General features: G+C 42.8%; 7 protein-coding genes, 2 non-coding genes and 1 pseudogene across 15 annotated transcripts; 2 read left to right on the top strand and 8 right to left on the bottom strand.

The window, feature by feature from the left end:
* Positions 1-71,393: 71,393 nt before the first annotated feature.
* Positions 71,394-71,951, bottom strand: LOC132567656 (small ribosomal subunit protein uS17-like; annotated as a pseudogene).
* Positions 71,952-85,644: 13,693 nt separating this feature from the next.
* MSH4 (mutS homolog 4) lies at positions 85,645-217,584 on the bottom strand. 2 transcript variants are annotated; one of them, XM_060233337.1, is made up of 20 exons: positions 217,302-217,584; positions 214,014-214,178; positions 188,067-188,230; positions 162,824-162,934; positions 150,382-150,497; positions 138,568-138,741; positions 124,137-124,309; positions 122,136-122,203; positions 120,827-120,901; positions 118,025-118,089; positions 116,516-116,685; positions 115,880-116,016; positions 106,516-106,619; positions 104,775-104,899; positions 100,857-101,057; positions 100,559-100,677; positions 95,019-95,147; positions 94,719-94,893; positions 90,477-90,565; positions 85,645-86,135 (listed from the first exon to the last, which is right to left on the bottom strand). In XM_060233337.1, exons 1-20 carry the CDS (start codon positions 217,552-217,554, stop codon positions 85,944-85,946), a joined length of 2,805 nt encoding a protein of 934 aa, XP_060089320.1. In that variant the 5' UTR covers positions 217,555-217,584; the 3' UTR covers positions 85,645-85,943. The 2 variants fall into 2 exon arrangements, with proteins under 2 accessions (XP_060089320.1, XP_060089321.1); XM_060233338.1 differs by having other exon boundaries at positions 85,645-86,132.
* Positions 217,585-222,837: 5,253 nt separating this feature from the next.
* Positions 222,838-238,363, bottom strand: RABGGTB (Rab geranylgeranyltransferase subunit beta). 2 transcript variants are annotated; one of them, XM_060232037.1, is made up of 9 exons: positions 238,244-238,361; positions 235,326-235,433; positions 231,234-231,431; positions 229,848-229,953; positions 228,829-228,881; positions 228,012-228,122; positions 226,644-226,769; positions 224,438-224,587; positions 222,838-223,872 (listed from the first exon to the last, which is right to left on the bottom strand). In XM_060232037.1, the coding sequence occupies exons 1-9, from the start codon at positions 238,244-238,246 to the stop codon at positions 223,732-223,734; spliced, it is 996 nt and encodes a 331-aa protein (XP_060088020.1). In that variant the 5' UTR covers positions 238,247-238,361; the 3' UTR covers positions 222,838-223,731. The 2 variants fall into 2 exon arrangements, with proteins under 2 accessions (XP_060088020.1, XP_060088021.1); XM_060232038.1 differs by lacking the exon at positions 228,012-228,122 and having other exon boundaries at positions 238,244-238,363.
* Positions 230,626-230,706, bottom strand: LOC132567881 (small nucleolar RNA SNORD45). The gene has a single exon (XR_009555146.1). It is a non-coding gene; the product is annotated as a small nucleolar RNA SNORD45 (small nucleolar RNA).
* Positions 235,154-235,235, bottom strand: LOC132567880 (small nucleolar RNA SNORD45). Its single transcript, XR_009555145.1, has one exon. It is a non-coding gene; the product is annotated as a small nucleolar RNA SNORD45 (small nucleolar RNA).
* Positions 238,364-240,360: 1,997 nt separating the features above from the next.
* ACADM (acyl-CoA dehydrogenase medium chain) lies at positions 240,361-262,511 on the bottom strand. Its single transcript, XM_060232036.1, has 12 exons — positions 262,338-262,511; positions 251,875-251,971; positions 250,154-250,251; positions 249,980-250,049; positions 249,226-249,326; positions 249,065-249,145; positions 246,960-247,090; positions 246,560-246,668; positions 245,926-246,066; positions 245,750-245,845; positions 242,533-242,781; positions 240,361-241,739 (listed from the first exon to the last, which is right to left on the bottom strand). The coding sequence occupies exons 1-12, from the start codon at positions 262,359-262,361 to the stop codon at positions 241,668-241,670; spliced, it is 1,269 nt and encodes a 422-aa protein (XP_060088019.1). The 5' UTR covers positions 262,362-262,511; the 3' UTR covers positions 240,361-241,667.
* A 23,379-nt stretch (positions 262,512-285,890) lies between these two features.
* On the top strand, positions 285,891-619,086 carry SLC44A5 (solute carrier family 44 member 5). Of its 3 annotated transcripts, none has more exons than XM_060232034.1 (22): positions 285,891-286,039; positions 444,577-444,625; positions 505,712-505,785; positions 541,630-541,714; positions 546,562-546,646; positions 550,347-550,475; positions 553,958-554,018; positions 557,140-557,263; positions 567,425-567,508; positions 568,311-568,423; positions 572,140-572,271; positions 574,968-575,067; positions 586,570-586,662; positions 587,205-587,292; positions 587,839-588,101; positions 589,854-589,948; positions 592,613-592,716; positions 595,539-595,612; positions 602,402-602,472; positions 608,709-608,797; positions 610,710-610,794; positions 614,942-615,058. In XM_060232034.1, the coding sequence occupies exons 1-22, from the start codon at positions 286,009-286,011 to the stop codon at positions 615,052-615,054; spliced, it is 2,142 nt and encodes a 713-aa protein (XP_060088017.1). In that variant the 5' UTR covers positions 285,891-286,008; the 3' UTR covers positions 615,055-615,058. The 3 variants fall into 3 exon arrangements, with proteins under 3 accessions (XP_060088017.1, XP_060088018.1, XP_060088016.1); XM_060232035.1 differs by lacking the exons at positions 285,891-286,039; positions 614,942-615,058 and adding exons at positions 408,197-408,245; positions 618,804-619,086; XM_060232033.1 differs by lacking the exon at positions 285,891-286,039 and adding an exon at positions 408,197-408,245.
* A 40,640-nt stretch (positions 619,087-659,726) lies between these two features.
* Positions 659,727-682,796, bottom strand: LHX8 (LIM homeobox 8). 3 transcript variants are annotated; one of them, XM_060232029.1, is made up of 9 exons: positions 682,612-682,796; positions 680,475-680,585; positions 679,972-680,136; positions 675,012-675,133; positions 670,082-670,302; positions 666,903-667,006; positions 663,693-663,788; positions 663,029-663,212; positions 659,727-660,186 (listed from the first exon to the last, which is right to left on the bottom strand). In XM_060232029.1, the coding sequence occupies exons 1-9, from the start codon at positions 682,690-682,692 to the stop codon at positions 660,110-660,112; spliced, it is 1,161 nt and encodes a 386-aa protein (XP_060088012.1). In that variant the 5' UTR covers positions 682,693-682,796; the 3' UTR covers positions 659,727-660,109. The 3 variants fall into 3 exon arrangements, with proteins under 3 accessions (XP_060088012.1, XP_060088013.1, XP_060088014.1); XM_060232030.1 differs by lacking the exon at positions 682,612-682,796 and adding an exon at positions 681,930-682,149; XM_060232031.1 differs by lacking the exon at positions 663,693-663,788.
* A 235,795-nt stretch (positions 682,797-918,591) lies between these two features.
* Positions 918,592-927,221, bottom strand: TYW3 (tRNA-yW synthesizing protein 3 homolog). The gene is made up of 6 exons (XM_060232028.1): positions 926,536-927,221; positions 925,538-925,618; positions 922,884-922,982; positions 921,739-921,810; positions 921,042-921,175; positions 918,592-920,044 (listed from the first exon to the last, which is right to left on the bottom strand). The coding sequence occupies exons 1-6, from the start codon at positions 926,722-926,724 to the stop codon at positions 919,816-919,818; spliced, it is 804 nt and encodes a 267-aa protein (XP_060088011.1). The 5' UTR covers positions 926,725-927,221; the 3' UTR covers positions 918,592-919,815.
* Positions 927,222-928,073: 852 nt separating this feature from the next.
* CRYZ (crystallin zeta) lies at positions 928,074-945,756 on the top strand. Its single transcript, XM_060232027.1, has 9 exons — positions 928,074-928,267; positions 933,158-933,439; positions 933,779-933,931; positions 937,741-937,904; positions 939,012-939,063; positions 939,442-939,591; positions 943,735-943,836; positions 943,929-944,024; positions 945,292-945,756. Exons 2-9 carry the CDS (start codon positions 933,329-933,331, stop codon positions 945,454-945,456), a joined length of 993 nt encoding a protein of 330 aa, XP_060088010.1. The 5' UTR covers positions 928,074-928,267; positions 933,158-933,328; the 3' UTR covers positions 945,457-945,756.
* Positions 945,757-954,457: the final 8,701 nt, after the last annotated feature.

Below are 954,457 nucleotides of genomic sequence, written 5' to 3'. Positions count from 1 at the left end.
GCAAACCATTCCTGCGTGGTTCACACCTGCAGGGAAATGGGATGGTAAAGACCAGAGGAGGCAAGAGTGGACTGGAATAGTAGAAAAGGCAGGTGAAAGATCCAATTTGGAATGCTCCCCTAAGTTAACAATTCCTTGAAAGAATAAACCACCAAAGCAAGCCAAGAGGGATTTTCTAGACCCAGCAAATTATTAATTTAGGGGAGTATTCTAAATGAGATCCTCCACCTGTCCTTTCAAGTGTCATGTCCATTCTTAGAATCATCACTCTCCCTGTTGTACCAGTTTTCTGTTTGTGTGGCATTTTGTAATGCAGGGAACATTCAAAGCTGCAGACTCAAATGGAAGCATACAGTCCATTCTACTGCCAGGCCGGTAGCTTCAAGGGGGCCTGCGGAGGCACAGCCCCCCCCCGACATCTAGAAGAGACCCCCTGACTCTGGGGCCCCAACCAGTCCCTGGGACCCCTGTCATGGCTCCAGGGCAGTGGAGAGGTCGCTTCTAGGGTGGGGAGCATAAGCAGTCCTAGCCTCCAGCCTGAGTTAAAGGGCCTGCCGATCAGCTGTTTCACAGACCCTTTAACTTCAGGGGGCTGGGGACCCCTTCTGCTGCCAGCCCCGCACACTGTTTTAGTGGCAAGGAAGGGAAAGCTGTGGCGAACTCACCACCACCCTCTCTTCCCCACCAATAAAATAACACACAGGCTGACAGCAGAAGCAGCCCTGAGCCCGAGTTAAGGGCCCGCGAAGCAGCTGATCTGTGGGCCCTTTAACTGGCATAGGGGCTGTTTCTGATGCCGGCCCGCACGTTATTTTACTGGTGGAGAAGAGAGGGTGGCAGTGAGCTCGCCACAGCCCTCCCTTCCCTGCCACTAAAACAGCACATGGGCCAACAGCAATTGCGGCGAGTAGGGGGGGAGGAATGGCAAGCGCAGGAGCGCCGCAGCGGCGGGCAAGTGAGGGGAGAGCAGGTGAGGCAAGCGGAGCATAGTAGCTGGGGGGGTGCCGGGGAGGTTGCCTGCCTAGAGCCCGTTCGCCCTAGAGCCGCTCCTGGCAGCAAGAAGCAGCCCCCAGCCCCCCGCTACTTAAAGGGACCGTGGATCAGCTGTTTTGCGGACCCTTAACTCACACGGGGGCCTGCTTCTGCTGCCAGCCCGCACATTATTTTACTGGTGGGGAACAGAGAGAGTGGTGGTGAGCTTGCTGCAGCCCTCCATTCCCTGCCACAAAAACTGCATGGACCGGCAGCAGTTGCAGTGAGTGGGGGGCAGAGGGGCGGTGAGCAGGGGAGTGATACAGTGGCAGCAGGCGAGCAGAGCATGGCTCCGGGGGTGGCAGTGGGGTTGGTGGCGAGGGGCGAATGAGCGGAAAGCTACAACAGCGGGTGGGGGTGAACGGAGCGTGGCGGCTGGGGAGCATGGGGGGGGTCACCTGCCTAGGGCATATTCACCCTAGAGCCGCTCCTGGCAGCAGAAGCAGCCCCCAGCCCCCCCCCGCTACTTAAAGGACCCATGGATCAGCTGTTTTGTGTGCCCTTAACTCTTGTGTGGGCCTGCTTCTGCTGCCAGCCCATGTGTTATTTTACTGGTGGGGAAGAGAGGGCAGTGGTGAGCTCGCCACAGACCTTTGTTCCTTGCCACTAAAACAGTGCATAGGCTGGCAGTAGTCATGGCAAGTGGGAGGAGGGGTGGTGAGCGGGGGAGCGCCACGGCGGTGGCAGGCGAGCAGAGCACGATGGCGGGGGTGGCGACAGAGGGCAAGCGAGCGAAGCGCCGTGGCCTCGACTAGGGGGAGGAGGGGCAGTGAACTGTTTAACGGGCCCTTAACTCATGTGGGGGTCTGCTTCTGCTGCCAGCCAGCGTGTTATTTTACTGGTGGGGAAGAGAGGACAGTGGTGAGCTCACCAAAGACCTCCATTCTCTGCCACTAAAACAGTACACAGGGCCGGCAGCAGTCATGGCATGCGGGGGGAGGAGGGGCGGTGAGCAGGGGAGTGCCACTACCGTGGCAGACGAGCAGAGCATAGAGGCGGGGGCTGGGGGCAAGCAGAGCACCATGGCAGCAGGTGGGGGTGAGTGGAGCGTGGCTGCTGGGGGATTCTATATGCCCTGGAGCTGCTCCTGGCAGCAGAAGCAACCCCTAGCTCCGCCCCCCGCTACTTAAAGGACCTGTGGATCAGCTGTTTCGCGGGCCATTAACTCGCGTGGGGGCCTGCTTCTGCTGCTGGCCCACACGTTATTTTACTGGTTATTTTACTGGTGGGGAAGAGAGGGCAGTGGTGAGCCCTCCATTCTCTGCCACTAAAACAGCGTGTGGGCTGGCAGCAGAAGCAGTCCCCAGCCCCCACACAAGATAAAGGCCCTTTAACTCGCCCGGGGGATGGGGACTGCTTCTGCCCCCAGTCCAGAAGCAAGTTGGTTGCGGGGAGAGGGGATGGCAGTGGCAAGAGAGAGAGGCAAGCAGGGAGGGAGCCACTAGAGGGAAGGTCGTTTGGGGCACTGGGTGGGGCATCAGTGCCCCCTTCTGAAAAATGTAAATCCCCCCCCCCCACCTTCCAAATTCTGGCTATGGCCCTGCTACTGCCTCTGGTCTCTGCCACCTCATTCTCTTCGATATGCAAAGCAGTATCCAGAGAGCTTGTTGCATGGCACAGGGAACTGCTAGTCTAAAAACACAAGGCAAAAAAACCCCCACTTCTGTGCACAGAACTGTTTGCATGGTTCTTTGGATTTCAGTTATTGTTGCTTTTCTTACTTATTGTCACATTTTACATATTATATATCACACATGTATTTGGAATTTGTCCTGTATGTTATTTTTCTCTTATATCTTTAAGAATGATGCAAGAGAATGGAGAGGAAAGGACTGAAAGCATAAGCCATTAGAATGCCAGAATGGTGTAGCCATATTCACCTCAATATGAAATCAAATGTTTTCTCAGTCTGTTGTTCATCTAGCACAGAAGCTCCCATTGTGCATTAAACATTTTAAGCAGCAACCCAAATTCTGCTGTTTTATTGTGGGACTTCTCTGTTGTGTACCTCCGGAGTCAGTTGCCCCCCTTTGCGTAATAAAGTTGAATTTTTCCCCTAACTTGTAAGAACCAATTTTCCCCAATCATAGCCTAAATTCAAACCAAATTTCCAAATAAAATAAAACTATAGGGGGGAAACAGTATTTTGTAGCTGCTTGTCCTATTGAAGTGATGTCCTATTGAATTAATAACACTGTGTGTATACACACATGCACATATACACAGACACTGACATGCACACACGCACACATGTGAGAAGCACAGAGAGATGTTAAATGATGTTTTGGATATCAGATGAAGCAGATAGCAAAGCCATCCCATATGCCCACAAGCCCATTGCTGAACCTTGAATAGGATATAAAAAGTTCTTTTCCAGGGCTAACAGAATTCATGGCAGGATACAGGACCAGATCTACATGTTTTTTGAGGGGGGCAGCAAAATTTAAAAATGACGCCCCCTTATGGGCCCATAGAATAGAATGTACTCCATACCCAATTTGGTCCCCCACTCTTGTAGTGCCCGGGGCAAGCACCCCCTCTGCCCCCTTCTAGATCTGACCCTGGCAGAGTATGAATTTTCATGAGTCACCACTCACTTATTCAGATACTAGCAGAATGTGAGTCCATCCATTTCCATATTGGAAAGTGGAGTGATCTCAGATGCTGTATGACACTAGCAGGAAAATGACAATAGCAGATGAATGACAATAGTAAGTGTGATTGGATTAGGTGTGATATGCAGAGATGTAGTAGACATGGAGAAATCAGCATTGGTAAGGAGATTTGAAACCTAGGTCTTGATTCAGTCCAGGAGGATGCATTGTCTTAAGCTACATTATCAGTTGCAATTCAGCAATCTCGCTTTCTAATCTCCTTTTGAAATTCCTTTGTAAGAGAACTACTAATCTTTGATAAGCAACTGAATGTCCTAGAAGAGTAAAATGTTCGCCTCTGGTTTACCCTGCTGTAAATTTTATTAGTCTTTAAGGTGTTTATGGGCTCTTGCTCTTTTCTACTGCTGCAGACAGACTAACATGGCCACCCATCTTGATCTTTCTCAGTCTCTTATGACTTTCACCATAGAGTAGACACCTAGGATAAATTGCTGCTGTTTATTTGCTTGTTTGTTTGTTTTTGTTAATTTGTATTCCACTCTTTCCCACAAGCGGGCTCAGGGCAGATAACAACAAAAGTTAAAACAACTAAAAACTACAAGCTAAAACCATAAAATACAATAAAACAAACAGCATATATGTCACAGGCAGTGGTTTCCATTGGGTGCATTCTATATATCTGTACAGCAGTAGGCCCAGAGATGGAATAATAGATTAAGATAAGATTAATATAAAATAGCATCATGACAGGGAGGCCAAGCAGATATAAAATAGCATCATGACAGGGAGGCCAAGCAGAGCAAATAAGGACATCCGCTGCCTCAACTGAAGGCCCGGTAGAATAGTTCTGTCTTGAAGGCCTTACAAAATGGCATTAAATTAGAAAGATGTGCTGTACACTCATGTGCAGTATCAGAACTTTCACCCTTTATCCAGGGTCACAGGAATAAAAAAGGATAAACAAACTCAGAAATACATTTGCCTTCTATTTGAACATTGTGTTGGATCAGAACAGCTGTCAACAGAGCTCTAGTAACTCTCCTGTCCCCTGTTTCTCATGGAGGGACCTACAGTAACAGCCTGAGGATAAAAGGGGGTTCTGCAGTGGAAGGGGTAATTGACAAAAATCACTCACCCTCCTTCCATTGATGGAAGCACCTTATGTCGATATTAAATGCCCTTTTTATTCATTTATACTCTGCCTTCCTCCCTAATTGGGACTCAAAGTGGCTTCTATTATATCCTCTCTTCTATTTTATCTTCACAACAATCCTGCAAGGTTGTTAGGCTGACTATGTAATAGCCCCAAGGTCACCCAGCAAGCTTCCATGACAGAAGAGGGATGTGAACCCTGATCTTCCAGATCCTAGTACAACACACTGCAACACACTGACTTTTTATGACAGAGTCCTTCAGCAATACCTGAGGGTTGCAGTTCTTGCTAATTCCTCGTCTTATAAGTTAAGTTGAATAAGTGGCAAGCAAACTAATGTATATCTTTCATGCAACTGCTACTGTGATATATATTCTGATATATATATATATCAAACGACTGCTTCTGTGTCTGCTCAAATAGCTGTTTTCATAATAAGGCTAAGTGAATGGTACAGTTAAATATTAGAACCTTAGTATTTCTATAGTTGAACATTCTGTTATTCCCATATTTTAGAAACCGTATGGCTTTATGTGAACAATATTAATGTTGTTCTTGTCACTGAAACGTTTATCTTTAAACTTACTTAAGTGTGTTGAATTTCCTTTGTTAATAAGAGGGAACCATGTCCAGGAGGGCAGGGTGTTCACATAGACAAATAGAATACCTGGCCTCTCTAAATCTATCTTGTTGATGTAAAGCTATGTAATCAATTGGTATCTCAGAACAAAATAACTCTTTCCATATAATTGACAACCTGTCATAACTTACGTATGCCAAATCACCCCTTTCAATATCAGATACCTTCAGTATCAGAAGCTAATACTAGGTAAGTGCACCTACAAGAGGAAGCAGGAGCAGATTATTCTGCCCTAGAATAAGTGCTCATTCCCCATCACCTTGACTCCTCAATAGGTTTGTGTGGAGCCTTCAGACTGTAGAGGTGAACTCTTCCTTTCATTTTGCAAATGGGCCAGAAACCTTTCCTTGCAAAGTGGACCAGACCACAGAAACCTTTCCTTGCAAAGTGGACCAGATACATCTCCAGGTGAAACTGCAAATCAACAATTATAAAAACATGTGATTTCATTGTACAACTTCATTATCCATTTGAAATATTTTTGTGTGCTTCAATGCCCATGAATTGTTAGTATCTGAAACATACATGGTCAGAATGTTTTTAAAGTCAGAAGCTTTTTCCTACTTAAATGTACATCTTCCTTAAATAAACAAACACTAGATGAAAAAGATAGATTTAAGGATGCAATTATGCAGGTGATTTTCAAGTCAAGTGTAAAAGAAATATAATGTATGTATACTTTAAACTAAAAGACTAGTATTTGTTCTTATCATACTCAATCACACCCAGTGAACACTGTTATTCTTACATGATTCTCCATGAAATACACTTTTGAGCCATTAGGAGTTTGGCAGCATGCCTAAAGGGGTTAAAAATGTAAAATGAAATGAGCATGGAAGAACAAATGGAAGGTTTTCAGGATGCATTCAGGTGCTGACCTAGTTTTCAGTGGTCTCCATCCCTTTTTACTTGAGCTGAGCACTGGCCTAGCCAGAGAAGAGTTTGAGAGAGATGCTGCCCTTTGTGTGGCCAACACTATACAACTATATGTGTAACTATATGTTATGTTGACCTGATACCACCACCATGACCCCAGACCTATAGATTTAATGTGCACAGAGAGTTCCATCCTAGGAATTTGAAGGCTCTACACAATTCTACAATGGATACTATTTGCCCCATTGTAGAAACTAACATCTAATCCATCTATACAGGTGAATTTTCCCAACAGGGCACATGGAACCTCCCCAAAGCTGTTACAGCATAGGAAAATGTTATGGGATGAAGGAAAGCATATCTTCTCCCCCATGCCAATTCAATTGAGGGGATTACAGTTTTAACAAAGAACTTCCAGGGCATATTTGGGTAAGAATATAGTTGTGCTCTTCAGGGTCCCCCCAATGTGATTTCCTACTGCAGCTGCTTCCTTTGGGTTTCACTGCCAAAACCTTCTCCCTGTAGGCAAGAGCAAAAAGGCACCAGCCGCTATTTTCTTAACCAAAACATTCTGAAAGCAATCATTTCACAAATGAAAAGGTATGATACCTGCCAATTCTAAATGGAGGGTCTCTCAATGCTATAGTCCCAATCCAGCTAAAGTCTCTAAAAAAGAGAGCTTGCCATGGCTGTCTGGTTTGGGCGTCATACATCATATATCATGGAGTTAACATCCAGGGATTAAATTAAAGGAAAATGTTCCTTTTGTAAAGTGTTCAAGGAGCTATTATCTACTTTGCATGAAAGGTGCTGAAGCAATCTACAGAATGAGTAGTACTGAAACTTTCATAAGTATTTAAATCACAGCACTCTTTCCAGAAGCACTGTTAACAGGTCTTGTTTAGTCAGTGTATCCAGAGCAGCACTAGTAAAGCAATGAATCCATTGTCCATCTTCCCTGATATTTTGTCATTAATTAAAAGGAGGCTATAAAGCTCTTTAGGGTACTGTAGATCCTAACAGTGTGGTTATTTATTTTTTTTGCTGTGCATGAACACTAATGGAAACTATTTGTAGCTTTATTAGTATCCGTTTCTTGAAATTTAATAAGATTCCTAAAGGCATTTGCAAGACACATTATTTGCCTAGAAACTCATTACCACTTTTTAAAATAAAAACAAATAAACATCTCCCAAATGCAACTGGGTTATAAAACCTGGGTAGTAAATTAGGTTTCCCTCATTTCCCTCACTTACAAAATATGCAGAGTCCACTTGGTTTTCAATTCCATGACTTCACTATTTTCATTAACTTTTCTGTTACTTTAAAAGATTAAAGTAAGTGGAACATGCTGGAGCTTTGCAGCATAGCTTCTTCTTGTTCGTGAACTGCTCCAGTAATGTCCAATGAACCCAAGCCATATGGGAAGAATCCATGAAATGGCTTCTTCCTCTGATAGCATTCTTCAGCTCTCTGAAGAAAAATGGTGTAAAGGAATCCTGTCACTGAAATGTTAAAAATAGACATTGTACTGCAGCTACTCCATGCTGCTAAGCAGCTCAAGAAAGACTTCTTTAATTCAAGCATGCAGTCAATGCTGTTTCATTCCACTATCTATCTATCTATTCAATAGGCTTTGTTCTTAACAGTACTGGGAAAAGGGATGGGAAAAGGGAATATTATTTCTATTTCGAAGTGTGAATTTGACTGTTAAGTGATATATAGTAAGAAAAGGAAGTTATATATATAGTATCATTTTCTTGTGAAGAATCAGTTTAATGATGTTTCTCTTTGTTGTCTAAGGACACCTACTGTACCATTTGTACAAGCAGGGCTTTTTTTCTGGAGGAACACAGCAGAACAGAGTTCCAGAACCTCTTAATGTAAACAAAATTCTCAAAAATTGTTTAAAAGTTCATGATGGGCACACACATGTGTGTTTGGTGTAGTTTGGTGTAATGGTTAAGTGTGCGGACTCTTATCTGGGAGAACCGGGTATGATTCCCCACTCCTCCACTTGCACCTGCTGGAATGGCCTTGGGTCAGCCATAGCTCTGGCAAAGGTTGTCCTTGGAAGGGCAGCTGCTGTGAGAGTCCTCTCAGCCCCACACACCTCACAGGGTGTTTGTTGTGTGGGAGGAAGATAGATTGTGAGCCGCTCTGAGACTCTGAGTGGAGGGCGGAATATAAATCCAGTGTCTTCTTCTTCCTTAATTTGCCTCTTGAGAGTACTGGCACCTCTTTTTCCAGAAAAAAAAGCCCTGTGCACAAATAAAATTCTGCCCTTGCTGTGTCCAAAGGCTGGTTTACATATTATATGCATATTGTTTTTTTGCAGCTGTTGAAGGCATTCCATAGTTTTCACACATGAGAACAATGTAAAGTGTGAATCACAGACTCTTGGAAAATGATTAGCTCAAAAACTAACACACGAGATAAAAATGAGATCACAAGGTTATTCTTGACACCCATTTACTTTTGTTATCTTTGTATGCATCTTTCCTCCAAAGTAACACCATCTTGCCAAGCAATTATTCATCCACGTATTAGCCATGGTCAGATCTGATCAGCTTTGGAGAAAGTACTATACTCTGTGTGTGTGTGTGTGTGTGTGTTTTTTTAAATCATTCTCTGTACCCATCATGTTATGTCATTCTTGAGTATGCAAATTGAGAATTGTTTTCTATATATACCTGCACCAATTCAGCATGTACAAAATAATGCTTAAAGTACTCTATTTGTAATGTTTATCAACCTTTTTTTTTCTTAAATCATATATTTCAAGTTGTTTTGAAAGCAGAGCAACCTCTACTAGTGACAACTTTAGCCTCACAAGAAAACATTGTTTTGAGGGAGCATTAATATGGAGAAGGAAGCAGACTTTTTGTTTGGATCTTGTGAAATGTTCACAGAAACCTCTTGGGGATATGGATCTTCTCCATGCTTCTCCTCTCTCAGTAACCCCTCTTGATCCACAAAATGCTGATGGTGGGAAACCTACAGGACAGAAAGCCATGCTGCATTGGAGTTAAGAGTGGGTGAAAGTACCCCTCTCTGACTCTTATCCAATGGAACCTCTTGCACTGGAGCCAGGAGGCGCCTTTTTTCCTGCTTCTCCTCCTCATTGCAGCCCTTCCCATCTCATGTGACTTTTTGTCCATGTGAGTTCCAGTTCCTCGCGGGTCAAAAATGGCCACTAATGGAGAAGTAATGTAAGTAAAAAGCTTAAGGCTATATCCAGCTACTCTATCGTCATCTATTTTTTAAAATCACTTTTAAATCATATTTATTGGCTTCTCACATTTAAGGAGCCCTGATATATAGCCCAGACTAGCCCAGTCTAGTCAGATCTCAGAAGCTAAGTACATCGTCCCTGGCTAGTTTTTGGATGAGAGACCACCAAGCAATACTAGGATCATGACATGGAGGCAGGAAATGGTAAACTACCTTTGAACATCTCTTGCCTTGACCTTACAGTTTCAGAAGGTAGCCATTTTTTAATTATTATTATTATTACTATAAATTGAGATGGGGTACATAAAAGAAAGGGAGGATTTTTATGTTATTTGTTCATCGTATGGACATATAGCAGGGTGGGGAACGTCAGGCCTGAGGGCCGTTTATGGCCCTCGAAATCACTTGGTCTAGCCCTCGGGGATTTCTGGGCCAAGCCAAGCCATGTGGTGGCCTCCCTGGGGCCCGGCTGGCTGGTGAGGATCATGCAGCCCAGCCACACAGTGCAGCAGCCTCCCCAGGGCCTGGCTGGCTGGCCAGGATCGCTGCAGGGCCTGGAAACTGTCATGGTTCAGGTAAGTTTTCCCCTAATTCCTTTATTTCCATTTCTTTCTATTTCTTCCCCCATTTCTTTATTTCCCTTTCTCTCCCTTTCTTCCCCCATTTCTTTATTTCCCTTTCTTTCTCTTCCCCCCATTATTTTCCTTTATTATTTTTTATTTTCTCCATTTCATTTTCCTTTCTTCCCATTTCTTTCTTTCTTTCTTTCTTTCTTTCTTTCTTTCTTTCTTTCTTTCTTTCTTTCTTTCTTTCTTTCTTTCTTTCTTTCTTTCTTTCTTTCTTTCCCTCCCTCCCTTCCTTCCTCCCTTCCCCCCTCTCTCTGTGGAGCCTGAGTGATGGACATTGTGAAGGACTGCTGCTGGGGTATGTGGGTGCCTTTAAAGGTTTGTTGGGAGCAGCTGCAGTTTCTGCATGAAGGGAGGGAGGGAGGGGTGGCAGGTGTGGAGGGATAGGAGCCAACTACCAGGAGTTCAATTTGCACATGATTATCCCAGATGGTGTGGTTTCAGATGCTAATGAGTGTGTGACCTAATGTGCTAATATTAGGGGATATGGTCTAATATGCCTGGACCTATGCATTTGCCTAGGGTGGCAGTGTAGGGTGTGTGTGTGTTTGTGTGTGTACTGAATTAGGCTCTCCCCATGTGACTTCAAATAGAAAAGCAATTATTTGCATTAATTTTGCCAGCCTGAATCATTCTCCCTCAGCGGAGCACTTTTGTATGGCCCACGAATGATGTTATAAATATCCAAATGGCCCTTGGCAGAAAAAAGGTTCCCAAACCCTGACATATAGCACCAGAGTAATTATAAATGCTCTTCAGGGTTTAATATTTTATTTTTAACTTTTTAAAAGAATACAGAATAAAGAAAAGGGATAGGAGGAAAAGAAAAAATAATAGAATTATAAGAATATCATACAGAGGGCAATTTTACAGAGGGTAGCCATGTTGGTCTGTGGTAGAACAGTTGAGACTCAAGTCCAGCAACACCTTAGCGACTGACAAGAATTTCAGAATATAAACTTTCAAGAGTCCAAGCTGCTCTCTCTGGCATCACACAATGTAAACAGAACCATGGAGGAGAGACTAAGTCACAACAAAAAGAAAAAACTCTCAGTGTAAAATGCAATTTTAACTTGTGAATAATAAGTATCAAAATACAAAATGAATATTATCAGTACATATCACCAATTTAAAACTTCATAAGTTACTCAATGCTCCTACTACCCTTATGTGGCTGAAAGCCACTAAATTACATTCAGTCCAATATTAAAAGCAGATGGTCCAACAGAGAATTGGTTCGCTTTGCAAGTCGTTTCAGATCTCAAATCCTTCTTCCAGGGACCGTTCTTATAAGTATTGTACAGTTTTCCAGGTCCAGTAGTGCCAAAAGAATTCCTAGCTTTCTCTAATTAGCGCGCATAATAGCGGGAACACCATAGTAAGTACTATCCTTATCAGCAATGCAGGCATCCAATTGCTTATAAGGATAGTACTTACTATGGCATTCCTGCTATTATGCATGCTAATTAGAGAAAGCTAGGAATTCTTTTGGCACTACTGGACCTGGAAAACTGTACAATACTTATAAGCATGGTCCCTGGAAGAAGAATTTGAGATCCGAAATAGCTTGCAAAGCGGACCGGTTCTCTGTTGGACTACCTTCTTTTAATACTGGACTGAATGTAATTTAGTGCACATAAGGGTAGTAGGAGCATTGAGTAACTTATGAGGTTTTAACTTGGTGATATGTACTGATAATATTCGTTTTGTATTTTGATACTTATTATTCACAAGAAGTTAAAATTGCTTTTACAGGGAGGGCTCTCTTCATTGCACAGCAACTGAAACTGGGATCTCTGAGTCCTTTTATCCTAGTCAGAAGATTGGGGTGGGAGTGTTGTAAAGAATGTTTGTAAAGGATGCAAAGGTACAATGCCTATTGTAATCAGCTTGATTAGAACACAGGAAAAATGCTTTGAGGCAGAAAATTAGCACCTGTAGTGAAATAAGAATCCTATGTCCTTATTCAGCCCTGGGGGGGTGGGGCTCCATTGTTCTGAACTTGTGCATTATGTCGACACTGGACATACAAGTCAGTCCCTACACCAAAAGGATTGGTATAATAGTAATATACTAGGTATAGTATCAATTATTTAGAGAATGAATTTGGAAAAATAATTTGAATTAGTTGGAAAAAAATTATTGTGGTATGAATTATTATCAATGATATCACTCTTTAAGACTCACATCTTATTTTTAAAAGTGGACGTCCAAGACTTTTTTAAACTCCAAAATATTTTATAGAGCTAGACATAACAGTCAACTATAACTGCAAAGATATTTTAATTATTTCCCAGTTGTTCTTCTCTCTTGACCTTAAACAGAAAAACTGGGAAAAGTATAATTCTAAAATGTATGCATATATGAGCTATGGCATTGAAAACTGTACAGGTGCTACTGTACCTTTTTTAAAAAAAGTGTTTATCTACAAATATCTCAATGCACAGCAGCCAAGAAGGTCAGAGCACCTGCTCCGGCGGCAACGCCACTGAGGATGTTCTCCGCAGCTGAGAACGAAATGTCTGGAAGGAAAACTTTCTCCAGTAGAACACGGCACTTGATCCCGAAAGATTCTACAAACCCTAATGATGTTACCAGCTGTGAAAACCTGAAATCTTTGATACAAATAGGTCCTCTAACAACATTGTGTGAATTTGACAACTATATTTGTACATGAGTTGTACATGAGTTTAGCATACAGAAATATCCTCATTTGAAATATCCTGTCTCTTGCAAAGCTAGGTTTGCTGTTGTACAATGTGTGAAATGCAAATTGACCTTACAACAACAATAGCTGAAGTTCCCATCCTAAACACTTTAATTATCATGTTCCATCAGAATCAGTTGGTTTGATTTACGAAGCACTAAAAAAAAGGTAAAGGTAGTCCCCTTTGCAAGCACCAGTCGTTTTCGACTCTGGGGTGACATTGTTTTTACAACGTTTCACGGTAGACTTTTTACAGGGTGGTTTGCCATTGCCTTCCCCAGTCATCTACACTTTCCCCCCAGCAAGCTGGGTACTCATTTTACTGACCTTGGAATGATGGAAGTCTGAGTCAACCTCAAGCTGGCTATCTGAACCCAGCTTCCGCCAGGATCTAACTCAGGTCATGAACAGAGCTTAGGACTGCAGCTTTACCACTCTGTGCCATGGAGTTCTAGCAGACCAGAAATGTCAGCATTTTTCTGTTTCTGCAATTAAACTGCATTGGGGCATGAACAAAGTTTGGGTCCAAGCAGAGTGAAACTCACAGAATATCGCTGCTGCTTACTAAGCCCCTCTTTTGCTTCTGAGGATCAGAGGAATATCACAAACAGTGTGGGCATAAAGTGATGGTCTGCAGCAGGAGAAAGGAATCAATAAAAAATGCCCGGCCCCACCAAAGAAGCAGGTGCCATTAGGCTGGCAGAATGGCACCCTTGGATCCATCCCACTGTTTTCATGTTTTTTCACCCCATCACTCTTTCTAAGGAGCTACCCATGTTATTTGATTTTTGTGTTCTGATGCCCCAATAAGCAGTCACATGCCAATGAAAAAGGATAATTTGTATCATCTATGGCAGTGTTAGGATCTCCAATTAATTCCACACTTCAACCTCAGCATTGTACAAATCTGCAAATCTGAATGTCCTTGGCCAATAAAAGACATACAGCTGAAGTCCAAGTGGAGGAGGAATGGAAAAAAAAGTTTATTGCAATGAACTAAGCAAAAGCTTGCAATACCAAGCTGCCCTACCTTCTTTCAAAATGCTCATAATCTTATATACCGTATTTTTCGGTCCATTGGACGCTCCGGACCATTAGACGCAGGTGCCTGGCTGCGAAGTGCTGGGTTTGCGGTGGGGGCAGAGGGAGCGATCTCACCGCTTGTCTCCCAGCCAGGCATGCAAGCGCGGTGTGCTTCCCCTGCGCCTGCATGCCTGGCTGGGAGACAAGCGGTGAGATCGCTCCCTGTGAAGTGCTGGGTTTGCGACGGGGGCGGAGGGAGTGATCTCGCACCTTGTCTCCCAGCCAGGCATGCAAGCGCGGTGTGCTTCCCCTGCGCCTGCATGCCTGGCTGGGAGACAAGTGGCGAGATCGCTCCCTCCGCCCCCATCGCAAACCCAGCACTTCGCAGGGAGCAATCTCGCTGCTTGTCTCCCAGCCAGGCACGCAAGCGCGGCGTGCTTCCCCCGCGCCTGTGTGCCTGGCTGGGAGACAAGCAGCAAGATCGCTCCCTGCAAAGTGCTGGGTTTGCGATGGGGGCGGAGGGAGCGATCTCGCTGCTTGTCTCCCAGCCAGGCACGCAGGCACGGAGAAAGCACGCCGCCCCCTCCACAGCCGGTGCTCTCGAAGCGCTGGGTTTGCGGAGAGGACGGGTGCTTTCCCCGTGCCTGTCTGCCTGGCTTCAGCTGCTGCTTACAGCAAGAGCCAGGATCGCTCCCTCCGCCCTCCGATCCCAGTGCTTGCTATAAGCAGCAGCTGAAGCCAGGCAGACAGGCACAGAGGAAGCACCCGCCCCCTCCGCAAACCCAGCGCTTCGTGAGCGCCGGCTATGGAGGGGGCGGCGTGCTTTCTCCCTGCCTGTTTGCATGGCTTCAGCGCTGATGCTTAAAGCAAGCGCTGGGATCGGAGGGTGGAGGGAGCGATCCTGGCGCTTGCTGTAAGCGTCAGAGCTGGAGCCAGGCTGGCAGGCGCGGGGAAGCGCCGGGACGGAGGCAGCGGATCGCCCCCCCCCCCCCGGAGGAAGGTACGTACGGTACCTTCACTCCATAAGACGCACACACTTTCCCCCCCACTTTTTTGGGGGGGGGGAGTGCGTCTTATGGTACGAAAAATACAGTACTAGATGACACACTGGCACATGTTAGCATATACTGGCTGCCACATTCAGCATAATTTTATCATGAGAGCCAGCTACACACTACTGATACATCTTTCCATGCTGGCAACAATTCATTTGACAGGATTTATGTCACAGAAATAGGGTTGCCAAGTCCAATTCAAGAAATATCTGGGGACTTTGGGGGAGGAGCCAGGAGACTTTGGGGGTGGGGCCAGGGACATTGGAGGTGCAGCCATAAGCAAAGTTGTGACAAGCACAACTGAACTTCAAAGGGAGTTCTGGCCATCACATTTAAAGGAACCGCACACCTTTTAAATGCCTTCCCTACATTAGAAATAATGAAGGATAGGGGCATCTTCTTTTGGGGCTCATAGAATTGGATTCCCTGGTCCAATCATTTTGAAACTTGGAGAGCATTTTGAGGAAAGTCATCAGATGCTATGCTGAAAATTTGGTGCTTCTACCTCAAAAAACAGCCCCCCCAGAGCCCCAGATACCCCCAGATCAATTCTCCATTATACCCTATAAGAATCGATCTCCATAGGGAATAATGAAGTGCCCAGCAGACATTTCCCTCCCCTCCCCCGTTTCTGATGACTCACGAGTTGCTGAACTTCCAACTTCTTCAAAGTAACACACAGCAACCAAAGGTTCAAGTTTACCTTTCCTATGCAAACGACCTCTGAAAAGATGGTGCAACCAAGGGAGGGTCTGGGCTGCTTTCACAGCCACTGGGAGCAGCCATGTTCTTCTGTCTACTCCCCCTGCTCCCATTCAGCCTTAAAGACACAGACAAACCATCCCAAGAGAAAGCCTTTCCAAGTGGAGTCTGAAGCCTCCAGAGGTGGAAAGGCACATGGTGGCTGTGGGCGCAGGGCTTCCCCCCACCGGCCAGCTGACTGGGAGCAGGAAGGAGTCTGGGAAAGCAGGAGAACCCCCGCTGGGATCTGAGGATTGGCAAGCCTACACAGAAAGGAATTCTACTTTGCATGCGCCTTGACTAGGGTTGCCAATCACCAGGTGGGGGCAGGGGATCCCCCAGTTTGGAAGCCTTCCCCCCACTTTAGGGTCATCAGAAAGCAGGGTTTGGGAGGGAAATATCTGCTAGGAACTCAGTTATTCCCTATGGAGACTTATTCCCATAGAAAATAATGGAGAATTGATCCGCAGGTAATTGGGGCTCTGGGTGGGCTGTTTTTTGAGGTAGAGGCACCAAATTTTCAGTGTAGCATCCAGTGTCTCTCCCCAAAATATCCACCCAAGTTTCAAAAAGATTGGACTAGAGGGTCCAATTCTATGAGCCCCAAAGAAAGGTGCCTCTATTTTTCATTATTTCCTATGGAAGGAAGGCATTTGAAAGATGTGTGGTTCCTTTAAAAGTGATGGCCAGAACTCCCTTTGGCATTCAATTATGCTTGTCACACCCTTGCTTCTGGCTCCACCCCAATGTCTCCTGGCCCCACACCCCCCCAAGTCTCCTGGCTCCACCCCCCCCCCCCCCAAGTCTCCTGGCTCCATCCCCAAAGTCCTCAGATATGTCTTAAATTGGACTTGGCAACCCTAGCCTTGACCAGATGAATTCAGTTTGGGCTCCAAGAACCCCCTGCTTCTATTGTTGCTTAGAAATACAGTAGAAATGCAGTAAGGTATGTTTCTGTTATACAAGAGCCCTGTGGCGCAGAGTGGAAAAGTTGCAGTACTGCAGTCGGAGCCCTCTGCTCACAACCTGAGTTTGATCTCAGCGGAAGCTGGTTCAGGTAGCCGGCACAGGTTGACTCAGCCTTCCATCCTTCCGAGGTCATTAAAATGAGTACCCAGCTTGCTGGGGGGAAGTGTAGATGACTGGGGAAGGCAATGGCAAACCACCCTGTAAAAAGTCTGCCATGAAAACATTGTGAAAGCAACGTCACCCCAGAGTCGAAAACAACTGGTGCTTGCACAGGGGACTACCCTTACCTTTATGTTTCCATTATAGATAAGACTGGAAGATGGTGCAAGGTATGTTTCTGTTGTAGATGAGACTGGAATATTTTGTCTTTTCTTCTTCTCAGTCAGGCCTAGCTGTGTGTTAACCCTTAGGGATGTTACTTAAACATGCTTGTGGCCTTCCCAATGAAGGCTATGTTGCACATCAGGATTTACTAGATGGCCCTGGAGGTACCTTCCGATTCTAAGATGGAGGTTCTGTGGCTGGGGTGGGGGGGGTGGGCAGAACTTCAGGACCAGGGCCCATTCTTGATGGGGCACCAGTGCCACCAGCACAGTTCATTAAAACTCCAGGAGTGATCTTGGATCCCTCCTTGAATATGAAGGCCCAACTCATACATATTGTCAGGTTGGCATTTTTTCATGTGAGAGAAGCCTGACAATTGCGTCCTTGCTTGTTGCACCCTGTCCTAGCCACAGTAATCCATGTAACTGTCACCTCCAGGCTAGATTACTATAACTCGCTCTACCCTGGCCTACTCTTGAGACTGAGCCAGAACTAGTCCAGAATGCAGTGGCCCAAGTCGTGACAAGAATGCCACAGACAGCACATATACAGCCTGTGCTGTGCCAGCTGCACTGGCTTCCAGTGGAGCACCGAGTCAAATTCAGAGTTTTGGTATTGACCTACAAGGCCTTGAGGGGTCAGGATCAAACACACCTACAGGACCTTCTCCTTTGTTACATCCCCAGGATAGCATTATGCCCCTTGGCAGGGGTCATTTAGTAGAAAATGAGATGCTGAAGCTCATTACCACAACTCATTTGCATATACCACACGCCCCTGACATCACTGGAAGGTGTACTAAATTATATCAGCTCAGCATCTACCTTAAAATGATTATTGAATTATAATTGTCATAATAAAATCTTACTCCCATCATACTTTTAAAATTACTTTCTCTTATGTGACCACAGTGGCATGATGATTTCCATCTGTCTGCTTTATATGGTTTGGTTATTTTTCCATTTTTTTGTGGGTTAAAATATTAGAAAGTTTGTCAAATCTCAGAGTTCAACAAAATTCTCACAGGGGGGTTGAACAATGGAGCCCAGAAGCAGATATTGGCGGGGAGGTAAGAAAGAGAACAATAAAATTTAGAGGTTCTGGAGCTCCACTCCTGTAAGCTTCTGCCCAAAATGAGGTCTGCTCCTTGGACAGCAATCTGCTGGTGGTCCTCAGTCCTAAAGACATCCATCTGTCCTTGACCAGGGCCAGAGCATTGACTACTCAGTTCTGGCCCCAATCTGGTAGAACTATCTCCTGAACTCCATTCCTGTGGGATGTTATGCAATTCCACAGGACCTGTAAGGCAAAGGTGTTCCACCAGGACAGAAATAGTCACCATATTAGCCAGCACCCTTCTGTTCTCTCTTTTTGCATTTTGCCTCTTCTCCCTGCCTGCAAAGTAGCTGGCAGTCTGAACTAGAATTAACTAATTATCTGATTTTTAAAATGTTTTAAAGTTACTGTTTTATTTCTGTATTTTTTGTGGAACCTGTACATCACCCAGAACCCTGAAGTAGCAGGGATCAGGCAATTCATAAATACTATTACAACTAATAATAATAATAATTTATTGTTAGAAGAATTAGGTACCCAAAGTTGCTTCATAAACTATCAAATGTAAGATTAAAAATAGCCTGCAATTTTTTGAAAGCACCAAAGCACGCCTTAAAAAGCTCTTATTATTTTGAAACTTCCTAGTGTTTCTCTTATCAAAATTTGACAACAGTGTGCTTAGCAATATTTTTATGCTTCTGTACAGCGTAAGAAATAACATATTTTATACTTTGAAATGTACTTAAAAATCATTACTTTTGAATAGCATTTGGGAAAGTATTACACCCATGGAATTTTAAGGCTTGCTAAGAATTAAAAGGCAAATATTTCCAGGAGGCAGGTATCCAGCTCAGCTTTTAATGCAAAGACCTTGTTTGTAATCTAAAATCTCTATGGTAAAGAAAGACTGTCCTTTTAACAGCCTATCTTCATTAATCCTGGCCTAGATATAAAATAACTCATGCAGTGTTCTGCATGCACTTTGGAGCTTTCAAGTTTTTCTTTCTAGTGGCAGTCCTCAGCATCAAAAGAAATGCCTTCAAAGATCAGAAGCCCATTGTAACAGCACCTAATCAGTTGTTGGCCACTGCCTATGCACATGTGTGGACTTGCCTGGATCTTGACCTTGCTATCCTGGACTGTGTTGGGGGAACAGCAAGAATTTTCTTGCCATCAAAATGCTTTCCAGTAGAGTTGATCATCGAGAGTGCTACTCCAGATTCCCTCAATATGGAAAGTTAGAAGGAGCAGATCCTTCTCTTTGATTGCCCCAAAATTGTGGAAAGATAGTAGTGACACTTCACTGTTGTGAGTATTTCATGGTGAAATGGATTTATGTTACTCCCTCTAGAGTTTCCAGTGTTTGTGTAAAGTCCGACATTTTCCACAGGCCTTAATTTCCTGCTCTTTGTGAAATGATGTACAGTTTATGGTTCTTCGGTTTGCGGCATGTGATAATTGTTTTAAAATCTATTGCATTTATCTTGTAATAATTGTTTTCACCTGTGTTGAAAGACAGCTGGGCCCACTGCAAAATGTATTAGAGACAGATTAAACAAATAAATGGGAGAAGGGGGGGTGAGTGAATGGGTAGGGTTGCCAACCTCCAGATGAGGCCTGGATTTCCAGGTGACAGGAATCAGTTCTTCTGAAGAAAAAGGTTGCTTTGTGGCATTATAACCAACTGAAGTCCCTCCATCCGCAACCCCCAGCCCTATGCGCCACCCCCAAATCTCCAGGAATTTTCCAACTTGTAGTTGGCAACCTTATAAATGGACCATTCATGCATCAAAGAATAGACACTGTTGATGCCTGATTTTTATCCTATTCTTCCTGTGATGAGCTCAGGTCTCTTTCCCCATTTTATCCTTATGATAATTCTGAGGATATCTTGAAAATAGTCCAAAGTCAACTGAATAGCTTCACGGAAGAACATGAATCTGAACCCTAGTCTAAGCTGTTGTGGCTCATACTGGCTAAATTCACTTTCATCATGGATAAAGCTTTTTAAAAATAATAAAAGTTGAATGACCAGAAACTGCACAAGGACAGAAAAGAATGCAGAAATGGATTTTCACATTACAAGACCTCTAAATACTGCCCTCAAATCTCAGAAAACTATAACTTGAGGAGGAGGGCTCTCTGCTTAATTTTTTAAAACATTTTTTTTACTTCATTTATTTTTTTATTTACTTATTTTCTCCTCCATGGGACCCAAACAGCTTTACATCATTCCCCTCTTTCCTCAAGTTTGTTCTCACAATAACCCTGTGAGGTAGGCTGAGGGTGTGTGACCAGCTCAAGATCTCACAGTGACCTTCCATGGCAGAGTTGGGACTGAAACTTGAGGTCTCCCAGATCCTAGTCCAGTACTCTATTACTTTACATTAACTCTCTTATTATATTGAACAGAAATTAAGAGGTCATGCTTCAGTTTTACTTCTGGCAATCAGTTCCAGAAATTTATAATCTTTTATTAAGGCAGTAATTTGTAGAAATGTTGTATGTTCAGTCTTTGTTATTTTACCTGAATTTAGAGATACTGCAATAGTGTTGATTTGATGGAGAACTGCAAGGTTTCAGAAAATTAGATCCAGACTAAGTTTTCTGTTAATGGAAGGCACTTATGTCAACAGAACACTTATGTCAACAGAACACAACAGAATTCCAACTAAGACGGAGGTCCTGTACCGGAACCGAGGGGTGGGTGGGTTTGTGCATCCAGCTCCCAGCCCTGGGCAGGGCCGCCTTGGTATCAGCCCAGCAGGTGAAGAGTCTGGGAGTGATTCTGGATGCCTCCCTCTCCATGGAGGTCCAGGTCATAACAGCTGCACAGTCTGCCTTCTTCCACCTACGGCAGATCAGGCAGCTAGCACCATACCTATACTCCCAAGATTTGGCTACAGTGATCCATGCAATGGTCACTTCCAGGCTGGATTACTGTAACTCGCTCTATGTTGGCTTGCCCCTGAAACTCATCCGGAAACTGCAGCGGGTGCAGAATGCGGCAGCTTGCCTGCTGACCGCATCACCTATACGGGTGAGCATACAGCCGGTGCTCCGCGACCTGCACTGGCTGCCTATAGAGTACCGGATCCGTTTCAAGGTGTTAGTTTTGACTTTTGAAGCCTTACGCGGCTTGGGACCAACATACCTACAGGACCGTTTCCTTCCATTTACGCCCCGGAGGTTGCTTCATTCGGCCTCCCAGGATCTTCTGACAGTCCCTGGCCCAAAGGATGCCTGTCTTGCCTCTACCAGGGCTAGGACTTTTTCGGTCCTGGCCCCAACCTGGTGGAATCAGCTCCCAATGGAGATCTGGGTCCTGCCTGGCTGCTAGCCAAATTGCCCTCAAAAGAGGTTGGGGAATTAATAGGTGGGTAACTATGGTATAAAAAGGGATCAATAATCTATGTATACAGGATCCCACTTGCAGAAACTCTTACTAAATTGGCTAAGGACACTCATTTAAGTAAAATATTATGCTTTTATTACAAAAAACTATAGAACACACATACAAGGTAATGGATACATACAACACACATACAGGCCTAAGAAAAACAGGATTGAAATGGACAGGGGTAAACACATGGCTTGACAGAGTGATAATTACCTATCGTAGTCTTCGAGGAAGGCTCAATAGCAATGAAAAGGGAATGGGGGAGATGGCCCTCAACTGATCAAGTATCGGGGGTGCATCTAAACAGCAGGGTAGGGGTACTGTCAGAGACACACATGTGAGGAGTTGGGTCAGAGGTTATAAGGACTACCTTGAACCCTTAGGGGGTAGGAGGTCCAGGGGATTATGACAGTAGGTCAGATGGGACATGATGCTGTACCACATGGTACATTACCTCAGAAAAGGGGAGGTTCCAGGGGCGATGGTTTGGGCAAGGGATGAGTGAGTCCTGAGTGGAGGGGATTACCATAATCAATTCATCTAAAAAGGAGCAATTGAGAGTCAAATTAAAACCTAAGGTGACACCGATTTATACAATAGATTTGGTCTTGAAATACAGCTTTTCTTCCTTTTCTTCCTCTACTGGCTGGCACCCTCCTTTGTCAAGAGTTCCGTTTGACAAAGACTTGGGCAATCTGATGGGATGCACGCCCAAGATAAGCTTAATTGCCTTATGCAGATGTTTGCAACAGCTGTGGTGTATGTGAGCTGCTCTCTTCTCAGTCATGGAGTCTGGCAGTGTGGGAAAATGGTTGCTGGTGATGTTAGCCTATTGACATGGCCCTTATGGATAAGGCTGGAAACTGCTTGTCTGGCCGGTTCCTGACATCATGACTTCTTCCACTGTAATGGCCGAGATTATTCCCGCATGGAGCAGCAGGGAGCTGGTCTTTACTCCTGGTTATCACTCCTCCCAAGATATAGAGTGCTGTGGGGAAGCTGAGGCTGTTAGTATTGGCATAAGTCTCTTAGAAAATGGTTGATGAACCCATGTTTCAGAGCAGATGTGTGTGAGTTGAGACTCCAGGTGTCCTGTCATCCAAACGGTTGGTTACGATGTCCGTATATAACTGAAATTAGGGGTCTCTTGCTCACATGGCCTACTGGCCTTTCATAGCGCCTGTAAAATTGAGCTGTTCCGCCAGGTCTTTGGGTGAGGCAGCAGGCATCCATCTATTAGATCGGTTGGCCTCTCCCTATGCCCTATGGCCCGCTGTATCACTGTATTGTGGAGCTATACCATATTGCTTCATATCACCTTGCTGAACTAATTTACTGCACTTAATGAATGTTGAACTTGGTTTTTTTGTTACAATTTTATTGTGATTTTAATCAAAATTGTTGTACTCCGCTCTGAGACCCCCAAAAGGGGGAAAGGATGGAATAGAAATATAACAATAATAATAACAACTTTCTTTCTCCCCTTCTACTGCTGACCACTGATTTCTCTGAAATGCTATTTGTGGGGGGTAGGGTGGAGAAACCCTCAGGAATAGCATTAGGCAGGAGGAGGAAGAAGAAGATGATGATATTGCAGGGGTGGCCAACAATAGCTCTCCAGATGTTTTTTGCCTACAACTCCCATCAGCCCCAGCCATTGGCCATGCTGGCTGGGGCTGATGGGAGTTGTAGGCAAAAAACATCTGGAGAGCTACCGTTGGCCACCCCTGTGATATTGGATTTATACCCCACCCTACACTCTGAATCTCAGAGTCTCAGAGCAGTTTACAATCTACTTTACCCCCCCCCCCCAACAGACACCCTGTGAGGTAGGTGGGGCTGAGAGAGCTCTCCCAGAAGCTGCCCTTTCAAGGACACTGCAATAACTATGGCTGACCAGCAGGTGCAAATGGAGGAGAAGGGCAATTGGCAGAACATACTTCTTCCCTTCGTTTATTGGAACATTTAGTCTGGATTCAACCCAGGCCTGTAGCTAGAATGTTTTTTACTTGTGAAGCAATTTTTTTTTCTTTTTGGGCAGCCATTAGGGAAGGGACAGTGGCTCAGTAGTAGAGCATCTGCTTGGTAAGCAGAAGGTCCCAGGTTCAATCCCTGGCATCTCCAAATAAAAAGGGACCAGGCAAATAAGCATGAAAAACCTCAGCTTGAGACCCTGGAGAGTTGCTGGCAGTCTGAGTAGACAATACTGACTTTGATGGAACAAGGGTCTGATTCAATATAAGGCAGCTTCATATGTTAAGTGTATCAAACATGAACAGTATTTTTAGAGCCACATTTTTGGCTCTTCATTCTCCCCAGGCAAGTTCGTGTCACCCACTGAATACTGTGGGCAGGGTGCCAAAGGTTAGCATGTTAATGCTGGAATGTAGACACCAGCAAAGGCTTTGTGGTTGAAGGTCACCTGCATATTTTCATTTCTTTTTGCTGTGCTTTATTTGAAGAATTCACTATATGAACTAGCAAAAAAGATTAATAGCCACCCAAAAGTTATAGCATGAAGAGAATCAGCTCTATAACTGAAGTCACACATGTATTGCAAGCACAGGAAGGTTGGAGTGTGATGGTTCCCATCAGCCATTTATGAATGGCCATCAATTAAGTCACACACCCAGGACAAGCACATTTAAAATGGCTTTTTTGATTTTCACATACGCACACCTACAAGGGAGGAAAGATTGAAAAGTGCATGAATTCAGTCTATTGATCTTTGCAGCAGCCTTTTTGCTATCTCAGAATGATCCCAGAAAATTAAGACAACAAGGGCACAAAGAAGCACCAGAAAACAGGGTGGCAATGCAAGAAAGTCTTTATTATGTCCCATCACTCTCTCACCATTTTAAGATCTCACAGAACAGATACATCAACAATTCTTCCAAGTCAAAACTGACTCCTAGTTGGAAAGCTAAACAGTGTGGATTGGCTGTCTGACATATAATATAAACAGAAAGAGAGGTTAAAATCCATGGATGAGCAACGGACATATTTCTGCTCAATCACATTTGCAAACAGAGATGGAAAGGGCAAACAAAATTAAAGGTAGAATGTTGCTTTAACACTGTCCCAGGAGAAAGGTGCCTGAAAAAGGTGGAAAAAGACTTGTGTATCTTCGGAGCTGACTTGCCAGCCTACTAGGAACTTCAATGACATTTACATTCCGTAATGTTCTTCCTTTATTTCTGTTTGCTTTTCAGAGCTAGGCTTTCATTTGCATTGCTTGGAGCATTTTATCTGTTCAGTATAAACACTATTACACACATACTGCTTTCAGTAGAAAGAAGGAAAGTTAATGTCAACCATTTCAGATTCTGAAGCTTTTTTTCTACAGCTGTACAAGCTTTTAAAAATCCAGCTGTGCAAGTAACCCAAAGGGAGCCATCACTGATTTTAGGGGTACCCAATGAAGGCATGTGTAGTCCAAAAGGTGTACCACAGTGGTGCTGTAAACGATAACAGGCTGTACCTTTCATACTGTGGTACAAGTGCATGTGACAACAAAATAAACACCACATTTACTACATCTTTACATCCTAGGAAAATTTACTTGCATTGCCACCATTTCTCAGACTTATGCAACATTGCCTCCATTTTCTCATATTACCCTGATTCCCTTAAATTGGGTTAATAGTTATTTGCTTTCTTTACAGAACACTTCTTCTGCGAGCAGGATGAGGAATTTCTAACAGAACCTATGTAGTATCTTTGTTCCACGTTATAATACCAGTCCACACAGCTCAGGGTTATCTACGCTGAGTTTCGGTGGCTCTCTGGGGTCTTAAGAGAAAGCCCTTTCCTCATTCTGCTAGTTAAATTGCCAGGGATTGAACCTGGGACCTTCTGTACCACTGAGGCTCAGTCTCCTCACTGAAGTGCAGTCCTCCTGGCTCTTAAGCAGAGATGGCATCAGTATAAGCTTGTCATTTAGATTGTCCCTTAAACTTCATGAGATTACAATATAGCAGAAATCCTTTCAATTAAGTATGTGCGCCAAACAGCACCTTCAGGAAATGTCCTCATCAAGCAAATTTCCCAAGTTTTCATTAACTCATTATAAAATACTTTGCATTCAGTTAAGGAGGCACCATTCAGGGTAAAAGTTTTACTTTGAAGTCTCTTCCAGTTTTCTTTTTTTCAGCCTTGGTTAACTGAGCAGAGCTTCACAGCGTGTCGCATCCTTCAATGAAAGCCCTAGAGACACTGCAGAGAAGCCTTATTTGCATGAACAAAAAAGAAGTCAGGGCAATGCTGAAATCCAGCAGCTAATCACTAATGCATTTGAAATCTGACTGCACATTCATTTGTAGCTTCTCAAACATCTAAGACTATTCAGTTGCTAAGACTAAGGTCTCATTGCAGATGCTGTTTGATGGTAAAGTCAGGCCTCCTTGGTAGTTTAAGCAACACCAGGTGGCATTTGGTCTGATTTCCATAATCAAGGTGGTGCATTGGGAACATGGCATGAGCATATCTGGGTAGTGTTATCAGGATCTAAGCAAACATGAAAGACTACAATGCCACTTTCAGGGCTATAATCCATTTTAAAAGTGAACATAGAACTTAAAAAGGACTGACTTGAATAACCATTCAAGAGTAATTGTGCAAAATGTGCCCCCTTACCTCTATGCACAGCATTCAGGCCTTTCAGTATATATGTATGTATGTATGTACATGTTGTCAAGTCACAATGTTCCCTCTAAGCTGCAGAGCCCTGTGGCAAAAATTCAGTTTTGTGAGCTACTGGCATTAAAGCTGTGAGCTACTGCATAAATTAGTGTGCTCTGGGGCCAATTTTCCTGAGCTAAGACAAAAATGTGTGAGCTGGAGGCTAAAAATCTGTGAGCTAGCTCACATTAACTCAGCTTAGAGGGAACACTGGTCACAATCAATTTATAGCGATCTCAGCAAGGGGTTTGCAAGGCAAGTGAGAAGCTGAGGTGGTTTGTCATTGCTTTCTGCTGCAGGGACTTCCTTACCAACCCTGCTTAGCTTCCAAGGTTTCATGACATACCACATCTCAGCCCTTACAGCTGTAATGCCCCCAAATGAAAACTTGCTGGTCTAAAATCTATTCCTTGAGAAGACCAGAAATTTCTGCCTTATCATTGTGTTTTATTATTCTGTGGGATTCAGTCAGCCTGGTGCTTCCAAGAACTGAGTGCAGTCTTTGCTTTTCACATTACTGTTTCAGAGCTGCCTCTGCTTAAGGTGAATTCCATTTGCTTCAGGTTTGGCTGCTGCCAGCAATATGAAGCTGGGAAAGTGGGAGAAGCAGGGCATAAGATAGGAAGATAGAGATGGCCGCAGGCCAAATTTATTTCCTGGAGAGTTTCACTGTTCTAGAAACGAATTTTTCTCTGCAATGATGAAACAGTGTTCTTTTGTTCCCTAGTGCTCTTCTGCTTTAAGCTGAACAAAAACAGCAACAGGGGACTAGAGAGCCCAGGTGCAAGTCATTGTGCTTTCTCAGAAGCCTCAGAAGCACTTGGCTGCTGGTCACAGTGAGGTTGGTCATGGCTGTTATGACTAAGCTGAGGCTGAAAACAAAATGGAGCTTTCCACCTGAGTATGTTGAAGGCAGTTTGAAGGTAGAATTGCTGTTCATGATGTGGACACTCATCCCACATGTTTGTGATAAATTGGAATTACAGTTTTATAATTATGTGATGCTTGACTGGAGGCAATGGGAAGAAGGCAATGGGGGGAAAAGGAGGGGAATATGTGTGCAGCACAAGAAGCAGTAATTATCCTACTTTTAACATTGTAAGATGATAATGTGCAAATTACCAAGATCTGTCTACTGCTGAATCAGATCAATTATGCATTTCACTCTGCTTGAAAATGACTCGTCTCAGCCCTGCTACCACATCTTCTTTTGGGGCTAAAGAACCTGAGGATTCTGCCGTGGAGCTATGGACTCTCTCCTGTTGTCTGTCTCCAAGTTATGGTCATTACATGGAGGCCTCTTTAAATAATCTCAAGGTGAACCATTCATGTTCCAGCTCTAGTGCACCACTTTGAAGGTTTTAGCCTTTTCAGAGTTGGGTGGAAAGGAAGGCATTTTGTAGTGTGAAGAAAAAAATGGACTGATTGAAATATGAAAACACTATCAACTGACTATATAGAAAAATGAGACACAGATTTGAAACCATGAATCTTGTTATTACTTCTACACATTTTTCTTTCCTACATCATCTGATTGTTGATATCCTTAAAATCAGTGTATGTTAATTATAATCAGTGGAAGAAGAAATAATGGGATAACTGCAGAATGGAAAAAAGAAGGCTGTGAGACAGAAAAGTATTAAGTGTCGGGAACAGTAACTTCATTCATATTAGGTCGTTAAAGTTTAAATTGTTGAATTTAAAACATTTTAAAACTCAATGCACAGCAGCCAAGAAGGTCAGAGCGCTTGCTCAGGCTACAACGCCACTGAGGATGTTCTCCGCAGCTGAGAACGAAACGTCTGGAAGGAAAACTTTCTCCAGTAGAACACGGCACTTGAGCCCGAAAGATTCTACAAACCCTAATGATGTTACCAGCCGTGAAAACCTGAAATCTTTGATATCATTTTAAAAGTGTTAGCAGGGGGTAACCATAAAGGCATTTCAACTCTTTCCTTTGAAATGTGCCCTTCTTTGCATCACTTTAAACACTTGTGCTATGCTTCTAATGCTTCACATTAAACAGCTTTGAAACACTTCATGTCTGTGCCCAGTAGCTGAATCCTTATTATAAACATTCCAGGGTGTCTGAACCCTGACTGAGGACACATGTTCACTAATATACATGTTTGGCTTTAAAGGGAGTTCTGGCGATCACATTTAAAGAGACTGTACTACTTTTAAATGCCTTCCCTCCACTTGGAAATAATGGATGATAGGGGCACCTTCTTAGGGGGCTCATAGAATTGGACCTCATGGTCCAATCTTTTTTAAACTTGAAGCGGTGTTTTTAGGACAGGCACCAGATGTAATGCTGAAATTTGGTGCCTCTACCTCAAAAAACATGGGAACCAGTCTCCATAGGAAATAATGGAGTGCCCAGCAGACATTCCCCCTCCTGTTTACTGATAACTCTGAAGCAGGGGGAGGGCCTACAAACTGGGGAATCCCCTGCCCCCAATTGGGGATTGGCAACCCTAGCCAACAACATAAGCAAGTTTGAAGTTCCATTTGTTGATTTAAAAAAATCCTTGGAATTCTCTGCATAGATTTCCACTTCTACCATTAGAGAACAGGAGTGTAACATTCCTGATCAACTTGACAGTTAGCTGTATGTATCTCAAGTGCCACCACACTCCATAGCTGCAATTCATTGCTTCTTCTCTTTCTGTTGTAGGCCCTTTCACAGTCTTCCTGTATTTTCCCCAGCCTCCTTTAACCGAGGGAAGCAGCTAGCTCTTCTTCCTCTGTACTGAAATCATTATATACTTAAATCCATAACATAGTTTGGTGTAGTGGTTAAGTGCACGGACTCTTATCTGGGAGAACCGGGTTTGATTCCCCACTCCTCCACTTGCACCTGCTGGAATGGCCTTGGGTCAGCCATAGCTTTCGTAGGAGTTGTCCTTGGAAGGACAGCTGCTGTAAGAGCTCTCTTAGCCCCACCCACCTCACAGGGTATCTGTTGTGGGGGAGGAGGTAAAGGAGATTGTGACCGCTCTGACTCTGAGATTCAGAGGGCAGAATATAAATCCAATATTTTCTCCTTCTCCTTATCTTCCTCCTCCTCCCTCAATAAAAACATTAAATTGTACTGTATACATGAGGTTTGCTGGCAGTGTTTGTTGCACTAAAACCTCTCCATTACAAAACTAACCAAGGCAGCCTCCTGGTTGTCAGTAATCATAAGTCTTCTTTCCCCAGACAGCCAAAAAGGAATAAAGAAAGTCCCTCGCCTTGGCCTTCACTGTTTAAGTCATTTTTCTTCATATACCTCACAGGTCTCACAGGTCTTTACAATGGAAATTCTAAATCATTGTTTGTTTTTTTCTTTTTTTTGGACATGTACTAGAATATAAACATTTGTACAAGAGAATCTAAACATTGTACATGACCAAATCATGGGGGATTAAGTAACTCAAATTACTGGATGCTTATTAATGTAAACAGAGATAGCTAAAACTCATGTTTAGAAATTTAGTGATATATCGGTTGTGAATTGGATGTCCCCCAGTGTGCTGCTGGGGAAATGGGTGCATGCAGGCTCTGCATTCTAATCAGGAAATGAGCAAGAAAGAATGACAACCAGGTCAGAATTTTCACTGTACAGACAGTGGGATAGCAGAATCCCTTGAGCAGACAAAACTAGGCTGCTTCTGTAAGTCAAACCATATGTGTCAATAAATACAATATTCCCTGCACAGTCAGAGTAAAATCAGCCAAGTAATTTTCTTTACAATCCTGAATGTTTGCTACACTAATCTGACATCTATACAATATGGATTACATAGATTATGACTGGGATTCCCATCCTGTATAACAGTTAAACATGAGTTGCAGGTTCTTCTCAATTACCATCCACATAGCAGATCAAGACCTTAATGCAAATGGAGAAGTGTCTTCAGCCTCCTCCCACCAGTGCAGTCATCAAACCCAAAGGTTGATCCTGCCAGACCCCTAACCTCCAAGAGGGGATGCTTTCTGGTCCTCCCCGAGCTGCACAGTACCATAAGCCCAGTAAAACCTGCCCACCACTAAGGCCAAGTCTCTACTGAGGCCTTAGCATCCACCAGAAGGCCCAAGGCCACCCACAGCCCTTGCCAAAGATCTCTCAAGAAAAGCATATTACCCTTATCAGAGAGATACACCCCATCCCCTCTGTAGAAGTCAGGAGATTTCAAAGAAATATCTGGGTGGAGTAAATACTGGCCCAACCCACCTTCTAAGGCTTTCCTAATTTTCTTGTTAGCCTTGTAACAGGCCCTCTCAATGCCTGCAGGGCCCCCAGCCCCACACCAAACAAGGTGAGGAATCATGGCTGACCAAATTATAATGGTCCCTGGTCATCTCTCTTTATTGGTCCTGAAATCATCCCTGGCCTACAAGACCAACGCCTTGCCTTTTACTAGCCTGAGATCATTCCCTCCCAGGTGAATAATTAAAGCCTGGGGAGGAGGGCCTGTATTCCCCTGGAATAACAATGGCAGCAGGCCAGGCCAATGAAGACACCGGCGCCCATGCCACTCAATAGTAACCCATTGGCTAAATCCCAGCTGAGAGCCAACCGAAGTTCTCCGAGCCTGATATGCAGCCCAAAACACATAACTGTGTCCACAGATGAGAGCTCCTCTGGCCAGGAACAACAGCATCTAAAAAGAAAGAACAGACAAACTAGAAATGATAACCATAACATTTATGTTACAAATCACACTAAGTTAGGGATTCAGCTTGGGGTGAACATAAGATTTATAAGCCGATGAGCACCAATGGCCCAGGCGCTGAATGGTGGATGAAGGATAACCCAGGGCAACAGCCGTAGAGGTCACCTCAATTCTAAAGTAGTGGGTACCAAACAACCCCCAGACAACACAAGCTTAATTAAAGCCCGGAAAGTCACAGCCCAAAACTGATGTTTTGTCAGCGGGCTGCCTTTAAGGTGACAAAACAAAAATCCATGGGACCAAGTACTGCCAAATAAGCAGCCAAAGCAGAAATAGGACACAACTCCTGCTCAGAGCATGTTCTGAGCTCCAAAATGGTTCCTTTGCAACACTGGTCTAACGTCTAGCATTGAACGGTGACGACCGCCTTATTCTCCACTAACCTCAGGTCCTGTAGCAACAAAGCACTACCTGAAACATCATTTCTGGAGCTTGCCACCAACTCACTAACTCTAAGGGCCTCAAAGAAGGCAATCAAGGAAGCGGCATGAAACAGTGTGGATTCAAAATAGGATGCACACACTGTGCCCCAAACCCCCTTCAAGCCCCTAAGAAATAGGCTTCCTAGCATCAGGATTAGGCCTGGATTCTCTAGCCCAGCCCTCAAGCAACTTCCGCAGATGAAAGTCTGCAGTTTCCTCCTTATACCCCAACGCCTTACTAGCAAAAGCCAGAGCAGACAGGCATCCCCTAATGGATCGCACAGTCAATCCTTTATCTTTTAAAGAAACACAATAATGGAGCAACTGCTCCACTGGGAGGGGCCAAACAATGCAATACCCTACCTCTGATCTAAAGTCCTCATACTGCCACACAGCACGTTCATAAGACTTCCTGGTGCTGGGTGCAATGGCTAAGCCTATCACTCTGCAGGCCTCGGCTCTCCAATCAGCCATAGCTTCTGGGGCATTTGCGCTGATTCTCGATCAGCTTCTGGGACCAGCTGATGAAAACTCTCCATCTGTTTATGAGAGAGAGCATCAGCCACCTCATTATTCACCCCAGGAACATGCTTGGCTAAAAACAGTATGTTAAGCCTCAGACAATGCAGAGTGAAGGCCCTCACCAATTTTATAACCCATTGAGATTTGGATGAAAGGGAATTAATGACGTACCACTGTCATGTTATCACACCAAAAATGAATTGTGCAATTGGTCATATAATTCTCCCACAGCCAAACTGCAACAAGCATGGGAAAGAAACGTAAGATCTTGGCTCACGTCCATCTGAACCCATGAGCTGGCAATCGTATCTCTAACTACATGCTCCATACCTTCAACAGAACTAAGGTTCCCAGCCCAAAATGCAACCCAGGGACCCGGAAATGGAATCCTAAAAACCAAACATAAAACCTTTTAACAGATAAGCCCTATCAACCCATTATGAATCTGGCAAGCCACTGTTCAAGAGGTCCCACCTTTATCAGACTGGGCTCCTTTTCCAGCTTGGGATGTACCTCCACCCCCGCCCTGTTTTTTTTGGCCCTTACATGGCCAGGCTCTGAGGCAGTTACTAAAGGAGTGAGAGCCACTACACCTGGGTCATTCATGCTTGTACTGGCAAACCTTCCTACTGCATACTCCTTGGGAGCCAAACTCCCAGAAAAGCATGCGGGGCTGAACCGCCCGCCCCACAGAATTGCAGGAACAGGATGAAGAAGTTGAAGAAGTCGCCGATGTTCTGGCAACCAAATGACTGCTCTCAGAGCTGTCATCCAAATTTGGTCGCACAGGGGACATGACCTGAAGCCACAGCTGCTTGTGGATGCAATCCCATTGAAAAGAAGGGTATAAAGCAGCCCGCATCCTGAATTCTTCGTCATACTGAATCCAAGCGGGCCCACTAAACATTGTGTACCCCTTATAAATAATATCCATATACTGGATAAGTGAAGCTGCCCTCCAAGGCTGGGCACATGAAATCACACCAGCATATATGAAAAACCCAGGCAGCCATGTTTGGCTGAAACAATATGAGAACTGGAAGTCCCTGACAAGTATAGTTTGTCTTGTTCTCAGGAAGGAAGACAAACATGGTGCACTTTCCACAGGTGTCTGGAAATGGTCCATGAGAGGGAGGCGGGGCGTCGCAAGGGTAATGGTGGACACCTAATTTCATGGCTCTGCCAACCCTCCCAGAAATCCCACAAATATCGGCTCCTCTCTGCAAAAAAATCTAAAAGACTCATGAAAAAAGCAGAAGGAATTCCCTCCCCACAAAAGCAACGAACCCAGCCCAGCACCAGATTGCGTTTGAGCGCAGAAGCCCACACAAGGGGGAAAAGAATGGTGGTGGATGTGGGGGATATGGTGAATGAAACAGTGAGGAAAAAAGATGCCCCAGATGAAGCGATTATGGCCTCTACCCTCCAAAACATGCTTTAAAAAGCCTTGCAAGACACAGAGAAAACTATTCTTGAGAAACTTGACTGTAAACTGAAAGAAATCATTCAGCCGCTCTCTGAGCAAATCATGGATCTATCTACAGCTTAAAAAAAAAACAGACCTCATAGCAGAGACTGCATTGAAAATGGGAACAACGCTGCAAGCTGATAATCTGAAGCTACAATCAGAAACCCAAACTTTAAAAGATAGAGTTCTACAGTTGAAAACCCAAATAAGACTTCAGAACCTCAAATTTAGAGGATTTGATGAAAACCCAAATGAAGCCTTAACACTCATTCAAGACATGAGCGTCTGGCTGGCTGAAATTCTTCAATTCAAGCAGGGTTTGTACCCAGTACTCTTAAAGGCACATTGAATTGTCAACCCAAACAAAGCCAACAGACGCCATCCCAGAGACATACTAGCCTCCTTCACTGACATAAGGCAAGCAAGAATGATTCTAACTAAAGCTAATGATCTGAGAATTCAAGTTTACCCAGACTTGCGCCCTGAGGCTCTAGCTACACACCAAAAACTTAAAGCAACTACATCCAAGAGGAAAAGATCCCTTATCGTTGGGTCATGTCTGGAAAAATCATGGTCAACAGGAATGGATCTAATTTATATGCAATGGATGAAGATACTGGAATAAAGCTGTTGAAGACTTTGGGATTGGATTTACCAATGGACACTAACAGAAAATCAGCAAAAAGAAAGTTGTCTCTGTTGGATACTCCGGACAGGTGACAAGAATAAAGACTTTTTTGGACTACAACTGGACTGAGGATCTTGAAGACTAAGAACGAAGAGCATATGGTAATAAGTAATGTGGAGATTAAAGAATATGTTATTGTGATAAAACGTGGGCAGGAAGGGGGAGCGGACCATTAAGAGGGTTTTGCTCCAGTTTTGATTGGTAAAAGCTATAGGCTAGCTGTTTTGGTCATAGGAAAGGCCAGTGATTGGGTTGATAGATTTTTCTTTTTTTAGTTAGTGTTGTAGGTTTCAGTTTGAATTTGAGTGTTATTTCAATTGCAGCTGTTGGGTAATTAGGCACATCTCTGGGTCACTGTCCTCATACGGAACACCCCTATAGAGGACAAGGTGATCATCCTTGGCGACTTCAATGCCAGAGTAGGTAAAGACTCGGAAGCCTGGAAAAGAGTACTTGGCAAACACGACATTGGCAACTGCAATGATAACGGGCGCCTCCTGCTAGAATTCTGCACGGAGCACCAGCTCACCATCACCAACACTATCTTTCAGCAGAAGAACAGCCTGAAGACAACCTGGATGCACCCACGGTCCAAGCACTGGCACCTTATCGACTACATTCTGGTGTGCCAGAGAGACCTTCAAGATGTCTTACACACCCGAGTAATGCCCAGTGCGGAATGTCATACGGATCATCGTCTTGTACACTGCAATCTCTGTCTTCACTTTAAACCCACACCCAGGAGAGGAGGTATCCCTCGGAGGAAGCTTCAGGTTGGCAGCCTTCAGTCAGCCGAAGTTAAAGCTGCCTTCCAGGCAAAACTCCAGTCAAGAATTGAAGACCCCAGTTGCCCCACAGACTCTTCTCCAGAAGCACTCTGGGAACACCTAAAAACTACCATCCTGTCGATCTCTGAAGAAGTCCTCGGGTTCTCCACAAGGAAGAACAAGGACTGGTTTGACGAGAACAATCAAGAGATCCAAGAATTACTAGTGAAAAAGAGATCTGCCTACCAAGCACATCTTGCTCAGCCCTCCTGTCCCGGGAAAAAAGCAATCTTTCGCGCTGCATGTAGCAACCTCCAGCGCAAGCTTCGAGACATTCAGAATGAGTGGTGGACCAAGCTTGCAGAGAGAACCCAGCTGTGTGCAGACACTGGTGATTTAAGAGGGTTCTACGAAGCCCTGAAGGCAGTATATGGCCCATCATATCAGGCTCAGAGTCCCTTGCGTAGTGCAGACGGCCAAGTGCTCCTCACAGACAAGGCATCCATACTGAACCGGTGGTCGGAGTATTTTCAGGTTCTCTTCAGCGCCAACCACGTAGTTCAAGATTCAGCAATCCACCTCACCCCACTTCAACCAGTGAAAACAGAGTTGGATGAGATCCCCACCCTAGAAGAGACTGTTAAAGCCATCAAGCAACTGAAAAGTGGCAAGGCAGCGGGAGTTGATGGAATCCCACTAGAGATCTGGAAGCATGGGGGCACAGTACTACATAGCACACTTCACAAAGTACTTGTCACCTGCTGGGAGCAAGGCAAACTACCACAGGACTTTCGCGATGCAATCATCATCACTCTACACAAGAACAAGGGGGAAAAGTCAGACTGCTCCAACTACCGGGGGATAACCCTGCTCTCCATCGCAGGCAAAATCCTTGCCAGAATACTCCTGAACAGACTGGTGCCCACCATTGCAGAAGAACTCCTCCCAGAGAGCCAGTGCGGCTTCAGAGCTAACAGGAGCACCACCGACATGGTATTTGTTCTCAGGCAGCTCCAAGAGAAATGCAGGGAACAGAACAAGGGCCTATATGTGACTTTTGTCGACCTTACCAAAGCTTTCAATACCGTTAGCAGGAAAGGCCTGTGGCAAATCTTGGAATGTTTAGGATGTCCCCCAAGGTTCCTCAGCATGATCATCCAGCTACATGAAGACCAGCGAGGCCAAGTCAGACACTGCAACGACCTCTCGGAGCCCTTCCCAATAGGCACAGGTGTAAAGCAAGGCTGTGTTCTCGCGCCAACTCTCTTTACGATCTTCTTTAGCATGATGCTTCAAAGAGCCGCAGTAGATTTAGATGATGACGATGGTGTCTACATCCGCTATCGCACCGATGGCAGCCTGTTCAACCTGAGGCGACTAAAGGCTCACTCCAAGACAATGGAAAAACTTATCCGAGAGCTACTGTTTGCTGATGATGCTGCACTTGTTTCCCACTCGGTATCAGCTCTGCAGCATATGACGTCCTGCTTTGCAGAGGCTGCCAAGCTATTCGGCCTAGAAGTTAGTCTGAAGAAGACAGAAGTTCTCCACCAGCCTGCACCCCAGGAAGATTATCACCCTCCCTGCATCACTGTGGGTGAATCAGTTCTGAAGACAGTCTAGCAGTTCAGCTACCTGGGGTGCATCATCTCCTCAGATGCCAAGAACGACAAGGAGATTGACAACAGGCTGGCAAAGGCAAACCGTGCATTTGGCTGACTGCACAAAAGCGTGTGGAGCAACAAGCATCTGAAAAAAAGGCACAAAGATCAATGTTTACAAAGCGGTTGTGATGACAACCCTCATCTACGGCTCCAAATCGTGGGTTTCATACTGTCATCACCTGCAACTCCTTGAGCGCTTTCATCAGCGCTGCCTTCGCACCATCCTCAACATCCACTGGAGTGACTTTGTGACCAACACTGAAGTCCTCAAGAGGGCGGAGGTTACAAGCATCGAGGCACTGCTGTTGAAGACGCAGCTGCGCTGGGCAGGGCATATTTCTAGGATGGAAAACCACCGCCTTCCCAAGATTGCTCTGTATGGCGAACTTTCCACCGGCCATCGAAATAGAAGGGCACCAAAGAAGAGGTACAAGGACTCCTTGAAGAAATCCGTTGGCACCTGTCACATCAACCATCACCAGTGGTCTGACCTAGCCTCAGATCGCAAAGCATGGAGGCACACCATCCACCAGGCTGTCTCTTCCTTTGAGAACGCACGCATAGCTAGTCTTGAGGACAAAAGGAGATTGAGGAAGAATCGCACTGCTACAGCACCAACCCCAAATCAGACTTTTCCTTGCAGCCACTGTGGCTGGATCTGCCTGTCCCGCATTGGTCTTGTCAGCCACCAGTGAGCCTGCAGCAGACGTGGACTACTGCACCCTTCTTAAATCTTCGTTTGCGAAGTCAAGCCGAGAGAGAGAAAGTCACTGTCACTTATAAAGCACTATTCTTAATATAACAAGTGTACGAACTTAAGAAGGCTTTAGTTAACAACTGGGAACTTGAGAGTTTATATAGGCCAATAGACTTGTGGATAAAGTAGAAAATATGCACCTTATTTGGTCGTGGAACTTGAGAGGGCTTAACAATCATATATAAAAAAGAGTAACTAGTCATATCTTAAAAGTCAAGCCCCAGATGTTGCTGCTTCAAGAGACACACCATAGAAATGAGACTATTCCACTGTTATCTACCACTTGGTACTCCAAACAATTCTCTTCTCCAGGATTATCCAAAGCGAGGGGTACAGCAATTTTACTAGCCAAACAGTATATTTTGAGTTAGATGTAGAATTGAAAGATAAGCAGGGAAGGTTCAGCTTTATAAAAGGAAAGCTAAATGGGAAAACAATGACAATTGGATTGTTATATGCACACAATAACGATCAACTGAGATTTCTCCAAGACCTGCTAGAACAACTCCAAACTTTCCAACAAGGAGAGTTACTGATCAGGGGAGACTTCAATTAATTGACAAATATAATATAATTGACAAATATTGGGACAACTCCAAATTTTAAAAGGCTGGGGATATGCACGATAGGAGAACAAATCTATATTACATAATTGAAAAATATGGCTTTCATGATATATGGAGGACACAACATAAGGGGGAAAGGGATTATACCTACTACTATCCCTGCCACAATTCCTTCACCCGCATTGCTTTTTTTTTTTTTTAACTTCATTGCACTTATTGGAAAAAATCAAGGCATCTGAGATGGAATGTAAAATATGGTCAGACCACTCCCCCATTTCTTGTAAACTGTTTAGAGGTGCATCAAGCAAACAAGTGGAGATTAAATACTGCACTTTTATTAAAACAAGAAATCAAGAAAGAAATTGCGAAGAACATAAAACTTTATTTTTAGGAAAATAAAATCCAAGACACCTCGGTATGCAATACTTGGTAATTTATGGTGGGCCTGTCCATGCATTAAGAATAATGGAAAATGATAGTAACAGAAATCAATATTATTCTAAATGTACACTTACCGCACAATCCTGAAGTGCTCCTCCTGGAGAACTGGATTCAATCGGTTGTACCTAATACCTAAAAGAAAATGGGAAATTACATCAATTTTAAAGTTTCAAAAAGTTTTATTAGTTTCAGAAAAAGATAGGGATGGGGAGTAGGGAGATAAAAAGCACAATGCATTTTGGTGTTATTTTGCATAAAAATACTTTCAAAAAATACAAGCTTAATTCTACAATATTTTCTTTACATAAATTGACCCCCTATTATTTTGTCTCAACTGTACATAATCCATTTTCAAATTTTATAGTATAAATCTTGTTAAAATTATCTAGTAATTTTGACAATTCCAGTAAAGGTAAATTTTATAATATAAAATACACGAAAAAAGAAGGAAAAAATGAGTTCACACCAAAGACTCTTAGTCTTGAATGTCTAACCAGGCATAAAATTTCATCCAATATTTTCTTGCTTTTCTTTAGATTTCCCAACCAACAGCAGGGATAAAAAGTCCAGCTCTGCTGTTTCCAGAACTTTTTCCCCCAAGTCCATTTTTGTGGGAATTTCCTGAGATTTCCATCTCTGCGCCAAAAGAATCCTAGCTGCTGTGTTAAAGTGTGCCAACAAATGTCTCATTTCTTTGGAATAGTCCTCAGGAAATATGTTCAATAAAAATAGTTCTGGTTTGAAATGGATCTGTGTCTTCATGATCTTCTGTAACATTTCATGCACCATTTTCCAATAGTCTTTCACCATCTCACATGTCCACCACATATGGTAAAAGGAACCAATCTGTTTAGTACATTTCCAACACTTACACAATTTCTGTGGGGTCAGGTACCATCTATAAAACATCTTATATAGATTTTCTTTAAAAGTTACTGACCTAGTTAATTTAACATTAAGCTTCCACAATCTTTCCCATCCTTCTAATGCAATATTGTAATCAAAATTTTTTGCCTATTGGACCATACAATCCTTTACAACTTCATTTTGTGTCTTCATTTGAAGTAAATATGCATATAATTTGGAAATTAACTTTTCTTGTGGGCCCAAAAAAATGTTGTCAAATAAATATTGTTCTGTATTAAAACCTGTCACCTTATCTTTGGCATATCTAGATTCAACTTGCATTCTCAACCACCAATTCATTTTGATATCCATATTTTCCAGTTCTTCTTTGGTTTTCAATTGATTATCTTTTCCCAACAAGTCCTCATACCTATAATTCTGATTTAATTTTAGGAGATTTGGATGGGTAAATGCTTCTACTGGAGAAACCCATCTTGGAATTTTTTGGTAAATTCTAGTCTTTAACCATGACCATGTATGATACAAGGATTTTCGAAACCAATGATTCTTAAAATAGGAGTGTCCCTCAAGTCTTTGATACCACAAATATATATGCCACCCCATAGTCAAATCATGTCCTTCTAGTCGCAATTGTCTCATCATTCAGAAGTATCCAGTCTCTTTCCCATAAAAGTGCAGATGCTTTATAGTATAATTGCCAGTCTGGAAGGCCCATGCCTGCTCTTAATTTAGAATCCTGCAATGTCTTTAGTTTAATTCTAGGTTTTTTGCCTTGCCAAACATATTTGGCAACCATCTTTTTCAGTTCTTGAAAAAATCCACTATTTAGAAATATTGGAATAGTTTGAAACAGGAATAGTAACCTTGGTAGAATATTTATCTTTATTAGGGCTATTCTTCCCATTAAAGATAAGTTCAAATCATGCCATTTGCAGAGTTTCATTTCTATATTTGAAAAAGAAGGAAGCCCCAGGCAAGGATCCCCCTCCCGGTGGTGTGCACATTGCTGCTGTGTGCCGCCTCTTTCACCTGCCCAGGTGCCACTCCACCACTCAATGGCTGCTTTTCTTTGCAAAGGAAGGCAGTCTCTGAACGGTGCTCACATCACCACTACCTCTTTTGCCTGTCTGGGACCCAGGCAGGCCTGGTGCTGTGGTCTCGAGTGCCCCAGGCCAGCACCTTCTATGTATGCCCCACCCACACCTGCCTCAATGCCACACCCCTGCCTGCGGGGAGAGCAGGCAAGGTGGCATGGAAGGAGGGCTGGGCAGGCTCTAACCAAGCCAGGCCTGTGCAGTGTGCTCTCAGAGGCACAGAGTACCTCCAAGAGTGCACTACAGAGGTGTTCTCCTCCAAGTCGCACTTGGAGAAGACGCCAATGCCCTTTTACCTTGAAGGCGAGAGCAGCTGGGTGGAGCATGATGTTCTCTGAGTTGGGCCTCCCTTGCAAGGGAAGCCCAGCTAGGAAAAGCTGCACTGATGCCCCACTCGAGCTACTTTCACCTTGAAGGCACAAGCAGCTAGACGGGGCACGCGCTCCTCCAAGCTGGGCTTTCCTTGCGAAGAGGAGAGCACACGCTGATGTGCCTCTGAGCAGCACACATAGCGACTTCCTGAATCAGTGCACTTACAAGTGAACAATGGATGGAGCTTTGGGAAGGAGTTTGAAAATGCAGAGGGAAAGTTCTACAATTACAACCTTAGATCTGGATGTTCAGGAAAACTCCTGTTCAAAAATACTCTTGAGAACTGCAAGGCAACTCCAGAGTGAAAGGATTTACTGCCAAGTGTAGAAACAGCTATTATCACTTCCCAAATGGATTCTTGCACCTAGAAATACCTTGGTGTGCTGATGTACCCTGAAACTTAGAGAACTGACGAAATGGCTACCTGAGCCAAAAGGGGTAAAGCACAACAATGTAACATTTTCTTAAGTATTTATGGGATCTCCAGGCCTGATATGGCTCATGCCAAAGGCTTGAGCCTTTGGCGAGGAGGAGCCTTACAATTCAAAGGCTCACAACCCCCACCTCTCAACAACCAGAGCAACAGCAGAGGGTGAGCAAGTAATCAACTTCAGAAAACAGGTCCTCCTCTCTCAGCAACAAACCAGACAAAAAACACACAGAAGCAATTAGAAACCCCTCTCCAGCAGTCTCCAAGCACTAAGTCCCCCTCACACACTGTCACACAGCAACCTTGGTTAATGCTCCCCAGCAGTTTAGGAAAAACAAAACTAACTCACTTCCCCAGCAGTTCTGTTCCAGCTGAGGCTGAGGAATGTCAACCAGCTCTTTCACCTTCTCTGCCCACTCATGGTGGCTGGGTCTGCTGCTGTAAACAATGGTCTACAGGGAGCCTGCTCTTTCCCTTCTCCCCTGAAACAAGGGGAGGGTTGGGGATGAAGATAACCCAGTCTTCTTCCTCCTTTCCTTGACACTTCACTGCTCTCTGGAAGGTAGGAGGAGTGGGCAAGAAGGTGGATGCTGTGGGCAAGAAACACAGGCGGCAGCTTTTTACTGCTTCTTCCCATGGGAGGAAAGGAGACTGATAGAGAAGAATGAGTGCAGCAGTGATCACTACCTTGAGTGCCCAAATTCTAGGGTGCCCAAATGTTTGTGCTGACTCTCCAGGTAACTTGCCCAATGTTGCTTACAAAATAAACCCACCTTCACCTTTTATGTGGCTTGATTTTGGTTACATCTCACATTTTACTCACAGCTGCAGCTATGGTCCATCCTCTCTCCTGTTTCTATTCCAAACAAGAATTTTATTTTACACTCAGTGCACTCATCTGGACATCGTATGATGGTCACTAAAATAGGACAGTCTCCCAGTAAGCAACTTCTGTTAGCACAAGCAGTTTTGAGTTTTCTGTTTATTTCAGCAATCCTAACACATGTTTACAGTCAATAGTTGGTTCATAAATGAACAAGCATAGTGGGTTGGAAGCAGGCATTGTAAGGTTTCATGATGGTTACTACCATTGTTTATTATATCTTTTTTTCATAATTCTCATAAACTCCCTTTCAGGGAATGGGGGGGGGGGGGCAGCCTTAAACCAAGTATGTATTTTTCATTCATTCTCTCTACAAAATGATCATCACGTTGTAAGGAAACGAGCTTCTTTTACAATCCTCTTATGACATTCCAGGCTCTGAATTTACTACAAAGATTTCTAAGTCAGCCTCAGAGCCATAAAACATAATTACAAGACACAACAAAACTTTTGTCCTGACAAAACTAATGAAGATTTCCTACAAAAATACATGTGGGCTAATATGCAATGTAATCCTAAACAGAGTTACCTTATTCTAAATAAACTGAAGTCAAAGAGCTTGGACCTTATTCTGGATTACACTATTAGTCCTAGGATGAACTTGATACAAGGGACTGTATGTACACTGTGGCAAAAATAGGGATATTTCTAAGACCAACAAGCATAGGAGCTGAGGCATATGTATAAGTAATAGCAGAATAAAATGGCACAACCTATTCCACCACGTCAGAATTCTATCATGCTGTGAGGGAAAGATACACATGATTCCTCTCTTCAAAATCACTTCCTATACATTCTCTCAAATAGTCCACTTTCAGAGTTCTATCACTCACTTTGTTCTTACTTTATGCCCGCTAAAGATAAAAATGGCAGTGAAAGTCAAGCTAATTAAAATCTTCAATCTAATCCATTAGAACCAGCAGGGGATAAGAACCTATTCAAGTAGGAGCTGAGCCTTAGAAGTGTACCTGTTTCAAGAGCTAACACCTGGCCTCTCATTGCAACAAGAAAAACAGGCAGAATTTAAAAAAGCAGTGCCTGCATCTAGAACAAAAAAACTATTTTGACTTGCTCCAGAGAACCCAAGTGCTAGTTGATCTCTGGATGTAAGATACTAACATCTGGGCTGTTATTCATGATGAGGCAAGATTTGCAGATAAAATATCTAATAATAAAGAAACCCAAAATATGTTGGGAGGAAAATGTAGCTCTCCTTGCATTTGTGATAGGACTGAAGTTGTGCACATTTTATGAAACAAAATGGAGACCACAAACTCCTCTCATTTCTCTTTGAGATTTGAGGCACAAGCTGCATTTTTTGTACTTTGAATCCTCAAATCACATTCTGTCAGCATGACTCCTGCAGTCATGAAGATTTGTCTGGTATAGAAGTTCATCCTTGGTTCACTGTGGTGACCTCAGGGAACATATTCAATATTTCATTGTTAGCTTCATTTTAGATTGGAAGCTAGGAAACTCAATATGACAGCAATGAGCTGAACCAGTTAAAAGCAGCAGTGTATAAGGTAGATCTCACAGGTAAAGAGCTCTCTTCTTGGGAAAATGGAGTATGACCTCTCCCCCCACCCACAATTAACCCTTCCTACAGATTAAGCTCACACCAAGAGAAAACAATTATCTACACAAATCTGTATCTGTCTGGAAATCAATTGCCATTCTGGGAGCTCTCTAGGCCCCACCTGACAAGGCAACCCTAAGGTGTTTTTACATTCAATTTAATCCAGAGTTCTAGAATCTTCAAATCGCCTGCAACCATTCCGCTTTAATTATTTTACTTTTACATTGGTGGATTTGCTGCACTCATTTTGCGTAGCCAAACTTCTATATTTCCTGCTGAAAGCATTTCAATTTGGGAGGGGGTGTCTGATCAGAGGGCAGACGGAATACCACTGCTTAGTTAAATGTATACGATTGCTTGGAAATAGTGTCAACACTGCAAAAACAATACAAATTTAAATTACAAGATGAGGCAAGCAATGATATGTAAAAATTTCAAGTACTGTCAGTTCTCATGCAAATTACTGCACCTTGTGGCTTTTGGAGGAGTCTTCTAAAACGCCTGAAAACTTTTACAATACAAGTTTGAAACACCTGTAGAGAAATGTCCGGAGCAAAACTAGTTTTGAGAAAAATGTTACAACAGCGGCTTTGGAACCCATCTCACCAAAACAAATGTAGATGCTTCAGGCAGCAACTATGCAAAACAGTTGTGTGAACGTTATGTAGTGTAAAAGGTGAGTTCCCAAAGCGGAGATAGTCCCAAACGGTCAGTGTAAAAACACCCCTAGACTGCTTAGCTATTTTAAAAGAAAATTACAGACATTGCACAGAAGCAGATATGTAGAACCTCTGGGTCAGAACAAAACTTCAGCTAGCTGGCCAGCACTGTTGTCTTCAACAGTGGCCACACTGATGGCTCTGGGAAGCAAGACATGCTATGTGCTGCAATTTATTCCTTGAATCTTGTAATCGGAGGTATGTTGCCTCAGAGCTTGAAGGTTCTTCCATTCTGGCTAATGCAATAGCCTAATACAATGTCTTCTGAGCAATAGTGAAATTAAAGCTTCTTTACCTTTATATAGTTATGGCTGTTTGTTGGGTAAATTTAGATTTTATTATATATTTTTGATCAATTGTTAGAAGCCACCTTAAGTTTTAAAAGTGAGGGGTAAAAAAAAGTGTTTTTATCAATTATTGAATGCAAGTGTGACAGAATGAATTGCCATCCAGAGTGAACTTCAGCATCAAGGATCACCCATTTACTCTCCAGCCCTATATATTTTCTACAGCAGTAAATTGTTCCCAGCTTCATTACAGTCAGTAAAGTGAAAACAGCTTATAGGGAAAACAACACTGGATTTAAAGAAAGTAACAGCACTTGAAGAAGAAGAAGAAGATATTGGATTTATATCCCGCCCTTCACTCCAAAGAGTCTCGGAGTGGCTCACAATCTCCTTTACCTTCCTCCCCCACAACAGACACCCTGTGAGGTGGGTGGGGCTAAGAGAGCTCTTACAGCAGCTGCCCTTTCAAGGACAGCCTCTGCCAGGGCTATGGCTGACCCAAGGCCATGCCAGCAGGTGCAAGTGGAGGAGTGGGGAATCTAACCCGGTTCTCCTAGATAAGAGTCTGCACACTTAACCACTACACCAAACTGGATCTCCTTGAATTTAGCTGTGTGTATAAGCTGCTTTCTCTTACAGCCTCAAGTATGTTGTGTGATGGCTTTTCTGCAAGTTTTTTTCCCCTATCACTTCCAGCCCCCATACTGCTTTGGTTTATCACTTGATATATTGATATACCACTGTAATGACAGGTCAAGCAAATACTCTGAATTCTCAAATTTCATTTTAAAAAGTAAACCTGTAGCCTGTTCTCTCACAGGGATATAACGAAAAGGGCATATCTCTGCAGGGAGAGAACCTAGATACTTGTTTTTTAAAAAGAAAGAAAGCTAGGAATTCAAAGAACCTGCTTGACCATCATAGCAATATATTGATATATCAATATTGTTGAGCTTTTTTGAAAAGAGGCTATGATATCCATGTATCAATATAACTGCACAAAAAAATAAAGAGGTGTATGCTACCTCCAATGATACCACTAACAATAGCACCTTCCCTTGAAAATCCTGATTATTGAACAGGAGTGGCCCTAGGGCATGTGGCACCCAAGGCAAGGCCGTGCCGTGGCACCCACTGCTTCCCCAACAACCTCCTCTGCAGGGCCCTCACTGCCCCGCCACCTGTGCCCTTCTGCCCACCCAAGTGTGCACATGGTGGAGGACGGCCCAACAAGCCTCTGAATGCCAGAGGCTGTGCGCCATCTGAGGGCTGTTACTCAGAACAACAGCAGCCAGATGGTACAGGGGCCTCTGGGGTGCTCAGAGGTTTGCCAGGCAGTCTTGTGGCCACCCTGGGGCCACAGATTCCTGAAAGATTAATTTCTTTTGCTTTATGAAGATGCATTATACTGAGCCACATTATTGATTCATCAATTTGCTGACATCTATTCTGAATGGCAGTTCTCTGGGGCCTCAGGCAGAGAAAGGTCTTTTCCAGTAAGTACTGCTATTTGAGACTTTTTATACTGGTGATTCCAGGGAATGAAATTGGGATCTTCTGCAAGCACAGCACATGCTCTACCACTCCAACACAGCCCTTTCCCATTACTCTGGTTGTTACATTCCACCACTACCCCCGTCCCCGTTGTTTTATGCTAGCAAGAATTTGGGATTGCAAGCTTTACAGAAAATCAGAGGTCATCCTGATTAGTAACTGAGGTTACGCTACAAACTAACAACCTTTGGTACAAATAATAAATGCTACTGCCTTCAGAAAAGCAGTCAGAGGTGGTGCCACATCCTAAGTTGAATCAGCATAGTTCTTTATCTGCTTCACTTCCATTAAGGGCTGTAACACACCTGATGAAATTATCTATGTGGAACTCACTCCTTGCAGCAAAAGGAACTCATGCACACTCATTACATCTGTTATACTAATTTATGTCATTTCCTACAAAGAATTTACTTCCATGCTGGAAATTCATCTTGTGTGAAGTGTACCTAAGCCAGAAGGCACACATGTCTCTTGTTTGAAGTAGTTCAACACAAAAGATGAGAGTAAATAAGGTTTTTATATTTTCTCTTGGCTTTGGCAGACGGTATGTTTCACAGATGTTCAGAGAGGACTCTAGTGCCCTCTTTCTGCTCCAGCTAAACTTGCAGTTGGATTAAACAGTGTATCATAAGGTCTGTAAACACAATGTGACATGTTTGCATGCCTTTGTTAAATACTCTTTGCTACAATGGCAGATCTATTGTTATGTCACCCAGCTTGCTCACATATTAAGGTTATCAGTCATTATTGTAAATATAACCCTGAGACAGCAGACACTAGGGGACAGGAGGGGATTTCAACCAGAAATGTGATCATGAAAAAGCTACAGAGAAACCAGACAGGGTTCATAAATCTGGGAAGAAGGTAAATGCTAGTAGGCAAATTTAACTGGGCTTGTTGTTGGGGTGGGAGGGGAAAGCCTGATGAGTTTTGTGGCTGGCAGTCAATTCAGTGAGTCCAAGAGCAGATAGGATACCCCATCTCTGTGAGGTTATAAAGTGCTGGTAATATGAGTAGAATTGAAACCCAGTTGCCTTTAAACTATATCACAGAAGTAGATACAGTAAAGTGGTTCTGGAGAGGAGAGGAGAAAGATGTGTACTGCTTTGGGTTCCTATCGAAGAGAAAGGCAGGGTTTAAATGAAGTAAGTAAATAAATAATATTACTTAATTTTGCTAGCTTAGAGATGTCTGGCTCCTGACATGCTGGTCATCATGCTGAGCCAGACTTGAGTGTTCCCCCAGGGTCCTCAAGCCTCCCTTCCCTACAGGCTCCGTCTCCAAAGTGCTGTTCTCTGCCAAAGCCAAGACTCTGGAGGTCAGGCCCAGCATAGTTGGGGTGCTGGCCAACAAGGTGGGACTTGGTTGGTGGGCAGCCAAGGCCCCAATCAGCTCAGCGGGCAGCACACCCAAGCCTCCCTGGGCCCAAGCATCCATGGTATCTACAGAGGAAGGTTCCTGGCCTGGCAGGATGGCAGGACCCCAAGGGAGAACACCCAATGCAGGCCAATACGCACCTGCTGTAGCACCCAGGCACCAGCTGAAGCTGAGGAGAATGATTAGCAGGGGTGGTGGGATTGGTTCAGTGGAAGGGACCAGAGGCAAGGGGGAATAAAAATGCAGCAGGAGAGAAGTCAAGGGGGAGATGCCTGGCTGAATGAAATTGAGGCAGACAGGCAGAGAGAAAGCCTGATCTTACCCAATCCAGTAAAAGCCACCCAAGGCCCAAGAAGAGGGTAACCATTGCCTACAACTGCCTCTCTTGGGCAGTCTAAGCCTCTGATTCCTCCTCTACCCTGCACGCCAGTTCTGCCGATACCCAAGTGCTAACTAGGGGAGAGTATAACAGAGGAATTTTGAAAATATAAGATCTCCAGGCTGTTTTACACTACTCTTGAATGGAAACAAGTCTGTGTCTTTCAGGCCAAGGAATGGTATACTGCTATGCAGTTGCAAGGAAATTAGCTGATATGTGTAGTTTATTTTATTGGATTCTGACTCTGCCTATATCTTGTCATAAACCTTAGGTTACTGTAATATTGTATTCCTAATCTTGCTGGCTGGAGTTATTTAGAACATTTATATTCCATTTCTCCACATATCTGGTGAAGGTAGCGTTGCCAATCCCCAGGTGGGATAATTAGGAAACTGGTGGTATGGAATTTGGTAAGACAGAAGAAACACCGTTTATCAAATGTTGCAATGCAAGTGCACATGCACTCTTTTACTCAAACACTTTAACAAAATAATTCTTAAAAGTCCTTTAAAGCAAAAGATCAGTCTAGTAGAAACTCAAATTTTAAAGACTGAAAGACACATGGACCCGACTGCTCCTCTTTGAAGAGTAATTCAACAGGTGTAGTGGCGGCGACTCCTAGGTTCAAATTTGTGTTTCTTTACACTTCCTCTGGCCACAGTTTTTAACTCTGGAACTTAACATGCAAAATATAAATCAAATAAACATACAAAATATATCCTTGCAAAATTAACATCCCTGCAAAATTAACATTACAAACAGTCAAACTCGTGCTTTAAGGCAACAGCTCACAGTTACATCTTACTAGTATACACAAACAGTTCTCAACATAGAGCAATCCAGACATGCATTATACAGGCTATGCCAACTGATGTCAATTACATTCAGATTCATATGGTACAACTTACAGTTGTTACACAAACACAGAAAGATCAAGTGAAGCATTCAAAGCCCATGGGGACATAGTCCGGAATTTGTGAATGAAAAAGGCTTCTTTTTGTAATAAAATTTTAGATATATTCTCAACATTGTATCGGTGGTCCTTAAAGGCATACACCACAGTACATTGTATCTCATCACAGGAGTGCTGGAAATCAATACAGTGCTGCACAGTCGGCGCATCTAAAATTGCCTGACGAATTCTAGATTTGTGCTCAAGAAAACATGCCCTAAGGCTACACCAACATAGAATCTTGGACATGGACACCTTAAAATATAAATTATTCTAGATGTACTGCAGGTTGAAAAATGTGTAAATTTCCAAGGAAAACCATTAATGGTAATTTCATTTAGTTCCAAAGCATTAGCACAGATTGAACAATTTTTACATTTGTAGTGACCTATGGGCATGTCCTGTGTATGAGAAGCCTCTTGTGTCATATCTGAACGTATTAACATATCCCTTAATGTTCTAGCCTATTATTGGAAACGAAGAGCATCCTGGTAGATCCTCTATCAGATGCCAGTGCTTTTTTAGTATCTTAATTATTTGTGTAGATTTCGTTGAATACTGAAAAGAATAGGCAAACCTCTGATCTAAATTCTGCTGTGACTCCTTTATATCTTGCAGCAATTCTTTCCTGTCTTTATATTGAGCCCTGATCATAGCATTTTGTAATACATCCTTAGGATAGCATTGTTGTTCTAACTGTTTACAAAGGTTACTGCTAGCCTCTACATAATCTGACTCTCTACTGCAATTACACTTAATTCTCATTAGTTGCCCATAAGGCAAATTAGTCCTGATATGAGGAGGATGAAAAGAGTCAAATTGAAGGAGGGAATTTCTATCCGTGGGTTTAGAATACAGCCTAATGTCCATTCTATCATTAGTATCTCTGAACACAACAGTGTATGGGAAATTGATCTCATTAGGGTTACAGTGAACTTCAAACTTAATAATTGGGTGAAGATCATTACACCAAGTTGTAAATGCGTCTATGGTACTTTGATCTCTGTACACAATAAATAAATCATCAATATATCAATAATATTGTACTATATTCTCATAAAATGGATTCAATTGATCATTCATAAAGAACTTAGTTTCAAAATACTCCATGAACAGATTTGCCACATCCGGTGCACAGGGAAAGCCCATGGCCACTCCTGAAGCTTTCAAATAAAAATCATCCAAAAATATGAAAAAAATTATGCTCAAAGACCAGGTCAAGTATATCTAACAAAAAATGTTTTTTGGGGGTGCATTTTGTCTGTTCTTTTATTCAAGCACTCTTCCACTGCTATTCTTGATTCTTCATGCGGTACATTAGTATACAGCACAGACACGTCCATAGTTACTAGGACTTCATCAGGGTGAATTACCATGCCTTCCACTTTCTGAATAAAATCCTTGGTATCTTTAATAAATGACTTAATGTAAGGCACAAATGGGTGCAGAAAAAAACTCAAATACTGTGCTAGTGGTTCTAAAATAGATCCTGGACCCAAAATAATAGGGTGACCCAGAGGTAGGCTGCCCTTTTTGTAGATTTTTGGGAGCGCCTAGATGACTGGGCATTGTGGAAACTCATTATACAATTTTTTTTCTGTCTGTTCACCTATATAACCCAGCATCATTGCTTCAGTCACCATTGTTTTAATTATATTCATCACTGACTTTGTTGGATCCCCTGCCAATTTTTTGTAATGTCCAGGAACCTCTAGCAATCTTTTTACCATCTTACAGTAGTCGGTTTTGTTCATTAAAACTACCCCACCGCCTTTATCAGCTGGTTTTATTATTAAGTCAGGATCAGTGGCTAGCCCTTTTATGCAGGAAAACTCCTCGCGAGTAAAATTATGTCTGTTCCTGCACAATATAGCTTCCTCCTTCTCTAAATCCTTAAGAACTATTTTTTCAAATGCTAAAAGGAGGGATTCGCTTACATTTGGTATAAATGATGATTTATGTTTAAATTCATCCTTACATAGATCTGTTTCATTTGTACCAAACATAATTTTCAATTTCAAAGTGCGTACGAACTTATAAAAATCAATCCTGGTCTGAAATGAGTTGTAAGTCTCAACTGGAGAGAAACCCAAGCCTAAATTTAAAACCTGGTGCTCCTTTCGTGTAAGCATTATGGAAGAAAGGTTAATAACTAAATTTGCTTTCCTGGTCTGTTCCTTGGTGTTTTTTTATTCCTCCATTTTTCTTTTGGAACTACAGTCCAAAATAGGTCTCCTAAATCTGTTGGACATGCCCTCATCACCTGAACTTACTGTAGTATCGTCACCCGTTTCATTCTCAGAATTAGAGGTCGTAAGATCTGCCCATGAAACTCTTTTCCTATTAAACTGATTTCCCATAGAATACCATCTGTAAACCTTAGAGTTGTCATAGTCCCTAGCATCTCATTTATATATATATTTTTTTATTTTAACCTCCTTAATTTTAGACTCAAACTCCTTTAACATGTTTTGAAGGTCTGCTATTTTCTGTTCAAATGCATCTTTGGCTAGCGTCCCCTCTATCTTTTTTTGCAAAGCCTCCAATTTTAACAATTTCTTCTTGAGACTTCTGAATAATCAGTAGCATGAGGTCAGTTAAACATTTGTTAACAATCGCTATCCATCGTTTTTTAAATTCATCAGAGTCTAAAAACATGGCAGGTGCCTTCTGGAATCTAAGACCCTGCGGAATTCTGGAAGCCCAACAGTAGTCAGTTAAAGACACTGCATGTAACTGCATGCGTATCTTTTTTTGGTTTAAAATTGTTACTTTATTCCATTCCTCATCTTGCGCATTCGGTTATGCTGTCCCACCCTTGCTCTTGGCTCCACCCCAACATCTCCTGGCTCCACCCCAAAGTCTCCTGGCTCCACCCCCAAAGTTTCCAGATATTTCTTGAATTGGATTTGGCAACCCTTGGTGAAGACAGCTAATAAGAAGAGGGGGGGGGGGGTTGAATAACCATTGCAAATTTAAAACAACACAAAATAGGCCTGGACTAATGAAAACTAAATGATGGAGTAAAATTTCAGTTAAATGACTGAGTGGAAATGTTTTCACTTAGCACCTAGATGTTTGCAATATACACTCTAGAAAGGTTTCAAGGGGGGGTTAGCGTGCCACAACCCAGTTGTCACCACTGACAAACCCCTGTCTCACTGCTTCAGCTCTGTGGAACAGGGCACCAAGAGCAGAGACTGGGATGAAGCTATCACCTGGGGCAGGTATGAGCTGAAGTTTAGGATCATCATAGTATGAATTCAGCAAGATGTGCTCATGCCTTTATCCATGGAAGGTAGATATTATTAGATTTGCAGAAATGCTCTCCATTTACCATCACCTTGAACTAGAAATGCTCATGCTTAAGACTTCCCAATCATGTTAAGCACGTTCCCAGCCAAAGTAAGCTTAGGAAAGTGGTAGAATCATGAGAAAGTTGCTGCGGTTGTTATTAAGGACATAGAGGAAAAAACACTGACACTCCCAAACACTGACGCTCAGCCCTTTATAAATGCTGATTCAGATAGACTCAATATACTCAGCTTTTTAATGTGATGGCAGAGAGATGTTTTTCACCAGTAAACCAATGACAGATGGGTAGGATCTATATTATTTTGGGGTGGGGTGGGTGGGGGGAAGAAGTCCAATCTAATATATATGTGTTTTTTTTCCCCTAAGGAACTAAGAAATATGATTAAATATAAACATTCTTGTAGCAGCCGTGATACTTAGCTATTTCCATACAGGCCTAAATGTCATAAAGGATTTTAAGAACATAAGAGAAGTCATGTTAGATAAGGCCAATGGCCCATCCAGTCCAACATTCTGTGTCACACAGCGGCCAAATATATATATATAAATATATATACACACACACACACACACACACACACATTGTGGCTAATAGCCACTGATGGACCTCTGCTCCATATTTTTATCTAACCCCCTCTTGAAGGTGGCTATGCTTGTGGCCGCCGCCACCTCCTGTGGCAGTGAATTCCACATGTTAATCACCCTTTGGGTGAAGAAGTACTTCCTTTTATCCGTTTTAACCTGTCTGCTCAGCAATTTCATCGAATGCCCACGAGTTCTTGTATTGTGAGAAAGGGAGAAAAGTACTTCTTTCTCTACTTTCTCCATCCCATGCATTATCTTGTAAACCTCTATCATGTCACCCCGCAGTCGACGTTTCTCCAAGCTAAAGAGCCCTAAGCGTTTCAACCTTTCTTCATAGGGAAAGTGTTCCAGCCCTTTAATCATTCTAGTTGCCCTTTTCTGGACTTTCTCCAATGCTATAATATCCTTTTTGAGGTGCGGCGACCAGAACTGCACACAGTACTCCAAATGAGACCGCACCATCGATTTATACAGGGGCATTATGATACTGGCTGATTTGTTTTCAATTCCCTTCCTAATAATTCCCAGCATGGTGTTGGCCTTTTTTATTGCAAACGCACACTGTCTTGACATTTTCAGTGAATTATCTACCACGACCCCAAGATCTCTCTCATGGTCAGTCTCTGCCAGTTCACACCCCATCAACTTGTATTTGTAGTTGGGATTCTTGGCCCTAATGTGCATTACTTTGCACTTGGACACATTGAACCGCATCTGCCACGTTGACGCCCACTCACCCAGCCTCAACAGATCCCTTTGGAGTTCCTCACAATCCTCTCTGGTTCTCACCACCCTGAACAATTTAGTGTCATCCGCAAATTTGGCCACTTCACTGCTCACTCTCAACTCTAAATCATTTATGAACAAGTTAAAGAGCATGGGACCCAGTACTGAGCCTTGCGGCACCTCACTGCTTACCGTCCTCCACTGCGAAGACTGCCCATTTATACTCACTCTCTGCTTCCTATTACTCAGCCAGTTTTTGATCCACAAGAGGACCTGTCCTTTTACTCCATGGTCGTTTTCGCACTCACCTTAATCAGCAGCGACGACCCTCTTCACCGCGCAGGATCTGCGCGGATGTCGCACTAATTGCCGCGGAGCACCCAGAAGAGCCGGAAAGTCCCGGCGCTTTTGCGGCGCAAACGGAAACTGGGTTTTGGCGGTTTCCGTTTGCGCCGCAAAAGCGCCGGGACTTTCCGGCTCTTCTGGGTGCTCCGCGGCAATTAGTGCGAAATCCGCGCAGATCCTGCGCAGTGAAGAGGGTCGGCGCTGCTGATTAAGGTGAGTGCGAAAACGACCCATGACTCTCAAGCTTTCTAAGGAGCCTTTGATGAGGAACTTTATCAAAAGCTTTCTGGAAGTCAAGGTAAAGAACATCTATCGGGTCTCCTTTGTCCACATGTTTGTTTACCCCCTCAAAGAAATGTAGCAGGTTAGTGAGGCAAGATCTTCCCCTACAGAACCCATGCTGAGTCTTCCTCAATAACCCGTGTTCATCAATGTGCCTACTCATTCTGTCCTTGATAATGGTTGCTACCAACTTTCCTGGTATTGAAGTCAGACTGACTGGCCTGTAATTTCCCGGATCTCCTCTGGAACCTTTTTTAAAGATGGGGGTGACATTTGCTACTTTCCAGTCCTCAGGAACGGAGGCAGATTTCAATGAAAGATTACAGATTTTTGTTAGAAGATCCACAAGTTCAACTTTGAGTTCTTTCAGAACTCTTGGATGTATGCTATCCTGACCCGGTGACTTATTAGTTTTTAATTCGTCTATTAGTTGTAGGACCTCCTCTTTTGTTACCTCAATCTGACTCAGGTCTTTCAACACCCCTTCCAAAATTAGTGGTTCTGGGGCGGGCAAACACTTCTCATCTTCCACGGTGAAGACAGAGGCAAAAAATGCATTCAGCTTCTCAGCCATTTCCCTATCCTCCTTCAGTAATCCTTTTACCCCATGGTCATCCAAGGACCCCACTGCTTCCCTGGCTGGTTTCCTACTTCTAATATATTTGAAGAAATTTTTATTGTTGGTCTTTATGTTTTTTACAATATGCTCCTCATAGTCCCTATTTGCCTGCCTGATCACAGTCTTGCATTTGATTTGCCACAGCCTGTGTTCTCTTTTATTAATCTCACTTGGACTGGTTTTCCATTGCTTAAAGGAGTCCTTCTTATCTTTTACAGCTTCCATTACTTTGTTTGTTAACCATGCTGGCCTCTTCTTATACCTGTTTGTGCCTTTCCTAACTTGTGGTATGTATTTTATCTGAGCTTCTAGGATTATAGTTTTAAATAGTGTCCAAGCTTCCCCAAGGGTTTTGACCGTATTTACCTTTCCTTTCAGTTTCCTCCTCACATGCCTCCTCATCTCAGAGAATTTACCCCTTTTAAAGTTAAATGTGGTTGTGGCGGTCTTTTTGGGCAACTCCCTATTTATACAAATGGTGAAATCAATAACATTATGGTCACTGCTCCCAAGCGGTGCAATCACTTTTACATCTCTCACCAAGTCTTGGGCATTACTTAGGACCAAATCCAGGATCGCCCCACCCCTGGTAGGTTCTGAAACCATCTGCTCCATAGCACAGTCATTGAGAGCATCAAGAAACTCAATCTCTTTCTCTCGACCAGAAAACATATTGACCCAATCAATCTGTGGGTAGTTAAAATCACCTATTATGACACAGTTTTTACATTTAGCCGCTATCTTTAATCCTTCCATCATATTATAATCGTCCTCTCTCTTTTGATTTGGTAGGCAATAACAAACTCCCATAGTTAAATTTCCTTTTGGGCCCTCTATTTCAACCCAAAGCATTTCTAAAAGTGAATCTAATTCTATGACCTCAGTCTTACTGGACCGTATATCCTACCCACCTGCAACCCTTCCCTCCCTATCCTTCCGATATAACTTATATCCAGGAATCACCGTGTCCCACTGATTCTCCTCATTCCACCAAGTTTCTGAAATTCCCACAATGTCTATGTTTTCTCCCAACACTAAACATTCCAATTCACCAATTTTACTTTGGATACTTCTAGCATTTGCATACAAACATCTATAATTTCCCAGGCAAGCTAGGCCTGCCACCTCCCTCCTGCCGCCTCGAGAATCTGGCAGATAGTCCATACTGTTTGTCACCATCACAGTGGACAACTCAGATCTGTTACCTGGTAGAAAAATAGCAGCCAACCCTTCATCTCTTTGAGACGAGTCCTCCCGAACCAGAGACATTTCATCTCCTGTCGGCTTTCCCCCAAGATTTAGTTTAAAAACTGCTCTGCCACCTTTTTGATTTTAAGCGCCAGCAGCCTGGTTCCATCCGGAGACAAGTGGAGACCGTCTCTTTTGTACAGCTCCCGCTTGTTCCAGAAAGCATCCCAGTGCCTAACAAACTTAAACCCTTCCTCCTTACACCATCGTCTCATCCACACATTGAGACTTCTAATTTGTGCCTGTCTCTCCTGCCCTGCATGTGGAACAGGTAGTACTTCTGAGAAGGCCACCTTGGAGGTCCTGGCCTTAAGTCTCCCATCCAGCAGCCTAAATTTTTCCTCCAGGACCTCGCAACTGCATTTCCCCACATGCACCACGACCACCGGCTCCTCCCCACCACTGTCTATCAGCCTATCTACTACACGCGTAATGTCCACTACCTTTGCACCAGGCAGGCAAGTCACCATACGGTCAGTACGCGGTTTTGCCACCCAGCTGTCTACTTGCCTAAGGATCGAATCACCAACTACCAAGACCCCCCCTCTTCCCCTGCCCAGGGATGCTTCCTGAGAGCCAGTTTGGTGTAATGGTTAAGTGTAATGGTTAAGTGTGCGGACTCTTATCTGGGAGAACCGGGTTTGATTCCCCACTCCTCCACTTGCACCTGCTAGCATGGCCTTGGGTCCGCCATAGCTCTGGCAGAGGTTGTCCTTGAAAGGGCAGCTGCTGTGAGAGCCCTCTCCAGCCCCACCCACCTCACAGGGTGTCTGTTGTGGGGGAGGAAGGTAAAGGAGATTGTGAGCCGCTCTGAGACTCTTCGGAGTGGAGGGCGGGATAGAAATCCAATATCTTCTTCTTCTTCTTCCTTGGCACGAAAGGATACCTGCTCACCAACCGAAGAAGTCTCTTCTGAGGGTGCATCCCCCTTGTCCTCAGCACAGTGCCCTCTTCCCTCTCGACCCTCACGCTCTCTGACAGCAATGGGGCTGCCACGTTCAGAGCAGGGCTCATCTAATACGCCCCCGAGAGTCTTCCCCAATTGCCTAACTGATCGTCTCTGCTTCTCCAGGGCAGTCACCTCGGCCTCAAGGGTACGAACTCATTCCCTGAGGACCAGGAGCTCCTTACATCGAGCACACACCCAAGACTTCTGTCCTGTGGGCAGATAGTCATACATGTGACACTCAGTGCAAAACACTGGAAAGCCCCCACCCCACTGCTGGCATTCTACCTTCTAAATATACAGTCCTCTTTAAATGCTGTTGTTTAAATGGCTCCCCTTCTGGAATGTCAACTTACCTTATTGGGAGAACAAGGAAATCAGGGATCTGGGTTCCTGGTCCTTAGGGAGCCCCCAGGCGAAGAGCCACAGGCCAAGAGCCCTTTAGCTCTCGCCCTTTGGCAAGGCGCAGCTTAAAATGCAAAGAGGGTGGAGCAGACCACTCATAAGCAATCATCAACAATCACTCTCAATCACTCTCACCTTTAGCCCACTCACCCAAACATACAGCAGTTCCCCAGCTATCACAACTCAGCCTTTTAAGCAGTCACACCAACCTCACAATGAAGTCTTTCAAAACTCAGAAATTCTCAGCAACTTCTCCAGCTGTCTCAGCTTATCAGAGCTGCTCTGCTCTGTTCTGCTCCTCTCAGGCCTCTCTGAGATTTTAGCATAAATGATTTTCTGTTTAGTGACTGTAAATATGACAATATATTGCAGAGTCTTGATTAGACAGGACTCGAAGTCCAGTGTGTGACATGAATTATTAACAATTTGGCAATTGGTGATTAAAGCTCTTTTAAAGGTCTAGTCAGCAGCAGCTTAAATTCATCAACATTTCCTGAATTCATTAATACAACAAAAAAGCCTGGTGTCTTCTACAAGGAAGAGAAGAAGAACCTCATAATGTATTTCTGTTTATTCACTGTAAAATCCTACAAATAACATGTAACTTTTAAAACTTTCCACCCATAATTCTTAAAATATATTTGTTGTCTAAAGTTTTTCCCCGAGGATTGTGATATCTCACTATGTTAAACCTCTAAGTGTCTTTTTTACCCAAGCCTCATACATTAAGTTTGTGGAAGAATGGTGAACTGAACACAAATGTTGGACATACAAGCCAATTCTCTGACTGCTTGACTACTGTTGTTAGGTTCTGCCAAAGAAGTACCCTGCTACTATGAACTGGAATTTTTGCCTAGAATAGGGTTGTTCATTAGACCTAATAACTCAGAAGAAGCTATTGAGGACAGCATAGTTCCATGAAATCTGACGCGCACAATTATTCACTGTCATCTCCAAAATGAGCTCTTATTTATATTTCTACTGGCTAAGAAAAATGACACCAGAAAGATCTTTAAAAATCAAATCCTGCTTGGGCTTTCTGACATTTTTGAACAAAAATAATAGCAGAATCTTCCAGATACAAAGTTGAGAGGTAAAGAGAAATTTGCCAAATGTCCCCAATCTGACTAGGAGCAATGATGCCACTAGTTGAGTGAAGAAGAACATCTGTCACTGCCAGCTACTTTTTGAGGGCTTCACACCTGAATAATTGGCATGTCTGCTTTCTATTCATTCCACATCCTGGCCTGTTTAATCCTCCACTTTCATGTCTTAAGTATATTGTAGAATTAAAATGGTAACTATGGTGATCTTTGTACAATAGGTTTTGAGGTTATTCAGTTAGACATGCTACTATTTCTCTTGTTTTTATGATGCTGTACTTCTTCCTCCAGCAGGCCATTATTATTATTAATATTAATTTGATTTGATTTATATTCCACCCTTCCCACATGCGGGCTCAGGGTGGATCACACAGTAGGTTCTAAAATACATCAAGTATAATAAATATACATAAAACACAAAAACAACACATTAAAACTATTTAGGTCATATTGGCCCAGGTCAGACGCACATAAACTGACGAGATGGGCATGGATGAAAGCCAGATGTATGTTGGATTTTATGTGGTTGTCCAAACATCAGCATCTGGCAATGGTCATTGGCTTGTTTGTGTCCCGAACTGCCATGACTGAGATGTGGACTTTTTTGATAGTACATTAAATCCAGACTAAGAATGCTTCCAACGACTCCCACGCATACTTTTTATGTTTGAACACTCCATTGTAGCCGACTCGTCGCAAGCGCACATTCGCTTCCCACTCCAAATGATATCATTGCACCAGCAATTGTTGACTCAGCCTTCCAACCTTCCGAGGTTGGTAAAATATGTACCCAGCTTGCTGGGGGGGAAAGTGTAATGACCGGGGAAGGCAATGGCAAATCACCACATAAAAGGTCTGCCGTGAAAATTTTGTGAAAGCAGCATCATCCCAGAGTCGAAAACAACTGGTGCTTGCACAGGGGACCTTTCCTAAATGGGGCGGGAGGCAGATCGCCAACCTTTGCTGTCTCCCTGCCAGAGGAGGAAGATGACCCACCTTTGCCGTCTCCCCGCCAGGCAGAGAGACAGCAAAGAGAGTTGCCGTGCTCCCCCCCATTTAAACACCATGGCGGGGGGTGTTTAAATGGGGGGGGGGGGAGGAAGATGACCCACCTTTGCCGTCTCCCCTCCAGGCGGAGAAACAGCAAAGAGAGTTGCCATGCTCCCCCCCCATTTAAACACCACGTTGAGGTGTTTAAATGGGAGGGGAGGAAGATCACCCACCTTTGCTGTCTCCCCGCCAGTTGGAGAGACAGCAAAGAGAGTTGCCGTGCTCGCCCCCATTTAAACACCACGGCGGGTGTTTAAATGGGGGGGAGGAAGATGACCCACCTTTGCTGTCTTCCTGCCAGGTGGAGAGACAGCAAAGAGAAGTCCTGGGCTTTCCCTTCCTTTCCGAGTGTTTAAATGGGGGGGGGGGGGGGTAGATCGCCCACCTTTTCTGGCACCTTAAAAAAAAAAAAGCCAAGCATGATATCTCACGGTACTGCGCTTGTGCGAGTGTGAAATGCCATCTCAAAAAATGAGGCCTGGTTGAGATCTCTGATCAACCAACGACGGGACCAACGCTGCTTAGAACTGAAGGATGGAGGGATGTCTGATCAGGAAATTTGTTGTAAACAAGCTGCAGGGTATAATAGCAACGGGTTAGGGATGGATTTAATGGTGAGTGTGACTGCGGCCATTATCTGTCTGTATGCATCATTTCAAAGCCAGTGGTGCTGGAGCTCAAGATCCTCTTACTCTGGGCTGAATAAGATAGTGAGCTTCAGAGGGGAGGCTGGACTATTATTGGATGTCCGCTGCCTCAGCCAAAGGCCTGATGGAACAGCTCCATTTTGCACACCCTGCAGAACAGTAGTAAGTCCTGCAGGGCTCTGATTTTAAGTTGGAGCATGTTCCTCCAGGCCAGGGCCAGGGTGGAAAAAGGGTATCTGTTCAGCCAGGGACAATCAGCAGATCTTGGTTGGCGGAGCACATATGGGGAAAGGCAGTCCCTAAGGTATGTTGGTCCCAGGCCACACAAGGCTTTAAAGGTTAATACCAGCAGCTTGAAATGGATCTGGCACTCAACAGGTAGCCAGTGCAATTGGCATATCATAATCATCATTCTTTCTCTCTCATGTACAGGGGGTTGGATCCTGTTCTGCTAACAGTGGGAATTTCCCTGCACAAGTGGCCAGAGGAAAGTGCCACCACTAATGGAACAGAGCTACAGGTCCAATGTGTTGTAGGATTTTGAGACTGGAGTGCACAGGGACCAACAAGGAACCAAAGCCCCAATGGGCAAAAGGAGAGAAACATGCTGTATCCAAAGTTTTTGGTTTATTATGCCCAAGTAAAAAGTAGACAAGGGTGGGGGGGGGGGAAGTGTACACTTTCAAAAATACAAAGTAAGAAACAAAGAGGCTTGGCTGTCATTTGAGGCTCACAAAAGGAGCAGTCAGCTGGTAGCCCCAATCTGTAAAGAACAACAGTATTTATATACTTTGAACCCAGTATATGCTAAATAGGTGCATGTCAAAAGGTATGTTCATTAACTAAACACAAAGCAAACCTCCCTCCCCTAAGGGCACCACTAGTCCCTAACTTATCTACCAGGTCAAGTCCCTCTGAAAACCCCAAGGCTGAACTTATTGCCTTACATAGGGGTTATCTCTTAAAGATGGTACTTGGTGCTTCCTGGAAAGTAAACTATTTGGTAGGACACAGGGCACTTGCTTGGAGCACCACATCCATGCTACAGAGGATGATGGGAGAGAACAAAAGATCTTCAATAATCATGTTCTCTAAGCAACTGTAATGGTCATATACATGAATTTCAGGTCTCTTTACTCAAATTCTGCCACACAACCCAATGTTAGATTTGCATGGTCTATCCTATCCTACTGTATCTTGTGTCCTTATTTGTAGTCTGGAATTTCCCATACCCATAGTTTGTCTGGCACTGTGCTAACCCCCCCCCCCCAAAAAAAGTATAAATATCTGGCAGCCCACATAACAACTTCCATTTGCTACTACAGTCTGGTCTGCATGGCTTGATGCAAACTTGCACAATTTGTGAGCCATTAAAACAGACTCTTCCCACCAGTTATTTAGTTAAATATCCTGGGTTTTGCTGCCTGTAAAAAACTACAAAAAGAAGAGATAGCATAGCAACATGCAGGCCACAATTTATGACTGATGGACTGAGTTTGACTTGGTATATAGTATATTGTGATGAGTAAAATAGTTCTGTACCATTATTCATTTAGAACATACATCCTGAGTCACTGTTCTGTAGCTAATCTAACATCATGTTTCCAGGAACAAAGAAGAGAGCAAGGAGAATATTGCCATTTTTCCGAAGCGTCATATGCATCTTTTGTGAGAGCAAGCCAGGTGCATTACCAGGGACTAACTCTTTCTGTTCTGAATAATCAAAGTCTTGCTAGTTAAAGCAAGTTATCAAACCCAATGATTTAATGCAGCATGGCAATTTTGGGGGCCTGGCTGTAATTGATGTTGAAAGGCCTTCAAAAAACACAGATAATTCCAAATTCCCTCAAATGCCTCTGTCAAAAAAATATGCATGGCATACCATGTTTATGCTGCACTTCCAGCATTTCCTTTTTACTTGTCTTACCCGTACATCTGTACAGCTCCAGGTGCATCTCACACTCTCTGAAAGGCCATGAAAGAGCCCAGTGACAGGCAGACAAGAAACGTTCTGCTGCAGAGGGTAGCTGTGGGCCTTATTAATGGAAAACATCTGGTGTTCAGGGATAGTAGGAGCAAGATAAATTTTATATACTAGCTTGGTGCAAATTGCCAGCTCAATGCAACAAATAGAGTCAATCAAATACACTGTCCCTAGGAATTTCTGATAGGTAATGGGTATTTAATGTTTAGTAGCAATAGAGCATGAATCTAAATATTATGACCCTATGGAGGCAGCAATTTATGTTTATGTGCATGCTGTCTCTCTTCCTCTTTCAAACACAGAGCAAACACATAGCATTAGATCTATGTGAGGTCACTCTGACAATGATTGGTCTTTTTGCTGCACTTTCAGTTAAGTAATATATTCTAATTTAAGTTAATAGATAATCATGTCCTCCACTTATAGTGTATACTTATATCCCACTCTACAGTTTACATGTCAGCTGAGCATAGTTGGGAGAAACCATTCTTTTTATTATCTATCACATAATCACTGAGAAATTACAACTCTCTTTGAAGAAAAACTCTTTACAGCCTCTTTGAAGGATATTTTAAAGACAGTCAAACTTACTTAGAAGAAGAGAGCGCTGGAGAAATGGAGTATCTTTGCATTCATTTATCTGAACATGTACAATCAAGTCAGGATTACAAGCCTGCTAAAGGATATAGTTGCACCTATAGCAGCACATCTTAAGGCATGCTTTCACATGTGCAAATTTATACTACTTGCCAGATCAGAAGCAGAAAATATATCTCAGTCATGCTGCTTGTCTTGGAGAGTGCATATTCAAGAAGCAAACAACATTTTCCAAAAGCAGTATATGACTATGTTCCTGTGTGAAATGAAAGATCACCTCCTCTGCTACAGATGTTCTGTCCCTCCAATCCATCAATACCCAGATCCAGTGAAGCATCCATAAAATTCCATCAGGAGGGTGGATCTCACAATTGTCCTACTACTCTACAGAGCAAAGTTTTGAAACCTTTCCTCAGAATGGAATCCCTAACAAAAGAGCATCTTAAACTAGAGAAAGATTGTCTTCTCCAACTCACATATTGTCAAGCCTAGAATAAGGAATGAGTCATTTTTCCATTTTGCATAAAAGGCAAAAAAGAACAGATGTAATGTTCTGTCTCAGTATTTAATTATTTACTTTAGAAAATATACCTTCTCTCCAGAGACCTGTTCAAGGCAGTTTACAGATAATAAAACATAAATATTACAACACAAGTATTTCAAAAAACAAAGTTATTAAATATTATCATTATAAACAGGCTAACATTTTCAAAGTACAAGCAATAAACAGTAGGCCAACACTATTCAAACCAGTCAGGGTGTAACAACAACATGAAATACACATGGAGCAGCTAGAATGGTGTAAATAAAATGTCAGAAGCAGACCATAAATTATTTAAAAGATAAAACTCTTTAGCTAAAAGCCTGGAGCCTAATAAATAGTAAGGCAGGCACCAGAGCACATTCTAAAGACAAGGTGCCACTACTGAAAAAGTTCCATCTCCGGTGCCCCCCCACCTCAGAAACTTCAGTTTATTGGCCTTCATCCATTCCATTACCTTAATCATGCGCCACCTGTTCATGAGTTCCAGCACTTCCAGAGTGCCAGACAATTCAGCTGATGAGGAATGGAACACAGCAGAAGACTCCAAATTCCTGGTCAATCTTTTCTGCATATGTCAGCATGGAAGACAAGACTTCATAGCATAACCATAACAGGACTGAGCAGCAGACACCCCAACACTGGATAGCCACCATCTACTCAAGCACCAAGAATGGAATATTGATCACTGAGCAGTAGCTAAGTTGGCAGGGTCTAGGGATGCTTTGTTCAGGAGGAGCTTCATGACCACCTCTTTCAAAGCAGTCAGAACTACACCCTCTTGCAGAGGCATTTGTTACCTTCTTCTCCTGCTTCACCAGCACAGCCTGGCTTGATACTAATAGGGACAAGGGTTGAGCCTAACTTAGATGTGGTGAGCTGCACATAGCTTGTCTGCTTTGTCAGACCTCACCACATCTGAAAGTCATCCATGCAACTAGAACCAGACTATATTATGATAACATTCTGAGATGCAATGGAACCAACAGTCTTGTGAAAAAAGTTCCACAAATTGTGCAAGCATAGGTTATAATTTTTGAATATGATGAACATGAAACCTAAAAATAGATTTTTCCTTCCAAATTATATACAAAGGTCACAGGCTGTTTACATTTAAGAGTAAAACTGCTATGAATTCCTGCACAATATTAACTCAAGCTATGAAAGGTGATACTAAAAGGTGATTGAAAACAATATAAATAGATCTCTTAAACTGGATTTTGATATTCTGAATGGCTTTGAACACATTTAAACCTTTTTGCACTTGAGTATCATATTAATATTTCATATTCTCAGGTGTTAATAAAAATAAAATATACAAGAAGGCACTTCTTTCTAAGCAATGTGTGGAATTTTTTTTATTAAATAATGAATTATCTTTGCTCTTAAGAGAAATTGTTTCCTTTCCATCAAGATAAATAAAAAGTCTATACTGTGGTACTGCAATATGTAACTGAGTTGGGTGAATCAGTTAAAACGGAGACAATTGTAGCAGAAAAATAACGAGGTCTGCACAATATTTCTGGTATGAAGTGAGGTTTTTACTCTGGTACCAAAGCAGACCTCAGTGTGGCATAATTGCCCCCCAAAACTGAACTGAACCATACAGCACACAGACAGTCTTCTTAACAGGCAAGCCAGCAAGCAGGCAGGCTCACAGGTTTATCTAATTTCAATTTCCCCGCCTTCTCGCAGCTCTCTAGTAAAATTTCATGACTTGTCCCCTTTACTTTATCTAATACAGCAAGACGCCTCTGAGGTCACTCTCTCTTATCTAATCCACAAACTTGAATACACACCCACTAGGGCAGTGTCTGGGCCCCAACGGAAAGTTACATCAGACACCCTAGTTTGAAAGGCAAAAGCATGCTTTCATTCATTATTATAGGGGTATAAATTAATTAGCCAGGGGTCCCTCTTTACAATCAAATCTTATTTGGTTGACAGCCTTAATTTATTATTTGGAATGTTGTTTAAAATCAATTGCGTGTATCCAAGAACCTGTTCCATGAGCAGAAGGCACATCTGCTTCCATGGGGGAAGATTTACAATCATCTGCAATGCCCATAACTATTTTCAAGCTGCCTGTCTATCAATCCCAGAAGAAAAGTTTCTGGCTTCATGTGTATGTTGATTTTTAAAATCTTCTGTATTATAAATGCATTTGTATACAGAATTTCTTAGCTTTATGGAAGTTCACCATAAATGAACAAATGTCCCTTCATGTTGCTCACATTTCCATCCTTGCGGGTCTTTAAGTGCCAGTGAAAAATGACTTTATTTCAGAGAGTGCAAATGAATTGAACTGGGTTTGTGGGGGTGATCTATTGGTGGTTGTTTTCTATTTATTATTTAATTTTTATTGAGTTCCTTGTGATATTGGTGTTTTCACTGCTGTTTTAAGTTGCTATGTGGATCTCCTGGTAATAAAGGTAACGATAGTCCCCTGTGCAAACACCAGTCATTTCCAATTCTGGGGTGACGTCGCATCACGACATTTTCACGGCAGACTTTTTTACGGGGTGGTTTGCCATTGCCTTCCCCAGTCATCTACACTCCCCCCCCAGCAAGCTGGGTACTCATTTTACCGACCTCGGAAGGATCAAAGGCTAAGTCAACCTTGAGCCGGCTACCTGAACCCAGCTTCCACCAGGATCAAACTCAGGTCGTGAGCAGAGCTTAGGACTGCAGTACTGCAGCCTTACCACTCTGTGCCACGGGAACTTACAGCTTAATGGGAACCAGAGATTCATACAAGATGCAACAGGTGTCCTCTTTCAGCAGTTCTTGTGTGTCAATGCACTGGGTGAGATTAGATAACTCCTGTTACTTTCAGAACACAGACACTACAGGACACCAGCCCTCAGAGGAGGCTGATTTGAATGAGGCATGGCTATAATCTTGCAGGAGCCTTAGTTTCTGTCTTTCTTGTTCATCAAGCCCACCTAGTGTGCCCTGACACACCTACAGTTTGGGAACGTAGTCATCATGCCTGCAGTCTACATATGCACTGTTTTTACAGGAAGCAAATTCCTTTCAGTTGATATCCAAAATTTTAAACATTTTTAATAGTTTACAAAATATTAAATTTTGGTTACATCTGTACATCCTTTTCTCTAAATGCTTTTGACTCTATTAAATCTCTTGACAGCTTAGAAAGATATTTGAAGGACAGAGACATAAAAATTTGATTATAATTTCTTCTGACAATACTCTTAACTTGAACATATAAAAAGACAACTGGGACAGTCAATTTTTCATTGTTTGGTGATCTTGCAGGGGGGGTTTATGACCCCATTGGACAAAAGGTATATTGAATAGATTCTCTGTCAGAAGTAATATATGCCTTTTGTAACAGGAGATGATATTGAAATAGTTTGTCCTTTGGATAATTGTATCCTTGTAATCAAGATTAGCATAGGTAGCATTTGTCAACACAATTTTCTTTTAAAGAGATAAGCACAATTATAAGAAGTAAGAATGCAAAGGTGGGAAAACTTCATATGCTTTGATTTGACAAATTGCTGGACTTCATAAAGCATTCAGTATACTTTATGGACTATACCTTGATATATGCATACATTTCCACCTATAGGTATTAAAAAGATCCACACTGCTGCATTTTCCTTTCTATATTTACACAGACTTGAAAAACAAGAAAAATAAACTGGTACCTTTCTTTGAACCAATTTATTCTTGAACTGTTGGAAGTCAATTTTTATGGTATGTAGAAATAGTTTTGGGAATGAAGTCCCCAAGTCAAATACCGATATTGTATTGAAAGTCTTGTTTGCTTTCTTTCAGAACAAAGTAGCAGAACATTATCTACCACAGACACATGCACTCATCAAGGATGGAATCTGCATATCTAGTACATGTGCATGGATCTCTGCTTCTGTGCACTTGGAGTAGTGTACAGAGTTCCAGTAGTTGTGCTGTGAATGGCTGCACAGCACAGAATGGGTGACACTGACAGTTCTGACACTGCTATTAAGTTCTTCGAACAAGGTAAAGATTAAGGATGAGCATGAACCAACGCATGAGCCAAAATTTGAGTCAATCAGAGCTCAGGAACTGATGTTTGGGGAATATGTGCTCCCTGAACATTTACCAAACTTTGGCCGGTTCTGTTCAGCTGTTGGGTCTCTCTCCACCAGCTCAGCTATCTCAGGCTCCACCACACAACTCCTTTAAACTGGCTGCACAAGGGAGCCTGAGACAGCTGGGCCAGCAGAAAGGAGGGCGTAAAATGTTCCCCAGGAGGCACTTCCACCTAAAATTGCCTTGACAAATGGCAGAAGAGGCTTAACATCTAACTGATGAGAGGGTGGGGCCAACTGCCAAATGTGTGTGTGTGTGAGAGAGAGAGAGAGAGAGCGGGAGACAGAGAGAGGAGTTCTCTCTCAATTCTTTATCTCCCAGATTGTCTTACATGTAGAGTTACAATATCAAACAAATTTTGCATTGGGTTGCACCAGATCCCACCTGGAGTCTGGCGGCACTTGCCTTGCCAGTTTGGGAATCTGAGGGATGGAGGTGGCCAGGAACTGGAGGCCATAATGGCACTTGCCTTGCTGGCTTGGGGATGGCTTGCTGACCAGCAAGATGCAAGAGAGGCAGGAAAGAGACAGCACAGCAGCAGTGTTAGATTGGAGGATGGCTCTGGATTGGAGGACAGGGTTTGGCTTCCAGAGAGAGAGCAGTGTTAGGATTGGAGGGTGGCAGGGCTGGTGCTTCAAAACACTGGCAAGAGTTGGATTGGAGTTGCATAGGAGAACAGAACTTGATTGGAGAATGGGGCTTGGCTTCCATCAGTCCAGATGCTGCTGGAGATCATCCATCAGGGCAACCAGTACTGTCTCCACCCCATGACCTGGGTGAAAACCGGACTGATGGAGGTCCAGGATGGAAGCATCCTCCAGAAAATTCTGTAACTGTAGCGCTACTGCCCTCTCAATAATTTTGCCCCAAAAGGGCAAATTCGAGATCGGCCAATAGTGTGCCAATTCGGCTGGATCTAGTGATGTTTTTTTCAAGAGAGGGCGGACCACTGCCTCTTTGAGGGGCCCTGGAAAGAGCCCCTCAGAGAGGGATCTATTTACAATATCCCGTATGGGGTATCGTAGCTCCAACCGGCAAGCTTTAATCAGTCAGGATGGGCAAGGGTCCAGGTCACATGTTGTTGGGCGCACAGTAGAGAAAATTCTGTTGACTTCCTCCAGGCTGAGTGTTGTAAAACGATCCACAGCTGGTCCAGAAAAGCAGTACGGAGCCTCAAGTTCTCTTACTGTTTCAACAGTGGCAGGGAGGTCGTTGCGCAGCGACGAGATCTTATCTGCAAAAAAGTCGCAAAAGTCTCACAGCCTATATCCAATTCCCTACATTTTTGTCTGCCTTGTGGCAGAGTTGTAAGATTCCAATTGATTCTAAATAATTGTGCCAGGCATGAATTTGCAGATGCAATCTTAGTCGCAAAGTAAGCTTTCTTCATGGCTTTGACTGCCATCTCATAGGACCTCATAAATTCTCTATAAGATGTTCTGGTCGCTTCGAGTATTCTACCACCGCCTTTCTAGCTGTCTGAGTCTTTGTTTCAACAGCTGCAGCTCTGGGTTATACCATGGGGCCAGCTTTGAACAAGGGCACAGAGGGCACTATGGAGCGATCTCATCAATGGCCATGGTGAGCTGGTCTTGCCAGGTCTCAACCAGGTCCTCTAGAGAATCGCCGCGGGCCCAGGGGTCCTGCAGGGCTATCTGGAACCATACTGGGTCCATCTGGGTCCGTGGGCAAGCTAAAATATGCTCACTGCCTAAACAGGTTTTGGGTGGCACTTCCATATGAGCCTTTAGGGCGTAGTGGTCCGACCATGGCACTGCTTCTGCAGTGATCCAGTACACTAAGACTCCGGTCGCAAAGATCAAATCCAGCATGTGTCTGGCCTGATTCATGGGTGTTGTAACAAATTGGGAGAGTCCTAGTGTCACCATGGATGACACCAGGTCTGCCGCCTGACTAGAGTTTGTATGATCAGCATGGACATTGAAATCACCCAGGACCAAAAGCCTTGGGTGTTCCAATACCCAGCCTGTTACAGCCTCCATCAGGGACGGTAAGGTGCTGGTCGGGGCATTAGGCAGTCGGTACACCAGTCAGACCACCAAACCCTCCCCAACATCCCATGCCAGACCAGCACATTCGATGCCATCAATCTTTGGAGACGGGAGGGCCCGGAAGGAGTAAGCCTCCCATATGAATAGGGCCACACCTCCCCCCCACTCGCTAGTCCGTGACTGGTAAAAGACTGAGTATCCCGAGGGAGCCACCTGGGAGAGAGCTACTGTCTCCCCATCTCTCACCCAGGTCTCAGTCACGCAAGCCAGGTCCATTTTTTGTTCACAAAGGAAGTCCCGAAGGATTTAGGTCTTATTATCAATGGACCTGGCATTACATAACACCAATGACAGAGGCGAGTAATTTGACCTGACCCCACAACCTGCTACCGTTGGAATGGGATACAGACTGGAAGGGGGTTGAGCTCTTTCACATCTCAGCCGCCTTCCCTTACATCTGTGTCTGCTCCCACTGTCATACCTTCCCCTCCCCAGGAGTACTGGGATCCCTAGGCTGGTCATCCCCTATTGGTTTCCGCGACAGGCTCAGACCAATATAAGGCTACACCGCTGTAACTGTGTGTTGTTCAATATACTTCCCACTCCGCCCTTTCCAACTAAAAGCCACCCTTCCTAATCCAAGTTGCTCTCCCACTGCCAACTAATATTCCCTAAATAATTAATTAATGCTAACCCCTAATTTCCTACCCAATTAATTAGCTAAAAAAACCATTCAATTTAACCAGTGGCCAGTTAATGCCCCTTTCTAAACCAGAAATGTCTATTAAGATGCTATTATAGGATATACTTCATGTGAACTGTATGAAGACAATTGATGATGCAGAAGTAAGTGCAGTTGGGGGAGCGTCTGCATCCATACCCTAATAGTTAGTCTTCACTGCAGTGGGTGCAATGCACAGCAGCCAAGAAGGTCAGAGCGCCTGCTCTGGCTGCAACGCTACTGAGGATGTTCTCCGCAGCTGAGAACGAAACGTCTGGAAGGAAAACTTTCTCCAGTAGAACACGGCACTTGATCCCGAAAGATTCTACAAACCCTAATGATGTTACCAGCCGTGAAAACCTGAAATCTTTGATACATTGAACATTCTTAAAATGTCACATAAATAGTTTGCAGTGGTGGTGATATCACTGTGGCATTGCATGCATAGTTTTAAAGTTCTGCTACAGTTTAGAAGACAATTGATGATGCAGAAGTAAGTGCAGTTGGGGGAGCGTCTGCATCCATACCCTAATAGTTAGTCTTCACTGCAGTGGGTGGCTGCATTGTTTGATGCACAGACTCAAGGCCCCCTGGGGGCTGCACATGTGGTAACAATTACAATGGGCATGATCAAATGAGCACATATGGCTCCTGTGTTCCACTCATCCTTACCTCATTATAAAATGACTCCTAGGTGGATTAAATAACCCGTGGCAAATTCCCACGGCATTCTCAGCAAAGCACTTCCATGGAGGGGTTCCAGGCATCTGATTGCCAGAGTGTGCCATGGAAATGCATGAGTTGACTGGTGTGAGTGTTCCACTCTGTTTCCAGCATGTCCTGAGAGCCAGTTTGGTGTAGTGATTAAGTATGTGCAGATTCTTATTTGGAAGAGCCAGGTTTGATTCCCCACTCCTCCGCTTGCAGCTGCTGGAATAGCCTTGGGTCAGCCATAGCTCTTGCAGAGTTGTCCTTGAAAGGGCAGCTTCTGGGAGACTCTCTCAGCACCACCCACCTCACAGGGTGTTTGTTGTGGGGGAAGAAGATAAAGGAGATTGTAAGCCTGAGACTCTGATTCAGAGAGAAGGGCGGGGTATAAATCTAAAGTCTTCTTCTCCCCCCCCCCCAACCCCATTCTGATGTGTGCTTCAGCACACCCATAGAACGCAGCCAGGAGCGTGTATGTGCTTGTCTGCTTACGCTCACACAGAGTGAGATTAAGAAACAACAATCCAACCATGAGTCCGTGGCTGCGTATTAGTGATATGAATGACCAACCACAGGCCTGCAGCGCTATAATGCCAGCCAGGGCTTTTTTTTTTTGTAGCAGAAACTCCTTTGCATATTAGGTCACACCCCATGATGCAGCCAATCCTCCAAAAGCCCTTAGTACATGGCCTGCTATAAACTCCAGGTGGATTGGTTACATCAGGGGGAAGTAGCCTAATATGCAAAGGAGTTCCTGCTACAAAAAAAGCCCTGGCTGGCATTATAGTGCTCTTTTAATGAAAACATTGGAAAGAGAATTTTTTTTTTTTGGTCTTTACAAAAAGTTTATTTGTACATCCCAACAAACGAAAATAGACTTCAGAACTTTTGGAACTGCTTCTTGGTACCAGCAGCCTTGGTCACCTTGAGGACATTGAAGCGGACTGTCTTACTGGGCGGATGGCACTCACCCACTGTCACAATGTCCCCGATCTGCACATCTCGGAAGCAGGGGGACAAGTCCACTGATATGTTCTTGTGGTGCTTCTCAAAGCGGTTGTGCTCGTGGATGTAAATGCAGGTAGTCCTGCCGGATGACGATAGTGTGCTGTGTCTTCATCTTGGTGACAACACCTGACAAAATGCAGCCCCAAATGGACACATTACCAGTAACGGGGCATTTCTTGTCAATGTAAGTAACCTCAATAGCCTCTTCGGGGATTTTGAAGCCCAAGCCAATGTTCTTATAGTAGCGGGGGAGCTTCTCTTTGCCGGTCTCTCCCAAAAGCACCCGCTTCTTGTTCTGGAAGATCATGGGCTGCTTCTGGTAAGCCCTCTTGGTCTGCGTGTCCGTCATCTTGAGCCTCCCGAGTTGGAAAGAGAAGAGAGACTCTTCATTCTGGCCGTCACTGCTCCCTTCATCCCTAACAGACCTTGTCTTTGCTGTGAGTCTCATTCCATTTGGATCTGAGCCACAGCAGGATGCTAAATATGACCCAAAGAGAGCTCTGCACTCCAAAAGTAAGTATTAAATATAAATCAGCCCCTGCCCTGTGAACGTGTTTTCCCTGAAGTATGAATGTGGTAGGGCCCCTGCAAAGAGACTTTGTGCTGAGGTATTGCATTGGCAGTGTCACAAGGAGAGACAGAAAACACTTCTTACTCATGAGAAGCAGGGTGTGGGAAGGGGATAAAAGTTCAGTGTTGCTGTGGTGATCGTTGCTTATAGAGAATGTATTTTAAAATGTTTCAACTGTAAGGATTTCGAGCACATTAGCCCTTTCCCTATGAAGCGGCACAGTTAAAATTCTGTCGCTTTTTTGCAGCTCTCAAAACAAGTACCCTCCTTTGTATAAAAGGAAGGGCTTAATGCCGTCCTTCATTAATGCTGACTGGGAAGGAAAGCCTGAACCTTCCCCCCCCCTTTTCTTTTTAAAGAGGATGTCGCATTAAGAGAGCATAAGAGAAGCCTTTTTGGATCAGGCCAACGGCCTATCCAGTCAAACACTCTTGTCACACAGTGGCCAAAAAACCCAAGTGCCTTTAGGAGGTCCATCAGTGGGGCCAGGATACTAGAAGCCCTCCCACTGTCCCCCCCCCCCCCACCAAGCACCAAGAACATCACTTGCCCCAGACAGAGAGTTCCAACAATATGCTGCGGCTAATAGCCACTGATGGACCTCTGCTTCATAGGTTTATCCAAACCCCTCTTGAAGCTGGCTATGCTTGTAGCCGCCACCATCTTCTGTGGCAGTGAATTCCACGTGCTATTCACCTTTTGGGTAAAGAAGTACTTTTTTTTTATCCATTCTAACCCGGCTGTTCAGCAAGTTCATGGAATACCCATGAGTTCTTGTTTTGTGAGAAAGGGAGAAAATGACTTCTTTCATTCCTACTTCTCTTGTTCCAGAGTTGGGGTTGCCTGATCTCCCCTGGCCACTAGTGGGGGACGGAGAGAGCAGAGTTGCCATATTTAGATTGGGGAAGCTCCTGGAGATTTGGAGATTGGGTTTTTGCAGGACAAGGACCTGTCGGGTATAGGGTTGCCAGCAGGCCTTGAATTCAGCAGGAGCTCAGAGGAGCGCAGCTCCTGAACCTTTCTGAGGGTTCCCGCTCTTCTTCTCTACCTACCTACCTTCTCCATTGAATAGTAGTTGCAGCTGTATAACAATCCCAGGGGTCTACAAAATGACCCCTGCTGTTATGGGATATGCTATATGTGAGCTGTATGTTATTATATAATTTACATATGCACAATAAATGTCAAGTAAATTCTCAGCACTGCTGTCTACGGTAAACAATTTAATAGCCAGTGTGATATCCCTGTTTAGCTTTAATTTTATCAACAGGAAAGTTCATTTATTTATATGTTATGTTAATAAACTTTGATGGGAGAAAAGATTGCCCATAACCTTGGTAATCTCTAATAGAAACAAGCATGAAATAATCAGGCAGATAATGAACAAATTGAAATTCTGGGTCTTTAAATATAATCCAAGGCAATTTACATTGTTTTGCATGCTAATAACAGTCACTTATTTTTAGTGGTACAAGAAAATTCATTGTCATGCAGCAAATGAATATCAAATGAGAACATACTAGCATCAGCTGAAAGGTTAGCATTATTATATTTCATTGCTTACAATGCTCCATCACAGTCACTGCTTAAGACAGAAATTTGCATTACGTATTTGATTCATGGACCCAACCCTATCAAAACGTAGAAACAACTGTGAACTTTTGCTGATTTCCTATAAACTGCAGAAGCACAGAATTTTCACAAAGGTTAATAATGTATTGCTTTAAAGTTGCTATAAAAGATCACCTTAAAATTTAAGGGGGTCAGATTTGCAGCACAAAAAAAATGTTAAGTGAGAAAGCTGTTGTAGCATTTCTAATTGTAATTACCTACTAATTATGTGCATGGTATATATGCACATACCACCCACAAATTATACACTATATTCTTTAAAACCATGCAATGTTTTAAAGCTATTTTTATTTTTAGGAATGACAGGACTGTTGAATTTTATGATGGCACAAATATCAAGAATGAATTGAAATATGTCGGCTTAATTACCATAATTTGTGGAGCTAACAATAATTACCACAATTAAATACTTTCCTCTCACGATTATAAGAACATAAGAGAAGCCATGTTGGATCAGGCCAATGGCCCATCCAGTCCAACACTCTGTGTCACACAGTGGCCAAAAAAAAAATTATACACACACACACATATATATACACACTGTGGCTAATAGCCACTGATGGACCTCTGCTCCATATTTTTATCTAACCCCCTCTTGAAGCTGTCTATGCTTGTAGTTGCCACCACCTCCTGTGGCAGTGAATTCCACATGTTAATCACCCTTTGGATGAAGAAGTACTTCCTTTTATCCGTTTTAACCTGACTGCTCAGCAATTTCATCGAATGCCCACAAGTTCTTGTATTGTGAGAAAGGGAGAAAAGTACTTCTTTCTCTACTTTCTCCATCCCATGCATTATCTTGTAAACCTCTATCATGTCACCCCGCAGTCGACGTTTCTCCAAGCTAAAGAGCCCCAAGCGTTTTAACCTTTCTTCATAGGGAAAGTGTTCCAACCCTTTAATCATTCTAGTTGCCCTTTTCTGCACTTTTTCCAATGCAATGTTTATGGAAATGACAAAATACTTGTCTCATATCTGTGAACAAAGTATTTGTAAAACATAATCTGTTAGTATTGCTCTGCCTTCATGACCAAAACCAAATTGCAGCTATAGTAACAAATTGCAATACTATTAGCTGGGCTGATATGTTACATATGCACAACAGATCTTGGTGTCCATAAAACAGCTTCTGGAATGTCTGTTCCAGAGTTTTTCAGAATTTACACCAATAATAAATTGATACGGAGAGAAAATAAAGAGTTTAGTTTAGAAATTTTATATTAATTTCCTGTCTTCTACTTTTTTCTTTTATCATAAAGACCATGTGTTTCTGGGTCCAAATTAACTCCTTGCTTGATCCATATACTTCCTTCATGTGATTGATCACGGATTACTCTTACCCCACTACATTCCTTACTCATACCTCCCACAATCCTTTCTTCTTACCTGTCTATGCAATTGAGTCAACAACAACCTTTATTGGCATGATAGCATAGATGTGCACAATCAGCAAGGGAGAAAACATAAATGCAATTGGGTCCATCTAGTGCATTGCTTCCAGGGGTGGAATTCTAGCAGGAGCTCCTTTGCATATTAGGCCACACCTCCCTGATGTAGCCAATCCTCCAAGAGCTTACAAAAAAGAGCCTTGCATGCTCTTGTAGGATTGGCTACATCAGGGGTGCATGGCCTAATATGCAAAGGAGCTCCTGCTAGAATTCCACCCAATTGTTTCTAAACCTTAGTGGCACTCCCTTTACATGCTTTATGTCTTGACTCTTTCCTGGTCCTCAGCCTCAGCTCTTCCTAGTACTTCTCCTAACTCCTCATGTTTGGCTGTAACATATAACCAGTCTCTTAATTTGTACACAATCATGAATCTATCCAGGGCTTTTTTGGCAGAAAAAGCCCAGCAGGAACTCATATGCATATTAGGCACACCATGATGTCACCAATGGTTCACATAGGGCTTTTCTATAGAAAAAGCTCAACAGGAATTCATTTGCATATTAGGCCACAAACCAGCCGGGACTGCGTTCCTGTGTGTTCCTGCTCAAAAAAGCCCTGAATCTATCTAACCTTTTGATAAGTTCTCATCTGGTATGTACTGCTGCCTTTCTCTAATGCCGGTCCCTTAAAAAAAGTCAGCACTGCAAAGTGCAAGTTTATGATCATATGAATTATAAGCACAACAGCTCCCATAGAAGCTTTTCTTTCCTATTTCCCTTCCCTCAAGCAGACCCTTTTGACACCCCCCCAGCTGATGTTGAGGGTCAGGGGAGCCTCATAAAATATATGACAGCACAGAGGGCAACACAAAGTTGGTTGAAATTGTTCTCATCTTCCACTTTCACCGGCAAAGGAAGCATGATGGAAGAAACTTTGTGTTCATGCAAGAGGAAGGAGTGATTTTTCCTTACCTCCTGTAGCACCCCCTTGCCTTGTTGCACAGCAGCTTGACAGCTTTTGAGGGGGGTGTCAGAGGGGATACTGCAGGAGAGGTGAGGCAGGAAAGATCCATGATTGTGAGTTTTATTGTGCTCACAGAAGTCCAAATATTGTTGAGAGGTATGAGACTGCGAGGGAATGCGGCTCTCAACCGGGGCCGTTTTGCCCCTTCGTAAGGAGGAGGAGTGGGCAGGGCATTATGGGAGGTGAGAGCAGAGCAGGCACGCATTAACAGCTGTCTCTGCTTCTGCCTCCCAGTCTTTGCCTCGTGTTCGGGGAGTGGAGAGCTTGGATGAGCTCCTCCTGTCCTGCCTGGCACGGGACCTTTTGGCACGTTGGTTTTTGTGCCGCAGCAAGCAGCGGCAGTGATCCCTTGGCTGAGCTTCAGAGGAAGGGGCTGTAGCTCAGTGGTGGCAGTTTCCTGGCGGCTGCAGCCGCTTTTGAATGTCAAGGGACGGCGATCACCCGGTTTTTGGCTGCATGGAGGTGGCGGTAGCGCTTTTTGGTGCAGCAGTTTGCTGCTGGCTGGGTTCTTTAGCTCAGCCAGCGTTTTTTTTCTTCCTTTTCCCAGGGGTTGTTCCCTCTCTGTAGCTGGGAATATCGGGTCTAGCTTTGGGGCCCTCTTCAGTCCCCCCGTCCTGATTGTTGGGGTGGTCTGCACTGTTGCTAGGTGGGCTGTCTAGGGGGTCTAGCTTTGGGGCCCTCTTCATTCTCCCCGTCCTATTGTTGGGGTGGTCTGCACTGTTGCTGGGCAGGGCAGTGGCCATTTTCCCTGCTTATTACTCCCCTGTTGCTGGGCGAGGCGGCGGCCATTTTCTCTGCTTATTACTTCCCTGTTGCTAGGCAGGGCGGCGGTCATTTTTTGTTAGTCTTTGCTTAGAGCCACCCCCCACCCCCCGTTTTTTGCAGGCTAGATATTGGGCTCGCTAGCCATGCCTAAGGGGCAAGGAAAATCAAAGGGCAAGAGCCCTGCACCAAAATCCCAGCCTCGCCGGCCAGTTTCTTATAAGCGCCCGGTGCCTCAGCCAATGTCATCTGAGGACAAGGATGACTCCTTTGAGCAGTCTGTATTAACTAAGTTGGCTTCTTTGGAGGGTTCTAGTGGCAAGCCCCATATCACAGAGGTTGGGGATACGAAGGGCGTTTCATCCAAAGCTATCAAGGCTGCTGATAGGAAACGGTTGCAAGATGAGATTCTTAACCGCTTGTCTTCTCTTGAGAGCAGGTCCGGCCCTGTTGAGACGGATGGAGCGTCACCTCTCCTGGTGGAAGTTCCTGATGTGGACGACCGGCAAAGTGTGAGGTTTGGTAGGGGCGAGTCTGTACAATGCACTAATGTAGCTTGGCCCTGGGAGCTGTGGGGGCAGTCAGATACATTTGGGCCTGTGGCCAATAGCTAGTCTGCAGTGTTTACTAATCCTCAGCCTTGGGTTTGGGGTTTTAATTCGGCTAACCCTCTAGCGTCTTGGGGTGGCATACCTGGCCAGTTTCCTGGACTATCCTCAGCCCCTTGTGGTGGCTGGGGTTCCCCTTATACCTGGGGCCCATCTTACTCTTCGGTGCCTGCTAAGGCCTTACCTTTTGGTGATCTGGCTCTTCCCTTAGGGGATTACTTTTTGCCAGCCACCAAGGATAAAATATTAAAGGGTGAATTTGTGGACCTTTTTTCTCTGCTCTACAGGGAGCTTGAGAAAAAGGATAAGGAGGACCTTGATGATAGGGAAAAGGAGAAAAATCAAACGGCGTAAAGTTGATAGGACCTGGGCAAATTGGGTGTCCAGTTTCATTATTTACGTCGGAATAATTTCCAGGTCTCATCCATGTAGGACCACTTCCCTTTTCCAGTATTTTGATATCATATACAAGAGCTACACCAGCTTTAGTGGCTCTGCCTGGCTTCAGTTCGATAAGGAATTCAGGATGAGGCCTGCCTTGAACCCATCGCTTCAATGGAATCAAATTCAGCCACAGTTGTGGCTGCAGGTTATGTCTCCAGCGAGACCTAATCTCAGAGATAGGTCAGACAATGGCCATGTTGTGCATCACACAGCTGCTGCTTCTGGTTCCCACGGTAATGCGGGGCAGGCGGTTCAACCCTGCTTGCTCTGATGGGAGTTTGGGTCACAGGGGGTTTGTGGAAGGACAAACTGCCCATTTAAGCACGAGTGCCCTCTATGCGGAGGGTCTCACTCCTTTACGAATTGTTCCTGGGGTAAACCCAGGAGGGGGCTGCACAAACAGGGCTCTGGTGGGACAAATAAGCCTTTTGGAAAAGGGCCCTAGCCCAATAAGGATGACAGTTCTTGAGGCCTGGCTCCATAATTATCCTAAGGTTGAGAAAAGAGTTTACTTGTTCAACCGTTTTAAGTTCTGTTTCAGAATTCCTTGTCAGGGACCCAGAAGGCCATTTATGGCCAATAACCTGAAGTCAGTTACAGGTATGGAGCATATAGTTCGACAAGAAATAGGGAAAGAATTGGCTGAGGGCAGGGTGATTGGTCCATTTCCTGCACCTCCTGTGAGTTCTCTGTGGGTCTCTCCTTTGGGCATTGGGCCTAAAAAGGCCCCAGGGGAGTTCAGATTGATCCACCATTTATCTTACCCTCATGGGGAGTCAGTGAACGATGCCATACCCGAGATATTGTGTACCGTGCGGTACACATCTTTTGATGTAGCGGTTCACAGGCGCTGTGGGGTGGGTGCTGAGTTGGTGAAATGCGATATAAAGTTTGCCTTTTGCCTTCTCCCTGTTCATCCTTTGGATTTTGAATTGCTGGGTTTCCAATTTGATGGGCAGTTTTACATGGATAGGGCCTTGCCCATGGGGTGCTCTGTTTCTTGTGCTGCTTTCGAGCGCTTTAGCTCTTTTTTAGAATGGGGTGTGTGCTGTAGGGCTGGTTTAAGCAATGTGGTGCATTACCTTGATGACATTTTCTTTGCTGGCCCCTTGGGCTCCGGCCAGTGTGCCCGCTTGCTGGCGGCCTTTACAGCGCAGTCAGAGGAGGTGGGCGTCCCCCTAGCTCATGAGAAGACAGAGCGCCCTACCCAGCAATTGACATTCTTAGGTGTTGAACTAGATTCCTTGCAGCAAGCTTCTCACATCCCAGGGGGAAAAATTTGAGGCTCCAGGGGCTGGTTGCCCAGTTTTTGTTGCGGCGGAAGGCAACCTTGAAGGAGTTGCAGCAGTTAGTGGGACACCTAAACGTTGCTTGTAAGGTGGCCGCTCCTGGTCATGCTTTCTTGAAAAGACTGTGTGATGCAATGGCTGGTCTACGCCAGCCGCATCACAGAATTAGGATTTCCAGATGCATATGGAAGGACCTCTTCTTGTGGCAGGAGTTTTTGACCTCATTTAATGGTGTCTCCTTTTAGAGGGAGGATTTGAGGATGGTAGCCGAGCTTCAAATTATATCCGATGCTGCAGGGTCCTTGGAATTTTGACGTCTATTTTTGCAAACACTGGGGTGCGGAGGACTGGCCTATGGGATGGGTAGATGCCGGGTGGATCAGGGACTTAATCTTCTTAGAGTTCTTCCCGATCTTGTTGGGCATTTGGTTGTGGGGAAATGAGTTGGCGGACCACACAGTCCACTTTTGGTGTGACAATTTAGCTGTGGTGCATGTCATCAATTCCCTCACTTCTAAATCACCCAGGGCTATGAGGTTAGTTTGGGCTTTCACACTGCAATGCCTGCAGTGGAATATTTTATTTTTTGCCAGGTATGTGCCTGGGGTGGATAATGGGGTGGCTGATGCTCTCTCTCGCAAACAGATGCAGAGGTTTCGTCAGCTCATCCCAGACGAATCACCCCCAACCCTGTCACCAGGTTGAGCCCTGCCGAGTTGCTAATGGGGAGGAAGCTGATCACCAGGCTAGACCAGTTGCATCCCGACCGAGCCACAGACCTCCGCAGTTCCCCTGAAACCAGGGAAGCCGTTAGGGGGTTCTTTCCAGGGGATCCGGTGTACGCTAAGAACTTCACAAGTGGCCCGGAGTGGTTAGCCACCCGGGTGCTGCGGGTGACCGGGTCCCACTCCTACGAGGTCTCGACAGAGGGTGGCCAGATTCTTAGGAGGCATATCGATCAGCTGTGCCACCGCACTTTGCCAGAGGAACCGACAGCGATTGGGGGTGGGGGGAGCGGGGGAGAACTGACAGCAACAGGCATACCATACAGGCGGAAGAGCACCACAGTGGTGGGAGCGACCCCCCCCCCAGAAAGGGGTCTCTGGAAGAGCAACAAGTGGCGGACAGTCCTCTTCCAGCATCACCCCAACCCGGGGAAACCGCCACCCCGCCAGCCATGGTGGCAGCTCCAACTCCACAAATAACCCCGAGGTCGACCAGGGAACACAGGGCACCAGCCTACTTGAAAGACTTTGTGTCACTCAGTACATTACACCAGGCTTGGTCTGGTGGGGGTTAAGTTTGGCACTCATTATTTCCACATAGGGGTGGCTTCTATGGTGGCAACCGTCCAGTCAGAAGCTTGGTAGGTGGCGTTCCTCGGCCTATAAAGGCTATGTCCGCCCTCTGGCGCTGCACTAACTGGTATCAGGTTATTGAGGGTGTGGTTATTCACTGTTTTCTTCTTTTCTCAGGTGCTGTTGTCCGTGGGGAGAGATGACACGTCATCATATGCGGGCACAGCTTTGTGTTCTGGGCTGCCCATAGGGCCAGGAGGACTTTGGCCGAGTCACAGCTGGGGCTCAGCAAGTGGGCTACCATAGAGTGGTGTGGACGGCGGGGTCTCCGTTGGTCGGGCCTGTTGCCCTTGCTTTTTCAAAATGTTCATGTTTTGCCACCACATGTTGTGGTGATACATTTGGGAGGAAATGATCTAGGCTTGCTCAAGGGTAAAGCCCTTGTGCTGCAGGTCAAGGATGACTTTCGAGTCATTAGGAGTCATTGGCCTCAGGTTTTGATTGTGTGGTCGGCCGTGATCCCGTGTCAGGTATGCCGTAGGGCATGGGTTCAAGGGCGATTGAGAGAGCTTGCCGCAAAGCCAATTAAGAAATTACAAAAGCCCTTGAGAGGGGGTTGGGCCACTTTCTCCCTCATCCTGGAATCTGTGCTGATTGCACAGATTTATACAGGATTGATGGCATCCATCTTTCTGATAAGGCATTTATCAGAAAGATAAATCTTTCTGATAAGGGAAACAACGCTTTTTTGGATGACTTAAAACTTGGGCTTCGGGAAGTGCTAGGCTGGCCGGGTACGAGCCATGCATTTTGGCTATACCTAGGGGCAGGGTGGCTCACCCTTCATGCGGCAGGGGAGGGGTATTTCATCCCCTGGCCCTGCCGTGCTGCCTGTTATGTTTATAGCCCTTGTTGTTAATTTAATAATAAAGAAAGTGGCCCTTAGTTACCCAAACCCTTGTGTCCGTCTCTTCCTTCCATCTGTGGGGGCAAACAGGAGCCTCCTCCTCCAGTCATGCCACCTGCCGTCAAAATCAGCTTCTGCAGCTTTTAAAGCAACATTCTCAGAGCTACTCTGATCAAAACAGTGAACTCAGAGGCAGTGTGGAGACAAAAAACATACCATGTAGTTTAGCCCTAAGACTGAAGAAGCCAAGCAGAGGCTGCTGTGGAAGTTTCTGGGAATGGGAAATGGAGGAGAGGTGGTTTTAGCACCTAATTTATTGTAGTTTTAAATTTTTATGTAACTGTTTTTAAATGTATTTATTAACTGTATAAATTGTTTTATACAAATCATGGCGTAGACCATGTCCTGTCAGCCGCCCTGAGCCTGCTTCGGCGGGGAGGGCGGGATACAAATAAAATTTATTATTATTATTATTAAGGAAAGGGTATTCTTTACACTGTATTAATAAAAATAACATTTAAAATGAAATTGATTTCTTCCAGTGTTTTGGTAGTTTGTTTATAAACCTAAAAAGATAAAAGGTAAAGGTAGTCCCCTGTGCAAGCACGAAGTTGTTACTGACCCATGGAGTGACATCACATCATGTTTTCTTGGTAGACTTTTTATAGGATGGTTTGCTATTGCCTTCTCCAGTCATCTACATTTTACCCCCAGCAAGCTGGGTACTCATTTTACCAACCTCGGAAGAATGGAAGGCTCCTATGTTTTTAAACATACTTATTGCTAAATGGGTGAATTAAACAAAAGAGAAAATAAAGAACATAAGTTCTTTTTCTGGAAGGTTGTTGGCTTAGTATTTGAAAATTCTGCCTAAGCCTATCAATGCTCCCTCTAAGTTGTGGTGTCTTGTGAGCAAAAATTCTACTTTGTGAGTGAATGGAATTAAAGTTGTGAGCTATTGCATAAATTAGTTTGCTATGGGGCTATTTTTCCTAAGCTAAGACAAAAATGTGTGAGCCAGAGGTTAAAAAATGTGAACTAGCTCACACTAACTCAGCTTAGAGGGAACACTGAAACCTATGTCCAGAGACAAGTGGAGAAGTGGAGAGGCAGGTGGGTGTTACGTCCATACTCAGATAACTTTTTCCAGGACTCAGCCCTGTAAAATTGATTTCAAGGTAATCACTAATCGTGAGCCTTTATCTCTTTTTTGTCCTAGCTTAATACAATTAGATTAGATCATTAGATACATTCTGATTCAGCAATTGCATATGGTATAGTAGGTGCTGCAAAACTTTTTTGGTCTATAAGAAAGGCGTAAAACCCACTAAAATGTATTTTGCCATAGAATAATATGCAATGTATTAACAAATGTATTTGTTTGCAATGTATTAACAAACATATTTAATGTTCACAAAGTTAAAAAGAAAAGAAAATTATATCCCAGATAACTAGGTTATTTACCAAGAACCTATGCCTAAATCAGACTTTTCCCTGCAGCCACTGTGGCCGGACCTGCCTGTCCCGCATTGGTCTTGTCAGCCACCAGCGAGCCTGCAGCAGACGTGGACTATTGAACCCTTCTTAAATCTTCGTTCGCGAAGCCAAGCCGAGATGCTGTAGTGTTCAAGAACTAGCACGAATGATGGCAAAACACAATGTATTCTAGTGTGACAAAATACTTTGAACCAGCCTTGGTGCCAGTAGGCTCTTGTGGATTTTTTCCTTGTGGGCTCTGACACTTACAGAAAACTAACCCCCAAACAGCTACATTCAATATATTGTTACCCTATATTTAATTATACCATCATAACTTCCAGATTCAATTTGCAACCTAAATTATGATTCTGAGATTTTACAGGTTATATTGTTGGAATTTACTAAACAGAAGTTATTATCGATGTGTCCCCAGAAAATCAACTGAATTAGTCTTTATGAGTAAAATGTTGCAAGCTGAACTCAGGATGACCAGGACAGTTTTCATGAGGAACAGCTGGAATAAAAGCTGCTTTGCTTAGCCGCAAAGAAATAGAGATGCTTCTATTAAAGATAACAGGGGCAACTACCATCTAGTTTGGGTCAAGTTATCTCTGTATATTGCTTGCTGATACCTGCAGTCAACACTAGATTATGATGTTGTGAAGTGTCACAGAACAAAGTCATCTGGAGAGCACCTATTTCCTGTATTGACAAAGCCAGAATGAGTGGAACTCAGATATATGTGGCAATTGTCCACCCCCATCCTTATTTGCTCACCTTCTTTTGCTCAGCTCTCTTAAGAAACCCTAGTTAATATAGAACAGGAAGCAAATGCTCAATCCTAGCAAACATCTGAAATTGCTCCATCCATATCTCTGGTGTTCATTTTATTCAAATACATGTAATCTTATGAAAAGCATTTGCCGTGAACTCAAATTTTGCTTGCAATTTGTAACTGACAAAACAATGGTTATACCTAATCTTGAAAGGAAAAACCTAGATGAACTTTTTGTTTTGCTTTGTGTAGTTTTTTTAAAATAATGAACAGAAAGTGATTCTGTTCATGCAGTTCAGCACAAAATATTAAACATAAACTAAAACATTTTCATGAATGAAAACTTTCTGGATGGATACAGATTTATAATAGTTTTAGAGATGCAAGGCTGCTCTGGTAGGCACTCTGATTGCATCCAAAGGCACCTTTCTTTTTCAGTGTCAATCTCTGAGAGAAAACAGTTCTGTACATTTTAAACAAAAGTTGGCTGTACACAGTACTGATTGACTCCTGCATTGAAAATCTGTTTCAATCCCTAGAGCAGTTTAAAATATAAAGAATGTCTCCCCCCCTTTATATAAATACCTAAAAATCTAAGCATGAATGAACAGATAAAGATGGCGTGTTAATAAGGTGGACACCCAAATCTTGGGCAGTGGAATAAAACTGATAACTGATTAAGTTCCCTGATGTGTATGTATGTCATTTCAGTTGCAAAATAAGGAAGAAGTCAAGCTCACTCTATGGCTCATAACACCCTAGATTTTTATTTAAAACATTTAATTCTTTTTAAGAACCAATTGCAGCCTCAAATATGTTAAGCATGAACAAGAAAATCAAAGATGAAGATGGCTGCAGAAAAAGCCATGGTGTTGTTGCAAATTATTCCTCTGGAAATTTGAGACTTAGGCATTTTTAATAGACATTCTGAAGGTATAGAAAGCAAGAAAATAAATAGAAAATGTCACTAAATTAATATGTTGTGGGAAGTGTATATTATATAGAGAAGGTGAATAAACAGATTGTGTAAATTCACACAGAAATTTGTACAAAAATGGACAGCATAAACAGAGAAATTTGCACATTGTTATGTGCATAATTTTCACTTACACTGGTTAGCAATATACGGAATCTTTCAAACGAACTAACATTCTTCAACAACATGTAAAGACTATGCATATTAACCAGTCAATGAAAAAAGAAATTGATCAATATCTGATATTTTTCGTGCCTTGCTGAGAATCTGCATTTAGTGCTGCTGTTTCAGTATTCCGTGCAGAATTGGAATCCCAATAAAGCTCTTAAAAATGGACAGTTTTTAAAACCAAGTTTCCAATACTACATAATGTACCTTATGCACAATGAAGAAAAAGGAAACAAAGGAGAATCTATTTGAATGTTCTAACAAGATGGAAATCTTCCTGTATAAAAGCTGTGATTTGCAGGGTGGTATGCTGTTGGTATACTTAAATTGTAATGGATTACATCTATGTGGTCAGTCAAGAAATGCATTATACAAACATTCAACTTAAAAAAAAATTAATAACATGATCTGCAATGTTAATTCAGCTGTAATATTACAAGAAGTATTAGAACAGTTAAATAAGACAAACAATACAAAGAAGTAGAGAGGAAAAGATATTATGTCATCTTATCAAAATATTTCTGTGACATTAAAAAAGCCCTAGATGTTTCAAGATGAAATGTACTGGATAGAGAAGTGCCTTCTACCCATGTTACCATTTTGCCTTTTAGTTGAGTTGGTTATGAACATTTTTATTTTCTGCACATTTATGCAAGCAATGCCCTTTTTGTTTTCTTGTTTTCTTTCAATTGCTTAAACTTGAACAATGACCAAACAAATATCAGTGGTAGGGTGTTTGTCAATAAAATCTTTGAAGAATGAGGAAAAACTAATCTTAAATTTAGTTTGGTGTAATATTCATGTTTCCTTAAAATGAAAAATAGTAGCTTCATAGTTCTAATAGCAGAATCCCCCCTTTAATACTTCTATTCAAATAAGACTGCATGTCCTGCAATACTGATAGAATATTAGTAAATGCAAAGAAAATAAAGAACATATAAATACGAAGTATTTTGAAGAGAATTTTTGTCATATGTATGAAAGGAAGCATATTTTCAGTCTTTAACAATATTAGTTAGACCTCAGACAGAGTTACAAATTACTGCTGACTTTCAGTAGCTACTTGTTCAGAAATAATGCAATCAGCCTCATACTTTTTCTTCAGACCTTTCAGGTATATTCGCAAGCTGCCTTGATCCAATTGGGAGTTGCGTGCAGTCTGTACCAATCTACTTCCTAAATGATATATAGCCCGCTCTTTTAATGTTTCTGGAGTACTTCTTTGTTGCTGCTGTGATAATGATATACATATATTACCATCTGAACTTTCTGTGACTTTCATTAGGCAAAATTACTCAATTATTCTCTCAATTGAATGAAGTATGGCTTCTGTAAAAACTAAGATAATATCAGAAATCATGAGTTCCAACACCAGTTTTACAGAAATGCAATACAGGAGTATATACTGGGGGTAATATCAGGGACTGTGAGAGCTGCTGAATTGTTCCTGCACCTCTGATTCTCCAGAAGGATGTACAGAGCTATGGCTCCTCTTTCCATTCTAGTCAAATTTGTTAATCAGAGTGACTGGTGCCATTTTCCATCCCAAATCTACCTTGATCCCTCCTGACTGGTATGGGCCAAGGAAATCCATTTCAAACAAGAATTTTTGGAGCTGCCTATTGCTGCTTCTTGATGAACTTTCTCAAAAACAGAAAGGTGGAATTAGGTTTGTAGTTATTAAGATCAAGTAAGATCTAAGGCTGAAAAAAATTAACGATCAATGACAAATCACAGCCTCATTTAACACATTAGAAAATACTCCCTCTATGATCTGTTCAATACTGTTGTCAAGAAAGTCAAAAAAGGCTAAAGTTTCACTGGTCACAATGGCTGAGATTCAAGGGAACAAATGGCAACTACAATACAAATCTCCAAGAATCTTATCCTCTTCCTTCAGCAACAGCAGTATAAAATTAATTTTATTTTAAATACATGGTTTATGGGGTAAATGCCATGTAATGCCAATTGTGACCTTGAGATATATCACTGTTGTTATTTTTGGAAGTTTGATGTCTGTATAAATACACATATTGTTTTTCCATGGTGGGGGATCATAGCCTTCTCTTTGGCAGCATCCATATGTAGAAGATCTTGCCAACAGAAATGTGCTTGGCTACATATTTCCTGGAGTTACAGCAGTCAACTTTTAGGAAAGCATTCTGTATTGCATGAATCTGAATATAGCCATTTAAAATTATTTACTGTTAATTCAGCGGTGGTCTGCCCTCTCCTGAAAAAATCGACACTAGATCCGGCCAAACTGGCACATTACCGGCCGGTCTTGAATTTACCCTTTCTGGGTAAAATTATTGAGAGGGCAGTGGCGTTGAAATTACAGAGCTTTCTGGAGGACGCTTCCGTTCTTGATCCCCATCAGTCCGGTTTTCGCCCAGGCCATGGGACAGAGACAGTGCTGGTTGCCCTGGTGGATGACCTCCAGCGGCACCTGGATCGAGGCGGTTCAGTGGTACTGATGCTGTTAGACCTATCGGCAGTGTTCGATACGGTCAACCATCGGTTGCTGATTTGCCGTCTCGCTGACGTGGGGATTCAGGGGTTGGCCCTACAATGGCTTTCCTCTTTCCTTAATGGTCGGAGACAAAGGGTGGCGATTGGGGGTGAACTGTCCTGGAGACACACGCTTGATTGCGGGGTGCCTTAGGGGTGGTGCTTTCCCCGATGTTATTCAACATCTACATGCGCCCCCTTGCCCAGATTGCCCGGAGGTATGGGTTGGGTTGTCACCAGTATGCTGATGACACCCAGCTCTATCTATTGATGGATGGAAGGCCTGACTGTGTCCCAGAAAATCTGGACCTGGCGCTGCAAGCCGTGGCTGGATGGCTCAGGCTGAGTAGATTGAAACTAAATCCAGCAAAGACAGAGGTCCTTTGCTTGGGTCGGCATGGTCCGAGAAGGGAAATTCCCCTACCGGCCTTTGACGGTGCACCACTGACAATGGTGCGCAGGGTCAGGAGCTTGGGGGTACTACTGGAGCCTGCCCTGACAATGGAGGCCCAGATAGCAGCCACTGCTAAGTCCGCATTTTTTCATCTTAGGTGGGCAAGGCAGTTGACCCTTTCCTGGAGCACGGCAACCTGGCAACAGTGATCCATGCAACGGTCACCTCGAGGTTGGAATACTGTAATGCCCTCTACATGGGGCTGCCCCTGTGCCGAACCTGGAAGTTGCAGCTAGTGCAGAATGCCGCTGCCCGGCTGTTATTAGGGCTCCCTAGGTGGGAGCACATTCAGCCAGGACTCTGGGGACTGCACTGGCTGCCAATAATATACCAGGTTCGTTACAAGGTGCTGGCTATTACCTTTAAAGCCCTATATGGCCTAGGATCTACCTACCTTAGGGACCGTCTCTCCCCACGTTCCCAAAATCTGCTAGTAATCTCCGGGCCGAAGGAGGCCCGTCTGAAGTCAACTAGGGATAGGGCCTTTTCAGTCACAGCCCCCTGCTGGTGGAACCAGCTACCGGAGGAGGTGAGGGCCTTGTGGAACCTTGGGCAGTTCCACAAGGCCTGTAAGATGGTCCTCTTCCGGTTGGCATATAACTGACTGGTATTTAAAAACTACGGAGGAAGGCTGTGAGAATAGCACCGAACTGTTAGACTGTTTCTTCTTGTTTTACTGTTTTATCTATTGTAAATTACTGAATATGTATTTTAATATTTATTAATCTTAATTGTTCTGGATTTATGTTGTAAGCCGCCCTGAGCCCGCCTTGGTGGGGAGGGCGGGATATAAATAGAATAAATAATAAATAAATATGTGCTACTTTTTTTTCTTTGCTGTCAAGTCACAGCTGACTTATGGTGACCCTGTAAGATTTTCAAGGCAAGAGACATTCAGGGGTGGTTTGCCTGCCTCTGCATGGCAATTCTGGTATTCCTGGGTAGTCTCCCATCCAAATATTAACTAGGGTCAACCCTGCTTAGCTTCCAAGACTGGTAGAGAATATGGTATATAAATTTCAAAATGAGTATATTTTTATAACATTAATTCTATGTAAAAGTATTTGGAATAAAGGTTTGAGACAAACACTGCAATCCTAAGGAGAATTAAAACCTTCTAAATCAGGGCTGTCAAATTCCTGGCCTGTGGGCCACACCCAGCCTGCTCAGTGCTTCAATCAGGCCCATGATAATTCTTCCCCCTCCTCCCCTTCCTGTCCTCATCTTTTGAAGCTCCAAGCTCCTTCTGCCTCCAAGTTCCCAGTTCCTTCTGCCTTGTCTTTGCCTGCTTCAGCTGGAAGCTCTTCTGGGCTTACAAAGCTGCAAAGAAAATGTGGAATGGATTTTCCATTAAGATCTCTGCATCCAGATAGACTGGTCTATCTGGGCCCAGAGACCTTAATGGAAAATCCAGATGTGTTTTCCTTGCAACTTTGTCTGTGCTGCAATGCATTTCAATGCAGTGGAGATCAAGCAGTTTCATGTTTGCAGCATTTATGGCCAGTTGAAGCTCCTTGTAATAAAGGGTTGATGCTTTGAGCCAGCTTGCCTCTGCTGAATGGACCTGAGAACTGGTGTCTAGTGAGTACTCTAACCTGGGAACCCGCAGCTAAAGAGGGATATTGCACTGGAGAGCCATTGCCAGTCTGAGTAGTCCCAGAGAGAGGGAGAAGCTTGCAAAGCCCAGTCAGTTCATGTTTTCCTAGACTCAGAACATTTTGTATTTTGTTTCTGCTGTGAGCCTTGTGCTTTTTCTTGATGTTTCACTTAAAAATTGCATTGCCAAACCCCACTATTCTCTCACCTTTCCATTTTAAATACCACAAGAATTTTAAGCATGTTTGAATTTAAAAAATAATATATTTAACTGTGTTTATTTGTGTCCTTTATGAAGTTTATATCTCCACTACCTGGCATTAGATTTTATCACACACATGGTTCATCCCCACAAAGCCCCATTTGTGTCAATCCAGCCCTCATAACAAGTGATTTTGACATCCTTGTTCTAAGTCAATTGAAATCAGTAGACTTTAACACTAAGTCCACTGATTTAAATTGATTTAGAAGGTTTTAACTCATGAAAAGGCAACTCATGCCCTTGGCAAAACACACTTGTACTCACACAGCCAGCAATGAAGGTCTGTTTGTAAGAATAATAGTATACTGGACAAAAATAACCCGATGGATGTAAACCTACTTCAATAAACTAAGTCTCCCCCCCATTATTTCTGCCTTCCATGTTTGCTGAATTCCCACTCATGCTTCACTATGGAAGCTAAGCAGGGTCAGCCATGGCTAGTAGTTGGAAGGGCGACCTCCATGGAATAGCAGACCAATGACACAGAGGCAGGCAATGGCAAAACCACCTCTGAAATGCTTGTTGCCTTAAAAACTCCAACAAGTCCAGATCGTCACCTAGTGGTGCATAATGCTAGAAAAGCTAGAACTTCTGGCTGCCAGACAATCTTAGGATCCACCCACAATGCCATATGATAATAATATTATTATATAAGATCATAAATTCGCCATACTTAGAAGTGTATAACTTTTTTTTAGGTTGTACTGCAAGAACTACAACATAAAATGCTTGAGTTGCATGCTACATACCAAAATTTGTCTAACAATAAGTGTTACAATCTCTCTTGCATCCAATATTATTGATGGAGGAAGAGAGGAGACCTCGGCAGCTTTTAACCCTAAATATTAAAAAAAGCAGTTATTTAAAGTCAAAGATAGGCAATGTTCATTCAAATCAAAATGTCTATCTGTCTCATGACTAACATAATAGTCTGATCTCAATGAGCTGAGGACTAATTTAGTCACCCTTTTACTTAAATAATGCTAAACATACAAGCCTGGGTGTCATGGCTAATATCAGATACAAATGATCATGTCACCCTCTTAGTGGCAAAATTCATAGGTGGAGTAATCAAATGTAAGAGAAATAATACTGAGTAAGGTCTTTAAAACAATTCTGCTTAAGGTGATAGCTGTATGAGCATAGATAGATAGATAGATAGATAGATAGATAGATAGATAGATAGATAGATAGATAGATAGATAGATTCTTTGATCTCCCCTATAATATATTTCTCCAGACAGACTGATAATGGGTTCATCTAATGTCCCACCGGCTGAGCTGCCTGTTGCTCAGTCACAATGGAGAGCAAGCCCCACCCTCCAGCCTCAGAACAGACAAGGATTGAGCCACTGTTTTGCAGAGGAGAGGAAGAAAGCCTTCCCTCAATTGGCTGAGGGGAGGAGGAGGAGGGAAAGAGCCAGAGAAAGCCTTCCCTTGATTGGCTGAGGGCTCCTCCCTCTCCTCCTCTTGTAGGGAAACAGCCAGATATGGGAGGGAAGTGGTGTCCTGTGGCAGCAGATCAGATCCAGAGAGAGAGGGAGGGATGGAGGGAGGGAAAGCAAGACACAGAGAAAGACTGAAGTCTTGTGCTTAAGACCAACAACGTTATCAGAGAGAGTGTTGGTCTGAAAGGTATCACTAAAGCCGCCCTGAGCCTGCTTCGGCGGGGAGGGCGGGATATAAATAAAATTTATTATTATTATTATTAAAGGCCTCTGAGGGAGAACTCATTCGGGCTAATCCTGAATAGGGCTGCCAGTTCCAGATTGATGGGAAATTCCTCGAGATTCTGTGGTGGAATTTGAGGAGGACATAGGAATTAGGACTTCAGAGCAAGGTCTGCCAGACCCAAGTTCTTGCTGTGGAAGCTGACTGGGTGATTTTTTTTTTGGTAAAACAATTTTTATTAGTAACATATGGTAATAAATCTATATCTATATCTTACATCTTTAAAAATTTCTCTTATCTACCCCATATATTACTTTCCACCCACCCCTCCCCCCGTTACTTGACCCCCGCCAGTGTTATTTACTTAAAAAAAACAAATATTAAAGGTACCCTTAACTATTAAAGCAAAAATTTATATTCTTCTTTTAAAAACTTAATTATTATCAAAAATTGTCCAATGTCCTTTTATTTTCCACTCTTTTTCTATATATCCTCTAAACTTTTTCTACTCCGTCTTAAAAACTTTTAAGTCATAGTCTCTTAATATTCTCGTTAATTTGTCCATTTCACTCCATGTCATAACTTTTATAATCCAATCCCATTTCTCTGGTATTTTTTCTTGCTTCCACAACTGCGCATACAATGTCCTAGCAGCTGAAAGCAAGTACCAGATTAAAGTTCTACCTTCTTTTGGAAATTTTTCCATTTGTAATCCCAATAAGAAAGTCTCTGCAACTTTCATTACTTCATATCCCAATATCCTAGAAATTTCTTGTTGAATCATTTGCCAATACTGTTTTGCTCTTTCACAAGTCCACCACATATGGTAGAAAGAACCTTCATACTTTTTATATTTCCAACATCTGTCTGGCATCTTGTTATTCATCTTTGCTAATTTTTTAGGAGTCATATACCATCTATACATCATTTTAAAACAGTTTTCTTTAATACTTTGATATGTTGAAAGTTTCATAGAGTTCTTCCACAAATATTCCCAAGTTTCCATCAGTATTTCTTTATTTACATTAATTGCCCATTTGATCTTTTGAGATTTCACTACTTCATCTTCTGTAGACCATTGTAGAAGTAATTTACATACTTTTGAAATTAATTTATCATTGTCTCCAAGCAGAACTTTTCCCATTTCTGTTTGCTCTTTCCTTATTCCTTCAGTTTTAATATCATTCTCCACCAAGCTCTTTATTTGTTGCATTTGAAACCAATCATATTTATGATTCAACTCTTCAGCAGTTTTCAGTTCTATTTTGCCACTTTGTATTTTTAATAATTGATTATATGACAACCACTTTTCTTCACCTATCTCAGCCGTTATTTTTATTACTTCAGCTGGCACTATCCATAATGGTCTTCTCTCATCTCCATATTTCTTGTATTTCATCCATGTATTTAGTAAATTACTTCTTATATAATGGTGAGAGAAAAGACCGTCCATCTTCTTTTTTCCATAATACAAATATGTGTGCCAGCCAAATTTATTTCCGTGACCTTCCAGTGCCCTGACTGGGTGATTTTGAACCAGTCACAGACTGTCAGCCTAACCTACCTCACAGGTTTGTTGTGTAGATCAAAGGGGGGGAAGGCTAGCTGCCTAACCATTTTTTAAAAAAATCAAATAAATGATTTTAACCCTGAAAGCCTGAAGCAGTCTGGCCTATTAGGATACATCTGCTCCTATATGAACCCCTAAGATCTTCACACAGGCACTATGTGTCTGTCTGCCATTGGAGACAAGGCAGGAGGGCTTTTCAGTTACAACACCTCTCTTGTAGAACTGTTGCCTCTAAACTCTTAGCCTAGCACCAGACTTTGTAACTTTCTGACACCATGTATTTTAGCTATGCTGTATGGTATTTTTATGGATTTTAGCTGATCCCTCACTAGCAGATGCTCTGCTCCTGGGCTTCTGCCTTCCCCAGCTCAAATGATCAAGTCCCCACAAGTTAGTGCACAGGTGCATTTTGATCCAGGGCTTTGCAGCTTCCGGATCTCAAAAAAACAAATCAGGAAGCCACAAGGAAAATTGGAGGGAGCTGTGGATCAAAATGTGCCCACGCAGCAACTGGTAGGGAATTGATTGCTTGAGCCGGGGAAACCAGAAGCCTGGGGGCGGTTCAACTGCTAATGAGGAATTGGTATTGATATTTATACTGTATTGCTAATGCTGGTGGATTTTAAACATCTGTGTTTTTTTTGAATTTTTTAAATGTTGGATTCTGTTACCTTTATTTGTTTTTAGTGATTTTCGCTAATTTTATTAATTGTTATTAATGCTTACTGCTGTTAGTTCCTACTGTTTTATTGCATTTGCATCTCTAGCGACTTGTTCAGGGTGTAGTATATAATTGTTCTTATAATTTAAACAAAAAAATAAAAGATCAGAAGTGGGCCAGGAGCTCATATGATTCCTTTCATTAGTATAAATTCTATGCTCCCGTCAACTTTAACCAAGGTTTAACAATTAATATTATGATGTGATATTTAATTTAGATAATTTAAGGAAGTTTATTTTTATCAATTGTTCTGATTGGTAGCTGCTGTTGATATTTTGTTATTCAGATAGATCAGCAGACACTGTAATTATCACCCCAAACTGATTTGGGAAAAGAATTGTTTAGTGGAAGACATAAGAAGGTGAACATTTGCATCTTCCTTCATACCAGTATTTCAAATATTTCTCAAAAAAGAAATTAAGAGAGACCAGACAGTAAAAAATGAAGTATCTCACAAACCAGAAAGCAGCTTCCAGTAATAACGTAGTTTCGGCTGAGCAAAGACCAACTCTGTGCACAGTCCCATCTGCTGGATAGCTCCTCTGCACACAGACCACTTATAGAATCATAGAGTTGGAAGGGACCTCCAGATTTATCTAGTCCAACCCTGCACAATGCACAATGCAGGAAACTCACAAATACCTCCCCCCACACCCACAGTGACGCTTGTTCCACACCCAGAAGATGGCAAAAATAAAAAATAAAAACCCCTTCCAGGATCCTGAGTCAAACTGGCCTGGAGAAAAATTGCTGCCTGACTTCAAAGCGGAGAACTGCATTTCCCTGGCCATGTAAGAAAAGGCCATGAGAACTAAGTACTGATGCAGCCGTTCCTGTCCTCCTTCTCATGATCTAAGTTCACAGAATCAGCATTGCTATCAGATTGCCATCTAACCTCTGTTTAAAATGTAATTTGTGAATGGAAGCCCATTTCCATATACAAATCATATATGTGTGGATTAGACTGCTATGTGCTCTTATAATATATGAAAATTTCAGTAAATCCTAACAATCAATATTTTATATTACCATAATTCTTTTCCTCTGTGTGTCCTTTAGAAAGAATATAAGTATAAGCAATTTTCTCCGTATCTCCAAAACTCCTTCTCACATGCTGCACTTCAAAGTAGTTGTTTTCCACATTAGGATACAAGATATCAATGTGGCACAATTCCAAGAAATGAGTAGCAAAGAGTGTAAATGCCTAAATCATGAAACAAAAAAATTACATCAACTAGAAATTATTGGAACAAATGGATAATAATCTTTTACAGCCAAGTCAGAAAGTAAAAATTTCAGGCATCTATTGATTAAAAACTTTAATAATACCTTTAATTTTAGAAGATATTCACAGACTGCGTAACATATGCCAATGCCTTCTTCAGTACTGGTACCTCTGCCAAGTTCATCAATTATGATAAGTGATCTGTCATTAGCATTTTGTATAATATATGATACCTAGAGAAAAGGACATCAGATTTCATCACTAGCATTAAATGTGAGGATAAAATCTGTTAAGAAGAGTTTTCATTTTTTGCCTGAAACTGAGTCTATAAATCTGTTTCAATAGCATTTAACTAGTTGCTATTTAAAAATAGAACATCTGTTAATGCAAGCAGCCCAGTCAAGGACAAGAACAGCAGATTCAGTGCACACAGAGTTCTTACATGCACCAGACCATCACTATTAAAAACTCAAAATGGCCACATATACACCAGAAATACCAGCTCACTTCCATGTCAGATGGACCAGAAGCCTGACAGCAGCTATACCCACTCCTGAAGCAATAATGTATCGGTATACAGCCATCATCAGCCCAATTCAAGTAATACAAGAAGCAATATGTTAAAATGTTAAGTTACCAGGCTCATGATTATTATGGTTTGTTCATTCTTTTATTGGCTATTTGTAGGTCCAAAGCAGTGGCAATATTCAGGCTCCTGGAAATTGTTATTCTGAATCAGCACATTTCAGATAAGACTTGAAGCACTGTTGACTAATAATAATGGTGCTTTTTGTTCCAGAGCTACAGATGGAGATACAGATCTCCCCTGTAGCACATAGCATCTTGGCCCACAATACTCCATTGCTCTGATCACATCCAGATTCATCTATTGGAATGCACTGTTAAATGGTGCTGCCTGTGAAGGCTATTCAGCTGCTTTAACTGTCCCAAAATAAAGCAGTTAGGCTGGAGCAGGTGTAAATCACAGCACCACATATTGCCAGCCTTTAAAGTTTTATGCCAACTTTCTGTTTGCTTTACTGGTGGTGTTAAACTATAGAGACCATATGTACCACATTAGACCCATGTCTCTATGTCCTCACCTTCTGAAGATGTGGGTATACATCAAAGGCTGGAGAATTTGCTTAACCTGGTGAATTCTAAAAAAGGTAAAGGTAGTCCCCTGTGCAAGCACCAGTCGTTTCCGACTCTGGGGTGACGTTGCTTTCACAACGTTTTCATGGCAGACTTTTTACGGGGTGATTTGCCATTGCCTTCCCCAGTCATCTATACTTTCCCCCCAGCAAGCTGGGTGCTCATTTTACTGACCACGGAAGGATTGAAGGCTGAGTCAACCTGAGCCAGCTACCTGAAACCAGCTTCTGCTGGGATCGAACTCAGGTTGTGAGCAGAGAGTTCAGACTGCAGTACTGCAACTTTACCACTCTGCGCCATGGGGCTCTATTGGTGAATTCTACTTGTTCACTAATTGTTGAGAGAATTGGTGTGCTTTCTTTTCTGACTGCTAGGAGATGAGTTCAGTTTACTGAAGAAAACTGCCCCAGACTGGATTAGGAGGCACCTTCTATTTTCTTTCTAGAGCCATCCAAGTAGACAGCCATGTTGGTCTAAAGCAGTAGAACAAAATAGGAGTCAATAGCCCTTTTAAGACCAACTTAGTTTTATTCAGAAAAAAAGCTTTCATGTGCTCTAAGCACACTTTATCAGACGAGGAATCTGGCACAGTGAGCAGAGCCATACATAGCTGGTAGGCAATGGCTTAGAATGTAAAATGGTACAGATTCAAGATCCAATTACATGCTACTCAGATCTAAGGTTTGCTCAATTTGTTAATTTTACTATTCTGGCATTGGATCTTATATTTGTACCATTTTACATTCTAAACCACTGCCTACCAGATAATTTTACTATTCTGTCATTGGATCTTAAAGGTGCTATTGACTCCTATTTTGTTTCTAGAGCCAGTTGTTATTACCCCATCTGTTTAGTTTGATCTAAAACTCTATTTGAAAGAACAGTAAAATTTGCCTATTGGGTGGGTCCTGGACTAGTCAGATGAACAGAGATTTTGCAGACAGACCAAACAGACAGAGACAACATTCTCCATACTCTCATCTTGTTGCACTTTACTTGTTTATCCATGGAATGTTACAGAACAGTGTCAGAAGCCTTGGGAGGATACAAGCAGGTGAAACTGAGAACTTCAGGAAGAAGGGCACACCTAAGAACCTTCTGCCTTGAGGCAGTCATCCCACAAACCCAATGAGCTAATGCACCTCTATGGGAGGATGACTTGCAGCTGCACAAAACTTAAACCATCTATCAGTAAATGCCTGAGGACTTTTCTGTCCATAGCTCTGATTCCATAGAATATGAACAAAATAAATGACTGCCTAAAGTAGTACATCCTACAGAGGTAGCTCTCCTGAGATGCTAAGGCTCTGTCCTGTCATCAAAAACAGAAGAGACGCTTGGATATATCCTATTTAACTGTCTCCTGAATTATGTCCACTTTATTTATTTTATTTTATTTATTACATTTGATTTATATCCCGCCCTCTCCGCAAGCGGACTCAGGGCGGCTCACAGTATCTACACAATTAAACCAGTACAATATATAAAACCATAATTTAACATTTTCAGTTTAAAAAACATATTACAATTAAAAATTATTAAAACCATTTTAAAGTGCTGAATCCCTACATTATAGCGGCATTAGAATTCCAAACAGTGATCACCGGCGTTCTGTGTGATGTCCGGTGGCAGCCATCTTCGTCAAGCATCGAAGGCCTGCTTGAACAACTCGGTCTTACAGGCCCTGCGGAACGCAGACAGATCCCGCAGGGCCCGTATGGCTTCTGGAAGAGCATTCCAGAGCTCTGGTGCTGCCACCGAAAAAGCCCTAGATCTTGTCACGTATAGCCTGGCTTCTTTTGGTCCGGGGACCGAGAGTAGGTTTTTTGCCCCTGAACGCAGTGCTCTCTGGGGGATATGTGGAGAAAGGCGGTCCCGTAGATATGCAGGTCCCTGACCATAAAGGGCTTTAAAGGTCAATACCAACACCTTGAAGCGAACTCAGAACACAACAGGTAGCCAGTGCAGCTCTTTCAGCACTGGCTGCACTGCACCAGAGCACTTTGGTTGCTCTGGATCTTAAAGAGGACTCTGTGCAGGATGGAGAAAAGGAAAAGGAGTATATAGAAAACATATAAATGCCGTGGGTTGGTCAGAGTATGGCACTCTTGAGCACCAGTCTCTGATTCTGGAGAAAAGATGCTTCATCTTGGTAATTACAAGACAGGTGAATATGACAGGGGCAGTGTTTCCAAATCAATCAACCACTACTTAGGACACCACTTTATGTAGATTCCACTCTCCAAGATCCAGAATCCTCCTGTTTAATGTAATATCTTTTAATACTGTCGACACCCCTCATGTCTAAGGCCTTAATGTAAGCTGTGACCTTTTCTGAGCATCCCCAAAAACTCATGATGGAGGCACAGGAGTGAACAGAATCAGCCACACAAAAGCCTCATATGAAGATACCTAGGCTCTACCTTCTTTCCTGCACAATGACTGCTTGGTATCACTTCGTCCCCCAAAGGCAGTAAAAGAAAGCTGTCCTAAACAGGGGAATGAAAGATAAAATGGAGGCAGTGAAGCCCAGGATTTGCTGCAAGGCAAAGCTGCATTATCAGAAGGATATACTTATCCTTGTAGAAACTGGAGATTGGTGAAATGCAACTGCAAGACTGGTTTGGTGTTCTTATGAACCAAGCCTGGCACTGATGAAGTGATCAGCTACTTTCCCACCCCCCTATTCTCTCTTTTTTCCTTGTTCTTTTTGAAAAGAAGCTCTCACGGAGGGAAGTCCTGCTAGCTAGCTATAGCAGAGGAGGGAACAGGAGGAATCTATACTGCTCACTTGAGAAGCAGACTGCCTCTAGAGAGAAAATGAGAGGTGTCACCTAGTCCAACCCTGGCTGGTTCTTTATTTGATAAAATGAAACTGCCTCCTAGTAGATGAAGAGACTAGCATCACCATGATCCATACTTCTGGAAGGCAAGAAGCCTATGCTCTGTAATTTCCTCCCCGAATTTTCTAGCACAAAATTTATAATCTTTCAGATGTCAAGCAAAGATATTTTTATTCTTTGTGGTCTTTTTACCCCCTTGGGATAATTATGATCTTATCCTTTAAATCAGAGATGTTTTGCTCGTTTTACCGTGTTGATTTAATGTTGTATGCTTATGTGAGGGGGGTGTGTGTGTATGAATATATGTGTGTGGTGCGTGTATGTTGGAAACTGTCTCAAATATTGCTAAGACTTGATTGTAACTTCAAGACAAGAATCAGCCTTAAATATAGTAATAATACAGTGTAATTGCAAAACAAAATTCTTTCAAACAATATTGACAGATTGTGTTGATTATTTTACATAGTTCAATAATGTCCTTGTAAATATGGTTAAGAAAGAAAAGGTTAAAAGGTAAAGGTAGTCCCCTGCACAAGCACCACGTCATTACCAACCATGGGATGAGGTCACATCATGATGTTTTCTTGGCAGACTTTTTACGGAATGGTTTGCCATTGCCTTCCACAGTCATCTACACTTTACCCCCAGCAAACTTGGTACTCATTTTACTGACCTCAAAAGGATGGAAGGCTGAATCAATCTTGAGCCTGCTACCTGAACCCAGCTTCCGCAAGGATCTAACTTAGGTCATGAGCAGAGCTTAGACTGCAGTACTGCAGCTTGCCACTCTGTGCCACAGGGCTCCTATGGTTAAGAATATAACTGTTTAATTTTGTACTCTGACAAACTGGCTATTGTGTTTCATAGGTGTAAAACTCAGGGAGTTGACATGGTGCTTGATGAAAACGAAGTGTAATTGCACATGCCCAGGTTCAGTGAACTCTAGCCAATTAGTCTAAGACTAATGAACTCTAGCCAATTAAGTTTAGAACTGAAAAAGCCCTGGCCCTAGTTGAGGCGAGGCGGGTGTCTCCTGGGCTGGGGACCGTCATTAAGTTCGGCCTTCCAACTTCTGTTGGCCACCCCCAGCCCAAGAGACACCTGCCTCGCCTCAACTAGGGCCAGGGCTTTTTCAATCCTGGCCCCACCCTGGTGGAATCAGCTCCCTATTGAGATCCGGGCCCTATCTGGCTTATTAGCCTTCAGTAGGGCCTGTAAAATGGAGCTGTTCTGCCAGGCTTTTAGCTGAGGCTGTGGGCATCTATTCTTGATCTGGTTGGCCTCCCTGGCCAGCACTGTCACCTGTACTAGGAATTGGAATAAAAACTGCCATCCCTATGAGATATCATGATGTGAGATGGCTAGGCTGGGCAATATGTGATGGTAATCTGAGTGCTGTTGAATTGTCTGTTTAAAAATGTTTTTATTGTATTTTATTGTTTTATTACATGTTGTACTCCACCCTGAGCCCTATGGGGAATGGGCAGAATAGAAATTTACTAAAATAAATAAATAAAATAAAATAAAATAATCTTAACTATGTATGGAGAAAAATGGAAGTTAAGCACCTTGAATATTTACATGCAAGAAAAATGTAGTTAATAATTCCAGAAACTGGCATACACTCACTAAACTCAGATGAGTACCTCTTTCATCTCCTTCATAAATGTTGATGAATTTGTTTCTATATCATCATCCATACCTATTCTAGTAAATATCTGTTCAGCAATTCTAAAGGAAGCATATTCTGCTGGGACAAAAGATCCTGAAAAGCAGAAATAAGGACAACTAAATGTGTGGAGATGCTAAAAACAATGTAGCCACAACCTTAGACTAGTCAAGTCTTAAAATAGTAAGATCACATCATATTATTACACCTACTGTTTCTCCCTTTAAATAATTATAGCTTAACTAGAAAAACAATACAAATGAGGTACTGCTTACCAATTTGTGCCATAATTTGAGAAAGGATTATCTGTTTTAGATAAGTTGACTTTCCACTCATATTTGGTCCTGTAATTATGATAAAATTACTTCCCTCTGTAATGTATGTATTGTTAGGTACAGGTTTCTCAAATGATATTTTTTCTAGAACAGGATGCCATCCTTGCTTTATTGCTAAGGTGTCTGTAAATTCTGGGCGCACTAAACAAAGAAATACAGTAGAGTATTTTATTACTTAGAAATTATTAACAAAGGTCGTTTTTGCACTCACCTCCAGCCGGCGCGACCCCCCTCTTCACTGCGCAGGATCTGCGCGGATTTCGCACTAAATGCCGCGGAGCAGCCTTTTGCGCCGGAAACTCCCGGCGCAAAAGCCGCTCAAACGTAAACCGCCAAAAAGCATCCTGCGCGGTGAAGAGGGGGTCGCGCCGGCTGGAGGTGAGTGCGAAAACGACCAAAGTCTTTTTCCGTTACAATATAAAGACACTCTGCATGAGGCTGCATTTAAAAACAATTTGGATTTCAGCTGGTACAGAATCTGGCAGCCAGAATGGTAATGCGGGCTCACGGCAGGGACCATGTCCCCAGTTCTACATCAAATTTACTGGATTCACATTTGTATCTGAGTTGAACATTAGGTGTTGCAATGGCGTAATTAGCCTTGTATCAAGATAGCTGGCCCCCTTCTCCCATATTTTATTTATTTATTTATTTACATTATTTATAGTCCACCTTTCTCACGGAAATCAAGGTGGATTACACAGAGTGAGTCATTACAATTATCAAGATAGGATAATCAATAAACAATGAAATAGGATTTGTGTTGTAGAACCAATCGGAAGTCTTTAAAAAATCCCAGAACTGAGGCAAAGCATATGTGTTAACATGGCACATTAAATGATGCAAAATTACATAATATGTTCCAACTTACAGCAAACTATACACAGTAGTATCAACAAGGGTCCCCAATAATTTCTTCAAGTAACTTTGTGACGCATTTTGTACAGTGCAACCATACTGCTTGCATAGAAAAGCTCTGTTGAATAATTCAACTTTGCTTAGTTTGAGGAATACCAGGAGAGTGGGAGCTTTCCTGACCTCCTCAGGCAGGTGATTCTACAAGGTAGGAGCCATAATGAAGAAGGCACATCTATGGGCAACTTCTGGTTTTGCTCATATGAACTTGTGTACAGTTTAACATCTACTGGTATTTCCCCTGCCTGAAATGAGACGAAGTTGGGGGGCATAAGGGACAGAGGTTTTCAACTGTGGCACCCAGACTCTGAAATATCCTGCCTAAAGAGGCCTGATTAGCTCACTCATTGTTAGTCTTTCTTAAGTTGTTGAAGACAGCTAGATGACCTTTGAAAGGAGCTGAACCAGTATGATGCATTTCTGGGCTCTGTTGTTTAGTTACATTTTTCTCTTTATTCCTGCTGCTTATTGGATGTCATTGTGTTTTTTAACAGGCCATTCATTTTTATCTGTTTTGTTTCTATTGTTGTTTTTATTAGTTTTATATGGGACATGACATTTTAAAGTTTTTTTAGGCTCACATTGATGATAGCAGTTTTCATTAGCTGGACTATAACAGCTTTTCTCTGCATGAAACGTGACGATCTAGCAACAGTGATCCATGCCACGGTCACCTCGAGGTTGGACTACTGCAATGCTCTCTACATGGGGCTGCCTTTGTGCCGAACCCAAAAGCTGCAGCTAGTGCAGAATGCCGCGGCCCGGCTGCTGTTAGGGCTCCCAAGAAGGGAGTACATCCGGCCGGGGCTCCGGGACCTGCACTGGCTGCCGATAGCTTACCGAGTCCGGTACAAAGTGCTGGTTATTACCTTTAAAGCCCTATATGGCCTAGGACCTGCCTACCTGAAGGACCGTCTCTCCCCGCATGTTCCCCAGAGAGTACTGAGATCAGGAACACAAAATCTCCTAGTTATCCCCGGGCCAAAGGAAGCCCGCTTAAAATCAACGAGGGACCGGGCGTTTTCTATTATGGCCCCCTCCTGGTGGAACCAGCTGCCGGAAGAGGTGAGGGCCCTGCGGGACTTAGCCCAGTTCCGCAGGGCCTGTAAGACAACCCTCTTCCAGCTGGCCTATGACTAGCTGGTACAAGAAACTGAGTGTAGCTATACTGGATGTCCGCTGCCCCGATGTTTTAAATGTTTTAAATGCCAAATGTTTTAAATGTTTTAATGTTTTCCACATTATCTCAATTCTTCTCCCACATGACTTTTGTCCACATGGGTACCTTGTATAGCCTTTTCAGGAGTCGAAAGGGGCACTTTCTTCCTCTTTTGCCAGTGGAAGAGCTTAATTTAAACTGACATAATGTTTCTATTGTACATTCTAATGTCTTGCATTTGTAAGCTGTCCCAAGTAGCTCATAGAAGGGTGGAGTATAAGCAAAATAAATATAATATGTTCATTTAAGAAAGCATCTTGTTAAACAGAGCTTCTGTCTGAAATGTTAAAGAATTATTATTAGACCTATACATGATCTCACTCCCTGATATTCTGTGGTTGGCTCTGTCTCTTGTGGCAACAAATCTGTGGTTGACTCTGCCACTGGCAGCCATTTTGCAGTTGAGCCTACCACACTGTGAGCAATTTCCCACTGACCTTATGTCACTCTTACGTTCCTCTTCTCAGTGGGTTTCTGTTTGCTGTGCGAAAACGCCGACGTTACTTGCAGCTCCAGGGCAGATATTTGTTTTATTCTATTTATTTTATTTAATCAGATTTATATCCCGCCCTCCCCAGCCGGCTCAGGGCAGCTAACAACAGTTAAAAAACCACATAGAATACTAAAAAACAATATACAATGAAATCAATTCTACACATTTTAACCATAGTGTGAAATCAGAAGGAAGCCCCGCTGAGAAGATGAACATGAGAGTGGTGTAAGGTGAGTAGGGGTCCCAACCCTCCCGCTCTAGCGGGGGACCCCAGGTTTCCGAGCCTCTTCCCCCGCTCCCCCAAAAAACGGAAGCGGGGGGAGAAGCGGCGTCCTCCTGCTGCTGCTGCTGCTGGCGGCGTCAGGGGCTGCCGGGGAGGATGCTGGGGGTGAACAGCATCACCAGCGGGGGTTGAGGGGGCCACCTGCGCTCACGCTCCATGTGCTCCTCATCAGCTGCTGTGCTGCTGGAGGCGGCTGACCACGCGGTCGGTGTAAAGGATGGGCTTGAGGGTGCGCGAGCGCTGCGGCCAGCCGTAGCAGAAGGTCTCCACGCCCCGCCCGTTGCGCCCGTAGCGCTTGCGCACCCTCAAGCCCGTCCTTTACACCGACCGCGTGGTCAGCTGCCTCTAGCAGCACAGCCGCCGCTGCCCCCCCAAGTCCCAGCAACCCCAGGTGAGTAAGCGCCCTGCCCTGCCGCGGCACGGAAGGGAGGCCGGGGGGGTGGAGCTGCCGAGGCCCGGTGGGTTGTCCTTGCCGCCCTCCCTTCTCTGCTGCCTTCGCGGCTTCCCCGAGATGGGGCAGGCGGCTTCTGCGGCCCCACATCCTCCTCGGAGGCCCAGTTGCCCAGCGGTGTTTCCTGCAGAAACTGCCGGAAGAGCAGGGCCGCCTCTTCTCGCCTTCATTTTAGCTGCTCCTCCGAGATGGGCTCAGCCTGAGCCCATCTCGGAGGAGCAGCTACGGTGAGCGGAGAACAGGCGGCGGCAGCTGTCGTCCCCCCCCCTAGCTCCACCCCAGTGTCTCCTGGCTCCACCCCCAAAGTCTCCTGGCTCCACCCCAAAGTCCCCAGATATTTCCTAAATTGGACTTGGCAACCCTAAAGGTGAGTGCAAAATCAGTCTCAGTCAGAAGAATTTCAAAGGTGCCTGCAGGCTCATAAAGGTTGGGAAACCCTGGCATAACCTGATGATAGGGGACATTGAGCTCACAAGTTATAATAGAACTTAACTTACCATAATCAGAGAGTGTGCAAGCATGGGCAAATGACTGCAACATATCAAGCATAGACACAGTGTCAGATAGTTTGTAGAGACAATGAATATGTTCATAAATTTCACTCAGTAGTTTACACACTATCCTGCAAACATATAGCAGCACAGTTTACTTTATACAGAATGTGATGCAACATAAATTAATAAAAATTAAAGAAAATACTGGTTTCTAAGACAGCTGTCTAAAATAACACCTGTATTCCAAATTACTTTTGTTAAATATATAAACATGGTCAAATAAAGTTTTAAAAGAAGACTGTCTCATACCTAGAAAAGGTTCTGAGTTAGATTCTAAACTGCTGGTAGACAGGGCCAGTGCTGGGGTTTTTGCCGCCCCAGGCAAGGCTCTGCCCCCCACCCTCCAGTGGGGGAGGGACCCTAGTGTTGGCCCTCTGCACAAATGCCCCTCCAACCCTCCCGCAGCACAGGAAGGACGAGTGGGGACAGATGGCCCTGTTTCTCCATGCAAATACACCCCCAGGACAGATCACTTGGCCTTTCCCTTCCCCAGCGTCCTCAGAGGACACCAGGGAAGGGAAATGCCACTCTTTCTTGGCTCTGAGGGATCGGGGGAACTCCTCTTATCCCTCAGAGCTGAGAAAAAATGAGCAGGAAGCATGAGCGGGGAGGGGGTACCCGCACTGTGCCCCTATCAGGAGTTGGCACCCTAGGCAATTGCCTAGTTTGCCAACTCCCACATGCCGGCCTTGTTGGTGGAGCTCCATTTGCAGAATGCATCTTTCTTTCTCTCCCTTCATCTTTTCTATCTCTCCCTGCGTTGAGTCTGAGAACAGATAGAAATATTTTAAATAACTGAGCATTAAAAAAAATTATATTACTATGTGTAATACATACTTCAACTTTTCAAACTATCTGATAAATCAATATACACTTCCCCAGTCCAGAAGCTCCTCATGCTATGTTTTGGATTAATATTTGTGCTTAAATATCAAGGACAGCTGTAACAGCTCTCAATGTGTATTGCCAGTACCATGCTTGCTTTGTATCAGATATGCATACAGATCAAAATGGCCACTGTATAACTAAACAAGTCAGCAGCTTTCTGGATTGGCAGTCCAGCAATTACAGCACGGGAGAACTGACGGGAAACTGCAGAGGCTCAAGGTGAGTCTACACAGCACCTTATCACAGCAGAAGAAGCTGCTGCCAAGAATAAAGCCAAGGTAGAGATATTTAGGAAGTGATTTAGAATCTTCAAGATACAATGGTATTTCTGGCTGGAGAGAGGCATGTGACTGAGATCCACAAAAGGTCTAAGGAGCCTCTTGGTTCCAATGTCCTGATCCTTTGGTAAGATCTTATTTTCTTGGCACAGATGGTGCTACAAAACTTTTCTGAGGACACCTCAGAAAACAAAAAGGCTGTACCAGTTAAGCCTGAACATCAGACACTGCAATATTTGTCTATGTGTGGCAGCCATTCTGTCTGCTTACTGGCAAGCTTATGAATTATATCTACATAAGGAGAAAGTTGGCAGCAGCAGGAAAGGCAATAGGAGATCCAAAAGTTATGAGCTTTTCTTAAGAAAAAGGTCAGAACCTTGGTTCCAAGAACCAGGTACTCAGCTCTAGTTTTAGCTGTCTCGATTAGCTATGGAAATAGATTTAAAAGCCTCATGACTAACTTTGCATTTAGTACAATAAATATAGTAATAATAACAAACTGTTTGAAGCATTCTCACAAGTAGGTCATGTGATAAATTTCTCTTAAGGACTCCTGGCATCTTTCATTCATTTTCATTAAATCCGGTGAAGTAAAGCTATACATGTTTTTCACTTTAGTAATCTGTAGGAAAATTTAAACCAAATGTTAAAATATGCTAGATAAGCATAAGTACTACCCCAAAAAACAAAATAAATTTCAGAGCACAGGACAAAATTGCTTTTGTTAGTTCTTTGTTTTCTAGCTAAATAAAACAGTAATAGAATGGGCATCTGATGAAAATACCCAGTGATACAATGATTAAATTGGATAAAACCAAAATACCTCATAGTTTAGTCTAACGGCGGTGCTACCTGCTTAACATTTATGCCCCAATAAAGAAGATAAAACTGGGGACCAAATGAGAAACCCACACACCCCTTCTTCATGACCCCAATATGCTCCAACTGAGGTATCAAAACATAAAATCATACTGTATAATTAATAAATGTTTACAATTTGTTTTGAAGTTGTATGATTCCTTGCCTCCACAATTATTTTGGAGAGACTATTCTAGAATATAACAACTTTCAAACTTCCTTCTGATTTCCAACACTAGGATATTCCACACAAGTTTTTTTCTTGGTTCTGGCCCCACACTCCTTCAGTTTATTCCGATTTCTGTATGCATTTTTGTATCTTTAGTTTTCACTTTTCTTTTTATTTCCCTTGCTTTTCTCCTGCTCTTTTGAGAGCACTTTTACCCTGATGTTTTTCTAGAAGCTGATTTTGAGTTGCCTTTTTTCTAGTGTGTAATGTTGCTATTGGTTTTCTTTGCCCACCCACCTCCAGCCCATTTTTCAATTACTGAATTGTCATCATCATTAAATAATTTCCCCACCATTCCCTCCCATCCAAACTTGAGAAGCAACAGATCATGATGATATTGGATTTATATCCTGCCCTATACCCTGAATCTCAGAGTGGCTCATAATCTCCTTTACCTCCCCCCCCCCCCAACAGACACTCTCTGAGGTAGGTGGGGCTGAGAGAGATCTTGCAGCAGCTGCCTTTTCAAGGACAACTCCTACAAGAACTATGGCTGACCCAAGCCCATTACAGCAGTTTCCAGTGGAGGAGTGGGGAATCAAACCTGGTTCTCCCAGATAAGAGTCCGTGCACTTAACCAAACTAAGTGATTCCAATGTCTTTTTAAAAAGGGCTCCAAAATATAATGCTCTAGTGTTGTAAGGATCATTTAAGCAGGTTCTTTGAAGACCAAGCTTTCATTTTTTAAAAAGTATTTGTCCCCTTCCTTGTGGAGATATAAGGGAAAAGGCATGTGCTGTAAGTGAGAGAAAGGACTAGAGACTTCGCCCTCTTTTTTTAAAAAAGTAAAGCTTGGAATTCAGAGAACCTGCTTAAACTGTTATTACAACACTACAGATATATATATCTATCTGTATATATCTATATCTATATCTATAAATCTGTATATATAGTGTGATCTGACCAGTGTTCCTTCCAAGCTGTGCATGTGAGCAGCTGCTCATTAACACAGAAAGTCACACTCAACAGTAATCTGAAGTTGCACAGGGTCTTGCATTGCCCATTGCCCATTTTAAGATTACAGCAGTTATATTTTGCTCAGGATGTGAATTGCTCTGCTTAATGTGTGTGTGTGTGTGTGGGGGAATTTGACGGAACATTGGCTCTGACAACAGCAATTAACAGGGTCGCACTTACCTGTAACTGATGTTCATCCAGTGTCTTTTGTGCAGGCACACAGAGAACAGCTATGGAGAATGTTCTAGCTAAGGGAAAGGGTGCTCACTCACCTCAGCATGTGCACCATTTCTCACCCAAATGTCATGTATTCTAAGGCAGTTGCCCCCAACCTTTTCGGCACCAGGGACCGATTTTGTGGAAGACAATTTTTCCACGGACCAGTGCTGGTAGGGATGGTGGGCGTTTTGCTGCCCCAGGCTGCCCCCATGCCCACAACCTGTGCCTGTTTCCCACATGGTGGTCTTTAAATAAGGAGTAGGTAAAGGTCTCTGCCTCACTCTGCGGCCCGGTTGCTAAAAGGCCACAGACCGGTACTGGTCCATGGCCCAGGGATTGGGGACCCCTGTTCGAAGGGAGAGCACCCCCCAATCTCTTAGTTTGTCCTGAGACACCACAAGCCCTGAAGTATAATACAAATAGAGAGCTCGCGGCAGGGCAGGGGGGAAGGAATGTCTGCCTGCATAGGAGACATTTGATGAACATCAGTTACAGGGAAGTGCAACCCTGTTTTCATCATCATGGCTTCTGTGCAGTCCCACATTGCAAGATTAACAAGCAACTCACCAGACAGTGGGTAAGGCTCTCAGTGAAAAAGTGAATGAAGTACTGTTCTCCAGACTGAAGATTCTTGTCTTGTACTTATGTCTACAGAACAAAGCCTGATGAAGATGTCTAAAGATCTTGTGGCGGCCCTGCAGATGTCATGCATGGGGGCTCTTAGAAGAAGAGCTGCCAAAGATGCTTGTAACATCATGGAATGAATTCAAACACGAAGATGAGATTTAACACCAGCCTTGTTGTAACAAAGTTTAATGGCTACTACAATCCATCTTGACAGTATTTGTGAAGAAGCTCCTAAGCCGTTTCTGGGATCAGAGTAACAAATAAATGTGTGGCTCTTTTTTAAACACTTGTGTTCTTTTTAAATAGAAAAGTGCTCTTTTAACATCCAAGGTGTATAAGGACCTTTTTGCATCAGAACTAGGTCAGGGAAAAAAATCCTCATATATGTTGTCTTGTGATAGATGAAAACTAGATACTACCTTAGATAAAAACCCCAAACTAGGGTGCAGAACACCTTTGTTCTCATGGGATGTCAAAAAAGACATAGCAGAATGCAATGCCGCTAATTCATTACCTCTCCTTGCGAAAAAGTGTCCAATTACACTTATATGAAAAATAGGTAGGTTTTCTAGCCTCCATCGGTACCCTTGTTACTTCAGTAGACTGACCTAGTTGAAGGCAGAGTCTTCCAAAGGTTACTACCTTTGGACATTGTGATGAAACAACCCATCTTTGGATAGCAGGTCAGGAACTCTGGAAAGCATATGGGGTTTTCTGTGCTAATTGCATCAATGTGGTGAACCAGAACTGATGGGACCAAAACATTGTGGATAATAGGGAAAGGTGGGAACACGTAAAATAGCATCCCCTAAAGAAAGGGAGTTGTTGCCTGCAACTGCAAAAACTGAACAAGATCCACATCCAATACTTCCCACTGTAGGATGATGGGCTGGATATAAATGTCTGTCAGTGACCATTCGTGTTGAGAAATACTGATTCTGTTTAGAGCATCTGCCCTTTATTGTTCGATTCTGCAATGTGGATAGCCTGCAGGATCATATGGTGTTGAGTAGCCTTGTCCCAGATAGCCATAGTTTCTCTACACAATTTCAGGGATCCAGTGCCACTCTGATCCAGTGCCACTTATTGATGAAATATATAAAGTAGTATTGTCTGTCTGGATTTGTATAATCTTGCCTGGTAAGAAACCTGAAGAGGAAATTAGTGCATACTGTATTGCACAAAACTTCAATATATTAATACGCAGTGTACACTCCTAACCCAGCCAGACATCATGGAGGGTCAGATTCAAACAACATGCAACCCAACCATCAAGAGAAGTATCAGTAGTAAAAGTGACTTCAGGTAACAAGGGACTGAACAGTACCCCTTCAAAAATATAATCCACCAACAAGAAGAAGAAGATATTGGATTTATATCCCGCCCTCCACTCCGAAGAGTCTCAGAGCGGCTCAACCACGATAGTGATTTAAAACTACTCAAGGATAATTTATGTCTTTTAGAACCACTGATTGGATTAAAGTAATGCAGAAACCACATCTATAAAGGTCTCATTTTTAGCCTAGCTAACTACAGCTATAATGGAAGCTATCAGGCCTAGTAGCTTCTGAATACAGATGCCCTCCTGGTAACTTTTAGAGGATAAATGATTTATTAGGGACTGAATTGCATGTCATCTGCCACAGGTGAAAAGGAACATGCTTGAGTAGCATCTAGAATAGCACTTTGTCTAGAAATTAGATGTTTAGTCAATTTCTTGTTCCTTAATGAAATATAGGATTAAACACAGGAAAGTCTTGTATTAAAGATCTAGACCTGAAACAAAAAGATCAAAGGGGAACATTGGAACCTTTGAATAACAATGACAAGTGATCACCTGGAAGGGTTGTGGTGCCAATGCACACCTCACTCTTTCTGTTGATGCTTGATTTACACTTCAGAGAGGAAACATTCTGTCATAAATTGTTTCTCTTCTGAGCCATTTGTTTTCACACTTCCATGTCAATTGTCTGAATTTTGGATTGGCTCAAGGGCCCCAGCCATTGCAAATCTTAGACTTTAAGAAGTTTAGCTTTCCTGTTGTTGGGTGGAGCAACCCAGCTTCATCTCTCCTGGAGGCAATGGGCTAACTCTGCCATGGGTTAGGCATGGGCCTAGCACACAAGGAGTTTTAGAAAGCTGCCTGACTTCACCCAAGTAGAGTAATCTATGGTAACTATAATTTAGGATATAATGTGTAGATAGAACTTATAAGAAGTTTTCTTGTTTTCCTGCTCATTACTCTTTTCTTTGAAATATTCCTACATCCTTTTATAAATAGATACTTTGATTATACCTGGTCATTCTCTATTTCAGATACTTCAATCTAATTCCAGTATCTAGACCTAAAGTATCCACCTACTGGTTAATTGTTAGTGGGAACTCATCCTGCAGGTTACCTACCTTTCAGGGTTGGCTTTCTTGATTCCCAGTAAAGTTAGAAGCTTGCTGCTTGGCTTCTGACTGTATGAGTAGTTCAAGGGACTAGTGGCAAACTACCATCCTTTTTAAAAAAAAGATTTTATTGATATAAAGATGAAATTACAGTTATTTTGTTTTTGGAAATACAAAGGTCGACTACCATCCTGGTGAATGTGTGGACTCACACCCCAGGGTTTTGTAATTTTTGTTCTGCCCACCCAAACAGGGATCTCCTGGACTGTGAATTCTTTTGACACACCTATAAACTGAACCTGTTGAACAGGTTCCAATATAGATTTAGACCACAAGGCCAAGATCTTTACAAAGCTGTAAAGAGGAATTAATGTATTGTAACAGCAGTTCCCTAGACTTGGCCGAGAAATCTAATCGAGAAAAGCTAGTTATCTAGGTAAGGAAATGCAACAACTTAAGGACCTAAGATTTGAAACTACCACTGCCATGCATTTTGTAAAGACTCAAGGGGCCACAGACAAACAAAAAGGTAAGACAGCATATTGGAAAACACCCTTAAATTTAAAGATATTTCCTGTGTTTCTTGTGTATCATAACATAGAAACAGGCATCTTGTAAGTCTAAAACAGCAAACCAGGAATTTATTTGTAACAACTGTCAAACATTGGAAACAGATAGAAATGAGAAATTCTTAAAAACTTATTCCAACAGCGCAGATCTAGTACAGGACATTTTTCTCCATCTGTTTTGTCTATGAGGAAAAATGGGGGGGGGGAGCCCCATTGGTCCTCTGTAGAGGAGACCTTCTGAATTGTGCCCTTCCATAAAAGCATTTGAACTTCTTAACTCAACTAAGGTAGGGAGTTACCAATAGCCTCGTCAAGTGAGATACGAGGGGGACAAGATAAGAACTCAAGTCTATATCCAAAGACTATAATGGCTAATACCCAAGTGTCATCTGTGATATCACACCATGGCAGAACAAACTGAGGTAGTTTATTAACAAATTTGAAGTGCTCACCATGCACAAGTCAGAAAGAAGTTGACAGCTGTCACTGATTATCCTTTGAAGCATGTGGCTGATTGCAGGCTTTTGGCCTAGACCAGGGGTGTCAAACATCAGTCCCATGGACCTAATCCAGTCCCCAGAGGGCTCCAATCAGGCCTGCCAGCAACTGGCCATCACCTGCGTCCTTCTCCCTCACCTGCCTCCTTCAGTCACCATTTTTTAATTCTCCACTTTGATGAGGCAGCCAAACAAAGCAGTCTTTTGTTCTTTCCCTCTTCCAAAAGGGAGGAGGAAGCAAAGGGGTCTCAGCCAATGGAGGAGCTTGGCTCTGTGCTCTGCTGTGAGATTGAGATAACCTGGGTTGCCAGGCTCTTTCAATCATGCTGCAGAGCTACTGAGCCAGGCCTCTCTTCCTTCTGTAGGCTGAGGCTCCCCCCCTCCTTGTACCCTGGGGAGGGAGGGAAAGAGGGAGAGTTTTGTTTGCCCAGCTCCCTCCACTGATTGCATGGGAGAGGTACAAAGAAAGCACTTTTAAGACCAATAACATTTTATTCAAGGTATGAGCTTTTTGCCTTGCTAGAGAGAGAGAAAAAGAGAGAGAGAGTTTTGTTGGCTCATGCCTTCATGATCCAAAAGAGGAATAACAACAAACAGGATTAGGCTAAAAGTGTGTCCAGACCAAGTTCACACAGCACATTTCCTTCTATTTTCTTTCACATTTCACATTTTCCTTTGATTTTCTTAGATTAGGGGTTTTGAACTTAGACTTCCCAGATAGTAGGCTGATACTGATCACTATACATGGCAGTCTCTCTATTCTTGCACTGCCACATAGAAGCTGTAGTTATTTTTCTGGGGAAGACTACAGTTTTGTAGACAAACACATAGCCCTCAGTCTGTGTCATGGTGCCTTCACATGTTCTTGGCCAGTACATGAAGCAACTTCTGTACAAAAGCTCACAATGCCCAGCCATTTCATGTTTTCCTCAAAGGCTCAAAGTATTGACCATGAGATTTCTGTAATGAATGACAGTAAATCAAAAACTTACAGATGCACACATGAACAACACCTGGACAGTAAACTCAAGACTGCTATAGCACAGATATTGTCTCCAGGTTTTGATGCAATAATTCCGAGCAAGAGGTGTCAGTTGTCAGAGACTGTTAAACAAAATATTGCAAGTGTGCAAATGTTTTAAGCATGTTTTATATTAAGTTTAAAAATATTTGTGTTTATCTGTGTCCTTTATAAAGTTTATATCTCTGCTACCTGTCATTATATTTTACGACACACATGGCACGCAAAATCTCATTTATGTCAAATTTGGCCCTCACAAAGGTACTCACAAAGAAAAAGTCCCAGAACCAACCTACAAAGCCTATAATGATGCATGGAACTGGCATCACCTCTCAGTCCCTGGCCAAAATAATCCTTCCACTCAGGGTTAAAAGTCAGAGCCAAAAGTATGGATAAGGTTACCATGGTATTACAGAGACAACTGAGGGAGTAGTCTCGGATCTGATGGGCAAGGTAGTTGAACTTCAGGCTCGGGAGGTTGTTCTAGGTCAATCTCAAACTCTGATATTGAAGGAACCAGTGATTGGGACTATATAAGCGGTGTATATGGCAACAGGACAATTTCTGGTTCTGTTGTCCGCTCTGGTTCTGGCCTTGGGGTTTTTTACTGGCTTGTTAAAGTTGGAGTCTTTTGTCTTTGCTTAGTCTTAGACGTCTATTTTTGGCTGGAGGCTTAGAAGTGCTTCTAGGGGCCCTCAATGGAGTTGGGAACTGAGATATTCTTTAGGTTGGATCTGACTGAGATGGTTCCAATCTCAAACCCAATGGAAAGGATATCATTGATGACAATCAGGTTGGGCGCTCAACCACAGTACGTGACTTTGCTGCTGGGAGTTCTAGTGCTCAGAAGGCCTTCTCCTACAAAGCCCTTTCCTTCTGAGCTTTTGGTTTGAATTGTTGACAATGTCTGCATGAAGAGGCACTGTAGTTTTTGCCTAACCATAAGAGACAAAGATCATGCTCATGTGTTTGTGTTGTCTAAGTTTCCACAGCAGGAACATTTCTTAAAGAGAGTCTTTTGTTCCATGACCTCCGGTGAGATATGTGGAGCTGAGACTGTTAACTCCCTGAGAAGAAGGGCACCCCAAATTTTAATCAGGTAAAAATCCTTGAAATAGTGTTTCAAAAGTATGATATCAATGTTAAGGCTCTGATCTTGCTTCTGCCATTATTCACTTCTCTCTTTTTTTTACTGAAATTAACACAATTACAAGAAGATGTCCTCCCCTTGTGGTGGTTAAGAAAAAACTGAGGGATGAGGGGACACTTTCCCTTGGAGCACATGATCTTTAAGCAGGAAAATAGTGCAAGAGTTCTGAGGTAAGTGCCCCTCCCTTTTGCTTAGCTAGAAAGTTGTCCTTTGCTGGCTGTGTGAATGGGTTGTCCCAATGTAGGACTGCACAGAAGCTATGACAATGAGCGACACCGATGATGACAGCACCCTCCATTGAAAATCCTCATTATTTAAGTCATATGCAGAAGAAAATAAACTAATTCCATAAGTATGAAAATCCACAGGGGAGATACATGTGAAAGAACCCTGTTCTAACTGATTCCAATTTTTGTGGATTGAGTCCCTATAATATAGTGGATTCAATGCAAGGAAGAGGTGAGGTTGTAGTGATCATAGCTCTTTATTGCAGTACAGCATAACATAGGGCTGCACTCTAAGACTGACTACCTGGGCCCACAAGGCCAACTATATACAACTCAGGGTTCCTGTGCAAGCACGTTATTGGATCATTCAAACCAGCAAGGGACCCGTGATTGGAGCAGGGCAGCAGGGATTTCGATCCTGCTTCCCATTGTTCCCGAGTCCCCAAGCTCAGTCCTTCTGGCTCCAATGAGCCCGGCCAGAACACCCATATCAGTCTTCACTTTGGTTCGCATACATAACACTCCCCAAAAAATCAGAAGTAATTTGAGCATGCAGAAAAGGTCCAAATTTTGTTAATGGCAAATTTGTCTTTCATGTACCAATAATATTATTTCTCCCTCTACAGAGTTATTTTCTCAGATATATGGCTTGTCCTTCAGTGCTCTTTTCTCCATGCTAAACAGAGCAACCTCTTTTAATCACTGCCAATAAATTCTCCATCCCTGTGTAAGTAATGCACATTTGTTCCTGTTTCAAACTTGAATGACTTAACAAAGACTTGGCTGCACTAAAACTTTTTGTAAGAGCATTAGTGCTCTCTCATCACTACTAGGAATGGGTTGGTTTTTTTTACTTTGTGAAACAGGGTGCTGGACTAGATGGACCACTGGTCTGATACAGCAATTATCTTTCTATGTTCTTATGATCCTCATATATATTAATATAACATTTTTATGTATATAAATGTGGTTTGACTTCTTTGTAGATTCATCCTCTTGATGTCTTCCCATCAAACTATATATACTAAGCATTACAATGAAATGGAAATAAAACATACTTTCTGCTTTCATCAAATTTCTATGCAAATTCATGAACTTTAGTAAATAAGGTTTAATTCATCTTAACTTATGTACCTTTGTAAATTCTGTAGGAAGCTGACCGTTGTGTACTCCTGGGCAGTCCACACTCATCTGAATAAAAAATCCTCGTGTTGAACTAAAACTTGTTTTCAAAGGAAGATTATATTTTTCTGAAAGTTGTGTTATCATTCCTTAATAGAAGATACAGAACAGAAATATATTCTAATCATAATACAAGACCAAATGGGCTATAGAAACAATAAAAATAATCACGAGTATAGCAAAAAAACCCTGCAAAACCTCACATACATGTTTGCTTTCCATACAACAGTTACATTGCATATGTTGCTGCCATGACATTCCATTCATTACAAACATATTTTCCACAGAACCCTTCTGTGTTTCAGATAAGATGAATCAGAAACTTCCTCTTTGCTGAGGAAGGCTCAACTCCTGCTTCTTTCTATTATTAATATTTACTGTTCTTTCATCTAGATAATAGAAAGCTGAGGAATATTATCAAAGCTGTTGCATGAATAAGGTTGTTGTATAATTTTCTTCCATTTCAAATAGGCATGTGAAAGAGAAGTTCCCAGACTGGATCAAATATAAATATTACAGGATCTTCTAAAATCTTTCTTGCTACTTGTGACCAATAAAAAGTTATATATTCTTAAAAGCTTGTAATACCTGCTATATCATCCACAATTTCAGTATATGTTCTTCGTGCTATATCAAGGAATTCATTGATATTAGGTTTCACTGCATAGCACTTCTGAGTTCTCATATTCAAGCATCCTTTTGTATATCTTGTATCATCATTAATGACAGTTTTAATCTTATCAAGAATGATTCCAAATCTATAAAATTATAGAAAATTTTGGGAATATCTACATAATATACATAATATTTTACAATTATTACAGTTGTCCACACATTAAGAAATCAGATTATCCGAGTCCCAAACCTTTACAGATTACATTCATCATATAATGAAAATCACAATACTGTGATGATGCTTAAAAGTAGTTATAGTACAAGCCATTTTATTGTTATTTTAAAGTACTTAGTTGCAAACAAACATTTGATCTGTCAGAATTAACAAAGGTCTAAACTTTCAAGAAAAATGAGCTTTTAATGAGAATTCTGTCTGCTTGTAATGGTTAGTTTTAGCATATCCCATTTGCCTAGAAATTAAAACACCATTTGCAATTAAAAATAAGATGCCTGCACTTAACAGACCAGGCAGCCAAGGCTTGTAGCCAAGGTTGGCACATGCTAACAAGCTGGTTTCTTTAATGTCATGCTTGGTCTTGATGAAACTGTTCTGATTGTTGAACCCAATCTAGGCTTTTTTGTAAACGGGAATTTAATTTATAGAATACAATATGGAAGTATCATTAATCAAATCACTGTGTCCACAAAATCTTCTACACCGAAGACAGAGGTTACAGTTGTATCCTTTAAAAAACAAATGCACAAAGAGGGTTACAGAACAGAAGCCTTCTAATCTGACAACGATCTGGAAAAAAATCAATTTTCTCCAAAACAATAAACCAAGCCATTTTTTTAAAAAAACTGTCCCAAACTGATCACTGCAACAACTAATCTTACAGAGGAACAAACCAAAATGTAAATTAAGTGTTCTACTAATTTAAAAAATCCTAACAGTACAGAAGCAATTAGGTGGTACAGCAAACACAGACCAAAGTAACACTCTTGATCAAAAGTGATTTTTGAGCATTTATAAATGCTGCTTATTTATGGAACCCCAATTACAATTCAAGCCACAGATGTTCTTAGAGCACCAGGCAAAATTTCTTATTTTATCAAAACTTGGCTGAAATCAATAAAACTTGCTTCATCATAATAGTGCTTAGGACCAGGGCGGTAATAGACTAGCATAAATTCATGTAAACAGATCACATTTACAGTTTTACTAACCTGTTGCTTTAAAAATACCATCAACTCTCACAAAGTTTTACTCTTTATTTCTAAATTATGCATTTACAGTTTTAGTATAAAATCCTTGCTTCACAAGTAGCTCTGTGGAATAAAGTGGAGCTTGCAAGAGAATAAGCACTCTGAGAATCAATTGTTCAATCAATGAAAAAACAAAATTAACCAATCTAAAACATTCAGAATGTCATAAACAGCAACTAAGTCTGAGGCAAAATATCTTTTATAAAATAATGGTACCTATTGTCTTCCAGAGAACTATAGTAAGCCTTTAATAATGGTGTCATGTAGCTCTTTAGAGCATCCTGTTAAAATTAACATGAAAAATAAATTAATGAAATAAAAGAAAAAGTAATATATTAATGGAAATATTAATGGATTGTATAACTTTTCATTCACCCAGGTATGATTGAAATGACAGCTAATATAATCTATCAATGTTTGATTATATGAACCAGAAACTTAATGAATGCTAAATCTGTTTTTTTTCTAAATGAATTCTGAAACTCGATTTCTAAATCAATACATTTTTACTAATCTGAAAATTAACACTTGTTTTAAACTTAAAATCATATGACTGGATCCCTGTATTCTACTAAGCTAACTATAGACCCTTGCCAGTCTGGCTTTTGCCCAGGCCATGGGACGGAGACAGTGCTGGTCACCTTGGCGGATGACCTCCAGCGGCATCTGGATCAGGGTGGTGTGGCGGTGCTGATGTTGTTAGACCTGTCGGCTGTGTTTGACACGGTCGACCATCGGCTACTGACCTGCCGCCTCGCCGATGTTGGGGTTAGGGGGTTGGCTTTACAATGGCTTTCCTCCTTCCTCGAGGATCGGGGACAAAGGGTTGCAATCGGGGGTGAGCTATCCCAGAGGCGCACACTATATTGTGGGGTGCCTCAGGGAGCAGTCCTTTCACCGATGCTTTTTAATATCTATATGCGCCCCCTTGCCCAGATTGCCCGGAAGTATGGGCTTGGGTGTCACCAGTATGCAGATGACACCCAGCTCTATCTGCTAATGGATGGCCGGCCTGGCTGCGTCCCAGAGAATTTGGACCTGGCACTGCAGGCCATGGCAACCTGGTTGAGGCTGAGTGGGCTGAAACTGAATCCAGCGAAGACAGAAGTCCTTTGTCTGGGTCGGGGCGCTCTGGGGAGGGAAATACCTCTCCTGGTCTTCGACGGGGCGCCGTTGAAAGCGGCGTGCCGGGTCAGGAGCCTGGGGGTTTTACTGGAGCCTTCATTATCAATGGAGGCCCAGATAACAGCCACTGCTAAGTCAGCCTTTTTCCATTTGAGGCGGGCAAAGCAGTTGGCCCCCTTCCTAGAGCGTCAGGACCTAGCAACAGTGATCCACGCAACGGTCACCTCAAGACTGGATTACTGTAATGCCCTCTACATGGGACTGCCTTTGTGCCGAACCCGGAAGCTGCAGCTGGTGCAGAACGCGGCTGCTAGACTGCTATTGGGGCTCCCAAAGTGGGAGCACATACAGCCGGGGCTGCGTGGACTGCACTGGCTGCCAGTTACATACCGGATTCGTTACAAAGTGCTGGTTATTACCTTTAAAGCCCTATATGGCCAAGGACCTGCCTACCTGAGGAACCGTCTTTCTCCATATGAACCCCAGAGAGCACTGAGGTCAGCAGGGAAGAACCTGCTGACTATCCCCGGGCCGAAAGAGGTAAAGCTACAGAGTACCCGCACTCGGGCTTTCTCTGTAGTGGCTCCACACCTATGGAACCAGCTCCCGGAAGAAACGTGGGCCCTGCGGGACTTTGAACAGTTCCTCAGGGCCTGCAAGACCATCCTTTTTAGGATGGCCTACACCGATTAAAGAGAGAGACTGCTAAGGAAATAAAACTTACCATCGGTTTAATAGCACCAGGATGTCAATTTTATTAATCTTACTAATTTTATTACTTTTAGAATTTTAATTAATTTGTTAAATTGGTTATTACTTCGAACATTATTGTACTCAATGTATTAATTTAATGTTGTTAGCCGCCCTGAGCCTGCTTCAGCGGGGAGGGCGGGATACAAATAAAAATGATGAACGAATAACGCCTTCTTCCCATACTAGAGGTTCCCTGCAGTGGAGGAAGGTTCCAAATTATACAGATTTGATTCTATAGACACACTATAAAGAAATGCCATGTGTAAACATGAGATTAACTGGTTTCAAATGTAGGTAATTGTAAGGACTGAGAATCTTGAAGTGAGAAAGAACTGAGCAATCAGGTAAGCAAGTACAACAGAATAGGCCTGAACCCTATTCATCCTAGATGAACAGCAATATCACCCTCTGGACATTTGTGATGGTGGCATTGCAATATAGCAGGTGATTAGATTTCCTTCTCCTGGAAAGGTCCCTCAGCAGCACGGACACACCAGGGTCCCTGATTTGAGAACAGTTTGTATAATGCAGATGTGGCATGAGCCAAGGCTCTGCAAGGTCTGAATGGTAGGCAAGGGCTTCTGGTAGCCTAACCGATATAGAATACAGGTGAGCCAGCAGTGACAACCTGAGAATAGAACAGCCAATATTGTAATATCCTGGCGCAGATCAGTGGTGAAGCCTCCTTTGGAGTATTGCTTGCAGTTCTGGTCACTAAAAAGGATACTGCAGAGCGGGAAAAAGTGCAGATGGGCAAAAAATTCAGAACAGACAGAAGGAAGTATTTCTTTACTCAAAGAACTATTAAAAATGTGAAAGACGCTGAATGTAATGATAGCTATGAGCATGGATAGTTTTTAAAAAAGGATAAGACAGATTCCAGCAGGACAAGTCTATCAATGGATACTAGCCATGGTGGATTAAGGGAATTTCCATATTCAGAGCCAACAAACCACTGAATATAAGTGCTAGAAGGCAGCATCAGGGAAGTCCTTTGGCCTCCATGCCCTGTTCACCAGCTTTCCAGACTAAAACAGGTTGCTGGACTAGATGGACCACTCGACTGATCTAAGGGGTTCTTTTTATGTTCATCATAATAATCATAATTATATATATTTACATAGTTGCAGAATTTGATACCTTAAGAGGGTCTACAAGTTCCAAGGTATGTTTCAGATAGATTAAATTTGTGATCTTTGATTCAGATGCATTAACCTGTTAGAAAACACAAGGTATAGAGTTAATTATTTAGTGACAGGTAGCCTATACAGTGTTCTGCCTGTTATCATTACCAGTGGCTCAACTGTCATTTATGTTTCTGCAGAATGCAGCATGAATAGAGAAGGTGTGTTAGGAATGTTAACTGACTCCTTTCCCTATTCGGTAATGACATGGCACCCTGACTTTCTCTAATTTGGTATTATTTCTAAAAAAAAGTTTGAAAATCATGGATACAGGAGTACTTTTAGTCCCATGAAAATGAAAAAGCAGCACCAGAAAGCATGGACCCCATTCAACATTGGACAGCAGAATAAGATAATGGCATACAGGCCTTATTTTTTATGTAGAGTAGATTCTCAGAGTACAATTTAACTGCAGGTTTCCCACTGTGAACAGCCTATGTTTTCAATTCACATTTTATTTTATTTTTTAAATTTGGATATAGAAGTGCTGAAGTATGACCTACAAAATCTATTACATTTTTATCCTACCCTTCATCTAATAAACTTATGGTGACATATGATTTTCCATTTTATCCTTATAACAGCTCTGTAAATTATATTAGGCTAAAACAGTGCAACTAGCCTAAGATTACTAGTGGGCTTCAATGTGGGTAGGAGATTTCAATCCAGGTCTCTCCAGACCTAGCTCAACACCCAGGGTCTTCAACCCAATGCCTTGATCAATATGGCGCCCAATAACACATTTCCTGGCTCCTGCCAAGTGATTTTAGAAAGTGGGTGGGGCCAGGTGGGGATCCTGCTCAGCAAAGCTTTTGGATGGTCACTGAAAATCTGATTGGTTATGTGAATTAAAGCAATGTTGTTTTGTTGGCAGTTACCACTACAGTGTTGTTTTTATTCTCTCTCACACTACTCTTTCCCTGTGTGTTTTTTACAATTCTTCTTGTCCCCTGCACTTTAGCTTGTTTTGTGTGTGGGTCCACCTCCCATGGCACCCATCTTATGGTTGTCTCCACCTCCCATGATAACTATTTTGTGGTTGTGCCCACCAATTTGTTTCAGAATTCCAAAATTACTCATGGGCTCAAAAAGATTAGGGAGCCCTACTCTAACCTTTATAGAACACTATCTCTCATAAATATACATTTAGTGTTGTCAGCTGCTCACTGGGTCTGCCTGCAATGAAAACAGGTTGAAATAGCAAAAAGAGGGAGATGACTGACAGCTATTCATTATTTATCAGGTAAAAAATATTTATAACATACCGTATCCTGTTTTGGAATTTGAACTAAAACTGAAAGTAGTTGTTCAGTGTCCAGGAATCTTGAAATAACTAAAAAAAAAAGAGGCAAGGAACTCATGCAGCTCAATCCACATTTCATTTAAAACATAGTATTGCAATTTGATCTAATGGATATTTGTTGTAGAAGAAATGCTCTAAATCTAAACTACAACATAACCAACAATGTCACCCCAAGCAGAGTTACACACTTCTAGTCCTATTGACTTCTATAGGACCAAATTGCAAAAAAAGTTATACATCAAAATTCTATTACAAAAATTTGATCACATAAATGAAATGTTCATATTATTGTGTCCAAATGAAATTAATAATATGTGTATGGACTTGAAAATCAGTAAACCAACATTAAAATGTTGACAGTGCTGTTTTCCAGATTGCCTTAATGTTCCATTTTCATTCCCCAATGTTACTGAGGGAGTTTTCTTATGTCTAGACAACTTCATTAAAATCCCTGTGTTGTTCCTAAACTAGTTTTTACCATACTTCCCCCTAGGGCTTTTTTTGAGTAGGAAAGCACAGGAATGCAGTTCCGACTGGCTTGGCACCAGGGGGTGTGGTCTAATATGCAAATGAGTTACTGCTGGGCTTTTACTACAAAATAGTTCTGCCCCCCCCATGTAGAATGAATTTGCAAAAGAGCCTCTTGCTCAGAATCTGAACATTCCCCCCACCCCACCCCCACTTCCTGGATTGCTGCACAGAGCCCTCCCAGAAAAAGTGGGTGTGGGCAGTGAATTTTTATATATTAGCATACCAGCACTGAAATGTTTCAATTCTGGAGGGCGCTCACACTGAAATAAACTGTTAATCCCATTGGGAAGCCAATACCAGCAGTCAGTCACTATCCATTTATTTTCTCTGCACTATCCATTTATTTTCTCTGCAGCCTCATCTCTCTTTTGCATGCAACTGTGACAGCGATTTTCAAGGTATTCAGTGGGACTATTCTGTGTCAAAAGTCTTGGGTCCTTATGAAAGCATGAAAAAATACTATTTAGCCAAAGAACCATCCATATGAGTGGGTGTTTGTGTGCATAAATGCTTCTTTTGGGAGATCAGCCATCGCTTGGAGTGAAGTTGATAGCTCAGCAGAACAAAGAGAGGATGGTGCTTTCATAGGGCCTCTCCCCCAGGGAAAGGCACAGATGCTGGAGGCTGGGGCAGGAGTGTAAGCCCCACTGAGTACATTGGGAATAAGCCCACTTGAGCCCTGACCTGATTTTGTTATATAGAGGTATGTGTTAAAAATGATGTGCTCTGGGTGTAAAATGGAGCTGTGTACCTGATGCAAGTAAGGAAAATCAACCCTCAATGTGAAAGTGAATAGACAGAACCATGACCCATGGGGGGAGGAATGAATAGAACATGCAATTGTGATCACACCAATAACATGCTCATCAGAACTGCCATGGCACCCATGAAAATCCAAAAGGCAGCTACAGTCTGGAAAACACCAAAATTCAGTAACTTTCCCCCTTCCTCTTTAGCACAGAAAAATTACACACATAAAAGGTAAAGGTAATCCCCTGTGCAAGCACCAGTCATTTCTAACTCTGGGGTGACATTGCTTTCATGTTTTCATGGTAGACTTTTTACGTTTTACCATTACCTTTCCCAGTCATTTATTCTTTACCCCCAGCAAGCTGGGTACTCATTTTACCGACCTCGGAAGGATGAAGGGCTAAATCAACCATGAGCTGGCTACCTGAACCCAGCTTTCGCCGGGATCAAACTCAGGTCATGAGCAGAACTTGGACTGCAGTACTGCAGCTTTACCACTCTGCGCCACGGGGCTCTTCAATCACACACATGCCTGCTTACAAATAGAAAGTTAACAGTATGATATTGTATTTTATTTGCTAACTCAGAAAATCACGCATTAATTCTCTTTTTAAAACTCTGAGGAATATGACTAATTTTTTATTACATATTTTAAATCTTTTGCAAAGGATAATTTGATTACCTGATTGAAGGCCAAAAAAGAGTTCCTCATCCTGAAGGAGCTCTTGGACAGAATCCAGTCTGGTGTTAATGGTATCAACATCAATAAGAGGCTCTAGAATATTAGACCTAAGTCTTCGGCTTCCGCCTGGTGTTTTAGTATAATTTAGAACGCCAAAAAGAGTGTGACCATTCCTTTGAAAACACATTTGGGGAAAAAACCCAAAACATCATAAAATGAAGTTGACAGATGTCAAATGAAATGTATACATTATTATTATTACAGCTGCTCAGAGATTCACATATGACAGCTGAAAGCTGCAGTCTCATTCCTTATGCCATTGAAAAATAGAGTGTGGAGCAGCTTCAGTACAACCTTCCCCTGTCAAGCTGAGAAGCATGCCAGTCTATTTCATTGCTGCTGTGTGGGGTTGTGTTGTAACTCTCCTGTACCACATCTGGAAACATACAGCAACTTGGTGCTTCCCAGGATCCTGGCATGCAGGTTCCTTTCAGCTAGAGCAAGATTGGCATTGCAAAAACCTACATAGCAAGTTTCCAGGTAAGTTACTGGAAAGGCTTGACCTTCAGTGTGTGGCCAGCTGCATCACAGAGCACCCAGCACAGCAGTAGCAAGTTGAGCATAGAAACCTATACTGTTTTTTATGAAAAGGAAACAGTATAGCAGAATAAAAAAGCAATAAGAAGTTAGCCAATAATTACTGTACAAGAAGTTAAAAGTTTCAGCATATAGACATACTTTTGTTAAAACTCCAAGCCATGTATTTTGCCTAGCATTGTGTGATATTAAATACATTAAATGATTACTTTGAATAAATTATTTCTTCTTTTTTTTGTGAGAAACAAAACTTATTTATTTGAAGTAAGAAAGTAAGCATATAATGGAAAAGAGGAAGTAATCTACTCAGATTGTGTCAGCATCAGTATTGTTGCAACAACAAATTAACAAATGAGACAAAATATTAAAATAATAATGTGCATGAAATTTAACTTTCCTTCCAACTCACTTGTCAGATTAAAATTATCTTCTGAAGATGCTTTTCTCTTGAGAGGTGAAAGATGGAGACACTGCATGTGTTCCATTACTACTCTAGGTATTCAGGAATTGATATAATGAATAATCTAAAACTAATGACACATACGCTTTCCAAAGTGAACAGAAGGAAAATGAAGGAGAGCCCATGAATAATTAATTAATGCACCCAATAATAATATTTGTCATATTGAGTAAAAATATGCTTTGTCTTCAAACAAAGGGGTCTGTTGTAAAACTGCTGTTAGAAACTGATTATACCTCCCAGTGGGTGTGAGCTCCAGCTTTAAGATTAGATAAGGGAACAGCCTCCTACAGGCGACTTGCTGTATATAGATAAGTAAGGAAACTTCATAATGGAAATTTTACCAGGAGTTCTGTGAAGGCGGGACCTTTGAAATCAGATAAGCCTATGTGCCTGCCTGCTTGTTTTCTGTGTCAATAAAACTGTCTGTATGTAGAATGATTGTAACTCAGTCATTTTGGGGGCCCATGCCCGACTGGGTTCTGCTTATGGTACCATAAAAGTTTCAAACCAGTTAGTCTGTGTGGACCTCGTTATTTCTCTGCTTCATTTTGGTGCGATCGGCCGAGAAATGAATGGGGTTAGGATATTTCCTTCCCCTTGGCTGGTTGTATAGCTGTCTGCCTTCCACCCTTGTGGCAGGAAGACGGTCACATTTTTGATCGAGTCTGGCTCTCTCCGCCCCGGTGGGAGAAAGTGTCCGGTTTGCCAACTAAGATCCCGCACCTGATTGAACCGATATGTCCAGGGAATCGGAAGATCTTCAGGATTGTGAGTATGAATTGTCTGGGAATTCTGATTACTTCTCCTTAGGAGAGAAGAAGGGTCTAATCACCCTTTAAGCTCTGTCTATTAGGCTCCGCTTTGGAGCTGAAGCACAGAAGCTAGGATCTGGAAGGATTTCTGTGGTGTGTGTGAATGAGAGGAGACAAAGCCTCTAAGCGAGAGGGATTTTCTCTTGTGCAGTTCCCAGTAGGGCGACCTCACTGGGTCATGAGAGAGAGGGAGTGAAAACCCCCAGGGCTCCCTGGCTGCCAGACCCCTTACCAGCAGCTCCTGTTTTCTGTTTTCCCTAGAAGTGTCTTGTCTAAGCTTCCAGTGCCATGGGGAACTTTAAAGCCAGAATTCTGGGGAATGTCAGAGAATGGTAGTTCCACATGGGCAGGAAAGGCTCCTTTATCCCTAAACCTCCTTTTCAAGAAACATCTTTTAGATTTGAATGTCTTTTAGAATAGAAAAACTTGGCTTTGTAAGGTAACAAGGACCTCTCTCCCCTTAATAAGATAAAGAAACAGAGCAATGATTTGGACTAAAATTTGATGAGGCCAGTTCTCAGGGGGAGGCCTGGAGATCTCCTGGAATCACAGCACGAAGTTCCAAGCTGCAGACTCAGTTTTCTCTGCAGGGTAACAGAAGTTTGGTGTGAGTGAGAGCTCAGAGCCAGGTACCCTTGGGATCTTATCTTTCTTTAGATTTCCATTCTAGATCTCTAGTAGTTTGTCCTTTCTGGATATAGGGAAGGAATGCTAATCCTCTTCTCCTTAATCTAAAATCTTTAACAGAACCAGAAAAGGGCAAAAGGAAAAACAGGTTGCTTACCTGTAACTGATGATCTTCGAGTGGTCATCTGTGCAGTCACACACATGGGTCTTGCCGCAGGCAATGAATCCATTCCTCGGAGTTCCAATAGCTCGCCTATAGCGCTTTTGGCGCGCTCCCCTCCCGCCCTGGGGAGCAGGCAGCGACAGCGCATGCCTGGAGCGGGGGGGGAGCGCCCATTCCACTCAGTTTCTTCCAGCCGCCGCTGACATAAACACAGTACAGAGTTAGATAACCATCACAGGAAGCCAGCAGCGGGAAAGGCTGGGTGGGCGTGTGTGACTGCACAGATGACCACTCGAAGATCATCAGTTACAGGTAAGCAACCTGTTTATCTTCTTCGTGGTCTCTGTGCAGTCCCACACATGGGTGACTAGCCAGCTGAGTAACCTGGAGGAGGGTGCTGGTAAAAGAAGATAGTTAGTCACATAAGAAAACAGATCATAGTTGAAGACCTAGAAGCAGAAGCCAAAAACACTCACCATACTTCAGTGGAAGATGGATCGGAGGACTGCTTGGCCGAAGGAGGCGTCTCGTCTCGCACGAACGTCCAAAGCATAATTGGAGACGAACGTGGAAGGAGAGGACCACGATGCAGCCGCACAGATGTCCTCTAGAGAGACGCCCTGTAGAAAGGCCGAAGACGTCGAGACCGCTCTAGTAGAGTGGGCCTTAAGGCCTTCGGGAGGAGGCTGTTTAGCCAGTTCGTAACACAACCTGATGGCACTAACTACCCATTTAGAAAGTCTCTGGGTAGAGATTTTGTGTCCTTTGCGTGGTTTGCCGTAGGCCACAAACAGGTTAGGGTCCTTACGGAAAGGTTGTGTGCGATCCAGATAGAAGGCTAACGCCCTTCTGACGTCCAGTGAATGCAGCGATCGCTGTCCCTGGTCGGATGGGTTGGGGAAAAACGTTGGTAGCGAAGTGGAAGTAGATAGATGAAACTTGGAGACAACTTTAGGGAGGAATGTAGGATCTGGTCGTAAGACAACCTTGTCCCTATGAAAGATGGTGTAGGGAGGGTCAAATCGGAAGGCACATAAGTCACTTGCCCGCTTACCAGAGGTAAGGGCTATTAGCAATGCTGTCTTCCAGGAAAGAAGATTGAGCTGTATTGTCGCCATGGGTTCAAAGGGTGCCTTCATGAGACAGGAAAGAACAAGGGATAAACTCCACGTTGGGACGAACGGTTTAACAGGTGGATGCAGGTGCAGCATTCCCTTAAGGAAGGATTTAGATAAGGGGTGAGAGAAGACCGTCCTGCCATCGATAGTGTCATGGAATGCCGAGATGGCGGAGAGGTGTACTTTAAGTGAAGAGTAGCAGAGGCCTGATTTCTGCAGGGATAAGAGATAATCTAGGATCAGGTTTAGAGGTGTTACTTCAGGTGTTAGGTGATAGGGTGCAACGAAGGAACAAAAGCGCTTCCATTTGCGTTGGTACGAAAGTCTGGTGGAAGGCTTCCTTGCGTTGAGAAGGATATTGGTCACTTCTGTGGAGAAGCAGGCGAGTGTATTCTCCAAGCAGTGAGGGCCAGAACCCGAGGGTTGTGATGAAGTACCTGGCCGTTCGCCTGCGATAGGAGGTCTCCCACGACCGGGAGGCGTCGGTAAGTGTGTTGTGACATTTGCAGCAGTCTGGTGAACCATGGTTGCCGTGGCCACCACGGTGCGATAAGGATGCAGTCCGTGCCATCCCGTGCGACCTTTGTCAAAACTCGTGTCAGTAGGGGGGTTGGCGGAAAAATGTAGTGGAGGGGACCCCTCCAGAGATGTAGGAAGGCATCGTTGCCCTTCCTGCAGTAGAAGCGACGACATTTGGCATTGTCCCTGGAGGCAAAGACGTCCACCTTGGGAGTACCGAAGCAGGTGAAGATCCGACGAAGGTATGTCAGATTGATGGACCATTCGTGGTCGTCTATGCGTAGCCTGCTTAGTGAGTCGGCCAGCACATTCTCCACACCTGGGAGGTGGATGGCGGTCATGTGGATGTTGTGTTTGATACACCATTCCCAGAGCAGTATGGCTATGCGGCACAGTCGAAGAGATCTGGTGCCTCCCTGCTTGTTCACATAGAAGACTGTTGCCATATTGTCTGTGGAGATCTGGATATGGCGACCCCCGATAAGAGGGAGGAAAGATTGGAGAGCTCTGTGTACCGCAATTAGTTCTAAGCAGTTTATGTGGAGGGTCCTCTCCTGAGGAGTCCAGAGACCTCTGACAGTCTTGCCTTCTAAGTGGGCTCCCCATCCCCACATGGAGGCGTCTGTTGTCACGGTAGCCGTTGGAGTAGTTGGTAGGAACGGCATGCCCTCGAGGAGGTTCTCGAGGATGGTCCACCAGGTGAGAGAAGGAAGGACTCTCTCGGGGACGGTGAGCAGGGTGCTCTGAGGTTGCACATGAGGACGGTAGGCACGTACGAACCAGAGCTGAAGTGGTCTCATTCGTAGTCTGGCGAAGAGGAGAACTGCTGTAGTAGCGGCCATCAGACCCAGAAGGCGTTGAATAGTTAGGGCCGATTGGATGGGATGTAGCTGGACCAGCCTGGCAAGGCTGATGATTGTCATAGCACGGTCTTCTGGGAGGAAGGCACGGTGTATAGAGGTGCGGAGATGGGCCCCTATGAAGTTGAGATGTTGAGTGGGGGTGAAGTGAGATTTGGTGACATTCACCCTCAGGCCTAGAGACGCCAGGAGGAGAAGGGCTGCGTGGAGATTGGCCTCGAGCTGATCTGGAGTTGGTGCAATGAGGAGCCAATCGTCTATGTAAGGGAAGACTGTGATGTTGCGGAGTCGAAGAGCAGCTGCCACCACCGCCATGCACTTTGTAAACACCCTGGGTGCTGTGGAAAGGCCGAATGGTAGGGAGACGTACTGAAAATGATGTTGGCCCATCGCAAACCGGAGATATCTGCGATGCTGAGGTCGGATAGTCACATGGAAGTAAGCGTCCTGAAGATCTAGGGAAGCCATCCAGGAATTCTTTGGAATGAGGGGCAAGATGGACTGCAGCGAGATCATTCTGAATTTCCTGTACTCGATGAATTTGTTCAGCTTCCGAAGATCTAGAATAGGACGCTTGCCTCCATCCCTCTTGGGGACCAGGAAGTATCTTGAGTAGAACCCCGTTCCCCGATGTTGGGGGGGAACAGGTTCTATGGCCTTTTTCTGGAGCAAGTCCAGAATCTCCTGATGGAGGTGATGGGATGGGGGGGTAGCGACAAAGTAGTGGTGGCGAGGTAGCGAAGCGAACTCTATTGCGTACCCCAGGCGTACGATGGTGAGTACCCAGGAGTCGGTTGTAATTGAACTCCAAGTCTTGTAGAAAGGGGAGAGACGTGTGTGGTAAGGTGACTGTATGGGGAAGTCAAAGAGACTGCTTGGTAGGGGGGGACAATTTTTTAGACTGCTGAGAGCGCTGCCTTTGCTGGAAAGAAGGCTTTTGTTGCGCAGGTCTTCTCTTCCAATATTCGGCCTGCTTAGGAGAACGCTGGCGTCTTTGGAAAGATGGTTTCCAAGGTTGTTTGCGAGTGAAGGGTTGCGTAGGTGGTTGAGATACTCCCAGGCGCTTGGCCCTTTTACGACCATCGTCAACGGAAGACAAGACCTCATCAGTGGAAGCATGAAAGAGGCCCAGGCCGTCGAAGGGAAGATCCTCTATCTTCTGCTTGATGTCGGGTTGAAGATTGGTGGATCTTAGCCAAGCATGACGACGCAAGGCAACTGAGGAAGCGAAGACGCGGGAGGAACAGGAGACCGCATGGCGAATTGAATTAATCTGTTGTTTGGAGACCCTGGAGAGCTCAGAAACCAGGGCTGATGCTGTTCTCTGAGAGGAATCAGGAAGCGAAGGTATCAGTGGTGTGAATTGGTTCGCCAGATTAAAAGTATAAGCGGCGAAATAAGCTAGATAATTGTTAAGCTTCGAGTTGGTGGAAGCAAGTGTGAAGATTTTCCGTGCCAAGGTGTCTAATTTCCTCCCTTCACGATCTGGAGGCGTGGGATGTCTGGAGGGTTTGGTCTTCATGGCAGAATGAACAATAATAGAGTTCGGAGCCGGATGTGAGGCGAGGAACTTAGCGTCGGGGGCATGGACTCGATAGAGGGAGTCCAGCCTCTTTGAAGTGGGGGGTACGGAGGCAGGTTTGTCCCAAGTCTCCTGAAGACCCTCCAAGTGCACCGGTAACATCGGAAGCAAGGACCCGGGCGGAAAGTCCGACTGCACCAAGTCATGTACCATGTCCGACACTTTGGGGGAGTCCGCCTGGAGAGGTATTTTCAGTGCCTCCGCCATCGAAGTAATTAGGTTGAGGTATGCCTTGGATGCATCCGACGGAGAGAGCCGGAGCTGTTGTGCGGGGTCGGAAGGGATAGATGGAGAGTGGTCTTCCGAATCCGAAGAGGCTGGGGACTCCCTACCCGAGGAAGATCCCGCCGTGGAGGGAGAGGGTGGATGAACGATCGGTTCCGAGATGGGAGCTGCAGGCTCCGAGGTCTTGGGAGGAGACCGAAGTCGAGAATCCGGGGCCACGGATACAGTGGCAGAAGCGGTGCGGGGTTTGGCCACGTCTCGGTACCGAGGGTGCTCCCGTTGTTGACGCGAGGAGCCAGCCTCTTGCTCAGATGATAGAAGGCGGTTAAGGAGTCTGGGTGAGTACTCGAAATGGCTTCGAGGGTCACGAAGTCGAGAAGGGCGGTCGAAGTGGAGTTGAGGTGAGTCCTCGCGTCGGGTTGGGCGTGCGTAACGAGGCCGAGGCGAACCGCCATAACGGATCCGTGGAGTAGCGGGATCACGATGGTAGTAAGAGCCTGAGTCCTGATATCTGTGATGGACGTCCCAATCGGAGTGCGAACCGGAATGGTGACGAGACCGACCCTGTCGAGGTGAGGGCGATCTGGAGAGGGGAGAGTATTCAAATCGCCGTCTGGAGTAGTAGTCTTGCTGTTCAAAGTAGACAGAGGAACCGGAGTCGTGGCGGCTGCGCGGAGAGCGTGATCGGATTCGAATCCGATGGGAGGAGACTTGAGTTGCCGATTCACGGTACAGCGGAGAGAGTGCAACGTCGTGGAAGGAGTCAGGACGCAAAGATGGGCGTAGATAGGTCTGTGTCGGGTCGGTGGTGCGGTCGGGTTCGAGGATCTCAGAAGGAACCACGCTATGAACTGAAGGTGATCGAGATCGAATCGGAATCACCTCCACGGCCGTGGAGGTGTGAGGTGTAAGCCGAGGCATGTCGGTGATGACGTCAACCGGGGTCGACAATTCGGACGGCAGAAGTGGTTGAGTCGAAGTCGATGGAGCAGTCGAGGCCATGGTGTTATGGGGCTTTATGGGCGCCGAGTCCGCCGATTCGGAATGGCGAGCCGATTCGGAATGGTGAGGTTTCTTCGGCGCCGAATCCGAGTGTCGAGGCTTCTTAGGCGCCGACTCCGATTCGGAATGACGCAGCTTTTTCGAAGATTTGTGGCCGGTTTCGGCGTGCTTCGAAGGTCGTTTCCCGGACTTGTGCGGCTTTTGAGACTGAGGCGTGGCCGGGGAAGCCGAATCTCCCGCTCGAGGTGGGGGAGGCGGCGAGTCGGAGGTGGGCATAGCCCGCAAGGAGCGTTCTAAGAGGAAAGCCTGTAGTCGTGCAGCGCGGTTTTTGCGTGCCTGCTTGCCGAAGTTCGCACAATGCGGGCAAGCGTCGACTCAATGGCCTTCCCCGAGGCAGAAAAGGCAGTGACTGTGGCCGTCTGTGGTGGGGATTTTAGCCCCACAGTGCCTACACTTTTTAAAGGTAACCTTCCCTTCCATACGCCCCGGACGGTGGGGGGGGAGGGAGGGAGGGAACGGTTGGAAAAGGAAAAGAAAAGCGCAGAAACGGTGTATATTTTTTTTGTTTGTTTGTTTTTTTCAGGACGAAAAAAGGGGAAAGAGAAACGATACCAGATAAAGCGGAGAGTGAAGTCCAAAAAGGAGATGAGCTGAGGAGAAGACGAGCTAAGGAAGAGCGCAGCGAGGAAGGTGTTGTCCGGGCGGCGGAAAGGAAGAAACTGAGTGGAATGGGCGCTCCCCCCCCGCTCCAGGCATGCGCTGTCGCTGCCTGCTCCCCAGGGCGGGAGGGGAGCGCGCCAAAAGCGCTATAGGCGAGCTATTGGAACTCCGAGGAATGGATTCATTGCCTGCGGCAAGACCCATGTGTGGGACTGCACAGAGACCACGAAGAAGATTAATAATTTTTTTTTAGAATGCAGTGCCCTGAGACATTAAGAAGGAAAGAAAATGTTCACCTCAAGTCTCTCCTCTTGAAGCACAAGCAACCAGGTGCCTTTAGAGAAAGAGACTTGTCTTCTTTTATAAATCAGACCCATAACTAAGCCAGGGAAGAGGAAATTTAGTCTTAATTGTAGAAATAAGAAGTGTAAAATCTGAACCCCCCACCAGACAGATATCTCATCACCTTACCCATCTTGTGTTTATATATATGCCCCATGGTATCTAAGGGGGGAGGCACAATTGAGATATTTTTCTGAATTCTCATCTTCTCCTGATTTTGGGTCTAAAGATACAAATTCAAACTTTTGAAATTCTGCAAGAATGTTTCCACAAACAAAATGAGTAGTTCAAGAAGACCACTTGCAGCCAGGAAGATATGCATATGTTGAAAGAAGCAAGCCAGTTTGAAAGCTCCTTGGCTTGCTCAAAACACTACTTTGTTTTGCAAGGGTGTCAGTCTCCAGGTGGAACCTGGAGATCACTCCCAAAAATATAATAATAATAATAAATTTATTCTTATATCCTGCCCTCCCCCGCCGAAGCGGGCTCAGGGTGGCTCACAGGACATGGAATATACCATGATTACAATAAAATACAATCATTACTATAAAAGACAATTAAAACATAGTTAAATTACATTCAAATTAAGTTAAATAAACAATTAAAATATTATAGGTTACAGATTAAAGTGCTACAGTTAGATATATGTATAGGATGGCTAGGTGTCATTACCTGGGCTCCATCTTAAACGCAAGTTGGCAGAGGATGGTTTTGCAAGCCCTGCGAAACTGATTTAGGTCTCTCAGGGCTCGCACCTCCTCTGGTAGTTGATTCCACCATTGGGGAGCCATTGTAGAAAAGGCCTGCTCCCTCGTTGTTTTCAGTCTGGCCTCCTTTGGTCCAGGGATTCGTAGAAGATTTTGGGAACTAGATCTCAGTGCTCTCTGGGGAACATATGGAGAGAGGCGGTCCCTAAGGTAGGCAGGTCCTCAGCCAAAATATAATGTAATGCCCAGAACATTAAGGCCAGTGCCTCTGGGAGAGAAAGTGTCCAAGAAAATGGACTGCATGCCTTGTAATCTTCAAATTTAATCCAAATATTCAGAAATCTCCAGCCTGGAGCTGGCATCCCAAAGTTCCACTTATAGCTAATCCTTCTCTGCTAGAGAAAAGGCCCTGCCTGTAAACTGCCCTGAGGCTAAAAGTTCTCCTAGATTAGAAGCTTTTCTTCTAATGATTTATTTTTTTTGCTTTACCTTTTGAGTCTGAAAATATTTTTCTAATGGCTGTTATCAGTTTCCCCTGTACTTAGATTTTGTAGCTTTAATTTTAAGGGGAACACTTTTAAGATATTCAGCTTGTGATCGCCTTTGTTTTAAAGAAATGGTGCACGTAATAGAAGATCTTTTGTTAAGTTTTTTTTTAATCTGAGATAATGGGTTAAAAGTTTATATTGCAATTCTGGGTTTACATGGAACATCTATTTTGCTGAAGGAATACAGTATCAAACCTTTTGGAAATTTTATTTCTCTTGTGATTTTTGTTAAGTACATCTCATTCCAGGAGCATGTGGTCTTCAAATGTTATATCTAACACAGTTTTCTATCTTACTTTGAACAGCTTCCTAATTTTTCATTCATTTAAATCTGAAAATTCCTTTTGTTGTTGGTACTGAATTTTTATTTTCTGAAAAGAACAGTGTTTTAAAATTCTACCTCACAAATTTTGGTTCCTAAGAGACCTCTTTTCATTTGAAGTTATAACGTGTTATAGAAGAACATCTGTACCCTTCCTTGGGTAAAACTATCCTCTCACTGTGTATCTTCTCTTTTAAGTCTTGAGAAACTAATACTTTGTTTTACCAGTGATCCAGTTATTCTCAGTGTCGTGTTTCCCATAGAAATACCTTTTCTAGATTTGTTGGTAATTCACTAGGCTGAATTCCTGAAAACTCTTGGTCTTAGAAATCAGGACTTGCATTCCTCAAATGTATATCTTCATTTGCTCTCTTAATGTCATTTACAGTTACGTTCCGTCTATGAACTGTGCATATCAATCTTCCTATTTAGCTATTTGGTGAACCTCTTACCTGTGGAAAGAGGCATCTACCTGCTTATCTATCTTATTTTATGCCTCCATCTATAGTATCTTGTTAGAGCTTGACCTTTTCTGAGTGTTTTGTTTACAAAATCCTTTCTATGTTTCACGTTCTTACCATGGTAGGACTCCAATTCTGTTTGACACAATTCTGTGTTTCAATCCAGTCTCCAGTCCTGGCCAGGCTTACTACTGAATAAAACATTTCAATTTGTTTATTACAAATAGATTTAAGAATTGTTGTGTGTGTTTGTCAAGGTGTATTAACCAGAATTTACTTCCCAGGATTGTTTTGTTATATATAGAGGAAACCCAGACCTGCAATTCAAGTTTAGTGCATGCTCATCATTATATAGTAGTTTTAAGAATTGCTGGTATGTCTGCTAAGAATTGTTTGTTTAAGGATTAACTATTATTTGCTTTTAGGATTTTGTTGTTAAAGTTTGTTGAAACCCACTCTCACACCTATGTGAGACCCACGGAACAAATTTTGGATGAGCTGGCACAGAGGAAAATGGGGTTCAGTGGGACTTGATCATCCCACTGATTTCCAATGGTTTAAATTCTCTGATCCAGTTCTCTAATCATTTTGGGTCTGATCCCTCGCATACATGTATGTTAAAGCTGGCATTGTTCTATTGAGGCCTGTTTTGTTTTGTTTGTTTGTTTTTGAAGTTTTTCTTATTTTTGACAATTTCATATATTCCAAAGCTATAGCAAAAGTTTTTCTTCCCTTTTTGTGACCATTTTCATAATCCAGGAGTAACCCCAACTCTGATAATCTCTTTTTGGAGCTCCAATCTTGTGCATAATTTCATGTTTTCTTTTTTTAAGATTCATATCTGTTGTAACAAAGTAAAAAGCCTCTCATGAACCTCTAGGTGCACGCTTTCTATATGGGTGTGCACTAGCCTGAATCATGAGAAGTGATGCATAGGTTTATAATTGTGGATTTGTGTTCTGCATAATGTATAGTGTATGAAATCTGCCCTTTAACATTGGAAGGGTAGAGACCTTGTCAAACTGAAACTCCACGTGAGGAGGAAGTCTCCAGTCCAAAGCAAGTGTGGTAATTTAGCTCATGTGTGCAACCCTATCTCAATAGGGTTGAACTCAAGTTATGGCAATCTATGGACAGCCAAGGAAAGCTTTAAAGGGGAAAAGCACCTACTATTGTTGTTTTGTTTGTTTGTTTCTCCAAGTATGTTTTCCAGGCTCTTCCATATCTACCCAGAGGTGCTGAAATTTGCCTGGCCATGCCTCATTGATGTTGGAAGGGTCCCCCAGAACTCCATCCAAACTGAGTTGTGAAGAAAACTCATTTCCAGGGAAATTCCTCTGCCTAGCAAAAGGCTAGTTGCCCCAGCTGATCACAACAGCAGCCCCACTGCCACTTCCAAGTTGTGTTTCCAGAAAAGGAATTCCTTTTGGCTGCAATAAAAACAGATTTCCCTGTGAAAAGATTGTCATGCATAGAGCACGCAAACCCTCCATGAACTCAAGAAAGAAGACCTTTTGTTAGACTAAGGGAGGAGGGGAACAAGGAATTAGTCAGGAAATGGTTTTTCTATTGTAAATAGAATGTGGACTGCCCGCAACTGGCAATGTTTCCAAGTAAGTCTGAATGTGTGTAAGATACCAGGCTACAACAAGATGTTTGCCATAAAGGCACATGAGTTGATCCAGTTTATAGCATGTCACTTGCATATGTCCCTTATTATTGCTTATGCATTTTAGAAATTGAGATGAGTTCTTGTATTCTTGCATCATAGCTAGTCATGTTTTATTGATAAAGAAATAAGTTCCCTAGGATCCTTCCAAGATTTATGTTCACAAATTTAGACTGGACATATGTAATTATTCAATGCATATACCATGAATGGATTTCCCTGTTCAAGTGATTGATTATCTCAAAAATGAAATGTATCTCTAACCTCCTCTTTCCTTTACCTCCTCCTCAAGATCGTCCCAAATTTCCGTGATAGTATTCAGTACCAAGACACACAGTTCCCTTTTTTCCAGATTGGATTTTTTTTTATTTTTAATGCATGTATAGCCTATTTTTGGGTAGTTGACTTTCCTCCCGTTTGTCCCAACTGTGTCTCAACCCTGGTTGTTTGAAGTCTGATCGGCAGTGTGTCATGAAATGTGGCACACACCCTCCAAGGATAGGGCGGTGCCAAAGGGGGGGGGGATTGATACCAGAGTGCTGCCGAATAAAGAGGGTAGCCTTAAAAGACATTGGGGGGGGGCTGTGTGCCCAGAAAGGCCCCATGATGGAGACCAGGAAAACTCCATATTGAAAGACTGGGCTGCATAGCCAAGGTATGCCTCTGAGTGGCCTCCCCCCGCTCACATCTTCTCTGGATGGAAAATACTGGAATGTGCCAGTGTGAATGGATAATCCCATCACTGTCTCTCCTCCTCCCATGACCCATCTTTACCCGATCTCAGTCAATATACTATTTTGTTACCCCATTGTAGCGTCATTTCAGTCTTTCCTGGGAATGTCGAAACCAAATTGTCACCTAGCTGAGTGGTCATACAAAATTAATTGATTTAATGATGATGATGGTCAGTCTCCTTCAGACTAAATAACTTTTCAGAAGACTGAAAGGGGGGAATGAAGGAGAGCACCTGAATAATTAATTAATACCACCGATAATAATATTTGTCACATTGAGTAAAAATATGCTTTGTCTTCAAACAAAGGGGTCTGTTGTAAAACTGAGGTTAGAAACTGACTATACCGCCCAGCTGGTGTGAGCTCCAGCTGTAAGATTAGATAAGGGAACAGTCTCCTACAGGCGACTTGCTGTATATAGATAAGTAAGGAAACTTCATCATAGAAATTTTACCAGGGGGAGTTGTTTGAAGGTGGGACCTTTGAAATCAGATAAGCCTATGTGCCTGCCTGCTTGTTTTCTGTGTGAATAAAACTGTCTGTATGTAGAATGATTGTAATTCAGTCATTCTGGGGGCCCATGCCCGACTGGGTTCTGCTTAAAAGTAAACCTCACTTCAAACCAGTAAGTCTGTGTGGACCTCGTTATTTCTCTGCTTCAAAAACAAAGCTGGGATAGAAACGTATTGCAAATATAGTTAGATACTAAATACTTTAGTAACCAGAAAAGAAGGGGCCCAAGAGCTGAGAGTGGAATGATGCAAGACAGAAGCAGGTACTGGTCACCACCAAAAAGGTTATGCTATGGGTCATTAGACCTTCATGTGGGATGGGAACTATACCAAGGAACAGAATTTAGATTGTTTGAAAAAGCTGGCTGAATCCAACCTATTTTGTACATGACTGTGTCAATTTAGTCTATGCATAGAATATACATATACACATTCATATCTAGCACTATATGTCAATATATTTTTTAAATTCTCTCTCTTTCTGTACAATTTGAACAAAATATCTTACCTAGGATCTCTGTTGTTAGTTATTAACTCAAGATTTAAGGCTGATGTTGAATCAATCATTGCTGTTTGCTCACTTCCATGAAAACGAATCTTAAGTGATTTAGGAGCATAAACTGAATTTTGAATAAACTCAACATACTTCAGCACAGCTGCAGCAGCAGCCAAGCAATAATACCTGTGAGATAAGACAAAATATGTTAAAATAAATCTATTGTATTGTAGCTTTGGAGTCCTTTGTCTCCATCCAGCTTTGTAGGTAGCAGCACTAAAAAGTTACTTGGCTGGGTTGGAATAGGCTTTTAAAAGATTGTCCAAAACTGGATATTGACATTGGAAGGTCAACACTTATGTCAAACTTAGAAAGGCAGCAAGTCCCACTTGTGTTGAGGAAACACTAGCTGGAAAAAATAACAGGCTCAATGTAAATACATTTTAAAATTAAAGACAGGCAAAGTTTGAGAACTGCTCCCTTGTGCATAAACTGGAATTTAAAAAGACATTAAATTCTGTCAGTTGTTCTATTTAACAATAAACAAGTCAAACAGAATATAATATAGAGCAAAGGCACTATCTAAAGAAATTCTTACTAAATCTTGCAAAACCTGTGTCTATATGGAAGTTTTCTACTGCCTTGCTTACAAGTTGGTTTCCAATACAATAGGTTGCTGATGCAGTGCTGTCACGGATTTTCATTAACAATATACAGAGTTTTAATGACAGAAATTCACAGAAATATATAATAACCTTGAAATCCAAAGTTGGTGGTGGCAGCTTCAACAGAAGCATTCATTCACATTTAAAGGTGCAGATACATTTACCAAAGCCCATGAAATCAGGTTCTTGAAAATTTCTAAAATAGTTCTGAAAGTCCAAGCCAACATTCCCACTGTAGCATTCAAACTGTAATAACCATGAGCTGCATCAGTCATGACATAGGAGCAATTTCCAGTAATTGGTGCATTTTGTAGACATTTTGTCAGTATCATTGGCCACTTCGTTTGGAACCCACGATCCTGTTTTTTTACATCTAAGGCACATTGCTCGATGTCTCTGTTGATGGACTATTATAGTTTGAATGCTAGAGTGGAATATCAGCTTGGACTTTTAGAACTATTGTAAGAATTTTCAAGAACCTAATTGCATGGATTTGGTAAATGTATCTGAACCTTTAAATGTAAATGAATGTTCCTGTGCATCTCCTGGGTGTTAAAGCTGCCACCGCCAGCATTGGGTTTCAGGGTTTTATCATTGTTTGCATATTTCTGTGAATTTCTGTCATTAAAACTCTGTATATTGTTAATGAAAATCTGTGATGGCACTGCATCAGAAAGTTATTGTTTTGAAAACTATTATACACTAAGAGTTCCTGTTTTGCTTACAAACTGGAGCATTTTCTTTGGAGCTTCCATGCCATTCCTACTATAATTGTCCTGTTTCCAGAATTTTGCCATCCTCAGTGTGCTCTTTCACAAGCTTATTTTACTCTGATCTTTTTGGAAATAATGTCCTATCATGCTGGCACACCATATGGAAGGAACAGCTTGCATTTTCTTATCTTGCAAAATTTCTGGCTTGTAGTGTCATTTTTCTACAGCAGCAATGGAATCTCCATACACTTTCCTCAGTCTGCCCCTTGTGGCCACCACTTTCCTTGCATTTTCCCCATGTTGTACCACTGGAGAACTTTTAAAAAAATTAGACTGCAGAAAATTCCATGTGAAAACTCCATTGCCAATGCACATGCCTCTGTATTCATGGCAGCAAAGAAAGCAACATGAAGAATCCTTGCTACACAGATGCAGTCAAAGGGGATTAAATTGTTTTTCGCTTAGAAAGAATTGAAGAGAGGCCATAATAGAAATGTTTAAAACCATGAATGCTGTAAAGCAAATGAAGACTTTTTTGTGTGTGTGTGTCCTTGATTTACATTACCATACATGGAGATGTTGGATACTTGGCCAATGATGGAATAATTTGAGAGAGACACTATCCTCTTTGTGGGTTGGCTCAGAATCATATACATGCTTCACTTTCACATGATGCCCACCCTCATATTAAAATACTACAACCCTTAAGTTTTTACAATTTATTTTAAGTGTGTGCTTCTTGGGTTTAGGCCACCAAAGAAAACTTTAATAGCCAAAACTTGTCTGCCCTAGTGAGATATTCTGTTATGTAATTCATTTTTAGTTGATGTACAATTTTTATTGGTTGGATTTTAGTATTTCTATGTTTTTGTCAATTGCTACTCTGTGTAATAAATACTTTATTTTTAAGTTTGTTATACCCAGCCTTCTGAGTATCCACACATTTTCTGTGGTTGGTTTTCTTCCTTCTTTATTTCTTCTTTCTGATTTTAACTATCCACACATTGTTTGGATCAATATGTGTTCAAGTCAGGAGAAAGAGATTGAGTTTCTAGATACTCTCAATTACTGTGCCATGGAGCAGATGGTAAAAGAACCTACCAGGGAAAGCAATTCTGGACTTGGTCCTAAGTAATGCCCAAGAACTGGTGAGAAATGTAAATATGATAACACCAGTTGGGAACAGTAACCATAATGTTATGTTTAATATTTATGTAAACAGGGAGTTGCCTCAAAACACCAACACAACCACTTGTAACTTTAGAAGGGGTCACTTCTCCCAAATGAGGGGACTTATGAAGTAGAAACTGGAAGGAAAAATAAGAAGGGACAAATCCCTTCAGAAATCTTGGACACTATTTAAAACTATAATCCTAAAAGCTCAAATCAAATATATACTGCAGCTTAGGAAAGTTACAAATAGGTATGAAAAAGGGTCTGCATGGTTAATGAACAAAGTAATGGAAAAGGTAAGAAGGATTCCTTTAAGAGGTGGAAGGCTAGACCAAGTGAGGTAAATAAAATGAAGCATTTGCAAATAAAATGCAAGCTGGTGATCAGACAGGCAAAAGGGGATATGAGGAACATATTGGAAAATACAAACAAACCATGAAGACCAACAATAAAAACTTCTTCAAATACATTAGAGATTTCAGGTTTTCACGGCTGGTAACATCATTAGGGTTTGTAGAATCTTTCGGGCTCAAGTGCTGTGTTCTACTGGAGAAAGTTTTCCTTCCAGACGTTTCGTTCTCAGCTGCGGAGAACATCCTCAGTGGTGTTGCAGCCGGAGCAGGCGCTCTGACCTTCTTGGCTGCTGTGTATTGAGTGGGGCCAGGGCTGCTGGAGAGCTGCTATTTCTAGGCTGGAGGGCGTGTGGTGAAAGGGCAATTGGTTTGTGGATGTGCCCATTGTTTGGTGGGGCTTCCTGGAAGGGTAGTGATAAGGAAACTGGCTGTTGAATGTGCCCATTGTTCTGTGTTAATTGCTGGGAGGGTTGGAAGGGGTGTGAAGATAAGGAAGATGGTTGTTGACTGTGCTGATTGTTCTGCGGAATGTACTGGTTGTTCTGTGACTTTCTGCAATTTACAGTCTGTAGGGTGTTTTGCATTAGAAGCAGAAAGCCAGACAGGGAGGTAATGGGGCTCTTGGATGATAAGGGATAAAAGGATTACTAAAGGATGACAAGGAAATGGCAGAGAAGCTGAATGCATTTTTTGCCTCTGTCTTCATAGAATCATAGAGTGGGAAGGTACTTCCAGGGTCATCTAGTCCAACCCCTGCATAATGTAGGAAGTTCACAAATACCCCCCACACACCCAGTGACACCTGCTCCATGCCCAGAAGATGGCAAAAAAAAAAAAATCCTCCAGGATCCCTGGCAAAACTGGCCTGGAGAAAAATTGATGCCTGACCCCAAAGTGGTAAGAAAGGGCCATAAAAACTAAGCACTGATTCAACCCATCCTGCCCTCCTTCTCGTGATCATTGTTGTCAGATGGCCATCTAGCCTCTGTTTAAAAACCTCTAAAGAAGGAGAGCACACCACTTCCCAAGGAAGCCTGTTCCACTGAGGAACTGTTCTGTCAGAAAGTTCTTCCTAACATTTAGCTGGAATGTTGGTTCTGGTCCAATCTTCTAGGACAACAGAAAACAACTCCACATCATCCTCTATATCAGAGGTCCCCAACCCCCAGGCCATGGACCAGTACCAGTCCGTGGCCTGTTAGCAACCAGGCCGTGAGCTGTATAATTATTTCATTACATATTACAATGCAGTAGTAGTAGTAGTAATAATAATAATATGACATTGGATTTATATCCTGCCCTCCACTCTGAATCTCAGAGCAGTTCACAATCTACTTTATCTTCTTCCCCCACAACAGACACCCTGTGAGGTAGGTGGGGCTGAAAGAGAAAATGATGAAAAACTCCCCGCGCTAGGTGGAGCACAATCGAAAACCAGTTTTGCCGAGGCCACCACGGCGTGATTAGTATGCACCTCCGTTCCTCCCTCTTTATCTTGTTGACTACTCTCGTCAGCAGCGGAAGAGGCAGGAACAGGTAAAGAAAGAGACCCTTCCACTGGAACATTAGACCGTCCCCCAAGGAAGCCGGATCCATCCATCCCCTTGTGCAAAACAAGGGACACTTCCGATTCAGGGCTGTGGCGAAGACATCGATCTGAGGATACCCCCAGAGCTGGAACACTAGTTGAAGGAAACGCCACTGTATCTTCCATTCATGCGGAGATGCGGTTCCTCTGCTCAAGGAATCTGCCTGGAGATTGAGTACCCCTGGAAGATGAGAGGCCTTCACATAGATGCCCTGATCCAAATATTCCAACCACAGCTCCATCGCTAGAGCACAGAGTTTTCGGGAGACTGTCCCACCCTGTCTGTTGACGTAACAAAGGGCTGTAATGTTGTCCGTCAGCACAGCCACAGTCTTTCCCGCTACTAAGGGATGGAAGGAGTGAAGGGAGAAATGAATTGCCAACAGTTCCAGATAGTTTATATGGCAAAGGGTCAGCTGTGGTGGCCATGGACCTCCCCCACAGAGTATCCATGTGAGTGCCCCATCCCCATAGGGACGCATCTGAGGTGATCGTAACCGTCGTTACAGGCAAATGGAAGGGAGCTCCTTGACAGATGTCTCTGAAGGTCCACCATTTAATGGACTGGAGGATTGAGGGTGGAATCCTGAACTTCTTTTGAGGTGAGTCCCTTAGGGAGTGAAATTTTCTGAGAAACCAAAGTTGAAACCCTCGCATGCGAAGCTTCGCAAACAACAACACACTTGTAGTCGCCGCCAACAGTCCCAGCAGCCGCTGCAACTGTTGTGCCGTGCCCCATTTCCTGACTTGAAAAAGGTGAATGAGGGTGATAATGTCCATTGCCCACTGTTGAGGCAGGAAAGCATGATGAAGGGCTGTATCCAAAAGAGCCCCGATTAATTGAACTTTCCTTGATGGAAGCAAATGAGACTTTTTCATGTTTACCTGCAGACCTAGGGTATGGAGAAGATGGAGAGTTGTCGCAATATGGCCGGACAGACGCTCTTTCGAGTCTGCCACAAGGAGCCAGTTATCTATATACGGGAAAACGACTATGCCTTGAAGCCGGAGGTGTGCTGCTACAACGCTCATCATCTTGATAAACACCCGCGGTGCAGTACACAGGCCAAATGGAAGGGCTTTGAACTGAAAATGATTGGAGCGTATCGTGAACCTGAGCAAGTGCCTGTAAGATGGATGGATGGTGACACGGAAGAAGGCATCCTTCAGGTCCAAAGTCTCCTTGGCTGATAAGGTGAAGGATTGTTTGTAGAGTGGACATCCGAAATTTCTGGTACATGATAAACTTGTTCAGATTTCGAAGGTCCATAATTGGTCTCAGTCCACCATCCCATTTGGGGACCAGAAAATAATGAGAATAGAACCCCCCCGTTCCTGGCCGCTGGAGGAACCGGTTCTATGGCTTGTTTCTGCAAGAGATTGTTCACTTCCTCTACCAGAGAGGGGGAAGGAGGTGTGATGACAAAAAACGACTGAGTTGGAATCTGAACAAAGTCTATCTTGTAACCCTATGTTATAATGGAGAGAACCCATTTGTCTGTGGAGATGGACTCCCATGCTGGTAGGTAGTGGTGGAGGCAGATGGGAGAAGAAGGGCTGGTGGCATGTACGGCAGAAAAGTCAAAGGCCCAGCTTCGGGGGGCGGGATCCCTTGGATTTATTGGCAGCCGTAGAAGCTGAAGCAAACTTGGACTTATCATTTCCCCAATAAGGGGATCTGCTCTCAGTCTGCGATGAGCGAGATCTCCAAGATCGGTCAGGGGAAAATTTCTGATAAGGCCTCTTGGGCCAGGGCTTATGCCACTGCTTACATTTTCCAGCCCAAAAAGAAGTAGGAATGCCAAGGTTCCGCGAGATCTTAATACTCTTGTCCATTTCCTGTAGAACACTATCAGTAGTTGAACTAAAAAGACCTTCATCTTCAAATGGAAGGTCTTCCACATAAAACCTGGTGTCAGGCTGAAGGGCTGTCGAGCGCAACCAGGAGTGCAGACGTAAGGAAATGGCAGATGTCTTAGCAGAGACGTCAAAGACCACTTATCTTCACTCATAGAGGACAGTAGAGGTGTGAGTTGTTCTCAAATCGAGTACTGGTAGCGTGCCATACAGGCAGCATAATTAGAAATTTTTACTTCCAAGGCTCCCGCCGAGTAAAAACGTCTACCAGCATTATCTATCTTTTTACCCTCTTTGTCAGGAGGGGAAGAGTGAGTCTTGCGAGCTTTTGAAGACGAAGAGACCACCACCGAATTGGGCTTGGGGTGATTGAAGAGAAACTCAGCACCAGCCTCTTGGACACGATACATGTGGTCTAGACGTCGCGAAGAGATCGGTGTGGATGCCGGCTTAGCCAATGGCTCCTTTACAGCTTGCAAAATGACTTTGGTCACTGGAAGAGCCACAGCTGTTGATGTGTCCCGCTGCATGATATCAAACACAGTATCATTGATGACCGGCTGCGGCTGGACCAATGACAGCAAAAGAGATTGAGCCATACGCCTCACCAGGTTTCCATACGACTTGAGATCCTCCGAGGGGGATATCAGGAGATCCTCCGTGATGTGAGAGTCCAGAGAAGGTTCAGTCTGCGCCTTGTCTGGATCATCAGTGCCGACCTCAGAATCTGACGTCGATGAATCCTCTCTCATCTCAGAGAGTTCTGATAGCAGTGGGGTCAAAGCGCGTTCGGGTAAGTGAATTGATGCCGACGGGTGGACCTGTGTGTCCCTAGACCTCTCCTTACACCTCTCAGGAGGAATCGCTGTCAATGCCGAGGGTGTGTGACGGATGGGAGAATGATGTGAGACCCTCGAGAAATGAGAAGCTTCGGAGCATTGATTCCATTCCAGCAGATCGCGAGGTGGGTACCACAGATATGGTGACGGGTATGAATAAGGTGCAAATGAGCAAGGCCACTGACGCTGGTCCCACACCGGTGGTGGCGGGAACCAGCGAAGCGAAGCACTCAACTCAGTCTCTCTACTCCGAAGATGCCCCGTGCTGGGACAAAGTGATGCTAGGGGTTCGATCAGCGCCGAAGCCTCAATCTCCGACACCGAACCGTTGTCACTCCGCCAACACGAACCCGACCGAGAAGAACGATTTTGCTGGGTCAAGTCGAACTCCTGCTCCGACCCTGAAAGGTGGGTCGGTTGTGACCCAGGCCTGCCCGACACCGATGGACTTCTCCGGCAGCTGGGGGATGCAAGGATTTTTCATGGTGGAGTGGTTTGTACCGATGCCGAATCTGTAGAAGCATCCTTAGAAGGGAAAGGAGTGCGGGAAAGTCTGTCCGGCTTCTTCCGCTTGTCCTTTGATTTATGCTTCTTTGGGAGGGACGACTGGCCCCCCAAGTCGTCCCGATGCTTCTTTGGCGAGGTAGACTCCACTAACTCTTCACAGGGTCGTTTCACAGGTTGATCTGGCTCAGTCGGCATAACCGTGACGCTTGAGACGACAAACCAATCGAGGCCGAGGCTGTGGATTGGGTTGCATCTCCCATCGATGTCGAAGGGCCTGATGCCATTTTAGGCGGTCGAAGAGCCGATTTGATTAAAGCCACCGACAGCCTAGCTGCTCAATTTTTCCTTGTTTGGAAAATTTCAAGCAATGTGAGCACGAGTCAACATGGTGTCCCTCACCCAAGCACAACAAGCAGAGGGAGTGACCGTCCAGGGGTGTGATCTTACTTCCAAACTTCAGGCAGCGCTTGAAGAACCCCCAACGTTTTTCCTTAGGCAGTGGGAACGCGACAAAGGAGGGGAGAAAATTCCCCCGAAGGGCAAAGTCCAACTAAAGTCTCTCTCTCTCTTTTTTTAAACAACAAGGTTGGAAAAAGGAAAAAATAGATGGGCAAGAAGTAGAAAAAACAATAAAAGTTGGTAAGTACTGACTGGAGTACTGAAGAACGATCCTTTCAATGCAGCGGTCAAGAAGGAACTGGCGGGATCCTCGCGCTGGCTCTGGTGAGCATGTATGCTGGGCTCCTGCGCATGCTCACTGGGTGCCGAGTGCGAAAAATCATGAGCTTTTTAGGTACCAATTTGGGGATCGGCGCAGGCACTCTATCCCATGTGTGCGCAGCACAGAGACCACGAAGAAGATCCACAAGTTCTTTTAGTGCCTTTAGAAACAGTTCATCTGGCCTTGAAGACTAAGTTTCATTTAAAGAAATTAGGTTTTTATGTACTACCCCTATGCTGATCTTCACTATGGAAGATAGGAAGTGTTATCCACTCCAGAACCAACAATTTCAGAAGGGGTGTTGAAAGACATGAGTTGGATTGAAGAGATTGGAGGGGAGGTCCTATGATCGATGGACAAATCAAAAACTTACAAACACCAGGCCCAGATGGCATACATCCAAGTGAACTTATAGGTCTGATAAAAATACACAATCTATAATTAAAATCTGCCTCCATCCCTGAGGACTGGAACATAGCTAATGCAACCCCTATCTTTTAAAAAGGTTCCAGAGGATATCCAGGAAATTACAGGCTGGTCAATAACATCAGTATCAGGTAAATTGGTGTAATCCATTATTAGAATTACTAGGCACATTGAAGGACAAAAGTTACTGAGGAAGAATCCGTATGGATTCTGTAAGGAAAGATCTTGTCTCATTAACCTGTAAGAGTTCTTTGAGGGGGTTGAACAAATATGTGGACAAGGATGACCAATAGATATTGTAAGCAGTAATTAACATGTAGAATTCATTGCCACAGGAAGTGGTGGCAGCTACAACCATAGACAGCTTCCAGACAGGATTAGATAAACATATGAAGCAGATGTCCATTAATAGCTCTTAGTGACAAGGTAAAGATGGAACACTATGTCTGGGGCAATGATGCTCTGAATTCTTGGTGTTTGGGGGGCAACAGTGGGAGGGCTTCTGAAGTTCTGGCAGCACCTGGGTTTGGGCCACTGTGTGACACAGAGAATTGGATTAGATGTGCCATTGGCCTTGATCCAACATAGCTTCTCTTATGTTCTAATGTTGGACATGATAACAAAATGTATCATTCATACTCAAAGTCTTCTGATTATTAAATGAGGGAGGGCCAGAAGAGATGTCTATTGCTATTATGCTCTGTTTGGAAGCTTTTCAGAGGCATATGGCTGGCTACTGTTGGAAACAGAATGCTGGCCTGTTTGGACCTTGGTCTGATGCAACAGAACAATTCTTATATTATTTATAGAGAAAGTGGAAAAAATTGCAAGTGGTACACCATCTGACATATTTTCCATTTTTGCAGATTAATTTGTGTTAGCTTGCCCAGTTTAGATAATGCCTCCAATCTCCCTGTGGATATATCTGAATATTCAGGCACCATCTGTCACCTATGAGGATGTAATAAAGGGAATTAATGGTGTTATGCTTATAGGTAAGATAGGTGGAAAATGCAACACTGTCAGTGTGCAAATAGATTTTAGTTACACAGAGATTTTTTTTAACATTTTGAAGTCTTCTAGAAATGTAGAAATGTAGTTTGTAGCTATACAGATCTGGATTGATGTGGAAACTCCAGTTCAAATACAAACCTAGCCACTCTCTATCATTCAGCCTTAATAACTTCATTAAACCACGAGACTAATATCACACTCAGAGTTTCCTGAAGAAGGGAAATGATTACCTGTAAGGGAAGTGCTGAAACTAAGTTCTGACAATGCCAAAGAATCTTGTCTGTAATGAGTAAAGCTTCCTAGTGCAGTGTAAAAACTTTCTAAATAGCAAAGATTTTGAAAACTGTATACCCATCTATGCATAAGCACTCTCATAAGAGACCCACAGAACTTTATCATTAAAGATTCAGTGTGGTGTAGTGGTTGAAGTGTCAGATTGGGAAAACCCATGTTTGAGACCGCCCCCCTCTGCCATGGAAGCTTGCTGAGAGCCCTTGGGCCAGCCACACTTTCTCAGCATAGCCTACCTCATAGGGTTGTCATAAAGATAAAGTGGAGGAGAGAATAATTTAAGCTGCTCTTGGTCCTCATTGGGAAGTAAAGTGGGATATAAATACAGCAATAAATAAAGAGAATTTAAAGCAAGTACTGTATAGTAGGGTTGAAAAGCAAAAAAGAGGACATATTCCCTGACTGATTACTTCAAACAAGTTATCACCATGACAAATCTAATTATAAATACCCCTACTATTTAAGCTATGAATTGCTACTAACCAGGAATATTCCTAACCTTCCAATCCCAAAAGGACATTTTCATCAGTTTTTGAAGAACTCAAAAGAGGACAGACACACACACAAAAACAGGACATGTCTTCAGAGGACATCAGGTAACCCTACTGTATAGTGTTTCAAAAAATTGAACGGATTGGTAACAAAACTATATAAAATGAAATGATGTAAGATAAGATTGCTGAAATGAACTGGAACTCTGACATTCCAACTGAATAGGTTTAGAATAACTGTAGCTGTTTCTACACTTGACAGAAGATCCTCTCAGTGCGCATTTAAAATGTTCATCTACATTGCATACTGCCATCACTTCTGTCTTGCTTTGCATTATCTTAAGTCATCTTCACACATTTTCTTGAATAGGCACCGAAAGCAGCTTCACCCCGGAGTTGTTCTTCACATTACAAGAATACTTTTGAACAGGAGTTTTCTGCAGGTGGATTCAATGCTCATAAAATCAGAATCAACCCTGGGTGTAGAAACAGCCTGTATCAAAGGGCAGGTGAAGAGCTTTGTCTTTTTTACTTTCAACAGATACAAGTTCTGCATGTACTCCCTCTGCTAGAAGAAAACACAAAACACACATATAACCCAACAGCATAATAAAGCAATCCTGAGTGTTTTTCCTCTGTTAGTCGTAAGCTACCTCAGTGGCCCTGATTATGGCAGAAAGGTGGGGTATAACTTTTTTAAAGTAAATAAATAAACAAATTGTAGTTACCTAAAAACTGAATACAAAGAACTACTCATAACTGAGCACCCACTTTTCAAGCTCTATGAAAACAAACTATATTGAAATGAATAGTTGTTTCAAAATTACCATAACTGAACAGCAGGCTAATATGATATAAATTCCTGGAAACATATTTGATGCCATGTAGCATTTAAAATCACAGCATATCTATAATTCCTACTAACAATTATTCAGAAGATTCTACTGATATAACCAGTCATATTTAATTGTGAATCTCTATGTTCAGCTAAATATGTCTTACATCTTGAATAAATCATTACATATTAATACAAAGAATCTTTGCATCAACACAATTTAAAGTACTTAGATCACTGATTTCAAAAAGGATGAAAAGCTTTTTAAGTAGATTGTCAAGCTACTGTATATGAAGCTACTAACAGTGTGGCAAAGGCCAATGGAAAACCTGTGGTTTCTATTACACACGCACTTAGACTGAATTTCCAAGAGGACAGTACTGAATTCAGGGGTACAGAGTTGTTCTATGTATTCCAAGCCTTTAGTTTCATTGAAGTATTTTCTTTGGACTGTAGTAAGAGTCACATTCTGGAAAACAAGGGCAGATATAAAAAACTTTTACAATGTGCAATATCTTTCCTTCCAATTTGCCTTAAACAGTTCAAGAAATTAACAATGCAAGAGCTTCCCATCCAACTGTTTAGTTGGTATTTCTTGTATTTCTCTAGGGCATGATTCAGAGGCATATATGTACGGGGAATAGGCCAAAGCTGTTTCAAGCATTTTCCTATCATTAACTTTTCAAAGCAGAAACATAAACTGCTGCTTAAGCTCTTCTGAATCAAAAAAGCAGTCTGAAGAACAGTTACAAGAGTTCCTATAGGGAAACTGTTGGGGACATGTAGTTTCACTGTTCAGAGTTTCCACATTAAATAATAATAATAACAATATAATAATAATAATAATAATAATAAAAAATTTTATTTATATCCCGCCCTCCCTGCCTAGGCGGCTCAGGGCGGCTAACAACAATTCTTACATTAACATAAATGGATAAAACTTTAAATTTAACAATTAAAAAATTAAACATATAAAAACCAGTTAGTTAAGTTAAAATACATAATTCAAATCACATTAAATGTGTCTGGCAGCAATAACTGTTCTGGCGCTGGTTCTGCCAGTTTAAATAGTTCCATGATCGTATTATAGATAGCGGTTCTTTGTTCTTAGCAACTCAGCAGTCGATATCACTATAGGCTTGCCTGAAAAGGGCGGTCTTGCAGGCCCTGCGGAACTGGTCAAGGTTCCGCAGGGCCCGCACTTCCACCGGAAGCTGGTTCCACAGTGCAGGAGCCGCGGCTGAAAAGGCCCGTGTTCTAGTGTTTTGGAGTTTGACCTCTCTCGGCCCAGGGATGGTCATTTTATTTTTACCCACTGACCTCAGTGCCCTCTGGGGCTCATATGGGGAGAGACGGTCCCTTAGGTAGGCTGGTCCTCGGCCATATAGGGCTTTAAAGGTAATAACCAACACTTTGTACTGGACTCGGTAGGTGACTGGCAGCCAGTGCAGTCCGCGCAGCCCCGGCCGTATGTGTTCCCATTTCGAGAGCCCCAATAGTAGCCTGGCCGACGCGTTCTGCACCAGCTGCAGCTTCCGGGTCCGGCACAGAGGTAGCCCCAAGTAGAGAGCATTACAGTAGTCCAATCTTGAGGTGACCGTTGCATGGATCACTGTTGCGAGGTCGCGATGCTCCAGGAAGGGGGCCAACTGCCTCGCCCGTTTCAGGTGGAAGAATGCTGACTTGGCAGTGGCTGCTATCTGGGCCTCCATTGATAATGAAGGCTCCAGTAAAACGCCCAAACTCTTAACCTGGCGCGCTGGTTTCAATGGTGCGCCGTCGAAGGTTGGGAGAGCTATTTCCCCTCCTAGAGTGCCGCGACCCACACAAAGGACCTCTGTCTTCGCTGGGTTCAACTTCAGCCCACTCAACCTGAGCCACGTCGCTACAGCCTGCAGAGCCCGATCTAGGTTCCCTGGGGCGGAGCCGGGCCGGCCGTCCATTAGCAGATAGAGCTGGGTGTCATCTGCATATTGATGGCACCCCAGCCCAAACCTCCGGACAATCTGGGCAAGGGGGCGCATATAAATGTTAAACAACATTGGGGAGAGAACTGCTCCCTGAGGCACCCCACAATCAAGTGTGTGCCTCTGGGATCGCTCACCCCCAATAGCCACCCTTTGTCCCCGACCAGAGAGGAAGGAGGAGAGCCATTGCAAGGCCAACCCCCCAACCCCTATGTCAGCTTTTTAAAGGAATGCCTTCATTAACTGTTTTTATTAAAATATTTTTCTGAACATATGGAAAACTAAAATTGCCATGTCCCTGCTTGCAATTGGTGGGGGGCAGTACCTTATTCAGTCAACTGTCTCCATCTACTCCCATGTTTCTTCACACAAAAGCTATTATTTTATTGAAACACCTTGCCCAAACAACAAATGCACCTAGTAGTCTAGCATGGTGAAGATTAAAAAGGCCTAAAAGTGTGTGTGTATGTGTGTACACACACACATATATGCAAACTCACACATACACACACTCTTAGGTCTATTTAATCATCACCCCTCATGCCAGACTAGTGAAGTGTGTTTACAACCTTAGGGGTTGCATTAAACTTATCAGCAGCTGTCAGGGAAAAAAACTCTTTATTAAGTAGTTCCCTTTGCCAGTAAAGAAATAGAACAGCAGTAAAGCCTGCAGGGAGAAAATATAAGAAAATACAATTTTGTCAATTTAATACTTCATATTTAATTTCAGTTTCCCATTCAATGCAATTGGAGGTTAAAAGTTTCCCAACATAATCACAGTATACCCTTCAAATTACACACACAAACATATGAGGATATAAAATACTACAGGGCAATAAACATAAAAACAGAACAAGAACCCTGCTAGATTAGACCAGGGGTCCATCCAGAATCCTGTTTCACACACAACCAATTGCCCTGGAGGATCAAGGTTAAGGTTGAAGAATATACCAAGCATCAGGGTGAAATAAATTAGCCAATATCATAATGCCTCTATATAAATCTATGGTGTGGCCTCATTTGGAATATTGTGTACAGTTCTGGTCACTACACTTAAAAAAATATTATAGCATTGGAAAAGGTGCAGGAAAAGGCAACCAAAATGATTAAGGGGGTAGAACACTTTTTCTATGAAGAAAGGTTAAAGATGTTAGCGTTCTTTAGCTTAGAAAAACAATGACTATTGGATGACATAATATAGGTTTACAAAATTATGCATGGGACAGAGAAGGTAGAGAAAGAAGTTCTTTTCTCCCTTTCGCACAATACAAGAACTTGTAGGCACTCAAAGAAATTAATGAACACAAGGTTTAGTACAGAAATAGGGAAGTACTTCCCCATCCAAAGAGTAATCAGCATGTGGAATTCACTGTCACAGGAAGTAGTAGCAGCTATAAGCATAGATAGCTTCAAATGGAGATTGGATAAACTTATAGAGCAGAGGTCCATCAATGGGTCTAAGCCACAAAGTATAGATGGAACACTATGTCTGGGGCAGTGATGCTTTGTATTCTTGGGAGGGCTTCTGGAGTTCTGGCCCTGCTGATGGACCGCTTGATGGCACCTGGTTTTTGGCCACTGTGTGACATAGAGTGTTGGATTGGATGGGCCATTGGCCTGATCCAGCAAAGCTTTTAAGAATTCTGTAGAAGTTTTCTGCTAAATGCAAGGGGGATGATTTTCACCAATTCCCCCTTCCCACTGTAAGCCCCTAACTCCCCCCATAAGCAGCATTTTCGGGATCAATTTGCATAGCATTCCATTACACTGATAGAAATACTTTTGCATAAGTGAAAATATACCATGGGATCCAAGCCACTGAGGCAAAGAAGATAGTTAACAAAGTTTTATTTCTTTCCCCCCAGTTCTCAGGGTCAGTTTAATTTCACATTTCAGACAAGAGTTTTAAAAGATTACTAATTTTATTGTCAGTATACAGAAAGGGTCTGTTTGGATTTTAATGTCTAGTAATTTGAGGCGCAGAGAGGTAAAGTGCCCCATGGTGCAGAGTAGTAAAGCTGCATTACTGCAGTCCGAGCTCTCTGCTCATGACCTGAGTTCAATGCTGGCAGAAGCTGGGTTCAGGTAGGTGGCTGAACATTGAGGTGCATCATAATAACCATTATCTTCACACTTCTTCTTGACTGTGCAGTTACTTTTCAATCCTTCAAAAGCTTCTGTGTGCCAATAGCATACTGCTATTTGCATAAACATGAAGTCCTTAAAAATTAGTTTACCTAATCAACAGTCACAATCCCTTGAGAAAAAAGTAGCTCATGGAAACAAGAAAATTGTAAATATTATTTGAGGATATACAAGGATAGTCTGAGAAAAAAAGATTAGTGCTCAGCATTTGTTTGTGTATATGGGTGGAAATGATTGAGAAAATTCCTGTCTCCTAACCCAATTTCCGTTTTGAGAGATATTGAAATCTTAGGGGTTTAAATACGTCAATTATTTCAACTCCCTCCATTTTCCCCCATTAACTGACTCAACTGCTCTCAACATTCTGAGATAAATGAGCATGTACAATACTCCCATCAGGCGGGGAGAGGGTGGGGGGGAGGGAAGAAGGCTACTTTTAAATTTACAAACAAATGTTTTCCATGAGAGTCCCCCAAGTGTGCAGAAACCCTAATCTTGCCTGTTTTACTTCCTTTCCATCACTTTAACTCTCACACTTGCTGTTATATGAATGATTTGTGGTGAAATTATGCTCTTGCTACTGGTGAAATGAATAACATGGGTGGATAAATGTTCTTATTTCTTGTGTTGATGCTCAAAGATTCCTCTATTTAGTACAAGGATATAAGACAGGTTTGATTCTAGCAGGCAAGTCAGCTGCAACTGAGATATAAAAAATCTAACAGGGTCTTCACAAGAGAATGCATAGTTTGACTTAAACGATGGAACTCAGAAGATTCTGCAACCATAAAATGCTAGACAGCTCAGGAGTAATGTTAGGGGTGTAAAAGAAAGGGAACTTTTTTTGTTTAGGTTCTTTTTTCTTTATTGACTGGAAGATAAGTAAGAGAAAGACCATGGGGGGCAGCTGGTGATTCATGGCTGCAGGCAACTTTCTGTCTCCTAGATATAAGGAAATAAAATGCTGTTAACTTTATTGACCTGTCTCTCATTTTCCAACATTAAGAATAACTTTTTAAATTTTAAGGAAACAAGAATGAGCTTATTCACTGTTTATTTCTCTTTACTCATAAGTTGTTAAATGGATATTTTCTTGCAAAAAAAATTCCTGGGATTTTTAAGTAGAAATAAATTTAATGTTTTTCATTTTGATGAAATTGGTGTCATAGTTGGGTCATTTTGTTCCCACATACAGGTGTTTCTACATGAACACAGGCTCGTGTAGTTTCTGCATAGCTGTCTTGAGTATTTGGACACTTAACCTATTTACTAGGTTGTAATCATGGCTAACTGTGGCAAGTCCTTAAAGAGAAGAGAGTACCAGACCACCTCACAAGTCTCCTGAGAAACCTGTATAAGGGTCAAGAAGCAACTGTCAGAACAGGATATAGAATCACTGATTGGTTTACAATAGGAAAAGTTTGACAAGGATGTATATTGTCAGCCTGCTTATTTAATTTATATGCAGAGTACATCATGCGGAATGCCAGGATGGATGAAGCACAAACCGGAATTAAGATTGCCAGGAAAAACATCACCAACCTCAGATATGCAGATGACACCACTCTAATGGCAGAAAGTGAAGAGGACCTAGAGAACTTCTTGTTGAGGGTGAAAGAGGAGATCACAAAAGTAGGCTTGAAACTCAACATCAAAAAAACTAAGATCATGGCATCCGGTCCGATCAGTCCCTGGCAAATAGAAGAGGAAGACATGGAAGTAGTGACAGACTTCACATTTCTGGGATCCAAGATCACTGCAGATGGTGACTGTAGCCATGAAATTAAAAGACGTTTGCTCCTTGGGAGGACAGCTATGGCAAACCTAGGCAGTATAATAAAAAGTAGACACATCACCCTGCCAACAAAAGTCTGTATAGTCAAAGCAATGGTATTCCCAATAGTAATGTATGGTTGTGAGAGTTGGGCTATAAGGAAGGCTGAGCGCAAAAGAATTTTGAGCTGTGGTGCTGGAGAAGAATCTTGAGTCCCTTGGACTGTAAGAAGATCAAATCAGTCAGTCCTAAGGGAAATAAACCCAGACTGTTCCCTGGAAGGTCAGATGCTGAAGCTGAAGCTCAAATACTTTGGACACCAAATGAGAAGGGAGCACTCACTGGAGAAGACCCTGATGCTGGAAAAGACAGAAGGCAAAAGAAGGGGATTGCAAAAGATTAGATGGCTGGACAGCGTTATTGATATAACCAACATGAATTTGAGCAGACTTTGGAAGGTGGTGAAGGACAGGAGGGCCTGGCGTAACTTGGTCCATGGGGTCACAAAAAGTTGGACTCGACTGTACAACTGAACAACAACAAAAATCATAGCCCAAGCCATGGTTTGTATATGTTAACATCCATTGTTACAGACATAACTTTAGCTTAGGAAAGAGGGAGAAACAGAGGGCGGAAGACTGTTTGAGAAGGGGGAGGGAAGGGAGCAAAAGCAGGGGGTTCTCACTTGTATATCCTGGTTAATCCTCACTTGCATATTCTAATTGTAAAGTTGGCCAGGTCTGAGGATATTTGAATCCAGTTAATGGAAAAGCGAATGGGGAAGACAGATCTTTCAAGAAACTTGAACAATGCCCCAGGTTTGCAGAAAAATCTGAAATCTAAAAAACCTTTAAAATGCAGGCTTGTCACTAAAAAATTATTTTTCATTTCCCTGACTTTCCCTGACCAACATTTGTCAATTTCCCTGACCACCATTCAAATATAACCACAAGTTAAAAAATGAATAGGTCATGTTGCATTAATGCAAGGTTTAATGAAATGTTTCACTCTACAACTGCACAAGTCTCAACTGCAAAAGTATTTGTCAAAGTAGAGATTTAATATCAGCTTCTTTCAACATAAACTGCAGCAACATCTGTTTTGCAATTGCAACAAAAATTACACCAAGATACAAGCTTCAATTCAAGTAAACTCTGAATGTTAACAACTAGGAACTTTCCAAAGCTGGGAAAGTTTCACTTTCACTTTCTGGTTACAAAAAGTCTAATGAGCAGATCAGCAGCAAGAAATGGAGTTTTTTTTTTAAATCTAGAGAAGCAGACAACCCTCATTTGCAATCTTTATGCATGGGAGAAGTCAGGAAAGAGGGTGAAAGAACTGCTATTCTGTAAACTCCAGCAGGAACAAACAATCACACTTGCAAAATTTACTTTGCATGGTGCAGAGTAGAAAGTGCTAATTGTCTGTGAAATCCAACAATGGCAAAACTCATTTGCAATTGCAACTTTGTGCTGGGCTTAGCAAGAGACAAAACGTCCATTCCATACACAAGCATGACCCCAAAACATGCTTATCTTTATATGTAAGTTAAATGCAGTACTAGCAGGTAGGGATGAAAACAGATGTTTAAAGTTTGTATACTGCTAAACTAGCCTTGCTTTGCAAATGCTATAGGCAGACCTTGGAAATCATGCAGGGACATAGCTCAACAAACACATTAGGCTGGTGTCTAGGGGTGGAGCTGAGAAAAAGGTGGAGCCGGGAATGGGCATCATTAAGTTTTATTTGCATTCTGCTACTTCTCCATTCCAGCTGACACAAGAACAGATCATGTTCTTGCAGCAGAATGGTCAAAAATCCGCTGCTTGAATATATTTTAATAACAGTTTCCCTGACTTTCCGTGATTTCAGACCAATTTCCCTGACCAATTTCCATTTCCCTGATTTTCCAGAAAGTGGCAACCCTGAAATGATAGAGGAACTAAATAAACAGATTCCCTCAGTAGCTGTTGCTAGGCAACCACAAGGCATCAGCCTTCCATTCTATCAGTAAAGGCAGATGGCAGGGCCTTTCCAGGGCTATTTTGACCTTTGAGAGAAGACTCTGGGACCAATCCTGGCAGCAACCACCAGGCAACTGTTTGACTTACCCAGGCCTCACTGTTTGCTACTATTTCACAGTCATTCCACAAAAGTCAGTGAGATGTAATGCTATGAGTTTTAGACTGGGATCCCAAATTCCCGTTCTGCTTTGGAAATTCACTGGGCAATCATGGGCCACTTCCACATTCTCAGACTAACCTATCTCACAGGGTTGGTGTGAAGGTAAAATGGAGGATAATCATGGAAGCAGTACTGGGTCTCCATTATGCAGAAAGGCAGAATATCAATGAAGTAATTAAATAAGATGATTGGCAGATAAAAGGTAGATTGGTGGGTAGGTATGAAGGAGAGAAGGAATTAGGGAAAGGTGAAGTTACCAGGATGGAATTAAGAGGAAATAGTGCGTGTAAAGAATGCAGGACAAAGTGCAGTCCCCCAAGTGCAAATGGGCCAAGTTCAATGCTCCCTTCTAAGTTGTGGAGTCTTATGAGCAAAAATTCTACTTTGTGAGCTACTGGCATTAAAGTTGTGAGTGATCTGGCTACTGCATAAATTAGTTTATTGTTTGTTTGTTTGTTTGTTTATTTATCAGATTTATATTCTGCCCTCCCCCGACAGGCTCAGGGCGGCTCTGCGGCCATCCTTCCTGAGCTAAGACAAAAATGTGAACCACAGGCTAAAAAACTGAACTAGCTCACACTAACTCAGCATAGAGAGAACACTCGCCCAGTTCTATAGTCTTCCAGAGGAAATAAATTAGGGGGTTAAAAATAACCAAAATGATAAACTGAGCGTCTGTAGCTTTAAGCAATGGATTCCTCAAGGGCCATTGCTAGGCAACCACAAATTCCAGGCTTGGTTCTGTCACTAAATGGCAGGGGGAGAGGCAAAACCCTTTCCGGCTCTATTTTAGCCTTTGAGGCATGACTCATTGCGGCCAGGCCTGACAAGGGTTGACAGCTCCAGGTTAGGAAATTCCTGGAGATCTTGTGGTAGAGTCTGATGAGGGCAGGGGTTTGAAGAGAGGAGAGGCCTCAGCTGAATATAAAGCCATTAAGTCCGCCCTCCAGAGCAGCCATTTTCTCCAGGGGAACAGACCTCTGTCATCTGAAACTCAGTTTTAGTTCTGGGGTATCTCTAGATTCTACATTTGGTTTGGCAAACCTAGGCCCGGCAGCACTGGGTTACTATCAAGTCACCTCTGGGTGACTTGATACCACCCAACTTGCATGACCCAACTAGGGTCTGGCTCCTTGCTACACTATGGAAACCAGTGTGTAGTGTGGGGAGGCAGATACAAGGAAAGTGAGCATACACACACACACCACAAGTCCTTGAGGATTCCCTACCATGCAAGTGGGCCTAGTTCAGGGCTGACACCACATAACTGGGCCACAGTTTTCCTTGGTAGAGAGCGGGGGGGGGAGCTTAAAACAGAAAAGAAGATAAGGGTAGGTTGACTGTTAGGTGGGAAGGAGATATAGTTGCCAATTCCAGGTTAGGAAATTCCTTGAGATTTGAGGGGTGGAGCTTGGTATAGTGGGGTTTGAGGAGGGGAAGGACCACAGAAGGGTATAATGCCGAAGATTCCACCCTCCAAAGCAGCTATTTCCTGCAGGGAAAATAGGGTTTTCCAACCTCTAAGTGGGGGCTGGAGATACCCAGAATTACAACTGCTCTCCAGATGATAAAGATCAATTGCCCTGGAAAAAATGACTGCTTTGGAGGAGACTCTATGGCATTATATCCTGTTGAGGTCACTTCCCTCCCCCAACCTCATCTCTCAAGACTCCACCTGTCATTAGGGTAACTGATTTCCATAGTTGGGAAATCCTCTGTGATTCCAAGAGATCTCCAGGCTGGCAACCGTATAGAGAGGGAAGCAGGAAAAGGGGAGAAGCTATGGGGCTTTCAGGAAAGGGTAAGAGGAAATAGTGGGTGGGGGAATGAGAGATGCCTCCTGCAAATCCTTGCAGGTTTCCACTTCTGTGTGCGTATGTGTATAGAACTTTGTTCATTCAGACAAAATTCTGTCTTATTCAGTGCTCTTCACAAAAATTCCAGCAAGCAGGCATTCAGAGGTCTCGCAAAAATGACCAGTAGGAGACCCTGATTTACCTTCTGTCCAACTGTATCAAAGAAAATAACAAAGCTGGCCTCTGTGGGTTTGCTTTAGGATTAAGTCCACAGTCCTTATGCAATTACTGGTCTGCTAAGACTACTAAGTCTGCTTCCCAATTTTAGCCATAATATAATTTAAGCATCATTTTTGTCTCAGTGGCATTTGTTCCAAATTTGGAGTCCAGTGGCACCTTTAAGACCAACAAAGTTTTATTTGAAGTGTGAGCTTTCATTTGCTAAGCCCAGTTCCTCAGACAGAATGAAACGGAAACAGAATCTTACATATCATACGTATAGAGGGTGGGCTGAAGCTCAAATACTTTGGCCACCAAGTGAGAAGGGAGCACTCACTGGAGAACATCCTGAAAGACAGAAGGCAAAAGAAGAAGGGGATGGCAAAAGATTAGATGGCTGGACAGCGTTACTGATGTAACTAACACGAATTTGAGCAGACTTCAGAGGGTGGTGGAGGACAGGAGGGCCTGGCATGACTTGGTCCATGGGACTGCAAAGAGTCAGACTCAACTGTGCGACTGAACAACAACAACAGTAAATTAGCATACAGAATAATGAAGATGTTTTTAACAGATTAAAAGAATAATAAGCTTAGTTATATGGCTATCACCTGTTAGGGTTCAACTGGGGTGGGGGACAATATCATAAGGAAATAAATATGTCAGAATTGAAGATTGATGTGTCCTTGAAGGTTTTGTAATTGTCAAGACTCAAGAATAATAAACTGAGAGTCTGTTGTCATGCTCCATGGTCTCCTCTCAAGCATGGGTTAAACTAAAAACATCTTTTTCTTAGAGTTGTTCTGTCAGAGAGATCTCTACTCTGATATATTGCATAGCATCACAGACATTATTCTGATACATTCTTTCAAATAAGAAATGCATTGGAATACAGTGGATGCATAGGTGTACTTGGTGAGAATAGGTTTAGCATATGTAATGAGATAAGAAACCAATACCCTTACTGAGTCCTGGGGAGGTGCTTGTTCTAAGTTTTGTAGTAACTTGAAATTCAGCAGTTTCCCTTTCCATTTTGTTCTTGAAGATTCTTCACAACAAAACAGCTACTCTGAGGTCACCCACTGAAAGTCCTGGAAGGTTAAAGTGTTCTCCTACAGGTTTCTCAGTTATGTAATTCCTGATGTCAGATTTGTGTCCATTTATGCTTTGGTGTAGGGTTTATATTGGTCATATGTAGAGAATTGAAGGGCATTGTTGCCATCTTCTAAAACTGTATATATCATTATATGCCATTATATCTCTGACTGAACAACTCTACGAAAAGGATGTTATTAGTCTAAACCATGCTTGAGAGGATACCAATAGAGCATGACAACAGACTCTCAATTTATTACTCTTTACAATTACAAACCTAATGACAGACTCACCATCAAGGACACATCAATCTCCAATTCTGACATATTTATATAAGAACAAAAGAGAAGCCATGTTGGATCAGGCCAATGGCCCATTCAGTCCAACACTCTGTGTCACACAGTGGCCAAAAAATGTATATATAACCCTCTTGAAGCTGGCTATGCTTGTAGCTGCTACCACCTCCTGTGGCAGTGAATTCCACATGTTAATCACCCTTTGGGTGAAGAAGTACCTCCTTTTATCTGTTCTAACCCGACTGCTCAGCAATTTCATCAAATGCCCACGAGTTCTTGTATTGTGAGAAAGGGATAAAAGTACTTCTTTCTCTACCTTTTCCATCCCATGCATAATCCTGTAAACCTCTATAATGTCACTCCGCAGTCGACGTTTCTCCAAGCTAAAGAGCCCCAAGCGTTTTAACCTTTCTTCATAGGGAAAGTGTTCAAAACCTTTCCCTATGAACCTTCCCCTATGATGTGCCCCCCCCCCACTGAATCCTAACAAGAAGAAGAAGAAGAAGATATTGGATTTATATCCCGCCCTCCACTCCGAAGAGTCTCAGAGCGGCTCACAATCTCCTTTACCTCCTCCCCCCACAACAGACACCCTGTGAGGTGGGTGGGGCTGGAGAGGGCTCTCACAGCAGCTGCCCTTTCAAGGACAACCTCTGCCAGAGCTATGGCTGACCCAAGGCCATGCTAGCAGGTGCAAGTGGAGGAGTGGGGAATCAAACCCGGTTCTCCCAGATAAGAGTCCACACACTTAACCATTACACCAAACTGGCTCTTTTGCATTATAACTAAGCTTATTAATCTTTTAATTACATTTTCATTGTTAAAAACATTTTCATTGTTTTGTATGCTAATTTACTACCTGCCCTCTATATGTAAAATATGTAAGATTCTGTTTTCCTTTCATTCTGTCTGAGGAGGTTTGCTTGTCACATGAAAGCTCACACTTTGAATAAAACTTTGTTGGTCTTTGTTCTATTGCTTCAGACCAACACAGCTGCCCACCTGGATCCATTTGTTCCAAATGTTGCTGACAACTTAGAAAAGTCATCATGCTGGCAAAGATCTGTGAGAGAAATACAGAAAAATATTTTGGTAGGCACCATGAGATAGGATAGATGCAAACATAATCTCTCTTCTAACAATGTACAAGTGACAATAGTATTAAAAAACCTAAGTCTTTTATTATATCATTCAAAAAAAATTGTTCACAAAGTGAATCTTCTTTAAGGAATCTGCATATGACTTCAAAACAAATGCTCGATCAATCGCATCAAATTATAGACATTAAAAATCAGTTAATACATGTTCCGTAAGTATACCTTGAAATTTTCAGTTATCAAGCTGAACAATTTTGTTGCATTTCCTGTATCATATGCAGTGTTTGACATTATTATCTCTAAGGGTGTTAAAATTCTCAGTTTTGTGATAACCTAGAAAACATGAAGAGAGATTCAATTAAAAATAAACATATCAACAGTTTTTAAAGAGCATCAAGTTTATTATTATTGTTTTTATATTGTATCATCAATGTACATGCTGCCTTCTAGAGGCTTCCTATCCCAACTATCTAAACATTAAAAATAAGGTAGTGAGGTTACAGAGGAACAGGAGGAAGACAGACACATGGAAGAAAATAGAATTTGTTCAGTTATACTTAGGTTTAGTTTCAGTAAGAGATTTAGTTTCAGGTAGGATTTGAAGGAAGACAAACAGTCAGCACCAAGAAGGTCAGTCAGGCAGTTCCAGGAAGCAAGGGCAGAGTCATTTGAGGAACCAGGACCTTCAGAAACCAGAGATTATGGGAAGATATGTAGCAGGAGAGAGAGAAATAGGATATGAGAGCAGAGAAATGAGAGCAATGCCATGAAGAATTCTGAAGGTTATACCAGACCTATGTTCAGATTTAAGGAAAAATCCACAGACTAAAATACAATAATTGAACAGAAAGAGTTCTAGGGATGTCATTGATGTAAGAAGAACAAGTCAGGTCTGAAGATCCCTGTTAGATACCAAAAATGTATTAGAATATTACAGACAAAAATTATTATTTTAAGTGATAGTCAGAGACTGGAAATGCATATTAACAGTGCCACCCCACTGGTGCAGGCACACCCTAGACTAGTAGCTGCTCAGGATGTCGACCTCGGGAACAATCAACAGATGGGCGGCCATGCAAAGATAGGTAAGCAGGGGCCTGATTTCCAAATCTGCTTCCCTCATTGCTCATGGCTGGGAGCTGCCCTGGCAACACTGCCTTCCACACCCAAGCCCAGTAGCACTGTGGTCAAATGTGGGTGGCAGAAGTCCTGGCCTCCTGGTACCATGGCCCTTCGCACACATGGATGACTAGTACAGGGAGAAAGTGTTGAGGAAGCTGCTGCAGGCGGGGGCCCAAGTTTTTGGTTCCACACTGGACTGCTGGCTCATTCCTTTGCTGAGCTTCCCCCTGACATGGTGCTGTGTTGGGGTGGTGGAGCCCCTCCATTTTAAGTGGAGTAGGTTGCCATACAACCCTTGAACTCATTATCTTGCAGAAACAGAGCCCTGTGCAGCAGCTGCTGTGGTAAATGGATCATTAATAGTCAGCACTTCAACGCAGGACAGGTGAGTGTGGTTTGGATGGCACCAGTCTGTGTCTGGTGGCAGGGGGGCTGTGGTGGAATTCTTCTCCATGAGCCATGGAGTGGAGTCTCTGGTGAGCTACGACAAACATGACTGCATCCAGCAAGGCACTTTTGGCCACTTGTTGCCGCTACACATGCCTGTTTTGCTTTTCCGTAGGTGAATATCTAACATGTCAAGATCTGGCCCAGGCCAATATTCCCTCCAGACACACTCTGCTCAGGCTCCTGCCCCAACCTTCTTTCTTAAATTGATTATTTTCAGCTTGCTGCGCCATCTGCAGTTTGCCCTACCGGGATGCTTGCTGCCCCAGGAGAAGAAAAGTCCATTTTCCAGTGGCTCGTTGGAGGTGGTCTAGAGCCCTCAGACACTTCACTCATTTCCTAATCAATAAAGTTTTGTTTTGTGCCAGAATTCTTCCTCTGTTAGTGTGAGGCATGTGTGTTTGGTTAGTTACATTCTAGAACTATTTGGGGGAAACACCTGGAAGTTATCCTCCACGTAACAGCTGCACACCTGAATATATCTTGCAGTTCTTTAGAGGTGCTAATGTAGTAATTTCAGGATTTATCCTAACACTTGGGAGCCAACATTTAAAGGCCTCCTTGAGAGGCTAGTCTCATTTTTCCTTCCCCTGCATTCCTACGTTTCCTGAGGCAGAGGCTCACACATGGTTCCACAATTGCTTGAGGCTGCTGGTCAGTTTTGAATTTGCCAGTTCCACCCACACACTTCCCTCAGTTTGGCACCTGTAGCCTGATGGAGTGATGATGAATGATTGAAGAAAGAGGAGTTCAAGAAGAAGCTCTCCTAGAGACTTCCAGTGGTAATGGTGTTCTGAACAGGCACTTCGTTATACAGCTCATGATCTTTATCTCCCTGGGGTGCTGAAGAAAGCATTTTGCTTTCAACACCGGAGAGAAAAGGGTGATAAATCTCTCTCACACCTCTCCAAAGGCGGCTCTGTGAAAGGTGGTATCTTGTAGTGCTTATCAGCCTCCAAATGGCTGGACTTCATTCAAGATGTCTGAGTTAAGACTGGCCAAGTGCCAAATAAGGACTGCCTGCCACTTTTTCTTTCCCCCCTTTAATATATCCCCTCCTTGCCTTTTTAAGTAATCATCAGCTTTATTTTTGTTTACTCATTTATTCATCTGTTTCCTGCTCATTATAAGGATGTTGCAATTCATATTAAATAACTGGAAGAGATAAGCTACACCCTTCTCCCCTCTTCTGGCTAGCTGGGAAGCTATCCTCAGAGTCAAAATCAATGCTGGAATGGACATTAATTAGAACTAATTTCCAAATCAGAGGGCGGAAAGTGGAGTGGAGAAGATCATAGAAGCTTGCAAACTTTTAAACCATAAACATTGAACTATAGAAGCTTCATCATGACATCGCCATTTTAAATTCTTAAGAGTTGAAATTAAGAACTGGGACTGGAATTAACATTAATAACCACTCAAACTGTTACACTGAGGTACTGTCTAAGTACTGAATTACTGGATGAGAAACTTCATTAAACTCACCCTTGAGAAAGATGTGATGCGATAACAGTTGCATTCAATGACACCTCTCACATTTGAGCTCTCTGATTATAACTACAGTCTATGGTTTGACTCCCTAGAATCATAGAGTTGGAAGGGACCTCGAGAGTCATCTAGTCCAACCCCTTGCACAAATGCAGGAAACTCAGAAATACCTCCCCCTAAATTCACAGGATCATCATTACTGTCAGATGGCCATCTAGCCTCTGTTTAAAAACCTCCAAGGAAGGCGAGCCCGCCACTTCCTGAGGAAGCCTGTTCCATAGAGGAACCGCTTTAATGATAAGGAAGTTCTTCCTAATGCTGAGCTGGAAACTCTTTGAGTTTCCTGTTGGTTCTGGTCCTACCTTCTGGGGTCACAGAAAACAATTCCACACCATCCTCTATATGACAGCTCTTCAAGTACTTGAAGATGGTGATCATAGCACTTCTCAGCTGCCTCCTCTCCAGGCTAAACATGCCCAGCTCCTTCAATCTTTCACCATCTTCTGGTGCCCTCTGGACCCGTTCCAGCTTGTCTGTATCCTTCTTAAATGTGGTGCCCAAAACTGAACACAATACTCTAGGTGAGGTCTTACCAGAGCAGAGTAAAGCGATACCATCACTTCACATGATCTGGACACTATACTTCTGTTGATACAGCCTAAAATTGCATTTGCCTTTTTAGTCACCACATCACACTGCTGACTCATGTTCAGCATATGGTCCACTAAGACCCCTAGATCCTTTTTGCACATATTACTGCTTAGACAAGTCTCCCACATCCTATAACCATGCATTAGATTTTTCCTACCTTAATGCAGAACTTCACATTTATCCCTGTTAAAATTCATTTTATTGGTTTTAGCCCAGTTTTCCAGGTTGTCAAGATCATCCTGGATCCTGTTTCTGTCTTCTACTGTATTTGCAACCCCTCCCAATTTATTATCAGGCCCGGCACGTGCGAGTCGGCCAAGTAGGCGGCCGCCTTGAGTGCCCCTTGGCCTAGGGGCACCATGAGATGCCCCCTCTCCCCGCACCTGCTGCCATCCACTCCCCATGGCTGCCTGCTGCCATTTGACTCCCAGCGCCCTCCCTGTGCTCACAGACATCCTCTCCCTGCTCTTGCCCCCTGCACCAGCTGTCCCATCCCCGCTGCCGTCCCCTCCCTGCGCCCGCCCCCAGACCTGCTACCTTTCGCCTCCCTGAACCTGCTACCTTTCACCTCCCTGCACTCACCCCACCAGCAGCTGTCCCCTCCCTGCTGCTATCCCCTCCCTGCACGCACCCCCCACACCTGCTACCTTTCACCTCCCTGGACCCGCCTCTGTGCCCGCTACCTTTTGCCTCCCTGGGCTTGCCCCCCATGCCAGCAGCCATTCCCTCCCCACTGCCGTCCCCTCCCTGTACCCGCCCCCCCATGCCTGCTACCTTTTGCCTCCTTGCGTCCACTGCCGTGCCGTCCCCTCCCCGTCCCCCTTGCACCCACTGCCAGCTCTGTGAGTCCGGGACAGGAGAGCCCTGATGACATCATTATGACATTATCGGGGTGCACACAAGCTTCGCACACACAAAAATAACACCAGAGGTGGGCTGATGAGAGGCCATCAGCCTAGAGGCGCAGACACCCCTAGCCTGATTATCATCTGCAAATTTAATAAGCTTTCCCGCTATTTCTTCATCCAAATCATTTAGAAAGATGTTGCTTCCAAAAGAAAGGAAGCTTTGCTTTCAGAAAATGATCCATTGTGGCAAGTTCAGACACAGACTGGAGCTCAGACAAAATACAGCATCTGGCAGTACAGAACAATGTCCTGGTGACTGGTAGACCTGTGTTGTTTTCAAGTCAGCATGCAACTGCTCAGGAGGGATGAGCTGTAGAAAAAGTCACAAAGGGGCAGCCAGACCGACAGGATGCCCCATTACCCAGACAGGATTCAGTTCAACTACTCTGTACTTTAACGACTCAAGTATTGGGGCAGAACGCCCAGCAAATGGCATTTTCGCAAAAATATTTGATTCAAGATCAAAGTGATAGGTGGGCCAAATTAAAATTCCCTGAATTTAAAGATGGAGAAGACATTAGGCCATATTTTCATCTTTTTGAATCAACTGCCCACGATTTTGGACTTCCAGACGATCAGTTCATGGGAGTGCTGCGGCGTTGTTTACATAGGGAAATGGCAGAAATGTTGGCCCAACTAACGCCAAAGAAAAACAAAGAAGGGAAAGAAACTTAACCCAAAAACTGGAGTAAGAAACCTAAAAGGTTAAATTAAAGGCCGAACATTAAAAACAAAGTGTAAAAAATCATAAATCAATATACATGTATTTATTGTAGAAAGCTAAAACCATTTAAGGGCCCATCATAAGCCTCTATCCTATGCAAAATCATAAAACCACAATGGGAACCCATTCAACTTGACCTGATGCATGCCAAGAGTTGGCACATAGGCTCTGACTTTACTTGATCAATTCTGGACCATGTGGAATACAACAAAACACTGAATGCTATAGATATGCCCTTGATTAAGACATAAGGCTATAGAACAAGAGGCCTCAAGAATATCTCTAAGCTTTTGTCACTTCACTAAATTTCCTTGTGGTCCAGCATTGTTCCATTGTTTTATTCTGTTCTGTATTATGAGCCAATATGTGTACTTACCTTTCTGACCTCTGAAGAAGACCAATCTAGGTCGAAACGCATCAGGTCAAGTTGAGTGGGTTCCCATTGTGGTTTTATGATTTTACTTAGGATAGAGGCTTATGATGAGCCCTTAAATGGTTTTAGCTTTTTACAATAAATACATGTATGTTGATTTATGATTTTTTTACACTTTGTTTTTAATGTTCGGCCCTTTAATTGCATATTAACCTTTTAGGTTTCCAACTAATGCCAAGGCAGGCTAGAGACTATTTTAAGTAATTGGCTTTGCAGCAGTTTGGGCTGTTTACTGAGCAACTTAGACAAAAATTTAGAGCAGCTAGACTGAAGCCAAAAGAAACGTTTGCCTCCTTTGCCAGATGATTGTACAGAATGAGCACTAAGTGGGTGAAATCAGCAAATGCCCACACTTTTTATTTATTGTTGAAAGAGCAGATATACGAAGCTGTGCCGAGTAAGCATGCAACTTTAGCAAGAGCACAAAGGCCAAGAACAGTGGTAGAGTTGGCACAAATATTAGACAAAATTGCTGCTGCAAGTCATCTCAGCCGATCATCATGGCCTGTAAGTCAACCATTGATGATAAAGCCATATCCTGGTCAAGGAAATATGAGGAAGAGGACGGCCAGAAATAAACCAATCCCCCTCCCAAGATGGCACTCTACATTGTTATCTGAAGTTGCAAGGAAGAAGCAGAAAAAAGGGCAGACCATGAGATATAATGAAATAACCTGATATTATTGCAAACATCCAGGACACAAGCAATCTCATTGTCCACAGCTGCAAGGAAGAACAGAAATAAAGAAGCCAAAAGTACAAGTGGTATCTGGCAGCCTCCAGAAATCTGCACCTCAACAAGAACATGCGTTTGGGATGAATATGGACTATGAAGAAGAAAGGGAAGGAATGTACACGCTAGATGCAATTAACTCCTCCGTGAGTCATTGCCACCCCTATTTGTGAGTAAATATGTTCCAGTGGAAAGGAAAGGATGTAATCAGGTCAATCACACCAAAGGTGAAAGGAGTGAGCCTGAGGCACCTGAGGGGGAAGAGAATGGAAGAGCCTACATGAGAAGAATCCAGCTTGCGAGCTTTCCAAAGTGGAGCATTTTCATTATATTTCCCCGGAAGCAGGCAGATTGGAGTGAAAAGGAAAGACTGGCATATGTTAGGTTGGAAGATCAGTTAGTAGTCCCTGCCCTGATTGACTTTGGGACTGACTTATCTTCTATTTCTGAGGACCTTTTTTATGCCTTGGGGTTGAAAGCACATTTATGTTTATAACAAACAGGCTCAAGAGCTGCCAGTGACCTTGGCTACTGTAGCAATTGATGAATGGAGTGAGAGAGTGCCACTGCTGGTACACCATGCTAGTGAGCCACAGTTTTGGGGGGGAATGGATATACAGTTTAGAATATCTAAAGAGAGGGAGAAAAAGGTGCAACTGCAGTCAGTCCTCACACGGAGTAAAACAAGGGCCCTTTTAGCCATTCCTAATGAGTCGACTGAAAACTTGTGTTTGCCCCAGGAGTCTCAGTTCATCAAGAACAGGAAAGAATTGAAGGTGGACATAATGAAGGCATAGCACCATATGGCTCATTGCCATCTTTGGTGGAACAACAAGAAGGGATTGCAAATGAAACATTTGATTTTTCATCCCAAGCCTTTAAAGACCAATTGCATAGTTGTGCTTCCTTACAAGAGTGCGTGAGAAAGCAAAGGAACTTAGCTTGTCTGTAAGTAACTCAGGAGGTAGTTGAATTTTCTGGGAAAATGGACTACTCTATAGAGAATTTTTGCCAAAGTCGGAAGGGGCAAATTTGGCAGTGGTGAAGCAATGAATTGTTCCTCGATTGTTTAGACAAGAAGTTTTACATATGGGTCATGATATTCCGCTTTCAGGACATCAAGGTTATCACAGAACTCTTGCTAGGGTCAATTCTACATTTTATTGGCCAGGAGTAGCAAAAATGGTGAAAGAGTATGTGACAACTTGCCCAGTTTGTCAACAAGTGGGCCACATCACAGATCCCCCTGCAAAGGATCCCAGTCTTGCCAGTGCCTTTTGCAGAGATCCAGATGGATGTGCAAGGGCTTCTTCCTACCTCTCGCTCTGCCAAGAAGTATGGTCTGGTGATTGTGGACCATTTTTCATGTTTTCCTGTAGTCATGGCATTACAATCAGTAACAGTATCTAGTGTAGCCAGAGCCCTGCTTGAATATTTTAGTAATTATGGAATGCCACAGGTTATAACCTCAAATAGGAAAACAGAATTTGTTAACAAATTAATGAAAAAGCTTTATGAGATTGCTGGCATAAACCAGAAATTGAGCACCCCTTATCATCCACAATCTCATGGACAGAGTGAGCACTGGAATGGAACTCTGGTAGGGATGATAAAAGCCTTTTGTCATGAAAACCAAGGGAATTGGGATCAAGCCCTTGGTATGTTAGCGTCTTTAGAGAAGCTCCTCACCCTCGCTCAGTGGGTTATCCCCCAATGAAGTAGCCTTTGGAAGAAAATTGCCAGGTGTATTAAGTTTGTTAAGGAAGAATTAGGAAGGGGTGAGTACACCAGAAGCCCCAATGTCGGTGACTCAGTTTTTCACCAACCTACAGGAAAATCTAAAGAGAGTGCATGAGATTGCTCAGAAAGCATTAAGTGAGGCTTGGGATAAACAGAAGGTGTATTTTGATAGAATAGTCAAACTCTGAACCTTGCAAAAAGGAGACTTGGCTTTGGTGTTAGATCCTGGGACTGTGGGGAAGTTAGACGTACACTGGCTGGGGCCTTATGAGGTACTAGAGTGTTGTGCAGAAAATAATCATAAGATCTATGACCCCGCTAGAGGTACCTTACTACTCCACATCAATCGCCTAAAAAAGTTTATACCCAGAGTGGTCAAACAGCTCTCTGTTGATATTTGGCCTAAACAAGATTTTGAGGGGCCCGATTTGTTAACTGATAGTCAATGGCCTGACTGCCTGGCCCAATTACCATTGGGGGAAAAGCTAACCGTCCAACAATGCACAGAACTTCTGGGCCTTATTAAGACCTATGAAAAAATATTTACCAACCAGCCAGGCTGAGCACATCTAATTACTCATAATTTAGACACTGGGAATCACCTTTCCAATTTGTGGGTCATTGTGCCAGATTGTCCAGGATGAAATCCAACAGATGCTGTGCATGGGCATTATTGAACCAACTTCCTCGCAATGGTCTAGTAATTTAGTTATTGTACCTAAAAGTCCAGAAAAGGGCAACTACAATGATTAAAGGGTTGGAACACTTTTCCTGTGAAGAAAGGTTAAAACACTTGGGGCTCTTTAGCTTGGAGAAACGTCGACTGTGGGGTGACATGATAGAGGTTTACAAGATAATGCATGGGATGGAGAAAGCAGAGAAAGAAGTACTTTTCTCCCTTTCTCACAATACAAGAACTCGTGGGAATTCGATGAAATTGCTGAGAAGTCAGGTTAAAACAGATAAAAGGAAGTACTTCTTCACCCAGAGGGTGATTAACATGTGGAATTCACTGCCACAGGAGGTGGTGACGGCTATAAGCATAGACAGCTCAGTTGAGAGTCTCTGGGTAAAAATAAAAGGAGGAAAAAATAACAGTGATATTATGACAGACCACCAAACCAGGCAGAGGACTTGGAAGAGATACTAGAGGCAGGCAGAGGACTTGGAAGAGTCCCCTAGATAGTAGTATGTATCTCAGCTTGAATTGAAAGATGAATGATCCTCTCAGGGGCTTGTTGGGGATCCTTAGCGGTGTCTACTGGAGATGACAGTGTAACAGGCGAGTGGCTTGTAACATCCGAAATATTCCTTCACAGGCAGGCTGCCATTGTTTCCAGTCTATCAACTACCACTGCCTTTTCAGATATTGATCAAAAGCTTCTTGATCCGAAGGATCGATGTCCATGAGTTGGGTCTCAGGAAACGATGGCAGCTTCTTATGAATGACATTGGGACTAGCTGGAATATTCCCAGTTGTGCCTGCAGGAATGAGTGGCACAATATTTGCATTGCGAAAGACCCATGTAGGAAAAATCCCTTTTGACTTTAGGTAAGCTTTTTCCTTGAAAATTAAATTAGGTAAGTTTGAACTGTTAAATGATAAAAGGACCCTTTGAGTTGGAAATAAGCTATGTAGCAGTTCTACGAACCTTAAGTCCACAATTCCAGTTTGGGAGCCAAATAAATTATGTAAGTGTCTTCTGACCAGGGTAGGGGTCTTCCATGACAGGAGCTCTGAATTTACAAACAGTCAAGCAAATTCAATAAGGTTGTCAAGTCAGCTGCCATGTGCTTTGGGTTGTTTGCTTCGGTTGTTGATAGTGAAAACTAGATGACCTCAAATCTGCAATAGCTTTCTAATCCACACATAATACTTCAGCACGTTACAGAACAAATAACAGAATTTGGCTCCTTCTCTGGAGTTAAAATAAACGGGGGGGGGGGGGGACCTCAAAATAGCCAAAATTTTAAAAAAGCAAGAAGAAGGAAATAATAAGAAAGTCACAGGATGAGATTTAAATCCAGTTAAATAACTAGGCATAAATATAACTGGGCAAAGTGAAACATTATTTTAAGATAATTATGATATGGTCTGGAAAAGAATACAAAAAGATATGGAGAGATGGTTGGGAAGAATTTCTGCAATTAAAATGAACGTACTACCAAAAATAAATGTCCTATTCCAGATGATACCTATCATTATACAAAAGAAAAATTTTAAAAGACTGGCAAAATCAAATACATTCATATGGAATAGTAAGAAGTCAAAAATCAGATTTAAAGTGTTGCAAGATGGGAAAAAAAGAGATGCTTAGTGGTACCCAGTGTCCAAACTATGCTACCAAACAGTGTGCTTAGTCTGGATTACAGACTGGATTAAAACCCCAAATGATAAATTAATGAAACTAGAAAATGCAGACCAGACAGAAAGACAGGTTGCTTACCTGTAACTGTAGATCTTCGAGTGGTCATCTGTGCATTCACACTCATGGAATACAGTGCCTGTGCCGATCCCCCAAATCGGTACCTAAAAAGCCCGGGATTTTTTCGCGCTCGGCACCAGTGAGCATGTGCAGGCGTCCCAGTACACATGTTCACCAGAGCCAGCGCGAGGATCCCACCAGTTCCTTCTTGACCGCTGGAAGCCCCTAACATAGGGGGGACCGTCAACAGTGGGGAAGGAGGGCGGGTAGTGTGAATGCACAGATGACCACTTGAAGATCTACAGTTACAGGTAAGCAACCTGTCTATCTTCTTCATGGTCTCTGTGCTTCACACTCATGGGAAATTAGCAAGCAAGACATACCTGGAGGTGGGAAGACGGTCAACCAGAAGAGACAGCTTGCAGCACTGCAGCTCCCAGACAAGTCCTCTGCTGAGCATGCACATCCAGAGCATAGTGCTTCATGAAAGCATGCGGAGAGGACCAGGTGGCAGCCTTGCACATGTCTGTCAGGGAAACGCCTTTCAGGAATGCCACCGACATCGCCATCGCTCTAGTAGAGTGTCCACCAATGGGCCCAGGCGACGGCTTCTTTGCCAGCAAGTAGCACAGTTTAATAGTCTCAGTAAGCCACTTGGAAAGCCGCTGAGATGAGATTCCCAACTTAGGAGCAGCATAAGAAACAACAAAAAAGCTGGTCCTGACGGAAACTCTTAGAACGACTTAAATAAAATAATGCATGCTTAACGTCCAAAGCGTGCCACCGGCATTCCTCATCCAAGGAAGGCGTGGGATAAAATGTGGGTAACGAAACATCCAACTTAAGGTGAAACTGGGAAACCACCTTGGGAAGAAAGGAAACATCAGGAGCCAATGACACTCCGGACTCCTGAAAAACTAGATATGGGTAGTCACAATGCAAAGCCATGAGTTCCCCTACACAACATGCCGATGTGATTGCTACCAAAAAAGCAGTCTTCCAGGACAGAAGCTGTACAGAACATGTAGCCATTGGCTCAAAGGGACGCAGCTGTGGGGGTGACCTTGATGGGGGATGCAATCTGAGCAGACCCTTTAGAAACCTCTTCGAATGAGGGTGTGCAAAAACTGAATGCCCCTAGACAGACTCATGGTACGCTGATATTGCTGATAAATAAACTTTAACAGAAGAAAAAGAAAGTCCAGCATCCACGAGAGATAACAGAAAATAAAAAATCACCGATAGTCCCACCCGTTGGGGTGAGACTGTAGGGTCAGCCAAAAACTGAAGAAACTTCACCCACTTCCGATCATAGGAAGCATGGGTGGACAACTTTCTGCTATTTAAAAAGAAATGTTGGACTCTGCTGGAGAACTCACAGGGTCGATGAACCACACCGTCAGCTCCAGGTGAGGCACGTTGTGATGGAACATGTGACCTTCCTGGGCCGACAGAAGGTCCAGTTCCGCCGGAAACTGATAGAACACCCCCCTCACTAGATGAAGCAAGATCGGGAACCAGTTCTGCCGAGGCCATCATGGTGTCACTAGGATGCAGTGTGGCCTTTCTCTTGCAAGTTTGTTGACAACTCTTGTCAGCAGCAGCAGAGGGGGAAACAGGTATAGGAACCAATCGTTCCACTGAAACGTCAGGCCGTCTCCCAGTGACTCTGGATCTGTCTCTCCCCACCCCCCCGGAGCAGAACAGAGGACACTTCTGATTCCTGGCTGTGACAAACACATCCACCTGAGGATACCCCCAGGGCTGAAACACAGGTTGCAGGAAGCACCACTGTATCTCCCACTCGTGCGGAGATGCTGCTCCTCTGCTCAATGAGCCTGCCTGCAGACTGAGCACCCTGGAAGGTGTGAAGCCTTCAGATAGATGTCGTGGTCCAGGTACTCCATCCACAGGTCTAGTGCTAGCGCACAGAGCTGTTCAGAAACTGTCCCGCCCTGCCTGTTGACATAACAGAGGGCTGTAGTATTGTCTGTCAACAGGGCCACCGCCTTACCCGCCACTCTGGGACGGAAAGAGCGAAGGGCAAAATGAATTGCCAACAGTTCCAGTCAGTTTATGTGGCAACGAGTCAATTGTGGAGGCCAAGGGCCCCCCACGCACAGAGAGTCCACGTGAGCACCCCAACCCCACAAAGACGCATCTGTGGTGATGGTCACTGTTGTTACAGGTAAGTGAAATGGAACTCCCTGACAAATGTTGGTTTTGGATTTCCACCATTTCAGGGTCCAGAGGATTGAGGGTGGAATGGTGAACCTCTTCCGAGGTGAGACCCATAAAGGCCAAAACTGTCTGAGAAACTACAGTTGGAGCTGTCTCATTCTCAATTTTGCAAACAGCAGCACGCTTGTAGTTGCTGCCATCAGCCCCAGCATCTGCTGCAGCTGTTGTGCTATGCCCCATTTCCGAATCTGGAAAAGACTGATAAGATTGATGATGTCCATCGCTCTCTGCTGAGGCAGAAAAGCGCAGTGAAGGCTTGTGTCCAGCAAAGCCCCTATAAACTGAACTGTCTGTGATGGTGTAAGATGAGACTTTGTCATGTTGACCTGCAGACCTAAGGTGTGATGAAGACGAAGAGTAGTAGCAATATGGCCAGACAGACTTTCTTCCGACTCTGCCACAAGGAGCCAGTCGTCAATGTATGGAAAGACGACTATACCTTGAAGCTGGAGATGTGCGGCCACAACACTCATCATCTTGGTGAACACCCGAGGTGCAGTGCACAGACCGAATAGAAGGGCTTTGTACTGGAAGTGGTCGGAACCTACTGCAAACTGAAGGAAATGCCTGTACGCAGGATGGATGCTGACGTGGAAGTAGGCATCCTTGAGATCTAACGTTGCCATCCAGTCCCCTTGGTTAATGAGGGGAAGGACTGTTTTCAGAGTGGACATTCTGAATTTCTGGTACACGATAAACTTGTTCAGATTCCGAAGGTCCATAATTGGTCTCAATCCTCCATCCCGTTTGGGTACCAGGAAATAACGAGAGTAGAACCCTCCCGTTTTGGCCTCTACTGGGACCGGTTCTATAGCTTGTTTCTGCAAGAGGTTGCTCACCTCCGCCAGCAGAGGTGGGGAAGGGGATGTGGTGACAATCACTGACTGAGTTGGAACCTGAACGAAGTCTATTGTGTACCCTTCTGCTATGATAGAAAGAGCCCACCTGTCTGTGGAGATGGACTCCCAAGCCGGGAGGTATTGATGAAGGCGAATGGGTGAAGAAGTAGGGGCGACAATGCGTGCTACCAAAAAGTCAAAGGCCCTGCTTTTGTGGGCGAGCACCCTTAGATTTGCCAGTAGTCTGAGATGCTGAAGCAAACCTGTTTCTATTGTTTCCTCTGAAGGGGGACCTGCTTTCTGGTTGAGAAGACCAAGGTCTCCACGGCTGGTCTCGGGAGAACTTTTGGTACGGCCTCTTGGGCCAAGATTTATGCCATTGCTTAGACTTGCCAGTCTTAGAGGAGGCCAGGACACCCAGGTTTCTAGAGATCTTTATACTCTTGTCCATCTCCTGGAGGACATTGTCGGTGGTTGAGCTGAAGAGACCTTCTCCTTCGAAGGGTAGGTCTTCTACGAAGGCCCTGGTGTCAGCCTGAAGAGCTGTCGATCTTAGCTAAGAAGGGAGATGGCAGAAGACAAAAGGGGTGTGAGCTGCTCCCAAATGGAGTATTGGTAGCGAGCCATGCATGCGGCATAATTGGAGACCTTAACTCCTAATGCTCCAGCCGAATAAAACTTCCTTCCTGCATTATCCAATTTCTTGCCCTCCTTGTCGGGTGGCGAAGAATGGGTCTTGAATGCTTTGGATGATAAAGAGACCACCACCGAGTTGGGCTTGGGGTGGGAGAAAAACAGGTTGCCTACCTGTAACTGATGATCTTCGAGTGGTCATCTGTGCAGTCACACTGATGGGACTAAGGCGCCTGCGCCGATCACGATCGGTAACTTCAAAAGCTGCGGATTTCCGCGCCCCAGGCCCGGTGCGCATGCGCACAGCCCCCACTGCGCATGCTCACCGAGCCCGGAGCGGACATCCCGCCAGTTCCTTCTGACCGCTGCATGATCCACTGATGCACCGGCAGCAGAGGGGAAGGAGGGCGGGTAGTGTGACTGCACAGATGACCACTCGAAGATCATCAGTTACAGGTAGGCAACCTGTTTATCTTCTTCGTGGTCTCTGTGCATCACACTGATGGGAGACTAGCAAGCCAATGTCCTACCTGGAGGAGGGTGCTCCGGTTCATCAGTAAGACAGCGACTGCAGTACCGCCTGGCCCACCGAAGTGCCCTGATGCCATCTCAGGTCCAACGCATAGTGTCTAACGAAGGTATGCGGCGAGGACCACGTGGCTGCTGCACAAATGTCACTCAGGGGCACTCCTTTCATGAAGGCTGCTGAAGTGGCCATCGCCCTCGTGGAGTGCGCTCTAATGGGGCCAGGCAAAGGCCTCTTATTTATCAAGTAACAGAGTTTTATGGTCTCTGAGATCCATTTTGAGATCCTCTGAGCTGAGACCTTGCTCCCTTGAGACGCTGGGGCGTAGGACAGAAAAAGTCTGGAGTCCCTACGGAAGGGCCCCGTTCTGTGTAGGTAAAAGGATAATGCCCTTTTGACATCTAGTGCATGGAGTTTGCGCTCCCCATCTGTCGTAGGGTTCGGGAAATACACCGGCAGGTATATTTCCTTATTTAAGTGGAAAGAGGATACCACCTTGGGGAGGAATCTGATATCTGGTCTTAACCAGACACCGTCTGCACTAAAGCGTAAGTATGGGTTGTCACATCGGAGAGCGGCCAGTTCCCCTACTCTCCTGGCCGACGTAATGGCTAAGAGGAAAGCCGTCTTCCACGTTAGCAAATGCAGAGGACATGTCGCCATGGGTTCAAATGGTTTCCCCGATAAGGCGTGTAGGACTCCGGGGAGGTCCCATGCGGGGGCTGGAACCCTTACTACAGGGTACAGTCTGGCAAGGCCACGAAGGAATTTCTTAGAGTCTGGGTGTGAGAACACCGAGTGGCCTTCAATGTTCACGTGATTAGCTGATATGGCAGCCAAGTACACTCTAGCTGATGATACTGCTAGTCCCTTGTCGATTAGGGTGAGGATGAAGTCCAACACCGTGGAAAGGCCCGCTGTGGCGGGGTCTGCTCCCTCTGATGAAGCAAACTCCACAAACTTAGACCACTTGTAGTCATAGGACTTCCGAGTGGATAGTTTTCTGCAGTTCAGAATAACTTCTTGTGCCCTGGCTGATAGTGGGGCAGTTATAGCCGCCACGCTGTCAATTTCAGGTGCGGTGCATCGTGATGAGTCACCCTTCCCTGATGCGATACTAGTAGGTCTGCGGCTGGTGGGAACTGATGGTAGACCCCTTCGGATATGCTTAGGATTGGGGCAAACCAATGTTGTCTCGGCCACCAAGGGGTGACTAGGATTCCCCGTGGCCTTTCGCTGTGAATCTTGTGGATCACCCTGGTTATGAGCGGGATGGGAGGGAACAGGTAAACGTGCTGTCCCTTCCATGGAAATATCAGGCCGTCTCCCAGCGATTTCGGGTCTGCTCCCCCCCTGCAGCAGAATTTCCTGCACTTTGAATTTCTGCGAGTCGCAAACACGTCTATTTCCGGTGTTCCCCACTTTTGAAAAACTGGTTGAAGGAATTGCCAGTTCATTTCCCATTCGTGGAGAATGGCACCTCCTCTGCTTAGAGAGTCCGCACAAGAGTTGAGAGTGCCCGGGAGATGTGCTGCAGTTAGGGTTGTCCGCGTTTCTCTGCATATCTCCCAAATGCGTAAAGCTAGCAGGCAAAGCTTCCGGGACACTGTGCCCCCTTGCCTGTTTATGTATGCTAGGGCTGTCGTATTGTCTGTAAGAATTGCCACCGATCTGTTGGTGAGTAGTTTCCGGAATGAGATGATGGCGTGATGGATTGCCAACAGCTCTAAAAAGTTTATGTGAAATTCTAGGTGGCATGGAGGCCACCTGTCCCCAACGCACATGCCGTTCAGATGTGCTCCCCAGCCCCATAGGGATGCATCTGTGGTTATCGTCAGGGAAGGGGCTCTCTTGTGAAATGGGGCACCCTCCGTTAGATGTTGTCTCTGGTGCCACCACGTTAGAGAGAAAAGGACTGGTTCTGGAATGCGCATCCTGCGTGACGGGGGGTCCCTCAGGCAGTTGAATGCATTGATGAACCATAATTGGAGCATCCGCATGTGGAACCTGGCAAACGTGATGACTGCTGTGGTTGCGGCCATTAGTCCTAGAAGGCGCTGTATCTGTCTCGCTTTCACCGTTGGGTTGTGGAAGAATTCTGACACAAGCGAGACGATGTCGTTTGCTCTGCTTGGTGGGAGAAACGCCTTGCATTTCCTTGTATCTAGGATTGCTCCTATGAATTGTGTCCTTTGGCATGGTTGGAGATGTGACTTTTTGTTGTTGACCTGTAACCCCAGTTCTTGTAGAAGGGTTAAGGTTATCTGGATGTGGTGTAGTAGACGGTCCTTGGAGTTTGCCACCAGGAGCCAATCGTCTATATAGGGAAATATCACTATCCCTTGCAGTCTCAGATGTGCTGCCACTACTGCCATGGTCTTCGTAAAGACCCTTGGGGCCGTTGAAAGTCCGAATGGCAACGCCCGGTATTGGAAATGGGATTTCCCGATGGTAAACCTGAGGAACTTCCGATGGTCTGGGTGGATACTTATATGGAAGTATGCGTCCTGCAGGTCTAACGTGGCCATCCAGTCTCCCTGGTTGAGCAGAGGTAGAATGTTTTGCAGTGAGGTCATCCTGAACCTGTGATGAGTGATGAAAATATTGAGAGCTCTCAGGTCCATGATAGGCCGGAGGCCACCATCCCGCTTGGGGATTATAAAATATCGGGAGTAGAATCCCTGTCTTTCCTGACACTGTGGGACTGCCTCTATTGCATTCTTGTGTAGAAGAGCTTGTACTTCTTCTTTTAGTATTGGAGAGTGCGTGGTGTAGACGACCGTAGGGACAGTGGGTTGTTGTTGAAACTCTATTTGGTAGCCGAGTAGAATAACAGATAGGACCCATTTGTCGGTAGTAATCTTGGTCCAAGCTGGGAAGAAAGGGTAGAGTCTTGTCTGGTTCCCAGGGGATGGGGATAGGGAAAAACACGGGGGGGGGGCGGTCAAAGGCTCTGTTTGGGCTGCCTATTTCCCTTTTGGCGAGGGGTCTGCGTAGAAGTTGGTGAGTATTTCGTCTTTGCACCATACTGAGGCTTGGAGAAAGAGCCCGAACTTTTTGGTCTCCACTGCTGGTCCCCTTGCTGCTTTGAGAACGGTTTCTTGTTCCAAGTCTTTGACCAAGGTCGTTTGGTCTGTGTTTTCGATGAGGTGGATACCCCTAGGTTTCTTGATGTTTTAATGCTTTTATCTAATTCTTGTAAAGCGGTGTCGGTGTTTGCACTGAACAGACCGCTACCATCGAATGGCAAATCCTCTATATATGATTGAGTATCCGGTTGGAGGGCCGTTGACCTTAGCCACGAATGCCTTCTGAGTGTCACGGCCGAGGAGATGGTCTTTGCCCCTATATCGCCGACGTGTTTTGCGGAACTGATTTGTTGTTTCGCCAGTAGAATTCCCTCTTTTTGCAGTTTCCTGACTGCTGTCTTTGCTTGTTCTGGGAGAGTAGGTAATATGGAGGAGAGTTGGTCCCATAACGCATATTGGTAGCGCCCCATGCATGCTGTGTAGTTCGCCATTTTCACGCCTAGTGAACCCGCTGTATAAAACCGCCTACCCAGGTTGTCCAGCTTCTTGCCCTCCCTGTCAGGGGGGGTCGAATGGGTCTTCCTAGCTTTGGAAGAGGAGGCGACCACCACCGAATTCGGCTTAGGGTGGTTAAATAGAAATTCAGCAGTCGATTCCTGAATTCTATACATGTGGTCAAGCCTGCGTGACGATATTGGTGTCGACGCAGGTTTGTCCCATGCGGATTTGGCCGTGTGCAGCATGACAGACGTTAGAGGGAGTGCCACTGCCGTGGAGGTGTCGAGTTGCACTACATCGAACACATTGTCAGTGACTACCGGTTGAGGCTGAACAGTAGTCAGGGCCAGTGTCTGGGCCATGCGTTTGATAAGATCCCCATAAGATTTAAGATCTTCAGATGGGGATATAGGTTGTTCTTCCCCGACCTTCTCCGGAGGTGATGGTTCCTCCGGGGAGGAAGGGGTGCCTTGTTCCTCTGAGGCAGACTCCTCCCCTGACTTCGAATCGTCTGGCGATTCTGAGTGCTCTGACCTAGGATGGGGTTCTGGGGTCTTATCCGGTTCTGGTGTCACCTTTTCCTGTCCTCGGGGTCGAGGAGAGCTTTGCTTTGGGGGCTTTTCGATGCTCGGGGGTTTTGCCAGTGACGCCGATGATGCATGCCTCGGTGTATGATAGGAGGTTCTGGATCTCACTGACGCCTCAGATTGCTGGTCCCAGTCTATTTGTCTGGGGGGCAACCAAGGAAAAACTGAAGGCATCTGGTAAGAGCCGTATAAGTATTGCCACTGTCTCTGGTCCCATGGTATCGGGGGTGGTGGCTTCCGGAGTGGTGAAAAGTCTCTGGGCTTCGATCTCGGTGAACGATCGACCGGCGATCTGGCCTTGGTCGACTCACGTGATCGGTGCCGACGTCTAGGGCTCCTGGAGCGGCTATGTGATCGGTCCCGACGTCTGCTTCGGGAGCGATGGCGGGGGGTGAGAGGTCTGCGTGGGCTTCGCGACCGACCCCTTGGGGGAGTAACACGGTCATCTCTCTTAGGTTGCGGGGATGGGGTTCGAGGGCGGTGTTCGTCCGTAGGACTCTGCTCCGTTCCCGAGCGTTGGGCGAGTTCGATGTCGGAGTCCGATGAAATCGCTATCTGCGTCGACATGGCTGAGAGTGTCGGTGGGCTGTGACGATGGCTAGGCGAGGCGAATAGCCTAAGCGGTGGAACCTTCCCGATCGCCTGTACTGATGGCGATGTCGGGGCAGAAGAAGCAGAATGCCCACTGGGTTTGGGTTTGTCTGCCTTCTTTTTCTTTGTTTCGGTGTGGACGACCTTCTCCTCTCTAGGCCGTTTTGCGGGCGTAGAGGAGTCCGACTTCGGTGCCGAGCCCGCTTTCTTGCTGGGGCGATCGGCGTCGGTAAGGGCCCTGTCGGTACCGACCGACTCGGATGTCGACGGTTTTGGAGCGGTCGACATCTTCTTCGGTGAAAGTGCCCTCTCCATTAATGCGGCGGCCAGCCGGGCTGCGCGATTTTTCCTGGTTTGCTTTGAAAATCTCGAGCAATGTATGCAAGAGTCAGGAATATGGGACTCCCCAAGGCAGAGTAGGCAGAGGGAGTGTCCGTCTGGAGGGGCTATCTTGCTGCCACACCTCGTGCACCTCCGGAAAAATCCCCAGCGCCTTTCCATACGTGGCGGGAAAGGATGAGGGGGGGGGAGGGCGAGGAAAAAAACGGGAACTGGAAAGGAGAAATCCAAATTTCGTTCCCTCCTCTTAAAACGAAAATAATAAACTAAAATAAGAAAGAAAATAAGAAAAAAACTCTGGAAATCCACAGTCTACGTATAGATATAGGAGAAAATACCGACCGTAGCGAAAAGATCGACTGATCCGAGCGGCGGTCAGAAGAGAACTGGCGGGATGTCCGCTCCGGGCTCGGTGAGCATGCGCAGTGGGGGCTGTGCGCATGCGCACCGGGCCTGAGGCGCGGAAATCCGCAGCTTTTGAAGTTACCGATCGTGATCGGCGCAGGCGCCTTAATCCCATCAGTGTGATGCACAGAGACCACGAAGAAGATCAGAAACTCAGCACCAGCCTCCTGGACCCGATACATGTGGTCCAGTCTTCGGGAAGAAATCGGTGTCGATGCCGGTTTTGCCTAAGGCTCCTTCACCACCTGCAGGATAACTTTTGTCATAGGCAGGACCACAGCCGTCGATGTGTCCCTCTGCATAATATCAAAGACCGTGTCATCGACGACTGGCTGAGGTTGCACTACCGTGAGGAAGAGGGAGTTTGCCATCTGCTTCGCAAGGTCCCCATAACACTTCAGATCTTTCGATGGTGATATGGGAAGGTCCTCAGTAATATGCGACTCTGGTGAAGGTTCAGCTGCTCTGTCAGGATCATTGGTACCAACCTTGGAATCCGATGACAATGTTCTTTTAAAGGTGTATATATAACTCTTAAAGATATTAAAAATATGAACAAAGACTTGCTGGAAGTGCAAAGAGGCAGATGACACTTTCTACCATATTTGGCGGACTTGCAAAAAGGCAAGAAAATTTTGGAAAGACATACATGCAGAGATTTAGAAAGTTTTAAAAATTAATTTTGAAATGAAACCAGATACTATGCTACTGGGAACCTTACCAGACAAAACTGAAAGAATATTTCATTAATTGTTTAAGTATATGTTGTCTGCAGCCAGAATAACAATGGCAACCAAAATGGAAAGCTGAAGAATGTCCAAACAACAAAAACTGGAAAGATAAAATGGCAGAATACACCATCTTGGCCAAACTAACTAATTATATAAATAGACTAGTCAAAGAATTTGAAAAAAAAAAGGAAAATTACCATGCTTATTATAAGTAAAAATGAGAAATGATTTATATTAGTTACTGTAATACTTTCTATTATTCCAGTTATTAGTATAAAACTAGCAAAGGCACTGTATGAATATAATTTAGGTTGTTACAGATAATATTATACTGGCATAAAATAGATATTATACTTTATGAAATAATGACACACAAGATTATAAAAGTTAACTTTGACGTACATATGAACTTACTTTACTGGAGGTTTGTTTTTAGAAATGATTTTCAAAATACTCTTGGATGTAAATTTCACTATGATAACCGTGTTAATACTAGGATGTATTAGAATATATAATGAAATTGTGATGTTGAAAATAGTAATTCTTGATAATAAATGTCAGGTCTTAGTAACAAGCATAGTATGTAGAAATTAGTGAATACCATGTATTTTAAATGCTTATGTTTTATACCTACTCTGATACTATTTGTCCTTATGATGAACAAATAATAGCTAAATATGATACTTATTACTCCCCCCCTTCTTTCTTTTTTCTGTACCCCTGTCTTAATTTATAATAATAAAAAAAAATTGGAGGGAAAAAAGGAGCCCTCCTAGCAGCCAGAGTCTCTGACCTGTTTCCATGCTTTCTGCAAGAGTTCAAAGGGAATGGAACAGTCAGTACAGCAGCCAAAGGAAGACACAAGTCACAAAAGTAAAAATAGTGCATAAATGGGTGCGTCTCGCAGCTCCCAGCTGTTTTTGGTGGAGCCACCGTGAGCATTCAGTTCACAAGTCTGGGTATGGTTCTGGATGCCTCAATATCAATGGAGACACAGACCACAAAATGTTGCCAAGATGATGTTTTTACAGTTCTGCCAAATGAGGCAACTGGCCCCCTTCCTGTCTTGCCCTGACCTAGCCACAGTAATCCATGCAATGGTTACCTCTATATTGGACTACTATAACTTGCTTTATGCTGGCCTACGCTTGAGACTGATCCAGAAACTTCAACTGGGACAGAATGCGGTAGCGCGGGTCCTGACTGGAACATCATGGACAGCATACATGCAACTTGTGCTGCCTCAACTGCACCAGCTTTTGGTGGAGTACCAAGTCAGGTTCAAAGTTTTGGTATTGACCTTCAAAGCCTTAAGCAGCCAGGGACACACATATCTTCAGATCATGTGCCCTGGTATGTTCCCTGAAGAGCGTTACACTCTGCAGAGACCAATCTAATGGTGATCCCCATTCCAAAAGAAGTCCAACTGTGTTCGACCAGAGCCAGAGCCTTTTCTGCCCTGGCTCCTATCTGATGGATCTCTTTGCCAAATAACATCCATGCCCTGTGGGACCTAATGCAATTCTGCAGAGCTTGCAAGGCAGAGATGTTCCACCAGACTTTTGGTTGAGGACAGCTGTCAGTAAAGGATTCATTGAAGTATCCAAAATGATCAGACTAGGCTTTGTTCAAAACTAAGTTTCACCGGGACCTAGCAACGGTGATCCATGCGACGGTCACCTCAAGATTGGACTACTGTAACGCCCTCTACATGGGGCTGCCTCTGTGCCGGACCCGGAGATTGCAGCTAGTGCAGAACGTGGCGGCCAGGCTGCTGCTTGGCCTCCCAAGATGGGAGCATATACGGCCGGGGCTATGCGAACTGCACTGGCTGCCGATTGTATACCGGGTCCAGTACAAAGTGCTGGTGATTACCTTTAAAGCCCTATATGGCCGAGGACCGACCTACCTGAGGGACCGTCTCTCCCCGTATGAGCCCCAGAGAGCACTGAGGTCAGTAGGTAAAAACAGATTGACCACCCCTGGGCCAAAAGAAGTTAAACTTCGGACTACCTATGCACGGGCCTTCTCTACCGCGGCCCCATGATTGTGGAATCAACTCCCAGAGGAGATGCGGGCCCTGCGGAACCCTGATCAGTTCCGCAGGGCCTGCAAGACCACCCTTTTCAAACAGGCATTCATGAACGGCTGACCAAGTCCACAAAGAAACATCAAAATGGTCCAATCTGGAGATCCGCCATCATTACATAAATTGACAGGCATAGCGTCGATCAATAACGGTACTGCCAGATTTAACTTAATGTTTTTAGACTTAGTAACTGTTTTAACTAATGTATTAATCGGTTTGGGGTTAATTTAATGTTTTGCTAAATGTATTGTTATTTTGCTGTTGTTAGCCGCCCTGAGCCTGCTTGGCGGGGGAGGGCGGGATATAAATAAAATTTTACTTACTTACTTACTTATTGATTACAACAATGTTGCTCTCTGCATAGATTCATTGAAACTGATAACGAGTAACTGGAATCATTGGTATTTATGAACATACATCAAAGACTAGGGCTTTAAACTGCTTCTCATAATAAATCTACATTCGTCCCTGCACTTGTTACTTTCACACGCCGGTTATCTTTTCCCCCAGGCATAGTTACATCCTCCCTCCTGTTGGTGTCCTTGCTCTTGCCCGGGAGGCGCCAGAGCGGTCAGCCTGGTATTTTACACTTCAAAGGCCAGGCTGCTCTTTGGAGTTTTGGCAACCTTCTTCCCACCCCTCCTTTCCGTGCAGGGCACAATTATTAGTGGCTAACATTCAATTAAGCATTAGGGTTAGTAAGCATGGATTAAACATTATTAATAAGCACAGTTGACTTCAATGAAGCATTGCCTGACAACAGCAATGGATACCATCCTACTGGCACTCCCTCCCCCCCACCTCTTTTTTTTTTCTTCCTGCTCCTTTCCACCTTCTTGTGGGGAAGTGATAAAATTGGAATCTCAGATTTTAACACCATCTGAGAATGTTTTTATTTATGTATTATTTAAATTGTTTTATTATTTATGAAGGTTTTTATCATTATGTTGTTTGTGCCCTGAGCCATGTGTAGGGCAGTCTATAAACTGAAGCTATAAATAAATACAAATAAGAAAGGCAGCTGTCCCCAACCAGACATATGGGAGTCAGGGCAACTCATGAGCCATGTGTCCCTGTAGTGCTTTTGAGGGTTTCCTTGGGGTCTTCATGGGAGGCAGATTGCTGGGGTCCTTGCCAACTCTGTCAACTGCCCAGTGACTGATGAAAAGGGCTCAGCCCCTTAAAGAGGGAGGGGGTGTGCCACGGATGAGGTGGAACCTTGATTCCTGGCTACACTCCACCCCTTGATTGTGATGCCGGCAGGGCTAGGCCACTGCCAGCCTCTGACTGGTTTTGCCTGCCCTGTCTGTAACAACCCAAACACTGCAAGAAAACATTTGGTTGGAACACTACAGCAAGGTTGATGGGGATAGGGACACAGTTGTGGCCTTAGAAATCTGACTACACACTCTTCTTCCTGCCACCGAGTCACTGATAAATCCCTTTAGGGAGCAAACAAGCAGTGACCACAAAGCGGCCACAAGAGTGGAGGCAGCTTTTAAGATTGTACTTGCCATAATCTATGTTGGTTAGAAAAGATATATAGGTAAACCACAAGCAAAGATATAGCTAGTTAACTGGCCGACTGGTGTCAGGTTATATCCATCACTTGTACCTGAATGGTTTTAATCTACGTATTATTTGGTACATTTATATGCTGCCTTTCCATTTTTAACGGATGCTCAAGATGGCTACCCTTTAAATTACAGAATCCGATTTTAAAAACCTATTTGTAAAAACTTCTTAAAACCAAAATGAAATTGGAGTCCAGGGACAGCTTTCAGACCAACAAAGTTTGATTCAAGGTTTTATCATTTTTTGTGCAAACATACTTCTTCAGATACAATGAAGCAGAATTTCAACCATTACATATACACAGGGGAGGGGGTTAGTTGCCAGGAGGGGCCAATTAGAGTCAAGACAGAGACAAACAAAACTGGAAATTACCAGTCCATACATATAGGTAGAGAGTGAGCACTAAATTATCATATAGCATAATAAAGATGTCTAACAGATTCAAGGATCAAACAGGAATAATATGCTTAGTTTATATGGTAACCACATAAACTGAAACCAAGTGACACTAAGACAGGAAGTTAAGTTTTAAAATGCCTTCAAATGACTTCCAAAATATAAAACTCTTCAACTGTATGTATTTTTCTTACTGTGAAGCCAACATGCACTGCTTAAAAAATAAAGGGTAAAATTGTGTGAAGAGAGTTCCTACTGACTTCAGTACAAGAGGACATAACATTTATATAATAAAAAGATACATTCAGATTTACCTTGGCATATGTTGTATTGTCTGCAAACTGAGACAGTACTACCTCAGGATTTTTTAAGTCAATACTTGCCATTCCCACTTCACCTCTGGCAAAACCTCTCCCTTCTATTACAGCTACAATAACAGATGCAGCATTATGAACTGATACTGACGATGAAGATGCAACTGTAAAACAGATACAAATAAGAATTATAATTCAATCCACAAGATTCCAACATGTAATGGTGCTGGCTTGCAAACAATATTTTTTGTCTGAGCTTGCTGTTTAAGGTATGGGATTTATCCCAGACACACCACAACTGTGAAATTTAGATATAATTTTTTTGAGGGGCGATTCATTGCTTGAATTCTTTATTATTATACAGATGAGTGCATGAATACATGAAGCCACCTCACACTGAGTCACTGAGTCAGATTATTGGTCCATCAAGGTCTGTATAACCTACTTTGACAGTGGCTCTCCAGAGTCTCTGGTAGATTTCTGTCTTTAACATCACTTAATCCTGTTAACAGGATATGAACCTGTGATCTTCTTCTGTATGCAAAGCACTATTACTAAACCAAGATCCATCTTCTATGCACACACACTCACACATACACAAATTGTGAGTTGAATGAAGAATTGCCAAACATTACTAGATAAGTTATTTATTGTTGTTCAGTTGCAAAGTGGAGTCTGACTCTTTGTGACCCCCACAGACCACATCATGCCAGGCTCTTCTATCTTCCTCCTAAATTCGCTCAAATTAATGTTCGTTGCATCCATAACACTGTCTAACCATCTCATCCTTTGCCATCCTCTTCTTTTTTTACCTTCAATTTTCCCAGCATCAGGGTCTTCTCCAATGAGTGCTCCCTTCTCATTTGGTGGCCAAAATATTTGAGCTTCAGTTTCAGTATCTTGTAAAGAGCCCCGTGGCGCAGAGTGTTAAAGCTGCAGTACTGCAGTCTTAAACTCTGCTCACGACCTGAGTTCAATCCCCAGCAGAAGCTGGGTTTCCAGGTAGCCGGCTCGAGGTTGACTCAGCCTTCCATCCTTCCAAGGTGGGTAAAACGAATACCCAGCTTGCTGGGGGGGAAGTGTAGATGACTGGGGAAGGCAATGGCAAACCATCCCGTAAAAAATCTGCCGTGAAAACGTTGTGAAAGCAACATCATCCCAGAGTAGGAAACAACTGGTGTTTGCTCAGGGGACCTTTCCTTCAGTATCTGACTGTTGTTTAAACTATTGTTTTCACATTTAATCATCCTGGGTGCATTCTAGCAAAAGTTAGGTAATTTCACGTCCCACTAGTACAGTACAATCAAATGGAGGGAAGGGAAATGTTCTGTCTTAATGTACTTACTTATAAATAACAAATAGCTTTTAGGATTGGAATATAAAACTAGTTAAATTGGTTTGCCCTAACGTAATGAAAGAAGAATGAAGTAGGTAGGAACACATGAAGTGAACTTCAGCTTATGAAAACCACAATAAATCAATTTTCAAGGAGCTGTAAGCAAATCGCATGCTTTAAGGAGCATATGAGAGGGGTTAGTTGAAGCTTTAGTTTGTATGTTTTAAACTGTAATTTAAGCCATGACGAGATATAAATATTTTAATTTAAAAATCCCAAAATAATAGAGAATAGTCCCTAGCCTCTTTGCTTAATATTTATTTATTTATTTTACAAAGTTCATACGCTGCCTTTCTAAGCCACCAAGGTGGTTTAACATATTGAAAACATAAATACTAAAGTCACATCATTAAAACCACAAAAACACATCATTAAAAAATTAAAATCGGTCCGGAACTAGTGGGGGCAGGTTTTGTTCAGCCATTCCCTGAATATCGTTCCAAGTGCAGACACACACACATACAAAATACAAAAATACCCCCACAATTAAAACCAGAGCTAAAATAAACATATTAAAACAACAATGAAAACATTGAGCAGGAAGGAGGGATCACTGAGAGAATACCAAATGAAAACAGAAGTCCTCGCCACTGGCAGAAGATGGCAAAAGAAGGGGACAGATAAATCTCTGCAAAGAGAGAGGTCCAAAGTTTTGGTGCTGTGACTGAGAATACTTTTGTTGCCACCTGCCTAACCTCAGGAGGAGGGGATCTATGAAACTGGACCTCAGAAATTGATCATGATGGTCAGGTTCATAAGGGAGTAGCTGGTCCCATACCTTTAAAGGTTAACACTAGAACCTTGAATTATGGCTGGAAACAGACTGGGAGCTGGTGTAGAAAATCCAAAGCCTATTATACATAGGTGTTTTGCCTCACTTACACTGTTCATGTCCATCAAGTTTTCTTTTTGGTTCTGTTTTTCCTCTCTTCAGTGCTGTTTGCTTCCTGTTCACTGTTTCCCCAAATTTTCTGAGAGTGCTTTTGTGAAGGTTTTTCCATTTCTTTGCTTCCAAGACAAAGGTCAGTCAAAAGCATCGAGATCCCCTTGGATCCCGCCGCTCACACAGGCCACTCTCCACCCACATTTTTTCAAGGCATGAATCCAGCAATATGAGACCATCACTAGTCTAATGCTGCTTGTAAAAAAATTGGCTCTCAGCTGGACTGCCCTCTCCTGTCACCTGGTTTCAATTGAGCAGCACAACAAGACAGTGCAGAGCTGAACCTGCAAGCCCAGCTGGGCTGCCCTCTCTTGCCACCCATTTTCAAATGGGCAGCAGGAGGAGGCAGTGCAGAGCTGCTCCTGTAGGCAGCTGCTTATCGGTTACAAATCCAAGCTGGGCTGCCCTCTCCTGCCACCCGGTTTAACCAGGCAGCAGAAAGAAGTGGTGCAGAACTCTTCCTATGAGGAGCTTGTTATCCTGAAATTATGTTGTGGGGAATTAATGGGTGGGCAATTCGGGTTTAGCAAGATCTTTGGAATCTGTGTATACAGAAGATTTCTCCTTGGAAGTCACCCAATAACAAGGAGGTGTTGTCTAATAATCAAGGGGGTTTTATTGTAAAAATGTAGGCACACATACAAGGGTATAAAATCATACAACAAACATACAGACCTAAGAAAATAGGGCTGAAATAGATAAGGGTAAACACAAGATGGACAAACGGTAATAATTACCTATCATAGTCGAGAAAGGCTCCAATGGCGACAAAAAGGGAGATTGGGAAGGACCCTCAACTGATCAGGTATCGGGGGCATATCTAAACAGCAGCGTAGGGGTACTGTCTGATGCACACACGTGGGGTGCTGAGTCAGAGGTTATAAGGTCTACCTTGAGCCCTTAGGGGGTAGGAGGTCCAGGAGATTATGACACGGGGTCAGATGGGACATGATGCTGTGTCACATGGTACATTATCTCAGAAAAGGGGAGGCTCCAAAATGACAGTGTGGGTGGGCATAGTCCAGCATGGGTCAGATCTGGGGTAAAGGGGATTAAAATAAGTATCTAAAATGACAATAGAGGGCCAAATTGCTATCTAAGGTGACACCCGGTTTACACAATAGCTCAAGCCGGTCTTCCTCTTTCTCCTCTGGCTGGCACCATTCTTTGTCTAGAGTTCTGTTTGACAAAAGCTTGGGCAATCCACCCAAGTTAAGCTTGATTGCCTTATGCAGATGTTGGAGCAGCTGTCGTTGGATACGTGAGCCTCTCATTTCTCTATCATGGCATCTGGCTGGGCAGGAAGATGGTCGTTTAGTGCTGTCAGCATTGAAATGTAGCCTTCATGAACGGGCTGGATATCGCTTGACTGGACAGCTCATGGCGGCACGACTTCTTCCACTGCAACAGCCGAGATTGTGCACACACAGAGTGGCTGGGAGCTTGTCGCTACTCCTGGTTAGCCCCCCTTAAGAAGCAGAGAATGCTGCTATACATACGAGGCCCCTAGTATCCACATAAGTCTCTTAGAAAATGGCAGATGAAACCCATGTCTAAGAGTAGATGTGTGTGAGCTGAACTCCAGGCACCCTGGCAACCAAACTAGTGATCACGATGTCCATATATTAGTGAAAATGGGGGGCTTTCACTCACAAGCTGCTTGTCAGTTTCAAATTCTGGTTGGACGTCAGATTGAAGTAGCCCATCCTGGCAATGATAGCAGGCAGAGGACAGCAACTGGGGGAGAGGCAAGTGCAGGGTTCACTCAGCGGCTTGGGCCAGTGACTGCTGCTGCTCCAATGGAAGCAGTGCTAAGGTTCTGGGAGAGCTGTGTGCCATCAACCTTCCCAGGGCGCTATGGCCCTGCATCACGTGTTCCATGGACCAACTGCTCTGTGATTTGGATGCTGTGTTTCGCTTCAAATACGGAGATATTTGTGAATATCCTGCATCGTGCAGGGGGTTGGGCTAGATGACCCTGGAGGTCTCTCCCAACTTCTGTGATAAGGTGCCAAGCATGGGGCCAGGCCAAGCCATATGTCACCCCCTCTTCATTCAGTTCCTCCCACCTGGCATGCCATGCAAAGCATAGCGGCTCCTCTCCACACTGCTGGGGTGGCAGAAAGGGAGCATCAAATGCTCCAATGCACTCGGGGATCCCAAGATGAGGTGATCCCCAAAGGCGAGATGCAACAGGAGCAGCCAGGAAGAGCTAGTTCAAGCCTCCACTCCACACTCTGTGGGTAAATCTCTGGCCAAGTGCTTTGCAGCATGCCTCATCAAGGGATTGCTTTTCTGTGCCCTCCCCCACATTGAGGATCCCTGCATAAAAGGCTCTGAAAAAATGGTGGGGATTGGTACAATTGGGAGGGGGGGCAGCCAAGGAGAACCAGCTGCATAGCTGCAGGGGGGTGCAGAGGAGGGCTGTCAGGGGACTGAGTCATCACTAGCTCTCTGATGGGTTGGAGCTACTTGAGGTTTCTCCCCACAGCTCTGACTCCCTGCCCCTCCATTGCAGCTGCAGAAAACAGCAGTGTGGGGAAATTGGTGGGCTGTTCTCCTTCCCCCTGTAATAGCATTTTGAGAAACAATTCATTCTAAAGGGAAAATATCAATGTGTCTGTTGTTTCTCTGGCCATTTCCTCTTCCAGATGTGCATAGATATGAGAGTCTCTCTCTGCAGACAGCTCAAGCAGGGTTTGCTGCTCATAAAGGACTCCTCCCACACCCACAGTTTTCATAGAGGCTGATAACACAGCAGAGAATTCCCTAATGCTCGGTAATATGGAAAATGGGGCTTCTCAGCTGCTTGTCAGTAGTTCTGAAAAAGCCTGGTCAGTTTCAACAGTGGATTTCCTCCCTTGCCTGCACTCCCTTCTGTTCATTCAACAAACTAATGCTAAAATGAATGCACAAAACCTGAACCACAAGGATTTAAATGGAAGGTGCTTGCTGGATGCTACTATGCAGCTGCGATACAGCAACTGCATAAATTAAAAAAAAAAAAAACTTTGGATGCCATCCCCACATCACAAGTGACATTCCAATCCAATTTATAAAAAGTATGCTTTTAAATTGTACCCACAGAATGAATACACCAGAAGAAAAACAAAGGTGTATAAGGTGGGAACAGAATCAGAAATCAAACGTAAAGGTTTATTGCTCAGAAAATCTGCAGTAAGCTGTGGGTGCATAATGGACCCAAGACTGCACTCATCATAGAGAGCACTCAATGTACCTGGAAGAATTAATGGAGATGTCATAAGGCCAAAAAATTTAAAACATACGGGAGAGGTCAGAAGAAATGAGAATTACAGTATATGTTGAGCACTGCACACAAACGTACTCATCCACTTGCATCTCAATCCTATTTAACATGAAAGAAAATTGTATACTACTGTCACTACATGTGATTAAGGAAGACGTGTATAAGACACAGAAGCGTGAATGTGGCCCGCTTTTCAAACTGAGCCTAAATCCATACTGAAATAGCCTGAACATAAGGAAGGAAACCCATCTACCATTTCCTTTTACTTTTAAATGAAAATAATTCTCTCTCTCGGCTTGGCTTCGCGAACGAAGATTTAAGAAGGGTGCAATAGTCCACGTCTGCTGCAGGCTCGCTGGTGGCTGACAAGACCAATGCGGGACAGGCAGGTCCGGCCACAGCGGCTGCAGGGAAAAGTCTGATTTAGGGTTGGTCCTGTAGCAGTGCGATTCTTCCTCAATCTCCTTTTGTCCTCAAGACCAGCTATGCGTGCGTTCTCAAAGGAGGAGACAGCCTGGTGGATGGTACGCCTCCATGCTTTGCGATCTGAGGCTAGGTCAGACCACTATTAGTTTCTAAAGAATTTAGGATGGACATCAGTCTTAAGGAGTACTGTCAGTCTGGGCAGTGGTCAACACGACAGCTTTAATGGATCTTTAACAATGTTGTGAGGCATCTCAGAGCTTGGAAGGAATAATGGAAACAGAAATAACGGGTTGCTTCAGAGATCCATCAGTAGAAAACACTGATGGATGGAGATCTTCCCCACTTTCCCATTCCCTCCTCCCCAGTCCTCTCCAACCAGGAGAAGCATAATAGCCATGAAAGTCCAGAAGCTGACATGGTGTGAAAGAACAGGATGAACAGTGCAATCTAAACAAAGTTACACCTTCTAAACAACAACTCTGCTTAGGCTTGTACTGAACTTGTGCATGCTGCTTCTGTAGAGCTCAGCAGAGAGAACTTGAAGGAATGTTTTTGCTCCATATGACAGCACTGTGAGCTGCCCACAGATGGATGAGCCATACTTACATCATTGTTGAACTGGGCTATTAAGAGTTCATTATAATATTAATCTGTATACATAACTGTTTTTACTGAATGTCAACATAAAAGCCATAAAACGTATATATATTTTCCAGGGAATATATTTGGGCATTAATTTTTTTTTAAAAAAATATATCCTGCATAATAAACATTTCATTAAGCAGTCTTTCTATAGCCTTTTCAAAAACTATGTATTCAAGAGAATGCTATGAATCTTTTATCAGGAAATTTTTATATACCCCCAATGACAAATATATTCAATATTGTCCCTACAGTTATTGTTTTTTATTACATTTAATTATTACCTTTCACTAAAACCTGACTGTTCTGTTTTTATATATAACAACAAAATAATCTTTTCTAGTTGTAAAAATTCCAAGAAATTCTAATATGGTTTGTTTTACACTGCCCTCTACCGTCCATTTCAGCAATTTTACCAAAGATAAAAGAAAAGAGCATTTTGTTGCATCTTAAAAACTAACAGATTTATTGCACCATAAGCTTCTGTAGACTGGAGCATATTTCATTTGATATATGAAAGTTCTTGGTTAGCAGATATATACAAAGATAAGATTTGTAAACAATGGAATTAAAAGGCAATGGAATGATGATATTGGATTTATATCCTGCCCTATACTCTGAATTTCAGAGCAGTCACAATCTCCTTTACCTTCGCGCCCCCCCCCCCCGACAACCTGTGAGCTGGCTGGGGCTGAGAGAGCTCTGACAGCAGCTGTCCTTGCAAGGACAACTCCTACGAAAGCTATGGCTGACCCAAGGCCATTCCAGCAGCTGCAAGTGGAGGAGCGGGGAATCAAACCCAGTTCTCCCAGATAAGAGTCTGTGTACTTAACCACTACACTAAGCTGGCTCTATTGACAGTAACCACTACATCAAACTGGCTCTATGACAGGCATATTGACAGCGACTACTATTCCCATCAGCAGAAATACATAATACAATCTTGCTAGACTTGCTAAATAATTTAATATGTGCTGCGTGAGAAAGACCAATAATTGCAGTGGAGCTTTAACTGGATAGCATCAAGCATGCTGATGAATCAGAATGAAACACTAACAAGCCATTTTAAGTAATTGTTAAAAATCAGGTGACGTATCAGATTTATTACTTTTCTGAGAAAAAGGACTTTCTAAATAAAAACCACAATAATTTTTTAGCTTGTTAAGGTAACCATCTCTTTATAAAATGTTCCTCATAAGAACATAAGAGAAGCCATGTTGGATCAGGCCAATGGCCCATTCAGTCCAACACTCTGTGTCACACAGTGGCCAAAAATTATATATATATGGCTAATAGCCACTGATGGACCTCTGCTCCATATTTTTATCTAACCCCCTCTTGAAGCTGTCTATGCTTGTAGCTGCCACCACCTCCTGTGGCAGTGAATTCCACATGTTAATCACCCTTTAGGTGAGGAAGTACTTCCTTTTATCCATTTTAACCCGACTGCTCAGCAATTTCATAGAATGCCCACGAGTTCTTGTATTGTGAGAAAGGGAGAAAAGTACTTCTTTCTCTACTTTCTCCATCCCATGCATTATCTTGTAAACCTCTATCATGTCACCCCACAGTCGACGTTTCTCCAGGCTAAAGAGCCCCAAGCGTTTTAACCTTTCTTCATGGGGAAAGTGTTCCAACCCTTTAATCATTCCAGTTGCCCTTTTCTGGACTTTTTCCAATGCTATAATATCCTTTTTGAGGTGCGGTGACCAGAATTGCACACAGTATTCCAAATGAGGCCGCACTATCGATTTATACAGGGGCATTATGATACTGGTTGATTTGTTTTCAGTTCCCTTCCTAATAATTCCCAGCATGGCGTTGGTCTTTTTTATTGCAATCGCATACTGTCTTGACATTTTCAGTGAGTTATCTACCACGACCCCAAGATCTCCCTCTTGGTCAGTCTCTGCCAGTTCACATCCCATCAACTTGTATTTGTAGCTGGGATTCTTGGCCCCAATGTGCATTACTTTGCACTTGGCCACACTGAACCTCATCTGCCACGCTGATGCCCACTCACCCAGCCTCAACAGATCCCTTTGGAGTGCCTCACAATCCTCTCTGTTTCTCACCACCCTGAACAATTTAGTGTCATCTGCAAACTTGGCCACTTCACTGCTCACTCCCAACTCCAAATCATTTATGAACAAGTTAAAGAGCATGGGACCCAGTACTGAGCCCTGCGGCACCCCGCTGCTTACCGTCCTCCACTGCGAAGGCTGCCCATTTATACTCACTCTCTGCTTCCTATTAATTAGCCAGTTTTTGATCCACAATTAGCCAGTCCTTTTACTCCATGACTCTCGAGCTTTCTAAGGAGCCTTTGATGAGGAACTTTATCAAAAGCTTTCTGGAAGTCAAGGTAAACAACATCTATTGGGTCTCCTTTGTCCACATGTTTGTTCATCCCCTCAAAGAAATGTAACAGGTTAGTTACATTTTTAAATACAGTTTGCTGTCTCTCTGTGGTTGTTTCATTCCTCCTGAATTGCTTTGGCAATACTGTTGGGATGCTGAGTAGAAGAATGCACTAGGCTCTGTATGGGGAATCTGTGACATTTTATCTCAGATTTTTATTAAATTAAAAATGTTAGCTAAATTCACTTTTCTGTAAGAAGGAACTTCAGATTGATTATTCTGAAACCAAAGTTGTGGTTTTCAGAAAAAGACTGAATAACTATAAATGGATGACAGAAGGTTGCCCCTTCAGAGATTTTATATATCTTGGAAATATTTACAAAAATTTCAGAAATACCCTGATTGGAGAATACACCTGGATGCAGTTTTACAAATCATCCAGCAGATATTCTGGTTTTATTCTAGAGGGAGTCAGTTAGTGGCCTTCTGCCCTTCAAATATACATGTGGAAAGCAGTAGCCCAAATTGTTAGCAGGAGTTGAGTATTCACAAGTAAAGAGGAAGATAGGTTAGAAAAAAAATTCAGATGTGGCTTGATCCTTAAGAAAAATAAATTGATATTTTCTTATTAAAGAAATCCATACTATGATAGGAAAAGAGCGAGAAGAATTGTAGCTATCTGTAGCTATGGAGATTCAGAGGGCACATACTGGTCCCTTGAAAGTAGGAGAGAGAACAAAGAGAAAGCAAGCCAAAAACAAGGATAAAGAGACAGCAGCAAAGTAGACAAGATAAAGGATACAGAGGGATCTGACCTGTCTACTAGTTCTATTAACACCCCCATCCTCTATGGGGCCAGTCTGTTCTCCACAAGCACAACTGATCCTGAGCTGGTTTCTCTTGAAGCCCAGTTTAAACTGTGTTGCAAGAGAAGCCAACAGCAAGCCAAGACAGAGGGGAGCTCTTATCTCCTGCTGCCCCAGTCGATCTTTGGCTGACTTCTCTTGCAACTGGGTTTAAACTGAGCTGGAGAAAGAGTCAACTGCAGCTAAGGCAGAGCAGAGCTCTCAGCCACTGCCACCCTGGCCAATCCTCAGCTCACTTTTCTTGAGGCTCAGCTTGGGACTGGCTGCATCTCCTGCAGGTCAGTTTAAAAAGAGGAGCCAGATACAGTTGAAGAAGTGGAGCTCTCAGCTCCCACTGCCCCAGCTGATCTTCTCTTGCAGCTTGGTTTAAACTCAGTTGCAAAAGAGGCCAATTCCAGTCAAGGCTGATCCTGGGTTGACTTCTCTTGCAGTTGGTTTAAACTGAGCTGCAGGAGAAGCCAGCCAGCTCCAAGCCGAGCAGGTAGGGCTTGCTTCTACAGCCTCTTGAAAGTGTAAATGGACTGCAGAAGCCCAACAAACAGCAGAGAGCAGGAGCAATCTGCTTCTTCCTCTTGCTGTTTTTGGATCTACCAGTAATTCCTGAATATATCTGGGATTTTCTTGGAATTTCCCCCATTTTCTTGAGAAAATCTGGATACATTTGGGATACCGAAATATACCCCAAAATTTTGGCAGTATATTTCCAGACCCCTAATATTCAGATCCCTAATATGCAGCTCCACCCATCTGAACAGAAGCCTTGACACCTTGTAGAAGGGCATAGCTCTTGTGCCTCCTTAATGGTTAATGTGTGCTTTGGCCATAATGTTGCCAGTCCTCTCTAACATACTCACATCTTGAAGGAGATCAAGGAATGCTCTCAGTGCTAGCCTGGTTGCCCATAGCTGCAACTAGTTTATGCTGTTTAATCTTTCTGTAAGGGTCCACTTGCCTTGTGTTACTTTCCCCAGGTTGTGTGCTCTCCATCCCCTTTTGCTGGCATCTATGGTCACTACCACATGAGAGGGCTGTAAAAAACTTACTCCATTGTTCAGGTTTGACTGCACTGTCCACTATTTTAAGGATTTCTTTAGAGCAAGATCTACCTCGATCATCTTGTTTTTTCTTGATGTGCCACTGATAGGGTAGAAGTGTCCATTGCAATGGCCTTGTATGAAAGCGGGCCCATGGAACCAAATATATAGTCAAAATCATGAATCCTAATATGATTCACAGTAGCATCAGATCCATTCATTTTTTCCTGTGAATCTTTCTTATTGCTTCTAACAATTTTTGTTTTTTCTCCACAGGGAGAAAGACCTTTGCCAATCTTGTGTTTATCCTGGCACCCAGGATTATGTCCCTTGCCAGAGCTATATGGCTCTTCTGTAGGTTTGCCTGGAAACCATGATTGTAGAACACCTGCATGATGACTGCGGTATCTCTGGATACTGATTCTGCATTCTTGCCTCTGATGAGGTTATTGTCCAAATAAGAGTAAATGTGTATTCCCTGTTGTCTCAGAAAAGCTACCAGAGCAACTAGTACTTTGGTGAACACTCTCAGTGAAGATGAGAGTCCAAATTGCAGTGCTTTGTACTGAAAATGCTGACGAAAGTAAAAAACAGGAACTGCTTGTAAAATGGGAGAACTGGAATGTGCAGATAAACTTCCCAGAGGTCCAGTGATGCTAGATAATCATTATTTGTAATACTGACCAAAGGGATTCCATTTGGAACTTGTGTTTTCTTACCCACGTGTTCAAATTTCTCAGACTGAGGATTGGTCTTCAATCCCTTGATCTTTTGGGAATTATTAACAGAACTGAGTAGACTCCCTGGAACCACTGGTTACACAGTCCCCATATGTAAAAGGTGTTGGGATTGCCTCTGACAGTAAAGTGATGTTTTTGCTCTGTCTTAGGAACTGGAGATTGAATGAAATAATGGGATGAAGTGGAAGAAAACTCTATCTGGTAACTGTGTTCTATGATTAAAAGCACCCACTGGTCAGTTGAGAGCTTTTCCAAATGTGGGTGAAGTTTTGGAGACAGCCCCCTATCACATAGTCTGTTGGTGGGTCTTTCGACTGGAGCACTTCTGTCTTATTTATTGGAGGGAAACTGTCTGTGCTGGAATCTTGGATGAAAATGTGGGCTTATGAAATCCTTGGTTTCTCAGCCTCTTGTATGAGTTCTGTAGTTGCAAATGGAATTAAAGTTTTTTTCCACAGTATCCTTTTCCTTGGAAGAAGGAGGCATCACTTTTTTCTTCTCTTTAGTTTCAACTAAGACTTTATCCAGTGCTTCCTCTCCGAAAGTAGTTTGCAGATAAACTGGATTTTGACAGGAGGTCCACTTTCCAGTGCTTTAGCCACTAGTTTCTTCTGACCACTATGTTAACTACCTGTGCTCTGGTGCAAAACTGCATGGTGTCCTGGGATGCATCTGCTGCAAATTCTGCAGCTCTTTTACATTTTAAAAGAGACCTCTTACATGTAAGTGGATCAATATCTGGATCCTGATGGAGACTGTCAGTCCAGTCCACAGTAGCTCTAATGAAGTTAGATAATACAGCAGAAGCTCTATTTGGAAGAGGCTTCATGTGATTTTTAAGGGTCATTTTGTTTTTTCTGGCTACTGAATTTTTCAAAGCATTATCACTGTCTTTTGAAAGCACTGCTCCTGAATAAAGAGCAACTAGTGGGGTGTCAACAAGTGGAACCTTAATATTTTTTGGCTGTACTAGTCAGTGATACACCCAGCCCTTAGGACCTCATGAAAAAAAATCTGGAAATGGGCAAACAGAAAGCCCTTTAGACGGTATCTTAAAAAGAAGAATTGCAGATTTATACCCCGCCCTTCTCTCTGAATCAGAGATTCAGAGCGGCTTACAATCTCCTTTAACTTCTCCCCTCACAACAGACACCCTGTGAGGTGGGTGAGGCTCAGAGGGCTCTCACAGCAGCTGTCCTTTCAAGGACAAGCTCTGTGATAGCTATAGCTAACCCAAGGCCATTCCAGCAGGTGCAAGTGGAGGAGTGGGGAATCAAACCCGGTTCTCTCAGATGAGTCCACACACTTAACCACTACACCAAACCGGCTTAGCAGAAGCAGATGATCTTGGTTTTTCTGGAGTATCTAGTTGGTAATTTTATATATCACCTTTTTTAGGAAACACTGGTAATGTTCAGGCCCAAAAAGCTTGGATGAGCTGTTCTGCGAATCAGACTTCTCGCCTGACCACTCTCTTCCTCTTTGTCACACCTAGCTGCTATGGTAAGGCGAGGACTCTGATCCGAAGGACAGCTCATCCAGGTTTTTTCAACCTGAACTTTACCAGCATTTATTTCTAAAAGGTGATATTGATCTTAAATTACCAACTCAGATCAGCTAAGCTAGATGGCAGGGTTTCTGTCAGAGCTGGTTGCCATGAGTACTTTAATGGAAGGGAGCTCCCCCACTTCTGACTCTGAACCTGAGGCAATTCTGTTCCTTGTCTTTGGATCAGATCTAATCACTTGACTCCTCAACCAGGCCATGAAAAAGGAGGATCTCTCCTCCTCCTCAAAGACAACTGTATGCTGGTTACTTTTGCATCTAAAACGTTCAGATAATTTTGCACATTTTGGTCCAATGGGGGCAAGGCCTGCCCTGAAGATTTAGTAGAAAGGAAGGGGCACCTTTGGTCTCCGCTGTTATTCTTGGCCAGAAGTCACTCCTTAACTGGCCTCAACCATATTTACTGTGGGGCCAATATTCTCTGGTAAATGGATCCATGTTCCAGAAACCTCTTTAAATTGTGTCAATTCCTTTTAATAATAAATCCAAGAATCTTCAACCATGATTGTATTGTTTTTACTGTTATCAATAACATGCAATTGCACTAGGTATGCAACAGATGGCAGGAAAAACAAAGTCCAATTCACATATTTTCCCCCATAGATTCAGTTTTCTTCCACCCTGTAGACGCCAAAAATTAAAGATCCAGCAGCTATGTTCTTTCATTAATTTAACTCATATAGCAGCAACAGGCAAAACCAGTTTAATGTCCTGTTTCACTAAATAGCTTTCCCCAGGCTTCTCATTTATCAAAACAATCTCTTTTTCACTTCCACCATTATCTCTCCAATCCTAATTAACAAGGATTAATTAGGATTGGAGAGGTAATACTTGGTGGAAGTGAAAGAGAATGTTTCAAAATCCTCTCCAGCGGAGGATTTTATTTCTCCAGAATTGTTTAAGCCTTTTCCTAATCAGTGGTCAGCAGTGCTTGCCAAAGTTTTTACCCAGATCAATGAAACTGGTATCTTTCCCTCTGGATTGAAACTGAGTATTGTCGTTCCAATTCACAAGATAGGTGATAAGGCAAACCCAAAAAATTGTCGCCCCATAAGCCTGTTCAATATAACTGCAAAAATTTATAGTAAATATCTTTTGCATAAATTGGAGGACAGGGAAATTTCTAATCATGTAATCCATCCTAACCAAGCTGATTTTAGAAAGGGACAAAGCACAGCTGAGCAATGTGAAAATCTTTACCATTTAGCCCTTCCAGGTATTAATGGCCCCACCAAAGCCCTTTTTGTACATGTGTAGATCTAGCCGCTGTATTCGATTCTGTAGATAGGAATCGTCTCTGGAAGAAGCTAGCCAGCACAAATATTGATAAACATTTACTGTTTCTTCTCCAGGAATTACATGCGGACATTTTTGCTAGGATTAGAGTGGGTATATCAGGCTCTCTAACAAATGAAATTCCAGTTCTCAGGGGGGTTAAGCAGGGCTGTGTTCTTACCCACCGTTCTTCAATTTGTACCTAAATGACATTGTGCACAGATTATCAGGGCCTGAGTTTGTCATTCCTTCATTTGGTCATCAGAAAATTTTATTTTGCGCTTCCGGTTTTGGCAACCTAAGGTAGTGAGCGATCTGGGAAGCCTCCCGAGAATCGCTCACTAATCAGGCAGCAGAGGGGCTCTTCAGTGTCGGAGGGCTCGATTCCTGGACCCAGGGAGGGTTCAGGAAGGCTGGCGGCTTGACGGCGCGGAGCGGGATTAACAGCGGCAGCTGTTTCCTGAGCCCGCTGTCACTGCAAGCCTCGCTGCCCCGATCGCCATTTTAATGGCATCGGGGTTGAACACCAGCTCTTTTTCTTTGATTGCAACTTTAAACTGCTGTTTGGTCTACTTCCTTCAGATAAGCGGATTGTAAGTGCCTTCTTATATCTTCCTTCACTTTTAAAGTCTGATAGCTGTGGTGACTGGATCTGGAGAGTGGGCAGCTCAAGTGGCAAAAAGACACAGGCAATTGTGAAGAAGAAGAGGGGCGGGGAATCCCCCAGCTCCCTCTTTCCTGCTTCTGAGGCCTCCAAAAGACTTGCCCTGAAGTTTGAGCTTATTATGATAACTTTGTGCCTTGAAGATTCTGCAGGTTATCAGTAACCCTAGCAGGAACATTATCTAACTGATCTATATATGATTTGATTGGATCTGCTTCTTCATATACTCTTTCATTTCTCTGTGCATGTGGAATTGTGGCAGACCCATAAGGAGTTTAAAAGACTGGCAACTGGGCTGAGAAGACTTGCTGTGTATAGCCTTGGATTTAAAACTGTGACTCCAGAGATGATTTCTAGAACCTTTTGGTAACGATTTGAGGATACAGATTTTGAACAAAACTTTGTTGGTCTTAAAGATACAAAGATTTTTATGGCTGTGCTGAAGGGAAGGCATTTATTGTGAACAAAACTTTGTTAGTCTTAACTATATATATATGGAGCTATCTGGTGTCTTCAGTGGGATAGCTACTTAGTTGATTTTAAGAAGATTAAGTATGAAGTTCCCAAGCCCTTAAGTGGATTACAAAAATATTGGATGGTCTATATGGTTTTCAGCATCTTTTTTATTTTTTTGTGTGTTTGTGTTTTGACTTTTAAATTTCCTTATGGATTATAAAAAGCTGGATGTTTGAAGGGGATCTTTGCATCACTCTCAATTTTTCTTTTGGGTTTTTTTTTCTTTCCATTTTGTGTTTAGGATACCTGGACTTTTTTCTTGTTTTTGCTTTTTTTTTAGTATTATTTTCAGCTGCTACATTTGGAGATTACCTAAATTGGGCACTCAGCCCTGGATTACAACTGTTAGAACTCCAATACCTTTTCTCTTTGGAATACCTGATTGGACTTTTGAAGGATTGTGAGCTAGACTGTGTGGTGTCTGAGACATGGGGAGGTTGGTTTGGCTAAAAAGGTTTTGTTTATTATATTGTCTAGCACTGTTTGGGGCTGGTTAAATTGTTGTTTTAAGCGAGAAGGTTCTGTTTCCAAACAAACTACTATTATTTCATAACATTGATATTTTCTGTTGAACTCTGAGTTTATTGATATAACTTTGAAATTGTTGATACAAATAGGAACATTGTGTTCCAAAACAAGTTAAGTTAAAACATCCGAAGTGGTTTAGGTCTGAGGACCAATTTACTAAAGGAGATGGACAATAAAGCATCCACTGGGTTTAAGGAGCCACAAAGGAAAAAAGACAATCGGGAGGGTAGACCCTTGAGCCCTTCGCCCAGCTTTTCATCTGGCCCTGGAAAATTCACACCTGCTGCTATGTAGGATGACATGAAGGAAATGCAAAATACCCTTTTAACTGCCATAGCAAAACTGACTGGTAAGGTAGATAATATAGGTGAACAGATGGCAGAGATTAAACAAGAACTTCAAGAGAATAGAAAGCAAACAGCAGAGACTAATAAAGCTTTGAAGATTTTAGATGCACAAGTGTCTGATAATACTCAAAAGGTGGAACATCTGGAAAAAGAGCAGAAAGTATATGATAGTAGATGTCTTCAAATTGAAATGAATAGAGCAGTTTATATGCTGCGCTTTCAAAATCTACCAGAAGAAAAATCTGAGGACTTATATAAAATACTAAGTGAAGCTCTTGCAGAAATCCTACAAGTGACACCTGACAAAATGGAAGAAGAGTTTGACTAGGTTAGGCGGGTACCATCAAGTTTCACAAGAAAAAATAAACTACCTAGCGAAATCCATTTGAAGCTGACAAAGAAGGTGACCATAGATAATATTCTGAAACAAACAAGACACAAATCAGTAACGATAGCAGGAAACATGGTGAAGATTTTAAGAGAGGTACCATGGCCAGTTAGACAAAAGAGGAGAGACTATCAAGACTTGACAAATTTTTTGAGGGGAAGAGAAATACCATATACATGGCTAATGCCAGAAGGCCTTCTTTTTACATGAAGAGAATAGGTACAGGATCAGCTCTACCTTTAAAGGTAAGAATTTCCTAGAGAAAGTTGAGAAGAAAGAAGGGAAGAAAAAGAAGAAAGAGGAAGAAGAGGAAATCTCAGATGAAGAGGATCCAAGTGGGGCAAGGAAATACCCAACAGGACTACAGACGAAAAAAGATAGTGATAAGAAAAATCCATAATGACTTCAATTGTTTCTATTAACGTAAATTGACTTAATTCTCCTATTAAAAGGAGGAATACTTTCAAACATTTGACAAAATTGGGGATGGATATAATTTGCTTACAAGAAACGCATACTTTGGCAAAAGATTAACATCTATTGAGAAATAAGAAACTTAGCAACCTATTTACAGCAACAGATTCAAATAAAAAAAAGAGGGGTTGGCAATTTATATGAAGGACAAATTTAATCCACAGTTGCAGTACGCTTCAGAGGACGGAAGAATTTTATTAGGAGAAACTGCTGTGGATAGCAAAAAAAAAAAATTACTGACAAATATTTATGCACCGAATGAACATCAGGAAAATTTTTTTAAAGATCTACACCTCAAGCTAGCAAACCTGGAATGTGCAGAATACTGTCTAGTAGGAGATTTTAATGCAGTCTGTGACAGACAATTGGACAAAAAACCACATAAACATACCAAAGCCAAAGGATTTCAATTACCATCAAATTTCTGGAAACTTGCAGATGAATTGGATCTAGTGGATGCATGGAGAACAAGGTACCCAAAATCCAGAGACTTTACATATTATTCTTCTAGCCATCAGTCATGGTCAAGAATGGACATGTGTTGGTTGTCTAAGGACTTGGTTAAAGATCTAGTGGAGAGTGAAATTTAACCAAGAGTTATATCAGGCCACAACCCTGTAATGATAAAACTTAAGGGATCTCAGTTGAAAAGATCTTGGAGGCTAAATACCTCAATTCTGAAAGATAAAGACTTTCTTCAAGAAACCAAGACAGAAATGGAATCCTTTTTCAAACAAAATATAACTCAAGATGTGAAGATGCAAGTGGTGTGGGACACAGCCAAAGCTTATTTTAGGGGGCTAGCAATCAGATTTAGTGCTAAGAAAAAGGAAATAACTTAAAACTTCCAAAAGCTAATGCTGCAGGCTGAGAAAGCTGAAAAAAACTTAAAAGCACAACCGACAAAACAGGAGTTCCAAATAAGATTTAAAAAGTACAGCACTAACTTAACCTACTTCTTGTAGAGGAAGTCGAGATAAATTTAAGATTTGCCAGGCAGAACTATTTTGAGCATGCTAACAAGTCGGGAAGATGGTTGGCTTACAGATTGAGAAAAGAGAATGCAAAAAGATTAATTCCGGTATTGAAAGATGAAAATAATAAACAGAAATTCCAAAGACGGGAGATATGCCAAATTGTGGAGCAATTCTATAAAAGATTATATGAAGCCAAACAAGTCCAAAAAGAAGACCTGGAAGAGTACATTAAACAGAACAATCTCAATAAATTTACAGAGGAGCAACGAAGAATATTAAATGAGCCAATAACAATAACGGAAATTGGAGACGCAATTGCATCCCAAAAAAAATGGTAAATCGTCAGGACCAGGATGGTTTACCTGCAGAGTTCTACAAAGATTGTTTTGTTGATACCATTTAAATTTTGAAGATTGCTGATACCATTTAAATCTCTTATTGGAAAGATTCAAATTGAAGCCCAAATTCCAGTCTTGTGGCAAGAAGCCACAATATCTTTAATTCCTAAAGAGGGTACAGACTTGACAGATAAAAAGAATTTCCAACCAATTTCTCTCTTAAATGTGGATTACAAAATTTTTGCCTCAATATTGGCACAACGTTTAAAGAAAGTATTAGTGAGCACGATTCATCAAGATCAAGCAGGATTTCTTCCCAGAAGATATTTGAAAGAACATGTCAGAACAATATGTAATATAATGGAATATTATGGGAATCACCCAGAGAAACAATTGGCATTAATTTGTTTGGATGCAGAGAAAGCCTTTGATAATGTTCGTTGGCAATTTATGCTACAACAACTGAAGGATATGGAGTGGTGAGAACTTTTTGAGATCGATACAATCAATATATTCCTCACAAAGGGCTAAGGTGATGGTGAATGGCAAATTAACAGAAGCAATTGCTATTCAAAAGTGTACAAGACAAGGTTGCCCACTATCACCACTTTTGTTTATTCTGTCTTTAGAGATACTGAACAACCAAATAAGAGAAGATTCAAGTATTAAAGGAGTGTTGATCAAGGGTGAACAATATAAACGGAGGGCCTTTGCGGATGACTTAGTGTTTATACTAGAGCAGCCAATGGACTCTATTGAGCATTTGCTGAACAAGATTAATCAATTTGGTTTCTGGGCAGGATTGAAGATAAATTATCACAAAACAAAATTCTTAACCAAAAATATGACGACAGAACAAATTCAATTCCTTCAACAAAAATCAGGATTTTCTCTTGAGAAAAGAGTTAAGTATCTGGGCATTTATATTACAAATAAGTGCAGTAATCTAAAGGTAAACAATTATGATAAACTGCTTAAAGAGATTAAAAAAGACCTTGGGAAGTGGCAAGATTTGACTATCTCTAATGGGAAGAATTGCTTCAGTAAAAATGAATATTTTACCAAGACTGTCATTCCTCTTTCAAACTATACCAGTGCTTTTAACTAATGTATTTTTTCAGGAATTGAACAAAATGGTTTCTGAATTCATCTGGCAAAAGAAAAAACCAAGAATTAAACCGAAGACATTACAGGACTCTAAAACAAGAGAGGGCTTGGGTCTACCTGACTGGCAATTGTATTACAGAGCTTCGGTGTTGACCTGGGTAAGAGACTGGGTCCTTTTGAATGATAGAAGATAGTTGACGTTAGAGGGCCATGATCTTACCTTGGGTTGGCATGCATACCTTTGGTACCAAAGACTAGAAGGACATTCGTATTTTAAAAATCATTGGTTTTGGAAATCTCTGTACCACACATGGACTTGGTTAAAGCCAAAAATGTATCAGAAAATTCCAAGACAGGTGTCTCCTGTGGAAGCATTTATACCTCCAAACCATATAAAACCAAAACCAGAGTTATAGATATGAAGAACTGTTGAAAAAAGATAACCAATTGAAAACCAAGGAAGAACTGGAAAACATGGATATTAAAATGAGTTGGTGGTAGAATCCAGGTATGCCAAAGATAAGACAATAGATTTTAATATGGACCAATACCCATTTGATAAAATTTTCTTGGGGCCCCAAGAAAAGTTAATTTCCAACTTATATTCATATTTACTACAGATGAAGTTGCAAGATGAGACTGTAAAAGAGGGCATGGTCCAATGGGCTAAGAATGTGGGTCATAATATTATACTAGAGGAATGGGAGAAGTTATGGAAACTTAATATCAAGTTAACTAAGTCAGTAGCTTTTAAAGAAAACTTGTATAAGATGTTTTACAGATCGTATGTAACCCCACAAAAACTTTCTAAAATGTACTCTAATATGTCAAATAAGTGTTGGGAATGTACTAAGCATGTTGGGTCTTTTTGCCGTATGTGGTGGACTTGTGAGGTGGTGAAAGGCTACTGGAAGATAGTCCATGAGTTATTACAGAAAATTCTGAAGACACAGATTCAATTTAAACCAGAACTATTTTTATTGAATATATATCCTAATGACTATACAAAAGAGATGAGACATTTATTTGTGCACGTTAAGACAGCAGCTAAAATTCTTTTGGCACAGAAATGGAAACTTCAAGAAATTCCCATGAGATTGGACTTGATGGAGAAAACACTGGAAACGGCTGAGATGGACTATCTATCCCAGTTGCTTGCTGGGAAATCTAAGGAAGAAGCAAGAAAACTTTGGGTGAAGCTTTGTGTGGTTAGATACCTAAGATTCTCTGGTGTTAACTTTTACCCCCTTCTCCTGTAATGAATATTATAATGTTATATATATTTGAAATGTAATGCTAACTAGATAATCTAGCCATTAGGCCTACAATCGTTAAAACATTTTATTAAGAATGTGCTCACATAGAGTAAAGTGATAATAATATTTGATAAGGTGTGACTTTAAGGAAGTATTTCCATACAGGCTAAACTATATTGATACTGATGCTTATATCAAATTCTTTATTTCCCTTTTTCCCTGTTCTCTTTATTTCTCTGAAAAATTAATAAAAAATATTGAACTGAAAATTTTATTTTGTCCTATGTATGCAGAAGTTAGAATTAAATTAGTTGAAAACCTGTTTTTCCCTCTGATCTCAGTAAGCTGGGTTTTTTACTATCTGATACCTACCCATTTGTTAATTATAGTGCGCCGCTTTTTGCCATGGCTGCAAAAAAAGTGAGGGCCAAGACTGCTGTCTCAGTGAATAAATCTTACGACTAACTGGTTTCATTTTAGGTGTTTACAACTTTATTGTATACCAATATTTGTAACTAATTAGGTCTTTTATGGTTGAGTCTGATGGTAATTGTATTTCTGTAACTTAATATTACTTGCTTCTGTATCTTATAATGGATTTGTTGATAATGTTTTCAGTTTTGTTTGACTTTTTATCATTATGCTCTTAATTTTCCAATGTGATGGCCTTTGGCTATATACAATAAATATTTCTGCTCTGCTCAGTAGTTAGCACCATTATTTGGATGATCTGCAGGCCTACATCCATTTGGGAGAAACTGGATTTTAACAGGTGGAAATATGGTGCGGATGCCATGTTTTAGTTCATTGAGCCCACAGGCATGCTTTATGGGAGGGGTTTTGTATAGTCTCCATGCTCCATGCTCTTCCCATCCTTGCCAATCAAATGGAGGAGGAACTCACCTCCAGACCCATCCCATTCACAGCATATTGTTGGAACTGTCTGGGGCAGTGATGCTCTGTATTCTTGGTGCCTGGGGGGGGGGGGGGGGCGGGGCAAAGTGGAAGGGCTTCTAGTCCCACTTGTGAACCTCCTGATGGCACTTGGGGGTTTTTTTTGGCCACTGTGTGACACAGAGTGTTGGACTGGATGGGCCACTGGCCTGATCCAACATGGCTTCTCTTATGTTATGTTCAGTGGGTGACATAAAAGATTCTCAAAGCCTGCTGCTGCTTGGATGAGGCTGTGGGAGGTTTCTGGCGTTGACAGCATTCAGGCAACAGAGTGTCTTCTTGCCTTTGTGGAAGAGGCAGCCACAATTTCTGGATTCCTCGGTTGCCAATCTGTAGTGCCTGAAGCTTTGGATGGGAAAACTCTAATTATTTCTTTTATTATCCCATATCTAACCTTTCTTAGGAGCTTTGTTATCCTCCATTGAAGAGTGTTCAAAAGGTAAGTTTTCCTTCTCAGAATATTTTTTTAAAAAGTTATTTTATTTTATCGAATCCAATACAATACAAGGGGAACACAGGGGACATAGGGAATATAGGAAAAACAAATAACAGAAATACAAATCCAACATACAAGAATCCAATTTAGATCACTGGATGCATATAACAAACAATTTACAAAAACAACACATACGGTAGTATGCTAGGTATTAAGAATTAAGAGAAAGCCTACAATTTATTCTATTAGGCAAAAAGGAAATATTCTCAAAGAATTCCAAAACCAAAGCACAAAGCAAATCATAAAGCTTTCCTTCTCAGAATAATGGAGCTAGACTCCTGTCCTGCCAGAGCTGCAGGACTATCAAAACTGGACAGTCAAGCCCATTGACCCACAGAGTCACAAAATTTTGCACAGCCCTATCTGGAGCAAGATAAGGTGTAACCAAACTAGCTTGGGTGACTTCCCCCACTAGAGAACCATAATCTTTGTTTTATCACAATTAACATTTAGTAGTACCACCACCACCCTCACCCAGTAGGAGCTGAACTGTCTCAACAGCCTTCTAAGACCAATTTGGGTATGGGAAATTAGCATGGAGTATGGGAAATGATAACGGAATTACCATGGAGTATGAGAAATTGAGTATGGGAAATTAGCAGTGTATCACCTGCATAGAACAAAACTGAAATGGTCTCTTCGCCTAATTTGACTGGAAGGAAATAAGGACCTGACAGGAACTCTGCCATATCATTTATGCATAGATTAAAAAGCAGTTGGGCAAAAATATAGCTTTGGCAATCCCCTTGTGTGGTTTTAACTGAGTTATGGACAAGGACACCTAGTATGATCTTTAAAGTGGTGTCTATATCTTTTATATGCTCTAGCAGCCTGTAATATTGCTTAATAACCTCCATAAATGGAATATGCCACATATAGTTGCCTAGATGGTCCATTTGAATATTGATTGTTAAGGTGTTGCAAGTGTTGTAGAAGGCAATGGTCCAGGGTGGAATGTCCCTGCCTAAATCCAATTTGCTCTGTTGCTAACAAATTATTTTCAGTTACCCATCTCTCCAGCTTCAATAGGAAATGTTTTGCATAAAGCTTTTCTATTACATCCAGCAGGCCAGGGTTGCCACTAAAATTTTATTTTTCATTTCCCTGACTTTCCCTGTCAATTTCCTTGACCACCATTCAAATATAATCACAAGTTAAAAAATGAACAGGTCGTGTTGCATTAATGCAAGGCTTAATTAAATGTTCCACTCTGCAACTACAAAAATATTTGTCGAAGAACGAGATTTAACATCAGCTTCTTTCAACATTAACTGCAGCAACATGTTTTGCAATTGCAACAAAAATTACACCAAGATACAAACTTCAAGTAAACTCTGAATGCTAACAACTAGGAACTTTCCAAAGTTTCACTTTCACTTTCTGGTTACAGAAAGTCTAATGAGCAGATCAGCAGCAAGAAAAGAGGTGGAGTTTCTGCAATCTAGAGAAGCAGACAACCCTCATTTACAATCTTTGTGCATGGAAGAAGTCAGGAAAGAGGGTGAGAAAGCTGGTACTCTGTAAACTCCAGCAGGATCAAGCAATCACATTTGCAAAATTTACTTTGCATGGTGCAGAGTAGAAAGCGCTAATTGTCTGTGAAATCCAACAGCAGCAAAACTCATTTGCAACTCTGTGCTGGGTTTAGCAAGAGACAAAACATCAATTTCATACACAAGCACGAGCCCCAAACATGCTTATCTTTATATGTAAGTTAAATGCAGTACTAGCAGGTAGGGGTGAAAACAGATGTTTAAAATTTGTATACTGCTAAAGGTTTAAACTAGCCTTGCTTTGCAAATGCTACAGTCAGACCTTGGAAATCATGCAGGGACAGAGCTCAAGGAACACATTAGGCGGGCTGCTGGAGGTGGAGCTGGGAAAGAACACCATTAAGTTTTGCTTGTATTCTGCTGCTTCTCTATTCCAGTTGCCACAAGAACAGATCATGTTCTTGCAGCAGCAGGTCAAAAATGCACTGCTTGAATATATTTTAATCACAATTTCCCTGACCAATTTCCATTTCCCTGACTTTTCCAAAACTGGAAACCCTGCAGGCTTATTTATTTTGAAGTAATTTTGTGAACAACTTTCCAAATTCAACATTATTATTCTAGAATAAAACAGCTAAACCAAACATTCTATGTAGCAGATATATATGATGCACCCCTTCCACTTCTCTCCATCAGAGGCTAGATGTTCTGTTTTTCTGTCATGCACTGACTGAGCAGCCCTAGTAATGTGTTTTCTTCTCCCTTGAAGAAAGTTTGGCTGTCCTATTCTGTCAGAAAGATATATTTTGACTATCTGCTTAGCCCAGGAACCTGAGGGATGGGATAGGATTGCATTTAACTTAAACCCTTGAAAATTTCACTTGAAACTTTTTAAAATTCAAACATAACAAAAGGGTTTATTAAACACTGAGGGGAAAGGTCAGGTGAAACTGGAGATTGAAATTACTGAAGTACAACCACAGATTTTTGTTCTTATATCCGACCAATGAGAAGTTCTTAAATTTTTCAGTGACTTAAATCTTTATATTGAGAGACTTTTGTTTCAGTGTTTTCCCAAACACTCTTGTAGACTTTGAGTAATCACTGATTCTTTTGGTGCCCAGAGGCTTAGACCACTCTTCCCTGTATCCAAACCCCTTCTCTTGGAACACCAGTACTCTTCTTGAGTTGTTCACTGGCTTTTAAGGTTTCCACAGGCAGTCTCTAATCACACCAGACCAGGTGTGTACTCTTCACAGATAACTCTTCCCTGTTTGAATGGGTAGGGGATCATCTTCTCTTTCTAGAAGAGCTATCCCCTTTCCTTTAGCCTGAACGGGAGTCCTCTCTACTACCCAAACTTCCTTGCCAAACTTTCCCTCTGTCTTTTCTGTCAGTGTTCAAACTGCTCTCAGCTAATGCTGAGTTCAGTCTGTGTTCAGTCAAGGCTGAAATCTGACTGTCAGCACTAAACCTTTTTTCTTTCAGGGCTATTCTCAGTGGTCTTGGTACATGTCTCTTTTCAGTTAATGTAAGTCTAACTAAATCTCTTTAGCATCCAGATCTAGGTCCTTTTTTTTCTCAGCTTATGCTGTGCTGAACTTATGCTAACCAACCAAGATTGCGAAGAGCAGCCTGTCACTGAAAGATCTCTGGCTCTATGAAGAATTAATTCGTCAAAGTCCCTTATTTATTGGTACAGCTCTTCTAAGCTTTTAAAAAGTGCAGTCCATCACAGTAGACAGGACAGACTTGAGATATGTTTTAATACTTTGCAAGAAAAGTGGAAAATTTGTGAAAGCTCTCCAAGAATTCTTTTGCACAACCATAATAACCAGTGAAAACATAGATAATTTATAATTTTCACATTAGTCACTACAGGTCAACTTTACCTGAATACCCTGTGAAAGGAGTCCAGTTTCTACACCCTGATCTATTAGAAGAGAGAGGTGTTTTTCCTCCCCGTATATTGCATAGACGTCTAGTTGAAGAAGGACTTGTCAAATTCACTGTGCTGATGTTTTCCGTATAAGAACTCTTATCTCCAAAGTATGAATCTGCAAAAAGAGAAATTGCTCTTAACCCATGTTTTATACTGTGTTTTCAATCTATGAGACTAAGTCCTATGATGAAAGGTTGAAGGAGCTTGGTATTTTTAGCCTGAAGAGATGACTGAGAGGTGATATGATAACCATCTTCAAGTACTTGAAGGACTGTCATATAGAAGGTCAGACCAGAACCAACAGGTTGAAATTAAATCAAAAGTGTTTTCAGCTAAATGTTAGGAAGAACTTCCTGACAGAGCAGTTCCTAAGTGCAACAGTCTTCCTCTGGAGGCGATGGGCTGTCTTTGGGGGTTTTTAAAGAGAGGCTAGATGGCTGACAGCAATGCTGATTCTGTGAACTTAGGCAGATCATGAGAAGGGCAGAGGAAGGTACTTGTGATTTTCTTCCATTGTTTAAGGGGTTGGACTATATGACCCTGGAGTTCCCTTCCAACTTTATGATTCTGTAATACTTTATATAAATAAAAATAATATTGTTATCATTTTAAGACATATACAACCCCAACCTTTTTGTTCAATGACATAAATTCAATATACTGAGATGAGATCACACTTTCAGTTCTAGAACCACTTTCCAGGTATATTTTTTAAAAACATATTTGAAAAAACATTTTGGCTGAAGTTTTAAAAACATTTTCCTTGGACTACTGAATAAAAAGGGTTTTCTTCTGAACAGGCTTACTTAGGATCTCTCCTTTTATATTATTTCAACTGCTAAAAATCTTGTGTCCTTTATTGCAGTCAGTAGGCGTCTCATTCTTCTGTCATTCCACAGAATGTATAAAACAGTAATTAATGTTCAAGAGGGCATTTTAAAACAGGGATTAGAACTGTAGTAGAACATAACAACTCCGAAGGGCACCTTTATAATGGAACAATTGCTTCAAGAATTATTTGCTTTTACTGCACTGTCATATACTATATAATCTACCTTCTATATTGTTTAGACCAGAGGTGTCGGACTCATTTGTTATGAGGGCTGGATCTGATATAAATGAGGCCTTGTTGAGCCAGGCCATGTCAGGTTGGACCATGTGTATACTTATATTTAAGATTATATAAACTTTATAAAGGACACAGAGAAACACAATTAATTTTTTTTTAATTTAAAACATGCTTAAAACATTAAAGCACTCTTTGGTCTTAAAGGTGCTTTCTTTATATCTCTCCCATGGGATCCAAGGAACTGAGCAAAGGAAGCTCTGGCTCTTTCATTCCTTCCCCAGTGGGCCGGGATGGGGAGGAGCCTCAGTCAATAGAAGGAAGAGAGATTTGGCCCAGGAGCTCTGCTATGTGATTGAGAGAGCATGGAAAAACAAGCTCTGCCTTCCCCCCTTCCTCCCCAAGGGAGGAGGCTTAGCCAATGGAGACACAGAGGTTTTGCTCTGTAGCTCCTGTAAGATTGAGCAAGCCTTGCAAAGCAAGCTGTTATGCAGAAGGAAGCAAGAGATAGGGAGAAGGAAACAGATGACAGCCAGTTGTTGGAGGGCCTGATAGGAGCCCTCTGGGGCCCTGATTCGGCCCCCAAGGCTGCATGTTTGACACCCCTGGTTTAGAGTTTGCCTTAAATCAGGGGTGGGGAACCTTTTTTCTGCCAAGGGCCATATGGATATTTGTAACATCATTTGCAGGCCATAAAAAATTATCAACTTAAAAAACTGCTCCGCTGAGGGAGAATGATTCAGGCCAGCAAAATTAATGCAAATAATTGTTTTTCTATTTGAAATCATGTGGGGAGAGCCTAATCTGGCACACACACACAAACACACCCGGCCCTTCACCCTAGGCAAATGCATAGAAAAAGCCCAGCAGGAACTCAGTAGCATAATAGACTACATCCCCTAATATTAGCATATTAGGCCACACACTCATTAGCACATTAGGCCACACCATCTGAAATAATCAAGTGCAAACTGAACTGTGACAGTAACTTTTCCAGGCCCTGCAGCAATTCTGGCTGGCCAGCCAGGCCTCAGGGAGGCTGCTGCACAGTACATCTGGGCCCTGTGATCCCTGCCTGGCCCTGGGGAGGCTGCTGCACAGCACAGCTGGGCACCATGATCCTCGTTGGCCAGCCAGGCCCCAGGGAGGCTGCCACATGGGTGGGTTCAGCCTAGTAATCCCTGAGGGCCACACCAAGTGACCTCGAGGGCCGTATACAGCCCTCGGGACAGAGGTTCCCCACCCCTGCCTTAAACAGTTTATTGTTTGTATTGTTCTATAATTCTGCACTCCTAGTTTTATTGCATTGTTCATGGAATGTTTTATGCTGTCATTGCACTGTTTTATATTCTGTAATCCACTTGAAATTTCAGTGAGAAAGGCAGACTATAAAGTAAATATCTTCAAAATTCACTGAATTCTTCAAAGGTTGTGCAAGTTTGCTCTCATCAATGCTGCCCCATATTTATAAAGTTAAAAATGTATTATACAAAAACACAAGGGTGTTGTTTGAGTGAGAAAAGATTATTTTTAGGAAAACAGTCATGCTGGGAAAAAGCACTGAAATGTAAGCATACTTAAAACATTAAGAAATATGTAAATGTATTCCTTTATAAAACAGTCAATAACTTTAACTTTTAAACGATTTTAAAAATGTAATGTGATTCAAAAATATTTTAAATACCATAAACATTACCTGCTAGAGTTTTTAAAAAATAAACACAACTATAATCCCCATACAATAAATTATAATTGCTTTCAGATCATACAGATTGAAACAGTAGAACTCCAGAAATTTTGGCCACCTTTTAAGAAGTTTTACGTATTCTTTGTGTACCTTCCAAGACAAGGGGGGGGGGGGGGCGAATTATTTTGAGCAATAAAAGCCAAATTCTGCACACTTTGGAGGAGCCAGAAGCCGCACAATGCCACTTCTTAACAGGCTAATTGGAAAGACTACATGCAAACGTCCTGAACAAAAATAAATATATAAAAGTACTGTGAAAGATACTCGATTGACTTGTATGAGTACCTGTCGCTATTAATACCTGCGAATACTATTTTATGAGGTATTAAGCCTTCAAAACGAGATCTGGTGTGTGCGGGCTACTTCACAGGGGGGGGGGGGGGACTGCTTTCTTCACTGAGGAAGGAGAGCCATGCAGCGCCCACCTGCGGTCTTCCTAGGGAGGAAGGCCGGGGTAAAGATGCTGCTGGTGTCCTGGCCTTTCTGAGGACGAACCCGCCATTCATCAGAAGAAGAACGCGGGATGTCGCTGCTCGGGGTCTGCTGTAACCCGAACTGATATCTGGGCCGGCGTTCAGCCCCAGACGAAGACGAACAATGGCCCGAATAGGAAGTGGAGGCTGCTGGAGCTTCCTCCATTAATCGACTTCCTCGAGTCCCCTTATTTGCATCAGCCATTCGGGTCCCATCAAAGTCGTCTCCCGGAATGTGAAAGACGTACAAAATGGCGCTGCGGAGAGTGACTCTCAGTTACGCATGCGCAAGAGCATCCCTCCAAGCACATCCCCATCCCACTTCACTTAAAGCGGGCGGGGTTCGGATTTAAAAACATGCTTCCCTCTGATGGTTTTTCTTGTGGTAGTGGTAACAGTTATTTGATTTACCCTACCTCGCACACAAGGAATTTTTAAATTATACAGACTTCTACCGGATCCCAATGAGAAGCCGACCATTATGCAGCTACTGTGTTGTTTTTAAAGGGGGGGGGGGGCACAACGCGATCACCAAGGGGTGCCTGCCGGTGATTGAGTTTATTCCTAGCCATCTTAAGCAGGCAACTCCTCTCTTGGATACCTATTGCTTTCCGTCTTTTTTTTCCACTGCGCGAACCCCCATCGTTCTCTGTGCTACAACCCAAATGCCATAGCCTCAGGATTTTACAGCATTTTTAAAATTTTCTCCTCCCAACTCCCCAGGGTGCACTGAGACCGCATCCGTAGTAGTTTCGCATTCGATCTATAAAGTAAAAATTAAACGGGCAGCTTGGGACACAAAAGAGCTGGAATTGTGGGAAACTACCTGTTGAACTTTTCATGTGGAGCCCAGATGTAAAGGAAGGCTACAGCTGTCTTCTGAAACGCCTCCCATACCAAATCTTTACCAACTATCACCTTCAGACCATGGGAGGTAAAAATAAGGTCAGCTTATATACAAAAACACCTAATCATGTTTATATTAGTACAGATGTTCATATCTGTTTAAAATTACCCTAGAATTCAACTTTTGACCTGTGGTTGCCTTAGCAGCATAAGTAGGAATTAGCAGCGTAAGTAGGAAACTGAACTAGAACTCCCTTATTTGAAATCCCCCATCTGTCATAATAATCATTTGCTTAGGCAAGTCTTGAAGCCTGTGTCACTACTGCAATACCAGGATATTATAACACACCTAATAAAGCTTGTAGTAACAAAACAATGTTGAATGCTTTACAAAGGTTAGATGCCTCTAAAATTCTAAATAGTTCATTCATTCAGTAGTATGAATGGAAGAGTATCAGTGATCACCATGTGTTACTATAGAAGCAACTTCCACGGTTACTGGCATGTAATGGCAGATCAATAAGCTGAACTAATTACACTTGAACACATTATTTTTATCCAGCCTCTCTCCCCAGTGGGTACCTAAAGTGGTTTGCATCATTCCCTCTCCTCCATTTTACCCTCAGACGTGTGAACTGGGTTAGGCTGTGTGTATGTGATTGGCTCACGATTATCCAGCAAATGTCCACAGCAAAGAGATTATTTGAACCTGGGTCTTCTAGGTTGTTGTCTGACACTAACTATGCTGGCTCTCAGCTATTCTTGACATTTACCACAAAAATGAAACAATGGCCCTAATTTGTATTCTTTGCTTATGATGGTGGACAAAGTACTACCAAGTCACAGCTGACTTATAGCGACCCCATGGGGTTTTCAAGGCAAGACACATTCAGAGGCAGTTTGCCATTGCCTGCCTCTGCGTCACAACTCTGGTATTCCTTGGAGGTCTCCCATCCAAATACTAGCTAAGGCCACCCCTATTTAGCTTCTGAGATCTGATGAGATCAGGCTTGCCTGGGCTATTCAGATGTTTATACTGAAAATTAATGTTTTTGCAAATGTAATTATTAAACAGGAAAAATACTAATAGAAATATTTAGTATGGTCTCTTCAGTTTTCAAAGACAACAGGAAGCCAAGGTAGCTTACATAATCTCCTCTCCATTTTATCCTCACAACAGCCCTGTGAGGTAGATTAGACTGAGGGTGTGTGACTGGCCCAAGGTCACCCAACAAGCTTCTATGGCAGAGTGCAGGTCTGAACCTGGTTCTCCCAGATGTTGGTCTGGCACTGTAATAACTATACTATGTTCTCTCAAGTAAATAATTCCTTGCTCCTTTCCAAATGAGAGTGTCTATTCCTTTTTTATATGTAGACAAGATTTTTAGCAGCCATGTACCTTATTTAATATATTTAAATATCCCACCTTATTTCCTTAGACTCAAGGCAGCTAACAGCACAAGAAGTTTCAAGGACACACCAATATAAAAGGCTATTGTGACAGAAACGGTAAAATCTTACTGTGGCAAGAACACCACCTAAAAGGTCTGGGATCAAAGCTGACTGTGATGAGCTCCAAGAGGACCTCCACAAAATGGGCAAGTGGGTGACAAGTGGCAAATTAATGTGATGCTGATAAGTGTGAGGTGATGCATATTGGGACAAAAAAAAATCCCATCTTCAAGTATAGGCTAATAGGGTCTGAACTGCTGAGACTGAGAGGAAAACACATTTCTGAGGCCATAGTGAGCAGTTCATTAAAAGTGTCAACCCACTGTGCTGTCGCAGTGAAAAAGGCAAACTTTATGTTAGGAATTACTGAGGGAAAGGATCAAGAATTAAACAGCCAATATTGAATTTGTAATGCCCCTTTAGAGATCTATGGTGCAGCCTCATGTTGAATACTGTGTACAGTTCTGGTCACCCTATCTCAAAAAGGACATTGCAGAGCTGGAAAAAGTACAGAGGAGGGCAACCAAGATGATTAGGGGGCTGCAGCACCTCCCTATGAGGAAAGGCTGAAGAGTCTGGGACTTTTCAGTTTAGAAAAGAAACAAGGGGAGCTATGACAGTTTATAAAATTATGTATAGGGTGGAGAGAGTTGACAAAGATAATTTTTTCTCTCTCCCAAAATACTAGAACTCAAAGGCATCCAATGAAACTGATGAGAAGTAGGTTCAGGCCAGTCAAAAGGAAATATTATTTTATACAGAAAGTGATTGAAATGTGGAATTTGCTGTCAAAGGATGTAGTGATGGGCCACAGGAATAAACAGCTTTAAAATGGAACTAGGTAGATTCATGGAGGATAAATCTAACAATGGCTACTAGCCATGGCAGCTGAGGGGATCCTCCACATTCAGAGGCACTAATCTTCTGAAACCCAGAGCCAGGAGACAATATCAGGGAAAGGCCTTGGCCTCTATGCCTGTTGTTGGCCACTGTGTGAGACATGATGCTGGACTAGATGGACTACTAGTCTGATCCAGCAGGGTTCTTATGTTCTTGGACCCCTGAGGCTTTACATTAGATTGGTCCCTTCACTTCCTTTCCACATTGAGCCATCCTGCCAGACTTCATCCCCTTTTGGACCAAGGACAAACTGGGATGGTCCGGACCACCTATTTGTTATGGAAGTTCAGAGCCATTATGTGATACTTGATGGAGGTGAAACTGTATTTTATACATCTCTTGATAACCATAGCCTCTCACAACAGATGGGGATTTCCATGGAATTGTAGAAATCAGCTCATCACTCTTAGGATGGCTTATGTCCAATTCCATTAATCATAATTATCTGGACATTTGAGATTTTCCCTTGTCTTCAGTTTTCAGCCCATAGGGGGTTGGGATAAGGGTTAATGACTTCAACTTCTTGTTACTGCACATGCTGAAGAACCTGCTACAGCCTAGGTAATGTGCATTTAGCTTTTAGTTGAACTGATTTTCATTTGACCATTTCTATGCTATTATTGTGTGGCTCCCCCATATTTTCCTCATTGCTTTTCCCACAACATTTTTTAATTCAACCACCCTTTCCCTTTTAAAATGAAGCTTTTTATAACCACATTTTTGGCCTCACTTGGTACTACTTACTTCTCTGGGATAACCTCTTCCTCATGTTTGACTGCACAGATGCTACATATTTGATAAGGTATTTTCTAGGGCTTCTACCCTGTCACTTCATTATTGCTCTGGTACTGCGGTGGAAGAGTATTTTCTGAGCAGGTCAGTCTAGATGTTCTCAGTAGGTACTGAGTGGCACCAGCTAGTTACTAGGGTGCTTGCTAGGAAACCTTAGTCTAAGGCTTCCCACCCCCCCTTCCTACCATAATAGCCATCAACAAAATAACATATAGATTAAAATCATGCCCAAATCTGCTTTAAGAACTTACCCCATATATGTCCTCTGAAACAGGACTGTCTTGCATACCTTCTTAATATAGCCAATCAAGGCACCCTCTAACACCTGCTCTGGTAAATTATTTCAGAGGACTAGACCTAACACAGAAAAGTCCATGATCTATCTATCTGTTGCCATAAGGACAGTCTAAGAAAAAGGTGCCATAAGGAGAAGGCTGACTGAAGAACGTAGTGTTTGGGAATATACAAAGAGATTGGGTAAGTATAAGGGCCCTAAATTGTGAAAGGAAGAGAAAAGTAGGAAAACATTGTTTTTGAGTTTCTGTCTTTAATCTGGACCTTCACATCCCTAGTTACAGTAGACTAATCTGAAGGTTCTAATAGTATGGATCTGTGCAGCTATCTGCAGGGTTTAAATAAGGGACAAGCTTGTGAGCAGTATGTAATTGAAAAAAGGCACCCCTAGTAACAGTGCCATCTGTTTATATCAACAAGGCTGAGTCCAAGAGCACCTCAGAGACCTTAACTTGATCTACCTAGAAAGGTTAAACTCATCTACATCTACTAGAACACCACCAGCCAAACACTATACCTTCCCAAGCAGCAGTACCTCTGCCTTGCCTGGATTAAGGTTCAATTTGTCTACCCTCATCACCTTGATTAGCCTCAAGCCACAGGTCCAGGACTTTCAGGGCTGTGTCAGGAAGCTTTGATAATGAGATGTGAAGTTGGGGTTTTGTATTTACATATTGATGACCTCAGCCAAAGGTTTAACAAAAGTTAAATAGCAGTGGGGATAAAATCAGTACCAGTATCTCTGATCTTTAATGCAATGAATTTTCAAATGTAGCTTTCATTTTATACAGGCTTGCCAATTAAGAAAACAAGCTTCTAACCCAATTGTTTTTATATAGTCAGAAAAGCTGTCTCTAAAACATGTAACCTGCGGGTTTAAAGACTCAATGTCTTACCCCTCTCCTCTGCAGCCAGAACTGGCAACTTGCTGCAAGGCAAATCCAGATGTTTAATGACACTGAACTGCATAAGGTGAAAATTAAGTATTTCTATAAGCAGTCCAAACACAATTAGAACATGACAGTGCACAATGTGCTTCATTAATCCTATCATAATTTCTCGGGTGAACTATTCAGAAGCAGTTTGATTAGAATTTTTTTTCTAATTCACAGAGGTTTGTAATTTCTCAAAAGATGAATGAGAAAAAATAGAACTGCAGATTTATATCAACCCCTAGTGGACCATAAATAATTTAAGTCTTAAATCACTTTACTCCATAATTAGCTTTATTTTTTCAAGCAGAATCCCATTTTATACAGAGGGTTTCAGCCAAATTAACAAATGCTCAACTGTGACAAATGTGAAATGGAGGCACTTCTAGAATTCCAGTGGAAATAGATATTTCACTTTACAGAAAACAGTATTCTTTTATAACTTTATTTTTGAACTATATATATGTATATATACACACACACAGCTGTTCTAGATACTACTGAAAGTGGGATTCTACAATTGCAATAAATATTTTAGAGCAAAGGAACAAATTCTAAAGGGCATCAATTTATATCAAGGTACATCATGACTGAATTATTAAACTTCATTAAAGGATGTCACTAGTAAAAAGCAATAATCTGAGTACCATAAAATGACGACTGTTATGTAGAACAAGACAAAGTGACTCAAATTGGATTTTTAAAAATATGGCAGATCCTAAACAGGAATTTAAGTGCATAAAGTGTCACTGGCATATGCAAGTAAATTTCTTTCTTAATGGAAACAGTATTTAGGACAATTCACTGTCCAATACATGCTATCATCAAGATGGGCAAACAACAAGATGGGTATACAATCATTTAATAAATATAAAGTCAAACAATTCAAGTATTCATCTACTGCGCCTAATACAGTATGTTATTTTGAAGTAAGAAGACCAGAACAGAGCCCTGAAGCAAACATTTTTAAAGACAATTTAAATGTTTATCTACATCTGCTACAGAAAACCTCAAGCACATGTGATATTCACTTTATTAACTTTGAATACAGTCCACATACAAAATGACAGCAAAATGGTAATCTGTCATGTAAACACATTTCAAAATGTCTTTTGATGGAAAAATTCAAAGCAGCTGAGTATGGCAACACTGTACAATGTAAAATACTAGCTCACAAGTTCTGGCTGTACATTTATTCTGTGAAGGACCTCATCAGGCATACAGAACACAGGATTCACTGGCTTAATCTGCTCTTCTCCCAGTAATGAGAGTCCAGCAATTCCAAACAAGGTGTGAAATGGATCCACCTATAATGTACCAAGGTGCATAATAAAACATCAGCAAAAAAGAAGCAATGGTAATCTGTTAAATAAGTCTCTAAATAGTCCAGGAATCAAAGAGGAGTGGCAGCCCTTCCAATCTCAAAGGAGGTTGTTCTGAAAGGTCCCCTGATTGTGTGTGTGTGTGTGGGGGGGTGCTTTTCAAGGCGCAGGACTATCTTAGAAATGCAAGCTAAAATACATGCAACTCTATACATGAACTGTTGGATCTCACACCATTAGAATTAACATCTCTAATGAATAGCTGTATTCTGCACTTTTTACTAGGAACATCTCAATTTCCCAAGCACTAATTGACATCTGACCCAGATCTGAGTAATGAGACAGAAATATATGAGAAACTTCTGCTTCAGGGGTTGACCTGAAGGAATATGACTCGGGGAAAAAGGCTATCATTTGTAGATGTAAGGATTTAAGACCTAAATAATTTTTCATAGAAAATGAATAGTTGACAAATCTTGGTTATTTGTTAAGAAATACCAAACACATATCGATCTCACTAAATAAAAACTATTGAAGGTAGAAAACTTGCCATATCTCCTGGCCTATCAGCAAATCCTCCAGTTTCCTCATCCTGGCAAGCCAAAATAAAGTTGCGTAATTTCTGTCTGTTAATCCAGTGCAGCCTGCCAATAATTTTCAGAGATGCTAACACCCACCAGGAATAGCATACATCTGGTAACTGTCAAATACAATGACAGACAATGTGAGAACAACTGTAATGAAATAATATCATTATTATTCTGTCTAAAAGGGAAGCAGACAGTTATACAAAGACTGAAGGGAAGCTATTAGTTACTACACACAGCACAATCATCGGATTCCGCAGGGCCCCTAACATCCTCAGAGAGCTGATTCCACCAGCATGGTGCTGCAACTGAGAAGGCCCTTGCTCAAGTTGCATCCAGCCCGACATCTCTAGGGCCAGGGGTCGATAGGTTTTGAAACTCTGACCATAGTACTTTTGGAGGAACATGTGGGAAAAGGCGGTCCCATAGGTAAGCAGGTCCCTGGCTATATGCGGCTTTAAAGGTAAGAACCAGCACCTTGAAACAAATCTGGTATGCAACAGGTAACCAGTGCAGTGCTTTCAGAGCAGGCTGAATGTGTTCCTACAAGGAAAGACCCAATAACAACCTGGCGGAACATTCCACACCAGTTGAAACTTCCACATTTGAGACAAGGGCAGCTCCATGTAGAGAGCATTGCAGTAGTCTAGTCTCAAGGTGACCATAGCAGGGATCACTGTCGCTAGGTCACTGCAGTTGAGGAAGGGAACCAACTGCCTAACTAGCCAGAGATGATAAAAGACCAATTTGGCAGTGGCTACTATCTGGGCTTCCACTGTTAAGGAGGAACCCAGGAGCACTCACAAACTCCTAACACTCCGTGCTGGCATCATTTGCACCCCGTCAAATGTTATGAGATTCCCCACCCCCGGACCTCCATGTCTCAAGTATATTCTGTCTTGGTTGGATTCAGTGGGTTCAGCCTGAGCCAACCCGCCACAGCTTGTAACGCCAGGCCCAGATTTTCCAGGTTATAGTCAGACTGGCCGCCCAACAACTAACAGAGCTGGGTGTTTCCCGCATATTGGTGACATCCCAGGCAATCTTGGCAAGGGAGTGCATATAGATGTTAAATAACATCAGGGAGAGAACTGCCCCTTGTGTCACTACACATAATAGCTGCTCCCCTGTCACCACGCTTTGGCCCTGATGGAGAAAAGAGGAGAGCCACTGTAAGGCAGACCCCTGAATTCCAGTGTTGATTAGGCGGTGAATCAGTAACTGATAGTCGACAGTGTCAAATGCCAGTGATAGGTCTAACAACAGCAGTGCTGCCAATCCATGCCAATCCAGATGCCTTTGGAGGTCATTCATGAGGACGACAAGTACCAACTTCGTCCTGTGAACCAGATGAAAGCCTGGCTGGTATGGATCTAATATGGAAGTGTACTCCAGAAAATTCTGCAACTGAATTGTCACCGGTCTCGCAATTATCTTGCAAAAAAAAAGGCAAGTTAGACATTGGTTGATAATCTGCCAATACAGCCACATCCGATGATGTTTTTTTTCAAGAGAGATGAATCAATGCCTCCTTAAGGGCTCCAGGGAAAGTCCCTTCATATAGGGACTTGTTGACAATTTCCTTTAGGGGTCCCATAGCTCCAGCCAGCTACCTTTAATTAGCCACGACGGGCATGGATCTAAACTGGAAGTGGTTGGGCAAACAATAGAGAGAATTCTGTCAACTTCCTCCAGACTGAGTTAATGTGCTTGAAACAGCTTCCTAAATATAATGTACACATGAACTGCTTCCAGCATATGTTTCACTGCGATAATATGATTGTAATGTTACTAAATTATGGAACCCAATTTCTTCTTTCAATTGCATATTTTAAGAAACCTGCAGAAGAGAAATTAACTACAAAAAATACTCTTTAGAATGCCAGCATGCTGCAAGGGTGAAAGACATAGGCTCAAATTCCATTCATCCAGGAAGATCACTGGGTTACCATAAGGTAGTCTCATTCTCAGACGAAACTACAGGGCTGCTGTAAGGATAAAACAGAGGAAGAAAGATGTACATACCATTGTTCTGAGCTCAATGGAGAAAGGACAAGATAAAAATACAACAGATGGATTGACAGAACATTTTCTTGTGGAAATACAAGTGTTCTTATCTTATTCCAGAAAAAAATTCTATTTTATAATATGTAAAATATGGTTTCATACCTTCTCTGGCCTTCCATTGAGGCCACCAGACGGCAACTGCCGTTCACAAAGCCACCATCCTAGCAAGTCAGCATTTATTTGGTGCAATTGGCCAGTTATTGCCAGAAATCCTGTGCAACAATAGATCTAAAATTACAGATATAAAGTTCATGTCTACTTAAAATACCGTTATTCAAGTAAAGCAAAGGAAGATAAATGTACAACCCCAACCACTTACAAGAGTACTTTATGTCAACAAAATATATCAAAATATTTTAACCAAACTCCCACATATATTCAGCAATAAGATTTTAAACCAAAACTGAATTTTTAAAAGCATGAAGTAAATTTAATCTATGGAAGTCCTGAGATGAGACAGTTTACAGAAATATAACATGCAAGATTATATTCTATTGGTTCTTTCCAAACTTCAAGCCTTCTGGCAAGCCAAACCTCCTTCAGCTACTGTGGTACAGTTTCATGCCTTTACCTGTAAAGTTAGACTGTCCTTTCTCCAATTAATCCTTTAATCTGTTTCTACATAGTAACCCTCACAAATTATACTTAATTATACTTATTAAGCAGACTTATTTTATATCCTGTTATGAGTTCATTAAGAACATAAGAACATAAAAGAAGCCATGTTAGATCAGGCCAATGGCCCATCCAGTCCAACACTCTGTGTCACACAGTGGCCAAAAAAAATTATTTTTATATATATATACCCACATATACACACTGTGGCTAATAGCCACTGATGGACCTCTACTCCATATTTTTATCTAACCCCCTCTTGAAGGTGGCTATGCTTGTGGCCGCCACCACCTCCTGTGGCAGTGAATTCTACATGTTAATCACCCTTTGGTTGAAGAAGTACTTCCTTTTATCCGTTTTAACCTGTCTGCTCAGCAATTTCATCGAATGCCCACGAGTTCTTGTATTGTGAGAAAGGGAGAAAAGTACTTCTTTCTCTACTTTCTCCATCCCATGCATTATCTTGTAAACCTCTATTATGTCACCCCACAGTCGACGTTTCTCCAAGCTAAAGAGCCCATTCTCCCATTTCAAATTCTAGTTCCTAGTTTCTTCAGTCCTTCATCCAAATTATTAAAGATATTTAGCAGTGCAGAAACTAAGACCAACATTGACAGAAACCTGATCTTTACTACCATTATTAAGCTCTCACTCTCCCCCCTTCCCAGATGCATTTAGAAAAAATAAAAAATGCTTATAATCACTTCACCTGGAGCCTAAGATAACGTAATTTATTTCTAGGTTAAATCTGACATTTGTGACATGACAGAAGTGGTTCAGGGGTTTAAATTATATTTTTAAACCCATGTAGGGCAGCATGCTTTCCTATATTTATATATAAACAGCATAGCTTACCTGTCCTGCATGAGATTCAGATCCTGGTCTACAACCAAATCCTCCATCAAAGTTCATGCAAGACAAAACAAACTCTACTGCTTTGTCCACATCAACTGAATCCAGTTTACCCTGAAAGGCAGAAATCCCTGTAATGAGTCTGTACTACTCTAATACCAAGAAGAGTCAAGATGACAAACTGTTGTCTAGAGGGGTGGGCCAGTTCTCCTGCACAAGGTAAGAGCAAGTTTTCCAACCATTCCTCCTTACCCAAGTGGAGATACCTCTATACACTGTGTAAGAAGAATACTTTTTCATAATACAAGGAAAGCAAACTTCAGTGCCTTAAATACTATACCATTAATTTCTACTGCTTAGCACTTTACAGTTTACCAAAATACTTTTCCCTGAAAAGCTGTTTCTTCCATGCCTCATAACTAAGACCACAGAAACCAGGAACTGAAACATAGTATTTCAGAAAGAACAAGTAGGTAGATGGTGACTGGAAGCATAATAATTAAGCAGAGGACTTGAATCTCTTGCATAATACTTGTTTGGGGTAAGGTGGATTTAGAATGTGATGCAGCCTCATTCACTTGTGTGTCTAGTATGAGGGAACAAATTTCAGGCTGTATAATTGGTAGAGCTGTCATGGCTTTGACACTGTGAGTTTTATTTACAGACTCCAAAAACGTTTGTAGCCAGTTGCTAGCTTGCTAGTAATACTCCAGAGAGTTGTTTTATTTCCAAGTATATAAAAACGTATCTAAAGCTACATCTAGAGCAATTTAATCCATGTGTTCTAAAAAATGAGATTTTTCCTGACATCATAACTTACCAGAAGGGCTAGTGTTGCTACTGCACAAAACGAAAATCTTGTATCTATTTCTCCTGCAAGAAGAAATGAAATTCTTGGTAGAAAGGTAGCATAAAATGTTCTAAATAAAAAATAAACTGTGTCCACCTTAATACCTAATCTGTTAAGGAAACACATGCAATAAGAAAAATGTGAATTTATAAAATTATAACCCTATTTCTATTTTCTTACACTTTCTACAAAATTACTTTCAACAAGTACTGTTCCACTACAGTTCATTCAAACATTGTGATAATGATACTACAGGAGTTTGTGACTTTCCACGGCACAATTAAATGTGTTTGCAGTTCAATGATTATTATAGATTCTAATAGCATTTACCTTCATAATTAGCAGCACTTTCATGTTTAAACAAAGTTCAAATTAGTCAGAATATCAATTAATCATCTTAGTAGTATACATATTTTCAAAGCAACACAAATAGAAAGCTGGTGACAAGGTTCTATGGCCTGAAACCTGTGGCTTTAGAAAATAAGTAGTAATGCTATACTATGTACGCTTCAACAAAAAAGCTATCTGTAATTCCAGTCAAAGCTTAATCTGCACCTATTCAGCATTAATCCCACTTCAAGATTATCTTCATATTTAATATCAATACAATCATCCTATATTTATTCTATATTTTATCATAAATGTTTTCTTGCTATAATGTATTACCAAATGTGTTGCCTTATTTAAGAAAGACCTTCTTTCATAGCGCACTGAACAGTAAAGTCAACTAATATCAGCTCTTTCAGTGTACTAAAACTACATTATTCTCAGGCTTCAGAGAAATTATCAAGCTAAGGGGGTGAGACATTAACAGTCAAAATACGTTTAAACTCATCACGTATCTCAGAACTATTCTGACAACTTTTTACTGGAATACTATAAAAATCCATTTTACACTTCAGCCTCACAATGGATAAAGCAATGAACAATGACTTCCCCCTAACTCTTAAAATAAAATGATCCAATAGTATCTGAAAAATAGACATTACCCCACTTGTCTCCAGAGAATGACCCATCTTCCTTTTGTAGACTTTTAACATAATCAACTATCTTATTTATATCCACAACATGTAGATTGTCGTACAGAGTTAGAATCTGCAATACAGAACCATTAACATTTCTACAAAAATTAATAGCATTTATAGAATGTGCTACAGCATTCAGAATAATTTAAGTGTTTTAACTGGTTCTCATATATATGGATTTTCTCAGTACTCCCACATATGAAATTTGTACAACTGTCTCAAGCAGTTCCTTATAGTATCTTGGAAGCATAGTAACAGAAGTCAAGGCAGCTCTGCAGGGAAAGCTGTTACACAGTAAATCAACCGGATAATCTAGATGGAAGTATCCTGAAAATCATAACAAGAAGTTCACAGTTTTACTTTCAGTTACGGAGATACCATAAACCACTGTTCCAGGTACCTTAAAAATGTTCATGTGTACAGAAACAAAAGCATGATGTTCTCAATTAAACCTGGCAATTACTTTAAAGCTCCACGACAAAAGTGCATGGATTCCTCCTAGTCTTTTGCGTCTGCTTTGGCAGAAGGGCTAACTGGTGGTGACTGTAGTCAACTTGCCTCACTCACTGCTGCTGTGCAAAGGTAAGAATCACTTGACCCAGGGCCACCCTAGTTGCAATAATAATCAATCCACCCATGAAACATTCCATTTGTGCCTACCCTGAGAAGGTATTTGGTACTAGGACTTTCTCTAGCAGGATACCAAAAACTCTAAAATGCAAGACATTCACAAAAGTGTTCTCAAGTCTCAGAGTAATTCTAGAGCTGTTAAGACCACATCAGCAGTAGATTCAGAAAAAAATTTCAAGCCTCATCATTGACTTGAGAAGCCCTGTATCACAGGTAGCAGTACTCTTCCTTTAACAGTACAAAAAGTACACAGACCTGCCCAGCACATGATTATACTCTACTTTCTTCTTTCAATGAAAGCAATTGAACCTAGTATTTTAAGATTCACAGGATTAGCCAAAGATATTTTTTTTTGTCTGACCAGGTAGTGCCTCTCTTTTTAAAAGGTATCTGAAAAAAATATAGGCCAATTTAAGAAGCTACATTTTTAACAGTATATATTGGAAGAATTCACCAATCCTGTACAAGAAGTCAACAGCAGCTCACCAATAAAATGATCAGACCAAATGTTTCTTCTGTTAATATTCTCCCCATCCCCTTCACTGAAAACCACCTGGTGAACATGGATTAGGCCAAGTAAGATAATAAGAGGCAGCAAAAAGTCAGAGTTTACTACTGCTGGAGTTACAAGATAGGATAATTAATATTATAATGTCAAGAAATCAGCTTGGTAAAGTTATAACAAATTAATTCACTAAAATGGTTTGCTCATAAGTTTACCTGGACAGCACTAAGTGTATACAGCAGGTGAGGATCATGGCCTATGCTGGCACTTATTCCACCACATTCATGTTGACATGATTTGATAAATGCCAGAATTTCTTCTTTGTTCATTCGATGCAGCTGTCCCATAAGATCCATCACTGTCAATCCCCAATAAACACCACTCATTCTTAAATATTCGGACATGCAGTATTCCTGTAAAAATACAGTATTTTAGCAACATGGGAAATAAAAGCATAAAACCTTCTCTCACAGGGAAAAGCAAGTCCTATGTAACATTTGAAGCTACTATCCTTTCCAAATTCTGGCATTTATCAAGTCTGTTCATGCAATATTATATAGTCAGGGAAAATACACTAAAATGCTAAAGAAAGTGATTCCACAAAAACAAAAAAGAGGGTTTTTAAAGAAAAACAGAACATTTAGAAAATTAGGTGAACCCTATTGTTGAATAAGGTATGTAACAGCAAAAACAATTTTATTTTCTTTGTGAATAAACAATTTTATTAGTAACATATGGTAGTAGAACTATAACTACAACTTATAAAAAGCTTAATATATATTAAGAAAAAGACCATCATTCTACCCCACATCTTACTTTCTCCCACCCCTCCCCCAACCCCCAATTACTTGACCCCCGCCAGTGTTATTTTCTTTAAAAAAACAGATATTAAAGGTACCCTTAACTATCAAGAAAAAAAACGAAACAAAAAAGAAACATAGGGAAACAATTTTATTTTCTTAAAAGGGTGGTGTGAATGTTCCAGTGCTGAACCACTAATAAAATAAGTTATAAGAGAGACTATTTCAACAAGGAAATTATTATTTCCTGATTCGCACCCCCCGCCCCCGGCTGCATGTTTGTCGCACCCCCCGCCCCCGGCTGCATGTTTGACACACCTGGTCTACACTGCAAAAGAAATCTCTCTCTCTCTTTCTCTCTCTCTCTCTCTATCTAATTTATATCCCGTCCTCTCCGCTGGAGGCAGGCTCAGGGCGGCTTACAGACTGGGGTTGAAAAATGACCAACAGGATAAAACATCAATAAAACATAAAACATAAAAACAATTTTAAAATATCAGTTATAGAACAACATAACAATAGGTGCTAATACAATGGTTCAAGAAGCAGTTAAATTCCGATGGTAGCAGTATAACTGGATGATCAGTATTAGATGTTCTAAAGGGACCCCAAATCGCCATAGTGTGGTAGGAAGTCCAGTGATGTTAAGTTTCTAGTTTATGGGCCTAGTTCGTTGCTGTAGAAGTGTCATTACGGAAAAGCAAGGTGGAAGAGTGTCGTTTTGCAGGCCCTGCGGAACTATAAGAGCTTACGCAGGGCCCTAACGTCCTCCGGCAATTCATTCCACCAGCTAGATGCAGCCGCGGAAAAGGCCCTGGCTCTAGTAGACTGAAGCCTGACTTCTCTGATGCTGGGGACTGTCGACAGGTTTTGAGACCCGGACCAAAGTGCTTGCTGGGGCATATACGAGGAAAGGCAGTCCCCTCAGGTATGCAGGACCCTGGCCATATAGGGCTTTGAAGGGTAAAACCAGCACCTTGAAGCAAATCCGGTACATTATTGGTAGCCAGTGCAGCACTTTCAGCACAGGCTGAATGTGTTCCCGTAAAGGAACTCCCATTAACAGCCTAGCGGCAGCATTCTGCACTAGCTAAAGTCGCCAGATTTGGGACAAGGGCAGCCCCATGTAGAGGGCATTACAGTAATCCAGCCTCGAGGTGACCATAGCATGGATCACAGTTGCCAAGTCGTTACATTCAAGAAAGGGAACCAACTGCCTCATCATCCGTAGATGGTAGAAAGCTGACTTGGCAGTGGCTGCTACTTAGGCCTCCATTGTTAAAGAGGAATCCAAGAGCATCCCTAGGCTTTTAACTTTGGGTGCCAGCAGGAGCTGCTCTCCATCAAGGGTCGGTAAACGGACCTCTGATCCTGTACTGCGACGGCTTAGATACAAGACCTCCATCTTCATTGGAATGAATTTCAGTCTACTCAGCTTGAGCCACCCCACCACTGCTTGTAGCGCCGTGGACAGAACATCTGGGGTGGAGTTAGATTGGCCGCTTATCAACAGATAGAGCTTGGTGTCATCTGCATACTGGTGACAGCCCAGCCCATGCCTCTGGGCACCCTGGGCGAGGGGGCGCATGTAGATGTTGAATAACATCGGGGAAAGAACCGCTCCCTGCGGCACACCACATGTAAGTGGGTATCATCGGGATAGTTCCTCCCCAACCGCCACCCTCTGTCCCCGATCCTGGAGAAAGGAGGAAAGCCACTTTAAGACCAACCCCTGAATCCCAGCATCTACCACAAATGAGTAACTGCCACACATTTATTGTGCACAAATACACATGACCATTGTTGGAATACACCAAATATCTCCTTCCACCCCAATTCAACCAATAAATTAAACTGTTCTTTATGGTTATATTTAATCATGAGCAGAATATTGATTCTTGGTCTACACTAACCAGTTAGCTTGTTTTTTAAATGCTTAAATAATTTCAACAGCTGCTTGAACACTCATTGATTATATAATAGCATAGTTTTAAGCAACAAGGTAATCCTGTTCATTACACTCACTTTGATTTGCAATACAGTATTTCTAGCTCTTATTTCTCTTGCCTCTACAGCTACCTCAACAAGAAAGCATTACCACATAAGGGAATGGAGCAATTCCTGCCCTTTAAATCAAGCAGGCTCTCACAATACTTAATATGACTGCAGTAATCCAAATCAGTACCAAAAATCTCACAAAAGTCCTAAGTCATTGAGGGTTGCTTTAATGAGCTAAACCACTATTTCTCAACCTTCAGGTCAGTTCCCCAAACTCTGAAGCAACGCCTCTGAAAGTGGGTAATGGACCTAACCCTCCCTAATAGCCACAATTGCTCTTTCCATTCTCTTTTGTATTCTGGAAACCAAGATCTGATCCTGGAAACAGTATCTTCCATGTGTGTGTGAGTGTGGATGTATGTTTGTATACACACACATGTTGATCAATTTGTCCTGTTACTAGAATGGGTTTGCTTAGAATCTTAGGAGCCATTAGAGGGAGTAATGGAGGAGAGGGTGGTCAAATGTTGGAATGTAACCTTCATATGCAAAGGCTGTGTGTGTCAGCACACCACTCACTTAGGATTTATAATGGGGCAACTGTGGCCTTTTTGTTTTTTTTGGTTTCTTAAAAATGTTAGCCATTGTAGAAAATGGAATGCTGAACTAGATGATGTCATAACTTTTCTAGGGCACCAAAAATCTTGGGCCAGTCCTGGATGAGTCACCATACCAAGTAATTTGGATGTGGGTCACCATACTGAAAAGGCTGGGAACTGCTGAGCTAAACTATAGGTAGCACAGGGGCATTTAGCTTTATGTAAACATTTATGAAAGGTACCTGGGAATATTAGCTTCTCATACAGTCAAGAATGCTGTTTTCTATATAATAATCCAGAGATTTGTTTTTTTAAAGGTCAATGAGCCTAGTCTTTTAAAAGATTCTTTTAAGCCATATGTCTTGTCTGTATAATTCAAAGGACTGAGCTGGTCAGCACATGCAAAAAGATATGTGCTTGGGAGATGAATCAAATTCCAAAGCCATGTACACATAACAATACCTTCATGCGGCTGAAGATGGGCTAAATTTTGCAACCCAGCTGTCCTATGATTTAACTTCTTCAAGAAACAAGGGGCTTTCCTGTTTGCTTTTTTAAAAAGTAGCACAATTCCAGGAGAATTGTAAGGCATGTTTTCACATATAGATTATCCCTTATATGGACCCTAACAGCCTTTAACTCACACGCACCACAGCATATGGTCCTACAATTCTGTTAAGGAGGATTTCAACATTCAACAAGCAGAACCTAATTTAAAGAAAATGCAAAAGTATTTCTCAGGTCTCAGTGTAATTCTAGAGCTAAAAGGAAGAGTCTTCAGCTTTAGAATCAGATAATACATGCCGTTACATCATTGACCTACAGAAACCATTTGCAGTTTTTGTAAAATGTATCTCTCTTCCTCAAAATTCATAAGCTTGTTGCCATTATAACAAAAAATGCTACTCACGTAATCATCTTTCTTTGTTCCATAAGCAGCTATGTAGTCCACATGCTTCTCTAACAGCAATGTACCTGGTGCATCATTTTTTATTGTGACATCTTTTTGTGGTGTTCCCTTAAGAAAACAATTAGTCAAAGCGATTTTCAATAGTTGTTCAAATCTCAAGGGTTTTAACAACATATAAAAATGTCTTTAACAGATGGAAGAAATATCAGTACACAAATACATGTGCACATTTCAAAGGTTTAAAGACACTCTTACATACACTTTGCTGGTTTATTTCTTAAATGTCACTCCCTCAATTTTACAAAGCAGTTTCAGCAAACATTATAGTCATTTCTAACCCCAAAAACTACAATGCTAAAAGTTTTCTATAATCTCTTAAATACTAAGTAACTACTAATTTATAGCTAGCATCTTATACAGTGAACAAAGAACATAGTTCTGAAATAGTGTTTCCTGTTCAACACTGTATAACTTGTATACGTAATCTGTTTAATATTTCTTCTGCACAAAATTCTAAAAGCCTTGCTACAGCAATTCACAGCACTGGCAATAAAATGACCTGAAGTATTTATTTCATGAGACAGAGAATAATTTATCAGAATAATTGCTTACCATACATTCAGTGTACATAAGAACAAAATGGTTTAGACATCCCTGTACCTACCATATTACCATATTTTCCCTATGGTTCCCTACAATGCCACAATGTTCCCTCCCTTGCAAAAGACATAGATACAGAAGGGAGATAATGAGCATCTGTATGGCTGGGCAGGTGCATTCATGGGGGGAGGGGAGGATAGGAGAAAGCTATTCAAGACACCATAGTAAGCACTCTGTCTCACTGATCTACCACAAGCCAGTTTCTCCTGAGGTAATATCAGTGCAGACAAAGCATGTTATTCTAAGCATAACACTTAGGTGTAAAACCAAAGGCTTCATCTGAAGCATGGCAGGGAAAATAAACAGACCACAATTTTAGGGTTAAAGTGCCTCTTGTGGAACTGGGTCAGGAGCTTATGGGGGTGTCATTATCCTTGACCCAAAATCCTCATGCCTACAGAGACATGGCATCCTCCTCATGAACAATCACTACATGTATGGTAAGGAGGAGACTAGGCAGCATGCAATTTGACTGCTTTAAGCTTGAAGCCAAGATGGGACTCAGGTAGAATACAGGGACAGAAGAGGCCTGGACCAATTTCGCATTAGACCTTTAATCCTGGTTTAACCCTGTCCCCAAGCTGACATTCTACACTAAAATCATAGAATTTGTTTCTCTGATTCTATGCCTCTAGTATGGAATGTCAGTTTGGGGACAGGGCTAAACCAGGATTAAAGGTCTAGTGCAAAATTGGTCCTGGACTTTTCTAAATCCTGTCAGTTGCCTACATTGTGATTAACTATGGGATCAGTTTTGCTTTTAGTTGCAGCAGCTGCATCTTGTTGATAAAATAAGGCTGGTCCCTAATTATTCCAACTAATATTAACAGCTCCTCTTATTTGTATTTCTCAGCAAAAAAACCAAACCCAAACCTGTAACAGAGTCAAAAGTGCATGTTGATTGGCAATAACTCCTGCCATTATCACTTTATTGGACTACTTGCCTCTCCAATTTGAACACTCATATAGGCTTTTATGTATTCTTTGTATGAATCAAATGGTTTTTTCCCCAGAACAGCTGAAAAGCACATACCATTCCACTCCTTCCTGAAGTACTTTACTTGGGCAAGAACAAAGGAGAACCACATGGTTCTTGGACTGCTGGGAAACAGCTACCAGTTTTGAGAAGAAATGCTTGAATTTTTCATGTGAATATGCTGAAGCACCAGAAAGAGAAGCTGTTAGGGTAGAGCTTTGTGATGCTGCAGATTAAATTATCTATGCATATGGGCTAGCAGAAAGTGCTGTGCCTTCCTGGACATTAGTTTAGCTCCACTCATTAAATGTTCATTTTTTGTCTTTAACTGAAATAGTGTAATTCACTGTACTGCACAAACTAGCTGGATGAACAACTAAAATGCCTTTAAGAAACAACTAAGAAGTTATACTGCACCTTCAAAATAAATCAAACCCCCTTTAATTACATAATAACAATTTAATAAAATTGCTAAACGTCTCGTTATAGTCCAATGATAACCTTGTGGGGGAGGCCATATCAAACACTATTTAATGAGCCATATACTGTTTACCACCTATGTCTGTAAGACTGTTTATTGTGCTGCTCCTGTTTTGTAATGTCTGTTTATGATATTTTAATTCTGTTGTTTTATTGCTGTAAATCACCCTTTTACAACAAGCCCGCTTGGGGGATAGGGCAAGATATAAATCTAAAAAATAAATTAAATTTCAGAAATGGAAATCTGAGATTACCCAATACATCCATAGAACAACCACCACTAGAAATTTTATTCACGGGTTCGAGCTTGTTCTTACTAGTTCTGAAATGAAAAAATAACATGGTGGGTACAGTTTAAATGAAATCGTTATGTGCCCATCGAAAATGGGGAAGGACCTCAGAAAGCAATGCAATGCGCTGCTCAAAAATGCAGGAAGCTCGCTACTCCAAAGAGCGAGACAAACCAACGGAATTAACCACGTGATTTGCTGTGCGAATGGAAGTTCAGGTCACACGGACAGAAGCGCTTCGAATACTTTCACTGCCCCTGAACTAGGAAGTTCACACGATCAATCATCCTAACCCTAATCTTCTCGTTAACTCGATCCCTTACTTTTTTGCTGCCCATGGCAGCCGATTCCTACTATCACACGGCTGATATCCCAAACACATTCACACGTAACGGGTTTAGAAAAGGCCCATTTCCTTACCACAGAAAACCAGAACGGGAAGGGGGGTGAATGCAGTACCACGGACGTGTGCACAAGAAACCCGAAAAGAGAGGAGGCTAACTACCACTCACCATGTTCACACACCGGCCGCGCCCAGCTCACTACTCACTGCGCATGCGCCTGGCACAGAGCGGAAGACAAACGAGGAACGTCCACCTCTTCCTTTTCCTGCATCCGAAGACCTTTGTACAGTTGTCTTTGGAAGTGCCTGCCCAGTTGTTCCTTGCTTGAATGGAAGCATTTGTGCGCATGCGTCCCCGGCGTCTGGTTTGGTAGAGGTATCGGATGTTCTACACTCCCCCGAAAGGCTGCTCTCAGCTCAGCTTCCGAGTAAACAAGCAGGCTGGGGTTTGGTGATGTGTTTCTACCATAACCCTTTTCTGCTTTACACCGTACGGATTCATGGGAAGTGCCGTGCAGGTCGGGCCAAAGGGCCATCTGTTCCAACAACCTGTGTCCCACACTGGCCAGGCAGATGCCTCCTGGGTTATTTTCACTGCACCAACTGGCATAGAGGTATACAGTATGCTACTTCTGGCCACGGAGGTTCCTTTAAGTTAACATAGCTATTAGCCATTAAAATGCCTGTCCTCCGTGGATTTGCCTCGTCCCTTGTTTAAAACCACCGATTCCGTGGTAATCGCTACAGTTTGTGGCCATGAATTCAACACGTTTTCTTATGTCCTAAATCTAGTCCATCAACTTTACTGGATGCCCACAAGTTCTACTTTTGGTGGAGAACAATAAAAATCTGTCCCCTTTCCCCCCACTCCGTATAATTTTATAAACCTTTATTGGGTTTCCTCACTTCCTCAACGAATCTGCAGTCTTAAGCTGAAAGCTGAGAGATAATTGAATTTACCTAATATACCCCCAAAAACTGAAGATAAATCTCACAACAGTCACTCTTTTTAAAAAAAAAGTGGGGAAAGGTAAATTCAGTCTGAGACATGCCATTTTTCTTGTGTCGATCATTAAAAAGCATTCTATTTCCAACACAAAAAAAACACCAAATTTGCAGTTGTATTGAGAAAGAAGCATCTTTAAAGTAATGAACTCTACATATGAGTAAACTTTGACAACTTGCAGTGTTGGCTGCATCCTGCCAAGAAATATACATATATAACAGGGGTGGCCAGTGGTAGCTCTCCAGATGTTTTTTGCCTACAACTCCCATCAGCTCCATCCAATGGCCATGCTGGCTGGAGATGATGGGAGTTGTAGGCAAAAAACATCTGAAGAGCTACCATTGGCCACCCCTGATATATAACAAAAGTAAGTTCAGCAGTGCCTCAGAAATAAAGCTACATTAATCAGTGTACTATTTATATTTTAACAGTGAAACAGAAACATTTGGATACTTCAGTCTGGAGCTATTAACAGGTAAGGATGATCTTTCTGTAAACCTGAAAATGGCCCCAAGTTTGCAGAAAAATGTGAAATCTAAACAAAGTACATTGGGGGCTTTAAAAATCCAAGAATGATAAAAGCTTTAAGCAAGGGCTGTTGCTACACAGAGTCCATCCTCCAAGACAGGCATTTTCTCTGGAGTTACAGATATGTTGTCTGAAGTTCAGTTGTAATTCTGGGAGATACCTAGATGGCAGAGATCAGTTGGAAAAAATGGCTGCTTTGGAGGGTAGAATATGGCATTATACCCTGCTAAGGTTGCTTCCCTCCCGAAACCTTGCCCTCCCAAGGCTCTTCCCTGGATCTCTAGGAATTTCCCAACATGGAGCTAGCAACCCCAAGGAGAACTGATGTCTGTAGTTGGGAGATCTGTTGTGATTCCACATCTCTAGGTCCCACCAGGAGGTTGGCAACTCTAGAAGGAGAGAAGGAAGTGGACAATGGGGAGAAGAAAGCGAAAGAGGAAAAAAATGCGAGGGATGAGATGCTTCCTGCAGGTCCTTGAGGGTTCCCACTTCTTACTGTGCAATTCCAGGCCTGGTTGCTGTTTGAATGCTCAGCAATTCAATTTTACACTGTACTTCCCAGAAACTACAAATTGTCTTCAGCCTTGTCCTTTAATGGCAGTAAAATATATCACAAGCAAAAGCTAAGCTATAGAAATTATTAGAAACTGGGATACTATTATACTAATCAGCAGTGTAGAACAGACTTAATATTTAATAAGCTTCCCCCACTGTAAAAAAAAATCATACTACATCATAAGCAAACCTGGAAATTAAATATTCTAGTTTCAAGTTTATTTTAATTTTGACTATAGCTAACCAAACTAGTTTCAGTATTCTTAACATTGGAAAAAATCTTGCATTGTATTGCAGTATGCATCAAATCTGAATGCAGTAAACCATCAATTTAATAAGATTACTAAAATAAAATGCAAAGGCACAGTAACATTTAACAGATATGCTCTTCTAATAAAAAACTTCCAAACTAGAGTCAGAGGTCTAATTCATAACATACAAAAGTTCTTTGCAAAACCACCAATAATCACAAGACTAGATTACATTGCATATATTAATGGGGTAATTAAATGAAGATCTTTGTTTCTGGAAAGTTGTAATTTCTTAATATAATCAAGCAAAAAGTTGGTTTATCATACAAACATGGATTCAGATGGTTAATGGTATCAAGTAGAAAGAGGTGGGGTTTATCAGAAAAGTAAATTTCACATTATCCTTTATATGCTGTAAAATCTTCCTGCAATTTTTAAAGAGCTGTAGGATGGAGAATTTATACATCAGAGTGGCAGTAAAGATGATCTGACTGTGTATAATCAGCATATATGATGCATAATACTGAGAATGCTAAAACTAGACATAATATTAGCATATATCTATACTGCCATACACTGAGAAGAATCAGTGACAGCCATATGATATAATGGTGCAAAATTCTCCTGTCGCACTGACCTTAATCGGCAGCGACGTCCCTCTTCACCGCGCAGGATCTGCGCGGATTTCGCACCAATTGCTGCGGAGCACCCAGAAGAGCCGCAAAGTCCCGCGGCTTTTGCGCCGCAAATGGAAACTGGTTTTTGGCGGTATTAGTAGAAATGTTCCAAATTATATGCTTTCCAGGAGGTGGAGCTGGGACCCTAAACTATTTACACTGACATCACTCTTAATCATATACATATGAATGTTCAGTTCTCAAAACCCAGGCAATTGTAAAATGTTTGCCAGTGAGAGGGGGGCGGACTTGGTGGACAGAATTAATCCTTAGGCAGAAATTAAGTCTTAGATTTTGATTCCATATTTCAGGATATTTTCAAGTACCGATTCCAAGAATTAAATTACCAGTTTTATTTCATACATTGAAGATATATATATAAACATGCAGCAAGAAAAAAATCCCTACTGCTTCTAAGGTCTTGCTGTCTTTTTTACAGCTTCTACATAACTTCCTCTTTCAATATCAAAAGTGGCATAGCTAAAAAGATACAATCATTCGTGGATTTGGCTTAATGCATGCTAGGAACTAAAACCCTTTGATGTTTTAATGATGCCGATATCATTCAATATTCTCTCATTCTTTAAACTTGCCAATATGTTCACGAGCTATAATCAGCCTTTGAATCTGAGCAGTTCCTTCATATATCTGGAAAAGAAGTATATGAAGGAAGAAGTATATGATTAATAAACAGTATACCTGAAATGCATTTTTGTGCAACTACATAAAATCTCAGTGAACCACTTGTGTGCTAGAGATGTATAATTGGGCTAAGTAGGTTTTTTTTCACTGAGACCAGAATTTCATTTGGCTATATTATTTTCTTTGAACAGCAGATTCAAATAGCATATCACAGTATTTTTAAAAATCCACTTCTAATTTGCAATGGGTTTGATATGTGGTTGCTACTGTTTATGAAATGCATATCCAACATTCTCTACTGGAACAAGAAGCACAATTCTTTGAACTTCAGCATTTTCATTGGGTTAGAAAAGAACATAGCATGAGCTGTAGGTAGACTCCACATAAAGTAGGTAGACTTCAGATAAGAAACTGGATTGGTATTGCTATCTGTTGTTATGACTTTAAAATATATATGATTTTAAAATATTTTAAATGTATGGAAGTTATTTGCACATTATATAAGAAATATTTTAAAATACTGCCTTATAGAACCAATGAACTTCTAGATGACTACCACAGCAGTCCGATGCACTTTTGCTTGGAAGTACATACCACTGCTGAACTCTCTGGGTTTGTCTTTTGAGTTAATACGCACCATGCTGCATGGCTGACATATTCAGCATGCTTACTGGGAGTAATTCCTATTAGACTCTCAAGTAAAGATGGTTAGGATCTATCCTTTCTTCATGTAAAACTTGCTATTTTGTTGTACTGGTCCAGGGTGACCTCTAAAGCAGTATTCACATGCACTACTTACCTGATATATTTTGGCATCTCTCATTAGCTTTTCTACTGGATATTCACTATTGAATCCATTTCCTCCAAAGATCTGGACAGCATCAGAAGCGACTTGATTTGCAATGTCTCCAGCATATCCCTTTGCTATAGATGCATAATAGGTATTTCTACGGCCAGCATCCACCTCCCATGCAGCCCTTTGGTAAGCCAGGCGAGCAAGCTCCACTTTCATTGCCATTTCAGCCAGCATGAAGGACACTACTTGGTGCTATGAATGTTGAACAAAGTTAAACTGACAAATTGACAAGTTAACTTTTGTATATGATACAGAATATGAAAGGCCAGTAAACATTATCATACATCAAGACATATAGTGACATCTTTTGTGTTTTGCAGAGCAAAAGAGCAAGGGATCGGGACAACAGCTAAAGCTCTAACACAAAGCCCAAGGTTTGGTCATCCATGGCATGCATTGCAAGACACATACATTACGCTAGCAGTTATTTTGGGGATTATTTTCATATTATAGCTTTCTATGTGATTGTTTCTAATGTTCTCAGTTATATTTGTTCTGAAGACTCACATTATACTTATCAAAGAGAAATGTAGGTTTAATCTAAATTGCTTGTTAACTTACTTTATGAGCTTGTGACAACCACCAATAACTTAAAATGGCATGTAATAATTTGAAAAGATATATGCCCTGGTAGATGACCTTCAACGGCATCTGGATCGGGGTGGCTCGGCAGTGCTGATGCTGTTGGACCTATCGGCGGCGTTCGATACGGTCGACCATCGGTTACTGACTTGCCGCCTTGCCGACGCGGGGATTCAGGGGTTGGCCTTACAGTGGCTTTCCTCTTTCCTTGAAGGTCGGGGACAAAGGGTCGCAATTGGGGGGGAGCTATCCCGGAGGCACACACTTAATTGTGGAGTGCCCCAGGGAGCGGTTCTCTCCCTGATGTTATTTAACATCTATATGCGACCTCTTGCCCAGATTGCCCGAAGGTATGGGCTGGGGTGTCACCAGTATGCGGATGACACCCAGCTCTATCTACTTATGGACGGCCGACCGGTCTGCGCCCCAGAAAACCTGGACCGGGCACTACAGGCCGTGGCTGAGTGGCTCAGACTGAGTGGACTAAGACTGAATCCTGCGAAGACAGAGGTCCTTTGTTTGGGCCGTCGTGGTCCAGGGGGGGAAATCCCCCTACCAACTTTTGACGGTGCGCCGCTGATGGCGGCGGACAGGGTCAAAAGCCTGGGGGTGCTACTGGAGCCGTCCCTAAAGATGGAGGCTCAGATAGCAACCACTGCCAAGTCCGCGTTTTTTCATCTTAGGCGGGCAAGGCAGTTGGCCCCCTTCCTGGACCGCGACGACCTAGCAACAGTGATCCATGCTACGGTCACCTCGAGGTTGGATTACTGCAATGCCCTCTACATGGGGCTGCCCCTGTGCCGGACCCGGAAATTGCAGCTGGTGCAGAATGCCGCGGCCCGGCTGTTATTGGGCCTCCCAAGGTGGGGGCACATTCGGCCGGGTCTTCGGGCTCTGCACTGGCTTCCAATAATATACCGGGTCCGGTACAAGGTGCTGGTCATTACCTTTAAAGCCCTATATGGCCTGGGACCTGCCTACCTGAAGGACCGTCTCTCCCCACACGTTCCCCAGAGAGTACTGAGGTCTGGGACGCAAAACCTTCTCACCATCCCCGGGCCCAAAGAAGTCCGTCTCAAGACAACCAGAGACAGGGCCTTTTCTACAATGGCCCCCACATGGTGGAACCAGCTGCCGGAAGAGGTGAGGGCCCTGCGGGATCTTACTCAGTTCCGCAGGGCCTGTAAGACAAGCCTCTTCCGGCTAGCCTACGCCTGACTAGATTAATGTAGCTTATCAGACTTTAGTGAAATATACGGTATAGTTTTAATGTTAAGATTTTAAGGTTTTTAAATGTTTTGACTTTTTAATTGTAACAATTTTGCACTTTGTTTATTGTTTTATCATTTGTTGTGAGCCGCCCTGAGCCATTTTATGGGAAGGGCGGGATATAAGTCATAGAATAAATAAATAAATAAATAAATACAAAGGGACTGTGAGTTAGAATTCAAAGGCGGTTTTGCAAAAGCAATTGTTTCTCATCCTTAGGAATGACTGGAGCATGTTGCTACACATGAATAGTTTTAACTCTCTGGTATGCTTTATTAAACTCCCCAATGCCAAAGAAGAACTTTTGACAAATGGAGTACCTCTAATTTAAGCTTTCTACCAGGGTTATCAAATGTCCATCCTCTGGGCCACAACCGGCCCACCCAGGGATTTAATCAGGCCCCTGAGGCTCTTTTCTCCCTTCTCCTGTCCTCACCATTTGAAGCTCTGAGTCTGGTGAAGTTCCCTGCTCTTTCATTTCCATGCGTTTTCTGCCTTGCCTTTGCAGGTTACAGCAGGAAGCAAAGCTGCAAGGAAAACATGAGATGGATTTTCCATTAAGGTCTCTGCCTGGATAGATAAAGCCCAGAGACTTAATGGAAAACCCACTTCATGTTTTCCTTACAACTCTGTGCTACAATGTGTTTCAATGGAGTGGAGATCAGTTTCACTTTCAGCATCCCTATATATACAGCTGAAGCTCATGTTTCCTAGAGTTGTGTCTTTGCAAATGACGGGTTGTTGCTTTGAGCCAGCTTGTCTCTGCTGAATGGACCTGACCTAGTGAATACCCTAACCTGGGAACCCACAGCCAAAGGGGGATATTACACTGGAGAGCCATTGCCAATTTGAGTAGACCGGGGAAGGGGGGGGAGAGGAGAGAAGCTCCCAATGTCATTTCATTGTTTTCCTAGGCTCAGAGCATTTTATATTTTTCATTTCTGCTGCGACCCTTGTGCTTTGTCTTGATGTTTTATTTTAAAAATTGCATTGCCAAATCCCACTATTCCCCTGCCTTTCCATTTTAAACAAATATTGCAAGAGTTTTAAGCATGTTTGTATTTTAAGTTAAAACATATCTTTGTGTATGTCTATGTCCTTTATAAAGTTTATATCTCTGCTACCTCACATTACATTTTATGACACACATGGCCCAATCCCCAAAGTCCCATTTGTGTCAGATCCAGCCCTCCTAACAAATGAGTTTGACACTCGCATTAAGTATACATTTCATTTTTCCATGCTTTTGAACTTCCAACCTGCCAAATCACAAGTCTAACATCTACAAACACTTTGGAGATTCACATACCTCTGCAATTAACTTTCCAAAGGTTTTTCGTTCCATAGCATATTTTGTAGCTTCATCTAAAGCTCTCTGTGCTAGTCCCACAGCACCAGCTGCTACCTATGGATTTAATTATAGGCATAATAAATAGAGAATTCAATAATTAAATCTTTACAAAATCACACATTTTAGATACTTACTGGAGGCCTGGTTTTATCAAATGCTCCCATGGCAATTTTGAAGCCAGCTCCTTCACCAATTAGTACATTCTCTTTAGGCACTCTCACATCCTCAAAAACAATCCCTCTTGTATCTGAGCACCGTTGACCCATATTAAGTTCCTGAAAAATGAAAGCTGTAGTTAGCTATTAAGACAATAACAGCTCAATTAACTGACAGTGTAAATCTAATAGGGCCAATTTACACTAATGTTGAAAAAAGCCAGTTGCACCAACAGAACACTAATGTGCATAGGACTATATACATAACTAAAAAACAAAAGATGGCCTTGAAGGTTTATGTATTTTCATAGCAATTCTAAAAAGTTATACCTTGTGACTGTAATTGTGAGGGAAATGAAATACATTTGCTAAGGACTGCACTCCAAAAGAAGCTAGAGTGTCAGGTAGAACTGTTCTGTAAGGGGGAAAGCAGAATCAGGCCTCAGTGCTTATTCTCAATATTATAACAGTTTAAGGCAGCTATTATGTCAAATTTTGAACCACAATATCTCAGTTTCACAAATGAAAAATGTACATGGTTTCCTTTATGACATATCATGCTAACTTCTGATACTGGAACTAACATTTAAATATGTATGTATATCATCTCCACCTTTCTTCCAATTTGAACTCCTGGGCTGTCTGCTTCCACAATAAATCCAGTAAAAGCCTTGCTTGTAGGAGCCTTAGGATCAGGACTGGTACGAGCTAATAAAAAGTACCTTAATACACACACAGAAACAAGAAGAAATTAAGTTTATTTTTTTCATGCAAACAAATGCTCACAATAAACTTTAACTGCTAATTTAACACTTAGTGAGCATTTTAAACAAAGGGCCCCAACTTTTTTTTCTTTTTTTTAGCAACACCCTAATCAGTGTGTTGAGAATTGGCTTTTACAAGTGTAGATCTATTTCAACATGCACATTGCCCAGAGCCTGGCCTAGGCCAGGACGGGGCGATTAAGCAAATCTAATAAATAATTAATACCAGATTAATTATAGATACTATACCAGTTAGCTTTGCCACCATTGGTGATCCACATTTTTTGACCATTAATTATATATTCATCTCCTTTTTTTTCAGCTTTTGTTTTCAAACCTGCTACATCAGAGCCTGCTCCAGGCTCAGTTACACAGTAGGCCTGGGAGGGGAAAAATATAATGAAGAATCAATATAAATGTAATACAAATTCAGAGGTTATTTTGCAGAAAAATGGGCGGTGGGGCTCATTAGCATAACTAATTAGCATATGTCGCTGCCCCCAGCCAAAAGCAACCTGATGCAAAAAAGGAGAGCCCTGGGTTGAGCGAGGCCTGCTTGGGGCTCTCCTGGGCTACCGTCCCCCAGTCAAAAGGCCAGCAAGCCACCTGCTGCCCAAAATCACGTAAGAAGTGGAGAAAGGGTGCCGTGGGCTACTTCAAGGGTTAATGAGGACTGCTGAGGGCATGGCAAAGTCCCTTGTGGCTGACTGGCTGCCCGCTCTCCTAATCCAGGGATTGTTATGCACCTGCACCTACTATTCAATGGACAAGGTAGGTGGGGAGGAAGTGGGGGAACCCTCAGAAACGTTCAGGAGCTGCACTCCTGTGAGCTCCTGCTGAATCTGAGACCTGCAAATAGTACTACAAACTAATGCACAGTTAATTTGGAAAATTGCCTCTGATGACTAAAAATATGGAGACGTGAGGATCCAGTATAGAAATCGTTCCTGGGCACAGTGGAAAAGATATGCTACTCATTTCAGTGAAGGGAGTTGTCATGATCAAGTGCAGCCTAGAGGGCAGGGAAACACCTGCCTAGGAGTTGCTAGAGGGCCTACATCTCCCAGGATCCTTTCTGTCCCTCTGGATGGGTGAAGAGGATTTGGAGGGAAAACTGGCCGAAGAGGGGTGGGACCTGAGAGGAAAGCATAAACAGTCCTGGCTGGAAAGGAGCTTTGTTCTCTTTCTGGAAAGGCTGCAGGGAGAAGGGAGAGAAGGCAGCTGGAGAGAGATCCCTCATTCAAGGAGGGTGAGTTCAGTACTAGAGGAAGGGTCCGTTTAGCAAGTTGCATTTGAGCTTTTCTTTACACCAACCTTTACTGTTTATGTATTTCACAGTTGCACTAAAAGTTTTGTTACCCACCTATTGTTTGAGCACTGTAAATAAACTGTTGTTTTAATTTAACTGCCTGGGTCCTCATGTCTCAGTTAAAAGGTTTTGCTAATAAGGAAGACAAGGGTTGGGTGAGTGCTCTGGGCCCACCCATACAGACCCTTACCAGAATGGTGACAGCCAGCAGAGGCCCTCCTTGGACCCCTGCTGTATGACAGAATCAGTATATGTGCCCATTCCTTTCAGTGTGCTGAGAGGTGTTGTACATTAAAGTAAACATCACTACAGGCTTTGTGATTATATATCGGGTGGCCAAACTTGTTTAATGTGACAGCCACAAGACATGAACGCCAGATGTTTGAGAGCTGAAAGACATGAACATCAGATGTGTGAGAGCCACAAGACCGGAAGGAAGGAAGGCAAACAGATGGGGAAAGATAGAAGTGGGGAGAAAGCAGCCTTAAATGCATTCTTCAAGCCACCATCTGGCTTGGAGAAGTGAATTAAAGAGAGAAATGCCTTGAAGCTGGCCGAAGGGCAGTGAAAGCTTTGAGAGCAACACAATATGTGCAAAAGAGCCACATGTGGCTTCCGAGCTGCAGTCTGGCCAACCCTATTATATATATTAGATGAGACAAAAGGGAATTAAATTAATACTATTTGGAGGGGCTCTTATAATGCCATATTTATAGCCTACTTTATAAATGTACTGGCCTGTAATATTTTAGTTCTTACTGTGTTAATAAAAAAAATCCCAACTTTCTAGATGTGCTAATGGGGTCTGAACTGTAAAAGACTGAGACTGAAAGAGATCTTGGGATTGTAGCAGACAGTGTGTGTGTGGGAGGGGGAGGGTGTAAAACTGGATAAAATGTAGATGGCAACCAAGATGGTTAAGGGGTTGGAACCACCATTCCTATGAGGAAAGGCTTATCATCTTGGGCTTTTCAGTTTTCAAAACAAACAAACAAACACTAAGGACCAAGGTTTTCTCCGAAGTCCATGTAGTGACAGCACTTACACACATCATGGGTTCCTCAGTCATTCTCCCCAGATATTTCTTCTGCTGTTGCTCATTTCCTGCAATGATGACTGGCATTTGCTACAAGAAATGGTTTATTCATTTAGTATATAGGAAGTCATTTTCTTAACTAAGCATTACTAAATAAAGAAAATACTTACACCCAAGGAATTTGCTTCAATAGCAGTTTGAACCCCTGTGCACCCATAAGCTAATTCTTCAGTAATAAGGCAAGCATCAAAGATGCCAAGGCCAAGGCCACCTATGACAAAGCATTAATAAAAAAAAGTTAAACCTACAGAAATTCATAGTAACAAATGCACTTTCAGTGTAATCCTAAACAGATTGGTTTCAGTGAGATTGGAGTATCTCTGCACAGGAGTTAACGTCTATATTGCATTTAAATGACTGAAATACACCCTAGTTGAGTTCAATTTATTCTGTATATTTCACTTATTCTGTGTAAATGAAACACACCTTGGTATTGGCATGTGCATACTCAGAATAACTCCAACGACTCAATTACACTGGTGTACATTCGCACTTGCATATTCATAACTGGATGGTTACTTCATAATAATTTGCTTGTGTGAATGGCCACAAACAGAACTTCATCATCATTCCACACAATCCTTTAAAAGTCTGCTTACACACTCATCTGCTAGTTTTCAAACATATAGCAGAGAAAATGAAATAACACAAGTATAAATGTGTAAACTAGCCCCAACTGTTTGACAGCACTGTTATTTCCATTAGGATGTCAATACATGAAACTTTATCTTATAAGTCGGCTATCTATTATTCCTGTCTTAAATTTTAGAAAACATTTTATTATAAAATCCACTGTGTCTTTGTCTCCTATAAAAACATTCTTCTATCTACTCTGTTTTATAGCTTAAAGAATAGTTCACTCACCACAGCTCTCTGGTATATGGGAATTTATTAAGCCAAGCTCCCATGCCCTTTTTATGAGGGGAACAGGATACTAGAAAGAGAAGAGAGAATATTTTATGTCTGGCTTCACTAAGTAAGCCTCAATAAAACACAGAACGTTAAACAAGATCTTTCCCCAATATACAGCAAGCCTACCTCTCCAGTTCTGTCATAATGAGCAGCAACAGGTATGATTTCCTCTCTAGCAAATTTACGAGCTGTAGTCTGAAATTCTTTCTGTTCTTCAGTCAGTTCTAGAAAACATGGCATTTAAATGGAAATCCTATAGCATAGCTGCCATCTGATTTTCAAAGAACACAGTCAGAATTTCTATTTTATCCTCAAGCAGAAACAAATTCCAAACATAAACAGTATGGTATTTCCACTGACCAGGATACAGAAAAGCAAGAAAGATTACAGCAAAATACAGAAATGATCAATGTAGTCTTCAAAGACATATAGGGCTATGAAACACCACCACTTGAAAAAACACCACAATTAAAGAAATTGAGGGGGGGGGGCAGAGAAAATACAGACCAAGGGAATGAGACATAGTGGCCTTTGTTTACTTGTAAAGGGGACTGTTCATTTCTCCCTGACAAAAGCAGATCTGTAAGTGGAGAAAACTACATATTGGGTGCTTTAAGTCAGGGGTCCCCAACCCCTAGGCCATGGACTGGTACTGGTCTGTGACCTGCTAGCAACTGGGCTGCAGAGAGGTAGAGGCCCCTGCACCACCCTTTTCACCTGCCCAGGACATGGGTGGATAAAAGAGGCAGCATGGTCTCGCTTCAAGGCCACCTTCCCTTGCCTCCCCTTGTAGGGGAGGCAGCTTCGGAATGAGGCAGAGCAGCCTTGCCACCCCTTTCACCCACCTGGGACCTAGGCGGATGGAAGAGGCAGCGCAGCCTCACTCCAAAGCACCACCTCTTACATCTGCCTGAGTCCCAGGTGGGCAGAAGGGGCAGCACAGCAGCAACCTTCGCCTACCCCTCATTTAAAACATCCCATGGAGGGGCAGGGATGGGCATGGGGGCAGCCTTGGTGGTGAAAACCCCAGCACCTCCCACCACCAGTCAGTGGAAAAATTGTCCTCCATGAAACCAGTTCCGGGTGCCAAAAATGTTGGCAGCCACTGCTTTAAGTTTTACGCCTTTGAAGAGGAGAATTAGATAAGTACGGCTTTAAAAAAGAATATATAAGTGAGATCTGGTCTTACCTCCCTCTATATATTTTATGCTGCCTTTTCCTAAAAGCAAATGTGTCTATAATAGTTTTAACTATTGTGGATGAAAGGAAGCCAGGGGTTATCCCAACCGCTTTACAATGCTGCATATGTTTAACAAACCCTTAATCTCATCTAACACAAAACAATTCCTTTGCCTGCATTAGTTTCAATAAGTTAAAAAAAAAATTCAAAGACAAACACAGAAATGCTGCTAATTTCCTAGGAAAAGTAGTATATGGCTTAGGAATGCTGAACCCTTTTCCTCCCCTGCCAGTGCTCCCCCCCACCACTAAATCCCACTCCCCTCCAACTTCCATTTACATCATAAGGAAAAGGCACTTTGTGTCATGCCTGGTATATTTTTTTCTCCCACAGAGCAAACATGAGCTTGTGGAAGGCAATTCAGATGGGACAAACCATGTGTAGGTATAGTACTCCCAGCTCATATGTCACATCAATCAATCAAATCAAAAGCATCCCTCCCACTCCCCACTTCAGCAGCATTTAGAAGGCAAATCCAGTCATGAATTTATCAATTTACTCACATAATTTGCTCAAGACAGTAATTCAGGGAACTTTCTTTAGATATATGGAGAAACTTCTTACATGACATAATATTAAACTATATGGAATATTTTCCAATACTTACCAAAGCTAAATCCAGCTGCAGATTTGCTTTTTGATGCTGCTGCAGTAGCTTGACTAGACTGTGCTCTCCAACCACTTGTAGCAGTGGTTCGTATCACCTGTAATTTTAATTTTTTTTAAAAAAAAAAATGGATGCACGTGGTTGAAGCCTGCAATACATTTCCCAAATTTTATTAGAAAGCACAACATACACATAGATATCAATATATGTGGCCTATAGAAAAGATTATTTCTCAACGAGTTCAATGTCTTTTGGATCAGAGATTACTGCTGTTTCTGTGGGGAGAACAACAGGTTTTCATTACTATTCTGTTACAATGTCATATTTTTCTAAATACAAAGAATGCCTCTGGTAAATAGCTATTCGTTGCCAAACACATTTCTTATTGATAAGTTTGTCCTTCCCTTTTACTGTACTAGAACTGTAAGCAAAGTCAAATTCCACCCCCCCTCCCCCGAAAAAAATTACATATTTTGTTGAGCATCTCTCTATACAGGAGACTATATTTGGGGGGCATTATTATTATTAGTAGTCTACCTTTCTCACTGGGACTCAAGGCTGATTACAAGCATGATAAAAACTTTTCGGTCAACCAGTAAGAGAATTACAAAATAAGATAATATCAGTCAATCAGTAAGAGAATTACAAGATGTGTTAACTTTTCCATCTAACAAGAGATTCCTAGTCCAACAAAATAATGCAGCTGGGCTGGAACTACAGAACAGGAAGAAAAAGAACAATGCAAGCAAATATATCTGCTTAAAGCAACAAGACTGGAGACATACATTCTTAGGATTTTAGGTTTGACAAAATTCCACATTTAGTTTTTAAAAATTTTCTCTCTCTGAGCAGGGGACAGGCAGGAAGGAGAAAGTCAGTTGCTTCCAAGTACTAAACATCAAACCTTTGAAATGCTAAAGGCCATCCTGGCCAGAGACAAAGAAATGGCAGGCTCCCTCCTTGGCTGGAATGTGACACTTAGAAGTTGCACACTGAGGATGCAAGTGGCTAGATTGTGATCTTCTCATTAGTTGCTCCACCCCTGGGCTTCTGCTTTCCATGGCTCAAGAGACTGATTCCCCACCAGTTGATAAGTGAGCGCATTTTGACCCACTGCTCCCACCGATTTCCCTCTAAAAAAACAAGATCACGAAGCTGTGGAGGAAACTGGAGGGAAATGTGGGTCAAAATGTGCCTGCACAGCAACTGGTGGGGAATCTATCGCTTCTGCTGGGGAAAGCAGAAACCCAGGGATGGAGCAACTGCTAGTGAGGAGTCAGTCTCTATCTTCTGGAAGACCTCAGGAGAGGATTCTTTGACCCATAGGGGGTAGGAAAACAGGAGAGATGAAACCATTTGGCATGAAGGGAAAGGGTTCCATTTTGTACATCTACTTTAGCTGATTCCATCTGGAGGAAGAAGCTCTTATATTTGAGCACCATCTCGATGGCTGCCATTGTCACTTGGAGCAGACAGTGGGCTGGCTGCCTACACAAAGACTTCAAGGTAATGAGAAGCTTTTACAAACCTGTAATTTCTCAGTTAAAGATCAGCTAGGGCATGTGCAGAGTGAGGGACAGAGGAATTGTGTGTTTTCACCTTACTTTTATATACCTTGCTCAATCCACTGCTCTGCAGAAAGTATGTGGTTGGACTTTTAATAACTACTTTACTATTTTAAATGCTGGTCGTTCTCCATACCACATAGAAGATGATGAAGAAGAAGATATTGGATTTATATCCCGCCCTCCACTCCGAAGAGTCTCAGAGTGGCTCACAATCTCCTTTACCTTCCTCCCCCACAACAAACACCCTGTGAGGTGGGTGGGGCTGAGAGGTCTCTCACAGCAGCTGCCCTTTCAAGGACAACCTCTGCCAGAGCTATGGCTGACCCAAGGCCATGCCAGCAGGTGCAAGTGGAGAAGTGGGGAATCAAACCTGGTTCTCCCAGATAAGAGTCTGGACACTTAACCACTACACCAAACTGGTTCTCCACTGTTAAAACACCACTGTTTTTAACTGGCTCTCTCTACTGTTAAATCTCCACTGTTAAAACACACTATTTAGAATAGGCACCAGAGAGGCAGTCGTGTGTTAAATTGCTATTTCCCCAGGAGAACGCAAGTGTGGTAAACTACTATCAGTCCTGAGCTGATCCACTGCACCACAGCTTTGTTTGTATATGAATGTAAGATGTAGTTATCACTGAAAGACTTTGTAGGTCTACAGACAAATAGGCTGTCAGGAGGTCTTTATGAAATTTTATTTATTTATGGGATTTATATCCTGCCCATCCCACCAACTCAATTCAAGAACAGGTTGGTAAATGGTTACTGTATTTACTCAAAAGGAAATCTAGGGATTTTCCAGATGTGGAATCAAGAAAAAGTAGAGGCTATCTGACATTCAGATAAAATTATGTACAGTAATGAAAACCTTCTGCATATACCATATTGGTGTATGTGTCTTACATTCAGGGTCATCTTCCTTTCTGGAAAATATAGTACCAAAATAAGTAAATATAACTAAGCCACAAACTAAGCATAAGAACAGTATTATAAAATGAGCCACTGGTTTCTAATTAATAGATTAGCCAACAGAGAAGAGCAAAGTCCATGAAGTAAAAAAAAGGAAAAAAAAAACCCTCCAGAAGTAGTTAAGTTTCTGAAGCAGATACAAGATAAAGCTTGACTGCAAACACAATCCTGGAACATACCACGTATAATATTAACTAAAAGATTGTGATGCTTTTGTTAACAACATGTACTATCAGCCTGAAAGCTACTTAAAGAGACTTTTATCTTGAAATGGTTAGCAAGTTGTGGTCACAATGGTAGGGCATGCAACAACCCAGTTTGGAGTTTCATCACTGGCACTAACTCCTGACATTTCACATGTTCATTCTTTGCATTCCTTCTTAGAAAAGCAAACTGATCAGTTACCTTTTGTGCCACACTGAACGAAAGTAAACTGATGGTTCCATTACTGTTATATTACGGGTTTTAGGGCTATGACTTTTCTGTTACAGCTTTCACTATACCCATTTCCCTTATGGTAAATCGAATTTTTTTAATTTAAATAGGATATTTAAATAAAATGCTTTTTGAGGAAAAAGCTATCTAAAGATAGTTTTCTATTTAAGATGCATTATAGTCCAAAGGTTATTCCTCATGAAATAAGAATTAGTTTTTAATTACGTACATGAGGCTGTATATTCATGAAATGTTTATATATTTTTTGGTAAATGAATTCCATTAATCCATTAACAATGTCATCCTCTTCCAGAGGTTTCTGTAATATTAATGGGCAGTTTTTCTATCTAGAAATTATTATCACAGATGCTTGGTTTTACAGTTTTCAAATTTGTGTCTGCAGAGATCATATGCCTCTTCTTCATAGCAAAAATGTTATAAAATATATAGAGAGAGAGTTGAGAAAAAGACCTTAATTTAATTCTATTGTTCCTTGGCAGACCTATGTACACAGAATCAACCTGCACAAGAAGCAAAGTGTGAGGAGGGACAGGCGAGCAGTAAAAATGAAAGTGAAACCTTTTGAACAAAATATTCCACAAGTCTTTGGATCTTTGTGTGAATAGCTTGAGATTTACCATATTATTCTCTCCCTGGAGGAGAAAACCTATAATGGCAGCAGGCCATAAGAGAGACCCAGATAGAGATAGATAAGTATGAAATTATTGTGCGGTGTGTTTCTAATGGTGTAACCAAATCAGTAAATTTTTGATATAACTGCAAAACTAATCTGAAAAGTTGTTATTCTAAAAATGAAACCTTCATCTGATTGTAAATATTAAGATAGTACCAGCAAGATTGAGTCTTTATGTGAAACCATGATTTAAATTTAGTCTTATTGACTAGGGATTTAAAACAATGTGATTTAAATCAAATTCACCCTGTTCCCCAGTTTCCCCTGATACTTACTAACAAAAACATTTGCTCACAGAACAGCAGTGTTCAAACTGCCACATAGGAAACGATGAGTCTCACAATTGATACATTTAAACATCAGTCTCCAATTTTGACATATTTATTAGCTTAGTTGTGTCTTCCCCAGGAATTGAATTCAAATACATGGTGACCATGTAGCCCAATGAATTGGGCCTGGAAACAAATGGGCAGTCAGTGCAGATCTTTCAGATACAGCCCCAGTATACCATCCCTGACTGTAGCCCTTCTGCTTTATTCTGACCAACTGAAGTTTCCGGGCCATTGTCAAAAGCAGCTGTAAAAAAAAAGCATTACAGTGATCTAACCTGAATGTAATTAGAACATTAAATCACTATGGCAAGATTGTGCTTTTTGATGTAAAGTGATAACTGGCATATCAAAAATCCATGCCTCCAACTGTAGGCCAGGATCCAGCAGTATCCCGGATCTATGAACCTGTTCCTTCAGGGGAATGACAGTCCTCTCAGTGCAGGTGGACTCCCCAATCCTTCACCAGCTTTGCCAGTGATCAACAGCAACACAGCCTTGCCTAGACTAAGCTTCAGTTTATTGGCCCTTATTCATCTTATTACTATCTCCCAACACTTATTGACTTCCACAGACCCACTTGACTCAGCTGTAAAGGAGAAACAGAGTTGGTTGTCATCTGTATATCGATGGCATCATACTCCAGATCCCCTGACATTCTCATAGCAGTTTCATCTTCATGTTAAACAGCACAAGGGACCAGATAAAATGTTGCAAGACTCCACAACGTAAACACTATGGACTGAACAGCAGTCACCCACCAACAGTTTCTGGAGGTTCTCATATCCTATGAGTGTATATAATGTTAATGTGAATTTGTTGTTTCTTTAGATTATATTAGTATCATGGATTTGGAAGATGCTGAAAGCTCCAATATACTTTCCAGGCTGTTCATTATGAGCACTTAAAACAGTTTCCATAGAAAGCAACACTTTAATTTTCATTTTTTTCTAGAACATCACAACCATTTGTTCTGTACAGTGTTCTCACTATGATTTATACTCATCACTTACAGAGTAGAATACTACAAAGCTCCCAGACTATGCATAAATCAACCAGTCTGAGAGTGATACACCTGCTCACCACCCTTCATAGATGGTTCCTAGTTGACAAGGTTCCATTTTGCTAACAGTATCCTAAAAAGACTTATAAAAGTAAATTCCTTTATTATCTGAGGCCATTTTGTTAGAAATCTGTTTACAGATATAAGGTATATAAACCTCTTGAAAGAAAGGAGTTGTAACATATTCTCTTGATATATATTCTGAATTGGTTGGTTTTCAGAGTGCTCTGTAAATGTGTTTTATGTGAAAAAGAATACATCATACTTGCTATGGGGGATATCAAAGTTTTCAGAAGCTTCATATTTACTAGAACAAAACATTTTCCATTTGCACAGGCTACTGAGACAAAACTAGAGACTGAAGAATTATTTCTTCAGAGGCTAGATAGCCATCTGTCAACAATGCTGATTCTGTAATCTTAGGCAGATCATAAAAGGAGGGTAGGAAGAGTTAAATCAGTGCTTAGTTCTCATGGCCCTTTCTGACACACCTAGGGAAATGCTGATCGCCACTTTGGGGTCAGGAAACAATTTTTCTCCAAGCCTGTTTGGCCAGGGATCCTGGAGGTTTTTTTGCTGCTTCTGGGCATGCAACAGTGGGTGTGGGAGAGAAGTACTTATGAGTTTCCTGCATTGTGCGGGGGGTTGGACTGGATTACCCTGAAGGTCTCTTCCAACTCTATGATTCTGCTATTTCATATAAGGTGTACAAATCATAACAACTGTTCTAAATGTTACATAATGCAAATACCATAAATTGGCTGTATTCAGAACAGAAAACAGCAATATTAGGATCCACCTGTGTTTTGGCTTAACTCTGTTGTCATAGAAGAATGTGTGATACTTTGATTAACACATGAAGCACTGGCCCGCAGACAGGTCACCCTCTTTCCTGGAAATGAAGCAATAACCTCTTCAGATTGATTGTTAGTCACCCTGAGTCCATTCATGGAGAGGGTGGGATATAAATCCAAAGTAAATAAAGATTTCAGACTGAGAGGAGATGGTTTCCCTTTATGGAGAAAAAATGGACAGGATGCATACGAACAGTTACCAACTTCCCAGGAAGAAGAAAAGATAGATTGTTGTTTTGAGTATCATTACTTAGGACCATACTTGAACTGATCAGCCCAGACTAGCCCAAACTCATCAGATCTCAGAAACGAAGCAGGTTTGGCCCTAGCTAGTATTTGGATGGGAGTCCTCCAAGGAATACCAGGATCATGATGCAGTGGCAGGCAATCGCAAACCACCTCTGAACTCTCTTGCCTTAAAAACTCTATGGGGCAGCCATAAGTCAGCTGTGACTTGATGGCACTTTCCACCATCACAGCTAAGGCCATAAAAGTTGACACTGTACAGCTTGCTATAATAGTGGAAAGGTGCATGGCAGCACACATGGGAATTCTAACCCAGTTCCTGGATAGGTCAAGGAAAAACCCTCCCAACTTGGAGAGAGAGTTAAAAAGTTTAGCATAAATCGTGAAAGGCACACAAGTCAAGGAAAGGGTAAAAAAGAATGAAGTCTATATCAACCAGCCTCTGTTTTTAAGCTCCAGTCTGGCATTTGTCCATTTGTTGAAAGGTCAAGGTGCATACAGTGAGCTGTACGACTCAGCCCTTGGTTTTGTTTCGTTTGTGCAGCATTTATCATTTAATTTTTGTAAGAAAAAATAAAATTTTCAAAAAATACATGTGGAAAAAAGATACAATTAAAACATTTGTCATCGAGCAAGCTGACACTCTGCCCAGTCCGCCACTGATGGTGGCAACCTACTGTGTACAGTAGGAGGGAAAGGGGCATGTCCTCTCTCACATACAGATCCCCCACCACCTCTCATGTACTTTCAGGACAGGAAAGGGTAGAATAGATTATCACAGACCCTACAAACAATCTTATATTTTCCAGGTGATGGTTTCTCATGATATGGCACTTTAACAACCTAATATAGATCACTACTATGGCAACAGGAAATTTTTCAGGTATATTCAAATGTTGATTATTTATTTAAAAAACATTTCTATGCTACTTTTCAACCCAAATAGAGTCCCCCAAGGTGACAAGCATTTCAATAGAAAAAACATTTCAATAGTAAAACATTTAAGACATTAAAACAGCACTTAAAATAGCACACACAACACAACCACAGAGGAGGGCCAATAGTGTGTAAAACAAAACAAAAAAGTCTTCACCCATTGGTGGAAGACAATAGAGAGAAACTGATCTCACTGTGAAGGGAGTTTAAAAGTTTCAGTTCCACAACCAAGAAGGCCCTTTATTGGGCTGCCACCCATGTAGCCTCAGTAGGCAGAGGCACCCAAAGCAAGGCCAACAAAGATGATCTAAGTGAATAGGTAGGGTCATGAGAAGCTGTTCCTTTAAGTAAGCATAAAAAGGTAAAGGTGCACATCCCTGTGCACACACCAGTCATTTTCGACTCTGGGGTGATGTTGCTTTCACAACGTTTTCACGGCAGACTTTTCACGGGGTGGTTTGCCATTGCCTTCCCCAGTCATCTACACTTCCCCCACAGCAAGCTGGGTACTCATTTTACTGACCTCGGAAGTATGGAAGGCTGAGTCAACCTGGAGCCGGCTACCTGAACTGGTTTCTGCTGGGATCGAACTCAAGTCATGAGCAGAGGGTTCCGACTGCAGTACTGCAGCTTTACCACTCTGCGCCACAGGGATGTTTAGGTAAGCATACAGGGCTTTAAAAATCAATATGAGCACCCTGAAATAAGCCTGGAAGAAAACTAGGAGCCTGTGTAGATAGTATTATTTTGTTGATGGATAGCTCTATGATATAATTAAGTATATGTGCTATATGTATTTAAGAGTTTCTGCTTTTTCAAACAACTAAAGGCTCCTAATTAAAATGGATTTCAGGTAATGGTCCCTGAGACTTTAGAACACTGGCCATTATGATATAGATGGAGTGAGTCAGTTGTTTCACATGCAAGACTATGTCTTGCCTTACTGAGGTCTGAAAACTTTATGCCACCCTTTGCCAGCCTAACCTATCTTTCAGAGTTGTTTTCACAATAAATGAGGTGTTAAATTTATAAAATAAAAGGTAATTATCAGTTCCTAGTACAATACTCATTATAGCAAGAATAGTGTGTTCCTATATAACCATCACTGACCCTCCTTTTAGTTTGTGTCCGTATGTTTTGCTGAATTGTTTGTAGTGTTTTATATATATGCATTTTTAAATTTGTTTTACTGTCTTAGAAGTTTACTGCATTGAGGACCCGAGTGGTAAAGTGGCATTAAAATTTTTAATTCATTAATTAAATAAATATGGCAAGGATCCTGTGTGAGAGTTGAGAGAGAAACAAGTGAACATATGAAGCTGCCTTATACTGAATCAGACCCTCAGTCCATCAAAGTCAGTATTGTCTACTTAGACTCGCAGCGGCTTTCCAGGATCTCAAGCTGAGGTTTTTCACATCTACTTGCCTGCACCCTTTTTAATTGGAGATGCTGGGGGATTGAACCTGGGACCTTCTGCTTACCAAGCAGATGCTCTACCACTGAGCCACCCTCCCTCCCTGTGAGTGGGTTGTTGATGCAATGCTGCCCAATGCTATTAATTTATTTCTTTAAAAAATGCAGGCTATGTGCATTTATTCAATAACAGCAGTGTGAACATCAATATTAATATTCTGGCAAACAGTAGTAGACAACATTCAGCCACATAGATTGCTAGCATTTACTTTTATTACCTAACTCACAATGCCAAAATTGTAAACCATCAAAATGGCACATATTTAAATCTCTTCTTTTGAAATTTGTGTATCCAGCCAGCTTTCCCACAGATTAAAAAAGAGAAAAGTGTATCCTCAGTGGTAGAGCATTTGCTTGCCATCCAGAAAGTCCCAGGTTCAATCCTTAGCACCTCCAGCTAAAAAGTAGTAGTAGGTGATGTGAATACTTCAGCCTGTGATTCTGAGGAGCCACAGTGCCAATCTGAGTGGTACAGGAAAGAGGGAGGGCTTAATTCTTCTGCCTCTTAACGGTTTTGCTGACCAACCCTGATTCCTCCAATCTGTTGTTATAAAGGCAGATTGATAGATTTTTGTGTTAATAACAATCGGTAGACTCAACTGGTAATCATATGAGGGAGAAGGGTTAAACACCTTCTTCACATCATAGCTGTGATCTGCCCCACACTTTAATTTACAATAAAGTAAAGATGTGTTTTTATCTACATTGTTAGAGGCGTACCTTGTTCTCACTTTCAACCTTTTCTCTGAAAGGGACTACATTTAGGATTTCACAACAGCACAACTGGTAAAGCAAGAATGGGACACACCCTAGGCATGTAGTGGTTAGAGTGTTGAACTAGGATATGAAATTCCTGCGCATGGGAGTAGGCAAGATAGGCAATCACATGGGATGCCCCCTTGCCTATGGGGCATCACTGGGCACCACTTCCCCCACCCCACCCCACTGCTCTTGGCTTCCCGAGTCGCCCTGGAAGCCAAGAGCGGTGCGTTGACATATACACCCCTCTTAGCCAGGCTTCCCTTGCAAGGGGAGCTGGGCTTGAAGGAGAACATGAAAACAGCCAGGAGGGGCGTTGATGCAGCTTCTCCAAGCCCAGCTTCCCTTATGCAACCCATCTTGCGAGGAAAGCCAGGCTTGGAGGAGAACTCTACGCAGTGCATTCTCAGAGGCACACTGCAAAGGCGAGGCTCGCCCAGAGCCTGCTCAGCCCTCCCCTGTCTCACCACCGTGCCTGCCCTCCCTGCGGGTGCGGGTATAGCAGTGGGGCAGGTGCCAGCCTTGGGTGTCCAGGGCCCTAGCACTGGGCCTGTTCCTGTACTTAATTCCACAGCTGTTATGAACAGTTGCCTTGGTCCAACTCATAGCTTCCCAGCCTGAGCTACCTCTCAGGGTTATTAAAAATGTGGAAGTAAAATCATAATCTTCTTGGGCAGAATAAATATATACTAGATATGGACAGCACATAACAGTTGTCTCTTCTAGGAACCCCAATCTCCTTGTATGACAAAAGCATCAACAACTTTGGGATTTAGCTTCTTGCATAATTTTGCCAAATGTACAAGTTTGTCTGTGGTCATATGACCCTCGTTCTTCATTGAGCTACTAAAGACACCGTCTCCACCCCAATAAAATCCACGTATACGCACAACACCCAAGGAATGATCTTATTACTCAGGAGCAGAACTGTCAGACGCCAGCCTCTCTGTTGGTCTCCTTTCAGTACATCAGCTCCACACACGCACACCACCGAAAGCCCCGAACCTCCAACTATCTAGCCCGCCCTTTCAGCCACTCTAGGCCGATCTAAAGCCTCCGTGCCGTTTTACATCCCTTTCCTAGCCCCGCTTCTTGAATTCGCAAACTATCTACCAAGCAAACTTCGCTCTCCTCACCCGAGCGACTCTCAACGCAGCCATGACTCGGCTTCCTTACTTCCCGCCCGAGGGGCGTTCACCAGAAGGTCAGGGTTTCTCCTCCCTCGCGTTTGACACGACCGCCTCCCACAAACGTCGATTGGGCCTTTAGGGCCCCGCTGATGGGACCTGGAAGGCGGGATAATTAAGTATGCCTTCAGATAAGGCTTCGCGCCGCATAGCGGCGCCAGGTAAACGAAACAAAATAAAAACTGGGCAAGAGTATATAGCGAGCTATATATCACTAAAATTGTTGGGGTGTGTGTGTGTCATATTTCTTAATATTCCACTATTTTTTTAAACAAGGAAAACCTTCCTTTTTAAAACAGGGAGAAGGGGGAACAAAATTGTTTTAAGTGTGCTAGATTATTTATTTGCAAGTATCTGTTTTTTTAACTTGGGAGAGTATTCAAGAAACACTCATATTTTGAATGGCTAAAAGAATCATTCCAATACTACTTTTCTAAGGTTCCCACTGCTTTGCTTTCCTGCTTATGAATTTGCACATCAGGTGTCGCATACCCTTTATGTTTGTGCAGCTGAACGTGATGGGGTTAGGATTCCCTTGGGGAAATAGAGTTGAGTGGATTGATTTAGGGCTAGGGTTATTGTTATAAGGCATTTTCTTATAGCCCAGTCCTCTTCAGTAATTGTATCTTCTGTGATAAATGGATGCTGTTCCAAAATAAGTTACACAGAATGGCTGCTGTAATTCTATTTTTTGTTATATTTTAAAGTGGCTGCCTCTTTCTACTCTACTAATAACCTTTATTATATGTTGCACACAAATAGAGCAAGAGAAGATATTCAGAGGATCAGATATACTTCTAGTATTCCTTTAAACATACTTAACCTCAGGGCTTTTTTTTTTTAGCAGGAATGCACAGCAATGCAGTTCTGGCTGGCTTGGCATCATGGGGTGTGGCCTAATATGCAAATGAGTCCCTACTGGGCTTCTACCCTGTTTCCCTGAAAATGACCTACCCAAAAAATAAGCCCTAGCAGGATTTCTATGCATTTGTTAAATATAAGCCCTACCCGATAATAAGACCTAGTGATGGGCGTGGCTATGCAGCGTATCTGCATAGCCACGCCATGCATTTCGGTGTGGAGTGGTAAGGAAGACTGAAATACCTGGAGAGTTATGACAATGTTCCAGAAGATGACTTAACTGTATTTGAATAAATGTAGATTGTTGTATCATACTTAATAAAAAATAAGACATCCCCTGAAAATAAGCCCTAGTGTGTCTTCTTGAGAAAAAACAAATATAAGACAGTGTCTTATTTTCGGGGAAACACGGTACTAAAAGCCTTGTGTGAAACAATGGTGAGATCAGGGGTGTGGCCTAATATGCAAATGAGTTATTGCTGGGCTTTTTCTACAAAAAAAGCCCTGCTTAAGCCTTTCCCACTGCTGAGGCAGCTATTTGCTGCAATGATGCTGAACTGAAGATACACTTGTCAGTGTGCAAATGTAGCCCACTTTCCAGTTGAAGCACAAATCCACACTACAAGAGCCAATGAATGCGTCTCTCTCTCCACACCAATCATAAGCAGTTGCTTTCTTAAGCTGAATACTGTTCAAAGGCATTCGCAGATCTATGAGGGAGCCTTGAAGGGAATCTGCAAATATGAAAGGAACACTGAGATCTGGCTAGTGTGACATCCAAAAATAAAACAAAGTTTGAGACTTGTGGCACCTTAAAGACCAACAAAGTTTAATTTGAGGTCCCAACTTTTGTGTGCATGTAGATGAAAACTTACACCCAGAATTAAACTTTGTTGCTCCAAAAGATGCCCCTGGATTCAAACTTTTATTGCTTCAGACCAACACAGCTATCCACCTGAATCTATCCAGAAGTAAGTGCATTAAATATCTGAGTGGGTTACGGTAACAAAGTTCAAGCAGTTAAAATGGCATCAAGTACTTGATGTCATTAAATATTACTAACTGCCCACTAAACAGATGGTCATTCCAGAAATACGAATTCAATGCAAGCTAGTTACTTCACTTGAGAGGGAAACTGAAAATACTATAGCTTCCACTTTTTGAAGGGGTAAATGGAGCTCTATGCCCCAAGAAGCAAGGCAGGGATCCAAACAGAAAGTAATCCAGAGAGTTAAAAACAAAAAACCCCCAAAAGTTAACATTTTACTGGAGAAAGAGTTTTAAAATCTGGATTCTAATCAGAATTTATTGGGATGCTTAAGAACCGCTTCCTCTCAGTTTTGAACTTAATGTTGGAAAGAACACAAAACATTTCTTAACGAGTAGTTTAGATAAATCAGGGGAGACATTTATTATTATTATTATTAGTTTGTTTCTATTACGCCCCTTCCCCCTTTTGGGGGGCTCAGAGCAGAGTACAACAATTTAAATTAAGAACACAAAATCATAATAAAATCAACTTCAGCAATCAGTAAAGTGCAATAGGTTCAGCATGATGATATAAGCAAGATAGTATAGCAGTGGGCCTTAAGGGCATAGGGGGAGGCCAACCGATCTAATAGGTGGATAGATGCCCGCTGCCACATCCAAAGACCTGGTGGAACAGTTCCGTTTTACAGGCCCTACGAAAGGCCAACAAGCCAAGTAGGGCCCGAATCTCCATAGGGAACTGATTCCATCAGGTCGGGGCCAGGTCCGAAAAAGCCCTGATCCTGGTTGAGGCAAGGCAGGCATCCCTTGGGCTGGGAACTATCAGAAGATATTGGGAGGCCAAACAAAGCGACCTCCCGGGCGTATATGGAAGGAGACGGTCCCGTAGGTATGGTGGTCATTCTCATAGGTAGGTACATTGACATTCTCAACACACTATCTAGATTTTCTGCTGCTTTCTTCCTGTTTTTTGACATTTATGTGAGGTTTGTGGCTTGACTCCCTTTCTGCCTCTTCTAGATCTGAAGTTTGTTTGATACAGAGACTACAGTCATTGTTGTTCTTGTTCAAAGTTATTTTTGTCCCCCAAATCAGCTTGCTCATAAATGATTTCACTGAGCAGTTATTTTCTTGCAAGTTGCTATTCCAAAAACATAATAAACACAAACCATTTCTTTACTAATTGACATGACCCACATGTTACAGATATTAATTAGTCTGTTAATTGTGTTTCAAATTTGTGCAGTCCTTAATTAGCTCTGATATATGTTAATCATACCCTATACATCAATCATTGAGCATTGATGCTCACCTACCCAAAATGGATTGATTTGTCTTTGACTGGTCATTATTTCAAACTGGGCTGTCTTTATAATTTCCCCACTCCCATTATTCTGTTGCCTAGTTCATACAAATTATTTCCAAGTTCTTATTACTGAAATACTAAAGTGCTATATAGAGCACTCCTAAGTATGTATACTCTAAAGTAAGCCCCGTGTCATTGAATTGAGCTTTCTCCCAGATAAGTATCCTTAGGTTTACAGAAATGTAAAGTATGTTTAAAGGAAAGTAAAATGGGGATATTTATGGAGGACAGGTCTATCAGTGGGTAGTAGCTGTGATGACTTAAGGGAACCTCCATATTTAGAAGCAGTAAACCTCTAAATCCCAGTGGCAGATGGGAACATCAGGGGAACGCCTTGGCCTCTGTTGCTGGCCCTCCAGAGGAACTGTTTGGCCATTGTGTGAGACAGGATGGTAAACTAGATGGATTACTGGTATGATCCTGCAGGACTCTTCTTATGTTCTTAAGACAGTATAGTACATTGAGGCAGCTCTGTAACAACGTAATTCTGTGTAAAGATACTTCCAGAAGCCAGCCATAGTTCACACATAGATCAAGAAGGGTAGCCATGTTAGTCTGTCTGTAGCAGCAGTGCTAGAAAAGAGCTAGAGTGTAGTAGCACCTTAAAGACTAAGACAAATTTATTGCAGGGTATGAGTTTCCATGAGTCACTGATCACTTCTTGTGAGTAAGCAGTGACTAACAGAAGCTCATACCCTGCCACAAATTTTGTTAGTCTTTTAAAGTACTACTGGACTCTTGTTCTTTTCTACTAGTTCACACAGGTATATATGTACAGGGGTGGATAGCTGAGCATGTGATCTGGCTATATGTAACTGTATTGCTTTTAAAGTGCTCTGAAAGTTCTGTCTTTCACACAATGAAGCAGCCACATGTCTTAAAGCCACAAAATCATTAACATGCATGAGTAAATCAGGTTTATGCTGTCATTTGGCATTCCAGGGTTAAAGGAACAACCATGCTGCCCAAGTATGAGTTGTGGTTTAGTTGTAAAATGTAGTGGTTCCAGGGTCTCCATAGATAATAGACAGTGAATGTGGAGGTTCAACAAACAGACAGATATAGTTTACTGTGAACCAGTAGTTTAAATACGTATAGACATTTGAGCATCACTGAACTATTCATCTAATAATAACTCGTTTTGCTTGATTAAAAGTTCACTTCAACTTGATGCACTTTTATATCTTTAAATCTCTGGTTAGATCAATAGAAGTAAGAGCTTACTGATTATATGGCTTAGGAACACTGAGCCAGTGAGACAAAGAAAATACCTTTTTGTGACTCAACTAGTCTTTAAAACGATAGAGACAAATTTAAGTCAAATGGAACTCTGTATAGACTGGCTATCCATTGGGAGATATTGGTCTTCTGCAAGGTTAGGGTGCTTAACTAGCTATGTTGAGACCATCTTTACTTAGTTGTGTCTACCAAGTTTTCATTACAATATGGAAAGCAAAAGGTTGGAACAGGTAATTTGGTAAGAAACAAGGTATGAATACCATGTTTAAATTTATACAAAGTCCCTCTCGTTACAAAGCTGTAACTTTGTATGACTGTTCCTTTCCAGCTTGCCTCATTTTCTCTGTTCTTGTGCAAATCAAGAACTAGGACTTTTAACCCATATAATGAGTATGGAACCATGCTGCTCTGGAGTGATTAATGTGTATTCTGCAGGAAACTGGGCAACTATGAAACAATTAAACTATGAAACAATCGTGACATCTGGGGGTGGGACCTAATATGCAAATGAGTTCCTGCTGGGCTTTTTCTACAACCCCCCCCCCTGGGAACACTCCTTGTGTTTGTAGTTTCAAGAGCTTTAAAGTGGAGTGAAGGTTGATGGTATAAACTTAATTGGATGACTTGATTTTATATATAACAGGTTTCAGGGAGTGGTGAAAAAGAAGCAAAAAATATGGCTTCACTCCCTTTGAAAATATAAAGTCCACCAGAACTAACTGGAATCAGCAGATCTCTTGTATAGTAGATTTATTATTTTGTATCGAGCATTTATTGGATGGTCTAGAAAGGGGACTGGTGGTCCAGCCTGGCCATGGCCTGCTTAAGACAAGGGTGAATCTGACACTTCTGATTTGAAGTGAAGTGAACTGTTTACAGTGGTCTGACCGTGGACACTTACAGATTCATCAGAATTCTAGGATATTCTTGGGATATTGGGATATGAAGCAACAACTTTGGTTGGGACCTGGAGTAAAAAGTTCCTGGAAACTATTTACAGGTTGGTCTCTTGCATTCTCTCCTGCCCTTCAGACAGAATCTGGCTCTGTGGTTTATTTGTGTTATGTATATACTTTGCCACTTTCCCCAATGAGGACCTACAGCAGGTAACATCATTATCCTTTCTTCCATTTTATCCTCTCAACAACCATGTAAGGTAGGTTAGACTGAGAGTCCAAAGTGACCCAGCAAGTTGCCATAACAGAGTGGGTCTCCCAGAACATGGGTCTCCCAGAACTTAGTCCAGTACTTTGACCACTACACCAACCTGACTATCCAGTTTATCTGGATCAGTGTGAACTGAAGAGGATTGGGAGACATCTAGAACATCATTGGCAGAGTCAAGTTTAACAGTGCAAACTCATTTGAAAACCCATGAGGCGGTGCTGACAGTGGCAAATAAATTATTTTTCTGCTACCATTGTGTCACTAGCATGTATCCAGCTCTGTTATTTAGGGTATTTTAGCATCTTTTGACTGAGTCATGGATTTGGCTGTTAGCTGTGACAATTCTGTTACATTTTTAGCTGATAAAATATCTCATATCTGCACTTGCCTGGACATCAAACTTGTGTGATAAGATGAGATAATGGAGGTAACTGGTGCAAGATTTGGTCCAGTTATAGATTATTTTGACTTGCTAGGCTTGATAAGTGTTGACAGGCTCCTGGCATTGTGAAAGGTACCACCTGTAGTCTCAGCTCTTTCAGACCAAAGTTATTTAAATCTCATGAAGAGAAAATTGATGAATCTTTGATGCATATTATTGACAATCCTTTTGGCTTAATTTTTTTTTTCTGTCATTACTTAAAGTGTGCCAATATGTGTCCATTGTTGAAAAAAATCATTGAGAGAGAACGAGGTAAATTATTGCTCAGTTTCAAGTTTGCCTTTTGGAGGTCGAGGTAATTGAGAGCATTATGGCAGAACAACTCCAGATTTTTCTGGATGACACTTTTGCCTTGGGTGATTTTATATTGCTTTAGGCAGGTTATGGAATAGAAATGGCATTAATTACTAGGGGTATGCATGCACAAAAACACATTGGTATTTTTCAGGTTTGGGTATACTGAACCTGGAAATATTGGTATTCTTGATATTCTTGAATTTATACTGATATTGGGATTCAGGAACATTCAGAACAGAAATTATTTATTTATTTTTTGGCACACAGACCTGACTGGGACTCTCCTGCCCAGCAGTTTAAACTGCTGGGCAGGAGAAGCTGGCTCTAGGATCTGCATGTAGTGGGAACTCTCGCCACCACACACAGATCTGGTTAGGAGCCTTCTCCTGCCTGAAAGTTTAAATCACTGGGCAGAAGAAGCTGGCCTCTGGATCTGTGTGTGGCAGGGAGGCCTCCTACCACCACATCCAGACCACCACCTGCCCAGAGATTTAAGCTGCTGGGCAGGAGAAGCTACCAGGTAGGAGATGCTGGCTCCAGGATCTGTGTGTGGCTGTGAGGCGTCTGGCTGGAAGCCTTCTCCTGTCTGGCAATTTAAATTGTGAGGCAGGAGAAGCTGGCTCCCAGATCTGTAAGAGGTGTGGAAGCGTCTTTGTTACCAGAAATGCTGGGCGTCTCCTCTTTTTACAGGGGGATTTAGCAGAGGCAGACCCAGGTAGAGCTCTTATGGAGAGGAATCTCCACAAAATGTATACCAGTAATCAGGGCTTTTTTTGTAGCAGGAACTCCTTTGCATATTAGGCTACACCCCACTGATGTAGCCAATCTTCCAAGACCTTACAGGGCTCTTATTACAAGGTCAGTTGTAAACTCTTGGAGGATTAGCTACATCAGGGGTGTGTGAACTAAAATGCAAAGGAGTTCCTGCAACAAAAAAGTCCTGCCAGTAATAACTCCAGAGAGAGATATTTTGAAATAACCAAACCAATTTAATAAAAAGAGTTTTTTTAATTGAGAGAGGAATAATAATATAATAAACATACAGAGAGAGAGAGAGAATTAAACTAACACACCCACAAGAACACTAGGAAGCAGAGATTAGCAGAGTGGATAAGGGATGAGGTTGGTGGGGGAAGATTTTAATAGCTACCTGTCCTGAGAGTTAAAGTCAATGGAGAAAGGCAAGATGACCAGCATCTTGGGTATGTGGTTGGATCCAGGAACACACAACACACTGAGCATGTCCAGAGTGCTTCCTTAAATAGGCAAAAACGTATCCTGGGGCATAGATGGTCAGGATGTTCGTTGGAATAATGTAAGATTGGATCATGAGGTTGTGATACAATGTATGCAAAGATGAGCAGATGAGTGTTGCCGAGACAGAAAAGGGTCTCAGGAAGCCAGGATGATGTGTTTTGGGTGTAACTTACTGTGGAACAAAACTTTATTGCTCTAGTAGGTGCTTTCTAACCAGGAAAGCAGATGGTATAGTATATAAGGGGTTCATACTGTTTTAGCCCCGCTTACCAAAGGCTAAAGGATGGTGCTGGCTGAACTTAAAAAAAACTATTCAAGGCTATCTTAACACAGGAACAGTTTATTTCTAAATACAACCTTATATAATATCAGCTAATACACTTAAAACAATTGCTTCACTTAATATTTATCTAAGTTCCCTAATAACACAGAAAAGAAACAGACCCTTAATAAGCAAAGACATGCAAATATAAGATCAAGAATTTCTTGAGGTGCCACAAGTTGCTGTCAGTGAGTAATGAACTCTCTGCTGGCTGCTCAGAGTGGGACCTCTAACAGAAATTTTGTATAGTTTTTATAGGCAAAGATCAAACAAGTCACACCATTTGATTATGACTTAATTACGTTTGGCACCTTTCATAATAAATTCTTTGCAAAGGAGATGTTCCCATCCTCAGATGTTTTGAGATGTCATTGTTGTACAAAATACAGCAGGGTACAGGATTGATTTATACTTCAGGAAAACACTTTGAAAGCCATTGCTCCATCCCATACAGATAACAGGATAACATCCACTTCAGGAAGGAACAGGAAGGCTATTCCATTTTATTGCAGGGGCTCTGAGCCGTAAAATATTATCTTTAGTGTCTGGGGTCTTGATTTCAAAGAGATATATCTGCATACACATCCCATTGATTGTTTTTGTGCTTACTCCCTGGAGGGAGGGAGGTTTCATAGCACCATATAAGTTGAATTTTTTATATCATAAAGATAATAAGAAAAAGAAAAAATCTGCAGTCAGGTGAGTATTATAAATATAAAACAGATGATAGATAGATAGATAGATAGATAGATAGATAGATAGATAGATAGATAGAAAATTATTTTTATAGAAAATTCAAACACCTTATTTTAGAACCACTGTTGGAACAGTGATTTTGTTATGACCAATAGAAAGATGTCATATTCCTAAAATTGGCAAAGACAAATTAAAACCAGAATCATACCAACCAGTTTTGATACTGAATAATGATTTAGATTTATTTTCTATAATTCTAGTGACAAGACTTAATAAAATTATAATGAAATACATCTATCAAGACCAATATGGCTTTATCCCTTGCAATCCAATTTCAGATAATATTCGAAAATGTTTGAACTTGATAAATTATTGTAAATTATATAAATTAATTTGGCAATGCTGGCCCTCGATGCTGAAAAAGCATTTGACAAAGTAGAACTTCCTTACCTGAAAAAAAGTTTTGAATGTTATGGCCTTTGATCACATTTTCTGGGATCAATAGAAACTAAATAGAAATGGTTCATAGCTTCTATTGATCCTAGATAGATAGATAGATAGATAGATAGATAGATAGATAGATAGATAGATAGATAGATAGATAGATAGAAATTCAATCTAGCTAGAAAATTCTCTCTCTCTCTCTCTCTCTCTCTCACCTGTCTGCCTATCTCTATCTGTTCTAAATAGAAGTGGCTCAGCTGCATTAGAGCAAGGTGCTTGGAGCTGGGACAGAACTGCTGGTAAGGTGAGTGTTGATTTGCTTTTCTAAAACTGCTGGGGTGCATTACCTAGGGTTGCTGTGGGAGGGAACTGTGTGAATGCTTGGTGCCTGCTGGAGAGGGGTTTGTGATTGCTTTTGTGTGTCTTTTGTGTAGCTGTTGCTGAGAGAGGAGAGCCTGTTTGCCTGGGAGTGGTTGCTGGACCCACTCTCTACTGTTGCTCTGGCTGTTGAGTCAGAGGTGGATGGGGACTTGAGCCTTTAAATTGCAAGGCTTCTCCTTGCCAGAGGTGCGAGCCTTTGGTGCGAGCCGAAGGGCTCTTGGCCTGTGGCTCTTAGCCTGGAGGTTCTGTAGGAAGGTGGGTTGTTCCTCATGAGTAATCTCAAGTGACAATTGGTAATGGAATTTACAGGAAAGTCAAGATAAAGATAATTTTGAAATGAGTTGCAGCAGCATGGCTGGTGAGGGAACTGAGGCAGTGACATGTAAAGACTGTGGGATGTTTGTATTTCTACCTGAAAGTAGCAGCAATTACACTTGCAGCAACTGTAAGTTAGTAGCCCTGCTGGAGGAGAAGATACGGGGACTGAAGGCACAATTGTCCACATTGCAGTGTATAAAGGAAGGTGAGGATTTTCTTGACAGAACCCATGAGGCACACTTGAGAGGACAAGAGCAGGAAGAGGACGTGGTACCTCAGCAATTGGAAGAGAACCCAACACAGGAGAAGGGTTCCTGGAAAAATGTAACCTGAAGGAGCAGGAAAATCAGGAGATATTCTGAGCCTCTGCTGCTCAGCAATAGGTTCCAAGATCTCCCCACAGTAACTGATCCTGAACCACTGGAACAAGGGCTACTTCTCCAGCCTCTGCAAAGCTTGAAGAAAGCTTCTCAGGATCCTGTGGATAAGAAGCCTGGAGCTTCCACTCCTCAATATAGGAAGAGGAGGGTGGTGGTAATTGGAGACTCCTTGCTCAGAGGGGTGGAGCCCAAAGTGTGCCAACCAGACTTGTCCTCCTGAGAGGTCTGCTGTCTGCCAGGTGCACATATCCAGGATGTGACAGAAAGGATTGGAAGACTTATCAAACCCATGGATTATTATCCTTTCTTGCTGATCCACGTGGGAATGAATGATAGTGCCCGTCACAGCCCTTAACATATTAGAAAAGACTATGTGGCTCTGGGTCAGAAGGCGAAGGAGCTGGGAGCACAGGTTGTGTTCTCGTTAGTTCTTCCACTTGAAGGCCATGGCTTAGGATGAGAAAGAAGAATACTTCAAATAAATGACTGGCTATGTTGGTGATGTCATCAGGAAAGATTTGGATTTCTGTACCATGGCTTACGCTTTTGAGATGGTGATCTTCTATCGGGAGATGGTTTGCATCTAACAAAGGTAGGGAAAAGGGTGTTTGGTAACAGCCTTGCTAACCTAATAAGGAGGGCTTTAAATTAAATTGTATGGGGGAGCGAGAAAAAAATTAAAAACCTCGTATGATGTCAGAAACTGGGGATAAGAACACTAAAACTTTGCAGAGAGTGCCACATACACTAGGTAATGTTAACTTGCAGGTATGTACAGAAACTAAACCTTCAGGATGCATAAAACATGGATTCCGATGTCTCTACGCTAATGCACAGAGAATGGGAAACAAACAGGAGGAACTGGAAGTCCTAATACAGGAAGGAGACTATGACATAATAGGCCTTACTGAAATTTGGTGGGATGACACAACTGGAATATTAGGATTCAGGAGTACGGCTTATTTAAAAGGGGCAGACAAATGAGAAAGGGCAGAGGCGGAGCAGTATATGTGAAGGAGGTATATACTTGTGAGGAAATATGTGAATCTGAGCATGGCAGCTCAGTTGAGAGTCTCTGGGTAAAAATAAAAGGAGTAAGAAATAACAGTTATATTATGGTGGGGTCCGCTATAGACCACCAAGCCAGGCAAAGGACTTGGATGAGATACTCCTGCAACAGATTGCAAAGTTCTCTAAGAGAAGGGACACAGTGATCATGAGAGATTTCAATTACCCAGACATCTGTTGGCAGTCCAACTCTGCTAAAAATGAAAGGTCAAATAGATTCCTGACTTGTCTTGCCGACAGCTTCCTTTTCCAGAAAGTGAAGAAGGAAACAAGGGGACCTGCTATCTTTATTCTTACCAACAAGGAAGAATTGATTGAAGAAGTGGAAATAGTGGGCACGCTGGGCAATAGTGGGCATGTGATTTTGGAATTTACAGTCTTAGGGAAGGGAAAAGCTATATGTAGCCAGACTTATAAGTTGGACTCAGAAAGGCAAATTTCAACAAAGTTAGAACTATGCTGGGTAAAATCCCATGGTCGGAAATACTTAGGAAGAAGGGGGTTCAAGAGGGTGGGAATTTCTTAAAAGCGAAATACTGAAAGCTGAATCACAGACAATTCCTATGAGAAGAAAAAATGGAAGAAGCCTAAAGAAGTCTAGGTGGCTCCGTAAACAGCTCTCTAATTACTTGAGAAATAAAAAAGACTCCTTTAGAAATTGGAAGGGAGGGCGTTATAACCAAGGATGAATATAAACAAATCACCAGTGCTTGTAGAGAAAAAGTTAGGAAAGCTAAAGCTCAGTTGATGTTGGGGTATCTGAATGTTGGGGTATCTGATTGAGAACCCTCACATTAATATATAGTTTGGTCCTTATTAAGCTAGGCTTCAGTGTGTTAATTTGTTGTGCTATTCTGTCCACCTGCAGCCTAGAAAATAAAATGATACATTTAATAAGGTTGCATAACATAGGAGTGGCCCCAGTGAAGATAATGGAGCATAAAAGAATATATGAACATAAGAGAAACCATGTTGGATCAGTCCAATGGCCCATCCAGTCCACACAGTAGCCAAAATCCAGATGTTGTCAGAAAGCCTAGTGGGAGCAGATTTTAAAGGGGACATGACAATCTGTGAGTATCTGATGGACAACTTGGTGATCTGGATTTGTCCTCAACAGATCCTGTCAGACCAACCTTGTTTTCTTCTTTGATCAAATTATGGGCTTACTTGATGGTGGGAACACTTTCAATGTTGTCTACATGGATTTCAGTAAACCTTTTGACAGGGTTCCCATTATGTTCTGGTGTGTAAACTAGAGGACCGCAGACTGGACTCTGGTATAGTTAGGTAGATAGGAAACTGGTTGGAGAACTGCACCCAAACAGTAGTTGTCAGTGGCATTTCATCTGATTGGAAGGAAGTGTTCAGTGGGGTGCCAGAGAGGTCAATTCTGGGCCTGGTACTTTTCAATATTTTTTAATGATCAGGATAAGAGGATGGAAGGACTACTAATTAAATTTACAGGTGACACTCAACTGGGATGTGTAGCGAACACCACATAAGATATAGAATTCAATGAGATCTGAACACACTGGAAAAGTAGGTAGATGTAAACAAGATGAAATTCAACAAGGACAAGTGTGGTATTATGCATCTGGATAACAAAAACAAGAAGCATGCTGTGACAGTAATGAACAGGTTAACAAGAAAACTAAGGACGCATAGAGCCTGCGTCAGATGACCTGAGGGTAGGGGCCAGAGTGCTCGGAACTCTCAGAGGTGATTGACAGCTAACGGCTGGGGGCAGTTAGTGTCAGATGGAGTCTGAGGGAGACTGCTGAAGAGAGCAGTTGGTCTGAGAAGAAGCTGAGACAGGAGCTGAGGAGAGTCTTCGAGAGAAGCAAAGCTCACTGTTCACTCTATTTAGACAGCCACAGGGCTGTGTGTGATTAGAGAAGAGTTACAGTAAAAGACCTGAGAGGTCACAGACACAGAGATACTTCTCTTAAGAGCTAAAGAGGTGGTTGAGGGAAAGATGTGGGTCTAGAAGTCTGAAGGGCTGGGAGAAGAGACACCAGTTGACTTAAGGGACTTGGCACATTATACCCAAGAGGCCAACCTAGAATAGTGTTGGAGAGTGAAATCTATATGATCTGTGAAACCTGAGAGACCTAAGTGAACTAGATATTATAAAGCATGAACTGCGAAGAAACTGTTAACTGCTTAAGATACAATATAGCCCATGTATATATTTCCCATTCCCCAGTTGAAGACGGTGTGTGTACGTTAATAAATTTCTGTGGTTTACTTTAAAGTTCTCTGGTGCCAGTATATTGGGAAAGCTATCAAAGCTGCTGTGGTCCCCTACAAACTGAGTTTATATCCATCTGAAAGCAAAACAAAACTCCTGAAGAGACTAGTATTGAGAAATCCATATTACACCCACCCCTTGAGTTTCATAGTCGTGAGGTAAAATTCAAAAGGAAGAACTGAGGCGAAAGCAGAGGGGCTGGGGTAGCCATAAGCCGCATATAAAAGTGATCCAGTGAGACCGCGAGGCGCGCTGTTATACATGCATATTGGATTGAGGATATATTTCTGTAGCAGTGTGCTTGAACAAGATTTTGGGGGTACAGGTGGGTCTGTAAGTTAAATAGGAGCAGTCAGTGTGATGCAGTGGCAAAAAAGGCTAATCAACAGGCCAGTCATACATTCAAATCACAAGACATCATAATCTCACTGTAGACCACTTTGGTCAGGCTGCATCTGGAGTACTGTGTTCAGTTCTGGAGGCTTCACTTCAAAGAGATTGGAGTGGGTGCAGAGGAGAGCAACAAGGAGGATCAGGTGCCTAGAGACCAAGCCCTGTGTGGACAGGCTGACAGACTTGGGAATGTTCTAGAGAAGAGGTTGAGGGGGAAATTATTGCTCTCTTTACAAAAAAGACTGTCACATAAAGGAGGGCAAGTATCTGTTACTGTTGGTAGCAAAGGACTTGCAATAATGGTTTTAAATCCAGGCAGAAATGTATCAGTTGGATTTTTATTTTTACAGAGTAATTCAGCAGTTGAATCACAGTGTAGGGAGGTGGTGTGAGCTCCCCTCATATGGCAGTCTTCAAGCAGCAGCTTTAGGCTGATCCTCTATCAAGTTGGGAGTTGTGTTAGATGGCCTGTATGGCCCCCTTCAACTCTTTGATTCTACATGGAAACAAAACTAATATTCCAAAACCTTGCTCTGGCTGACTTGGAGAGGGAATGTAGAGGCAGATGGAATAATGCAGAAGGCCAATGTTAAGGATCAACATTATTTTTTCTGTGCAGGTTTTTGCTTTTATTTTGTGTCCATAGAGAATAATAAGGGATTCGAACATACCTGATCTCAGGCTTTGCTGGAGATATCATAAGGCATTTCTCCTTCCATCAGCGTGAACATTGACTACTCCACTAGTAAGCCTGCAGTACATTTTGCTCATTATTCATCTTGTGACTCTTTTTTCTCTCTGTACTGTGGAATATATATTACTGAGGTAGTTTCATTAATACTGTAGAAACTCCTTTTCATTCTAATAAATGGTAGAAACTTGTTGGTTATTACTTTTTGTACAAATTAGCAAATACAAATTACAAAAATAAGGATAATACATTGCCAAAAAAACCAACCCAGTTTTTCATTTATTGAGACCCTTGCAGTACAATTTTCATTATTTATGTTAATATTTCATGTGAGTGTTAAATATTTATTATGCTTATTATCAGTGACCTATCCATGTTATATTTTTAAATTAATTACGTTTTTGTAATAGGAAAAGTTGTTTTATTGTGTATTACAAAATAATTCTTAATAGATTGAAATCTGTCAGGGTTCACATATTGAAACATTGCACACATATTCTAGAAATTACAACATAGTTTTCTAAATAAGATGCCTATTTAATTACAAAATAAAATTTTAATATAATTGCTTTCTGTAATAGAATATATGTTAATATAGTGCCATATTATAAAATGCCAGGACCCTATCTCAATGAGTTTGGTTGAGGAGAAGACAACAAAGGAAGTGAGAATAGGATGACAGACATGAAGTCAACAGAGAAGAATATGACAGACATGGAGATGTGTATTTAAGTTAGAAAGATGGGTTTTGAGGACAAGCTTTTGGGTAGGGTTCTTGGATCAGCAAGAAGAGCATCTGTTTTGCAGGCAGAAATTCTGACGTTCATAGATTGGGCCAGGGTGGCCTTCTCCGAGCTTTCCAACAGGGCAGTGGGGGCTTCAAGAGCCACACAATATGTGTGAAAGAGCCATATGTGGCTCCTGAGACACATTTTGGGCACCCCTGGACTGGGCTATATTGAGCTGTGAGGGAAGAGAGGGGAAAGGGTCAAGTCCAAAGAAGGCCTTCTTAAAGATAAGCAGCTTTTGCTAGATATTTATGTAGACTGAAAGCCAGATCTTATTGATGATCACGTGATCTTAAATAATGAGAATTGACAGCAGAGTTCTGAATAGCCTGCTGAGCTGTGGCAATACAAGACCAGAGAGAAGGTTGCAACAACTGAGGCAGGAGATGACCAGAACACGAAGCATAATTTCAACTAAAGAGACTGAGAGAAAGAGTCTACATTTCTGAATATTAAAAAGGACAAGTGCTGTAATTTGGTAATTAATAAAGCTGGAGTTCAGAAAATATTACTGATTAATGTGATGCTGTTTTTTATAATGGCTGCCATTCCAAACTTAAGACTAAACATTTTGTTGTAAAAACAAATCAGAAAATCTTGACCCTGATAGTAGACTCTGTGTGCTAGCTAGTCTAACACAGATCACAGACTCTGTAATGATGCTGCCTCCAGGCTGAAGAACAGCAGATATGGACTTGCCTCTTCCCTGAACAAATTGGTGTAGTGATAGTTTTGCCCCTTCTGCCTCACCAAGCAGAGGATTGTATCATACTGGGTGGGGAAAGTGGCACCTACACACAGTCTAGATTGGGGGTGTCAAACTCATTTGTTATGAGGGCCGAATCTGACATAAATGAGACCTTGTTGGGCTGGACTATGTTGGGTTGGACCGAGCCACGTCGAGCTGGGCCATGTGTGTACCTATTTAAGATTAGGTAGCAGAGATAATTTTTTTATAAAGAACACAAACACAAATATATATTTTTTAAAAAACTTAAAATATGCTTAAAACATTAGCACTCATTGGTCTTAAAGATACTTTCTTTGTATTTCTCCCATGGGATCCAGAGAACTTCGCAAAGGAAGCTCTGGCTCTTTCCTTCCTTCCCCAGGGGACTGGGGGGGGGAGAGCCTCAGCCAATGGAAGGAAGAGTGCCTTGGCTCAGTAGTTCTGCTGTGCAATTGAGAGAGCCTGGCAAAGCAAGCTATTTCTCCCCCTTCCTCCCCAAGGGAGGAGCCTCAGCCAATGGAGAAAATAGAGGTTTTGCTCTATAGCTCCTGTGCAATCAAGCAAGCCTTGCAAAGTAAGTTGTTCTGCAGAAGGAAGCAAGAGAGATGGAGAAGGAAGCAGATGACAGCCAGTTGCTCGGGGGCCCCCGAACTGCATGTTCGACACCCCTGGTCTAGATCCTCTACAATGTTGTCCACCCTAGGATGCAAGCAGCTTCTATATTGCCAGTTATGAACTGGATTAGCTGTTAATATGAGTTTGGGGTGGGGTGGGGGGAGTCAGATTGATCAAAACTAGCAAGGCTGCAGTCCTAACCAGATCCTTAAGAATGCTATCAGGTCAAGGCCAGGATTGTGTGGGAGGGAGAGTGCATGTATATGGACATGAGCAGTAGCATTTTTCAAAATGGGAATATGGCCATGTTCTGAGAGAACAAGTGTAGTGCAGTGCCATGAAACTCACATGCTGTCCTTGAGGCAGTCACACTCTTAGCCTAACCCACCTTGCAGGATTATTACGAGGACAAAATTAGGAATGGAAAAACATGTATGCTTTTTAAAGCTTTTTGGAGGAAGGGTGGGATTGCAGCAGTAATACTCAGTGGCTCAGGAACCACATGTTTATCATGCCACATGTGGCTCTTCTGATCACCATTCCCCAAAGTGGCACTAGCCTTATGTTCCAGAAAAGTGAGTGGTTAGCATGTGGTTTTCACCTTGAAACTGCTGCTACTGCAGGGATTGGAGGTTGGGTAAACGAAGACCCTCCCAAAGGTATGGATCCTCTGCCACTGATGGAAGTAAAGGGCCTATCCTCTTCAACTCTTCATCCTTTTCTGCAGCCTCTGCATTCCCACTACAGTATTCAGGTAGCTGCCAAAGGAAGGAAAAAATAGCTGTAGAGAAAAGAATAAATGCAAATATGATTAACCATGTGCACTAGCCTCCTAGAATCTTGGAGATTATGAGCTTCTGATAAAGGAGAGCTGAAAGGAACAGATGGCCAGATAGGTCAGAATGCCCCACCAGAGTTAGAAAGAAGCTATGTCCTTTGCATTATCTTTCTGTATGGGTTGATATCTTCATTCTCTCCTCCCTCTTCTATCTTAAAAAAGGTTTATAATGTGGTCATAGCACAGAATTAGTTAAGTAAAAAGATCTTTAAAATGCCTCACATACTTGTATTTGGTTAGAAGTTGAAAGCAATTCAGTGCATGGCTTAAACATCATTTCCATTTTTTTCATGCTTGAACAATTCAACACTTCTTTGTGTTTGTTCTCTGGTAGAATGATATTTGTATCGTGTTTGTTATTACAAAACAACATTTGTTCAAAGTTATTGGTATAGAAAAATAAATGATGCTGAGTGCTGAGCATGTTGATTTCATTATCTTAAGAAGACTGACAAACTTGTGTTCAAAGGTGAGACTTCAAGACATACTTTGAAGAACAGGAAAAAGAAGAAACAAAGCTGTTGTTGACTAGATGACATTTTAGTAACAATATAGTAATATCAGAAACCCCGCTTGTTAAGATGGAGTGGATGAATATAGAAACACAAGCAGATATCCATGTATAAATGTATAACAACTGGAATATAAAAGGTTCACTCAGCATATGGGAAATTCTGTTGTCTTCTGTTCTCATTTAGGATGGTGAAAAATGTACAGCAAAGGTACAAACACAACATATCAACAAACATAAAAATTACATTGAGAAATGATATAAATTGTTTAATAAATGTTTTATCATACACATTAGCTATGTTAATAAGTGATGTATTCTAAACTAAGCTTCCTTAGTAAAAATGTAATGGGAATCCTTACTTAGCTTCCTTTGTAAAAATGTAATGGGAATCCATATCCAACTGCTTTCATTTTCAGTTTGCTCTTCACCTGCCCACTTGCCTCCCAACATTTTTTTGTACTACTATACCAATGAGCTTCTTGAAGCTATACCAGCTTCACTTAGGGTTGCTTATATACAGGTGGGGTCTAGAGTTCTCCAGTAATTGCAATTGATCTCTAGAGATGCAATTCCTGGAGAACTCTAGACCCCACCTGGATATAGGTAACCCCAAGTGGAGCTAGTATAGCTTGAAAATTATCAGTTCCCATGGAGAAAATGGCAGCTTCTGAGGGTGGGCTCCATGGCATGCTGAGCACCCTCTCCAAATTCTGCCCCTAAATCTGCAGGAATTCTCCAACCAGGAATTGGCAAACCCTAACACCACTTTCTCAGAGATTTTTTTTTAGGTACCCTTTGGCTGCATTTACTGTACATTATATATTAGTGGCCGTAATTGTGTAAATTAGTTTGCTGATATGTGTAAAATTTCAGCCAGTGATTCTAAAACTAGACACTGTTGATTTCAGGTGGGTTATTCTTCAGTAAAGCACTTCAGGATAAACTCATGCATGTGTATGGGTTTCCTTAAAGATGCTAACCTCAAATTCTCATAAACATTTTTGAAATGCTACACTTCAAACTTATCTTTAAAAAAAAGAACTCCATGTAACTAAGGCATTTAGAACTTACTACAGCAAGGACAAAAAATACAATACAAGAAATTAGTTATTTTTGGCAGTTTAAAAACTGACAATTCAAGGGTTCACCAAATGCTCTCGCATCTTTTGTACACAATGAAACAAATGTATAGTTTCTTAACTATGTGTAGATGCTAAGTTGTAAGGCAACAGTAGAGGGTGCTGTGATAGGAGACTTGCCCTCAGGTTTTGTACGAAATGTTCAAACTAAAGTTGATGTACCATATTTAAACATGTATCAGAAGATATGTTCTTATTTAACAAGTGCAAAAGATTAGCTTAATACATGATTAAAGTATAATTTGAAAAAAAGTCCATGTTGTAGCATATGGAAACGAATGTCATGTAATATTTCTAACCTTATGTAAAGAGTTTTCTCATTTTGGAAGAAATTAATTTTGTTCTTTATACAATAATTTCTGAAGAACTAAGACTACAGCTATTCTTTATAAATAATATAAAATATTTTGGAAGAGCCCAAACCACAAAGCATTTTCTTCCACAAAGATGGTATTAAGGCTGCAATTCCATACTTACATGAAACTAAACTGGATTTGTTGCTAAGGAACATGTTTAGGGTTGTGTTGCATGAGTTGTATACAGCATTCAGTTCTCCTTTTGGTAAGTGATGCATTTTGATCTATTCAGCAGTTAATTACCACAGCTTCAAGTGGAGAATAGGTTGTGTGAAAAAGATATCACTGATCAAACATGAAGTATTGCAAGAAGACTGCATTGTTTTCTGTAACTGCCATAAGTTATGCCAGAATTCTATACAAACAAATGAAGATGAAATATTTTAGTTGCTACTTCCTATCTTTGCATTTTTGTCCACTTCACAACAGTGCACAGTATATTAGCAGCTATTTATTATTTGTTGAGCATTATCACATACAAAAGTCTGGAACATTCACATTAAGCAGACTTTAACTGGTTTAACTAGTATGTTACTCCATAAATCTTTAGTTGGTGATGCCAATTTAAGCAGCAATGGTGTGAGAGAGCCAGTGCAAACAATGGTTAGAGTATCAGTTCGTGATCCTGGAATTCCTGGTTGAATCCCCACTCTGCTATGGAAACTTGCCAGGTGACCTTGGCCCAGTCACACATTTTCAGTTTAATCTACAACACACCGTTGGTGGATAAAATGGAGGAGAGGAAACTAATATAAGCTGCTTTGGGTCCTCATTGGAGAGATGGGCAATGCATAAATAAATACATAATGGCACACTATAATTTTTCTCATGCTTTATTTGGGTTCTTGCATATTACACAGTACAATCCTATGTAGAGGTACTCCAGTCTAAACCCATTGTTTCCAATGTGCATAGTCTGTCATTGTCTTGGGGACTGCATAAACAATTGCATGGTACAATTATACAGGACAAAAAGAAATTAAAGATGGTCCTTCAAGAAAAAAATGCCTTTGGTTTACTATAAATGATTTCATTTTTTTCAGTACCGGGGTATGATGTCTGTATCAGGGGTTTGGTACTGTATATTTATTTACATTTAATAGCACCTAAATGACAGGTGATAACACAACTATAGTACCTTAATTGACTGACAGCCCTATTAATTACGTAACAAATGATTCACATGTATGTGTGGATCAGTTCTTAGAAAGGCAATCCCTTATGAAAGAGCACAGAAAATAGGAAGATTAGAAATTTTCAAAATTTTATTTTATTTATTTATTTTGTTCCACTTAATGAATCATGCCATCCCAGCCAATGCTGAGCTCTAGGCCATGTATGACCTACCATGAATGAAAAACAGAATGGTGTATACATGGCATACACAGTTCCTCCACCATCAGGAAGAGTATCTTTTACCTTGCTATTTGTTTGCCTACCATAATCCCATACATTCTCTTTCTGTAGCTCTCTATCATTCCTTTGTGTGATGGAACTACACTGATTTTAAAAATTATGTAGGAATTATGCTAGCAGACATTTCTGGGAGCCTGGGGAAATTGAGATTTATCTTCACTGACGTATAACAACTGGAATTAAACTTTACCTTGATTCAGAAACCACCAAATTTTATTGATCAGGGCGGGGGGGGGGAATCAACAAACATAGTATGTTTGCCTATATTGCTTTTAGCAAAACTAGTTCCTCCTTCCTTGCACATGTGTGATGGACAGCTCTTTAAACAGGCTTCAAAATGCTGCACTATCAGAGTACTGGAAAGTGGAGAATTAAATATCCTAAAACAATTGAGAGCTTTCAGTGACAGGCTACTTCAAGCACTCTGATTGGCCAGCTCCAACTAAGAGTAGAAATTTATATTAGCTTGTTGCTGAGGGTGAATGGACTTTCTGACAGGTTTCTGATTTGAGAGAAGGAAGATGATTCTGTACCTTAACTGTTGAAAATTTGCTTTGAGGAATAATTCAGCTGAAGAACTGAAAGAGTCTAAGTCTTAGCCTATGCTGAAAGTAGTTTCACACAGATGCAAGAACTGAGAATGAGATTTGGCAAGTAGTTGGGTAGTGAGATGAGACCTCAGGCCAAAGGAAAGGGGAAATATCTTCAAGGGAAATAAGAAGAATCCCTGCCCAGCTAAACAGGGAGAGTTATCCCTGAGAAGAGGAGATCCCTAGTCTGCTGTGAAAGAAAACTGCTTGAGACACCTCAAGAGCCAGATAGGGATTAAAAAGAAGGGAGTTAGGTACTGGAAAGAAGGTATCAGCCTAAAGGGAATAAAAGGAGAACTAGGAAACCCTATTAAGCACTGTAGTGTTTGGAAAGCACAGGAGGAAAGCTTTTCAATATTAAGATCTCAATAACTAAGAAATAATATTCAATAACTCTTATTTGCCTGTATAAAGATTACAATCTGTACAACCACTGATTTTTGCCTTGAAGTTAACAACTCCTGATTATACCTGACCTTTCCTTGTCTTTCAAATAAAATCTTTTGTTCTGTTTGACTTTTACAATGCCTCAAGTGCCTTTGAAGGGATTCAACCGAAGAGGGCTCCTAATTCTTCCCTCAGGTTCTAGAACTGGGCTAAAAGCCAGATTACATCTCTGTGACAGGGGGGTCAGACAGAGTTTTAAAGACAAAGGAAAAAATCTACTGTTACTTGGGGTGACTCAGTCACAGAAGGAAACAACATTTTGGAGAGAAATCTGCCTCAGAGGGAATAACATGGTTATTCATTGAATAGATTTGGAATTTCCCCCCAAAATTATATGTCTTTAAAGGACTATAGATGCACAGACAGTAATGCAAATAAAGTAATGCAAATAAAGTTCACCCTTTGAAAGTCTTTTGTCCTTTATAATAAACTAGAGTCTAATGGCATTTTAAAGACTCATCAGATTTTATTCCAGCATAAATTTTTAAAGGGACCATATGTCTACTGTGGAATTATGTATAATTGCCATAGCATTAAATTTCCTTATTACAAGTTACATACATAAATGCATTATTAGGTGCACACACAGGATTATGTGAATTGTTTGCCATGATACTTAGGAAAAATGCAGAAATAAATAAATCCTCTCAAATCTGGCAACCGATGGCTGATTCCTCTTGACAGTGTACAAGGATGCTGCAAGGCCCAGGTCTAAAAGCACGAGGGGCCTAGCTGGTCGATCCCCACATAAACCATTCATCAGCACGGGAGGAAAGGACAGCTCCAAGAAAGGCTCCGATATTGGAAGTAAACTTTCCAACGGCTGGGGCGACCTCAGCGCCTCGCCCTCTCTGCAAGGCAAGGTCCCTTGGCGATGGAGTCGGCACAATACTAACAGCCTCTTCCAAACGACAAAACCCTCCCATATGCCCAGGAGCCAGTTGCCTTTGCTGAGGAAAACAGCCCCCCCCCCCTTCTCACAGGCTTGGGAAGTCTAAACTCCCAAAGCCCCTCCCAGTTCCATACAACCCAAACAAATCCAGGGAGTGGAAGGAATGGGCCTTTCAGTCCCACACGCATACCAGCGACCCAAAGACAGCCGCGCCAATCTGCCTGACACCCCCCCGCCCCGCATGTCCCAAGTTTGGTGACTCGACTCCGCCTGCCTGAAGTTAGCGAGACTCTTCGGCCGCTGGGAGGGGTTTGTGGCGCCCTCGGGTGCTGGTTGGCGCGGCGCGGCCATACGGAGAGGAGGCGGGCTGAAGCTGGGGGGGCAGTCTCACGTGCCCCCTCCCTCCCCGCATGCATGGGAAGGCCAGGCAGGCTTTGAGCAACGCCAGCCGCCACCACAGCCCCTTCTAGTCGCCTGTGTGTTTACCTGCTGCAGCCCTTCTGCCTGAAACACCGCCTGCACAGCACAGAAGGGGCGAAAGGGAGTCTCTTTGGATCGCAGCAGCTGCTAGGGCAGAGAAGAAGAAATCCCCGCGCTTGGGGACGGCTGCTTCCTCACAGCCGCCCGCTCGCCTCACATGCCATCACAGCAACAAAGAGCACGCTGAGCTGCGGGCGGAGAGGCGCCCGGGCTGGAGGTTCTGCAAACCCGAAAGACGGCGGTGGGACCATGGCTAGGAAGGGTGATGCCTCCCCTTACGGTAAGCCTGGGATGAGGTATGGGGCTGGATGGCGGCAGAGGGAAAGCGGCGCGGGCTGCTGAGTGAGAGGGGCGAGCGCCGCGCTGCAGCCCAGTCCGGGCCGGCCAGCTGGCTGCCTCTTGATTTGGCCTGTTTTGGCGGGTGCATCCAGCTGGCGGAGTTTGTTGCTTTGGGAAAGGAAAGCCAAGCTAGGGCACCCCCACCCGTCGCCGCTTTCACAGACACTGAGCATGGCTCAGGCGTCTCTACTGAGCGCCTTCGCCACCCTCCCTGCTCCCTCCCTCCCTTTTCTCAGCCAAGCTTGTTGCTGCGTCCTTGACGAGGTCGGAAAGTTGGGGGCTGAGGCTCTGCGGAGGGAGAGAGGCGAGAACTCTTGGAAAGAGCCGCTTCTCCCCCTTCCGCCGGGTTGCTCTTGGAACGGGCTGGAATGAGCAGAGAAGGGTAGGAGCCTGTGTGAGGGTGCATCGTCGCCGCTTTGAAAGCCTCCCGGGGAAGCTGGAGCGGTCTCGGGATTATTGGAGAATTCGGGCCACGAGGTGGGGGCAGGCCGTGTCTTGGAAGGGGATTTGGGGAGGAGGGTTGGGTTGCGGTCTCATAATGAGAATGTGGAGTGCCTGTGCTGAAGGCAAGGTTTCTGCCACCTTTGGGGTGGTCAGAAGGGGCTTTAAGGAGAGGAGAGGGTTTGAATGAACACCAGGGCATCATCTTATCGAGGGCTGTGAGAAGGGGTTCTGGGAACAACTCTGCCCCTTGACTCTGAGAAGGTGTGAGTTTCTTCGGAATTGGGGGCTTTAGATGCATGGCCAGCGCATGGCAGTAGGCAAGGTAGGCAGCCACCTAGAGCACCATCTTGCCTACGGGGGGCTGCTGGACACTCCTTACCCCCACCATTCTGCTCTCAGCTTCCCTGTGTTGGCATGTGCTCTCCTCCGAGACCAGCTTCCCTTGCAAGGGAAGCTGGGCTTGGAGGAGAATGTGCCCTGCCCGGCTGCTCTCGCCTTGAAGGTGAGAGCAGTCAGTCAGGGCGTTGGCACAGCTTGCCCACAGCCCCTGCTCAGCCTTCTTGGCTGCCCGAGAAGGCTGAGTGGGGCTGCAGGCGAGCTGCATCTGTACAGTGTGCTCTCCGAGGCGCTCTGGAAGGGCAGTCTCAAAGTACCCCTGAGAGCGCACTGTGCAGATGCAGCTCACCTGGAGCCTGCCCAGCTCTTTCCTGCCACACTTGCCCTCCCCACGGGTGGGCAGACGGAGGCAAGGGGCAGGTGGCTGCCTGGGGCAATGAAGACCCTAGCGCAGGGCCTGTAAATAAAATAGATTTAGGGTACCTGGGTCTAACAGAAAGGTTTGGGCATAGATGTGGTTGAACATTGGGTTCCGGAGTGCTTAGTTGCTACCTATATTCTTTGGAGGTGGAATTGATGAACCTGTTGAGTGCACAAAGAAATTTGGAGTGCTGTCAATAGATAGGTGTGCAATTTGGTGCTGATCTTTGGGGTTGATGTGCACTAACTGGATAACATCAGTTGAAAATGTGCTGCAAGACAAAATTTGGGTAGTGATGGAATAGCATTTCATTGGAAGACAATCTGCTGATGCTTGGATGAGACCCAGTGAATCAGAAGGGTGTGGTTAGTGTCAGCATTTGAAGATCTAGAACAAGCTTGTCCAATCTGCGGCCCAAGGGCTGCATGTGGCCCAGGATGGCTTTGAATGCGGCCCCAACACAAACTCATAAACTTTCTTAAAACAGCCCCTGGAACTGTGTGCTGCAGCGGCAGCAGATCCTGAGACTGAGGCTACATCTGGTGCTTTTTCCTCCTGTTTGCTTTTCCATCTACCACCAGAGAGGGCGCCAGAGCTGATTCAGAGGGGGGGTGAGTGAGAGAGAGAGAGTGCTCTTTGCTCCTGAGTGCTCTTCAGCTCTTCTTTCTTCCTGCTGTGGCCCCTCTGGATCTCCCACCCAGGACAAAGAACCCTCAGCTGTGCTCTGGAGGTATCAGGGGTGACTGTGGGCCCCTCTCTGGGAAAGCTGGGGAGTAGCAGAGCCAGCCTCCCAAGCTCCTGGGTGGGCTTGTGGGGTGGGGTGGGAGTTTTCCCCATTGGGGGGCTGCTGGGCCCTCTTTGTAAAGGTTGGAGGTTCCTGCTTTAGCTCTGGGACATTTGCAGCAGGACTTGGAAGCAGAAAGGACATTAAGGCCCTGTGCTTCTGGGAGGGATGGAATGATTTTTTTTACTGATTCCCCCACCCCCTTCTGCTTATATATGGTGGCGGATATCATGAAAATTATGCATGGACCTTTTTAGCTCATGATCAGCTATCATTAGTGTTTGTGTATTTTATGTGTGGCCCAAGACAATTCTTCCAGTGTGGCGCAGGGAAGCCGAAAGGTTGGACACTCCTAATCTAGAATATGAGATAGATAGCCTTGTTTTGGTATGCAAATAACACTTCATGGCTACTGTTCTGTTCTGAGAGAGAGAATTTAGTGTATATTGTGGTCAAAAGGAAATTTTAAAAATTGTCATGAGCTGGAGTTGCATAATATACACCTGGAGCATTAGAGACTGTATGTGAATCCGTTACCACTTGGAGTGTAGCAGCAACATGCTGATACAAATGTCCTATAGTTTGAATGGCGCCTGATAGTCTGTCTCTTGAGCAGTAGATGAAAAATATATTTATAAAACGTCCAATAAAAGTCTGCAGTTAAATGTAAAACAAATGCTGTGTACTAAAATCCTTCCTCTCTCTTCTGCCCTCATTCTAAAATTTTTCCTTGATATCCATATTTGCCACTCCCCAGAGGTTTTAATTGCAGCACTTTTGAAAGATGCTTACACTTGGGCTTTTCTAATTTTATTTCTGCAAAACAATAAGTAAAAAAAGCCCTTGGTTTTCTGTAGTGGGAAATATATATGTATGCATTATATGAAACAATTAGGATATGCTAAGCAATTGCAGATATTCACTTTAATAGTAGAACTAAAAATGTTGTATGGCAACAAACATTTCTAGACATATAAATGAAATATAAAGTTCTAAGAATATAATGGTTATTATTCTCCTACTGAAAGGAAACTGGCATTACTTTTTGCCTTTCCTAGTCTTTTCTTGGCTTCTTTACTGGAGTAATTCAGCCTGTCTTTATGGTATTTGTAGGGTTAAGGCACAGGGTTGGGGCAGGAGGGAAGAGTTTCTCTAGCTAAATGGGTTGAAATGTCTAAGCCTGCCTTCTCTTGTACTCTTTCACCTGGCATCATTACAGCCCCCACCTAGTAAATGAGGGTGCTGTGTGGTTGCAATGGCACACTGGGGTGAGAGGGAGTAGAAGTACAATTAAATTTATTGAAATAAGTAGGAAACCCCTCCCCCCAAGATTCCCTTTCCACAAGCACTTTTCCAAACATCAAGATTTTTTATGTGAAAAGAGTCAAGGCAAAAAATATACATTAAATTCAAACTTCATTCGTGTGATATAAAGCAGTGTAGTTAAAATGCTGTACTAACTAGAATTGCACATATTTAAGTCCAGTGAACTCAGGAACTCAGCTTTGAGTGGCATCCTTAGTGGTCTTCTTGAGACTTGCCTTAACAACAACATGGACAACAGCAAGCCCCCTCAGTAAACCTGTGCTCTTTTTTCAGTATAAAATAGTATCATATGTTCATGTGACCCAAGAAAAATTATTTGCCCTTACAGCAGAGATTCACAAAACATACTGGCAGATTGAATAGAATTGTAACACCAAAAAAAATAGGTATTGCAATCCTGAGCATGTTTACTCAGAAGTACATCCCAGTTCAGTTTGTCCTATGCCCTTGCAAGTGTGGTTAAGACTGCAATGCTGTAGCATTCCAAATCTTCTTCTCTTTAGACCTTTATTGGCATTAATGTAAGCTGCTGTATCGCACAACTGCCCAAACCCTGCCTGTTCTGAATAATTGTGATGTGATATTTAAAGGTATTTAAATATATATTATGATTTTTACAAGACTATAATCACCAGTACCTGGGAGAATGTGATCAGGATTCATAATATTTAACATGGTGAGGAGACATTAATTATTATTTGAAAATGCAACTATTCTCTCACATAGCCCATATTTCCATTTGAGTCCATTTAAGAAACTCGAATGCATTATAATCCTATTGTGTATACTTAGAAGCTGATGTCATTGAGCTCAGTGGAGCTTACTTTCAAAAGCGTGTGATAGGATTGCAAATTGGTGATGCAATCCTAAACAGAGAGTCATTTTTCTGAGCCCACTGACTTCAATTGACTTTAGAAGACTATAACTTTTCTTAAGATACCCAGCTCCTTAAGATTCTAGCCAGCAGTTATTCAAGTCAAGTCAGCCTTTATTGGCATAAAACCTGCAGTTATTAAAGTGGGGGCATAGTTAAGGCTTACCAACCAAATTATGATAGCGTAACCCACATAAGGTAACAGCAACAGTGTCATGCAAAATTCCATTTTGTGTGTTTCTTCTTTCTTGCAAGTCTTTTTAAAATACATGCACTGCTACCTGCAATTTTGTAATATTTTAAATATAACAACATTTTAAAGTACACTGAGTTGTTGGAGGCTTTTAGCACAAGATTTTAACACAAGAGAGTTTCTGACCTCAAGATATATAGCTGATTCTTATTTATCTCTTTTTCACCATAAGCTTGTATCAAGAGGGGGACTATATGTACACTGTTGAATAGAGTGATAGTTTGTGAAAGCAGTCTATAACTACCACTGTAAAAGCAGTCAGAGAGTATTTGACATTTATGTTTGACTGTATAATAAATCTGAAACATTTTCATCTAATTGATCACAATTTAATTTAACAGGTTACTTTACAATAATTATTTAGAAATATGTAATATGTATGGATCTTATGCAATTCAGGGCCTGTAAGGCAGAGGTGTTCCACCAGGCTTTCGGTTGAGGGCAGCGATGGTTACCATCTTAGCTGACACCCTTCTCTGCTCTCTAGATGCATTTTGCCTTCTCTCCCTGCCTGCAGGATAGCAAGCAGTCTGAATTGGGATTGATTAATTATTGCCATCTGATTTTGAAATGTTTTAAAGTTACTGATTGGCCTATTTCGATGTTTTATGGACTTGTACGTTGCCCACAGCCCTGCGATGGTGGGGGTTGGGTGATTCATAAATATAATAATAATAGTAATAAAAGCATGGCAAGTTGCAGAATGCATCTATGTTTTATGGACTTGTACGTTGCCCAGAGCCCTGCGGTGGTGGGGGTTGGGTGATTCATAAATATAATAATAATAGTAATAGTAATAAAAGCATGGCAAGTTTGTGTTGACATGTAACTACACTGGACTCATGTCACCTTAACGAAAAATTATTATGTATGCTTAAGCGGGTTTTTTTGCAGGAGAAGTCATGGCTTCTGATGAATTACAGTACCTTGAATTTTTGTTCTTTTAGCAGTTTTCATATCCACCAGAATTTTTGCTTTTCTCTTATGCTTGTCAGTATTCTGAGCTTCTGTGAATGATATGTTGTATGACATGCTGTCTGAAAGTTTGTAATTCAACTTTTTTGCATAATAGGGCTCTTAATGTAATACTGAATGAAATGCAAATAAGAACAGTGCTTTCCCAATTCAAGCTATTCAGTACTGCGTGCCATTTGAATGGAATTATTATAGTTTGGCATTGAATTTGCACAGGTGAAATTTGTAACAATACATGTTGAATCACGTTACATTTTCTGCATATGGGATTACTCATTAGAAAGTCCAGGGTATGGATAATGAAATTATTGCTAAACCATACAGATAATTTCTTTCAGAGCATGTGAAGGTCAGAACTCTAGATTCTGAAGTGCACAGATTGGTCAGGAACCCCATATGAACCCCAGAGAGCACTGAGGTCAGCTGGAAAAAACTTGTTGACCACCCCCGGACCAAGAGAGGTAAAGCTGCAATGCACCCGCAATCGGGCCTTCTCCTCTGTAGCCCCGAACCTATGGAACCAACTTCCAGAGGAAATGCGGGCCCTGCGGGACCTTGATCAATTCCGCAGGGCCTGCAAAACTTTCCTCTTTCGACTGGCTTTCGCTGACGAAGAAAGTGGTTGCTAATGATTACCACCATCATAAAAAAGAACAAGCAGCATTAGCACTTTTATTATTAATTAATTAATTAATTAATTTTAAATTTATCAGAATTTTAATGTTAAATGTAACTTTGTTTTTTGTATAACTGAATGATGTTGTTAGCCGCCCTGAGCCTGTTCCGGCGGGGAGGGCGGGATATAAATAAAATTACCTACCTACCTACCTACCAGGAAACAAACTGTGCATGTGATTAGTTCATACATTACTCTTGCATGCATATATTGGCACAGTACTCTTTCATGAATATTCACCTATGGGAATCATTTCAAGGTATTATCCCTCATGAAAAATGTAGATTGTAAAGCAGCCCAAAGTATCTTTTGTAATTTCCCTGAAAGCTCTAGAGCACCAAAGCAGTTATAGTCTCTTAGATTTATAGATCTGGAAAGTGATCTGGTTCAGCAGTCCCTCACTAATGCATGATACAAATTATGATTGTGAAATAGTCATTGGTAGTAAACAATTGGTTATTTTGTATATTTTGCCCTAATAATTAAGTGACTCAAGCTAATCTAATCTTTAGATTTAGGTCCATATGTTTTTCTTTATGTAGGTCCATATGTTTTTCTTTATCCTGATTGTCTGTAAAATGTTATGCTTAGTCAGTAAAATAAATTGTATTTAGTATTTTTCCTACACTGAAAAAACTTGCACTGGTAAAAGGATAGGGATTTTGGCCAATACTTCTGCTTTCTGTTTTCTATATTGCTGCCTAGCATTGTAATGACTGTGTTGTTTCTCCCCCTTCCATTGGATTTATATCCCACCCTCCCTGCCGAAGCAGGCTCAGGGCGGCTTCCTTATATCTTCTTTATGTTTCTTCTTTATTTAATGTGTCATATGTAAACATTTATGCTCTTTGTTTCAGTTTTGTTTCCAATCTGGTTTAATTTCTGCTTGTTTACAGATTTCTGTAGTCCAAACCCCATTGCACTGTTCATTGGATGTCCCATCTTCTTGATTGTATTTGAGTTGTACAGTGTAATCCATCTTGAATCTCAGTGAGATAGACAGACTATAAATAAAATTTTTTGAACGCACAAATAGGTTTCATAGATTTTGGTCCATGGTATACTTTTGGATAATTCCAAAATTGGCAAAGAAAATAACGTAGAGAAATGCTGGCATAGTACTGTTTTTAAAGATTGAGATATGGAAAATTTTAATTTAAACTGGAGATAGTTGAGTAAAAGGTTTTAGGAAACATGTAATAATTTTATTTATTTTTCTGTATATTCTATTTCAGACCTTTTGCGTATCTATTAGTGCAAGAGGTGTGTAGGGAAGTACAAATTTGTATTTTCTATTGAAAGTAATAATTTTATGGACTTCATACTTCCCAGCAGAAGTGTTAATTAATCAATAGGAAAAAATGTTAAGAAGTTGACACATATCTCCCATTGATCAATTTCGTTCTTTCATTGGGAAGGACATCTATATTTGGCACTATTAAAGCTTTGTGAATTCCTGATAGTTAACCCAAGTATTCTGGATTGCTGGGTTTGCTTTTGCTATCTCACATATGGTTCAAACAAAAAATTTGAGGTAACATTGCCTCATCTCTCTTGCTTACGGGGCTGTGACTAATAAAGGGTGCCCTTTAATACACAACATAATGGATGTCCTTTATTTTCACATTTCAGAGCTCTGTACAATACGTAACAAGTAGTCTTTCTTTCATTTATGATGATTTGCAAGACAGTTTTGTTTCAAGTCTATTTATAGAATGTTGTTTTATTTTTTAATTATTTACTTAGTTTATACCCTGCCTGTCTCCCCATGCATTTTGTTTTGGTGGACACACTTGTTACAGCACTTTTTTGTAGCGTTTTTTATTGTTGTAAGAAATTGTTTTGTAGTGCAATACTAAGCAGAGTTCAGTTAGTCAACAGGCTCAGAAGGCTATGACTTTAGTTATGATTCTGCTGTTAGTGGACATATTTATTGTGTAGTTGGAAATCACCTTGAGCTCTAGAAAAGGTGTAATTTACATTTTTGAAATAAATGGAAGTACAACTCTTTGGTGCCTATTAAGTGCAGAAATTTGTGCCAGTAATTAAATGAAGATATGTTCAGTGAAAAAGAAATATGTCTAAGTGGAAATTATCTGGTTGGCACCTATTCATCAGGAAAAATCTATCAATTTGAATGCCTTTTAAAAACATAATTAAACACAGATGCTACTCATTCATTACTTATACTTTGCTCTCAGTACTAAGCCCTTATTCTTCCTTGAACACATACTTAATATGTATTTATAATTTTGAGATCAATTAAGTATTTATTTTATTTAAGACATTTTATGCCACCTTTACACCTGGTCAGGGTCCACAAGGTGGCAAACATGAAAACATTAAAAAATTCAACAATTAAAACACTGTTAAGATACAAAATTCAATTAAAAACACATGAACAAGGAGGGGCAAAAAACATTATTGGGGGAATGCCAGATGAAACAGAAAAGTCTTCACCTGCTGGTGAAAGACAATGAAAGAGGAGACAGATGCATCTCCCTAGGGAGGGAGTTCAAAAGTCTTCTCCATGACAGAGAAGGCCCTCTTTCAGGTTGCCATCTCTAGCCTCATATGGCAGGGGCAACCAAAGCAGGGCTTTCAAGCATGAGTGGGTAGGTCCTGTGGGAAAAAGTTCCTTAATGCATGTTGGTTCCCAGCCATGCAGGGCATTAAATTCAATACTAGCATCTTGAATTGATCCTTGGAGCAAACTGGAGTTGGTGCAGAGGAAACAAAAGTGGAGGGACATGTCCTTATGATGACACACTCCAGTCAAAACTCTGGCTGTACCAACTGTAGCTTCCAGATCTCTACTAGGCTCTGATCAGCAGATGTTTGTCGTTACAATTTATAAAGAAGCACATATTCCATTAGATTTGGGATATTTCCTTCCATATGCCTTAAAAATACGTTGGAAAGTCACAACAAAGAAGCACAAATATTTATATATTTTAACCTACAAATTACAGAAACTAGATAATTTCCACCTATGTAGTGATATTCAGATGGTTTAAACTGATGTACTCTCATGGCCTGATACACTCCAGTTGTGGGTTGGGCTAGACTGATTTTGTGCTTAGAATTTTACAATCAAACTTATATTTAATTTGTCAATGCAGAATTCTGCTTTAAATACCTGATTGCATTTAGGTTACTTTGATGTTTCATGTGAAGACTGTGTCTGTACTTTCTTAAACTGATCTAATTCTTAACACTAATATTAATCCCTTACAAAGTCATTGAAAACAGTGGGTTGAGAAGGATGTAACTCTGGACTACACTGGAAATTTAGTACTAACATCAAGATAATAAACAGACTATCCAGCTCTTTTTTATACACTTGGATACAGCAAAGAGCTGTACCATAGATGTTGGGTACAACTAACAGAAACAGTTGGTGCCATAGATACATGGTACAATACATGTAGTTATTAGTTAAAGTCCATTGTAAGACTGTTCATAATGGAACTGATTTGAAAAGGAAATAAATGTCAAAGATAGGAATTCATTCTTAAAACTCTCATGGAATAAAACATTTCTTAGGAATAATTTGTAAATCAATAAGTGGAATTTATTGTGGTGATCTGGGTACAAATTCCAGCTGAGAATAACTGAGCAATCCATTATCTTTTAACCCCAGTCTTCTATTATAAAACTGAAGCAGCCTATTTCAGTCAATTGTACAAGGAATAAATTTAGGAATGCAAAAGACTTGTAAAATGGAATGTGTACAAGCTATTATATTTTAAAACCATTTTCTTGACCAGTCTTATAAACCATTTTTAAAATTATTAATATTAGTTGTAGATATCTGTAGCAGACGTTGCCCACCAACCCCAGATTTTCTATCAACTTGGAATGCAGGAACCACTGGGATCTCTTAGTTAAAAATATTGTAACTGATGACTGTGTTAAATTCAGACATAAATTAGTTGTTACTTAGGCATTACTTTTGACATATTTTATTTGACATATTTTATTTTATTATATTTACTTTTGACATATTTTATTGGGAACATCACTAAAAGATGTTTAATGTTGAGAAATCCTAATTATGAGTCACATTCTGTAATTTCCTTATGTAGCTCCTAGATAATAGCATGTAATGTTTCTTAATTGTACATCTCTGAGAACCAAATAAATAAATGTGATAATTGGGAAATATATTACTTTCCCTTTATTTTTTGTGAGGTCCTTGAATTTATTCATGTCTGTACAGAATTATGCCTTTGACTTCAGCAATATTTGAATGAGTGATGATCCTAATTATCCTTATCGTTAAACTTAAAGTCTGTATTTAAAGGAACAGATAAATTTCTCCTAGAAGTATGATAGAGGAAGAGACGTTTTGGTGATATTGCAGAATACTGTAAATATGTATTTTTGGATTGTTTAAAATTTGGATTATGTAAATCTCTGTAAAGTCTTCTGCAGACAATAGTTACATTGAGAGATTCTCCTGTAAATATGAATTTAGCGAACCTTGAGGACATTAATTATTTTTAGGATTATAATATTTTGAATACTTTTTTAAAACTAATTACGGGATTGATTACACATCATAAACCTTGAATATGAATGGTTATGAAAATTATTTTTGAAATGTTCATTATTTTTTAGACTTTGGGGCAATAGAAAGATACACAGAATTTTAATAATGGCTTTAAAAATTTCTTTGAGTTTTGTAATACAAGTTATAATCATAACCTATACAATATCTGTTTTTATGGATAGTTGCACAGGTCTTTAAGAATGGCTTTGCTGCATAGATTTTTTTAAAAAAAGATGGAATTAAGAATTTAAAAATATTACTTTTTCTTTCTCTAATTACACAAGAGGTAATGTTGATTCTAAATCTTTTGTTCATTTGAAAAAAAGAACTCAGCAAAAATTGGTCAGGATACAAAATAACATGTATTTCATTCTGCATGAGTGTGCAAAGTGGAATTTAACTGCAATTGTAGAACTGAAATGTAGCTTATAAGTGTTGAACCACCACTGCTGTCCTATACAGATCTTCAGTCTCTCAGCTAGGGTTGCCAAGTCCAATTCAAGAAATATCTGGGGACTTTGGGGGTGGAGTCAGGAGATGTTGGGGGTGGAGCCAGGAGACATTAGGGGTGGAGCCAAGATCAAGGCTGTGACAAGCATAATTGAATTCCAAAGGGAGTTCTGGCCATCACATTTAAAGGGATGGCACACCTTTTCAAATCCTTCCTTCCATAGGAAATAATGAAGGATAGGGGCACCTTCTTTTGGGGCTCATAAAATTGGACCCCTTGGTCCAATCTTTTTGAAACTTGGGGGGTATTTTGGGAAGAGGCACTAGATGCGTTACTGAAAATTTGGTGCCTCTATCCCCAAAAACAGCCCCCCCCAGAGCCCCAGATAACCACGGACCAATTCTCCATGATTTTCTATGGGAATAAATCTCCATAGGGAATAATAAGAGTTCCCAGAAGACATTTCCTCCCCCTCCCCCTGCTTTCTGATGACCCTGAAGTGGGGGGAGGGTCTCCAAACCGGGGGATCCCCTGCCCCCACCTGGGGATTGGCAACCCTACTCTCAGCCAAAATTCAAGTAATATGATTTTATTTCTGATCCACTGGAACAAATATTTGTGCATTTTATCTTTCCTATTTCATGAAGAGTATGTTTGTTGTAATTATAGTAGTGTCACATACTCTGACTGCCCTTGTTCATCGGGAATAATGTGATTTTTTTGGGTAGGCGTTTGTGGTAAATGATTGCCTCTGTCATTATTAGGTTTGTTTATTTTAGGGTTGCCAAATCCAACCCCAGAAATATCTGGGGACTTTGGGGGTGGAGCCAGGAGACTTTGGGGGTGGAGCCAGGAGACACTGGGGTGGAGCTAGGGGGAGGGGGGAAACGGCGCCGGGGAGCGTGGCGAGCCGCCCCGCAGCTGCAGCCTCTGCTCCGCTCGCCGTGGCTGCTCCTCTGAGATGGGCTCAGCCTGAGCCCATCTTGGAGGAGCAGCCACGGCGAGCAGAGTAGAGGTGGCAGCGGCACGGTGGCCTCTTCTCCGCTCGCCGTGGCTGCTCCTCTGAGATGGGCTCAGCCTGAGCCCATCTTGGAGGAGCAGCCACGGTGAGCAGAGTAGAGGCGGCAGCGGCGGCCTCTTCTCCGCTCGCCGTGGCTGCTCTTCCGAGATGGGCTCAGGCTGAGCCCATCTCGGAGGAGCAGCCACGGCGAGCGGAGAAGAGGCCGCCGCAGCCGCCTCGCTCCACCTCTGGGACGGAAGCAGAGGGGGGGGGGGTGGAGGCGGGCCGGGAGCGTGGCGAGCCACAAGTCCGGGTCCTAGAAGGGCCCGGATTCGTGGCTCGCCATGCTCCTGGCCTGCCTCGCCCTCCCCTGCGCTGCCGCCTCTTGGCTGCTCCTCTGAGATGGGCTCAGCCTGGGCCCATCTCGGAGGAGAAACTGCGGTGGGCGGGGAGGGGGCGGCAGCGGCGCGGCGGCCTCGCTGGCTCCAGGATCCGGCGGCTCGGCGCCGTTTCCCCCCTCTCCCCCCGCTTCCATTTTTTGGGGGAGCGGGGGAAGAGGGTGGAAATCCTGGGGTCCCCCGCCAGGGCGGGAGGGTTGGGAAGCCTAGTTTATTTACTTACAAAATGTAGACATCTGCAAGAAGACAGATATCCTCTTTCTTTCCAATTTAAATTTTATTGAATTTTTTAAACTTAACTGACATAACACACAGAACCAACATTCAAACAAAGTTACAAAGGAAGTTAGGTAGATATCCTTTTTCTTGTGCACATTAAAGCTGCAATCCTATTCATACTTAATTTAAAAAAGAATTCTTATTAGACTAACTGGAAGTTACATTTCAGGGACTGTGCATAGAATTATACTGCATTTTAATATATAGTGTAAAGCCTGTCATTTATTACACTTTTGCTGCTAAAGTGTGGTTTGAACTGTTTATAATACTTTGAAAGAGCTCTCTTCACTTTTTTTAATGCTACACATGGGATAGCAAAATAAATTACTATAGCACAAAGGCAGTAGTCTTCAGCAATATGTAAGAGTGGGTAGGAACTCAAGTAGAAACCTCTGGTATAACAATTGGTATGTTACCTGCATATCCCTGTCTTTCTCTGTGAAAACCTTCCTCTGTCAGAGAAATTTTTGAAAAGTGTTCCAGAGGAGATCTGGGAAATTACAGGCCAGTCCGTCTGACTTCAATACTGGGAAAGTTGGTGGAAACCATTATTAAAGAGAGAATTATTAGGCACATTGATGAATAAATGTTATTGAGGAAGATTCAGCATGGGTTCTATCGGGGAAGATTTTGTCTCACTAACCTGTTATATTTATTTGAGGGGATGAACAAACATGTGGACAAAGGGGATCCAATAGATGTTGTTTATCTTGACTTTCAGAAAGTTTTTGATAAAGTTCCTCATCAAAGGCTCCTTAGTAAGCTCGAGTAATGGGGTAAACGGACGAGTCCTCTTGTGAATCAAAAACTCGCTAATTAATAGGAAACAGAGTGAGTATAAATGAGCAATTTTCGCAGTGGAGGGTGGTAAGCAATGGGAGTACCACAGGTCTCAGTGCTAGGTCCAATGCTTTTTAACTTGTTCATTAATGATTTGGAGTTGAGAGTAAGCACTGAAGTGGCTAAGTTTGCAGATTACACTACAGGGTGGTGAGAACCAGAGAGGATTGTGAGTCACTCCAAAGGGATCTGTCGAAGCTGGGTGAGTGGGAGTCAGTGTGGCTAGTGAGGTTCAATGTGGCCAAGTGCAAAGTAGTGTACATTGGGGCCAAAAATCCTAACTATAAATACAAGTTTTTGGGGTGTGAACTGGAGGAGACACTGACCAAGAGGGAGTTCTTGAGGTTGTGGTAGATACGGTAATTTGCTGAAAATGTCAAGACAGTGTGCAACTACACAAAAAACCCCGCCAATGCTATGCTGGGAATTTTTCACCTCTGCACTCTGCAACCCAGAATGCCCCCCAAAATTTTGGGTTGCAGCAAGAGTGGGGAGGCAGATAGAAATTGTTCCATTTATGGAAACACTGGTGGATTCAAGCTATTGATTTGATCTTGGATACAAAGTAAATTGACAAAAGCAGTGTATTCAGATATTGCTGTGTGTTTTTGATATTTTGTGTCTATCTGATTAAAGCAAAGACCTGTCTCTGCATGGAAAGCACATGCAGTTTCCTCATGTTCTTCTTCATTCCTGCAGCTCCTTCCGGCCCATAAAAAGTTCATTCTGGGTTCACAGGGTCCATATGAAGGGAAAGCTGTGTGGGTTGGTAGGCTGAAGCCAGGAGGGGAAGGGAGTGAGACTGACCTCTTTTCTCAGCAGAGCTGTGCTTAACAATGAGGGAGGAGGTGCAATTTCAGCCCCTTGTTCTTCCTTACACCAGCCCCTCAATTTGTGTAGCTGCTCCTCTGCATAGGTCCTGTGACCCTAAGTAGGCTCTAAGAGGCTTTGAGAGCAAAGAAGAATGAAGTAAAACTCCACAGAATGGTTGGATATAAGCTGTAATTTATTTTATATGACAGGGTTCCCTTTTTTATCGTTGACAATGCACCTTGGCAAGATAGTCTTAATGCTGTCTGAGCACTAGATTTATAGAGTAACTTATAATTTATAACTAGTGGAAACAGGTATATGGAAAGGCTAGAAATTGTTTTCCATACACATCCACCGAAGCAGGGCTGTGCAGTGCAGGTGTGTGGTGATATCTCCTTTCTAGTACAAGACAATCTTCCAGAAGGTCTGAATGAAGTCAATTAGATGTACACAGAAATATACAAACAGTTTCTGTTTCCTCCCTTAAAATAGGCAATTATGTAAAATTGTCAAGAAAGACATAACTGTAGAGGAATAGTAGTTAATAGTGTATTAATAAATCAGTGGATTAATGGCAGCTTTGTTGTTTTGTGAATTCTTCCATTTCATATAGGGTTGATTGTTTTTTCTGCACTGTTTTCTTAATCTCCAGCTAAGGTCTTCCATCATGAGTGTTAAAACATTTTTTTAAAAAAATTCTCAAGCAGCATTTTGTAGAAGTGCAATAACAATTACAACTTTTGCTACTCAAATAAGTACTTTTACTTAACTGAGTACAGAGACAAATGACTTCAAGCTCATGGCCTCAGACAGCTCACCCTTCTTTTAACCAGTCTGATGGTAAATTCTGGAGAATTTGAAAACTCCGCTCTGTTTTGTGTCATATTGAATGGCCTTAATGAAGAGTACAAAGAAACAGTTTTGTCAAAGGAGACTTGGATGTGAATGGCATATAGTTAGCATGGATTACACCCTGGGGGGCACCTGCAGCTGCATGCCATTTCTTTGTATTCCATCAGTGTCGCTCTACTGGGGTAGCTCTTATTTTCAGATCAAGTAAACAGTCCTCCAGTATCCTGTACATAAGCTCGTTGTTCTGTTCTTAAAAAATATGTGAGTGAGCTTCAGGTTTGAAAATAGTTTACTTAAACTATCTGTGTTGGGGGACTTGAAGCAGAAGATAGAAGTACCAGTTAGACCACTTTCTTACTGGTAGCTTCCAGTTGTCCTTTGTGTGCATCATTGTTCTGACCCTAGCTGCTCTGAATTGCAACTAAGCTTCTCTCAGTCCTGCACTATCCCAGTTGTTATGTTTATGAGACTCTCCCTCACCCAGTGCCTTATTTAATCCTAGAACTGTTCTGATTGTGGATCTGATAAGTGTGTGGATAAATTACCATTTAAAACTCAGTAGGGTATGAGTATTTTAATACAAGGAAAATATGATAGGTTGCACAGTAACAGGAATAAAATTGGTGGGTTTTTGGAAGTGTTGGTAAACTGTACTGGATTCTTGAGCAATTACAGATTGAAGATGACTGATACATGTGTGCAATGTCTCAGAAAATTTGAAGGGAAGCCACAACCTGTTGAAAGATGGTTTTGTGTATTGCTTTCTCATGTAAATGCAGACTTATTATATACTTATATTATACCAGTAATAAGGCCCATTGTGAAGAAAATACAATGGGCTCTGGGAAGAGGCTCTGGGTGAGTGACCCCCACCCTTGCTGTCTTCCACCCACCCAAGTGAAGGAATGCACTCCTCCCCACACACACACCTGAAGGGGAGCTGATGTCTGTCATCTGGAAAGCAATTGTAATTCTGAATGATCTCCAGCCCTCACCTGGAGATTGGCAACAATGGTCCCTCAAGATGAAATGGCATTGTATCTGTCTGAGGTCTCATCCCTTCTCAAACCCCATCCCTTAAATCTCCAGGAATTTCCTAACCTGGAGTTGTCAACTGTAGCTCCTTCTCTTTATCTGTTCCTCTTTCAGGTTTCCATTCCCTCCCTGCAGCTTCTACATAGGAAAAGGACTATCTTTCTTCACACTGGTGGTGGTGGGGAAGACCAAAGCAGCTTACATCATTCTCCTTTCCCCACTTTGATCTGCACAACCTTGTAAGTTAGGTTAGGGTGAAAGTCTGTGACTGGCCCAAAATTACCCAGTGGCCCAAATTTACCCACAGCAAAAACCTGAGTCTGGCAGACGTTTCTCTGAAGCCCCCTTCCCCAAGCTTGGCTTTCAGTCACATCCTCACCAATTTTCCCTCTAAGCTGCAGAGTCTTGTGAGCACAAATTCTACTTTGTGAGCTACTGGCATTAAAGTTGTGAGCTACTGCATAAATTATTGTGCTCTGGGGCCATTTTTCCTGAGCTGAGACAAAAAGGTGTTAGCTGGAGGTTAAAAATTTGTGAGCTAGCTCATGCTAACTCAGCTTAGAGGGAACACTGCTCCTCCTCCTTGCTGTCTTCTCACCCACCCTGCAGCTGAAACAGACACTGGCTTTCCATCCCGCCCCCACATATGTGTGTGTGTGTGTCCGTGTATGTGGTGGCTCAAAGCCCTGAAACAGGTCCAGAATGCCAAGTAGGAAGAATAACGGTGGGGAGGGGGGAGGTGTACAAGAGGAGCATGATGGCAGTCACACACAGATGCTGAAGCACATCATTCCTTTTGTTTGCAGTGCATTGTTCCCACCTTTTCCTGTCATTTCCAGTCTTGTGGTGTTTAGCATCACCATGAGCTTGTGGCATTTTTTTTTTACCTGGCCTGATTGTGTTATAGAGTATGCACCTCAAGGCAGGTATTTTCTGTAGGGGATTTTATCTGATTTCAGTTTTCCATCTTCTCCCCCCTCCCTACAATATCTACCTAGTAAAAGTACAGTCCTTCTCCGCAATGGGGACGAAAGCAGGAAGCAAGTGACCTCAGCAGGGTATAATGACACAGCCCTCAGTTGGAGATTGGCACAATCCTGGCAAAATGGCTGGATTCCAGGCAGAAATGGCTAATTTTGAGAGTGGATTCTATGCCCTGGTACCTGTCTGAGGTCCCATCCTTTCTCAAACTCACCCTCTCCAGGCCCCACCCGCCAAATCTCCAGGAATTTCCCAATCTGGAGTTGGCAACTGCTAATTCACATTGGTTGTCATAGAGGGACTGCTGCTGAACAGGAGCAAACAGTTGGGCTTAGTTAAGTCATGCCAGCCAGGTGGCATCAAGTCACCCAGAGGATGCTGCCAGGCCTAGGATAGCCAACCTCCAGGTGGAACCTGAAGATCTTCTGGAATCAGAACTGAATTTCAGACAATGGATTTCTCTCCCCATCCTGGAGAAAATAATTGTGGTCTGTATGCTATTCTATTTGCCCGAGGCCTCACCCTTTACTGAGAAAAGCAGCCTGGGCTGCCTAGCAACAGCCTCTGGCTAGCACTTCCCAGGGGAAAATAAGTGGGGCCTTGCCTCCCTGGCTATTTGTGTGGCCTTTGGAGGCTGCATTTGCTGGTAGGTCTTTTGTGAGGCTACAGTAGCTCTGCAGTGCTTTCTAATGCTGGTTAACAGAGAAGACACAAGGAAGAGTTGGCTGTCTCTGAGGCAAGACTGTTAACATTCCTGGAACTGAGTAGGTGGGTGCAGAAGAACATGTCTCTCACAGTTTACTGTTTGGTTTGCAGCAGTGTTGTTTGTGTGTGTGTGTGTGTGTTGGAGGGGATGAACTATTCCAGGCTTCTTAAAACAGGCCCTGAGGAGAGGCAGTAGTAATCAGTAAGGCTCCAGGAGAACCTCTTAGCAGAGAGCTGTCTTGCTCAAAGGTCAGTGGCCTTCTGATGGGATTCTGGCCTGACAGGGCCAGCAGTAGGCAGGTCACAGCGAGACTATCCAATGACAGGGGGGAGTGATGACAGACAGAGCGCAAGGCCACTCCTGTGGTAGCCACAACTTCCAATAAAAATTGAGGATCAAGCCAACATGTTCAGCTTTTATTGTATCTACAATAATTTTAAAAGTTTGTGAGTTTTTTAGAACTGATAGGCCACATATACTCTACGTATGGAATAAAATTGATAGGGTTTCTGATACTAAGGCACATTTAAAAGGTTTATTTGTAAAGCTAGTTTGGTGTAGTGGTTAAGTGTGCGGACTCTTATCTGGGATTTGATTCCCCACTCCTCCACTTGCACCTGCTAGCATGGCCTTTGGTCAGCTCTGGCAGAGGTTGTCCTTGAAAAGGCAGCTGCTGTGAGAGCCCTCTCCAGCCCCACCCACCTCACAGGGTGTCTGTTGTGGGGGAGGAAGGTAAAGGAGATTGTGAGCCGCTCTGAGACTTTTCGGAGTGGAAGGCGGGATATAAATCCAATATCTTCTTCTTCTTGAAATTAAGTAGTATTTATCTAATCATATATTATGAGATTATTATTATAGTTTACATCTAATGTATACCAGGAACAAGTGGTTTTCAGCCTAAGAATCTTACAGTGTAATCATCTCAACCTTAAAAAACCCTGACATTGCTCATCAAAGAAGCTGAATAGTTGGAAGGGAGGTTGCAATGTATAATTAACTCCTATATAATATTGCATGATTAACATTCTGACAGATCTGACAGGCACTAATGGAGGTGCCTTTTTTAAAAATAGGATTTGATAAATTCAGGACAGATAGAAAAGTAACCATGGTGGTATCTGCAAATCAATCCGCCGTGTTCAGAGACTGTAAACTCCTGATGATCAGATATGGTATATAAACAGTGAATGCTGATCACCACGTTGCCTGTCACTGTCAAAAATAGAACTCTTGACTCATTTTCATTTCTTATGACGCCAGTTTCTTATAACTCGTGGGCACTCAAAGAAATTGCTGAGCAGTTGGCTTAGGACAACCTCTGCCAGAGCTATGGCTGACCCAAGGCCATGCTAGCAGGTGCAAGTGGAGGAGTGGGAAATCAAACCTGGTTCTCCCAGATAAGAGTCTGCACACTTAACCACTACACCAAACTGGCTCTCCAGTAACGAAGCCGCACACATTACTGGTATGAAGTAAGGTTTTTTACTTCTGGTACCAAAAGCAGGGTCCAGTTGAGCAGCATAGCTCCAAAATACTGAACCTCCCCCCCAATCCTCAGACCGTCTTTTTAAGCACAAAGCAAGCTTAGCAGGCAGGCTCACAAGTTTATGATTCAATATTCCTCACCCCCTTGCAACCTTCTAGTATTTTTCCATTCCTCCTGTCTGCTTCCTTTATCAGCTCCAGCAAGAAGCTTCTCAATGAGGCCCCTTTGTCTTATCCTAATACACATCTGTGAACCCGCACCCACTGAAGGCTGTCTGTGCTTCTAACAAACACTGCATTAGACACCCTTGTTTTGAAGGCAGAAGCATGCTTTCATTTATTATTATAAGGTTATTCATTAATTATTCAGGGGTCCCCCTTCATTATCTTCCTTTATTGCTGTTCTGGTCTTTGACTGAAATATGGATTGATTGATTGACTGAAAACAGCCCATTTATTTGAAGATTGTTTCAGAGGGTAGCTGTATAGGTCGGCAGTAGAGGAGCCAGATATGAGTTCAGAAGCACATTATAGACCAGGTGTGGCCAAATGGTGGCTTGGGAGTCACATATGGCTCTTTCACACATATTTGCTGATAATAGACAGGCTTTTAAAGCTGCCGGGAGGTGGGTGGGAGGCAGGTGGACCAGAAAAGTTCACATGCGTGCATCTGCCTGCTGTCCCTGTCCTGCCCCTGATTCACCCCTGGTTTGTCGGGAACCAGCTCAAAAAGGCACCACTTTGAAAGTGGTGCCTTTTTGCTAGGGCACCTCCGAGGTGCCTCCCTGGCCGTCTGGAAGGCTGGGAAGCGCCCAGAGAGCTCTCAGGGAGCCACAGACGGGACGTGTGAGTGTTCCCGATGCTCCCCAGGCACCCACGGCTCGCCCTTTTTCTGAGCACCATATGGAAGCTCTAGGGCACTCTATTTCCAGCTGGCTTTCTTTGGGGTGGCTTAAAGCTGCCCTGAACTGGCCATCTGTTATCAGCCATTGTGTGGCTCTCAAACCCCCCACCATTCCATTGGCTGGTTTGGAGAAGGCTGTTGTCTCTTTGAATCACTTCTCCAAGCCAAGCCAGCTGGCAGCTGCTAAAGTTATAGCTGCTTTCTTTCCACCTCTCCCACCCTCCCCATCTATGCCTTCCTTCCTCCCTCCCTCCTTCCTTCCCTCTCTCTCTCCCTCCCTCCCTAAAACATCTAATTTTCACGTCTTGAGGTTCTCATACATGTTTATTCTATTTGGCTCTTATGTTAAGCAAGTTTGGCCACCTCTGTTATAGACCAACTAGATTTGGGGAGTATGAGCTTTTGAAAGTGAAGGGACCTTTGACTCTGGAAAGCTAATGTCTAGAAAATCTTGTTGGTTTCTAAGGTGTGACTGGAATTGAATCTCACCCATATCTTATACATGTAACATGAGTTTGAAATAGGGAAAATTGTAAATATAATTGACTGTAAACTTCTTCTATATAAACATCACTGAAGCAAATGTAAGCTGGCATCATATAAGCATGAATTTGACACTGCTAAGCACATTCTGTGAAAGAAATTAAAACATTCAGAAGTATGAGAAGAAAATATTTTTCCTTAACTCAACATAGGGAAATGCTAGCTTCCAGTTACTAAAGATTTATTTGAATATAATTCTCCAAACACAAGAGGCCATTGATTTCAGGTTGTAGTTTATCTGTAAAGTCATTGTTGAGCCCTTTATACAAGCATTAACATGTATAATCATTAATAAAACTGCTGTATAATGACCAGTCTTCCCTTTGAAATTGTAGGATTGAGCTACTTGTTCCCTGTGCTCTTGCAGAACTAGATATTTTTTTATTACTGGGACTACTTTATGATTATTTATATTTCTCCAACATATTTACTTGCCATGTTCACCATTTGGAGCTGATGTCTGCAGGACTGTTGATCTCGATTGTTAAAAATATCAGTTTGAAGAAAGTGTTTCCTGTAGCCTGTGGTGCACCTTTACAATAGGTCACAGCTAAAGACTGCTATGCAAAATGTGCTTACAGATGGAGTAATACATTTTAAATATAGAAGTTAGATGACAATAGTTTTTATCATAAAACATTTTGATTTGTTATATTCCAGTTTTCAGAATGGGTAGCCATATGAGTTTGTACCAATAAAACAATGATTTTCTTGTCACCTTAAAGAGTAACAGATATATTGTGGCATAAACTTTTGTAACTAGAGACCACTTCTGATGAGTGTTATTTCCAATATTATGTACCTAATGCTATTTTACATCATTTCAATGAATTAATTAGTTTTTATAACATCCCAGCCAAAACTGTTGTTTATCCCCTATTTTGCAAGTCTGACTTTTCTTTACAGTATTTTAATTCTATTATTTGTTTACTTCATTTATAACCCACCTTTCTCACTGAGACTCCAGGAGGATTACATAATAAAAAGCAATGTAATAAGAGCAGCATAACATAAAGATGGAGTATAAAATTACACAACAGTTCAAAAATAAATAGTATGAGACATAAAGCGAACAATGAAACAACAGCAAAATGAGAAACAGTGTAATGAAAACAATGTAACTCTGACTACATTTACTATAATCTAGGCCATTACAATTTATAAGTCCACTAAACCAAATGCAGTCTAATAGCCAATCGTGGTGTTGTACCAGAACCATAATCAATGTTCTGTTTTGTTCTTTTTTTCCAAAATGCCTTCCTAGGATTGGAAGAAAGTAAGAGACTTGTCCAGCATCTGTCAAACCATGATAGATGGCTAACAGCTGCATTTACAAGTTGGGTCACAAGCTGTACAGACTTGTGCTGGTATTAATAAAAGCTGTACAAGTAAAGTTATTATATAGTGGATGTTATTTGAAGCTTTAGAAGTTGTTTTCAAATTATGAACCACAATTTTAAAAATGAAAGAGATATTTGTCCTTATGATTGTCATGAAGGCAGGTCTGACAGCAGTGGGGGCAGCAATTTTGAAGGATTGCAAAGTGTAAAGCAGCAACTAAGCCTCACTTCAGGACACAGCAGAAATGTGAGCTAGAATTAGTAAGGGAACTGGAAGGGGGGAGCACTGTAGGGTGACAAGCGAGGCAACCCAATAATATAGTATACTCTACCCAGGTGCCCAGGAAAAAGTGTTCTGTCACTTTAATATAGGCTCAGTGTGCAGAAACAGGCAGTTGAAGCTTTTCGTAGCATGAGGCTATAATATAACCAAGATAGTAGCTTCAGATCAAACTGATATTAAAAGGACAGCTAGAGGGATTAATTGAAAACTCTATTTCACACCCATAGATCCAATCACTTTAAGGCCAGTAATGATCTGTGAATCAATATGTGAATAATCTATATACATGAAATGTAATTAAGGGAGGTCTGACTATTGGCTAGTGCAGATTTGGGCCTTCTTTCTAACCTACTTAAGTGAGTACTGAGCCAGTGCCCCCTCCTTCTGAGCTCAGGAGTGCATAAAGTTCTTTCTCTTTAACATTAATCAACTCTATTTCTTTATAATTAGCAATTTATATTTGTAGACTTTTAGAACCCCTCCACTAGTGGTTTTAACCTATCAGTGACAAATATGACTTGATTGGAATCACTTCCTAAAATATAGCAGTATGGAAGAAACTGGAAAGAAACTAGGAAGAAACTACAATATAACAGGAAACAGGCAAGGATAAAACTGACTTCCTGTTTCTATTCAGTTGGTCTGAATAGAGAGAGAAGTCACAGGCTGAGAGAGCTCTTTAAATAAGTTATTCAAATACAGTTGGAAGAGAAACATACTTTGAAACATAATCCACTGTTAAACACAATTGACTATGGAACCCTGATTAAAGACAGAATGTTCTAGCACATTTATAACCAAAATAATCGTAGAGATGTTCCTGGAAGTTTGAGGTTTCCTTTTGCTTTTCTACCATGGCTGTTTTTTCTAGGGAGAAGCTTACAATGTATACTGAGCAGGAAGCCCTTCCTTTATGTAATGAGCTACAACTATTCCTCTATCCAGTCAACCAATAGGACATTTAGGAAGCTGGGTCAGTAATGAATATTGCCTGTGGTGTTGGTCTCTGCTTACCAGTGGAGGGAGCTCTTTCAGCTTTTACAAGAGAATCTTTTGGGATGAATGCTGTTTAGTCCTTCCATTGGTCTGTGCCAAGAATACTGACAATCACCATAGCTTGTGGAAATACTGGACAGTTCTGCTTTTTCTGAAACACATGCTGCAATACAGATGATTGTAGCTGGTTTTGTAATATTCCATGGTTGCTGTTGCTCCTTCCGTAGTTATTGACTTACTTTGCTACAGAGTGAAGATATTAGTTTTATCTATCCCTTCTTCTACTCCTGCAGTGTTTTATTATTATGACTTTGTTCTTTGATTATGGAAGAAGATGATTCTTGATGGACTAAAAGCTAATTCAGACTAATAATGGTGCTGTTTGGATTGGTTTCCTTTATGTTGTATTTTAAGTAAGACATCTTTTTTTTTAGGAAAGTTGTTTTCTTTGAAAAATCTTTTACAAGCTTGGGAAGGGAGTGTGAAAGTAAAACCAATTCCCTGTGCAGTTCCTTATCACCCAGTACACACATGCTTGTATGTAATGTGAATCACTATGTTTTAAAAGATATAAAAATTAATATGTTCTAAAAATCCAAAATTTGAAATGGGATTTTTTTTTAAAAAACCCACACATACCTTAACTGTATATAATTAGCTCTTTATAGGAAGTTGGTGTTATTACTTTTAAAAACCATGGGGAAAGTGAGGGAAGAGAAGGCATTCCTTAAATGAGGACTCTAACCATAATATTTTGAAGCCTCAGGAAATACTTCACTCAACCTCAGCTCCTGTGGATAAAGTTGACCGTGTCTGCTTCCGCTGGGACAACTTGTTTCATTTGGCATATCCTCAGTAACTGTTATTGTTTTGTGTTGTTGTGTCTGTGTGTTTTTTTTAAGTTAACATCTTTATATCTATTTCTCAAGTGTGACCCCTGTGGACTGGGAGCACACCAATGTGAAATAGATTTTCGGGCAAACTTGGGGACCCCAGGTTTGCAGAAAAATCTGAATCTTTACATGTGTGGGGGGGTGTTTAAGTCCCTCCAAATCTCTCCAAACCTCCTTTGTCTCTTGTGGAAGCCTCAGCAGAGGCCAGGAGTTGATTGAAGCTCACCATTGTCATTGGGGGAACCCTTGATCAGCCTGGTGGTAGAGGGTGAGAGCAGTGCAAGGCTTACTGCCAGCATTAGTGTGTATGGGAAGCTTCTGGAGAGCTAGCTGGTGGCAACAGGGGGAAGAAGCCCCTGCCTCTGCTCCCTCACCAAGCTGACAAGGAAGGAATCAGGTGGATGGCCATGGAAGTCCCTGTTGCCCTCCTGCTGAGCCAGCAAGCCTGCCTCTCTGCCAGCCACACTAGCAAAAAAGAAATGGGGTGCATGGGAGTCCATGCTGACCCTCATCAAGCCTGAAAAGAGGGAGTTGGGTGAGGGGCATGGGAGTCCTTGCTGCCCCATGCAGAGCCAGCAAACTTGTGCATCTGCCTGCTGAAGTGGCAATGAAGGAATTGGCCAGAGAGGGGAGTCCTCAGCCCCCCCCCCCCCAGAGCTGGCAACCCAGGAGTCAGGTGGAAAAGCACAGCTTTTCAACCCCACTTGCCACACCTGCTGCCCAGCCCCCTTACTGTCATCTCAGCCAGGGGCAGGACTGCTGTGCTTTCCCACCTGACTCCTGGGTTGCCAGCTTGGGTGGGGTGGGGGGCTGAAATCTAAAACAACAACAACGAAACAACATTTGGAGTTTTTTTAAAAAAAAATCAAAATGATAAACGCAGTGCCTGTAGCTTTAAGGGACAAATTCCCTCAGTAGCTGTTGATAGCCAATCACAACATTCCAAGCTTGGCACTATCAGTAAAAGGCAAGGAAAGTGGGCAGAGCCCTTTCCAGGCCTATTTTGGCCTTTGGGGGAGGGCACATTGGGGTCAGGTCTGACTAGGGTTGACAGCTCCAGGTTGGGAAATTCTAGGAGATTTTGTGGTTAAGTCTGACGAGGGCAGGATTTGGCAAGGAAAGAGGTCTCTGCTAAATATAATGCCATGGAGTCCACCTCCCAAAGCAGCCATTTTCCCAGTGGGATAAATATCTGTCATCCAGAGTTCAGTTTTAATCCTGGCATATCACCAGGTCCCACTTGGAGTTTTGCAGCCCTAGACGTGGCAGCAGTCTCTGGGTGACTTTATACCACCTGACTTGCATGACTTAGCTAGACCTGACTGCTTGGTACTTTTCAACAGCAGCCGCACTATAAAAGCCAGTGTGGTCAAGCAGTTAAAGAGACCCATGTCTGAATCCTCATCTTGATGTGGAAGCTCATTGGGTAGTTTTGGATCAGTCATATACTTTCATACTAACCTACCTCCCAGTGTTGTTGTGAGGAGAAAAAAGGAGAAAAGGAGAATAATGTAAGCTGTTATAGGCCCCACTGTGGAGAAAGGTGTAGAATGGGTATAAAGGAAATAAATAAATAATAAATATAGCTGAAGATGGGAGGAAAAGAAAAAGTAAGTTGGCGGATGACTGAGAAGGAGAGAATGAGACAGGTAAAGGGAGAAGATATGGGGGCTGACAGGAGGACTAAGAGGAAATAGTGTGGGGAGGGGGATACAGGGGAAAGTATCCCATCCCTTCCCTGCCAGTCTGTTTAAATAAACCAAAACTTGTTTTAAATCGCTACCTGTGCCTACTATGACATTTTCTGAAAAGTGAATTTTGACACTGGAAACAATGACAGGGTGATCATTCCAGGGAAGTGCTTAGTAGAATGGACTCCCCTGTCACATGTGGCCTCCTTATTTTGCTATTCATTCTTTATATTTTGATGCCATTTGCTGATATGTTACATAAGAGTTCTTGAGTAAGCGGATGCACAAGGAAGTCATCTTCAGGTATGTGCAGCTAAAAAACCAGTATTTTTTAGATCTGGGTATCAGGGAACTGAAAAAATCAGTACTCTTGGTTTCCCAGATTCCAAATACCAGTTGAGTGATCTGATCTGGTTTTTTGTGGGGAGGGATTCTGATGTTTCCTATGGGGAAATTTTCAGGGTTTTTTTTTTTTGAGGGGCTCTTTTTACAGCTACTGGCACCAAAACTGCAGCAAGGCTGCTGGTGCCCTCCTTTAAGTAACTCCCACATTTCAAATGAATTAGACCAAGGGGTTAAATTTTATGGGACCCTAAACAAGATGCAGAGTGGTAAGCTGCAGTATTGCAGTCCAAGCTCTGTTCATAACCTGAGTTCGATCCCCACCGAAGCTGGGTTCAGGTAGCTGGCTCAAGGTTGACTCAGCTTTCCAGCCTTCTGAGGTCGGTAAAATGAGTATCCAGCTTGCTGGGGGTAAAGTGTAGATGAACATATGAAGCTGCCTTATACTGAATCAGACCCTTGGTCCATCAAAGTCAATATTGTCTACTCAGACTGGCAGCGGCTCTCCAGGGTCTCAAGCTGAGGTTTTTCATGCCTATTTGCCCGGATTCTTTTTAGTTGGAGATGCCAGGGATTGAACCTGGGACCTTCTGCTTACCAAGCAGATGCTCTACCACTGAGCCACCATCCCTCCCCTGGGGAGATGACTGGGGAAGACAATGGCAAACCACTCTTTAAAAAGTCTGCCATAAAATGTCATGATGCGACGTCACCCCAGAGTCGGAAACGACTGGTGCTTGCACAGGGGGCTAGCTTTATCTTTTTAAAACAAGGTGCACCAGCAATTCTCCATTGATTCTGAGAAGAAAAAATGTAAAACCCAAGAGTCCATGTCAATGTTCAACACAAGAATTTTCAGTAATGCCAAACCCAAGAATCTACTGCAAAAAAGCAAAGCAGACACAAAGCAAGGAATTCAACTTTACAATGTCAACAAAAACAATTTGAAGGAAATAATCTAAGACAAATCAACATGGATAACAAACCTGGGAAGACACAGACACTCTTTTTTTTTTGGGGGGGGGGGCGGAAAGAAAAAGTGAATCCTGAATATTTCTGGGATTTTTACTGATATTCCAGGAAATTCAGGATACCATCCAGGGACCCAAATATATTTGGTTTGGATATATCTGAATGCTCATCCTTAGTCATCACAAGGAGTTCTTGCAGTACGTTATCTTGACTGAGACTTGGCTCAGTAGCGCTGGTGTAGGATTGAGAGAGCCTGGCAAAGCAAGTTCTGCCTCCCCCCCCCCCCGCTTCCTCCTCAAGGGAGGAGCCTCAGTCAATGGAGAAAATACAGGTTTTGCTCTGAAACTCCTGTTCAATTGAGCAAGCCTTGTAAAGTAAACTGTTATGCAGAAGGAAGCAAGAGAGAGGGAGAAGGAAGCAGATGACAGCCAGTTGCTCAGGATAGGAGCCTCCTGGGGGTCTGATTTGGCCCTGGGCTGCATGCTTGACACCCCTGAGTAGAGTATATAAAACTTAATCACAGCATCTTTCACAAATGGAACTGTGTTCAGTAAAACTTCTGTTCCACTATTGCTTGTAAGATCTGACCCCCAATCTACAAACCATAACAATTTTATTGCTCTGTTTTGTTTTATTCCCTATGTTGTTTTTAAGTCAGGCCATGTAGTTATTTGAAGCTTTAATATTCATTCGAATATATTTTTAAAAACCTCTGGATACTGCTTGCTAAAATTAGTTTATGCAAAAAGCAGTTGAGAGTTAAATTTGTCTGATTTGCTTGTCCAATGCTTACTATTTTTGATGCTTGTTTTGTTTCACCTTATTGACCTGTGTGCTTTTTCTCTTATTGCTGAATGTGTAAATATAGTTCTGTGCCTTCTTGTTATAATAGAATATATGGTCCATAGCAGGAATAGGTCACTTTTAGCAGAACATTCATTATATTTCTTACTCTTATAATCACTTTGTGCTTGGTATTCAGTCTTCACTTGCATATGGAAGAGCTTCATTTGCTGTGTGCTCATTCTTGAAGTGCAAAGCTACATGAACACCTACATCTGTTAACATGAAGGCCTTCTCCTTCTTGTTTCTCTGCTGTCCACTCCACAGGTAGTAAGTCTTTTAAAACTAGTAAATATTCAGACTGTGTAAATTGAGGTCCCCCTCCCTTTTCATTTGTCTTCCTTCACTCTGAATCTCTGGCGTAGTGAGAGGATGGATTTGTTTGATGAAGGTTATTTAGCCAGTACAATAAATTCAGTTATATTGATTAGAACAATGTAAATAGCATTGTGTTTGAACTACTAAAACACTTAAACATTGAGGCTGACTGATTAGCTTGTCTGAGATATTATTGGTAAAATCTGATTTGTGATTGCCAACTCTCTTATTCTAGCCTGGCTCCTGCAGCATTACAAATGGTATAACAGACAGTTTTAAAAATACAGTTGTCTCTGTCAACCGCTTGGAGTTATAGGGACTGCTCTGTGTATGACTATACTGTATGTCTGTATGTCAGTTTTCAAAGGCATGGGATACTTGCTAGAATCAGAAGTGGCAGCCCCATTCAGCTGACTATCCTTCAGAACATTTCTGTTACTGTTCAGACCCACAAGCCATCAAAATCGCTGTACTATACGTATGCAGTTGGTCAAGAATATAATAACAATTTTAAAACTACCAAACATGTTTCAACTGAGTGCCTTCATCAGTGGTGTAATAAATATAAACAGCTTCTGATAATATAACAATAATCAGGTAATTGCCACATACAAGTGTGTCCAAATAATATATAAAACCACATACGAAAAAGAAAGGAAAATATTATAAAAATGTGTTACCATTCAGAATATAATAAAAATAGGCATATGAATAAATTTATATATCAGAAAGTATCCTTATATTTAGTACATAATTTGTACATATTGTAGACTTGTAATCACGTTGGAAGTGAGGAGAATTTTTCCAGTCTACATTCATAACAAGGCTTTATATATATATATAAAGATATAAGATATATAAGATGTAGGCACATAACCTAAAAGATAAAATTACAAACATTTTAAAAATCAATGAAATTAGGAACCATACAGTTCCTAATTTCCTAATACTAAGTTCCTAATACAGTTCCTAATACATAAATATTAGTTAATATAACTGTATTTCTACACCCCACACCCCATCCATCCAGGTCAGGGTCTTAGGAAAATGCATGCAACATTAACAGCCTTAAGGTATACTTAGGCAGCAGTTAGTGACAAAGATGGTGATCAGTGGGATGAGAACTAGGGGAAACTTCCACCATATGGCTAGCTTGTCTCTGGAAAGTCAGAATGGGCAATTTCTAATATCCCTTATAGCCCTAGAAATCAGTGATGTAAAAACACTGTGGAATTGTGCAGAAAACTCTGATTACCTTGAGTGGTGGGAGTCTGCAGGAAAAGGGACACCCAAATTCCTCAGAAAGAGGGTTTGGGGAGGAAGGTGTTTCCCAATATTGGGATTCCTCTCAAGCTTGCACCTTGGGTGACTGAGCATTATGGGCTGCTTGCTGCCTTGAAGCAGGCTCTGCCAAGTGACTTTTTGAAGTGTCTGGTTGATATGGATGGGCTGTCCTTGTTTCTCTTCCTGTGTGTTCACCTGTCAAAAGGAAATAGTATTAAATTCTCCAACTGTTGTTTTTTTAGGAAGATGATAGGTACTTTTGAACATGACACATTCCTCTATACCATAGAGAGTTATGCTGGCATTCCCATGGATTAGTTGGCTGCTTCTATGTATGGCAGACACAAAAGTGTCAGCAGCATGCTGCCATGTGATTGATGGGCATGGGTTATGTCACTGTGGACTCTAGTACAGTTTCTGTGTCCTCAGCTCCTTTGAGTTGGGTCTTTTTCCCAACATTTAATTTGTCTGCTAAGAGAAAATAGAATACTAACTAGCTACAACAATGCAGTGCTGGCCAGCAATATTCCAGGGTCTAAGGCTGAGGTTTCCATCATAGAGGATTGTTTTAAATGAATTAGGTTCTATCAAAGATTTCAGGTTTTCACGGCTGGTAACATCATTAGGGTTTGCAAAATCTTTCGGGCTCAAGTGCCGTGTTCTACTGGAGAAAGTTTTCCTTCCAGACGTTTCGTTCTCAGCTGCAGAGAACATCCTCAGTGGCATTGCAGCCGGAGCAGGCGCTCTGACCTTCTTGGCTGCTGTGCATTGAGCTGTCCTTGTTTCTCTCCCTGTGTGTTCACCTGTCAAAAGGAAATAGTATTAAATTATCCAACTGTTGTTCTTTTAGGAAGATGATAGGGTACTCAATGCACAGCAGCCCAGAAGGTCAGAGCGCCTGCTCCGGCTGCAATGCCACTGAGGATGTTCTCCGCAGCTGAGAATGAAACGTCTGGAAGGAAAACTTTCTCCAGTAGAACACGGCACTTGAGCCCGAAAGATTCTACAAACCCTAATTTAGGTTCTTCCTCCACACTCAGTGTGTTCGATAATAGGCAACTACCTTGATTAATATAACTGTGATTTCTTAGTAAGTGGTATTTTTGTACTGGATGGTACAATAAAACTAGTCACCCCCATTACTAATCATTTTTTCCTGAAAGAACTTTTTGTAAATGCACAGAACATTAAAAAGCTGCTGACTAACAAAGAATGTAACAATAGTATTGAATTTATTTTGAGGCCTTTCTTGCAGAATGACAAATAGACTCTGTGGCAATACTACAATATTTAATGATAATAATTATCAATAATACTGTATTTGAGGGCTCTTCCAGCTGAATGATAAATAGCCTTTATAAAGTCATAGGACTTTGCTGGTAACTGACAAAGGGCAATGAACTATATCTATGAATACCCTTTCTGTTGGTTTCAGTACAATGTGGTATCTGTGCTGGTATCTACACAGCATCTACAACAAGCAAGAAGATGTTATGTCTCTCTGGCTGGCATACTTGAATTCTTGTAATATAAGTAATTTGAAAGTATGAGATGAGATTTGTGAATGACCATAACTTCTCTATCAATGATGTTATTTTTTGCATACTTCCCTTTAATCCTGGCAGCTGGAAATTCTGTGCATGAAGTTGAAAAAGTGTTGGGATTGGCATATTCACCCAAGTATTTTTTGTTTATTTTTATTCAATTCATGTTCAAAAGATACTTAATTATTTGCAATCAGTGTAAGGGTATAGATGAGTAAACTAAACATAACCCATGGCAACATGTACTTAGTATTGTGCTTGTTATGATGTTCTGTAAATATTATTTAGTTTATTGTAATAATAATTGAATACTGTCCTTCTTTGTTTTCCTGACTTGGGTGGGGTAGCTGTGTCATTTGAAGTAAAATGGGAAGGTGAGCAATTTCTTCTCTTTTTTTGGTGCAGCCATTGTTCAACTTAAAGGTAAAGGTAGTAGTCCTCTGTGCAAGCACCAGTCGTTTCCGACTCTGGGGTGACGTTGCTTTTACAATGTTTTCATGGTAGACTTCTTACGGGGTGGTTTGCCATTGCCTTCCCCAGTCATCTACACTTTCCCCCCAGCAAGCTGGGTACTCATTTTACTGACCTCAAAAGAATGGAAGGCTGAGTCAACCTGGAGCTGGCTACCTGAACCAGCTTTCGCTGGGATCGAATTTAGGTCATGAGCAGAGTGCTTGCTTTTTCCTCTTGATGTGACCTCAGATTGGCTTGTTGTTCCAGTTTCTGAATCTAGCCAAATTACAATTTTTAATAAATCTTTTTCGTTGGCCAAATTCTAACCTGGCCTGGCACCCATACTCCTTGGTGTCATGTTATTGCAATCTCCAGAGGATTTGGAGTCATGTAGAGGTTTGCTATTTTATGTTTTGTTCTAGCTATGATTGTAAGCCACCTTGAATCATGAGGCAAGTTGGGATATAAGCATTTTAATAAAATAATGTTGTAACTGTTTACAAAACTACAGGATCTGTCACCATTTGGTGAAGTAGTTGCCTAAATCTGTAGTCATACATTTAACCCTGTGTTACTGTATTTCTATATTTCTAAACATCTGTGGAGAGGTGGAAATGCTAGACCTAACCATATGATTTGAAGATGTAGATAGTCATTACCACATGCAAAACTTGTATTGCGAAGGAAAACTTAAGTGTGCCACCTGACTATGTCCAGTGTACCCTGGGACTCACCCTTAGGCCCTGCACAGCTGCTGACTAACAAAACAGCTGCCTAATGATCTTGAAGCCTTCTTCCTTTTTTTAAAGCTACTAGTCCCTTAAATTCAGCAGCAGCAATCTGTTTGGCCACTAAGAGAAAAATTAGGGCAAGGGACAATGAAAGAACTTACCTAGAAGCCTTAGAAGCAGATAAATGTGGGGACTAGTATTTATCAACAGAAAGCACATTTAGAGATCAATCTTAAGCAAGTCTACTCAGAATCCTACTTCAAGTCTATTAAATAGATTTACTTCCAGGAAAATATTCTAAGGGTGGTTACTGTAATTTGCCTAGAACAGTATAAGAAGCAAGATTCCTGTCTTGATTCCTGTTTTTTCAGATGTACAGCAACAAGTATAATCCTTGAAGAATACTCACTAGAGTAATTATAATTATTATGTTGTTGTAATTCTTACCTATATACATGCGACTGTTTTATAGATGAGTTTTCATTAAGATACAGATAAGCATTCATCCCTTCATGGGTGTGACTTAGAGAACAGGCTAGTTATCACAGCTATTATGTAATCATCACCAATGTAATGTATCTGTTTAAATGGGTTCTGACTGACAAGTTTATGCTACAATAAATGTGTTAGTCTTTGAGGTGCCGTAGGACTTCTTGTTGTTTTTGGTAACCTGTGGAAATCCTGTACCAGTATTCATTTTCAGACTTTCATATGGTTGTGGCTAGCTGGATTGCAGCATATGTAATTTCTTTATAACAGAACAGAGATTTATTATTATTGTTGTTCTTGTTGTTTTACAGTGAAACATTCTCATCTGGGTAACAGGAATTCCAGCGAGCATTTTTCTGAAAGTAACTTGAGGTGTGGCATCTGTATCTTTGCATAACAGCTTGCCTATGAAAATATATGGATATGTACACGAGAGCTAGGTGAGGGAAACATTAAAACATATTGTGTTCACAGTGTGTGACCAGCTTCCAATAGTGCATAATTTGTGCTTTCATTTCAGAGTTAGTATCAGGCATGTGTGCTATAATGTTTCTGGAAATATACTAAGTTTGGTGGATTCTTAGTATACATGCATGTTCTGCAAACTCTTACTCATAGATTCATGTCTTTACACAAAAAAAAGCCTGCTCCATCAGTCCAAGGGAATATATATATCCCAGCATGCTTTTTCTAACAGCAGCCTCACAGTGCAGGCTGTAATGTTGATAGGTATATTCTTTTTAATTGTTTCTTTTCCTCCCTTTAAGCGATCGAAAAGTGTGATCACTCCCAGTCTTGCAGAAGCATATTTTCTTAGTTCATTATCCGTTATATCAAGTGATACTTGGCTAAGGAGCAACATGTGACTTTTTTAGCATGCCAAGTATAGCTCTTCTGAGCACCATTCTCTGATGTGGCATCCACCTTTGTTTCAGGAAAGTGAACATGGCCTTTATCTGGTGTGGCTTGTGGTTGGCAAGTGGTTTTTACCTTGAAACAGCTGCTGCTGAAGGTACAGATAAGCTGTGTGCTTCTCTGAGGTGTAGGCCTCATGACAGGGATGGAAATAAATATGACTGTTTTGGATTATGGCAATTGAGAATGTGACTCTTCACAATCTACAGAGTAACTACCACTGCTTTATATGAAAAGCTGCTTTCTTTTATTTGTCCTGAACCTACTGCCATCAATTTCACTGAGTGACTCTGTGTTTCATATTAGTTGAAAGTCCACATTCTCTGTACTATACATAATATTATAGTCTTTGTCATTTCCTGCTACATCATCTTTTTTCTAAGCTATAAATCTGCAGACTCTTCAGCTGTTTATCCTAGTAAAGGTGGTCCAACCTCTTAATCATTTTGTTTCTCCTTTTTTGTACTTTTTCTCAGCACTGTGTTATCTTTTTGAAAGGGGACTATCTGAACTGTATGCAGCATTTTAAATTTTACTGCAATACAGATTTGTTGCTATCCTGAACCCATTCCAATCCAGCTTTCACCCTGGCCATGGTATGGAGGTCATCAGAGATGACCTCTGGAGATATCTGGATCGAGGTGGGTCAGTGCTGCTATTGCTTCTTGATCAGCACTTGGTCAGTGCTGCTATTCTTCTTAATGGCAGCATTTGACATGGTCAATTATGATCTTTTGACCCACCGCCTTTCTGATGTTGGGATACAGGGGACTGCCTTGGAGTGGCTCTCTTCCTTCCTTCATGGTTGGGGGTAGAGGGTGGTGCTTGGAGAGGAGTTGTCCCAGTGGCATCCACTTTAATGTGGTGTAGCACAGGGGGCAATCCTCTTCCCAGTGTTTAACATCTGTATGCACTCCCTTGTCCAGTTGGTCCAGGGTTGTGCCCCCTTGTCCAGATGGTCCAGGATACACTGATGATACCCAGCTCTATCTGTTGATGGATGGTCAGCCAGCCTCTTCCCCAGAGGTGTTAGCCAGGGCACTACAGGCAGATTGGCTTACGCAGAGCCAACTGAAACTCTGTCCAACAAAGACAAAGGTAAAAGGACAAGTCCTCTTATGGATCAAAAACAGGCTAATTAATAGGAAACAGTACTGGGTCTAATGTTTTAAACTTGTTCATTAATGATTTGGGAGTAAGGGATCTGTTGAGGCTGGGTGAGTGTACGTCAACATGGCAAATGAAGTTCAATGTGGCCAAGTGCAAGGTAATGCACCTTGGGGCCAAAAATCCTAACTATAAATACAAGTTGATGGGATGTGAGCTGGTGGGAGACTGACCAAGAGAGAGATCTTGAGGTCGTGGTAGATAACTCACGGAAAATGTCAAGACAGTGTGTGACTGAAATAAAAAGGCCAATGCTATGCTGGGAATTATTAGAAAGGGTACTGAAAACAAATCAGCCAGTATCATAATGCCTCTGTATAAATTGATGGTGCGGCCTCATTTGGAGTACTGTATACAGTTTGGGTCCCTGCACTTCAAAAAAGATATAGCATTGGAAAAAGTGCAGAAAATGGCAACTAGAATGATTAAAGGGTTGGAACACTTTCCCTATGAAGAAAGGTTAAAATGCTTGGGGCTCTTTAGCTTGGAGAAATGTCGACAGGGGTGACATGATAGAAGTTTACAAGATTATGCATGGGATAGAGAAGGTTGAGAAAGAAGTACTTTTCTCCCTTTCTCATAATACAGGAACTTGTGAGAGGAACTCAATGAAATTGCTGAGCAGTCAAGTTAGAACAGATAAAAGGAAGTACCGTATTTTTCGGACCATAAGACGCACCCCCCCCAAAAAAAAGTGTGGGGAAAAGTGTGTGCGTCTTATGGAGCGAAGGTACGTAGCTTCCTGGGGGGGGCAATCCGCTGCCTCTGCCTCCGATCCGGTGCTTTCCCTGCGCCTCCCTGTCTGGCTCCATCTTCTTGCAGCAAGTGCTGGGATCACTCCACGTGGCCCCACCGCAAACCCAGCACTTCGCGAGCGCCGGCTGCGGAGGGGGCAGCGTGCTTCCTCCTTGCCTGTGTGCCTGGCTCCACCTCTGATGCTTAAAGCAAGCGCTGGGATCGCTCCCTCCGCCGTCCGATCCCAGCGCTTTCTTTAAGCATCAGAGGTGGAGCCAGGCAGGCAGACAGACAAGGAGGAAGCACACTGCCCTCTCCACAGCCGGCGCTCGCGAAGCGCTGGGTTTGCGGAGGGGGCGGGTGCTTCCTCCTTGCCTATGTGCCTGGCTTCATCTGTGATGCTTAAAGCAAGCGCTGGGATCGGAGGATGGAGGGAGCGATCCCAGCGCTTGCTTTAAGCATCAGAGGTGGTGCCAGGCACACAGGCAAGGAGGAAGCACGCTGCCCCCTCCGCAGCCGGCGCTCGCGAAGCGCTGGGTTTGCGCTGGGGCCACGTGGAGCGATCCCAGCGCTTGCTGCAAGAAGATGGAGTCAGGCAGGGAGGCGCGGGGGAAGCGCCGGATTGAAGGCAGAGGCAGCGGCTCGCCCCCCAGGAGGAAGGTGCGTCCTATCGTCCTGAGCGCCTTATGGTGCAAAAAATACGGTACTTCTTCACCCAGAAGGTGATTAACATGTGGAATTCACTGCCACAGGAGTGGTGGCTACAGGCATAGCCAGCTTCAAGAGGGGATTGGATAAACATCTGGAGCAGAGGTCCATCAGTGGCCATTAGCCACAGCTTATTGCTGGAACTTCCTGTCTGGGGCAAATGATGCTCTGTATTCTTGGTGCTTGGGAAGGGTAACAGTGTGAGGACTCCTAGTGTTCTGGCCCCACTGATGGACCTCCTGATGGCACCTGCCTAGGGCACCACCTGGCTACAGGGGTAGCGGGTGCTCTCCCCCTCCCAGTGCATCACCTTGGGTGCCTGCTGCTGCACTTCCTTCCCAAGCAGAATGACAGAGGCAGCTGAGCACCCAACGGGGCTTGTTGGCAGAGTGGTGGACAGACCTGGAGGGCACAGGGAGTCACGCGATTCTGGCATGAGCTTGAGCTTCCCACAGCCCCTGTGCTGTGCCGTTAGCCTGAACCCAGCCCTCCCTTGCTTGCCGCTTGCCTGCTTCTCCTCCTCCTTAGAAATGTGGCACACTAAGCACTAGTAGCATTTCAAAACAAGATTTGGTTTATTTGAAACAGATTGGCACGAAAGGGATGGGACTTGTGCAGAGGTTTCTGAGATTTAGAATCTGTGGCCAGATAGAACAAAAATGAATACAGAACTCCTTCACAGGCAACTTATTTCATAAGATACAGAGTTTTCCTCAGATGGCTCAATACTCCCTAAAGGTGACGTTGATGTTAAAAGATTTATATTTTTACAACTATTCTAGATCTCAGAGGAACTTTCCTTCTTTCTTGTCACACAAGCTTGAGGGTATCTGCCTCGATAGAAGACTCAGGCCTCTCACATATAGACCTTTTTTTCCTCTTGTAAACTAGCTATTCTTTTCTCAATAAGAGCAATAAATCTGGCCTTTGGCACCTTTGAGGGCCCTACTCTGCCAGACTACCAGTCTTTCCCTTGGGATACTAAGCTTAATACAGGAACCTTTGTCCCACTCAATATGTGTTTCTTTTTTGGTGCACAATCAGAGACTGCCCTTATTTTCTGGGATCAGTCTCCCACCAGAGTCTCCAGTATTCAGAGCTACACCACATTCACCCTGAAACTAACTGCTTCTGTGACACACTGGGTGTGTTCACACTAATTTAAATAATGTGTTTTGCAACTGGGTTTTTACTGTGTAAAAATAGCAAAAATCCAGCTGCAAAAATGCATTATTTAGTGTTGTGTGAATGCATCCACTGACATACACTCCAGAAACTCACAAGAGCCACCTCTCTCCTTCAGATCCTCTACAACTGAATCACTTTCTCCAACTGCCACAGTTTGACCATTAGAAGCAGTTGCCCAATCACAGTGAGCTTCATGACATTTCGCTCATTGAGAATTCCATCATATGCACTGCCTTTTACCCATGCATAGAGGTGGTGATTTACAAAGGACCATGTTACAAAAAGAGGCACGGTGGATACATCGTTTAAACACTATTGAACCTTCTGGCCTTAATCAATACAATGATTTTTCTTGTTATATATAATGTATTTTGTTTCTTGGGTATGTTGTTAGATTGTGGTGAGTCTCCTTTAAATGGTTGAGTAACAACAGCTGTGACCGTCCTTTTTAAAAACAGCCGTGGGCTCTGTTAGCCCAAGCTGCAAATTAAGATACCAAAATGGGCGTTTGAGAGAGAACTTGGCTGGAGGTTTCAGGTTGTTTTATCAACTGTTTCTGTATGTTTTTGTTAAGATTGCTTTGGTTTAGGGTGGTTTTTATCGGTCACCTTTGTTGTTTACAGTTGACTTACGAGGAAGCTGCAGGAGCAGTGGAATGCAATCAAAGCCGGGGTTTGCGTGAAGGCTAGAATTTTTCCTTCAGAAGTCAACAAGCAACGGAGGGACTCCTGTAAAACTTTATTATTCTTAGTACTCAGTTTGGAAAACTCAGAGACTGTGTGGGGTCTTCCTTGGAATATTGTTTTGAGACGTTTGTTTGTTGTCTATTTATAGTGTATGAATGCATGCCCACTGTTGTAGGCTGTTCATTTCATGACAATAGAATTTTGTATACACCAGTCAAGAGTGTTTGTTTTTGTACAATATTTTGTATTTTTGTACTTTACCCATGCATAGGCTTGCAGTTAATCATAGACTGATATTAACTGCAACATGTTATCTTCACTTGCACAGACAGCGTTCGTTTTCTTGGAGGAAATTTAACCCTCCTTTTAAAAACTTTTCAGAATTTTTTGCAAGCCTGGGTGTTCCCCAAGTTTGTTGAAGTATCATTTGCTTACTGATTACATTTTGCCCCAAATCCCTTGACAACCTCAGTTTAGTGTAGATGTTAAATAAGATGGAGGGGGGACAGAGTCTTAGAATACCCAATAACACAATTGCCAATGGGTACAGCTAAAGTCCTTCAACCCTATTTTCTGGAATCTACTTTTTATATAGGAGTAGGACTGCAGGACTACCAATGGTGCTTTGAACATCCAGTCTGCATACATTTTTGAAGGTATTGAAAGATCCAGGAGAATCAATCTGCTTCTCAGTAAAATCCTGGTAAAATACTCTTAAGGGCTTTTAGTGCCAAACCTAGGTCTACATTAGACTAAAATAGATCTAGGTAATATGCATTATCCAAAAGGGGCTCAGGGTGGTGTACAGCAGTAAAATATTACTGCTTCACGTATTAATTCACAGTTAAAACAGTAAAAACACAATAATTGGCCTAATTTGATGACACAAAAGCTTCCAGTTGCGCCACTGCCTCATATGGAATGTGGGGGAAGGCAATAAAATAGGCGTGCCAGACAGATGTAAACCATTGCTATCCTCAACCAAATGCCTAGAAGAATATCTCTGCCATACAGGCCCTGCAGAATTGCATTAAGTCTCGCAGGGCACAGATGTCATTTGGCAATGAGTTCCAGCAGGTTGGAGCCAGGGTGGAGAACGCCCTGGTTCTGATTGAGGATAGCTGGATATCCCTTGGACCAGAGCCCACAAGTAGGATCTTATCTTCTGAGTGCAATGTTCTTTGAGGGGTATACCAGGGCAGTGGTCCCAAAGATACATGGGTCCTAGATCATTAAGGGCCTTTAACAGCAGAACTTGATCTGGTACTCCACCTGGAGCCAGCACAGCTCATGCAGCACAGGTTGAATATGTGCCATTTGCAAGATTCCCATGAGGACCCATGCCGCTGTATTCTGTACCAGTTGGAGTTTCCAGGCCAATCTCAAGGGTATCCCTACATAGAGCAAGTTACAATATTCTAATCTGGAGGTGACCATTACGAGGGTTACTGTTGCTACGTCAGGGTAAGACAGGTAAGGAGCCAGTTGCCTGACCTGTTGTAGCTGGAAGAATGCAAGCCTGGCAACATTTGTGACCTGGGCCTCCATGGATAAGGAGGCATCCAGGAAAACACCCAGGCTCTTTCCAGCCATAGAGCCTCTATCGAAGCAGGATTCAGTCTCAACTGGCTCTGTTTCAGCCATCCAATCATGGCCTCCAGCCCCTCAGCCAAATTTGCTGCGGCAAGGTCTGGCTGCCATCCCGTCAACAGGTATAGTTGGGTATGACCTGACCTGGATAGCCCAAGAAAGCCCAATTTCATCAGATCTTGGAAGCTAAGCAGGGCCAGCCCTGGCAAATATTTAGAAAGGAGACCTCCTGAGAATACAAGGAGTTGGGAGGCAGGCTATCAAGCCTCTCCTCTGAATGTCCTCCATGCCCCAGTAGGAGTTGCTGGACATCGCTATGACTTCAGGCGTGATCACACATACACACACACACAAATGCAATCCCCCGCCCCAACCCCTCTAGGTATAGCTTGGTACCATCAGCGTAACTGTTTTATGAGGTGAACTATTGATTAGTCTTGAGGAGATGATTCTGCATGATACCTGCTGACCAGGCAAAAGATACATAGTTTGAAATATAAAGGTCATCTAAATCCAACCAGTAGTCTTGTTTCTCACTTTGCAATGCATAATAATCCTAATGCATTTTGGAGCGTAAGTTGAACAATTTAGTGTCATCTTGGCCACTTCACTGCTTACTCCCAACTCCAGATCATTAATGAAGATTTAGAGTTGGGAGTGAGCAGTGAAGTGGCTAAGTTTGCAGATGACACTAAATTGTTCAGGGTGGTGAGAACCAGAGAGGATTGTGAGGAACTCCAAAGGGATCTGTTGAGGCTGGGTGAGTGGGCGTCAACGTGGCAGATGTGGTTTAATGTGGCCAAGTGCAAAGTAATGCACATTGGGGCCAAGAATGCCAGCTACAAATACAAGTTGATGGGGTGTGAACTGGCAGAGACTGACCAAGAGAGAGATCTTGGGGTCATGGTAGATAACTCACTGAAAATGTCAAGACAGTGTGCGTTTGCAATAAAAAAGGCCAACACCATGCTGGGAATTATTAGGAAGGGAATTGAAAACAAATCAGCCAGTATCATAATGCCCCTGTATAAATCGATGATGCGGTCTCATTTGGAGTACTGTGTGCAGTTCTGGTCGCTGCACCTCAAAAAGGATATTATAGCATTGGAGAAATTCCAGAAAAGGGCAACTAGAATGATTAAAGGGCTGGAACACTTTCCCTATGAAGAAAGATTGAAACGCTTGGGGCTCTTTAGCTTGGAGTAACGTCGACTGCGGGGTGACATGATAGAGGTTTACAAGATAATGCATGGGATGGAGAAAGTAGAGAAAGAAGTACTTTTCTCCCTTTCTCACAATACAAGAACTCGTGGGCATTCGATGAAATTGCTGAGCAGACAGGTTAAAACGGATAAAAGGAAGTACTTCTTCACCCAAAGGGTGATTAACATGTGGAATTTACTGCCATAGGAGGTGGTGGCGCCCACAAGTATAGCCACCTTCAAGAGGGGTTTAGATAAAAATATGGAGCACAAGTCCATCAGTGGCTATTAACCACAGTGTGTGTGTATATATAAATTTTTTTGCCACTGTGTGACACAGAGTGTTGGACTGGATGGGCCATTGGCCTGATCTAACATGGCTTCTCTTATGTTCTTATGTTATGTTCTTATGACCTCTCTTGTCACTTCAATCTGACTCAGATTTTTCAGCACCCCTTCCAAAATAAGTGGTTCTGGAGCAGGCAAACACTTCTCGTCTTCCACAGTGAAGATGGAGGCAAAAAAACCATTCAGCTTCTCAGCCATTTCCCTATCCTTCCTCCGGTATTTGTTTCATTTAGTTGTGGTTGTTCCTAGCAAGCGTTCATGTGGAACTAGACCTCAGCACTGGACTTGACCATGAACTGGATCTTCTCAGTCAAAACACCTTTAAGAGATTGCTCTGAGAAGACATGACACACAAAGTATTACAGCCTTCCTGAAAATTACATAGCAAAATTTTACATACAATTTTACATACAATAATTCTTCTAAGGCACATACACATGTAAGCATACATCCTTTAAACAGCACTAAGCTACAATATCACACAGCTAAACATAGCTCTTACAGCATAGTAAAAGATACACAGAAAATTCTCCAAAATACAGACTTAAGAAATCATATAGCATTATTGAAACTAGACATTGCAGACAACCTCCATCCTTAAGATCATATCAGCTTTAAGATAAAGGAATTCTTAAATTAGAACAGAGGAATTCTTTCCTTCTTTGTTCTCAAGGGATGCAGAATTATCATCCAGGACCTTTCTCAGAGGAGGTAGCTGACTGGCTCATGACAGAGACTAAGTCCAATGTATGAGGAGTGGATGCAGGAGCTGAAACATGCTGCATGTCACGAATAGCTAGAGGAGAATGCTGTGGGGAGAGCACATGAGCTGGCAGTATGAGAAGCAGCTAGTGAAGCAGTTAAAGTTGAATTGGACCAGACCATGGGTTGCAAAAAGAAGAAGGGACCAACTCCAAGAGGAGTTCCCTAATAAGGACTCTGGATTCACCCACCTTGAGCCTTTTATGTGCAAAATCCACAAGAGGAAAAGACCAAGAGCTGGTGAAATATTTCCAGTGCCGAGGAGGTTTCCAGTAGCAAGGAGTGGGGCATTTGAGTTGGTTTCAAAAGCCAGTGAGCCACCACTTTCCCAAGTCCTAAGTGCCCTAAACTGCTGTGCTGGAATAGAGTCTGTTGGTGTGTGGGCAGTGTTCCATGGTCATCCCAAGAGCCCATCTGAGTGGGCAAAATGATGGAGAGAGATGAGACTGGAGAAATTTTCCCCATGAATCTTGTCCCCTTCATGATTTCAGTCAAGCGTTGAGTCAAAGTAGCAGGTGGAAGGGTTTGAGTTGGCTGAGTGCTGGGGAAAAGAGGGTGGTAGTGGTGAGGTCTGATTTCTCATTCAAGCAAATAAACTTGTATTATTTGAGCAGCACATTGTCCTACATTCATAACAGCCTATATGTTTGAAAGTCCAAGCTATGTTGGATTTTTACATGTAAATTAGAAACGTTTATATAGACACATAGGTTCTTGCAATGAAGTATTATAAAAAATAATATATTTTTGAGCAAATAATAATATAATATGTCAAAGCTGGTATCTCTAAATGTTTTGAACACACTGCATTTAAATTTATTTACACTGTCTTTTTCATACTGTGTTTGTATAAAATATAGCAGTTTTCTTTATACAGTGGAACGGGTTAATATCCAGAATGAGATCTTGCAGTATAAATAGTTCCTTTCTTTGTGTCTGCTAACAGAATGACAAAAATTTTGTTTTTACTAAAAACTGCCTACTACCTATTACATTTATGTCCTGGGCAGTTTTTTTTAAGCTGGACATATGGACACACTTGCTGTTGACTGCAAGGCAGCTCCTGGCAACCCTCTCCATTGTTGCTCTGAAAAACAACCCACTTTCTTTGCCACTCGCCCCAATTAGCTGGATCAAGTTGATTTTTCCTCAATATATTCTGGTTTCCCATAGCTGGCTGTGAAGATTTAATGGATAACATTCATTTCATAAATTAAAACTCAATATTTAAATCTTTTATTCAGATTTGAAGAAAGCTTCAGTGTTCCTCCTTAACCGAAGGAATACGATAGAAGCTTTCAGTGTGCAACACAAAACTAGCTCCTAATTAGATATTTTATAAATAAATAGATTGCTAATACTGTTAAAATTAATTGTGGATCAGTTTATCTTTTACCCTAAGGGTATTTACACTTTAACAAAAATGAACAATGATGTGCACATCTATGAGGCTTGTTCAGCTTGGTGCTAACAAATCTTCCCCTTGGAATTACCTTTGTCTGCTTATGAACAATAAATGAATAATTCTCAGCTAATTACATCAATTTAAATGATCATGTGACTAAGTCTTCCCCTAATCTAGCAATATAGGCAGATCTTTTTTCAAAAAAAAAATCCGATTATTTTTGTGAAGAATGTTATCTGAAATCAAGATTACAGAAAAATTTGAAGAGACTGTTTTTCTTCCTTCTGTTTTAAAGAAGAGAACATGGTAGGCTAAAGTGGTAATAGAAGAAATGGTAATAGAAGAATACTTGTTCTCAACAGAGCAAAAATGATGATGTTCTCAAGGCTATAGAGAAAGGACAGGAAGCTTCATGTATGGAGTCACTGTGTCAAAGAAATAGATTTCTGTTCACATCCATCTCATTCTGCTTGCTTCTTTATATGATTCATTGATTGTGAATATTGTTCTAATAGGGAGCAGTGTATTATATTTAATTAGACTCTTTTATTTAAATAATGAGCCATTCTTCCTGTATAAAATTTAAATGAGGGTTGCGAGTGAAGAGTCAGGAAAGGCCTACAATCTTATCTTGCTTTCTTTGTTATTTTGCATGTCATAGTGACTTTAAATAAGAACTCTCCTCAAGCACTGTAACCCTTTCAGTATGACATGCTCATCAGTAATAATTTTTAAATGAAATTTCTTATCTCATTTCTGAATAGGAGAATTGTGGGCCCCTAATTGAGTACCACTCATATTATGGCCGCCCACATTCATCTACACTGAGCCGCAGATTCTATGTCAGATTTCTGAAAAATTTGAATGTAACTTGAGGTCTGTTTTACATATATATTGCCAAAAGAGGATCACCTCCTGAAATCACTTCCTGAAATCACACCATGATTGTACAGCCATGCTGCATCACGTGTACATTTCAGATCACAAACACTTTGAGGCATCATGTGTGTGCTTATGAGATCTGAGTTCATTACTAGCAATCCCATTTAAGAAAGCAATCCTAAACAGGTCTTCTCAGAATTGTACTCTGATCTATTCAATAGCTCTTACTCCCAGGAAAGCATTCTTAGGATTGCCCTTTAAGTGTTGGTAAGCAGGCTGTCTAATGCATCTTAGTAGAATTCCACATGGGTTCTTTTTCTGAATGATAAAGGGTGCTATATAAAGTTATGTACAAGTGATTATTTATGTGGTGCAAGAGAAGCAACCTACCTCATTGCCAGTATCGATTGTTTTGTGTCCGCTGCATCATCAGGGCAGGTTGAAGCCAACACCCTCTTCAGAGTGCCTCTTGGAGGCCTCAGATTAATGAGAGAAAGAGGTTAATGGCACCCTAGATCTCCCTCCTTCCTCTGCCCTCCTCTGAAGCCAATTAGCTAGCAGAAGGCCAACCTGTCATCCCAGGCCTGAATCCCTGGCCCTTACAAGGGCAACTTCCTGAGGCATGTCCATTCCTTTACCTTCCTGCCTCCCTGAGGGTCGCTTCACCCTCCTGGGTTGATTGCCAGCAGCTACTGCCAAATAGGTGTGACTGGGTCTACCTCCAGCCTCCTCCCCACCTCCTTAGAATGGCTGCTTCCCCCCCTCCCCACCCGCCAGCTAGTGCTGTACATTAAGGTTTAGGGCTACCTCACATGACAACTGTTTCTCCTTTGCATGACCTACAGGGTCAGGCATGACACTTACCTCTTGGGAAGAACTGGTTTCACTGGGCCTACCAACTGGAAGCGTAGTCCCTGCTGTGTTGACTGACGGGGTGGGGCTGGATTCTGCTGTATACAGGCCATTTCCAGTCAGGCTATTCTAGATGACTCACTCATCTTTACCTCTGGTAAGTATGGAGGTGCTGAGGTTACCATAGGACAATTGTATTAGCTTTGACCTTGCTTAAGTAGCATAATCACTGTATAAATGTAAAAAGGGGGGCTAAAAGAGGCTCAGGCGAGGTCAACTTCCATTTATGACACAAGTTTATTACTTGTTTTTAGAACTTTGGCTTGATAATGGCTTTTCCTTCAATTACATGTTTTCCTTACTTTGTGTTTTTAAATAATTATGTAAATCTAAAGTATTTTAACATCTATTTTCAAATTGGTGATGTCAGTATGATTCCTTATAGACTGTATTTTATCCTATACATTATTATTAAGAACCAGCAAGTCAGGATTATCACACACAATATGAAAGAAGATACTTTTACTGAAATATCCAGTTGTTGATTTAAAAAAAAATGGAAAAGAAGAAAATATGAAGAAAAGTAAAGATGGAACATGATGGGGAAAATGCATGCAAGATTAAGATAAATGTCTTAATGTTACAAGTATATGAGCCATGAAAGGTCAGTGAATGGAAGAGGTCCTTTAATGGCTGACAATAGTAAGTTATTGATAGAATGGTTACTTGTAGATATTGTGGGGGAGGGGATTAAATGAACCATTTCTATTCATGAAAGCAGAAATGGAAGGGATTAAAAACTCATTTTCCAAATAAATGAAGCTCAAAGCAAATAAATATATGGAATAAAGAATTTAAAAATAAATATGTTTTCAGTTACTTCAGAATCCTCAACTCCATAAGAACTGTTTTAAAAACTATTTCAAATGCTTTGTGGAAGTAGATCATGGAAAGCATTGGCAGGAAAAACTGTTTATGGTTGCAATTCTGAGAATACTTTCCTGGAAGTTAGCTCCATTTTTTAAAAATGGGACTCTTTCCTAATTAGATCTGCTGATGGTTGCTCCCTAAATCTGTGGCAATTTCTATAGAACTGTTTGAAGTTCAGTTTTGATGAATTAGAAAGAGAGCCAGTTTGGTGGGGTGATTAAGTGTGTGGACTCTTATCTGGGAGAACCGGGTTTGTTTCCCCACTCCTCCACTTGCACCTGCTGGAATGGCCTTGGGTCAGCCATAGCTCTGGCAGAGGTTGTCCTTGAAAGGCCAGCTGCTGTGAGAGCCCTCTCCAGCCCCACCCACCTCACAGGGTGTCTGTTGTGGCATGCCGTCACCGAAGCAGCCTGTCACTAATAACACAGGTCGAGATGTAGGACAGAAACCCGGAAGTGACCGACAGGCTGCTTCAGCGTGCCGCTGCGCCGGCCCCCTGGGCCCCACAACGATGGGACCGATGCCACAGGGACGGGCTCGAAACACTCTATAACCCCTCAAAAGAACAGCAGTCTAGCTCGCTTCCCCCGAGCCCTGCCGCCATAAGCCTCAAGGGGGCTCATTTTGCAGCATCTCCCGGCGGGAGGGTGGCACCCGCACGGGACACATATCAAATGAAAGAGAGGGCACAGGGCTATCAGAAACAGCCGGCGGAGGGAGTCACGAGACCACCCCACTGGGGGATCCACACCCCGAAAGTGATGAAGGTGGCGCAGACAGAGCCAACAGAGCCAACAGGACAAAATAAATAGGCTGCATTATGCAGCACAGTTGAGAAAGTGCCTTATCCCATATACTGATGAAGTAAATACAGGATCTGAGAACAAAATTGCACCAGAAGACACAAACACAAAGCTCCCTTACACTGAATCAGTGCTTGGGTCCACCCAAGTCAGTATTATCTACTCCAGTCACAAACACAAAGCTCCCTTACACTGAATCAGTGCTTGGGTCCACCAAAGTCAGTATTGTCACATAAGAAGCCCTGTTGGATCAGGCCAGTGGCCCATCCAGTCCAACACTCTGCGTCACATAAGAACATAAGAGAAGCCCTGTTGCATCAGACCAATGGCCCATCCAGCCCACCACTCTTGTCACATAAGAACATAAGAGAAGCCCTGTTGCATCAGACCAATGGCTCATCCAGTCCACCACTCTGGTCACATAAGAACATAAGAGAAGCCCTGTTGCATCAGACCAATGGCTCATCCAGCCCACCACTCTGGTCACATAAGAACATAAGAGAAGCCCTGTTGCATCAGACCAATGGCTCATCCAGCCCACCACTCTGGTCACATAAGAACATAAGAGAAGCCCTGTTGCATCAGACCAATGGCTCATCCAGCCCACCACTCTGGTCACATAAGAACATAAGAGAAGCCCTGTTGCATCAGACCAATGGCTCATCCAGCCCACCACTCTGGTCACATAAGAACATAAGAGAAGCCCTGTTGCATCAGACCAATGGCTCATCCAGCCCACCACTCTGGTCACATAAGAACATAAGAGAAGCCCTGTTGCATCAGACCAATGGCTCATCCAGCCCACCACTCTGGTCACATAAGAACATAAGAGAAGCCCTGTTGCATCAGACCAATGGCTCATCCAGCCCACCACTCTGGTCACATAAGAACATAAGAGAAGCCCTGTTGCATCAGACCAATGGCTCATCCAGCCCACCACTCTGGTCACATAAGAACATAAGTGACGTCACTTCCTGTTTCCGGCGGTGCGCGCACTTCGCGCGCGCGCACCCCTCCCCCCCCCATGTGTCCCTGGCTGGCCTTCAGACATTATGGTCACCCTACCCATCAGTCCAATAAAACATATAAAACCATAATTTACATATCAACTATAGCGCTATTTCAGTCCAGTATAGGCGGTATTGACTTCTCGACTATGATCGCCAGCATTCTGTAGGATGTCCGGTGGCAGCCCTTTTTCAATTAGACCGCAAAAGCCTGTTTAAACAATTCGGTCTTACAGGCCCTTGCTTCCGACTTCCTGCACCACTGTCTGCCCTCTATGCCATGCCCCTCCTCCCCCTCCACCTTCAGGCAAAGCCAGACCGGGGCACCACTACCACTGCTCTCCTCCTGTGTGGCGGCTCCGGTCACCTCCTCCCCCAAATGCTGCTGCTGCCACAGCACCAGCAAGGGAGTCAAAAGCGGCTGGGTGGAAGGAGCAGCCTGCTGTGCACTCGGCACACTCCAGTGGGGCTGGGAGGGTGGTGCTGGGCTGGCCCCACACCCGTGAGTCACATGGGGGCATCCAATTTAGCATCCCCTGAGGGCTGCTGCCCTAAGTGACAGCCTAAGGTCACCTAGCAGGCGCGCTGGCCCGGCTCATATAAGTTAGAAAGGTTTTTCTGGTACTCAGAATGGATTTCTTGGTACATCATGGAGATTTTTGAATCAATGTTAGCTGTGATTTTTCATCAGCCTGATATGTTTAGAAGGTCATGTGAAATTTTAAGTACTGCTACTATATACATTCTGAGCTCAGCCTTTATGGGCTGTTTGCATCCAGTCCATCTACACATCTCTTAAATGTTAGTATGGTATTGTAAGCCAAAATGCCCTCAAAACGAGGTTGGGGAATTGTCAGGCGGGCACCTGGCTTAATCAGGATCTTTTACCTGTGTATATAGGATTCCACGTCCAGAAATTAATGCTTAAAAATATTAGGGACTCTAATTAAGTTAAACAATTAAAATTTATTCCAGAAAAATATAGGCTTCCATACAAGATAAAATACTCATAAAATCATACACACAGTCCTAAGAAAAATATAGTTTGTGCTTATCAAACGTGGCTGGGAGGTCGCGGCAGAGCAATGAGATTTTATTTGCAAAATGGTTTGCAAAAGCCTCACAGCCTATAGCCAATTCACTAACATTTGAGGTGCCTTGAGGCAAAGAAGTCAAAGACCGAATGAAGCAGGTAGTAGGCCTCAAACTTCAAGGATCTTGTCCACATCTTGAAACTGAATAAACTGAAAAGTGTCCCAAATAATTTGACATGTTGGCAGCCTGGCATCATCTTACTCTGTCACTGCTAATGTAGAGTTCAAGTTTGAATAAATGTGGGAGATTTTATCTGCAAAGTGGTCACAGCAGATTACCAAGCAGTCCATCTCCTTCTGCAGGCCAGATTACAGCAGGCCTCTGACCACTCAGAATATCTCCATTGGCCTACACTGTGTAGATACAATGGATGCTGCTGCTGATTATGATGATATTAGATTTATATCCCGCCCTCCACTCCAAATCTCAGAGCTGTTCACAATCTCCTTTATCTTCCTCCCCCACAACAAACACACTGTGAGGTAGGTGGGGTTGAGAGCACTCCCAGAAGCTGCCCTTTCAAGGACAACTCTGCTAGAGCTATGGCTAACCCAAGGCCATTCCAGCAGCTGCAAGTGGAGGAGTGAGGATTCAAACCCAGTTCTCCCAGATAAGAGTCTGCAGACTTAACCACTACATCAAACTGGTATATAGTTTTGTAACCAGCTTGTGCAGTTACTTAGATTTTGGATAATTTTATGAGCTGAGTCAAGGGACTTGAGCCTTGTAAATATGTTAAAATATGCTGTTCTCTCTCTGCTTTTTCAAGTTTTCCTGCCAACTGTATAAGCCTTGAGCTTCAAATAATTTCTGTGTTATATTTCTATCCAAATTGAACAGAGCTACTAATTAGTCAGTTGCTTGTATTGAGTTGGTATCTATCCTGGCAAGAGTAATCTGTAGATTTGGAGGGAGAGCTTTCAGTTTCATTTAATTCCAATTATACACTGTTTACTTTCTAGGAAGGGCAAGTTAGTTTCCTCCCAAGTCCTTGTGTTCATGGCTGCAGAAGATTTTATTCTTAGCAGGTAGTTTTGACTTTTTGTATCCAATGGCAGCTTCTTCTGTGATATAGGAAGTCTTTCACCTATGCAGTTGCAGTGAGTGATCTTTTAATTTATAAAGTTAATTCTTGGCTGAAGCTGAAGAGCTGGTGCATTAAGTGCAGCTCAAGAAAAAAGTATTAAAAATGACTTCCGTTAACCTTTGTGTGATTTTCTAAATCTGAGGAGGCTATGTGTCAGTTTATATGTATAGTCAAGAGCTTGATAGCGGTTCATAAACTATAGATTAGGGAAGAGCACAGTCCTTCCCCAGTTCAAATTCTGTTGTTGCATTTTACACCTGTAGTGGCAATAGAAGCAGTGCTCTCCTACTTCAAGAGTTTGGCCTTCAACCCACCCACCTGTTCCTTATCATATAGAGGTAGTGAAGAAGCAATCTGAGTAAGAGATTTGCTGTTTGTTTATTTATAAGTATGGAAGGTTTTAAGAACATAAGACAAGCCATATTGAATCAGGCCAATGGCCCATCTAGTCCAGCACTCTGTGTCACAAAGTGGCCAAAACTCAGATGCCATTAGGAGGTCCACCAGTGGGGTCAGAACTTCAGAAGCCCTTCTACTGTTGCCCCCCCCCACACACACCAACCACTAATAATAAAGAACATCACTGCCCCAGACATAGTATTCCATCTATACCTTTTGGTTAACTGGCACTGATGGAACTCTGCGCTATATGTTTATGCAGTTCTTTCTTGAAGCTTGTCTATGTTTGTAGCCACAACCACCTGTGGCAGTGAATTCCACGTTTGCTCTTTGAATGAGAAAGTACTTCCCTTTATCTGTTCTAAGCCTACTGCTCATTAATTTCATTGAGTGCTCACAAGTTCTTGTATTGTGAGAAAGGGATAAAAGTACTTCTTTTTCTACTTTCTCTATCCCAAGCATAATTTTATAACTCTCTATCATGTCATCCCTCAATTGTCATTTCTCCAAACTAAAAACCTTTCTTCATAGGGAAGGTGTTCCATATCCATAATCAGTTTAGTTGCCTTTTTCAGCACTTTCCCCAATGCTATAAGATCTTTTTTGTGAAATGGTAACCAGAACTGTACACATTATTCCAAATGAGGCTGCACCATTGATTTATACAGGAGCATTATGATACTTCTGATTTATTTTCCGTTCCTTTTCTAATAATCCCCAGCATTAATCCCCAACATAACATTTACCTTTTTTATTGGAGCCGTGCACTGAGTCAACATCTTTAGTGAGATCTCTCTCTCTCTCTCTCTCTCCTGGTCAGTTACCACCAGTTCTGATCCCATCAATGCATATTTATAGTTAGCTTTTTTTGCCCCAGTGTGCATTACTTTGCACTTGTCCAAGCTAACCTTCATTTGCCACATTGACACCTACTTGCCCAGCCTTGACAAATACCTCTGGAGCACCTCACAGCCATCTCCGGTTCTCACTGCCCTGAACAACTTAGTGTAATCCACAAATTTATGTACTCCCAACTCAAAATCATTAATGAACAAAGTAAAAAGCACTGGACTGAGTACGAAGCCGTACAGTACTCTACTGCTTACCACCTTTCACTGTGAAAATTGCCCATTTCTACACACTCTCTTTTTCCTGTTAATTAACTGGTTTTTAATCCAGAAGAGGACTTGTCCTCTTACCCCATGACTGCTGAGTTTACTTAGGAGCCTTTTGATGAGGATCCTTATAAGAAGCTTTCTGGAAGTCTAAAAGGAATTCTAAAAGGTTAGTGAGAAATGACCTTCCCTTACAGAATCCACGCTGATTCTTCCTCAATAGCTTTTGCTCATCAGTGTTTCTGCTAATTCTATCTTTGATCATGGATTCCACCAAGTTACTTGGTATCAATATTAGACTGACCAGCCTATCATTACCTGGATCTTCTCTGGTATTCGGTATGGGGGTTACACTAGCTACCTTCCAGTCCTTGGGAATGGAGGCATATTTTAGTGATAGACTGCATATTTTTGCAGGCGATCCACTAGTTCACATTTGAGTTCTTTTAGAACTCTTGGATGTAGAACATCTGGTCATGGTGATTTGTCAGTTTTTAATCTATATATCAGTCGTAGAACCTCTTCTCTCATTAGCTCAATCCAACTCAGGTCTTCTGATACTCCTCCTGAAATCAGCAGTTCCAGAGTAGGAAAACATGTCCCATCTTCCATAGTGAATTCGGAGAATGCATTCAGCTTCTCTTCCATTTCCCTATCATCCTTTAGTAATCCCTTTACCCCTTGGTCATCCAAGGGCCTCTCTGCCTCCCTGGCTGTTTTTCTTCTAATGAATTTGAAGAAATTTTTATTGTTGGTCTTCATGTTTTTTGCAATTTGTTTCTCATAGTCCCCTTTTTGCCGTCTGATCCCTGACTTGCATTTTATTTGCCAAAGCCTGTGACTTCCACCACTTAAAGGAATCCTTCTTACCTTTTACTATTTCAATTACTTTGTTCATTAATCTTGCAGGCTTCTAAAAAAATACCTATTTGTACCTTTCCTAATGTGTGGTATACATTGTATCTCATCTACAAGTATTGTAGTTTTAAATGGTCTCCACACTTCCCAAAGGGATTTGATTCTCCTTACCTTTGTTTTCAGTTTCATCTTCACAAGCCCCTTCACTGAGAGAACTTACCCCTTCTAAAATTAAATGTGGTTGTGTTGGTCATTTGGGGCTACTCCCTATTTACTTAAATGCTAAACTTAATACCATTACAGTCACTGTTCCCAACTAGTGCTACCATGTTTACATCTCTTGCCAGGTCTTGAGCATTAGTTAGGATGGAGGCCAGGTTCATCTTCCCCTGGTAGGTTCTGTGATCATGACTCCATGGCATAGTCACTGAGCATATCTAGAAACCCAATCTCTTTCTTCTGACCCAATCTATGTGTGGGTAGTTCAAGTCCCTATTATGACACAGTTATTTTGTCTAGCTGCTTTCCTTAATTCTTTTGCTATTTTTAAATAATCCTCTAACCTTTGATCTGATGGGCAATAACAAACTCCCAGAGTTAAGCTTCTTTTTGGGTACACTATTTCCAGCCATAACATTTCTATAAGTGAATCTAGTTAAAACATAAGGACATAAGAGAAGCCATGTTGGATCAGGGCAATGGCCCATCCACTCCAACACCCTATCACACAGTGACCAAAGAAGGCAGGTGCCATCAGGAGGTCCACTGGTGGGACCAGGACACTTGAAGCCCTCCCACTGTTGCCCCCTCAAGCACCAAGAATACAGAGCATCGCTGCCCCAGACAGAGGGTTCCATCTATACCCTGTGGCTAATAGCCAGTGATAGACCTCTGCTCCATATGTTCTCTTAGATTCTCGATTTTACTGATATATATACCCTCTCTGACATACATAGCCACTCCGCCTCCAACCCTTTCCTCATTATTGTTCTGATATAATTTATATCCAGGAATCATTGTATCCTACTGATCATCCTCATCCCACCAAGTTTCTGAAATGCCCACAGTGTCTATGTTTTCCTATAACACTAGGCATTCCACTTCCCCATTTTAACTCAGACACTTCTAGCATTTGCATATAAACATCTATAATTCCCCAGACACATTAAGCCTCCATACCATCCTTCTTTGAACTGTAGACCTTTTCAGGCAGTCAGTATTGTTTATTACTGTCTCAGTGGCCAATCCCAATCAATTTCTTTGTAGAACATAACAGCTACCTCTTCATCTCATAGAGATGAGCCATCCTGAACCAGAGACATTTCATCACCTGTTGGCCTTCCCCAAGATTTAGTTTAAGAACTAGCCTGCCACCTTTTTTATTTTAAGTGCAAAAGGTCTGGTTCCTTCCCAGGACAAGTGGAGCTTGTCTATTTTGTACATGTTCTGTTTGTTCCAAAGAATATCCAGTGTCTAACTAACTTAAATCCTCCATACACCATCATCTCAACCTCGCCTGTTTATTCTGTTGCTCCAGATACTTTGTCACTGGAGTTGGGACACTTCAGCACTGGAGAGCCAGTTTGGTGTAGTGGTTAAGTGTGCGGACTCTTATCTGGGAGAACCGGGTTTGATTCCCCACTCCTCCACTTGCACCTGCTAGCATGGCCTTGGGTCAGCCATAGCTCTGGCAGAGGTTGTCCTTGAAAGGGCAGCTGCTGTGAGAGCCCTCTTCAGCCCCACCCACCTCACAGGGTGTCTGTTGTGGGGGAGGAAGGTAAAGGAGATTGTGAGCTGCTCTGAGACCCTTCCGAGTGGAGGGCGGGATATAAATCCAATATCTTCTTTTTCTTCTTGGAGCAGGACATACCAAGCTGGGACTTGCTTGTAGGAGCCTTAAATAAATAGTTCATACCAAAGCTCCACAGCCCTCTGAAGCCATTCTTACTGATTGGGAGCTAACCAATAAGAAGTATTGCTGAAAGGGAGCTGCTCAGACAAGAGGTCCTTTCCTTCCCAGGCTGCTTTTTACTTCAAATTATAATTTAATTTCAAATGTTTATTTAGCCATTCTAGGCTTGGATTAAAGGGAGTTCTAGCTGAGTGGTCCATAAGACGCACCTGAACATAAGACGCACCTAGTTTTTAGAGACATTTGTGTGAATTTAGAGGCATTTGTGTGAATTTTTTGCAGTATTCGCTCCTTAAGACGCACACACTTTTCCCTCCACTTTTTTGGGGGGGAAAAGTGAGTCTTATGGTGCAAAAAATACTGTAACTTCTAAAGTAATCAGGTGTCACGAAATGCTCCATCCTATCTGTCTCCTGTTGTGACCATTCTACTTGGCTGCTATGTCAGAGGGAAAGGTGAACCAGTAAGGATCCCACTACGGTTTCAGCTGAAATGAGCTGTCATTTGACTTTTGCCATTCCAGAACACTCTTCTGGCTATTCTTCCCTATCATTATGTAAAATTTGATTGATTTCTTCTTCCCTTATGGTTTTTTAAAATTGTTATTTTGAATGGTAAATCACGCATATAGTGGCAGAAAAGTAACAAAGTAAAACAAATAAATATCTACTCCTACCAAACTTTCTTTTTCTTTCCCCCCTTTCTAGAAATGTTCATAGACATATGCATGTGGAGAGCTGGGAATGCATAGCTTTCTGAGAACTTAGTAAAACAGGAAAGGAAAGGTCCCCTGTGCAAGCACCAGTCGTTTCTGACTCTGGGATGACATTGCTTTCACAATGTTTTCACGGCAGACTTTTTACGGGGTGGTTTGCCATTGCCTTCCCCAGTCATCTACACTCCCCCCCCCCCCCCAGCAAGCTGGGTATGCATTTTACCAACCTCGGAAGGCTGGAAGGCTGAGTCAACCTGGAGCCAGCTACCTGAAAACCCAGCTTCCACCAGGGATCGAACTCAGATCATGAGCAGAGCTTAGGACTGCAGTACTGCTTTAACACTCTGCGCCATGGGACTCTCAATAGTAAAATAACAGATGTGGAAAATAAAAGCAAAATGTTTATTTAAGTAGAAAGGCATTACTGCAGAATTACCTTGCTGCTATTTACCAGTTTAAGTGGTTGGGGAGGTGTTAATGGAGTACTCCTGTGTCTTGGTAGGTTGTTATTATTGTCAAGTAGAGAAGACTTCAGTTCTAAAACATAATAATAGTAAACAAAAAAGATCATAGAATGGCAGGCATACTGTGAAGAGAGCTGTATCATCAATAACATCACAAGCGCTATCCAGTAGGTACCTGTGTCATCCATGCAGTCATATTTTATGTAACATTTCCATAACATTGGATATGTTGTCCAGGGGAAAGAATAATATTTCTTATGTAGAACACAGCGGGTGATCAGTACATGGAATATTCTTATAACAGAAAGACATTTGAACTGGCTGCAGTATAGTTAACAGGTATGCAGATAGGCAACATCCACACAAAGTTATGCACACAAGCCTTCAATTAGAGCTGTACTTATGTGCATATTTTCTGAGAAGCCTATTGAACCCAGTGGGAATTATTATTGCATGTCTGTGTTGTATTGTGGCCATTGTTCAGTCCAAGACAAGAGTACATGGTGAGCAAAATGTTGGACCATGCATTAAGATTTCAATATGTTAAGGTTGTTAAACACATGATTAACTTCAGGAATGTGCCTTGAGTGCTATTAATGTCTTTCTTTATGATGATGAGTACACATGCAAGTACTTTCTTAAATGTACTGAGTAAGACGTTGACAATGAACAAAGAGAGACATTAGTACATATATGTGGGCTGAAATATGAATGCATAATGTGTCCAGCTTCACGATGCTTGACCTTTGGGTTTCTTGTAGATTTATGCAAGCCATTGTTGATGATATCAAGGACCCGTTCTGTTTATTCTGCTAGTTGTTTGGTAGACACATCTGTCTCTGGTTTGTGTGTAGAGCCTACCAGCTTGCCTCATGGTTTCTGTGCACCCTTTCATACATTACTGCCCCATTTTATCAGTATGTCTTTGTTTTTGTTTGGAGAAGCACATGGTTGGTGAATATAAAACAAGCCCCTATTGTGCAAAATTTACATTACCATCAATATATTTCTGAAGTATGGATAGATATTAGGATATCTAAATCTGCAGACCAGGCCCACACTGAGAGAAAGTAATCCCCAGTTTGCAGAAAAATCACATTAAAAAAATACATTGGTGGGTTAAATCACCCCCCCCCCACACACACACACAAAACACATTCTCTGCACATGCCTAGAGCACTTACTAGAAGGGGGACCTGCTGCAGGTGTAGCGGCTTCTGAGGGTGCTGTGGTCGTGCAGTGACTCCTGATGCATCCATAGCAGGTCCTGACAAGTAGGCCACAGCAACTCCTGGGATGCCCTGCAGCAGCTGCTGCAGCTCCTAAGGTAGAGGAAAAGAAGGGGGGCGATTGTCTGAGGGAGGAGGGAGAAAAAGAAAAGAAGAGGGAGGAAACTGATGAAAAGTAGAGGGGAGGAAGAGAGAAAGAGGGGACAGATTGAGAAGTAGTGGAGAGGAAGAGAGGCAGGACATTGAGAAGTGTTGGGAGGAAGGGATAATTGATATACCAGGGGAGAGGGGAGAAAGAGGGTAAGAAAGGATTGCTAGAGAAGAGGTGAGAGAGAAAGAGAGGAGGAAGACTGACATAAAAAGGATGAGGGGAGAAGGGAGGCGAGAGACAATTTATAGAAGAGGGATGGGGCAGAACTGGGTTTGATTCCCCACTCCTTCACATGCACCTGCTGAGTGATCTTGGGACAGTCACAGTTCTTGAAAGAGCTGCTCTCTCAAGAGCAGGACGAAATAACTCTCTCAGCGCCACCTACCTCCACGGGGTGTCTGTTGTGGGGAGAGGAAGGGAAGGAGATTGCAAGCTGCTCTGAGACCCCCAGTAGAGGGCAGGGTAAAAATCCAATCTCTTCTTCTGTATTCAAGTGGATTTATTTATTTAATTTATCAATGGTGCTTCTGTTTTGTATATCTGGATATGTGCACTACAATCAGAAAACAACGACAAAAAGGAGTAAATATTCTCACAAAGCCTCACTTTTTACATTATAAGATGATGGCTTTACATGCAACTATTTCATAAAATATTGAAGACCATTAACTATCATAAAACTACACAGTGCTGGCTATCTCAGTTGTCATTGTGACATGATGATGCACTGTGGTTTTTTTATGTGCATTTGTTTAGTTTGTTGCAGCTTTGATACTTTTGTAAAGAGTTCAACGTTAGTTGAGCTTCTTGCGTATAGCTGTCAGTGCAGCTTGCAAAATTGTTTGGATTTTTGCTTGTTACAGTACTTCAGTGTGGCCCACACATATTATTTTGCCAGGATTTCTGATTATCACACATTCATTGACTCTCTTAACCCCTCATTTCTTATATAAAATAGAACATCTCAGTGACTGTTCTGTCACTTCTTGTTTCCATGGAGACTCTCTTTGAATGCAGTTATAATTAGCATGCAGCAGCCACAGTAGTTTGTCCTCTGAAAGAAATAAGAACATCCTGGAAAAGATGTGTTATGCTGTCAATTTCAGCACACTTAAATGGAAGCAATTTCTATGAACTATGAGGTCAAGCTAATAAAATGTGTTCTGAGGCATAGCAGGTATTAAATAAGTATGCTCAAAGGAAAAAGTATTAAACCAGTCAGCACAGAGGCTCTAGATGTTAGTTCCACTTGTAAATACAGACTCTGTAACTCCACATTGCATTCTTGTGGAGCTAGTTCTAGATCAAAGTTATGTGTAAGACCCTTCTACATAAATGTATATGCAGATGGTCAATGTTCCTTGTCTATTTATAAAATCTATATCTTGCCTTTCTGTCCAGTCAGAACCACTAAAGCTGCTAACAACATAATAAAATCAGTATCAGAACACCATCATTCACAAACCACATTATTGGAGAGATCCTTGGAATCAGTGTTCTGTTGATCAGAAGTTTACATGGGGCTCCAGGATTGGTATGTGTAGTATGAGTGAAGAAGAACCCAGACAAAGAGATAATAATGATGATGATGTGTTTTCAAGTTACAGGCTTTCAAGGCAAAAGGTGAGCAGAAGTGATTTGCCATTGTCTTCTTCTGTATAGCAACCATGATCTTACTTGGCAGATTCTCATCTAAGTATTAACCATGACTGACCTTGCTTAGCTTCCAAAGCTCTGACAAGCTTCGGCTAATTAAGCCTGTATATTTATTCAAATGATTAAAGACCAATTAAAATCCATATGGCGGGTGGATTGTCAGGAATCTTCCTTTCTGTCCAAGGGTTAGGTGCGTTGTCATCAGATCCTTTGCTAAAGAGTAGTCAAGATTTTTACTGAATTTACTGAAAGGGAACTGGGCTGCTGGTGATTAATATATATATATATATTAAAAGTGGCAGAACAGTTTTTTAACTAATCCCAGGAGGAATGATTAAGAGGAGCTGAGGATCCTTTGGTTCAGGACAAGTCATTCCAAAGGGATGATTGCATAAATACTGATAAAAGCATAATAGAATTTGGGAGTCATGGTAGGATGGCAAATGAGGACCATGTATGGCAGGGGTGTCAAAATCCATTTGCTAGGAGGCGCGGATCTGACATAAATTGGACTTTGTGGGGCCGAGCCATGCGTGTCCTAAAATATAATGCCAGATAGCAGAGATATAGACTTTATAGAGAACACAGGCCAACACAATTAAAAATATCATTTTATAACTTAAAATAAAAACATGCTTCAAACTCTTGCAATATTTTGTTTAAAACAGAAAGGTGGGGGAATAGTGGAATTCTGCAATGCAGTTTTAAAAATAAAACATCAAGAAAAAGCACAAGGATCACGGCAGAAACTGGAAAAAAAATGCTCCCCACCTGGGAAAATATGAAATGACAAGGCATTGTAGGCTTCTTCCCTCCTCCCTCCCTGCCCTGGGCCTTCTCAGATTAGCAATGGCTCTCCAGTGTAATATCCTCCTTTGGCTATGGGTTCCCAAGTTAAAGTACTCATTAGGCATTAGTTCTCACTCCATTAAGCAGAGACAAAGCTGGCTCAAAGCATCAATGCTTGATTTGCAAAGACACAACTCCAGGAAGCTTCAGCTGGCCATAGGAATCTTGGGAAGTTAAACGGAGTTCAAATTTTATTTATTTATTTATTTGATTTATACCCCGCCCTCCCTGCTGAAGCAGGCTCAGGGCGGCTTACAGCATAAAATCCCAGAAACAATAAAATTAATAAGTATTAAAAATACATATTCGGTAATGAATAACAATGATTAAAACAGTTAAAACAATTAAAACAGAAAAACAGACTATTAAATTGGTGCTATTCTGATGGCGACAGCCTTCTTCCACGGTTTTTAAATACTGGTGCCAGTCAATTGTATGGCAGCCAGAAGACGACAGTCTTGCAGGCCTTGTGGAACTGCAAACACTAATGATAGCTGATGAGGAGCTAAAAAAGGTCCATGCATAATTTTCGTGATAGCCACCACCACATATAAGCAGAAGGGGGTGGATATCAGTACAAAAAAATCATTCCATCCCTCCCAGAAAAACAGGGCCTTAACGTCCTTTCTGCTTCCAAGTCCTGCCGCAGATGGCCCAGAGCTGAAGCAGGAAGCATGCCACATAGACCCCACAAGGCCCAGAGCAGGCCACAGTGAAAAACAAGGCAGGAGGGGGGAATCAGTAAAAAAATCATCCCATCCCTCCCAAAAACATAGGGCCTTAATGTCCTTTCTGCTTCCAAGTCCTGCTGCAGATGGCAAAGAGCTGAAATAGGAACCAGGCCAGGTAATGCACTAAGCTAGAAATAGGGCTGGGAAAGGTCTAGCCTGGGGTAGGCAGCAGCCAGCAGCAGACCACCAGGCCACCTCAGTTACCCACCCCAACAATAATTTAAAAAAGCATAACATCAGAAAATGTGCCAATATGATGCCTGCCAGAAGCAAACAAGAACCAGGCCAGACTGCAGCAAGCTCCACCACAAGCCCAGACAACTATAGTGACCTCCACAACAACTTCCACAAGACCAACTCCCCCCCACACACACTCTCACTGTCTTACTTGGAGTCCAGAGAGGCCTACTGTAGGCTGCACACAGAAGAACAGGAACACACTGAAAATGTGGAACATACTCTGCTGGCTGGCGAATAACGGAGGTTCAACCAGGCTGCAATGCTCTCACTACTGCTAGTAGAATGTTTGTATCTGGCGGGCCTCTACGTCAGTGTTGTGTAGAGCCCGCCTACTCTTAAAACTGCCCAATTGAGAGCCTGATCCACTTTGACAGCACTTTACATCAACAAATGAGGATAGATCCAGGAGGAAAATGGGGGGTCACCCACCCTGCCTTCCTCATCATGAGTGGTTGTTTTAAGGGAGTTGTACCCTGAATCTTCCCCTCCCAGCCAGCATAGCTCGCCTACTGCTCAAACTCCCCCTGCACTGTTCTGAGGAAAATGCCTGGCTTTCTGATTCTTAAAAGGGAGGTTCAACCAGGCTGCAATGCTCTCACTACTGCTAGTAGAATGTTTGTATCTGGCGGGCCTCTACGTCAGTGTTGTGTAGTGCCCGCCTACTCTTAAAACTGCCCAATTGAGAGCCTGATCTACATTGACAGCACTTTACATCAACATATGGGGATAGATCCAGGAGGAAAATGGGGGGTCACCCACCCTGCCTTCCTCATCATGAGTGGTTGTTTTAAGGAAGTTGTACCCTGAATCTTCCCCTCCCAGCCAGCATAGCTCGCCTACTGCTCAAACTCCCCCTGCGCTGTTCTGAGGAAAATGCCTAGCTTTCTGATTCTTATTTCCTTTAAGAATGAGAATTGAGAAATGGAGAGCAGAGCTAGGAGGGAACTTAAATTTCAAGCACAACAAGCAAGTAAACTTTAAATGTCCTTTGCTTTCCAGAGAAAATAGGGTTTGTTTGGTTTCCTTTGCTTGATTCCAAATTCTGTGGCGGCATGCTTCTCTCTCCACTATCTTTGTTTCTTTCAGAGAGGTGAGTATGGGCTCCTTACACAAGTATCAGTAGGCACTTGGTTAGCAGGAAAAAAGGGAGGAGCAAACTGCTCATTTGAAGGTGTGAGGCAGTCTGTGAGGTACTCAGGCTCTGCTCCTCCTCCTTCCTGATTTGTCATCCTCCCTGCAGCCTGTCCCAGCCCAATTTAATCCAGCATTCAGTCAGTTTAGCACCAACAGGTGATACAAATTAGGGGTCCAGAGGGGGCTGAGGGAGGGAACTGAGGCTGCAGAGGGAGCCTATAAAAACTGCTAGGCAGGCAGGCAGGCAGCCCCTTGGTAGCTAGGGCGTTGGGCGGAAAAGACCTTTGTTTTGCTCTGTTCCCAAACCATGGCTCTAAATTTCCAACAGAGGGGGGAAAGGAAATCACTGCTGCCTCTCCATGGGAGGGAGTAGGAAGTTTTTTTTTTCTCTTTCACACCAGCCCCTGCTTCCCAGCTGAAGCTCACTTTTTCCTGACAGACACAGGCTTGCTTTTAAAGCCGTTGTGAGTGCAGAAGATTCACAGTCAGGAACAAAAAAAAGGGGAGGGGGTGGTCCTTGATTTGTTTTTAAAGCAGGAGGCCTGTTTTTTTCTGCATGCTTTAAAAAAACCTCTCTTTCCAGAGACTTCCCGGGGGGGGGGGGGGAAGGCGCCTATTTCTGTGTGTCTCTTTTCCAGTCCCAGCTACAGAGAAGGATAAGGAGATTCTGGAACTCCCACAGTGAAGAGACGGAGGGGAAATGCAACAGAATCCACCCTAGGCACTGAAGCATCTCCATTTTGTGGACAGCAAGCCCAGCTCCACCACACACATCCCATCTCCAACCATTACAAATAGGGACCAGCAGCCCCCTGACTGGGAAAATACCCAGGAGCTTGGAAGGCTGGCTCTGCTACTCCCCAACTTTCCCAGAGAGGGGCCCACAGCCACCCCTGATACCTCCAGAGCACAGCCGAGGGCTCTGTCCTGGGTGGGAGATCCAGAAAGGCCACAGCAGGAAGAAAGAAGAGCTGGAGAGCACCCAGGAGCAAAGGAAGAGCACTCAAACATGCTCTGATTCAGCTCTGGTGCACTCTCTGGTGGTGGTGGGAAAATCAAGCAGGAGGAAAAAGCAACCAGATGTAGCCTCAGTCCCGGGATCTGCTGCCACTGCAGCACACAGTTCCAGGTGCTGTTTTAAGAAAGTTTATGAGTTTGTGTTGGGGCCACATTCAAAGCCATGGTGGGCCACATGTGGCCCTTGGGCTGCAGGTTGGACAAGCTCGACATAGACAAATTTACAAGGAAAATATGGAGTGGATTTTACATTGACATCTGCTCTCTGCAGAAGCCTGAATGAAAATCCATTCTACATTTTCTTTGCAGCTTTGCTTTCTGCTTTAGTCCCTGCAAAGAGAAGGAAAAAGGAGATGGGAACTTGGCAACCTTGGAGCTTCAAAGGTTGAGGACGGTGGGTGGGGGGAGAGATGAGAGCCACAGGGGCCTGATTGAAACCCTGGGTGGGCCTGTTTGGCCTGCAGGCTGCACATTTGACAAAGAGACCAAGGGAGATGAGCGTTCCTGAAGACAGAAACACATTCTAGGTGACTTTTTGCCAATGCTAGAAGTCTCTGAGCGAAGATGGGGGAGATAGAGTGCGTGGTGTGCAATGAAAATTTAGGTATACTGCTACAAGAAGAATATACCTAAAATTTCATTGAGCACTAAGCAGTATTACAAAAAGATATAATAAAAAATTGTTTCCATGTTTGTAGTGTAGCCAAGCGATCCTACAGTTGTCTGGCTGCCAGAAATTCTAGTTCTTTGGCATTATCCAGGGTGAACCATTAGGACATGGCAATTGCTGTAAGACACAAATCAATTGAAAGGACTGAGAAAATCCTGAGTAGAGGCCTCAGAAATTTGAGTGACTACTTCTGTAAATGGTGGCTTATCCCATGTCCAGGAAAAACAGAATGCTCCTATTTCCATCTCAATAACAATCTTGCCAACTGTTAACTGAATGTCTACCTTAATGGCACCCGACTTACACACAACCATACTCCTAAGTACCTTGGCATATAAACACCATTTTAACAATGTAGCAGCAAAAATATGCACACAAAACAACATTCTCCAAAACAGGGCTTTTTTGTAGAAAAAGCCCAGCAGGAACTCATTTGCATATTAGGCCGCACCCACTGACAATCACCATTATTTCACACAGAGTGTCATGGGTGCTGGGGGCCCTGCAGAAGAAGCCGAGCCTGCAGAAGAAACTGTGCCCCTGCCACCTGCACCAGTGCCCCTGCCTCCTGCTGGAGAAGATCCAAGCCCCCTGCCTCGCCCTCTCGGGTGGCTCGTGTGCGTGACTGCCTTCGTCAGGACCTCAGGGATCGGAGGAGGGTGGCACGCTCACGAGCAAGACGCTCCCTGAGCCCTGAGTTTTGAAAGGATTCTGGCCCTTCTAGGAGTGAGGGTGCTTGAGTCTCAGCAGGATCCTGGCTGCCCTCTGAGTCAGCAATTAGCCCAAATGGGCAACAGACAGCAGAGGGCTATATAGCTGTGGGCTTTGAGAGAAGGCTTTGTGGAAGCAACTAGTCATTTACCTGACGTTCTAGCATCCACTTCGGCTTCTGGACCCCCTGACTCTGGCATTGACTTCTGGACCCCCTGACTTAGGCTTCTGAACCTCTGACCTATGATACCTGGACTGTGATTCGGTTTTGGCGCTTTGGACCCTCCTTGCTACCCAGCTACAGACCTTGGACTGCCCCTGGACTTCGCCTGGCCTGGCCCCAGCCCGTGACACAGAGCTTTTTTTTGCAGAGAAAGCTTAGCACAAAGTTCTTGGCATATTAGGCCGCATCCCTTGATGCCAAGCCAGCTGGGAGGGCATTCCTGCTCAAAAAAAGCCCTGCTCCAAAAATTATGTGGTGCAATGTGTCTGCTACAACATTTAGATGCTCAGCTTTGGGGTTGGTGTTTAGTACTGTGGAATATGGTGCTTCAGTGTGATTCAGCAGCCCCCATGTCCAAACTTGATATCTAACTAAACACAACGAGAACCATCAGAGGATGTATTAAACCTACTCCAACTTATTGACTATCCATGGTGCCACATCGCTCCCTTGTTTAATACATCCTTTTTCTATACATTTTGGCTAATTTATCTGAAGTTGTACAAGTTCTCTTTAAAGCAACAGATTTAGTCATTTTAACATTAACTTTCCATAATCTACTCAACTAATCCAAGTCAATATTATGACCCACATTTTGCATCCATCTAACCATACATTCTTTATTTCATCCTGCTTTTTAATAGTATTAATAATTTATACATTTTCTTTATAAGTTTCTCATTAGATGTATGTAACAGTCTTTCAAAGGCACGCTGTTCCAGGTAAAAATCACCTGAATGTTTATCTTAGCTATATTTAGATTCAACTTGTACCCTGCTCCACCAATCTAATTGAATGTCACATTTCTTTAACTCGTCTTGTGATTTTAAATTATTTTCATTATTAACAAATCTGCATATCTGATAATTGCTTTTTATTTAGCATTAAACTTGATATCTTAGCATATATCAACAGACAAATCTTTTCCCATTTTGTAAGTGAAGATCTTCTCATTGAATGGTTTTTAAAGTACTTATGTCCAAAAGTCGTTATGTCCATACCATAAAAAAACATGGCAGCTCAATTTTAAAACATGTCCTTCTAAGGCCAACAACCTTTGATTTTCAAGAAGTATCAATTACATAAGAACATAAGAGAAGCCATGTTGGATCAGGCCAATGGCCCATCCAGTCTACCACTCTGTTACACAGTGGCAGGGCATGCGTGGACGTTGGCGGCTGGCTTGTGTCGGTGCTCCAAGGCTTTCAACTTTTAAAAGGTTTTAATTAAGTTCCTTTGGCATAGAAACCTGTTTGTGTGCCTATGTTTTCATTAGGAGATATGTATATATATTTTCTTAATGAGGAATGGCCGAACAGCTGGGCAGTTTGCCATGTATCTGAGGTTTTGGAGGACTACTGATAACGCCAGTACTCAGAATTGATATTGAAATAGCAGCCATTGTTGTTTTATCCACTGCAGTTCTTATCTTTGGCCTCGACCCAGGGCAAGGCTTTGCGGCTGATTTACAGCAGGCTGTGGGAGGATAGTTACATTTTGGAACTTAAACACCAAATGGCGGCAAAGAGACCCAGAGACGCTGATGATTCTGGCGTTTCGCCAAAGTCCAAGCAGACGAAAATCAAGAACTTTTTTTCCTCACAGCCAAAGCAATCTGGGCATTCTGTGGAATATAGTATTAAGACATCGAACCGCTTTTCTACTTTTGCAGAGGATTTGGATTTCCCAGATGAGGGGGAGTGTGTTTCGCCTATTCGGCTGGATGGGAGGGCAATGGCTGTGGATGGTGCCGGGGTGTGGCAGCCGCCCAACCTGAAATCAGCAGAGAAGGCAAAGTCTGCTCTCACAAGCTGTAGCCTTCTTGATTTAATTGCAAGAACTGTTGACTGCATCTTTAAAGGTGTGGGAGAGATCACAACAAAACTCAAAGCTCTTACGGAAGCAATTGCTGGGCTCTCTCTCCCAGAGAATACTAGCCAACTCCGGGCTATCAAACCGGCATCCACTCATGGCTACAGCAACTCGCGGAGGTTTGGGCAGTCTAAGTTGCAGAGTGAGAAAGGGGAGAACCGCCAGCAACTGATTCTTCAATCATGTAAAATCTGTTTGATGATATGCAAATACAGAGGAGCATATCCAAGCTGGGGAAACAAGTATATGGCTAAGAGACGACTCAGTGAACTTTTGGGGATTAATCCAGATGTAATTGATCTTGCTGTGATAGAGCTGCTTAATCACCAGACCCAAACGCTGAAAGTCTTACTCTCCTTCTTTTCCTCCCTGCTTATCAGACAAAAAATGAACTTGAGTACAAGAGGAGTCTTCCCAGTGCGCGTATTCAAAGACATCATAGTGCGGGATCTATATTCCCGGAGACCCTGTGGTGGTTCCCACTTAAAAATTAGATCTGAGACTGGGAGCTTTGATAGCTCCTTAAATTTAGGTCAAAGGAACTTACCATCTGCTTGTGTTCCACTCACAGGCAAGCAAGCTGGGAATGAACATCTTGATATGAGAATGGAGACTGAGGGCCCTTTATTGGGTCAGTCTATGGAGGATTTTATTACTCCAGCTTGCCAGAGTGGCCTGGAAACTCGTTGCGAAGAAGAAGGAAATGGCTGGCTTGAGATTCCTTAGGAAAAAACACTGCTACAGGACTTTGCATATCTCCCAGAAAGGGATCAAACTGTCATACTCACTAGACTGGGGGGTGTATATAAAAGGTTGGAGGAAGTCCATCAAGCTCACCGAGGGAAAGAGGAGATGGATAGGCTTGAGTGCTTGAGGAATACACTAGTGGTCCTAGATGACCTCCCCCAGAAGCCAGTTCCTGCCCCCCCCCAATTGTTAAGCCAGTTGTTATGGAAGAAATGCACCAAATGCATCTAGAAGTAGGGCCTGGTAAACCATCGGACGTCCCACTGAGTAGTGATCTGTTAATTCTACATGCAGATTATACCCCACCCCAACACCAAATTAAATCTGACCTTGTAATTGGGGAACATTTTAACCGTTTTTTAGAGGAGCATGAGATTGGCACAACTGGCCCTCTCCCTGCTGGCTCTGTTGAGAGCCCCAATTTAGTTCCTGCTTATACATATAGGAATGGGTCAATATTAGTTGATTCAAAGGAATTGGATAAAATAGAGAGGTCAGATTGACAATATGCCAATCAGAGTGAGTATAATATTAAGTGTATTTCCTGGAACGTGTCAGGCTGGTTTAGCAAAATCTGTGACCCCATGTTTTTGCAATTTATAACTGTGTATGACATAATTTTTATTCAAGAGTCCTGGCTAACGTCAAAATTGATGTTAAATGGGTTTCTTATCTACTTGTTAAATGCCCTATCTCCCCCCGCCAAAGGGCGACCTAGTGGGGGTTTGGTTTGACTGGTTTCAACTGCTTTGATTTGTGAGGTGATATCTCTTCCTTTGCTGTCCCCCCTAGCTATGGCCTGCCTTTTGAAATTTAAGAAATGGACTGTTTTGGCAGTCAATGTTTATATTCCACCTTACTCGTCTCCCCATTATGATATGAATTGTTGGTAAGACCTGGAAGACTGTATATGCGATCTTGAAGCTATTTACCCTGATGCACAATTAATTTTGCTTGGTGATTTTAATGCTCGTATTGGCACTGGGCTTAATAGCGAATTTTACTATGGTAAGAGGCAGTCGAAAGACCTTGTTGTGAACAGACATGGTTGGTTTTTTAATCAATTGGTTGATAAGTTGGGTCTTTCGATAGTAAATGGTAACTCTGAAGGTAATAAATTTGGTGAATTTACTTACTTTAGTTGTATGGGGGCCAGTGTGATTGACTATTTATTAATTTCTCCATCTCTTTGGAGTAAGTTGGTTCATTTCGAAGTTGGATCACTCCCGGAGAGTGACCACCAACCTCTCCTGTTTTCCTTTTTGTCTCGAGACCCAATATGTCCCCCTAGGGTAGAGTCTCCTGAAATTGAGATTACGACCACTATACGCTTGAGATGGTTGGAGGTACTCCAAAACGAATTACAGCAAGTGCTTGATAGCGATCCACTTCTGGAAATCAAAAGGAAAATTTTGGCTGAAGAAGATGGGGAGGCTATCCTGTCACTTTATGAAGAATTAACTGAGTTTTTGAACCTTACCTGGTAAAGAAAGGCAAACCATTAATTGGAAGTCAACATATTAATAACAAATGGTTTGATAGAGAGTGTACTGATATGAAAAAACAGCTTAGGCGTGCCATCAGAACCTATAAACAAAAGGAGGTAATTTTTTTACCTAAATCTTTTTTCGACCTTCGTAGTAGTTATAAGTCTATAATTAGGAAGAGAAAAGCAAAGTCAATAAGAGAATCTTGGCAAGATCTTGCCCTGGCTCTGAACCAGAGAGATACGTCAAAGTTTTGGAGAATTCTAGCAGCCTTAGAAGGGAGGGCTCGGTGCGACTCAGATTCTTATATTTCCAAGCAACAATGGGAGCATTATTTTGTAAATCTGTTTAATGACTAGCTTGAGGATAACACAATAACAAATTGTGTATCCCCCTCCCTGACAACTGGTTTGCCTGAGTGGCCACCTGTAACTCTGTATGAAATTAGATCTCTTATTTCCTCTATGAGGAGTAATAAAGCCCCCGTGAAAATTTCATCCCGCCAAATATGTTTAAAGTTTTTCAATCTTGGTGGGCGCCCGTACTACCACTCTCTTTACTACTATTGATAAGACTGGAAGATTTCCTAGGAAATGGTCCTCCTGTATTGTGGTCCCAATCTATAAGAAGGATGACCGTTCCAACCCTGCAAATTATAAGCTTGTTAGATGTTGCTGGAAAATTGTATGCTAGACATCTTTTATCCAAATTGGAATAATGGGTCTTTGATAACGAATTGTTAGCACCATATCAAGCAGGATTTAGACAGGGTCATTCCACCCTGGACCATTGTATATTACTATAACACCTGGTTAATAAATACACAACTCGCCCCTTTAAAAAATTGTTTGTGGCATTTGTTGACCTTAAAGCGGCGTTTGATTCGATCTCGAGAACCTGCCTATGGGCAAAGCTAAGTAAACTGCGCATTGACCCAAGGCTTCTTGCACGGATAATAGGCCTGTGTTCCAATATAAGCCTGAGGATCTGATTTGGCCCGTATGGCCAATTGTCCAGCCCAGTTAAAACAACAAAAGGTGTTCGCCAAGGGTGTATTTTGGCTCCCCTTCTTTTTAATTTATATTTAAATGACATAGTAGATTTTCTGGCAGGTCCCCACTTTTTTCCAGTCAAAGTTGGTGAGAAATTCATTTCTACTCTGCTATATGCAGATGACACCCTCTTAATTTCTCATACCCAAATTGGTCTGAGAAGATTATTGGCTTGCTTTAGCCAGTACTGCAAGGATAACCCATTACACGTAAATTATGATAAAACCAAGATTATGGTCTTTCTCGAAGACTTAAATACTATAATTGGAAGATGGATGGGATACCACTTGAACAGGTTCCCTCTTTTAAATACCTAGGTGTCCTGTTCCACCACTCAGGCTCTTTGGCCCCTCATATTGATTCTGCTAACCATAATATTGAAAAGGTGATGATGGGGTTACTGAGATTTTATAGAAGAAGAGGTGGATGCCTGGTTCGCCCAGCTGCTGAGATATATCAAAGGAAATTATTACTGCAGCTGCTATATGGAGTGCCAGTGTGGGCCTCTGGTAATCTCCACCCTCTTGAAGTTTCCCAGAATAAATTTACGCGTAGGCTTCTTGCGGTTCCCCCTTCAACACCTTCGCCAATGACTAGACTAGAGCTATCTCTACCTCAGATAACTACTTTAGTTTATAAAATAACTATCAACTTTTGGTTGAAGATCATTTTTCATATGGCTCCGGAACTGTTAACCTTGGCATATGGGGAAATGAAGGATAGGTCTTGGCGCAGTTTTGTTCTGAATATAGTGGCCAAGCTTGGGTTTTCAGTTGATTTTTTGGGTTCTCTTGGGTTTGACACGGCTAAATTCTTGGTCAAGCAAAGATTGTTAGATCAATCTATTCAAGCTGACATGGGAACTATAGGTGAATTGAAAACAGCTGTGATTTATAATCACTTATCTTTATCGTATCCGATATTTTTTTCATATTTTGTTACTTTAGCGAATCCCAAGCTTTGGAAAGCATTTACGAAAGCTCGCTTTGATCTATTACCTTTATTGGCTAATGAAGGTCGCTTTAGGCAGATTTCTTATTGGAAAAGAGTTTGTATTTGTGACCAAACTTCTATTGAGGACCTTTCTCATGCCATGTTTTATTGCCCTGATTTTAACTCTGAACGGAATAGGTTTCTGGGTTTTATTCTGTTGTCTCTTCTTGGGAAGTTAAATCAGGGGAAACTAGTTTTTTTTACTTTGTGATAAATAAATATTAAATAAAATATGAAAAAAGATTTTTCAGATTAAATTACACAGATGATATTCCCATAGCAACAATATGGGAAGCCAGTAAAGCTTGTATGAGAGGAAATCTAATAGCTATAGTTTCAAAAAGAAAAAAGAAAAAAAGAAAAACAAAGAAAAATTAAAACAAATAAAGAAAATGGATAGAATTCAAATTCTGGAACAGCATAAAATAGTTAAATAAAGCAATATTAATTGAGATTAAGTAGTTAAGAAACCAATTAGACATGCTTGAAACTGAAAAAAATACAGAAAAAATTAAGCATTTTTTTTTAAAAAAAAGCATTTTGAACATATGAACAAACCTGGGACATACTTGGCACACTATTTAAGAAAATAAACCAAAACAGAATCCTAACAGGAGTGAAGAAAGAAGATGGAATTACTCATGTGGAAAAAGAGATACAGGAACAGTTTACTCTTTTCTTCTCAATATTGTACAAGAATTATTCAGTAGTAGAAAAAGGAATTGAGCAGTATGTAAAAGTACACATATTGAAAAATTTCCATCTGAACACAAGGATCTTCTAAGTCAAACTATTATGATCCAAGAAACTGGGAAAAAAAAGACTTGCAGCAATGTATTATAAATGCTTGGAAGAAAAGTTAATGATACTACTGCAGAAAGTTATGAATGAAATAAACAAAAGAGAAAGTGCTGCCTCCATTATAGCAAGAGGGTTGCATAACATTGATACTTAAAGAAAATAATGATCCAGCATGACCGCAGTCTTATAGACCTGTCTCTCTACTGAACATGGATTATAAACTTTTTAGTTCTATAATGTCAGAATGATTATGGAAACCTATAACAAAATTAATCCATACAGACCACACTGGTTTTGTACCAAAGAGATTTATGAAATGTACATTTTGTGACTAATGCAACAGTTTGCGGAAAAGAAAGTGGCATTTATATGTTTAGATGCTGAAAAAGCATTTGACATGGTCTTTTTTAAAAAAATTAAGAACACTACAGTATATGAATGATGTCTCAAGATTTATAAATTGGATACAAAGTATTTATATAAAGCAGCATGCAAAGGTTTTAATAAATGGAGCATTAACTGAAAGAACGCAACAAAAGGTGAGCAGAAGTGATTTGCCAGTAAGACTGCAGAACGTGTAATAACATCAAATCCAATTAAATATCTTGGAATAAATCTGACTGGACAAAATGATACAATATTCAAAGCCTACAGCTGTTAAACTAAGCCAATGCCTTGTAGCTCTAAAGCAGTAAACAAGTCTGCAGAAGCCACTCCCAGTCCACCTAGATCACCAATACCCTTGCAGCACCAACACTGTCAGACACACTTTGAGTTGCAGCAGAGAAGTGCTAGAATCATGGCCCATTGTCAGCTGAATATATGAATTAGTTGTTTCAGAATGACTGCCAAGGAGTCTAGCTCCTTAAGACTTGGCTATAAAGTCAGCTGGGAGAAGCAGCAGGTTGTGGATGCAACAAGCACATTTTGTTACTAAATTGCCAATCGTGCTGCTACTGGGCCTTTGCAGCCTTGAACTGTACCTGGCAACTGGCTTTTCTGGAAGCCCTGACTGGACTTGCTGCCTGTAACTCTTTGACCCTAGACTGGATTTGGTAAGCCTGCTCTTTGGAACCCCCTGCTTTTGGACTGGTCTTTGGTTATTCTCTGCAATCTTGCCTGTGACTTGCCCTGCTGAACCACAGGTCTTGCCTTATGGGGAAGCTGTACCAGTACAATCAGATTTAAAGTTCTTCAAGATGGAGGGGGGAAGAGGAGACCTAATATCAAATTATACTACCAAGTAGCCATCTTGGTTTGGATTGTGGATTGGATTAAAAACCCAGATGAAAGATTAATAGAATTGGAAACAGTGGACTTGTACATAGGAATGCATGGCTACCTGTGGACTTAAAAAACCAATCTGAAAAATATATATAATACAAAACTGGAGCCATGTAATAAGAGATGGTTTATTTAGAATTTGGAAAACTATATAAAGAAGGATTAGCCCTCTGATATTCCTTTTAATGTCACACTATAGATGCATATCATGCATTCCTATGGGGCCCTTGGATGACCATGGGGTAAAAGGATTACTGAAGGAGGATAGGGAAATGGCTGAGAAGCTGAATGAATTTTTTGCCTCCGTCTTCACTGTGGAAGATGAGAACTTTTTGCCCACCCCAGAACCACTAATTTTGGAAGGGGTGTTGAAAGACCTGAGTCAGATTGAGGTGACAAAAGAGGAGGTCCTACAACTGATAGACAAATTAAAAACTAATAAGTCACCGGGTCCGGATGGCATACATCCGAGAGTTCTGAAAGAACTCAAAGTTGAACTTGTGGATCTTCTAACAAAAATCTGTAATCTTTCATTGAAATCTGCCTCCGTTCCTGAGGACTGGAAGGTAGCAAATGTCACCCCCATCTTTAAAAAGGGTTCCAGAGGAGATCCGGGAAATTACAGGCCAGTCAGTCTGACTTCAATACCGGGAAAGTTGGTAGAAACCATTATCAAGGACAGAATGAGTAGGCACATTGATGAACACGGGTTATTGAGGAAGACTCAGCATGGGTTCTGCAAGGGAAGATCTTGCCTCACTAACCTGTTACATTTCTTTGAGGGGGTGAACAAACATGTGGACAAAGGAGACCCGATAGATGTTGTTTACCTTGACTTCCAGAAAGCTTTTGATAAAGTTCCTCATCAAAGGCTCCTTAGAAAGCTTGAGAGTCATGGAGTAAAAGGACAGGTCCTCTTGTGGATCAAAAACTGGCTGAGTAATAGGAAGCAGAGAGTGAGTATAAATGGGCAGTCTTCGCAGTGGAGGACGGTAAGCAGTGGGGTGCCGCAGGGCTCGGTACTGGGTCCCATGCTCTTTAACTTGTTCATAAATGATTTAGAGTTCGGAGTGAGCAGTGAAGTGGCCAAGTTTGTGGATGACACTAAATTGTTCAGGGTGGTGAGAACCAGAGAGGATTGTGAGGAACTCCAAAGGGAGTGAGTGGGGCTGGGTGAGTGGGCGTCAACGTGGCAGATGCAGTTCAATGTGGCCAAGTGCAAAGTAATGCACATTGGGGCCAAGAATCCCAGCTACAAATACAAGTTGATGGGGTGTGAACTGGCAGAGACTGACCAAGAGAGAGATCTTGGGGTCGTGGTAGATAACTCACTGAAATGTCAAGACAGTGCGCGTTTGCAATAAAAAAGGCCAACGCCATGCTGGGAATTATTAGGAAGGGAATTGAAAACAAATCAGCCAGTATCATAATGCCCCTGTATAAATCGATGATGCGGTCTCATTTGGAGTACTGTGTGCAATTCTGGTCGCCGCACCTCAAAAAGGATATTATAGCGTTGGAGAAAGTCCAGAAAAGGGCAACTGGAATGATTAAAGGGCTGGAGCACTTTCCCTATGAAGAAAGGTTGAAACGCTTAGGACTCTTTAGCTTGGAGAAACATCGACTGTGGGGTGACATGATAGAGGTTTACAAGATAATGCATGGGATGGAGAAAGTGGAGAAAGAAGTACTTTTCTCCCTTTCTCACAATACAAGAACTCATGGGCATTCGATGAAATTGCTGAGCAGACAGGTTAAAACGGATAAAAGGAAGTACTTCTTCACCCAAAGGGTGATTAACATGTGGAATTCACTGCCACAGGAGGTGGTGGCGGCCACAAGTATAGCCACCTTCAAGAGGGGTTTAGATAAAAATATGGAGCACAGGTCCATCAGTGGCTATTAGCCACAGTGTGTGTGTATATATAAATTTTTTTGCCACTGTGTGACACAGAGTGTTGGACTGGATGGGCCGTTGGCCTGATCCAACATGGCTTCTCTTATGTTCTTATGTTCTTAAACGTGTTTGAAAAAATAATGACTTTCTAACATATGAAGATACAATAAACCCACAAGGAGAAGTTAAGTCTTGGGAAAAGATAAAGAGTAAAAGTGTAATGACTATGATATTTTCAATTAATCTCAAGACTTTAAAAAATACATCTATACAGAAGGAGGTGCAATAAGGGAATTGACTGAATTTGAAAAGATCATTTATTAAGACAAATCTATAAACTATTACTTCAGTATTATACAGAGACAGAACAAGTAAAGATATGTATGATAAGATGAATGCAAAACCTTGAGGAAGAGATATCTTTCCAATACTGGGAAACTTTATGGACAAACGATTTGTTGGAAATGCAAACAGATTGCACTTTTTACCATAAGTGGTGGGCATGCAGTGAGACAAGAAATACATGCAGAAATCCAGAACATTCTAAAAGTCAGATTTACCATGAAAGCTTAGAATGTTATTGGGTATTTTACCTGATGGTATTGAATTTTTTTTAGAAGTATTATTTATATACATGATAACAACAGCCAAAATGGAAAGCAGAAGAGTGCCTAAACCAAGAGGATTGGAAAGACAAACTGAATATGCAGTAATGGCAAAACTGACGAGTTGTGTAAATAAAAGGCTGATCAGAGAATTTCAGGCTAAATGGAAAGCTTATTACTAATATTTTACTTAATAACTGCGGAAGAAAGATTGAAGAAATTTAAATGCCATATATGAATCATTATATTGAAATGTCTGGTGTAAAAGTGTGAAAGTGTGAAAAGAGGAGGGTTTATTTAATATTCACTATATATCAGTTACCTTAGTATATTATTGCATGTTGTATGACCTTGTTCTTAAAACCAGTATCAATGCGTCTATTGAGTATTAAATGGAGTAGTTTATTTCAGGTATAGGCTAATGGGGTTTGAACTTGCTGAGAATGAGAGGGATTATGTTATTAGGAAAGGGACTGAAAATAAAATGGTATATGCTTGCAAAAATCACAGGTAATCTCAAACACTTTGAAAACTCAAATGTTGATACCAACTTTATAAGTCTATCTTAGAATATTTAGTGGCTCTTCAAGAAATACCTAAACAAATTGATAATCTGTGCTTGTGGTAATGTGGTCAGTATATGGTCTAGATTTCAATGTGTATTTCAATTTAGTGTAGTAATTATGAGACATAGTATGTGTTCCCATATTGAGAATAATCATACATTCTGTTGCTGTATAGTGCTGTGCTATATGAGGCTGTTTTAAGTTGACTTTCTTTCTAACTGCTGCTGATTTGTTGTACCTTATCCGTTACTTAATTGTGTTTTTCTTTAATTAAAACAATAAATTATTTATTTATTTATTTATTTATTACTTTGCATTTATATCCCGCCCTCTCCGCAAGCGGACTCAGGGCGGCTGTTAATAAACTGTTAATAAACTGTTAATTTGTAAAATAAAATGGGCAATATTATAATAATGTCCCTATATAGATCTGTGGTGTGGCCTTATTTGGAATACTGTGTGTAGTTCTGGTCACTGTATCTCAAAGATATCATAGAGCTGGAAAAAATATAGAGGAGAGTGACCAAGATGATTCGGAGGTTGGAGCATTTTCCCTATAAGGAAAGGCAGAAGAGTCTGAGACTTTTCAGTTTCGAAGAGAGCTGACTAAAGGGGGGCATGATAGAGGCTTATGAAATTATTCACGGGGTGTAGAGAGTTGACAAAGTCAAATGTTTCTCCTTCTCCCCAAATACTAAAACTTGAGGGCATTCAGTGAAGCTGATAGGCAGTAGATCCATAATGGACAAAATGAAATACTTCTTTACACAAGGAGTGATTTAAATGTGGAAGATGCTGGAGAATGTAGTGATGCCCACAGGAATAAACAGTTTTAAAAGGGGATTAGATAGATTCACGAAGGATAGGTCTGTCAGTGGCCACTAGCCATGGGGACTGAGGGGACCTCTACATTAAGCGGCACTAATCCTCTGATTCCCAAAACCAGGAGGTAACATCAGGGGAAGGCTCTGCTTCAATGCCCTGTTGTTGGCCATCCAAATGAAATGGTTGGGCATCCTGTGAGACAGGATGCTGGAACAGATAAGTACAGGTAAAGTTTATTGTCTATGGCTAAGGGCCATTACAGTCTGAACACATAGATCAGGCCCTCTTGTGGATCAAAAACTGGCTGAATAATAGGAAGCAGAGAGTGAGTATAAATGGGCAGTCTTCGCAGTGGAGGACGGTAAGCAGTGGGGTGCCGCAGGGCTCGGTACTGGGTCCCATGCTCTTTAACTTGTTCATAAATGATTTAGAGTTCGGAGTGAGCAGTGAAGTGGCCAAGTTTGCGGATGACACTAAATTGTTCAGGGTGGTGAGAACCAGAGAGGATTGTGAGGAACTCCAAAGGGATCTGTTGAGGCTGGGTGAGTGGGCATCAACGTGGCAGATGAGGTTCAATGTGGCCAAGTGCAAAGTAATGCACATTGGGGCCAAGAATCCCAACTACAATTCCAAGATGATGGGGTGTGAACTGACAGAGACTGACCAAGAGAGAGATCTTGGGGTCGTGGTAGATAACTCACTGAAAATGTCAAGACAGTGTGTGTTTGCAATAAAAAAGGCCAACGCCATGCTGGGAATTATTAGGAAGGGAATTGAAAACAAATCAGCCAGTATCATAATGCCCCTGTATAAATCAATGATGCGGTCTCATTTGGAGTACTGTGCGCAGTTCTGGTCGCCTCACCTCAAAAAGGATATTATAGCATTGGAGAAAGTCCAGAAAAGGGCAACTAGAATGATTAAAGGGCTGGAACACTTTTCCTATGAAGAAAGGTTGAAACGCTTAGGACTCTTTAGCTTGGAGAAACATCGACTGTGGGGTGACATGATAGAGGTTTACAAGATAATGCATGGGATGGAGAAAGTCGAGTAAGAAGTACTTTTCTCCCTTTCTCACAATACAAGAACTCGTGGGCATTCGATGAAATTGCTGAGCAGACAGGTTAAAACGGATAAAAGGAAGTACTTCTTCACCCAAAGGGTGATTAACATGTGGAATTCACTGCTACAGGAGGTGGTGGCGGCCATAAGCATAGCCACCTTCAAGAGGGGGTTAGATAAAAATATGGAGCAGAGGTCCATCAGTGGCTATTAGCCACAGTGTGTGTGTTTGTGTGTATATATATTTGGCCGCTGTGTGACACAGAATGTTGGACTGGATGGGCCATTGGCCTGATCTAACATGGCTTCTCTTATGTTCTTAAGTTCTTATCAGTATGGCAGAGCCAATATTTTTGGGCTGCTAAAGCAAAAAGTGAAAATCTATAAGAAAGAAATGGTTCAGTCTGAAAGAAGAAAAAGCAGCTTCTCTGAACCTGAATAATTTATTTGATGTTCTGTAAGAAATTTGGTTCTAGGCTCTGCATAAAGAGGACAGGATACTATATAGTGTGATAGAACTTCTGGAACTCGAACTCCACAAATGCAATGGCAAAGAGCCTGTGGTTTTTCAGAGTAACAGCCAGCTAACAGAGCTGTTAGCATGGTTTGAAACTGGATTGAAGTAAACAGTATTCTGATGTTATGAGAAGGAATATTAACCAAGCAGGAGGCTGACATGGTCCCTTTTGAACAATTTGAATCATTGGGATAATTTGGAATGGGAGATTGACTGCCATATATTGCAGCATCGCAGTGAAAAACCTAGTCCCACATGTTGAAATCAGCTATGGGGACAGTCTGGATGTTATTAGATATGAAATAACAGTAGAGGATGTTATTATAACTGACTGGGCAGCATCATTTTGCAGCATTGTTTCCTAGCATCATTGCTTTGCTTCCTCCAAAATCTTATTAGGGCTACATGTACATGAGCTATAATTGAGTAGATGGACCATTGGTCTGGTCCAACTAGGGTCTTCTTGTGTTCTTAAGTTCTTAATAAGGTATTACCACCTCCCTGAAATATTCTTTCAGCAATATTCTTTAATCAATCACCCATCTCTTTATTTGGGCTTCTGCTTAGGATATTATTCTTTTTGTTTAGGGAATTTGTATTCTGCCTCACTAGAAATCAGGGCCTGCGCATGGGAGTCGGCGAACTAGGCGACAGCCTAGGACGCCGGCTCCCACAAAGGCACCTCCCTCCCTCTGGCAGGACCGACTGTGGCCCTTGGTCCCTCCCCTGCCGCCGCCCTTCTCCCTCCCTTCGCAGCGCAGGCTTCCAGCACTGCGCTCTGCTTTGCCCGGCCCTCCTCCCCTCCCCGCCACGAAGCCTAGGCTGGTCCTTACCAGCTTCAATGTGACTGCGTGTGGCTTCTAAGCCTTTGAAGGGCGCACGATAGGAGAGTAGTTTGCTCCCCCTCACTTCCGGTTCCAGGAAGGAGGGGGAGCGAACTCTCCTCCCGCGGGCCCTTCAAAAGCTTAGAAGCCTTGCTGGTGAACGGAAAGAAAAACTTCAGTCACAGTTGCAATTTAAAGTGTTTACTTGGAAAAATATATAAAATACAATCACACATTCAAACAAGGTAAATAATTCATACAACAATCACACAGTTCCTAAGAAAATTAGAGATGAAATTGATAGGGGTAACACAAGGGTACAACATGGACAGGGTGACACTTTACCATCTTGAAGACTTCCCAGTAGTGATAGATGAGAAGGGGAGGGGTAGCCAGTGATGACCAGTATCACTAGCCATAATGGGGCCCGATTGCATAATTGGGGATGTCTCAGACAGTGGGGTAGGGATGCTGAATGAGACACACTGAACTGACCATGGGCTGGACTTGATATAGCTGAATTGGTGCCCTCAGGTGATGAGGTCATGTGATGTGTGACAAGCCAGTCAGGTGACCTGTGACACTGCAGTGACACCAGTACATGTGTCTCCTTATGTCACCAAAAGGGGCAGACAGGGGGAGGCTCCTAGAGGCTTGATGGGATTAGTGGGACTTGATGGGTTTACGTATTGAACACTACCTTAAACAAAGAAAATTTAGAGCCACATTTTAATCTACTGTAAAACTATAGCCAACACAATGGGGTTGTCCTTCATGATGAGATTACACCCTGGCCAGTTATCTTCCTTTTAGGCTTCTTCTTTGTGTCCAGCGATCTCCTTAATGGCTGGCAGGAACTGGTTTTTGTGTGGCAGCAAGCTTTTTTGTTTACTATGGGCTACTGCATTTGCATCTGGCTTGGCACACTCAGCCTATGTGCTCACCCTGCTATGCCCTCATAGCTGCTGAATCCAGGGTCCCTTCCATCATGGCTTCTGCTGAAAACTTCTTAGAGGCTGTCTTCCTTGGACAGAAGTGCAGTTGTGTTGTGCATGGCTTTGGCAGCTTCTTGGGGAAGCCTGATCTAGAGTCCTTCTATGCAGTAAAGCTGAGAGCCCAATCTAGCTTGATGCATATACTTATTAGGAAACATGGTTCATAGTAACCGAGAGTCCAGGGAGTCTGGCACCAGGGCCAGAGTAAACATAGTCCATTAATTTTGAAAGTACCCTTATTTTCTGCATATTATATACAACTGATGTCTGACTTTGTTTGTTTGCAGTGTAGTTGCCCAGTTGCAACCTGGAAAATGTGTTTACTTTTAAGTGTACTGACCAAGTGCACAGAAGAAGCCCCTGTTGATCTTTCAGGTGGAGAAGGAAGCCAAACAAAGAACTAAAGAGGAACAGGCAGAAACGGTTGTAGCAGTTTCATTTGTCTTGGTCAGTGTGTTTCAAGGTAATCATTTTCTGAGTTGCAACAGAGAAACCTTGTTAGCAAAATATTTAAAAATGTCATGTTCCTTGTTTTTAGGAGCAGTGGGGAAGGAAATAGTTTCGTGTTTCGTGTGATTAGATACTGTGTTTGCATACTGTGCTACAGATAATTTTCCTATTAACAATATAAGCAAGAATTATTGGAGGAAGTGTTGAGATTTTTGACTTGCCAGATAATCTTTTATATTGCTTGGCAAACATTTTAAATTCTCTACCTTATTTTTGTTGTTTCCCCATCTAAAATATTGTCACATGTGATTAGAATCATGAGGAACTGTACACATAATTCCGCATACACTGCAATTTCAGAGGTGTGCAGTGAGGAATGTTCTTTCAAAATGTTACATGTGAAATGCATACAGATGGCCTTGCCAGGAAATTTGAACACAACTTTGACCGACTGTAGAATGAACAGGGGGAAATGTGTTCAGACGTAGCTTTTTGCCTCACCACTTGAAACTAGATTTACAGCACAAGCCTGTGTATGTCTTCTCAGAAGAAAATCCAGTTATGAGGCTTACTTACAGGCAAACAGCTTTTTTTGAGTAGGAACACAGTTCCGGCTGGCTTGGTGTCAGGGGCCTAATATGCAAATGAGTTCCTGCTGGACTTTTTCTACAAAAAAAAAGCCTTCCATAAATCTGTAGTGATCTGGTGGAAAGTAGGAATTAAGCCCTTGTTCCCAGTTGGTCTTGATAACGGGAGGTAGCAACCAAGCATCCTCAAGCCTTCCTGGTTTTCCAGGCCACTTACCAGAAGCTGCTGCTTCTGTATATCCCGAGGTCATTGGGAGAGAGAGGCGGTCTTTGCCTTTCCTGCCTGCTGATATCGGTAATGCGGAAGGGGAGCCAGTGGCATCCGTGTGTCAGATCAGGATTAGTGAAAAGCCAGGAATTTCAGAAGGTGAGTTGGACGTTAATGCCAAGAAAATCTGGAAGGACTCAGAGCGTGGGAGCTCCTTTTCAGCCTGTGGTCAGAAGGACCTGGGGTTTTGCATTGCATCTGAACCAAACTGCCACTCATCTCTAACGAACTACATCCAGGGCTTTTTTCGAGTAGGAACACACAGGAACGCAGTTCCAGCTGGTTTGGGGTCAGAGGCCTAATATGCAAATGAGCTCCTGCTGGGCTTTCCTACAAAAGCTCTGTGTGAAACAGGGTGTCATCAGGTGTGTGCCGTAATATGCAAATAGGTTCCTGCTGGGCTTTTTCTACAAAAGAAGCCCTGCTGGCAAGTTGCATAGGATTGCAGCTTTAGGTAGCCAGTAACCACACTGACTTTAGGCTAAAAGTTCCCAACAAAAATCTTACCTCCCTCCCTCCCTTGCTTCCTTCCTCTCCCCCCCCTCCAATTTTTGCATCTTGCCAGTTTAATAACTTGAGTCTGTGACTACCATATTGTCACCCCTTTGAATTTTGACTTGCCTGTGGGAGGCCCATGGAGTCTAGGTCCACTTGGGTGAATGCCGGACACACACTGTCATCCCCTGCCTGCCTGCAAAGCCACTTCCCTGCTTCCTATGAGTGAGTGAACAAGCAGCTGGGCATGCCTGGTCTGCTGACCCTCCCTACACAGAGCCCCAGTTCACTGGCGGCAGCTCACTACTCCAAGTCCTTAGAACTGATCACACCAAGTGTCTACCTGGAGTCTTGGCTGCATGCGTGTCAGCCGCTCAAGATACTTGCTGCAGCAGAAACCGCTTCTGGAAAATTTTCCCCGCTTTTTGGAACCCGCTTGCCAAACTCATGCCACCTGGCTTTTTTCCCTCTCCCGCAGAGAAATGCAGGAATGCCCCTACCAGCCCACAAAGAACAGTGGACTCTTTCCAGCTCACTGCTTGCAAAGCAGGGAGCGATGGGGAGTACATCCCATGGCCATTCCCAACTTCATCATTACTATCCAGACTCCCGCAAAGCCTCCTTTCCACATCACTCCTCCCCAGGGCTGGATCTAGGGGGAGCAGAGGGGGTGTTTTGCCCCCGGCACTGCTAGGGGGGGGCGCCAAATTCGGCGCCTCCCCCCAGGAAGGGGGGAAGAAAGATCGGCTTCCTTTGTACCGCCACTCAGCCGCTGGAATCCCTTCCCTTGCTTCACTTGCAGCGATGCAGGAATGCAATAATCGCTCCCTCTTGGCTGCTTTTCTTCTCTCCCCCCTCGCCACCCCAGCTCCTTCCCATTGGCGCCTGGTCGTACACACCTCCCCGACAACGTAACCAGTTGTGTGGGTTGGGGTGGGAGGGATGGAGGGAAAAATCTCGAGGGCTATCTCCCCCTCTTCAGAAGTGCTTTCATCTCCCCCCCCCAAAAAAAACAGCCTCTGTTCTGCACGAAAAAGCTCTATGCCATCAGTTTGACAATTGCACTTCATTCCTGCAGCTCATCAAAGTAAAGCAGGTAAGAAAAAAATCCAGGCTGAGCATTTACTGCTACCGAAACAGAGAATAAAAAGAAGAGTCGCTTTGTCTATTCCACCTCTGGGATTCTTCCATAAACAAGACCCACTCACTCTCTCCAAGACCCCCACCCCCTGTCCCTCCACCCTTTATAGACTTGGAGCCAACAAGCCCGAAGGAAAGATCATGGACACGCTGGTGGGAGAATCTCAAAGAAGTCAGTGATTGACTTGCATTGGAGTAAGTTTTTAGGGAAAAAGAAAAGTTGGATCTACACGGATTTTCATGAATTCATATGATTTTTACATTGAAATGAAATCAAACCACTATTATTCTGTAGATCCTGTCAGACTATAAGCAGGACCATAAAAATCATGCTTCCATGGATTTGTGGCGCCTCACCAGTGCAAAAACAGGGTTCCAAACCATGGATCCTCATGAATTCATGTGATTTTTATGGTGAAATGAAATCAAACAACCATCATGCTGTAAATCCTATCTTAGACTATAGGCAGTACCAGAAAAATCACGCCTCTATGAATCTGTGGTGCCACAACAGTGGAAAAACATGTTTCCAAACCACGGATCCTCATGGATCCTCATGATTTTTGCTTCAGATCCCCCCCCCCCCACAAGCTCACCATCAATTCTTATATCATGTCCATGGGCAGAGTTTGCACCCCAGAAATTGTAGATCCACGGCTTCGTCGCAACACCATGGACCAAAAACTTGGTTTTGAACCATGGATCCTCATGATTTTTGCTTTAGGCCACCCCAAGCTCACCATCCAATCACATATCATGTCCATGGGCAGAGTTTGCACCACAGAAATCATGGGTCCACGGCTTTGTGGCAGCAACATGGATCAAAAACTTGGTTTTGAACCATGGATCCTCATGAATTCTCATGATTTTTGCTTTGGGCTGCCCCAAGCTCACCATCCAATCATATGTCGTGTCCATGGGCAGAGTTTGCACCACAGAAATCTTGGATCCATGGCTTCGTGGCAGCACCATGGACCAAAAACTTGGTTTTGAACCACGAATCCTCATGGATCCTCATGATTTTTGCTTTGGATCCCCCCAAGCTCACTATCCAATCACATATCATCTCCATGGGCAGAGTTTGCACCCCAGAAACCATGGATCCACAATTTCTGTGGTGCAAACAATGCCCATGGACATTATATAAGAATTGATGGTGAGCTTTAGGGGATCTAAAGCAAAAATCATGGGGATCCATGAGGATCCGTGGTTCAAAACCAAGTTTTTGCTCTAGGGTGCTGCCAAGAAGCCGTGGATCCATGATTTCTGTGGTGCAAATTCTGCCCATGGACATGATATGTGACTGGATGGTGAGCTTGGGGGGAGGTATGGTTTTTGTGGTCCTGCCTATAGTCTAAGACAGAATCTACAGAATAATAGTGGTTTGATTTCATTTCAATGTAAAAATCATATGAATTCATGAAGACCTGTGTAGATCTGACTTTTACCCAGACCCAGTTTTTAGAGTATCCAGTTGCAAACATGTTATCTTTTTGCTCACTTGTCCCTTGCAATCCTTAGCTCTTCCCCCTTTCTCCCTCTTTGCCAAAATACAAACTGTAACCTCCTCAGTTGGGGCAGAGACTTGCCTTATGTTAGTGTGTACAGCACCCTATCAGGAACAAAACTATGAATATTATTACCAGTTTTCATTTTTCAAGGTGGGAAGCTCTCTAAATTTTATACTGGCTTGTAAGAAAGTCCCACTGAATTTAATGAGACTAGAGGAGAGGGGACCTAAAATTGCAGCTGAGAGTCCTGAACCTTTACTCAAAAGTAAGTTCTATATAGCTCACCATTTAGTATCAAGTATGTATGCTTGGGACTGTGGCCTTCTTTGCTACAGATCCCAAACAGTTTATGCCCTTAAAGAAATGCAAACAGCCATCAGATCCCTGGAAAGAAATGCATGCCATATTGAGAAGGGAAAACCAACCTGGGTTTTTCTCTTACTGTTCAGGTGAAGATCCTGTGAATTCAGGGGGAGATATTTGTGAGTTTCCTGCATTGTGCAGGAAGTTGGACTAGATGACCCTGGAGGTCCCTTCCAACGCTATGATTCTAGGTTCCTATCCTTTCACCACTGCTGCACAACTCTAGAGAAGGAAATTTAAGCTTTAAACCCCTTCTCTGGTGGCACTGCAGGAAGGCGTACAAAGTTAGTTTTGGCTAGGGCTCAAAACACTCTGGGCCAGCCCTGCTGAGGCTTCCCCTCCCCATACAAACACCCGATGGGGTGTTTAAATGGAGTGTGTGTGTCAGATTGCCCACGGTATCTTCATTTTTTGAGTGAGGGTGCCATTTTTTTGTCCCCCCCATCAAAAATATGTAGATTCAGTCCTGCTCCTCCCTACCCAACAAAATATTTTTATTCAATTGAAACAGTCAGAACCCACCTTTCCCAGGCTACAAGAACTGGTGGGGCGTGGAGGGCTTGTGTGCAGAGACTTCTGTCTCTCTAACAACCATCCCTGCAACCAGGAGCAAAGGAGACGTCCGGGCGGGCAACTGGACCTGCAGTGGGTTCCTAGGGAGCTTCCATAACCAGCTGGAGGGGTGGGGAGGGAGGGGAGGCAGGGCTGCATCCAGGTTTGGTGGGCTCCCATTGTGGACATGTGGGGATGGAACAACCGATCTGTTCAAGATCCTTCACCAAGGGTATCTTAATGGGGCAGTTGGGGTTCAGCTTGCAAGCCTCATTCTTTGACTTGGTGCTCTTGAGAACTGAAGGAAATAGAAGGACCTGCGGATGGCTTTTGAGGGTGTGGGAGGGCACAGAAAGCAGGGAAAGGGAATGAGCCAGGAACACAGCACTGGCGACTCTTGTTCAGTCGCTGATGTTGTTGGAGAAAAAGGTTGCCCTTGGCTAAAGCTCAGATGACATATATATAACTGTCTGCTGAACAGAATGGTAAAATTGACCTGCTTGGCTTCCTGGGCTTCTTTAGCCAGCTGTTATTGGTGACCAATTTCAGATCCTCTTGATGACATCTTTTGACATTGGATGAATCAGAACAAGTCAGTTTTTCTTGCTGTCTTTTGTTGTTGTTGTTCAGTTGCACAGTCGAGTCTGACTCTTTGCGACCCCAAGGACAAAGTCACTCCAGGCTTTCCTGTCTTCTACCATCCTCTGAAGTCTGCTCAAATTTGTGTTAGTAAAGCTGCTGCACAGTGTAAGGGAACCAACTTGGACTTTGCCACTGATCAGTATCTGATTTACGGTACAGACGTTACAACTATATTTTTACCTACCTACCTATTTAGGGGTACATCCCCTGCCATATTTCTATGCTACCTCTCCAGAGTCCTGCTCAAGGTGGCTTACAATGAAAATAATTATCCACATAAAAATAACTCATCTTAAATGGACATGAACTACATCAGTGGCACCTAATCTTTTTTGTCCTAGGGACTGGCCCCTGGGCTGGCTGGCCCACCGCGGCCTCAGAACTGGTGGCTGCCCCCCTGGTACCTCCTCCTCCCCATTTCCTCCTCCCTCCTCTGCCCCGCCCCCTTGCAGCCTTGCCACCCACCCCCGCACAGCCTCACCGCTTTCCTGTTTATACCACTTTAAGGCTGGGGAAGGTGCCATGAAGCGGGTGGCTGCGTGGCCCACTTGGAAACAGGCTACAGACCGGTACCGGTCCATGGCCCAGGTGCTGGGGATCCCTGAACTAAATGATAGATGAGAAGTGACTTATAAATAGTCATTTTGCATGAAGAGCGGAGGGGAATATCCAAAAATTATATTTACGCTTTTAGGTACTTTAGTTTGTAATTTTAGTAATTTGCAAGTTTTGCTTTGAAACCTCTAGTGAGTCAGTAAACAAATACGTGATTTTGGCCTAAATGACATAAAGCTAAGTATTTCTTCATAAGTTTATGCAGAAAAAATGAACAAGCCCCAGTTGTTACTTCCTTAGCAATAACCATTTGCAGTCTATGTATGCGATATTACACAAGCCTAATTAAACCTCTGGGACTTGCTGGGCAAAAATTAAGCAAACTAAAACTGGTTTCAGCTATGAAGTAAATAACTATAAATCCATAGCAAGCAAGAGGAACTATTTTTGTTATGTATATTAATCAGGAGCCCCAAAAATGCAGAACTAATTCTGTGTGCCCAAGGAGGGCTCTTGGGCTTCTACTGTATTGCTGAACACTTTAGAAATTGCGGAGAGTTTTTTGAAGGTTGTTTTTGATATCACATGGAGGTGTACACAGGTTAAAAAAAAACCTAGAAGCTTATGGGTACATGGAAGATCACAGGTTTGTCTAATGCATCATACTGGATTTTGTTTATCATCAGTGATACATGTATTCATGACTTTGTTAAATCCTTCACTGTGAGCATTAACCTATATGGCTGACTTCTCAACATCAGCTGTCATAAAAACATGTTTCAGGTAACATAAATGGCTTCAGATTTTAAAAGCCTGGAATTGGAACATTTTAAATGCATACCAGTTGTGGACAAGACCTCTTGTCCAGTTTGGTGAGCCAGTTTGTCCAGCTGGAGAGCCAGTTTGGTGTAGTGGTTAAGTGTGCGGACTCTTATCTGGGAGAACCGGGTTTGATTCCCCATTCCTCCACTTGCACCTGCTGAAATGGCCTTGGGTCAGCCATAGCTCTGGCAGAGGTTGTCCTTGAAAGGGCAGCTGCTGTAAGAGCCCTCTCCAGCCCCACCCACCTCACAGGGTGTCTGTTGTGGGGGAGGAAGGTAAAGGAGATTGTGAGCCGCTCTGAGACTCTTCGGAGTGGAGGGCGGGATATAAATCCAATATCTTCATCTTCTTCTTCTACCTCTGAGGGTTAAACAAAATGTTACACAAGAGAAATGGACAACAGTTTACTGTCACTTTATTAAGAAATTAAAAGCAATATGGAAGGGCTGGAAGAAAAAATGGGAGAAAAAACTGCTTAATGCACCCCTTCCCCATATGTGGGAGTGGAGGGTGGGGGGGGGGGGGAGAGGAAATCCTGCTAAGCTGTTTTCCCCAAAGGTAGAAAATTTACATGGATTTGTGTGTCTTCCTGTCTGTGGTAGAAAAGCAGTTGGGAATGCAATTTTTAGTAGTAAATGGCCAGAAGGGTTGCAGCCCTTCCTGGTAAGTGCCAGTTTGAGCGGATTAATCTCTTATAGCTGCTTCTCAATACCCTGCCCCCCCACCCTCCCAAAAAATCCTGTTGCCCTGGTTGATTTACAGCTGAGGTTTCTCTGGGAGTCCACATCAAAAAATTGGATTAGTTTTGAATACAGATTTAGGGAAGACATGCTTTTTATTATCCTGCATTTTCAGGGCTCTACTAATTATTTTGGATTTTTTTCCAGTTTTTTTGGGAGAGGCAGTCCTGAAAATTCAGGAACATATTATCAGTTGCTCCCATTCCTCTGTAATGGAATCTTTATTTCCTATGGACCATAAAGAAGCCAGGTCAACTGCCCATAGGAAATAATGGCCCCATTATTTCCTATGGCCAGATCTACATATAGGAAATAATGAGGTCTTTATTTCTAATAGGTAGATCTAATCTTTTTACTGCCCATAGAAAATAATAGGCCAATTATTTCCTGTGGGTGGTAGATCTGTCCTCCGAGGCCAGGTGTGATGTACTGTGCTTTTTAAGAGGCGTAAAAGTGTTGTGCATACAACTGTGAAGAGTTAATTCTTCACAGAGCCAAAGAGCCTTGAGTGACAGGCTGCTCTAGGCAATCCGACTGGTCTAAATCAGCTGAACAGAAAAAAGGTTTTGTGAGAGTGATATGCTGAGAAGAGTGATGCCAGATTCTTGCGTTAACTGAGAAGGGATGTGTACTGAGACCAGGGCTTTTTATGCAGTAAAAAGCCAAGCAGGAACTCATTTGCATATTAGGCCACATCCCCTGACATCACCATTGTTTGGCATAGGGCTTTTTAAAGAAAAGGCCCAGCAAGAGCTCAGGTGCATATTAGGCCACACCCCCTGGAATCAAGCCAGCTGGAACTGTGTTTCTGTGCATTCCTGCTCAAAAAAAGCCCTGACTGAGATTATCTGGAAACAGCTCTGACAGAAAAGGGTTTAGAGTTGAGATCCCTGATCTGGTATGATTAGAAACTGCCTTTAGAAACTTAAAATCCCGTCAACCAGAAGTGTACTCAGGGCTCGCTTCAGGGCATCTGGAACCCGAGGCGAGGCCCCACACTGCCTCCTGCACCCTTCCTCCCTCGCACTCAGTGAGGGTGAGCTCCAAAGTGGCAGCATGGCTCCTGCACCTCAGAGTGCCATTGCTCAGCCTGGCTGCTGTTGCTTCTGGAAGCGATGGCGGCTGGGTTGAGTGATGGTGGCTGAGTGGCACACATTCTGAGGTGCAGGTTCCACACTGCTGCATTTGCCCATTTCCCTCACCAAGAAGGTCAGGGGGAGGGCCCAACTTGGCACCCCCAGGGCTGTGCCCTAGACAGCTGCCTAAGGTTGTCTAATAGATGGGCTGGCTCTGAGTGTACTGGTTTCAGCCGTGACTAAATGCAGTCTGAATTCAGCATTAGCTGAGACCAATTTGAACACAGAGAACTGGGGGAAAGTTTGGAAAGGATGTTTGACAAGTAGAGAAGACTTCCATTCAGGTCAAAGGAAAGGGGATAGATCTTCTAGACAGCAAAGAAGTATCCTTCCTTACCCAGTCAAACAGGGAGAGTTATCTCTGAGGAGTACAGAGATCCTTGGTCTGGTGTGATTAGAAACTGCCTTTAGAAACCTAAAAGTGTACTGGTGTTCTAAGATAAGGGATTTGGGTACTGGGAAGAGGGTACCAGCCTTCTGGGCACCAAAGGTGTCAGCAATTACGCAAATAAAGTGCGTTGGAATGTTTGGGAAAACATTGGAATAAAAGACTCTCAATATGAACATCTAAATAACTGTGAATACTTTAAGAACCTCTCATTAGCCTGATCAATAAGAACAAAAGTCTGTGCTTGTTTTACATCAGTATTTTCAACCCCTGATTTCACCTGATTGTTCCTCTCAATGTTAAAACCTTTTGTTATGTTTGAAATTTAAAAGCATCTCAGGTGCCATTTTCAAGGATTTAAGTTTTAAGGGTGATCCTATTCCTTCTCTTGGGGTTCCTGTACTGAGCAAATATTCAAAATATATCTTACTGACAGGGTGGGACAGCCAAAGCTTCTTCAGGGGAAAAGAACACACTGTACCAGGGCTGCTCAGTAAGTGAAGGCACAGCAAAACAGAGGAAAAATCTAGCCTCTGAGGGGGAGGGAAGTGAGAGGGATCTGGCCTACCAGGGCTATCTGATCAGCAGTTAATTGGCATTTCCAGTTCCTTTAAATTTTACAGGGCTATCATTGCTAGAGACCAGGTCTTCCCATAGAAAAAAATGGCTATTTAAAAGGGAGGGAGACATAATCAAATAAGATTAGAAAATTCTGGTGATATCAACTTCACCTTTCTCCCTTTGCTTCTGGCCCCTAAAATCTGAAACACTCTTGAAATTCTGTAAAATTCTTTAATTTTCTAGAATTTTCTTTATTCCTGGAATTTGAGAATGTTTGAGATCATTTTGGAGAACACTGAGCTGACCCAGAACAACTAATTTTCATTTATTTTGAGTACACCCCCCTAGAAGTTTCTTTATAACTTCTTAAGAAAGCATCTCAAAGAAGCATGAGCACTTACCTAATTGGGGGGGGGGGGGGGACTTATTTGCTTTACAAGTGATACCTATGGATACAGTTTGATGCATATATATTCTTCTCCATAACTTTATTTCTCCACTGTGACATCTTCCATACTGTGTTGTGTTATACTTGTGATGATGAAGCCTCTGACATGGATTGATTGTAGATATTCCAAAAAAATTATGAAATGTATGGAGTTTGGCTGGAATTAAAACCTCACACAGGCTTGATGGATTGAAGTAGTTTAGTGAAGCAATCTGAAGATGGGGAGAGCATAATAGCTTTAAGGGATGTAGACAATTGGATGAGAAACCCAAGAGATGGATAAATAAAGGAGGTTTGGTCAAAAAAGGCAGATATGGTAGGAAACTAAGGCAATAAGGGACTCATGAAAGAGGGAGCTGGGCACTTTTACACATGCTAAATGTAGTTTCAATCCATTTCAGCAACTGTTTGCAAGTGGATTTTGTGATTTCACAGAGTAAAATCCAGTTGCAAAACTCATTGAAAGTGCATTATTCAGCATGTTTAGACAACCCAGCATGCTGGCTATGGTGAATCAAAATGCCGATCTCATCATACCCTCAGACTGCATGAAATGTACTCAAGTTAGTTGACCTGATAGTAACAAATGATGAATGTAGCTCATCAGTCATTCATTGTGATTTGCCAGATGCTTCATACACCTATGGTTTTTGCAGTTCCAGGTAGCAAAAGCAGATGTTCATTAAGCCTGAAGTGGGCCAGTATACAAGGTCATGTGGGTTGGCGACCTGTGCAAGCCTTGCTGGCAGTGATCAATGTGTTTTATCAGTCTGGGGCATTCTCCTAGAAATGTTTGCTAGTAAATGACTGACAACTGTTTAGCAGTAGAAAAGAGTAAGAGTCCAGTAGCACCTTACAAATATAGATATCTGAAAAAGTAAGCAGGGACTCATGAAAGCTCAAACCCTACCACAAATTTTGTTAGTCTTTAAGGTGCTATTGGACTCTTACTCTTTTCTGCTGCCACAAATAGACTAACACGGCTACCTATCTTGAAATGTTTAGCAGTATAGGTTTTTTAATCAAGTAAAAATTGGTTGAAATAGTCAGATTGTTGAGCAGTTTTCAATGGATAGAATAATAAGATTAGAAAATTAAAAAACTCAGTTCATTAAGCACCTCTGTCTAGTGGGTATTCTATAATCAAATGAAATAAATTAATGACATGACTAACACAACAATTGATTCTAACAACAGAATCAAACTCCAAGAACAAAAGAACTGACAAGGAAAAAGGAGCAATATCAGAAATGTCAAAGACGGGCATAGTTTAAACAGCCAGAACCATATTGTAGAACTGTTGGAAGAGTTTTCAAATTCCTTTTTGTAAGGGGATATTAATATCTGCATGTGTAAGTGGGCTTCTAAAATTAGCAAACATCCAGATCCTCTAAAAAACAGCTGTGTTCATCCTGCCTATCTACTGCATGAGTATCCCCTATAGGCTCCCCATTCTTCACGCAAGTTACAAAAGTGCCCATAGAGAGCTCCTGGGGCAATGAGCATTGTATATACTATTTTACATTAATGCCGGGGGTTAAGGGATTGAAATCAGAAAGACTACAGAATGGAAAACAAGCCCAAACCTATTGTTTTGAAAAACCTTTTGCACTGATTTTGGAACAAAAGACCTATCCCCTCAAGCAAGTATGAAAGTTCTCTAAACTTCTGCTCAATGTTTAATGATAACCTGGATTTCAATTGTTTAGCTTAGGTATTTTGACTAGCACCACAGTGTTGTTTTAAAATGATTTTAATATTGTTTAAGTTTAATTATTTTAGTATTGTAACTTTTGACTGATTGTTAGTGACTCTGAGTCCACTTGCGGAGAGGGTGCAATAGAAATTCTAAATAAATAAATAAATATTTGTTTTCTAGCTCTAAAAAGGCACCTTTTCTAAATACTTTGATCTCCAATGGCTGCGGTCACACTACAGGCTTGGCACAATCTGACTGGGCCGCTAATTACACAGTTTTATTTTGTAACAGAAAGTCTTCATCAAACATCCCACCATGAACTGGCTTCACTGCACACTCACCCATTGTCAGTTGTTCAGATTGTTGTGGCATCTTTTTTAAAATTTTCATTCATGTGCATAAGCGTGTATCTGAAGCTCCAACTCCTTTTGGGCAGATCTACAATCTCTCTCCCCCTCACAGCCTCCCTTGCATTGCCTCTCTTCTTTGGAATACAAGGGGGGGGGGGAGCGTAAGCACCATGCTGATTTACATGAGAGTAGCCCTGTTGATTTCTGTACATTTACTCTTGTGTCAATCAAGAGATTCTCTTCTAGAACTCTTTTTCTGTTAACACAGTTTGCATGGAGGAAAGTGGGAGGGGGAGTAGGGTTGCCAGCCTTCCTATGCCCATGCTGATATGGGAGCCTAAATAGGGACTATTTCCATGACTTTCTAACTCCAGGAAACAAGAGGTTTTTTGGGGGATGGGGATTGTAATTCAAAAACAACTCCCCTAGAGGCTCCTGATCCTGACAGTGTGTTGGGTGCAGGAACACACAAGCAGTGGCTCAAAACCCTGGAGTGAAGATCAGATTTGGTACACATCATTCCTGGATTTTTTTTAAAAGGTGGAAGGAAAGGTTCATACTTCCCAACTGTCTTGCATTTGCAGCAGGGGAGTTCAGACATTTGGGAATGCAGGGTGAAAATGCTGATTCTGTAAGGACTAGACTTTCTCTGATGCCTGATAACTCCACTTCAAAGGTGGATGAGAATGGGGTGCCAACAACTGGGGAGCAGGAGGCAGATGTTGCTGTCTGAACATGCATTTTAAGGAACAGCAACTACATCAGATCAAACTACTTGTCTGATCACAGACAATATCTTTCTTTTAACAATGGGCCTATTCTATTGGGTTCAAAACCTGTTTCCATTGGGAGCTCTAAGCAGTTTTTTTTTTTGCTAAAATGCTTACAGTTGATTTTCTTGTAGAATAAAGAGATGCCAAATGGTAGGCAAGATTCAATCAAGTGGCTCTGATGACATTCTAAAGTTGAAAGATACAGTTTGAATGGTTTATGAATAGCTGCACAACTGAGACATTAAATTACAGCCTGTATAACCACATGAGGACGATGAATACTGGATACATAAAACACTTTTATTGCCAGTTACCTTTAAGGTTGAACAGAATGAAAATCCATCATGTGGGAGCATTCCTGCAGCACATATTGCACAGGGGGATTACAGTAAGTGCAGGAGGAAGGAAAGAGGCTGAGTTTGAAATTCAGGAAAGAGGAGGATTTCAGGGCTTGTGACCCAGGGAAAATGAGGAGGATTACAGACTGCATGATACTGGAGGGAAAGGATTACAGTTCATGTGATGTTGGAGGACACAGATTACTGCAATACAAATCTGTAAATCCTCACACATTTTCTATTTATATTTTAGTTAGAGGAACCTAGCAAAGATCGGTTGTATCAAGGGACTGCTATCTTTACAGTACAGTTGTTTCACATATTTTCTTCCTAGTCTACTTCTTAGGTTATCATGCCTCAGCACATGGACATGTGGCACCCTGAGGCATTTATGTGAGCACTATCGAAATCCAGTTTGTTAAAGAAGGGGGGAGGAATGTACTGCAGAAACCAATTACTGAAGTGAAACATGATCACTGTAAAATTGCTAGTTAATAGCAATTTTCTTTAAATGTTTGCAGAGCTTAATGAGCACTTTGAAATATTTATTGCCAGCTCAGAATGAATTTTCAGTGTCATTCACACTCTTTAGATAACATTAGTGTTTACTTTTCCACTTCTTGAGAAATTTGGGTTAATTTAATGCTCATCAAGGAGAGCTAGTTTAAATAAGAAGCAATTGCTTGTTTTCCTGCTCTGCATTCCCAGTAGAGCCCAACAGTACTACTGGGATGCTACAGGCCATACAAGCATACTGATATGCGAGCTGGTTTGCAATGGTTTTAAAAATTATCTCTTGCTAACACCTTTATATTTCTTGGGCTCCATTATTTCACCTGATTGTGTCTTAATCCTACTGAGCTATTGCATTTGAACCAAAGCTGTTCAGACGTGGTACATTGCACTGAGAAGGTAGAGGTAATGATGTGTTGGTTTAAGGAATTGTTATAGCACATTTAGCGTGAGAACAGATGGGCGTTTAAAGCCGCCCGGGGGACGGGAGTCAGGCGGACCAAAAAACGTGTCCACACGCGCATATCCCCCTGCCGTCCCCGTCCCGTCCCAGGCTGGCTCTCAAAATGGTACCTTTGAAAGTGGTACCTTTTCACTGCAGCGCCTCTGAGGCACCTCCTGGCCATCTGGAAAGCCGGGAGGTGCCCAGAGAGTGCCCGGGGAGCTGCGAGCGGGATGTGGGAGCGTTCCAGATCCTCCCTGGCCGCCCAAGGCCCACCCTTTCCTGCAGTGCCATCGGAAGCTCCGGGGCGCTCTTCTTCAGGCCGGCTTTGTTGAGGGTGGCTGCAAGCTGCCCCAAACTGGCTGTCTGTTACCAGCCTTAATGTACCTCTGCTATGCATCCTTTTCTTCCCTATAAAGTGAACATTTCACAAAGTCTGCCCCTAAATCTTGGTATAGACTTCAGTGTTTGAACACAGCCTTCCATTCTTGGTGCCAAGAGCCAGTCCAGGATGACATTTTTATCTATTTTCCTGCAGCCTGTGGTGTCCCTTTCGAAAGATCATACTTTTGGGGAGGGCAAACTAAAAACTTCCCACCACACCAGGGCTGGCAAATCACCCCAAAGTTGAGTTTTAGAGTTCCATAATGGGATATTAAAATCTATCCATCTTGGCTCTTGAAGAGTGGCCAGAAGGTGAGATTTAAACCCAGTGTTTCATCCTGTATCCTAGCCCATATGTTACCTTAGAAACACCAGGGATAAAATGTTACTTCTTCCCTTGCTTCCCTGATATATGCTGAGGAGTCTCTGGGGTATATTCAGAAAGCTCAATAAAAACATGGTAGTAGGAAATTACTCCAAATAAAAGCAAAAATTAAAAAGGTAGAAAGGCTTGAAGGTAGAGTAAGTAGATCTAACTGAGGAGTCAAAAGGACAAAAACCACAAACATGAAAATGAAAGTGGAAACACCTCACTGCATAAAGTATCTAGCAATCTTAAACACTGGTATTCAGCCCCCTTTTTGTGCCTCCAACAATAATTAGTAACAGAACACAAATCAACGGTTTTAAATTTACTTTTGTAAATTATTAAAAAACTTATTCCCGGTTACTTAATTGTCTTAATTCCAGTGAGAAAGTGAAGGTCTCATACACTCTTACCTAGTCATGTAGGGACCAATCTAAAAGCATGGCAAAAATCATTCAAAGGTTATTCTGCTAGCTGGCCTCTCTGTTGACCTGTTAGACATTGTATTTATTTTACTGTATTTCTTGTTTGAAATACTAGATTAGAATAATTATTGTAATGTAATGCAATGAATAGTAAAATGTAATGTAATATGGAATGTATTTCTCTGGTTTATTGGCAGAAAGGACATAACACTGCACAATCAGTAATCCCACCTTAAAGAAAAAGGATGCTATTAGATACCTCCATGCTTGAGAGTAGACAGATGGAGTGCAACAACAGGGCCCCAGTTAATTACTCTCAGCATTCCACAAAGGTAGATTCACACATCAATTTTATTATATGGATTTGCTTCACTATATTTCCCCTCAGAATTAATCTTAAATGCTGAGGGTCTCCTCTTTGCCAGCTGCACTGGTTACTGAGGGTATCCTCTCTGCCAGCTGCACTGTTTACCAATTGAGTACTGGATCCGATTCAAGGTTTTGGTTCTGACCTTCAAAGCCCTGAATGGCCTGGGACCAGCATTACGCTCCATGGATCAACATCTGCTGGTAATCCCTTGCCCAAAAGAAGTCCACTTAGCGTCAACCTGGGCCAGGGCATTCTCTGTCCTGGCCCCTATTTGGTGGAACATGCCCCCATTGGAGATTAGGGCCCAGCAGGGACTGTTGCAGTTCCACAGGGCCTGTAAGACAGAGCTGTTCCACCAGGCATTCAACTGAGGTGGTGGACATTTTGTTATTCTGTGGCCTCCCTGCTGCAGGGACCCTGAAGATATAACTTGCTGACCCATTTATCGTACACCAGCTGGAGGATGTATGGAAGAAGTGGAGGCAATTGATATTACCAACTGCAGAATTGGAGTTTGTTTTTAGATGGTTATATTGCTTTTAGATTGTATATTGTTTTTATTATATGTATTTGATTTTAACCTTGTATTATTGACTGTTGTTACCCGCACAGAGCTCATTTGGGAATGGGCGGGCTATAAATTGAATAATGGTGATGATGGGGAAATTTGAAGAGGGAGACCTTTGTTGTTGTTCAGTCACACGGTCGAATCCAACTCTTTGCGACCCCATGGACAAAGTCACGCCAGGCACTCCTGTCTTCCACCATCCTCCGAAGTCTGCTCAAATTCGTGTTTGTTACATCAGTAACGCTGTCCAGCCATCTCATCTTTTGCTGTCCCTTCTTCTTTCGCCTTCTGTCTTTCCCAGCATCAGGATCTTCTCCAGTGAGTGCTCCCTTCTCATTTGGTGGCCAGAGTATTTGAGCTTCAGCTTCAGCATCTGACCTTCCAGTGAACAGTCTGGGTTTATTTCCCTTAGGACTGACTGATTTGATCTTCTTGCAGAACAAGGGACTCTCAAGAGTCTTCTCCAGCACCGCAGCTCAAACACATCTATTCTTCTGCGCTCAGCCTTCCTTATGGTCCAGCCATACATTACTACTGGGAATACCATCACTTTGACGATATGGACTTTTTTTTGTCAGGGTGATGTCTCTACTTTTTATTATACTGCCCAGGTTTGCCATAGCGGTCCTCTCAAGGAGCAAACGTCTTTTAATTTCATGGCTACAGTCACCATCTGCAGTGATCTTGGATCCCAGAAATGTGAAGTCTGTCACTACTTCCATGTCTTCCTCTTCTATTTGCCAAGGTGTGATGGGGCCGGATACCATGATCTTAGTTTTTTTGATGTTGAGGTTCAAGCCTGCTTTTGTGCTCTCCTCTTTCACCCTCAACAAGAGGTTCTTTAGGTCCTCCTCACTTTCTGCTATTAGAGTGGTGTCATCTGCATATCTGAGGTTGTTGATGTTTTTCCCGGCAATCTTAATTCCGGCTTGTGCTTCATCCAGGCCAGCAGTCTGCATGATGTACTCTGCATATAAATTAAATAAGCAGGGTGACAATATACATCCTTGTTGAAGTCCTTTTCCTATTCTAAACCAATCAGTTGTTCCATATCCCTTTCTGACAGTTGCTTCTTGACCCTTATACAGGTTTCTCGGGAGACATGTGAGGTGGTCTGGTACTCCCATCTCTTTAAGGACTTGGCACAGTTTGTTGTGATTCACACAATCAAAGGCATAGTCAATGAAGCAGAAATAGATGTTTTTCTGATACTCCCGTGCTTTCTCTATAATCCAGCAAATGTTGGCAATTTGATCTCTAGTTCCTCTACCTCTCCGAAACCCAGCTTGAACTTCTGGTAGTTCCCGATCTACATACTGCTGAAGCCTAGCTTGTAGGATCTTTAACATGACCTTGCTGGCATGTGAAATGAGTGCAATGGTGCGATAGTTTGAACATTCCTTGGCATTACCCTTCGTTGGGATTGGAATATAATCTGACCTTTTCCAATCCTGTGGCCATTGTTGCGTTTTCCAAATTTGTTGACATAATTTGTGCATCACTTTAACACCATCAACTTTTAGTACTTTGAATAGCTCAACTGGGAGATCTAGGTAGAGCCAATTAGAACAGGGATCTTTTCCACCAATAATATGAAGGTCCAGTTTCAGGAAGAAAAACTCCAAAGTAAATATATTTTAAATTTTTTTACTAGAAAAACATTTTAAAAGGTACAGTAACACACAAACAATAAACTACACACACTCATGGACTAGGTAAATTAGAGATGAGTGATACGGAATTTTAAGGGTTGTTGAAGAGGGTGATATTACCTGTCCTTGATGTGCTGACTTCCATTTAGCAATTAAATTTGGAGACATGCACTGCCATCATGCCATGTCTGAGGCCCATTACTCAGAGTAATGGGGAGAAAAACCTATGTTTCCAGATTGAACAAGCAGGTGTGTCTTGCTGTCCTGGTTTATAGGGTTTGGAAGGGAGGGGTTACTCCCAGAGCTAAATTGGTTCGTAATGGTTGCTGATGTGTCTTTCCTTTATACCTGAATGGGTTCCCAGCTCAAAACAATAGGTGAGAATGACTAGATGTCTGCCACGATGGGTACTGATGGGTTTAATGTTTGTAATCAATTTAGTCTGGATACTCTGAGGAGGAGTCAGTGTGGAAGAAAAAGGATGTCTGCAATATGGCAGATATTAGCATAAAAGTAAACAGAAGAAGCTGAGTTGGAGTAAGGAGCCAGGAAGATGGACCATTAATTAGTGGCTGAGGATTAAGACAGAAACAATACATTACCTGTGAACACTTAATGTTTCAACATTCTGTTGGGAGGGGGAGAGAGGTCAGACCAGGAGGATGCCTATAATGTAATCAGAACAAGCCCAAGCATATTCCTCTAATATTTTGCAGAGAGAGAGGTTTCAATGGGCTGTTTCTGACAAGCAGCATCCATTTTGTTTCCGTAGCTGGGAATCCCATTATTTCTGTGGGGTACACCCATAGAGACAGGCAGCGCCTCCTGGCCACATTAAATAAAAAAAAATAAACTAAGCTTGTTATTCCTGTTTAGTCCTTGTATCTGTTAAACATCCTCTTTATTTTGCATGCTAATTTGCTGCTTACTCTCTACCTAAATGTATGGACTGGTAACTTCCATTTCAGTGTACCTGAAGTGTGCATGCGTATGAAAGCCTGTACCTTAAATAAAATTGGTTAGTCTTAAAGGTGCCACTGAACTCAAATTTTGTTTTGTTGCTTCAAACCAACATGGCTACCCACCTAAAGCATTTTCATGTCAGTTATAAAGGAAAGGGGCTTTAAGAGAAAGTGACTATACTGTCACTACCCAATTCTACAGTTACATGCAAAAACAAAGGCTGGAATTCATAGGATGAAATAATATTCCTTCAAAACTGAAATATTTTGCTTCTTCCGGCTAACACTTACAGAGTCTTTTCTAAAGACTCCATTTAAAAATAGCTGGGCACAAATGTGAAAAACCACGCAGCTCATTTAACATTTCTTTCATGTGTGCTAGAAATATAATCATTCTGGAAAATTAAACATGACTGGCTTCCATTATTGAATAATAAGGTACAAATGATAATTATAATCATTCTACATCAGACATTCATATGTCATTTATTTCCCATCATTTTCAAAAGCTAATTTTGCACAGAAACTAGGCCATAGGATCTCAACAAAGCAAGATAAGGTGAAAAGAGAGCCTGTTTTGCCATTTAAAATGCCATTAGAATATTCAGGTAGAATATAGAAAGTACATTCAGTGATGAAAAACTAAGACAGTTGCTGTAATTAAATAACTCTTGGTCAGATTTTTAAAAGCAGTAAATATATATTATACAAGTGTCAGACAGAGAGAATGGACGTATGAATGCATATGTTGTTTTTCTTTGTTAGACTTGTGTACAAGAGGGCTTTTGTTTGTTTCATTTTCATTATTAATTTTCATAATTCTGTTTCATTATTTCTTATTGGTTTCAAGGGAAGATGCCTCTCCCCTTCCTCAGATTTGTAGTTTCATGGTTTTTTGTACAAAATAAGATAAAAATTGGGGGAAGGGTGGTATTCAGCACTCACATGGCCAAATTTGAGAGAGAGACCCCTTTTGGAAGCAATGTAAAGTACCTAGTGTTTTACATTAAAGTGTAGGAAAAACTCCCAATAGTGCAGATAGTACTAGAGATTCAGAAGAGCAGTGGCATGAGGATGAGACAGAGTGATAAGTCAAGGGCATCTGGTGGCATAAGCATCTAGGCAGGCAGAAAGCAGCAGGAAGACCTTGAGGTCCTTCAGGATTGGAATACCTCACATATATGCAATCCTAGTAGCTAGAGCTTGCAGACAATCAAGAAAGTGCAGAGCCTCCATCCTCCTAAGGAATACTGTGTTCTCTATCCCTTTTTAAAGGAAAATGTTGGCTTGCCTTGTAAAAGAAAACCAATAGAGGCAGAGATTGCAATAATGAAAGAAACCAGAAGAAAATGGAAGAAATCATGGGTTTTTTTGTTATAGGCTGTTTAAAGAACTTGATTCATTTTCATATTAGTTATAATGATTACAGAACACCCCATTTTGTAAGTATGAAAGAAATGCACAAGTTTGACATCAGATTACCTTCTGTTGTGTTAACCTTTGTATGTGCATCTAAAGATACATCCTTATTGTCAGTCTGATGCAAGTAGTTACATGTACAATGTGTGACTTTAACTGGATAGATGCCAGTTTACTGATCTTTAAAATCTACATTACATTAGTTAGCTGATGAAAACAATCAAATGGAATAAACAACAGAATTTTCTAGTCATCCTGTGATGAAAGCACACAGATGGGATTGTGCTGAGGACTATGACATCACATTTGGATGTTAAGCCTCTGTTCATACACTTAAAGATCATATTAGCTGTTTTTGTTGCTGCTTCACACTGGCTACTCATATTTAATTTGCGGTACACCCATACCCTAAGTTCTTGTTCATACACCCTGCTACTAGGCTTCCCAATCCCCAGGTCCCAGAAGGGGATCCCCCAGTTTTACAGGCTTCCCCCCTCCCCCAGCCAGCTGGCTGGCAGGGGAAGCCCCGCCCCCAGAGCCATCATGCACCTCCATGAACGATTCCCATAGGGAATGATGGGGAATTGAGCTGTGGGTATCAGGGGCTCTGGGGGGGGGCTGTTTTTTGAGATAGAGGCACCAAATTTTCAGTATAGCATCTAGTGCCTCTCCCCAAAATACCTCCCAAGTTTCAAAAAGTTTGGACCAGGGAGTCCAATTCTATGAGCCTCAAAAGAAGGTGCCCCTATCCTTCATTATTTCCTATGGAAGGAAGGCATTTAAAAGGTGTTCAGTCCCTTGAAACGTGATGGCCAGAACTCCCTTGGAGTTCAATTGTGCTTGTCACAACCTTGCTCCTGGCTCCACCCCCAATGTCTCCTGGCTCCACCCCCAAAGCCTCCTGGCTCCACCCCCAAACTCCCCAGATATTTTTTGAATTGGACTTGGCAACCCTACCTGCTACCCAGAAGTGTGTCTCCATGCAGTATACATGTTCCTCATTTTTGTTACTCAGACATAGAAATCCTTGTTAAATTGCATCTTGTTCACTTCTGTCCACTTTTCCAGTGTGATCAGATCTCATTGAATGCTGTCTCTATTTTCTGATTTGTCCACTACTCCTCCCAATTTGATGTCATCTGCAAATTTAATAATTAGCCCCTCCACACCCTCATCCAGATAACTGATAAAAATATTGAAAAGTACCAGACCCAGAACTGAGCCCTGGCACCTCACTGGACATCTCCCTCCATTCAGATGAAATGCCATTGACAACTACTCTTTTGAGTGCAGTTCTCCAGGACTTCTGGGCTCCATCATCTTGCCTTCAGAGGTGTCCGCAGATCGTCCTCCTGTGGTGCCTCTGATTCTGGCTGTTGGAGGGGTGTCACGGAAGTGATGCCCCCATAGAAAGGCCCTGGAGGGTTTTTTTCTTCGGCATGGGGGGCTAGGGGTTCAGTGGCGGCTGTCCCTGTGCCTCCTGCATGTCCCGAGGCTCCACTGCCATGAAAGCTGGCACACCAGCAGAAAAAACACCCGACTGCTTTCTTTCTTTCTTTCTTTCGCTTTTCTCAGTGTGCCTTTGATGTAGCATCTTTCTTTTTTTATAACTAATAATTTTTATTATTTTAAATAACTCAATACAGCTTAATCAAAATCTTTGATATACAAGTAAGCTGGGCATTATCATTTTACATCAAAATATAAATTAAATAGTATAAGTTATAAATAAAATGGATTCTTTACAATCACTCACACACCTAAAAGTCGATATATGAGTAGTTTACATAACAGATAAAGACTCAAAATAAATCACAAAAATAGACAATAAATAATGAAATCCAGATACTTTTTTGGAGTAGGTAGGCTTGATGAAGGTTTCTCATTAATATAAGAGAGAAAGAAAAACCACTTCTCAACAAAGTTATCAGCTGGCCTTGGATTTTCATATCTTAATATGCTTGTAGACAATTTATCTTGGATCATCAAATCCCATACTTGTACCATTGGCGAATAGTTGGGCATTTATCTGATTTCCAACATTGTGCTATATTGATTTTGGCTGCTAATAATAAAATTGAAAGAAGTTCCATTTTTGTTTTAGAGCATGCTTTGTTATCCCAAATATTTAGGAGGACAGACTCTGGCAAGAAAGGAATATCAAAATCTATTATTTCCCCTGCAATTTTAACCACTGATTTCCAAAAAGCCTGCACTTGCGGACACTCCCACCAGCAATGTTTCAACGTGCCTGTTCCCCCACACTTTTTCCAAACGTCTTTCTACTCCTAATGTGTCAATTCTACTTGACTAGTAAGTGATTTTTCAATAACGCTGGCTAATGGGTCGCTTTGCATAACAACTCATAATAGCTCAAAAGAAGAGAAATGAGGCCTCGAAAAGTCTACAAACAATCTTAAGTATCGTTAACTATTTAAATTGATTGAATACAAATACTAAAATCGACCCTGATTATTATTGGACATATGCAAAAGAGACTATCATTAGGCTGCAATATGATCTGAACATAAAGAAGATAATTTTAGAGAGATTTGTCTCTGTCTACAGGAGTTGAGTGCTAAAGAGATTCTGCCGATGTCTGTGGAAATGGAAAGGGAAAGTGTTACGCTCTGAAACCCACAAAAGAAAACCAAAATGGATCCCTATGTCACAGCAGTAAAACAAGACCGGAAATTAAGATTCAGTGAAGTCATGAGGAGAGGGAAAAATGGCATTGAATTCTTCCTCTCATTGCCGACGGGGCAGGCCACACTGAGAAGAGAAAGGGTACATCCCGACCAGCAAATTAAGATGTGGAAAGCTTTCAGGATGAAGGATTTTGAACTTTTCTCATTCTTGTGGATGGCTGGATATGGAACTCTCACTAAGAAGCGGCATGCGATTTTAAAAGGCAAAGTGTGATGTTTGGGTCGCATTGAAATCTAAAAGTGTTTAAATTTTGGGAAGATGGATTCCTGAACTAAGATTTTTCTTTCTTTTTTGTCGGTAAACAAATATGCAATTATTAATTATGAATAGTGATTTTAAAAACATGGGAGATCCTAAAAAAGGAAGGGAGTTGTTAAAACTTTAATTATATATATATAGTTTATTTGAATTAATGCTAAAGATATAGCAGATTTATTCATAATATGTTTAATTGGTGAAAATGCTCATATTGGTGTAAGAGTTGGATTAATTGCTGAAAAGGTAGATAGCACAATTGTTTTGTAATCTGGTAGATTGTTTCTAACATGCCTCTTTGAAGAAACTGTTCAGACTGAGAGACAAATTATTAAATTGTATTTTTTTTAATTTGTTAAAGATAAAGATATGATATCTGTGTTTATTTTAATAAGGATTTTGTTAAACCAACAATTTAATTTGTGCTTACAATAGGGTTAAGCTGAATCAGGCAAAATTGGTGCTGAGATGGTTTTGAATTTTTTTCCTTAACTTTATATACTTATTTGTGTTCAAGAAGAATTGTTTAGATTCATATTGCTAGTATTAGTTTATTAAAAATTTTCTGTAATGAAAGAAAGGATGGTAAAATATATGGAGATCTTTATACTTGCAGGTAGAATGATCTGGGTAGTCTATTTGGAGGTAGAATTATAATTGATATATTTGTGCTTTTTTCTGTTTCTGCTTTTCCCATTCTGTAAATGCCCCTTTCCCCCTTTTATGTATCTTTTGCACTGCTTTATCTTTTTGTAGTTAAAATCAATAAAAATTATAAAATCCTAGAGTGCAGTTCTCCAGTCAATTTCCTATCCACCTAACTATCATTGAGTCCAATCCACAGCCCTCTGGTTTACTCATCAGAACATCATGGGAAACACTGTCAAAAGCTTTAGTGAAATCCAGGTAAACAGCATCAACAGCATTCCCTCTATCCAGCAAGCTCATCCCTCAATCAAAGAAGGAAATGAGGTTGGTCTGGCAGAAACTGTTGGAGTCAAATCTTTGCTAACTTGGCCTGGATCACCAAGTTGTCCTTTAGATGCTCACAGATCTGCTTCAATATCTTCCCTGACTGGCCTGTTGTTTCCTGGGTTATCTGCCCTCATCCAGTCTTGTGGCATGCTTCCCATCCTACAAGAGGTCTGGAAGATGATGGGCAAAGGCTCTGCAAGCTCTCTAGAAAGTTCTTTGAGCTCTCTTTGGTGCATACCATCTGGCCTAGAAGATTTGTACTCATTCAATGCAGGCAGATGCTTCTCAACTACCTCTCTGTCGAGCAGCGTGGATGTCATGCCTTGCCTACTACCATCTCTAGTTGAACTTGTACTCTTCTTAAGGGAAAAATTGAGGCAAAATAGGCATTAAGCGTTTCTACTTTCTCTCTGTCCTCTGTCAGAGTTTCACGATTTTCACCCAACAGTGAGCTAAATGCCTCTTTTATCTTACATTTGCTCTTCCCATACCTGAAGATTTTCTTGTTGAAGCAAACCTTCTTGACCAGCTTTAGCTCATAAGCTTTGGCCTCTCTGATGGCTGACCTATAGTGCCTAGCAACCCACAGGTACTCTTCTTTAGATCTACCTGAACTGAAGATATACCGTCAAAACACCTTATTGGTATTTTTCTATATATTTCAACATCCCAAATGTATCTGGGATTTTTCAGGAGAAGCAGAAAAACAATCCCTGATATATTCAGGAATTACCTGCAAACTCAAACAGCAGCTGAGGGGCTGGGACTCCCACCACTCAGCTATTTTTGGACTTCCTTCTTCAGTCCTTTTAATCAGAGGGTATTTAAAGGGACTGCAGAAGACAGCTTGCAAAACAGCTGTGGGGGGATCCTTCCCCACCAGCTCAGCTGGGGCTCTTTTGGGCTATTCTACCAAACTGCTGAAGAGAGCTCCAGCAGAGCCTGTGAGGAGAGTTCTCCCTGCAGGATCAGCTGCTTTGTGGGCTTTGTCAGGCAATCTGGATTAAACCCAGCAGACATCATGCAGAGTCTGCAGGAAGAGTTCTCCCCACAGGATCAGCTCCTTGGCTGACTCTGTTGAGCAATTAAACTGAGCTGCCCAGCAGAGCCCCAGCTGAGCCTGCAGGGAGAGTTCTCCCCATAGGATTGTCTCCTTTGTGAGCTCTTTTGGGCAGTCCAGTTTAAAGGGACTTGCCACCCAAAAGCCCCAACTAAGCTGCCTCTCCACTTTTTTTTTTTAAGCTTTGCCACTTTCCCCCCTGTATTTTTTTTTGTTCAGGTGCATTGGACCTGAAAAAATTCAGGATTTCCCCAAAATCCCAGATCTAAACATTTTACCAGTATTGGGATCCAGTTTTTTTTTTTTCAGAAATCCCAAAAAAATTTTAGGTTCAAAAAATACAGGGGAAAAAATGCATACCTCTAGTGTTGGGTCTTTCACATAACAGCACAATGTGACTGGGTACTTCATATGTACTTCATATGCCATGTATGTTAGCATTAATTAACTAGACATAAACCACGTAATAATCAGAGAAAATTATACATGCCTTTATTGTGTCACCAGGCTCTAAAGATCTTTGTTAGGTGATCTTAAGTAGCCCAATAGGATTTTTAAAAATTATCTTTCTTTGAAGCCATAGTCTTTACACTTGGTATGGGGGACTGCTTTTTGAGAAACTCGAACCTCCAAACTGAGGTGAACCAACTGATTTTGATTTATTTTAGTCAAGTTTCTGCTTTCACAAATAGTGGCTGATTCCACCCTCCCCCCCCCCACACACACACTTCACTGAGATTGTGGTACATTGTTCATGTGCAGGTTATTCTAACTGATCACACGTTATACAATTGAAGGAGCAATTGGTGAATTATGAATGAATCCTTGGTTGAGAGGTACCAGTTGATAAAAGAGATTCTCGAAAGGGTTTATAGAATTAGCCCAGCATTGAAGTAAAAACATAAAACCGTTACAGTGCATTATGAAAATTGCTTGGTGCATAAAATTAGGATAAATGCTTGTTTTCATTTAGGTGGATTTAGCTTGACACTGAAGCATCTTTACTTTTCTCTGTGCCATACTATTACCGTATTTGTACAGAGATGAACAATATGTAATGCATTTTTAATAGCACAAAATATCTACAGTCAGATTTTAAGTTGAATGTTTAAATAATATTGAATAAGTCTGCTTTCATTTATAGATGTTTCATTATGAGAATAAGTATTTTTAGATCTGCTTGAAGCTGTACAATTCACAACATTCATTTTAGGAGCTGGGCACCCATGATGTTTTAAGAGGTTATAGCAGCCCTGTAGCTAAGAATATTTTTGTTGGTAGGTATTTGGAGTCTGTAGCTACAAACTACAGTAGCTACACTCACATGTAACTTCCACTTCATCCTCCATGGTCCGAAGTTCACTGCTTGGTTTGGGCTGTGAGGTTGCAGGAAATCAGGTGCATGCCAGGGTGTGTGTGTTCCTGGCAGCCACACAGTGAGACCTAGGAATGCTGCTTGCCTGGCTGACAGCTACATTTTGCAACTGGCAGGCAAACCTGCTTTAGCACTATAGGGAGAGCTAGTTTTTGTAGCTGCAACAGGCAACTCAGTGCTGAAAAGGAAGTTCCTATGCTGCAGCAGCAAAGGGGTTAAAGCAAACTTCCATAACATACTGGGCGAATTGCTGAGCCTGCCAGCCTTTCCAATGACAAAAGGTGCTGCAGCTCAGTGCCTGAAAGCAGGGGAGGAGCAAAAGCCAGATTGCCTCCCTCCCTGCAGGTATGGCCAGGTCTTCATCCCCCACTGCAATGGCTGTTTCAAGGCTTCCCTCTCATCAACACAGGCTCTCTCTCTCTCTGGCATGCACACAAACACATGGCCCAGGTGGTGCAGCAAAATTGATAGGGGGTGCTGCCTATGCTGTCCCCATGCTGGCTACAACAGCCATGGATTGTATTACCTTATGGAACTACTACTTTTCCTTAATTCCCCAGTCCCCTGTATCACTGCCTAGGCATTTAATAGTTCCAGAGCAACCAGCAGCTTTATTAGCTATATTTATTAGATTTTATCTGTTAAATTCAAAATTCTAATTATCATAGTCAACAGTGTATTAATAATTCCCTTGGCCCAGGACCCAAATTTCTGTTTTCCCCTCCAAGTTTTATTGCCAATAATACATTATTTGCCTAGTCTTCCTCTTACCTTAATCTTCTAGCCACCACTCCACATATGAGCCACCCTGGGTTCTGAGATGTGCTACACTATTTTACATCTATTATAGAACTCTAATCCTGTGATACATTCTATATGTTTTCCTTTTCGGATTTCAGCAGCTTGTCCGTTTCTTGCCGTTTTATTAATTTCAGGAGCCATGTTGTAACTGGATTAAAATGTGTGTCTGTGGCATTAATAATGTATTCCCAAATGACCAAAGATGGTAATTATTTTATATTAAATTTCTTATTTTGAAAATACCTGTTGAAGGATTTATAATGTAAACCAGCCACAAGGCATATGGGATTATAAAGTGAGTACTAAAGTACCTAATTAGGCATTGCAGTTCTGCAAATCCTACAGCTCTTTTTAATGAACTTTAAAAATAATAATCAAATATAATTGTCGGTACTATGGTGGTATTCACCCATGTATTGGGCATGATCCCTTTTTGTCTATTAAAGTAAAAAGGGTAGACAATGGGGGAGCCCACCAGTCTAAGTGATCTTTAAATAGTTCTGAGGGAAGTCCATCAGGACCTGGTGCTTTCCTGACTTTCAATTAAAGCCAGGGATTAATTAAAATTAATTAACTCTTCCAGCCCAGCTTCTGCCCTTCCTGTGGGATGTAGACAGTGCTGGTTGCCTTAGTGGATGACCTCTGGAGGCATCTGGATCGAGGCGGTTTGGTGCTGCTGATACTTTTGGATCTGTCAGCAGCATTTGATACAGTTGACCTTGATGTTTTGTCCCATTGCCTTGCCAATGCAGGGATTCGGGGATTAGCCTTGCAGTGGCTGACCTCCTTTCTCCAGGGTCGGGACAGAGGGTGGCTATCAGGGGAGAAGTGTACCAGTGGCACCCACTAGAATGTGGAGTGCCACAAGGGGTGATCCTTTTCCTGATGCTATTTTACATCTATATGCACCCCCTTGTCCAGATGATCTGGAGGTATGGGCTGGGATGTCACCAATATGCTGATGACACCCAGCTCTATCTGCATATGGATGGCCGCCCAGGCTCTGTCCCCAAAGAACTGGGTGAGGCATTGCAGGCAGTGACTGGTTGGCTGCGTCAGAGTTGGCTTGGGTTGTGGGGGAGCGGGTTCCCACCCTTTGACAGTACCGAATTGGTGCCATTGACTGTGGTGTGAAGAGTTTGGGGGGTACTCCTGGATGCCTCTCTATCTATGGAGGCCCAGGTTGCTGCCATTGCAGAGATCGCCTTTTTCCATCTGAGGCAGACTTGGCAGTTGGTCCCTTACTTGCCTCCCATGATCTAGCCGCAGTGATTCATGCAACGGTCACTTCCAGATTAGACTATTGTAACTCTATGTGAGGTACCCTTGGTCCTGCTGTGGAAACTCCAGTGGATGCAGAACACAGCAGCACGGTTGCTGACCTCGATGCCTGTGCAGGCACGGATCCACTCAGTACTGTGCGAGCTGCACTGGCACCCCTTGAGTACCAGATCTGTTTGAAGGTTCTCACCTTTAAGGCCCTATATGGCCAAGGGCCTGCTTATCTTTGGGACCACCACTCCCCATATGATCCACCCTGGGTTCTGAGATGTGCTGCGCAACATCTTCTTGTGGCCTCTGGTCCTAAGGATGCCTGGCTGGCTTCAACAAAGGCTAGGGCCTTCTCGGTCTGAGCCCCTACCTGGTGGAATGAGCTCCCACTGGAGATCCAGGCCCTGCGGGACTAATCAAAGTTTCGTAGGGCCTGTAAGACAGAGCTCTTCCACCAGGCTTTTAACTGATCTGGCAGGTGTCCTCTTGTTACCAGCTGCCTCCCCCCAAAATTTTTACCATTACTGTGATTGTGCTATGTTGCTAGACATTGACCTATACATTGTTGTGTAGATATACCTTCTTGCGCTTGTTGGTTGATATGCTGCACTGCCCTCAGATTTTTATGGTGTACGGTTTTATGTTTTTATATTTTAATTTGTAAGTATGTTAAACTTTGCTGTAAACCGCCCTGAGCCCACTTGTGAGAAAAGACGGGATATAAATCTAAAAATTAAATTAAATTAAATTAATTAGACATCTAATATCATTTGGCCTAACTGGGGACCATTCAGGCAAATCTGAAGATAGTTGCTCTTGTTGCTCAAATTACGTAATAGAAGCATAAAAAAAGATCCTATTCTGTATTCAATCCATTAGGTGTTAATGTGCTCAGTCAGAAGATTCATCTTTTCTGTTGCTGTAATTATTTTTTTTTCCACTTCCAGGGTATTATAAGTGTGAGTCACTGAATACAGAATAGAGTTTGTCTTGTTTGTATAACTTTGCAATATGTATGATGACTGACATTGGCTATAGGTTACTGTCTCTTTAATGGAAAATTGTAGTGTTTAATTACATGTACCAGAACTGTGTCCTTATACTTCTGCCCGTGGAGAAGTGATGTTATTAGAATTCTATGCATGATGTGGAAGGTTGCAGTACTGTGAGAGACTATTTGAGAGTGTTCTGTTTGCATCATAAGATATGTTTTTAGGATATGTTTATTTCAAATTTTGAAGTGTTGATTTCTGGCATTATTGATTTTAATATTTATAGCTTTGAAAAAGTCCACATATATTTCCTGAGTTGGACCTGGCAAGCCTACTCAAAGGTCAGAGTTATATCCCTAATATTCAACAGTTTTGGTGATGGGAAATCAGTGTGCTACCCTCAGTATTGCATGAGGTATTGTTATGTTTAGATGCAGGCCTTACAGGGACAGGCAACTAGGTGTCAGAAATATATACTTACACACATTTGTCTGATTTTTATGATGAATGTGCATTATGGTGTCAAATATTAACATATTTTTGGTGAAACAGAAGACATTTGGAAGTTTCAGTTAGCAGAAACTACATAAGCCATGGTACAACCAACATTCAGATAAGGTGGTATATAAAAAATAAAAATGCAATAAAATATCCCTTATTTTCAGTCCATTTTTATTGGCTGGCAACCAAAGGACTTCTTACACAAGCAGAAGGCACTTCAGGAATTCAAGAGGAAATCTCTGATTTTTACTGACCCCTCTTTCAATGCTAGCATCCTGCAGTACATCTCACATCTTTCCAGAAGGTTCCTGGATCCAGCTGGAATCAGGGCTGGTGCATCCCATTAGGCCAGATAGATGCTGAGGGTGCCACCTGGCCACAGGGGCAGCCAATGGACTCCCCCTTCCCTTGCCATCCTGCTGACCCTGGTCCCCCTTCCCTGCAGCTGCTGCACTTGTCTTTGCTGCCTGCATCTCTACCCTCTTCCACCTCATCACCTACCAGGAGTGCTGCATGCATGTGGCAGCAGTGGTGGGCAAGGAGCACCAGGGGCGGCGCAGCAGCGGGTGCTCTTGGAAGTGCTCAGAGCCTGCCTTCCCTTGCCACAGAAGGCTTCTGCAGCAAGGGAGGGCATGTTCCGAGTGCATGTGCTGCCCCACCAACCCCAGGAAGACTGATGGGGGGTGGCATGGTGGTGGATGCGCTCCAAGGTGCTGGGAGCCTGCCCTACCTTGCTGCACTGCCTTGCCTTCACCTCACTTGCCTTTGCAAATGCCAAGCCAGAGGGCAACTAGAGGCCATGGAAAGAAGGAACCAGGGTGAAGGAATCTCCCATCCCCATCACTGAGGCATCATTCGCAGGTGACAGGTACATTAGAAAAGGAGAAGCTGGAAGGCAAGACCCTCCTGGACAGAACGCCCCTGACAGAAACCCATGGTTTGTCAGCGCAGATTTAGAAGAAAAGAAGAGTTGGGTGCCAGTCATCACTCTGTTTTGTTCAAATCATTTTATTCACATTTAATAAATAAATGGAGAAACAAATTATTCTAGTTTATGTAATCTCAGGACTTTTTTTGAGCAGGAACGCCAAATAATACAGTTCTGGTTGGCTTGGCATCAGGAGGTGTGGCCTGATATGCAAATAAGTTCCTGCTGGGCTTTTTCTACCAAAAAAGAGCCCAGTATAAAGTTTCAATTTATAGTAAGACTACTTCCCATGCAATAGTTAAGGTTGTAATAGCTAATGATGACAATAGTGTTAAGAGATATGAATAGAACATTATTACTTTTAAAATAAATTGCATAATGATAACATTCATTAGGCACCTACACATAATAGAAAGTGAGAAAGAGAAGACTTGTTAAATTACTCAACATTTACAGTAAATATTGTAATAATGCATTGATTGTTTTCAACTTGCTAGGCAGGTAGCAGTCTTATATTAACAGTTCTCTTGTATATTGTACCATTCAGAGCTTGCTGCAACCAAAATTCCATTATTGACACCACAAGACTGCTGCAATGAGTAGTCTGAAATTCAAAATAACAGTTTATTACAATATATAGCACACAGAGAGCTTGCCAGATCTAACAAAGGACAAGTTATTATTACATGTAATGGATTTGAAAAGAAGATAATTTCATCCATGTACTCATTGAACTACAAGAAACCAGCATGGTTAGTGGTTCAATTAGGATTAGGATCTGGGAGACCCACTCTGTCATAGTTGCTTGGTGATCTTGGGGCAGGCACTCTTAACCTGCATCACAGGGTTCTTGTGAAGATAAAGGGTTGTTGTGAGGGCTGAACCTACTTCACAAGGTTGTTTGTGAGGACAAGGTAAGGGAGGGCAGAGTGGTGTTGTAAGCTGCTTTGGGTCTCCATTGGGGAGAAATGTAGGATATAAACAAATTACTGAAGGGTGTTTCTGACTTTCTGGATTGCCATTATGAAGCAGAGAGATGGTATGAGAGGGAAAGAACTGTTACTGCCCAGAGTTTGTAGTTCATTATTCAGTATGTTCTGTCCATTTTTTTATATTGTTGTTTGCTGTATTTTTGTGTTAGTATGATTTATGTTAAGGGGGAAAAGTAAATTTGTTAGATATGAAAATGTTGATTTAATCCTTATTGTGTTATGGATTTTCTTCAAGTTGTATTGTAATGTCTTACTAGTTGCAATATAATATAATAAAAACTGATAAAAATTAAAATTCTGCAAAAATTGAAAGAAGAAAAAAGAAATTATCTGTATACCCCAATTTAATATTTGTTAGTTTGTGTCTGCTGGCAGATCACAAAATATTAAGTTATACTCCCATGCAGCATTCCTGCAGTAGTAGTGTAAAATGTGGTGTTTTGACACTGTCAAGAGATTATAGGATCAAACTATTACTATGTTAACTTTTTTGTAAATAGAGATAAAAACAAACTTTTAACCAGCAAGACTTAATTTAAAGAAATTTGTCTTAAATCAGATGTAAGCACTTAGCATTCAAACAGTATCATGGGTAGATAGTCACAGTACAATAAGTCTCCCACAAATAGAGTCTTGGCTGGGATTTGTGAGTCTCAAATTCAAATCCTTCGGTCAGTTATTTTCTGCTATACTGTTTGCTGTACCTATATTATTGATACTGTCACTGTGGCCAAGCAGATCTGACTTGGACCCTGAGTCAGTAATATACCCACTTGAAGACCCTTAATAAATGGAACTTAGAACTAATTCAAAAACTGTTTATTAAGAACATAAGAGAAGCCATGTTAGATCAGGCCAATGGCCCATCCAGTCCAACATTCTGTGTCACACAGCGGCCAAATGTGTATATACACACACACACACACACACACTGTGGCTAATAGCCACTGATGGACCTCTGCTCCATATTTTTATCTAACCCCCTCTTAAAGGTGGCCATGCTTGTGGCCGCCACCACCTCCTGTGGCAGTGAATTCCACATGTTAATCACCCTTTGGGTGAAGAAGTACTTCCTTTTATCCGTTTTAATCTGTATGCTCAGCAATTTCATCGAATGCCCACGAGTTCTTGTATTATGAGAAAGGGAGAAAAGTACTTCATTCTCTACTTTCTCCATCCCATGCATTATCTTGTAAACCTCTATCATGTCACCCCTCAGTCAACGTTTCTCCAAGCTAAAGAGCCCTAAGCGTTTCAACCTTTCTTCATAGGGAAGGTGTTCCAGCCCTTTAATCATTCTAGTTGCCCTTTTCTGAACTTTCTCCAATGCTATAATATCCTTTTTGAGGTGCGGCGACCAGAACTGCACACAGTACTCCAAATGAGACCGCATCATCGATTTATACAGGGGCATTATGATACTGGCTGATTTGTTTTCAATTCCCTTCCTAATAATTCCTAGCATGGCGTTGGCCTTTTTTATTGCAAATGCACACTGTCTTGACATTTTCAGTGAATTATCTACCACGACCCCAAGATCTCTCTCATGGTCAGTCTCTGCCAGTTCACACCCCATCAACTTGTATTTGTAGCTGGGATTCTTGGCCCCAATGTGCATTACTTTGCACTTGGCCACATTGAACCGCATCTGCCACGTTGACGCCCACTCACCCAGCCTCAACAGATCCCTTTGGAGTTCCTCACAATCCTCTCCGGTTCTCACCACCTTGAACAATTTAGTGTCATCCGCAAACTTGGCCACTTCACTGCTCACTCCCAACTCTAAATCATTTATGAACAAGTTAAAGAGCATGGGACCCAGTACCGAGCCCTGCGGCACCCCACTGCTTACCGTCCTCCACTGCGAAGACTGCCCATTTATACTCACTCTCTGCTTCCTATTACTCAGCCAGTTTTTGATCCACAAGAGGACCTGTCCTTTTACTCCATGACTCTCGAGCTTTCTAAGGAGCCTTTGATGAGGAACTTTATCAAAAGCTTTCTGGAAGTCAAGGTAAACAACATCTATCGGGTCTCCTTTGTCCACATGTTTGTTCACCCCCTCAAAGAAATGTAACAGGTTAGTGAGGCAAGATCTTCCCCTACAGAACCCATGCTGAGTCTTCCTCAATAACCCGTGTTCATCAATGTGCCTACTCATTCTGTTCTTGATAATGGTTTCTACCAACTTTCCCGGTATTGAAGTCAGACTGACTGGCCTGTAATTTCCCGGATCTCCTCTGGAACCCTTTTTAAAGATGGGGATGACATTTGCTACCTTCCAGTCCTCAGGAACGGAGGCAGATTTCAATGAAAGATTACAGATTTTTGTTAGAAGATCCACAAGTTCAACTTTGAGTTCTTTCAGAACTCTCGGATGTATGCCATCCGGACCCAGTGACTTATTAGTTTTTAATTTGTCTATTAGTTGTAGGACCTCCTCTTTTGTCACCTCAATCTGACTCAGGTCTTTCAACACCCCTTCCAATATTAGTGGTTCTGGGGCGGGCAAACACTTCTCATCTTCCACGGTGAAGACAGAGGCAAAAAATGCATTTAGCTTCTCAGCCATTTCCCCATCCTCCTTCAGTAATCCTTTACCCCATGGTCATCCAAGGACCCCACTGCTTCCCTGGCTGGTTTCCTACTTCTAATATATTTGAAGAAATTTTTATTGTTGGTCTTTATGTTTTTTGCAATATGCTCCTCATAGTCCCTTTTTGCCTGCCTGATCACAGTCTTGCATTTGATTTGCCACTGCCTGTGTTCCCTTTTACTAATCTCACTTGGACTGGTTTTCCACCGCTTAAAGGAGTCCTTCTTACCTTTTACAGCTTCCATTACTTTGTCTGTTAACCATGCTGGCCTTTCGTTATACCTGTTTGTGCCTTTCCTAACTTGTGGTATGTATTTTATCTGAGCTTCTAGGATTATAGTTTTAAATAGTGTCCAAGCTTCCCCAAGGGTTTTGACCGTATTTACCTTTCCTTTCAGTTTCCTCCTCACATGCCTCCTCATCTCAGAGAATTTACCCCTTTTAAAGTTAAATGTGGTTGTGGCGGTCCTTTTGGGCAACTCCCTATTTATACAAACGGTGAAATCAATAACATTATGGTCACTGTTCCCAAGCGGCGCAATCACTTTTACATCTCTCACCAAGTCTTGGGCATTACTTAGGACCAGATCCAAGATCGCCCCACCCCTGGTAGGTTCTGAGACCATCTGCTCCATAGCACAGTCATTGAGAGCATCAAGAAACTCAATCTCTTTCTCTCAACCAGAACACATATTGACCCAATCAATCTGCGGGTAGTTAAAATCACCTATTACAACACAGTTTTTACATTTAGCCGCTATCTTTAATCCTTCCATCATATTATAATCGTCCTCTCTCTTTTGATTTGGTGGGCGATAACAAACTCCCATAGTTAAATTTCCTTTTGGGCCCTCTATTTCAACCCAAAGCATTTCTAAAAGGGAATCTAATTCTCTGACCTCAGTCTTACTGGACCGTATATCCTCTCTGACATACAGAGCTACCCCACCTCCAACCCTTCCCTCCCTATCCTTCCGATATAACTTATATCCAGGAATCACCGTGTCCCACTGATTCTCCTCATTCCACCAAGTTTCTGAAATTCCCACAATGTCTATGTTTTCTCCCAACACTAAACATTCCAATTCACCAATTTTACTTCGGACACTTCTAGCATTTGCATACAAACATTTATAATTTCCCAGACAAGCTAGGCCCGCCACCTCCCTCCTGCCGCCTCGAGATTCTGGCAGACAGTCCATACTGTTTGTCGCCATCACAGTGGACAACTCTGATCCGTTACCCGGTAGAAAAATAGAAGCCAACCCTTCATCTCTTTGAGATGAGTCCTCCCGAACCAGAGACATTCCATCTCCTGTCGGCTTTCCCCCAAGATTTAGTTTAAAAACTGCTCTGCCACCTTTTTGATTTTAAGCGCCAGCAGCCTGGTTCCATCCGGAGACAAGTGGAGACCGTCTCTTTTGTACAGCTCCCGCTTGTTCCAGAAAGCATCCCAGTGCCTAACAAACTTAAACCCTTCCTCCTTACACCATCGTCTCATCCACACATTGAGACTTCTAATTTGCTCCTCTCTCTCCTGCCCTGCACGTGGAACAGGTAGCACTTCCAAGAAGGCTACCTTGGAGGTCCTGGCCTTAAGTCTCCCACCTAGCAGCCTAAATTTCTCCTCCAGGACCTCACGACTGCATTTCCCCACATCGTTGGTGCCAACATGCACCACGACCACAGGCTCCTCCCCAGCACTGTCTATCAGCCTATCTACTACACGCGTAATGTCCGCTACCTTCGCACCAGGCAGGCAAGTCACCATACGGTCAGTACGCGGTTTTGCCACCCAGCTGTCTACTTGCCTAAGGATCGAATCACCAGCTACCAAGACCCCCCCTCTCCCCCTGCCCAGGGATGGTTCCTTGGCGTGAAAGGATACCCGCTCACCAACCGAAGAAGAGGTCCCTTCTGAGGGCGCATTCCCCTTATCCTCAGCAAGATGCCCTGTTCCCTCTCGACCCTCACGCTCTCTGGCAGCAACGGGGCTGCCACGTTCAGAGCGGGGCTCATCTAATACGCCCCCGAGAGTCTTCCCCAATTGCCTAACTGACCGTCTCTGCTTCTCCAGGGCAGTCACCTCGGCTTCAAGGGTACGAACTCGTTCCCTGAGGACCAGGAGCTCCTTACATCGAGCACACACCCAAGACTTCTGTCCTGTGGGCAGATAGTCATACATGTGACACTCAGTGCAAAACACTGGAAAGCCCCCATCCCCCTGCTGGCATTCTACCTTCATGATATATATATATACACAGTCCTCTTTAAATGCTGTTGTTTACGTGGCTCCCCTTCTGGAAGGTCAACTTACCTTATTGGGAGAACAAGGAAATCAGGGATCTGGGTTCCTCGTCCTTAGGAAGCCCCTAGGCAAAGAGCCACAGGCCAAGAGCCCTTTAGCTCTCGCCCTTTGGCAAGGCGCAGTTTAAAATGCAAAGAGGGTGGAGCAGACCACTCCTAAGCAATCATCAACAATCACTCTCAATCACTTTCACCTTTAGCCCACTCACCCAAACATACAGCAGTTCCCCAGCTATCACAACTCAGCCTTTTCAGCAGTCACACAAGCCTCAGAATGAAGTCTTTCAAAACTCAGAAATTCTCAGCAACTTCTCCAGCTGTCTCAGCTTATCAGAGCTGCTCTGCTGTGTTCTGCTCCTCTCAGGCCTCTCTGAGTAATCAGGGGAACCTGACAACTCGCAGAGTTGTTGTAAATATAGTATCTGTATGCCAATAAAGGTACTGAACTGAACTGATATGGGAATGGGACATCTGTGTATACTGCTGAAGAAATAGTGGAGTTAGTTTAAGAAATAGCGAAGGAGGTAGCACTGGTGAAATGAAATGCAAGTGAAATATCGCCTCTTCTATGGCCATGAGAGAAAGTCTTTGTGCAGTATACTCTGTCAGGACAAGTGCTACCATTCCGCTTTTTGCTTTTTAGGCAACCAGCAGATCATGTTCATGCTTGCCCATACATACAGTCTTATTAATGCCTAAATTGTATGTAGGCTACACATAGCTGCACCCCAGAAATATCTGTTAACACTCTCGTTTTGGAGCAAGATTTTGTGCAGTATGTGCAATGGTTTCAGCCCTCTTCTGATAGTTCAAGTTATTAGGCCATAATCTGTGTGGGTGTGTGCCTGTGTAAGCATAGGCGGGCTGATTCCAGTATTTGCTGCATTGCCTGTAGTAAGTTGCTGACAGCATGAATCTATTGTGCAGCCAATGTATTTTCTACCATCTATCTCCAGAGGTCTCAAGCTGTAGGTTCTACTAAGCACCTCAGCCTTATGAACTCCTCCACTCACTTGGATTCATGCATGATCCTTACTCTGCATAGAACAGCATCAAGTTATTAACTTTTTTTGCTGTAGACTTATTTTGTGTTTTGGGACAAGCCACCAATCTCCTTTCTTCCACTGTATAGAAGCAATTATAATGACCAGTCTCACAAGCTGTTAAGGCAACAAAATGAAGAAAATAAAATGCAGAAACTTTTGCAGTGATGAAGAAAGCTTGGAAAGGACAGTGAATGATATATTTCATTTCATTTCATTTCATTTCATTTCATTTATATCCCGCCCTACCCCACCGAAGTGGGCTCAGAGCGGCTTACAACACAGAGATTATAACAATAAAATTCAAATTTTAAATACAATAACAATTTATATAATTAAGAGATTAAAACAATAAAATACATTAAAAAATCAGTACATCAATCCAACACTACGCTATCTTCCTTCAGTATTTTGGTAGTTTAGGTGGTTTTGGTGCCAGTCAGTTATAGGCCAACTGGAAGAGGACTGTCTTACAGGCCCTGCGGAATTGTCCAATATCCCGCAGGGCCCTGACCTTCTCCGGTAACTGGTTCCACCAGCAAGGGGCTGTTATTGAGAAGGCCCTGTCCCTGGTTGACTTCAACCGGGCCTCCTTTGGCCCGGGGATTACGAGCAGATTTTGGGAGCCAGAACGCAGTACTCTCTGGGGAACATATGGGAAGAGATGGTCCCTAAGGTAGGCAGGTCCTAGACCATATAGGGCTTTAAAGGTAATAGCCAGCACCTTGTACCGGACTTGGTATATTATTGGCAGCCAGTGCAGTCCCCGAAGGCCTGGCTGAATGTGCTCCCGTCTAGGGAGCCCTAGTAGCAGCCGAGCGGCGGTGTTCTGCACTAGCTGCAACTTCCGGGTTCGACACTGGGGCAGCCCCATGTAGAGGGCATTACAGTAATCCAACCTTGAGGTGACTGTTGCATGGATCACTGTTGCTAGATCGTCCTGCTCCAGGAAGGGAGCCAACTGCCTCGCCCGCCTAAGATGAAAAAATGCGGACTTAGCATTGGCTGCTACCTGGGCCTCCATAGTTAAGGGAGGCTCAAGTAGTACCCCCAAGCTCCTGACCCTGTGCGCCATTGTCAGTGGCACACCGTCAAGGGCTGGAAGGGAAATTCCCCCCCCCCCGGACCGTGGCGACCCAAGCAAAGGAGCTCTGTCTTTGCTGGATTTAGTTTCAGCCTGCTCAGCCTGAGCCATCTAGCCACGGCTTGTAATGCCCAGTCCAGGTTTTCTGGGACACAGTCGGGCCAGCCGTCCATGAGTAGATAGAGCTGGGTATCATCAGCGTACTGGTGGCAACCCAGCCCATGCCTCCGGGCAATCTGGGCAAGGGGGCGCATGTAAATGTTAAATAACATTGGGGAAAGAACTGCCCCCTGAGGCACCCCACAATCCAGCTCGTGCCTCTGGGACAGCTCACCCCCAATCGCCACCCTTTGTCCCAGACCATCAAGGAACATGGAGAGCCACTGTAAGGCCAACCCCTGAATCCCCACGTTGGCGAGATGGCAAGTCAGCAGCCGGTGGTCGACCATATTGAATGCCGCCGATAGGTCCAACAACACCAGCACCGCCAAGCCGCCTCGATCCAGATGCCGCTGGAGGTCATCCATCAGAGCGACCAGCACCGTCTCCGTCCCATGACCCGGACGGAAACCGGACTGATGGGGGTCGAGAACGGAAGCATCCTCCAGAAAACTCTGCAACTGCAACGCCACTGCCCTCTCAATGAGTTTACCCAAAAAGGGTAAATTCGAAACCGGCCGATAGTGTGTCAATTCGGCCGGGTCTAAAGTTGGTTTGTTCAGTAGAGGGTGGACCACAGCCTCTTTCAGAGGTGCTGGAAAATGCCCTTCCATCAGGGATCTGTTTATGATATCCCATACAGGATATCTGAGCTTCCTCTGGCAAGCTTTAATAAGCCAGGAGGGGCAGGGGTCCAGATTACAAGTTGTAGGGCGAGCAGATGCGAGAATCCTGTCAACTTCCTCCAGACTGAAAGCGCTGAAACCATCCAGGACACCCTCTGACGAGTATATATATATATATTTCTCATGAGTCTGAATGGGGTAGTATCCGAATAACTGGACGGTAAGTATCCACAGTAAGTGTACAGTGGCTGAAGAGGAACAGAGAAGGGCTGCAAACTATATTAGGAGTACCATGATATAGGACATGTGTGGCTCAGACAGTGGCATTCCAGTTTTTGTCATCCCTTCTTTTATCATAGTGTTGGGCTTGCTATCTCCTGTGCTGTGCTGTTTTCTGCTAAAGTAGATTAGAGGCATAATATGATACAGAATTTAGAATGCACTTGAATGTCACTATTGTCTTGTAATATACTTGCTAAACAGATTGGCCACCAGTAATGTAAGGGAAAAAAGTGATGCAGCCCAGTATATGTCAAGCATTTTCAAACAATTTCATAAAGTTTAAAGACTCTACTGTTGGCTGTTCCTTCCCTCAAATGTAATAGTAGAAAAAATCCATCATAGTTATATCATTAAAAATCCTCTACACTTGCTATGCCATTGATGGAAACATTTTTCTTTTCTTTCTTCCTAGTGGGATTAATTAAAGTGAAAAAAACTGCTGCAAAGAACACTGCTTCTACACTTGTGTAAAATTGATGGAACCCTAACAAAAATATTCAGTCAGTAGATATTTCAATTCTGCACAGAAAAACTGGGAGCTGAATATAGTGTTTGAGCTTTGCTTACATTTGTAAGCCCCTTGGCAACTTTAAAAAGGGAAAAATTGGACTGCAGCTGCTACCACATTAAAATAATTGGAGAAGAACACTGAAAGCACTATGTATAGAATGTTGTGTGTGAGTGCAGTTCATGAATGTTATGCAAGTTATCATATCCAAAAAATATTCTCTTCATTGGGTAGGAAAGCACACACACACAACACAGGTATTGGGTGGACTGCAAGAGTATTTGCAACTGTTTAAATCTCATTGGGCATAATTTACTAGTCACGGTTGTTGTCAAACATACTGTCGTGTATGTGTGCCTACTTCTTTTTGAAAGAGGTGGTTTCTCCATGAGAGTGATTCATATTTCTGTGACATTTATAGCACCAGCTGTTTCAAGAGTATGCAGACACTGGGCAATATCATTTTTCTATTAGCGGAAAATCCTGCCTCCATGGCTAGTTTTGTTCTTACTGGATAAGCTTATGCAATTCATTCAGCTTTATTTCTAAACCTGTTTAAATAGTATTTTATAAGCATAAGCTCACTGTGGAAGACATTCTTCCCAAAAAGCTTCTTGTAGTAATAACTTGCTAGAGTTTGTCAGGAAGCAGGAATATGGCTGAGGAAGAACTTTGTTCTGCAAAAAAAGGTAGGGTTTTTCTTTGTTTGTTTTTTGCTGTTATAAATAAATGACTAGAGAAATGCCATGACTTCTCTGAAGGTCTCTGTTCAATATTAATGTATTTCTGGTCATGCTAAAAGTAATTGCAATAATTTACAAATCACTTTTGCTAGAAGAAACAGTGCTGCTGTTATAAACTTGAGGTCAGATTCATATAAATCAATTAGTATTTTAACAAACTGGACTCTAAAATATTTTTATTATTTAGCATTGGAACTGATATGTGAAGTTTTTAAAAGAGTTTTTGAAAAAAAATCACTTGAATCAGTATATTTTCGCTCCTTTCCCCCCATAGTTACGCAGGTAAGTCACATTGACTAACTGCAGGTATGCAGCTTTACAGCCTGAATGTAGCTATGTTTCCTCAGAGGTAAATCATATTAAGGGGAAAAAGTAAATTTGTTTAGGATTTGCTCTACAATGTTTAAGCAGAAATGGGACTTGTATTTGCAGTGCCTTCCTAATTAGAATTATACACTTCTGAGTCCATTGAAGTCAATGAGTTTTGTTGTTGTTCAGTCGCACAATCGAGTCCGGCTGTGTGCGACCCCATGGACAAAATCACGCCAGGCCCTCCTGTCTTCCACCATCCTCCGAAGTCTGCTCAAATTCGTGTTTGTTACATCAGTAACACTGTCCAGCCATCTCATCTTTTGCCGTCCCCTTCTTCTTTTGCCTTCTGTCTTTCCTAGCATCAGGATCTTCTCCAGTGAGTGCTCCCTTCTCATTTGGTGGCTCCCTTCTCATTTGGTGAGCTTCAGCTTTAGCATCTGACCTTCCAGGGAACAGTCTGGGTTGATTTCCCTTAGGACTGACTGATTTGATCTTCTTGCAGTACAAGGGACTCTCAAGAGTCTTCTCCAGCACCACAGCTCAAAAGCATCTATTCGGGGGGCGGAGCGTCGCTGATACATGGCGGACGCAACTTGAAGGAGCTCCTGAACAGCCCCTATTACGTCGTGTATATACTCTCACCAAACTCAGATTTTGGAAACTATTTCAATGGGACAACAAACAAAGAACAAAAGGAGGTCGATTTCAAAGGAAAAGAAATCGGTAGCTGAATTCTTCAAGGCGGACAAAACAGAAACGGTCAGTCGCCCCGCTACTCGCTCGGATCCAAATATGGCTGCTAGTAACTCTCCCCACCCCACCCCAGTGATAGAAGATGAGGAAGCTCCCTTATGCAAAAGGGATCTAGATGTCTTAAAAATGGATATCCACCGGTTCTTCACAGAATCGATAGAGAATTTCCTAAAGCCCATCCAGACCAAAATCCAGGAGCTCTCAGAGGAGCTGTCAGTAACCGCCAAATTGGCAGAGCAGTCAGCAGAGGCAGCGATGGGGCTTAAGGATGATGTAAAGTCTTTAAAAAAAAATGAAGCTTTACTTGAAAATAGAATTTGTATGCTAGAACATCGTTATAGAGCTTCAAATATTAAGTTTCGAGGACTGGAGGAGGGGGAGGAAGAAGATATGAATTTATCTTTATTTATGGAAAAGTGGTTGGTGAAAGCCCTCAAGATAGAGGAGAGGTCGATGGTTGCAGTAGCGAAGGCTCAAAGACTAGGTACGATGGTGTCGGCGAAGAGAGGGAGACCAAGGGATGTCTTGGTGAGCTTTGTCTTCCCTAAGATGAGAGATATGATTCTAAGAGAGGTGAGGCGAAATGGTGCACTATTATACAATGGTAAGAAAGTATTGGCTCTGCTAGATCTGCCCCCTGAAGCTCTAATGAAGCGTAGAAAGCTGAGGCTCTTCGTGTCAAAATTACACTCTGCCAACATACGCTTTCGTTGGAGCCCTGCATCGGACATTCTAGTCTTTAAAAATGGAGCCATGTACAAAGCATCTAACACTGAGACAGGGAAAGCATTGCTGAACTCGCTAGCTTTAACTCTGACAACTTTGGAGGAAGAGGAACTTTCCAAAGAAGACGCCGCCGGTGAAAATATGTCGGGCGGAGTTTGAACGGTCTGGCTGCAAGTTAAAGGGTTTTGCTTTTTTAGGAGCCATGAGCGTTTGTTTTTGAACTCCTATTGGTTTTATGGTGTCTTAGAGAATTTGCGCGGCTCTTCTTTAGAGCCGTTAAATTTTGAAGAGTTTTGCCTTTTTTTAGGCGCCTTAAACATTTGTATTGGAACCCCTGTTGGATCTATAGCGTCCCTGAAAATCTGCACGGTGCTTTTATAGGGCCAACAATGTTCGAGGTTGCAGAGAAGCATAGCCACAAGGTGTCGCTATAGCGGCTGTGACCGAAGTGGATGGTGTGTGTGTGACTTAGTGAAGGGGGGGTGTTTGTTCGGTGGGTGAGTGGTGAAGGTCTATGTTTGATTGGCGTCTGAAAGGGGTTAGAGTGGTGTGATGGGGTGAATGTTGGTTAGTAAATGTGAGTGGGTAAGTGCTAAAAGGGGAAAGGCTGTTGGTTAGCGCGAAACTTTTTAATGGATTTTTTTCAAGCTGCGAAAGACGACTTCACCAGAGGAAAGCTGTCGAGCGAAGATTACATAGATTGGCCTCAAGCTACAGAGTCATCCGATCCTCAGTCGCAAATAGGTCGTCATCCTGGGAGCATACGCGAATCTCGCTCTTCAAAGGTCCACTATATGCTATACGGAGGCTTCTGGGTTGCAGTCATGTCTATGTTGTGATCCTGGACGTGTGCGTGGTTTGCGATTTCTAAAAGGAGCCGCGGACAGTTCTAGCTATTTTGTTCAGTCATACTAGTAGCTGTTAGAAAGGATATTATGTGTTAATAAATGAATTGGTGGGGTTTGTATGAGTTGTTGGGTGTATGTTTGGGAGCAAACTGATTTATGGGTGACTGGGCACAGATATGGGATTGTTTTGAAACTGAGTGGACCATTAGTGTGTGTAATAGCAAGCGCGTGTGGATGAGAGTGTGTTATGTGGGTAATAATTGACTTTGATGACTGGCTTTGAGTGGTTATGAGTGGATGTTAAGATGTGATTGTTTTTTATTAATTCTGTTTAGTGATGGTAGTTCCTGAGCTGGACGCATGGAATAGAGTGGTGTAATTAGGTTGTCAGTGTGTGATTGTTAGATGATTGGTGCGATTGTTATATAAAATTTAAAAGTTACTCAATGGGGTACATATAGATAAAATGAACGAAGGATGGTATTATTGAGTTATAAAGGCTGTATATATTATATCTCAACTCTTGTTCTACTAAGTGCCTTACTAAATGCTTTGACCTATTTTTCCTATCTACCAATCCATTAGGAGTTATCCAGCAAAAGTTAAATGTTTATATTTGTACAGTTGATTTTCTTTTTTAACTCATATTTGATGTTCCTGTTCTGGTCCCACTGGAGCAAGAGTTTGGTTGAATCTTATATACTACAATCTTGGGGTGTGATGGAGTAGGTTTAATAAGTGTGTGTATCTGAAAATACAGCTACAATTGCTCTCCTTAACTAGCCAAGAGGTTTCACTTAAAGGGAGTACCTACAGTATTTCTCCCTTGTTCTCCTTAAGTTAGGGGGTTGGTGAAACTGATCCCCGAAGGAGGGGAAAGTGTTTGTTCTTGTTTTGTTTTTGTTTCTAGAGTTAGCATAACCTCACTACGTTTTCAAGCATCAGCACTAGTTATCGGTGCTGGTGTGGTCTTGGGGGCTGGGGTGCCTCTGTTAAAAATAGGGGTTTTTTTGTTTTTTTTTTCTAACTGGGTTTTATTTCCTGTTAGCCTCTTGGCACTTTTGATGTGTATATATATGTATATATATATATATGTGTGTACGTGTGTATGTGTGTATATATATATATATATATATATATAATTTAGCTGTTGGGTGGAGCCCTTTTCAATTGGTGCTCTACCTGGTGTTCCTAAGGGTTAATTGAAATATTATTTTTTATTTATTAATTGTTGTTTAATATTTGGGCAACTAGCCCCTGTTAACAGTAATATTGCTGCATGGCCGATCACATCAAAATAGCTACATGGAATTGTCGAGGGTTTCATAACCCTATAAAACGCAAACGTATAGCCAATTATTTGGAAAGGAAAAAACTTAATATTGTATGCTTGCAGGAAACCCACATCAAGGAAAAACACATCAACATTTTCAAATCACGGTGGTTTTCCCAGTCATTCCAGGCTCCTGGTACCTCCAAAGCAAGAGGGGTAGCTATTCTGATCTCTAAAAACACTCCCTTCGTCTGCTCTCAAACAAAACTTGACCCTATGGGCAGATTCATATTCATCAAAGGCACACTAGATGGGATAACAACTACAATGGCCTCAATCTATGCCCCTAATTCTGGCCAGACTGACTTTCTTAAAAATACGCTCATAGAGCTACAAGCATTTCAGGAAGGCAATGTGCTAGTTGGTGGAGACCTCAATTTGGTGTTAGACCCAATCTTGGACAAATCCAACCAACATAGAGCGGTAAGGAGCCAGACCTCTCCTTCTTCAAATCTGGGTATGATTCTCAATGAATTCCACCTAATAGACACGTGGCGTAATCTCCACCCTAAAACCAGAGATTATTCTTTTTTTTCTCCGGTGCATAACTCCTATTCAAGAATAGACTTCATACTTGTATCACAGTCTTTAATACATTGCATAGCAAATATCGAATATGATATTAGGAGTATCTCTGACCATTCATTGCTAGAATGTGAGCTGTCAGCCCAGGACTCTGATGGAAAGGGCCCTAATTGGTCTTTAAATAAGCTACTGCTATCCAGGGAAGAAATACGTCTGAAGATAGAACAACAAAATCAGACGTACTTTGAATTTAACACTAACTGTGGGGCCCCTCAAACGATTGTATGGGACGCTTTTAAAGCCGTCATGAGAGGGAATCTCATATCTATTGCATCTGCGTGTAATAAAGCTCGCAGGAAAACCATAACTGATTTGAATTCACGTATTGCAGAACTCCAAAATAGACATCAAAAGTTTGGGGGAAACAGAACTTTAAGAAAATTGGACCAAGCTAGAAAGCAACTAGAATTGCTGGAGTCTTCCTCCATACAGAAGTCATCTATATATCTTAAGCACAAGTATCTTACAAAAACCTCCAAATCAATTAGATATTTGAAATTTTGTATTGCCCAAAAAAGCCCCACAAACTCCATTCATGCGATAAGAGACTCTAAGGGAACCCTCCATACGTCTTCTAAAGAAATTTCAAAGACTTTCTTTGACTACCATAAGAAGCTTTATGAATCTGGAAAACCCACTTGTCAGAATATTGAAAACTATTTAAGATCAATTAATTTTAACTCAAGCCTCTCAATTGAACACGCAGACTTCTTAGAAAGGCCATTCAATTTAACTGAACCAACGGCGGCCCTTTCCAAAATCAAAAACAATAAAGCTACTGGTAGGGATGGGTTCCCTTCGGAATTTTATAAATTATTTAAATCTTTGTTATTAAACCCCCTCCTTGAGACCTGCAACAATGTCATGAAGGACGGTCAGTTGCCTCCTAGTTGGCTGGAGTCCAGAACTATTCTTATTCCCAAACAAGGTAAGGACAAGCTTAACTCTGCATCTTATCGTCCCATTTCTGTTTTAAATCATGATTTCAAAATTTTTTCTACTATGTTGGCGGAACGGTTAAAAAAAATCATCACATATTATATCCATCCTGATCAAGCAGGCTTTATGCCTGGCCGTTCCATCACAGATAACATCCGCAAATCTTTAAATCTGATCCACCTGGCAAAGTTGGCCCCTTCCCCCTCTTTGATTTTCTCGTTAGACGCCGAAAAGGCTTTTGACAAAGTGGAGGTTGACTACTTGAAGACTTTACTGCAATACATGAATTTTGGCCCAAACTTTTGTAAAACTATAGCTGCGATATACAGTGCCCCTTCGACCCAGATAATTACCAACTCATTTAGATCCGACGAACTTTACCTTCATAGAGGCACCAGACAAGGTTGCCCTCTATCCCCGTTATTGTTTGCTCTCTCCGTAGAGCCTCTTGCCCACGCTACTAGATCCTCATCTAAAATATCTGGCATCCGAGTGAATGAATATGAATATAAAATAAGCCTATTCGCAGATGACATGGTGTTTTATTTAACTGATCCTCTATCCTCATTGAATCATCTTAAAGCAAACTTGGAAGAATTCGGCAAACACTCAGGATTCACTATAAATCTAACTAAATCATAAATATACCCTATTAAGATTCCTGAAAGTCTCCAGTCACTTATAAAATCCTCCCTACCTTTTAAGTGGGTCTCCAAATCATGGAGACATCTAGGTATTCAAATTCCACTGAAACTGGAGGATCTATTCCAAGCCAACTATGGCCCCCTATCAAGATCTATGACCTCCTCTTTATCTGGCTGGTCTAAACTCAACTTTTCTTTACTAGAAAAAATTGACCTGCTCAAGTCCTTTTTGTTACCACGCTTTTTGTTTTTATTTCAAAACTTACCAATTTCTGTCCCCAAGAAGGAGCTTTCTCGATGGCAGTCACAGTGGTCATCCTTCCTGTGGAACTATCGCAAACCCAGAATTGCCCTGTCGTTATTAACCAAACCAGGTAATATGGGAGGTCTGGCAGCTCCACTACTGGACAAATATTTTGTGGCCGCACAACTGAGAGTCATCGTTCTGTATGCATCACTGCACTCCCACCCTACATGGATCCAAATTGAAAAGGCCAACTTGCCCAATTTACTTCTACACGAATTTATTTGGTCCCCGAGAGCAGATAGAAGGGAGTTTAATATCTCAAATCCATTTTTAAAATTTACCCTTCAACTTTGGGACCAATGGAGAAATACTATTGCACCGGCCTCTTCCCCAGTTATGGCCTTCCTTGGTCAATCCTGGTTTCCCCCAGGTAAAGACAGGTCCCAATTTAAAATCTGGAGGGAAAACAATATATTTAAATTAACTGACATTACAATAAATGGCAAATTGTGTTCCCACTCCCAATTGGAAAATAAATTCAAGATCACTATCCCGTGGTTCCAGTACTTACAAGTACATCATGCGCTACACCAGGTGATACCTATTGTAATGCATAATAGGCCATTGAACCCGGTTGAGAAATTAATCAACAAAGGTATCAGTTCTGTTAAAGGAGTTATTTCTATGATTTATATTCTTTTAAACCAAAAAGCTTGGAAATGCCCCTCTGTACATCAAAATAGCTGGCAAAAGGACTGTGCAATCTCAATTAACGAAGACCAATGGAATCGACTTTGGGCATCGTCTTTATTTAAGTCTAAATCATTATACTTTCGCCTACAGAACTATAAAGTGCTTGCAAGATGGTATACAACTCCCCTTAACCTTTTCAAGGCAAGGGTGAAGGCCGATCCTCGCTGTTGGAAGGGGTGTGGGCTTCAAGGTTCATTCTTCCACTGTTGGTGGGAGTGTCCCAAGGTAACTGATTTCTGGAAGTCTATTCTGGAAATAATAGCAAAAATAATAGGGATTAGTATCCCTTGTACCCCTGCAGTGGTACTGCTAAATCTATGGCCCGACCAGGTGCTCTCAACAACAAAACAGGAACTGGTTGCGTTACTTTTGCTTGCAGGTAAAATTACCTTGGCTTCATATTGGAAACAACCAGAAACGCCTCCACTCCAGAATTGGTGCTCAAAGGTGTGGGATGTCCTGATACAGGACAAACTAACTACTACTATTGCTATACTAGATGACACTAAAGCAGGAGATGGGTTCTTACAAAAGTGGTTCTCCTTCCTTAACTATGTGAATAGTGCAGATACTATATTTGGAAAACTGCCGGCAAAATATATGAATTTTATGATTTATTAACCTGGAATTAGATGTAATTCACTGGTTTACGAAATGTTACTTTTATGTACTCCTTGAGGATGTCTTTTTTGAAATAATATGCTGACAATATCAAATGGGATGGCACATGCAAAGCAATGTTATGGACCCCATGTTGGGGTGAGTTTTTGGTTATTGTTATGTTATTTAAAAAATGCTAATAAAAAATTTAAATTAAAAAAAAAAAAGCATCTATTCTTCTGCGCTTGGCCTTCCTTATGGTCCAACTCTCACAGCTATACATTACTATTGGGAATACCATTGCTTTGACTATACGGACTTTTGTTGGCAGGGTGATGTCTCTACTTTTTATTATACTGCCCAGGTTTGCCATAGCTGTCCTCCCAAGGAGCAAACGTCTTTTAATTTCATGGCTACAGTCACCATTGCAGTGATCTTGGATCCCAGAAATGGTGTAATTCTGCTTAGATTGGCATTGTGAATAGTTTGCATTAGTAGTACAATACCATACCTTCCAATCCCCCAGGATTTTGGATTTTCTTTTTAAAATGTTTTGCTTTCGTTTTTAAAGTAATATTACATCAATTATATTGCAGATTTCTGAACTAGAGTTTTTTCACAAAAAAGCATTAAATGTTTGTCAGGAGACAATTTAGGGCACAATTTAGTTAACATTTTGAAATAAAAAGGGACTTCAGAATTTGTGTGATATTCTTGTCTTTTTGTTGGAACATACTTCATGTCAAAATCTGAAAATTAAATATTGTGCCAAATAAAACAATGATATGAAAATCAATGTTTCATTATGTGCTTCAGGAAATTTCTAGTTGCATTGCAGTATTGTATTGTTAATCTTAACAAATTTGTTAATATATTTTTGCCTTTGAGAATGCAAATATCCCATATGGAAACCATCAAATGCTGACATAGATTGGTAGCTCTATCCTGTTTAAACAGAGAAGATGGAATATAGTGTGAGCAGTGCTAGAACTATCCTTTTTGCTATAGCAGTCAGAATCACTGACAGTTCACTGGCGTTTGTGTGATGCAGTGTTTTACCATCTAAAGAGAATATGGATTTTTCTAACTTGTCCAGTTTTTTGCTTGTTAAAGAAAAAAGTTTCCATTTTAATAAGAGACCAGTGTACGGAGCAGTTTATATATTACTAGGAATAATGCCCATTGTGAAGAAAATTACAGTGGGCTCTAGAAAGAGGCTCTGGGTGAGTGCCCCCCACCCTTGCTGTCTTTCCACCTACCCAAGTCAAGACATTCACTCCTCCACCCTTAGTATCTTCCCACCCCCAACTTCCCATCACCACTCCTCATCCGAATACCACCCACCCTCACCCACTTCTTCCTCTCAACTACCCCTGCACCCTTAGCATGCCACTACCCCCACCCGTTACTTTCATTGACCCCCCTTGCCGACTTCCCACCCACCTCACAGCTGAAACAGATGCTGGCTTCCCCACCCCACATATATGTGTGTGTCCCTGTGTCTGTGGTGACTCAAAGCCCTGAAAGAGGCCCAGAATGGGAGGCATGCTGGGGGCATGATGACAGTCACACAGACGCTGAAGCTCAGCATTCTTTTTGTTTGCAGTGAATTTTTGTGACCGTTTCCTGTTATATTCAGCCTTGTGTCGTTTAGCATCAGTGTGACCTTGTAGCATGTTCTGGGTTTTTTTTGTGTGGCTTGACTGTGTTATGGTATACCATAACATATGCACCACAAGGTGGCTGTTTTCTGTAGTGGAATTTATCTGACTTCAACTTTCCATCCCCTCCCCCCTCCCTGCATTCTCTAGGCAGGAAAAGGACAGTCTTTCTCCACAGTGGAGACCAAAGCGAGAGGGAAGCAGCCTCAGCAGGTTACAATGTCACAGAGTCCACCCTGAAAAGCAGCCATTTTCTCCAGCTCCAGGGGAGCTGATCTGTGCCATCTGGAGAGCAGTTGTAATTCTGAGTGATCTCCAGCCCTCAACTGAGATTGGCAACAGTGGTTTTGCATGAAATGACATTGTACCTGTACCCTCTTCGAACCCCACCCTCTCCAGGCTCCACCCTTAAATCTCCAGGAATTTCCTAACCTGGAGTTGTCAACCATATTTTCTTCCATTTATCTTCCCCTCTGACTTCAGCTGATCATTGCCTTCCCCTTCCCTGCAGCCTCTACGAAGGGAAAGAACAGTCTTTCTCCACAGTGGGAGGAGGAACAAAGCAGCTTACATCTTTCTTCTTTCACAACCCTGTGCAGTGGGTTAGGCTGAAAGACTATGACTGGTCTGAAATCACCCAGTCAGGTTCCACAGCAAGAACCTGTGTCTGACAGGCCCCTTTCTGAAGCCCTGACTTCTATGTTCTTCTCAAACTCCACCAATCTAAAACTGGCAGCTGTAGTCAGGACTAGCCTCAAGGAGTACTCTCTCAGAGGCTTGTAGTAATACCTTTCAGACCAAGACTCTCTTTCTGATAACATTTTTTCCCTTCCAGAGGAGGATAGGGAAATCAGCCAATTAGGAAAGTGTCTCTCTGGCTGTTTTCCTCCTCCTCCTCTCAGCCAATTTAGGTTAGGGTTTCTTTCTCTGCTCTGAATCAGTGTGACAGGTGTCTCAGCCAATGGGAGAGTAGAGATAACCAGTAATGCCGGAACTAAGGTTGGTTGTGTTTCACTGAGAGAATCAGTTTTGTTGGCTAGCAACAGCCACTCGGGCAGGAGAGAGGAGCAGACTGAATCACTGGCATGCAAGTGCTGTTTGATAGTTGGACAGGCCAATGCTTGTTGCCCTGCAGTCCCTCCCAGTCCCAACCAATGAGGGAGCTCAATTTTGCCACCATGGAAAGGCTTTTATTATATTAAAGAATTTCTATCCCATCTGATCTAAAAAAATGCATGGCTCTTCCATTTTATACACAATATGATAGTGATAGAGGTGTACTAAATTTGAAGGCAATTATGACAAAATCTGTATTGCTAATTGAACTGGAATCATTGCTTTTTGTATGCATATGTCTTGGCCCCACTGGTTACATTATCAGCCATTCTATTTTATGTAGGCATCCTGGGCATTTGGGAAATAGCTGCTATTAATGATACTGCAGCATTATGTAGGGCAATGTAGAAGAATATGCTTGAGGAAGATAATGGCTTTAATGTTGTGCATTTTTCAACCTTGGTTTAATATCATCCTTAAAAAAATGCAAAAAGCATATAACATATACCTGAAAAGACAGAACATGTGAATGGTTATATCTGGATGTACTGTTGCAAACCTACAAACATTTGTTCCTGTTGATTATGTTTTGAATCTCTGATGGGATAGTCATGAGTTTCTAGGGTTGGCTTGGGATAAAGTACAATGTGTCTTTAGGAATATTCATGCTGTGCACTTTTTCCCCAGGTTTGGAATACCGAAAATGTACTCATATACAGGAAAAGAGTCTAACAAAGGACTTCTGCTTAGTGCAAAACTGCAGAGTATATGACTTCATAGCATATTGAATCTTCTTTACATTTACCTTCTGAGTCTGCTGTTGGGTCTGAATGATCTGTGAGAGGGTAATTTGTGTTCTTCAGCAGCCAGCAGTTTTATCACATAGATCTGTTCTAAAGTTATTAGCTACTGAAGTTTTTACTTGGCAAAAATATGTTTTTGCTGGTTATTGGGCTGCTGCAGTAGATAGACAAGGGTTAACTTTCTGAACTTGCAGAACAAAGCTTGTGCGTATTATATAGAGATGTGAAGGCCTGGAAAAAAACTGGAACTGGGAAAAATTGGGGGGAAAACATTCCCCCCCCCCCGTTTTTTCCCTGAAGCCTTTTTTGTTTTTTTCCAAAAAAATTGAAGAAATTTTTTTTTATTATGAAACATTTTATTTTAAGTGTTAAAATATTTTCCAAATCATTTCTACAAAATATGTATAGTATCAGATTATTCTAATTGCTATGCACTGAGGATAAGCAAGTCCTAGGTCATGCCCATTCATTGAAACTTAGTCCTACACTCCCTTCTATACACTTCCCCCCTCTTCAGTTCTTTTTATGTGAATGAGTTTTTTATTTTTATTTAATACTGTGGAGAGAAAATATGAGTAATTGTTAGTTCTGAATTTTTAAAAATTGTTTTGTGGAGGTTTTTTGACTGATCCACATAAACCATTTGTTACAATTACAAATAAATATTTTTAAAAGTACATTCTGTTTGTAATAATTATTTGGATACACTATATTTTTAATATGCTAGTTGTGATCATTTCATACCAAGTAAAATTGTCCATAGTCCTATTTTATGTTCCTAAAGTAACAGAATGACTTTCATCTGAAAAGAAAAAAAAAAGTGCTAATGTAGCATTTTTTTTTCAATTTTTCTGAAAATTTCTGGGGTTTTTTCCGAGCTTCAGAATTTTCAGAAATTGTGCATCCCTAATTGTGCTCAAGCTCTAAGACTTCTTCATTGCACTATGTGGCCCTGAGGAAGAGACTCTTATATTTTAATATCATAGGACTCCAGGATAATATAAAACAAAATAAAATTTTATTTGTACAATAAGAATATTGGTTTCAAGATGTTTGTAGCTTAATTCTTCAATGAATAATAATTACTTCTGATTGAGGTGTCACTCTTTCACTTCACACACTCCTCACTCTCAAATCTTCCTTTTCTTCTTAACTCAACTTTCTGACAGCCTCTGTTTCTCACACACTTGTAATACTCTGACACTCTGGCAATATTAGGTTTTGGCTGTCTATCTAGTATGTCCTCTAAAGTATTCTACTTTCCTTGTCTAGAATCTAAATGCCTTTCACAGCACTAGTATGGGATTCTAAACAAAAGACTTCTTCTCAGACACTGTAGATTACTGACTGACCATGACTGATTATTAACTGCTGTCACTCTGCTTAGAGTTAGCTGCTGACTGACTTTATCTCTCTCCCCTCCACACATATTTCTTAGCTCTGCCCACACTCTCTCAGTAACCAACCAATCATCTTACTTATTCCCCCTCTTTCACCCTCCTTTCTCTACTGCAACTCACCCACAATTAAGGGACACACATATATAAATTCAAATCATTACAGTCCCTCTTTCAAGGGGAGTGTTCTTCACAACCAAAACAAACTTTAATTAGACCTTAAGAAACAAATTTTAGATAAGAGGCATGTGGGCAATTGTAAACGTATGTCCAATCTCTCCTTTTTGGTCAAGGTGCTTGAACAGGTTGTGGCAAAACAACTGGATGCATTTCTTGACCCATTTCAGTCTGACTGCAGACAGGCTTTTGAGACTGAAATGGCATTATTGGCTATAGTTGGATAAGGGTAATCAACCACTGCTGATATTTTTTGTTTTATTTTAATGTTTTATTATTGTATTGTTCATTTTAAATGTTGTAAGCCGCCCTGAGCCTGCTCTGGCGGGGGAGGGCGGGATATAAATAAAATTTTACATTACATTACATTACATATTTCTAGGCCTATCATCAGCATTTGATAGGACAACCATGATATTTTGGTAGAATGATTGCATGACATCTTTGTTTGGGATAAAAAGGACAGTCCTCTCTGTTGATTTCACTCATTTATGGCAGGAAACAAAGCATTTCTATAGGAAAGGGAGAATAAGCTAGTTGAGACCTGATGTCTGGGATGCCCATGTGCTTTTTAATATGTATGTAAGACCTTTGGCTGAGATCCTCAGTGGGCTGACACCAATGTGTGGATGACACTTAGCTTTGTATAATGCCATCTAAGCCTCCAAAAGCAGCTGTGAAGGTCTTGAGGCTGTGATCAAGTGGCCAAGGGTCAACAAACTGAAGGGCTGATGTATTAGGAGCTACTAGTACACTTTTTTTTTTTTTTTTGCTCTATATTGGCAGTTTGGGATTCAGTTCATCCCCTACTCCAGGATTTCAGCCTGTGGGCACTTTAGGGATTTTGTGAAATGGTTCCAAATACCTCCCCAAAAATCTGCCACTGGAGCCCTGAACACCAACCCTTCCTCTACTAGGGTTGCCAAGTCCAATTCAAGAAATATCTGGGGACTTTGGGGATGGAGCCAGGAGACTTTGAGGGTGGAGCCAGGAGCAAGGGTGTGGCAAGCACAATTGAACTCCAAGGGAGTTCTGGCCATCACATTTAAAAGAACAGCGCGCCTTTTTAAATGCCTTCCTCCCGTAAGAAATAATGAAGGATAGGGGCACCTTCTTTTGGGGCTCTTAGAATTGGACCCCCTGGTCCAATTGTTTTGAAACTTGGGGGGTATTTTGGGGAGAGGCACTAGATGCTATACTGAAAATGTAGTGCCTCTACCTCAAAACATAGGGAATCATTCTCCATAGGGAATTATTGCCCAGTAGACATTCCCCCCGCCACTTTCTGATGACTCTAAACCTGGGGATTGGCAACCCTCTCTCTCTCACACACACACTTACTGGGTCTGGTTCCTCCACAACAACATCTGAAAAGAACAGGGGCTATGCTGCTCTCTCTATCACACACACACACACACACACACACTCTTAGTTGCTCTGAAACGAAAGCAAAACAAACCGAGGGACTGTGTTGCTGACCCTTGCCATGAAGTACTTCCTGCTCAACTTTAAAGGCACACAGACACACACACACATATTTTGAAATGGACCTGTTTGCAGGTTTCTAAACCTGCCCAAGATCTAGAGCTGCATGGTAGCTGTGGGAGTGGGAATTCCCCCGCCGGCTAGCTGGCTGGGGGCAGGGGGAAGACTGTAAAACCGGGGGATCCCCACTGGGACCTGGGGATTGGGAAGCCTATCACCTACCTATTTTTAAACTGAATCAATTAAATAAAGTGTTCATAGGGAAAGAGAAGATTCTAGTTTTTGTAAAATTCAAAAATACTTGAAGGTAACACTGCTGGGTAATTGCTGAAGCTTACTAATATTTATCCAATATAAATAAATTCTGGTATGTGGCCATTATTATCTAAATATCTTTTTGCATGACAAACAACTCTTGAGAGGGGAATCCAGATGACTGGGTGGGCGGGCTGGGGGGATTCTGTAAACCTGTGTACAATTGATGTTATTTGAGATGTTTGAAGATATTATAGATTTGGGATGATGGACGATATTCTAGATATGGCAGGAAGTAGGTATCTTTGACTGAGACTTGGGAACATAAACTCTGTCCACCTCAAAACTAGCTGTAGAAGACATAGAATAGGGATTAAGGACAGAGAAATTTAAGAGAGAAAGAGGGGCAAAGAGAAGCATGTGAAAAGTGACATGAAGGGGGGGGGAGGAGAGTGTGTGAATGCGGTGAAAGAGGACAAACAGAAGGCAACTTGAAGAAAAAGTGGAAAAAGTGTGGAAGCGATCAGGAGGTGTGGCAACAAGCAGATTGCAGGAAACATAGTGCATGCTATCTAAGTTAAAATGTGATTTCTCTGGGACATAAACATACAGTTATAAGATAAGGTCATGGAACCTTATTTTCTATAGAATATTCCTCGAAAAGTTACATCAAAAGGCCTAGAATAGTTTTAGAAAGGCAAATTGAAGGTACACAATGGTTTAATAAGAACATTTTGAAGAGCCCTGCTGGATTAGATCAGTGGTACATCTAGTTTAGCATCCTATCTCATCCAGTGGCCAACCAGTCAATATTTAGGATGATACAATTCTGGACTCTGGCCAAAACCCCCTGATCACTTCCACACTTCTTCCATCTTCTTCTTCAAGTTGCCTTCTGTTTGCCCTCTTTCACCCCATTCACACACCCTCCCCCCCTTTCATGTCACTTTTCACATGCTTCTTTTTGCCCCTCTTTCTCTCTTAAATTTCTCTGTCCTTAATCCCTATTCTATGTCTTCTACAGCTAGTTTTGAGGTGGACAGAGTTTTTGTTTCCAAGTCTCAGCAAAAGAATCCTACTACCTGCCATATCTAGAATATCTTCCATCATCCCATTTTTTGAACCTGCTATGTACTAGCCTGCCTTTTGCCCCCCCAGTCGGAATGAAGAGACAGACACAAAGTGTTGGGTATAAAAACCGGGCTGCTTTATTAAATCATTAATCAACCTATAACTGGCAGGGATGGGACCTGAACGGGACAAGCCCTGGGGTCACCCCCGGACCCCGCCTTGTCCAAAGGGCGAGCCACCCTGCCCCCAGCACAAGCCCGCCGTATTCGGGTTGTAGCTGAGCGGCCAGGCCCCAGCCATTCTCCACCTGGGCTAGCATCAGTCCCCCATGGAAAGATCCGCCCAGGTGAGGCTTTCCGTGATCTGCATTCCCCGCACTGAGCCGTGTAGTCCATCTGCGGTTCATACAGACCACCCGCACCACTGGTGCTAGGCCATAGGTGCTCCCCTGAAAACACTGTGGCCAAAACATCCTCCAGCCTGCAACCGAAGTAAACTCCCACCGCTAACACCTAACGCTACAAGGCAGTACAAGGTAGGCGAAAAACAACTCCACTTGGGCCAATTATGTGAAGATGAAAACATTCCTACCTGGCCCCTAACAAGGCGACCAGTTGAAACCTGTACTGTCAAGGGAGGGTGGGCGGGCAGAGAGCCCAAAGGAACTGAGGACATCTGGGCGGGGCTGGGGCTTATATAGCCCTGACGCCATGCCCAGAAACAGACCCGGATGTACTGGTCGAAGCATTCCGTCGTTCCCTCCTTCCGAGGGGGCAAAGACGGCCCCCAGCCTGAACGCCGGCAATGCCGACTTGGCTGGGAAGGGCGGGCCTTGCCCCCCCAGTCGGAATGAAGAGACAGACACAAAGTGTTGGGTATAAAAAGCGGGCCGCTTTATTAAATCAGTAATCAACCTATAACTGGCAGGGATGGGACCTGAACGGGACAAGCCCTGGGGTCACCCCCGGACCCCGCCTTGTCCAAAGGGCGAGCCACCCTGCCCCCAGCACAAGCCCGCTGTATTTGGGTTGTAGCTGAGCGGCCAGGCCCCAGCCATTCTCCACCTAAGCTAGCATCAATCCCCCATGGAAAGATCCACCCAGGTGAGGCTTTCTGTGATCTGCATTCCCCGCACTGAGCCGTGTAGCCCATCTGCGATTCATACAGACCACCCGCACCACTGGTGCTAGGCCATAGGTGCTCCCCTGAAAACACTGTGGCCAAAACATCCTCCAGCCACCGCCAATGCCAAGCCTCTGCTTAGGCATTAGCGCCCCAACGGACGGCCCCGAGCCGACCGCAACCCTGCCACATCTCTTCTAAAAAGGCCCGGTTACCCAACTCTGAAAGATGAACCCCCTCCGGCCAATACAGGTTGGCATCTTCGACCCGTATGGCTGGATGAGGTAGAAAAATCCCCAAGCCATTCTCCATGGCTTTTTACAGGGCCCTATTGGCCTTGCGCATAGCCCGCTCCATCCCACCGGGTGAAAGGGGCACACCTCCAACTCCTGCGTGGCGATCTAGCTGACCATACCAGGACCAGCCAAGAAGGACAAGCCCTGGGGTCACATCTGGACCCCGCCTTGTCCTAGAGGGCGTGCAACCCTGCCCCCAGCACAAGCCCGCCAGATTCGGGTTGTTGCTGAGCGGCCAGGCCCCGAGCCATTCACCACCTGGGTTAGCGTCAATCCCCCATGGAAAGATACGCTCTGGTGAGGCTGTTCCATGATCTACAGTCCCCGCACTGAGCCGTGTAGCCCATCTGCGGTTCATACAGACCACCTGCACACTTGGTGCTAGGCCATAGGTGCTCCCCTGAAACCGCCCAAGTGAATGGCCCAGATGTGCGGAGGAGGCGCCCTCCTCTCTCCGCACTACAATGTCCTAATCTCCGGCCAACACCGGCCCCCGGCGACCCAGCCATTCCACAACTGCCCCATCGCTGAAGCCCAGCTGGGTGCCCGTTGGAAACCGCCTGGCTTAATGGGCCGCCTGGAACACCCTGCTGTGCCGCAGATGAGAACATGATGCCTCTCATTACGAGCCACAGCACCTGGAAAACAGAAAAGTTGTCAGAACAGGTAAAAACCAAGAGGCGATAAAACCATCGCCCTCCAAACATACCCCCTAGGTGACCAACGGGCGCACCTGGTTCACAAGGCTGTCACCCGCCACAGGCCAACCAATGTTGAGGACTTAGACTACACCACCAACTCGCTAACACATAGCGCCGAAAAAAGTCCATCAACGAGGCCACATGAAGCAGAGCGGCCCCGAAAGGGGAACTGCATAACCCGTGTCACGGAACCCGCCAACTAACATGCAGTCCCGTGGTGCTCCCAAATGCCCGGAATTGGGAAGCCACTCTGTCGTATGCCCTACTGTTAATAGGTTTTCTCAGCGAACTCATGGGCTTTACAACTAAAGGCCAACGCCGCCAGTTGGCCCCCAATAGACCACAACCCCAAACCTCTCTTTCTGTAACACACAGCATTGCATAATATGAGCCGTCGAAATTGGCCAGAAATCCTGCGGCGCAGCGGCCCTCCAAACTCCCAGAATAGGGAAGCCGCTCTACCCTAAGCCTCTCTGGTACTAGGTGCCAAAGCCAGCTGAATGTCCCTACCAGCCTCCGCTTCCCAAGGTACCAGAGGTCCAGGGGCCTTCGCGCTGGCCACGAGTCCACTTCCGGGGTGAGCTGCCGAAAGTGCTCCATCTATTGGCGAGATAGAGTGTCCGCCACCCCATTGCAGCCTCCAGGTACGTGCCCGGTCAGGAACCAAATATCCCACCGAAGGTAACGAAGTGTGAATAACCTAACCAGGTTACAACCAACACAACTTAGAGGTGAAGAAGATGGTAACATGTACTACTGCCATGTTATCGCCCCAGACAAGCACCAACTAGTTGGCGAGTTGCTCACCCCAAAGCCAAACGACCACTAGAATAGGGCAAAAATTCCAAAAATGTCAGGTCCCTACTGCACCCGCTGTCCAACGCAGGTGACCCATAGCGTCACAAAGACGCCTCAAAGAGGCCCTGCCAGGTGCCACCACTTGCATACGAAGATAAGGTGACCGACCACCCGCTGTAATTAGAGCAGCGACACCTTGCGTTGCCCCTGCAGGGCAGCCAACAGGCCCCTAAGGTCAGCAACCTTATTCTCCAGCAGCCGAAACGCCAGCTGGTGGGTATCGAGCTCAATGCCTAATTGTAAGCACCGTACTGGGCCCATCGATATTCTCATACGCCAAAGGTGCCCCTAACTTGATGGCCAACTCCTGAAAAGCATGTAAGAGCCGGGCGCCTCACCTTGCGCCCACTGGACCGGCAAATGGTAGTCGCCCCGGTAGTGCGCCATGTCATTAAGCCCGGGCCTATCCTATAACACCCACTCAACCAAGGAGCTAAAGCGCTCGAATGCCGCGCAGGAGACCGGGCACCCCATCGGAAGGGTGCGATCCATTTAAAGTTTGCTCTCAAAGCAAAAACCCAGGAGCTCAAAAACCTTGGAATGAACTGGCAAGAGGTGAAATGCCGACTTGATGTCGCATATTGCCCTCTCAGCCCCGACACCACAACCCCGCAGTACTTTGACTGACTGGTCAAAGAAAGTGTACCGTACCAAACATAATTCCATAATTTACCGACACCCCTCTGGGGTAGGACCGGTGAAGAATGAGGCGATATTCCCTTGGCGCCTCAATAGGCACCACCCCCAAGGGAGATACGCTCAATGTGGGTACAGGAGGCATATCAAAGGGTCCTAAGACCCTACCCCCCTGACCCTCTTTGGCGATCTTAGCCCTAACTACATACTCAAGACCCGCCACTGACCGAAAATTAGCAGCCGAAAAGGGGGGGGCTAGGCCCCTGATAAGGAATACGAAACTCCAAAGAAAACACCACTGACAAATACAGGCCATCTGCTTTACCTGGGCACTTACTCAATAAACAATTGAGCACCCTCAGTCGAAAGGGGCTGAGCCCATTTTCCAGGGGGCTGCTGACTGCCACCACCGCTACCACCGGGGCGCCTACCCCCGGGCCTCGGCTCCGACCTCCTACAGGCGGAGAAGGCGTGAGCCCCGCTGTAAAGTGGACACCTGTGCCTGAAACTGCAGGGCTTTCTGCCTCACCCACTAGGCACCGCCTAGAGCCACCGCCCTGCACACCAGGCCATGCCCCCTGCATATGTGCAAACAACTACCCCCCCAGGGCAAAATGCCAGGGGGAGCGGCACCGTGGCGACACCAGGTGCCACTGCCGGGGCAGCCTGTTGACCCACGGCCCGTAAGCCTAAACTACCCAAAGCGGATCCATAGGGGGCTGCCCCCTGCATGCCCCAAGCCTAAGGCGCCTGGAACCCCACTGCTCGGCGGGAGTTCCGGACCGCCCATAGCCCCAAGCCCCACCCCCCGCCGCCGGGGGGAGGGATGGCATTTGAATAGGATCCCAAGGCCACCCTTGTGTCTGCTGCAACCGGAGCTTACCACCAATACCCAAGGGCGTTCCAATTGAGGTTCGGGCCCCGTTGCGCCACCCTGTAAAACAGACAAGCGGGCCAGCACCTCCGTCTTAAAAGTTAGCCGTGCTGAGTGCCTAGAGGTGCGACAACGCCCCTCCCAAATGGGAGCACCCCTGGCAACTCTTTCCTGCTCGAGGGCCTCTAACTGGCCCATAATGGCCCTTTAGACCCGCTTCCTCTGCCCCGGCTCTTCATCAGGACCGGGCTGCAGGCCTGCCCCCCAGGCCAGGTGGGTGGGCTGTCTGCTCGTAGACCTGCCCTGCACTTTCATGGGTGCCATCAGGACACCTCTAAACCGCAGCCAGGCCCACAGCAGTAACTGTGCGACACCTTCCCAGCCGGTCGCAAGTTCCCCTGTCAAGCCTAATTGACACAATAAGTGGAAGGGTGCCCAGAAGGTCAATGCACCCATTAGCCACCCGACCCCACTAAGGGAAAGAAAGATCAAACAAGACCCCAAGCAGCACCAATATAGAAGGCTGAGTCAACCTCGAGCCGGCTACCTGAACACCCGGCTTCCGCCAGGGATCGAACTCAGATCATGAGCAGAGCCTGGGACTGCCGTACTGCAGCTGTAACACTCTGCGTAGAGGGGCTCTTCCAACTCTTCCAAGCCTTCCTCCCATATGGGATGTCCCTGCCATATGGGAGCCTCTGTGGCAACCATTTGTTGCTCAAAATGGCCAACCGGACCTCATGATGCTCAAGATGGTCAACCGGACCACTCCCCTTATCCTGGGTCCTCAGCAGGGCATGGCGGCTGCCTCCCGCCCACGGGACGAGCGGGCAGGCTGCTTGCCCTTGAATACTCCCTGATCCTTCTTAGGCACCATGATGTTGCCCTTAATCCCGGCTGCACCACAGAGACACTGCTATGCATTAATATGAGCCACACCACCCGTCAACCAGGAAGGATGGATGGGGGGGGGGGTGGATGAGGCAAGGCCGGGTCCTGATCAGGCACAATAAAATGAGGAGGGGGGAGACCTCCCCAGAGGGCTCGGGCTGAAAACAGAGCCAACTCCACTCTTCAACACCATAGCTGTGTGATAGATCTATAATGCCCAGCCGTCTGTAAGCCCCTTATATGCCTGCGATATTCTTCCCCTTTAAAATATTATTACTGTCCCCTTTGCCACTTCGGGACCGTTGGGATCCATGTAAGATGGCCGCCGCCTGCGCTGCAGGCCGAGCTCGACGGCCTACCACACGCGTCAGCCCTAGCACGCACATAATGGCCACCGCATGCACCACAGGCAAGCTCAACCGCCTGACCCGAGGGTCCTCTCTTACTTTGCACAATATTGCCACCGTGTGCGCTCGTCCAGCCTCACCGTCCACTTGAGTAATACCTTTTAAAAATGGCCGCTGAGCGCGCTGCGGGCGGTGCGCAGCGGCCGCCGCACACCTCCTGCCTTCCTTTGCCGCCTTAACAGGGGGGGGGGTGTTTCGCAACGCAAGAGGCGGCTGGAGAAAGCCCCAAAGACCTCCACACCGTACTCCACACTCCACACCCAGCTCGCTATGGGAAAGTAACCAGGGCAGTACTGGTCTGGTAGGGGGGGGGAGGGAGATGCCACCCACCCAGGTGACCACTCAAACCCCCACACAGGGACGGCTGCCATGTGCGCTTCCCGCTTACTTGCCGTCCAAAAGGACCAACCGCCCCCCAAATGGCCCCCACATGCAAAACCCCGCTTCCACACACTGTCACTATCACCCAGTCCCAAAGGGACGCAGAATTGCCGCTCCTTGCACGTGCTGCCACCGGCCGCTTGAGCCTCAGCCGCCGCCAGCGCCGCCAAGCCGCCGCACACTCTTCAAGCCCTTCAGACTGGCCCTAGCCCAACGTCGCAAGGCCTCGCCCGCCGAGCTCCACCACACGTGGCTCTCACTCAGAGAGCCCAAAGGAACTGAGGAGATCTGGGCGGGGCCGGGGCTTATATAGCCCTGACGCCACGCCCAGAAACAGACCCGGATGTACCGGGCGAAGCATTCCGTCGCTCTCTCCTTCCGAGGGGGCAAAGACGGCCCCCAGCCTGAACGCCGGCGATGCCGGCTTGGCTGGGAAGGGCCGGGCCTTATCTGTGATAAAGTTTGATTATTTTCAACACCCTGGTATGTGCTCTTCATAAAATTGTGTTAGCAATGAATCAGCTATAATAAAAAGGCTGATGTAATCATGATACCAGTGACTGCTACAAGATTGTAAAATCTCAGATGAAGCTAAGATGGCATTAAATTGTTTCAGGTTACATGTATATATTTATATTAATTTTTGACCTTATGTTTTGAGACATGCTGAATAATTTCTTTTCGCTTTCGGGGTTTTAAAATGAAAATATAGACTTTTTCCCTTTTTGCTGGCCAAACTTATAAAAATTCTTCTTTCACATATAGAAACAAATTGTGATATACCTATTATTAAGTAGTTGACAAAAGAAACCCAGAGTTGAACACAGACGGTTTTTAAAGACCACCACCAAAGTAAAAACCCCACATAAACTTAACTTTGCCAACCTAAGCCAAGTTACACTGTTCTAGATTCACTGGAGTCAGTTGTTTTGGGGCTAGGAATGATCATGTAAATATTTTGCTCTTGGAATGAGTTTTATATTATATAAAATGTCATAGCTATCTGGTATACAGAACCATTTAATATAAAGCATTACTATATTGGCCAGAGTCCAGAATTGTATCGTCCTAAATGTTTTGATTTGATGTAACTCAAACTTGTGATAATGCAAATACTGTGCACTATGTATAGAGAAATATTGAAAAACCTAAGCCTCTCATCAGCTAGATGCATATCATTTCTGTGCTTACATGCTATCAGTAGAAGGGGGTATGACTTTCAAATCTGGTTTTATTGCCTATTGCATTATCCCATTTTACTGCAGAATTTCTCTGGCAGGGCTGTTCTCAGTGATGTCGAAGTCAGCTGTCAAGGTGTATTTTCTAGCATGAACTAATGACATTGTAGGTAATATATTAAAATCTGGTAGACGTTTGTATACTTAGCATATTGGAAATGTGACCACCATACTTAGTTTTCCTTGAAAATTGTAGTAAAGCCTTTGGCATGTTCTGAGGTCTCTGTCTCAAATCTTTTTCAATGGTGGTGGAAAAGTGCACTGATAAGCAGATTTAATTCAGCTGTATCAACAACCTGTTGAAGACAGATGTTGGTGAGATGCTATCACTAGCTGCAGAAATGCCTGGTAAATTCCTGATAAATTGACTCACCCTAAATACTTTCCCTCTTTTATGCATAGGTGGAAGCTGAAGAAATTTTACTATTTGTAGCTTTTCAGAGTAATGAAGTAAACAGCCAGTTTTAACAAAGAATCTATTAATCTCCCTCACATTCCCCCACCCCAAAGGTTTCCTGTATTGCTGCCAACACAGTAAACATTGGATCACTGGTTTCTTGTGCTTTCTATGCCTGAAATACTTTGTTTATGTAATAATTTCCAACAGAAAAAGTTTTCTGGGTAATATGTTATTAGTTATAAAAATAACATTTATAATCTGGTTTGCAGCACAGAACATTATTTCTACATGTGAGGGGTTTTTAACTCTTCGTAGCTAGGCACTTGCTTAGCAATAGTCTTTTATGAACCTAATAGTTACAGATTCATTCCACTTAATGTGGCAGCTGGAAAAATGGTTGATAAAATTGCTACCAGCTAAAACCATTATGCCTGTTCATACAGTAACAGTGCCATAATAACATTTTCCTGAAAATAAGCCCCACTGACTAGACTGAATAGCCTTCCAAGTAACCTGCTTAGGATTGTGGCCTCAGTTTTTCAAGAATACAAATCTATAAGTGATGAAAATATAGGATTGCTCATATGTGCATAAAAGAGCTGCTGGGGAATAATGGGTTAGGATCTGAGCTGGAAAGTGTGTTCAGATCTCAGCTTGAAGTCATAAGAGAGCCCAGGCAATCCAGTTTTCCCTATTTCAGCCTCTTCTCTGCAACATGGGGATATTAAAACTATAAACAGTATGTTAGATCTAACAGTGAACTCCAGTTCTTTGAAAAATGTGTGACTTGAAGAGACTTAACTCATAAATTACATAGTTTCTATGTTTAAATTATTCAATCTGCAGAACTAGAGTACAGCGTATCATGATAAAAGTTTCTCCTTTTTCCATATGCAGAGAATTACATACCACTGTGATTCTCACACACTATGGAGGGAATAACAAACCCTAATAGTTTAATATCACTATTGGCCATATGCCACAGCTGAGAACTAGTGGTTCAACAAGACAGCTCAGTAACCCTTGGGACTTTTATACTGCATTTTATATGACATTGTTCATCCAAAAGGGTAGCAAAGTGCTAAGCAAGTGAATATATATTTATTGGCCTTGACAATAGCAAATGCTGTAGTTTTCGTTTCAGAGTTCCATTATAAACTTCTTTGTTCATTTGCTCATAACTTTATCCTTTGGGGTTAAACTGTTTTTGTTCTTGTTTTCTACTCAGAATGTACTGGACTTTTTATTTAATAAAAACATATACATTTATTCTAATGAAATTCTGACTTCAGAGTCATCAAATATTCTTTGGAGGAAAATAAATTGATACTTCAAGGAAACATGTCAACACTTGCTCTGCTATCTATATTTTCTTATACTGTAGTTGCTTTTGAAATGTTTCTATTCCTGCATATGATTATGAACATCCTTGGTGGTATCTAATGTTTTGAACTGATCAACATTTCCTGTTTTGTTTTACTTGATCAACATTTCCTGAAAGCACTTTTTGGCTTTATAAAATAGTGCTAGATGCTAGTAATGCTAAGAATCCAGTGTTCTAAAGACTTTAATTGTCAAAATAGAGCTAAGGAAGTTCTGTCAGTCTTGAGAAAGGAAGGTCATTTATTTATATAGCCCTTTTCTCTTCTGACTTCTGTACTTGTTCACTTTAATTCTTACATCTTTGAGATAGTCTGTACTAATCATACTTTCTGCTCAGAAATGGTCAACAAGCTAAGGCAAGAATCCCAAAGGGAAAACTGGCAGGGACTCTGCTCTGAGCCCCCAATGGGGGAATGGGCAGAATATAAATAAACATATAATAATAATAATAATAATAATAATAATAATAATAATAATAATAATAATAATAATAATAATAATAATAATAATAATAATAATAATAATAATAATAATAATAATAATATTGCTTCTCTGTAGTTTATCAGAGGAGCACATCTCTTCCTCATTCTCTGTTCAAGGCTAGCGTGAGTTTCTTTGGAGAATCTTCCCTAGCTTTTACCTCCTGTGTTATTGTCTGGTTCTTGCCACACAAATAATGATTTTTTTTTATTCTCCTGAGTCTTTCCGGATTATCAACATTTGCTTCGTGTTCCTTGATTTCCAGCCCAGATGCTCACTGTACAGTCTAATCCTATCTGCAGTTTCTTGTCTTCTCTTTTTGGATATTGACAAAAGAACTTTTTAATGGAAGTTTAAGATACAAAGTACTATTCATAATAGGGATTTCCAAAAGAGTGATTGACTGCTTCTCCTGTTTACTTGATTCTCAGCTGACATTTTTCTTTTACTGCCTTTAATCAAAGCAGAATAGTATAATGTATGAAAACAGCTGGATTTGGAAGAGAAATGAGTCTAACATTTGACACGCATATGGTCACTCAGCATAAATATTCTGTTAGTTCTACAATTAAAATGTGTGGCTGCATAAAGGGGAGAGATGTTTTGCATTGATTTTAAAGGAATCAAAGGAGAAGTCTTTTGGTTTAGTCTCTTCTAGTGAATAAGCGTGCAGTATAGGCTAGAAACCTGATTTTCTAGCTGTCATCATTGCACAGAAAAAAATGAATATTTTCAAATCTAAATTGTCCTGTGATTTAATCCCCTTTAAATAAATGGTGTTATACCAGGAATAAACTTGGCTTGTCATTCCTTTTTGGCAATTATAGTTTGGAATACAAATGAAGGTAATGGTTTCACAAGCACTTTGTATATATACTAGGAAGAAGGCCTGTTGTGAGGAGAAATACAATAGGCTCTAGAAAGAGGCTCTGGGCAAGTGCCCCCCCACCCTTGCTGTCTTCACACACACCCAAGGCAGCCATTTTCTGTATGGGAATTGATCAGCTTTCCATCTTCTTCCCCCTCCCTGCAGCCTCTACCTAGGAAAAATAAAGTCTATCTTCACAGTGTGGACTAAAGCAGCTTACATAATTCTCTCTCCCTTTTGATCTCACAACAACCCTGTGAGGTAAGTTAGGCTGAAAGTCTGTGACTGATCTGAAATCACAGTTTGAACCAAAGCAGGAGGGTATAATGACACAAAGTCCACCATGCAAAGCAGCCATTTTCTCCAGGGAAAGTAATCTCTGCCATCTGGAGAGCAGCTGTAATTCTGAGTGATCTCAAGCTCTCACCTGGAAATTGACAGCAATGGTTCTCCAGGAGTTAATGGCTGGATTGGAGGGTGGAGTGTATGGCATTGTACCTGTTGGAGCCATGGAGTACCACTACTTTAGAAGCATGTATTTGTTATCTATTTGTTTAAATGTTGTCATTTAAATAATGCTTTGAAAACTTATAAGCACAATTACAGCCATATCTTAATTTTTTTACAACATATGCTTTTGATTCCATTCTTAGGTATTGCTTTTTATGTGAGACATGGATAATTGGTAGTCAAATCAATATGATATCTGTGGATAAATATGGGCTCAGTCCCAGTGATTTTTGAGCTCAATATGATTTGTTCCTTTTTTAGTTTTTTAACTCTCCTTTTGTTGTCACTTATTGTTGGTATTTAGCCAAGACAGTAATGAACTTCATGCCGTTATTCTGTTCTAAGTATTGGTCCATAACAGTGCAATCCTGAGCAAAGTTCAGTGAACTTCGAAGGGTGTAACTCTGCTTAGGACTGCTTTATAATAAAATTGACAGTGATTAGTAAATGAACAAGGAAACTGACAGAACTGAAATATATGATCTCTTCCAAATTGTCCACAACATCTGACTTTGTATTATAAAAATATATTTCAGCAGTGTGAATCCTACCATTTTGTTCAACGCTAGTGTAATTCTCCAGTGCCAGGCATCTTCCATTGGTGTCTTGTATCATTGGAAGCTACCTTGCAGAAAACATAGAAGTCAATGAAGCAAAATAATAGTATTCAAAGCAAAAATTAAACCCACAATGAGTTTCTTTGAACTTTAGCAAAGTGTGTGTGGGTGTGAAGGTGATTCACTGATTGAATTCAGTATCATATGTTGAATACATTATTGTGGTATGATTATTTTCTCAATAATTTGTCATGTTGTAGCTAACCAGGAAGTAGTGGATCAAGATTTGGTCACACACTGAAGCATTTACTAAATAGGTTTCATATGTGCAGATTTATCTGAAAAGCAGATTCTTATTTATTTGTGCTCTTCAGAAATAAAGACTGTGTGAACCAAAAGCAAGAATTTTTGTCCTCAACTTTTTACACAATTATTGTTCTTAGAGCTCCTTTGAGTGTTAGTCTTATTAAAAATAACAGTTTTTGCAAAATAACTTTCCATTTTCCCTGACTTGTAGATGAATCTGCAAATTTTGTGGTGTAATGTGTTTTTTATAGGGAGTGGAAATGCAAGACTATGAATAGAGCATTTTAGTTCATTCTAACATTTGTAGTTTTCAGTAAGTACTTTGAAAGAATATTACAAATTCAAGGCAGGATTGCTTAATAACTTTTTATTTATCTTAAGAAATCACATTGAAGAAAGTAATAATTTAAAAATTGATGAAAGAAACATCTCATGGTGTCTCCAGGGTGGTGTGGTATTTAAGAGTGGCAGACTCTAATCTGGAGAACTGGGTTTGATTCCCCAGTATTCTACATAAAGCCTTGGGCCAGTCACAGTTCTCTCAGAACTCTCTCAGCCCCAGCTACCTCACGGTGTGTCTGTTGTAGGGAGAGAAACAGAATGTGATTGTAAACGGCTTTGAGACTCCTTAATGTAGAGAAAAGCAGGGTAAAAAATCCTGATGTTCTTCCAAAAAAAGTAACTCTCTTTTCTCTAGTTTCAGGCAGTTGTTTTTTGCTAGAATTTAAACCAATTTTAGCTGGATTGGCATAGCACTACTGTACACTTTGGAATGATGAAAAGAAAATGTAGGAGTCTCACACAATTCTCAAACTGGTTGTATATTTTATTCTCTGAAGGTGTGCTGGCCTTTGATGCATTTGCAAAATTTTGCAAAAAATCATTTAGTTACTCTTTCCAATGCAAGAAGTGAACAGTATAGTCCATATTGGCCTAGTCCAAGTGTATCAAATGTGCAGCCTTTGGGATGTATTTAGCCCCTAAAGGGTTGGTATCCAGTCCAGAGTGAATGACTATCTCCTGCATCCTTCTCCTGGCCACTACTGCTGCTATGTGGAAAAGCCTCTCTGAAAAATAGAGTGCATATCCGCGCAGCAGAGAAAAGCTTCCTGCCTCTCTTCTTGCTTCCTCCACTGAGGTTGCTCCTGCATTGCCAAAACTGTTGTTGTGTCTGGTGTTCGTCCCAAAAAGTACAGCACAGCACATCTGTGGGAGGTGCCTGGAAGGGACGAAAGCAGTCCACCTATGATGATCAGTGGTGGAAAGTTTAACTGGCCAAGATTGGACCTGACCAGGAAGAAGGTTGTTCCGGGAAATGTATATAATGGGACCCGGCCCCACCATGTTGTCTTTGTGATGTACTGGCTAATAAAGCATGTTTCCATCTGAACATCTCTGACTTCAGTACATTACACTGGTGACGAAGGTGGGATACCGATGAGCAGCGAGCAGCCTCTAGCTGCCCGCAAGCCCTGCGATCTGAGCTCTAGTGCTTCCATGGCCGAGATCTTGGCTACTGCTCCCGGACAAACCCTACCGGCATTTGACGTCACCCGGCCCAACTTATGGGAATCATGCGTGAACCAGATCTACTGCATAGAACTGCACAAAATGGAGGCAGAGAAGAAGCCGCTTCTCCTGAGTTTGTGCGGGGTGGAGACAATCCAGCTGATGAAGCGACTCATTGCGCTGACCACCCTTGCAAGGGTAACCCATTACCAGGAGTCATCGCTAGTCAAGGCGATGATGAACCACATGGCGCCACAGCCTTCCCATCTCATATGCAGGCACACATTCTACACGAGACAGCAGAGACAAGCTGAGTCCACCGCCAAGTATCTTGCAGAGCTCCATGGATTAGCCCTGAGATGCGATTTCATGGGGGACCTGGAAGAGATCCTGCTGGACCGTTTCCCGGTTGGCGCCCAGGAGGAGAAAATGCGCCAAAAGTTGCTAGCATACAAGGACAAAGACATTGATCTCGTGAAAGCACTCCGACAGGCAACCGCCTTCGAACAGACGCATGCCAGCCCTTCCGTGAACCAGGCCACTGCTGCCTTGATCTCGGATGGCTATGATGAGGAAGGGGCACATCAGTTTTGCCGCCAGCCATGCAGCGGGCTGAAAATACCAAACTGACCATGGGCAGCGGAGAAGCTGAGCACCAAGTGCACCAGCTGTGGGGACCCACACAAGTGCCAAGACTGCCCCTACCGTAACGCGGACTGCAGAAGCTGCGGAAAAGTGGACCACATCACCCGAGCTTGCAGGGCCAGACCCAACAGGAGGCCCCAATCTGCACACTACGACTCAACCGACAGACATGCGATGGCTGCAAACAGCATCCAGGTAATGAACGTGCCCCAGGACACGTCTGAAAAGGTCAAAGTGCAGGTCTTGATCAAGGGGAGTCCCTGCCTGATGGAATTGGACACGGGATCCTCCATCTCCATTATTTCGGAGGAGTCCCTCAGTAAACTCTGCCCCCACAACCGGCCAGCCCTGCGGCCCGCGGAGTTCATATTGCGGAACTTTCAAAAGAATCCAGTGCAGATGATGGGGTGGGCCAGAGTTCGGGTGGAGTTCAAAAATTTTAAAGGGGCCCTGGACATTCTTGTAGTGAAGCGCTGGCTCACCATGCTATTGGGATTGACTTGGTTTAAGTCCCTGGGCATCAAAATTGTAGGGGCGGACCACACACAGGCCCACAATTTTGACCAAGTGTGCCGGGAGTTCCCGGAAGTATTCGATGGGGCTCTGGGAACGTACAAGAGGCCATCTATCATGTTGCAGCTGGACCCCAGTTAGGCCCTTTAAGGCTGAAGACTCAGCACGTTCCGTTTGCACTTAAGCCAAAAATCAAAGCCAAACTGGACCGCCTCGTGGCCCATGGAGTGCTAGAGCCCGTCTCCCATGCCAGTTGGGAAACCCCAATAGTCACCCCAGTCAAGCCAAACGGGGATGTGCGCATCTGTGCAGACTACAAATACACAATTAATAAAGCACTACAGGACCACCCATACCTCGTCCTGGCTGATTCCAAGAAGTTGGGAAGTTGGATTTGGCCCAAGCATACCAACAACTTCCAGTGGATGAGCAAATGGCTGAGATTCAGACCATCGTTACGCACCAGGGGGCTTTCAAGGTGCGGAGGCTACAATTTGGGGTCAGTGTGGCTCCGGGAATTTTCCAAAGCTTAATGGACTCTCTCCTTAAAGGGATTCTCGAAGTACAACCCTTTTTCGATGACGTTTTGATAGTGGCACCAGACGCCGTCGAGTTCTGCCGCCGCCTTCGAGAGGTGCTCCGCTGCTTCCAGAATGTGGGTCTCAAGGTGAAATGGAAGAAGTGCTCGCTTGGGGTGCCAAGGGTAGAGTTTTTGGGGTTTGTGGTGGATGCCGTGGGAATTCATCCAATGGCCGACATGACCAGGGCGATAGTACAGGCTCCAGCCCCCACTTGCAGGGCAGAGCTATAAAGTTTTTGGGGGCTCCTGAACTTTTACCACACATTCTTGCTCCACAAAGCCCTGGCCAAACCCCTACACGGACTCCTAGATAAGGGCTCCCCATGGGTCTGGGGGGAAAAGCAGGCCGCGGCCTTCCAGGCGGTCAAGGGCATCTTGGTTTCAAATGAGGTACTCTACCATTTTCCCTGTGATTTTAGCATGCAATGCTTCCCCTTACGGAGTGGATGCCGTCCTGGGCCACCAACTCCTGGACAGGAGAGAGGTCCCTGTGGCCTATTACTCTCACACTTTGACCCAGGCTGAGCGCAACTACACCCAAATAGATGAGGCACTGGCAATCGTGGCGGGCGTATACAAATTCAACAACTACCTGTATGGTAGGTGCTTCACGATTGCCACAGACCATAAGCCATTGCTCGGCCTACTCGCCCCAGACCACCAGACACCGCAGATCCTGTCACAGTGGGTCCTGCGGTGGAATGAGTTCCTCAACTCATACACCTACAAGGGCAGAGACCGCATCCTTGCACGCATTTTGGACTGGGTGGGGAGGGGTTGGCCCACAGGCAAATTGGACGCTGCATTCAGACCATTTGTTTTCCACTGGGAAGAACTCTCCTTACACAAAGGGTGTATTCTTTGGGGCAGCAGAGTGGTGGTTCCTCCCCCACTCCGGAAGCAAGCGCTTGAAGCCTTGCACGAGTTGCACACGTGGATAGTGTGTATGAAAGCTCTGAAGCAGAGCTATGTATGGTGTCCGGGAATGGATGAAGAGATTGAGGGGTGGGTTAAGAGGTGCCTGCCCTGCCAAGAATCCTGGTGGAATCTGTCCAACACCCCTGTTCACTGCTGGGAATCCAATTGGTTGCCATGGTCCCGGCTACACTTATACTTTGTGGGGCTATACCAGGAGCAAATATTCTTTATTTTGGTGGATGCTTACATGAAGTGGCTGGAAGTAATCCCAATCGTTTCCACTTCCACTGTGGCCGCAGTCAGAGCCTTACGGAGGGTTTTTTGCACCCACGGAATCCCTGACACCGTAGTGATGGACAATGGCACCACGTTTACCTCCTGGGAGTTCCAGAAATTCCTGAATAGGTACCTCATCCATCATATACGGTCCGTTCTCTTTCACCTGGCCACTAACGGCCAAGCAGAGTGCAAGGTTTGCACAACCAAGGAGGCCCTGGGCCACATAGTCCAAGGGGATTGGGACCACTGACTGTCCGCCTTCCTGTTTGGGAACAGGATCAAGCCCAACCCGGCTATGGGCGTAAGATCTGCCGAGTTACTCATGGGCAGGCGGTTAATCACCCGGCTAGATAGGTTACACCTCGACCGGGCCCTGGACCTCTGCAGTTCCCCTGAGACCAGGGATGCCATGAGGGGGTTCTTTCCGGGAGATCTGGTCTATGCCAAGAACTTTGCGAGTGGGCCGGAGTGGATACCAGCTCGGGTGCTGCGGCTCACCAGGTCCCGCTCTTACGAGGTCTTGTTGGAAGGGAAGCAGCTCCTTCACAGATACATAGACCAACTCTGCCACCGCATCCTGCCGGTTTCTCCAGGGGGGTAGGGAATGAGGAGAGCACGGGGCTGCCGCAAGAAGCAACCCTGCCAAGCTCGTCGAGGTTGCTGGCGGAGGAGCCTTACAGGGCGGGGAGATACCTCCACAGGATCAAGACAACACTCTGCCAACCATGGCCCAAAGCAAGGAACCAGTGGTTACAGAACCCCAGGCAACAGCCCCAGCTCCCCAGATCGAACCTTGGTGGTCGCTCAGAGAGCAGCGGCCGCCCACTCATTTGAAAGACTATGTATCTTGAACTGGGAGGGGGAGGAGTGTTGTGTCTGGTGTTCGTCCTGGAAAGTACAGCACAGTGCACCTATGGGCGCTGCCTGGAAGGGACGAACGCAATCCGCCCATGACTATCAGTGGCGGGAGGTTTAACTGGCCAGGATTGGACCTGACCAGGAAGAAGGTTGTTCCGGGAAATGTATATAACTGGGGACCCGGCCGCACCATGTTGTCTTTGTGATGTACTGGCTAATAAAGCATGTTTATTATTATTATTTATGTTGCCATCTGAACGTCTTCAATTTCAGTATATTACACCTGTCTTCCCTCGTTTGGAGGGAGAGGGAGGAAAATGGAAGAAAAGACACAAGAATAGGCAGTCCCATGGCACCTTCAAGGCCACCAAAGTTTTATTCTAGGTATAAGCTTTCCTGTGTATACACATTTTGGGTGGGTGACAAACATTGCTCTGCTGTTTTCATTGAGTCCCATTCACACACATTAAAAAAGGAAGCAGGGCAGGAAAGAGGTTCATCTGGGATAAGGGGAATTAAAGGGAAATAATTTCGGCTTATTCTGTGAAAAGGTTTTTTTAAAAAAAAGATTAGCTGGGATTTTCTTTTCTTTCAAAAATACCATGTTTAGGAATTATAACACTTGGATTGGATTCCATGGGAAGTAGATGGCTAAGTATTTAAAATATTCCAGTTTAACATGTATTCTCCCCCTCTTCCCTTCCACCTCACTGGCTGCCTTTCTTCACATTACCCCCCACCCCCACTTTTCAAACTTTTAAAATTATCATCACTAACAAGTGAGTGGATTTTGTCCAGTCTGAAAGCAACACATTATTTCACTTGGAGAGATCCCTCTTTCCAGTTCTAACACATATAAACAATAATAATAAAAGAAACCTAGTGGCACAGTTTGCAATCTTTATTAGTGGAACGGAGCTAGAGTCCAGTAGCACCTTAATTACTAACAAAATTTGTGGCAGGGCATGAGCTTTCATGAGTCACTGCTCACTTCTTCAGGTACAGCTAAAATGTGAGCCCATCTGTCTGTATATCTTGGACACTGAAGTGATTTCTGATGCCAAATAATGACACCAGCCATTGGTAATGAGAGAAGAAACGTAGGCCTCAATTCAGCCCAAGAGGATGCATTAAGTTTCATGATCAGTTGCAGTTCAGCAGTCTCTCTTTCTAATCTCCCTCTGAAATTCCTTTGTATGAGAACTGCTACTCTTAGGTCAGCAGCTGAATGTCTTGGAAGGTAAAATGCTCCCCCCCCCCCGCCAGTTTTGAAAGTTGTGTTTTTTTATAGCTCAGGAGTGGCCTAACTGTGGCTTGGGAGCCAGATGTGTCTCTTTCACATATATTGTGTGGTTCTCAAAGCCCACACTGTCCCATTTGGAGAAAGCATTTGTCTCTTTAAATCACTTTGCCAAGCCAGCCGGCAGCTTGGAGAATGCATTTAAAGTTGATTTCTTTTCACCTCTCCCTCCTGATTCTCAAATATCTGACATTCATGTTTTTTAGCTCTCAAACATTCTATGTGGTTCTTATGTTAAGCAAGTTTAGCCACCCCTGTTATAACTGTAGAATGAGTAAGAGTCCAGTAGCACCTTGAAGGCTAATATGAAGGTTCAAGAGGAGACCATGCTCTATGCTATGTGCAGTTTATTCACCACGTGCTAAACCACAACCTAGCATAGTCCCAGACTTTGTTACAAAGAAGAGCTCTCTGTACTTAGCACTGCTGCTGGCTAGGTCCAATGCCCCCCAATTGGAAGGTTGGTGGGGGTTTGTTGGCAGTCAAGGTCCTGGTCCAAGGAACTGGGGTTATCTCTCTGCACTTTGAGGTCTTTAGGAGCTTCCTCTTCTGCTTCCAGCCTCAAACATCTGGCAGCCTCCTCCTTTGGCTTGCTTTCCTGCTTAAATCCCTCCTTTCCTCATCCGCTGCTTCCCAGCTTAGTTGCCTCTTCTTGTCTTTTAACTGCAGCTGATAAGCTGTTGACCCTGCAGCCTTGAGGGGCTTACTCTCCTGTAGGCCAACTGGCTCCTTACAACTAACAAATTTTATGACAGGATATGAGCTTTCTTGAGACTTTTTCAGATTTATGTCCACTTATACTTTGCATCCTCCTGGACCAAACTGAGACCTAGGTTTCCTGTCTCATTACCAATGCTGGTATCTCCATGCCTACTACCCCTCTGCATATCACACCTAATCCAATCAAGCCTATTGCCATTTGGCATCTGAAATCATCTTTATAAAGTTTATATCTCCAGTACCTTGTGTTATATTTTACGGCATGTATGATCTGGCCCAACAATGTGACATTTACGTCAGATACAGCCCTCATAACAAATGAGTTCGACACCCCTGATCTAATCAGTTATATTAGCTGTAGAGCAGTTGGCCATCACACAGAAATTTCCTTTTTGCCAGGATTGATTGATTTCCATGAATATACTGTTACCTTCTATTGAGTCATCTGTTGATCCATCTAGACCAATATTATCAAACTAAGAGACAGTAGCTCTCCCAGTCTTCAAGCACATCATTTCCAATATTTCTGTCTTACATGCTTGTAACATATGATGCTAGGGGTTGAACCTGGAATTTACCATATGCAGTGCTCACCACTAAACTGTAATCTCTTATAAACTTGTGCTTGTGTTGTGCTGCAGAAATTAAGGGGGGAAAGGTATATTGTTCTTTTAGTATTTTAAGGCTTGACTCAGAACCCTGGACAAAGAACAGAATGCCCACCTGGATGCAAAAAGCACGGAAGGATGTGTCAAATGAAAGCGACCTGTGATTTTGCAAAAGTATGAAGTGGTCAGGAAATTGCTTCCAGTGAGTCCTGTGTGTCACCTAGGCACTGTTGTTACCTGCAATAAGTAGTTTTCATTTCTTCTGTAGTGTGAATTTTTCCATTCTACTCTTTCACAAGACACAATGACTTAAAAAAGGTAGTCCTCTGTGGAAGCACCAGTCGTTTCTGCCTCTGGGGTGACGTCGCATCGCAACGTTTTTACAGCAGACTTTTTACAGGGTGGTTTGCCATTGCCTTCCCCAGTCACTTTTCCCCCAGCAAGTTGGGTACTTATTTTACCGACCTCGGAAGGATGGAAGACTGAGTCAACCTTGAGCTGGCTACCTGAACCTAGATGCTGCCAGGATCGAACTCAAGTCATGAGCAGAGAGTTTGGACTGCAGTACTGCAGCTTTACCACTCTGCGCCGTAGGGCTGTACAATGACTTAAAGTATATATAATTAAATCTATAATAGCTGGTAAATTAAGTTCAGAGTAGTCTACAGTTTACATTAAGCAACATATTAATGATAGTTCTCATAAGAATAATTGCCTATGTCTGTTTTTAATATAGAATACTATTTTGGATTTTTTACTGTGACATATTTTATAATATTTTATTTTAAATGCAGGTGAACCAAGGAAATTTGACCCAAAGTTCAGAGGACCTATTCACAACAGGTAAATATTTTTATTTAGTATGTTTAACAACAATATTTTTCTGCAAATGGAGGGAAAAGGATATACAAAATTGTATGAATTTTGATTTGCCTTCATGCTGTTTTTCTTGTGGTTAGAAGATGACAAAGTTTCTCTCTTGACTCATGAGAACAAAATATAAGGAGTACTGGGATCTAGGATGCATGCTTATGAGGAGTTACTGACAAAATAACGTATCCATGGATAGGTTTCTGTCTCCACATTTAGGAGTTCTTTGTGGAGTTTAGCCATTATGTAGTGAGGATAGGTAACAGAACATGGACCTATAATGAAAATACAGTTGCATGTAGGTGATTTGTCATTTCAAGTTCCAATGTCAAATAATAGCTATGCCATTCCACTGTCAGTGGAATCAGACTCCAGCAATCTAAATTAAATAGACCTTCTACTTAACGTTGAAGAACAAACAGTACAGCAACAATGCGGTCCTGAACAGCATACGCCCTTGAGCTCAATGGCATTACATGGCTATAAATTTGCATAGTATCACACTATATATTTTATTTTATAACATGGGACAAGTCATGGCGCACAGGAGAGAAATCTATATGTTAACATTTTCTGGAATTAATAATGGCCAATGTACATTCTACAGTCCTCATGCTAGCACGTCAAAAATGTTTTAACAAAATTGTGTTTTAAGAATTTAGTAATGTTTTTAGAATTTTGTAATACCTAGTATTGCTCCCTGGCCTCAGGAGTAAAGCCAGGTTAGGCTACCTCCTATCTGACATAAACCCTAAAATCACTGATCAAGTTGCCAGGTTTTGTGTATTGATTATAAGGCTACAGAAGATGTACATTAACCATGTTTAAATATTGGAATAATTGGTATATTTCATTTCTCTCCTCTCTGCTTGTATATATGAATGCATACTTTCCAACTTTTAATTTTTAACTGTTGTTTTGTATTTTTTTCTTCTGTAGATGGATGGTCTAATGACTGTAATAAATATGGCTGGCTGACTATCTAGTATTACTTGTAAATGCACCCTTTGTCTATTTCTGCACACATGCAAAATGCTGCATTGGCATTCTTAAATACCGTAATTGATGTTTGTAAAACTTTCTGCACAGATTTTGGCTGCTTTACTGACTTGATACCCCGCTTTGTTGGGATCCATTTTCCCCACAATTTTTTCCCCTTCAGGTATTAACTCACAGTTTTTACGTGTGGAATTCCCAAAACTGAATTTGTTTTCCACCACCCTTTTGTGACTTCAGCATCACATTTACACCTGTCCCCACCCCCCAAGTCCCTTGAACGACAGACTTTTCTTAAGTGTAGTTTTGATTGCATTACAACTCTGATTTTTAGAAAACCTTAATAATATAACTGTGTTATAACACATGAACAAAATTAGCAATGAGGTTAAATGTAGCTTTCTCCATGTAATTACCCATCCACAAAGTTCTTTTCTTTTTTTGTTGTTGGTAGGTTCTGTCACCATGCACTTGTATAGTTTCTTCATCGCGCCCCCCCCCCCCCCCTTAGCTCCTGGTGTGTTTTTGATGACAATTCAGTCATGTAAACGTCTGAAAATAATGGAATTATATAACTAATTTGATAATAATTGAAACTCAACCTGTGCAGTGTTTCCATTTAGTGTGTTTTATAATTATTGAATAACACTGTTATGAATTGGTGTATCCAGTTCAACAATCATGAATGGAATACTGTTTTAATTAGGATTTTGTGGGAATCTTTGCCAGCCATTTTCTTAGTTGGTGGCTGAGCAGTGGGACACCTTTGAAATGGCAGCAACCGTGCTGTTCCCCATGATATTCAGCCTTTTTTTTACAGTGTTATGATATTATAACATTAGTACACCTGCGAAAAAGGAGGTTCCATCATTGAGGAAGTACATGAACACATTTAGCATGCTTCATAATTATTGAATAACACTGTTAATGAAATGATTTATCCAGTTCGACAGTTGCCAGCCATGGCAGCAACCATCACATTCACCATTATACATTCAGCCCTTTTACAGTGTTATGTTCAGGGCTTTTTTTGAAGCAGGAACTCCTTTGCATATTAGGCCACACACCCCTGATGTAGACAGTCCTCCTGGAGCTTACAGTAGGCCCTCTACTAAGAGCCCTGTAAGCTCTTGGAGGATTGGCTACATCAGGGGTGTGTGGCCTCATATGCAAAGGAGTTCCTGCTACAAAAAAAGCCCTGGTTATGTTATAACGTTACTGCACATGCATGAAAAAGGAGGTTCCATTGCTGAGAAAGAACATGACACATTTAGCATGCTTCATAATTATTGAATAATGCTGTTATGAATTGGTGTATCCAGTTCCATGATCACCAGCCATGGCAGTAACTGCTGTTCCCCATGATACATTCAGCCTAGGGTTGCCAAGTCCAATTCAAGAAATATCTGGGGACATTGGGGGTGGAGCCAGGAGACTTTGGAGGTGGAGCCAGGAGACACTGGGGGCGGAGCCAGGAACAAGGGTGTGACAAGCATAATTGAACTCCAAGAGAGTTCTGGCCATCACATTTAAAGGGACAGCACACCTTTTTAAATGTCTTCCTTCCATAGGAAATAATGAAGGATAGGGGCACCTTCTTTTGGGGCTCATAGAATTGGACCCCCTGGTCCAATCGTTTTGAAACTTGGGGGGTACTTTGGGAAGAGGCACTAGATACTATATTGAAAATTTGGTGCCTCTATCTCAAAAAACAGCTCCCCCAGAGCCCCCAAAACCTCCAGAACAATTCCCCATTATACCCTATGAGAATCGATCACATAGGAAATAATGAAGACGTTTCCCTCTCTCCCCCCCACCCTCTTTCTGGCCAGTCTGAAGCAGCGGATCAGCCTCTCAACTCACCATTTGCTGCCAGCTTCTTCACAGAAACACACACAGACACACCATCCTAAATGGAAGCCTTTCAAGTCAAGCCTCTGGAGGTGCAAAGGCACATGGTCCTTTGCAGGCGGGGCTCCCTCTCTCCCCCCCTCCCCCGCCAGCCAGCTGATTGGGACCGGAAGCAGCCTGGGAAAACTGAAGAAAGGCTGCTGCGATCGGGGCTGGGTGGGAAGGGCAGGGCAAGGAAAAGTTGCTGAGATCGGGGCTGGGTGGGAAGGGCCGCCATTCCCCCCCGCTTTCCAGAGTTTTGGCTAGCGGGAGAAGAAGGCTTCAAATCGGGGGTCACCAGGCAAAGCGGGGGATTTGGGAAGCCTAATTCAGCCTTTTTACAGTGTTATAATGTTACTGCACACACACAATAGGAGGTTCCATTGCTGATCAAGTACATGACAACACATCTGCAGAATTCCTTTTCAGAGAAAGCGCAGAACGCATAGGGAGTATCAGATCCTAATTTAACGGGGGGGGGATCCCTGAAATGAATGCCCTTTTAAGGAAGGGATGCAGCAAAGTCAGATCATCAGCTGGAGATTCAACTTACCAAGAAACAATGGCAACACCGAGGTGTGGAAAACTTCTGTATCTAGTCAAAATGATTTCTTATACTGCTGGCAATGCAATCCTATGTGGAGTAACTCTAGTTCAAGCCTATTGACCACAGTGGGTTTAAACCTACACAAGAGTGCACTGTAAGAATAACAAAATTAGGTAATAGACAATCATACTGGACTCTCTCTTAACTATAATGTCATACAATGTACCTAAGCAGTTGTAAAGCTTTGAAATTGGAAAAGCCAGAGGGGTATTACAAGCTCTGCACTTTATCCTATAGCCATGTCTTGTGGTACTATTTCCACTACATTCAATGGAAATTGAGGGTTTTTTTTAATCTTTCAGAGCCTACATACTGTGTAGAGCTTTATTGGCAGCATAATGAAATAATCTTCTGATTTTAGCCTGCTGCTTTACACTGTGACACAGTAATTTAAATGTATAGTTGCAGTAACTTCAGATACTGCAGGTATTTGTATTGTGCTGCTGGTATGGCCACAGCAAATTTCTTAAAGTAGCTACTATACAACTACTATATCATCTAAGCTCGATGCATTTTATAATGCTCTGGGGAGGAATATGATATGAGAAGCTAGCATGTTTCCCTGAATTATTCCCCCTTTGCAGTAATCACATAATTCAGAGCTTCCTTTTCTCCCTTACTGCTCTTCTTTGTAAACCTGGAGCATTTGTCCTTGGTACATATTTCCTCGGTACATATAATGTATGACAGCAGCACCCTATGATAAATAACGTGTCCATTATTTCAGACATTGGCCAATATTTTTGCTCTCTAGTTTCCAAGAAAAGTGTGTTCACCATGGGCATTTATATTTTTAGTTACTAAGAGTGTTTCATATCTCAGACTTCTTGATGTGCACATACTGGTGAAACAAAAGTAAGAAAGGTTGTGCTTGTTTCCTTTTCATGGCCCTGAGTCTATCTTTGTAGATGATATTCTATGTATTTCTAAATGATACCACAGATGATATTCTGTATATTTCTAAACATGGAGGTGATGGGGAAAATGTTTGGTTAAAAAATTAAAATGATATATAGTAATCTGTTTTTGTATTTGAAGATATTTGTCCATTTGCTTATTCTAGGTGTAAATATACAAATACAAAGGTAGATCTCTGTATGATATTTTTAGTGGGTATGATATTTTAGTGGGTCTTACAGTTTGTAATGGGAAAGTGGGGTTGAGTCTGTCTGAAATGCCCAGCATAACAGCATGTCCTATATCTAGGCCTAGCACATATCTATGCATGAGCATCTTTTGTTTGCCCCACAAGGTCGGAATAAAGAGTCAGACACAATGCATTGGAATAAAATTGGGCCACTTTATTAACTAACAGCATAAACAGCAAGGGTACCCCACCAGCGGCCTGGTCAGGGCTAGGGGTCACCGCGACTGCTTCCCTGCCATTAACGGGCGAGAGACCCAGCCCCCCAGCCAGAGCTGAGCGACTCAGCTCCCTCCAGGCAGGCCCAGCGGGGAGACACGCACCAGAGGGCCCCAAACCCAGACGCACGTCTCGCCAGAAAGGCACCCTCTAGCCGAGCCTCCTGGACAGTCTGCAATCTCCAAACCCGGGTCTCCAAACCCCAGGTTGTTCATGCCAGACCCCAAATTCTTCAAAAGGGGGATGCTTCACAGTCCTTCCCTAGCTGCATAGTGTCCTAAACCCCAAAAACCTGCCAACTAAAGTGACCAACTATTTAAAGGCACCTTCCCTGAGCCAATTCCACAATCCGCTGCACTGCTATGCAGGGTGGTGAAAAACACACCCCAGCAACAGCCAATCAGCCGGGCGTAAAAAATTCCTACCCGGCTCCTCAAATGAGGCAACCAGCCAAGCCTACATAACAGACAGGGCGGGAGGGAGGGCCGATCAACGACGGAATAAACTGACGGGAATGTGGAGCTAGCCGTTAAAGTGGCTAGCCCCGCCCCTCACATTGCACGCCCAAACGGACGACTTCTGACTCCTCCCTCCCAGGGAGGCAAACAGTGCAGAAGCAGCCTGGCAGCTATGCTGCAGGCTGCAAGCTTCTGATTCACTTGCACATGTGCAAAAAATCCAGCATATTTAGACCTAAAATGTAGAGTCAGTTTTCAAATTTTATATGAGATATCAAATCAAACAGTTTGATTTTTCTTCCATATATACTATGCAAGTAATGTGTTGCTTATTGATGTCCAGTGGTGGCCTTGTGGTAGAATGGTGGTGGTAAGGGGACATGGAGTTACAATTGGTGGTACATCACTATCAGGGAAAACCCAGACATGATATCAGTCTGCTCTAGGAATCACTTGAAACCCTATGGTTTTACTAGGAAATAATATAATGTCATCAACCAACAGTGCGGCAATTTTTAAAAAACTGTTTCCCTGCACAGGAGCCGGGGCAGGGGATCCGTTGTCCCCAGCAGGAACCTGGCAGTCCTATTTAAAGTAGGTAGGGTAGGTGCACTCCCACTTTCCACCATACATACACCATACAAGCTTATGACAACCAGCTTAGATTGATCTTTTTAAAAAAAAAAACGCACAAAACGTCTTTTTCCTATGAGATTTACCATATCTCTTGTTTCAAGGATAGGTAACGCTATTAATTTGTTTTAAAAATAGACTCAGCAAGGAGAGAGGTTCCTGAATTTTTCATACACATCGTGTTTATAGGGAAAAAGTGATCCTGTCTGAAAGATAAACTTTTCAAAGCACAGGTCAGAGTAAATAAATTAAAAAGCAGTGAAATCTGAAATGGATAAAACACCATGAGTATTAGAGTACCATTTTCCTGAAAATTTTGATTGGTCCAGTGTCACCTCTGTTCTGTTTGCAGCCCAAGTTAAATTACTGCAATATGTTCTGTATGAGTTAGTTTTGAAGACTTTTTCAAAAATTCAGTTGGTTCAGAGGGAAGTTGTTACTAGGAACATACATATCACATTAGGGTCAGGAAGCAATTTTTCTCCAGGCCAGTTTGGCTAGGGATCCTGGAGGGTTTTTGCCATCTACTGGGCAGGGGTCATTGTGTGTGTGTGTGTGTGTGTGTGTGGTGGGAGGTATTGGTGAATTTCCTGCATTGTGCAGGGGGTTGGATTAGATGACTCTTGAAGTACCTTCCAAATCTATGTTTCTAAGTAATGAAAGAATTTCACTGACCATTAATAATCTTTAGGCACAATGTAAATTGCTAGTTTTTACTTGTAAACCTCTAAACAGGCCTGGGAACAGGCTATGCCTGCCACTCTCATATAAGCCTACCTGACTGTCAAAGACACTTATCTTTGTGCCCTCATCTTAAAATCTGAGTAATAGGCTTTTTCTTATGGAATACTGCTAGTGAATTTGCTTTCTTGCGTCAAAGAGCCACAGAAATGGAAGAAAGGCTCTGTAAGTTGGATAAAAGCTTCATGTTTTGCTGAACGATATGGTAGGAAAGAGACCACAAATTTTATGCAGCTTACTGTATTGTTACAAAAAGGTATGAGCCACCTTGAGAACTTCTTGTCTAAGGCAGGAATAAATGTGCTAAATAAATATTTGTGGGTTTAATTTCCAGTCATGTTGTTGATCTGCAATGTTGTTGGGTATTGGACATCATACAGGATTTGCATTTGCATATCACCTAGCCCGTTCCCTCACTCAGATGTAGGATTTTCCCACTGTTTTCCCTTCCTTTCTGACTGAGCAGCCCCTTTATCTATTATGTTCCACCCTGTTCCACCCTGCCACTTAATTGTATTTTGCTGCTAACTCAGTGCAGGAGCTTGAGGGGAAAGATAAGATCACCTCTTAAACTTTTGAAAATGGCACACAAGAATATTTAGAATGTTCAAACACAAACAAAATATTTTATTCAATGTAGAGGGGGGAAGGTCAGCTGAAATCAGGGGTAAAATTTCTGAGGTAAGTCAATAATGAACTCTGAGGTAACAGTAATTTCACATCCGTATGTTTCCAGCAATTGAAATTTAAAAGCTTTTCAAAAAGTCATAGAATCTTAGAAATGAGAGGCTTTAGTTTCATCATCCCTGGTTTCTAAAGCAGGATATCAATCTGGTATGAGGAATCCCATCCCCCCTGCAAACTTGGGTCCAGTATTTCTCTGAGCTTTATATGTCTACATACCCAACAATAGCCCCATCTCAAACTAGTATTCAAGATCTACCCTTATGGCCTGAAGTTACTACACAGGAAATAGAAAGCCTTATTAACAAAATGAAACTTGGAAAGGCTCCTGGTCCTGATTTTCTACCTTCAGATCTTATTTGTAGTAGGACCAATTGCTGGACCGTTATATTAGCAAAAGTTTTTACTAAGATAAATGAGTCTGGCAAAATTCTACCTAGCTGGAAGCAGGCATTTATAGTCCCAATCTAAAAAAAAGGAGACAGATCATATCCAGGGAATTATCACCGAATCAGTCTCCTCTCAGTGGTGGGTAAGCTGTATGCCTCCTATTTGTTAAATAGGTTGACTAATTGGATGTCAGAAAAGTAGGGTTGCCAAGTCCAATTCCAGAAATATATGGGGACTTTGGGGGTGGAGCCAGGAGACTTTGGGGGTGGAGCCAGGAAGCTTGGGACAAGCATAATTGAACTCCACAGGGAGTTCTGATCATCACATTTAAAGGGACCGTGCACCTTTTAAATGCCTTCCTTCCATAGGAAATAATGAAGGATAGGGGCACCTTCTTTTGGGGCTCATAGAATTGGACTCTGTAATCCAATATTTCTGAAACTTGGGGGGTATTTTGGGGAGAGGCATTGGATGGTATGCTGAAAATTTGGTGCCTCTACCTCAAAACACAACCCCCCCCCCCAGAGCTCCAGATACCCGCGGATCAATTCTCCATTATTTTCTATGGGAATAAGTCTCCATAAAGAATAATAGAGTTCCCATCAGGCATTTCCCTCCCCTCCCCCCGCTTTCCAATGACCCTGAAGCGGGGGGAGGGCCTCCAAACCGGGGGATCTCCTGCCTCCACCTGGGGATTGTACAACACAAAAAGAGAATCACGGTAAAAATAGAAAACCATGTACTGTTTACCCACCTGGGGATTGGCAACCCTACAGAAAAGCAAGCAGGCAAACATGGCTTCAGTGAGTGATGGAACAACCTCCTCTGTAGCACTTTACTTCAGTGTCAGCCTCCTTGGTAAGTAGGGGGTTGCTGCAACTACAATCATGCCAGCCTCTTCCCCCTCCCTTCCCACAGAACATGGTGAGGCAGCTCTTTTCTCTAACCAAGCTGGACAATGTCCAGCAAAAGTGGTGTACCAAGGAGGTGGGGTGGGGCTGGGGGGATTGGACCATCTTGGGTACATTCAGTGAGAGCTGCTCAGAAGCCCAGTAGAGAGGCTTTGCATTGGAGAGAGGAAAAATGAGCTGCAGAGAAGCTTGACCTGCCTTGCTTGGACTGTGATACTGAAAAGGGGGATCATTCCTCCTCTCCCCCTTATGCAAAGCCCATCCTTAAGTGAGTCTCAATTGATAAGAAGATGCAAAAAAAAAAAAGTATGACATTGCATGTCAAAAATGCAAAAACAAAAGTAGAAAACAATGCTTTAAGAGAAAGATTACATTTAAAAAACAGTGAAATAGACTACAACCCTCTTATCTTTATAAAACCACGTTCCTGAACCATTCCATTATACTACAGCCCTATTGCCTTTATAAAATGCCCTCCAGAACAACTGATTACATAGTGTGCAATATATTATGCATATTACAGCAATTTTGCAGTTCATTGGTTACCTCTGCCTGATTCCTGATATTAACCAAGATCTCCAAGGGTAGCAGTGGTCCTTGCAGGGAGAAATAATTTGTAAAGGATTCCTCCTACGGAATCCTTTGAAACCAGAGAGAATACACTCGCTCACAGATTCCCTATCAGTGAGTGAGTGAGTTACCAAGGTAAGACCTTATTTTACCCTAACCACAGTGGAACTCCCAACTTCTGCACTTTATTTTTCCCAGTAGGAATGAATGGCATTACTTCACTTATATAGAATAAAGGGATCTCTCATATCCATTTGAAGTGGTGACTGAGTCAGCCTTTTGTCCCAGTGATGCTGGTGACCAAAGATCTTGAGATTCAGGCCTTCTCTTTTCATATCCTGATATTTAGATCTTCCACTCTGTTTCTAGACCATGCTGGGTATGACCTTAGGAATATTAGGATGTTACTTAAGTTACAACAGATCTCAGCAGCTTCAAACTTTTACAATTGCATTTAGTTAAAAGGATAAAGAAAGGTAAGGTAAAGGTAGTCCCCTGTGCAAGCACCAGTCATTTCCAACTCTGAGGTGACATCACATAACAACATTTCCATGGCAGAATTTTTACAGGGTGATTTGCCATTGCCTTGCCCTGTCATCTACACTTTCCCCTCAGCAAGCTGGGTATTCATTTTACCGATCTCGGAAAAATGGGAGGCTGAGTCAACTTTGAGCCAGCTACCTGAACCCAGCTTCCGCCAGGATCAAACTCAGGTAATAAGCCGCTGGGACTGCAGTACTGCAGCTTACCACTGTACCATGGGCTCCTCTAAAGATAGGTAAGCAGTTACAAGCAAAGCAGGTGAAATGTGTGTCATTTAGCCAGGCGATATAGGTTTAAAGAGCATCTTTTGTACTTCATGAAGGAGCCATCATGAATACCAATGTGATTAAACAGAAATGGCTGAACTTTTGAGTCCTTGTCCTAAATGGGATTATCAAGACATTTAATTGTAATAATCAGTTGCTTGAATGATAGTAGGATCACTTATTCTTGAAATGTTGTGCTTGTGTTGTTTGTAGTAACACATAAAAAGGAATGGCCAAAGTGTCTAACTACATCCCAAACCATCTCTTATTGAGCCTGCCTTTGGCGGGGAGGGCGGGATACAAAAATAAATTTATTATTATTATTATTCACTGTTGGCCAGTTTATACATCACAGCTGCCTCATGAAGATTCCTTTGAATTCTTTCTGTGCTGTTGCTGCTGTATTGTAAGACAAATAACCCAGATTGAGCAGTTTTTCACTATACCACTGTAGGCATCCAAAAAACCAGTGTTACTTTTCTGTGGTGAAGACTGACCATTCTGTATGGCAAATAGCTGGATATGAACAGTTCACCATTTGGTCCCAAACTGAGTGATCAAAAGTAATTTCATTTCGTAACATGTAAATGATCCCAAAACTCCAAGCAGTGCCAAATCCAGGTTTTGTAGAGGTACCCTTTGTCTGGATTTCAATACCCACGAAGACAACCACAGAGAGCCCAGATCCTACCCTCAGCCCCATCACCTCTGGTGGGATGCCAAGATCATGCCAAAAGAGGAAGAGACACCCAAGGGGAGTCCTGGGTCCTGCCCAAGCTGGCATGGCAAGGAGGGAAAGCCAGAGGCTGCAGACTCCCATGGAGGGGAGTTCTCACCAACTGACAAACACCTGGGGCTTCCTCTAGTTGACCCAGGAGAGCTGGTCAGATCAACACCTGAGAGGGCTGGGGTGGAGGACCACCTGGCAGGAGCGGGGATCTGTTGAAATTTGGGAGAGAAACCAGAGCCGAGTTGCAGGACACATATTAAGAGGCTGCAGGATAAGAGGGGCATGAGATTTCTAAGAGAGAGAACCCAAAGGGGCCCCTGTGCAGAACAGTGCACATGTGCTGTGAGGTGGGAGATTACTGGCAAGTGGAAACCACCACCCCCCCTGCCGTGAGGCTCTGGAGACTCCCAGAAAAAAAGGGAACCAGACACCCTGGAGCCTGCACCTCCGCTGGGTGGCTTAGCACGACCCCTAGACCTGGATGCCCTTATAGTTGAATGCTACGCAGAGTTATTTCAGACCATTGATTTTACCTGAAATAACAATCATGCTTATAGGAGGGATCCAGTCTCAGTCAGGGAGCCTGTCTCAGTTCAGTTCCTGCCCATATTGATCAATGATCTACCACAACTCTCTTGGAGCAGAAGACCAAAGATACAAAGGAACTAACAAAGGCCTTGTAATACAGTGCTTTGTACTACTATGTGCCTGTAAAAGGTAAAGGTAGTCCCTTGTGCAAGCATCAGTCATTTCTGACTCTGGGGTGACATCACATCATGACATTGTCACGGCAGACTTTTTACAGGGTGGTTTGCCATTGCCTTCCCTAGTCATCTACACTACACTTTTCCCCTTACCAACCTCAGAAGGATGGAAGGCTGAGTCAACCTTGAGTCAGCTACCTGAACCCAGCTTCCACTGGGATCAAACTCAGGTCATGCGCAAAGCTTGAACTGCAGTACTGCAGCTTACCACTCTGTGCCACAGGGCTCCTCGTATCTGTACCAAATAACCTTTTCCTTCCTGGTGCTACCTGCTGATAAATTTTTCCTTTGTGACCCTCCTTACGTCAGGCTTCATAGTGATGCAAGTTGTTGGCTTTTCCTCCACTTTATGGTAGCACGAGGTGATTTTGATCTAAAAGAGAGGCTGAAGAAAAGTATTATCAAGCATTAGAATTAGTGTCTGCCCACCCTCTCTGGGTACAGTTTTTTCCTTGGCATTGGGGTAGGGAGCAGTACTTGCTGCTTCTTCACAGCAGTTTTCGAGAGAAAAGGCAGTGCATCTCGGGTTGGTGTATGAGCCCTGACAGATGTTCAGTCATGCTGACTCTGGGCCTGACTCAATGCATTTAATATTCAGTGTTCTGGAGAAGAACACATCTGTTTCCACATTCACTGAGGCTGGCAGGAAAACAAAACTGTACAAATGGAGAATTACAAATCCTTTTGAATACAAATGCATTATTGAGAATACGTTGTAAGTGTGCTCTTGTTTCCTGGGAAAGAGAGGGAATGTGACCACCATCAATTATTTAACAATTTGATTTTTCTCTCTGCAGAAAAATGAGAAAGATAAAAACTGTAGCACTGTGGTGATCAGAGCAGCATCTTAAATACACCATGGTCTTTGCTATCCACAAATGTACTTTGTTGCCTGTTAATATTCTGAAATAAATGGAAAAGTCTCAATGTACATTTATCATTAAGTTACGGTTTAAATGCACTGGGGAAGTACTGTTAATATTCATAAGTAAATTGTCAGCCCCACAGCAGTGCCAGTCCTACACCTCTCTCCAGGCCCACCTTCTCTGACATACTAAGTGGTCCTGGGGATCTGACTGGTGGCTGTGAGGCTTCTGTTCCTAGGCTGTAGGAAATGAGGGTGTGGCATGCTGACTTCAGCCTGAAACTCTTCCTCTGTATCTGACAAAGTCTCCCCCTTTCCCAGCAGATCTTCCTGCAGCACTGAGGGGTGCAACTGGCTCCCTCCATCTTCTCTGCATCCAAGGAGGCAGACCATCAGCATTCTTGTGCCATAGATATGGGATCCCCAGCATTGCTGAGCCTGAGGACAATTTTGAGTAATATTAGTGGGTACTATATACAATGTCTGCTATGAGGGTAAGGCCAGTCACAACACAAATACAGTAACAACAGATACAGAAGTAAGGTCTGCAAACCAGTTCAGAGTCAGAGATCAAAGGTCAAGTCCATGGGTCAGGGCAAGAAGGGTCAAGTGTTCAGGGGTCCAGTTCCAGGGCTTAGGAATGGGTACAGAGTCCCAAGCTGAAGGAGCAAGCACAGATTACCAGAGACAACATAAAAAGCAGCAAGTTAGGGTAGAGCTGTTTGCTAAGCAGATCAGCTCACAAAGGGGGACACAAGCGAAGTTGCATCCACACTGAGCCTTGCTCAACACGTTCCTTTTATCTGCTGCATTTTTCTGACTCGAGGCCTGGGTGTCACTCCTTACAGTTGCATTCATCTTCCTCCAGGTGCAAGTTTTTACTGTTTCCCTATCAGCCTGTCAATCCAGGTTCTGTAAAGACTCCACTCCCGTAATTAACACTGACCTCTGTTGAGCCATTAGGTGAGCACTTTGTTTTCTCTCTAGTTGTCAAAGCACTTTCTCTTTCTACACTCTGCTGGTTTGAGAGAAACTGGCAGCAATTGAGCCACTGGCCTCTGGGCATCTCTTTCTTCTCCTGTGAGAATAAGCAGCCTGGCCAATACTGGGAGGCGTTCTCACATCCCAGTGCTTTCCTGCTGGGTCTGCTTCTCAAGTGCTCAGATGGATATTCCACCGGTGTGGGGCCCAACTCTTCCAATTTCTCCTCCCCCGAGGAGGTGGCAGCTGGCTGGCCCATGACAACATGGTTAGTGGGAGATTCTGGAGGATGTTGGGAGGTTCCAAGCCAAATAAATAATCTTCAATGATAGAGTCCAAATATTTTTTTTCTCTATTCCATTCATGACATTTTGGATTATATCCCTGAGGCTCAAGAAGCAAGTGGATGCTAGAAAACATATTGTTGGGAGTGGCAACATTGGGAAACACATTCATAATACCAGGATCTAGACTATTAAAAAGAAAAATAAGTAACTGGCTGCATGTCTGACAATTTATAATTAATCTAATGGTCAGGTAGGACAGCTTTAACCTTTTATGCTATATTTCAGTTCTTTAGTATGCTACTTTGAGGGAGCATTCATGTGTTTCTTAATATGAGAGTGATATGAATATGCTTACTCATATTGGTACAAGTTTCTGTAAATATTTGATCTAGGTGCTTGCTAGCAGCTAGGGAGATATGGATAAAGGAATTTACTGGCATTTATTCAGATAGTGTAGCCCTGGCACTCCAGAAAATCAATTGTGTAATGCAGAAACATCCATGAGCTGTGCCAGCTCCCAAGCAGTGAACTCTTATTCTTCATAAATTCAAACAGATTGTTTTGTGTCTAGTATAGCAGAATTTTATGCTTCTTATATATTCATAAATAAATGTACATAAAGCTGCTTCACACATTTATCAGGCTTATAAGATCCCTCTGTATCAGGGGTGGCCAAACTTGCTTAACGTAAGAGCCACATAGAATAAACATCAGATGTCTGAGAGCTGCAAGACTTGAGTATCAGATGTTTGATATTCAGGTCTTGAAACAGGAAGGAAGGAAGGCAGGTAGGCAAATAGATGGGAAAGAAGGGAAGGAGAAGTGGAAAGAAAGCAACTTTAACTTTAAATGCATTCTCCAGCCGCCATCTGGCTTGGAGAACTGATTTAAAGAGACAAGTGTCTTCTGCAAGCTGGCTGTCAGGGCAGTGGGGGCTTTGAGAGCCACACAATATGTGTGAAAGAGCCACATGTGGCTCCTTAGTGGCAGTTTGGCCACCCCTGCTTTATATTGTTCATAAGCATTTGGTGTAGTGTTAATCTTACCTTATAAAGCTTAATATTTAGTTGACCTCTGATGAAGACAAAGGTGCCCTTTGACTGGAATTGGAGCATTTTGATATAATTTCTTTATATACATTATGGCATTCAGGGCTGCTTTTACTTTAGTATACACATTTATTTCTAAAGATTTTAATGGTTTTTTTTTTTTTGCCCTTAATACTTTGTGCATTAGGATTTTTAAAGATTTTTCCTCAGCCTCTTTGGTTGCTCTGTGTTTTATTCTGGCTGTAGTTTTTATTTCCCTCCCTTTTTCTGTGTTGTAACATAGATACATTTACACCATTGCACATGGAGGGTTTTTCTGGGCACTGACGATGTAGATGTATATATTGTTGGCCACACATGGCCACCATCTGCAGATACCATTTGGAGGCTAAAGAGATTTTTTCTGTACACTTGAGACAAGATAATACTCAAGACTAATTAACTAGTTACACTTAATAAGTAAAAATGTAATAAAATTAATAGTAAAATACATGGTTTCCTTCCAAACAGCAGTAGTGATCTAGATAGAGTTTGCAGGAACTTCGTATATATGTCTGCACTTTAAATGCTGATGACAGAGAATCCAAACTAGAGCTGTCAAGTAATTAAAAGCTGTGTGTTGATTAGCTCTCTTGCTTTTAATCAGTTAACTGGAAAAATTAATCACAAGTGGTACCATTTCATGAAAACAAGCCTTTTGATTGAATGCAATGGATAAATAACATGTGAAAAGATATCTTAAATGGATTTAGTCCAGGTCTCTGCGTCTCTAGAGACATAGACAGTCATTGTTCCTTTGTATTTGGTAATTTATTTAAATGTATGTAAATACAGGAAACATGTCACTTAGCCATTTTTGTGATTATTCTGCTTAAGAGAGATACTTCTGGCCAAACTATGTCAGGAACTGTGATGCGTTTGTGGTATATTTGCAAGTTGGTTGATATATGTGAACACCATTGGTTCCTCCATCAGATTTTTTTTTACCCTTAAATGTTTTAAAACACTGTGATCAACTTTTGCAGAATTGGCTTAAAAAGGCTTTAAGTCCAATTGATTTCAGATAATTAACTGTGCAATGTTATGTAGAGTTACTCCCATCTAAGACCATTGAAATCAAAGGATTTAGAAGGGTGTAACTGTTCAGAACTGGATAAGATATGATTGGATCACACCCTGTGTGGCGGAACCGGCCCGATTCTGCCTTCAGACCCGGTCCCGTCAACTCCCTATTGAGTCGCCAACTCCTGGGGGGAGCTATTTCTCCTCCTGCCACTTGGGCTCGCTGCCACCACCTGCTCAGTCTAGGGGTTCAGATTGAGAGGAACAGGACTCCCAATCCCCCTCTCCAGCTATGAGGCCAGGCCTCAAGGCCCTCTGCCACCCAGTACTTGGGTATCACAGAGACCACAGCACTTCTTCGGGGAACCCCTGGAGGATTGGCACCTTATCCAACTGCATGCCTTCCCCCTTCCCCGGGGCCCCCTTCTTAAAGCAGCATGGTCTAAGGCGGTTGGGGATCTATGTGGTACAGAGTTTGACTGCCAGCATTCAAAACAGTAAAAATATTTAATTAAAAGAGAAAAAGAAAAGAAAAGAAGAACAAAACAAAAACAGTTGCATGTAAAAGGTTAGCACAGCACAGCACCCGCACAGCAAACAGCATGACAAAGAAAAGGTGATTATAAACGCATCCTACTGTCCCTGGTCTAAACTTGCCCTGTCTTGTGGATAACTTACTTGCTCTGACTACCTGGGGGCCTTTTCCTCTTGAATAGGCCTCTTCCACAGGCAGGAGCCCCCACACTGGCAACCTCTTCCTTTGAGCACCAGTTGAGAACTGCCTCTCTTCCTGCCTAACTCACATACCAAGAACAAAAGAACTTCCTGCCGTTCTAGGAGGCTTTCCCCCTAGAGTTGTTGGTTTGGCTCTGGAAGGGAGGGGGGGAATGAAAGGAGGGCTAGGCCCCAAAGCCTGCTTAGCAGTTTCATGTTCCCTCCCAACTAAGATGGCGTTTCTCCACACCCTGTATGGCTCATTGAATGTGTGCATTAATGAAAATTTAGTAATAGGAATGGGTTTGTGGTTTCAAATCTGTTGATCCTTTGTTGTTGTTCAGTTGCACAGTCGAGTCCGACTCTTTGCGACCCCATGGACAAAGTCACGCCAGGTCCTCCTATCTTCCACCATCCTCCGAAGTCAGCTCAAATTCGTGAGCTTCAGCTTCAGCATCTGACCTTCCAGTGAACAGTCTGGGTTGATTTCCCTTAGGACTGATCTTCTTGCAGTCCAAGGGACTCTCAAGAGTCTTCTCCAGCACCACATCTCAGAAGTATCTATTCTTCTGCACTCGGCCTTCCTTATGGTCCAGCTCTCACAGCCATACATTACTACTGGGAATACTATCGCTTTTACTATACCGATTTTGTTGGCAGGGTGATGTCTCTACTTTTTATTATACTGAACAGATTTGCCATACCTGTTATCCCAAGGAGCAAACATCTTTTAATTTCATGGCTACAGTCACCATCTGCAGTGATCTTGGATCCCAGAAATGTGAAGTCTGTCACTACTTCCATGTCTTCCCCTTCTATTTGCCAAGGTGTGATGGGGCCAGATGCCATGATCTTAGTTTTTTTGATGTTGAGTTTCAAGCCTACTTTTGTGCTCTCCTCTTTCACCCTCAACAAGAGGTTCTTTAGGTCCTCCTCACTTTCTGCCATTAGAGTGGTGTCATCTGCATATCTGAGGTTGTTGATGCTTTTCCTAGCAATCTTAATTCCGGCTTGTGCTTCATCCAGGCCAGCATTCTGCATGATGTACTCTGCATATAAATTAAATAAGCAGGGTGACAATATACATCCTTCTTGAAGTCCATTTCCTATTCTAAACCAATCAGTTGTTCCATATCCCGTTCTAACCATTGCTTCTTGATCCTTATACAGGTTTCTCAGGAGACATGTGAGGTGGTCTGGTACTCCCATCTCTTTAAGGACTTGGCACAGTTTGTTGTGATCCACACAATAAAAGGCTTTAGCGTAGTCAAACAGAAATAGACGTTTTTCTGATACTCTTGTGCTTTCTCCATAATCCAGTGAATGTTGGCAATTTGATCTCTAGTTCCTCTACCTCTCCATGTGAAATGAGTGCAATGGTGCTATAGTTTGAACATTCCTTGGCATTACCCTTTTTGGGGATTGGAATATAAACTGATCTATTCCAATCCTGTGGCCACTGTTGTGTTTTCCAAATTTGTTGACATAATGTGTGCATCACTTTAACAGCATCATCTTTTAGGACTTTGAATAGCTCAACTGGGATACCATCATCTCCACTCAGTTTGTTGTTAGTAACGCTTTCTAAAGCCCATTTGATTTCACACTCCAGGATGTCTGGCTCAAGGTCATCAATTTCACTGTCATGGTTGTCCGGGACATTGAGATCCTTTTTGTATAATTCTTCTGTGTATTCTTGCCACCTCTTCCTGATCTCTTCTGCTTCTGTTAGGTCCCTACCATTTCTGTCCTTTGCACGAAACATTCCCTTGATTTCTCCAATTTTCTTGAAGAGATCTCTTGTCCTTCCCATTCTATTATTTTCCTCAGTTGCTTTGCATTGTTGATCCTTTACATTATTATTATTTAGTGTTACAGTCAGAGACCAATGTAGAATCTTTTACATTCAATAAGGCGTTTGATAAAGTTCCACATAATATACTTTTTGACAAGCTGGTAAAATGTGGTTTGGATTCTGTTACTGTTAGGTGGATCTGTGACAAATCACACCTCAAGAGTGCTTGCTATGATTCCTCATCCTCCCGTAGAGAAGTGACAAGTGGAGTGCCTCAGGAATCTGTCCTGGGACCTGTTTTGTTCTACATCTTTACAAGTTTTTGGATGAAGGAAAAGAGAGAATGCTTAAATTTGCAGATGATACTAAATTGAGAGGGGTAGCAAATACAGTAAAGACAGAGTCAGGATACAGGATGATCTCGACAGGCTGGAAAACTGGGCAATAAAATTAATTTTAACAGGGATAAATGTAAAGTTCTGCAATTAGGTAAGAAAAAATCCAATGCATAATTACAGGATTGGGAAGACTTGTCTTGGCAATAGTATGTGTGAATAGGATCTAGGGGTATTAGTGGACATTTACTGAGCGTGAGTCAGCAGTGTGATGTCGTAGCTAAAAAGGCAAATGTGATTTTAGGCTGTATAAACAGAAGTATAGTATCCAGATGACATGAAGTAATGGTATCACTTTCCTTTACTCTGGTTAGATCTCACCTAGAGTACTGTGTTCAGCTTTGGGCACTCCAATTTAAGAAGGATATAGACAAGCTAGAATGTGTCCAGAGGAGGACAAGGAGGATGGTGAGGGGTCTGGAGACCAAGTCCTACAAGGAAAGGTTGAAAAAGCTGGGTATGTTTAGCCTGGAGAGGAGAAGACTGTGAAGTGATATGATAGCTATCTTCATATTCTTGAAGGGCTGTCATATAAAGTATGGTGTGGAGCTCTTTGCTGTTGCCCCAGAAGGTTGAACCAGAACCAGCAGGTTGAAATAAAATGAAGAATTTTCGGCTAAACATTAGGAAGAATTTCCTGACAGCAGTTTTTCATTGGAAAAGGCTTCCTTGTGAGGTGGTGGGCTCTCCTTTTTTGAAGGTTTTAAACAGAGACTAGATGGCTATCTGACAGCGATGCTGATTCTATGAACTTAGGCAGATCAAGAGAAGGAGGGCAGGAAGAGTTGCATCAGTGGTTCATTCTCATGGCCCATTCTTACACATTCAGGGAAATGCTGTTTGCAATTTTTCTCCAGGCCAGTTTGGCTAGGGATCCTGGAGAGTTGTTTTTGTCATCTGGGTGTAGAGCAGATGTCACTGGGGAGGGGGGGGGGGAGGCATTTGTGAATTTCCTGCATTGTGCAGGGGGTGGACTAGATGACCCTGGTCCCTTTCAACTCTATGATTATGCAGTGTAACACACGCACAAAATCACTAACTGGTTCACAATTCCAGTTTGTTTTTATCACCATCATTACCACTTCTTCACACTTTTTCTTCTGCTGATTCTGATACCTTAACAGTATTGTAGGACTACTGCACTGTAAACTCTAGGAGTGCTTAGCTAGTATATTCCTCTAAAGAATGCTATTACTACAGTTTAACAAGCACTAACTGTTTACACATGTAGTCCAAAACAGATTTGTGAATCAGTGGGTTTAGAAGTGTGTAATTTTATTTTGGATTGGACTGTGGATCCATCATTTGGATTGGACTGTGGATCCATCATTCAAAATCTTTCCCAATTACACTACATTTAATCTTTAGCCATTTTCTTCCCAGACTTTCTTTTATTATTACAGTAATTAAATGTTTTTTAAAATATACAAACATTTGTGGTTGTCAGGTTAAATCTATTCAGGTGTCATCCTACTTCTGTCATAAGAACATAAGAGAAGCCATGTTGGATCAGGCCAATGGCTCATCCAGTCCAATACTCTGTGTCACACAGTGGCCAAAAAAACCAAGGGCCATCAGGAGGACCACCAGTTGAAGCCCTTCCACTGTGCCCCCCCCCCAAGCACAAGAATACAGAGCATCACTGCCTCAGACAGGCCACTGATGGACCTCTGCTCCATATGCTTATCCATTCCCCTCTTGAAGCTGTCTTCAAGATAATAGCCATGTAGTCTCTGTCTCTGTCATAATTCTTCTGTTAATAGATTTTTATTTGAGGGGTTTTTTTTTGAGGGATACAGAAGAAGGAAAAATGGAAAGGGGGAAGAAACTCACCTGGGTGGAGCATAGTGGGACCAGAGGCAGGAGAGTGCAGCCAGAGTGGCCTTGACAACAGGAGTACTGGCAGTCTGCCACAGGAAAGCTCAGAAGGTATGAAGGCAGAAAGAGTACCTTAACAAGGGACTGATGGTAGCCTGAGCCCAGGAGGATTAAGGCAGGGCATGGCTATGGAGAGCAAGAGCTGGCTAAGGAGGAGAAAACAGAGAAAATTGGAGCTTAGCACTAGAACCAGATGTAGGGCTGGGGAAGAGTATATAGAGAAGAAAATAGACTGGCTGGAGGGAGGAGGGCATAGAGTAGAGGCAGAAAGGGAAACCCAAGCCAGCCACTAGGAGAAGGCGGAAGAATAAGCAGTCAAAGAGAGAGGGAGGTTCTTAGGAAAGGACTCTGGTTACCAGGGATTTTTTCCCCCCTAGAAAAATTGGTGCTAGAACTCTAAAGAGGGAAATGGAGGAGACATACATGGATGCCCCTCTTTAACTTTTAAACATTTTTTTGAGAATTTTGTTCCCACAAAGAGGTTCCAGAATTCCATTCCACCACATTCCTCCAGGGAAAAAAGCCTCTTCTTCCTTGTAATACATTTTAGTCCAGAGGTGAGTGAAGCTTAGACTTTTCAGTTTCCAACAAAACAACCTGTGCAATAAAACAACCTGTGCAAGTAGTCAGTGACTGGAGCAGTGCTTTCAAGACCCAATGGACCCTAGGTATGATGTCCCCCTGCCCCCATGGGGTACCAAAAATTTTTGAATTGTAACTTCATCATGGCAGCTAACATTCAGTTCAAATACTAACAATATGAGAATACCACTGTAATTCTGTTTTATTTTGTTGTAATGAGCTAATATGGCTAAACATCTGAAATCACCGAAGGTAGCCTAGCCATAATTCTCATTTGACAGCAAGATAATCTATATCAGAAAAAGGCCTTCTTGAGAAAGATAGTTCATTTCTTCAGGGAATGTAATGGGTTTATGTTGCCTGCTGCTGATCTGCACAAGAGGCTCCCTCTGTGTCAATCATGCCAAGCTAATAGACATAGACTCTGGGCTGACTTCATGGTCAAGCCATGAGTTGAACAACTCTTATTAGAGACACTTTTGCCCCCCCATAGTTAAAATCCACAGTAATCTCTCACTTCATTCACACTGAGGTGATATGGGGGAAAATGTTGTGCAGTGTTGATGTTTACTAGATGTCACCCAAGATTTTCTCCAAAAAGGAGAGGCAGGAGGGCCTCCAGACTTCCTGATGGATGCCCCATTAAATGTTCAAAATAAAATATATGTAGCAATATCTCATTCAGACATCACACTCACACACACACATCTCCCTCCCACAAGAACAGAGGATAACTACTTCTCCCTCCTTCTACAAAAATAGTGGATAGTAAAAACAGGCTTCAAGAACCCCCATGACTTCTCTAGAGTGCCCAAGTGCAAGAGCACATAACAACATTGGCATCTGAGAACCTCCCACTAACGTGCAGTCCCTCAGGCATCTCTTAGAAAGATAGGAAAGGATAGAATGAACAAGAAACACTTATATGTACACTATGCTTCATTTTAGCTAACAAACATGCAACTAGAGATAAGTCAGAAAGAAAAAAGCAGAAAGTGCTTTTATTAAAGTCAACCCTACGCTGGTTTTCTCCCATTAGGAAACAGTTAACCACACTCTTATCCCCAGAGAAGGCAGTCTCAATAATACAATTCTAACAGAGACATCTAGCCAATCTTACAGCAAAGCAAAGCAATATTATTGTTAAGTAGCAGCAGAAAAAGAAAACATGTACAGCTTATCTTCCCAATTAGAGGAAGGCACTTTCACTTTCTACACAGAGAGCCCTAATTTAAACAGAAAAAAAAAATCTCTTTTTACCAATCCGAACTCCTTAAGAGCTGTGAGAGAAAACAAGCAAAAGACAACGCAAGCAACACACTCATGTATTCTGAATCATGTCTACGGGGGTCATCAAAATTTGTTGAGGGATTTATACTGTACCCCCAACAACATAAACCCAAAACTAAAACCTGCAGTTATCAGAAGGCTAATACATACTAATAAGTTTTAAGACCTCGTAGATAAACTTTACTAGACTCCAAAGGTTAGGAAAGCAAAACAGTTTATTAGACTCCAAGTTTCTCCTTTAAACAGAAGGTTTAAAATAGATAGAAAACAAAGCAGTTAGACAAATTTAGTACATTTCAGTTTCTCCTTTAGATAGAAGGCTTAAAATATATGGATGGAAAAGCAAAACAGAAAACAGTTACACAGTAAGAATTCAGTCAAGCATAAAGCATAACATATAATAAGCAAAGAGCATAATGAAAAATATGTCCCAACAGGGACTTCCCCTATTAGTTATATTTTCCCATTTAAAATCAAGTACCAAGTCTTAGTCTTAGACCACAGAGCCATGCTCTGTATTCTAAGTTTGAGCATGTTTGAGGCCCCAAACAGAAATTAACAAGGATTGTTAATTTCTTGGCTGTACTGACAAAGAGGTCTCTGCCTCTCATACAGTCAGCCCCTTCTGCTCAAAAGTGCAAGGCTTATAAAGGCTCACCATCTCTGTTTTATCAGATAGTATCAGATGTTTATGCGTTCCAAAAACTGCAGCTGTGATTTAATATAAACAATAATACTTGGCAAATAAACAATCAGAACCCAGATTGCCCTCACCCTTTCGCCTACTTTCTGGGTCTTATACATGGCTGCTTCCTCCATCTTGTTTCCTGCCATACCAAATAAGGAAATTCCTGTCCCCAGAAGACTCTCAACTTTACCCTAGTTTTTTTTTCCTATTCTGCTGCTCTGTTAGCAATGTGAATGCATGATAGGGCTGAATAATTTAGAACTCTGGTGGCCAAGTTCGTAACTGCAGCTCCAAGAAAATTATAGAGGCTTAAGATGTTTGCAGAGCTTAGTGCCCATTTCATAAGAGAGCCAATGCAAAATTCTGCAACACTAACCAGGTAAACTTCCTTGGGAAGGAATTTCTGAAAGACTGAAGCTACCACTGAGAAATTCTAATTCTGGTTGCCACAGTGTGAAAAGATAACAGTACCCCCTGGAAAAGCTCTGATCTCAAGCCCATGGAATAACATAAAGGAGAAATTGTTTATTCAGATATCTACATCATTGGGACTTTTCATTATGCCTGGAAGTTTGGAGTTAACCACTCCAGTTCCTTAAGGGCATCTGCAATGCAGTCTGGTCCTGATGGGGGGGAAAATGCCTGCTCATTATGGACCAGTTTAAATGTTGAAGCCACCCCACATAGAGTGCTTTGTACTAATCTAATGTAGAGGTTACCATGGAATGTAAGATGAAAGGCAGGTTTATCTTTCAGAAGAGGGCAGGGCAAACTGGGAAGCCAAAACAGCCCTGTATAAGACCTCCACCTCTGGCCCACCCTTAACACCATGCCCTGTCGAAGGGGAGAGGAGCAGGATTGCAGCAACCCTTGCCCTCTCATGCTGGTGACAGCTCGCAGCAGTGGTTCCTGCGTGCCTTACAGTGGCAGCTCCTGTCTATTGCGCACAATATGGGGATCACCATTTCATAGCAGAAGCAAGCAAGGCTGGGAGCTGTTAGCTTATGTTGGCAGTGGGTCCTGCCCACATTTCGTGAGATCAGAATTAGGGTGACCTGTTAGGGGAGCAGCCCCCAGTCCATCAGCAACCCCCATAACTTTTTCTTGTATTCTTAATGACCAACTCACTCTTGGATGAAGATGCTGCTGGAACACCACTAACAATCTGTGACCTCCTCCTTCTGGAAAAGTATGATTCTGTCCATGGCAGGTTATCTATCAGGTGAACAAACCTGTCAGCTGTGAAGCTCATTGGGTGAACTTGGGCCAGTCATTCTCTCTCTCAGCCCAGCCTACCACTCAAGGTTATTTTAAGAATGAAACTGAGGGGTGGAAATGTATGTGGCCATCAGTTCCTTGGAGGAAAGGTAAGATAAAAATGTGCTAAATAAATAGTAAATCATCAACATCTTTTTTTTCCCTTTGTGGATTGTGCTTCAGCTGGACCTTGTCCAACCCATTACTGACTCCTGACATCATTTGGGAATCTCATGAGGTCTGTGGGGAATATATATGTGCGGTGTCTCGCATGAGGGGTGGGGCTTAACTTGGCCACACCCACAAGGAGCTGCCTAGGCAGAGTTGATCCCAGCCATGCCTGTTTCCACCTTCAGTTCTGAATTGAAATCCTAGCCCATTCTTCTCCCCCGTCCCTTTCCCCCTCCTGCACCCCAGGGGTACGTGGCACAGTCCCTCCCTCCACTCCTTGTTTTGTTGCTATGAACCGTTCCACTTGGACTTCTTGGGCTCAACCACTCCAATCCCCATGTTGGGGGGGGGACTTTCCCATCAGGTTTTCAAGGCAAGAGACATTTAGAGGTGGTTTGCCATTGTATTCCTCTGTGCAGCACCCCTGGACTTCCTTGGTGGTCTCCTATTCAAAGAATCCTCCTTCTGAGATTTGATGAGATAGGGCTAGCCTGGGCTGTCCAGGACAGTGCATGTGTAAGCCCACGCCCCCTCCTCCATCTTTAATGGACTGTGCTCACTCTGGCCAAGAGCCAGAACTATAGGACTTTAGCCTTTGTGGGCTTATGTTATGGACTTATGACATCAAATAACACTAACACACTGCTTCTATGGACATTCAATGGCAAGAAGAAAGCAGTAGATATAATAATAGCCCAAATAAGGACCTTGCACTGGTGTGCACCCAGATGGCAAGCTTTCCAGCCAAACCATGCAAAACACCACTGCACTCCTGTCCACTGAAGACAGCCTCTAAGAGCAGCCTTCACCAGAAGCCATGATGCAAGAGATACTGTATCCATCTTGTTCCTGTTCAGCAGCCATGAGGGCAGAGCAAGAGCAGCACATACTCCAGGTGTGTCAAGTCAGATGCAAATGGAGTAGTTGAACAAAAGAACTTGCTACCACGCCTACACATAACAAAAAGACTGTCCTGCCAGCCGTTAAGGAGATCGCTGGACACAAAGAAGATCGCTGGACACAAAAGAAGAAGCCCAGGAGAAAGATCATTGGTCAAGACTTAATCCTGTCATGCAGATCATCCCCATTGTGTTTGCTCTGGTGTTGCAATGAGATAGCTATTTGACTCTAAATTCCCCACATAAGTTTCTTTGTTTAGGCTAGATAGTCCCATTATGTCCTATTAATCTGGTCAACCTCCTGAGAGCCTGATCCTTTTGGTGATGTCAGGGAGGAGTGTAAGAAGTGTCATACAGCATCAAAGGTCATCTGACCTACATGTCACAGACCACCTGACATCATCTCCTGAGGACGCAAATTTGGCTATATCAAGACCAGCACATGGCCATTCAGGTCTGTTTTGTCTTATCCTACCACAGACTTGCACCCCCAAATTCTGTTTTGGGCCCTTCCATGCTCACCCCTCCCCTTATTGTTTTCACTACTGGACCATTCCTTTTGCAGTCTTCAAGATAGGTAAAGTATAAGCCCTGTATGTCTTCTCTTATATGTTTCTCTTTGTAATTTTCATCTCTGTTTTTCTTAGGAACTGTGTGATTGATGAGTGATTTTATTTTCTTGTATGTTTGAGTAGTTTTCTTATAAACCAATTATAGTTTACCAAAATTCTCCTCATTATTTAAAGGGAAATTCTTGGGAGTCCACCTCCTGTATACACAGGTTAATGACCCCACTTAAGTTGGCCATCTTTACCCATCAGACTAATCCCCCAACCTCTTTTTGAGGGCAATTTGGCTAACATATGGAGAATATGGCATGGCCAAGATTTATTTATCTAGTACATTTTTGTATTGCCATTCCTCTAAGGACTTTTGACTTCTGGGTAGTATATATCAGTATATATCTGTCCTCTTAGACTGATAGAGAATTGATTGTCCCAAGATTACCCACAGAGCTTAATGGTACAGTGGGGATTGAACCTAGATCTCCCAGATCCTTGTTGAACACTTTAATCACTATACCAAGATGTTATTAATGAAGTCTACTACTGGGATATCAAAAGGGCCATTAATTCATTTAAGTAGTAGACTTTACATTTTTGTTGCTCCCTTATTGCAAATAGCATATACAAATGGCTATTCAGAACAAAGAAGGCGGAGGAAGAGGAGGAGGGCAGTGGCAGCAATGGCAAGGATTTTGATGTTATGTCTTGATCTGGATGAGGTCCAAGTACACTCCTCCCTTACTCATTCCCAGAAGAACATTGTTGTCAGGGCTTTTTTTGTAGAAAAGACAATCAGCTTGCATCTCCTAAGAATATATGAATACCAAGGAGGGGAAATGGATATGGTGCTGGAAAAAATACCATATTGTGTTGCTGGTTGTAATATATAGCTGTTAGTACAAATATTACTGTTTGTTAAAAATGTCCTTGCAATTGAGTATCTCAATTTCCACACCACCACCACCCCCCTTCAAAAGTTCAAACTCCTTAAATATAGAAAGCTGATTTTTGCCAGTGGTTATTACAGGGACTCAACCCTATTTAATTGGATCTCTTGGTCTGTTGGAAAGTGTTGAGAACTCTACTTAATTTCACAGGTTGAAAGACAATCAGCTTTCTCCCTGCTCTGATATTGAAGCTTTGGGCTGCTTTGTAAAATAAGCTCTGCTTTTTAAAAATAGTCTTTGTGTTTCCTGCAGATAACAGAAGTAGGAAAGGATAGTACAGAGAAGGCAAATAAAACTAGCTATTCCTAAAAACTTCAGATTGGTATGCTTATATAGGAATGAGCCATCTTTTAAAAAAAATTATTTCAGATGTTTTAATAGGGTTCTAAGAATAACATTTGAGAAAGGAAAGCTTCTATACTGTCAAGGTGAAAAAGCAGACCTCTCTCAGCATTCAGTTTTTCTTCCATGTCTGTATATATTGGGTTTACTGATTATACTACCGATGATATGATTATTGTAATCCCTGGATAAAGAATCTTTCTTATAGTTATCCTCCTGACACATAGAAGGTTTCAAAAGCCTAGTGACCAAATTATAAATGGTAACCATTCCTCCTTCTCTGCCATTGCCTTTCCAAGTCCAGTGCAGAAATCTGTCAAATTTTCAAGAAATTGAAGAGGGTTTAGAAGTAAGGAGAAGTTCCTCTTAGTTGGCCTTGGAGTTTGGAGACAATAACAAACAGCAAGAAGTACAATATAACTAAACTATCTCATGTTACTGACTGTATTGGTCATATCTGATCCTTTTAGACAAGAGTAACAGGGACCAATAATTAAGAGACTGGATTCTTGGAGTGGTTGTGGAATTGTATGAGAAATACCAGTCATGAGACTTCCGGTTTCGGTGACGCATGTTTAGAAGCGGCTCGGACCGGCGCGTCCAGAGCCTCTTCTAAATCGGACTGTTTGAGGGGTCACCCCCAAAGGACGACTCGACTCTGAGGCCCAGGAAGGGTCCCAGAAGGCAGGGTGCTTGAGCGGTAGAATGGGGGTGTTAGCGGAGGTGGCTGCCCCCCAATCCCGCTTGCTCCTAGCCTCATCGCTCCAATCACCATTTTTAAATGGCAAGAGGTTTGACCACTGGCTTCTCTTCTTCTTGCACTCTACAATCTGGACTTTAAAACTCTGAAATACCAAGACAAGCTGCATCGATCTTGCCATCACTGTAAGTGTTCCTTCTTCATATTATTGATATGAATGGCAGTATCTCTGACAAGCAGGGAAATGGAGAACCAGGACTGAAGCAGGCTTTAAGTGGAGGCAAAAGACTGAGAAGGGGGGGGGGACTCTCTCTCCTTCTTTTTCAAGGCTTGTAAAAGTTTCTGCCTATCCTGGTAACATTTACAACACCTGCATGATGAGAATCACACCAATCTTTAGTTATACAAGAGACTTGATGGCTGAATTTAAATGACTTGCTTTAAATCCCCTTTAGGGGAAAAAAAAGTTTTGGATTTTGAGAAAGTTGCTTGCTTGCAAGTTTATATGGATGTGAAGGACAGCTGGCTTAAAAGTATTTTGAAGCTTAAATTGAAGTGCTCTGAATGAATTTATAAGAGCCCCAACTGACTTTCAAATGCTGGTGGGTATCTTATACATAGCAGGATCTTTGGTTGGAAGAAGAACGTTTCTGCAACAAAGAGGATTTTCATTTATTCTTGTTGGATGTTATGGATATAACCCTTTAACCTTATTTTCATTTTTTCTTTTCCTTCCGTTTATCTGTGGCTGGAATATTTTTGACAAGGTTTAAACATTTTTGGCTCTGGATTCTTTTTTTTAATCCACCCTTCTTTTTTTTGCATTACCAAATATGGATACTTTTAATTTTTTTATTTTTTTCTTTTCTCTTTGGGAATGCCTGGTTTCCTTTTCTTTTTTTGGATTACTTGTTTAATTTTTAATTCTTTATTTCACTCTTGGATTACAAATAGGGCATCCAGCCCTAGATTACAAAAGTTGCTGAAATTTGAAGTTGTTGAAAGACATTCTAGTGACTTGGATTTTAACTAAATTATCATTGCTAGAGGACTTGTAATAGTGAATTGTTTTTGTTGCTGTGAACTGAATTGTTTTGCCTATTGACTATTAAGCGTGGTTGGCTAAAAAATTTAGTTTATTATATTTCTTATTATTGTTTTTTTGGTACCACAAATTGTTGATAGAAGCTAGAAGGCTGTTTTCTTTTTAAAACTATTTCATAATAAGGGCATTGCTTGGTGGAGATTAGCTTATCTTATAAACAGGAACATAGAGTTCCAAAACAAACTCTGAAGAGGCATTATTGGATTTGTGGCTGTGAGTGTGCTTATTCTAATAAGAATGGAAAATAAAGCTGGGGTTGGTTTCGAAGAAACAGTAAAAAAAAAAAAAAGAAAACCGAGAAGGAAAGCCACCAGTTTCTTCACCTAGCGCTCCACCTGGGCCAGAAAAATTTACAACCATTCAGGGTGATATGAAAGAAATGCAAAACACCTTAATGACTGCTATAACACAGCTGACTAGTGAAGTAGACAGTATTGGTGAACAGATGGCAGAGATTAAACAAGAGCTTTTGGAAAACAGCAGACAGACAGCTGAGACTAACAAAGCCTTAAAAGTATTAGATGGTCAGGTGACAGAGAACATCCAAAAGGTAGAACATCTGGAAAAAGAATGGAATATACATGATTCTAGACTTTTGCAGTTAGAAGTAGACAGAGCTGCCTATATGTTAGGTTTCAAAATATACCAGAAGAGAAAACTGAAGATTTACAGAAAATTTTAAGTGAAGCCTTGGCTGAAATTTTACAGGTGACTCTTCAGAGGATGGAAGAAGAGTTTGATCAAGTTAGATGGGTGCCATCAAGTTATACAAGATGAAATAAATTACCTAGTGAAGTTCATTTGAAGTTCACAAGAAAGAGGACTAGAGATGACATTTTGAAGCAAGTAAGAGACAGACCAATGATGATAGCTGAAAACATGTTGAAAATTCTAAGAGAGGTACCTTGGCCAGTGAGACAAAAGAGGAGAGAATACCAAGTGTTCAGACTTTTTGAGAGGAAGAGAAATACCCTATATGTGGTTAATGCCAGAAGGCCTTCTTTTTATTTACCAGAACAGATACAAGATAAATTCCATTTTCAAAGCTCAGAATTTTTTGGATAGAGTGAAGGAAAAAGAAGGCAAGGAAAAGAAGGATGATGAGGAGGAGGAAGAAAGTTCTGGTGAAGAGAATCCAAATGAACCATGGAGATACCACACAAGACAGCAAACCAAAAAAGATAAGAAAGATAATGATAAGCAAAACCCATAATGACCTCAATAGTTTCAATTAATGTGAATGGACTTAACTCTCCTGTCAAAAGGAGGAAAACTTTTAGATATGTGATAAAAATGGAAATGGACGTAATTTGTTTGCAAGAAACTCATATATTAACTAAAGACCAACATCTTTTGAAAAATAAAAAACTTGGTAATTTATTTACAGCAACAGACATGAATAAGAAGAAAAGGGGAGTGGCAATATATATAAAAGACAAATTTAACCCACAATTGCAGCATGCTTCTGAAGATGGAAGAATTCTATTAATGGAAATTACAGTGGATAATAAAAAAATTTTACTTGCAAATATCTATGACCCAAATGACCAACAAGAGAAATTCTTCCAAGACGTGTGTCTTAAATTATCAAATTTGGAATATGTAGAATATCGTCTAATAGGAGATTTCAATCCAGTCTCTGACAGACAACTGGATAAAAAAACGCACAAACAGACTAAAAGTAAAAGTCTTCAATTGCCAATAAGTTTTTGGAAATTGGCAGAAGAACTGGATTTGGTTGATGTATGGAGAACAAGATATCCAAACTCTAAAGATTTCACCTATTATTCTTCTAGCCATCAAACTTGGTCAAGAATTGATATGTGTTGGCTTTCTGCAAGCATGATCAAAGATCTAGTTGAGACAGAAATTCAAACAAGAGTTATTTCAGACCATAGTCCTGTAATAATAAAGCTCAAAGGTACACGAATGAGAAGATCATGGAGGCTAAATATCTCAATTTTGAAAGATAAAGACTTTCTTAAAGAGTCTAAAGTGGAAATGGAATCGAACACAACACAAGAAGTAAAGATGCAAGTAGTTTGGGACACTGCTAAAGCTTATTTCAGGGGCCTTGCAATTAGATACAGTATTAAGAAGAAAGAACTGAAAATTTTCAAAATCTAATGTCACAAGCTGGAGAAGCTGAAAAGAATCTTAAAAAACAACCGATGAAACATGATTTTCAAAAAAAGGTGAAAGAAGTGCGACACCAATTGAATTTGATACTTATGGGAGAGATGAAGATTAAATTGAGGTATACTAGACAAAAAAATTTTGAACATGCCAACAAGCCTGGAAGGTGGTTGGCTTATAGGATGAGAAAAGAAAAGGCCAAAAGAATAATTACGACCTTGAAAGATGAGAATAATAAAGAGAACTCAAAAGCAAGAGATATGTCAAATCATGGAACAGTTCTATAAAAAATTATATGAAGATAAGCAAGCTCATAAAATAGATTTAGAAGAATATAGCAACCAAAATAATCTCAATAAATTTACAGAAGAAGAACAATTTTTTTTTAATGAACCAATAACAATAAGGGAACTTGGAGACGCAATGGCATCTCAAAAGAATGGCAAAACCCCGGGTCCAGATGGATTGCCTGCAGAATTCTACAAAGCCTATGAGGAGTCTTTACTATTGCCATTTAAGTGCCTTATTGAAAAGATTAAAGAGGAACGCCAAATACCAGTTTCATGGCAAGAAGCTACAATATCTTTGATTCCAAAAGAAGATATTGATCTGAAAGATATTAAAAACTATCGTCCAATCTCCCTTTTAAATGTGGATTATAAAATTTTTGCCACAATATTGGCACAACATTTGAAGAAAGTTTTACAGTCTACAATACGTTATGACCAAGCAGGGTTCCTTCCTAGAAGATATTTGAAAGATAATGTCAGAACAGTTTATAAAATCTTGGAATATTATGAAATTCATCCAGAGAAACAATTGGCTCTAATTTGCTTGGATGCTGAGAAGGCCTTCGATAATGTTCGTTGGCAATTTTTGCTACAGCAACTGAAAAGTATGGAATGTGGTGAAAATTTTCTGAGAGCAGTAGAAGCAATATAGTCTTCTCAAAGTGCAAGGGTGACAGTGAACAGTGAATTAACAGATGTAATTCATATTCAAAAAGGTACAAGACAAGGCTGTCCATTGTCACCTTTACTTTTTATCTTATCTCCAGAGATACTGAATAACCAAACAAGTATTAAGGAAGTTGTGATAAAAGATGAACAATACAAATGCAGAGCCTTTGCAGATGACTTAGTCTTTATACTAGAACAACTAATAGACTCAATAGACTGTCTTATAAACAAGATTAAACAATTTGGCTATTGGCCAGGATTGAAGATCAATTACCACAAAACCAAATTTCTGACAAAGAATATGACGATGGAACAAATTCAATCTTTTCAGCAAAAATCAGGATTTTTGTATGAGAAAAGAATCAAATATCTAGGTGTCCTTATTTCAAATAAGTGTAGCAATTTAAAAACAGACAATTATGATAAACTACTTAAAGAAATTAAAAAAGACTTGGAAAAATGGCATGACTTGAATCTATCTTTAATGGGAAGAATAGGCTTAATAAAGATGAATATCCTTCTAAGGCTATTATTCTTGTTTCAAACTATTCCAGTATTTTTAAATAGTGGATTTTTTCGAGAACTGAACAATATGGTCTCTAAATATGTTTGGCAAGACAAAAAACCTAGAATCAAACTAAAGACATTGCAAGATTCTAAATTAAGAGCAGGTATGGGCCTTCCAGACTGGCAATTGTATTACAAAGCTTCTGTTCTTTTGTGGGTAAGAGACTGGATACTATTGAATGATAAGAGACAACTGTTGTTGGAGGGACATGATCTCACTATGGGGTGGCATGCATATCTATGGTATCAAAGACTTGAAGGCCATTCCTATTTTAAGAACCATTGGTTTTGAAAATCCTTGTACCACACGTGGTCATGGTTAAAAATCAGAATTTATCAAAAAATTCCAAGATGGGTCTCTCTAGTAGAAGCATTTACTCATCCAAATCTTCTAAAACCAAATCAGAATTATAGGTATGATGGTCTGTTGGGAAAAGATAATCAGTTGAAAACCAGAGAAGAGTTGGAAAATATGGACATTAAAATGAACTGGTGGTTGAGAATGCAAGTTGAATCTAGGTATGCCAAAGACAAGACGGCAGGTTTCAATACAGAACAATATTCATTTGATAAAATGTTGTTGAGTCCACAGGAAAAGTTAATCTCCAAATTATATGCATATTTACTTCAGATGAAGACACAAGATGAAGTTGTAAAAGACTGTATGGTTCAATGGGCGAAAAATTTTGTTCACAATATCACATTAGAAGAATGGGAGAGACTGTGGAAATTCAATGTTAAATTAACTAGGTCAGTAATTTTTAAAGAAAATTTGTATGTTTTATAGATGGCACTTGACTCCACAGAAATTGTGTAAGATTTATACTAATATGTCTAACAAATGTTGGAAATGCACTAAACAGGTTGGTTCTTTTTATCATATGTGGTGGACATGTGAGACAGTGAAGGGCTATTGGAAAATGATACATGAAATACTATAGAAGATTTTGAAGACACAGATTCAATTCAAACCAGAACTATTTTTATTGAATATATTTCCTGAGGACTATTCCATAGAAATGAGACACTTGTTTGCACATTTCAACACAGCAGCCAGGATTCTCTTGGCGCAGAGATGGAAATTTCAGGAAATTCCCACAAAAATGGACTTGGTGGGGAAAAGTCTGGAAACAGCAGAGCTGGACTTTCTATCCCAGCTGTTGGCTGGGAGATCTAAAGAAGAAGCAAGAAAATACTGGATGAAATTCTATGCCTGGTTACACTCAAGACTCTTAAGATTCTCTGGTGTTAACTTATTTCTCCCTTTTTTCCTGTATTTTATATTACAAAATTGCCTTTACTGGAATTGTCAAAACCAATAGATAACTTAATCAAAATATTTATAATATAAAATTTTAAAATGCTGATGACGTTTAGCTTAGAGATAATAATATGGGACAATTTATGTAAAGAAAGTATTGCAGATGTAGGCTTCTATTCTTTGAAAGTATCTTTATGCAGAATAAGGTTAAAATGTATTGTGCTCTCTATCCCCTCTATTCCCTACTCCTATTTTTTCTGAAACTAATAAAACTTTTTAAAACTAAAAAAGAGAGAAATACCAGTCATTGTTGCAAATATTTTAGAAGTATAGTTAGTTCACTGATACTCTTAAGCAATGCCTATGCAGAAAAGTAAAGTGTGGAAATGCTAGCAGATATCTGAGTGCTGCTTTCTTCTCTATACCTCTCCTAATAAACATGTTTCCATATCCTCTGTGCTCCTCTGTTGTGAAATTCAGTCACCTCATTAGAATCTTGATATGTTCAGTTTATGTACCCTTCCTCATCATTCTGTAACTGAACTTTAAAAATCAAAATGTTTGATTGCTTTGATTTTACTATTTCCCTAAGATTCCCATTTGTTCTTTCTATTATACTACTTTCAGTTCCTGTGAGGTTCTCTAGTTTCTGTCAAACATCTCCTGCTGGTCAGATGTTACTGAATGATTTTGTTCTTATCTCTTCAAGAATATGGTTCCTGTTTCAAGAGGTTTTTTTTTTTTTTGCTCTCACCTTCAAACCAGTATTCATACAAGGACCCTCAGCAGCAGCTAGCTGAAAATTGCACAGCCCAGTCATTCATTTGTCAGCACACAACTTGGTTAACAAGTTTGTAATTCAGGAAATAGTGTTTTCTCTATGTATAGAGTTAATGCCTCTTGTATTTTAACATCAAGAAAATTAAAAACAGCTGGCGTGACAGGGGTTTTCATTTCAGTCTACAATCTAAACTTCTTTGTGCCATCTTACATGTCCCCCGGTGTTCCTAACCCCGTTCTTTGCTTAGAAACAGGACAAATGAGAATTGATGTGAAAATCCTGTTGGCTTCTGCTTTTCAGTGCCTTAGGATACACAGAAATTCAAAAGGCCTTCTCTTAATAATGCAAGATTTCTAACAGCCAAGGTGGTTACACTTTGTTGAGGGTAGTCTAGAAAGAATGGGCCTTTTTCCTGGGGCTCTATAGTCACAGAACATTGATCGTGCAAAATCTATGGGTGGGATCAGAAGATCCAGTTGCCATAGCAGTCTCTCAGCTTTTAAAAAGCCAGTCCTGCTTGAAATGCATTGCGGCAATTAGATGGTGCCAGCAACATTGTCATGGTCCTGAGAGGCCAGGACAGGCCGCGCATGTGCTGATAGGAGTGATCATGCCACTCCTGCACTTCCATGGTGCACCTGGGTCGATCCCATGCTGAAAATATGCTGTGGAAGCACCACAATAACTTTGCCACCAGGAAGTTCCCATTAGCTGTTTAATCCATTCCTGGGCCATCCTGAGAAGCGGTAAGGATGAGTGGGCTGTGGGGGACAGATGTGTGCACTTGTTCATAAATGATTTGGAGTTGAGAGTAAGCAGTGAAATGGCCAAGTTTGCAGATGACACTAAATTGTTCAGGGTGGTGCGAACCAGAGAGGATTGTGAGTAACTCCAAAGGGATCTGTCGAGGCTGGGTGAGTGGGCGTCAATGTGACAGATGAGGTTCAGTGTGGCCAAGTGCAAAGTAATGCACATTGGGGCCAAAAATCCCAGATACAAATACAAGTTGATGGGGTGTGAACTGGCAAAGACTGACCAAGAGAGAGATCTTGGGGTCGAAGAGTATAACAAGCCACTGTTCTGCTGAAGTAGAATATATGACTGTAAAGATTAGACCCTTTTATTTGCCACGGGAATTTAGTGCGGTCATTATATTGGTTGTATATATTCCACCAGATGCAAAAGCTGATTTAGTTTTGAATCGTTTAGGCAATGAAGTTAGTGAATTGCAAACTAAGTATCCAGATGCTGTTTTTATTGTAGCAGGGGATTTTAATCATGTTGATTTGCGAGTTGTCCTTCCTAAATTTTATCAACAAGTGACATGTGCGACTAGGGGTCTGAATACTTTAGATAAAGTTTATATAAATATTGCACAGGGGTATAGAGTTTTGCAGTTACCTCAGTTAGGCATGTCGGATCATTTTTCCTTGGTTTTGGTTCCTGTGTATATTTCTAAGCGGAAGAGGGGGATGGTTGTAACTAGGACAGTGAGATGCTGGCTGTGGGGGCGACTATGCAGCTTCAAGACTGTTTTGAACGTACGAACTGGGACATTTTTGAACATCTAGACCTAGAGTGTTATACAGATACAGTTTTGGGGTATATGGCCCACTGTATTGATACTGTTACGACAAACAAGTGTATTCGTACCTATTCAAATCAAAAGCCATGGATGACTGGCACTGTTAGGTCCCTTTTGCATAGGAGATATAAGGCTTTTCAGTCTGGGGATGCCTCACTTTACAGCGTGGCTAAAGCAAATTTGAAGCGGGGTATTAAACAGGCCAAAGTTGCATATAAGGGCAGGATAGAAGAATGGCTTTCTCAGAATAACTTGAGACAAGCTTGGCAGGGGATTCAGCAGTTAACTAATTTCAAGGCGCTAAAGGCTAGTATGAATGGAAAGCAGGAGCTGGCAGAGGAGTTAAACACTTTCTATGCCCGGTTCGAAGTGGATCAAAAGGAAGCGGAATTACTAGTAACATCTCCGCTGGGGACCAAGCAAGGTGCTCCTTTCGTTGTGAGGGAGCACAATGTTAGATGTATAATGAAAGCAGTAAATTCTAGAAAGGCTGCAGGTCCCGATAATATCCCTGGTTGTGTAGTAAAGGAATGTGCAGGGCAGTTAGCTGGGGTGTGGACTGAGATTTTCAATCGTTCTTTGTCACAATCTATTGTTCCCACTTGTTTGAAGGCTTCTCTTATTGTCCCAATACCAAAGAGGACGCCAGCAAAAGTTTTAAATGACTATAGGCCAGTGACCTTGACTTCTGTGATAATGAAGTGTTTTGAGCAATTAGTTCGAAAATATATTATTTCCTGCCTTCCTGTTACTTTTGACAAACATCAGTTTGCTTACAGGAAAAATAGATCTACTGAGGATGCTGTTAATACTGTCCTTTATACTGCCTTATCACATTTGGATAAAAGGGGGATGTATGTTAGAATGTTGTTTGTGGATTTTAGCTCTGTTTTTAATACAATATCACTCCATGGATTGTTGTTTAAGCTTAAGGATTTGAAGCTGTCGGACTCTATATGTGAGTGGATTTTGAACTTTTTATCAGGCCATTCACAAAGGGTTAAAATGGATGGATATACTTCTTCCGTGAAGATCTTAAATACTGGCACTCCTCAGGGATGTGTCTTGAGTCCACTTCTTTTCACTATTTACACGTCTGATTGTGTTTCTAGTAGTCTGAGTAACAAAATCATTAAGTATGCAGATGATACAACGTTAGTGGGGCTCATCTCTGAGAATGATGAGTCTGTGTATAGGAGGGAAGTTCATCAGCTGTCCCTTTGGAGTAAAGAAAATAATCTTATTTTTAATGTAAATAAGACGAAGGAAATTATAGTGGATTATAGGAAGAGTAGTCTGGACATTCAGCCGTTGTTTATTGGTGGTGTTATGGTAGAACAGGTGACAGAATGGAAGTTTTTGGGAATTACTATGAAACAGGATCTAACATGGGGGGCAAATACTTTAGCTCTAGAGGAAAAAGACCCAGCAACGACTATACTATTTAAGACTCTTAAGATCACAACAACTGTCAGGGAGTCTGCTGGTTGCCTTTTATCGTAGTTCCATTGAGAGCATTTTATCTTATTGCCTCTGTGTGTGGTTTGGGAGCTGCACGGAAGCAGAGAGAAGGGTGCTCCAAAGAGTGATGGTAAGAGCACAGAAGATTTGTGGATGTTCTCTCCCCTCATTGGTGGATCTGTATAATATGGGATGTAAAAGGAAGATACAAATGATCTTAAGGGACCCTTCACATCCGGGCCACTTGCTATTTGAGATCTTACCGTCAGGTAGGCGATATAGAGTGTTGAAGGCTAAGACAAATAGATTCAAGGGCAGCTTCTACGCAAGTGCCATGGTTAGGCTAAATGCAGGGTTATGAATGGTTATTTGTTTTCAGATGCATTTAAATGGTCTATGTATATGTCCTTTTGGGGGGGGGGTGTTGATGTGTTTGTGGAAGAGCACCTCATTTCGTTGCTCTCATTTTCCTTTTTGAGAACAATGACAATAAATTTATCTATCTATCTATCTATCTATCTATCTATCTATCTATCTATCTATCTATCTATCTATCTATCTATCTATCTATCTATCTAGATAACTCACTGAAAATGTCAAGACAGTGTGCGATTGCAATAAAAAAGGCCAACGCCATGCTGGGAATTATTAGGAAGGGAATTGAAAACAAATCAGCTGGTATCATAATGCCCCTGTATAAATCGATGGAATTTGGAATACTGTGTGCAATTCTGGTCACCGCACCTCAAAAAGGATATTATAGCACTGGAAAAAGTGCAGAAAAGGACAACTAGAATGATTAAAGGGTTGGAACACTTTCCCTATGAAGAAAAGTTAAAACACTTGGGACTCTTTAGCCTGGAGAAACATCAACTGCGGGGTGATATGATAGAGGTTTACAAGATAATGCATGGGATGGAGAAAGTAGAGAAAGAAGCACTTTTCTCCCTTTCTCACAATACAAGAACTCATGGGCATTCGATGAAATTGCTGAGCAGACGGGTTAGAACGGATAAAAGAAAGTACTTCTTCACCCAAAGGGTGATTAACATGTGGAATTCACTGCCACAGGAGGTGGTAGCAGCTACAAGCATAGCCAGCTTCAAGAGGGGGTTAGATAAAAATATGGAGCAGAGTTCCATCAGTGGATATTAGCCACAATGTGTATATGTGTGTGTGTATATTTGGCCACTGTGTGACACAGAGTGTTGCACTGGATGGGCCATTGGCCTGATCCAATGTGGCTTCTCTTACGTTCTTATTAAATCCAAAGGTGGGGTGGCCTGTCCACAACCTATAATTAAACAAAGAGTTTGTAACACAGCAGCAAGACCTAATGAAAACTTCAAACTTTATGGTTCCTACAACATTTAGATACTCCACAATAATGACCCAGTATCTTAAAACTTTAGATTTTCCTTCCCGCAGGAGAGCTTTTTACCCTGGCTAGATGTGATGTTATCCCACCAATGATATTAGAAAACAGATACAAGATCTCATATCCTGAAAGGATCTGCCCCTGATCCCTCAGCAAGGGGGAAATGTCAGGACACATCTGTATCAGCTGTCCTTTTTATAAAGAAATTAGAGATAAGACAATCCTTCCTTTTTTCGATGGACTAGTAGTCCTGATGGATAGAGCATGCTTGGAGAAACTATTGATAAATGAAATTCCAGCTATCACTAAGGTAGCAGCTAAGTTTTGTGCCCAAGTGATAGAGTATGCAGCAAACAATAGGTCTGTTTATTAGGCCTTTTTCTCTCTTATTTAGATTCTGTGTTTTTATATTAATATATATTTTTAAATTCTTGAAATAATGACTGGTGTATTTTATTTGTGAAATATAATCCTTCATATTCTTAATAATGTCATACTTTTAGCTGGTATATTATTATGTTTTTATCCTGTTGTTTGTTTGACTATAATAAATAAACTACAACTAATGGGGACCAGGAATGTCAGTTGACCTGGCCTGGACCTGGAATAACAGCCGCCAGAGTAGAATAACGGACCCTGATGCTGGAAATCAGTGCTCTGGGGGCTGTCATTAGAGATCCATAGCAGTTTTTTTGGTCCCAGGGACTGTCATTCTACTCTGGGGGTTGTCCTTCCAGGCCCAGGGCAGATTTTAATGGAACCTGTCCACATTTTAATTGCAACTTTTATGTGCTGTAATTTATTCCAATGAAGCCCTTGCTCCCATTATTTCCAGAGGGACTTCAGGTGGCAGGCCTCTCCTATTGTTCCCAATAGGTATTCTTGTCTAGGTCTTTCACCAATCATGGACTAGCGGGCGGGGGGGAGGGGTGGCACTGTTCATACGGGAGGATTACTCCTTCCGGACGCTCCCGGCCCCAACGATCAATGGTATAGAATGTGCCAGTCTGGCGTGGGATGTGGGGGAGGGGTTGGTGATCTGGCTGGTGTACTGTCCGCCCAACGCACTGGCGAGCACCTTACCATCCCTGATGGAGGCCGTGGCAGGCTGGGCACTGGAATACCCAAGGCTTGTGATCCTGGGTGATTTCAATGTCCATGCTGATGATGCAGCCTCCAGTCAGGCGATGGGCCTAGTGTCTTCCATGGCGACCCTGGGACTCTCACAATTTGTTACAACTCCCACTCTCCAGGCGGGACGCATGTTAGATTTGGTCTTTGTGGCTGGGGTTTTGGTGGACAGTATTACCGCTGAGGCAGTGCCATGGTCGGACCATTTTGCCCTCAAGTCTCGTGTGAATGCGCCGTCCCAACCCTGTATGGGCGGAGAGCCTATTTTGGCTCGCCCGCAGAGTCTGATGGACCCTGAGTGGTTCCAAATGGCTTTGCGGGATCCCTGGCCTCCTGGTGATTCCCTTGATGACCTGGTCAAGGCTTGGCATGGCCAACTATCCAGGGCCATCAATGAAATCGTACCCCGACGTCCTCTGCACCCTCATGTTAAGCTGGCTCTATGGTATACACCAGAGCTATGACAGCTGAAGCAAGGGCTCAGACAGCTAGATAGGCAGTGGTGGCATACTCGTGATGAAGCGACAGGAACATCTTATAGAATGTTTATGAGGTCTTATGAGATGGCAGTCAATGCCACAAAGAAGGATTACTTTGCAGCTAAGATTGCGTCTGCAAATGCATGCCTGGCACAATTATTTAGGGTAATTGGGAATCTCACAATACTGCCTCAAGGCAGACCAAATGTTAGAGAATTAGAGACTGGCTGTGAGGCTTTTGCGAAATTTTTTGCAGATAAAATCATGTTGCTCCGCCATGACCTTCCTGCCACATTGGATACAGTGCAAGAACTCGAGGCTCTGTGCCTGTCTTCTGGTTCAGTTCTGGATCACTTTGACACACTTAGCCTGGGGGAAGTTGATGGAATCCTCTCTACTGAATGCTTAACAACTTGTGATCTGGACCCATGCCCCTCTTGACTAATTAAATCCTGCCGGAGGGAACTTAGATGTCCTATACGGGACATTGTAAATAGATCCCTCTCAGAGGGGCATTTTCCAACACCTCTTAAAGAGGCTATGGTCCATCCTCTCTTGAAAAAGATTACAGCAGATCCGGCCGAATTGGCAAACTATTGACTGGTCTCAAATTTACCATTTTTGGGTAAAATTATTCAGAGGGCAGTGGTGTTACAGTTGCAGGGTTTTCTGGATGATGCTTCCATCTTAGATCCTCACCAGTCCGGCTTCTGTCCGGGTCATGGGATAGAGACAGTGCTGGTCGCTTTGGTAGATGATCTCCAGTGGCATCTGGATCGAGGTGGCGTGGCGGTGCTGATGTTGTTAGATCTGTCGGCTGCATTTGACATGGTCAACCATCAGTTACTGACTCGCCGGCTCGCCGACGCAGGGATCAGGGGGTCGGCCTTACAGTGGCTTTCCTCCTTCCTTGATTGACGGGGACAAAAGGTGGCAATTGGGGGAGAACTGTCCCAGAGGCACTCACTAGACTGTGGGGTGCAGCAAGGGGCAGTCCTCTTTCCGATGTTATTTAACATCTACATGCGCCCCCTTGCCCAGATTGCCTGGAGGTATGGCTTGGGTGTCACCAATATGCAGATGACACCCAGCTCTATCTGCTAATGGACGGCCGGCCTGACTGCGTCCCAAAAATTCTGGACCTAGCATTGCAAGCCGTGGCAGGTTGGCTCAGGCTGAGTAGGTTGAAGCTGAATCCAATGAAGACAGAGGTCCTTTGCTTGGGGCGTGGCACTCTGGGAAGATAAATTCCCCTCCCAGTCTTTGACGGTGTGTCACTGCAAGTGGTGCACAGGGTCAAGAGCTTGGGGGTTCTACTGGAGCCTTCATTGTCAATGGAGGCCCAGATAGCAGCCACTGCCAAATCCGCGTTTTTCCATCTTAGACGGGCGAGGCAGCTGGCCCCCTTCCTAGAGCGTCATGACTTAGCAACAGTGATCCATGCAACGGTCACCTCAAGACTGGATTACTGTAATGCCCTCTACATGGGGATGCCTTTGTGCTGAACCCGGAAGCTGCAGCTGGTGCAGAATGCGGTGGCTAGGCTACTATTAGGGCTCCCCGAAGTGGGAGCACATACAGCCGGGGCTGCGCGAGCTGCACTGACTGCCAGTTGTATACTGGGTTCGTTACAAAGTGCCGGTCATCACCTTTAAAGCCCTATATGGTCGAGGGCCTGCCTACCTTAGGGACCATCTCTCCCCATATGAGCCCTAGAGAGTACTGAGGGGGAAGAACTGGCTGACAATCCCTGGGCCAAAGGAGGCCAAATTGAAGAGCACACGTGAACGGGCCTTTTCGATCATAGCTCCACACTGGTGGAATCAACTTCCAGATGAAGTGCGGGCCCTGCGGAGTCTCGATCAATTCCGTAGGGCCTGTAAGACTACTCTTTTTAAAATGGCCTTTGCCTAAATATAGACCTAAGACAGATCTGCTGTAGACATATCCAGCCACCAAACTTACTGAAGAAAACATCTGAGATGTAGCACCATAAATGTCAATTTTAATTTTATATGATGGTTTTAAATATGATGTTTTATTTAATGAATTTAATAAATTATCTATTTAATTGTACTGATGTTTTACTGTAAATTGAAATATATATGTTGTGAACCGCCCTGAGTGGTAAAGCTACAATACTGCAGTCCTAAACTATGCTCAGAACCTGAGTTCAGTCCCGGTGAAAGCTGGGTTCAGGTAGCCGGCTCAAGATTGACTCAGCCTTGCATCCTTCCGAGGTCGGTAAAATTAGTACCCAGCTTGCTGGGAGGAAAGTGTAGATAACTGGGTAAGGCAATGGCAAACCACCCCGTAAAAAGTCTGCCTTGAAAATGTTGTGATGAGACGTCACCCCAGAGTTGGAAACGACTGGTGCTTGCACAGGGGAGTACCTTTACCTTTTTTCCCCCCCTTCATCGAGATCCCCATCCCATCCCTTCCCATCAGTTTGCCGTTATTTGCCTGATGTTATTTAACATCTATATGCGTTCCTTGCCTAGATTGTCAGGAGGTATGAGCTGGGATGTCACCAATTGCAGACGACACCCAGCTCTATCTATTGGCCAGTCCAACTGTACCCCGGAAAATCTAGACCTGGCTCTTCAAGCCTTAGCACCTTGGCTTAGGCTGAGTTGGTTGAAACTGAATCCAACAAAGACGGAGGTTCTCTACCTGAGCCAGGGTGGTCCAAGGGGGGAGATCCCTCTGCCGGCTCTTGACAGGGTGTCACTAATACCGGCCCCTAAGGTCGAGCTTGGGTGTGCTCTTGGAGTCCTCTCTTACAATGGAAGCCCAGGTAGCAGCCACTACTAGATCCGCCTTTTTTCATCTTCGGCGGGTGTGGCAGTTGGCCCCTTTCCTGGAGCATGATGACTTAGCAATGGTGATCCATGCTACGGTCACCTCAAGAATACATCACTGTAATGCTCTCTACATGGGGCTACCCTTGACGCTGACTTGGAAACTACAGCTAGTGCAGAACGCTGCGGCATGGCTGTCAATGGGGCTCCCTTGATGGGAGCACAATTCGGCCAGTGATGAAAGAGCTGCACTGGCTACCTATTTTGTTCCGAGTCCGTTTCAAGGTGTTGGTATTGACCTTTAAAGCCCTCTATGGTCAGGGTCCTGTCTATCTGTGGGACCGCCTTTCTCCACATGTTCCCCAGAGAGCACTGTGTTCAGGGACAAAAAAATCTTCTATCCATCCCTGGACCAAAAGAGGCTAGGTTGCATTTGACACGAGCTAGGGCCTTCTCGGTGGCAGCACCAGAATTGTGGAATGCTCTCCTGAAGGGCATAAGGGCCCTGAGGGATCTTTCTACTTTCTGCAAGGCCTGTAAGACCAAACTGTTCCAACAGGCCTTTGATATCTAACCGGAAGAGAATTTGCACCCCATATCATTATAGAGTTACTATGTGATCAGCGGTTGTGATGACAACCCTCATCTACGGCTCCGAATCGTGGGTTTTATACCGTCATCACCTGCGACTCCTTGAGCGCTTTCATCAGCGCTGCCTTCGCACCATCCTCAACATCCACTGGAGTGACTTTGTGACCAACACTGAAGTCCTCAAGAGGGCGGAGGTTACCAGCATCGAGGCACTGCTGTTGAAGACGCAGCTGCGCTGGGCAGGGCATATTTCTAGGATGGAAAACCACCGCCTTCCCAAGATTGCCCTGTATGGCGAACTCTCCACCGGCCATCGAAATAGAGGGGCACCAAAGAAGAGGTACAAGGACTCCTTGAAGAAATCCCTTAGCACCTGTCACATCAACCATCACCAGTGGTCTGACCTAACCTCAGATCGCAAAGCATGGAGGCACACCATCCACCAGGCTGTCTCTTCCTTTGAGAACGCACGCATAGCTGGTCTTGAGGACAAAAGGAGATTGAGGAAGAATCGCACTGCTACAGGACCAACCCTAAATCAGACTTTTCCCTGCAGCCACTGTGGCCGGACCTGCCTGTCCCACATTGGTCTTGTCAGCCACCAGCGAGCCTGCAGCAAACGTGGACTATTGCACCCTTCTTAAATCTTCGTTCGCGAAGCCAAGCCGAGAGAGAGAGAGAGACCATCAGAAAAAAAGAACTCACTTGTATTGTAGTGGTACAGCACCACAAAATGGTTTTAAATTGTAATTATGTTTTATTAGTTTTAACTTGTAAATATGAATGTTGTTAGCCACCCTGAGTCTGCTTGCGGAGAGGGCGGGATAGAAATTTAAAGTAATAAATAATAATAAATAAATTATTTCTGAAGGGGGAGTTGGGGAGAGGCTTGAATGGCTTTTTTCAATCAAATGATACCAAAATCGCAGCAAAGTGGATGTTTTCCATGTTTCAAAGAAATTGGCCACCTGAACAAGCTGCCTCAAGTCATAGCATTTGCAAAGAACAAAAGGGCTCTGCCTCCCCACACACAAAGGAGTGAGTGAGGGAGAACAGCAGCTCTCTGCAGCTTGTCTCCAGAGTCTGGGAGAGCTCTGTCCTCCTCCCTGACAAGGACTTGATTTGAGGGAGAAATGCCATTGCTCAGAAAATCAATAGTATCAAGGAAAAAGAAGAGGCATGCATGCTGCTTTGCTGGTAAGCAGCAAACACAAAACAAACTATAGAGTGTTTCAGGCTGGAGAGTTTCTTTATACCAGGGGTAGCCAAACTGCAGCAATTCTTCCTTCCTTCCTTCCTTCCTTCCTTCCTTCCTTCCTTCCTTCCTTCCTTCCTTCCTTCCTTCCTTCCTTCCTTCCTTCCTTCCTTCCTTCCTTCCTTCCTTCCTTCCTTCCTTCCCTCCCTCAAACATTTGTTGTTTATTCTTTGTGGCTGTTATGTTAAGCAAGTCTGGCCACCCCTGCTTTATATCAATAGCCCTGGATTTGAAGTACTGTTCCAGGAAATCGTTGTTACTGATCCAAATCAGCTATTTCTGTGTATATTTTTGGCTAGGTGATTTCATTATATGCACCTTTACAGCCTTTACTACAGAGCATTGTTCTGGTAGAAGAAAACTCCAGCAACTTAACAGAAGGGAGTTGCTGGATACAAGCCATTATATCTCCAAGACTTTCCTGCCAGTTTCTGGCTTCACTCATCAATCATTCCATCATCATAGCACTCCTTCTGAAGAGTGTTTGAAGGCTACAGCTAGTGCAGAACACTGCAGCTAGACTGCTAATTGGGGCCGGCTATTGGGAGCATGTGACCCCAGTATTACAGCAGTTATACTGATTAGATGATGTGCTCCAAAACCCCATTCAAGATATTTAAGGCCCTACATGGCTTGGGACAGCAGTATCTGAAGGATTGTATTTTCCTATACGGAGAGGGCCTCCTGACTAGGGATGGACATGAACTAGTCCATGGACCTAATTTCCTCATGAACCTGGGGCTGGTTTATGGTCTATTTGTCCAGTCAGTGCATTTGCTGCTTTGACTCACCATCCATGGACTAATTTTTTTTTAGACAGTTGGTTTGGTCTGTTGGAATGAGCTCAGGAGACATTTAAATGCATCTTAACCTCACTGTTGTTGCACCCTGAGCCCATTTCTGTGTCCCGGGAAGGTCCATAGAAATTTGTTCACAGACCTCAGTTTCTACTTTCCGGGGTGGGTGGATGGGTGGTGTTCAATGGTTAGGTCATGCCTCTGCTTGCTGAGGTAGGGCTATGCACATTTTTATGGAGCTCCTATTGGAGAGACCTAGGCTGACCCTTCAGTTTTGATAGCCCTACTGCTCAAGTAGGAGGCTAGAGCCCTGCCCCAAGCAAAAAATCTATAGTAAACAAATGTAAAGTCAAAAGATGTTGGAAATTTCTCTAATTGATTCCTAGATTTCAAGAAGAAAACTGTAAGGAGTACAAAACAAAACAAAAAAAGGGAGAGAACTATGAAGCAAGGGAGAAACCTCCACCACTCAAGGCTCTGAGAGGTGTTGAGGCAGCTGAAAGAAACCAACAGATGGCAACAAAGTGGCTGCACAAGGAGAGCAACCCCCCATATCAGAAGCGGGGGGAATACCACTCAAGGAAACTTCAGTGAAAGAGGAGAGTGAATGGTCAGGGAGGAAATGGAAGTGCACATTAGTTCATCCAGGCCACTCCAGGCATTTGCAACACCTTCTGTGATGGACTGCACCTTTTGAGAGACTTGGAAGTGCTGGGCATACAACAAAAGCAATATGTGAAAGGGTCAATGCTTCACAAAAACACAGAGCCTTGAGTAACAGGCTGCTTCTAGTAATTCTCTAAAGGCAGTCCTGACTACACTAGCCCAGGGATCTCTGTGCACTTCGGATTTCCTTCACTTTTTAGAAGAATTTCCTTCACTTTCTAGAATAATTATTGCTATTCCTTGGCCTGGATAGAAGTCTCCTTTACTTCCCAAACTTTGTTCCCTCATAGTCATTTCCCCCCCATTTCCTGTCTGTGTGAGACGATTCTCAATTAAGACTGAAACTTTCAGAGACATTCTCAAGCAAAACCAAACCTCAAAGAAACCCCCCCCCCCACCTAACCAGTTAAGAGTTAACATTCAGTTAAAATTAAAATGTTTGATATTTTGTATTGTTTTTGAAACTCTTGATTAAAATTAAAATTAAAAACAAAACTAAACTAAGACTGAAACCACTGATTTCAGTCCGGGCAGAAATCAGAAAGTCTATCCAGGACAAGGAATAGCAATGATTCTTCTAGAAAGTGAAAGGAATTCTTCTAAAAAGTGAAGGATATCTGAAGGGTACAGAGATCCCTGGTCTGGTGTAGTCAGGACTGCCTTTAGAGAATTAAAGAGTCAGTTAAGAGCCCCATGGCGCAGAGTGTTAAAGCTTCAGTACTGCAGTCCTATGCTCTGCTCACGACCTGAGTTCAATCCTCGGCGGAAGCTGGGTTTTCAGGTAGCCAGCTCAAGGTTGACTCAGCCTTCCATACTTCCGAGGTCGGTAAAATGAGTACCCAGCTTGCTGGGGGGAAAGTGTAGATGACTGGGGAAGGCAATGGCAAACCACCCTGTAAAAAGTCTGCTGTGAAAACGTGAAAGCAACGTCGCCCCAGAGTCAGAAATGACTGGTGCTTGCACAGGTGACCTTTCCTTTCCTAAAATCTCTAGAAAAGAACTAGTGTTTCAAAAAAAGGCATTTGGACACTAGAAAGAGTGTACCAGCCTTCTGAAAACCAAAAGAGTTAATAATTACACTAAGAAAATTAACTGAGATGTTTTGGGGATAAAACACTGGAGGAAAAGCCCCTTAATATAAAGACCTAAGCAACTATGAATATACACTAAGGAACCTGAGATTTAAAATCAGTATTTGGTGCCTATGCAAGTTGTACTTCAGTAATTACAACCCATGATCTCTGTGCCGACAGAAATATTTATTATTGAATTTCAGAACATCTGGTCTGCCGTTTAAATAAACCAGGCCCCCGATTCTTCCATGGAGGGCAGTATTAAAACTAGAAGGCCCTAGGAATGGGAAAAGAGATGGAAGACCAGATGGAGTCGTCACAGCACATCCTACAAGTACTGGCCTTTCTAGATCTCAGGGTAGTTTAACATCTTATCCTTGCTCATAAGGATCCCAGAGAGTTCCTTTTCCAGTTTAGCATCAATGGCACTTTGTACAATATAGGACTCTGCTTTGCGGACCTTCCTTGGTCCCATGAGGTTGAACAAGGTCATGGTGGCCTTGGTGATGTGACTGACATATGAGGGGGTCCATGTGTACCCTGCTTTTGACAACATTCTTATAAGGGCACAGGAGGTGGCGATGGCCACAAATTCATAGAAAAGACTATGAATAGTAGACAAGTACACTGGCTCCTCAGGGATACTGTCGAGCATGCTATTTCTAAATGTTGGTTTTATTTGTACCTAGTAAACAGGCCAGATTTACAGCAGAGTATCACCTTTGTCTTTTCTCCTTTCTTCTTCTCCCCCCTTTTTCCTTTACCCCCCTTGGATGCATAATAAATTCATCTGGACCCAGGATGTTTAGTGTAACCTTGTATTAGCGGTGTAGAATGCCTCTACCCCAGATTCACACAGCCATGCCTTATCAGCTCGCAGAGAATGTGTGAGAAATGGAGATGTTGTCATTAGCTAACATTCCTTAGCCATAAAAGAGATACTAGAAAGTAGCCTTTGAACCCTCAACTCAATTTGCATCTTTATGTTATTCTTTTGAAGTTACCTGTAATCCTGCCTTTTGAAGTTTATTGCGAAATATCGATGCTTGACAGATACCCTGAAGTACCAGATAGAGCCCTCAGAGGACATCGTGCAGCTAGGGGCCAGAATATGCACACTATGCTCTGCAGTATGCACAAAATGAGCTGTGGTATGCTCCTAGCAGAAAAGCAACAAAATAAATTTTTAAAAATAGAAGAATAAATTCATGATTAAGACCAGAGGTTGAAAACTTCAGGAGCAACAGCCCCAGAAATGCAAGCACCTAGCAACCAATGTTTCCTCTAAGCTGCAGAGTCTTGTGAACAAAAATTCTACTTTGTGAGCTACTGGCATTAAAGTTGTGAGCTACTGCATAAATTAGTGTGTTCTGGGGTCATCCTTCCTGATCCAAGACAAAAATCTGTGAGCTGGAGGCTAAAAATCTGTGAGCTAGCTCACGCTAACTCAGCTTAGAGGGAACACTGCTAGCAACAGCACAAGGCTGCCTGATTTCAACCAAAGATCTGGTTCCATGGGTGCAGTTCCACCACACTGCTTAGCAGTGGAGTCCCCTCACCTTGCAAAGGGCATACCAAGGTACCAACCAGCTGGAGCCTTGAGCTTCAGTCTAATCTAGCCAGTTCAGTGTAGTGGAGAAGTGCAATGGACTCTAATTGGGAGAACCAGATTGATCCCCCACTCCTCCACATACAGTCAGCTGGGTCTCAGAGCTGTTCTCTCAAGAGCAGTTCTCTCAGAGCTCTCCCAGCCCCCACCCATCTCACGAGGGGTCTGTTATAAGGAGAGGGAGGAAAGGAAATTGTAAGCCACTGAGACTCAAAGTGAAGGGCAGGATATAAATCCAACTCTTAGCTTACAATGGCAGCTGCAGGACAAGCAGATGCCAGCCCACACCAACAACATGCCTACAATGTACCATGTACATTGTCCTACCACTGTTTCCAAGCAAACTACCCAAATAGGGAGGTTGCTACTGAGACACCACAGTCCCAAATTGGAGGGAGTAGATGCTTGGCTTCTACCATGGCCCATGGGCCTGACTTATTCCTTCCCCTCCATTCTCGTCATCAGCAGGATACTCAACAGGATCAGGAGGCGAAGAGTCAGAAATATTTGTAAACTCAGCCTGGCCAAATGGTATCACTTTGCTCTGGTTAGATGTCACCTTATTGTATTGTGTTCAGTTTTGGGTGCTCCAATTTAAGAAGGATATAGACAGGCTGGAACATATCCAAAGAAGGGCAACAAAGATGGCAAGGGGTCTGGAGACCCAAGTCCTACAAGGAAAGGCTGAAGGAGCTGGTATGTTTAGCCTGAAGAGATGACTGAGAGGTGATATGATAACCATCTTCAAGTACTTGAAGGGGTGTCATATAGATGATGGTGTTGAGTTGTTTTCTGTTGTCCCATATGGTCGGACCAGAACCAACAGGTTGAAATTAAATAAAAAGAGTTTCCAACTAAATATTAGGAAGAATTCCTGACAGAGCAGTCCCTCAGCAGTTCCTTGGGAGATGGTGGTCTCTCCTTCTTTGAACGTTTTTTAAACAGAGGCTAGATGGCTGTTTGACAGCAGTTCTAATTCTGTGAACTTAGGCAGATCATGAGAAGGAGGGCAGGAAGAGTTGTGCCAGTACTTAGTTCTCGTGGCCCTTTTTTACACACTCAGGGAATTGCTGTTCGCCACTTTGGGGTCAGGAAACAATTTTTCTCCAGGCCAGTTTGGCCAGGGATCCTGGAGAGTTGTTTTTGCCATCTCCTGGGTGTGGAGCAGAAGTCATTGGGGGTGTGTGGGGGGCATTTGTGAATTTCCTGCATTGTGCAGGGGGTGGACTAGATGTTCCTGGAGGTCCTTTCCAACTTTATAGTTATCAGAAAGGCCACCTTTCATGATAAGAACTTGAGTCTTGTTTACTTCAGAGGCTTGAATGCTCGTCACCTGAGATTATAGAACCTCTCTAGTATCATCTATCCAGTTTTTTTTAAAAAAGAGACGTAAAATTTCTGGAAATTTTGAAACCATGGGGGGAGGGGGAGCTTTTTTTTGCTTCTTAAAAATGCAAGAAAAATTTTTCCCGTCTTTTACTGATTTCAAATGCTACTGTATTATCAAATAAATGCCTAGGATATTGTCCAACCACTGTTGTGGTATCACAACAGTACAAATTGTATTACAACAATATATTGACATTGCAAGCAGCATGCACTTTTAGGGTCATAACATCAGAGTACTCTCTTTGTTCCTTTTTTTGTTCCGTTTCTTTGTTTCACTTCTTTTTCTTCTGTGATTTCTTCCATTTTTAATAGTAGAAGAGTATCTATTGCAGCAAAATGCCACAGATATTATCAGAATGCAAATTGTAATTACATTTGAAATCTGTTTAATATACTTCTGTACTGCTTTGATAAGAATCACAGTTTCTGTCTCCTGTATCCTTCTTGCCTCACTCTCGCAATAGAATACATTGTTCTGTTTATTTTTCTCTGCAGTGATCTAGAAAATAAGCATAAGATGTGTGTATAACCTACATAATAATTCAGTTTCCTGACAGGTTTGCTGATAGATTCCCCCCCCCCCCCTGTAAACCCAGGCAGAAAAATGTTTCTTTAAACTAGGAAAATGCACTTAACATATGCTATCTAGCCACAGTAACATAGTTATTAGAAATAAGCTTAACATTCATGCACCTTTCAGCTGAGCCAGAATGTAAAAGAATTATTTAACCATCAGAATATGAAATACGTAATTACCATCTGATAAGATCTAACATCTTGCTACTTTGTTAGAATTTATAACATCTCAGACCAATGTTGTGTGGGGAAATGAATCTTTGTTTGGTTCATGAGGTTTATGCAGTATTCAGGTTTCCTATGTTAATTTTACTGCATGTGTTTAATATTTAATACTAGTAGTAGATGAGAACGAAGTTTTGGAGCATAATCTATTTCAGACTGCTGATGAGTACTACATACAGAATAGTGGTTGCTAGGGGGTTGGGAAGAATTCATGTCATATTCTTAATATAACTGCATTATATAGAAAACAATCTCCAGTTTGACAAAGCTGTTCAGAAAGTATAAAAGAAAATGTTAGCAAAAAAAAAATTCTTTGTCTGTGAATGTGCTAGTCTCTCCCTTGAACATATTTGAAATCAGGTCATGAATTAAATGGATTCTGTGAAATCCTTTTGAACAACTTTTTACATCTTACAAAATACATGCATTTGGGCTCGTAAGCCCTGTAGGAAACCTCTGCTTTGCTAATCTGTAAGAGTAGACAGGTTAAAGCAGCCTCCAGCAGGAAGCACCTTGAAAGAACATATAAGGAAAATCACAAAATTAAAACAAAAACAACAAAAGGGGACTTGCTGCTAGTGTGGGATTTTTATAGATATTGATAGACCTGAAGAGTCCAGTTCTTCCTGTGGAGCAAACCTAGACAAAAATAGGGTCTTAGTGAATGAGTAGCACAAATTAAGCATCAGAATAAATAAAAATAAATCTGGATAATGAAGATGTTTGCTCAATTTGTTATTTTACTATTCTGTCATTGAATCTTACATTTGTACCATTTTGCATTCTAAACCACTTTCTACCAGATAATTTTACTATACTGTCATTGGATCTTAAATTTGTACCATTTTGCATTCTGAGCCACTGACTACCAGCTATGTGTGGCTTTGCTCACTGTGCCGGATTCCTCGTCTGATGAAGTGTGCTTAGAGAGCACATGAAAGCATATGTTCTGAATAAAACTAAGTTGGTCTTAAAGGTGCACTTGGCTCCTATTTTGCTCCATAACCAATCGTTTGATTAAAAGAGTGAGCAAAGTAAATAAAAACTGTAGGTTTTTTTTTAAATTACCACTTGATGCTTATCTAAATCCAAATATTAGCAGTTTTAATGATAGCTAATTTGTTTGGATTGGCAGCATTCATACACATGTTTTTGCAGAGCCTGGTAGGCCAGTTGTCACTATATGTCACTCTGTAGCCAATTGTTTAAAGACACAACAGTTAGCTACTGCAGCTAATGTGCAGCTGGAAACCACTCCAGCAGCTGCACAGAAGTCAAATGGTGGTAAGGCGAAGAGGTCTGAGGCTTGGTTCACATCTGATTGGAACTGTCAAAAGCAGTCACCCTCCAAGCATGTTCAGTGTGAAGTTCTCAGAAGCTCTAGGAAAAACTTCTTAGTGGTTGCAGCTGTGGAGTCCCCAGTGGCATGTGTATTTTGGCCCATAAATCTGACCACTTAAGTGCCACTTAAAGTGCTTCTCAACTTCTCTACTACTTGTTGGTGGCTTTTGTGAAAGACAGAAAGTTAGTTTCAAATGTGCATGTGCACGTGCACACATAGGAAACAGAAAGACAGCTTTTTAAACCTGCTTGTATCAGTTTTCTGAACTGATTAAATCATACAGAAAGGATGATTTGTAATCTGATTTCAATCCTCCTGTATTTATAATTCACGTGATGTCTGCAATTGTCTGTCAGAACAGGGAGACTAGAATCGTCTTCTGGAGCAAATCGATACAGCTGTGCTTGCTCTTATCACTATGTTATCACTTGAAAATCAGTGTAAAGTCAAATTAGAACATGAAGTGAGAATTGGAGTAAAAAGAGATATAGCATTTTGTTTAACAGTTGATGACTGAGGTTACAGGAATTTAGTGAGTTTGCTGCAACGAGGAGGAAAGTGTATATGGATGCATTACTATGAAAGGTGCAATAAGAGTTCAGTGTCAAGCAATTATACAGGGTTTCCAGCAGGAACAGCATGTTTTTGTTTAATCACCACCTATACCAAGTGTGTGCAGCTATTAACAGCCAATTGGAAATATAAGGACTAGCATTAAATGTATGAAATATTTTTGTTCTATAGTGGAGCAGTTACTGATGTGCATGGAATCACCTTCTTGTTCCTCTTGTATGTTTTATATAGGGATTTCTCATTATTTACCTGCTGTCATACTGCTGTTTGCGCAGAGCTGGATATTTTTGAAAAGATTTTTACAACCTTAGATTGTAATTTAAATGCAAAACCAATGAATCATAGAGTTGGAAGGCCATATAGGTTATCTAGTCCAACTCCCTGCTCAATGCAGGATCAGCCTAAAGCATCCCTGGAAATTGTTCATCCAGCTGCTGCTTGAACACTTCCAGTGAGGGGAAGATTACCACCTCCCTAGGCAGCCGCTTCCACTGCTGAACTACTCTTATTGTAAAAAAATCTGTCTTATCCAGTTGGTATCTTTCTGTCTGTAATTTAAATCCATTATTGTGAGTCCTATCCTCTGCTGCCAACAGGAGTAGCTCCCTGCCCTCCTATAACCGACAGCCTTTCAGTATAGTGATTTTATTACAGTTCGTAACCAGCACAAAACAGTCCATGTCAGGGACAAGGTAACAAAATACAACCATGAGACAGCCTTTCAAATATGTAGAGAGAAATCACTCCCCCCCCTCGACCTCTTCTCCAGAATGAACATTCCCAAGTCCCTCAGCTTTACCTGGTAGGGCTTGGTCTCCAGGACCCTGATCATCTTTGTTGCTGTCTTCTGCACCTGTTCCATTCTGTCCACATCCTTTTTGAAATGAGGCCTCCAGAACTGTACCCAGTATTCCAGGTGTGGCCTGACCAATGCAATTTACGGCAGGGCTATGGCATCTTGTGATTTGGATATTATGCTTCTGTTGATACATTCCAAGACTGCATTAGCCTTTTTTTGCCATTATATCACACTGACTGCTCATATTTGGCTTACAGTCCACCTGTACTCCAGGATGTTGTTCACACACACAGCTACCCAGAAGTGTGTCCCCCTTCCAATATGCATGCTTCTCATTTTTGTTATCCAGATGTAGAACTTTTCACTTACCCTTGTTGAATTGCATCTTGTTCAGATCCTCCACTTTCCCAGTATATCCAGATCTCATTGAATTCTGTATCTTCTGGTGCACTTGCTATTCCTCCCAATTGGATGTCATCTGCAAATTTAACGAGTAGTTCCTCCACCATATAAAAATATTGGAAAATACTGAGCCAGAACTGAGCCTTGTGGCACCCTGCTGGCCATTGCCTGCCAATCAGGCAAAATGCCACTGTCAACTACTCTTTGGGTGTGATTCTCAAACCAGTTTCCTATTAACCTAACTATCCTAAAGTCCAGTCCATAGTCTTTCAATTTATCCTTCAGAACATCATGGGGAACCCTGTCAAAAGTTTTACTGAAATCCAGGTAAATATTATTGATGATGTTCCCATGATCCAGTAAGCTTGTCCTTCAATCAAAAAAGAAGACAAGGTTGGTCTTGCAGGATATATTGGACACATAGCTGTTCTGACTCCCCTGGATCACCAAGTTGTCCTTCAGATACTCACAGATTGACTCCTTTAAAATCTGTTCCAGTAAATTAATGAAGCTTCATTATTATTAAATATTGATTAATGAGAACAGAATATTTGTATGCAAAATAGAATAATATTGTTCATTTATGGATCACATATATGATAAACTCATAGGGAATATACCTTGTTCATATAAACAATATTCGCCTAAGCTGTCAACTCAGTTTTCTAATCTTTCTAGAATTATACTATATGAATGCACAGCCACAGACTGCATATACTATAGTACAGAAAGGCAACCCAAAAGGACTTGCAGGGTGAGCCCTTTTTCTCCTGTAGTTCTTCCCTCTTTCCCTTCCCTACCAGACCCTGTAGCCTGTCTCCTTTTCCTTCTTCCTTCTCTTCTTCCCATCCAGCCAATCTACCTTTATCTGTTTTACATCTTCAACCTTCTGTCTCTCCCCCAGCAGCCTTCCTCTTAGGAAGATTATGGCCCAGCTGCATGGTAGTTGTCAGTGGCAGAGTGGGCCCAGTTGTATAATGGCTACCAGCATTTGGCTGAATGAGTCCCTGCTGGTCACTGCCATATCTATCTCCAGCAAGTCTCTTCTAAGGGACACCACAGTGGAAGGGGACAGGACCCTTTAAAGCACTGTTTTGATCAGGTCCACCCCTATGCTCCATGGCTTGGTTTGGAATGCTTAGCACTATTGTTGTAGCAACCTCCAAAACGGACACTGAGAGCCCAGTGGGCATTCTTTTATTAAAGCTACAGGATTTGTTTCTATTATTACTTAATAACACATTTGAGGCCCTTAATAAGAAGCTATGCTATTTTGCACAAGGGAGTGAAGCCTCAGAATTTTTCAAGCCATGTCTTCAGCCATTCCCTCTAACTTCAAAGCCAAAGAAATCACCAACCTTACGGGAAGGTGACATTTCAAAGGGAAAAAATGTTGGCTATATTCTTTGTTTCCAAACAAATCAGCTGGCATTGTCTATTGCCCCATACCATCTAAATCGTGGAACAAAGCATGAATAGAAGATAAGCTACTTTTCTTTTCTTTTTTTCTTGTTAATTTTTGTTTATATTCATAACAAAGGTTACATTACAAAGATGAAAAATACAAAATGATATCAAAGGAGGTAATACAAAATGTGTTAACTTGCAGCCTCCTAACCAATCTTACACAATACAAGGTTTAGTAGTGAACACAGGGGATGTACATTCAAGTAAAATATAAATAGCTTCGGTACTATGTCACATTGTAGAGCTGCCAAAAAATAGAAGCAGTCTGGTCCCACAGAGATTACTGGGGAGTCTCTCAAAGGTTATAAAGTCTATAAGATGAGTTTATGTTTGTCAAAGCCAACTCAGAGTGAAAGATGCCTCTTTTATTAGACCAGCGGCCACAATTTAGATGGATCCAGGTGGGTAGTTGTCTCAAGTCGTGTTGGTCTCAAGCAGCAGAACAAAGTTTGAGCCCAGTGGAACCTTTATGACCAACAAAATTTTATTCAAGGTGTGAGCTTGAATAAAACTTTGTTAGTCTTAAAAGTGCCAGTGGACTCAAAATCTATTCTAAATAAGAGTGATGGGAATAAGAATAGTAGCTTATCTTCTATTCATGCTACTTGTGATAAGTAATAAATATTCTAAGTAGGTATAATAAAATAAGAAAGGTAGCTTATCTTCTAATCATTTCATAGACATCAATATGTCACTAACAGCAGTTTCTTTACCATCCATTAAAGTTTAAAATTAAATCAAGGGGGAGAGGGAAGTGATGAGGGAAAAGGAAGGGGGAGAGAAAAAAAGGGTAAGGACAGAAAAGATAAAAATTTAAAAAGAGGTTTATATTAAATAATATTGGAAAAAAATGTACTGTAGAGGGCAGGAAATGGCAAACCACCTCTGAATGTCTCTTGCCTTGAAAACCCCACAGATTTGCTGTAAGTCAGCTGTGACTTGACAGTATTTTCCAGCACCACATACCACCCAGCATGGGTGTTTGTGTGACCAACTAAAGACCCGTAGGCAGACTCTGATTCACTAGATTTAGGAGAGCCAGTTTGGTGTAGTGGTTAAGTGTGCGGACTCTTATCTGGGAGAACCGGGTTTGATTCCCCACTCCTCCACTTGCACCTGCTGGAATGGCCTTGGGTCCGCCATAGCTCTGGCAGGGGTTGTCCTTGAAAGGGCAGCTGCTGTGAGAGCCCTCTCCAGCCCCACCCTCCTCACAGGGTGTCTGTTGTGGGGGAGGAAGGTAAAGGAGATTGTGAGCCGCTCTGAGACTCTTCGGAGTGGAGGGCGGGATATAAATCCAATATCTTCTTCTTCTTCTTCTAGATTTAGCCTGATGGGCAGGATAAAAGCCAACCAACAAGGTCAGAAGCACCATTTAGATAGCAATGTACACTCTGGAATATGTTCTCATTTCTTACAATTCACAATGTGACCTGATTCAGAGGTGGGTTGCCATTTAAAGAAAGTTGCCTTGAACCAGTGGCGTAGGGAGGGGGGGCGGGTCACCCCAGGTCTGGGGGGTCTGGGGGGCCCCCGGCGGGGGAGCTAGCAGGATCCATCAGGCACACCGTCTCCTGCGGCTAGCGGCAGAGAATGGGGAAGCTTTACCTGTTGCATGAGGGAGGAAAGGAAAACGGAAACCCTTTTTGGATGGTATAACTCCCCCCATCCCTGCTTTCCAGCAGACGCACAGGAAAGATTTCCGATCCATTTAGGCTGTGCGCACACACAGCAATGCTAGCGCGCGCGTTGCGCACTCGGCAGCCGTTGCCCTTCTCTGGCCTTCCTTCCACCCGGAAACGGCTCGAGCGTTCCCTGGGGTGCGTGGGACGGCGGCCGCAGCAGCCTCGCCCGGAGTTTGCGGGTTCTCCTTCCCTCTCCCCCCTCCCGTTTCCTCCCGGTGGATTAACTCTGTCCTCCCCGGGCTGTGGCGGCGGCGCGGGCATGGCGGACACGGCGCAGAATGGGCCCATGCAGGGAGGCGCCGGAGGAGGAGCCGTGGTGAGTGCGGGAAGGCGCTGCAGGGGCCAGTCGCCGCTCTGGGAGTGACTTTTGGCACCTTTTCTGGGCCTGTCTACACGGGGCGGCTTGAAACCGGTTTCAGACCACTTGCGGCTGAGGCCGTGGGAATGGGCGCCCTGCAGAAGGATGCCCGAGAGAGGTCCCCCCCCCCGGAAGCTGCCCCCACCTTCGGGTTCTTTCAGAGGGAGAGGCAGAGCAGGAGATCTGCCTCAAAAGAGATTTCAAGAGATCTTTTTTCCAACGAGTTTTGGGTAGGCGATACTGTTGCTCTCTCATTTTCAGTTCATGCTGACAACAGCCCTGTGACGTAGGTTAGGCAGCGAGTGCACAGCTGGCCTGAAAGTGCCTGGTGGGCTTATGTGGCAGAGGGGAGATTCGAACTTGGGTCTCTCAGATCTGACAGTCCTCACGCCAGTATGCTAGCAGCTTTCCCCAGGGAGCTCAGGGAGGAAGATGTCAGCCTCCCACTTTAAAAACAACCCTGCTGGAGTGGATCCTCAGCCCATCCAGTCCAGCATGCTGCTTCTTCCAGAGTCCAGCCATTTGCTCTAGAGCAGGGGTGCCCAAACTTGTTTAATATAAGAGCCTCATTGAATACATGTCAGATGTTTGAGAGCCGCAAGACATAAACATCACGTTTGAGAGCCACAAGAAGGAAGGAAGGCAAGAAGGCAAATGGGGGGGACTGATGAGAGGCGGAAAGAAAGCAACTTTAACTGTATTTTCCAAGCTGCTGGCTGGCTTGGTTTAAACACAAAATGCCTTTTCCAAGCCAGCTGACAGGGCAGCAGGGGGTTTGAGAGCCACACAATATGTGTGAACGAGCCACACGTGGCTCCCAAGCCACAGTTTGCCCACTCCTGCTCTAGAGGGTTGACAGAAAGGGCATAGAGGCATAGAGATGCTGCCTCCTAGCCATGGTATTCAGAGGTATACTCTCTGTGTATTTGGAGGCTGTCTTCAGACACCTTTCCTAGTAGCCACTGTGGTGGACTTCTCCTCTATCAGTCTGTCTGATCTACTTTTAAAGCATACTGTGTATGGTTGTGGCCATTGCTATGTTCTCTGCCAGTGACTTGTATAATGTTATTACTCATTGACTTTTGTCCTGAATCTACAGTCCATCAATTTCATTGGGTGCCCCTGAGTCCTAGTAATATGGGAGAAAGACTCTAAATTGGTTCTGTTGCTTCAGACCAACATGGCTACTCACCTGGATTTATATTTATGGGAGAAAGAGAAAAACTTTTCCCTGCCTGTCCCCCCCCCCATTCCCCTGCTTAACTGTATAAACCTCTATCATGCTGAAAAGGCTCAGACTCCTCATCCTTTTCTCATTAAAAAGGTGTTTTCCTCCTCAGTGTCCTCTCAGTGACCTTGTGTTACTGGACCAAGGTCACCCAGCAAGCTGGGGACCTCCTTATAGCTTTGCTTGTTGAAAACCACATCAGCATGCCTGTTTTTGTTTTCCTTGTTTTTCTTGTAAGCTTGCTTAATATAGAAGTCCCACAAGTTCAAGGCACAAGGAGAACAGCTGGTCCAGCAGGCTGCTTGTGGCATTTCTCCCTGTCACATGGTGTGGTGGGGTAATCAGGTTATCAATCACATGACCTAGATCGCACCGCAGTGCCATCTTGGGGGGGGGGTGCCGTCCCCAAAGTGACACCACTTCCTGTTTCCCCCCCCCTACAAGTGGTGGCCATTTTGGGGAAGTTACATCACTCCCTGTTTCCAGCAGGGCTCCCTCGCAAGTGGTGGCCATCCTGCGGAAGTGACATCACCGGAAGTGACATCATATCCTGTTTCTGGCGGCGTGCACACACATAGGGGGGCCCACATAAATCTTGGGCCCCAGGCCCCCAAAGCCCTAGCTACTCCCCTGCCTTGAACAATGGAAATAAAAGATATTATGTTCCCTCTGTTGTTAATAAACAATAATTCCTCCTGATAGCATGCCCACAGCATCTTTCCATTCATGACAAATGAGCACCACATGCATTCATTACAAACAGAAACTGCAGTCACATATGCTTTTCCACAAACTCTTTGTTTAGGTTGCACGTGTGTATAAAGTGCCTTCAAGTCACTGCTGACATGCAAAGGACTTTCAAGGCAAGTGAGAATTAGAGGTGGTTTGCCATTGCTTAGCTTCAAAGATCTGATGAGACTGGGCTGTACCATGCCATCTTCCCTCCTATTAGGTTGCATATAGAGGCATGCAAAATCTCAGTTTTTTTCTCGTGACTTGTGAGTCGGGCTGTCCCTTCACCTTGCTGAGAAAGTTTACACAGGCTGAGAAGGAAATTAGCCACCATGGGCAGTGTTGCGTTGCACATTAGCTTGGAGTAATGTCTACATTCTTCAATAGAACAAACCCTTTAATGCAAGCAACTCCTTCCTAAGAGCAAGCATATTAACAGTTTGAGTGTGCATGTGTTTGCTGGCATTTTAGATGTGTATTTCTTGTCATAAGGTTTTGGGAAAGGTGAATGGATTGGAAGCTAATGATGTTGTACTGGTGCAGTTTTCACCTCGAACCTTCAATAACTGATTTGTATTTCAGGACATGGTGGTATTGTTGAGCACATTTCTAATCACTTAATATGTTCTGTCTTTAGGCAATGTACAGATGTTCTCTGCTGTGCCATCTTTGTAGTGGTCATCCTGGGTTACATTGCTTTGGGAATTGTGGGTAAGTAAATATTGATATAGTTGAGTCTTAATTCATTGGTGTGTAATCATTTACTTGTTTAGTTAAATGGACTTCAATTAAGGATAATTACATTCATTAACATCTTTCTTTTGTGGGGAGGGTAGAGTTAAAATGATGTCTGTATTGATAAAAGAAAATCAAAGCTGAAACAATGCAGGCAGAATTGTCATGATTCAATAATTTTGTTCTCTGTAACTGAAATTATTCAAAGAGGTAATTGTAGTTGAAAAATGCGAGCAATTATTAAGTAAGAAAAAAGTTCTATCTTTCAAGAGACTTCACCATCTTTATAATGTTATCAGAAAGTCTGTGCAAGAACAACATAAATAACCCAAGAGATTATTTAACAGTGGGATGCAGAGCTGCTGGCTTTCAGCATAACACTTAGTAAGCATCTTAGCCTGAAATAACATTACTGAGAGAAAACTAAACATTATGACAGACTAATGGAAGTGCTCTTTTATAGTATGTCATTCTCTGTAGTGGGCAGTTCATTCCTAAGGGCCACCAGTGTAACTGTGGTGCCAATAGTCTGCTATCTGAACGGTTTAGTTAGTGCCATCTTTGTAGTGGCAGGAAACAGAGTTTCTATCTGGGTTTTTGAGGCTGCAATGAAATCAGCACTGCATAACAGTATCCCATCCAGGTGTTGTGTTGCAACAGCTGGGCCATGATGGAAATTGCAGGCAGAACCAAGAGATATGGGCAGGGATGCTGCTCTTTCACTAGAAGATCTATCCCCTTTCCTTGAGCTGACTGGGAATCTTCACCTTACTTGCCACTTTTCCTTGCCAACCTTCTCAGTAGGTTTTGTGTTAAACTGCTCTCAGTTAGAACTAAATTCAGACACGATCAGTACTGGACTCTGTTCAGCTATAGCTAAAATCAGACTGAATTTCTCCTCAGCATTCAGCTCTCAAGTTTTCTCTGCTCTGCTGATGCTAACCAATCAGATTATTTGGAGCAGCCTGTCACTTATGGGTCTCTGGTTCTGTGAAGAATTAATCTTTAGCAGTTTGTACATCATTATAAGTTTTTAAAAGTGCAATCCGTCACAGCATGGCGGTGTGTAGCGGCTAAGCTGGTCATGGCAGTCACAAGGCCTGCATTCACATGCTCTTACACCAACCTAAATAGATGTGTCTTCTCAGCCTCGATCCAGTTAGGCTGATGATGGCCATCATTGCTTCCAGATGTTGGCATGGTCATACCAGTCAGACACAGGGAGATTCAGAGGTGGGGTGAGGCACTGTGGGAAGCCACCTACATGTGGGCTCCTCCACAGAAATGACAGAGCTGACACCCATCCAGGCAGGGTTTACAACAGTTACAGGCTTCCCAAACAAAGTGGGTGCTGTGAACTGCACCCATATTGTCCTCATTGCACTCTGAGAGGAGCTGCAAGTGTACCACAACCACCATCATTTTTGCATCATGAACATCCAGGCAATGTGAAGTCATGAGGGCAGCATTAAGTCTCAACCACCTGCTGGCATTCTGGGCAGTGAGCAAAGGATGACTGATGGGTCAGTAGTCTGGATAGTGAGAGTGGGATCCCAGGCATGTGCCCACAGTTCTGATGGGTGACATTCTGTCCATGCTAGTGACTGCTGATATCCCCGCCTCCATTATTTGCTGACACTATATTTCAAAGACAAGCCTCCAGATTGTACAACCTACAACCAGGCCCACTACCAGACATGCATGGTCATTGAGCAAGCATTTGGCTATCTGAAGATATGGTTCTGTTGCCTTCACCATATGGGAGGATGGCAGGTCATGCAGCCCCTGGCAATTGCCAAACTCTTTGTCATCTATTCCATGCTTCACAACATTGCCATGTGCCAATGTTGCTGGCACCTCCATCAGAGGGTGTCAGAGAGTTGTTGGGGTGGAGGAGGGCAGATCAACAAACAGTTCCAGGAGGCAGTGGCAAGGCTGGAGCTCACAGGCCACATTGAACGTGAGTGGGTACATGAACACATATGACACAGGAACTGCCTTGCCACCCAGACTACTTTTTGGGGTGTTCACCACTTTGGGCCCTTGGAGAGGCATGATCGGTCAGCCACAGGATTAACAAAGACTGCATGTACTTACAGTCCTCCTGGGGGACCCTGTTCCCCTCTGGCCTCAACCAATCAAACTGCAGGCCAATCCATCAAGGAGAAGGAAACAGCTCCCTGCCACCTTTCTGCAACACATAGGGCGTTTTCGCACTTACCTTAAGCCGGAGCGACGTCCCTCTTCACCGCGCAGCGTCTGCACGGTTTTCGCACGAATTGCTGCGGAGCACCTGGAAGAGCCGCAAAGTCCCACAGCTTTTGCGGCGCAAATGTAAACCGGTTTTTGGTGGTTTACATTTGCGTCGCAAAAGCCGCGGGACTTTGCGGCTCTTCCAGGTGCTCCGCAGCAATTAGTGCGAAAACCGTGCAGATGCTGCGCGGTGAAGAGGGACGTCGCTCCGGCTTAAGGTAAGTGCGAAACGCCCATAGTGTATATATTCAAAGGCAAGATGGCTTGGTACTGTAGCAGAAATAATTCATTGACCATTTGGGTTCCAGTTGAAATAGCCTTACAACATTGCCACCAGAAGAAGATCGAGTTTGAAACATGAGAAAGTATTTTAGAATCATAGAATCCCACTGAAGGAATAAGGAAAGAGCAAACAGAAATGGAAAAAGTTCTGCTTGGAGATAATGATAACTTAATTTCAAAGGTATTTAAAATACTTCTACAATGGTCTACAGAAGATGAAGTAGTGAAATCTCAAATGATCAAATGGGCAATGTAAATAAAGAAATACAGATGGAAACTTGGGAATATTTGTGGAAGAACTCTATGAAACTTTCAACATGTCAAAGTATTAAAGAAAACTGTTTTAAGATTATGTATAGATGGTATATGACTCCTAAAAAATTAGCAAAGATGAATAACAAGATGCCAGACAGATGTTGAAAATGTAAAAAGCATGAAGGTTCTCTCTACCATATGTGGTGGACTTGTGAAAGAGCAAAACAGTATTGGCAAATGATTCAACAAGAAATTTCTAGGATATTGGGATATGAAGTAATGAAAGTTGCAGAGACTTTCTTATTGGGATTACAAATGGAAAAATTTCCAAAAGAAGATAGAACTTTAATCTGGTACTTGCTTTCAGCTGCTAGGATATTGTATGCGCAGTTGTGGAAGCAAGAAAAAATACCAGAAAAATGGGATTGGATTATAAAAGTTATGACATGGAGTGAAATGGACAAATTAACAAGAATATTAAGAGACTATGATTTAGAAGTTTTTAAGACGGAGTGGAAAAAGTTTAGAAGATATATAGAAAAAGAGTGGAAAATAAAAGGACAATGGACAATTTTTGATAATAATTAAGTTTTAAAAAGAAGAAGAATATAAATTCTTGTTTTAATAGTTAAGGGTACCTTTAATAATTTTTTTAAGTAAATAACACTGGCGGGGGTCAAGTAACGGGGGGAGGGGTGGGTGGAAAGTAATATATGGGGTAGATAAAAGAAATTTTTAAAGATGTAAGATTTAGATATAGATTTATTACCATATGTTACTAATAAAATTGTTTTACCAAAAAAAAAAAAAGAATCATAGAATCCTAGAGTTGGAAGGAACCTGCAGGGTCATCTAGTCCAACCCCCTGCACAATGCAGGAGACTCACAAATACCTCCCCCTAAATTCACCTTGGACACATGTAGTCACTTAAATTCCTCATCCAAGAAGCTTCAGCAACAACTTGTTGGGATAAAATGGTGGCTTGGATATTTAGTGGAACTAAAGTTCTGTTTGAACACATAAACTTTTAAATTGATATATGGACTTTGAAACAATTTATTATGGGTAATAATTGTAAAGAATACACAGTACAGATTAATCAACTTTTATTTTAATTAATTTACAAATTTCCCCAATACATTAATTGGAATTCAGTGCACAGTGATTTTGCTTTGTTTGGCTTTACTAAAAAAAAAAGCTGATCTGTTGGAGTTCCCTGCCACTCAGCTGTTTGGTTTAAATGGTTTGAAGCTATTCAAACCACTGCGTTCTGCTCCTTTGAAAAGCCACTGTTTGTCACCAGCAGAAATCTGGAAGTGAAATGCCTCTCAGCAATTTTACCCCTTGCTTTTTGCTTGCCACCAAAAGCTGTGGCATGGAGCCATTTAAACCCTGCTTTCTGCTTCCTGTCACTTTGCTCTGGAAGCAGAAATCAGGGGTTTAAATTTTAAATGGTTTGCAAATCTGTAGCTATGCAAACCTCCTAGTGAGTATGAGTGCATGGTTCAGCTACAAATCACAACCAAATGGCACAAATGTTATTTGTGCCCATCCATAAATAGGATCCAACCCACAGCAAACTATACACACTATATACTACAGTTCCCAATAATTTATCAAAGAAGTTTGTGAAGCCTTTTGTACAGCTGCTGTATTGCCTGTGTAAATAATCCCTCTTGAATAATTCAGCTTTGCAAAGTTTGTGGTAAACCAGGAGAGTGGGAGCCTTCCAGCCTTCTCAGACAGGCCATTCTACAATGTGAGGGCCACAGCAAAGAAAGCTTTACTGTATCATGTGTTGCTTGTCCCTTAGCGAAATAGAGACTAAAGTTACGAAGCCCAGTAGCAGCTCTGTTTTTCTTGTATGATTAATGCAGCTGTCATAATACAACTACTGGGTAATGACCTCAATGGCAAAACTCCCATTAACTTTAATGGAACTGGACTGGATTCCCTCTTTCTTTAAATAAGATGCTGCACTTTTCCAGTAAAAACCCATTCTGATTTGGCTTTGTTTCAATGAAACTTGCTATCTCATTCAGTTATTCTCTACAATAAATACTGAAGTGCTATAGACCAGATAAAATGGACAAATTCCCATTACCAACAGCATGTAAAGAATGTAGACTGAGCTGCAACAAAGTCAGCAGTGTCAGTGACTAAATTTTTATTTGTTAATTGTCAGTGTTCTATTCACAGCGGGGGTTGGGGGTAGGGAGATAGCAGCAGGGTGAAAGTACAATCCTTCTAGACAGTAAAATCTCTTTACTGTAGAAAACAAAATCACTATACAAACGAGACTTGAAATACTTGAAATAAATGTCTTGCTCATTGTCTCTTGGACTGGAGAAAGCTCAGCATTAGAAGTTTCAGAATTAATCCAAGGATACATCATTCCCTTGTGCTCCCTATATAAAAAGCACTGCCTGTCTTTGGCAGAGGATTCTTAGGAAGCTTAGTACTCTGTCATTGTGGCACATCTCATTCACCTCACTATCCTGTTTCATAAGATTTCCATTATTTGGCTCTGAATTTCTGACTAAAATTATTTGAACAGGTCTTGGGTTTGATAAATGTACAAACATAACATAACATAACATAACAATTTTATTTATATCCCGCCCTCCCCGCCGGAGCAGGCTCAGGGCGGCTCACAACAAAATTCCATACATTAGTTATACAAAATTTTTAAACAACTACATTAACAGTTTAATTAAAATTCTGATTAAAATCTAAAATTAATAAAACAGTATAATATGCTATGCTAGTGCTATTTTCCGATGGCAAGTCCTCTAGCAGCTTCCCTCTTAGTTAGTGAAGGCCAGTCGGAAGAGGATAGTCTTGCAGGCCCTGCAGAACTGTTCAAGGTCCTGCAGGGCCCGCGTTTCCTCTGGAAGTTGGTTCCATAGGCGTGGAGCCATAGTGGAGAAGGCCCAGTCGGGGGTGCTTTGCAGCTTCACCTCTTTCGGCCCGGGAATGGTCAACAGGTTTTTCCCAGCTGACCTCAGTGCTCTCTGGGGTTCATATGGGGAGAGATGGTCCCTAAGGTAGGCAGGTCCTTGGCCATATAGGGCTTTAAAGGTAATAACCAGCACTTTGTAATGAATCCGGTATACAACTGGCAGCCAGTGCAGTTTGCGCAGCCCAGGCTGTATGTGCTCCCACTTTGGGACCCCCAACAGCAATCTGGCCACCGTGTTCTGCACCAGCTGCAGCTTCCGGGTTTGGTACAAAGGCAGCCCCATGTAGAGGGCATTACAGTAGTCCAGTCTCGAGGTGACCGTTGCATGAATCACCGTTGCCAGATCTTGGTGCTCCAGGAAGGGAGCCAGCTGCCTTGCCCGCCTCAGATGGAAGAAGGCTGACTTGGCAGTGGCTGCAATCTGGGCCTCCATTGATAATGAAGGCTCCAGTAAAACTCCCAGGCTCCTGACCTGGCACGCCGCTTTCAGCAGCGCCCCGTCGAAGACCGGGAGAGGTATTTCCCTTCCCCGGGCGCCCCGACCTAGGCAAAGGACTTCTGTCTTCGCTGGATTCAGTTTCAGCCCACTCTGCTTTAACCAGGTTGCCATAGCCTGCAGAGCCCGGTCCAAGTTCTCTGGGACGCAGTCAGGCCAGCCGCCCATTAGTAGATAGAGCTGGGTGTCAACAAGAGTTGAATCAAGCCTGAAGTCATGGAAAAGTCTTGTCAAACCTATGGAAATATTTCATTAATGATCACAGAAAGTGGAATGAATGGAAATTTCATAAGCACATTAATACTGTTTTAGCATACATGGTAGCCAGCCTGAAGCAGAAAAGGTCTTGAAAAGTGGGGGGGGGGGTTTGTTCCCTCTTTTTTTTAAATATCCAATCTGATGAAGAATTCTGGAGAACTCAAAAGCTGGCATATTGTGTTGTGATATTTTAGTTGGCCTTAATAAAAGATATTATGTAGTTTTTATCTTTAAGAAACAGGTTGTTTAATATATGGACACTCTTGTAACTGATTCATAGTACCTTGATCTGGATAGTGGATTGGCCCAAATACTAGTGAATTGGAGACAGACAGGTGGAGGACAGGGAGATGTTGTGCAGCACTTCTGGGAACCTTCTTCTCTTTCCAGCTCTGTACAAATATTTCCAGATTATCTTGCTAGGTCTACAGCAGTCTTGTATGAGAAGTTTCTCAAAATCTTATACTTTATGAAATTATCACAAAATGATGGAGAAAATAGCCAAATGCTTAGCCAGCTCCCTTCTCTCCCTCAGGCATCAGTCACAGACAATAGAAACAGCTTTGCTTTTACTGGGAAGTCTATACAGAAACTTACATAGCATGTAGCTGAATGTATCTGTTAACAAACAGACACAAAACCAATTAAACCTTTGCATACTTTCAAATGCTCAAGACAGAACCTTTCAACCCTTAAATCTGGATCCAACTTTTATGCCTAGTGATCTTTTGTATATGGTAGAAATATTTTAATTTTTATTGCACTCTTTTTCAGTTATTGGCATATGTAAATGGAGAGAACCTCATATAGCATTCTCATGCTATTTAGTTTTTTTTAATTAGTAGTACTGTTCACCTCTCTTGGTTCACACTTTCCCCCTTGCTGTATTTCTAAATGAAAGATGAAATCAGTCTTGGACAGACTCCAGACTCTTGTCATGTTCGAAATGCATGGGAGTCAATAAAGGTCATATAAAAGGAAAGTAGAGTGTAAATCAATTTTGCAGTCATGAGTTGTGCCTAAAGTATCCCATGATGTAATACTATTTGCATATTTCTGTCCTTTGGCTTTTAGTTGAGGGAAATAATAGGAAGAAAAAGATTCCCCCTAGTCTTTGGATATCTATGAATGAGTTCTTCTTTTCACATGTTGTTTGTCGTCTCAGGTGTTCAGATTTCCTGGTTATTTGCACACACTGCCATACAGGGCTTTTTCGGTAGAAAAACCTAGCAGGAACTCATTTACATATTAGGCCACAAACCCCTGATGTCACCATTGTTCCATATAGGGCTTTTTTGTAGAAACGGCCCAACAGGAATTTATTTGCATATTAGGCCACACTCCTGACACCAAGCCAGCCGGAACTGCATTCCTGTGCATTCCTGCTCAAAAAAAAGCCCTGTTGCCATACAACAACAATGATTTTATTACCCCTTGGACAACGAACTTTCTAGTGATTGAAATAAGCATGGGTTAAAATACTACCTTTACATATCTGATTAGTTTAAGTAGCATTTCTGTATGCAATTCAGAAGAGAATTTGTTTCCCACTTTCCCCCAAAATCTTGAAGTGTTCTTTTTTGGGTAAAAAGATAACCCACATTGCCACCCTAAGCAGAATCACACCCTTTGTGTGATCCTAAGCAGTGCTATCCTAAGCAGAAGCCCATTGACTTATTTATTTATTTATTTATTTGTTTATTTATTTATTTATTTATTTATTTATTTTCATTTATATCCCGCCCTCTCCGCAAGCGGACTCAGGGAGGCTTACAACATTATAAAACAATTAATCCAATAAAAAATATAAAACCATAATTTACATCAACTTTAAAACCATTCTATAGCGCTATTTCAATCCAGTATAGGCGGTATTGACTTCTTAACTATGATCAGACCCACCGGTGTCCGGTGACAGCCCTTTTTCAGTTAGATCACAAAAGCCTGTTTAAACAGTTCGGTCTTACAGGCCCTGCGGAACGCAGATAAATCCCGCAGGGCCTTTATAGCTTCTGGGAGGGTGTTCCAAAGTTCTGGCGCTGCCACTGAAAAAGCCCTGGATCTTGTTACACATAGCCTGGCTTCTCTTGGGCCAGGGGCGGACAACAGATTTTTTGTCCCTGATTGCAGTGCTCTCTGGGAGATATATGGGGAAAGGCGGTCCCGTAGATAGGCAGGTCCCTGACCATAGAGGGCTTTAAAGGTTAATACCAACACCTTGAAGCGAACTCGGAATACAACAGGCAACCAGTGCAGCTCTCTCAGCATTGGCTGAATGTGCTCCCATTGCGGCAGCCCCATTAGCAGCCGTGCCACAGCGTTCTGCACTAGCTGTAGTCTCCGGGTTAGCGTCAAGGGTAGCCCCATGTAGAGAGCATTACAGTGATCTATTCTTGAGGTGACCGTAGCATGGATTACCGTCGCTAAGTCGTTGCGCTCCAGGTAAGGGGCCAGCTGCCTCACTTGCCGAAGATGAAAAAAGGCAGATCTAACAGTGGCTGCCACCTGAGCCTCCATTGTAAGGGAGAACTCAAGAAGCACGCCTAAGCTCTTGACCTTAGGGACTGGTATCAATGGTACCCCGTCAAGGGCCGGCAGCTGGATCTCTCTCCCCGGACCGCCCCAACCCAGGTAGAGAATCTCCGTCTTCATCGGATTCAATTTCAGCCGACTTAGTCTGAGCCAAGAGGCTACGGCTTGTAACGCCAGGTCTAGATTTTCCAGGGTACAGTCAGACTGGCACCCATCAATAGATAGAGCTGGGTGTCATCTGCATATTGATGGCAGCCCAGTCCGTACCTCCTGACAATCTGGGCAAGCAGGCGCATATAGATATTAAATAGCATCGAGGATAGGACCGCTCCCTGCGGCACCCCACAGCTAAGAGTGCCTCTGGGATGCTTCCTCCCCTATCACCACCCTTTGTCCCCGATCTTGGAGAAAAGAGGTCAGCCACTGTAAGGCCAATCCCTGAATCCCCACATTGGCAAGGCAGCTAGTCAGTAGCTGATGGTCAACCGTGTCAAAAGCGGCTGACAGATCTAATAACAGCACTGCGGAACCGCCATGGTCCAGATGTCGCATAAGGTCATCTATGAAGGCGACCAGAACTGTCTCCGTCCCGTGACCTGGCCGGAAGCTGGACTGGAATGGATCCAGTGCGGAAGTGTCCTCCAGGAATCCCTGCAGCTGAATCGCTACCGCCCGCTCTATGACCTTGCCCAGAAAGGGAAGGTTTGACACCGGCCGATAGTTCGCCAATATGGCCGGGTCTGCTGATGGTTTTTTAAAGAGGGGACGGACCACTGCCTCTTTAAAAGGTGTGGGGAAGATCCCTTCAGTCAGGGACCTGTTGATAATGTCCTGTAGTGGTTCACGCAGCCACGTTTGGGTAGCCTTTATAAGCCAAGATGGGCACGGGTCTAACCTACAGGTCGTAGGGCGCACAGCTGCAAGGATCCTGTCGACTTCCTCCAGACTGAGTGGACCGAAGGAGTCCAGAATTGAACCAGAAGACGTGCTCGGTGCCCCAAGTTCATCTACTGTATTAATTATAGTGGGTAGGTCGTGTCGGAGCAACGAGACCTTATCTGCGAAAAAGCTCACAAAAGCCTCACAGCCTATTTCCAATTCTCTATTATTTTGTTTGCCCTGCGGCAATTCTGTTAATGACCGAATTATACTGAACAATTGTGCTGGGCGCGAGGTCGCAGATGCGATTCTGGATGCAAAGTAATCCTTCTTTGCAATCCGAATAGCCATCAGCTGTGCTTAGGATAGAACTGGGAGTCTTCTTGCAAGATCAAAATTGATGATTTATAACAGTATTTATCCGTTCCTGCTTTAGTGATGGTTGGCTGTTGAATGATGATAAGTTACAGGAATATTTCGCTTGAGTTATTCTCTTTTGTCATTCGGCTGATGTCACCAGTGGAGCAATAGTTCTGATTTTCATTCAAATGTTTTAATAGAATTCAGCCTATAACATTTACTTACAAAGTCTCTTGCTTGTTTAGGAACATTTTTAAAAGAAAGAATTATATTATTATGAGAAACAAATCATAGTTTTACACAGCAACATATCTCTCTCTCGGCTTGGCTTCGCGAACGAAGATTTAAGAAGGGTGCAATAGTCCACGTCTGCTGCAGGCTCGCTGGTGGCTGACAAGACCAATGCAGGACAGGCAGGTCCGGCCACAGTGGCTGCAGGGAAAAGTCTGATTTAGGGTTGGTGCTGCCAACAGGTCACTCAGATCGCATCATGTCCATGCGCCTCCCACTTCAAAACAAGCAGCATGCAACACTCTTCAGTGTGTATGCCCCAACCCTTCAAGCAGATCCTGCAGAAAAGAACAAGTTCTATGCTGATCTACACAACAGCAACATATAACCAATAGGAAATCAACACATTTTTATAAAAAGAGATCAAGGAAGGAAATGAGGGAAGTATCCAGGGTTTCTACAAGCTGATCACAGGGACATTCTTGATATGGATATTTGTGTTCAGTCCAGCTCTAAAATTTAAAAAATCAAGAGTTTTTACTGACACAAGAAGCAATCTAAGTTGTGGTCTTATGCAAACCATTATCTAGGGGAAATACAGGAAACACTACAAAAGTCTTTGTTTATTTACAGAAAAGTCAAAGGTTCATGAAGTGGAGGGGGACCACAAAAGCCTCACACCTAGGGCAGTCTGTGATCATTGCATTGGGACCAAACTAGCCTTCCTTGGCTTTGTTGGTTCCAAGGGGCAGTGCCCCAAAGTACTTGCATGCTTTGGCCTGTGTGCAAGAGCTCATGCTACTGGGTGTCTTGCTGAAACTTGGCTGTTGGAGTCTCCTGTGCTTCTCTGCATTTGAAAGCATACTGTTGCCATGATCTAGCTCCCAGTGTGTTTTGACAGGGAGGCTCAAGGAGAGAGATCATACTCTAACGGATCGTATCAAGATAGCCATTCTTTTATTAATGAAAGTATTTTTTTTCCATTTTACTGACAAAGAACCTTCTGAGCACCTGTTTTAACTGAATTGTAGCAAATAACTAGCACAGCCACTTCATTGTTTTATATGGCAGTTTGGAGGCAGTGTTCATTCTTCAGTTCAGATTTTCTCCTCCATGTCTCTAGCTCTGTTTGTGAGGTGTTGCTACTGCCATAAATTCTAATCTGTGTTGAAAGACATGACTGGGGATTACCTACTGGGACGACAGGCCACCTGTGAAGGAGTATACAGAATTTTTCTTATGTAGCTAAGGAGAAACAGCTGAATGTTTATACAACTGCTACCGGGATGTATAAATTCAGGATCATGTGTACTATTATCTGCTTCATTGGCTTTGTAAATTGCTAGTGTTAAAAAGCCATAAGCACAATTTGGCAGACCTGTATTTCCACATATTAAAACACTTAAAATGTACCATTAAGGGTAAACAAAAAAGAACAGTAAAACATTCTACAAGTCCTTATACTCAGCTAGCTGCAACAGATTTGCAATTGATTCTTGAGTTTCTGTGGAAGTAGATTTTCTAATGGTGCATTTTCCTTGATGAGATCCTTCTGGTGGTTTTAGCCGCTGACTGAGTCCCACAGGAAGAAAAGAAAAGGAAGAGAAGATGTAGGACTAACATATTAATACAACAGATGTTTGCCATTCCTGATTTCTTTCTTGAGTGCTTGGTTCACACCAGTGAAATGACTGAAGCATGGTGTTGTGTTTTGCCATGAAAATACTGGTGGTGTGTTTTAGTTCTACATTTTAATGTGGAGTGTTTTTTTTTATGTGGAGTTTTAAATGTATGTTGCTATGATCTAAAACAGGGGGGTCAAACTCATTTGTTATGAGGGCCGGATCTGACACAAATGAGACCTTGTTTGGCCGGGCCTATTTAAAATTAGGTAGCAGAGATATAAACTTTGTAAAGGACACAGACAAATACCATTAAAGCTGTAGAGTGTGAGAGAAATCTGTGTTCTAGCCTAGGTGGCAAGTTGGGAAGTTAAGCTTTGTGGAAGTTACTGACCCAAGTGGCAAGTGTGAAAATAAGTTTGTGTGGCTTAGTCTGTTTAAGGAACCATTACACTATTGTACCTATCTGGAAGTACTATGCTTAGTAACCATACATAAACTATGATGATGTTCTATTTGTAAATAAACTATATTCATATTTAAGAAAGCAACCATTTCTTTTAAAAGATGCCCTTTTACCTCAGAGCCACCCCCACATGCTGACCATTCTGTCAGTCTACCATATACAACTTAGCCATCCTTTTCTTTGGGTTCAACTAAAAATTCTAAGGTGAGAGCCTTTGGTGGCAGTGAAAATAAGAACGCAAGAAGGCAGCATAAAACACATCACTGCAGAGAGAGGTGCCTTGAGAGAGGTTACATAGAGGTGCTTTGACAAACGTTACACATAAAGGGATCACTCAGAAAAGCAAAAATGTTACACAAGGGGTTTTCAAATGTACATCCCTGACAGGTTCTTGCACATATGTTATGTCTGAGTCATCTATCCCATTGTTACACTTAATGCTTCTCAATGACTGGTTGCTGTAAGTTTACAGTACGGGTTTGCCAAGTTATAAGATTTTGGCACCCAACTGACGTTATAAACCAAGTAGTTATGACATCTGAATGTAGATAGTTGGTTAGCCCCAAACCGAGCTAATGTGTTAACCACAGTTTGCACTAATTGTAGTTTGTTGTGATGCCTTAATTCACAAACCAGTAGCAATGCCCCATGTTGCCAGGGTCAGGATATGGGGAGGAAATCTACCTGCTGGAAGACATGAAAGAGGCAAGAAACAGACAACTCAGTCTTTGTTGCACAAACAATAGGTGACTCAAACCACAGTTTACCATAATGTCTGAATGCTGCTTCTGAATAACAGTGCTGGGACTGAATATGAAAAGGTGGGTTATAGATTTGTTAGCATCAGAGAAGCCACTGTTGAAATTCTAACACAGAGTGGGATCACACTGGGAATTTGGCATAGCAGAATCCCAGCTTTGAAAAAGCCAGCACTCTTTGATGTGTGCTGTAGCAATCACACAGCCCCTGTCCTGAAGAGCAGCATTCAGACTGCTGCTGTGTGTACTGGGTGCGTGCATCTTGCACCCCAGCCATTCAGACAACTGGGAAATGTGACCTGCATGCACTTTAGATATTTGCTCCTGAGAAGTTTCCAGTAGCTATTTAATCTGGTCCCAGCCCATCCTAAGACAAGATAAAGAGAGGCAGGACTTGGGGGCAGATGTGCATGTGGGATTGTGCACATTAAATCTGGAGAGGAGGCATGACTAAGTCAGACCAAATCTCTTGTGTGATCGCACCCACTGTCCTATTTCTTGAATGTATAGGTCTAATCCAGGATGGAAATTCAAAGGAGCTTTTCTTTTGCTTAAAGATATGGCTTTATAGTAAATGGTGATAATGAATATTGAAAAAAATTATAAGGGTAATCATCTTTAAAGACCAAGTGTTGAGTCTTTTGAACATGATTAATAATTATCCCTTTCATAAAGAATCCATCTTAATATATGAATGGCTGCAAAAATTACTTTAGCTTTGAAATGGAATTTTCCCCCCTTGCTTACCAAAGCTCAGTTTGATATCGGATGGGAAAATCTTGGAATTGTTTGATTCAGAGAAGGTGCATCATATCGTATTTAACACGGAGTGGGATCACTCTGGGAATGTGGCACAGCAGAATCTCAGGTTTGAAAAAGCCAGCACTCTTTGATGTGTGCTGTGGCAATCACACAGCCCTTGCCCTGCTGCCAGGAGAGGCAGCGGGGCTCAGTATGATATGGGAGGGGAAAATCTTGGAATTGTTTGCATCAGAGAAGATGCATCATATAGAAATATTCAGCAATAAATCTAGTGCTACAGTTTGTTTATTTTCCAGCATGGGCTCCAATTAAAAAGAATTCTTGAAGATATAACAATGTCTGACACATTGATATCAAATGCTAATACTTGAATCTTTATTTAGAGTGTCCAGCTTCCTTTTTTCTTGTATTATGTAACACACATGCTATCTTTAGTATATAAAATTTCAATTTCATCTTTTTGTTTTCTCCATAAAGAAACACTAAAATACTGTTTTAAAGTAATGATCAACTGATTGATATAGCTGTTTCCCTCTCTCTGCCTTTAAGGCAGCCCTTCTCTGTCATTGCTAGCAATCAGAAGCATTCAACCATGCACAATATTTTATGGGTGTAAAAGCTCTGTATGCTTGGGTTCCATTTCATTTATTACTTGATATTGGGTCAGCGGCAGTTCACAGCAACATACTGCAATGCACTGCTGTTTAAGGCTAATTATGACACTAACCTTTGCAGTCTAGTTTTTGAATATTGCTGAACTGTTTCTTGTATAGGAAAAAAAGGTAAAGGTAGTCCCCTGAGCAAGCACCAGTCATTTCCAACTCTGGGGTGATGTTGCATCACAACGTTTTCACAGCAGACTTTTTTACAGGGTGGTTTGCCATTGCCTTCCCTAGTCATCTACACTTTCCCCCAGCAAGCTGGGTACTCATTTTACCAACCTCGGAAGGATGGAAGGCTGAGTCAACCTTGAGCCAGCTATCTGAAACCAGCTTCTGCCGGGATCAAACTCAGGACGTGAGCAGAGCTCAGGAGTGTAGTACTGCAGCTTTACCACTCTGCGCCATAGGGCTGCTGTATAGGAAAGGGAATGGGAAATATTATGTTGGACATCTTCTTCATTTTCCCTCTGCTATAGAATACATTGTTAAATCAATATAATTGTTACATTGTTAAGTCAATATATTCCTCCTCTACCTTCTGCATCACTGGTAAGGGGTTGGATCCCGACTAAAATTTCTTTTGGCTATGATAGCTTCCACTCACGGAGTGTGATTTTCCTGCATCCCCCTTCCCATAGCAGCCCCAGATGCCTCCCCAAGTGCCATTCCAGGGGGCCAAAAGACCCCCAGAAACACAGAAGAGGGCATTTGGGGCTGATGTGAAAAGGGGGGAAACTATGCTCTGTGAGCAGATATTCTTGCACCTATTTAAACCTATGTAAACATCTGATCTGGGTGCAGGTCGTGATCTCCAACTGTAAGAAGCTGATTTCATAGTAACAAACCAAAATTAAATCAATGGGTGGGACCCCATTGGGAATTTGGCAGTATCCTGGCTTTGAAAAAGCTGGTGCTCTGATGCATGCCATGGCTATCATACAGCCCCCGCCCTGCTGCCAGTAAAGGCATGGGCTGCACATGCTAGAGGAGCATTCAGGCTGCTCATGCATGTGCAGGGCATGTTCATTGCATGCTCTGGCCATTCAGACAGCTGGGAAATGTGCCCTGCATTCACTTTCGAGATTTGCTACCAGAAAGTTCCCAGTAGCTATTTAACCCTGTCCCAGCCTAAGATGAGATAAGGCCAGGCAGGACTCGGGAGGAAGACGTGCTCATGTCATCGTGCACATTAAATCTGGAGGGGAGGCCTGGCTAGGTCAGGCCAAATCTCTCGTGTGATCACACCCAGTGTGTGTGCTTGTGAATTAGGAACAAAATAATTCAACAAAGAAAATTATATTCCTTAAAACTGGTCAACCTGTGTATTGCCTTAGCTCCAGCATCATACTCTTCTATTTAAAACTCCCTTCCTTCCTTGTTTTAACCCCATAATTGCTCTCTTAATCTCTGTTCCTGTGCGGGACCATTTTTGTGTTGTTTGTTCCTGGCAAAGAGTAGGCTCCCAATGGTTCAGCTCTTCCACTAGTGGAGTTGGGGTTGGGGAGACGCCCACCACTGACAGTGTGTTTGAATTAAATCAAAGAGTAGTTTAGGGAACAGTCATAAACATCTCTACTAGCAAGTAATTGCAATTTTGTTCATTTTGTACTCTTAGGAAAGGGTTGCTAGGACTGCAGCCTTAGACAAAGCGCTATTAGATAGATAAATGTAACAGATAACTATATTATTATAGGGAATGTAGAAACAGCTACTTTAATCATATGCATTGTAGTTGTCTGTATCTAATTTAAGATCAGGTGTTATGTTTATCCATACAAATATGCACCTGAGGATGGGAAATGTGTTGTATCAGTTAGCAGAAATCAGTTAGTTGTGGCTGAGAATGTACTTGAATAAGGATCTCTCTTAAGGTCCAAGTCTACCACTGTCCCCCAGGCACACTGTTTTTATGCAAGTGTAGCATGGTATATGTCTGAAATGAGATGTTGTATGCTGGGAGAAAGTCTGGCTTCTGTGTGCATAACATTGTGGGTTGGGTTGATGAAGGAGACTACACATTTTCCTCCATTTTGTATTATGTTCTTGAAATATAAAAAAACTAAGTGTAGATAAAAATTCCTGTCTTATTGACAGCAGCAGCTAATTCTAAATTATTGGAACAAGACTGATATTTAATTTTGATATTTATTGCTTTTTTGCAGCAGTAGATGGAGAAAAATGTTAAAATATAGAGAAAACATTCTTTGTCCTTGAGGACATCATTGTACACTGCAGAGAGAAAAGCATCATATTCTTGTTCTACAAGAATATGTTTTATTGTCTGATCACATATGCAAATCCATGAATTAGTACATGGAAAACACTGCAAATTCTTTCCAGAGGAAGTTGGTGTCTGTTCTTTTTGGCCGGGTTTCTGTATAAGAGCTTTGATTATCTAGGATACAATGTGAAAATGGCAGTGGTAGAAAGTGCTGTCAAGTCTCTAGCAGTTTATGGTGATCCTGTAGGTTTTTAAATGCAGGAGACATTCAGAGGTGGTTTGCCAGTGCCTACCTCTGTGTAGTAACCCTGGACTTGCTTATTGGTTTTCTATCTAAATAGCAACCAGGGCCAACCCTGCTTAGCTTCTGAGATCTGATGAGATTGGGATAGCCTGGGCCATTCAGATAAGGATACAATGTGAAAACAGACTTGCTGTATCCATCCAGATATTTTACTAAAAGAGATAAAGCATTGTTCTAGAGGCATCAGTGAACTAATACACTACTTTCTCAGAGGCAGTGAAACAGAGAAACATACTATGTCTGTTCCAAAGAAGCCTACTGATTAGGTATGTATACCCAGAGAATTTCCAGTCCACATCCCCAAAATACCTTATAAGGACTTTTATGGTATGTTCCAATCATCCAAAATGGTACCATATTTGGGATTCCAAAATACAAAATACTGATCTCCCCCCCCCCACCCCCAAATTGGGAGAAACAGACACAAGTGCTGGGTTAACTAATGGGCTACTTTATTTAACTGTTAACATTAATTAAATGGCAAGGGCCAACTTAACCTGTGGTATGACCAAGGCCAGGGGTATCCAAACCCCACCCTTGTTATATAATGGGCAAGTCTCCGTGCCCCAGGTGGGAGCCAAATGGTGCAGCTAACACCTGGCTGTCACAGGAATCATCTTGAAAAATCTGTCTGCAGAGCTCAAGGAGAGGATCTGCCCAAGATGTTCCCTAAAGGCAGTCTGCTTTCCCCATCCAGAGTCATGCAACCCAAGGGTTCTACTTACAGACTCTTGACTCCAAATGTGGGTTTTTTCAGCTGGAGCTTACTAAACCGCATTTCAAACCCACTAAACTTGGCCATTGTCAAGGCCAAGCCTCAGTTTAGACCCTTGCACCCACTAGGAGGCCCAAGACCTTCCATGGCCCCTGCAATAACTCATCCAGAAAAATGTCCACCCCCACTTCTGAAAGGCATATACCATGCCTCCTGTACAGATCATCACAGTCAGCCCATATACCAGGGCGTGGTAAAATACAACAAATACCCCTTTCAAGAGCCTTCTTCAGCTGCATGTTTGCTTTGTGATGCGTCTTATCTATACTTCTTGGGTCACTAACACCATGTCAAATGAAATGTGGCACTATAGTAGACCAAACAGAACTCAGGCCACCGATTCTTAATGACCTGAAAATCAGCCAGGGCCTGCAGGATCAAGGCTTTCCCTTTGATCAAGCCTAAATCATTGCCACCTAAGTAGGTAACTAAAATGTTGGATGTACGACCCTTCCCCCCTTCAAACTATAGTGGAAGAAGGCCTGGCCATTGCAATCCATGTCGCCCTTGCCACTCCACCATTGCCTACTGGCTGAGACCCAGTTGTGTGCTGATGGGCACCCACTTTGCCCAATGAGCAGCCCAGAAGACAAAGCTATATCCATAGATGAGGACTCTCTGTCTCTCACAGTGGACCACTGGATCTGAAAAAGAGAAAACAGCTGCCACGGAAGCAACCCCAATGCAAAAAAAATGGGCACAAAAATGTATTCCTGACAAACCCAGCCTACCAAGGGCATTGGATGTAACCACTCAAAACTGACACTTGGTTAAGGGGCTTGAATCCTGTTGGTAAAACAGCAGGCCACACACCCCTGACCCCCTAAGAACTAAAATAGTCAGCCAGGACAGAAACCGGACACAACTCCCTCTCCAAACAGGAGAGGTCAGTCAGTCTTGGAGCGTCGCAAAATCAGATATGCCATTCCATCAGCTAGGCAGACATCCTGTGCAAACAATGCCTGGCCAGATGTGTCATTTCATGACTGAGCCACCAGTTTGCTAATACAAAATGCTCCAAAGAATGCAACCAAATCAGCAGTTTTGCAGAAACAGGCCTCAGAACTAGATGAATGTACCACCATCCACATGGCCTTGAAGTCCAAAAAAGACCAAAGGAGAAATGGGTTGCCTAAGGTCAGAACTAGCCCCCACTTCCTGTGTCCAGCTCTCCAACATCTTATGCAACCTAAAGTCACATGTGGGATCTGCAAAGCCACATTCTTTGCTTGTGTAACCTACAGCAGAAGGCTGCCCCCTCACAGAGCTAACAGCTAAACCCTTACCTTTGGAAAAACACAAAAATGCAAAAGGTGTTCCATGGGCATTGGCTAGGATTTATGGTACCCAACTTTCTGTCTGAACTCTTCAAACTGACAAAATCTCTCCATCTGTTTGTGAGAGACAGCGTCAGCTACCCTGTTATCCACCCCCAGTGCATGTCTGGCAAAAAGCAAAATATTGAGCTGCAGGCAACAAAGAATAATGGCATGGACTAGAGACATAACCTGAGGGGATTTAGATGTGAGGAAATTTATAACCTGAACCATTGCCACATTGTCACATTGCTAATGCCTCCCCACCCCCACAAGCAAACTTCCACAAGAATTGGAAAAGCATTCCAAAAAGGTACGGTCCCTATTAGTGCCTTCCACTCTCCAGTCCTTAGGTCACTTTCAGCCCACCAGTGCCCATGGATATAGACACCAAACCCCAAGGATCCAGCCACATTGGATGTGATTTGCAGTTCAGTTTTGAGCTTCAAATCCTCTCTCCAAAAGAAGATACCATTGAAAGAATTCAAAAACTCCAGTCAAATTCCTAAATCTGTTTTCATACCCACGCTAACCCAAATTCAATGGTGTGGGAGTCGAAGACTGCTCATGGCTTCATAAGAAGGCCCGACCCCATCACCACAACCTTGCAAGCAAAGTTGAGGGGGCCCACCAGCTGCTGGAACTCCTGTAAAGCAGACTTTTTCTTTCCCTTAAAATTCAGTGACACGCATTTGCAAATTGTCTAGTTTACATTTGGACAAGTGTGAAGCCTGGGCCACTGTGTCTCACTCTACCTCAAGGAAGGTCAACACTTGAACACTTGTGTTTTTTCATGTGCCAAGGGGACTTCTAGCTCCTCTGCTAGTTCCAGGAAACCAACCTAAAGGTGAGCATAGTGACCAGAACCCAGCTGGCCAACCAAAAAAAGCCATCCAAGTAGTGAGCTACATTGGTCAAGCCAGTGGGCCCACTCCAAAAATGAACTAAACCTTTCAAAAGCTGCACATGAAACTGAACAACCCAAGGGCAAAGCTCTGTCCATATAAGACTGACCTTCAAAAAAGAACCCCAGTAACTCAAAATCATCAGGATGGACAGGAAGAACACAAAAGGCAGACTTGATGTCACATTTTGCCATCTCACTACCCAATCCACAATGACAGACCACCTGAACCACCTGGATAACATGTACTTCACAGAACATAAATGGTCTGGAATAGAGTAATTAACTGACTCACCTCTGGGATAAAAAGGTGGTGTATTAAGTGATACTGCCCAGGGATTTTTTTGGGTACTATTCCCAAGGGAAAAACCCTCAAATTAGGAACCAGAGGAGCAACAAATGGACCCAAAACTCTGCCTTCAGCCCTTTCCTTCTCAGTTTTTGATCAAACTATATGTTCCATGCCTTTAACAGAATGTAGATTGTGAGCCGTAAAAGGAGTTCTGGGACCCTGGATTGGGATCTGCAAGCCAAACTTAAAAACCCTGTAACAAATACCAGCTTTCTGATCTCTTTGGGTACTGCCATAACCAGGCCTCAAGCACTCTCAATTTTATGAGACTGGGTACCTTTACCAGAGGGTTCATTGGAACCCCCACTAAGAACGTAAGAGAAGCCATGTTGGATCAGGCCAATGGCCCATCCAGTCCAACACTCTGTGTCACGCAGAGGCCAAAAAAATTATAAAATATATATACACACACACACTCATACACACACACACACACATATATATATCTTCTTCGTGGTCTCTGTGCTTCACACCCATGGGATACGGTGCCTGCGCCAATTCCCGAATCGGTATCTGAAAAGCCCGGGATTTTTCCACGCTCGGTGCCAATGGGCATGCACAGGCATCCCAGTACGCATGCCCACTGGCGCCAGTGCGGGGATCCGGCCAGTTCCTTTCTGACCGCTGCGCGGAGAGGTTTCCCTTTCGTGTCCCCGGTCGGTGAGATATTGGTTTTTTGCCTTTATCGTTGTAAATAGCCCGTTTGTTGTTTTTCTTAGCATAGATAGTTAGTTAGACATATTTTTTTAAAAAAGTTTGTGTGTGTGTCTGTTGGACTGCCCTCCGGGGCCTTCCCCCCCGTTTGTTTCCCCCCAAAGTTTTTTTCCCTTCAGAGGACTCTGAGTGGGTTTTTAGCGACTGGAGTCTATGGAAGGTCGCTGGGTTTTTTTCAAATGCTGCCGTTCCTGCGGGAAGAAGATTGCCCCCCCAGATGGCCATTCTCTGTGTCTTCTCTGCTTGGGTGAAGCGCACCGTGTGGAGTCCTGCCCACATTGCCTCCGCTTCTCCAAGCAAACGAGGAAGAACCGGGCAGTGCGGATTTCGGCGGCTCTAACCGAATCGGCACTCCGCCCTCAAAAATCTGCATCAGGCCCGTGGGCATCAACCATGGCAGACACCCTGGCCCCGACAGTCACATCAGCTGTTGTGACCCCGGTTGTGATTGAAATGCTGATCGAGCGAGGCTTCTCCACGAAACGATCCCATGACGGATCAGTGGAAACGCCCGCTAAGAAGCGTCGGGATGACTCAGGGACCCAAGCATCCGCCCCGAAGAAGGCCAAGGAGAAGCAGAAGAGGCCCCGCACTCCATCACCATCACGCGACGTTTCGACACCGACTGCCCCGCTGAGGAAGATCCTGGCGTCCCTGTGCTATAGCCCATCGGCATCGAGAGGCAGTACTCAACAACACCGTCTCTCAATGTCCGAGCAGGAGATCGACCTCACCCAGCGATCCTCGTCATCTGGGTTGTGGCGTCGCAGTAGGAGCGGGTCGATCTCAGAAGTGGAGGCTTCGGTGCCGATGGATCCATCTCCCCCGATGGAACCCAGAGGCAGACGGGAGCTAGAGCCCTCCATGGCACCACGCCGTTTCCCACTGCTACCATCGTGGGAGCAGCGTCAATGGCCGCCCTCCTATTCGTATCCGTACCCTCCTTATCAGTGGTATCCACCAAAGGAGTTTGCGGAATGGGATCAACAGTCTGAGGCGTCCTGTATGTCGAGGCAGAGGGACACATCCACAGCAATCGCTTTGCCGGTCACCAAAGTGATTCTGCAGGCAGTGAAGGAGCCCTGGAAGAAACCATCTTCGACTCCAGTGTCATCCAGAAGGCTGGACCGTATGTATAGGGTCCAGGAGACGGGGGCTGAGTTCCATTTCACCCATCCAAAACTGAACTCAGTGGTCGTCTCTTCTTCCTCCAAGGCACGAAAGGTCCACTCATCCCCACCCGACAAGGAGGGAAAGAAGTTGGACAATATGGGAAGAAAGGTTTACTCTGCAGGGGCCCTAGGAGTAAAGGTATCTAACTATGCGGCTTGCATGGCTAGATACCAGTACTCCGTATGGGAACAACTCACCCCTCTCCTCTCCTCCCTGAGCGAGGACAAAAAGGCTGCTGCCAGGATGCTGCAGAAAGAAGGCTTTGCTGTGGCCAAGCAGCAATTGGCTGCAGCAAAGCACATGGTGGACGTGTCGGCAAAGGCAATCACGTCCGCTGTGTGCATTCGTCGGCACTCCTGGCTACGATCAACAGCCCTGCAGCAGGACACTAGGGCTTTTGTCGAGGACTTGCCCTTCGAGGGGGATGGCCTTTTTAGCACCACCACAGACAGTGCACTGCAGGAGGTAGACAAGAGCCTGAAGACCTCTAGGAACCTGGGTGTGCAGGCCACCTCCAGGGCTCCTAAGGCGAAGCAGTGGCACAAACCGTGGGCCAAGAAGCCTTTCCAAAAATTTTCGCCTGAACAGCAATGGCGACCTCGCTCCACGCAGCCTGACAGACCATTGTACTCAGGCAACAACAGGAACCGCTACGGTTCTCAGACCACCGGCAAATCCAAGGGTGCTCGCCCTCAAAAGCAGGACCTTTGACTTTCTCGTGGCCCGCATCATCGCCCCTACTACATCTATCTGCCTCCGCCCTTTCCTACCTGCCTGGGAGTTGATCTCTTCAGACAGGTGGGCCTTGTCCGTTATACAAGAGGGCTACAAAATAGAGTTTGCGCAGATTCCGAACCAATCCGTGGTGATCACCACTCCCCCTTCCCCACCTCTGCTGGCGGAGGTGAAAACCTCCTACAGAAGCAAGCCATAGAGAGAGTTCCAATGGAGGCCAGGATGGGAGGTTTTTACTCTTGCTACTTCTTGGTCCCCAAGAGGGACGGGGGCTTAAGACCAATTATGGATCTTCGGAATCTGAACAATTTCATTTTGTACCAGAAGTTCAGAATGTCCACGCTGCAAACAATCCTGCCCCTCATCAACCAAGGGGACTGGATGGCGACCCTGGACCTCAAGGATGCCTATTTCCATGTCAGCATCCATCCGGTGTTCAGGCATTTCCTCAGGTTTGCAGTGGGTTCCCAGCACTTCCAGTTCAAAGCCCTTCCGTTCGGCCTGTCCACTGCACCTCGGGTGTTTACGAAGATGATGAGCGTTGTGGCTGCCCATCTCCGTCTCCAGGAAGTTGTCGTCTTTCCATACATCGACGTCTGGCTCCTTGTGGCGAAGTCGAGGGAAAGTTTGTCATACCACATTGCCATCACTCTACGTCTTCTCGACACCTTGGGGTTGCAGGTCAATTTGGAGAAATCTCACCTTACTCTGTCAAGGACAGTGCAGTTCATAGGGGCTTTGCTGGATACGAACCAGCATCGTGCATACCTGCCTTCGCAGATGGCAAAGGACATTGTCGGTCTGGTACAACTGCTTCAGAGGCGAAAGTGGGGCACAGCAGCTTCAGCGGATGCTGGGGCTGATGGCGGCGATGACAAGCGTGCTACTTTTCGCAAAACTGAGAATGAGAGGCCTACAGTTGTGGTTTCTTCGCCAGTTTCGTCCACTCAGAGACACACCTCGAAAGAGGTTCACCATACCATCCGGGACTCTTCAGACGCTACAGTGGTGGGAGTCAGAGAACAACATCTGCCAGGGAGCTCCCTTCCATCTGCCAACTCCTACTGTGACTATCACCACAGATGCTTCCTTGTGGGGTTCGGGGGCCCACATGGAAGGCCTGTGTGTGGGGGGCCAGTGGCCACCAAAACTGACTCAGTTCCACATAAACTACCTGGAACTGCTGGCGGTTCACTTTGCCCTACGCTCTTTCCGTCCCTTAGTGGTGGGGAAGACTGTAGCGCTGCTTTCGGACAATACCACTGCCCTGTGCTACATCAACAGGCAGGGAGCGACAGTGTCTCGTCGGCTCTGCGCATTGGCGATGGATCTCTGGTTGGAGTGTCTCCAGTACGACGTCTTCGTGAAGCCGGCACATCTTCCTGGGGTCCTCAACATTCAGGCAGAATCCCTCAGCAGGAGTGGGGCTTCCCCACACGAGTGGGAAGTGCAGTGGCATTTTCTGAAGCCTGTATTCCAGCTTTAGGGGTACCCGCAGCTGGATGTCTTTGCCACAGCCGAGAACAAGAAATGCCCCATGTTCTGTTCCAGAGGGGGAGCAGATCCAGCCTCTCTGGGAGACGGGCTCCTGCTTCCTTGGGAGGGTCGGTTCATCTACATGTTCCCACCTCCGCCGTTGTTGATGAAGGTGGTCAACAAAATAGCAAGGGAGAGACCACGCTGCATCCTGGTGACTCCCTGGTGGCCTCACCAGAACTAGTTCTCGATCCTGCTCCAACTGTCGAGGGGGGTCTTCTACCAGTTCCTGGCAGAACTGGACCTTCTGTCAGCTCAGGGCGGGCATGTATTCCATCACAATGTGCCCCATCTGAAGCTGACAGTGTGGCTCATCGACCAGTAGGGTTCTCTGACAGGGTCCAGCAGGTTCTCATGAACAGCAGGAAACCGTCCACCCGCGCTTCCTATGACAGGAAGTGGCAGAGATTTACTAAGTTTTTGGTTGACCCGTCGGTCTCACCTAGCAGGGTGGGGTTGCTGGCAATTTTTGATTTTTTGTTGTCCCTAGTGGATGCGGGCCTGGTTTTCTCCTCCGGCAAAGTTTATTTGGTGGTAATATCTGCCTTCCATGATCCGGTGGAGGGGTACTCTGTTTTCACACAACCTCAGTCCAAAAATTTTTTGAAGGGGTTGTTTAGGCTGCAACCACCATCAAGATCGCCCCACAGTTGTGGGACTTGACTTTAGTGCTGGACAAACTAACTCATCGCCCCTTCGAGCTGATGGCCACGTGCTCTTTGCAGCTCCTGTCATGGAAGACTGCATTTTTGGTTGCCATCACATCAGCACATCGTGTTGGGGAGCTCACGGCGATGCGGTGTGATTATCCTTATCTTGTTTTTCGAGACGCTGGGGTTTCCCTGGCTCCGAACATTACTTTTCTTCCGAAGGTGGTCTCTCAGTTCCATCTCAATTTAGAAGTTTGGTTGCCCTCTTTTTACCCTAACCCTTCCTCGGACGAGGAACGTAGATTGCATGCTCTGGACGTTAAGCGTGCTTTGCTGTTTTATTTGAAACGTTCAAAGGTTTTTCGTAAGGACAAGCAGGTTTTCGTTTCGTATGCTGCTCCCAAGATAGGTTCCAGGATTTTGTCTCAGAGGCTCTCAAAATGGCTCACTGAGACGATTAAACTCTGTTATTTGTTGGCGAAGAAGCCGTTACCTGGGCCTGTTCGTGGACACTCCACAAGAGCGATGGCCACGTCGGTGGCGTTCCTGAGAGATGAGTCCCTTTCTGATGTCTGCAAGGCTGCCACCTGGTCTTCTCCACATGCCTTCATGAAGCACTACGCGCTGGACGTGCATGCTCAGCAGAGGACTCGGTTGCGAACTGCGGTGTTCCAAGCTGTTTCTTCCGGATGACCGTCTTCCTGCCTCCAGGTATGTCTTGCTTGCTAGTCTCCCATGGGTGTGAAGAACAGAGACCACGAAGAAGATAGACAGGTTGCTTACCTGTAACTGTAGATCTTCGAGTGGTCATCTGTGCATTCACACTACCTGCCCTCCTTCCCCACTGCTGACGGTCTCCCTCCAGTAGGGGCTTCCAGCGGTCAGGAAGGAACTGGCGGGATCCCCGCGCTGGCGCTGATGGGCATGCGTACTGGGACGCCTGCGCATGCCCATTGGTGCCGAGTGCGGAAAAATCCCAGGCTTTTCAGATACCGATTCAGGGATCGGCACAGGCATTCTATCCCATGGGTGTGAATGCACAGATGACCACTCGAAGATCTACAGTTACAGGTAAGCAACCTGTCTATACACACACACACACACACACACACACACTGTGGCTAATAGCCACTGATGGACCTCTGCTCCATATTTTTATCTAACCCCCTCTTGAAGCTGTCTATGCTTGTAGCCACCACCACCTCCTGTGGCAGTGAATTCCATATGTTAATCACCCTTTGGGTGAAGAAGTACTTCCTTTTATCTGTTTTAACCTGACTGCTCAGCAATTTCATCGAATGCCCACGAGTTCTTGTATTTTGAGAAAGGGAGAAAAGAACTTCTTTCTCTACTTTCTCCATCCCATGCATAATCTGGTAAACCTCTATCATGTCACCCCACAGTCGACATTTCTCCAAGCTAAAGAGCCCCAAGCATTTTAACCTTTCTTCATAGTGAAAGTGTTCCAACCCTTTAATCATTCTAGTTGCCCTTTTCTGGATTTCTCCCAATGCTATAATATCCTTTTTGAGGTGCGTTGACCAGAATTGCACACAGTACACCAAATGAGACCGCACCATCGATTTATACAGGGGCATTATGATACTGGCTGATTTGTTTTAATTCCCTTCCTAATAATTCCCAGCATGGTGTTGGCCTTTTTTATTGCAATCGCACACTGTCTTGACATTTTCAGTGAGTTATCTACAATGACCCCAAGATCTCTCTCTTGGTCAGTCTCTGCCAGTTCACACCCCAACAACTTGTATTTGTAGCTGGGATTCTTGGCCCCAATGTGCATTACTTTCCACTTGGCCACATTAAACTTCATCTGCCACGTTGACGCCCACTCACCCAGCCTCAACAGATCCCTTTGGAGTGCCTCACAATCCTCTCTGGTTCTCACCACCCTGAACAATTTAGTGTCATCTGCAAACTTGGCCACTTCACTGCTCACTCCCAACTCCAAATCATTTATGAACATGTTAAAGAGCATGGGATCCAGTAGTGAGCCCTGCGGCACCGCACTGCTTACCGTCCTCCACTGTGAAGACTGCCCATTTATACTCACTCTCTGCTTCCTATTAATTAGCCAGTTTTTGATCCACAAGAGGACCTGTCCTTTTACTCCATGACTCTCGAGCTTTCTAAAGAGCCTTTGATGAGGAACTTTATCAAAAGCTTTCTGGAAGTCAAGGTAAACAAAATCTATTGGGTCTCCTTTGTCCACATGTTTGTTCACCCTTTCAAAGAAATATAACAGGTTAGTGAAGCAAGATCTTCCCTTACAGAACCCATGCTGAGTCTTCCTCAATAACGCATGTTCATCAGTGTGCCTACTCAATCTGTCCTTGATAATGGTTTCTACCAAGTTTTCCGGTATTGAAGTCAGACTGACTGGCCTGTAGTTACTCGGATCTCCTCTGGAACCCCTTTTAAAGATGGGGGTGACATTTGCTACCTTCCAGTCCTCAGGAACGGAGGCAGATATCAATGAAAGATTACATATTTTAGTCAGAAGATCCACAAGTTCAACTTTGAGTTCTTTCAAAACTCTTGGATGTATGCCATACGGACCTGGTGACTTATTAGTTTTTAATTGGTCTATCAGTTGTAGGACCTCCTCTCTTGTCACCTCAATCTGACTCAGGTCTTTCAACACCCCTTCTAAAATTATTGGCTCTGGAGCGGGCAAACACTTCTCGTCTTCCTCAGTGAAGAAAAATGCATTTAGCTTCTCAGCCATTTCCCTATCCTCCTTCAGTAATCCTTTTACCCCTTGGTCATCCAAGGGCCCAACTGCCTCCCTGGCTGGTTTCCTGCTTCTAATATATTTGAAGAAATGTTTATTGTTGTTCTTTATGTTTTTTACAATATGCTCCTCAGAGTCCTTTTTCGCCTGCCTGATCACAGTCTTGCATTTGATTTGCCATAGCCTGTGTTCTCTTTTATTAATCTCACTTGGACTAGCTTTCCACTGTTTAAAGGAGTCCTTCTTACCTTTTACAGCTTCCATTACTTTGTTTGTTAATTATGCAGGCCTTTTCTTACACCTGTTTGTGCCTTTCCTAACTTGTGGTATATATTTTATCTGAGCTTCTAGGATTGTAGTTTTAAATAGCCCCGAACCTTCCCCAAGGGTTTGACTGTATTTACCTTCCTTTCAGTTTCCTCTTCACATGACTCCTCATCTCAGAGAATTTACCCCTTTTAAAGTTAAATGTGGCCGTGCTGGTCTTTTGGGGCAACTCTCTATTTAATGGTAAAATCAATAACGTTATCAATACGTTATAGTCAGTGCTCCCAAACAGTGCGATCACTTTTACATCTCTCACCAAGTCTTGGGCATTACTTAGGACCAAATCCAGGATCACCCCACTCCTGTTAGGTTCTGAGACCATCTGCTCCATAGCGCAGTCATTGAAAGCATCAAGAAACTCAATCTCTTTCTCTCGACCAGAACACATATTGACCCAACCAATCTACGGGTAGTTAAAATCACCTATTACGACACAGTTTTTACGTTTAGCCACTATCTTTAATCCTTCCATCATATTATAATTATCCTCTATCTTTTGATTTGGTGGGCGATAACAAACTCCCATAGTTAAATTTCCTTTTGGGGCCTTTATTTCAACCCAAAACATTTCTAGAACGGAATCTAATTCTCTGACCTCAGTCTTACTGGACCGCATATCCTGTCTGACATACAGAGTCACCCCACCTCCAACCCTTCCCTCCCTATCCTTCCGATATAACTTATATCCAGAAATCACCGTGTCCCACTGATTCTCCTCATTCCACCAATTTTCTGAAATTCCCACAATGCCTATGCTTTCTCCCAACACTAAACATTCCAACACACCAATTTTACTTCGAACACTTCTAGCATTTGCATACAAACATCTATAATTTCCGAGGCAAGCTAGGCCCGCAACCTTTCCCCTGCCACCTCAAGACTTTGGCAGACAGTCCGTACTGTTTGTCACCATCTCAGCGGACAACTCTGATCCATTACCCAGGAGAAAAGTAACAGCTAACCTTCATCTCTTTGAGATGAGTCCTCCAGAATCAGACATTTCATCTCCTGTCGTCTTTCCCCCAAGATTTAGTTTAAAAACTGCTCTGCCACCTTTTTGATTTTAAGCGCCAGCAGCCTGGTTCCATCTGGGGAAAAGTGGAGACTGTCTATTTTGTACAGTTCCCACTTGTTCCAGAAAGCATCCCACTACCTAACAGACTTAAACCCTTCCTCCCTACACCATCGTCTCATCCACACATTGAGACTTCTAAATTGTGCCTGTCTCTCCTGCCCTGCACGTGGAACAGGTAGCACTTCTGAAAAGCCTACCTTGGAGGTCCTGGCCACTCTTCTCTGAGTGCCTAACTGACTGTCTCTGCTTCTCCAGGTCAGTCACCTCGGCCTCAAGGGTATGAACTCGTTCTCTGAGGACCAGGAGCTCCTTGCATCGAACACACACCCAAGACTTCTGTCCTGTGGGCAGATAGTCATACATGTGACACTCAGTGCAAAACACTGGAAAGCCCCCACCCCCCCTGCGTGGATTCTACCTTCATGATAGCTTTTTAAAAAAAATATGCTGTCCCCTTTAAATCCTGTTTGTTTATGTGGCTCCCCTTCTGGAGGGTCAACTTACCTTATTAGGAGCACAAGGAAAATAGGGATCTGGATTCCTGGTCCTTACACAGCCCCAAGGTGAAGAGCCATAGGCCAAGAGCCCTTTAGCTTTCACCCTTCGGCTCGTGCCAAAGGTTTGCCCCAAAGGCTCGCGCCTCTGGCAAGGCACAGCTTAACAATGCAAAGAGGGTGGGGAACACAGCCACTCCTAAATCAGCAACAATCACTTTCAATCACCTTCACCATTAGCCCACTCAACCAAACAAACAGCAGTTCCCCAGCAAACCACAAACTCAGCCGTCACACAAACTCAGAAATTCTCAGCAACTTCCCCAGCTGCTCACCCTTATATCAGTTATTCTCTGCTCTATATCAGAGCTTCTCTGCTCTCTCTCAGAGTTCTCTGAAATGTGCTCAGCCTCTGGCAAGGCACAGCTTAAGAATGCAAAGAGGGTGGGGAACACAGCCACTCCTAATCAATCAGCAGCAATCACCTTCAATCACCTTCACCTTTAGCCCACTGAACCAAACAAACAGCAGTTCCCCAGCAAACCACTGTGTGGCTTCTTTCATCCTTTACACGGCTTGGCTCTAAAGCATGCTGAGAAAGAGTGGAATCCTCCACACAAAAGACACTCATGCTGATACTGACATGACTTTCTACTGCACACCCCCTGTGACCTAGATTCCTAACAGAGCTGGTGGGGTTGAACTGCCTGCCCTGCAAAATTGTGGGAAGTTGATGCAATGGAAAAGCAATGAACAAGGTGGCCACTGTGTGATCTATTGCCTAAGTCAGACCACACTGGGAACATGACCTGCAGCCAGAGCTGTGGATGGACCTGATCCCATGGAAGGGGAGGGTTCATGGCCGCTCACATTCTGAAATGAGGAATTCAGAATGTGCGCAGTCATGAATTCCTCATCATATTGTAACCATGCTGGGCTATTAAAACCTGTATAACTTTTGTAGATGATATCAAAATACTGCCACAAAAATGCACCCCTGAAGGGATGCACCTTTGTAATCAATCCAGCATAAATTGTAAAGCAAGGCACCCAATTGGCCCACTTCCTGTCCATCTTCTTAATCTACTCCTTATCCTTGTCAACCATATAATCTTTGTCCTTCTCTAATTCATGGTAAAGAGTAAAAATGTCTACATATTACCTTTTTATAATCTTTTGCCATGTAGTAGGCAAAAGACGTTCCCCAAGTGGCAGTGCCAGATCACCAAAAGGCAATGTAGCCATGGGTACCTGATCTCTTTGGGTACCCATATGACATGCCCCATGTGGACGGATAACCCCCAACAAGGTGTCACTGGCATAGCAGATGATGGTGGAGCATTGCCACCCCAGGACCCTTGACTTAATCCCTGGCTAGACTGCTACCACCAAGGCTGATGTGTGACCTGGCTAGATGACAGAGGGGTTTGGCAGGGCAGACTCAAAGCAGTCTGTGGACCCCACAGACCCTCTGGCCATATAGTACTAGTATGTGGTGAAGGGTTCAATGTATCTGCAGTCGCAGAGGAACCGGCTGGAGATGATTCATCATTGTTGCTTCCAGTCGAAGCCCCAGTGCTGGTCCCTGCTGAAATTGCAGACCTGCTCTCTAAAAGATAAATTTGAGTGAACACCAATGCTTGAAATTGCTTCTTAGCATTAGCTTTCCCACTAACCTTACCTTGCCCTACTGATGATGAGATGGGAGTAGTAGCACCTGAAGACTGCTCAAGAATGGTTTGGTCAACCACATCACTTTCCTTATCTTCAGAAGAAGATGGAACTGGGGCAGGCCTCTTGGGTGCAGGATTCTTCCCTTTACTGCTACCTTTCTTAGGAACCCTATCAAAAGGCAGTGAGTAGAAAGGCTACAAAGGCCAACTGCACAATAGGAAAAAACTTGACCCCTTCGACAAAGGAAAATGGGCCTTTTAGAACAGCACTGACTGCTCAGTGAAGCACCCCAAAATGGCTGCCCAAAGAAAGCAGCCTAAAGAGCACAAAATGGCTGCCCCAGTTAAGCAGCCTGAATGGCTTACAAAATGGCCCCCTAACCAGAAGCCTTTCAACTGCCACCCCCATTCAACTGCCACCTCCAAAATGCTCAAAGGTTAAATCGTGTAGGATTCCAATGCCCAGTCTGCCTCATAGATGACCCCAAGCCTGCAAACAATGACCAGCAGACACTCCAAAGTTATCCCTGACAGACCCTCTAACCCCTAACTCTGGAAAGGCAAGAGCCCCTCCACCCAAGGAAAGAAAAACAGCCCCTGCCAAACCACTTTCTATACTGTTCATCTCCTTGGCCACAACCCACCATGAGCACAGAACTGCTTGTTTGGCTGCTGCCTCAGGCCAGAAGCAGCCTACAAAGCTGCCAACAGCCCCACTTGCTGCTGCCACTAAAGGCCAAGAATGGCCCAATGATCCGCTGAAGGCCAGGGGCAGCCCAAGCAGCTGCTGCCTTGCCCTCATCGCAACTGCCACAGACCCTCCCAGAGCTGGAACAGCCTGACAACCAGCTGCCTGCCTCTTCTGCCAGTCCTCCACACAGTCAATGCCTATAAAGCCCAACTTTGAGGAAGACTGGCAGAAGAGACAGGGAGCAGGTTGTCAGGTGACACAAGGTCTCCTGAAATATTAGTCTAATTTGATTGAGAAATAGCCACTCCAAACCCACTGAAAAAGCCCTCCATGGGGAATAATGAAACATTAATAATTCTGGAATTCTGGAGAAAAATGAACCCAAATCATGAGATGGTATTGGGGGACCCAAATATCCCCAGTATTTTTGCCCACATCCCAAAAATACTGTGGTTTTTGATTGGGGGTGTTGGGTGTTGGTACATGTCCCTACCATTGATTTACAAACATCACACCTTGAGACAGAGTTGCTGGCACTGTGCCATTTAATTATGTAATGTGTAAAATATTGGCGTTTTCTTGTTCCTGAAAACTTCTTTAATGAGTCCTAGTAGTCTGTGATGAAATAATTCCTGAAGTAGAAATCAATCAATGTATTTTCCTGTTGATGAACATTCATCACAGACTGACTGTGCTGTTGTAGAACTTTTTGCACAACCCTGAAAGCTCAAATATAATTCCACTGAACATTGCTTTATTTAAAAATATTGACACATGATAGTGGTATTCATACCAATTTTATTTTCTATAAAATGTAAGGTTTTTACTATTATTTAGTCATTAACTCTAGTTAAAATGCTGGTCAAAGGCTGTGTCAGACTGGAAGGCTAGTGTAGTTTGTGCATGCCCCTGATTACTCAGTGGCATTTTGTGATGGAGATTTTTGATCAGACTCCCACCTTGCTCTGGCCACACTATGTACTTCTACCATGGTTGACCACTCAGAGTAGTGCTGCGCGTCAACCACAGTGTACAGTCTGGTCTTGTTCCACCCCCCCCCCCCCCAAAAAAATGATCTTGACTTTTTTGAAAACATCTTTTGGGTGCACATGTGTGCCCATGCATTCATGCACATATTGTCAAGCATGAGATTTCAAAATAACCAGTCCTTGGATTTTGAAACAAAGTTAGGTTTATTGATAATCCATGTGGCTCATTCGAGCTGAAGATTGGGACTGATACTTTGTAATTCTAGAATACAAGCTTTAAGATGGCACATCAAGGGTTCTATAAACAATTCTACATTTACATGTGAAATTCACACTCTGGGCTCCTTATCTCTATTGCAGCTAGCACATCCTGGGTTCAGGCCTTGCTAGGCCTGGGAACAAGTCCCAGGAGGTCTTATCTTCAAAGAGGACATTCCTGCATCTGTTACTAAAAGTGAAAGAAGAAAGGGGGGTTGCTACTTTGATGTGCTCACATTTTAACTTTGGGTTAGTAACATTTCTACCATCTGAATTCTCTAAAATAAAAATAACAATTCTAAGGTCTGACTTCTGTAATATAGAAGGGGTATATAATGCTAGACACATATGCTCTACCATTTAAAAAAAAACAGAATGGTGAAACCTGAACCAAAGGTTCACACTTCCTAAACTTTTTTGAAAACATTTCTTGGGTGCACATGTGCATCCATGTGTCCATGCACATATGCTTTATCATTTAAAAAAAACCCAGAATGTGAAACTGGAACTAAAGGTTCACACTTCCAAACCAGTTTGAGTGTGCACCGGGAACGTGGGATAAAAGTTAGCACCAGAATTAACTATTTACTCCATCTCTGACTTGTCTTACAATGGGGTAAGTGCAACTGGAGAATGGTTGCCAGATTTGGCTATATGACCAAGCCCATTTAATTAATCCATTAAGGAAAAGCAAGTATATCAAGCCAAAATGCTCATCTGATCACAGCCAAAATGGTGTGATTTCAGAAATCCAGGATCTCACCATGAGTAGGGGCGCTGTTGTGTTCATGCAATGAGGGCCAAAAGTAGTAGTGGGTACTTGTTCTGTGGCCTGGTGGGCCACTGATTCCACCACTGGTTCCTATGGCTTGCTCTCTGGCCAGCTGGCAGGAGTGGGGACAGATGAAGGGGCAGGATCAGCTGGGGCAGAACAGAAGGAAAACTTTTTCCCTCAGATCTTTGAGATAAAAGAGTATGAGCCTTGAACTGTGTCTTTTGCCCACTTTCCTGCCCTGCATTAATACTTGCATCGCACACAATAGTTATTACACATTTGAAGTAGCGAATAATTATGAATGAGTGGTTTCTTAACAAAAAGCCTCCAAATACAAGAGTAACTATTTTCATCTCTAAATTTGAAATATTTTAGTGTTATTTTGAGAGTACAGTTCATGTTTCATGGACCTGAAGAACAGTTCAATGAGACTCAAACGATTATTTTTATCACACACACACACATATATATATATACACAGTTCTTACTAGCATTTCAAGTGCAAGGTTTGACTCCATATCATGGCAGAGTTCCATTTTGAATCATGATGATATAAAAGATAATAAAATTGAACTGTTTGTGAAAAGCAATTTATGACCAGTGAAGGCAGAGGAAAAATACAGAACAACATGATCTTCTTCTTCTTCCACCCCACCACTGACCTCAAGACCCATGCTTATGCTGCTTTTGAGAGCTTCATAGAGATCTTTTATCTCTTCCTGTCCTATCACGCTGATGTCAAAGTTTGCCATTGATGCATCAGTGACCTTAAACAAAATTTAGTTTTGAGTGTTCCTAATTTAACACCACAAAAACAAAAAGGAATATAAGAATGAGACAATTACAGAAGGGCAAGTTCAAAGTGATTTGCATACATTGTGGTTTGAAAGTACATGTTAAGTGGCTCCTGCAATTCAGTGTACAGAAAGAAGCACAGAAGCATGAGCAGAGGCACAATTTAGTTTGTTTGGTTTGGCTTAATATGACTATTTGGCTTTATGCCAACAAAGCTTTTGTAGTGCTTCCCTGTCCTCATTTTAATAACCATTATTTCCTAAGTGCATTACCTCATATTCTGGCTACAAGCCAGATGTGTTCTGATAGGGGAGAGAGACATGCCTTTCTTTCTATCTAATTATCCATACTTTTTTCATTTTAAAATCTACTGTTTAAGGAAAATCAATAGTCTTCAGTAAGTATTGAGAGAAGTTAAAATGGTACATGACAGGCAGTGCATTTTAATCATTAGCAAATCTGAATTCTTAGCAGGCCTGCCAGATGGGAAAAATACTATTTTCTTATATTATTTATTCTTTTTTCCCTGCAGCTTGGGTGCATGGCGACCCCAGAAAAGTAGCCTACCCCACTGACAGCTATGGGCAGTTTTGTGGTCAAAAAGACACGCCTAATGAGTGAGTACTGAAACATCTCTTTGGCTTCCATTTTTGCAGTACAGTATGTCAGGAATAAAGTATTCTAGAAATTATATAGGAAAGCTGACAACAGACCCTGTCTCCCTCAACCAATGTTTACTATTTTCACCTCAATTCCCAATTAGGTTTCATCAGAAACATAGGTGGACAATGCAAAATTGTTGTGCTTTTCAAAGGCTATTCATCATAACTCCCCACTTTATAAAATCCATTCAAGTCTGATTATCCAGCATAAATTAGAGCACTGGACTCTGTCAAATGCTGATTCTAAATGCACCTATTTTACCATTTGGAGAACAAGCTGCAAGCTGTGAGGAGTTGTGAGAGGGGAAAATAATTTGAAAATACCACCCCAAAGATCTCACTTCAAGCATTCTATGAGCCCTCAGGCACCTGAGCAGGGTTATTTTCCCTCTGCCTTGGTCTTCCTTTAATTAACTCTCAGTTACACTCAATATTTATCCTCCTGCAACATATTCATTCCCTGTCGGACCATTTTTCTTCTTTTATTCAATCTATGGAGCTTGTTTTTCTGAATATCTGAAGAATACCCCTAAACATATAGAGACCTCACTTTGTTTGTGGACTGGTTTTTGGTTTTTTGCTTTTGTGTAGGGGTCATCATCTTTACTATTATAGTAATGATTACTGTTTCAGATCAGAGATAGGCACCTGGTTTCTTCTCAAATGATTTTTTTACCAGACATAACAGCTGGAGACAACAAAAGTGGCAGTGTAGAGTGTAGCCAGTTTGCTGACGCCACAAGAATCTCTCATCCACTGTTATTAGCCTGGAAAGTTATGGCTCCTTCCAATTATATCATTGCAAGCAGTGGACTCACAAGGACTTTCATGGGTTTCGCTGTTAAGCCAAATGCCCTCAAAACGAGGTTGGGGAATTAGTTAGGTGGACACCTGGCTTAATAGGAATCTTTTTACCAAATGTATACCAGGCTCAACCATCCAGAGAGTGAATGCTCAATAAAATGGACTCTAATTTAATAAAAACCAATTGTAATTTATTTAGGATAATAGTTCTTTCACACAAGATAAAAATACAAAACACTCACACATTCACACAGGTCTAGGAAACACAGATAGATTGATAGGGGAACATATATGGGTAGACAAACAGGGTAATATTTACCATCGTAGTCTTCCAGGAAGGTTTCCAATGGCGACATAAGAGGACAGGGGAAATGGACCCAAAACTGTGGCCAGAATTGGGGATGGATCTAGACAGTGGAACTGGGATACTGTTAGATGCACACATGAGTGGAGTTCGGTCAGAGGTTAAATAGGCTCCCTCAGACCCTTAGGGGCTGGGAGGTCTTGGGGAGGAGCAGGGGGAGGCTCTGTGGTGACCATGAAGGCTGGACATTAGCAGAGCCAATGGCGAGTCCCTTGCTGACACCTAATTGGATGCCAGTTTGGACCAATGAACTTCACCTTAGTCCGGTGAACCTGGAAATTTCCAAGCTGCAATGTTGCCTGGGGCGGCTCCAAGGTATTAGACTGGGGTGAGAAATGGGAATGGCTGGATGCTTAAGGTTAAATGGGATTATCTGGGAAGGTGACAATAGGGAATCAGATATTGACCTAGGTATCCCCGGGGTAGACAAAAGGCTTGATGAAGACAGGAGATGTTCTTCCTCTTTTCCCATCTTCTTCTGGGTGGGAACCATTGTCTAGGGTATGGCCAGACAATCAGGAACAACAGTGGAGCTGTTAATCCATTCATGGGGCAGATGGGTTGCTTGCAGGCCAAGGGTGACACAGGGTGTGTACGTGATCTTCCCACTAAGAAGGAATGGAATCCAGCCTGGCAGGGTATGCTTGGATCAGGAAAGTAAGATGGATTCTGGTGATGTTAGCCTTTGGTTCATGGAGACAGGCTGGAAACATGGTGGCCTGGCTTCTTCCACTGCAGCGGCCAAGACTGGGCACACAAGGAGCAGAGTTCTGGCTAACACGCATCCAGAGGTGTAGAATGCAACGCTGCCACATAAGCCTTAGAAGCTGTGGGCAAAGTCCACTTCTTAGAGCAGATGTGTGAGAGTCAAATCTCCAGGCATCCTGGCAACCATACTGGTGATCATGATGTCCATATGTATGAAAAGTAGGGGGCTTTTCCTCACATCGCCTCCTCCACTATTTCCTCTTTCCTGTCCCTTCCCTGGAAACTCCTATAGCCTCTCGCCTTTTCATGCTTCCTTCTCTTAGTGTGCTCTGGGAGTAGTCTATCTGGCACCAAGTCTTTAAGCAAAAATCCATCCCATGTTTTTCTTGCAGCTTTGTCTATGCTGCAATGTATTTTAATGGAGTGGAGCTCAGTTTCACTTTTCAAACATTTATGTGGCCAGTTAGAAGCTGTTCCTTGCTGGAGTTGTGTGACTTTGCAAATAAAGGGTTGATGCTTTGAGCCAGCATGTCTCTGCTGAATGGACTTTAGAACTTGTGTCTAGTAAGTACTCTAACCTGGGAACCCACAGCCAAAGGGGGATATTACATTGAAGAGCCATTGTCAATCTGAGTAGACCAGGGGGAAAAGCTTGCAGTGCCCAGCCATGTCATGTTTTCCTAAGCCTAGAGCATTTTATATTTTTGGTTTATCTTTTTAGTTTCTGCTGTGATCCTTGTGCTTTTTTTTGATGTTTTATTTTTAAAATTTATTTATTTATTTAAGATTTATATCCCGCCCTTCCCACGAGTGGCTCAGGGCGGCTTCCAGTAGTAGTTGCATTGCCAAATCCCACTATTCCCCCACCTTTCCATTTTAAACAAAACATCACAAAAGTTTTAAGCATGTTTATATTTTAAGTAAAAAATAATATCTTTAAATGTGTTTCTCTGTATCCTTTATAACATTTATATCTCTGTTACCTGGCATTACATTTTATGACATACATGGCCTGGGCCCACAAAGTCCCATTTATGTCAGATCCGGCCCTTATAACAAATGAGTTTGACACCCCTGCTCTAGTCCAGCCTTTTTGCAAAGCAAAAGTTCAGTGAACATTTACAATACATCCTATCATTATTTAGACTTGCAGACTGGTTTGCTTCATATAAATGGTATTATTATTATTATTAGCAACAACCTGTTCTGACAAAGCAAGTTTAAATCTTCACTGGGTGTCCACTTAAGCATTACACAGATATCTGTTCTTCAAAATTTTGAACTAATTTGGATAAATCTGTCACAATTAAAAATGGAAACTCCTTAGGGCCTAGAAAGGCTAGGAAAGCATGGTTGCCACAAACCACCATACTGATTTTCATTCAGTGGCTTCTGTTGAGCAGTAGTAAGCAGCTCTGCCTGGATGATTCAGGGATGTCACATGGTAGCAAGTTGCTGCAGAGCTGCTGCTAGGGATGGCCCCTGTGACTCTCCTTGCTTAAGGACCAAAACAGCCTGACAGAAACAAAGATTTAAAGGCTGGCAATGGTTGCCTAGTAATGGCCACTGATGGCATTAGTTTCCTAAAACTACAGGAACTGCTTCTATTATTGATGGATGGATGGGACAGAAGGATGGATGGATGATAGACAGACATATTTTTCTGCAAACTTGGGGCATTTCAGGTGATAGAAAGATGTGTCATATGTTCATTCTCTTATCTCTGGATTTGAGTATCCATAGTTCTGGCAATGTTGAACAAGCAGGGCATTACAAAAGCATTATTCTAATAATAATAATATTATCTCATTACATATGCTAAACCCACTATCACCAAGTATAGCGATATATCCACAGTATTCCAATGTATTTCTCTTTTAGAATAGTGTATCAGAATAATGCTTTTGTATTGACATACTCAAACAAGGGATATTGGCTGTTTATCTCATTACATATATTAAACCCATCTTCCACCATATTTTAATGTATTTTTTTCCTGATTGCAAACTAGAATGATGTATATATTTATGTTACATGTTAAAAAGTAAATTAGTTGGACAGGAAAAACTTCTGGGAAAGAAATACCTTCTTTTTGAACCAGGTTTATTAGCAACAGAATAATTAACAGGCATTCTCACATTCTGACATGTTACTGTTTTATGGTTTCCCACGCTAATTCAACCCAGATAAAAGGTTTTCTGAATTTGTTAATTTTACTATTTAGTTTTAGTTTTTAACTTTGTACCACTTGGCATTCCAAACCCCACCAGCTATATGTGGCTCTGCTTACTGTACCTCATTCCTCGTTTGAAGAAGTGTGCATGCACATGAAAGCTTACGTTCTGAATGAAACTAAGTTGGTCTTAAAGGTGCAATTAACTCCTATTTAGTTTTACTCCCAGAAAGCTGAGAGTAAAAAAAAAAAAGCTGCTTGATTTTTTTGGTGCCACCTTGTGATTAGTATAAAAACCACTGGCTTCTTTATACAATATGCTATGTTTTTAGATTATTGTCAAAACCATTATATGAAATGAGTCAGAGCAGCCTTACACATGTAAATTTCATGTTATTGAATGGGATTTATACCTTGGAGGGTATCCATTGGATTGCAGCCATTTTCACTATAATAGTACTAGTTTAGATAGATAACATGCAATAGAAAGTCTTAATGCCATAAAATGTAGAATGACGCAGAAGTAACTTGATGTCAACCCAGTTGTAGCACAGAGAAATATTTTAATCTCCAGAGTTAGATTTTAGTTATGCTAATCCGAATTAGCTATAAAGTCAGGGGTGGGGTAGTCTTAATAAACAGTGTGAATTTTGAAGTGGTCTTTAATAACAAAATATTTACAATGTATTCATCATACTGTTTTCTGAATACGCAGAAGACTGAATATAGTTAATTATACCCATTCCTCTCTAGGAACAAGACAATTTTGTTTTACTTTAACATTCTGAAATGTGCCAGCCCTATAGTGCTTATAAACCTACAGTGCCCTACAACACAGGTAAGTAAAAGTTAACTCTGAAAACACGCCATATCTCATGTTTGGAGCTGCATGCAAGCTGATTTCTTTTCACAGTTTCCACTTTCTCTATGGTAGGAAAACAAACATAAACATTACTGTCATTACATACAGATTGACTTTTACAGAATCTGTAGCAATACAAGAAGATATAAAAGAAAATGGCTTGTCCATTGTAAATGTGACCATTGAATGTACTTCAGAGCATGACTGAATTGCTGTTAGGCTTGCCAATCCCCAGGTCCCAGCGGGGGTTCTTCCGCTTTCCCAGGCTTTTTTCCGCCCCCAGTCAGCTGCCAGCGGGAAAAATTCCCGCCCCCAAAGCCACCATGTAACTTTCCACCTCCGGAGGCTTCAGTCTCCAATTGCTAAGGCTTCCTCTTGGGATGGTGTGTCTGTGTTACTTTGAAGAAGTTTGCTGCAATTCATGAGTAGAGATGCCAATCCCTCGCTTCAGAGTGACCAGAAGTGGGGAGGGGCGGGGGGGGGGGGAAGGGAAGGAAACGTCTAATGGGCACTTCATTATTCCCTATGTGGAGATCGATTCTCACAGGGTATAATATAGAATTGATCTGGAGGTATCGGGGGCTCTGGGGGGGCTGTTTTTTGAGGGAGAGGCACCATATTTTCAGTATAGCATCTAGTGCCTCTCTCCAAAATACCCCCCAAGTTTCAAAATGATTGGACCAAGATAGATAGATAGATAGATAATTTTATTTATATCCTGCCCTCCCCGCCGGAGCAGGCTCAGGGCGGCTAACAACATCATTCAAATTCCATTATACAAAAGACAAGGTTACATTTAACATTAAACCAGGGGGTCCAATTCTATGAACCCCAAAAGAAGGTGCCCTATCCTTCATTATTTCCTATGGAAGGAAGGCATTTAAAAAGGTGTGCTGTCCCTTTAAATGTGATGGCCAGAACTCCCTTGGAGTTCAATTATGCTTGTTATCTGGCTCCACCCCCAATGTCTCCTGGCTCCATCCCAAAGTTTCTTGGCTCCACCCCCGAAGTCCCCAAATATTTCTTGAATTGGACTTGGCAACCCTAATTGCTGTGCATATCATGTATTCTGTTGTATGTGTCCGTGCAATATTACAGCATTTCTGTCTAAGTGCCTTTGGAAAAAAATGTAAATGGTTCTAATCAGGCCTCAGATTCAGCAGGAGCTCACAGGAGCGCAGCTCTTGAACTTTTCTGAGAGTTCCACCTCCTTCTTCCTATCTTGTCCATTGAATACTAGGTGCAGCTGCATAGCAATTCCTGGATGAGCTCCACCACCTATTTTTCTACAAAACGACTCCTGGTTCTCATGTTTCTTTTTCTCTCATAGCACAAATCTGTAAAAAAAATCTGTAAAATTTTCTTCTTAAAGGCAGTAATCATGTTGGTTTGTCTAAAAAATTAGCAGTATTGTGGGGGGCTGATAATGATCATTGTTTCACCTTAAGTGAACCTTTGGCTTGCCTAATCACTTGCTGATGCTAATCAGTGTCTCATTTAGAATGGACAGTAAATTTTTCTGATGATGCTTTTATCAAAATGATGTTATTGTGTCCCACGGCTCTCAAAGAATATTAACTCTTATTATAGAAAACTTATTCATGAAGTTGTGCTTTTATTACCATGTAACATACCAAACCTGTATGACAAAACTGTCCTACTGATGGGTAAGGCATTATTTTCTGGCCATGGCAGTCCATCAGAACCTTGAGGCCATCTCTGGCTTTTCCAACAGACAGGGGCAGGGGAGAAAACTAAGGTTAGATTTCTGGTATAATTTGTTTTCAATTATCAAATCCTGTGTTTGACTGGTAGATTATATCCTGGAAGTCCACCTATCCATTACTACCTCTTTCCTGCCACTCTCAAATTTCTGTCCCAGCTTCCAAGATTCCTTATTTGCTGCCTCTAGCTTCTGTACCCTGATATATGGCTAAGCTTTAAGATAGACCCCAAGGGAGTATCCTGCTGCTCTCCGGGCCAAGAGTACAACTTCCCTTGGGACGACCTAATGATAGATTAGGTGATGGATTGAATGTATTAGGTCATGAAAGTATTAGGTGATGGACTGAATGTATTACATATCCATTTCCCTGCACTGCTATACAGAGTGGATGGTGTGCATTAATTGATTATTTGTCCATAGTTTCCCTCTCTGGATGTTCTTAATTCCTTGAACTACAGTTGAATTAGCTATACTTTTTTTTAAAAAAAATCACAAATGAAATCTAATGTTTTCCTGTATTTATTTATTTAGAAAATTTCTACACTGCCTCTTCAGAGGACCTGCTTAAGGTTGCTAAAGAAAAGTGTAATGAAAATACATCACAATAAATGTTAACAATTAAGATTCAGTGTTACAAGCCCAGCTGTGGCATTAAAAAGCATAAAACACTAAGCACCTTAAAACACATTTACAGGCTAAAAGAAAACTGAACACATGTATTTTCATTTAGTTCTGAGTGACTGTTTACAAAACTATGAATGAAATATGAGAAAGTATTGATAATACAAAACTGAAAATCCATTTAATAAGGAGAGGTTTGATTTTACTGTGTTGTTAATCACACATTTTATAAATTACCTACAAATAGTAATTGTTTTAAATATAAAATACACACTTAATTAATTTTGCATGTTATGTTATGTTATGTTATGTTATGTTATGTTATGTTATGTTATGTTATGTTATGTTATGTTATAATACATTGTATTTTATTACAAAGGATTCTAATTGATGTAGCATATCTTTCTACAAGACCACTGAAATGCCATGTGTTGTATGTCCCATCCTAAGCAATTGTATACTGGCACAGCACATTTTGGGATTAGAAAATAAATCCCAACAATCCATGGAAACTGGACTAACGTCATATGACATTGGAAAGGATCAGGGCTTTTTTTTGTAGCAGGAATTCCTTTGCATATTAGATTACACCCCCCCTGATGTAGCCAATCCTTACAGGGCTCTTCTTACAGAGCCTACTGTAAGCTCTTGGAGGATTGGCTACATCAAGGGAGTGTAGCCTAATATGCAAAGAAGTTTCTGTTACCCAAAAAGCCCTGGAAAGAATTACATCTTGAATAAAGCTTAGTCCAGCCAAGCCTTAACCTGTAAGCAACCTTCAAGTGATGCAGACTTAGTTGACTTTTGATAGTACCATTGAGAGGAAATTGTACTCAAATTAACCTGTAAGAGTGGAAAGCAGTTTTAACCATCACAGACTTTATTGATCAGTGCTGATATCCATTTGCTGATACCCATTTGCTGCATTGCCTTCATAAGCAGGTAGTATAATTTTTCAACCTTGAAGAGAAAATTTTCTTTTAGTGTGTGTATGCGTATATGTGCACACACACACACACACCACTTTAAAATAAAATTAATACATAAGTACTTTTACCAGGCAGGATGACTTGGAAAGATGAAGTGGCTGGGGAAAAGATTCAAACTGACTACCCTTATAGTATTTCAAACATGTTTATCTAGAAAGAAAGAAAGAAAGAAAGAATTACTTAAAGAAAAAGAATTACTGTGTCTGCTGTGCTAAGCAACCAATCTGATAAAATGAAGCACTCTTAGAGATGGTTTTTTTTTTCCCTAACTGCTTTGATTATATAACTTTCTCATCCTCCAGTGCTGCTTCAATCAATGTGTATTTTTCTTCTCTTAAAGCTTTGTGTCTCAAAGTGCCCAGACAGGTTTGCAACCTACATAGACATGCAATCTTCTTACAGATATAACAAAAGTTATTGGGAGTATTACAGACAGTTCTGCAAGCCTGGTTTTAATAAGCCATGGAAGGTGAGTATACAGACATACTGCAGTCTGAGACTGCATTTTATGATTTTTTGTTTCAATCTAGGCTGGCCAGCTCCCCCCTCCCCCAAGCTACCAGTAGAGGATGTGGATGTAGGGTTGGCAGATCCAGGTTGGGAAACTCCTGGAGATTTGGAAATGGAGCTTGAGAAGGACAGGGACCTCGGTGAGGTACAATGCCATAGAGTCCAACCTCAAAAGCTGCCATTTTCTCCAGGGAAACTGATCTCTGTAGTCTGGAGATGTACTGTAATTCAAGGAGAACCCGGGGCCCAATTTAGAGACCAGCATCATCATTATCACCATCATCATCACCACCACCACTACTACTACAATGATAATAATAATTATAATTACTTCTACTACTATTCACCCTCCTTTATGCAGTAAGGCTCAGGGCAGGTTACAACATTTAAAACTGACACACAATTAAATACAATTTAGATTAAAGTTAACAATCCCAGTGTTGACAATTCCACTTTAGATGGCACAATAGGACAGATCCAGAATTGGTCCATGGTGGGGAGCCGCTACTCATCCCTGACCATATGCCTGATGGAACAACTCTGTCTTGTAGGCCCTGCAAAATTGTTTCATGTCTTGCAGGCACTGGGTCTCATTGAACAGATTGTTCCACCAAGTTGGGGTCAGGACCGAAAACACCCTGGCCCTGGTCAAGAATAGCATATTTTGATCTGTATAGCTGTAGCAATTTTGTCTGTTGTTCATTCCAACTAAATTTTCCTCTAGCACAAATCATGTGAACCCAGGTATGGCCAGAAATGGGCAGAAGGTCTCTTTTAGTGGTATATTGATTAATTAAATCACTATTTTTACAATCTATTTTAAATGTTGCCTATGTTTTTAGACATTTTTAGTGGCGGCAGCAGCAGATAAGTAAACAGTCCATATAAATAAATAAATGACCAAAAATGTGATGCTGTATTTCCAACTTATATGATGCAGTGGCTTCATGAAACATGCCTTTTGAAATGGCATTGAGCATTCACTGTAAAGAGACTAGAGCAGTGGATTTTCATGGACTACATTCAGACTCTACAACAAACAGAGGTTTGTCCATGACTCACACAAACTTGTGTGTGCTTCCCTGCTCGCCTTATGCAGGGAATGTAATGGAAAGCTTCCAGTTTTGGGAAGCCTTGGATCAGGCTCCAGTACACCATGATGTTCAAGTGCAATGCCTGAGCAAAGCAAAGTTTGTTTCTTTTTGCAAACTGATATCTGAAATGTTTAGAGTCCTACTTTTTGAGAAGGAAGCAAACTCATATTTACCCAGACACCTTCATATAGATATCACAGTGAGTTGTATCATAACTCAAGGCATCCCAGTCCCATAAAGCTTCTGTTGTTCTCTGTGTATGTGGACATGAGGAGGGAAGTGGGCAAGCTTAGGGGATGAGTAAAGCAAGATATATAGATGTATCAATCTGTTTTATAATTTTGGGTAGTGTTTAATAAATAATTAAATTATCCTGAGTGGTCTGTACCATTTACAGGATGAAAGTATAGTTGCCATTTTTGTATGTTCCTCACATAAAGAAACTCCCTGAAAGTTATAAAATAGCACCCCATGATGAAACATTCTGACACATTTTTTATTTCCAGCAGTGCCAGCCTTGCCTTTGTAGGTTTTTATGCAGAGGAACATTGAAACATGTAATCCCCAACTTGTAGCTTTAGGTGGAACATCAAATCCCTAACACCTCGTTTGCATCTCATTCTGTGCATTTAGACTAGGCCATAGCTCCACTCATGGGGCCGGGGGGGCAGGGGGTATGACTGGTATATCTGGCAGCTTGCATGTTAGGAGCCATTATATATACTATTGCTTTAATGTCATCATTTATTATGATTTTTGAATAACAAAAAATCTTATTTTTAAAAATTAAAAAAGGCCAATAATAAATTGTCTTGCCAAGTCAGCGTTTCAAATTAAGAGTTTTAGTGCATTTGTCTGGCCAAAGCTGATAGCACTGTGTAAGGGGAATTGTAGAGAGCAGTCCTAAACAGAATCTTGTTCAGGTCTAATTCTTAGGATTGCAGATAGATCCAGGTGGGTAACTGTGTTGATCTGAAGCAACAAAATAAAATAAGAGTCCAATGGCACCTTTAAGACCAACAAAATTTTATTCAAGGTATAAGCTTTCATGTGTTACACACACATGAAAGCTTATACCTTGAATAAAACTTTGTTGATTTTAAAGGTGCCACTGGACTCTTACTCTATTCTTAGGATTGCAGTTAGTCTTTAAGGAGATATAGCCAAACTTAAAAAGGAATACTGGAACACAACAGTTGGAGGAAATGATGTTTTTGAGCAGAAAAATGGCTAGTACCCCATCCTTCCTCTATAGATTCTCCACTCTTAAAATCACTCCCCTGAAGCTACGTCATTCTTTAAAAACTGACAAGAGATTCAGTATCACAGGCATTAGTGTGTAAATTGTAGTTAAACCTGGAGTCTAGGACATACTAAAGGAGTTTGGCCTGACATTAAGTGCCTAGCGTAGAAAACATTTTATTTTATGTGTAGTCTTGGAATTCATTGGTCAGATTTTTTTAAGAGTCTAGGGTAATACAAACATAAGCAGGGCTTTTTGGTAGAAAAAGCCCAGCAAGAACTCATTTGCATATTAGGCCACACCCCCTGACACCAAAACAGCCGGAACTGCGTTCCTACTCAAAAAAGCCCTGAATATAATATCTTATTTGACATATTATTTAGGAAGCATCTGATTTTAAAAATGGCCAGGGTTTTTTTGTAGCAGGAACTCCTTTGCATATTAGACCACAACCATCTTATGTAGCCAATCCTTCAGGAGCTTACAGGGCTCTTATTACAGGGCCTACTGTAAGCTCTTGGACATCAGGGGTGCGTGGCCTAATATGCAAAGGAGTTCCTGCTACAAAAAAAGCCCTGCAAATGGTTCAGGTAGGAAATCATCTGCAGTGGCTTCGTTCCAGAATACAGCTGGGAAATGGGTGTTAGTCATGGGAATTAATTACCTTGCAATCACATTAACAAGTTTGAAGCAACTTGTGTATGTGGGTTTTTTTAAATTCAAGCCTACTTTAATTTTCTCACTATCCGGAAAGCCCCTTGCTGAGTCCTGATTGCAGCCTTAAGTTAATTATGCTAATTGTCTTAAAAGGTAATTTTCTTCTATCAGAGATGAGGGCAAACCCACCTGCTAAAGAATGTTTTGTTCAAAAGGCATGTCTGATGCCTGCTGTTCTGTTTTCATTGTTCGTAGGATACTGGAGAGACATGCATCAATCATATTTCTCATTAAGATTCCTCACTTAGGCATCATGAAATCATTTCACAGATTTTTTTTTTTAAATGAGGCAAACTGGAATATGTTCTCAATTATTTTTATTTTACAATATTTAGAACTAGTATACTTTGGAGCATTTTTAGCATCTGTTTTTCCTTTGTTTTCCAGTCTGTGGCCCAAGTTATGCGTGATGAGGATTGTCCCTCCATGATCATTCCAAGTCGACCTTGTGAGTATTTGTGCTGCAGACACCTCTCTTATAAAGCATATAGTGGTCTTGTGACACTGAGATAGCTGGAAAGTTAACATATTGATTATTGAGACACTCTGAGCTTATTTTGGATAAAATGCCATGTCATACTAGAATTTCTAAGACCAAGCATACTTACAGAAAAATCCAAGCAATGTCTCACATGTATTTTAAGGCAATTTGTCATTAGGACCCCCTCCCCTTCATTTAATGCAGGGGTGTCAAACTCATTTGTTATGAAGGCCAGATCTGACCTAAATGAGACCTTGTTGGGCCAGGCCATGTCAGGTTCAGCTGAGTCATGTCAAGCCGGGCCATGTGTGCAGGGAACTGGGCAAAGGAAGCTCTGGCTCTTTCCTTCTTTCCTCAGGGGACTGGGGGGGAGGAGCCTCAGTCAATAGAAGGAAGAGAGGCTTGGCTCAGTAGCTTTGCTGTGCAATTGAGAGAGCCTGGCAAAGCAAGTTATTTCTCCCCAGGGAAGGGGCCTCATCCAATGAAGAAAACAGAGGTTTTGCTCTGTAGCTCCTGTGTAATTGAGCAAGCCTTGCAAAGCAAGCTGTTATGCAGAAGGAAGCAAGAGATAGGGAGAAGAAAGCAGATGACAGCCAGTTGCTCAGGGGCCTGATAGGAGCTCTCCAGGGGCCTGATTTGGCCTCCAAACTGCATGTTTGACACCCCTGATTTAATGCATTAACATAATTTCTAGGTTTGGTAATTTTTAAATATGACCATATTTCCCTTAAGCTAGTGCAGGTGCCACTAAGGCTGGTTTTCCGTTTATTCTCTTTTGCTCTCTCTGTTACTACATGCTGTGTATGGTTGCTAAATATGCATGTTTAGTGCCATCAAGTTGCTTCCAACTTTCAGCTACCCTATGAATTAATGTCTTCTATGCTTGCCAATCCCTAGATCTGGCATGGGATCCGCCAGTTTTGGAGGCTCCTCTCCACTGCCAGCCAGCTGGCCTGTGCGGGGAAGCCCTGTCCCAACAGCCACAGTGTGTCTTTAGATCTCAGGCAGGCTTAGAAGCTTGCAAACTGCTTCTGTTTTGGAAGGGAGTGTGTGTGCCTTTAAATCTCAGTAAGACTAAAGCTGCAAGGGAGCAAGGTGAGGAGGCAGAGCCACATGTGTAAGATTGGAAGTGAGAGAGCCCAGTCCTTCTGTTCCTTTCACATTCCTTTCAGAACCTCTTTGGAATAGTAAGGAGGTGGTTAAAAAGGGGGGAGATAGTAAAAAGTTAACTGCAACCTGATAATGGGATAGAAGAAAAGCTGTCTACACCATTGCCCCAGGGAGATCACAAAAGTGTGGGCATGCAAACTATTTATTTGGCTGCTTTGTGTGTGTGTGTTCACTTTCATTTAGCAGCTGCTGGGGAACAAAAAAGGCAAAAAAAGAGGAAGAAGAAATGAAGCCTGTATTAAGGGGAACTGCACTGCTGCATTTTTATTTATTTATTTGGAATGGGAAAGTCTCCCAGCTCCAGATATTTCCTGAGTTGGACCTGGCAAGTCTTCCGAAATGTCCTCAGGTCTTGCAAACTGAGGGCCATCAATCCATTGACAAATGAACTGATGGAATCAATCCATTTCTTTTTCGGTCTTTCTTTTCCTGCTGCCTTCAATTTTTCCTAGCATTTTTTTTTTTTTTTGCCTTTTCCAGTGAATATAGTGATTTCAAATGCCGTGGTTTGCTCTGCAAATAAGAGTTCTTGTGGACAAGGAGATAAATATGTAGTGGCTCAATGCTGTAGTATTTAAAATCATGATACTGGATTGTTAATAGGAATCACTATTAGTGATCAAAGGTACCCTTCCATTCAAATAGGAATGGTTAAATGTAAATAAAGCAGTTCTTAAATGTGTGCCATGCTAGGGATAAAAATGTGCCTAGAGAATTAAAACTGAATTTCAGTTAGAACATTTTGACCGATTTCATACAAAGCTTTTTCTGGGTGGAGAGCCCTTTTGCTCCCTGGGCTTCTTTCCTTTTTTGCACAAGTTGCCCCAGAGCTGTGAGTTAGCATGGGGCTCTTCCACAGCAAGCAGGATCCTCTTCCAAGTGGTTTCTGCTTGCCATGGGAGAACGATGCACCAGCTTGCAGCTCTGGGGCAACTTGTGTGAAAACAGAGAAGCACTGGGATCAAAAGGGCTCTTCACTTGGAACAAGCCCTTGTGCGAAATCGGTCTTTGTGTTCACAGGTGACACAAGTGTCTTAGGACAGCTGAAATATGAGTGAACATGGCAATCAATGGGCTTAAGGCCAGATAACAGTCTATTTAAAACAGTATTTCATATATAATACACACCACTAGCAAAAGTGTTGCTCAAAGCAGTGTTTTATGACACAGATGACATTGCTGTAAGAGTCAATCCAAGATGGACTGAACTGTAAAGGAAATATAGGTAACAAGAATTGGACTAGGTAACAAGAATTAAGCAAAAGGCTTTCTTACTACTGTAAAGGTAAAGGTCATCTCTTGTGCAAGCACCAGTCGTTTCTGACTCTGGGGTGACATTGCTTTCACAAATACCGTTTTTGCACACAGCTTACCTCGCAGTCACAATCCTGTTCCCTCCGCAGTGTCTCTCGGATTTCCCACCATCTGCGCCAGAGTTACAGGAAGTGCCGTGGCTTTTGCGTAGCAAAATTTAAACTGGGTTTTAGAGGTTTACGTTTGCTACGCAAAAGCTGCGGCACTTCCTGTAACTTTGGCACTGATGGTGGGAAAATCCGACCGGACGCTGTTCAAAGTTTTCATGGCAGACTTTTTTATGGGATGGTTTGCCATTGCCTTCCCCAGTCATTTATTCTTTACCCCCAGTAAGCCGGGTACTCATTTTACCGACCTTGGAAGGATGGAAGGCTGAATCAACCTTGAGATGGCTTCTTGAACCCAGCTTCTGCCAGGATTGAACTCCATACAGAAGAATGACTGAGCAGTGCAAAAACCTTGTAACATGGAACCACTTAAGAGAATGTTGTGCAAGCATAAAACTGTTGAACTGATTACAACAATGGTATTGCAAGACAAAATATCAGTATTGAAATGTAATCAAAATGAATTCAAGGTACATTATATATGTTTCTTTTAACAGTTCTTAAGAGATGTTTTCCTGATTTCTCCACTAAAAATGGTGTTCTGACTGTGGCCAATCGAACTACTTTCATTGATGGAAGAGGAAAAACTAGAAATGTAACTGATCTCAGGGAAGCTGCAAAGTATGTGTGTTTGTTGTTTCTATTATTTTTGATTTGACACATAATTTGTGTTACTTAATACAGTTATTTTAGAGTATTTCTCAAATAGATCTAGCTGTAGATTAAATGGGATATGTGTTGTCATTCTCTGTATCCATTGTTTCAGAACAAAAGTAGGTTCTGTTATTTCAGAGCAAACGCAAAATCCTTTTCCTGTTTATAGCTCCCTCCACAGCTTATCTCACCAGTGAAATAAAATAACTAATAAGAACATAAGTAGAGCCTGCTGAATTAGACCAGTGGTCCAGCTAGTCCAGCAGTGGCCAACAAGTTGCCCTGGATAGCCGAACAAATAGGACGTGGAGGCCAAGGTTTTCCCCTGCTGTTGCCTCCCTTCACTGGTATTCAGAGGTTTGCTGCCTCTTGACATGGAAGCTCCTTTCAGTCACCATGGGTAGTAGCCATTTATGGATGTCTCCTCCATGAATCTATCTAACTCTCTTTTAAAGGTATCTGTGCTGATAGTCATTACTACTTACCTTGGCAATGAATTCCAGTGTAATTACTTGTTGAGTAAAGAAGTAAAATCATATAATAGAATAATAGAGTTGGACCATCTAGTCCAACCCCCTGCAAAGCATCCCAGACAAGTGTTCATCCAGCCTCTGCTTAAAAGCAGGTGTTGCTTTGTAGAAAAATAGGTGGTGGAGCTCATTCAGGGATTGTTATGCAGCTGCACCTACTATTCAATGGACAAGCTGAGAAGAAGGAGGGGGAACCCTCAGAAAGGTTCAGGAGCTGTGCTCCTGTGAGCTCCTGCTAAATCCAACACCTGCTTAAAAGTATTTCCTTTTGTCTTTTCTGAACCTTCTTCCCAACAATCCCATTAGTTGCCACTGTTCTAGTATTATGGGAAAGGCAGAAAAAGCTCTCCGGCCACTTTGTACACCTCATGCATAATTTTATAAGCCGTTCTTTAGCTGTTATTTTTCTAGACTGAAAAGTCGCAGACTCTCCAGCCTTTCTTCATAGAAAAGTGCTCCAAGCACTAATCATGTTCATTGCTTTCTTTTCTACTTTTTCCAGTTCTGCAAGATACATTGACCAGAATTCATTTGGATGCTGCACTTTGTACAGGAGCATCACAAATGAGGCTGCACCTTATACAAGGGCATTACAGTACTGGTTGTTTTATTTTCAGTTGCTTTCCTAATAATTCTTAGCATGGAGTTTGCCTTTTTCAGTGCTGCTGCACTCTGGGTCAGCATTTTCATTGAGCTTTTTACTACAACCTCAAGATATCTTCAAGTTCAGACTCCATCAGTTCAGACTCCATCAGTTCAGACCCCATCAATTCAGACCCCATCAAAGGATATTTTAAATCAGGCAGTTTTGTTCCAACATGCATCACTTTACATATACCTATGTTGATCTTAATTTGCCACATTCTTGCCCACTTATACAATTTAGAGTGATCCTTCTGTAGCTCTTTACAATCCATCTTGGTTTTCGCAATCCTGAATATAAAGATCATCCCTCTTTGGCACCATGCCCTGACCCTTGGTCATTTCACTGCTTTCACTCCTTTGAGGCCCTCCCCAGGCCTCAAAATAGAAGGGAGGGTTGCATCACTCAAGCCTACCCTCTTGTTCCCGGTGCAGTACCCCTGTCTTGCCAATATAAGGCTGCCTCTCTTCTCCATGGTCTGGTTAGGGAGCCACCATTTATTCTTCTTCTCTGTCCCTTCCAATGAGCCCTACTCCCTTACCTCACCCTTATGGCCTGAGCCATTATGAGGGTCAGGGTTTGGAATACCAATTCTGCTCCTTCCCGGTCTCCTGCCCCATTCTTGTTGGCCCTCCCACTTTCATTCACTGTCCAGTTCCTTTAGACATGCCCACTCAGTCTGGCTCCACCCAGGTTCTTGCATTATTGAACCCTTCCTAGCCTCCACCCAGGCTGTGATAATTGGGCTTCTGCTGATTGCTTCTGTGCTTGCTAGATGGTTTAACGGCTTCTGAGGCTGGCTCTTCTATGACATCATCTTCATTTTCCGGTTCCGAGAGATAATGTCATCAGCCAGTGCCTGAAGCTCTGGAGCTGAGACGGGACATAGTAAAGCCCATGTCCAGTTGCTGCAGCTACCTGCTGCCCAGGGTCCTACCCTGGGTTTTCTGGCCAAGTTGACAGTGGCTGCCTACAGGGCCGGCGCTTGGGAGTCAACAAACTAGGCAATGGCCTAGGGGCTGGCTCCCACAGGGGCGCCTCCCTCCCTCCTGGCACAATCGGCTGCCCCTCCAATCCTGCCTCCCCCCCACCCGATGCAATCGACTACACTTTGGTCCTTCCGCTCCCGCCTTTCCTCCCAGTGTGATCAGCTGTGTCTGGGCCCTTCTGCTCCTGCCTCCCCCCCACCCGGCACGGTCACAGCATGCTACACCCCCACCAGCTGTGACACGGCGTGCTGCTTATCTTTTTTCTTCTAAGAATGTGCTGGAGAAGGCTTGGCTCCCCCTCCCTTCTGGATCTTCTTCGTGGTCTCTGTGCAGTCCCACATATGGGTAATCCGCAGGATCGGGCCCGACCTCGGAGAATTCAAAGCAACCTTGAGCGTTAATTTTGGCGCGTCTTCCCCTCGTCCTGGGGAGGAGGCATCGTCTGCGCATGCCTGGACGAGGGGGAGGCGCCTAGCCCACTCAGTTTCTTCTTTACCGCCGTCCGGATCACACCTACCTCATTGAGTCTCCTGCTTCTTCACTGCAATCTACCTCCAACGTCCTTCTTCAGCTTTCTTCAGCTTTTCTTCACCTCTTTACTTCGTCTTCTGGTATCGTATAAAAAAAAATCTTACTATTTTTCGATCTTTTCCCTTCCGTTCCCCCCCCCTTCCCCTCCGGGCAGATGGAAGGAAGAGACAAAATCACTTTCAAACACTGCATTCGCTGCTCTTCTAAAATCCCTTCATCAGACGGCCATTCCTTGTGCCTATTCTGCCTCGGCGAGGCACATCGCACGGATACCTGCCTGCACTGTAGTCAGTTCGGCAAGCAGGCCCGTAAAAACCGTGCCGCACGGCTCAAGAGCCACCTCCTGGAATCTTCCCTCCAGCCAGCCATGTCTCACGCGGCGCAACAATCTACGCCATCTTCCCTGCCTGCAACGGGAATGGTGCAGCCGGCAGCTTCCGTGGCCCAGGCTCCCTGTAAGCTTAAGTCCGGGAAACACTCCAAAAAATCTGACGACGCCAAAAAGTGCCATCGATCGGACTTGACTCATACGGACTCGACCGGCCTGAAGGCTCCGAAGAAACCTAAAACCAGCCATAAGTCTTCCGACCCATCTTCCTCCGCAAGGCCTTCAGCTTCGAAGCCGACGACGAGCTCCAGCACTTCGATCCCGATTACACCAGCCTCGAAGTCGACCTCGACGCCAGCCATTACACCACTAGAGATCATCCGCATCTCATCCAAATCACCCTCGATACAAGACTCTCCACCCGAGAAGATACTGGACATTGATTCACCCATCTCAACTAAAAGTCAACACCTCAACACGCTCGATGCACGTTCCTTTCGGGAAGTTCCTCTGCAACCGCTGTCAGCACATTCCCTTGTCAGGGAACCTTCGACTCTGAAGGAACTACCACCCCGTCTCCGAACTCAAAGGTCTCAAAGCCGCCATAGGGAACGTTACTATTACTATTCCCCTTCAAGGTCCAGATCACCGTCTCCCCGGGACCAACGGGGACATCGAAGATCTCCCTCTCTCGACACTTACCGTCAGGCAGAGCCTAGGTACCGTGAGGACTTCAGACACGATTCCCCTCGATACCGTGATCGAGCCTACAGAGATGATCGGGTTCGATATCGTGAACCTTCTCCACACAGACATTACCCTTATTACGAGGATCGCTCTCGATACCGAGAAGAGCCAGCTCATCATACCTCAAAGCCTAAGCTAATTTCCCCGGCGAGGTCTACCTCGCTGCTTCCACCAAGCAACAACCTCCACTCTTAGAGCCTCCGCCTAAACCACTGGACCACGAACTCGATGATGACTCCGAGGCAGAATAATCCAACTCCTCTCATTCTTCAACTTCGGACTTACACTCTCCGCTCTCTGACATAGCTAAACCGGCAGAGCTGTCACCTTCAGAAGGCCCTAAATCTTACCTGGACCCTCTGTCTAATATGGCCAATTCGCTTAACATCAAGCTCACCACCGATGCTCCCAGGGTCTCAGACGTAGTGTATGACCTAGTGCATGTGGACCTCCCTGCAGGCTCCTCCTTCCCCATGCTTCCCGTCCATCTTGAAACACTCAAGGAAGCTTGGGATAAGCCAGCGTCGGTGCCACCAACCTCTAAAAGGGTTGAAGCTCTCTATAAGGTCCATGCCCCCGAATCAAAGTTTTTGTTTAACCACCCTGCACCGAACTCCATGATTGTTCATTCCTCCTCCAAATCTAAGCAAACCAGACACCCTGTGCCTCCAGAGAGAGAAGGCAAGAAGCTTGATACCATCGGGAGAAAGATATACTCCCTCACCACTGCCACGACTAAGATCCACAATTACATGGCATACTTTTTCGCCTATGCCTTTAATTTGACAACTTACTTAAACACCTTGATTCCTTCTCTACCCGAGGCAACACAGAAACCAGCTGCCAACGCCCTGCAAGAGCTTGCCAGAGTAAGCAAGCAGCAGATCAATACAGCACGCCACGCTGCCCAGTGTTCTTCCAGGACTCTGGCTTCGGCTATAGCCCTGCGTAGACATGTCTGGCTTAGATCCTCATCACTTCAACCAGACATTAAATTCAAAATTGAGGACCTACCCTTCGACGGTCTTGGCCTATTTAATGCCACCACAGATGACATCCTTACAAATGTAGATGACAGCAGAAAGAGAGCCAAGAGACTAGGGGTCACTCAACCTCAACCCCAACTCAACAAACAAAGGAACTGGAGACCATACTATTACAAGAACTCTAGATCTCCAAGACAACCAGAAGGATGGAAACGTAAGCCTCCTCAGTCCAAGCAGCCCTTTCAACAAAGGGCTCGCCCTCAAACATCAAAGAAGACCGCTCCTACCACTAAACAGTCTCTTTGACTCCCCTACCCCCCCAAGACGTCCAGACATCCGACTTCAGCCAAGCCGTCATTCAGACATCCGTCTTCTACCATTCTACCCCATATGGGAGTCCATAACATCGGACTCATGGGTCCTGGCGATCATCCACAGGGGTTACACAATAGAATTCAGGTGCACCCTGAAACATCACAGGTTTCTCACCACACCACCATCCATACCTCTTCAAACAGAAATCGCAACCTTGCTGGACAAGGGTGCAATAGAACCGGTACCAGCACAGTATCATCGTACCGGATTCTACTCCCGCTACTTCCTGGTGCCGAAAAGAGACGGAGGACTCCGCCCCATCCTTGATCTCCACAAGCTCAATCTCCATATTACTCACAAAAAATTCCGCATGATTACCCTTCAATCAATTCTGCCTCTCATCCCAGAACAAGCCTGGATGGCATCTATAGATCTACAGGATGCCTACTTCCACATCACCATCAACCACCATCAAAGAAGATTCCTCAGGTTCGCCATCGGAGATCAACATTTCCAATTCCGCCCCCTCCCATTCGGTCTCTCTACGGCACCGAGGGTTTTCACCAAATGTATGGCGGTGGTGGCCGCAGCATTACGCCAACGAAAAATATCAATCTATCCATACATAGACGATTGGCTGATCGTTGCTCACACAAGAGAACAACTTCAACTGGACGTCTCCACTACTCTCTCCCTTCTGGCCACCCTTGGTCTCCAAGTCAACATAACAAAATCCAACTTAATCCCAACTCAAACAATACAGTTCATAGGAGCAACTATCTCTACGGTCTCCCAAACAGCTTCCCTGCCACAGGACAGAGTACACAGCATCCAATCCATAGCCAACAGAATTATTGCACACCGCTCTCAAACAGCGCTCATCTACCAGAGAATGCTAGGTCTAATGGCAGCTACCACCGCAGTCCTCTGCTTTGCAAAGCTCCACATGCGCCCTCTACAACTTTGGTTCATCAGGACCTTTCACCCTCAGAGACAGCACCAGACAACAGTACTAACCCTTCCGTCTCACATCATCCCATCCTTGAGATGGTGGACGATAGAGCGTCACCTCCGTGTGGGAATGCCTTTCAAACAGGCACCTCCCTCCGTAATTGTCACCACCGATGCTTCCAAGTGGGGATGGGGAGCCCACTTGGGAGCCCTCACAGTTCAAGGCCAATGGACGGACTATGAAAGCTCCTTCCATATCAACTGTCTAGAACTTCTCGCAGTCCACAGAGCTCTGAGGTCCTTCCTTCCATCTCTACAGAACTGCCATGTCCAGGTCACCTCCGACAACATAGCCACCGTTTTTTACATCAACAGGCAGGGAGGCACCGCTTCTACCAGACTATGCAAGAGAGCCCTAGCGCTATGGCATTGGAGCATCAGTCAAGGCATCTTTCTCACAGCAGTCCATCTACCAGGAATCGAGAATGTACAGGCAGATGCCCTGAGCCGTCACCTGATCAACGACCACAAATGGTCCATCAACAGGTGCTACATACTACCTGTCTTCAAAATCTTCGGTACCCCGAAGATAGATGCGTTTGCATCCCCGTCCAATGCCCAGTGCACCCGCTTCTACATGAGAGGGCCGCCGTCACAACTCTCCCTAGGGGATGCCTTTCTCCAGTCCTGGAAGGGAATGCTCCACTACCTCTTCCCTCCAATTCCACTCATCACCAGAGTTCTACAGAAAATACAAGTGGACCGCACCAACTGTATCTTGATAACACCTTGGTGGCCACATCAACCCTGGTTTACCACCCTTCTGCTCCTGTCCAACAACACATTCCTTCAGCTTCCTCAAGCACAGGACCTGCTGTCCCAACAACACGGCAAAGTCTTGCATCACAATCCAGCACTGCTGAAACTGACGGCATGGAAAATCAGTTTTTAGACTTCCCTCCCGACGTCCGTCACGTCCTAGTGAACTCCAGGAAGCCTTCCACCAGAAAATCCTATTCATTCAAGTGGAAGCGCTTCTCTAACTACGCCTCACAGCATAACTTTGACCCTAGCCGGGCTAGCATCTCTCAGGTTCTATCCTACACTCTAGCGCTTTCTAAGACGGGACTTTCTTACTCTTCCCTAAAGGTCCACCTTGCAGCTATCTCTGCCTTTCACCCTTGTATTGAAGGTGTGACAGTTTTTTCTCACCACGCTACCAAGGCCTTCTTAAAGGGCATTATTCGTCTACACCCCCCAATCCGACAAATTCTGCCGACTTGGAGCCTTTTCCTTGTCTTAAGCCAACTTATGAAGCCACCCTTTGAGTCTATGGCATCCATTCCGCTTCATCTGCTGTCTTGGAAAACGGCATTGCTAACAGCACTCACTACAGGCAAGAGAGCCAGTGACATCCGTGCCCTCAGGGCGGACCCACCTTACACAACCTTCCATAACGACAGAGTGGTTCTCCGCCCCGACCCTGCTTTTCTACCAAAAGTTGTCTCACCCTTTCACCTAGGGAAGCCTTCAACCCTACCGGCCTTTTTCCAGCACCCTACGGATGCAGGTCAGCGGGCCCTACATAACTTGGACGCCCGTAGAGCCCTTGCTTTTTACATCGATAGGACTCGACAATTCCGTAAGGATCCGAGACTCTTTGTCACGTATGCAACTCATAACAAAGGTAGCAAAATCTCTACCCAAAGACTTTCAAAGTGGGTTGTCGCTGCCATTGAGTTTTGTTATCAATTGGCAAAGCAGCCAGTTCCGGAGCACATACGAGCTCACTCTACCAGAGCCGTTGCTACCTCGTCAGCCTTCCTAAAGGGCATCCCAATAGAGGACATCTGTGCCGCTGCAGTCTGGTCCTCCCCGTCTACCTTCGCCTCGCACTACGCCCTTGATGTTCGTGCCTGGCGTGACTCATCCTTTGGACAGGCTGTACTGCGTTCCATCTTTGACTGACTGATTCTTCATGCTTTATTGTGAGTACCACTCTTTCTATTGTTTTTTCATAATCATGCTTATTCTTGCAGATCCAGCACCCTCCTCCTGATGGAATAGCTCGCTAATCACCCATATGTGGGACTGCACAGAGACCACGAAGAAGATGGACAGGTTTCTTACCTGTAACTGGTGATATTCGAGTGGTCATCTGTGCAGTCACACATACCCACCCAGCCTTCCCCGCTGCTGGATATTCCTCATCTTAATTTTTCCACCTTGTCGGCGGCAGGAAGAAACTGAGTGGGCTAGGCGCCTCCCCCTCATCCAGGCATTCGCAGATGCCTCCTCCCCAGGACGAGGGGAAGACGCGCCAAAATTAACGCTCAAGATTGCTTTGAATTCTCAGAGGTCGGGCCCGATCCTGCGGATTACCCATATGTGTGACTGCACAGATGACCACTCGAAGATCACCAGTTACAGGTAAGAAACCTGTCCTTCTGTAAAGGAGGGGGGAGGAGCATCCCCCAGCACATTCTTAGAAGAAAAGGGATAAGAAGCATGCCACATCGCAGCTGATGGGGGTGTGGTATGTGATCGCGCCAGGTGGAAGGGTGCGGCATGCTGTGATCACGCCATCAGCTCCCCACCCCCCCACCTTGCTGAAGCTCCCCCATTTTCTCCCTGTTTGCAGCCCTCCCAGCTTGCATGCGCAGCCAGCAACTGAGCCACTCTTTGCACGACTTGCCCAGTGCAGCTGCTGCTGACGTTGTTGCCAAGTTTGCCTCTCTCTGCCTCTCCCCTGCAGCTTTGTCAAAGGGACTTTTGAGAAGGTGCATGCAGGCTACAGCAGGGGCTGAGGGTGGTGGGGTGGACACTCCAACTCTGAAATATTTTGCAAGCCCCCCTCCACAGCTTTTGACTGCCTAGGGGCCTCCATAGGGTTTAATTCAGCACTGGTCCCACTTCATTCAATGCAATTTACAAGCAAATTAAGAATAAGTTTCAAGCATTCTTTTTTCATTTGTCTTTCCTACTAAATTTGGATGAAAACCCCAATTTCTGTTTAAATGGTTCTCTGAAGAGATTATAATCTGTTGTTTCAAATGTTCTCATTCTCCTCAAGTTCTCCAGAAACTTGAGATCTGTGGTACTTCATGTGGTCATCATTGCTAATTCCAAGGTCCTCATGTGTTGTCTCAGAGTTAATTTTAAAAGCTACTGCTTCACTGCCTTCATGAAATTTAAGGCATTTGTTCATGTCTATTCTGGAGCTATTGTGGTGCTCTTCTGGTACCCCTAACTCAGTGTGAAACTTTATTTTTTCCAATTGTACTTTCTTTTTCCTCAGCGTTGCTTTCTCTCTGAGCCTTTAATTATATTTCTGAAAGCTTCAGCTTCTTCTCTTATTGCTTTAATCCTTTATCTTTTGAATTTTCGCCATCTCTAATTTATACTGTCTCTGCTCACTCCTTTAAGTCTCAAATTTTAATCATAATAAAAAAAACCCTTTAATTTTATCTTCTCCTGTCTATTTGATGCTTTTTTAAAAAGGAAGGAAGACCACTTCACCCCTTGTTCTGTCAGACAGGATCAAACCCACAGCTGTCATCACTTTTATTTTGGCAGCTGCCGAGAGGGGGGAGACTGTGATGCAACCACCTACTGGATTGACAAATGTCCAGTTACTCACTCTGGCCTCTCTTTTAGATTATTTAAGCCTCAGCTACCCACAGTCAGGTAAAAGGGGGAACACAAGTTTTGATTAAAGGGTTGGTAGTGTATATACTATGTGCTCCCTAGTGGTGTCTTATTCAAGAACTTGCTCACCACAGCTGTAATTATTTATTAGGTAATTAGAAGTCACTTTTTCATAGATATTTTACTAGACAGATAAGACACAGATGGAGATGAACAACAAAGGCTTATTTAACAGAAAACAACATATTTAATAGGTTAAGGATCGTGTGAAAATGTTTCAGTATCTAAAGTGAACTGCTTCTCAACTTCACCCCCATTGGTTAAAAGTTTTCTCCACTTCATAGCTGAGCCTCAAATAAAATAAGGAAACCCCTGAGGGGAGATTTTATTCCCTTTCCTCAGACGGGTTACTTCAGTAAGTTCAACATAAGCTAACATTTCCCCCTTTTTTCTTTTAAAGTGGTGTCAATAATGTTCTTGATGCAAGATCAGTTGGAATGAAAATTTTCGAAGACTATGCCAGTTCTTGGTATTGGATTTTAATGTAAGTTCTTATCAGAAGGAGTCATGTCTCTCATATGTGAAGTTGCAATGATTCAAGACACAAGACAGTTTCTCCACCCCACCCCCAACCCAGCTAAATATATGACTACTTGCAGATGACTAATTTGGGCCACCACAGGAACGGCCCAGGTCCAGACCAAAAAGGAGCAAACATGCACATCTGGGTCCGGCCTCACTCCCACCCTTACCTTGTTCACCACCTTCACCGTGCCACTCCAGAAAGCTACCATGTTGAAAGTGGCAGCAAATTGCCGAAGCACTTCTGGGGTGCCATTCCCGACCATCTGAATGGCCAAGGAGTGTCAGGGAAGCGGCATTCAAGCACTTCAGCTGTATGACCACTCCTTCAGGGCACATGCGGCCCATTCCAGTAGCAGGCCACACACCATCTGACTGCCCCGGGTTGCTTTACTTTATGCCAGCTTACTTCCACAATGGATAGCTGCCACCCCAAGCCACTCATCTGTATCCAGCCTATGACTAACACCTGACTGAGATCTGCATCTTGGTATTTTATTATGGTTCTCATGCATGACTTGTGTAGTACGAGGAATAAGGGAGAGTAGATGGAATTCCACGGTAACATTTTAGGAGATGGAGAGCATGCCTACTACTGAAAACAGAGTCTCTACCACTCTTGAATATAAGAACTCCAGTCTTTAACAACCCATACTGATAAGAGTAAAGTAATTCTGCCAGATAGCTAAAATGCTGAGAAAATTAGAGCTGCAATGAGGACTAACTACTGGTTGATGTTAAATGTCTGTATCTTTGTTTTCCAGAGGTTTGTTTATTGCAATGGTTGTCAGCTTGCTCTTCCTTGTTCTTCTGAGATTCACAGCAGGAGTACTCTTTTGGATTTTCATCTTTGGTGTGATTGGGATTATAGGATATGGTAAGTGTCAGAAATTGGTTTGTTGTACCAATCTGTGAAGCCTTAGTTTACTAGGTTAATTTATATAAGTAAATGTGATTCCTTCCAATACTTATAATTAATGAAGAAACTTGTAATGCATTCACCGTTTATATGTATTCATGCTTCTACTGAGCCATTTCCAGAAGGGATGGGCATGAACTGGTTCATGAATCAAATTTGGGCCCAAACTTGGGCCAGATCAGAGTTCACAAACTGATTTCAGAGAAGGCACCTTCCCTGAACATTTTCCAGATTTATGCCTGGTTTGATTCAGCTGTTCAGAGCCAGCCATTTAAACCTAACAGCTGACCAGGGGACCCACTGAGCTGTTAGGTTTAAATGGCTGCGAGACATTAAAACCCACAGCTTTGCTCCTCCCTCTTTGAAGGAGGGGGAAAGTGAAACTGACTGGTTAAATGGCTGCCTGGGTGTTCCTCCAGGAGAAAGGTGGAAGGGAAGTCCCTTCCAGGGTGGTCAACACCCCTTTCTCCTGGCGGCATCTTGCTGCAGCCAGGAGCAAACCAAACTCACTGGACTGGCTAAGTTTGGGTGGGGCCCTTTCCAGTCACTATGGTTCAAGGTTTGGTCTGGAAGCTGCCTTGAACCCCAGACTGAACCTCTTTGCTGGGGTTTGTGCCCATCCCTAGTTTCCAGCATTAAGATGTATTTATAAAATTTCCTTCCCTCAGTTCTTTTATTTTCTTCTTCTTACCTCAGTAAGTTAGAGGAATCTTTCTAAGGTTCACAGAATGTTAGCATATCTTGGTCTAGTTTATGTGTAGGTCTTCCAGTGATAGTATGAGACATGTCTGTGTTTTTTACACCCAGGAAGACAGCAGCTTACTTCCTGCCAGTTAATATACCAAGAAGAAGAATGGTGCAACAGCTTCCATTCAGCCACTTACGGCGTTCTCAATGGGTTTCAGGACGACTTTCCATCCTGTTCAACCTGCTGTATAGCTCTGGCTCTCTTCTGTACTTTGGGGAGTGATTCATTCTATCTAGCTTTTGTTTGGGATTGGCATGTGTGAGGGATGGTCAGGGTCAGCTTGGGGGAAGTGACCACGATGAATTTTTCTGTCACCTTCACCCTGTACCTCAGGCACATGGAACAAAATCCTGTCAGAAAATAACTAAGCACCAGACATTTTTAAATTCAAAACCAAAAGGTATATTTATTAATTTACAGAAGGCAAGGAAGGGAGTGAAATAATAGTTATTGATTTATGCTTAATCAAATCATTTGGCAGGCTGATGTTCAACTAAACAGATGATCTCTAATCAGCAGAGATGTTAGCAGGCTGAAGCAATATAAAAAAACTACTGGCAGGCTGAAAATATATAAGACTAACAGATACTAAACAGGCAGGCAGTATTTCCCTAACTCTCTAGAAACACTCGTATTCAGAGAAAGATTATAAAACCTATGCTCAGGCTTTCTAAAACATAAAAAAGGGTCACACACTCTTTGTCTTTCACACAGAGGACTATCTGACTTGTGCCAGAAATATCCCCACACAGACACTCTCACTAGCATACAGGTACACTCCAGATGTTAGAATAGTGCCTCAGGACTCACACCCTTGAGTGCTATCACACAAGCCCCCTGGTCCCACACAGCTAGGGTTCCTGTCTGTCTCTTGGGATTTCTTCACAGCCACAAGAACCTCGCCTTTCTCGCAGTATGTTTGTGTGTTCTTATTTGATCCAGGAGTCTGCCCTGAAGCCCTGAAAGATCTTCTCAGCAGAGCCTTCAGTTTTTCTCTGCTCTAGAACGACACAGTGGTGCCACCACTCATAGAGTTTATCTACAGAAAGAGCCTGGTTTTGCCTCTTCTCCCAAATTAAAACTCTCTCTCTCAGACAGAAACTCAAAATCAATTCTGTCACAAGGAACTCAGCTGACAAGCTGTTCTCAACTCCTTCTCAGTTGATATCCATAACTGAATTCCTTCAGAACGAAACTGTGAGGGGATTTCCCCAATGCTAGCCTCCTTCTGATCAATACATTCCATATCCATCAGCCAATCAGAGTGAGCTATTCCCTGTTCACCCAGGCTAACGGCTTTAGTCCATTATACCATGGTTGCTAGTTTGAACAAAATTTATCTTTTATTAATGTAGTTTTATAAGCTGGCAGATATAATTTCTTCACTTTTGTTATACTAAAAATACATGTTATCATGCAACCAACAAAGATCAGATATGCCATCAATTGTAAGTACCTAGCTAGTAATTTTTCTTTTCCTTTATTTTGCTAGATGTAGTTACCCTGAGCTGGTGCCTTATAGAAATAAAAGTTGTTTAACTAAGATAGTCTTTACACTTCCTTACCCACTCACCTTGGCTGCTTGGCATGCTAAAGGAATACACCCATGGCATCAGCATCAAGTGATACCACAAAAGAGAGAGACAAACTGATCTTACCTGAGGTGGTGGTGGCTATAGGAGAAAGAAGGGTGAGAAAAGGCATTTTGTTCCAGCTTCTAGACTGGGCTGTAAGCTGACTGGGAAACTCTGGGAATAAGGTACCCTCACACTGACAGGGTGGTTAAGCAGTCTTGCCACATGGTGACAGTGGCAGTTTTTGCCACAATTATATATAAAAATAAGATTACATGCTCTTCAGAGATACTCACAACCTCCTCAGGTTTGATGGATCTATACATGGATATTTGTCATGTAGGAAAAAGTGTTCATATGGGATTTTAATAATCCCATACAGGTCTACCACTATATTTGCACATATTTTGGGAAGGTGCAGTTGGCTGCAGTTTCGTGGTCCATATTACAATACTTATATTCATTGTAAAAGAGGTCCATGTAAAGTTGGCACATATGATAATCTCCCTGAGGTTTGGATATTTTTTCCTAACTGCTACCAGTATAGGAAATTCATGTTTGAGTGACTTTTCAGATAAAATTACCTGCTTGGATTTTTTTGTTGTTGCTATGCATTGACACTGAAGGAATGTGTATGTGTGAATGTGTGTGTATGGTGAGGGGGAAGAACTAAAAAGGAGCTATTCTTCTTTTTGTGCGTGTGTCTGTGTGTGTGTGTGTGCACATGCACACATTATGTATAATAATAAATAAAAAATAATCTAATCTATGTGAGTGACACATCCAGAAAGTATCCTCTTCATGCATATGTCTATTTGCATATTCCAGATGGGAGGGAAGAGCATATGACAGTTACTATAGCTCCCAAATTAGGTTAGAATAAAGCTTGTACTTATTTAAGAGACTGCCTGGATTCCTACCTGTAAACCATAACCACTGAACAGCCCTGATAGATGCTCCTTTTGGCATCAAACTGGAAAGAGGGGTAAAAACCAGGAGGTGGTCGCAGGAGGGGAAGTCCCCACAAAGTTCTTAAGGAAGCCTTGGGGAGCAATGAAGCATCCGTACTGAGTAGGTTGGGTTTCCCTTGGCATAAGGATTCCCCTTGGCTTATGGGCAGGGCTAGGTCTCACTTGCTGCTTATGGGCTGGTTGTACAAGTTAGGAGTGAGAGCAACCTAGCAGATCTGGGGTTGGTAACATTACGTTACCTTTTGTGGATCCCTGGTCTGAACTGCTTTGGGAACGGGTACAGCTGATCAGTGGATTGTCCTTCTGTTCAGTAGAGAGTCATTTAAATGGCTCCTGTTCATGTGCGATTCTGATCTGTAACTTCTTTTCTCCCCTCAAAAGGTATCTGGCATTGCTATTGGGAATATCAACATCTTCATGGCATACCTGGATCTGACCTCACCATCTATGATATTGGATTCCAGACTGACTTCAGAGTGTATCTGCAACTGAGGCAAACATGGTTAGCATTTAGTAAGTGAATTTTGTGAGAAGCCCATGTTTTGAAAACCATTTTATATTTATTTAATTAAACATTCTATACTCTAGTGATCAGCAATGGAAACTAAGGTGTACTGCATTTTTATTAGTGTCCTTGCTATAATAAGATTTATGATGGAGGGACACTTCAAATGTAAATGCCTTCCTAGAAGTCGAGCATTTCTATTTAGGAAAAAGTATGTCAGCTGGATAAACGTGGCAGTCCCATGTGATAATTACAGATGTCTTGTATCACTGTGTGGTGGATACAGGGTTGGAAGGTGCAGCCAAACAGGCCTTTCAAATAAGTAGAAATGAAATTCTGTGTAGTAAATGTGTAATGGGTTATTTATTGGGCATTCCATGTTGAGAGCTCCCAGCAGTAATTTTAAACATAACGAGGCCTGATTTGAATTGGGAGAGCAGGTAGTTTAATAGGATTTCTCATTTTTCCAGTGTGAAATGAGCAAAAGAAGGTGCTATTTGCTCTGTTGGACTATATATATATATATATATATATATATATATATGAAAATTAAGTTTTAAAATATTAATATGCTTTTACAACACAACTCCCAATGCACATCTGGTAAGTCCCTGAAAGAGAGATAAGCCAGACTTAATTAGGGCCTTTTTCTGGTATCAAGCTTCTGGACTGAAGAAGAAAGCTGAAGATGTGTATAGGGCACATCCTTCACTTCTAAGTAACAAAAGTCTGTTCCCACACTCTGGTATTAGGAAATAAAGGGTAGACTTTCAATCAGTTTGAGCTTCAGAAACTCTGTTTTATAAATTAAGGTATGAAGTTGACATTAGATTCATAACTGAGCCTTTTAGACCTGGCAATATCTAGAATTTTTCTTAGACTGTGGAAAAGAATTTTGTTCTGCATTTCCCACCAGAAAAAAAAATGTAACTCAAAATATTTTTTATAATTTAAAATAAAAATAATCAATAAGAACAGTATATTCTTAATATTTTGCATTTTACTTCTCTCAAAAGTATGTCATAGTTATGTTTTCATACTTTATCTTTACGTGTAAAGTTAGGAGGTTACCATTTATGTTATGATTTCTTGAGTCTTTTTTAAAAACCCAAATCATGGAACTTTCCATTAATATAAGAGCACTAATATTTTGGGGGCTATTTGTTTCTGAAGCAAATGAAGAAATTACTGTAAGGAAGCAGTTTGCATAATGCATTTTCCACAGGGTTACTGCCTCCATTGTGCAATGTTCTGTTTTTGTACTTTATTCTGTCATGGATCTGGTTAGCAAAGCATCAAATTCTGTTCAGTCCTTGATTATCTATGGTGAAGACTATAGTTTAGTTTAATTTATTGTATGGACAAGATTAGCATAGATAAAATACTACAAAGTTATTGATGGGGAAAAACAGAATTAAAAATAGACAATAATATAAATAGATAGTAATATTTACATAAACCCTGATTACAAAAGCAAGTGATAGATTTTATAGGGTGTTGCACAAAATTTTGTGACTGAGGCTATAATTGTTGGATTTCTGTTTTCTAGGAGTAGCCTAACATACTCCAGTCTCATTCTTCCAGGTATTCTGTTAATCAAAGGGGTGATGGTCTTAGTGCAAGCATCTTGATAGAAGGGCAACATAGAAAAACGTGATCTACAGTCTCAATATCTCTTTATTGCAGGGACAAAGCCTTTTCCCAAAGGGAATTCTATTAAATCACCCATCGGAGGGAAGTGCAGCACACCTTGCAAGTGTGAAAGCCCTCCTGAGACTATGCACCTCCAAGAGGGATGTGAAGACTATATGATTCTGGCTTCATGGAGCCACTACTCATTATTTCAGTGTGAAATTGTTCATTGCAAATTCAGTTTACTTCCGCTAGAAGAGTTCTAGAAGCTGGGTGAATTAGAGGGGCACTCTGTAGCAATTAATAGGGGGTAGAAGCAATGTACACAGTGGCATGAACATGTAGACATACTGGTAATAATTTAGTAATAAAACATTTTTGAACTTTTCAGTTAGTAGGGCCATATTGCGCTGAACATCTTTAAAATGATTTGTTACACAATCATATTTCCAGTTTCCTACCTCATGTTTTCACAGAACCACACATTAAACTCAACTCTGATCTCAGCTCGCTTTTAGTGTCAAATAACTCTCTTGATTGCCCCAGAATTACTTTTGAGTGACACAGGATAATGGAGGTCAGAGTCAGACACTTCTTTTAAAACGTCAGTCCCATTTATGTTCTTCAGATAACTATAAACTAAAATAGCTGCAAAAGGCAACCACTGAATAATGATTATCTAATCATAAAGAGACATTTTTTAAAAATGAAACACATTAAGCCTAAATGACATTTAAAATAAAGCACTGTATTTAATTGCTTTGTTTTAAGACAAACGATTTTCTTTGCAAACTCTTGTATGCTGTAATGCTCTGCAAGTATCAGCCTTATAAATCACACACAATAGTATAAGCATAAAGATGAGGTACATATTCTGCTTGTAGCCAGTCCTCCCAGGGCCTTATGACATGAGAACTACATCTAGAAAAGTGGTGAATACGCATCCTCATTGTAGTCTTAGACTAGGTTGTATTTGCTGGGAGATTTTAAAGGGCAGCACTAAAATAAAAAACTTACAGACATACCTGCTGACTTGATATATGTGTGTCAGATTTTATGTTCTTTATTTCAGTGATATTACTTTGCATAGTGGAAGTTGTCATTATACTGATGTTAATATTTCTGAGAAATCGAATCCGGATAGCTATTGCACTATTGAAGGAAGGCAGTAGGTAAGTATTTAAAACAACTCTACACACATGGGCTGCCATGTTTGCATGATTTTGCACACACTTTAAGTTCTTCAATGCATTATATTGCTGTTTTATATATTTAACTAAGTAACTAAGCCCTTTCCTTCTCTTCCACCATGTATGTACTCTCCAAGGTGAAGTGGTCTGCAGAATTAAGCAAAACCTTAATTCTTAAGTATGCAGAAGGCCCTTGGGGCTGTTTTACATTGGGGAACTAGTGGGGATGGAAAGCCAATGTATTTTGATTATGCTGTAATTTTTATATAGTTTTCAATGACAGCCTCTGTACAGACTATTATAGTAATTTGCAGATTTATTAGTGTATGAGTGATGACAACAGGATCCTGAAAAAGGAATATGTTACTACATGTAACTGGCAGAAGTTATTCCTGGTTGCAGGAATGAAGTCATGTCATTTACGCTGGGCTATTGCAATGTGCTCTGCTCGAGGCTGCCCTTGAAGAGTGTTCAGAAGCAGCAGCGAATGCAGAATGCTGTGGCTAGGCTGTTAGTTGGGGCTAGTACCAGGAATATAGGAACCTGATACTACAGCAATTACACTGGCTACCAATCCACTCCCAATCCCAATTCAAGGTGTTGGGTTTTTTTCTTTTAAAGCCCTACTTGGCTTGGGACAGGGGTATCTGAAGGAACACCTTCTCCCATATGTTTCTGCCGAGAAATTATGGTTGCAGGGAGCGGTCCTTCTGACCGTCCCACCAATCAAATGAGTTCCTCTGATGGGCGCACAATAGAGGGTATTTTCAGTGACAGCCACATGATTATGGAACAATATTCCCAGGGAATATCCTCAAGAGGCAGTGACAGGTGATTTTATTTAGGACTACATTTAACTGATTTAGTTTTTATTTATTGGTAGACTATTAATAGACACTTTAAAATTATGGCTTTTGATGGGTCTCTATAATAAATGTTTTATTTGTATTGTTTTTATTGTGTTTACAATTGTTTTAGTATGTTGTAAGTTGTCTTGAGTTCCACAAGGGAGAAAAGCAGCTAATAAATGTTTTAAATAAATAAATGTCAAGGAGTTAACTGAGATTATTATTTTATTAATATCCTGTTTTTCTCCCTAATTGAGACCCAAAGCAATTATCACATTATCTACCATCTTTGATACCATGTGACTTGCATAACTCACCCAGAACTAGCTGCTGGCTACTGTTCAACATCAGTCACTCCATGAAAGCCAGTGTGGTGTAGTGATTAGAGTTTCAGACTAGAATGTGGGAGATAGGGCTGCCAGTTAATCCCCAGTTGGGTGTCAATTTGCTGAAAGAAAATAGGACTGGTTTCCGGTGAACATGTTCCTTGCTTTGTATTAAGAACTGATGGAGTTGTCTGTCTGAGAATATACTGTATTTATTGTTTATACAATTTGTATGTTTTTTTTGTTTGGAGGCTGGCTTTCATGGAAGCTTCCTGCTTTTGATTCCCTTGTCCCTCTTTTGCCGTTATTCTCTTTTCATTGCACAGTCCCCAGTTGGGAGCAGGAGATCCCCTGGTTTGGAGGTCCTTCTCCTGCTTCAGGGTTATCAGAAAGCGGAGTGGGGAGGAAAAGTATAATAGGGTATAATGGATAATTGATCCATGGATATCTGGGACTCTGAGGTGCTGTTTTTTAGGTAGAGGCACCACATTTTCAGCATAGCATCTGATGCTTCTCCTCAAAAAGCCCCTCAAGTTTCAAAAAGATTAGACCAGGGGATCCAAATGTATGAGCCCCCATCCTCCATTATTTCCAATGAAGTGAGGGCATTTAAAAGGAGCATGGTCTCTTTAAATATGATGGCCAGAACTCCCTTCAGAGCTCAATTGTGCTTGTCACAACCTTGCTCCAGGCCCCACTCCCAAAGTCTCTTGGCTCCACCCCCAAAGTCCCCAGATATTTCCTGAGTTGGACCTGGCAACCCTAGTGGGAGACCCAGTTTGGAATCACCACTATGCCATGGAAGCTCACATGGTAACCTTGGGCCAGTTACATATTCTCAACCTAACCTAGCTGTTGTAAAGATAAAATCAAAGAGAGAAGAATAGTGCAGTCTACTTTAGACCCGCAATATGGAGAAAGGAGGTGTATAAATGAAATAATGAATAAATCTTACTGAAGGGAAGGGGCAGATAGATTGGCTGGTGGGAGGAAGCAAGGAAATGTGGATGGGGATACAGGGGAAAGTGAGTTGTAACTTGCAAGTCATTGCAGGTTCCCCACTGTGCAACTGAGCCTGGTCCGGTGCTGTGCAGCTGGGCCATAGTTTTCCCAGGCAGAGGCTGCTAGGGAATACTGAAAATGAGTATATATAGGTTGACTGGTGGATAGGAAGGGGAGACTATGGTGACTTTCCAGGGAAGAGGAAAAAGTGGGAGATGCCCACCACAGGTCCTTGCATGTTAAGTTTATCTAATTCTCAGCATGGTTCCATCTGTGAACTGTGCAGAGTGCATGACAGCAAGCTGCCTGATGACTGCTGCTGGCCCTGGTGTCGGTGAGTTCTTCTTTCAGGGCAGAAGGGAAAGGAAGAGAGCATGGTAGGCTGAGACATCAAAATAGCTTGCCCCTGCCCCCTTCTTTTATTGGGAAACCAAGGTTTAAAAGCTGGCAATAATGGCTGTATGGCTGCTGATATCTCAAAGAGCATTTGTTTCTCTGCTTGCTCTCACAAGCCAGTCTGTCTTTTATCTGCCCCCATTTCAGCTACACTTATTCTTTATTTCATTTATATACCATTTTTGCCATATTTCATCATTCTCTGTCTTCTATTTTATCTTTACAACATTCTTATGACTTAAACCCAGAAACTGGAACAATGAACAGGCAAGAAGCATCTTTTTTACAAACCCAATAAAAGTTCCAGATTTGCAGAAAAATCTGAAAACAGAAAAATCCTTTGGAGGCTAACGCCCCCTCCCCAAATAACAGAAGCAGCACATATACCTTTTAAACCAGGGATTCCCAAACTTTTCTTTCCAATGGCCCTGTTATTTTTACACTTCCCCTTCATGGCCCACTAAAATTTGGGGGTGGAGCCAGAAGACTCTGGAGGTGGAGTTGGGAGACAGGAATTATGTCATCTCCTGTGGTGTCACTTCCAGGTCAAGGGCCAAGTGATGTCACTTCCAGGGCACACTGAACCAAACCTCCACCAAAACTCCACTTTTTCCTGTGATGTCACTTCCAGGGCACTCCCCCAAACCTGTCTCTTCTTCTGAAGTAACTTTGTTTTCAGAAAAATCTCTCTGAAACTCATGCTGAGCCAAAATGGGGGTGGAAAGTGGGTGGTTGCAACTTTTTCATACATTTCCAGGGTCCTCTCTTTCCACCCTCACACCTGCGTGCACCTATCTGTTTGTGTGTTCTTCTCCAGCTTGCAAGCACTTTTAATGCCCATGTTCAATCGCCTGCACCACCTACACACCCCTTCCTCAACAGTACTGGCCAGTGTATTAGGCTTCCCAATCCCCTGCCCCGGGCGGGGGACCCCCTGATTTGGAGCCTACCCCCCCCGCTCACCAAAAATCCGGAAGCGGGGGAAAAATGGCGACCCTTCTCACCCAGCCCTGATCGTAGCAGCTTCTCCTCGCCCCTTCCCTTCTCTTCCCACCTAGCCCCATCGCAGCAGCTTCTCCTTGCCCCTTCGCTTCGCTTCCCACCCAGCCCCATCACAGCAGCGTCTCCTCGCCCCTTCCCTTCCCACCCAGCCCCATCGCAGCAGCTTCTCCTCGCCCCTTCCCTTCCCCTCCCACCCAGCCCCGATCGCAGCATTGTCTCCTCACCCCTTCTCTTCCCCTCCCACCCAGCCCCTATCACAGCAGCTTCTTCTCGCCCCTTCCCTTCCCCTCCCACCCAGCCCCATCGCAGCAGCTTCTCCTAGCTCCTTCCCTTCCCCTCCCTTCCAGCCCCATCGCAGCAGCTTCTCCTCGCCCCGTCTCTTCCCACCCAGCTCCGATTGCAGCAGCGCCTCATCGCCCCTTCTCTTCCCCTCCCACCCAGCCCCAATTGCAGCAGCTTCTCCTCGCCCCTTCCCTTCCCCTCCCACCCAGCCCCATCGCAGCAGCTTCTCCTCGCCTCTCCCACCCAGCCCCATCTCAGCAGCTTCTCCTTGCCCCTTCCCTTCCCTTCCCCTCCCACCCAGCCCCATCGCAGCACCTTCTCTTTGCCCCTTCCCCTTAGGCTTCCCAATCCCCAGGTCCCAGCCGGGGATTCCAGGTTTTACAGGCTTTCCCCAGCCAGCTGGCCGGCTTCCCCTTAGGCTTCTGGCTTCCCTTCCCCTTAAGTTTCCCAATCCCCAGGTCCCAGCCGGGGATTCCAGGTTTTACAGGCTTTCCCCAGCCAGCTCCTTCCCCACAGCCACCCTGTACCTCTAGATCTTGGGCAGGACCTGCAAACAGGTATAGTTTTAAAATGTGTGTGTGCCTTTAAATTGGAGCAGGAAGTACTTCATGGGGAAGGGTTAGCAACAGCATACCTCGTGAGAATGCAGCCCCTCTGTTTGTTTTGCTTTTCTTTCGGACAAGTGAGTGTGTGTGTAAAAGAGCAGCGTAGCCCCTGTACTTTCCAGACCTGGTTGTGGAGGCACCAGAGACTCCTGCTTTGTTCTACTGCTTCAGACCAACACGGCTGCCCACTTGCACCAGAGACATTTAAGTGTGTGTGTGAGTGAGAGAGAGAAAACGGGGGGAGGGGAGGGAACTCTATTATTCCCTATGGAGACTTATTCTCATAGGAAATAATGGAAATTTGATCCATGAGTATCTGGAGCTCTGGGGGGGCTGTTTTTTGAGGTTGAGGCACCAGATTTGCAGCATAGCATCTAGTACCTTCCCCCAAAATATCCCCCAAGTTTCAAAAAGATTGAACCAGGCGGTCCAATTCTATGAGCCCCAAAAGAAGGTGACCCTATCCTTCATTATTTCCTATGGAGGGAAGGGATTTAAAAGATGTGTGGTCCCTTTAAATGTCATGGCCAGAACTCCCTTGAAGTTCAATTATGGTTGTCACACCCTTGCTCCTGGCTCCGCCCCAATGTCTTCTGGCTCCACCCCCAAAGTCTCCTGGCTCCACCCCCAAAGTCCCCAGATATTTCTTGAATTGGACTTGGTAACTTTACAGTGTAGGCAGTTGGAAGTGCTGTTGCCATTGCCATCAGGAATGCTAGTGCTGTGTACCACCCACACTGGGCCCTGGCAGCTGTACTTCAAAATATACTGACACATTTAGTAGGCCCTTCCTTCAGCTGCTACTACTGGAATCCTTCCTCAAGCTACAACCAAGCTTGCTTGGTTTCAAGAAAATCTTTTGACAGCTATTTTTCATACTTTTCCTTGGCTGAAACACTGGAAAATTGCTGTGAAAGGTAGCAGAGAATTGTACTGCGATTAATGAATTAATTTCAAGTTATATGAAGTTCATACAAGCTTTTCTGCAGTTATCCCAAAGAGGATATTTATGAGGGGCTTGCAGCTTTTTACTGGCTGTATTTCCCATGTCTTTAAAAGCAACCTGTTGTACAGATATTTAGCCAGTGAACTTCTTTCATCCTTTTTAATATCTACAGGAGGAGTTTAATTTTGGTGTCAGACAGCTGTTAAAAGCAGGACCAGTAAAATGGTGCCAAGTTCATAGTACCATCACTTCCAGTGCTGTTGAGGTATACAGCAATAATCTCTAATAATCTCTTTCTGCCCCACACCTCTAACTCTTACTCACTCACACAGAAATCTCATAGAAAGGCCAGCTGGCTACAACTGGGGGTGCCAGTTTTTCATTGACAGAGCTCCTATGTCTGCAACAACAGTATGATGAACAGAAAAGTTTAATTCAGTAAAAAGGGAAAGAAAGAAAGAAAGAAAGAAAGAAAGAAAGAAAGAAAGAAAGAAAGAAAGAAAGAAAGAAAGAAAGAAAGAAAGAAAGAAAGAAAGAAAGAAAGAAAGAAGAGGGGGGCTGGATTATTTTGGACTCTCAGTCCACCATGCTCCCTTTCCTTCTGCCCTGAAAGGAGGACTCGTCAGGGCCAGGCCAGCAGCAACCATCAGGCAATTTGCTGCCAAGTAGTTCACTGCCACAGGAGGTGGTGGAGGCCACAAGCATAGCCACCTTCAAGAGGGGTTTAGATAAAAATATGGAGCAGAGGTCCATCAGTGGCTATTAGCCACAGTGTGTGTGTATATATAAAAAATTTTGCCACTGTGTGACACAGAGTGTTGGACTGGATGGGCCATTAGCCTGATCCAACATGGCTTCTCTTATGTTCTTAGTTTGCACCGTCTGCACAGTTCACCCAGTTATGGCTATTGTCAGAACTTGAAGAACTTCAAACGAGACCCATTACTTTGTTGCAAAAGTATAGGATGTTTATTGAGAACTGCGTTCAGGGAAGGCACAAGTTGATACTGATAACGGGCTCAGCAATTGATACATTTTTTATGCAGTTGTTACAGAAACAATAAAACCATTTCTCACACTCTGGGAGACAGTTGTCTGTTCCCAGGGTCCCTTATCTCCGAAGGGAGGAAGGAGTCCTGCTGTGATATTCTAGCAGGCTAGCTTCAAAGGACACCAGCAGATGTTTTCCAGAGGCTATCTGTCACCCTTCAGTGGTTACAGTTTGTTTGAAATGCAAAGCATTTAGTTAGTGGATCTAGCTACAAGGACACGGGGTTAGTATGCAGTTACAATATAGAGTCAGTTAGGCTAACATTACCAAGCTTGGCAGGCATAACAGTTACAAGTTCTGACAGCTATGACCAAATGCCACACAACTTGCCTGAGCCCAGTGGCAGCCTTGGCCAAGCTCAGAAGTGATCACCACACAAGCCGCCCTGAGCCATTCGTGGGAAGGGCGGGATATAAATCTCAAATAAATAAATAAATAAATAAATTTCCCTGGGTGGCTTGCTACTACATAACTTTTATGACTTTTCCAGAGAGAAGCTGTCATGAGGGAGGGAAGGAAGGAAGGAAGGAAGGAAGGAAGGAAGGAAGGAAGGAAGGAAGGAAGGAAGGAAGGAAGGAAGGAAGGAAGGAAGGAAGGGAGGGAGGGAGGGAGGGAGGGAGGGAAAAAAACCTGACAGCTAGTCTGGTGTGGTGGTTAGCAGGTCAGATATGGATCTGAGAAGTCCAGGTTCAAATATCTACTCTGCCAGGGAAGCTTGCAGGGTGAACATGGGCCAAACAGTCTCTCAGCCTATTCTACGTTGCTGAGTTGTTGTAAGGATAAAATGGAGGAGAGGAAAAAAGTAAGCTGCGTTGGGTCTCCACTGGGAAGAAAGATAGGCATAAATGATGTAAATATGTAAAAATATAACTGAATACTGGGGAGGCAGACAGAAGGAAGGTTGGTTGGTGAGCGGGGCAGTACTAGAACAGAAATCAGTATATGATATTTTTTCATTTTGTAGCAACTATTCTACTAGGTTTAGTGTCACTTTCTGTGATACTGTTACTATAAGTGAGAACAGATATTGTGTTCCAGCAGCAGCCTGTGCATGAATAACCACGCATAAAGATTTCTTGCATTTGTTGTCATAAACACCATTAAACTATTCATAGCTTCATCTTAACAGTGCTAGAATATGAATATGAGCTTTTCCTTTTTTAACTTTTCTTGTAATTCACATCAATTTTTTCCCCTCAAGCTACAACAATCAAAATATAGAGATCCTTACAGCATAAAAGAGCTCTGCAATTTAAATATATAACAGTCCCTTTTTATTAAAGCAATAAACATGGAGATTAGCATTATTTGTTGAAGCATTAGGCTTTGCTCTATAATTTTTCCCTTTTCATCGCAATATAGAATACCTTTTTATAATAAGATTCTGTATTCAAATATGTGCCAAGCAGATCTGAAACTTGACAAATTTCCTAGTACGAGGTAATAATGTCCTATAGTTCTGCAGCTACAATCAAAGGTCAGTTGAGGGTGACACTTTCCTATATTTATGCATAATGCATGAAAAGAAATGCTGCACATAATTATTATGAAATGCAGCAGACTGCACCCCATAGTCAAGATCTTCAAAAATAAGTTGCTAATGACTGAGAGCTAAATTATTTTTTCCAGTTCAGCTTAGCTATTTTTTCAATAAAATGGCAATTTATATTAGCAGTAAAGCACTTGCAATCTATCGCTAGAACAGTTAACAAGCAGTGTGTTAGAGTAAACTGTCTGTGACTTCACTATCAACCAACAGGCCTATCATTAACTCCTGAAAACTACTGATTTGTGATAATTATGTCTTAAATAGCATAAGGTGCTACTTTTCTTAAATAGCATAAGGTGCTAACTCATAAGGTATTCAAGAGACTTCTAGCCTAAGATAAATTGCCAGGGCGAAACTGTTACAATCTGATGTGTTCACTATCGTGCAGTGCTTAATTGCAGTCAGAACTCAGTAATGGACCCTGCAAACTAATGAAAAGATAGATAAGTATGTGCAGGACACAGTTCTCTTATTTCTAAAGGCCATGCCAAAATCTTACACCTTTTTCCCTTCAGAAAGTGTTACTATATATGGGGAATATGTGACATTCATCTATAGAAAGCAGTGGGTGGTAATTGTGCACATGAGTTTCACAGCATGCATGTGCACTGCTTTTGACATGTGTGAACTTATCATTTGCAGCTTGTACCTGCAGTGGGCAGTAGAGTGGGTGACGGAGAAAGAAAATCAGGCCTGCATACAGGATTGTGTTGGAACAGGCCCCAACTTTGTTGCACTACTATTGGTGAACCATGGCTTAGTAATAGTTGTCATGGCTCACTTGCATGTTGTTGCCTGACTCAGACTTTCTGGAATCTCTAGCACAAGATCAAATCAGGTAGCAGAAGCTGGGAACGATGGTCTCTATGTGATATATTGGATTGCTGTTACCAGGGCTTTTTTGGTAGAAAAGGCCTAGCAGGAACTCATTTGCATATTAGGCCACACTCCCTGATGCCACCATTGTTCTACATAGGGCTTTATTATAGAAAAAGCCCAGTGGGAATTCATTTGCATATTAAGCCACACCCCCTGACACCAAGCCAGCCGGGGCTGTGTTCCTGTGCATTCCTGCTCAAAAAAAGCCCTGGCTGTTACCAGTTCAGTATAAAATATCTTTATGTAATCATAAGTACTTATAGCTTTCATAAGAACTCATGAAAGCAATGACATTCTGATGTTGCCAGCAACCTGCTCAGTGCCAAAGGAAGAATGGCTTTAGACCAGGGGTGTCAAACTCTTTTGCTAGGAGGGCTGGATCTGACATAAATGGGACTTTGTGGGGCTGAGCTATGTGTGTCCTAAAATGTAAGTGCCAGATAGCAAAGATATAGATTTTATAGAGGACACAGGCCAACACAAAGGTATCATTTTTTAAAACTTAAAATGCAAACATGTGTAATACTCTTGCAATGTTTTGTTTAAAACAGAAAGGGGGGCTAGTGGAGGATTGGGGGATTTTGCAAGAAAAAGCAGAAACTTAAAAATATAAAATGCTTTCAGCCTGGGAAAACATGAAATGGAAAGGCATTGCAAGCTTCTCCCCCCACCCCAGTCTACTCAGATTAGCAATGGCTCTCCAGTGTAATATCCCCCTTTGGCTGTGGGTTCCCAAGTTAGAGTACTCACTAGGCACTAGTTCTCACTCCATTTAAGAAAACACAAAGCTGGCTCAAAGCATCAACCCTTGGTTTGCAACAACACAACTCCAGGAAGCTTCAGCTGGCCATAGGAATGCTGGGAAGTTCCTCTGCATTGAAACACAAACAAAGTTGCAAGGAAAATGTGGAGTGGATTTTCTGCTCTGCCCAGAAGCCTGAAAAGAAAATCCATTTTGCATTTTCTTTGCAGCTTTGCTTTCAACTTTAGCCTCGGCAAAGAGAAGGCAGAAGGAGTTGTGAATGTCCTAGGAAGCCTCGGACCTTCACAGGGAGAGCACAAGAGGGGGAGAAGAGAGCCCCACAGGCCTGATTGAAGCTCTGGGGAGGCATGTTTGCCCTGCAGGCCGCACATTTGACACCCCTGCTTTAGAAAGCAGATAGTGTGATCCAGCCATTAACAACCTAGGTACACATCTGGCAAACCAGTCCTTAGACCATGTCACTGAGCCTCCTCGAGGGGTCAACCTGGTGGGAGTCCACCCGTACTCGTCCCTCTGGGTTCCATTCCCACTGTTCAAATGCCAGTGAAGAAAAGCAGCAGCCTGACCATGCCTGACTCAGCTGCCAACAAACACTTTTAATGTTTCATCCAGTTAAAAACTTCCATTTATACTCCAGGCATAGTCTAAGGAGGAAATATCTGTACTAGTAGCCCTCCCTTTCCCTCCAGATGGGTGGAAGGTGTAGGGTTGCCAATCCCCAGGAGGGGGCATGGGATCCCCTGGTTTGGAGGCCCTCCCCCCCACTTCAGGGTCATCAGAAAGTGGGGGGAGGGGAGGGAAATGTCTCCTGGGAACTCTGTTATTCCCTATGGAGATTTATTCCCATAGAATATCATGGAGAATTGATCCGCGGGTATCTGGGGCTCTGGGGGGGCTGTTTTTTGGGGTAGAGGCACCAAATTTTCAGTATAGCATCTAGTGCCTCTCCCCAAAATACCTCCCAAGTTTCAAAAAGATTGGATCAGGGTGGCCAATTCTATGAGCCCCAAAAGAAGGTGCCCCTATCCTTCATTATTTCCTATGGAAGGAATTGAAAAGGTGTGCTGTCCCTTGAAATGTGATGGCCAGAACTCCCTTTGGAGTTCAATTATGCTTGTCACAGCCTTGATCTTGGCTCCACCCCTAATGTCTCCTGGCTCCACCCCCAAAGTCCCCAGATAGTTCTTGAATTGGACTTGGCAACCCTAGGAAGGTGAGACTTTCTTGGCAGATAGTATAATCAAGTAATATATCTACAGGATGTGATGCTCTTTGGCTACTCTAGCCTCTCACCCTTGTCAGACAAACACTGGTGCCTTTTCTGGACACTGGGGATTTGGTTCCATGAAATGCCTTGTGAGTCTGGGAGGTACAGCATTTGACATAGCCCTGAATCACTTCAACTAGCTATCATCTCTTTGGAAAATGACCACAAAAAACAATAGGTCATCTCCCAAGAATTCCCTTCAGCAAAATCAAAGTTTATTTTGTTTCTATGAATGTTCTTGGAAAAGAATGAAAGAAAACAGGTCTTTGTTTAGCATGGAGAAACAGAATTCTAATATTAAAGCTTAAAGCTTTAAAACACATATGCCAGGTACTTGGTCAGGTGGTATCTGGGAAGGACAGTAATGATTAAAAGGAGAAAACTTGAAGGGAGGAATAATATGAAAATCATATGAAGTAAAAGAAAAAAAGTAGCAAACAAGAAACAGTGAAAGTTTATACAGTAAGGTGCACAGAAGAATGAAAGGACTCAGAAGTAAAAGAAGCATATACATTTAAAGTCTGCACTTCCAATATGTATGTACTTACAGTTTTGTATTTCTTTTTAGGGCCATTGGCTATATCATGTCTGCATTATTCTACCCAATCATTACCTTCATTCTTATTGCAGTATGCATTTCCTACTGGGCAGTGACTGCTGTGTATCCTTCTTTCAGTCAAAAAGTGTATGCACGTCAGATGTTCTCATGCACTCAGTTTGATGCTTTAGTACTAAGCCAGAAAAGCAGCAAGAGCGCAGCATGCTCCTCTAGAAGCTAAAGTACATGGGGAGAGGGAAAAGAAAATACTATGTGCCTCAAGAGTGCTGGCTTTGCTGCTGTTTTTAGCTTTAGTGTTTGTGTCCTTCTCTGCTGCAATGTGAAAAGGAACCAGTGTGAATATTGCATGACTTGTAGCGATAACACCAAAAGATCTCTCCAAAATTACAAGCTTGGCTAGCTATAAGGCCAAACTTTATTTAAGCAAAAGGCTGGCAGTATTTTAGTCTCCTGGTGAATTGCTTGCAGGCATAGCAGACAGGGTTACAGGAAGTACATGCACACTGTAGTATCATCCAATATATTAGTCATGGAGAATGTATTCCTCTTGAGAATGCTATTAGTGCCAAGTGCTATGTCTCTGTATTTGGAAAGGAATACCAAAGTCTGTAATTTTGTTTCCTACTTAATCCAATTAAAACAAGCTTTCTAGCTACATCAGGAGAACCAGTGTACAAAGTCATGGCTAATCAAACCTTGTGCAAGTATGCAAATCTGACTTGTTACCCAGAGGTAAGTAGTTCCCTGCAAAAAGCTCATTCATTTGAGTCTGCAAAACCAGTTAAAAATTAATCTGATGTTTGGAATTTTATCATTTATTTCTATTTATTTATTTAAACCATTTTTATCTTGCCTTGTCTGTTTAGACTCAAGGTGACTAGCAATGCAACAAGTTACAAACACATAAAAACAATACAACAGTACATCAATAATATAGAAACAACACTCACAATAGAAACACATAGCCAGATATATGTTGTTTAGGATAAACTACACAAATTATTATTTATTGAGTAATTTTATTAGTAACTTATCTTATTAGGAGACTCTTGAAACACTTGTGTTTAGTTACTGCCAGTAATGAGGTACTGAGCAACCCAGACCACTAGTGCTTGTCTTTATGTCAATTCCTAGGACATTTTATATAAAATAAATCGGCTGCATGCAAAGAATCAATGTTTAATTTAAAGATAATGTTTGATTGATTAAGAATTGTACTTAGATGTCAACATAATTTTAATATTTTATATTTACAATATCTTTCTTGCCAACAAACAGACTTTCAACATGACGAATGTGACCAAGCTGTGTCCAGGGTCCCAGTGTACATTTGCATTCTATGGTGGAGAAAGCCTATACCACAGATACATCTTGGTCTTTCAGCTCTGCAATGTATTTGTATTTCTCTGGCTAGTAAATTTTGCAATAGCACTGGGTCAGTGTACCCTAGCAGGTGCCTTTGCCTCTTACTATTGGGCCTTTAGAAAACCTGCAGACATTCCAGCATGCCCACTGTTTGCTTCATTTGGGCGAGCAATACGGTAAGTTAAAGAATAATTAAGTCTAAATTTGCATTTGTTTCTGCTCTTAGAAGTGGGCTTCTGCCTTTCTAGGAAAGGCAGATTTTATAGTTAAGATAGTTACAAAGTCTAATTTATAATGCAAGCATATTCCTGTAGTCACAATAATTATTATAAAGGTGGCCAGGTGTTAGACGGGTTCCCCTTTGCTGTTTTATGATAGTTTTTAATTGTGTTTATTTACCTTATTTATAGCCTGCCTTACTTACTGAGACTCAAGGTGGATTATAGAATATAAAAAGATGAAATTAATACCATACTATAATCAGTGAATGGTGCAATAGGACAAGTATTGCAGAATTAAAAAACAATGTGAACAATAATGGAATTCCAGACATTAATGCCAAGAGCAGTTTCCCCAGACCCTGATGGGTTCAAAGCTGGCACAAAACTCCATTGGTGGACTTAAATCTTAGGCTGCCAATCAGGAGGCATGGCTTTGGGTTTATAAGGCAGCCAAATCTCCTCTGAGCAGGCTTTTGCTGCTTGCTGCTGCCCACCTGCCCTCCCTTAAGCACTATGGACTAGCTGGTCACTGTTTGAAGCTAAGCAGGTATTTTTGGGATTCCCCCTGATTGGTACTGGGGGAGGTGCCTTTCTTCACATGGTTCATGATGTCTTTGTTTCTGGGTGGTATATATAGGCCTGATTGAAGACAGTGTGGGCCATACATAGTTTAGCAAGAATTGAATGGGCTGATCACTGTAGGCAGGGCCAGCACCAGGGTTTCTAGTGCCCTAGGCCCCCAGCCCCCTTCCAGGCAGTACGGCACCAAGCGCACCCACTGCTACGCCATCCCCAGTCAGCCTTCCCAGGTCTGTGCTTCTACCCAGGAAGGTTGAGCGGGGTCGGCAGATGGCACATGCACTTGGAGGCACTCAGAGCTAGGCTCTGCGCCGCACTGCCCCTGGTGCCCATTCCCTGCTGCCCACCCATCTGCAGGTAGGTAGCCAACCTAGGCAGCCACCTACTTGCCCTACTGAGATGTGCCAGTCCTGACTGTAGGTAGATCTGATTAGCTAGCACCCTGAGACACCCAAGGAGGAAGAGGGGGAGCACCCAGAACAGCACAGCACAGGCTGTATGGCAGGATGGAGCTGGAAAGGAGTGACCTTTGGTGCTGAGCAACATCATTCTGAACTTGGTAGTGGCTGTGCAGCACATCAGATGAGGGGGATGGATCTGGGTACCTCTTGGTACATTGTATGAGGGGAAGATAAACTAAGCAGGCAGAAGATGCTGGCTGTGTTTAGAGTCAGGGTGGCAGCCACAGGCAGATGGCTGTGGCACAGCTTGTTTGTTAGCATATTTAAATATTGCACAGATCAGCTTAATTAAATCAACTAGTTAAACCCACAGTTGTTGACTTATGTCTTCTTTGAAGGAGTGCCTGGGGCAAATGTGCCTACGGCAAGGTATATTATAAATAATATAGAAAGCAGAATTACGATGGTAGAAGACAATGCAGTAAAAGCAAGATGATACCTACAATAACTGTTGAAATAGAATTTTAGCCAAGCTGTCTAAAAATATAAATAACAATTGTAAGAAAAAATACTTAAAATACATGTTATTTACAGCAAGAAAAGTTAGAACTTTGCAATCTGTGACTATAATTAAAAAAAATCTCAGACATTTACTTATTTTGTATCATAATTGCACCTATTATTCATAAAATAATAATTACTGTTTTACTATTTTATTTTCTACTAGATATCATACAGGTTCCTTAGCATTTGGCTCCTTAATTCTTGCAGTAGTTCAACTGATTCGAGTAATCCTGGAATATTTGGATCACAAACTGAAAGGTAAGTTTTTATAACATTGTACATTCTCTTTTTCCTTTTTGGAAGATAGTATTTTGTCAAGAAAAGCTTAGAACCATATCTTGGGCTGATATGAACTATCATGACCCTCATTCATATGAAGCAGATGTGAGCTAAGAGCCTTTGTTTACTTTTAGTAATGGGAACAACTTTGCCTCTTGCACCATGGATGGTTCCGATGCTTCAAAGGGATTAACCCTTATGTGGTAATTGATGGTTTACTGTTTTCTCTCATGAACAGTTTAGGTTGTCTATATTTCATGCTGCCGCATCTCTGGAATAGCAAAAAATGAACTGAATGTTTTAGAGATATTTTATGCTTCAAAAAGACCAGGTGTGACACAGCATGAGAAAAGCTATTGCCAGCATTATTTCTGAATTGTGTGATTACATGAACAACCACAAAGAGCTGCTGAACTAATCCAATGGTATGCTTTTGCATTGTCATGCAGCTAAAATACAAATACCTGTGGCACAGAATGAATTGCATATATTTTATTGCAAATCAGTGAGTAAGCAATCAGCGACAACCAAACACATGGGCAGCCCAATCTAGACATCCGTGGCGGCCAGCTGCTCGGGCGTGGGCGGATCTACGGCGCCACTCTTTGGCTTTCAAAGGGGAGATGTTATGCCATGTTTAGAGGGGGAAGAGCAGCCCGACGAACAAGAAAGAACCCGTCGCCATGGTGATTCCGCCCAGGTGCACGTCATTGGCCCGCTGCCAAGGTGGGGGAGGTGCAGGCTCACGCGGTACCATGAGACCCTGAGAGGCTGTCAATCCCCCCACTCCCTCCCACTGTCAGAGACTGCCAATGGCAAGCAGATGGGCAGAGGCGTGTGCAGACAAGCAGGAAGTGCCAAGTGCAGGAGTTCGCTGTCCTAGACAGCAGCTGGAATGTGTGTCTGGGAGCAACCAGACCAAGTCCGAAAGACACCACCTGGAGTCCTCCCCCCGGTGTTGCCCTGCTGCCACCCCCTGCTTTGTGCAAGGAACACCTCCTCTGAGGGCCACAGAACTCAGAGTGCGAGCTGCTGGGCATGCATCCACTTCAACACCCCCCCCCCCAAGTGCCCAGCACACAACAGGTAACATCAGCCCAGGCAGGTCAGGTAACATCAGCCCAGGCAAGCTGAGGGGCAGCCCCCCCTCCCCTGTCCAGCCATGTGGAGAGCAGCGTGGCAGCTCATAGCCCATTCTCCCCAAAAAACCAAGTCTGCCCACCCTCCAAGTCTGCCCCGGGAACGTGCAGCAGATGCCAAGCAGGAGAGACAACAGAGGGCACAGCTCAGACTTTATTTTTCCAGAACAGAGTGCAACAGTCTCCCTGGAGCACACTGGGCGGTCTCGCTGTGGGTGAGGCTCCATTCCGAGCAGCAGGCAGAAGCAGCTGAGGGAGTGGGGGGGGGGCGGTGGATCGACACACGCTGAAGCATCTGTGTTGGAGTCCTACCTGAAAAACGGAGACAGAGATCAAGAGCACCTGCAGGGGTGGCAGCTGAAAGACCAGGCTGCATTTCAGCTGGGCGCTCTCTTAAAGGGACAGTCTCTGACCCACCTCCCCGCATTGGGGCAGCTGCCACACCCACCCCCCGTGCCCTTCTAGGGGTTGGGAATGAAACAGAGGGCAGACCAAGGGAAGGTAGCAGGCAGCTCAACAAATGCCCCCTGCTGGAGCCCACTACCAGGTTCAAGTGCCAGAGACACTCGCACACCAAGCAGTCGAGAGCGAGGGAAGGGGAGGATGGGGGGGGGGGGACAGTGGAACTTACCCAGCCATGGGCGACAGTCCTCGCATTCTGAGCCTCTAGGAGCCTGGAACCTGTGGAGACCTGGAAACAAGAGCAGTTAGCCTAGGGGAGAGACCTTTCTCTCCCCCTTGCAAGTCAAATATACTGTCAAAGCAACCGCGCAGTGCAAAACCCATCACCAACGTGCCTGCCTGTTCCCCACTCTAAGTCTGTATGGCTAGGAGCTCGCCGGCAGAATTCCCTGCCACGCAAACCTGTCCCTAACAACTGAGTTGTGCGAGGCAGAGCAGAAGTATTTCTAGGAGGGGGGGCCATGATTGGGTGCCAGGGAGGGGACTTACCAGGCCAAGGCGCGAGGGAATTGGTGAGGCAATCACGCCACTCCCTAAGGGGTTTGCGAGCTTCTGCAGTGGCGAAGGCAACCTTTGTTTTTGGTTTCAACGAGTGCCTATGGGACATGCCACTATTTCTGCAGGTGTAACGTTGTGCCTCTCGGAGGGTGCGTGTCATGGGCCAAACTGCTCAGGAAGCCGCCTTTAGCCTGGCCGTGCCCCCAACTCCACCCCCTCCTCTGCCTGAATGCCATGCTCCACCTCACTTCCGCCCACACTCGGGTGCAGCCCTCAGCCGTCGCTGCCCTCAGGCAGAGTGGTGCTCGGGCAGCCCCCTGCCCACGTAACTCCCTTCCACTGTGCCCACGCCGGTCATACGTTGGCACAAACCCTTCCTGCGCCCACGTAGCGGCTCGTCTGCTCCCAAAAGACTTTCCATCCCCCCCCCCCGGATTGTGCTGTTAAAAGCCCTGGTGCAAATGAGGTTTAAGTCAGCATGGGTGAAGTCCTATATGTTAATGATCTTTTCATTATCAGATATGTTCACTTTTCTTTTATGCAGGGTCACAGAATGTCTTTGCTAAATTCTTGCTTTGCTGCTGCAAATGCTGTTTTTGGTGCTTGGAAAAATTCCTTAAGTTTATCAACAGAAATGCCTACATTATGGTATGTATTTTCACTGTCATTTCCTAGTATGCTGTAGTGTCACGGCACATTATTTCGTAATCTGCATTTTTTAAGTTAGCCCCATGTAGAACACAATCTTCTGATCTGAGCTTGATATTATAAAAGGTTTAATCAATTACAGGAGCACATTATGAAGTTCGGTAGGAGGGTTTAGTTATTGATAAAGCGCATAATAATTTGAACATGTTTAAACTTAGTCTTCATTTATTTTAAGCAGCTTTATATACTATTATACTTAAGCTTACAAAAAATTGTTTCAGGACATCTTGAAACCATTCTATATGTCAGCTATCTATCTATGTATAATTCTGGCTTATTTAAGACAATATGAATTTATTTACTGCTTGGCTTCCTAGAAGAATCTTATGTTCTAGTAGCAGAGCCAGCCAATCTGTATCCTCAATTCTGGTGGTTGGAGCTGTGAATGGGCAAGAAAAAAAATCTTTCTGCAAACCTGAAAAGGGCTCCCAGTTTGTAGAAAAATTGTGAAATCTGAAAAATATACGTTGGGAAGTTTTAAAAAGCCAAAAATGATAAAAGGAGTATCTGTAGCTTTAAGTTGTAGATTCCCTCATTGGCTGTTGCTGGCCAACGACACTATTTATTTTGTTTTATTTATATTCTGCCCTCCTTGCAAGTGGGCTCAGGGTGTGTTAGTATTCCATGCTGGGTTTCTCAGAGTAAAAGGCAGGGGGAGGAAGAATGGACCTTTCCATGCCTATTTTGGCCTTTGAGGGAGGACTCTTCGGGGCTAGGCCTGACAAGGGTTGAATTTGCCAGCTCCAGATTCAGAATTCCTGGAGATTTTGGGGGTAGAGTCTGAAGAAGGCAGGATTTGGGGAGGGGAGAGGGCTCAGCCAGACAGGACTGAATCTACATGTTTTTTGAGGGGAAGGGGGCAAAATTAAAAAAAGATGCCCCCTTATGGGCCCATTCTGTCTTATGGGCCCATAGAATACAATGGACTCCATACCCAATTTGACGTTCCTCCCCTACATTGGCACCCGGGGCAAGCACCCCCCCTGCCCCCCCTAGATCCGGCCCTGCAGCCAGATACAATGTCATAGAGTCCACCTTCCAAACCAGCCATTTTCTCCAGGGGAACAGATCTCTGTCATCTGGAGTTCAAATATAATTCTGAGATATCTCACACCTAGAGGTCAGTAACTCTAGGTCTGGCAGCAACCTCTGAGCGACTTGATACCTTCCAACTTTCATGTCTTAACTAGGCCTGGCTGCTTGCTACAGTTCAAACAAAAATAACAATATATACTGAATATAGAATTATCAAATGCTGTCTATAACATGGTCCTCAAATGCCAATGTACAGTGCAAAAAATTATTTGTATTGTGAAACACTTCAAGTCTGTAGTTGAAGACCCAGTTAGCAACTCCTGCATATAATACAGAGCTTCATAAACATACATATCGGTGCTATACAATCATTCAACTATGATTCATACTGAAGCATCTCTCACTTGCTATACACTTCATACAAAATACATAAAAAAGACAAGCATGTATCACTTTTCACAGTCAATTCCAAAAAGTTGAGAACTGAATATGGCAACCAAATCTTGTTCCAGCTGACAGGAGGTTGTTTCAAGAAAAGTAGTTGCTAGCTCCAAATATATAGTATTGGTACAATTTGATGATATTATCAGACATGCATGAAATTCTTCTTATATAAGCAGTTGGAGCAGGCCACACCTTTCTGGATATGCATAAATCGAATGAAATAAAATAAATACATGGTTTCATTTAAAAATACTTGGTCAACTCACTTCTATTCCTTGCTGCATGTAGCGAACCAGTCAGAATAATAAATATTTAATACTGCAGACTCAACTTGCTTCTATTTCCTTCAGCTTACAATGGAACCAGTGAGAATAATCAGTACTGGGACTCAGCCTGGAGATGAGAAAGGTGAAGATGTCAGTATATCCAGTCTACAGGCCACAGCTAGATGATCTAAATGACAGCTGAACAAGCTGGCATTGCTCCAGGTTGCATCAGCCAGGATGATGTAATGGGGTAGTGCTTAGTGACTCAGCACTAAGCTGATTGGATACTGAATTGTATAAATGTACTATATGCCTGTGCTGCGTGTGGCGTGTGTATAGTGGATGTGTTGGCAGAGCACTTTGTCAGTCTGTATAAATATTGTAAATAAACCGTGTATATAGTTAGCTTAACAGCAACTGTGTACAGTCTTCATTCTGCAAGTCTCTAGAAGACCCCACACTAAGCGCAAACAGAAGAGCCACATGCAGGCTGATTGGTTCAATTATAAGCAGCCTTGCCCTCTCAAGGCTCCACCTCTAAATCTCTAGGAATTTCCCAATTTGGAGCTGGCAACCCAAAGGGGAACTGATCACTATAGTTGTGAGATTCACTGATCTCCAGGTTGGTCACCCTAGAAGGAGAGAAGGAAGTAGAAAAAGGGGAGAGACTATAGGCATTTTCATGAAAGGGAAAGAGGAAATAGTGGGGAGGGGGGTCATGAGATGCCTGCTGCAAGTCCTTGTGAGTTCCCACTTGTATAAAATAATACTTTCCATTAGAAGGTCTATATAAATGGCTTTGAGATTATCAAGAAAAAATACACATATTTAACAGCTTAAAGAAAACTCTAGCTAATATGAGCAGGGCAAGTTGGATATGTTGTCCATGTATGGTAAGAATAAGAAATATGGTTTCTTTGTCCTAGGTCCAGTGATACCATTCTTGTTAATTTATATCTGGTCTCCAAAGTAAGCGTCTTTCACACAAACAAGTTAAATGCTCTTGATGTTTTGCAGATTGCAATATACGGTAAAAACTTCTGTACATCAGCAAAGGAAGCTTTCTTTCTGCTCATGAGAAATGTGGTAAGGTAAGGAGGTATGCCTTCCATTTATCTTAGGAAGAGGCAGAACTTATCATGTCCATCACAGTTCTTTTTCATGTGTTGGGTCTGTCACAACCTGAGATAGACCCATGGTTGTCAGGGCAGCCATAAAGTCCTGAGCTTGGCTCAACAAAGCTGCCAAGAATAATCATCCTCAGGGTCCTTAGCACCATATCTGAGATCATCTGTGTCAGTTCAGCCAGGGACCATACTGGTAGGTTAGTCAGCCAGTTCTTAGTGTCTCATATAAGGTACACATAATCAAACCTGGCCTCTCTATGCACCAAATATCAAGTGATGGAGAAAGACTTAAACACTAATCCACCTACTCCCATTCTCCAGTTTCAGATGGTGAAGGACTTTATGCCAGGCTGGTGCCAGCTGCACCAAGATAATCAGATCCTCCTGTTTTTCATACAAGAAGTCAGATATTATAGAGATCTTATTTTTCATTGACCTGGCATTGAACACACCTTATGAGAAAGCCTTACCATGCACATTTCTCCAAATGGAGCTGAAATTAGACACATAGTGAGCACCTTCATGTCTATGTGCACCAATACTCCTCCTATCACGGTATGTTCCCAAGTCTGTGCACCACCTCAGTCAAAGAAGGAACATAATGGAAGACAGCTAGTACCACCTTCCTGTCATAGGGTCACAAAACTACTGTTTTCAGCTAATCAATTAATTAATTTGTTATCTGCTTTTCTCCCCAATGGGGACCCAAAGTGGCTTACATTATTCTTCTCTCCTCCATTTTATCCTCTCAACAACACTTTAAAGTAGGTTAGGTAGAGAGAGTGTGACTGGCCCATAGCACAAACTCAGGTGTTTCATGTTGTAGCGTATTGCGGTAGCAACTATTTCATTATAACGGAAACCATTTCGTTATAACGCAATAACGTAGAAGCGTTAGTCCGCGCGAGCTGCGGAGGTGACGGGGGACACCCTGGTGACTCCGCGCAGGGCGCTGAGCATCCGCCAATCACCATCCATGGCGGGAAAATGGCTGGCCAGCATTGGACTGGCCAGTAGGAGGAATAGTTCCGGCGCTGTATATATGCGGGGCCCGGCCCGCGTGTTCTCTCTCTCCATCTTGTAATGTACCCTGAATAAAGCATGTTGCCCTGCGCCCATTTCTCCGCGTGGTACATTATAGTGGCGACGAAGGTGGGATTCTAGCCCTTCAGACAACCGGGCTACCGAGGAGACTCAAGGGCAACCGAGCGCTACATCGCTACGACCACCGCCGCTACCGCCACCATGGCCAGCTCAAGCGGGAACACCGGTCACATCGAAGCATTCAACCCCGCCAATCCCGAAGGATGGGAGTCCTATTCGGAAAGGGTCGATTGCTACCTGAGGGCGAATCGCATAACCGAGGACAGCATGAAGAGGGACGTTCTCCTGAGCGTCTGCAGGGCCGCCACCTTCGAGATCGCAAAGGGTCTCTCGGCCCCCGCCTGCCTCACGGAGAATACCTACATAGAGGTAGTCCGCCTCCTCATGGGACATTTCCTACCACAGCCATCGAAGGTGGCCTGTCGGTTCCTCTTCCACAAGAGGGACCAGGTCCAGGGAGAGTCGGCCGCGGACTACCTGGCCGCCCTGCGACAGATCGCCGGGAACTGCAACTTCCCGAACCTGGAAGAGACCCTGGCCGATCGGTTTGCCTGGGGCCTCCGCGACGAGAGGCTCCAGCAAAAGCTCTTCGCGAAGGAAGAGCTCACCCTCCAGGGCGCCTTCAGCGAAGCTGTGGCATTCAAGAGGACCACCCGGACCTTTCCCAGGGCAAAGACCGAGGCCATCCACCACGAGGACTTGGACCCCGACCACCAGGACGAGGGAGAAGCGTTCCAGATGCGCCGCACCACAGGACCAACCAGCCGAGCTCCACAGTGCCCCCGTAAGAGCGAACGAACGAACCAACACACGAATGAACGAAATGCGCCAGCTGCGGCGACCCCCACAACAGACGGGACTGCCAGTACCGGACCTGGGACTGCAGAAGCTGCGGGAAGACCGGCCACATAGCGCGGGCTTGCCGAGCCAAGTCCAACCGCCAGAGGCCAACCACGCACCACGAGGCTGCTGAGTCCCACTCCACGGCCTCCACCACACTCCAGGTACTGAACTTGCCCTTTACCACCCCCAACAAGATCAAGATGGCGGTCCTCCTAGAAGGAGCCCCATGCCTCATGGAGGTGGACTCAGGCTCCTCCATCTCCATAATCGCGGAGGAGACCCTGAGGAAGCTGTGCCCCTGGCAGAGGGTACCGCTGCGGCCGGCCGATTTTATTTTACGGGACTTTCAGAAAAACCCGGTACAAATCGCGGGGTGGGCCAGGGTACAAGTAGAGTGGGGGTCTTTCAGGGGCCCGCTGGACATCCTGGTGGTCAAGTGACCGCTTACCACCCTGTTGGGCCTCGCATGGTTGGGCCCCTTGGAAATCCGCATAGAGGGGGTAGCGCAGACGGTCTCAGCCGGAGGGTTCGGGGAAGTGTGCAGAGAGTTCCCCGATGTATTTGACGGGTCGCTGGGTAGCTATAAGGGCCCGGCCATCTCCCTACCGCTCGACCCAACGGTCAGGCCGATCCGGCTCAAGGCGAGGAGGGTCCCCTTTGCCTTAAAGCCCAAAATTGAGGCAGAACTGGACCGCCTCACGGCTCAAGGGGTCCTGGAGCCAGTCGATTATGCCATGTGGGAGACCCCCATAGTGACTCCGGTCAAACCGAATGGGGAGGTGCGGATATGTGCAGACTACAAGTGCACAATAAATAAGGCACTCCAGGATAACCCCTACCCAGTGTCCGTAGTCAGCCACGTTTTGGCAGCCCTGGCGGGGTCAAAGATTTTCGGGAAGTTGGACTTGGTACAAGCCTACCAACAGCTCCCGGTGGACGCCAAAACAGCAGAGGCCCAGACTATAGTGACCCACAGGGGAGCCTTCAGGGTGCAGAGGCTACAGTTCGGGGTCAGTGTGGCTCCGGGGATTTTCCAGAGTATAATGGATGCTCTCCTCAAAGGGATCCCCAGAGTCTAGCCCTTTTTCGACGACGCTTTAATTGCCGCCCCGGACCCCGCAGAGTTCAGCAACCGCCTCCGGGAGGTGCTCCGTCGTTTTCAAGCTGCTGGACTAAAAGTGAAGAGGGAGAAATGCTTGCTGGGAGTGCCGCGGGTGGAGTTCCTGGGCTTCGCAGTGGACGCGGAGGGCATCCACCCGACTGAGGAAAAAACCCGGGCCATCGTGCAAGCCCCAGCTTCCACGTGTAAAGCAGAGCTACAGAGCTTCTTGGGGGTGCTCAATTTCTATCACACATTCATACCCCACAAAGCGGCCATCGCTGAACCCCTACACCGCCTACTGGACAAAAAAGCTCCTTGGGTGTGGGGCAAGCGACAAGCCGCCGCCTTCCAGGCAGTGAAGGACGTTCTGGTCTCCAATGCAGTGCTGCATCACTTCGATGAGCGCCTACCGGTGGTCCTGGCCTGCGACGCATCGCCTTACGGGGTGGGCACAGTCCTGGGGCACCAACTACCGGACGGCCGTGAGGTTCCGGTCGCTTATTACTCCCGCACCCTCACATCAGCGGAGCGTAATTACGCTCAAATAGACAAGGAGGCTCTGGCCATCGTAGCGGGAGTTCACAAATTTAACGATTATCTGTATGGGCGACGGTTCACAATTGCCACAGACCACAAACCACTCTTGGGTCTGCTGGCCCCGGACCGCCAAACCCCCCAAATCCTGTCCCAAAGGGTGTTGAGGTGGAATCAATTCCTCAACTCCTACACGTACACCTTGGTACACAGAGCGGGCAAAGCGATGGGCCACGCGGACGCGCTCAGCCGCTTGCCGCTCCCGGACACGGGCCCCGATCCTGCCCCAGCACACCATGTCATGTCGATCGAGTCACTCCCGGACCAGCCACTCCACGCCGCAGATGTAGCCAAAGTCACCGGGAAAGACAAGACTCTGGCAAGGGTTCTCGACTGGGTGGTGAGGGGGTGGCCAGAAGGGAACATGGGGGAAGAGTTCATGCCCTATAAAACGAGAAGGGAGGAACTAGCAGCCCACAAGGGGTGCCTGCTATGGGGGAGCCGGGTGGTGGTCCCCCCCCTCTACGGAAGCGGGTCCTGGAATCACTCCACGAAACACACCCCGGCATAGTTAGGATGAAGGCCCTGGCTAGGAGCTATGTTTGGTGGCCTGGAATGGACGGGAATGGAAGAGAACTGGGTCCGGAGATGCAGCGCATGTCAGGAGTCGCGGCCGGACCCACCCAGCGCCTCGGCCACACAGTGGGAAACCACAAGGAAACCTTGGTCCAGGCTCCACATAGACTTCGCGGGGCCATTCCAGGGGCAGATCTTCATAATTATAGTAGACGCATACACAAAATGGCTAGAGGTCATTCCTGTGGGGTCCACCTCTTCCGCAGCCGCTATCCGAGCCCTGCGCAGGGTCCTGTGCACCCACGGCATCCCTGACACTATAGTCTCGGATAACGGGGCAGCCTTCACCTCGGGGGACTTCCAGGCGTTCCTCCAGAGGTACCTCATAAGACACATAAGGTCTGCCCCCTTCCACCCGGCCACCAACGGCCAGGCGGAGCGGATGGTCCGTACGACCAAAGAGGCCCTGGGCCGAATCGTGCAGGGCGATTGGGACCACAGATTAGCCGCGTTCCTCTTCGACAACAGGGTCATTCCAAACCCAGTCACCGGGGTTAGCCCGGCAGAGCTCCTCATGGGGCGCAAGCTCACAACAAGGTTGGACCGGCTGCACCCCGACCGAGCCTCTGACGTGCGAGGGTCCCCAGAGGTCAGAGACGCGGCTAGGGGGTTCTTCGCTGGGGACCCAGTATTCGCCCGCAACTACGCCACGGGGCCTGAGTGGCTAGCGGGGCGGGTACTACAGGTCATGGTATCCCGCCACTACGAGGTGTCCACCGAGGGGGGCCAGATCCTACACCGGCACATCGACCAGATGCGCCGCTGGACCCTACCGGAGAGACACACGGAAGCGGCAGAAGAAGCAGGGACCCGGGAGCCACCCACGACCGCTGCACCAGCCGCGGGGTCCCCATCGCCGGCAGAAGAGAATCAACCCCCGGAACCAGCCCTGCAGCCCACTGACACTCCAACCCCCGGAGGAACCCCGGAAGCTGAAGTCACCCAGCCACCGCAAGCAACCCCACGGCATTCAACACGGGAGCGCCAGCCTCCCGCCTATCTCCAAGATTATGTGCAGCAACTAAGGGGGGAGGAGTGTAGCGTATTTCGGTAGCAACTATTTCATTATAACGGAAACCATTTCATTATAACGCAATAACGTAGAAGCGTTAGTCCGCGCGAGCTGCGGAGGTGACGGGGGACACCCCGGCGACTCCACGCAGGGCGCTGAGCATCCGCCAATCACCATCCATGGCGGGAAAATGGCTAGCCAGCATTGGACTGGCCAGTAGGAGGAAAAGTTCCGGCGCTGTATATATGCGGGGCCCGGCCCGCGTGTTCTCTCTCTCCATCTTGTAATGTACCCTGAATAAAGCATGTTGCCCTGCGCCCGTTTCTCCGCGTGGTACATTATACATGTATTAGTCTGACATTCTTAACCACTACACCACACTGGCTCTCATAAGTCTCCCACCATCCAATCCCAAGTGACAAACCACTCATAGGGGCCTGCCAGTCACCAGGGTTCTCCACTGGGGGTGTTCTTTTTATTAATCAACATATCATCCAAGCTTGACTCTCCAGACTACTACTGTAGTAAAGTTTTCTGCCCCTCCCAACTGTGCTTAGTCCCGGAGAGTATACCCTTTTGTGCATCTGAGTTGCCTGTCTCTAAATCTTTGTGGCAGTGGAAAGTGCTTTCAAGTCGAAGCTGACTTACAGCAACCCAACAGGTTTTTCAAGGCAAGAGACATTCATAGGTGCCTGCCTTTTTACCACGACTCTGGTATTCTTTCGTGGTCTCCTATCCACATACTGACCAGGACTAACCCTACTTAGCCTCAGATATGACAAGATCAAGCTAGCCTCAGCTATCCAGGTCAGAGCCTAAATCTTTGCAGCTTTCTTCAAACACTTCCACAGTGCTTTCTGCTGTCACTTAACCCATCTCTATTCAGGTTTTGTTGCTTTCCCTTAGATTTTTATGCATTGCATTTTTTTTAATTTAGTAGATTTATATTCTGCCCTTTCCCATGATGGGCTCAGGGCAGATTACAGACATAATAAATAACTGTTAAAAACCCAACAATAAAATAATAATAAAACAGTCAAAACAAACACAATATAATAGACTTCAGAGGCTCTAGACAAGGAACATATAATTGTTGTGTTCTGTACAATACCCTTTTGCAAAATAAATGTTAAACAGTGGTAGTCTGTAAGGCAGTCACACATTTTTTCCAAGGACCTTAGTGTAGTTTTTCTAATCTCACATTGATTTTGTGAGATAATAAGAGAGAATGGCTTACTCAGCCCCTTGCCTTGTTTGCTTCCTAGTTGTGGGGGAATCATGGTTTCCCATATCACAAACTTTTATATGATTTTCAAAGTGCAAACACACAACTGCCTTTGGCAGAGCTTGTCCGTTATCACACTGAAACTTTAGTTAATGCCCAAATAGTATTAGAATGGGATGTTTCACACAAATTTCATATGAAAGTTTTCCAATAATTTTAATGCTGGTTGAAAGCAGAAGTGCTCCACCTTTTGGAAAGGACGGTTGTTGCAAAAAGTATTTACTTTTCAATGCACAGAGTTGCCGTGCTGGATAAAGTGACAGACTTCCTACTATTCCTGGGGAAAATTCTTGTTGCTGGAGGTGTGGGTAAGTCAATATTTTTTTTTTATTCTGATGTTTTCAACTTGATCCAGGTTAACAGAGAAGAGACCTCCCTCATAGTGCTGAATTAATGGATGGTAATTCAGACCCTGCAGTCTTTCATAACTTGAGTTTTGCTTAGGTGAATCATTATAGGACAACCTCATTACTGCAGTTTCTCTCAGGGTGTTCATTAATAAGATAAAGAATGATTTAGAATTTTAGATGGTGTTACACTGATATATATATAATAGGACATGCAGCGAATTCAGATAAAAATTAACTATGGATGGTGGAACTATCCCTAACAAGGAAAATGTGGGGTACACAGTCCTGTTTTCCATGTAGCCCTGTACAGGAACAGAGAAGCATTTTCTGGAGATGATCCAGTGAAAGGGGATGCTTAACCTACTGGTTCTCATCTGAAAATGACCACCTAGTCATTTTAACTTTTTTCCCCTAACTGGATTTCAAGGTTAGAAATAAACCAAACCAGGGGAATATGCCTTTTAAAGGGGCAATTGCAGGTGTGAATATCTGGGCAGGGAAAGGTCAAATGCTCTCCTTGTCTTTGCTGAACTCCCCTATAAATGCCCCCCCCCCAAAAGGACACACACACATACTTGCAAGCTGGAGACATTGGTTTGCTGAGACAGCACATAATTTCTACCCTTATCTAAATTTCAGTAATGAACAAGATTCCTGTATCAGTAATACAGTATCTGCAGGATTAGGACCAAAGAGATCTCTTGTTTTTTTTAAGTGCTGCATAGAGAGCTTTATGTACTGTTAGTTTCACTTCTTTGCTGAGAATGCAAACTACTTTTTCCAGATTGTGAGTGATGATTCATCTGTAGGTAGCAGCATACAGTAAAAATAAGAGAAGTAAAAGTCAAGTAGGTGAGGTTACAGAAACAAATAGCATCTCAGAGAATCTGAAAAGAAAAACACTCAGGAATACCCTCCAATTGTCAATTTTAAATTACACATAAAATACACATTTCAAACTATTCAATTCTGTACCTCAAGGTGCAACTTTTGCTGTAGGTTATGAATTGAAGTCTCACAGTGTGAAGACTTACAAGTCTTGTTTCATCCAGATGTTGAGGTGCAATGTGAACCATTTGATTCAGGCTAGGAACCAGCCCCATCAATTACTTGGGTACTGAAAGCTGCAAAGCCAATATGCATTAACTATTTCAAATTTCTGGGTTCAAGATAGATTTCAACTTTCTTCCTTCTGAAGTTTTTCATCCAGATATAATTAGGAATCTATCCTAAATGTATTGGGAATTATACTTGCATCATGTGGGTCTGGTACATGCTATTCCAGTGCACTAACTGAGCATTAGCTAGCACTGGTTAGAGTGGTGAGCTGGATTATTCACCTCAGCTGCTCCCTTCCCACTGAACAGCTGATTGGTGATATTAAGGCTGTAATCAGATGGGCCGTTTGGCCCAATATAGTTGCTTGTCCCTAATGGATTAAAAGGGCTTGGTCACATAGCCACATCTGGCAGCCATTCCCCAGTCACACTCACCCCATCATAAAATGAGTTGGATACAGAGTAACTAGACAGTAGTTTTGAATTCTGGTGCCAATGGATCCTGGCACATTCCTCCCATGTTTCCGGATGTCTGAACCTCCCTGATGCATGCTCAAACCTCCAAAGCACCCCAAGTTGCCAGTCTTATCATAGCCTAAGAGTATTTAATTGGAGCAACTATTGTGGATTAATACATTTGGACTGAAACCTACCAATATGTAGTAGTAGTGAATAGTTTATTGTACATGGCCATTGGCTGTTACAATATAAAAGCACATTATGAAAAACACAATATAGAAGAAGAAGATATTGGATTTATATCCTGGCCTCCACTCCAAATTTCAGAGTCTCAGAGCGGCTCACAATCTCCTTTATCTTCCTCCCCCACAACAGACACCCTGTGAGGTGGGTGGGGCTGAGAGCGCTCTCACAGCAGCTGCCCTTTCAAGGACAACCTCTACCAGAGCTATGGCTGACCCAAGGCCATTCCAGCACATGCAAGTGGAGGAGTGGGGAATCAAACCCGATTCTCTCAAATAAGAGTCTGCACACTTAACCACTACACCAAACTGGCTAAATATAGAATTTACATTTAAAATACCATGCTTAAAACCCAAATCTTCAGGTTAAAATATGTACTACTAGCACAGTTGCATCAACATGAGCCTTCTCTTCTAGTAAAAGAAGTTCTTGCCTCAATGGAATGCTTCTTGCACTAGAGAAAATGTGCTGGTGCCTGCAAAATAGACTTGTGCCAATATGTCTCTTTTTATATATGTTCTCTAAGTTGATGATGTCTCCTGATTTTGATTTACTGCCCCATCTCTAATATCTTGTTTGTTGTTATTATACATATATTATTTGCTAGCTGGAAAAGTAAATGAGATTTGTCTGAAATGCAAACCTTGAAATATTCAAATTGATTAATGTTTTCCTTGTGCTTAAGGACAGTTCCCTTGAGCTAATTAATTTACATTCTTTCTTCCTGCTTAGCACAGATGTTATCTTGAATTAATATCTCTATTTATCATTGAACATGTTCAGTCCAATATATGGAAATGTGTTCTCCAAGAGATAAACTGTATTTCTTGTCTCTGCTTTAACCTTACATTTAATTGTATCATTGTTTTATTTAGAAAACCCAATGTAATTCATAACATAAAACAATTGATTAAAATCTTCTTGTTACACGAACAGCTCACAGATAATTAATAGGAACATCAATTTTGTCACAGTACAAATACTGGGAATAATTCATGTCAGGATTTGTTGCTGTGAAAATCCTAAATTTTTTGTAGCAGTGTTCTCCTTGCTTTGAATTACCTTCCATTATGAGTACTCCTTCACTTGTTACATTTTAAGGACTCTTGCAGGTCATTAATGTGTTTGAAAATACATGGATATTTCAAATGGATATATTCTTGAGAATTCTAAACTGGTAGCTAGTTTGTTTCAATTCAAGGTGCTGATTGACACCTTTAAATCCCTTATTGGCCTAGAATCTACATACCTGTAGAACTGGATGTTTCCATATCATAAAGCTTTGCACCTCTGATCACCACCTAATGGGTTGAATCCAGTGGTAGATTTCCACTAATAGAAGGGCGGACAACTTTTGTTGATATCCACTACAAACCTCTGTCAGCCATTGTGCTGTTCCTGGGGCATCCCCTGTCTCCAGTAGTATTTGGGGCTGCAGAAGGACAGGGAGGTGAGAAAGTCCTGTTCAACTGATGAACTCTGTCAGAAGAAATTACTACTGGATCTAACCCATTTCTTATTTCTTACTGCAGTATGCTAGATTAGCTACTGGAAGATTTAGAGCTTTTTCAGTGGCTACTATATTCTATGGAATAGGCTTTCTGAAGTTGTTTGGAAGGCTTCTACATTGCTGAGCTTCCACAATTTGTGTAAGGTGGAGTTACAAGAAGGACTTTTGACAAATAGTTCTTTTTTATGATAACTATATATGTTAGTTCTTATGGGTTTTAATTGTATATTGTTTTATTTTAATTGTAACCCACCTTGAGTCCTGTTCTGGAGGAAGGCATGTATGGCAGCCTAGTCCCATTCCCTCACTCAGATGCAGAATTTTCCCTCCATTTTTAAATTCTTTTCTGACTGAGCAGCCCCTTTTATTCATTTTCTTATCTGTATATGGCTGTCCCACCCTATCATGTTATTTTATTTTGATGCTGGCTCTGCCCAAGAACTTGAGGGAAGAGGCAAAATTACCCTCTTGACTTAAACTACTGGAAATGGCACTTAAGAGGTTTTTAAACATTCAAAAATAAAACATTTTAATCAAAATGGAGTGGGAAAGGTCAGGTGAAATCAGGGGTAAAATGTCTGAGATGAATCAAATATAACTCTGAGGTAATATATTAAAGAATAGACTCATACAAATTGTAGAGTTTGAAGGGATCTCCAGGGTCATCTAGTCCAACCCCCCCTTCACAATGCAGGAAATTCACAAATACCTCCCCCCAAATACACAGGATCAGCATTGCTGTCAGATGGCGATCTAGCCTCTGTTTAAAAACTTCCAAGGAAGGAGAGCCTACCATCTCCTGAGGAAGCCTGTTCCACTGAGGTACCACTCTGACTTTCAAGAAGTTCTTCCTAAAGTTGAGCCAGAAACTCTTCTGACTTAATTTCAACCCATTGGTTCTGGTCCTACCTTCTGGGGCCACAGAAAACAACTCCACACCATCCTCTATATGACAGCCCTTCAAGTACTTGAAGATGGTGATCATATCACTTTTCAGCCGCCTCCTCTCCAGGCTAAACATGCCCAGCTCCTTCAACCTTTCTTCATAGGACTTGGTCTCCAGACCCCTCACCATCTTCGTCACCCTCCTCTGGACTTGTTCCAGCTTGTCTGTATCCTTCTTAAAATGTGATGCCCAAAACTGAACACAGTACTCCAGGTGAGGTCTTACCAGAGCAGAGTAAAGCGATACCATCTGGACACTATATTTCTGCTGATACAGCCCAAAATTGCATTTGCCTTTTTAACCACCGCATCACACTGTTGACTCATGTTCAGCATATGATCCACTAAGACCCCTAGATCCTTTTCGCAAATACTACTGCTAAGACAAGTTTCCCCATCCTATAACCATGCAATGGATTTTTCCTACCAAAATGCAGAACTTTACATTTATCCCTGTTAAAATTCATTTTTTTTTGTTTTAGACCAGTTTTCCAGCTTGTCAAGATCATCCTGTATCCTGACTCTGTCTTCTACTATATTTGCAACCCTTCCCAATGAAGTATCATCTGCAAATTTAATAAGCATTCCCTCTATTCCTTCATCCAAATCATTTATAAAGATGTTGAACAAAACAGGTCCCAGGACAGATCCTTGAGGCACTCCAGTTGTCACTCCTCTCCAAGAGGATGAGGAACCATTCACAAGCACACTTTGGGTGTGATCTGCAAGATCCACCTAACAGTAACAGGATCCAAATCACATTTTACCAATTTGTCAACAAGGATAATATGTAGAACCTTTTAAAAAGCCTTACTGAAATAAAGATAAACTATGTCTACAGCATTCCCCTGATCCAGCAAGGTAGTAACTTTCTCAAAAAAAGAGATCAAGTTAGTCTGACATGAACCCTGCCTTCTTGCAAAACCCATACTGTCTCTTAGTAATCACAGCCATCCTTACTAAATGTTCCAGGACTGCCTTTGATGATTTATTCTAAAACTTTTCCAAGTATAGACATCAAGCTGATGGGTCAGGAGGTACCCGGATCCTCCTTTTTACCCTTCTTGAAGTTGGGGGAAACATTTGCCTGTCTCCAGTCTTCCAGCACTTCACCTGTTCTCAGAAATAATGGCTAGAGGCTTGGAAATTATATCTGCAAGCTCTTTTAGTACCCTTGGATGCAGTTCATCTGACCCTGAAGACTTAGTTTCATTTAAAGAAACTAGGTGTTTATTATAATCACAGATTCCATATATTTCCAGGAAGTGAGAGTTCTTAAGCTTTTCACAAAGTCTTAGAATTTTAGAGATGAGAGGCTTTTGTTTCAGTGTTTCCTAAACACTCCAGTTCACTTTCTTGAATTTAACTGACTCTCAGGTTTCCAAAGGCAGCGGATACACTACCAATTACACAGTTTCCTTCTCTGAACATTCCATTGTTTTGAGCTGTCTCTCATATCAACTGATAAGGAAATCACTTTTCTAACTAGAAGATCTATCTCTTTTCTGGCCTGAATGGAGGTCTTCATTGATCCTTTCACTCCTCCTTGCCAACCTTCCAGTCCTCTGTCAGTGTTACACTCTCCTCAGCTAGGGCTAAACTATTCCAGTTCTCAGTCAGAGCTAAAAATCAGATCTCTTTAACAATCAGTTCCCAAGTCTTTCTGCTCAACTGATGCTAACCAATCAAATCTCTTTGAGCAGCCTGTCACTTAAGGCTCTCTGGCTCTGTCCATTACATGTTTATACAGCACTTATGAGTTTTCATAGCACAGCCAATCGCAACAGGTTAAAAGGTTTTAAATAAATATACATAGCCTGAAGCTAGGTAGTGGTTTTAATAATTGAAAATGTTTTGCATGTAGTTTCATATGCTAGAACATCTTGCAAGAGTCATCTCATGTCTTTAAAATATTATGGGAGTACAGCCTTCAAAATTAATTATCAGGATCTTATAGCCTTTCTTTTTTCTTCATATAGGTGTTCTGGCCTTCTTTTTCTTCACACATAGGATACCAGTGTTCACACAAGAAGCACCATCTCTGAATTATTATTGGGTACCTCTATTGGTAAGGACATTTTCTTAGGATTTAAGTATGAGCTAGTTCTCATACTCCAGAATTTTCAATAAAAGCAAAGCATTTATTTTGTGCAGATACGGCTGGGCTGGGCTGCAAAAATGTGACTACAAGGTCCCTTTAAGATGTTCATCACCTCTGGGCAGAATTACTGTTTTAAATTTTTAAGCAGCAATTTCCAAATAGTAAGCCATGTCGCTGATTGGCAGAAATCTTGTGCTTGGTAAAAAGACTAAGGAGTAGGGATGGGCATGAACCAGAAAAATGTGGTTCATGTCAGTTCGTGACCAAACCACAAATCAAATAGAATTGGGAGGTTTGTGGTCGGTGGTCCTGCAAACCCCATTGAAAAGAACCACAGTCCCATTAAATAGGGTTTGCTGAAAGTCCAAAAAACAGCTGAGCAGGTGGGAGGTGCTCCACACTGTTTGTACACTTAACTCAGCTGCAGAAGACAGCCCAAAAAGCAGGTGAATGGCAAAGAGGTGCTCCTAACCATTCAATATTTGGGGCTGTCTTCTGCAATCCCTTTAAACTTTAAAGGAGACTGCAGCTGTGTGGCATTCCTCATGAGTTTGTGAGGGGGGAGCTCCTCCTCCCCACTCAGCTGTTGTTGCATTATTCACTGGGAACAGAAAGCAGAAGTTTAACCCCTGTTTTGTGCTCTATTCACAAACTGCCATGAACAGGTTTAAAAGTTCCTGAAAGTTTGTGATGGTAGACCTATCATGATGAATTTTGCTTTTATGGTTCCATTTGTGCCCATCGCTGTTAAGTATGATTTTTGTGCCTGAATGTTTAAATGCAAAACTGGATTAAATGATAAATCTATTTTAAAATGCATTAACCTAACTGTGAAAGTTCTCCTGAGCATCATCTTAAATTAGGCAATTAATATATTACTATATCTAGTATGATTTTCCTTTCAGAATATAAATCCTAGCGTCAGCTGTGCACACAATTCTAATGTGGGGTCTCTAGATGATGCTTATTCTCCAAATTGTTGCATGGGATCTAGATATATACCTCTTTATTGGAAATATTATATTTCCTTAGGATTCAGAACATAACATAACAGTGCTGGGGAAAGCATATTTCTTTCCTAGTTGGTGTTCACTTGCATGTAGTTTTGAATGTTGTTTTGCAACAGGCATCTGCTGGACAGGTTGCTGGTGACAACCCCACACAGCCTTTCCTGTGCTTAGCTTCCGTAAGAGCACAGCTTCTTTAAGACCTAAAATAGACTTGTCCCAAGCAAATCCTTGGTCAATTTTATCTTGCTTGAAATTTTGTCTGCACTGACAATAAAGCTGAAGGTATCAAAGGGCTTCTCTGAACTTGTTTGAAATCCAGTCCGTATGAGTTCCTGTGTGAGTCCTGTGTCTTCAGATTGAATGCTTTACCACTTGTGTGCTGGAGACTGCATCACCTGACCTTTTACAAAGAATATGACCTTTTACAAGAGCATGCCTATCTCCTAATACCCTCCCCGCCCCAGTCTGTGAAATGACAAGGTGCTTCTATTACATGCCTTGTTATTATCTTTGAACTACAACTTGTAGAATTATCCAATAGAAACAAAAAAATTAGCAGGGTACTATTTATACAGGCCATATGAATAAACAAATTTTCCTAGTGACACTAAAGCCATGCTGCTTTCCAGCCCTGTATTCTACTCCATTCTCCCAAGTTTCAGTTGCTAAATCATTCAAAGAGAGTGAGCACCAACCAACCTAGAGAAGTTGACAGTGCAGTGAAAATGTTGGCGATACAGCAATTCTAGAAAATGTCCAGAGTTGAGCTTTGATGGGTATATAGGATCTAAATTTTCTCATGCTTTGAAATAATGATCTTTATTTGTAGAAAAGTGCATAAACAGTATTTATATTCTCCTTGTTTTCAGACTGTCATTATAGGTTCTTACCTAGTTGCACATGGATTCTTCAGTGTCTATGCAATGTGTGTCGATACGCTCTTCCTTTGCTTTTGTAAGTATCACCTCTTAGTTCCTCTGCTGTTGACATGCGGATAAAGAACTACTTGGTCAGTTTCCTAAGAAAAGTTGTGTACATGTAGTAGGAGAGGGCCTTTGCTGCTTCAGTTGTCGCACAATCTACTCAGTCATGGCCTTCATTGCTCAGGGGATTCTGAAGTAACATCAGCATCAGATGTAGCTTCATTGATACAGCTAGTGAAATATTCACTGGAATAGTTGGCCCTTTGCAGGAATACCTGTTTCATAATAAGTGCTAACTGGCTTCTGAGTATTCTATAGCTGTACAATGACATTTAACACAGATGAGTTTAGATGCTGTACTTCATTGCCAGTAATATAGGTGTAATTTTAATAGCCCCAGCAATGTTGGATTCATTTAGAATGCCATGTTTTGACTGCCAAGACTATATTCATCAATAAGAAATCTGAAAATTTAACATACTTTCAGAAAGGAATAACTTCTTAGTACTTGTTCATATGTTAATTTCTGAGCCAGAAAGTATCATGGTTTATCATAAGACTGTATTTTTCATTGCCAGCTTAGTTAGTTACCGTATTTTTCGGACGATTAGACGCACCGGACCATAAGACGCACCTTCGTCTACGTGCGCAAATGGCCATCTTCGGTGATGCGGGCGCCATTGCAGCCTTCGGGCCGCCTCAGCCGGGGGCCGCACAGCCAGAGCCAGGCACGCAGGCGCGGGAGAAGCATGCCAGCGCCTGCGAAGTGCTGGATTTGCGGTGAGGGCCATCTCGCCGCTTGTCTCCCAGCCAGGCACGCAGGCACGGGGGAAGCACGCCTGGCTGGGAGACAAGCGGAGAGATCGCTCCGTCCGCCCCCATCGCAAACCCAGCACTTCGCAGGGAGCGATCTCGCCGCTTGTCTCCCAGGCAGGCGTGCTTCCCCCGCGCCTGCGTGCCTGGCTGGGAGACAAGCGGCGAGATAGCTCCCTGCGAAGTGCTGGGTTTGCGATGGGGGCGGAGGGAGCGATCTCGCCGCTTGTATCCCAGCCAGGTGTGCTTCCCCCGCGCCTGCGTGCCTGGCTGGGAGACAAGCGGTGAGATCACTCCCTCCGCCCCCATCGCCAACCCAGCACTTTGCAGGGAGCAATCTCGCTGCTTGTCTCCCAGCCAGGCACGCAGGCACGGGGGAAGCACGCCTGGCTGGGAGACAAGCGGCGAGATCGCTCCCTCCGCCCCCATCGCAAACCCAGCACTTCGCAGGGAGCGATCTCGCCGCTTGTCTCCCAGGCAGGCGTGCTTCCCCCGCGCCTGCGTGCCTGGCTGGGAGACAAGCGGTGAGATCGCTCCCTCCGCCCCCATCGCCAACCCAGCACTTTGCAGGGAGCAATCTCGCCGCTTGTCTCTCAGCCAGGCACGCAGGCGCGGGGGAAGCACGCCTGGCTGGGAGACAAGTGGCGAGATCGCTCCCTGCGAAGTGCTGGGTTGGCGATAAGGGCGGAGGGAGCGATCTCGCCGCTTGTCTCCCGGGGGCTGCAGGCCCCTCCCCCCTCATCTTTTAGTATTCGGACCATAAGACGCACGCACTTTTCCCCCCACTTTTTTTGGGGGGAAAGTGCGTCTTATGGTCCGAAAAATACGGTAACTTGTATGCTATCTTTCTGCCTCAGACCCTCCAGGTTCCTGTAGGAATCATAACATATGATTGATAATACTCAGCCTCGGAACTTATGTTGCTGTAATAATGATGAAAATATCCTTAAGCATATGGAAGTGGTTTTCATTATTGCTGTATAATTACAATCAACCCACAAAATATCTAGAGTTTGTCCATATCATTTGAATAAACTCACCTCCTATTCAGAATATTAACCATACTCTCAAAAATGCACACAACTAGAGAATTCAGAACACAAACATAATGAAAAAACTAAAAGCAATAAAATAAGCAACAGGATAAAAACTGCTATACTGCTGGGTCTCAGTAATACATGCCAGGTCAGCTGTTTCCTTAATGCTTTGCTATGGACTAATCTGGCGTTGAGCTACCACACCTTTAATTATGATGGTATAACTGACAAGATCATTAAGGGTACTAGGCTGAGGGAAGAACTGGAATAGGCATCCTTTCTCCTTACATGCCTTGCCTTACTCCCACCACTATATTTTCCTGTACCCTATACAGAATTAATAGGGAAACCTCCCCCATCACACTAGTCTATGCAGAGAAGAGCAGCCAATGGATAACTACATACATTTCTTCCACCAAAGTAATTAAAGCAAAAAAACTCTACACAGTCAACAAATAATATGTTTACAGGTATCCCTTGTTCATTCATCTTAGAGTTTCCATAGTCCTGCAACATATCTTTCTAGTGCATCTTTCTTCCTTGCTTGCTAGTCCGAGATGAAGTCAACAGAGTGCTGAACAAAGTGCTTTGCAATCCATACCCAATTGCCATTTTTGTACAGCTGGCTTTGTCTACAGTTGAAGTAGAAATGCTCAATGCATATATATCCATTCTGATTCATCAAGGGCAAAGAGATATCACATGAATGGCAAGGCTGCCGACATTTCATGTCAGATGCCAGTTTTGTGGATTGTACAACTTCAGCTGTTCCTGATAACATTCCTGCTAACTCTCCAGCAAGGAGAGTACCCTGGTCGTATAGTTGTAGCCATCTTTATGCAACCTTGAAACATCTGCATGGGTTGGTGGGAGCAGCAGATATGATTTTATCTGGCAATACAGTTAAACAATAAAAAGATTAAATGTTGAATTTGCAAAATATTATCTTCAAAGTTTAATCAACTTTGATCACTGTTGGCCTTTTTTCAGACAACCAAAAATGCCATTACAGAATGAAGCTGGGGCCAGCACCTGTGTAAACCTTTAAATTCAAGAGGCCATTTGAAATATCTCCTGAGTCACACTGATGTCCTTATATTATCTCATTCATGACCCTGTGGCCTGTTAAAATTTTTGTTTGTTTACGTAATTGTTGGAAAATATCTGGAGACTTTGGGGGTAGATCCAGGAGAGAGTGGGGTTTGGGGAGGGGAGGGGCCTCAGCATGGTACAATGCCATAGAGTCCACCCTTCAAAGCAGTCATTTTCTCCAGGTGAGCTCATCTCTGCCAGCTGGAGATCAATTGTAAAAGTGGAAGATCTCCAGGCCCCATCTGGAGGTTGGCAATCCTAGCTGAAATACATGAGTTGTCTTAAAGGGCAGTTTAATGTAAGGCACATTACAGTAGTCTAGCATCAAAGTTAGTATGCTAAATGAAGACGGAAGAAAACATTTTTCACTTGGTGATCAGGTGTAGCCAGAAAGAGTAAATTGCCTACCATTTTTCCCCCAAGCAGTGCTTTCTGATATTAGCCAGTCTGACATCTTGAGGCACAACTAAAAAACAGACTTAAAAAACCAGTAAATAATAATAATGCCTTTCATGCAGCATAGAAACACGATATGTGTGATTTGAACATATGAAGCTGCCTTATACTGAATCAGACCCTTGGTCCATCAAAGTCGGTATTGTCTACTCAGACTGGCAGTGGCTCTCCATGGTCTCAAGCTGAGGTTTTTCACACCTATTTGCTTGGACTCTTTTTTGGAGATGCCAGGGATTGAACCTGGGACCTTCTGCTTACCAAGCAGATGCTCTACCACTGAGCCACTGTCCCTTTGCTTTTAAAATATATTACTGAGTTCCTATGAAGAAGGGTAACTGCTATGCCAGCCACCCCTACCAAAAATGTATATGTTGCAGAAAAAGACATTAGTGTCATATTGGTTCAACTCGTGTGCCCAGTGACTGCTGGTATGACTTTTCTCAAGACCCCCAAAGAATTCCCTTCAGTGAGAGCCAGCCATCACATTTAGGGGGCTTCAATAGAAAATATAGCTGTACTAAGCACAAGAATAATTGCTCTTAGCATGTTGCATGAGCAGAGGAGTTAATCACAATGTGGCTGTTGTACATCTTATAGAGATACAAAAAAGAGACAGTAGTGCTTTTGTGACACTCTGCAAGGACTTAACATTAAAGCTTGGTTCTGTTGTGACAGGATTTCTGATACTGACACTTTTCCTTTCTTTGAATCCCTCTTCTTTGATTTGGTTTGTTTTTGCCTGCTTGCTGCTTTGCCTCCTTTTGACCACATCATATTCAGGTGAAGATCTGGAAAGGAATGATGGATCTACAGCAAAACCCTACTACATGTCAGCCAGTCTTCACCGAATTCTGGGAAAGAAGGAGCTGAGTCCTAAGAAGTTAATGGGATAATGTTTTTTTTTTTAACCTCATAAACATGGCAGTGGGGTGTTGATTTTAAGGAAGGGGGTGACAAGATAAAATGAGGCAAAACATTTTGAAAAATGTAAATTATGCTTCTGGCTAATGAATGATTGGAGGTTTTTTATTTGTACTATCTTAAAAATGAACAAATGGGCAGCATTTAAACTGAATCTTTAACAGCTGTGAAACAAGGCCACATAGTTTTTATAGAGTGCCTATGAAAAATGTAAATGTGAAACATTTTTATCTTTAGCTCTTAGTGTTTTAATAACTTTTCTAACTCAAGATTTTGCTGTTTTAAATGACAGCCATTTTGATAACTTTTTATAGGTGTATATTTGTAAAGGATATTCAGGCATTTTTTTTAAAGCACTATGGTGTATCCTGATTAGCCATAAAATTAAAAAAAAAAAAACAGATCAAGACTATAGGTAACCAACAGGTAGTCTAAATTTGTAATTATGGTGCTATGGCTGTATTTTTACTGTTCATGCTGGTTGACAGCTATTTAAAACTGTGATTTAAAAGATATTTCTGAGTTCCTATGAAGAAGGGTACACTGCTATGCCAGCCACCCCTACTACAAAATGTATATGTTGCAGAAAAAGACGTTGGTGTCATACTGGTTCAACTCAAGGAAAGTGATGAAAAGAGTACAGCTAATTCTTGAAAATGCTGAGAACAGAGTCATATTATTATTAACTATTTAAGAAGAGTGCTATGCCAGAGATACCAGTTTAGAGAGGCTGGACAAGAGTCTCTATTCACTCTGATGCAATACAAAATCTGCATAATGTTTGTTTGGTACAATCTCCCAGTGCCTAGATGTTAAATGTAATGTTCCACATTGAACCTGATTCATAACACCAAATTTGGTTGCATTATTTTAGACATTCAGAATTAAGAATATAATGCCTCTTTGTAAAGACCACAGAACATTGGCTTTGATTCTGTAGTTGTCTGAAAATAAGGTTTTCTTTGCCTACCCCTTCACGTAGCATCCTTTCGTGACCCCTGAAAAGGCATTTTTTGGGTCGTGATGCCCCTTGGACAAAAAGTAACATGGCAAAGGGGTTTCAGGCAAAACGGGAAATCAGCAAAATTTATCCAGTGCTCTGTTGCAACTTGTACCTTTAGAAAGCTTGGTGGAGAAAGCATGCTTTAATGGTGTCAGCCTGGGATCTGGACATGGAAGCTAACCTGGTGACTTTGAGTCCTCTTAACCTAAGATAATGGTGGTGATTGTGAGGATAAGCTGGATGAGAGAATGATGTGATGAGCTTTTCTGGGACCCCATTAGGATGAAAAACAGGATATAAATAAAATTAATTTAAAAAGTACTCATGTTCATTGGCTTCATTTACATGGGAGTCCCATGAGTGCTAGCAATGACTTTTTGGTGGTCACATTTACTGTGGGAATGGAAAAAGTAGGAAGACTCCACCAGCTTCTGCTGTACAGCCATTCCACTGTATTATGGCCACTATCCTAAGCCACTTGTATTAACTAAGTGGAACTTATTTTGAAATAAGTGCTGCAATTTTAGAGACCTAATCACATAACTAAGTTCTGTTATCAGCTATGGAAGGCAGAGGGTCAATAAGGTCAAGATATTTCTTAGCCAATAATGAGAAAGCATTAGCTGTGCAAAGATTATAAATACACAGGAAGAAATTAGAGTAGCCCAGCACTTGAATACCAAATCTGTTTTACTGTACATGTTTATTAGTGAAAGCTAAGTGAGGAACAAAATCTTGGAAAGCATAATCTAAAGTTTGCTACTTTTTTCACCATGAATTATGAAACTATTGTGCTTCTCGGCTGAATGGCAAGCAAATGATTCTGACTGTTCTTTTGTTCCTGGTGATGAGAGGCTTTTGAGATGAGAGTGGTATGTTGTTTTAAAAACATATGCTAATTTTCTTTATCCTGTGGTCCAGCATTAAGACAGAAATGGCAACATATTTGGAGAGAAGACTGAGAATTTGTATTTAAAATGACTGGTTATTTGGGGTACAAGAGCATGCCTTGTTTTATTGAAAAACTGAGTAAAAAGACCAACCCTATTAGATCAAAATCCCTCAATTAGAACCTGCCAAAAATTACTTCAGATAAATAGACATTACATAGCTGTAGATGTTCAGTGGAATAAAATGAAGCTCTCATTGTGCTAGCTTTAACTGTAGAGGATAAGGAGGAAGTCCACCTGGCACCTCTGCTGGGCAGCATTCAGTAGGACCAGCACAAAGTCTGGTGGAATTTTGTACTCTTTAGTTGCAATTTAATAATGGAAGCCAGTTCAGTTGAAATGTGGAGTATTTCCGTATAAATTTAGTTTGAATTGCAGTGTTTTGTATTCTGAGGCCTTTGAGAAAACATTAGGCCCAAAATATATTTAAAAGCTTAGTATGCACTCAACTAAAATGTCATATTTCAAGATGTAATGTAGGTTCTCATCAGATGAATGTAACAAATGTGTTTATTGAGGTGACGACACAATAGAAAACAATACAAACTATCATTGGATTTATAAGTTTTAGGGTAACAATTTTTTGGTAACAGATTGCTGGGTTAACCAAATACTCAGCAGCACACTACAGATCCATTACCATTCTTAGAAAAGGCCAAAACACAATAGGCTCCAGTCCAGCTTGGGCTGGCAGCTGATGGCTCTGGAAGCAGATGCACATTTCCATCCCATCCCATCGGCAGGGCTTCAATAAGTGTCAAGATGCCTTGGCCAGGAATGTAGGTAGTGGAAAGTTTCTTAGGCTTGCCAGATCTTTGTTTCTGGTTTGTGCCAGTAGGATTCAGTCCAGCACTGAGTTTAAGTACATTCATAGACATGAATGCATCTAATTAGGCTGGACTGCGTACTTCAGGCAATCGTCTGTTAATATCAGTGATCACTCCCTTTGATCCTAATGGAGGAGAATTCCAGTCTGATCATAAGATTTGATTAACTACTGTTTAAATATTTTGGATTGGATGTTCCAGTAGCTATGCCATGAACATAACCCAGAACATACCATTATGCAGGCACCACTAAGCAGTAATGCTTAAGATCCACATCAAGTGTCACTGGCAAATGTTTTTGAAGAAAATTATAATATAGTCATTTTATCCATTAATTGAGCAACTGAGAAAACTGTGAAAATGCAAAGCAATAGCACTGAAATTTGGCAGTAATTCATCATACAATAAATTTATTGAAAGAGCTTGGTTGAAAAGCAAAAATCCTGAATATCTTTCTCAGAAATTAGCATCAATGTGCAAACTAATAATTTATTTTTGAAAGACAAATACTTTTCAACTTGATTGTGTTTCTTAATCCTTGGGCCAAATTCTGCTGTTTATTATAAATGTTGGTATTATGCATAATGTGCTTTAACATAAAACTAAAGCTTAATAAAATGCACTTTGTCGCTTTAGAGAAAACAAGTATCGGATGAATAATTTTATGATGAGAATACATTTTTAAATAGGCTTTGATCCTGCATTCATTCTAGCCATTGGTAAGACAAATGTCCCTTTGGATGAACTGGTGCAGCATCTGGCCCGAATAATGACAAAGGGCTGATTATATTATTACAACTGTGTTTACACTGTAGTAAATACCAAAACATTCATTATTTAAAATTACCGGAGGCTGTTGTGCAGAAAAGGGCCAGAAGGTGGCAGGATTGCTTTCATATTGTATGGTTTGATCATTTGCTTTCTGCCATTCTTCCTCCTAGTGGAAGATTTAGAAACTCAGGATGGCTCTGCTGAAAGACCTTACATGACTAAATCTCTGCTGAAGATTCTGAACAAGCAGAATGTGCCAGCCAGGAAACAGTAGAGAATGCCCACTGTCCTAATCACACAACTGTGTTTGGTTCAATGCATTGTTTCTTCAATACTGTGTTAATTGTCGGCTTTTATTTGCGCATGTTTTATACCAAAGCTATTGTACGTGTGAAGCCATCAAAATTTGTAATATTGTTTTTTAAAATTTCAGCAACAAAAAAAGGGAGCATTTTTATACCAAATTTTCTTTTCATTCTACTTTAATTCTTGTTGCTTGGGTATTTTGGGGTGGAGGAGTGTATTAACATGCTGGCTTTTTAAAGATAAGATGTGAAATGTGTTACTATTGTGAGTCTAGGGCAGATTTCAGCAAACATGATGTGAGGGTTTCTTGAGAATGAAAGTCAGTTACTGTCCCTGTCCATATGTCATACAATACATCTCTTGATTCTGTTAATAGTCTGGTCAGTCCTTTTGCCTGTACAGCTGTGTGCTCTATGATCAAGTGCCTTACTGGCTATTGGTATTAACTAGCTTATGTTTTAAAGTTTACAAGCACCATTTGAACGACAAAGCACCAATTGCTTGAGAAGAAAAGTGAATCTCTTTATTTACTTGAAATGTATGGATACAAAATCAATTATTTTGCCCTTGTGCAGAATGCTTTCAGTATCTACCATTTCCTAGTTTTTTATTATCATGTGTTTGGAAAAGGAAGCAGTAGAGAATGATACACTTTATAGCATTAAATGAATGTTTGGGGTTTCTGTATTTAGCTTTATCTGTGGCTAATTCATGGCTCAAGGATTTTTTAAAAAATAAATCAAGGCCTAGGTCATACAACTTTCATTTTTGGTAGATTAAGTATCCATATAAGAGCCCCATGGCGCAGAGTGGTAAAGCGGCAGTACTGCAGTCCTAAGCTCTGCTCACAACCTGAGTTCGATCCCAGTGGAAGCTCAAGGTTGACTCAGCCTTCCAGCCTTCCAAGGTTGGTAAAATGAGTACCCAGCTTGCTGGGGGGAAAGTGTAGATGACTGGGGAAGGCAACGGCAAACCACCCCATAAAAAGTCTGCTGTGAAAATTGTCATGATGCGATGTCACCCCAGAGTCAGAAACGACTAGTGCTTGCACAGGGGACTACCTTTACCTTTAAATATCCATATAGATTGAGGTAGGATGTGCTACTAATGTGCTACTTGCTACTTGCATTCATCCATTCCTCTCAAAGTGCTGATGCTGTCCTGTTCACATTCTGTACTGACCTTCTGTGTCAATTGGGGATGCAATCCATATGTGGGAAAAGATATGCAAAATCTTGGGCAAAGTGGTACCTTGTTTTCTTTTAGTATTTCATGAGAAGTTGTGTTTAAACCAAAATGTTAGAAGAGTTCAACTTTTCAGCCTTCTCTGCCTCTAACAATGTCTTGATCTGCCACAAACAGCAGGTGATAGTGTTTATCTGCATGAAGTGAAAAGCTTCATGTGCAGATTTCTGTAGAGCAAATTTCTACAAAATATGCAGCTACATTTCAGTTTGTACCTGTCCTAAGATTCAGCAATTGAATCATATATAACTGGAGTTTCTCCTTAATCTTGCAATCTTTGCACAGATTGTAAAACTATTCTACAGGTACAGGAATAAATGTGACATCCCCAGTGGCATCTTGATAGGACAGTTCACAAAACATAGGGAACCTTTTGTCATGGAAACATATTTGCATTTGCCATAATCAGTGTAGCTGATTTATTAATTTGTAAATTGTTAGTGTAGTATGTGAACGTTCCTAACTGGGATGGATAATTACAGTGGTACACCAAGAGTGTTACAGATACAGTCAGAATATGTTTCTGTTTTTTAGGCCTGAAGCAGGTGGTCAGACAAATTGGGCTGCAAATTTTGAACTAATCTTCATTCAGAATAGTGTCCAGGGATATTCCAGTGAAGTCAACCAGGCTTCTCTAGGGGAAAAATAGTTTCAGAGCTTCAGCATCATACTACAATCTTGAAACACTTTTAGTTGGCAATAAATCCCACTGGTTTCAGTCACTCTTACTTCCAAGAGTGCTTAAGATCACAGAATTGAGAGGAAAGGCTGGCTTTGTTAAAGTCATTCACATGGACTATGGTTTAATCTTAGAGTCCATCTCAAAGATTTGCACAAGGATAGAAGAAAATATGTTGGCTAACTGATCAGAGAGGAATTTGTCCAACTCCTGTGTAAATTTTTAGCAGGACTAATCTTTCATGGTTTAGAAAGGGAAACTAAAAAGGTGCATATTAAAGGAGTGTAAAGTAATTTTTTCATTGTGGATACTCCATTTTGAAGATTCTTTGTCTATTTAGTGTTTGAAAGAAATGTTATTTTATAAAATGACTCACGTTTCTAACTTGTGAAACAGATTATTACTTACCTTGCAAAACGTTGATAAGTTCACTAATAACAAAATGGAGAACATAATGGCTTTTCAGAGTTTGAGATGTATTACTAACAGCATTACTGTGGATCACTAATGCAATCAATGTAAAAAGATTCTACTGGCATCCCAAATATATACATAAATTGCATAGTGGCATCTGAAAGAGATGTTGTCAATTGCCTGTAATCACATTTCTATTTAAAATGTGATGTTTAAATCTGTTTGGTTTTTCTTTCTCTTGTGCCCCAAAGCAAATTAACATGAGCACATGGCTGTCTGAGCTCTAAAATCTTTTTTTTTTTTTTGCTTCTGCTGTGCAGAAATACTAGGATCATATTGTTGAAAATATCTTTTCAGAACTAAAACATTTAATATTTAACATGATTGTTAATTGTTTTACAGCTCTTGCAAGTTTGTTCTAATAAAACTTTAGATACAAAAGGATGTTATTTTGTGTTCATTCCACTTTAGGAAAGTGCTGCATTCTCTTAAAAAGGCTTTGTGTCACTTGCCTTCCGGGTGGAGCCTTGTTTCCATTGGTTAAATGAAGCACAGAATAAGATTGATTTACTGAAGTTATAATCTGATGTCAATTTGTTTATTCATACCCTAACTTTTCCCCGGGAGTCAAAGCTGCCAAGAAGATGCCAATATGGCAGGCATAAAGTAAAACCACCCATACATCACTGTAATTACTTTACTGGCCACCAATAAAATCATTCCCTTGGACATTCCAAGGGTTGCTTCTCAACAATCCCAACAGTAGGCTCAACAATAAGCCTGTAAAGTCTTCCTGACAGCAGGCCATGAAACTGCCTTTTAAATGTCCTGCATAAATTTAGGGGTGGGGTGGGGTGGGGGAGCTAATCACAGCCACAAACCAAGAAAAGCACCAACAGGGTAAGAACTGACAGCCCTGGGACAGGGTTTAAGTATAGGTTAACCAGAGAAGTGCTGTTCACACACAGATTCATACAGGGATAAACTGTCCTTCAGATATTTGGGTTATGAAGAATTTGAAACGTGATCACTAGTATCTTAAATTAAGCTCAAAAAAATAGCCAGTCAATACAGGCTGCTTCCAAACATGTATTGCCAATAAATGTTCAAAATAGCTCACTCCAGTTATCAAATAAGCAGCTGCATTCCAAATGAGAGTTCTGCTTTTAAGGACAGCAGAGCATGTTACAGTAAGACTGTGTAGAGCATGTTACAATAGACTAAGTTGCAGTAAAGTGGATCAGTGTGTTAAGTTTGAAGAGTCCAGCTGCGGAAACCATTTACAAGCAAACTGTAATTGAAAGAAGGTGTGTTTGGCCACAGCACCAACATGCTTTTTCAACAGCAAAGCTGGGCCCAAGAACACCCCTACCTCTTCACGTGATCTGCCAAAGATAACCCCACTCCATCTAGACTTTGAAGATCTACTCCTACCAGAGTGCCAGTATCACTTCCATCTTTTCTATTTGTTTCAGAGCAAGCCACATTTAAGAATTCTTGGAAGCTTTTTATTCCTAGGATTTTATCCCTAGGATTTTACTGCAACTAGTTACAAAAGTGCCTGAAAAGTCTAGAATGATTATTGTTCTGAGGAAAGTCAAGTAAATGACAATGGCAAACTGCAGAAGCTCCCTCACTGAAAAGGGTTCTAGGAAAAAGCAACTTAAATATGTCAAGACTTAGATTCATAATGACTTCATTTTAATAAAGAAGACATTTGAAAATTGAACTGACCTAGCTTGTAATGATCACTTTCTGTTGGGAGTTGGGACAAGTACCTATAGGACTGAGTTGGTTGGTTGTTTGCATCTGTGTAGTAGACAACATTCAGCACAATGATTGGCAAGGCAGCTGCTGTTCATGCCTGCAATTCACTGGCTTGCTTGGATTACATATGTACAGGATCATTCTGAGGAGGGTCACTCATCAATTAAATTCAGCTACATTTCAAGTATATGTATTTGTGCCTGTGCTATTGATGGCCCTGGTCCAAGCATCATTTGACCATTTAATATAAAAATCCAGGTGAACTTATGAGCCTCCTGCCCTTGCAAATAGGTCTGGCAAGGAGGAGGACGGTGGCTTTGCCCTGTTGGCCTTGGCATGGTATAGCTGATGAAGATGAGCACAAGCATGGTGGTTCCTGTTTTACTGGCTGGACACAGCACAGGTGGCAAGGAGCTGTGTTCCTCCCTGGCCTCAGCATGCCCAGGCCAGCAAGAAGAAGCATAGGCATAGTAGCAGCTGATTTCACCCTGTGCCAGCCCCAACACATCTAGATAAGCTCTTCAGCATTTCTCTAGTGGAGGCTGAGGGATGTCAGGGTTGTTTTGGTCTCCTAATCCAGCCCTGCATTAATCTGTCTGCAGCATTGATCATGGTGACATGTTTAGAATTTAATGTACTTTTGTTCCCGGGACAGTGTGAGAATGTGCAATGTATTTGCAATCAAATTTAGAACACTCCATTAACATTAATGTGCTCATCTTTGGGAATTAGAAACCACAAGACTCCAAACAAAAATTTCTTCTGTGACATCCATGGTACACCCAAATCAAAACTAAACCTCATAAGAAAAAAGTCACATGGCTTGCCCAGCTCCATGGGCCGCAAGGGAGACTTGCCCCTCCTAAATTGTCCCCCTAGACCCACCTTCCTGTTTGTTTTAGAGAAAGAGACAAGACACACAATATTCCTTCCCTCCAAATCAAGGTAAGCAAAAAAAGTATCTCTTGCAATTTTATTTTCCTGTCAGGTTGGGCAGATGACAGAAGAGGAAAGAGGCAGCTACATGAAAGAGAACATTTTTTCTCTGCTTGAAGGTGTTACTCACAATGTGTGATCAAATTGCCATTCAAGCTAAAGATCATTTGAATACCTCTGATTTAGCTGTAGTAAACCTTGTATCTGAGCTGCTTCAGTGTGATATTATCTTGCCGTGTGGCAGATGAAAAAAGCATTGAAGATTCTCTAAGTATTAAGAGACAGTACTATGTCTTTTCCTGAGCAATGCTATCTGCTCATAACTAACTAAATCTACATTGTGAAGGTAGAGAAATTATTTCGTTGTTCTGCAAAGCACCTGGCATACATCTGACTATTGTAATCATTATTATCAACAGTAACAGAATGCATGATATATGCTTACAGCACAATATAATCCATCACCTCTAAATTGAAATGCTGAAAAAAGATCTTTATAATTCATCATCTCAGACTGAGGCAAAGAATGCATCTGTAATCTAAAAACTAGGGTAAAAGGTTGCCAAGAGTCCAAGACCTTTAATGTTCACCCCATATGCACAAGTTGTTTTTAATTAAATTGGGATTTCTTAAGCTTCTCCAGCATTTCTTGCATCACGTGCAGCCTCTCAGGTTATTGATTATTGTGTCTCTATCCATTCATGAGACATAACTTATTGTGAACCTGCTTTCCTTCTCTTTTTTTAGGCATGCTCATAAATAGACTTTCTGTGATTGATGTGTTTTATGTATCACATAGTTTTCTTAGCTTTCATATTGCATTTAAATCTAGCATTGGCTGCAGGCCACAGAAATCTTAATCCATCTCCAGATGAATTTTAAAACTGAGTCTCTCTCTCCCCCCCCCCCCCCCGCATTTAGGTATTCTGATGGCCAAATTTGTTGGCATTGTGGTCCTTCAAAACAGGCCACTCTAATTATCCAACCACAGGGTGGGGGAGAAATACTACTTAAAGTAGCAGTACATGTCCCCTAGGTAAAAAGTGAACAATTGTGATGCACTGGAAGAGTGAAAGAGCCTAGTATGGCATGGAGCAAGGCTCTTCTATATGCGGAAAAATAGCTTGGGCAATCTGAAAAGCACCAGGATTATATAATTGTGCTGCATATTGGAGGAATTAGGGATGCTAGATAAGCCCCAGAGAGAAACAACCTGTTGAAGTAGATTGGAGAAAGCTGTTCACTCATGTTGACATTTCAGGTAGGCCAGTGACAAGAAGGATGCTGCCAGTTTCTACTAAACAATCAAACTGGGTTCGGGAATTGCATTTGAAGTCTGAAGTTAATTGAGTTGATTTATGCTGAAACAGATAAATTCCTGGAATAGCTCCTTGAGATGTTGGAGAGTGGGTGCAACAGGCACAGTACCACCAACTGTCTGACTGCTCATTGTTCTAGCTCATTGTGCAGACAACTCATTGTGCAGACTGCTCCCACAAGATGCTTCAACTGTCACTGCTCATTGTTCTAGCTGTCCCATACATGCAGGGGTCATTTTGTAGAAAAAGAGGTGCTGGTGCTCATTAGCAAAACTCATTTGCATATGCCACACAACTCTGACATCACCGGAAGGTGTACTAAATTATATCAGCTCAGCATCTACCTTAAAATGCTTCTTGAATTATAATTGTCATACTAAAACCTTACTCCCATCATACTTTTCAAATTACTTTCTCCTAAGTGGCCACAGTGGCATGAGGAAGATTTCCATCTGTCCATTCCCCTTTTTTGTTGGGGGGAAATATTAGAAAGTTTGTCAAATCTTAAGAGGTCATCAAAATTCTCAGGGGATTTGAACAATGAAGCCCAGAAGCAAGTATTGGGGGTGAGAGAGAAAGAGCACAGGGGGTTTGAACAATGGAGCCCAGAAGCAAGTATTGGGAGGGGGGAGAAAGAAAGAGCACGATAAAATTTAGACTCATGTTTACTTTTGATAAAGTCAAAATGAGGCCTGCATACATGTGCTAAGTGCCATTCCTTTGCTTTCCCCCATAATCACTGAGTGCCAGTCAGTCAATATTTATTATGGTCAAAGACCAACATAAGTTCAGAACATCTCTTAAGGCCCTTTCACATTCATAAAACTCAGATAGCTAAAAATCTATTTTGATAATTCTAAACGTTTCCGCTTTCTAATTATTATAGTATAGGATTTTACTATCACGCAAGTTGAAAGTTGCTGTGTATCTTCTAAGAGATGTTTTCAAAGTACTTCAGATCTAAAATTCACATAATATATCAGTGGTACAAATTTAGAGAGGAGTGGAATAATTTATTGCAATCTTTCTTCTTGATAAAATTCACAATGCAAGAGAATATGTGTGACAGAACAGGGACAATATACTTTTCCAGAACAGGGACAATATCACTTTTGTGCTTTAACCCATCACAATTAAGGGCTTTTCTCTAGTAAATCAAAATTCTTGATGGGAACTAATAAATCTTCCACATCTCCCAAAAGGAAGATGCAGCCCCACAGCACAGAAGGGGATAGCATAATATATCTGCAGCACTTTTGCTTTCATCTTGACCTGAACTTGACCACATGCCACCTGCACATTCATTGCTGTTTTGCATTAGAAAACTGCCCTGTAAGTGCTTCATTCTGCAGAGGTGGCAGATGACTTGCTTTGGGGGGGATATAGGAAGGAAAGACAGAGAATGAAAGATTTGTTTTATGCGCCAGGCCACAATGTTGTTTCTGGTTGCTATCATTTGCTATACATCTGACCAAGTCAATTTCCTGCCTTGGATCAGTTTTCATGTCATTATATCCCAAACTGTCTGTTCAATTGACTTGACTGAGCTAGGTGGGTGATCTATTTTCATTTTGCTGCCTTGAAATAGGGTTTCCCCCCTTCATTCTGAAAGCAAAGAAGGGAGCAGAGGACTACTCACACAACATTGTGAAAATCTCTCACATTCATTTTTTCTCCAGATCATATTGCAATGTAGTTAGTTTTTCTTTAAAAAACAAAGGTCATGTACGCTACTCCAGTGCTTACTACTCTGGAAGTAAATCCTAGCAAACCTCAACACTACGCAACATGTTCTACTGGTCTCTAAAGTAGGCAGAATTACAAAGCAAAAATCCTTTGCATAGAATCTAAGTTACCCATTTTGTCCAAATATTATCGGTTCCATTAAGTACTATCAGAGATGACAGAATAATAAATGCAGCTTTGCAAATACAACCATAAAACTTGCTAGCAGACAATATGGTTATTTCCCCTACACACACATTAAATGTTTGAAGAACAAGGATATCCTCTAAGAGAACATATTCTCTTCCAGTTCACTAACACTTCCCTGTTTGAATACTGGAGACTGAATTCTGAGGGCAAGACCATGCAGGAGATCAGTGCTCAAATGAACCAGTGGGGATTGTAGCCATAGCACAGAGGAAGAGAGTTAATCCTGCCATTTTCCCCAGTAAAAACTGTCCACCATCTCTGCCTTCCTCAGAGAGAAAATGAACAGGTACTGCATTTTTGTCTACAGCTAACTGCAGCACAAGGATGCGGATATCCTTGGAGCAAAGGTTCAGGCGGTGGGGCAAAGCATCTGTTTCTCCCACTGACCCTTTCCTGTTCTTTAAAGCATATGTCTGATCATTAGGGTTTTTGTTTTTGTTGCTTTTGGATTTATAGAGGATCCCATCATAGACCGATGTATCTCATTTTCAGAGAGATCAGATGAGTGATTATTTGCAAGTCTGAACTAATTCATTTGAATGGATTAGAGATCTTGCATGCTGATGTAGTGAAGGATGCATTTTTCCAGGATGGTGATCCTGATCCAGCTGTAGTCAAGCTCAAATGTTTATCACTACTTGTCAGAAAATATACAGTATACCGGCATCTCCTTTCCAGACCATCTTTCCTATCGCTTGGCTGCTGCCCGTTTTCCGAACAATATATGGATCGATGTCCAACAGAAAATCTGAAGATGGATATCCAATAGAAACAGACGGCTACTGGTGCAATCAATATTGGATTATTAACTGAAATGTAAACTTTAATTGTTTGAATGTTTTAATTATTGGTATTGTATTAGATATATGCTGTTGTAACGTGCCCTAGCTTGCTCCCAGGAGAGGGATTACTCTTGTGAACTATACTTGGCAAATCCATTTAGTGAGCTTATGGACAGACTACTCCTATTCCAAATGACGAAGCCCAAAAGGTCCAAAGATATTCCTCTAAAACATCTTTAAGATATTTCCCTAAAATCTGATAGACAGGATCCCTTTGCAGTGCAATCCCTAAGATTGTCATTAATTATTACAAGCAGAAATTTCATTCCCATTGAAACCAATGGAAACAAAATAAATAAATAAAACTAGGAAATGGGAAGGATGTGCATGCATTGTGGACTAGAGCTAGGAGCACCTTCCTCCAAGAACAACAAATCCCACTGGCACTGCAGCCCAAGGACTGGAGACCTTGTGAATAATGAGGTCATATTTCACTGTAGAATGTTTGAGTCCAGTGGCCCTGTTAAGGTCAACAAAGTTTTGTTTTGGGTATAAGCTTTGATATGCACACACACTTTTGTGTATGCATATTAATTTATACCCAGAATAAAACTTTGTTGGTCTTAAAGGTGCTACTAGACTCAAACTACATGAATCTATATTTAACTGTAATAAACTATCACTGCATTTTCAATTTCTAAGCAAAGTCCTGTGGATAAAACAAAATTAAAACATAAAATGTACAATTTATTATACAACATTGTAACTGGGAATTGTTCCTAAAACTTTTTAATATAGATGTGCATTTTCAATAACAGATACAAAGAAGAAAAACAGATGGACTAATCAAGTACATTGTCAGTGGGGGTAGTTCATTGATAATGCATAACCTTCTGTGCAGTTCTTTTTTTAATTTACAAAGGAATTTTTAAAGGAACTTAGATATTGGAACACAATAAATGACCCTAATAAAAAAAGGAATTTCACAAAGCCTACTGAATGGCCCTAATGATGTAATATGCTGACTTTTCTTGGGCCTCAGAGATGTCATGGCCTCTAGTGCCTATATTCTGTTGATCCTGTAATCATTCACTTTGTCCTTGAGGAAAACAAAAATATTTTTTTTTAATTGTGTCAGGAAAGAGATGGTAACATTTGTGTATTCCATCTGTGATACAAGAGTATGGAGTTTATTAACTGTTGCCTGCAGTGTATCCTACTGGACTTAGAAAAGTTAAAAGGTACATATGTTGACCTCAAACCAAACGGTGGTGACACTTATTGAAAGTACTGCATATAGTGTACCTCTCTATTGCAAAGGAGCACCAAGATTGTAAAGACTGAAAAGGGCTTTCTCCATCACTGCACAGCCTTAAGAAATACTGCACCTGAAGGCCAGTCTAGTAGTCAGCTATTAAAAGCATGGGCACCTGGAAACAAAGATGGAACCCCTGGGTTCAGAACATGGTGAGTTCTCATCATAAACCCAGAGTGGTGGATATTTCTCCTTTGGCAGCAGAACTGGACATGTGGAGTTCTGAGAGAGGCAATTAGCTGTAGAGACATTTAAATCAACCAGATGTGAATAGGATTGAGTTCCACTGAAATCAACCAGATGTGAATAGGATTGAGTTCCATAAAACTTCTGTGACTGAACATAAAATACTGCCTTATAACTCAACCAGACCATTTAACTCAGTAGTTACTCACTAGTCAAGACTCTTCAAGATTTCAGACAGAAGAGGATTATTATCAACTTCTTCCCAAGATTCTTTCAGTAGACATACTAGGGATTGATTTTCAGACCTTCAGTATGCAAGGAAAGAGAGGTATTTCCCTGTGAATTTTTGTGGAGAGGACCAGATCAGGTACAGATTTTTTTTTACCTCATTTCGTTGCTCTCTTTTTGTTGAGAACAATGACAATAAATTCATCTATCTTTTGTAGAAATCCAATAGTTGGACAGCTATGTACTCCAGAAAAACACAGGGTTAGACTTTATGTTTCTGGGAGCAACTTAGGGAGCCACCACTCACAAAATGTAGTTTGTACAAAATGACAAGTTTCCAAAGCATGTCTACAGTGCTTGGATGGGGAAAACCTTTCCTCTACTGGTTCCCCCAAGCAAACCATCTCCCCATACTATAACTTGTCTTATCTGGGGATTATATAAAGTTGCCTCTATGTTTTCCCTGGAAGAGGCAAATTTTCCTGTCCAGAGCAAACATGTGTGTATGCACACATGAAGGATATGGAAGTGACATATGGAAAAGGGTGTTTGCTCTGTTTCTCATCCATAGCAAAGGTGCATATGCTTCCTTTTCCTTTGCATGAAGGGAAATAGGAGAGAGGCTGTAGCAGTTAGATATAAAGGGAAGGATAAGAAAATGATTACAGTAGCACTGGAGGAGCTGTGGAAAGCTACCGTACTTTTTTCTGCTTGGAGAGTGATTTATCAGTCCCAAGTAACCTTCTACCCACCCTTGATCTATCCCACTTTAAACATGATGCCAAGGATGTTTTTAAAGATCTTTGCAAGGATCTTCACAGCCAGTGTAATAATCAATAATTAGCAGATGAGTGTGCAATGTAACATATAAGAAATAGTTATATTGATCAAAACATTAACTAGAGAGGGCACCCAGGAATAGGGGATATTTTTCTACCAACATAGGGAGTTTGAAAAAATAACAAAAAAGTGAGCTTTTTCTGAAATTACATAAAAATTAGATTTCGCAACACTATCATATTATTGAAGCGGTAGCAACCAGGCCCCATTTTGGGCAGGAGCTCACAGGAGCGGAGCTCTGGAACCTCTACATTTTATTGTGCTATTTCTTTCTTACCGCACTTCCCAATACTTGCTTCTGAGTTCCATTGTTCAAACCCCCTATGAGAATTCTGCTGAACCCTGTGAGAATTTTGCTGAACTGAAGATATGACAAACTTTCTAATATTTTTCCCACAAAAAATGGGGAAATAACCAAAACATATAAAGCCGGCAGATGGAAATCATCATGCCACTGTGGTCATGTAGGAGAAAGTAATTTTAAACGAATGATGGGAGTAAGGTTGTATTATGACAATTATAATTCAAGAAGCATTTTAAGGTAGATGCTGAGCAGATATAATTTAGTATATCTTCCGGTGATATCAGAGGTGTGGGGCGTATGCAAATGAGTTATGCAAATGAGTTGTGCTAATGGGCTCCAGCACCTCTTTTTCTACTAAATGACCTCTGGCAGCAACAGTAGAAAGTCTGAAGGTAAAGGAAGGGCAGAAGCAGTGGCAGCAAAGAGGATGAATAATGGAAGACAACAGTGGAGTGGGCCGTAGGAATGGTGGGGGGGGGGGGACATTTCCTCTTTGCTTTTTCTCACATGTTCATTGTGAGTCTTCTTGATATCGTTTTCATGGTGCTTAAGGAGGAAATAATTGCAGTTGCTCATGCTACTTTAACATGATTATCTACTACTTTACTGTATTTAATGAACCACTATTTTAGACTAAAAATTTAACAGTTTATTAAGGATTTTTCAAGTTCCTCATCTCTGCTAAAAGATTAGAAATTGATAGGAAATGGAAAACGGCCACAAGTTGCTGACTCCTGGTACAAGATGGTGTAGGATGAAGAATTGAGGGATGTTTTTTCAAAATTTATTTACATTAAAAATTACTAACAGTTGGATAAAGTTATTGAATTGTAGTTAACATCTTTGTTTTATGTTAACAAAAGTCCTGACCTGTATCAAAAGTGAATTTTAAATTTAGTGTTCTGCTATACGCTTAGTGTTTTATTTTCTATGACTTATTCATCAGCACTTTGATATTCTCATTTATTGATGCATAAGTGTAACTTCCTTTGTTAAATACTTTAATTATTCAATCTTTGCTTTTAGTTTTGTTTTGTCTTGGTTATATCTGGAATAACCTAATGCACAGGTTTAAATTCCACCACCACCACCACCACCACACATAAGTTGTGCTTTAAACAATAGCTGCTAAGTAAATAATCAAAACCATTTTGGGGTGAGTTTGTACCCCATTTGGGGGTGAGTATTTTTAGTCTAAAATAGTGGTTCATTCACAAAATGTACTGAGCACCATCCTGTTATTCTGTAATTTATTACTCCACAAACTATGTTTCCTAATGTCATTACATACCATTCCTGCTTCACATCATTGATTGCTGCTAACAGGAATGGGAAATTTAAACAGCCATTCCCAGTCCTCTGCATAGGCCCATGAACCACATGTCTCAGGACTGCTGGAGGGAGGGAAACATGGTGAAAACTCACAATCCTTGAGCCTACAGAATTCTGTCTCTAACTTAATAAAATAATAAAGTAGGGAAGGGGAGCAATGTTGCTCTAATCCCCCCCACACACACACCTTGAGCAGAGCAGTTCACATCCTGAGAAGAATATAATTGCTGTGATCTTAAAATGGACAGTGCAAGACCCTGTGTGGCTGCTGAGTGAGGCTTCCTGTGTTAGCAAGCAGCTACACATGCACAAAACTTAGAGAGAACACTGGCAGGGAAGACAACAAACCCAAGGTTGGCTTTTCCAGCAGCAGACCGGCATTCTTTGCAATGTGTAGTTCCACCTATAGCATAAGAATATAAGAGAAGCCATGTTGGATCAGGCCAATGGCCCATCCAGTCCAACACTCTGTGTCACACAGTGGCAGCAAAAAAAATTATATATATACACACACACACACACACACATACTGTGGCTAATAGCCACTGATGGACTTCTGCTCCATATTTTTATCTAACCCCCTCTTGAAGCTGGCTATGCTTGTAGCCGCCACCACCTCCTGTGGCAGTGAACTCCACATGTTAATCACCCTTTGGTGAAGAAGTACTTCCTTTTATCCATTTTAACCCGACTGCTCAGCAATGTCATCGAATGCCCATGAGTTCTTGTATTGTGAGAAAGGGAGAAAAGTACTTCTTTCTCTACTTTCTCCATCCCATGCATAATCTTGTAAACCACTACCATGTCACCCCACAGTCGACGTTTCTCCAAGCTAAAGAGCCCCAAGTGTTTTAACCTTTCTTCATAGGGAAAGTGTTCCAACCCTTTAAACATTCTAGTTGCCCTTTTCTGGACTTTTCCCAACGCTATAATATCTTTTTTGAGGTGCGGTGACCAGAATTGTACACAGTATTCCAAATGAGACCGCACCATTAATTTATACAGGGGCATTATGATACTGGCTGATTTGTTTTCAATTCCCTTCCTAATAATTCCCAGCGTGGCGTTGGCCTTTTTTTTTGCAATCGCACACTGTCTTGACATTTTCAGTGAGTTATCTACCACGACCCCAAGATCTCCCTCTTGGTCAGTCTCTGCCAGTTCACACCTCATCAACTTGTATTTGTAGCTGTGATTTTTGGCCCCAACGTGCATTACTTCGCACTTGGCCACATTGAACCTCATCTGCCACGTTGATGTCCACTCACGCAGCCTCAACAGATCCCTTTGGAGTGCCTCACAATCCTCTCTGGTTCTCACCACCCTGAAGAATTTATTGTCCTCTGCAAACTTGGCCACTTCACTGCTTACTCCCAACTCCAAATCATTTATGAACAAGTTAAAGAGCATGGGACCCAGTCTCTCTCGGCTTGGCTTCGCGAACGAAGATTTAAGAAGGGTGCAATAGTCCACGTTTGCTGCAGGCTCGCTGGTGGCTGACAAGACCAATGTGGGACAGGCAGGTCCGGCCACAGCGGCTGCAGGGAAAAGTCTGATTTAGGGTTGGTCCTGTAGCAGTGCGATTCTTCCTCAATCTCCTTTTGTCCTCAAGACCAGCTATGCGTGCGTTCTCAAAGGAAGAGACAGCCTGGTGGATGGTGTGCCTCCATGCTTTGCGATCTGAGGCTAGGTCAGACCACTGGTGATGGTTGATGTGACAGGTGCTAAGGGATTTCTTCAAGGAGTCCTTGTACCTCTTCTTTGGTGCCCCTCTATTTCGATGGCCGGTGGAGAGTTCGCCATACAGGGCAATCTTGGGAAGGCGGTGGTTTTCCATCCTAGAAATATGCCCTGCCCAGCGCAGCTGCGTCTTCAACAGCAGTGCCTCGATGCTGGTAACCTCTGCCCGCTTGAGGACTTCAGTGTTGGTCACAAAGTCACTCCAGTGGATGTTGAGGATGGTGCGAAGGCAGCGCTGATGAAAGCGCTCAAGGAGTCGCAGGTGATGACGGTATAAAACCCACGATTCGGAGCCATAGATGAGGGTTGTCATCACAACCGCTTTGTAAACATTGATCTTTGTGCCTTTTTTCAGATGCTTGTTGCTCCACACTCTTTTGTGCAGTCGGCCAAATGCACGGTTTGCCTTTGCCAGCCTGTTGTCAATCTCCTTGTCGATCTTGGCATCTGAGGAGATGATGCACCCCAGGTAGCTGAACTGCTGGACTGTCTTCAGAACTGATTCACCCACAGTGATGCAGGGAGGGTGATAATCTTCCTGGGGTGCAGGCTGGTGGAGAACTTCTGTCTTCTTCAGACTAACTTCTAGGCCGAATAGCTTGGCAGCCTCTGCAAAGCAGGACGTCATATGCTGCAGAGCTGATACCGAGTGGGAGACGAGTGCAGCATCGTCAGCAAACAGTAGCTCTCGGATGAGTTTTTCCATTGTCTTGGAGTGTGCCTTTAGTCGCCTCAGGTTGAACAGGCTGCCATCGGTGCGATAGCGGATGTAGACACCATCGTCCTCATCTAGATCTACTGCGGCTCTTTGAAGCATCATGCTAAAGAAGATCGTAAAGAGAGTTGGCGCGAGAACGCAGCCTTGCTTTACACCTGTGCCTATTGGGAAGGGCTCCGAGAGGTCGTTGCAGTGTCTGACTTGGCCTCGCTGGTCTTCGTGTAGCTGGATGATCATGCTGAGGAACCTTGGGGGACATCCTAAACGTTCCAAGATTTGCCACAGGCCTTTCCTGCTAACGGTATCGAAAGCTTTGGTAAGGTCGACAAAAGTCACATACAGACCCTTGTTCTGTTCCCTGCATTTCTCTTGGAGCTGCCTGAGAACAAATACCATGTCGGTGGTGCTCCTGTTAGCTCTGAAGCCGCACTGGCTCTCTGGGAGGAGTTCTTCTGCAATGGTGGGCACCAGTCTGTTCAGGAGTATTCTGGCAAGGATTTTGCCTGCGATGGAGAGCAGGGTTATCCCCCGGTAGTTGGAGCAGTCTGACTTTTCCCCTTTGTTCTTGTATAGGGTGATGATGATTGCATCGCGAAAGTCCTGTGGTAATTTGCCTTGTTCCCAGCAGGTGACAAGTACTTTGTGAAGTGAGCTATGTAGTACTGTGCCCCCATGCTTCCAGATCTCTGGTGGAATTCCATCAACTCCTGCTGCCTTGCCACTTTTCAGTTGCTTGATGGCTTTAACAGTCTCTTCTAGGGTGGGGATCTCATCCAACTCTGTTTTCACCGGTTGAAGTGGGGTGAGGTGGATTGCTGAATCTTGAACTACGCGGTTGGCACTGAAGAGAACCTGAAAATACTCCGACCACCGGTTCAGTATGGATGCCTTGTCTGTGAGGAGCACTTGGCCGTCTGCACTATGCAAGGGACTCTGAGCCTGATATGATGGACCATATACTGCCTTCAGGGCTTCGTAGAACCCTCTTAAATCACCAGTGTCTGCACACAGCTGGGTTCTCTCTGCAAGCTTGGTCCACCACTCGTTCTGAATGTCTCGAAGCTTGCACTGGAGGTTGCTACATGCAGCGCGAAAGGTTGCTTTTTTTCCCAGGACAGGAGGGCTGAGCAAGATGTGCTTGGTAGGCAGATCTCTTTTTTGCCAGTAATTCTTGGATCTCTTGATTGTTCTCATCAAACCAGTCCTTGTTCTTCCTTGTGGAGAACCCGAGGACTTCTTCAGAGATCTGCAGGACGGTAGTTTTTAGGTGTTCCCAGAGTGCTTCTGGAGAAGGGTCTGTGGGGCAACTGAGGTCCTCAATTCTTGACTGGAGTTTTGCCTGGAAGGCAGCTTTGACTTCGGCTGACTGGAGGCTGCCAACCTGAAACTTCCTCCGAGGGATACCTCCTCTCCTGGGTGTGGGTTTAAAGTGAAGACGGAGATTGCAGCGTACAAGACGATGATCCGTATGACATTCTGCGCTGTGGGATGGGACCCAGTACTGTGAACTTTAATGTATACATTGACATTTGTATGAGTTTTGGCATCAACCAGAAGAAGAAAATTCTGGAAGAACTCTCAAGTCTTCAGAGTTTCTCTGTGTTCCCCACAGTGAGATTATTTTACAAGTTTCTTATACTGTTTCTTTCAGATATAAAAAGTAAATATGGAGGGGGATGGCTGAAATACTTTACAGCAAAATTCCTGAATGTAAAATATGAAGAAAATGTAGTGAGTCACATATGGCAAGTAAAGTGTGGGCTAAGTGAAGCAGGAGAGTTGACTTAGTGAGAGTAGCACGTGTTATAGTTTACAGATTGTTCTTTGCAACAGCACATTTAATGTTTCCATAGAACACAAAAAGGTTCCATTTCCGGATATCCTGTTTAAACCAAGCAGAAGACAAGGACTCACTAGTGTCTCTTGCCCTCAAACAAAATGAGCCTCACAGGCAATCTGAATTATGTTTCTAATAATATTTTGTAAGTTAGCAGCTTTTTTGGCCTGCTGATTTGTATTTAAAGATTCTTGCAAACATTGGCTGTGCAATTTTAATAGAAGAATTCATATCTTAAAGGTAACAATTTAGTTTAAACTAAATGCATTTTGCTTACTTGTTCAAGACTGATCTGGTAACAGAGTTTATCTGTAGAAGAACTGGAGCACAAGGGTTTTTTTCCCCTGGGGACAATTTGAGAAATAATGTTGGAATGGTTTCAGAAAACAGCTGTTATGAGATACTGCTTGTTGAAGAGGAACATAGTCATCATTCCCACTTAAGATGGTATAGGACAGCTTTTGAGCTGTCTTTAAAAAAAATTACTACTGATATGTGGTACATAACAAAGAGAAAAACTTTGCTTGTGGAGAAAGGAAGCAGATTGCCTTGTGATTGCACAGTTTATGCAGAGTTTCTTTTGAAAAGAGAAAGGACTATGTAGCTTAGTTGACCATTTGATTGATATGAACGAAAGAAGTTGTCTCATGTTGAGTTAGACCACTGCTCCATCTAGCTCAGAGAAAAGCCCTTCTTACTGTCTCAAGACAGAGAAAGGTCCTTCTTTAACTGGAGATGTCCAGGACTGAACCTGGGACTTTGTGCAGGCAAAGTTCTCTACATTTATTTCCCTTAACTTAAATGGCCAATCCACCTCTGCAGGAAACCACCAGCAACTCCTCTGTCTGCTAACCCCTGAATGTAGGGTTGCCAGATCCAACTCAGGAAATACCTGGGGAGTTCGTGGGTGGAGCCTGGAGACTTTCCCATTCTCTAAAATAAATAAATAAAAATACAGCATTGCAGTTCCCCTGAATACAGTCTTCATTTCCCCATCCTCTTTTTTGCCTTCAAAAGGTCCCCTAGCAGCTGCTCTTCCACTAAATGATAGTGTATTCTGTCATACCCCCACAAGTCCCTTGTCAGGCTTTGGTAGCATTTCCAAACATGGCTTTATTAAAGGACACAAGCTCACACTTGTCACTGGGGCAATGGTATAAATCACTTTATTTGCTGAATGTAACAATTTGCTTTATTTCAGCCAACTTCAGACTAACACAAAAAAATTAAAGTAAGAAAGCAGTCTAAGGGGTAAAATTTTCCTCCATCCCATAATCAGGTTCTAGTTAACCCTTTACTATTAATTTCAGTATATACATATGACTTCTGAAACAAATGCGAAACAAACAGAAGGACTATTTATGTTAACTGTGAAATGTTGTTAGCCGCTCTGAGCCGCCTAGGCGGGGAGGGCGGGATATAAATAAAATCTACTACTACTACTACTACTACTGTGCAAAAGTAGCTCTGCATGTGGGAAACCAAACATCTCCCAAACATTAACCATGCAAATGGCTGAGCTGCATAGACAAGATCTGGAAGTCACTGGAAAAGAAAAAGGGAGCTTTCTCACACAAATAGCTTGTCACATTGAGCTACCTCTCCAACGGCACTGCTTTAAGCACAACCATGCAAGCCACTTTCTGCATTCAAGAACTGGGCCTAAGGGTATGACTTGGAAAAGATATCTGAGACTATCCCTTGTTTCCCTGCCTATAGGCATGCAGGTGATATCTTGTAACCCCTTGTCTTTCCACATGGATCTGAGAACCAGGGTTGACAGAAGATATTTCAAGAGTGCTACAACTTCAGTCAAATATACATTCTCCCAGCCAGCTCTGGAATCACTGTGTAAGCATGAGCCCCCTCCTCCATCTTTACTCTGGCCTAGTGTCAGAGATTCAGGACTCTTATTGTTATGAACTTATACTGTGTGAACACAGGCAAACTGCTTCTATGAACAATCAGTGATAAGCAGCAAACACTGGGTATAAGAACTAACTCAATATGAACATTTTGACTCTGTGTGGGGCACTCCAGCCTAGCTAAGAGGCCTCCCTGCTTGTTCCTGCCAGTGCTGTAACTGTGCATTCCTCCTGCATAGAAGGACTCTATATCAGGCTTCCCCAAGAAGCTGCCAAGCCATGCAGAACACAACTGCACTTCTGTCCAAGGAAGACAGCCTCTAAGAACAGCTTTCAGCAGAAGCCATGATGAAGGGGATCCTGGATTCATCTTGTTCAGCCATGAAGGTAAAGCAGGAGAGTCACATTCCCCAGGTGTGTCGATGCAGATGAAGTAGCCAGCAGTTAGACAAAAGAGCTTGCTACAATGCTCGCGCATAACAAAAGTTTGTTTCTATCAGCTGTTGAGATCACTGGACACAAAGCAAAGCCCAAGAAAATGGCTGTTGCTAAGGACTTAATCCCATCATGGAGATCATCCCCACAGTCTTTGCACTGGTGTTACAATGAGATAAGCAATTTGGCTCTAAATTGACCAACTTCTTTTCTTTGTTTAAGGTAGTTTTTTCAATAGGTAACCCATCAAGTCCCACTAATCCTTTCAAGCCTTTGGGAGCATCCCCCTGTCTTTTGGTGGCATAAGAGTCACCTGTACTGGCATCACTGCAGTATCACAGGTCACCTGACCTACTGGTTACACACCACATGACCTTATAACCTGAGGGCACAAATTTGGTAATATAAGGCCAGCACATGGCAAGTCTTGTCTTATCCTACCACATGTGTCTTGTACCCCCAAACTCTGGGCTACTCTCCACCTTCTTGCCTTCTGCTTCAAGGATCCATGGACCAGGTAGTATTAATCCCCCACCCCCCTGCAATATTCCTAAATATCCCTATTTCTTATTACTGTTATTCCTAGTTCTTGTTTGTATGTGTTTGATTGTTTACGTGTGATTGCATCTTTATATTTTTTCTAAGTAAAACATTTTATTTTAAAACTATTTTACTGTTGGAGTTTTATTCTGAAAACTACACCGTAAATTGGTAAAAAATCTCTCCTACGCTCTGCCAAGGCCTCCTCTGCTAATTCCCCCATCTAAGAGGAGATCCACACCAATTTTGCTAACAACTGGTTCTACAAATTTGGCATAGCTCAGCTTCAACAGGAGGAAAGGCTAGTTGTTGAGACTGCCTTTCAGGTAGCATACCAATTCTCAGTACCATCCACCAACACAATGTAATTTTAATTTTTTTTTCATTTTTTGCAATTTAAAGAGAGGGTTGGGGAATAATGTCTTGCCCTTTTGAAAGAGACATATATTTTGCACCGCTGATCCACTACATAGGTGAGGAACCAATCACTATTCCAAAAAAGAGAGACATTAAAATATAGATCTACACATCTGTATTTTAATGTATTTCTTTTTTGGAATAGTATATTGGAATAGTGATTGTAATGCAATGGAATATATTTCTCTGACACAACACTGCACCCACCTCTAAGAAAAGGATGCTGTTAGTTAACGCCATGCTCCTTTAAAAAAATGTGTGTGTATATACATGCACATGCATGCCTGAGGAGATGAATGGAGCATAAGAACAGAGTATAATTTTATTACTCTGAACAATTAAGGATACTTGTCTCCTATTTTGACATATCTGTTGCTACACTGAAGGTGAAGGTGATTGAAGGTGAAGGTGATTGGTGCTGATTGATTAGGAGTGGCTGTGTTCCCCACCCTCTTTGCATTGTTAAGCTGCATCTTGCCAGAGAGCTAAAGGGCTTTTGGCCTGTGGCTCTTAGCCTGGGGGCTCTGTAAGGACCAGGAAACCAGATCCCTAATTTCCTTGTGCTCCCAATAAGGTAAGTTGACCCTCCAGAAGGGGAGCCACATAAACAAACAGGATTTAAAGAGGACTGTATATTTTTGAAAAAAGCTATCATGAAGGTAGAATGCCAGCAGGGGGGGTGGAAGCTTTCCAGTGTTTTGCACTGAGTGTCACATGTATGACTATCTGCCCACAGGACAGAAGTCTTGGGTGTGTGCTCAATGCAAGGAGCTCCTGGTCCTCAGGGAATGAGTTCGCACCCTTGAGGCCAAGGTGACTGACCTGGAGAAGCAGAAGCAGTCAGTTAGGCACTCGGGGAAGACTCTCGGGGGCGTACTATATGAGCCCCGCTCTGAACGTGGCAGCCCCACTGCTGCCAGGGAGCATGAGGGTTGAGAGGGAACAGGGCACCGTGCTGAACGTGGCAGCCCCACTGCTGCCAGGGAGCATGAGGGTTGAGAGGGAACAGGGCACCGTGCTGAGGATAAGGGGAATGAGCCCTTAGAAGGGACCTCTTCTTCAGTTGGTGAGCGGGAATCCTTTCACGCCAAGGAACCATCCTTGGGTGGGGAGAGAGGAGGGGTCTTGATAGTTGGTGATTCGAACCTTAGGCAAGTAGACAGCTGGGTGGCAAAACCACGTACTGACTGTATGGTGACTTGCCTGCCTGGTACGAAGGTAGCGGACATTACTCATGTAGTAGATAGGCTGATAGACAGTGCTGGGGAGGAGCCAGTGGTCGTGGTGCATGTTGGCACCAACAATATGGGGAAATGCAGTCGTGAGGTTCTGGATGAAAAATTTAGGATGCTAGGTGGGAGACTTAAGGCCAGGACCTCCAAGGCAGCCTTCTCAGAAGTGCTACCTGTTCCACGTGCAGGGCAGGAGAGACAGGCACAAATTAGAAGTCTCAATGTATAGATTTATTTTATTTATTTACATTAGACTTTTATCCCGCCCTCTCCACAAGCAGACTCAGGGCGGCTTACAACAGTCGTTTACACGATTTAAGACAATAAGTCAATAAAATCTATAAAACATTAATACAATTAAAATTTAAAAACTATTCCACGGTGCTGTACCATTACTATGCTGGCAGTTCTGCTTTTCAGATGGTTGGTCACCGGGATCTCTAGCTGATGTCAGGTGGCAGCGCTCTCTCAGTTTAAGCCAGCTGCCGCACCCGCCGAAGATGAAAAAAGGCAGAACTAATAGTGGCTGATACCTGGGCCTCCTTTATAAGGGAGGACTCAAGGAGCATGCCCAAGCTCTTGACCTTAGGGGCTGGTATCAATGGCACCCCGTCTAGAGCCAGCAGCTGGACCCCTCCCCTTGGACCACCCCGGCTTAGATAGAGCACCTCTGTCTTTGTTGGATTCAATTTCAGCCAACTCAGCCTGAGCCAGGATGCTACGGCTTGAAGAGCCAGGTCCAGATTTTCCGGGGTATAGTCGGACTGGCCACCCATCAATAGATAGAGCTGGGTGTCATCTGCATATTGGTGACAACCTAGTCCATACCTCCTGACAATCTGGGCAAGGGGGCGCATATAGATGTTAAATAACATCGGGGACAGAACCGCACCCTGAGGCACACCACATGTGAGTGAGTGCCTCTGGGATGACTCCTCCCCTATCACCACCCTTTGTCCCCTATCTTGGAGAAAGGAGGTCAACCACTGTAAGGCATACCCCTGAATCCCCACGTCGGCAAGGCGGCCAGTCAGTAGCTGATGATCAACCGTATCAAAAGCTGCTGACAGGTCCAGTAATAGCAGCACTGTTGAGCCGCCCCGATCCAGATGTCGCAGGAGGTCATCCATGAGAGCGACCAATACTGTCTCCGTCCCGTGACCTGGTCGAAAGCCGGACTGGAATGGATCCAGTGTGGAAGTGTTCTCCAGGAATCCCTGTATCTGAATTGCCACAACCCGCTCTATATCCTTACCCAAAAAGGAAAGGTTTGATACTGGCCAATAGTTCGCCAATACAGCTGGATCTGCAGATGGTTTTTTCAAGAGGGGACGGACCACAGGCTCTTTAAGGAGCATGGGAAAGATCCCTTCTATCAGGGATCTATTGATGATACCTTGCAGTGGTTCATGTAGCATCGCCTGGCTAGCTTTTATAAGCCAGGACGGGCACGGATCCAACCTACAAGTCATAGGGCGTACAGCTAAAAGGATCCTGTTGACTTCCTCCAGGCTGAGTGGACTGAAGGAATCCAGAACTGGACCAGAAGACGTGCTCGGTGCCCCAAGTTCTTTCACTGTATCAAGTATGGCAGGAAGGTCATGTTGGAGCGATGAGACTTTATCTGCGAAAAAGCTCGCAAAAGCCTCACAGCCTTTTTCCAATTCTCTAATATTTTGTTTACCATGCAGTAAAATTGTTAGTGACCGAATTATACTAAACTATTGTGCTGGGCACAAGGTCGCAGATGCAATCCGGGATGCAAAATAATTCTTCTTTGTGGCCTGGACTGCCATCTCATAGGTACATAAATGACCTATAGGATGTTCTTGTAGCTTCGTCACGAGTATGTCACCATTGTCTCTCTAGTCGTCTTAATTGCCGTTGGATGAGACGATGGTGTAAGGAGGAAGGGTTTAAGTTTGTTAGACACTGGAATGCTTTCTGCAACAAGCGGGAACTGTACAAAAGAGACAGTCTCCACTTGTCCCCAGAAGGAACCAGGCTGCTGGTGCTTAAAATCAAAAAGGTGGCAGAGCAGTTTTTAAACTAAATCTTGGGGGAAAGCCAACAGGAGATGAAATGTCTCTGGTTCGGGAGGACTCATCTCAAAGAGATGAAGGTTAGCTGTTACTTTTCTACCGGGTAATGGATCAGAGTTGTCACTGAGATGGTGACAAACAGTATGGACTGTCTGCCAAAGTCTCGAGGCGGCAGGAGGAAGGTTGAGGGCCTAGCTTGCCTCGGAAGTTATAGATGTTTGTATGCAAATGCTAGAAGTGTTCGAAGTAAAATTGGTGAGTTGGAATGTTTATTGTTGGGAGAAAACATAGACATTGTGGGAATTTCAAAAACTTGGTGGAATGAGGAGAATCAGTGGGACACAGTGATTCCTGGATATAAGTTATATCGGAAGGATAGGGAGGGAAGGGTTGAAGGTGGGGTGGCTCTGTAGGTCAGAGAGAGTATATGGTCCAGTAAGACTGAGGTCAGAGAATTAGATTCCCTTCTAGAAATGCTTTGGGTTGAAATAGAGGGCCCAAAAGGAAATTTAACTATGGGAGTTTGTTATCGCCCACCAAATCAAAAGATAGAGGACAATTATAATATGATGGAAGGATTAAAGATAGCGGCTAAACATAAAAACTGTGTCGTAATAGGTGATTGGGTCAATATGTGTTCTGGACGAGAGAAAGAGATTGAGTTTCTTGATGCGCTCAATGACTGTGCTATGGAGTAGATGGTCACAGAACCTACCAGGGGTGGGGCGATCCTGGATTTGGTCCTAAGTAATACCCAAGACTTGGTGAGAGATGTGAAAGTGATCGCACCGCTTAGGAGCAGTGACCATAACGTTATTGATTTCACCATTTGTATAAATAGAGAGTTGCCCCAAAAGGCTGGCACAACCATGTTGAACTTTAAAAGGGGTAAATTCTCTGAGATAAGGAGGCATGTGAAGAGGAAACTGAAAGGAAAGGTAAATACAGTCAAAACCCTTGGGGAAGCTTCGGGACTATTTAAAACTACAATCCTAGAAGCTCAGATAAAATATATACCACAAGTTAGGAAAGGCACAAACAGGTATAAGAAAAGGCCTGCATGGTTAACAAACAAAGTAATGTAAGCTGTAAAAGGTAAGAAGGACTCATTTCAGCGGTGGAAAGCTAGTCCAAGTGAGATTAATAAAAGGAAACACAGACTGTGGCAAATCAAATGCAAGACTGTGATCAGGCAGGCAAAAAGGGACTATGAGGAGCATATTGCAAAAAAACATAAAGACCAACAATAAAAATTTCTTCAAATATATTAGAAGCAGGAAACCAGCTAGGGAGGCAGTGGAGCCCCTGGACGACCAAGGGGTAAAAGGATTACTGAAGGAGGATAGGGAAATGGCTGAGAAGTTGAATGCATTTTTTGCCTTCGACTTCACTGTGGAAGACGAGAAGTGTTTGCCCGCTCCAGAACCACTAATTTTAGAAGGGGTGTTGAAAGACCTGAGTCAGATTGAGGTGACAAGAGAAGAGGTCCTACAACTGATAGACGAATTAAAAACTAATAAGTCACCAGATCCGGATGGCATACATCCAAGAGTTCTGAAAGAACTCAAAGTTGAACTTGTGGATCTTCTGACAAAAATATGTAATCTTCCATTGATATCTGTCTCCGTTCCTGAGGACTGGAAGGTAGCAAATGTCACCCCCATCTTTAAAAAGGGCTCCAGAGGAGATCCGAGTAACTACAGGCCAGTCAGTCTGACTTCAATACTGGGAAAGTTGGTAGAAACCATTATCAAGGACAGGATGAGTAGGCACATTGATGAACACGGGTTATTGAGGAAGACTCAGCATGGGTTCTGTAAGGGAAGATCTTGCCTCACTAACCTGTTGCATTTCTTTGGGGGGGCGAACAAACATGTGGACAAAGGAGAACCAATAGATGTTGTTTATCTTGACTTCCAGAAAGCTTTTGATAAAGTTCCTTATCAAAGGCTCCTTAGAAAGCTTGAGAGTCATGGAGTAAAAGGACAGGTCCTCTTATGGATCAAAAACTGGCTAATTAATAGGAAGCAGAGAGTGAGTATAAATGGGCAGTCTTCGCAGTGGAGGACGGTAAGCAGTGGGGTGCCGCAGGGCTTGGTACTGGGTCCCATGGTCTTTAACTTGTTCATAAATGATTTAGAGTTGGAAGTGAGCAGTGAAGTGGCCAAGTTTGCAGATGACACTAAATTGTTCAGGGTGGTGAGAACCAGAGAGAATTGTGAGGCACTTGTGAGGATCCGTTGAGGCTGGATGAGTGGGTGTTGAGATAGCAGATGAGGTTCAGTGTGGCCAACTGCAAAGTAATGCACGTTGGGGCCAAGAATCCCAGCTACAAATACAAGTTGATGGGGTGTGAACTGGCAGAGACTGACCAAGAGAGAGATCTTGGGCATTCGATGAAATTGCTGAGCAGTCGGGTTAGAACGGATAAAAGGAAGTACTTCTTCACCCAAAGGGTGATTAACATGTGGAATTCACTGCCACAGGAGGTGATGGAGGCTACAAGCATAGACAGCTTCAAGAGGGGGTTAGATAAAAATATGGAGTAGAGGTCCATCAGTGGCTATTAGCCACAGTGTGTATATGTGTGTGTGACACAGAGTGTTGGACTGGATGGGCCATTGGCCTGATCCAATATGGCTTCTCTTATGTTCTTATGTACACTGTCTTTCACCCTAATTAAATCTAAACAAATGATAACCTGTTATTGCTGTTTGACCTTTGCATATATCAATACATCTTCATTAAAGCTGACCTGGATAACCCAGGCAAGCCTGAAGTTGTCAGATCTTGTAAGTTAAGTGGGGTCAGCTCTGACAAGTACTTGGATGGGAGACATCCTTGAAATACCAGAACCAAAGGGAGGGCCAAGCTTTATTCAACAGACTCCCTGAATATCCTTCCCTGCCCCCATAGGGATCAGTTACCAGAGGTGTCATGATTCTGGGCATAGTGAGGCCTGCAGGCCCCAGGCAAGCCTGTTTAGGAGTACTGGGAAGAGCCTACATTTCCCAGGATCCCCTCTAACCCTCTAATTGGGTAGCAAGGGTTTTGGAGGGAAACAGGACCAGAGAGGGGTGGGGCCTGTAAAGAGAATATATAAAGGCCATGCCCAGGAAGTGGGTGTTCTTTCCCTGGAAGGCTGAGCTAGAGGCAGGCTGTCGCCTGGAGAGCTGAAAGCAAGAAAAAGGCTCTTACCCAAAGGGGTAAGTGTTGGTATTAGTAAGGGACTGTATAGACAGACATGTTAGGGCATTTGTTAATTTTTCCTTCGCCCCTTTTACTGTTTTATGCACCTTGTTTGTTTATATTGCACTGACCTTAAAATAAACTATTTTGTTGTTGTTCACTCTGCCTGGTCCTCACGCCTATTATTTGGCCTAAGCTACAAGAGGCCTGAAGGGCTTGGGAGGGAACTCTGGGCCTTCTCAAGGGAGACCCTTAACGCACAGTGGTGGCAGCAATTGGTAAGACCCCCCCTGAATCGTTATAAGAGGTCACCATGACTTCCAGGTGCACACTCACAAGCGCGTGCGCACACACATATATACAAATTCAAAAATAAAAAACTTCATTAAGTTGTATGCTAATTTGCTGTTTATCTATGTAGAAGCATCTGTCTATATATATATGAACTGGTAACTTTCATTTCAATGTATCTGAGGAAGTGTGTATGCACGTGAAAGCTCATACCTTGAATAAAACTTTGTTGGTCTTAAAGGTGGAATTCGACTCTAACTTTATATTATACATAACATTATCACAATATGTGATATATTGTGATATATAACAGGTTCTCTGAATTCCGAGCTTTCACTTTTAAAAAGATATCTTAGCAACAGAAGGTGCTAAAGAGTTTTGTTGCAAAGATATAAGAAGAAAAATATAACTCCATAACTAAAGGGTCTAGGGCAGGAGTGGAAAAACCGCAGCTCAGGAGCCACATATGGCTCTTTCACACATATTGTGTGGCTCTCAAAGCTTACACTGCCCCATAAGCCATCTTGGAGAATGCATTTAAAGTTACAGTTTGTTTCCGCTCCCTTCCTCCTCCCTCCCCCATCTATTTTCGTTCCTCCCTCCTTTCCCTTCTCTTCCTTGTCTTGCAGCTCTCAAACATCTGACATTTATGCTATGTGGCTCTTATGTTAAGCAAGTTTGGCCACCGCGATCTGAGAATTCATAGAACCTGTTACATGTACGGTTATTTTGATACATTGATTTTCTATTACAATTTTTTAAACTGTAAAAGTTGTGGTGATATGGTGGTAGCCCTGCTGGAATCAGTGTCATCACTGTACTGTAGGCTTCCCAACCCTCCCGCCCTGGCGGGGGACCCCAGGTTTTCCACCCTCTTCCCCCGCTCCCCCAAAAAATGGAAGCGGGGGGAGGGGGTGGAAACGGCGCCGGGGAGCATGGCCAGCCGCCGCATCCCGGAGCCAGCAAGGCCACTGCGCCGCTGCTGCCCCCTCCCCTCCCACCACAGCTGCTCCTCTGAGATGAGCCCAGGCTGAGCCCATCTCAGAGGAGCAGCCAAGAGGTGGTAGCAGCGCAGAGGAGGGCGAGGCAGGCCAGGAGCATGGTGAGCCGCAAATCCGGGCCCTTCTAGGACCCGGACTCGCGGCTCGCCACGCCCCCGGCCCGCCTTCACCCCCCCCTCCGCTTCCACCCCAGAGGCCGAGCGGCTCAGGCTGAGCCCATCTCGGAGGAGCAGCCACAGCGAGCGGAGAAGAGGCGTCAGCTGCGCAGCGGCTCGCCGTTTCCCCCCTCCCCCTAGCCCCACCCCAGTGTCTCCTGGCTCCACCCCCAAAGTCCCCAGATATTTTTGGGGTTGGACTTGGGAACCCTACTGTACTGGCAGCAACTTCAGAAGTGGGGAAACTACATATGCCTGTCCCTGGGTGGAAAACATCTGTCTTTGGTTGCTTGTCTGCTAATTCTAAAAAATCAGCCTTTATTCTAAAAAAATATGATGAACCTATAGACCACCCTCCTCTTATGCTCTGATTTGAGCCCATGAGAGCTGCTTAGCCTGGGAGTTTGACTCTCTTTCACAGCTGCCAAACTCAAGTATGCAAAGTTCCATGGCCTGTCTTCCCACGCTTGCATTACAGTTTCATTTTGGCTGCTTTGCAAATCTGGAGGTGCATAGTGTGAGAGCACTGTTAATTCACCCAATGGGAAGGTCTCCTCATCTAAAAAATTATGTGTGACATCCATTTGAGAGACTGTATGCTAAAATGAAATAAAATATACAATGAAAGTAGAGAAGATCTGACATCTGTTCATGACATCTAAAATCTCAGCTGATTACCAAGGCAAACATTAATAGTTGCATAATTTCTTTTTTAAAAAGTAAGCCGTATGCTGTAAGGCTGTATAGTTTAAAAATGTAGGATGAATTCTTGCTCTCAGGACTTCAACTTCTAAAATACAGCAATTGGTTTGCAACAAGTCAAACTACTTGCAGCCAAAAGACCATTATCACATCTGCAATTATTAGAACCAGACATCTTGGGCTATATCTACAAATAATTTCCTAGGAATGGGTGGTTTCCGTGTACCCTTACACATATATACCTCCAGTTTTCTGGGAAAATTCCACTCAAAGGAGTTAGAAAACCACTACCTTATCTATGTTGCGCATGTTTTCATCACTGAATTATTTGAACTTGCATTTGAAAAAAAATTAAAATAACCTTATGAGTTTGGTTCAGTGTTCATATTTATTTAGACAGCATGTGATCAATTTTGCACCAAAACAGGAGAGTATTTAATGTACAAGGCAATTTAGACTTTGCTAATTTAGGAAGATATCACCACTGTGTCCAGTGTGTTTTAGACCACAGCATTTTTTTTTATTTCTCTATTTATGGCCTATTTCCCTCCACAATGGGATCCAACGTAGCTTACAACATTAATTTCTTCTCTAGTTTATCCTCACAACAGTCCTATGACGTAGGTTAGGCCAAGAGAGAGTGACTGGCCCAAAGCAAGCTTTCATGGCAGAGCAGGGATTCAAACCTGGGTCTCCCAGATCCTAGTATAACATTCTAACCACTACACTCTGCTGAATATCCTGCAGCAACACTGATTTCATGCCTGCTCATGAATTCTACACACATTCTGATTACTATAACAATTAAATGAGTTGTGTACTGGATAGGGAAATGCCAAAACAGTTTTCAGGTGACTGTTTTGCTTAGCCTGATTGCACTTCTTAATTATGAAAAATCAAAGGTACTGGTCTTCCCTTATTCCTGAAAATCATATAAGTGGACTATTAGTGGTAACAAACTTGAACAGGTTAAGCATTTCAAATATCTGGGTGTCTAGTTTCAGTCCAATACTACTTGAACCTACCATCGCAGAATGGTTTTTAATGTAGCTAAAGTTAGTGCTGCGGCAATACCCCACTTCTATTTCTCTGATAGAGGCAATCATTATACGCCAGCAGCACTTAAGGCCTTTAATGCTAAAACTAGAATACAATTACTGTATGGGGTACCTCTCTGGATTGGCACAATCGACATTTCAGTTGAACGTGTCCATTTTTGAGAAAGATCATGGGGGTACCTATGTGTGTTTCTTATGCCGCTTTATGTTTGGAATGCAGTCAGAATTGTTGGCTGTTAAGGCATGGGTCCATACTATTAAATTCTGATTATGACTCCACTTCAACTCTGACCCACTTAGTTTTCTGTACCAGCTACTTTCTGAATCTGATCATTCTAGTTGGCTATCTTACATTGAAGGAGCCCTGTGGTGCAGAGTGGTAAAACTGCAGTTCTGCAGTCCAAGCTCTCTGCTCATGACCTGAGTTCAATCCTGGTGGAAGCTGGGTTCAGGTAGCCGGCTCAGCCTACCATCCTTCCGAAGTCAGTAAAACGAGTACCCAGCTTGCTGGGGTGGGGGGAAATGTAGATGAACTGGGGAAGGCAATGGCAAACCACCCTGTAAAAAGACTGCCATGAAAATGTCATGATGTGATGTTGCCCCCGAGTCGGACATGACTGGTGCTTGCACAGGGGACTGCCGTTACCTTTATCTTACACTGAAGTGAAAATAAATTCCCTGAATCTATCTTTAGAATCCTTATCCTTGGTCTCTGAGTCAAAGGCTTTTTAAAAAACAAAATCTAGTCTACTGGGATCAGAGCTTCAAACTCTCTATAGTCTTGCCAACAGGACCTGTTCTCCCCAAAACTTAGAGATTGTTCTGAATGTAAACCTTCCCGCCGTGTACCTCTATCAATTTATAGCTTCAAATTTGCACAGAGCCTTTTCCTTGGCCAGATTCAATGGCCTTCTATCAGCCGTTTTATCTGGCAGATTTCAAGGGACACTCTATTCAAGTAGGTGCTGTCCATGTAAAATGGATTGTCGCCCATGTTCTTCTCCAGTGTCCTCTCTATTTGGCGTCCTGCCAGGATCTTTTGTATCCCATATTGACCCAAATTTTAGACTCCAGGTGATTTTAAGGTTGTTTTCCTGCTTGATAATGCTGATTTGGAAATAACTGAAATAGTAGCAAAGTTTATTTATAGAGCTATGGCTACTTGTCCTGATAAGTAGTACTATGTATCAGGTTTTACTATGTTACTACCTTGTTTATATTTTGTAATCCTAATTTTATTCTGTATGCACTCTGTACTGTCCTAATCTGTACTTGCCCGACCCTCTACTTTATATTTTTATATATGCCAATAAAGGTTTGTCTTGTGTGTGAGAACAGTGTTCAGGTGACTGTTTGCTTAGGCTGATTGCACTTCTGTAATCATTATAAAATACATACAAGTAGTCACAAGAGATGTTCCTAATGATTTTAACCTCAAAATTGCGTTTTAAAATACCCAATAGTAGCTCACTAAACTTTGCTGAGAATCTTGTTTCTCTTTCTCAAATAAAATTATGTACATGGAACAATCCCTAAATAAGATAGGAATGCCCCTGCAAACTGTTCAATTTCTGAGAAATGTTACTTTTACAAGAAAGAACAAATTCAGCTAGTTCCAAAGGGTAGCTATGTGAATCTGTTGCAGCACAACATAAATAAAAGTCTTGTGGTATCTTAAAAAAACAAACAATTTTTAGTGTGGACTAGAGCCCATCCAAAACAAGTAATAGATCTTCACCAGAAACTCAAATTCAAGGTTATGAAGAATAAAGAGTTGTAATGGGTCAAATGGCCATAAAATGCATGGAGTGCAGGATGAGACATAATTATGAAAAATTCAGATTAATGGACACAAATAATTCTCAATCCTCAATGTATTATCAATTGATGATAATATATTTTTCCTATCAGGTGTTACCCTACCAAATTGACACATATTACAGCACTGGGATCACCTGAAGGTGTATTTTTGCCATCTGTGACTGAAAGAGTACATGCATCATGCCACTGAAGACAGTACACCATTATTTCAACAGGCAGTTGTCAAATAGTTGCTGACAATTCACTTCCATCCTCCCAAGGTTATGTCAAGAACAACCCTACAGACACTTCTTGAGAGCAACGGTGCCTCACTGGATTTTTTATATAGAATGGTCGGATCATTCTCTCCAGGCAGATGTAATCAGCAAACAGTATGGCTTACAACACACTCTCCACTGGGAGAATAGGGCTGTAATAAACAACCATAAAACAATGCTGACATCATAAACAAAGATACTGACAAAAGGAGAGGCAGTTGTCATGAACAAGTTTGACTACTCTTGGGGTGTTGAGAGTCAGGCCATTACTGGTAGACTCTGAGGAATACAGAAAGAATTAAATAGTATAAAAGAATAAATATGTATGGGTACAGCTTGGCCTCCTCTATTGCCTAAAATATGTATACCTGGCAACCTCAGATAACACATTGTTTAGTACATTGTCATGGCCATGGTAGGAGTTTCTTGCTATCAGAGATTCTGCTATCAGGCCCTATGATATCAGCATCCTTATTTTTGAGACACTATTGATTTCCTGAAGAAACTATATTATCCTGGCCTGTATGAATACTGAGACTTCATAAACCAACAGCAGAGTATAATTCATCCAGGACATTATGCCTGATATCACATGATATACTTTGTTGTTTTATCCTCACCCATTACTTCAGATTGTATTTTCGGGTTAATCTATTGACCCATAATACATGAACATATTAATAGCTGATGTAAATCAGTGCTTCCTCAGCTGTCAAAAATACTTTTCACTTGAAATTTATTAACCATCTTAAATAAAATTAATTGTATTTTCATCATCTGGACTCACAAGAAGGAAGTCCTTGAGAAATTTCCACAAGGACTTTAACAATTTTTACCTTCCATCACCCTGATGTTTGACCATTTTCTGGCCACAAGTGTTTATCTTAGCAATAGACACATAGCACCATCTCATACCAAAAAGTCACTGATCACTACATGCCAGCATGTTGCCAGCTACCAACCTCAGTACACCAAACTATCCATTGTTGACAGCCAAGCACTACATTACAACTACATTGTTCCTTTTTTTGGACAAGGATGCATATCTGAAGGTTTGCGTAAGGCTTGGGAGTGAAATACTTCCCTAAAGAAGAAACAGAATTACAAGGTCAGATCGGCAATCAGAAGTCATCTACTACAAAACAGGTTGCCAAAAGATAGACCACCAATAGCTGTCACCTACAATTCCCAGTTTAAAACAGCCCAATGCATTACAGTGATGTAGATCATCCTAGACAATAATATTTCATGTACAAAGGCTCAGGATGACAGGTCTTTCCCCTCCTTACAGACAGATCCCTACCTAAAACAACTTCTTAATCAGTAACAGAAAAGACCAAACTCTGCAACGAACTTAGATGCCAACTTTGTTTCCATATCAAATTTAGGCAAAGCTATTATCATTTACTGATACTATAAGTGATCTCTGTATTTTCTTCATCACATTTTTTTTCTGTGTATGGTATACTGATGAGCATCTGACAAAGTGAGCTCTTGTACATAGAAGTTTATGCTGGAATTAAAAAAAATTATTAGATCACAAGGAGCCACAAAATCTCTATTTAAACGTAAACTATTCCTAAATAATACACAAGGATTTTATTGCAGCATACAATCTGCACACAGAAGTAGACTTTCCCATATCTAGGTCTACTCCATATTAGGCCCACTAATAGATCTATACAAGTAGGATACCCACAAGGAATTGCAGAAGGGGTGTGTGTGTGTCTAATTTTCTCCTCCCCCAATATTTCCTCTTTCCCTATTCTCAAAACCTCCATAGCCTCTTCTCCTTTTCTATTTCCTTCTCTCTTTCCTTCCCACTAATTAAACTACTTTTATCTATCTCCGTGTCTTCATCCTTCCCCACAGACAGCCTCTACCTGGGAAAACTATGGCCCAGTTGTCTGGCACTGTTTGCCAGGCCAGGTATAAGGTTTTGCTCAAGTTCAATCACAAGGCTCCCTGGTTGGTTCAAAAGAAGCTTTTAATGATGAGGCTTGAGCACACACTAATGATATACATAGCAAGATCAGATCTTGCCAGACTGAATTGTACTGGCTGACCCCTGGCACTTATAGGTTACAGCATGATGGCTCCCCTTTTTCCCACGCCTGCTAAAAGTCTTTCGAATTAAACAAAAGTTCTTTACCCAGGCCTCATTGTTACTCCCAGTCAAGGTCACATCCCACATGCTCCAGTTCAATATCAGTATTACCCAGGGAGACTAGATTAGCAGTGTCTTCCACCTGCTGGCCTGGAACATCCCACAGAGCATGAAATACCAAATGGCTACAAAAATCAATAGGGTTAGCATTTGTGGATAGACCTACAATGTGGAATTAGTACATCCTAGAAATGCAATGGCAATATCATGATAATAGAGCATTAACAAGCAAAGGTAATAATATCAGCAAAAGCAATAGTCATAACTGTCAGGGATTTGTTCCTGACCCCAGGAGTAGTTTTGTGGTAGGGAATCTGCAAGAAGTTGGGGGTACCTCACTTTCCTGTGTATCCCACTCCCCACCCTTTCCCTCATCCTGGCAGCCCCTATAACCTCACATTTCCTTGCTTCCTTTTCTCCTTCCCACTCTTCAGCCTACCTATGTTTGAGCTGCCTGCCATCTTCAGCTACATTTGCATTTACTTAATTCATTTATATCCCACCTTTCTCTGCAACAGAGACCCAAAGTATTTTACATCATTTTCTTCTCCATTTATATTCCTGTTTGTGTTTTTAATTGAAATTTATCATTTTCTGTATTTTTAATTGTTTACATGTTTCTTATTGTTCAGCACCTTGTCAGCATAAAAATTTCAAATAAATAAACCCTGAGAGGTAAGTTAGTCTGAGAATGCATAACTGATCAAAGGTCATCCTGTGAGCTTCTATGGCAGACCTTGGTTCCCCATAAAGTAAAGGTAGTTCCCTTTACAAGCACCAAGTCCCCCATATTCCTATCTAAAATTCTCACTACTTCACCACACTGGCTTTTGATGGGTGGCTGCTGCTAAACAGTAGTAAGCAGCCAAGCCTGGGTGAGTCATGCAAGTAATATAGTAGCAAGTTGACTGGTGTTAACTGCCAGGCCTAGCACTCTCAAAGGCCAAAATAGACCAGAAGAATGCCCTACTCCCTTCCCTTCCATGGACAAAAACTAAAGCTTGAAAACTGTTGATACTGTGCAGTTGCCTAGCAATGCCCACTGAGGGTATCCTTTTTTTAAAAAGCTACAGATACTGCTTCTATTATTTAGCTTTTTAACCCCACCCCCTATTTAAGATTTCATAATTTTTTTGGCAACCCTGGCATAATTTTTTTGCCAGGTTTGTGAAAAAGTGTTATCTGTTCATGGCTCCAGTCTCTGGATTTAAATATCCACAGATTTGGCTCTGTTGAGAATCAGATATACTGATGATGTTTCACAATGTGCTGCTGGATTGGGGTTCTGTCAATTTTCACATCCTTTTGTAACCAATTAGTGATTATTCCTGACTCACTAAGATTTTCAGGCCAAGTAACTGGGATAACAAGAAGCAGCAAGATCATTCATTATATACCCATTTCTCTCTTAATATCACTACCCTTGGAATGTTCCATGTCAATCCCATGACAATTTTGTATTACCATTTGCTTTCAAAGTACTCTGAGAATTCAGCATCTGTCACTTAACATGATGCCTGATTACTACTTGCCTCTAAAAATTATGTTTGAATAATAGAAAGAATGGGAGAAAGAATGCTGGTAGTACTATATCAATAATACAGTCAATTCAAAAAATTAGCATGACATACTTACATACTCCAAATAGTTTCATTACATTATATATGAATTTGTAGTATTGCATTAACCAACACACAAAAGACTCATTACAAATATGGCACTGTGTCTAGGCTTTGCAGCTGCACTCTGTTATACTGAAACCAAGCATCTCTAGATGCTTCCGTACTCCTGCACTATACAACAGTTAGAGAACTGAAAAAATTAGGTGTTTCACTTCAGTCGCTACTAAAAACCCTCAAGGCTGAAAGCTCCTCTATCCAAGGTCCACCTTTACTGGCAGGCACTAGCATAACTTGATAATTCCAAATACAAAAACAAACAGCCCAATTTGAGCTGTTGCCAAATGAACATGCTGGAAATTGGGTTCCATTATTCAGCTGCTTTTTGGAAGAAGACTGTGTTTGAAACAACTAATAAATTACCTAGGAGACTCATTCAGCTGACAGTTTATCTTCATGGTGTGGTTTCTCTGCCTCATCATTTGGAACTCATTTAGAAGTCTATGGACTCATTACTGCTGAGACTTTGGAGCAGCAGACTGGAGAACTTTACTATTGAATGCATTATGCTTTCCTGTGCACAGCAGTACCTGTTTGGTTACCTGTAAGCAGAGCTAATTGTATTGTCATTGGTTTAAGGTACACAGCAACACTTTTGTAAGCTGTAAGCCGGGGTGGCCAACGGTATCTCTCCAGATGTTTTTTGCCTACAACTCCCATCAGCCCCAGCCATTGGCCATGCTGGATGGGGCTGATGGGAGTTGTAGGCAAAAAACATCTGGAGAGATACCGTTGGCCACCCCTGCTATAAGCTGTTATTGATACTCAGGCCTCAGATTCAGTGGGAACTCACAGGAGCACAGCTCCTGCACCTTTCTGAGAGTTCCACCTCCTTGTCCATTGAATAACATATTACATAAAAATCCCTGCATAACATTGCATAACAATCCCTGGATGAGCTCCACCACCTTTTTTCCTACAAAACGATCCCTGTTGATACTCTTATAATCTCAGCTTGCAAATTGTGTATTAAGAATTGTATTATCTCTTTGGGTTATGACCACCAACTCAGTTTTGTTATAGTTTATATAGATTTAAATAGCAAAACAAGAGTGTGTTTAGCATTTTAAACTATTTGATGATTTTTCCCTCTGCAGTGTTTGCAAATTCTTCAAAAATCTGCACATGAAATTAAAAATTCAGACTCTGAAATGGTGCTTTTAAGACCTGTACATCTGCAAAGCCTAAGTCTGTGAATTATATACCATGTATTTTTATGTAATAGTCCCAGTTCAGCTAAAGTTAGTCATAGCTAAATTGTTGACTTCAGACTGACTTGTTCCATTGCTGAATTTTTGGAACTCGCTGCCATGAAATGGGGCGAGGATTACAGACTTAGATCAATTTAAAAGAGGGTTGGACAACTTTGTGAATGTCTACTTTTAATTAGTTGCAACATGTGATAACAAATGCATTTAGTGTGTCAGATGCTGAGGAACAATAAGCAGGTTACGCTCTGCTTGTGAACTCCATTGTAGCATCTGACTAGCCACTATAAAACAGGATGCTGGACTAGACAGATCATTAGCTTCATTTAACATGGCATCTCCTACATTACTTGTATGGAAAATTTTACATAGCTCTATGCTCCATTAGGTGGATACAGCAGAACTGCATCATTCAATTAGGGCTAAATTTAAAATCACCTGACACTTTTAAAAATTATATTTATAAATATAATTATAAAAACTGTAGGTAACATTTTGGAGACCAGAAACATGGGTGGAAGGATGCTTAAAACCAGAGCAAAAAAAAATGCTTCTGAAGTGTAGTCAAATCTAATGCTAGAAAGGATTTAGTTTAGTGTTAAAACTAGTCATCTACGCAGAAGCATTTTTCAGAAGGCTAGTATCATTTTCTTCTTACATGGGAAGACAATATTGTACCAGCTTTGTGTGGACATTTTCTTTCCAGGATGAATTTTGCTTCTATCATTTTGAATCTATGTACAAATACCCACCCAACTACAGTTTCTTTAACTGGGTGAATGCAATTTTTAAGGAGGCTGGTATGATGCCCCTGTCCTCTTCCCTGTCTCAGAGGCAACATTTTCCCTCTGTTTTTCTTTCTCTTTACTGACTGGATTACTCTAGTAATGTGTTTGCTTTTTTGCTGAAGAACTCTGGCTGTTCTGCCCTGTCACAATATAATATTTTGGCTGCTGACTCAGCCCAGGAACCTGAGGGAAGAATAAGGAGCCTTCTTTAACTTAAACAACTTAAAATGGCACTCAAGGCATTTTGAAATTTAAAAATAACAAAATATTTTATTGAACACAGAGGGGAAAGGTCAGGTGAAATCAGGGGTTGAAGTTTCTGAGGTAAAACCAGCACATGCACAGACTTCAGTTCTTATATTTCAGGCTACTGAGAGTAAGCTTTTCACCGAAACTTAAAGGCTTTTGTTCCAGTGTTTTCTTTTTGTATTCTCTTACTCTTTTGGTTTCCAGAAGACTGGTACACTCTTTCCAGTACCCAACCCCTTCTCTTGAAAAGTACTTCCATTGAGTTTTTAATGGACTCAAGGTTTTTAAAGGGAGTTTTTAACCACACCAGGAATCTGCACTCTTCAGAGCTAACTTCCTGTTTGACAGGTGGGGAATTTTCTTCTTACACTAGAAGATCTATCCCCTTTTTTTGGCCCAAATGGGAGTATTCACCTACTTCCCAAACTTCCTTGCCAACTTCCTCCAGTCCTCCTGTCTGTGTTAAACTGGTCTCTGCCAGGGCTGAACTCCAAACTGACAGTACTAAACTCTTCTCAGCTAGAGCTAAAATCAGACTCAATTCTTCTCAGCATCCAGTTCAGATGCCTTTCTATGCTCTGCTGATGCTAACCAATCAGATTTCTTGGAACAGCCGATCACTCAGTGCTCTTGTTTGTGAAGAATTAACCCTTCACAATCCTTTAGCTGTTTGTACAGCATTTCTAAACTTTTTAAAAGTGCAGTCCATCATAGCTGCTTTGATTGAATCTGTGTAGAATGAAAAATACTGCTTTCAGAGTTCCAGGTTGAAATATATTGAGGGTCTAGGCCACAACCTGGTCTGGTTTGTAAATTCAACTCTGTTTCACAGGACATAAAAGCTCTGCATGCCATCTTCAGTTTTCAGAAAAGCCAACATCTCTACATAGCCTAAAAGGAAGAACTCTAAGGTAGAGCCTTAAAATAAGAATCGCTAGTGGACGCCACTGGCCAGTCATATTACAGCAAATTGTTAAGAAAATGATACTTTTCATCCCTTAACTTGTTTAGCCCAATTATAAAAAGTAGCCATTTGAAGCTATATTGAGTGTAGAGTGGGGAAGGCAATGGCAAACCACCCTGTAAAAAAGTCTGCTGTGAAAATGCGACATCACCCCAGAGTCGGAAACGACTGGTGCTTGCACAGGGGACCACCTTTACCTTTTTTTTAACCATTTGAGGAGAAAAAGTGCCAATGATAAAAGATGGCAATGTGACTTAACATAGGTTCTTCCTATCCCACAACCCTTACCTAAAAAGCAGTTACCTCCTCCTCCCACTAACCAGGAAGTGACTCATTTCCCCTGACAATAGGTGAAGAGCTACTGAAAACTGCCCAGGGCTGCCAGAGGACCCCAAACAAAGATTCTATCTGCCAACCACCATCCAGACCCAACTTGAAGATGTATCCCATGACTTGTCTGACTCTTCTTTAGCCCCCTCTTCTCTTGGTGGCTCTGACAACAGCACTATTAGTTGTCTGAAACAGTGTTATAATCACTTACGTTTTACACCCAAAAGGCTGATGACTGTGGATGCAGGTACACACAAAGAACCATGACAACATCTCCATCTGCTTAAGTGTTTGTGATCAAGCCATTACAGTGCCCAACTGTAAATAATTTAGGGAGCTCTGTTATCAGTGCTCTGAACTTCTTTATGTAAAGATTGCCTTCACTTATTTAGTAGGGATATATCACAGAAACCATAGTGCGTGAAATATAGAGGAAAAACCTAATCCAGTAGGAAGAAAGATTAGAATGAGATTAAATGGTCCCAATAGTTTGTTTTCCACCTTGTAAAACACTTGATGTTTCAAGACCATTTATAGTTCACAAATAATTTATGTCAGATGTCATAACCACCAATTCAGAATTGCCTCACAAATCACTAAACATTTATGTGCTAGAGAACACACTATGTCTTTCCTTACAGACTTTACTATTACAAGAATACTAACCTTCATAAATACTTACGACCATACTATTAACACAATAGCATGTTTGCTTGGCATGCTACAACAGAAGGTTTTATTTAGGTCATTTGAAAAACACCGGCAACTGTAGTTTTTGCCAGCTCACAGACATAAGCTTCAAAGTATAGGCCGCATTAACTCAAATACAGAATACTTTAATAGCAATAACTTACAGATACAAGCTAATGATGAACTACAATTTCACAAAGAAATGTAAACGTTTTGTACACTTGTCAGTCCTGTCTTTTAGGCAAAGTGCTCTTTTGATGATAAATAAATTAACAAACACATAACTATAATGGACTACTTCCAGACAATACAAAAAAATGTGTTTCTTTTTAATTAGTCTTGTAAACATATTTATGGAGAAGCCATAAAAGTGTCTTGCAGGCCAACTATACTTACATACCTGGAAAACAAAATTGTCTTCAAATACTTTGGATGCTATTTTTTAAAGATTAACTGATTTTCAATGAGAACACAACAGTACCTCCTTAGTCCCATGTCCCTGAAATAAATGAATTAGCTGTGGCTTATTGGTAGTTGTGTCATTGAATGGGGTAGCAAAGGCTGGAGTCCAAGAGCAGAAGGTGAGTGAGCTACAAAAACAGAAAGATTTGCTGGTCAGCTTGATTAGAAGTAGAAAAATAATGCTTGTGAATAAAAGTTAAGGCTAGAGTACAGGAGGCTGCACCCATTTTCACCAACATATGAAAATATCTCTTTGACTTCAACAATTACATGTACAGTTAACCTGCAATGACTGATTTGTACGGAATTCTGCATGCCTCATCTAAATTAGAAATGCATCATCATAATTTTAATAAAAGCATTAAAGATCTCCTTCATGTAGTCAATGGAATATATGAATAAGCAAACATGTGCATCACCAGACAAAGCCCTTTTAATAAACCTGATTAGGATGAAAGCTACAGAAGCCAGAGCAATGGGATCCATTTTAATCTAAAATAAGTATCCTTTATCTGTGCAATGAGCTTTTTAAAACTTAATGTAATAGAAACAATTATTTTCAATAATCTAATTATTGCATTTTTTATATAAAGATTCAAAGTAATATGAAATTTTAGAAACTTATTTTGGGTTATAGACTGAAACTGTTCCACAAACAAGGAAATTCTTATGTGAATATAGCTAACCAAAATATGTAATTGTCAGGGGGAAAGCCATCAATAGCTAACATACAATGACATTTATTCCTAAATATTCAATATTAAAACATTCAAAAGCATTCATTTCCTGAGCCTGTGACAAAGGCTTGGCCACTAGGTGCATATGCAGGCGCACTCTTAAAGGTTCCACAATAGCAAGTTTCCTCACACAAAAAAGCAATTATAATTCATATAGAACTCATCCAAAGTTCATCCATATCAGTCCACAATCATTTATAAATAAGGATCATGAGGGAAAAAGTTCATTAAGTCCAATATCACAGAAAGACTGTCTACGCTATTCAGTGAGCTGCATTTTTGTGTCTTTGTCAAGACTGTCGGCTTTTACATGGAACTGTGAATGAAATACATATTATACTGAAATAACATTCAACCATTTAAAAAGTTATCAATTTTACTAAGACAATCATGCTTACCCCATAATTCCTGTCAATACACAAACTGGAAAGGTTATTAGGGAACAAGTTTGTCCTAGTCTTATTTAAGGGCACATGTTCTAATTTCTAACAGGTGTGAGCTGCGGCATTTAAAGGAACCCACAAACAGTGTTGTAATTTATATTATTTTATAGCAACAGAGAAATCCAAGCACTGGTTAAGATTACATAGAGAAAAAGTCTTCAGTTTGAAAATGAACTGTTTCCTCCTGCAATAAATTTGTGAAACATTCTCCCAGTTGTGTTGTCTGTTATTGTATGTATATACCACACAGAAATTCATCTCCTCTGCAGCTCCAAGATAATGCTCAACAACAGGGGCTTCCCTAATCTGGCTGCAAACCCATGGTTGATGTTCCAGTATCTGTATACAGATGGCACATGTGGAAATGCCCATGAACAAGAGGCCACAGGAGCAGATGATGAAATATGCCGCTTGTTTCGTCAAGCTTAAGGCAAAGAAGGAAAAATTGATATTAATGTTTTCCATGTAAAAGCCAACAGCCTTGACAAGGACACTGAAACTCAGCACACTGGATAGTGTAGACAGGCTTTCAGTGATTGATATTGGACTTTATGGACTTTTCCCCTCATGTTCCCTATTTATAAATGATTGTGGACTGATTTGGATGAACTTGGGATGAGTTCTATATGAATTATAATTGATTTTCTGTGTGAGGAAACTTGCTATTGTTTTGTGGAACCATTAAGAGCACGCACAGCCTTTGCTGTGGGCTCAGGAAAAGAATGCTTTTGAATATTTTAGTATTGAATATTTAGGAATAGATGTAATTGTATAATTGTTAACTTTTGATGGCTTTCCCCCTAATGGTTATATATTTTAATTGACTGAAAACTAATGGCATTTTAAGATGTAAGAAGATGCAGAATATGTACAAGTATTGTAATTCATGCTTTAAATGAGGCATAAGAAGATACCTGAAGTAGAAAAATAATGTAATATTTGTCATCAGGAATGCTTGTTCCTGGACATAAACAGCTACATTAGCAGTTTAACAAATGATATTTTAAGGGACACTTCCCAATATACACTCCCCCCTCACCAAAATAAAACCTTTCACAAGATGATGGATGGTTTTAAGGATCTATGCATTGTATTTGGGGACCCACTATAACATAAGAACTTGTGAGTTGACTGGTCAGTCCCATTTTCTCACAAGAACCTTTGTGCTGCTCTTGTTTATATCCAGGCAGAGACAGGCAAGAGAGCTCAAGCAGAAAATATTAGTATAATCTACATTACAATGAAAATTCTGTATTATAGTGAAAGTTAAACTACAAAATGGAGTGGGAGCATTTGTTTCAAAATACTCTTAGGGCAAATTATTTATTATGGGAATAATAGGTTCTAGCATTCTGGGACCCTGTGCCCATTTCCTATACCACTCTGACAGGACCACATGGAAAGAACCTTGTGAGACTGCCATCTCAACGGGGCTTCAGGTACTGGTATGGTTCTTTCCACATGATATCACCCCTTGCACAGATTTTCATTCCTTAATTACCGGGTTGCATGAAAACACCTACAGTTGATAGATATCTGTCACATATCCTACAAAAAAGTGTTAAAAATGAATTTTTCAAACACTTGTTTAATTATTGTGAGTGTTTGTTTGTTTGTTTGTTTCAAGTCATTAGCAGATATTGCTGAAATCTCTCTGCAACTGAAAGGGCTACAGAGTTACACACAGAGAAAACAAGGATTGACTCTAGAATGGACATAGTTTGAGTTGCATCACTGAGCAAAGGAATGCATTTCACTTTTTAAATGTTATAGCAAGCCATTGTACCTACCATCCATATAACTATGTAGGGCAGTTAACATTGTCCCATCCTGTGGTACATATGCTGAATATGCCATTTCTTCTAGCATTGGTGGAGAAAGCCTAGAAGGCTGGACTGTTGTAACAGGTGTACTGGATGAATGATTGGGGCTCACATGTTTCTTGTGGCGTGCTCTGCAGTTTTGAAACCACACCTGAAAAGAAAAGGCAAAATATTTCAACTTAATTCATTATCTGACATTAAATTACATGTCAAGCAACATAATGTTTAAGCAGAGTTAGCTTTGATACAAGTCTGTGCCCCTTTAGTTCCAGTGTAACTTATTTTGCTTGTGTGCTTTGACTGATATCAGATAGCCCAAGTCAACTGTACTCACTGAAATTAGTGCTACGTATCTGGGAAATTCTATGAAGGCTTTCACAGTCCACTAAGGATAAATTATGACTCACAGTGCTGCTGGCACATACAAGAACACCCCAGATAATGTTCCTTTAGTGATGTAAAAATATTTTATTGAAGGGAAAAGGTCTACGTTTTAAGACCATTGTCCAATATTACATAAAATCCTTTTCTAGCTAAAGTACGTGGATTAATATTCAAACTGTTCTTTGGAGCTTCATGTAACTGAGGAGCTTTGCTTATGATACTGGTGACGTAACTGCAGTACAGTTACCTGTATCACACGCCTACTCAAGCCTGTTCTTTCCGCCAGTTTTTGGAGTGTTTGTGCATCTGGATTGTTGTCCTGAGCAAATTGTGCTTGCATTACCTAAAAAACATAAGTAGTATTTAAAAAAAAATCAGATGTACTGCAAATTCCAATAGCAGTTGTCATGAGCATATTATCCTCATAAAAGGTTTCTAATCACAGCAAGGTAGGTTACATGCCTACCACCCAACAATCTAAATAGCTAGAATGTTGGATAGATCACTACTAATAGAAACAGAAGCATGGTTTGGCTCACTCATCTCAGAGCTGATTTAATGTGATGAACTCTTTGTGGGGCAGCTTGGTTATATCTGTTTACATTATTAATATATTGTTTGAATGCACCATCATATGCAAGAACTAGTCTTTACCCTGCCACTCAACGCTCAAAGACAGTTCAATGCCTTTGCAATATTTGTAAGAGAAAGCCATTTTGAAAAATTAAGTGCTTATACCAGTTTCCACCATGCGAGGGCATATTCATACAATACATAAATGTTGATAGACATGCTAAATAGTAACAAATACTATTGGAAAAATACTTTAATAATAATTGTGTGTTCCCCTGACCCCACTTCTTTCACTATGAATTAGTCTACAACTTTAAAAACACATTTCTAGGAGTAAGCCTCATAGAATAAAGTAGGACTTACTTCTGAAAAGGATTCCCTGCAGTTACCTAGGATGTGTTGTGCAAATCTCACCAATCACTCACACAAGCAAGTTACAGGGAATCTTTTCAGATCATCATTACAAACGGGGACATTACTTCACATCTAATGAAGAAAAGCCTTGTGACCATTTAGCAATAAAGCAGAATTAATTTTAAATATAAATTTACATTAATTTTAACTTTGATTTTTAACAAGCTTAATACTAGTTCAAAAAACTGGCATTCACTCAGTTGTCATTTTTAATCTAACACTATTTAGCTTCTCATGATTTCAGCTGTTAGACTTGGAAATGCAATTTAATTGCCTTCAGATCAGACATCTGAATGCTCGTATAAAATGTAGATGACTGGGGAAAGCAATGGCAAACCACCCTGTAAAAATAAGTCTGCTGTGAAAAAGTTGCGATGCAATGTCTCCCCAGAGTCTGAAACAACTGGTGCTTGCACAGGGGACAACCTTTACCTTTTTAAAATCCAAACTTATTGTAGACTAAGAATTAGAGCCTGGAATCCCTTTCCTAAAATCTTTTTTAAAAATATTATTCCTTTTGGAAACAGGTGTCCAAAAGAGGGGTTAGCTGCAATTGAAACATGTTTTTCTAGTTGCAGCAATTCTGTGACTCCTAAACAAATAGATACCACTTTGCAAAATCAAAAGATGAAATTATCACTGTGATTGGAGTTGCTCAATTATTTAAAAAACCCAGAGAATACAAACAACCTCTAAAATGAATCAAACATTTAGAGATCCTGTCCTCAATGAATCTAACATTTTAGACTAGAAATGTCCATTCAATTGTGTGAACATATGTATGCCTTCTAATGGCAAGCAAGGGCCTCTCAACTGATACTTTCCGTCATAAATTATTATTTAATTGAAACAAGACATGGGAAAATACAATTATTTCTGTATCCCCAGATAAAGTATGGGGATACTTTAATCTGTATCCCCAGATTAAAGTATCCCCAGATGATACTTTATCATGTTAAAGACTATAAAGTTCTGCTTTTTGCCACATGTTCTATATCAGCAAGCCCATGTATGCAAATCATAATCAATTCCTGATTCACCGAAGTGTTTATATAGGTAATATACATATGTACCCTTGTTTTTCAAATGGGGGGAGGGGGGGACCAAGGCTAATTCTGAGTTTATAAAACCAAAGTAAATAAGGTTTCAAATTTACTCTAAGATTACATATTTTGCATATTGCATCATATGCTTGATGTTTCAAGTAGCAATCTTCTAAGTCTTTATTCAGTTAATGCATAAAAAACCCTTTATTCTATCAGCAAAATGGTTCCATTTTCTCAAGGCCTAAAAACATGACAGCTAACTGATTGTTTACAGGAGAAAAAATGTTTGCACACTTTTAAAAGAAAATTGAGCCTACACAGCATAGATCAAGTGGTTAAGTCTGAAGGAATGTTGGGCCAGAATTTTTTAAAATACAAGACATTTAAACTGCAGCAAAGTACAGTAGTAATAGAACAGTTGTCTGAAGGAACCCAAGAACAGAGCAATGTGAAGAGTGTGCAGCATAATATGTGCAGAGCAGTGTACACAGTGTGCAGCAGTGAGCCATCCTTTTTGCAACAAAAGGATGGTATTAGAAAAGTTAAGAGTCCTTCTGAGTGGAATGCCTAAAACTATCGGACCAGACCAAGGATGGCCAAACTGCTTAATGTAAGAGCCACATACAATAAATGCAGGTTGTTTGAGAGCAGGAAAGGAGGGAGGGAGGGAGGGACGGGTGGAAAGAAAAGAACTTTAACTTCAAATACATTGTCCAAGCTGCTGGATGGCTTGGTGAAATGATTTAAAGAGAGAAATATCTTCTCTAAGCTAGCCAACAGAGTAGTGGGGACTTCGAGAGCCACATATGTGTGAAAGAGCCACATGTGGCTCTTGAGCCATAGTTTGGCCACCCCTGGACCAGATCATCATTGTGCCAATAGGAAAAGGACACTATATATTCACACTGAAGAACCAGAATTTCCTTTCTCTTATTGTAGTGTCAATGAGGAAATTTAAGACTGTGAAACCTTATGTTTCCTGTAAAGTTATTTTCTATACATTTTCTAGTCTCTCTCTTCATATTACATAGGCCTGAAACTATTTAGTCTCCTATTGTAATTACGTTCAGTGATGTAAATGTCTGATTTAATGAATTTCAGCAAGTAGTCAAAACAGATCAGCATTTACGTTTTCACTTTACAGGATTACTAGCTGCCTTCAGGGAAATGAAATGTAAAAAGCTTGAAGATTACTATTTCATATGAAATGGCTAGAATTCACAAAAGTAATCCAGAAACATGCTGTGTCTTGATACCAAGAGAAATAGTCCAGAGGGCAGAGAATGCTTTCTTCATATCCAGCTCATTTAAACAGAATTCTAAAGTAATATAAAGTATAAAATATTTATGCTCTTATTTCTTCCCTCCTCCCCCACCACACAACCATCTTCATTTATAGCACTGTACTATGCCATGGCCTCTACCTGCAGCTGATCTGCTGTGAAACTGGTCCGAGCTCTTTTTGCTGGTTTTGGATGATTAACATCTTGTTCTGTTAACAAAGCACCTTCTACACTAATACCATTTCCTGAAATTAAAAAAAAGACCACCAAGTTCAAGGACTGCTAGCACCAACATCAGTCAATTGCACACATTACACTCAAATACTTCCCCTATTCAGGATATAGTTAAGTATAGAAATGGCAACATTGTTTTGAAACTAATCATATACATTTGGAATCTGTCACTAATGGCCAAGATTACAACCATAAGGATTTAGTCAGAATTTTTCCTTTTTTTAACAAACATTTCAGAACAATATAAGCATTTTTAGCATCAATGAAAAAGATTCCATGAGTTTAAAACAGAAATACAGTGCACACAGGTTTGCAAATCAGTTTTCTTTGGCAAGGAATAATGGTGACAAACACACCATTAATGTGAATAGTATATTTTACCTCTGGCACATATACCATTTTGAAAAGGAAAGGAAAGGAAAGAAAAAGGGGATGATTGAAGTTATTAATTCCAATCTGCTCGATAAATAAGTTACCAGTATAGCTAGGTCACCTTGATGAAGGCCAACATGCCTATCCCTTGGAATCCTACTGCTAAGTAGGAAAATATCAGCACAATCCACAGCGGGGGGGGAGGAAAGTCTTTTGGGAGCAGACGAGCCGCTACATGGGTGCAGGAAGGGTTTGCACCAATGCACAACCGACGCTGCCACAGTGGAGGGGAGTTACGTAGGCGAGGGGCCACCCGAGCGCTGCTCTGCCCAAGGGCAGCGGTGCCTGAGGGCTGCGCCCAAGTGTGGACGGAAGTGAGGCAGAGCGTGGCGTTCAGGCGGAGGAGGGGTGAATTGGGAGTGTGGCCAGGCTTAGGCGGTTTCCTGAGCAGTTTCACGCATGACATGCCCCCCTCCCCCGAGAGACTCAACATTACGCCAGCAAAAATAGTGGCCTGTCCCATAGGCACTCGTTGAAACCAAAAACAAAGGTCAGCTCCACCACTGTGGAAGCTCACAAACCCCTTAGGGAGCAGCATGATTGCCTCGCCAATCCCCTTGCACCTCGGGATGACGAGCCCCCTCCCCAGTACCCAATCGCAGTCTCACCACTCCTAGAAATACTTCTGCTCTGGCTTCGCACAACTCAGTTGTTAGGGAGAGGAGCGCATGGCAGGAAGTTTTGCTGGCGAGCTCCCGGCCATACAGACTGAGTGAGGGACAGGTAGGCATGTTGGTGACGGGTTTTGCACTGCGCAGTTGCAAAGACAGTATTTTTGACTTGTGAGGGGGAGAGAGAGGTCTCTCCCCTGAGGCTAACTGCTCTTGTTTCCAGGTCTCCACAGGTTGCGCTCCCGGAGGTTCTGCATGCAAGGACTGCCTCCTATGGCTGGGTAAGTTCCACTGTCCCCCCCCCAGCCTCGCCCTCCCCTTGCTCTCGACCACTTGGTGCGTGAGCATCTCTGGCACTTGAACCAGGCAGTGGGCTCCAACAGGCGGCATTTGCTGACTCTGCTCCCCTGTGCTGCCGCCTGCTCTCTTCGCTTGGTCTGCCCTCTGCTGCGTTCCCAACCCCTGGAAGGCACGTGTGTGTGTGGCAGCTGCCCTGTTGCGAGAAGGTGGGTCAGAGACTGTCCCTTTAAGAGTGCCCGGCTGAAAGCAGCCTGCTCTTCCAGCTGCCACCCCTGCAAGTGCTCTTGATCTCTATTCTCCATTTTGCAGGTGGGACTCCACCATAAAAACTTCTGTGTGTGTCGATCCACCTCCTCCACTCCCTCAGCTGTTTCTGCCCACCATTCTGAATGGAGGCCCACCCATGGCAAGACTGCCCAGCATGCACCAGGGAGACTGTTGCACTCTGTTCTGGAAAAATAAAGTCTGAGCTGTGCCCTCTGTTGGCATCTGCTGCATGTTGCCTGGGCAACCTCCCCCCCCCCCGTCAGTGGCCTCTCTGAGGGAATGCCTGAGAGGGTGGGCAGATGGGTTTTGGGAGGGGGTGGAATGGTCTATGAGCCACCATGCTGCCCCCCGCTTGGCTGGACAGGGGAGGGAAGTGCCGCCCCTCAGCCTGCCCGGGCTGACAGCCTACCCGACCCCACAGGGCTGTTGTGCACAGGGAACTAAGGGGGGCTAATGAAGTGGACTCAGAATTCTGTGGCTGATGCACTCGCACTCTTGAGTTCTGCGGTCCCCGGGGGAGGTGTTCCGTGCACATGGCAGGGGGCGTCAGGGCAGCACAGGGGGTCTCTTTGTGTGTGGGGGGGTGTCTGCTGCTGGGCTGCTCACTCCCAAACATACATTCCAGCCACTGTCTATGACAGCAAATTCCTGAACTTGGCACTTCCTGCTTGTCTGCCTGCCATTGGCAGAGTTTCTGACAGCGAGAGGGTGTGAGGGGATTGACAGCTTCTCCATGGTCCTGTGCAGGTCTGTCTCGCCCCACCCCACCCCCGCCTCGCCACCAAGCTAGGCTTCTCGTGCGCGCATGCCTAGCCTCACTCCCTGTGTTGGTGGGAGTCCCTCCTTTGCCTTTGATGGTCTGCCCATCATTGGTTCTGTTCTCTGTTTGGGGGCGGGTTGGGGATGGCTATCAGCCTCTCTGGGGCCGCCTCTCCCCATCCTTGACTGTCATGAGCCACGGCACATGTGCCAGGACTGGCCAATGGAGGTGGTGGGCTGGCCCTCCCCTCCAGCTGCCTCCGCCTCCCTTGCGTGCCTATGCCAGCAGCGTTGCCATGGCGACCATCTCCCTCACATCAAGCTACGCCTCTCCCCTCCCCACACTCCAGCGTGCCGAAGTCCTTGGGAAGTCTACTAGCGGCGGGGCAGCTACGCCACCGCTGGCTGCCACTTATGTCTGGATTGGGCTGTCCAGGCAACAATTTACTAAGCAGTCTCCTAATGCTGTGCACTTGCATACAGAACAGGTTTGAAGGGGCCAAAGGAGAACTTTACCATGAAGGGGGGGGCAGTTCTCCTCAATGCATCCTTCAGTGCTACAGGCAGCCTTTGGGCAGTTCAGATGCGATTGCATTAAAATTACCATTTTAACCTATAATTTATGTTCTCACATCAATTAAAGGATAAGTTTAAAAGGAGAAACACCTAGTTTCTTTGATCTACTCAAGAAGGCAAACAGAACAAAAACAGAATTACCATTTTCTACTTCTCTTTTCAGATTATCCAACATGCAATCATAATGTACACGACAGAGGACTTTTTCTTCAACCAAAGCAAACTCTTCCCCTGTGGAAAGCTGCCTTTTGCAGGAGAAACAGGCAAAGCATGCCAAGTGATACACATTTCCTTTAGCCCTTCGGACCCAGTCAGTAGAATGGATGTGCCTGCCACAGCGAGAACAACGTGTTCCATACCGTCTACAACAAAAAAGTAAAACAATCACAGAAGCCATTGATGGTCTCATTATAAAGTTACCTGAGATATAAAAATGCATAGTAAACACTCTTGTTCTTACTGAACATGAGATAACTGCTTTCTTTACTAAACAAATGTGATGGAACTGCTTGCCTTGCAGTAACTTTATACTTTTGATATGTGATTCCTTATGCCTCTCGTAACTTCTTGCAGGAAACATAATGGAAGTTATGTAAGGCTTTGACGTAACTGTAATTAAATGGGATAGTATTGATAGCTGGATGGCTGAAACTTAATTTTATGCCACCATTCTGCTTAGGAAACATGTTTACGTAGTCATGTCTATTAGATTAGAATCCTAAATAACTGAAGAAGTCACTTAAATATGAACAGTGGTGTTGTCTAAGTCCAGGAAGAAACTCTTTAATATTCTTTTCAAGCTAGACACTTGTTTTGGTACTAGTGCATTTGTCAACACCAAAATTAGGGGCAAAGGACCTAAAAACAGTAATACTTGGTACAGTGGAAAGTAAAACAACCAATTCATAGCAGTATAAAAATTAATCCAAGTGAGCATCCTGCACAGAATTTTGTAGCCATCACTTACTGAGCAACACAGCTGTATGTCTCACTTATTATTAACCAGCTCATAGATGGTTTCCAGCTTTAAGTTTTGGGGAATGGCAACTTGGTTATGCTTTTAGGGTGGTGGGCCATAGGCATGCTTTGCACATCAGTTACAATTGCTTGACAAAGATACTTTTGCACTTGCCTCTGAAATAGCAGTAAAGCACTTCTTTTATACTGTTACACTGCCAACAATGACAGGAAAAATACAGAAAAAGGGGACTTTACTTCTGACGCACAGTACTACAGCCTCACAGGTAAGAGAAAACAAATAAGATAGTAAGATTTTTTAAAAACTTAAAAACTTTTTTTAACTTTTCAATTTTATTAAGAAACATTCTCAACTTACAAAAGTCAGTAAGCATTTATAACATTAAAAATTTAGATTTAACATTAAAAATGGAAACTGGTCAATAAGGAAACTGTTCCAGCAGAATACAATTACAGAAGGCTCAACAATGTCCTTTCAATCATATCCCACCTGAAATAACAAAGAACAGGGATAGGCAACTACTATGCACATATGCCAGACATCAGCAAGCCAGACCATTTTGTTCACCAATCCATCCAACCAATCAAGGCAAGCCGCTGGAGACAACAGCATGTGAAATGGCAACGGACACAGTTTATGCTCATTAGTGCCTCCCACACCTGACAAGCTGCCAGATGATTTGAGGCCTCCTCTTCCCATTTTGTTTGCTGATACATATCTTCATGTGTAGATGCTGTGATTTTTTTCAGCAGTCAGAGAAGGCTGCATATCCCAAGGTTAGAATTAGGTGTATACACTAACATGTGATATTAATAAAATACTACATGTATCAGGACAATTGGACAAGCGCTACTATTATGCAGTCTTCATAATCGGGGAAGGGGGAAGGAGGGGCTGCCTAATGAGAAAAAAATGTGTGCAAAAGCAAATATAAAAGGCATACCCAACTGTACTGAGAATGTAGTCTGACAATAGCTGCCAGATGGCACTGAATTTTTCCATTATTTAATTTACAAGGTAAAAATGCTGAAATTCACATTTTCTGTGAAAGCAGAACTTCACACATTTTCCAAAATAGCTAAAGTCTAACAAGCAGCTAAGAACTTAAATCTACTGCTTGCTTACCCTGTCACTTACAAGATGGTTACAAGCCTAATAGCACAGGGAATGTTCTATATGTGGACATGCTGGGCAGGTAATGGGGAGAAGACATACATTATAATGTATGCATAAAAATGCAACTATAATTCCAATCCCAAACTGTAAAACATCTATAGCAATCAGGGGCCACAGGTTCATACTACCATCATACCACCAGTGAACATGAGCAAGAAATGCAGACACTAGTATACTTCCAACAGACCTTGCTTTGCTTCAGCCTACAGCATAAATGACATTGGCTACTTAGGGGATGCATCCTCCAAACCCATTTCCTCCACCTCAGGACACTTTAAGCTGCAAGTGATATTATTTCACAGTTTCAAAGGAGAGTTAGACAACATCAGCTACCTAGGTAGGTGGTGAGCTCCTCCTCACTGGTAATCTTTAAGCAGTGGCTAGACAAATGCTGATGCTCTAGGCTGACCCTGCATTGAGCAGGGGGTTGGACTAGATGGCTTGTATAGCCCTCCCAACTCTGTGATTCTATGATTCTAACATATCTCTGTTCAGTCTTTTTTCATGCAATATTCATTAAGGGTCTATGCAAATGCCAGGCAGCAGCCATGTTCCAGGTTCCCACAACTGCCACCTAGGCCCTCTTGCCTAGCAATTACACAGATCAGCCAGAATCTTATGCCTTTTCTGCTTTAATCTATGAGGAACACAATCCTCTTGCCACTTAAGTGAATGAAAGAGAAACAGGTTTCAGGAAAGGCATCATTAAATGACTGCTCAAGTCCATCTGGTGCTGCCAAGAGCCACCATGGGCCCCCAGACAACAATTCCATCTAGGCCCTCCCCCACACAACCCTGATCTAAACCAGATATCCAAACTAAACAAATAACTTGGCTGGCCATTAGCGTGGATCTATAAAAGGATTCACATGTCTGTCCCTTTTTGGCAGGCATAACTCATCAGAAAATAAAACTAGGAAAGTCAGATTTGGGCCACCAGCTGCAGAATGATCATGTGAATTCCAGGGTCAAAAATGAAAGGAACTGGAATATCTTTGGATCCCCATTCTTTTTGCAATTGAAACTAAGGTTGTGTAATTAGATTCGGATCTGTGAAACCCAGATTCAAATCCCCAATCATGCAATGGAAGCTTGCTGAGAAATTCTGGGCCAGTCATACCCCCTCAACCTCACAGGGTGGTTGTGAAGATAAAACAAAGGAGAGAATTATTAAAGCTGCCTTGGATCCCCATTGGGGATAAAAGTGGGATATAAAGTAAATAAATAATATCTGTTCCTCATTTGTTACCACTGAGGCAGATTAACAATTACCATGCATATTATTGGTGGAAGAGGGAGAAGCATCCTCTTACTACTTTAATTGATTATGGGAAAATAGTAACTCCCCCCCTTCTTTCCATAATATTAACAGAGGTTTGCTTCTGTACTACTATTACCACTATTAAATACAGTCTAAATTGCCAACCAGGATGGGTGAGAAAAAAGGCATTAAGACTGAAAATAAAGCAGGGGGATGGAAATAGAGAAACTAGAAATGGGGATAGATGAATGGCAGATTACAAAAGGAAGAGAGCAAAATGAAGAAGGAAATGTGGGAAGGAAAAAACAAAAAGTTCTTTCTTTACTACACATACTAACATTGCTGATTCTTGATAGGATCTGACTGTGCAGGAGCTGGGTGGAACTAAAGGAAAAAAGAAACCATAGACCTTTTTAGGAGGCTGCATCCTACCCTGGCTGATCTTTCGTTGCTCTAGAGCACACTTGGCTGATGGGTTTAGCACAGGGGTGGCCAAACTTGCTTAACATAAGAACCACAGAGAATAAACAGCAGTTGTTTGAGTGCCACAATACATGAATGTCCAATTTTTGAAAGCCACAAAGAAGGAAAGGAAGGCAAATAGATGGGAGGGGGGAGGAGGAAGTGGGAAGAGAGCAACTTTAAGTGCATTCTCCAAGCTGTCGGCTGGCTTGGAGAGGTGTTTTAATGAGAGAAGTGCCTTCTCCAAGCTGGCTGACAGGGCAGTGGGGGCTTCAAGAGACATACAATATGTGGCTCCTGAGCTGCAGTCTGTACACTCCTGGGTTTAGCAAGACCTGATCAGCAAACAGTTTCCCTCAGCCTGGTGGTAAACTTTGCAGTGCTCTGTCTTCCCTGCATCCCTAGTGGCTGCAGTCAGAACTGCATTAAAATATTTTATGTATTTCATGAAACTGCATGACATCAGCTTCAGGGGCCTTGGAGCTCATTTGGGCCCCTCGAATTATGTCCCCCCAGTCTATGGCCCTGAGTCCATCTTCCTCAAGTCTTTAAGCTGTAAAAGAGGATCCATCATCAAAGGTTCTAAGACAAATGGTGTGTGCATCTAAATACACAGTACAAGGCCACTGCGAGATCCATTAATGGGCAATAGCAGTCAGGGAGTGTCATATTTTTTCCAGCTGAAACTGGTTATTGGCCTTCTGGGGGTGGGAGGCATCTTGTTCTCCTATCCAGGGCTTTTCTGGAAAAAGAGGTGCCGAACTCTCAAGAGGGAAATGAAGGAGAAACACATTGGATGCTCCTTATTTACTTATCGATATTTGAGAATTGTATTTTCACAAAGAGGTTCCAGAACACTGCTCTGCTGCATTCCCCCAGAAAAAAAGCCCCACTCCTGTCCTTTCCCCTGGAAAAAAGTGTGTGTAGAAAGGGTTAGTTTTGATTTCTGCAAATGCATATAGAAGGGTTAAACCCCTTCTGAATTGTAGACCAACCTAATTTCTATTTTAACACTTACTACAAATCTGTCGGCACAGCATTTGTTTCTGTGTAGCACATACTTGGACAAGCATTTAGATGAACACAATACAGTGCTGATAGACCATCAGCATCCATAACACGCTGAAAGTTTCACCAGTCTTCACTGAAAATTGCTCAGTTCTAATATCACCCATTAGAAATTGATAGCATACCTGAAGTAATCAAGTTTGCAGAAAATGTCTTTGTCTTTGATGTAGCAGCTGGTATGTCTTCCTAGGGAGGTTCTGCAAACGCTGCAAGAGAGACAACGCACATGCCAGCACAGGTCATTTACCTATGAAAGAAATAAGGAAAATTTACACTTGGCATAATTAATTTTGGTAACTTATATGAAGGAGGCCTTAAATAAAGAAATTCATGTTAACATGAGAAGTCCAAACCGGACGGACAACATGATTTAGGAAAATCCAAAATTATCTGATAAATTCTCCAGAGCAACCTGAAATGGAGTAATATAACTGTCGGAAACTGTGTTCAAAGAAAAAATGTGAAAGTTCAGAAACCTATTTTATTTAGGAGAAAGAGGCTATGGTACTTAGGCAGGAAAATCCCACAAAAATCAGATTAAAGCATTTTAAAGGTGTTTCAATCATGAAGGTCAAGGCATAGAATAAACAGTCAAGAAAGATGTTTGAACAAATCGTGAGAAAGTTAATCCCACTCTTTATTTTCATCAAAAGAAGTCACTAACGCAGTTCTAAACAATTTGCAAGATACAGTTCCTTCAGCTATTTTCAGTGACAGTAGCATGTGAAAATGAGACTAGTGTAGACATGCTCCAAGCCATAAACTAGTTAACGGTATGTATATGCAACCTGATCTGGACTTTAGAATAAATTTATGAGCAAAAGATTCAAATAGGATCCCTATTAGAAGAGATAACATGCCAAAACATTATGCAATGAATTTGGTATACTTAATCCAATATAAATTGACATCATGACATATTGTACTGCACTAAGGAGAATTTTTGTGAACGTGCTTCAGCACAGAAGAGATGCAACTGCAGCAGCCTCTTGTTTATGGGAAGTTTATTGTGGATCATTCACAAATACATCACAGTTTACCTTATTGTATTAGGGCCAAACAAAAGAACTTCAGCCTCATGGGAACTCTAGAGGCTGCAACACAGCCTTAAACATAAACTACCACATGGATCTGACAGGGTTTAGAGTTGGTTTCACCAAATACATGCAGCGGGGCTACTTAAAGCCTTGGGGGGGGGAGGGTCTTGTGTCTGTGCTTCCTTCTCAAACAAGGCTTAATGCAGAGGGGGACATTTCCAGTCCTCTTTCTCAATCATTTATACCCCTCTTCCCCCCCGCGTGGTGCCCAAAAGGGGTTTACATAGTTCTCTCCCACATTTTATCCTCATGACAACCCTATGATATAAATTAGATCAAGAGTGCACAAATGCCCGAGGTCACCCAGGAAGTTTCCATAACAGAGCAGGGATTCAAATCCTGCTCTGACACTCTAACCATTACACCACAACTTTCTCAGTGTCAGCATAATCCTGATCAGGCCCCTGAGTTTGCTTTTTAGGTTTTAAATTTGCAATAAAAGAACTACAGCAAAAATTGTAGGCTAGTCTTTAGGGATGAGCCAATACAAACATATGAAACTTCCTTATATTAAATTAGACCATTTTCCAACTGACTGCCAACAGCTCTCTGGGTTTTAGGCAGAGAAAGATTTTTCCCAGCTGCAACCAAAGCTACTTTAGAAATATTCCAAGGTAAGACGAGAATGAATGAGGCCTTCAACGTAAAGAGCAACAATAGTTACAATTTCTTATAAATAAAACAATGTTCCAAAGCAAAGTCAGTAATTTCAGTAAGTAGCTCCTTTAAATAATAAACCAATTAATGGAAAAAATACATCTTAGGTATTACTGAGACATACCCTGGCAAAATAGGACAATAAAATTATACAAACTGAGAATTTTAAGCAGAACATGGTATTACTATGGTGTAAGAGAGGTGGTATTTTCCCACATCTTTACCTAAACTGTAGATATCAGATCACAGTGTTCTTTCATCATAAACTCTTTGACAAATGTTGTCAGCCATTTGAAAACAGTCAATTTTTTTCAAGATTCCATTATCTAAAGTCGGTTATTTTTAGAGTAGATGTCTATGAAGTTAGAATTTAATTCCTTATTTGATAAAGAGCAAGACTCCTTTCCTTGAGAAACAAATGACAATACCAGCAAAATCAGATGCTGGGTGAGGGTGATCAGTTAAAATAAATGGTACTAGCTCACATTAGCCCCACATCATTTTTAATAAGTGAAGGTTAGTTTATTTTAAATTGCAGCCTTGTCCACTGAAACCACCTTAACAAAGCTCTAAATCATAACTCAGGTGGTATTCACTCAATACATAAAATTTAAATTTTTATGCAGAACAATTGATAGCATTAGATAATGCTAATCCCTGTGTATATTGCAGATCTGATGTGTTTAAGATTGCTTAAAACAATCCACAACATATTATGTAGAAACTTTTTATGTCCCATGAATTGAGAAATACAGTGTTCTCAAAGATATGAAACTAATTCAATATCAAATGTGCTAGTAATTCTATTGTGACTATATGAGTGCTTAAATTCAAAGGAAAAGTTTCCTTGCTACAAAAGTTTTCTATTTTCAATTTTTTAAATATATTTAGCTTTTTGTCACTTCTCCAGTGGCAAAAAGGTAAATATATAAAGATAGTGTGTGTGTGTGTGTGTGTGTATAGTATAGATCTCTCAAATACATGGCATTTTGCTTTTTAAGGTATTTATACTTTTAAATTCTATAAATATGACAAATACAATTGTTGGAAAAAGATCAGTTGCATATGTTTCAATTCCTCAGCCCCAATTTTCACCATTGCTTTAAAATTTCTTGCAATTTTACAACTCCACAAACAGAGCTACAATTTAGTGCCTGGAACCTGCTTTAAAATTTCTTGTAAATTTACAGCTCCACAAAGAGTTAAAACCAGCTACAATTCTCACATTTGCTTTGCTAACTGATCTGGATTCAAAACCCATCACTGTAAGATTAGCTACTTCAGATAGAAAAGGAATAGATATTAACACAACTGCAAATGTATCCATTAGGGTGGGAAACTATCACCGTCTTGATGCAAGATGTTAAAAACAGATTAATCCAGCAACACTGTCTTTTACTAGTATATAAATTGAATCCTATCTATACTACCTTTTATTTACATGCTGTTCATGTAAACCTTGCTTTAATAAAACCTTGCATTAGAGTTGAAAGGCATGAAAACCTTAAGTATTTATTGCAGAAACTGTACTTTAGTTGACAAATAATCAGTTCCCACATACTGTAATTATGAAATTCAGGTATTTCCCAAATATTTCATGAGCAGGAGTTTTAGTCAATGGACACTTGATTACTTAAGAACCCACCAAAGTAATGTGTATTAGAATAGATGTTCACCATTTCCAAGTCCCAAATCCAGCCTGTACTAAGTACTAGGAAATCACTGCATTTCTGGCAAAGAGAAACATATTGGCATACTCTTCAACAAGAACATAGGATACCACTTCCATCTGTATTTCCTTTTTTTACACACTCCACATTTTATAGAGATATTAAAATGAGAATAAGTGGCAATGGCAGTTTCACTGCTTTTCAACAGTTGAAAAATGAGGGCAGAAACTACATTAAAAACCTTAAATTATTCTCCAGAGCAGACCGTTACTGAATCAATAGTGATATCTCAGAGTTTATCCTTTCACAAATAAGGTTTGTTAGGAACAGCTTTCTCCCGTGAACACCCAGCAAGCCGATAACTTTAGATGTCATAGCACTAGTTGATATACTGTTCCTTAAGACTGTTTGACAGCAAGTGGAGAATAAACTTCCCCTAGACAATAGCTCACTGGGTTCAAAAATAAAGAATTTTCCCCAATGTCCCCCAATATTCTCCTGGAGTAGTAATATTAGGGCCTGCTAAATAAACAAGAAACTTCTGCATATGATGGGGAAAATAACAATTTAGTTTTTTGCTCTAACACAAGGACTATCTCCTTCCTCCTACTTCCAGTCTCTTTCTTGCAAAGAACAGGTCAGGTCTGATAACGGTTTGGTATTTTCAGTGGGAAAATATCCATTGGTTCTCTGTTTCAACAGCCTTCTCTACACCCTGAAATCTATTTTGTACCCAGCAGTCTTGCAAAATTAAATCTCGACAATAACTGCTCCTTACATAGTCCCGTCATGCTAGGAAACAGCTTCCTCTACACTTTAATGTTTGAGGTGGGGAAGTGATATCAAGTCTCATATCAAACCTGAACAAGCAGGGAGGAAACCTGAATGTTTACAACCTAGAGATAATTGGTCCAGAGTGAACATCATAATCAATAAAACTGTTCTTCTGCACATTCAGAAATTATAATTTCAGCTAGCAGTGATTTTTGTATAGCTTTTCTCTCATTAAGAGAACTCTGAGCAGCCAGTTTCATTAAAGTACTAGCTATGCAGGAAGTGTAAAAAAACCAGAGTTATAGTGCCTTTTAACTTTTTACTAGTCACATATGAAATGCAATCGTTTAGCAGAATCTGTTCTAAACATCAATTCAAGAAGATAAATGTGTAACAGAGTTCTACTCATTTGCACCTCAGAGGATGGATCTGAAGATAGGAACTATTAAATCAGCTTATTTTTCTCTTGTTTTGTATTAGCTACTTGGCTTTTGTTAACCTTTCAAAGGGCCCTGCCCTGTCCAGTCTCTATCCTAAAAACGGATATTCTTGAAAATCTGTTAACATAATAATAGCAACAGGGAAATCCTAAGGAAAGTCACCGTCTATTTAGGGCTTCAGTGGATTAAGAAAAGCGCCGCTCTGCAAGACTTCCTATCTTCCTTGTTAAGGCTCTTGGAGCGGCAGGCGCAGGGAGTGCCCCCCACTATGACCCGCCCGAAGCATTAGAGGGCCCCCCTCATTTTTTTGCCCCGAACGTCCAGCCTGAGGGCGACTTTCAGGGGAATCGGAGCATGGTTTCGCGCCAGGCGGCTCCCTCTGCAGTGCTTGCCTCCCCCCGCAGCGCCCCAGCTGAGGGAGGCCCCCTCCTCCTCCGGGGTGGTTACCTTGAGCAGGTACTTGTCGATGATCTCCAGGCCGCAGCTGCTGCAGACACACTTGCTGGGCGCGCAGCCCCCCGAGCCCGAGGTCAGCGAGCGGGGCGAGGACGACGGCGAGAGAGGAGCGGACGACGAGCAGGAATCCTCGTCTCCCCCCGCTTCGGGGCTCACCTGCCAGCGAGAAAGAGAGGCAAGCAGCCACGCGCCGCCCGGTCAGTCTGCGAAGCCAAGCCAGGCCAGGCTCCCCCCCCCCCCCCCGTGCCCCGGCCCGGGGACGCCGCCGCTGGCGAGAGAAAGAGCGCGGCTGGCAGTGGAAGAAAGGGCGCTCGGCGGCTTTCTCGGCCAAGGCGACCTGCACACTTGCCCGGCTTCGTTTTAGCGTGGCCAAGGGGCCCTGAGGCAAAAGAGCCGCCCGGCCGCAGCGCCTGTCCCCTCGCTCTCCTCAGCAGCCCCCTGGCAGTCCCGGCTGCAGCGCTCCCTTCGCGATGCCCTCGGAGGCTCTCACTCACCAGCCCCGGCTCTCCCGCGCTTTTCCTCCTCCTTGCAGTCGCCACGGCGGCGCCGGCGCCTGCAGCAGCTCCCGCTGCTCGCCCGCACTCCTCAGCCATGAGCCCCGGGAACTGTGAAGAAGAGAGACCAGACAAGGGACCGCTGAGCGCGCCCAACTCCGGCAAGGACTGAGGCGGGGACTCCCCGCCGGCCGGCGAGGGAGAAGTTAGCGACCCTCCTGGCCCTCGAGCTAAACGAGGGCAATTAGAGGGCGAAGGCGGCCCGAGGCCGAGCGCTTTGAATGGGGCCCTCCAGCTCTAATTGCGGCGGCAGCCCCAGAAGCCCGCCTGGCGCTCGTGCCGGGCGCAATTTGAATGAAAATGCCTCAGCTTGCGCGGCGCTCGAGCGACTAGCCGCAATTAGGGCTCGCCAGCCACTTCCCGCCCAGGGCCGCGGAGGTGCAAATTGCCACTTAAACTCTCGAGCCGCGTCAACAGGCCGAGGTGCTGCTCGAGGATTATTGCGAGGGAAGGCAGAGGGGGAGAAAACGCACACGCGGGCAGAATGGAAGGAGGAGGGAAGGGATGCAAGCCAGCCAGCTGAACTTAATTGGGGGGTCATTAAAAGCAATCGCCCCTTCGGGCCAGGGGAGGAGGGCGCCTTCGAGAGCGCTTGACGCGGCCGGCCCACAGCCCCGAAGGCCAGCGCCGAGGAACGGGCAAAGCCTCTGCTCTGTGTGCACCTCCCGCACCGTGCATGACTTTAACGTTGAACAAAGGGGACCCCGAACTAGCCCCGGCCCGGTCCAATCTCCAGTCACTGTGAACTTAGAGCCAACTGCAGCCTAGCTGCGAACTCAAGATCACGTAATGCGAATTAAGTTTCCTCTTCAGTCCACAAGGAAATTTCGGCGCGGTGGGGATTCAGATCGGTTCCGTGATCGGTGCTCCCCGCATGAGAGAGCCCAGGGAGTCATTCTGTCGCCGCCGCTAAGGCTGCAATCCATCAGCCACTTACTCCCCGGGCGGTAGCCTCGCCGGAACCCTCCTGAGGGGGGTCGAGCCGCTCGCCAGCAACCTTCACCTCTTTGCGCAAGGCCTGCTCCGAAGCTACTTGCCCAGCAGTCGCTGGCACTTCCTTCGAGGGGGGCGAAGGGGACAGGATTTCGCCGTTGGCGAGCACTCGTTTCAGCCAGGAGGACTGCAGCAGCTGCAGAAAGGACCGGAGCCCCAAAGGACTGGGCTGCTCGCTCTCTTTCAATTAAACTCACTTGGCTCCATCTGAAGCTCCTCGGGCTGAGCGCGCTGCAGCAAGGAGTTTGACAGCTGACACGGGGTGAAATGGGGTTCCATCGCTGGCGCAGTGAGAACTGCCGTGTCCAGCACACTAATGAACAAAACGACACTCATCGCCCCGAACTGAACGACTAGCAGAGCCTTGGAGTGCTTGTTTAAGCGGGTTTAACAGACACTTACCCCGGAGTAGTCCCATCGAGACCAACAGAGCTAGCTTTGTGGATCCTGACCCCTGGCTTGTTGATCGCCAAGAGACACGTTTAAATGCCAGGATCTATTGCCTTAAATAGTTCGAAGCGAGCCCAGGAAAACAAAATAATCCTCATGCCTTAAAGTGAAAGGGACAACTCCAGAGTAAGAGGCTGAAGTCGCGTCGGAGTCCTCCACACTCAAATGTATTCGAGTCGCTCCCTTCTCCCTCCCCTGAAGACGGGTTCCTACTGAGCTAACACGGGTTGCTTCTGGGAAGTCGCGCCGAAGGGCGGTGAGAATGGTCGCTTTCCCCCACTGCGGGTGACTCCGTGCCGGTGGGGGTGTCGCTTGTTCCGAGCCGGGAGGTGAAGCGGTGCCAACGGAGGCGGGAGGGAGGGAGGGAGGGAGGGGTGGGGGTGGGGGTGGGGGTGGGGAGAGAGACGGTCTCCAGCTCGCACAACCAAAGGAAGAGGACTGGAAAAGAAGCCCTGCTGCGATCAACAAGCCGCTCGGGCCGAAAAAGCTAATGGAACTACTCCGGAGTAAAGTGGAGGGCAGCTTTTAGGCGCGGCGAATTGGAATCCGGTTTAGCCCGAGAGGGAGGTCAACGGCCTGGCTCCTGGCTCAGAGGAGCGGGCGTCTGGCCGCCGGGGAGGCAGGAGCCGCTCACCTTCTCGGTCGCGATGCGAAGCGTCGGCACGTCCTTGTCGTCGAGTTTGCACACAAACATCTGGTTGCTCTTCCAATACATGGCACTGGGCGGGCAGCTCTTCTCACATCCCAGCTCCAGAAAGGACGGCGCTCCCCCCGCGCGGAAGAGGCCCGCCGGCCCGGGGGTGGCAAGGAAAGCCCCCCGCCCCCGCCCGGCTCGGCTCCTGCAAGGCCTGGCTGCGCCCCACTCCTCTCGCAAGCTGCTCCTGCCCGCCCGGGCTCCCTTCCCTACTTGACTGATGTCAGACCCTTGAGGGGAAAAAAGTTTTGTTTTCAAGTGGGTGGATCCGCGCAAAGGAGGGGGGAGCCTCTTGGCTGGCTCTTGCAGCCTCACCTCCTTGTGTAAAACCCGCCTTCTGTACATGTTCAGATCTTTATCGCTACAAGCAATTTTACTCGAGGGACTGGGATTTCGTTTCTCTCTTTTGTTGCTTTTTTAAAGAGAAAGTCAAGGGTGTGTTAACTCTGGATGAGCCACTTCACGCGTCTCCCGCCTCCCCTGGTCCTTCTCTCCTCCTGCTGGCCCAACCGAAGCGCCAGCCTGAAACTCCAGGGAAGGGAAGGCGTGCAGAATAGGCAGTGGCTTTATCTTTAGTCCTTGCTTCCAGCACCATTGGCTATGTAAGGCAGCAGGAAACTTCCCTTTCCTTTAGACAGCTTTTGAATCTGATCCTATTAATTAAATGACAATGAAAACCCCAGACTTTCTCATTAAAGGCAAAGAAAGAACGTCTGAGAGGCCCCTAAAGCAGACAGGGACTAACTCGGGGCAAATGTGGGATGGGAAGCGGACAGTGGGCTGAATGCAGACGGCTTGGGACAGAAACCCGCTGCCTGCCAAATTCCACCCCCGCGCACAGTTTGCTGAAGGTCTCTTGACAGACAGATTCCTGAAGCCTAAAGAACCGCTGGCTATTAACCCAAGCCTGGTCTCAGACCCGGGTAGCGGGAGAGCCATCCGACGACGGCTGAAAAAGATCTCCCAGAAAAACCTGGAAGGCGATCTTATTCATGTGCCACTCCTTAAACACCGGCAACCTGTCCCTCTCTTCGCGCTCGCTCTTTCTCCTTTCTCAAGCCGGGTTCTTTGCGGGGGGCGGGGGGAGTATATAAATTTGACCGTCCTGCCCTTGATTCTCAGGGCCCTGTCCTAAAGTGAGCCTGTTTACTGGGAAACCCTAACAGCTCTGAATCAGGCTTGCTCCTAGAACTGCAGTCATGCAATTCGATCATGTCCATGTTTACGGGGAAGTAAACCTCGCTGCGTCCAGTGGGGCTTTCAATGCAGAACTACTCCCGTCGAAGGCCAGTCCGCAGGGCGGCGGAACTCTGCACACGGCTGCTCAGCTTCTGGCAAACCGGAATGGGCTGCTGCCCTGAATGCTTTCCTCCGACTTCAGGCCTGACTCGGATCTACGGGACTTGTACATTCAAAGTAAGTGGGCTCTTTCTTTCGTTTCAGAGGTCGAGGAGTTACAGTTTATGCCTTTAAATTTGCAAATAATTGTGTTAGGATGTGCACGTTTGTCCCAAGATCACATTCCTAAGAACAGCTTTTCTTTCCCACTTTTTCCCGCGTAAATTCTATCATCTGTATGGTCCACTGGTTACCCCGATACTGTAACTCTTAAATGGTTTGTGCTGTGCGCGCGTTTCTGGCCCTTTGGACTCCGGAAGCGATCTGAAATGGCCCCGGATAGTTGGTTCTGGGCAGGAAGACCCAGCGGCGCTAAAGCGATCAAGCTGCGCCTGTGTGGCTCTTTATCCCCGAGAAGGCAGCGGTAGAGTTGGAGGGTGTGCTTTGAAGTGCTGTCGGCTGGCGCGGGTAGACTGCGCGAGCCAGAAAGTCCGCGAGGGCCCCCGACGTGACCGCGCAGGGACACACACACGAACCACGCAGGCGGCTGCGGGGGGAGGGACCCCGGGGTGTAGCCAAGCATGGCTCCCCCGGCTTCAATTGCGGGGGAAGCCTGCCGGCTCCGGGTGTTGAGGCACTGGCGGGCTAGGAACGCCCTCGAGGGCACTCGCCCAGGTCGGGTGGGGTCCTGCCTGCTTCCCTCCGGAGTTCGGAGCCGCTTTGGGGAGACCTCGCGAAACGGCTCGAGCACGTGGCATAAAGCAGGCGGAATGGCAGCCACTTTCTAATGTGCTTGTGCAGGGGGGAGAGAGAAAGAGAGGGCGTCAGCAAGCCAAGAGAGCGGACCCCCCCCCCCCGCCCGCAACAACGGCGGGCTTGCATTTCGGAGCAGGCAAGGCTGCTGGTCGTAGGCTGCAGTGCTTTGGTGCTTCACTGCTTCCCGCTTCTGTTCAGCGCTAGAGCTGGAGACAGCCATTCTGTCGGCCCAGCTCCAACTGGAGGGCTTCCTTCCAGCGTCATTTGCTATTGATCTCTCACCGGGTGCGTTCACGCTACACAAAACGATGCATTTTGCAACTGGATTTCTACTGTGTAAAATAGCAAGAATCCCGCTGCAAAACGCATTATTTAGCGTAGTGTGACTGCACCCTATAGTTCTACAGAAGTTATAGCGGCAAGCCCGAAGAAAGAAGGGCATGGCGACCTTGGTGTATGTGCCAGAAATCGCACTGCAATGACTGAGACCTGCTCTTTCCACAGTTTTCCTACAACCCCCTCTCCCCTCCACTGCTTTGAATGGATGCTGGGCATAGACCATCGACTCTTTTGCTCAGAAATAATCTTCGGATCACCCTCCAGTCCTGGAGTTCCACTGGGCAGTTGCGAACAAACAATGCTTCCATCCACGGGATGAATCAAAAAATGAAAAAGCCAAGTTCTTCAGAACGATCCGCCTCCTCTCAGAAGAAGAAGACTCTCTCCGCTCACTCAGCCCGCTGGGATCTCCCCTCTCCGTCCTTGCCGCGACTGAAACACGTGTTCACCTGAAAGGGGCAAAGCAATCACAAAGCACCTCCTGGCTGGCTCGCAAGGAGGGAGGGAGGGAGCGAGGTCTTCCTCGTCTCGAAGTTGTCGAGAGAAGGCTGAGGACTGGTGCGGGACGACCCCGGCTGGGAACCAGACCCTGCCAGAGTACAGTAATTTGGACACCAGAAAGCCTCCCAAAGAAAAACTGTGCTTTGGCTTGAGGAGTCTGCCTTGGATTACTTCCTCACCTCAAGGACATGGCAGGCGGGGAGATATTAACGCGCTAACCACCTAGTGCAGTCTATTTAGTCGCATTACCAAAGGCCTGGAAGAGAAAACATGCACAGAAGTGCATGCCTGTCTGCATGTTTCACAGAAGGGAGCAAGGCCAACTGAAACTCCCCTCCAAATGCAGGCTGTAAAACATCAGGCGCGCCCCATGTATTTGCTGGTAAATATGTCTCATTCATTTCTGTAGTGTTTTACTACAAATGGATTTTGGTTTGAGGTTTTTTCTTTAAATAAACATTTAGAGAAACCCCAATCCTACTGGTAGAGGCTCCTTTCCTCCCTGATGCGTCTTCAAAATATCAAGACAACCAGTAAAAGTTTGCAGAGATTTAGGTCGCCGGGAAGGTTCATTCAGGTCGGTGGGTTTCTCCTGCGTGCCCCCGGGTTGCCCTTTCTTATCAGCTGTTGTTCATCTACAAAAGGAAGAAAGGGGTTGTTCCAGTTCAGCTGGCCTGCAGAGCATCCGAGAGCCGGCAGAAATGACGTCGGAGAGCGAGCCCACTCTGGTCGCCCAGGCGCGCGTCAGCTCTGTTTTGAAGGCCGAATGACTTCAACTCGGAAGAAGTTGCAAATCTAAATCCACGGAGCTGCTGAAAGCCCGGCTCAGGCTGGGGCTGCAAGTGAAATTTCACCACCTTCTTTCGACAGGTTAATCTGCCAGCTGTTCGAACTCTTAACTAAATTAGTCCGGATCCTTCCCGATCAGGATTAGGAACTGAAATCGAACTGTTAGAGACTTTACAAAAGAATTTGGTCGAGAGATATTCAGAGCAAAAACAAACAAAAGAAATAATTATGTTTTATGTTCAAAAAAGAAGTTAACTCGGAAAGGGGGACTAGAGAGGACCGCGAGCCTAGGGAAGATTAGCCGACAACCTCCTCGGGTCGAGAAGCACATTGCGGAAAGTGCTGAACAGCGGCGAGGGGCTGGAGCCTGGAGCTGGGAAAGGTGCCCCACCACGTCCCCCCTCTTCCATCTGCTGTGTTTCGGTCTCCCTCTTGCCGAAAAGCCTTCACGGCATCATCGCCTCCTGATTCACAAACGGCCTGAAAAATACCATGGGTGATTTGGGAAAGCAAGATGCGACCCCCGTGCGTTTGCCTACAGAAAAGTGGCGTCTTAAAATTGTCTTGAACAAAGCATTAAAAACTGCAAAACAGCATCCGACAGCAAACCCGCAAGTCAAAATGCTCCAAGTTTACAGAGCCCGCCAGCCAGAGAACTTCAGCACGAGATTTTGGAGAGGGTTTCTGGCTGGCTATAATGACACACTCTCTATAATGTGGCGGGTGAATGCTGGGGGGGGGGGGGGGGGGAGGGCGGGCAGCGGTGTTACAGAAAGCCCTCTTCGCCAAGGCGTCACTGAAACAGAAAGGACCGAGCCAGGGCAGGGGGGTCCCGGAGGCCGAAGAAAGACTGGGAAGCCAAATGTTTCTGAGGAACTTGCTTCCAAGCAAGCCTACCTGGGATCGTATTTTATTCCAGGAGTTTGCCGCTGTCTCCGCCTGAGACCCAAGCCGTTGTTGTTGTTGAGATAGAAACTGGAAGGGCAGCGAGAAAACTGGCGAAAGCTTATCGGTTGCGTTTATTGGCGAATGAAATACTACTGACTTGGGGAGTTTAAACTGTCGGGTTTTATTATTATGATGATTTTTAAAATTACACGAGCACGTGATTGCTGATCCTAATCAGCAAACTAGAGAATGCGTCCTTTAGGGTTTAGACTTATTTAGAGGCCGCTAGGTATCTTCTTTATCCAGTTTCTCAGCTGGATCCTTGAAAACGCACTCCTTCTGTTCCGTGTGGAGTGCGAAATATGACTGCACCGGGAAACGGGCATAAGAGAATCGTGTTTGAACCCGAGGTAGAAGAAGGACGAGGACTCCCAGGCAGTCGCTCAGGCGGGTAGATCCGGGATGCTCCAAGGGGGAAAGGATGCTCAGCATGGGGGTGTGATATTTTTCAAAACAAGGTGTGGGCTGCGGAGGGTCCTTCAAAGCGGTCTGAATCGTAATATAGCTACTATACGCAATAAAAAACCACGAATATGTGCTCGGTCTGGATCCCTCCCCCCGCCCCCAGCCCTGTTTTTGGAAATATTAGGGTGCACGTGTAAGATACCAAGTAGTTGCAAACCGGGCAAAGCAATGTAACTGGATGTCCAACCAGCACCCTTGTCTCCTTGTTTGAATTCAGTTTTAAAAAGCACTAGCTACTCGCCCCCTTCTGCAGAGTTAGGCGCGTCTCAGCTAACACAGGGGTGGTGTCCCGAGTCTACCTCCGCTTTCTGCCTGGAATCGGCTGGCGTTGATTCTTCCCTGTTTGCCTTTTAGATCCATCACTTTCTCTGCCCTCTTCCTCAGTGTTGCCTCAGGAACCCCGGGCCACAAGGAATCCCGCCCCCCCCCCCTCCAAATTAGGTTATTAGGTCGATTTCTGGCAGTAGGAGCAGAAACTATCGTCCGGCGCCTGTTAGGCACTTAAGACTTCGGCATTGGACAGAACAGGGGAGGATAAGGATTGCCTCCTCCTTGGGATCCCGCTGTGTTTAGAGGGGCGAAATCTTGTTTTAGCCGCGGCGCGTTTTCACTGGGAAATAAATCCCAAGCAGAGTACTCACTGCCGCTTATTCCCAAGCAAATTTGCGATCCCCACTTGGTTCTTTTAAGAGGAACTCGAATGGTAGGTATTTCTTTGTTAAGAATTCATTTAAAAAAAATGGATTAGTTTCTGTAGATAAAGGAAGACCATTTGCTGACCGGGCTTAAGCGAGTTGGGGGCGGGGAGAAATCAGCAGGGCCGGGCAAGACCGTTGCACTCCCTCCTAGCGCCCGCAGCTTAGTCGCTGCCTGCCCTGGAGGGTTTGGGTCGACTCCCCCGCGCTGGAATCTTCCCGGATCGTGCCCAGGAAAGGCAGTCCCAGTGAGGCCCATAGCACTCCCCCCCCCCCCCGCCGCCCGTCGTCAGGTTTAGCACTGGAGCAGCTTCAGACAGGGCTGTCAGGAAAGTAAAGGCCCATCAAAACATACGCGGAATGAAATCTAGAAAGAAAATGCCAAATGAAAATTCAGGCGCGGGCGGGCGTGTGACAACGTTCTTTGAACAGACTTCCTGCGCCTGCCTAACTGAGCTACAATTGTTCTTCCCTTGTTAAAACTAAGGTGTCCTGTCCTGTCAAAGGATCTCCAGGGCTCCATAGACACCTTAGGTGAGATATGATGATGTAGGGCTCTGCCACCAAACTCTCCTGGTTCCAGCTTCATCATCTCTTAACCTTGTAAGCAAATCGTGAATGTCAATCCTGCAGTGGTGATGTAGGTAGGACATGCATAAAAGTCGTTATCAGTAGCACCTTCCACATTGGGGACCAGATTTAGGACGGGACAATTGTATTGTTTGTCACTTGCCTGGGTTTGCTGCAAACCAAGGAAACAATCTAAGCCAAGAGTTACGTACTGGAAGGGAAGGTTGGGGTAGCACTTGAATTTGCAATTGGGTTGCAGTGCCAAGTACCCACCCTGGAATATGTGACCTAATTTCACAGTGCCTTGAACATCCAGCGGCTGCTTTCCTTCACCACCACACAACTACAACTAGCTCCACTCTCAAATAGTTAGACTTTTCAAGTTAGAACATAAGGAAGCTCCTTCTGCCCTGATAGGTATAGTGTCAAGTTCAGCTTTCTTTGCATTTAGGTCTCCTGGGCTGCTGCAATCTCTGACCTGTGTGTAATCTTCTGAACTCCAAGTTAATTTGAAAAAGGTGCTTGGGCTTCCTTTAACTCCTCCTGTGACACCCTGTGCAGACTCTAGGGCTCTCATCCCCCCTCCATATGCCAGGGAGAATAGGTTGCCAGGAACATGCCTTCAGCCAACCAAACTGCACAACAAATTAGCTAATGACATCACGGGAATTCAGCCATTGTCCAAGCTAAACAACAGCTGACTGTCAGGCTTAAATGACAGTTCTTCCTGGCAAAGGTATTGGCTGAGATTAGTTTGCAATGGATGGATGAAGCTGGCAGTGAGGGTAACACAAAGAAACTTCTGAGAAGATATTCTTCTGGAGCACAGATGTGAAGTTGGAGTTTGATAGAAGGTATGTGGTCAGTATACCTTTTGTCATTGATCTCACAGCTGCGATGCCGAGAAGGACCCAGAGTTTACAAAGAATTTCACAATCCTCCAATTAGTACATTAAGAAGATTCCTAACACCTCCTGTACTAGTATAGATTTGAATTTTGGTAGTTTTGTTCACTTGCACTTTCTGCCTAATGTCCGCTAATTATGATTCACTATAAACTGGCTTGAAGTTTTGTGTAATTGACTAAGTGACTTTTGGAAGACCCACATATTACAGAGGGGGTGTGTCTATTCTAATTCTTATCAAGCATTCTCAAACACTTCTTAGTTTAAAGCAGGCAAACACTTCTGTGGTTCTTCAGGGTGCAAAAGTCAGGCTCATGGAGGCCTACCAGAGCAACTGTGAACTGACATACTGGATATTCAGAAAAGGTCAACTGGAAACTCTCCCTTGCCAGTGGATGGAGTATGGAAGTCCTCTTGTGCAGGTGCCAATAACCTTGAGGGAAACTGCAATGTACCCAGGTTATTTGTCATGTGAAGAAAACGTCAAACTTTGTGTTTGTTCCTTCAATTATCTTTGAATCCTCCTCAGGCATGCACCCAAGGTTACCTGATGCTTTCATTATAGTACTTTGCAGAAGAGAAACATGGCCAGCTGGTTATATAACTTTATGTTGGATATTCTTAGAGAAAAATATTATTTAGCAGAGCTAGAAATGAGCAGCACAGCAAAGAATATGCAGAGAACATGTGTGTGTTTAAAAGAATATGATTGCTTTACTTAAAACTACAAGGGAAGGGTAAACTGGGAAGAAAATAACAGACACTAACTTCCTACATATTATGCGGCTCAGGTTATGAGGAAGAGTTGCTGTAAAATGCAGAATAGGCAATACATTGATTACCAATCACAACACTCAATTATTGGTCATTTTAACTAAGACCTCCTACAGACTTTCGCTGGTTTTCTCTCTAGCTAACAGAGATGTTACAGTAAACACATGTGACTTCCTATTGACTAACAACAACTGAAGTGTTGCACATTTGCTAATCCCATCAGTTTACCTACAGGTCTACATGTTATCTGTAAATTGATTTTGTAGACTGAATTCTGTGCCTCCAGAAGAGGAAGAAGTGGACCGTGAATTCTTTCCCAAAGTATTTACAATGCACCAACTGCCCCACAGAAAGCAGAGTTTGCTGCAAGGTACATACATGCTTGTTGCCTCCTCTCAAGTACTGCAGTGTTGAGTACAGAAGTTTCCCTGTTTCTATGGTTCTTCGCTTCACATATATATGGGCAATGGTGTGACAGCTTGGAACCAGCTAGCCCTCAGGAATCATTGGGGTGAACAAATCCAGTTTCCCCACAAATTAGCTCTATCTAATAGGTGTGCAAGATCTCTCTCTCTTTTTTTTGCTTCAATCTATTTTTGTTGCAGATCTTTATTATTTTCTTCCAGTGTGTATTCTGGTCTTTCTAACAAAGTTTTTGTGTTATATATATATATATCCTTGCTATTCATATGAGTTGACTGGTGAATGTACATCAACATGAGGGTCACTGCATGATGTATTGCTTTCACTGCCTATGTCACAAGAAGAATTTTGCATAACCTGAAAGCTTGCCTCCTACACTGGAATGCTTCTCACCCTAGTTGTGCTGATTTGAGAAAATGGTACTGAAATCAGTAGAGTTTGTATGTTTTTACATCATTAAGTAGTTGGACATTGGTCTGGTCATAACTATGGCTCACCCTCTTCTCAGGCACCACTCCTAACAATGAAATAAAGAGATTTCAGGCTGAGGACATGACAACCTAGCAAGATGAAGCTTGGGAGTGCGAATGAGGACTAGCGGTTCAGTCCCCCACCCCATGCATCTCAATGGGTAATCTCGACTGGGTGACTCTCGGACAGGATCGTTGCTAGAATTAAAACGAAAAAGAAGAAAAACAGCCGTCGCCATGCCTTGAGGTCCTTAGAGGAAGGCCTGGATAAAAATGAAGCCGATAGCTAGGAGACTCGAGTAGTGAGAACGTACCAAGAGCAAAATCTTTGCTAGGATACATCTGCAAATACTCAGCAACACAGGCCTGCTCCACCTACTATGCCGTTTTCAGGGCTTCTTTCTTTCTTTCTTTCTTTCTTAAAGCGAAGGACTTACTGCGAGGAGTTAATACCAACTGTACTTCCGTTTGTTGTCTTTTATTCATTCAAAAGAGGTTTCGAAGATGGGAGACAAAGATGGTCTACTCTCGGCGTGAAAGTCTCGCTGCAAAAGAATTGCAGCTAGAAGGAAGGGAGCATCGCGTGGGTGTGAAGCTGGATCCCTCGCCTGCTGGCTGCGAGGCAGGAAGAATAAATTGTGTGTGTTTTTGCCTCGGGCCCTTAATTCGATTCACTGCTCTTTATGAGATAAATAAACAAACGGGCTTTTGTTGGCCTGGCAGAGGGAAAGCCGGTCCCTTGGAGGAAAGGTTGTAGATCTGGCGAAGGCCTCGTCCAATAGGAGTGCATCTGCAGAGCTGAGCTTTTGCCGGCTCTCTTCCCGCTGCTTTGCAGACAGCATTTGGCCGGGCAGTATCCAAAGGTACCCAGGTGGTCCTGCTGGAGCTACTCTCCGCCGGCCCTGAACCTATCCTGGCTCCCAGCCTTTTGACACTTACAAACTAGGCAGGTTTTTATCGGCTGAACCTTCTTCCTGGGACTTCATTTCCAGGAAAAGCGTCCCCGTTGAAATTTGCCTGGCGACGTTGCCAGAGAAATAATGCCCACCGAACCCAGTGGGACCTAGTGGTGAAGTTGGACTGGAACCTTGTCGATTCGGAGCTAAACGCCACTGCGTTCAAATGAGACCTACAGCGCATTCCGAGGCACTTCTGCACACGGTGGTTAATGGGGCTTACTCCTGGGTAACTGTAAGGACTGCAGCCTTACATGCACCCTAGGAAGCGATGCTCTTAAAAGAAATATTTACAGCAATGCTTTCAGGAGCGTGAATCTTTTCTTTGGCGGCTATGTTTCATGCTCCCAGGTTGTCCAGAGACAGCTCCTTAGTCCAGCCTTTATGGGCCGGGTGAGGATCAGCTGAATTTCCGTGTCTTTAAAGGGATGCACTCGCTGCACAATTGTTTTCAGTGCACTGGTGTAACTCTGCACAGGACTGCACAGTCAGGATTGTTTATGGATCCCTGCGAGTTATTGTGAGGAGGGAATCAAGGCGCAGCAGCTGTCGCTTTGTGTGTCTTTGGCACTGCCACTGTCGGAATGCAGCTCATAAACTCCTCCTCCTTGGGCAGGGCTGTCTTAACGCATGGGCCTGATGGGCACTTGCCCCTGGGCCCCACGAGTATAAGGGCCCCATACTAATCTCTATATGATGCAGTGCTAATAACCAGGTATTGATAGTTGTGATGTATGAATGGCTAAGCTTTTTATTTGTGCAAGTTGAAAAAATGTTGAATGTAGTCTTCTAGACTACATTTATCAACCATTTACATTTTTATTCCTGGGAGTAGTTTTCATAGGGGCCCAGTACACTGCTTTGCCGGGGACCATAATGCTGTTAAACCGGCCCTGTCCTTGGGGCAGCAGCAGCAGCAGCAGCAGGGTTTTGTCTGTTCGCTGTCTTTTCGGGAAGGGACCAGTTCGCTAGGGAAGCTGTTGCATAGCCACTTGAGATCGCCTCTGACCGCAAGGAAGTGTCTTGTAGGACTGCCATGCTGGATGGAAGATCTGCCTAACCAAAAGGCGGGGGACGTAAGCAAGGAGGAAAGCGGACAGGTGTCCCTGGAGGGCTGCCCTCCTGCCTTGCTTTGCCGGCTTCGCCAGCAGCCTCCAAGCCAGGGGAGAGAGGACTGGAACTCTTGCACCACTCGGGTTACCTGGCTGTCTCTTTGCACTCACACCCCGAGAAGTCTTCGCTGCGACGGGCACTTGGTGCAGCTGGAGCCAAACAACAACGACGGAGGCCGAAGGGAGCTGGGCGGTGCTCCCTGATACACTTGAACTCCTGGACTGAGTCGCGCAGGTTCTAGCCCCATTTGCGCCCAGAGAGCGCCTCCTGATTCATGGTAGGTGAAGCCCATCCGTTGTATTTCTCTAGACTACACAGAGGGAAGAAGAGCCAGGAACCCTGGGAATGCTCTATCCCATCTCCCACTGAGGTGGCGCCCGGACTTCTCAGCGTCCTTGCAAAGTTTCCCCTGGAAATTATAGCGTATTGTTGTTGAGCCCTGACCTGGATAGCGCAGGCTGTCTCTTCAGATTTTGGGAGTTAAGTAGGGTAGCTCCTGGGTTATTACTGGGATGGGAGACCACCAAGCAGATCTTAAGTCTCCACGCAGAGGAAGGCAATGGGAAACCACCTCTGCCTGGAAAGTCTCAGAGTAGACTCTCCACTAGGGTTGTAACCAACTAAGCCCCGGGTATTCTCTCACACACTATGATCCCACTTGTTTTGACCCAACCTTTTTTGGTGTAAACTTTTTGAACCTCGCCCTCCTCTGTTCAGTAGTCTGTAAATAAACGAAAAAAGAAATAAATATATGCTGCATGCTTGCATCCTCTGCTAGAAATGAAGCTTGATTTCCTCCAAGTTTTTCCCCAACACAAACAATAGTGATTGTAATTTCAGGTTTTCATTCAGCTGGCTGCATGGAAAGGAAAATACCTTTTATTGAAAGGAATTGCATTTTTTTCCATTGGTGGGGCGGTTTTGTGGTTAAATCAACCCTACAATTTCCCCTGGAGACGTTGTGTGTTGAATTTAATAGAATGATTTTAAGTTACTCTGATACCACCATCCAAGATGGGTGGGCTATTTATCTCTACCATTCAAGTCCTCAGAGAACCCCCCTCCCATTTTTGATACATATACACAGGCATACACACACTTCATCTTCAATTGCATAATTGCATACCTTTCCAGGTAGCGCCTGCTATCCATTTCATAATAACTCCAACAGGCAGCAAGAGTTTGGAGAACAGATGAGAAAATTATTTGTGACTCCACATGGGAAGGCCTTCTTTTCTCTAAAGGGCACGTTTTGTATGTATACAATCACTTCACTAATGATAACTTACATTATGCCCGTGAAAGATCAACAACACTAAACACATTTATTAAACAACTAGTTTTGTTCTTGCTTATTTTGTATGGTGAAAACTGAACACTTTTCTTTTGGCCACCCCATGAGACAACACCAGAAAAAAAAACAACTAACAGCAATAAAGTAGGCAAAGAAAGAGAATTATGAGGGACAGGGATCAAGACTTGTATCTCTGTGCCCAGACTGTTAACCATCCCTGCTCCCTCCCCAGTGGTTTCTATCCCATGCAAACTCATGCATCTGGAAAGAAAAACAATCACTTTCTAAAATGGCACAAATAGACCATTTCATATTATTGGGTTTGCATCCTGACCTCATTAGATCTGTTTCCTCTCCAGTAACTGGGCCTTGATAGAGCTAGTAATGAGTTCCATTTTGTATATTACAGTCTTTCCTAAACAGAAAGGGTTTCACATCAATTACCTAATCCTATTCACTTGGATTTGAGCTCCTTTGATTTTAATTGGGTTGATGTCCTATGATAGCACCATCTCTATCTCTCCCCATCATGGATATGTTAAACAGGTTCACTTTTCTCACCAGCTGATTGGATTTCCATTAATCTGTTATAGGAAAGCTGCAGCTATGACATTTTCTGTCGGTCATGTGTATAGGTAAAGGTAAAGGTAGTCCCCTGTGCAAGGACCATTCGTTTCCAACTCTGGGGTGATGTCGCATTATGACATTTTCATGGCAGACTTTTTATGGGTTGGTTTGCCATTGACTTCCCCAATCATCTACACTTTACCCCCAGCAAGCTGACCTCAAAAGGATGGATGGCTGAGTCAGCCTTGAGCCGGCTACCTGAACCCAGCTTCCATCAGGATCAAACTCAGGTTGTGAGCAGAGCTTGGTCTGCAGTACTGTAGCTTACCACTCTGGGCCATGGGACATATAAGCCCTGGACAAAGGAGGGTGGAAATCCTCAGTACCAAGATTCTGACCACAAGTTTCAGATTCAATACAGAATCCAAATTCAATCAGCATTGCCCAACAAAATGAGTCAAATGGGGAATTATGACAACCCAAGAGGTTTTAGAAATAGTGATGCAATTAAATTCAGAGAAGATAACTCAAACTTATTTATTTACTATATTTGTCATCTGTCTTTTTCACTGAAACCTGAAGTGGATTACGCAGTATAAATTGATATAACCAATACAATAAGGCATCCAAGGAATGTACTAGGATTACAGTAATCTGAACAAGCATAGCATATTAGACATGATTCAGGGTGCAGATATAATGAAGAAGAGTGTATTATATCAGTAGAAAATAATGCAGTGATAACAGAGAACAGTAGCAAACAGATAATATACCCTATGTGGTGGTGGAAAGTGCCATCAAGTCACAGGTGACATGGTGAACCCCATAGGGTTTTCAAGGCAAGAGACATTCAGAGGTGGTTTGCCATTGCCTGCCTTTGCAAAGTGACCCTGGACTTTCTTGGTGTTCTCCCATCCAAATACTAAGCAGGGCTGACCTGCTTGGCTTCTGAGATCTGATGAAATCAGGCTAGCCTTGGCCACACAAGCCAAGGCAATATGTCCTATACACTGTGGTATAGTACTTAGTCCCTTTCCCTTTATAAAATGCCTTCCTAAACCATTGTGTTATAATAAGCCCTAATAATAATAATAATAATAATAATTTTTTATTATTTCTATCCCGCCCTCCCCGCCGGGGCAGGCTCAGGGCGGCTCACAACATAAAACATACATTACATCAATTATACTTATAAAACATGGTTAAAACAATTACAGAGTATTAAAATTAACATAACAGTATGGCGTTATAAACAGGTTTCAATAAATTTCAGAAGTAAAAACATTTCAAGAATAAAAGCATTTCTAGCAGCATATCTAGATTTGTCACAGTTTTCCGCTAGTTGAAGGCCATCTTGAAAAGGTGGGTCTTACAGGCCCTACGGAATCCCTCTAAACATCGTAGGGCCCTCACCTCCTCAGGGAGTTGGTTCCACAGTAATGGAGCAGTAATAGAGAAGGCCCGGTCCCGGGTGGCTTTCAGTCTGGCCTCCCTTGGCCCAGGGATATTCAGCTGGTTTTTCCCAGATGACCTCAGTGCCCTCTGGGGCTCATATGGGGAGAGACGGTCCGTTAGGTAGGCCTTTTATAGAAAGGCCTGGCTGAACAATTCCATTTGTATAGTTTGAGAAATGACAGAAGTGTGGGACCCCTCCTGACTTCCTCAGGCAGGCGATCCCACAAGAGGGAGTCTGCTGTTTCATAGGTCTTCCAATGAGCTCTATAACATGCTCTGTCAGATTCAGCAGGAGGTTTCCACCAGTAACACTCAATATGGGTGCATTCATACTGCACTAAATTTTACAACTGGATTTTTGCTATTCTTAAACAATAAAAATCCAGTTGCAAAACACATTACTTACTGTAGTGTGAATGCATCCTATATGTTTGCCATCACTCTTCAAATCACTAAGGTAAACCACAGGGACAGGATCCACCTCAAGAGTGGGAGAGTTGATGAGGGTCATCAGTATTGGTGATTTCTTGGAGTTTCATATTTCAGGCTTCCACAACAGCCTCAACAGAGTATTCATTTAGAAACTTAAAATATCACAGAGCATTCTGGAATTTAGTAGGAATCATGAATCTCTGCGGGCAGACCATTTTAACTGGCCTTTCTTCCTTGTGGAGTCTGGGAGCCACATTAACTCTTGCCTTGAATAGACAGTTGTTAGATCATGGTACAGACCAAACCTCCACCCTCTGAGGATCACTTCAAAGGATTAAGTCCAAGGTATGCCATTTTCATGTGTTAGGCACATTACAACTTGATAGAGGCCCATGGTAACCAAAGAGGCTACGAAATACTGGGCTGGCCACGGTAAAGAAACCTCAGCATGGACGTTGAAGTCCCGGAAAGTCCCGGTTCTGGCCCCCTATTCCCGCCTCCCGGGCTGGTTATACCGGGACCATTAGAGGTCCCGGTTTAGCCAGCCAGAGAGCCGGTGGGCCACGCGCGCCGGCGGGGAAGGCGGCGAGCGTCCCTGCGCACACGCAGGGATGCTCCCTCCCTCGCCGCCTTCCCCGCCGGTGGGCCGCGCGCGCCGGCGGGGAAGGCGGCGAGCATCCCTGCGCACACGCAGGGATGCTCCCTCCCTCGCCGCCTTCCCCACCCGCGCGCGGGGCCCGGCGGCGGTGGCGGAGGCCGGGGAGGCGGCGGAGAGGCCGGCGCTGGTCCCTGGAGGCCCTCCAGAGACTCTGGAGGGCCTCCAGCGACCAGCGCTGACCAGCGGAGGCCGCGGAGAGGCCGGCGCTGGTCCCTGGAGGCCCTCCAGAGACTCTGGAGGGCCTCCAGCGACCAGCGCCGACCAGCGGAGGCCGCGGAGAGGCCGGCGCTGGTCCCTGGAGGCCCTCCAGAGACTCTGGAGGCCCTCCAGCGACCAGCGCCGACCAGCGGAGGCCGCGGAGAGGCCGGCGCTGGTCCCTGGAGGCCCTCCAGAGACTCTGGAGGCCCTCCAGCGACCAGCGCCGACCAGCGGAGGCCGCGGAGAGGCTGGCGCTTGTCGCTGGAGGCCCTCCAGAGACTCTGGAGGGCCTCCAGCGACCAACGCCGACCAGCGGAGGCAGCACCGGGCGGCTGGTGCTGCCCCGCCAGCAGCACCAGCCGCCCGGAGGAGAGGCCGCCACCCTCCCTGGAAGAAGGTAAGCAGGGAGGGAGGGGGCCGAAAGCGGGGGGGGGGGGGCGGCTAGCGGGGGGGGCGGCTAGTGGGGGGGGCGGCTGGCAGGGGGGGCGGCCGGCCTTCCTTCCTTCCTTCCTTCCCTCCCTCCCTTCCTTCCCTCCTTCCTCCCTCCCTCCTTCCCTCCCTCCTCCCTTCCTTCCCTCCCTCCTCCCTTCCCTCCTCCCTTCCCTCCTTCCTTCCCTCCCTCCCTCCTTCCCTCCTTCCTTCCCTCCCTCCTTCCCTCCCTCCTTCCTTTCTTCCCTCCTTCCCTCCCTCCCTCCTCCCTTCCTTCCCTTCCTCCCTCCTTCCTTTCTTCCTCCCTCCCTCCTTCTTTCCTTCCTTCCCTCCCTCGCTCCTTCCTTCCTTTCTTCCTTCCCTCCCTCCCTCCTCCCTTCCTTCCCTCCCTCCTTTCTTCCCTCCTTCCTTCCTCCTTCCTTCCTTCCTTCCTTCCTTCCTTCCTTCCTTCCTTCCTTCCTTCCTTCCTTCCTTCCTTCCCTCCCTCCCTCCCTCCCTCCTCCCTTCCTTCCCTCCCTCCCTCCCTCCCTTCCCTCCCTCCCTCCCTCCCTTCCCTCCTTCCTTCCTTCCTTCCTTCCTTCCTTCCTTCCTTCCTTCCTTCCTTCCTTCCTTCGCTCTCAAATATCCGATGTTCATGTCTTGCGGCTCTCAAACATCTGACCTTTATTCTGTGTTGCTCTTGTGACTGGAGTAGACAATACTGACTTTGGTGGACCCAAGCACTGATTCAGTGTAAGGGAGCTTTGTGTTTGTGTCTTCTGGTGCAATTTTGTTCTCAGATCCTGTATTTACTTCATCAGTATATGGGATAAGGCACTTTCTCAACTGTGCTGCATAATGCAGCCTATTTATTTTGTCCTGTTTGCTCTGTTAGCTCTATCTGCGCCACCTTCATCACTTTCGGGGTGTGGATCCCCCAGTGGGGTGGTCTCCCGACTCCCTCCGCTGGCTGTTTCTGATAGCCCTGCGCCCCCTCTTTCATTTGATATGTGTCCCGTGCGGGTGCCACCCTCCCGCCGGGAGATGCCGCAAAATGAGCCCCCTTGAGGCTTATGGCGGCAGGGCTCGGGGGAAGCGAGCTAGACTGCTGTTCTTTTGAGGGGTTATAGAGTGTTTCGAGCCCGTCCCTGTGGCATCGGTCCCATCGTTGTGGGGCCCAGGGGGCCGGCGCAGCGGCACGCTGAAGCAGCCTGTCGGTCACTTCAGGGTTCCTGTCCTGCATCTCGACCTGTGTTATTAGTGACAGGCTGCTTCGGCGTGCCGCTGCGCCGGCCCCCTGGGCCCCACAATGATGGGACCGATGCCACAGGGACGGGCTCGAAACACTCTATAACCCCTCAAAAGAACAGCAGTCTAGCTCGCTTCCCCCGAGCCCTGCCGCCATAAGCCTCAAGGGGGCTCATTTTGCGGCATCTCCCGGCGGGAGGGAGGCACCCGCACGGGACACATATCAAATGAAAGAGGGGGCGCAGGGCTATCAGAAGCAGCCGGCGGAGGGAGTCGGGAGACCACCCCACTGGGGGATCCACACCCCGAAAGTGATGAAGGTGGCGCAGATAGAGCCAACAGAGCAAACAGGACAAAATAAATAGGCTGCATTATGCAGCACAGTCTCACTGGAATCTCACTGGAATCTGACTGGCTTCTCAGTGTGGAACCTGTTCTCTCTAGTCTTCTCACTTTGAAAAAAGTCAAAAAAGAGTTTCATTTAACTTTACTTCCCCCTTTCCCTCTCTATAAATAATCTTGGTGTTTCCGGTGGTGATATTTGGGGGATTTTTGGGGACGTCACAGGAAGTGCTGTGAAGTCACTTCTTGTTTCCGGCAGTGGCATTTGGGGGAAATGATGTCATTTGGGGGAAATGATGTCACAGGAAGTGATGTCACTTCTTGCTTCCGGCAGGTGGCGCGGGGAAAATGATGTCACAGGAAGTGATGTCACTTCCCGTTTCCGGCAGGTGGCGCGGAGGAAATGATGTCACCGGAAGTGATGTCACTTCCTGTTTCCGGCGGTGGCATGACATCACCGGAAGTGACGTCACTTCCTGTTTCCGGCGGCGCGCGCACCTCTACCTTCCCCCCCCCAAAGGTGTCCCTGGCTGGCCTTCAGACATTATGGCCACCCTAAGTCCATCAGAACAATAAGTCTTGGTATTTCCAGCATCAGGCCATGAGAAACTCTGCCCATTCAGACAGGATACCCACTGGAAAACTAGGAGGCAAATCTGATAGGCTAGCAAAATGCCTTGTTAGGGATATATTACTGTATAAAGTGTTATGCCATGTGTTAATAAATACACTAGAATATTAAAATACATGTTTGCCTGTGCAATTCCATTCACTTCCATTTCAGCTTCTAATACTGAAGTCCTGCATAGATGCCCATGCAAATCACCAGCAATGCAGTCCTACTCAGAATTATCTAGTCTAAGCCCATTGAAATAATTGCTTGTGTTGTATTTGTTTGAGGTTTCTTACCAAGAAAGAATTACATCATGTAACAGTGAATCCTACTATGGTCTGTAGTTAACCATCATCTTAGCAGAAAATCATTGCTACTAGATGTTGGAATACAAGCTATGTACATTCCAGCCATTATAAAGTTAACTGTTTGTTTACCTGAAAGAGGAAATGATGTATTGTAACCTAAACCCAATTGTGAGCAGAATCTTTCTTTACCCGTGAAGGATGTGAACACAACATTGGTTAGAAAGGATGTTAGGTGTGAAATGCTTTGATCTTGTATGCAAGCTGAATTGCTCTTCTTCCTGGCAAAATGCTCTTTAGGAAGAAGAAATGTTAGACAAAAGGGTTGTAGCCATGTAGGACAGACATAGTTAGACTAGCTGGTATGCTAAATTGTTTTTCTGTTTTATCCCAAGTACCCTATCCTGATGTTCTCTAGTGCACTTTATTTCTTTTGATAAGCTTAAGCCTCGACTCTAATTATTGCCACTCCAAGCGTCTGAATTTAACAGGTATTTCCCATCAAATTGGTAGCAGTGGAGCATGGTTTATATTGGAGTTTGGCATATTGGAAAGTGATTTTTTTAAAGTCAGAACAGGCAGACAGTGAAAAGTATTTTAAAGTTACCAGAAGCTGTTTGAAAAGGCTGTATTTTTTGCTATTGGAAAGATCGAGAGGAACAAAGGACCCGCTGGGAGCCTAATCCCCTTGATTGACACCGCTGAGTGAGAATCTGCATTTCAATTAGAAGCTGGAAGCACTGCATTCCTCAAGGGCCACTTTCTCCTGCTGACCTGCTGAAGCCTGAATTCAAGGATGCCACAGTGGAAGATGAAGATATAATAGCTGCTTTATTTAAATCTCTTCCTAAAAGCTATAAAAGTACTGCATCCTTGTTGAGGATGAGAGAGAAACAGGAACTTGACTACATTCTGGAATACTTGAAAGATGAGGCCAGAAGGAGGGAACTTTTTGAAACTGAGAATAAGATGCCTGTACTTAGAGTGCATCCTGGGAAATATGAAATTATATGTCATTTTTGTGGCTTGAAAGCACACTATCAATATTCTTGCAGAAAGAAATTAAAACAAAATCAAAGTGCAATTGCTTCTACTGGAGCAGTGACACCCAATGGGCAAGTGGAGAATAGCAACCAACAAAAACGTGGTTTTAAATCTTCAAAGTCAGCAACCAAGGCTAAGAATGCGTCTGATAGGAATTTTACATATGCTATTACTGAATCAAATGCAAATCTTGAGAATCATTGGATGATAGATTCTGGAACTTATTTCCATGTCTGTAAAGAAATCTTTTGTGGAATTGGATGAGAACAACTGTCCTAAATTAGAGCAAACCAATGGACAAATACTGAAAGTTGAAGGAAGTGGGACTGTAATCTTAAATGTTATGGATGAAAGTCAAGAAATTAAAAAGGTTACACTAACAGAGTGTGCATATGCCCCTGCAGCAGTCAGCAACCTAGTTGCAACTAAAAGAATTATCAGAAGAAATCATGAGATTGTACTCAGAAAGGAAAATGGAAATATTGTTGATCCTGAATCTGGAACTGAAGTTATGCTTGATGTAGTTGATGGTCTTCATTATCTAAAACTTGATGATGATAATGTTGATGATGATGATATGCAAAATGATGCTGAAATTATTTCTTATGTAACAAATGCTGTTGGGCCAGTGTTTAATACAATGCAATCTGTATGTAAGCATAAATCATGTCTTCTTAAATGGCACATAACTATGGGGCACCGCAGTGTGCAAAGTGTGCAAAAATTGTTGAAAGAATGTAATGTTGATGTTATTGATTGTGATCAAATCCAATCTGGTTGTTATATATGTTTAAAGGCAAAAGGAACCGCCCAAAGATATACGGGCAAAAATACTGTACACAATGAACAATTTCTAGAGATGGTATTCTCAGATATTGCAGGGCCAATCAAAGAATTGGCTGGTGCAAAAAGGTACTTTTTAACATTTATAGAAGCTAAGTTAAGATATGTCTATGTCTACTTAATTAAAAGCAAAGATCAAGTATTTGACAAATTTAAATCCTATGTTGCTGCTGTGAGAAATAAATTTGGCAAAGTTCCAGAAGTATTGTTCACAGACAATGGAACTGAATACAGTAGCAGTGAGTTTCAAAGGTTTATGGAGCAACAAGGCATTCAACATAAAACTACTACACCCTATTCACCACAGCAGAATGGTGCAGCTGAGAGACTGAACCGAACAATTATGGAAATGGCCAGATCAATGCTAATGCAATCTGGACTGCCAGATTATATGTGGGGTGAAGCCGTAAATAGTGCAGTTTATTTGCATAACAGAATTCCATCCAAAGTGACTAATAAATCACCATTTGAGATTTGGTATGGCAAACGACCCGGTTTGAAGACCTTTTGGTTGCAAAGCATACACGTTTGTACCTAAAGAGAAAAGGGGAAAACTAGACCCCAGAGCAGAACTTGGTATACTTGTAGGCTATGCTAATGATGGAAGAGGATACAGAATCCTAGACCCTAATACACGTCCTGTCAAAGAATGCAATGTGGTATATATAGATGGCAACAGTGTTTTGCAAGCTCCTATGCAAGCTGAATCCACAGTACAGAATCCTATAGAGGATGTTACCTTCAGTGAATTTGCTATTTGGCAACCTGCAGAGACCATCTGTGAGCAGGCAGGTCCACCTTCACAAGAAAGCAATGAATCAGAAGGGGAAGCAGGAAGTCCAAGAGAAGCAGAGACAACCACAGTTACTGTGAGAAAGTCAGCAAGGAGCAACAAGGGCATACCAACGCCAAGACTTGGAATTTGTGCAACCTATCAAAGAACCCTCAACTTGGAAAGAAAGAAATCAGCTACCTGATCCAGAAAGAAAGAAATGGATGGATGCAATGAATGATGAAATGAAGTCTTTACATGACAAGCAAGCTTGGGCACTTGCAAACTTACCTCCTGAAAGAACAGCTATTGGTTGTAAATGGATACTCAAAGTAAAATACAATCCTGATGGAAGTGTGGATCGATACAAAGCACGTTTAGTAGCAAAAGGATACAAACAAGAACAAGGAATTGACTATACAGAGACTTTTGCACCTGTCATAAGTCATGTTGCGTTCAGAATACTTCTAACAATTGCAGCCTCCAAAGGCATGCAAGTTGAACACATGGACATTAAAATAGCTTTCCTCAATGGAGACTTAACAGAGGAAATTTACATGGAACAACCTGAAGGATTTGAAGAAGTTGGAAAGGAAAAACTTGTGTGTAAACGTCAAAAAGGAATTTATGGATTAAAACAAGTCGCAAGAGGTTGGTCAGATAAACTGACAGAACTACTAAAGAAGCAAGGATTTCAACAAGGGAAATCAGAACCCTGTTTGTTTTCAAGACTCAAAAATGGACAATACCAGTACATATTGACTTATGTTGACGATCTGATTTTATGTTGCTACAACAAGGAGGACATCAAGAAACTGCTGATGAGCTAAATAAAGATGTGGAAGTCAAACAACTGGGAGACATAAAACATTACCTTGGAATACAAATTGAAAGAGCTGAAGATGGAAGTTTTGTGCTGAACCAAAAACACAAAATTATGGACTTTATTGAATCCATGGGAATAAAGAAACATGGAAACATTAATACACCACTTGATCCAGCATACTTAACTTTGAAAGAAGGAAAATTGCTTGAAAACCATCATGAATATCGACAAGCAATTGAAAAACTACTGTACTTAAACAGAATCTGGAGACCAGATATTTCTACTGCTGTTGGAATCTTGAGTAGAAAGACAAGTTCACCGAAATTACCATGATTGGAATGCCATAAAGAGACTGGCAAGATACCTATTTAAAACTGCTGATTACAAATTACTAATTTCAGCATGTGACAACCCAAGACTAGTAGTTTACATGGACACCAACTACGGGAGAAATGAATGAGATGGAAAATCAACAAGTGGAAATGTATTCTTCTATGGAGATAGTGTGATTGACTGGAACACTAAGAAACAAAAGATTGTAGCTCAATCTACTGCTGAAGCTGAATGTGTGACTGGTCAAAGGGCATGCAATGAACTGGAATGGATTATTTTTCTTCTAAAGGAATTCAGAAAAGAGGAACCTAAACCAGTACTCATGTATGAAGATAACCAAGCATGCATAAGCATATGCAATGCTGAGAACATAAAACTAGATAACAAACATATTGTCATCAAGTGTTTACTTGTTCAAGAGATGATTAAAGAAGGACTGATTGAATTACAATACTGCCCTACTGAAGAAATGTTCGCTGACATCATGACGAAGCCGCTCGACAGACTGAAGTTTGAACGACTACGTGAAAGTATGAACTTGATCGAAATTGCTAATGACTGAAATGTTGCATAACTTGAGAAGGGGTTTGTTGGAATACAAGCTATGTACATTCCAGCCATTATAGAGTTAACTGTTTGTTTACCTGAAAGAGGAAATGATGTATTGTAACATAAACCCAATTGTGAGCGGAATCTTTCTTTACCCCCGAAGGATGTTATAACAGCGCCGCTTCGGGGTCTCACTGGATCGCTTCTATATGTGGCTTATGGCTACCCCAGCCCCTCTTCAGCCTCAGTTCTTCCTCTTGAATTTTACCTCACGGCTATGGAACTCAAGGGGTGGGTGTAATATGGATTTCTCAATACTAGTCTCTTCGGGGGGTTTGTTTTGCTTTCAGATGGATATAAACTCAGTTGGTAGGGGACCACAGCAGCTTTGATAGTTTTCCCAATACACCGGCACCAGAGAACTTTAAAGTAAACCACAGAAATTTATTAACGTACACACACTGTCTTCAACTGGGGAATGAGAAATATATACATGGGCTATATTGTATCTCAAGCAGTTAACAGTTTATTCGTATTTCAGGCTTTATAATATCTAGTTCACTTAGGTCTCTCAGGTTTCACAGATCATACAGCTTTCACTCTCCAACACTATTCTAGGTTGGCCTCTTGGGTATAATGTGCCAAGTCCCTTAAGTCGACTGGTGTCTCTTCTCCCAGCCCTTCAGACTTCTAGACCCACATCTTTCCCTCAACCACCTCTTTAGCTCTTAAGAGACGTGTATCTGTGTCTGTGACCTCTCAGGTATTTTACTGTGACTCTCCTTTAGTCACACACAGCCCCTTGGCTGTCTTTATAGACTGAACAGTGAGCTTTGCTTCTCTCGAAGACTCTCCTCAGCTCCTGTCTCAGCTCCTTCTCAGACCAACTGCTCTCTTCAGCAGTCTCCCTCAGACTCCGTCTGTCACTAACTGCCCTCAGCCGTTAGCTGTCAATCACCTCTGAGAGTTCTGAGCACTCTGGCCCCCACCCTCAGATCACCTGACACAGGCTCTATGCGTCCTTAGTTTTCTTGTTAACCCGTTCATTACCGTCACAGATGTGAACACAACATTGGTTAGAAAGGATGTTAGGTGTGAAATGCTTTGATCTTGTATGCAAGCTGAATTGCTCTTCTTCCTGGCAAAATGCTCTTTGGGAAAAAGAATTGTTAGACAAAGGGGTTGTAGCCATGTAAGACAGACATAGTTAGACTAGCTGGTATGCTAAATTGTTTTTCTGTTTTATCCCAAGTACCCTATCCTGATGTTCTCTAGTGCACTTTATTTCTTTTGATAAGCTTAAGCCTCGACTCCAATTATTGCCACTCCAAGCCTCTGAATTTAACATGTATTTCCCATCACTAGACCAACAATATATTTATCTATTTAAAACATTTCTATGCCTCAGGGTTCCCGATGTGGCAAACATTAAAAAGCATTTAGACACACATCTATATTTATGTAATATTTAAGACAAATATATAGAACACACAAAAAGAGGGAGGGCTAATAAGAGTTAGGCAGGGGATGCCAAACCCTTCACCAAAACACATTGTACCAGCTGGCAGGAGACCATGACAGAGAGAGACAGATTGATCTCCCTAGGGAGGAAGTTCCACAATTTTGGCACCCTAACCAAGAGGGCACTTTCCTGGGTTTCCAGCCTTCTAGCCTCAGATGGTGCAAGTACCCAAAGCAGGGCCTCTGAGGATGACAGGAGTGGATGGGCAGGCTTATATGGGAGAAGGCAGTTCCTCACATATAGGATGAATATATATGAATTCATATTAAAGTAATTCTATTGAAATCTAAAAAAAATTGTTATTCTCATTGTCCCTTTTCATCCTGTTTCAGATGAAAACAGACTTCTGAAGGTGAGCAGGGCTGGGATAGATAATGGGTGGGTTGCTGCTATGTACTTTTCGCTCCATTTTCCTTCCATTTTAGAGAAGGAAGTGAGAAAACTAAATGAAAAAAGAAGCCTTTTGGTTGCTCCACTATGTGCTATAACAGTAGTTCCTAAGTCAGAAGGGTATGCAGGTGCTTCCTTTTGGCACCACCAGGGCTGTATTATTATACCATTGACAATATGATACTCCTAAAGGTATACAAAGCCCATTCCTATGCATGCCTGTTCAAAAGTAAGCTCTACTTGGTTCAGTATGACTTGTTTCCAATTAAATGTGCACAGCCTCATTGAGTCCTGAGGGATTTGCTTCTGAGCATGCATAGTTAGGAACATGTCACATAGACCTATTTCCATATAGGATTGGCCGGCACAAGAATTGCAGTGCTAAATAAATCTGGCAAAAGAGATAGAACACTTCAGATCCAGCAAGGATTGAATACATTTGTTCTTTCTGTGATTTTTTTTCTTTTTGAAAATCTCCTCCTCTTTCTTTCATTCTTCTTCCCCCACCTTTTGGCAGTGGAGATATTTGTAATATTTGTAATGTGCATCTAGTGTTTATTGTTACTGTTGTGGGATTTTTTTTTCAAAGGACATATGTTTCTGATCTGGATTTTGTGCTCAGCAGTGCTTTTTTTGCACTGTTAGGAAGATTTTTACATGCCTCCTCCAGTTACGATTATCTATTGCTCAGCTGGACTTTGGCCCGAACTTTCGCTAACATACATGACTCCTCCCTGTCCAGATCTGTATAAAGAACTCAGATGGTTATATTTTTTGCCCTCCTTGCAATGTTGCAAAAAGTGTTGATGTGGGGGGAACAAACAAACAACAATATTGCAAATATCATGGTCTCAAACATGTACCCAAGGTTTAAAAAGGAAGTGGGAATCATTCTTGAGCACAGTTTAGAGGGTAACTTGCAAGAGGTGAAAAAGGCAAGGGCCTCTTTTTCTTTGCGCAGAATAATGAAGTGAAAATGTGGTGACAGACAGTGCTAGAATGGGGGGTCAGGCTTCTTCACATAAAACACCTCTCCATGCAACCAGAAAACCAGGACAACAGAGAGAAAGTTTCCCTCTCACTTTCATGTTCTGTGCTACTTTTCCATTTGCAGGACTGGTATTTTTTTAAACACAAGGGATCCTGGAAAATGCATCCCTCCTTTTGCATTCTGAAGTGGTACATCCCAACAATCCACACTGTTGGATTGAAGTATTGATTTTAATGTTTTAATTATGTATATTGTTATTGTATTTTAAAATTTGAATTTTACTGTTAGAACCTTTGTGTTGTGAGCCGCCCTGAGCCCACTTCGGTGGGGTATGGCGGGATATAAATAAAATAAAATAAATAAACAACCTTCCCAGTCCTTTACTTGCTTAATAACTTGCACACATATCCTTATCAATGACTGATTTCATCCTCTCCTTATTAGCTTTCCATACCATATAGGATAGAATCAGCACCCTCAAGCATGGACAATCAATGGCATACTATCAAATGTAACTACACTTTGCATAGTATTGGATTAGTGAGTTCACATGTGTATGTTGACCAGTAGATAACTGCATCCAAGGTCTCCCATCCAAGTACTTGCCAGAGTTGACCATGCTTAGCTTCCAAAATCGGACAAGATCAGGCTTGCCTGGGCTATCCAGGCCAGAGACTCTAGTGATGATTTTCATGTGTGAACTAGCCTTCAATGGTTTCTATCCCATTAGTACTCCACAGACAGGCACTTCAAGTACTGAGTTTTGGTTGCTCTGTGGTCTTTAGTCCATCTTCTTCTATCCTTTGCACAGCAGTCTCATGGTTCCCTGTTCATACTATGTTACACTACAGGAAATGTAGGAAGTGCTCCTGGGAGAGCTTGTGTGAGCTCGTGGGAACATTTATGCAACATTTGAGGAATATTAGTTCCCCTGAATATAAATCATTTTGTCTGGAAAGCACTAGGTAGACAAGATGATCAGGGAAAGGTGACTCAGATGGCCAATTCATCCCTGATGTCAAGACCACATTACAATCAAATGACATCAGGCTAAATGTTCTCCAAGAACAAAATATTCCATTGTCTGCTGTGGGTGGTCTGCTGCCATTGCACTCTGTATGATACTGTACAAGTACAGGAATGAATTAAAAATAATATGTGGTTTTGTGAAAGGATCAAGTGTAGGGATGTGGCATTCATGTCAGTAGAGACTAGGAGACAAGCAGAAATCAAATACGTTTTGTTGTTTGTATTATACTCTGTGACCTTTCCAAATCCATATACTCTCATGAAACCCTGTCCACCCACACTCTCATTTATATACCACACACACACACAGAAACTAGGTTGACTACTATTGTAATATGTTGCTTCCTTCTCATCATTGTCTTGATCTGGTCCCAAAGTCTGATCTTTCAAACTTTTTTTTTTTAAATCTGAGTAGTTGAATGTTCATAAATACTCCATTGCAACTCCATACCTGAACCAATGGCTACAAAAACCTCATGCCAGTATACTGAAGTTTCTTCTGTAGTCAATAGCTATGAATATTTCCTATGGATGTTTTGAACTTTGTGGAAACAAATTGTCTTGTCAGAGGTAGGAATGGCTGTGTTTTCTAGCAACTCAAACAAGCAGCAGAAACCCCCAGTATCCCATGAGAAACAGATAAAGAAAAGTTCTGTACACTGAAGGCATCCATGCACAAATGCTATTGGGCTAGATCTTGTATTGTGGATCCTTTCCAGTAGCAGAGACACTTTCCTCCAGCTGAAGGATTCTTCCTGTGATGCAAAATGCTTGACTTGTATCAAGAGAAGGGCCCCTACACTGGAGAAAAGCACCTCAGCTAGCTGAATGAATCAGTGGGATCCAACCTCCCTTGCTTGTGCATCAATCTTTGTCTTTTTCTGACCACTGTCCCTAGAGCTTAGCTGATTCTACTTTGTCTCTGCAGACACAGATTTATGAGAACAGATCATTCAATTACTACTAATGCAGAAGGGTGGCAGAATTACCTGTCTTCAGAAGGGGTTGTCAATTGCATATCTGTATGAGTCTAATCAGGAGGCATGCTGAAAACAATGAAACAAAATCATAGGGGTGGTTGCTTCTAGAGTCAGGTAATTTTTGTTAGTGTACTCTCTCAACAATTTTTTTTCCGCTCTAAGAATGAAGCAAGTCTTCAGTTTGATTAGAAGTTTAGACAATACTGGGTTTAGAAGTAACATTGCTATTAAACAATAGAACAACATTGCATGGTTATTATTTGTTTACTGGAGTCACTACACTTCTGGGAGACCAAGAGTGCTTAAAAAGTCCTAAGACAAAGTGTTAAAGGATGGGTTCAGAGTATCTATAGGAAAGAGCTGGATCAGATAAAGCATTCAGAGATGGGTACTTGATCTGAAATACCCAAAGCTGTAGCCAATCTTCTTCTCAGGCAGGGCTGCCAATGGTGAAGGATAGATAGGTGGAGAAAATTCTGGGGACTGTGATCACCCTGGAGGCCCCCAGAGCCAGGCAACTCATTACTTGTTTTCATAGAATATTTGGTTTGGTCTAGATGGTATGACAGAGAGGGCAGAGGGAATCTTTGTCTGGGGGGGCACTGATAGCTTATGGCAGCCTTTCTTTCTAGTTGCACAAATTAAGGGGTTTTAGCTCTGAAGCAGTCAGATAAAAAACCGGCAAGTGACAATTTTTTTTTACAAACAATGCCCAACAATTATATTCTTATACAACATTATTTCTGTTCTGATTCATTTCTGAAAGTTGTGAACCTTGTGTCTGCATGTAAAGCTATTGAAATCAAGTTCCATTTAACAGCTTGACAACTGAATTGAAACATCTTGGTATATCTAAAAGGGGAGTCTTATGAAGGCTGTAAAGATTTCCTGGCATTATCCCTCTATTGGAAAGAATCTGGACTGTATTACAGTATTTTTTGCACCATAAGGCGCTCCGGAGGATAGGACGCACCTTCCTCCTGGGGGGCGATCCGTTGCCTCTTCCTCCGATCCGGCGCTTCCCCCGCACCTGCTTGCCTGGCTCCATCTTCTTCAGGCAAGCGCTGGGATCACTCCACGTGGCCCCAGCGCTTCGCAAGCGCCGGCTGCGGAGGGGGCAGCGTGCTTCCTACTTGCCTGTGTCCCTGCCTTCAGCTGTGATGTTTAAAGCAAGCGCTGGGATCGCTCCCTCCCCCCTCCGATCCCAGCGCTTGCTTTAAACATCACAGCTGAAGGCAGGCACACAGGGAAGCAGGAAGCACGCTGCCCTCGCCACAGCCGGCGCTCGCAAAGCGCTGCGTTTGCGGAGGGGGCGGATGCTTCCTACTTGCCTGTGTTCCTGCCTTCAGCTGTGATGTTTAAAGCAAGCGCTGGGATCGGAGGGGGGAGGGAGCGATCCCAGCGCTTGCTTTAAACATCACAGCTGAAGGCAGGGGCACAGGCAAGTAGGAAGCACGCTGCCCCCTCCGCAGCCGGTGCTTGCAAAGCTCTGGGGCCACATGGAGCGATCCCAGGGCTTGCCTGAAGAAGATGGAGCCAGGCAGGCACGGGGAAGCGCCAGATCGGAGGAAGAGGCAGCAGATTGCCCCCCCCGAAGGTACGTACCTTCGGACTATAAGACGCACACACTTTCCCCCCCACTTTTTTTTGGGGGGGGGAAGTGCGTCTTATAGTCCGAAAAATATGGTACATTGACTGTGTTATGGACTTTATTTATTGGGTGGATGAAACACAAAAGTAACATTGAACTTGTATACACAGACTTTAGACTCAATTAAGAATCAATTTGTGGAATATAATGTTGTATAAGAATAGAATTGTTGGACATTGTTTGTAAAAAAATTGTCACAGTGTTTTTTAAAATCTGATTCCTTTCTAGTTGCAGCAGCCTTAATTCCAGATGACCTTTCAAAAACATTGATGAAAAATCACCAAATTCCTTATCACCACAAGCTGTTGTAATCTTTGTGGTGGAATTTATTTTGGGTTGGCGTTTTTATGATCTTAAACATACTCTTTATGAAATTGGCTACAAGAACTCTTTCTGAAAAGTAGCCATGTTCTTATGAAATGAGCACTAAGCTCTTCAAACACCTTAGAAGCCTCTATATTTCTCTATGATTTTTGGATGCAGTTATGAACTTGGCCACCAGAGTTCTTAGCTATTCAGCACTATCATGCATTCATATTGCTAAGTGGGTGAAAGTTGAGTATCTTTTAAGGACAGAAATCTCTGTCATGAGCCCTGACGAGGAGGAGCTGGAAGGGTTAACAGACCTGGAAGAGTTGCCAGCCAGTTCCTCAGCTGAACAAACAGCAGCTGACCCATCAATCACTCTCCAGGCACCAGTGTCAGCTGTTGACTATCAATCTCCTCCAAGCTCTCCTCCTCCCATCTCAAGAGCTTGAAGCAGGCTCTGGAAAGAACTTTCAGAGCGAAGACATGAGGCACGCCGATGCTTCAGCTCTCTTAGCCTTGACTTCTAGCAGAGTTATTGCCACCCAGGGAGCAGGCTGATTAAGACTCTCGTATAGCTCCCACCCAGGACCTGGTAACCTTGTGGAAGCAACAAGTCTATTCTCTGGCTTGCATCCACGCTCCTTCCTGATCCCTGATCCTGACCTGCTTAATCTCCTTGGCACCCTGATCTTTTGTCTTTTGGACATTGACTTCTGATTCCGGTTTGTGATTCTGCATTGGTGACTTGGCTCCTGCTTGACTTCCTGGACTTTGACTTTGGACTGGCTTTGGACTCCTGCTTGCCTGCACCCTGAGAATGTGACAGATTGCTTCCACCCCCACACAGTCACTCTACAAGATGGATGAGGAGGCAAGCAGAGGCTCTGGGCAGCTAGCAGCCTTGCTCACTCAGGTACAGCACTTCACTCAAATGGTGGCTCATCTGCAACAGCAGCAACAAGCCACTGTCACTGCCCCACCCAAGTGCCCGGTGCTTCCCCCAGAGAAGTTCACTGGGAAGGTGGAGGAGTTTCCTGCATTCCTGGCACAGTGCAAACTGTATATTGAATTACATGCCAGAGACTTCCCCAACGACAAGATCAAGGTATGCTTCATTGTCAACCTCTTAAAGGGGCAGGCAGCTAAATGGGCTACCCCCTTGTTTCTAGCCCCATTGCCCCTGCTGACTGACTACCTGGGCTTTCTGGATCATATGGCGGTAGCCTTTGCTAACCCCCAGCAAACAGCCACTGCCAATTGGAAGATCTGGACCCTGAAGCAGGGTAGGGGCTCGGTTTCCCAGTACTCCACCGAGTTCAAGCTTCTGGCCCAAGACCTGGCCTGGAATGAGGCTGCCCTCATGGACTAGTATACGGAGGGGCTGACTGACGAAGTCCTTGATGAGCTGGCACGAGTACATCGATTGGCTACACTGCAAGGCCTAATCACGCCGTGTCTCCGCATTGATGGCTGCCTGGAAAGCTGCCGCCAAGCACGAAGCAACTCCCATCCCTCTCAGCTGCCCCACCGCCTAGCGATGGTGACAACCCCGATGCACACCAGTCCCGAGACCGATGACCCCAAGTCCATGCAACTCGGGGCTGCACGGCCGCGGCTCACCCCCAGGGAAAAAAGCATGGTGCCACTCACAGAATCTTTCCCTGTACTGTGGAGGGGCAGGGCACTTCTCCTCCGGCTACCCCACCAAGCACACCCAGTCCATTATGGTGCCACCACGGCCAATAAAAGACCAGCCCCAAGTCTGAGTGGACCCCTCGACTTGGGGTACTGGCCAGGACCCGTTCCTCGTACCGGTACCACTCAGGGGCCGCCTGCTGCTTTGTCGACGTGGCCTTTGTGAAGCAGCACTGGATCCCGGTGCAGGACAAAAACACCGTGACCTTGGTCGAAGCCATCGACAGGCACCTCCTCCGCTCTGGTGACCCAAGAGACCCACCTGGTCACACTCCAGATCCAGCACTATCACGAGCAAGTACAATTCGATGTTGCTCACATGTCCTGCTTTCCTCGCATTCTGGGACTCTTCTGGCTCGTAAAGCACAACCCCCTCATGGACTGGGCACAGGGAAAGCTGAGTTTCAAGTTGTCCTCACCAGGCCCAGTCAGCCACCCTGGCCACTGGCACCCTGGCCACCACCACCCTGGCTGCTGGTCCTCTACTTCCACCGGCCTACACAGACTTTGCTGATGTCTTTGAGGAAAAGGGGGCCGACCAGTTCCCCCCGCACCAGCTTTATGACTGCACCATCAATTTGGTACCAGGGGCAACCCTGCCCATGGGGCGGCTCTACCCCATGTTTGAACCGAAGCTAGCAGCCCTGTGGGACTTCCTCGCCAAAAAAGCTGGAACGGGGTTTCATCTGGCCATCCACGTCCCCACTGTCTGCCGCTGTTCTCTTTGTCAAGAAGAAAGGCAGTGAGCTCCAGCCCTGCAATGACTACCGGGCCCTGAACAAAATCACCGTCCGGGACTGCTACCCTTTGCTTCTGATCCCAGAACTACTGGATCGCCTTAAGGGGTCCCAGGTCTATACCAAGCTGGACCTCCAGGGTGTATACAACTTGGTGCAGCTCAGTGCAGAAGACGAATGGAAGATGGCTTTCGGGACCCACTATGGCCTGTACGAGTATCTCATGATGCCCTTCGGCCTGACCAATGCCCCCACTGTCTTCCAAAGGCTGATGAATGACATCTTCCATGACCTGCTCGACCACTTTGTGATAATTTATTTAGATGAAATTTTAATTTATTCCCAAAGCCCGCCCAGCACGCAGGGCAAGTCCACCAGGTCCTGCAACGCCTGCACGAGCATGGGCTCCACGCCAAGCTAGAGAAGTGTGCCTTCGACTTAACAGCCGTCAAGTTCCTTGCCCACATCATCTCACCCCATGGGACTTGGATAGATCTGAACAAAGTCAAGATGGTTCTGACCAGCGGGAGGACCCCTCCCAGTCGCTACAACCCTGCACATACTACTCGCAGCAGCTGATGCCCGCAGAATGCAACTACACCATCTGGGAGTGGGAACTCCTGGCCATCAAGACCACCTTTGAGGTTTGGAGGCATCACCTTGAAGGAGCTCGCCACCCCGTCCAGGTCCTGACAGACCACCGGAACCTGGAGCATCTACAGACTGCTCGAAGCCTCACCCAGCGTCAGATCCGGTGGTCCCTCTTCTTTTCCTGGTTTGACTTCCAGATCACCTACATCCCGCAGAACCAGAACCGGAAAGCGGACGCCCTCTCCCGAAAGCCGGAGTATGCTGTGCCTCTAATGGAGGAGACCCCAACTGGGCTCATCCTTGCACCCTCGGTCTTCGCTGCTACCATGACTTGCCCAACCTTGGCTCCAGACATCCAGGGCAGCCAGGTCCAAGACCCCTGGGCTCAGCAATGCCTCCTGGAAATGCAAGATGTACCGGGCGGGGACCTCTCTACCTGCCAAGGTCTCCTCCTGCACCATGGGTGCCTATACGTGCCTCTGGGCTGACGTGCTCCGCTTGACCCACGACTCCCTTCCTGTAGGGCACTTTGGCCAACACAAGACCCTGCACCTGCTCACGTGGGAGTTCTGGTGGCCTCGCGTCTGTGCCGATGTGGCCTGCTATGTCGGTTCCTGTGAGGTCTGCCGGCGGGCCAAGGATGTACCGGCCAAGCCCCCAGGGCTTTTGCATCCCCCACCCATGTTTGCAGGACCCTGGAACACCACCTCGAAGTAAAATTGGTGAATTGGAATGTTTAGTGTTGGGAGAAAACATAGACATTGTGGGAATTTCAGAAACTTGGTGGAATGAGGAGAATCAGTGGGACACGGTGATTCCTGGATATAAGCTATATCGGAAGGATAGGGAGGGAAGGGTTGGAGGTGGGGTGGCTCTGTATGTCAGAGAGGATATACGGTCCAGTAAGACTGAGATCAGAGAATTAGATTCACTTTTAGAAATGCTTTGGGTTGAAATAGAGGGCCCAAAAGGAAATTTAACTATGGGAGTTTGTTATCGCCCACCAAATCAAAAGAGAGAGGACGATTATAATATGATGGAAGGCTTAAAGATAGCAGCTAAACGTAAAAACTGTGTCGTAATAGGTGATTTTAACTACCCGCAGATTGATTGGGTGAATATGTGTTCTGGTCGAGAGAAAGAGATTGAGTTTCTTGATGCTCTCAATGACTGTGCTATGGAGCAGATGGTCTCAGAACCTACCAGGGGTGGGGCGATCCTGGATTTGGTCCTAAGTAATGCCCAAGACTTGGTGAGAGATGTAAAAGTGATTGCACCACTTGGGAGCAGTGACCATAATGTTATTGATTTCACCGTTTGTATAAATAGGGAGTTGTCCAAAAAGACCGCCACAACCACGTTTAACTTTAAAGGGGGTAAATACACTGAGATGAGGAGGCATGTGAGGAGGAAACTGAAAGGAAAGGTACATACGGTCAAAACCCTTGGGGAAGCTTGGATGCTATTTAAAACTATAATCCTAGAAGCTCAGATAAAATACATACCACAAGTTAGGAAAGGCACAAACAGGCATAAGAAAAGGCCTGCATGGTTAACAAACAAAGTAATGGAAGCTGAAAAAGGTAAGAAGGACTCCTTTAAGCGGTGGAAAACCAGTCCAAGTGAGATTAGTAAAAGGGAACACAGGCTGTGGCAAATCAAATGCAAGACTGTGATTAGGCAGGCAAAAAGGGACTATGAGGAGCATATTGCAAAAAACATAAAGACCAACAATAAAAATTTCTTCAAATATATTAGAAGTAGGAAACCAGCCAGGGAGGCAGTGGGGCCCTTGGATGACCATGGGGTAAAAGGATTACTGAAGGAGGATAGGGAAATGGCTGAGAAGCTAAATGAATTTTTTGCCTCCGTCTTCACTGTGGAAGATGAGAACTTTTTGCCCGCCCCAGAACCACTAATTTTGGAAGGGGTATTGAAAGACCTGAGTCAGATTGAGGTGACAAAAGAGGAGGTCCTACAACTGATAGACAAATTAAAAACTAATAAGTCACCGGGTCCGGATGGCATTCATCCAAGAGTTCTGAAAGAACTCAAAGTTGAACTTGTGGATCTTCTAACAAAAATCTGTAATCTTTCATTGAAATCTGCCTCCGTTCCTGAGGACTGGAAGGTAGCAAATGTCACCCCCATCTTTAAAAAAGGTTCCAGAGGAGACCCGGGAAATTACAGGCCAGTCAGTCTGACTTCAATACCGGGAAAGTTGGTAGAAACCATTATCAAGGACAGAATGAGTAGGCACATTGATGAACACGGGTTATTGAGGAAGACTCAGCATGGGTTCTGCAAGGGAAGATCTTGCCTCACTAACCTGTTACATTTCTTTGAGGGGGTGAACAAACATGTGGACAAAGGAGACCCGATAGATGTTGTTTACCTTGACTTCCAGAAAGCTTTTGATAAAGTTCCTCATCAAAGGCTCCTTAGAAAGCTTGAGAGTCATGGAGTAAAAGGACAGGTCCTCTTGTGGATCAAAAACTGGCTGAGTAATAGGAAGCAGAGAGTGAGTATAAATGGGCAGTCTTCGCAGTGGAGGACAGTAAGCAGTGGGGGGCCGCAGGGCTCGGTACTGGGTCCCATGCTCTTTAACTTGTTCATAAATGATTTAGAGTTGGGAGTGAGCAGTGAAGTGGCCAAGTTTGCGGATGACACTAAATTGTTCAGGGTGGTGAGAACCAGAGAGGATTGTGACGAACTCCAACGGGATCTGTTGAGGCTGGGTGAGTGGGCATCAACGTGGCAGATGGGGTTCAATGTGGCCAAGTGCAAAGTAATGCACATTGAGGCCAAGAATCCCAGCTACAAATACAAGTTGATGGGGTGTGAACTGGCAGAGACTGACCAAGAGGGAGATCTTGGGGTTGTGGTAGATAACTCACTGAAAATGTCAAGACAGTGTGCGTTTGCAATAAAAAAGGCCAACGCCATGCTGGGAATTATTAGGAAGGGAATTGAAAACAAATCAGCCAGTATCATAATGCCCCTGTATAAATCGATGGTGCGGTCTCATTTGGAGTACTGTGTGCAGTTCTGGTCGCCGCACCTCAAAAAGGATATTATAGCATTGGAGAAAGTCCAGAGAAGGGCAACTAGAATGATTAAAGGGCTGGAGCACTTTCCCTATGAAGAAAGGTTGAAACGCTTGGGACTCTTTAGCTTGGAGAAACGTCGACTGCGGGGTGACATGATAGAGGTTTACAAGATAATGCATGGGATGGAGAAAGTAGAGAAAGAAGTACTTTTCTCCCTTTCTCACAATACAAGAACTCGTGGGCATTCGATGAAATTGCTGAGCAGACAGGTTAAAACGGATAAAAGGAAGTACTTCTTCAACCAAAGGGTTATTAACATGTGGAATTCACTGCCACAGGAGGTGGTGGCGGCCACAAGTATAGCCACCTTCAAGAAGGGTTTAGATAAAAATATGGAGCACAGGTCCATCAGTGGGTATTAGCCACAGTGTATGTGTGTATATAAAATTTTTTGCCACTGTGTGACACAGAATATTGGACTTGATGGGCCGTTGGCCTGATCCAACATGGCTTCTCTTATGTTCTTATGTTCTTATCTCCCTGGACTTTATCACCGAGCTCCCAGGTCCAAGGGGCACACTTGCATCCTGGTGATGGTGGACCTCTTCACCAAGATAGCTCACTTTGTTCCATGTCCCAAGCCGCCCACGGCTCCTGTAACAGCCCAGGTCTACCTCCAGCACAACTTTTGCCTGCATGGGCTCCCGGCACACTTGATCTCAGACTGAGGCCCCCAGTTCACCTCCTGATTCTGGCAAGCCCTGCACTCCAGCTTAGGCACCCAGGTGCATTTGTCCTCAGCGTACCATCCCCAAACAGATGGGCAGACCGAACGTACCAATGCCACACTGGAACAATACTTGCATTGTTACACCAGCTACCAACAGGATGACTGGACCACCTTGCTACCCCTGACTGAGTTTGCTTACAACAGCGCTGTATATGCGTCCATGCAACAGACCCCATTTGCTACCACCTATGGGTACCACCCTCACTTCTTCCCTGCAGTCCTGCCCCCCCACAGCAGTCCCTGCTGCTGATGCACACCTGCAGGAACTCTGGGCTCTCCAGGACTTGCTCTGAGAGGAGCTCCAACAGGCTAAAGAGGCCTACAAGACAGCTGCTGACCAAAAATGACAGGTGGGGCCCCCACTGAAGCCCGGGGACCACATCTGGCTCTCCACCCGTTACCTGTGTTGGCCTGGTCAGTCTCACAAGCTGGACCCTCGCTTTGTGGGGCCTTACCTGATCACGGACCAAATCAACCCTGTTGCTTTCTGGCTACAGCTGCTGGCCACCTTCCACATCCACCCGGTCTTTCACCAGTCCCTCTTTGTTCCTGCTGCACCACTTGATCTCATCTGATCGCCACCTCCAACATCGCCTCCTCCTGTTCTGGTTGATGATGAGGAGGTATACGAGGTCCACCAGCTCCTGGACTCCCGAATCCACCGCGAGGACCTCCAATACCTCATGGACTGGGAAGGCTATGGCCCCGAGGACCGTTCATGGGAACCCGGGGACAACCTACATGTCCCTGACCTCATGCAACAGTTCCACGTGGCTTACCTTGACCGGCCTGCCCCGTCTGTGGGGGGGATAGTGTCATGAGCCCTGATGAGGAGGAGCTGGAAGGGTTAACAGACCTGGAAAAGTTGCCAGTCAGTTCCTCAGCTGAACAAACAGCAGCTGACCCATCAATCACTCTCCAGGCACCAGTGTCAGCTGTTGACGATCAATCTCCTCCAAGCTCTCCTCCTCCCATCTCAAGAGTTCGAAGCAGGCTCTGGAAAGAACTTTCAGAGTGAAGACATGAGGCACATCGATGCTTCAGATCTCTCAGCCCTGAGTTCTAGCAGAGTCACTGCCACCCAGGGAGCAGGCTGATTGAGACTCCCATATAGCTCCCACTCAGGTCCTGGTAACCTTTTGGAAGCAACAAGTCTATTCTCTGGCTTGCATCCACGCTCCTTCCTGATCCTGACCTGCTTGATCTCCTTGGCACCCTGACCTTTTGTTTTTTGGACATCGACTTCTGATTCCGGTTTATGATTCTGCATTGGTGACTTGGCTCCTGCTTGACTTCCTGGGCTTTTACCTTAGACTGGCTTTGGACTCCTGCTTGCCTGCACCCTGAGAACGTGACAATCTCCTTATATGGCAAGGAGGAAACAAGTAGGTGAAAAAGTAGGTGAAAGGGTGAGGGCAATCTTGGCTTTGATTGTTTATTTGGCTGTAAAATTGTTTACATTTGAAGCACAGATGTGACCCATTAGATCTGATAAAGAGATGGGCTGAAGCCTTTAAAAGCCCTGGGTTTTGAACAGAAGCTGTGGACTGTATCAGAGGCAGGGACCTCTTTGTCAGCCTAGCCCAGAAATTAACAATCCTTGTTAATTTCTGTTTGAGGCCTCAAACATTGAACACAGAGCATAGCTCTGCTTGAATGGGACTTAGATTCTAAATGGGAAAATGTAGACTAATAGGGGGAAGTCCTTGTTGGGGCATATTTTTCATTATTGCTTTATTGTATGTTACACTTTATGCTTGATTGAATTCTAACTATGTAACTGTTTTCTGTTTTGCCTTTTTATCCATATATTTTAAGTCTTCTATCTAACATAGAAACTGAAATGTACTACGTTTATCTAACTGCTTTGTTTTCTATCCATTTGAAGCCTTCTGTCTAAAGGAACTGTATTAGCAATTGTACTAATGTAATCTCTTGTTTTGCCTTTCTAACTACATTTTAAGCCTTCTGTCTAAAGGAGAACCTTGGAGTCTAATAAACTGTTTGCTTTTCTAAACATGGAGTCTAAGAAAGTTTATTTATGAAGTCTTAAAACTTGTTAGTATGTATTAGCCTTCTGATAACTGCAGGTTTTGATCTTCCAGAACTCAGATATATCTGTCTTTTAGTGTCTAATGCACTGGTAGCATTAGAAATTGATAAGATGAATAAGCAGGAATGGTTTAGTAGTTTCTTATCCATTTAAGAAGAGCTCCTTACTTAAATAAATACTTCCTAAGGTTAAACTTTGCTCTCTTTAAGTACCTTGACTTGCTTGCAGTTATGTAGATAGAGGTGGATTTTTTCCTGGATGCCTTAAGCACGATGAGAATGGTAATGATCTTAATCCATGAAGAGGCTTGGGTGAGCACAAAAGTTCTTAGGTCAGATTCTGGCTGTGGCTCTAGCGATACCAAATGGTGCACTAGATTTTTTTTTTTAAAAAAGACATCCTCTTCCATATTCATTCATTTCTGGCACATACATTTTTCAAAGATGGACTTTGATATCTTGCTTTGGACAAGTAATACCTGGGTATAAGCAATACAAATCTTTAGGAGATTGCATGATGCATAAGATACTTTTGGACGAAGTGATGTGTTTAAACAAGTGTGGCTAGCACCAAATTAAAGAGAAGTCTGAGGGTTGGAGCCCTTTAAAACATAAGTGAAATTTTGTAGCAGTGAGTCAGACTTTGTAGCAATGAAACACCTTATACACATTAATAGTTGTGGGTGCATATGAGAACCCCACATTTGTTGATTCAGTGGTTCCAGCTCTCTGTTGCTGAACCAACATGTTAAACACTTTCATGGCCTGTTAGTCTTGTGGAAATGGGGTTCAAGTTAAACAAAACAATCCCCAGGTTGTGGATGTAATCTCCAAAGTACCAACAACAGGCCAATGTAAGGATCCCTTTATAGCTGGAGTGTTTAGGGATAGTGTTCAGTGGTAAAGCTGTACTGCAGTCTGAGCTCTCTGCTCACAACCCGAGTTTGATCCCAGTGGAAGCTGGGTTCAGGTAGCTGACTCAAGGTTGACTCAGTCTTCCATCCTTCCAAGGTTGGTAAAATGAGTACCCAGCTTGCTGGGGGCAAAGTGTAGATGACTGGAGAAGGCAATGGCAAACCACCCCGTAAAAAGTCTGCCGTGAAAATATCATGATGCGACGTCACCCCAAAGTCGGAAACAACTGGTGCTTGCATGGGGACTATCTTTTTTTTCTTTCCCAGTCCCAAATAATATTTGTGGCATGATCTAATTTTGAATACAGTTTAGCCAGTATTTAATATGTCTACATGAAAAACCATAGCATTTTAAAATGGCGCAGTCCTTAAGCACCCTTGCTAGGGAGGAATTTATATTGAACTTATTTTCATTTACTTTTAGTATACATGGTTAACTGTTCACTGAAATAAATTAACTCAGACTGCATAATACCTTGGGCCACTCACACTCTGGCTTACTTACATACAAGACTGTTGTGAGGATAACATCAAGGAAAAGAATTATGTAGAATTCCCCAGAGGATACAAATGTGATAGGAATTTAGAACACAGCACCATCAATTACTTGTGTTTGCTCTACCATCCACTACCAGGTTTTTTGATAGTAGTTAAGTATCAAATTCCTTAATTGATGGAAACAATGAAGATGGCAAGGAGTACTTCCTAGTAAGTAGTACCCCTTAGCTTATCCCTTGATCACTAATTTTTACTGCATACCCAATGAATTTAATGTAACCCTTTGGAACTATGGGTGTAAAGAGCTATCAAGTCACAGCCCACTTATGGTGACTCTGTAGGGTTTTCAAGGCCAGAGATGAACAGAGGTGGTTTGCTGTTGCTGGCCTATGCATCATGACCCTGGACTTCCTTGATGGTCTCCCATCCAAGTACTAACCAGGGCTGATCCTGCTTAGCCTTCTGAGAACTGACAAGATCAGGCTAGCCTGGGTCCAGGTCACAACCCTTTGGAATTAAAATATGGGAACACATGTATATATTCCTTGTACATATTCAATTTAGGTAGGGACGTCCATCTAAAATGGCTATACATATTCCTTCACCAGGTGCATAGCCAGGACTTTTTTTTTTAGGTTGGAAAGCTTTTTAAAAATTTGGGGGGCACTCAGATTTTTAAAAAGCCTCCTGACACAAAAAATCTATGACCCTGAGAGGTGGCTTCCCCAGGCCAGGTCTTCCTGTTTTTGCAGCCAACTTTGAAGCCAACTGCAAGAAGACAACTTGCTGCTTCTTGCTTACCCATGCAGGAGAGGAGAGAGAGGTGGGGCTGGCAGGTTGGGTCTTTCTACTTCCTGTGGCTCCCTGCTTCCTGCAAGAAGCACGAACACCCACCGCCTCTTTCCCCAGTCCTGCTCAGCTCCTGTCCTGCTCAGGAGAGAGAGGCAGGGCCAGTAGGCCAGCTCTTCCTACTTTTTCAGTAGACCCTGCCTACTTTTTCAGCCAGCTGACTACAAGAACATGAAGACCCACCAAGGCTACCTCTCACCTTCCTGCTTGTGGGTCAGGGGCCCTGAACTGGGGGGCATTGATGGGAAGTCATGGTGGGGCCCTTAGGCCCCTCGGCCCCTCTGTAGCTATGGCCTGCTCTTCACATTCACACACAATTGTACCAGTTCAGAAAATTGTACCAGTTCAGAAAAAAGGGGAAGATGTTAAATTTAACAAGTAACTTTTTGATAAACTTATGTAGATTTCATTGGAATAATATCAGTGATGTCAATAAGCATCAGGCTAATAGATACTAGTTTTTATATTTGAATGGGAGCAGTGTATCAGGGAGCAGTGTATCAGGACATTTAAGATCTCAGAATACAACCCTATTGGAGTAGTAGAGTCCAACCTTTTCTAAGGAACAGAGATTCAAACCATATGGAGGGCATTTAGTAATGGAAGCTATACAAAGTACTGTTAACTGTGGAGCCAATGACTAGACAACAACAATGCAGAGTGCAAGAATGATGCCTGACTGCACAGCTATTAGACCTGAAGACCGTCAAAGGTGTCATTACCACAAAGCAGTCATTCCTGTTATAACTGAGTAATTTTAGATAAGCCATTAAGCTTTAAAATAACTGCTGGTGCTCAAAATGCATACAATTTATTTGCTAATGCATAGACCACTAGGAATCATTCCTTTCTGAGTTTGTAAGGATGGAAACTGACTATACTCAAATAAAAGGTGACCAAACTGGTCTATTGTATAGATGCTTTTGCTGTAACTTGAAGAATGGGGGTTGACTTGCAACCCCCAAACTTCCAAGACTGAGCAACAGATTAAGTCTTATTGGTGCTTATATACAGTGTGCATTGATAATGCAAATAATTACTTTATACTCCAGTCTAGGATAAAAAATAAATCAGGGATAATGACAATAGTGAGTTTTTTTGGGGAATGCCTTAGAATTTGAAGATTAGAATTGGTGAAGGAGTTGTTATTATAGACTGAGTCACTTTCTGTACTGTTACCAGTGCTTCAGTTCCCAGATGTGTGCTGTCTGATCTGACTCCATCTTGGTTAAATTCACTTTGGCAGCCACGTTAGGAGCTAGCAATGCCTTGCATTGGAGAAGGCAAGATCAAGGCTCTCCTCAGGATATGCTAATGTGCGGCCAAAACTTGTGATGGGGGACTGAATGACTGATGGGACATCTACATGCCTTACCATTGTTTCAGGGGCTTGCAGAGCTAGACACTTAGATTATCTATGTAATTTTATCAGCAAGGACAAGTCTTCCTGAGGATAAAATCTTACTATCAAGCAATCAAGTGGGCTCAGTTGCTTTTACTGACCTTGACTTTACCAACTTGACTCAGACATGCATGAAGAAGCCACCCTGCCAGCATTTTTGTCCTCTCTGCCTGGATCTAATCACCTTTTGTTACCTTTCTGGGAAGCCAGAAGTCAGGAGACCCACCAGTTCTTATCCTGGACCCATCTTGAATTCCTGGAGTTTACAATAATCTCTTTGATATTCTATTGTGCTGGTCTCTAAAACTATTCTGCCAGCCAATATTATGAATCTCACCCTTCTGCTGTCTTAGATGTTGTCCACTCTTTTTTTCTTCTGGAACCAGCAAACCTTTCTTTCCTCTCTTTCTCCTCCTGGTGGCCATTCCATGGTGAAACATTACTGAACAAGAGGCTTGGCTCTCTTCTACTTTCTCTTTCTCTCCTCTCATATAACTCTTCCTATGCATCTCCTCCTGAACACAACAACTGCACTGTTCTTATATTTGAGTATCTTAAATAAATTCTAAAACTTGCTTTGGAAAAGATCTGGTTGTTTTGTAGTTATTGGTAGTCTATAACATGTACTTTGAGCTTTTTTGCCAACTATCCAGGTAAAGATCCCTAAATCACATGTTCTACTCCCCCTTAAATGGTGAATGTGTCAGTTTTCCAAGCTAGCCAGGCTGTGGAAGCTTGAAGAAGTTTTCTAACACTGAACTTAATTCCCCCAAACTGGTTATGGACAAATGTCCCAAACCCAAGTTAGAGAGTCCAGATGTGTCAATGCACATGAAAGGGAGCACATATGGTAACAGTTTCTGTTTTCAGATATAATAGGGCATAACCATGTCAAATTTAAAAAAAATGATGCTTTCCAGAACTGTGATTGATCCAGAAATCACCAGCCTGTTGATAATAATGGGAATAGCAGTAGTAGTGAAGGACAGTGCGGTCAATAGACAGAATGGTAACTTGACTTTAAGAGACCTGAGTGCAGACTTTACCATAGTTTCAGTGTGGGTCTTTGAGAATGTTTTTGTTAACCTAGTTTCTGTAAATGGGACCAACAACGATCTACTGCAGGGGTGGCCAACAGTAGCTCTCCAGATGTTTTTTTGCCTACAACTCCCATCAGCCCCAGCCAGCATGGCCAATGGCTGGGGCTGATGGAAGTTGTAGGCAAAAACATCTGGAGAGCTACCGTTGGCCACCCCTGCAGTACTACTAGACTGGTGCAAGAGCCTTCTTCAGACGAGGAATGAGGTACAGTAAGCAGAGCTACATATAGCTGGTGGGGTTTGGAATGCCAACTGGTACAAAGTTAAAATAGTTTTGTTCTTGAAGTTCTGAGAGTGGGTTTAGCATCTGTAATGAGATAAAAAACCAATATCCCTGTTCAGTCCTGGGGAAGTGTTTGTTCCAAATTTCATAATAGTTTGTAATTCAGCAATTCCCCCCTGCATTCTGTTCTTGAAGTTCCTTTGCAGTAAAACAGCTACTTTGAGGTCACCCATTGAATGCTTTGGAAGGTTAAAGTGTTCCCTCACTGGTTTCTCAGTTCTGTAATTCCTGATGTCAGATTTGTGTCCATTTAACTTTTGTCCTGTTTGCCCAATGTAAAGAACTGAAGGGCAATGCTTTTCCAGAATGGAAAGAGAAATTGCTGAATTACAAATTATTATGAAACTTGGAACAAACACCTCCCCAGGACTGAACAGGGATATTGGTTTTTTATCTCATTACAGATGCTAAACCCACTCTCAGAACTTCAAGAACAGAATGGAGAGAGGAATTGCTGAATTACAAACTATTATGAAATTTGGAACAAACACCTCTCCAGGACTGAACAGAGATGTTGTTTTGTTTTTTTTAATCTCATTACGTATGCTAAACCCACTTTCACCAAGTATGGCGATATATCCACAGTATTTCAATATATTTCTCTTTTAGGATAGTGTATCTCTCTCTTGGCAGAGACTGACCAAGAGAGAGATCTTGGGGTCGTGGTAGATAACTCACTGAAAATGTCAAGACAGTGTGCGTTTGCAATAAAAAAGGCCAACACCATGCTGGGAATTATTAGGAAGGGAACTGAAAACAAATCAGCCAGTATCATAATGCCCCTGTATAAATCGATGGTGCGGTCTCATTTGGAGTACTGTGTGCAATTCTGGTCACTGCACCTCAAAAAGGATATTATAGCATTGGAGAAAGTCCAGAGAAGGGCAACTAGAATGATTAAAGGGCTGGAGCACTTTCCCTATGAAGAAAGGTTGAAACGCTTGGGACTCTTTAGCTTGGAGAAACGTCGACTGCGGGGTGACATGATAGAGGTTTACAAGATAATGCATGGGATGGAGAAAGTAGAGAAAGAAGTACTTTTCTCCCTTTCTCACAATACAAGAACTCGTGGGCATTCGATGAAATTGCTGAGCAGACAGGTTAAAACGGATAAAAGGAAGTACTTCTTCACCCAAAGAGTGATTAACATGTGGAATTCACTGCCACAGGAGGTGGTGGCGGCCACAAGTATAGCCACCTTCAAGAAGGGTTTAGATAAAAATATGGAGCACAGGTCCATCAGTGGCTATTAGCCACAGTGTATGTGTGTATATAAAATTTTTTGCCACTGTGTGACACAGAGTGTTGGACTTGATGGGCCGTTGGCCTGATCCAACATGGCTTCTCTTATGTTCTTATGTTTATCAGAATAATGCTTTTGTACTGACAAACTCAAACAAGGGATATTGGCTGTTTATCTCATTACATATACTAAACCCATCTTCCACTATATTTTAATGTATTTTTTCCTAATGGCAAATTAGAATGATGTATATATTTATGTTACATGTTAAAAGGTAAATTAGTTGGACAGGAAAAACTTCTGGGAAAGAAATACCCTCTTTTTGACCCAGATTTATTAGCAATAGAATAATTAACAGGCATTCTCACAATCTGACATGTTACTGTTTTATGGTTTCCCACGCTAATACAACCCAGATCAAAGGTTTTCTGAATTTGTTAATTTTACTATTCTGCTATTGGATTTTAACTTTGTACCTCTTGGCATTCCAAACCCCACCAGCTGTATGTAGCTCTGCTTACTGTACCTCATTTCTCATCTGAAGAAGTGTGCATGCACATGAAAGCTTACGTTCAGAATAAAACTAAGTTGGTCTTAAAGGTGCAATTGACTCCTATTTAATTCCCCAGATAGTACATTCAAAGCCTCCTCCAGGTGACTAATGAATGAGTCTGTTGTCATTCCAACATGTTTTTGACAATAGTAGTTATGCAGGTTTTTTACCACAGGTATTATCCAGCAATGTGCTGAACAAGCCTGAACTCTACTGTCACTAAGGGGTGTGTGTATATTTTCTGCATCACTTGACTGCTGAGTTTTAAGAATTTAGTGCTGTTTAAAAAAAAAAAAAAGCATATACGTATGATTTATAAGTAAAAGATTTAAAGACTAATGCAAATGTTGTCTGTGATATTTTTATTTAACCACAAGAGTATATGTGGGTAATAAAGTGATTGAGTTTAATGAACTGTGGTTCATGACAAAATAAATGATACACTGAAGCATGAAAGCCAAACAAGAGTGAAAGACTTAGATACTTCATAAACTCAACACCAACATATCCCAAGAATTTAGCAGAAAAAAAATGAGGTAATGGTGTCTCATCTTATTTTTGGGTCTGTTTCAGATGGAGTTAAGATGTGTAATAAAAAACACTCTTAACTCAGATTGAAGACTTCTTTAACATTTTGCAAGCTTTTATTGACTATGACCAATGTTAAAACAGGAAAATCATGCACTGAGTTTCAGGACCTCTATTGAGAGGCAGCATTACTTCTCCCATAGTCTCAAAAGACAGGATTCCATTATTCTACAATCAAATCTCTGGCACTCCACTGCGCTGCTGTTTATGTAGCGAAATGATGACAATGATCATAACCAAAACTGGGGATATGGAAGCAAACAAAGAAAATCTCTGTCCAGCTATTTCTTGTGTGTGTGTGTGTGTGTGTGTACATTCTTACAGAAGGATAGACCAGGGAGTCAAATTGGGTAACATAACAACGAAGAGCTGTATTTTAAATAATTATGCTTTATTTTTGACATATCTTTGCTATTAGGGTCATTGGTTTAAAGTACTGGCAGGGGTCATTGGTTTAAAGTAGAGATGGGTGAAGTTCTTATAATGCATTATTAATCTGGAATAACCAAACTGATTTTCTGGCTACCTATGTCTGTTTGGGGGAGGGGAATTCAGTTATGTGTCTGTTTGGTGGAAAAATCAGTTATGGGTTGCCTTCTCTATATCTGTAGGTATTGGCCAAAATTATGGCATCATTACTGGGCATGGAGGCCCACATAATCCAGAAAGTACTGCAAAAATAATGCAACTTTGAATCAGGTTCTCAATCTCCCCTTTTTTTTCTGGATGCAGAAGAGATTCACACTATGAAGAAGCAAGCATTACCAAAATCTCTCTGATACTCCTGAGCATGTGCAGTACATCTGGGTTAGCTGGACATCATGCAAGAAGTATTTCATTTATTATTCAAATTTGTACCCTACCGTTGAGGCCCACCATACAGATTTCATGAAGTCCATCTGCTTCACATATGGGCAAGAACATTGAAGGCTTCTGTGAAGCCTGAATATGAATTCTATTAGTTGTCTCATATACCTCTGGCAACCCGCCCCCCCAAAACCCTGAGAGGCAGGGTTGTCTTTTACAGCCTCAGCAGTGCAGGAGGCTTGTTGGTTCTGGCACTAAACAATTATGTCATCACTTCACACCAAGCTCTGCAAGCCAATTTATTAGGAATATTTGTATCCCAATTTTTTATTTAGTAAGTATTCAAATACCTACAGGTTAAACTTAGACTAGGGTTGCCAACCTCAAGGAATGACCTGGAGATCTCCCAGAATTACAGTTGATCACCAGACTATAGATATTAGTTTCTCTGAAGAAAACAGCTGCCTTGTCCTCCAAAGACTCTCCTCCCCTCAAAAAAAAAAATCTCCCAGATTTTCCCAATCCAGAGTTGGCAACCCTAATTTGAATTCTGAAGACAGTCTGATCTAAAAGGCTCTTATATTGCTGATCAGTGTATAGTGTACATTGATTGTACTTTCATTCACTGTATTTTGTGAACAGTGAACAATATATTTAAGAGGAAGGGTAGGGAAACTAGAGGTTATTTGCTGCAGATAATTTTTTGCTTTTGTAATAAGTGTGCTACACAGTTGAAGGTATTTGAACTTCCCATATCATAAAACAAATTCTCCTTTGGCCCTAGGAAAGCTTAGAGAGTTGGATCAAAAATTAGTCTGTACTGATCAACAGGGGGCCTGGATTATCAGCTACTGATACATGTTGCTTTGCACCAGGTCCGTAGCTACAGAGGGGCCAAAGGGGGTCCAGGCTCCACCAATCAAACTCCCATGTAACCTTTCTGGTCCCATCAATCACTCCCCTATCACTAACCACCAAAGGGGAAGGGGAGGGGTATGCAAGGGGAACAAACACTAGGGAGGTGAGGTTGGGAGGGGGCAAGTGAGGAACAGCAAGAGAGAGCAAGGCAGGCCAGCTGCCCTTTGCTACAAGTCACCCCCTCCATGTCTGTAGAGTGAGTGAGACCTCCAGTTCTCCCCACCATCCCCAAGACAGATGGCCTACGCAATTACCATGGGGAGCACAGGACTGGGAGGGGAAATCCAGTGAGCCAGATGAGTTGGAGAGGGACAGGTGCCACTGACTGGCAGATTTCCACCTCTCTCAGCATGCCCCTCACCTGCAGGGTCATGGCCACTGAGTCACTGACCTCCCCCCTCCAAAATGTCCCATCTCTTCTGGCACTCCTCTAAGGGAATGTGCTAGGGGAGCAGTGGGTTCTGCTGGGCCCTGTTGGACCAGCTCTGAGAGTGCCATGGCCAGCAGCAAGCAAGACAAGCTTCCACAAAGCAAAAAGAGAATCAGGGAGGGAGAAGACCCCCCCACTGCCCTAATTGTAGGGTCCCTATGATCTGGGGGGGAGGGGGCCAAGGGAAAAGACTGCCCTTCCCACAAGGCAAGAGGGGAAACTGGAGTGCACAGTGGGCTCAGGACAGAGCAGCAGATCTGGACTGAAGCCTTGACACTGTCAGGAAGTCCCAGACTATTTGTTTCCAGGATTTTAGGAATGTCTTCTCTGGGGGCTCAAAGAGTCCAGGTTTCCATCCGATGTTTGGGGTAAGGGGTAATGGCAGACCCTGCCTGCCTTCTCCCCTCATCCCAACATTTCACCCAGGCAAAATATGTCTTTCAATGGGATGAAGCCATGTTTCTGTCTGACCAAAGAGCAGCTGGCACAACGGAGTTTCTCCTCCTGGTGAATAGACTACCCTCCCCCCACAGACATACATTTTCAAATTTCTCTCCCCAGAAAATCTCAGCCTTGAAGGTTGCTGAACCAGGTGGCCTCCCTGCCCCCCCATCAAAAAAATCCTGCTGTGAACCCCTCTATGGCCCTGTTTTGCATGAATCACATAACAAATAGTATGCAAATGTTTTGAATTCTGTAATAATTCGATTACAAGAACTTCAGTTTGATCCTACTTATCTTCTTGCCAATGTAAAAATACTTTCTGTTTCACTAGCACAGGGACTATGAGATGTCAGGAGAAGAATGAACCAGGTCTGACCATGTTCCCAAGGTGGAAAAGTTACATTTGCTGGGGGAAGGTGGGGCTAAGGTTCAGGGCTGGGTATGCAGTGTTTTTTGGTAGGCTGACTAATCACATTTCTGGCTTTGATTAACCAAAGGGATATATATTTGGACACATTAGTGCTTTGCCGGTGCTCATTTAAATACCATGACCTGCGTAAACTTCATACTAGCATCTGCAATGCTTTGTCTTATGGGAACATGGGAGATATTGCTTTCTACTTTTACAGAGGCATTAAAAACCTTGGATCATGTGTTGGCTTTGAGAATCTCAATAGATCATTTGATCAGTCCCCTTCAAGAGTCATCATGCCTTTGCACGCTGCACTGTACTGTTATCTTGAGCAGCTCTGCAGCAGTGTCCACTCCTGCAAAAACACACTGTCTCCTTTTACTTCCCTGCCTTTTGACATTTTCCTGAGACTATAATGAGTTTAGTCTGTAGGATTTCCTTTTTTAGTGACATTATCAGAAGAAATTACCACCTATTATTACCTGTGGTCAATAGGGTTTGACAGGTCTTCTTTCTCTTTTGTCCACTGGACCACACATGTTCCTTTGAGGCAGGAAAGTACTGTCTAGACTTGGGACCTCATCTCCATCTCTCTGAAATATCAGAACTTCTTGGTTTTGCTGTGAGTGTGTTTAACTATTTATAGTACTTCTTTGCTTTTAAGGAAATGTCCAGGATGGCTGTGGAATTCACCTGGAATATATTTAGGCAAGCTTCAATGGCTTAGGCTAACAGCTGGGTGAGCACTGTGGCTAGGACTAACTGTGAAGGATAACTCTTGTAAATTGCTTGAAAATATGATGTAGTAGAATTACTTCTCACAACAGACTAGACTTCCTGAACATTCAGAAGAAAGAAAAACATGTCAGGGAAGAGCAATTCTTTAAACAAAATAACAGCAAAGAGCCAGAAACCCGTTTTTACAGATATTTTCCCTGAAAGGTTTTCCATCAGTAGCCACCGTTGGAATTTAGCTGTCAAAATGGATATTCTCTTTCATGTAGTCAGACCTCCCACCATGAAAATTAGTCCTGATTTCAGTGTAACTCATCAAAGGATCAGAATATGGAATAGTGTAGTTCTAATATATTGTATTGAAAACACTAAAAAGGGAAGGGTTTAGCTGAAAGTCAGGGCTATGCTTTGGTTATAAACTGCTGTGAAATCTAGATGTTGAAGGTCCTTTCAGGGTTGAGCAATGAAGGACAGCTGTGCTGAGTTGGTTCTAAGATAAAGAGTTGAATACAGGATTAGAAATATTGACTCAGAATCAGGATTCTAAAAATCATCTGTTACAGCAGTTACCCAGGATCTACATATCTTATAGCATATGATACAGGAACACCTTCAGGAACTAGCTGAAATACAGGAAATGGGAAGCAAGACTGGGCAAAAGCTGAAATTAAAACTAGAAAAACAAGAAAAGCCTGCACTAATCAACAGCAAGACAGTTGCTTCTTATTGTCTGGACTCTGCCATTTCATTTGTCTCATGCAGCTAAACAGAGAAGACCTTTGACCAACCAACTAAGAAGGCCACCAGCTTGTGAAGGCTGTATTTACAGTAGGAGCTTTCCATAGGTTAATGTCATTTGGACTCTGCTCCCTCATACATTTGACTTGCAAGTTGCAAGTATGCCATTTGCTCTTTCTCTACCTCTCTGTATCATGATCAGTACTGAGAGAGTGTCAACCCAGCAGGGAGAAGCTGGAAATGGAGAAGTACAACACGTACTGCATAGCCACCTTGACAAGGACCAGTACAGTAGTGTTATCATTTTGTGATCTGACTATAATATCAGATATGACCCCAAAATCGATACATTCTTGGTGATGACTGATATTATGAAATATTTTAGCATCAGGAATCACAAGAGCCTCATACTTCCTAATTCTTGCACTTTTTGCTATAGAATCTGAGCATTTTCCCCTGCATTGAAACTTGTGAGCTCCTGATGTGATGCCACTGCACCGTGGAGGACAGGCAGTTCTTTCTGATGTCATGCGGAAATGTTACTTTCTCCTTCTATTACCACCTGTTCTTGATAAAGTCTGAAGCTACTACAAATTTGATTTTAATTTGGTTTGTATTACCTCTTAATTTAAAAAAAGCAAAGAGAGCCATTTTAACATATGCTCTGTTAATGTAAACTTACTTTACAGAAGGAAGAAATACAAAACCTGATAACCATTCCTTGTGAAAACAGGCAGCATCTAAGAAATATGATTGTTGACCAAAGTAAATAGTTTCTATTCTTGATCACATTCACGCAGTTTTCTCTGCTTTATTATAAGTAAGTTTATAACTTATAAATTCAATGGATATTGCAAAAACATATCAAAAGTTGCTCTTTTCTGGAGCTGAATCTACTTTTGTCTACTTAACCCATCACCATACAGCCTGAAAGGCACCTAAGCATGTCAGTAGTAACTGTAAATCAACATTGTTCCACATAACCACTAATTGGTCACAGCAAACAGTTTTGTCTGCTTAATGATACGCTATGGATGTTGAATCAAATTTGAAGTGAGGGATAACTAAATTTGAAAACAGTTAAATAGGCTTTACAAACTGTGAGCATTTAGCTTTTGTATATACAACATTTCAATATCTTCTAAACTTTCCCACAAAATCAACCACTCTTCCCCATGTAGAGGGAGTTTTCCTTGGTCTTGGAAGAACAAATTGTATGGCTTATAGAATAGAATTTTTTTTTTAAAAAAAATTCCTAGTCCACACTGCATATATTTCTTTGTCATATATTTTCCCTAAAGAAATCTGAGGAATTTTCTTCATAAACCTTTGAGAAACTTACAGCTGTGCAGTCTTCAAGCTATGAGGAAAAATGATTTCAGCCCTGATCATTTTTAGTTTTACCCTAATGTAATGTTACCATTCCTTATGGTATAAAATAGTTGGATGCAATACAGATATATAAGCCCCTTTTCTAGATTTTGAGCCTGTTCTGTTGGAGATAGGACTTTCCTCCAGCACAGGTTGCTGTGTCAGAAGAAGGTGCTATCCTTAGCAGAATAAATCTGCAGGATCCAATACAGAATTCAAGACCTTAATCTCTTGAAATCAGAATACAATCTATCTAATTCTGAACTTGGAACAAAATGCAGATTATTAAATCTGTGGACTAGGGCTATGTACAGAGAAGGGAGAAGTTTTTACAATCTTGAGGAAATTCCTGGGTTTGCAGAAGAACAAATGATTCTGATATATATATATATATATATATATATATATATGTGTGTGTGTGTGTGTGTGTGTGTGTGTGTTTGTGTGTGTGTGTGTGTGTGTGTATACATATATATGTATATATACAGCCTGGGGAACTTCAGTGAGTGAGGCTGAAGGAGGCCAATGACAGAGGAAAAGGAGCCAGATGGACAAAGAAGGCAGTTTGCTTTTTTTTGGGAGGGGGGGGAGGCAACTGAAAGGGAAAGACAGGACAGGCAAGGGCAGGGTGTGGTGGTGTTTGAGTTGCTGCCCCTGTCCTCCCTTTCTTCCTTGCCACCTCTTCCACTTGTTTGGGGGGAACTATGGTATTTGGGCTGGTATTGCGGCCTCCCCTTCCTCTTGCCCCATCATTCTCACTTTCTTCTCCTAGCTGTCAAGAGGGAAAGAAGAGTATGGTCAGAGACAATAAACACAGCACCAGCAGTGTCTAGGCTAGGAGGAAGCCTGGATGATAGCAACCAGCCCCATCTGCTTGCAGTCCCGTCTCCCCAGCACTGCACATTGATCTTGGGGCAGTTGAGCACTGGCAGTGTTTGAGCTGGGAGGGACTGAGCTGCAGTCATCTCTCTTAACCCTCATTTCCCCCCTCAACTTAAAAGGCCCAGACTCTTTGATCTTTCCTCATAGTAAAGTTGTTCCAACCCCTTGATCATCTTGGTTTTATTTTTTCAGCTTTGCAATATCCTTTCTGAGATACAGCAACCAAAAATGTACAGTGTATTTCAAATGTGGGCACACTGTTGCTTTGTACGAGGACAAATGCTTCATACAAAGACAATATTAAGTTGTTTTATTTTAAATTCCTTTCCTAATAATCACTAGCATGGAATTTGCCCTTTTCATGGCTGCTGCTCATCGAGTTGATGTTTTTATCAAGCTATTGTTATAATCCCAAAATCATTTTGGGATTCAAAACACACCATCATATGCTTGAACCTGGGAGTTTTTGTTCCAATGTGCATCACCAAACACTAACATTAAGCTTTATTTACCCACACAGTCCATCATTCTGAATAATATATCAGCTGAATAATATATCATGAGGACCCAATGAAGTTGATAATCAATAGGTGTAGGAGAAAAAGAAATACTTGTTTACTTAATTAATTGTTTAATTGAACTGAGGGCTTCACTGCTAGTGGATGTAGTGATGGTCACAATCAAGTCTTTGTGTGTGCGGTTCTGCAAAACAAACAGAAAAGAGTGCATCTGGCATGTGTTTATGGCTGCTGGGCATGAACCAAGCAGGCTAAACGATCTGCTCATGCTTGACACCTTCAAACACAGTAATGGCAACTGCTGGAAATTTATGGTGAAATCTGCAGTATCTCCTAGTCACAAGTGTGATGGATACTGTACCTATGTAGGCCCTTGCTAGAAGAAATTAGAGGACAAATTTAACAAAGTGACTGGCTGCACAGATAAAATGAAGCAAATTTATAAAATTTATGCATGGGCTGGAGAAAGAGTTTAGCAGGAGGTTTTTCTCTTCCATAATATTAGGCTTCACGGGGACCCAATGAAGTTGATGATCAATAGGTATAGGAGAAAAAGAAATACTTGTTTACTTAATTGTTTAATTGAACAGAGGGCTTCACAGACAGCTTTAAAAGGGGATTAGACAGATTCATAGAGGATAGATACATCAATAGTTATTAGCCATGGTGAGTAAAGGGAATCTCCATATCCAAAAGCAGTAAGCCTCTGAAATCAAGTGCTAGGAGGCAAAATCAGGGGATAGCCTTGACCTCTATATCCTCCAAGGAAACTGGTTGACTACTGTGTGAAATGGGATGCTGGGGCAGATGGATCACTGGTCTGATGCAGCAAGGCTTTTTTTATGTTTAGCGAAGGTTAAAGGCAAGATGAAATGTAAGGCAAAACCATTCATAAAGGGTTGTCAAAAAAGAGAAGAGACTTGCAAAGTTGTGATCAAGAGAGAATTGGAGACTGATGAACATGGGCAAAAGTTTCAAGGTAGGAGCTGCTAATAAGTTTAATGTACATTACAGATAACTAGCAATAAGGCCTATCGAAGAGAAAAATACAACAGCTCTAAAAAGAGGCTCTGGGCAAGTGCCCCCACCCTTGTTTTCTTCCCACCCACTCAAGTGAAGACATTCACTCCCCCCACGCTCAAGAGGAGCTGATCTCTGCCATCTGGAGAGCAGGTGTAATTCTGAGTGATCTCCAGCCCTTACCTGGAGATTGGCAACAGTTGTTCCCAAGGATGAAATGGCTGGTTTGGAGGGTGCAGTGTATGGCATTGTACCTGTCTGAGGTCCCACCTCTCCTCAAACCCCACCCTCTCCAGGCTCCACCTCTTAAATTTCCAGGAATTTCCTAACCTGGGATTGGCAAACCTATTTCCTTTCCTTTATCTGTCCATCTGATTTTCCATTGCCTTCCCCTTCCCTGCAGTCTCCACCTAGGGAAAGGACAGTCTCCTCCACCGTGGTAGGGACCAAAGCAGCTTACATAATTTTCCTCTCCCCACTTTGATCTGAACAACAACCCTGTGAGATAGGTTAGGCTGAAAGTCTGTGACTGATCTGAAATCACTTAGTCAGCTTCCATAGCTGGAACCTGGGTCGGACTCTGAAGCCCTAACTTCTACGCTGTCCTCAAATTCCATCACAGAATCTCCAGGAATTTCCCACCAACCTGGAACTGGCAGCCATAGTTAGGACTGGCCCCAATTAGTTCTCCCTCAGAAGCTTTAGTGATTCCTTTCAGATCAACACTCGCTCTCTCTGATAACGTTATAGGTCTTAAACTCAGGATTTCAATCTGTCTCTCGCTTTCCCTCCCTATCTCTCTCTCTGTATCTGGCTTGCTGGACACCATTTCCCCCCTGTCTGTGTTTCCCTTTCAGAGGAGGATAGGGAGGAGTTCTCAGTCAATCAACTGAGTCCTCACCCAATCAAGAGAAAGCCTTCCCTCCTACTCATTCCCACAGCCAATCACGAGAAGGCTTTCTCTATGGCTCTTTCTCTCCTCCTCCATCCCTCAGCCAGTTCAGGAAAGGCTTTCTTTCTCTCCTCTGCAAAGCAGAGTGACAGGTGGCTTAGCCAATGGGAGAGTAGGGAGAGCCATAAACTGCCTAGGGTTGCCAAGTCCAATTCAAGAAATATCTGGGGACTTTGGGGGCAGAGCCAGGAGACTTTGGAGGTGGGGCCAGAAGACATTGGGGGTAGAGTCATGAGCAACGTTGGAACAAATACAATTGAACTCCAAAAGAGAGTTCTGGCCATTACATTGAAAGGGACTGCACACCTTTCCAATGCCTTCCCGCCATAAGAAATAATGAAGGATAGGGGCATCTTCTTTGGGGACTCATAGAATTGCCCCCCCGGTCCAATTCTTTTGAAACTTGGAGGGTGTTTTGAGGAAAGGCATCAGATGCTATGCTGCAAATTTGGTGCCTCTACCTCAAAGAACATCCCTCCCCAGAGCCCCAGATACCCATGGATCAAATCCCCATTATTCCCTATGGGAATTGTTCTCCATAGGGAATAATAGAGTGCCCAGTAGACATTTCCCTCCCCCCCTACTTTCTAAAGTGGGAGAAGGGCCTCCAAACCGGGGAATCCCCTGCCCCCCCCCCCCCTCTCACACACACTTACTGGGTCTGGTTCCTCCACAACTTTACTTGCTCTGAAAACGAAATCAAAAGAAACAAAGCGTCTGTGCTCTGACAAAACTGCTGCTGACCATTCCCCACGAAGCACTTCCTGTTTCCTGCTTCCTGCTCAACTTTAAAGGCACACATTTGAAAAACCGACCTGCTTGCAGGTTTCTAAACCTGCCAGAGCTCTAGAACTACATGATGACTGTGGGGACAGGGCTTCCCCCTGACAGCCAGCTGGCTGGGGATGGGGAAAAGCCTGTAAAACTGGGGGATCCCCTGCTGGGACCTGGGGATTGGGAAGCCTAAAACTGCCAGAAGCAAGGTTGGTTGCCTTTGACTGAGAGATCAGCTTGGCTGGCTAGCAACAGCCAGTTGGGCAGGAGAGAGGAGCAGTCAACCAATGAGTTCTCGCTCAAAAGCCTTGAAATGGCCTCCTCCTCTGCCTTTTAATGAGAAAACCATTAAAATTAACAACATGTAAATTAAAAAAATGAGAGAACCAGTCTTGGTTGCTTTTTACTGAGAGAAGCAAGGTTAGTTGCTTAGCAGCAGCCACTGCCTAGCAGTTTCCCCAGAGGGCCAATCCTTGTCTGCCCTGGGGCCAGCAGTGGGTGGAAAAGAGCAAAGTCAGCCAGTGCAATACAAGAACAGCTGATTGATGGTTTGATGGGCCAAAGGCTGATTCACCACAGTCCCAACCAATGAGGGAGCTCAGATTTGCCAAGACAAAACAGATTTATATGTATATAGGATACTTTAGAGTGCTGATCTGGTGTTTCCTTTGATGTGCTTGTCTTCAGTGAGAATTAATGCATACAGCTCTCCTTTGATAAAACTGATCTTATGAATCTGCTCCATGTTGATATCAGAAGAATCCCTTGTAACATTGGTTAGCTGCATGAAGTTCCATATTTTTTAATCCAGCACAGCCAACAGTTCAGCTCAGTTTATTTAGGTTTAATAACCCATAAGCCATACAATATAAATTTTTTCAGAATTTAAAAACACTGTAAAACAAAAATTGTCTACTATGCAATTCTGACAGAGGCTTCTCACTAGTAGTTTTAATCTTACAGTATCAGGAAAAGATGAAAACACCAACAGTTTTTAGTTTGCATTTACCTTAAACTAACTGATACATACACGATTAAGTGAATGAGTTTCAGCTGATACTGGTTTATTGGCTGGCCTTTCCTTTGGTTTTCTTTGGTTCAAATCACAGAACTTTGAGGCATGTCAGATGGTCTCCCAAAACAAAAGCAATGAGAACTTGCTATGGCTAATCTCAGTATGATTCTCTGACACTTCAGCAGCTTGATTGGGCCTCCCAGTTTTCTGTGGCTGGAGGAAATGCTCACAGGGCTTCATCTGGTAGTGATTTGTCATTTACCATGTTTTGGGCTGGCTGCCAGGGTCAGCTGTTGCCAAATGAGAGGAAGACAAGGGAATAAAGTGATTTTTCAAGAAAAATGCTGTAGGAAACAAAGCAAAATAAAAGAGCTTAAAGCACAGTCTAGGGTATAATACAAATAACAGCAAATGAATATGGAGTAGAGAGTGGGCAGCAGGCAAGAATCTCTCCTCCTGCCCCTAGATGTAGGATATTTGACTACTATTCTACAAAATATGTGTAATCAATTGGACCACCAGGAATTAATTGACTGTCATGGTCTTTCTATTCTACAGCTGCTTATGGGCTGGGAACTCTTTATTACCCCATACCTCTGTTATTTGTGGTGTGATTAGTTAAAATGAACCTGGATGCTGTGGAATGGTCTCAAGGTCCAAGCCATGAAAGGCTGCAAAGAATATTGGAAAACTGATGAACCATGTTTCTGGTATATATTTTATCTTTGGTTCACAGAAAAAAAATCCATGTTGGTTGCTTTCCACTTTCATCTTATGTGTATAATAATTTACTGTTCATTTTCTACCTATATGTATGCACTAGTATTTTCCAATTTTGTTTCTGTCTCTGTTTTGACTCTAATTGGCTCTTCCTGGCAACTCACACCACTTCTCTTTCTATGTGTAACGGTTGAGGAAATTTCATTTCACTGTATCTGAAGAAGTGTGCTTATACCTTAAATAAAACTATGTTGGTCTTAAAGGTGCCACTGGACTCAAACTTCTATCTTATATCATGGTTAGTGTCATTTTGTCTCTTTCTGATGTGATTGTTTTTGTACTGTGACCCAACTTTCTTCATGGATTGTATTACTTCATTGCATTTTCTTCAGTAGTCAGTCATGATTGCCTCCTACTTGCTCTTTGTTAGGATATCTTGATGATCCTTCACACAGTTTGCTTCTGTGTGTTACTGCTGAGCCTTTTCCAGCAGGAGGGTAAGGGTAGAAGCAATTGTCCAGTTGAGCTGCCTCCTTTTCTGGTCTGTTGCCTCAGCTTTCACGACCCAGTGTAATTTGACAAGACATCACCAAGATGCTCAGTCTCTAAATTTTTTTTGTTTGGAGGAACAAAATGCAATGCTTCAACAGAATTCACGTTAGGCTCAAAATTAATGACAATATACCGTGCAGATTTGATGCTTTCTAGATAAGAATATTTTCCAAGGGATAGGCTAAGGGACTCACCAGAGATCTGTGGATGCCTCAACCACAGTAAAAAAAAAATCACACAAGACAAAACATTGATACAAACAGTCTTATCTCACAAAAGAGAATAGATTTATGGAACAGAGAGGACATGATCTCAGTGTAGTAATATAGACTAGTAAGTGCAAGTGTTGGCTAGGAAAAGTTACAAAAATAATTAAGGAAATAAAGAAATGATATGAGGGTGGCTGAACTGGATATGTGCTTTATAAAGGGAAAAAAAAGAGGTTTCCAATAATAGTAAGGATGCAACTGCTGAGCTGGGAACCTGCTTTTCCCCTTGAGTTGATTCAGCAAATATCTGCTACCACAAACCAGCATATATGTCTACATCAAGTACAGAAAAACTGCCTGAACTGTAGTTCTGCATGAAACATTCTGCCATAACATATACTTTCAGGACTGGACTGGCAATTAGGCATACTTAGGCTATCACCTAGTTTAGAATGTCAGAGATGGAGGGCTGATAAAACCAGCTCTGTTGCCGTCCCATAGCATCGGGGGCTACAGTGACAAATGACAGTTCTGGGTCTGGGTTGCACTCCTGGACTCAGTGGGTGGCCCATGGTGAGCATACTCCTTCCCTATGTTGGACAGTATGGGTGGGTCTTCTTCCTCTTTGTCTGGTGGGGGGGCAGTGAAGTCATTTGCACCAAAAATCATAGAGTTAGCCCTGATATTGTTGAAAAGTATGGTAAGACACAACATCCTCCAGTTTGCAGCTGGAAAGCTGGTGCTACTGAGTGCAAAGCAGGCTGGTGATACCTGTCTTATTTCCTCCTAGGAGATTAGATGAAAGGAACAGAATGCAGTACCAGCATGTATGCATGGGAGTAATTTAGGTTCGGAAAAGCATTAGATATTGTTGTGTGAACCTTTTAAAAACATCAGTGGACACACTGTTTACCAGGATTTTGGAGACAAAAGGGGAAACCTCCTGATGCAACCTGAAGCCATGGTATTTCCTCTAGAAATGATCACAGCAAATGGGTCTGAAGTCTGCTTGAATTCCAGTTCAAATTTCTTTGACAGAGACAGAAACATTTTGTTGGTTCTTCAAATATTTTGTTGGTTCTTCAAATGTTAGCTTGCAAAAGTTTGCATGTTTCTTGTCAGAACCCACAGAATTTAGAAGTATGCTTGAACATCCAGTAGTCCTACTGTCAAGTCTGCAGATTTAATAATGAGTTGATGTAGATACAAAGAAACTAGTTTATCGATACTGAATGCTTGCGGCCTAAGCCAGGGCTTGAAGAGACTGAAACCATACAGTAAATACATTGCATATAAAGAGTACTTCAAAAGCATTCCTACAGGCAGGGAAATTGTGCAGGGGACATTCACACATAGATGTTACTAATACATTCTCATGTTGATTAGATGTAGTGGCCTTGTACCAGGCTCCTAGGACTCCCCCGGGCCTGAGCTGAGAAGGTTCAGATAAGACTTTTCACACATCACCATTTCAAAGCAGGGAGAGTTTCTAAGAAAGGGAGGGGGAGCAGAGAGGCACTAGCAGCAATTGGTTCTACTTTGGTTCTACCCAGCATGCTCTTTGGTTGAGCCAAAGTTATATTCAGACTTGACACCTACTTGTTAGTTTTTGCATGCCCTGCCTAGACCATCCTATGCGATTTGTCCTCCTGCTCTCAAATGCCTCCCAACTTGGGACCCTGTTGACATTTTCAACATTTGGCATGCTCCACTCCCTGAGACCTTTTGGTCCAGCAGCTTTTGGTCTGACAGCATTATTAGTATTTGCTGTTTGTAGCTTTTGTGGTTTCCATAACTTGCCCTTTTGCCATTGTAAGCACCTTCTTACTCTCTTTCTTGTGCCATCCATTCCTTGCCTTTTTTCTCTTTCCTTCATCATTTCCCCATGCACCTTCTGTTCCCTTTTCTATATTTTTCTTCACAGACTTAAAAATGCATACTGCTGCTGCCTGCCTGCCTTTCCCACTGTGCCAAATTGATACTTCAGCAAGCAGTGCCTTCCATCAGTACATATCGTCACTGATTTCTTCTCTGGGCTTAATGGAAGGGGGTGCTTTCTGATGTGCATTATCACTGAGGATTGGCAACCAGGCAGCAGTTGGGGTAGGAACTATGCTGCTACATGATTTACAAAGTTTTGTTGCACCATTAATTTTTTGATTGTCAAAGGTTGCAATGAGAATAAAGTGATTAACAGGAACCAAGTGCATATTTCCTTACAATATCATCACACTGTGTTAGAATATTGTTTTGATCAGGTAGGCAGTGAAATGTTGCCATTGATTAACAATGTGGTGGGGTGATCACACTTGCCTCTCCCTGCCATTTTCATGAGGATATCTGAAAGCAGACTGGATAGATAATTATCACTTCACTATTCAAAATAGTCTGAACAGGCCATTAAAAATCTTTCTTCTGGATAACCAAAGCAAAGTTATCATCTAGCAGAGAGAACAGAGCACCCAGAGTTGGCAACCATTGTGCATAATTCCTGCTTTGACACCAGCTTTCTTTGTAGCATTCTGTGGGGTTTTGTGAAGATTAATTACATAGCCTCCATAAAGTGCTGTGAGGAAGTGAAGAAAAGCTCTTAGTAAGAGCTAAGTATTATTATAACTTCTGTAACTTGACTAGTAAAAAAAAAAGGTCTGTAAAAAAACATCATTGTTTCAAAAACCAATGCACCAGCATGCCTTTTTCACCACTTTACTATAATGACATGTGGTTTCATGTCAACTCTTTTCTGTTGCATGTTCTGCCAAATAAAATAATGATGTATATGTTGTGATGCTACTGGTACTGACATGTTATTCCAATTGAGTAAGTTTTGGAAAAAAAATCCCCCACTTCTTCTACCAACTGTATGTTTCTTCACTTTATTTTTAAAGACTTGGGCATGCTGTGGTGGGCCTTTAATCAGTGGCCAACAAAGAGCATCAGTGGTTGGGGCTATGATGGTACTTGGACAATGCTGGCCTGAATCTCTTCATGGTATTAATGGATGTCACCTTGTTATTCATGGCAGGAATTCAGACATCCTGGCACTAATACAATGATTATTTGCCAATTATTTTTGACTGAGAAGTCCAAAAATGGGAAACCTATCCACAGTGTAGGTTAAAAAAGCAAACCATTACTCTATTACATGATTAGCACATTACATGATGAGTTAAATCAGAATTGTCTTTGTACAACTTGTGACCAATACTCCCTCTAAGCTGTGGAGTCTTGTGAGCAAAAATTCTACTTCATGAACTACTGACATTAAAGTTGTGAGCCACTACATAAATCCGCTTGCTCTGGGGCCATTTTTCCTGAGTGAAGTAAAAAATGTGTGAGCTAGAGGCTAAAAAACTGAGCTAGCTCACACTAACTTAGCTTAGAGGGAACACTGCTTGTGACCTATCAAGCCAAATATGTTTCTCCTGTAATGTGCTTGGGATCAAAAAGACAAGGCAGTGGTCAAGCACATGGCATGCCACAATATAAAACTGCTTGGTGATGTTTGGTTTGGTCACTCATACGCTGAGCAAGTCTGCTTAAGAAAAAAAAACCCCTGTTAGCATGCCTAAACATAAACACCTTCATTCAAAGTATGGCACATAACTTTCAATAGGATATCATGTTAAATAGGTATGCTGATAATAAGGTAAGCCTTTATCATAATAGAGAAAGCAGATGTGTTTCGGTCCTAATTTGTGAAGCTGGATTTGTGGACGTGAGAGTCTCAAGTTCGAGGAAGACCTGCAAATTTAATAGCTGGTGGGATCCATGGAAATAAGGAGTGTAAAAACAAATGCAGCAGCAGAAATGCAGAAGCCAGAAGTGGAGTTAATTATGGTTTTGTTTTGGCTGCTTCTGTGTCATGTACATGTCAGCATATAATCATGCTATGTATTGAAGCTATAATATAAAGACAGGGTGAGGTAGATGCCAGTCTACGCAGTAAATGAAATATGACATCTGCATGAAGTGATTCACAAGTGTGATGCCATCATCATAGAGGCTAGATGGCCATTTGACAGCAATGAAGATTCTGTGAATTTAGGGGGAGGTATTTGTGAGTTTCCTACATTGTGCAGGGGGTTGGACTAGATGACCCTGGAGGTCCCTTCCAACTCTATGATTCTATGATCCCCCAAAGAAGGTTCCATATTTGCCTATTCTATATACTAAAATGGACCCTAAACAAGATTTTTATAGCATTCTCTCCAGATAAAAATGCAGCAATGGCTGCAATGTACTAAGTACATTCTATTGGGTTGGTGTAGTGATATTCCTACTTATGACACAGTAGGCAGTTCTAGTTATTCGGCCCCTCTTTGGCCGTGCTGCGACAGCGGCCATAGCCGGGAGGCCGTGTTTGCCTCCCTGCCGGTGGAGGAGGCTACACTGACTTCCCGGGCATCCAGGGCTCCGGCGAGGGGCAGAGTGTTGGGGCTATAATAGTCCTGACCCGGCCCCGAGCCACACAGTTCTTCGCGGCTCTCGGCAATGGCAGTGGCACGTCAGTGCAGCCAGGCTGAAAGTTCGAGCATGAGGGACAAGGTGGTGGTGGACGAGGTGTCAGGTGAGTGGTGGTGGTTCGGCGCTGTGAAGTTTGCAAGGGAGCGTTTTTTTATCGGCCGTTCGGGGCTGCGGAAGGTTTGTGTCTGGGTGGTGGGTCCTTAGGCCGGGAGGCTTGAGATTTGATGGGACCTTATTGGAGGGAAGCGGGCCCGATTAGGTGGGTGGGTACAGGACAGTTCCCCCCACTCCTCCCCACATTCGCCACCACCTTTTTTCTGTCTTCCTAATTCACGGTGTGCGGGCGCTGAGTCAGAAAGGGGGTTGGACATTCCTGGGCCGGTCTGCCTTCACCCCCCCCCCCCCCATTATTCAAATGGGTCCAAAGAAAGGGCAGGGAAACCCTAAGGGCAAACAATCTCCCAGGCCCCCCAGGAAGAGGGTGCAGCCAGCCACTCCTAATGAAGAGGCTGATACGAGCTGGATGCGGCAGGCCATTATTGATTGGCTTGGGGCCCTGGAGCAGGAAAGGGGTTCAGCTTGGACCGGGAGCTGCAGAGCCACTGGGCGGTCAGGAACACTGACATTCAAAAGGGAGGTACTGGCACAACTCACTGTATTGCAGGAAAGCAGTGTCACTAGGGAGTGGGCAGCAGAACAGACCCAGGTAACAGAGTCGGACGAGGAATTGGAGTCAGGTGGAGGCGTAGAGGTCCAGGAGATGGCCATCGAGGTCCAGGAGTCAGGTGGAGGCGTAGAGGTCCAGGAGGTGGCCATCGAGCAGGAGCGGCCAGTCCAGTCAGCACCGGTGGCAGTAGCGGTTGCACCGTCAATGAGTGAAGGTAAGTACCTGCAGTCACAACAGGTGCAGACCTGGCCATGGGGCCCTTGGTGTCAACCTTCACCACCAATGGGATCGGGGCCTGCTGGCATTTCTTCACCCCTTTTGGGGCAGGGGGCACCATGGGCATATCCCAGACAGCCAGGACCATCATGGGCAATGGCTGGGCCTTCCCATCAGAGTCCGAGCCAGTGTGGCTTGGGGGGGGGGGGTTGTCCAATCACAAGTGGGGGTTACGGCGGCAACACCTTCACAGGGTGTGCCAGTGCAGGCATCATCTGGTGTTCTCCCTTGGGGAGGGTAGATGCTGATACCACAACAAGCAGGTTGACCCACCTCTCAGTGGAACACATGGGGCTATTTGCCCAATCCATAAAGGTCAGTGTCATTTCAGGCCCTTCCCTTTGGTGATACGGCAATGCCGTTAGGTGACCTTGACCCTGGCCACCCGGGAAAAGATTTTGCAGGGCGAATACGTGGATGTATTCAGTCTGCTATACAGGGAGCTGGAGAAGAAGGAGGACCTTGATGAAAAAGAGAAGGAGAAATTAAAATGCAGGAAGGTGGACAGGACCTGGGCCAATTGGCTGCCAGGTTTTCTGATCTACGCTGGTGTTATTGCACGGGCGCAACCTTTCCGGGCAACGCCTTTGTTTCAGTACTGTGACATCATTTACCAGGCATATACCAACTTTGTCAGGGTGGCCTGGTTACAATATGATGAGGCCTTTCAAATGAGGGCAGCGATTAACCCGTCTCTTCCATGGAACCAGATAAACCAGCAGTTGTGGCTTCAGCTGATGTCCCCAGCTAAACCCAATGCTGGTGATCAGGCTGATAGTGGCCACCTGGTCCAGGAACTGCAGAGCACGTCAGAAGCTTGCACGGTAGTGGGCCAGTTGGTTCAACCCCGACTGCTATGCTGGGAATTTATGTCCCAGGGCGTGTGATCGCGTAAAGCCTGTAAATTTAAGCATGAATGCACACTTTGCGGGGGGGGGGGGGGGTCACATGTCCTTTTCCTCATGCAGCCAAGCCAAGCCAAAAGGCTGCACCAAGTGGACAGGGGGTGGGGATAACACAGCCTGGAAAAGGGTCCCAGCCCCATTCATCTGAAAGTACTTAGGTGGTTATTGGAGGGGTACCCTGTAATGGCTGATAGAATCTATTTGTTAGAGGGCTTCACCTATGGGTTTCGGATTTCATACCAGGGCCATCAGGTGCCTTGCATGGCGTCCAATCTTCGTTCTGTGATGGGAATGGAGCAGGTGGTTTGGGAAAAAATTGCCAAGGAATGCAAGGAGGGATGAGTGATTGGCTCCTTCGAGGCCCCTCCAGTGCCCAATCTGAAGGTATCTCCCCTTGGGGTGATGCCTAAGAAGGCACCTGGTTCACCACCTGCCCTACCCTGGCGGGGGGGGGGGGCTCGGTGAATGATGCCATTCCCGATCAATTTTGTTCTGTGAGATACACCTCCTTTGACCAGGCGGTCAAAGTAGTGTGTGGGGTGTGGTATGGGCGCTGAAATGGATGTATGTGACATTAAGTCAGCATTTTGCCTGCTACCCATCCACCCCAGTGATTTCAAGTTGCTGGATTTTATGTTCGATGACAAATACTTCATGGACCGAGCCCTGCAAATGGGCTGCTCAATTTCCTGTGCAGGCTTTGAGCGATTCAGTTCCTTTTTGGAATGGGTGCTCCAAGTTAAGTCTGGGTTAATGGAAACGGTTCATTATCTTGATGACTTTCTTTTTGTGGGCCTGGTGGGCTCTGGGCAATGTGCCAGATTGTTGGAAGCATTTGTTCAACTGGCGGAGGAGCTCGGGGTACCGCGGGCGCACGAAAAGACGGAGGGCCCAGCACCAGTTTTGACATTCTTGGGCATTGAGTTGGACACTTCTCAGCAAGTTTCACGGCTTCCTGCTGACAAGGTCCAAGTCCTGAAGAGGCAGCTCGCAGCTCTTAAAGGGCAACGTAAGGTGTCTCTGCTGGAGCTGGAGCTGCCTGTGGGACATCTGAACTTTGCATGCAAAGTAGTTGCTCCAGGTAGGGCATTCCTTAGGTGCCTATGTGATGCAATGGGTTCCCTCTGCTCACCTCATCATAGAATGAGAATAACTGCAGGCATGTAGAAGAATCTGGAGGTTTGGGAGAAATTTTTGGAATCCTTTAACGGAATCTCCTTTTGGAAAGAGGACATGCAAATTGAAGCTGACCTCCAGATAACTTCTGATGCTGCGGGTTCCACAGGTTTTGGGGTATTTTTCCTGGTGTGCTGAAATGTGGCCCAGGGTATGGTTGGCTAGCAGGCTCTGCAGAGACCTAACATTTCTGGAGTTTTTTCCCATTGTTGTGGCGTTGTGGCTCTGGGGGAATCAGCTAGCCAACCATGTGGTGCACTTCTGGTGTGACAATTTGGCAATGGCCCATGTGATCAACTCATTGTCCTCCAGATCTGCACCAGTAATGAACCTGGTCAGAGCTTTTACGCTGCGCTGCCTTCAGTTGAACCTGCTGTTTATGGCTAGGCACATTCCTGGGGTCTGTAACAGTGTGGCAGACACTCTGTTTCACCAACAGATGAAGCGTTTTCGCCAGCTGGCTTCAGAAGCCAACCCCTGGCCGGTCAGGATGCCCCAGGACCTGTGGCAGCTTGGAGGGCCGAAGTCGGTAGGGCAATTATGTTAGCCTTGGCTCCAAGTACCAGAAGAGCGTATAACTGGACTGCCCAGCAATTCAGGGTATTTAGAACCACAGCGGGATTACAGGACATTTGGCCAGTTCCCGCGCTCCATTTGATGCAGTTTTTAGTGCATCAAAAAGAAAGAGGGCTAGCAGTCAAATCCATAAGTGGGCAGTTGGCGGTCCTTGCCTTCGTCAGCAATGCGCAAGGATTTACTGAGGCCACTGGAGATTTTAGAGTCAAAAAGATGCTTGAGGGTTGGTCCTGGGAATGGGGGTCAAGGGCAGGTTTACGGCAGCCCATTTTCCCCTCCATGCTCAAGGGGTTGGGCCGGATTTGGCCTGAGGTGGTGCGTCACACTACAAAGTTGCCCTGTTCCACACAGCAGTGCTGACAGCCTTTTTTGAGGCCCTTAGAGTCGGTGAGCTGATGTCCCAGTCCCGCAGGAATCAGTCTAAGTATGCCTTAAGGGCCAGCGATGTCACCTTTATGGGCGACCAAGTTGTATTGAGGATTAGGCGATTCAAAACAGACTAGAGGGGCAGGGGCGCAGCTGTTGCACTCAGGCTGTGTGGGGAGACTGATTTGTGCCCAGTGAAAGCGCTGCAGCAGTACATGTTAGAGGGGAGGCAGAGGGACCATTATTTTGCCACAGCGATGGTTCCCTGCTGAACAAATATCAGTTTTGGACGGTAACCGCACAGGCATTGGACAAACTGGGGCTGAAGGGGGCCAAATTTGGCACCCACTCGTTCAGGATTGGAGCGGCCTCCACAGCGGCTGCGATGTGTAATACAGAGAGTGGGCCAGTGGCGTTCTGCTGCCTACCGCTGTTATGTGCACCCTTTGCTTTCCCCAGTGTGATCAGGGGAAACCATGCGGGCAAGTTATGTTCTTGGTTGACTGTTTTTTCCGTGCTGTGGCTCGTCAGGAGAAGCTGCGGATTCTTGTCTGTGGGCACAGTATGGTTTCTGGGCAGCCCACTACGCAAGGAGGTCTCCAGTTGGTTCCCAATTTGGTCTCAGCGAATGGGCCATAGTGGAGTGGCAGGGTTGCCGTGGGCTTCGATGGCCTGGGCTTCTGCCTCTCTTATTCCAGGGGAGGAGGGGCCCTCCACCCAACATACTGGTCATCCACCTCTGTGGGAATGACCTCGGGTTGATGAAAGAGAAGGCCCTTTCTCTGCAGGCAGTGGCAGACCTGCAGGTCATCGTGGGGAGGTGGTCCGTGGTCTGCCTAGTGTGGTCTGCGATCTTCCCTCGCAGAGCCTGGTGAGCTGCATGGGAACCGATGGGCATCAAAAGGGCCAGGAGGAAGGCCAATCGGGCCCTGCAAAAGGCAATGGAGGAGGGTTTGGGAATCTTTCTTGCCCACCCGGCCATTCGGGCCGACTGTGGTGCACTGTATAGACCTGACGGAGTTCATCTGTCAGAGTCGGGTAACCGGACCTTTCTAGACGACCTACGGCAAGAGCTTTGGGCGGCTTTGGGTCGCCTGGTGGGTGCTAATGCCTAAGTAGAGGCTTGGTATTGGCGTTGGCAAAATGAGCAAGGGGTTACTGAAGCCCAGGTGAGCACCTACGGCACAGCACCAGTTGAGCGCAGGCGTTCAGCAGGAGCGGCAGATGGGCTCCACAGCTCAATGCTGCATAATGCCAATCATGTGATGCCTCCCCACAAAATTGATTCTTCCTGTGTGATGAGGCCAGTGTGGGGTAGGATGATCTGGCCTGGCTGGCCTGACATAAGCCACATCAGTGGCTCATGCTGGGGGCAGGTTGGCATGCCCACATCTGGACAGGGAAGGGTTGTGTGACGACCCTGGGGCTTGTCCAGCTTCAGGTAGCTCTTGTGCAAGTTATAATATGGTTACGTTTAATAAAGTGTCCCGTTTACCCAAAATACAATGTCAGCCTCTTCATTCCGACTTGGGGGGGGGGCAATATGCTTTTATTGTTATCTGTGTTCACCTCTATGTTTCAATTAATACTTGAGTACTTACAAACTTTTGTTGAAGGGAGGATTTAAGAAGCCAAAAGAAGATGAATATTTATTCAGTTCTTGATATTTTGGTTCCCATGAATTCAGTTCATAAGTTCCAAATACAGGTTGTTCCTGGCCTTGTGGAATTTGTTGATGAGTGTGAGGAAAGTGTATAATGGAGGACTAATGGCAGGTGCAAAGGAACTGCTTGTTCAGTCATCTCAGTAAAGGAACATGATTCTAGCTCCTGACTGGTACCCCTCTGATGCTCCTATATAAACACTATGTTCTGTAAGGCAGATATGTGCTGCATTAGCACTTCCATGGCAGTGCTGGGGGCAATGATGAACAATATCTTTTTATACTCTATGGGGTATTCATCAACAAAGGTATTGGAAACAGTGGCACAGTCCTGTGTAATAACAGGTAAGGATTAGCAAGTCATACAGAGAGGGGCATCTCAGCTGCTTTAGCTCTCATAGGCTCTCATAGGCTGATTACAGACAGGCGGTTTGAGGCAACCCTTAGAAACCAACATGAAAAACCCTTCCAAATGCACACATCTGCTGACCATCCCCATGCCATACTCACCTCAGCCTCCAGAGTTCTCAGAGCAGCTCAAAAAGCTACCACTGTTGAAATAGCAGCAAATTTCTGAGCTGCACGCCAGTTGCTTCTTTGGTGTCTGGATACACAAGCAAGGCGTCTTGGCAGTGTGAACCTGCCAAGCTGCCCCAAGCTGCTTCTAGCCTTTCTTGTTTAAAAAGATTGGTTTCAAGTGCATAGGTGCATGGGTGCTTGAGAGCACCTGCACATAACCAAAAGTGAATTTTTAAAAAGCCTGAACCACACTTCAGGGGATGGTGTGCAACAGCTGTCTGATCATGCCAAGTTGCCCTGTGGACAGGATGGGGACTGCTTGCGGGGGAGCGTGTGGACACTTTGGAATGCTTCTTTTTGAGCTGGCCTGATTTGGGACACCTCACATCCGTCTGTTATCAGCCATAGTATAGGCACTGTTCCTGTTAAACAGCAATAAAAAGAGGCCCTTACAAGCACTGGCAATCCTCAGAAGCATATTTCAGTCCATTAATTTATACTACATAGGGTTACTTTCATGTCATTCAATCAACAAAGTGCACATAGCTCTTAGCTTTCACAGTCTGACACATTTAAAGATCGTTTTATAGTGCTTTTAAGAACCAGACTTTCCTTTAGTTTGTCCCCTTTAAGGGTAAAAAAGAAATAGATTATGGATTATATGGAACCTGGTCAAGTGTAAGAAGAAGAACATTAGCTCAGGGAATTTGAAGGTTCATTCCTGTAACAGCAATGATGTTACCTGTTATTACCTGGACCTAGCAATGATGTTACCTGGACCTAGCATTGCAAGCCGTGGCAGGCTGGCTCAGACTGAGTGGGCTGAAGTTGAATCCAACGAAGACAGAGGTCCTGTGCTTGGGTCGCGGTGCCCTGGGAGGGGAAATCCCCTTGCCAGTCCTTGACGGTGTGCAGCTCAAAGCAGCACACAAGGTCAAGAGCCTGGGGGTTCTTCTGGAGCCTTCATTATCAATGGAGGCACAGATAGCGGCCGCTGCCAAGTCCGCGTTCTTTCATCTTCGTCGGGCAAAGCAGTTGGCCCCCTTCCTAGAGCGCCGCGACCTAGCAACAGTGATCCATGCTACGGTCACCTCGAGACTGGATTACTGCAACGCCCTCTACATGGGGCTGCCCTTGTGCCGAATTCGGCGGCTGCAGCTGGTGCAGAACGCGGCGGCTAGGCTGTTGCTGGGGCTCCCAAGGTGGGAGCACATACAGCCGGGGCTGCGCGGACTGCACTGGTTGCCAGTGGCATACCAAGTTCGCTACAAGGTGCTGGTTATTACCTTTAAAGCCCTATATGGCCGAGGACCTACCTACCTAAGGGACCGTCTCTCCCCATATGAGCCCCAGAGGGCACTGAGGTCATCTGGGAAAAACCAGCTGAATATCCCTGGGCCAAGGGAGGCCAGACTGAAAGCCACCCGGGACCGGGCCTTCTCTATTACTGCTCCATTACTGTGGAACCAACTCCCTGAGGAGGTGAGGGCCCTACGATGTTTAGAGGGATTCCGTAGGGCCTGTAAGACCCACCTTTTCAAGATGGCCTTCAACTAGCGGAAAACTGTGACAAATCTAGATATGCTGCTAGAAATGCTTTTATTCTTGAAATGTTTTTACTTCTGAAATTTATTGAAACCTGTTTATAACGCCATACTGTTATGTTAATTTTAATACTCTGTAATTGTTTTAACCATGTTTTATAAGTATAATTGATGTATGTTTTATGTTGTGAGCCGCCCTGAGCCTGCTCCGGCGGGGAGGGCGGGATAGAAATAAAAAATTATTATTATTATTATTATTATTATTATTATTATTATTATTATTATTATTATTATTATTATTATTATTATTATTATTATGTGTAGGTAAACCTGTACAGAGGGATCAGCAACTGGGGCAAATTGGGTTCTTTTTGGGCAAATAGTAAATTCCCTTTTCTAACCTCCACCTGCTATGCATTTTTGAATATTGGTAATACATTTATTTGAACATTGGGAGATCCAGGTTCAAATCCCCACTGCCTTGGAAGCTTGCTGGCTCACCTTAGGCCTGTCACTTTCAGCCTAACCCTAGCCTGGCTACCACACAGAGTTGTTATGAGGAGAGGAATGAAGGGAGAATATTATAAAACACTTTGGGTTCCTGTTGAGAAGAAATATGGGGTTATTATTATAAATAACTAAGTAAATATTAACTGCAGAAAGAGTTATTAGAAGGTGTGTGTGGGAGGGATGAGTCTTGAATTCTCCATTCTTCTTCTTTTGGCCTGCCTTTTGAACAGTAAGATACAGCACTTTTCTATCAGGTGAGTAAGCTTACCCATCTGAAGTACACCAGTAAGTATAGAAGCATGTACAGAAAGACCCAGTCACAAAGATTTGACTCCATACTTCATTGCCATAAATAGATTTTTTTCACAATAAGGAAGGAAGTATATTCCTGGAGTGGTGCAAACCTTTAATTTGAAAGTAGTTCCCATCATTCTTTATGGTCAGGGCTGGTCTTGTCGCTTGGCAAACTAGGCAATTGCCTAGGGTGCCAGGATTCTAGGGATACCTACAATGGTTTTGCAAGGGAGATTTTTGAATAGGCCCCACACCAGGGGTGTCAAGCATGCTGCCCAAGGGCCAAATCAGCCCTCCAGAGGGCTTTTATCAGATCCATGAGCGACTAACTGTCATCTCCTTCCTTCTCTCTCTCCTGCTTCCTTCTGTATCACAGCTTGCTTTGCCAGGTTTCTGAATATCATAGGAGCTACAGAGCAAAGCCTGTGTTTTCTCAGTTGGCTGACCAGCACATTAAGTAACTTATGTACAAAAGCTTGCAATGTCCAGCCATTTCATGTTTCCCCCCGGGCCCTAGGCTCAAAGCATTGATCATGAAATTTCTGTAATGTCAATAAATCAAAAGTAGGCTTGCAGCTTACAGATACACACCTGAACAACACCTGAACAGCATATTCAAGATTGCTACAGCACAGATTTTCTCCAGAATTTGATGCAATAATTCATAGCAAGAGATGTCAGTTATCAGAAACTGTTAAATAAACAAAATATCTTAAGAGTGCTAATGTTTTAAGCACATTTAAAGGAGTTCTTCTTTGGTAAAGAAAATCTTTAATTGTGTTTGTGTCTTTTGTTAAGTTTATATCTTTGCTACCTGGCATTACATTTATGACACAACTGGCCCAGCCTGACAAGGTCTCATTTATGTCAGATCCAGCCTTCATAACAAATGAGTTTGACACCCCTGCCCTATACTGATAGAATCTGTCCTTGTGGCCTTAACAGGATTGATACATCCTTTCATGCTCTGCTGGAATGCAGATTTTTTGAAGTTAGGAGGGATTACTATATTAAGCCTTTATTCAATCAATCATCTCCCCCCTCTCCAGAAACGCTGGCTCTTTTGCTCAGTGATAAGATCACTCTAGCAACTGCAAAACTTATCTCAGTCCTTTTAGCCCTTGCATCATAAAAATAAAAAAAATAAATGTCTTCTGCTGCTCAAGATTCATGAATCAATGAGCTTCTAAGGGTACAAAAGGAAAGCAAAAAAGGTCCCATACTTCACTGAAATATTTGCAGGTAACAGATTCCAGAAGGGTAGCCATAGTAGTGTGTTGCAGCAACAACAGCGAGATGCTTAAAAACAAATGTGTTTTTATTCTAGCATAAACATTCAGGGACTAGAGCTCATGGCTTTGGTCTACGCAGCCTTAAACTAGAATAAATATTCCAGTTTGTCTTTTCTCTCCCAAGCGGGCTATTTGCACTGGAAATATTTGGAATTCACCAAATAATGCCATACTCAGAATATTTCTGAATACAAATTTTATGAATCTGGATATTTAGAACAGTTGTGGGTATTTAGAATACAATGAGCTCTTACAGAAAACAGTCTGGGCTGCCTAGGAAATGAAAACACCATGAGTAGTGGGAGTGGGACCAGGGGTCTGAGTGTCCCCTGATTGGTGTTGCTTTGCTTTTATAATGGCAGGAGGGACTAGGGATGAGAGCAAAGTCTGTGATCAATATCTGTCTTCATTTATGGAATCCTGAAACTGCATAGACACACAGAACACTTTCCCATTGTTCTTTTCTGACTGAAAAGTGGGCATTAGCTGCTTTTTAATTCCCTCCAATGTTCCCTGACCATTTGGTTTGACTAATACTAGAGCTCATGGCTTTGGTCTACGCAGCCTTAAACTAGAATAAATATTCCAGTTTGTCTTTTCTCTCCCAAGCGGGCTATTTGCACTGGAAATATTTGGAATTCACCAAATAATGCCATACTCAGAATATTTCTGAATACAAATTTTATGAATCTGGATATTTAGAACAGTTGTGGGTATTTAGAATACAATGAGCTCTTACAGAAAACAGTCTGGGCTGCCTAGGAAATGAAAACACCATGAGTAGTGGGAGTGGGACCAGGGGTCTGAGTGTCCCCTGATTGGTGTTGCTTTGCTTTTATAATGGCAGGAGGGACTAGGGATGAGAGCAAAGTCTGTGATCAATATCTGTCTTCATTTATGGAATCCTGAAACTGCATAGACACACAGAACACTTTCCCATTGTTCTTTTCTGACTGAAAAGTGGGCATTAGCTGCTTTTTAATTCCCTCCAATGTTCCCTGACCATTTGGTTTGACTAATACTCTTGTTAAGGGTCAGCCAGAGCTCAGTGAGGACTTCTCAGGAGTAGAGGAGCCTCATGTAGCCAGCACTGAGTCAGCAGAAGCCAGCAAGCAGGAAGAGGGGAGGGACGGTGGCTCAGTGGTAGAGCATCTGCTTGGGAAGCAGAAGGTCCCAGATTCAATCCCCGGCATCTCCAACTAAAAATGGTCCAGGCAAAGAAGTGTGAAAAACCTCAGCTTGAGACCCTGGAGAGCCGCTGCCAGTCTGAGACCCTGGAGAGTCGCTGCCAGTCTGAGACCCTGGAGAGCCAGTTTGGTGTAGTGGTTAAGTGTGCGGACTCTTATCTGGGAGAACCGGGTTTGATTCCCCACTCCTCCACTTGCACCTGCTGGCATGGCCTTGGGTCAGCCATAGCTCTGGCAGAGGTTGTCCTTGAAAGGGCAGCTGCTGTGAGAGCCCTCTCCAGCCCCACCCACCTCACAGGGTGTCTGTTGTGGGGGAGGAAGGTAAAGGAGATTGTGAGCCGCTCTGAGACTCTTCGGAGTGGAGGGAGGGATATAAATCCAATATCTTCATCTTCTTCTGAGAAGACAATACTGACTTTTATGGACCAAGGGTCTGATTCAGTATAAGGCAGCTTCATATGTTCAAGATGAACAGCTGGTGCAGAGCCACTGACAATCTCCAGTCCTGAGTCAACAGGTGAAACTAAGTTGATTGTTCCCAGTCCTTCAGCATCACCCACACCCTTTGAGCACTGCAGACAGAGGCTGCAAGCAGAACTACAGGAGAGACGAAAGAGTGCTTGCCTCCTGGCCTGATGCCAGCTGTTTGAGTAGTTACAGAATTACTCCTGAGCAGCTGGCTGTAAATAATGACTTTTAGGCACATGCCTATAAAAACCAGCCAAGGGTTTTTAGGTGTGGAAGCAACAAATCGTTCTTCCAGTGACTCTGTGCTCACAGCCTTGAAGCTTGTCTTGCTTGTGTGACATTTGGACTGGTTTCTGATTAAGGCTCTGCTAAATTCCTGCTCTTGAATAACTTTTGGGCTTGACTATGCCTCTCAGACAACCTCTTGGTAATGGCTTGCTTGGTTCTGAACTCTTGGATTGGACTCTCAACTTGTTTTTTCTTGCTTGGACTTTGACTGCTCCCCAGGAACCCACTGTTAGTTCTGCTTGACCTGCAACAGCTCTCCAAGATGGAAGTCTTCCTTGTTTCCCTTTCCAAGCTACTCATTCTCTATTTTATTTTCACTCATATCCTTAGTGCATTGGATATGTTTACTCAATACTTAGAATTTAGGTTTAATAGATTTATCAATTAATTAGATTGTATATCAATAGAGAATTTTTGTATTTAGGTAGGTCCCTTTGGGGATATAGTAGACATAAAGATAAACTTAGTTTTAAATATATAACGTTTCTCCGCATTTGCCACATTTGCTTATCTGTTGGATTTGTCACAGGCACTAGGAAAGGGTCTGGAGCTGAGACAAACCTTTTAAAAAAGCAGATTTTTTGGGAATTGATGTTTCCTATTGGCTTTCATAGAATTCTGAATATTCAGAAAGTCTAAAAACTTAACATTCCAAATCTAGATTTTGGAGCTAGTGCTACTTACTTGGTAACTTTCCATTCTAGCATCCTTTCCTTGGGACTCAATTGTGACCTTATTGAAACAGGGACTCTCTTTGCCTCTTTTCCCATTTCCCCAGTCAAGAGCAGGTTATTTGAATCATGAGAGGTTTAGTGTTTCTCAAATACTTCCAGGCTGGTGTCTCAGTTTGAGCCATGACTTTTGGAAACTAACTCTTCTTTTCCCATAACAGTATATGGTTCTATGAATAATTTGTATAGCACCCTATAGCAACAGAACAGGATGTGTGGCATTTGAGGAATAGGATGGGGGGAAGGTAAACTGGAGGCGAGTTCAGGGGATACTTGCAAATTAAGGGCCACATTCCTCTCTGTTGTTCATCCTTAGTTTTGAGAGATGCCTAGGGATAGTGCTGGACTCTGAACAGCCCTGACTGGTGAAGCTGCATCCATAGCTGGTGCTAGTTGGGGCCCAATGTCACCAGTAGTCACAGAGGAAGCTAGGTAGGCTCTTAGAAGAGCCATCTGGGTTCAGCAGCAGCAGAGGAACAAGTCTGGAGGAAGCAAATAAATAAATAAAAGCAGAGGTGGGCCAGAGGGCCTATGACCTATCTCGACTAGGGAGTTATATGCAGAGAATCATATGTCGTGGAACTAGTGAGCAAAGGTAACTTGAAAGGGCAAAGCTTTATTGCTTTTTCCAGGCCCTAATCTGAAATGTTTTCAGCACAACCATTTTCACTTAATTGCCACTAACAACAGGTGAACCATCATGGAGAAATTAAAACAGCCCTAGCTTGAAATTGTAGTGATATCACTGCCTGACATTTAGACACCAAACAGCTTTCTATCTTATATGTTCTATGTGAAGAATTCAGTTAATGTCTATTCTACATTTCAGAGGCAGTAAGCCATTGCTAAGACTTGAAATGTCAATGTGGTGTTTTGGAATTCAGTTTAATAACACATTGGGCTAAAGCCATTGAAAATCTTACTGTTAAGTGATGGTTGCTTCATATGATACTTTTTTCTTTACAGTGGAAATTTACATGGAATTCAGTAATATTAATGCTCCAGTGTTCTCAACACCATCAGACTTCAGGAAACAAACTTGCTGAATTCTCAGTTAGTTGACCGCATTTAAAAGATTGGCTTTGTGTGGATTTTCATGGCAAGGTGCCTATTGTCAACAGATTGCTACCCAAGGATGGAATAGTCAAACACATAGTATTGGTATAAAATTGGGCCACTTTATTCAATATTCTAATAAACAGCAAGGGTACCCCACCAGCGCCTGGCCAGGGCTAGGGGTCACCACGACCGCTCCCCTGCCATTAACGGGCGAGAGACCCAGCCCCCCAGCTGGAGCTCAGTGTTATTCAGCTCCCTCCACGCAGGCCCAGCAGGGAGGCACACACCAGAGGGCCCAAACCCAGACACACGTCTTGACAGAAAGGCACCCTCTAGCTGAGCCTCCCGGACAGTCTGCATTCTCCAAACCCGGGTCTTCAAACCCCAAGGTTGATCATGCCAGACCCCAAATTCCCCAAAAGGGGGATGCTTCACAGTCCTCCCCTAGCCGCAAAGTGCCCTAAACTCCAAAAACCTGCCACTACTAAGGCCAAGTCTCTACTTAGGGCTTAGCGCCCATCGGGAGGCCCAAAGCCACCCGCAACCCTTGCCGCAAATCTCTCAGGAAAAGAGTATTACCCTTTTCCGAGAGATGGACCCCATCCCCTCTGTAGAGGTCAGGAAATTTCAACAAAATGTCCGGATGGGGCAAATAGTGGCCCAACCCCTTTTCCAGCACCTTCCTAATCTCCTTTTTAGCCTTATACCGGGCCCTTTCTATAGCTGCAGAGTCCCAAGCACAATGCCACACCAGGTGGGGCAGCATGGCTGACCAAATAATGGTGGTCCCAGGCCATCGCTCCTGAATGTGCTGGAAATCATCCTGCCAAACTAAGGCCTTGCCCTTTAAGAGTCCCAAATCGTTACCTCCCAGGTGAACAATTAAAATTAAATTTATATTTATTTTATTCAGCTACAGTACTTTCAGGCTTTTTAAAAGCAGTTTATGCTAAAGATACTCCAGACTGGGTGATAATAGAAGAACAACATTTAACCCCACTGAAATACCATGAATATATGTGGATGGAAAGGTCATCTAGACCAAGCTGGCCGTTACAGAGCCCCTTTTTGAAAGCAATAGTGAGTATATGGGATAACAATCGTAAGAGATTGGCCCCTCCTATCTCTTTAATTGCAACCTTTTTGAGGCAACCCTGATTTGCTCCAGCGGAAAAACAGGACTCTTACGGTTTTTGGAGCAGAAACTCAATAAAATTTTTGTTTCAATTAATCATTGGGAGCTCAATTTTGTCGATGGTTGAACTGGGAAAGAAACTAAATTGCCTTCCTTCTTGGTTTGAGTATATTCAGCTAACATATCTTTTAAATTCCCCAATGTTGTTAGCAGCTAAATTACGTCCTAAAACTGACTTTGAAAGCTTGGTGATGAATTTTAACCAAAACAGTAAACATACTATCTCTAAATTGTATCACTTGTTATTGTTAGATCATTTTAGACAGCCGCCTTCTTATGTTGTACGTTGGCATAGAGATTGTGATATGATTCTTGATGCAGACCATTGGGATTCTATATGGTCATCAGAAGCTTTTAACACCAATTCACTTAATACTCTGCAGTTAAATTATAAAATACTTTTAAGGTGGTATTATTCTCCTATACGTTTAGCACGTATTTTACCAGACTGTTCCCCTTTGTGTTGGAGAGGGTGTGGCCAGAAAGCTTCTTTTTTCCATTGTTGGTGGGAATGTGAGAAAGTCGTAAGCTTCTGGAAATGTATTATCCAAAAGGTGTCAGAAATTACGGGTGTTCGCATTCCATATACTCCAGATTCCATATTATTGTATAACTGGTTAGATTCGAAAATTTCATCTAGGCATCGCTCATTGTTGGTAACTCTGCTGACAGCAGCGAAATCTGTCATAGCTACCACATGGAAAAGCCTTAATTATTTAAGTGTTGATCAATGGTTTTCCAAAATTTGGGAGCATATGGCCATGGAAAAAATAGCATCAGGTCTTAATTCTATAGATCCCTACATGGCCCATGAAAAGTTTATTGCAAAATGGTTTCCGATAATTGAAAAGTCAGACAACTTTCCTTGCTATGTAAATTCACTCTTGAAATGTGAGAGTTATAAATTTCTGTTACTATTGTAAATATGGTTAGTTTTGGGCAGGCCTTTTGGTTTTAATTTGAAATATCTGGTTATAATTTGTCTATCGGTTTCTGAGGATATTTGTACACATATATTTAAGAATGATTTTTTTGACTATTTTGTATGTATACAATTCTATTTTATGTTTGCCCTTCTGTGGTGTTGAATAAAAATTAAAAAAAAAACCTGAGGAGGAGGACCCTATCTTTAAACAACAAAGGCAGCAGGCCCGGCCACTGAAGGCCCCGGCGCCCCCGCCATTCGATACACACGTGCTGGCTGAGTCCCAGCTGAGAGCCAACCGCAGTTCTCTGAGCCTGATGAGCGGCCCAAAACACGTGGCTATGGCCACATACGAGAACTCGGCCCCTCTGGCCCGGAACAACAACATCTAAAGAGAAAAAACAGTTAAACAAGAACAGAACCAACAATAAACAGACACCAAGTCACTCACGGCCTGATAAAAGGTCGCACGTAGGCCTTATAGGCCGAGGAATGCCACCTGCCCAATCTCTGAATGGAAGTGGAAGGATACCCCATGACAGCTGCTGTTGAGGCTGCCCCAATTCTAAAGGAGTGGGTCCCAAACTGCACCCCAGAAAAACCCAACTCACCCAAAGCCTGTGACGTTACTGCCCAAAACTGATGCTTTGTCAACGGGCAACCATTCGAATGTATAAACAAAACCCCCTCCATGGGCCCCCTAACTGCCAAATAAGCAGCCAATGCAGTAACTGGACACAGCTCAAGCTCTGAACAACTACCCAACTCGAGCACCGTACCCTTCTGCAACTGATCCGTCTTAGAGTGACGGACAGTGATGACTGCCTTACCCGCAAATAGCTGCAGATCCCTTAACAACAGAGCCTTACCAGAAACATAGTTTCTAGACTGTGCCACCAGCTCACTTACTCTAAGAGCCCCCCCAAAAGCTAACAAAGATGCAGCGTGAAACAAACATGCTTCAAATGATGAAGCACACACCACGTCCCAAACCCTCTTCAAACCTCGCAGAATCGAAGGAGACACAGGATTCCGCATATCAACCCTGGGACCGGCCTCTCTGGCCCACCCCTCCAGCATCTTTTGAATGAGAAAGTCAGCTGTTTCTTCCCTATAACCCAGCGCCTTACTGACAAAAGCCAATGCAGACAGGCGCCCCCTAATGGATTGCAGGGCCAACTAGGGTTGCCAATCCCCAGGTGGGGGCAGGGGATCCCCTGGTTTGGAGACCCTCCCCCCGCTTCAGGGTCGTCAGAAAACGGGGGGAGGGGAGGGAAATATCTGCTGGGAACTCTATTTTTCCCTATGGAGATTTATTCCCATAGAAAATCATGAAGAATTGATCTGTGGGTATCTGGGACTCTGGAGGGGCTGTTTTTTGGGGTAGAGGCACCAAAATTTCAGTATAGCATCTAGTGCCTCCCCAAAATACCCCCCAAGTTTCAAAAAGATTGGACCAGGGGGTCCAATTTTATGAGCCTCAAAAGAAGGTGCCCCTATCCTTCATTATTTCCTATGGAAGGAAGGCATTGAAAAGGTGTGCCGTCCCTTTAAATGTGAGGGCCAGAACTCCTTTTGGAGTTCAATTATGCTTGTCACAGCCTTAATCACAGCCTTGATCTTGGCTCCACCCCTAATGTCTCCTGGCTCCACCCCCAAAGTCTCCTGGCTCCACCCCCAAAGTCCCCAGATATTTCTTGAATTGGACTGGGCAACCCTACGGCCAACCCCTTACCTCGCAGCGAAACACAGTAATGGAGCAAATGCTCCACCGGGAGGGGCCAAGCCCTGCAATACCCTACCTCAGCCCTAAAGTCTTCAAACTGCCGCACAGCCCGTTCATAAGACTTCCTGGTGCTGGGTCATAGCTCCTGGGGCAGTCATAGCTCCTGGGGCATTGGCATCTTGGGCATGTCGGCATCTTGGGCCAGCTGACGAAATCTCTCCATCTGTGTACGAGATAGAGTGTTAGCCACCCCATTACTCACCCCAGGAACATGCTTGGCTAAAAACAAAATGTTAAGCCGCAAATAGCGTAGAGTGAAGGCCCTCACCAATCTCATAACCCAGCCAGATTTGGATGAAAGGGAATTAATGATGTGGACCACTGCCATATTATCACACCAAAAATGAACGGTGTGATTGGCCATAACCTTCCCCCACAGCCAAACCATGACTAAAATGGGAAAGAACTCGAGAAACGTAAGATCTCGGTTCACTCCTACCCGTGCCCAGAAGTCAGGCCAACTATCTGCGCACCAATGTCCCCCGGAAATAGACTCCAAAACCCAAAGATCCAGCAGCATCAGACATGACCTGAAGCTCAGCTTTGAGCCTCATGTCGTCCCTCCAAAAAGAGACTCCATTAAAGGACTTCAAAAATTCCTGCCAAACCCTCAAATCATCCCTCATGCTGCAGGTGACCCTAGTTCAAATGGTGAATCAAACGAAATTCACCAGGCGCCTTTTTAGGCACCACACCCAAAGGTGAGACTCTAAGGGCGTTTTCGCACAGGGCTTACCCCGAAGCAGCGTCCCTCTTCAACGCGCAGCATCTGCGTGGATTTCGCACCAACTGCTCCACAGAACCCGGAAGAGCCGCGAAGTGCCGCGGCTTTTGCGTCGCAAATGTAAACTGCCAAAAAACAGTTTAGATTTGCGACGCAAAAGCCGCGGCTCTTTGCGGCTCTGCGGAGCAGTTGGTGTGAAATCCGCGGAGACGCTGCGCGGTGAAGAGGAACGTCGCTCCGGGGTAAGCCCTGTGCGAAAACGCCCTAAGAGTGCTCACTGGAGGTGAAAAAGGACCCAGTATCCTTCCCTCAGCCAGCTCTTTTGCAATCTTGTCCCTAACAACCTGCTCCAAACCCTGAACTGACTTAAGGTTTCCTGACATAAACGGAACTCGAGGGCCCTGAAAAGGGATCCTAAACCCAACTTTAAAACCTTGTAACAAATACAAACTATCAACCCCTTGAGGGTACCTTGACAGCCACTGCTGAAGAGGTCCCACCCTTATCGGGCTGGGCCCCTTTCTTAGCTAGAAAGGCTCCTCCGCTCCCGCCAGACTTCTTCATATTTTTATGCCCACGGGTTCTAGGGCAGTTGTCAAATGAGTGGGAACCACCACACATGGGGCACTCGTGCTTGAACTGGCACGCCTTCCTATTACATACCCCAAGGGATCCAAATTCCCAGCAGAGCATGCGGGGTTGAACCGCCTGCCCTGCTGCACTGCGGGGAGAGCCTGATGAACCAGCAGTGGATGTGGATTTCCTACTCACCAAGTGACCACTATCAGAGCGATCACCCAGATTAGGCCTAGCCGGGGACATAACCTGCAGCCAAAGCTGCTGATGGATCCGATCCCACTGAAGGGACGGATACAGGGCAGCCCTCATCCTAAATTCCTGGTCATATTGTAACCAGGCTGGTCCACTAAAGGCCGTAGAGCCTTTATAAATTATGTCCAAATACTGGAACAGGGATGCTGCCTGCCACGGCTGCACCCTCGCAATCACCCCGACATAAATACAGAACCCAGGAAGCCAATTAATCCAGGTCCTGTCCACCTTCCGTTTTTTCAATTTTTCCTTCTCTTTCTCATCTAATTCTTCCTTGTCTTTTTTTTCAACCTCCCGAAAGACAAGAGAAAAAATATCCACGTACTCCCCTTTTAATATTTTTTTCCCTAGTAGCGGGAAGCAAATGGTCCCCCAGCAGCAAGGCAACCTCCCCAAATGGCAAAGCAGCAAAAGGCACCATCCCATAAGTTGAGGGTGCCCCCATAAAGGAACCAGCCATGCCAGGATGCCCTGTGCCTGGGTACACATTAGGAACGCCTTGCCCACATGGCCAAGCCCAATTCTGAAACGCACCCAATGCAGAGGAGGCAGGCGCCCCCACACTTGATGTGGAAGCACCCTGCCCGGCCGCCGAAGCAGGCCCCCATGCTCCCCATGGCCAAACCTGCCCAGGCCCAACCTGTAAATTATCACCCAACCTACCTCCAAATCCAGCAGGAACCAATGGCAAACTGACCCCCGATGCTCCAGCCGCCGCCATCAAACCCACATCCAGACCGCAAAGGCCAGCATCCCTGCCAGGCATGACTCCACCAGGTCTGCCCTCAAGAATAGACAGCCTGGTGAGAATACTCGCCTACTTACCCTTCTTAGATTGCCTCACACCTTCCTCCCCACCTGGAGAAAGGATGCCCGCTGCCTTTTCCAATGATCTCAATCTACAAGCAATATTGGAATCAACCACCATATCACCCTCCTCATCAGAAGAGGATAACGGCGGCGGTGGCCTTTTCCCAGGAGCCTTGGGCGCCTTAGGCGCTGGCTTTTTCCCTTTGGGCTTGCCCGACCCTTTTCCACCAGCCATCTAAATAGCAAGCACAAGACCACAAAATGGCCTCCTGCAGCTCCACTCTAAAATGGCTTCCCCCTGGAACAAGAAAGGGAACTCAAAATGGCCACAAAAAGCCTCTGCTGCACACCAATGTCCCCAGAAGGAGAAAAGGGGAGGGGGAGGCTCTCCAAAATGGCCACCTGCCAACCTCAAGGGCAATAATAAAAAACCCAGGTTGCCCCACAGGCCCACACCCTCAAAAATAAAAGTGGAAAGAGCAACCCCTGGGCTCCACAACCCCTGCCCCAGCGGACCCCAAACTCTAGGCAGACTCAGCCAACAAGAAGGGCAACGCCACGTCCTCCACCACCTCCAATGCCGCCGCCAGCCTGCAGCACTGCTGCCGATGCTCCAGCTGACGCCGACGTTCTAGCCAATGCTTCACCCGCCGCTGCCCAGTCGACTGCCACAACAAATCCTGACATCCAACCAAAAACAAAAGAAAAGCCTCAGCCTCAGCCCGATTGTCTGCCAAGGCGAAGGAGCTGACGAGGAGCGCCCTTTTCTCTGCGCGCCGAAACGGGTGCCCCCTGACTCGTCCCATCCAGGGAAGCAAACTCTGCTCATGCAGCCTAGCAGCTACGCTGCAGGCTGCAAGTATAAGAATGTTTGTCTTTGAGAATTTGAAACTCAAAGAGCAGCACATTTCCCAAGCTTTCCCACCTATTTCATTAGTCCCCCCCTTCCTTTTCTGCAGTGATAACTTGTCGTGTTTAGTGTGCCTAGCTTGTGTTCCATAGCATTAGAACTGACACTAAATTAGCTGCTAAAGGCAGGATAATCTCCCTATCAGCTGTTTACCCCAGTGATTTTAGACTTATCAAGAGCTGGGTTCTATCTGACCATGGGCATGTGAATCAGGATGCCTGAAAAATAACATTTGCAGTAGTGGGTTTTTTTTTCCTGCACAGAGTTCTACTAAGCAAAACTAGAGTTTTGTGCTGAAGTCCACTTTAGGAGTTATGTAAATTTAAAGTAATTGTTCAACTGAGTTGGATTATGGGTATGGTGTGCTTTATTAAAATCACACCAAGTTCTAGCCAGTTACTCCAGTTTAACTCAGACTCCTCAAGTCACAAGTATCGGAAAAGTCAGAATTAAGCATTAGAACTTCTGTTACTCCATGTCTCTCCCTCCCTTTGCCTAATAATGTAAATGTGGAATAGTGGTTAGAGTGTGGTATTAGGATCTGGGAGACCCAGCTTCAAATATGCACTCTTCTGTGGAAACTTGCTGTGTGATCTTGGTCCAATCACTCTCTTAGCCTAATGTACTTCATATCTGACAAAAGGAGCATTGACTCTTGCATGTTTATACCCACAACATCTTGTTGGTCTCTAAGGTGCTTCTTGGCTCTAATCTAGCTGGCTGTTCTGAGGATAAAATGAAGGCGAGAACAATGGTGTAAACTGCTTAAGGGAGAAAAGCAGTATATCAGTATAAATAGATGTTTAATATAACAAAAGGTGTGATGCAATGTGGCTGTGTTAGATATTTTACCTCATCACTGGATGACGAAATCAGAAGAATACATAATGTTATGAGATATTCAGGAAGAGGAAGGATATACCTATGGAGTAGAGGCTGCTGCTACTCATTTATTCATGTCAAGTTCTGCAGTCAATGCCTTTGGATTTATACATCAGGAAGTAGAGGTACCACAGATTTCCCCTCAGACACAAAGCATTCTTAGACAAGCTACTGTCTGTCAACCTCAGCTTTACTTCCTTTCATTTGCAATATGGGGATAAGACCAATGACCAGCTTTGTAAAGTTACTGGAAGCATAACGGAGATAATGCATGTGAATTACTTTGCATGCACAAGTGCTGTATAATAGCTAACTATTAAAATATTCACAATAGTAATGCTACAACTGCCTTTTGGACATTTTTGATGTTGCTATTCACTGGTAGACCTATTATTTTTGGTGGTTTTATCACTAGATTAATCTTCAGTAACAATTCTTGAGATTATTTTCTGTAAACCGCTTTGAGCCATTAGGAAAGGTAGTCTAAAATGTTTAATAAAATAAATAAAATCTTGCCAATTCTTGATATGAAAGAAGAGTGCTTGATTTTTTAAAAAGAAACAAAACAGCTGAGTGGGGCTTACAAGGGCTCTGTCCTCAAATCTTGTTTTTACTGCCAGGGGTCAGAGTGTCTTCAAGAATGGGGTACATTTCCCTTGCCATGTAGTAGAACAGCCAGACCAAATATCTTGGATTAGGAAGCTGTGCTTCTCAGTCAAAATTTGCAACAGGATAACTTCCAGGCGTGCTGTAGCTCAAGCTGTCCAATGTCAGAAATTTAGCATGAAAACCTGCACGTGAATCTATGTAGTCTGTGAAAACAAAATGACTGTTTTCCTTATTAATGACTCATTGACAATCCAAGCAAACAGAAAAAGGGATCCTCATTATAATGCAGTTTCCGTTAAAACCAAGAAAAGACAAGATTTATATAAATCCAATAGTCTCCACAGTTCCCTTTCTTTCCTCTTTTGCCATTAATCCTTTTATGTAATGTGAGAATAGAGGAAAAGAATCTACTAAATTCTATCAAACCTTCCCCAAAGCATTCTCATGTAATGCTTAAAAATAATACAAACAAGTTAGGAGTACAGAAAAAGTCTTAGAAGATTATGTAGCTGATAAGGAAAATGCTTAGGAACTATTTTTTTTTTTAAAAGGGATGACTTTGCAACCTACCGGCAACATTATTCCTCAAATGAGGGCCCCATAATTATTTCATCATGCAGTCAGGAAATCCTGGTAGGTCATATATAAACAGCCTGAGGCAGGGACCTCTTCATCAGATAGATCATGACATCTGACATCTGTGCAGCCTGCCGCTCGCATGCCACAATTAGCCTAACTCAGAAACTTCAGTGTGCGCTAATGCAAAAGCAACTGGGAGCAGAAAGAGACTTGAAGATGGCAAAAGGTCCTTCCTAATCCAAGATTAAAATTGCACTAGAGCAGCGCCAGTCCCCACCATGGCACTTAGTTCACTTCAAAGCTTGTTGTGTATTAGGTTCCACATCCCCTCTGCCTGATTTTTAAAAAAAGGAATAAGGAAGGGATGATACTCCAAATGATTCTAATCTTGACTTTATATAGCATGTTAGCCCTGAAGAATGCTAGAACAAAACTGAGAAAGGGGGTTTGTGTTTTTCTGCTGCTCTTATAATGGTTGGGTTAGGGTCTAGATTATTTACCAGAACAGTGCCAGTCAGGTGCAGTGCATGGAAAGCAGGGTTTGCAACTTACTCCAGAAAGCTATTGTAATGATTACACTAGATAGTGCATGAATTCCTTTGATGACAGCTCAGGCAAAAAAAAATGTGATTAAAATACAACCTTAGAAGTTTTTATTTCAAAACTTGTATCTTGTGATGAGACTAAACTATAACAATTAAACATGTTAGCTCAATTTCACCTTATTATATTTCAAATTGCCAATGTGGAAAAATGTAGGCTTCAGAAATTTGATAGGCACTAACATTCTAGTATAACAAAAATATGCAACAGGATAACTTCCAGGATTATGGAATGATATAATCATCATCATCATCATCATCATCATCCTTTATTGGCATAAATAAAATCAGTTATACAGAGTAAAAGGATTACCAAGTTATACAGAATAAAAATTATCCATAAAATACAAAAGGTACAGTTAAAATTTAGAAACGTTACCAATTAAAACTATGGCTGCAAAATCCTTTGGCATGTCATGGTGGCCAGAAAAATGACCTTTTTCTGAACTACTATTTTAGTGTCTTTCAGGGAGAAACCACTCAGGAGCCTACAGACTTTCAAGGCATCTGAACAGCCTCATGATTTCTCCAAAATGGGATGCAGAAGTGAATTATGAAGCTGTGAATATAACAAACAGTGGCGCAAAACATGAGGGACTGTTTCAACGGATGTATGGCCACAAGGAGAGAATCTAAGAGAGTAGGTTGTCTTGTTAAACCTGCCAAGAAGAATGGCAGAGGGCAGAGCATTACATCTAGCAAGAGAGAAAGTTCTTCGGTGCTGGGGTGACAATAAGAGGGAAAAGTATGAAGCCATTTTCCATTTTTATCGTTACGATGGGATAGAGATGTGCTGGAAGTCATAGAGAAGTCTGCGGAGGTCTGATTCCCCCCCCCCTCCCCAGTAGATCTATCACACACACTTTTTTTGCTTTCTGAGCTCAAAGAGGTTTACAAATTTATCTGCTTCTGGTTCATATAATCTAGAATTTTGTCCGATCTCAAAAATGAAAGCAAAGATTTTGAAGACTCTAAATCAGGGGTGTCAAACATGCAGTCTGGAGGCTGAATCAGGCCCCCAGAGGGCTCCTATCAAGCCCCTGAGTTACTGGCTCCTGTCTGCTTCCTTCTTCCTCTCTCTTGCTTCCTTCTCCATCTTAGCTGGCTTTACAATACTTGCTCAATTGCACAGGCCCTACAGAACAAAACCTTGATTATCTCCATTGGCTGAGGCTCCTCCCCCTCCTGGTCCCCTGGGGAAGGAAGGAAAGAGCCAGAGCTTCCTTTGCCCAGTTCCCTGGATCCCATGGGAGAAATACAAAGAAAGCACCTTTAATACCAAGAAGTGCTAATGTTTTAAGCATGTTTTAAGGTTGTTAAAAAAAACACTTTAGTTGTGTTTGTGTCCTTTAAAAAGTTATCTCTGCTACCTAATCTTAAATAGGTACACACATGGCCCAGCCCAACAAGATCTCATTTATGTCAGTTCCGGTTCTCATAACAAATGAGTTTGACATCCCTGCTCTAAACCAACTGCTTGATCTTACAATATGGAAGAAAATGATTGTTGTATTACTTTAATTGAATCCTGATTGAAAACAATGGCTTTATTCTCTGATCTACAAAAGCTGTACTTTTTACCTTTAAAAAGTATCACATAAATTTTATGTACATAATAATAATTTAAAATCTCTTACCTTATTTTGATTGCTATGCTGCTAGTTTTGATTGCTATTATGGAATGTTGAATTCCAAGGTGCTCTTGTGCAAGTCAAAAGCACTTCCACACATGGGGTTGGTCTCCAGTTTCTTTGGATTACCTGTTTGAGCTTAAATCCCCCATGCTGTTCCTGAAGATCCCCTACTTGGGGGAGGGATAGAAAAGTTTCACAAGCTGGCAAGTATTTTTTTTTTTAAATCCAGAGCTTCATTATTACCATTCAGTGTATAAATATGTAATAAGCAGAAAATTCTGTATTTTTCCAGCCAAATACATATGTTTGGAGAATAGATTCCAGAACTGGGTACACAGCAGGTGCATATGAGAAAAATAGTTGCAATTGTAGTGTATGTTGCTTGATATTACATAGCCTGACCACAAAATGGGATTGTGCATGCTCTGTGGTCTCCAAAACCAAATTCTGATATAAGCCTATGCTCAGAACATAGCATATTACACAGATTTGCACATATTTGTTCATATAATTTGTCCTACTTTTGCTGGAAAGGTGAAGGACTGAGAGTTGTGCAAATTACTGAATTTCTGTTTCATGACTGGTGACATAATTCCCATCCCCCCTGATTTACTAGGTATTGTCTATCCTTTTCCAAACATATTCCCATATCCATGATGGCTGGAAAATTTCCCCTTAAAGAAATGAAACTTGAGATCCTCAGGTTGTTGAATGCAGTGCCAAATACCAGATTCTGTGCTTGTGGCTTTGACCACAGTCTCTTTCAGCCTATCAAATTGCTTCCATGATGAGAAATGATTTTGCATTCAAATTAGGTCCAGCTAAATGGAATGGATATAAACCTTGCTGAGATTATTCAGTTCAGCTTTACAACTTTGTAACTGGAAACTCCCCAAAGTGTACTATTGAGATTCCCAGGGCTCTCTGAAAGCTCAAAGCAGCCATCTTGAAAAGGCAGATCAGTTTCATTTGCGTAACCCTTTGTATGTTATCCTAATGAATACAGATGTTACCATCAGAATGAAAATTGTTTTAAAAAAGTAATTTGCATCCAGATCCAGAACCAAAAGTATATCCCTGACCTTGTAATTTGTTTTGTATTAAAACAAACTCTTACACTAGGAAGCAAAAGGTTAATTAACACTTTTTTTTTTTTTACAAAAGAGAAAGGACAAGGTTTTAATTGTTTTTCATCTTTCAATCTCTGCATATTGCTTTCTTCCCCAAGCAGCTATAAGGCTAAGTGACTGCAGAGGGAAAGCATCTCTGAAAATATACTGTGAATAAATAAGATTCTGAAAAAGAAACTGACCTGAACTTCCATATGGCAGCTACACATATGAGATGGAACAAAGAACAGAAAGAGCTAAACCAGTTTGGTAAATGACATAGTAACCAAAAGTGTCCTCTTAATTAGTTAAGAGCTGACTTGTTACAACTTCTTTGGCAAATGTTTCAAGTTTACCTGTGCTTTTCAGGTTAAATCCATATGACATCTCAGAAATCCTGTGTTTATCCTTAGTTTGCTTTAGGTAGGAATGAAAAGGCTGCACACCAAAGCTTTAATCCTTCCCAAATAGTTATTGAATGTTTTTAAAAGATCCTATGCCCAAAAGGAATTACTTGAAAGAGCCTGGGTGGTACAGAATATTGACTTTGGGTTTAGGCGAGTGGGGTTGAAACCCATACTTAGCCATGGGTCTTTTATGAATGGGTGTTTTCCCTTACTTTCACCATGCATGCCTGTTGGGGTTTTGTTGTTGTTGTTCTGCATTGCTTTTTGGCCCTTTAACCCTCAGTTTGCTTTCTGGTTATTGTATCCCTGAATTTTCTGAGAGTGACTTTGTGATGGTTTTCCCCTTGCTTCACTTTCAAAGTGAAAGGAAATTCAAAAACATACAGATTCTCTCATATTTCTCCCCCCTTTTCCCCACTCCTTGGAGCCTATTCCATTGCTCACATCAAGGTTGTTCCTCCCACCCTGCACCTTCCACCATCCTCTCCCTTCATCATTGTACAAGCTCCCCTATTGCTTATTTTCCCCATCATTTAAAGTTTATTTTTTTAAGTGGGATGAGTCTAGTGAAATGAGCCTTTTGCTCATCTCAGATTGCTGAACCAAAAATGTTTAAAAGGATAAGGGAAAGTTTAAAAGGAGCTGCAGTGATTTAGTTCCCTACTGGTATTGACTTTAAAAAGGAATGGGAGAGGAGGCAAACAGCAGTGTCCCTAGCACAAAAAGAGAGAAGGATTTCAGTACTGAACACAAAAATGAAGGGGGATCGTCAGCACAGAATGAATGATATGAGATGTAAAGAGAGAGACACTAGGGTGGGAAGCCAAAAGCTTTGAAGACATTTCTCCCCTTCATGCTTTAGTGGACAAAGGGTTTTTTTTTGGGGGGGGGGCATTTTGGCAATCTCTGGAAGTCTAACATTAAAATGATGCCTCGTTATATTGTATTTTAATTTTTCTTTACAAGTGTCATGAGTCTAGAGAAATGAGATTTTCACTAGTCTTGGATTGCTGGGGGGGGGGGAATTACAGGGCAAAATGTGCTTCTCTGGCATCTCTGTAAGAAGCCTCTTAGCAATCTCAGTAAGGGGGGGGGGGGAGACCGGCATCAGGTTGACTCCTTTTCATTTTTAATCTTCTTCTTAAAAAAACTTTTTGTCAAGATTTTCATATATGAAAATAAAATTGAAGGGAACATACAAAAAAGAGAGAAAAGAAGAAAAAGAAAAAAGAATAGGAGATACATTTTTCACAGTGGCGGATGATGCAACAGAGAATTCACTAGAGTTTGATAATAAGAAAAGGGAGCTTTGAAGCTACTCTGGTTTGTATAAAAAGTAGTTTGGTCAATTTCAGGATTAAAAAAAAATTTGCCTGCCTGCTTTTGTGTTCCCTTTCATTCAAGAAACTGAACAAGGAGGAAATGGAAGGTGCCTACTTGGTGCTTCTGTCTAGCTGCAATAGGGCAATGGTATAAATTAAAAAAAAACCTTTGGATGCCACCCCAAGTGACATTCCCACCCCAATTAAGAAAAACTGCAGTTTTTGGTTGCAGCTGCATAATAAACACACTGGAATACAGGATAAATACACAGGAGAAAAAAGAATGGTGCATAGGACAGGCACACAAATCTAAAATCAAGCTTAAAAGCTTGACTCCTTGGATTCTCTGGAGTAAGCTGCCTGTTTATAGTGGGCCACAATGCTCACTGGGTGAGCAGTCTGTCTCTGACATGCTTGGCAGGCGAGTCTGTATTATATAGCCAGAAGATATACACCATCTTAACTGAAATATCTAAAATCTATAGATTAAAAAATGAATGGCCGCCTAAGAGAGGCAGGGTGTGTAGTAGTTAGATGCTCCAACAAAGATATGAGAGACTCAGGTTCAAATCCTCTCTCAGGAACAATCTTTTCTGGGTGACGTTGGACCTGTCACGTTGAGAGCAATCTTAAGCAAGTCTGCTTAGAAACAAATCTAATTTTAATGAATGGGGCTTATTTCCAAGTAAGTGTTTTACAATTTAAGCCTTCCTCTCAGCTTAACCTACCCAGAAGAGTTGCTGTGACAATACAATCAGACAAGGAGAACTATGTTCACCTCTCTTTCTTTGGAAGAAGGCTTGGACAAAAATAAATATAGATAGGTAGATGGAAAAACTTCAATGGTAATTCAGCTATTCTGTTTAACCAAGAATGTGTTCTTCCATATAATCACTTCTTTCTCTCTGTTGCTTTCTCTGATTTCCTCCCTCTCTTTCCCCTCAACCCAGCACTTTTCCTAATTCCCCACAGCAAAGAGTAGAAGAACAGATCTATAGATTTGTTTTATAGCAGATGGTGTCCTTGGGAGAAAAAAAGCTCTAAAACATACCTTTTGGCTATAAACACTCATTTTTATTTTTTATTTTGCTTGTCAATGCCTAGCTGAACTTTTTTTCCAGAAGTCTGCCAAAGGCTGTTGCTCCTAAAGCAGTGCACAAGAAAGCAGCCTGATTCTTAGATCCAACTCCCCAACTTTTTTCCAAAATTGATTAGGCATCTCTCCCATTCCTGATGCCCTCAGAAGTCCATTGGCTTTACTTACTAGGACTGCCATGTTTGCTTATGTATGGCAGACATTTGGCAGCTGCACTGCATGCACAGAGAGATCTCCAGTGTGGTAACAGTATCCAATGGCCACAGAAGGGAGGTAACTAGGGCCAGATGAATGACTGGCTGGCTGGGGAGGCAGCAGTGCATGATTGTGGGAATGACTGTCTGATGTTCTATTCTTGCTTTCCTGAATACAAATGCTAATCTGAGACCAATGTACAAATACAAGTCATTTTTGCTTGCCCATGTTGTGTGTAATGGCAAATAAAAATTGCTTCATTGGACTTCATAGTTCTTGTACAACCTTAAAGCCAATCCTACTCCCCACATTCCTGTGTGCAGGGACATTTCAAGGGCAGTTCCTCCATGAAGAGAGAGTACTGAAGACATATGTTATATGTCAGTTTGCTTACAAAGGCACAAGTTGAGAATGGGGGAAACAACCACACACTCAGGCTCAAAAGCAGGATCAGTCCTCCCCAAGCAAGCAACATCCCCTTGATCTTTCTTGACAGCCAGCTTCAAACTTCTGCTTCTCATTTTGCTGGCTACATTTCAACTGCCAAACTCTTGATGTTGTTGAAATCTCCCCACCCACAGGTAAAGTGAGTTCAGTAGCTAATAGCCATCCATCCATCAAAGACAATTAATGCTTATTGAAGCAAACCTTGTTTAGCTCTCAATGACCACTAAGGAAGCATATTTTTGTTATTAGGTACAGGAAAGTCATGAGGAAAGATCAGGGACTCACTTTGCTTGGTCATATGCCTTTGCAAAAGGAGAGCAGGTAGTGCAGACTCCATTTCCTTTGGTTCCCTGAAGTCTCTCACTGTCTTATAGATATGTAAATCTTCTTTCTTGTTTGTTCGTGTTGTAACCCATACTTTCCAAACAGCAAATCTGCTGACTGAAGGTGGTTATATATCAGAGACCTGTCATATGAAAAAAAGACATAATTCAGCCTGAAGGGCTATTGTATTGACATTTAGCCAGCTGATTCTTCCCTGATTCCAACACACACATCATTTCACAGTCATGTCATTGCTGGCATCATCAAACCAGTGCCTTTGGTTCTAAAATGAGAAACGCCAGTATAAAAGCCTGCCTGTCTGCCTTTGTACTTGGAAGTTTTTTATTTTAATTCCTGATTTGTTCTGGTGGTTGGTAGTGGTGTGGTGGTTAAGAGCAGTGCAATGTGGTGTAGTGGCTAAGAGCCATGGACTCTATTCTGGAGAACTGGGTTTAATTTCCATTACTCCTCATGAAGCCTGCTTGGTGACCCTGAGTCAGTCACAGTTCTCTCAGAACTCTCTCAATCCCACCTACCTCACATCAGTCCTGGCCTGAGGATGCATAGTGCCCCAGGTAAGCTTCCTACCTACTGCTCCCACCGCTGCTGCCCCCACTGGCCCTCGCAGCGCTGCGCTCCATCGCCCCTTCATGATGAGGCTCGGTTCCCCCCTCATGCCATGGCCCCCTTCACCTTCCCTCCCTCCCCAGCACTGCAATGCAGCGCCATGCTCTGCTCACATAGTGCCTCTTGCAGGAAAAGGAAGGGAATGTGATTTGAAACTCCTTAAGGTAGAGAAAAGCAAGCCCCATGATTCAGAGTGGTAAAGCTGCAGTACTGCAGTTGGAGTCCTCTGCTCACAACCTGAGTTCGATCCCAGCAGAAGCTGGTTCAGGTAGCCAGCTCCAGGTTGACTCAGCCTTCCATCCTTCTGAGGTCGGTAAAATGAGTACCCAGCTTGCTGAGGGGAAAGTGTAGATGACTGGGGAAGGCAATGGCAAACCACCCCGTAAAAAGCTTGCTGTGAAAACTTTGTGAAAGCAACGTCACCCCAGAGTCGAAAACGACTGGTGCTTGCACAGGGGACTTCCTTTATCTTTACCTTTAAGGTAGAGAAAAGTGGGATATAAAAACTTCTACTTCTTCTGTAAAAACATTATGTGCAGGATCAAAGGCATTATATTTAATTATTGCACTGATATCCTACCTTTCTTCCAACATGTAGGTTAATATAGTGTACAAATGATTCTAGATTTTTTTTTTTTAAAAGGCATGTACAAGGGTTGAATGTTGCTTATTTCCCTCATGCTGTTGAGACATATTCATAGCAGTGAGAGGAACTGTGTTATGCTTGTTCTTTGCCCATGGAGGGCAAAGGAATTATCTTAATTCAAGGAAGTAAAGCAAAAGAACATCTGACTTCCCCTCCACCATATGAGGGGACTTCTAGACAACTTTGAGGCCAACAATTCCAAGAGCTCTCAAATGCAACACTGAGAGTATCAAAAGGTTCCCTTACCTGCCAACTCTATGGATTTATATTTTTCCACTGACTCCACTGACTTCTTCAGTTTCTCTTCACAAAATCTCAAGAACTCTCAAGATTCAGTACCAGTCTCTCCATGGTCCCCTAGCCCAATGGGTGAGGAATTGTTTTGGAAAGGGTGGGGAAAAAAGACCTAAATTCCCACTCTCTGAATTATCTTATGGATCCCCACAGTGATTCCTTCGCTCATGTTTGCTTAGGAGGTATTTCTATTGTATATGTAAAAGCTTTTTCAGTGTCTGTCTCTATCCTTCTCTGTGTAGAAATCTGCCAAATATATAATTAGGACACTTTTATGTCCCTTGTGTGCTGCTGAATTTACAGAGGTGACCTTGAATGGCCGGCAAAGGTGGGAGTCTGAAGAGCAAGTTAACCTTTGAATCTACTATATTTCTAGTCAGATTTATATATTGTACTAATGTGGCTTTGTTTCTTTACAATATGTGTAATTTCAACCACAGTGGTTTTATCTACAACCTTGACCTTAAACATCTTTACCTGGAAACATAAATAATTGTAGATTCTGTATTCATTATTTCCAGTTTGACATTGCTCCTATTTGGATTTATGATCCAATCTGAAATCCAAACCAGTGCAGATGTTTGGCAGTAAAATTTCATATTTGGTATCGCCAAACCACCGTTTTTTTCTTCCTGTACAGTTTTGAATCTTATTCTTGGCTTCTTCTCATTCCATATAAAGTTGTTTATCATGTTCTACCATTTTTTAAAAATCTTTTCATCAATATTGATCGGTAACATTTGGAACAAGAGAGTTAACTTAGATAATGCATTCATTTCAGTGGCAGAAATTCTGCCCAACCACAAAATTTTCAATCTTTCCCATCATTGCAGATCTTCTGTAATACTTGTCCAGTTGTTTGATAATTGTCTTTATATATTTTTTTGCTTTGCTCTGTTACATAACTGCCCAAGCATCCTATTGGTTTTTTTTTTTTAAAGTAACAATCCATTCTGTTATTTTCTGTATCTCTTCTTGTTCTTCATTGGTTGTCTCTAGTAACATTATCTTGGTCTTCTCTTTATTCGATTTATATCCAGAAGAGACTTCAAATTTAATTATTTGTTCCATTGTATATTTTAAAGAGATGCTTGGTTTCATTACTGTTATAACAACATCATGCCCATAGCCTTTTATCTTATATACTTCTTTATCCTCTTTTTATTCCAGTGATTCTAATATCTTGACTGATTTTTATGGCCTCCTTGAATATTCAATCACATTCAACAAACATTTAATATTATCTTAAATATATCTTTTTGGAACAAATCCTGTTTGATTTTTGTGAATTAATAGCACTTTTTTTTAGTCTTTCAGCTATTATTGTTGTGAAAATTTTATAATGCACATTATATAGCGAGATTGTGGCAATAAAAGATCATTCCCTTTATAGTTATATTTGCCTCTTGCCAAGTTGGGGTAGTTGATTTCTCACTTCATTGGTTTATGTAGCGGTATTATTAATATCATTCGTTGGTTTATATAGCGGTATTATTAATATGCCTTCAAAACGTTTGCTTGACAGCAACATATTCTTTAAAAAGTTTTTTTAAATAGCGTGATTAATTTCTTGTATTATTATCACTTGCTTTAATATTTTTCCATGCTCAGATTAATGTTTTGAAGGCATATTAATAATACCACTGCATAAACCAATGAATCTTTTAAACGGTGTCTCAAATAAATACTTTCCATTTCTTTCTCATCTATAGATTCTTTTTTGTAACAATTCATTTTTTTATTTGTTCAAACATCTTTTGTTCTGAGTAGCATATTTTATATCCTTTCCTAATCATGGTATCCTTCTTTTTCTCTTTCTTTTCTTAAACAGTGTGCTAAATATCGCCCTAGTTTATTAGCAAATTCAAAATGTTTTTGTTTTAAATGTTTCTCTTTTTCCCCATGTTGTCGACTTCTAATAAATCTAATTGATTCTTTCATTGTTTCATCTCCTCCAGTTTCTTCTTATTGCCAGTGATGTTGTGTTCTTGTCCCAACACCTTTGCTTTGTCTGTTATTTTCTTCATAGAATCTTATTTTTATTTTTTTATTTTGTGCTGCTATTGCCAATAAAGTTCCTTTGATGTAGGCTTTACTGGCCTGCTATATTGTTGTGGTGGCTTTGTTTGCATGATAGATATTAAAGTATAGTATCAAGTGGTTCTCATATGGTTCTCATATTTCTGCCAAATAGAGTGTAGCAGTATCTGCATTGATACTACAGTAGGCTCTTTGAAGTTGTCCTTGGATCCAGTGTTAAACGTACTCTGATGAAGAAATCAAAACATCTGATCCAGACTGCCAGTCTTGTCTTTGTTGCAATTTGACTAGTGCTGCTCCTCAAGAAATGCAAAAAGATTTTTGGACATTTAATTGTTTCTTTGAATATCAGCATTTGAGGTCTTGCCCTATATGGCCGAGGACCTGCCTACCTGAGGGACCGTCTCTCCCCATATGAGCCCCAAAGAGCACTGAGGTCGGCAGGGAAGAACACGCTGACTATCCCTGGGCCAAAGGAGGCGAAATTACAGAGTACACGGGCACGGGCCTTCTCTGTTATAGCCCCGTGCCTTTGGAATCAACTTCCGGAGGAGGTACGGGCCCTGCGGAATTTGGACCAATTCCGCAGGGCCTGTAAGACCATCCTTTTCAAGCAGGCGTTTGTAGAAGTTGATAGGATGGCTGTTTAATTACCAACGATTTATCTAGTGACCCCTGCCATAATACAAGTGTACAGATAACATCAGGAAGATCACTGCCGTTTAAACTATGGAATGATCCAGACATTTGGAACTGGTTTTAGATTGTTGTTTTAAATCAATGTATAACTTAAATGTTGTTTTAAATTACCTTATATTGTATATTTTATATTGTATAATTTTCGAACTGTTGTCAGCCGCCCTGAGCCTGCCTAGGCGGGGAGGGCGGGATATAAATAAAATTTATTATTATTATTATTATTATTATTGCCAGTAGATTGTAGTTTTGCCAGTGTGTTTGTTATAACACCTGTTAAGTTGTGAACGACTCATCTGTTATACTATGTGTTAAGTGCAAAATGATAGTAATTACATTTATAAGCTTGGATTGGTGTAGATTGTTATTGTAAACGTCATTAACAATTTTTGTTAACACAATGCGCTTTGGTTTCACTCATTCATTGCACTGTGTTCCTGTTGTTCTGTATATTCTGAGACAGCAGAGGGAGGCAGCCCACAGGGGGCCCTGCCAGGGTGTGACAACATGCACATGTAAACTTCTCCAGTGTATTTAGGTCAGAGGTAAAAGAGGAAAGCTGATGTATTTCCATAGATGCTACTGTACTTAAATTTCCTTCCTTTGGATTATGATGTCTAAGAGTTGTATTATATGTTACACTGTGGGCCTGTGTAAGAATCATCTGGCAGAAGGGGAGTATGGATGAAAACCAGAGTGTTTCAAGTTACTGAAGAAGTTTGGGAGAATACATGCACATGGCTTTTGCACAAGCATCTCTGAACCCTGGTCTAGGATGCTAAGTCTATATACACATACACACAGAGGTGAAATTTTGAAGTAGTGTTTGGGGAAATAAGAGATCATGAGTATGCGGAGATCATAAGTAGTCACAAGGCAATTTCTTATCATAGCATTTTATTGTATTTAACTGCTATTTTGGTTCTCTGATTAGATCCATATGGAATCTCTGTGACCTCTGGCTGTATAAGCCCCAGATGTATATGGGGCTTAGGGGTAACTTGGGCAATCAGGGGGTTTGACCAATTTCCCACTCACCTTATGCCGCTCTCACATTCCTCTTCTCAGTGGGGCTTCCTTCCAATTTCACACTATCTGCCCCAGGGCTGCAAGTAGCATAGGCATTTTCACGCAGCAAACAGAAACCGGATTTTAGAGGTTTCTGTTTGTTGCACAAAAACATTGATCCTACTTGCACCCCTAGGGCAGATAGTGTGAAATCAGAAGGAAGCCCCACGAAGAAGAGGAACATGAGAGCGGGGTAAGGTGAGTGGGAAATCAGTCTCTTTCTCTAATGCCATTTCCTCTATTAAAGATGGATCATCTGCTGTAGGCCCTGCTTTAAGGAAAAAGACAGGTAAAATATAGGTATCTGTCTTTTTCCTTTGAAGCAGCCTCAGAGGTAATATGTCTGGTAAAGGAAACAATACCTGAATTGGTCTTAATTGGACTGTACAAACTCTGTGCTGGCAGTAGGGTTGCCAAGTCCAATTCAAGAAATATCTGGGGACTTTGGGGGTGGAGCCAGGAAACATTGGGGTGGAGCCAAGAACAAGGGTGTGACAAGCATAATTGAACTCCAAGGTAGTTCTGGCCATCACATTTAAAGGGACAGCACACCTTTTTAAATGCCTTTCTTCCATAGGAAATAATGAAGGATAGGGGCACCATCTTTTGGGGCTCATAGAATTGAACCCCCTGGTCCAATTGTTTTGAAACTTGGGGAGTATTTTGGGCAGAGGCACTAGATGCTATACTAAAAAATTGGTGCCTCTACCTCAAAAAATAGCCCCCCCAGAGCACCCAATACCCGTGGATCAATTCCCCATTATTCCCTATGGGAATCGTTCTCCACAGGGAATAATAGAGTGCCCAGTAGACATTTCTCTCCCCCCCATGCTTTCTAAAGTGGGGGGAGGGCCTCCAAACCAGGGAATCCCCTGCCCCCTCCCTCTCTCTCTCACACAAATACTTACTTGGTCTTGTTTCTGCAGAACTTTACTTGCTCTGAAAACTGAAAGCAAAAGAAAGGGAGGGGCTGTTCTCCTACGAAACTGTTACTGACCCTTTCCCATGAAGCCCTTCCTGTTTCCTGCTTCCTGATCAGCCTTAAAGGCACACAGACCTGTTTGCAGGTTTCTAAACCTGCAGGAGCTCTAAAACTTCATGGTGACTGTGGGGGGCGGGGCTTCCCCCACCGGCCAGCTGGCTGGGGGCAGTGGGAAGCCTGTAAAAACAGGGGATCCCCCACTGGGACATGGGGATTGGAAAGCCTAGCTGGCAGCGATTCATATTAATGTGGGTACATTTTTCTTAACCATTGTTTTGTGAGAATTAGCTAGCAGCTTCCTATATGTATTATCTTTCTGTGCAAGGTATTATTTAATGTACTTGTACCATGCAGACTGTCATGTTCACTTATCTTGGGAGGCAAGAGTGGGAGGGCTTCGGGAGTTCTGGCCCTGCTGGTAGACCTCCTGATGACACTTAGCTTTTGGCCACTGTGGGACACAGAGTGTTGGGTTGGATGGGCCATTGGCCTGATCCAGCATGGCTTCTCTTACATTCCTACATTCTTAAATTGCTTCTTAACTCTGGTTATTATGAGAATTTCACTTCTTTCCTTTGACATATACTTGTTGTATGGCCTTGGGCATCTTGATGAAAGCCTTGCTTAGTCATTTTTTTTAAAGGAAACAATAGCTTGTGCTACAAATGGCCTCAGTGTTTTCAGCTGATAGAATAGATACTTTAATGGAACATATGTGCTGAAATGAGAAGTTGTTCATGATAATTATATTTTAATATTCGTTGATTCCAAATAAAACAATGTTTTCTTGCTTCCCTGATGTGGCAATAGGTAACATGAATTACAATAAAACATTTTCAAGATGAACTTAGCAGTTAACCTCTAAGTCATTTTATTTATTTAAGGCATTTTAGCCATTTCCTTCAGAGAAAGCCTAAACTCAGTAAATTTTTAAATGCTTCCCTTTGGTGCTTTCAGTTCTTGTTTATGGGAATTTTCTCCCAGTTTATGAATTGGCCTGGAGAAACAGGAATAAACTCTACAATTCAAGATCTTTTTTGAAGTGTTGAAAGAACTTACCCTTGAACTCACTCACATATCCTGCTAAAATTCTGTATATAGGAAAGGAAAGGGGACAAAAATGCCTTCCCTGGCATTCGATACAAGCCTGGGGGTGGGGCAGGGAGGAGGTGTTGCTGAAGTCTATTAGGAGCCTATCTCCCTAATACTTGCTTCTGGGCTCCATTGTTCACCCCCCCACCCCCCGTGATAATTTTGCTGAACTCTAAGATTCAACAAACCAAAACATTCAATGTCAATAGCCTATGGGTCTTGTAAGGTTCCATATGGTTCCCCATGCTTTTTAACATATACCTGAAGATGTGAGAGTGGACATCTGGAGATTTTGGCTGAGCTGCCTCAGATGACACACAGCTTTATTGCTCATCTCCAGCATTTCCCATGGAGTCTATGGAAACTTTGAATAGGTTCCTGGAAGCAGTTTTGGGATGAACATATATGAACATATGAAGCTGCCTTATACTGAATCAGACCCTCGGTCCATCAAAGTCAGTATTGTCTTCTCAGACTGGCAGTGGCTCTCCAGGGTCTCAAGCTGAGGTTTTTCACACCTCTTTGCCTGGACCCTTTTTTTGGAGATGTCGGGGATTGAACCTGGGACCTTCTGCTTCCCAAGCAGATGCTCTACCACTGAGCCACCGTCCCTCGAAGAAGGCTAACAAGGGATGGAAGAAGGCTAACAAGCTGAAATTTAATCCTGGCAAAATAGAGGTGCTACTGGTGGGCGTAACCCAGGAATGGGGATATTTCCTGTTCTGCATGGGATTGCACTCCACTGAAAGGAGCAGGTTCATAGTTTGGGAGTGCCAAATTTGAGCCATCTGTTGGATAAAACGATAGCAGCAGTGGCTTTAGGTGGTGAGCCAGCTGCAGACATAACTTGCTGACATTTAGATAAGATTACTGCAGTGCACTCATCATCCTGGATTAGATTACTGCAGTGCACTCATCATCTTGCTAACATTTAGATTAGATTACTGCAGTGCACTCATCATCCTGGATTAGATTACTGCAGTACACTCATCATCCTGGATTAGATTACTGCAGTGCACTCATCATCCTGGGGCCACATCAATGGCTGCCCTTGGACTGTGTCTGGAAGCAATAGCTGTTACAGGATGCTGAGGCCAGAAAATTGACTGGAATAGGTTGTATATAGACTATATCACTCGAGTCTTGCTTCATCTGCATTGGTTCTTAATTTGCTTCTGGGTTCAATTCAAGGTGCTAGTATTGATATTCAGAGCTCTATATGCTTGGGGCTAGTATACTTGAGGGACCACCAACTCAGATATAAATTTACTTGGCGACTCCAGAGGCTCTGCTTCAGATGCTTTGAGGCTCAACAAGGAAAAGGCCTTCCTGATTGCAGGTTTGGAACTCCCTCCCCCGGGAGATTTGTCTGTCTCTCTCTCTATTATTGTCTTCTGCTAGTGTATGAAGATTTTTTGCTTGTTTGGAGTTCCCCCACTAACTGTTATTAGCTCTTCTCCTTGTTTGTGAGGTTTTATGTGTTTATATTTCTTATATGTGCATATTATATAGTTTTAAATATAGTTATTTGTATTTTAAATGCTTTTTAAATCTCTCAGATGATATAATGTGTTATTTTAATGTTTACTGCCATGGTGTTCCTGAATTGGGTGGAAAAGCAGCATAGAAATGCTTTAAGTAAATAAAATAAAATAAATAAAAACATTTTAAAGGTTTGCCATATTAAGAGCTCTTGTGAGTAAGATTAAGTTGCAGTTCTGTTGTATGTTTATAGTTTTTGACCTTGTGAAAGCTACAGTCCTTGTAAATTCACTCTTTCCCTGGTTTTTGCACCCCTTAAGGGTGCATTTGTGATTAGAGAATTTTTTAATTAAGAGCAAAAACACAGATTTTGCTTGTTTGGGTTCCTGGAGTAAAAACAAAGGAAGACCCAGGTAGTGTAAACAATAACTTTTTTGGGCGACTTCCATCATTTCATGTAACCACATGTACTTTGTAAAAGTTGTTTAAGCCTCTGGAGAGAAGAAATATGCAACATTTGTGTGCATGGATACTATCATATCTTAAACAAAGCTGCTGTGGTTGTAGCATTTGGACTGTGGGACTGAAATGTTGGTTTTTTTGGGAATAATTCAACACAAAGTTTTGCCTATTGAGTGAGAGAGACTTGCAGGGTAAATCTCTGGAACATAAGAAACTTCTAGTTGATTCTGGGGTTAGTTTAGAGAAAGTGAAAAGTTTAGTTATAGATTGTTACATTTTGACAAGTGAATGCTTCTCCAGGGACAAAGTGAAGGATTTGTTCTGGAATGTGTGCCAGAGCTCTGCTTTATGTGTACACTTTTATCCATCCTGTGTTCACAAATGCTTGCTGTGTTAACAACACTCCTTTTCCCAGAGGGATTTCATGTATCACTTTTACAACTTATGGACCAATGAATTATGATACATACCTTACTCCACTGATGTCACTGAAGTTGCATGAGCTTAAGCCAGGGGGAAAACTCTGTAGAAGGTTGAACTGTTGCACCCACCACATCCACAGTTGTGCTCCAAATCCCTGAAAAATAAAACATGACTGGCTTCATCCCTGGTTTGTAATGGCCTATAGCTAAATACAAAAACAAACAAATATTTGACTGCTTTGGGCTCTATGGCGTTATACCCCATTGAAGTTATACCCCAGCTCCTCGAACCCAAGTCGCCTCAGGTTTCACCCTCAAAGTCTCCAGATATTTCCCAACCTGGAGCTGGAAACCCTTGTTCATCTTTAAGTTGGGTATCAGTGTCCTACGCAACACATTCCCCAGTTTGAGAGCCAGAATAATGACCTGGATCAAAAGAACAGAAGCCAGTTTTGCACTCATTGAACATCTTTCCCAACGTGCTCCATACCACCAAAGCCTCTTACGTCTCTCTCTGAAAAGTTCCAGGGGTCTCTAATTGGGGGGAAATATGCAGATAATAGAGACTCCAGTTTAGATCTCCAATTTGCACTTGACTAGAAGTGCCTTCTGCTTGTGCTTGGGGATCTTTGAATCCATGCCTAATCAATACAATTTCTGTTTCCCACTTTTGGGGGGTTGTGTCAGGATAACATACTTCCATATTCCTCGTCTGAAGAAATGTGCATGCACATGAAAGCTTACATTCTGAATAAAAGGTTGTTTGTCTTAAAGGTATTACTTTCCTGCTTTCCTACTTCAGACCAACACGGCTGCCCACCTGGATCTTTCCATATTGTCTGTATGTGTGGAAATTGCCTATCACTTATTCCTTATTGAAGCTGCATGATGCACTATTTTTAAACACAGCCCCTTTCACTTAAGCAAATAATCATTTTGGCTACTGAGGTGTCAGTCAGCATTTGATCAGTTTTCTGTTTTGGTATGTTTAAGTTGTCCCAACTAAATGCCTTGCATTTAACAGAATATTTTGCTATTGAATTTCTTGGTGCTATTAAAGTACCAAATTCTAATGGCACATCAACTGCACATTATAGTGCAGAATTTATAGTCAAGAATATATAGTCAAGAATTTCTAAATAATGCATGCTACTACATTAGAAGTGTTATTTTTTTTTTGGTGGAACATGCTCTCAGTTGACTCCATATAATTCTCCTCAGTGCTATCACATTGTTTCTTGACTATTTTCTTTCTGTTAGGTTTTTTTACTGCCATTTTCAGTTGCTTGAAGTGTGACTGGTCACTCCCCACTGCTACACCAGTTTGAACAGGCTGGGTGGGTTCCACACAATTCCCCCTCAGGACAGCTTTCCATATTTGCTTTATTACCTGCTTCATAGTGATGATGTTTGTGCCATGTTCATGAACATTGAGTTATTTGTCACTTTTAGTAAGGCCCTCAGCCTTTGGCTTTATGCCTTTCTCTTTGCCGGCTTTTTGTAAGAAACATCTTGACTACTACTGCCATTGTTCGAGTTCCATAAACTGGCCTTGGCCCTGATTGTGGTCTATGAAGAAATAATATGCTAAAACATCATACCCTGGTAGGAGCAGCAGTCAGCTTCCATTCTGCTCCACAGAAACACACACAAGAACACCCACCGTACACTGCTAGCTCAAGCTTGAGCATGACTGTTGACTATAGTATACACCTCAACTCCTTTTTACAATCAACACCTCTTAATATTTTGTTTCTTTATGGATATTCTTGTCATTAGTGTGGGAAGTATTAATGAAAATTGTCTCACAAATTTTCTCATCATGGTCATTACTGGCATCATCAGAATTGTTGTGTGTTCTGTTAACTGATCACTGAAAAGAGATGAAAGACCAGTACTGTCTAAACTCAAAAACAAACTCATTGAGCCAGATAGCAGTCAGGTAATTTCTTTTTTGTGCACATTTTTTTCCACAGTGGCTTGACAGGTGTGGTGAATCAAAGTTATGGTGGCTGGTGGAGGGAAACATGCTTCTGTTCCATTGACTGTGTATTTTTGTCACCCATCTGATAATTGTCCTTGAACATCTTATAAAGAGCTGAGTTCATATTATTTCTCCTTTTTCCTCTTCTGATATACACACCACTTTAAATTGTGTCCATCATTCTTTGCAACATAAGGAAACTTCCTAGTTCTCTACCCTAAAGCTTCCATGTAGTCTGCATCTTTTCCATTATTTTCAGAGGTCACACTTTCCCTCGGTTTGAATGCTAGGGAATAGTCACACCCCTGTCAATGCATAAAGATCAGAAAAAACCTGTCATCTTTACTGTTCACCAGGGTGTTTTTTGTAGCAAAAGCCTAGTAGGTGCTCATCTGAATATTAGGCAACACCCCTGACATCACCATTGTTTCACACAGGGCAGTTATTGTAGCAAAAGCCCAGCAGGGACTCATTTGAATATACAGCCACACCCCCAACATCAAGTCAGCCGGAATTGCGTTCATATGCGTTTCTGCTCAAAAAAAGCCATGCTGTTTACTGAATGGCCCATGTAAATGTGAAGTTCCATGTAACTGTAACATTCAGGCTTGTAAAATACATTCAGATGCTGAGAATAACAATATCATTTGCTCTGATTTTTGGGTTAGAACCTTTGATCCATCAGGGAAAGTCCAGTTGGCTGTTCTTCATGAGGCAGAGGTGGAAAGAAAGCAACTTTAACTTTAAATGCATTCTCCAAGCCACTTCACTTGGCTTACAGAAATCATTTAAAGAGAGAAATGCCTTCTAGGTGGTTGAAAGGGTGGTGGAAACTTTGAGCGTCACAGACTTTGTGTGAAAGAGCCACAGTCTGGCCACCCCTGCTCAAGAGCCAAGAATGCTCTTGTGCCTTATTTAAAACTAGAACCTGCATAAAGCAGTTGCCCAGCGATACAGGCTAAGAAGGTAATTTTGCCACTGCACTCAAGGCAGTTTGTAATTCAAAACAATTGCTTGCAGTGCAGCATACATTACACAAATAGGGAAAGAGAAGTGTAAAGCAAGCACCAATGGTTACATGACTTATAGTTGCAAAATGGGCTGGTGATACCACTATAGGAGTGGAGGTGGAGGAGCCAAATGGCTGGTAAGAACATAAGAACATAAGAGAAGCCATGTTAGATCAGGCCAATGGCCCATCCAGTCCAACACTCTGTGACACACAGTGGCAAAAAAAAAAAAAGTGTATGTGCTGTAGCTACTAATGGAGCATTCTGAGAAAGTAGGACCCAAATTAGAAGTAAAGGAGTTTCAGGTGGGGGTAGTCAAACATGAATCAAGGAAAGAATCCAACCAAAACTGCTCAAAAATAATTGATGTAATTGATCACAGTAGGAGCTCATTTAAAAAAAAAATTGTTAAAGGCAGAATTGCAAACAATACAAATCACAAAGAATATTGTGAGACAGCTAAAAAAGCCACTCTGACTGCATTTCTTTTTTAAAAAAATCAAGTGACAAGAGACAGTGTGTGGAAAATGAAAGTTCAAAATGAGCAGAGGCTGGTCAGAGATGCTGAGGAAAAAAAAAAGGCTTTACCATGTATGTTTTAAGGGAGAGGAAAGAATGGTATGCTTGCTGTTCCCTGCTCCTGATGCTCTGTGAGATGCTTTGTTCCTCTGTACCTGGTTGGCTGCATGGTTAAAGAATTGCTCCTGAATTTGTGAGCTGAGGGTTCTAGGTTATCAAGGATTCATCGTTTTCCTCTGTTTAGCTGCTGTTTTCCTGTTACTAGCCAAACAACACCCCCTTTAGTAGGTCTGAACTCAGGCCTCCTGGTGAATACCTATGTTATGGATACCAATGCAATTCTTGTCCTGATTGTGCCTTGATAAGGGATTGTGCCTTGATGAGATATATCCCCTCAGATGGGTGAACTGAGTGAGGATACTTACCAGTAGCACTAGTGCTGCACAGATGTCAGGTCTTCAGATGGAACTGTAATTTTATTTGTGCTTTTTAGTTATGTTCTTAGTGGATCCTTGGAATGTTGTGGGCAAAGCATACTTTAATTTCAGCAAAGCATTTGACACAGTCTCCCATGATATTTTGATTAGCAAACTGGTTAAAACTGGCACAGATGATCGATCAAATTGATTTACAGCTGACTGGAGAATTGTACTTGAAGAATGCTTATTGAGGACACTTCATCAGACTAGAGGGAGGTCTTGAGTGAGGTGCTGACAAGACTCTGCTCAGAGCCCTTTGCTCTTTTTATCACTTTCTTCAGTGAAGCGTAAGAGGGAATGCTTGTGAAATTTGCAGGTGATACTAAACCAGGATAGCTAATATCTAAGAAGACAGGTGAAATTCAAAATGACCTTAATAGGTTGGAAAGTTAAGCTGCTATCAGCAAAATGAAATTCAACAAAGGCAAAGTCCTGCACTTAAACAAAAGGAATCAAATGTGAACATTTAGACAATGGGTATCTGGCTTGACAGTAGCATGCTTGAAAAGGGTCTTGCAATTGAAGTCAGTCACTGAACAGTTGAACATGAGCTGGCAATGTGATGTGGCTGAAAAAGAGCTATTGCCATTTTAGGCAGCATTAATTGACACATACTATCCAAGTTAAGAAAATAATTCCATTCTACTATGAGCGAGTCAGTCATACCTCTTCTAGAAAATTGTTTCAGGTCTGGATGCCTGGCAGAAGGAATATGTAGACCAACTGTAACGGGTTCAGAGGAAAGCACTGTAGATACATGAGGATCTGGAGAACAAGTCCTACCAGGAAAGTTTGAAGGGACTTGGTTTCTTTAGCTTGATTAAATTATTTCACTCTTTAAAAGGGCTTTCCCATGAATGGTTTTCACTAGGAAGAGGGCAAAAATTTACCTGTTGCTGCACAGTACAGGACTATTGTCTAATGGATTTAAGTTACTCAAGGGTAGATGTTGGCTGGACATTAGGAATTCTTAACAGTAACAGTGGTTTGAAAGTGAAACTAATTACCTTCTCTTCCTCCAAGCAGAATCTGGACAGTCATTTGTCAGGATCTGCTGTGCTGAACATAGGATGGCTAAGTCCCCAGCGTTGTCCGGCGGGGACTCGGAAGTGATGTCATTGCACTGCCGCCATCACTTGCAGCTGCTCTAGGCGTTTCCGGGAAAACTCTATAGCTTTCCTGTACGCTCTAGCCATTTGGGAGGGAAAACTCTATGGTACCTATTGTACCATAGAATTTCTCCTCCCAAATAGCTACAGTGTCTGGGAAAACCTAGAGTTTTCTCAGAAATGCCCAGAGTGGTTGCCACGCAATGTCACTGGAAGTGACATCATCACACTGACGACATTGGGGGAGGTTCCGCTGGCGGGTTGGGAACTTCCCGAGCAGGGAAACCCCCACTCGGACCAGGGGCTTGGCAGCCCTACCTGAACATGGGCCTAAACTTTGGGACAAAGTATGGCAAGACTGCACTCCCCCCTGAAATCTTTTCCTTCCTTCATGGTAATGGCAGATATTCTGATATTTTGACTACTAAATATTCTTTGCTTCGGTAAATTATAATCAAAGAATGTGGTCTCCTTTTCCTTCATTCCCCCTGAAGTGTTCCAATCATAGTACAACATAACTTAATTATCAATGGAAAGCTGGGCTGCAATGCAATTTATCCACTTAGTGAAACACTCAAGTCTTCATAATGTGGTTCAGTTTGCAGAGAATATATCACAGAGCAGAAAATAATCCACAAACCTGCAGCTAATATTTACCAACATGTCAAACCCAGCCACCTACCCTAAGCCCTCAAATATTACAGTAGGAGCTCAGAGCAGGAGTCATTTTGTAGAAAAAGAGGTGCTGGTGTTCGTTAGCACAACTCATTTGTATATGCTACAACCCCCAACCCCCTGACATCACTGGAAGATGTACTAAATTATATCTGCTCAGCATCTACTTTAAAATGTTTCTTGAATTATAACTGTCATAATAAAACCTTATTCCTGTCATTCTTTTAAAATTATTTTCTCCTATGTGACCACAGTGGCATGAAGAAGAGTTCCATATGTCTGCTTTATAAGTTTTGGTTATTTCCCCATTTTTTGTGGGGGGAAAAATTAGAAAGTTTGTCAAATGTTAGAGTTTAGCGAAATTCTCATAGGGGGTTTGAACAATAGAGCACAGACGCAAGTATTTGGGTGTAAAATTTAGAGGTTCTGGAGCTCTCTCCTCTAAACTTCAGCCCAAAATAAGGCCTGGCTAGGAGCATCCCTTCCACCAGCCAGAAGAAATCAAGATTCTCCCAAGAACATGGACATGGGAGTTAAATTTCATGGAGGGAAACCCCTGTTGTGATCCTACCAGTTGTGTTTCAGGTAGCTTCAGCCAGGAAGAAACATAGAAAGGGTAAGCCACTTGCTCCATCTTATGCTGATTTCTGTGGCAGTTCAGGTAATGTCACTTCCCTCATAGACTGAATCTGCAGTAGCAGTCGCTCTGTCCTCGGGCTTCTGCTTTCCCTGGCTCAACTGATCGATTCTCTCCATTTTGACTCACAGCTCCCTCCAATTCCCCCTGCATCTTCCTGATCTACAAAAAACAAGATCAGAAAGATGTGGGGAGAATTGGAGAGAGCTGCAGGTCAAAATGCAGCTGCACAACAACTGGTGGGGAATCAGTCATTTGAGCCAAGGAAAGCAGAAGCTCAGGAATGACTGCTACTGCAGAATCGATGATAGTTTATGGCTATGAGCTAAATGGCAGTTGGTTGCAGGCATGCTGAAGATGGGACTTTAATTTGTCCCTTGGATGCAAATGGTAGAATGGGTATTGATTAATATGGGTTTGTGAAGGGAGCAGCCAAATGGCAGTGGTATGAGGCAGGTCTGTAGCCAGAAAATTTTGGGTGGAGGGGTCCCGGAGATTAAAAAAAATTGGTGGGGGGCCCACGGGGCTTGGCTGCTTCTTACTGGTACTGCTTTCGGCCTCCCCCCAACCCCAGGAAAGGGTCACTTCCCTCTACTACTCACGAGATAGCCCCTACCCACCAAAGCAGCTTGCAGCAGGCCGACTACGGGGGGGGGGGGGATGCTGTCAGGGCACCACTCAGGCTCACCCCCCTTCCCCAGCTGTCTCTCCCTCTCTTTTTCTTGCTGTGACTCTCTTTCTCTATCCTACTTTCTCATTGTTGCCCTTGCTTATTCTCTTGCTCTTTTTCTTCCCTCCCTCTCTCTCTCTCTCTCTCTCTCTTACTCACTGTCTCACTGTTGCCTTCTCTCTCTTCCCCTCAATGTCACTCCTTCCCTCTCCCTCCTACCCTTTTCTTTGGTCTTGTGGCACAGAAGCCTGAAGCTGTGTAGCTGCTCAATTTCACCCCCTGAACCCCACCTCCGCCCAGGGCCAGCTCTGGAATTTTTGCTGCCCCCAGTGCTGGCCCAAATCGGGCTCCATATGCATGGAGGGAGCATTGCCCCCAAGTTACAATAATATGATTTTGGGTTTGTGGGCATTTTTTCTACAGCATGATTGATAAGTGGTATCAGATCTGAACTAGCTTCCATTCACAGAGAGAAAATGACAGAGAGAGGCCCCCTCCACTGGTTTACCTCACACCACATTAGTAGCCATGGGAAGGGGGGGCTGCTCTGTGCAAATGCTGCCACTGCTGGGTTTTCCCGCAACACGGGAAAGGGCAGTGGAGCCAGATGGCCCTGTTTGCACTGAAATCCCATGTGAGTTCCCCTCAACGGCAGCAAAATTTGCTCAATTAGAGTGGTGGTGGCAAATTCTTCTACTGCAGATTTAAGCTACAAGGCAGCTAGGAGGCAGTTATGAGGCAAATGCTATGAAGATGAGGAGAAGTAATGCACGGTGATGAGCTTGACTGATTGGAGGGGCCACATAGTTTGAGGGAAGGTTTAAAGGCCAGGCCATGCCCCCTCAGCCCCCCCTTCCCGTGGCTACTGATGTGGTGTGAAGTAAACCAGTGGAGGGGGCCTCTCTCTGTCATTTTCTCCCTGTGAATAGAAGCTAGTTCAGATCTGATACCACTTATCAATCATGCTGTAGAAAAAATGCCCACAAACCCAAAATCATATTATTGTAACTTGGGGGCAATGCTACCATTAATGGAGCATGAAGTAATCTAGCTGAAGGTGATGATGACAGAGGCTATGATGAAGAAATGAAAAAGAAAACAATTATATAATTCATCAGATAATGACAATACTAATCAAGAATTCTCATAAATGGACAAAACATTTTTTCTTTATTAGTTATAGTTGTATACATTCTGAAATGATTGCAATGCTTTCAGTATTTTATCAATAGGTGTAAAATAATATTTACAGGAAGGACTAATCCTCAGTCTTTACCTATAGTTATTATTTTCTTTACAAAAGTGTATTCAGGATTGTAAAGATAGGGGTTGTAAAACTGAATTCTACATACCTTTTAATGTAAGAAAAAGTAACTTTTTGGGCTCAAATGCACCGTTAAATGGACATAGCCTTTGGACTATCTTCAAAAAAGCAGCAGAGGAGGGAACACATTCCAAATGACAAATAAAACTCAGTTTTAACAAAATTGATACTCTGGCTGAGAGAAGCAATAAACTTGTCAAATTTCTACTACCATGCTACCTTTTAAAGCTGCTGCTTGGAATAAGAAATCTTTCATACTTATTGGATATTCTGAAATCAAAGCACACTTTTTTCTGGTCTGTGCTATTCAATGGCCCCTTCCATAATATATTCAAACATCTGATCCTACTTTCTTGTGCAATACATATTCACTGATTTGTAGGCTTTGAGGCTTATTGACTTCATTCCTTTTCTTCCAGTGCTGTGTGTGGTTTAATCACATCCCAAGGAAGAGGTGTAATTATTAAACCACAGTCAAGTTAACGAGTGATATTTTGCTGTTCAGCAAAATCAATTTCAGTGTCCAGGGTTTGGCATCCAGTCCAGTGGGAAAACCAATTTGGATTATGTCTCCTCAAACCACATTAGATTTCCCACATTTTTATCCATCTGCTTTTATTCTGGATAGAACAATGACTCTTCTGGTGCTGGGAGAAGTAACCTTTTTTTGATGAAACTGCGATGTGGTTAGCTCATATGAAAGGTACAATGTTACAAAATCCCACCCTGAAATTATCCTGTGTGTTCGTTTATGGTAGACATTTGGCATTTCATCATGCAAAAATTAGGTTTTTACATACAATTTGCATGCTTATATAAACCCTTACTGCTGGTACTTGTCATTATGCAAATGCATAATTCAGGGTATATCATTAGATCAAGAGGCCCTGCTACATTTTCTTTATTATGTACAAAATCTTTAGGAAATTGAGTAACAACTGCTCAACATTTGCTTTAATCCTAGTTTCTTCTCTGGTCCTGCCTTTGCAAATTCCCAGGGCTACAGAGATGCCTAGCCAGAGAAGCTAGAATGGAAACCTCTATAAACCTTTCACCTCCTTTTTGCTAACAGTTATTGTTACCAGTGAAAGCAGCTGTGGTCAATGAAAATTGGATTTTAACTGATCATCTGCAACTGCAATACTGGTTTTACAAACTAACAATGATTTTGTACTATGATTTCCCCCTCAACTGTCACACCATTGCATTTCTAGCTCAGACGCCTGAGATCAATTTTGTGATCCATTATTACCACTATTAATACAAATTAAGCAGTTTATTGAGAGCACATACAGCCGGGGCTGCGGGCATTGCACTGGCTTCCAGTAGTATACCGGATTCGCTACAAGGTGCTACAACCTTTAATGCCCTATATGGCCAAGGACCTGCCTACCTTAGGGACTGTCTCTCCCCACATGTTCCCCAGAGGGTACTTAGATCTGGATTCCAAAATCTATTAGCAATCCCCGGGCCAAGGGAGGCCAAATTAAAGTCCACGAGAAAGAGAGCCTTCTCGATAGCAGCCCCCTACTGGTGGAACCAACTGCTGGAGGGCCTTGCGGGACCTCGCCCAATTCTGCAAGGCCTGTAAGACCACACTCTTCCGGTTGGCATTTAACTGACACTGAGCCATTGCTACTGTAGGGAAAACTTAAGAAATACTGAAGCCATTGGAACTACCTTGAAGGATACTAGCACCAGACTGTTTTTAGATTGTTTTAATTTTAAATTTGGAATTTTAATTTTTTGTAATTGTTGTGGAATTTTAATTGTTTGTTGTGATTTTATGTTATGAGCCGCCCTGAGCCTGCTTCGGTGGGGAGAGCGGGATATAAATCAAATAAAGTAAAGTATTGAAAGACACTATTGCATAATATACTACAAAAACAAACTGAAAACTAAATCAAATGAATATGTGGGAGAAGGCATGGACATAAACCAACGGAAAGATAATATGGCTACAGCAGATAATACATGATACATAAACCAGCGGTGCATAAGCATAAGTTAAGTCCGTATTACATCCCCAGTAGAGGACAGACTAGTTAGTAGAGAAGGGTGAACCTAAACCACTAGGCATTGTGAATACCTTTGAAACAAAAGACTATACACATAAGAGCAAGCTTAATGTATGTTAGCCAGCTTGAACATTAAAACTAGGGCTTTCAGGTCTATCCTGGAAACAAGTGGGAGACTGAGGGGGGGATGGGATGGTGGTTTTCCCATATGTGATATCATGCCATTGCTTATGGTGATAAGATTTGTTTTTTTTCCTCCTCCTGGCTGCTGGAGCACTGGCAGGCAAGGTCTGCTGGGGGCAGGAGATCTCCCATTTCTATGGCAAATGGGAACCCTACTTGCCATCTTGTCAGCCTTCCACCCTTCTAGTTATAGCTCAGTTCCCAAACAAGCAAGCTAATGCAGATTCATAGCTATCTATCCAAGTATCCAGGAAGGTTGAAGAGACAGTACTCTCAGCTTTCAGACTCCTGAGAATTAAGATGAGGGAAGAGCAGGTTGAGTATAGATCTCTGGAAGCTTCAAGACAGAGCATCCTTAAAGTAGGTGGACTCAGAAAAAGCTACTACTGAGCCCCTGTCCTCTTGGACTTTTCTATATTTCCTTTGTTCAGGGGTTGTCACGATAGCACCGCAAAGGTGAAGATACAGCTGTGGACTTAATTTTTCCTCCCTTCATTGTTTATTTTGTCAACCAGGGGGGTGGTCTTCTTGTTTGTCAGAGTTGTAGGTATGCACTTGTGTCCTGGGGACATCTTGGTTTTTTAGCAATTAGCAGTTCATTTTGGAGACTTCCAATGAGGATATTCCTGCTGGGGTTCAAGAAAAAAGTACTGTTGTATAACATAAGTATGCATGCAAACAATGGGTGTGTGTGTCTCTCTTATACATGGAAGCCAGTCCTATGCAACCTGCTTGCCTGTACAAATCAACAGCCACCTCATAGCATCTCAGCAAGTTAATATTCCAGTTGATATACAAATTTCAGGGCTCCTTCTCTAAAAGCCATTGGAACAAACACACACATACACATGCACAGATCCAAAAATCCAGTAATGCATGATTATCCTCATCCCATAATATCATGTAGGGGTAGCCAACAGTAGCTCTCCGGATGCTTTTTGCCTACAACTTCCATCAGCCCCAGCCAGCATTAAATAGTACTTTTCAAGTGTTTACAGTAACTTGAGCCTAGATGTTCCCAGTTGTTTTTTTTAAATACTGACCCACAGAAAGTAAACAGCCCACAGAAACCACTCTAGGAATCACTGAAAACTCAACAGTTTTCATGGAAGTGATGTTGAGGCCCAGGTGATTGCTGATTTCACAGACAGGATGTTGAGGGATTGAGCCAGGGCCCCCTCCTATCCTACTACTGATTGCTTCCTAGCTCTAGGTTTTGTTCCTCATACTGCCATGCAGCCTTCCCCTCCAGCTGTGGATGCAACTGCTGGTCCATTAACGTGCTGTTCCATGGGAGGCCAAAGGGGGGGCAACACCCATCCCTTGTCATTGTTTCTCCTTGCTAGGGTTGTCAGGCTGCAGACATTGTGTGATGGGGCCTGGTGTGCCAGTATTGTACTGGCATGTGGACATCACTTCCAATAGAAAAGAAGTGATGTCATTAGACATTCTAAAATTTACAAAAACATTTTATAAATTTTTATAAATTCTGGAAGTGACGTTAGCATGCTGACACAACACTGGTATGCTCTCCATTTCGCCTCCCATTTCCTCCTGCTGACACCTCAGGTACCAAAGAAAAGCAAGTGGCTACACAGTGAAGAACAGCAAAAATATCAATACTATGCACAATATTGTATAATGTATTATAAATAAATGTATAGCAAAAATTTATAGACTCTGTGTCAATTATTAGAACATTCTGAGATACCAAATTACATAGTAAAAAATCTCTTACATAAGGGGTGGTTCCACTACAGAAAAGAGCAGTCCTTCTGTTCAAAAAGTCCACATTCAAAAAAAGTCTTAACACTTATCCAAACGTCTTAAATGATGAGACTCCAAAGGAAAGTAGAACTTCTGAAGAAGTATTCCTACGTGCCTGTTGACTTCAGATCACGTTTCGCATTAAAAATGCTTCTTTAAGAGTCTTACTATTCTGTAAGGTACAACACTAGCATTAATAATTTTACTTAAGATTACAAATTCAAAATTATAGCCAATAACAAACAATCATACCTGTAATATTCACAATTTGACATCAAGCAAGAAAATCTTATTGCACTTTCAGTAGGCACAAGCTCAATAATGTCAGACCACAAATCAACATTTTAGAGGAAACACCAAGTGTACATTAATCCTTAAAGATAACTGACAACCATCCAAAAAGTTTCAGAAGTACAGCCACACATACAAATACCAATGTTATAAAGGACATTCAGATAAAACAAGAAAAACATTGTGTGTATTTTGACCATGAGGCTGTATCGTCCTTAAACTATGTATCCATTGGGCCTCCATTTGAAGCAATATTTTCTGTAAATTTTCTTGTTTGAATCTGGGTTTCTTCAACTTTTGTACCACAAAATATTTCAAATGTTCTAATAATTGACATAGAGTCTATAAATTTTTGTTATATATTTATTTCTTGTGCATAGTATTGATATTTTTGCTGACACCTTAGGTACCAGCAGAAACAGCAGCAGGACGCTGGGAGGTCTATTGCTGTAGCAGGAGGCCTGTCATTCCTACTTCTTGCACTGGCAGCAGCTTTCATCTTAAAGGCTCTGCTGTCCAGAAGCAGTGGGGGATGGAAGTGGGGCCTGTGGTGAGCTTGCACATTTCTCTCTTGCTACACATAACATGGTGGAAAGAGTAAAGCAGGAACCTAGCTGGTCCTGGAGGTATCCCCGCCTGACAAATCAGCATAAAGCAAATACACGGAGGAAGACTGTTGAATGTTCTAGTCATTGCTGGTTTTCCTTTTCCTGCTGGTATTCTTCCTCATTCACAGACCTTAGAAAACAAGCAAAAACTGACAGATGTTTTGTCTTCTTTCCTGTGAGGGCAGAAACTGTAAAGTGCATATTTCATGCTGATTAGCCCCAGATTAAAGTGACCCTTTCTCAGCCACCTGGTGGGAGAGAGGACTCCATCACAGCTCTCACTTACCTCAGGGTCTTGAAGAGAATGGAGGAGCATGCTCTCCTTTCAGCAGGTGCCTTGCCCTCCCACGTCCAGCAACCTGTGCTTCCTTTTCCAGTGCCTGGGAAAAGAAAGTAAACACTGTCTTGCATTTTGCAGGCCCTTCAGCTGACACAAAGCCTGGACTGCTTAGTGGTGTGCTTCTTTGCAGACCACACCTGGTCACTACTCTGGGGAAAATAGGGATGCTCTGGTGTTACCTGAATTGCCTGTCTCGCTTTGGATAGGGAATTTAGCTATGAGACAAGATTGGCAAAAGAGGTATAACAGGCAGGATCTTTACACCTGTGTATACTAGGGTCAATTTGATGAGGAAAACTCCTTAAATTATCCAGACCAAAATAAAAGAAAATAGTTTTATTGAGAAATTAAATTGAATGAATGTAGAATCATACACACAAAACAATCAATAGAATAACTCTCATACAAGCAAGGCTATAGAGAAATGGAGTAATCTAGATACATACAAGTGAGTTTTGGGAGTGTCAGAAGTAGGGGACCAAGGTGGGCCTCTTACTGGCTGCCACCACTCTGGTATGGATTAGACTAGGAGGGCCCAGAGCACCCAACCAACCCCTGTGTCTTTCTTCTCAGTGAGTACCTCTATCCATGACTGGAGAGACGTAAGAACCCAGGCAGAATCCTTTAGACATAAAGCCGAGGCTGTGGTGGCAAATTCCACAGTCCTGATTTGTTGCAGTCACCGGGACTGTACTGCACCAATTATTGGCTGACATTCTGTCTGTCACCACTTCCCACTACCATTGGTTAGCCTCTCTGTCACCCGCCCACCGCTGGCCCTGACAGGCAAGAACCCCATCAGATGGCCACCGATCTTTGAGTGAGACGTTCTCTGCTGACAGATTCTCCTGTGGGCTTACTGATCAATATTGCCTCTCCTCAGGGCCCTGTCTATCTTCCTCCTTTTCATTTTTCTTTTACTCCTTTCTCCCTCTCTTTTTTATACCTCCCCCTTCTGTTCTTTATCTCATTTTTTCTCTGTCTTTCAGTCGTTTTATTTCATCCTGTCTGTCTACTTTCCTCCCTTTAATCCACACAAACGGTAGCAGTTAACATCTCTTCAACAGAAAAGGAATGTTCATTCACAGCAGGGAGGGGCCACTTCAGAAGCAGCAAAAGGGAGGCTTGCAACAGCTTTCTTCACAGTGTCAGCTGCATCTTGCTATCAGCCATTTCCTCCCAGGGAACCACTGTAGACAACCTCCAGGTACTTGGACCCCCCATCTGTGAAGAAAGACTGCCATTTTGCCATGTAGAGGCTGTGGGGTTGCCAGCTCCAGGTTTGGAAATTCTAGATGGCAGAAATCACCTCCCCTGAGGTGCATGTGTGTGCGGGAATTAATCCCTTCATTTGGGTGGGTGGAAAGACAGAAAGGGGGGGGCACTTGCCTAGAGACCTTTAGTGCTACATTTCCAGGTTGGTGGGAAATTCCTAAAGTATCAATACAGGGGAATCCTCCAGGGGAATCAGTGTTGCCAATCTCCAGGTGAGGGCTGGAGATCTCAGAATTACAACTGCTATCCAGAGAGATGGCACAGATCAGCTCCCATTAGGTGGTGGTGGGTGGAGATAATGCCTTCACTTGGTAGGGTGGGAAGACAGCAAAGCTGGGGGTGGGGCACTTGCCTAGGGGCCTTTAGTGCAACCTTTTAAACTTTGTGGGAAATTCCTAAGGTATCAATACAGGCCTCTGAAAAAGAGGCCTTTCCTCCCAGGGAACCATGTTGCCAATCTCCAGATGAGGGCTGGAGATCGCTCAGAATTACAACTGCTATTCAAGTTGGTGGAAAATTCCTGGAGATTCTGTGGTGGAGTTTGAGGAGGGCATATGAGTTAGGGGATCAGAGAGGGGTCAGCCAGACACAAGTTCTTGCTGTGGAAGCTGACTGGGTGATTTCAGACCCGTCACAAACTTCCAGCCAAACCTGCCTGCCAGAAGTTGCTGTTCAGATAAAAGAGGAGAATTTTGTAAGCTGAAGAAAGACTGTCTTTTTCCTATGTAGAAGCTGCAGGGAAGGAGAAGACAATGGAAACCTGAAGTCAGAGGGGCAGATAAAGGGAAGGAGATAGGTTGCCAACTCCAGGTTAGGGCATTTCTGGAGATTTAAGGGGTGGGGCCTGGTGAGGATGGGGTTTGAGGAGGGATAGGACCTCAGACAGGTACAATGCCATTTCCTCCTGGGGAACCACCGGAGATCACTCAGATTTAAAGTTACTTTCTAGATGGCAGAGATCAGCTCCCCTTGAGGTGTGTGTGGGGAGTCAATGCCTTCACTTGGGTGAGTAAGAAGACAGCAAGGGTGGCAGGCACTCACCCAGAGCCTCCTTATAGAGTGCATTGTATTTTTTGTCACAACAGGCCTTACTCCTATAATTTTATTGTTAGTACTCAAGAATAAACAAGTGAGGTTTAAATATTAGTGCAACAATGAAAGGTAGAAACAGTACAGATGATGCAAAGAACAGCCCTGATGCGACTAACTAAATGTTCCCTTCCTTATAACGAGATTCACAAATTTTAATAATAATAATAGTAACAACAAGAACAACAATAATACATTTTATTTATTTAGCTGACTTGTATTCCGCCCTTTCCTGCAAGCGGGCTCAGGGCAGATAACAACATAGGTTAGGCAACAATAAAATTTACAATTAAAAACATAATAATACACAACAATACAGTACAGTAAAACCATAAAACAAAAGTACGGACCATAGATGGTGGTTTCCTTTAATGCCAATAGACTCACCATCCCTTACATGAGGGAACCCTCCTGCTGCCGCCTTTTCAGAGAGAACTCTTCTGAATGCAGCCTCTCCAGAGAAAACTCTTCTCCTCTCTAGTTTGGCCTTTTATTTCCTTCCTTCTAGGTCTCATCCCTTTAGTCTCCATAGAGTTGCCAAGCACCCAACACAATGACGTCACTTGCAAGTGACGTCATCACACTGGTGATGTCATGCGCCGGCTGATCTAGGAGCTTCCCGGAAAACTCTTGTTTCCCCAGACACACTAGCAGTTTTGGAGGAAAACTCTACACAGAGTTTTCCTCCCAAATTGCTAGAGCATCTGGGAAAACTATAGTTTTCCTGGAAGCTCCTAGAGTGGCTGGCATGTGATGTTGCTGGTGCGATGATGTCACTTGCATCTAATAGCTTGCTGGAGCACTTCGACAAGTGGCTGCCCATCGTTTTGGCCTGCGATGCCTCCCCCATGGGGTGGGTATAATCCTGGTCCATGTGCTGCTGAACTGCTGCGAGGTCCCAGTAGCTTACTATTCTAGGATACTGCAGAAACCATAGTGCAATTATGCACAGATTGAAAAGGAGGGTCTGGTGATCGTGGTGGGGGTAAAAAAATTCCATGATTACCTCTATAGCTAGCCCTTCACAATCTTTATGGACCATAAGCCCTTGTTAGACCTTTTCACCCCAAACCGCCAAACACCCCAGATGATGTCATCCCTGGTTTTGCATTGGTCCAACTTTTGTTTGGGGTACAAGTATGCCCTTCAGTACTGCCCTGGGAAAGTGATGGGCCATGCAGACGCCTTGAGTCGCCTGCTGCTGCCATTGGAGAACCCGAATCCTGCCCCTGTGCACCAGATACTGCTGCTGGAGGCACTCACGGACCGCCCGGTTCACGCAACAGACATTGCCCACTGTTCCGCTAAGGACAAGATCCTCTCCTGGATTTTAGACTGGGTGTGGAGGGGATGGTCCATCGGCCGGGTGGGCCCAGAATTTACCGCATTGGCATCCCACTGGGACGAACTCTCGGTACATGGGTGTTTGTTGTGGGGGAGTAGTGTGGTGGTGCTCCGGGGGCTGTGGCAGAGTGTCCTTATAGCACTGCACAAAACCCATCCGGGGATCGTGCAAATAAAGGCACTCGCACGCAGCTATATTTGGTGGCCTGGGATTAATGATGCAATGAGTCCTGGGTTGCCAGATGCCAGCCCTGCCAGGAGACCCGACCAGTACCTCCCCATGCACCAACTCAGCATTGGGAGTCCACATACAACCCCTGGTCCCATTTGCATCTGGACTTTGTGTGGCCTTCCAGGGACAGACTTTTTTTCTAATCCCACTTGAAATGGTTGGAGGTGCTTCCAGTGACTTCCACTTCCATCCAGCGGAGCTCTTAATGGACTGGTTGTTGTCCACCTTACTGGACCATGTACACGCGGACCAGGCCTTGGACCTCCAGGAGGCATCAGAAATAATCAGGGCTTCTTGCAGATTAGATACAGGGGAATTGGTCATAGCTAAGAACTTTGGGGGTGGGCATCATGGATTCTGACAAGGGTTGCCCAGGTTCTGGGGTCTGTAACGTATGAAGTGACTTTGCAGGGTGGATCTACCTTGAGACGGCACATAGACCAGTTGCGGTCACCTGAGGCCCCTGAGGGAGAGGTAGAGGACTACAGTTCTGATGACCAGCCTGCCACTCCTTCCCCAACTGATGTGGCAGAGTCAGAGGCCCAAGCCCCCGCCCTCCAGGCAGAGCTGGCAACCACTACCAGCCTGGAACCACCATCTGGAAGCCCTGTATCACCAACCCCTCCACTTGCCGCTACTGAAACCGTGACCACTCCTCTTCCCACTCCGGAGCCCAAGCAGTCCACATGGGAGCATTGCAAGCCAGCCTACCTAAGGGACTATGTTTGCTAGGCTTGCGAACTTGTGGGGGGGAGGGGGGAAGGGATGTTATATATGTGAACTGAATTGTGTTCAATATATTGAGTTCTTGCCTGGCTCATTGGAGCCTGGAAGACTGAGCTTGGGGACTCGGGAACAATGGGCAGTAGGATCCAAATCCCTGCTGCCCTGCTCCAATCATGGGCCCACTGCTGGTTTGAATGGTCCAATAGGACACTAGTGTGGGAACCTGTAATGTATATATAGTTGGCCCCGTTGGCCCAGTAGTTAGTCTGATAGTGCAGCCTTATACTAAAAAAGGTTTTTAAAAAGGGTAAAGGTAATCCCCTGTGCAAGCACCAGTCATTTCAGACACCAGGGTGACGTTGCTTTCACAACGTTTTCACGGCAGACTTTTTATGGGGTGGTTTGCCATTGCCTTCCCCAGTCATCTACACTTTCCCCCCAGCAAGCTGGGTACTCATTTTACCGACTCGGAAGGATGGAAGGCTGAGTCAACCTGGAGTTGGCTACTTGAACCCAGCTTCTGCCGGGATTGAGCTCAGGTCGTGAGCAGGGAGTTCAGACTGCAGTACTGCAGCTTTACCACTCTGCGCCACGGGGCTCTTAGCCTTATACTATGCTGTATCTAATAAAGAGCTGATAATCACTACCGCCTCGCCTCTTCCATGTGTTGAACCCACTATATTATAGTTTACAGATAACAGAAGCAGACCAAGGGTGGTCTCTTGAGAACTTCACAAAGGAAATTTTAGAAGTAAGTGTGAGACCTTTTCAATTTGATTGCTCATGTGTATAATCTACCTGCATGGGTAACAGAAGCAGTGATGTGACTTGACATTTGTCATTGACAATGCCAGGGCACTGCATCACAGGATGCTGTTTTCTTACCACAGAAGTTAATTTATCAGCATCTGTTTCCCACACTTCAAGAGCAGCTGATCAAAACATTGATGCATTTTACCTTCTGACATGGAGGACCCAGCATTTTTCAGAAGTATGACCTGTGCTATGTATCTTCAGCTTTCTCTGATTAAACCTGCATCCTAGAAACAAGGCAGCCCCAACATACAAAGAAAACAGAAGAAGTTCTTATCCTACAGTTACTTTATTGTTTAATTGACATGCAGTATTGCAGCTATATTGTTTCCCTCTCTCATTGGAAACATGTAGTATTTCAGCTATGTTATGTGTTAAATAGGCTTCTGTGGATGAACCTGGGAATTTAATATATTTTTTATGTATCTCCATGGAAAAATTTGTTTTGAGTTTGAAACATCATATAAACTGTAGGAAGATAACCTGTTCATAAATTGGAGACTTCTTGTATTCTTGCTTGAAGTGAATTTATGTGGAAACAAAGGAGTGTGGGAGCCCATCCTTGACTTTTGCCAAGGGCCCCAAAGTTACCAAGGCTGCTCCTGCATATGCACATCTCCCCTCCATCTCTTCTCTCTCAGAATTTGCTTTTTCTTCTTTACCTCATTTATCTAAATCTCTTCCTTTTCCCATCCATTCTTTTCTGGGCCTTATTTCCTATGCAATCCCTTCCCTAGACCCATCTGTGACTGACATCCAAATGACATGGAAAATGGTAAACAGATGGCTTAGGTCACTCTTTTTCCTGCCTCAGCTGACGTCATGACAAATCAGCCAATCACTGTCAGAGGTTTTACTCTCATCATATAATTACTTAGCACACTATAACATAGATTTGAGTTGAAGAATTTCTTTAGGGCTGAGGTTTTAAGAATGCTATTTTTGAATAATATATTTCAGAATGAATAATGACATTGTTTTAGTCAAGTAACAAAGTGGGACCATGCCAGGGCACTGCAGGCAGACTCTCTCAAATGAATCAGAAGTTGAGTGGAATAATTTTATGTCTATATAAAGAGTAGCATTTACAGGTGCATTTTTGTTCTTAGTAGCCTTTGGCTTAATTGTTTTAGACAAGAGTAAGATGTCAGAACCAGAAATATTAAAAACCTGCTTCTGACCATTTTATACATGTAGGGTCTATATTGACAACAGAAAGAGTTTTGCCCTTTACACACAAGAGATGAAAGATGAAAAATCAAGTAACTCGTGCTTCTACATGTTATGTTTCTAGTATAAGTTCCAGAGCAAGAGTTTGTACACCTCTTAAGAGGGTGCATGAATTTCAAAGTGCTGGTTATCACCTTTAAAGCCCTATATGGTCGAGGACCTGTCTACCTTAGGGACCGTCTCTCCCCATATGAACCCCAGAGAGCACTGAGGTCAGCTGGGAAAAACTTGTTGACTATTCCCGGACCGAGAGAGGTGAAGTTGCAAAGCACCCGTAACCGGGCCTTCTCCTCTATAGCTCCGAGCCTATGGAATCAACTTCCAGAGGAAATGCGGGCCCTGCGGGACCTTGAACAGTTCCGCAGGGCCTGCAAGACCATCCTCTTCCGATTGGCTTTCGCTGAAGAAGAACGGAACTGTTAAGAAAAACTGCCATCATAAAAGCAAATATAGCACTAGCACTTTTATTAACTAATTTTTAAAACTTAATCTGAATTTTAACTAAACTGTTTAAATGTAATTTTATTTATTCCTGTATAATCAATGTTTGAATTGCTGTTAGCCGCCCTGAGCCTGCTCCGGCGGGGAGGGCGGGATACAAATAAAATTTTGTTGTTGTTGTTGTTGTAACTCCAGCACTTCAGCCAGAAATCAAGGTCCGAGGCTGGGGCCTAGCCCAAGAAGTTGGAACAAACTTCATGTGCTCAGCTCTCTTCATGCCTAGAAAAGAAAAGGGGCAGACAACATCACCCCTTATGACTGGCAGGCAACATGAAGCCTGTGGACTAGCCCCACACCTTCTATAAATACAAGATGACAGTCCTTCTGCATCCAGATTCCAGCTCAGTCTGATAATAATCTGGGAGATATTGACTACAGAGTTTTTTCAGAGCTCTGCTAATACATGTGCTTTTTATTGCAGGAAACGTATGGATCCCTGTTTAGGTTACAAAGGAAGCACAAAAACAAGCTCTAAGCATTTTCAGACATTCAAATGGGATAGTGAATATTTGGGGGGAGGGGCAGAGTTGGACTCAACCGTGCGATTGAGCAAGAACAACAAGGAGGCTCATACAAGCTGATTCTACAAATTCAGTCTATTGTGAAAACAAAGCTTATCTCCACAAATTTGTATGTACATAGCCTTGTCTGTATGATTAGAAACCCTGCTTTTCAGGGCTCCCAATTGTTTGTATATAGCATACAGAGATAGTGAGACTTTTCAGAGCAGACTACAAGTGCATAGGTCAGGGCTTAAAGCCTGCTGCCACAATTCTACTATCTCAATCCTGTGTGTTCACTATCCTTAGATGTTTGAAAACAAATTTGGGGGGGCACCTTTCACTATGTCTAATATAAGTTAGGAATCTAGGTTGCAAAAATGTCAATATTTTGGATCCTTTGGGCCTTAGAGAATATGCTACTCTTGGAATAAAAAAACAACAACCACTCTCTTGCAAAGTTTGAAAGTTTGTTGGGGGGAGGGGGAGTTTGGACCCTGGCAAAGGCATTGGGTTTTCTTTCTTTTCTTTGATTTTTTTTTGCTCACTCTATAAATAACTCTTGGCAGGCAGAAACAACCTTGATTGCAAGAGATGAAGTAGAACAACCAGCAGGCTCTACAGCAGAATAAATGGCACGGTGCCAAGAGCTTCATCAAATGAATAATAGCTTCCACTTGACAATCAGTAAAGTGCCTCTTCTCCTGTGGATTTAGTTTTTAATGATGATTAGAGAGGATGGGCCCCTAAAATTTCTCTGGTAGAAATGACCTCCTATTAATTTCTGTTACTTGAAAATGCTGAATTTAAAAGCTATTTTACAGCTGCCGAACCAAAGGCACTGACATAAAGGAACTATTATCTTTGTAATTGTAGCAACAAGTACTACATTTCTCATTGATTAACCAAGACTTTTTAACTTTATGGTCCCTTGGTAGGTTAAGTCCCCCCCCCCCCCCATTTGTGTGCTGGAGTTTTAGCATATTTATTTGCTTTACAGTAAAGTGATGGCTGGAGCTGGAACTTGAATACCCGGGATGAGTACTGTGTTTGATGTTGCCTGCCCACATGCTTTATGACATCATACTCCTAGTATTTAATTGACAACATGAAGAAATGTAAGTATCATGCCTATTTGAGGGACCTGGGTATTAATGAGCAAAACAAGTGCTGAAATATTGTCTGGGTATATGCAATAAGATATATATAAAACATGCCTTTCTAAAGATCCACCCATTTAGTTTTCCCTTTGGCATCAGCTGACTGTAGTAAGTATTATGGGCTATCTAGGATTACAAGGCTCTAGCGGCAGAAGCCAGTACTGATAGTTTAACATAGGCTAGATCACAAATGACTCTATAGAATAACCTTGTTAGTCTGATTCCCCACATATTTTGATTCCCTGTTCCTTCACATGAAGCCTTCTGGGTGACCACAGGTCAGTCACAGTTCTGTCTGAATGCTCTCAGCCCCACCTATCTCACCAGGTACTTGTTGTGGGGAGAGGAAGAGAATGTGATTGTAAGCAGCTTTGAGACTCCTTAAGTTACAGAAAATCAGGATATAAAACACCTTCTAGTCCACACAGGGTCTACAATTGTTTTTCTATTGTGGTCACTATGGTCGTTGTAGAATAGTTATTGCATTACTGGATCTACTGGCATGTATTCTACCACTCCAGAGAGGAAAGCCTGAAGCTTTCTTCCAGCCTAAGGAACCTTCCTACAATTTAAGTGGCTCCTCATTTAACAGAGGAGTCTTTTAAGTTGGTGGAAGATTCCATTGCTAGAGGAAGACTCCTAAGGGTGGATCCATGCTATTAAAAGATAAAGGTAGTCTGTGCAAGCACCAATCATTTTTCGACTCTGGGGTGACATTGCTTTCACGATGTTTTCATGACAGGCTTTTTTTTTTATGGGCTGGTTTGCCATTGCCTTCACCAGTCATCTACACTTCCCCCCAGCAAGCTGGGTACTCATTTTACCAACCTTGGAAGGCTGAGTCAACCTGGAGCCAGCTACCTGAACCAGCTTCTGCTGGGATCGAACTCAGGTCATAAACAGAGGGCTCTGACAGCAGTACTACAGCTTTACCACTCTGCGCCATGGGGCTCTGCTCCATGCTATTAGCACCCATATATAATGGGATGGAATAATAGACCAGATGTTATGCAGAAGTTACCAAGGTCATTCCCTGGCATTTTTAGTTAAGAATCTATTGGAGACAAGCTCTCAGTTAGAATAAAACCATACTGGGACCGATTTCGCTTACCCCGCGGTCACGTTCCTGTTCTCTGCGCAGCGTCTGTTGGATTTCCCACTATCTGCGCCGGAGTTACAGGAAGTGCCGTGGCTTTTACGTAGCAAACGTAAACTGGGTTTTAGCGGTTTATGTTTGTTACGTGAAAGCCGTGACATTTCCTGTAACTCTGGCGCAGATAGTGGGAAATCCGACGGACATTGTGCAGAGAACAGGAACGTGACCACGGGGTAAACTGTGTGAGAAATCGGTATGTGTCAAAAGAACCAATGATCTGATTCAGCATGGGGCAGCTCAGACTTACTGTTTGTATCACCTAATCTGTAACAAGACAACAAACATTATCCTTGGATCGTATCTCTACTTAAAGAGTCTTCTGTAATATGTTAAACTGGACATTTCTGCTACTCATTTTCCTTGGCAAGATGGCATTTCAAATGTTTCTGTTCAATTTTTGCATATTCCCTTCACTGTAGAATAGAACTTTCACTGTGGTGCAGGTAAGCCCAAGCAGTGGTTTGTGTGACTGAGTTCAGAACAGATCTGTCATCAGCATTTAAAATGCTGATATGTGTGCTGCAGCCTGGTTTAAGTTTATGCTCATTGGGAGCATTTTTTTTTTTGTAATCTCAGTGAAAGATTGTAAAAAATCAGATATAGATTCATTTCTCCCTTGTGGACTACTCTGTATCAAATGGACTTTGTATTTATGGTGATACTCTGGTTCCCATCATCAAACCCCCAAATCTTGTGCTACATTTCTCATTGAGCAGATGATTAAAGATAAGTGTATAAAATACTTTACATAATTTGCATAAAAAGATTTTGTAGAAAATTCACCAAACATATTTTACTTGATCAAGATATCTCATGTAACCATGCCTGCTAAGTAGGATCTCTTTTTTGAGGTACTTTGGGTTCCTCTTTTTGTCTGAGTAATTCAGCCACTGAAGAAGTTCCATCTGGCAGCACCAAGAAAAGTTTTAGTGGATCTTAAACAAAGGTTGGATTTTATTGACAGGTGTTCTCACTACAGTATTGTGAAGCCAGATGGCTTGTGTGTTAAACGAAAACTGAAATAGGTTAATCCTGAGATGTACAAAAAATGGAAAGTCCAAACCATAACCTATTTATGGAGGCAAGCAATTCTTTTGGAACCGAAGGCCAATGTAGAATAGGGTGTGCTCTGAGAACAGTCAAGTAAACTCTATCGGAAGAGAAATTCTAGTATCTCTGAGCAATAGACCCAAAGGTGTATATTGAAAAATAATGGGGGAAAGTGTAGATGTGTTTTAAATCTGTTTTAACTATCAGAAGAAAGAAAGATGTTTTTGTTATAGTTAAGTTTAGGGGCTTTCTTTGAATATTAAAAACCCCTAACATCAATGCAGTTTTATATACAGAAGAAAGCATGTGATATGTGATTGCACTTGTTTTGAACCATTTTATTCCTAACTGCATTGATTGGAACTGTTGCAATCAAATTAGATCCTATCTCCTGCATTAAACAGGCTAGTGGTTTTTCATTGTGTTCTCAAGAACTCTGGGAAGACTTCCCTGGAGATAAAAAGTTTGAAAGCCACTTTAATGGATGAGATCATGTGTGAGATAGGATGAGATTATGCACACAGAATTTCTGCTGTATTTGGCAGTTCACTTGCCACAGGAACTCTGTTGAAGCATTCATTAGGTAGAAATGAATATATTCAATTTCCTTTATTTATTCCCCATCTTTCTCACCCACTGGATACCTAAAACTATTTACATCATCATTCTCTCTTCCATTTTACCTTCCCAACAGCCCTATGAGGTAGGTTTGTGACTGGCCCAGCAAGCTTCCATGGCTGAATAGAGATTCAAACCTGGGTCTCTCATGTCCTAGTCAGATGCTCTAACCTCTCATGCTGGTTGTCAGTGAACGCATGGAGGAGAGGACTGGACAATGGCTGCTGATTCTGTTTCTTCCATCTGTGCATTCCGGACTAAAAGAACTATAGATAAACACCATATTTATAGGTTACTACATGCCAAGTCAATGCCATAGAGATTGCTTGTACAGAAGGCTACATATTATGTTTGATTCATGAAGAATCTGTGCACATAGGATCTATGGAATTCAGGGGATGGTGGATCCCTCCCCCCCACCATTCATTTTTACATCATCATCCTTCAGAAGAAAAGTAGACTGGAATCTAAATATATTAATCTGCCCCGTTAGCTTCTATGCCACGATCAAGACCTTTGATTTGAACAGTCATGCCCTCATTGGCCTAAGTAAGCTTATTTTAGTTATTATTACCTTGATAAGAGCCATCTCACTTTTAAAGATGAGTAGGAAAATTCCTAATGAATAGTCTACTAAGCATGAGTAAATATCATGACAGAAAAAGGTTTCTCAGCTGAAGGCCCCATTCTCTGGAACTTATTACTGAAGAAGCCTATTTTAGATTCTTTCTATCCATTTTTATAAGGTGATAAAGATTTTTGGAATGCTTTTAGAGAATTGCTATGACTCATAACTATTGTTACTCTTGCTTGGATATTTAATTCTTAAATTTTGGAACTGTGATAAGATATTCTTCCTATATCTGTATATTATTAGCCATTGGTTGCTCCTAATCTGCAGATAGCTAAATCTGTGGATCGGGACCACATGGAAGGTAAACAGATTTTTCAGCAAACTTGGGTGTACTCCCCAGGTTTGTAGAAAATTCTGAAATCTTAAAAAAAAACCTATATGGGGGGATTAATTCCCCTCAAAGTGAAATAGCGTTCTCTACAAACAAAGAGAACTCACCTCTGGTGTTTGTTGGTGGTACAGCGGAGCTGTGCTGGGTTCAGTGGCAGTGGTGCAGCCAGGAAGCCTCACTGGGCCTGGCAGCATTGATGGCAGTGCAGCTGGGAGCCCCCCTGGGTCCAGCAGCAGCTGTGCAGCTCGGGAGCCTTGCAGGGTACGCCACCACTGTGAGTTGTCTTGGACCTTGCAGCAGCTGCATAGCTGGGAGCCCCACTGTACTTGGCAGTGGTGGTTGTGCAGTCCAGCAAAGCCCCTGAGTTGTGTTGGGCTTGACATGAAAGTGAAGGGAATCCCCACAAGTATCAAGGCCCACATTTGAGCAGCTCTCTAATAATGCTGAGAATGGGAAGAAAGGGAAGGAAGCCTTGGCGAGCCATAACAGAGGAAGAAAGGAAGGTCAAACTGCTGAGAGTTGAGGGGAGGGGGGAGATGGTGGGCCCAGCAGTTGCAGAGGAGCCTGGAAGTCACATCAGGTCTTTTATGTGGGAGATGGAATCCCTCATCCCGTATCACAGGCCTTTGGTTGTATATAATATTTGTAATGTACTGAGTCGCAAGACGAGTTGAAGGCAACATGCTTTATTCGGTGGTACATTACAAGAGAGAGAGCACGCGGGCCGGGTCCCACTTATATACGTACATTACCTGGAACTGCCCCCTTGACTGCCCAGACCAATCCTGGCCAGTCAAACTTCCCGCCATAGATCTTGATGGGCGGGGCATCTGGCGAGCCACATCCGGGGACCCGTAGGTCGCCTTTAGCAGCGATCGCCAGGCGGTACAACAGCTTATGTTCAAGACATAACAATATTATTGAAGCTTACATAATAAAATGTTGATTTTTAATTTTTAATTGGTCACTATGAGCAATATTACTGATGAGTGATATACAATTAATTAAAAATAAATTGCTAATTAGTTAAAATGCCAGAGCACTGCTATGGCTAGAAGCAAAACTTTTTATGCAATTGTATTGATAGTACCTGGTTCTTAGCTAACCTACCTCATGACTTTTAAGTCTTATTTAGGAGCTGGTGTTATCTGTGGCCTAGGCTGCTTCCACATGGGGATTTTTCCATAAGTGAAACATAGGATTTTTTTTTTTCCTGAACACAACTTGTGGCACTCTGGGGACTATCCGCTTTAGCCAGAGCAAAGAAAAATACCAAGGTTTGGCCACAAATGGTCAAACTTGCTTAACAAAAGAGCCACATAGAACAAACATCAGATGTTTGAGAGATGTTTGAGATGTTTAAGACCGGAATGTCAGATGTTGGAAGGGAGGGAGAGAGGGAGGGTAGGGGAGGGAAGGGGAGAGAGGGAGGGGAGGGAGGGAGGGGTAGAGCTGGAAAGAAATCAACTTCAACTTTAACTTTAAAGAGAGAAATGCCTTCTCCAAGTTGGCTGACAAGCGTGATGGGGGCTTTGAAATTCACACAGTATGTGTGAAAGAGCCAGTGGAAAGCTTCAGTAGTACCACAATGGACTGATAGCCTCAGAAACACGTTAAGGATAGATCCTGGCTTCAGTCATAGGGTTTGGGGCTTGAATTGAAACAAAACAAAAGAAAGTTTTTTCCTGGACCTGTAGAAGGGTGTATGGAGAATCCTTAACATAATGGTTGCCTTAAGTTTCTTTATATGGCTTCTCTGTTCACTATGGTCCTGCCTTGCTATCAAAGGCACCATAGTTTTTGCATCTTTCATCTTCATCTGCCCTAAGAGTGGCTTGTTTACTCAGCGAGACAAACAGCTGCTTTGGGGGGCTGTGGAGAAACGCCATTTTAGTCAGTGGTGGTGCTTCATTGGCAGGGATCAGTAAATTCCTCAGCAGGCTTTGTAGCCTCCCTCCAAACCCCCCCTCCCTTCCAGAGCCAAACCAACAACGCTAGGGGGAAAGTCTCCTAGAGAGGCAGGAAGTTCTTTTGTTCTTGGCATGTGCTAGGAGGAGGAGTTTTTCAGTTCTCAGCTGCAGCTCGAAGGGAGAGGTTGCCAGTGGGAGAGCTCCTGCCTGTGCATGCGGCCTATTCAAAAGAGAATGAGGCCTCCAGGCAGTAAGACAAAGTAAGTCATCCAAAAGGGCAGGGCATGTTTAGACCAGGGCCAGCAGGATGCGTTTATAATCAACTTTTCTTTGTTATACTGGTTGCTGTACGGGTGCTGTGCTGTGCTAATTTTGTAAATGCAACTGTTTTTGTTTTGTTTTTCTTTTCGTATCTTTTTCTCTTGTAAATAAATAGTTTTTCTGTTTTAAATGCTGGCAGTCAATCTCTGTATCACATAGATCCCCAAACCGCTTTAGACCACGCTGTGTTGAGAAGGGGGCCCCGGGGAAGGGGGAAGGCATGCAGTTGGATAAGGTGCCAATCCTCCAGGGGTGCCCCAAAGAAGCGCTGAGGTCTCTGTGAAACCCAAGTGCAGGGTGGCAGAGGACCTGGAGGCCTAGCCTCATAGCGGAAGAGGGGGATTGGGAGTCCTGTTCCTCTCAATCTGAACCCCGGGACTGAGCAGGTGATGGCAGCGAGCCCAAGGGGCAGGAGGAGAAATAGCTCCCTCCAGGAGTTGGCGGCTCAATAGGGAGCTGACGGGACCGGGTCTGAAGGCAGAATCGGGCCGGTTCCGCCACAGGGGCATTTTGAAGCTAGAATGATGGCATGAGGAAGGTTAAATCCTGCCATTCCTGTGCCACGGCCCCAATCTGACTTCCTCCCCAACAGCTGCTATTTACCAGTAAAAATCAGTTGGAAATTCCGTTATCTCTCATTTTTAGTGGCTTAGCATCTGCTGTCTATGAACAATTATTCATCCCTTATATATTTCCAAGATATTTAACAGAAATGGGACTTTATAACATTTAAACAGAATTACTTATATGAATAATCATAGGATCATAGAGTTGGAAGGAACCTCCAGAGTCATCTAGTCCACCCCCCTGCCCAATGCAGGAAATTCACAAATATCTCCCCCCTACACATATATCCCCATTGACACCTGCTCCATGCCCAGAAGATAGCAAAAATCTCCAGGATCCCTTGCCAAACTGGCTGGGAGAAAAACTGCTGACTGACCCCAAAGTGGCAATCAGCAATTCTCTGGGTGTGTAAGAAAAGGCCACAAGAACTAAGCACTGATGCATCCCTTCCTACCCTCCTTCTCATGATCAGCCTAATTCACAGAATCAGCATTGCTGTCAGATGGCCATCTAGCCTCTGGACATGTTCCAGCTTGTCTCTCTCCTTAAATTGTGATGCCCCAAACTGAATACAATACTCTAGGTGAGGTCTAACCAGAGCAGGGTAAAGTGATACCATCATTACACTTGATCTGGACACTATTACCGTTTTCGCACACAGCTTACCTTGCAGTCACAATCCTGTTCCCTCCTCAGCGTCCGGTCAGATTTCTCACCATCTGCACCAGAGTTACAGGAAGTGCCGCAGCTTCTGCGTAGCAAACATAAACTGGGTTTTAGCGGTTTTCGTTTGCTACACAAAAGCCACATCACTTCCTGTAACTCCGGCGCAGATGGTGCGAAATCCGACTGGACGCTGCGTAGGGAACAGGATTGTGACTACGAGGTTAGTTGTGTGCGAAAACAGTCTATACATCTGTTGATACAGACCAAAATTGAATTGGGCTTTTTAGCCACCACACCACACTGCTGACTCATGTTTATTTTATGGTCTACGAAGATTCCTAGATCTTTTTTGCACAAACTACTACACTAAGATTCCTAAATCCTTTTTGCACATACTACTGCCAAGTCAAATCTCCCCCATCCTACAAAGATGCATTGAATTTTTCTTACCTAAATGCAGAACTTTACATTTATCCTTGTTGAAATTAATCTTATTGTTTTAGCCTAGTTTTCCAGCCTGTCAAGATCATCCTGTATCCTGTTTCTGTCTTCTACTGCATTTGCAACTCCTCCCAATTTAGCATTATCTGCAAATTTAATAAGCATTACCTCTATTCCTTCATCCAAATAATTTATAAAGATGTTGAACAAAACAGGTTCCAGGACAGATCCTTGAGGCATTCCACTTGTCACCTCTCCAAGAGTATGAGGAACCATTTACAAGCACTCTTTGAGTGCAATCTGTCAACCACTTAAAGATCCACCTAACAGTAACAGGATCCACACCGCATTTTACCAACTTGTGAACAAGAATAGTGGAACATTGGAACATTGTGGAATAGTGGAACATTATCAAAAGCCTTACAGAAATCAAGATAATTATCTTTATAGCATTCCTCTGATCCAGCAAAGTAATAGTTTCTTTAAAAAGGAGATAAGGTTAGTCTGACATGACTTGTTCTTGAGAAACTCATGCTGGCTCTTAGTAATCACAGTCATCTTTTCTAAATGCTCAAGGACTGGCTGTTTATGATTTGTTCTAAAACCTTTCCAGGTATAGACGTCAAGCTGATGGGTTGGAAGTTACCTGGATTCTCCTTTTTCCCCTTCTTGAAGATAGGGACAACATTTGCCCTCCTCCAGTCTTCTGGCACCTCACCTATTCTTCAAGAATTCTCAAAAATAATGGCTAGAGGCTCAGAAATTAAGTCTGCAGGTTCTTTTAATACCCTTGGATGCAGTTTGATCACGAGGACTTTGTTTCATTTAAAGAAACTAGGTGTTTATGTACCACCCCTAAGTTGATCCTGTCAGTAACTGAGTAGCTTAGAAGTTACTGCATCCTAGATCATCTACTGTCATCTACTGTCAGAGTGATGAGGTCATGTGACTGTGATCACAGGACAGACTGATGCAATGCCTGGAAATGCCTGTAGTCACAGTGAGTCAGCATATTTGCTGATTGGTGGGCTGAGCTATAAAAGTGCTAAGTACCAAGGTATTTTTCTCTCTCTGTATTGATGATTGTCTGGTGTAGCACTTTGGAGCTCTGGATTGTTATTATACTGCATTTATCTGTAAATATTTGTAAATACACTGATAGTTTTAGTAGAATTGGTGTGAAGACTCTTCTTATCGGCGTTATCATTATTATCAGCCTATTAGTACAGCTCTCTGCTACCACTCACTATCCATCAGGGTTATGGGCCCAGACCGCGAGCTGTGTTGGTGAGGCTGTTCTGGCTGTGGAGGTGAGTGTGGAGAAGAGTTGTGCTGAACATAAGTGCATGAGCGAGTTGGAGGAAAGTGGCGGGGACGTCTCGTTATCCTTGTCGGTGAGTGACGAGGGGGAGGACGGAGTCCAGCTATCAGAGGAGAGCGGAGATATGGCTCAACTGCAGGCTGTGCTGGTGGAGAAGCTAACCTTGAGCAATTATGCTGTGTGGTCTCTCCGGATGGAATATTTCCTATGGAGGGAAGGACTGTGGGAGTTTGTTTCTAACCCTCCTGTGAATCCTACAGCAGCTGAGGCAGCTCAAGAGCAGAAGGCTCTGGCCCACATTATTCTTTGTGTGGGAGACGATCAGCTCGTTTACGTTAGAGGCAAAGCTACTGCTAGCGAGGCTTGGAATGCACTGCGTGGTATGTATGTGCGTACTACGGCTGGTTCGCTTATGGCCTTGACACGTAAAATGTATCGTATGCTGATGAGTCCAGGAAGCTGTGTTAAAGAGCATATTAAGGCTCTGACTGACTATTTTACAGAGCTGGAGATGAGAGGAAAAGCTGTTGCGGCTGACGACCGTGTTTATATTTTACTTTTGTCGCTGCCAGGAGAATATCTGCAACTAATTATGTCATTAGAGACTGTAGATAGCACGAGGTTAACTATGGACTATGTTTGCGCTCGTCTCTACGACTATCAGGACAGGATGACTGCAGAATCCCATTCTGGGAACAGAGCCAGTGCACCTGCCGGTGGGAGTGAGTAGAGTTCTGTGCCAAGCTTGAAGCCTGTTGCGAGGCAGAAGCAAGAGGTCGACCTGGTTGCTCTTCATGTAAGAAAGTGCTATCGGTGTGGTTCTACATCTCATCTCAGAAGATTTTGTACTGAGGCCAGGAAGCAGCGGAAGCAGCAGTCATCGTCATCATCTGGGAGCTGTAAGCAAGCCGAACTGGTGACTGCAGGAACGTCTGGAGTAAAGTCTGTTTGGCTGGTGGACTCTGGTGCAACCAGTCATATTTGCACTGGCAAAACTCTAATTAAAAATGCCCAAAAGTCTGTATTAACACATGTGCAATCTGATAAAGGCGGGGAGTTTACGTCTAATCAGTTTGAAACATGGATGGAAAAGCAGGGTGTTGTGCATAGAATAGCAAACCCAGCAACCCCCTCAGAAAATGGTGTGGCAGAATGAGCAAATGCTGTATTACAACAGATGATGTATGCAATGTTAGCTGATGCAGATCTACCAATAGCATATTGAGCAGAAGCAATTATGGTAGCTACATTTCTGCATAACAGACTCTGGACCAAAGCCACAAACAATATTCCTTATGTAGCATTGTACCATAAGGAACCAAGTTTAGAGTTTCTGAAGGTGTTTGGATCCAAAGCAGTTAAGATGCAAAGGAGGTGCAAGGTCCAAGAAACTGGTATTCCTAGGATATCAAACTCGTATGAAGTCCTACAGGTTCAGTGATCCAGACATGAAGATCAAGCTGAGTAGATCAGCAAACTTTAGTGAACACAACAGTTGGCCAAGAATACATGGCACTGAAATGAAGAATCATGTGTGGTTGCCATTGACTGAGAACAGTTTTGAGGTGGAGAGTAAACCAGAATCTGAACAGGTGCCTGTTAGTGTAAAACAGGAGGTGGCAGAGCATGAGCAGAGTGCTGACCAGGTGCCAAGAGTGTCTACCCGGAGTACTAAGGGTGTTCCTCCTGTCCGATATGGCTATAACAACTGTGTAAATCATGTATTTATAACAAAGTCTAAATGTTATAATGAAGTGTTATCTCTGCTGGAGGAGGAGAAGGAAACTTGGCGGACAGCCTGGAAAAGGGAGTACTGTTCGCTGTATGAAAACAATGTGCTGCTTAACTCATTCAGTGAAAAGCCACAAAGCAATCACTCGTTGCAAGCACGTGTGAGGCTGAATTTAGTGAGCTGAATGACTGTGTACTCAATATGTAAAGGAAGCAATAAGTCGTGGTATTATAACATTGGTGAAATGTTCCACAGACAACAATGTTGCAGACCTGTATACAAAATGTTTATGCCAAGAGAAACATGTGAAGTTAACAAAGTTATTGAGTATGCATTAATTTATAATCTAAGGAGGTGTGTCAGTAACTGAGTAGTTTAGAAGTTACTGCATCCTAAATCTTCTACTGTCATCTACTGTCAGAGTGATGAGGTCATGTGACTGTGATCACAGGACAGGCTGATGCAATGCCTGGAAATGCCTGTAGTCACAGTGAGTCAGCATATTTGCTGATTGGTGGGCTGAGCTATAAAAGTGCTAACTACCAAGGTATTTTTCTCTCTCTGTATTGATGATTGTCTGGCGTAGCACTTTGGAGCTCTGGATTGTAATTATACTGCACTTATCTGTAAATATTTGTAAATACACTGATAGTTTTAGTAGAATTGGTGTGAAGACTCTTCTTATCGGTGTTACCATTATTATCAGCCTATGAGTATGGCTCTCTGCTACCACTCACTATCCATCAGATCCTAGGCTGCAACTCTCTTCCATCATCATACATTCAGTTTTTGCCATGTTGGACATAATTTTTCTTTCAAGAGAAGACTCCGGAAAAGTAGGAATTGAGCAGTTCTGCCCTTTATCACCTGTTATAATTTCACTTTTCTGTCCTCACAATGGACCTGCCATGTCCTTGCTCTTTTTAAAAATTTGTACATAAGAAAAGAACACTTTTTGGTTGTTTTTAGCATCTTCTGCTAGCCAAAGCTCATAACTTTTTCTCTACAAGCACTAGTTATTTGTTTATATTCATCCTTGGTTATAAGATCCTCCTTCAGTTTCCTAAATGAGTCTTTTTTGTTTCTCAAGTCTTTAGAGAGCTGTTGATAGCACCACCTGGGTTTCTTTAGGCTCTGCCCATTTTCCCTTCTCATAGGAATTGTTTGTAATTGTGCCTTCAATATTTTGCTTTTAAGAAACTCACACCTCTCTTGAATGCCTTTCTCCTTAAGTAATTCTAACCATGGGATTTTATCCAGTATAACTAAGTTTGTCAGAATTTGCTTTCCTGAAGTCCAGCCAAATGTTTGATTACGTACAGCTTTTCCCTTCCCCAAGACTGTACATTCCAAAATCACATAGTCACTACTATCCAGGGTGCCAACTACTTCCACCTCATCAACCAGTTCTTCCCTGTTGGTAAGAATCAAGTCCAAGATAGCAGATCCCCTTGTTTCCTTCTCCACTTTCTGGAAAATGAAGTTGTCAGCAAGACAAGTGAGGAATTTATTTGACCTTTTGTTTTTAGCAGAGTTGGACATCCAACACATGTATGGGTAATTGAAATCTCCCATGACCACTGTGTCCCTTCTCTTTGAGAACTTTGCAATCTGCTGTAGGCAGGGCTGGTGCCAGGTTTTTTGGCATAGTTGGTAAAGTTGAGGTCCCCTACCACCAACTTCCTGCCCCACCACCCGCACCCTTCATGAACCCGATCCTGGGTAAATTTCTCATCATAAATCTAGTCTCTCTGTTGTTTTTTTTCTCCCTCCTTCCCAGTTTTTGGAAGAAATCTCCTCCAAGTAGATCGCCCATTACTTTCTGCACCCTCCGTTCCACAGGGATCCTGGCTGCTCATGTGATCCTGACCATGTTTATGCAGAAGGTGGTCCTGATGCTGTGGGGTGAAAGGGAACTGACTACCAAGCAACCCCCCACCTTGGGAATGGGGACTGCTCCACTTCAGGAAAGGACTCGACCAGACAGAAAGGTACTTGCTCGGAAGGAAGCCTCCCAGTTCAGTGGAACTTGTTCTCCAGGAAAGTGGAGCTATCTGGGCTGTGGTGATGGTGTCTCCCTTATGAGTCAGCCAGCCTCCCCCAGGGTGGGAGTGGGACTGTTGACCTCTTTGCAATGTGGCCAGCCTCATTATTATAGCCAGCCTCTTTCACATTTGCAGAATGAGTCAGTAAAATGAATTACACCACTAAAAATTGCACATGGAAAGCACCTCAGAATGTGGCAGGGAGGGGTTCATTTCACCCAGTTCCCTTTCTCTTCCCTGCCAGGTGCCTCTCCCTGACTTCCTTTCTCTCCCTGACTGTTCCAGGATGCACTCCAGGGACATTCCTATGCTCTCTGCTCCCTCTTCCACGGCACCAGGATCTGGGGAGTTGTGGGTTCCAGGGCCAATGGATTCCCTGCTTGGGTTGCCTGGGTTACCCCTCTCACCGAGCTTCCTCAAAAGCTGTTGGTCTGGCCATTGAAGGGCCAAGAGGTCTGCCTCTTTCCTGCCCATCCATTAAGGCTGCACTTTGTTAGTTGCTCTTCTGGGCTGTTTGCCCTCTCCTCTTTTTGGTTGCTTCTTATTGCTGCTGCTGCCGCCAGGTTGCCTGGGCCCACTGGTGGCTGGACCCCTTTCCACTGGATCAGGCAGCTGGTGGGGATCTAATTCACAGCTGCATTGGCTCCAGTCCTTCTTCTCTTGCTGGCTGGCACATCACTGCTAGCTCGGGGGGGGGGGGCTTGCCTGCTTACTTCTTGGTGACTCTTGCCAGCTGTGCAACTTGCTGCTACAGCTGGTCCTGTTGCTCCCATGGTGGTGGAGCTTGCTGGTAGGGTTGCTCCATGCTGAGTCACTCTTACGGTTGCCAAGTCCAATTCAAGAAATATCAGGGGACTTTGGGGGTGGAGCCAGGAGACATTGAGGGTGGAGCCAGGAGCAAGGGTCTAGCAAGCATAATTGAACTCCAAAGAGAGTTCCGGCCATCACATTTAAAGGGACCGCACACCTTTTTTAAATGCCTTCCTTCTATAGAAAATAATGGATAGGGCACCTTCATAGAATTGGACCCCCTGGTCCAATCTCTTTGAAACATGGGGGGGTATTTTGGGGAGAGGCACTGGATGCTATACTGAAAATATGGCACCTCTATCTCAAAACACAGCCCCCCCCCTCGAGCCCCAGATACCCATGGATCAATTCTCCATTATTTTCTATGGGGAAAAGTCTCCATAGGGAATAAGAGTTCTTAGCAGACCTTTCCCTCCCCCCGCTTTCTGATGACTCTGATCCAGCAAGGCCTCCAAACCGGGGGATCCCTTGCCCCCACCTGGGGATTGGCAACCCTAGTCACTCTACCTCTCAAGACACCAACCCCAAACATATTTATAAAGTGAATGTGCACTGTCTCTTTCTCACTAACAGATTTGCACACATACAGGTTGGATATGCATGCTTTCACTTTAACATGTGTCAGGGAGTGTTGGTAGCTATTGGTGAGAGCTAAATGTGACCTCCCTTTTGAGGGTCAAAACCTGCTTTGACTTTTGAACTTAAGCAGATTTTTGAATGTTTCACACCTCTAAAAGATAAAGTAATAATAGCAAAAAACTGGGACAAAGCAGGTTTTTAAAAAATCAGATTAAAGCTTTATTGACTTGAAGATAACATTTCATCCTTAAACCCTGTGAAATCTCAAAAGAAATCCATTTCCTTTTAGAAATCAAAGTGGCTTTTGTCCTTAAGGTGTGTGAAATCTTAGGGGCGGGGGGACTCAGTTTGCCTTCAGAAGCCAAAGCTGATTAAAAACCTCTTTTGAAAAGGGACCCCAGAAACAGTGTGCCTTTGAATGCATGTTGTGGGAGCTGTTGGAAGAGGGCTTCCTACTCTACTTGTGAACTTCATAGCATCTGGCTGTCCGCAAGTGGAAACAGCATGCTGGGCAAAACAGACACTTGGCGCGATCCAGCAAGGCTCTTCTGTTCCTGTGCTTCCATGGGTGTATCACTGCCATTTTCACAGCAATCACACTTTATTGCACTGTTTTTATATATCCTACCCCTTAATAAACTTACATGAGACCATTGATGCCAACCAGACTGAGGAATGCTTTAGTTTATTAAATCAGGTTTGTTGGCATGGTTTCTGCCAAAGATGGGAGTAAAGGCAGATCAGCATCAAATCACATGGCTTTATCCCTTAAATACCTCCCAGTGTAATATTTTTTCTGCTTTGATGTTTAGATTCATTGGCATAAAATAATCAAAACACAATGTAGGGAATATAAATTTTACATGTGTTTTACCCCAGCAGTGCTCTCCAGGTCACTTGTGCAAGCACAGAACTCAGAATGTGTTCAATGTTTTTTCGGAAGCATGTAAGAATTATCCCCAGAAATCAAGCCCTTGAGAATTTTTTTTCTGCAATTTCAGCTGGCAAAGAAAAAAACCATCAATATACACTGCAGGATTCTTGAGCTGCCTTGTTGTGGAGGCGTGTTTTTTTGAAAGCCTGGATTTTATAGATTAATACAGATTATGTACAATTATCTTGCCAAATGTACACATTGATGTGCATATCTGTATCTAATCTATTCTAAGAGAAACTCTTAAGATACGGAGAACTTATTATCGGATTCATCCTCTATACTCCTTTTGTGCTTTTGCTAGTTTCAAGTGTGTGTTTTTTTTAAATCTGTTTTACTTCAGTCTCATGACACTTTGACTTTAATTCATGCTGCAGGTTTTATCTCTCTTCAGTGAACATACTGGGTTGGATCCCAATATGAAAAAATCTATTGGTAATGAAAAAGGCTTACATGCCTGGAAAGAGTCCTTCCATTCAACCTTTCAAGATCTGAAGAGCACCTGTAAATTGAAGCCTATGCTTTTGGACTGCGTTTGCCTTAAGATGCTTAAAAAACAGGGAAGGACTTGAAAAACAGGGAAGGATTTGGTTCAAGATTTTGGTTCTGACCTTCAAAGCCCTGGACGGCCTGGGACCAGTATATCTGCAAGACCACCTCTTCCCATATACCCCCCACCCAGAGAGCCTTACGCTCCATGGATCAACATCTGCTGGTCATCCCTGGCCCAAAAGAAGTCCATTTAGCCTCAACCCGGGCCAGGGCATTCTCTATCCTGGCCCCTACCTGGTGAAGCAAGCTCCCATGGGAGATTAGGGCCCTGCAGGGACTGTTGCAGTTCTGCAGGGCCTGTAAAACAGAGCTGTTCCACCAGGCATTCTACTGAGGCGGTGGACATTTTGTTATTCTGTGGCCTTCCTGCTGCAGGGACCCTAAAGATATAACTTTGCTGACCCATTTATCTTACACCAGCTGGAGGATGTATGGAAGGAGTGGAGGCAACTGAAATTACCAACTGCAGAATTGGAGTTTGTTTTTAGATTGTTATATTGTTTTTAGATTGTATATTGTTTTATTATATATTTTTGATTTTAATCTTGTATTATTGATTGTTATTACCCGCCCAGAGCCTATTTGGGAATGGGCGGGCTATAAATTGAAAATAATAAATAAATAATAAATAAAACCAGCAACTGAGCACATGCTTTGCATGTTTCTGGTCCCTAGTTTCAGCATCACCAGGTAAAGTATCTCAGTTTGCTCAATGCAGGTATTGAGAAAGGCTGACACCCTGAAGAGCTACAGTCAGTCAGAACAGATGACCCAGAGCTAGGTGGGCTAATGGTCTGTCTCAATATAAGACAGCTTCAACTGAGCCGACATTTCTACAGAGCTATTACTGTCCTATAGAAAAACAGCACTTCATGAGACAGCAGGGAAGCTCCAGATTGATTCCTCCTCCTCCCCCACTCTCTAATGTGTAATGAAATTTACCCCCTGGTTTTTGACCTCAGAATAGGTGACAGTCCATGTTAAGAAGGGGGAGGGAGACAACTTGACATGGGGATGCCATGGATTTAGAAACAAACAAGTTTTGCAGGAAAACATATGTTGTATAACAGCCATGAACACTCATGAGCTAAGCTTGTTCATCTGCCCACCACCTGAGAGAAAGCTAGTTTTTCAATTAACTATTCAGGAGTAGCACAAGGTAGCTTGCAATGCATTAAAATAACAAAACAGGCTCAAATCGCCCCCAAATAGTTGAACAGCCCACTGAAAATCAATTCCCTGTTTGAGACCAGCAAACAGAATGGGGCTGCCATTTCTTATAAAGTGGAGTTTGGCTCCATGACACAGCTGGAAAAAAAAGGAATCACACAATACCTGAGGCTGAATGGTCTAAATGTATATTTCTTACATATTTTGAAGATCTAAATATAATACATCTTAATCTTTGATGTTTACTGGTTGAGTGTCAGTTTATTGTTAGGTAATATTAAATATATTAATTGCAAAGTTGAATTTGAGGCACTAATTGAAGACAGCATATTTATCCTTATATTTTGTAATGTGACTACAGGAGCATTGTAGGTTTTATCTTTCAAACAGTGAGAAGATTTTATTCTTGACAAAAGCCCAGATTCTTCTGAATAGTTCTACATCCCTTTCTTATCACTGTGCCACAAGGCTTTTTTTTGAGCAGGTGTAATGTACTGATTTGTGAGATGGGTTGAAGGCAACATGCTTTATTCCGTGGTACATAACAAGAGAGGGAACACGCTGGCCGGGTCCCGCTTATATACATTACCCGGAACTGCCCCCCAGTCTGACCAGTCCAATCCTGGTCAGTCAAACTTCCCGCCACAGATCTTGATGGGCGGGGCGTCTGGCGAGCTACATCCGGGGACCTGTGGGGTCGCCTCTGTAGCGATCGCCATGCGGTACATCAGCTATGTTTCAAGACATAACACTCCTCCCCCCCTAGTTCAGGACACATAGTCTTGCAAGTAAGAGGGGGCCCTGCGTTCCCTGGTCGACCTCCTTGGGGTTACTTGTGGAGTAGGAGCAGTCACCAGGGCTGCCGGGGCTGCGGCTGCTGCGGTGGATGGGGCAGTGGTTTCCCTGCTCGGACGTAACGCTGGCCTGTGGTTGTCTGTGCCCTGCTGCTCTTCTGGTGTCCCTACTCTTGGGGTTATGCCCTCGCTCTGGTGTGGCCCTTCTACCCGATCCGTCGGAGCGGTCGGCAGGGGCAGGGTAGCTGTCAGCGGCGGTGCGGCTGCTGGTTCCTCCTCTTTCCGTACTGCAGATGGCTCTTTCGGCAAAGTGCGGCGGCGCATCTGATCTATATGACTCCGCAGAATTTGGCCCCCCTCCATTGAGACGTCGTAGTGGCGGGACCGCGTCACATGCAGCACCCGACCAAAAACCCACTTGGGGCCACTAGCATAGTTCCTTGCGTAAACCGGATCCCCTGGAAAGAACCCCCTGGCCGCTTCCCTGATCTCGGGAGAGCTGCAGAGATCGGTGGCCTGGTCAGGATGCAACCGGCCCAGCCTTGTGATCAGCTTCCTTCCCATTAACAACTCTGCTGGGCTCACCCCTGTGACTGGGTTGGGGGTGATTCTATTGTCAAATAGGAAGGCGGTGGTCCCAGTCCCCCTGTACTATGCGTCCCAGGGCCTCTTTAGTGGTGCATACCATCGGCTCTGGCCATTGGTGGCCGGATGGAAGGGGGCGGACCGTATGTGTTTTATTAGGTATCTCTGCAAGAACTTCTGGAATTCCCAGGAGGTGAACGCAGTCCCATTATCCGAGACGATGGTGTCAGGAATCCCGTGTGTGCAAAGGACCCTGCGCAACACTCGGACTGCCGCCGCCGTTGAGGTGGAGGCTACCGGGATAACTTCCAACCATTTGGTGTAAGCATCCACCAGAATGAAGAAAGTTTGGCCCTGAAATGGCCCCGCGAAGTCAATATGTAACCTAGACCATGGCCTCCTATTGGCTTTCCAGCGGTGGACCAGGGCACTGGGCGGTTCGGGCCGGGATTCCTGGCAGGCTTGGCACCTTCGAACCCACCCCTCGATCTCTTCGTCCATTCCCGGCCACCATACATAACTGCGCGCTAGGGCCTTCATCAGTACAATCCCGGGATGAGTCTCGTGTAGGGCCTCCAGCACTTGTTTCTGCAATGGGGGGGGGAGAACTATCACCCTGCTTCCCCAGAGAAGACACCCCTTGTGCGAGGAGAGTTCTTCCCTGCGAGATGTGAATGTCCTGAAGTCTTTGGCCTGTTTTCCCTTGGGACATCCCCTCCCCACCCAGTCGAGAACCCGCGCAAGTATTTTGTCCCGCCCCGTGGCCTTTGCTACCTTGGCGGCGTGTAGGGGTCTCTCTGGTAGTGTTTCAATGAGCATCACATGGTGGACTGGGGCCGGGTCCAGATCCATAGAGGGCAGCGGAATGCGACTGAGGGTGTCCGCGTGACCCATCGCCTTGCCCGGGTGGTGGACCAGGGCATATGAGTTCAGGAACTGATTCCACCACAGGACGTGCTGCGACAGAATCTGTGGCGTCTGGCGGTCTGGGGCGAGGAGTCCCAGGAGCGGCTTGTGATCCGTGCGATCATAAAACATCTACCATACAGGTAGTCATTAAATTTATGCACCCCCGCCACGATTGCCAAGGCCTCTTTATTGATCTGGGCATAGTTGCGCTCTGCGGGGGTTAGGGTTCTGGAGTAATATACTATCGGGACCTCCCTCCCATCTGGGAGTTGGTGACCCAGGGTGGCGCCCACCCCGTATGGTGACACATCGCATGCTAAAACCACCAGCAGGGCTTCATTAAAATGGTGGAGCGTGTTATTGGATACGAGGAGCTCCTTGACCGCCTGAAAAGCGGCTGCCTGTTTCTTTCCCCAGACCCACGGGGCGTTTTTATCTAAGAGCATATGTAAAGGTTCTGCTAAGGCCGCTTTGTGGGGCAAGAACGAATGATAAAAATTTAATAACCCCAAGAAACTTTGTAGCTCTGCCCTGCACGTGGGGGCCGGGGCCTCCACAATGGCCTTGGTTTTGTCCGCCGTCAAGTGGATCCCTGCAGTGTCTGCTGCAAACCCCAAAAACTCCACCCTTGGCACCCCAAGGGAACATTTTTCCCACTTAACTTTCAGTCCGGCTGCCTGGAACCTGCGGAGGACCTCTCGCAGCCGATTGCTGAACTCCGCCGCGTCTGGTGCGGCGATCAGAACGTCATCGAAAAACGGTTGCACCCCGGGGATCCCTTTGAGGAGAGAATCCATCAGGCTCTGAAAGACCCCCGGAGTCACACTCACCCCAAATTGTAACCGTCACACCCTGAAAGCCCCCCTTTGGGTCATTATGGTCTGGGCTTCCGCCGTCTCGGCGTCCACTGGGAGCTGCTGGTATGCCTGGGCCAAGTCCAGCTTCCCAAAAATCTTTGACCCCGCCATGGCTGCCAAAACGTGACTGACTACTGGGACGGGGTAGGGGTTATCTTGTAGTGCCTTGTTTATGGTACACTTGTAGTTGGCGCATATGCGCACGTCCCCATTAGGCTTCACTGGGGTTACTATTGGGGTTTCCCATGTGGCGTATGAAACCAGTTCTAGCACTCCCTGGGCTGTGAGGCGGTCCAGCTCTGCTTCAATTTTGGGCTTCAGAGCAAACAGAACCCATCTGGCCTTTAGCCGTATCGGCCGCACACGGGGGTTGAGGGGTAAGGATATGGGAGGACCCTTGTAGCACCCTAGGGCCCCAACAAACACCTCCGGAAATTCCCTGCACATATGCTCAAACCCTTGCGTCCCCAGCTGCTGCACCCCCACAATCTGAATCCCCAACGGACGAAACCAGGCCAGGCCCAGCAGTGTGGTGAGCTGGCGTTTGACCACCAGTATATCCAGGTTCCCCCTAAAGCTTTTAAACTCCACCCTCACCGTGGCCCATCCCAGGATCTGTACGGGGTTCTTTTGGAAGTCCCGTAGTATGAAACCAGCTGGTCGCAGCCTAGGCCGGCCACGTGGGCACAGTTTTTTTAGGGACTCCTCCGAAATTATGGAGATGGAGGAGCCTGAGTCCAGTTCCATCAGGCAGGGGTTTCCCTCGGTCCTGATCGATACCTTGACTTTGTCGGGGGTATTGCTGGGCAAGTTCATTACCTGCAGGCTGGTCGAGGCAGTCAAGTAGTCCTCGGTCGAGTTTTGGTTGGTGGACTGGCGTCTGCGGCTGGCCTTGGCCCTGCAAGCCCACTCAATGTGGCCCATTTTCCCGCAGTTCCTGCAGTCCACGTTGCGATAGGGGCAGTCCTGATGCCCGTGCGGGTCCCCGCAGCTTGCGCATTTGGTGCTGGTTGGTTTCTCTGTCGCTCATGGCCGCTGGGTCGCTCTCGGTCCCGTCCCTGGTGGGCGGCATAGCTGGTGCATCTCCTCCTCCTCTGGGTGGATCTGCGCCATCTCCTCATGGTGGACGGCTTCTGCCCTCGGGTTGTTGAAAGCTTTGGTGGCTCTCTCGAATGCTGTGGCCTCGTTGAAGGTGCCCTGGAGGGTGAGCTCTTCCTTTGCAAAGAGCTTCTGCTGTAGTCTTTCGTCCCTCAGGCCCCAGGCGAAACAGTCCCTCAGTGCCTCCTCTAGCTTGTCGAAGCTACAGTTTCCCACTATTTGGCGGAGAGCGGCCAGGTATTCGGCTGCCGTCTCTCCCGTCTCTTGGTCCCTCTTGTGGAAGAGGAATCAGTGGGTGATGATTGAGGGCTAGGGCAGGAAGTGCCCAGTGAGGAGTCAGACTATCTCCTCATACGTCTTCTCCGTGAGTCTTGCGGGGGCCGAGAGACCCTTGGCGATCTCGAATGTGGCCTCTCCGCAGACGCTCAGGAGCACGTCTCTTTTCCGGCTGTTGTCCGTTATCATGTTTGCTCGAAGGTAGCAATCGACCTGCTCCGTGTAGGTCTCCCACCTCTCTGGTTTAGTGGGGTTTAACTCTTCGAGGCGACCCGTCGCTCCGCTCGGGTTAGCCATTGTGGCAGCGGCGGCTGGTGCTTCCATTTCCCTGGATGGCATGCCTTCTCCATCTCCGGCCAGCTCCACGAAGGTCCTCTTTGGGAGTTACCTGGCTAGGATCCCATCCTCATTGCCACTGTAATGTACTGATTTGCGAGATGGGTTGAAGGCAACATGCTTTATTCCGTGGTACATTACAAGAGAGGGAACACGCTGGCCGGGTCCCGCTTATATACATTACCTGGAACTGCCCCCCAGTCTGACCAGTCCAATCCTGGTCAGTCAAACTTCCCGCCACAGATCTTGATGGGCGGGGCGTCTGGCAAGCTACATCCGGGGACCCATGGGGTCACCTCTGTAGCGATCGCCATGCGGTACATCAGCTATGTTTCAAGACATAACAGCAGGAATGCACAGGAACAGAGTTCCAGCTGGCTTGGTGTCAGTGGGTGTGGCTTAATATGCAAATCAGGTTTTGCTGGGCTTTTTCTACAAAAAAGCCCTGTGTGAAACAATGTCAATGCCAGGGGGTGTGGCCTAATATCCAAACAAGTTCCTGCTCGTCTTTTTCTACAAAAAAAGCCCTGCTGTGCCATAAGTCTATGTGTCTTAAAATTTGTAAGGGAAGCACAAGAAAGTCATCTTTGCATATTTATTTGTATTTTGGATGGTTTTTCCTATTGAGTTAATTATATTAAGGCTACAGGGTCAGAGTAACATTTGAATGCTACAACAGCTCTCAATGTGCAAATTGTGTTTATAGCAAAGGGGCAAATAACAACTTTCTGCAATTTCAACTGGTGGACATATTTATTTTTGACTGGAACCATCTGAAGGGATGTAGTCTCTGGAGGATACAGTGTTATTTTTGTTGTTGATGGAGGACAAAATGATATGCTTTCTCATCAGAGAGAAATGGGATGCAGTAGGGCTTCTATAGTAATTCTCATGGTGTCTAATTTATGAAATCTTTTGATAACCAGATACTTATTCAGCTCTGTGGGAATAGCCTTTATATGGATAACTTGTTTATTGTAGCTGTGTGATGGCATAGGAGAAGAGGAGGTCTGATTTGTCTGGGGAAAATAATATTCTGGTCACCCCTTGTTTCAGCTGAATTAACTAATATCTAGGTTGGATGAAGCAATATTTTTCATAATAATATATCATGTGTGTAGTAATAATTATGGCGTGGATTATATGACATTATTTTCTTCTTGCTTCTCTCCTGCCACATCACTTCTCTTCCTCCATCATAGTGTTCACTTCCTGTGCCTCTAACACTTCTATGAACATAAAGGCTCCTTGAAAAGCATTGATCTTATTCATGCAGAAAAGGTAGTGGCAGAGGAAATCACCACTGCATCAGACAAAAGCCTCTGCAGTTGCCAGAGAGAAATGTGAAGGGAATTAGGTCATAGGATACAAGTCAGTATATGTAATATACACATGATCTTCTAGCACTATCACACTCTCTCATGTATCTCCAGCATGGTCTATTGTGCCAAAATAGGGCCCCCTGGCATTCTGTGGAATATAACTCCTCTAGATTGTCAAGAGCTGTTAAGGTATGATTTATTTGTTATTATAGCCATATTAGAATGATCACTTTCCATGTGGTGTTTCCACTTCCAGCAATTTAGTATGGTTTGTCATGTGCATTCTTCTGATAATTTCCACAGAAGTGATAGCTGACTTCGACATCACCTGAAGATAATGTGTAAACTTTCCACATAATTGGGAAGATTAAAGTAGCAAACCATTCCAGATTTTACTGATGGCTATCAATAGTTGCCAAGTAGAAGCAGCCTTCTATGAGGATGTGTAACTTGCAGTTCAGCCCTAAAGCAAATATGTGGTTGGTTTCATTCAGTTGATTCAACTCATGGGAAAGGGCAAGAGGATCAACTGGATGAATGAAACCACTTCCACTTTGCATCCAAGGGTGAATACAGAGGGTAGACACATTTTTTCCCAACAACGAACATTTAGGGTAACTTATTTCATTGGTGGGGGTTGGAAATTCCACAACGTCCTTTTCCTCTCTAATATTCTATCATATTGCCTAATGTGTAGCTAAACAAGTAATTGAAATGATTTGAATTTGCTTGTGCTGCTAAGAACTTTTGCGAAGTGGTAAAGCAACACAATAGAAAAAGCCAGTATTTTGAATTACTAAACATTCCAAAATATCCTTAGCTTAAGGTGAAATAGTATACAGACTGGTGAAACTATCAAACGCAATAAAATTAGAACAGGCTGCAGGAAATGTTTTGATGTCTCCCTAGTCCTGTATGTTGCATGGTTTAGAAGGGGCAACGTGAACAACAATTTATTTGTTTTTCTTGTAAGTAGCCTTCATACATGTTTGACCTGAATAAGAGTTCTGACACCTGAATGGATGGGTGTTTTGCAGGTCATTTTGGACTAATTCAGTACTGAAAAGGCGAAGTTCCTTAAAGAAGAAATAATTGATAAGAATAATGATTAGAATAATGTTTGGTAGAACATTGCTTTCATTCATCTGGGAGCAACTCAAAGTGAAGCTGTGTACATATTTCATTAAAACAATTTTAATGCCATCACTTCCTTTTAAGGACAACTCAAAGAACCCTGAGTTACTAATAATATGTAATGCTGAATTTCATTAGTCACTAGATGCCATGACAGCCCTAGGCATATTTCTGCTATGCTAATGCTAGGACAACATTTTCCATATGACTGGTAGTGAGAGATTTTCCTCTCAGAATATTTCACTATTCTTCCCTTCATTTGCCATTTTTTCCCTACTGCTACCAAGCTGTGAATAGATGTTCTGTTTTTAACAGGCAGCTACAATAGTTGTAATGAGCAACATGCTAATTTCTCTTTTAAGACTTGTGTAATGGATATCAGTTTGTAGTTCACAAACTGATCCTATGAAGATGCCCTGAACTGAGATGATCAGTTGATATAAACTAATTTTGTCCACTCTGACTAGAGGACAGTCTATTAAACCCCCCATCTTTGCACTTCTAAAAGGTTGCTTTCTGCTTTCATATTATAAAATATTTACCATCTTAATTCCACACCATATATAAAGTCCAAACAGAATGGAGGTGTATTATGGATGGGTCATATGGTATGGCGTATAGAGTAAGAAAGAAGGGACATGTTTGGGTGATTGAAGTATGTTATGATTGGGTGTACCTTAGATTAGCTGCACCTTAGGGGGTGGAGTTAACTGGTTTGTGGGGAATGTGTGTGAAAGTACTAGAGTAAGGAAAATATTGAGTGAGGTGCTGTGGAGAGTGAGAGAAATTTATGCTATGGTATTTATGAGCCTCAGTGGCAAATGAGGAAAAAAAACTTCTGTGGCTAGGTCTATTTAAGGAATTATAGGGAAAGAAGAACTTATCTGAAACCATTGCACTTATGAACCATACTGAAAGGGTTATGCTGCTCTGTTTCAAAACAAGCTATTTGTGTTTAGGAGAAATCAGCTGTTGTATCTAAAGTAAAGGATTGTGTTTTACCTCAGAGCCACATCCACACACTGATTGTTGTGTCATTCTGCCAAAATAGCCTAAGAAGTCTATACTTTCAATTTTTTTAATCAAATTTGAATATAAAAAGGGAGAGAAATGCAGGGTTACAAAAGCAAAAAATAAAGAGGGGAGATACAAGATAGAGAGACAAAAAAAGAACAAAGAAAAGCAGCAAATATATCTGTTACATTTCTACCTCAAAGCATAATACCAAGTTCCTTCTACCTGCAAATCTTTAAATTTTACCCAGTATAACCATTAAATTCTATAGTCTTAATATTTCATTATATACTTTGAACTATTCTATTGCTTATAATATAAATCTAGACTATTCATCTTCAGTACATACAAGTGAGAAAAGCAGAGAAATCAATCATGAAACAGAACTAACTGGTTAAATATATCAGTATTAAAATAAGAGCTAGCTGATTAATATAACCGTGTTAACAGTTAAATAGGTATAAAAGATAAATATAGTTTCTTTAGCCTTAATACAAACTTACTTGTTTCTAGCAGAGAAAAGAGGGGAAAACAAAAAACACAATACTTTGTCTATTTCATTATAAACAGTTTCTCCAGTCTGAAACATCAGGAGTAGATCATTAAGATTACAAAATATTTGTGTTGGCTGCGTTGTTACAAATTGACTCAAGTTAATTATTTATCTACTTTGAATATTTAAAATTCTTTAAAGATTTTTGGAGACTATAACTCCTATTTTCATATTACTCAGAGAAGCACAAGTTGATATGCATTAACTGCCTCATCTCCCACAATCATACAATCTCCATAGCCCACGCTCCATTACATTGCTCTATTGAACTTCCATAAATGACAATAACAAATGGAAAAGAGGTGTCCAGATTCTGAAAGCCTCACTTGCCATTTCTAAATTGCATGCCAGTTCCCTTTTATTGATTCTGTGTTAACCAGTAACATGCAAAAAAAAAAGTTTATAATCCCTTCTTCTTGAAGGCTTTCCACGTCTTGATCTTCTTGCTGAAATCTGCCTCTTCTCGCCTTGGTACATTCATCCTTTTTGCTAAAAATGATAAGGCCCCCATGTCATTACTTCCTTCTGTATAAATTTTAGTTGGTCTTGATTTCTGCTTCATCTTTGTAACTGCGCATGTTGTCTCCATTTTGATTTTCTTTGGCACCTTCCCCAACGTGTCTTTATCTATTTTTCTTGACACACCAGACATCACTGGGGTCTCTTTACTACTCTGCTCATATAGATTTTCAGTTTCACTGTATTTCAAAATAAAAGTCTAAATCTGCTGTTGAATCAACTCTGTTTGCAGCCCAATTTCCTGCTTTAAGGAGATTATGGTAATCATAACATCTTTTTTTTTGTCAAATGCTTCACTTCAGAACACCATTTTCTCCACAGAAAAACTCAGTCTGATAATCAAAGTTTAAAAGCAGCTCAAATTTCAGTTAGCCTATTTCCTTCAGCCATAAGATTTTCTCCTGCTTTTCAATTGTAGTTGTTTCAGTCCCGATCAAGCATCACATATATTTCTCTTAAAAGTACATCCCATTTTAATTCAGACTGTATTGTAACCAAGTAGTGATCTCATTATAGCTTGTTTAATTGTAAACCAAATCAGTTTGAATATCTTTGCTCAGCCCAATTTAAGTAATTGAAAGTTCTCAAATTTGTTCTTTGTCTTTTTGAAGCCTTCCTTGCAGAGAAAGGGGGGGATTATTCTCCTCTTTCCCTTTCTTTTTGAACAGTCCCAATTGTTGTTATGTTAAAAGATCCACTAGCTGGTAGTGTTAGAAAGCAGACTTACTTGCATAGTAGAATTTCAGTGATTAAGGTAGAAGAATGATGCATCAAAAGCTTGTTAAAAGAAGAAAGCAGTCGGGCATTAACCTCTTGTTGCCATAATGGCGATCGTGACAGCGGAGCAGTGGAGCAGACAGGAAGAACAGGAAACAACTGCCATTGTTTTCCTGAATCCCGTAGAGCTCCTAGCTGTCAGGAGACCCCTCCAGAGCCCCCTCGAGATGCTGGGGCTGTGGCACCCCCCCCACCTGATTCAGGGGGGTCATTGGAGCTGAGCTCTGTGACCACCACAGAGCTCAAAGCACTAAAACCCTGTTCAAAATAGCCTAAGAAGTCTAAAATGAGTCATTGGTGTCAGTGAAAATAAACAGGGAACCCTAAGGAAGGCAAGGAAGCAAGATAACATATGTCATCTCAGAGAGAGGTTTCAGGCCCAGTACAAGTGTTATGTACAGGGGGACTCATAAAAGAAGCAAAATGTTATAGGTAGTAACTAAAGTCACCAATGGATGAGATCAGGTTACCCTTTCTACTTTTTGAAGCAGGTAATATATATACAGGGAGCCCCATGGTGCAGAGTGGTAAGCTGCAGTACTGCAGTCCAAGCTCTGATTTTGATCCTGACAGAAGCTGAGTTCGTGTAGTTGGCTCAAGGCTGACTCAGCTTTCCATCCTTCTGAGGTACCCAGGTTGCTGGGGATAAAGTGTAGATGATTAGGGAAGGCAATAGCAAACCACCCCATAAAAAGTCTGCCAAGAAAACATCATGCTGTGACATCACCCCATGGGTCGGTAATGACTTGGTGCTTGCACAGGGGACTACCTTTACCTTTTAAATATATGTGCACCTATGAACCTGTCTGGTATGCAGTAAACATTGGAACAACAGGAACAGCTGACACTTCAAATATTAACTGGGTAGATTTGAATTTCTTTTATTTATAATCCACTTTTCTCACAAGAACTCAAGGTGGGTTATACATACTGAGCCAGTACAATCACAAAAATGGGACATTAAATACCAGTGCGTTAAGATTTGAGAAATCTGGAGCCACCAGAAAAACAAAAAATAATCCCATAGCATAAGTCTTCATGTGACACATTAAGTGGTACAAAAATTACATAAATAGGACCCACTTATGACTTAAACACAGCAGTATTGGCTAAAGTTCATAGTAATTTCTCCAAGCAAGTTTGTAAAACCATTTTGTGCACTGCAATCTGCACAGAACAGCCCTCTTGAATAGTTCAATTTTGCATAGTTTGCAGAAAGCCAGGGGAGTGGGACTGTGTATTGAATAACTGAATACAGGGGGGAGGGGGGAATAACACCTGCCTGGTTTCAGCTGCCATGACAGTGGCTGAGAAAGACCAGATATTGGCAGAAAGGTCTGCAAGAGAAGTTAGGTACATGCAGCTACTGTTGAATTGAAACTAATGTGGGGTGATCCGATATTGATAATAGTGAGATGGTGGAAGTATAGGTAATGCTGAGAAGGATGTATAGGTAGTGGAAGTATAGGTAATGCTGGGAAGTATGTCATTACCAATTCTCCCATTGAGAAAATATTGGATAGAGATACATGAAGAAATGCAAAGGATATTAAAACGTAAGTTTGCAATGAATCAGAAAAATATATTTTTAAATGTCTTACCAAGCAATAGTACTAAAATACACAATGAATTATTTAAGAATATGGTGACAGTGGCAAGGTCAGTATTTGCAGCAAAATGTAAGGCAGAGAAATCCCCAAATCCAAAGGAATGGAAAAATAAACTAAATGAATACACTTCAATGGCAAAATTAACATCTTTTACACATAATAGACCAACTTCAGAATTTAAAGAAAAATGGAAGGGTTTTTTTTCCAGTTATATGGCTGAAAATTAAGAACTAACTGAAATTGCAATAAAGGATGATAGAAAGAGTTTAGGTAATGTTTATAATACAAATGTTATTATATATGAAGATAGAGAAGAGAGAATTGCAATAAAGGATGATAGAAAGAGTTTAGGTAATGTTTATAATACAAATGTTATTATATATGAAGATAGAGAAGAGAGAATGAAAATAGTTCAATAGAAGTGAAATATTAAATGTAAATTTAAGTAAGTGCTATACAAATGCATGATTTTATAAATAATTATAGTTTTTCAATTTAAAAAAAACTCCCATCCTGTGACTGAAAGAGAAAATAGTGTCAACAATAATCTACACTAGTTACACTAGTGATATAGTTGTGCTTAATAACAAATCTCCACAACAAAGTGACTCTTGATTGAAATGGGGTAAGGATGAGGGAAACATGGGAAAGCAAAGCAACAGATTGTGATGAACAGGGCTGAGTTGTAAGGAATAAGAGAGCTAACCAAACTGTATAGCAGTGTTGAAAAACTGTCATACAGATTGTAGATTCCTAGTAGCAGCTCCCCAGAATCTCAGCTACAGGAAGGATTTCCCCATCTCTGCAAAATGAGATCATTTAAAGTAGTATGCCAAGGACCTAAGCCTAACATATTCTGCTTGAGGATATAATTTTCTTGCGTAAGAAGAAACCCCAAAACAATTACTTGTGTCTTGGCACAGATACAAATTCAACAGTTTGGAGATTAGATTTGTGGCTGGGCATCTCTGTACAATGGCAGAAATATCTATAACATATCTCTTTCTACCTGCTAGCAGCTTAATCACAAAAATAACTGAGTAACCAAAAAATTGCAATCAATGTTTCATGTATGTATTTAAGAAGTTGGCAACTCTATCTCCTTCCCACCCAACAGCCAACCTATCTATCTGCCTCTCTAACTTCTGCTTTCTGTTGCCTTCCTTCCTGCAGCCTCTACTGAGGAAAACTACAGTCTTTCTTCATACAGTCACTCTTCATATGTATGTATGTATGTACGTATGTATTTTAGATATCACAGTTTTCTGCAAACCTGAGACCCTTTTCAGGTTTGAAGAAAGTTCTGTCTTGCCCATTCACAGTTCCAGTCACCAGATTTATATATAAAAAATTTGGCCAACTTCGCTATTGAAATATAAGATTTCTGCCTCCCACACACATTATAATTATTGAATACATAAGTGTATGAATTAAAATATTTCTGTCAGTGCTGAGTCATAGGGGCAGAAGCAAATGGTAAGTATAAGTACCAGCAGGATTGGGACTGAGTCTAGGGTTGCTAGATTCCTTCTGGTAACTGGCAGGGGATGGGGGGACTTAGTAGGAGCAGCAGGGAGGCCCATCCAACATGCAGCAACGTATGTGTCACTCATCACATAACCCAGAAATGACATAATCACTTCTGGAACATCAGGGTGATGCTCTGGTATTTGGGCAAAAACCCTATAGTAAATGTGGCTTCTACCATAGCATCCCACCCCCCCCACCCCCCAATAGCAGAGTGTTGCCTTGATGACCTGGAAGTGATGATAGCCTCTGGGTCATGTGGGCAGTTATATGCACATGTTGCTGCATGTCAGATGGATCTCCCTCATTTGGGGGGAAGTTCCCCCCAGCCAGTGGTGGGGCCTGGTAATGGGGGACCCCCATCTCTGCCAGGGGTCTGGTTACCCTAATTGGGTCAGAGAAGAGCAGAGCACCAGAGGGCCTAGCTATTAAGGAAGTCTCAAAGTAGCTCTGGAGGCCTACAGAAGAGACAGAATTCATAACAGCCATGCAGCAGTCCATAAAGGGCAGCAAAAATGACCTAGGTGTGCAGTAGACCAGAGGTGGATAAGGCAAACTAAGAAGGCCTTAGGGAGGCTAAGCTGGCAACTTAAAATTTCCTGTACAGAAGTTTCAGGGCTACACGAACAAGGGCAGAGTCTGGGGGTTCCAGGCCAAGACCTACTCATGACCTAGAAGAATTTATAGCTGGTTCAACTGAGGAGGTCCTAGTAAGCTGCCTGAGGTGGAGAGGAGTGAAATCCTCTGGGTCCTAGAAAGATAACACTCCCTTCTTCCTCCATTTTGCAAAGAACATCCATCACAAAAGGTACTAGTGCACATATATGGGGAAAAAATTCATCTGTTGCTTACAATTATCATTATGGGTGCGGTCACATGTCACATTAAAAGCTAGCGTATAGCGCTCAAATTTGAACCTCTGAATATTGATTCGATGTGTGGCCAATCAGACGAGCATCCAAGAATGCAACTCATCCTGTTGCTGAGCAATCAGACATTCAATGTTATCACACTCTTTTCTTGGAGTGTGTGTGATGTGATTCCTGGGGGTGGGGGTCCATTGAACATGTGCCCAACCGTTGGGAGGTGGGAAATCAAACGTTGCTTCAGAGGCGGGGGGGAGGGGAGAGGTTCTGGGAATTAACATTGCCAATTCAAACCAGGGGACTGCCAGGAACTACTTTCCTGGAAATTGACAGTGACAATGATATCTGAAAATCCTCCACATTGAAAAAAAGTTTTTTCCACCTGTTCTAAATACTGGGATAATGTTTCCCTCCCCTCCGATCCTGTGTTGATCGGAGAATCAGAAGTGTCATAGAATCATAGAGTTGGAAGGGACCTTCAGGTTCATCTAGTCCAACCCCCTGCACAATGCAGGAAACCCACAAATACCTATCCCAAATTCACAGGATCTTCATTGCTGTAAGATGGCCATCTAGCCTCTGTTTAAAAACCTCCAAGGAAGGAGAGCCCACCACCCCCCAAGGAAGCCTGTTCCACTAAGGAATCACTCTAACGGTCAGGAAGTTCTTCCTAATGTTGAGCCAGAAACTCTTTTGATTTAATTTCAACCCTCTGATTCTGGTCCTACCTTCTGGGGCCACAAAAAACAATTCCACACCATCCTCTATATGACAGCCCTTCAAGTACTTGAAGATGGTGATCATATCACCTCTCAGCCACCTCTAAACATCTCCAACTCCTTCAACCTTTCCTCATAGGACTTGGTCTCTGTCGCACCCTGGGCACCTCTCTTGGTCTCCAGGTTGGGCCGTTGCCCCCCTTACTGGGTCTGCCCCCCCTGGGTCTGATGCGAGTTCCCCCCAGAGGTCTCAGAATTAGGGGTGGGAGCCAGGTTACGTCACCTCAGGCCCCCGTTCCCCTCTGGCTGTGCACGGGCTCCTTATTCTCTCTCAGGAGGCAGCCATCCAGTGCAAGTGCCAGCTTCCTCCCTGACCTCGGGCTTCCCTCCCTTTTATCTCCCTGGCCATTTCCTCCCCACTCCCCGGGTCCCACCCCTTGCTGGCTCCGCCCCCCATTTATAAGCTCGGCTGCCGGGGGGAGGCGTGCCGGGGCTTGGACAGGCTGGAGCCACTGGGCCTTCCTGGGGCTCTGTGAAGTGTTGGGGTGCAGTGGCGGCAACCGCTGCAGCTCAGTCTGCCGGCCCCTTCCTCTTCCGCTGCTGGCCACCCTCCTGGCCTCCTGTTCCTAGTCTCCTTCGATGCAGTACGCCGGCCAGACTCCTCGCTTCTGTGGCGGGGCGTGCTGGCTGCGAGGGCTGAAGGGGTCAGCTGGGGCCATGGCTCGGATGTTGGACACCCAGGTGAGTGGCGGCGGGTTCGCGGGGCCCCCCTGCGGCGCTGCAGGGTGCTGCAGGGGTGTCGGCGGGGGGGCAAATGGCCGGCGGCAGCAGGGGGTGTCCCTCTGCGGAGTCCCGGCCCGGGCTGGGTGGGACAGTCTCCAAACCCCTCACCATCTTTGTCACCCTCCTCTGGACCCGTTCCAGCTTGTCCATATCCTTCTTAAAATGTGGTGCCCAAAACTGAACACAATACTCCAGGTGACGTCTAACCAGAGCAGAGTAAAGTGATGCTATTACATCACGTGATCTGGATACTATACTTCTGTTGATACAGCCCAAAATTACATTTGCCTTTTTCGCCACCGCATAAGAACATAAGAGAAGAAGAGAACATGTTGGATCAGGCCAATGGCCCATCCAGTCCAAAACTCTGTGTCACTCAGTGGCCAATATACATGGCCAATATACACACACACACATATACATACATACACACACACACACACACATATGTACACACACACACACATACTGGAGCTAATAGCCCCTGATGGACCACTGCTCCATATTTTTATCCAATCCCCTCTTAAAGCTGGCTATGCTTGTAGCTGCCGCCACCTCCTGTGGCAGTGAATTCCACATGTTAATCACCCTTTGGGTGAAGAATTACTTCCTTTTATCCGTTTTAACCTGACTGCTCAGCAATTTCATTGAATGCCCATGAGTTCTTGTATTGTAAGAAAGGGAGAAAAGGACTTCTTTCTCTACTTTCTCCATCCCATGCATAATCTTGTATACCTCTATCATGTCACTCCGTAGTCGACGTTTCTCCAAGCTAAAGAGCCCCAAGCATTTTAACCTTTCTTCATAGGGAAAGTGTTCCAAACCTTTAATCATTCTGGTTGCCTTTTTTTGCACTTTTTCCAATGCTATAATATCCTTTTTGAGGTGCCGTGACCAGAATTGTACACAGTATTCCAAATGAGACCGCACCGATATATACAGGGGCATTATGATACTGGCTGATTTGTTTTCAGTTCCCTTCCTAATAATTCCCAGCATGGCGTTGGCCTTTTTTATTGCAATCGCACACTGTTTTGACATTTTCAGTGAGTTATCTACCACAACCCCAAGATCTCTCTCTTGGTCAGTCTCTGCCAGTTCACACCCCATCAACTTGTATTTGTAGCTGGGATTCTTGGCCCCAATGTGCATTACTTTGCACTTGGCCACATTGAACCTCATCTTCCATGTTGACACCCACTCACCCAGTCTCAACAGATCCCTTTGGAGTGCCTCACAATCCTCTCTGGTTCTCACCACCCTGAATCAGAACCAGTAAAGCTGATTCTGTCAATGCAATCAACATTAGTTGATCTGTAAAATGCAATCAACATTAGTTCAGGCAGTTACTGTGGGAACACACTATTGGCCCATCACACATTGGTCACCATCTCTGGCCTCCCATTGGCTGACTCCCTTGTCCCTGCCTCCTGCAGGCCCAGGTATGTTGAACACATTCCCAAAGTGGTCTTACCTCAGAGACAGCCAGATCTCCAGCTCTTCTCTGTCAACTGGCCTCAGAACAGGCTGCAGAACTACTGCGGCCTCATAAAAGGCCTTATCAAACAGCCCACACAGATAGCTCCCCAGCACATGCAGACTCTGAAGGTTGCTGTAAAAGCTAAGGAGCCTGGCACCGCCTCAGAGGGCATGGCTGTCTCACCTTTACTGTCTTTCACTCTCTCACTCCTCCCCTCAGCCTCACCCCAGGATGGTTGCCTGAGAAGGAGATAAAGAAGCCTCACAGGGTTGTGGTTAGAGCTTTTTTTGTAGCAGAAACTCCTTTGCATATTAGGCCACCCCCCCTCCCCAATGTAGTCAATCCTCCTGGAGCTTATAGTAAGCCCTGTACTAAGAGCCCTGTAAACTCTCGGAGGACTAGCTATGTCAGGGGTGTGTGGCCTAATATGCAAAGGAGTTCTTGCTGGTTGTTGTTCAGATGAAAGAGGGAAGAGGAATGAGGAGAATAATTTAAGCTGCTTTGGTGTCCCCCCCATGAAGAAAGACTGTCTTTTTCCTATCTGGAGGCTGCAGAGTTGCCAACTCCAGGTTAGAAAATTCCAGATGGCAGAGATTACCTCCCCTTGAGGTGTGTGGGAGGGATTAATGCCTTCATTTGGGTGAGTGCGAAGGCAGCAAGGCTGGGGAGCCCCTCACCCAGAAGCCTTTAGTGGTACCTTTCCAGGTTGGTGGGAAATTCCTAAGATATCACTACAGACCTCTGAGGGAGAGGTCTTTCCTCCTCGGGAACTACTGTTGCCAATCTCCAGCCCTCAGATTTCAACTGCTCTCCAGATAGAAGAGATCAGCTTCCCTTGAGGTGTGTGGGGGGAATGAATGCCTCCACTTGGGTGGGTTGGAATGAATGCCTTCACTTGGGTGGGTTGGAAGACAAGGGTGGGGAAGGCACTCACCCAGAGGCCTTTAGTGGTACCTTTCCAGGTTGGTGAAAAATTTCTGGAGATTCTGTGGTGGAGTCTGAGGAGGGCATACAAGTTAGGTCTTCACAGTGGGGTCTGCCAGACACAGGTTCTTGCTGTGGAAGCTGACTGGGTGATTTTGGACCAGTCTCAGACTTCCTGCCTAACCTGCCTCACAGGGTTGTTGTTCAGATCAAAGAGGGGAGAGGAGAATGATGTAAGCTGCTTTGGTCTCCCCCACACTGTGAAGAAAGACTGTCCTTTTATTATGTAGAGGCTGCAGGGAGGAGGAAGGTGATGGAAACCTGAAGTCAGAGGATCAGATAAAGGGATGGCTCCACCTGGGGGCTGGCTACCCTATGCTTGGTTGCTTGCTACTGTTCAGCAGCAGCCTCCCTATGACAGCCACTGTGGCATAGGAGTTAGAGCTTCAGAGTGGGATTTGCCAGACCCAAGTTCTTGCTGTGGAAGCTGAATGGGTGATTTCAGACCAGACGCAGACTTCCAACTTAACATGTCTTGCAGGGTTGTTGTTCAGATCACATGTGGGGGGGGGGGGAGAGGAGAATGATGTAAACTGCTTTGGTTCCTTTTTCCCACTGTGTAGACTGACATTTCCAGTGGAGGCTGTAGGGAGGTGGAAGGCAATGGAAACCTGAGGTCAGAGGAGCAAATAATGGGAAGGGGATGGGTTGCCAACTCCAGGTTAGGAAATTCCTGGAGATTTAAGGGGTGGTGCCTGGAGAGGGTGGGGTTTGAGGAGGGATAGGACCTCAGTTAGGTACAATGCCATTTCCTTCTGGGGAACCACTGGAGATCACTCAGATTTACAATTGCTCTCTAGATTGCAGGGATCAGCTCCACTTGAGGTGCGGAGGGAGTCAAATGCCTTCACTTGGGTGGGAAGACAACTAGGGTGGAGGTCACTCTCCCAGAGCCTCCTTCTAGAACCTGTTGTATTTTTCTTCACAACGGGCCATATTCCTAGTTACTGAGTAATGCTATTATAAATCGGTGTATGTAGTTCAATGATCGCTAGCCATTTTCTTAGTTGGCAACTAAGGAGGAGCAGGGGATCTTTGAAATGGTGGCAACTATGCTGATCCCCATGACACAGCAAGACTGTTTTACATTGTTATGATGTTATAACATTCCTGCATAGGCACACAAAAAAGGAGGTTTTGTCACTGACAAAGTACATGATGACATGGCCATGCAACCCCTTTTCAAAGGAAATGCAGAACACACGGGAAGAATCAGATTCTAATTCAAGAAACAAATTCCCCCAAATAAATACCCTTTGCAGAAGCAATGCCACATAGTTGGAGCATCAGCTGGGGATTCAACTCACTGGGAAACAGCAGCAACACTGAAGTGCAGAAAAGATCAAGGAATGACACTTAACAGATCTGACCTCACTATCCTATTTAACTGTCCTCTTGCTGCCCCCTGCAGACTCTTCTCTTTTCTTTGTACATCAGATATTACCTATTCCAACAGGATCCCCAGCCCACCCCCTTTCCATTGCAGTTGGAGCGATGGCAGGAGAAAAAAATTAAAGCTATCTATATAACATCAATTATATAGATAGATTTAAGAATTGGTGGAAATTCTACGGTTTTACTATTGAGTTTCAAGCAATTCCAAGAACTACCTATGTCAGCTCTGGTATTTTACCAGAAGTGACATGACACCTCAGTCAGGGTCATTCTCCCATATCCCACCCAGAATCCTCCTGGCAACCATACATACAAGCAGGGATGGCATTCTAACAGGAGCTCCTTTTCATATTAAGCCACACACCCCTGATGTAGCCAATCCTCCAAGAGCTTACAAAAAAGAGCCTTGTAAGCTCTTGGAGGATTGGCTACCTCAGGGGTGTGTGGCCTAATATGCAAAGAAGCTCCTGCTAGAACTCTACCCCTGCATATAAGTGATGTGGCTCTGCAAACCAGTTGATCCAATGCAGCTCCCTTCCTTGCCCTTTTCTTGAATAAACTGAGAAAAAGCAGCTCTCACTGTTCTGGAGGCAGTTGCTGGAACTCTGCAGAGAACTAAGTCTAGTCTAGTCCACAGCTGGCATAAAAGCTAATTTGGCACTGCATCTCCTTTCATCTATCTCAGCATGGGTCTGCTGCCTCTGCTGATACTGCTGGGTGGAAGCAGATCCTGGAGGCCTCATGTGCTGAGTTCTGGGCTGGCACTTACTTGCTCCAGGATCCGGAGGGGAAGTTCTGGTGGAAGACCTTCGACTGCAGGCTCCTCTAGGGCACCCTCTGACACAGATGGGGCAGAATCTTCTATTATGCTAGGGTCTTCCCTCTCTTCCCTCTCTTCCCTAGGCCGCATTTCTGGGTCCCCAGGCTCCTCCTCCAAGGCTTCTTAGTTGGAGCCGGAGAGAGTTAGTGCCTGTCAGAGTCATGTAACAGTAAGGTATGGGTTAACAGAAAACCAAGGAAAACTGAAGACGCACAGAGCCTGCGTCAGGTGGCCTTGAGGGTGGGGGCCAGAGTAATTATAACAGCACCCGCCTCACGGTCCCACTGGATCGCTTCTATGTGCTGTTTATGGCTACCCCAGCCCCTCAGTTTCTCCTCAGTTCTTCCTTTAAAACTTTTTCCTCAGGACTATATAACTCAAGGGGTGGGTATGATTTGGATTTCTCTCTATATTAGTCTCTTCTTGGTATTTGTTTTGGTTTTGCTTTCAGGTGTATATATAATTCACTTCGTAGGGGACCACAGCAGTTTTGTTAGTTTTTCCCAAAAATATAGGCTCCAGAGAACTTTAACGTAAACCACAGATATTTATTTAAACACAAAGACTTAAACTGGGGATATGGGCGATATATACACGGGCTATAAGGTATCTCACACAGTAACAAGTTGCTCAGTTGTTTCAGGCTTTCTAATATGTCTTTCTTCTTTCTCTGGTCTCTCAGGTTCACAGTTCCTCTATATCATACACTCTCATCCACTAGTATAGGCTGGCCTCTTGGGTATGATGTGCCAGGTCTCTCCAGTCGACTGGAGCCTCTACTCCCAGCCCTTCAGACTCTTAGACCCACATATATTCCCTCAACCACCTCTCTAGTTCTTAAGAGATGTAATTATGTGTCTGTGACCATTCAGGTCTTCACAGTGACTCTCCCTTTTAGTCACACACAGCCCCTTGCTGTTTGTATAGAGCTAGCAGTCAGCTTTTCTTCTCACAAAGACTCTATTTAGCTACTGTCTCAGCTCCCTCAAAGACCAACTCTCTCAGACTCCGTCAGGCACCTACTGACTTCAGCCTCTATCGGACACCTAACTGCTTCTCCTCAGCCGTTAGCTGACAATCTCCACACTGAGAGTTCCGAGCACTCTGGTCCCCCACCCTCAGGTCACCTGACTCAGGCTCTGTGCGTCTTCAGTTTTCCTTGGTTTTCTGTTAACCCATACCTTACTGTCACACTCCTCCTCCAAGGCTTCTTAGTTGGAGTCCAGAGCAAGCTCAGTGGAGGTCATGACACCTATATCTGTTGATATTTTGGACCAAACTTAAAAGCACACTAGCGCACAAATTGGGAAGGAAGACTAGTTTAATAAACACTTTGCTTACATCTGTGTTACAATCTATTCTTTGCCCAGGTTATCCAACACTTTCTGATCATTGCCATCTGTTAAGGGGCTGTTGAATGAGTAGGCCTTTCATTTCTACAAGAAGCATGTGGACTATTAAAGAATACCTCCACTCTGCATGCTTTTGTTGCTGCCAAACATAATAGATCTGTGTGAATAAGTTTACTGATTTATACTGTTAGTCTTAAATTTTTAGGGAGTATCAGTTTAATTTTTTAAAGTTTGCTTTCTTTTGAGAATGCAGTTCAAATGGATTCTTCAGGGGATTGATCTCAGCACTGAGGCTAGTAAGACTCTGCTGGCTGGTGATGGTTTCTTTCACTGTGTGCTTGTTTCCAAGATTCATTTTCTAAAATGCACAGCTCTTTAGGCTTCTTCTTCTTTAAATAGAGACTTTAAAAGGCTGACAGATCTCTCCGGAAACCTGGACTGAGAAGGAGAAAAGTCAACTTGCCAAAAGCTTGGCCTCCTTTTTTGTCAGGTAATGAGTAAGAACGTGATGTGGAAAATGTGAGCTCAGGTTGTGTCCACAGACTTTAACTGAGGATGACAAATTATTTTAGAAGTGTTGGGGGGCTGACTAAATGAAACATTATCAGGTTTGTTTCTTGCTATACAGCAATTGTCTCATGTTTAGGAATATGTGGCTTCAATAGGAACTTCCCTGAAAAAGGAATAGCTAGTGCACAGGATTATTATTTTATAAATATTTGGCTCCTAGGCTATACACAGATGTATGGTCACTGGTCCCACTATCAAAACCAAGAGTTGTATAATTAAGTTATATTTTGCCATGAATTGGCAGAGTACACTATCTAGATTGCAGTACGATATGGTCAACCATTGTGGAAACATTTTAATTTTTTTCCAGCTCATCTTATCTCATCCACATATGATTTCCCTCCCTCCTCCCAGGTATAGGGAACATTATATATCAAACCTGTACATCACTGTGTGCACAAATATCAGCCAATCTGACTTGGCAGAAAGACTCCTTTTCTAGTCTCTTACATAATAATAGCAGAAACCCATGCATATGAGTCAACTTCTCAAGGAAAGACTGTTTAACTTTTTAAAACATTGCTTACACATGCAGTGTCACTAACCATTTAAGCTGGGGTTCAGAGACCAGTGGAATTTCTTTTTTGAGCCCACCTGTTCTTTTTACTTGCTTTTAAAATCATATAGCAGTCCTAAAGCCAGTTGGTGGAGAGCCAGTTTGGTGTAGTGGTTAAGTGTGCGGACTCTTATCTGGGAGAACCAGGTTTGATTCCCCACTCCTCCACTTGCACCTGCTAGCATGGCCTTGGGTCAGCCATAGCTCTGGCAGAGGTTGTCCTTGAAAGGGCAGCTGCTGTGAGAGCCCTCTCCAATCCCACCCACCTCACAGGGTGACTGTTGTGGGGGAGGAAGGTAAAGGAGATTGTGAGCCGCTCTGAGACTCTTCAGAGTGGAGGGCGGGATATAAATCCAATATCATCATCTTCTTGTAGAGTGTTGTATGGCACATTTCTTTAAAACTGAGAAGTGGTCTGCATGATATGAGGTGGGAATCTGCTGATTGAAGAAAAAAAAGCAATAGTTCTTTTAGGTACATGTTAGCCTTTGGGTGAACCTCAAATAGATTTTTGGATTCCAACCAGAAGGCTTCTTGAGAGAGAAAAAGTCCATTTGTGGATATGTAGCGTTGATGTATATTAAAGTAAAATTCAAACTAGTCCGCTAATAGATTGAAAATAATCTCTGTGCACATACATTTTTTCTTTTCTTTTTGACCTACATAACAAGTAATCTACAATTCTGACTCAGGGACTGGCTGGGTGCCTACAGAATTCATTGTGAGGCACCAAAACTCTCTGGGAGTTCCACTGTAAGGAAAGATCATTCCTTTAAACAAAAGAAAGGAAAAATGTCTAACATGGAGGCGCTGTTGTTGACAATACAGTCCAATTTAAACTGTTTAATGACAGAGGTATGGCATGACACTGACTTTTTTTTTTATTAGGCTTCTAATGTATATATTCTTTTAGAATCCTGAATCAGTCAAGATGGTATTGCGACAACATGCAGAAGATAAGGCAATCTGTTACAGAGAGCACAGCAATTCACAATTAAATGTGACTGTTGAGTATGTGCTAAGAGAGAGAGAGATCTGTTTGGTATTTGCACTAAACCTCTGCTCTGTGATCCAGGTGGGAACTGAAGATATCCCACTTTTACAACTGATCTCCAGATGACAGAGATCAGCTTCCCTGGAGAAAATGGCTGTTTTGAAGGGTGGACTTTGTGGCATTGTACCATGCTGAGGTCACCAGGTATTTTCCAAAACAGACCTGGGAACCCTAAGCTTGCAACGAAACTATATCATCACAACTGACAATATTTATTTTATTTCACAATTCTGCATGGAAAGTCTGCAGAATTTTCAGATGGCTAAGTGGGCAAAAGGAAAGGGTTGAAAGAATGCTGGAGACACTGGCAATATGTGTTTAGGAACATGTAAAGCATGTTCTCTGAACATTAAAGTCCCACATTTTCATGTCTGTTTTTTAGCTGTCACAGCCCACATTTGCCAATTAAAACCCATGATGTAGAAATTTTACACAACACATGTTTTCATAGATTCTTGGGTATCTACACATATACCCTGTTCACCATAGCCCTGCTCAGCAACATAGAATATATAAAGAATTGATGTGGACTCTGTTCACAAGTTCTGATGTACTATATGCATGTTGATTGGAGAAGGGGCCAGCAAATGTAACTCAGCCCTCCCCATGCATGCCATGTCTGATGTATAAAAAAGGCACACATGGCTATTTGAAAGATATGGAAATGAAATCACAACAGGTAATTCACATTTCATCAGGAGGTAAAACGGGGGGAAAGAGAGAGGTAAACCTGGAGGACTAACTAGAGGCAAAGTGCAAATCTTGCGCTCATGATGACATCATTTGTGCTATTTATATATAGGAAGTGTCATCCTGTGTTGATTTATGCAGTTCTTGAAGGCCATAATGCTCCCCAAAGTAAGAATGAGAGAATGCAACAAGCTATTGTCTGCTGAACCTGCTATAACCTGATGATATAATTGTTTGTGTTACCATCTATGTTTATTTATATACCTAGGAAACCCTTTGGACAGTTTACTTATTTATCTCTAGTCCTATGTTCTCACTCAAGGAACTAAAACTATGCTGTCCCGCTGGATACTGTCATCTATCCTCAATTTATTTAAACAATGATCCAGGCATGCAGAATGTTTCAGATACAATTTCCAGATTCCCTGGGCTGTAAGCATACCTACTTCAGGTTCCATGTAGTGCATCAGCTCAAATCAGATAACATTGCTTAGTTAACAGGCACAGGCAGGTAAACTGGAGGTTGCATAATGACGATTTTTACTCAGTAAAAAGTTCACTCTGATGGTGAAACATTGATGTAAACTAGGGATGTAGATATCTGAAACAGTCCCCGTGCATTATTTTAGCATATGAACATACGTAAACACTTCAGTCCATAAACACTTGGTTGGGCAATAAACACCTCAGTCTTTCTTTATTATGCAAGACAGTTTGCAGCACTAATCACTTGAAAACTCTGATTTTCACTGTTCTGATGAGTCTGGGGTGTCCACCAGGCTGTCATGGAGTAACTTTGGTGAGCCCCTGTTGAAAATTGTCATGTCTGCATTTCTGTCCTTCCAAATCTGCCTTTGGATAATTGTGGGTGGCCCAGCCAGCCTGACAGATGTTTCCTCTGCAAAGAAGAAGAATGTACCATGAAGAGAAGAAGAATGTACCATGATGCGTTTCAGCCCATGGTGGTGGTGGGGACTCTTAAGAGTTGTGGGTATACTTTCCTTGCTTGTCCTGTGGCTGGGATGCCCACCAAGCTGTTGTTGGGTAACTTTGGGGAGCCCCTGTTGGATGTCTGCCTTTCTGTCATTGCCTCACTAATCACTTTAAATAGAAAACTCTAATTTCCACAGGTCTGGTGGTGCTGGGCTGCCTGTTGCTTTGGGGAGCCCCTGTCAGAAGTCTCTTCTCTTGTCTACCATTCTGTCATTGCATTACTTAAAATGGAAAACTCTGGTTTTGATTGGTCTGATAGAACTGGGGTGTCCACCAAGCTGTCATGGGGTAACTTTGGGGAGCCCCTGTTGGAAGTCCCTTGTCATGTCTGCCTTTGTGTCCTTTGGAACCTGCTTTTGGAGACTTGGGAGGTCCTGCAAGCATAGTGTATTGGCACTTTCTGGCTCTCCCATTGGCTGTGATGTGCACTCCATCAACTAGGGCTGCCAAGCCCCAGGTCTGGGCGGGGGAACTTCCCCCAATGTCGCTGGCACAATGACGTCACCTGGAAGTGGATCATAAAAATGGCGACACCTGACTCTGGAGACCCTCTGCAGATGATGTAATGCACTCGTCGCCGGAGACTCTTCAAGGCTTCAAAGGAGCCCCCTCTGGAGCTCCCTTTCCGCCAAAGTAAATCTCCTCCAAGTTTCCCAAGCATGTCTTGGACTATTCTCTGAATGAGAAAAGTAGGTAGTAGGCATTAGATTGCCTTCTCTACCCCCCACACAGAGGTTCCAGCTGCCTCCCTTATGAGAGGCAATTCAGCTCTCCATTTTCCAACCCCCGAAAGTCCCAAATTGACTTAAACTCACCAGGATCTAGCACCTCTATACTACAAATAACATCTGGATTACTATCAGGATGGTGTCTACTTGGATAGCCACTGCAGAAGGTATTGATTTTTATCTTTCACCCTGGGACTAAAATAAGGATTTACAAAAATAATTAAAAGGTGGTAAAAAGACTATAGCATGCTTATATAAAGAAGAGGAGGAGGGGTGAATTTGGAACTATTTAATATTAAAGAACAGAGTTTAAAAGTGAAAAAAACAAGAATGTTTTTAATACTTGCGGTTTCTGAAAAACACCCCCATCGTCACAGCATTGCTGGTCAGTAGAATTCCACAGGAAGTGACGTTTTGTACCATCACGTGATTTGACTACCAGTGAGAACGGGACTTGGAGGCAAGAAAAGCAGGAAGTAACCATTGGAAGAAGGTCAAATTGCAAGTCAGCCAGCCTACTCTAGGACTGAAAAACCATAGAAAAACATTGACGGCCATTAAAAGAATGGCAAAATAAAAATATTTTTTTAAGTGCTCGGGACTTTAAAAATTGGTGGAACTGGTATATTTGGACATTACAAAGTTAATCCTATTGGACAGTACTGTTGAAAGCAACTATAGAGGCCTAAAAAGGAACAATTTTTTTTTGAAAAAAGGGGTAAGAAAAGTCGTGACCGCCATTTTGGATTTTTAAAATTGAAATATTAATATCTCGGCTTGGGGGCCCCTAGAGCGGCTATTTTAGGCTCTTTGGAAAGAGCAAGTCTTGCTTTTTTTAAATCTGATACATAGTTTTCAATTTGTTGAGATCAAATTTTTGAGCATTTTTTTAGTGTCAGATCACAAGCCAATATGTACAAGGGCATCTCAATGGAAAAGATGCAGGAGCAATTAGAGGCTATGGAAGCAAGGCTGATGAAAGGAACGAAGGAGCTCAAGAAAGAAATTATAAAGGACATTGAAGCTAATACAGTAGCTCTAGAGAAAAAATTTGAAGACCTTAAAAATGAAACTGTAGTGACATCAAAAAAAGTGGATGAGGTGGAGAAAAAAAAAAGAATATGATTCCACCTTAAAAAGTGTGCAAGAGAAAGCTGTATTGCAGGACTGTAAATTGATGGAAAACCTGGTACATCTGAGAGGGGTACCTGAAAATGAACATGATCTGAAGGACTATATAATAAAAATTATTGTGGATTTTTGGAAGATGATTTAGAAACATCAAAATACCAATATGACTATGTGTATAGAGTCAATTCCCTTTATGCCAAGAAGAATAAATTACCAAGAGACGTGGTAGTAAAATTTGTGACACGGGACAAGGTGGGAAGAATTATAGCCAAAAGCTTTGAAAAGAACTTTGTGGTGGAAGGCAGCGTAGTGAGGATAATGAGAGAGCTGCCAAAGAAAGTACTGTCTGATAGAAAGACTTATAAAAAATTAACAGGAAAACTACAGGACAATGATATAAGGTATAGATGGATTTTACCAGAAGGTTTGAGTTTTGAACTCCAAGGCAGAAGGATTACAATTACAAGTGTACAAGAACTAAGAAGATTTTTAGAAGAACATTAAAAATTTGGCGACACAGTTTAAAGAAGAAAACATAATGGATTACAAATTATTATCTTGGAATGTAAATGGACTAAATTCACCTCAAAAAAGAAAAGCAACATTTCAGTGGATTACAAAACAAAAATGCAATATAATTTGTCTACAAGAAGTTCACATTAAACAATTGGACTATAAATTTTTATGGAATAAGCACTTGGGTTTGGAATTTCATTCATTGGCTAAACAAAAAAAGAGAGGTGTACTTTTTTATATTAAACAAGAATTGGAGCCAAAAGAAATTTTTAAAGACAATGATGGGAGATATTTAGCAGTGGAAGTAACATTAAATGCAAAAAAACCACTGCTGCTGGGACTATATGCACCAAATGGTGGGAAAGACTCTTTCTTTAAAGAAATAATGCAACAGCTTGACCAAGTGTCATATGAACAAATTATGATAATGGGATATTTTAATGGTACAATTAAAATACATTGGATAGATCGGGGAAGAAAAAAAAATAATAAGGAAGGGAAACTGCCAAAATCTTTCTTTGAATTAGTCAAGCAAGAAAACTTGGAGGATTTATGGAGGAAGTTCAACTCTGAGGTACGGGACTATACCTTTTTCTCAGCAAGACATAATACTTTTTCAAGAATTGATACGATATGGTGTACAAAAGACTTAGGACTTATAACTAAAAAACCAAAGATTCTTCCTAAAGTAAGAGCAGACCACAACCCATTAATGTGGTCAACAAAGTTGATTAAAAAAACCAGAAGGTGGAGGTTAAATGAAGATCTACTACAAAACAAAGAAATAGTGACATCTCTAGAAAAAGAAACTAAAGCTTTTTTTTCAAATAAATGAAACTAAGGACATGGACTTTTTAACGGTATGGGAAGCATATAAAGCAGTGATGAGAGATATTTTAATTACATTGAGTAATAAAGATAAAAAAACAAAAGAAAAACAAATGTTAGACATTTAAAATGAAATAAAGAAAAAGGAAATGGAATTAAGGAAAAGACCTGGGAAGAAAAAAATTATTAGGGAGATTACAATGCTACAGACAAAATTGGGACATCTGTTAAATATAGAAGTAGAGTGGAACTTGAAAAGACTGCAACAGAAATCTTTTGAAGGAGCAAATAAACCTGGTAAATAGTTGGCTTGGCAATTGAAAAAAAAAGAGAAGAGAAGTTAAAATTATAAGCAAAATAAAGGTTGGTGGAAAAGAAATTGTAGATCAAGAAGGAATAAAAAGGGAATTTTTTAAATACTACGGCAAATTGTTTAAAAAATTGAAAATAAGTAAAGAGAAGTTGGAGGTATATTTGCAAAGAATTAACGTGACTCCACTGACAGAAAACATGGAAAAAGTTTTAAATGATCCAATAGAAAAAATGGAAATTGAAGCAGCAATAAATGTAATGAAAATGGGGAAAGCACCTGGTCTACATGGATTTACAGCAAAATTTTATAAATTCCTCAGAGAAGGGTTAACACCCAAGCTGCATAAATTGATGAATATTTTAAGAATGGAGGGGAAAGTACTGAATATGTGGAAAGAAGCGGTGATTCCAAAGGAAGATAGAGATGTCACTGATGTAAAAAATTATAGACCAATTTAATTGTTAAATGTGGATTATAAAATATATATGAGAATACTAGCAGAAAGACTTAAACAATTTTTGATGAAGTTTATTAAACAAGAGCAAGCAGGATTTCTTCCAAGGAGACAAATAAGAGATAATATTAGAGCTGTTGTATTGTAGAATATTGTAGAATATTATGAAAGACATCCTGAAAAAGAAGTGGCGCTATTCTTTGCGGATGTGGAGAAAGCTTTTGATAATCTAAATTGGGACTTTATGTTTGCGGTGATGGAAAAATTGAGATTGGGAGAGAATTTTATTAGAATGGTGAGAGCAATATATACTGAACAATGGGCAAGACTTTGTATTAATACAGATTTATTAATTATGATGATCAGCAAAGGAACAAGACAAGGTTGCCCTCTATCTCCGTAATAATAATAATAATAATAATAATAATAATAATAATAATAATAATAATAATAATAATAATAATAATAATAATAATAATAATAATTTTTATTTATATCCCGCCCTCCCCGCCTAGGCAGGCTCAGGGCGGCTAACAACATTCAGATAAAACATTATACAATAAATACAGTAATTTTAAAACAGCATTAAAAGTTATACAGTCATTTAAATCAATAATATCTTAAAAACCATTCCAGTTTATATCATATAACAACACAATGATGTTCCTGGCGCTATTCTGTCCGTTTACATAATGGCAAAAATCATTATATAGAGTCACTTTGATGGATCATTAGTTCGGCCATCCTTTGTCAGCAGTCTGTGAAGGCCTGCCTAAAGAGGATGGTCTTGCAGGCCCTGCGGAATTGGTCCAGGCTCCGCAGGGCCCGCACCTCTTCCGGGAGCTGGTTCCACAGGCACGGAGCTGCAACGGAGAAGGCCCGTGCGCGAGTGTTTTGCAATTTCGCCTCCTTTGGCCCAGGGATAGTCAGCTTGTTCTTCCCTGCTGACCTCAGTGCTCTTTGGGGCTCATATGGGGAGAGACGGTCCTTCAGGTAGGCAGGTCCTCGACCATATAGGGCTTTAAAGGTAATAACCAGCACTTTGTAGCGAACCCGGTATGTAACTGGCAGCCAGTGCAGCTCGTGCAGCCTCGGCTGTATGTGCTCCCATTTTGAGAGTCCTACTAACAGCCTGGCCGCTGCGTTCTGCACTTGCTGCAGTTTCCGGGTTTGACACAGAGGCAGCCCCATGTAGAGGGCATTACAGTAGTCCAATCTTGAGGTGACCGTCGCATGGATCGTTGTTATTTATAATGACTTTAGAAATTTTGCTGATGCAAATACAGGAAGATAAAGAGATAGAGGGAATGAAATTGAAGGGATTTTCCTATAAATATAGATCATTTGCTGATGATGTTATGTTCATAAATGAAAACCCATTAAAAGTAACGCCACTGCTCTTGAGTAAAATACAAGAATATGGAGAATTGGCTGGATTTTATATAAATAAAGAGAAATCAAAATTTTTGTGTAAAAATATGAGAACTGAAAAACAGAAAGAATTACAGAGCTCAACGGAGTGTGAAGTTATGTCTAAAGTAAAATAACTAGGTGTGGAAATTACCATGAAAAATATTGACTTGTATAAAAATAATTATGAGAAGTTATGGCACAAAGTGGAAGAAGATATGTTAAAATGGAATAGACTCAATTTGTCATTATTGGGAAGAATAGCTAAAATAAAAATGAATATTTTACCAAGAATAATGTACTTTTTTCAAACTATTCCGATTGTGAAGGACAATAGACAATTTAGTAAATGGCAAAGGAAGATTTCGGAATTTGTGTGGGCTGGGAAGAAGCCAAGAATTAAAATGAAAGTGTTAACAGATGCTAAAGAAAGAGGTGGATTTCAACTACCAGATTTAAAACTATATCATGAGGTGGTGTGCTTGGTGTGGATAAAAGAATGGATAATGTTGTTAAATAAAAAACTTTTAGCATTAGAAGGACATGGAAACAAATTTGGGTGGCACGCATATATGTATTATGGTAAAAGTAAAATGGACGGCTTCTTCTCACACCATTATATAAGGAGAAATCTGTTAAATACGTGGATAAAATATAAAAAATATGGAGATGAGAGAAAGCCATTGTGGATAATGCCAATGGAAGTAATAAAAATATATGCTGAAGGTGAAGGAAAGTGGCTATCATATGGTCAAATATTGAAAATCCAAGGTAGTAAAACTGAGTTAAAGATGGAAGAATTAAGTAACAGATATGATTGGTTTCAAATTCAACAAGAACTTGGTGGAAAGTGACATTAAAAGTGAAGGAATAAGAAAAAAGAAAATCGAATTGGAAAAAGTTCTGCTTGGAGACAATGAAAAGTTGATTTCAAAACTATATAAACTATTACTGAAATGGTCTAGAATCTTGGGATATGAATTTAAGAGAACTCCAGAGACTTTCCTATTGGGATTACAAATGGAGAAATTTCCAAAAGAAGATAGAACTGTTATTTGGTACTTGCTTTCAGCTGCTAGGACATTATATGCGCAGTTATGTAAGCAAGATAAAATACCAGAAAAATGGGACTGGATTGTAAAAGCTATGTCATAGAGTGAAATGGACAAACTGACAAGAATCTTGGGAGACTATGAGTTAGAGGGATTTAAAAGGGATTGGGATAAATTTAGAAAGTACATAGAAAAAGAATGGAAAATAAAAGGACACTGGGTGATTTTTGAGAATACCACTTAAGTTTTCAGAAGAAGAAAGAAGATGAATTATAACAACTGGGTGGGACTTTATAAAGAATAAGAAATGGTGTTTTCTAATTTCTTTGCAAAATTTTATATATATATATATATTCTTTTTATTTCTTATTATTAAGATTCTTTTAAAGTTAAAGATACCTTTTGATATTAGAAGTTTAGGTAACTGACACCGGCGGAAGTCAAGATTTAGGGGGAGGGGAGGGGAGGAGGGGAAAGTGTAATGTATGGGGAAGGTAGTAAGTGTTAATATTTTATTAGAACTGGATGTAATTACCATATATTACCAAATAAAATTGTGTTTAAACAATAAAAATGGCGACACCAAAGTGGGGCCGCTCTAGACGTTTCCAGGAAAACTCCATGGTTTTCCTGGACACTCTAGCTATTTGGGAGGTAAAAACTCTATGGCACCTATGCACCATAGAGTTTTTACCTCCCAAATGGCTTGATCATCCAGGAAAACCATAGAGTTTTCCTGGAAATGCCTTGAGCATCCCTGCATGGGCAGCACCCTTTTTATGATGTCACTTCCAGGTGTCATCATCACGTTGTGCGCGCTCCATGCATGAAAGAGAATTCCCCACTGTGGGAAGCTGGGGACTTGGCCCTACCATCAACCATTGTCCTGTGAACCACCACTCAAGTTCTGTTGTGTTCTGTTGGTTGAGTCCACTCCTCTCTCCTACTCACTGTTGCCTACTGACTCTCTGTGGCATTCAGAGAGAAAGTAGGTGGCAGAAGTAGGGAGATGACAAAGAGATGGAAGAAAGGTGGTAATGTGACTAGGCAGCTGTCGCACCCTGGGCACCCCTCCTGGTCTCCCAGTGCCGCCGTCGCCCCTCTCGGGCACTCTGGGGCGTTCCCCGGAGGTCTCAGAAACAGGGGGTGGGAGCCGGGTTACTTCACCACAGGCCCCCGTTCCCCTCCTGGCTGTGCTGCAGCTCCTGTCCCTCTCTCTTGCGAGGCAGTCTCAATAAGCACCGGCCAGCTTCCTCCCCGACCTCCTGCCTCCCTTCCCTTTTCCCTCCCGCTCTCGGGGCGGCAATGGGGGCCGGGAACAGCTGGCAGGCGCCGGGGGGTCCCCCTCGCGCAGTCCCCCCCCGCATCCCTTGCTTCTCAGCCTCCTCCTCAAAGATCTGGGAGTAGTAGTCCGCCACGCGGTGGTCCGCCCGGGCTTGATGGTGCACTGTGAAGGAAAAGGGGAGAAGAGACATATACCAATGAAGGACACGGTCATTGGAGTCCTTCATTCTCGACATCCACAGCAGGGGGGCGTGGTCCACCACCAACCGGAAGGGGTTGTTGGTTGTTGGTGAGGTAGAACTTCAACGCCCCAACGGCCCACTTGACCGCCAGGGCCTCCTTCTCTACCATGGAGTACGCCCGCTCAGCGGGCAGGAGCTTGCGGCTGATGAATAGCACCAGGCATTCGTCCCCGGGGCTCCCCTGGAGCAGGGCCGCCCCGATACCGGTCCCTGAAGCATCGGTGTGCAACACAAAGGGCTGGGAGAAGTCCGGGTTGCGCAGCACAGGGTCATGGTAGAGGCTAGTGCGCAGCGTCTCAAACGCTGCATCCTAGGCTGGCCCCCACTGGAGGACGCTCGGGCACATCTTCCGCAGGCTGTCCGTTAACGGGGTGGCCACCGCCGCAAAGTTGGGGATAAACTTGCTGTAGTAGCCCGCGAATCCCAAGAAGTGCCGTAATTGCTTCTTGGTGCGCGGGCGGGGCTGTTGTTCCAGGGTGACGACCTTCTCCGGCAGGGGTCGGAGTTGGCCCTTCCCCACTAGGAATCCTAGATATTTTAGCTCCTGGAAGCCGAGGCGGCTTTTCCGCGGGTTGGCGTGGAGCCCAGCGGCTTGCAGGGCTTGGAGCACCTGGTGGAGGTGGAGCAGGTGGGCCTCCCAGGTGGGGCTACACACCATGATGTTGTTGATATAGGCCCGAGCGAAACCCTCGCACTGGGCCAGGGCCTTGTCCACCAGCCGCTGGAACATGGCCGCCGCCCCATTCAAGCCAAAGGGCATGCGCTTGAATTGGAACAAACCTTGTGGGGGTGGCGAAGGCGGTCTTTTCCCTGTCAGCCGGGTGCATGGGCACCTGCCAATAGCCCTTGGTGAGGTCCAAGGCAGAGAGATACCGGGCCTCCCCCAGCTGGTCAATCAGGATATCCGCCCGTGGCATCGGGTAGGCATCGAATTTGGCCAGTTTGTTCACCTCCCGATAGTCCACACAGAAGCGCATGCTGCCATCGGGCTTTGGCACCAGGACCACCGGACTGCGCCACTCTGTGATGGTTCGATGACGTCGAGGCACAACATCTCCACCTCCCGGGCGATGATGTCCCTGCGCTTCTGTGGCACGGGCCTCCAATGGGCGCGAGCCACCTGGCCTGCGGGGGTTACTACTCGGTGCTTGACCAGGGTGGTCAAGCCCGGCTGGTCAGAGAACACCGTCGGGCACTCGGCCAGGACCTTCTGCAGATCCTGCCGCTGGCTGGGGGTGAGAGCGGCGTCCAACACCGGGCCTCCCCCGGTGCCCTCCACAGTCGTCCAGGGCAGGGTTCCATCCTGGAGCTCGCCTGGATCTTCAGCCAAGAGCCCCTGCTCAGTCCCTGCCTCCCGCTGCACCCAGGCCTTTAGGCTGTTCACGTGGAGGGTCTTTTTTTGGCGGGCCCGGGGCCCACATTGGACCTCGTACGTCAGGGGACCTAGGACTCAGGTGACTTGGAAGGGTCCCCGCCACGGGTCCCCTTAGTTCTGGCCCATCAGTCCCCTGTGGACCAGGACGTCGTCTCCCACCTGGAACCCCCGGGCCCTAGTGACCCTGTCGTAACGCCTCTTCTGGGCTTCCTGGGCCTGTGTGAGGTTCTCCCGGGCCTCCCGCTGCACATCTTCCAGGCGCTCCTGCAGCTGCCTGACGTATTCCTCTGGGGTCTCCTCTGGCCCTCCCCTGCCTTGTTCCCACTGTTCTCTGAGCAGGCCCAGGATCCCCCGGGGCTGCCTCCCATACAGCAGCTCGAATGGGGAATACCCCAGGGACGCTTGGGGCGTCTCTCGGATGGCAAAGATCAGCGGATCCACATAGAGATCCCAGGCAGTGGGGTGGTCGTATGCTGTCTTTCTCAGCATGGCCTTCAAGGTCTGGTTCATCCGCTCCACCAGCCCGTCAGTTTGGGGGGGGGGGGTGGACGGAGGTGAAGAGCTGCTTGATGTGCAGCGTCTGGCACACCTGTCGCATGAGGCTCACCGTGAAGGGTGTGCCCCGGTCTGTGAGTATCTCCCGAGGCAGCCCTACATTTGCGAAGTAATGCATCAAGGCCCTGGCCACGCCAGCACTCTTCATGGTGGGCAGGGGAATAGCCTCAGGATAACGGGTGGCGTAGTCCATGAGGACCAGGATGTAGCGGGCCCCCCGAGGGGTGCGGTGTAGGGGCCCCACAAAGTCCATGGCCAACCGCTCAAACGGAACCCCCACTACCGGCAAGGGGGCTAGGGGGGCTTGCGGCTCTGCCCTAGATGTGAGGCGTTGGCAGATGTCGCAGGAGCGACAGTAGGCCTGGACCTCCCGCGCTACGGAAGGCCAGAAGAAGTTGGCTAACACCCGGGCCAGAGTACTCTTCACCCCCTGGTGGCCCGCCCATTGGTGGTCATGGACGCCCTTCAGGACCTCGGGCCTGTACCGGTGAGGGACCAACAGCTGTTTCCCGGGGCCCAGCCGCCCTTTTACCTTTCTGAACCAAACGCCTTCTTCCCTGATGATCCGAGGCAGGCGCCGGCTCCGGCGCTCATCCACGACCACCCCGTCCTGGACTTCTTCGTGCCGTCGCAACGCCTCCAACTCCTCATCCTCGGCCTGAGCTTCCACGAACTGCGGGTCCGCCGGCCACGTCTCTCGGCCACCCGGCGTGGGACGTTCTGCAGTGGACGGGCCCTCCCCGGGGTCGGTATCCTCTATCCTACGTTACCAAAACACGGAGCATCCCGCCCGAGCAGTACTGGGTAGGGCAGGCTGGTTACTTTGGTGACCGGCACGCTCCAGTAGCGGTCCAAGTACTTCAGCAGGATGGACACCACTGGGCTCCTTTCGATGTGCCCATGGACGCACTTGATGGCGGCGGTGCGGATGACAGGCAGCGGGGCAGTCACCAGGTGGGCCCGTATCATGGACAGTGAGCTGCCGCTGTCGACCATGGCCTGCAGTTGCTGCCCTCCCAAGGACACCGGAATCGTCCAGAGGGGGCGAGCCTCGCCTCGGCCGTCTGCCAGGACTCTTCCCAGCTCACGTCGCACTCCGTCAGGGGGCACTCTCGCTTGAGATGGACCCACTGGCCACAGGTGAAGTAGGGCCCTACGTCTCCCGCCGTTCGGCGGGCCTCCGGCAGGCGTCCCTCCTTCTCCCCCTCGCGGCCTCTGTGGCGTAGACTTGGTCCGGGTAACATCGGGCGTCCTCTGGGCCCCAACCACCCAGGCGTGGCGCGGGCCGGCAGCAGCCGCGCCCGGCCTCCACGGTCTCTGGTCCCGGGTGCCTTTCCTGGTGTTGCTCTTGGGGTGGCCCGTCCGCTGGGCTGGGGAGAGCCCTTCCCTGGCTTGCTGCCCTCTGCGCGGAGGGGCAGGCTGCGGTGGTCGGCGGCCTGAAAGTTCTCCCACAGCTCCTGGACCTCACTGAGGTGGGTTGGCTTCCAGCAGGCCACCCAATGGCGGATACGCATCGGCAACACCTGCAGCAGCTGCTCCACTACCACCAGTTCCACAATGTGCTGCCCGTCGCTGGTGGTGGGGTTGAGCCAACGGGTGGCGGCATCCTTGAGGGTCGCTATCGCCGAGCGTGGTCGAGTCTCCCCCATCGGAAGCCAGGAATGCAGCTTCTGGCGGTGGGCCTCAGGCGTGATCTCCAGGCGGTCTAGGATGGCTGCCTTGAGCGCTGTATAGTCCGCAGCCTGGGCCCGCTCCAGGGCTTTCATGGCAGCTTGGGCCTCCCCGGTCAGGTAGTGTCCCAAGATAAAGGCCCACTGCTCTCTGGGCCAACGAGTGGCCTCAGCCACTCTCTCAAACGCCTCCAGGTAGGCCTCGACATCGTCCCGCACGAGGGTGGCTTGAGCCGCCGTCTGCTGCTGGGTGACCTCCCATAGGAGCTGCGCCTGGTGGTCTGCGAGCCACTGCCCAAATTGGGCCAAATCCACGGGGGTGGGGTTAGTGTCCATGGCGGACGTCAGTTCCAAGTTTATCACGGAGTCCTCACTTGTTTTGTCCGTTGACGAGTCGCTGGACTCCGGCTCGATGGGTGGGGTCGCCACTCGACTTGAGTGCCACCCGGGCGGGGCCGGAATATGGGGGCATGGCCGTCTTAGGCTCAGGAGAGTGCCTGCATCCTCCACCACATTGTCGCACCCTGGGCACCCTTCCTGGTCTCCCGGTGCCGCCGTCGCCCCTCCCGGGCACTCTGGGGCGTTCCCCGGAGGTCTCAGAAACAGGGGGTGGGAGCCGGGTTACTTCACCACAGGCCCCTGTTCCCCTCCTGGCTGTGCTGTGGCTCCTGTCCATCTCTCTCGCGAGGCAGCCTCAATAAGCACCGGCCAGCTTCCTCCACGACCTCCTGCCTCCCTTCCCTTTTTCCTCCTGTCCCAATCCTCCCCCTTCCTGGGTTCCGCCCCTCTCTGGCTCCTCCCCCCCTTTAAAGCCCCAAATGCCCGGGAGAGGTGAGCCGGGGCTTGGCTGCCTGGGCGTGCCTCAGGCGTCCTGGACCTCTGCAGCGTGCTGGGGTGTGGCGTCTCTCGCCGCCACGGGTCAGGCATCTCTCCTCCTCTCTGCCCAGTGCTGGGCTCAGCTTCTCCCTCCTGCTCCCCGACGTCTCGCTCTGGGCAGGCTCCTCGGACCCGGAAATGGGCTCGTCGGCTGAGAGGCGTCGTTCGGGCGGCTGTTGGCACCCCATCAGCGCAGGTGAGGGGTGGGGGCGCCGTGGGGGCTTGGGAAGGTGTGGGAGGCTCTCGGGGCAGCGACGGGGGCTGGAAACGGCTGGCAGGTGCTGGGGGGTCCTCCTTGCGCAGTCCTCGTCCGGGCTGGGCGGGACAGCAGCAATGCCTAGCCCTGCTAGGAGTGTTTCCTCAGAGGCCATGGCAACCACCTCTTTCCTCCTTCCCTCCTCCCCTCAGTCTCACCCAAGGAGAGATGAGGATTGGGCCACTGGAGAAGCTGCTAGGCAGTGGCTGTTACCAGGCAACCAAACTTGGTTCTGTCTGTAAAGGGAGTGGCCTCAGCTGAATATAATGCCATAGAGCCCATCCTCCAAAGCAGTTTTTTCTCCAAGAGGAGAGTGATCTGTTCTCTGGAGTTCAGTTGTGATCCCAGGAGATCCTCAGGCTCCATCTGGAGGTTGGCTACCCTAAGGCTGGCTTCTTGCTAGTGTTCAGCAGCAGCCCTACTATGACAGCCAGTGTGGCATAGGAGTTAACAATTCAGAGCAGGGTCTGCTAGATCCAGGTTCTTGCTGTAGAAGTGACTGAGTGATTTTGGATCAGTCACAGACTTTCAGGATTGTTGTGCAGATCAAAGGGGGGAGAAGAGAATGATGTAAGCTGTTTTGGTCCTCACTGTGGAGAAAGGCTATAACTTCCCTAGGAAGATGCTGTAGGGAGGGGGGAGGAAATAGAAAGATGAAGTCAGAGGGGCAGATAAAGGTTGGCTGAGGAGATAGGGTTGCCAACTATTTCCTGGAAATTCCTGAAGATTTGAGGGGTGGAGCCTGGAGAGGGTGGGGGTTGAGGAGGCATGGGATCTCAGACAGGTACAATGCTATAGACTTCACCCTCTAACCCAGCCATTTCCTCCTGGGGAACCACTCTTCCATCTGGATTCTGAGTAATTCTGTGCCACCCTGGGGCACATACTCTATGGTATATCATAACACAACCATGACAGGCAAAAAACCCAACAACAACCAGATCATACTATGAGCTCACACTGAGCTAAATACTGCAAGGCTGAATATGACAGGAAAAGGCTGCAACAATGCACTGGAAACAAAAGGAATACTGAGCTTCGGTGTCTGTGTGACCATTGTCGTGCCTCCCAGCTTCCTATAATTATTTTTCCTTATCTTCATTCTGGGCCTCTTTCAGGGCTTTGAGCCACCACAGAAATGGGGACACACACACATGTGGGGGGGGGAGCCATCATCTGTTTCAGCTGCAGGATGGGGGGGAAGATAGCAAGGGTGGGGGTGAGTGAAGGTCAAGGGTTGGTGGGTGGGTGGGAAGACAGCAAGGGTGGGGGTGAGTGAATGTCATGGCTTGGGTCAGAAAATAGCAAGGGTGAGGGAGCATTTGCTAAGAGCCTCATTCTAGAGCCCGTTGTATTTTCCTTCACAATGGGCCTTATTTCTAGTCAGCTATAAGTCTCATCCACTTCCCAATCAAACCTTAAGTATGTGCACTGAGATGACAATTGGCCATATTCATCTTTGTTACCCATTCCTCTCCAAGGGGTTGGTGCTCTCTGTTTTTGTTTTTTGGGGAGTTTTTTGTTTGCTTTTCTTTCCCCTTTATTTTTGTCCTCTGAACAGTGCTTAATGTAGGGCTGCCACCAAAAATGGACCTTTGTGTCAAGTTTTTTTCTTTCACCCCATAATAAATACATACATGTATCCATACTATGGTCCACCATGGTATGCTGTCCTTTTAAGCCCATTTTTTGAATGGTCTGCTTTGAGGCCAGGAAGAATCACATTCTCCAGGCATTCTGAAAACTGTGTAAAACTGAATTATTCAGGAGGGCATTTTTACAAAGGTAATAAGGCTGTGTTACAACAGAATGGTTCAGGAAATGCTTTGATAAAGGAACATTACTGAGGACTACATTGCTATTTATAGTATAGGTCAGGGGTGGCCAACGTCCAGATGTTTTTTGCCTACAACTCCCATCAGCCCCAGCCATTGGCCATGCTGGCTGGGGCTGATGGGAGTTGTAGGCAAAAAACATCTGGAGAGCTACCATTGGCCACCCCTGGTATAGGGTTCCCAGATGTCCTCTTTTTAGAGGACATGTCCTCTTTTTTTGGAGTCTGTCTTCTCTTGGGCTTTTTTTTTTTTAAACTGATTAAAATGTCTTCATTTTGGGTTGGAAGGTTAAGAATTTTCCTAATTAGTAGCAATTATTATAGCTTAATTAGTAGGAATATTTAAAATGAGATTTGTCATAGTGATGACTTTTTTGAAGTATTCAGTCAGGAAATATGTCTTTTTTTGCTTTTTGAAATATGCTAACCCTAGTATAGTAAGTACTATCTTTTGCTATGAGCTTTATTCAGCTATGTAATTTCTGTGTTGTTTAACTTGTGAAGTTAATTCTTTTGCTTTGTTTCAGTGTTGTTTAGATTTTTGCTTGATTTGTGATTTCCCATTGATTGCATTGATTTACACTCTGTAATCTACCTTGAGACTCAATGAGAAAGGCAGATGGTTTGTTTGTATTATTTATAAATAACCCTCTGTACTTCACTGGCTGACACTATCAGAGGTGGAGAAACAGCACTGGTAAGAGCTCCGAAATGTTTTGGATAGAGGATGGAAAATTCAGCATTTTTGGAAGCACAATCTCTCTGAAGTGAGATAAGATTCAGACCCGTACTGAGAGGAAAGGTATTTCAAATTTGATATCAAACTTTGGTTCCAAAACCCTGGCACATTTTTGACATTGTTATCACTAATTCTTGAATGGAAACTTCTCTTCTTCCTACACAAATATATGAAGAAATTTCTTCAACCTCTAACTGCCACAAATTAAAAACCATGTAACCTCCACATCCACTTAAAATGTGCCACAAACCTTCTCAGAGGGATGAGACAAAGGAGAAATGATCTATAATATAACAGATGTCACTTAATGTATTCTGGGAAGATACTCAGATAAACTGGTGATGACAACCAAGCAGAAGTCTACAGCGAATGGGATTAAATCAGCCATTACAGCAACAGAAAGCAGATGTTTCTACTGTGCACTATTCTGTGCAGGAGGCCAGCACAAACAAAACACAATGAACAGTTGCTGTGCTCAGATTGCACACCTGATGAAATGAGCTGCTTGTTCTGCTCTGCTTACAGTCCCACCTAGGGGACGAGGAACAGAAATGAGCAGAAACAATTACCTGGCAAAGTCAGCTCTGGGAGTCACTGTGGAGGCTGTGACACAGATCCTTTCCCATACAGCTACACAGTGCCTCTCACTGAAAGTGTGCTATGATAGTTCTTGCGACATTCAGTTTGTATTGACAAAAGGCAAGGAGATTTACCCTTAATGACTTATTGGCCACAAGGAGATTTGGAAGCTTCCTGTGCAAAAGTTTCACTGGATCATTTCCAGCACAGCTAGCCATAAATCTGCAATATAGAAACATGAAGTTACCTGGTATCAGGGATTCTTTAGAAATGTCTTCACATCTATTACAAGTTGTGTATATACAAGTGGAAACTGAGTCCTAGATTAATGCTTCATGGATTCAAAAGTGCATCAAGTATTTAGAAGGAAGGGGCAGGCAATTGAACCAACATAAACACATGCACAATGCTCTGCTCCTTTTAGGTTCTGGACAAAGCTACATTTTGGTTAAATTTGCATATTTCTATACCCTATTTTATATAGTAATATGACTTCAAGAAACCCAGCAAGCTACAGTGATCAAATGCTGTGGCTGCAGTTTGTTTCTAGTTGGGAAGACTAAAGATTATTTGAAAAGGAGGTTTAAATTTTGCACTGTATGTTTAAGCCAATTTCCTTTTCTTTATGTGTGTGTGTGTATTTCCAAATATTATTAGTGAGAAAATCTTGTCATTGTGGACCTTCAACAGGTACCACAGTATCACTTATCAACTTTAAGCCTCTTTTAAACTCAACAAAAGTTAAAGAAGATGATACTGCAAAACATTCATCTTCTATAGTCTGTCTTCCCCTAGAGCAGGAATGAATTTTAAAAAAAACTATGTCAGAGGTGTGTTGCTAGGAGAGATTTGGGAGGGAAAAGTTTTGCTGTGACCTGCGGAATGGCCTCAGTAAATGAATTACGGTAGTTAATTTGTAAAGTACTGTGGGTTGAATCTTATTAATTTTTCTGCTGGCAGGAGGAGGAGGGTTCTTATGACTGGAGCGGGGAGGGGAGACTATGTTGGGATTGTGAGACATCCATGGACACATTCCTATGGGACTGGAGCTACTATGGAGAGGAACTGGTTGGGATTGAGCAGAAAAGCTGATAGGATCCGATTTCATGATCACGCACACTAAATAATGGAGTTTCGGTCCATGTCAGGAACTATTTGCAAATGGATTTTTCCAGTTAACACAGTAAAATCTAGTTGAAAAGTGCATTGAAAGTAGATGAAAGTGCATTATTTAGTGTGTGTGATCCCTGCTTAAGTGGCTCCCAAGAACATTTCAGAGAAAAAAATGGCTTGTTGGCAATGTTCCTCTATTTTCTACCCTACTGAGTGGAGTTGTTCACATTCTTGGCAGAATATAACTGCTGTTATCTTAAAATGGGCAATAGGCACTGCAAGACCCTGTGGGGCTCCAGATTGCTGCTGGTCAGGGTTTCCTTTGTTAATGAGTGGCTGCTCATGTCCACAGTTTAGAAGGAACATTGCTTGGTGGTAAGCTGAAACTGTCTCCCCCTCCCCCATGCCACAGACATGATTCTCCCTCATTCCTGATTTTTTTAAAGGTGGGTCTTGGCTTCTAAGGTGACGTTTTGTCTATGCATCTCCTTCTAGAAACACTGTTTCCATCAGTGGAGGAGCAGAGGAAGGTGATTCCCCCCTCCTGCTGTAGGCTCCTGATTTGCTCACCACACTGTTCCCTTGGGTCCACTGATTGGAAACACCGATTCAATGGGCACAAGAGGCTGAAGTGAGGGGAAGAGGCAGGGAAGTTGTATTCTTTCAGCATGGCTTTGCATCTGCTTCTTAGGACCCAAGGCTAGGGTTCTGTTCATGAAACTCCCAGCATCATAGTTGATCCAGGGAATGTTTGAACACCAATCAGTTTGGCCTATGGCCTGTGTTAGTGTTGCCAACTCAGGTTAGGAAATTCATGGTGATATGGGGTGGAGCATCGGGAGAGCAGGGTTTAGGACCCTGGCAGGATACACTGCCTTAGAGTCCACCATCCAGAGCAGCCATTTTCTCCAAGGGAAATGACATGTATTGCCTGAAGATCCATTATAATTCTGGGTGATTGGCAGACCTAGAAGTTAGCAACTCTAGGTCCTATTTTCCAGTCACAAACAGGGAGCTATTTGTTTGAGAAGTAGTTCATCAACCCATTAACAGTTGTTTGGGATGATGCTTCACTGAATTCCATTCTAAAAACACCAATGGAAAACAGGCCAGGAAGGAGGGATCACTGAAGAAACTGCAAACAAAAAAAGCACTTTGATCCACTTTGTAATCCCTTGTTCACACACAACAACAACTGCACAATACCCACTCCTTGGTACTAGAACAGCTTCAGTAGCTGCTGGGCATGGGTCTCATCCCTCTGAGGCCAAATTGGTCAGGGAGGCCACATGGGTGGCTAGATGGCTAGTGAGGGGTAACTTCGGTGCCCACTCCTTGGTGCTGGAATGGCTTGCTGGGATAGCAAGGGAAGGCAACTCTGGTGCTCACTCTTTGGTACTGGATCAGCTTGCCGGGAGGGTAAGCGATGGGTAACTTACCCTCTCCTTGGAATTGGAGTAGCCTTGATGGCTGCAGGGCAAGGGTCTAGTCCCCCTGGAGTCTGGCATTGGGCCATGAAGACCCTGGCATATGGTGTTGGAGGACATCAATGGTGGTGGCTCATGGTGTATTTTGTTACAGGCTGCAGCACAAGCTTTGACTGAAGTGCCCAGCTGTGCATCAGAGACTGGGCTCCCATTGAATGGCTGGAGGATGACAGGGAAGTGCTTTAGAGGCAGCCATTATGCTTTATGATTGTCAGTTGACAGGAGCACCTCCCCAGGCTCTGGTCATGCATTTAGGCGACAATGGTCTGGGTACTAAATCTGTAGTCTCTCCACCCCAGGATCAAGGCCTTGGCACTGCATCTTTTCCTCAGGGGCAATGGGGTTACTGGATCGGTCACTTGCTTAGCTGATCTGCAGGGTGGTCTGTGACCAGAGGGCTCATGGTTGGTGGGAGGAGAGTTAAGCCAAGGCTAACCCCCCTCTGTGATGGGAAAAGCATGAGTTGAAGGGGTTTCAAGCTGGTGAGCATCCCAAGATATCAGTGATTGGGGGACGGGTCCTCAATTGGACTACCTAGAGGCTTGGCAGTTCAGGTGACCTGGTTGGGGGCCTCTTCAGGGTCGGGGGAGCATATGACTGGCTTTAAGGCTTTGCAGTCGTGCACTGGGGTATGCTCTCCCATCCCCTCTATGCACTGACATGTGGGCAGTGACAGGTAGGGTCTGGAAGCTTCCAGACCCTGACCTGAGCTGGGGTGGATTTGCCCTGTTAGGAAGCTTGCTTTGCAATCTCAATGCAACCTGTGCTTTAAGATGTACATAATGGTGCACATGAGTTTATGAGTAAATAAAATTACCAGTTTAACCTGGAACTTGTGTAGTGTTTCATTCGAGGGGTAGGTGGGAAATGGGAAACAGGCCAGGAAGGAGGGATCACTGAAGAAAATGCAAACAAAAAAAGCACCTTGATCTGCTTTGTAATCCATTGTTCACACATAACAGCAACTGCACAATAGAACAAGTGAATTCATTGCCAAAATAGCAGCTGGAATTAGTGAACTGTAAGTGGTACATTTGAGGAAGACATAGTCCAAAATGTATTACCTTGTGACTTAGAAAAAGAAAAATTAGAATTAATACATTGGATGCCTGAACTATTATGTTTTAGCGTCTTCATGGGTTAGCAGTGAATATTCTCAAAACTAGTGAATGACAATTGAGTCATCGCAGCTGTGTGCATTGTCAATGGGTAACACTGCTATAAGCAGGTGGGAGGCAAGATTCTGTGGTTTATAATTTAATTTGAATATGATGCATCCCCAGTGGGTGTCTGGTTTGGATTTGATCTTTGAATATACATTCCAGATTCTAAATTTTGAGATTTAGTTCAGGATATTTTGTGTCTTATATAATGTAGTCCATATTATGGATTTTCCACATTGATTTCAGTCCTTGTAAGATCTGCCTTTGTTTAATGTCCATATTGTTCTATAAAGCATTTATTCCATTGCTAGATATATTTTAGATGTAAATATTTTTAGAAGTTAATTATTTCCAAAACAGTAGAGATGTAATTCAGATTAACAGCTGGGACACCTGTTGTGAGTAACTCCAAGACTTCCCTGAGATCCAAAGGGAAACAAGTATAAAAATATATTTGGAACTAGAGGGCCCTTTGCAACAAAAACAACATGACCAGTCTTTGTGTTACAATATACAGTTATTTCACTTAATACGACAACTTGTATTATTACAAAGTATTAGAGTGTAGACAAAGATCTGTGAATTTTGTGACCAACTAACCCACAACAATTTTGTGACCAACTAAGTTACCTTTATTCAGCCTTTCTCACTAGGATCAAAATCCAGTGCCTGCACCACTGTGATCCAGGGATCTGCTGTTCAATACCTCATAGCTCTTGTAGTTATATTGCAGCCCAGTGCAGAAAGCCTTGATTGATTAGATATATACTGTATAGTGTACTGAGCTTGGTTTATATCTTTTGCTCATTTATCCTTCCTTAATGCTTTATGCTATTCTTTACTACTCACTTATCCAATCAGACCTTGAATTCAGTAGGAGCTCACAGGAGCACAGCTCCTGAACCTTTCTGAGGGTTCCCCCTAGGGGTGTGCATTCGGTTCGGCCGAACCAAATTAACCGCCGAATCACCCCTGATTCGGCTGTATACGGAATCACCCTCAAGAAGAGGGTGAGGTGACTCTCAGAGAAGAAATAAATCAAATAGAAACTAGACTACAGAAAAAAAAGAAAAACCAGTGTCCAGATCACAGAGGAACACAATATTAAATATGCACAACCATCTTAAAATCCTATTGATAAATATTAATGGATTAAATTCACCACAGAAGAGAAAAAGAGTGTTGACACAACTGAGGAAGTTAAAACTGGACATTATTTGTCTTCAAGAGACACACATAAAACAGAAAGATCAGCATCTTTTAGAAGATAAAAGATTAGGGAAAGCCTTCATAACATCAGAGAAAGGAAAAAAGAAAAGAGGGCTGATAACATATATTAAAGGGAACATTCAAGCAAAAATGATTTTTTCCTTGGAAGATGCAAGATATCAAGGTATAGAAATAATTAGAGAAAATCAGAAGCTTTTACTTGTAAATATCTATGCGCCAAACGAAAAACAGGAATCTTTTTTTAAAGAACTACACCAAACACTAAGAAGTTATGAATATGAGAAAATGTGTGTTATTGGGGATTACAATGCAGTAAATAATCCAGAAGAAGACAGGAAAGTAATCAAAAAATCAAAATCTAATCCAAAAAGGAGTAATACCCTTCCAGACAGTTTTTTCAAAATGGCAGATGAATATACATGGGTGGATGACTGGCATACACGCAACCCGACAACAAAAGATTATACTTTCTTCTCTCACAGGCATCGTTCATGGTCGCGCATAGATATGTGTTAGATGTTGGTGGGACTAATGAAGTCATTGGAAGAAATTGAGATACTCCCAGATATGTTTGTGGATCATAATCCAATATCGGTGGGTTTTCAAAGAAGAAAAAAGATGCCCGGATGGAGGAGGAATCCCAGATTAACAGGAAACAAAAAATGTGTAGATTATGCTGAACAAGAAATGAAATGGTTTTTTCAGATTAATAATCAGAGTGGAATGTCCCCCAAAATAGTCTGGGAAACAAGTAAAGCTTTTTTCAGGGGGTTAGTTATAAATTATAGTGCTTGGCAGAACTTAGAAAAAAATAAAAAAGTGAAATATCTGACAAATATGTTGAACTATAGAGAAAAACAACTAAGGGAGAATCCAAATATAGATGAGATCAAGAATGAAATTAAGATGTTACAACATAAAATACATGTGATATATTTAGATGAAGTGGAAAAGAAAATAAGATTTGCCAAACATCAGTTTTTTCAAAAGGCAAACAAGGTAGGAAGATGGTTAGCATACAAAATCTAGAAAGAGCAGGAAAAGAGAACAATAAAGGTGTTGAAAGATAGGGAAGGGAACCAGAAATTTCTTTTGGAAGATATGAAACAAATAGTAAAGGAATACTATACTCAACTATACAGCAGAACGGAAATTGAGGTAAACAAACAAAGAGAATATTTATCGACCAGGGCTCTTGCAATATGGCGGCACTAGGACTCTCCCATGGCGGCACTAGGACTCTCTCAATTGGTTACAGCCCCCACCCACCATACCGGACACATGTTAGACTTGATCTTTGTGGCCGGGGTTATGGTGGACGATATAACCACTGAAGTGGTGCCATGGTCGGACCACCTTGCCCTTAAGGCTCGTGTAGACACACCACTCCAAACCTGTTTAGGCAATGAGCCTATTATGGCTCGCCCGTGGAGACAGATGGACCCGGAACGGTTCCAGACAGCACTGCGGGATCCCTGGCCCTCTGGCGATCCCCTTGATGGCCTGGTCGAGACCTGGAATAGCCGGCTCTCTAGGGCCATTGATGAGATTGCACCACGACGCCCTCTGCGACCTCGGACTAGGCTGGCTCCATGGTACACCCCGGAGTTACGCCAGTTGAAATAAGGTCTTAGACGGCTAGAGAGGCAATGGCGGTGCACTCGCGACGAAGCGTCTAGAACATCTTATAGGGAGTTTATGAGGTCCTATGAGATGGCAGTCAAGGCCACAAAGAAAAGATACTTTGCAGCTAAGATTGCATCTGCAAATTCGCGCCCGGCACAATTATTCAGGGTAATTCAGAACCTTACTACATTGCCACAAGGCAAACCAAATGTTAAGGAATTGGAGATTGGCTGTGAGGCTTTTGCGAAATTTTTTGCAGACAAGGTCCAGTCGCTACGCCACGATTGCCCTGCCATATTAGATACAGTGAGTGAACTCGAGGCCCCGTGCATGTCTTCTGGTTTGACCCTGGACCACTTCGACTCGCTCAGCTTGGAGGAAGTCGACAGAATCCTTGTCACTGCACGCCCGACTACTTGTGATCTGGACCCATGCCCCTTCTGGCTAGTTAAGGCCTGCTGGGAGGAGCTAAGATGTCCTATACGGGACATCATAAATAGATCTCTTTCAGAGGGCTTTTTTCCAACGCCCCTGAAGGAGGCAATGGTCTGCCCTCTCTTGAAAAAAGCTACATCTGACCCAGCCGAATTGGCTCATTATCGGCCGGTGTCAAATTTGCTCTTTTTGGGCAAAATTATCGAGAGGGCTGTGGCGTTGCAGTTACAGGGCTTCTTGGATGACACTTCCGCCTTAGATCCATTCCAGTCTGGCTTCCGCCCAGGCTGTGGGACGGAGACAGTGCTGGTCGCTCTCATGGATGACCTCTGGCGGCATCTGGACCGAGGCGGCTCGGCGGTATTGCTGTAGTTAGACCTATCGGCGGCGTTCGATATGGTCGACCATCAGCTGCTGACCCGCCGCCTCGCCGACGTAGGAATTCGGGGTCTAGCCTTACAGTGGCTCTCCTCCTTCCTTGAAGGTCGGGGACAAAGGGTGGCAATTGGGGGAGAGGTGTCCCAGAGGTGCCTACTTAATTGTGGGGTGCCCCAGGGGGCAGTTCTCTCCCCGATGCTGTTTAACATATTTATGCGCCCCCTTGCCCAGATTGCCCGAAGGTACGGACTGGGTTGTCACCAGTACGCTGATGACACCCAGCTCTATCTATTGATGGGCGGCCGGACTGGAGACATCCCTGAAAATCTGGACCGAGCGTTGCAAGCCGTGGCAGGGTGGATCAAGTCGAGTGGGCCGAAGTTGAATCCAGCGAAGACAGAGGTCCTTTGCATGGGCCGCAGCAGGCCAAGGGAGGAGATCTCCCTACCAGCTTTTGACAGTGCATCGCTGATACCAGTGCGCAGGGTCAAAAGCTTGGGAGTGCTTCTGGAGCCTTCCTTGACAATGGAGGCACAGATAGCTGCCACTGCCAAAGCTGCCTTTTTCCATCTTAGGAGGGCGAAGCAGCTGGCCCCTTTCCTGGAACGCAGCGACCTGGCAACAGTGATCCATGCAACGGTCACCTCGAGGTTGGACTACTGTAATGCCCTCTACATGGGGCTGCTCCTGTACCGAACTCGGAAACTGCAGCTGGTGCAGAATGCGGCAGCCAGGCTGCTAGTGGGACTACCTCGGTGGGAGCACGTGCAGCCTAGGTTGCGGGAGCTGCATTGGCTGCCAATTGTGTTCCGAGTTCGTTACAAGGTGCTGGTTGTTACCTTTAAAGCCCTATATGGCCGAGGACTGTCTACCTTAGGGACCGCCTCTTTCCATATATCCCCCAGAGAGCACTAAGATCTAGCTCCCAAACTCTTTTAAAAATCCCTGGACCAAGGGAGGCCAAATTGAAAACAACTCGGGAGCAGGCCTTCTCAGTAACGGCTCCTCATTGGTGGAACCAACTACCAGCGGAGGTTCGAGCCCTGCGGGACTTTAATCAATTCCGCAGGGCCTGCAAAACTAGCTTTTTTCAAATGGCCTACAAGATTGAATCCTGAAATGACACCTAGCCATCTGATATACATCTAATATGTTCGCATTGTAGCACCTTAACTGTAATGGTTTTAACTAATTATTTATTAATTATTTATTTAATGTATTTTACCATATAATGAATTAAATGTAATCATGGTACTTCCATGTCTGTGAGCCGCCCTGAGCCTGCTTCGGCGGGGAGGGCGGGATACAAATAAAAATTATTATTATTATATTAAAAGAAGATCAGAGGAAACTATTAAATAGCCCAATAATGATGCAAAAAATTGATGAAGTATGGAGTAAACTAAAAAAGAATAAGTTGGCAGGACCTGATGGTCTTCCAGCTGAATATGATATAGCCTTTAAAGACTGTTTGTCTCACCCTTTCAAAAGCTTGATAGAATATGTGTGGTCAAAAGTGGATATACCAGAGTCATGGCATCAAGCAAACATAGCTCTTATCCCAAAAGAAAATATGGATCCGAAAGAAGTCAAGAACTATAAGCCCATATCCCTTCTTAATGTAGACTATAAGATCTATGCAGCCATTCTTGCAAAGAGATTTAAAAAAGGTTCTGGATGAAGTGATTCACCCCGATCAATCAGGTTTTCTCCCCAAAAGACATATGAGGAGTAATATGAAAATTATTTATTTATTTATTATTTATTACTTTACATTTATATTCCGCCCTCTCCGCAAGCGGACTCAGGGCGGCTTACAGTTTCATAAAAACAATCAATTCCATAAAACATATAAAACCATAATACATTTATCAGGTTAAAAACTATTACGCTATCTTATATGTTTTGGAATATTTTGAGATTAATACAGATAAACAATTGGCATTAGTGTTATTAGATGCAGAGAAAGCTTTTTCATGATAGAGCAACTCAGGTTAAAGGAGTGTGGAGAGGAATTTGTCAAAACGATACAGACTATATACAGTAAACAGAAAGCTAAGATCCTAGTGAATGGTGAGAGTACAGAGGAGATTGATTTATTAAAAGGTACAAGACAAGGGTGTCCACAATCCCCTTTGCTATTTATTTTGTCATTAGAACTTTTTAATAATACGATTAGAGGAAATGGAGACATTAAAGGACTCAAAGTGAAAGGAGAGAGTTACAAATTACAGGCATATGCTGATGATATAATACTGATCTTACACAATCCATTGGAATCAATTGAAGATGTTTTAAAAGAGTTAAATGAGTATGGGAAAGTGGCGGGCTTGAAGGTAAATAAGCAAAAATCTAAAATAATAACAAAAAATATGCCAGACCAGGAGGTAAAAAGATTGGAAGCTAAGACCGGCTTTAAAAGCGAAAAGAAAGTTAAGTATCTGGGGATAAACTTAACTAATAAATGTAGTACCATTTATGATAATAATTATTTAAGTTTGTTAAAAGAGATTGAAATACAGTTAAGAAAGTGGGAGAGTTTGCAACTATCGCTTATGGGCCGGACTGCAGTCATAGAAATGGCTATTCTTCCCAAAATCATGTTTTTATTTCAGACAATAAACATAACACTAAAAAAAGATTTTTTTTCTCAAAATTCAATAAAATAGTGATGTCCTATGTTTGGCAAGGTAGGAAACCCAGGATAAAACGAAAAATTTTATGGGATAAAAAAGAAAATGGTGGACTGGGACTCCCAGATTGGGAAATGTATTATATTGCAAATGCAATCGTTGTTGGTTAAGGAATCTATCTTAACCCAGGTTGACAGCTCTGTAATGACAGCTGGTGATCTAGCCGGCATGCTAGGTCACAGTGACTTTATCAACAGGCTGGTTTGAGCCGGCTGAAGACAAGTGAAGGAACCTGCTGAGTCAGCATGAGAGTGGACTGCCAGGATTGGCTGACTGAACTATAAGTAGACTGTGTCTGTAATGCACAGGTCTCTCTTTGAGAGTGGACGTGCTGGCGAAGCATTTTGTTCCTGTGATCAATATATTGGACTGCACTAGTGAGCACAAGTTGTATATACTGTAAATACACTACTTTGGCACTAGCTGCAGGTGTCTGGCTGATTTCTTTCCTGGAGCTCAGTGTCGGGCTCATCACACCGCTCCCTCTGCTAGCGTCCGCACCGACAATCGTATGGTTAAAGGAATGGGTGTGTCTGGAGAATAAAAGAATTCTTGCAATAAAAGGTTGGCATGCGAATATGTGGTATGTTGACAAAGGACATAAATATTTTACCAACCATCTAGTATGTAAATCCCTGCAAAGTTCTTGGGAAAAAGTCAAGAGAAAGATATATATTAAAACTCCTTGATGGATTTCCCCAGGCAAAGCTTCCATACAACCACAATTATTCAATATTCGAAAATAGTAAGATGTCATGATTTGTTAAATGAGGATGATACTTTAAGAACGCAGGAGGAACTAGAAAGTCGAGATATAAAAATGGATTGGTGGTTAACCATACAGATCAAAGCAAAATATCACAAAGATAAATTAATTGGTTTTAATAAAGGAAATTTTGACTTTGATAAACTATTATTGACAAGGGTAGATAAGCCAATCAAAAGATTTTATAATTACCTTATGAGTCTGAAATTGGAAGATGAGATTGTGAAAGAGGTAATGATAAAATGGTCACAAGATTTTATGGAAAATATTGAGCTAGAACAATGGGCACAAATATGGCGGTCAGATTATAAGATTACTAAAACAGTAAGCTTTAGAGAAAATCTATTTAAAATGTTTCACAGATGGTGCATCACACCAGTCCAACTAGTGAAAATTAACCCAAGTCTGTCCCCCAAAATGTTGGAAATGTGGAGTTAAAATAGGTACATTTTATCATTTATGGTGGACATGTAACTATGCAAAAAAAAAAAAATGGGTCAAAGTCTATGAATTCCTACAAGGTATGCTGAATACAGAATTTCAAGTTAAGCCTGAAGTTATATTGTTAACTGTGGTGAGAAAAAGGTCTTTAAAGACGATACATATTTGATAATCCATACTCTCACCGCCGCAAGAATCTTATATGCAAAATATTGGAGACAAGAGAAAATCCCAAGTGTGGCTGAATTGATTGACAAGGTTTTACAAGCTGCAGAGGCCGATATACTAACGGCAATACTTAATGGGAAATCAAAAGAATTGGCAAATAAAAAATGGGAGAAATTATATGCTTGGATTCATAACAGAGTTAAAGATGAGGGAAATTAATAGAATTAAAAGTGCAATAAATGGATAACAGATATAAGGAGATGAGATAATTGAGGAATAACTATGTAGTAAGTAAGGAAATTATTAATGTATACTAATGATGTAATCCACCTTTGCTTTCTGTTTTAACAATTTTGAGATTTTATATACCTGGTAAATATGTCAAATATTACTTTATTATTATATAATTTAGATATATAAGTACTCCAAATGGATTGTGAGGAGTAAGCTGGAATGTTAAAATTGAATTTATAATAATTAAAAAAAAAAGCCACAGTGGACAAATGTAGCCTATGATTACCCTACTAGCTTGGAAGTTTTACATAAATCTGCCTGATAAAATAATTTATAAAATAATTAAAATAATTCAGGATTGGATCACAGCAGCTTTCTGCTGGCAGAAGCAAATCAGTTCTTGCCTTTCTTTAGCAACTCCTTTTGGTCCCCTGAAGGCTGTGTTGATGACAGGGGACCCATTCTGACAAAGAATCACCTGGGAAAGGGGGCTATAGTAAATGTCCCTTTTGCCAGCAGAAAACTGATACAATATATTCCATAGAAAATTACCTGCCTTAGGGTTAATATTTTGACTCCTCTTGTCTTTTTAACTGCAGCCTGGCACTTGAAAGTTTATCAGGTAAAGCTTGGCCTGCTCTCAGAGCCAGCTGGTGCTGTGAGCAGCCCTAGCTGAATCAACACATGGATAATATTTTCTTTAACCCAATTCCCTCAATCATTTTTACTCTGGAAGAATATAAATTTATTTAATATATCTAAAGTGCAATATGCCATCCGGTTTCCATAGCAGGGAGATGTTCCAGGGACAATTAGCTTGCTTTGGATGAGAGAACACTGGAAATTTATTCCAAAGGGTTAGACATGTAATGCCTCTACATGAGCCCAGACTCATAAAAACTTATTCTGAAATAAATTTTGTTAGTTTTTAAGGTACTCATGGACTTCTGTTTAATTTTGCTGGAAAGTGTCTATAATATTGGCTTTATTTACAAATTCACAAAGTAATATAAAGGGGGGAAAAGGCAGCAGATTCACTATCTTACACTAAAGATGGTTTTCATACAGCCAACTTTTCAGATCTCTCTGACCTTAAGCCAGCTCTTCAAAAATATTCACCTGCATATTTTGGATTTAAAGGGTGTCATGGACTCTAAGCTCTGATAAAGAATCACACAGATTCCTCCCTAATGTCAGGTTCTGTGACATTTGTTTTGCGGGTCCTGCTCGCACTGTATTGTCATATATTTACTATACTGGTCATTTACTGAATTCACCCCATTGCTCATATATTTGCTGTACTGTCTTGCCAAGTATTTACATATTCATTCTTTTATTTTATTTTATTTATATCCTGCCCTCCCCACCGAAGGCAGGCTCAGGACGGCTCACAGGTTGGGGTCAAACAATGACCAAACAAGATAAAACAGTGATAAAACATAAAAACAATTGTTATCAATAGGTGCTTGTACAATAGTTCATACAAACAGTTTAGATTTCGATGGTGGCAATATAACTGGTACATTCTGTTCATTCTGTTTTGTAGTGTCTACTTGCTTGTAACATTTTTCAGGAGGGTGGCTATCGCAGAGAGGTGGTTAACTGTTGGTTATGGGAATGGCTTGAATTACTAGAGTAACCTTGAGTACCCAGGAAGACGTCTTGCATTTACATCAAAGCCTGGGAACTCTGGGAGGGGGGGCTTAACTTTATGCGCCTTTTTTGTTTCCTATACTATTTGCCTCATTTGTATGTGAATTATTCTCGGCAATGGCTCTTCAGCAAGAAAGTCATTGCTCTGTACCTGACTCTCATTAAAACCTTGACCATTTTCATATGCACTTGATTTTCTTGAGTCAGGAACTGGCAAAACCTTACACCTGATCCTTAGAGATGTCACTACTGTCAGAAGACCTTGTTCCTTGTACCCACCAATTTAACCTTAGAAAGAAGCTGGAGCACAGTTTCCCCCAAAATCAAAATGGATGCTGGCAGAAAAAACAGCCCTCCCATAGAACTGAATATTTTGACTAAAATTCAGAAAATGGTGTTTTCCCCTTGCTTACCTAGCCCTGTTCAGTTTCTCTTTGCATCCTATTCCCTGTGGAGATTGAGTTGGTGATACTGTTCTGTCTGGACAGCTAGATTCAAGTCCAGTATCAGAGATCAGCAAGATTTTCAGGATATAACCTTTCAGGAGTCAAATTTCCTTTCATTAAACATGTCATGATCCTGGGCCTAATGAGGCCTGCTGGCCCCAGGGGAGCCTGCTTAGGAGTTACTGGGGAAAGCCTACATCTCCCAGGATCCCCTATGTCCCTCTGATTGGGTGGCCAGGTTTTGGAGGGAAACTGGCCCAGAGAGGGGTGGGGCCTGGGAGGAGAAGATAAAGGGACCAAGCCCAGGAAGGGGATGTTCTTTCCCTGGAAGGCTGAACTGGAGGCAGGCTTTAGCCTGGGGAACTTGCAGCAGGGGAAAGTTCCCTTACCCAGGGGGTGTGGCATTAGAGTAGGGACTGTATAGATAGATGTGTTAGGGCATTTGTTTATTTTCCCTTCACCCTTTTATTGGTTACTGCACCTTGTTAATTTATATTGTACTAAAATAAACCTTTTTGTTGTTGTTCACTCTGTCTGGCTCTCATGCCTATTATTTGGCCTAAGCTACAGGAGGCCTGAAGGGCTTGGAAGGGAACTCTGGGCCTTCTCAAGGGGAACCCTTAACCCAGAGTGGTGGCAGCAATTGGTAATACCCCCCTGAGTCATGACAAAAGCAATGTAGCTACCCTCTGAAACTGCCCTGTCTGGAACAGAGGAAAGAGATGGCTAGGAAAGAAGGGACCAGATTGGTTTGGGTAATATTTTTCCCCTGTGTCCTCTTTAGTTGTCTCATGACTTACTCAGATTCCTGTGCATGCTACTTGGGGAGGGCCCTGGTAAGAGGAAAAATGTAATCCTACCAACCAAAGTACTGGCTGAGTCAAGACTGAGCATCTCTGATGTAGATAGTATTCTTTTTAGGGCTGCCACCTTCTACCTCTGGCAGGGCTCCTGTGTTTTCAACAAATATCTGAAAGAAATTTAACAAATAAATTTCACTTCATCATTCACTATACCACCAGAAGACTTGCCAAGTAGGGTTGCCAAGTCCAATTCAAGAAATATCTGTGGAATTTGGAGGTGGAGCCAGGAGACTTTGGGGGTGGAGCCAGGAACAAGGTTGTGTCAAGCATAATTGAACTCCAAAGGGAGTTCTGGCCATGACATTTAAAGGGACTGTACACCTTTTAAATGCCTTCCCTCCATTGGAAATAATGAAGAATAAGGGCACCTTCTTTGGGGGCTCATAGAATTGAACCCCCTCGTCCAATCTTTTTGAAACTTGGAGTGTATTTTGGGAAGAGGCACTGGATGCTATGCTGAAAATGCAGTGCCTCCATCCTCAAAAAATAGCCCCCTGAGCCCCAGATACCCACGAATCAATTCTCCATTATACCCTATGGGAACTGGTTTCCATAGGGAATAATGGAGTGCCCAGCAGACATTTCCCTCCCTCACTCTGCTTTTTGATTACCCTAAAGCGGGGGGAGGGCCTCCAAACCAGGGGATCCCCTGCCCCCACCTGGGGATTGGCAGCACTAATTTCATGCCAGATTTTTGCCAGTCATACAGCTGTTCAAGCCCAGGAGAGTTGCTTGAAAAGGGTCCCTATGGTCAGATTCCTTTTAAAAAGTGGTGTTTTTGGTATCTCTAATTCTCTGAATCTCACAGAGCCCCATTTTTCTGTTGAGTAAGAAAATGTTCCCTATTCCACAAAACAAGAGACTATGGAGCATGATGATGAATGCCCTAAAGCATCTCTTGTTTTACAAACTGTTCTGGCAGTCCCACTTGCATAATAGAGTGATATGTATTACAGCAATCTGGAACAATTGCATTGCATTTGTGATGTTAATGAATCCCAAACACTCTGAGGTGGTTCTGTTCTGTCTCATTCAATGCAATGAGAATTGTAGTATGTGTCAAATCAGGATGGGAGTCATGCCACTAAAAATAAGCTAATGGCCTGATTCATGTTTACTCTGAAGTAAGGCCCACTAGTTTTGCTGAAACAATGTGTAAGTATTGTAAGTATACAGAATTTGAACTTGGTGGGGGCTGCTTCTGAATGGATGTATATTTAGGATGTGGCTGCCTAGCTCATTATGCTGAGAAGGATAAAAGACAATTCACCAGGTTTTTAGTTCTATGCAGCTAAACAAGTATCAGCAGTTTTAAGCAGGATGTTGACAAATAACACTAGAAATTAAATGACGTATAATAGAATGCCTTCCCAAGTTTATTAAAGAATACCTGGGAGAGGGCTGTAGCTTAGTGGAAGAACTTCTGCTTTGCATACAGAAGGTTCTGGGTTCAATCCCCAGCATCTCCAGTGAAAAGGACCAGGCAGTACGTGATGTTGAAAGACCTTTCCCTGAAACCCTGGAAAACTGCTGTCAGTCTTAGTAGACAACACTGACAATGATGGACTTAAGGGTCTGATTCAATGTAAGGCAGCTTCATGTGTGCGAATAATCCAAACTGGAAAACTTTCTTGCCCACAGAATTTTTCAACCAAAGTGTGATTATCCTGTATTATGTTGCAAAATCCTCATGCATGTTGAGGAATCAATACTGAAAGCAGATTCTGACTGTCAACCCCCGTGTATTCAGTGGGTCCTTACAAAAACAAACAGGACAGTTTTGTTCTTTTGAACTTGGGTGTAGGTGTATACAACGAGATCGTGTGGGCCCAGGTGCAGCCATTCAGGAAACATTCAGGACTCTTCAAAGTCACTGTTCTTCAGGCTTTTAACACTTTGGTGGTGGATACAAGGAGAAATGTTATAAGTAGGAATTACCTTTACTTGTTCATTCTGACACATTATTCACAAAATAGCTTATTTTGTGTTGAGTCAATAGAACCAATTCACCACCCAAACAACCCAGGTGTTGAGCTGGAATACTAAACTGTCAGGGGTGTCATGGGCAGGAGGTGACAGGTGTAGCTTGCACACCTCATTGCCTCCTAGTCCACTCAACTTCCTCTGGCTGTAGAGACTTTACGTAGCCTTCCCAGAGCAGGGATGGAGTGCTTGTAGCAGAGATGGCCTCCCACTTGTGCTGCTGTTGGATGTGTGTGTGTGGGGGGGGGACAGCTCCTCCTGTGCCTCTTGGAGCCAGCCCAGCTAGTCTGCAGGCACATTTTGGGTCAGGGATAGCTAATGGAATGAGACTAATTGTCCCAATGAATGGTTGGAGGAAGGCATGTGATATCACTAGCTTATTGAAACTTGGCAGTCCTGGGTGAGAGCCCTCTGGGAACCCTATGTATGACACTTGATTATAAAAGAAAGGAGGGGAATAATTGCAGTAAAATGTGCATTTGAAAAGTTCAAAGCACATTCTCAAAGGCTTATATTTTTAAAAAACTATAAATTGTAAGCTAATTTGTTGTGGTTAATTTTTATACTATATGCTAACTGTAGTAAGTTCATATAGAAATAAAGGCTTCCACTCCCCTTTTAAAGAAGGTTGTTCTTTTGTATGCATTGTAATACAGGAATTTATTGCATTTTCTCATAACAATCATCTCTCAGAATGCTAGTGAATGGCCCACAGATATAGGTGTTCTGAGGAATCATCAAGTGGTATCTGAAATGCAAGATGAAAAGTCAGACACAATATACCAGAAGCAGGAAATGAACTGTGACAAGCTGTCCATCATTTGATTGCCTGAACTATAATTTAATAATAGTGGGTTTGGGATGTTATCAAACACATCATTAAATGGATGTGTGAATGCCTTGAATTTTTGCTTGGGGTGAATAATGGAACATAAGAATAGCCCTGGGGTTCTGACCAATGGTCCATCTACTATTCTCTTTCGCATAGTGACCAACCACATTCACCAGAAGGCCTACAAGCAAAGGATAGTGGCCTAAGACTTCTGTTGTTGCTTCCCTTGTATAGTATTCAAAGTCTCTTACGGGAAAGCCTTTGTTTACTCATCTAGGACTTTGCACTGGGAGAGTATTTCAGGTGTGTATGTGCTTTGCATATTCTTCCTTGCCTCATTCCCTGTGCATTTTGCCCTTTGGACTGTATGTGGAAAGAACTTGAACATTTACACGTCAGCACATCTTCTAATGTTTAAAACCAATCAAGGTTCAGACACATCAGAAGGGTACATTTTGTGATCTTGTTTTCCCCTTTTTTGCCTTTATGCCTTGCAAGTATATGTTTTCTACTCACAAGGTTAGACATAAAATTCTAATCTAAAATCCAGTTAGATGTTGTCCCTAGCACTCAGCTGTATAAGATATGAGTATTCTGGTTGCAGTGGTTTATAGATTGTGCTGTGAAGTGCCACAAGTACAGATATTTTAAGTATAAAATTAAAGTGACATTTATGGATTATGAATGTACAAGAACACTAGCCAGCTCTTGAAAACATTATCAAACAAACAATTGTTAATCTGAGGAGGATTAGGCACTCTCCCCCACAAGCATAGTATTGTAATTAATACCATTTTCAATAGCATCTTGTCTACCTGATTGCATAGTAAAACTAATTCTCTCTCAGTGACAAAAAGTGCTTTCTTATCTTTATTCATGTTTCTTAGCTAAATGAACACCTGAACCAATTTGGAAGATTGTTAAGTATATTAATTCTTACCTCATTTATTTTGATTGACACGTTTTTCAGAACTTTTTTTGCTCTTACCACAACATGATAAGAGAGGCACATGTTACTAAAGTTAACACCTGGGCCCACTGCTGTGCTGCAGTCAAGTAAGAGGAGAGAGGATGCAAATTTCTTCTGATAGTCAATAGAGCTAAAGTTTGGATGAACTGACACCCCACTGCGATGCCTGGAAAGCTGAGTGAACATGGCCAATTCTATTTTATCTGCCTCAGATGATCTCCCTCCTTATTTTTATGGCTTTATGGGTTGCTCCTATAGATAAAAAATAAGTTATCACGCATGGGAGTTTGAGAGAATCTTATGTGTAATCAGACTTATCTGAACCTTGACTGAGGTTGGCTCTTGGACATTAGAAGATGTGCTGGCATAGATGTTCAAGGAAACATGGAGGAAATCACAGACTTCTCTTTTTCATCTAAGAGCTAGCTTTGATACAGCCCAATAACAGGGTAATTTGGGAAGGGGAAGTGCTCAGGGAGTCAACTAGTTGCTACACCAGTGTATCACAGAAATTCACAAGTGTAATCTGGAGATAACGCCTCAGTACTACCATGCTAAGCACTATCATGTTGTAGCCAAAGCTCCCTGCCAATATGCCATTGGTACAAGCCCTGTGCCAATGAGGGAGGGCATGTGCCCAAGGAAGTTAGTTGGCTGCAAAGGAAACTCTAACCTGGGATTGCCCTATGGAATTAGTGGAAGGTTACACCTGAAAACCCAAGGTGTAACCCCGTAAATGCCCATGTAGTCTGGGAAATTCACCTAGCATCCTATGGTTCCTAGGGCACCTGAGCTAGTTTGGTGTAGTGGTTAAGTGTGCAGACTTCTATTTGGAAGAACCAGGTTTGATTCCCCACTCCTCCATATTTTTTATTTATTTATTTATCTGAGATTTATATCCCGCCCTTCCCACTAGGCGGCTCAGGGCGGCTTACAGCATGTGAAACTAACATAAAATATAAATTAAACATTAAAATTAACATTACATAATTTATAGTTAAAAATCTAAACATTTGTTATATACATAAAACATTTGCACCTGCTGGTGTGACCAGGGGTCAGTCACAAGTTCTCTCAGAGCTTTTCTGCTCAAAAGCAGTTCTTGGGAGAGCTTTCTAAGCCCCATTAGCTCATAGGGTGTCTGTTGTGGGGAGGAGAAGGGAAAGGAGATTGTAAACCGCTCTGATACTATTATTATTATTATTATTATTATTATTATTAGCTGTGGGGCAACAGGATGCCAATGAGCACCATGCCCACTGGCACCTGGCTGGCCTTCTGATTTTATAATTTTTATTAATTTTAACTATAAAAAGAAAAAGCATAAGCACAAGTACAGAAACATCAAGAAGGAGAGGGAAATACAGTGAGAGATCAGAAACAAAGAATATCAAATATATATCAGTTACATTTTTACCTCAAAACAGAATACCTAATCCTTTCTATCTGCAAGTATTGAGTTTTCCCCTTATATTCTACCGTCTTCATTTTCCATTGTACACTTTTTATTAAACTATTACTTAAAATACAAGTCTGAACTGTACTTCTGCAGCAAACATATATATATATATATATATATATATATATAAATCACCAAGGTCTCAACACAGAACTAACTGGATAAGCTTAACCATATTAAAAATACAGACGTTATTTTAACAATGTCATCATTTAGATAGGCATAAAAAACAAATATTTCTCCTTCTAACCTACATATTTCAAACAGATAGAGAAAAAGATCAAATTTAAAATAATGTAAAAAGTGGAGAGATAAGAAAGAAAAATGGTAAACAAGGAGCATATTAGTTTATCTATCTCAATATAAGCAATTTTTATTAATTTTAACTACAAACGAAACATATTAAGAGCATATCTACCAGATTACAAAATAATTGTGTTGTCTGTCTTCTTAAAAATTAATCCAAATTAACTTTTATTTATATAAATTTCTTTTCAGAACTTTTCAATCCTTTAGCTCTTATGTCCATATTAATCAGAGAGGAACAAACCTATTATGTCCCAAAGATCTCACTTTGCCTTTTAAAATTGCATATCTTGCTGAGAGTTCCATATTATCCAGTTACCTACAGAGAGGGAAAACAATTTAAAATCCCTTCTTCCTGAAAGTTTTCCACATTTTGATTTTTTTTAATGACATGTACATCCTCTCTCCTTAATGCAAGCACCCCTCTCAGTAATGATAGTAAAAATCCCACACCATTAGATCCTCTTAAAAAAAAACTTCAAACAGCTTTAACTTCCGGTTCTTCTTAGTAACTACGCCATAAGGTTCCATTTTAGTTTTCTTCTTTTCATTTCCCAATGGATCTTTTTCCATTTCCAACTCCACAGACATCACCAAGATCTCTTTGTCACTCTGCCCATGTAGATTCAAGTTTTCGCTAGCTTTCAACATAAAAGCTCCCATTTTCTTTTTTATCAACTGTTAATAAACTAAGGTCCTGCTTTAGAGAAAATATGATATCCATTGTATCTTTTTTATGAAACATTTCACTTTGTGATGCCATTTTACTCCACAGAATAACTCAGTCTAATAATCAAAGCTGAAAAGTAACTCAGATCCAGTTAGTCTATCCTTCCAAATCTCCACCAGCCGTATATTTTGATTGTTGCCATTTTAGTTACACTCAGATGACAAATACCAATCTCTTTGGAATATATTTCATTTGTTCAGACCAAATAATAACCAAATAATAGTCTCTTTATCACTTATTCAATCATAATCCAAGTCAATTTAAATATCTATATTCAGTCAAATTCAGATTGTTGCTGGCATTCAAAGTTGTTCTTTTTATCTTTTGGAAGCCGGATTCACAGGAAAGTGTGGGGGGGGGATTCACCTCTCTCCCTTCCTTTGAACTGACCCATTTGTTGTTATGTAAATTAACCCATTAGCCAATGGTATGAAAAGCAAACTTACTTGCAGAGTAGAATTGCCATGTTTGAGGTAGGAAAGCAATGCATCAAAGGCTTGTTAGCAGAAAAGAAAGCAAGCGGTCGGGTGTTCACCTTTTTCTGCCATAATGGCGATCATGGCCATGGAGCACTGGAACACACAAAAAGGACAGGAACAGCTGCCGCTGTATCCCTGTCTCCCTACAAAAGCCTCAAGCCGAAAGGAAACCCCTCCAGCCAGATTCAGGGGGGCCGCAAGACAAGCTCCACGGACCCCCACTGAGCTCAATGCGACAGAACCTGGAAGTCCCTGGCTGACTTTCTGATAGCATGGGCAATGATGGCACTTGGTAGGCAATATAAACCCCAGACCACGTAAAGGCAGGCCAGATACCAAGTTTACTGGCAGGGGCTCTCTCACATAATGATGGAGGCTTACACATATGTAGGCACACCATGTGAGAGTACAGCTCACTGACAGAGCGGTGAAGGAATCAGTCACAGAGAGCAATTAGACCCCTGTTGACCAGTTTCCCCCACAGAGGGTGCCCCTAAGCCCCCACAAGGGTGCATTCCAGTTCTATCATGCAGTTATACCAATTTGGTAGCTATGGCAGTATGCCACCTGACTACACAGCCCCAGTCCAGTGGTCATAGCATGAACATGGGAGATCACAGCATGGACATCCACAGTGGGAGGACTTCTAGTGTCCTGGTCCCACTGATGGACCCCCTGATGGCACCTGGTTTTTTTGGCCACTGTGTGACTCAGAGTGTTGGACTGGATGGGCCATTGGCCTGATCCAACATGGTTTCTCTTATGTTTTTATGACATTCCTGCATGTAGTGAGATAAGTTCAATGCCTGTTCAATCAACCCCTTTTGACATTCTCTTCTCTCACACTCTCCTCCAAAGTGGCAATCAGCATTTCCTTTGGCATGTAAGAAAGGGCCATGAGAACTAAGCACTGATGCAATCCCCCTCACCCATGTATTTCCAGGGACCCATCTACTACCCAGGTGGCTAACCTCCAGGCAGGCTGGGCTGCTCCTAGAAAGAGAACCACTCATTAGATGGCAAAGACTATCACTTGGAAGATACCTGGTCTGGCAGGCTGGGTTAGTCATCCTTTAGACCTTAAGCATTAAAGTCTTCTTGATGTGAGTGGTTGTGGAAGAACATAGAATCACAGAGTTGGAAGGGATCTCCAGGGTCAACTAGTCCAACCCCCTGCACAGTGCAGGAAATTCACAACTACCTACCCCCAGTGACCCCTGTTCCATGCCCCGAAGATGGCAAAAAAAAAGCCAACAACCCCCAAACCTTCCAGGATCCCTTGCCAAACTGCCCTGGAGAAAATTGCTTCCTGACTACAAAATGGCAATCAGCATTTCCTTTGGCATGTAAGAAAGGGACAAGAGAACTAAGCACTGATGCAATCCTTGCTGCTCTTCTTCTCATTATCTTCCTAAGTTTACAGAATCAGCATTGCTGTCAGATGGCCATCTAGCCTCTGGACTCCATGTTCTTGAACAGGGGTGGGGATCATGGGAGACTGAGAGATGTGGCCAGGGTTATCGTGTGCCCTGGCCTGGTTCCAGACAGTGTGATTGACGCAGCCCCAGTGGGTATGAGGCACAAACCCATCTCATTGTATCCCACACACCCACTCAGCCTTGTACATAGTCATTAAGAGGAAGTGGCTGGAGACTCAGCATGAAAAAGAAGAAGAATTGCAGATTTATACCCCACCCTTCTCTCTGAATCAGAGACTCAGAGCGGCTTACAATCTCCCATATCTTCTCCCCCCACAACAGACACCCTGTGAGGTGGGTGGGGCTGAGAGGGCTCTCACAGCAGCTGCCCTTTCAAGGACAACCTCTGCGATAGCTATGGCTAACCCAAGGCCATTCCAGCAGGTGCAAGTGGAAGAGTGGGGAATCAAACCCGGTTCTCCCAGATAAGATTCCTGCACTTAACCACTACACCAAACTGGCACCTGGTAGGCAATATAAACCCCAGCCTACGTAAAGGCAGGCCAGATACCATGTTTACTGGCAGGGGGTTATTGCGGCCATCGGTAAGCAGTGTTTGGAAAGCCTTGCTATGACTCAGGGCACTGTTACTACTACCTTGGGCAGCTGGTGGAGTCATTGGGGTCAAATGAGAGGCTGCTTGTGGACTTGGCAACAGTGATCTGTGACCTGGTACCAGCCCCTGTCCCTTGGCTCCTTTTTGCTCCATTGGTGGCAGCAGAGGGGAGGGGTTGCACCTAGGGACGTGCTTTAGCACCATGGCTGTGGTGTTGGGAGGCACCTCCACAGGTGACCACCAGACACCCATGGCCTGCCCCATGCTATTGTCCTAATAGCTGCCCCTGTTGTTCTCCATGGGGCTTACTCCTGGGTGGATGTTCTTGGGATTGTTCCTGGTGTACAGGATGGTCCACATCCTTTTTTTCTTTTGTGCTGCTGCCTCTGGTCTGTTAGTTAGGGTTTGTGCCTTTAAGGGGGTATGGTGTGTGCTGTCAGCACTGCCCAGTGGTCCATCACAGTCCATATTGTCTACTCAGAGTGGCTGCACTTCCTACCTGAGCCTTACTAGAGATGCCAAGGATTGAACCTCGTCTGCATGCCAAGCAGATACTCTACTACTGAGTCACTGTCTCTTCCCCAGGAGATGCACCCTTCTTCTTTATTCTTCCTTCACTATTAACATTATTTCCACTTACTTTCAAGCAACCATGCTTGGGATTGCATCCCTAATTTTAATCTGGCTATCTACCGACATTTACAGGATAAACATCACAAATGGGGCACAAAAATGTGTTTTGAACCTTGAACAACTACTTATAGCATCTTAAACATGCTTTTGGGCTTGCAAGCTCCTGACATCTTTCCTTCAGTCCCTACAAAATAACATGTAATAAGTTGGTCTTTCCCATTTTTTTTAATTGACAGATTGAGACCTTGACATTTATCAGTCCTATCTCTTAAGTCTCTTTGTAAAGAAGCAGAAATAAATTACCAGAGGTCAAGTTCTGTTTATACAGTGGACTGTTCTTGCAGAATTACCTTCTTGACTTAATAGCTTCCTTTTGGGTGACATTTCTCCCAGAGAGAAGACAAATTGTCTAAGGTCAACCTGCAGATCAGCTCAGAGTGTAGGAGGAAATTGTATGGGATCAGTTAAATTGCACCAGATCTACCAGCCAGAGTTTGGCAGCACGCTGGCAGTCTGAAGCCAGAGAACAAATGCAATCTTTCTTTGCTGCCTAAAACTCAGCAAAATATGTTATAAGGGCCACTGAAATGGTTTTATGAGATACCTTGTGCTTGGATGCCTTTTCATTGAGGCTTCTATTGTTGAATCTGACAAACTAACAAAGCAGAGTGAATTATACTAAAGTTATATAAGAAATGGTTGCTTTCTGGCATAGTACTACAGAGTGCTTTTACCTTTAACTTAAAAAGCAGGCCAACAATTACTGTTTTGCTTTAAGGGAACAAAATCATTCTGAAAGATGTTGTTAGTATCCTTATTTTCCCTCCTTTCATTTGCTGTTCTCCTATTTGATATACATAGCGCCCTGAAATTTTGGATTGGTAGGACTGATATAAATAGGGATATCTCAGGGTTTATAGCAACATATGGTAATGAATGAGCAACAGTGTATGGCATGGGGTGTGGCCACATGCACCTTTAGATCTGTTGAAAGACCTGAGTCAGACTGAGGTGACAAAAGAGGAGGTCCTACAACTGATAGACAAATTAAAAACTAATAAGTCACCGGGTCCGGATGGCATACATCCGAGAGTTCTGAAAGAACTCAAAGTTTAATTTATGGATCTTCTAACAAAAATCTGTAATCTTTCATTGAAATCTGCCTCCGTTCCTGAGGACTAGAAAGTAGCAAATATCACCCCCATCTTTAAAAAGGGTTCCAGAGGAGATCCGGGAAATTACAGGCCAGTCAGTCTGACTTCAATACCGGGAAAGTTGGTAGAAAGCATTATCAAGGACAGAATGGCCGTTTTCCCACTCACGTTTTACTGGCGCCACGACCATCCTGACGCCGGCGAATCTGCCTGGATTTCGCAACAGAAGCGCCGGCGCTCCCAGAAGCGCCGGCGCTTTCCGTCGCTAAGCCAGCGCAAGCGTTTTCCTGCATCTTTGCGATTTCCGTTTGCGCTGGCTTAGCGACGGAAGTAGCCGGTGCTTCTGGGAGCGCCGGAGCTTCTGATGCGAAATCCAGGCAGATTCGCCGGCGTCAGGATGGTCGTGGCGCCAGTAAAACGTGAGTGGGAAAACGGCCAATGAGTAGGCACATTGATGAACACGGGTTATTGAGGAAGACTCAGCATGAGTTCTGTAAGGGAAGATTTTGCCTCACTAACCTGTTACATTTCTTTGAGGGGGTGAACAAACATGTGGACAAAGGAGACCCAATAGATGTTGTTTACCTTGACTTCCAGAAAGCTTTTGATAAAGTTCCTCATCAAAGGCTCCTTAGAAAGCTTGAGAGTCATGGAGTAAAAGGACGGGTCCTCTTGTGGATCAAAAACTGGCTGAGTAATAGGAAGCAGAGAGTGAGTATAAATGGGCAGTCTTCGCAGTGGAGGACGGTAAGCAGTGGGGTGCCGCAGGGCTTGGTACTGGGTTCCATGCTCGTTAACTTGTTCATAAATGATTTAGAGTTGGGAGTGAGCAGTGAAGTGGCCAAGTTTGCGGATGACACTAAATTGTTCAGGGTGGTGAGAACCGGAGAGGATTGTGAGGAACTCCAAAGGGATCTGTTGAGGCTGGGTGAGTGGGCGTCAACGTGGCAGATGCGGTTCAATGTGGCCAAGTGCAAAGTAATGCACATTGAGGCCAAGAATCCCAGCTACAAATACAAGTTGATGGGGTGTGAACTGGCAGAGACTGACCAAGAGAGAGATCTTTGGGTCGTGGTAGATAACTCACTGAAAATGTCAAGACAGTGTGCATTTGCAATAAAAAAGGCCAACGCCATGCTGGGAATTATTAGGAAGGGAATTGAAAACAAATCAGCCAGTATCATAATGCCCCTGTATAAATCGATGGTGCGGTCTCATTTGGAGTACTGTGTGCAGTTCTGGTTGCCGCACCTCAAAAATGATATTATGGCATTGGAGAAAGTCCAGAAAAGGGCAACTAGAATGATTAAAGGGCTGGAACACTTTCCCTATGAAGAAAGGTTGAAACGCTTGGGACTCTTTAGCTTGGAGAAACGTCGACTGCGGGGTGACATGATAGAGGTTTACAAGATAATGCATGGGATGGGGAAAGTAGAGAAAGAAGTACTTTTCTCTCTTTCTCACAATACAAGAACTCGTGGGCATTCGATGAAACAGGTTAAAACGGATAAAAGGAAGTACTTCTTCACTCAAAGGGCGATTAACATGTGGAATTCACTGCCACAGGAGGTAGCGGCGGCCACAAGCATAGCCACCATCAAGGGGGGTTTAGATAATAATATGGAGCAGAGCTCCATCAGTGGCTATTAGCTACAGTGTGTGTGTGTGTGTGTGTGTGTGTATAATTTTTTTGCCACTGTGTGACACAGAGTGTTGGACTGGATAGGCCATTGGCCTGATCTAACATGGCTTTTCTTATGTTCTTATGTTCTTAGATACATCTTAACCGCAGTTCCCATTCGGATTTTATAAGCACGTCCAGACAACCATATCTGTCCCTCGAATGCAACTCATCAGCATCCCAGCTTGCCCCAGTTTGATGTCAGGGTTATTTGACACCAGAGAAAGTCCAGCCTTTCCCCCCAGAAGTGGCACACATTTGGGTTATTCCTGTTTGGACAGCTCATGCGCAAAACATCCCCCGCTCCCACATTTTTTTTTTTAAAAAGCCCCAGCAGATATGCACAGGACCAGATCTTCGGGAATCTGAGGTGAGGCTTCTGCTTCTCCGATCAACACAGGATCCACAGGAGTATTATCCCAGTATTCAGAAGAACAGAAAAACACTTTTTTCAATGCGGAGGATTTCCAAATATCATCATCACTGCCCATTTCCAGGAAAGTACTTCCCGGCAGTCCCTTAGTTTGAATCAGCAATGTTAATTCCCGGAACTCCCCCCCCCCCCCAAAGCAACGTTTGATTCCCCAGCTCCCAATGGTTGGATGCATGTTCAATGAAAATCCCACAGCAGGAATAACAACTGAATTAGAGTGAGATGACTTTGGATCTGCTTGATCAGTTGTGCACATGCTCCAAGAAAAGAGTGTGATAGCATTCAATTTGTCTGATCGTTCAACTACAGGACAATATCGGGACAAGTCACATTCTTGGATGCTCGTCTGATTGGCCCTGTATCGAATCAATATTCAGCTGTTCAAATTTGAATGCTGCACACCCGCTTTTAATGGGATGTGTGACCGCACCCATGGTTTGCTTTCTGTATGTAGTGCTAATTGAGTTTTCTAGTTGCAGGGCTTGACTACTCAGAACATCCTTATACCACTTACTCATTGTGGAGTAACTTTATTAGCTGTTATTGAAATGTGAGAAGGTGTGATATGGGAACTGTTGCCTATTTGAGGCTCAAAAATGGTTAGATTTCCTCCTCCTCACCAACAAAAATTTGAAAATTGGTTAAAATGAGAAACTGAGGTGATGGTGGAGATGATAATGTACAGAGCCATTTTATTTTTGCTTAATAACTATTTGTGTGAATGCATTGATATATCACAGAGAGCTGAAGAAATCATGTACTACTTCAGCTAGTTATCTGATTTCACTCCCTATTTCTGGGAAAATATGCTGCCAGTAATCCTCAGTGTGGTGCCTATCAATATGTTTCTGGGTACATGCTTGCTTTCCCTCCAAAGCACCTTCTCATCAAAGCAAAAGGCCCACCCTGTTTTTCTTCTACAGAATTAGAGCAGAAGGTGCTTCAGAGGAACCTCAGAATCTTCAATATATGCTGAATCTTTGTATGGGAATGTTCCCATTCCCATACAAAGACACCCCCCTGACTTTTGTTTTTTCTTTAAGTTTAAGATCAAAAGCAAGTCTGGTTATCAAGGCCATCTACTTATTTTTCTGTCTCAAACATGGCATGGGAGGGGTGAATTATTATATATCAAGATTATGGATTCTGAAGGTGTAGAACAGAACGAAGCAAAGTGTATTGCTGTATTTCAGTGTTCTCAGCATCTCAGATGTGGACCAACTTTTGAGCAACTGCTTCATATTTATAAAATCATGAAGAGATTAGAACAATTTGCAAAAGGAAAGGGGAGAAGGAAAAGGTACTTTTCCTGCCATTTCACAAAAAGGACAGGGTTAGTGGGTAAGGAAGAAAAACACAAGTCTCTTTTTAATTAAGCTTCTTATCCTTTGAAGTTTTTTTTTTAAAATCACATTGATGATGTAAGTTATGTAAATAATCATCTATCTATGAAAGGAGTGTGTCTGTCAAAAGCTAAAATAAAAAACATCCGTCATTTTGAAGTGATTAACATTCTCCAGATGTTTAAATCCTCAGATTTCAGGAGTTTCTCTTTGTTGTGATAATGATATAGTATCCAGAACAAGAATGTTTACTTTTTTGTATGGGTCAAACACAGATTTTTCACAATCCTATTAAAGCATGCAGTTCAGTGTAATTGTATGTACAGATGAAAGCATATCCAGTTATTATTTTTCCCCTTTAATGGTAAACTGCTGCTAGTAATTTTAATGTAAGGCCGAAACAAAAGGAGTGTACTTAAAAGGACCACCGTTGCCCACTTATGTAATCAATTTATAGATGTCAAATTTGCACAGAGATGGTTATCCTTTTCTGTTACCAGACATGAGCCATGCTACCACCCTGCAGCACTAGGAAATATACCCTTCACTTGGCTTATTCTCCCCCCCCCCCCCCTTTCAGGTTCCTTGGAAATACAGTAGATGTAGTTGATAATATTAAATGACAGTTCAGCATTACTTTACCCCAGGCCATTTAACTCTAGAGTTACCGAAGACTGAAGAAACATACATTCTTCTGAGAATAACTTTCGAGGAGCTGCCTTTGGCATGGCCTAAAGAGCCAGCAAATGTTTTCAAAATACTGGCTTAAAATGAACATCTCCATTCATCAGACAGTTTAGTTAGCCATTAAAAGTGATTGTATTCATGCTGCTTTTGTGGTGATTTGAACTGGAGCCTTTTGTGATGCATAGTCAAAACATATTTATTTTCAAATGAAATATTACTCTTATTTTTTACGTATGGGAATTATAAGGCAATTAAAGGGCATTTAAATGCTCATTACCTCAGTCTTTCCAAATATTCTTCACTGTAGCTTGTAAGAATTTATCTTGAGTTGAAGATGACTTTGCTAAAGTTTCTAGACTTTGGCAAAGCTCTGCCAGCCAGCAGCTCTCAACTTGGTAACTTTTGGAGAGCAGGCGTGACTTTAAGTCCTTTTCCTTACCTCAGTGTTGCTACTGTTTCCCCCCAGTGGATGCGCCAAGTTTTCAGCAACCCGTCTGCAAAAGGGCATTTATTTCAGGGAATTTTTTTTCTTGAATTCAGATCTGACCCTCCCGTGTGTTTCACACTTTCTTTGAAAATGGGTTGTGCAGCTGTGTTGTCATGTACTTCATCAGTGATAGAACCTCCCTTTCCTGTGTATGTGCAGTAACATTATAACATCACATTGCAAAAAAGGCTGAATGTATTGTGGGGAACCAACTAAGAAAATGGCTCATGTTAAACAAGCTGGATACACCAATTCATAACTGTATTATTCAATAATTATGAAGCATGCTAAATGTGTTGTCATGTACTTTGTCAGTGAAGGGACCTCCTTTTTTGCGCATATGCAGTAATGTTATAACATTACTTTGTAAATGTGGGTAATTGTGAAAGGTTGGATGTGTTGTGGGGAACAGCATGGTTGTCACCATTTCAAAGGTCCCCTACTCCTCCTTAGTTGCCAGCTAAGAAAATGGCCAACAAAGATTCCCACAAAATTCTAATGAAAATAGTATTCCATTTGCATTTATTGAACTGGATACACCAATTCACAACAATGTTATTCAATAATTATGAAGCATGCAAAATTGAAACTGCACATATTGAGTTTCCATGATTATCAAATCAATTACATAATTCCATTATTTTTCAGATGTTTAAAAGACTAAATTGTAATCAAAAACACCCTGGGTGCTATAGAGGAGGGGGAGAGAATGAAGTTACAATACAAACATGAGGTGACAAAACCTACCCCCCCCCCCTGGAAAAAAAATGAAAGGAAAGGAATTTCATGGATGAGTAATTGCATGGAGAAAGCTGCATTAAACCTCACTGTTCATTTTGTCCCTGCATTATACTACAGTAATATCATTAAATTTTTAAAAATCAGTGTCAGAATACAATCAAAATTATGCTTTAAAAACCTTGTCTGTTGTTTGGGGGGACTTGGGGGTGGCTGGGGCAGTATATACATGTGATACTGACACCGCAAAAGGGTGGTGGGAAACAAAATTTGATTTCAGAAATTCCACACATGAAAATTGTGAGTTAATGCTCAAGGGGGGTGGGATTGCAGGGTAACAGAGCAGTAAATTCAGAGCTACCCGTGGAGCAGCTGAAAATGGTGTTTTACAAACATTGATGATTTAAGATCTCCGATGCAGCAGTTTGCACATATGTGGAAATGGTCCTACACAATGAGGGAAGCTCTGAAACTTTTTCTCTGTTGTGCACACACATTACTTTACATTGGAAGGTGTGAGAAAGAATGGTATGAAAGTCTGATTCTGTGAGAACTAATTTGGACTTGCAAATCAAAAATGTTCTACAGTCACTGAGCTTGGCTAAGAATGCCAATGAGGGAACATTTTACTAAAAACAACACCTGAAATAAATCAGGAATGGTGATGCAGACAAAAAAACTGTGACTATTTCCATTACTTGTGGCCAGGGGTCATTTTGTAGAAAAATAGGTGATGGAGCTCATTAACATATTAGCATATGCTGCCTCCCCTCACCAGCCTAAAGCAACCTGATGCAAGAAAGGAGACCCCCCCCCCACCAGGCGAGCGATGCTTGCTTGGGCTGACTAGAGGCCCAAGCAGGCCTCGCTCAACTGGGGCTCTCCTGGGCCACCCCACCCCCTCACAGCCAAAAGGCCAGCAAGTCACCCGCTGCCCAAAATCACATAAGAAGTGGAGAAAAGGTGGCCTGGGCTTCTCCAGGGGTTAAAGAGGACTGCTGGGGGTGTGGCAAAGCTCCTGGTGGCTGGCTCGCTGCTTGCTCTCCTAATCCAGGGATTGTTATGCAGCTGCACCTGCTATTCAATGGACAAGATAGGTGGGGAGGAAGAGGAAGAACCATCAGAGAAGTTCAGGAGCTATGCTCCTGTGAGCTCCTGCTGAATCTGATGCCTGCTTGTGGCACCTTCAGGGCTCAGAAATTTATAATGGAATAAGCTTTTCTGAGATTCAAGTGATTTAACTGTTTTTAATTCACCAGCGTTTATGCTACAATACATCTGTTAGTTGTCCTGGTGCTGCAAGGTTCTATGATGTTTTGGTTGCAACAGGCTAACATTGATACCCCTTGTGGAATGAGCAAACAATAGATCATCTTGCCGCACTTTACTAGAGAGCCAATTCGGTGTAGTGGTTAAGCGTGCAGACTTTTATATGGGAGAACTGGGTTTGATTCCCAGTTCCTCCACTTGCAGCTACTGGAATGGCCTTGGGTCAGCCATAGCTATTGCAGAGCTGTCTTTGAAAGGGCAGCTTTTGGGAGAGCTCTCTCAGCCCCACCTACCTCACAGGGTGTCTGTTGTGTGTGTGGGGAAAGTAAAGGAGATTGTAAGCCACTCTGAGATTCAGAGTCTAGGGTGGGTTATAAATCCAATATCATCTTTTCTTCTTTCCAATCCTCTTTCTTCAAAATTTCACATGACTAAAATTGATTTTTCAAGGTGAATGCAAATCCACCACCTAAGTTACTATGAGTGGGTTTTATAGGTCCTAGGGCTACCAGTCTCCAGGTGGGGCCTGGAGATCTCCCACTTTTACAATTGTTCTCCAGCTGGCATTGATCAGCTTCCCTGGAGAAAATTGCTGCTTTGAAGGATGGACTCTAGGGGATTGTGCCATGCTGAGGCCCCTCTCCTCTCCAAACCCTGCCCTCACCTGGATCCAAAGTCTTCAGGTATTTTCCAGCACAGACCTGGCAACCCTAGTAGGTTCACAGTTTGGTGAGATCTCTGACTCTTGTGTTGGTGAATTAAAATGTGTGTTAAAAACATAATAAACTCTGACCAGTTCCTCCTACATTCCTCTTCCATTGCTTCTCTCATCACATTCAGAATGAAATACTGTGGGGGGGGGGCTATTTAGTTTATTGTATTATTTTATTTTATTCATAGCACCTACTTGGTATAGGCACTGTAACTGTTATGATAATTCCTGGAGAATGAAATTTTTTGATGCATCCAGCACACAATGGACTTGATTGTGACAAACTTTTAGCGGAGCTGGTATTTGTAAGAATCAATCCTGTGAGGTAAACAGGGCCTAGTGCCACATCAGTCACCTTTCTGAGGAAAAAAGTCAGTAGTACAAACTGTATATTTATTGAATAGATTTTAATTATCATTATTAATAATAATTTTAAAATATCATTACACTAATGACTAACATCTCACTTATTCCTCTTTTTATTCTAAGTGGACTTTCTTGCCTCTTGATTCTGTGCATATTTTTTCAAGTGGCCATCTTGTGAAATATGAATGAACTATAAAATGCTAATATATCTTTGTGTTAGTGTGAATAAAAGAGTCCTTGACATTACAGCAGTTGTCAGATGATCCAAATATACTAATGAACAATGTTTCCAAGACAACTGGAGGCTATGGCTTTTTGTAGCTCTTGTGAAAATAATTTCTGTAATTTCTATGTGAAATATTCTTAGTATGCAAAATAATTCCATTTTTTTTTAAACCCAGCATATTCAGTTCAGGAACAGAAACTTGTTTAAGAGAGATAAGCCAACAAAGCTTGCATGCTATATTTTGTAAAAAATAAAAAAAAAATTCAGAGCACATCTCTAACCCCATAGCTGTTATATTTACTAGTCTGTTGCTGGGAATGACACCTTTAATTACTTTGCTGTTTATATAATGCAAAACATCCTGTCCATGGATCAAAAAGTTCTAGAGGTCAGTGTGGCAAGTGTCCTTATAAAATATTTTATTCTGAGTAGTTGCAGTGATGTTTGTAAATTTATTCCAGGACAGGATAACACATATGCAAAATCTTTTCTTTTATCATATGGAAATAAGCAGTGGAGCTGGTTGAAAACACAATACTTGTACAAATATAGATTGGCAGGATGAGATTAACCTTTAGGCTAATGTATCATCATAGATCAACTAGGGACTGTGTCCTGATGAGTAACAATCTAGTAGTGTGCATTTTTCAAGTCTCAGATACTGGTGAGAATTGAATACCTTTCCTAGATATGATGATGTAAGTCATGTCTTTGTTCATGTGGCATTTGGCAGACAAAAGTGAATCACTTTTGAGGTGAGCAGTGCCCTGAACTACAGTTCACTGTATGGACCTGAACTGATGAATCTGGTTTAAGATAAACTTGCATTTGTAAAGAAAGCTGCAGATATCACCTTGAAAGCTGAATGAGAGGCACTTCCAAATGACAGCTTCCAGATTTTATCCAGAAACTTTGAAAACAGTTATCTAGTCTTATTTTTTTTTGGGAGGGGGGGTATGTTTAATTGTAGATTATTACAATGCAATACTGTGGGACTGGCAAATGTTTGTTAGCAATTCTATTATGAATCGATAATTATTCTAGTCCCAGATAAAACCAAGAAAGTTTGTTTCAGATTATCTGGCATTCAAAGTCATAGACTGTAAATCCACTCTTTTCCTAATTAAAAAAAAATCCAGCTATTTGAAAGCATTGAGAATACAGAGGAAAGGTCTTTTTGGATTGAAGTGCTCTTGCTAGCTATAGTAAGAATAAACTGTAGTGCCTTTTAGGCATAGGGAAATTCATCTAACAATCTGTCTGATTTCCAGTGCTTTAATCTAAAAAGCCTACAAGGGGTATTTAAACACACACACACACAACGTAGATTCCAAATACTTCATTGAGACAAAGTGGAAAAATGTACACAATCTTTCTTTTTGGGAAGTAACTTTATTCCTGTTAGTTATACTGTATAGTCTGGGTCATATTATACGTGTGTAGGATCATGTACCCCATCGAGAAAGTTCTGGAAGAGTTATAACTGGAACTAAGTCATACTCTTTTGATGTGCAGGGATTGGACTGCTGACTAACTCATAGTGCAGTACTACACTGAATGTATTAGCAGGAGCCCAGATGGATCTTACCTCTTTAAATTGTCCAGAAAAGAGCAGAAAGGTGACCTTTGATTGGTGATGAAGCAGGAGGACTCTTTTACTGTGAGTGAACTATCAGAACAGATAATGTTCCAGGTGTTTTTTTTTTTTTTAATAATGTCTCTCTATTCAAAGGAGCTTACTCCCAGGTACATGTGCATAGGAGTGTTGCCATAGTCCACTTAATATATAAATGTGGGGAAATCTGCTAGAGTCTCAATTCGCTCTCTCTCTCTCTGGCCTGATGGAGGCAAAAAGGTGGCAGCTGTGCCAAAGTAGTGGACCCAAATCGCTGAACAGAAATGAGCTGAGAAAGCTTTGATTGCTTCTAGAGCAGTAGTGCGTAGTGTCTCTCCACTACAAATCAAGCAAGCTACGAGGGGGGAAAAAAAGACCCAATCAAGGCAATAATGGCCTCCACTTCACAATCAGACAAGTGCTCCTACTTTAGAAATCCTACCATTTAGGGCTGATTGCTAAGCCTGGCCTCATTTCTAATCTAAAGGGCGAGTAATAATTTGAAAAAAGAATTATAACAACTTCCCAACAATTTGGTAAATTGTTATTATTTGGAGGGGGGAGAGAAAGAGAGGTTGTTGTGAAGCTATTGCTGTTTGTAGGTTATTTCTGCCCCCTCCCCACAACAAAAAAATCTGGTGTACAACCATATCCTTCACATAGATTCTTATCAGTTCTATAGTAGATGGGAAAGTAATATATCTTGAAAATGGAGGGGGGGGGAGAAATTTGAAAGGAGCATTATGGGGCATTCAATGTAGAAGTTATACCAAACCAGAGAGAGAGAGAGACTGGATATCTCTTTCCATGTGTGATTTTTATACTCCAAATTTTACCATGGATGAATGGGAATGGTAGATTTGGGGAATGGGCAATCATGCTAAAGCATTGCCCTGGGGCTCGGAGAGATCACCTCAAATAATTATATGTTGAAATCTTATTGCTGCCAATAAAACAATTGTAACATCATCCTTTTTGCCATAGCAACAAATAAGTTGTAAACATGTTTTTAAATCTAAACTGAAGATGTTTCCTCTCCAAAGGTGTTCATATTGATGCCAAAACTGTTGAAAATCTGTGTACACTTCTGGATTCAAGGACTGGATGTACAATTATTTCACAAATAATAACTTTTTTTCAGAGATTATCAGCAATGTTCAGTAAAGTTATTGTGAATGTGATATTCAAAGTTCAGTCTGTACTCAGCTATCCTTCAGAAATCTCACAAGTGCTTAATTTTGCTTTGATTGTATGCATATACTTTACTATTTCAAGGACAGTGTGGAGTGAAAGGGCACTTTGACTTATGTGCAAGGAGAGATGACTTCCACTAATTCTTCCAACTGTAGCCCACTGTGCCTGAAGCTGCACAGACCCTGAGTGGCTTCTTTTTGGAGACCAAGGCAAGGAAGCTGCAGTAGGAAGAGACAGATGACAATAAAATAATGTATGAGCAGAATTCTGCTAGCAATCCTTTGGATCCAGTTCAATATAATCAGTCATCTGGCAAACTGGATGGTTGCAAAATACCTAGAGTCATAACTACTTTGGTACTATACAAAGTTTTTGGGTGCATCAACATACTTACAAGTAAGCATGTTTAAAATATAGGTGAAAGGTAGGCAAAGCTATGAATAACACAAACTGAATGCAGTGGACAGCTCTCATTTGGTATACTTTGGACAGGTCATGCAAATTTATGTTAGATTTCATAAGACATTCAAAGTCTGTGTTACTAACATTACTGCTGGCATGAATTGGTATAAATTTGAATTTCCTATTCCAGTTGCACATATTTGGCTTGGGTTTTCTCTCCCCCCCCCCTTTTATTATGTTTCTGTCAGCTCTGACAGCAGTATCTACAAATAACATAGTCCTTTGGTCTTATTGTTCATCATGCCATTATTGTTTCTCTGAAAATTATTCCTTTGTTCTCGAACTTTCTGACTGTGAAGTATTCAGGCACATCTGACGGGAAGCTTCCTTGTTTCTCACTTCGACACTTTAGTATGAAATTGGAAGTACAGGAAGTGTTGCTATTTAAAACCCTCAGGCACTACTTGTAGTATGAAGAATTTGTGCTGAAGCCATGCAACCTGTTAGAAATGGCTTCTTGTTGGCCCTGTTTTCAAACCTTACTGAGGATCAAATGACATGTGACATTGGAGCTCTATGACATCCAACATGTTTTCTGATACTAACAAGTGGGAGGGGACAAACCAAAACCAGAGCTGCAGCACCAGGATTTTTTTTCCTGTGGAAACGCAGTGGAATGGAGTTTCGGAACCTCTTTGTGAAAACAACATTCCCAAAAAATGTTTTAAAGCTCATGATGGGCATCTGTATGTTTCTCCTTCATTTCCCTCTTGAGAATTCTGGCACCTCTTTTTCCAGAAAAACACTCCTGTACAGTACTATGCCATTTTATCAGCTGTCATCTGGTTCTGGGTCCATTAATGGAATCCTTTTGGGGGGGGCGGAGTTGAGGAAGGGGTTCAATTTCTCCTCCTTTCCAATCATTACTTGCAAGTTTCCACCCTGTACACCATGACTCCACCTCTCCTCTTTTGAAAAAATACCTTTCCAAGAAGGAGGCACCATTTAATATTTCTGATGGTAAAAGTATGTGAGATTTGAGATATTCTGTCTGAAGTATTTAGTCATATAGAGCTTTGTAAATGCTCCAACAGAATACAAGACACTCCAAGTTCTACACTGAAAGGTGGCAGCCTTTAACTTGAGTAGACCAGAGAGTTTTGTGTCTATGAAAGTGTGCTAACTGGATTGGCAAGATCTCCTTAGATTGCAGTGGAGTGGTGAGCTGAGAGCCCTTATGGATTCCAGGGACTCTGAAGATAATTAATTACAAGTGAATGTATATAGGACTGAGCTTTAATCATTTGAAAATTAGGAATAGGACTTAATTTCCTTGACTAACACCTTCCCTCTGTTCTGTAGGATCTCAAAAGAGCAAATTTTCTGTCACCCCTTCTCCACTATAGGTCCCTTTGCCTCACTAATAGCTGCTCCTCAGGGTCAAGGAAACCTTGACAAAAGTGATCAACATGGCATAGGGACTATTGATGAAAGGGAGGAATCTATAGGCAACACACATTCCCTTTCTTGCATAGGATAGTGTGTGTCAGGTGAGAGGGTTGATTTCTACCAATTTCTCCTTCTGCCTACAGCCCACAAGCCATATTAAACACAGTACAGGAGGCCCCCCTACCCCAAAAAGGCATGGGAGGAAAGAATAAAAGTCCCCTCCATCCTGCTGCCTGTATATCTTTTGAAACTGCAGCCCTAGTGGCTGCATTAAAAAACAAAATCAACTGCTAATGTTACTAAGCAGCCAGAGGGATTATTTGGTGGTTGTCTCCATTGCTTCATCCTATGTTCCTGGCATGTTGTGTACAGAGAGAGCCCCATATTTCTGCTAAATGTGGTACTCAATACAATTTTAAAAATCATTTGTATATTATTTGCAACTGCTCTGTTGGGCTACTTGATTTCTCTTCCCTATGCCTGTTTTGCAGGCCTATTAAACAGGATGCTTTCCCCAAAATGCCTGTTCTTGGATGAGGGTTATACCCCCAAGAATCATCATTGGAGGGGTGAGACTTGGAAATGGAAATAATTTTTTTTTTCTGGATCAAATGGAAACATCCTATCAATTAGTAAGTAAATCAGTTTATGGCTATAGCTATTTTAGTAACTCAGCATCATTAAACAAAACAAAAAATGAAATGAAATGAAATAACTTTCTGTATATGCAAAGCCTTGTGGAAAAATATGTCCTCTGTTGAAATAACTGTATGCAATGACATTCAAATTAAGTTAACAACTAAGATGGTAAACATTCATCAAGTATTACCATATTAGGAAACTATTATAAAATACACAGTGGAAATTGTTTAATGCACTGCATGGAATAGCTACAATAAGCTGGAAAAAAAATAAACAAACACAGATCAACTTGCAATATTAGTCACTGATTTGTTTGTTTGGGAGTTTTTTGCATGGAGAAAAGGAAATGATGAAAGGAAGATCCAGGTACAAGACCTGACTTAATGTTACTGGAAAAGTTAATGTGGTTTTAGATGGCATGGCTTTGTATTCATTTTCTTTGCAATAAATTCTCAAGTATTACTTGATCAACTACCACACTGCTAGGATATAACATTTCAGAAGTTAATACATTTGTAATTTCAAAAGCAGAAAGCATTTTGATCCAAAATATATAATTCACATAAGTTACTACTGGGTGAGGCAGGAGAGAGAGAGAGAGGCTGCAATTACACAGTAAACAATGCACTTTGAATCCATCTTCAATGCACTTTCCAACTGGTTTTTGCCAGTTCACAGTAAAATCCAGTTGGAAATGGCATTGGAAGTGGAGTGAAAGTGCATTATTTAGCACATTTGATCACAGCCAGAGAGAAGAAAAATCCCATATATTAAACCCAATGTAGTATCATGACATCATTTCATTTACAAATAAATATTGATTTTGCTTGCAAATTTAGGTAACATACATAAGCTGAGCCAGCATTTTTGCAAACGTATCTGAGACAGAAAACACTCTAGAATGCAATTGAATCAATTGACAACCATATTAGTAGAAAATTGCTGGTCAAGACCCAGGAAAATGATTTTCCCAGTTCAGTTGTATTCTAGGAAATGTTGTATTCTTTGGATGTTTAGTATGTCACAGCAGGATTGTGCTTAAATAGCCTCTGATGTCTTGAAGCAGCATGCATAAGACAATTACAAGAACTGATTTTCCTTTCAGTGATAGTACAGCAAGCCAGGGGGAAAAAACCCAATCTAAATCACATGGATGGAATGATCTAAAAATAACAGGGCTCATAACAATTAAGAACTCAAATCAAAATATTAAAAAATTATGGAAATATTAGATGAAGAAAAACCAATTATTTGCACCTAGTCACACCAGCTATAACTTTTAAAAATCATGTATTTAGACTCTCAAGTGATTGTATGCCATTGAAATAGTATTTCAGCAAACTGCAGAAGTGGACCAGAAATGGTTGAATCTTTGATCTTAACTTTCTGCAAAGCAATTCTGAGGTGATCGCACAAAGAAAATGTCACCTGATCATTTCAGTAAATGAGAAAAACATGCTTGTTCTCCTTCTAATTTTGAACTCCTAAAGGTTGCAGGATATATTTGAAATTCAGTTAAGCATGCTATTGCACACATATTAGCTCTTTTATGGCAACAAATTTTTTACATTGAATACTGATTGATACTGGAAATGTTTCCTTAATTTTTTTTCAATATTAGCAAATATTGTTAGTTACTGAACACCAGTTATTATGATGAAAGGAGACCAATTCTAAATTCCGCCCCCCCCCCAGCAGGTTGGCAAATCCGAAAACTAGCAGATTTAGAAAAGATCATTAAGAGATTATGAGATGCCCATTCCCCAAAAGTCAAGCAGATAATGACTGCCCAGATCTTTGAACTGTTCAGAATCCTAGAAGGAACAAAAATGTTTTGCTAGAAGATTATAGCCATAATGATAAATGAGTAAATGTTTATTTTTAGTGTTCCAATGAAATGTAAACAGTCATAAATATAGACAGAGTCTTTGATTCAAAGTCTTCCTTCTGAAAATGGAACATCCCTTCTAATTCCTCAGTTCCACTGCAGAAGCCTTGGTCAAACCCTAGACTTGAACACCAGCAGCAGCCTTTAAAAAAAAAAAAAGGATTGCTGGGGCTGCAGCAGTAACAATGAGAAGGGGAAGATCTCTTTGGGGAGTGGAATCTATCACAAAGAATTATTAATATATCAAATAGTCAAGTTCCTCCCGGCCCAAATCTATCACAAAAGCAGCAAAATCCACCCACAGAGAAGATAGAGAACTCTGCGTAGCTGAGGGACTCCTCAGGTAGAATATGGTTCTCTAAATAAAACAGAACAACCCTAAATGGTATTCTGAAAAATGAAAATACTTCAGAATTACAGAATGCTGAACAGAGTCATTTAAAAGAGAAAATTGCAAGGAAACATTAGCCTGTTGAAACCCCTAGAGTTTATAGAATCCCAGAGGAACAATCTAAATTCTTGCAGTTCCCCACAGACACTCAGCTTGGAGAAGATTATAAGATAATCGGCACAGAAGCATTCAATTCATTTAAGGATATAGCTATAATGAGGTATGTGTATGTGGGGTGACTGGAATTTTGTATTGAGGGTTCACAGCACAGACTGCATGGGTGAACTTTTTCCAGACTTCTGAAATGAACACCAGTCCAAGATCTAGAAAATCTGAGGTAAGTGTTCTTCGTCTTCTTAGCAACATATACATTTCTGTATATGAACATATTCATGATTAAATTACATAAAACAAGAAACCCCAACCAGTAGTATTCTTTAGAAATATTTATTGTGGTTTCTTTCTTTCTTTCTTTCTTTCTTTCTTTCTTTCTTTCTTTCTTTCTTTCTTTCTTTCTTTCTTTCTTTCTTTCTTTCTTTCTTTCTTTCTTTCTTTCTTTCTCTCTCTCTCTTTTTCTTACGGCTCATCATAAGTATAGCAATATTATCAACAAGGGTTACAGAGTTACCCATTTATTTATGAAACAAAGGGATTTGTGGCTTTGGTGTGCTTACCTAGTACATGTGCTATTGTAATAGAATAATAGTGTTTAAACCTGGTGAAATTGGCTAGAATCATAGGTGCTCCTGAAGAATAATCACACATGGTCTGAAGCTCAGGAAAGGGATCTGTGGGCTGCCCTTCCTGTCACAATGCTCCTGAAAACCCCTGTGTAGGCAAATCCTAAAGGATATGTCAGGGGCCTTCCCCTGTCCTTTCTACTGGCGATACCAGTGTCCTCACATCTGCGACACTTGCAATTTTTTTCTAGGATGACACAATATGCTCGTAAACATATAAACAAGTAATTTTCATATCCATTTCTCTTCTCTACATTACAGGGATCTCTGTCTCATACACACATACATTTTAGCCAATTTTTCCTCTGAAGGGGCCAGAGAAGTATAAGAAATCCTTCCCTTTTAATGGATTCCACCTGAGAAATAGTACTAGCTTTATCAGTGCTGTTGTGGTTTCCTTGAAATTGCTCTTTATGTTTTTTTTCTGAGAAGGAAAGTCTCTGTTGCTTTTTCATACAACCCCAATCAAAACATGTGCACACTGATGTTAATAGAGTGGCTCTCAAGCACAAAGATATTCATTTGCCCAGTTTTTTTTTTTAAGTCAGTACTCATATATATGGTTGCACTGATTTCCACCAAATCCTACTTCAGGACTTGGTAGATGCTCCTCCCTCCAAGGTACCAGTACTCAGTACTGGTGAGTACCACCACACACACACTCCCACTCACAAACAGCTGCATTTCCCCCTCCCACATTCTTTCATTTATTTAAGAAGATTGGTAATCTACCTCTCTCCCTGATGTACTATGACAGTGCCTGTTTCACCAGTAGAAATCCTGCTGACATAAATGCTCCACCTCAGAGTTGCCTTTTGGTGAAGCTTATATATTTTAGAGACAAAATGTTTGGTTTCAGCTATCTGCCAATAATACAACTCGATGCTCAGCAGTTGAATTTTTCTGTTGTGTAGTCAAGATTCATATTAACCTGATGGGACTGAAAAGTTTTGAGTTTCAAAATTACCCATGCTGTCTTGTCTGATTAAATGAACATCTAGTTCCATGTCAGCAAAAGGATCAGCTTTCAGGAAAAAGATCATTTTCATGAGAAAATTGATAGAAATAAAAAATGTATAATGTAATTATAAAATAGAAAATACTATATGAAATATTAGAAGTGGCGCATAACAACTCTGTACTTTTATCCCACTCACAATTAAGGTAGGTAAACAGTATTTACAATGAAAGTAAGCATATAATTTTATTCTATATGTTGGGATTTGCTTAGCTTTGTTTTGCTATAGAAATGGGAAAATACCAAGCAATGCATAATTTTCCCATTAGAGTTTAAAAATCAAGATTTCCTTTGTAAAATGATCCAGGGCATTTAGTGAATTTTATTAATGCAGTGCAAAGGAGAAATCAGACACATTTCCTTGCAATACATAATGTTTATCAGTCTTCAATCACAACAGGATGTCTTTTTGGATTTGGAGTAGGGAGAGATACTTCAGTAGCTGCACAGGGCTGAAATTCAGCAAAATTGTAAAAAAGCAAAGTATTCTAAGATAATCTGTTATGCATATTTTTTCAGTTTAATACCACCTAGCAACAACTATAGTAAAGTATTTTTACATAGTATGAACTGTTATATTTTAAACAAATATATTTATTTGATTTATAAGCTTTGTACACAGTTCTATTTAAATGTATGCCAGTAGAAATTCAAGACAGCTCTATATGAATGCAGGAAACATAATACTTAGTATGTTCTGCAACACGTATATATAATATGGAAGTAATGCATGCATATACATGCATCTTTCAGCACCTGTGTTAAACATCTGTAGATGTGTCTACGAAATGGGGGAAGACACATCTGATACACACCCTGCAGCCATCATAGTATATAGCGTTGTCCTTAGTGTATCAAGCCAGCACAATCTGGGTCATTACTGCACATAGTCTGAAACATCAAGGGACAGTTCTTCCCTTGCCCTTCCTACATGCTGCCCATTATGAATAAATATTGTCATGTGTTACATACACTCTTATAAGAGACAAGCCTAAACTCTCTCTAGTCTAGATTGAGCTAAAATGACTAGACTGAGGTGTTGGTCACATTATGAGAAGATAAGAGTCACTAGAAAAGACAATAATGCTAGGAAAAGTTGAAGGCAGCAGGAAAAGAGGAAGACCTGACAAGAGATGGTTTGACTCTATAATAGGGTTGCCAAGTCCAATTAAAGAAAAATCTGGGGACTTTGGGGGCGGAGCCAGGAGACTTTGGGGGTGGAGCCAAGAGACCTTGGGGGTGGAGCCAGGAACAAGGATGTGACAAGCATAATTGAACTCCAAGGGAGTTCTGGCCATCACATTTAAAGGGACAGCTCATCTTTTTAAATGCCTTTCTTCCATAGGAAATAATTAAGGATAGGGGCACCATCTTTTGGGGCTCATAGAATTGGACCCTCTGGTCCAATCGTTTTGAAACTTGGGGGGTATTTTGGGGAGAGGCACTAGATGCTATACTAAAAATTTGGTGCCTCTACCTCAAAAAATAGCCCCCCCCAGAGCCCCCAATACCCACAGATCAATTCCCTATTATTCCCTATGGGAATTGTTCTCCATAGGGAATAATAGAGTGCCTAGTAGACATTTCCCTCCCCCCCACACGCTTTCTAAAGGAAGGGGGAGGGCCTCCATACCAGGGAATCCCCCCTCCCTGCCCCCTCCCTCTCTCTCACACACAAACACTTACCGCACTTGGTCTTCTTCCCTCTGCCTGCTGTGAAAACGAAAGCAAAGAAAGGGAGGGGCCGTTCTCCGAAGCCCTTCCTGTTTCCTCCTTCCTGCCCAGCCTTAAAGGGGCAGAAATTTTACAAACTGCTCAGGACTCAGTAGCCCTACACCAACATGAACCCTTCAGGTATGTTCTCTCCCCCCCCACCCCCCCGCTTCCTGATTTCTGGAGACCGGGGGATGAAGCTACGAACCCAGAAGTCTCCCGCCAAAGCGGGGGGGTTGGGAAGCCTACTCTATAAAGGAAGTCCTTTCCTCAGTTTGCAGGACTTGATCAAGGCTGTTAATGATAGGACATTTTGAAGGTCATTAATTCATTGGCTCATCATAACTTGGAAGCAACTTGATAGCATACACACACAAAAGAAAGGTACTCAATATTTATTTTATCTTTTGTTTAAAATAGCAGATTACTTCATTTTATTAAGTGGAATTGCTAGCACAAATCTGGAAAACTACTCATTTTGAACAGATAATAAAAAGTTGGATCCTGCTCATTGACTCAATGGCCTTCAGTGCAAACACTCAGATATTGATGCACACAGGACTTCATAGGGTGTGGGTAATCCCTTGATTGGAAACAAACAAAAAAAACCCAGAAAGCAAGGAGGAAGACATGATTTTGGAAATTTGTAGGTACCTCAGTTCTAAGTGCTGGTTTTATTTATAAAGGATTAGATCATACAACACCCTTCTACTAAGTGAAGAGCCTTGCTCCAGAGGAAGAAATATTTTATTCTAGCTCAAGATTCCTGTATTTCTAGCATAAGAGAATTTTAGGATCTCAGCTGCTGTTCTTAAAATGTCAGAGTTGACCCAACAACTCTCAATATTTTTCCATATTTGGCTGTGATGGGAAACTATTGTAATAGTTTGTAAACATTTCTAATTAGGAAGTAAAGTTCATTAGGGTGAGAATCAATATGCTAGAATTAACAACAACAACAATTTAATTTTCCACATTGTAAACAGTAAATATGGATTTAGGGAAGGGCCTTAAACATTCACAAAAAAGTGAACTTTGTAAATAAAACTATTTTTTTCTCTCTGAGGAAATCTTATAATAAAACTCCAAATTCATGTAATTTTTAAATTGCTTTATGAAATCTTGCATTTTCTCTGTAACTTTCAATTCATTTTCACAAGGTGGGCTCAGCTCTACTGCTAGCTGCTGGTAGGATCTTAAGCAAAACATTTTGTTTTTCAAAGACACCTGGCTCAGATACTAGAAAAAAAAAATCTGCTTAATTCTATTGCAACCCTAAACAGTTACAGCCATCTGAATCTACTGAAATCAGAAGAGAATGGCTCTGTTTAGAATTACTCTGTAAAATACCAAGATAGAAGCTGAAATATTTGGTTTCCAAGCTTTAAAAAAAACCAGTCGAAAAAGCTTAAAAAAACCAGTCAAAATAATTTGTTTCAGGATGCGGGGTCTTCAAGAGCATACGAAAAATGTCTAATTTTCTCTTGCATATTTGAGAGAATATATACAGTTTCTTTGGCATTCTATTCATTGCTATGTGCTCCTAAAATTACTATGGGTGTTTTTACACTGGCAGTTTGCGACTCTCTATCTCTGCATTGTAAACTCACCTTTTACATTACATAACATTCTCATAATTGTTTTGCATCATTGCTTCCTGAGGCATTTACATTTGTTTCAGTGAAATGGGTTTCGACGCTGCCACAAAAACATTTTTCTCGAGACTAGTTTTGGTCTGGTCTTTTCTCTTCGGGCGTTTCAAACTTCTATTGTAAAAGTTTTCCTGAGTTTTAAAAGACTCCTCCAAAAGCCACCACAAGATGAGGTAATTTGCATGAGAACTGACAGCACTTGAAATTTTTACATATCATTGCTTGCCTCATTTAGTGATTTAAATTTGTATTGTTTTTGCAGTGTTGACACGATTCCCAAGCAATCGTATACATTTAACTAAGCACTGGTATTCTGGCTGCCCTCTGATCAGAGACACTCCATTACCCCAAATTGAAACGCTTAAATGTAAAAGGAAAATAATTAAAGCAGAACAGTGGCAGGTGATTTGAAGACTCTAAAACTCTGGAGCAAACTGAATGTAAAAACACCCTATGAAGCCACTGCAGTAGGTTTTCAGGAGCGAATTTTCAGGGAAACAAGGGGCTGCAGTGGAAAGGTGGTAGAAGAACCTCCGTGTAAGTAGGCCATCTTGTATAGTTATTTCTGCCACAGCCACTGTGGATTGTATCCAACTATAAACAGAACTCCACATGTGGAAGAGTCTGTGTCCATGCTCCCACTTGTGCCTGTGGTATATTTTTTGTATTTATGTAATGGAGCCCCCCCCCCCCCCCCAATATCTGTGTGATGTAGTTTGGCCCTATTGGGTGGAGCTCTTGTTTCAGTTTCCAGTTTTTGTTAGCTGTAGCTGTTGGTTCTGAGAACTGTCCCCTTGCAAATAAATTCTTGCAAAGAGCCAGCTTATCTCTGCTGAATGTCTTGAGGATGGGTGCCTGAGTGAGTACTCTGACCTGGGAACTCACAAAGGGGACATTAGAGTGCCTCCTGAAATTCTGCATCTGTTATTCAAGGGACCTCCAAGAACAGTCATGATGTAGGGTACAGTATGGCAGAGTTTCTAGAGGATCCCTTCCAATATGCCATTCCAGGAGGAGAGAATTGGAAAAAATTGCCTTACATTTCCCTTTTGGTGATGGCAAACAGCCATTTGATACAATCCTACAATCTTGTATTCCACTTCAAAAGAAATATAATATTGGGATTGATCCAGAAATAGGGGGAAAGGAGTGCTGCCCATGACTTGTACTGCACTAGGCTTCCCAATCCCCAGGTCCCAGTGGGGAATCCCCCATTTTTACAAGCTTCCCTCTGCCCCCAGCCAGCTGGCCAGCAGGAGAAGCCCCGCTCCTACAGTCACCATGTACCTTTAGAACTCCTGCAGATTTAGAAACCTGCAAATAGGTCCATTTTTAAAATGTGTGCCTTCAAAGTTGATCAGGAAGCACTTCATGGGAAAGGGTCAGTAACAGTTTCATCAGAGAACAACCCCTCCCTTTATTTTGCTTTCGGTTTCAGAGCAAATAAAGTTGTGCAGGAACCAGACCCAGTAAGTGTTTGTGTGTGTGAGAGAGAGGGGGGGCAGGGGATTCCCTGATTTGGAGGCCCTCCCCCTGCTTTAGAAAGTGGGGGGGGGGAGTGAAATGTCTACTGGACACTCTATTATTCCCTATGGAGAACGATTCCCATAGGGAATAATGGGGAATTGATCCACGGGTATCGGGGACTATGGGGGGGGGGCTGTTTTTTGAGGTAGAGGCACCAAATTTTCAGTATAGCATCTAGTGCCTCTCCCCAAAACGTTTTGAAACGATTGGACCAGGGGGTCCAATTTTATGAGTCCCAAAAGAAGGTGCCCCATCCATTATTTCCTATGGAAGGAAGGCATTTTAAAAGGTGTGCTGTCCCTTTAAATGTGACGGCCAGAACTCCCTTGGAGTTCAATTATGCTTGTCACACCCTTGTTCCTGGCTCCACCCCCAAAGTCCCCAGATATTTCTTGAATTGGACTTGGCAACCCTATACTGCAGGAGTGGCCAATGGTAGCTCTCCAGATGTTTTTTTGCCTACAACTCCCATCAGCCCCAGCCATTGGCCATGCTGGCTGGGACTGATGGTAGGCAAAAAACATCTAGAGAGCTACCGTTGGCCACCCCTGCTATACTGTACACAGTAACTTGAAAGGAGTGGAGACAGAGGGGTGGATTGTCATTGTGTCTGACAACAGCAGATTGCAATCCATTCCTGTTCATCTACCTGACAGTGGCACCCTGAAGTGGTTTATGGTTCCCCAATCCATGGTGGGTGATTCTGAGTGCAAAGAACCTAATTGACTAGCATTCAAGGTGATTGTTGTAAAATATAGCATTCTTTGTCAGTGGTTTGTCCTGTTAATAGTATAAAGATTTCAATTTAGTATACAAAAACCCACATACTCCTTTTAAGATTCAAAACATGTCTGCTCTCCAAGAAGGGTAAAAGTCTAGTTTTTCTAATGTTTTGTCTACGATATAATATATAGAGAGATTTAACTCACGGTTCAAGCTTTCAATTTTTGGTGGACATCCCACTTTTTAAAAAGGGGTCAGTTTGATCTAAGAAGTTTCTGAATGAGCTGTTTGAGAAAACATTTTCCCACAAAAACTGAGAATGCCCTCTCCCCTGCCCCCAATACAGGAAGAAAACTTTCCCTGTACAACTTGGGACAAGGGCTCTGTGCTGGCTACATATACCACTCTGCCACCTGGTGGTATGTCATCAAACTAAAAATGGAAAAGTCTATATTCTCCTGTACATTATTGTAGGGTCAGCTGCAGTCCTCTATTTTTGCTGCTTGAGCAGATGTTTCTGATAGCTGATGCAATTTCTGAACTAGTTTTAACCTCACTCAAAAATGCAATTGTGCTGTGGAATGTGATATTGAAAGTATGAATAATCCCCTATCTCAAATATTCATTGCATTTGTATTTTGTTGTCTGGCAAATATTGTACATTTTGGATTCATTGTGTAGCTTTCACCATTAGTTTTTTAAATGGCTGTGAGCTCCACTGGCAGCCTCATGTGAACAGAAGGCACTTCTCATGCAAGGGAGGCCCTTAAATTGCATAGATTTTTCTTTCTTCCTGCAGCCCTTTGCAACATATGCCACGTTGTCCTGGCTTCCAGAACAGGAGTAAGGTGAAGAAGGAAAGGGATACCTTCTGAAGGATCCCTATGCTATCCCATACCATACTGTTTGAAAGGACAGTATAGGAAGCTTCAGCAGAAACTTATTCAGGTTAAGTAGGATCCAGCCAGTTATTTAGAAGTCACACTAAAAGCAAAAGCCACAAAATACTTCAGGAGTATTTTGTAGGCTTAAGGAACTGTTTCTAAAACAATAGGTTTGTAGCATCTCTCTGTACTTGCATTTGTTCTGATGACTGAAGACACCAGTTTTGGATTAACAAGACCTGCAACAGGCATTGCATTTGTGGACAGAAGAATATGAAGGATCAATTCAGGAAGGGAAGCAGAACTGGAGATAAAACTGTCTGCCTTGATGAGGACGTCCAGTGATTTCAGTGTTGGTGATGATGGAAGATTTGGGAGCAAAACTACACAAATTGAGGGCTTAGGATGTCAGGCTTTGCACCTGGATTTGCCTGTGTGCCAATGGGGAAAGTCATGTTATTAGCCAGAAACAGGATTTGCGATGACATTGGACCAAAACTGTGGGATCTAGATGAACTTCGGGTTCTAGATGAACCTTTAGAATCCCAAACCCCACTGGTGCAAAGGTCAGGATCCAAGGTGCCATGTGAAAGCTCAATGGTAGGGTAGGGTTTCCAACCTCAAGCTGGCTGAAGATCTGGGATTACAACTGATGTCCAAGCAAGATCAGTTCACCTGGAGAAAATGGCTGCTTTGAATGGTGAGCTTTGACATTATACCCCACTCAAGTCCCTCCCCTCCCCAAACCCTGCCTTCTGCAGGCTCCAGCCCAAAAATCTCCCAGAATTTCCCAACCCAGAGCAGGCAACCCTAATGGTAGAGGATAGCAGAGAAAGGTACCTAGGTGACTAATGCTGGAAAGGATATGTGGCTGGCTGCAGAGGACTGAATTAACTGGGATGGCAGGTGTGACTTAGGCATACTCATATTGGCCAGGAGCCAGGTAGATGGCCATTTCTGGGGTCTTGATTGAGTTACCAGGGAAACCCATACTGTGAGAGAGATTTGGAGACCCTTGGGTATTATCCTGCACAGCCTCTTGGCTCTCTGATACAAGCAGCCACTGTGCAGATGTAACATAAGCCTTAACAGTCTCAAAAACTGAAAGGGATAAGGGAGAGTGTACAGGAGAGGGCAGAGAACTCCAAATCATCTACTCATTGAGTTGGCTAAATCACCATGAAGTCTACATGCCTTTTGGCATGCATCCACCTTGGAATTCCATACATATGCCCCAAACAGAACCTTGCATCTAAAGAGGGCTGCTGTATATTAACATACTCTTTTAACATGCTACTTGCATGGTGACATTTGTCAAAATAGAACCAGCAGGGTTCAAATGAAGGGCAAAGGCAGGCTTCAGTTACATGCTAACCCAAATCAATGCCAGCCTTTCAACTTTCTTGAACTGACAGCTGGTAGTTACAACCCTCAATGAATCCTGAAAATGGATTCTCTGACAGTAATGTATTTTTGAGCAAACAGTTTCACAATTATATTGATTCACCCTCTCCAAAACATGTTCTGAACTGTTGCATCATATGAGATTGTACAAATCTCATCCATAGAGCATAGAAAATGTCTACCAGCCAGAGTCAGACATCTAAATGGATATAAATTATTAATTTAACCTGTAAGTTATATGAGCTGTGGCCTCACTGAAATAAACTGTGTGGTGCTGCATTAATAACAGTATTTTGGAGTAATAAAACAGTTTATTACTAGGGATGGTCACAAACCAAGAAAATGGAGGTTTGTCCCAGTTCATGAGGTCCCAGAAATCACAAACTGGGACAAACCACCCCCGCTTCACAAACAGGTCTGGGTTTGTGGATCTTTCCTCCCTCCTTTCTGCTGGTGGTGGCTTCCTGATGTCAGCAGAATGGAAGAAAGAGGGAGATCTTTCAAAAGCAATTTAAAGGGAATGTTCCCTTCAAATGGCTTTTGCAAGTGGGCACCACAGGAGTGGAGTCCAAGTGGCAAATTCTCCACTTCCAGGTGAATTCACCACTTGGAACTCCTCTCCCAAATGGCACCCACTTGCAATTCCAGATGAATTTGTCCCTTGGACTCCACTCCTGCAGTGCCCGCTTGCAAAACCCATTTAAAGGGTGCCACATGAAAGTGGAGTCCAAGTGACGAATTCACCAGGAAGTGGCAATTTTATCTGGCTTTAGTTTTGCCACAGACATGGCGTGACTTGCAAGTGAACTGGGAAGGCATTTAAATGCCTTCTCAGCTGATTTGCTGAGTTATGCCACAGTGTCATCTCAGTTTACTTGCGAGTTATACTGCAGCTTGCAAAAAACATTTTAAAGAATCCTTTAAATGGCTTTTGCAAGCTGCACTGAAGTTTAGAGATTTAAAAATGCCTCTTCCAAGTTCCACTGCCAGCACCTGCATGTCTACTGACATGAACCACCTGGGAGGCTCATGGGGGTAGGATGGTACAAACCGAGGTTTGTAAGCCAAAAACTGAGTGTGGTTTGTGATGAATTTCAGTTCATAATTTGGTTCATGCCCATTCCTATTTAGGAGACCCTTCTAAAGACAAAAGCCTCAAGAGCCTGTAGCAGTATTACTACGTATCTTACATTAGTATGAAAGAGGAGTGTGTGGGTGCATGCAAAACTGAGATGACCAATATGAGATTGTGATCCTGAGAACACTTCCTTGGGAGGAATCTCTACTCAAATCTATAGGACTTCCTTCCATACAAATGTGTTTAAGACTGAGGGTTAGGGCAGAAACATTGAACTCTGTAGGGAACTTGCACCGATTTATGAAAACATCAAATCTGATACCAAGGAATAACTTGAAGCTTATAAGAATATCCTAATTTAAGGAACATGTAAGAAAATAATTGAAAGACTGAAAGATGATAATGTTCCTTTATACATGCAAGTATCTTTGTATGTATACAGAGATTGTATGAATTTATCCAAACACATATCAGCTGAGGATCTACTTCCTGCATCTGATAAAAGTGAGATCTCGTCAATAAAGCTCATGCCACAATAAATATTACATTTTTAAAATGCTAAAAGTTTATTTTGCTTTTAAGGAAAGAACAATTACTATTCCTAGGTACCCAATTATCTTTTTCTGTTTTAGAAGGCTTGCTCATGAAGACTAGGAGAAGAGAGAATGTTTATAAACAAACACGGACGGTGACTCAGGTTAATACTTCACGCTATACTTTCCTTTCAAGTGTGTAAGAACTTGTGCTCTCCATTATCTCTACTAAATGAAGGGATAAGTAAAGGAAGTAAGAAAGATTCAATAGCAAAAGAGTGTTCTGTGTTTTAAAAACCAATATTTAATCTTATAAACTGTACTTTCAAATAAAAGAAGCATTTATTACAATGTTTTATTAGGATGACCTACACATTTTGGGAATATTTCATATTTTGTATTGAAGAACATTACTTTTCCATGAAATTCTTCACAGCACTCTAGTACTTTGCTAGTTGTTTCACATTCACGTGATGATGAAATGTAGGAGGCAAGAGCTACTGTGATGGAAAGGGAACTTGGCATCTCTGTGGCTGGGAATAAGGTGTTCTCTACCAGACAGAGAACATTCCTTCCCAATTAAGACACATGCTAGTCCTTTGATGTATTAACATCTCTTCACCGGAAGGTCCATGTCAGTGGGTTTGAGCCCTCAAACCCTGGTATCCAGTTTGGCTGACACCTTTGTCTGGTGTGTGTTTGCCATGAGGATGAGAGAGGGGAATGATGCTAAAGATGGTTGCAGATGCACCAGGGATGGGGGCATCCTGCCACAAAGACCAGATATCCTTTAATTTATTTTGCTTAGTGCACCTAGTTCTGTCCTTGCAGTACTCTGAGTTTGTGCCTTGTAGAAATAAAGTGGTTTAACTGGAGGGAATCTGCACAAGTCCTCACCCACCTGCCTTGACTCCTTGGCATGCTACATCAATACCCCCTGTGGAGAGAGGGGCTGGATTTTACCCAAGGTAGTGGCAGTGACAGTGAAAGGGAGGGCAAGACAGAGCTAGTCCTGCCCAACATGATGGAGAGATCACAACAATCCATAATAAACTGTATTACAAATATGCTACTTTCTAAAGCATTCAAATCTGAGAAGCTCTTACAAAGAGCAGAACAAATATATAAACTGGACTAACTCCAGCAGACCAGCAAATGACAGAAGTTGATGGCAGAGAGTTTTGGTGTGGCCTCCTTTACACTGCTTTCCCCTCCTCTCCTGCAAAAACTGAATAACATAAATAAATAAAGCCAATCCTTAGGGTTGGGCACCCTTGGGAACAGCATGGCTTCTCAAGGAAGCCAACCTTTGATTTGCACAAAAAGGCAGAGGAAGTAAATTTTGCTGATCCCCTCTGAGCTCCTTGGGCCACTACTTTTTTTCAAGGTCCTCATATGTTAGGAAAAACATTGCAGGGGGTGATAACCTAATTTACTCCATTTGTGGTCCTGTAGAATCTCAACCTTATAAAAAGTACAATACAGTTATGTCTACTTTATAAAACATTTCAGTGAAAAAAATGAATACTGCTTTCTGTGTCATCTTCACTTTCTAGCCCTTTGTTTTTCCATGCAGAAGTACATTTGCTGCTTTCATGTGTCCCTTCTGATTTTCTTCTGCTTCTATGAGAGTCCATAGTATTAGTCTGTCCTCTACTTCTCTGTTCTCTCTCTTTGACAGGCAAGCTACTGATATGGTCTCTGTTTTCCAAAGCACACTGTAGAGAGCTGTAAAATCTGAAACAAAAAAGGAATGCATTATTATATTTCTTAATGATTTTCCATCATCACCATTCCATTCCTGCAACTGCTTATTAGGCATTACACAGATGTGTCAAAAATCTATGACTTTCTAGAGCACAGAAATCCAAAAGAGCCAAAAAAAGGAGTTTTGTCACTTTCTCAAGCCTCTATATTAAGTAGGCATTATTCAAACACTAACACAATAAACTGCTTCTGCAGTTAATTTCAGATTTCTAATACACTTACCTAGAGACTCTCTGTTGTGTTATTTTTAAGTGAAAGTCTCTGGTAAAGTTTGGTGAAAATACACAATGACAAAGTAGAGTTATCTATTTATCATTTTTATTCCATCTAAGCAGCTCACAGTAGCATACATGCTTTTTCTCTTCTGCATTTTATTTCTCCACCCCTGTGAGGTAGGTGAAGCTGAGAGAGAATAACTGTCCTAACTTGGGAATTTAAACCCAATTCTGAGTCTGAGACTGTAACTCAGTGGCACTTATGGCATGACTCATGGAAAGCCACATTCGCAACTACTATCAATCAAAAGAACCAATTACTGCTCTATGTCCTGTATGCCACTCCAAACATACATATACAATCATATGAGATATAACTATAAATATTAAAAATGACAGGGAGGCGGAGATTGAGAGAGAGAGATTGAGAGAGAGAACAGCTTACTTTCATTTCAATTTGTGGTTGGAATGAGATTTCTGCCAGTGACTTCCTGGATTACAGCCCCTCCTGTACCCCATGCATAATCTGATAAAGCTTCTCCTCTCTTCCAAAGAAACCACAAAAGTATTAAGTACTGTGCTTTGACTACTTGTGTCAATAGAGACAAAATTCCATATTCATGCATTAAACTTTGATATCACACTGAGTCAGTTTCAGTTCAGCCATCCAGGAAACATTAAACGCTACATTTTTCTAGATGCGATATTTAACTCTTTGTACCTCTCATTTGTATCTTCTAGAATTAACAAACCTGTCAATTCTTCTCATGTTTTCTTCCATCTTCTGATTAGCAACTTGAACCACAAAGTCAACATATTCTTCATTGACCATCAATTTTCCCTTCTGACTTAGTGGAACTTCTAAGCAGTGGGTACTGCGGACAGCCTAGAATGATACAAAAGCAGTACCGTGGATGTTACTGATTATTACCAGTTCTAAGGAGTTCACCACTGTGTCAGTCAGGGAAACTTTTAATAATAATAATAATAATAATAATAATAATAATAAATTTATTCTTAGTAAGATTATTATATTATAGGGGGGGTTGGGGGAGAGAGGAATCTGACGAGTGATAGAGACATGCACTGTTTTTATCACAGTGAACAGTATCCTGTTATAGTTTTTAACTATGGTATACAGTTGGATGAAAACTAAGATGTGAGTCATATTTTAGCAGCCCTGTAAGTGGCTGTGACCACAACTGTGCCTGAGGCCTGGCTGAGATAATGAGAATGCACTTCTACATAGGTAGTGCATTCATGACATGTGCCTCATGGTAAAGACTAAAAAAGTGGGCTGCCCTCAAAGGATTTGGTAAAGGACCTGCATACAATATCCATTTGGGCTGTGCCACAGGTGCCTTCATATAATCCTGGCCAGGGAATGGGCCCAGAAGCCTGATCTCTTAGGCAACTGTAGATATTAAGTAGAACAAAAGAGAAACATACCATCATAATCTTCCCTTTTCGACCAACAGTTATACCAGAGTTCCTGAAACCAGTTTCTATAGCCACTGTGTGCTAAAGGGAAAAAAAGCAACATCCTGAATTAATGTACAGTAGCACTCAAATTCTGGAAAACTGGCAACCCAGGAAATTTTAAGCACATTGGCAAGTACTCACTACTATTTTAAATGTCTTCAGGAACATGCCCAGTTTCAAACTTTTTTAAAAATTATAACTGATCATTAAGAACAGACTTTGCTTTGAAGTTTTTCAGAATGTCATAGCAGAAACATGTACTGCAAAAGGGCATGCAACTATAGAACAAGTATAATTAGAATACCTCCAAAAAAGGTAGATTATCTCACAAACAAAAGTTATCCCTTTTCCTCTTTTGTAGTGGACCTACCGCTGTGTGTGGAAGACTGCTTTTGAAATGGCCCATAACCTTAAAATTAGCTTTCAATATGACACTGCCCCTGGACAGAGTTATTTCAGGAAGAAAAAAGAAGTAAAAATTTCACAGTTAACACTTTTACTGATTATTACCATGTTACTAAAATCTCAGAACAAGGTATAAGAAAAAGTAAAGACAATGGGCTGGATCTAAACTAACTTGGCAACTTTTTGCAGATTCCCTCTTCCTGCTGGGCTCCCCTCATGACATTCCTCAGCGTCCCCTATCCTCCAAGAGCAGCATTTTGTGGAGATCTTGGGCGGAGGGGGGAAGAGGAAAGTTCTGGATCCAACCCAGCCTTTTTTCTTGCTGTGAACCAAAGTAACAGAAAAAATCTTGTGCAGACTTACAGTTGATCCTGGAAGATAATCTAGATCATATCCTTTCCACATGTCAGGCAACAGAGAGTTCAGAAACTTGCCAGACAGATGTGACAACATTTCTGAAATTCTCATTCCAACAAAGCCAGTAGGATCTTTGCCATTGGTTTCAACAATAAAATAAAATAATTTCACCTATGAATATCACATCTGCAGAAATAATACAAACCCTATTCCCCCCATCAACATATTTTCACAGTCCCAGTTGTTAAACAAAGTGCTTCAGGGAATATGTCTAAGTGTGAACAATTAGTTAAGAGCCAGCTGTTCCTTATGTAACAAGGATGGAATTTAAGTATAACAGCAACATTTACCAGGAGTTGGGCATCTTGTAGATCTTGACACTGCACGTGAAGTACAAATGGTTCGAATTTGAATATGGCATCATTGGTGGCTTTCTTCAAGGCTGTAAGCTAAAAGGTCCACATATTTATCAGTACTAAAAATGGGAACAAATAACAATACTGAAAACAACCAGCCTATTTACTATCTTAAATCACTGCAGAACAAAAGGTGAGTCAGGGTTCTCTATTCAGCCTGTTATGACAGGTTCCTGTCGCATTTCAGTCAGTACCTTTAAAGAGCTGAAATGAATTCATAGCTACAAAACCAGCACTTTGGTAACAGATGAGCCTATATTTACTATAACTAACCCTAAGCAGTTTTTGAAACCATTTAACTTAAAAATGAAAAAGGAGTAATGCTTATCTACAATTATCACCAACCTGAGAAAGATATATGTTTGCTGGGGGAGGGGGAGGCACCAGCCATAGCCATAGCTTTCTTTGTCACAGTATCAGTCAACAGACAAAGAAACCAATCACAGTTCAGCTTAAAATGCAACTTTTGGTTATAAAAGTGGCTGCAACAAGTACTTCAAAGAAAGCTCTGGCTGTTTGTTTTCCACACGTGTATATATGTAACTCTGTGGGACTGAGGCGTTAGCCTACAAATACGGTACTTGTTTCTTCAAAATACTCTTTAAAACTGTGTATTATGATTGAAGGATATTATTACCTTATAGCTTCTAGATCACTCATTTCCTGAAAGGGGCTTAACTTTAAAATTAAAAAACTGGATGTAATTTCCTATTACATCTTCCAATGTATGTTGCACTCCTTCCTTCATGAAGCCAACTGCTAAACTCCCAGTGAGTGTGGGATCAGGCTCTCAATCAATAAATATCAAAGCATAACCTCTGGAAATATGATTATATACTGCTGGGTTTGAGATGTGTCTTTTTCATATCTCAGAAACAGGTATTTTTCATTAAAACATAATAGAAAGTTTTGCCATGTGGTCTTTTGATTAAGGACAGTGGTGCCAAAGTAAAGTTTTTATATAGTTACTATGGCAGGGGACTTCCTGAACCTCAGTCTGCAATATCTGTTGAACTAGAAAAACTGCATTTTGCCGAAAACCTACATTTGCCAAGTAGCAATTGTATTCTTCATGGTGTAAGGTATTTATTTATTTTCTTCATTTATACCCCACATTCCTTCCCAGTGGAAACCCAAAGTAGGTTACATCATTCTCTTTTCCTGTATTTTGTTCTCATAACAACCTTGTGAAGTAGGTTAGGTTGACAATATGTGATTGGCCCAAGGTCACCCAGCATGCTTCCACAGAAGTCTGAACCTGGATCTCCCAAATCCTAGTCCAATACTTTAATGGCTACACCTCACTGGCTCACAATACATTTTAATAATACATTATGCGATCTGAAGGCAAACCAAGTTTGTGGCTCAAATATGCCAAAACAAAGTTTGCATTTTCCTGTCAGTGAACAAAGGGTACAAACTGGGATACTAGGCTACTAGTTGGCATTCCCAGGAGCTTTGGGGCAGGACAAAATCACTCCCCCCCCCCTTCCCATAACATACAAAAACAGCAACATCAAATAATGCACAACTTTTTAATTATGACACACTTTCTACTGTGTGTGTGTGTGTGTGTGTAGAATGCCATCAAGTGGCAGCCAACTTATGGTGACGAAGTGTTTTCAAGTCAAGAAACTAACAGAGGAGGTTTGCCATTGTCTTCCTCTGGATAATGGACCCTGGAATTCCTTGGTGGTCTACCATCAAAATATTAACTAGGGTCAACTCGGTTTAGCTTCTGAGGTCTGATAAGATCAGGGTGGCCTTGGCCATCCAGGTCAGGGAACACCTTCTACTACATAAAGTTAATTAGTAGATCTAATTAAAATGGCCTATTTTCTACCTAACATCTCTTTTTTTTGGAAAAATATACAACAATTATATTACATTTTCCTGCAAACCATCTCTGTTAATAACTGTCATTCTGTCATCACCTGGCAAATTTTAATAAATGCTAAAATTTCTTATGAAGTAAACTCACAAGACAAACACAGTAGAGAGGAATAAAGTAACACACATGTCTCTCTTAAAGTCAAATCTCTTATAACTGTTGGTTTAAAATGGCTTTAACTGTCAACAGAGGTCATTCTGAGAAAATAAAAGCTACAAAACCCATTATTTTTTTATCTCAATAGGTGCTTTGAGGTCCAAGAAGGGAATAGCCAATTAGAATGACTGGCAGTTGCGGGGGGGGGGGGGGGGCAGGGTTTTTTTTAATGCTACAAGAACCTCCTGCAGGAAGTATGTATGATGTTTACAGAACTGCTCTTGAGAATTCATTAAAAAAATACTTGTAGCTGAAGTTATTAGTATAATTCTATTCATGTTGAGAATAGTGTCTATGAATCCACATGAGTCATGAATTCCCACAAAAAAACTATTTACTAGTATACATAGCACCATTTTTATGGTACCATTCTAAGCAATGTGCTTAGAAGGGAGTAACTTTACTTAAGGCAGCATTGTTAAGATCATGTAAACCTCTTAAATCCATCTAGCACTATCAAGTAAATTTTCTTACTGATCGTATACAAAATGACAGAGACATAAGCAAACATGAAGCACATGGTAACTGACAGTTTTCTTACCACATCTTCCACTGTACATATTTGATGGCTCACCATAAGCCAGGTACAGTTTTGCTTCTGGATCTCAAAGCCAGTGGTAGGCTAGTGGGAGAAAAAGCACTCCATAAGTTTATGCATATGTGAAAACTGACAGTTTCCCAAACCAAGCGTAAATTGGAACTATAGCCATATGATGGAGAAAAGAAAAAGGACAGGTGGGAGACTGACTTAACAAGTGAATGTAGAGGGAGGGGGGTGAACTGGGAAATGAAGGAGAAGAGATTCACATTTTGAATCACCTACTTTGGTCTCTAGAGAGAAAAGCTGTGGCCTAAAAGCCACAGAAACGCCCCCTCCCATGCTGAACGAACTGTAGCTAAGTGAACTGACCTGTAGTGGTGACAAAAGGCTGATGAAAATGGCTACTATTCCGGGCTAATGCAGGCCAGTCCTCTACATGTTTTCTTGGAAGTAGGTTCAATGAGATTTAGAAGTCTAGGACATTCCAATAAATAATAATAATAATAATAATAATAATAATAATAATAATAATAATAATAATAATAATAATAATAATAATAATAATAATAATAAAGAGAAAGGTGTCTACAAACAGACACAAAGAGATTCTTAACTGTGGAAAGTCCACAGCAAGTCACACTCACTGAAGTGGGTGCAGGAATAAAAGAGTGTCAGATAGACAAGAATTTAAGTTTCTGGTGCGTGGTGGGGGAGAACTGCAGAGCGAGTAGGAAAGTAAGCCTCCAGGTGGAACCTGGGGAATCCCCCAATATTACAGCTCATTTCCAGTTCCAAGTTCACTTACCAATATCAGTTCCCCTGGAGAAAATGGATGCTTTGGAAGGTGGAGTCTATGGCATTGTACCCCACTGAGGTCCCCGTCCTCTTCAGGCTCCTCCCAAATCTCCAGGAATTTCCCAACCTGGGTCTGGCAACTCTATTCCCCCCACCTCCACCCCCTGCTGGTGGCCTGGATGGGAGGCGAAGGGTGTACTTACCTCGGTAGGAGCAGGCAGAGGAGGCTGCTCTAGCACTACCAAACGGCCCGAGCAGGAGCTGGTGGTACAGAAACTGTCGTGGTCATTAAGGAGCTGCACTATCCCTGCGATTAGCTCATCCACGCTGCCCTTCCGGCTCCCATCCGCACGTGACAGTCGCTGCTCTTTCCAGCGCTTGAAGTCAGCCATGGGAGAAAGCTGCGGCGACTCTCTGACATCCCCGTATCCGATATCGCACTACACCAATGGCACCGTCAGCTAAATCTCTGTGGACGCCGCCATTTTACTCAGACGGCAGGCCGTGTGGGACAAACGGTGCCGCCTTCCTGCTCCTGTTTTCCTGGAAGTAAACTGTTGAATGGGACTTGGGATGGCAGTTTTGCGCTTGTAAACAGCTTGTCAAGAAAAGGTTCTTGATGAAGAGGAAATTTTACCGAAAGGTGAAGGTCTCAGAGCAGCAACGGGAAAAAGGCGAAGTAGTTCCTCCCTGGCCACACATCTCCCCTGACTTTGGTACTGCTGTGCGCCGGTCCTGGCAAGGAAATTCTCGATCCGGGCAGGGCAAGGTGAGGTGAGCTGTTCTCCCCTCTCGCAGGGTCGGCCCCGCAGAGGAGATTCTCGCCTCTCAGTGCCAGCTCGAGCGAGGCAGCCCCTGCGAAGCGGCAGCAACCCCCAGGTCGTTGGCTAACTGGGGCATTTAATGTTATCCATACATGCAGTGGTAGTAAGGATTGTACTGGTTCGGGCTGCAGGAGTTCTGGAATGCTTCTCCAGGTTAAAAGCTCTCTGAAAATAGAAAAAACAGCCCACCACAAAGTGGTAGAGCATATGCTTTCTATTTGCATGGAGTTCTTGTTTATAAAGGAACATTTAAAACTGTCGTCCAAAGTGTTGCACTCCATTCTTCGGCATGATTTGCACACGCAGGGGTAATGAGATAGTAGAAAGAATTGCATCGCACCTCTTCTGGCTGCCGTTAAAACTCCGAGTAGACACAAATATAATGCAAGAAGTCAAAAGAAGGGGTATAATCCCTCCCGCGCTATTTTTCTGTTTGCATGGAAATTTTTGTGTGATTCAAACTGGAATCCACCAAATCTCACTCCTACATAAAAACACTGAAGGCTCTGACAACAGTTCTACAATTACGGCAGTGAGACTTAACTTTTGAACGAAAGAATGCCTGGAAGGCTCAGCATAATCCATATGTTGGAAAGAAACTGCGTTAACAGGAAAAAAAGAAAATGAGCTGTATCAGTGCATTGTCTCACATCTCCACGTCAATGCTATAGCGAAGCTATCGCCCAAATAAAATCAACTGGACCACGCAAGCCTCTGATGATTGACTCCCTTTGCGGAGCAGATCTATTCAGGTTGTTCCCACATCCGCAGAGAGTCTTCGGGACTTGGGTTAAACGATAGAGTTCGTAAAACAACGTCGAATCCAAACTTCCGGTTACACTGGGACGCTGCGGTTGGCTGGATAATCTATCAGCCCACTCTCTCCATTACCCACCATCTCTATGATGAAGTGCTTTGCATAGATAGTTAGAACGGAAGTGCTGGGCGGCATGTGACGTTAGTTGTGTTCTGAGTTTATGTGTAGGTTCTTCTCAATAGAGACCTTATGTGTGGAATTGCAGAAAATTAATAGCCCTCGTGGGAAGAGCTGCTTTACCTGAGCGGACGCTGTAGAAGTTGCAAGCAAGATCTTCCTTTGTCCCACGAAAGGGTAAGCTGCACACCAAAAGGGAAATTCTAGGTGTGTGTAGCCATATCGGACTGTAGTAATAAAATAAAAGGAGAGTCCAGTTAGGCTATTCGGTACCACTAGACTCCTGTTTTATTCTATAACAAAAGGAGAGTCTATAGACATTCGTGGTGGTAAGAAAGGCTTAAATTATCACCCTGTGTGTTCTTATAAAGGAGGCAACGTGCTAGGTTGGCTGTATTGCCAAATAATGTTCAGTCGCACAGTCGAGTCCGGCTCTTTGCGACCCCGTGGACCAAGTCACGCCAGGCCCTCCTGAGAAGCAAATGTTAATATTGCTTGGTGGTGATGTAAGAGGTGGAAAATGGCGATGGAAAACTACCATAGCCTCACATGCTTCACAAGTTAAATTCTCAAACACTTCTGCTTAAGGCTTTTCTCCCTCTGCTATTCACGTATTGTGCAACAACATGTCCAGCTCTTGCTTCTGAAGCAGAGTATGTTGGTAAAGTGTACACAACAATGGCCTTGACACTGCTCAAGTTTTCTGTTTGAGGAAGCTGTGTGTGTGGGGGAGTCACTAATTTCATTTTGCTCACCATGTTCTTCTGGGGCAGGGTTTCCCAAACTTTTCTTTCTCGTGGCTCAGTTATTTTTACACTTCTGCTTCGTGACCCACTAAAATTTGGCCTGGGTGGCAGAGTGCGAGGCAAAGAACAGGGAGGCTGAAGCCAAACGCCAGAAGGAGCTGGCTGACCAGGACAGTGATGATATTTTCTATCACCCAGATGATTTCCTGGACTGATGATGATAAATGTGTAAATATGAAAATGCATGTTACTGTCTGCATGTGAACATGAAAACTATGTACAGTGGTTGGGTGTACTGGGTTCAATAGATTAGGAGGTGTGTTGGTGTAATGAATCTATCTGCACCCAGTCTGACAGCTATGTTTTGACAGCTGGTGATCTAGCACGCATGCTAGGTCACAATGACCTTATCAGCAGGCCGGTTTGAGCCGGCAGAAGCCAAGAGAAGAAACCTGCTGAGTCAGCATGACAGTGCACAGCCTTGATTGGCTAGTAGAACTATAAGTAGACTGTGTGTGGACCACACAGGTCTCTCTCCGAGAGTTGGTGTGTAGGCGGAGCATTTTGTCTGTTGGAGTAAGATATTGGACTGCACTAGTGAGCACTTATTGTATATATCCGTAAATACACTATTTTGGCACTAGTTGCAGGTGTCTGGCTGATTTCTTTCCTGGAGCCCTGTGTTGGGCAGGTCACCACGCTCACTCTGCTAACTCCCGCTCCGACAGGAGCAAGGAGACTTTGAGGGTGGAATTATGTCATTTCCTGTGGTGTCAAGGGCCAAGTGATGTCACTTCTGGAGCACACTGAACCAAAACTCCACCTTTTCCTGTGATGTCACTTCCAGAATGTCTACCAGTGGGGCCAGGGCACTAGAAGCCCTCCCACTGTTGCTTCTCCCCCTCCCAGCACCAGGAATACAGACAGAGCATCACTTGCAGGGAAAGAAAGAAAGAAGGGGGGGGCAAAGAAAAAAAGGCTTTCCTCACCGTCAGATGACCTCAGCCAGCAACAATGCTGCCCAGGGATCATTTGGTAAAAGAAACAGCTACTGGAATGCCCACTCCCTGCCCCTCCCAGCTGAAAAAAACACACACACCCTTCTTTGCCGCCCAGGCCTCCCGGGGAAATCTCCCCAAAAGAACCTACTGCAAGGCACAGGAAAACTCATACCTTGAAGAACACTTCATGGGTCTAAAGTGCCAGTGGATGCCGGCTTTCCTCTCAAACACTGGGAGGGGGGGGAGAAGGAAGGAGAGGCAGCCCAGCTCCTCTCTGCACAACACAGAGATGGGGAAAGGAAGGAAGCCAAACAGAGCTCAGACTTTGCAGCCTGTGTCAGTCTTCAAGGCTAGCTTTTCTCTGCACAACAGAGAGACGGGGGAAGAAAGGAAGCCAAATGGAGCTCAGGCTTTGCAGCCTGTGTCAGTCTTCAAGGCTAACTTTTCTCTGCACAATAGAGAGATGGGGGAAGGAAGGAAGCAGGGCAGAGGTCATGCTTTGCTGGGGGCAGGGCTAGCTTTGGCTTTTCTTGTGACCCGGTAGTGAGGCTTCCATGGCCCGGTACTGGGTCATGACCCTGCAAATGGGAAACACTGTTCGGGGGATTCATTAGATTCCAGGTATAGGATTTTTTGGGAGAGTATATGTGGTAGGCTGTTGTGGGAGAGGAAGAATCAGCAAGAATTATAGTGAAAAACTCAAGTAGAACCCAGCCTCTTGTTTTCAAACTTAAGAGCAGTTAAAGGTGTGCAGTCTTTCGGTAGATCTGGCTGTATGTACTGTGTAACTCAAGTCATTTAGTACCTTGGCTGTCTTATATAGACAATGCACTTCAGCATTGTGAGTCTACAGTAAAATGTTGGATATTGATTGGAGCATCTGTATCAGTGCCAGTCAAACTGCAGAGAGATCTTATACTGCTTTTGTTTCTGTTTTCCTCTCTCAGATAAACTGTTAAACTGTTCCAAACACAGTTTGAATGCAATTGAAAAGCAGTGTGTTCTGAACTGTATCTGCTGTTTAACACTTAAGCAACAGTCCTAAGGGCACTTTCCAGGGATTAGGCCCTAAACAGTAACATGAGACTTACTTTCCAGTAGTGCTGCCTAGGATTGCTGCTTAAGTTATATTCCATGTGTGGAAAATGTTATAAAATTGAAGGATATTCAAACCGTAGTTGTAGTCTTACCTACCAGTAATGAAGAAGTGAACAGTGACTCATGACAGCTCATTTTTGTTGTTGTTCAGTTGCACAGTCGAGTCCAACTCTTTGCAATCCCATGGACCAAGTCACACCAGGCCCTCCTGTCCTCCACCATCCTCTGAAGTCTGCTTAAATTCGTGTTCGTTACATCAGTAACGCTGTCCAGCCATCTCATCTTTTGCCGCCCCTTCTTCTTTAGCCTTCTGTCTTTCCCAGCATCAGAATCTTCTCCAGTGAGTGTTCTCTTCTCATTTGGTGACCAAAGTATTTGAGCTTCAGCATCTGACCTTCCAGGGAACAGTCAGGATTGATTTCCCTTAGGACTGACTGATCCAAGGGACTCTCAAGATTCTTCTCCAGCACCACGGCTCGAAAGCATCTATTCTTCTGCACTTGGCCTTCCTTATGGTCCAGCTCTCGCAGCCATATGATACTACTGGGAATACCTTTGCTTTGACTATACGGACTTTTGTTGACAGGGTGATGTCTCTACTTTTTATTATAATGGCTAGGTTTGCCATAGCTGTCCTCCCAAGGAGCAAACGTCTTTTAATTTCATGGCTATAGTCACCATCTGCTGTGATCTTGGATCCCAGATATGTGACAGCTCATGCCCTGCCACAAATTTTATTAGTCTTTAAGGTACTACTGGACTCTTGCTCTTTTCTACTGCTGCAAACAGACTAACATTGGCTACGCATCTTGAGTACTGCCTTTAGTTTCAGATTTCTTGGAAGTGTTTTGTTGTTTTATTTTAGTCTTGGAAGGACTAATCTTAATTTCTGCAGCAGGCCACTGAACTTCCTATCAGGAGACTATTTTAACATTTTTGTGTGTGTGCACACCTGGAAATCATTGTGACTTCCAGTGATTGACCCCTACTTGGGGCCTGGAGGACATTTAGAGAAGTGGCTGAATAAAGCCTGCTTTCTTCCTGACTTCTGGTACTTCAAGGAGGTCTCCTGTCCAAGTACTTGCCAGAGTCTATCCTGCTTAGCTTTTGAAATCTGATGAAATAGCACTTACCTGAGCTATCTAGGTCAGGCCAGGAGACTGATTTAACATTGAACTATTTTTCAGATCCTAAGTCTATGGAACTCAGTGGACCTTAATTCTGAATACTCATGTTTAGGATCAGGCTACCAGTTACAAGCTGAGGAACAGCTTGTTCTGAGTAAGCTACTCATTTACTAGAGGTAGTTTATAAGGTTCCTCTGTGTACCTATGTGGGAGCAGATGGACTGAAAACTGTTGTACACATTAATGATTGTACTAGATAGCTGGATTTAGTTAATCTTGATTGCTTAATGGTTCTAGTGAGTGTTAGGATTTTTTTCTTCTTCCTCTAAAGAGCTCAGGGCAGTTTATGTAGCCCTCAATGTTACAATAGCCCTGTGAAGTAGAGCAAACTGAGAAACAGTGATTGGCCTGTGATCATCCAGAGAGATTGATCCCATTTGGACTTCCTAGCCTTGGCTGGACAGTTTAAATGTTATACTATACTGGCTCTCTCCGTCTTTTTAAATTACTGTAGACCTGCATTTCTTTAGCTTTGTGCTGGCTGATACATTCATTTATCACAAGCTTGCAGTCAACAAGTGATCCACATTCATTATGTGAACCAGCCCTTCTTACACTACAGCATGTAATAACTGCCATTAACCACTAGAAATAAATCTGGTTGAATGTGTAGTGGTAAGCTTTAGCTGTCCTAGTACACATTTTAGGGAAGCCAGGATTAAATGCTTTGTATAAATGTTTCCTAGGGTTCACTGGAGTGCATTTAAAAATATGGTTCTCAAGCAGTGTGTTATTAAAATCATTGCTGTTTCTGTTGCATTCTAGATGAAATGCATCAGGCTGGTAGTGAAACTGTTTTCCTCTTTCCCCTATAAGTTGCAATATATCAAAACCAAAAATTATTCTACTGCTTTTCAGTGGAGAATGAACTAATTATCTATTTTATTTTTTTTAAAAAGTACAACTTTAAAAAGTACAGGTCATATTTCCAAGCAGGTATGTTTGTTTGTATACATTTTAACATGTTTGATTGTGTGAACTCAATTTCTTCTGCACATTGGTTGATGGTATCCCCCCCCCCCTTTTCTTCCCAAGCTAAAGAAAAATCCAAAAGCAACATGTTGTGGAACGGAATGAAGTGCATGGTGAACCTCTGAATTAAATTTTAGCTGAAGAGCAAGGGTTTTTTTATCCTTTCCCTTTGAAGTGGAAAAGGCAGTGAAGATTAACACCCTGAATCTTTATCACTTGAGTTTCCAAGTTACTATGGCAACAGGGAGAGCTGTGATGAGAGCTGTCAGAGTGTTTGAATTTGGTGGACCTGAAGTGCTTAAGCTACAGTCAGAAGTCTCCTTGCCAGTTCCAAAAGCAAACCAGGTGAAAATGAATACCTTAAGTTGAGATTTAAATAAATGGAATTAATTGTTTAACTAATTTATTACAAATTCCAATAAAAGGTATATAAAGTGACATGCTGGCAGAGGAAAAATGGATCCAGTATGAAGGAATAGCACACATCACTGTTTACAATAAAATTCTTGTATCAGCAACTGAATGACTGATGTAAAGTTTTGAGTGCCTTTAATAAGCTGACTTTATGCTATTTACATATGAACAACTTACGCATTGTTATATATTATTTTAAAGCATGCATATAAAGACATCCAGTTGCTATTGGTCATAGAATTGTTCAACACATACCATTTTCTTCTTCAGGTTCTCATTAAAGTTCACACCTGTGGCATTAACCCAGTGGAGACCTATATTCGTTCTGGGACTTATTCTAGAAAGCCTGCTCTGCCTTACACACCAGGTTCTGATGTGACTGGGGTGATAGAAGCTGTTGGAGAGCATGTAACTACTTTCAAGGTATTGTTTACAATCTAGCTGCTCGTTTCCTATGTGTAGACTTCAGTTTGGATCCAGTGGAAAACTTTCATTGATTGAAGGGTACAGTTTTTCACAGATTCCACGCATACACCAACCCTTGGAGACAGCTGTTGGTAACTAATTAGAGTCCATCATGGAGCATGAGGTAATATCAGAAGAACTGTGAGCAAAATGAAACTTTTCTACTCTTCCTTCCTCCCTGAAATTCTGCTTCTGAAGATCAAGAAATCCTTATACTCACAATGATGATAAACTAAGAACATAAGAGTCCTGCTGAATCAGACCAGTGATCCATCTAGTCCAGCATCCTGTCTCACACAACAGCCAACCAGTTCCTCTGACTAGCTGTCCAACAATATGGCATAGAGATTAAGTCCTTTCCCTGATGTTGCCTTCCAGCACTGGTATTCATAGGTTTCTGGTGCAAGGTCCCCAGTGTGGTGCCAATTAATTTTTTTTTAAGGTAAGAAAGGCCAGGTGGTGTGTTTGCCCAGCAGGGCTTCTCATTGGCCATTGGAGATCCTACTGGCTGTGCAGATTTTAAGAAGTTGCTTCAGCAGCAGCTGCCACCCCAGCACAAGGATCTACACTGTGTGACTAAAGATAAGCTGTCTGAACTCAAGAAGATACTTTCAGATGTTCATTTCAAACGGCGTCCTTTTAAACAGAGCTTCTGCCTGAAATGTTGAGTTAGAATTAAACATGACCTCACTCTCTGACATTTTGTAGTTGCTGCTGCCTCCTAAAGCAGTCATTCTTTTAGACATTCCTGCCACCCTGTGTCAGAATTCCAAAGGTACCTGCAGGCTTAAAAGCTTGGAGACCTCTACTATAGTAGAAGGAGGAAACTGGCAAAAATCTCTTCTTTCCCCATCTGCCAATGGATGTGTTCTTTCACTGTTAGAAAATAGAGTCTGGATAGCACACCCTGGTCCATGTCCTGTTCACATGCCTGTTCTTTCCTGTTTCTCTTTTTGGTCTTCTAGTCCCCAAATTTAAGTGTAAAAGTTGGTTTGTTTGACCATGCAATATGCCGCATTTTGGTCACAGTACCTCATTTCCTTAAAAACATCCCTTCATTTGTATTTTATGCTCCCCCAAAGGATCTTGCGGTGACTGAGCATTTCCATATCTCGTCACCCTTAATTTATAGTCTTGTATACTGAAATTATGCCAAATAACAAAAACTTCTGTTTTCAGTTTTGAAAAGTTTTTATTAGTTTCAGAAAAGTTTAGAAAATAGGGAACAGAAAAAAGGGAGGGGTAAAAGCACAATACATTCTGGTCTTATTTTTATAAAATACTTTCCAAAATCAAAAGGATAGTTCTACCATATTTTCTTAACATATGTTCTCTCTTGTTATTATTTTAATCTAAATGATACATATATATATATCCATTTTAATCTAAACAATATATATATATATATTCCATTTTAAAGTTATATAATATAGATCTTTAGTTATATTCTAGTAGTTTGCCAATTTTATTCAAAATAAATTTGAAAGTCCGCTTAAAAATAAATATTATAATATAAACACAGGAAAAAAAGAAAAAGAAATCAAATCACACCAGAGAATCTTAAGAGTCTTGAGTGTCCAACCAAACATAGAATTTCATCCAGTTTTTTCTCACTTCTTCTTTAGATTTCCCAGCCATCAGTTGGGATAAAAAGTCAAGCTCTGCAGTCTCCAAAACTTTTCCTACCAAATCCATTTTCGAGGGAATTTCCTGACATTTCCATCTCTGCGCCAAAAGGATTCTAGCTGCAGTGTTAAAATGTGCCAACATGTGTCTCATTTCTTTAGAATAATCCTCTGGAAATATGTTCAATAAAAAAAAGTTCTGGTTTAAAATGTATCTGAGTTTTCATAATCTTCTGTAACATTTCGTGTACCATTTTCCAGTAGCCTTTCACCATCTCACACGTCCACCACATATGGTAAAAAGTACCAATTTGTTTGGTGCACTTTCAACATTTATTAGACATGTTAGTATAGATCTTGCAGTTTCTGTGGGGTCAAGTACCATCTATAAAACATTTTATAGAGGTTTTCTTTAAAAGTCACTGACCTAGTTAGTTTAACATTGAGTTTCCACAATCTTTCCCACTGTTCTAGTGTAATGTTGTAACCAAAAATTTTCACCCATTGAACCATGCAATTCTTTACAACTTCATCTTGTGTCTTCATTTGAAGTAGATATGCATACAGTTTGGAAATTAACTTTTCCTGTGGTCCCAAAAGAATTTTATCAAATAAGTATTGTTCACTAGTGAAGCCTATCACCTTGTCTTTAGCATATCTGGATTCAACTTGCATTCTCATCCACCAATTCATTTTAATATCCATGTTTTCTAGTTCTTCTTTAGTTTTCAGTTGATTTTCTTTTCCCAACAAATCATCATACCTGTAATTCTTGTTTGCTTTTAAAAGATTTGGGTGAGTAAATGCTTCTACTGGTGAAACCCATCTTGGAGCTTTTGAATAGATTTTAGGTTTTAACCATGACCAGGTATGGTATGGTATAAAGATTTCCGAAACTAATGATTTTTAAAATAAGAGTGGCCTTCAAGTCTTTGATACCACAAGTAAGCATGCCATCCCATAGTCAAATCGTGTCCTTCTAACAACAATTGTCTTTTATCTTTCAACAATATCCAATCTCTTATCCACAACAGTACAGATGCTTTATAGTACGATTGCCAGTCTGGGAGACCCATACCTGCTCTTAATTTGGAATCCTGCAAGGTCTTTAATTTAATTCTGGATTTTTTGCCTTGCCACACATATTTGACAACCATCTTATTTAGCTCTTGAAAAAATCCACTGTTTAGGAGTATTGGAATAGTTTGAAAGAGAAATAATAGTCTTGGTAAAACATTCATTTTTATCAGAGCTATGCTTCCCATTGAAGATAAGTTCAGGTCATGCCATTTTTCTAAGTAGTTTTGAATTTGTTTAAGTAATTTATCATAGTTTTCTGCTTTTAGATTGCTACATCTATTTGAAATCACCACACCTAAATATTTAATTCTTTTTTTCATGAAGAAATCCTGATTTTTGCTGAAAAGCTTGAATTTGTTCTGCTGTCATGTTCTTGGTCAGAAATTTTGTTTTATAGTAATTAATCTTTAATCCTGCCCAACTTCTGTTTTCAAGAATTGAGAAGTATTTTCTTCTTTGTTATTTCTAATGCAGTAATATCTGCTTTCAAGCACTTTGAGAAGAGATATTCATTATAATCACTTACCCCAGTTTCATCAGGCACTTTGGAGAAGTCTTTCCAACAACCAAAATCCATGCAGAACTATAGATTATAGACTTGCATTCTTTCTCTCTAATTATTTAAATTGTAATGATAATGAAGACCAGTTAATCTGCACGTGAACATCAGTGTGTGAAGTTCAATTGCATTGCCCTGGTCAGAAATCCTGAACATGCTATTTTCCTCATGTCCATTATTTGAGTTTTTGAATGAGCCCACTTAGAGTTTTGAGTTTAGTATTTGCATGAAAACAAGGAGTGTTTAAAGTATCAATAGCTGCCTAAAATGTTTTTCTTCCCATTGAGTGTTAAAATTGTCGTAAGTTGTACCTCTTGTTATTTCTGGTGTTTTATGGATTTCATGATATGTATAGGTGGGACAGCTGTCTAGCACAATCCTTCTGTTATCCTAAAATAGGATTTTATTTATCTTTTTTGAAAATGCTGCTTAATATTTTTGGTGCAAATTATGGAACACAGTTTATCACAATGATTCATTTGGTGTTTGTTTTCTCCTACCAGAACAGAGACAGGGTTTTTACCCTTGGTACCATTTCTGGTGGCTATGCAGAGTATACTGTTGCTTCAGTTGACACAGTCTTTCCCTTGTCTGATAAACTGGATTTCAAGCAAGGCGCAGCACTTGGAATTCCGTATTTTACTGCATTGCACGCTCTCTTTCAAAAGTAAGATATCACATGGTGAAATTGGTCATGGGAGTTCAGACAGACTCTTTTCTCCTTATCTTTGGGACCATATGCATTCCTGATCATTTGTCTTAATGTCTTTAATTCCCCACACTTGTGGGCCTTTTAGCATAAAAGAAGAACACTTCTGAGGCTGAGAAATATCATGAAGAAAATCTTGGTGGCATCTGCATCTAAGAAATAGCATACAAACTTAGTTTGGTTGGCAGAACTGCTAGGGAAGTTGTGATATGAAAGAAACTGGTTAGTGAAAGTTCTAGAGCAGGGGTGTCAAACTCATTTGTTATGAGGGCTGGATCTAACATAAATGAGACCTTATTGGGATGGGCCATGTCAGGTTGGATTTAAGATTAGGTAGCAGAGATATAAATTTTACAAAGAACACTGACAAACACAAATATATTTTTTAAAAAACTTAAAACATGCTTAAAACGTTAGCACTCATTGGTCTTAAAGATGCTTTCTTTGTATTTCTCTCATGGGATCCAGGGAACTGGGCAAAGGAAGCTCTGGCTCTTTCCTTCCTTCCCCGGGGGGTGGGGGGAGCCTCAGCCAATAGAAGGAAGATAGGCTTGGCTCAGTAGCTGTGCTGTGCAATAGAGAGAGCCTGGAAAGCAAGCTATGCCTCCCCAATGGAGGAGCCTCAGCCAATGTAGAAAATAGAGGTTTTGCTCTGTAGCTCCTGTACAGTTGAGCAAGCCTTGCAAAGTAAGCTGTGATGCAGAAGGAAGCAAAATATAGGGAGAAGGAAGCAGATGACAGCCAGTTGCTTGGGGGCCTGATAGGAGCCCTCCAGGGGCCTGATTCGGTCCCTCAACTGCATGTTTGACACCCCTGTTCTAGAGCCTATCCTATACCAAATGATACTGTAGCAACTCTGAAAATTAATAGAGACATTTGTGAAAATTCTGTTGCTGCCATGAGTTTATAAATGAACTCTAAAATACTGGAGCTATTGCCAGTTGATAATCCAGGTACACAGCACACACTGAATATAGTCTTGGCTTTCCTTGTTGCAAATTTATACCATGGTTGCATAGAAGATTAAAATAGCTGTCATGCTGATGATCTGAATTTTCTTTACAGAGGGAATGCTAAAGCAGGAGAAACCTTGCTAGTCCACGGAGCAAGTGGAGGAGTAAGTATCTTGAAAAATTAAGGGGCTTTAATTGTAATCTTATAACATTATTGTTAGTGACATAATCCCAACATTATCATTAAAAATCGAGGGTTGGACTTTTCCCTTCATGACCTGGGGCTCATGTGCTTGAAGGATGGCCTCTCCCAGCATTTTCATATGGCAGTTCCATTCTTTCCAGCAGGGCTTATTGCCAGTACCCCCTTTACATATGGTAAAGGTCTGTGATCAGAGTTTTTTAGTGGAACAGCCTCTTGGAAAAGGTTCAAAATGTTCCTGTTGGAAACTTTATTGGATAAAGAAAAGAAAGCATGGGATTGTATGTGCTGCACACATGAGTGCTCTTTCTCTCCCAAGTTCTTTACTTCAATTTTTTAGGTTGGAATAGCAACATGCCAGATTGCAAGAGCTTATGGTTTGAAGGTTTTGGGCACAGCTGGTACTGTGGAAGGAATGAATCTAGTACTGAAAAATGGAGCCCACAAAGTATTTAATCACAGGAAGAAGGATTACTTGGCTCAGATAAAGGTAATACAGTTGTATTTCTGATCCCTCATAATATTCAAAGCTCAATATAATACAACTAGCACTGGGGTCCCTAACCTTTTGAATCTGCAGGCACCACTGGAATATTGACAAAGTGTTGTGAGCACAGGAGGCAGAGTTAGACACAAAATGGCTGCTGCAGGAGGTGTACCCAGCCTCAAAATGTCAGAGTGACAGTTATACACAACACAGATATCAGCTCTCCAACATGAGAGCCAGCATGATGTATTGGCTGCAATGTTAAACTAGGATCTGGGAGACCCAAGTTCAAATTCCCAATCTGCCATGCAGGTTGCGTGACCTTGAGCCTGTCTACCTCACAGAATTGTTGTAAGGATAAAATGGAGAAGGTGAGAACGTTTCAAGCCACTTTGAGCCCTCATTGGTGGTGGTGGGGGAAACATGGGATATATATGACATAAATAAATATACATTTCAGGCAAAGGTTCTGTGAAATGTGAGGAGCCTCGGCCAATAGAAGGAAAGAGAGGCTTTGCTCAATAGCTCTGCTGTGCAATTGAGAGAGCCTAGCAAAGCTAACTCTCCCTCTCCAGGGGTGGAGCCTCAGCCAATGGAGAAAACAGAGGCTTTGCTCCATAGCTCCTGTCTGATTGACAAGCCTGGCAAAGCAAGCTGTGATGCAGAAGGAAGCAAGAGAGAGGAAGGAAGCAGATGACACTGAGTTGCTTGTGGACCTGATAGAACCCCTCTGGGGGCCTGATCTGGCCCTCGGGCTGCATGTTTGACGCCCCTGAATAGGACAATGAAATGGTGCCAAACTAGGGCTTTTTTAAGTGCAAGAGATTTCTTGGTATGCAAAAATATATTCATTTGTATAGGCCCATTGAGGACAAAGCATGCCCATTGCCCTTCCAGAGCCACAGAATGCTGAATCCAGATGAAAGGGAGAGGGACTTTGCATCCAAGTCCCAGAGAGGTTAAAGTATCCTGGAGCTGGAATATGTATATGTAAGGTTTAGGGTTTGTGAGTATGTTATGTGAGTCATGTAGTACTCAGCTTCTCCCTTTCAACTTGGAGCACAGAAAGGGAGAAATAAAAGCCACTTTTCCACTTTGTTATCATTCAGGTTCAGGACTACAGGAACTGCTTCTTTCTTTCTTTAACTTGAGCCTTAGCACTCAGGACACTTGTGCTAGACTTATGAAATTCAGGATATAGTTAGCTGGAAGCTGCCTGTCTATCCTTAGACTTAGCAATTCTGCTATTTGGGTGGGGAAGGGAGTTTCCTAGTTGTTTAACTACATTTATACCGCTGCCTTTTTACTCCTTGTGCCCTAGCTTCTTTTTTATTTTTTAAAATTATTTAAATTTTTCAAAATACATACATAAAAAAACCAAAAAATTGAAAAAACTATAAACAAAAGAAACAAAAAAAATGAGAAAAGAAAATACAATAGAGAAGAGAAACATATCTTTATAGTTTAACTCAGGGGTGTCGAACTCATTTGTTATGAGGGCAGGATCTGACCAAGCCATGTTGGGCTGGGCCATGTGTGTACCTCTTTAAGATTAGGTAGCAGAGATATAAACTTTATAAAGGACATAGACAAAGTTTAACAAAAACTCCTTAAAATAAAACATGCTTAAAGCATCAGCACTCAGTCTTAAAGGTGCTTTCTTTGTATCTCTTCCATGGGATCCAGGGAACTAGGCAAAGGAAGCTCTGGCTCTTTCCTTCCTTCCCAAGAAGAGCCTCAGCCAATAGAAGGAAGAGACGCTTGGCTCAGTAGCTCTGCTGTTCAATTAGAGCCTAGCAAAGCAAACTCTTCCTCCCCAAATGGAGGAGACTCAGCCAATGGAGAAAATAGAGACTTTGCTCTGTCTCTCCTGTGTGATGGAGCAAGTTTGGCAAAGCAAGCTGTTATGCAGAAGGAAGCAAGAGAGAAGGAGAAGGAAGCAGATGACAGCCAGTTGCTCAGGGGCCTGACAGGAGCCCTCCAAGGGCCTCCGAACCCCCCAGACTGCATATTTGACACCCCTGGTTTAACTAGATCCATAAATATCTCAGCAACAAAGCAAAATACAACATCACAACCATCCAACTTATTCCTCTTACTCATAATTTTTCACCCAACGTATATTGTATAAATTACATAGTCTTACTCTTCAGATCCACATATCATCAGGTCATTTTTTTTTCTTTTGCATACAGAAAGTCAATTAGGGGCTTCCAACTAATAATAAAGGTAGATAATGTATTTTAATTAAAGGAGTAAGTTTAAGCATTTCTGCAAATTCCAATATCTTCAACCTCCATTCTACTTCTACTGTAGGTATTTTTGTAGATTTCCAATTATGTGCATTACTGCTGTAATCATATATAGAAACAAAGTTCAGTGACTATTTTCAAGTTGTCTGTCCATCAGTCCTAACAAAAAAAGCTTCCGGTTTCATTTGTAGATTCATTTTTTAAAATTTCTATATTTGTAAATGTATTTGCATCCAGCGTTTTTTGGCTTTATAACAAGTTCACTGCATATGATAAATGCTCCTTCATGCTGTTCACATTTCTAACATTTATTTGAAGTATTTTTGTACATTCGGGCCAACGTGTCTGATGTCATTTACCAACAAAACATCATCTTATAAAAAAATTCCTTAAGATTAACATTTAATGTGAACTTCAGTCCCTTAAACCATAATCTTTCCCACTGCTTCATTAGTATATCATGTCCAAAATTCTTAACTTAGGCCATTTTATCTTACAATCCTTTCACCTGTTCCTCTTCTGTGTCATATTTCAACAATATATACGTTTTGGCAATAACATGAACATCATCTGTACTGAAGCCTGTTTCAACTGCAGTCTTATTTTCTTCAAAACCATATAAATGTCCATTTTGAATCTTCCTAACAATTTTGCATAAACAATTGACAGTTATAACCTTTTAATAAATCTTCCGTTATTTTCATTTTACAATCATCCTTAGTAAGCACTAATAGGTTTCAGTAAGTTATCTATTCTTCCTTTGGTGTCATTTCTTGTCTCTGAAATGCTTCTTGTGGAGAAATCCATAAAGGTGTTTTTTGACAATAACCTAGGTTTATATTTATTCTAGATCCTCAATAATGCGTGTCAAATACCAGCTTCTCTTTTAATTAATGGTGGTGATGGAAAGGGCTGTCAAATCACAGCTGACTTATGGTGACCCCGTAGGGCAGGGATGTCAAACTCATTTGTTATGAGGGCTGGATCTGACATAAATGAGACCTTGTTGGGCTGGGCCATGTCAGGTTGGGCCAAGCCATGTCAGGGTGGGCCATGTGCGTACCTATTTAAGATTAGGTAGCAGAGATATACATAGACAAACACAAATGTATTTTTTAAAAAGCTTAAAACATGCTTAAAATGTTAGCACTCATTGGTCTTAAAGATGCTTTCTTTGTATTTCTCCCATGGGATCCAGGGAACTGGGCAAAGGAAGCTCTGGCTCTTTCCTTCCTTCCCCGGGGGTGGGGGGAGCCTCAGCCAATAGAAGGAAGATAGGCTTGGTTCAGTAGCTGTGCTGTGCAATAGAGAGAGCCTGGAAAGCAAGCTATGCCTCCCCAATGGAGGAGCCTCAGCCAATGTAGAAAATAGAGGTTTTGCTCTGTAGCTCCTGTACAGTTGAGCAAGCCTTGCAAAGCAAGCTGTGATGCAGAAGGAAGCAAGATATAGGAAGAAGGAAGCAGATGACAGCCAGTTGCTTGGGGGCCTGATAGCCCTCCAGGGCCTCATTTGGCCCCCAAACTGCATGTTTGACACCCCTGCCATAGGATTTTCAAGGCAAAATATCAGAGGTGGTTTGCCATTGCCTGCCTCCGCATCACACACATACTTAATACCTCACTTAAAATGTTTGGTTTAAAACTGAGCTATGTGTTTGCTTACACTCACATGTGCAAAAAGATAAAGAATGTATTTAAGTGGTCCTATGAAGGATTTATTTTAAACGTTATTCTGTTGAAGTCATGGAGGTAGTGCAGCTGTTTGAACAATGCATGCATTTTAGCTGCAATAAAGTTACATCTTGGCATTTTGACTTGAGATTTTTTTCACATCTTTCAAACAGGAAATGTACATGACTTTGTCATGTGGAATAACAGGTTTTATTTCTGTTTAGGAAACTGCTGGTGAAGAAGGCATAGACATAATTATAGAAATGTTGGCTAATGTTAACCTTGCCAGTGACTTGCTACTTTTGGCAAAAGGAGGAAGGGTGATGGTAAGTAGTCATTTCAACTTTTTCATGAGAAGCTTAATGCACAATCTGCAGTTGTCAGTATCTTACTTTCCCCCAATCAATCTCGTTGTCAGATTGTGGGAAGCAGAGGTCCCATTGAGATTAACCCTAGAGATACTATGCTGAAGGAATCAAGCATCCGAGGAATTTCTTTATTTTCTATGTCAAAGGTAAAATCAATCAATAATGCAGTATTTTACAGAAATCATTTAGGTAAGCCAGAAAATGTTTTTCATAATGCTGGGTGTGATCACACAAGGAATCTGGAACAACAGTATCCCGGCTTTGAAAAAGCCAGTATTTCTTGATGTGTGCCGGGGCATTCACACAGTCCCTGTCTTGCTGCCAGGAGAGACACCAGCCATACACAAGGAGCTTTCAGATTGCTCATGCATATGTGGGACAAGTGCATCACATGCCCTGGCCTTTCAAACAGTTGGAAAACCTGCCCTACATATGCTTTAGATTTGCTACAGGGAAGTAACTGGTAGCTATTTAATCCGGTCCAAGCCCATCCTAAGACGAGGTAAGGATAGGCAGGACTTGGGAGGCAGATATATGCATGTGATTGTGTGCATTAAATCCAGATGGGAGGTGTGCCTAGGTCAGGCCAAATCTTTCATGTGATCACACCCACTGTCAGAAGTAAGGGCTGTTTTTAGTTCTAAACTGTGAGACCTTCTAAAAGTTCTTTTAAATTCCCTTAACTTTGTTCTGTCCTTCATTTTATTCTTTTCACATTCTAGGAACTTTATGTAACGTCTTGGGAGCTGTTTACTCCCAGTCCAGAGGTTCTGGACTGGTGAGTGAAATAATGTTCCAATAGCATAAGTCTTTTCAAGATTTGAGCTCATGAGCCTGTGGTAAATGATAGAGTATATAGAGGAAAAATGCTGATGTGTAGTTTCTAAAGTTTTAACTTTTTGTTTGTACTTTATATTTATATAAATATAAAAATATTTATATTTTTGCATGCATTCTTGGTATTTTAGCTTTGTTTTGAAGGTATATTATTAAAATGTGTATTATTAAAAATGGAAAAAGAGATTTGATCTCATAATATGATGTGGCCAATTTTTTGTTGGCATTCTGGTGTTATGTAACCATTCCTCCCATTCATGACATATGTAGATGCAGAAAATTCTAAATGCATTCTTCTTGAAATGTTCAGGAATTAACTTTCTAGTGTTGGATCCAGTCTAAGTTGGCCATTTCCATTGATTGTCTGTCCCCCACCCTTCTTGCTGCTGCAAACGCTGCTCATGTTTTTTTCAGGGTCCTGAATTCCCTCGGAGCAGCATTCCATGGGATTGGGGAGGGAGGCATTCTGTTTGATTCTGCTGATGAAAAAGTTAGACTGGATTTGAGTTCTGGAGAATGGAAGATTTCTTTCCTGTAAACTAATGTTTAACTGCAAATGTTGTCTTCTCTCTTTAGGAGGAGCTGGGTGAATGTGCAGCTATGGTCCTTGCAGGTATAGAAGCTGGCTGGCTGAAACCAGCAATAGGCCCTGAATATCCATTGGAGAAAGTGACAGAGGCTCACAGAGATATAATCCATAGCCAAGGTGCTTTGGGAAAGATGTTGCTTCTTATTCATTAAGTATCTATGCACTTATAGTGAAAGTATTGGAATACTTTGCAAATTATGATTTTGAGACATTAAATACAACAGCAGCAATAAGCTCTGATTTGAAATTTTATATCAGATTTATACAAGATTAGTTGTTAATGACTGCATGGCCTGTCCTAGAAAATACATTTTTTTTAATAGAGCCTATAAAAGATGTCATTTCTGCTGCATTCACATGGTACTGCTGTAGGGATACTTTACTAATGTGCTTGCTGAGGACAAAATTGTTTCTGAAATCACTGTTTAAAATAAAAATACACATGTGATGTAGTGAGTTTATATGCTCTTTTTTCTTTCTTTATAAAACTGAGTTCATGAGTAAGATATCTCATCTGTTAGTGAGCCATTTCTGCTACAGAAGTGAATATTTATTTGATAAAATATCATTTAATATCCTTATTGATGTTTTGCACAAGGTGTAGGTATGATATAAGCTGTACATTATCAGTATTCATATTCACCCAACTTGTGTGGCCTTTTCCCTCTTCATAAGAAGGAAACGAAACATGGCATGAATAAGACATACACTTATATGGCTGGGGCATGTGACCAGTACATGCTTACAGCTGTAACATGCTAATGTACAGTCTTCCTGAGATTCATAGTGATCCAAAGATTTGGGCTTGTCTTGTTAAATAACGTTCAAAAAATGTAAACTCCAGGTTTAATCTGAGTTTTCTTTTGGTGGTACTTGTAGAGTGTTCTCATTTATGGTACTTGGCCTTTGTCTGAAGTTTTAACAATGCCATGCAAAAAAATTTGGAATTGCTAAATTCTCCTACTGCATCTCATAAGGAAATGTCTGGGGAGAAGAGCCCTGCTCCCAAATTTACCTGAGCTGGTGGAGGCCTCCAGGTGGACAGTGCAGACCCTGCCAATGGCCAAAGCCAACTATGGTGAACCCCCAACAGAAGCCACATGGAAGAGCAGGCAAGGAAGGTCTGGGCAGGCCATGTCAGAGAAACTTGGCTGGGATGCTCCCCATGCTTGCCACATCCTCCATGCAACACAGAGAGGAGGCAAGGTGCTGCTGCTGAGCCATGGCCCCAGGCAATCCCAGAGATAAGGCCAACAGCATCCCCAGTCCTCTTAGGTAAGCTTGGGCCAGAGCAGAGTCCCTGTAAGGTAACAGAGGAGGAAAGGTCACAGGAAAAGAAGGCCTGGACCAGGAACCCAACCCCCTCTGTTGTCTGTATCCTTTTTATGAGTCTTTAAACAAGCCCAGGGCTGCCCCACTCATAGGAAATCCTTTAGAAGGCAGAAAGCAGGGTAGCCAAGGAGGATGGGCCAGACCTCAAACCCGCAGTCAGAGGAGAGGTGTGGAGCAAGGGAGAGAGCAACTTGGGTGAGACAGAATGTTCCTCCTCTTGGAACAATTGAGATGCTGACTACAATCTGCTTCTGAAGAATGCTGGAGGGCACAGCAGACACAGGTTGCTTTGGAAGAGAGAGCCTGACAGGTATGTTCTGCTTCATCATGTTAATACCATACAGCCAGAGAACCTACAATGTACATATTTCTGTTGGGAAAAGGCTGAAAAAATGTGAATAGAAAACTTTTTATGGGGGAATATAGTTTATCCATTTTCTTTGCCCTATCATAGTTTTACAAAAGACTGATTCATGTAGCTGTACATCAAATTGCCCAAGCAGAGCTGGATCCTTTCCTGGAATGTCTGAGTCTTTTAAGGGCCTGTATCAATTAATACAGGTGTCCATTCATATATGATGAGGCACAGGATGTTTTGTTCTTAAATGTATCTGCCAAAATATAAAATGTGAAGTGAGAACAGCATGACTGTGTGCTGGAAGAGGAAAGCAAGAAAGGAGTAACCTGGGCCAGGGAGCTCACACATATCGTTGCTCAAGGCACTTACATTCTCTTGTGTGTGCCATTGTTTTTTTAAAAATTATAAACCTCCTTTAGTAGTTAATGGGAAGGATTTATATAAATGCTCTCACAGGAGATTGAAGCTCAGGTTTATTAGTCCAGATGAATGTTTACAATCATATGATCCTTTGTCTTGTGTTCTTCATGAGAAACCTGTAAATCGGTACTAAGGCAGCAGGAAGTATGATCTAAAATCTTGTCATCCCTTGGCATTCCCAGATGACCACCAGCAGTTCAGACCACTCTTACAAGCGACCGTCTAAGACATAAGGCAAATCAGAAGTTGCTATTGCCTGATTCTCAGTGGAAGAATTAACTCTATGGGAGCAAACATGGTTTTAACCATTTTAATTTACAATGGGCTTTCTGAAAGTTTAGGCCCATGCTATGTTTAGGGCCAAGCCTATCAGTTGAGGTTATTATAGTCCATTTTTGTCCTGGGGGTGTATTTGGCTTACTGTCTGCCTCCAAGTAGCCTAAGCTTAATTAGGCAGAAAATGCTAATTAGGAAGCTAGAACACAAATTAAAACTGCAGACATTCCTTTGAACCCATATCAATGTAATTAACAGCAGGTCTTCCTGTGACAGATGGATTGTTGTCTATTGTATTCTCACTTGATGCAGAGTGGGACTGCTATGAAGCATATTATGTTTAGGGCTCAAAGGGAGCATGTGAGGAAAATGGTATCATTCTGCTTCAAGTCAGTATCTGGCTAATTAGCAAAAGGCTTGACGTCAGAGGCAGTGAACTTAGAAGTATGTCAATATTATACATGTATTGATCTGACTTTCCTGCTCAGTGTCACTGAAGGTGTTATTAGATTGCTTGGTTTATCAAAGTGTATTGGAAACATAATGGAACATTGGTGTGAAAAGTGGAATTTTAGAGGATTAGAGCCTTCAGGTTATTGACATGCATTGTGTTGGTAACACAAAGCATTACAGGTGGACAGAGATTGCTGATGAAGGCCAGAGTAGCAAGTGTCTTGGGTTGGCCATTATTAGCATCTTTTATATAGCAGGGAAGTTCTGTATGTAGAGATCCCATACTAACCATAAGTTTGAAGTCAATATAGTTAGCCATGCTATAGACAGAATTTCTTATTGAGGCTAGAGTATGTTCTGGTTTGGGGTGGCTTGAAGCTGCCCCAAAGAGAGCCAGTCAGAAATAGAGCACCCTAGAGCTTCCAGATGGCACTCGGAAAAGGGGCAGACTGTGGGTGCCCAGGGAGCATCTGGAACGCTTCTGCGGCTCTCCGGGTGCTTCCCGGTCTTCCAGATGGCCGGGGAGGTGCCTTGGAGGCACCCCAGCGAAAAGACACCACTTTCAAAGTGGTACCTTTTTGAGCTGGCTCCCAGCAAGACGGAGGCGGGACAGGGCAGATGTGCACGTGCTTTTTTGGTCCACTTGCTTCCTGCCCCCCAGGCAGCTTTAAAAGCCTGTTTGCTATCAGTTAATGTGTTCTTAAACAGCCACTTAAGCAGACTATTTCTGTCATTGCAACACAGTGGGATCGACCCAGAGGCTTTGCTTATGATGGAGAATTCCATCATCGGAGGAAGAGTCCTGTCTTAGTGGAACAGACCCTTTGGATCAAACATCACATTCTATTTGTTAGAACCTGCAGTAAGCGGCTACTGTGCCTGTCATATGCTAGGTTTAGTAAAAAAAAATCACTTTGTGTCATGTGGTATCAAAGCTACAGAAAACTCCTTTGGTTGAGAGCTTGCAAGTATATGCACAATAATTTCTAGGCCAATAAAAGCACACGGGAATAAGCAATTCCACAGGAATAAGCAATTTCGTGTCTGTTCACATTGTGTTATATTTTGTTCAGCATGATGTAGTAGTTAAAAAGTGGCAAACTCTAATCTGGAGAACCAGATTTGAATCTTCACTCCTTCACATGCAGCCAACTGGGTGACCTTGGGTCTGTCACAGCTCTGAGTTCTCTCAGTCCCACCTACCTCATAGGGTGTCTGTTGTGGGGAGAAAAAGGGAAGGTGATTATAAGCTGCTGTGACACTCTGGTCATTTTCGCACTCACCTTAATCAGCAGCGACGACCCTCTTCACCGCGCAGGATCTGCACGGATTTCGCACTAATTGCCGCGGAGCACCCAGAAGAGCCGGAAAGTCCCGGCGCTTTTGCGGTGCAAACGGAAACCGCCAAAAACCAGTTTCCGTTTGCGCCGCAAAAGCACCGGGACTTTCCGGCTCTTCTGGGTGCTCTGCGGCAATTAGTGCGAAATCCGCGCAGATCCTGCGCGGTGAAGAGGGTCGTCGCTGCTGATTAAGGTGAGTGCAAAAACGACCTCTGAGTGAAGGGTATAAATACAGTTCTCTTATTTTGGCTTATGGTAAGAGTAAATAGGGGAGATGAAGGAGGGATACAGTATTGAGCAATAGGATGCATAGTGGCAGGAACATGCAGGCAGGGCCTGTAAGACGGAGCTATTCCGCTGCACTTTTGGTTGAAACATACCGCATCATGGTACAATTTTAAATTTGGCAACTGAAAACCTCTTTCTTTAGCATCAGTTAAAATTTTCATTTTAATTCTTGGTTTTTCCTCGGCCCATACAAATTCTGAGATCTTCCTTTGCCATTTACTAAATTGTTTATTGTCCTTCACAATTGGAATTGTTTGAAATAAAAACATCATTCTTGGTAGAACATTCATCTTAATTGCAGCAATTCTGCCCAGCATAGACAAGTTCAATTTGTTCCATTTAATAAAATCATCAATTTTACACCAAAGCTTCTCATAGTTATTTTTATACACATCTATATTTTTCATAGTAATTTCCACGCCTAGATACTTTACTTTCGTCGCTACTTCACATTCTGTTACCTTTTGTAGTTCTTCCTGTTGGCTCTTTGTCATATTTTTACAGAAAATTTTTGATTTTTCTTTATTTATATAAAAGCCAGCCAGTTCTCCATATTCTTGTATTTTACGAAGCAGCAATGGTGTTACATATATGGGATTTTCATTGATAAACATTACATCATCCGCAAATGCTCTGTACTTGTAAGAAAAACCTTTTAATTTCAGTCCCTCTATTTCCTTATCTTCTTGTTTTTGCATAAGCAAAATCTCTAAAGTCATTATAAATATCAATGGAGATAGAGGGCAACCTTGCCTTGTTCCTTTACTAATTACCATTTTTTTCTTTCAGATCTGCATTTATACAGAGTTTTGCTTGTTGTTCAGTATATATTGCTTTAACCATTCTTATAAAGTCTTCTCCTAATCCCAATTTCTCCATCACTGCAAACATAAAGTCCCAATTCACATTATCAAAAACCTTCTCTGCATCTGCAAAAAATAATGCCACTTCTTTTTCAGGGTGTTTCTCATAATATTCAACAATGTCTATAACAGTTCCAATATTATCTCTGATTTGTCTCCTGGGAAGAAATCCTGCTTGCTCTTCCTTAATAAAATTATTCAAATACTGTTTGTGTCGTTATGCTAGTATCCTAGCATATATTTTATAGTCATTGTTAAGTAGCGAGATTGGTCTATAATTTTTAACATTTGTAGTGTCTCTATCTTCTTTCGGTATCAACGAAATTACTGCTTCCTTCCATGTATTTGGTATTTTCTCATCAATTCTTATAATATTCATCAACTTCTGAAGTTTTGGTGTTAATGTCTCCACGAGGACTTTATAAAATTTTGCTGTAAAACCGTCTGGACCCGGTGCCTTTCCCATTTTCATTGAATTTATTGCAGCTTCAACTTCAATTTTTTCAATTGGTTTATTTAAGACCTTTTCCATATTTTCTCTTGGATTTTCTGTAAATATGCATCTATTTTCCTTTTCTCCACCTTTTGACCTTGAAATAACTTAGCATAGTATTTGTAAAATTCCCTTTTAATTCCCTCTTGGTAAACAATTTCTTTGCCTCCTGATACAATTTTATTAATAAATTTATTTCCCCCCTTTTTTTTTCATTTGCCAAGCCAAGTACCTTCCAGGCTTATTTGCTCCTTCAAAGGATTTCTGTTGCAATCTCTTAAGATTCCATTCTACCTCTTTATTTAACAAATGTCTCAGTTGATTCTGCAATATTGTAATCTCCCTTATTATATTCTTCTTTCCCGGTCTTCTTTTTAGTTCCTTTTCTTTTTTTCCAATCTCTTTTTGAATATCCAGCATTTGTTTCTCTTTGGCTCTCTTATCTTTATTGTTCATTGTAATTAAAATACCTCTCATTACTGTTTTATATGCATCCCACACAGTTTGAAATTGAATGTCCTCCTTTTCATTTATCTGAAAGAAAGCTTTAGTTTCTTTTTGTAGAGACACCACTATTACTGTTTTCTGTAGCAAATCTTCCATTTATTCTCCATCTCCTAGTCGTTTTCACACTTTTTGCCGACCACATCAATAGATTGTGGTCAGTCCCGGCCTTAAAAAAAATCTCTATTTTTTTCATCATAAGTCCAAGATCTTTTGTAGTCCATAACATATCGATTCTTGAGAAAGAGTTATGCCTAGCTGAAAAAAAAGTATAGTCACGCACTTTAGGATTAAATTTCTTCCATATATCTTCCAAATGTTCTTGTTTCACTAAATCAAAAAATGACTTTGGTAATTTCCCCTCCTTATTTCTTTTCCCTGATCTGTCCAGAGAATTTACAATTGTTCCATTGAAGTCTCCCATTACCATTATTTGTTCATAAGTCACTTGGTCTAGTTGTTGCCCAATATCTTTAAAGAAAGTCTTTTGCCCCATTTAGGGCATACAGTCCCAATAACAATGTCTTTTTGTCATTCAACATCACTTCCACAGCTAAATATCTTCCATCATCATCCTTAAAAATCAATTTTGGATCCAATTCTTGTTTAATATAAAAAATCACTTCCCTTTTTTTCTCTTTAGCCAATGGAAAAAATTCTTTCCCCAATTGTTTATTCCACAAAAATTTATAATCCACATGTTTAATATGTACTTCTTGTAAACAAATTATACTACATTTTTGTTTCTTGATCCAATGAAATGTAGCTTTTCTTTTCTGCGGTGAATTTAGTCCATTTACGTTCCAAGATATTAATTTGTAATCCATAGCGATTCTTTCTTTTATTCTGTATCTCCAAAACCCCTGTTTTCTTCAAAAAACCTCCTCAGTTCTTGTACATTTGTAATTGTAACCCTCTTTCCTCCATATTCAAAGCTTAGACCTTCTGGCAATATCCATCTGTATCTCACTTCGTTCTCCCGTAGCTTGTTAGTTTTTTATAGTCTTCTATAATTTATGACCTTTCTTGGCAACTCTTTCATGATTCTTACTCTGCTTTCATCCACCTCCAATGTTTTCTCAAATTGTTTATTTAAGATCTTTCCCACCATATCTCGTGACATGAATCTTATTACTACATCTCTTGGTGATTTATTTTTCTTGGCAAACAATGAATTGACTCTGTATATATAGTCATAAAGATAGTTAGATGAGACCAAAATCGCTGCTCTCATGGCTTCCTAACTTGAGATATTATTTTTAAAGTCTTTGAAGTTTTTTGACCTTCCCTTAATGGCCACTGCAATTTTTCTATGGTTTTAAAATCCTAGAAAAGGCCAGGAGGTTTAAAAATTCCCTTCTTCAAATGGCTCCTTCCTTCCTTTCTTGCCACAAACTCATGTTCTCGATGGTTGAGAGATCTCGCGATACCTTTATGACGCCACTTCCTGTGACGTCTTCCACTTCAGCAACTCAGTGACGATGGGTTTTTTTTTGCAGAAACCGCAAGTATTCCAAACAATAATTGTTTTTCGTCTTTTAACTTTGCTTCTTAAATTCCAAAAGTCCCGAAATTACCCCCTTCTCTTCTTTACAATTTTAGAGTATTGTAGTTAAGTCCAAATCTTAATCTTTATCTCAAATAAGATTGATTTTAGTCCCGAAATGATAGATAAAGATCTTCTTACCTTGCAACCCAATATATTCTTCTTAACACCGTTCTTGCCAGAAATAAATGTTTAGATATTAGAATAGTCCAAAGAAAGCTTGAAACATGATAAATTTAAGTCAGTTTAATGACCATGGAAATCCTCTGTAGATGCTGGAATGTGATTCTTCACCGGGGACTCTTCAAAGCCCACAAGGAACTCCACTGGGACTCCTCATCAGCCAAAGTAAATCTCCTCAGAATTTTCCTGAGCACATCTTGGCCTTTTCCCTCGCTGTGAAAAGTAGGCAGCAGGCATTGAGGTTGCCTTCTCTACCCAGAACAGAGGCTTCGGTCCGCTCCTCTTGGGAGAAGCGGCTCAACTCTCCATGTTCCAACTCTGGAAGTCCCCTGCAGGCACCTTCTCAAAAGACCCTTTGACAAAGCTGTGGGGGAGAGGCAGAGAGAAGCAAACTTGGTGACAATGCCAGCAGCAGCTGCACCAGGCACGTCTGGCAACAATGCACCAGCAGAAGCTGCACCAGGCTGACTTGTTGGCTGCTCATGCAGGCTGGGAGGGCTGCAAGCAGGGGGAAAACCAGGGGGGGGTGAGCCCGGGGCCCCTAAAGGTGTGGGGGCCCACAGGCCAGTGCCTACTTGGCCTAATTGTTAATCTGGCTCTGTCGACTGGGTTTCTTCACATGGCTTGTAGTTTTCATTTAAGAAGGAATAGAATTTTCAGAAAACACTTAACATTGGGATGTGTTGGAAGGGGAGCCTAGTTTCTCTTTGTTCTTTTGCCATACTGTAATGTTTTTTCTTCTTTACTGAAGCACTTTTCTGGTATATTTGGCAGTGTCATTTAGGCTGTAGTTCTTTATGAAACTTTACTGTAACATCTATGTATTCACATTTTACTTTCTACGGAAGGTACAGTTTGAAGGAGAACATGGTGTGGCAAATGCCACTTCAAGAAATAAGTTAACTCTTGAGAAGTGTGCATTGCCCACATGTTACTAATATAATAAATCACTGGTTTCCTCCTGCTGTTTTCCATTTTGGAGCTTGTCTGTGGTGCTAAAGTAATGAGAGTGTTTATTTGTTAACTTCTCACCAGAAGGTGTCATACTAGCCCCTGTTTTTAATGTAACTCTTATCTGCAGTGATGAGATTCATCAC

The sequence above is a fragment of the Heteronotia binoei genome, chromosome 2 (assembly GCF_032191835.1).
Source record: "Heteronotia binoei isolate CCM8104 ecotype False Entrance Well chromosome 2, APGP_CSIRO_Hbin_v1, whole genome shotgun sequence".
Taxonomy (NCBI): Eukaryota; Metazoa; Chordata; class Lepidosauria; order Squamata; family Gekkonidae; genus Heteronotia; species Heteronotia binoei.
This window is presented reverse-complemented; position numbering and strand designations above follow the sequence as displayed.

Bases quoted from the DNA above. Each gene is read 5' to 3' on its own strand.
- MSH4 (XM_060233337.1), bottom strand. From the start codon at position 217,554: ATGGCTGATGCAAATAAGGGGACTCGAGGAAGTCGATTAATGGAGGAA. The intron at 214,179-217,301 runs GTGGGCGCTGCA...CTCTTTTTGCAG, and splicing joins CCTCCCTAGGAAGACCGCAG to ATTCATACTTTGGAGATAAG. The intron at 100,678-100,856 runs GTAAGCAGTACC...TCTGCTTTTCAG, and splicing joins TCAAATTATGGCACAAATTG to GATCTTTTGTCCCAGCAGAA.
- ACADM (XM_060232036.1), bottom strand. From the start codon at position 262,361: ATGGCTGCGTTGAGAGTCGCTCGG. The intron at 247,091-249,064 runs GTAAGTGCTGTC...TTCCCCTCCCAG, and splicing joins CTGAGGAACCCATGATGTGT to GCCTACTGTGTAACTGAGCC. The intron at 245,846-245,925 runs GTAAGTATCTAA...TTAAATCCATAG, and splicing joins TTGATAAAACCAGGCCTCCA to GTAGCAGCTGGTGCTGTGGG.
- CRYZ (XM_060232027.1), top strand. From the start codon at position 933,329: ATGGCAACAGGGAGAGCTGTGATGAGAGCTGTCAGAGTGTTTGAATTT. The intron at 943,837-943,928 runs GTAAGTAGTCAT...TCTCGTTGTCAG, and splicing joins CAAAAGGAGGAAGGGTGATG to ATTGTGGGAAGCAGAGGTCC. The intron at 944,025-945,291 runs GTAAAATCAATC...TTCTCTCTTTAG, and splicing joins CTTTATTTTCTATGTCAAAG to GAGGAGCTGGGTGAATGTGC.
- RABGGTB (XM_060232037.1), bottom strand. The intron at 231,432-235,325 runs GTGAGTAGCATT...GTATTTTTACAG, and splicing joins GAACAAAGAAAGATGATTAC to GAATACTGCATGTCCGAATA. The intron at 229,954-231,233 runs GTAAACTTATGA...TCTGTATTGCAG, and splicing joins ATACACTTAGTGCTGTCCAG to ATTCTAACTCTGTACGACAA.
- LHX8 (XM_060232029.1), bottom strand. From the start codon at position 682,692: ATGTATTGGAAGAGCAACCAGATGTTTGTGTGCAAACTCGACGACAAG. The intron at 675,134-679,971 runs GTAACCACCCCG...TTTCTTTCATAG, and splicing joins TCGACAAGTACCTGCTCAAG to GTAAATGACCTGTGCTGGCA. The intron at 663,213-663,692 runs GTAACTGTACTG...TTTTCTTTTCAG, and splicing joins TGAGTAGGCGTGTGATACAG to GTGTGGTTTCAAAACTGCAG.
- SLC44A5 (XM_060232033.1), top strand. From the start codon at position 408,212: ATGGCTGAGGAAGAACTTTGTTCTGCAAAAAAAG. The intron at 444,626-505,711 runs GTAAATATTTTT...TTCTGTCTTTAG, and splicing joins AGAGGACCTATTCACAACAG to GCAATGTACAGATGTTCTCT. The intron at 550,476-553,957 runs GTGAGTATACAG...TTTGTTTTCCAG, and splicing joins GTTTTAATAAGCCATGGAAG to TCTGTGGCCCAAGTTATGCG.
- TYW3 (XM_060232028.1), bottom strand. From the start codon at position 926,724: ATGGCTGACTTCAAGCGCTGGAAAGAGCAGCGACTGTCACGTGCGGAT. The intron at 925,619-926,535 runs GTAAGTACACCC...TTCTCCCACTAG, and splicing joins CTCTGCCTGCTCCTACCGAG to CCTACCACTGGCTTTGAGAT. The intron at 921,176-921,738 runs GTATGTTTCTCT...GTATCATTCTAG, and splicing joins GAAAAGGGAAGATTATGATG to GCTGTCCGCAGTACCCACTG.